At 40.9% G+C, this 1,153,433-nt stretch overlaps 12 protein-coding genes and 10 long non-coding RNA genes across 67 annotated transcripts; 12 read left to right on the forward strand and 10 right to left on the reverse strand.

The window, feature by feature from the left end:
* The first annotated feature begins 28,083 nt into the window (after positions 1-28,083).
* On the forward strand, positions 28,084-29,666 carry LOC309348219. Its single transcript, XR_014159298.1, has 3 exons — positions 28,084-28,258; positions 29,123-29,164; positions 29,514-29,666. It is a non-coding gene; the product is annotated as an uncharacterized lncRNA (long non-coding RNA).
* A 19,911-nt stretch (positions 29,667-49,577) lies between these two features.
* On the forward strand, positions 49,578-76,231 carry LOC309348220. Its single transcript, XR_014159299.1, has 3 exons — positions 49,578-49,731; positions 60,443-60,565; positions 75,903-76,231. It is a non-coding gene; the product is annotated as an uncharacterized lncRNA (long non-coding RNA).
* An 18,673-nt stretch (positions 76,232-94,904) lies between these two features.
* On the forward strand, positions 94,905-108,375 carry LOC309348221. The gene is made up of 3 exons (XR_014159300.1): positions 94,905-95,224; positions 100,423-100,497; positions 108,301-108,375. It is a non-coding gene; the product is annotated as an uncharacterized lncRNA (long non-coding RNA).
* Positions 108,376-119,687: 11,312 nt separating this feature from the next.
* METTL4 (methyltransferase 4, N6-adenosine) lies at positions 119,688-134,504 on the reverse strand. 2 transcript variants are annotated; one of them, XM_081873251.1, is made up of 8 exons: positions 134,054-134,504; positions 133,355-133,417; positions 132,617-132,977; positions 131,977-132,046; positions 129,631-129,805; positions 128,549-128,655; positions 127,161-127,252; positions 119,688-120,956 (listed from the first exon to the last, which is right to left on the reverse strand). In XM_081873251.1, exons 1-8 carry the CDS (start codon positions 134,474-134,476, stop codon positions 120,805-120,807), a joined length of 1,443 nt encoding a protein of 480 aa, XP_081729377.1. In that variant the 5' UTR covers positions 134,477-134,504; the 3' UTR covers positions 119,688-120,804. The 2 variants fall into 2 exon arrangements, with proteins under 2 accessions (XP_081729377.1, XP_081729376.1); XM_081873250.1 differs by having other exon boundaries at positions 127,161-127,255.
* Positions 134,505-136,565: 2,061 nt separating this feature from the next.
* Positions 136,566-153,931, forward strand: NDC80 (NDC80 kinetochore complex component). Of its 7 annotated transcripts, none has more exons than XM_081873245.1 (17): positions 136,566-136,586; positions 137,761-137,893; positions 139,386-139,475; positions 140,497-140,623; positions 141,136-141,308; positions 143,237-143,339; positions 143,865-143,954; positions 146,817-146,910; positions 148,226-148,332; positions 148,463-148,607; positions 149,168-149,373; positions 150,148-150,300; positions 150,709-150,798; positions 151,281-151,373; positions 152,113-152,243; positions 152,474-152,576; positions 153,506-153,931. In XM_081873245.1, exons 2-17 carry the CDS (start codon positions 137,793-137,795, stop codon positions 153,641-153,643), a joined length of 1,944 nt encoding a protein of 647 aa, XP_081729371.1. In that variant the 5' UTR covers positions 136,566-136,586; positions 137,761-137,792; the 3' UTR covers positions 153,644-153,931. The 7 variants fall into 7 exon arrangements, with proteins under 7 accessions (XP_081729371.1, XP_081729366.1, XP_081729367.1 ...); XM_081873240.1 differs by lacking the exon at positions 136,566-136,586 and adding an exon at positions 136,593-136,743 and having other exon boundaries at positions 137,764-137,893; XM_081873241.1 differs by lacking the exon at positions 136,566-136,586 and adding an exon at positions 136,598-136,743.
* A 3,255-nt stretch (positions 153,932-157,186) lies between these two features.
* SMCHD1 (structural maintenance of chromosomes flexible hinge domain containing 1) lies at positions 157,187-224,728 on the forward strand. Its single transcript, XM_081874956.1, has 48 exons — positions 157,187-157,630; positions 162,038-162,113; positions 162,708-162,869; positions 163,577-163,659; positions 163,750-163,880; positions 164,334-164,448; positions 165,287-165,406; positions 165,641-165,807; positions 166,113-166,206; positions 166,714-166,924; positions 169,528-169,648; positions 169,734-169,914; positions 170,409-170,606; positions 176,574-176,687; positions 178,754-178,860; positions 179,070-179,152; positions 179,599-179,712; positions 181,411-181,488; positions 181,574-181,681; positions 182,322-182,466; positions 183,408-183,504; positions 184,798-184,870; positions 185,819-185,958; positions 187,491-187,625; positions 189,001-189,228; positions 192,649-192,797; positions 194,193-194,281; positions 196,407-196,525; positions 197,653-197,820; positions 198,524-198,649; positions 199,565-199,644; positions 201,858-202,015; positions 202,631-202,737; positions 203,807-203,865; positions 207,939-208,026; positions 209,606-209,737; positions 210,594-210,746; positions 211,577-211,703; positions 211,885-212,004; positions 213,420-213,505; positions 215,392-215,511; positions 216,876-217,066; positions 218,012-218,121; positions 220,209-220,279; positions 220,533-220,704; positions 222,742-222,900; positions 224,021-224,138; positions 224,396-224,728. Exons 1-48 carry the CDS (start codon positions 157,472-157,474, stop codon positions 224,481-224,483), a joined length of 6,030 nt encoding a protein of 2,009 aa, XP_081731082.1. The 5' UTR covers positions 157,187-157,471; the 3' UTR covers positions 224,484-224,728.
* Positions 224,729-232,232: 7,504 nt separating this feature from the next.
* EMILIN2 (elastin microfibril interfacer 2) lies at positions 232,233-269,559 on the forward strand. The gene is made up of 8 exons (XM_081874959.1): positions 232,233-232,851; positions 236,908-237,030; positions 245,388-245,563; positions 248,292-250,187; positions 264,753-265,238; positions 266,196-266,237; positions 268,388-268,516; positions 269,190-269,559. The coding sequence occupies exons 1-8, from the start codon at positions 232,733-232,735 to the stop codon at positions 269,525-269,527; spliced, it is 3,309 nt and encodes a 1,102-aa protein (XP_081731085.1). The 5' UTR covers positions 232,233-232,732; the 3' UTR covers positions 269,528-269,559.
* A 4,591-nt stretch (positions 269,560-274,150) lies between these two features.
* LPIN2 (lipin 2) lies at positions 274,151-309,452 on the reverse strand. The gene is made up of 20 exons (XM_081874960.1): positions 309,303-309,452; positions 298,272-298,472; positions 296,299-296,394; positions 295,578-295,879; positions 294,402-294,509; positions 292,856-292,979; positions 290,436-290,772; positions 289,212-289,311; positions 286,641-286,828; positions 284,787-284,880; positions 284,430-284,499; positions 283,661-283,750; positions 282,771-282,850; positions 281,118-281,259; positions 279,406-279,554; positions 278,481-278,567; positions 276,717-276,869; positions 275,121-275,235; positions 274,786-274,889; positions 274,151-274,398 (listed from the first exon to the last, which is right to left on the reverse strand). Exons 2-20 carry the CDS (start codon positions 298,461-298,463, stop codon positions 274,254-274,256), a joined length of 2,676 nt encoding a protein of 891 aa, XP_081731086.1. The 5' UTR covers positions 298,464-298,472; positions 309,303-309,452; the 3' UTR covers positions 274,151-274,253.
* An 8,839-nt stretch (positions 309,453-318,291) lies between these two features.
* Positions 318,292-390,392, reverse strand: MYOM1 (myomesin 1). Of its 2 annotated transcripts, XM_081874957.1 has the most exons (38): positions 390,227-390,392; positions 387,414-387,822; positions 379,138-379,263; positions 374,753-374,966; positions 373,741-373,898; positions 370,103-370,195; positions 363,268-363,356; positions 363,113-363,175; positions 362,153-362,317; positions 361,424-361,585; positions 357,980-358,121; positions 356,527-356,726; positions 355,538-355,594; positions 354,970-355,094; positions 352,383-352,566; positions 351,766-351,940; positions 350,008-350,129; positions 348,849-349,166; positions 346,344-346,540; positions 345,354-345,480; positions 344,011-344,195; positions 342,642-342,756; positions 341,095-341,251; positions 339,979-340,085; positions 339,790-339,834; positions 336,901-337,037; positions 336,397-336,541; positions 335,160-335,219; positions 333,155-333,222; positions 332,398-332,511; positions 332,193-332,280; positions 330,903-330,941; positions 330,702-330,807; positions 329,310-329,473; positions 328,732-328,768; positions 327,907-327,929; positions 325,912-325,967; positions 318,292-319,104 (listed from the first exon to the last, which is right to left on the reverse strand). In XM_081874957.1, exons 2-38 carry the CDS (start codon positions 387,782-387,784, stop codon positions 318,805-318,807), a joined length of 5,034 nt encoding a protein of 1,677 aa, XP_081731083.1. In that variant the 5' UTR covers positions 387,785-387,822; positions 390,227-390,392; the 3' UTR covers positions 318,292-318,804. The 2 variants fall into 2 exon arrangements, with proteins under 2 accessions (XP_081731083.1, XP_081731084.1); XM_081874958.1 differs by lacking the exon at positions 348,849-349,166 and having other exon boundaries at positions 390,227-390,389.
* A 10,861-nt stretch (positions 390,393-401,253) lies between these two features.
* On the forward strand, positions 401,254-409,930 carry MYL12B (myosin light chain 12B). Of its 2 annotated transcripts, none has more exons than XM_081874962.1 (4): positions 401,254-401,413; positions 407,495-407,693; positions 407,880-408,041; positions 409,421-409,930. In XM_081874962.1, exons 2-4 carry the CDS (start codon positions 407,510-407,512, stop codon positions 409,591-409,593), a joined length of 519 nt encoding a protein of 172 aa, XP_081731088.1. In that variant the 5' UTR covers positions 401,254-401,413; positions 407,495-407,509; the 3' UTR covers positions 409,594-409,930. The 2 variants fall into 2 exon arrangements, with proteins under 2 accessions (XP_081731088.1, XP_081731087.1); XM_081874961.1 differs by lacking the exon at positions 401,254-401,413 and adding an exon at positions 405,158-405,311.
* Positions 409,594-413,339, reverse strand: LOC309349213. The gene is made up of 2 exons (XR_014159819.1): positions 411,887-413,339; positions 409,594-411,506 (listed from the first exon to the last, which is right to left on the reverse strand). It is a non-coding gene; the product is annotated as an uncharacterized lncRNA (long non-coding RNA).
* Positions 413,340-424,002: 10,663 nt separating this feature from the next.
* Positions 424,003-437,347, forward strand: TGIF1 (TGFB induced factor homeobox 1). The gene is made up of 3 exons (XM_081873875.1): positions 424,003-424,383; positions 434,478-434,707; positions 436,559-437,347. The coding sequence occupies exons 1-3, from the start codon at positions 424,368-424,370 to the stop codon at positions 437,114-437,116; spliced, it is 804 nt and encodes a 267-aa protein (XP_081730001.1). The 5' UTR covers positions 424,003-424,367; the 3' UTR covers positions 437,117-437,347.
* A 2,896-nt stretch (positions 437,348-440,243) lies between these two features.
* On the forward strand, positions 440,244-460,924 carry LOC309348558. Its single transcript, XR_014159479.1, has 3 exons — positions 440,244-443,461; positions 444,798-444,883; positions 460,879-460,924. It is a non-coding gene; the product is annotated as an uncharacterized lncRNA (long non-coding RNA).
* Positions 445,028-734,864, reverse strand: DLGAP1 (DLG associated protein 1). 11 transcript variants are annotated; one of them, XM_081873840.1, is made up of 15 exons: positions 734,572-734,864; positions 734,023-734,314; positions 666,103-666,252; positions 629,013-629,116; positions 580,104-580,215; positions 547,083-548,105; positions 526,824-527,038; positions 512,567-512,744; positions 508,113-508,353; positions 474,101-474,474; positions 471,228-471,316; positions 460,870-461,288; positions 456,353-456,444; positions 453,251-453,403; positions 445,051-449,422 (listed from the first exon to the last, which is right to left on the reverse strand). In XM_081873840.1, exons 6-15 carry the CDS (start codon positions 548,037-548,039, stop codon positions 449,213-449,215), a joined length of 2,928 nt encoding a protein of 975 aa, XP_081729966.1. In that variant the 5' UTR covers positions 548,040-548,105; positions 580,104-580,215; positions 629,013-629,116; positions 666,103-666,252; positions 734,023-734,314; positions 734,572-734,864; the 3' UTR covers positions 445,051-449,212. The 11 variants fall into 11 exon arrangements, with proteins under 11 accessions (XP_081729968.1, XP_081729967.1, XP_081729976.1 ...); XM_081873843.1 differs by having other exon boundaries at positions 734,507-734,864; XM_081873846.1 differs by lacking the exons at positions 734,023-734,314; positions 734,572-734,864 and adding exons at positions 708,252-708,386; positions 709,608-709,702.
* Positions 734,865-825,141: 90,277 nt separating this feature from the next.
* Positions 825,142-833,729, reverse strand: ZBTB14 (zinc finger and BTB domain containing 14). Of its 2 annotated transcripts, none has more exons than XM_081873871.1 (3): positions 833,556-833,729; positions 830,347-830,427; positions 825,142-829,195 (listed from the first exon to the last, which is right to left on the reverse strand). In XM_081873871.1, the coding sequence occupies exons 2-3, from the start codon at positions 830,347-830,349 to the stop codon at positions 827,852-827,854; spliced, it is 1,347 nt and encodes a 448-aa protein (XP_081729997.1). In that variant the 5' UTR covers positions 830,350-830,427; positions 833,556-833,729; the 3' UTR covers positions 825,142-827,851. The 2 variants fall into 2 exon arrangements, with proteins under 2 accessions (XP_081729997.1, XP_081729996.1); XM_081873870.1 differs by lacking the exon at positions 833,556-833,729 and adding an exon at positions 832,829-833,492.
* A 323-nt stretch (positions 833,730-834,052) lies between these two features.
* LOC309348550 lies at positions 834,053-861,260 on the forward strand. Its single transcript, XR_014159469.1, has 3 exons — positions 834,053-834,465; positions 845,818-845,932; positions 861,123-861,260. It is a non-coding gene; the product is annotated as an uncharacterized lncRNA (long non-coding RNA).
* On the reverse strand, positions 838,211-970,158 carry EPB41L3 (erythrocyte membrane protein band 4.1 like 3). 24 transcript variants are annotated; one of them, XM_081873816.1, is made up of 26 exons: positions 969,879-970,158; positions 899,607-899,818; positions 896,560-896,757; positions 880,059-880,163; positions 879,440-879,482; positions 875,993-876,068; positions 874,527-874,745; positions 874,200-874,287; positions 872,943-873,095; positions 871,675-871,772; positions 870,403-870,578; positions 867,073-867,293; positions 860,728-861,291; positions 855,211-855,264; positions 853,433-853,468; positions 853,236-853,301; positions 852,404-852,595; positions 851,472-851,546; positions 848,406-849,122; positions 847,776-847,898; positions 846,901-847,284; positions 845,783-845,914; positions 845,076-845,174; positions 844,019-844,099; positions 843,638-843,754; positions 838,211-842,094 (listed from the first exon to the last, which is right to left on the reverse strand). In XM_081873816.1, the coding sequence occupies exons 3-25, from the start codon at positions 896,611-896,613 to the stop codon at positions 843,644-843,646; spliced, it is 3,867 nt and encodes a 1,288-aa protein (XP_081729942.1). In that variant the 5' UTR covers positions 896,614-896,757; positions 899,607-899,818; positions 969,879-970,158; the 3' UTR covers positions 838,211-842,094; positions 843,638-843,643. The 24 variants fall into 24 exon arrangements, with proteins under 24 accessions (XP_081729942.1, XP_081729941.1, XP_081729960.1 ...); XM_081873815.1 differs by lacking the exon at positions 969,879-970,158 and adding an exon at positions 927,619-927,773 and having other exon boundaries at positions 847,201-847,284; positions 899,607-899,839; XM_081873834.1 differs by lacking the exon at positions 969,879-970,158 and adding an exon at positions 927,619-927,767 and having other exon boundaries at positions 867,073-867,239; positions 899,607-899,839.
* Positions 970,159-970,574: 416 nt separating this feature from the next.
* On the forward strand, positions 970,575-976,485 carry LOC309348559. Its single transcript, XR_014159480.1, has 2 exons — positions 970,575-970,617; positions 975,805-976,485. It is a non-coding gene; the product is annotated as an uncharacterized lncRNA (long non-coding RNA).
* Positions 976,486-1,048,754: 72,269 nt separating this feature from the next.
* Positions 1,048,755-1,059,193, reverse strand: TMEM200C (transmembrane protein 200C). 2 transcript variants are annotated; one of them, XM_081875066.1, is made up of 2 exons: positions 1,057,978-1,059,193; positions 1,048,755-1,053,025 (listed from the first exon to the last, which is right to left on the reverse strand). In XM_081875066.1, the coding sequence occupies exon 2, from the start codon at positions 1,052,980-1,052,982 to the stop codon at positions 1,051,291-1,051,293; it is 1,692 nt and encodes a 563-aa protein (XP_081731192.1). In that variant the 5' UTR covers positions 1,052,983-1,053,025; positions 1,057,978-1,059,193; the 3' UTR covers positions 1,048,755-1,051,290. The 2 variants fall into 2 exon arrangements, with proteins under 2 accessions (XP_081731192.1, XP_081731193.1); XM_081875067.1 differs by having other exon boundaries at positions 1,058,599-1,059,192.
* Positions 1,059,194-1,059,283: 90 nt separating this feature from the next.
* LOC309348244 lies at positions 1,059,284-1,068,478 on the forward strand. The gene is made up of 4 exons (XR_014159305.1): positions 1,059,284-1,061,240; positions 1,061,336-1,063,314; positions 1,067,245-1,067,455; positions 1,068,126-1,068,478. It is a non-coding gene; the product is annotated as an uncharacterized lncRNA (long non-coding RNA).
* Positions 1,068,479-1,122,307: 53,829 nt separating this feature from the next.
* On the reverse strand, positions 1,122,308-1,144,806 carry LOC309348432. Of its 2 annotated transcripts, none has more exons than XR_014159393.1 (3): positions 1,142,459-1,144,806; positions 1,125,951-1,126,023; positions 1,122,308-1,123,187 (listed from the first exon to the last, which is right to left on the reverse strand). It is a non-coding gene; the product is annotated as an uncharacterized lncRNA (long non-coding RNA). The 2 variants fall into 2 exon arrangements; XR_014159394.1 differs by lacking the exon at positions 1,142,459-1,144,806 and adding an exon at positions 1,141,690-1,141,756.
* LOC309348431 lies at positions 1,129,472-1,141,632 on the reverse strand. The gene is made up of 3 exons (XR_014159392.1): positions 1,138,642-1,141,632; positions 1,131,762-1,133,533; positions 1,129,472-1,131,731 (listed from the first exon to the last, which is right to left on the reverse strand). It is a non-coding gene; the product is annotated as an uncharacterized lncRNA (long non-coding RNA).
* Positions 1,144,807-1,153,433: the final 8,627 nt, after the last annotated feature.

A 1,153,433-nucleotide genomic window follows, 5' to 3' on the forward strand; every position in this document is an offset into this window, starting at 1 on the left:
TAGGACAGCCTTTCTGAACATGGTGCCCTCCAGATATTTTGGACTACAACTGCCATCAGCCCTGGTCATTGGCCATTCTGGCTGGGGCTGATGGGAGTAAGAAGGTTGGGGGAAGCCAATCTAGCATATGGGTGCCAGGGAACACAGTAGCCCTAATGGAGAATTCTGAAACATGCAATTATACTTGTGTCAGGGATGGGAGTGGGGACATGTCCATTTGCTCTGCACCCGTTCTCCATACCAGCCCCTCCAAATGCTCTCTGAGTGTTCAGAGCATCTCTGCTGCAGAGAAGGATGTCAATTGCACATAAGCTGCCCCAGTGGGTAGCATTCAACTAAGTTTTACTCAGAATAGACCCATTTGGACCATGTTCATTCATTTTAATGGGTCAGCTCTGAGATGTAGCCCTAATTGCTCAGAGTTCCAACTTCCTGGCATTTGGCCCACTGCGGATATGTAATGAGCATGTAAAAAACATGCAGACAGCACTGGGGAAGGCCTGGTATGGGAATAGGTACAGGGTGGGTGTATGTGGCCGAGCTGTCTCCCTTATGTCAAACCTTCCAACTTTTCCCAATGCAGAACTGGTGTGGGCAACTGTGTCTCATGACCTGCATCTTGTTCTCACACCAGAAAAAGTGTTTTGGTGGGGAGAACTTGCACAGCATCCAAAAACGCGTGGTTTCGAGTCCCATGCTGAGATGTTGAGAGCGCTTGAGTGCGCAAAATGGCTGCTGAGATCCCATGATTCAAAAATGGGATGCCACATTTTTCCTCAGGGTGCTTGGAAGATATGTTATGTGAATATCACTGTGTGTTTCAAAATGCTTAAACAGGTCTACTGTAAACATCTCCTGGATTTTATTTATTATTGGTTATTTCACAAAATCACACTAGACTAGTCAGATGATTTGCATCTGATTTTCTCACAAGAATATTACCCCAACTCCATGTCATGCTGCGTTCTTAGTTCCATAATCCTCTGACCCATTAAAAATACAGTGGTACCTCGGATTAAGTACTTAATTCGTTCCGGAGGTCTGTTCTTTTTTTTAATATATTTTTTATTAACAGGCCAATCAAATCACATTAATTCCAAATCACATTAGATCCAAATTATACAGCCAGATTTTTAAAATTTAAAAATTAAAATGAATGAGGATACTCTGTGTTGCTGGTGGAGAGAAGGCAGTCTTTGTCTTGAATACGACATAGTAATGAGACGGGGTGTATTCTATATCTGGGTGCTGTATTGGGGGAAATGCATACTGATGGTCCCTTCTTGTCATCTTGTGTGCACTTTTGACAGATGTGGCTTCTCTTGTGATTCTGAAACTGTTCTACAGTGGTACCTCGGGTTAAGTACTTAATTCATTCTGGAGGTCTGTTCTTAACCTGAAACTGTTCTTAACCTGAAACACCACTTTAGCTAATGGGGCCTCCTGCTGCTGCCGCGCCGCCAGAGCACGATTTCTGTCCTCATCCTGAAGCAAAGTTCTTAACCTGAAGCACTATTTCTGGGTTAGCGGAGTCTGTAACCTGAAGCGTATGTAACCTGAAGCGTATATAACCTGAAGCGTATGTAACCTGAAGCGTATGTAACCTGAGGTACCACTGTATATGAATATCTCCGTGCCACATAATGGATGAGATGCAAGGAGCTGTGAGATCTTAATTTTTATTTTTAAAAAATGTGAAGAAGCACGTGTAGACAGAAGTGCACAGTCAATAAATAAATAAATAAATAAATAAATAAATAAATAAATAAATAAATAAATAAGACAGACCTCCTTGTGATCCACAAAGCTGAACACAGCCCACCAGAAGCTAAGCAAACTAGTTTTATTTTCCACCTCCCCAGATTGCAAGGAACAGGAAGAATGCTGACCACAGTCTGTAGCTGGTCAGCTATGCTCACTGTGATTTGTCACTACTTAGGCAGGCCTGATGAGATAAAGAACTAAAAAAATCATTCACAGAATTTGGGGAGGGCAAAATCGAAACATTACTGCTCTTTGCAATACCTGTGTGTATCATCTGTGGGAAAGACTGTTTTCCTGTAGGTACAAAATCTTGTACTTCAGTTGGAGATTTCAGTTGGTACTGCAAAATACATGCAACTCTCTAGAAAAGCTATTCAACAAGTGTGCATTTTTATGGCACATACAAAAATTGGTTGTGCAGAAAAACTCTTAAATGTTGAAGATGGCAGAAGGTAATTAGACCCATCTCATTAGCAGCAGCTTGGCAGGGATCCAAAAATGTAATGTCACTGGCAAATGAACCTTCCTTTTATAAGAAAACAATGTTATGCAATTTCTTAATTAACCAATCACAAGGCCCACTTATTATTTCCATGCTTACATTTGCCAGTGAAGAGAATAATATTTATTGTTATTCCTTTGAAGGCACTGTGAAAATAATTTATGAAACACTGTCTGTCAAAACATCTCTAGGCACCATCATGCATAAAGAATTATACTGTTTCGCTGATGCAGTAACCTAAACAGGTTGGAAAGAAAGAAAGAAAGAAAGAAAGAAAGAAAGAAAGAAAGAAAGAAAGCGAAAAAAGTTTCCCAACTGTTCTAATAGTCTACTCTCACCTCTAAAATATCATAACCATCCATGACTTTCCAGTAAAGAGGTAGGTATCTCCTTTTATCTAGTGAGGTCAGGTAATAAATATACTTGCTTAAAATAGCAAAAGGTGCACAAATTTTTATATGCTGTCTTGTGATGAAGGACATCATCCTTGTTAGAATAAAGCATAGCTTTTAAGTATTTCTGATTCCATCCTGTGCTTTATATTGCCTTTTTTTAGTATTGCAAACAGTAACGCTCTAGCGATTTTAATCCACATTCTATCATTCTGTTTTTATTTCATTGTGTTCTGGCAAATAAGCCCCACATCATATTATCTCCAGAGACACACTGTAACATTTAAACTTAGGGCAAGTTTGCAAACATGTATGCCCTGATCATTTGCATATGCAAATATCATCATGCATCCAACACCTGCCTGTAGAACTTTTGAATTATCTCAAGTACAGTGCTTTTCAACATAACCTAATCACACTTTCACAGGTGGGTCATCAAGTGCCTCTTTGAACACTGAACCACCTGAGAGTCGAATCAACATGCAGATTACTTGAAACAAGTACTGCAGTTTAAATTAAGTAGCAAACTCCAACCAGCTAATCCTAGTGTCATCCAGTTGTTTCCTAGTCAATAATAATAGTAATAATAATAATAATAATAATAATAATAATAATAATTTATTTATACCCCGCCCATCTGGCTGGGCCTCCCCAGCCACTCTGGGCAGCTTCCATAGAAACCAAAAATACACTAAAATATCACACGTTAAAAACTTCCCTGAACAGGGTTGCCTTAAGATGTCTTCTGAATGTCAGGTAGTTGTTTATCGCTTTGACATCTCGTGGGAGGACGTTCCACAGGGCGGGCGCCACTACCGAGAAGGCCCTCTGCCTGGTTCCCTGTAGCTTTGCTTCTCACAATGAGGGAACCGCCAGAAGGCCCTCGGCGCTGGACCTCAGCGTCCGGGCAGAACGATGGGGGTGGAGACGCTCCTTCAGGTATACTGGACCGAGGCCGTTTAGGGCTTTAAAGGTCAGCACCAACACTTTGAATTGTGCTTGGAAACATACTGGGAGCCAATGTAGGTCTTTCAAGACTGGTGTTATATGGTCTTGGCGGCCGCCCCCAGTCACCAGTCTAGCTGCCGCATTCTGGATTAGTTGTAGTTTCCGATTCACCTTCAAAGGTAGCCCCACGTAGAGCGCATTGCAGTAGTCCAAGTGGGAGATAACCAGAGCATGCACCACTCTGGCGAGACAGTCCGCAGGCAGATAGGGTCTCAGCCTACGTACCAGATGGAGCTGGTAAACAGCTGCCCTGGACACAGATTTGACCTGTGCCTCCATGGACAGCTGTGAGTCCAAAATGACTCCCAGGCTGCGCACCTGGTCCTTCAGGGGCACAGTTACCCCATTCAGGACCAGGGAATCCTCCACACCTGCCCGCCTCCTGTCCCCCAAAAACAGTACTTCTGTCTTGTCAGGATTCAACCTCAATCTGTTAGCCACCATCCATCCTCCAACCGCCTCCAGACACTCACACAGGACCTTCACCGCCTTCACTGGTTCTGATTTAAAAGAGAGGTAGAGCTGGGTATCATCTGCATACTGATGAACACCCAAACCTCCTGATGATCTCTCCCAGAGGCTGCATGTAAATGTTGAAAAGCATGGGGGAGAGGACAGAACCCTGAGGCACCCTACAAGTGAGAGCCCAGGGGTCTGAACACTCATCCTCCACCACCACTTTCTGAACAAGGCCCAGGAGGAAGGAGTGGAACCACTGTATGACAGTGCCCCCAGCTCCCAGCCCCTCAAGACAGTCCAGAAGGATGTTATGGTCGATGGTATCAAACACCGCTGAGAGATCCAGCAGAACTAGGAAACAGCTCTCACCTTTGTCCCTAGCCCGCCAGAGATCATCAACCAGTGCGACCAAGGCAGTTTCAGTCCCCTGATGAGGCCTGAATCCCGACTGGAAGGGATCCAAATGGTCCACTTCTTCCAGGCGTGCCTGGAGTTGTTCAGCAACCACTCGCTCAATCACCTTGCCCAAGAATGGAAGATTTGAGACTGGGCGATAGTTGGCCTCATGGCCGCATCTAAAGATGGTTTTTTAAGAAGCGGTTTAATAACCGCCTCTTTCAGCGGGTCTGGGAAGGCTCCCTCATGGAGGGAAGCATTCACCACCCCACGAAGCCCATCGCCCAGTCCTTCCCGGCTAGCTTTTATAAGCCAGAATGGGCAAGGATCAAGGAGACAGGTGGTTGGCTTCACTCGTCCAAGCAGCCTGTCCACATCCTCGGAGGTAACAGATCGGAATTGTAAGTGGCAAGAGCAGGGCCCTCAGGCACTCACACAGGGGAGTCTTCCTGGGCAGCAGGTGGCAAGCAGCAAGCAGTCCTTGTGAGGCTTCAGGCCCCACCCCAGGCCAGATGGTAAGTGGCAAGAGCAGGGCCTTCAGGCACTCACACAGGGGAGTCTTCCTGGGCAGCAGGCAGCAAGCAGCAAGCAGTCCTTGTGAGGCTTCAGGCCCCACCCCAGGCCAGATGGTAAGTGGCAAGAGCAGGGCCCTCAGGCACTCACACAGGGGAGTCTTCCTGGGCAGCAGGCAGCAAGCAGCAAGCAGTCCTTGTGAGGCTTCAGGCCCCACCCCAGGCCAGATGGTAAGTGGCAAGAGCAGGGCCCTCAGGCACTCACACAGGGGAGTCTTCCTGGGCAGCAGGCAGCAAGCAGCAAGCAGTCCTTGTGAGGCTTCAGGCCCCGCCCCAGGCCAGATGGTAAGTGGCAAGAGCAGGGCCCTCAGGCACTCACACTGGGGAGTCTTCCTGGGCCAAATCCCAGAACATTAGTTATTCTCAGCTGGTTTAGCTATAAGGGGGACTGTGCATTTCATTATAACTTGCTACCTTTCCTCCATAATTTGAGCCTTGGATTGGGCACCTTCATTGTTCCCAACCTGCAACATCCATTATACTTGTGGAATATGTAAGTTCATGTAACAAAACCCCTTCCATGCGTTATACATGTAAAGGGAGCTCCATGCCCAGACAGTCCAGTGGGGCTGTGTTTGAGGTCAACCTAGCAGTTCGAAAGCATATCGAAGTGCAAGTAGATAAATAGGTACCACTCTGGCGGGAAAGTAAACAGTGTTTCCGTGCGCTGCTCTGGTTCACCAGAAGTAGCTTAGTCATGCTGGCCACATGACCCGGAAGCTGTACGCTGGCTCCCTCAGCCAACAAACCGAGATGAGCGCCACAACCCCAGAGTCGTCCACGACTGGACCTAATGGTCAGGGGTCCCTTTACCTTTTTACCTGATGTCATACAGCTCACTGCCCTTCACTCATCATCTACATGGGGAGCATGGATGTCTGAGCAAGCAAGCCTACATGCATATCAACTTTCATGCCTACATGCCTGTCAACTTTCTGTATGAGAGTGAACTTTAATTATGCAGGGATCCAGCTTACATAGAAAATGGGGTCAGCAATGTACTCCCCATCTATACATTGCTGCATCAACACATGGCACCTCCTTAATGGCTCTAATACATGAAGGGGGCTAAACATTGCATTTTCCTTGCCAGTGAGTAAGCACTGCGCAAACAGTTTTCCAGGGTAAAGTGTATAATTATGACCCAGCACAACTTGGACCACTGAATGTTATGTGAGAGTAAGGGACTTGCAATTAAGCAAACTGGTTAATTCAGTATTAACAGGAACGTGCAGCCATTCTATTTCAGTCGCCATCCTGGTTGCCTTTGTAACTGGCCTGTAGTTTTTCTTTACACCTTTGGTTTTATTCAGATTTTATGCACATTCGGTGTCGCCAACAAATTGATTGTGGCCTGAGTTTTTACAAGCATGTCTATTGATTCCCCATCATGACTCAGCCACCGAGTCCATCGCTCATTGTCATAAATAATTTCCAAAAGTAACAGGAGCCAAGCCCATCGTAAGAAAACCTCCTAGTTAAAATCCCCCAGTGATTCATGGAACTCTTGATCTGCAGAGCAAAGATATTCTGCAGTTGTTTTGAGACAGCATGACCCCGGCTGTGCTGTCAACTGCCCTTAGTGTTAGACTGACACTTCTGTATGCTGTGATTAGATTGTCAATCTTTCAGTTTTTCCTAGGCGTCTCTAGTGCTTTTGTTGTCTTTAGGAACTACCACAAACCATGCCGCAAGTCAAACATCTTCTGTTATTGAAATTAAAATAGATTGAATTGGTGATAATTACGCAGAAATTAAACTCCAAAATGTGCTAGAAGATCATTAGCACTACCAGTCTTGCTGGCAACTTCTCAGTAGGAAGAAACAGGCATTTCGAATCAGATGACAGAACTGGTTTCCTATTTTGTTTGTAATGTGTACATAACATTGTCCATTAATTTTGGACAGGCATACTCATTGCACTGTTTTCAGTGCCTGCTAAAAACTTCATGTAAGCCTACCCAGACATGTAACTTTATTATGCATATGTGTTTTAAAACTGCAATATTTTGATAAAATTTATACCCACTTGTTTTTAAAGTTTGAATGTATTGGTATTTTATTATGGATATTTTATATTGTTTTACATAAACTATCTAGAGATTTTTCTTTATTCAATGGTATATAAACTGACCTGGACCCTGCAATCATCACCTGAGGCCCTTCTTTGTGTGCCTGTAGGGAGAGAAACCTAAGGATGGGACCCCCAAAACAGCCCCATGCAATGTTCTATTAATTACCTTGAAAGGAGCAAGTCAATGTCACAGAATGTTTAGTATAAGAGTCAGAGAAGAAAAACCAGCAAATAGGTGGGAGAGGGGAATAGAATGGAGTAGCAGTGATACAGGATGGCAAAAAACGAACCTTAGATATATATAAAGAACAGAAAGAACCATGTAACTAGTCATTTTCAGGTTTCCGCTGTGAAGTGGCTATTTTCAAAATATCTACGGGGGCAAGTAGAGGAACTGCATCAATGGAGAAATAAACTATCTACTGTAGGTGGGATTGGGCACAAGTGTGTCTGCACACACACAAAATCGAAAATGGAGAACAGTTTTGATAATACAGCCTTGGTGCAGTCTACTCATTACCACTCAAACAGACATCTGAATGGCCTAGCCTAGTGCCCACAATTGTCATAATTCAGTACTAGTTTTGACAATGCAAAAATCTGTGGTCCACCAAAAAAAAAAAAAAGCTTCAGATAGAATGGCAAATTCCTCTGCAACTAAAAGGCACATAACTTACAAATCTTAGAGATATTCAAATATATAACATGGGATATCCACTAAAAATGAGGAAACCCAGACAGATGGGTGGGGTATAAATAATAAAATGGTTATTATTAAATGCTTGTTAACCTATTCAATAAACCTTGCCGTTATCACAGTGGTCTAAATCTATCTTATCAGAAAAAAATAATCAAGTGCAGAGTCAAGTAAACACATTATTACAGTTGACTTTTCCACAACCTTTCAGCAGACCACCTGAATGGATCTTACAGACCATGGGTGGTTTCCAGACCACAGTTTGAGAACCTCTGTGCTATTCTCTGGAAGCAAGCATGGCAGAAGCTGAGATAGGTGTGTCTCCCCCTCATTCATGGGGGAAGCATTCCCACACTATCATGGTGCTGTCTCTTCATCTACTCTTTTAAATGTGTCAGCAGCCATTTTGTGATATGCCAGACAAAGTACAGCAGATGCAGCAGCCATTTTGTGGCTGACCTTTTCTCAAAATTACAAATCCCCCCCCCCCGACCCGAAAAGGTTGGTGGTCCTTACATTAAAACAACTGCATAAGCTGTGGGTAGAATTCTGGCTATATTTAAACCAACATGGATTTCTTCACACCATTTTTCACACATTCTTCTTGTGTGCTAAATCAACAGGTGAGGGGAAAGAGCGGCTGTGCCGAGAAGTCCCTTCTTTTGATATTCTTGTGAGCAGTGCAAATTCTGCATGGAGAGGACCTTTGTGCATGGAAGCCTTCACACAAACACCTGTACACTCAACAGACCCCTCCTTGCAGATGTGGATGCTATACATGCCAACATCAGATCAGGACAGGGGCTACTCTGCATATGCTACATGGGCTGACATTGAACATGGCTATCTTGCATGGTCTCCTTTCCATGTTGATTTAACATGGAAATAAAGCTCCTGAATAGGATTTTAAAAAATTTAAATTATAAGATAAACAGAAAATTAATTTCATAACTGTGATACGTTTACTTTAACGGTATGATGGTGCACTCTGCATTTGTTCCCTGAGGAGACTTGGATACTTTCTAAAAAGGCTGTCAAGCTCTGACATATCTTTGAGAGATCTACACTATCTGCAGGGAACTGCTTTCCCATCATAAGGCTGTCAGGGAACATTATCGGTTGCTCCTTTGTTTGTTACCCACCTCAAGGCAAAGACATCCCTGATGGGACCGTGTGTGGTCCCTAGATTGGGGGAGCGGGAAATACGCCACAAAAGGTTTGTTTGTTTTCATTTTAGCTGTAACCACAAGTAAAGCTTTCTTGCTAATGTGAATTGAAGTTGACTACTATTCTCAAAGGGATCAGACCTGTGTCTTCTCAAGAAATGTATAGCATAAGCGGCAGACTTACTGTGTGATTCAGGAATATTATTTCTTTCTTAACTCTGTCATGGTATCAAGTGATGCTATGTGGGGGAGGCTGGCAGGCAGGCAAAAGAAGAGCCCAAAAGTCACTGCTTTGGGTGCCTAAGCTGAAAAGTGGTTTATAAATCTCCTAAATAAATAAATAAAAAGTATAGGCATTGGACACTGAAGTAAAGGGTCATGGGATTTTTAAATAAATAAATAAACCCACTATCATTCACTTCAGGTTTTCGCTTTGGGCTGTGTATCTGTTGTCCTTAACCCAGGTTCCTCTCAGACACTCCATGAGACAGAACTGATTTGTGCTAGACACTGGCTCTGTTTGCACGCCATAGTAAAACCACAGTTAATAGCCATGTACAAAAGATGGCTGCTTCTTTGCTCCCCACCCCCCCCTTATAATGCAAGCAGGAGCAACAAACCATTGCAGAATTCCTGCTTTGGAACAGCCTCTTCCTGTTGTTCTCTGGCTGGAACATCAATACCTTCCTGTTCAGGACATTTTTTGACTTTTAAATGTTTGACTGTACAGCTTGGTCTTAGCATATAGTACTTCTGGAAATGTGAATCTCTCTCATGAATATCTAATTAAAATCTATAGCTATAGCTATCTATTCTTGCTAATCTTAATTGTTTTTACTTACTAGCCGGTTTTCTTTTGTTGGTAGGTTTTTGGGTGGTTGGTGTTTCTTTTTCCAATTCTTATCTTAGCCACCTTCAACTGTAAAAAGGAAGGCAGTAAATGCTGCACAAAGTATTTAAATAACCAAATCTCACTGAAGCCTACATTACCGCTCATAATTCCTGTTTTTAAGAACACACTTAAATGTTTTGCAGTAACAAGGTTGAAAAGTTAATGTACGGCAAGATGATAGTTACAGAAGCAATGCGTAAAATGCATCCTGAACAAGTCATTTTCAGTTGTAACACTATAATATTTTCAGTTGTAACACTATAATATTTGCCTTTAAAAATATGAATAGGAATTATTGTGCTACTTATAGTACTGAATATAAGCTTTGCTTATAGTACTGATTGTGCTACACTAGTATATGCTGGGCCAGATTCTCTCTAACTGTAGATCATGTGAATAAAACCTGTAAAAAAGAAAGAAAGGTGGCTGTCTAATTTTTAGTGCACCAGCATCAATTGACTAAAATGGAAAAGGTCAGTGGTATTCAAGCGAGTAATTAAGGATGAGTGCCAAGTAACTGCATTCTAAATGTAAGCTCCGTGAGGTTGTTTCAGAATGAAGCCTCTCAGTGCAGGGTAAGCTGCTGCAATGGGGAGGGGATAAAGTACATTCCTGCCAGCCCCATACCCGACTACAGTGCTGTAAAGCAGAGAACATGCAGTTCTGGAGATGGGAAAGGCATCTCCCCATCCTTATTCCACCCTCCAATGCTTGCCCCCCGTTCCAGGTTACTTAGAGGTTTCAGCAGGTCAGTTTCCTCTCTTCCTCTATCTTCCATTTTTAATGCTTCTTAAGAACAGAAGAAGACTTCTGGGTTGGCGCCTCCGGCAATGGCTGAGCTCCTCCGATTGGGAGGAACTTACTCCGTGAAAAATAGGGTCTGACCGCCACAGCGAAGGCGGAGACCCATTGAAATCACAAGCAGGAGAAGCTTGTGAACCTGGGATTCGGCTGGCACCTTTTGCGCCTCCCCTACTCGCAAGGGAAACCCTGTTTTGGGGATCCGGAGCGACGTGGGGTGAGTGGCGCGGTGCTTTGAATCGACTGCTTCTTTCACGGAGTGAAGCCGCATTGCTGTTGCTGGAGAGCGCTGACTTTTTCCTGTGGACAATTGGATTTTAAACAACTACCCGTGAGTAGAACGGAAAATTGGATCTTTAAGTACCTTAATTTGGCGCCGAAGCGGGAAGGTCATAAACAGGAAGTCCGCCTTCCGCTTTGTAAATAGACTGAAGCAAAGACATTACAAGCTAAAGTCTTTGAAAGCTTTTGACAAAGGATTAAATCTTCATCGGTTAAAAATACAAAACCCCCCTTGGAAGCAGGTGAAGAGGGGGAAAAATTTGAACTTAGTAAGCCTGCAGGAGTGAGGGGAAAAGCAAATTACCACAGCTCTGAACCTGGGAACGGGCTGCCAGATGACGTTTGGGGAAAGTTTATTGACAGAACGGATTTGACAGCTAGCTAAAATAAGAGTAAGATACTGTTTCCATTGTCCTCTTCTGCATTTAAAATGGAGGGAAAAGTAACTGAAAATCGAAACTATGTTTATTGCTTGAGTTGTGCTTGAAAGAACTGATACAAGTGGAGACTGTTTCCCTCTAGAGGGAGCCTTTGAAATTGTTATAGGAGTGTAACTGGGAGGTCTCCAGCTGCAAGATAAGGATTCTGAGAACCAGAGATTAACCTTGGACCATTCAAAATGTTGATAGGAGAAGTTATTGTGACTGCATTATGTAAGATAAACTATTTGCTGGAAGAGCTTCATAAAAAGACGGATGACATGACTTTTAAAATTGATAATTTGGAACAGAAAGTGACTAATTTGAGACAAAAAGCGAGCACCAACACAGAAATAATTCAGGAGCTGGCACAGGAACCTACTTTGGCAGAACAAATGGTAGAGGAAAAGGAGAAAGTCGTTGTTTTTGAACCTAAAATAACACAAGCGGGATCCTTAGTTCTACAGAAGCAAATTGAGGACTATAAATTGAGGCCTTTTATGATTGAATCTAGAAAAAGCCAGATTTTGAGGATTGGATCCCGGCTTAGACTGAAGAAGGAAAGTTGGAAAGATCCCTCTATCCAGGGATTAATTGACTTTTGGGACATGGACTTGGATTTGGAGGAGATTGAAGTTTTGGGGGCCTTTGGATTTGGAGGAATCTTGAAATATGTCCTGAAACACTGTATAGACCCTAGGTTCAACTATGGAAATTTGGCTGAACTGTCCAGAAGGAATAAAAGTATTGTTAGGATGGAGTTCTCTCGAGATTTGCTCTCTAGCATTAAAGAATATGAAGAAGATCTGCAGAAGGGACCTGGAAAAGAGTTAAGAGCCTCGGACATAAGATCTCCAGGTTGATGGACTATATGGAATTGACGGAAAGGACTGGCAGAATCCGAAACCAGGGAGAGGAGTTGATGGAAGAAGATTGGAAAATTTAATATCGCAAAATTAATGAGTGATAGAAAAATGGTGGATTGATATTTTATGGATTTAGCAGAAATGTTATAAGGAGTTAAGCATATATAAGTATTTTAGTTTTAATGTTAAAATAAGGTTAAAAAAATATGTTATTTATAATATGATAGAGAATAGAGAAAGATGGAAAGGATTTGCTGAAATAACTAGTAGAAGTGGAATACAAAAAGGGAGGTGAGAGGAGGTCGAGGAAACAAGGGAATGAAAGAAAGAGTATCGAAAAGGGGGGATGTTTGGTTTTTTTTAAATAGTTTTTGTTTTGTTTTATTTAGGGTTAGGGTTAGGGAGTGGGTTTGGTTTGGTTTAGTTTAATGGGTTTAGTTTAATGGGTTTAGGTTGTGTTTTGTATTGTTTATATATTGTATTGTATTGTATTGTCTTTTTCTTCTTCTTCTTTCTCTTTTGTTTTTTCTCTTCTGTCTTTTTTCCTTTTAAAAGTAATAAATATTATTTTGAAAAAAAGAAAATAACATAACAACAGCCCTCCTGAATTGGACCAAAGGCCTATGTAGCTCAACAACCTGTTCTTACAGCCAGCCAGATACCTATGAGAAGTCTACTTGGTTGGTAAATTCACAAACTTGGTTGGTAAACTCACACACAGGGCAGTCTTACTCATAGGCACTAGGAGTGTGAGGCACCCGGGCACTGGGCTTTCAGGGGCACCAGGCTGAGAGTCTGGGGCCCAAGAGTTGAGCCCAGGGAAGAGCCCACCCATCGGTCGAAGCGCTGTGGTGGGCTCTTCTGCTGTGGGCAGCTCTCCACCCCAACACCCCACCCTCCTGCCCAGTGTCTGATGGCAGAGTCGTTGTCAAAGTCTTAAGGTGCCGCGGTGCTGCAGGACCAAAGTGAGCGGGTGCTCCGGGTCCCCCACAGAGGCTTGCCACTTGGGTGCCTGGTGGCTGCCAGCATTAACTTTCCTCCTTCCCTTTCTCTGCCTCCCAAATTTTAGGTGCCTTGCTGGAGACAGAGGGCACATGTGAGCAGAGAGGGCAACAGAGGCGACAAAGAAATCGGCTCGGCAGAGTCCCTGGCCATTTTATTTGATTTGTAACCCTCTCCCTGTTGCCAACACCTGGCATCCAACCGAGCTCTGTCTGCAGAAGCTCCATCCACAAGGCGGGGGGGGGGGGGCGCCGGGCGGATTTTTGCATCCTGGTACTGTTAAGTTGTGCGTGAACATATAAGACGACACAGTGATTCTTCAAACAGCTCTTGTTTATTCAGAGGCCAGAACAGAACTGAGCTGAAGGGCTCAGTCAGCCTGCTTATATAGAGCTCTAGTACAACGTTACTGTAGCAACTTTCTAAAACTATCCAATCACTGAACGTCACTTTCGATCCTTCATTTGCATAACTATCTATAGTATCCCCCTGCTGGCCCAGGGTGAGAACTTCAGTACATAACATGCACCGCATATGCTTAAGACAGTCCTGCTCACACAAGCTCTCTCTTCATGCATCACCTCAATGAAGGTGGCCCACTCATCGAAAGGGTCATCGCACCACTGCTCCCAACCCAAACATTGCACAGCTTCCCCCTCTCCCATTTCCTGACATCCACACTCAAGCATGGGCATAGCTAGGGGGGCGCAGGGGGAGCAGCTGCCTGCCCAGATCAAGTAAAACAATAGAAATACTTAACTAACCGATCACATTGGTTCTGCCCCACCTAGCAAAAATCCTGGCTACGCTCATGCTTTCCCAGGAACCCTGTAGATATGCCTAGGCTTTCCTGGCTACCATCCAGACCTAACATATGAACTTCAGGTGTGGAGACAGGCAATGCCCTGTAATTTGGGAGGCAGGGCTGTGTGGCTCCACCAACACTTTCTACATGTGGACCTGCATCATATACGTAACACATGAAGGGGTATATAGTGTCCCTGCCTTCTAGTTTCTTCATACCTCTTCCCCACCTCCTAACCATAATTCTATAAACTCACTGATACTTGTCATCAATGTCTTTTGTGTGTAAGGGGTGGGGAAGCAGGTTAAGAGTTGTTTTCTCTTCATTCCTAAAGTTATGTACTTCTGTGAATCTAGAACAGGGGCCAGCAAACTTTTTCAGCAGGGGGGGCGGGTCCACTGTCCCTCAGACCTTGTGGGGGGCAGGACTATATTTTTTTGGGGGGGGGATGAACAAATTCCTATGCCCCACAAATACTCCAGAGATGCATTTTAAATAAAAGCACACATTCTACTCATGCAAAGACATGCTGATTCCTTGACCGTCCATGGGCCAAGTTTAGAAGGCGATTGGGCTGGATCTAGGCCCCGGGCCTTAGTTTGCCTACCCATGATCTAGAACATCCCTCAAGCAGAACCCTCTGCCATTTTTTAAAATGTGGTCTCATTTTGCTTCCACATCAGTCAGCACTAAGCCACCTAAATCGACTATAGAGAGAATAATTAAAACAATATTTACGATTTATGAAAAAATCTGGGTTTTTCATTTTCTTTATGGTCAACCTAAATAGTTTCATGAAAGCATAAAGTAATTAAATCTCCTTTCCATTTTAAAATGCCATTTATTTCACTTCAAAAGATATGTGCCTAAAATATTCATTTGTTTTCCTTTCACATTTTGTCACTTCAAACATCTGTTTTTAAAACTTCTCTCAAGAAGTCCAAACACTTTAGAGCAGCATTTAAAACTACTGGATATAGATAAAGACGTATTGTTCCTTTGACATTCTAACCACCCTAAGAAAAAAATACTCATTACAAGGCAGTCAATTAGCACCTGTTTCTATAAATACAGCTATTTTCATGGTTGTCAACTCTTGTGAATTTTTTTTTTGTCTCTAAATAATGTGATGTTATAAAGCTTATTAAACTGGTAGGAAACGTGCAAGCCTTACTCTGCGCTCTAAGTTGTTAAACCTAAAAGATAAATAACAGAATTCCAGGAAGGCCATTATTTCACTTAGCAGATTACAAGCAGTTAACTAAAACACTTAATAAGTCTACAGGGGTGTGTGTGTGCGTGTGTGTGTGTGTGTGTGTGTGCGCGTGTGCGCACACACACACACACACAAACACACAAACACACATGCATTGGATTTGGCTGAGGAAACATCCAGTTTCCTCTTCGATTTTGCATTCATTTTACTGGTAATCAGTGCTATTTTTCTAGAAAAAGAGGGGCCAGAACTCACCATGAATGCCTACCTTGTTCTCTTAGAATGGCAATGGCACCCATCTGAGAGGTGCCAGAACTGAGCAAAACCATCCTAGCTCTGGGTTGTATTGCATTTACACTACAGTGGTACCTCTGGTTAAGAACTTAATTCATTCCAGAGGTCCGTTCTTAACCTGAAACTGTTCTTAACCTGAGGTACCACTTTAGCTAATGGGGCCTCACACTGCTGTGCGATTTCTGTTCTCATCCTGAAGTAAAGTTCTTAACCCGAGGTACTATCTCCGGGTTAGCGGAGTCTGTAACATGAGGTGTTTGTAACCCAAGGTACCACTGTACTGTTAATATGCCCAGCCCTAAGTATTTCTATCACTGCATAGCAAGGTTTAGCAGCTAGTCATCCTAATTTCAGATAAATAATTGGATATGCCAAACAAAAATATAATTAGACTAGCCCTCAAACCAAGTATGATTGAAATTGTACTCATGGGATAGGAAAAAATCCTGTTACTATGAAAGTGATGATAACACTATCTTGATTCTTTTTCATGTTACCTGCAAGTGGCAAAATTGAATCTCCAAAATAATGGATGAGGTGTCTTTCCTGGAAACAAGTATTTCATTTTTCAATAAAAATGTCCTCCCACTAACTTCACCCACATCAAACAATCAATTGGAATGAAATCCCAAGCTGTAAAAACTAAAAATGCAGTAGGCAGGTCTGCATGAAGTAAAAAAAAGTGGCAGGAGAAAGAGTGATAAAGGCTAGCTGGAATCTTAGTAGGAAAATAGTTTCTTTTTGTATTTTTAATGTATATGCTCATTAGTAATTAGCAATACAGAGAGAGCGCGTGCAAATATTAAGAATAATATTAAAATGTTTTAATCTCCAGCTTTCAACCCATAGCTGTAAAATGTAAAATAATGAAAGCTTTTTTAAAAAAGCATAAATTACCATGCTGCTATTATTACCTCCCGCAATCTATTATAGACTGACATTGCTTCCCTGCTGATAAAGTAGATATCCTATATGTGGATGAGTTGAGCATTACAATGGAGCATGGAGGCAAGGAAAAGGAGGAGCTAAAAATAGGACTGGGGCAATTTTGGGACCTTTCAGTAAAATTGGTCAATTTTTTATTTTTATTTTAAAAAGCTGTGTTCATAAAATAAGCAGAAATTGGGAGTTGTCAGGGGGCATTTCACAAAAATTGTGCATTATTTATTCTCAAAGGGCAAGGGGAGTGTTACTGCTCAGTCAATATATATTTCCCAGCAATCAGCTTGACCTGAGTGGCAAATTCCCAGCATAAAACCATGTGGTTGGTATCTGAGATGTCTTGAAGGGAACCTGGACACATCATAAGGAAGCAAATGGCAGGGAGCTTAAAGGTTAATTTATGGAACAGAAAAGGGGAAAACATTTGCACAAATTTGCTACAAACAGAGAGTGGCTGCAGGAGAGGGGAAAGGGTTTTGGCACAGCAGGTCCAGCATGATTGTCTCAAAACGATGCATAAAATACAATAAAAAAAACAGTCATGAAACAGCAAAAAATAGAAGACAAATTTAAAAGCAATACAAACTGGAAACCTTTTCATCCAATTGGTAACACTTGTCTGAACAAAAATGTCTTCAATTTCTTTCTAGAAATTGCAGGTAGTGGGTGCCTGTCGTATCTCAGCAGGGTTCCACAGAATAGAGGTAGCCACACAGAAAGGGCTGCTCTAAGTTTCCGTAAAGTGGGCTTCTGATATCTTGGAATAAAGGTGAAACTCTTCTGCAGAACGCAATCACCTACGGAGTATACAAGGCATGAGCTGCTCTCTTATGTTCCCTGGTTTTGAGCTGTGTTGGGCTTTAGTACCAGAACCCTGAACTCAGCCCAGTAGCTGATTGGCAGCCAGTGCAAATCTCTTCAGACCAGCCTCAAGGAGGTGCATTGCCATAATCCAACCTTGAGGTTACCAGTGCATAGACAACTGTTGTGAAGCTACTCCAATTCCTTCACATGACATCCTTCTTCAAAAACAATGTGAAATAATGTTGCGATCCTTTTACTGAGTTGATACTCATGCACAGGGTGAGGAGAGCGGCTGAGTGCAAAGGTCTATCCTAATGTGCTGACCACATTCACTGGGAGATTTTGAGCTCTTGTGTTCTTTGGGTTAGTGCCATCCCCTAAGTGAATGTCTGTATTGGCATACTGCCGGTTCTTGAAGATGCACCAATTTACACAAGCATTCCCTTGATCTCTTGACCCAGGTCTTCTGTTTTCATTGCTTTGTTTTAATGGGATTGTTTCATTGCATATTTTAATTACAAGTGATTACATTTTAAAGTTGAAATGAGATTGTTTTATTGTGTGCTTTTATTACAGTATAGTTTTTATATTGTGTGCTTTTATTATAGTATAGTTTTTAATTATGGTGAATTTTTAATAATGCAATGGGCTATTATGATTTGTAAGCTGCTTGGAAACTTATTTTGGCATTAAGTGGTATATAACATTTTAACAAGCTGTAGCACTCCAGTGACATGCTCCTAAGTAGGCTGAATTCTCCTAGTATTTTTCTTTTGCCCACTAGAGGAAATTAATTATGCTTTTCACACTAATAGGATGAATCTGCTATAACAGTATGATTATATTCTGTGAACAAGCACAAGAGATTAAGCAAGATAGCAGCCCCCCACTCCATGAAATCCGTTGTGCTTAGAATTTCAAGCACTGCAATATTAATGCCTGTCTAATTGGATAATTTATCAGCACTGCCTTGCCAATAAACAGCCAGCCATCTGGACACAAGAGGTTTATGTGATCACTGTTGATTGTCAAAACAGTGGCATTTTACTGACCTTAAGAAATTTAATTTTAAAAATACTGTATTCCTTACTGCACAGTATGAGACGCACAGAATATTCTAAGTGAGATTCCTTAGCAGGCTGCTGCTAACAGAATGTTAACAGAATGTGTTAACCAAATTTCATTTTATATGCACTGATGTCAATATATATCTTAAACAGGATGTGCAACACTAAGAACATGGGTATTCACCTGGTGTATCAGGACTCAGGCTAAGATCATAGAATCATAGAATTGTAGAGTTGGAAGGGATTGGCTAAAGATGGGCCAGTCCAAATACAAAACCATCCTTTTGTCTCCACCGCCCCTCCCCCCAAAATAAATACAGAAAAACTAAATGTTCAAACAAAAAGATGGTGGTGCATGGAGAGAGAGAAGCAGAGAGGCAACTCCTGCTTGCTATGCTTGCCAACCAGTCCTCCCTTCCCACTACTCTCCCTCATTTCTGCATTCATGGTAGCTCTTTGGACCTTCCCTACGCCACCTCTTGCCGCTGCTGCCACTGCTATTTCAAGTGGTCCAGAAGATGGCTGTCACATCTGGGCGTCTTCCTCCTCCTCCTCCTCCTCCTCCTCCTCCACATGATGCTCTTACAGCTGCTCTTCATGTTAAGCAGAAGGGCTGGTCAGCTAATGGCCTCTAACTTGTCTAATATAGCTTTCAATCTGCTGCAGAGAGCAAGAAGATTTGTTAACATAAATTGAACTTCATTTCACTACCACTAATACTGCTCTCTCTTACTACCTTCATGCCCTAAAACTCAAGTAAAATGGTCTTATAAACAGGGTTCAGTGGAGGATAGATACACTGTTGATAATGAAATGAGAATTCAGTTATATGTCACCTAGAGCATTCCAACCAGCAATCTACTAAAACCTGAAACATATGAAGTCCCCTGTAGATTCCAGTAAACTCCTGCTGTTGTCCTGTGCAAAGTGTCACCATTTGCACAACACTGAAGGTTATCGGTAGTTTTGCCTATGGTTGATAAGGATCCCCATCAATATGGATGTATATACTCAACTGTCACTTGTCTTACTGCCCAGGTGAAATGGAGCAATGCTACACCAATAGTCACTTTGCTGGCACTATATCTTGGGATCAGGCTGCTAGTTTTAAAAAAAGGATTCTCAGAAGATAATGAAGAATGTCCTGTTTGTGCTAATTGACTACTAGAATATAAATAATGGTGACATTTGGCTTCCCCCACCCTGATGTGACCAATTTGCACTTGCTACTCTTGATTGGCCAAGATCTGGAGCTCAACTAGGCTGGCCTGCATGTACAAGCTTTGCGTGAGCAGGAAATATTATATCCTTTTAAATACTGGAGATGCTTCATATATGAGCCACATCCTCACCTTCCCAAGTCACAGAAACATAAAATTGAATGAATAAAAACTGAACAATTTAGAGAAACCAAAGAGTGATGAACATTTATAGGATGACAGTTCAGACTATGAAAATCAGATTTAAAAACCAGTTCATTTATGTAGTAGAGCAGTGTTGGAGAGCAGACACAGAAGGGATCTGTAGGGATCCTCTCCAGGGTTCATTCTGACCTCTTATCTTTGATTTTGTTTGATTTTGCTTACTACTAATGATCAAGAGAAAACATGTTTCTGCTGGCATTTTATATTTTCTTTCATCAAGTCATATTGATTTTGTGGCTTTATTTATAAAGCAAGGGGATTTTCAGTGATTCAGAAAGCTTCTGTGGTGCTTTCTAGCCTAAAACAAATCACACATTACTGATGGAACGTCTTCAAAATCAAGATGTCAGAAGGGGCACTCTTTCTGGTCCAGCACTCCAGCACTTGTCAGCAGGGTGGCACCAGAGTGAGCGTCTTTTGGTCTTTTGGACGGACTAAAAACTGGGACATTCCAGGATCCAAACAGAAGCCAGGATTGGCTTCTATGATCCAGGATGTCCCACTTAAAATGGAACACTTGGAGGGTATGGAACAGGGGTGAGGAACCTCTGGTCCTTGGTCCGAATTAAGCCTGCCAGGCCTCCCCATTTGGCCAGCAAGGCCATTTTAACCATGCCACACCCACCTGCCCAACACCTAATATATATGATGTCAAATGTGAGACAAGTAAAGGCATTTCTGGGCTAAAGGGCTCATGCAAACCCCTGCAAAACGCCTTAGAGCTCACTTTCTGTCTGCGTCCAACCATCCTATCTTTTTGCATTCTAAGCCTTTTGGTCTCCTTCACTGAGCAGTTCCAGGCACCTTTAATTGTCTTCTCACTTTTTTTACCCAGTAGCAATTATGCAGCTAACACTCTGTCTGAACCACAAAAGACATGAGATGTGGGAAAGGATATTTTATGGAACAGATGCAATAAACAAGAAAATTCTTAGAAGGAAGAAAAGTACTTAGTGAAAGAGCCACAACTTTCAGCAATGGGTCTCTGGAGGGTGATGTTCTGAAGGAAGCCTCTTGTGATGTAAAGTATTTATGTCCATCTAACTGGCATAATTTTCTTCCACAGAACAGAAAATATATTGTTTATGGAAACAGAACCTACTTATGCAGCTCCACTGGTAGCTTATAGGATACGAATGAATAAATAAGTAGCTATTCTGGGATGACAGAGAATATTCACATACAGGAGTAGAAAATCATGGAACTGGTAATAGGGCCATCATACAGAATAGGGTGAGCAAGAGGCCGAGGGGGGGGGGAGAGTAGAACCATATACCCAATGCATTTAAATCACAAGGGTCAATGCAATCTGGAATGAAGAAATAGCAGGCAAAGCTGTAAAAACAGGGTTAAGCCAAAGAGGGAACAGCCCAATGGAAGGTGAATCACCACATTTTTAAAATCATCATCATCATCATCAGAATACAGGATGATTTTGTCTTTGTTCATGGATGAGGGAAACTCCAAACCTTCAGACGTGGTACCTATGAGAGTGGAGAAGATCTGGGATCCTGGAGAACAGAAAGCTGGGCAGAAGTTTCTGAGAAAGACAGAAACTGTCAGATCTATTCCAAATGTCTAATTCAGATTTATACTACAATTAATATTGGCATGTTTACTGCAGTTTATCTGCCTGCAGGTTTATTGTAACATGGCTGCCATACCACAGTACTGCATGTGTGACAGGATTCCAGAAATTCAGCAGCGGAGAAGCTAAATTTGCACTTACAAAAATGAATTCATGGAAAAGGAAGTCATTATACGCCATGTGTTACCTAAATGTCATGATAATGAAAATATTGATGTTAAAAGGGGAGAAATATAATTGATGCTTGGAATAAAACATGCCAATATTCTACCATCAACCTCTGCTATTGATATTTAGGATGACTAAAAAAACTGGCACAAAAGTAGGAACTGAAACTACTTTAAATAAAATATGCAGTGATTTGCATATTCAGATGAAATCTACAGCCAAAAGCAAAATCTGATTTATGATTCTGTTTTCTTTATTTTTCTTTTGCATTATTTTACTGTATGGCTGTATAAATATAAGCAAGATTTTTCCAACACTGCCATGTGAATGACATATTGTAAAATTAGATTTGTTCAGGGCTTGGAAAGCCAGTGAGACCAGAAGCAAATTAACTGGTGCAACTGTACAGACACATCAACTGCACTCAGTGCTATAATTAAAGATCTCAAGTTTACAGAAGTGTACTGGATTTTAAAATAAAAGAGACCCATCTTTGAAACCTCGCTCTAGAACAAGCACCCCAGGCATTCACTGTGTCCCTATCATTCAACTTCCATTCTCTGTCTAAAAAAATAAGAAATAATATTAATACTGGCTTCCTTGTGAGGGGTAAGAAAATAATGACAGTGATTTTTCAACCTCATTCACATGTAAGTAAAACATAAAGTAAAGTAAAAGCACTCCTGAGAGACAGAAAGAGAGTGAGCATGCACACACATAATTCTTTTTTCCAAGGAATCTGGGTAAAAATCAGATCCAGTAAATTTAATCTAGGACTCGAAAAGCACATAAAAATGCAAGAGGATGCATACAGATGCAAGATGCAATCAAGTCATTCTTCCACCTTCCTCATTGAGCTATATGTTCTTTTCAGGAGCAAAAGTACGTTTCTGAGCACAATTCAAAGTGCTGACCTTTAAAGCCCTAAACGGCCTCGGCCCAGTATACCTGAAAGAGCGTCTCCACCCCCATTGTTCTGCCCAGACACTGAGGTCCAGCGCCGAGGGCCTTCTGATGGTTCCCTCACTGCAAGAAGCAAAGCTACAGGGAACCAGGCAGAGGGCCTTCTCGGTAGTGGTGCCCACCCTGTGGAACACTTTCCCATCAGATGTCAAGGAAATAGACAACTATTTGACATTTAGAAGACATTTAGGGAAGTTTTTAATGACTGATGTCGTAATGTATTTTTAATCTTTTGCTGGAAGATGCCCAGAGTGGCTGGGGAAACCCAGCCAGATGGGCAGGGTATAAACAATAAAATTATTATTATTATTATTATTATTATTATTAGTCTTCACCACCTCATGACTGAGGTGCCTCAGAGGCTTTGTAGCCACTAGAAGACGACTTCAAGGGTACCATAATGCCAAAGGACACCTTGTTGGTGGTTCGTGAGCTAGAGGAGCATTATATTTTGCTGCCACTGGCATACTGTCAGGCAACTGGGGGGGGGGATTTTAAGAAGCCTTTTGACAACAGTAACACACAAGATGAACCACCAGAAGTGTAATGCTTTACACCTGAAGGCCAATGTTTGGGATTGTCTCTTTGACTGCAGAGTTTAGGAAGACTGCAGGCATTGCTGGGATTCAGCCGTCCGAAGCAGTGTCCGGGTGGAAATTGCTTAAATGTCCAGGGGAAAACCCACGTCGGAAGTAGCTCAGAAACTTAGATCAACAACTTTGACCAAAAAAAGTTCAACACAACAACTTTTGTGTCTGGATTTTCACTTTTTGAAATATGGCAACGCTAATTTAACACTGGTATGAGTTCTGATGGCCATTGGATGGATGCCTGGGCAGCAATCATCAGACTATAGGCTGGATTTAACTAACTGAGCCCTAGCAGAAGCCAGCACAAGGACTCCCACCAGCAGAATGGACTTTCCCCCCTTCCTCCCTCAATCCACTCTGGAGGGTCCGGAGAACCCCCAGAACAGTACACAGGGAGAAGAAAGGGAGTAACACAAAGGTAGAAGAGAAGACTCCCTGGAAAAGACCCTGATGTTGAGAAAGATGGAGGGCACAAGGAGAAGGGGACGACAGAGGACGAGATGGTTGGACAGTGTTCTCGAAGCTACAAACATGAGTCTGACCAAACTGCGGGAGGCAGTGGAAGACAGGAGGGCCTGGCGTGCTCTGGTCCATGGGGTCACGAAGAGTCGGACACGACTAAACAACAACAACACTTTGTCTAGCAAGCAGAAATGCTTGCAGTGGTGGAACAATCCTATTGGCACAACATTGCTGGCTTGATTCCATTTCCCTTTCAGTTCTCTACTGAGTAGACTGGCTAGGCAGTACCACACTCATGGCCATGCCATCTGCTATGACAAACCTTTTTGTGATTGCTTGGGGAGAGGAATGTTGGGTGTTGTTCTTTGTCTTCTCCTCAAGCAATTCTTGAATCCAGAGAAATGATTCCCTTGCTCCAGTTTTCCCCTGCTGCCTATACCTAGCACAATAAGCCAACCAGCTTGTCTTTTCATATCGTGAGCAGCTTCAGAAACACCACAAACTGTTATAACCTTTATTTTGGAAGTAGTAATAGAGGGAGTGATGGGAATGAGATATATAGTTTATGAATATTGAGAATAAGACAACCATGCAACATATTTGATTTTCTGTTATACAGTCTCAAATTAAATTGCTGTGATTCTAGATGCCTTTCCTAATTTACCATAGGAAAACAGCAATACGCATTTTCTCTTTTTCACCATTTAGAGGGCAGTTAAAAATACTCTACAGCTAGGATCCTAAATTGTTCTTCTGTTTGCTTAAAGCGAGGGGGAACAGACAATCCCAACTTCTTCCTTTATTTGCAGCTTCCCCTGCCTCCAATATCCCACACTATTCCCAAAGACTCTCCATTCCCCCAGGGAAGACTTTCAGTGATTGCAGAGTAATGCTCTATTATCTGAACTCTGTTCCTTTCATGGGAAGAAAGTTATGATCCAGGCCTATGTGCGTTTTTCCTCCCAACTTTTCAAAATAGATTCATGAGCTTTGCATGCCATTATAACCCTTTTATTTTTCAGGCCACTACAATGAATTCTGGATCCACTGCCACCGTCATGACAGCTGCGGCTCTGGAGTCTCCCTGCTCAAGCAACTCCATTCATTTCATCTGAGGGATCTAACTGCACATGCATTTGTTTGAATGTCCATGTTGCATGCTATCTTTAAAATTGGTAGGGAAGTCCATGCATGTAAGAGCTCCAGCACGGCCAATGGTCAGAGGTGATTTTATTCATATTTTAGGTTAACTTGTTTTTAACATCTCATTTCCATCTGCAATTTTATGTATAATTTATATACAGTGGTACCTCAGGTTACATACGCTTCAGGTTACATACGCTTCAGGTTACAGACTCCACTAACCCAGAAATAGTGCTTCAGGTTAAGAACTTTGCTTCAGGATGAGAACAGAAATCGTGCTCCGGCGGCGCAGCAGAAGCGGGAGGCCCCATTAGCTAAAGTGGTGCTTCAGGTTAAGAACAGTTTCAGGTTAAGAACGGACCTCTGGAACGAATTAAGTACTTAACCCAAAGTACCACTGTATAATATGAGCTGTTTAGAGGTTTTGATGATCAAGCAGCATAGGATTTATATTAAGTAAATAAATAAAGAAAAACAGCCTTCAAAAGTAACAAAGGGTACTCTATCAAGGCTAAAACCTAAGGGTAATCCCCCCTTAATTATTTTACATTGGGAACAGCCTCCCTCCCCAAACTCATCCTATGAAGAAATAATAATCCATTTTCACTCCATGCCTCAGAGGCTGAGTGAAAAACATTGTTAATCTTTTGGCATAAGAAATGAAAACAAGCCTTGGGCATTTGCATGAAGTCTTCGTTCCTCGGAGTTTCCCATTCCACACAAGTTCATAATTCTAGCCAAGCAGCTCCAATTACTACCATATTCCAGAGAAAGGCTACATTTCTTGCAACTAATCTAACCGGTGGGTTTCTATTCATATTCCTAGTTGATTCCTAAAATAGCATCATATATGTGTGTCTCTGTGTGATGTTCTCCGAGTTGCTAATAAACAATAGCCAATGTACTGAATGCTAATATGAATCCCATTAACTCTTTGCAAGCAAGGTTTTGAAGAAGAGCTCATTGTTTGAGTTTTTAATATTTCAAGGAACTAGATTTACATGGTTATTAGAGATCTAAAACAGACTTTGAAAACCACTGAAAGAAAAATAGGTAGCAAAACAAAGTATTTTGCCTATGTGTGTTTTTGCTAGCTTTGGTTGACTGTTCTAACTATGCTTTTTCAAAATCTGAGGCTTTAAACCAATGTTGACACACTGCCACTTCTGGATCATACATATCCCACAATTCTTTTTAGGATCTTTTCAGATGCTGTATGGGCCTTCTCATCTCCCGCTCCAATATGACAATAATAATGATAATAATAAATTTTATTTATATCCCGCCCTCCCCAGCCGAAGCCGGGCTCAGGGCGGCTAACAACAATAAAACAGTACAAAAGTATAGCACAAACAACACTCTAAAACCATTCATTATAAAATTAATTCAAATCAAGCCACTGGCAACCATTGGGCCAGAGCTCCGCAAAGATTGCCGCGGGAGGGAGTCATGCTGTGCCCTGGCCAAAGGCCTGGTGGAACAGCTCTGTCTTGCAGGCCCTGCGGAAAGATGTCAAGTCCCGCAGGACCCTAGTCTCTTGTGACAGAGTGTTCCACCAGATCGGAGCCACAGCTGAAAAAGCCCTGGCTCTAGTTGAGGCCAGCCTAACTTCTCTGTGGCCTGGGACCTTCAAGATGTTTTTATTTGAAGACCGTAAGTTTCTCTGTGGGGCATACCAGGAGAGGCGGTCCCGTAGGTACGAGGGTCCTAGGCTGTATAGGGCTTTAAAGGTTAAAACCAGCACCTTAAACCTGATCCTGTACTCCACCAGGAGCCAGTGCAGCTGGTATAGCACCGGGTGAATGTGATCTCACAGCGAAGACCCCGTAAGGAGTCTCGCTGCAGCATTCTGCACCCACTGGAGTTTCTGGGTCAGTCTCAAGGGCAGCCCCACGTAGAGCGAGTTACAATAATCCAGTCTGGAGGTGACCGTCGCGTGGATCACAGTGGCTAGGTCAGGGCGAGAGAGGTAAGGAGCCAACTGCTTAGCTTGGCGGAGATGGAAAAATGCCGCCTTTGTTATAGCTGCAATCTACGCCTCCATGGAAAGGGAGGTGTCGAAGATTACACCCAAACTCTTAACTCTTAACGGATGGTGCTGGCACTAATTGCGCCCCCGCAAGAAGTGATAAGGAGATGCTGTATTCAACTATGATGTATTCAAACTAAGTTTTTCTCAGAGTCGACCTATTGAAATTAATGGGCTTTGCCACGCTGTGAAAACTTGTTTCCACAATCACCACCACCAAGACTGTATCTGATATATTTTGAAAAATTGTTGCTTTGCTTTGGAAGACACAAGATCTACCCACCCGGGAAGAATGGCAGATGAAGGTGATCGACTTCATGGAAATGGCGGAAATGACTGGCAGAATCCGAGACCAGGGAGAAGAGTCGGTGGAAGAAGATTGGAAGAAATTTAAAGTTTATTTACAGAAACATTGTAAAATTAAGGAATGTTAGAAGGAGGCTGGAATGAAGTTATGTGGCTTTAGCAGAAATATTATAAAGGATTAAGTAAAAATAGATTGTTAATGGATGAAAGGAGGAAAGGTAAAGTTACATTATATTAAGATAAATTATAGGATAAAAATTGGGAAAGATGGAAAGGATTTGCTAAAATAGCTAACCGAACTAGAATACAAAAAAGGGAGGTGCGAGGAGGTCAAGGAAACAAGTAAATGAAAGATAAGTTATGGGAAGGTTTGTTGTGTTTTTAAATTGTTTCTATTTTTCTGTTTTTTATATTGTTTTCCTTTTTTTTCTATTCTCTTCTTTCTTTATTGTGATGTGTTGTCAAGTTTTTGTTTACCTTGGAGTTATCTCTTTCTCTTTTTGTAACATTTAAAACTTTAATAAATATTATTTTTTAAAAAAAATTGTTGCTTTGTTCACTACACATTTGGACACTTCTTAAAATATTGTAACCAAATTTTGCTTGATTGCTGAGATGAGGGGGCAGGTTTTTGTCTATGTTTAGAACTGAACACCATTTTGTATCACGGTAGTAGACTGAACCTTTCAAAAGAACACTGTTTTTAACCACTGGTTTCAAAACTGCACTGTTTTTGTCAGTTTCTTAGAATCCCTGAGCAACACTGGGTACGAGGCAACCAATGATTTATATACAGAGAATGAAAATGCATTGTTACGGACCAACGTTATCTCTGAGCACTGAGAGATTCCAGGGGTTCCTGTCGCTTACCCGGGGTTTGTGTTTCCCTTGGAAATAAGTCAGTGACTTATTTCACTGTGGTGTTTTTATGATGTATGGTTTATTTACACATATTCACAACATGAGCCTATAATGGAGGGGTTCGAAGCATTATATACTCCCAGAGAGTCCCATTTCTCCCATTGCTGCAGCTTTGGCTGAACACTTGGATAAACTTCCTAAGGACAGTTTGACAATGGAACCAGTAACTCGAGGTCTTCAAGCAGAGTTTGGACAGACCTGTTGAAGATGCACAAATGGAAGTTGAAAAGCAGCAGAGAAAAAGGTAATACAGTGCTAGGGTGTTTTATTCCCCATGTCCTCTTTTCCTTTCCTTTGTGGGATTTCCATTGTACGCTTCTTGCCCTTTTCCTTTATTGCAGATGGGTCTTGCCCTCAGTTTGGCAGATCATGACACAGCTTTTCTGCTGAAATTACATTTATCATTGCACCAGCACTACCACTATATATCTTAGCAACTATGTACACATGGGCTTAAGTGAAACTGTCTTATATGCCTCCAAGTGAGATTTATTACAGCAAGCCTTTGAAATGCCTGTCTGTCTGTATTTCAATCACCCCATGTAAGACCAGGATAGTCTCTTATATTGAAGTGGCCAGTTAGTAAAAAAAATTCCTTTGAATTGAAGAAGTAACCACACAGCATGCTTTTCTTCTTTCTCTCTCTTTCACACTCCTATATAATCCTAATATAACCCACTTACTGATTGATCTATACCAAATAGGGTAGACATATTCAAAAGAGGACAGGGCTCCTACACTTTATAACGTACATGACAAGCTACAGTATATCTGCTGAAATTCCCCTTTTTCATAACTATTTGTTGCACCTGGACACCTTAACACCACATGCCACTCTATGATTAAAAAAAAATGTGTAAGAAAATCTATATCTAAATATGTATTGTATTACAAAATATGAATTTAAATACATATTTTATCTCAACATATCCATTATAAACAAATTTTTATCATGAAATACGTATTTTTATGCATTTTCATACATAACTGAGACAAAAATTGTATTGCAAAATTCAGGGAAATGTGAAATCTGAATAATTACATTCCAAACTGCATAGGATGGTCTGCTTAAAAATGTGGACTGATCAAAATTTTTCTTCTTATCTAGGTGGAAGCAACCTGTTGTCTCTAGGATGTTGCCAAGGCATAGGTGTCAACTTACAGATTTGAAAATAAGGGACCAGCAGCCTCGAAAATAAGGGATCAGCAGCCAAAATAAGGGATCAACAATTACTTTGATAAAATACATATTTTGTTGCATGCAAATGGCTTTAGACACCTATTAGGTCCATAAATTACCATATAGCATATATTCAACACAAAAAAACAGCAAAAATTTGTTGTTGACAAAGGATAGCTGGACATAGAAAGGGCCCCATTACCTTCAGTAGCTTATTTAAGGGACATCATCAATAAGGGACAGCAGCGGGACATGGCGCTGGAATAAGGGACTGTCCCGCCAAATAAGGGACGCTTGACAGCTATGTGCCAAGGCTCAGATCTCCATACGCTTAGAGCTCAGGGAAGTATATGCTCAGGTGTCTGCTTGACACTTGAAGGTTCCATGCTCAGAACTTTCCATAGACTACAGTGATGACAATATTCTAGAGAAAAGGGGTCACATTTTTTTAAAAAAAAGACTTCATTAAATTGTTCTAAGTTATGCCTACTTATAAAATGAAAATATCCTGATTGCTATAAAACTGATATTATATATTGCTATAGAATAAAGATATAGCAAGTTCACAAGCACGCATACATTTTCCATAGAAGAGTTGGTGACAGCTGTCTGTATACTTGGACATGGAGAGTTATTATGCATCCATTATTTACAATAGACTCAAACTAATAATGTTAGCTGTATGAAGAATACTGAGGAAATATTTACAATGCGATTGCTCTTCGCAAAATTAACTGTAACTGAAAGTGCTACACACTGAATTACAAAGTAAATCCTTTGGAAAACATCCCCCCTGTGTAATTTATATCATAGATAAAGTGCTTTATATTTCTTAATAAATATCACATTTATGCTACAATGGATGAAGAACATTCATGCAGCTGTCAAAGGGAGAAGAATCAATCTTAATGGGTTAGGGTTTTATCCAAGTAACTTCTACTCAGGGTAGACCCAGCACAATTAATGGTCATTACTAATTTAGGCCTATTAATCATCATAATCATCATCATTTGTATGCCGTCTTTCATTAGCTAAAACAATGCTCAAGGAGGCTTACAACACAAAAAGATATACATATTTACAAAAATATAAACAAAAGTAGTCATAAGCAAGAAATAAAACATATCATGATGTGTTCAACTTGGTTGAATTTTATTACAGTGGTACCTCGGGTTACAGACGCTTCAGGTTACAGACTCCGCTAACCCAGAAATAGTACCTCGGGTTAAGAACTTTGCTTCAGGATGAGAACAGAAATCGCATGATGGCGGCGTGGCGGCAGCTAGAGGCCCCATTAGCTAAAGTGGTACTTCAGGTTAAGAACAGTTTCAGGTTAAGAACTGACCTCCGGAAGGAATTAAATACTTAACCCGAGGTACCACTGTAGAACAGTTTCAGAATCACAAGAGAAGCCACATCTGTCAAAAGTGCACACAAGATGACAAGAAGGGACCATCAGTATGCATTTCCCCCCAATACAGCACCCAGATATAGAATACACCCCGTCTCATTACTATGTCGTATTCAAGACAAAGACTGCCTTCTCTCCACCAGCAACACAGAGTATTCTCATTCATTTTAAATTTTAAATTTTAAAAATCTGGCTGTATAATTTAATAATTTTAAAAATCTGGCTGTACCTCAGATTAAGAACAGTTTCAGGTTAAGAACAGACCTCTAGAACGAATTAAGTTCTTAACCCAACGTACCACTGTATTTGGGTAGGAGTCAACTAAGTTCCACCCACTGAAATTAAAAAACATCACTAAGTTAGGTTCATTAATTTCAATAGGTCTACTCTGAGTAAAACTTTGTTGCGTACCACCTTTTGTTTTGCTTGTTGCAAGATGTAGGATTTGGCTTCTGAAGGTTGCTCAAAAGGGTCTGGCTTCATAATTCATCTGATTTCCCACTACTATTTATGATCATGATTTAAAGCAGGCAAAACGTTATGTGAATTAGCTGTAAGCTAATTTAGAATGTAAAAAACAGTTGGTTTTGAGGACTTCTCCTGAAAGTCAAAGGACATTTGTGAAATTCATATTCTGAGTCCCCTGCAATGCACAATAATGTGATACTGAATGATGACAACAGCTGCTTCCTCTGTTTTTGAGCAGATGGTTCCTTGAGTCCTTAGAACATTGAAGGCCAAACCTTTCCCTGAGGCTGGTGTTTGTGGGAGAAGCAATGGTCTTGTCTGCTCAACATTAATCACGAGGGCACACCAATGGAAATATTACTTTGTTCATTCAAACAAAAAAGCAGGGCAGATCTACCACCCTTTGCTTTGAATTTTTTTACATTTCAGTTACAGAATTTTGCTCCTGTCCTGACCCTATAGTGTGGTGAATGGGGTAGTTTTGTGTCCCACTCCAAGGACAAAACAAGGCATTGGGGTTGGTTGAACTAACCTTGAGCTGGGCAGCCAATAAAGCTAAAAGGCCAATCACCCCATGTCATTCTTCAGACATTCAAAACCCCTACATACCTTACTGTCCAGCTACACCAGCTTTAAAAATCAGCCCCCCAATGGGAGGCTGCGCAGGAACAGGAAGAGCTATTTTCAGGGGGTAATGGCTCCTTGCGTGCTGTGCTCCTGATAGCAACTGCCCTCTACCTTTGTAATTAAAGAAAATACACAGATGCAACCTTTACATTAAGTGTAACTTGTAGCTTGGTCCTTAAGAAAGCGAAGATGTCTCCCTTGCCCTGTCCCTTAAGGCTCCAGAGGAAAGGGCATCAGAACCTTCTTGGAGGTCTGCCACATTCACCCACCCAAAACTTAGAGGACTGGAATTCCTGATTGGTGCAGGATTCCCTTGGCATATTATTGGATGCACAGGCCATGAGCAGGAAGGTGCACCTGCCAGTGCTGAGCTGAAAGTTCTCAAATGAGATATTACAGCCAAATTTAGTGGGGTTGAAGCAAAGCTGCCTCCACATTTCAGGGTGCAAAATTCAGTTACACAGATTTTGGTGGAAAAATCTGATACATAAATCACAGCATGAGTAGCCTTCATGAATTACCGGTAGTTAAATGGATGTAACACACTGCCTTTACAAGATCAGGCCAGGATCCCGACATGGGAGCATGCACATGTGTGAGAGCAACACAGCCTGTACTGTTGGAGTTTTTCTTCCTCAGTTCACTGTGGGTAACTGTCCTGACTTTGGACTTGACGAAGGCACAAATCACTGTTTAGTGCAATACAGTGGTGCCCCGCAAGATGAACGCCTCGCAAGACGGAAAACCCGCTAGACGAAAGGGTTTTCCGTTTTGGAGGCGCTTCGCTAAACGAATTTCCCTATGGGGTTGCCTCGCAAGACGAAAAAATCTTGCGAGTTCCCGCGGGTTTTTTTCGCTTTTTTTCGCCCTTTCCCTAAGCGCTAAGCCGCTTATCAGCTGTTCCGCTGATAAGCCGCTTCTCAGCTGATCGCTAAAAGCCGCTAGACCGCTAATAGCGCTAATCCGCTAAGCTGTCAATGGGCTTGCTTCGCAAGACGAAAAAACCGCTAGACGAAGAGAATCGCGGAACGGATTAATTTCGTCTTGCGAGGCACCACTGTAGTAGCTAGTCCCTTCTGAAGCAGGAACTGCTAAATAAAGGAGACAGTACCATTTCAGCAGTGGCCATGGTAAGTCTCCCACATGCATATACAGTGGTGCCTCGCAAGACGAAATTAATCCGTTCCGTGAGGCTCTTCGTATAGCGGTTTTTTCGTCTTGCGAAGCAAGCCCATTGACAGCTTAGCGGATTAGCGCTACAGTGGTGCCCCGCAAGACGAATGCCTCGCAAGACAGAAAACCCACTAGACGAAAGGGTTTTCCGGTTTGGAGTCGCTTCGCAAAACAAATTTCCCTATGGGCTTGCTTCGCAAGACGAAAATGTCTTGCGAGTTCCTGCAGGTTTATTTTCCCTCCCACCCTTTTCCTAAGCCCTAAGCTGCTTATCAGCTAATCCGCTGATAAGCCGCTTATCAGCTGATCCACTAAAAGCCGCTAAACCGCTAATAGCGCTAATCCGCTAAGCTGTCAATGGGCTTGCTTCGCAAGACAAAAAAACCGCTATACAAAGAGCCTCACGGAACGGATTAATTTTGTCTTGTGAGGCACCACTGTATTAGCGGTTTAGCGGCTTTTAGCGGAAATTCGTTTTGCGAAGGGAAATTCGTTTTGCGAAGCGCCTCCAAAACGGAAAACCCTTTCGTCTAGCGGGTTTTCTGTCTTGCGAGACGTTCGTCTTGCGGGGCACCACTGTAGTTGTTTTGCTCAAGCCCCAAGACCTAGATTTTGCTGTGGTCTGAATCTGTCATCATCCCTGACCATTGGGCATGCCTGACTGGAGCTGGAGTGTAATGACATCTAGAGGTTCACAGCTTCCTTATCCCCCACCCAATGTTACTTCTGGACACACAACAGCAGTCAGACATCTGAATTGCACTGAAAGCATAGCTGTTAAAAAGTTTTCCTACAAAAGTCCCCTCTCAAAACCACAGGACTTCATGTAATTTGTTGTAGTAGGAGTATGAGCCTCGTCTCGTACAAAGGACTGATTAAAACAGCATTAGACTTCTTACTTTGTGATTGTTGTTTTTTAATTGGAGAATGCTAGTTGTTATCTCCAGCTGCCCTTTTCAGCCACTGCCAGTGGTAAATATCAGCATCGATTGGTTGAAAACCTGTTAATTCTCCAAATCGATACTTCATTCACCCCAGGAATTTACTTGCTGCTATTCATTTAAATAAATGTCACTCAAGCCTTACTTTGAAAAGATCTGGAGAATGCTGTAAAGCACAGGAAATAATACTAGGAGAAACTCCTCCAGACTTTCATTTTATGCTGTACACATAGCAGTAAAGGGATTGCAGTCTCTGTAAGTTACAACTACAGAACAGCAGCCAACATCTGCTCTATGGATTATGCATAAGAGTATTTGCCAGCTGAGATTTGGAAGTACTCTGTATTTTAAAACAAATGCTATATACTTAGATATTTAGTGTGCACACACACACCATCCCAGGAGGTTAGCATGTGTAATAATACAAACCACAAATGATATGTATCAACTATGAAATCAAATATGAATGAAATATAAATTATGAACTAAAGCCATCCAGTGCCATTGTAAAACCCACCACAATTGTGTGTGGTTATTTAAATGCCATTTCCCTCCCACCCCTCAGAGATATCTTGTTTGCATCCATTACATTATTTACATGTACACCAACTCAGAATCTATTTACTGTGCAGCGCAGAAGGAAAGCTTCATAAACCATAGCAGTGTAAAGAAAAAAACCCTATATGGAGATCTTTTTTAAGCAAAAAGATGTCAACCTACATGAATGCTGAACAAATAATGGGTCACGTCATACTTAGAAAGAAGGCCATAAGGTCTGACCTACTAATGCCAATTCTGGTATTAGTATTTTTTAAAGAACTAAAAGCACTCTGGTTTTTACAAGCAAAGAAATCTACTTTACAGGATTAAGCATTGAATTTAGTTCATGCAGTACATATGAATAAGAATATGCACTAGGACAAATTGGTAGGGTGCAATTTCCATCACCTATGATCTTTAAGAGCAGATCTGAGTAGCTTTTCCTTGGATTGGTTCAATTTACTGATCAGTCACTCTGGTCTGAGAACCAAGTTCATTTTGTCATGTATACAAAGATAACCATAAGTCAAAATGAAGGTGGATTGTCCTTTTACAAAAATAGCTTTAGATACAGTTCTAACTTCAGATAGGGAATTGGGCTTGATATGGCATGGATTTCTCTTTCTACTTGATGCTGGGATGCTAATGTTGTGGCAAGTACTATGACGTCAGGTACTCCCTTCCCTCCTCCCACTGGACTCAGAAGTGTCTCCGGGGAAGGTGTCAATGTTGTTTGTAACTGGGCCAAACCAATGCATTTTAACTATCTTAAATTGCCCAAAATGCAATGCTGTCATGACCCAAGCCTCTGACTTCCCAACCTCAGGGAAAAGGGGGCATGGATTAAACCTGGGCCCTGTTTCTTCAGAAGGTCCAGCACCAGAGAAGTCCATAATGCCAGCACCTCTCTGACCTAAAGAGGTCATATTACTTTCTTCAGACTATGAAGATTCCAGCTTAGAGACTGTAACAGAACCACAGTCATCCACTTATTGCTGAAGTTAGAGCCATTTGGTGTTCTCCAGGGTGCTACCTACCCTGATGGTCTTTTGGATGCTGACCTCTGCCTTGCTGGTTTGGACTTTCCTTTGGCTTTATGTGGCCTTGCATTGCTGGAACTTGACCCTTGCTCAGCATGATTCTGTTTTCTGGATCTGGAACTTGCACTAAAAGAATACAACCTATTGTCTTTGGACTCTGCCCAGCTCAAGTCCCCACTGGAACTTGAGCAGTCGCCAGCTGGGACTACTACCTGGGACAGAACAAATGGCTGATGTCAATGCCAAGCATTGCATTTTGAGCAATGCAAGATGGCGGCTAGCCACTGTGTTTAAGAGTTGAGCACTGATTTTGTTTCCATTCAAAAGTGCTGCTGTCGCTGCCACCACCATTCAGGGCTACTTCCAAGGGGAGGTGAATACCTGCTAATGTCAGCACCTTCAATGCAGTGATGGTAACAACAGCAGCAACACCAAACAGAAGCTCTGGTAACAGTGGCAGTGGTTTGAGCTCTGGGGTGTTGTCAGGTGGCTGACGCCTTCAAGGCCTGGCATGAACTTTTGCTCTGAATCTGTGTAAAGTTGATGCTTGCACTTGCAGCAAAGAAAAACAAAGATGGGTAGAATATTCAGGTTCTGGCTTGATCAGATGCTGACAAGCAGAGGTGTAGGAAGGTCAGGTGGTACCCAGTGTGGAAAATTTCTTGCCACCCCCCCCCCCCGGGGTTTTTTGCCTGCAAAAATGGTTATACATTATTTCATATTTTCTTACAAAGGAATGTGGATTCTGAGCCTCTGATAACAAGTAGGCAACTATGGACAGATACTTAAATCTACAGGACGGGTTGTGTTTTGGCTTGTGTTATTTTATTTATATTTATTGTTTATTTATTTAATAAAATTTATTTCTAAAAACCTGCAAAGTGGTTTACCAAAAACAAAAAACAAAAAAACACCACAGCAGTAAAATCAAGCAAAATTCACAATCCTACTTTAAAACAAACAAAAGCTAAAATATTAAGATTAAAATTACTTCAACTTCCTAAGCATCTAGGTATGCTTGCCTAAAGAAGAATGCTTTTAGCAGGTGCCTGAAAAGAGTTTAGCAAAGGCACATGCTTTGTTGAAATTTCAGCCTTCACGACATAGGAAAACAGCCAAGTAAACAGTTATTTTCGTGGAGGAAAGTCAATATATTAACAGATATGCATGAAATTTCGTATGTAGTTATATAATCTGTAGTGTAGTAAGATAAGACCTTTGGATCAGGCATTTTTTAAAAAATAAGTTTTTTATGAACCACCCTAGTAGGGCAGTAATTGTTCCTTGATTATTTGTCACCCCCTCCATGACGGTCCCTGGGGCAACCCGCCCCCCCCCTTTCCTACGCCCCTGCTGACAAGTTGAAATTTGAACCAAACTCAGGAAAATCATGTGGAGTTGAGATGAAGTTGGGAGAAACCAATTTTTTTGAAGCTTAGTAGATGGGAAATTTTAGCATAAGGAGAAAAGGGGAATAGAAAAAGGAGGGGAAAGCAGATGGCAATTGAGTTATGAACATCTAACATAATTTGCTACAGTTTTGTCAATTAAAGATTAGGCCTTGAAGAGGAACTCCCTGGACAACAGGGCAGGTTCACATGTTCAGTTGCTGAAGCCACAGCTTGAACTGACCAGAAAAGGCCTAATATTTGCTTTTGCCTGAAGAACTGGCCTGCCCCTTTTGCTGAAGGTGTAACATTAGGTTGCAGTGAACCATCTTTGATTGGTATAATTATATCTTCTGTTGTGGTTGAAGCCATTCAGGCATTTGTTTTGAAGTGCCTGGTAGACTTATGGGCATTCGTAATTGCATTTGTAATCAATAAAACTGAGCTGTATCTTTTTATTTTGTGGTCTAGATTTCTGTTTATAATTACAAGGTCAGTATATAACCCTTGTTAATGCTGACCTGTATCACATGAGCCTGTGTCAATGCTTGCACTCTGACACCAGCGCTGTGTATTTTATTGGTGAAATGCAGTATGTGGTCAGAATCCCAGGAGATACTGCTATAAATAGCACATGTTTCTAGCTGTTCAATAATATTGTATTCTTTTCTATTGTATTATTATGGCTAAAGCCTTTATCCCACTTATATGACTGCAGACTCTCATTCCTTTCACTCATTCTAGCCTGACTGGTGAGATGGAATCCACAGTTAGATACAAGGAGAATCAGTGGAGTCTGCAACTGGGTCATCTCTACGGCTGCACGCAAACCTTACATTTAAAGCTCATCCCACTACCAAACAAGGAATCCTAGGTTCTGTCATTTACCTTACAGAGAGCTACAATTCCCAGCATCCTTCACAAACTACAGTTCCCATGATACTTTTAGGGAACTGCTTTAACTGTACAAACTTTTAAGTGCATATATTTTACAGCAGGTCTGCACAGTTTGTAAGTCACCAAGCCAAATAAAGTCCCCAAAGAGAATTTTTTAAAACCCTGTTGTGGGCTTCATATGTGATTGGTGGACTGCATTCAGATTTGTGGGTCAAACATTTTGCAAACATTGCCTTCTGTGATCAGAGATCAATACCACCACCACAACTACCAGTGCTTTGTTGGCTGAAAAAAAATGTAGTACCTATACAAAATGGCTGATCACTACCATAAATATTTACCTACCAAGTTGATCAAATTTGGGCAATGGCCTTTTATTATTTATGTCCAAATCATGCCATAAATATTTCAAGGCATAGTCTGAAGATACAAATACAGCAGAAGACACAGATGCTTGTCTGGATCTGAATGGGATATCACCAATGAACCCTGTACGTGTCGCCTTGAGTTTCATGATGAAAGAAAGTTGGGATAGAAAAGTAATACCGTAAAGAGATGACTGCTTGGAAGCTAAACTCTAAAATGATTTCATAGCTTCTTTTGATTAACTACAGGCCATTCTACAGGTGTGGGTTGTGTGCAATGAAGTTCTACTCAGAGTAGAGCCACTGAAATTAATGGAACTAAGTTAGTCATATTAATTAATTTCAATGGTTTTGCTCTTAGTATGATGGACATTGGATCTAACCCTTTGATTTTATAGCTGGCCATGATGTCCATATCAACTGAACTACTGAGAATACCAAAGCATACTCCATAAATCCGATTACTCTTCCATGTAATACAAATTCATAACCAACATTTGCTAAACCTCCTTGTCCAGATTTAATTTACAAATTTCACTTTCGGTATTTATATTATCATCTATGAATGAAACACATCTGTGGTGTTACACACATCCTTGGGATGAGACATACCATCTTTCCAGGTCTGATCACACCTCTGCTGGCTCCTCAGTAGTTTTCCTCCTGGCGACTATTATCACCTCAGCAAGCTTGAGAAAGTTGTATTTCAGCTAGTTTCCTCCATTTTCTCCTAGCAGGAATACAACACAGTCAATGTTTGCTGAGAAGTATGTCTGGCATGCCATGTTGGGAGGAGTGGTGGATGAATAGCAGATTCCCTTGACTGATTTCTTCCTTATGTCATAAATAATGCTTTACATGCCTAGAATTTGTGGGTCTCTGAATTCATCACTTTCTAAAATGTCATTCAAAGTTAAGAGTAGATTACAAAAGCATAAACAGACAGATCAATTCAGAAAGAAAGAGAGATGCAGCTTCCAAGTAAAGTCATGATAAATAACGGTTTCACAGGTCTTGAAGAAAGTGAATCATTTCCAGTTTTCACTCAGTATAACTTTTTTCACACTGAGAAAAGATAACTTTAAGAGGTGGAAAATGGTCCTTTTCACATGTGAACACTGAAAAGGGTTGGGGAAAACCCTTCACCATTTCATACCAACACTTTCAAATTGTACTCACATAATATAAAATTACTCCCTGCCTATTAACACACATAGGTCAAAGGTCTGAATCAATGAGATTACAACCCTTTATATATTTACAGTGGTACCTCGGATTAAGTACTTAATTCATTCCGGAGGTCTGTTCTTAACCTGAAACTGTTCTTAACAGTTACCACTGTAGTTTAGGTACCACTGTATTTTTCCTCTTGTTTATTTATTCATTCACATGTTACAACAATTATCTGCCAGTGTGGCGTAGTGGTTAAGAGCGGTGGACTCGTAATCTGGTGAACCGGGTTCGATTCCCCGCTCCTCCACATGCAGCTGCTGGGTGACCTTGGGCTAGTCACACTTCTTTGAAGTCTTTGAAGTCTCTCAGCCCCACTCACCTCACAGAGTGTTTGTTGTGGGGAGGAAGGGAAAGGAGAATGTTAGCCACTTTGAGACTCCTTCGGGTAGTGATAAAGCGGGATATCAAATCCAAACTCTTCTAATTTGCATTGATTCCACTGGGTCAGGAGGAAATAATTAAGATCAGGGATTTTTTTAGGTGCCTCTGCTGATTATATATATATATATATATATATATATATGCTTTCGTAGATTTTCACGGGTACAGGAATGCAGGTTTTGGTGTCCTCGGGTGTCTTCCCGTGTAAAAGTTGGGGTGTCTAGGCGACGTTTCGACGAGGTCTCACTCGTCATCTTCAGGCTGGTGCTTTCGGCTTCTTGTTACTGGAACAGAGCAGGATCTCAGTGTTTGAGTTCCTATAAATACTGTAGAGGGGGTGTGGTGTATAGCCTCCAATGTTCTGGGCAGAGAGGAAGTTCCCAGGCTAGTGTGCCTTTTCTTCTTTTGTTCCTTAATTACTTGAGAGATATTTTGAGTGATTTCTTGAGTGATATCCTGAGTACCACTTAGGTGGGTCATTAGGTGTGGATTAGTTGCTAAAGTCTTTGTGTCTTGACCTCTTGAACTTTGTGAAGAGTTTTCCTGAGAAGATGGCTGTACTGTACTTAGTTGTGCTCTGGCTTGGCTTCGTGTATAGGGGCGAGCTGTGGTTTTGTGGCTTGTGTCAGCCAGATCTGTGTAGGGATTGCAGGGGGGTGCAGCATCCGGAGGTGCCACCATGGATTGGCTACTGGATGGTGTCTGTAATTCATCTGTGGAGAGGGTCTGGGTTTGGGTCTGGTGTGGTTGATTGGTGTTGGCGTTCTGTGTGCCTCTGGATCTGGTGTCAGTTTTTGTGGGGAGGGCTAATTTCCAGATGTCTGGCAAGCGGGATGTGTCGTCACGCTTGTTCATGTTGTGAGGGTGTTTCTCTATCTCGATGGCTTCCATGATTATTCTCTTGTGGTGATGTTCCGTGTTAAAGAGCAATTTGGAATCTGCAAAATTAATTTCGTGTCCTGTTTCTTTCATGTGTTGGAAAAGAGAGGAAGTTTTTTCTTCTTTTTTGACGGCATTCTTGTGTTCTGCGATACGTGCATTTATTCGTCTGTTTGTTTGTCCAATGTACGTGGCTGGGCAGACTTTGCAGGGTATTTCATAGATCCCTTGGTTTTCCAACTGGATTTTATCCTTGGGGTTTCTGAGGATATTGGCTATTTTTTGGTTGGTGCAAAAGGCTGTTTTGATATTGTGTTTATGGAGGATTTTGCTAATTTTATCTGTAGTGCCCTTGATATAAGGAAGGAGGGCCATGCCATTGTTTTCTTCTGTGTCTTGGTTTTTGGGGGGTGTTTCCTTTTGGATTAGCTTCGTAATCCTGTTTTGCTGGTATCCATTGGCAATTAACACGTTTGAGAGATTCTGTAACTCAGTTGTCAAGTGGTCTTTGTCAGCCAGGCGTTTGGTTCTGGAGATGAGAGTCTTGGCTACGGAGTTTATTTGTGCAGGGTGGTGGTGTGATTGTGCATGTAAGTAGCGGTTGGTGTGTGTTTTTTTCCGGTAGATAGTGTGTCCTAGGGAGCCATCAGGTTTTTTGTAGATTAGGACGTCAAGGAAGGGGAGTTGGTTGTTGGCTTCTATTTCCATAGTGAATTGTATTTTGGGGTGTAAGTTGTTGAGATGTGTGAGGAAGCTATCCAGTTTTTCCTTCCCGTGTGGCCAAATTACAAAGGTGTCGTCAACATATCTGAGCCAAAGTTTGGGTTTGTGTTCTGACTTGTCTAAAGCATTGGTTTCAAAGTGTTCCATGTACAGGTTTGCGATGACCGGTGAGAGGGGTGATCCCATAGGTGCTCCTTCTATCTGTTTGTATCTTTGTCCATTGTGGATGAAGTACGTGTTGGTTAGGCAGTGGTTGGTCAGGTCCAAGATGTATTCGGGGGGATTGTATTTGTTTTGAATAGTTGTCAAGGCTTCATTAATGGGCACTTGTGTGAAGAGAGATACAACATCGAAGCTCACAAGTAGGTCATTAGGATGTAGGTTTTGCTTCTTTATTGTTTCTATGAACTGGAAGGAGTTTGGTACGTGTGAAGAGATGGATTCTGCATAGGGCTGAAGTTGCTTTGCGAGAAATTTAGCGAGATTTTGTAGAGGTGAGCCTATGGAGCTGACTATTGGTCTGAGTGGTGTTCCTTCTTTGTGTATCTTGGGGAGGCCGTAGAGTTTGGGGCATCTGGATGATTTTTCTCTGGGGATGATTCTTAGCTGGATTTCTTCACTGATAGGAGAGGCTTTTATTTTGGATTTGGTGGTTTTTTCCAGGTAGGTGGTGGGATCTGTTTTTATAGGTTTGTAGGCAGGATCTTGGAGTAGATTTGATAGTTTTGCTTGGTAGTCCGATGTGTTCATCACCACTGTGGCATTACCTTTGTCTGCTGGGAGAATGATTATGTTGTTGTCTTTCCTCAGGTTGGTGAGTGCTTTCTGTTCTTCTTTGTGTAAATTGCTTCTGGGTGGTTTGCTGGAGCAGAGGATGTTGGTGACTTCAAGTCTGATTTTATTGGCTTCATCTGGGTTGATTTTGGTTAGGCTAGCTTCGACTCCGCATATGATGTTTTCCGTGGGGATGCGTCTCGGGGCGACTGCAAAGTTGAAACCTTTGGAGAGTACTTTGGTTTCAGTTGTGGTGAGGATCCTGTCTGATATGTTATGTACTGTTTGTTTCATGGGTTGCTGTGGAGGGTGGCTGGGCTTCTGGCGTTTCTCTAGTTTGTGGAGTTTGTTGGTGTGTGTGTCTGTCTTATGTGAGGTCTCCGTTTCAGCTCTCCAGACGGCTAGTTGTTTGCATTTGTCCCAGAGTGCAGGGTGGATTTTGTTACAGAGTTTGAGGTGAAGAGTGAGTAGATCTTTGTTGGTTTGGTCTAGTAGGTATCTTTTCTTGTGTAGTTCGTTTCTGATTAGGGATAGTTCAGTTCGTTTCAGGATCCTTTCGGTGGCTGGGGTTTTAGAATGGAATTTAAGTTGGAAGCATGTGGGAATTAAGTTGTTGTCTCGGCAGTTGCGTAGGAACAAGAGATCACATAAGATGGTGGCTCTTCGGACTTCTAGTTTCTCGTAGGTTCTTGTCAGCTGGAAGGTTTCCTCCCCGTAGAGGTAAGATATTTGCTTTCGTAGATTTTCACGGGTACAGGAATGCAGGTTTTGGTGTCCTCGGGTGTCTTCCCGTGTAAAAGTTGGGGTGTCTAGGCGACGTTTCGACGAGGTCTCACTCGTCATCTTCAGGCTGGTGCTTTCGGCTTCTTGTTACTGGAACAGAGCAGGATCTCAGTGTTTGAGTTCCTATAAATACTGTAGAGGGGGTGTGGTGTATAGCCTCCAATGTTCTGGGCAGAGAGGAAGTTCCCAGGCTAGTGTGCCTTTTCTTCTTTTGTTCCTTAATTACTTGAGAGATATTTTGAGTGATTTCTTGAGTGATATCCTGAGTACCACTTAGGTGGGTCATTAGGTGTGGATTAGTTGCTAAAGTCTTTGTGTCTTGACCTCTTGAACTTTGTGAAGAGTTTTCCTGAGAAGATGGCTGTACTGTACTTAGTTGTGCTCTGGCTTGGCTTCGTGTATAGGGGCGAGCTGTGGTTTTGTGGCTTGTGTCAGCCAGATCTGTGTAGGGATTGCAGGGGGGTGCAGCATCCGGAGGTGCCACCATGGATTGGCTACTGGATGGTGTCTGTAATTCATCTGTGGAGAGGGTCTGGGTTTGGGTCTGGTGTGGTTGATTGGTGTTGGCGTTCTGTGTGCCTCTGGATCTGGTGTCAGTTTTTGTGGGGAGGGCTAATTTCCAGATGTCTGGCAAGCGGGATGTGTCGTCACGCTTGTTCATGTTGTGAGGGTGTTTCTCTATCTCGATGGCTTCCATGATTATTCTCTTGTGGTGATGTTCCGTGTTAAAGAGCAATTTGGAATCTGCAAAATTAATTTCGTGTCCTGTTTCTTTCATGTGTTGGAAAAGAGAGGAAGTTTTTTCTTCTTTTTTGACGGCATTCTTGTGTTCTATATATATATATAAAATTTGTCTAATTCCTTTACTTGCAGCAATGACCGCTCCCCACTTAAAACGGGGGGCGCCTTTTGCGTGGACGCGTGCAGCCCTGGATCTGGAGTGGCCCCATCAGCATAGGCTTTGCCTTCCCTCAGGTGGGATACCTGGAGTTCCCCGCCTACCCCAGTGAGTTGTCCAATCCCACCTGGGGGAAGAGTTGCCAGGGAAACCAGGCCAGGTAAGGGGAGGGATTACCTGCCCACACAATAGAGGGTGGATCTTAATTGGTAATCCTCACTTGGCTCCAGAGCATATATATATAATTTGTCTAATTCCTTTACTTGCAGCAATTACAATATTTTGAAACCTACCTGTGTTTCTCAGATAATTTAACAAGCATGCCATTATTATATTTCCTTACAAGTGTAATTGCAATCATTTTAATTATATTTAATTATAATTCTACACATTTTAAACTCCAAAATATCAAGTGATTTTGAAATTATAAATAATTTAATTATGCCATTAAATCTGACTGCTTTATTGCACTGGGTTCATTATTGAGCAACTGCAGCAGCTGAGTAGCTAAGGTGTCCTGTACTTTCGTAGTGCAACCATGCACATACATGCCTCCTCAGAAATAAGCTGCAATGAAATAGATTGGGGCTATAACATTCTATCATTATAAAGCAGGGGTCAGCAAACTTTTTCAGCAGGGGGCCGGTCCACTGTCCCTCAGACCTTGTGGGGGGCCGGCCTTTGGGGGGGGAGGGGGAAATGAACGAATTCCTATGCCCCACAAATAACCCAGAGATGCATTTTAAATAAAAACACACATTCTACTCAGGTAAAAACACGCTGATTCCTGGACTGTCCATGGGCCGGATTTAGAAGGCGATTGGGCCAGATCCGATGTTATAAAGCATAGATTTGATTCCATGCAAAACTGATATAATTGTGGCAATAGTGAAAAAGGGATAGCAAAAAGTAAACTTTCCTACCGTTACAGTGCATAATTATGGGAGTGACAATTATAGCACTGGTGTGTGTGCCAGTGGTTTAAAGTTTGCGGTTTAAAGAATGCAAAGTAGAAGAACTTGATCTTGCACATGTAGTATTTGATAGTGTGCATGTTGAGAGATCAAACATGGATTCTAGTCCCTGCCACTTCTCTCCTGTCTGAGTGCATTAATTACAGGACTTTGGGGAAAGAAAATGTTCCAGGAAGCATGAAAAGAAACTAATGTACCAGATTTGATTAGTTATCAGGACAGAGATGCCACCTACTTTGGATCGTTAATTGGAATATGTCTTGAGTTTGTCTGCTGGATGTTTTAAACTTCAGTGTAAGTGTTTTGTCAGCTTCAAAAATGTATCTCGTTAAATCATTACCTGGCTAGCAATTACTTCAGCACTTCATGTACAACAAAAGAGGGTGGTATTTATTTATTTTAATAAGGTGGATACAGTTAATGGAAATGTAGAGAACACAATCTTTTGAAGAAAAACATTATGCCATACCTGTTGACCTAATAGTGAATGTATTGAGTAGAGTCAATTTTATATACACTGATGATTTATTTATTTATTTTGCAGCAAACCATTTACACAAAGCAGTGATGATGAACCTTTGTGCCCCCCAAGCATAGAGATCTTTCAAAGCTTAGCCCCCCCCCCCCCCGCCAAGCCATTAAATGTGCCCAGCTTCCCCCTGGCACCGGCAGAAATGAATTTTTCCCCCTGTCAGCAAAGCATTATGTTCTGCAAGCATAAGGGGCTATAGGAGTGGTTTTATCTCAGCAAGTGGTTGTAACTCAACAGCAGGAGGCTTTGATGCTAAGGACACTGTCATTGAAGTATACAGTGTATTTAGGACACTTAAAATAAGCGTAGAATTACCAACTCTAATTAAATTATGTTATTACCCACCTCAATTACAACAGTTAAAATCTATGGCAATATATATTCAACATTTAAATACTAAATTATAGTGCTTTATGGTTGTTTTGGGTTACAACAATAGTAGGTAGAATATGATAACAACAAATATGAGTCATGAGTTGGATCCTGCAGTTCATACGCAGGCAATATACTCATTGATCTCAACAGGATACTTGCTTGCGTAAAAGCTACAGGATCAAACTCATTATGAACAGTGAGTCACCCCAGGATTGTAAAACCAATCAGTATATAAGAAGGAAAGGATATTCAAAAACTATTTTTCATATCAGAATATTTCTAGTGGATGCATAGAGCATTTCTTGATATGATGCCAACTTGACAAAATGTTGCAAGCTGACAAACAACTTATCAGTTCCATATAGATATAGGCGATTTCTCCTTGGGTTAACTTGGAAATGATCCAAGTTTCCTTGAAAAAAAATTAAGGAGTATCATTTTTTTCCTGAGCCAATATGAGTGGCACAATGGGTCAGTGCATCTGCCTGTTAACCAGAAGGTTGGTGGTTTGAGCTCAGTCATGGACAGCTTTGGGCAGGATTCTTGCATGGCAGGAGGTTGAACTAGATGACGCTCAGGGTATATAAATGAATGAATATAAGAACAGGCACACACAAACAAAACAGACAACTGAAAAAATGTACCATGTAATTCTGCACACTCTCTAATGAGAATGGAGATTGCAATTTTCCCTGAATTACAAATATTTTAGAACCTGTTATATCATTAAGCATCTAACAGCTTACCGATTTAAATCAGATTTGTAAAGTCATCATCTTAAATTTATAATTGCCAAAACCTGCTACTGTTGCACCACAAAATTAAGAAAATGTAAGTAGTTGCTTGCAGATTGACAGTACGTTATATGCAGGACAAAGCTAATGTAATTTTAGAAATATAACTTTTAAAATAGCAAATTCTATCAGGATAGCCATGTTAACAGCAAAACAACAGAATGTTTAAGTTGCTACAGGACTGTTCTTCTTCTTAATATAACAGAACACTTATAAGACATCAAAAAATCAATGATAATATGTGATTGATTACCTTGCAGTTCCTTTGTGTGACTATCCAAAGGAAATAATTTGCTTACAGTGCCATTGTGCTTGGTTGTTGCTTATGCCTTCACTTCTTGCTAAGCGGTTCCCACTGCTAAGACAGAAAGCAAGTGTAGAATAGGGTTTCCAGGGACAGTCCCCAGATTTGCAAATCTGTCCCTGGACAAATTCTGTCCCCGGAATGTCCCCAGATTTGCAAATCTGTCCCCAGGAAACGTGGCAGTGGCAGCCTCAGTAGCCTGGTAGCGCAGTTGGCTCTGGCAGGCTTCAGGAGCTGCTCGCTGCCACCGCCACAACCAAAGGGGAACCAGGGACATCTGGTGGTACAGATCTCCTTCCCCCTTCCCCCTTTGTTTTGACAGATCGGGGGAGGCTTGGGAGTCATGGGTGGGCGGGCGCTGCTCAGGAGGGGTACAAGGCGCATGGTTTCTCTGCAAGGCAAGGTGCAAAGCCCTTCTTTTGCACCCTGTGAAACATAAATGCACAGGTTTTTTTTAAAAAAAACTGGGCAACAGCTGCCCGCCCATGATTCCCAAGCCTCCCCCAATCTGTCAAAACAAAGGGGGCAGGGGGCAGGAGATCGGAGGAGGCTCAGGAGTTACGGGTGGGCGGCTGTTGCCCAGTTTTTTAAAAAAATCTGTGCATTTATGTTTCACAGGGTGCAAAAGAAGGGCTTTGCACCTTTTTACAATATGCATGTGTGCTTGGGCCCAGGGTCTTTTGCCTCACCATCCCCACTACTGACTCCCTGTTGCTACTCAGCTTTAAAAAAAAGTGTCACTGGATTCATTGAAAAAAATCTGGTAACCATAGTGTAGAACTCAGGGCCTAACCACATGTTAATTGTGTGGTTTGCAGTTCATGTCAGGAGATTTAAATAATCTAATCCTAGACGCCCACACCCAACCCCCAATTTCCATCAGGAGTGTAGTTCAGAGGGAACTTTTTTCTATTATTAATTACAGTAAGAGAAGGGGGATTTCCTTTGGGAGCGTGTCTGGGTAGGGTGGCCATTTATAATCACCCCCAGAGGAAGACAGCCTGCATAAATCGAATATAGTAATGTATGTGATGTCTCCTTCTCCCACTCCTCTCCTGGCCATATGTTTTATTAGGGTCTTTTTTATTATTATTAAGAAAACCATAATTAAATGTTAGCCCTGCCCCAACATAATTTGGAAGAAATTGGCCATGGGTGGGTTGGCTGGTGTCCTTCCAGATTTGAGCCACAGGCTGGATCAAGGGGCTGTGCACAACCCTAGCCAGTTTGTTCAGCCTTGATGTTAATGTCTCATGGACTGGAAAACACAACTTTCTTCACTTATTGATATATGGCTGTCGATTTATTTTAGATTGACATGAACTGTGATTCTGCAACCTGGCAGGATTGGCAGGGGAGAAGGAAAGGGCTCTCCCTTACACTTCCTGCAAATGATAATATACTATTCCTATTTTTTATGCTCAGCCTATGGTACACATGGGTTTGTCAAATTTTATAAAAAATTAATGGAGACACCATAAAATATTGATAGTACCACAGAAAGCCCCCAAGACCAACATGTTTAATTAATCAGGCATTCAAATATATAGATAAAGCCACATTAAGATAAATTTAGATAAAACCATGTTTACAGAAGAACATGGTAGAAGTCATCATGGACCAAGATAATGAACAGACTATATTTTTAAATGATGGGTGTTTTACTGCAGCATATATACAAGACTGTGTCTATACACAGAAAGCTCTGTTCAACCTTTAATATGAAAATTGCTGCCACTGTTGCACAATATATGAACATGTCATACAATCAGACACTCATATACTTTTAAAATGATTGATACTAAAAGAAGGTGAGGTTTATCTTTAAAAGAGTGGCAGATTCCTCTCTAACATTAATAAAACTTGCAGTTTTCTGTTACACATTTTCATAGGTTTATTAGTTTATGTAGTATTTCCTTATAAAATTTGCATGTGGAAATGTGGAAGACATTCTAAATAAACATGCCTGCGTGAATTTTTCAAATAAATCAAGTTACTATGTAAGCTGAAATGTCAATGCAGATACATTTTGGGCTGTGACCTTTACACATCTTCCAGTCCCGAGATTGTGGGGTGGTACAAAGTTATTTTGGCACCTGTTTCCACCGCGTCATTTTCCCATTCCACAATGTATGACGAAAGAGACAAAGGTCTCAGAGACAAAGGTCTCAGAGACAAAGGTCTCAGAGACAAAGGTCACAGACAGGACACAGCTGACTACTGAGACCGCAAAAGATTAGACAGAGGGCAAGATATTCAGACAGCTGTGGGCTTATCTGTGAGGGGGAGTGTGCTCCGCACCCCAAGGTGCACACAGCTGAGGCTGTCCGCGGGCGGGAGTGTGCTCCACAACCCAGCGATCATTCCTGCGGTTTCCATTAACCGTAGTTGAGATTGATCAATTTGTCCGTCTATGAAAAACACAGGAAGCTGTGGTTGTTTAATAATAATAATAATAATAATAATAATAATAATAATAATAATAATAATAATTAAAAACCAACCCCAGGAGCAAAATCTTCCATGTTGGAAGAGAGAGGAAAGCCTGGGTTGAAGTTAGACTTACTCTTGCAACACTAATTTACTGTATGTTTGTACATTATATCCAATCCAGACCTCTCCTTTTGTTTCTTCTACTTCCTCTTATTGCTCTGTATTCATGGAATTTGTAGCCAGCTGATATTTGTTTAGCTAGTTCTCTTCAATTGCTTGAAAAATTCCTCATCTATTTATGCTAAGCCTATACTGAAGCTGCTGTTGTTTAATTTAGCATTAATCTTATCATCATCTGGTTTTTAATTATTTTTCATTTTCTTCTTGTCTAGAAGACTACAAGCCTATCTGGGTAGCACATTAAAACAAGATCTAAGATATAATTGAAAAGTTTTTGAGAACAGCATTCACAAAATCACAAGCTTATTGGCTGTGAGTCCTGGATGACGTGCTTCCTGCCTTGCAGGCCTTTTCTACCTGGTGTGGGGCCCTTATTGACTCCAGCTACCAAAGCTGAGGCTTCTGAACAAACTCTTTGGCTAAGGTATTGTTTGGGGTTTTTGTTGGGGTTTCCTTTTAGCTGTTATTGATATTATTGTTTTGTGTCTTTTAAAATATGTGGATTTATGTGGAAATGATTCATTTTGATGTTTTACTTATTGTTTATGACTACCGTTGTTAAATTTTGAATTAAGTCCCCTCCCCATGTTGTAAGCGGCCTTGAACATGGATTTAACTATGGAAAGGTGGCTTACAAATAATATTTTGTAAGGATGGATAGATAGCAATTCAACAGAAGCCATCAAGATAAGTCTGGTTTGCAAGTTGCTGTGTGAGAATTGCACATTGTATCTTATTTAACCTTTTGTTTCCCTTAATCCCAACAACATGTGAACTTGTGCAGTGGTGGAGGAAATTAGAATTGGTCAATTAATGTCAAAAATCCATATTTGAGGTCTAAAACTTCATTGTAAACAGCTTTATTTTATTTTAGTTTTGCTTGCCTGTGTCCTATACAAGCTATTTCCTTTGTGGATTAATAGACATCACCCCTTTCCTGTTTTCCATTGTGAGCTAGAGTGTGTATATGCATGTTCAGTTTCCTGTGGAAGAATCTTTTCTCACGCAGGGACTCAGGTCACGTATTAACAGAAAGGGCAGTGACTTCCCTACTTGCTGTGGTCAACAGGGATTTGCTCATGTCCAAACCTGGGTTGATTCTTTCCTCTTCAGCTGAGCCATTTCTTATTTTTAAAAGGCAGAGACAGGAGGGATGAAAATAGAGAGAGCTCCATTATATGTCAGAGAGAAATTCAACCCCAGGCTACAGTGTTCAGAAAACCACAAATCAATTTCCTCCTCCTCCTGGTCTTTGTCGTCTAACGGCATGTGCTTGCAGCCATCTTTATCATCGAGAGAAAAGGACTGTTTCCCCCAGTATATTGATGGACTCACCTGGTCTGGTAAACAATGTAGGTTAGGTATAGAAAAGTCTTGCATTGTTAGTATTTTCCTTGCAACCTTTTATTCCTATCTGTTTTTAAAAGATTCAGTGGGTGGGTGTAGCTATCCCCTCCTGCCTGCTTCTGACTAACACTGCCTTGCCCGCTAGCCCATTCAAAGAAAAAGCCAGGTGCCACCCAGTTGTAGCTCCCTTTCCCTCCCAGCTCCAGTTGTGGGAAGAGTGGACTTGATGGAACAATGGCAACAAATGGTGGCAGCTACTGGAATAAGGCTGGGTTATGTTTCAGTGCGATTTAGGCTGCTTTCTGGCTGTCACTGTTTTGTGGGAGGGATTCAGTTGCATGCTGGCAAGTACACATTGTGCAACTGCTGTGAGTTTTGTGGTCATGTGCAGAGAATTCGTTTCCAAAAATATTAGCAAACATTTTGCAGTAAGGAAAGAGACAGGATACTGCACTGGAAAGTGTGGGATAACGACATAGTATAACCTCCCCACAAAACAAATAGGAATGAATACTTAATGAATAGTAGATGCCATATAACCTCCCCAAAAGCTTTATGGTGGGGGGAAATCAGGTTGTTTGAAAGTGACCTTAGAGAAGGCTAGTTGCCAACTGCAGAAAATGTGGGGCTTTAGTAAACAAGACTACAATACAATCAGGCCACCATGGCTTTCAAAACAAAACAAAACAAAACAAAACAAAACAAAACAAAACAAAACATATGCGTACAGACTGTTCTTCAGGCATTTCCCAAGCAGAATTAACCATGGAAAAATGGCATGCAATACATTTATACTGTTAAAATGCATCATCATCACCTGACATGAATCAGCCTATAGCCTGTGACTACTCCCTAAAGCAAAAATTATAAATACAGACCTCTCAGGCTAACATTTTAAGGAAATACTAATAGCCAGGCTTCTTCTTATCTTGTCTTTCTCTTGCTATCTTAAGCATAATTAGTAAACAAAGCGTAACTTAACAGAAAGTAACATTCTACCCACAAATCCAAACCATTATATTTTAAGAGCATTTGTTGTGATTATTTTCTTTTTCATACCTCATATTAATTATTTCACAAGACTCTCTCTCTCTTTCTCTGTCTCTCTCTGGGTGTGTGGGTGTGTGTGTGTGTGTGTGTGAGAGAGAGAGAGAGAGAGAGAGAGAGAGAGAGAGAGAGAGAGAGAGATTGGGGCTGAATCCAGTCAGGGAGGAGATTTTTTCCACAGTGCTGTTTTCCCAGTATAAATCCACTCATCATTCCAAGCTAGGAGTTCCCCCATATTGTGCCTGTATGCTTTTCCTTCAGAAGGTAAATAGCAGCGTCAGTGGTCAATTTGGATTACGAAAATGGCACAGGGGAAAACCTTAACTCCCACCTCTCCTGTATTCCCTCTTTAAGCTTTAAGAAAATCAGATCTGCTCATAGATCTCCCATTGCCTTTTCTAATTTGACATTCAGTATGTGCACAAATAGTGAGTTGGCTTAAAATATATAATAGCCAGTAAATTTGTTTGCTTCCAGTTTCTGTATTAATATATATAGTACTGATCTGGGGTACTCTTGGGTCGAGTTTATGTCCTAGTTATGCAGTAGCAAGAAAGGACTATCACTCCTATTTACTAAAGAAAGTTACCAACTGTAGGGTTCTGCCTCAGATCATTAATTAATACAGAAACAAAGTTGTAAATCTCAGCTAGACAATGAAACTAGAATGTGCCACATGCAGAAAGTGAAATATGCAATAAAACAGCAGGTATAAAAAGGAAATATCTGTGCTAATTAGCGTACCACTTTTGGGCCAACGCGTTAAATTTAAAGCACAAAGCTTTTCATAAAAAGAGGCTAAACTCAGTGGTTTGTGGATCTGGGGGGTTACTCTCCATTTGCAGTATTCCTATCATTGATATTTAAAGCTGTCGGGTCTCTCACCTAAAGTTAAGGTGCCACCGGATATTTTAAGAAATGTAATGCGGATGTATTCTGTGATTTACTTAGCCAATGGTTTCCTTCATTATTTCTCATTCACACTTGATTATTGGCCATGCTGGCTAGGGCTGATGGAAGTTTGAAAACATCTGTAGGCCATCACATTGGCTGCTTCTGGTTTGGTCCAAGGCAATTGTTAAGACTTTATGCATAATTTTACTTTATGCAATATAGGGCATAATCTGTAATTTTCAGTTTCACCAAAATGCTATCATGGTGATATTGATGCTGTTTGTTACAAAGCAGAGGAGATAAATCCTGCAGTGTTTAATTTTTGAAATTCTGATAAATAGATTGTGTGGTGGTCTCTGAAAACACTGGGGATCCCACGTCTTGCGGCAAACATGCAACAAAAATCTATTTAATCTGTTGAATATGTTTGCCCAGGATTCACTTTCCTAAAACTTAACTGCTGCAAGTAGTCAGAAAAAGAAGCAGTTTTCAAATATTCACCATCATGAATTGCAAAGTGCATATTGCAAAAGAGCCCAAATTATTAACAGACATGTTGTTAATGGAGAATATCCCCCAACAAATAATATTCCAATGACTCGGAGATCAAAAGCTTTTCAATTACTAATGTGCAATTTATGATAATGCAGAGTTACTATATTTATTTGCATACTGTTCAGCCTATAAAAGTCAAACACTATGCACATTATAAATCATTTCCTGAAAGTTATTCTAGATGCAGAGACAGAAATGCCCCTTCCATTGAATCATTCCTTGAGACAGCTTCATATAAGATTATAAATGAGCCTGAATAAAAGCAGAATCCTCAAAGTAATATTTGTTCTATTCCTGGAGGTTATCACAAAGATAAACTATCCATGTCTGGTGCAAATGATATCACTTCTTGGTACTGATTTCTCTGACAGTGTATGCACTTTTAAAAATGTCATGGGAAGAATGTGGAAGAAGAGTGAATCTCCTGCATGTGCTCAAAAATAGCAATGTGCTCAAGATAAGTGTTGCAGTGTGTGGGCCTAAGATTGTGACAAGAATAATGTGTAGTTTAGTATCTTTTACTAGACCACCTATAGATGCAGCAGTAAGCTTTGCAAATGTTTCCAACTTACCAGTTGGATGTTAAGGACAGTTGATGTTAAGGACAGTGTGCAGCAAAAGGTGTACAATTATAAACAAAAGAGTACAGGAGGGAGCTGTCTTAGATCAAATCAAGCTATTTATTCATCAATATCTGTTTCTCAGGCAGATGGCTTCCCCATCACCAGTACAGTGGTACCTCAGGTTACATATACTTCAGGTTACATACGCTTCAGGTTACACACTCCACTAAGCCAGAAATAGTGCTTCAGGTTAAGAACTTTGCTTCAGGATAAGAACAGAAATGTTTTTCCAGTGGCGCGGCAGCAGCAGGAGGCCCCATTAGCTAAAGTGGTGCTTCAGGTTAAGAACAGTTTCAGGTTAAGAACGGACCTCCGGAACGAATTAAGTACTTAACCCAAGGTACCACTGTAATACATAAACAAAAATTTGCAACATAGTCAACTAAAAATAATCAACAGGAACTATCTGTTTTCAATCTCAGCTGTGAAAAGAGTCTGCAATTTTCCTTATCATGCATCAGCTAGTAGCTTTGCATATGTGGATATATATATACACGATGTAGTCATATATACACATGCTTACTCAGAAGTAAGTTCTATTGTTGCCAGTGGAGCTTATGCCTATATGCATTACATGGAGAGTAAGCCTCACTAAAAACAGCAGAACATACTTCTGAGTAGACATATATATTGTTATAGATTTGGGGAGGAACCCTCCCAAACCCTAGAAATTAATAGAAGGTAGAATTTTGATTATTTGGAGTATTGAAGGGAAGATTGCAGGCCAGCAGGAAAATACAGCCTTAGCTCCCTTTCCAAGCCTGTTCCTCACCTGGAACAGAGGCATTCACAGAGGCAAAAGGCATTGATGGCCCATCTAAGAGGAATCCTTGGGCCTGGGCAGACAGAGGTCGCCAAGGTGATGGGCGTGTGTGACAGGAGAAGAGTGTCTTCTGCAACGTGTGCTGGGAAGAAGGCAGAGAACAAAGGTTGAGATCCATCTTTGGCAGGCTGACTGAAGGCTGGTTGAGAGAGATGCCTTTGACCCCAATGCTGCACTGCTGTGGGGAACAAGCCCCTCTTGAAATGACAAAGCTGTAAGATCTGTACTTCCTTCATGCAGACTGAATGTGTAAATATGTGAACAAAACATATTTCTTAAAGCTGTGGCAGTCTCCTCCGCATCTTCAATTCTCCAAAGGAGAACAGATCCTGGGTGAGTGCTTTGGCAGAGAATGGTGGTAGCACCCAACTTTTGTAAACATGTGATTACATGATTAATTCTGTTTCTACCACTAACCAGTCTGGTGGACTTACTGAACTGTAGGGATAAATCCTTCACAGGCAGCTTGCTGGATATGTGAAGAAATAAATCTAAGGCATTAAAGGGAGGTTTTGGGACCTCGCTTAGCTCAGATAGGCAATTTAATCAAAGCAATGTATTAGCATTTTCTAGTTGCTAGGGAATGGCACCTCTGTACATCTGACTACAAGCTGCTGACTGAGACGAGAGGCATATTAGGGAGAGGTTAATATGATTCCATCCATCTTTCATTAAAAGGTGAAACTATTTGTACTCTTGTGGCCAATGACAATAATTCAGACATTGCTCTGGATGGTACCTCTCAGGCTCAGTACTTTGATGTCTCTAATTATTTGATAAATGCATGGACCAGTTAATAGCCAAGTGCCATTTCAGTCACTATGCAAACAAAAGTGGACAGGTTGAGTCATTATTTAATCTGGGTGAAACATTGATATGGTCACTGATGGCTAATCTACTTTTGCAGCTAAATTTATAGTTTAATAATAATTATTCAACATTACATTATCAGGCAGCACTCTGAAAAGAAGATGTCTGATGAAAACATAAGAATAGTCCATTACATTATTTTCAGCAATTATTGTGAAATTGCTTTCAAAGCAATCATGTATTTATTAGCCTGTGCTAACAGAGACAGAGCTTTGAGATATGAAAGATTCTGACAGTCACATTGTAAAGGATGCTTTCGATGCAGTTTGTGCTGCAAAAACTAAGCTTTTTTCCTTCAAAAGGATTCTCCAACCCTCATCCAGCTTTGCTTCACTTGCCCTAGCAAAATCTGTGAGCCAATGAATAAGATATTGGGCAAATGTTCAACAACAAATTCCATGCCTGTCTGTTCTGAAAAGTTGGGGCTAAGCTATCTACGTACAGCTGCTTGAGGTGAGCCTGGAGCTGGCAACTGTATAGTTGCAAAAAGAGAGAGAGGGAGAGGGAAGGAGGAGGAGGCAGGAATGAATGACAAAACCAGGAGACAGAACTGAAGAGCAAGCCAAGAAGTCAAGGCCAAAAGACAATTCCATCAGGGCCAAAGGACAAACCAGGAGGCAAGATGAAGGACCAATCAACAGATACAGGCACACACAAATGTTCCTGAAGTCATGTTTCTTGGGCAAGGCTGAACTAAAAGGATCCATTAGGCATCCTGAATGAGCAGAGTCAGTTCAGTGCTTGAGAGTCCGGTACTTCATTGCCTATGTAGATGCTGCACCCTGCAGTTTGATGCCTCATTGAACAAGGCAGCAGCACCTAACTCCAAAGCCTATTTGAGTCTCAGCAGCTCCTGCCAGGCATCTGCACTTGAGCCATGCAGGTGAGGAGAACTTGGGGGTAGTGGCCATACTGGAACTGTGGTGGAGGTCAGGTGCTTTCACTAATGTAGGAGTGCATATGGACATACCCATCTGAAAAAGAGGGTACAAATTTGCATATGACATAAAAGTATTGGCAAATTTTATGCAAATTTGTATCTTTTGCAGGTGCAGCAGAGGACCCAATCCACATACTGTTTACTAAGCCCAACAAAATCCTGTAGACACCCCAAGTAGAGCCACAATCTATGGGTGTATAGCAGCAAAAAGTACCTGCCCAGAACTATTTTCTGCCAAACTAAGACGTTTTGCAGAAATATATTAATTCTTCATGTGCTCCAAAGGAAGCCCTATGAAATACCTTCCTGCTGTTTGTCAATCGTACTGAAGTCTTTCTTGGGTAATTAACGCTGCTGGTGAACAGACAGCCTGGATGATATTGCAAAGAATTAACAGATTTTTTTATTACCTTGGGGTAGAAGCTAATTCTGAATCTTTCTAAAGGGGAAAGTGGACAGTGATAATGAAAGTAGCCAAAAGGAAATTTGGAGCTTATTAAGCAATTCCCTCTTCAGCAAATGTCATAGAATATCTTACTATTCACGTCAGAAAAGCAAGCAGCTTTTTGAGAAGTACTGAGTTGATCCTCTCTCAGGAGAAGCTTTCACACATTTGACCCTTCTCCATATAATAAACCAGAAAATTTAGAGGGATACAGGGAGGAATAGCAATGAACCTTCTGGAAAACATATCTAGATATTCTATTTCAGAACAAAATACAATAAACAGCCTTGCTGATGCTTCTGGGAGCTCAGCCACCATGTGGCAATGCTTCTAGCACAACATGAGCATGAAACTGTAACTGCTCAAGCACAGTTGGTCAAAACTGAGAACAACATTGTCACACTGATATTCCACAGTTTTGATCTTACAATGACAGTTCTGATTAGTTTATAATTATGATTTTTAGCCTGCAAAATTTTTCCTTTACAAATTAACCAACAAAACAGAACCTGGGGAAGTGAGGTTCTTGTTGCACTTGATAATTCCCAGTTCCAACATCTCATCTCAGTCTTCACCTTATTCATCTTATTTTATTAATTCATTCCTTGCAATATTTATAGCGTGCTCAGCAGCGAAGGTGGTTTGTACGTCCAAGATTAAAAATCACAACAAAGGTCTGTGAAGAACTTTGATCACGAAAAGCCTGATCCAAGAAACCTTCATACAGACCAGAGCTTTGATGGACCACTGAGCTACTCCACCTATATAACTTATCTGCTATGGTGATGAAAGAGCACCTTCTTTTCCCATACAGATGAATGTCCCTCTGCTCCTAATATTTAAATCTATGAGGACATCCACTCAGTTAGAAGCTCTATACTCACTAGGGCACATACAGAGCTTTAGATCAGAGCCACCATATGCTTAATAAGTAGTATTATCAACTGATTAGAGTGATGGCGTAAGGTCAAATTTATGAACTGTGACACTTCAGGCAAAAGTTATGCCCAGCATTAAAGCTGAAAGTCGTGTCTTTCCCCCTGTCTTCCTTTTGCTGGGTATTCCACTCCCCATCTGGTTTTCCCCCCACCCCCACGCTGAAGCCAGAGCCAGCCCACCCATGAGGCAGGGTGAAGCACTCGCCTCAGGCAGCAGGTGGAGTAGTTTCGGCTACATAAATGTGAACACTCAGTATTAGTATGTTCCCATATTTTCCCCCTCCACAAACAGCTTGAAAATTGCTGATGGCCTTAGTGGACCACTTAAATTTCTTTTCTTCCTGCTGTAGCAATTGTAATGATCTGTGCTAGATGCTGTATGATTTTAAATTGTATGCTGATTGTTCTTATTATGTTGCATTTAATTGTACTGTATACAATAACATGTGGAGTAAGAAATAAATGAAGCAATAAAAATACAATTAAAAATAAGTAAGAATACTGAATAAAGACATTCCACAGACCACCTCGTGGACCTCAGCTAATATTTTATGTGCCAGGAGCCACATAGACTCATGGTCAACCCAGTGGCAAACTTTGAGCTCTCAAATTTCAGTGGTGCCCTGGGTGACAGTAAAATTCCACCTCTCACACTCCATTCTACAGCATTGTTGTGGCACTTAGTACAGCCGAACCGGTCACACTACCCTAAACCCGCCTCTGGTCAACCCTCTAGGTGTGGCTGAAGCGTAAAAGTGTGTGTGGTGAAAACTGACATTTCAAATTGATTGACATCCTATGCCCTTTTAAAATGTTTTTGTTTTTGTTTTTTGGTGGGGGAGTTATTGGGTTGTTGTTTTTATTTTGATTATCTATTTTGTGGTTTTATATTTTAATTTGTTCTGAGAACCATCCTGAGACCTCCGGGTATAGGGCAGGATATAAATTCAACTAAATAATAATAATAATAATAATAATAATAATAATAATGGTGGGTGCTGATGGCCCAGACAATCAGGAATGTCTACAGAATCTATAGCAACTACTGACTTCTCTTATCAAAATAAATGTGTGACAGCCCCCCTTTTAATCAAAGGAAAATAAATAAACTGCTGGGCCCCAGGAACTTCTGCCTTTATTTATTTATATGATTTATAAGATAATTAGGTGCCTTGCTTGAATGCATACTGTAGGAATGAAAATCACGACAGACGAGCAGTGGGTGTCATGAGGCGTCTGCCGGGAAAGTCCCGGGAACTCTCTTTTATTGAATATTACAAACATTGAAACTTCCCTTTAGCATACTACACACCCTGCAAAGTCCTAATGAGACTTTTATAATGTGCCTAGATCAGGGCAAAGATATGCCTTGCAAATTTAAAACCTTTTTAAAAGTCGAAAACATTTGTGAATGGACATTAATTTAAATATAGTACACATATGTGTCAGCATATCCGAATGCTTTTAACAGAACTAGTGTTTCTAAATTAATTTGACATGATTGTCAGTCTCACTGTATTCAATCCTGCAGCTTTTAGGTCAGCTGAGAAACCTATATACTCATCATTTGGACTGCTAAATTTGAGAAGTACATAATCTATAACTCAGTTTTCCTAAAATGGCACAGCACTGAGAGCTCAGAGTTGTAGATTTAAATTTTAACTGGAACATTGGCAGTACAAGCAGAAAATCAAATTCTACACAATAGCTCAATCCTTGACCCTTTCCATAACCTCTTCTGCTTATTACCAAGCTGAGAGGAGGGGGAAGAGTGCTATATAACATTTAGTAATGGAACTGTAACCACTGCAAATATAATTTGATTAGCCATACTTGAAACACCTCCAATTTCTTGCTGTAGCTGCAAAGTCTGCTAGTCTTTTAAGGTATATTCCAGAGAAAAGAAAAACAGCATTATCTAAAAATTGGGGCTACTTGTGAAAATTAAGAACAACAAAAGGACTGTGGATACCGTTAATATTTATTTCAAGTTAGTGGATACTAAGGGACTCTACCCTGATATCAAAGACCATTTGGAATGAGAGAACTCAGTGGGTGAGGATAAGAGGGGCAGAAAACAAGCAAATCATTGCTATAGGCATATAAATTAAAAGGAGTCCAGGCCTTGCTTCTGAGAGGAAAGCATTTTGTTCTCTTACAGGAAAATCATCAATGCAGTCAACTGTGTGTATAAAAAATAAACTTGGTAGAGATTCCTTGAGTCCAATATACTGTACATTGCATTCTTTTGATGCAATCCAATGAATTTCAGTAGGGTAGAGGTCAGCCGCTGGAGGTCCCATGGCCAAATCTGGCTCCCAATGGCCTGCCACTTGCCCCTCATCCACTTGCTAATGCGGGGTCAAAAATGCCCAACAAGCCATTTAGAGGGAATGAAGGTTGAAGATGTATGACCAGCTTCAATAAAATGAGTCCTATTAGATCATTCCCAATGGATCCTTGAGTCCATCAACTGTTGGTTGGTTGGTTGGTTGGTTGGTTGGTTAGTTAGTTAGTTAGTTAGTTAAAAAACATTTTAAGGTTGCTAGTCTGAAGAAATGCCCATCCAAAGTGGCTTACAATAAAAGCAGAAGATAAAAAAGTACAACATTTAAAACTAAAAACCTAACACTACACTTTTTCTTCTTCAAAGAACTAGGGAGAGCATAACTGAGAAAGACCACGACCTAGCTAATGAACATCACACCTGGAAGGCCAGCTGGGGAAAAAGTGGACAATGGACTACGTTTGGCTCAATAGGTCACATATTGCAAAGGTCAGCTATGAATAAATATATAACACCAGTCATGTCTTTATTCAAGGATCTTTGGTATATCCTTAATAATTCCCCCAATTTCTCTCTCAATATGTTGTAAGCTGGGGGAGCTGAGATGGCAAAGGTTGGATTTCTAAGCAAAAAAAGCCATACAAGATATAATGAGTAGGTCTTGTTCTCTGCATGAAATAATATAATTGCTGGGAAAAGATTAATGGCACCATATGTCTTCAAGTAGTAGTTCAAGCCGTATTTTTAAAGAACACAAAATACTAATGTCCCTGCATTTCATATAATATGTAGTGCTTATAAACTCAGCATCTTTTAAAATGTTATTTCTTCAAACACCTGTGCAAAATATACAGAAGACATTAAAGGGAATATTCCTTAACGCAGCATTTATTGAAAGCTCTATGTGATTAATCAGGAGCACAGCAAGCTAGCTAAGCACCTAGGAAGTACTCCTTTCCCCCACTCCAAGCCCATGTGCCGATATTAAGTATGTAACAGTGACATTTTCAACAGACAGCTACATGATTTAGGGCCTAACATCTAGTAAAAATCAAATGATCTAGCAACCTACCACTGCAATCAGTTCACTTTACATGAGCATATGTCTTTATTCACAGTAGACGTTCATAGATTGGGCTATGTGTGTATGAGTCAGTTTTCAAAAAGGGAACTTACAGTGCACAGGTTTGCACAGAAGTAAGTCACGCTGTAAGGTCCATATAGTTAAAGCTATGGTTTTCCCAGTAGTGATGTATGGAAGTGAGAGCTGGACCATAAAGAAGGCTGATCGCCGAAGAATTGATGCTTTTGAATTATGGTGCTGGAGGAGACTCTTGAGAGTCCCATGGACTGCAAGAAGATCAAACCTATCCCCATTCTTAAGGAAATCAGCCCTGAGTGCTCACTGGAAGGACAGATCCTGAAGCTGAGGCTTCAATACTTTGGCCACTTCATGAGAAGAGAAGACTCCCTGGAAAAGACCCTGATGTTGGGAAAGATTGAGGGCACAGGAAGAAGGGGACGACAGAGGACGAGATGGTTGGGTAGTGTTCTCGAAGCTACCAGCATGAGTTTGACCAAACTGTGGGAGGCAGTGGAAGACAGGAGTGCCTGGCGTGCTCTGGTCCATGGGGTCACGAAGAGTCGGACACGACTAAACGACCAAACGACCAAACAACAACAACAAAGTCATGCTGTGGACAGATCCACACCATACAACAAAAGTACATTCTGTGGACATTTTAAAGCACATGACTTCTCCCAAAGGACCTGGGGAAGGTTAGTTAAGGGTGTTGGGAATTGTAGCCCAGTGGGGGGAAGCTACAGTTCCCAGGGGTCTTTGTGGGAAGCTGTGTGCTTTAAATGTACGCTTGCCTGCTTACTTGCACGTTGTGTGATGGGGCTCTGAGAAGGCAATTGTTAGCAATGTTCTCTTCCTACCACCTTTGTCCTGAGGATGTGCACCTTTTATCAATGTACACGTCAATATTTTGTAACCAGTCAGCATGTAAGACAATATATGCTCATGATGGCTTGTTGTAAGCAACATGGATAAAAATATTTCCTGGGCACCCAGACTGTACTTCTTACTGCAGTCTGAATAAAATATATTTTCTCCCACCCTGGTGTGATTTATTAGCTCAGGTCTCCCCAGCATCAGACTCTAATCTATTAGAGTACAGTGGTACCTCGGGTTACATACGCTTCAGGTTACATACGCTTCAGGTTACAGACTCCGCTAACCCAGAAATAGTGCTTCAGATTAAGAACTTTGCTTCAGGATGAGACCAGAAATCGTGCTCCGGCGGCACGGCGGCAGCATGAGGCCCCATTAGCTAAAGTGGTGCTTCAGGTTAAGAACAGTTTCATGTTAAGAACAGACCTCTGGAACGAATTAAGTACTTAACCCGAGGTACCACTGTACTTCATATAGAGCAGCAGTTGTTACAATACCCCTGTGTGGAAGGCCGGTATTGTTCTCGAACTGCAGAAAGGCAAGTATTTGCCAGAGTTCACATACTGAGCACATGGCTAAGATGGGATTTGAACCAGAGACTGACCAGCTTGTAGTCATCAGCTAATCCACTTCATTACTTCACAAAAGCCTGTGAAGAAAGTTCAATTAATAAGAAATGCTCACATGGAGGGGAAATAGGGATCACGGTTGTTGGCCCCAATTCTGATCCTGTTTAAAGAATAAAGCCCAACTCATCAACAGTCCCATTTTCAAGGGGGCCAGATTTAAGCAAGACCTCTCAAATTCACTAGGAGCATTCTTCCCTCCATGATTGACTTTATAATTCTTTTTAAACCGATGCATTATTTTGCTGAAACCTGGCGTCTGAATTCTCTTACTACTACTTTCATTGTGGGTATCATTTTAAGAGTCTCTCTCTCTCTCTCTCTCTCGTGTGTGTGTGTGTGTGTGTGTTTTAAACTGATTTTTATCCTGGAGATGTTACCTCCACAACATGTAGCCTTTTAAGATTCTGAGTAGGACCTTGCTCTTTTCAGAGCTCCCCCACTTTGATCAGTCTCTTCCCCTGTGTAATCACCTCTTCCTGTACATATAATTGGCTCCTTGTTTGTCACAGTGAACTTTTACAATGTCAAATTAATTTCCTGAAATGTGCATGGTTTCCTTGACAGCTCTATAGCCTGTGCAGATTGGGATGAATTCCATATCAGGTTCTCTCTCTCCCCCCCCCCCCAATTTCCCACTGAAAGGATGTTGGTTTTAAGAGTGAGCTGGATAAGCAACATTGCAAGATACTTAACATTAAACTAGCTAACCCCTGAATAGTAGCCTACAGCCTTCAAAGAATTACGTTACATCATACATTTATCATGTGTATAGCCTCAAGCCAACAGAGCACTAATGCCCCTGTGAAATTTTAGTGAATAGAGGCACAAATCAGTACTAACACGAGAGTCACTGTCTATGTTCATAATAGCACTGCCCACTTTGGGTTTTATAAAATATTGTTCAGTACGTATTGGCACTTTTAACAGATGCTTCTTTGATAGTAGAGTGTGAATATTCCAAAACATCCAAAGACAGATTGTTCAGATCCAGTTTGGGAGATGTGGAAGGAAAACAAGGACCAAATGAAAACCTTCCCTCTAGCTCCCCAGATGCAATGGAGCTGAATTCCTCTTGCTCCAGTTAGACCGAGAAGAGGGAAGCACTCAGAAGATTTCCCTTGCCTTTATCTCCCCCTTGCTTGAAGAGACAAAATGGCGACAGCAGTCTTGAAGAGATAATTCAATTTCTCTGGGGGTGGCACCATCTTGAATAAGATGGGGCTTCCCTAAATCAATCCAACAGCACCTTCTAGGGAGGCAGCCTCTCTGGCACCCGGGGCGGGACGCCGAGGGGTGGGGTGAACCGTCCGGTGACACACGTGCGACATCCATACAGACTATGGTTGCTGTGCAAGAGGCAGCCCGTATGGACGGCGCACGAGAGTGGTAGCCCATACAGATTGTACATGTCCTCAGCCGCTCTACAGCTGAGGGGAATCAGGGGCCATCTTGTCACCCCCCCCCCGAGTGGCACCTGGGGTATACTGCCCCCTCCGCCCCCCACTTTGTGGGTAGCCCGTGGCTTTAGAACACTCCCCTTACCTGACCATTGGTCATGTTGGCTAGGGCTGATAGGATTTGGACTTCAACAACATTTGGAAAGCTGTAGATTTCCCCTCCTTCTCTGGGTGTTCTGCACAGTGTGCTTTACATAAGAGACAAGCAGGTGGGGCTTGAGCAAAGAGAAGAGCTGCAGCAAGGGAAGCAAAAAGAAACACCATTTAAGTGTTTTTGGTGCCGTGGTCTAAACCACTGAGCCTCTCAGGCTTGCCGATCAGGAGGTCGGCGGTTCGAATCCCCGCGACGGGGTGAGCTCCCGTTGCTCGGTCCCAGCTCTTGCCAACCTAGCAGTTCGAAAGCACGCCAAAGTGCAAGTAGATAAATAGGTAACACTCTGGCGGGAAGGTAAACAGTGTTTCCATTCACTGCTCTCGTTTCAGTGTTCTGTTGTGCCAGAAGTGGTTTAGTCATGCTGGCCACACGACCCAGAAAAACTGTCTGCGTACAAACGCCAGCTCCCTCGGCCTTTAAAGCAAGATGAGCGCCACAACGCCAGAGTCATTTGCGAATGGACCTAACTGTCAGGGGTCCTTTACCCTTAAGTTTTTAATATTTCCTTAGATTCTAATGATGCCTGGATGGAGGAAGGGTCTCTGAGTATGTGTGGAAACTAACCTATGGTAGAAAGGTAACATATACATGCCCACTTTGCATCTGACCTCACCCAGCCCTGGCATGTGGACCCCCTAGGAGTTGCTTAGAAGGAAATGTGGTCCTTGGGCTTAAAAAATCCCCCTGAAATCTTGCTGCCACTTGTCAGAGATTGGGGGTGATGTGTAAGAATAGAAATGTGATTTGGGGAAAATTTAAGTCTTCCTGACCCTTCTTAGTATTTCCTTTTGAACTTAGGCAGCCACTGAATCTGTTAACCAAGCAGCAATAATATTTATCTGAGGCCTATTTATTCCTCCAAGATTCTAGGTAAATATAATTCTGACTTTATGCTTGGATAAATAAATGGGAGCTCCTCACCAAAATAGTAAATGAATTTTGAGTGCTTATGTGGAGGTAAACCAATTTAGAGGTTTAGAAGCTGAGCACAAATTGTTCTAAGATTGATTTCAGAAGCTAACATGCTCAATAATACTTTTTTAAAAAAACACACCATATAGCACTTGTTTTAAAATGGCTTCATATTTCTCACCATGTTTTCCAAATAAAATCTTCTCCAGTTAGCATCTTAAAATATATCATTGTGTTTCCTCTGCAGCCTTAGTATGTGATTTCAGGACCACAACTCATTTACTGCTGACAATAAAATTCTGTCATTAAACTACACAGGTAACAACAATCTTCCTGTTCCGGGAAACTAGTTGAAAATGTTTAATCAGTTCCATGAATCTCTTTTAAAAACAAAAGTGAGGGTTTCTACACAGTCAATGTTTGCAGCAGCAGGACAGGAATGGAACAATGCATACCTTATTTCCAGTATTCACAAAACTAAACTAAAGGTAAAGGTAAAGGTAAAGGTACCCCTGCCCATACGGGCCAGTCATGTCCGACTCTAGGGTTGCGCGCTCATCTCGCTCAAGAGGCCGGGAGCCAGTGCTGTCCGAAGACACTTCCGGGTCACATGGCCAGCATGACTAAGCTGCATCTGGCGAGCCAGCACCAGCGCAGCACACGTGTAATGGTTCTAGGGGTTGCTCGTGCGTAAACCGGTGCAACACCTGGCTGGGTTGCCTGAGTGAACCTTTTCTGTCCGGACAGCCACTCACCCGTGGCTGTCTCAATCGCTGGCAGAATCCGTCAGTGGGCATTTCTTGAACTTCTTCCAGCAAAGAAGCTCTTTGACGCCTAGTCTCCTCCTACTCTCCCTGCACGGAAGCCTTCTGCGCAAGGAGGGTGTAGGCAGCGGAGGACCCTTACTCTCCCCGCTGGTCCATGGCAAGGAGTCATGGGACTGCCTTGCCGATTCCCCCATCTGCCCCCCTTCTCCACTGGTGCTATGCTGATTCTCTTCCCCAGAAGATGGGCTGCCTCTCCCCATCCTGGGACGCTCTCTGGGACCCCTCCAGAGCCCGCTCTCTCCCTCCGGCCCTGATGGCAGTTCCCTGACAACACGGAAACGCTGTTTACCTTCCCGCTATAAAGCGGTACCTATTTATCTACTTGCACTTAAGGGTGCTTTCGAACTGTTAGGTGGGCAGGAGCTGGGACTGAACGACGGGAGCTCACCCCGCCACGGGGATTCGAACCGCCGACCTTACGGTCAGCAAGTCCTAGGCACTGAGGTTTTACCCACAGCGCCACCCGCGCCATCCAGATGTTTTGGACTACAACTCTCATCAGCCCCCAGCCAGCACCGCATGCTGATGTGAGTTGTAGCCCAGCACACCTGGAGGGCACCAGGTTAGAGAAGGCTGTTTTTGATCAGCCCAAGATCCATGGATTGCATGGTGGAATGTATTGTGTCGCCCTTTCCTCATCTTTCATCCTTAGACTGGGGGCATGAGAGCAGGGGCAGGAGTAAGACAGGTTTCTCAGTACAGTAGAATGGAGACAGCAGGAGACAAGAATCGGGAATCACATAAACCCTATTCAGGGATTGTGCTCACAGTTAAAATGTGACAGGGAGTAGGGCCACATTGGCGTAGCTCCTCTTTCTGGCACCCATGTGAAGAACACAAATATCTCCAGTGGGGGCTTTTCACCTACAGGTTTCCATGCATTCTGGAATGTTGAATGATCAGAGTTCTGGATCACAAGGAAGTCTGTATATGCCCCCTTCAAACATATGCATGGGCAGCAGGGTGCCCTTTCCTGCTCACACATTGGTGTTAGCTGTGACTAATACATCCAAACAGGGCTATATAAAATAGAGGTTAAAGCCAGTGTGCAATTTATGTAGCTCAGAAACAATCTGAAATAGATATGGTAGAAAACAGATATCCAAAAGCCTTCTGTACAGATAATTTAAGGAAATACTGCAAAGAACCTAAGCAAAGCATGACTTAAAGAAGAAAATATTAAGTAGGACATGGTAAAGTTATGAAATATGTAATCAGCTGTCATGAAGATAAAGAATAATTAATGCAAGGCCCTCTCAGGGTAGCACAGGAGGGAATGTGTTCAAACTGCAGCAATTCAGAAGTAAAACAAAACTGATGGACAATGGAATAAGTTGCCCTCAAAAGTTGGAAGATTTTCAATGGCAATTTTAAAAGGCAATTTAAGGATCATCTTCCAGAGTAAGGAAGCCATGTCGCTGCAGGAGGATGGGCTAGATGGGGCTCAATACTTTTTCAGTGTCACCTGTATGAATTGTGCACACAATCTTTTATTTCCCATGTTGTCCCAAGAACTGACATTTAGCGTTTGTTTCAACTGATATTCAGGGTGTGGGTTTTTCCCCCCAGCCAGAACTTGCTGGAATTTAGTTCTGGCACCTCTCAGGTGGGCACCGTTGCCATTCTAAGAGAACGAAGGAGGTGCTTGTGGTGAGTTCTGGCACCTCTTTTTTTAGCAAATAGCACTGCTGATATTACTAGTGGCAGTATCACCCACCCCTCACTAGCAGGTCCTAGGGTGGGATGCAGCAATTTACAATTCAGAAATTAAGAACAGCTGGAACAGATTAGTCCCAGGAATAGGATGGGTCCTGTGAAGTCTTAGAAATGGCTTTCCAGTTGCTGGCCTGCTGAAGATGAAGGCATGGGAATGCATCAGAGTTCTACAGGCCAAGAATTTTACCCCTCAGGCTGGGCCTGGATGACTTCTATCTGATCCTTCGCTTTGACTCTCAGTTTGAGAGACATGGAGACACCGGGACCATTGTGTGTAACTTGAAGACAGTCAGAGTAGAGTAAATAGCTGGAAGAGTCAGACTTTCCCTTCCAGATGGGAAAAGACCAAGATCTTTGATGCCAAAAAGGTGGCCGAAAAGCTATTCCATGGGTAGCAACTTAAGTTCCCAAATTGGCGGCACTGAAAACGATGGAGTGCCTCTTTGTAGCTCATACTGTATCTCCCCCACAAGGATTTGTAACAGTCCTTTTCCTGACTGAAGTGAGAAAGGGGAAAATAGTTTCCTATAACAGTACTGCTAGAGAGGAGGAGGGTCTATAAACTCCTGCTGAAGCTGAATGAGTCTCAACTTGAAGGTCATCTTTTTATCCAGTAGTGTACAATTGTTGAATGTTTCTCTACATTATTCACCGTTAGTATAAAACACCTCAAATCCAGCATAGGAAGTGAATAATAAACTCTGCAAACATCAGGTACTTGGTTTGATGGTAATCAAGGTCAACAATGTATTCTCAGAGTATTCTAGTCATGAGAAATTTGAATGTCAAGGGTAATAAAAAGCTAGCTATAATGGCTGCATTTCCCTCAGAACAGTTTGAAAAGACCAGGAATTAACTCCAGACACATTCCAAGATCTATATTGCAAAGTATTGCCTGAACCTGATGTGGGGAACCAGGTGTCAGCCTTGGAAGCTGTTCCATCCTGAGACTTCCCTCAGTCTGGATAACTATAAACAAAACACCACAAAACTCTCAAACATGTATTTTATTGAAGTTCACAAGGCACATTTACTCACATTCCAGTAGGCTGTTCTTTTGGCTCTGAGTGAATGTGGTTAGGAGGCTCTTTATGAACTTCTGTAGGAATGAGTGAATTTACTCTTCATCCTGGGCTTGCAAGAACTAAAACAGAACTAGGCTACAAAGGAGAGAGGGAGGTTTTCCCCACTCTAGTCAGAGACAATAGAAACTAGAATATTATTGAGCCTTCATTTCCCAGTCTGCCTGGAGGTCGGGAAACAGGAAAGGTACTTCTTAAAGGAGCACCATTATTATTCATTCTACCTAATACTAATACACAGATTTGCTGTCACTAAATAACTGAACCCTGTGGGGGAGGAACAGAAGCTGTCTTACACCAAGTCAGATCATTGTATTGGTCCATTAGTTCAGTATTATCATCAGTGACTCTCCAGGGTTTCAAACAGGGATATTGCCCCCACTCTACCCAGAAATGCCAGGGGTTCAGCTTCAGACCTTTTACATGCAAAGCATGTTCACTGTCACCAAGTCTCAGAAGAAGAAGAAAAAGAAGAGGAGGAGTTTGGATTTGATATCCTGCTTTATCACTACCTGAAGGAGTCTCAAAGCAGCTAACATTCTCCTTTCCCTTCCTCCCCCACAACAAACACTCTGTGAGGTGAGTGGGGCTGAGAGACTTCAAAGAAGTGTGACTAGCCCAAGGTCACCCAGCAGCTGCATGTGGAGGAGCAGAGACGCAAACCCGGTTCCCCAGATTACAAGTCTACCGCTCTTAACCACTACACCACACTGGCTCTCATCATGAACAATTAAATCAGCCCTTCTCATCATGCACAATTATAATTATAATAATAAAGAAGCTTGCCTCTAAACTAGCACAGACTGAACAAGCCATAACAACCCAGAAAATATCGCTTGGCGGGGGGGGGGGGGGAGAGAGAGCTAAGGAGCAGGATTGCCCACTTAGAGAGTCTGCATGATCCCTGTGGCAAATCTCTTTGAAGATTGCCCAGAAGTGGTAATCTTCTGTACCTATCAAAAGCACTGGTATTTAAGAAGCAATTATCAGCAGTGTGTTCCATCAGTGTAAACCAGCATAAAGCCCCAAGTGGAGTATTACAGGGAAGGGCTATCCATGGATTAGTTGGATCCTAAGAAGGTCCATATTCAAGACAGAGACTAGTAAAACAAAAAACAAAACAAACCCAGCTCCCCATCTTCTGCCCAGAACAGCAGGAGCTGGCAGAGCTGCAGATAACTCACAGGAGCTACTGCTCCCCACCTGGCCAGTCGCTCTTAGGATTTCTCTGCAGAGAACTTTGAACGGGTCTACCTCAACTAGGATCTGTAGCAGAAGTGGATAGGAGACTCAAAAGTGGGACACATCCATACTTTTTCCACTGCAAAATTTGATTCCGTATCAAATCATGAATGCCATCTTAGTGAAACACTAAAACCTGAAAAATGTTCATAAGTATGACAAATTTTCTGTTCTTAAACATTTCCAGCATAAACTTGGAATACGTATGGGAAATGATTCCAGATTATAAACCTTGGCATCTAAACTCCATTCCCACATATGATTGCTAAATCAGTTCCCTCCCTTACTAGGGATGAGATTCACTGTTCTGTACCTGATTGTCTTTTGAATCACATTTTCTTAACTCAAATTTGGTCTGTTGTAATTCACATTTCATTAGATTGCTTGATCCTAGCCTAGGCAGGGCCAGATTTAGGTTTGATGAGACCCTAAGCTACTGAAGGTAATGGGGCCCTTTATATGACCAGCTGTCCTTTGTCAACAACAAATTGTCACTGTTTTTGTGTTGAACATATGCTATATGGTAATTTATGGATCTGCACAACACAAAAACTGTTTGCTGTATGTAGATTTTACTTCGTTTTTTATCTTACATTTTGGAAATGTACGTCCAGTTTTTTTCCTTTAAATTTGTTGAGGGCCCCAAGAGAGTGGGGCCTTAAGCTATAACTTGTTTAGCTTATACGTAAATCCAGCACTGAGCCCATGGCTGGCAATTTGCAAAAATAAAACTACTGTTTTTGATTCTCCTAACAGGTGTTGCAGTTGTCGCTTAGTAGTCAATATCACACTTGACAGTACTGCTACTGTTATTGATTGCCCATTATCAAGCAGCCATTTGGATGCCTCCAGGGGTATTGAAATTTGTCCATCAATGAGTTTAATTGATAATATGTGATCCTTGTATGTTGTTGAAAGAAGATGCTGCCCAAAGAAAGTGGGGGTGGAGGGTGCGACAGGACAGGACAGGACAGGACAAAGCATTAGATGTATTATATTGTAACAAGACATAGAAATATCAAAATGGTTCATTAAAATATTAGTTGATTTGGTGGGCATGGGGTCAGAATTCTATATATTAACTTCAGGAGTTGTGCAACCTCTTTCACTAGCACTACAGGTCTGCTGTGCACCTGATTTCCTTAGGGAACAGGAAAGAAACAAAAGACTTAAAATCATTGTCTGTGTGCGAATGGTGCGACATGAGGCAGCAAGATATCCCCTCCTCTAGCAGGTATGGGGTGAGGGACATTACAATATAGCAAAGAACAACAATCCAATAATCTCCCTCACTCTCCCTTTCCCACCTTCTTGCAAAGCCAAGAATGGCCACATGCAGTAACAAAGTTGGCAAAGGCCTTTGCTTAAAATTGGAGGGAAAGTTGCAGTATTTTAAATGTAACCAATATTTTGAATTATGCCGTGTATATGTGAGTGGGACACAGAATGATATGAAAGCAAGGATACAAAGTACCTGGTTCTGTGAATGATATACTGTTGCTCAGGGCACTGAATTTTTCATTAAGCATTGTGCAGTAGTGAAATTTACAGAACACAGGAAAGGACAAAACTGATATTATTCTTATTATCAGCTATTAAGAGAAGCAGTGCCACTGCCATTTTCTACTGGTTGGTGAATTATGTATGTGCGTATGCATGATTTTCATGCAACAAATACATGTTTTGCGCAATGGAACATGACCAAAGCAGGATATGGTTTGTACTCTTGAATCCATGCACTGTACTGCTGCTTAGTCCTTTATTTTAAAATACATTTCCCTATATTTGCAAAGCTGCTAGTACCATTAAGCATTTACCCACCTTTGTGTAATGGAGAGGAGATAAAAAGATGAAAAAATAGCAATGAATGTTAATGCCAACTATCATCACCTCAATAAAATGGAGTTAAAGGAAATACACATTTCAGCACTTCATATAGCAGGATAACTCCAAAACAATGGCAATTAACAGAGTATCAGTTTAATGGCTATGGCTCAAAAATGTTGCTTGTGCTGTTTTTAAACATATAAATTAAATATTAAAATTTAAATTAAATAGTGCTAGCACTCAGTTGAAATACTATTGGCTCACACTGTGTACGAGCGAACAGTGCAGAGCTCCCATTAAAGTTCAGTTATTGTGAAATTCTCCATACCCCTCATCCACCTATCCTGCTGACCCAAATATCTACCTTACTGCATGCTTGCAACCACCAACTGATGCACAGTAATTCAGTCGTAATTTATATGGAGCAATACAGTTTTCTAGGATTCATTGGAGACCCCTAAAGGCCATGATAAGGCTTCATGTCTTATATTTGACACTCATCTCCAGTGAGATATAATTAGGTAAGCCAGGATTTGAACTTAGATATGCACAAATGGATGACCATGAGCTCCTTTGCAGAACTGAAAACTAAATAATTCATTCCACTGGACCACAACATAATAGGCATACTAGTATAAACCTGGTATATCTAGTTCATACAGTAAAATCATGCTAGTATAACCCTAATAGATGTAACGCATACAATAAAATACTCTGATACTGATCACCTAATATTCTTTAACATAGCAGGGCTTTATGACGATCCTCTTTTCTAAGAAAAAGTCGCAAGATTATAACACTCGTCAGTCATCTCAGGAGAAAAAGCAGTGGTACCATGTGTTACTGGAGACTGCTTTCTTCTTTCCTAACAGCAATTTCATACTGCTCAGAACACTGACAGCAATTAAATAGGATCTCTGTTCCTGAACACCTTTTCTCTTCTTTATGTGTGTGAGAAAGAGAAAGAAGAGAGAGAAAGAGAGAATTTCAGCAAACTGAAGAGCAAAATTAGATATTGCACAAAATAATGAAGAATGGGGAAACTTTACATTTGGAAAAGAAGTAATTTGACAGTCTTTTGGCTATAATGAAAGGGCTAGCAAGCCTAATCAATTTCTTTTGTTGGAGATCTTCTTTGAGTCAGTGTGTTATTGTTTAAAATACATCTCAAAAGTGCTGAACTGCATGCACGTTCCCTGTGATAATACTTTTTTCCAGATCAGCTAGTATAATGGTAAAAATATGCTAACAAACGTTACTTTTGCATGTGGCTTGACAGCATTTTGAAATTATTACAGATCCCCTTTGTTCAACATAGGTAAAATTAGCATGCATGGGGAACAGCAGAATTGTGGCAACAGGCTGTGTTCCCATACCCTCTAACATTTTTCCGATGAAAATAAGAACGTCCCATTCCATAATGATAATTTTACTATTTATACCCCATACATCTTACTGGGTTGCCCCAGCATTCTGGGCAGCTTCCAACATATATAAAAACATAATAAAACATCAACATTAAAAAAACCTGTCCTACACGGCTCAGGGGTTGGATAACTCCATACCCTCCTACATTTATCCATTGAAAATAGGGACATCCTAATGAAAAGTGAGACATTCTGGGATCAAGTCAGAAACTGAGACGGCTTATCTAAATCAGGGACGTGACGTCCCTGAAAAATAGGGACACTTGGAGGGGCTGCGTTCCTACCTAGACATATTTATTAGAACATCAATAGAGGACCTCCCTGCATACAGTTGTGTTAGACTTCCAAGAAAAGGAAGGTTGTCAGTTGTATGAAAAGGTCCTGTGATCATCCTGGACTCCACTAAAAGGACCTGTCATTGGATGGTCACTTGCTGAGCCCCTCCGATATTCAGTTGAGATCCAGCTTCCTTTAAGATACTTGCTGCTGCCACTGCCTTCAGAGTGGGGGAAGCCTTAGGCCTCCCAAGCCCCTCTGTTTGGCCCCCAATACTCTACCCAGATCATCTCCTAAAACAACAACCCTCACCACTCCTGCACACTACTCTCCTTGAAGTCTTTTGCCTGGGTGGCGTGTATCAGTAAATTCTAATAATGCCTCCTGCTCACCTGTAAGAAGCTGAAAAATAGGAGGTGAAGAGCGTAGATAGCAGTGACCAGAGGACAAATGACCACTGGAAGGTGCACAGAAGGAAGCAGTTTAGTCATTCTGGCCACATGACCTGGAAAGCTGTCTGTGGACAAACGCTGGCTCCCTCAGCCTGAAAGCAAAATGAGTGCCGCAACCCCATAGTCGCCTTTGACTGGACTTAACCATCCAGGGGTCCTTTACCTTTACATCTGTAGCAACACAACCAGACACCTTCATCTCCCCCAGCTGCAATAAGACACGTTTCTCCCATATCAGAACACATATTGTAATACCTCTAATTTCCCATCCTTGCCAAAAAAACAGGAATAAAATGTTCTCAGTTTAGTGATTTTATATTGACGGCCTAACCACATATTTTATCTACTGGCACAATTCTGAAAGTTTTGAAGTACTGATTTCTTACAACTGCTTGGAAATTATATTCTTTTTTGTTTAAGGTTGATATTCAGTATATTTATTTAACATTGTCCCACCACAATCATACACACACACGAATTTTTGTTAATTTTCCCTTGATGTTTTCTCCAGCAATTAAGCTATTATCACTGAAAGCTTTTCTCATAGAAACTATGTTGCTTCTGTTTTCATAGCACTGAAATCAAATATTAGGCTTGGTTTTTTAAAAAAAAAAATCTAGGAAATCTACCTGACTCTGTATCCAAGGCAACAAATCTCTGGTTAATGATCAACTAGAATTTCTCTGTGGAGGTGGGTTATTAGTTTTATTAGTTTTACCAAGCACTGAAGTAAGAAGCTTCCACTGAAATGTCTCCTTATGCCCATCTGCAACATAGATTAAGGCAGAGAAATGCAGAACAGGAAATTTGGCAAACAGTTTTTGCATGGAAAATATACAAATTTTGAACATATATTCAGGGGGGAAATGGATTTAATGTTTTTCAGAATGAATGTTTAAACATTTGAACTACATCAGTCCATGCATGTGGTACAATATCACAGGAAAGCTCTTGTCTTCTCCACCAACAGCACTGTGGGGGCTCACAATGGATTAATAAATTGAACAGATAAAAGCTGAACAATGGCTTTCCCATGACAAACCAAATTGTAGCAGCTTGGGGGTGGGGTGGGGAATAATACTTCGGCCCTATCCCTGCTGGGCAGAGTATATCCTTTGAAAACTGTCCTTTCCCAAAACTGATGTAAATGTTTTTGAAATAATTATTTGAAAAACTTTTCACATACTAATAAATCCTACTATGTTAGTTTCACTTTAAACTTGTAATTTTCTTTCCAAAGTTGGCTAGCTGAAATGAACTGAGCTGTCTACATCACTTCCGACACAAACACACTGGGGGCATTCTTTGTTCACCAACTCATCCTGTCATTCTAAGCAATGGCTCAGTCATTTACTAAACAAACAAACAAACAAACAAACAAACAGTGACTATTGCTATTGCTTCTGGCAATTTTCAAAAATTCTCAGTTGAGTAATGAATTTTTTCTCAGCACTGTGGAATTAAAGACCATCAAAATTATGAAAAATAAGAGCCACAAAGTGAGATAGGCTCAATAATTCACAAAAAATGGATGAAATGGAACATTGTGAATTACATGGGAGATATGCAAGAGCTGGACAATTACATCCTTGGGTAATGATGGTTAAAGTCCACACTCCTTGCAACAGGCTACAGTGCTGCACAGTTTCAAGCATGCCTTGAAAGGCAGTCTCAAGCTTTTCCACTTCCAGCTTTTTCTATAGGCTTATTCACAGGCCGAGCACAGGCGCAAGCTGTGTGCAAGTGTTTGCGTGAATGAGTATACACTTCATTTGTACAGCTCAACTATTGCACACTGATCATACACTTGTTGAATGATAAATGCAACTAACTGCATCAGTTTACAGCTCAGCCATTTGTGTTCACAGGTGCACCGACTACATTCATCGAATGGGTGAACACTCCTTATGGGAAACCACTTCCAGAGTTCCAATCTGAGATGTGTACTGTTCCTTGGAAGTGCATCACCATATAAAGCACTCTCAGTCTTGATCTATATGGCTATAGGGTCCATAAGATGGTGTTCAAAAGCCAAATCATGTATCTTCCTCCTGCCTGCTGCTGTGGCTAGAGAACTGCTTTGCAGAGCAGTGAATGTGTGTTATAGTCCTGCCTTATCCTGACTTGTTTAAAATATACTGTGCGGACCAAGTACACAAGCATTGTCGCTAGATGCATGGTAAAACCATTTCCTGCATTCCCATTTATTTTGGTTCTGAAAAGCAATTTAGTTGTACAGTAAAACAAACAGACAAGAATTTCATCATGCACTTAGCAGCAACATGCATCACTTCAAAGCCACCATGTACAAAGTAGTGTGTGAATTGGAGGTTTTCTTTCAAGTATCCTTTGGATTTACTGATCTGCTATAAAGGGTTATCTGTACAATTGTGGAAGACAAACATCCTTGATCCAAAGCAGTGGTCTTCACACTGACACCAAGACTACAGTGAATTGCACTTTGGTAACAAAAGCTATAAATCTTCAATATTAGGAAATAAACAAAAGAATGATTTGAAGCCGAGCGAAATGTTCCATGCTATTGGTATCTGATAAATCCTTTTCTTTGATAGTGTAAGATAGCTTCTACTATTAGAACTCAGATCTCCAACAAATTAAAGGGGTTATATGAAATAAATTCTCAATCTGTAACATGCTTTCCTTTTTCCTTAGATGAAAGATGATCTGCTCTTTGAACAAGGCTCAGGATGCTCTAGGGAATTAAAACGTTTTCTCCATCAATCTTGTCTGGCATGTCCAAAGGCTGTCCAAGTATCATCCCTCTCAGATCACAATAGGGTCTCATAATAAATCTTAATTACGGTTTTAGTTATTGGATACAATGGTTTAGAGTGGTGTAACTTGTTCTGGAAAAGCAGTGAACCAATACAGCCTTCAAATGCTATACATTTATATTGCATGCCACCCCAATCTCTGTGCAGTGAGAGATTCCAGGGTGCTTACCCAGGGCTCATGTTTCCTTTGGATCAAGGCACAGTGAAGACTGTGGTGCCTATATGATATATGGTTTATTGATGCATATATACAATTTGAGTCTCTGGTGGAGGGGCTCACAGCATTAGAATCCTGAAAGGGTCTTGCTTCTCCCATAGCCACAGCCTTGGATTCAAGCAGAAATCAGGCATGGCACTCTCTCTGGCTTCCCAGCCTGCAGCTTTGCTTCTACCTTCTAGCTCACATAACTCAACTCTGGTCTATGGCTTTCTAACTATCAGTGAGTGGCACACAACCACTTTATTTGTTACCATAATGGCCCATATTTAGACTCAGAGTTGGAAGGAACTCCAAGGTCATCTAGTAAAAAAACCCCTGCAATCATTACTTCACCTGGTAAGGTGAGGGTCATTACCTCACCAAGCAGCTCACCTGGCTATTCCAGGAATTCAATTCATGCTGGATTCAGCATATAGCCACAACTCATAACAATGCACTTAGGGCTTTTGTAACCTATCTTGTTGTCGTGAATTTTATTTGTTCTTCACTCCCTCTTCCTCTGGCCTTCATGACAATTACAGAATGCAGGAGATAACAAATCCATATGATCATGAACATAAATCATGCATCCCGTAGCAAAGTAAATTGACTGCAAAGGTGAACATTATTATTAGAAGGTGGGAGGTCAAAATATAAATTGCATATCATTTGACTTTTCTGCTGATAGGTTGAAATGAACTGGGAATTGGATGTTGGAATTAATTCATCAAGAAATATATCATTTGCTGAAAGTATAATGAAATAAGTGAGTGGCTAGGTCTGTATGTTAATTGCTTCACAATTATAGAATCTGTGTTGCATAGCTCAGATTGAAGATAAACATTCTACCCCCATTGCAGTCAAATATTTTCCCCATTTGCAGCCAACATTTTCTTGCACAGTTCCTGACCGCCCATAAACCATGCAGTGTGGCACCTGTTTTTGCAGCCAACTGGGAGAATGCGAGGTCTTAAAACGGAGTCTTTAGTAAATGCATGTATTAACAGAAAAGTTTCAATGATTTGCAAGATATAAATTTTATTTAAAGATCTGTTATCCAAATGTAACTAATAATACAACATATCTCATTATGTGACAGCAACATGCCTTCTCAGGTCTTAATGCCTGTACATCCCAAGTACATCCTAGGGATGTTGTCCTGGGATCTGTCTTCAGTACAAGGGATCAATGATTAAATAACTCAGTAATAAAATAGAAAAACGCACACATAAACACATACATATATACACAATAGATTATTTCCTTAGTAAATGCATTGTGTTTTGGGGCCGGAACCACATCTGTGTAAGCACAGCCAACCACAGCACATCTGGAATTAGAGCTAAGAACTTCAAGGTAGGCTTGATTCCCTACACAGCTAGGGATGGATGGAGCTGTCAATTTCAGTTCTCTCAGTTTCTTATTTTTCCAGTCTTAAATTCGGTTCTCCACATTTCTGCAGCAACACATCCTCATTAAAATTCATCAGCATTTTAGTGTGACTTTTTCTTAATAAGCACATTTTAGGATGTAACGTTGCCTAATAGACACATTTTTGCAAAACAATTCCTCCAATGTAATGCATTGTTAATATTGTTCTCACTATTAAATGCATTCCTGCGCACATTTTACCCTGGTACGAGCATTTCTGTACACACTACTTGGCAGGAGAACTGCACTGCAAAATTTGGAGAAGTGCGCCTTTTGAAGGATGGATCTATTTCTGTTCTCATTTTGCTTCAGAAAGTGTGAAATCAATAGATTTGCTTTTAAACGGAAATTTAATCTAATTTAACCTCCATCTCTAGACACAGCTGGTTTAAACATTGGGTCTTTAGTCCAGCACGTCCCAACCTGGTGTCTTCAGATTCTTTTGACTGCAGCTCCCATAATTTCCAATCACCTCAGCCATGAAGACTAGTCCAAAAAATCTGGAGGGCACACTAGATAAGATGTGGGAGAACCAGGATCAGAGCACTCGACCTTCAGCAGAGTAGCCGGTGTTCTTCTGATTCCAATAGCAGAGTCTGGGGGAAGCGCTGTATTTCTGATCCCAAAAAATGGCGCTGGGGGAACCAGTCATCACCACGTTTCTACTTTTAGAAGAATAAAATCAGGGACCTTCTACACTGTGGCCCTTATGGAGATTAAATTATTAATTTATTTTAAATGTACCCTGGACTGTTGGTAAAAATGAATGTTGTACCATTGTTGCTTTGATTTGAGAAGTTGGGTCTATGGTGAATATTTCAGCATTATTAGATTATCTCTGAAACTGGGAACTTTCCATTGAGGGGAGGGGTGATTCTCATTCCTACCATAATAATTATTAGGGACAATAGTAGAGAAAGTGTTTTCCTCAAAACAAATAACTTAATTTCCCAAGCTGCATCTCATTATGCCTATTTGCGTTACTTACAAGGCATTAAGTTTCACAACGGATTGTAACACTTGGTGACTAATGCCTAAGCCTCTGATGCACTCATTTCTCAGTTGGGTCTCATTACTTGGTATTCAGCCACTTTTAGACCAAACTTTGCCTCCACCCACATAGCCTTGTCATTACTTTGCTGTTCATTACAGTATGTTTGTGATAACATAAAGAAGAAGCTATGAGCAAAACAGAAGACCTAATTTTGGGTGAAACTTCAACTACCATTATCTGTGAATTCACTGTTTAAAGCATTTATTGTTGTCTGTTTTTAAACACTTTCTAAGTTTACCAGTCTCAGTATTTTGATACAGAGAATCATACTGGGATGAGGCAATATGTTTCAAAGAGACAAGTCCTACCCAACCCACTTGAAGGATGAACACAAGAAAGGCCATTGACATAAATTGCCCTCTCGATTAAAAAACATACACCTGGGTAAATACAAGTGTTTTTGCCTTGTGCCTAAAAAAACAGACTGATGACACCAGGCATGCTTCCCTGGGGAGAGCATCCCACAAGTGGGGATTCAGCACTGAAAAGACCTGTTCTAGCATCATCCTATAAATTTTTAAGTGCATCCTCACTTACAATTATTACAATCATGCTAAACTAAGAATTATCCTGAAGAACAAAAATCTGATAATTTGTCACCTCAAAATATACCACAGGATGTGTGGGTATTTGCAGGAGTGTTTTTAAAACACATTTGTTGCTTTTCAGTATCTGATTTGCACTGAATTAATATTTCATGATTCTAAAAGTAATATTAAAGCCTTTCCCCCTATGGCTCTAGCAAACCTATAAATTTCAGCTACGTCATACAACATGAAATATTAAAGTGATTTCATTATCTTCACTAGCATTCCAAGAACTGTAAAAACAGCAAAAGGAAAGAAAAATGTATGGCATGTTTTTGGAGATAACATCTTTCTTTGGCAATACAAAGCGCAGCAAATAAAGCCATTCATTATTAATGTACAGAGAAATGAAACACACTTAAAGACTACTTTCATAGGCCAATGCTTTCTTCTCACAAATGTTAAAGAATTCAGACCTCACCTTCTCCGACTGAAGAACCAAGAAGTGTACATCCAGATTTGTAATGATCGCATATTTTGGAGACCCTTTCAACTAATATATGAAATTAGCGGGGCCCAGGTGGCATAAAAGGCTCCAATTTTTTTTCTATCCTTTCAGCATCATTGCATTACGGGTTATTTTCTCAGCTGTAGCCAAGCCCATACATTTTTATATGATATTCCCAAATCCTGTAGATTCTGCCATAGACTAGAGCCTATTTCATCAGATGCACTAAGTATATACTAACATATCTATATTGGCATATCTACACTTGGGGGTAATGGGGTCAGAGAAGAACGAGGTCAGTGGGAAATGAAATGTATGAAGAACAGTGACAATTACATAAAAACAAACTAATTACAGTGACCATTGGCAAGCAGTGTTGGTGATACTACAGACTTCCTGGCATTGGTCAGCTAATTAATACCTATAGTCTAGATTCAAGCCGTAAGTGATAATATTGAATTTCCTTTTTCCTTTTTGCCACTGATGCTACATTCTTATTAGAATCCTTAGCTATACTCATGCCAAAAAGTTAGGATGGATAAAAACAAAATTTAAAACTCTTTGGACCAAATAGAAGTTCTGGTAAAATCTACTGCTCTCTCTTCTACTCCAAAGACAGCAGCATAGTCCAGAATTCCTTCCCAGCTGGGTACAGTCAATGAGCAGAGTATTTTTTCTGGCAAAAAGATGTGCCATACTCTTGAAGAGTATATGCAGGTTCCTCCCACCTCCTTTCATATTCTTCCTTTTCATGATAAAGCTCAAGGCAGCATGTGCCCAGCTAGAGCCTTTATCCTTCAATAACTTTGCAAACTAAATTAGATCTGAGAGTGCCTTGCTGCAAAGCTACCCAGTGCGCCTCATGGCTAAAGAATGATTTCACCTCCAATATTCCTTGGCACAAGAGCCCTGTCATGTTTTTACAATGTGTCTAGAGCTCCAGCTTCCTTGGGTGATAGGTATTTGTTATATGCATGTTGCTATAGTGTGTGTGTGTTTATTACTTGCTGAAATATGTAATAAGCCTTTCGGAAGCTACAGTCTCAAAGGAATCACAAGACAATGTAGATTGTGTTGGTTTGATTCCAGATAATGATTTCTATTATTTTACTTGATTGGATGAAAAAATGACTGTCAAGATTGCTGATTTTGTTCTTGCTGGAGATGTCTGTGGCAGAGAGTACTGTAGTGTCCACAACAAAAGTGAAGTTTTAAGCTGGATACCTTTCCCCATCTCATTTGGATATGGTTGAATATTTTGAGACATTTGTGATGAAGAGAATCTTTAATGAAGGTGAGCATAAGTTATACAGAAGCAAAATAAAAAATAAAAAATGGGGTGGGGAGATATTACTGACAGTGGTGTTTACAAGATCTATAGATGCACCTCAATTCAGATGTTATCTCAGCCCAGTTAAATGCTCCACAGAATTCTTAAGTCCTGAACCCCTGGCCTACCTGACAGAAAGTCACTATGTCAAGTCCAAAGTTCAAAGTCTGGGGGTCAATCCACACAAGGGTCAATTCCTGGCCAGAGGTCAGGAAATGCAGTCCAGGGTGAGCCCAAGGAAGCCAAGTCTGAAGTCCAGCAGTCAGGATACAGTCAAGAGTCAAATCCAAAGCAAAGTCTCACGGAAATCCTGGCACATCCACGTCAAGGTCTATCAACATGGGAAGCTGAGCAGACAAAGCACCTCAACTCTCCTTCCCTTTTGTACTTTGCATGCTGATTGCAGCATCTGAGCTTGATGAGACATGTGACCCTCACCTGTTCTAACTCTACTCTGGCTGAGGGATCACACAACTTCTCCCAGAGCTAGCGAGCCCCACCTGCTCTGACCCCCCATCCCCTTGCCATCCTCTGTCACCGTGTGAGTACTTCCTTCCCCAATCCCTGCTTGGCAACACTCCTCACTGGGATCCTCATCCTCCTGCCAGTTAATGACATCTAATGAGCTTATGGAATTTGGTGCTAGCTGAAGTGGTCATATTATCTTAGAAATGTGAGATGTTGCGTGATTGATGCAATTGGTATGGCTGTCAACCATGAGAAGCCTACATATGTTTGGGTGACAGGTATAATGGGGCAATTACTATTTTATTGTTTAGATACAAAGGCTCCAGTTGTTTCATGAATGCTTGAACATTAATAGAAGCAATTGATTCTGGCCACTGCATAGCTCACTCATTTGGGGGGGGGGGAGAGAGAGAGACTGGGAGGAGGAGAAAGGAGAGCAAGCATATGTACTGTGAAAGAGTTCATGCTGCAAAACATCTGTTGCTATTTTGGCAGAACAATGCTGCCACACACATAAGAAAGCTGAATGATAAGAGCTGGGTAAGCCATGCCAGCAAGGCGAAGGGATAATAAATCGTATGTTCATATTGTTCATCTCATCTCCATTCTATTCACATCCATGGGGGGAGGGGAAAGCTGGGTAAAATCAGGTGACCAAAAATAGCAGGAATTGATGTTCTTTGTGCATTCTCCCAACATAAGATTTGGGGGGGGGGGGTTTAATGCAGTGGACAGACAGGCAGAAGTGTTGATTCAATGGAAGATGTGGAAATCTATCAGAAAATGAACAAAAAAAAGTCACGCCTGAGCAGAAGGAGAATGATATGCCTCTCTTTAATAAAGACTCTCAGTTCTTCAGCCAAAAGAAATCGATGACTTTTATAAAGTCAGATGGGGGCACATAGCTCAAAGTAAGTGCAAAATGAATTATTATATGGCTGAAAAGCAGTTAAGAGGCTCAGCTATGATGAGTCTTCTTGCATCCCCAATCTGTCACTCAAGAAGATTAGACAGCAAATTGGGACCTGGCCTTTCTGGTTTAAGGTCATCCTGATGAGCTTTCCCTGTTTTTCTGGCTTAAATGGCAGAAGTGGACACAAAGGTGCTTTGGGGATCACTTTTCATAATTCTTGGATCTAATTAATGGTTCTCAGTTATTTTGCTTGGGAAAAGATGCCAGAAGAAGACAGTATTGCAGTAGGAAAGCAAATAACGTATATAACAATCTATAGAAGGTGTATATAAATTAAGCAAGTGGAGCCTAACAGCTGTCCCAGGATTTGAGTTTAAGCAATTTGGTTTGAGCTCATTTCAGCCACGTTTTGTTTGTTGGTAGCATCTTTAGGTTTCCTCCAGGAAAACTTCATGTCCATCAGCAGTAACCCTGGGCAGAGGAAGATTCCTGCCCCCACTCCCCATGCTTTTATGAGGTTGGTTTCTCAATAAAAAGAAAACTAAACATCAAAGTACATTGAGAGCACTTTGAAAGCACCTGACTCCACCCCTTCATTAAGAGCACTGAGGATTGTAGCTATGTGAAGGGTAAACTACAGTTCCCATGATTCTTTGGAGGAAGTCATGTGCTTTCAATGCACGGTGGGTGTACAGCCTTACATGTACAGTGGTACTTCGGGTTACAGACACTTCAGGTTACAGACACTTCAGGTTATGGACGCTTCAGGTTACAGACTCCTCTAACCCAGAAATAGTACCTTGGGTTAAGAACTTTGCTTCAGGATGAGAACAGAAATTGTGCTCCGGCAGCACGGCAGCAGCGGGAGACCCCATTAGCTAAAGTGGTACCTCAGGTTCAGAACAGTTTCAGGTTAAGAACAGACCTCCGGAACGAATTAGGTTCTTAACCAGAGGTACCACTGGACTGTAAAGCTTTTCAGCAATGCTGTGTTTGCTGATGTTGCTGAGGAGGGCCTCCTTTCTTGTTCACCTTGCCACTGAAAGACTCTCAAAGGTGAACTTCCAGAAGCCTCCTAAGAGGCCTGCATGTGTAATGCAAGAACCAGAATATGAGGACATGCATTTGAGAGAAACCCCCTGAGTGATTTCAGTGTTTCATTTAAGGATCTACGTTCATCTCATCTAAAGTTAGCAGTGACATTGTAGGGAGTAAGTAGAAATGAAAACTATTACTTTGTTGTTTTGCTGTGTTGGTTCCATTGATATAAACTAAAAACAAAACTAAATAAAGTTCTAATATAAAATAAGTAAATGGAGATATGAATGCAAGTACAAAAACTAGGCATGGCAAGGGGAAATGTAAATGTTTTCCTTTTTTCTGTTTACATGACTTTTAAGAAGCTACCCAGCCACTCTGGGCAGCTTCCAACATTTATAAAAACACAGTAAAACATTAGACATTTTTGAAAACTTCCCTATACAGGGCTGCCTTAGGATGGCTTGTGGGGTTGGATCACCCTATACCCTCCAACATTTCTCTGATGAAAATAGGGATGTCCTAAGAAAAAGTGGGATATTCCGGGATCAAATCAGAAACTGGGATGGTGTCTGTAAATCAAGGACTGTCCATGGAAAAAAGGACACTTGAAGGGTCTGTGGTGGTATCAGTCCTGCCTTGGTGTATGGCACTCCTTCACAAGCAGTTTCTTGGAGGGGAATGGGGGGGGGGTCTCCTAACAACTCTCAGCATCCTTAGCAAATTACAGATCCCAGAATTCTTAGGCTGTCTAAAGTAGTATGGTACTACTTTAAAAGTATAGTTCAGATGAGGCCAAAGTCTACATATTTCCAGACCAACTCTTAGTAACATTCTGTTAGCTACCATTCTAAAGGCCCATCCAGGAAGACTACAACTCTCACTGAGAGGTGCTTGTTCTTTTTGCTTTACAAAACAATGTGTTTTTTCACCCTGCATATGTCAGGAATCTCCTGAATATGCAGAAATGCCTGTTTTGTGGGTGGCCCCTACAGGATGGCATGAGGCTATCATGTCTGCTGTTAAAGGGAAGAATGGTGACGAATCTTCGTCATGAAGCATTAAGAATCGTGTTTATTTTTGCTCTCAAGCTGCAACAAGGATGCCTCCTCAGTTATAACAGATGGCTAATGAGAAGACCTCTGGATTTTTAGAGAGTTAATCAAACTGAAAAGGCCTTAATTAACAGTCGCAACAGATCTGAGCAATATGTAAGTTTTTCTCATCAACAATCTAAAGAGCCAAGAACATGAACAACATTTTAAAATATATGCATCCCCACAACACCCCACTGCTTGAAAGAATAAATTCGGAACATTTCCCATTTCATTTCTTCTTCCTTTAGAAGCATAGCATTAGACAAGGAATACTTTTATTCAAATTTAAGTATTCAACCAAGCCGTGTAATGAGAAATCGAACTCTTAACATTACAATCGGGGAGAATATAAAATAATGAGGACTTCAGGAAATTCAACATCTACAATTACCCATTCTGTTGCCTGACCCCCCCCCCCACAGCCTCACATTATAATTCAGACATCAGTGACCTCCGGGGTAAGAATTAAAAGCATCAGCCAGACTTTCTGGTGTATAAATGACCTAGCTTTAAATTCCTCCTCTCATTCTTCTACCTCCCATATTTTTGATTGTGGGGAACAAGAGAAGGTGACTTCATTTGTGGTCTCATTAACAATCCCAAACCAATCGAAGAATCATAGAATTGTAGGCTTGGAAGGGACCTCAAGGATTATCTAGTCCAACCCCTTACAATGCAGAACTATGCAGCTGTCCCATATGGGGATCAAACCTGTGACCTTGGCATTATCAGCAACATACTCTAACCAACTGAGCTATTTGTTAAAGGCCAGCTGATAGGGAAATAGCTGCCATGTGACGGGTTTATTTTAGCTACATTCACATAGCAATCCGTTCACTGAATAGCAGCTCACCACAAGAATCAATAGATTTTCTTCAAAGTACCATAATCTCCACACAATATTATAAATAACACCTTTCCCCTAATCCATCTGACAAACCACGATATACAAAGGCCCTGCCCCATGGAGACTATCTCAAAATGTGAAATTATTTCATAGTGCACTAACTCAAATTCCCATTTTGGGAGGAATTTTGTTTGATGACCAAGGAAACAATTATAGATTTCTGGGTTTGGGCAAAATAGGCTTATTTTGTGTGCCTTGGCTCCCCATTCCACAAACAATTTTGTCTTTCATATTTGCTGTTGACTGGCAAATTTACACGGTGCTTCCATCTGTTCCTTTTATCTTTTTATGAGAGAACAATGTTTTGGTTTGTACATATCCATGAATTTCCACAGTTCTGCTTCACTGATATACAACTGTGATAACAACAGTCCTCCACTTTTGTGATGCCATGTTCATATTAGGTTCTTCCCTGTATAGCCTCATTTTCAGACTTCTATTTTCTCATGGTGCAGGATCCTTTTGACCAAGCCATTAGGAGCAATCCTCCCCCAGCGCCTGCCCCTCCTGCTGCCAGCTGCAGCAGGGAATATTCATTCTTCTTTTGACCAACATGAAAGGAGGCATCTTTATATTGCCATTAGCCTTCCCTCGTTGCAGTGAATGGAATGCTAGGATATTTGCTAGAACTGCAGTGGCTGTAAAATACTTTCTTCTTCATTCCTCAAAGCTCCTGAGACACATTTTCAGACAGCGGAAATAATCAACATTAAAGAAAGAATCCAGAGCAACATTTTTTCATGATTAATTTCTACCATCAGCAACTCTAATGTTGGAATTGTAATGGATTTAACCATTCAGGTGCTCACGTGGTACAATCCTCAGTATGACTGTCCTGTCTCGGAATGCACATAAAGGGCAGCCCATTTAGAAATGCACCCACACTGGAAGCTGACGGGCCAAAGATAAAGTTGTATCAGAAAGTAGGAGAGTGGGGAGCACAATCTGTGACTCTTCAAATGTCAGACTGCATCTCCCATCCACTGGCTATGTTGGCTGGGGCTGATGGGAATTGGGGTCCCCCAACACCTAGAATACCACAGGTTCCTCATTACTGAAGTGAATTTGCACCTTATTTTTACTTCATTATCTGTGAGATACAAAGTAAACAAATGACTTTAACTTTTGGGTCTGATGTCTGTTGAAGAAGCCTTTGGTTATAGGCTTCCTTAATTCCATGAAACTCAAAGAATCATTCATAAAGTTCCCAGGCACAGACCAACCAGACCCAGACCTACTTAGTTTCAGAAAGCTTGCTGCATTGCTTGACTTCAGATTTTGCCCTTGGATCCTACTTCTGGCTTTAGCTGCTGATGTTTATTTATAACAGTTGATGTGATATCCTGCTCTAAAGCAAGTGGATCAAAGCAGATCTCTCACACTTGTCTTTAAACAACTACCAGCATCCTTGCCATAATGATTTGATACATTTATCCTAGTGCTCGGGAGATGGGCTCAATCATAATGACCCTTAACTCCCACTGAGTTGATGCCAAAGTCATTCCTGGCTCTTCCTTCACCCACTGCACCCGGTATATGTACAGAAATATCGTTTGTACAGAATCTTTACTTAGCATGGTACAACAGTGCCAATGGTGATTGTGGCTGTTGCTGCTACAGCTCCAGTACAAGGAGTGAGGCTTGATTTAAAAGGGCTGGAACTAGAAGCAAAAGTGAGTCCAAACGTAATTACAGAGGCTGCCATTTACCTACAAATCCTATGGCAGGGATGGGGAGCCTTCTGTCTTCTTGATGTTGTTGGACTACAGTTGCCAATACTCCTGCCCATTGGCAGTGCTAGCTGGGACTAATGGGAGTTGAACATCTGGGGGACCATGGGTTCCCTACCACACACACACACACACACACACACACACACACACACCTTGGGATTTGACAGAAGCAAAAGCAATATAGTGCCTATCCTGAGCCTGATTGTTAGCAGGGAGCAGAAAATGCTAGTTCAGTACCAATCTCCACCCCTTGTTCCTGACTGAAGCCTAACTGGAGATTTGGAGTGCCGTTGTTGATAAAGTCAATGACTTGCTTTCACTAACTCTCACCTACTTTATAAGGCTATGGGAAGGATACAGTTAGAGATTCCCACATACGTAACACAAAACTGCTTTGGAGACCCAAATGTGCACTTAAAATATGCACTGGGCGGTTACGTATCTTGTTTTTCCATAACTGATTACAGCAAGGAGGAGCCCGACTCTCCCTATGAATAAAGGGGATGCTTAAGGGGAGGCTTATCTCCTCACTCTCCCAGAAGTTTCAGAATGGAGATTTCCCCTGCCTGCACAGCTAGGTGCAAACAGAGTCTTTTCTCTCAAGGCTCAGAGCAGCATCTTAAAAGGCCAGTCTCCATTCCTAGCTGTGAAGAGATAACCTTCCCCTTCCTAGTTCAGGACAAAACAAGAGACATAGCTACTGTACTTTCTAAATACAGTGGTGCCTCGCAAGACGAAATTAATTCGTTCCGCAAGTCTCTTCGTCTTGCAGTTTTTTCGTCTTGTGAAGCACGGCTATTAGCGGCTTAGCGGATTAGCGCTATTAGAGGTTTAGCGGCTTAGCGGCTATTAGCGGCTTAGCGGCTTAGAAAAAGGGGGGGAAAGGGGAAAAACTTGCAAGAACTCGCAAGACGTTTCGTCTTGCAAAGCAAGCCCATAGGGAAATTCGTCTTGCGAAGCACCTCAAAAGACGGAAAACTCTTTCGTCTAGCGAGTTTTTCGTCTTGCGAGGCACCACTGTATTTAAGTATACATCTAGTTTGGCCCTTGAATAAATAATGTTGGGTGGCAGGAGACGATGATAGGTCAGAGAGCCTTTCTGTTCCTCATTGTCTTTTTGGCACAAAACATATTTTTCCCCACTTACACCATTGACTGCAGCTCAGTGGAGAACATCAGCATGTTCCAGATTCAGTACGAAGCATCTCCAGGAAGATTAGGAATGTATCCAGTCAGAAACCCTGGAGAGCTATCGCCATTGTAGACAATACTGAGCTAGATGGACTGACTTGGTAAAAGGCAGCTTCCTAAATTCCTATGGTGGGAACCAGATTTTATGATCTTTTGCCATCGTTCATGGAGGGCAGGATAGGCCTGTTAGCCAGTAAGATGAAAATGATCCTAATCTCAGTCCTTGGGAAGAACACAGCAACAAGTCTCCACAAAGCTTTGCCTGAAGGAGACAACTCTCAGTATATCACCATCTTATGTGCTCTTCTTGTTTTTTATTGTACAAACCATGGCATATTATTAAAAGCTTTAATAAAAAGAGAAGGAAAATAACCAACTTTGTGAAAGAGTAATTCTGTAATCAGTGCACAGCCTTTCAGGAAGCAGAGGTTCATTCCTTCAAGTGCATCATAGTCTGATGCCTCAGTTATTATACATTTTTGTGACACCCTAATTTATTTCAATTTCCCCAAGCTTGGACCTGACAGGTAGCTGTTTTGCAATTCATCTATATGCCGGGAGTTTTCCAAAGGTTATTCTTTTTCATGATATGCTTTAAACAATTAGACTTTTGTCCTGTCTGCTCCAAAGGTCTGGGCCACTATAGCAGTGCCATGGGCAAAGTATTAAGATGAAGTTTGATGGCTGATAAACCGTCACCACCACAACTAGGAATATTTATTTGTCTATGTGTTTAAAAAGATTTATATCCCATTTTTCATTTTCCAAAGAACCACCAAAACTGATTCATAAAATCATAAAACATAAAAATATCCAATGAAAGTATCAAGGACTCGTATTAAGGGTCAGGGAAAAGCTGGGTGGATGCTTTCAGCTGGCAATGAAAACACAGTCGGGGCTCACCACATCTTAACAGGGAGAATACTCCACATGGTAGTTTCTACAACACAGAAGGCCCTCCTCTTCAGCTCCACCAGATAGATATCCTTAGATGGTATGGTCCAGAAGGTCCCATATCTGCAGACCACAGTGGTCTGGGTGGTTTACAGGAGTGCTATGCAGCCAACCTCCCAAAAGTGACGTCACTGCCATTTACCAGGGTGGCACAGAGGTGGAGCTGGGTGTCATCAAGGTTGCAGGTGGTTCAGGTACACCAGCAGGAGTGCTACATTGGCTCTGCTGGTGTACCCGACTCCATTCTGACTGCCATCATGCTCCACACCTGCATTGCCCTGATAAGCAGCAATGCTCCTGCTGCTAGAAAGCTGACTCCACAGTGTTGCCATGTCAGATGCTCCTGAAGGTCCTGATTCCCCACAGCAATGTTGTTCTAATAGTACAGGATGTCTTATAACTATCACAATGCAGAAGGTATGGACAGGGTGCCAAAATCATCAGCATGCTTGGATACAACAGAAGCAAGCAAGGAAAGTGAAAGAAAGGCAAACTAAACTTAGTTTAATGTTCCTAGACACACTTTTGGTGGCTGTTTTTCTCTCAGTGCAGTGGATGTTAATTAAAGTTGCTTATTCCAACACTAATTCACTTAGACTGCAATCCTATACACATACATATTGGGTGTAAGTGCTAGTGGGCTCATGAGACCATATGAGTAGGCATGCATAGGACTGTACTGTCAGTTAATTGTTTAAACCTCCAGAAATTTACCTAATAGTCTTACATATCAAATTATTCAATAGAATTTAACAACATTTTGTGGCAATCAGCTGCATTGTTTATCCTGAATAATTACAACTGGGCATAGCCAGCGTGGTGCTCTCCAAATGCTTTGGACTCTGGCTGCCATCAGCCTCAGCCAGCATGGCTAATAGTCAAGGGTGATGGGAATTGGAGTCCACAACATGGGAAGGGAACCACATTAACTACCTCTGAATTAGAATGTGCCAGTGATTTTGGCCCACCTAATTTCCAAACTGTTTTCAGGTTGGTTGGTTGGTTTTCAAATGGTATTTAAAATGTTAGTTGAAGTACAAATGTTAGAAGTACAAAAGAATATTTAGCAAGGAAACCTTAAGGGCAGGAAAAACAAAACTACAGACTCCAGACTCAGGAGGTACTGACTGCTGACTACTGGGATGTGAGGGAAAGTGGTAGAAGGTAATGAAATGGAGTATTCTGGGAAAGGGCATGGCTGAATGTCTGGAATCCTTAAAGGGAGCACTCCAGACTGCAATATTTTGTCCCACTTGTGAAATAACTAATCTTTGGGTTAAACTGCAATCTCCTGGTGAGGGTCGGGATAGTCACCTTGGCCATTTAGATTAACTGATGCATTGTAAAGGTGTTGCTACCATGAATGTAGAGGGCAAAAGAGGCCTTTGCCTTCTCACTCCCACACTTTAAACAAATTTAATCACAGAGTACAGTTGGTCATTAAAAGAAATGGAAAGTAGCTGCCCTACAGTAATTGTGTCGATATTTTACTCTTACCCTTCTTAATGTTCTAATTGGAAGCTTTTCAGCTAAACGAGATGTGGGCTTTTATTCACAAATTCTAATTTCCTCTAGCCAGATTTGCTTGAGCTTGCTTGTTGATTTCTAACCTTGTAATATATATAAATTTCTTGGCAAGGGGGGAGGGGGGCAATGGCAATTTTTATAGCAATGCTTTCTTTGGAATGCTGCTTTCATAATGAACATAAATTGTTAGCATTTATCATCATGTGATGTAATCATATAAAGGCCTTTTCCATCTTCATCCCCATAAGGTACTGTTCGTTATATTGCATTATCATGACAAATGACAAGATTGCTTCCATGACATTTCGGCTATTACAAAACTCTGAAGGGAATGGTTGTATATAATGCTAGCCAAACCCTTCTGAAACAAGTGCCTGCATTTGCAAGACAAAATCGCAAGACTTGGAAGCAGCCTCAGAAAATCTGTTAGGTAGTTTTCTTCACAGCATTTGATTCAGGGGGAAAGTGCTTTTATTAAAGCTTGACTTTAACATGAGTGAAGAAATTGCAAACATGTTGTGGGCACCTGTAAATTAGGTAATGCCACATATTTAGCCTTTTGTTAAATGGGATATTCAATAAGCCAGAAAGAATGTCAGCATGCATTAGGAACCCTGGCAATGTCATGGAGGTATGTTTGGGTTTGGGGCAATACTATGTCAATCTGGCTGGGGTGGTAGACTTTTTTTGTGGGGTGAGGGATGGAAGACACTTGGGGAATCAACCAGTATATCTGGTGGATAACTCTGCCCCAAGCAGAGTCAGGCAACAGTAACAATCTTAGCCCAAACACCATCACTCTTGGCCTTAGAAGACTTGTAGTCACCTTCACTGCACTCAAGATTAAGTGTTATTAATGCCCATCAGAGAAAAGTCTCACAGGAAGTGGTCAATAATCTAGAAGATCATCAGCAAACATCTCCTTGAGGTGAGACATGTAACCATTGTGAACTGCTGCACCAGTCACTCATCTGGTGGGATTTCTTTATGGAAAATCCCTCAGCAGTGGTGCCATTTGGCAGGGAGATCAGCAGTAGGTGGAACCAGAGACAATGACAGGCAATAATAAGAAAGTAGGCAGATGGAATGGCTGAGAGCAGACTGAGGTTGTTGGGGCAGCAGCCCCTTTGATCTAATGAGCCAGTCTCCACCCTCCACCGCCACTAGTAGTCCAGGATATGCTACTTCAGCCAACCTAGCAGTTCGAAAGCATACCAGAGCAAGTAGATAAATAGGTACCATTGCGGCAGGAAGGTAAATGGAATTTCCATGCGCTCTGGCTTCTGTCACAGTGTTCCATTGTGCTAGAAGTGGTTTAGTCATGCTGGCCACATGACACAGAAAGCTGTCAGTGGACAAACGCCAACTCCCTTGGACTGAAGTAAGATGAGCGTCACACTCCATAGTCGCCTTTGAGTGGACTTAACCATCCAGGGGTCCTTTAGCTTTTTTACCTTTACATCGATACATTCTTTTCCCCCTGCTGTAGCCAGATATTTGCTCAGCAAGCAAAGTGGAACTGGAAAGTTCTACACTGCTTGTCACTCACTGGATCATTGGGTCTGGCTTTAACATTGACAACACTATTGTAGTTCTTCTATTGTAGCCTGTTCATCAGATCATTCTGTAACTGCACTGACGTGTAATGTTACAAAAATAACTACAGGTGCTGAAGATGGAGAAAATGCCAACACTCAGCCCAGTGGTCACGAGTAAATGCCACGCTTGTCTCTCTTTCTGCCAACACTCCAATTGCTTTACCTGATCAAAACAAAGTCATGACATTTCACATTGTCATAAAATAATGGGAGGGATTATTTGACATAAAAGATGATCTTTTGTCCTGTCATGGGATGAGTTAATGTAGGCTAATATTACAAATTTAAGGAGCAAGGGGTTATACTTTAAGTCAATCACTGTCAGTTGGATAAACATTCACGGTTACCTGAAATGTTTCATGAACTTTTCTCACAACACTTAAATGAACCTGTGTAAAAACAATTAGCAGATTGGACAAAAATGATGGGCAGATACCAGGATTTTAGCTGTAGGCCTGGATAGTCATCTCTCTGAGCTGATACATTCACAGTTTTGCATGAATATAGGTGCCAGGTGCTGTTGCTTTTGACAAGAGGAGGCAACATGTGCCAGAGGTGGATTTAGGGGAGCAAAACCGAGACAAAAGGGTGCCGCAGGGGGCACCACAACAACGACAGAGAACAAAAAACAAAAAGCGGCGGGCACTGCATATTTGTGTTGCACAGGGAGCCGCTGAAATTTGAAAACCCAAATGGGCAATGTAACTCTTTGTGTAAGTTCCCTACCAAGGGGGCATTCTGAGTACAAGAAACATCCTGGGACCAGGGACAGGAACAGAGCCAACACCCTTCCTTCCGAGCAATTTTTGTCTGGAGAGGCCAGGGATGGGAATCTGGGACTTGCTCCTTGTGACAACAGCAGCTTTTGCTAGTGCAGCCGCAGCGGTGCTAGCCCATTATCATTCCACTGGTGCAATGTCCTTTATTAGTTTGGGATGCCAACACGATGTCACATGACCTGACATTGTTGAAAGGCGTTTCCGTGCCCTCTGGCAGTGTTCTGTTGCACCAGAAGCAGTTTAGTCCTGCTGGCCACATGACCCGGAAAGCTGTCTGTGGACAAACACCAGTTCCCTTGGCCTGAAAGCAGAGGTGAGCGCCACACCCCATAGCCGAATTTGACTGGACTGGGGGTCCTTTACCTTTTTTGTTGTTGTTTAGTCATTTAGTCGTGTCTGACACTTCGTGACCCCATGGACCAGAGCACGCCAGGCACTCCTGACTTCCACTGCCTCCCGCAGTTTGGTCAAACTCAGGCTGGTAGCTTCAAGAACACTGTCCAACCATCTCGTCCTCTGTCGTCCTCTTCTTGTGCCCTCCATCTTTCTCAACATCAGGGTCTTTTCCATGGAGTCTTCTCTTCTCATGAGGTGGCCAAAGTATTGGAGCCTCAGCTTCACGATCTGCCCTTCTAGTGAGCACTCAGGGCTGATTTCCTTAAGAATGGATAGGTTTGATCTTCTTGCAGTCTATGGGACTCTCAAGAGTCTCCTCCAGCGCCATAATTCAAAAGCATCAATTCTTCGGCGATCACCCTTCTTTATGGTCCAGCTCCCACTTCCATACATCACTACTGGGAAAACCATAGCTTTAACTGTACCTTTTTTACCTCAGCTTAAAGCTTTTATACTTGTTTGTGCAGCACAGTGGCTCCAGAGGCATAACCGGGGCTGGTAATACCAGCCCCAGGTTTGGGGTGGGGCAGGCGGGCACAAAAAATCACCTATCAGGCATTGAAGTCCTCCCATGACACTCCCTGCCCAGACTCAGCACTCCAGCACCTGCCTTGGCCTCAGAATGAATCTGTTGGGATCTCAAGCAGGAAAAGCTGTTGCTGCTGCTGCCGGAGGAGGTACAAGGGGTTCTCAAAGAGGCCTCCAGGCAGACAGCAGTGTGGGCACCCCATCCAGTCCCAAGCAGGTACATTCCTCCTGTTCAGGCAACCTCACCTGTGTCTCAGATTTTTTTCAAGGGTGGGGGTGCCAATACAGCGCCTTGCCCAGAGTGCAAGGGACTCTAGGCTCTGAGTGGCTCATACAATCTACTGAACAGACACCCCCCCCCCCAAAAAGGCCGAAGACAGAATTCCCTGTCCCTGGAATTAGTGCCTTAGATATTGTTCTGGATAACACTGAAACAGAATTCAGATACTTTCAGATGTACCCATTTTTTGACACATTTTCCCCCCTACTTTCCCAAGAAATATGAATAACCTTAAAGGCATCTCTATTTTGGCAAACCATCACCCCCCCCCCCCGTTTGCTTTAATGTGAAATATTTGAAACAGAGCTATTTGAAACAGAGCTATGAAAACAACCTGTTTCAGATTTTGAACAAGGACGGAAACTAATGACTTGCTAATAATATTTCTTACTACTGAAAGCTGCTCATCCAAAACACATTTTATAAAAAGTAGATTTCTGATGCCTTTTTTAAGGGGTAGTAGATTTACTTCTGAGAAGATATAGATTGGATTGCACCCCCCCAAAAAAATTTTTTGTTTATTAAGAATGGGTTTGTCACATGCCTCAAAAAGGATCAGAAACTGTTTTTTATTCATATTTTATTATTCCGCATCCATATTATTTTAATCATTGCCTACAACATAGGCAAGTCATTGAGAGTAAGGCAAAATGGGACCATTTTGATGTATGGTTAGTTATATCACTAAATCTCATAGTCACGCTAGGCCATCTGCATCCAAAACAGCAATGTGGGGCTACCTCAAATAATGAGAATGATTACGGTATAATTCTTTTTATGTTTATTCACAATGTATCTTAATCAGCAGACAAGTTGTTTTCATGCTTAGTGGTGGGTTTTTGTTATGGTTTTACATATATATTTGTTTTGTGGTACTGTATTAGGTGAATTTTTCTAATGTAATTCTACAAAAATTCAATAAACGTGCTTTTTTTTAAAAAAATAAGTAAGTGACGTCACAATGAGTCATGGCTCCTTCTAAATCTTAGAACTTAACCTATATGTTCCATACTCTTGTCAGAAATGTACAAAAATGAAACAACTTACTTTCAATCATCACCATAGCAACACTAGGCAAAGGGAACGAAGTAGAGGCACTGAGTCAGGGCAGGAATCTTGTATTGTGATACGATTTGTGTAAATCCTGATTTGTATTGAAGCTTCTTTTTCGCTGGTAGGCTATTTACCCCTTTTAAACCTTCTATTTTTCCACTCTTGATAATGGGGAAAGAATAAGGATTAGCCACATTTGTGTCATGTTGTGTTAATTTGCGGAAAGGCAATAAGGAGAGCAAATCCAATTGGAACTCCACATGCTTTTATTGGAATAGCATGGTGGCATCTTTCGGCTCAAAGCATGTGAGAATCTCTTTGGCATGACATCCAGATAGATGCTGATCGTACTTTTTATGCATCGATTTCATAATACATTGGGAATGTCAGGATAGTGCAGCCAGTGGAGCATGAGTCTCTTAAACTCAGGGTCGTGGGTCAGAGCCCCCTGTTGGGAAAAAGATTCCTGCATTGCAGGGGGGTTGGACTAGATGACCCTCGTCGTCCCTTCCAAATTCTACAATTCTGTGATAATTTGCACTAACGGGTTGCATTTTCAGAACAATCCTCGTCATATGGCTCCTTCCAGCACATTCTGCAGCAGGGAGCCTGTTGTCATCGTTTAGGCTCCCTGGCAATTTAGAGCAGGGTTCCGGATCATGCAGTGAGGCCTACACAACTACAACAGGCTCCTCGCGGCAAATATTTGCTCTGAACTTGTGGGAAGCCAGAAGCTGCACAAGTGAGACAACAATGGTGTTGGGGTTAAAAGTTTGCTCCCACAGCCCCTTTCTACTCGTGTTTCCCCTTTCAACTGAATAGGGCTACACAGATTGCCTCCTCACTTGCATACCCAACCAATCACTGCATTCCACAAGAGAAGGCATTCTTCAGATACCATCCTACCAGGAGGGTCATTCTTCATGCTGTCAGAACAGGGCCTTTAGGGTGGTGGCAGCTAGCCTTTGGAATCCCCGCCCCCACCCCCGCCTGCTACAGACATTCCTTTTTCAACAAGCCTTCTAAATGGCAAGCTTTATCCCAGTTGGCACCTGTATTTTTTATTGATTGTATGTTCTGGTGTTGTTCTGAACTGCATGTGTTTTTGTCCACATGTATATGTGTGTGTAAGGGACACGGGTGGCGCTGTGAGTTAAACCACAGAGCCTAAGACTTGCCGATCAGAAGGTCGGCGGTTTGAATCCCCGCAACAGGGTGAGCTCCCGTTGCTTGGTCCCTGCTCCTGCCAACCTAGCAGTTCGAAAGCACATCAAAGTGCAAGTAGATAAATACGTACTGCTCTGGTGGGAAGGTAAACGTCATTTCCATGCACTGCTCTGGTTCGCCAGAAGCAGCTTAATCATGCTGGCCACATGACCCGGAAGCTGTACGCCAGCTCCCTCGGCCAATAAAGCGAGATGAGCGGCGCAACCCCAGAGTCAGTCATGACTGGACCTAATTGTCAGGGGTCCCTTTACCTTTACCTATATGTGTGTGTGCTATATAAAAACAATTACAACAATTACATATATATGTAACTGTTCTATATATGTTTTTATTATATTGTATATTGGGGGTGCCTCATGGGAAGTGATTCATAAATGAAATAACAAGAAATTGTTCATATTGTTTTCAGAATTTTCAGTGGGCATCCAAGGACTTTCTTTCTTTAGTCATCCCAGTTAGCAATTGTGGAAATACAGGACAGCGGCCTTTTCCTTTGTAAAGCTGATGTGACAAACACATAATGTTAACAAAGGAAAATGCACTTTTAGGGGTGCAATAATGGTACTTAAACAAAGAGAGAATCCCTCTAGAAATATGCTGCTACTTGTCCAAATCTTTATGCAAATACTTTTCAGCTTTATGCACAAGCAGGCTGTAGTCACATCTTTAAAGATGATTTCCTAACAGAAAAGGGAAAAAGAATACAACCCTTCTTTCAGTCTCAGTAACTAATTCACTAGCTGGAAAATCCCTGCAGGCCAAATATAAAACCTTTATTCAAATTATTGATGAAACTGACAAGGGAAGATTCCTTTTAGTTTAATCAGAATGGATTACAATGAGCCTATCTCATTACACCTCTATTTGGATTTCAAAGTTCCACCTTCTAAAATATATGTCTGTACCAGCAGCCCTTGCAACTTTTCATTTCAACTTGTCTCTTGTCCCAGTGTTAATAGATAAACCATACATTTCCCATAAATACTCATGTCATTCTCTCAGGATTTTGGCAAGGTATGCTTGTTTTAAAACATAATTAATTACCATATTTTTCTGTGTATAAGACACCACCTATTTTTGGAGACTCAAAATTAAGAAAATACACTCAGCACTATCTGTGTATAAGGTAAAGGTAAAGGGACCCCTGACCATTAGGTCCAGTCGTGACTGACTCTGGGGTTGTGGTGCTCATCTCGCTTTATTGGCGTACAGCTTCCGGGTCATGTGGCTGGCATGACTAAGCCGCTTCTGGTGAACCAGAGCAGCACACGGAAACGCCGTTTACCTTCCCGCCGGAGCGGTACCTATTTATCTACTTGCACTTTGACGTGCTTTTGAACTGCTAGGTTGGCAGGAGCAGGGACCGAGCAACGGGAGCTGACCCCGTCATGGGGATTCGAACCACCGACCTTCTGATGGGCAAATCCTAGGCTCTGTGGTTTGACCCACAGCGCTACCCATGTCCCATCTGTGTAAAAGACGATCCCAGTTTTTAATTATTATTAACCTAGTCTTTTACATGGAAAAGTACCATAACTGAAACTTTTTTTGGGACCCTATGCATGGGATGAGTGGGTGGTATCCCATAGGGGCAGTCACAAGTTGAACATGGACATAAATAATACACTATCCCTTTCTCCTTGACAAAATAACTGAAGGGCTTATGAAGAATTGTGAATAGCATCAGCTTTTTTCAGTCCTAGCTCCATGATTTTGTAGGCGCCCTCTGACACAGCACCTTCAGTAGGCCTGCTAACCTTGAAGAAATGAGGTGGGCAAACTAAATGTTTCTCTTAGGGTGCGTGTGATCTTCCTAGATATTTTGTGCAAAGTGGAAATGGTAGCTCTGTTAGGGCAGCAGGCCTTCAGTCAATCCTGAGGCCCTGATAAATGCCAGTGCTATTTTTCCAGAAAAAGAGGTGCCGGAACTCACCATGAATGCCTCCCTTGTTCTCTTATAATGGCAATGGCACCCATCTGAGAAGAGCTGGAACTGAGTTCCGGCACATTCCAGCTGGGGAAAAAAGCCCTCTAATGCCCAACCATTCCACCCTCTGGATCAAATGCCATAAGTGAAGGAGGAGAGGGTAGATGGATGGATACAGGCAAGAGAATTTTATTTTATTACGAAGGCAGAGGGAGACAACTGGATGCCTCATAGGATGAGGAACCTAAGCAAACTGGGCCATTAGTATGACTTTCTGTGAGCTCCTTCCGAAGGAAATCCAACCTGAATAAAAACGTACCCCAGAAATTTCCGCTGCTTGGATAAATGCAGAAAGTATCACACTGATTCCATCCAACATCATGTTAAATTGCATTTAATTAATTTTCTTAATATCATACCCTTAAGATACTTAATAAAAACGAGCTTACGCATTGTGTTGGAGAATTAAAATCTACCTTTAGGGTCTATTCTAATTACAGGATTACAAAAAAAATGCCAAATCATTTCACAATATTTACAACACAAAGCCCCAGAGCTACATCCATATTGCCAGCATGGTTTAATGGTTGTATATTCACTTGCTCAGCTTTAGACTTTAACATGAGACTATTTAATTGGTGGATTTTCTAGGAAAAGTTCCCTCACAAGTGGCTTGTAGACTATGTTTTGCTTCAGAGGGCTGCGTTCTTTAGCCATCTGCACAATATTTAAACACCGAATCCCATGCATAGTCTCAAACCATTCATTCAATTCATGCATAGTCTCAAGCCATTTTGAAAATTTATTCATAAATTTCAGTATTAGTTACACATTCAACTCAAACCAAGGCAAATGGAATTTTGAGAGGCAGTTCCTTAAGCTTCTGAAATGATTGAATTGAATTTGCCTCTTGGGAGTTCTTTCCCAGGTACAGCAGGTGACAAAATGACCTTTGCCACAAGCCAGTGTCCAAGGACCTAGAGACTTCCTTCACCTGGGCAATGTGAGTACTTCACTTAATTCACTCTGTATGTCAGACTTTCTCTGGGCACAGTGAGCTTGGGTCAGGAAGGGTGGAGAGAGATACCCCAGTGATCAATGAACCCATGCAAAGAGTCCCAGGTTCAATCTCCTAGGTAAGGCTGGGTGAGACTCTCACCTGAAACTCCAGAATGCCACTGCCAGACAATACTGAGCTAGATGTATTCATGGCATGTCTCAGGATAAGGCGGCTCCCTGTGTTCCTATGAAATAAAATGCTCTGACGTCAGGTCCCAGTACAAGGTAGTGTAAACTAAAATTTTGCCTGGACCAAACTCAGTGTGACAGTAAATGCGCACATGCAGTTCCATTTGTTTGTGCATATGTGTGCATGTTGGTGCAAGAGAGCAGTATTTGTCCAGACCTTGATACTTGGGGAGGTTTATTTTAACCCCTTCCTCTCCTGCAGCGGTTCCAGCAAAAATCTCCCCTGAAGCTGCAATTAACTCTGAAAGGGAAGCTTCCATTGGAACTAATGGGAACTCCCCAACCCCCCATGCATAATTAATTTATAACTAATTTATCATTATAACCAGGTTGTTTTTTTCACTGGGACCTTGCCAGAACTCAGTTCCAGCACCTCTCAGGTGGGCGCCATTGCCATTATAAGAGAAGAAGGGAGGTGTTCAAGGTGAGTTCCGGCACATCTTTCTCTAGAAAAATAGCACGGATTATAACTATAATTTATAACTTAGGCAACAAAGATGGGAGCCTCCCAAGTGCTTAACTGAATCCAAGTCATAAGAAAGCAAATACACAGAGAAGTGGTTGGTGTCCAGCTTCCCTTAAGGCCTGGGTTGTTGCTGGAAGGGGGGAGGACTCCTGGCAATTGTTTTTCTGCCCAATAACAGAGGGACACTGGCTGCCTTGTCTCTTGCTTCTGTAGCCATAGGGCAACTGCCAAGTCTGGTGGAGTTTTATGTAGGAGGAAAAAGGAGCAAACTTCCAACAGCTGTTGGTCCTTTGGTCAATGAGAAGCATAGGAGACAACTCCTAGGGGCCGAGGTCCCGTCAGCCCTCCAATAAAATATTTGAGGGGCCAGAGGTCCCCCAAAGTTGGTAGGCATTCCCATTCAAATGGTGTGTGCACGCACCACATCTTGTGATCCATTATACAGGGTGGGGCTTACCTGCCCTCCCCCAATTTATTCAGGTTGGCACCCCTGATGAGAATTGTCATTCCCTCCCATCCCCTAGCTTAAATAGCTACAACTGAATCTTTTTTGGTGTGAGGAAGATTCTTATTACTCACTTTTTCTAGAGAAGAAATAAAAGCAGAGACAGCAAACTTGCTCAAAGATACCTTTGAGTCCATGCCTCCGCTGAGATTTGAATCCAGGTGTTTTGTGTCTTTGTCATGCATTTATTCTTCTGTGCTCACAGAAACCAGAATGTCTATCAGCGATTTCAGATGGAAATGTAGCATTTTCAAAGAATTGCTTCTGCTCTAATATATAAGCATTTCATGAATATTTTACCATTTAGAAAAGACACAAGAGAACACATGGCAAGAAAACCTTGAATAACAACATAAGGAATCCATTACAAACCTAATTAAAGTGCATTTTGTTTAATGGACAATGGAACACGTGTACCAAGCTCTCCTAAATGCATCTGAGAATTGGGATGCAGACCTGGAGTCCTTAAGAAAAAAATCAGAATATAATTTAATTGAAGTCAGAGTGAGATGGGTTGGGAAATCAACAACATTTTACAAACCCATTAATTATTAGGTCCTAAATTTATGTAACTGCTGTTGAGCAGTAGATATAAGGTGGTATACAAAACCTCCAGGCAGATCGGATGCAACACTCTGCCAAGCACTATACCAGTGGTTTGCCAACATTTTTGCACCCACTAGCCCATTTGCAAACTGGAGAAACAGTTGTGGGCACTAAGCACATACCACAACCTACTCTATTGGTTATAACAAAATGTTTCCTTCAAGACTAATTTCAGAGGAGGAGTGGGGGAGGTGATCCTGTGAGTGCCAGGGAACATATTTGCTGGTGGCAAGTGTGTGAGAGAGAGCACTATGCTAGTAATTCTTACATTATACATATGGACATGGAGACATGATTCTTGTTTTTAAGCTCTTCACTATGATTCCAAAAAGAGGGGTAAGGTAGTTCAAAGGCCACGGGGACCCTCTGCTGCTAACACAGCTACCTTGGGTCTCCCTTTTTTTGACTCATCCAATGATCACCAGGCAGCCACAACTGTAGTTGCCCACAATACTCTACACCAGTCATTCTTAAACTACAACTCCCATCATACCTAAGGTTTGGCCATGCTGGCTGAACAGGAGGGCCACAGGTTCCCCATCCCTGCTCTATGGCAACACTGTGGACAATTACAATGGCAGCTGCCCCATGTTCATCAGAGGAGTGCCGCTGTGTGGACATCCTTAATACGCTCCTCCTCCTCCTCTGGCACTAAGTCTTAGGGCAGTTGTCCATTAGATTGCCCCATCTTTCTTCTTCTTTGGCTATCACTCATAGCCGAGTAAGATTGTCTTCCATGAACACAGTCTTAATGGCGTGTCCATAAGTGACTGTGGAGGCCAATTCTGGATCCACACGTCCTTCCACAGTGGGGACATAGGTTTCCAAGTGGGGATTAATCACGGTGAGGATTTGCCAAATATCCCACACCAAAGGTCCTCTCAGTTCTAGAGTTAGCAGTGCTGCTAGCACCAGAATGATGTCAGCTTAATGTACAGTGGTACCTCGGGTTATATATGCTTCAGGTTACAGATGCTTCAGGTTACAGACTCCGCTAACACAGAAATAGTACCTCGGGTTAAGAACTTTGCTTCAGGATGAGAATAGAAATCGCATGCCTGTGGCACGGTGGCAGCGGGAGGCCCCATTAGCTAAAGTGGTACCTCAGGTTAAGAATGGACCTCCGGAACAAATTAAGTACTTAACCCGATATACCACTGTACTTCATTCAGGGTGTGCTACTGGATGACCTGTTTTATGAGCATTCATCCTGATTTGGTGTTTTTTTCAGTGCCACACAAAAGTTGCTTGGGTCTCTCAGACGTAAAGAAGCAACATCAAATGGCCGTTTGGTTTATGAAACTGAGGATTCAACTGTAAATTGAATTTGGGATCCTGCCCTTTGGTGGACCTGCCCAGAACCTGTGTGCCCGCTCCAATTTACTCTGCATCCTATGTGCTTCCATCGTTGGTTTGGGAAGCAGCACACCCACGTTAACCACCATCTATATCTATCCTATTGTTTCTTAAGAAATGCTGCATTTGACGCATTTTCCTCAAAACCATCTTTCATCCAGTTTGAGGAAAAGAATGAACAAGCTATGTTTTAAGTTGGTGATGCATAAGCCAAATAATGCATCCACTATTTGAGCTATACTCAGAAAAATATGGAAACACGAAAAATTTAGAATGGCTATATAATGTAACTTTATCTGGTTTTCTTAAGAGTCATTTTTCAGAATGCCTTAAGAAATAAGATCCATAGTTATCAGGGGCGGATTTGGCAATACAGATGAACAGGAAATGTAAGTCCTTCCTTCCAAGGACCTTAATTGCCAGTAGATATTTGAACCTACAACCTTGAATTTGCTGAATGCAAAGTACAAGAGGATCAGAAACATGATTAAGATACAGCGGACTATAAACAGATGAGTATGTGTTCACATATAAGTAGATAATTGCCTGTACTGACATACTCAAGGTTATTCCATTGTGTTCAATGAAAAACTGTGCTTTTATACAATTATGCCAAAAACACAGTGATGCAGTGACAATGTCAGGCTTTTACCCCATAACATGTGCACCAAGGATAAGTCTCTGGCTTATCAACCCATACACGTTGACGTGAATTCCCCATTTCCTTGCTATAATCTAAAAAGAGTGAAGAACATATGCATCTTGTCCAAGGTTGCATGGTTATGCTGAACATTGTCAAACTTTTCAGTTTTTCAGTTTTCCTGTCTCATGCTGCCTGCTCAAAGATGAAGAAAGATGCTAATCCTTTATGTGCACAGCACTTGGATTAAGAGAATATACCTAGAGATGGGGTGCTGAAAAGGGTATATTGGTCTCTGAGCAAATATGCTTACCCAAACCCATTCTGGAAGCTGATGTTCTCGACATTTGTTCTTTACATTCCTCCCCCTGCCCAGATGCCCGGTCCTAATGCAATTGCCTTCTTTTGTCTCTTGCATGCACCCAGCTTCCTCATCATATCACACCTTTGTTTCTGCCAGCACAGACAGGAGTGGCACTGAAGGAAAACTAGCATGCAGGTTCTTCAAGTCAACGTTTGAAATAGTATTGCACAAGGACGTGGGAGATCAGGAATCAAATCCCCACTGAGGCACAAAGCTTACTGGATGACCTTGGGCCAGTCTCTTAGCTTAATCTACCATGTGACCCACCTTAAGTTCCTTCCATGAAAAGTAGGATATAAATAGAATACTGTAATTGAATACTCAAATATTACACCTTACCAAGTATGGCTTCTGATTTTGTGTTCCCTTTGGCTGAACAAGAGATTCACACATTTGCTTTGAGCATCCCCTGTGCATCACCTAAAGAGAGAACTCGTGCACTTTTCTTTGCCCCAAAGTTTCCCAGACATGAAGACAATTATACTTCTCTCTGTAGAAGAGATACATGGCTCACCTGTTCTGAAGTTACACCAGAAGCCAAGACTGCTGAGGTACCACACACACACACACACACACACACTTTCCTTATTTGATCATACTATCTAAAGTCACACAGAGTATTATTAATAAACTGAATCTGTAGAGCATGGGTAGGCAAACTAAGGCCTGGGGGCTGGATCCGGCCCAATCGCCTTCTAAATCCGGCCCGCAGATGGTCCAGGAATCAGCGTGTTTTTACGTGAATAGAATGTGTCCTTTTATTTAAAATGCATCTCTGGGTTATTTGTGGGGCATAGGAATTCGTTCATTTCCCCCCAAAAAACCATAGTCCGGCCCTCCACAAGGTCTGAGAGACAGTGGACCGGGCCCCTGCTGAAAAGTTTGCTGACCCCTGCTGTAGAGTGCCATAAAGTTAACAACATCTGTGATGTACAGCAGGAAAAGGTCACCGTGTACTTCAAGGAAGGTTTTGTCAAGGTTGTGTCAGCACTTTCTGGCAAAGATCCAACCACGTGGCACCTGTATTCATTGGCCCCAGGGAAAAGTTAGAAATGTAGAAGCTTTGAAAGGCTTCACAAACCTCTGAGGGTTATGTTGTTGTTTACATGAGCCCTTTTAAGACAAACTGGTTGCCTCACCTCAACAGTGCTATTGTACAACTGGAAAAGACAAAAGCAGTGACCAAGGAGGTGAAGCAACCCCACCCCACCCCATGAAGAAAGGTTGCAACATCTGGGAAGAGGGGATAGTTTAGAGAAAAGGCAAGTAAGAAAAGGGGAAATTATGTGTATCATGGAAAAGGAAGATAGAAAACAGCACCACAAGCCTTCCACCTCAGCATTAGAAATCAGGACCATCCAATGAAGCTGAATGTTGGAATGTTCAAGAAAGACACAGATAGAATATTTGTGCTTCTTCACACAATGCATAGTTAAGCCAGGGAGTTCACTTCCACAAGAGGTCGTCATGGCCCTCAACTTGGATGGCTTTTAAAAAAGATTAGACAAGCTCCTAGTAGTTAAGGCTATCAGTGTCTACTAGCCACAGTGGCTAGGTTCCACTTCCACTTTTGGGAGCTGTGTGCTTCTGAATACCAGTTGTAGGATATCAGCTACCTCATGTGAGAGAGAGAAAGGAGAGAGAAAGGAGGTGGAGCCCTCACATATTTCATAGTGCCTGCCTTCACACATTACGCTCTTGGCACCCTGTGCTGTCTTTAACACCAAGTTCTAGATTGAATGTAGTAATGTAGAACAGGCATTTTATTTTAATATTTTATTTAGGATTTTCTTGTTTTACAGAAGTGTAATGCCTCGTATTTTTTTTCCCCCCATGTAACATTTTTACAAATCCGTTTCATTTGTTGAGGCATTAGGGGGAGAAGAAAAAAAAAAGGAAAAAGAAAGGGGGTGGAGGGAGGGAAGATGGATGGGGGTGGGGTCAGGTGGTGGTGTTTCTATTATGCTTAATGTATGTAGAGTTTGGTCTATAGATAAATCAATTGGAGGTGTGTGCACAAAGGGGACCACGGAATAGGAGAGGGGAGGAGGGGACATGGAAGTGGGAGGTGATGATCTGTGTACAAAGGAGAGCTGGAAAAGGAGTGGCGGAGAAGCAGAGAAAAGGAGGTGAATGTGAATATGGGGGTGCAAAGGGAGTTGCAAAAAAGGAGGATGTAGGAGGCCTGGGGGTTGAAGATGAAAGCAGTGCATGGAAGTGTCTGCAGAATGGGAGGAGATGGTAACTTCATAACTGGGAGGACAGAGGAGTGGAAAGTGGAAAGAAGAAGAGGAGTTTGGATTTGATATCCCGCTTTATCACTACCCTAAGGAGTCTCAAAGCGGCTCACATTCTCCTTTCCCTTCCTCCCCCACAACAAACACCCTGTGAGGTGAGTGAGGCTGAGAGACTTCAGAGAAGTGTGACAAGCCCAAGGTCCCCCAGCAGCTGCAAGTGGAGGAGCAGGGAATCGAACCCAGTTCACCAGATTACAAGTCTACCACTCTTAACCACTACACCACAATGGTTTGTGTGCAAAGGTTTGTGTGCAAAGTGGGTGCATAAAAGCAATGGGGAGGAGGCATGGACATGGGGGTGAAGGTGAAAATGGGTATAAAGTGGGCTGCAGAATAGAAAAGTGGCTTCAGAAATGGGGATGGGAGATAAAAAATGAGCTTTATAGTTCCATGGGGTGGGAAGGGGAAGCTGTAGGCTGTTATTGTTGGGGGAATAGCAGAGGGGTTGACAAGTGGAATGGGCAGAGGCACAATCCACTGTTAAAAATAAAAGTTCACGTATTATGACCACACTATGTCACTAGAAATGCATAAGTAAAGGTTGATAAATGGAAACTTATTCAATTATCCACGGAATAAGGTATTACTCTAGTTTCATCTTGTAAAATAACAGAATCAATTTTTATAGCACCTTGTACTGAATATTTAGTTTTCATTTTATTTGAGCATCATATATATTTTATTATTATTTGTACCCCATCCATCTGACTGGGTTGCCCAATATATTAAAACATACTGACAGTGTAATCCTATACATCTACTCAGAGTTCATTGTGTATAGGATTCCAGCACAATAGTGCTTTCCCAAGATTCCTTTTGCTTGTTGAGAACAATCTCAACAAGCCACTGCTACAATCTACAGGTAAGGTTTTGAGGGACAGAGTGTGGCAAAATTTGCTCCCTAACTCCTTCTTTTATGGTTTTCAGGACCAATACTATTATTAGACAGAGCGGCAGAGAGCAATAGCACTCAGATGTTGAAGGACAGATATTAGTATGCCAAAGGGCCTGGCCTGGCCTTTGCCCCCAAGGTAGCCTGATCATCTGTTCTGTAGTCAGTGATGAAGTCAAATTCAATTGCCAAGCCCAATCAGCTTCTGTGAGTGAAAGAAGGAGGGGGTGGCTTGCCATCTTACCTGGGCCAAAGGGTATTGCTGATCCCAAGTAATCTATGAATTAAAACAGGAGCGTGTGTATCACACTATGGATCCACACTACTTTTAGAATTCAATGGATAAGATACTAAAGGTATTTTCAAAGACCCATAATAGAAGTAAAACGGACATATAAATTGTTCCTATTAAAGTTGGGGGTTTTTTTAAAGGCTACAAAGAGAAATTGTGGTGATAAAACATTAGAAACAGAGATGAAATGCGCCATAAGAAGAGTGGTGACGGAGAATGATCAATATGCTCTGCCACAGGAGCTAAAGGGATTAAAGCAAACCACTGCAGCAAAACGTTACCAATAATGATAAAAGGAGAACGGTGCTTCTCACAGACGCAAGAGACAAATCAAGATGAGAAAGTGTTGTAGAAATATCACTCATGAATGTGAAACTCGGTGCTGCCATCACCAAGTGTATATTTTAAAATAAAAATGTGAAATAACTGTGGAAAGGACTATGGATTGTATCGCAGAGAAGAGTGAAAGTTAGAGTATCATTCAATGGCTTTCTAAAGAAATCTACTAGCTGCTTCCCCCACTTCAAGGATCTTTCTTGGTGTTTTGAATGTCTTAACTGAACACTCTCTCTCTCTCTCTCTCTCTCTCTCTGTGTGTGTGTGTGTGTGTGTGTGTGTGTGTAGACAGTAAATTGCATAAGGGCCATTTAGATCTGTACTGATTTGATATTATAACTTACTGTAATTGATGTTTTGGGTTTTGCACAAAGCACTTGCAGAACTTTGTTTCCATGACAACATCTGATGGCTTCAACATTGTGTTATAGCCACAAAAAGAAGATCCTGGAGCCAAACATTTCATTAAGAATGTATTTAGCCAATGTATTCTTCACCTGGCAGCATCACAACTGATTGCAGAATGGTCAGAAAATGAAGCAGAGTATTAACTTTTTAGAGTTTGGGGCAGCATCTACTACAACAGGAATCTGTGGCTCTCTATATTATTTTTTATTATTATTACTATTTACTCAATTTATTTTCTGCCTTTATGCCCAAAGGAGCCCAGGCTGGCAAACACACCAATAATATGAAACATTATGAAAAGCATTCTGAAAACAGTTAAAGAAACATTCAACCAGTAGTTTCTGAGTTGCCTGAAATAATATCTTTCAGCCATCAAATGCCTGGGTAAACAGAAATGCCTTCAGATGCCTCTTAAAGGAAGATGTATCGGTTCTAAACCAGTGTCTGTTATCAGTAATGGATTGGATGAGGGTGAACAAATTGGAATTTAACCTGGATGAGACAGAGATGCTCTTCATAAGTCAGAAGGCGGAACAAGTAATAGGGATTCAGCCTTTGCTGGATGGGCTAATGCTCCACCAGAAGACACAGGTTGTTTGGGCATGCTCCTGGACTTAGCCCTGAGCTTGGATGCCCAGGTCTTTGCGGTGGGCAGGAGTGCATTTGTACAGTTAAAGCTAATGCACCAGCTGTACCCATTCCTTGAAATGCCCTATTGGCTGCAGCGACACATGTCTTAGTTACATCCTGTTTGGATTACTGCAACACGCTCTATTTGGGGCTGCCCAAACCTCTTCACAAAACATTTTAAAAACATTGTTTGATGAATCTGGTCCATTTAAGTAAGGAAACTATATTGTTACAGTCGTACCTTGGAAGTCGAACGGAATCCGCTCAACTTCCAAAATGTTCGGAAACCAAAGTGCGGCTTCTGATTGGCTCCTGAAGCCAATAGGAAGCTGTGGAAGCCCCGTCGGATGTTTGGGTTCCAAAAGAACTTTCACAAACCAGAACAATTACTTCTGGGTTTCCAGCGTTCGGGAGTCAAAACATCTGAGTTCCAAGGCGTTTGGGATCCAAGGTACGACTGTATTAATTTGGGGTAGAGGGAGTAGGCTGTATGCAAAATCCTTCTAAACCCTGGATCCAGCAAGTGTTAAAATATAAGCCAGGCTGATTTCCTGCGTTGAGGTGATAGGCTGGGTGAAGGGCCATTAAGGGAAACAAAAGAAAGGGGTTCTGTGCGAGATGGCATGTGGGTGGGGCCTTTCCCCAGCTCACAGCTACTTACAAGGAGGAAGCAAGGTTTAGAGTTTAGAGTTTGCAGGGATGTGATCTAGAAGTAAAGCAGTAAGGTGGAGAAAGAGGGGGAGAGCAATTTTTGAGAGCAATGCTGGATTTCTGTTTGGCTCCAGGGCTCTGGCTCTGGGAGGAACAAGACCCTTTGGGGATGTCAGTGCTGTGAACCCGTCCATCATAGGCTCAGGTTGTATACGTGTGTAAATAAACCATACATCAAAAAGACACTACAGTCTCTGCTGTGCCTCATTTCCAAAAGGAAACATATAAGTGTTTGGAACTCCTGAATCTCACACCGCTCAGAGATTGGGGTGGCACAAGGCAATATTCTAGCCCTATTTAAAGGATTTCTAGCCCACCTTTTTGTGGGATGTGAAATACATAGCAGTCAAGTACAACATTCCTAGAGTGGACATGCTACGGGATGCTTTGTACCAGCCAGAAGAAAATGTCCTGTTTCCTCCTGAGCTGGGACAAACTTCCTCTGCATGTGACTAGAGGCGGGTATGGTATAATCTGGCCCTCTCTCTGCCCGGGAACAAGAGCAAGGCAGGGAGCACACCTCTTTCTCTTTCTGCTCTTTTCCATTTTGTTTTTCTATGTGTGAGGAGAAGTGACTGCTTGTTCGTAGTCACTTAGGAACTAACTCCCTTATGGGATAGTTCCACATGTGTATATACTTTTGTAATATAAGTCTATCTTCAGGGATCCAACTGTGAACTGAATGAATGTGAGTAAACTACTTTTATATTTACTTTAATAAGATTGTCATCTTTATTCTTTTTAAGAGGGACAAGAAGGGATCTTTCCAGGAATCCTATATTTAGAGGCTAAAACTAGCCTGAAACAAGCAAACCGCTGTGCATTTAAAGGGGAATGTTTAAACTCTGCTTAGATATAGAACTTGCTAACACAAGTTAGGAAGGATATCATTAAACAATATATCCTCTCCTGCCTCCCTGAACATTCCCACACTTTTCATCTGTACAAAAGGCAAGTCCATACAGTAGATGATGCAAAACAACACAACACAGATATCAAAACTGTGCTAAAATGGCAGGGAAATGTCAAACTCAAGCTCAAAAAGGCCCTAAAAGTGTGCTGTCAATTAAAAGCTGTAGTTTACTGTGTTTTGCCACATGATTTTAAAGCAAATACAATCCATGTCTAGGGCACTCTCAGATGCAAACTAAAATGTTTATTCGTTAGAGTATTTGTGCAAATTTGCAAAGCCATTTATATGAATTTCAATTCAAGGTGAGAATAACTTTTGCAAAGCTATTTGAGTTTCTATAAGGAATAAGGAAAACATTTGTTAGCATCAACAAAAATTTATTTTGTCTTTGCCATACGCCATAGCAATGACTTCAAAAATAAATATGAAAGCAAACATTTGTACTTATAATATTATCTGATTCATCAGCTTTAGCTTCAGGAATGATTCCCTCGGCTAATGTCATAAATGGAATTGGGCTGCATGCCTCCCTTCAAAACTTGTGAGGTTCCCCTTGACATGCTATTATTAATGGAGCTCTTTTTATCTACAAATGCACATCTCTCTCAGAGGGCTTAAACATATTTTCCACCCTGTGAAGCAACTATCTTCCTCTCTAAATCTCTCTCACTCATCAGATTTGATGACACCCCCAGGTTTTTTTACATATACAAAGCAACAGGCAATTCTAGACCTTGTTTACAGCTTCGGATTCCTTGGTGAAGTCAAAGAGTTCTGCTCTCTGGGACGGCAGTTCACAAGGACCAGCATGGTGTTGTGCAAATGAGAGATAAAAAATATGCTAACACTATGGAACAATATTTCAGGGGCAATCCAGCTGAAGGCTAAAGAAAAAAGACAGGACTGCCATCACAGTAATCCTCATCTTTCCATCTTTCCATGATAACTGAAGGCAAGAAATTGTTGTCAATAAACTGTCAGAGGCAAAAAACCATTAATTAAACCAATAAATAGAGGCAAAGGGGCTTTTCCCCAGTGTGTGTGTGTGTGTGTGTGTGTGTGTATTGGCAGTTCCAACCCATAGATGGTTAGCGATTGGGAAGGAGGAGAAATGAGATTAAGTTTGCATGTAAAGGCAAACTTGCCCAATTTGCATTTTTTTTTACACAATCCATGAACCAAAACACAGCCATCCTTCAAAAGTTCTCCATATTTTGTGCTCACTTCAGCAGCATATATACAGTGGTACCTCGGGTTAAGTACTTAATTCGATCTAGAGGTCCGTTCTTAACCTGAAACTGTTCTTAACCTGAAGCACCACTTTAGCTAATGGGGCCTCCTGCCACCGCCGCGCTACCGGAGCACAATTTCTGTTCTCATCCTGAAGCAAAGTTCTTAACCTGAAGCACCATTTCTGGGTTAGCGGAGTCTGTAACCTGAAGCGTATGTAACCTGAAGCATATGTAACCTGAGGTACCACTGTATACAAAAACTGGAACAATACAAAGAAGATTAGCATGGCCCCCGTGCAAGGATGACATGCAAATTCATGAAGCGTTCCATATTAAAATAAAAAATTCTCCCAATTTTGAAATGCAGTTCTCGAGCCAAGTAATGAGTGTGAAGATGCATATACTAGGGTAGGCTTAAAGGACACAGCAGTCTGGAAAGTAAACAAGAATGTTACCATCTTTTCCCAACAAGAACAGAACAGGAACAGGAAAGTCCTGACTCCGCCCTGATACAATTAACTCTAGTGCCACGTAGTGACTAAAAGTATACGATACCATCCACAAAATCTCTACCCATGGTGAGACAGGAGAGAAAAAGTATCTACTGTTTGGTCCTGTCCTAATCTGTTTCTGAGGAGATACCCAGGCCTGGGAGCTGTAGCATTTAAACAGAGCCAAAAATGGAAAAGGAATACTGATTGCTCCTCCCGTAATAAAGAAACTATATCCAAATACAGTTTGCCTTTGGTTTTGTGTCTTATTTCTCATTTGGGAAGAAGACATGCCTCTTCTATAAACAGCAGCTGTTGTGAAGCAGGGTGGATGTGTGTGGAATTTTACAACGAACCATTTTGAGTTTCAACCTAAGTTCTAGTAAACTGGCACCGTTTCAATGATGTCATTATAGTTTTTGGCATTTTATATCAACTAAGAAATACACCCCCGCCCCCAAAGCCTTACTACTTTATCACTAGAATGAATCCAGTAATGTAGCCAGTATTACTGAAAACATCTAGTAATGTATTCCTTCCGAATAGCTGCTAATGTAACTACTGTTTGCCTTCATTTTCAGACATTAACGTTATGAAAAATGCTAAGCACAGTTTGCTAATCATTACCCATTGCAAATGAAGATATAAGTAATCTTCCTTAATCAGGTCTTTATGATGTCTCTATTCTCCCCCCCCCCCCAAAAAAGCATTTATATTACAGATGCCTGGACATATTTTACTATGTAGCCATTTTATTGATTCATAAATAGGGAAGTTATCAGACTTCTGACTGCTTCTCATGGGGGGACTAATTAGATTATTTGATTGTCTGGTTCATCAGAGTAGGAAATACTTAAGTGTCACAGCTGGCCTCAGACTCAGTGTCTTGTGCCATGATTTTTAAATGAAAACAATTATATCTTCACTGGGAAAACATTTTATAAATGACTGGCCAGTAAAAATGATCTAGGCAACAGATAATATCCTATTGTGCTTGTTTGGAGAGACTCAACATCTGTAGTGCCTTTGAATTTATTTACAATGGTTCTTTTTTCCATTTTGGCTCAAAGAGGCTTCTTTGCAACAAAGAGCTGCTTAAGAACCAAACACCTAATTAGGTTGCCTGTAAAGACCTAAGGCTGACATTTCAGGAGTAAGAAACAGGCAAGTTCTCCATTTTAACAGAGCCCCCAACATCTGTTACTGATGTAACCTTTCCAAATGGTGTATTTGTTGCTACAAATTGCTGTGGCAATGAGACTTTTAAGAAGAGAGAATGACGTCAGTCTATTGAATTGGCTTTACTCGTCTTCCATTCTGTGCCATCTCTCTTGACTTCACCAGGTTTTCAAAAGTCCTTTCACAAGCACAGGCAAGGAATGTTGGGTTCAGGAGCACGCAGAGCTTATTTCGAACAATGGCAGCAAAATGTATGGGCAGAGAGAGGCAGTTACTTGTCAGAATTATATAACCAGCTGCAATCTATAACATGTGCTAAGAAAAATCACTTCTCCATAACAGAATGCAAGGCACCCCTTCTGTATTCTCAGCTGACTATGAACTGGCACATTTGGGTGATAGATGACTCTCCTGCTGGACTGTGGCAACGCATAACTAGATACTCCCTACTCAACGCAGGTGGGCCCCCTGCCAAATGCGGGTGTGTGGCCTACCCATGTTTACAAGCAAGTTAAGCTATCTGATATGACTATCTGAACAGGCCTGGCCCAGGATATTGTGCCGCTTGAGGCAGAACATCCTGCTACCCCGCTCCCTATAGACACATGCCCATGACCCTGTGCCCTCCTTGCTCCCATGCTGCTGCTCTGCCCTGCGTGCAACTGGGCGAGGCACCGCATGGGTGCAGCCACCATGGCAACCCAGGTACAAAGGAGGTGGCGGCAAGAGGCATATTCCTCAGGTGTGGCTCTGCCACCTGAAGCAACAGTCTCAGCTCACCTCAGGCAGTCCGCCCTGCATTTGAAGTATGTAAAGTACAGTGGTACCTCGGGTTAAGTACTTAATTCGTTCCAGAGGTCCGTACTTAACCTGAAACTGTTCTTAACCTGAAGCACCACTTTAGCTAATGGGGCCTCCCACTGCTGCCACGCCGCCAGAGCATGATTTCTGTTCTCATCCTGAAGCAAAGTTCTTAACCTGAAGCACTATTTCTGGGTTAGCGAAGTCTATAACCTGAAGCGTATGTTACCTGAAGCGTATGTAACCCGAGGTACCACTGTAATACCTAACAAGGACTACCCCAATTCTTAAGACCATTAAGTGTTTACCTAATGGCCGCACCAAGTTCACCCAATGGATATATGCAGGTAAGTCACTGCTCTAGGGGACCTCACAGAGCTGGAGCAGGCGAGTTGCTATGAGGGTACGTTGCAATCTTGGTTCATATGGTATAATTAGTTAATTCAATAACTCTCCATGCAGAAACATGGCAGAATCATTTATCCTCATAGTCCAGGAATGGCAAAACTGTGGCCCTCCAGATAGTGCTGGAATACCGCTCGTTATCCCTGACTGCTGGCCATTAGAGCCCTGGCTCATGGGAATTGAAGTCCAACATCTGGAAAGCTTCTAGCTTCCCGTCCCCAGGCTGATAATGGCTGCTGTGATGCTGCCTTAAATATTTATTTCTCTAGCAGGTCCCAGCCCGCAGTTTGGGAAATACTGTTCGGTTGAAAGTCACTTTTAGAAAAAGTCAAGACTGACTGTGCAAGCAATACACAAAAGTTTAAAGATCTGTAAAATGAGTCATCACCATGAATCTTCTTTGAACAATGTGAATAAATATCGCATGCCCCCATATCTTCCAGCATTCCATCTATTAATAGTGAGGTAAGATTACTCCTAATTTGTATTTCACATCTATCTCAAAATAATGGTTGAAGGGTGATGATGAACATAGAGACGTCAACCCTCTTATCTCCTGAGCATCACAGCAATGTCCTCAGGAGGTTTTTCCCCTCCCCAATTTCTGCTAGTTATTATCACTGACATTAAGTTAGGCTGCAGGCAATGAAGTTGCAGAAGAACAACTGACCACACATTAGGTACTTTCTTTTTGCATCCAGTTTAACCTTCTCAAACCAAGGGTTGCTGGCAGATTTCTGTGCAAGCCTAATTCCATCATTTGCCTCCATTAATTTATCTATTCCAAAAATATCTCACAAAAGCATTACCAGCCGTATTTTTGCTTATTAGACTACAAAGATAAGTAAAGGTCATATGCTAATTTGACATTTTAAAATCAAACTCAATCCTTCACTTTCATTTTTAAAAAGTTTGATTATAACATTCATTGAGTTAATCTAAATATGAGATTAGAACATATTCTTACAGGACGTTGTCTTTTCTAATCAGAGACAACTGCAACACCTGTCATAGCCTTAAATTGTTTACTGTCAGGCCCCAGACCTCATTTTCTGTGCCAAGCTGCAGCCTTTAACATATAAATAATAAAGAGCACATTGGAGCATATGTGTAATGCCTTTTTTCAGACCAGAAACAGCACCTACCTATCTGCATATAGATGAAAAACTAGATCAGTGGCATAATTCCAGGATGGTTTAAGCCCCAGAACCTCCTATGAAGATGGTGCCTGGAGAGATTGTGGTCACTCCTGACTCCTACTGTAAACTAAGCCATACTTTGTCATCCAAATGTGGGCTCCTTGCTTGCCTCCTCCAGACAAGCCATGAGCTATAAACCCAAGTACAAACCTTGCCTACAACTCCTGGTTTGTCTAGAGTGAGACAAACCATGAGCCACTAAGTTCAGATGACCCACTAAGCTAAACCTAGGGCTTAGCTCACTGCAGCGCAGCAACAGCAGGAGCTCATACCCTTGCACTAAGTTATTTGTTGTTGTTTAGTCGTGTCCGACTCTTCGTGACCCCATGGACCAGAGCACGCCAGGCATGTTGTCTTTGTCCATGGAGTTTTCTTGGCAGGGATACTGGAGTGGCTTGCCGGTTCCTGCTCCAGGTGGATCACGTTTGGTCAAAACTCTCCACTATGACCTGTCCATCTTGGGTGGCCCTACACGGCATAGCTCATAGCTTCTCTGAGTTATTCAAGCCCCTTCGCCACAGCAAGGCAGTGATCCATGAAGGGGGGAGTAAGTTATAGGTTGGTTTAAATGTTATGTGTAAACCACATCACTGTAAAAAATAAATACTATCACCTGTCACATACTGAATTAGTAAGAATTTGTGGGCTCTGCCTCAAAGACCAGGACATTCGTCAGGTGGCTGGTTTTAAATTAAACAAACAAAAGACAAAGGTACTGGAAAAAAATCTAACGATGGGGGAAAAAGATAGCTTTCAAAGAGAAACTGGCTTGGAGATAACAAAAAAGGTGAAATATCTAGGGGTGAATCTAACATCTAAAAATATGAATTTGTTTAAAGATAACTATGAGAAATGTTGGTCGGAAGTGAAGAAAGATTTTGACACATGGTCTAGATTGAGATTATCCTTGTTAGGCCGAATTGCTGTTATTAAGATGAATGTATTGCCGAGATTGTTGTTTTTGTTCCAGACACTACAAATTATAGATAAGATGGATTGTTTCAAGAAGTGGCAGAAAGATATATCAAAATTTGTCTGGCAGGGCAAAAAACCCAGAATAAAATTTAAGATTTTAACTGATGCAAAAGAAAGGGGGGGTTTTGCGCTGCCGGACTTAAGACTCTATTATGAAGCAGCAGCTTTCTGCTGGCTGAAGCAATGGCTACTTCTTGAAGACACAGATATTTTAGATTTGGAAGGGTATGATAACAATTTTGGCTGGCATGCATATTTATGGTATGACAAGGCAAAGATCTATAAAGGCTTTAAAAATCATATTGTCAGGAAAGCTTTATATAATGTTTGGAATCGATATAAGGATTTGTTGGAAAATAAAACACCCAGATGGTTGTCACCAATGGAAGCTAGAGCAGTTAAAAAACTTAATATGGATTCAAATTGGCCAAAATATAGTGAAATTATAGAGTATGATGGTGAAAATGTCAAATTACAGAGCTTTGAGAAATTAAAATCCAAAGTTCGAGACTGGTTACATTATTATCAGATAAATGAGACTTTTAAGCAGGACAAGAAATTAGGATTTCAGAAAGAGAGGTCAAAATTGGAAACAGAACTGTTAGAGACCAATACTAAGAATCTGTCTAAAATGTATAACTTGTTGCTGAAATGGAATACACAGGATGAAACAGTTAAATCAGCTATGATTAAGTGGGCACAAGATGTTGGTCATGATATTATGTTTGCTGACTGGGAGCAGTTATGGACCACAGGCCTTAAATTTACGGCATGTAGTGCCTTGAAAGAAAATATAATGAAAATGATCTATAGGTGGTACATGACTCCAGTCAAGCTTGCAAAGATATATCATTTGCCCAATAATAAATGCTGGAAATGTAATGAATGCGAAGGAACTTTCTATCATCTTTGGTGGACCTGCCCAAAGGTTAAAGCCTACTGGGAAATGATCTATAATGAAATTAAGAAAGTCCTTAAGTGGACATTTGCAAAGAAACCGGAGGCTTTTCTCTTGGGCATGGTCGGCCAATTGGTACCAAAGAAAGATAAAACCTTTTTTATGTATGCAACCACAGCAGCAAGAATTCTTCTGGCAAAGTATTGGAAGATGCAAGAATTACCTACTCTGGAAGAATGGCAGACGAAGGTGACTGAATTTATGGGACTGGCAGAGATGACCGGCAGAATCCGTGATCAAAGGAGAGAGAGGGTGGAAGAAGACTGGAAAAAATGTAAACTATATCTTAAGAACTGTTGCAAAATTTCGGACTGATAAAATGTTAAGGGTCAAGAAATAAAGAACTATAGCTGTAAATAGTTAAGTTAAGAAAATTTTGAGGGAAACGAAATATTGAAAAGGAATGAAGGATTGCTAAAAATTTCTGAAACAGGGGTGCAGTGAAGGGGAGGCGTGGGGAAGTCATGTGTTGTTTATTTGTGTGTTTTTTGGTTTTATGAAAACTAATAAAAATTATTTAAAAAAAAAAAACAAAGACCAGGACATTCATGCCTTGCTGCCTTATTCGTCTTGCTTTAGGGAAGCCAATTGGCCATCTTTGCAGACCCATCTGTGGGATTCTGTGCCTAAGCATCATTTTAGAACTCAGTTAGCATGGCCCACTTCTTAGTAGGATCTGTGAGCTTGGATGAAGCAGATTGTTTTGATTTAACTACTACTGAAGGCTGCATCAAACCCAGCCTCACTTATAGATTTGGTGGTACTACTAAGACAAATGAGAGTCCAGGGGATTTTAGGTATGCCTTCAGACCTGAGATGGACATGGAGGACATCAGTACTGAGAGGGCCTCCAATGCTGGGCTTTCTGCTGCACTGGTTGGTTTCATTTCCATGCCTGAAGAGCCTGTCGATAGGCCATCATCAACATTACATCATGACAGGTTGATCAGCTATGAAAAGAGAAGCTGGGCAGCATTGGGATGGGAGTGCTATAGAGGTTTTTGCTTTGGTGTCTGCTGTCAGAATTGCCTCGTGCCTATATGAAGATTAAAGCACCAATCCTACACTCACTTTCCTGGGAGTAAGCCCTGTTGGAACTCAATGAAACCTGCTTCTGAGTAGACACATATATTTTGCACTGTTACTTCTCTTTTAGGTTTGCACCTTTCCACAAACCAAAACAAAAAGGTGCTGTTTTCACTTTGTTTATCTCAAAGTACAAAAGGAAAATCTTTTAAATACTTTAACTTGGAAAAACAAGAAGCCCGTAAATAATGTATCAAGAAAAATATCTCTGAAATTGATTTTTTATTATTAAAGTACAAAAAATCCAGTCAACTTGTGAACATCCAGAGCTTATTTAAAAATTTAACAGCACACTGAACAATCCGAAGTTTATTTAATTTGTAGCAGAGTCAAATTTATTCTGCTCTCTTTTAAATAATGGTTACTCCTTCTTAAGATATACTCCTTTTCTTACAGTCTTGCATACAAACATATGGTAATTTTTATTAGAGCATTTCCCCCCCAAAGTAAACCCTAAGGGGGAGAGAAAGGAACAAAAGCAGTTTATCATTCAAAAAAAAAATTAAATTATTGCAGTAACCATTTTAAAACATCTTTTTAAGAGCTAATGTCAGAATACATATTCAGGGAAATTCTGGTCCTGTATATTTGAGAAAGAGGAATCATTAGAATACAGACAGAGACCTAAATCAAGCTGAAGTTAATCATGATGAAAACCCACAGAAACCAAATAAGCCATGATTATTGCTTTTGTTGTGACAAGAACACTGTTGACTTTGGGCTCTTTACATTCTCTCACACTCTCTGTGTGTCTCTCTCAGGACAGACTCTATTGGACTAGGAAGGGATAACATTTCCACCTGCCCTGCCCTGTGACATTTTGTGGGTGGCTGACCTTTATCCTTTTGGCTGGAATATGGATGCATTTGGCTTTTAGACTTTTGGTAATACGTGGAAATTTTGTCTTAATTTTTTATATAAATTGCATCCTGTATTTGTGTATGAATCTAAGTTGCCTTAGGGGGCAACTTAGGTATAGGAATCATCATTACCATCATCTCCATGAGATATGATTCAATGTACAGACACAACTTGGAGCCCAACTGCAAAGGGCACGGCTAATTTTTGAAGGCTGCTGTTTATATGGTGGCTCAAGCAACTAAAACTCCAGAAGATGATTGCAAAAGTCACCCTACCACTGCAGAGGACATATATGATGAACCCAGGAGCAAATTATATACCTGAAGGCATCACTGTTCTGCTCATCACACAGATTTCAAAAACACCATGCAGACTTACAGTTAATTCATACTGCTTCCCAAGTGCAGCATCGATGTCAAGGACAAAATCTAGAGCGCTCGCAAGAACCCCAGCCTACAGTTACTTATCACTTTTGTTCTGGAATGCAGTGAAGTAATCTATGTGCTGGAATTTGAGAACTTCATTGCCCCAACTGGTCCATCCAGGCTGCAAATTCCGAGCAAACAGCTCCATACATTCCACATCTGGCTTGGTATATGCTTTTAGAATCTCTGGGGAGGAAAAATCATGAGATTGATTTTATTTTTTTAAAAAAAACCACACCTCTGTTTCTTCAATTTCGTCAAAGCTGTTGGAAGGTGGTGGGGAAGAATGTTTCAATAAAAAGAGAGAGAGAGAGAGCGTGCAAATTAATTTCAAGGATCTCATCAGCCAGCTTTACTATTTATAGCCAGAAAGGAATATGAAATAAACGACCTTGAGAGTATGAACAATATTGTCAAAGCTTCCAGTCACTCTAATTTATCAGTATTCATTTGGAGACAGGGAATGAGAGCTTCAGCACCGCCATAGTGTTTTCAGAATTGTCACCATAACATCTCTCAAATGGGAGTGCTTATTTTTTTTGGGGGGAAACAACAACACATGGACAGCTATATTCAATGCATATTAAAATTTATTCATTAAAAACTTAAGCTTTGAAACAGAAACTTAAAAGGAGTAGACACATCAGGCACCGATTGATTTCACTGGTTAATATATTCCCTCGCAGCACAGTTTACAGCCCAGTCCTATGAATGCTTACCCAGAAGCCTCACTCATCTCAATGGTACTTATTCCCAGCATGTGCAAGATTGAAACCGCAGATCTGCAAGCTTAGTAGCTTGAAGTAGTTTTGTTGTGGGGCATATCTCTTCTTCAGCCATTCTGATTCTTATGGTTTCCTTCCGAGGATCCCTGGAGACTGCAGTTTATTAAGCATGCTGCAGATCATTACCTCCTTCACAGAACTCCACTTCCTTGGAAATTGTTAGGAGGAAGCTGCCAGCTAAAGCAGTTTTGTACTTGTTTAAGACACACAGTTAAGATGCTGCGCAGAGCAATCCTATATTTGCATTATGACCTGGAGACATGCCTCTACTATACTCGCAAGACAGCAGAACTTTGTTATAGAATTGCACCTAAATAACTGATTAACAGTTTATATAGTGATTTGTGTGGGTGGAATCCAATGCTACATGAGTGGAATCTCACTTATGAAGCAAGGGCCCTCCTTCCCCGGCACCCCACAAAATCTGCACTATACTATCAGGTGTTAGTATCCCTCTTAGCATTCAGCACAGTCAACCAGCTCATCAACTGAGTTCAAACATATATTTCACCAACTAAAAATGGACAGGCCAACACTCCCACTCCTTGCTTAGTGAAGACACAGCACCATTCAGGAATACAGACATATCTGAAAACATGATGACAGAAAAGCTAAAGGCTTGGAAACAAAATGAAGGTGCATTTGATTCTCCCCAAATCGCCCCCACTAAAAAAAACCCATCAATCATTTATCAGTAAAGGTCCTATCCATAAAGGTCAATAAAGGTTATGTTCCCCCCCCCTCTCTCCCTCTCTCTCCCCCCCCCCTTTACATTTCACTGTCAATTCTATACTTCTGTTTCTACAATTTTATCTGCAACTTGAACAGTTGCGCAGTAGACAAAAATTCAGCTGCTGCGTTTTTCTCCACCAATGACTCTCTTCAGCAACCTGCTGAATTTCAGCCTGTTTTACAGCTGTTGTATGTCCTTGTTAATATTTTGAGTTGAACTGTTTCAAAATGCTAACATTTTTACCATCCAGATTAACTACAAAATGGTTTCATATGTACATTAATGCCAGTCCATATGTTCTGAATCTGGTCCTCTCTTCTGCCTACCTTGTTTTCATAATTTCTGGAAAACTTAACAAGAAATGCATGAAATAATAATAATATATAAGAAGTCAGAATGTATGTCTGGAATAACAAGCTTTTTTGTTGCCACAGGCACACCTAGGGTCACTTGAGCTCTTGCCAAGGAGCTGTATTGTGGGTCCCCCCTGTGTGTGTGTGTGTGTGTGTGTGTGTGTGTCTGAGAAGCAGGAGAGATTGTGTGGACAGGAGGACAGGAAGAACACACCTCCCCTGGCTGGATAGGGCACACATGCTGCTCTCTGCCTGGAGGCCACTCCAAGGACCCTTTCCATCCCCTCCTATAGAACCACCAGCAGCAGTTTTTTCTGCTAGAGATCCCAGGGGATTCCTTCTGTGGGCAAAGTAGGTGCTAAGCTGGGGGTGGGGGGGGGTTTCTCCAGGTTTCACAGGAAAACTTCCACTGCCTGATAGGGGATTTTTGAGGGGGACGGGTTTGCCTCTGTTTGTTGCTAATGTTAGCCTTACTGTCAGGAAAGAGTTAGAAGTTTCCAGTTTCTCAGAGGGAGAAAGCATTCCCCAAGGGGGGAAGGAGAGCAGTGAATCTAATAGAAGGGAGCAAGAGGAACAACAGGGAGGGACTGGCTGTTCCCAGGAAAGGCAAGGGTTCAGTTCTAGCTCAGATTCGGAGGAGGGGAGATACAGGCCAGCTCTAGCCAGGAGGTCAGAAAAAAGAGCGGGAAAGCGAAGGGAAGGGCCCCTTCGACATTTTGAGAGTGGCTGGTCACGGAGAAGCAGAGCTCAGAAGGTATCTGAAAGAAGTGACTCTGAGGAATAATATTTAAGAACCGTTTATAAGATTGTTTTGTTAATAAGCAATAAAAAGTTATAAAAGAACAAAAAGTGTTCGTGTGGTGATCTGAAGAGGACAACGACCAGGCCTGACACTTACCTATCACAGAATTAACTGCTTACAAAAGATGAGTACAGTAGTACCTCGGGTTACAGACGCTTCAGGTTACAGACTCCGCTAACCCAGAAATAGTACCTCGGGTTAAGAACTTTGCTTCAGGATGAGAACAGAAATCGCAAGGCGGCAGCGGGAGGCCCCATTAGCTAAAGTGGTACCTCAGGTTAAGAACAGTTTCAGGTTAAGAACGGACCTCTGGAACGAATTAAGTTCTTAACCCAAGGTACCACTGTAGTGGGAAAATTCCCCCATGTTTCACCCTAAATTTCCACTGAAAGGGCTGTCAGCAAAAGCTAGTGGGTGCTAACTTTGCCAATTTGCCACTGTCTTGCGCGTGCCCCCTCTTCTAGATGCCTCCACCAGATTTTGTTTCTCCCTTCCCTTCAGACTCCTCCAGTTTTATCTGCACAAACAGAGCATTTAATCTCCTTTGCTAACAATGCTGTAAAAACACAGAAACTATGAAACTGTGTTAAGATGTTATTGTTGAAGTTTGCTTCTTCGCATAAAATGTCACCGTTGCCGGAAAAGGGAATCTCTTCAGCAGGAAGGTGAGACAATTTAATAAAAATTTAACATTTGCACAAGTCTTAGCTGGTTTAGAAGAGCCTTGCACGTAATAATTTAAGATGTGGCTGCTCAACCTCTGCTATGTGATCATGCTTCACTCTTCACCTAAAGTGAATTGAAGGAGAAGACTGGCATCTTTTACAGCTTAATAAATATGAAGCCTTTCACTGGAATTGGAATACAAGTTTACTTTCACAGCCTGAAGACAGATACATCTAATGAACTATAGATTAAATAAGATGTGCATATGAAAAGGCAACTAAATAACTTGTTAAACCAATTAATGTTATTTCAGAACGGTGGTGTTTTGGCCATTTTTGTTAGCACCTTACAGTCTTTCGATTAAAACATTTATATCCCATCTTCCCAACGTAAAACTAATGGTAAGAGCAGAGAACAGATTCAAAATAACCACTGACACATCATAAACTACTTATATTTCTAAATACTAGGCTGTATCCAATTTAGCCTTACTGGATGTAACTAACACCAGCTTACTCATTTCAGGGGGTCTGCTTTGAGTATCTTATTTGGATACAACTCTCTCTGTTGTGATTCCTCTGGAAAGAAGCTAGACTAAAGGATAAGCATCAGATCACATGACCAAGGGTGCCACAATGGCTGCCACGTCATCACAGGGGAAAACTGGATGCCCTGGTTTTTCCAGGACACTTGGTGGGTATGTATTTTGTGTACGTTAGTAAATAATTGTTACTTAAGGAACAGTTCACCAAGTCTTGTTCACACAAAGTTTCCACTAATGGTGAAATCCCACTTTCTCACTTTTCTCTGTCGCTCCCTCAACTCAAATCATCTCATGCTGGCCACAATGACATGCAGCGATAAACCAGGATTTGGGGCATATTGTGCCTACCTTGAATGATTCACTCCTCCCATGTTGCTAATGTGATAAACAAGCCAGCAAACCTTGGGTTCCCATTATTGCTGAACCAGGTACAGTATTATGGTTTGCAGGTCCCCAGCAATCATTGATCCATAAGCCAATAATAAAACCCTGTCTTAATGCTATTTATAATAATATTTATATACTGCTGTTCATAAAAAAACACCATGCACTTTACAATAGTCACACATAAAACCATACAGTATGAACCATACGTAAGTTGATAGCAGCTAACTATTATGTACAAACATACCCACTATATGTAACAAGCACTTGGTCTTGCTTGGGTTTAGCAGATAGAACCAAAGAAAGGCAAGACCAGCTGAACTTGCTCTACACTACTGAAAGAAACGAGCTCACTGATGAGGGATCTTCTTACAAGACAGACAACTAATACAGGACCTTGCAAATCAATGAAGACAGTAATCCAAGCCATGTCTACTCAGAAGTAAGTCCCACTGAATTCAATGGGGCTTGTCAGATGGCAGGGGTGGTTGCTCGCGAGTAACCTGGCAGGACTCAGACCTGTCTTTTACAGGTTTTATTTGGTGCAAAAAACTATTTACAGTGCAGAATGCCAAAGTTCATGTCTGCCTCAATCGCTAGCAGAATCTGGGAGTGACTTTTTCCTCTTTTGTCCCCAACCTAAGAACTTCGTCACCCCCAGCCTTTTTCTTCCTTCTTTGCGCTTTACCCCTCTGTGCAAGGTGGGCAATGGAAGAGGCGTGCTTCCCTCCTCGCCGGCTTGACCAGGAGCGGTGCTGGGGTTCACGGCAGCATCCTGATCCCTTTCCCTCTTCCCCACTGGAGGCGTGGCTTTCCCCACCGCAGGAAGAGGAACTGCTTCGCAAGACTTTCGGAGGATCCCTATATCCCAACGGCCCCTCTACCTCCCTTCCCTGTTCCGATGGCAGTTCCCTGACAGGGCTCACTCCTAGATAAATGGAGTTTATGTGGGGTTATGCCTTCAGGCATAGCTTCCTGGATTAACTGAGCTGCACACATAGCCCACAAACCAGTGCAACCAAAAATGGAAGTTCAAAGGTGCATTTATTTTTTCCCCTGAGTCCTTGACAGTGGAAAAGGCGGGGTATAAATAAATATATGATACAAATGATATTTGCCTGGCATGGGGATATTAAGAAAGGTCTTGCTATCTGTCATATTGTAAACAAAAGTTCTACAAGTGGGCATTCAAAAACACATTAAAATATTGTCCAGTAGCACCTTAGAGACCAGCTAAGTTTGTTCTGGGTACAGTATAAGCTTTTGTGCGCATTCACACTTCTTCAGATACCAAAACACAGTGAGTGAAAGGGATTGAGGAAATGGGAGGAGGTGGCTTCATCTCTCATTTTCCTCTGCCTCCCCATATTCCTCTCGAAAAGCATTGTTGCTGCCTCTGCCAAGAACATACAAGCTCAGTAAGTAACTTCCTTGACTCAAAGTGAACTTGCTTGCTATGACGACGATAAAAGTTCCAGTCTTTCAAAGCAGCCACCCAAGGTCCAGGTTATTAGAAGTACGGCTATGAATCAGAACCTTTAATATTATCAGAGGAATTTTAGAACCAAAGAATATCTACCTGAATTCCTCAAACTGGCAGCAACATGCATGCTACAGTGCTCTAGCTGGAACATAAATGCAGCATACTAAGAAATGTACTGGGTTGGATCCCAACCCTCAGTAACAGCTTCTCAGAGGGTACAAGGAAGGCAAAGGAATTAGCTAAAATTGCCTCTCCCTCCCCTCACTTCCAGCAGCAATGTCCCTTGAATATACAGGAACTCTGCATTCAACCAATCAACTGCAACCTACTAGTTATTCACCTCTTCAAGATCAAGGTTATTTCTAAAGTGGTTATGCCAGTTGTAAAGCCAAGTATGACAGACGAAACCTGTCCCGCTTAAAATGCCTAATTCGTGCCTAATTGAATCCACAATTAGAACCCAATGAAAATATCAAAATTTTCAGTAAGTTTTTAACCTCCGTTGTTCGTTATTGATGGTCAGAAACTAACAATACAAACAAATTAGCAGAGGTACTCAAGCCATTAACCCGTCTCAAAGGTATCAATAGTTGAAAATATCAAAAATGTTTAGCTTTATAGAACCATTTCAGGAACATACCTGTCAGAGGTGGTTTGTGTGAGTGAAGCTTGCAAGGTACACTCACAATTAATTTCTGATCAGGAATTTGAGACATGTCATCCTCTGAAATCCTATTGTATAGATCAAAACAAAATAAATGGTGAGAGCACAAATGAGAATATCTTGCTAAAGATCCAAACCTTCATTGGTCCCTTTCCCCCTCTAAACAGAATAATTATAATAATATGAAAAAGTCATTCTCTCACTGCCATACTAGATGGTAAGCCCCTGGGAAGCTAAATATCTAAATGCTGAGTGTATTTGTTTTCTTGAAAGATAAAGGGCAGCTTATGAAATTTCTTAAGCTTCTTCAAAAACTAAGCCAATAAAGAAATATGACTGCAAGAAGACAAATATAGTGCAGCCAATATATGTTTCAACTTTAGAATATTTTTTGCCCTTAACAAAACAGATCTATACTTAATACAGGGGAACAAGTGGTCTACTTGGCAACAGAAACCAACAGCCCTGCAGGGCTAACATGGATGACATGGAGAAGATCTGGTTTCGGCTAGCCAAACAAGGAAGATATGGAGCTACCCACTTCATATAATATCACTAGGAGAATTCCTGTTTCGGCAAGACTTTCCTGTATAGGTTAATGTTTGCTATTTTAATCATGCACATAAAAGTCCAAGCAGCTGTACTAAATCACCAATTCAAAACCTCTTCAAAGAGACTTCGGCAAGGGACCAAAGAATTATGAAAGTAGTTCTGCAAGGCCAAAGAGGCTTTAATCTTGCTTATAACAGGCCCAACACTCTAAATTGAAAGTTATGTGGAAGTTGTGCTATGGCGTGGAGATTGCCTGTTGAAAGAAAGACGGTAAGAAAAAGAAAATATCCCACTGGGGTTGCACAAGCCCCTCACATTAGGCTAAGAGGCTCTTTGGATCCCAGCCCCAATATTCACATAAACCGATTACACTTTGCTAAAGGGGAAGAGACATAGTTGCTTTGGGATCCCCCTCCTCCTATTCCAATTCTAATGAATGAATGCTCAAGGCAGCTAATGATCTTGGCCCTGCAATGACATCCCACCCATTTTAGTGATAATTGGTCATCAGTTAAAGGCATCTGCTTCCAAGATTTCCCAGTGTCGTATCATGAGAAATTGAATTTCACAGCACTGTAAGAAACAGACAACTAAATATCTAAAGGGAACAGCAGAAGGAGTCTGGTGTATTTTACAGCTTTCTTAAAAGCTAGTCTTTCAAGGGAATTGGAGTACAAGCTTACTTCAGTCTTCATATCGTTTTGTTAAGAAAGGCCATTGCGCCCTCCTTTCAACCTCAGCTGAGCATTCCTAATGAATGCCTTATAATAATAATTCCCATTAATAATATAGAGAAATCAATGGACTCATACCTTAATGGCACATCTGTATTTTGCTGGACTCTTCCCAATACAAGAACTTCATAAGGCTTCTTGTGAAGAGAGTCTAATGGAAATACAAACTCTCCAGACTTTGTAATCTGATACAAAGGAACCGGAAATCAATGCTGCAAGTTACAAATCAATGTTACAATATTTTATTTTCTATTCATCTATCCTAAGGATGTTTTCTCACTATACCCAAGTCTAGTTCAGAGATTGGTAGTCTTCTGGCTTGTGTAATCCACTTTCTTTTTCATTTACACCCTATCAATGGTGGCTTGGGGGTAGACCACTGAACCCAATGAGCCTTAACACTGCTGTGGCTACATATACATTTATAAATCATCATCTGAATTGCTTCAGATCAAGGATTCGAACATCAAATTTGAAATATGATCAGCAGGGCAGCCCAAGACTGGTCAAAGCAAAGTAGGTTTCCAAAGCCATTTGCGGGGGGAAATGGGGGGAAACCTAGTTTCCCTCCCAATTTTCCAGGTTTTTTTCCAGGCCTTCCCATCTCTACTTATGGGGAAAATAGTGAAATAAATCAAGAATTGCAACTGGGGTTGCAACATTTCGTTGACCGATTTAAAATATTTTGATTTAAAAGAAAAAAGAAGTGACATCAGATTAACCAGGAAGATTTTTTTTTAAAAAAAGGCTATTTACAAATTCTTCCCAGGAAGGACTGCCTCCTTTTGCTACTTGCTCAAATAAAATAATGTTTCCCTCTTTTTTTCATACATATACAAATGTATGTAATTGATTAGAACTCATGCAGTTAACATAGTAAGGTTGCAATCCTATATAGACCTGGAAGTAAGGCCCACTGAAGTCAGTGGGACTTACTTCTGAGCAGATATGTACAGGATTGTGCTGAGCGAGTTCCTTAATTGGGTGTCATCCCTAACTGTAACTTCCCTTGGGAGATAATATATAGAAAATTACAAAAATCTGCTTCAAAAATGTTAATATTCAAATATTTTAAATGCTACCAAGAAAAACAGTTATTGGGAAATAATTTTAAAACTAAACATATATAAAAATAAGTCCAAAGGTTCCAGCAAACTTACTTTCACCCAGAACCACTCCGCCACTCCACGCACAGACCAGTGGGGATAGAGTTCATTCTTCACAAAACATAAATGCTTCTGTCGGTTAGTCACCCAAGTGACCACAAGACAACCTGGGGCCGCCAGCGCTGGCACAGGAATTTGCTTGATTTGCCAATGGGACAAGTAATTGTACCTACACATGAATAAATTCAGAAAGTCTGAGCTGGACCAAAGCTAGAAAGGAAAACATCAGGCCTTTACAAAGCAATGGCAATCTTTTGCAAACTTTTTTCAATACTAACAATATTTAGATAAATTAAAACTGAGCCAACAGTGACATCCAGTGGTGAAATCTGTTCCCACCCTATTTGAACACCTGTTTCTTTACATTCTGATCCACTGGGTGCAGCGATAAATATCCTTCCACTTCCAAATTCTGTTATGCATAGAAACTGAACTTATGGTCATTAAAAGTTACATATTACATTAAAGCAATTCTCTGCAATGCAGAATATCTAATACTTTGATTCTCCCCCCCCCCTTTAATCTACAACACAGTCATACAGTATTTAAAAAGCTACTAATTAAGTTAAGCAATGGAATTTGCTACCACAAGATGTGGTGATGGCCACTAACTTTTAAAGGAAAATACAATAATTCATAGAAGATAATTTTAGAAACAGTGAACAGTATTGATAGCTATATGCTACCTGAAGCATTAGAATTACCAGTTGCTGTGGGTAACAAGATGATGGACTAAATGGGCTTTTGCTCTGATTCTGCAAGGCTCTTCTTCTAATATTAAAACTGCAGTAATACAAATTTGCAGTAATACAAATAGAAAAATACTGACATGAAAATCTACGACTTTTCACAATGAAGTGTAGAGCTTTCTGAGTGATACTTCAGGTGATTTGTATTAGTGAAATGCCCATCACCCAGATATCTGTATTTTTTTGTACTGCATTTTAAAGAGGCATGCCTGTTGATCACCTGAGAATCCATCTGGCTGGGTAGACATAGACCCAAGTATTACAGCCAGAGTTATAGACAACAAGGAAAAGTGATATGCCTCCATGCCTAAGATCTGAACCCTGAGCTTATTTTGATAAATTTGAAATCAGTTATAAATTAAAGCTTATCAATTTCTATAGGCTCAGGCATACCTCACTCTGCACAGGACCAAATTGTACATTAAACATATAAGCTTTGAAGCCTGAGAAATTTGGAATTAATGGTCAGTCTTTAAACTGGGCTTTTTTATTTTCTTGGAAGCAGTCGTCCCTAATAATTGTTGGGGTATTTGTCCCTGTTTAGTTAACAAGGGGAAAGAAACCCATCCCGAGGTAGTATATAAACTCACAGTGCTGTTATGCTATCCTGCGACAACTCTTCCTTCTATTCCTCCCATTCCAGAAGTACCACTTCTTTTCTACTTCTATTCTAATGTGAACTTCCTCCATTCATCCCTCCCATGTCATATGACAGAATATGATACAAACATTTGCCTTCCTGCCTTGCAATTGGCGGTGGAATCAGAATCCTCCTACGATAGTGGAAACATATTGCTTTACTAGTCTCAACACATTGCTTATTTTAAAAGGAATGTACAGCTCTTGACCAGCTTCCCTCTCAGACACTAAGGCCATCCCACCTAGCAGCTTTTGTAAAATATGAATTAATTAGAAGCAAACCAGAGTAGCTTTAACTTCCGCAAACGCTCCACAGGCACAGAAACCATTCATTTTGATTAACCTTCAAATAACAGAGCATTCAGAGAGGTATATTGCTCAGAAGTTAATATTTTCAATTATGAAGTATTCTCATTAAGGGGGCGGGGAAGGTTCAGTGTTGTAATCTCATTCCCCAACCCCAGCATAACTATATTTTCACCTTAGAAAACTATCAAACCAGGTTCCCCACTGCCTCGTAGAACTTTCATATTAATTCAGTTTAATTGAAGTTCTACTGACCTAAAATTGCAGTTATCCACTGGAGAATTAGATGCATGCATTCTAATGTAGTAATCTGAGTTTACAAAACAGAACCCATACATTTGAGAATATCAACCAGAAAAAGAGAAATGAAACAAAGCAACAAATGTGCTAATATGCCTTTAGTTGCTACCCCCACCCCTCAAGCCTGATCAGTAGATTCTGGCCGCAGTCCCCTATATTCACTTACCTGGGAGTAAGGACTTAATGGAACTTACTTCTGAATAGACATGTCTCCTGTTGTAAACAACTCTTAATTGCACTAGTAAAGCCAGAAATTGTCATTCCACATACACCATTAACATCTAAAAGGGAACTGTTTTAATATGTATGTTTAATAAAATATATGTTTTAGAAGGTAAAAGGCTACCTGTTACTTCTTTTAACAGACTTGTTCTCCCACGGTGGATCTATTATAATTATGCCAAACTTTTTTTTATCTAGAAAACAAAGCAACAAGAATACACATTTTTCAGTATTTCAAATTATGTCTATTTTTATTTTTTTTTGCAACAAAACCAAGTTGCTCACCAAGTTTTAACAAACAATTTTCATACTATTTAAAAGAACATGGAAATGTGATGTTTTGTCTTTGAAAGTGGTAACGCTACCCTGCTCTGATTACAAATAGATATAAACATACTTCTGATCAAACTGAAGTGGCTCCATTTCATGTTCATTCAAACTAAGAGGCGGTCATGTCAGTTCCAAAACTAGCATAAAATGTTTCTCTTTTATTAATAGAGGTTTCTGTTCCACAAAGGATGTATTAGCTTCTAATTTTTCTAATATCTCCCACTATGCATGCTAGAAATTGGATAACAGGTGAAAATGAGTGGCTGCCATATAGTATGAATATGTGTTTGTAACAATTACTGATGCTCAAATCTAAGCATTTCTGCTAACAGGTGTTCTTTAAATTCCTGCCAAAATCTACACAATTTGCTCTGTCAATATATTAATGAAACATTGAACCAAAAGTGGGTAATTTTGCTTGGAAATGTACTTACAGTCCAAGAGCGGCTGCATAACAGAAATATCAGATAAAAGGAAAGCACTTTTGGGAGGAAATAGGTACTTCTGTCCCATTAATGTTATTATCTTTGCATAGTTTGTGGTGTTTTCTGTAACACAGGAAACCTGAACTTGTTCTGGAACACAGGAGTCCTCACTTATCATGCATACAGCTCTTTGTTCTGATTCATTCACTGAAGGAAACTGCTTTGCCATCTCACATAATTCAGCTAAACTACTGTGTTCTATAACAGGAGTCTTGGCACAAATCTGTTTTGAAGAGCTAGGCTGGAGGAAACCACTTCTAAGCCCCTCCTGGACTAAACTCCTGGTACCATCCAAAATCAAGCCGCTGATCTGTGCAGCAAAGAAAAATGAAAAAAAGAGAGAAAATATCTGAGGCGGGTTGTTATAATCCACAGAGACATATCCACAGACATGCAAATCTTCAGTCTGTGAACAGGATTATCTGAATGAATGACTGAACAGTCCACACTATAAATCATTCTGATAGTTTGCATTTTAAATATCAAAGACAAGTAAAGTGTCATTCTAAAACACTGGCATTCATTATCCTACTTTAAATACTGAAATGGTGCTATTTATAGTTCAACTTGAAGCTCTTAGCATAGTGAGCTATCAATTAATAGTATATGCATATTTAATCATGGAAGTGTGCATCTGAGGTTACTCAAACAAGCAACTCCTCCATCACAATTATTTCTCCGACTTACCTTTAAATGGTATTCTAAAGCATCACGTTCACCATGGTTAAGTTCACTGCTTCTTTTTCGTTTCTAAAGTTAACAACATGCACAAACATCAGCACCTCTATCATTTTAAAATATTGCCATACTCTATGGTTCTTTATACTTAAAAAGATAAAGGTAGATTCTGTGATGCATCTTGCACTCTAGAACTTGATAGAAGTAACCAAAGCCTTGCTGCTATTGTGCCCCCAAAGTGATAACACTTTAGCGCTGTCAAAGGCAGACATATTATAAGCACACCTTGTTAAATAATGTTGTTAATTAGTTGACTCACTGGAATAAAAAAACCTACATGGTTCAAGTCTAAGGCGGATGTTAATTTTATTTATGTTACTCCAAGTAACTAGTGAATATTATAATGGCACTGAAGGAAATGGGACTATAAATATTTTAGAGGGATTGAGCCTTCGGTTCATTAAAGTAATCAAACATCAACATGTGCTTATAGTAACTTGTGACATATTAAAAAGAAGGAAAATAGTTATGCATCTATAGAGAGGGTTCAACATGTGTGTTTAAAGGTGATCACTGAGCTACAAAAGCAGTGGGTAAAATGTTCACAATAAATTAGGGGGTTACCGTATATGTTTCCCTTTGTAAAACAGTGACAAATAGAACTCGTTTCAAAGGAAGATACTTTGCAGCAATTCCTCTATACTGTACCTTTTTGGCTTTAGCAGTATAGTAAGAGCCATTCATCTTGACTCTTTCTTGCTGTTCTGATCCGCCATTTCCTAGACCAGCCTCAGATCCCTTTTGCTGGCGTTCCATTTGATTGTTTGCAACTCCATGTGGCTTCAGCACATTAAAAAATTCTTCCCGAAAAACATATGTATTCTTTACCATTAGACTTGCTTTTTCTTCTGGGGCCTTGATCTCATCAATAGAATCTTTTCTGCAAGAATTTTTAGCATCTAGGCTTACAGCCTCAACGAGAGCCCCATCTGAGGAAGCAGCAGTAACAGGATCATCAACAAAGGCCAAGCCGGAATGATCATGGGAATGGCATAGCTGGTAGTTAGCTTTGTTTATGAAGGAGAGGTGGTCCAGTAGCCACCCAGCTGACAGATGACAAACAACAGACATTGTCTGCTTTTCCTGCTGTTTTTCAGTGTATTGAATAAATCAGTATCTCTGAAAAGTAAAAAAGTAAACCTTTTATAAGTATTGCAATTTATTATTGGGGGTTTTTTTAACCAAAAATACCAATATTCTAACAGCATAATTCTATGGAAGTTTACCTGGCAGTAAGTCCCACTGTATCCAATGAGTCTTACTCCACAAGTAAATGTACTTAGGACTACAGCCAAAGACAGATAAACTTCTTCCAGTATACAGTGTTAAATTATTCAAAGACTTTGATATAAAATTCTTTACAAGGTTGTAGTTTGATGACAGCAATATAAGTTATTAAATCATAGATAGCAGTGGTATACATTTTAATGCTTCTAAGTGCAATACTGTTACTTAGCCCTTGTTACACAATTTGTATAACTGTAGGAACCACATTATTTAAATCCCTGCCTCCTAATGGGATTGTTCAGGCATTACTTGGGTTTTCTACTCAGGTGAGCTTGGAATGGGGTCTCCAGATCATGAAACTTGCTCTTTTCACCATGGATAGAGAAAAATTAACAGGAAAAATCCCATATTGATTTGAAAGGGTTGCCTCACTTACCTTGAATATGCAAGAGAGAATGTAATTCTGAAACTGAATCGTGTTCTCAACCCATGTAATGCATTTGTTTATATCACTAGTTTATCATAATTGCACCTACTTAAAAGCAACTATCATTGAAATTAACAGAAGTAAATTGTTTATCACTTGGATGCCAATTATGTTTAAAAACCAAGGGAGAATGTACCTCATTTATCCAGCTTTATTGCTTTAAGTAAATTTCAAGTTTTTAACCATTTCAGCAAATCGTACTTAAAAGTCAACTTTGTATTTGTAGAAAAAAAAATGTTCCAAGCTTTTTATGCAACATGTTATGCACTTGCAGATAGGTAGCCGTGTTGGTCTGCCATAGTCAAAACAAAATTAAAAAATTCCTTCCAGTAGCACCTTAAAGACCAACTAAGTTAGTTCTAGGTATGAGCTTTTGTGTGCATGCACACTTCTTCAGATACACTTCTTCAGATACTTCTTCAGATGTTATGCACTATTATGGCAGCAAATCTAGTCTGAGAGCACCACATCATGTTACAAACTCTGACACCTATTTTAGAATAGCTGGAAATGTACATGAAATTTAAACTTAAGTTTTTGCGGCCTTTCCAGATACCAAAAAACTCCTTGCTCTTTTTCCTGCAAAAGTATCCCCCCCCCCTGGAAGTTGTCCAAAACAAGTCATTCAGACTGCCCCACCACGCTTAAGCAAAGTTATCATTAGCACTTACAAGAATGTCTGCACACAAGACATTTTAAGATGTTCTAGTTAACTGCAGTCATCTGTAGCACAGGCAACAGTAAAACTTCCAATGAGATCGTAATAAAAACACCTAGAGGGAGACTATCGGGCAAGGCAAACCCAAATCACTAACATCCAAAGGCAGGATAAATAAAACTACTTGCTTTACTGAAGGGCAGAAGGGAAAATGCATGTGGCAATTTCACTCATAAAGCACTTTCGAGGGCTGATTTTAGAGAGGCTAATATACATTATCTTATTCTAATCCCTACCATAGGGTGGAACAGCATTACTGTCACCATTTCGAGACTGCCTAGCGAGTTCGTGGCTGAGGAGAGATCTGTGCCGTGGGGGCTCGTGCAGGAAACCTGCAAATGCGTTTACTAGGATGCCAAATCGCATTGAGCTCAACAGAGTTTACTCCCGGAAACGAGCGCATTAAAGTCAGAGAGGTCATCAGAGCAGCCCAGCAACCCAACCCAATGCCTCCCTGCCACGGCTACAACGCCAGCGCCACAGGGGAGCCCACGACGGACCACCGCACAGCCATGAAGCTGCGCTCCCAGGGCCGCAGCCACCTTGTCGTACGTAAGGCACGGTCACGTGGTTGAGGCGCCCTAGCCGACGGCTGCCGCAGATAACCATAGAGATGAAAACCTACTTGCTCTTGCGATCATTTCGCCCGTGAGGAGCGGCTTCCTCTTTCTGAGGGAAGTGACGTCGCCTCTCCTCCCTTCAGGCTTTCATATACTGAGGGAGACACTGGTGACGTTCCTGATTGGCGGGTAATTTAAAAAAACAACAACCAACCAACCAACCAAGAGCGGCTCCGCGGTTAGACCGAGAAGGGTCTAAACAACGGGACCGGGGGCTGAACGCCCTTTGGCGCAGGCGCTGCAGGCCTTGAGTGGGGTCGGGGGTTCTTCAGCTCGACGGAAGGAGGTGATGGCGGGGGGGACGACCTATGGGCGGGGGGAACCGTTTCTTTTCCCAGCGCCCTATGCAGGGAACGCCCTAATTTAAGGCTCCTCTGATCCTTCGCCGGTGGGCTGAGGCTCTGCGAAGCCTCCCGTCTCCTAATGTGAGATGCTTGGAAATATTCCTCTCTCTCTCTCCCCACCTCTCCCATTCCATTGGAAAGAAACCCTCCCTTAACCGCACCTTCTGGCCTCGGTGTGTTCAAGCGGGAGTTTTATTTATTGCTCTCGGGTAAAAGGCTGCCCAGGGTTGCAGCCTCAAGGGACGAAAGTGCCCCCCCTCCCTGTTCTCTGCTTGCTTCCCTTCTCAGGAAGGGCGCAGTTGCCCTCGACCTACTCTGCCTAACCCAGGGTGAGGGTCAGTGGCTGGGGAGGTGTGTGCAGGCTGCTCTGGGTGGCATCCCTGAAGGAGATGGCAAAAATGAGTTTTTAAAAATGATTTTCAAAAATTGAGCTCACAAAACTTTTTAGTTCAGTCAACAAACGTAACGAAACGCGGCTGGCACTGGGCACCTTCCCGCGGGGCCTGCATGGTGGCTTGGGCGCCTGCAGGCTCCGCGCTGCCTGAAACAGCATCGTGGGACATGTGTCTGCCCTCCTCCTCTCCCTCAGCCGCCTGACAGCTGAGGGGGAGGCTCCATGTAGTGTGCCTCATCCCCAGCTGCAGGATGCCGCACCTGGCACCCCAGCGGCTAGCTACACCACTGGCGAGGGTGCTGGAGCGTCCTCTCCTGCTGGGGCGGCTCGAGACCCTTTTCTCGATGGGGCAGGACTTTCGCCCCCGAGATCCCCAGTCGCCTTCCTGCCTCGTGGTACATGATGGTGACCTATTTATTTGTAGTCTGCCTTTTCCCTTGATGGGGTTCAAGGCAGCACACAGATAAAAAACCAACATAGACAGATGCCCAGCTTTTAAAAGAATAGCCTTGCTTGGACCTTCCCAGTTCTGTCGCTGACCAGGCAGTATCTTCACTCCCTCCAGCAGGCTTGCTCCTCTGCAGTTTGCCTACAACAATGCATCGCAGCTCCAGTACCAGCCGCCTCAGCTGCCGGCAGTCCATCCATCCTCTCAGGGTGCAGGATACCAACAAGGCGGTGCCCAATACTCCTCTAACGTAAGTAAGATAGGTAATTTCTCTTGTGGCAGGGTTTCATTCCTGAAAGACAAAAGGGGTCCTGGGATGCTGCTCAGAATCCTGAGTGTGTTATCACCTGTCTAGCAGGTTACCCAATTGCATTATCTGGGTTTTGGCCACTCTTTCATTATTATAACTACTTAATTCCTGAATCCAGGTCACAGGCTCACCCTGTTCACACCTTAAATGTGCCCTTAAGGCAGGATTTGTGAGCACAGAGACAGTGGGGAGGTTTTTTCCCATTTCCTTCAGCCTTGCAGAGAAATATTTGAGGTCATTTTGGGAAAGAGAAAATGGTTTCAGGACTTTTCTGTGGGTTTCAGACATGTGGTTTACATATTTGTATGTGTTTGCTTGGTACATTTATGAACATCGTGTGTGTGTGTGTGCGCACGCGTTTGTGACCTTAAAATTCTTAGAACAGAATAAAACAACAACAACAAACCTGCCAATGCAATTTTCTGGTGACCTGCACCTGGAATGCTGGGTGCACTTCTGATCTTCATACCTTAAAAAGACATTGTAGAGCTAGAAAAGGGCAAACATAATGTTCAAGGTGGGGAGCAGCTATGCGAAAAGGCTACAGCAGGCTTCCTCAAACTCGGCCCTCCAGATGTTTTTGGCCTACAACTCCCATGATCCCTAGCTAGCAGGACCAGTGGTCAGGGATGGTAGGAATTGTAATCTCAAAACATCTGGAGGGCCAAGTTTGAGGAAGCCTGGGCTTACAGCATCAGGGCCTTTTTAAGCTTGGGGAAAAGGCAGGTAAGCAGCCAGGGAAGGGCATGATGGAAGTATAAAGTTATACATGATGAGTTTGATTGGGGATAGTGTTTCTTCCTCTTTATCAGAACCAGGGGACATTAAGTGAACATGAATGCTGAGAGCTTCTGGGCGGACAAAAGGAAGTATTTCTTAACGTAGCACATAGTTAAGCCATGGAATTTACTACCACATGTAGGGGTGGCCACCAACATGAATTATTTTTTTAAAGGGCTAGAAAAAATTACGGAGGATAAAACTATGCTCTACCTCCACTAGTAGAGGTGGTATACCTCTGAATACCAGTTCCTGGAAATTGCAAGTGGAAGAAGCAATGTTCCACTCAGATCTCATCCACAAACTTCCCATAAGCTTCTCACTGGTAACATCTTTCAGCAAGGTTTGTCTTACATTCTTAAAGTACACATTTTGAAAATTGGAGTCCTATTGATGTCTGGTTTTTATTTTAATGAGATTATTAAAGGTGTTGTATATAGCACATTAAAAATAAGCATAAGTCACAGTAAAAGGTCTTTTCTTAAGGGTAAGCAAGAGTAAAAGTAATTAAGTGGATGTATATCGAACTTAATGTATGCAGCCTAACAACATCTGTATTGCACTTTGATACTAATAGCTGGCAGCTTAAATGAACAGAATTTAAAGGTAACTTATTTCACTATGATGTGTGCAAATCAATATTCTTTTCAAGACAAGAGAGGAGGACAACCTTTGGAAAGCTGAGTGTGGGGAAACGTGGATCAGTGACATCAGAAAGGAAAACCAGTTTCTTTGGCAAAAGGTAATAGAACACACAGACAAAAACTCCTGAAAGGCCTGCACTTGGCAGAATTTTTTAAAAAAGAAATGGGCATGAGGCTATTTAAACCACAGCACCATTTAGAAGACTGGAACGGTGTAACTTTGTGATGCTATTTCCAGCCAGCAGAAATGCTGCAACACTGTTATTTCCTATGCTTGGAAGTACCAGCTTAGAAGCTATACCTACCTGTCAGGTGGCAATGGTGGTTGCTCGTGAGTAACCAGTCAGAACTCCGACCTGTCTTTTACAGGTTTTATTTTGGTGCAAAACTATTTACAGTGCAGAACCACAAGTTCATGTCTGCCTCAATCGCTAGCAGAATCTGGGAGTGGTCGTTTCCAGGTCCTCCCCCAACATAAGAGCTTAGTCACCCCCAGCCTTTTCCTTCCTTCTTTGCGTTTTGCACCTCTGCGTAGGGTGGGCGACGGAAGAGGCGTACTTCCCTCCTGGCCAGCTTGGCTAGAAGCGGAGCTGAGGCTCCCGGCAGCATTTCCCCTCCCTAACCCCGGAGGTGTGGCTTTCCCCACCCTCAGACGTGCGAGGTGCGTTGCTGGAGCTCCCAGCAGCATCTTCTGGTCCCTCCCCCTCTTCCCCACTGGAGTTATGGCTTTCCCACCACAGGAAGAGGAATGCTTCGCAAGATTTTCGGAGGTTCCCTGTAACCCAACTGCCCCTCTGCTTCCTTTCCCTGTTCCGATGGCAGTCCCCTGACACTACCCTTTGAATGTGGGAGAACTCTACGTTGCTTTGTTTTTTCAAGCCAGATATAGAGCAGTTTAACACTTTTATTTGGCTAGAAAGAACAATAAGAATACCTTAGGAAAGGAAAACCCCCCCACTTCACTTTAATTTTCTGGTGGAATACTGTGGTGTGGCAAGTTGAATGACTTTGTCAACTGTGAGTCTGACTTATTCTTGTAACCTAACACTTGTGTCCAAGTAGCTCTGTTTGCGTAGTAGCAGCTAACTTGAGGTTCTCATCTTACTCCTTTGTTTCTAGGACCAGTGGCCCTGGAAGCTTACGAAGCAGCCAGTATGGGGCATTCGGGAATATGGAAAAGATCAAGGAACCTAGGCCACTTCATGATAAAGCATACGTCCAGCAATGTATCCGACAACTCTACGAAGTACTTTTAAACTACTTACATTTGGCCTGGGTTTGGAATATTTAGCTGATTTTAGTTGCCCCTGATTGATCCACCTTAGGAATCTCATTGTAAGATAAAAAGGGTAAAAAAAATACCCTAAGTAAATGAGCAGCTGGATTTTTTAAAGTGTTAAATACTTTGATACATTTATTTTTTAAAAAAATGCAAAGTGCTTGGTGCTGTTAGAAGAGGCATTCCTTTCTTTTATACTGGTAGGGGTGGGGATGCCTTTTCTAAGATGCCACCTTCTGAAAAAAGGATTTTTTAAAAAGCCAGCAACATACAAGACAAGTATTTTTGCTCATACAAGTCTTTGTAGACAAATTCATTTAACTTGCATGGTTAGCTTTATTTGAGTGGTGCCCTAATTTGGATTGCGTGAAATCTAACATATATACTCTATGTATAAGCTGTTCATAGATCTTTACTGTAATAAGAGGTATAATTTTTAGATAACTAAATGTGATAGAAATATAACTTTTCCCCCTCAGTTTCTTACTACATACGGATATGGTCCTACCGTCTCTGTGAAGTCACTCCAGGCTCCATCTACTAAGGACTTTGTGAAAATCTTCACTTTTATTTATGGGCAATTTTGCCCTTCTTATGAGCTTCCCAGTTCTAAGTTTGAAGAAGAAATTCCAAGAAATTTTAAAGAGCTTGGGTAAGTACCAGGATAATATACTATATGCACATTTTTGTCAGTATGAGAACGTTGTCTACACTGCTAAAAACAGGAAACTCTGACCCGTGGGCCGAACTTCACCCACCAGATTGTTTAAGGGAAGCCACAACCATCCTCCCTATGTAAGGAAAATTTGGAGATTCCCTTATTGGAGGACAATAATAAGGTAATGATTGCATTTGCAAAGTAGCAACCCAATTGTGGAAGTCACTACAAAGGATTCAAAGACAATACATGCATGCATATAGCATTGTAAAATCATTAAACCCACCCCTTCATTACATTAGTTCAACACAGTCATAAAACATCGTTTCAGCAACACTAATTAGCATTTTACACTTTTTGACATGCTGCCAGGTGAAGGCATCATCACACTCTGCCCCTCAAACTGAGGGAGGAAGGAGCCACTAGGTGGCAGAGCCAAGAAACATATTGCAAGTCTTCTCAATGGACTTCATCACATTGATTTAACCTTTTATCAAGGGGCAGTTTCCTCTGTAGCTCAGGTTTCCTCCCCCTTCTGTGTCCAATACAAAGCCTGTAGGCATAATGTATGGCATTTGTTTTAATCTGAAATAACTACCATTGTGTAGTCCACTGGCTCATTACTCATAAAACACTGGCTCACATTAAGAATACTATTTCATATTTATCAAAAATGTAGAAATATGATCCATCTTTCCTATTTTGTGTAGGAAATGATAATTGGCTGGATCTAGACAGATCAAGGAAGCATTTCAGTTAAATGCATTGTGAACTTTATGAGAAATTGTGTTAGCAAAGATGGAACTCCACAGCGCCATCTGGTGTCACTGTTATAATGCATCCATATACAGTGGTACCTTGGAACTCAAACGACTAGCCGATTTGAGAACGTCTTTTGGAAGCCGAACGTCCGACGCAGCTTCCGCAGCTTGTGATTGAGTGCAGGAAGCTCCTGCAGCCAATCGGAAGTTGCACCTTGGTTTTCAAACGGTTTTGGGAGTCGAACGGACTCCCAGAACAGATTAAGTTTGAGAACCAAGGTACCACTGTAAAACACACATAAAACACATTTTCTTTACCAATCTAGCTGAGTCCATTATATGTATAACTAGAGATTCCTACTCTGTCAATCATTCTCTTGAAGTGCTTGAGTATACAGCATGTGGTCTATCTCACTAACATATTGGCACAAAGTAAGTATATTGCAAATATTGACTGGGTGACAATTATGCAACAAGTCCTGACTTTAACCTGGTCTTGCTAGCTTTGATAACCTGATGTTATCTTTTGACACAGGCATAGTCAATATGCTATGCACAGTCAACTTAAATAGCCAAATTGTGGATTGTAAGAAATAACAATAACTGAACTTTGGGCAGAGCAATCCTAAATGGGGCTAGGGAGCAACTGAATGGCAGAGTAGAGTCACTGCCACATCCAAAACCTTGCTGCTTGTACTGGTATAGTGTGTTTGTGTGAGAGGCACAGATATGTGGTCTGTCTCTTACTGCAGTAGCACCAGGCTGGTGCACCTAAGGAGTCCTAATAGGGGACCTCTCAGGAGGAAGCAGTCGTGGATCCAACCGATCCTTAGCTAGCTCTGCTCCACCCCTGTAATGCCCTGAATCAGAGCCCTACACTGGCTACCAGTGATGGGATCGTTGCTAGCAGTAAATAGCTTCTCAATTGACTGCTTTTGGCAACCTCAACAAGGTCTCTCAGGTGGCTGGGTTTTGCAGACAAACACCTCCACCATATCCTAATCTCTAGTGGGGTTGATGCATAATCAATGTGGAGGGGGGAAATGCTTTTCACGTCTGACTACACTTCCTAACCTTAATATTAAATAGCAAATATTTTTGCATCTTTTAAAAATCAAAATATATTACACAACTTTCTAATATTTTCTGCTTTTGTTATAGATACCCCTTTGCATTGTCAAAAAGTGCTATGTGCACAGTGGGAGCACCGCATACATGGCCTCAGATTGTAGGAGCTCTGGTCTGGCTGACAGATTGCGTCAAGGTACCATAAAGCCATTGGAATAAGTCTCCAGTTACTTTTACAGGGTTTGCAAGTACTGTAAATCAAACATGGAAAGCTCGGGTTTACTTTTCCTTTTTATATTTTTATAAACATGGAGACTCTACCTGACCAATATAAAATGTTTAAACTCGTAGCCATTTTGGACTCATTGTTCTTCTGGCGATTTTGGCAGCAAGGTTCTTTGCAACTTAAGAGTTCTAGAACTACTTTGACTTTAGGTGATATAGAGAAGCCTCGGCCAAAGCAATAATATCTAGGTAATTTTAATACTGCATTTTCTTGGTTACATCTATTTTGGTAAATGTGGTATTGACAAGAGATTTGTACAGCTTCATTGCTGTTACTAAGGAAACCTACATACTCCTGTATAAATGGAAAGAAATATACTTTGCACATTTATTCATGAACTGCGCTGGTCTACAGCAGCAGCTAGGTATCGGCTGTATTCTGTTGAATAGTACTAATTCATGCATGTTAATATATGATCTTCTCTGTCCTTTTCAGTTGTCTTTTTATTTGAAAGAAAACATGCCATCATTTGATGAAGGGCAGACCTTGGAAGGAGAGACTGAAGATGGAATTATACATAACAAAGTATGTGACGTGAAATATCAGGAAATGTGTGATTTTTGCAAGAACACAAAAAAGCAATGTTCTGGTCTAAAGGAAGAGACATCTTCTCTTCCCCTCCCTCCTGATTTCCCCAACTCTGCCCCAACAATCTCTTCATCTGTGAGCCTACACATAGGCGCAGAGTTTAGAACATTTTGAGAGAAACAGAAAAATTTCTACTGAGGTCTACTAATCTCATGCTTTAATTCCTGTTAATAGACAGGGATGAGTATCCATCTGAGTATTTTATAATTCCATTTGTTTCAACAGTGTATCATTACCACCTCTTCTGCTCTCCCCACACACCCAGTGGTGTATTTCCAAAATACAGTGGTGCAGAAGATTTGCACCAATTCCTAAAGCACCCCTGCCAGTGTAGTTAGCAGATAGAATCATGCACCTAATGACCCTCAAAATACAAAAATATTTTTTATTTGTTTGAAGTTCCATTAAAGCTCTAGCTAAAATGCAGCTGATTCCAGGAAATGTAGAAATAAATACCGTATTTTTTGCTCTATAAGACTCACTTTTCCCCTCCTAAAAAGTAAGGGGAAATGTGTGTGCGTCTTATGGAGCGAATGCAGGCTGCACAGTTATCACAGAAGCCAGAACAGCAAGAGAGATTGCTGCTTTCACTGCGCAGCAATCCCTCTTGTTGTTCTGGCTTCTGAGATTCAGAATATTTTTTTTTTCTTGTTTTCCTCCTCCAAAATCTAGGTGCGTCTTGTGGTCTGGTGCGTCTTATAGAGCGAAAAATACGGTAACTTGAGACTTCCGGGTTAGCGCCATCGCCTAATGGTGGATTCCCTCCGAGCTCCGGAGGGAATCGGCTCAGTAGGAGACGGGTCCTGCCGCGGCGGGGACCCTCAGATACCACAGGCGCTGAAGCCTGTGGACCTGGTGACTCGGCGGGCACCATCTGTGCCCTCCCCGACCCGAGAAGGAGCCTTTTTAAAGGCTTCGGAACGGGGGACGGGGAGAGGTGCGGTGCTGAGAGTCGACTGCTACTCCTACTGAGGGAAGCCGCATGCCATGGTCGGAGAGCGCTGACTTCTTCCTTTGAACATTTGGACCCAAAGTAAAAGCCCGTGAGTAATATGGAAATTGGATTTATAAAAGAAAGATTTTTTTTTTGTCTGAATTTGGCACGATCGGGGAAGGCGCAAAGAGGAAGTCCGTCTCTCCGCCTTGTAAACAATTTGAAGCAAGGACTAAATAACTAAGGTCGAGAGAACATCTCCTTTTTATTGGATAAAGCTATTAATTGCACGGATTGATAGTATAAATAATTGTGCTGGAGGATAAGAGCTAACTTTGAGAGCTAAAGTGCCGCCACCCCGGGACCCGGGAGTGATCCGCGAGAGGAGCCTGTTGAGGAGACATAGAAGATTTTGACAGCTGTCAAATTAGCTGTCAAAGTTGGAAAAAATAGAGAACTTTGTTTCTGATGTTCTTGCTGGTTACATTAGTTACAATATAGTTATAAATTGTTGAAAATAAAGAATTGAAACAAGTTAACTTGACTTTTGGGTTGGAAGTGGAAGGAATACTGAATAACCAGAATCCCTCTAGAGGGGGTTCAGGGACATTACAAGAATGGATATAGGTCGAAAAATACTAGCTGATCTGGACGAGGTTTTTTTTCTCTTGGGAAAGTTGCAAGAGCAAAGTCATGTTTTGTCTACAAGTGTCACAACTTTGAAGTCAACAGTAAATAAATGTACTGAGTTGGATAAGGACTTGATGTACAAAGTCCAGGCAGCTGAACAAGAAAAGAAATTTGAGGAAGTGGAGAAAGAGATATATGCTGAACAGGAGGAGCAGGAAGGAGGGGCTGTAATGCTGCAGAAGGCAAAGGAGAGCCGGAGGCCTGTCAAGATGGATATAAAAGAAAATAAGGACTGGATGATGAAAATTTGGTTTGAATTGAAGAATGAGGAATGGAAAGATCTCCTTCTGTGGAGATCTGAAGATCTATGGACTATAAATCTGATTAAGGTGGAAGTTGGAGCTTTTGGGACATTTGGACCTAAAAGGATTAAGAAACAAGATTTGAGCTCCACCTTTAAATATGGAGGTCTGGCTGGAAGGAACATGGACATTATCGGGACAGAGCCCCTCCGAGACTTCGTGTTTAATACAAAGGACTATCAAAAAAACCGGCAGAGAGGAACTGAGAGAGATTTAAGAGCCTCAGACGTGAGGTCTCCAGGCTGATAGCAGATGGACTAATGGACAATGGTTCGGGGATCGAAACTGGGAAAAGGAGGGTGGGGTTTGGGAATCCAAAGGGTGTACAAATATATTCTGATTCTTTCTATTTTTTCGTTTTTTGCTTTGTGATTAGTATAAAAATGGGGAAATCGTGGAAGGGAAATTGGGTCGATCTTAGAAAAAGTCTTTAAGTATAACGATTGATGTATATAAGTTAAAATTTGATATATAAATTGAATTAAATATAATAATAAATTAAGGTTAAAAATTAGGGATAAGAACTTGTTGAACAAATATTTGGACATGGAATACAAGAAGGGGAGGCGAGGGGAAGTCGCGGAAAAAAGTTATTGAAAATAAGGACTGTAAATGTTGAATGTCTTTTAATTCTGCTTTTTCTTTCTTTTTTTATCTTATTTTTTCTGGAAAATTGTTTTGTTGTTTTTTGCTTTTGTGTATTATTTGAAACTCTAATAAATATCATTTTAAAAAAAAAAAAAAAATACGGTAACTTGGTTGCTCATCTTGGATTATTTTATAGACTTGCTACATAATACAGTTTTGATTAGCCTCTGCTTCTGTGGTTAAAAATCCCTATAATGAAACTGACTTGAATAACTTTATTTGCAGCTTTTTTTAGACTACACTATAAAATGTTATGACCATTTTATGAGGGGTGGAGACAGCTTTGAAGAATTCGATGCTGAAATATACTCCAAATTAAGTAAGTAGTTTTCATTTAAAAACTAAATAGAACTCAATGGGTGCAAATGCTAATCTTGTGGTTTCTTCAGCACTTTTCTGTAGTTAACATATTTTAAAAAAATTGTTAACCCATAGTGAACTTGTTGAAATATAATCATTCATTTAGTTAAATGGTAGAATCGTATCTCAAAACCTTCTCACTTTGCCCAGCTCCCTTTTCTGTGAACCCAAGTACTTATATCTAGCCTCTAGAAGTCATATGGATAAAAACAGTCCAATCCAGTCCAGGTATCTTTAGGACACCCTATCCCTGGTTAAAGTAATCATTGATTATAAAAAATAAAAAATTTGTGCTTGATAAACTACAGTTCCTGCATTTTATCAGTCTTTTCTGACAGGCATGGGTTAGTTTTTAGGTCATTGGGGCATTCTAGTCAATAGTCCATAGGTATTTAATATTAAATATTGCTATTTGGCAGTATCCAGGTCCACAGCAGAGCTGCTACACTGGAGTAATGTGGGCAAGAGTATAGGATGCTTGATTAAATTTTAGCAAAAATATGGGGACTGATTTTTTTTAATGCCCCATAGACGTGGTGGTGGGAATAGTATTAGTGTCTCAAACAGCTCCAACCAGGCATCAAGTCTTCCTGTGAGCACTATGTTTTGACAGAGAAATATGTGATGAACTACTGAAAGCTTGGTACCTTAAATTCTCTTCCTCATGCATTTGCCTTGCTTTCCATCTTTCCCTGAAATCTATTCCTTTTTTGATGTTTCCATATATGTTGCCCATTTACATTTCCGTATGGTGTTTCCATTTATCTGGTAGTTTCCATTTCCCCTATCCAACCAAACTATTCTAGCCTTGGTTGAACTGTAATATATTAAAAATGGTCCTAGGACATGCTCTCAGCCCCATGATGTAGCTTTTTGGCTAATTATGTACCGACATTGCCTGGATAATTGACTACCTGGGAGCCCTTTGTACACCACCTTGAGTTCAATGATGAAATAAAGGTAGAATATAAATGTACCGAATAAAAATAAGTGCTAATTGAAACTTTTACTGTATTCATCACACACAACTTGTATTTCATGTAAACAAGCAACAAAGTATTCCACACAGAGAGCAGTTAGGGCAATCTATTCTGCAATGCAGCAACTTCATTCCTTTTGGACATTGCATTGCAAAATAGCAGTGGCTTGTAAAATCTGCAGAAGCCTGTGTAAATTTGCTTCCTAATGTATTCTTTGTTCTGAGCTCCCTGTTTTGGTATAATTGGTGTGTTGAGTTATTAGCAGGTTATTTTGACTTTTTCTTTTTCTTTCAGAGGATCTGTTTAAGATAAATGAACATCATTTGGAGGCGTTTGAAGCAGAACTAAAAAAGCTGAATGAGGAGATTGCAAAGCGTGAGAAGGAGAGAGAAAGTGAACCGGTGTGTAAATGGCTGTGGGAATACTATTTAAAATATCTTCCCCACATTTGTTTTATCTGCCATTCAGGATATGATTTCATTGCAGTATGTTAACTTATCTATTGTGGGCATTTGTTTTCTTTTTTTAAAGGACCGTTTAGGGAATCTACGGAAACTGAAATCATCTTTAAAGGCAGATGTTCAGAAATATAATGCTTACATGGCCAACCTGGAATCTCGCTCAAATGCATTCAGTCAAAAATCAAAGAGTATTACGGAGGAGTTGGAGGCTGGTGGTAAGGACAAAACACTGCTCAACAGTAACTTGCTGTACAACTTATTTCATTGTCCCATCTAAGGTTTTCTAAAATAAAATATTGTGCATACCTCTGTATTGTAGTGAACTTTTTCCAAAGGAGGGATTTGCATAGAAATTATTTGTTTTTGAACTACTCTGAGCTGGTAAACAAAGTCAAGTTAGTCATATGAAGATAATTTTTAGATCTAAAATAAAGGTACCCTTAAAGTATATAGGGCTTATTCCAAACTATAAGACAGGTTCTTTTTTGTGGTATTTCCCAAGCGCCAGGGAAAAAATAACACTGAGATTATCTATCTCTTCCCTTCATAATTTTGGTAAGTTTCTCATTTCTTTCAATAAGTTTCAGTTTGTGAAAAAGCAGAATTCCACTTGAGAACTCAAGTTCCAAACACTCTGGAATTTTATCCACAAATGTGTTTTAAGCTAATTTAAAAGAAGTAGAAATGAGTACTGTGATCTGCAGCAACATCTTCGTAACTGGTTCTGTTTTTCATTTTGGGTTCCTAACAAAGTTTTACATGTTCTTAAATTTAGCCATGGAAATGGAAGCCCTGAAACAAGAGAATGCTCAACTGAAGTACATTTGTGATAATCAGAAGCACTCAGTTGCAGATATTGAGAGGCTAAAGAGTGAAATAGAGGAGTTGCTGCAGACAGTCAATAAAAAAACCAAGGAACTGGAGACAGAGCAACATCACTTGTGGAATGAGGAATTAAAATACGCTAGAGGAAAAGAAGAGGTATGTGAATCTACACTAATGTTTTGAAATCAGATATTCTGGCCACTCACAAAGTCTGCAACTTTATGCTTTCTGAACTGGATGAAATTGCAGAGCTTGATTCTTGTGGTAGAAGAGTGATTGCTAGAATCCTAACGGTTTCTCAAACAGCTAGAGCATGAGTTACAGATAGGTAGCCGTGTTGGTCTGCCATAGTCAAAACAAAAAAATTCCTTCCAGTAGCACCTTAAAGACCAACTAAGTCAGTTCTTGGTATGAGCTTTCGTGTGCATGCACACTTCTTCAGATACACACTGTGTATCTGAAGAAGTGTGCATGCACACGAAAGCTCATACCAAGAACTGACTTAGTTGGTCTTTAAGGTGCTACTGGAAGGAATTTTTTTGTTTTAGCTAGAGCATGAGGTATAGCCACGATTTTGCTTTTAGTCTTTAACTTAAGCAATAGTAGTTGCAGTTCTGTTTGCCTGACACTGGATTCTGTTTCAGCTACAACAGTGCATATTTTTGTTGAGAATTGGTGTAGCAAAACTGACTTGGATCAACTGCTGCCTGGGTCACTATAGTCTAACAACTACTTAACTTTTTACTGAATCACACTCTGAAAGACAATATAGAAAGGGTATTTTTTCCATGTTGAAGCACAAAACAAATGTGAACCAAAAAAGCACCAAATACTTTAGGTTTTGTTTCCTTGCTCTTGTCAATTTATCAACTGCAGTGTTTTAAAGCTGTACCTCTTTTTGTGTCCCCTCCCCCCCACCACCTTTAACAGATTGAAGCCCAATTGGCAGAGTTCCATAGAGGGGCTCGAAAGCTGAAACTATTACCTATAAATTCAGAGAACTCCGGCGGCCTTGATTTTGAGATTAAGTTTAAGCCAGATTCAGGGCCAAACTGTCTGGTCAAATACAGAGAACAAATTCATGTAAGTGTATGCTTATGTTTTGGTATAAATAGTCCTCTTTAAAAAGCCATGCAAAGTGTGTGGAGGGTAGATTTTAGCATTGCTTACAAATGAAGAACACTTAGCAGAACTAATCTGTCCTACTTGTGGACTTCCCATAGGCTCCTGGATGGCAACTTGGTAAAGAGGATGCTGGATGTCCTTATGATAGAATGGATAATGAATCAGAATGATAGTGTATCATCATAAATGTATTAAAATATAACTAGGTCTTCCAAAGTTGTCACAGTGGGATAAGGATGCAAGCAGTCAGGACTAATTTGGCCCCTTGGGTATCCTATCAGTTCATGTAAATCTCTTTCACTCAGTTTTTGTCTCTCTCTCTCCCACCCCCCCACCCCCTTTACAATATCTCTATAATCATTACAGGTCCCACTTAAGCTCCTCATAAGCAATACTGAAGACGAAATTGAAAGTGCAATAAAGAGAAAAATTGGTCTAGAAGAGGCCTTAGAACAGGTGAGTGTCCAAATACTTTGGCTCCAATCGGAAGCCACTGCCTTTCAAAATTTTAACTGTGCCCAAAACAAAAAATATAAACTAAGTAGATTTGTGTTGGTGGATAAGTACAGGTAGCTAGTTAGTAGTGGAGGGAATAGCTGAATGAATAGTGGAATGAAGAAAAGACAGGGAACTATTGGTGCCTTTAATCCCTTTTCAGCTACACACTTACGGTAACTTCTCTGAATGTAGATATAGCTCATGCATTTTCAAACCCTGTTCTGCATGTAGGCTAAGTAGTGAAGGTTTAGATTCTTGAGATGCCAAATCTGACAATATGATTGATTCTAAACTCATTCCCTGATCCTCTAAGGCAGCATGTTAGGAGTGTTCTGTCTGCCACTAGAAGTGTAGATGTCTAAGAAAAGGACTGGATACGGGGCTACTTTGTTCCTTTCTTCTGCTATTGATATCTTTTTATTAAATGCATATTTTTAAAGGGAAGTACAATGGTAGCAGAGCAGAACAGCACTCTGAAAATGCTAAGAGAAGAAGGCCAAAAAATGGAAGATCATTATCAGCAAATAATGAAGGTAGGTAAAGTGTTGCTTAAACAGGTTTGAACACTTACAAAACAGTAATTTGTTTACTGTATTGCTAGTCTGCATCTATTTATAAATATATGTTTGTAAATAATTCCTTTAAAGTGCTGACTTAGGACAATGAATGTTTGCTTTTATGAAATGACGTCTGAAATTGGGAAGTGGTTGACTACTTCAATTGGCAGGCTTGTAAGAGACAAACTGCTTGTGACAGATAGTGTGTCTGAATTTTCATGAAAGCTTGAGGATACACCACAAGAGTCTTCACAGCCTCCACCTGGAATGGGAGCTAATTATCTGCTGGTGAAGAAAAATATTCCCTATCCTAGAGCAATATTCCGGAATTGAAACAAGGCCACTATATTTTATATTTATAGCCCTCCTCCCAATTTCCTCTTTGAATAGTGTCTATATACATGTTACAACCATGTCATTACATTAATGTACAGTGGTGCCCCGCAAGACGAACGCCTCGCAAGATGGAAAACCCGCTAGACGAAAGGGTTTTCCGTTTTGGAGGCGCTTCGCAAAACGAATTTCCCTATGGGCTTGCTTCGCTTATCAGCTGATCCGCTAAAAGCCGCTAAACCGCTAATAGCGCTAATCCGCTAAGCTGTCAATGGGCTTGCTTCGCAAGACGAAAAAACCGCTATACGAAGAGCCTCACGGAACGGATTAATTTCGTCTTGCGAGGCACCACTGTATTCTGAAGTGATAATTCATATTGCAGAAAACTGAAGAAGAGGAAGAAAAAGGTATCCAAGAGCTGGAATCGTTGGAAAAACATAAATATTTGCTTGAGGGTGGAGTCAATGAAGGTGTCAGCGAAGCTAAGAAAGAGCTACAAGAACTCGAATGCCAGTAAGTGGAATAGTCTATTGAGATGTAGATGTAGGATGTGTTTTAAAATACACTAATGTATCTGAATTTTGTTGCTCTTCTGCAAGTGCTCAATTATTTTTGAACAGTATCTATATTGAATGAATGTGCAAGAAAAGATCCAACACCAGATTTGGTATGCCTTCACCCATTAAAATGAATAAGCATACTTATCAGTTTTGGATTGTAGTCATGATGTATTTACTCCCCAGATACCAAGTGGTTATGAAAACAACATCGGAAGAGAAACGGAGAGTGCATAAAAATCTACAACTCTGTCTGGAACTGACATCTAGCCATCTTGTGTCTGTAAAGGTAACTAATTCTACACTTAAACTGTTGTTTATTTTCATCAATCTGTGATTCCTTAAATGCTTATTCTTTCTTTAAGTGCTTATTTCTTCATGAGCGACCATACATCGCTTAATAACCATGCATGTGTTTTTCATATGGAGGGGCTATAGCTCAGTAACAGAGCAGAAAGATGTGCAAGCAGAAAGACCCAGGTTCAGTCCCTGGCATCTCCATGAGATAGGTGATGAGAAAGCCCTCAGTCTGAGTCATTGGAGTGCTGCTACCAGTCAGAACAGATAGCACTGAGTTTAGGTGGAGCAAGTGACCTGATTAGGTACATGGAAGCTTTGCAAATTGTGGGGAGATAAAATAATTTGGTACTTTCATATTATATTCCTGTTTCCATATATGTGTTGGAATTATGCCTGATAAAATACTACATATTATAGGTTAAGATTCATAGGTAGGTGTATTTCTCTGGCAGCTTAGAAAGAAGGCAAGCAGCTGCATATTGCAGGGGGTTAGACTACATGATCCTCAGGGTCCCTTCCAACTCTATGATTCTATGGGATTACTAATTTATTAAAATCGTGCTATGCTAGTTTCTCAAAAAAATCCTGATCATACTGTATGATTTACTGCATGGGCATGTTTATTTGAATGCACATCTAACTGAGGGCAACAAAGTGCATTGGATGTCTGCCTATGGTTCCTGATCCAACAAATGATATGCATGTAATAGCTTGTTTCTCTGTGTTGGTTTTCTTACCTGGGTCTGGACAAGAGTTTGTAGCACGATGATGAGACATATTCCCAACATAACTTTGATTATGTTGCTTCTCCACAATGTTTGCTTTGTTTTTATAAAAGGTAAAAGGTTGAGATTTCTCTTCTGCTGCTATGCCTTTCAAAAATACAGTTCTAAAATCTGACCTCTTATTTTATTCTAGACCTACCTGACTGAGCAAAATGCAAAAGTTGATAGGGCATTTGGTAAACTGATGTCTGAAGATCCATTGGCAAACTTGAAAGAAATCCTAAATAGTTACAAAAAGAAAGTCGAGACTTTGTATGCTTCAGAAAAATAAGCGTGAAAACCGATTTGAATCTTTTACAAATAACATTATCCTATGCTTAACTTTACTTTATTTCCATATATTCCAATTTAGCATGTAAGTATTTTAAAGATGAAAAAGTTAAAAAAAAAAAAAAGCTGTGTTGATCCGGTACTGTGTTGTCACATGCTGTTAATATCTATCACTTCGTTTAATGTCCTTACTTGAATGGGACTTAGCATCATGGATAGGCGTACACACTACACCTTTTCTAAGATGCTATCTGTCTCATTCACTTTTTGTAAATTGTTGCAGCCCTTCTTCAAAAATATTCTTGCAGGCAAATGGCTTTGTTTTTTATAATGACATACCAAAATCAATATACAAAACAAACTGTAGATACAAAGACTGTTCTTATACCAGCTTATTTTTTGACACATATAACTATTTTGCTATTAATATTGGGTTAACTAATTCCAAAAGGCAATTAAGGGTTGGGACTTGGTCTAGTGAGCTATTTAGCACTATCTAAATTATCTGTTAAACTACTAATTTGTATAGTTCCCTGAAGAGTTTAATAACATGTACATGTTTTGTTAAATTTTATATTTTTATCATTTATATTATCCTATTTTTGTGTATTTTTGTGTGTTATCCATAGTTACCTTTATTAAATAGATGTTGCTTGCTACCCTGTGCTATATGCTATGAAGGTTTTTAAAATATATGAATGATGGCCACTCTCCTGGTCCTTAAGAAGGTCACCAAAGTTTTTCAAGGTGAAACCACTGTTACTAAGATAAGCTATGAGCACATAGTGGAAGGTGACCATGCTTTCTTCAGAAATACCCATGACATTGTTTGTACAGAGATGAATTGAAATGCAAAGTTCTCTGGTATTCCTGCATATTGTACAATCATACAGGATCCTAAGGCACTGCTCTGTGAACAAAAAGGGCCTTCAATCCCATGGAGGCGCTTGCTAAAAGGATAGGGAGGATTTTGGTGTGTGTGAATTTTCTTCATACATTAAGCTGCTCATGCTGCTTCAGACGACTCCTACCCTGAAGCAGGTTTTGCGAGAATGTAAAATCAGAAAAAGGGCCTCCTTCTTTAGCAGAAGTGGTAGGAAGATCGATTCATGAGTTCTTGGGATGCGGCACAATTGTCATATGCCACTTTGGGGATGGAACTGAATAGTGAACTTTGAACAACAGCCTTGCTGTGTGTGCCAAATTGATCAGGTATGAGATACACAGTTTGGGAATCTTTCTTTGCAAAAGGGGGATGCAAAGATACTAGGATGAACAACCAGACCACAACCTGTGGTCTTTCTTTGCAACAATTAAGACAAATAACCAGACCACAAATGAAGGTTCAAAGCTCTATTTTCTTAAACCGGTATTACACAGTGAGCAATCGGAGCCTTATTCTCTTCTGACTAACCCATCCCAACCTTCTCATAGTGTGGTTACACACTGCCATCCTTCAATGTCTAATTTTATTATTTATTAGCTTATTAGACATTTATTTCTGATTAATTATTCTATTTTTAAACTGTCTACAAACATCTATTCTTAATGATCCATGATTAATATATCCATTATTTACATTAATTTGAGATTAAACAATACTAGCCATACTTCTTTCATGTATATTCAACTTTTTATTCTTTCACATTTGAACACAGAATGTTCTTAACTTCTACTTAAAACCTTTTTTCTACTGGGAGGGGTTAGTGAAAGTTTATAGATTGCTAAGGAGCACAGCTAATATCAAATAATGGAGTTTTAACAAAAAAAAGGAGTCCTAACAGAGAGAAATAGGAAATTCTTCTTTATTCCTAGATTTTATATGATTACTAGGGGTTTCTGTCTGCTTGCCAAGTCCCCTAGAGCATCGCTGTCCTACCCCAGCTGACAGCAGCACCCCAACATGTGCCAGCTTATTCCATAGTACCAGCATCCTCTCTCTGAAGCATCTCTTGCTCTGCAGGGCACATCTGAGCTTAACTGTTTTCCCCTGCTTCTAGTGACATCACTCCACCACCCTCCCCTAAATCAAGCCCTTTTTATCTACAGAGGGAGGACTCCATTCATTTGTATTCTAACACCTATTTCCTTTGATGCTTTGAACTCCTAATGGTTAATCCCACCAGGTGGTCCCCTCACAAAGATGTTTGCCTGACTTCATTAACACTTGTTTATTTGGATAGGATTATAATGTCTAATACACAACCCAGGAAGTGTGCCTATTTAACTAGCTTTTATCTGCTAATTACTGATGCCTATCCCTGGGTCCACCACACCTCTTCCTACCCCTAATACACATTTGGGTCTGGCTGTTTTCCCATTCTAATGTATTGGCTCTAATAAATTTCTAACAGTTATTAAAGCCAAGCACTTAGCACCCACAGATTGATACTATTTCTCAGTAGCACACATCCATATTAAAAAATATAACAATAAAAGGTAGATAAGTTGATTTTATTTAATATATTATAATTCTTGTTCTATAAATAAGGCTTGGATTGCCATGTTGGTACTAGCCAAGCTGCTCTAGGAAGGAAGTTTCAAAGCTGCCATGTGGTTGAATGGCACTTTATAGTATGAGACACTACTCTCCTGCTCCAAGGTCTTAATGTAGAAATTCACACAGTAGAGCAAATGGGGGAGGAAAGGAAATAAGGTAACCCTAGATAGACATAACTCCTCTGGGCAATAGGGATTGTGTCAAAGGTTTCATAGAAAAGCTATGATTGGCGGAGGAATTTGAAGGAAGAAAGTAAGGAAGTAATGGAAGCAGTTACAGGTATAGGAACAGCAAGGAAGAAAGCAATTATTTAAGGGAGCAGCAAACTCGAACAGCTAACAGTGATGGAGTAATCTGTGTGAAGGTAACATTTATGGTTTTAATAGCGGAAAGGTAAGAGTGGGAAGGCCTTGGAGAATTTTGAAAGTAAGCAAACATGTTTGAATGGGATATGGAAATAGAAAGGAGGCCAGTGTAGGATGGAAGGAGTAATGCGTAACCAGGCAAAAGGCGCATGATGTGGGCAGCAAAGGCAAATCAATCTACATTAGATTGGCAACAGACCAGTCTAGACTGAAAGATGCTAAGAATGAAAGAAGGGCCGTGCAAGCGTCACCAAATTTGGTGAGAAGTGCTGCTGGGTAGCATGACCTGCTGCATGACATTCCAGGAGAACACCAGCCTGTGAATATAAATGAGCTGGTTCTTTTCCCCACATGCCTTTCGATCCTGTCACACAAATAGGGAAATAGGCTACTATGGCATAGGCCCGCTGATCCAACACGCATTACGAAAAGAGAAAGGACTTTTCCATCACTGGGAAGGGCACCTGGGGGGAAGCACTCCCTCCCCTCAGAAGTAACTCAACGGCCAGCGGAATAGCGGCGGTTTCGCTTCCCCCTTTTCACGTCAGCGGCGATCGCGCCCTTGATTCTCGGGGCGAGCCGGGTTCCTTCCGACATCGCCAGAACAATAGTTGCCATGGTGCGTTTCACAGCGGACGTGACGTCCTTGAACTAGAACGGGCCGGACCCCCCTTGACAGCCGCCGGATTGAAACTCCCGCGAGCGCTTTCGCTTCCGGGTTTGCCCCCCTCCCTCCCTCCCTCGCCCCGCCCCCCGTCCGAATCGCCTCACTCTTTGGGTTTTGTTCCCCGCAGCGGGGCGCCGCCCCCTCGGGCAGACTCAGGCCCCGCCCCAATCCACGCCCCGCCCCTTTCCTCTGCCTTCGCCGCTGCTGCTCTGAGCTGGGCGAGCCGCGGCGGCGGATGCGGGCGGCTCGGTGGTTGAGCTGAGGCGCTCGCTCGCTCGCAGGGAACTGTCACTCAACATGGCAGCGGCAGAGGAGACGGCGGAGAGGGAAAGCGGCGGCGGCGAAGTCCTGTCTGTCTACGTGTTCGACCGGCGCCAGGCGGATTCGGACGGCGAAGACAAAGTTGTGAAGTGTCCTGAGGGAAACTACGGCGCCTTCCGTAGCGCCGTGTGCCAGGTGAGAAAGCGCTTGTGAGGGCTGGGGGGGGGGGGGGGAGAGAGAGAGAAGGGGGCAAAAATGCGTCACGGCATAACGGGCAAGCGACGGATGGGGAGCCAGCAACCCAGCCCGCTTTTTGGTAGGGTGCTCGAAGAGCCCGGACTCGAGGGCGCCCGGTGGCTTCTCTGGCCCGGGGGTGGGGTGGGGGGCGGCGGATCGCGCGCGGGGTGGGGGGGCTTCTCTTGACACGGGTGGGCGAAAAGGCGCGAAATGGCCCGGCGGCTGAGCGAGGCTGACGGGTGGCGGGGTGAAGGGAGAGCGCGAGTGTCTCTTGCGTGCAGGGAGGAGCAGAGCTGTCATGTTGAGAAGAAGGAGCAGGAAATGCTCGCCCTGCAGGTCCCTCGCTGTGAACTTGCGGCTTGCCAAAGAAGTCTGTGAGGCTGCGCTTGTTTTTCTTGTCTCTTTCACTCTAAGAATAAAAGCACATCATTGGAGGATTTGCAGCGCCTCATCGGCATCTTGGATTTGCACGAAGTCAAGGGGAAGGGGGTGTAAGAGAAAGCGGGTTGCAGCACGAGCGCAGCAGCCTTTGGCATGGGAGCTAGAAGGGAAGGACACGAAACCGAAAGTGGTGGGAAAGGTCCGGAGAGTTTGCTGTTTTAAAGTTTTGACGATCAGAGCTGGCTTCAGTACAGAAGCTGTTGTAACAGAGCCTGGTCAAACTCCCTTTTTACTGAAGCCTTCTTTCAAGTAACCACTTTCCCCCTCAGTGCCCTCCTTGCTCCAATCAAATGTCTGCCATTGTTGAAAACTGTGTTTCTCACATTATCTCCTCTGCTTACTCTACGAAAACCTCTGTTGTTGTTTGAAACCTCAGTTTTCCTGTTAGAGTCTCCGCTGCTCAGCTTGCTTTACTCAAACCTCTACCACTGATTAAAACTTCATTTTCTCTGTGTACTTTCCTTCTTCTGTACTCAAACTTCCAGCCCCAGTGCCAGACTATTATGTGCCCTAGGCACAGCTAATTACTTGTACACACACATACACATACAAATTGCATCAGCAAGGGCCTTAGCGTCAGTATTTCCAGATAAACCTTATGTCATTAAAAAAACCCTCTATTAAGCATCATATATACTACCAAGATGGTATCTCAGTGGTTTCAAAGCATCAGTTCAGCAGAGAAATAATTACGTATAGATCCATTGAACCAAACTGAAGAAACTAGTTGCTTCTAGACAACATTTAGCAGCATTATTGACTACCAAGTTTAAAATGTGTGCATTGCAGGGCACAAAAAGGCACGTGGATTTACGTCCAGGACTCTTTTGTATGCCATTTTCTTTGCATTTAATGTTACTCCCATTAACATAACTTTGAGCACACAGATTCTCATTTGGTAATCCATTTGCTCGAACTGTCCAATAAGAGTTTCTGTCATAAAACACCTGTAGTCTCCTTTAGTGGAACAAATCCCAAGAAGTGTTCTCTTATGATAACCTCATAAGGCATGGGCAGGGAGGACAACTGCCCCCTCCATCAAGTAAATCCATTAAAATACTTAACTGAGGTTCTGTGCCCCCAACATAAAGCCTGGCTATGCCCATGTTCACGCAGGTCACTTCAGTGCTGCTAACACAGCAGTTTGACTTTACCCCCAGAGGTGCACTACATTATATCTCAAGACAGACGGATGCCATCAACAACAACCTCAAAATATTAATATATACATAAAAACAGTTCTGATGTATGAATTACTTCAAAAATAATAAAAGTATTCAAAATATAAATATAAATTAAAATATCAGAAATTTATAAGAAAAAACAAACTCATCTGTATAAAACTGTGTCCCTCAAAGGTCAGCACTGTGCCCCTGTGATATCTGCACCCTGCGTTGGCCTAATGATAGCAGCCCTCCTGCAAAGTTCTTACTCTTTGGTACTTCAGCTGCCTTGTGTGAAAGAGATGGAGGATGAAGAGCCCACTTTGAATATTCTATAGAACTTTCACACAATTTGTTTCATTCCTGGTACCATGTGTTATCTTCAGTTTGAAGTTCATGATTCAGTGTGTAATTTATTACAGGTATTACAGGTATTTTATTAACAAACAACACCCATGTATGCAATATCCACCAGGGTGGATACAAATCAATGATTTTTTAAATTTAAATTGGATTTTTTTTATTTAAATTGGATTTTTAAAATAAAATGCTTTTGGATGGACAATATGTCTAAATATAGTTTGCTATTTAAGTTACATTATAGTCCAAAGGCTATTCATCTGGAAATAAGGATTTAAGTTTTTTTAATGTGTGCTATAACTCAAAGTTGTTTTTAAAAAAAGTTTAACCACATTTAAACGTAGATACATATGCTATAATGTCATTGTTTAAGTTAAATAAATTGTTTAAATTGTTATTAAGGAAACAATTATTTTTCTCCTTCCAATAAAGTACTTCAGGAAAGTTGTCCAAATATAAACAGTTAACTTATTAAACCTCACAATACTTTCATAATTATCTGTCTGTGTATTTCTAATAGTATAACCAAATCAGTAATTTTTTATATAACTGTAAATACTCTGAAAATTTGTTATTCCAAAAATGAAACCTTCATCTGGTTGTAAATATTAAGATTATACCAGCAAGAATGAGTATTTCTGTAAAAAAATGATTTAAATCAAGTCTTAGTGACTAGTGATTTAAATCAAGTCTTAGTGACTAGTGATTTAAATCAATTTGATTTAAATCAAATCCACCCTGACGTCAACCAATGGAACTTAACATTCTGTAATTAAACAAACTAACTACCAGACTTGCTCTTAAGATTCTGTTCATCTTAAAGATGCAGCAGCATACATCAGTATTGGAAGTGTGTGCAAAGGGGGATGCAAAACAGGAGAGAGGAGGAGACATGGAAATAGGGGGAGGGGATGATTTGTTTGCAAGAGTGAGCTGAGAAAGGGGAATAAGAGGGAGGGAAAGTGGCAGCATTGGGGATCATAGAATTGTAGAGTTGGAAGGGATTCTGAGGGTTGGTCTAGTCCAGTCCAACCCCTACAGTGCAATAAATCTGTTGACAGTCTTCTCCGGGTGGGCTCAAACAACCAACCTTCTGATTAACACACTGACCCAGAACTACTATATTCCTCTTAACCATTCTGTTTCCTGCAGTAGTGAAGATAATTGTACACAACTTTATCAATACTAGGCTACATCTCAGCTTTGGACTTGTTGTTCAATATAGAGGTCTGCTGAGAAATGATTACCAACCATGTTCTGATGCAATACTTCTAATTAAAGTGTAAAACAAACGCAGGAAGAGTGTTTTGATTAGGTGCTCAGAGACTTTCTCTAGGGCGGATCGAAACTGCATTCTAGTCATTCTAGTCTGTAGTTTAAGCTTAAAAGTTTAGAAGACTGCAGGTAAAGCTGAGTAAAACTTTGTCGATATTTATAAGATGAACAAAATGTGTCATTGCATATTACAAGAAGTACAGTGGTGCCCCACAAGACGAATGCCTCGCAAGATGAAAAACCCGCTAGACAAAAGGGTTTTCCGTTTTTCGAGGCACTTCGCAAGACGAATTTCCCTATGGGCTTGCTTCGCAAGACGAAAACGTCTTGCGAGTCTTGTGATTTTTTTCGCTTTTTTCTCCCTTTTTCTAAGCCGCTAATAGGCGCTAAGCCGCTAATAGCGCTAATCCGCTAAGCCGCTAATAGGGATGCTTCGCAAGACGAAAAAACCGCTAGACGAAGAGAATCGCGGAACGGATTCTTTTCGTCTTGCGAGGCACCACTGTAATAAGATATTGGTTATAAAAGTAACGTACAATATCATATGGAGAAATGAAAATGTTTGCAAAGAGAAAAATTTAGAAGCCACGGAAGCCCTGTCAGACATTTGGCTTCCAAAAGAATGTTCAAAAACCGGAACAGTAACTTCCGGGTTTCGATCGTTCAGGAGCCAAATCGTTCAAGAACTAGGCTGTTCAAAAACCAAGGACTTATAAAAGTGAACTTATAAAACAAATTAAGCTGAAACCAAAAAGTGCCTACATGAAATACTGGGCTCATAGTAAAGAATGGAAAGGGTCTAATGTGCTCCAGTAGCCTTATAGAGTTTCTCCTACAAAAATGTTTAGATGGCTTTAAAGGGGGATTAGAGAAATTAATAGATGAAGTATCTTCAGTATCCATTTGCCAGGGCAGCTAAACAGATTCTCCAGGTTCAAGTTCAATATGCCTTTCAGTGCCAGTTGCTCGGAGCAACAATAAGGCATTGTTAAAGGAAAGTGCATCCTGGACTATATACACCTTTTTGGTTTATAGGACACTTCTTAAGGTTCTTGAATGTTTTTACCCCGAGCTCTGCTTTATCTCCCTCCACCCTTCTAATTTAATATTTAACTTGCCTTTGTAGGTATTTGGCATTTCCTCCAAAGAAACTTTTATTGTGACAACCACAAATAGAATACAGATCACAAATGAAAACTTTGGTACGTAAGTTTTTCTTAATGGATACAATCTATACCCAAATGCTCTCTGATAAAGTAGCAAAAGTGCATGAAAACTCATGCCTCGCCCATTGTTTATTTCTGAGATGCCACCGGACTCCTATTTTTTTTTCCAGAACACTAATTAGTTTCTGTATACATAGCAGGATTTTAAAACATAAAATCAGAAATGAGAAATATTTTTATGCTCTGTGTATGGAAATCAGTTTTTTAAAAGAATAACACAAAAGTTAAGTGCTAACATTCATGTAGTAGCAATCGAAAATTAATATCCCTTGTTAATTGGATATCTGATTTCATTACTAAATTGTTTTTTTATAAAATGCAAGCTAAGCAACTTATATTGCAAGTCTAAGGGGGAAAGAAGCTTTGTACTAAGTAATCAAAACAATGTCCATTCAGGTCCTTCTTTCTGAACACAGTGCGTTCCCTGGAAATTGTTCGTTAGGCAATTGTAGTGTTTTATCTCTCAAACAGTGTATAAATTTTATGAAATAAATATATAAGTAAATAAAATATATTTTAACAGCAGTATGAAAAATGAAGTTGGATTTTTATTTCATATATGTGTTGTAGGGGGAATGGTTAAAGATGGCATGACTGTCTATTTGCTACAATCAGTTGACCAGTCACTCCCCTCTGCAACAAAAGAGCGTATTGATTTCCTACCACATTATGATACACTTGTGAAAAGTGGAATGTATGAATACTATGCTAGTGAAGGACAAAATCCACTGCGTAAGTATATCAGGTATTCTTTGAACTGTAACTGTATGACACACAGTTAATTAGTACATTGTATTGTTAAGACCAATGTTTTGCTATTAAATACCATGCAACAGATTTAAAAAATAAGCTGTAATTAAAATAAAGTTAGTTTTAAAGTAATCTTTAAAAAATTGAATCAGGATTAAAACAAACTTTTCCTATCCATCTTCCTCTTTTCCCTTTAATAGCATACACACTTTACAGCCCCTAAAAAGTTGCCTCCCCCTCAAGCTCTCCAACAACATACTTTAATGTGTTGAACAGCTGTACCAGTCTATAGTGTCCTTTAATCTCTGGTATTGGCATAGCACCCCACATTGGGTTGTGGGGTATGTGGGGAACTCAGGTCAGAATACTGCTAATTATATTATGGATGGCTCATCTAAAATGCTGACTGGGACTGGGAAATTGTCCCAACAGAAGACATTACCTGAACTTACAGTATGACACCAAAATTCAGTGTAATCTTTATATGAATGAGTCTCTGTCAAGTTTCTAATAGCCATCTGTCACTACCTCTCCTGTCAGAGAGAACGATACTCCTCTTTTCAGAGGGAAAGAAGATAAGGTATAGCTTGTATCATATGTTGCCTTTCAGGAACATGTCAAAAGTGGATATTCTAATTTTTGTTAATAATTTTAATTATTAGCAAACATTTCTCTCTTTTTCTGTTTAGCATTTGCTCTTGCAGAATTAATTGATAACTCTTTATCAGCTACTTCTGAAAATACTGCCGTCCGGAGAATACAGTTAAAGCTGGTAAGTAACTAAGGAGCTACTCCAGTGTTTTGCAGGGTTATTGTATGATAGAATCATCATATACTGTTTCTTCTTCTTTTAAAAAAATAGTTATTTGATGACTCTCAAGGGAAACCAGCCGTTGCTGTGATTGATAATGGAAGAGGCATGAGTTCTAAACAACTGAATAATTGGGCTGTGTATCGGTTATCAAAGTTTACACGACAAAGTGATATGGAAAGGTTAGGATGTTCTAATTTCAATGGTATTTAAGTATAAAATTGGTGAATTTCATTGTGTAAGAATTCAGTGTTCTCAGGACATGTTATAAAAGGTCCCCGTAGTTCTTAAATGCTGAGAAATTGAAACAGCTAACAAAAAGTCCAAATAATTATACTTTGAGGTCTCAGTAATTCAAGTCTTTTATCTTTTGTTAAGATATGTAGTTTTTACATTGATAACTTTGTCAACCACTTGAAATACTTTAGTAATTACCAGGAAGCAAATCAATGTTTCTGAATATTTGAATGAATATATAATGGAGATATTTTGTAATGTTTAGTTAGTAGTAAGCATTATATGCTCTTGCTTGGTATTGTTATTAATTGGAAAGGTTTTCAGTAATGTCTGATATACTCACACTTGCATATTTAACAGCTTCTGCTATTTCTTTTTTTGTCTAATTTTGGTATTAGTGACCATTCAGGATATGTACGTCCTTCAGCTGTACCCCGCAGTTTAAACAGTGATATATCATATTTTGGGGTTGGTGGTAAACAAGCAGTGTTTTTTGTTGGACAGTCTACCAGAGTAAGTAACATTTTATATTTTACAATTTTAGCCATTTTATGTGGTACTTCTTGGCTAACCTAGATTAGCAACTGGCTGTGTTTTCCTGCTTCTGTATGCAGCATACCTGTAAAGTGTGCCCCATGCTGATACAGTAGTCATAAGGAAAATCATCAGACCATTGTCACCAATTGGCTATTAGAAAGGAGGCCTGTCCACTTAGCAGTTATTGGGAACACTGGTTTGGCTTACCCACACCCTTCATGGCCTTTGGTAAACGAACAGGACCCCTTTGCCTCCCAGCTGTTAGTTGGTAACAATAGTTTTCCTACATGAACCACAGTCTGGCAATTGGGACTGCTGGTCTCAAACACTGGATATTACACACTTAAAATGAATGAGAATACTCTGTGTTGCTGGTGGAGAGAAGGCAGTCTTTGTCTTGAATACGACATAGTAATGAGACGGGGTGTATTCTATATCTGGGTGCTGTATTGGGGGGAAATGCATACTGATGGTCCCTTGTCATCTTGTGTGCACTTTTGACAGATGTGGCTTCTCTTGTGATTCTGAAACTGTTCTACAGTGGTACCTCGGGTTAAGTATTTAATTCCTTCCAGAGGTCCATTCTTAACATGAAACTGTTCTTAACCTGAAGCACCACTTTAGCTAATGGGGCCTCCTGCTGCTGCTGCACCGCTGGAGCACAATTTCTGTTCTCATCCTGAAGCAAAGTTCTTAACCTGAGGTACTATTTTTGGGTTAGTGGAGTCTGTAACCTGAGGCATATGTAACCTGGAGCATATGTAACCCGAAGTACCACTGTATTTATTATTTAAAAAATTTAAATCTTGAACAGATGATAAGCAAACCTGCAGATTCTAAAGATGTTCATGAGCTTGTACTTTCTAAAGAAGATTTTGAAAAGAAAGAGAAAAACAAAGAAGCTATATACAAGGGATACATTCGAAACAGAAAGGTAAGGAACTTAAATTATTTGTTGAGTTATACAAAATACTTGAAAAAAGGTCATCTTAGTACTTAACAAGTAGCTACCAGGGTTTAGGCAGTTGGGAAATTAATTGTACTAACAAGTTTTATCTTTTCTGATAAGCAGCTGGACAAGAAAGATGAGAGCAGTTGTTTCCCAGTTTATGGTTACAATTCCAGTCAAGTGACCTATTTTATTTTATTTTAAAACTATTTCTCAAAGCCATCTGACTCTTCCCATATTGTTAATGATGATGAACGATTCCTGCACAATCTTATCATGGAAGAAAAAGACAAAGAAGGTTTCACTGCAGTAGTTATTACAGGAGTACAGCCAGAACACGTGCAGTACCTGAAAAACAATTTTAACCGTTGGACGAGGCAACTATCGTGAGTTGTTTGTTAAAATAGTTAATATGTTCAAATACTATTGACTCAAATCTTGCATTACTTAAGATTTTTTTGTGCAGTTTCTGCAAATCATTTATTAATTGAATTTACTATAAATTTATACTAGTCTATATTAGTGCATAGTACGCTTAGTGCTGCTTTCAGGTTTCCAGCTGCCAGTTGTGGGGTGCCCATTTTATAACTTAACTTGAAGTAAATGCCTGCTTGAGTATTCAACAGTGTACCAATTTTGTAAATGTATTTTAATCAAACTTTTAACAGACACATATACCATTTTTTTACAGACACATATACCATTACTATATCCATGGACCAAAAGGAAATGAAATTAATTTGCCAATGAAGGAAGCAAGAACTTTCAACAATATTGATATTGAGGTAGGATCTATATACATTGGTTTGCAAATAATTACATTTGCTTAGAACCAGGGACTATCCAAAGTGTTACACTTGCAAAACAGGGCTTTCCTATTTCCTCCTTTCCCTGCATTGTTTCTTGTGTTCAGGGAATAGCATGAGCAATGATGCAGTGGGATGCCAGTGGAATATATTGTCCCTTCCTTGCATGAACAGAAGTGTCTTTCTGCTAGCATAAGGAATCCTACCCATTGAACAGTGGGAACCTCTGGATCCTACCCACTTCATATTGTGTACATCTGCCCTGCAAGGAGATAAAGCTCCAGTCATGGCTCTAACCTTTAGACAGCCCTGCCACTACCATTCCTATAAGCTATAAGTTACTGAGGAGCACAGATTCTCCTGATTCCTGGTTTGCACAAATCTTGGAGCATGTTGTTAAGTTTGTATTATTTCTGCCTCTTGATGACCGTGGCAACAAACAACATTTATAGGAGGAACTTGCATTTATTTGTTGTTTATTTGTAGATTTCAATGTATGAAAAAGGGAAGACACCTAAGATTGTGAATCTTAGAGAAATTGACAATGATATGCAGACATTATATATAAGTACAGCAGCGGATAGTTTTGAGTTCAAGGCGAAAGTTGAAGGAGACGGTGTAGTGGAAGGTGTTATACGCTATCACCCTTTCTTGTATGATAAAGAAACCTATCCTGATGATCCTTGCTTTCCTTCAAGTAAGTTGGGTAACTTTCATACTATTTCTCATTGATGTACTAATAACGAAGGCTACATTTTGCATCCTCCTTGTGCAGCTCTTTAGCTTGGGAGCGAGGAACACTGCACTGAAGTGGTTTCACCTCTGCCTTCTGACTTTTTCCAGAGAGTAGCAATAGGGAACTATTGCCCCATGTAAATTGCTTTCATAGACCTGACGAAGGCCTTTGACCTCATCAACTGAAAAGGACACTTCACGCTGCTCAACAAGATAGGATGCCCACCTAAGCACTATAGTATGATTGTTTCCTTCCATGAGAACATGTGTGGCACCGTCCAGTATGACAATTCATTCTCAGATGCCTCCCTAGTAATAATAATAATAATAATAATAATAATAACAACAACAACAACAACAATGTGGAGAATGGCTGTGTTCTAAACCCAGCTCTCTTAGGCTTATTCTTCTCCCGTTGCTCTCATATGCCTCCAGATTGACTGCAGGTGATGTGTATGTCCATTCAAGAAGCAAGAGGGTCTGTTCAACCTAGCACAGCTTGATGCCGAGACAAAAGTGTGGTGGGTTATTATCTGGGAGATGCTGTTTGAAGATCACACAACCTTGACAGCATACTCTGAGGAAGCTCTACAGCAAAGCTTTCCAAACTTTTCATGTTGATGACACACTTTTTAAACATGCATCATATCACAACACAGTCATTCAGTTTTACTAGCAAACTAGAGGTTAAACTAACCCCTTTCCAGCTCTGGGAGGAAAGTGGGGAGAGTTTACACAACGCACTTACGTACTGCAGCTGACACCCTAACATGTCACAACACACAGTTTGGAAAGCTCTGCTCTCCAGAGTCTCATCAGCTGCTTTGCCCAAGCCTGCATGATGAAGACCAACATCCTGGGTCAAGACGTCGCCAGCACTCAACAAATCAGCATGGGTGACAACATGCTTGAGGTGGTAGACAATTTTGTCTACCAGGGTTCCACCATAACCAGCAACCTTTTCATTGACACTGAGCAGTACAAGCATATTGCCACAGCAGGTATGGCAATGTCTCACCTCTCCAAAAGAGTATGGGGAAATGTGCCTAGGTAGCTTCAATGGATAGAAGTGTCTTACTTACTGGTCTTGACAAGTTTGTCAACTACAGTCCTTCATGGAAAGAGGTAGCTTGGCTCAATGCTCTGTTAACCTGAAGACTGGGCAGTTTTTACTTACTCTCTGTGGAGCTGCTGGTTTGGAAGTTGCTGTCAGTGCAGAATGCCACAGTGCTGGTGGGCACAAATGGTCAGGTGCACATCATGCCTCCACTGGTTGTGAGCCCAGTTAAAGATACTTCTGTTGACATCCAAAGCCAGGCATTTCTGAAGGATTACTATCTCTTGTTATAGACCTGTCCAGTTTTTGAGATCTGCAAGGGAGGCCTTGTTGGCAGTTCTGCTGTGCTGTGAAGTTTGTGAAGTGGCAGTACCTGAGAAGATCTTCTCTATGGTAGCCACTCGGCTGTTGAATGCCTTCTGAGGTGCATCTGGTTTCGTCACTGTATACATTTCAACAACTGGTCAAGCCACACAATTTTGTACTGACAATTAGGACTGGAGGATGAGATTAGAATATCTCTCGCTGCAATGTTGTTGTTTCTGTCCGCTCTTCATTCAGCTTAATGATCTAGTACTGTTTAGGTTTTACTTAGTTAACTTGTAGTATTGAGCTTGGAGGTAACCTGCCTTGGGGCAGGCTACATGGTGAAGGACAGGGCTATAATTACATATATATATAATTATACAACCTGAAATTCTTATGCTGTAAAGTGCACCTAAGGTTGATGGGGACGTTTGGCTGAAACTTTTAGGGTGATCTGTTCCCTGCTTTGTATGACATGGGAGAAAACCATGAAGCCTATTGGGTCACTGGGTATTAAGCTGTACAAACTTTACTTTACTTTACTTCACTTACCAGTGTTGAATAACTTTTATTAGTTTGCTGCATATTTGAGGGGAAACTGTATGACTAATAAATACCGTATTTTTCGCCCTATAGGACACACTTTTTCCCCTCCAAAAATGAAGGGGAAATGTGTGTGCATCCTATGGGGCGAATGCAGGCTTTCGCTGAAGCCTGGAGAGTGAGAGGAGTCAGTGCGCACCGACCCCTCTCACTCTCCAGGCTTCAGGAGAGCCACAGCGCCAGCCCCACAAGGTCGGGGGACAGCGGGGAGGCGGAACGCCGCCATCCCGCTGTCTCCCGATGTGGTTTGGAAGCTGACGGCGGGGAGACGCGTGCTTCTCCCCGCCGCCAGCCCCGCAAGCTCCGGGGACAGCGGGGAGGCGCAGCACATCTTCCCGCTGTCCCCGGACCTGGTCTGCAGGCGGGCGGCGGGGAGAAGAGCGCTTCTCTCCACTGCCGGCCCCACAAGCGCCTGGGGGGGAAATAAAAATTATTTTCTTTATTTCCCCCCAAAAAAACTTGGTGCGTCCTATGGGCCGGTGCGTCCTATGGGGCGAAAAATACGGTAGTTAGAAATAGTGGTTTAATGTTCTATCTTGGAGAACAATGTCTTCTGTCCTTGCATTCCTTTGTAATTTGACACTCATTTTTCAATTTAGAATTAAAAGATGACAATGATGATGAAGAATGCTATGTAATAGAAAAGGGAGCAAGAGGGAAAAGGCCTATTTTTGAATGTTTTTGGAATGGAAGACTAATACCATACACAACTGTTGAAAAGTAAGATTATGCCTATGCAATAATTTACATTTTAATATTTTTATTATTTTTATAAAAGTTTCTAATCATTGCCTTTCTCCCTAAGCTTTGAGTGGTGTGCTCTGCCCAAGAGAGGTCTTGCCCCATCTGAATGTTACAACAGAATTTCTGGTGTGTTATTTACAAATGACAGATTTCAGGTCAGCACAAACAAACTGACTTTCATGGATTTGGAATTGAAGTTAAAAGACAGAAACACAATTTTTACAAGAATCATCAATGGGCAGGTAATACTTGTACAATTTAATTGCTTGTCACAATTGGATAAATAAATTAAGAGAACCATTATATGTGAGCTTTCTGTCTTTTTATTGACTTACTTTAGATTTTTAAATTACATTGCCTAAGTTTAGACTTTTATTGTATTTGAGGAGTTTGGTATGTGCTACCATAATGTTGGGGCTGGCTCCTAGTCTGAAGGGGCCCTGGGCAAAGTACTTTCTGGTAGGTTCCTTCCCTACTTCATCAATGGACCTTGGGAGGCTTACCTGGCTTTAGTAGTAGTACTGAGCAGATGGGTCTAGTCACCTTTTTAATTCCCCTCAGTGGCCAAGTGATGCTAGGTCAGGAACATTGTGGGTAATTAAAATTGCCACACCTTGTCTCTTCGTAATTTTAAATAATGACTAATTGAAGCTGAGGCCTGCACAAGACTGCACCTTCAGACAGTCATAAAGGCTGAACTACAGTTACTCTAATACATGTTCAAAATTCTTCACAGGAGCAAAGAATGAAAATTGACAGAGACTTTTCATTGTGGCTCAAGGAGTGCCATGAAAAACATGACAAACAAATAAAATTCACACACTTCGAAGAAATAATTACACGCACTGAGCTGCACTCTAAGCGCTTGCAGGGTCCCTGGTCTACATATTTGGCAATAGAATGGGATGGAAAGACATACAAAGCTGGGCAGCTGGTAAGTTAATTGCTTGTTGATGACACTTTTTAAAGATGGCCTAACGCAGATTTGAATGCAACAAAAGTTTAATATAAATAAAATTATAATATGCTTTTAAAAGAATGTTTGCTGGGGAAATAGAAGTACTTTGTTGCTTATCCTGTATAATGCAGACAAAAATATTGATGTTATATATTATTTTATGTTATAAAAAGCTAATTTAGGATTCAATTATTGCTACTGTAAAAAAAATACAGTGGTGCCCCGCAAGACGAACGCCTCGCAAGACGAAAAACCCGCTAGACGAAGGGGTTTTCCGTTTTTGGAGGCGCTTCACTAAACGAATTTCTCTATGGGGTTGCTTCGCAAGACGAAAAAATCTTGCGAGTTCCCGCGTTTTTTTCTCGCTTTTTTCTGCCCTTTCCCTAAGCGCTAAGCCGCTTCTCAGCTGTTCCGCTGATAAGCCGCTTCTCAGCTGATCGCTAAAAGCCGCTAGACCGCTAATAGCGCTAATCCGCTAAGCTGTCAATGGGCTTGCTTCGCAAGACGAAAAAACCGCTAGACGAAGAGAATCACGGAACGGATTAATTTCGTCTTGCGAGGCACCACTGTATTGTAAATGTTTTTATTGATGTGAGCATTTCTACCCCACCCTTGTAATGCGTACATATCCCTCTGGGTGTCTTAGAACAATTAAAATCACAGTATCATTATGAATCCATGATGTCACAATACTTTTTTTTTACTGATAATTCTAATATTCCTTGTAAATGGCTTAGTGGTTTTATTGCAATCAAGCAGTAGATAGATAGACACTTTAATTATGCCCAGAAACAAATTAGCAAACAACACAGCTGTTGCAGATGATGTGTAAAGTTAGCTGTTTGAACACTGCCCTAAAACTGGATCTTAAACCCCCCAAAACATGCTCACTCATTCTTGCAGTTGTGTTCTGAATCAATTGAAGTTTCCAAAGATTGTTCAAAAGTAGCCCAAATTTAACACGTTGCAGAATGACCGCTCCCCGCTTAAAACGGGGGGCGCCCTTTGCGTGGACGCGTGCAGCCCTGGATCTGGAGTGGCCCCATCAGCATAGGCTTTGCCTTCCCTCATGTGGGATACCTGGAGGTCCCCGCCTACCCCAGTGAGTTGTCCAATCCCACCTGGGGGAAGCGTTGCCAGGGAAACCAGGCCAGGTAGGGGGAGGGATTACCTGCCCACACAATAGAGGGTGGATCTTACCTGGTAATCCTCACTTGGCTCCAGAGCTTCTGAATCAATCGAAGTTTCCAAAGATTGTTCAAAAGTAGCCCAAATTTAACACGTTGCAGAAATATAACCTGTATGTAATTAACACATCTGTTGCTGTAGCCGCATCTCCTAATCTCAGATAAGTGGCCCATCAGCCTATGAGGGGGAAAGGCACTTCTGGCGCCCAATAGCCACATGCGTGCCTAGATACAAGGCTGAATCTAGGACTAGCCACAAATTGCAAGCCTGCTTCTTCAAGGGGAAAATCAGTGAGACAATGTTTTGGCAAGCAGGGTGTGAGTGGGTGAGTGTTGCAATCCAAGGTGAATATTGATGCTCACCCCTCTTCAGTGTTAATGTGTTCCATTTTATTGTTTTTATAAATTAACAAAGCCTGTTGGGATAATCTGGGACTTCTTTGAAGGCAGCAAAAAAGTTTCAACAAGGCTAACCCAATGGGCCGAAGATTCCAATCGGATAGGCCATGAACAGGTCGGGTTTAGACCAAATCGCGCTTCTATTGACCATGCAATAATTCTATATCATTTGGCGTGGAAGTATTCTTCCCCCACTCATGGTCTGCTATGTGCCGCTTTTATAGACCTGAAGGCGGCTTTTGACAGTATCTCTAGAGAGCTGTTATGGGAAAAACTGGCAAAGTGGGGCATAGATAAAAGGCTGTTGTGGCTTATGATTAAATTACATGAAGGGACGGCCGCTAGGGTGAGGTTAACACCTGAGGGCGATCTCACAAACTCTGTACCAATAAATAAGGGGGTACGACAAGGGTGCATCCTTGCCCCCTATCTTTTTAACCTCTATATTAGTGACATGAGAACTCCCCTAGCTGAGGCCCAAACCACCATTCATGCACCCAGGCTTGCAGACTAGCGCTGCCCCTTATTATTGTACACTGACGATGCGGTGATCCTCTCATATTCTCGAATCGGTTTGAGGAGGGCCCTTAAGATTTTTGCGTTATATTGCCAAACAAATTTACTTACTATTAACCATTCCAAATCTAAAGTCCTAATTTTTTCCAGGAGTCGTAAACTGTATAGATGGGAACTCGAGGGGAAGCCAATTGAACAAGTTTACAAATTTCAATATCTAGGAATTTACTTCCAGTATAATATGGGATGGAAAGCGCATATCACATATTTACAAAATAAGGTTAAAGCCCTTATCTACGCTCTATTACGCTTCTTCTTTACTGAGGGGGCTATGCATGTTCCATCCACCTTAAAAGTTTATAGTGCAAAAGTGGTTGCAACTATGGCCTATGCGGTCCCTTTATGGGGCCCCTTTGTAAACCTCATGCCTCTGGTGACATTGCAAAATCTTTTTCTAAGACGCCTTTTGAAACTACCCTCCTGTGTAAGCAACTCTGCCATTCGCTTAGAACTTAAGACCCCCTCCTTAGAGATTCTGATGTGGAGACATGCCTTTAATTATTGGCTGTCCCTTTGGCATAAATTGCCAAATTACCATCTTATTCAGTGCCTTTGGAGAGATGAATTTACCAGCCCATGGGCAACAAAAATCCATTCCAAACTGTTGTCTTATGGAATCTCTCCTTCCGATATACTTAATTTAGATCTAACTACAGCTTAAAACAAAGATTGGAGGAGGTTGATTTGCAACAAAATCTTACTACAGGTGGAGGTACATGTTCCCCGATAAATCAGGGCATTACATCTATGTCCCAGATACCTCGATATCTGTCTACCTTATTGGCTGCGTCGCATAGATTCACATTTGTTAGAGCCAGATTTAATGTGTTCCCCTCAAATGTGCTGAGCAATAGATTTTCTAACGGTAAAACCTCTGTTTTATGCGCATGTGACAACAAATCAATAGAATCCCTTTATCATATCTTGTTTAATTGCCCCTTAAATCCCCTTTATCATATCTTGTTTAATTGCCCCTTATACATTGTTCCCCGATCAAGGATTCTGAGTTCAATCATTCTGGAAATTGTTGCTAAACCACCTGAAGTACATCTAGCTTATCTACTCCAGGACATTGACTCTTATAGAACATTACAGGTTGCCAGATTCCTGATTTCAGTTCTTTCATATAAAAGACTTCATGGAATGCTGCATGACTATTAAAAATCTAGTAAACTCTATGCACCATCTTTATCTTCAAGGCCATAATACGGTACATCTAGAGATTGTAAGTAAGGTGAAGGAGATTATGCGTTGAAATATTTTAGTTGATGTTTTAGATTGTAAAATGCTATTTTATTTGTTGATTTGTTTTACCTTGTGGGCTTATAGCCGAATAAAGTATTATCTATCTATCTATCTATCTCAACAAGGCATTTATTAATTATCACTACCAGCTGTTGCCTCTGATAACTACAAACGTACCCCATCAGCACATGGGTTTCCACTTGCAAAACAAGACTTCCCCCCTCTTACTACAACCCAGTTTGGGGATCAGAACTGAACTGTTAACTTGAAAACATCAGCCATGCTGTGTTTGCTGGTCCCGTGGGTAACAGTGAGGTGAGGTCCAAGTCCAGTCCGAGATCAAGGGTGCAGTAGGGAGGCAGTCCGTCAAAGCTGAAGCTGGGTCCAAGGCAGGGAGTCGGGTGAGGTCAGGAGCTCCAGCAGGCAGGAACAGGCTACCAACAATGTTGCTCCCGCAACCTGGGACTGGGCTGGCTGGCTTTTATCTGCCCCGAGGCATAAAGCGGTCCCGGTCCACAGGTGACTTGCCTCTCCTGGCCTGGAGGCGAGCACTCCTCCTTCAGGAACTTAGTTCCCTCCGCCTCTCTGCCCTGAGCCTCTGCAGTTCAGGAGAGGCTGGAGGGTTACCGGACCCAGAGGCAACCTCAGCTTCCCCTGACAGGGCTGAGAGTGGAGCACCTGCAGGCAATGGGTCCTCCATCACCTCAGGAACCAGAGCAGACTCAGCTGGTGCCTGCACCTGAGGATCCAGCACAGGTTAGGACCCTTCAGCTCAAGCTCAGCTGGTTCTGGAGGCGGGGAATCCTGTGCAGGCTGGGATTCCTCAGGTTCAGCCTCTGAGTCTGAATCCCAGGCCATCACACTGTGTGTGTCAAGGTGATCAAACCTGAGACACACAGCCTCAGAACTTCCTTTGTACAGGAACATAAGGACAAGTAAACTTTCAAAACACGAACATGTAAAAGCTTTATTCTCCTAACCAAGTTTTACACAGCCTGTGGTATCTCTCCCTAATGAAATGCTATCCCTCAGAAAAGGGAAATAGGAGAACTCATCTTTCCAGTTTCCTATCTAAGCAGACTAGCCCACCCCCATCTCCCACAAAGGATTTTGTGATACCCACACCAAGGATCCTTCCCAGGAAATCCTTGCAGCAGTGATAAACAGGGAAATGGTGAGGTTTGAGAGAAAGACACATGTTGCCTCTGTGGGTTGGCGTAGCCTTCTCCAAAAGGGATCAGAGGGAGAACTGCTTTTATGGAGATATGGGATGGACAAAAAAGTCCTATCCCACAGGATCCAGAATGCCATAAGATGGCAAAGCAGCATTAAATCCTGGTTCTAGATATAAAAAATGTATCTGTATTGTCCTCTTCACATGCATGGAAACATACTTCAGGCTCAGAGTTAGGGTCTAGCCCACATTACCTGCATCACCGGGCTGAAGCTTGACCTTCATACCTCCCATCCATTAGCCCACAGCCTTGCTTCTTTGTTTCAGCCTCTGTAGGGAAAACACATTTCAGATAAATGGTTGCTAAGGCTTGCTAGATTGAACTGTTACTTTCAAGGCTGGAGCAGACTGCAGAAAGCTCCATTATTTTACTAACAGCTTGGGTTTCAAAATCACAACTAAATTTAATTATTTTTAAAACATTTCAAAATGAAAAGATAGAAGAGATAAAATAAGTGTTTTTGAAAGTATTTACTTTTATAAATAATGAATACACAAACTTTCTTCCCAGTGATATTTTTTTAAAGTTCCAGTTTCATGTTGGTATCCAGCTAGTGTCACGAACAAGCTATGCCTGTCACTATGATACGTGGGAAGGTTTATTCCCAACCAGAACAGTTTTTACTGTATCCCCTAACAGAATATAGACCGCAAACAACTTTTTCCCCCTAAACAATCTGTGCCGTTGAACCAGCATGGTAAACAGAGATTTTTTAGAAATGATGCACTGTGTCTTTGGAATAAACTTGGAACCTCTTAAACAGTCCCCCCCCCCGCCCCCAACTCCAGTTCGTAACATAGTGTAAGCTCTGTATTTCACCATGCAGCGGGTTCTCACTTGGAGAAGAACTTTTACATACCAAATTGCATTTGCATGCAGGAGATGCTTTTACCAATACTGTTTTTGGCTACTGAAGAATTACAGTAAATAGAACTACAGTGGTACCTCAGGTTATGTACTTAATTTGTTCCGGAGCTCCGTTCTTAACCTGAAACTGTTCTTAACCTGAAGCACCACTTTAGCTAATGGGGCCTCTTGCTGCCGCCGCGCCGCCAGAGCACGATTTCTGTTCTCATCCTGAAGCAAAGTTCTTAACCTGAAGCACTATTTCTGGGTTAGCAGAGTCTGTAACCTGAAGCGTATGTAACCCGAGGTACCACTGTATGTTAGTTAGTCTTTGTTGTTGTTGTATCTTCATGCAGATTGAATGGATCCACCAAATATTATTTCTAGGATTAAATTAAATCTGTAAAGAGTACAGTAAAAAAAAAATAAATACTGAACTTCTGTTTGTGTCGTAGGTAAAAACAATTAAAACAGTTCCATTACTCTATGGCAGAATAAGGAAATTTTTTCTATATGGAGATCATGATGGAGATGTGTATGCTACAGGAGGAGAGGTTCAGATAGCTTTGGTAAGTGAATAGTCAAAAGTTGTAAACTGATTAAGTGATTTAATTAGATTAGAGGTAACAATTTCTTTGAAAGTCTTCCATGAAGATTGTATTTTTCGCTCCATAAGACGCACCTGACCATAAGACGCACCTTCTCCCGCTAGAGCCTTAGCAACCGGACAGTGCCTGCAGCTCAGTCAGCCTGTATCTAAAGGCGGCGGCAGCAGCAGCAGCGAAACTAACCTCATTGGCTTTCCTGGCGGCCTCCGCTGCTCTTTTCAATGAGCCTCATTCTCCGGCCGCAACATCTGTCTCCCTGGGCAATGTTTGCTCAGACATTACTCGGCTCTGGCAGTAGCCTCTCTCTCTCTCTCTCTCTCTGTCTCTCTCTCTCTGGCCTGGCATTAAGCCGCAGCAAACTCCTGCTGCAACTTCATCCGCTCCCTGGGAGACAGGATGCCAGGAGAGGGGGGTGGAAAGAGAGAGAGCGCTTGTCTAGATCAGGTGTTGTTGTTGTTGTTGTTAATTTGTATATTGCCCTCCATCCGAAGATCACAATATAAAAATGCAAAGCAAAAACAGAGCAAAAGTGAAGGTCGACGCCTCACCTTGCAAACAAAATCCAAATGTGTTGCCTGCCAGCCTTGCTTGCTCATCCAAGGGATAAAGAGACCCGTTTCCTCTACTTTTGGGCAACATCTCCCTCAGACCCTTCAGACACACATGGGCATCTGGCAGCTAAGCCTCGGGGTAAGAGGCGAATATATTGTTTGGCGGAAGCTCCCCATCCCAATTTGACAGAGCGTGCTAGGGAGAAAGATCCCCCTCCGCGCTGGCTCCTGGCTGCTCTCATGCAAGTCACAGAGCCCCTTGGATGGAGGGAACTCTAAAGCGTATTCTAAAGCCCTCTTCCCCTGCCTCATCTCTCCTTACCCCCTTGCGCGGGCGCCGCCATTAGGACACTCGCACGGGCGACGTGCCACGCCCCTGCCGCCCTGGGAACCAAAGTCCCCAGCTCCTCTGCTGCCAGGGACCACACATTCACTCCATAAGATTTCCCCTTTTTACATTTCCCCTTTTTAGGAGGAAAAAAGTGTGTCTTATGGAGTGAAAAATACGGTAATTATATGCAAGTCAAACTGATTTCAGCTAAAATTGTTAAAAATTTGTACAACTCTCTAAATGATGCTCAGCTTTTTATTAGCTTGTTTATTATTTGTCTGATTTAGAGATATTAGAGAAAAGATAGCTGCACTTGACCCATTTCACATTTTATTTGATAATAAGGCTTTTAGCCCCTCCATTATAGATAACAGTTCTTTTAACCTACTTTCCTCCCAGATCTTCATATCTATTAGATAACAGCAAAGAGAGGTGACAGCCCTGTACTTAAGTACTGTACTATATAATATATTATTTTATATTGTATTTAATATAACGTTTACTCCTGCAGTCTCGGGGAGGGCAGCCCAGCTTTCAACCAAGAATCACAGAGCAATTTACAATAGAAAAATACATACCAAGTAGCAAATAAAGCAATAACCACCCCTATACAACCTATGGCTTTTAAAATTAGCCAAAGGCCTGAGAGAAAAGGAATGTTTTTGCCTGGCACCTAAAGTTATATAACAAAGGCACCAGGCGAGCCTCCCTGGGGGGGAGCATTCCACAAGCAGGGAGCCACTGCAGAATGTTATGGGTCTCTTGGAAACCCCCTCACAGGCACTGTAGACAGAACCACAATTACTGCTTCAATGGTAGAGAGAGCAAAAGCGGAGCATGGTGGAGGCTAACCTGAGGAGGATTTGGACCCTCCTAATTCCCCTGACTGGGAAAGAATATCAGCCCTGGTGCTAGCATAATTCTTTTCCTCTACTTTCCAACCCTGCACCTTCTGCCCTAGCCAACGTAAGATTGGGTAGGCTCAGGATTTGTTGGTTCCAGGGGCACAGATTTACCACTTCCAGCCCTCATTGGATTGTTCTGCCCATGATGATATAAAGATCTATGTATCTGAATCCAGATATAATTTAATTCTATGCTTCCTTATCGGAAGTCATTTATAAATAAGTAGCTTAACTTTTCAGGAACCCGAGGGACTCTATGATGAAATCAAGGTTATACCAATATGCAAACTTGATCGTTCCGTTTCCAACAAAGCAGTGAAGAAATACATTGAAGAGGAAATTTCCAAGTAAGTTTATATAAGCCAATGAAAAGCTAACCTGTTAATTCAAAAATATGCAGGCTGTGTTTATTTATATTTATTAAATTTGTATACTGCCCTTCATCTGTAGATCTCAGAGCAGTTCACAACATGCTTTAAATGAATTAATCTAGCAGATTTAATTGATTAAAGCTTGCAGTGCCAAAAATGTAAATAATAACTTTTTTTTTAATTAGGCTTCCTGATAGGTTGTCAGTAACATGGCCCGAAGGAGATGAATTATTACCAAATGAAACCAAGCTTGCAGGAGCTACCATAGGTATGTGTTAATGATAAAGGGTTGGATCTAGAAAAAAGTGACATTCCTCCCACCAGAAGCTCATCATACCTTCTAAAAGGATCCTCCTGAATAATATGAGCTATGGCACAGGAGACTAGGGGGGAAGTGGGGTCATCAATAATCAGGTAGAGGCAACTTCCATGAAGGGAACTAGCACTTACGGAAAGTGGCTCTGCCTGATTTTCAAGCTTTTGTCTCCCCCAACACAACACAGCTCTTTCAAGAGGGTTCTCTGACTTTTGGAGAGGCTGCTAAGGAGAGAAGGGGGTTGGAATATCATGTTCTACTAATCCACTTCTATGGACCATGTGTGTATCTAATTTGTAGTGTAATTTAAATATTACTTATGGACAAGTGGAGTTTGAAAAGAACTTACACTTGGATGTGTTTAATGTATTTGGGGGGTGTTCTTTTTTTATTTATAGGAGCACTAAGAATTGAAATATTGAATAAAAAAGGAGAGCCTATGCAAAAGCTTCCAGGGTCAGGTCATGGAGCAGCGAAGAAATTGCTTGTGGAACTTAAGGTCATTTTTCATTGTAAGAATGCAATCTGTTTTCATTAGATTATTTTAAAACATTATTATATTGAGGTTTGATACACTAGCCATTAGAACAGAGCTTTCCAAACATTTCATGTTGGTGACACATTTTTTAGACATGCATCATTTTGTGGCACAGCAATTCAGTTTTACTAGCAAACCAAACTAACCGCTTTCTAGTCCCGGGAGGAGCGTGGGGAGCTTTCATGTGACACACCTACACAATGCCGGGGAAACTCAGCCAGATGGGCGGGGTATAAATAAATTATTATAATGCAGCTGCCACACTAACGTGTCGTGACACACAGTTTGGAAAGCTCTGCATTAGGATAACACAATGTCTCATGTGTTAAACACTTAAAGTCCTGATGCATTTAAAAATATATTTCTCTAAAGCAGCAGTGGGGGATCTATGGCCTTCCAGATGTTGTTAGACTCCCACTCCCTAGCTACTAGCCATGCTGACTTAGCCAGCACATTTCAGGCTAGTAATTTTCTTGCAGGCTACTAACTTTAAGAGGATTTATTTACAAGGTTTTGTTAGCTGTTTCTGGGCAGACTAAAGCAGTCAACTATTCTTCGATGCATCAGTCATGGGCACTTCATTTTTCTTTGCTACATTTTTGTGAGGGTAAGGACAAGAAGGAGCAACTCTGGAAAAAAGAATTGAGGATAAAATTGTGCATTGTATAGATTCCTATATTCCCAAATTTAAGCAGCAGTCTGGTGCTCACTTATTTGGAAGAAAGTCCTCATTGAACTCAAGTAGATATACTTCTAAGTAAACTGGATTGTGCTGTTAACACTGCAGACTCATGGGTGCTAGTAGTAAGAAAGACCCTATATAGGAATATATTTAAAATATATCCTTTGTAGGTAAAAAAAAAAAAGGAAAGTATGCGAAATGTATACCGTATTACTAAGAGATGCAAGGCTTAATTGTGAGAATGAAACAACATTAATACTATGTTTAGTTGCTAATTAACATTGTTTAGTGGCCAAATTTGCACCAACCTTTAGGAAACATGAAGAAATAGCAATAGGAAACATTTAAGTCATGCTTGAAAAAATCATTCATTTAATTTTCCTAGAATTCAGTCAGCCTACCTGGAAAGGGACGACCTTCCTCACCCCAAGTTACAGATGGAGCTGTGATGCGAAGTAGGATTATTATTTTTGACCTTGTGCAAAGGCACAAGGGGCGAGAGGAAGATTAGGCTCCTAGCAACTACCATTTTTCATTCAGCTACTAAGGCGTTTGAAAAGTAGTGAAGCTCTACATCTCCTGCCAGCTGCCTAATTTTCTAATCCTGTTGGTTTCCATTAGGGGACATTTAAGCAAAATCAGTGTCATTTTAAATAACATGGCTGCGGCTGAATCAAGCCTACATCACTTTCAATTTAATTCTCAGTTCACCTTCACCAAACTGTTAATGTAGGGGTGGTTATCCCCTGACTTGGAGGCCTTATCTGGCACACACTCCAAGAGCACCAGTTTTGAAGACAGCAACAAAACTAGTGTGGGGTTGTTTTTTTAAGTAGACACAGCACTGGTGTGGGCAGAGTAACCTCTTATTGAGTTACCTTAATATTATTATTAAAATACACATATATCCTGTATTATTTGTTTGCAACCTAATGCACTTAAAGATACTTTGGCACAATTTTTATATGTGTTTTCTTCCCCCTATTTAAGCCCATAATGAAGATAAGGAAATCATTTCTCATATCAGTCAGCATGGGGGAAAATGGCCTTACTGGTTCAAAAGAATGGGTGAGTGTTTTTGCTTTAAATCTACCTTACAGTTGAGCAATATTTTGATTATTTCATTTTAAACTTTGTTTCTGATTATACACAGAAAATATTACTAAACTTGGATCCTACACATTGAAACTGCAAGTGGTGTTGAATGAAAGCAATGCAGTAAGACCTCTTCCATCAGAAACATTTAAATTTAATATAATAGGTAAGGTTAATACTGTTGTTGTATTTTAACCAGTCAGTGCCTGTTCTTTGCATGCAGAAGTTAGCTGCGACACACTCAGTAAAATACTATTTTTCTATTTAAAGTTGGATTAAATGTTGAAAACGTTATTGAAAGTGTTAAAGGTAAAGGTAAAGGTACCCCTGCCCATACGGGCCAGTCGTGTCCGACTCTAGGGTTGCGCGCTCATCTCGCTCTAGAGGCCGTGAGCTGGCGCCGTCCGAAGACACTTCCGGGTCACATGGCCAGCGTGACGAAGCTGCAGCTGGCGAGCCAGCACCAGCGCAGCACGCGGAAACACCGTTTACCTTCCTGCTATAAAGCAGTACCTATTTATCTACTTGCACTTTGACATGCTTTCGAACTGCTAGGTGGGCAGGAGCTGGGACCGAACGACGGGAGCTCACCCCACCGCGGGGATTCGAACCGCCGACCATACGATCGGCAAGTCCTAGGCACTGAGGTTTTACCCACAGCGCCACCCGCGTCCCGCTTTGAAAGTGTTAATAAAATATAAATGAGTTGAAGCATTCAGGCTGCATTCAGATGGGTGAAAAATGGCTAGAATTAAACCACTAAACAGTTTCATTGTAATAACATTGTTTTCCCCCATCTACCTCAGAGGGCAAGCCTCAGAAGTTTTCAATAGGTCTTTTGGATCCCCCATTTCGAGTTGGGCATCCATTCAATATTCCTCTAGATGTCCAGGATGAATTTGGTCATGCTACTCATCTGACGGATGATATTGTGCCAATTCTTGAGGCTAGGTAACTGTCATTTTAATTATTTTGTTTATTTAGTATTCTTAAATAAAGATTTGTATTTTCTCTGTTTTCCCCAATCCAGTGGGTCCCAGATAAATGTTGTGCACACACAGCTAGGTGCTTTTCATTTCAGAAACTAGTGATCTGTCTCCTTTGCAGCAAAAACTAAGAAATCGTCTCTTTAATTCTTACACAGTTTTGAGGTTACATGCTGTTAATGCAGGAGGAGCTGACAGGTGCTTGCTGTATCATAACTGAGGCTTTTTACCCATGCAAAATGAATGGAGTTCTTAAACTGGGATTTTTCACAGTATTTTTAACATGGAAGGATTCTGTATGCTATTGGGAGATTCCTCCCATCTAGTTCAGGAGAAAAGACTAATTTCATTAGAAGGAGCAGTGTCTCAGTATTTTTCTTGCCTACAGTGAAAAGCAGTGATGCTAGACAGTGATCGATTGAGAATATATAGGAGTGAGACAATATTTCAGGTATCTTGGGTGAAGAGGACGTGTCTCTAAAATGTGGAATTAAGCCATAATCTTTACCTATTTAACTGAGCTCACCCCGTCGCAGGGATTCAAACTGCCAACCTTTTGATCGGCAAGCCCAAGGCTCAGTGGTTTAGACCACAGCACCACCTGCGTCCTGATAGTAGCCCTCTCTTTTCTGTGCAACGTTAAAATAGCAAGTCCACAGTTTTGCATTTTGCTTATTCCTCACTTGTGGGAGCATCCAAAACCAAGAGGACTGCTCCACAGTAGAGGTTTCAGAAGCTTCTGGAATTTTAGTCTTCTGAAGTGAATGAGAAGAGTCACCCATCATCACAGAATATTCTGTATATTCAGAAAGAGCCCTCGTGGGTAACTCCACATTATGTATTATTTAGTTGCAATTTTAAAATGGTCACTTTAGTTCTTAAAATTATTTTCACTTGTGTTTGTAGTGGCTTAACATTACAGTATGAAGAAATAGATAAAGGACCAAATTGTGCCATTAAAGGTGTAACTGCTAAAGGCCTGGTAAACAATTACCAGGGCAAGGTAGGTTGAATTATGGCAAAAATGCATTGTTTACTTTTAAGAAATATGTGGCTGCATACTTGTTTTCTAAAGAATCATAGTTGTTTTTCATAAGAATTAAAATATTTACAGTGGTGCCCCGCAAGACGAATGCCTCGCAAGACGGAAAATCTGCTAGACGAAAGGGTTTTCCATTTTGGAGGTGCTTCGCAAAACGAATTTCCTATGGGCTTGCTTTGCAAGACGAAAATGTCTTGCGAGTTCCTGCGGGTTTTTTTCCCTTCCCCACCCCCTTTTTCCAAGCTGCTTATCTGCTAAGCCGATAAGCCGCTAAAAGCCGCTAAACCGCTAATAGCGCTAATCCACTAAGCTGTCAATGGGCTTGCTTCGCAAGACAAAAAAACCGCTAGACGAAGAGAATAGCGGAACAGATTCTTTTCGTCTTGCAAGGCACTACTGTATCTAAAATATTTTCTATATATTTTCTATTCAATTATTAGTTTGTAGAGTATTAAGTCAAGTATTCTAGAAGTCCTTCAAGTCTAAGGGGGAGCGGGTGGGCTGTTGCCCCAGCTCACATTTTCTGGAGGGGGCACAACTAGGCGCCCCCTCAACAGGCTCCCATCAGAACCTGGCTTTGGCGTGCGAGGCAGCTTCCTTGTGCCCAGCCTCAGCTCTGCTTCATCTCCACGTTTGACCCTGGGAAAGCGTGGGGAGTCCATGGCACAGAGCTGCTGCCCCTCTCCTCCCTGAGTGTGCCCCCCACGGCAGCTCCAGTTCCCTGGCCTGGGAAGACGAAAGACTGTGGGCACATGTGGTGCCCAGACGTGGTACCGCCATCCCCAGGTTAAGCCTAACCCAAGGGGCAGAGTGAGGCTGTGAGGTGTCAGCCTGGCAGCTCCGACAGAGGGTGGGGTGGCAATGCTGTCACCAACTCTCTTGGACTGTGGTGCGTGAATGTGCCCACTGCCCCATTTTGTGAGGCAAGCCTCAGGGAGCTTCCTCTGTGCCCTCTCCCCCCCCCCCCCCCGTGCACCTGCACTGGGTGCAATTTCCTTACCACTGTTTCAAGTACCACTTATTTATGTTGGGATTACTGTAAGTGTGTCTTAATGTAGGATTTTGAAATAGAAGGCGCCTCAGTTAAGAACCTCAGTTAGACAAGAGTAAAGATTAAAAGTGGAACATTTTAAGTCATTTCCTAGGAGGTGGAAATATATAATTGCTTTACAGGATTATTCACTTTGAAAACTGAACAAAAAAAATTCATGGGCATTATTTATCATTGACTTTTAAAATTATATTTTTCAATAGAACTTCAGTCTGAAAGTTACTCTTCCTGGCCTGAAGGAGGAATCCCAGATTTTGAAAATTAAACTTCTTCCAGGTTAGTGAAATGTTTGAAACATATGACTTCATTAGTGTGATCCACTTTACATGGGCCTGTCCTTGAATTTGGTCTAGAAGCTGCAGCTGGTAAAAAATACTTCTGCTCTCTGGGACAACCTATTGGTAGCATGTCACTGCCAATTTGTTAATAAGCTATATTCAAGATTTTACTACTGTTGTATAGGGCCCTTTACCAATAGTTCTGGAATAGGGTATCAAAGAAGCTATCTATCTTCCTACATCACACCCCAATTAGTTACATGTCTTGATGAAGATCTATTGATGATATAAGATGCCCCTACAGTAATGTTGTGGTACCCGGTCTCTGGAATTCTCTTCCTTTGAACTGAAGTAAGCCCCAATGTTGTTTTTGATGATTGCTGGAATATTTTCTTTTCTACCAACCCTTTCCAAATGAGTCTATTTCTGCAGGTTTAATTCTAGTTGTTCTTTATGTAATGCTATTTCATTATCCATATCAGGTTTTATATTTCATTTCTGTATTCCACTCAGGTGATTGTTGAATGGTTTATTAAAAAATGAAAGTCTCTATGAAAGTTTTTTTAAAGTTTGAATTAAATATAAATAGGTGTCTGTTCTGGAGCCATAATCAGATGTAACATGGTATTATGTGGTCTCATCCCAGAAGGTATAACTCAAAACCAGTTAAACTTAATTTTGAGGGGAGATTCCCCCCCCCCAACATAATATTAATCCAATTTATGCCTTAAGTGGTGATACCATAAATGTTACCTTCTGTACAACTAAATTGGTGTTTTCAGCTGCATATTAAATAAATTTTATTTCAGTTCCATTGAATAAAAACTTGGAAATTATTCTTAAAACTTGCTGTATAGCAATTTTTTAAAAAAATGTTTTTGACTTTTTCAAAGCTGTCTTGGTTGTTTTCAAAACAAGCAGAAACTAAACTTTAGTTTATAAACAGGTCCACCATGGCAGCTAAGTGTCAAACCAGACACTGACACATTGAAAATTGAAAATGGAACAGCATTTCCTTTCCAGGTTGAAGTGCTGGATGAAGCAGGCAACATAACAGCACAACCAAAACTAATAGTTCATTGCAAGGTAGGTCAACAGCTTCTGTTCTTCTTCTTTAAAAAATATGATATTAGTGCAATTGGACTAGTGCAGTTATCTCAGTGTTATATTACTGCCTCTGACACTGCATACGAGCATCAAAAATTTGAGGGTAGAGGCCCAACCTTCCTCTGAAATGAATTAGAGATTGTCTTCCTTGCCCCCTTGCTTCATTTTTCAGCAGGAACTCACTGGAACTCAGTTCCAGCACCTCTCAGGGGGGCCCCATTGCCATTATAAGAGAACTAGGGAGGTGTTCATGGTAAGTTCCAGCACCACTTTTTCTAGAAAAATCGCATTGCAAATCCATTCATCAAACGCTTTCTTTGTATCAGGGTAATTTTAAATATGCCATAGTTAACTACTATGTTCGAAATATTTTTATAAGTTACTGTGCAATTGAAGTTTGCAGTTACATTTTTTTATATATTTAAACCCCTGAACAGATTTTTGCTTTTACTTTCTTCCTTCGAGTGAAAATGTTCTCGGGTGGAATGAGATTTCCATTTGATGCTTGAAGGCAGGATTACAGCTGATTAAGGGGGCTTTGCTCATATCCAACTAGCCCCTACCAGGTTACTTCTGCCTTCGCTCTGGAGAGGCTGTGTCCCACGCTATTCAGCTTTGCTCATACTTGTGTGCTGTTGTGTTAGTTCTCAGTGGTGTTGTTTGGTGTTTGTTGCTGTCGTTTCTTGGAAACAGTAGCGTCTATGCATTTTCTATGCAGTTTTTTCTGCATTGATGCATTTCGTTGTTCTGCGGTGCTCCCTGTTTGCTTGAAGGGATTTCTTTTGGTTTCAGGGGTTGACTTGTGTCCTTTGTGCTTTGGCTTGGTGCTACTACTTATTTAATAACTTGAGATTAGATTAATTAATTATAGTACAGGAAGTACTAGAGTTTTAATTTTATGTGGTGTGGCACTTTATTTCAGGCTACTTCATGAATCTCTCAAAAAAGAACACATATGGGCTTGAATTAACCTAATTTATAAAGATGTTATTTAAATTAATCAAATTAGCTTTTGTGATAGGCGGTCATTAAAATTTCAATTATTTCTGAGATTTTTATTCCATTTCTGAGATTTTTATTCCTTTACTCGGTACCTTTATCCAAGGGGTGGGGAACTGTGATCCTCCAAGTTTTTATATCCGGCCCTCAGGACACTCCCCTGGCCACCACACAGTTCACCGGCTCCCTCCCTGCTTTCTTTGAATGCTTTTGCCCGGCTGAAATGTGTCATTGCATTAGAATAATGCCTCTTGCTTGCTTGGATAGAAGATACAGTGTGTCTGTGTGTGGAACATAGCATACTGTACAAAGTGTCTCATCCATTACTCTGCCTACTTTTGCCCCTTGCCCTGCTTGCTTTTTCCCTCTTGACCCTACCCATCAACAGCCTGCAGCCCCCAGAAGGGTTGAAAATGGAGAAATCCATCCTTCTGGCTGAAAAAGGTTCTCAACCCCTGCTTTGTGCGCACCTATTGATATGACAACTCTTATTTATGATGGGATTGTTTTAGTTTTCAGGAGCTCCAGGCCTTCCTTTATATGCTGTGGATTGCAGCAGTGGTGGGATAAATATCTTAACTGGACCAGTTCTGCATGTAGAGAATATAAAGAAAGATCAGATGCTTAAAGCAAGGTTTGAAATACCCGTAAGTTGAAATAGCTTTAATGTTTTTGCTACTTGTTGCCATTTAGTAATCTATGGCACTTGAATGCTCTAATTTCCATTGGTTGAGATGTGGGCAATATTGCTGCATGAAATTCTTTCCGCAGGTGGCTGGATCAGTGGAAGTGACCCTATCTTACTCTGTATGTAGTTGCCCTTATATTCTTCTGGATCACCAATATCTTTGAATAATGAGAAATTGGTTGTCCTTGATAAATATGATTAGACATTTCCAACCTATTTCACCCCTCATTTAGGTCAAAAGACCCTCAGAACCCCAGAACCATCTAGCATGAAGGGGCCTGATGAGTCCCTTATTTTTAAACTAGAAAGTTCAGGACTTCTCTCTTCACAGGGGTTGCTTATATACACACACAACACATCTAAAAAATCTCTCTGTAATACATCACCTATTATGAACTTCATTTCTCATTTGGGTGTCAGATGTTTCTAAGTGCTATTAGCTTCCTGTATTGCTCAAAGGCAGGACACACTGTAACTTCAAATAAAGCTATTCTCTCCCTTCCTCAGCTTATTCCTTGCCTCCAAACCACTTGATTCAGCTTTTCTTGCTGACTTTAATTTGTAATTTTCCCATTCTCCCATATTGGCTAGTCTAGTGTGTGTAGTTTTTTATTTTATTTCTATCCAATTTGTTACCCTTTTTTGTAGCAATATCTTCCTTTGGTCTTCAGAACATAACATGGTAAGAAAATAAAATGATAAACATAAGACAAGTTTGCTGGATCAGGCCAGTGGCCTGTCTAGTCCAGCATCCTTTTCTTGCACTGGCCAGCCAGATGCTTGTGGGAAGTTTGCAAGTGGAACAGGAGTGCAACAGCAGTCTGGCCACCTGTGATTGCCAGCATGTGGCGTCTCCATCCCCTTCATTCTGCCCAGAGACTGAGGTCCAGCACTGAGGGCCTTCTGGTGGTTTCCTCACTGTGAGAAGCCAAGTTACAGGAACCAGGCAGAAGGCCTTCTCAGTAGTGGCACCCACCCTATGGAACACCCTCCCACCAGATGTCAGAGAAAAACAACTACCAGTCTTTTAGAAGACATCTGAAGGCAGCCGTGTTTAGGAAAGTTTTTAATGTTTGATGGACTATTGTATTTTAATATTTTGTTGGAAGCTGCCCAGAGTGGCTGGAGAAACCCAGCCAAATGAGCGGGGTATAAATAAATTAATTATTATTATTATTATTATTATTATTATTATTATTATTCAGAAGCATACTGACCAATATAGAGCTAAAGTTACCATGAGGTTAGATTGCAGTATATCAGTGTAAGTGTATCTGTGAAGTGCTACAGTTCCAGTTACTTCTTCTGTTTTCCTTTCTCCTTTTTATTATTAGAGTTGTAAAAGCGTACCACCATTGGAGAAGACTATTAAATTGCTTCCCAGTAGATCTGTTGCAAGATTACAAATTTTTAGCATCGAGGGAGAAAAAGCTATGCAGATCCAACACCAAGATGAAATTAACTGGGTTGCAGGTGATGTGATGCAGAATCTCATCTTCCACATGTATGATGAAGGGGACAGAGAAATATTAATCACTCCCACGCTGGCTGAAAAAGTTAAGGTTGGTATTTTTAGGATGTTAAAACTTTGATTCAACGTAAACATTAGTTTTGTGATCAGGCAGTACCATATTAAGGAGAAGAGGAAAGGTTACCATAACAAAAATACTATAAAAAGAAAATGTTTGCTTTGTTTACATCAGTATTTCCATTGCTTTTTGGAAGGAATTCAACCTAAGCTGTGTGAGAAAGTGAGATATAACATGACATCTGAAAGGCACATTTTCCATAGTTGTTCCATAGTTTATTTACATAATTCAAATTCCTAGGCTTCCTCAGGGGGAGTAACAACAGACATATGTACCGTATTTTTCGCCCTATAGGATGTACTTTTCCCCCTCCAAAAATGAAGGGGAAATGTATGTGCGTCCTATGGGGCGAATGCAGGCTTTCGCTGAAGCCTTGCGAGCGAGAGGCATTGGTGCACACCGACCCCTCTTGCTCGCAAGGCTTCAGGAAGCTATCCACAAGCCTTGCAAGCCCGGCGGGAGTTGCCGCCGGGCTCGCAAGGCTTGTGGATAGCAGCCTGTTCTGGGGGCTGGGGTCGGGGGAACCTCGGGCTTCCCCCGCCCCAGCCCCGCGGCTGGGGGTGGGGAAATAATTTTTTTTATTCATTTCCCCCCCCCCCCCAAAAAACGAGGTGCGTCCTATGGGCCAGTGCGTCCTATAGGGCGAACAATACGGTATATGCTCCTAGGCCATCAAACCATGTTTCTGAATAGGACTCAACCGTGAGTTAAAATAACACTAAGAAATTTAAATTATGGCTGAAAATATAGAGAGAGAGTAGCATGTATTGAGAACCAGTGTAATATAGAAGACTAGCTGGGCCAGTCATCACCTTTCAACCTAACAGGGTTCTTGTGAGGCTAAAACAGACAAGGGGAGAAGCATGTACTGTTTCTCACTTGGAGCTCCTTGGAGGAAAGATAACTTAATTATAGTAGTGTGGGAGGTCTTCCCAACTCAGAAGCTCCACAAATTCATTGTGCCAACGGAATACAGCAGTATCTGCCAAGCATTTTGACATGGTTTGAAAGTGAACAGCTGTGAAGAAATCCCGGAGCTTAGGGAAAGTCATTGTATATCAGGCAGACAAGAGGCTGTACTATTTGGCCATTTTAAAATTTTCTGCGCAAGGTGGAAAGTCTAAAATTTTAGCTCTAGTTTTGTTCCACACAGAATTTAAGCTTTCATCAGAGAGCCACAAAACTAGAAATTCAAGCATAACAGGAGTTCAAATGAAGAAGGCTTTTATTTATCTTAATAATTCAACCATTTCCACTACTTTTTGTATGCCAGTGAAGAGTGCACATGGCAATCATGTTTATGAATATCAAACCAAAGTGAACATTTAAGGGACATTTTGCAGTGTACTGATGGGAGTAAAATATCAGAGATTTTTAAATTGAATGCTTTTAGGCAGCAGAGTCATATAAGATGAACAAACACTGGACAACTACCCCAGTGATCTACCTTCTCTCTAAATACTGGTGTTGACCAATACAACGCTAAACTGTCAGCATCTAGCACATACCAGGGACCACTGGCCCATGTTCCATCATGAACTTTAAGGCTAAACATAGTCCTTTCTGACACCCACCACCTCACAATCAATCATCTGTTCCACAGGTGATAATACCCAGATCTTTGCAGGCAGAAATGCATGTAGAAGCTTCTGATATGTAAGAGGAATGTGGACTCCTAGCTGCATATGGGATGATGGGCAGGAGTGCAGTCTCTCTGCAGAGCTTAGACAAAATACATATAGAATGAGAGTAGAAATGTCAGTGAGGCTGCTCATGCCACAGATCTTCTCTCGCCTCAAATCTTGTCTACTCTATGACAACTTACATGTCATGTTGGATTTCTCTCTATATCCTGACAGCTTCAAGAACCTGAGCAGAAACTATTTAACACACAGCAGTTAATTGATATGGTGATGTTTTAATCTGACCAAGCCATGAGTATATTTGGATTTATGCTGTTCAATGTTTTAAAAGTTTCAATAATTTGGGTTTTTTCATATTTTGGAGCTTTTGTATTTTTTGAGTTTTGCATATTTGAAATGTATCTTATGTTCTCTAGGATGTTGCAACAGCCATTGACAGAAAGAAATAAAACATTATTATACTTTGTGGTAGTTAATAGATTTGCTTGAAATGAAGATTATGGGAATGATCCAGTCCTCTCTGGATCCTTTCTCTTGAATATATAGGTTCCCGTATAAGCAGTCTCTCCCATTCTCTCTCTTTTCTTCTTTCTTTTTTTCTCTCACTGCAGATCTGTGCATTGCTGTATGCAGGTGAGGGGCTTGTTTCCTCTGTATGCAGCACATATAATTAGTATTTAATTCCAGAAGTAATAATGATGTAAATAAAGCTGAAATTACTGGTTTAATTTTTTTTATTAAAGTCAGCCCAACATTTTGGTATCTCATTCTTAGTCAGTACTATACCAATTTTGTATTTAGCTTTATGTTACACCATAACCTAAATATCTAAACATTTTCTCTTTTTTTAAAAAAGAGGTCTTGCAATCTCTTAATTTTGTTTGTGGAGGCAAAAAATAAATAAATATTTAAATTTATGCCAGTAGTTGAATGGGACTGGTGCGCATGATACCAAGGGACAGTTGGCCAACAGTTAGTGCAAAATCCTATTCTTCTCACACTAATTCCATTAGTCCCTTCCAGTCCTCCAGTAAATGCCACCACCCTCCATAAGAAGTATGGGCTGTATTCAGATGTAAAAGTAAACCAGAATTTAGTCCTTGAGGAATGAGCTTGGGGTGAGGCACTGGCTCTTATTCATCTTCCTCCAGTGTAGTCAGAAGGAGAAGATTTGAAGCTTTCACAGCAGTTTCCAACTAAATCACAGTTATTCATTCATTGAGGAAGTCACTGCCAAATTTTCTGACGAGGGCCTAGAATCCCAGCGAGTGGCATGATAGGTAAGGCAGGCTGTTACAGTAAGCTGAATAAATTGTAAGGCAAGATAGAATGAGAGTCTGGTAGTCCTATCTATTTGCAACACAGTACAGACAATTTGATTACTACACTTCCACAGCCTGCTTGTTCTCGTGAATAAAACCTACTCTTGCTTAAAATATTAGTGTTCTTATTTTATCCCTTTCACATCAACATTTAAATTTGTATAGACTTCATTGACTGAACAAGCCTTTTTATTATTAGTGCACTTGTAATAGCTGCAGAGAAGCTAAATTTGTATTTCAATCAAATAATTTTATCCTCTTAAAAAATTGGCCATAAAATAGCTACTATTATCTATATTTGTTGTTTAAAAGTGGAATAATGTTTATTACGTAGTCAGAGACCCTGTTATTTTTTAAATTCTGTTACAAAAGTAAGCAATCATGTTATTTTTACACCTGACACTATTGAATTTTTTTTTGTTTACTAGGTAAATTGGACTCCAAAGATTAATAGAGAACAGTTGGTTAATGGCTTATTACCTGATGTGAAGGTACCAACATCTGTAAATGATGTGCACTATTATGTAGTTTCATACCATGATGGGCATGTATCTTTGGAAAGTGCATTCACAATAAGGTTTGTATATTTTCCTCAGTTGTAGTCCTGTTACGAAGTTTGCTCAGTGGCTGTTTCTGTTGGTTACAGCATACAAAAACATGTTTGCTGTTATTGGTAACAACTTTTAAGTATGTAAATATCAGTATACAATCAAGCATATATTAGACATTAAGAGCTTCAAAGGCAGTGCACTGCAAAAGCATAGCCTGCAGATGCACAAAACAGCCAGTTCCAAAGTCATTATAATGATGTTGCTCATGATACTCACACTCTTGAGTGCTGTGATACATGGAATAACCTTAGTGCTGTGTGAAGTATATATACAGAAGAATCATAGGAATACATGGAATATATTTCTTAAAATGCACTTTTGCTAAATAAATATTTGATCTGCGCGCGCGCGCGCACACACACACGATATATATATATATATATATATATATATATATATATATATATGATGTGTGTTTATAGTTGGGAAATTAGCTCTAAAGCATATATAGCTGTAAAACATAATAAGACATCTAAGAACCCAGCTAATGTCACCTTGTTGGATAATAAAGGACAGTGAGGAAGTGTTTAACATAACTCTCACCTTGAGGGGAGGGGAGTGACATGGAGGAGAGAGGCCACTGAAATCTGAAGGCTTGCTGGCCTGTTTCCTTGACGTCCAGACAGCCTCCTGTCTTTAAAGTGCTCTGCACTCCTTTCAGGCTCTGCAGCTACAAGTCCACTTCCAGACAAAAGGGGGGGGGGAGAGGGAACTCAGCAAATCAGAGGAAAGTGGAGATGACAGCAGGCGTATCTCAACAGGCAGGGCATTCTACAAATGAGCTGCCCACTTTCATATTGCTGCATAGCGAATCTTCTCAAGCAAGTTGATAGCAAGAAGGGCTTCCCCTAATGAGTTTAATGTTGAAACAGGAGGAGACACACTTTCAACTAAAGTCCTAAGTTACGTAGGGCTTTATAGGTGTCATTGCCAGCACATTGAATTAAACCCGGTATCATATTGGCAACCAATTAACTCTCAGGATGATGCAATCTTGATAGTGCAGATTGTTAGGTAGCCTAGCCTATCTGAAGCTTCTAAAGCAGCTTCAGGATCTGCCATAGTTTTATAGTAATCCAACTGGAAGATTACCAGTGCATGAGTTACTGTGACAATGCTACTCCTGTCCACAGACTGCCACAGCTAACCAAAGAAATTCCTTGTCACTCCAGTCACTTGAGCCCCCAGCAACTATGTTTTATCTAGGAGCATCCCCAGACTACATGGCTGTTCTGTCAAATGGAATGCAACTCCACCGGCCATTTACATCTTAAGAAATTGTATCTTGAAAGAATTATAGCACTTTTTCTGTTTTACTTAGAAGTACAAATCTGTTAAGCTGTCAGTATTTGTTTCTGTAGACCACTTGCTGATGAGCCAAAACATATTAAATGCAAATTAAAAGGATCTAATACAATACAAATGGGTGAAAAACTACAAGAAGAAATTGGTAAGTACTTTACTTTTTTTCTTTTATTCTGACAAATGTAGGTGTGATGCAGTGGTACCTATTTATCTACTTACACAGGCATGCTTTCAAACTGCAAGGTTGGCTGGAGCAGGAACAGAGCAACAGGAGCTCACTCCATCACAGGGATTCAAACCACTGATCTTCTCATCAGCAAGCCCAAGAGGCTCAGTGGTTTAGACCACAGTGCCACCCGCATCCTGGCGGGAAGGTAAACGGCGTTTCTGTGGTCTCCGGTTTCTGTCACGGTGTTCTGTTGCACCAGAAGCAGTTTAGTCATGACCCGGAAAGCTGTCTGTGGACAAATGCCAGCTCACTCAGCCTGAAAGCGAGATGAGCGCCGCATCGCCATAGTTGCCTTTGACTGGACTTAACCGTCCAGGGGTCCTTTGCCTTTTACCTTTAGGTGTGATGGCATACTGTGTTCTTGTAGCAAACTACATCAATATCATGCTCAGCAAGTGTGACAAGTGGCAGTCTTGTTGCCTCCCTTGCCTTACTCATCAGTGTCTCAGCTGTGTACAAGTTGCATTTGTGCAAAAGGCAGTACTTGCTGTTGCTTATATAAGATGACTGATCCACACTGGTGCATATTGTGACTCCGAGTACTCATTATCTTGGGTTACAACTTTAATCTCCTGTGCTGGTCATCCTGGCTCAGGGGGAACTACTGCCACCTAGTGCTTAAGGCAGAAACTTGTCACCTCAAGGAAATTTTAACTGGTGATGTTATTGGAAAGGTTTTCAGTTTCAAGTTCCTACCTTGTTCAAAGCAGCAGCACTGGAGATCTCTCCTGCCATCTGCACTTTATGCATTAAGGCCTGCATTCAGCCTCATTTCTGGAGATCCTGGAGTACCTGCCACCAGATTAGGATTGGGATTTGGCACCGCCCTAGTGGTTAATAGGCAACATTGCAAGCTTTTAAAAAAAATTAAAAATCAAATAGGAAACTACAGTCTTAAAGCCTCCCTGCTCCTTCTTCAGCTTTTTACTTTCCCTCGCAGGAAATAGTTGTTTCTTCCTGAGACTCCTGGTGTTCTTCTTTCAAGCTGGTTATTTCCTTGCTTCTTCTACTTCTTGTTGATTTTCTCTCTGTGTTTAGCCTTATCATTACTTCTCCTTCTCAGTGCCCCTTCCCCCACTGTGGTTGTTTCCCACTCATTTTTAGCCTATAGTTCCCTTATCTGCAGCCCTACTTAGACTCTGTATTGTCTTTTTCCTGCCTTTAGTCACACTATCCTCTGTATTTCACCCTCTCTAAACTTTTGCTAAGGACAGCTAAAGCTTTCCAAACTGAAAAACTCCCAGTTTCACCATGTTTATGGAGATCAGAACCAGCTGCAATTAATGCACATTCTAGCTGGCTTTACCACTTGTCTTTCCTTTACTGCGTTTATTTCCGGTGTATTTATTCCTGGTGTGTGTGTTTATATTGTGATTTTCTTTGGCATTACTCTTATTGTGATCCTCTGAGAAATTAATTATAAATTAATTTACCCCAAATTAATCTTCCCCATAACTTGATCTTCTAAGGAATTCATTGTAATTTGATTATCCCTAATCAATTTCCCCATCATTCAGTCCTGAGCTAGTAAACCAATGAAACCCTGTCAGTTAATTGGATTCCCTCCCTTTCTTTCCTCTACAATCAATTTCAAGTACAATAAATGAGACCTTGCTGCTTAGCTCCATGTAACTTGGCCCAGAGCTTGGCCCACAGGCTGCTGCTTTCCATATCATCCAAAGCCTGGATAGGAAAAGAGGCAGTGGTGCACTAGTATATACAGCCATGCCCACCAATTTGCCTACCTACCCTTTTGCCTGCCATATTGGGGATTCCAGACATGAGCTCTGCTCTGCTTTTTTGTTTGGCCATTGATCACGTCAATTGGTAACGTCATTTTCGGTGGCCATATTGGGAGATTTGTTTACCATCTGGCAGCTGTCTTGAGTGGGACAACCTGGACTGGGTTTCAGGAGGAACACTTCTGGTTGCCATCTTCAGAGCATTGTTTACTTCCAGTAACCTTCTTTAGAATTCTAAAATAAAATATAAATAATAACAGATGGTTTCTAATTCTTCTGGGTTTTTTTTTCCCTTAAAGAGGTAATGATTACAGATCAACATGGAAATCACATTCAAAACCTGACATCAACTTGTTTGGATTCCTTGAAAATAGACGGTAGTGGTCTGGATAAATCAGAATTGAGAAGTGTTTGGCAGGTATTTCTTAACACCATGTTATGTAGGATTTGCATCAGTGAAATTCATCTTATTTGGGGGGAGGGAACTTGTGCCTCTATCCCTGGCACAGCTTAATAACATTCATACAACTGATAAGAGGCAAAGGGGAGTTACTGCTTTAAAGATTCTTCAAATGATTTACCTCTTATTTACTTCTGTTTTCATGGCAAGTAAATAGTCACCTTTGTGGTGCTATTATTCTTGCTAGTTGGGTCTTTATTCAGAACTCAAATAGTACAAAGCTTTCATAAACTTTCTGGAATGTTGTTACCTTGAGTTGAATTCATTTACTGTTTTCTCAACTCATATTGGTTGACATGGGATATATCTAACTAAGGATAAAGATGGATCCACTTTGATTTATTATGCCATTTAAGTGTACCATATATTATGTTGCATAATAATATAGATTCTTCACATAATATAGAAAGTGTGCAGACTCCTACAGAGAGACAATCACAGCCGCACCCAGGTCAATCCTCTGCAGGCTACACTGAGTTGAGTTGAGCTGTGGTTTGGCTTTGCATGTCTGTTGAATCCAGGCTCATTGTTTAGCTCTCTCCAGACTAAACATGAGCAGCAACCGAGGTTCTATGTCTTAGGGCTCGTGGTTTGGGTGGGATAGCTAAGCCAGAAGCCCAGGTTCAAGCAACATGCTCAGTCAGAGCGTGGGAGCCTGCACACTCACATGTATGCTGCCTCCTTTGCATCCCCATTATGCTGCTCAGTGGAGCTCTTCTGGGTAGTGCAGGGCCTTTTCCTGTCTGGCCTGAAGGAGGTAGCAGAACTGGTGGTAGTTTGCTGTAACTTGTTTGGAAAGCTTTTTGAGGATGAAATTGCTTGCATCCACCTTCACTCAGCTGTTACAGCAGATGCATCTCAAGGGGTGTCCAGAACACTGTCTAGTCCTGCTGTGTTGGATGAGTGTCAGTTGGTAAGGCTTGAGCAGGTGGACAAGGTGTTTAAATTGCAGAGTTGTAAGAGCAGAAAATAATCAAAACCCCATATGCCATAAATAAAAGCATGTCTATCATTCCACTTTTATAATCAAATAACTTTATGAGATCCTATTGTTTTTTTAAATGTTGTTATGTGTTTCTTTATAGGCAGATACACAAACTATTTGTGTCACAGGAATCAGGTTTAAACCAGGTCCTCCTGGAACCAAAGAACTGTGTTTTGCTTGGCGTGAATTTTCTCATTTCTTGAGACTAAATTTAATTGCAGGACCTCCAGCTAAATTGGTGCTTGTGGACTGGACAGAGTTGGAAAACGTAAGTCTGCATCATGTAATACCAGCAATAGTCTCCATACCTCTGGGAAATAGAGAGAGGAGAGGCATAAACATAACGTTATAGCGTTTCGCTGATATTAAATACTTCTGAAACTTTAACATGGTCTCTGGTGTGAAAGGAGACATTGAAACAAAAAGAGTAACTTGTATGAAAATAACGTTTCTGACTGGAGTTTCTCATAATTGGCTCTTCTTCATAAGTAAGCGATTGATGAAATGGCTTCTGATCACTGTATGTTTTGCAGCTAAATTGCATTACACACCTAAAATGTCTCATTCCTTATATACCAAACCAATCACTGCAGCTTGCAGGAGGGGGCTTCCTTCAGATACCATCTTAATAGAAGGGAACATTCCACACAATGTGATAATTGGGCCTTTAGTGGGACAGCACTTACCTCTTGAAATTCCATCCCGTTACATATTAGACAGGAATCTGTTGAAGATTTTCCTCTTTTAACAATCTTCCTGAGTAGAGATTTTTATCCCTGTTGGATTCTGTATTGCATTTGAAATGTTTTACACACAAACACACACACACACATTTAAAATACTTTTATATATTAATCTATTCTATATGTATGTTTTTACTGTATTGTTAAATCACTTTGAAATGCTTCATAAATAAAATAAATAAATAATACTACAGGTTTAAATAGCAATAATTTTTGAACTGCTTCTAGCCTGTGTCAGTGATTAATGGCAAAGAACTACAGAAGCCACTTATAGTCCAGCTGTGTGATCAGTGGAATAACCCATCTTCTGAACCTGATGTCAAAATCAACCTTTTAAAGGCTGGGAACTTAAAGGTAATTGCCTTTGAATTCATACATCTCACTGGAATATATCATTGTGCAACACACCCAAAATAAAATTGTTAAAATGCATTCATCTGCATAGTGTCAGCACTTTATATGAGGACAAGTCCTTACCTCAGGGATCTTACAGTCTAAAATGTGACATAGAGGAGATATCCAGAGGCATTGAAAAATAGGGTAAGAATGTAGTAATTGTTGCATTAGATATTTATTCTTAATTACAATAGGGTGTAGAAACTCAGGCTTGTGCTAAAAGCCCTGTGGAATAGGTGGGTCTTGAGGGATTTGGAATAAGTGAGCAAGAAGTGCGTATTTATAAAATACACCTCATTTTTTTAAATGCTTAGATTCCTAGCATATGTGATTGGACAATACCATTTAAAAACACATGATATATTTGGATAGATAGATAACAATTTGAAAATTATCATGTTATACTGTTTTAGGGATTGAAATAAAACCCTTAGTGTATTGCTCTATGCCAGATAATCTTGGGAATTGAGTGACTACAAGCTGGCTGCTAGGTTATTCAGTTTACAAAAAAGAGACATGTAGTTGACAGTCCATTGGCCATGTCTGACCCACCAGTTGTCTGTCTGATGATTACAACTTCTCTTTAGCTGGAGCCACACACCAGTCTAACTCCAGGAAAAAGAGAGTAATAGCTGAAATATAGGGGTTTGCTGCTTAATGATTCTTTTAAGTTTCCCGTGGTAAATAACATTGTAACATAGAAGTGGCATCCCTAATCCTTAAGTGTTTGCTATATGCTGGGAAGGTAAAGCATCTTAACTATGGAAATACATGGAAAACTGAAATAGAAAATTTGCTGATTTGTAATAGTTAAATCATTATCAGTGCTTCTTAGTCATTCATTAATGGGGAGAAAATCAATTTTCTTGTCAGATTATTCCTTCAAACCAGCAGCATAAAACAGATGAAAATGGCAGAGCAAATTTCGGAGTTCTTAGAATTCATGCTCCTTGGTAAGTGATTGCAAACTCTTACATTCATCAGAAAATGTTTGGGATCATTTCCAGGCCCAATTCAGAGCGTTGGCTTTCTCCCCATATGAACCAACCCAGACCCTCTGATTATCATCAGAGGCCCTGCTTCCTGGGGCCCTTCTCCACAAGAGATCTGAAGGGTGGCAACATGAGAATGGGCCTTTTCTGTGGTGACCCCATTTGTGGAATGCTGTCCCAAGGGAGGCTTGCCTGGCACCTTCATTACATATCATTAGGCACCAGGCAAAAATGTTCCTCTTCAACCACGCCTTTGGCTGTTAGTCAATCTATGACCTTTTAAATGTGTGATGGAGGGGGTGTTATTGTTTCTTTGCTATTTTGTCATGTGTTTCTTTGTTGAAACCTGCCTTGGGATCTTCGCCTAAAGGGAGGTAAAGGTAAAGGGACCCCTGACAGTTAGGTCCAGTCACTTACAACTCTGGGGTTGCGGCGCTCATCTCGTTTTATTGGCCGAGGGAGCCGGCGTACAGCTTCCGGGTCATGTGGCCAGCATGACTAAGCCACTTCTGGTGAATCAGAGCAGCGCACGGAAACGCTGTTTACCTTCCCGCTGGAGTGGTACCTATTTATCTACTTGCACTTTGATGTGCTTTCGAACTGCTAGGTTGGCAGGAGCAGGGGCCAAGCAACGGGAGCTCACCCTGTTGCGGGGATTCGAACCGCCAACCTTCTGATTGGCAAGCCCTAGGCTCTGTGGTTTAGACCACAGTGCCACCCGCGTCCCTTTAAAGGGAGGTACATAAATTTAATAAATTATTATTATTATAAAAATCAGATACCCTTAAAAGCCTGAAAGAACAGGGTGGACTTGCCTGATCCTTGTCACTATTCTAATAAGTAGCAGCAACAGCTCTGCAGCTCTGCTCCACCTTGCGAGCCATTCCTAAAAAAAAAGTTAAAGGTGATGCAGCATGGCTTGTGAGGAAAAACTGAAGATTTGTGCACCTCAGATATGCTTCCCAGCAGTCACCAGTCTAACCTTGAAGGCACCCAGAAAAGGACATCCAGTGAAAATTTTAATTAACAGGAAAGTTCATCAAAGAAAAATTCTTTCAAATGCCTCAAGTCTCAAGCCAATTTAGGGTTTTATTGGCCAAGCTAAGCACCTTGAATTGAGTAAATATGTTTTGACCCGGACATAATGCATATTTAGTTATCGGTTCCAGTTAAAAGTGTGATGATTGCATTCTGTACCAGTTGCAGTTTTCAGACAGTCTTCAAGTGCCTCTTCACTCTCCATGAAGAAATAGCCTTCTCCTACACCCAGCTCTATCATTGGAGGCAAAGGTGCCCTTCGCAACTAAGAGTCCCTTTCACCAGCTTAGGCTGGTGTGGCTGTTTCTGAATTACAGCAATGTGCTCTGTGTGGGGCTACCCTTGAGGTCTTACTATTTTATTTATTAAATTTCTGTATCTCCCTTCATCTGAAGATCACAGAGCAGTGTATAATATAAAAACATAAAAATACTTACCATAATAACAAACAAAAAACAATACCCCCCCAAACACACAGTTTAAAAGGCCATACAGTGGTACCTCGCAAGACGAATGCCTCGCAAGACGAAAAACGCGCAAGACGAAAGAGTTTTCCGCTTTTTGAGTCATTCCGCAAGACAAATTTCCCTATGGGCTTGCTTCGCAAGACGAAACATCTTGCGAGTTTGTTTCCATTTTCTTAAAGCCGCTAAGCCTTTGATAGCCGCTAAGCCGTTAATAGCCGCTAATAGCCGCTAAGCCGCTAATAGCCATGCTTCGCAAGACAAAAAAACCGCAAGACGAAGAGACTCGCGGAACGGATTAATTTCGTCTTGCGAGGCACCACTGTAGTTTGTTTAATTATCCAGCGGCCTAGGAGAAGATAATGTTTTTGCCTGGCACGTAAAGATACGCAACGAGGGTGCCATTATCTGAATTGAGTTTCAGATATTTTCCCCTCTTAAAACCCATTACTGACTCTAGGCACTTGTTCAGAATGTACATGGCTACACCTAGATCCAATGAAAATGAAAAGTGTAATCCACATATTTATAGCATTCAGTTCTAAAACTGTGAACAACCTCTCCCGTTGGCTTCATACAGATGTAGTGGAAAATCTATACTTTTTTTTAGGTTTGTTGAAACTTTTTGGACAAAGAGGTATATTGGAGTTTAACCACGATTTTATTTTGCAGGGGAGAGCATACATTGCAGTTTAAAGCCACATACAACAAGAACACACTAAACTGTCCAGTAATTAGATTAAATGTTCAGCCTGACCCCGAGAGGCCTGTACGTTTGAATGTCAAGTATGACACGAATGCTACCCTTGTAGCTGGAAACACCTTTCCTGGTGAGTTTTTGTTTGTGACATTTTAATCTAACCATATGTAAAGTCTTCACCATTTTTAGTTTCGTAACCATAGTTATATATAGCTTGGGGAAGTATAACATTCATGTATAAAATGGGTTTGGAACTCAGTTTGTGAAGACCTGTCTACAAATTCAGCATGGCCCTTGCCTAAGTTGCTGTGATGTTACATTTTCATAATTATTTAATTGCTGAAGCATTTATGTGGAGCACTAAGATCGTTGGTTTATAAGTGAACACCCTAGCAGTCGTTAGTAACATCTGTGGTATGTAACAGTTAATCATTTTCAGGAAATGGATCTAAGCGTCTTGCAGGTTTCCACTTGCATGCTTGTCTTGGAAAGAGCTGGAATTCAGTGGTAGAGTACATGCATTGCATGCAGAATGTTCAGCCCCTGGCTCCTCTAAGTTTTGCTGAGAAAGACAGCCGTCTGGAATCTGAGCCTCTGTCAGTCAGTGTAAGACAGTACTGAGCTAGGTGGGACCAGTGTTCTGGCTTGGTATAAGATAGCTGCCTAATATTTCAGAACATTTTAATTTTGAAATGTAAAACAGAACTTTAGCGAGAAAGATTCATATGCTTTTTTCTCCCCACAGATTTCATTATTAGTGTTATTTCTGAAGCTGATAACATTATTAAAAATATAAGCCCAGGAATAATTTATATGAAAATGTGGGAAGGTAGTAGAACTGTACCACAAAATGTAAGTAAAATTCTCTACCTTTTAGCTACTGAGCCAGGTTCAAGGTCTTGCTGTTGACATTTAAAGCCCCAAGCAAATTTCAAAGACTTGATATGATTACCCAAGCTTTTCTGGACTCCTAATTTTTAAATTCTCCTTTCATGCACTGCTCATTTTAATCTATCTATACATATTATTATGTTTTTACTTTATTATTTAAAAGTCTTGTTTGAATAATGTTGCATTTTTACATGAATTGTTATTGATTTTTAAAAATCTGATTATATATTATGTAAACGGCTTAGTTTTTTTATCGATATACAGTGCATATTTTATAAAGAACTGTTAATATATGAAAGAGTGGAGCAAATGGCTTACACAAGAGCCACATTGGTGCTGTTTTAAATAGTTATACATGGCAGCTATTTAAACTCAGCATATGGGGATTGGATATCTCCCCTATGTCACTGAAGATATTTAAGAATCAAAGCATATGGTAATACAGTGAACCATTCCACTTGAATTGATCTTCCATGTATTATTAACCACATAATGGTAGCAAGTTTATGCTGCTCCAACATGTCAACCATATCATGTCAGCCAGTCTTGTTGTTTGGAGGGCTTAAGGTGAACTTGACTTCTATTCCTTTTGTTAGGCTGTGGGGTTTAATCCAGAGTGGTGTTAAGTAGCAAGTCCTGTCAGTGCAAGGATTTCAGCTTGCATGACAGAACTTCCTCAGGGCAGGGCAGATTTGGAGAGAGCACAGACCACATGCAGGGCAAGTAAAGGCGTCCCATTGCAAAAGCTGAAATCCCTGTGCTGATGGGATGTATCAATTTGAATACCACCTATGATCTATTGAAAGCGTGTTTTTGATAGTAAAAGGACCAAATGGCAGAAATCAATTAATTTCATAGTACAGTAGAAGGAGAGTGAAGGATTGAGGGAACCCACACAATAACATCTTTACTTAGTTAATGAAGTGCCTTTCTTTAAAGCCCAGTTCTATTTATTCTGCTTGTCTGTTCATATTTAACAAAGTTATATTTAAAATGATACATATATGATCCCTTGTAATTTCTTTTTAAGGTTTCAACATATGTCTGTACCAAAACAAATGATGACGACAGTAGCTTTTTTTACTTCAGGTAAATAAATTTGGTAGGGTTCTAATTAGTTTTGTCATACCTTAGAAGAAGCAAAATGTCAAAAGTTAATACTGTAGTTACTTTATCACTGAAGGCAGTGTAGTAGTTGTGTAGAAATAATCTTTAAAATGTGTTTACTGGGACAGGATTTGTTCTATATACAGTGTAAAAATTTCCTGCGTATTCAGGGTTATGTAAACAGTGACATTTCAACTACAGTGGTACCTCGAGTTACAGTCGTCTCAGGTTACAAAGGCTTCAGGTTACAAACTCCGCTAAACCTGGAAGAGTTACCTTGAGTTAAGAACTTTGCCCCAGGATGAGAACGGAAATCGTGTGCCGGCATCGCAGTGGCAGCAAGAGGCCCCATTAGCGAGAGCACGCCTCTAGTTAAGAACAGTTTCAGGTTAAGAACGGACCTCCAGAATGAATTAAGTTTGTAACTAGAGGTACCACTGTACTAAGTATCCATTGGTGGCTGGCAGTTGTCACTTAACGAGTTGCATAAGACTGGTCTGGGAAAAGCTGGGGTTTTTTAAAACTGAGTTAGATTGCAAAATTTCACTTCTGATTGGCTTGCTGGATAGAAATTCTTTGTTACTTATTGGGTAGGGCAAGTGTTCTGATGGGGTTGTAGAATTTTGAGCCACTCAAATCTAATTGGTTGAAGGGTGGGCTGGCTAGAATTTTGACTGTCCAGGGAAAAAGCATAACTGTCTGAGGCTACTGGCCAGAAGAGGAAAGGAAGAAGGAAGTCTGGAGTTGAAGCAGGTGGAAGCCAGGCAAGTGACTATTGTTAGGAAGAGGCTTGGAAATACAGTCTTTCCCCAAAAGAGCTAAATTACTAAATTAAGTCAAAGATTGAAAAAGAGGCCATCAAAGGCTAGTAAGCAGGAGTGGAGCAAGGAGCTACTGGAACCAACCAGAGAGAGAACTGCCTGAAAGCCTGGCTTAGAGAAAACCAGCAGAAGTCCTCTATACCTGATGGTGAAACTGACTGATATGGGGAGAAATGACTAAATGTAATTGGTATATGAGTTTGATAGGTAAAGGAACTAAGTTTTTACAAGCCAGTCTTATGTAAGCTTCTGTATTAGAGACTCTCCTCCCTGCAAGAGAGGGGAGTGGTTGTGGGCAGGAGCCCGAGCACCGCCCCTAGCAGGGGGCGTTTGCCCCCTGCCTCCGCCTCACCTGGCTGGCGCCCACGCCCCTTGGCAGGCATCCAACCAGGTGCCTGGGAAGGGGCGTGTTCAGCAGCCTTTTGCTGCGGCGCCAGCCTCTCCCCGGCCTCACTCCTCATCGTCTCGCCGCGAGTCACCCACCCTTTGAGTTAGGGCTTAGGTTTTTGGCCTTGCTATGGACCTTAGGTTGGTCGCCCTGGTTGTCTAGGGGGCCTGGTAGGAGTTTTTCCATTTGGCATTAGGCTTTTTGGTTTTTTCGCCTACCTCGTAGCAATCGTCACAACTTTTGTGGTATTGGTGGGTAGGTTAGGCATTGGATTAATGTGTTGTGGTGTGTCGAAGGGCTAGGTGTGGCCATCGCTCATGCCTTCAATTTTTAGGGGTATTCCGTTAAAGGAATCTGGCGGTCGTGTATTCTGTCCGATGCCTGCTTGGCGGGAGGCCATGGCACTACCCTCGGTGACACCAGGGGTGAGCCTATAGTTGGATTAGCATCAACAGGCTCCACCTACTGGTGAATAAACCCAGTTGTTTTAGAGATCCAATGCCTAAGCCAATACCTTTTCACTGCTGTAATCAATAAAGTTGTGGCCTTTTCTTGCCCATTAACCTTATATCACGTGTATTCATTTCACATTGCGGGGGTCGGATCCTTGAACCACAACAAGTAACTGCCATTTATAAGAGAAACCCTATAAAAGCAAATATAAGTCTTAAAGAAACGGTAACCAATTTAAGTATAGTATTCGCCTTCAATCAATCTCTTTATTCTGTGAACCGCCCTGTACCTGAGGGTCTCAAGACAGTTCACAGAATATAAATTCAATAATAATAATTTATTGTTATAGTCAGAATTTACCTTGTTTTTCTTTATAGTTAATAATAAAGGACAACAAAGTGAATCTACTGGTTTGTACCTTGTCTAAAGTAACATAGCTACTGTGTTATAAATTAAGGTTTTTGTAAATGTCATAGTAAAGATATAGGGGGCAACAGCTACAAGATTTGAAATATAAGCACAAAGCTGGGAATAAATTAGGAACCCCTTCACACCACCAGCGAATAAGCAGTTTTAAACAGAAGCTGGTTTTCCACATGTAAAATGGGGCGGCTCTCCACAGTAGCAGATACCTTACTAAGCTAATGATTATTTGAATTTTTTTACTGCACTGTTTAGTTTTCAAAATAGAATGTTCATCTATCGCAAAGAAAAAAATAAGGGCTAACTATTAAAATATTGCAAAGAGGTTGAAGCCGAATGCAACCAGAATGAGGTTGTGTTGATAAAAAATGTCAAATCCAGAATGTAGGGATTCTTTCAACTTAGCTCTCTGCTGAATGCCTGTGTTAAGCATATCACTAATCCAGAATGTTTGCTTACAAGGTAGAGTTTGATTTAAAGGAGACTAATTAAGTTGTTGGAGAAAACATTGAGGGGGTTGCATGCGTTTAACTAAGATAATTTTTGTTGCGTGGACAGGCGGAGTCCCCAGATCCCAAGTGGTCCCCCCCCCCCGTTATGTGGAATAACGACTCTAGACAACGTGCTATGGGATTAAATTGGCCACAACTTTATTAAATTTCAAATGTGGGTAGACCTTGGCTCAGGCATTGGGCGTTCTCCCTCCCCAGTCCCCAGCCGGGGACCTAGGGAGCTACAGGGTTATCCAGTGTGGGGGGGGGAGGGCTGGCTCTGGAGAACATATGTTCAAGCAGAGATAGCCGCCCCCGTTACGCCACCGCCGCAGGGGAGAGCAATGACGACCTTTCGGCGTACGGTCAAATCCTCCCTTCAGAAACCCCTTTAACGGGGAACCCTGGTATAGCCGCCGCAAAGAGGAAGATGGACTAAAGGATTCCGCCCAAGGCCTGATACTGCCAAAGTTGTGACATTTTGCTACGGGAAAGGCGAAACCTGCCAATGCAGGGAAATTCCTTTCCGGCCTTTTAACAGCGACCTTATCGTAGCAGCGCCCGCATACCTGTGGAGAAAGGTTAACCTGCAAAACCTAAGAAGAAAAGTTAACCTGCAAAAGAAGACATTAACTGAGGGTGGGTAGGGTGGGAGAAGCTCTGGAGCCAAGTGAGGATTACCAGGAAGGATCCACCCTCTATTGTGTGGGCAGGTAATCCCTCCCCCTACCTGGCCTGGTTTCCCTGGCAACGCTTCCCCCAGGTGGGATTGGACAACACACTGGGGTAGGCGGGGACCTCCAGGTATCCCACCTGAGGGAAGGCAAAGCCTATGCTGATGGGGCCACTCCAGATCCAGGGCTGCACGCGTCCACGCAAAGGGCGCCCCCCGTTTTAAGCGGGGAGCGGTCATTGCAGCATATGACAAGGCAACTACATTTATAGTCTGTATTTGTAGTCTTCAAATACAGTGGTACCTCTGGTTGCGAACGGGATCCGTTACGGAGGCCCGTTCGCAACATGAAAAGAACACAGCTTGCAGCGGCACATCTGCGCATGCGCGGGTTGTGATTCGCCGCTTCTGCGCATGCATGTGACGTCATTTTTCATGTCTGCGCATGCGCGAGCGGCAAAACCCAGAAGTAACCCTTTCCAGTGCTTCCGGGTCGCCACGGGACGTAACCTGAAAGAACGTAACATGAAGCAGATGCAACATGAGTTATGACTGTATAGGAATTAATTTATTGCATATTAGTAATTAGAATAAGATATATGAGGGGGAAATATATTACTTAGAAGAAACTTTGGCTTAGATTCAGGTGTCTTTCCTTCAACAAGATCTACTTGCATTGAAAGAATGAAACATTTGGTTTAGCTCATAAAATGTATCCTCATTTAATAGAGAGGTGGGTTTGTGTTAGAAAATATAAATTTTGAAAGTTTTACTTTGTTACTAAAATCCTGATATTTGCAATTTAGGCAAAAAATGGTTCCAGAGAAAGTGGGCACCTACAGCATCCAGTTTGCATTTGCCATTGACAAAATAAACATTCTTAACAGCGAACAGGTTTGCTTTTGAAATAACAGTTATAAAATAAAATGCTGTAATTTGCTGCAGACATTTTTCTTCTTTTATCTTGTAAGATTTGAATGAGTTACAAGCTAATTTATGTTGATGTTTTGAATAACCTGTTCAACCTTTACTACTTTCTTAGAAATAAAAAGGCCTTTCCCTGAAGTATTTCCTTCTCTCGCATGAACCTACCCATCCATTAAAATCATTAAAACGTCATACAACAATAAAATAATAGAATACAGAACAAATGGCCAACACTGAGTCAAGCCAATTCTCTAAAAACAGTTGGTGAAACAAACATTTTTAACAGGTGACAAAATATCAGAAGTCTAGGTACTTGTCTGTTTTCAAAGGAGCAGAGTCTTCCAAAGAGCTAGTGCTATTCATAAGTCTATTCATAAGGAACTCATCTATCCACTTAAAATGATAGTCCCTGAATAACCACTCATATGTAAACAAATTTGACAGAACTTAAAGGGACATATTTTTTTTCCTGCCCATCCCCCAATTTCCTGCTCAAATATATACACACGGAGATCCCTCTTTCTCCATTTGGAGGCACCCAGAAAGAAACAGTCTAAACACTGCTGCCCCCCAGAAATCATGCTGTCGTGCAAGGGACCCCAAGGGTCATCTAGTTCAATGCCCTGCAGCTCAGGAATCCTGTCCACAGCCATCCCTGGTTGGACCCAAACCACCAACCTTCTGGTTAACAGCCAGACACACTGACCCGTAGCACCACCTGAGATGGATGCCGACAACAGAAGAATTGCTCCACTTCCCCATTTTTAAAGCTTGCTCTCTGACACTACTGTTTTCTCTGTTGCTGGATTTACTAGATTGATGCTGCTTTTAATTTGCTTTTGATTTCCATGTTGTACTTTATATTTTGGAGGGTTTAAAAAAATGCACCACCTAGAGAACTATCTATAACGGGCATTCTATAGTGGAATTCTCCCATACATAAGCTCAGTGTCTGTGCTTGACTAGATCAAGCCCAATTTTTTCAATGCATGAGGCAAGTCCTGATTCAGAAGTACCTGGCCTTCCTCTGTATGTTTTTGCTCTACCACTATCATATGGAAGAGTGGTGAAGAGAGTAGTACAGCATTTTAGGAAATACTTGTGACAGCAGCAGCTACTTCTTTTCCACAATTCTTTGTTGTGCATTTCATGTAAAGGTCCACAGGGATGGGCTAATTGGTAGCATTAATACTTTCTCAAATGCATTATATAAAGCTGCAATGAATAAGCACAAATCCAGAAATAGATGTAGTTTGGCCCAACTCATACAAGTTTTGAAGTGTGATTTCCACTTTTGTGTAGTCGGGGCCTTCAGTGATAGCAGTGTAGGAGCTATCCAGTGGCTGTCAGTTGCAGTTGTTAAAACTACAGCATGGGCCCAGCTGTATGGAAGCAAAACACACAAGAAGAATACATATGAATTGGAAACTTAGTATTCTACAATTAAGATTGTTTCTATTCTTGATTTGCCTTAAAAGACATGCTTCCGTACTTGTTGACCGCCTTTAAGACTGTGAACTGAGTATTGTGATGATCTTTTCCTCAGATTGTTTTTGAAGTGGAGCCTAATGAACCAACACAGCTGATGCCAAGAATTTTGCCAAATACTCCTACCGTTTCTAACGCTCAGAGTGTTGGCAGTCGGACCCTTGTCAAAGACTTGACTCTCGTTATTATGGTAATTAAGTAGGATTGTATGTAATAAAATGACTTAAAATGGAATGGATTTCACTTTTTAAGAAAGGTATATTGAAGCTGGATAAAATAGACATTGGTTCTCTTGTTTCCTGCTTTACAATCAATATTTTGAAAAGAGTGGATTTTAAGTTCCATCTGATTGTTTGGCCATATAGCTATAGAGAGAGGCTTAAAGGGCCTCAGTTGGTCCCTGGGCCTGAGGGCCACCCCACATGTAAACAGTTAACTTGTATTTTATTTATCATTTCCATTAAGGTTGGCAGCCCGTTACTTGTATTTTGTTTTAGGAAAAACCTTAAATTTTGTCCTGGGTTATTCCAGCAATTGCTCTTTATAAGATTCTGTCTAATTAAATTGTAAGGTGGAAGTTTAGCCTTCTGGGCTTTAGTCTTTGTGATTAGGTGTGCTGAGACTGAAAAACCTGGAATTTATTCCACTTGAATAATTTTTTTTGTTCTATTGAAAAGATCTTGGGTGGTTTTCAACTAAGTTTTACCTGGAGTAGATCCATTAAAATTAATGAACATGACTTAGTTAGGTTTATTAATTTACCTTGTGGGATCCCGGGGCCAATGGTGTGGGCTGTTCCTCAGCACATGATCGCAGGCAGGAGTGATTTGATTGATTTCAGTGGGTCTACTTTGAGTAAAACTAAGTTGAAATGCCCAACTGCAGTTTGAGCTCAGGACAGTGCAGTTGGCAGGAAACGGGACTGTAAACTTCCGAAGCGTTCTGGAAACAAAAAGGGCACACAAACAAAATATGTGCACATACTCCAACCTCAAAATACATGTTATGGGCAGGTTACACAACTCTAATATCTTCTTAATTTTAAGGATGAATATAAAAACTGCACTGGCAATGACTTGGATGGGAAAATCGTAGCTAAAATTCGAAGTTCAACTGATAAAGTTAAGAACATCCCCCTGTTTCAGGGTAAAACAGATACAGTTGAGTTTCCATTTCACAGAGGAATTGTTGAAATTGAGGTGAGTCTTCTAAACATAATTGTAATGTAGGTTTAGAGGTAATATTCCTAAAACCGAAAGCAGCCATGTATTCTCTTGCACATGTGTCACTTTTCCTTACATTTTTCATTTAGTTTTTCCTGTGTTTTAAGAAACTTTAGATACTAATGGGCATGATCCAGAGAAAATAAGTAAATTTATAGCACAGTCCTATATCTATATGTACCAAAATTCTTACAGAGTTCAACAGTGCTTACTTCCAGGAAAAGGTTATAGGATGGCAGGTTTAAGTCCTGTTTATTACATTCGAAGAATTAAACCTATAAAGCTTATTGAAATCAATGGTTTCTTTCAATCATGTTCAGTATTTACAAACTGGCACCCATTATATTTTAGTGCTTATTGATGAGAAGTGATTCTTTTTTTTTCTTATGACAAGCTCTGATCCCTTGGGATCTACTGTCTGCTTCCATGGTAATAGCAGTAACTTTAACTCCACATTGGGAGTTGAATGTTTTGTTTTACTACATATTATTCATTTTGGTTCTCTCCATGCTGCCTTTTGTACTATTTTAAAGTATAGAATAATGAATAAAAGCTTACCAAGATAGCATACAAGGTATAGATATATTTCTAAATTGAAGCTTCATTTTATGTCTTACGTTACAAAGTAAGCTAGATCAATGGTACATATAACCTTTTAACCTTGAAAAAATACTTTTTGCTAAAAATGTTCTGTTAGTATATGTCAGAATTAATATGGAATGAAAGTGTAGCTAATTTTTACACAAATGTTTTTATATACAGCAATCTGAAATCAATGGTAAAAATATATGTCTGTTTTTCTTCAGGATCTTGTGCTGGCAGAAAATAGTCCAGGGAGAGATAGTACTGAATATATTCTTGTATTTGAGCCAGATATACCTATTTTGAATCGACGTTTGGAACCTTATTGTCTCCCTTTTATGTTTTATGATGGTGAGTTTCAAATGTTTCTATTTTTTACTTTCTAAAATGTAATGTGTATTTTCTATAAATCTTTAAATCTTTTTTTCTTGCATTCTTTCAATTATCAATGCAACATTTCATTTTGTACTTGGTCTTTTCCCAAAATACCCACAAAGTAGAATGGATTAAATTGCAAAAAATTTTTGTTTAGGTTATAAGAAACAACAGCAGATGGCCACTCTTTCAAAAGAGAGAGACGAGCTTTCTAAGTCAATAACTGCATATAGAGATACATTTGACACCAGAAATCAGCTTCTAACTGAACTGAAGCGTAAGTAACATACAAATACTGTTTTCATTTGAATGTATTTTTCATTGTTACAGACCAAGAGTTGCTAGCCTTCAGCACTTCAGTTGTTGCTGAATTACAACTCCTGTCAGTCCCTGCTAGCTTTACCAATGGTGAGGGATGATAAGAATTATAGTTTAGCAGCATCTGCAGGGCCACAGATTAGTAATGTTGTCATGTATTTTTATATGTGCAACTCCTTTTCAATAGTGCTTAAGTATAGTTTTGGATTGTGCAAATTAGAATAGGTCCAGATATCAAGACTTTTTGAATACATCTCTTGTTTTCTCATCAGTCATCTAATGTCGTAATGACATCAGGTGGTTGACATTGTCACAGGTGAGGGGAGATTGTCAGGCGTGTTGTGATGCAAGCTCTGCACTTGGTGTTTAGGAAACAATGAGCACAGGATTTGGTCTGAGCTATGATGTACTATTTCACGATATACAGCCACTCCCTGTGAGTAATTTCTTCATCCAGTAGTATACACAGCTATTTGGTGTGAATTGAGCTGTACACATAGATCTCATTCCCACATTACCTTTAATCACAGTTGAAATAAACTATGCTTTAATGTGAATGAGCAGAATGCTGGTGCACAACGCTACTGAGATCACAGATGCTTTGCACCTGCCCTGCTCCTGTTGCAGCCATGCTACCAGAAACAAGCCACAGTCTGGTCTGCTTGTTGTCAAAATCTAGACTCATGGCCTGTTTGTCTTCTTGACTTCCTCTTGTGATTTGTTTGGAGAGATAGGAACTATGAGTCCCGGTTCAGATGACAAGATGAACCAGACTATGGCCTATTTCCTGGTAACACAGTAGGAACAACGCAGGAGCAAACCGTCTCTGATTTCAGCATCCTGCACCAACCAGCATGCTGCTACTTCACATTAAACCAAGAGTGACTTTAGTATGTGGTACGTGGACCAGACCATAGTGTGCTGAGAGCTGATTTTGTGACTGCAGACGATGATAAAAGAACACAGCTGCAATCATGGAGATCATTCTGATTGCTCGCTGTATGTATTGCTGATCTTTCTTTCTGTGGCCACGTATTCTTGTGTAGACATTCAGAAGAGTGATTTGACCCCAGAATCATTTGATAATTCTTAGCTGAGTGCGTAAACTATCACCGCTGAAAGTATTAAGCTTGAGATGGTATCAGACATTTGTCTGTGCTTGCTCTGATTTATTATTATTATTATTATTATTATTATTATTATTATTATTATTATTATTTTGCACATGTGAATCAACAGTTGATGTTAATTCGGTGGATGATGAGACCAATGGCGTGGGTGGTTCCTCACCACATGACAGCGTTAAGCATGCTGTGTGAACTTAACCTCAGACCAGCCTTAACTAATATTTACTACTTCAACACATTGTTTCAGGTCAAGTTCAGGAGGCTGAAACAAGAGAGGCCCAACTGAAGGATAAACTGAAAAGACTTCGGATTGATATACCTCAGACTAACGCTGTATGTCCTTTTTCATTTTCTTTCATTTTTATCCATCAAGTTATCTAACAAAATCCTAGTGAGGACAAGTAGAGTATGACTTCAGGAAAGGCTTACACAAAAGTATCTATAGCATACAGTTCTTAGCCTCATGCCTAGATAGATGACCCGACAAATTTCTCGCAAGGTTTAGATAGAAGCAAGACGTACAGTTTCATTAATACTTTTGTTTCCACTTAAGGTTTCTTTTTCTCAAGATTGTCACAGCCATTGTTAAAACTTTTCCCAGCCCCCATTTTCAGTCTTCTCCTGTTCTTATCAAGTGTATAAAGGGGCAACATGGTCTCTCACTCACTGACGCCCATTTTATTACAATCTGCCAATCGTATGGAACTATCTTGAAATTGTATCTTCATGGTGACTACTTGGTATGGCTCTCTGTTTTTATCTAGTGACTCACCTTTGGGATTGGGGTATCAGTTCATGTCACCACCGGTGCTATTTTTCTAGAAAAAGAAGTGCCAGAACTCACCATGAACGCCTCCCTTGTTCTATTGTAATGGCAATGGAACCCACCTGAGAGGTGCTGGAACTGAGTCCCGACAAATTCCGGCTGGGGAAAAAACCCTGGTCACTACAAATTATAAGACTGTTTTGTGAGAACATGGAGACACAGTGCATATCAGGAACTGAGCCATGCTGTATCTCACCACATGAAGAAACTACAACCCAGGTGCAATTTCAGGTGACCTCACATGAAGTGATCCTGAATTTGAGAGAGAGCACACACTCATTGTTCAGGAAAAGTAGAATGTAAATTGCCTGTCTTAGGAGCCCATTAGTTAGCAGTCTGCCAGCTGATAGCCAGGTAACTTTCAGATTCTGCTATTTGGTTCAAATGAGCAGTATTTTGAAGCAAAGCTTCTAATCTGCATCTACAGTGTATTCTTGTGCATATCTACTCAGAAGTCAGTTCCATTGACTACAGGTAGGTAGCCGTGTTGGTCTGCTGTAGTCGAAACAAAATAAAAAAAATCCTTCCAGTAGCACCTTAGAGACCAACTAAATTTGTTATTGGTATGAGCTTTCATGTGCATGCACTCTTCTTCAGATACCATTGACTACAGTTTGGCCTACTCCCCTGTAAGTGTGCATAAAGTTTCAATGTCAAACTATTTTCAGTTGGATACAGCTTTTTACATCAAGCACAGAAAAATCCTAACTTCATTTTGAGATGTTTAAGAGTGATAAATTCACTTTCTTACTTAAAATTCTAATCAGAAAACGAATAGGTTATATCCAGTTGGTGCACCTTCACTGATCCAGGTGAATCTTCTGTCATTGGAACATTGATCAAGGGGACTTTAGGGAGGAGGGGAAATTGCTGAAGATCACATTTATGTCTGTCCTTTGACAGAAGGCGCTGCTTAAATCAAAGAGCTATATGTAAGTGGAGGGATACCAGCTGGATACAATGCAAAGTACTGTATTTACCTTACTTGAATGTAATGTGCCATCAAATCTAATTTGGACCTTGATTTTCAAAACCTTGAAACCAAAAAAGTATTTGCTGGTGAATGTAAATGCACCATCAAATCCAATGTGCACCCTAATTTTCACGGTGTAATTTGGCCAAAAAAGGTGCGCATTACATTCAAGTAAATATGGTATTTAATAATGTTTCATATGCAAATAATCTACTCTGGTCATGTTTGGATATAAAACTAAACCATGAAGAATAGTTTGTTTAACCATACTTGTCACACAACTCGAGCTCTTTTGCTTTACGACTCCCTTAGTTCATACAGACTGTAGCCGCTAGCTCAACATTACATCAAAATCAGTTCTTGTGATTTATTTTACTTGATGGTGCATACCTTCAGTAAATAATTTATCTTAATTTTCAGCAGCACTTTGTTCATTCTCTACTAAAAGAGAAAATCTCTGAGCGGGAAGGAATAATGAAACAACCTAGAAGAACATGCACATGTTCCGATTATCCCAAAGACAAAGATGTTTTGGGCAAGGTGAGTTTTGTCTTAATTCTTTATAAGATAATCTATTTTTTTTATAAAAAAAAACTAGTCCTCTAGGATACCATACAGTGTTCTCTCTTTTCATTACATATGAAATGGTGGTATGAAGATAAGATAGTGGGTAAGAAAAATTAAAAATAAGAAAAATATTTGTTCTTAGGATGTTCTGTAATACTTTCCCCACATTTTCCCCTATCATTATCTTTATTATGTATACTAGAAGTATGCAATATAACATAATAGTGTGAGCTACATGTTTTTCTCTTTTTACAATGGACCCAGCACTGAATAATTTTTATCTATATCTATATATAGTTTCTCTATTTCAGATAGGACTAGGTCTTTTACATAGCCAAGTAATCCAATGGTTGAATATACTGGTAGTTTGTATCCCATTATTTCTTTAGTTTTGTTTAGTATATGTAATGGTTATATGGGGTTGCTTGTGCGTAAGTTACCGCCACTGCTGGCTAGGTTGCCTGGTTAAACCTGTCTTGGCTGACAGCCCTTCACTCCATGGCCGTTCAGTCGCTTGCAGAATCCGTCAGTGGGCGTTTTTTGAATCTCTTCCAGCAAAGAAGTTGTTTGACACCCAGTCTCCTCCTACTCTCCCTGCGCGGAAATCTTCTGCGCAGGGAGGGAGTGGGCAGAGGAGTGCCCGTGCTCTCCCCACTAGTTTCGGGCGAAGAGTCTTGGAGACCCCTCTCCGAATCCCCCATCTGCCCCCCTTCTCTACTAATTTCCTTCCCCAGCCGATGCACTTCCTCTCTCCCTGCTGGGCCCCTCTCCAGCATCGCTCATGAGCCTTGCCTCCACCTCTGACTCCAATGTCAGTTCCCTGACAGTATACTTGTCAAAAAGGATCATTTTAGGGCAAGACCAAAAAATACGACCTATGTCATATTTTTGTAATTTTTTTTTTTTAATTTTACAATATTGCCAGCAGTAGAGAACTGTAATTGGGGCCTGTCTGTTATAGCAGATGAGATTGGAAAAGGTGAATAAAACTTCCATAAGGGCACTTGTTAATATTACCCCAGGAAGCCAGTAACACTGCAAAGGAACCATCTCGTTTCTTCCTTAACTTCTCCTGTCATGTCACACTGATGGATAGTGCTTTCATAACTGTGTCTTTGTGCACAGCTACTTCCATGTCCAGCTTCTTGTCTCACCTTTCCTGGCTACAACAAAATTATTCAAAAAGCGGTATCTGTGATTTCCTGTAGGCTTGAAGCCTAGCAAAAATAGCAATGTCTTGACTTTCTAACTAGACTGAGGGCACAGGGAATCTATATTTTTCCTCCCATCAGGGGAAAAAACCTCATCCTTTCAAATTCATTATTTTATTTTGTCAGATTTCACACTTAGCACAAATTGAAGATAATGAAGCAGCAAAGGTTATTTCTTGGCATTTGGCAAGTGACATGGACTGTGTAGTCACTTTGACTACTGCTGCAGCTCGCCGTATCTTTGATGAAACCAAAGGTCAGCAGCAGGTGTTGCCTCTTGATTCTATTTATAGGAGGAGTCTTCCAGACTGGAACAGGTAAGGTTTCTGTATTCTTTCCTAATCTAAATAATGCTTGGTATTCAAATTTTCAGAGTTCTTAATCTTTTCAGATTTTTTAAGCAATAGATGTATGGTTGGGAAATCAAATTCTGTGCCTGCTTTATAGATTGACGGCCCATTCATTTTGTGTCTGTTGCATCCATAAAACCCTGATGATGACTTGTTTGTTTTGTCCATTTGTTTGTCATGTTAAATCTTTTTCTTCCCCTTCTTATGGTTCTGGTTCATACGATTTCCATTGCACAGTCGAACCTTTGAACAGCTTAGTTCTCAAATGTTTTGGCTCCTGATCGCCGCAAACCCAGAAGTGAGTGTTCTGGTTTGCAAACTATTTTTGGAAGCTGAACGTCCAACAGGGCTTCCGTAGCTTCCTGCAGCCAATCAGAAGCCATGCTTTGGTTTCTGAACATTTTGGAAGTCAAACAGACTTCTGGAATGGATTCCGTTTGACTTCCAAGGTACGACTGTAATCCTAATTGCTTATGGAAATACCAACATCCACCAGCATAATGTCTAAACAGCAAGTCTGAAATCCTAACCCCACATACCTGGAAGTAAGTCCCACTGAATTCAGTGTGATTTGCTTCTGAGGAGATGTGGTTAGGATTGTGCTGTAAATATTGCTTAACTTTTATTTGGTGAAGGGTTGCATTTAGTGGTTGCCTAAGCAGAAGGCAACTCATGCAACGAATCTTTCTCCTCTTCCTATGCAGCTCACTGCTGAAGCAAGATCCCTTTGCTCAGTTCTGGGCACTTCCCCTGTATGGCACAGCCCCCACTGTTCAGCCCATCCACACCAAAGGTTTGAGGGTTGCTGGAGGAGGAAGGGATGAGAAAGATTGATTGCATGGACTGCCTTTCACTCATGCTGCCAATATCAATGCCAAAAGAAAATAACTTATTTGACTTATTTCTAACCAGGCCTTTACCTCACTTACAAAATGGAAGAAATACTTTCAAGGCTATAGGAAATCCTGTGTTTGCCAGGAACTTGCTAACATTTCCGGAGCACACAGAGAATTGCCAGACAGGTAAACATAATGGGAACAGCAAAACTTAGAATTATAGTGTGCTCTGATAAGTTTAGCGGCAGCAATTTTGAGAGGTATGAAGTCTTGTCTCTCTCATATACACACACACAAACACAATATTATATATATATTTACACACACTATAATCTTCTCAAGTTTCCTCTCTGAAAAAGTGTTCATTCAAATTCATGAGAGCTGGACTAGAATGAGTAATTAGAAGGTATCATTAACAGAATGATCAACCATAAACTGAATGATCCCTAATGATGATTTTATTTTAAGCAGGGTTTAAAGACACATTCTAGCCTTTGCACCTTGCTTTTTATTAAAGAATTGGAGAGTAATGGACTTCCACAAATTCTTCCCAGTAGTGAACTCCCCCCGCCCCCAACTAAAAAATACTGGGGCATGATTAGAAATTTTTAAAAACTTTATGTTGTTTAATAGGGTTTTAGAGGAGTACTCAACCAAGCGCTTCCACTTTCACAAGGTATTTGGGTTACGGCCCCTAAATCAATTCTGGGGGTTTCTCCAATGTTCTGGGACAGATTTGGGAAGGGTAAACAAGACACCAAGAGACAGAAGTTCTGTTGCGCAAGTAGAAATCCTTGGGCAAGCAACAGCACTTCATCGGATATTGGCCGTAAGCTACAATTTTATCCACACTTACCTGGGAGTAAGCCCCCTTGAACTCAGTGAGACTTAGTTCTGGGTAGACAGGTACAAATTGCACATTAAGAAGCTACCAAAAGAAATAAATACCGTATTTTTCGCCCTATAGGGCGCACTGGCCCATAGGACGCCCCTCATTTTGGGGGGGGAAATGAATAAAATAAATTCATTTTCCACCCCCAGCCTGGGGCGGGGGAAGCCCGAGCTTTCCCCGACCCCAGCCCCAGAACAGGCTGCTATCTGCAAGCCTTGTGAGCCCGGTGGCAACTCCCGCCGGGCGCGCAAGGCTTGCGGACACCTGCACCAAGCACAGGGCGCCCTCCGGAGGGCGCCCCGTGCTCCGCGCTGCAGGCTGCCGCCCGCAAGCCTTGCGAGCCCGCAGGAACTCCCACTTGGTGTGCAAGGCTTGCGGATAGCTTTCTGAAGCCTGGAGAGCGAGAGGGGTCGGTGCGCACCGACGCCTCTCACTCTCCAGGCTTCAGCGAAAGCCTGCATTCACCCCATAGGACGCACACACATTTCCCCTTCATTTTTGGAGGGGAAAAAGTGCGTCCTATAGGGTGAAAAATACGGTAATCAATTCTTTAATAAAAACATTTGCTCTCCAAATGTTAGTTGACAGATTCATACTTCCTAGCCACATGACTATCAGAGGTAACATTTCAACATAATTCCAGCTGAGATTTTATAGCTGGAATTTAGTAGCAAGACTGAATAAAAAATCCTGCCCTCCTGCAAGAGCACCACATTCACTTGATTCCAGCTTCCAAAACTACCGCCATCATGAATATCCCTCCTTTCTTTGAATTTCTTCTTTAAGAAATTTGGAGAGCAAGACAATTAAAAATTCATCCCCTCTTACAAGAGTAATTTCCCCAAATATCTGGCCACATTATTTAACTGACACTAAAGTATTAGACAAAATTAAATGGTCCTTTCTGTATCAAACTGAAGATTTTCAATGTAAATTCCATTTTTAAGACATGGATCAAACCTTTTTCATCCACATCAATTGATACTATCATTGTTATATTCAGTTTTGAAACCATGTACATGGTATGTTATGCTTGTTACTTTTGACTTGTATTATTCTAGTTGTTGGGAGTCAGAAGTGGGGAGAGTGCTATTGTGCTCATGCTCCTTGCAGGCTTTCCATTGGCATCTGGTTGGCCACTGTGAGAACAGGGTGCTGGACTAGATGGGCCTTTGGTCTGATCCAGAAGGGCTCTTATAGTAGCAGTAGTCCTCCATCTAGTGTAGCATTTCAGAGTTCCACTGAACTATGTCAAAATATCAGCGCTGTGTTCTTTATTTATATTCAGTCTTATAATGGGTAGATGATAAAGGAAACAGTAGTTTGTATAGAGGTTGGAATTCTAAACATTAAAGTCTCATTATTTCATTTACCTTTCTAGTGTTTGGGATGCTTTTAGGAGATGCCATTATTATTGACAATTTGGATGCTGCCAATCATTACAGAAAAGAGGTGCGTATTGCCACTTTAAATGTTTCCGTTTTGTACATACATGAAAAAGGCAGAGGCAGAATAGAATTCAGCCGTGCTTCTATGATACTTGCAACATATACAAGTCTCAAACACCTCAGGGCTTGCCCTGTTTTCTGAAGTTCCTTATGTTGTTTTGGGGTTCACTTCAGTGTGTCAGTGTTGTTAAAATTACATGTTGCATGTCACAGACTTGCCACATATTTATTAATGAATATTAAACCTATCTGTACAGCTTGTTAAAAACACACATTGCCCAGCATTATTGACAAGAGACGGAGAGAGAATTCGTAGCAATGGAAAGTTTGGAGGTCTTCAGAATAAAGCCCCTCCCATGGATAAGCTTCGAGGAATGGTTTTTGGAGCACCTCTGCCGCAACGATGCAAAATTCTCTCTGAACAGATAGGTGTGTTCAAAGCATAATATATTAAATAATTATTTGTACAGCTTTTCGTAAAATTTTACTGTGCTTAGAAATTCAGTCTGACTCTTAACTAAATATACTTGGCATTTCATACTGCTGCTGAAACAATTGCAATTACTAAATGAGAATCTAGTGACATTAGATTCTGTTAGCTTTCTTGCATGTGTTTGAGTTTGCACCACAGCCCTTTGGTACAGGCAAATCATCACAGATTAATGAAAAATGTATTCACATAATTGGTAAATAAAACTTTGTAAGCAATTATTTTGAAATGAATCATGAAATATTGTCTTCCATTTTCAATCGCTATTGTATTTTAATATTCTGTTGGAAGCCACCCATAGTGGCTGGGGAAACCCAGCCAGATGGGCGGTGTATAAATTATTATCATTATTATTATTATTATTATTATTATTATTATTATTATTATTTCCATCAATAACCATAGTTAGAGATAATGTGACACTTACAGCTCAGTTTTCAAATCTAGGACTTGGTGGCATTGTGTTGATGGCCTAGTGCAAGACTCCAGGTTAGGATATCGTTCAGATTCTGTACCAGTGCAACAAGATGTGATGCCCATTGCCAAGTGCAATGATGTGGGATTGAAAAATTTCCACTACTATAATTCTGTGCAAAATTCCCCTTTTTAAACTCCATAGTAAGTGTTCCTAAGACTGTATCTTAGATTCACTTTGTTAATCCCCACCTCAGTCAATTATTTTCCTACTGGAAACACATTAATGTATTTTATACAGCACATAAAATCAGTTTTGTTCAGTTAATTTAAGACAGATAAACTTGTTAAATCTGAAATCCATCAGTGTTTGAGACACTGGGGGGGGGGGCGGGAATAATGAAAACCCGTATCACTGCTTCTGTGACATTATAGTTCTCTGGCAGCATATTGTCCTAAGTGCCTTTGAAGTTGGGTGGGCCTCTTGATTGTAATAAACTTTTAAACAATATAGAGTTTGTGTGTTGGAACAGAGCTATTTAATCTCCAAAACTGTGTTTTTAAGGCCATATCATAAATTACCGTTTTCTTATACATATACCATTTGTGTGTAGTTTAAATGCAGAATAAATAAAATGTGAATGTTGATGGGTACATTTGTTACAAGTGTTCCTAAATCAGTGGTGGGAAAACTGACCAGCAGGCCTAATTTGGCTTGCCAGGCCTTGGAGACTGTCCCACCTAGTGGTTCGGGCAAATCGCGCACACCTTTCCTGCATCTGATTTCATATAGTAACATCAGATGCAGGAAACTTCAAGTTGTGGCTAAAATTAGGGTGAATCAGGAGTGCATTGTTGATTCTTCCTTTGCAATTGAATTCAAGCCAGGTGATGAGATCCTAAAGTCATGCCTGCAAAGGAAAAATATCCCTTTGCCTTGCACAGCAACAGAAAGAGGTGCCAAATTTAAAAAAGTGCTGGCTTTTTAGTTCAAAAGAATTGACTGTGTTCTTAGAGTGCATTTCCAATTCTTCCTTTGAATTGCTTGCTAGAGTTTAAGCCTGGAATGCAAAGAATCCTTTGCAGGGGCTTGCTGCAAGGATCTACAGAGTGCATCCATTTCTGCCCAAAAAGAAGGACTTGCTATTTTCTGCAAGGGTCTTCCTTTGCACCTGACTTCATATATGACATCTCACCCACCTGTTAAAATGCCTGTGAGGTGGTGGAGCTCAGAATCTAGCCCACCAGCTAGATCCTGCTCCCTCACCCTGTCTAAACACATGCCGTTTTCTCTAGACTACAATGATATATATTTATGAAATTCATTATGTTTGAAGAATATTTTAGTAACCTTTTTTTTAAAAAAAAAAGTTACGCACACAATTTCATTATTATCCTGTCCATACTTATCTAGAAGTTAGCCACAGTGAGTGCGGCTTAATTTGTGAGTAGATATGTGTGGTACTGCACTGTTAACAGCTTTACTGTCTGTTATTTATTGCTACTGTTCTTAAAACTTTTGGCCTTGTGCCTTACTATCCTATTATTCTTTTACATGTTAGATCTCCTTCAGCAGTACCAGAAAGCAGTTGCATGGCTTACTAATAAGAAGACAGACCTTGATTTCCAGGAGCAATTATATAATAGTCCAGAAATGAAAAAAAAGAAAGAAGAGCTTGCAGACCAGGAAAAAAGACTCAAGTCAATAGAGCAGGAATTGGGTATGTTACTCACACGTTCACTTTCACATGATGGAGTCGAAAAGTTAACCATTCTAATTATATCAGAAACTTCTGGGAATTTACAATTTCATAAAGGTATTCTAATTTAACTGTGTCAGATTTATCTGACTACATTTTAAAGATGTGAGCTTAAGCTTAAGAGAGCCAGTGTGGTGTAGTGGTTAAGAGCGGTAGTCTTGTAATCTGGTGAACCAGGTTCGCGTCTCCGCTCCTCCACATGCAGCTGCTGAGTGAGTTTGGGCCAGTCACACTTCTCTGAAGCCTCTCAGCCCCACTCACCTCACAGAGTGTTTGTTGTGGGGGAGGAAGGGAAAGGAGAATGTTAGCCGCTTTGAGACTTCTTCGGGTAGTGATAAAGCGGAATATTAAGTCCAAACTCTTCTTCTTCTTCTGGTATGTATGTATCCTGATACAGCATTCTAACATAACATATTTATAATATATAATGAGATATAAAATTGGAAACACAAGTAACAACAATTGTATAGTTCTGTTTTTCTTTGGTGACATTAGGAAAAACAAGTGGGGCCTCCAACAAAATGTTACAATGCGGAGCACTCTGATTCGTGTTCCAGCAGTCCTTCCAATGCCACTATCTTCTAGGATACCTCATGCTCCTCCCAGTTTTCTAGTTTTCCTCCATGCAGAAAGCATTGGTTTTTGACCACAGCCTCCTTTGTCTTTGTGGGGCTGCCCACTCTTTCCACCACCCCACTACCCCCCAGGAGAAGGAGAGGCATATATGAGGCATATATGTGGCTATATGTACATAGGATGCATGTGTAAGAGAGAGAGAAATTCAAAATGTGTCCACTGGTTCAAAAAGTTGAGGGAAGGAGGTTGATATCAGAGGAAGTGCCCCCTCTGACCTATCTTGTGAGCCCAGTTTCACAAACACAAGGTCCTTTCTGCAGGAAGGGAAATTGTGGATTTATTTGCAAATAATTACTTGTGGATAATACTCTCAGACCTTGAACTACATAGTTACTTTTTGTATTAGCTTTAAAAATCTAATTTGTGCTTGGTATGCTTGTGCCTTTTTTCCTGAAGTTATATGTACTAGATTTGGAAACAACAGTAATGTTTGTGATCTTCATAGGCATTACCTCATCTGGTCGATGCTCCAAATCTTCAGTTCACATGGAAGAACTTGATACATTTGACAATCCTAGCCCTCCAAAAAGAATGCGGAGAGAAACAGCAAAACGGTCACTCAGGTTTGTTTGTGAGATTCTAAAGTAGTTGGTGTTTTTTTAAAAAAAAAACACGCCCAGTTTTGTGGTGTTTTTGCATGAATATGCATGTACAGGGAATATCCTACAACTAACTGATTCCACCTGACAGTGGTAGTAATACTGCATATCTTTGCATGAGGGTAAGGAAAAAGGAAAAGGATAACTACAACAAAAACCTTGCCTGATATTTGTATTACATTTATGCAGTTTCTAAAATGACCTGTGCTTATTTTTTGTAGTCCAGAAGAATGGGTATCATCTCCTCCCATGAAGAAACAGCAGCAAAGAGCAACAGATAATGGAACAGCCCGAAAAAAGAAACCATAGACTATAAACAGATTTCTTAAAAAGTAACTGTATATTGAAATATGTACAAGCTGGGGGAAAATAAATTTATGTTAACCACCATTCTTGTATACTTCTAGAGAAACGTTGTTAGTAACAACTGTTAAGCTTTATTTTGTATAGCTTTTTCTATGGTTATTAGACTTCAGTATGTGGAAGTAATAAATATGCTTTTTTATTTATGATAACACATTCAGATTTTACAATAAAATGGCTACAATACTACAGATTTTTCTATTACTATATAAGGTTGCAATTTAGATTGTTTGAATGTGTTCCCTAAGGGTTTTTAAAATAAAATAAAGTGTTGTATCCATATGTAAAGTCCCTAAGCACTGCCGCCATTAAATCTGTGGAGAAGAGCTGAACTAAAATGATTGATAGACATTCTTAAGCTTTTATTCACTACTTGTATGGAAACAGAGGCATTTTTCAAATATGGTCAAACTTGCTACTACTCCAGATGCAGACAGATGCCACTGATTGGGGATGAGCAGCAACCTGACACATGGATACTACTGTCTGCCAAAGTAACTTGAGTATGCTAATTGTTCTAAATTGGCCACTACCTTCCAGAGACTGGGGGATATATGCTAAAACACAGCTTACAAGTCTCATCTGGCAGAAGGACCACTGTCTCCTGCAGTGATGAAACAAGGGCCTAAGTGCAGGTTGGGGAACCTGTGGCCCTTCAAATGTTGAACCACAGTTCTCACCATCCCTGGCCATTGGCTGTTCTGGCTAGAGTAGATGGGAGTCCAACGCCATCTGGAGGACCACAGGTTCCCCACTCCTGGGCCTAGTGGGTTCATTTTAAAAGAACTCTCAAGCAGAGAGTATCTGCCAGGCTCTCTCAGGCATAACTGCCCTAGATGCTCCAGCTAAGCCTGCAAAATTATGAGACTCAGATCACATCCATCCCAAGTCAAAAGTGAAGAGAACAATCAGCAACCCCTTCAGGGTCTCTCCTGTGAGCTACAGCAGCAGAATATAGGAGAACAGTCTGGTGGGAAGTGGTACACATCCCAGCCATTGAATGCCAGGCAAGGGTGAGAGGGTGATTGTTCAGTGATTCTCTGAGAAGCCTATTCCTTTGTATAAACAACTAGAGAGAAAGGGGAAGGTGAGGAGTTAAATGAAACCCTTAGATGCGCAGAGACACTCAGGTACTAATCACCCTAATAAAGGAAGATATACTGGGAACAGCAGATCTGTTCCACCCATATTTTCAGTGGTGGAGTATTCTATCCTGTTCTATATCATCTGGGACAGGAAGAAAACGACCTCTCAAAAGAGTTGGGATTTTTGCTGCACTGCAATTATATTTTTATGAAAGATTACTAGTTTGATCTTCATGGAGTCATGGTTTTCACACACTATAGTAGTATTGTCCTAAATTACAGGGTTTGGTGTTTTTAAGTGTTCCAATGCACGCACCGAAAGAGGAAGCTCTGGGTCACGTGCATAGGTATATATAGGTCCCTTGATTCATTTAGCTTGCATCCCATTGGCCTGATTAAACCCAGCATCAAGGGACCTACCAATTGGGTGTTGTGGCTAATCAATCAAACCCACCCACAACACAGGGTTTGGTTGTCAGGTCTCACCGCAACATGTGCCCCCTTTAAGGCAGGACATGATTTGTTAGTGATCCTGTGCTCTGTACCAATTCATAGAGTCATAGAATCTTAAAAGAGTTGGAAGGGACCCCAAGAGGCATCTAGTCCAACCCCCTGCAATGCATTAAAGGATTCTATTAAAAGGAATCTGAACCAAGCTGAAGTAACCACATTGACTATATGGAGTCCCAGATTTTAAATAGTTTACATATGTGAAGCTTGGGGGACTTCTAGCTCAGTCTGAGAAAGCCAAGCAGACAGGTCTGAAAAAGGCTGCTTTACACTAGTTGTGCACAACTAAAGCTGAATTGAGGCCTTTATTATCTCCTCTATGCCCATTCTGAGGCTATCTGCTATCAGATTATACATGTAAGTCGCAAATAGGCTTAGTGTGTCAATTTGTTTTTCTGGTGCACATGTTTGGTAAGTATTTATGTAGAAGCCCAAACACCAGATTTCTGTCTTAAGGAACTAATAATTTAAAAATTGAAAGTAGGGAATGCAATAGAAGGAAATAATTGGGTAAATACGTGCTGGTATAGAATCCCAAGAATCCAATGTTTTATTTTTTCTGCTACAAATACAAGGCTGAAAATGTGTGTTCAAAATCTGTTCAAATCTCAAAAGCCAGAACTTGAGTAGGTCTCTAATGGCAAAGATTCTAGAGTTCCTCCAAGAGTCTGTTCCAAATATGTTTAAACTTTAGCTGGTAAGCTGGGTTTAGTAAAGATGATGACTCTGGGGAAAATCATCCACAGAGCAAGTATTCCTTAAAAAGACTTGAAAATTAATTTACTCGCAATATACCCATTTGCTCTCTCTCTCTGTGAAGATTAGCATTACAAATTGTGATGGAGAACTCAAAGGGAGTTCAAAGAACTACCCTTCTGAAAGTGTTGTCACTCAAGATGCTTTTCCTACATCAACACAGTGACCACACAGGGCCAGACATTAAAGATGTGTGTGTGTGTGTTTCATAAATCTTTCAATATAACATTTGTGAGAGCAGTGGAGCAGTTAGATAATTTTAGACTCTACTTAATGGTCTTAGGAACTCTTTTGATGACAGTGCTTTACCCACTGCCTTGTGGGACATCTTCATGGGGGAAAGGGCTAAGGAGTAAACCCTACACAAATCCAGAGTGGAGTACCAAGGGTGGTTTGGACTCTTGTATGCCGCCTCCTGGCAACTCCTGCAGCCAAGCTGGTCCCAAATGTATTGCTTTCCTTTGGACCATATTAGTGAGGCCATGGGGAGGGCAGTTGTTATCCAGGCAGCCCAGGACCTCCATATACGTTGCTACGGCTTGCATCCCAGACAGAGCCATAGCAGGTGCTGTAACCTTCCAACAGTGCATTTTATTCTCAGAAGATTTTCTTACTCTATTTGTGCAAGTCTATTTTAGAACATGCTTGTTATCTTTTGCATGCATGTTAACTGTTCATGCCACCTCTCTCATTAAGACAGCTATTCTGAAGACTGTCAGAGCATTCATTAGGTTTCAAGTATGCCATATTATTAGTGCTGCCAGAAACCATTATTTTTTACATCTGGAGAAGCACTCTGGTTTAATTAAGAGAACAAATGAAGTGGCATTAGTAACCTATATTAGTCAAGACAATTTATATATGTTTTGGGGAGAAGTTATATCTATGTTAACCTTTTTCTCTGCAAGTTTGTTCAAACTATTATCCTGAGCATAGTTTGCAGCTTTAGAGCCAGTGTTGACAGTCTTGCATTATTCACTCAAAACAGCAAAGGGAAATATAATGAGTGAATGTGAAAAACCTAGACTGGGTCTCACAGCACTTGAAATTAATCGTTACACCCTGAATCATATTAAGACCACTGTAAGGCTTCTGTTACTCGTTTCTGTGCTCAGATCAGTCTTCCAGTATCCTGGAAATGAAGGACTGTAGGGTTTTCCATTTCTGGTACCAAAAACAAGTTCCAAGGTTGGACAGATTTTACTGGAAAATGGCTTAAAATGTAGCCATCTGTATAGATTAGTCTAAATTAAGGCACTTGCTCTGTATAGAGCTACACTGTTGTTACCAGTCATTAAATGCACTGCTTTGCTTTGCAGGCAGTCATGACTGCTTAAACTTGTGTTTAGTGGGATAATACTCAGAGGGAAAACACAGAAACAAAGGACTCCTGAGACTCGTGAATTACAGCATCTGAGTAATGAAGTCCATATGATTGCTGTCGGAAGACAGTTTGCCATTTATGGCAGCAATGTATATCCCAGGCTTGTATTCAAGAAGACAATTAAACCAACTTACGTAGCATTCCTACTGCCATGGAATAGACTTTTTATTTTAATAGCAACATAGAAATAAGTTTGGCAGTCATATAAATATGCAAGGCTTCACTGGAGCCAAGTCTCAGCCCCAGCACATATGAAATAGCATATTAATGTATTTGTGTGGGTATCTCCTGCTACAGAGGGCCAGTGTCCTAACATGCCCCCGATCTATCTACCCACCCTTCCTTGAAGCAAACTATGCACCATCTAGGAATTTCTGGGAACGGGCTCTAGAAAAGTCATATAGTGAACAGATGCAACCTTCCCCCTCCCCCCGAATCCAACAGATGCAGCTTTTCTTGTCCCTGCAGAACAAGCTGCACCTGTCAAAAATCTACCACAAAGGGAGAGAAGAATGGTTACTTTCCTTTTTCAAAAGACATACCACTGATTCACCCCACCCGAATCTGGGTTTGGGGAGAGTTATATCTATGCTAACACCTCTTCTCCTGTACCACTCAGTTTTATAAATCAAAGCACTGCCAACACAGCCTATACATTTTCCTGTCATTTGTTCAAACGGCAGTGCATGCCAAAATGCATGCATGCCAAAAGCCACAGCCATGCTGTATTTAAATTCATATCCCAAACTGCCCCTATAGGAACTTTTCATTTTGCATCTTCATCACCACCACCACCATCACCACCACAACAATAATAAATGCCCCTTCAGGTTCAACAGTAATTCTAAACAGAAAGCCTTTTCATCACATGTGGAAAACATTTAGGCAAAGTTCTTGGGAACACTCCCAGAAAATGGAGCTCTACTTATATGAGGCAGCCAAGAATGCCTCTCTCTCAGACAGCCTTTGCCATTTGAGCACAGTGCGCAGTGCTGTAAACATTTGTTTATTCCAGCTTCTATTTTGCCCCTTCCTTACACTTCAGGCTGTTAATCGTTTTTTCAAAAAAGTGTTGCAATAAAAGTAGTATGCTCAGCTAAATGTGTATATAAAATGTAGAAATTAAAATGACCCCACACTTGCTTAACTTCAGATGGAAAAGGCCAACTCAACAACAGCAAATGTTTTACAGCACATCGGTTCAGACTCTGAAGAATCTTCATATATATATGTTGTGTGTGTGTGTGTGTGTGTGTGTGTGTGTGTGTGTGTGTTACATCTAGCATAAAGGGTAAAGGGACCCCTGACCATTAGGTCCAGTCGTGGCTGACTCTGGGGTTGTGGCGCTCATCTCACTTTATTGGCCAAGGGAGCTGGCGTACAGCTTCCGTGTCATGTGGCCAGCATGACTAAGCCACTTCTGGTGAACCAGAGCAGCGCACGGAAATGCCGTTTACCTTCCTGCCGGAGCGGTACCTATTTATCTACTTGCACTTTGATGTGCTTTCGAACTGCTAGGTTGGCAGGAGCAGGGACCGAGCAACAGGAGCTCACCCTGTTGCAGGGATTTGAACTGCTGACCTTCTGATTGGCAAGCCCAAGAGGCTCAGTGGTTTAGACCACAGCGCCACCCACGTCCCTACATCTAGCATAGTCTTACCTAATTAAGTTTGTATAACAGCTCATCGGTGACATCTAAGGCTGGGATTTTCTTACTGTGCCCAGGAACATATCTTCTGCCCTACATCTGAAGAAGGGTTCTGGGGAACTTGTTCATTACTTTATGTCAATTTAGTCAGTTGTATTAAATATATTATCCTACATTTATTCTCGTATTCTCCATGGGCAGGGGATTCTACAATTGAGTAGCGGCTACCAAGAACACTAAGGGTGCAGCAGACTTCCGCTTTTGTGACAGGACTTTCTGCTTTCTCTCCTCCTCCTCCCCTGTCCCCCCCAAACACCTCCCCCAAAATCTGTTCTTATGGGTTGGGGGACTCTCTCAAGCAGATTGGTGGACCTGAAGTGGCAGTAGGGGAGGGGAAAAGCCCTGTTGCAACCACTGGCACAACATTGGATATTGCCCCACATGTCCATGTTAGTAATGCAAAATTATTTTATTTGCTAACTTTTACTAGTATAAAAATAACTGGCATAGTCATGGTACAAAGTTGGGATTTCCTTTTTTAATATATATGTCAACCAATGCAGTTAGGGAATGTGTAGCAATGCAGATGTTGCTGGACCCCAACTTCCACCAGTCCCAACCAGCATGGCAAATGGTCAAGGATTATGGGAGCTGTAGTGTAACAGCATCTGGAAAGTTGCATGTTCCCCACCCCTGAAATAAAGAGAAGCAGAGTTTGGGGAAATTGTGTTGTTTTTTCCTCACTTATGTCCCTAAAGGGTGGAGAATGAAGCTTAGGCAGCAGTTGGCTTATTTGATGTTTCGTTACTTCATTAAAAGGAAGCAATTGACAGTTCACCAGTTACTCTGGTTATACAAACACATTTGCCATTTAAGGCGGGGAAAACTTGGTGGCAGAATCAAAATACGTTTTCGAGGTAATTTTTAGCACAGCTGAAACAGATGTAACTTGATGTGATATTAGATCAAGCCAAATATTTTCTATATAAAAACATGTCAGTGTTTCCTGTTATTTTGATTAAGTCACTGTTAATATTTGGCACTTAGTCATTCAGATTAGAACATAGCAACGACCTCAGTAAATGTATTATTTTCTCTTGGTGCTTTGCGGTAATGGAGAGATATATGATTAATTTACTAGTCTTCAGGGATGCAAATAGTTTTATTTCCTTTCAGGGTGTATATGCATCAGTCATAGTCCATGGCAGCCTTGTCTAACCCCATGACCTCCAATTCCCATCAGGACCCAACCAACTTGCTTATCACATGCCTGCTGGCTGAGGCTGATGGGAATCAGAGTCCAGAACATCTTGAGGGCACCAAGATGGGGAAGGCTATGGCTCTTTCGGGATTAGACTAGATGCTGTTGTCTTTTCTCACCAGGAAGAGGTCTTGAAGCATCCAGCAACTGTTCACTGATATTAAGTGCAATATACTTGCAGCTGTAAATCAGAGCCCAGCAGAATATTTAAAATATGTTTCTAACACTATAAATTAGAATGAACATGTTATTGTTGTTTTTATAAAGCAACTCTGGACCCTTGTTAGAACAGTATCACTCTAGAAAAGTTATTAAATAGTTCGGTGTTAGAAGCATTGGCCGTCTATATCAGGCATGGCCAAACTTGGCCCTCCAGACATCTGAAGGCAGCCCTATATAGGGAAGCTTTTAAAGTTTGACGGACTATTGTATTTTAATATTTTGTTGGAAGCCGCCCAGAGTGGCTGGGGAAATCCAGCCAGATGGGTGGGGTATAAATAAAGTATTATTATTATTATTATTATTATTATTATTATTATTATTATTATTCCAGATGTTTGGGGACTACAATTCCCATCATCCCTGACCACTGGTCCTGTTAGCTAGGGATGACGGGAGCTGTAGTCCCAAAACATCTGGAGGGCCAAGTTTGGCCATGCCTGGTCTATAGCTTCATCCTGCCAAGTGGTCAGGAATATTTGAGTCCCCCAACAGGTGCACTGGGGTATGATAATGACCCGTGTAGGGGTAGCACGGCTGCCTGCATCCCCTCTGTGACGGCTAATCGCCTCCCTTGGCCTAAGTAAGCAGCCTTCCTTTATTAAGAAATTTTTGGGGGGGAAACGCTTGCTGAGTTGCGTAAGATTGTTCTTGGAAAAGCAGAAGGCTCCGCCGAATGGAAAGAAAAGCGGGGAGAGAAGGAGCAGGGCCGCCAGAGGAGATTCCTCTGTCTGTAGCTCACAAAGGCGCACGTGCCTTTCTCTCGGAGGTCACGCAGGGCAGATGGGGGGGAGAGGAGCCCTCGAGGAGCGGGGGGGGGGTCAGCGCGCGAGTCTGTCGAGAGTCCCAGAACACCCGCGTGCGGCGGGAAAGCGCCTCGCCGCGAGCCCGGTCCCTTAGTCGTCTATTCCATCCCCGCTGCCCCCGAAGTGAGTGGTTGCGCCCGCCGCGTCCAGGGCAAGAGCGGGGGAAAGAGGAAGGGGGCTGCCGCGCCGCTGTTTGGCCAGGGGAGATGTTTGTGAGGCGAGGAGGCGGCTAAGTCATCTTCGGCTCGGCGTGTGCGAGCCGAAGGGCGGAAACTTGGGAAGAACTAAGCGGGGCGGGGAGCAGGGGGTTGAGGAGTCTTGCGTCAGTGAAGTAGAAGCGAAGCTGAAGCGAGAAGTTGAGTTCGCGGCGGAGCCAAAGAGGGGCGACGTAACTTGGAGATAAATAGGCAAAGAAGGCGGAAAGGGGTCTCAGGAGAGAGAAGAAGTCTTCAGGACGGAGGCTGAGCTGCGGGACGTCTCTCCTCGCGCCCGGCGAGTCCGTGGCGCGCCAGCTGTGGCGAGCAGCATGGAGCTGCTCCCGAAGCCCCTCAGGTGGACTGCGCTGCTGCTTCTCCTGTCTCTGTCCGGCTCCCTCGGCCAGACCGCGCCGCACTTGCGCCCCAGTCGGCCGGGCGTCAGGAACAAGTAAGTGCCCGCCTCGGCCCCTCTCCGCGCCAGCTTGGGCTCCCCTCAAACTGCGCTCTCGGGCCCTTGATGAAACGCTCCCCCCCCCCCGGGAAAAGTGAGCCGCAGGGCCGAGAGCGGCAAGCTGCCCGCAAATGAGCAAGTTGGAGCAAAGTGAAAGGGCTGCGTTGTTGGGGAAGAGGGAATTGGTGGGGGTCTGGCGTGTCCAGGGAATCCCCTCATCTTTGCGGCTGCGGTTGAGTTCCCAGCACATGGTCGGTCATCAGTCCCAGCAGAGAACAGAATTGGATGTTACACAACCGAGGTGGAGTGGGTGTAATCTGTATTACTTGAGATGGTTGGAGCTCTTTCTGCAGTGCTTGATATGTGACCAGTGCAGTGGCGTAGGGTGGGTTGTCAGCACCCGGGGCAAGGCAAGTAATTTGCGCCCCCTAACCCGTGGATTTTAACACTCGAGTCTCTTCCACTAGATTAGTTAGTGCGAGCACCCCCCCCCAGATGTTGCGCCCGGTGCGGCCGGCCCCCCATGCACCCCCCACGCTACGCCACTGGAGCAGTGTTAGAAACTCAGAACGATAAGCTAGGTGCCAAATGGCTCCGCTTAAACCAAGGTTACAGTCACCAAAACGGAATTCCTACTTGCCATTTTGGGGCAAGAAGACAACTCTAAAGTCTTATTTTTCAAATGATGGACTGACTGTGAATGATTATCAGTTAAACATCAGATGACAACCTTCAGCTAGCTTAACAACTTTGAGAACATAAAGAAGAAAAGTCAAGTTATCCAGGGACAGTTCACACATTTATTGGTCTATTCCAACCTCTTTTTCTTAATGGTGACATGGACCATAATGTAAGAGTGTTCTTCACAGCTGAGAGCAGGGCAATAGGGTGGGGTAAGTAAGCTACTATAATTGGTCATGCACAGGCTGCGTAAAAAAAGCATTTTGGTTCCCGAAATTCATTTTGATGGCGCAGATAAAATATAATTGACAGAATTCTACAGGATGTGTTATTAGTGTGTGATGTGTATTAGTGGGCATCTTCACTTGGTTGCAAGTGGCTGACAGGTACAAAATGCACCTGTTGCCTGGCTGATTTTGAACACTGTGTCTCTATTATTATTTCTTTTGAAGATTTACAGCTTGCCTTGGATCATGATCTTCAAGGCTTCTTACCACTAGTTGCAATTATTTAAACAGAAAACACTTCACATTGACAACCTCACAACCATGCACGTATAACTCAGCAGGCTTTAGTTCTCCAGCTGATAGTTAGGGCCAGACTCTGAAGTTAATTATCTTCTTGTAGGCAGTGGACTTTTAGATGATAATATTGCATTTAGGCATCCTTTGGGATTTCCACCCCATAGTACTGCCATGTGGGCCCTACGGATTAAAGCCAGAATGTGCTTCTCTTCAGTTCAGCCAGGGCAATTTGCAATTGGATCCGATAGCTATTTCTAGCAGGGGATGGGGTGGGAGGAAACTAGGTTTCCACAGTTGCTGCTTCTTTGGCCAACTGATGGGCAAGCCCTTGTTGTGATGTTCTTCCTGGGAGGCTGCTGTGGACTGGAGGAGGGCACTTTCCCAATGTCAGTATTAAATGAAGATCCAACTGCAAGCTCACTCAGATTCTTTACATGGAGTTAGGGAGGGAAAATATTCTCCTTTGCCTCAGGCAGCAAATGTATTGGACCATCTCTGTTGACAAAATATCTAGGTAAGACATGTCGCAAAGGCTGTGTCTGCATGTGCCTTATTTGGTTGGCTAGTTGAACACTGGGTGACATAACAATACACACAATCTGCGTGTGTTGGGCATGGACAAGCTGAGCACAGACGAGATACTAAAAGATAAACAGCTTGGGGGTGGGTTCAGGCTCCATAGTTCAGTGATCTGGTCTACTTGTGCCACACCAATTCTGTTTTTGGTGCCTACTTGTGACCCCTTTTGTGATTAGTAACAGCAGAAAGATATTTGTTTCTTTTTAGTAATTTTCTCCTCCACGCATGTAGCACTAAATCATATTGTTAAATGAAGCTCCTCAATTCTCAAGCAGTGAGTAGTTTAGGGGGGTATCAATGAAGAGTTTAGTTTCTTCCAGATAGAAAAAGCACTGGAGAGTTATGCTGCCTTTGTAGTGTTTTATTTATTTTATTTATTTATTCAAGTAGAGAGAGACTTTTAGAAATAAACAGTTTAAAACAGGCAGACAACTCACTGATCCTTCATCTGATTTCTGGACAACTTCAGCTTGGAATCCCCACTGTCTTTCCCCTGTCCCAATCTAGTCTATCTAAACCTAAAACTCTGTCTCCAAACCTGCACTGCCGACTCCTCTGCACACACGTCTCTGCAAAAGGACTGGACTCAGACTTCATCCTAACCATTAGCTCCTTTTGAAGAAATATCAATTGAAAATAACTGTTAGCAAGCAATCCCCCAAATAGCATTCACCTTAAAAGGTGATCTAGTCCCTCTAAAAGCTCTAGAGAGCCTATAGCTCACCCTGGAAAAGATGATAAAGGGACATAAATTGAAAACATTCAAGATGATTCATAGTTACTCATTTCCATATTTACAAATGCATTTCTTTCTCCAGTCAGTATAACCATCCCCGGTAAATTATTCACTCTCTAAACAGCATTATTCATTTCCAGAATACAGACTGCATTTACAGTTTACAGAACAAAGAGACTTAACAGCAAAGTTATATTCCCAGGTTTTTAAATACTTTCTGGTTACATTATATTGTTTACAAAGAACAAAACAAAATGACCATCATTTTACCCTCTACACAAAACTGTAGATTCAGGCTCCGCTTCATGCTTCCATAAAGACAAGGCAGTTTGTTTCTTGTTCTTTTCAAGCATGGTATAATTTCCTTAAATATAACTGAAACTCACTAAGTCCTCAATATTTAGCCAATTTTTAAATGATGCCTGGGGTTTCACTAACATGGGTAAAGCAAGGATGAATTAATGTGCCTTAGAACCAGGCAGTAAAACTGCAATTGTAAAGCAAGCATTAATGCAGCTCCCTTACGAACAAGTCTCTAAAACAAGTTTGAATTTCCCTCCAGCTTCCATTTAGACTCTTATCAATTGCTTGTGCACATGCAACTTTCAGCATACTCTCCATCTTCAAATCCCAATTGCCAACTGCATATGACTTTGTAAAACCTCTGAAGTCCGACCGCACTCTGCAGATAACTTGCTCATTCAGGAAAAAATATATCCTAACCTTTAAATTCCCTCTGTGGACAGCTGATCATCCATCATAAGCAATCGATTTAGCAACAAAGGGTTGGTCACCCAAGTGTCCTACTACCAAAGAGATGGAAAAGACCAAAGGAGGCCATTTAGCCAAGTGCCTTCTCACAAGGCCAGAGAACATGGTTGATTCCTTAACATCTAAAGTTATCCACCCCAGATTCAGTATTCTGTGGCTTCAGTTTAATGTTAAGCAGCCAGTACCACATTTGTGTTCTAACATCAAGCACCTCCTAATTGCTTCATAATAAACTATATTGCTGGGCTGGGATGTGTATTTGGTCATTTAAAGTATCTGCATTTGTTCATATAGGAAGAACAGAGCAGAAAGAAGAATGTACTACCACACCCTAGGTTCAAACACAATCCTTGTCAGTTTGATATGAGATGCTTTTATTCCTCCATTTCAGCCTCTATTCTGTAGTCACCAGCTATATTTAGTGAGAATATAAGTTTTAACTTGGTGCATTTTATTCTTTTAAAGTAAGCCGGGTATTTTTGAATACTCAAGTTCCACAGTAGCATTCAAGAGACTACTTTTGTTACATCTCCTTATAGCTTTGAAATTGCTTTACAACCCGTAAATGTATTAGGCTAATAATAATAATAATAATCAGAATAATCAGAATAATCAGATAATTTCAAGTCTGTCTTCTCTGTCTCTTGAATGGAATCTTTGTGGTTGTATATTTGACCCAGAGAAATGGCTAATAACTTTCACTGTTTGATGGCTTAACAGTGTGTCTGTCCTGTTCTTGTCTCCCTCTCTTCTCCCCTGCAGGAACTGGTGTGCCTACATCGTGAACAAGAATGTGACCTGCTCAGTGCTGGATGGCACAGAGAGTTTTGTTCAAGTTCAGTACTCCTGTGCCTGGAACCAGATCCCCTGCCCACATGCTCCTGTGTAAGTAACAAAGGAAGACAAGGAGGAGACTGAGTGGGTGGGGAAGTATTTGGTCATCTTTCCAGCAGTGAGGTATTCCCATATGTAGGCAGAAAAATCCTCTGCTTCATCACACAACTTAGTACGGCTGTGGAATTCTTCACATTTCACCATGTGGGTACTTCAGGAGGATGTGACCATTTTCTAACATCTGATTTCTAAGCCGTAGTATAAGCTGAGCAGAGCTTGCTCTTTTTATTGCAAACATGAGGCAGCTGCAACTAATTAGAGCCATGTTGACTTTTCTGTCAACAGATAATACAACAAGTCACCATACATTATTCAGACAAAAGAAGGAAATTGCAAAAACATTACCCTAGCATAACTACTTTGGGGTTGGCATCAGTTAAGTATTATTTTTTTTAAAAAAAACTCTGATTAAAGTTGAAGCAATTAGTACCTCAATTTTTGTGGCTGCTCTGTGAACACCTGCTGCTGAGTACAATTACATTCCTTGGCCTACAATCACCTGCAGGCTCTAGTCATGCAGAGCAGTCATAAACTTTGCTGTAAATCAGTGCAGGTCCTCTTCTTTGAAATGCCTGGGTGGAAGCCAAAATGTTCCAGTAATTTTGAGCCCTTAATTTTTTGCAGTGTGTGCTGCCCTGTGATCCACATGGACAAAAGGAATATAAATAAGGGCTATAATGTTGGTGAACAGAATATACAGCCATTGAAGTGGCTATTTGAATAGGCTGTCTCAGCAAAGCATCTAACTTTAGGAGATGTTGCCAGGTGCGCAAAAATGTATTCCATCACCTGCTCTCAGAATGGTGACAATTTGAAGGTCTGGACAATATTTTACTCCCTCACAATCTGAGAAAACCTAGCAATTCAGATGCTCAAAGCCCTGTCTCTGTGTTGCTTGATCATCTAGAATGCTTACACTCAAGCTACAAGCTTCTGGGCTATATAGTTTATTTCATAAGGGAGGAGGACTGGGAGAAGAGCATATGGAAATCTTCCAGAATAGTGTACTGGCTTTCATGAAACTACCCTGGAATAAGTTGTAAAAAATTGAAACTATCGTCTTGTGTTAAATGGAAATCAGGTGCCTTGGAAATCTAGATATCTTTGCCAATGTATGTATGTCTGCATCTGGAAGAATGCTGTGAGTATTCCTGCCCCCTGCTCCCAGCAAATTTGCAGTTACTATTTCTTCAAAATCATGTGAAAAGAGGCATATGGTTAGTCACCTCCTCGGGTGTGTCAATTATGGCTTTACATTCTGATAGTAGTCAAAGACGGGACGCGGGTAGTGCTGTGGTCTAAACCACTGAGCCCCTTGGGCTTGCCGATCAGAAGGTTGGCGGTTCGAATCCCCACGATGGGGTGAGCTCCGGCTGCTTGGTCCCAGCTCCTGTCAACCTAGCAGTTCGAAAGCATGCCAGAAAGTGCAAGAATATAAATACGTACCGCTCCGGCGGGAAGGTAAACAGCGTTTCCATGCGCTGCTCTGATTTCGGTTCTCCATTGTGCCAGAAGCAGCTTAGTTGTGCTGGCCACATGACCCGGAAAAACTATCTGCAGACAAACGCCAGCTCCCTCGGCCTGTAGAGCGAGATGAGTGCCGCAACCCCAGAGTCGTCTGCAAATGGACTTAACTGTCTGGGGTCCTTTACCTTTTTTTTAGTAGTAGTCAAAGACATCCTAAGAAATTATGTAGTGCAATCCTATACAAGTCAACTTGTAAGTAAATCCTGCTGTATGCATTGGGGCATACTCCCCAGTATGTTTGTTTAGAGCTGTAACTATTGATCAGCGTTTTTGTTTTGTGTGCTTGAATTTTGCAGCACAAATGCTTTTGGCAAAAAAGTAGCTTGCCTTTGCCAAAAAAGAAGCTTACATTCAACTAAAGATTGACAACATCAGCTTAATTAGAGGAAGCTGTGGTGAGATGTTCTTTTTGTAATGTTCCCTGTTGATTCTTTTCATAGTATCTTAACTTAATTGACCACTTTATAATACTTTAAAGAGAGAAAGAGGAAGATTGGATTGGGCTGACTGATGAAAGGTTCAGTCTCTCTTTCTCTGCACCCATTGGGAGTAGTTCCACTTAACACATTAGGACTTACTTACAAATAAGTATGCATGTGTTTGCATTGTGAATTAATAGAACAGCTAGGGTGGCCTGAGCAGGTACCTTCACTGGCCTGAGAGAGACCAGCATGTGGGTACAGCTATGACAAAAAGGTCCCTCCCATGTCTTTCTAAGCAGAAAAACCATGTGGTTGATAGGGCTGCCTGCCAGGTTAATCCTACTAGGAAGGCTCTCACTCTATCTATTGTAATGAGGCCTAACAAGAAGTCTCAGTAGGACTGCCTTGAATGGTCATCTGAGCATGCTCAGAGCTGTTTCTGAAAGCCACGCCTCAAAGCCCATTCTTTTGTAGCTAGCCAGGAGAAGGGTGTGGTGGCTAGTTTGAGCAGCTTGTGTTTTTAAACGAATATTCATCAAGAGAGAGCAACAGTGGACAGGGTATCTTTTTATAATATCGATTTTTAAATCGATTTTTGTGACTGGGTGAGGAGAAATGGTTGGTGGCTTCTATGTGTGTTGCAACTTTCAACACTTCTGTATTATTGGAACTCTAATGTTTGTACATAGGCTTGAGATTGTATGGATGTTTTGTATTCCTGTTTTTCTTTAGGTTTTAAAAAACATGGTGCTGCTTGGTTGGCTACTGTGAGAATAGGATGCTGGACTAGATGGGCCTTTGGCCTGATCCAGTTGCTGATCCTGAACTACTGTGGTGATTATATACCATGGTGGATATGTGTGTTACATTATTAAATACAAACAAAGGTTTGATGAGACTGATGCACTCTGTGCATGCTCATTCTACTTATTTCTGAGGCTTATAGTTCCTAATGATGTCTCATCTGCTCAAGTCTGTGAAAGGAAGATGTGGTTTGTGAGTAGTTGGCGGTGCCCTTAATCTGCATCACATTTTAATTGGATAGAATATTGACTGTACATTTTCCTTCTCAGTAAGCCAATTGGCAAGAGCCTTCTTGTCTATACCTTTGGAAAACAAGCACACCAGTGGCTCTGAAGACTTAAGTTTACAATCCTCCTCTCTTGTCACTGGCTGTTTGGGTACAGTACTCTCATATTCTTTTAATCAAAGGGGCAGTCAACTATTTTATAGGTGCCAACTATTTGTAAAATTGCAATGTTTAGTTTCCACAGTAGCTTTGCAAGGGAGAAGGATGGGGAGAAAATCAGAAGAACTTGGACACACCCCTGGGACCACACATTCGCCACACCCCTGAGACTCCCTAGCAGCCCTACTACGTGTAGTGGGCATCAGCTGCTGCTGGGTAGAGGTAATACACAGAGCCCTAATCTGTATAAGGATGTTCATCAATGTATGCATTGTATGGGCTTAAATGTCTTGAGATAAAAATGGCTCTGGCGGAATAAATGCAGAAATCTGTCCTAAGCTGAAAACTTGCATCATATGTAGACAATACTTTTAAGTCTAGACAATCTTCGTTTTGCACATGGGTTATATTCTGGACCCCCGCATCCGTCAGCGGGCCCCACATAAAGCATTCTGCCCCGTCCCCATTCCACTCTTTTAGTAATGTTTTCAGGTCACTTCTGGATTCATCGCAGTGTGTGTGTGTGTGTGTGTGTGTGTGTGTGTGTGCGTGCATTTCCATCGGTCATTGCTGGTAGCCTAAAATTTGTTCCAGTAAATTTAAGAGTAAAAAAATGGTTTTGGGTGTCTCAAAAATATTTACAAAAGGAGTACTGCTGTTACATAATCAGGAATGACTCCTGGATGTGCCCAGGGAAAGGTTTTTCTGTAGAGGCCCCATCTTGCAGACCTCATGGGGAATGCTGCAGAGGGACAGTGTATTGGAAACAAAAAGAAGTTATCAGTGATCCTTAGTATTTTGGCATGTTTGATAGTCTCAGTTTGCTGGATGAGATGAACTTATGGCCATGTGTCATTGACCTAAAATTGCCCGTTTTTGTCTGTAAACAGTGAACAATAGACTCTTTCTCATCTATGGGTTGCAAAGGGGTATATTTATTTCATACAAAATTCATAACTTACTGCATAATTTCAGAAAAACTCAATACGAATGTTTGATCTTTGATAATACTTGATGGGAGTTTTAAACAAGCTCTTTGTTGTATTCATTCCTAGACAAATGCACAAATAGTGTTAAAACTCTCTATATTTCATAATGCAATGTAGTGTACCTCCAGGCAAATAGAAACAACATATTTCCAGTGCTGCGGAGCAGAAAGCACATATTCTCATGGTCCAGAACCTATCAAACTTCTTCTGTCTTCTGGTAACATCTTGTGGCTCCTGCTAGGGTATTGACATGGGAAATAATATGAAATAAAGTTGTACCTTGGATCCTGAATGCCTTGCAAGTTGAACATTTTGGCTCCCGAACACCACAAACCTGAAAGTGAGTGTTTGCAAATGTTCTTTGGAACCCAAACATCCGACAGTGCTTCTGCAGTTTCCGATTGGCTGCAGGAGCTTTCTGCAGCCAATCAGAAGCCGCACTTTGGTTTCTGAATGTTTTGGAAGTTGAATGGACTTCCGGAACGGATTAATGTTTTGGACTACAACTCCCATTAGCTCCAGCCCACATGGCTAATGAATGAGATAATGAGAACCATAGTCCATAACCCCTAGAAGGCACCATGTTGGCCAACCATGAGAGAAAGATTTCCCCCCAAGGATGTGGTGTTCTATTAGGGGAGAAACTACTGGTTATCTGAAAGTTGAATGAACTACAATGTTCTCACAGCAGAGGTTGCTTTAACTTTACTTTTGTATATAGCTGTACAGTGGTACCTCTAGTTACGAACTTAATTCATTCCAGAGGTCCATTCTTAACCTGAAACTGTTCTTAACTAGAGGTGTTCTTTCACTAATGGGGCCTCTTGCTGCTACTGTGCTGCTAGCACACAATTTCCGTTCTTATCCTGGGGCAAAGTTCTCAACTCGAGGTAACTCTTCCAGGTTAGCGGAGTTTGTAACCTGAAGCGTTTGTAACCTGAGGCGTTTGTAACTCAAGGTACCATTGTACATGTAGCTGATTATTCTTGATGGCAGTGGTTCTTTTAAAAACATTATTTTATGACATACTCTAGGGTTTTGCTTATTCTTTATGGACCATTATGTATTGTTCCCATACATAATGTATTTTGCCCAGCTGGCAGATTAATTCTTAGAAATATTATGTGAAATTCAACTGTAAATGGATATGGCCTGTACTTCTTAGGCAGAATAGTTTATTTGCTTTTTCTAAGCGAAGGACTACAATAATGCAGGGGAAATATAGCAATAATAAAGCCATATACTAAATTCAACATAAAACTGCAAGTGAGTCACAAGAAATGAACCACCTTACCATGGTCGCCATTTTCCTGGAATAATAGTTCCCCTAGAACTTTATTTAGACCTAGAGGGAACTATGTGCCCTACTATAGAGGACAGGCCTTTATTTGATGGACTAACTAGATTAAACTAGATTAACTGGATAAAACCCCCCGCAAGGATGGAGAACAGGCACCTTGAAGTTGGTCATAAACAGTTAGCACCTGAACAGGCACACAGTTTACTTGGTCAGAGTCTTCTCCCCTATGGCCACATGCACTGTATATCTATTTAAATTATTGTAATTATGTTTAAATTTGCATCTATGCATATAAATTATCATATGCACATTTTATGCAAATTTGTATCTTCTGTTGGCCTTCTTTTTGTTGATCTGTAAATGGCCATGCTATTAAAAATGTCGCCTTGTTTAAAAAGTTTATTTTATTTTATTTTATTTTCATGTGAATCAACCTGGGGCTTATCTGCAAAGTCATTTTAAAAAGTCTTGACCAGTGACCCACCGTCTCTGGATGTAATGCATTTTCCAGACCTTCCTTCCTGCAGCACATTCATGACTCACTTGTCAGGTTTTCCCATTCTTATTGTGTTAAACTAAGTCCCTTCAAAAAAGGGAAACTATTGCCAGAAACTATTTTGATGACAGGGTTAATCCAGCAAATGTATTTCTAATTAACAGGGAAGAGGGAGGAGAGGAACATGTGGAATAAAGGTGCTTTGGAAGGTTAAAGGCAAGAAGTGTACTTTGAAAATGGCATCACTGTGTGGCAAGGTAGAAAGGCCAAGAGCCTGCCTAAAGTTTTCTGTTTGTTTCTATGGACCTGAATATGTGGGTATATGTTACCAGCCTATGCTATGATATACAAAGGTGCAGGGAGTGAGGGAAGAAGTCCTCTAAGAATACAAATGCAGGTGAGCACTACTTTCTTGTTTTGCGTTTTTTAGGACTCAGAGATAGTCATGTATCACAATTCTCCATCTTTCTGATAGTATGCATTACTATAATAGAAGAATGAAAAGATTTGTGTTAATGCTAGCAACAGACATGCTGAACAAGTCAGCTTAGGTTTGAACCCAACAGATTGCCATAAGTTGATTTCAGTAGGACTTTGTATGTGTTCTTGATTTCAGAAAGGCAGCTTCAATTCTTATTTCCCAATAAATGAAAATGCAGGTCGTAGCCATTATGAGTTCAAGCACTTCTTCGAACTAATTAATTCATTGATGTTTGTGAAACATTTAGGAAACAGTTGGAAATCCCCAAGCGACTTCAAAGGCAAATTTTGTCTTTTTTTTCTGTAGTAAGATTTAGGAAGCAACCTTAAGAAATCTGAGCATTTTAGATGGTACAGTACAGTGGTACCTCGGGTTACAGACGCTTCAGGTTACATACTCCGCTAACCCAGAAATAGTACCTCGGGTTAAGAACTTTGCTTCAGTGTGAGAATAGAAATCACGCGGCGGCGGCAGCGGGAGGTCCCATTAGCTAAAGTAGTACCTCAGGTTAAGAACAGTTTCAGGTTAAGAACGGACCTCCAGAACAAATTAAGTTCTTAACCCGAGGTACCACTGTATTTGGGTTTGTGAGTGTTTAGTTTCTTGTGCTGCACAGCTAATAACAGAGAATCAGCTGAATCCCATGAGGAGCAAATGATTTCATTGTTGGAGAATTTTTAACTGCTGTGGATTCAACAGTAACAAATAGATGAAAATAAGGGAGTGGTACTAAGTGCTTCAACTGTTCTGTAACGTAGAATATTTCTACTTGTCTTCTACAATGGACAATGTCCTGAAGTAATCCTGGTAGGCTGGTAATCTAGCCATACTCTTTAGCTCTAACTTTGATTGCAGATTGCATAGAGAAAGAAGGCTATGTCAATCAACAAAGCTCTGTAGATCATAATAACTGAACTTATGACTACTAACTGTAGCTAATGGCAAAGCACTGGTTATAAAACGTGGGTCTTTCTACTTCAGTGGACCACAATTAAGGTTGAACCTGATTATAATTTGTTATTTTGATGTTGTTACTGTAATTTGGAAAATAAATAAAAATAGTAATATAAAAATGTTAAATAAAGAATGGAAGTTACTTTAAAACACTTTCAGTGAGTTGATACAACAAACATCTTTAAATATCAAAATGCTTTATTTATCAAACTTTGAATTGCGTTGGTGCAAAGATACCACAGTTGAAATGTGGGCATAGATTAATGCATGTGAATCAGATTTACTAGGCCTAATTCAAAGCAGTTAAATACTGTTAGGGCTGGAATATCTCTTTAATGACTTTAAATCACTTCAAAGTGGTCACTGTTGTCTCTAGCAGTGAGTTCAAAGAATACTCATCCTAGCTAAATTGCTTTCACAGTAATAAGTAGTTAAACATACATAAGAGAACAGGGAGGAAACAGGATAGTCATGGGTGGGCGGGATATTATATTTTCCCACTCTCCCCCTACTCATTACAGGGATTGTTTATATAGCTCTCTAATGACTTTAAACCTCTTAAAAGTAGTCATTGTTGTCCTGCTACATGGACAAAGATGGAATGATTTATTATTGTTTAATATGGAGGAATGGTTGCTGAAGTTGATATGTTTGATTAGAGAAAAACTATTGCTGACATTTATTAATAATAGTTAGAGAACCCCTTTTTGGACTTTTTGTGTGAAAAGGAAAATGAATGAATTTGAGACATTTGGATCTGAAGATTGGGAAAATATTGCTTAACAGAAAGTCGTACAGTTGGATGTCGTGCTAGAGTGACTGTTTGGAATAATTTCTTTTATATAACTGACAGGTGGAAAATCAGAAGTCCTTTTTATTTTTATTTCTTCTTTTTCTTTTTCTTTTCTTTTGCTTTGTTTGAAAGAACCCCCGCCCAATAAAGATCACCATAATATGTTAATGCTACCATTTTCATTTTATTTATTGCAGGTATCGTACAAGTTTCAGACCTAAATATAAAATAACATATAAGACAGTAACAGAATTGGAATGGAGATGTTGCCCTGGATACATGGGTATAGACTGCAAAGAAGGCACACCCCAAAAGCCAAGGTCTGCTGTTTACCCAGCACAGCTACCAGCAGATGACATGAAGCCAAGCTTGGGTAATTCTTTTCTTTGAATTTTGGTATGCATGTCCCTGCCCATAATTTTTCTTTTTGCTATGTTTGACACAGCACTTGCAGTCCAAAGTGTTTTATTTATTTCTCTGCCATTTATCAGTCTCATTAACCCTTTGAGGTAGGTTTTTGTGGGCCCAGTCACAGAGCCATCCCACATATACCCCAAAAATCTGGTCTGGAGGGTGCCCAAGCTTGCAGAGCTGTTTCTGAGGGTCTAGGAGGTTGTGGAGGAGACAGGAGAGGAAGAGCAAGCATAGCTGCATGGACAGAAGTCCATGGAGCTGCAGTATTGGATATGCATTATTGTATATATTTTTTAAAAAACCAGTATTTTTAAAGAACAGTCTATTAACCATATTGATAACATGGCAGTAACTATAAAGTTTTATTAAAGCAAATGGACTGATGGCGATCTGTTGGGTTCAAACCTAAGTTGACTGTTGTAGTATAGTATTATAGAAGTATAGCAAATTAACAGTATTGAGTTATAACACTTTACTTTTCTTTCATTAAAAAAGCCCTGAAAGCATTTCAGCAATAATTTTAAAAATGATTTTTTAAACAAGGCTTTTTCTACACAAAAGGTGGTAAACATATACCATCAGTCCTGGAAGTGTTCCAAGCTAAACCCCTAGTTATTATATGGGGCTCAGATTTGGACAGGCACTCACCTTAGATCTATGGAAGCTGTCCAATCAAAGTTCTTAAAGCAAATTTTCTCTGTACCACCCTGTGTCTCAAACATATCATTGCGCCTAGAGGCTTATCTTCCCTTGGTAGAATTATGGATTTGGCATAGGACACTTAACTATTGGCTTCACCTAAACTTAAATCCCCCCGGTCTAATATGCCTAGTGCTGCAAAATTGTCACAAGAGCGCCTGGGCTAAAATTGTCTATCAAAAACTTCACCACAAGAGCTACTCACTTTGGGTTTTAGCAAAGCAAACAGTCAAATTTGTCAGTGCCTAAATGTTATCGAGCATCAGAACAACTTGGTCACACTAAGGAAATTTTGCCCATGGTATGACAATTTTCCACCTACCCATTTTGACTCTCTGGCATCCTATCTGCATAACCTAGCAATTTTAAAATATAGACATGCTTTTACTCTCACGAGATTGAATGTATTGCCCTCAGCTGTATTTGAGGGACTATTCCAACAGATTCCACACGAAAAACGCTTATGTCCCTGTGGAGATGGCAGTACTGAATCGGTGACGCATACCCTTCTGGCTTGCACTCTTTATAAAGACTTGGGGAATGAGGTTATCACCCCTCTTTTATTGTCCATTCCGGGTCGCCCAGCCACTGCCACAGTGTCCTTTCTCTTGGCAGATCATGATGAGCAGGTGACAGCAAGGTTTTTAGCTGGGGCAATTAGAATAAGGTCCAATATTTGACTATTGATTCAAAACCCTAAAATGTATTTTATATAATTAACTTTTTTTCCTATTCTTTGTGTATCGTATTGTTGTATATCATATTGTTTTACTGCTATGGCCAATGGCTGACGCAAATAAAGATCCATTCATCCATTCATAAATGGTGTGTGTGTGATGAAATGGCATTCACCAAAAGAGTTATAATGAATATGTGCTGAACTTAAAATGGCCTCACCCCAGCAGTGTGTGGGCAGAACATAGGATGTACACACAGAAAAAGTGCATTACTGCCAATAGTGTAGAAATTTAATTCCAATTTCACTTGCAGCTTACAACAAAAGAACAGTGATTTGGTAGTGCTGGGGCCACTCTTTTGGAAGCAGCTGTAGTGTCCTTGAGCTTATTTCAGATTTACAAGTTCAGTGATATTTTCAGAATGTTGTATGGAATGATTCTGTATTATAAGAATATGCATTTGTTTTTTTAATGCTAGTGCTTGTCACTAACTTGATAAGTTAGTGATGACTTTTAAGCTACTGTGTGGAAACAGAGCCTAGAACCAAGAGCTGGGTGAGGGCTGTTTATGCAGGTGAACATGCTTTCTTCTGCATAAGAAGCTTTTGCTAGTCTTTCTTTCAGAGCATATTCCATTTGGCAAGGCCAGTTGTAATATTCAGTTTGGATGAATTGGGGCTGGTTTTCCTTGATGTCATGTTGCAGGCATTTCTCCTTCATTGTCAGGAAAATGTTCAGGATTTAGGTGCAGTGGCCAATTTGCACAGCTGTAGCAAAAGATAATCAGTTTGATATGCAATATCCGCCCAAAGTACTGTGCATATTTCAGTATTTGAAAGGGCAGCTTAGGTTGCTTCCCTGTATAAGCTTTTTTTGTGCTGACTCCCATGAAAGTACAGAATGATGGACTTGGGTCATAGTGAGATCAGCACAGATGATGCAGTCTCAAATCAGTATCATATTGTGTGTGTGCATTGATTGTCATATTCCTAGTCTGGTGGAAGAGTGGGGAATCTGTAACCCTTCACATATTGCTGGGCTACAACTCCCATTATCCTTGACCACTGGGCATCTTGACAAGGACTGATGAGAGTTAGATTTCAACAACATCCATCATCAAACTTCCTACCCTTGTATTAAAGCACAGAGCCAAATATAAAAGAAGTCATTCACTTTGAAGGAAAAACATGGGTGGGTGAGAAAGTTGTAAAGATTTATCCCTCTAAACCATCTAAGTCAATTTGGGGTTTTGTAACTTCAAGTTTAGTTTCAAATGCTGTTTCCACATTTTTCTTTCTTTTTTTTCTGCAGACACTAATCCGAAGCAAGAACAACAGGACTCTCAGGATAAAAGAATTCAGCTCCTTGAGGATGAAGTATTCCGCCTTACACAGACTGTGCTAGAGCTTCAGTCCTCCTTAACAGGTGTGAATGAAAACCTAAAGCTTTCTGTTCAAGAAGATGCAAGTCGGATGCTTGTATCATGGTTGAACAACCTTCATGACCGTCCAGAGCCTGACAGTACGGCTGAGGGTGATACAAAGAAAATTCATGTGTTTGGAAATAAAGACCAAAAGGAACCTGGAAAAGAAAATATAAAATCTGAACCAACAGAAGATGGATTGAAGGACAAAGATGACAAGATGGAAGAAGTGAAAGGGAAAGCAAATGGTTATGAAGCACAATTAAAACAGCTCCAAGAAGCCGCCCAAGGCCCAACCGTAATGATGCCGAGTAGCCAGTTGTATCAGCAGTACATTGATGCTAGGTTTGAAGATCTGAGACAGGAGATTTTGGAAGGATTTGAGAAGAAAATGGCAGATCTGAAAAATTCCTGTGAGTACAAACTGATGGATATTCAACAACATTGTGATGATCATGAAGCCAGCTGCCAAGGAATAAGGGAACTTATTGGAGAGAAAGAAAATGACATCAGAAAGGAGATAAAACATCTTCAGACTCTTATCCAAGCACCATCAAACCACTCAGTTTGTTGCAGTAATGCTGAAACTGATGCTTTTGGACAGCAGCTAAAACATTTGGATGAGAAGATTGACAGAACTGCAGAAGCAAATAGGATTTTAAATGCCAGAATAGATAATGAAATGAAATACATAGCTACTCCATATCTGGAAGGCAACTTTGATGCAAAATGGGAGGAAGTGGAAGCCAGGATCAATGTTACAGAGAGAAATGCTGAACAACACTGCTTTTACATTGAAGAAACTCTTCGTGGTGTTATAGCTACTGAAGTAGATGAAGCAAGAGACATATTTGACAAAAAGCTTCAGGCACTGGAAAACCGTCTGAGTGCTACTTTTCTAGATGTTACTAATATCACAAATCCAGATGAGAGAAATGTTGATCTATTATCAATTTTGCATAGCAATTCAGGGTCTGGAAATGAACAGTTTGTCTCTGAAATAAATATTGTGAAGAACAAACTGCAAGATATTGAAAACCTTTGCAGGCAGAAATGCCAGCCGGTATCACACAATGTGGAGGGCCTCCAGAGAGACATAGAAAACTGCAACAGTAAATATGATGTATTGTTTTTGAAAACAGAGGGTAATTCTGGTCTTTTAAAATCCTTAAATGGCTCTTTAAGCGAGAAATTTAATTTAATTAAAGGCAGCCAACGTGACATTCAGAAGCTTCAAAAGGATTTACGAATTATTCGTTATGGTCTGAATGCTATTGATAAAAGTGTTAAGAAACTTCAGGGTGGTTTGAGCAGCTGCAATGAACAACTTCTAGGTATCAATTCTACTTGTGAAAAGGTACAACTTGATGCTTTCAGAAAGGTAGATGAAATACAGAAAACAGTGGGCAATCAAACTCACCCAGACAGTAACTGTTGTAATGACTTAAAGGATAGGATGGAACAGCTAAGCACGAAGCTATATTATAACCTGAACAAATGCCAAGAGAAATTGCCTGGTGTCTCTGATATGGAGGGTAGAGTGTCCAGTGTTGAAAAAACCTGCAGCAAACTAGATCAAGTGTCTAGCAGCCTCCAAAGGATAAGGGAGGGATTAAACAAACATGTCTCCAGTCTTTGGAACTGTGTCAATAAGATGAACAGAACTATAATTTCCCATTCTAAAGATATTTCTGGACTCAAGAATTCATCCCAGCAGTTCCACAGCCAGTTCCACAAATTCACCATTGACCTCCAGAATCTGATGAAAACTAAACCTGCTACATGTAAGTTAGCCTCCCTCTTTCTAGATGCTAATTTTTAATTTTAAACAAGGTGACAACAGGGGTAAGCTAAACAGATTTTAAAATAACAATGTACATCATGGAGAGCAGACGGAATTGTGTTCATATTTTTACTTTCTACCTTTGTTTTTTAAATGTGGTTTACTGAAATCAAACATTTGGGGAGAATCCAATTTGAGCCAAATGCTGTACAATTTTTCTCTATACAACATGACATCACTTTATAGTAATACTGTTTTTTACAAGTTCTTGATCGGAATGTTTATGATGCATTAATTGAATCTATGAATCTAAATGTTTCTTTAACTATTTCTGGATATTCATATTCATGAAATGTTGCATGCAAACAGACAGAGAGCACCATTCTTTAGTCATGTACAGAGTGTTCAGGCTCAGACATGATCTCGCCCTACTTTCTGGGCAAACACGTGTGTGTGTGTGTGTGTGTGTGTGTGTGTGTGTGTGTGTGTATTTAGAGAACAGCTGATACTGCTGAAGTGAATCCCTTCTGCCCTACCTATGGCACACTGAATGAGACAAAAGCTCCTAAATTCAGCACAGCTGGGCATCCCTTCAGGCAGGTCTGTAGTAAAGAGTTATGGTATCCCTTAGCTTTTAGAGTCCAGTAGTGCAGAACTGTATAGCTCTGCCCTGCCCTGCTCATTTCACAACTGACACCACACGAGCTGTTGTGAAATAAGCTGCCATATTACAGTTGTTAGAATATTCAGTCAGATCTGAAGCGAAGTGCTTGCATCATAGGGCAAGCACACCATCAGAGCATAGTGAGGAATCTGTCAAAACTTTGCAGGCAGTGGAACTCCTAAATAGGAATGTAATTCCTCTGCACCCAGAGAAAATTTCCTCATGCCCCAAACATGTCACATATCTCCCTGACAGCATCCTTTGCATTTGGGACCAGATCCCCTACTCTGCACCAAGTTGCGAATGTGAAAAAATGTGAGTGTAGAAGGGGCTAGTATTTGTCTTGTTAGTATTTCTTCAGGTTTCATTTAAATGAGGCATATAATATTATTTCGTAATTTATATAAATAGATGTCTCATGTGTTGGCACAAGCATATCCATTCTGCACTATCTGTCTCATCCATGGCCTAGGCTGCCTATAAATATTCTTGATTATTTTTTTTAAGCCATGGGTAGGGAACCTGGGGCCCTCCAGATTTTGCTGGACTCCCATCTGTCACAAACAGCATGGCATTGGTTAGGGATGATGCAAGTTGTAGTTTAGCAGTATCTGGAGAGTCGCAGGTTCTCCATACTTGTTTTAAATCTTGGAGAATCAGAGTAGAAGGTTCCTGTACAGTCATAATTATATATATTTTTGGTTTTTTTTAAAAAAACTTGCTACACAGTAGAACAAACAAATGCAAGAAAAGAAAAATGTGCTGGAATTAGACTCTAGTTCCCATTTACAGAGATGTGGAAGACAGCCTTGGGTCGATTGACCCTTTACTTAGTTCTCTTTTCCCTCATATAAAAACTATGCAAGACACTCTCTTATAAAGCTTAAATGGCATATAATTTTTACTTAGTGTACTTGCAGTTTCAGATTAAATATACAATGCAGGTGGATGTTTCTTAAATTGCTAAAACCTCTTACACAGATTAAACTGTTACAGGGTAACTGATTCTGAGGCAGACAGCAGAACAATGTCACATAACCTGCTGCTCTAACTGTTAAGACTGTTCAACTAACTGCCATAACTGTACCAACTGCTATAACTGCCACAGGGTGTATGACATCACAGAGTTCTACAGCTCTTGCAATTAACCCCTTGCATATGCATTTTGGATGTTATCACCCCACAAAATGAAGTACTGTTTGCATTTCCAAAATATACGCCATTTTGAAACTGTGAGGCAGCCTTTCCCCATCTGGTGCCCTTCAGATAAACCTGCACTACAATTCCCATCATCCTTAACTGTTGGCTTTTTCTAGCCCAGGGAAGTGGTGTAGTACAGTATGTGAGATGTTGATCTGCTACTTGCCTGGACAGAATTGCTACCCAACTCAAGCTCAGAAGTGTACGGTCTACATTTGTAGTTTTCTTTTCCAAGTATATATGACTGCAAGGAAACATCCAGCCCAATATGTGCATGCTGTTTGCTTTGAATGAAAGCCTACTACATTAAATGATGCTTGTGCCAGTTAGTGTGCAAAGGATTTCAGACTTACAAAGCAAATAGGTTTCAGAATGTTTTGAGATGAAATGACAGCTGATACTGAAAATTGAGTAAGGATTCTTGGAGTACAAATAAACGAACTGTACTAGGAAATCTCTGATCAAGTTTTTCAGAGGGGTAGCCATGTTAGCAGCAAAAATGACAAAGTGTATTGTGGCTCCTTAAAGACCAATGGATCTTGTCCTACTTGTGTATATGTGAGTTTGTGTCGGTCACCTTGGGAATCAACTTGAAAAACAAAGCAGATGGTTCTCTGAATATCATTAAGTCAAACTGAAGCGTTCAGTATATGGCTGCAATAAACTGCATCTGAATGGGCAACCTTTAATCTTACATAGGTTAGTTTTAACCTCAAGCATAGGTTTATGAAAATATCTGACAATGTATTATATGACTTAAATGATTGCACTTCAGTTTGGCAGGCTCAAACCATAATTGTCTTCTTTTGATAATAATTTTTGTACTGATTATCAAACAAAACCTGTTAAATAATATATTCCAGTTGGAAATTCAAACAGGGAAAAGGTGTGCTAATTTGCAGCCAAGAATATTGTAGCTTTGGCATCAATTTTTACTTTAAGCAACATGGAGCCAAGTACATTTTTAATGAGTCAGTCCAGATGTATGTTGATGGGTTGTTGCTGTATAAGCCATGGGCCAAATCCTTATTTGGTTCTTAACTTATTCAGTGCTTCCCTGAAAGGTAGTGGGGTGCTTGCTTGGACACAGAAAGAATATTCAGTGCATTATGGACATCCTCCAACAGCATTAGAATGTCAGAGCCTACTCATGATGAGCAATTTTGTCCTAGGATCAAACTTACTGTCAACTTCTCCAGTAGCTCACAACACAAAATTGCAACGAGGCCACCTTAAATTGGTAAAATACTAATACCAGCAAGGATCCACAGCACAATACAGGTATTTGTGTTATCTTCTGATCATGCCTGGGCCATAAAACAGCATGGAGAGTTGTGTCCAATATAGTAAAGGCAAAGGGTGGAAGCAATGGTGACATTCACCTGAATTACATGATATATGTGGCAACCATTTTATGCATATCCAATTGGCATTCAACTCATAGGTCCTTTTGGACCTGGAAGAGGTCAGGACGGGGCAGGAAAGGGTGTAACAGGGCAGAGCAGACTTATGTGCACTCCAGTGACGTTCACGGGGGCCAGGAATGGAACCTCATGGTTGTAGGCATTACCAGAGGGCCATGATCCAACCATAACAGGAGTGTCTCCCATGCTGTTCTGATAACAAATGAAATGGGCTACAATTGAGGTAGAGAAAGTCAGGAAAACCATCAATGCATCTTGGTGTTCCTTCTGCAAATAGGACTGCATTAGAGGAGCCTAAGTCTAGGATCCTACTGCTGTTAAATTTTCCTTTATGCTCTCTTTATTGAATTCATCTGTAATGCTGGAAATGGATGGACATTAAACTTTGATGGAGGATAAAATTACAATTGGTTGATTGCCTAGTACTGTTACAGATTTTAGTTTTATTACTAACTTAGACTTCCTAGTATCCCTGCTTTGCATGAACCAAAGTGTAGAATCTGATGAAACCACTAATCATAATGAAAAAGAATATTTAATTAGGAACAGAAGGTAAGATGGCTGTGAAATTCTGCAGTCTGTTGGAGGAGTAGCCAATGTGGTGCCCTCCAGATGATGTTGGAGTATAACACTCATCAGCCCTAGTCAGCTGAAGGCCAGCATCTGGATGGCACTGTGTTGGGTACCCCTGGGCTAGAGGTTTTTGGTTTTTTTAAGGCGGTATAGTGGAACAAGGTTTTATGGATAAATGTGCACCTGAATTGTTTCTATTGCATGTTAAGAGATTTTCTCTTGCAAAGCATGGCATATGCTTTGCTGATGTGGTGCATAGCTTTGGATTAACTGTTGGTAACTCAAGTCATTAATCTTCTATATTTTGTATACATGGAATGGGTGAATCACTGGCTTTTAGTTTTGTTCCCTGTTCTAGTTTCTTCTTAAAGGAAATCGTATTTTTTCACTCACAAAAAAAGTCAACAATTTTGATTTTAGCACAGTTTTCTTTGTACCTCGCATACCACATCACATTAATAAAAGTTGTGGGCCAAGAAACAGAGGTTTAAATCTGAAGGTAGCTTATCTCATGGCCTGGCATCTGACCAGAAAGCAAAGAATGACGTTACTTGGCATGTTGCCTCCTTTGGTGTCATCATTTTATGTTGCTAATAGTAAATAAAGAACTATGAACACTGCTGAAAAAAGATAGTGCCCTGGGGATATTCTATTTTCAAATGCAACAATGATCTAAGTGCAGTTCGCCTTTCCAGCTGTTTTTCATGCTGTGGAGAAAAGTGCCTGCTTTATAATTTATCCAAAAAAGAGTTAGACAGAGACTGTCCTAAATGTACCCTTTTAATTTACTGAGTTAACTACAGTGGAGTGGCACCTGGGATGAATTTTGCCCTTGCTGTCTGGATTACTAACACATGCTTTGCCCAAATGGTGGTTCCTTTATCACTATTTTTAGATCTTAAAGAAAGCAGTCCCTGATATAAAGCAACTCAGTATCAAAGGCCAAAAAGGCCAAAACATCAGGTACTGCAAAGTATTAGCACATGGGCATCCATGTGTGAAATATTTATGGCGAGCCACACCAAACAAGCTGACTTCTCTTTGGAACAACGGACCATCTGATTCCATCTAGATCTTTCATTGCCTTTTTTTCTCAATGAGCAGAATTTAAGAAGAGTTAAATTATATGGATACAGTGATAGAGATAAGGTAGCTTTGTGCCACATTTTTCAGGTGGCAAACCTCTATTTAAGGGCTGTTTGGTTGAAGCCTGGTTTAATGAGAGGTATTGCATTAAAATTTGTTAGCATACTAAATTTCTTTGCAAATCTTCCCTATTGTAATTTCTCTTTTTTTGGTAATGCATGAGTGATCACCCTAGATTTAAGAAAGCATAGCTGATAATATAAAAAGTATTATTGTGTTTCTATCTAACAGCATTATAGTTCTTTTCTTATAAAGAATACTTAGTACTTATTATTGTGTTTAATTCAAAGCAGTAATTTAGCGTCCCTCAGCTTCTGAGTTCACAGCCCCCATTTTTAGCACTCTATGTCCCCTTGTTTTTCTACCTTCCTTCTTAGCTGTCAAGAACACACAGCTCCCTCTTAGCCCTTGGCTCTGAGTTATGTATTCCCCTAGTCCAAACAATCTAGTTTCCTTTCCACCAGCTATACTGAGGTAGGCAGAGCTTCCTTTTGTTTTTAAATAAAAACACTCCGAGTATGAAATACATAAGGCCTGCATCAGTTGTGAATGTCACAAGAATGTTTTCAATTGCTGCTTTTCTTGGCAAATTACATGGAAACACGTTTAAGTCACCATTTCCATATATTTTGCAGAAAAACACCAGTTTCAATGCAGTGCACTGTTCACAAATGATGCAAGTAACATGTATTTTGTACTTGATTATCTGTTAGAGTTCAAAGTATCAAATGAAAACTTGCCTTCTTTAGGGTCACTTTTATCTTAACACTGGGATTATGCAGGGAAGATTAGCATGGCTGCTTCTTACAAACTATTTTGCACTATAGGCACATGCTATCAAATAAGAATGTGTGTGTTCGTCCATATATATTTGTGTCTTGCCTTTTTAAAAAGACATGTAAATGAAGACTGGGGGAAATGTAGGGTCCCATATATTTGCATTTAAAGGGAAAGGAACTTACTTACAAATGTGTGTGGTCTTCGTAATTAGTGCAATATGTGTGTTTGAGTATTTGAGTGCAACACGTGTTGACAGGCTAGCTTCTTACATTCCATGAATTACTCTTGCTCATTAGCAGTTAGAGTATCTATGAAGACTTTTGTGACACTTCAGTAACTCAGCCAATGATTAGCTGACAGACGGCAGCCAAAAGCTGATTTGGTATATGAACTTCCTTTGCTTAGTATTATTATATACAGTGGTACCTCGGGTTACAGATGCTTCAGGTTACATATGCTTCAGGTTACAGACTCCACTAATCCAGAAATATTACCTCTGGTTAAGAACTTTGCTTCAGGATGAGAACAGAAATCACGCGGCAGCAGCGCAGCGGCCACAGGAGGCCCTAAAGTGGTGCTTCAGGTTAAGAACAGTTTCAGGTTAAAAACGGACCTCCGGAACGAATTAAGTTCTTAACCTGAGGTACCACTGTATCTAGAATAATTCTCGGAGCTTCTGTGAAAAAGCTCTGACCCTCCATGCCACTTCTGTATTCACAGCATACTCTGAACAGAATCTATCTCACTGAGATTCCAGCATTACAGGAGGTTGGACTGGATAGCCCTTAGGGTCTCTTCCAACCCTACAATTCTGTGGTGGGGGGGTGGGGGGGGATATTCAGTCAAGCAGATGCAGAAGTAAATTGCACTTAGCTTTTTCCTTTGTGAATGAAACAAAGCTAAAAAACATTTCAAGAATCAGACTGCTATAACTAAACAAAAAGAAAGCTACATTATAGCCTGCTAAAGGAAGTGATGACACCTTACAGAATCACAGACTTGTAGAGTTGTAAGGGACCATGAGGGTCGTCTAATCCAACCCCCTAAATTGTAGGAAACTTTCACCCACCCATGACCCTGAGATTAAGAGTCTCATGGTTAAGGTGGCAGTGTTCTGGGAAGAATGACTTTAGCAGTCCCACACATCCTTCAGCCCAGTGGGTTTTGACTATACTCGATTTTGGCCTTAGGCGCAATCACCAGTATTAATAATAATAATAATAATAATAATAATAATTTATTATTTATTATTTATTATTTATTATTTATTATTTATTATTTATTATTTATTATTTATTATTTATTATTTATTATTTATTATTTATTATTTATTATTTATTATTTATTATTTATTATTTATTATTTATTATTTATTATTTATTATTTATTATTTGTACCCCACCCAGCCACTCTGGGCTATTTCCAACAAAGATTAAAAATACATTAAAATGTCGCACATTAAAAACTTCCCCAAACAGGGCTGCCTTCAGATGTCTTCTAAATGTCAGGTAGTTGTTTATCTCTTTGACATCTGATGGGAGGGCGTTCCACAGGGCGGGCGCCACTACTGAGAAGGCCCTCTGCCAGAATATAACCACCTTGTAAGTTGTGGACCTTCTGTATATTACTGTCAGGAAGGTCGGGGTGGGGAGAGCAAAGTGTGCTGCAAAGGATGCTTGTGGTTGAACTAGATTGGCTGAGTGGGTGACCTTCATACCAGTCCTAGTAACAGGAGGCTTGGTCAGCTCAGGTATAAGACGGCATCAATTTCTATTCCACCATATATTCATCCCATGCAGCACTATTCCTGCTGCACTGCAGTATGGCTTCTAACAAAACCACATTATTTGTCTCACTGTCCACTATGGTGAAATTGTAAGTAATTAATTCTGTTACTCCGCATCATTGCAAGGCAAAGGAGATGCAATTCAAATTGGGGTGGGGGGAGTTATATATCTTTTGATCACATTCACTGGATGTGGGATGAAGAAGTGAACATTGGCAATTGCTGCTTCCATTTTGTTGGTTGTCAAAAAGGATGTAGAATATTCTGTGCCAAAGAGCCAAGAGAATGTAGCATTGTCAGGGGCACCCACAGGACGGAATCTGTATCTTTAAGAGATGTGCAGAATGGAAATTCGTTATGGTATGCCTTCTCCTGTCATTAAAACCCTATGATATTGAAAGGCCACATAATTTGGCTGCACAATTTGAAGTATTGTGCTACCTTAAATAAAACATGTTGGGATAATGGGATGTTTGCAGGATCTTCTCCTTGCTGTCACTTTCCTTGGAATAGGGCCTTTGGAGCACCACCTTATCAGAATATTGCTAAATTCAGCAATGACACTTACAATGTCAACATAGTTTATCTGCCTCAGATAAGCAGAACAGAATGCTGCAGAAATGTATTTCCACTCATATCTCTGTATTCTCTCATAACTCTAGAGTTCACTCAGCCTGCTAAACATAGTAATACTTTAGCTAACACATCTATCAGCACAATGATTTATACTATAGAAGATACAACAGTATTGTTTGATAGGGTGCCCATTTTTTTAAATAGTGAATGTCCAGAGGGCAGTGGGAGGTGTAGGATTTTTTTTTTCCTATATGAAATTTTGCACTGCCTAAGCAACATTCACATAGATTATCCTAAATAACACTTGCTCTGTTTATGACGTTATTAATAATCACTTTTTCTAAAGGTCTTCATATTCATCCCTGCTAGTAACTCAGTGAAATAGGCAGTGCTCTTTTTCTTAAAAAATGTTTAGGGGTACTCTCATTTTCCTAATCATATTGAAATACTGCCCATCAATGAGGCTAAACTTAGATTCACAAAATGTTTAGGGCTGTGCGTACCTCTGCGTCCCCCCAGGGGGGAAAAGCAGTGGAAATAGGGTGATTACTGTTATTTTGCAATCCAAGAACCAAGGCTAAGAGAGGCTGGTTTAGCAGACCTGTTTCCCCACCATCTGCAGTTACTAGTATATATTGCAGTTGTACCTTCTATAGGATTGCCTGTCCTACTGCATTTGGCTCCCCTTCCCCTTTATCCCCAAGGACACAAGGACCTATGCATGTGGCAGAACGACAAGCAAGGGCTCCCTCTCACGGGACTTAGGGGGAAGTAGGAAGCAGGAGCTATCAGTCCTGGCAACTGTGCTATGGAAGCTGGTCCTGACAAGCATTTTGGGTAGGCCAATTACTAGGATCACATGGAAACAGCTTGCTCATTTGATTTGTTCACTTCTCGTATCTCAGTGAACTATTTCTTTCATAATTTTCCTTTGTCATATTCAAGATAACCCTGCAGCAACTGCATATATGTTGGAATACGAACAAATATCTTTCAGTGCAGTCAGTGTAGTAGTAATTTCCCTTCAGCACTTAAGTAGCCTTTTTTTAAGTCCCCAGAGTGCATTATGCATTTTTATAATGGTAAACATACTAATATTTATCAACCTAAACTGCTTTATAAATCCCACTGAGCACTGCTGACGTATTATTTATCATCTAGCAAGTCTTATGTAATAAAAGTGGGGCTTCCCCCTTGCTGGCAATGGAGAAAGCAAAGCAAAACATACCCATGTTTTTGCTTAGCTCTGCCTCTCATAGCCCTAAGCTCTAAAGCAGCATGGATCATGATATGATGTTCTATATGTAACAGCTTTTAATCCTTGCATATGCTTCCCACAAAACCATCTGTGAACTTATACAACAATGACAAGTATATTATATGGTTAGACACAGGCCAGAAGTGGGGCGGGGGGGGGGGCAGGAGGTGGGCCAATTGGCATAGGCCTACGATTTTGAGGGAGCTTGCTCTGGGCCTGCCTGGTAGAGGCAAAGGTTATTGAAAGGCTTGGCCATATTACCAGCTTTGCAAGGCTCTAGTTAGACAGTCTGAATTCATAAATAGAAAGAAATGTTAAATTGGGAAAGATATGTCCTTAGCCCTGTTCTGCAAAAACGAGACTGCAAAGGAAACTGAGATTTCCCAAAAATGAGGGATACCTTGCTGATCCACATTAAATATGGTGACATTCTTCCCTGGCTAGTCAATTCAATAAAAACATACAGTTGCAGTTTTTGTGGTAAATAGTGAAGCTTGGTGTTTTGAGAATTCAGGTCCACTTTGTTTTGATCAGCTGCTTGTATCTATATTGTTTAACCCAAAACCAAAAGAAAATAGGTGGGGGGTGGGGTCGGGGAGTAGATTTTATTTTCAAAACATGTTTTGGCCAATTATCATTTTAAGACTTTCAGGGGCTATAAAAGACAATACATCAAATGACCACTATATTCTCAACACTGAAAAACAAACTAAATTGATAATACACAAATTGCATATATACCCTACTTAAACTAAAAATCAAACTGCAGAGATCTCTGTTAGCTATATCTCATATTCACATTAACTGGGACTTGAATTATTGTCTGAAAGAAAGAAATAATATATAAGATGAAGAATCATATGTGATTAAAAAGGACTTTAAATTGTAAGCATGGTAGTCCAAAATACCTCAGGGGAGTGTCTCCAAAGCTTATAATTGTACAAGAGAAAATCTAGCTCTTCATTAAGCCCAAAGTTTTTAGCCTCTGAGTGTAGAAACACTGTTTCTACATTGGGGCAAAGTTTTTAGCCTCAATATCTACACTGTTTCTTTCCCTTACAAAATCTTATCTGTATATAGCTTTTCAAGAGCCCAAAACATTAGATCTGCTACAGAATGATTCTGTTCCATAATGTGACTGACTGAAGGGGTACCCAGAGTTGGAGTTTTTTTTATTTCTGATACTACAAAGATAATTTTTTAAGGACCCTTGATGCTTTCCCCACATAGTTGGGGTTTTTGTTGTTGTTTTGGCAAGTGGTATAAGCTACACAGGCAATGTTACAGGTGGTAAAACATATATTTTGTGTTGAGTGATCTTAAAATTCTGTTGCTTTACAAGTGTACCTACAATACATTGTTCTTTTTAAATTATTATTAGTAAAATTTCTATACCATTCTTCATCAGAAGATCACAGGGCAATTTACAATATAAAAAACACAAAATAATAACCATAACAACAAACCAAAACAATAACCCCCTGCACACATTTTAAAGGTTATAGATTGGCTAATTAAACAAAGGTCTTGGAGAAGAGAAATGTTTTTGCCTGGCAGCTAAAGATAAGTAACGAAGGTGCTAGGCGAGCATTCCTGGGGAGAGCATTTTGTAAACCTTTAGGTACGATTGTTCCTGATAAGATATTAGGATATGTCTGTCTATGTTTTATAAACGTGACTTCTCACCACCACGTGCCTCATGTTCCTGCTTCTTTTGAACAAAATCATTGGTTTACCCTGACTATCAGATTTGTGCTGTAAAATATGCCAATATTTATACATTTTGTCCAGTAAGTTGTTAGACACATGGTTAAATATTAAAGTGCAGTTCAAACGACTAGATGGTACTTTAATTAAAATATCACTTTGTGACATTTGTGAAGCTTTACTCAAACTATTAGTCACTTTCTTTCTTTTTTAATGATATTTTATTAGATTTTAACAAGAAAAAAGTTACAAAACAATGAACAGGGGGGAAAACCACAGGAAAAATACAAAAACCAAAAATTTAACATAAAAAAAGAAAAGAAAAAAAGAAAAAAATCCCTTTTTTCAGTTTCTTACCATTCATTTACTTATTTTCCTGACTTCCTCTCACCTCCCTTTTTTGTATTCCATTTAAAAATTGGTTCAGCAAATTCATACCCTCTTGATTTACCATTGATTGTTTATCCTCATATGTTATATCTTCAGATTTTCATCTAATATCAATCCATTCTTGCAAGTTCTTATTTTACCTTATTACTCGAACCACTTCATTTCGTTTCAACATCATTAACATTTGAAAATTTTACAGTTCTATTTACCATTAATTTCTTTAACCTTATCTTGCCTTCAAAACATTAAAATTTCGAAATTTAAACCATATTTAAACTTAACTCCTTCAAACCTTTCTGCTAAAGCCAATTAGTTCCTTTCCAGCACATTTTAGTATTTCATTAGTATTACACTAATTCCAGAAATAAAATGATTTATAAAAAAGCAATTCTCATTCTAGTTTTATCCAACGTCCCTTCTTCCTGGTTTCGGATGATGTCAGTCCTTACACCATTGTATCCTGTCCATCAGTCAGGTGTTCTAATATCTGAGGCTCTCAGGTCCCTTCTAAGCCCCCTCTGCAGGTTTTCTTGTTCCTGTTTATACTTGCACACATCCTTGTCCCTTGTTGGATTCTTGCATATTTTCTTCCCTTTCTCCTTGGAGAGCGAATCTCCGGGGAATTCCATACAGTAATATTCTCCATTTTCTTTTATCAGATTGTCCCATTCCCCAGTAATCCACTCCCCGATGTTTGATTTGTAATCCAAAAGGTAGTCGTTCCAAAAGTAATCATCAACTTGTTTCACAGTCCCACCAGAGCTAAAGGCTTCCTTAACTCCAAAGTTTGACAGATGTTCTCCAAGTTCAATCTTCCAACGTTGCAGCTTTTGGTCATGCGGGATTTTGAGTCTCTGTGTCTTTTGAGGTGCAATCGCAACCTCTTCCATCTTCCTCTTCCCTTGAACTTGCCTTGTTAAACCAGTTTCCTGAGTTGGTTGTTGTAAGGTTTCTTTAACTTCATTTCCTGTTAGTTCATCTTTACTAGCTGCAGCAGATATAAAGTCCAACTTTTGGTTCATCAAGGTCACTTTCTCATCCAGCTGCTGCAGCACAGCATTTATTTTGCCAAGGGCAGCAAGTAAGACTTCCTCCCTGTTCATTTCTGTCAAGGTCAAGTAGCTGGTCCCACGGTCTGATTTTCCCAGTTGTTATTTCTTCCCTGTAAATTGCAACAAACACGCTAGCTAGCTCCCTCTAGGGGATACAATTACTGTTTAACGTCCATCATTAAAATGTATCCAACAAGGGGAAATTTACTTTCGATTTTCAAATACTTTGTTTCCTTTCGATATAATGCAAACAAGCAGAAAGCAGCATTAGAATTATTTTATTTCTCTTTTAGTTCTATCTGTCAATAGTTTTTCCGTTTTCAATTAGTAGGCATCACCGACAATTTCTGTCCTGACATTCCGTCCCCAGGTTTGGGACGATGGAGGCTTGTATTCTTTCACTCTCTCTGCAGGATTAAAAGGTCAAAATTTCGTCCCCCCTTTTCTCCTGCTGTCAAGGGGGGGGGGGTTGATGGTTATAGATGCAGGAAATTTCAATCTTAAACTCAATTTTCCCGGCTTTTTAGCTTGTAAAATCTTTGCTTCAGTCTATTTACAAAAAGCGGAAGGCGGACTTCCTGTTTACACCTTCCCGCTTCGGTGCCAAATTCAAAGTTGTTCCTTTGATCAAAGGGGCAATTCCTTTGATCTCCCGATCTTTCAATTGTCCTACTCACGGGTTGTTGTTTAAGAGCCGAATTGTCACAGGAAAGAGGACAGCGCTCTCCGACATCAGTTGTGCAGCTTCACTCCGCAGAAGTAGCGATTGACTCTCAGCACCGCGCCAGCCACCCCGTCTCGCTCCGGAGCCCTTTGCAGGGTTCCTTTGCCAATCGGGGGGGGGGGCGCAAAAGGTGCCCGCCGAGTCCCACGGTCGCAGGCTTCACCCACCTGCGGTTTTCGAGAGGGTCCCCTCTTCGCTGCAGCGGTAGGACCCGATTTCTGCGGGGCTTTCTCCCTCTAGATTAGAGGGAATCCGCCATTGTCGGTGGCGCCGCCTCCGGAAGTCCAAACTATTAGTCACTTTCTGTTAAATAACTGATTGCTCAGTATATGGGATTCATGTATAAAATCATTTTCTGTAGACCAGTTGTGCTTTATTCTCGAAAACTGGCCATATTGTAGGTTGTGCCTTGGTGATCTGGAGTGAGAACTATCAAACCTTAAATATGTGTTTCTATCGCTTGGTTTTCTATAATTGGAAGTACCTATGGTTTTCTTTGTTTCTAATAACTAAATTCAGAAAGTTAATTTCATGGCCATTTTGATGGGTGTCAAATTTGATGTCGCGAGTCAAGACCCCGTCCCCCGTTTTGTGATGGACACAAGCATTTTAGGTTTATGGGCTAAAAAAGGCCACAACTTTATTGGTTACAGAATGTGAGTGGTATTGGCTTAGGCATTGGATCGGAACTGACTATACTTGACTCCTGCCCGCTCTGCAGGAAGTCACACAAGGGTTAACAAGCTGTAGGAAGAGGTTGTTGATGCAAACCAACTGGAAGCTTTCCCCTAGAGTCACCGGAGGGTCATACCATGGCCCTAGCCACCACCTGGGCTTCGGACAGGAACCACGACCACCGGATTTCTTTAACAGAATACCCTTCAAAGGGAGGGGTAGGTGATAGCCACAACCTCCCCTCCAACGTACAACACATTTTCCAATGCCGAACCACCAAACCTTACAAAGTTGTGATGGTTTGTTCCGTGCATGCAGGAACAAAACAGGCAGAGCACAGGGCCCATGACCGCTTAAATGCAGCAAACCATGCCCCCCAGCTAGCTGGATTGGCCGGCTGAGGGTGTGATGCAGACCCGGGACTCCCTGTGACTCAGGGGGCCCAACCACGCCCCCCTGCAAAGCGCGGGAAGCGAGTCCCGCTCGCAACTCCTCCCCTCGCGGAAGAGGAGAGGCTTTGCCATTCTTATAATCATATATTCAAATATTATTCAAGCCAAGTTAGCCAAAACTTCTGATTGGTCCATTTTCTTCCCTCTACAAACCTTTAGCTGAAAATCCAGCATTATTACTGCCAAGGAAACCACAAGAAAAGATTCCCCTGCCACCACCAGATCCAAGAAAACCATTACAACCATCTCGGTCAGGAACACATCCAGTACCATCACAGCCAAGGACAGCACTACAGCCACAACCAGGGGAACATGTGCAGCCATCACAGCCAAGAATACACCTACAGATTCCAGAACTAAGAATACCTTTGAAGCCATCAGATCCACAAATAATCGTACAACCACCACTGCAAGGAATACCTCTTCAGCCACCAGATTCCAGAACTCCTCTACGCCCATCATCACCAGGATTTAAAGCAGGATCAAAACCTTCCTTGCCTGGGTCAAGTGGGATATTTATGGAAACTGGACAGGCAGGACCGCCTGGTACAGTTTTAATGTCAGAAAAAGGACGGAAAAAAACGATAAATGGCCAAAATGGCCAGAATAACATGCTGGTTTCCGAAGGGTCTGCTGGAGCACCAGGTGAGCAGATTTTCTCTGAGTTACTTGTTGTTTCTTGTCATTGATAAAACATGCATATTTATTCAGAATCTGGTGATCAGATGTTCTGTGTAAAAATATGACTGTTTGTTCCATACCAACATACCTGAGGAATCCAATGCACCAATGCTTTGCATGTTGGGGTTTACGATGCTCTGGGGTCGCCCAGAGGCCCCCTCAGTCCCACTGAACTTTCTGAGTGTCCTCTTGGTAAGCACAACTCTGGAATGGCATGTCCCTTCGTTCCAGTGTGCCCTTCAGTGACATCTTCCAGATGAAAGATGCACACTAATCTTCTGGCATAGCGCAGCAGAAAGAATAAACCATCCGTAGATCTAAACTATGTATTTATTTATACTATATACAGACACAGAATCATGGCTCTCTCTCTCATTCGGCTCCAAGAGAGAACAGGCAGGCAACTAGTAAAAGTGAAAGTACATTACATAGTACATACAGATAGGATTGTATCCGGTTCTCACGCTTCTTCTCAGACAGTCATGTGAATTACACCAATCACATAATGCAGCCTCGGAGGAGTGATTTGCTAACATTGCACATCACTGTAGTGGAGGATAGCAACCATTCCTATCTGCAATATTGCTGCTTCCCACCAACATTGTATAGGTAGTAGCAGGAGCCACTATGTATATTCCTTTCTTCACTAAAACATGCAAGAAGGGAATGAGAATGTGCCAGGTCATGGCCCTCTAAATTCTTCATTTAAATAGCAGTAATTAAACCACTTACCAGTTTAATGCTACTCATTTCAAAAGGACCACTCTAAAAATTCTGAGAAATGCAGATGCAGAAGTTACTAAGTACTATAGTACAGATGCTGGTGGTACTGGAATTAATCACATTTGACCGGAGGGGTGTTTCATTATTAGAGACTGTAAATTTCCTTGAAATACGCATCTTTTTCATACTTGTTTGTAGGTTATCCAAAACCTCCACGGCCTCCCTCTACAACTGCACAAGGTAATCCCACGTTTTCAGATTTCTTTTCTTTTCTTTTTGCTAATTCCCATAACTTGCTTGGTGGCATTTACTAAAGCAGTTTATAGCATAAATACTATTTCAGATGACAGTTATTTCCTGAAATATTAACTAAGAAACTATTTCTTCTAGTATAATTTCAAAATCTGAAACTTATAAACTACTTTCCCTGAATCATCCTCCTGCCCCACTGCCTCCTCTGTTCACTCTTCAGATTCCTGGCTGTCCCTGACACCTAGAGATCATTATTTAGTAATTTGTATACAGCCCTTCATCCACAGTTCTCAGGGCAGTTCACAAGATGCATGTAAAAGGCTATTAACTAAGTGAATAAGCAGAGAGGATCTTTAAATACCTCCTTGTTGCTTTCCCTCTGTTTACAAAGGGAAGCTTGTTATATTCTCCTCTCTCAGGTCTCATATCCAAGTAGGAACACAAAGGCTGATGCTGAAAATAGGCATATATGTCAGCATAGTGTCTGGGCTTCAACATATGGCTGATGCTGGCATTGAATCCATACATTGTGGCATGCGCATAGATCCAATAATTTGTATCTAGTAGTTTATTACCTTCAGTCTTCATGCAAGGCTAGGCATGGAGAGACTTAGCTAACCTTCCTTCAGCTAAAGATCAGAAACTATTCTACTGTCATCTTAAACTGTTTAAAGTAATTGGTTGTTGACATGTTCCAGACCCAACTGTGTGCAGGTGACTGCAGAGAGCATAGCACTGCTGCTAACACTTGGATAAAGTTAGCTTTCTCATATTAGGCCGTTATGTGGCTCCACTGTTTAAGATAATGCCACTGAAATAATTGAGATTAAGGTAATGGTGAGCTACATTATTTGCTTTGCTTTAGTTGGCAGTCTATTGTATCAACATCTTAAAAAGTTATATAGTGTGTATATACAAATGCTGTAATAGTTACCTGAAAAATTATCTGACTGCAGTTGGAGGTGTGGTTCTGCAGTCTGTTAAGCAGGGGTGAGGAACTCCAAGTCTGGAGGCCAAATGTGCCCCTCCAGGCCTCTGTCAAGCTCTTGAGACCCTTCCCAGGCTATGCCCCCTCCCTACTGGTCCATGCCCTCTCAGGGACAATAGGTTTGCAGGGCCCAGAAAGGAGCAGCTACTATGTAGAAGGACACACTGATTGAATAAGAAATCAATCAAAGTAAGTTTATTGTACTAGCTGAAAGCCATGTTAATTCCATACAATCACAAATTAAAGAATAAAAGGAAATAGCTACAAAAATGTTAAACTGGAGGTAAGTAAAAGTTAATTAAAACACCACTTTTGAATGTGTGTATAGAACAGTTGCATCAAGGGAATATGCAGAGACTATTTAGAAAAGTAGTTCAGTGGGAAGGACTGGGTAGGGGAAACTAAATCCATCCACACCACTCCCTAGAATGACTGTTTTTCTAAGCAGGCTCTGCATGCACTACACCGCTCTGCTAGGTGGATGAAGCAGAAGAATTGTACATATATTACTCTTAGATGGATTGCAACAACTGCTTGTCCACTTTAAACTTAGTTACTTATAAGGAATGGTCACTTTCACTGTGCCAGCACATGGGACTAAAATCGAAGGTTTGCAATGAAAGCAGTCTATTTAGCAAGTTTGTGTTATGCAACACACTTAACCCTTAGCAGTTGTGAAATGGAGCATGTTGCAGTAGCCTCCATGTGGTGGTTGTGATCTGTAGATTGACCTAGTACTCTCTGCATTGGGCCTTCTTGGAGAAGCCCAAAGGCTTAAAGCCACGAAGGCCATCTTCATGTGGTGGTAATCTCTTTTAGCATAATTGGGATGTGGTACATAAAGCTATAGCTATATCCATTGTGTTTATTCATTCCACACACTTTTGGTGATGTAGAACTAAGTGTTGCCTAAACATTTGTTGCTGAATGAGATAGGGATAATATTGCTATTCACTTTGTAGATGATAGGAAAAGTGTAAATAGAAGAGGACTGTCAGTTTCACAGTGGTGAAACTGCAAAAGGTGTGCTTGTTTTGTTTTTGCTGAAGTGTTCAATTAAGGGCATGGGGAGAACTTCATGTATAAGACCAGCTAAAGCACTTGTAATGCTGCCTTATGTGTCTAAATTATGACCACTTTTTCATTCTAGAAGCAGCTGTTACTTCACCGGTGTCATTCTCTGCTGGTCTCACTCAGAAGCCTTTCCCTAATGGTGTGGGTGTGGTACATTTCAACAAAGTGCTTGTAAATGATGGAAACCATTATAACCCTAAAACAGGTATTGAAAGGTTCATAATTGATAAAGGGAAACGGGGGCAGAATCTATTGAATGATTTTTTAAAAATTTTAAATTTTGTAGAATTTAAATGCATTCCAGCATTTTCTCAACTTGTACCTGCGTATTATATAAAGCAACTTAATAGGAGGTTCCTTTCCTGTCCAAGTTAGTGTGAAAGTAGACACTACTGATACATTTTTTTCAGATCTCTCAAGCTACTGAGGCTGGTATTAACTCTGTTGCTAACATCCATTTCTTTTAACCTACCCAATATTGTTTAGTCCTTGAGCATGCTGTCTTCCCCCCATAAAGTCACAAATACAAGTAGCAGAACTGAAGGATTTAATGTTGGGAGAACTTGCTAACAGCAGACACCATTGCATTCTTTCCTATGCATTGGGGAACTGAAGTGAAATCACAATCAGCTCAGTGGATAAAAATGTATAATAAGCATGTGCAGGAGCTAAGGGAGAATGAGTTCATAAGAGGAATTTTATGTGAAGAACTCCTCTTCATTGTCATGCCAAATAAAATATGACATGTTCAAATTAAATGCCCTTTATTTCCTCCCAGTTAGTGTACTGACATACTTGTGTTATTTGATAAAGCGGTAGGAATTGGACTTGGGCCAACTGTACACGTGTGTTTTGATTAATGTGTCTCTTCATTGCAGGCATCTTTACATCTCCCTATGAAGGTCGTTATCTGATGACAGCTGTTCTAGCTCCAGAGAGGGATGAATACGTAGAAGCTGTGCTGTCAGTTTCCAATGCAAGCATTGCTCAGCTCCACACAGCTGGCTACAGGAGGGAGCTGCTCGAACACCACCGACCACGATCAGGGAAACGAACTTGTGGTGGAACAGGGGCTTTCCATCTTGTTCTTCACCTCAAAACTGGAGCTGAAGTAAGCATTGTAGTTACTGGGGGCAAGCTGGCCTACACAGACTCTGATGAAATATACTCCACATTCAGTGGGGTGTTTCTATATCCTTCCCTTTCTCGTGCATAGAGGGGAGTAATTAATAAACGGTGAAGCTTTAATATTTTATTCCTCATTTTTTTTCATCACCTTCAATACTTCTCTGTTTTAAGTGCAATCTTTACATGACTATATTTTCTTTCCCTCAGTTGACTTTCTTTTAGATTATGGATATTTAAACACCCTACAAAAGAACAGTAGTTACTATGGGGGTATCACTGAAATATGTTCAAAGTAAATTATGCACTGTTTATTAACTTTTGAAAGAGAGACTTTATAATTGCAATCCTGAGTCATTGAAGCTAGTTAAATAAATTTAAAAATTATCCTTGTGAAACTATCTTGTTTTCATGCATTATCCTTAAAATGCTGAAAGAAGCAAAGGAGGTCCTTTTCACTTAAGTTTGAACTAGCTGTTGAAAATTATAGCAGTGGTTGCAGCAATAACTTTTGTATTTCACTTTCTAGTCTTCAAAGCATTTCATGTGCATTAACTTGTTCTAACAATCTTGTAAATCATGTTGTCATCATATTTTAGATAGGGGGAATGGAGCCCAAGGCCACAGAGTAAATTCAGGAAAAAGGTGATATTTGAACTACTATGCTAGAAGTACGAGGTTCACACAGAATTAGGTTCTTGTAAGTATCTGATGTCATAAAAGCCACTTTCACTTGATACTACTTTAATGTCCTAAAAGCTTTCATCTGGGAAAAGTGGAAGCTGAGAACAGGCATAATACAACATGGTCTAAATAGCATCACTCCCTTATGTGTTTGTTTTTGCAGCAGACTATATACTAAAAAGCAAAGACACCCAGCCAAATAGGCCACACCCTCCTTTTTCTGTACTTGGTAATCTACTAATGGTATTAGGAATTCCTGCAGCCAAGGAAAGAACATCCCTCATGAGACTTGTGAAATTTCTCTCCTTGTCTTGCCTCTTCACTCTTGCAGTTCATCCAAGTTATTACAAACTTGTAGCCTACCCTAAAATACTGAAGATGGCGCTACATGTACTTGTTCTGTAGGTTATGACTGGAGTTTCTTTATCGCAGATAGTGCAGATACAGTTTTGTGTACTGTAGTCTTAGTCCTATCTACTCATACTTAATAGAAGACTGCTGCTCTTCTGTGGGAATGGCCAGGAGCCCTTCAGTAAACAATGGGTAGTGCCTTTACTGAAGGTCTCCCTCATGTCTCCATAAGAGGCAGTCACAGTAAAAATCTAGTGCTTTATTGTAGTTGGCAGAAATTTTGCCCCAGCCCCCAACTGCATGGAGGAGGCTCACCAGCCCCAGTTCTGCAGCAAAATTATGGAAATTGCATTTCTCAAAGATACACATCACTTCTATGATAACCCAAAACCTTTTCAGCCTACTTTCAGGTAAAGTCCAAAATGAACATAACTACAGGCTTTTTCAGCTGACTGTCTCATCCGTGTTTATTCTCCTCTACACCCAAGGTAACTTTTTCCTATATTGTACTGAATGGAATTTCTGTGATTAGGCTGCAGGCCGTTCTGAGCGCCACAGGGAATAATTTCAAATGTATAAAGATAACACATGTAGTGAGGTTTTATTGTAAATTTTATTAACACAGCACAGTGGACATTTTTTCCTAACAGATCAGTCTTTACAAAAAAAAACACTGTACTGGAATGTTCAATGATTAATAAGTGAATAAAGGTATATCAAAGAAAAAACTGGTTATAACACAATTAAATAGAATATACTGAAGAAGTATCTCCAATCTTGCATTCAGAACCAACCACAATGTAGATTCTCTCGCTCTCTAAAGAAAGGTGTCAAATGTTTTGCTGATGAAAGCCTTATCGCAAAGGTATCAGTTCTAATATAACTGTCTTACATATTAGTTGCTTTAAAGACTTGAGATATCTTGCACTTCAGTTACCAGCCTGCATCACAGTCGTATTTGCATAAATTGAATGCATTTAGAAGTTTCCAATGCTGAGCCATGTAATATTTTTTCCAGACGAGGGCACAATTCTTGAAAAAGTATATGGATAGCGGAGTACTGTTTTTCAAGGATCCCATTTACCCTGCTTAATAGAGACTATTTTTTGCATTTACACACACATTCTCTCCTCCAAATACTAGTTTTAACACAAGGACACAAGAGATCTAGAACCTTTACACTGCAATAGAAAACAACTGTTTTCTTGCATAAACAAGCAGAGATTGCCTTATTTATCCATGCATTACTTGCAGGCTTTGATTTCCCAGCTCCTTACTTTACTTGTATTCATTTTATATGACAAATTCCAGGTAAATGATTTGAGAGGTGCAGCATAAGCTGTTCAATACACTTCCAAAGTAAAAGGAAATGCATATTCAAAAACAGCCTTTAAAAGGTTCTTTGTTCATAAACACAAATGTATCTCTTTCATGGAAAGAACTAAGAAACTTGTGCTGATCTGAAATAGATTTAGTACAAGCGTTGTTTCCCAATACCAGTTCCAAACCATCCATTTCCAGTACAGCAAGGAAACAGATTAAAAATTACCTCTAGCAGATAGCTATATTGGGCACCATGTACCAATGAGCAGCTCTGGAGTCACTGAGGTAAAATCCAAACTCATCATGTAATGGTCTGCATAGCGCTATTCAAATTGAGACCAAGAGATAGAAAACAATAGTATATCATTTTAAGAAGTGCATATTTTGTTCAAATGAAGGAAATGTTTGGATCAAGGTGACTCAAGAGTACTCTTCAGCATTAAGCAAAAGGGAATTCTTCCAGAAGTTTTGGAAATTCTTAATATTCAAAAGCAGCACACAGATCTCCACTCCAAACACTGTCAGAATTATTCACTCCAGTTAACAGTACTGATGCCTTATGAGGAGCAAGATAACCTATTACTGCAAATGTGAAATAATGTACCGTACCTCAGAATAAAGAGGAAGAAGAAAAAAGATTAAGAGCATAATGTGAAACAAACATTCAACTCAAATTGAAATTTAATCTAGGATATTTCAAATTTTCAGAGTGCTTTACAGAATACCATATAATATGAAAATGAACAAGTGCTAAATGTTGGAGTGAATTTTATCCAGTACAGTAGGCTTTTCTTTACTAGAGCTATAACTTGTACTTCCTTGTGTGTGGAGATTTAGGTATTCTATTACTTTAAGATATCTGATTGAAAAATAGTTTCAAACCACATACCACATGACAATATAGAGCCCAATCACTGTTTAGTTAGAAATTTCAAGCCCCAACATTTTCCTAAGCCCCAACATTTTCCTAAGGTTACATCTACTGTACTGATCTATTTAACTGATCTAATTAGTCTCAAATGTTTCCCTGTACAAAGTCAAAAGGAGCACATTACTAGTTGTGAAACTCCTCGATAAGTCTGATAAAGATTTTATTGAGAGCACTACGTCTAGTTCTTAAGTGCTGCTACCATAGTTGACAACATAAAACCAGCACCGGTAGCAAACCTGCAGATTAAATTTAGTAGTTCATACCTGGCAGAGAATAGTCTTGATACGTTTACATGGATACTTTGGGTGACCAGGAAAGCACTAGTCAGCATTTCAGTTCTTAAGGACTGACCTAGCTTCAAGTTATATGATGATTCAAAAATGTTAACTCTTTCAGTTTGAGTTGGTTAATGGCATAGTAGACTAACCTGGCAGGGAGTTAGTTCATTTTTGTGTCAGGGGTTGGATAGAAATAGGTGAAAGAATGTAAGACAACTAGCTACTTAAATCAGGACCTCGATTGCTTTTGGATACACTGTGGAGCTAACATACTGAATGTCTAAACAGAAGTAACATTTTTGTACCTGACACACACAGTATTTCTCACTTGGATGCCCTTGTCCTGTGCCACTTTTATCAAAACTGAAAAACCCTGATACAGAGTTCTGGAAAGGCATTAATAGTAGTTCCAGTTTTAAAGACTGACTATATACATTACCTTCTTTTATAAAACAAGAATTTATCCCTGAATATTTTCTGAATCTGTTGCCTGCTGATCTATACAGTACCCATGCTAAGTGCAATTAAGAGAGCTGTTTGCAGCAAAGATGTTCTTACTGTTCTTTAGAATTCTAATTTCACATAGCAGCTTAGGAAGCAAAATTGCTGCAAGAAAGAAAAAGCATCTCAGACAGCCCCAATCACTGTATAGTAGTTGTTTGTTCTTTTCTTTCTTTCTTAAAGGCAACATAACCATGAGTGGGTAATAGAAGTACCATTTCCACTACAATCCTCAGTTCTTTAAAGGTGTAGCAAAACAGAGTGACCACTACACACGAACTCATGAATCCTTAAGATATTTTTTAAAGAAATTAATAATGAGAGAGACATTGTATCTCAAACAGCCTAAGTGCTGGTTTAAGTACTAAATGTAATTCCTATAGTGGGCCTATTAAATCTCTGCTATCACTTTTACTTACTTTTTTCTCTTTTCCTTTAAGATGATATATCAAGGAGGCTAACATACATAACATCACACACATCCACTGTGGTTTGTATATATGAAGATGCAAATCTGCAACTAAATTTTCATTTTCTGTCCTCTATCCTCTGGATGGTCTGCTATTTCAAAGGATTGCTATCTTTCTAATGCCTTAAATCAAACAGTAAGGACATCTTAAAAGAACAAAGAGAGATCAGCCTTGCATTTCGTTTGCTTATGCCAAACCTTTGGCGCTTCCTGTATTTAATAAGACACATGGTACCAAAGGATAAAGGAGCCTCTGCGGAAGGGAAGTGATCAGTGCTGTTCAAGCTAAGTCTTCTATGTTCACTTCAGGAAGCTGTTCTCTCCAATAGCAGAAGGAGCTGAATTCTGGGCATACAAAAGCAGAGCTCTGTTCTTTATTAAGAAGTGGAAACACATGTTCTACTAGTTCACTCAGCCTATAATACCTGTATGCAGAAATAAATAGGAAGGGTTACTCATTATACTTGTTATACAGTGCAATCCTGTACATGCCTATTCAGAAGCAAGCACCACCAAATTCAGTGGGACTTACTCACAGGTAAACATCTATAGGATTGAAGGCTTAATATAGCCAAGCAGCAGTGCTAAAAAATCAACGCTTGTCTAATTCTGGGCATGTTTAATGGGATATAAACCTTACCAGGTTTAATCACCTCCACAACTGACTTCTGCCCATAGTCAAATCATTTAATACACTGGCAGATAGCCATGACTTTAGGCACTTTCCTAAAATTGCACATACTAGGCAGCATGGTTACCCAAATCAATTCAAAAATTGTTCTTCCCACTGCTTTTAAAAACCCTATACTTACGAAGATTTGTTTCCCTTTGTTTGTTCCTGGATTAGTTCACCCTTTGGGTTGACTGTGAATATTCTGCAGTCTGGAACTCCAACTTGCATGTAGGCATACACATCCTGCAGTCAACACAACTACATTTTAGACTAGAGGCCATAGTGCCATTTTTTTAATTGAGAAAATGTCACATTACAAAATTCATATGCATGTACTCACTCCGGAACACATATAGAGATACGTGGAAAATCATCTCAAACTCCTTCCTACGTTTCAAGAACTATTTGTGCATTTAGCATATTCATGTAAAACAGCAGAGCAGTTTAACTAATTGTTGGATGGTGCAGACTTACATTAGGTCTGTTTCCAAAAGCAGCATAGAAAGGTTGTTCACATGGAGAAAATAAGTTCTTGATATCATTTAAACACTCAATTTTGAATTTCTCTGGTTTCTTTTCTATCACTTCCCTGGGGGCAAAACATTAAAAAAAAAAATCAGATATTTTCTGTGGCCTAAGACAATACCTTAGAAAAATATTGTCCAGGTTCTTAACAAAGTTATAACGTTTAGTTCTGCTCTTCCTAAAAAGGGTCATTTAAACAGATGAAACAAAACAATATATGAAGACAGCTAGGCACTGATGTAAATCAGTGCAACTACAGCTATTGCCTCCTCCCGAAATGCTGTTGCCATGTGCCAGCTTTTGCCTTGAACTGAAGCTGTAAAGACGGTACAGTTTAACATACTCACTTGGAAGAAGGGGCTCAGTGGCAGAGCATATGTATGTGAAAGAGCCCAGGTTTAATTATTAGTATTCTCAATTAAAGAATCTGGAAGGTGTTGAAAGAACCTCTATCTGATTCCCTGGGGAGCTGCTGCTAGTCAGAGTACAAAATACTGAGCTAGGTTTAAGGTGCTGGTTTTAACCTTCAAAGCCCTATACTGCCTAGGACCCTCGTACCTACGGGACCGCCTCTCCTGGTATGTCCCACAGAGGAAATTACGGCCTTCAAACAAAAACATCTTGGAGGTCCCAGGCCACAGAGAGGTTAGGCTGGCCTCCACCAGAGCCAGGGCTTTTTCAGCTGTAGCTCCGATCTGGTGGAACACTCTGTCACAAGAGACTAGGGCCCTGCGGGACTTGACATCTTTCCACAGGGCCTGCAAGACAGAGCTGTTCCACCAGGCCTTTGGCCAGGGCACAGCCTGACCCCCTCCCTTGGCAATCCTCACAGAACTTCTAGCCCAAATGGTTGCCATTAATTTGATTGGAATTAGTTTTATAATGAAATGATTTTAGAATGTTTTATCATTTTACTGTTGTTAGCCACACTGAGCCCAGCTTCGGCTGGGAAGGGTGGGAGATAAATAAAATTTATTATTATTATTAGATGAACTAATGGTCAGACTCCGTACAAGTCAGCTTCATATGTTCATATTCAATCCAGCTACTTATTTATTCCTGCACAGGGGGGCAGAAAACCCATTATGAACTAGGCTAAAGACAGATACAGTCCACAGAAGCTAGCAACTTCTGCAGTGTAGTAAAGGGAAGCTCAAAAGCAGCTTTTAAATTCTGCTGCAATGATGCCCTGACTTCATCATCCCTTCACTTTCTCTGACATATAGTGAAAAATTGCCGCTCTCTTCAATAGAATATAGTGACTTTCTTATAAGATCAGACTAAGGTCTAGCAAACAAGAGGTATTCATCAGTGGACCACTCCAGTTCTATCAAGTATATAGGCTTTTAATACTACAAAGTCCCATGTGACTGTATACAAATGAAATATTTAGAAACTTCAATTTACGTCCATCACAGATTGTGCTATGATAAAAAGCAAGGTACCATGAATGATGACGAAAACACTTGTTTCACTCAGCTTCTTAAGTTATATTTCAAAATTCACCCCTTACAAAGATTGCTAGGGTGTTTTTTGCTTACATACCTATGAAAAGCAGAGAACAAACTGCTGGGAGACAACATCAAGGGACCCCTGGGCAAGATCGTTCCTTTGTCATTAACCCAGTGCAAGTACCCTCTTGTCATGTCTGCCATTCCAATGGCACGAGCAGAACAGTACAGAAACTTGTAGCCATTCCTAAGAATGAAAGAGATTAGGAAGATCTCTCTTGATGTGGTAGACCATTCACACCAAGAAGTCACAGTCAGATCATACTGAATTGAAAAAAGAGAAGGCAGCTATTCATTTTTTATAAAGCATTTAAGCAACTGGAAGGGAGAAGGGTGTGTTGACCCAAGGTCACATCAGAAACTAATGTGCCAGTGCAGACATCTTTAAGACTATATTCCAGGGGTGGGATATTGGAGCCAGCTGGCAACCTTCCCCACCACCTGAGGGCCAACTTTGGCAAATGGGTGAGGCACTGCAATGTCATGTGACCCATTTTCCTTTGTCCACGATATGAAATCAAACTGGGCAAAGAGGCACAGCTTTGCAGGTGGTAATGATCCACTGCAAGCCCTGCTTTCAGCAGGGGACTGGTGTGCATGGAAAACGTAATGGTAAAAGACAAAGTACAACAAAACAACACTTTCAAGTGTATTTAATATTCTCCACAAAAATGGTTTGAACTGGTTTTGAATCTTTAGATGGTTCCAACTTCTCAAAACTCTGGTTACTAATTCAACTTTTATTCTCTTCCCCACACTCCCTGAAGCATTTAGGCTGCAACTCTTACTTGGAAATAACGCCCACTGTATACACACATTAAGATTGGGCTGTTTTAAGTCTCCCTCAAAAACAGATAGACCTTGAAGCTTTTGATGTTGCTGCCATAGACTTTCACTTTTCCATATCCCCCTTTCTGTGGTATTCACCTACTTGCTTGACTTCCACTTACTATTCCATATTCTCCAGCTGGTAGTCTGTCCACAGGGTGTGGCCCCTTGTGCTACTGCATCTCCTACTCCTCCTATATGTGATCTGCTTTATCACTACCACCGCAACTCATAGCTACTTCGATATGAACCAGGATCCTAGACTTGAGTCCATCTTTTTGGTACAGCCTTAATCTACTAGTGATGCTAGTAGTATGCTTCCAGGAGCACACAAGTCAACAGAGGTGCCCTCTTTGATACCAGCAGTAACTGTCACAGGGTGAAGAAGGGATGCACAAAAGAGAAAGGCCATGCGCAGGCTGCTGCTGCCTCCACTACTGGAACATGCAGGCGGCTATGGGAAATGGAAGGCAGAAAATCTGAAGATGGACAATGTTGCTGCTGCTGCTCAATCCCACAAATATCAGCAGTAGCAGCCACTTATAGGCAAGCCCACTTCTTTTTGGCTGACATGAGGAGAAAGAGGAAGCTGGAACCTTTCCTCTGGAGTCATTTGACTGAAGTTTCCTTTGGTCTTTTTTGTGCCCCGCAAGCTCTGCTCATGAATGCTAGGGGTTTGCAGCATACTGCAGAAAATAATGATAATGTGCTGAATTGGCCTACATTTGCCTCATGTCACATGTCTAACTTCTGTATTTTAATTCCTCTGTTATTTGAGTTTGAAATGTAACTTCTAAATAGGAAGGCAATGAGAATACAAATACAGAATATACAGGATCATGAAATGCACCTTCGGTTAAAAGTGAAAAGTGTTGTGCAAGAATTCAAAACTTTAGATCTTTAGTTGTTAGTTGAATTAGCATAATCAATTATTCCTATGTTTCGCAACTCTTACAAGGAAGGTACTTACTCATTAATGGAATGATAGAGCTTTGCAATACCCTGATGTGTCCAGTCTTTGCCAAGCTGTGGTAGGATCTGGCCTAAAGCATCAGACCTAAACCAGGAACGAAGGTTAGAAATAGAAGTAAGAGTGTGAATTGATGCTTTCTACATTAGGTATTAAAAGTCCCACCAGAGTTTTTTCTGTGCCAATTTTTAAATACTTGCTGAAAACCATTCTATTCTGCCAAGCCTATGCAGGCAATTTAACAATACAGTGGTACCTCAGGTTACATACGCTTCAGGTTACATACACTTCAGGTTACAGACTCTGCACCCAGAAATAGTACCTCGGGTTAAGAACTTTGCTTCAGGATGAGAATAGAAATTGTGCTCCGGCAGCAGAGGGAGGCTCCATTAGCTAAAGTGGTGCTTCAGGTTAAGAACAGTTTCAGGTTAATAACCGACCTCCGGAACGAATTAAGTTCTTAACCTGAGGTACCACTGTACATAATTCAACAGTAGCTAATTGATGCCTGTTTAAATTTTTTTGTATGTTTTTTATGTTAAAACACAGCTTTGTGTTTTATTGATGTAAACCACATTTTATGACACAACAATGTATAATTCTTTAAACAAAGAAATATTCACAACAACTCAAAGCCTACCTCTCTTTAGTAACTAAGTCAGCCTTCTCAAACCAGGAGCAGTCCAAATATTTTGGACTACAACTCACATCAGTCCTGGACAGTACAGATATTATGATGGGAGTTGTATTCCATATCATCTGGGGGTTACCAGATGTCAGAAAGCTGAATTCCTAATTTACTTTTCCTTACTTCTTACCAGGATTTAAGGAAAAGCATTGAGTCACTGAGTAGTGTTCATCAGACACAAATAGATTTTGAACACGCTGGTGCCATGATTTACTAGAGGTAAACACTACAGCTTACTTGGTTATTGTTCCATCGATATCTGAAATAATTATTTTGTCATTCCAGTTCCACAGATATATTGTCCCTGCACAACGGCAAGTTCCTTGATACTGGGTTGTAATGCTGAACACAACATCATTGGGGCCATCTCTTAGCTTCAGTTTTTCCTTTAAATTAAAGAGACACAATAATATATTAACCCTAAAGGATATTATATTTCTCTGCCAAAAATTTTTACATTTTAATACTAACGTTAATAAAGATAGGATGTTGGTGGCATGGTGGTCTAAACCACCAACCCTCTTCGGACTTGCTGATGGTAAAGTCGGCAGTTCAAATTTGCATGATGGGGTGAGCTCCCATTGCTCTGTCCCACCTCCTGCCAACCTAGCAGTTCAAAAGCATACCAGCGTAACTACATAAGTACCACTGCAATGGGAGATAAATGGCATTTCCGTGCACTCTGGCACTTGTCACGGTGTTCCATGTGCCAGAAGTGGTTTAGTCACGCTGGACACATGACCCAGAAAAGCAGCAGACAAACGCCAGCTCCCTTGTCCTGAAAAGCGGAGGTGAGCACCGCACCCCATGGTCAAATTTGATTGGACTTAACTGTCCAGGGCTCCTTTACCTTACCTAATATAGATAGTGCACTGAATTTTATCAACTCTGGATTATTTTTTTAAATGCAGTAGTATATAGAGTAGCTACCAGCTTTGCCTACAAATTAGATAAGCCAGATGTAATTAAGAAAGCATGTTACCACTGATCATGAAGTTAGCGTACAGGATTGGATACAAGTCTTACGTCAGCACAATGTAACAACTGATAGCAAAGTTTGCCTACTCTAGACTAGATTATGAACCATGGTTCCACACCAAGGTGGAAGTAAAGGCACTGTCATCCCATTACATGAAATGCATTTGTAAATTTGGGGAATGAAGTAAGAGTTCATCTGAATGGCACAACTTACTGAAATCTGCATTTAACCAGTCTGTGCGTTGTAGATAAGCTTCTGCTGCAGTTAAAACTTCCCTCTTTTCTACAGCAGCATGAGAGTTATGTTTGGTGACTGGTAGAAAATATAAAATAGTAAAGCAAATAATAAACCTAATAAACCATGAGTGGTAGTCAAGGCCTGTTCTTGGCTTACTACTAGCGGTTTGTTTGGAGAGAAATAAACTATGAGCTTGGATCCAGATGACCCAATAAGGCAGGCCATGACTAGTTTTTTGGCAGTGCAGCAACAGCAGGAGAAGGATAGGAGTGAAGTATCCAGTATTTCAGTACCATGCACAAACGCACAGCTTATCCACATTGAACTATGGTTCAATTTATTATGTGATGTGCAAACCAAGCCACTATCCATTGAGAAAGGGATAACAGATTCCCCCACCTTGTCCATGACACAGTTTAGAAAGAAAAGGACAGGGGAAAACAATGATTTCATGTTTGCTATAATGTGTGATCATCTCTCTCCATGACCCAGATCCAAAGAAATCTTAGCAACACTGAGCCAAAATTATGGAAATTAGGGAGTGTTCCAGAGCAGGAGGATTTATTTAGGAGTTGCAAAAATTGACCTAAACACTGTTCACATAACTGGTATATTAATAACAACACAAAAACAGATTTTGGCAAGGGGGGGCCTTCTCTCTCTCAACCACTCTTGTCATTTCCCCCCTAACTACTTAAAATCATCAATATGTTTACAGAATTTGATCACTTACAATTTGATCTGAAGACAATCTAAGCGACTTTTTGTAAGATGTAGCATTCCCATGGCTTGGAAGTGAAGTGGAATCTATTTTTAAGGTTTCTTTTAGTTCCTGGGATCCTTCATCATCCGTTGAAGATTCATCACCTGTAGGCCTAAAACAATATAAGCACAGTAAGCAATAAGAAATGTTGCACATTTCACAGATTATTCCAAGAGATCCAAGCATTCTAAAGCACGTTAAGCCATTCTGAAAAGGAGAAGCATTTTCTAGACTGGGTGGGAGAAAACTAGGAAAACCTATCATCAGGGTTGTGCTTTGTTTTTTAAGCTTAATGGTTTCCCATTTTAGTGACAGAACAGATGGATTTATGCTAAATAAAGGTAAGTATACAGCATGATGACTATTTCATGCTTACAATGCAAGCAATATAACTATATTTATGAACCTTTAACAAGATATATTCAGTCTCTGATGTATTCAGATGATTTCAGTTAGCACAGGTATTTTCCCACGTCATCAAGTCAGACAAAACCTCCCCTTTCTGAACAATTTTAGCTGTTGGGACAATGGGCAGAGATAATTTTTCATAGCTACAGGCCATGTTTTTTTCATTTCATCCTAGTTTTAATGCTTTCCCGTCAATACAGAACATTTTGAAGCTTACAAAGCAGATGGTGCATTTATACAGCATCATAATTTCTTAAACTGGATTCTGGTTTTGTGTGGCATACACATACACATACACCCCACCGGACCTGGTCATATTTCTGTTCTGCATTGATGAAGTATCATAAGAAACTGCTTTATATCAAGTCAGGCCATTGGTTCATCCAAGTCAGAATTGTTTGTGACAAGGGTGTGGAACCTGTGACCTTCGAGATGTTGTTGGACTGTGTGGCGATCACACAGGGCCCCCGGATGTTTGACGGTCTATTGACCCTGTGCCACCACTGTGATTGTTTTTTTTTGCTGCCACCAACCCGTTTCTCCTCACGGGTACACAGAGAGTCCAGACAGTTGTTAACATTAACAAATAATCAAGTTTATTTTATAGGCATGAACAAGCTTATGGTTTCAGTTAATTTTTCTTGGCAGTTTCTTAATCTTAGTTCCTTAACTGTCCTATCGGTTCCTAACAACTTCAAACTGATTATCCCAACTAACTATCTGACTCCACCTAACAGTTCCTCTCACTCCCTCCCCACACAACTCAACCAACCCACAGACTTATATCCTCCCTCTTCCCTCTTCAACTCCCAACTCTCAACTCTAACTCCCCCTATCAGTTTCCACTGGCCAATCACATCACACTCATTTAGCCCTTTCCTTATGACCCACCTAGGAGGCAAACGCCACAGACTGCAATTCCCATAATCCCTGACATGCTGACAGGGACTAATGGGAGCTAGACTCCAACAACATTAGGAGGATCACAGGTTCCCTAGCCCTGGTCCACACTGTCAGAAGCTTTGTGGTGTTTTGACAGGAGTCTTCCATCCCCACCTAGATATGCCACCAATTGAACCTGAAAACTATTGCATGAAGAACACGTTCTCTGCTTCACTAAGTTAGAACCCTTTCCATATCACCCAGTAGCAAATTTCTATTCTGTTCTTCGAAAGGTCAGCTGTTCACACTAAGCACAACTTATTTAAAACATACCGGCTTTCAACTTGTTCCTTTGTGGCTGTTGATAGGTCACCTTTTGGAGCTTCAGATTTTCCCTCCTTAGCTTCTGGAAGCTAATATATGAAAAGTACATAAAGACCACATCAACATAGGTCATATTTTGCACTTTCACCTGAACAGAAAGAAAAGCTTGTAGTATCTCTAATTCAAATATCAACCTAGTTGTAAAAAGCTGCAGCAGGACTGAAATATTATTATTGAAATTATTTGAAGCCTTCTTCACAGGCGTGTTATTTCATTCACCTCATTTTTTTAAATATAACAATTGTTTACTATAAAGTGAGAATGCAGTATTATTCATCTCCTAGCCCAAGATCAGCTGGCAACTATTACTGAACAGGCTCCCAAATCACTACACAGATAACAAATTCTAAATTAATAATGAAAAACGTAAGGTTATGTTGTTTGGCCAGGATAGGTGAAATTTTAAAAGGATTATGCAGTTGGGAAATAAACAAACAAAAGCAGAATAAATGGTATAATTAGATTTCTGTACTAGAGCATCAGCATCATTATAGATGGTAGACTTTACAACAAAATGGTTTTAATGTATGTTTGCTTTAGATTATTTTGATCAGAGAGGAAATAAAACAAATTATCTTTTTTTTAAAAAAAATCAACACAGACTGAAGCAATTCAACCATGGGACCTGTACACAAGGCAGAACTAAATGTTGTAGAAACCAGAAGTTGAGCTTCCCTGTGCCCAATAAGATAGAGTACAACTATGGATGGAGAATCTGTCCATTTAGATTTCTCAGTTTTGCCAGCCTTAGTTTGGTTCACTCCATTTCAGGTTTCAAATATTCTTTTAAAGTCCACATGGATATTCATATGCACTTCTCCTTATGAGTTTTATTTTACCTGTTTGACCAAGCTGTCCTTCTTACGCCAGAACCACCATCTTCCAGACTTCTTCGGCATTTTATCCTTAATCCAGGATTCAACTGTAGCCTAATAAACATATGAAATCAGTGTACATCTACAAGGTTGCCATCTGGTTCTAACATGTATAATGGTATCTCATATGTGCTTATCCATTGCTTGGTTATGCTAAATCTCGAAATGTTTATGTGCTTCCATCATGACTATGTAGGAATGTACTTAGTTCAGCACAATTAAATTATGGGAGAGCTGTACTCTCTTCATGGAACGGCTTCTCCCTATGGTAAAAAGGCTACCTCAGAGAACAGCTCACCATGGCTACCACTGCCTGGCCCAAGTTCCATTAAGGCTGTATTGCAGGACACCCTTGACAAACTAATACCTGCCAATAATTTCTTATGGAGTGCTCTGACTTAGCAGATGCCTCCTTCCCAGCTCATTAGAAAAATCGCTGGATTGGGAGGGGTGGGGACCAAACCACAGTAGCAGAAGTATTGTACGTTGGAACATGGGAGCAGCATACTAGTGTTTCTCACACAGCTGTTTGCCAGGCTCATGCTTTTCCCTTCACAAAGCTAGAAGACATCCCAAATACCCAAATTACTATGCTTTGCTTCCCCCATAACTTTGCCATGAGAAGCCTTGGAAAAGTAAGGGACAGGGCCTCTGCCACTCTACTCTGCTTCTGTGGCCCAAAATGGATAGCCTAGTTTAATATATTTCTGAGTATTTGCTGGTATTAGATTACCTGTGGCAAGCTCTTATGGAACACCTGCAAGCTGAGAATCATGGGAGCAGCCAATGCCCAATTATAATACCTGTTTATATAGAAAAGGTTACTCATTATGGATATTACAAAATGCACAGCATGATGAATATGCCACATACTCTTTATTGTAAACATAAAACAGCCTCACAGCAGCGCTAAAAAACTTTCGTAGGAATTCTACATTATATGCTGCTAACAGGCAAGAATTACTCACAGAAGTTGGGTTTTAAATTTTAAAGAAGGACAATAGAATAGAATGACAGCTACAATACAGATGAACCAGACAAAATTATTATTAAATGGCATAGGAAAAATAGGAGATTTGAGGAATGTTACCTGTTGTATATTCTTATTACCAAATTAGGATTGTCTATGAGTCCTGGGTTTTCAGCAAATTCATGGTAAGTAATGATATGCTCCATGAATTTTTCTGCAACACAATGACATTTTATCAGATAATTAAAGCATGTTTGTTTCCCCTTATTAGCTTAACCTAGTCCTTCTTGTATAAAAGAATTATGAATTTTTCAAATGGATGCATCTTCATTAAATGAGGGTGTAAAATCCTGATTAAGCATGTGGTTGCCTGACTCCCCACCCCCACTCAAAGCCCCAGATCACCTGGATCCAACTCTAGGTGATCAAGGGCTGCTTTGATCTGCTCTGGGCAACTCCTGGATCAACCTGGACCTGCAATTTGTCTGGAGCCTGTGTGCAGCCTGATTAAGAGTTCTGTAGAACTCAAAAGCTTGCACACTGTGTTGTGGTCCAACACTGTCATTTCTACTTTATGCAGAATATAGTTATAGGTGTGATGGACCAAGAGGAGCTATTGCTACAAGGAAGCAATTTCTGGGGCCATGTCTTTCTTTTTACTCATGCTTTGTATATCCATGGTTAACATGTGGAAGAATTTAAAGTCAAGATACTAAGAAGCCAGATGTCAGTGGTTAACCTGCTGCTTTTTAAATGTCAATAAAGCAATTCCAAAGAAGTTCAGTGGTGAACTTCCGCTTATTAAAATGGTAGTTTGTTTTCTATGTAGCACCATTTGCTTCCAAACTTCCTGACTGCCCTACATGCACATCTGCTTAGCACCAGTTCCCCGATAACCTTGCTAAAAGTGCAAAAGTAAGTCTGGAACACAAGTTTCTTTCAATACTTACTTGCCCAGCTGTCTTGTACTAACGGTGTTTGTGCACAAGTGGAAACCACTTCTGCTAATGCAGACATGGGCCCCTGCTTTTCACTCAACCCTCCATCCAACCCAATGCAGCCTCCTCTGGTTCCACAGAGCTTCCCAACCCTCATATCTCAATCAAACTGAGCAACAATAATAGCAACGGCAAGTTCTTAAAGCACTTCACAGGGTTTTGAAGCTCTCTGTTACATTGAAAGCAGGACTTCCACAAAACAGCCAATAGCAGATATGGCTTGGCATTTGACATATGGTGCACCTCAGCAGGAAATTACACTCGGGAAGACAGCTTCCTGCCTAGCTTTAGAAAAACACATGGTGGCACATATGTTATCATTTGATCCTGCGCACAGAGATAAGTGCTTCCTATAGGGCAAAGTTATATAAAATACAGACTTCAAGAGTTTATTAAAAACAAGGCTGATTATTAAGATAGAACCTTTTTTCAATATGCAACGGTGGCTGCCAGAACCCTCATAGCACAGTACTGGAAAATACCAAAAATCCCAACACTAAAGGAGTGGCAACTTAAACTATCTGATTATTTGGAGTTGGCTAAATTGACACAGAAAATAAGAAATCAAAGAAGTGCAAAATTTAACAATGAATGGAATAAATTTAGGATATATATGGAAATAGAGACAAGGGGAAAATCAAAATGTTGATCAGAAACACATATGTACTTACAGAAATCACAGTAGGCATGAGATAACGCTTACTACGTAAAAAGTTTTATTAAGGAATAGACACAGCAGATAGATAAACAAGGCAATATTTTCCGAAATCGAGATAAAGGGAAGTCGATCAATGTTTATTTAAAGTTGTATGTATTTTGTGTTTTTCTCTTTTTTTCTCTTTTTCTTTTCTTTTTTTTCTTCTCTTTTTCTGTTTTTTTCTTTTTCATTTTGTCTTTTGTACGTTTGTGAAATATATTTATGTCAAAATTTAATAAAAAAATAAAATAAAATAAAACAAGGCTGATTATTACATACCTTTTGATATCTCCCCATTTTCACTAAGACCTCCACAAAGGGATAATGTGACATCAGGCAAGTCCATTGCAGAATCAGACATACACTCTGTACCACTATCTGCAGCAGCACTTCCCACCGATTGTGGCGACTGAGAACCTGACAGCGTGTCAGACTCCAGCCATTGTCTGGTACCTGGATCAGAGTCACTGAAGACAAGAAAAGCAAAACATTTGCATGTGATTTGTTGCGCTCACATAGTACCCATAGTAGTCCAGGGCAGGTCACAACATGATAAAACACAATGAATCTCAGAATAAGGAAAACTTCGTATCCAAAAGCAAATTAGTCTGACACAGCAGGCAGCTGTTGGACTTCAGAAACGTATCTGTCTCCCAAAATATACGGTTTTTATACACAAACATGGATATACTGTACAGTTGATTATCCATAAGAAATTTCTGAAAAGTGTTCATAGCTTGTTGCTGTTGCTATTTTTTAATGTTGATAATGTTGTAAGAATATAAGAAGCCCTTTTGGTGAACTGCTCCCTCCATCAAGGGCCACTCAGATGGCAAGAAAGGCACAACCACAGCCATTACCTTGTTTTCCTCCACCTATTTGATGATCAGAAATGTACCGCTTCTGAACATGGAAGCTCCATGGTTAAGTTATGCAGTTCTTAGGCTTTTCCTCCATGAAGCTATCTCAAGTGCCCTCCTTCTCAAGTCATCACTTATCTCTGCAGCATGAGCTGCTGCCAGAAAGCCACTTTGCCCTGAGTCAGTTCCAGTTCTGGCACAGCGCACAATGAAGTAGGTTTTTTCTCCTTTTTCAAAACATGCTGACTTTCTGCAACTGGCTTTTAGCACAATATCAACACCAAATATAGACAAGCATGGCAGTGATGTGTTAAAAATCCAACCAATATGTAACTCAACATGACTCAGCAATAATCATAAAACCACCCCAGGGTTACGTTAAATAGGCCTGGAGCAAAGTGCAGCCAAAGTATTCTTAGGCAGCCCTCCCTATTGCCAGGAAATCACAGGATAACATAAGCTGGAGATTATCACCGTAGCATGAACAATGCCCTGTACGTAAATTACCATGCTATGTGTGGAAAGGAGAGAGAGACAGAACGGTTACATAGTTTAGGCATGACACATTCTCTGTAAAACACAGATATATACACACCAACACACCAATTCTATCCATTATAACAGGAGAGAAGCCTCAGGATCAGAGGCCAGATGCATCTCTATCCGTCTCCAAGCCACATCCCAAGCACCCACACCCTAGAGTGCTTTTGCCTGGCTGAATGTGCCCTTAAAGAGTGGAGATGCCTCTTTTTTGGCTGTGTGGAAGATGAAGAAAGATGTACATGTGTACTGAGTCCCCTGACGTGGTTGAAATGTAACATATTGTAGGAATTTAAGGTTATATTCATTGCTCTGCCTGTTTTTCCCCCTGCCCCTGCCCAACACTGTAAGACTACCCACAAGGGAATATGGTCCTTGGACTGAAAAAAGACCCCCCACCCTCTCCCCCAACCAACCAATGATAAACCAACTTAAAATATTGGAGGAGGAGGAGACTTGTGTCACATTTGTGCAGTATCAACAGGCAGCAAGTGGCAGAATAGGTTCCACCCTGTCTAGCTCCCCCTGGCTGTCCCCACATACTGCAGTTTCCCCCTCGGTTTCCCTGCGCCTCTGAAGATAATGTAATTTTGATTAATAAAGGTTGCCAGGAGCCTCCAAAGCAGTGCCTGCTGCCAGCCCTTCCGGATATGGTTGTTGGCTTCTGCTGTGTTCTGGCACGCTGCAAGAGAACCAGTGCTCAGGGACTTCCACCCCACAGCTTTCAGCACATGCAGCATAACAGAAGCTAACAGAGACTCCGGAACGCTGACAGTGGCAGGCTCCTTCCCCATGTCCCAAGCTGGCTGGTGGGCAGTGGGGAGGGACAAGGTGAGCAGCCAGCCAGGCTGACTCATGATAGGACTGGCCTGTGAAGGAGAGGTTTGAGGGAAGAGTGAGAGAAAAAGCAGTCTTTCTGTCAAGTTCCTGCGACACACTGTGCTCTGTTGACAACAGGGCTCTTTTTAAAAAGTCTCAGAAAAGTGATTAGGGGGGCTTGGCTTTCGAAGTACAATTGTTAACATGGGAAAATTAAACTAGAAAGGGGCTTGGCAACCGCTTCTCCATTATATGTCCTAACAGCTGCGTTGGATTGTAAAAGCGCTTTTTTAAAAAGCCCATTATAGAGCTCTCAATGAAATTTTACACTGACGATTTTACATTGCTCTACAGCACCCTCTGGTGTCACATGCTTATAACGCGTTTATAATGTTTTAACTGACAAGAATAGATTAGTTCTGTGTGGCTGAGTAAGAGGTGGTGGCAGGGAGCAGATTAAACATAAAGTTTTTACAACTATCTTATTTTTAAGACTTTTCTCTTACATGAAAAAGGGAAAACAAACAGAGGAACAATGATTGATTTAAAGAAATACACATTACTTGCATGTTTTACTGTGAAATATCTGTGTGTTCTGTCAATTATCTGTGTGTTGTCAATTAGGAAATACCTTTTGGGAAAATAAAGAGCAGCAACTTCAGGTTCCAAAGCTGTCAGGTCATCCAAATATATGTCATCAGGTCCTTGGTGATGACTTCTCTTATGTATCCCTTTAAAAAAACACCAGTATTCATTTAGAACAATTAACAAATGTATTTTAAAGCAGACTGCAGACTCCACATAAAAGTTGCTTCCCGTTAAAAGTTAATCAAAGAGCCATGCAAGATGTCTCCACTGAATTCCTTCCTATCCTAGGAGTCTCCTATATCCCATTTCCATTCCTCTACAGCAGTGTTGGCCAAACTTGGCCCTCCAGCTGCTTTGGGACTACAATTCCCATCATGCCTGACCACTGGTCCTGTTAGCTAGGGATGATGGGAGTTGTAGTCCAAAAACAACTGAAGGGCCAAGTTTGGCCAACACTGCTCTACAGGGAAGGGCCATAGTTCAGTGGAAGAACATCTGCTTTGTCCTGAGAAGGTCCCAGCTTCAACCACCAGCATCTCCAGGAAGGGTTGGGAGAGAGACTTGTCTGAAACCCTGGGGTGACGCTGCCAGTCAATGTGGACAATACTGAGCTACACTGACCAATAGTCTTGACTCGGTGGTATAAGGCAGCTTCCTATGTTCCTCTAGAGAGACTTTTGGAGGGGCACAGCAAGCTGTAAGGGAGAGGAAGACACACTCAAGTCCTCTTCTGTGAACTTCCCTCCATTTACATAATTACAATACAAGCTACTCTTAGGGGCACTTTTACCCATTCTGCTGAAATTGGCTTTCAGACCATTTAAGCTGTTTAAATATATGTGCTAAAAGACAAGAGAGAACCCCCCCCCCCCGAAAAGATCTGAAGGCAGCCCTGTTTAGGGAAGTTTTTAAGGTTTGACAGACTTCTGTATTTTAATGTTTTGTTGGAAGCCAGATGGGCAGGGTATAAAAAATAAATTATTATTATTATGAATCCAAATAACATTTTACATAATGTAATTTTATCATCTGCATTACAGATGAAGTAACATAAATGATTTAAGCTTCATTTGTGAAACTTAAAACTTTGTGTATGAACCAGAAATTTTAAGCTATTTATACTATAGTATTATTCTACATGAACAGCTGCAAGCAGGACTAGCAAACATATTTGTTACTTATCTCTTGAAAAATGGTTAAATATGTGGAATCTGGGGTAAAAGAGAAAGTATGTCAACACTTTATCAGGTAATTAAAAATATGTTACCTTTTTTCTTTGATGGGGAATCAAGTTTTGCTGGTGGTTTAGTTTCTGTCGGAGAATCTATCAATGGACTGGGAAGAGTATCAGAATCTAATGCCAATGAACCTTGCAGAATGTCCAAAATTGGTTCTGTGGCTGTAGAAGCAAGTCTCTCTTTAATATCTAGCTCCTTAAGTAGATGGTGTGTTCTTGGTTCAGGCTTTACTACTGTACAAACAGAATCATTCACCAAAATTCCATCTTCAGCTACATCACTGCTGGATATTACCCTGAAATGCGTCTTCTCTGATGGAGTGATCGTAACTGTTCTGGGATGTTCCAATTTTTCCTTCTTGCTTATCTGAAAAGAAAAGCATCATTTTAAAACAATAATGCTTTGATTTCATTCATCATCGGCATGATTCAGTTCCAACAGCTTAAAGTGGTTCTAATTTAGCATTTCAATAAAACTTGTGTCCCACCCTCCTCCACAATTCAGAAGTGTGTTTGTGTTAGATCAATAGAAGTCCACCTCATCTGAAGTTTTGGCATCCTTACTGCACCTGATTTTCCAAATATAAGACAAGTCTCTGCAATGTCAATGGGCAGCATAGTTGATAGACAAACGTGGAAAGATATACCAATTGTTTGTACATTAATCCAGCCTTGCAAATCACTCCACAAAACTTACACACTCCCAAGCATTAGGGAGCTTCTTATAATGCTGTGGTCAAGTTGTCAAACTGCTGCATTAGCAGCATCAAAGTGCCCTCCTCAGGGTGCAAGCCTGGGCAACGTGTCTGGTGGTCCTGGGCTGCCCAGACAACAAGATCCCTCTCTCAGCCTTGCTGATGTGGTCCAAAGGAATTGAGAGCAATATGTTTGGCACCAGCTTGGCTGAAGGAGTCCCTAAGACACGATTCAAGTGTCTTAGGGACTCCACTTTTGAGTAGGGTTTACTCCTTAGCCTTTTCTTCTCCCAAGAAATCACACAAGGCAGCAGAGGCTTAGGATCAGAGAGTTTTCCTTCTCCTAGATGGGCCAACTTCCCCTCTGCACCTCACTTCCCTCTATAGCATGTGCAGAAACTATCTTCCTGACAGCTGGATTCACTATTGGTGTTATCCACTCAATCCACTAGAGCCCGTTTTGGCATGCAGGGATGTTCCTAACTCATCAAGGGCCCAAGACCCATCGGCTACCCTCTCCTGGTTTAGACGGCCAGTCCAAGCTGTTTCTGAGGGTGTGGCTGCTGTCACATGCTGACAGCTTCTAGGAGTCACTGGTGAGAGTTGAGAGCAGGGTGCTGAGCAAACCATGACCATGGTCACACCACATTCTGGTGAAGTTCAGTTTGTCAGTAGGTAGCGGGAGGAACTATTAAGATGCCCCACCCTTGGAGACAGATGGAATCTGATGGATGCCTAAATGCTCTAGAGATTTCTTGTCAGTTTCCAGCTGACAGGCCTGGCACTGCTGTTGAATCTAGAGTTTCACAATGGAATGGCTAATGACAGGATTGCTCCCAAGCAAATTTCAGATAGACTATGACTGAACACAAGGAAGAACAAAATATTGTGCGTATTTTGTGATCGTGATGGTGGCACAGTGTGCTCACTTTTGTGACACCACTGCATCTCCTCATATAGCAAAATCCAGTAGAGCTCTTCCAGGTGGTAAATACATATTAAAAAATCATTCTGCGACACATTTGCAAAGCACTTTTGGGGATAAAATACATCCAGTTCACAATGAACTAGACATTGATGCCAATACTTGTCTGTCGGAATAGGCCACTTCAGACACAGGTTTAACCTTCATTAACAAGGGTACCCAAGCCACTTAGGCACAGTCAACCATAAGAAAAGGAAGCACTTTTCAGAATACCGAGAACAGGAAACACATCGCATACAAAAATATAAACTGATTTACATTTTTCCATAATGCACGTTGGATACAAAATATGGCAGTGCCTCCTAACAGCACTCATCCATGAAATGAATGGTTGATTGCAGTTTCTATATTATTTAAAAATTTTAAAAAATCTGGACTTTCAAGGCAGAATAGGAAAATGATTTATCTGGACTGCAAACTATTATCAAATATGACACAAAATCCAACACTAGCTGCCCATGATCCACACACCACTAAGTGTTAATGATGTAGGTGTTTTTACATTGTAACACTAACCATTAGACTGCACAAAATTCACAAAATTCTGCAGCAGGAGCCATGTAAGATTCCTGTGGTCAATCACAGCCTATGCTGGAAAGTTTGCCTCCTTTTAGAGAAGTACCAACAATGAACCACAAGAGGGAGCTACCTTCGTGCTATTTCTATTGGAACAGTCTCCATAATAGTGCTACTTTTTAACCTATAAAAGAAAATTTCACGACATTATCAAAACCTTCCCTCCAAAAACCTGTATTTGCAAATAACCTTACCTTGGTAGATTCTGGGAACCCTCCCCACGTCCATTCAATGTGAGACTCTGCTCGGAGTAAGCTCTCCGTAGGCTTAACTTCAAGTTCTGAATCACTTTTAGGACAAGTTGGCTGGCTAAATGGGCTGTCAAAATAAAACAAAGCTATTGTGTTTCAAGGCATGAGTTGTTCAGATCTTTTCAAGGACTGTTTTCTCCAGTTTAACAAAGCTTCACTTATACAGAAAGCCAAGTTGGGCTTTCAGACTGTGAGGCAACAGGAGAAGAAAACTAAAAATCACAATAAAGTAGTTAATGTTGGCCATTCTAAACAGATTTCTTCATTAGGTTTTTTTTAGTCATTTTCAACATAACTGTTCTCACAAGGCAAAATAATTATAGTTGCAAGTTCTCTCTCTCAACAATATATTCCTATTCTGCGGGCTTAAAACAAAAATGACTGAGCACATTTTCAAACTAAGACAAGTATGTACTCAATGTAAGCACATCCAGGACTCCCAATCAAAGCATGGTGTGTGATTCAAGTATATTTATGGAAACTTGCAAAACCAAGTTAGATTTCTTGGTCCATTTGCAGCCTACTTTTTTTTTTTTTTTTTGGAAGGAAGCAGTTTTCAAGACATACGTTCAAATCAAGGAGATAGATGGCAGGCAAAAATCCACTGACTTTTCCATTGTGATCATAGATCACCCTCATTTCTATTGCCATTCTACCCCTTCCCCACATAATTTACTTGGTCAGTTACACAGCAAAGAAGCCCTAGTTCTTCTCAGCCAATTTGAAGAAAAGTGTCTATAGAGTTAATACCACATGGAAGTTCCAGGTGTTATTAAGGTAAGAGGTTCTGAAAAATGTCTAGTATCAGAGGTTGGGGCGAGGACAGCTTAAATTAACTGTCAGGGTGCACTATCCATAGAAACATGGCAAGCCACAGAAGTATTGCCCATGTTTCAATAGTCCAGTGTTATGCCTAATGTAATGTTTATGCCAGAAAAGCCTCACAAGAAGTATTGATCTCTATTACAAGAGTAGGCAATCTGTTCTGAGTCAAGAGCAACATTCCCATGGGGGCATGTGCAATGCATGTGGTGCCAGGGGGGAGAGACATATCAGCAGTGGTTGGGGCCAAAGCTGGGGGAAAACAGCCCTTTTTTTGCTTTTTCCTTCTCTCTCATGCATGCTTTGTGGTGCACACATTCCCCACCACCACCACCACCACCAACCACCCCTTCTCTCTCCCCAACTCTCTTCCTCGCTTTCCATCATTCAGTGTTCTCTCCCTGCCAGTCAATCTTCCCTTGGGATGCCTAGGCTCCAACTGCTACCAGCCTGCTCTGCTCCTGCCTCCCTCCCTCCCCAGTTTGCTCCTGATCCTCAGCCTGGAAAAACCCACAGATGTGAGTGAGGAGCCCAACTCTTCTCCTTCTCTGTCCCAGAGATCACAGGGAATACCCTGGAGAGTCCCATAGGAGCCAGGGTTTGCCCAGATGTGCTGTAACACCACCGTTCATTACATTAAAAAGAGTGACACATGAAAGTGACCTACTTCTCCAAAGGAGACCAGTCTCCATCTGATAAAGGGTAATGGTCCTTTGCGTGGTAAATCAATGATTCTTTATACTCTTCATCCTTTGGTGGAGAATCTGATGGGTTCCTGTGGAGATGAGAGTATATTTAAAAGGGGGCTCACAGAAACAACCCTGGTGATGTATTTTAACTGAAGAGTTCCAAGCAACTTGAGGAGAAACCAATAGATCCCGTAAGCAACTTTTCAACATGGTCCATATTCTGATTTGAGCAAGGCCTGGAGATCCAGCCCCACTGACTCACATCCATAGGAGCTGAGACACAAGCAAAGGGCTCTAACTCCATTTCTCCCAGAGTAAACAGCAACAGGAGCTTTGGAAGAACTCTCCTTTTTGTTGAATGCCAAAGCTGTTCACTATTGTACACATGCTTGGAAGGATTAAAGAGCCTTTGCTTCTTGGAAGAAAGTGGCTGAAGTAGGTAATAGTATGTGTAATAATATGTAGTATGTTATGATGGAGGCTGGATAGAAAAGCATGAGAACTAGATCACATTCACTCTGGTGCTGACTTCCCTATTCATATGACAGACTGTGTTTTCTTTGTGGGTCTCACCCTTCATGATTATCTAGTTTGTTGCGTGTGTGCATGCACTCGTACACCACAACCAAGACTTGCTCGGAGGAAAAATTACAAACATATTTAATGACTTACAAATTAGAAAGCCTCCAGCTACTACAATACATGAAACATTTTCCGATTGAGAAATGGGGTTTAAGTGTTCTCAAAAGTAATGCTTTACAAATTAAAAACTTACGTAATGCAATTTAGATACAGGTTAAAATTATATATTTATTGCAGGTATTTGCTTTAGAAATACATTAGAAATACAACCTGAATGGGTAATTATCAGTGCCTGACTGTGTGACTAGAACATTCAGTTGCCATATCAGCATATTTCTTACTAAAGACCACCCCCTAGTTTATTATCTGCTTTTCTGATTTATAAGTAGATATAAGTTATTACAAACTCCAAATCTGAATTTCCAAATATTAAGTAGTTGAACATTTAAACAGCTGGGGGATTTTTTTCTGGTAGGATTTCACACTGTGCCAAATATAAAACAAATATAATTACTGAGCTTTTGATATTTCAGCAGGTTAGCCAAATAAGAAGATAGTTTTAAAAACTTTACCTCAGAGGCAGAATACTTCTCTCATCATCTGAGCTAATTTCCATTTCAAAGCCTTCCTCAGTTCCAGGAGCCGAGATCTGATCTTCCTTCTTGGCATCTTGTTTACATTTTCTTTTCCTTCGCTTTTTCTTCTTCACTGACCCAGAGGGGAAAAAAGGCTCTGCTTCCACAATCTGTAGTATTTCTGAGCTTAGACACATCCGTTCATTGTCACCTGATTTCAGCAAGTGATCATCCGTTTCTTTGAAGAACTGGTCTTCTGTAGGTATTGGGGATGTTGCAAGATGTGCAGGAACTCTTTCCTAAAAAAATATGATTTGGGCAAGAATAACAGTTACATACATTATGTATGCACTACTAAATTATTACAATATTCACTATATTGGAATTATATTGGAATTTATACTAAATTAGTATATTGAAATCACAGTGAATGTATAAATTCCCATGTAAATGCCGGTAATTCCAGATCCTTTTTCGTAATGTTCAGAAACTCAACAGACATACCTAAGACTTTTCATTGTCACTTAAATAGGAATGTCAGTATTCACTCATGTACGTCAAAAAAGTGAGGAAAAGAAACACCTGGCTCCTAAATTCAAAATGCTTAATTATATGAAATCCTTATTTCCCAATACACAATTTCCTCCCTACTACATAAAATATGTACAGGTGCAACAGAATGTCAGAATAGACATGGATGTTAAATTATGCTACTTACAAATTTTTCTTCTGTTTCTTGCACAAAGAAAGCTTCTCCATTATCACCCAGTTTCATATGAAGATCAACTGCTTCTCCATTAATTTCAATATCAATCTGTGGAACACACAATACCCTTTCAGAATTTGAAAATGAAAATACACACAAAAATTAAAATATATTTTGCCTCTTTACATTATCCATCCCCACCCCTCTAATCTTTGAGACAAATGGGTAAAGACTGAATGATCAACATACTCTCTAGTACTTGTCTACCCACTTTGATCAGAGCATACATTACCTGTGACAAGCTGACCCAGTATATCTAAACTTTGTGAAGTTGGAAGAAGGTAACAACCACACCAGCATAAACCAACACATGTTACAGAAACTGAGAAAGGCAGGAATGAGCAACTACAGCCACTTCCTTCATCAAAGCTGAGAGAGAGAGGTGAGAAAGAAGCAGGTTGCATCATACCTCATATGAACCAGTGAGATTGGGCAAGAATGAAGTTAAGGAGAGTTCTGCTGGCTAAGGTCAAGCCCCATCTTGCTGTTCTCACAGTGGCCAGCTAGATGCCTATGGTAAGTCTATTAAGTAGGACATAGAATCATAGAATCATAGAGTTGGAAGAGACCACAAGGGCCATCGAGTCCAACCCCCTGCCAAGCAGAGAGCAAAAGCACTCTCCCTACTTGTGCTACTGGTATGCAGAGGCATGCAGTCTTGGATGCTGGAGGTAGTACACAGCAATCATGTTTAATAGCTATTGGAAGCCTTATCCTCCATGAATTTTAAATCCATGACTTTTAAAGTAATCCAGGTTTGTGACCATTGCTGTATCATGTATCAGCAGCTGTTTGGCCCAGCTGCAACCTAGCTGCCCAAAGCCAAATGTGATCTGCAGGGACAGAGTCACCTAATGCTGAATCTATGACAAAGCACTCATTCCTTGTCACCTTCCTGAGTAGCTCATCCGGAGCAACAACACTGACTCATTGTTCATTTCACTAGAGTTCCTAAACATGACTAAGGAGATTCATTCATTTTACGCCAGAACTAGCAGCAACTAACCAAGAAAACCAGGGATCATTATGGATAGCTCAATGAAAACATCCACTCATGTCTGCTGAGTGAGAAGTTTCCATACCCCCCAATAAAACCCACCAAAGCTAGAGATTATTAAAAAAGAGAGGCTGCAAATCAAACTGCCAGTATCATAATGCCTTTGTATAAATATATGGTGTGGCCACACTTGGAATGCCGTGCACAGTTGTGGTTTTCTCTTCTGAAGGATGATTTTGTACAGCTGGACAAGACGAAGAAAGGAGCAACTAACATTATCAGGGGCCTGAGGAAAGTTGACTATTTGAAGCTTTTTATTTTAGAAAAATGGCAAAGAAGAAGCATGGGAGAGAGGTTTATAAAACTGTGCATAGTGTAGAGAAAGTGGACAGAAAAGTTTTCCTCCCTCTCTACTAGAACTCCCATTACTATGAAGGCACTGGTTTCCCAGTGAAATTGAGTAACAGTAGATTCAGACAGACAAAATCCAAATGAATGTATGGCATTTGCTGTCAACAGTTCCTATATTTTCATACTTAACCTCACAAACTCTCATGGCTGCTAGTCATAAGATTAGCCCTACAATAGTTTAAAGACACCCCCCTCCTCTGTAGGTTAAAAAGAGAAATGCATGCAAAATATATAGCACGCAACAAGAGATGCAAGTCTTTGTTGTACTAACGAAACAACAAGGTTAATAATACTCTATTTAGTCATAAATTAGAGTGGCTTAGATTTCTGATCTGCACCATTGTTTGAGAAATGCAGTATCAGTAGGAAATTTGATTTAAACCAAGTCATCCTGTATCAAATATCAGATGCATCCATTCCCCTTTACAGCTTTCTTCCCCCTTCCAAAAATAGATTTATATAGACGAAACTGCAGAATAGTTTTCATTACAAGGTCCCCATCATTCATGATACTCACAACTTTCTCCTTCGAACGTAAGACACCAAGCTTTCCAAATCGGACATGGAATGGGGAGCAAAGGTATGTGCCATCTTGTTGCCGAACTACAATTACATCAATGCATCCTGAGAGCGTCGCCTGATTGATTCCTTTGTATAGTTCCTTAACAGTCACCAGAACTTGGCCTGCAAGCTGCCCCACGTAATTCATAATTTAAGGCTGCAAAGAAGAAATTGATTGAAACAATTAATCAAAATTTAGGCAAAAGGTAAAAGGTAGTCATGGTTGCACATACGAAAATTCCAAAGTTCTCCAAGTCACTAGCATAAAAGTGTAAGAAGCTTTTCTAGACCATGATCCCCACACACAGCTTATCTTTATATGCCATATTCAGTATATCAGTTTCCAGCTTCTACAGTTCTAGGAATTGATAAACGTCACTAATAAATCTCTATAGCTCAAACGTTCAGTTGCCTATCAGCAAGTGTTTACTAATGAAGTGTAGATGAATCCAGAAAACTGCATACATGTGTGAACTAGTCCTAAGTTTAGGAGCGTTCTAATGATGAAACTAGGAAGGAGGGCAGGGGAAAATGGACAGAAGGTGGGAGGATGGTATGATCCTGTAGCCCAGTTCTTGAAATTTTGGTTCCAGTTATATGAACTAGATATTTATTACTGTTCTAGTTTTGTTCTTTTATCTGACGGTATCTCAGTAATCAGTTTCTAAAATGACCTAATAACCAGCTTGGATTGTTGTACACAATGGGTTACCTTGCATGTGAGTGCATGTGTGCTGCATAAAATAAACAAAATTCCATTTTCAGATGATTAAAATGGCATTCCATATTAAGTGCTTTTATGGAATGTCAAGTAATGAAAAGCTAGGGTGAAGTAATAGTTAAATATGCAGAAAGTAGCAGAGCAAGCATACGTAAATTGCTAACCAATAAAGCGCACACACACACACACACACACACACACACACATATATATATATATGTGTGTGTGTGTGTGTGTGTGTGTGCTTTATTGGTTAGCAATTTACGTATGCTTGCTCTGCTACATATATATATATATATATATATATATATATATATATATGTATATATATATATATATATATGCTGCATATATATATATATGCAGTTGATATTGTTGTACCATGGCAGAATGTACAACACTCTGATGAAGCCATTGGATAATGGAATAAGAGTTACAGACTGACTCTATGCCAAATTAATATTTTTATTTTATTTTAGTATACCAGTGTGTGTGTGTGTGTGTGTCAAAAACCTAAATGCTTATTCAATGTTAAAGCACCACTTAACATAAGAACAGACTGCTACTAGCATTTCTTTCTACAATAAAAAGGTTTGAAAATGTTTCCTCAGCTTTCTTACAGAATAGTGGTGCAGTTTAAAAACAACTAATCTCAAGAAAGCCCGTGTGTGGTATCTTTACTATATGGGCTTTCCCAGCTGCCCTTCACTGCTAGAGATAACCAGTCATGCTCTGTTTACAGTGATAGGCAATGATGTTGCATTCCGAGTCACATGATATTAGTTTCATTCTATTTACCATGTGATTTCTCCTATCTGACTTAATCCCAGGCCTGCTTAGCACATGCCTTTTTCTGAATTTACAGACTGCATTCTGTCAGTGGGCAGGTGAAAGCAGGAGATGCATGCTTGCTCACTTCAGGACATAACACAGGCCAACAGGAAGAAAGAGGTTTTCTTTCTGTGCGCCCACAGCTTTCTCTGGCTTCCCCCAGACATTATTCTACCTGGTTTCGTGTTAGCTTTTGTTTTTCATATCTGGCCCATAGTCCAAATGTGGGAGCAGGGTGCATGGCCATGGGTGTGTCCACACTGTAAAGGATAGGTCAACTGCTGTCAGCTGCTATGCACAGTGCAGCTGGAATAACAGGAAGAGTGGAGCACTGGGATGGAATCACAGATCAATCAATCCAGTCACAAAATGCAAGGTATGAGCTCAGATACCTAACTGAAGGGGGCTGGGATGAAGGTGAAGGAAAGAAGCAGACAAAAGGACAGGTAGGCAGTGGAGTCTGGAAGAGAAGCTGCCTTGCATGTATCACTCTTGTCTTTGACCTGGGTGCTGTAGCAAATGAATTATATGCAGGTGAGTGGCCTGCAGGCTGCCAGAAGAGAGACAACACTCTGCTCCTCTTCTGGCAGCGCCTTGTGTTTCTGCCCCAGGTGTGAGGGGGTGCCCTCTGCTTCCTCTGCACCCAGCACGGAAATGAAGCAAGCTGCCCGTGGTGGCTTCCTTGTTGCCTACTGCGACTAGGCGAGCGGTAAAATACCAGACTGGTATAAACAATTTCATTATTGTACTCTCATAATGCAATGCATAATGCCCTTGTCAATACAGTGGTACCTCGGGTTACATACATTTCAGGTTACAGACTCCGTTCACCCATAAATAGTACCTCGGGTTAAGAACTTTGCTTCAGGATGAGAACAGAAATTGTGCTCCAGCAGCGCGGCAGCAGCAGGAGGCCCCATTAGCTAAAGTGGTGCTTCAGTTTAAGAACAGTTTCAGGTTAAGAACGGACCTCCGGAACGAATTAAGTACTTAACCCGAGGTACCACTGTAATAGGGAAACTCTCACACACCCCAGGTGTTCAGATGTCCAAAAAGTTGCTTCTGGCTAAAACTTAGAAAGTTTGTATATTTCTTAATCCTTGTTTTAAAAAAATGCAAGTCTTTCTTTTCTTTCTAGCTTTCTTCTTGTATATGCTGCTGGTGGTAGTGTTATAGAACATTGCAGATACATGTAGATTCACTTGCATGAAATTTGAGTACTTTAAGATATTTCTTTGTTACCATCTTACAAGCAGCAGTCCAAAAGAAACAACTTCTCCTTTTTTTGCAATGTTGTTACATTTCTTTGAAAACATTGAAAATTCCCTGTCATTGTCCACCTATTTCAACTAGTTCCTCTGTCTATAATAAACCCTAGTCAAGCTATTTATTCCTTTACTTAATACTATTTCTTTCCCGCCCTTAATCACCAGGTGTTTCAAGGGTAGGTTACATAGAAATCAGCAGGTGCACACAATAAAACCAAGCAACAGAACACTAAACAGCACCAAACACTGAAGTGTTTTAAATAAAGTTGCTTAATATCACTATGATAATTTCACCATAATTTGCAGTCAGGGGAAGGATTCCGTGCTATTTACCACTGCAAATACATTTTGAACATTATTACCGCTTTGCTGTACCAGAAAGGCAAAACAAAAGAACCTCAAGGTATTGCCAGGGTGATTGCTGTTAGATTGCTGTTATCACTGTGATAGCACCAGATAAACAAATGCAGCATGTAAACAAAAACAACAAACCAACCCTCCTGTGGTCTAATTAGGTAGTTCAAGTAATGCATGGGGAAAGGGTCAATAACTTGTGTATACCCCAACTCATTGTTAAGGACATTTTTTTCATGGACTGCAGCGAGAAGGTGCACTTCCTGATACACATGTCAAGCAACCCACAAGCCCATATATCTGGCATTTGGTGGACAGCAGCAATACGTTGTGAGCTGCTTCTCCACAGCCTTGAATGGCTGGACATCATTTTTTAAAATTCAAAAACCTCCTTTTTCTACTTCCTTGTAACATCATGCAGCCAGTCAGATTTGGCAACTGTGACATCACTAAAGGCAAACTAAACAATGCCCACATGCTAAACTAGCTTCCTTTGCCACCAACATCAACATAATCGCACAGCCAAATCTGATTAGCTGTTATTAGGATAAAGGGGCTCATTTTTCAAACAAAATATGGCACCAAAGTGGCAACTAATGGGGCTGTAGAGCACAACCATAGTAAGGGTTTTACCGGTAAAGATTGAAGGGCCCCCAAAAGGTCCCTCTTATGCCAAAGTTTTTATTAGAAGACATTTGTCTCAGCCCATGTTTTGAGCACATTTCATTATTTCACTTCTAGGTAGCTTGTGAAGGGCTTTCAATAACAAAACATGTTAATTTTTAACACTTGTAATCCCATCTCATTGTGCCATAAACACCAGAGATCTAATCTCCTCTATCTATCTGTCAGCTGTACTTTCTTGACAAATGCTATGGGTGAAGTAAATGTGCCCAGAAGGCGAGGTGAATTAGTGGGAAGAGAGAGAGGGAGGGAGATGGAGAGAGAGCACAAACCAGAAGTCAGCAGGACTCCTCTTCCCCCTAGCATCATCCATTCCCATTCAGACTCACCTCACTTACTCACAGTGTAAAAGGTAAAGGGACCCCTGACCATTAGGTCCAGTCGTGGCCGACTCTGGGGTTGCGGCGCTCATCTCGTTTTATTCGGTGTACAGCTTCCAGGTCAGATGGCCAGCATGACTAAGCCGCTTCTGGCGAACCAGAGCAGCGCATGGAAATGCCGTTTACCTTCCCACCAGAGTGGCACCTATTTATCTACTTGTACTTTGACGTGCTTTCGAACTGCTAGGTTGGCAGGAGCAGGAACCAAGCAACGGGAACTCACCCCGTCATGGGGATTCAAACCGCAGACCTTTTGATCGGCAAGTCCTAGGCTCTGTGGTTTAACGCACAGCGCCACCCGCGTCCCACTCACAGTGTAGCAAACTGTTTAATTCTCATCCTTCTGGCATAACTAAGCCAGCATCTCCACAGGTGCTTATACCTTTGAATGACAACAGTCAATTGACAACATCTGAGCTCATCAGGGTGCTGGCTTCCCAACACATGCTAGCCTCATGTATTTTCTTGGTATATGTTTTCTAGTTGTTTCCACTAACCCTTCTCTTTTTCTGTCATGAAGCTCAGGAAGCCAATGTTCATATGGATATGGCAGGCATCCCAGAGTCCACTGCTTAATGTCCAAAGAAAGGATCTTGTCTAAACATATTTTTAGGAGGTCTGTGTTTATGATGTTCCATCTCTTACCCTGAATTAACTGTTTTTACTTGTGGGAAGCATCTCATCCAATAACAGTGTCAACCAGTTTTCTAGCAAGGTAATTGGTGGGTTATCCAGGATCAGATACCATGGGAAAGAGTATTCCACCACTGCACCAAAGCACATATATTGTGATATACCTATGCCATGCTATGGTGGCCACCCCATTTCATCCCATAAGGTCACGACATTCAAGGCCTCCATAGGTTAGATTCAGGAGGCAAGAATCATGGCAGCTTTTATATGGGAGGCTTCCAAAATGTGGAATTTCTTAAGTTAGCTCTCCCAAAACTTTCCTCTTAGCTATTTTCCAGGAGCTTGGGGGTGTTGCAGACTAATATGTGATCCTATGCATCTTTACTCAGAATTCCAATGTGGTCAATAATGCTTACCCCATACAAAGGGTTCACAGGATTGCAGTCTCTGTGTGCCTGTTGGAGAAGTAGGACAACCAGATTGTCTGAAGTCAGCAATCAAGCCATATTCTAGAAACATGAGCTTGAATTTGGGTATTGTAATAGAACTAATCAAGCACAATTATTGCCTGTTTTCATTTAAGATCGCAGGACAAATAAAACAGATGCACATGCGTTTTGAAATTTCTTTTGCCTTACTGACTAAACCCTTGTGTGTTTTGTCCTATTATTTCATCTAGAAAGAGCTAACCAATGTGCATCTTTTTACTGTGTAGCCTTAAATGGTCTCTCTCCTCTTTAGGACTCAAGAAATAAACAAGGTTTTATATCTCTGATCCGCAAAAGCACCAAAGTAAATGTGATTTTACTTATATAATTAGCAACTATGTGCTTTTTGGTTTTTTTAATGGAAGTCATGAAGTGGGAATTACTAATTGTGTGAATAACATATCTGTTTCAGCCCTTCATAACGAAGAACTGATCAACAGGCAGCTTTACATCAGCAGTAATCAAAACAAAATAAAAAAATTCCTTCCAGTAGCACCTTAAAGACCAACTGAGTTAGTTCTAGGTATGAGCTTTCGTGTGCATGCACACTTCTTCAGATACACTGAAACAGAAGTCACCGGACCTTTCTATATAGTGAGAAGGTGGGGAGGGGTATTACTCAGAAGGGTGGTGGGAATGGGTGATTGGCAGATAGCTGCGATGAGCCTGTTGACGACTCTTAACGACTGCAATAGGTCTAACAGGAAAAAGCAAGGGGTGAGAAGGTGAAAAATGGCTTTGTCATGTATAATGAGATAAGAATCCAATGTCTTTATTCAAACCAGGTCTCTCCATAGTTTTAAGTTTGGTGATAAGTTGCAATTCAGCAGCTTCTCTTTCCAGTCTATTTCTGAAATTCCTTTGTAATAGAACAGCTACTTTGAGATCTTGTATAGAATGTCCTGGGAGATTGAAGTGTTCTCCTACTGGTTTTTCTGTCTTGTGGTTCCTGATGTCGGATTTATGTCCATTTATTCTTTGGCGTAAGGTCTGGCCTGTTTGTCCAATATAGAGAGCTGAAGGACACTGTTGGCATTTTATGGCATACACAATGTTAGACGATGAGCAATTAAATAGTCCCGAGATGGTATGTGTGATGTTGTTGGGGCCAGTAATGGTGTTGTCCGGGTGTATGTGGCAGCAAAGTTGGCATCTGGGTTTATTGCAGGCTCTGGTGCCAGTGTCCGTGTTAAGTCTGGTTATAGTATTATTGTGGGTTAGGAGTTGTTTAAGATTGGGGGGCTGTCTGGAGGCAATGAAAGGTCTTCCTCCCAGAGCTTGAGAAAGAGAACTGTCATTGTCCAGGAGAGGTTGTAGATCTCTGATGATGCGTTGTACTGTTTTAACTTGGGAGCTGTATGTGATGACTAGAGGTGTTCTGTTATTTTCTTTTTTGGGTCTGTCTTGCAGCAAGTTCTCTCTGGGTATCAGTCTGGCTCTGTTGATCTGTTGTCTAACTTCATCTGCTGGGTATTTTAGTTCTAAAAAGGTTTGCTGTAGATCTCTTAGGTGAGAGTCTCTGTCTGTAGAATTGGAGCAGATGCGGCTGTAACGTAGTGCCTGGCTATATACAATGGACTGTTTGGTATGTTTGGGATGGTAGCTAGAGGCATGTAGATATGTTTGTCGGTCAGTTGGTTTACGGTATAAGGTGGTGTCTATGCGCCCATCCTGTATTTTTATAGTACTGTATTTTTATAGTAGAGAGGTTCTACAACCTCTCCTGGACAATGACAGTTCTCTTTCTCAAGCTCTGGGAGGAAGACCTTTCATTGCCTCCAGACAGCCCCCCAATCTTAAACAACTCCTAACCCACAATAATACTATAACCAGACTTAACACGGACACTGGCACCAGAGCCTGCAATAAACCCAGATGCCAACTTTGCTGCCACATACACCCGGACAACACCATTACTGGCCCCAACAACATCACACATACCATCTCGGGACTATTTAATTGCTCATCGTCTAACATTGTGTATGCCATAAAATGCCAACAGTGTCCTTCAGCTCTCTATATTGGACAAACAGGCCAGACCTTACGCCAAAGAATAAATGGACACAAATCCGACATCAGGAACCACAAGACAGAAAAACCAGTAGGAGAACACTTCAATCTCCCAGGACATTCTATACAAGATCTCAAAGTAGCTGTTCTATTACAAAGGAATTTCAGAAATAGACTGGAAAGAGAAGCTGCTGAATTGCAACTTATCACCAAACTTAAAACTATGGAGAGACCTGGTTTGAATAAAGACATTGGATTCTTATCTCATTATACATGACAAAGCCATTTTTCACCTTCTCACCCCTTGCTTTTTCCTGTTAGACCTATTGCAGTCGTTAAGAGTCGTCAACAGGCTCATCGCAGCTATCTGCCAATCACCCATTCCCACCACCCTTCTGAGTAATACCCCTCCCCACCTTCTCACTATATAGAAAGGTCCGGTGACTTCTGTTTCAGTGTATCTGAAGAAGTGTGCATGCACACGAAAGCTCATACCTAGAACTAACTCAGTTGGTCTTTAAGGTGCTACTGGAAGGAATTTTTTTATTTTGTTTTGACCATGGCAGACCAACACGGCTACCTATCTGTAATCAGCAGTAATGAGTGCTTAAGACATCTGAAACTCCAGCTTGTATTGGGACTTCCAATCCCTGTGTCCATATCCTAGAGATAACAGAGAGAACTCTACTAATCAGCATCATTTCTCACAGAAGTTCACTAACAATAACCAAGAATGGAAATTTATTATCCAGGGGCAATGTACATTTGATTACCAAACATATGGGGAGGGAAGGACAATAGGGTATGTGTATTTCATTCAGCATCATTGCAATGCTAAAGACAGAGTGCAAGATAAGATGGAAATTTAATCTGATTCAAGAAGACAAGTCTTATATTCTTAACAAGCATCAGACAATGTTGCGCTGAAAATAATGCAATGTGTCTTCATCAAAGTATCCTAAGACTGATAATGGGGCTATTCTATTACTATTGTAAGTCACTTTGAGACTACTTTATGGCAACAGGCTTGATGGAAATTTTACAAACCAGTAAGTCCATTATCCTACACACTCTCACTTGTCAGTAAGTCTCACTGAATTCAATAGGATTAACTTCTGCCTAAGATAGCACAGGAAAAATCACTTAACCACCTTTTATTACAATCAGAAACTCAAACCTCACAACATGAACTTGCGAAACTGTTATGGGGTGATGTAAAGAAGTGCTGCAGAAAGGCCAGGTTGTTGGCAACATGGTGGCACAAAGAACCAACAAATGGACTTTAAAGAACTCACAAATTAAGTTTTGACTGTGCAAGTACAGATGTGTTTTGTTGAACTTTCCCAAATCGAACCTGAAGAAGCAATGGAAGTTCCACAGCTTCAAGGGGCATATGCAGACTAAATTTGTTAAAATGTTGGTCCCTATTAGAAGGCAAACTTTATATCCTATTTTGAATAGTAGGCGTATGTTTTCATTTTCAGGTTTTTGTATTCATGAGGTGTTCTGAGCATTATATACCTTTTTAAGAAGACCCACACACACACACTGTTAATGCTTTAACCATCTGGTGACACACTCACTGTCTCTCTTTTTAGGAAGAGTTGTGCAAATATCTTCTTATTAGACTTTCCAAGTAATTCAAATACCTCAGGCTATCTGTGTGCCAAATTCTACATTTTCAGGTTGTCTGGAAATACCTTAACAATCTGGGGTGCATTTTTAGCCTCCAGTTTTCAAAGAGAGGTGTATAAGTGTTCCCTTTTCAGATACTTCTAGTAATCAGGATGTCTTACTTCTACATATATATCAAATTTGGGGGCTTTAGCTCATTAGAAAGGATCCTAAATGTCAAAAAAACAACAACCCATGAATAAGTAATGCACTAACCCAAATCTGCAATCCACTACAGGGGGGGTGAAAGCCCAGACTAGACTAGCTCCATCAGGCTCTGCCCAAGAAGTGACACTAGCTTTACTCAGCTGGTACAGATATCCCTGTTCCACCTGTTGGAAAGCTTTCTACCAATGGTAGTCTGCAGAATGTTCCAAAACAGGGTGCCCCAGAGAAAGGGCTCAGCCAGCCTGGGAGCCACTGAATCCCAAGCCAGCTCCACTACTATCACTTGATGGCACCGGGTCCAATTCAGGCCAGATTGCTATATCAAGTCCAAGTTGGCGTGCCCTGGAACAGTTCGTGACTCCCCCTCCACATTCTGCATAGGCCAACTTGAATGATGGGGCTCTGGATGTGGCGGTAGCTACACTGCTCCATTGGTACCTGCCATGTGTTTGGATTGCTCTGGCAATCAGGCAGAGACCCAAGAGTACTTTCATATAGATATGTGGCTGTACCTCCTATTATCAGAAGTAAAAGTAAAAGTAAAACATGACCTAACACTGTGCGTAAACATATCAGAGTTTTCTTTAACATACGCCATTGCTAAAGACATAAAATATGTCAATATTTACGACATCTCAGACTAAAGCACATGGTTCTACTTTTTTATTTTTAAAAATGCTGTTTTAGACTTAACAGCATAAGATTTTAGAAGATTTGCTAGGCATTTGGTATAGTACGATTAAGTCTTAGCACATGATAGCGGTTGCAAATTCATAAATAATGTGCCAGGCTTTCATGGTAATCTCAACCAAGACTTCAGCATGATTTCAACATTATGTATTCATTCAGTCATTCAAGTAGCAGTTCAACAAGAGTCCCACCTCACAACATACATTAACGGTCACAGAAGCATTAACAACCCACTGAGCTACATGCATCACAGGCACTACAACCATAGGTTTGAATCAGAGAGCAGACAGCTACATCCAGAACCCAAGCAACCAAAGCACATGAATTCAAGAAAACCAAAAGCCAGATATACTCAGTTTTACTTTACATCCCACTGAAGTCAATGGGCTGCAAACCCTATGTAAAGGATTGCAATCTGGGGCCGCTAAAAACCTGCATGCTTGCTTTCAGTGGCTGCTCTTGAGTAAACACTGCCCAGATGACAATAAAAAAAAAACCCGTACAATGCATGCAGTTATGCTACAAACCGTGGAAGATGACACCCCCACCCCTCCCTCTCTGCTGGAAGGCACCACAGCCGGCATTGATCGTGGGTCACCTCCTACCACCAGCTTCCTTTTCCCCGATGCACTGGCAAGCAAGCAAGCAAGCAAGCAAGCAAGCAAACAGGGCTCTCGAGGCCAAGGGAAACGGGCTTCTCCCTCACCATCTATCTGGAAGCAGGGGAGGGGGGGGGACCAGAAAGAGAGGAGAGGCGCGCGGCTGCGCCCTGTGACCTCGGTGGGACTCCCTCCTCCTCCTCCGTGCGCAGCTGTGGAGGCAGCCGCGAGTCCTGAGCTCCTCCGGCGTCTGGTTGGGGTGAGGGACCCAGGCGCGAAGGCGACGCTGGGAAGGGGCGCGTGGGAAGGAAGGATGCAGCAGCAGCAGCAGCAGCAGCAGCAGAGCCTCCTCAGGACCAGACGCGGAGCTGGAGAGGAAGTGGCGGGGGGGGGGGGGGAGACGGGGACGTGGTGGCCCCTCGAAGCCGCCCGGTTCCCCGAGGCTGCCTTGGCGAGGAGGTCAGGGGGGCTCCCCCGCCTTGCCTACCTTGACTGTCCGCCCTCAGTGGGATGGAGGCAGGAGAGCGAGAGAGGCCAGGGCGAGGGCGAGGACCAGCCACCGGGCGCTCGAGGCGGCGGTTGAATGAACTGAATGGGCTGGAAACGCAGCCAGCGCGCGGCGCCGGAGGAGGAGGAGGAGGAGGAGGCGGGGGGGTGACGCACGCGAGCGAGCGAGCGCGCGCGCCCGGCGGAAATTCCCGCTCTCGCGCCCCCTCGCTCTCTTGCGCGACGAAGCCACCAACTAGCAGGGGGAGGCGGGGGGGGGGGAGGTGAGGCGCACGTGACGAGGAGTGGGGGTGGGGGCGGGAGGCCACGGTATTCTCTCTCTCTCTCTCTCGAGCGCGCGCCCAGCATTCCACCCTGCTGCGATGTAAAACGACCCGGGCTAATTAGTGGCAGTGGCGGCGTCGGCAGGAACAGGGAGGAGCTTTCTTCTTCTTTTCCTCCTGAAGTGGATCGTGTGATCTGTTGCTTGCAGACTCTTGCAAGCGCGGCGGGTGCATCTCCCTTCCAGAGTGCAGATACAGTAGCCAGCGCCAGCGCCCAGCGTGTGCATTGTGCTTCGGGCGTGCAGAAGCCCTATATACAGTTGCACATTATAAGCTACACATTAACATTCCTGTTACATGTTATGCTTCGAGCCTGGAAGGATAAACACCCACCGTCCTCCACGTAGTGAAGACTTCACCTTAAAAAAGAAAAAAAGCCAATCTATTTTTTTTTATAAATATTAACAATTTTTGAATACAATACACAAAAAAGAAACAATATAACATGTATCTTAACATAATTTCTTAACTTCTTTGGACTCCCTCGCGTCTCCCGCTCCTGCGTTCCTCACAATAAAATTTTGCCAGCAATTTATCACCTTGTTTCGATTCTTATTATCTAGTTTTCCCATGTTATTTCTCTAATTTTAGATATCCTTTGTTCAAATCCTAAAAATTTAATTGTAACCTAATAATTATCCCCAAAAAAATTATCTTTTCTTAGAGCTCACTTATCTTCATAACTCCATCTAACTTAGTGGTGCCAAATTATTTATGATCTAGCATCCTTCTTAACATTCATACAATTTACAATATTTTTGTAGATAAATCTTGAATTTCTTCCAGTCTTCTTCAACCGTCTCCTCTCCCAGGTCTCGGATTCTGCCGGTCATCTCGGCCAGTTCCATATAGTCTAGAAAAAAAAAGCCAATCTAGCATGGAGCTGAACATTTGGAGGGCTTCTATCGACTCATATGTTTGATTTCAGATGAAAGTACTGATAGGTATTGTATTCTCAATGTGAGCTGCCAGTGTGCGTCCCCCGTTTTTTAATATCTTGCTTTTGTTTTTCTTGGTCGACTTAAAACACTTAAAAAAATACAAAGCCTTCTTGTTAAATGAGAACATGCTTGTGAGTAATTCATCAAATACATCTCTGTTGCACATGTGTATGTTCCTCCAGGGTATTCCTTTTGCATCACCTGCTCCTATCATGCATTCTGTGTATATTTTCTGCATTTGGGATACAAACACAACAATATGCTCCATTTTATTAATGTTGCATGACTGGCCCACCAGTGAGGCAAGGTGAGACAACTGCCTCAGGCAACAAGATGCAAAGGAGCAGCAGATCCTAATGTAGATCTTTCTTCCTCACCTTGTTGCTCAAGTAGATCTTCATTCACCCCTTCTTCCCTGGCAGTGAGGGAAGCAGACTATAACAAAGCAATATAAGTGATGATTCATTTCAGTTAAAAACTCTTCATAATTGACAGGATAATTTATACACGCGTTGCTATGCATACAGTGTATAGCAGGCACTGATCAGGAGCAAGCAGAAACATATTTAGGATTATCTGGCCTTTCGCCTTCCTTTTTTTGCTATCAGGATACATCTTTTCTGTGGTGGGTTCATCTGAGATCCCTAGAAGTTATTTGATGAAAATACTACTACAACATAAGTGCAGGTAGATGTTGTAAAACTCCTTCTCCAAATGGCAGAGGCAAAATGTTTAAACTTTGCAAAGAGGTTTTGGCATGTTTCCTGTTGTGCAGGAGACACTCATAAGAATCCACTGTATAGTTTACTTACAGTACTGTGGTATACATCTCTACTCAGCAGTATGTCTTTTTGTCTTTAAGGGGGCTTACTGGCAAATAAGTGGGTTCTAGATGGCAGGCCAGACTTTGATTTAGGGTTGACACTGGGGACAACAGGGTTCTTATGCCATTGATAGTTGTATCTCCACAATCAAAACCAGGTTTTGGGAGGTTTGTGCATGGGAGCAGCAATGACAATACTCTCTCTAATTTTGTGTTATGTCATGCCCTCGTAGCAGCCATTTTGTAATGAACCCATATCACTTTCTCAAAATTTGAAATGTACCCACTGGTCCAGAAAGGTGGTTGACCCCTGTACGTACTACAGCATCACTTGTGGTGATCCATTGTGGTGAGGTTCTCCTCACAAGCCACTTACTTGGTAAGGCTGCTTCCAAATTTAATAGTGCCTCCATCCCCTACACAGCCATATATGTGTCAAATACTACTGTGTGGTGCTCTGTTCTCCCTCCTCTCGTTTTCTCTTCTCCTTTTCCTCTGGCTAATATAGATTGCAACTTTAAGGCTTCTGGGAAGACATTCTATCCCTTTTCCACTTCAGTTTCCACCATAAGAAGACTGCCTATAACCATCTTGTACTGGGAAACAGCAGCATAAATAAGTCAATAATTATTTTAAAATGTCAATAAGTGGAATGATTAAGCTACTAAGTGGGCTGCATTTGACTTTGTTAGTAACTGTGTTATAGTCCACAGCAGAAGGCCTGAGGCAAGTGCACACAGACCTGGTACACAAGCTAAAGCTTGGGTGTATAGGTTTTTTATGACATTTTATTTATTTAGCAGTGTGTGGAGGTTTGCATTAAAAAATAAAGCTACAGAGTGGTTTGGTACTGCCTTGTTGCTTTATAGAGTGATTTAATATCACTGTGTAATTGCTTGTGACAATTTGTGGGATGGTATCACACAACAAGTGCTGAAATAACTGGGAAATACTCTCTATCTATCTTAAGTAAAGGCACATTAGGTACCTGGAAAGCAAAAACAATATGTTCAGCCTTTGTGCTTTATCTTATCAGCATTTCTGTATCAGTACTTCTGTATGCAAAGTCTATATTATGCTGTATATGAAAACCCATCCTTCCCCTGCTCCAGTTCTTGTAATGGTTAGCCACAATATATATAAATCCAGTTGATGCATACACTCTTCTCTCTCTCTCTCTCTCTCTCTCTCTCTCTCTCACACACACACACACACACACACACACACGGCTCATAGTACAGGTAGAGCACAACAGGTGTTGTAATTCCTGCTAGTAATGTTTACCCAGCCTAACCCATTGGCTGCCCAGTCCTGTAACAACAATACTCTAATTACTGTGCAGAGGTTAGTGTTCCCTGTGTCCACTGAACTCAGTTCATCCTTGGTTTTGTTTACACGTTTAGGGTGTGACTCATAGACTGAAGTGAGTCAAAAGAGGGTCAACAATCCCTACAAGAGTAAAAGCCCTTATCCTGGGATAAAGGGATCGTGTAAGCAGTAGGAGGACTATAATTTCTGGTGAGGGGGGGTTCAGAAGTCCACAGGGAAACACAGGGACAAGTGAAAACTTTAGATAGCAATGGAAATTTTTGTTGAAATGGGCCAAGATTTTATATCCAAATGCCAGATCTTGTAGCTTAATAATTTAAGCAGTCTCATAGAAAGGCAGGGACAATACATTTGTCAACTGCCCATCTGATGTGCAGGAGATATGAGTACAGTATATTGAGCTGATGGTCAACTGAGTGCAGTGTAGTATTATTACAGACAGATCAGCTGTTTTTACATGTAGTCTGGAAGGCAAATATATATTGTACACCATTGTATATGGGAACATGATTCTAGATTGGGAATGTGCAAAGTTATATTGTATACAACCAGCTGTGCAATATGGGTCCCTAGGGTCTGTTCATCACTTGTTAAATGAAATCTATTGGAACAAAATGGTTGGTTATCTTTCATATATTGTTTCTATTGTGCAAAATACTTTACTGTACAAAGTATTTTAAAATCACAGCTTAACTCCTGCTCACAAGGATATTCCTTTTTAACGATTATTGATATACATATACATACGCACATCCACACACATGAAGGCTGAAAGAAAACAACCTGCATAGGGCTAAATACTTTGGTTTCTAAAATCCCAAGTCCCAATACAATGTCCACTTGCACTACTAGTTTCTAAGGCTGGTGTAATGGTTCTAGGGGTTGCTCATACGTAAGCCGGTGCTTATCTCCCCCGCTGGGTGCAAACACCTGGCTGGGTTGCCTAAGTGAACCTTTTCTGTCCGGACAGCCACTCACCCGTGGCTGACTCAATCGCTGGCAGAATCTGCCAGTGGGCGTTTCTTAAACTTCTTCCAGCAAAGAAGCTCTTTGACGCCTAGTCTCCTCCTACTCTCTCTGCGCGAAAGCCTTCTGCGCAAGGAGGGCGTGGGCAGCGGAGGACCCCTACTCTCCCCGCTGGTCCCAGGCAAGGAGTCATGGGACCGCCTCGCCGCTTCCCCCATCTGCCCCCCTTCTCCACTGGTGCTACGCTGATTCTCTTCCCCAGAAGATGGGCTGCTTCTCCCGATCCCTGGACGCTCTCTGGAATCCCTCTGGCTTTTGCTCTCTCCCAACGGCACTCATGACAGTTCCCTGACAGCTGGGAACCTCTATTTTCATTGGATGTTTGTGTCTATACGGTCACAAAAATAATAATGTGATACTATAATAGTAGAGAATATGGAAGTCATCTTGTATCTATTGTTTAACTTAGTCTCAGAACATAAAAAGAGCCCGCTATGATAGGCCAATCAAGTCCAGCATCCTATTCTCACAGTGGCCAACCAGATGTCTACAAGAAGCCCACAAGTAGGACTTGAGTGCAACACTAGTCTCTTCTCCTGTGGCAGCTCTGTCCCAAGACATTTTAGCACCTGAGGCGAACCACAAAATGGCATCCCTCACCAGAGAAAAGGGGGTGAGTGAAGTTTTACATCAGGAACAATGTGGGGAATGAAGATCTACATTGGGAACAAAAGAAGTAATCGAATCAACTTTACCCAGTGGTTGAAGTGGGAATCAAAGGCCGTTGCAGGATGTAGGAGTGGCCTGCTCTGAATCATGCTGGGCAAGTGTAGAGTCCAGGAGACCCCAGAAGGCAGCCTTTCTCACCATTTCCTCCCTCAGGGTGGGAGGAGACCAACAGTGACTCCTGTTCACTGAGAGGCATGGAGGTGAGCTGGTGAGGAGGTGGCAGATACAGTGTGCCGCAGCCATTGCTGCCACTGTGGTAGTGGTGGTGGAGACGGCATGCGATGCATTCCTTGGATGCTGGACCTGCTTCTGTGGATCCTGGCATCTGAGGCAGTCACCTCACCTTGCCTCATGGGTGAGCTGGTCCTATCCTGCAGTTTCCAGCAACTTGTATTCAGAAGCACACTGCCTTATCCATGAATTTATCTAATCCTCATTTAAAGCCATCCAAGTCAGTGGCCATCACTGCCTCTTGTGGGATCAAATTCTATAGTTTAACTATGCTGTGCAAAGAAGTACCTTTTTTAAGCCAGTTTGCAAATAATACAGCACACATAGGTATACAGAATGAATAAATCATTTATCCGGCTTGATGCTGACATCATGCTGTTGAAGTACTACAAATGCATAAGAATTTCAGCTTTATTATTGGAAAACAGCCAGTCTGACTCTCTCCTAGTGCTGCAGTGTTGCCTGCCTTTTCTATTTCTCTGGGTGGGACTTGTGCCAAAGGAGCACTTTAAGTATTACAGTGTAAATGTGTAGCTCTCATAAATTTATAGATATCTTTTTAAAGTGTCACTTTTCAATGACTGTGTACCAAATGCTGATTTAAAAACAAAAATGCTCGATATTTTAAAAGTTATGATTTTAACCCAGTCTCTAGCTGCTAGAAGTTAGAATGTTAGAACTGACTCACTGATTTTTTAGTACTTGAACTTGACAATCACATTAGTTTGGTTTTATGAGATTACAGAAGAGTGGGTATTCAATCTGGTCTTTATTTTAAAACATGTTAATCCATATGGCATGCATGCTCTGCAAATTCATTTTTATTACATCTCAGGTTCTCAATATTCCATGAAGCAGAACAGCCATAATGTTGGATATGAAATCCTTGTTAGCATTCAAATATACTAAATTATATTTCCAGTTACAGATAGGTAGCCGTGTTGGTCTGCCATAGTCAAAACAAAACAAATTCCTTCCAGTAGCACCTTAAAGACCAACTAAGTCAGTTCTTGGTATGAGCTTTCGTGTGCATGCACACTTCTTCAGATACACAGCTTTCGTGTGCATGCACACTTCTTCAGATACACGAAGTGTGCATGCACACGAAAGCTCATACCAAGAACTGACTTAGTTGGTCTTTAAGGTGCTACTGGAAGGAATTTGTTTTGTTTTAAATTATATTTATTACACATTTATCCACATCTCTATCCACATCTCTTTTTTGCTGTTCATTGAATTACATATAATAACTTATTTACATTTATAAGAACACCATTAGAGCATAGGAAGAACCTTGGAAGCTGTCTTATAAGTGCACCACATACACACCTTACATTTTCCCCAAAGCATACTGGGAACTGTAGTTTACCCCTCACAGAACTACAGTCCCCAGCTCCCTTACAGTTCCCAAGATTATTTAGTGAAGGGAATTGTGCTTTAAACGTGCAGTATGTATACAGCCTATGTCAGACCAGCGTTCCCTTTAGCTCTGCGTTCTCAACACTACCATGGAAGGGTGAATCTAATAGTTACAGTACAGCAGGACAATCAAGTTTGAGTTTATGACAAAATGCTGTGTTCAGTGAAGCCCTTCTCATTTCACCACAGACATCGTACTCAGGCATGAAATGCTATCTAATATCAACACTATACGTTTCATAATAAGAGTAATATAACAACAATGATCCTATGTTTTAACTCAGTCTTTTCTCCATGAATCTCAAGAATTTGTCTGCTATGCCATTCTGTCTTACTACCCAGAACATTTTGTGATCCCTTTAGTTTGACCAGCTGTCTTTAGGATCATCTCCATCTTCTACAATTGGATTTTCATTTGGATCAGACATCTCTTCTGAAGCAATAATCTATCTTACTTATGGCTTAATGAAATCTGATTCAAGGAAAATAACACATGGTTCATGTTGGGGGGGTGCCCTCACACACTTTCTCTTTAAAGGGACATGTGGGGTTTATTCGTCTCTTCCCATAGTGCTAAGTATTGTGTTTACCTGAGATAGCACATGATCAGAAGAGTTATGAAAGTCCTTGTCACTAAATTATGATGGGCTCTTCTTGGCAAGATTGCTGACTTCACTATGGAGCAACTAAGAAGCATCACAAACATGGCCTTCCCTTGTTATGAAACACCTGCTGTGTTAAAGGAAACTGATATTTATTTGTGCACACCAACCATTTCGATTCATCTTCCTGAAGTGCTTTAATTTGAGCAAATAAAAATGAAGCAATTTCTGAAACAGTACAAACTGCTAGGATCTATTTCACACACATTTACTTACTTTCTTTACTTAATACAATTTCGATTATGATTACACTGCAATTTAAGTCCATACTGAAGGTTCTCTTGGCCAATTTAATATAAAATAAAAAAGACTTGCCAGCTGCTGCTTAAAATAATCAAATTTAACTAGCTGATTTTCCAAACTTGGAGAATCAGGAGCTGTTGTTTAGTCATAAACCACATTTATAATGTAGCAAATAAGGGAACACTCTGACCCAGCTAAGCATCTTAAATTATTAATTTCAATGGAAAAATGAAACGTGTCTAATACTCTGTGACTGGAAGCAAAGGGACTTTGAAGGTGCTTACTCTCCCTGTGTCTCTGCTTAAAAACATTTCAAAAGGCTGAAGTAAAAAACAAACAAAAAAGGCATAGTACCTTCAGGTTACTTTGGGAAGAAATAAAGAGTTTTTCTTCTTGGAACTAGATCTAAGCAGCTAAATATTTTTACCTTCTTTCTTCCCTGAGGCTGGTTTCTTTTTACCTATGGCTACTGTATCTAGGCAAATTCCATGCATCTCAACAACGAGTGTAGCCAAGCCAGTTTGTTCATCTCTATGAGATACAGTCAGCTACAGGAAAGCAAGAAGAACACACAAACAAGGAAGTCCTGTTAAAAATAGCAACCGTATAATAATTTGCAAGTTGTGATTAAAGATTCAAAGAGCTGCATTCAGTGAGCGGTAGACTATTTTTCTCTCAGTTTCCAATGCCGTAACAAACTATGGCTAACATGAACCAGGAAATTGAGGAAGGAATCAGGAGGCAGGCGAGGGGGGTACACAAGCACATGTTGACAGTCAAAGCCATGTCTGAAGTAAGCCTAGGCCTGGAGGAAATATAAAGGTCATTTATCCCTGGAGACTAGAATTCAATAAACCAAACCCAAAGAGAAACAAGTCTTAGCAATTTACTTGAGTTCACCTTATCCAAAATTCTGCCTCCAGTGTTGCCCAAAAGTTTAAAACTGTTCATAGGCTATCCCCCATATTGTTGGTATGGACCATACATTTAATCTTATACCACTATAACAATCATGGTTTTCCCCCGAAGAAATTTGGGAAATGCAGTTTAACAGTGCTGAGAATTGTAAGAGACCCCTATTCCCCTCACAGAGTTGCAATTCCCAGCAGCCTTAATAAACTACAGTCAGACTGAATCAGGCAGAAGTTAGTGTAGAATAAATAAAATTGCCAGCACCTCCTTTCTCTGTGCTGCATTGAAGACCTAAGTGAAGATGTTAGGTGTGGGGTGATGTTAAACTAAAAGGGATGGTAAACAGCCATCAGAGTAGTAAGCAAGTAAACAAGTCACACGCACACAAAACAAGGCGAAAGAAAAGTGTTTTATTTATTTTTGAATACTGAGGAGGGTTCAGTTTTTTTCACTGACGTTAGTGTGTATTAATATCATGTCAACACAAAACATTTGTTTGCTTTCATATCTGTTTTCTAGAGTCCTATCCTACACTACATTCAGTTTATACTAGATTACCAGCAGGCTCAAATCTAGATTCCTGGTGAGAAAATCTTCTCCAATAAACGACTGTAATTTTTTCCATCCTTTCACTCACATCACTGATTAAATGACTTGCTTAAATATTATGCTTCTGCGTTATGAGCATTATCCTATTATGCTTCTGAGTTAAGTTCATGTGACAGAAAGCCAGGCTGGGAGTGGGAGCATTCCCCATTTTTGCCTGATCACAACATCTAAAATGAAGTGAGTGGAAGGGTTCAGATCTACTTCATACTCACAGGCAAAACCATTTACACACACATATTATTAAACCAGATAGAACTCTACCTCTCTGCAACACTTGTCCATCTTAGCTTTAGCTTCATGCCTTCTTTTTCTTATCTCCTTTGCTATGATCTGGAAGGGGGACATGGGTCATCCCTTCCTCAGGTATGAACACACTTATAGTTAAATCACTTGTCTCTGTGCCATACTGGTTTTTCACTATAAGGCTGTATCTCCCTGAGTCAGCTGTACTGACAGCCGTGATGGTGAAGCTTGCTTGTTTTCCTGATTCAAATTTCAGGATGATGTGATCATCTCCTGCCAGAAGCTTTTCATTCTTCATCCATGAAACCTCTGGAGCAGGGTTTCCCCAGACACTGCAAGTAAGATTAAGCGCCTGCAGGAAACACACAAAAGTTTTTGTAAACAGTCGCTATAAATAAGCATCCTGAATATGCTCTGTTTTCACATTACTTTCATAATAAAACAGACAGAAATATCTTTCTGTGTTACAAAAATCTGGTTCTGTTCTTAGGGACGTGAATGAAGTCAACTAGTTTTGAATTATTACTGTAGCCCTTCAATATTTTAGCGACTCTCCCCAATAGTTACTACCAACTACAACACATTCATTTCAAGTCAAAATTACATGTTGCCATCACTTGAAATATTGGGTTCTTTATTAAGCAACAGTTCTCTTAGTTTTAAAAAGGTTGCTTTTATAGGAAAGGTCACAAAACTGATTGCAAATTAGACTTCTAAATCTAAAGAACAGCTAAGCATGTAATTAAGCTGCAATTAAAGTACATTCAAGCAGTTTCATCAGAATGCCTGAGCAGTTTTATTACTAATATAATATAATAAAATATAATAATATCTGTACATCTGATTCCCTCGCTTTCAACCTGAAATCAATACCCCTTGACGTTTCTCCTCCCATCATGTGCTGGATTGGTGTTTCTATTCTAGTTAATTCAAACCACAGTTTCCTGTTACATCCAAATTGATTAGATCCATGTTTATTAACCTGGTTAGTACACTGCCATTAAACTATTGCAGTTTCCCAGGGCAGGTGCAATATGAAATGAGTTTAAACTAACTAGGATAGAAGAGCCTAAACTCGAAGATCAAAGTCCCACGACTCCCCTTTCTCTGAAATTAATGCACCCAAGTTAAGTGTGCTTATTTAAAACACATCACTCAAAGTTTGTCCCTGAGACTCTGAAATATAGAGGGCTAGGAAAGGCCCCAGCTGAGTTAAAGGTTTTGCCTGATTAGTAACTGGACTATGAACACTGTTTAGTGGTATACCATTTGACGCTCCCTCATATAAGGAGAAATAAGAACAAAGGTTCATAAGTGGAGTCAACAGTTGGCAAGGCAACAACCCAGCATGATTAATCCTTTCCAAATTATAGGAATAAAGTGATGCTAAATTAACTGAAGCTTTATTCGTCATATTTACAGCACAGTTTGTATTAATCTAAGTCACATTGTGTGTTCAATGGGGCCCAATTCCATGAAAGTGTGTATAGGAATTGAAGTCTATCTTACAGGAATATGGGTTTGGGTTTTTTTGGTATTTTCCTTCAATTTATTATTAATCAGACTGGTCAATTCTAAGGGTCCTTAAACCAGGGATCAATAAGATAGAATGGTTGGCATATAAAGGTTTGCTTACATGTATTGCATGCATTTAAAGTCTGGGATAAATCATTCCATGTGATGACCATAGCTCCACTAAATACTAATAATACAGGGTATATATTTTTGAATGCCTATATCAGTGCTTACATTATATAGCAATGATGTATACAGAGCATTTAGGGGGGAAATATTTTGGCCAAGGGAAAAAAATCTGAAGTATAGCTGAAATTCGGAAAAGGCAGCATCTCAACCTGAGTTTTTCACAGGACAGGAAAAAATGTGTTTCCAATTTTCTTGCTGCATAAAAGCTCCCTGTCTGTAGTCTTGAATGCCAAATGTCAGGCTGAAGTGAATTTTTATTACCCACTTACACAGCACTGAGAACACTGTTTCATTATGTAAGTGCTAGCATAACCAGAGCACAGCTAGCAAAGTAATGCACCTATATAAAAAACTATACAGTGCCAGCTATGAGATACACATCAGACAAGATGAGATGATAGCATTTTTACATTGTACTGCTGCACAGCCAGAAAAATTCTCAATGAACTGATGAGGGCTAAGCTAGATGTGATACAGGAGACCAGTGACCAGAACGTCTGACATGTATTTTCATATTAAAAGCATGAGAAGGAGAGAAGGTTGAAACTGGATTGGACCTATAGTGCCCAGGGAGATGATCTAATTTTTCCTTCACTTATATTACCCCATGAATGGCTATTAGCCATGGTAGGATAAATATGTAGGTACCCATAAAATAAAGCAGAAGGAAAACATTTTATTTTCTACTTGTTTTTACTTTTAAAGTTTCATTAATATAATCTGTTCACTTGTTTTCCATTGATTTTAGTGGAAGATCCAGCCATTCTTCTGCTGCCTGTAACTATGGTGTTTGGTTCATTCAAATTGCAAGACAATCCATACCCCACTTATCTAGGCATCAGACCTAGATTGAGTCAAATTTCAGATATACAGGATGGAGGGTCCTTGTTCTATTCACAATTTTAAAAGGTGCAGAGACACAGCCACCTTAAATATCACCCTGTTTATATCCAGACTAAACAGAGCCTCCCAGTCTGTCAATTTCACTGATTTCCCCCTTTCTGTAGACGCCATCAATGCTAATCAATGCTCCCAAAGCAGTGAAAAGCAAATGTATGAATAAATGAACCAATTTTCAATTTTTATACTTTCAAGTTCTTATTTGAATAAAAACGAATGAACAAATATGGGAGCAGGGCTCACTCATTGCACTTTAAAAATGAATGGGTATCTATAAAAGTTAGGGCTGCCATATGTCCAGAATTTCCGGACACAGCTGGGATTTGTCTGCCAAAAATTGAGTCTAGGCGGAATTTTTTAAAATGTCTGGGGAAAACCCGGGCGTATTGCAGCCCTTATCAGAAGTGTTGTTGTTTTTGCCGATTTTCCTAAAAAAATAGCTAAAACATAGCTCAACAACTTCAGCAACCATAGTATAAGTTAACACAGGGAGCAAAATAACAAGCTCTAAAATGTGCTTCTAACTGGGCATAATTTTTCTGCTGCTCATATAGGCCAAGAAATCTCTTAGTGCTATGCATTTCCTTGGTTTCTGATGCAGTCTATATGTGAAAGGAATAACCTAGTCTAGACACATATTCCATCATGTACTTATTTTGACACGTTCCAATCAACGGAAAAATACTTATGTTGCAAGAGGAATTTATAATTATACACTCAGCAGTTTTTCTTCTGCTTTTCTCACCCTCCACCAGGCTTCAACCTCATTTACCACAGATCAGCAGCACTGGGCAAAGACTGGTGACAGGAAGCTAGTGTTGGTATATCTCATGAAAGGACTGGGGATGCAATGTGGAGTGGGCAATGTGGAGGACAAAGCAGTTCATGTTACACTATTCCTTGCAGGGCAATTGAAGGGTAAATCTACTACTGGAGTCACTGAGCCAAATATATGCTATACTCCTGTGAGGTGCCTTTTTATTACAGGTTAAATAGCATACAAGTTGTGTTTTGCCTTTTCACATGTGTTCAGAATTGTTTATGGATTATAACTAGCATAATTTTGAATCAGGTGGCCAGAAGCAGTCATTTGTAGATGACTGTTGGAAGCAAACCCTAGTTTATTGATATGATATTGTTATCCAGAATCTTAAAAAATGTAATGCTTACATATGACCATCTAAGTATTATTACACTGGGCAACAATTTTTTACTTTTTGAATGTTGTCTAGATTTCTACAACTGATTTAGGGTATTTTTGCACTGCTGAATCAGGAAATGGCATCCGTTTCTCTCCATCAGGTCAGGTTTACTGTAAACTGAATGGTGGGCAATGATAAAGGTAAGTACACGTAAATTGCATGTTGCTTCACCATTTTTCAAACTTCAGGGCTTGAACTTCCGTTTCTTGGAACTCCAGGAATGCTCAGTGGCAGGGAGGTCTCTCTTCAGAGTCCAACAGTAGTCAGCCATCATGACTGCGTCCCAGAGACCCTGATACCTGGTCTCCATCTCTTTAATGTCCTGATGGAATCTCTCCCCCTGCTCGTCACTCATTGAACCCAGGTTCTCAGGAAACCGGTCCATATGTGAAAATAGGTAGTGCATCTTGATGCTCATGTTGCAGCCCAGGTTTCTGAAAGCAGTCAGCATGTTGTTGACAAGTTCTGCGTAGTTTCTGGCCTTATTGTTGCCAATAAAGTTCTTCACTACCAGAACAAATGCCTTCCACGCTTCCAGTTCCACTTCGTTCATTGAGTTTCCAAACTCTGGATCTCTGATGAGCTGATGGATCTGAGGACCGTCAAAGATGCCAGCTTTCGGTCAATCCTGGAAAAGCCTGGCACAAGTAAGTGAAGCAGTCACCATCCTTGTCCAGAGCCTTGGTGAACTGCTTGATTAAGCCGAGCTTGATGTGCAGCGGTGGGAAGAGTATTCTGTCTCTGTCCACCAGAGGGTCGTTGATGACGTTCCTTTCTTTGCAAGGCACCAATTCCTCCCGCACAGGCCAGTCCTTCTTTGTGTAATGCTGAGCATGGTCCCTACTATCCCACATGCACAGAAAACATGGGTACGTGGTGAAGCCAGACTGTTGTCCCAACAAAAAGTTCATCATCTTCAGGTCAACACAAATAAACCACTTATGCTGATCATAACCAATTTTCTCTAGCACATACTTCACCGCTTCATAGTTCTCCTTCAGTGTAGTCGAGTGAGCCAGGGGTATAGAGGCAAACTGGTTGCCGTTGTGTAGCAGAACACATTTCACTGATCGCTTGCTGCTGTCAATGAACAGTCTCCAATCTTTGGGTTCATACTGTGGCACTCCAAGCTTGAGCAGAAGCTGCGCAATATCTGCACAGTACACCAAGTCGTTCTCTTCCGAGAAAAAATGGAGGTACTCTTGATGCCTGTGGCGGAAGAAGCTGATGCGAGCACTGTCAGAGAGGAGGTTTTTTCCTTCAATCTGGATGCCAACAGTTCGGCAGAGTCCTTTGACAAGCTGAGGTCACGAACTAGATCATTCAACTCCTTTTGGGAAAATGGATGTGGAGCACCATCTTCAAGAACCACTTCTTCTTCATGTCCTTTAAGACTGGAGGCATCTTCGTCACTAATGTCAGGAAGTTCTCCGAAGATAGGCACTGGAATTTCATCACAATGAGCTACAGGACAACGTGCTGATTGAAGATCAGGATACTTCGTGGGGCGGCTGCCCCATTAACTTAGTTTGATCCCCCAACTTTATGCTTTGCCAAACCAAGTTATGGAAGATTTCGAGGTTTTATGACTTCAAACTGATCCCTTTTCGACATAATCACCCAGAACTATCGGACCTGAATACTTCTTGTCATTAAAATAATCATTTCCAATGAAAACAATTATTCGGCATGGCATTTTACCCCCACCAACTTCTTCTAAAATGCTCCACACAAGCGTACATGTGAACAAAAATGTAAAAAAATGACATGTGGCCATAGCTCAAAAACTTGACCTGATTGAGCAAAACCAATGTGATTTTTGGATTCAGCGCATCAGATTTGTCCTAAATCAACTGAAAAAACACAGACAACAAATTTGTTGTTGACCAGTGTTATTTTTTTGAGAACAGATGAAATGAAACAAGATCACCAGGATATCTATTCTACCCCTTATTGTAAAATTCTATATAAAGCAGTTTATAACACCATTTGGACCAAAGCCTAATGTTAATAATTCTGGCATATTTAATTAAATGATTATGAGAAAGCATTTCTCTTAAATTATTTTAACTCCATCACAGAGAGAAACCATCCTCCCACCCTTATTGATTTTGCCACAGAATTAAAATCTTGGACTTGATTTTCAGTGGCAGAGATCCAAATCCCAGTTACACTAGAATACAAAGATTTATGTTAATTTAGGCCACAGTTTAAGTAGGGATGAATGTATAATTATATTTCTGGTCCATATACATTTTGCTTGAGTTCGTTCATAACTCTGTTCAGCTCCGTTACTGCATTTATCTGCTTTTAAAAAAGCTATATAAAAATTGTGCTTAAATTATTATTTTATCACAATATTTAAATATATTACATATTTAAATAGATAATTTATCTCATTGTATGCCATTTGCAAATATATTTTTATCCTAAAATACACATTTTAAATATATTTTGGTGTGTTTTTTTAAGCCAAGTGCTGTATTACAAAATTTGAAGATATACGAAATCCTTATGATACTTACATTCCAATCCAAATCTTAGTCTGGAAAGCTGATTAGGTCAGTTTGCATAGAAATTTACTGAAATCAATAAACTGTTAGGGAGATATCCAACTAAACAGTTCTGCTAAGTCCAAGCACTTTTGGCTGCACAGTGGAGCTTCTCCTCCCTTTTCTTCCTCTGCACACCCTAGCAGAACTATTCATAGTCTTAAGCATACTTCTTTGTAAGTACATTCCACTGAAATATGTGAAACATATTTCCAAGCAAATGTCTTTAGGGCTAAGGTCCTAATGTTAGAATTGATATTGGCCACAAGCAGGCTTATCCAATGACTTTGAACTACTTTCCAGACTGTCTTTATGTCTCTTTTTAAAAACATCTGAAGATCTGTGTCATCACACAGGAAGATTGCGCATGATTAGAAGAAGAGGGTTTGAACTACTGCAGTGGTGGATCTTGTGCATAAAGTATGAATTTCTAAAGAGTCAGTTCTTCATAAGTCATCCATTGAGTTGATTCATGCACCTTGAGCCCTACTACAAACATAAGCACACTGAAAGCCACTGGAATCAATGGGGTTAAGTAATCTTAAATCTATGTTAGATTGTGGCCTGAACCTTGGCTGACACCCTCTTCAGTCTTCCATATCATGCTTAACAAATGAGTGTTCCCTAAATACATAAAGGTAGTCTGGCTACCATGGTGAAATTATGCACTGAGAGGATGAATGAAGAGTGCTGTCTCTTGATTAAAAGAAGCAAAGCTTGAGTATTCTTACGCTCTCTCTTCTTTCAGAAGAAGAAAGTTACAGAACTGTCTCTTCAGAAGTTTCAATTAATTTACTGTACCTTGCCTTCCTGGATGGTGACAACGTCGGGCAGCCCTCCAAGCACCCGGGCACGATCTGAAAATACATTAGCACATTTTTCTTTGTTGTCTGCAAAACAATCTCTGCCCTAGATTTCAATTCCCCTCTAGTGCCTTTCTTTTATCTCATACTTCTACAAGCTGCCGGTGATGAATGCAAACTGAGAAAGATATTTGGTATTTCCAGCTCGCTTTGCTCGAAGTGAAAGCAATGTGAAATTTACTTGGGATGTTGCATGCTTATTTGACTGCCAACCTCTGGCTCCATTAATGAAAGATGGACAGGTAGATCTTACAGTGCCACAAGCTGAACAAGGAGGGTTTTCATCTGATGTGCCTAAATTTAAAAGCCAGTAATAGTGCAAGTAAAGGCTCAACAGGGATGCGGGTGGCGCTGTGGTCTAAACCACAGAGCCTAGGGCTTGCCGATCAGAAGGTTGGTGGTTCGAATCCCCGCGACGGGGTGAGCTCCCATTGTTCGGTCCCAGCTCCTGCCAAACTAGCAGTTTGAAAGCACATCAAAGTGCAAGTAGGTAAATAGGTAAGGTAAATGGTGTTTCCGTGCACTGCTCTGGTTCACCAGAAGCAGCTTAGTCATGCTGGCCACATGACCCAGAAGCTGTCTGCGGACAAACGCCAGCTCCCTCGGCCTACAGAGCGAGATGAGCATGCAACCCCAGAGTCGTCTGCGACTGGACCTAATGGTCAGGGGGTACCTTTACCTTTAAAGGCTCAACACATCACAGTTCTTGAAGTGCAAGCTGTTATGGTCATTCACCACTGCTGGATTTCTTCACTTTTTGATAAAATGGAGCTTCCATCAGAAGCAGCAGGACCGAGTCCAGTTCTCAAGCTTTTCTTATTGGTCTTATAATAAATCTTAGCCTGTGCTCTCTTGTCCTGGTGTTATGCATTTTCCAAGCCCCGCTTACCATCATAGGTCACTGTCTTATCCTGAGGCAGGCCATTAGTCTATCTATCCCAGTAATTTTCTACACTGGCAGTAGTTGTCCAGGGTTTCAGACAGGAATCTTTTCCCAGACCTACCTAAAGATGCCAAAGGTTGAACCTGGAACCTTTTTATGGAAACCATGTGCAACAGCCGCCTCTGGTAGCTGTTACTGTCAAGGGTGGGGAAGTGTATAATGCTGCAACATCATGGCCATATTTAAATTTTATTATGCATTATGAAGGAGAGAGAAATTGACATGAGTCTGCCACTTTGCGGCTGACATAGTGTGTAGCATACAGTAGTTATATCTTTTATTACACAAACGGTGACCATTTTGTGCGCATCCAAGTGATGCGTCTGCCAATGTGCGGGTCCTTTCGGACCTGGAAGAAGGCAGAACGGAGGCAGAATGGGGAGAGAAACAGGGGTGAAATGGGATATAACAGGGGCTTATGTGTGCTCCGCCAACATGCACGGGGGCCAGGTATGAAACCCCCCCCAAAATCGTCACCTCCTATAATTTTGCTGTAAGCTATGCTGGGAACCCACTAAAGGGCAAAATATAAATACCATAAATATATAAATGGCATCAAAGTAGAATTGCATTCAAAGGCATACACATAACAATACTGCTAGAAAAGTACAGTTGTGGGTGACAAACTGTTCCATTTTGTGGCTTGGCTACTTACAATGAATGTTGATTGATGGGCAATCAAGGCCAGCAAGGAATAAAAAGCACTCCCATATGCTACGGTGCAGGCTAAGGGAAGCAGTTCTGCCCTTCTTGCACATGGTAGGCAAGAAGCAGTCTCTATAGGGATGCTAAAGTGGGGCAGTGAGTGTGAGGGGAACACAGATAACGGCTTCATGACTAGTTCAGCCTGTCTGAATGCCTGCTAGTGATCAACCTGTAGATTTCTAAACAGAAATACTCTTTTCAAAAGGAAGCTACATTGAAATTTCCTACTAGCAGTACAGCATCCTATTGCTAGTCAAGGCAGACACCAACTGACAATCCACTTACTTTTCTCTGCAATCGCCAATGCTCTGAAATTGAAAAAGACAAAAGAAGGCATCCTCAGTTTCATTTGATGTTAGAAGTATGGAGACAGAAAGCAGTTTCTCTTTATATATTTCACATTACACACCCCCACACTCCCACACCGTTGACCTAAATCTGTCTGCAAACGATTCAATGTGATGACACAATTTCTCATAACATATCAGCATAGTTTTAATGATGTTTTTATACATATCATGTAAACACTCTTAACAACACAGGACATAGATTTCTCTGTCTTCTAATGCTGAAACTAGTCTTGACCAATGGAAAAATCACTGATATTTTTTTTAATGCTAATAAAAGCTGAGCAATGGAATAACTTTCTGTCAAAAATCGGGGGGGGGGGCAATTAAAGTTCCCCAGAATGCCATACCACCTTCTTATTTAGGGAAGCCTTAGCTCCCAAGCTGGAGTCCAGGTCCTCAGCTCAACCCAGGACCTTTCTACAGCAACATTTGTCAGCCACCTACCCCCCCCCTATATCCCCCTGTACTTCTCTCCACCAGAACCTGACTTGAGAGTGGGTATAAAGTCCAGGCTGCTTCCTCCTCTCCTTCCACAGTGGGAAATCCTCTCAAACATCTGGGCTGCTGATGCTCTCTCTCCCCCCCCCCCATTCCTCTCTAAGTGGTCATGATGAGTGAGAGTGTGCAACTGTCACTTCTGGTCATGCTTACCTCTAGCAATGTTGTGGGTGCCAGCAGTGGCCATCTCTGAGCCCCACACTTTCTAAAACAGAACCCCCATTATCCTATGTAGATTGTATCTTCCATGAATTATACTTACTTTAACCTCTGGAATTCAGCAAAGGCTTCATCAAAGGCTTAAAAAAAGAGAACAGGATTAAGTTAATAGTTTTTATAAATATAATTTGTGTGGTTATTTCTTTATTGAGATTTCTTTGGATTTAGTGGTTTGCTGACAGAAAACGAACCATGGTTAGCCTTCTGGAATGGCTATGGATGTGACAAAAAAAGAAAAACCATGGTGGAGCATAATGTGGAAATTGGGACACTGTTGTGTCCTGCCTTTTATTATTTTAACAATGCAAATTATTGTTCCTTGGATTCCTTGGATTTCTCCTGCTGCTTTAAGTACCTCTGTAAGGAGGGGGAAATATTTAAAATGAAATATTAACAAACAAAAACTTATCAGCCATAAACTCCACTGCCTAGTATGCTCTTGAAGCTCAAGTTGTGAGGAGCCCAGCAGGCCTACAAGCTCTAGCTCAGCCTATTGGGAGTTACATTGAGAATCATATAACCAGAAGAGTAAGAGCCATTGTCATTTGGACTCAGAATAATTTTTCTCAGTTTCTGCATTAAAAAATAGAAGGTATGATAAAGAAAAAGGAATCTATCTACCTTGCCCAGAAAGATCCACTGTCTTTGTGTGTCCAGTTTTGCCATCAAAGAGCTCCAATATATATCTTCCCTTGTCGCTTGGTGTTGGCTCATTAATTTGCAACCAGATTTGCTCCCCAGTAACACCAGTCTTAACTCTTTCTGTATACTTCATTTTAACATCACTGGGAAAAGAAGAACAAGGAAACCAAGTTGAGACACAAGTTTTAGATAAATTCTATTAAAGATAATGGCCTGTCAAAGTAACATTTCTGTGCTAGCTCTATTTTCTTTCAGTAAGAGACAATGCCATATGCTTCAAAGGAGTTTTTTCCAATATGACTTCAAAGGATTGTCTTCAGTCTACAGCTGCTGTGCCTGTCAAACTTGAACCTCAGCACATATTCCCTTGCAGGAATATCAACACTAAAGCAGGAGGTATGATTAAAGGTTAGCATTTAAACTATCACAGTGGTATTGACTGTGTGCACTTAAAACTAACTGTGGGGTGCTAAAAGCTGCTCTGACTAACACAGGCTCTCTCCAAGGCTCTCCTGCTTCATGCACCTTCTGGGTACTTTCTAGCCATTCAGAAAGGATCCACTGCTCACGATGTCAGCAATCTCCCTATAAAAGGAAGGCACAGACCAAGTGTAGGGAACTGTTTTCAGCTGATGGGCCAGACACCCCAAACCCTCAATACCTGCTGATCATAAATTTTCAAGTTATCAGGTGATGTTTGCAGTTATTACATAATATGTAACTGGTAAGGGCATTGTGCCCTTACTTTCCCAAACCAACAACACAGAAAAATTAGAAGAAGCAACCATTTGCATACCTCTCTAAACAAGAACGGTGGTGCAGTTGAAGAAGACCTAGCACTAGTATTGCCCCCAAAATTTATTCTGTTGTTGATTTTATATCTTTAATAATGTGCTTTATTCTTGTGGGAATGTGTTTTGTTTGTGTGAGGCTTTGCAAATCGTTTTTTTATATATATAAAAGGGGTTGTAGAAGTCAATTAAATAAAATAAACAAATACATAAACTAGGTGTGACACTTTCTGAGGTAGCAGTCCTAAGAACACTTACTTGACTGCAAGTCCTATTGAGTTCAGAGGGAGGTATTTTGCTGCATAAACGTGTATTGGGACATGCTGTGTCTGATCTCACCGAGGATCACTTGCTTGGCCTTTGGATCCCTGGAGTTGTCTGAGGTTGATCACATATCATCTGCATATCTGAGCCACAGGCACAGCACAGCATGTATACAAAAAATTGGTTGCATTAAGCTGATTCAAAGCCAGCATGGAGTTATGCAGCACTCTGGATGTGCCCTAAATTTAAATGTGTATAGAATGTTCCTGTTGAATGAGATCTTAATTACTGTACTGGCAAGAGCTCACCCACTTACTTGTGTGACCAGCTCACTCTCAGATCTTCCAAGTAGTAGCTAACAAATGAATATAATCTGATGCCTTCTTCTGTGCTCTGGATCTTCAGTTCTGTTGCAGATAAAGCTGAAAATATAACACATATTTTTGTAGTCTTACAGTCTTTCATGGAGTAATACAAATGAGTCATTCATCAGGAGAAGGGGGAATTAAATACTCACCAATCACTTTGCATACTTCCGTCATCAAATCTGCAAAAGCTGTGGAAACAAATCCAGAGACTGAGACTAAGTGTTCCCAGATCAGACATGCCTGGTTGTAGCTGAATGCTGCCCTGAAGTTCCCCGGCTAATCTGGAGCATTCCTGCAAGTAGATTCCTGCAGGAAATCTGAGTTGCCTTTTAAAATGTGTTGCAAAGATTCTTAAGGAGTTTGCATGTTTCCTTCATAGTTTTAATGTCATGCTGAACCCCTTTGTTTCTGTTTGGTTTTATTGTACTTCAAAAGAACATTCCTTTATAAAAGAGACAGGTTTTGAAACTTGTGCAGTTTATGCCTAACAAAGAAGTCTTCTTTAAGATTCACCTAACTACAAAGTAATCCAAGTGACTGCTTAGGGAAGCATCACTGGTGGATAGAGGAAGCAATATTTAAGCTGTGCCCCAACAGAGTATGGTGACATTGCCTCTTGTATCTTGCAATCCAAGATGTATATAGGAAGACAGGAAAGTGCCTTATACTAGGCGAGACCACGGATCCATCTAGCTTAGTATTGTTTATCTGGCAGAGAGTCTCTAGGGGTTCAGACAGAAGTCTTTTCCAGCCACAAGGACACCAGGGAGACACCAGGGACACCAGGGAGACACCAGGGATCTTCTGTATGCAAAGGACCACAAAGCTATGGTCCTCCTGGGCATCCTTATATAGTCCCTGAGGGTATCAAAACAGCTTAGGCTCCCCCTAGTTTCCTTCTAGTGACACAAATCACAATTGCAAAACAGAAAGGGTTCACTAACATGAAATGAATTTAGAAAAGAGCTGGATAAAATAAACGATTAGTTTAAAAAACGGAATTCCTGGCTCCACAAACTGAACATTAAAGATCATCATCACCATCAGAGCTTTCTTTCAACCTGAACTCACCAGAACTCAGTTCTGGCACCTCTCAGGTGGGCACCACTGCCATTATAGAAGAACAAGGGAGGTTTTCATGGTGAGTTCTGGCACCTCTTTTTCTAGAAAACAGCACTGATGACCATAATCTGGTTTTATACCACCCTTCCTTTCATAGGAGCACAGTCCACTAAGGAACTACACTGAAATAATGGAGGACTGGGATGTACAATCAGAAAACTCTTCTGGAAATTTTTAAAAAATTGTTTTGCTGCTGATTCCTTGTGAAATTAAGGCCACAATCTTACACACAATTACTTAGAAATAAGTCAGATTGAATCCACAGGTGCTTATTTCCAAGTAAACAGAAACAGCACAATTTTACACGTTATTCTCACCTGTGTCCAGAAGCTTCAATATGCTCTTGTCCTTCCCTCTGTCATCCTTCAATATTACTTCATATATACCAGCATCTTTCTTAGAAAACTGTGAACAAAATAAAATCAAGCAGTAGCAACACCTTTTCATCTCTGGAAGCACTGCCCATTTAGGAAATCTGCCACATCTGAAGTGGAAGCATCAAGGGAGAAGGGGGCCACTCACCTCTGTTATCAGCAGAGTACATACGCCATCCTTAAAGTCATGTTCTTCATCAACCATTATCTCTCTTTCATCTTTGTACCAAACAATATGCGTTTCTTTCTTGATATTGGCTACCTAAAATGAAAGTATGCTAATGTACTTTCTTTTATATAGAAAACATGCATCAAACAGCCTGCTTTGGGTAGCAAAACATGAACAAACAATGCAGAAAGTAGATAAAGATTCTTCAAACCATTTGTTCACTCGGTTCTTGGTCTTGAGACCAAAAACAAGCATCCTATATCTACTATCCACTATATATTTTGGAAAGTTGTTTGTTCAACTTTAAGACATCATAACCAAATTTGTAATGTGATTTCAAAGTACAGATCAATATTTGAGATGGCAATACAGTAGTAGCTTGGTTCTCAAACAGCTTAGTTGTCGAACAAATCGGCTCCCGAATGGCGCAAACCCGGAAGTAAGTGTTCCTGTTTGCAAACGTTTTTCGGAATCCGAATGTGCGACATGGCTTCCACTTAAGTGCAGGAAGCTCCTGCAGCCAATCGGAAGCCACACCTTGGTTTTTGAATGGATTAAATTCGAGAACCAAGGTACCACTGTACTGGATCTGTGATAGCGACCATTAGGTTTGTGATCAGTGTACAATCCTGGATTCTGTAAATGCACCCAAGAGCCAGCTGACCACTAACAGTTCTTGTGTTTGCGACTTGTGCTTCTTTTTTCACAAACTACCCAAGCTGTAGCTGTTTCTTACCTTGCATTTCAGTAACACATTGCATTCAGGGGTAACTTCCCATCCCAGATACTCAACAAAATGTGGACCTGTTTGAAATGATATACAAAATAAATCCCCTCAGAAATCATGACACAGGCAGAATCAAATATTTTTTTCATACTGCTCTCTATTTTTTATATGCTCTAGATTTGTTGTTGTTGCGCAACAAGAGCTGAGCACAAACAGCCCCTCAAAATTCCTCACCCAATTTGTGGGAAGATGAAGTGTGGGGACCATTATACAGAAGTTCTGCAGGAGGAGGAGAAATTCTTGGGGGTGGGGCACACCATTAACTGTGGCACTACAGCTAATACAGCTTCTTTCTCTTCCCCTAAGGATTTGTTGCTGCTGCCGCCACTATTATAAGTGGCAACTGTGCTGGCACTCTGGCCTCTCTTTTGTACCCTCCACAATAGGGATAGGAGGATCTGTCAATTTCATTTCTTTCAGTTTCACATTTTCCCAATCTTAAATTCTTCTTTTTTTCCATATTTCTGTAGCGAGTTGTTTTTCTTTAAATCCTTATGGGAATTCTTCAGCATTCTAGTGCAAATTTCTTCTAATAAATACATTTTTGTATGCAGTTTTGACTAATATTTTGCATATATTCTTCTAATATAATAGATTTGGGTACCGTATTTTTTGCCCCATAGGACGCACCACCCCATAGGATGCAGCTAGTTTTTTTTAGGGGGGGGGGAATAAAGAAAAAAAATATTTCCCCCCCAGGCGCGGGGCTGACGCAGCTCCAAGACCCCAGCCCCAAGAACAGCCTGCTATCCGCAAGCCTAGGGAGCCCGGCGGGAAGTCGCACCGGTCTCCCCAGGCTTGCGGATAGCTCTGCGAAGCCCAGGCGTGCTCTTCAGCACGCCCCAGGCTTCGGAATGCAGGCACCTCTGCGCAGCCCTCGGGGAGCCCAGCGCGACTTTGCGCCGGGTTCCCGAGGGCTGCGCAGAGCTGCGCGGAGCCCGGGACTGCAGGCAGCTCTGCGCAGCACTCGGGAGCCTGGCGGGAAGTCGCGCCGGTCTCCGGATGGTTGCGCAGAGCTGCCTGAAGCCTGGAGAGTGAGAGGGGTCGGTGCGCACCGACCCCTCTCGCTCTCCAGGCTTCAGCGAAAGCCTGCATTCGCCCCGTAAGACGCACACACATTTCCCCTTCATTTTTGGAGGGGGAAAGTGTGTCCTATAGGGCAAAAAATACGGTATGTTATTTTCACTAATAAGTTCATTTTTATACACATTTCACCTTAATATATGCATTTTTGTAAAAAAAATGGTTGGAGACTGCACCAGAAACTTCAGTGGGAATTTTGAAGGATAGCTGTGTATCAGCTCTCCTATTGCTTCAGAAACTGCAAATTTGAGAGATTTAGCTTCATCCTCCATCCCTGCTTTACAGCTTCCTAGACATGGCAATGTAAAGGGTGAAAGCTGCTAGCAACAAATAAACAAATCGTGAAGCACATTCAGGGAAAATTATGCAAAGTGATCCTCTTTTTTCTAAGGGAGGGGTGTGGAACTGCTGACCAGTCTGGTCCCTCCTTCTCCCACACTCCTGTAGGCCAACGTTGACAAACTGATAGAGCTGTCCACCTGCAAGCACCTAACATCATTATGACATCAGGCAAGAACTGGAAAGGGGATTGCCGAACACCTTTGAAGGGCTGTCTGTCAGGGCCAATCAGCATTCAAAAGGGATGGCTCTCAGTACTGATCAGCTTATGAGCACTGAGAGCAATCCCTCTTGAGGTCTGTTTGACAAATGGTTTGAATGCAAACCACCTATGAACAGACTTCAAGGGGAAAGTTCTCAGTCATTCAGAGGGATGACTCTTGAAATCTAATGGGTAAGAAAAATAAAAATATAATAATTGCCTTTTTAAATGCCCTTTAAAAAATTTGCTCATTAAATTTTAGACATACAGAACTGAATTAAATCAGCTAAAATGTTTCAATAGTCTTCTCCTTTTTGTATGATGTCTTACCTTGCTTTCTGAACCACTCTTGCCTCTGGAATTCTGCTTCTTTCTGTAGTTTCTGGAACACTAGACATTTTTAAATAGATTAAAATATAGCCATCTTTGAGAGACAGAAGATCTGCATACCTAAGCCGGCTGTGACACACTTGCTGAATCATGAACTGGGTGGGTGCAATTGATTTTTAATGAAATGTATATTCCAATATGGTGGAGCTAATTATGAGTAAATAACTTTTAAAAGCATGACTAGACCATAGAAGGGTATGGGAATGGGATGGTTTTGTATAAAATTCAAAGGCCGTTTTTATGTCTGTAGAAAAAAGAAGTGGACCAATGTTACGTCTATCGTAAAAAAGCAGGATCGCATTCCACATGATCCTGCCCCATTTTGAGCACTGACTGACCAAAGTAGGATGAGGGCGATATGATATTGTAAAGTAGTTTTAAAATATTATTCACAACAAATGCTGAACTAATCTACTCACAATGTTATTATCACAGCTGACCTGCATAGTCCTCACCACTATTAAAATTTCACATGTAGTAAATAACTGAGCCACACAAATTCTTATAGGTTTTCACTTAAACAAAACAACAACAACAACAATACCTAGCAGTAACAATACTGGTTTGAGGTGATAATCATGGAGAAAAGCATGACATTGTAAGTTGCACACTACAGGTGCTAAGTAGATGTTAAATAGTGATAAGTATGAATTATTATCATTCACAGGGGGTGCATTTTGTTTCTGTCAATCCCATTTTTAGTATAAACCCAAATAATTATTTGCAACAGTAAATATATATTTCATGCAGTCACTGACTGGCGATGACAGCATGCTTTGGAAACTCCCTTAAGTTTCAACATAGTTTGCTGTATGCCTTCAACAGCTTCTGTTCAGAAAACAAAAGTTTCACTGGAAGGGAGGAACTAGTTATGTATTTATTTGGATCCCAGTCTAGAACATTCTTTTCTTAAGGTTTTCTATAGGGTTTTCTATGCAAAATTCTACTTCTGCAACACACGTTCCATATTAATCAGTTGGCAGCACTTCTGTAGTTTCATAATTTACTCATAATTTACTGTCTGAAACATAACACTTTCCACTGTACAATTAAAACATTAAATGAAGTTTGCAAAAAGTACAATTAGCATACAAGTCTAGTTTCTGATTAAAGAAAATTAACCTTCTACAAATGTATGTTAAACCATACATTAAAAAGGCATATTAGAAACTCTTACCATCACCAATAAGAACAAGACTGGACTGATTGGTTGCTTTGCCATCCTGAATTTGAAAGGTATAGGTGCCTTCATCCACATCTTCAAGTCTATCCATAACCATTTCAATCATACCAGAAGTGTGGTCAACCTTCATCTTGTATTTCTTCAAGAGCAAAAATAAAAGTGAGCAGAAAAGTCATCTTCTGATCTCCCAAAATATAATGTTTTCAAAACCTCCTGGATAATTTATTAGAAACAACCCCACAGTGTTAAAGTACATACAGACATAATGTTAAGTGGTAAGTTTGCAGCTGAATTTTGGGCGCACATATAACCTTCTCTCCCTCTCCCCCCAAAAGTCTATTCTGGGTTTTCACTCAAACCACACCCTGGAGTAGATTTGGGGAGTGCATGGGGTGCATGCAGGGGAACTTCTGTGGTGTGAGCATAAATCCTTTTGCTGACAGAAGGAGTGCATTGGATAACACCCTGTTACAGAAGCAGTTAGTTCCAACCACTTACCTCTCCATTAACAATTTCCTTGTCATTAAATACAAAGTTGACTTTACCATGAGGAGACAATTTCTCAGCCTGCATCCAGAATCGCACCTGTCCCTTCTCCAGAATTTCAACTGCCAATTCAGACTTAAGGGGGACAACTGCAGCAAAGAAATAGAGCCTCAATGGATGTTTTTGGTATGTTCACAAGCACCAACTTTATCCACTAGTCCCTGGTTTATTCTATCTTTCTTTTTTCTAAATGATGGAAGCTTGTAATCCACACAGGTAGATGTTTCAAAGCTTGTATTATTCATGTAGAATAACATGAACGCAGACAAACTAACTACAATGAATTTTTTCTATTGTTATCCTTGCAATATTTGTTCTGTCCCCCTGTATATATTTATACTTTCTCTGACATAAAGGTTTGCTTGTGTTAACATCAAAGTTATTGCCAAGATCCTACATGAATTATGATGAACAAGATCACATGAGCAGGATGGCAGGTGGTAAACTTTTACTAACCTGCCATACATATGTACTTTCTTTTTCTTCTTCTTTGGGTCAAACCAAAGAAGATATGAGGGGCGATTCTGCTTAATTTCTTTGGCTCTCTTACCCCAATTGAGTGTAGAGTATCGATGGAGAAATGCATTCCTCTACTCCACTCTTGCTTTTCCCCTGAAACCTCTCTCTCTCTCTCTCTCTCTCTCTCTCTCTCTCTCTCTCTCTCTCGCCGTGTACACACTATAGCTTTAAAGTACATTTCCCCCACACAATGAATTCTGGGCACTGTTGTACTTCTGCATTCTTTCAATGCATGCCAATATGTGCACTAAAACGGTACACAGAAGGCTCACACATGTGGTTGAGGGTTTTGCTTTTTGCAGTTACTGATCATGCCTATGAGCCTACAGGCATACATTATCAATGCACACAGGTACACTGCAAACACAACCAGGGCAAAGCTTGCCATTGCTCCCCTCTACACATTGATTATGTGCACACAGGATTAAATGAAATGTTCTGCTGTCATTTCTCCTCATAACAATTTTACAGAGTTTTCTTTCACGGAGCTTTCCTCGACAATATTTTCTCCTGATAAAAATGTCAGAACCCAGGGTTTATTGGGTGTCCTTATCAATATTCTAGCTATATATGCAGGTGCCAATTAGTTATTAGTACCCAATCCCAAGAACAAATGCCAATTGCTCTCTATTTGTTTCTTTCTAATGTTCCATAGCCTTGGAAACATTTAAGATATGCTTAATTTCCTTCTGACATGCATCCATTTTAACCTACAAGGTCATCTACTTAATACTCAGTGAAGAAATTATGGCATAAATGAGTACAACCAAGTTTAAAACTTAATAGGTAATATTACGGGGGGGGGGGGCGGCGGCAAGTTTTTAGTGAGAGACAAGAATTTTATTCTGCAGAAGTAGTACCAAGTAAACAGATGAGGTCCCCAAATTTAGATTCTACTTGGCATCATATCTCCGTGGAAACCAGGCAGCAAAAGCTGGGGAATCTGCCATAGCCCTGTGACAAAAGAACCCAAGATGCTAGGGATGTAGGACACTGGCAGATCATTATTTCATTTTGTTTGCCCTTCCTTGTGATCCTTTAGACTGGAACACAGACCAGCAAGGCAACTGCATCTTAATTTGTGGCCTGTTTTTGAATAAGTCTAATCCCCAATAAGCAGGGTCCATGAGCCAGAAGGAGAGGTGAGGGAAGCTTCAAGAAACAGCCACTGAAATGCCCCTGTGAAAAAGCTATTTATTATTGCAACACCTGAAGGTGAATAGAAGGAGGCAACCTTATGACCTTGTATAACTTCTAAACCCAGACCCTCCAAGTGTTCCTATTTTCCAGGTACGTCCCTGATTTAGAGAAGCTGGCCCGGTTTCTGATTTGATCCTGGAATGTCCCACTTTTCCTTAGGATGTCCCTATTTTCATTGGAGAAATGTTTTAGGGTATGTAAACCCAAACAAGTTAATGCCACATGTGTCTGTGCTTGCATTAACCCGTGGGTGTAAGAAACACACACACCAAAAAACAGACTTTGTGCAATGCTACTTGTGTCATGCTGTCAGTTCTGAGGCAGTTTTAGGCCCTTGTATATAATTAGCTGTGAATATTTTAGCCTAAAATAGAACAGAAAGCAAGCACAGGAGTGGTGCAGCTTGGTAATTTTAGACCCTGGACTCAATAGTCTTAAGGAAGTAGACCTTTAGACAGTGATGTATTAGTTTAATTGTGCACTACACAACTAACATTTCTATTCTCTCCCTCCCTCCCCCACTGCCTTTCTGTGCTTCAGAAATCTGATATGTAAGAGCAAAACACACACAGCACCCCCCCCTCCCAAGTTTGCCAATCTGGATTTCAAAAAGTAATACTCGGAGCATGTGCAGCATTCCATTTTAGACTCAAATCACAATACTATAATGACTACAGGAATAAAAAATGTTACAAATGTGAAAATGACATCCCTAACCTTGGGGGAACAGAACCATGTGCTTGTGAAACTGTGACAGAAAAAGAGTCAAGCATACATCCTGAGGAAGAGAATAGTCCCTGCTATGTGTGGACATTAATCAGGCATCCATTAGAAGTTGATACCTGTAACAGGACCACATCAGACTGTCTCAAGCATTCATATGACCAGTGCCTTTTCTTCTTCAGGGGGTACTCAAGGGTACACAGTACCGGCACCTCTTTTTGGTTGTTAAAAAGTGTGGCACTTTTCGTAACAACTTCATGGTGAGTACTGGCACCTATTTTTCTAGGAAAAAAGCACTGCATATGACTATCCAGCAGGCTGATGCTTGGAAGCCCTTATTTTGAAATATGCCACAAACATTGATGCCTTTTTCCACTTAACTATTTTGTTGTGACTTACCTGGAAATTTGTGTTCATGGCTGAGTGCAAGCAGGCGTTTCATTTCTGCAAGAGAAAGGCAGATGTATATAAAAAAGAAGCCATTTGTTTGGCATATTGGCACATTTTACGGTATGATCATTCATTGCCATGTGACATAAGAGGCAAAGGGAAAGGTTGACAGGCGGACGAAAGAATATTGGTGCTCACCTTCCTCATCTAAGGTATAGCTTGATGAGACTCCATCTGTGTCTGTTACAGTACAGGAGTAAATGCCCAAATCGTCTTCACTGAGATCTTTAAAGATAGCTTTTGACCTTTAAGACAAAAGAGCTTTGTATAAGCAACCAACCGATACAAGTTAAAATCAAATATCAGAGAACACCCACATACAATATCTGGCAAGTATGTGCGTGAGGTACTGTTAGCTCAGTTATTAAGGTGGATTTCATTTATTTTGATAGAATGTTTCAAGCAGTCAGAATTTAGGATGGAAGGATTTCTCAATTTTGGTTCTCTCAATTTCTCATTTCCCCTGTCTTAATTTCAGTTTTTCACATTTTGCTGCAGTCTGCTTTTTAGAAAAAAATCCTCATCCGCATTTTAGTGCAAATTTCTCCAAACACATTTTATATGCAATTTTGACTAATTTACACATTTTTTGCAATCAATTTCCCCTAATATATGCATTTTTAAAAAACACTGGTTGGAGAACTGCATTGCAAAATATGGGTAAGCATGAATTTTGAAGGACTGCGTATTGTTTCAGACAGTGCAAATCTGATGGATTTTGCTTTAAATGCAAGCTGATTTGAATTTCTTCTTCATCTCTAGTCAGAGCACAAACTACTGTGGTCTCATGGGTTAAATCTAAAGTGCTGTAAAATAACACAATTTGAGTGTTGAACCAAAGATCAGAAAAATAACATTCAAGAACCAAACTGTTCAATCTGTGACTGGATTTCCCCACACAATTGTATTTCCTAAATTTAATCACAGGGATGGAGCAATTTGGACTGGGGCTCTGGCAGAGTGTGAGGGGATCTAGCCTTTTCTCCTATTTTGTGCTGCAGTCCAGATATAAATTGCACACATATCTGAACTACTGTATGCTACGAAGAAGAAAAAAAAACCCATACAGGCACAATATGCCGATGAGTCACTGAATTCTTTTCAATAACATGTATCATTTTGTACTACCAACAGTTTTAGACTGGTCAGACTGGAATCTCATTGCAATAATATAATCTGCATGTGAAAAGAGCATAAAGAAAACAAGTAATGTGATCCCATAGAAGGAGTCCTTGAATTTCTGAAATTTCTTACTTTCCACCTTTGGTGTCAATGGCTAACCGCGAATCATCATCAATTGGTTCATAATTCTTGGACCAGATGAATTTAGAGTCTGCAGTCATCTGATCACATTCAAAGTTCAGGGAAATTACTCCATTGTCATCTACTTCAACCACAACTTCTTTTGTTCCTAGAAGATCAAAAGAAAGCATTTTTAAAACTGTCATCTATTTTCTTCAGATGCTGAGCATAAATAGAATATTGCCGTGGGGAGAAATTGACACTTTTATCATATCAGAGAAATAGAGTTCACCAGAAAAAGAGGACCCCTAGCTACAACAGACACAAGGGATACAGTCTGACTCCCAGGGGTGCCAACTTGAATAAAATATTGAAAGGGAATGCCCATCAACTTTGTGGGGGCCTGGCTCCCTCAAATATTTTATTGTGTGAGCCAAAGCCCCCACGGCCCCTAGGAGTTGGCTCCTACGCTGGCTTCAGTTGTCAAGCTAAGATTCAAGGATGGAAGAGGCAACTGTGGAAACAGTTTTCCACTTGGGGAGGCAGGATTCAGGATTCCCAATGCCCACTGTGAAAACAGGATGCTGGATGAGATAGGCCAGGGGTCAGCAAACTTTTTCAGCAGGGGGCCAGTCCACTGTCCCTCAGACCTTGTGGGGGGCCGGACTATATTATTTTTTGGGGGGGATTAATGAATTCCTATGTCCCACAAATAACCCAGATATACATTTTAAATAAAAGCACACATTCCACTCATGTAAAAACACGCTGATTCCCAGACTGTCTGTGGGCCGGATTTAGAAGGCCATTGGGCCGGATCCAGCCCCCAGGCCTTAGTTTGCCTACCCATGAGATAGGCCTTTGGCCTGATCCAGCATGGTTCTCCATGACAATAAATCTAGTCACCAACTAGGGCTCAAAATAAAATATATAAAACAGAATAGAAACTAAGAGAGGTGGAAATAATTCAAGGAAAGTAAGGATGTGGATAGTATATAAGTAAAGGGGGAAAGTTCTCACTGCCTTAGAATATCCCCCCCCGGGGGGGGGGAACCCACGGTGTCATTTGATAAGCTGGTGAACAGTACTTCAACTGACGCTTCACCAGTTTTAGTTTGTGTACTTCATCTAACATTGTGCATTTTATATGCTGCCTAAAAATCTGAACAAATATTCAGTGCAACAATGATCCTAAATAATCTCTTGCTACCACCATAAAAACCTAGGAACGAGGACACTGGAGATTCAGGGTGGGATTATGATTGTTTCTTCTCTTTCTAGAAGAGGAGAGTACATTTATGTCTACCCCTCAGCTTATCCCCACAATCTCCTCTGGTGTCTTCTTGCTTGCGGATTACAGCAAATATGTGATGGGGTGGAGTGAAGTAGAATTGTCTAAGTCTTCTGTTATTTGAGAGGAGATGCAGGCACTTAAAGAGGTAATGTAAGGTTCAGCTTCCTTTTCATAACTATAGTGCAGACTGTGTTTGTTTCTAATCATTCTTATATATAGACATTTTTACTTTGCCCTCAGTGGAACCAAATAAACATGAACAAACCTGGTCGAGTTTCAGCTATTACAGGGTCAGTGGGATCTGAAGGCTTCCCAACTCCAGCTTGGTTTGCTGCTCGTACACGGAACACATAACTGGTGCCTTCTTTAAGGCCAGTGATCTATTGAAAACAAAATCCAGGAGAGCAGTGAGTGAATATTTTTAGGCTGTGCCTGCAGATTGTTTTCTAATAACTACACTAGCTTTTTACATGAGCCTTTAGTTTCTGACCCTTTCTCTTCCCAGTGTAGAAGCTGTTTCTCTTCTTATTTTGTTTCTTACTCTGAAGATATTTCCAACTCATAATGGACTCTATTCATTGACTTGTCTTGAATTTGTTACTTCCTTGATTGCCTATCAGCATGTAGCTCCTCTCTTCTTTGTTCCCTAGATACCACTTCTTTAGGAGTGCTTATAACTTCAACTTGTTCCAGCTGGGTGGGATAACATTGCTTTTGATAACATTGCTTTATTTGTTTGGTTCTCATAGCTCACTTTTCGTGCCATCTTCTACATTGCTTCATGTGCTAGAACAGCCCCTTTCACACCATTATGGTAAGTCTCTTTTCCTTCTATAAGGTCTTAGAGCCCTAACCCTTCCACAACACCTTAGCTTCACCCTTAATGCCTGCCCCCCTACTCTTTATGAAAATCTTTCACCTCCCTTCTCTTTTTTCCTGGTGCATTGACTAGCTTGGACATCCATTGGGCAGGCTTCGCTCATTTGTGATGCAAGTAGTAATCTATCAACTCCTGAACAGTCACAGGTTCCCCATCCTCGATGCAGGAAATTATCCAGCCAAACCCAAGCATAGGTTTAAGTCCCTTTTGGGAGCCATTTCACAATATGTGTAATTCTCCCATTGAAACCAATGGGATTTAAAAGTGCTTAGCATTGGTTAGACTTTGCCCATCCTTGGAAAGGAATCAAGACTCTAAATGCAGATAATCCTATGTTTAGGACCAGTTCTGTGAAACTGTATATTCAAATGTTATAGAAATAGAAATCATAAATTTGTGGTAAAACAAGATGACATGGTGTGGTGTATATATAAAAAAAGAGCCATCTTGTCATATAGTTTCCAGCACATGTCTGAACAGAATGCTCATGAGCTTGAGTGGCTCATTTGTTCAACAAATATATGCAACCACTGAACACGTCATCCTATTTGCTTAACACTCTACTTCTATTTCTGATGTAGTGAATCAGATTTCCTCCCAGTGCAACTGCAGTAGATTTTTATGGGTGTGACTGAAGGCAAAACAGTTCCTAAGCAATCTAAAACCACAAGGAATTGCCAGAAAAATGAAATGTGTAACAATTAGGGTTCAGTATCAGTCATCATACAATTATTTGTTCCCTAAACTGGCTTACCTTGAAGAATTTGTTTGCAACAGCTTTCTCGTTCACACTCCTCCAATGTTCCTCTGGTGCATCTGTTTTTTTCATGTCAACATAAAAACCAGTTACAGGACTTCGGCCAATGTAAATTGGTGGTTTCCACAATATAACCAAAGAATCTTTCCTAACTTCGCTGCATGACAAATCATGGGGTGGTCCTGAAAGATAAGCAAATGACAGAAGAATACAACTGAGGTCACAATAGTGATTAGCACACAATACAGAAGAAATAATAGCAACAACAACAACAACCTTTAATCAAATTGTGACCTAAACTTAGCTCATATTAAATAAGAAAATGATGTCACCGTGACTTTCATCTCTCTTTATCCAAGCTACATCACCATGTAACAAGAGCATCCCATTTTGAATATTTGTACACTTCAATTTGCTTGGCAAATTTTGGTGTTTATATTTAGAAGAGCCCTGTTTGTCATATTAAGGTCATATTAAAGGCTGTTCAGGCTCCTGGTTCAAAATCCAACAGTGGGTGCTCTTACTTTTGAGTAAGGAAAGATTTTTTTTAAGACAGATTAATGATATAGACCCAGCAGCAACAGAAGAGCTATTTCATTTACAGAGCTCACAAGGTTAACTGAGATGGACCCAATCTAGGAAAAATGGCCAAGGAACTTGAGTTCAGGGTCAGTTACAAGAAGCACAAGGCTGCAAGAGAGTGAGGTGTTCTAATAAGTTTTCCATGCCCACCAATTCAGCTTTGAAACTGAGGTGGGCATAGCCCTTGAGTGCCTGTTCCTACATCAGCAGCTAGCCTGCAAGCAGGTACATAGTCTATCTGGAAACATCTAATCCCTTCTCCTAAGGTGGCACCTGGTCCTGGGAGAGAGCATCGGACCCAGCTGCTTGGCTACTCTGATCTGCAACCCCAAGCCCTCCCCAAATTCCAATGATATCTCTTCCAGGGGAGGGAGCTGGAAGTCCTATTTCCGTAGTAGGGCCAGATAGGACTGGGAGAAGGAGAGGACTTGTTCTTGTCTTGCCCTTCCATTCGTTCTCATCTTCCTCCAGAGCCTGCCATCCTGTGGCTGAACATGATGGAACCAAGGAAACCATGACAAAGGCCCTGAAGATAGTAGGAGCTATCTTCAAAATCTAACAGCTTTTTAGAAAGTGTTTAGCACTCACAGAAGCATTTTTTTTCCTAACAGCAAGTAGCCTGTTAGGATCACACATAAGTTGTTATCCCAGTTGGCATACTGTGTATTTCCTTCTTATCTTGTGGAAAGTTCAGTTTGGCATGTCAGATTGAAAAAGGCTACTCCTACCAACTCTAAAGACCTCTTACTGCTTCTAACCTGGAACAGCAATGGTCCATTCTTCACATTTGAAGGACTTGCTAGCTGGAGAAGGAGGGCCAAGGCCAGCTAGGTTAGCAGCAGCCACTTGAAACTGGTATGTCATATTTTCCTTCAAGTCATGGAGCTACATCATGGATAGGGGGGAGAAAAGTTAATATGGCATGCAACATTTTAGTGAACAATTCATTCATCTTTAATGTTGCAAAGGATACTTCATATTGCCTTCTTATATAGATATATCTTTATACACACACACACAGAGAGACAGACAGACAGACAGACAGATAGATAGATAGATAGATAGATAGATATAGATCAGGCATAGGCAAACTCAGCCCTCCAGATGTTTTGGGACTACAACTCCCATCATCCCTAGCTAACAGGACCAGTGGTCAGGGATGATGGTAAGTGTAGCCCCAAAACATATGGAGGGCCAAATTTGCCTATTCCCGATATAGATATATAGACACATACATATAGAGCCATTTTATATGCCTGATTTAGAAATAGTTGTAACTTGCACCTTCAATCTGCATCAGGCTTAAGATTCTATAATGACACAAGTCAAGCAGCTTTCTGATGCTGTCAACCCAAGCATTGCTTTTTAATTTTTACCTACAAAAGTATAGACTACACAGACATAGAGAACATATCCAATACACTAATTATGTCTGATAACTGCAAACAAAACTACATTAAGAAAAGAAAATATAACAGAATGAGTGCAATTAAAATAGCATGCAGAGCAAAATAAATAAATCAGATTATAGGTTTGGATCCGAAAATAAATTAACCCAAGGAGTTCATGTAAGGTAAGGTTCTTGTCCCCTCTTTCTAGCAGCAACCACCTGCACCACCAAAAAGCCTCTCCAAAGTGTTTGGATGTGGGGCTCTTGAATAACATGGGAAGAATGGGCCTGGGGAGCAGGTAATGCCAAAAATCAGGCAGAGGCCTAGTGTCTAGCAGTAATAAAACCAATCTCTTACCCTGTATGCCCTCTCACTAACTGCCTTAATGTTAGCCTCTTTCCACTCTCCAGATTTTCCACCAATCACTTCCCGGTAATTCACATAATAGCCAGTTATATCAGCTCCACCGACAGTTTTCGGCTGTTTCCATCCAAGGACCATTGAGTCATGAACACTTTCAAGCACCGTGATGTCATATGGTGGAGATGGAGGAGCTGTTTTAGAGGGAATAGTTTGTAGTTATGACAGAAGTTATAGAAAAGTTATGATAGAAGTTAGTCAAATCAAACATTTGTTTGGATTCAGATCTCTCCCAAACAAAATTCTAGCAGTCCACAGAAACACTTCCTGGATAATGAATACAGGCTTCCGAAATCCATGTTATGCAAGAGAAGAGACCTTTTGGAACTTGCTGTTTAGAAAAAAATCTGACCTACGGTGTGACTTCAGCTCTTAAGAAATGATAAGTCTACTTCAAAACAATGAAAATGCAGAATGAAAACCGTGGTAGAATTGTGCTTTAAAAATATCTGGAGATGTCAGTGATCTATATTCTTTTGCTGAATTCATTCCCGCTCCCTTACAGGTTTAAAAATAAAAAAATAAAACCAACCCTCTTCATGTTTGATGGTATAATTGCACATCTTGGCATACCTACCTTACGGAAAGTATATGCACATCATAAGACAGCAGACCAACTGAAGGATAACTGAAAATATTTGGAGCAATGCTTTTATATATGGTAAGGAAAAAAATGAAGGAAATATCTTTCAAATCACAACATTCACACGTGATATTTTCTTCCTGTAACTGCAATGTCATGTTGAAATAGACCTTACCTGTCACTGGTCATTATTAATTATGGTCAGATTTCACCTCTTGGGTGTTGTTATGGTGGGAATTCCACCATTCAATTGATTAATCTTTTTTACAGAAGTTTATCATATCCCAACTTGATTTAATTAGAAAAAGGAACTTACTAAATTTCCAAAGGAATCTTTGCAATCAACTGTGTGGATTTTCGCAAGATTTATGGGACAAGCTTTCCTTAAAGCCCATTTGTAAAAGAGAAATAAGAACCAGTAACCAGATGGAGCAAGAATTTTTCAGCAGGTGCCTTGAGGTTATGTGAATTATCTGCTGCTGAGGTCCATCCCTCTGCTTACCTCTGTGGCCTTCATTAAACAAAGAGGTTTGTTACTTTCAATTGGATTTAGAGGTTGAATTGAGGTTGTTGTTTTGGCCTTTTGGCTGGATTTCGAATTGTAGTCCTGGAGTGGTGTGTGTGTGTGTGTGTGTGTGTGTGTGTGTGTGTGTTGGAAGCTGTAATGAATCTGATGGGATAAGATGGGGAACGTTTTCCAATAAATAAGATTTAATTATGGCTCACTGAATTTACTGTTACCATAACATGTTTGTAGAAACGGTCCGTTACCCAGGTTCAGGTTAAGTTTATCCATATTCAGGTATGTGTGAACTGATGCATTAGCAACCATGCCTCAAAGCAAAGGCTTAAATTAGATGATCACAGGCCTATCTCAAATCTATTATTTTATAATCTACAGTATTGCTGTATATAGTATTTTGCTGTTCTGTTTCATAGACTAGAATAGCAGACAGATCTTCTCTATCTCCCTGGAGAGTGTAGATTCGCATCTTGCAATTAATTGTAAGCCACCTTCTGCCCATGCAGGTTTAAATGGAATGTGAACATTCTGCTTTCAGGATGTGAAAAACAAGTATGGGGCCTGTCTGCTCTGCTGTCCTAGGTACTGCTTATACGCTTGGTTTCAGGTGGACATTGTTTTTCTCTATTTGGTCTAAAAACTACTACTGCTCACCCCTCTCTGATGGTTGCCAAGTCCCCTTTTTCCTTTTTTTTTAATCTTATTTGTTTCTTTGTCTGTTCTTTCACTGGTTGCCTGCAATTTTGTCTGTGTTTCACTCATGGGTGGGTGTATCAATTTATTGCATTTTTGTGGGGTTCTAAACTTTTTTATTTTGTGAAATGGGTATTTTGCAGACTTTTAGATTGCCAAATGTGTCTCCAGGCCTCAAAAGATTGGCAAATTCCGATCTACTAGGTAACAAAAATGGTGATGATATACCAAACAATGATTGTGTGTCCAACTTGATCTTCCCTTTTTCACTTCCACTGTACCATGATTTTGCAAAAACTAAATACAAAGTGCTAAGAAAGCATAAATGTCACCAAGCTGATATTGATGTGACATATGTATTATTTTTACAATTAATTAGAATAAGCCTAAACAACACTAATCAATTAGCAAATGAATGCATCATGCAAGCTCATTGTTAGATGCAACATACATATGTGCCGTAGCTCTAATTGCCAGTATACATAATGACCTTTGGTAGAGAGCAGAGCATTTATTAGATGGAGATGGTGGAAAATGTAGCATTGGCAAGGATGAGTTTTTGGAGCTTGGATGATCACAGATGATTAAGTGTCTGAAATGAAGGCGCTAAATGATGAACGCACCGCATATGACCAACGCTCACCTATATCACCTTTCTTTTTCATTCTCTGCAGTGCTGAGCGGTCCTCAGGACGAGACTTACTTGCCTGCTTGGTAGCTGCTTTTTGTGGTGAAGGAGATGGAACTTTTTCACTCACTTTATTGTCTGTCGGACTCCTCTGCTTACCAGAGCTATCGGGCACTGTTTGCCTGTTAGGTTTAGCATTGCGATTTAACAAAGCATCTGTGTCAAAGATAGGCTGGGAGGACTCATGCATGCCTTCCCAGTTGGCAGTGTGGTCTGTTAGTCCATCAGCTTTACCACTTAGTCCAGGACATACATCATGAAGCAATCCTCCCCCTAAAATTGCCAGAAAACAACAAAGACATTTGAAATTAGAGTCCATTCATTCCCAGTTCTCCATTATTCAAATGAATGAAGAAATGGACACAAAGCATGACAGAGACAGGACATTCAAAAGATACACTCACAGACAATACGCTGTATGGTTTGATTTATATGAAATTGTCATCAGCATATAATACCATACACCTCAGTTAATACTTGCATGCTGTTAAGATTCTTCTGAATGTTAGACTGAATAATATCCATTATATTGAAAGTACTATTGGAGGGATATATGATCTGTTAAAGAAACCTCAGAAGCATGTTACACAGATGATCTCTGAAGTTGCAAAGTTCTTCAATTAAAAGGATTATTAATGCACGGATCATTCCAAATATCTCAACAGTAAAATACAATATAAATAAAAAGACTTTGGAACATGAAGACATAAAAATCATTGTATTATTGGAATCAAGCAATGAAGCAAATTAGGCATGGAAATTAACAAGCATACTTTTGCAAGCTAGGGCATGTTAGAGGTGAAATATATACCACTGCATGGAATCAGACTGCCAGGTCATTTGAGAGAATGATGTGAGGTGAACTTATTTTCTATACAGAGTTACAGGGAACACACCCAAGGAAGTCTGGGATGGTGAAGGTGAGAAGTCTACAAGTGCATGGTGACTGGATGATGACTGTGAAACGATGAAAGTGAAATACAAAATATTACCAATGCATAGTCAATGTGCACAAACAGTACTGCAAATAAATATTATTAGTTAATTGCACCCCTGTCTTTAATACTCGTAATGCTGTTTTCCACTTCTGGTATAGGAACAAGAAGTCACTTACCAATGGCTGCCTTGACTTCAATGGCTTCTGACTCCTGTGAATACTCACTGAGTCCTGCTGCATTAACAGCTCTGACACGGAAAGTGTAGTGATCCCCAGTAGTAAGTCCATGGCAAGTAAATCTAAAGTAAAACACCACTAATGACTGCGCCATCAGATTTCAGATTTTGCAAACAATTGAGCCCTTCTATGATATGCTGCATTTGGACCTCACTCTTTAAAAGTTCCAAGAACCCAAGGTATGGACTACAAAGGATATCTCAGATGGGGCAGCACTGTATAGACTCTCCTCCTGCAAGAGAGGGGAGTGGTTGTGGTCGGGAGCCGGACCAGGTGCCTGCGAGGGGGCGTGTTTAGCAGCCTAAATTGCTGCAGCACCAGCCTTCCAGCCTCACTTTTCATCGTCCCGTCACGAGTCACCCACCCTCCACTCCCTTAGAGCTCAGGGTCTCAGTTTTCTTTTGGCCTTGCTATGGACCTTAGGTTGGTCGCCCTGGTTGTCCGGAGGGCCTGGTAGGAATTTTTCTATTTGGCATTAGGCTTTTTGGTTTTTCCCGCCTACCTCGTAGCAATTGTCACAACTTTCGTGGTATTGGTGGGTAGGTTAGGCATTGGAATAATGTGTTGTGGTGTGTCGAAGGGCTAGGTGTGGCCATCGCCTGTGCCTTCAATTTTGGGTATTCTGTTAAAGGAATCCGGCAGTCGTGTATTCTGTCCGATGCCTGCATGGCGGGAGGCCATGGCACGACCCTCGGTGACATCAGGGGAGAGCTTATAGTTGGATTAGCATCAACAGGCTCCACCTACTGGTGAATAAACCCCCCTGTTTTAGACTCACCCCTCTCTGAGGGGGTGGAGTCAGCTGACGTAATCCAATGCCTAAGCCAATACCTTTTCACTTGCTTTTCACTTGCTGTAATCAATAAAGTTGTGGCCTTTTCTTGCCCATTAACCTTATATCACGTGTCCTTGTGTTTTCATTCCACTACGCGGGGATCGGGTCCTCGAACCACAATACTGCATTCTGGTGCAGTTTTCATAAGCAAGCATTTTGGCAGGACTATGTATTTAGAAACACAATTAAGGGAGGGCAGGAAAAACAATCCTAGCTTGTGTTTCAGATTATTTGCAATTATTCCTTGTACTTATTCCTTTATTTTTTGCTAACTCAATGCTTCTACCTACTGCAAGGGAAATATTCTAAACATGAAATGGGCCTAAGCATTATGTATACCAAGGACACAGATCCTGTTACTGTAAACTGTGTTTGGATAACATTGCTATTGTTATTATGAGGTGCTTTTTTTAAGAAGCAGGGGAAATGCACTTAAAATAGACTCCCTTTTGGCAATCCCATCTTCAATACAGCCTTACAGAGATTGTTGTCCCTGCATAAGTGAAATCACAAATGGTGCCCCTGTATATTCTTCTCTAAAAATAAAACATATTTCTCTGGATGAGATATTATAACAACTACTGGGCAAAATCCAAGAGTGTCCGTCCTTCAGCAGATGTCCTCTTTTGCAACAATAGCCTTATTATAATTATTCACTTTGTGCCAGCAAATAAGTGATTAGAATTGGAAATGCCAGTTGCTGCAGAAGCATAATATCACAAACCACAACGTTATTCCAAACATATTAATTTGAAGTTGAGGAAAGGTATTCTTTAACTTTGAAGTATTTTTAAAAACCTGGCAAGCTGTCTTTTAGCACATAAAAAAGTTCAAGCTTCCCATCCAGCCATTAATCTACTTACCTTGTGCCTTTCACAGGATTATTGTTGCATGGTTCCCAGTGACCAGATCCAACTTTGCTTGCTTCTACGTAATATCCAATCAACTCTTTTGCATCTTTGGATTCTGTCCAAGTGACAACTACTGAGGTGTCTGTATTTCTGACAGGTACAAGATGGCTAGGAGGACTAGGAATATCTAGAGACAAAGTATAAAAGTACCAGAACAAGTTAATGGTCACCATTGCTGACATTAATACACCAGATACCGACGTTTCTGTTACTTGTGCTAAATGTAATGCTGAAATCTATTAAGTGGCTAATAATTAGAGGAAAATGTGAGCAGATCACATCTTTTGTGTACAGGTACCTTGATTCTTATGTTTATTTTAATTGTGTGATAGCAGCTTTGCATGGGTGTGTGCATGGGAATGAATGCCCTCCACCTTGACTGCGTTAGGAGAGATACTGCGGTGAAACAGCATTGATCATAAGGCGTGGGTTGAACTTAAGGCAATGTGAAAAAATGGAAACACATATAAAAGCCAACACACTCCCATTCAAGGGAGAAAAAGAAACAAGTTCATAAAAATACTAAGGCATCTAAAGTTGATCCACAGTGGCCTGCACTATACACTTACCAAGTTTGTCACGAACCACAGTAGCTTCAGTGGCTTCTGAGGGCTCACCAATTCCAGCTGAATTACAGCAGCGGACACGGAACTGGTAGGACTTCCCTTCAGCTAAGTCAAAAAGTGCAAAGCGAGGGGACTTTACAGGTATCTCAGTGTTCACTCTCTGCCAGTTTTCGGTTCCTGCAACACACTGAAATGGGAAGTTCAGAATTGGACAAAATCAGTATCTTACAAGAAACTTTGCAGCTGTCAAGCAGAAAGTAGCAAATTATTCACATTCTTACAGGGATTCATTGTGCTTCATCATTAAGTTGGAACACACTTTTCGTGGTGGGAGACTTGCAGCTTAGGGTGTTTCTAATGGAAAGCAGATTTGCCAGCTGCAGCAGAAATGATCAGATCCTATGAGGATAATATTCTCATACCCAACTTTGTCTTAGAGACTAACTATAACCTATTTTGAGGTAATAAAGCATGTGTATTTGGTGGATAATTATGATTACATTTGGCTGAACATGAGCAGTGGAATTACACCACAGTAATTTTGTTTGCGGGGGGAGATGTAAAATGAAAACAAAAAAACCCCACTGGCTTCCATCCTAAGAAACAAATCTTCTGTGACCAGATCAAGGAAAGCTCGACAATATTCAGAAGTGGGTTTGGGGGACAGTAGGAGACAGTGGGAAAGTCCACTTCTGCAAGCTTCCTTCTGGGCACAGTTCTCAGGATCCAACTCATTAAGCATTAGAAAATATATCTAAGGGGGCGAGATTTAAAAGCAAGTGAGGCCTGGAGAAGAGGAGGTTAAGGGGTGATATGATAGCCATGTTCAAATATATAAAAGGATGTCACATAGAGGAGGGAGAAAGGTTGTTTTCTGCTGCTCCAGAGAAGCGGACACGGAGCAATGGATCCAAACTACAAGAAAGAAGATTCCACCTAAACATTAGGAAGAACTTCCTGACAGTAAGAGCTGTTCGACAGTGGAATTTGCTGCCAAGGAGTGTGGTGGAGTCTCCTTCTTTGGAGGTCTTTAAGCAGAGGCTTGACAACCATATGTCAGGAGTGCTCTGATGGTGTTTCCTGCTTGGCAGGGGGTTGGACTTGATGGCCCTTGTGGTCTCTTCCAACTCTATGATTCTGTGATTCTGTGATTCTGAGGCGTAATTGTTAGAGTGTTGGACTAGGACCTGGGAGACCAGGGTTTGAATCTCCACTCAGCCATGAAGCTCACAGAGTCATCTTGGGCCAGTCACCATCTCTTAGTTTAACCTACCTCACAGGGTTGTTGAGGATGAAACGGGGAGGAGGAGAACTACGCAAACCACCTTAAAATCATTGGAAGATAAAAGGTGGTATATAAATGTAATAAATAAATAAATAAATACTTGGAGATAATCCTGGTATGACTTATGAGTTAGGCTCCCCATCTTTGGGAGAGGAGGTTTGGGGTGGGAATCACCATCAGCCCCAGAGGTCCTTACTAACTTGGAGACACCAGTGCAAGAGGAGCCCATTATGCCAGTGCTACTTCATTCTGTGGAGCTTGAGTTGCCATCCTCTGACAGCAAGGACTCCAGTGCAGAAGCCTTAGTGGAGCTATGGCCTCTCCAAAACTGTGTTGAAGCCGATGACTCTTAAAGCAGGCTAGGTCCCCTTAAATAAGGCTGCAGTACATCCAGATTTTCCCGGACATTACTGGGATTTCAAAGGTGGAATTGATGTCCGCGGGGGGGGGGGGGTGTCTGAAAGGCCGCGCTTTGTCCTGGATATTAGGCAAGTAAATAAAAAAATGTATGCAAAAAAAACGCTCAACGTTTGGTGTCTTGGTTTTTACTTTTTGAAATGTGGCAACCCTACCTTAAAAGTAGCTCTTCTCACTGAAGGCAGAGCTAGAGTCCCACAGTTCCTATTTAAGGCTTAGTCTAAGGCTGAATTGTGTTGGGACAACATTTGAGCTGTGTTCCTAAGAAGCCACTAGCCTGAGCTCCACAGAGAGCAAAACCTAGACCCAGCCCTGCTGCGCCTTGCTGAGCTGTTGTCTTCAATGTGTCCTCACTGGAGCCAGAATCCTCATATCCAAGGCCATTGCTTGGAACAGAACATACCCATTCCCAACTATGCTACTAATCAGTTTGTGTGAGCACAGACGGCTGCTCTTATTTTTAGACAGGATTCTAGTTAAGACTGAATCTATTTCTATACTGCATTAAGAAAAGGAGTTCATGACAAAAGGACTTGACCTACTTGTGAGCTTCCCACAGGGATTTGGTTGGCTAACAGAATGTTAAACTAGACGAGCCTTTGGCCTGAACCAGCATGTCTCTTCTCATGTTCTTATGAGGAGAAGAAATGGCAAACCCTTCTCAAAAATATGTTTCTGCTACCTATTCAATATTTTCCTTTCAGTTTGATTCTCTCCCCCCCCCCCCGCCCCCAATCTTAACACTAGTTGGAGATTTTTATCTTTGATGTGGAGTGGGAAAAAATCAAAAAAAGAAAAAGGTACCAGCCTGCTGTTCTTTATCTGAGGATAAAATGTGGCTTGTGGGGAAATGAATGAGAAAACTATGCTCTGGCACTGTGGTTTTACCTTTTCAACGAAGTACATGACACCCTCATGGCCCCGCTCAAACGGAGGTTTCCAACCGAGCACAATATAGTTCTTTGTGGCTTCTGTAACATGAAGGTCTAAAGGTGGTCCAGGAACAATGCCCTCTGTATAAAAGAGTGAAGAAAGAAAGGTCTTTATATATTTAATGCCATAAATTGAAACTACCACAGAGGAGCCGAGCAGGCAGTCCTCAAAACTATTGATGCAGCTCATTTCTGTGAGATGAAGCAATTTGAGACCAGAGATTTAGACACTTTATTTCTCTCAAGAATATAGATTTAAAATAAATTTTCAACCCAACACAATTTCCACAGATGTGCTTTGTTCATATAGGTGGACACAATTTGTTGCAAAATTCAATATTCCTCATTATTTTAAATTTCAGGAGAATTATCAGCTGCCTCACAGAACTAGTCTGTAGGAAAGTTTTCTTGAGGGAAGTCGTGGCAAAAAAAAGATTGCAACCAGTTTAAAATCTGCAATCCAGACATGCTCTAAAAGCTAAATAGAATTCAGATCATCCTCCTTTCAGAGGAATTTTGCTCACCTGTAGGTTCCTCCTCAGTGACAATAATCTGTCCAGTCCAGGGGGCAGAGGGGTGACCTGAAACAAAGTCAGAGCTTAGGCAGACATTGGTATATGTGGGAAAGCACTGCATCTTACTAACGCAATTGCTTTTTAAACAACGATTCCTAACTATGACAGCACCATTTCATTAAGTAAGAGAATGTATTAATCATTTCTAGTTGCTGGCAGAGAACCTGCCTCAAACACAGTGCATCAACATTCTGGCTACTATGGTTGCTGAACTAAGTCAAAGCTTTGTAGCTGTAGATCTGGAAACAAACTAATTCAATATAGGTTTGAACCAGGCTTAAATATATTAAATATATTCCTATAGAATGAAGAATCAATCCTCTCTACCGCAACATGATTGAAAAGAGAGCTTAAAAAGCCACACAACTATATATAGAAGGTATTCCTTGGTATCTTGAAACACATGAGAACTGAAAGAGAATACTTCAACACCATCCCAGCCATGGCCAGCCAAAAATGTTGAAGTGGGTGCATTTTAGATTAGAGCTCTGCTGTGGGATGAACCCTTGGCAGCATAAAGAATTATTCAGATAAACTTCAGTATGTATCGAGGTTAAAAAGCTTCCTTTGACTATGAAGGCAAGTCTATCTGAAGCAAGAACATTTAAAGGACTGGCTAAAAACATTATGCATGTTAGAACATAGGGCTGCCATTCAAAATGTGGCCTCTGTTGTGGTAAAATTATCTACCACAGCTTGTTTCTGGAGAGTGTGTTCCAGGGCTGGTCCTGATGCCGAGTATATCAGATAGATAAGTGGGGATGCAAAAGAAATATTGGGAGAAATATGGAAGAGTTTGGTCTTGGCAAATCCTAATTTGCATGATGCAGAGTTTGCTTTACTCTTGCTCCCTCTAGTGGAAGGACTCTTTGGTCACAACCTCCACAAATTCAAAATTTCCAACCTCTCGATGGGATGAGTATTAGGAGGACTCTTACTTCTAAGTCTGGCCCTATCGGCAGGATCCAGGGCTGCTACAGGCTCTGAAATCCGGGATGGAATGCTCACGCCAGCATTATTCACAGCTCGGACTCGGAATATGTAGGAGCGCCCTTCTATTAAACCTGTGACTGGGAAGCGAGCAAACTTCACTGGTGTCTCATTGCACTGGGACCAGTGGGTAGTGCCAACTTCACATCTGGAAAACAAAAACAGAACTGTTTTCAATGACAAAGAGAAGTTACAAAGCTATTCCAGAATCTCTCTAAATACTTGCTCATGTAATGCTGGCTTGAATATATATATTTGCTCTTGGGTGGGTGGCGGGGGGCGGAATATAGAAATAAACTGGAACTCAATTACTTTGTGTGGATGCTGACATTTCACTCTCCTTGCAGCCTTTTCAGGAAGTAAAAAGAAAAGAACAAACATTTCCTTAAAACAACACTGTCAGCTAAGAACACCCAAATGCATACTAAACATGAGGAGGGGGTGCTGTTTGGTCTCCCTTTCCTCTTGATCAGGGGTAATGTCAGTTTACTTGCTGAGTCACCCCAGTCTTTCCCTGTAGACAAATGTGTATCAAAATCTCAGGTGTGCATAGCAAACTGTATTGCATGAAGTGGCCTTTATTCCCTCAGATGACCCAAGTAGAATTTTAATCCCAGAGGATTATAAATACAGTGGTACCTCGGAAGTCAAACAGAATCCATTCTGGAAGTCCGTTTGACTTCCGAAATGTTCGGAAACCAAGGCTCAGCTTCTGGTTGGCTGCAGGAAGCTCCTGCAGCCAATTGGAAGCTGCGTCAGCAGTATCGGACATTCGGGTTCCAAAGAATATTCGCAAACTGGAACACTCACTTCTGGGTTTGCGGTGTTCGGGAGCCAAAACTTTTGAGTCACAAGGTGTTCGTCAACCAAGGTACGACTGTACAGTAATGTGACATGCGCACCCTGAACACCTTCTTCTCCACATGTTCACAATGCATTGAGGAAAAAGACAGACACTGCCATGGGCACTAGCCTGGGTTTCTGCACATATAGACAAAGTTCTGAGAAGAGGCACCTATCTACATATAGCTCATAGTGTATTCCGACATTCAGGTGTACATGAAGAAGTCAGGGATAGTGCCAGCAGGGCACATGAGATATGGCAACATCATGGTTGGGCCAGTGATATGATTCATATTCCATACAGCAAACAGATGGAGGAAAAAGGTATGGAAAGTGGCTATGGTTAGATATGGAGTAATTCATTTGCACTGTTTACTAACATGTCTCAGCAACATTTGCTAACCCACATTCTTGACCATATTAACTTGCCTCCATAAGAGAAAGGAGACATAAAATAGCAAACTAATAATGCAGAAGGTGCACTGGTATTTTCCAAAAGCAAGAGATCTTTATGGTCCCAGAGATCAGAAGTAATTTCATTTTGGCACAAATACTGACTTATCAATGAAGTATCCCAAGATGGGACTTCCTCCATCAACTGCGGGTTGTTTCCAGGAGATGATGACATAATCCTTGTTAGCATCCAAACACTTCACATCCAGAGGAGAACCAGGGGCTCCTGGTATGTCGGCATCAGCATCTATATAGATGAAGGCATGCATTTTAAAAATAACAATTGAAAGCTATTGTTCAAAGGCACAATGTGTCTCTGCTTGCATCAGAAGTGGAAGTTTTGGAGCACAGTTCCAAATCTTCACTTTAGGTCTGTGATGGAGGTTAGGCTGATTTAGACGATGGGGATACACCTAACAAGTCTTGTCAGTGAAATCTCTGTGCAACATCCTCGACTTGCACAATGGGGATTCCCCCCCTTTCCTCCCCTCATAGCCCCCAAATTAACTGGGCAGGTGAGAGAACCCCCAGAACAACATGCAAGGAAAGGGGGTATAATTCCATCTTGCAAGCTGAAATGCTTGTGCTTATGAAATGTTTGACATAGTGTGACACTGAATTTCTCCCACAATGACCCAGTGACTGACTTGACACTTGGACCTGGTTCCATGGTTCTAGCCTGGTACTCTAACTGCTATACCACATGTTCACATGTTCCTTTTATTTTAAATTGTTATTAGAACTTCATTCTCATTTACAGCATAATACACATATTATGAAACTCTATGCAGTGGAGGACTTTGGGCTCTTAAATTTCTGCGGCACCCTATGTGAAGCTAAAATCCAGTGCCTTCCCACCTCTCCTCGATTCTACAGCCTTGTTGTGGAGCCCCCTGCAGCACAGCTGAACCGGTTGCAGTACCTTAAAACCACCTATGCTCTGTGTCGTTTTAAAGGTAAAGGGACCCCTGACCATTAGGTCCAGTCGTGGCCGACTTTGGGGGGGCGACTTTGGGATTGCGACGCTCATCTCACTCTATAGGCCGAGGGAGCCGGCGTACAGCTTCCAGGTCATGTGGCCAGCATGACTAAGCTGCTTCTGACGAACCAGAGCAGCACACGGAAACGCCATTTACCTTCCCGCCGGAGCAGTACCTATTTATCTACTTGTACTTTGTGCTTTCGAACTGCTAGGTTGGCAGGAGCGGGGACCGAGCAATGGGAGCTCACTCCATTGTGGGGATTCGAACCACCGACCTTCTGATTGGCAAGTCCTAGGCTCTGTGGTTTAACCCACAGTGCCACCCATGTCCCTGTGTCCTTTTACAAACTTGTAAAAGGGGAGAATTCCACTACCTTTCCAAGAATTATGTATGAAGAGAATTCAGTTATTTCAACACACACACACACACACACACACACACCCCACAATGACTCTTGACATTCCTCTATTTCCAGTAAAAATGGATTTGTAAACATCCCTACATCCTACACTTACCTGGGAGCACGTCCCACTGGAAGCCTATAGGGCTTAATTCTAAGAAGATGTACAAAGCACTGGACTCCAAATCAATTTTGATTGATGGAGAAACTCAAAAGTGCCCTCTGGAAGTTAAACTTTCCAGGGTGCTCTAGGATCACATTGCTTATTAATGTGAAAGGAAAACACTTTAAACATCTAGCAGAGTCCTTACATGAAATGAATAGCCACTTGCCAGCATAAATATTTTAGCTGATTCAGCAGCTCCACTTTTTTTGTGAACTCCCCAATGACCACAGCCCCTGGAGATTTCCTATAATTTGTGACCAAGTACAGTTTGCTCATGTTCTGTAAGAGGGCCGTTAGCCACATTTCCCTAGGTTCTGCTGAACAGGGCAAACTGGCGCCATTCTGGGCTTGGCCATAGAGCCAAGAATGTGAAGAGCCTCCAGGGTCCACATTGCTCTCTTCAGCTGCCCTCAGCAGCTGAGACTGATATAGAGTCACTGCATGAACCAGTGAAATGTGATCACACAAACACTTGTTCATGAGGTATTCATTCAAGCACTCGCTAAAGGGACACTCCCTGCAGGAGAAACTGTATACATGGTGCAAAAGTTTAAGACAAACCAAATCAAATGAAGTAAAATAAATTAAAAGGTAGTATGCAGTGAATGTTCACTCAGAAGTAAGCCCCACTTCTTAAATGCTTTAAACAGGCCTTGATCCCAAGTCTGTGTGCATAGGAATACGACCAAAATTTAAAATGGTGATTTAAAACAAATTCTGCAGTTTGCCTGTGTAATAAATAATTCCACATAGACTCTGGTGTACTCGATCCCATCATGGGTACTGCCTGTCAAACAACACAGCCATATGTTTGTCTCAGCGTGACAATAATGCAGTGGTACAAGGGGAAATCTGTGGGTGGAAGATGTGCTATCCTTTCCACTCTTACTACTTTGCCCTAAGCTGTTCACTGTTTTACCATTTTAAGCCAGTACAGCCATCCCTCATTACAGGGATACAGTGGTGGGAGGGCTGTACCCCTTAAATGCACATGAGATTTTCCATGATGGAGCCCAAGACTCTGGGCCAATCTAGAAGATTTTTATTGATATTTCTATTTTTAGTAAAAAGTAGCCGCAGCCTCAAAGGTACCTGTATGTTTTCATCCGCCAAGCAAACAAAACATTTGGGAGGAAAGCAATAAATCAATAAAAATGAAACAGGGGAAGGTTTAACATCCCCCACTCCTCTCTGTTTCAGTACTCTTTCTCTGCTCAAAATTGGAGGGTTCCCCCGAGCAGTTTTAACTGAAAGCAATGGGAGTTCCAATCATGGATCTCCTGTGGCTCATGCAGTTTGGCCCTAGAACTGTAACGCTGAAGTGTCTTCCACTAAACTCTCACACTAGCCCCCCTGTGCTCTCATCTAAAACTACTGCTGAAGTTCAGGGATCAAGCAGACACTGCAAGGATCTTAAAAGAACAATTCCATAGCCCCCTTTTCTTTTTCCTGGCAAATATCTGTTCCCTTTACCTGCCCAATTACAATTTCTATTTTCCTCCCTTTTTGGCAAGGCAAACTGAATAGGAAGTTAAATTTTGCTTTGAATTCTGCCAGCTGAGTCAAGAGCTGAACTGAATTTCTAGAATGCTTGTCCTTTGCACCTTTATTTATAAACAAAGGAAAGTGAACTCATGTACCAAATACCAGCTTTTGACCTCTGTGCTGCAACTTCCCTCCATTCCACTGCTCAAATACCTTTTTATTTTAAAACCCAAGATGTTTTTGCCCCACAAAAATAAAACAAAGTTCTGTTCTAAGAGCTAATGAGAGAGCAAGCTCATGTGGTGAGCAATATAACTCTTCTGAGACAGCACTGAGGAGCTTCTAACACCATCTGTTTTATTTAACTTTTTACATGGACTCCTTTCCACATTATTCTGATTTATGCCGAGGATTCTTAATTACATGAAGGTATTCTGTGTATGCATGTCATTATATGCTCTCTAGCACTACTACCACCAGCACCATGAACACACTTTGGCATCACTAAAACTTACCTCGAACAAAAACATAAGCACTGTATTGATCATAATAGTCCCCCATCACCACACGGAGGGTGTAAAGGCCTTCATCCTCTTTGTTGGCATGAGTCAGGGTCAACGTAGCTCTTTCTCCACTCCAATGCGTCTGGACCCATTTGGATGGAGAAATTAGGACTCCTACAAGTTGAAAAAGATGCAATAACAGAATCTATTGGGTTGTGGCGCTCATCTCATTTCAGGCCAAGGGAGCCGGCGTTTCTCCACAGACAGCTTTCTGGGTCATGTGGGCAGCATGACTAAATTGCTTCTGATGCAATGGAACACTGTGATGGAAGCCAGAGCGCACGGAAACACCATTTACTTTCCCACCACAGTGGTACCTATTTATCTACTTGCACAGGTGTGCTTTTGAACTGCTAGGTTGGCAGAGGCTGGGACAGAGTAACGGGAGCTCACTCTGTCATGCAGATTCAAACTGCCAACTTTCTAATCGGCAAACCCAAGAGGCTCAGTGGTTTAGACCACAGTGCCACCTGTGTCCCCAAACTGATGGTAGTGTTGTGGAGTCAGAGTCGGCGGCACCATCTGTGATATAATGAGTAGGATTCCACTATATCTCTTTTTTAGTTCCTTTCATGGGATGCTTCCCATCCTTTCCCTACAAAGCAGGGCCACAGAAACCTCCTGTTCAAGCATAGCTTAAGTGAAATAACAAACAAGTTTCATCTTGCCATGCATACTTACCATTCCTATACCACTGGATTTCCGGCTGGAACCGTTTAATATCGGGGTGAATGATAACTGAGCAGCCCAGACTCATTGTTTCACCTTCTCTTCCAAAGGAAACCTCAAATGTATCTATAAAGTGGATCTCAAACTTGGAGGCATAGCCATGTGGAGTAACACCAACTGGGAGGAGGAGGAGGAGGAGGAGGAGGAGGAGGAGAGAGGAAGAGGAAGAAGAAGAAGAAGAAATGTGCTTATTCTCCAGCCAAAGGGGATCATAGCACAAAGCAGAAAGTGTGGCCTCTAATCAACACTGCCAGAACAACCGAACCTGAACTTTGTGAATACTTCTTTGATTCCATCGAACAAGCACTACTGAACTGCCCAAAGACAGCATCAAAACAAGGTAGAACTACATCAAAGAGGCAACCTACAACACAACTATGTCCTCTTTCGGCAAAAGAGAGCAGCAGATCTCTGAATGGTTTGAGGCCACCATTAAGGACATGAAACCTGTTGCTTCTGTAAAGCGTAAGGCTCTTGTGAACTACAAGCATGCGCCCTGCTGCACTGAGAAAGACAAGGAACAATGCTCACCAGATTGCCAGACAATGTGCCAATGACTACTGGCTGAAGCTGTGTAAGAGCATTCAACTCAAAACTCGCAACATGTACAAAGGCATGAAGACAGCCTTTGGACCAACAGTCAGGAAAACTGCACTGCTGAAAACCTTGTCTGGAGAGATTGTCACAGACTGCAGCAATCAGATGAGACAATGGGCAACATACTATCAATAACACAACAATAGACAGCAGCAAGACTCTGCCTGACTTGGAAGAGCTGGGTGTCCTTCCTTTCCTTGACAAGCTGAAGAATGCCATCATCTCTCAGACATGTGGTAAAGCCACAAAAAAATTCAAATACTTTAATAAAACCTATTTCTTACAGTAGATAGCAATGATTAGTAAACAACTTACAGCTCAAGGGTAGGGTGACAGTTCCTGCATGGAAACAACTCTCATCAAACTCTCCCTTGTATCCTAGGAAAGAGAAGGGCAAAAATTCTAGCTACTAGAGAGAATTGTAAAAAGATGCAATGCAAATCCAAAGAATTCATTTTTGGCAAACCTACTCTTCACCACCAAGGATGCATAGGCTGAAAGCTCTCCTTTTACATTCATGGCAGAAGCACGATACTGTGCAGTGTCTTCAAAATCACATCTGAAAAGAATAGAAGGATTAGCAATAATGTCGCTGTCAACAGAAGAGTTACATTTTTATATTTATGGTTTTTTTTTTTTTAAAAAATGAGCAATATCCTCCAGCATTGCTAGTCAAAATGTTGCTCAGTGTTGAGAAAGGTGTCCTCTATCTAAAAGGAATGATCCTTGAACTAGAATATGTTAATGTAGAAGGAAAAAGGTTACTACTAGTTCTCATGACTTCAAAGTAATTGTATAATTCAATTCTGAGTGATAAATAATGAGTAGGCTTTATGAGAGTTTATAAAAAGCAGATGTGGAAGAGAAATATATAACTGGATATAAATGTTACTAATCCTGAATTAGCTTATGTGCCTTTTCTAATTACCTGCTTAATGCTCACCAGCAAACAATATGGATGTTCACATTCACATCTCCCATTTTCCCCCTTCTAACATTTCAACCACATTCTTACCTCTAGATGCATGCAAGCAAGCAAGCACTCTTCTCATTCACCCATGCTGGCTTTGCAAGTATCAAATCTATTCCTACCACTAGAAGAGAATTTCACTTTATTGACTGAATTCAACTTTTGTGCATCCCAAATATATAAAATTTCTATTTAGTAGAGGGTCAGGCATCAGCCAAAATGTTTCAGAACTGTGGGAGGGTAGCAGGAATGTAATAGGAATACAGCAAAGTAGTTAAGAGAGCTGGTAAAAGGGGAGAGTGCTGGAACGTTATTGAAGGGTTTCAACAGAAAGAGAAATGAGAAAAGCAGCTGTTAAAGGGTTTTGTATTTTAGTTATTTCAGCCTTACCTCGGGTTCTTAATACTTGCTCTCAGGAACAAATTTCTCCACTAAAGCAGTTTCTTGTGGACCTGTTTTTTCTTCATGGAACAATTTGGTCCAGTTTATGGGGCAGAGTTGTCTTTTGCCAATGAAGAAATAGGACAGTGTGCGCTGCATCGCACCAGAAAAAACATTTCCATGGGGTCTTATGCCCTAGTCACTCAAACCCCACTCTTAATCCTGAGCAATGTTCTAATTGTATTAGGAACTGAAATCTCATGAGCTTTATTTGGGAGGAGGCCTGCATCTTATCAGATGCTCCAGGGACATTAGATGAGAAATTAACAAATTCATGGAAGATGGGCTGCTACTATTCCTTACAGCAGATGCACTTAATGTGAAGTGAAGTTTGGAGATGAGAGTGGATCTTTAAATCAGACTAGTGTTTTTCCTCCCAAGAGGAGGGCATGGAAAAGAGCAAAGGTAAAAATCACAGCAGCAGCTTGGATCCCAAGTTGTCATCTATGTGTGCAGGGGGAATACTTCCACATGTGAATGGAAGGAGGGTGTTATCAACCAATTCCCATCACCCAGAGGCAGCCCCTGTGTCAAATTGCACACCGTTTTGAAAGGGGCTCCTGACACTCATGAGTAGTTTCTTGTTATTTTGAAGGTGTGGGAGCCTGCAGAGCAAAAGAGGGAAGAAAGGCTCCTGGGCACAGGTGGGATGCTGCAGGTGGTACTTCAGAGCCAAGTGAGAGCTTGCAGAGATGCTCAAATAATAATAATGAAGGGGCTGTACTGGTGAATTTCTTTCTGTATCTACAAGCTTAGCTTTAAAATAAGCACAATAAATGGGCACATACTTGATGAACTCTTACAGCAGAGCCATAACTTTTTCTGGGATGCAGACTCTTCAGAGTTTAAAAAAAGTTATGTGGATAATTAATTTCAACATTAAGTCATGTGCACAGGACCAAGGTGACAGAATAAACTTGCCAGGGATAAAATATGTATTGGGAGAAGCTCTGTGGCTTCAATGATAAAAGTACTGAAATGACCCTCCCCATGTAAATAAAGCCATGTCTGGCAGAAGGACAATCTTGGTCTGAAAGGCATATTTAGCCTCACAGTGTCTATTAAAGTCCTTAAAGTACTAAGTTCTAGTTAGTGAGGCTAATTATTACTTTCTAATGCCACATTCAGAGTAGGATTAGGATCCACCATCCTAAGAGACAAGATAAGAAAGAACCAGCAATTTCAAATAATTGCTAATAATTATGCTACAGAAATCGTTGGATATTTTAACCTTCTTCAAAAGAAGGGGGATTTGAATGTTAAATGCCGAAACATTTATCCAGCAAAGCTCATAATGTGTAAATGTGGTTCAGGCTGTTAAACAATACCAACAAGGGAGATCATTTCTCCTTGGGAACTCAGGAATTCATGAATCACCATGGGTCAATCAGAATCTGATACAGATTCAGGATGTACCAACATTGTGCTGTACTAACATTTTGATATGCCAGTACAGGTTTACTCTAGAGAAAGAGAAAGAAATAGAGAAGGATGTGCAAGAGAGAGAGATTATGTTAGATTCCATGTCCAAATTCCAGATTGCTTACACTAGGGATAGATGGTTAAAATATTCTGGACAACTCCTTTAGCTCCAAACTGTAGCAATTTGATCTTAAGGTGTCTCCAACAATTTATGCAAGAAATCATTATTTGGGCATATGATCAGGCACAACACTGACCCTTCAGTTGGGAGGACAGCATTGACAGAAGGGTTCCCTTTGCTTATAACTGCTACACTTTAATTTTTTTTAAGGAAAATTTGATTATTTGGCAGGCATTGTGGGATAATGTAACCCAGCTGCTTTCACCTCCTCAGTTCTGTGAAGAAAAGGGGGATGACTCAGATGTCAACTACTTTACCACACAATTTATTTAAAACAGGAAGAAATAAGTCATTAAAAATCCAAATCACACTTTACATCAACCAAATGAAATAAAATAGGAGTAGCTTACATTCATTTATTCTTACTAATAAAATCTGGCTCATCAAAAAAACCCTCATTCAGTTGTGTGAGGCAAGTCTAATCGTTAGGGCTGTATCCAATAAAGCTGTCAAATTCACATAGGTAGTTCCACAACAGAAAGCCTCTGTTTCCTCACCATGTGTGCTCCCCAAATCCACAGCAGATTTGGGGAGGATACAGGAGGAAAGGAGAAAAAAGTTCTGTTGCACAAGTGGAAGTCCTTGTTGGATACAAGTCCAAGTTCCCGTCATCAAATTAAGTTATAGATTCTTTTATCTGTTTTTAATCTTCCAACAGTTGCCTTCATCAGGTGTGCATGGATGTTAGTGCTAGGAGAAAGGGAGAAAACCCTTTCTCTATCTATAGATAATTTTATGAATACCTATCATGTCACCTCTTGCTCGCATTTCCTCTAAACTAAAAACGTCCCAAATGCTAAACTAAACTAAAAACGTCCCAAACCCTTTTCAACTCTACAATGTCCTTTTTGAGATGAGGTGACCAAAACTGTATACAATATTCCAAGAAATAAATGTGCAACCTGCACATAGGTTGCAGTCCTCTCTATGGACTAGCATTCCAATATTTCTTTGTCTCTTCTTCCTAGCCTTCACCAACTTTTATCTTACAAGGATGTCAACAAATTCCCTGATAACTTGAATGGAATGATCAGGTAACTTGTCAGTGTTTGTCCGGCTTGCTAAATGTTATGCCACATATCAGTCTGTTGGCTTGGAAATCTCTCCCTCCTGATTTAGGTTTAGTACACAATATGAAACAGCATCTCAAAAATGAAGAATGATGGTGTGCCAGTATTTTTATGCCTAAACCATGCCGCCTTCTGTAAAAACTACATAGCATGTTCAAAACCTGAAGTAGTCTGCATCTGAGAATCATAGAATTGGAAGAGACCACAAGGGCCATCGAGTCCAACCCTCTGCCAAGCAGGAAACATCTAGGTGAACAGTTTTAGGATCATAACATGCAGATGACCAAATAAAGGCAAATCCACACCATACATTTAATATACATTCAAAGCACACGATCCTGGAAACTATAGTTTGTTAAGGGTGCTGGGTATTGTAGTTCTTTGAGGGTGAAGCTACAGTTCCCAGAAATCTTTGGGGGAAATCATGTTGTAGCATTGAATGTGCTACAAATGAATGGTGTGGATCTATCTAATGAGGAGGAGCTAAGCCTACCCAGATGCTTCAAAAGTTTAGGTAATGTTAACCTGTTTTATTATTTTAACTTTCGTACATTTTAAAGTATGGTTGTGATTTTTTAAAATTTTTATTGTTTCATCTTTTGTGAACCACTTTGATATTTTTTACTGTCAAGCGGTGTACACGTTTTATGAAATATAAATAATGTTCACACAGAAATCTGCAGCAGACAATATGGTACAAGTGGGATAACTGTATGAATAACACTATGCTGAAGAAACCCAAAAAAATATTGTCACGCTATTCTGTGTTTCACTCTCCCAGTCTCATTGAAGGTACTTGTTGCTTGGTTCAAATGTAACACCAAATCATAATTTTGCACTATTAGAATAAGCCTGGAAAGAGCCTTAGGCTTCTGCACTTCTTCACCAAGTTGTTTTAAATTACTTCTTGTGTTTATATTCTTTTTTCGACAAACCATAATTCGCCATTACGTTGAGCCTGTACCATGAAACCAAATTGCAAACCAGAATTGCAAACCCTGGGCTCATCCACACTTCCATTTGGCCTAAAAAGCAAGAGTTCAAGCAGTTTTCTGTTTGCCCTGCCATTTTCCAGGGAAACCCACGCGTTAGCACCGAATCGGAGCAAATGTCAATCCATGGAAGATGCAATTGACGTTTGCTCCGATTCAGCAGGAAAGATTGGCATTTCTGGGGGGAAGTAGTGGGACAAACAGAAGTCTGGATGAACTCCTTGGCTTTCAATCACCCCTGGTTTGCAATTCTGATTTGCCAGGCAAGCATAAAACATAGTTTTCCAGTTCATACGCAATGACGAGCTATGGTTCTCTAAAAACCAGGAACTAATTACTTGGACTACATAAAAGTGTGGAAAGAAATGGAAGCATGCAAGGCTGAGGCTCTTCCTAGACTCAGTCTTGCAGTGCAAACTTATTATGGATTAGCACTACATGTGAACCAAGTTACTGTTTATTATTTACCTTTTGAATCAATATGAGTTTCCCTTGTATTGGTAAACTTAAAGTTTAATGGATCACATAGTCTTTCTTCATCACTGTAAATATTATGAAATGCATCAATAACCCTTTGTAGCAATTTTAAGATTACTTAGTTGATTGTAGACTTTTCCTATATAAATAAAACTACATTTCTATTTGGAAGAAGAGGAGGGAGGCAAGATAACAGTATCTCAAGAAAATAGAGGAAAAACAGCATTTCACATAATATAATTTTAAAAGGTAGCTTACACTACTTATTTTAGCAGTACTTTTAACACTGACAGAAAAGGCTGTTTCCCGTATTTGAAACTGGATTTCATTGGAAATATGCAAAAGTGTGACAATTAATTACTCAGAAGTATTAGCTAGCATATATTTCCAATTGAAAATTGCTATCTGTAGCTATGTTCCATCTACCACACAAAAACAATCACGTCATACTCTAAAGAAAAATATCGATTGGAAGATAAATAACAAACCCTATTTAGATAAATTTACTATTTTCCATTCAAATGTTGACAAATCAACTTTTTTGTTAATCTCAAGGGAGAAAAGGGTGGTGCATGTGTATCATGATTTAACTTTTACTGTATCTATGATCAATTTCACAAACTCAGGTTGCAACTCTATGCATACTTACTGGGAGTAATTGAATTTGGTCAGACCTAGTAATCACACACAAGCAGGATCCAAGGCTGTATGCCATAAATTCAAAACATAAACTGTTCCAGCTATTAACTTCAAAGAAGAAAGCTTTACTAATTTGTCATTACAGCACCATCCCTTTTCAGGATAAAAAAAAAAAGAATCATGTCATATATGATAGTCACACCACGTCTTTCCATCGACTCAGATCAAGAAGATTTTGATAGTTTTGTTATTGTCCCAGTAGGTCAAGATAGCATTGACTCCAGATCTTCCTCCCACATTTTCTGGGATTACATCCCATAAACATATACACGTTTTGTTCTTGAGGCAACAGCATCCCAGAATATGTAGCTTGAACGGGACCGGCAGGTTTCCTTGTGACCCCTGCAGTCATGGGAAATCAGAATTTGTGAAGGCCTCAACACCAACAGGATCTGTTGCTCATTAATCACGCTCTGTGAAGGAATTTCTCTTTTGTAACTTCCCCAATTAAAGGCTAAGAAATCACAGGATCTTGCTTTAAATCAATATGGAGTCGTAAAAGAAGGATGACCTTAGTGTGAGAAGGACTGATTTTGAAAGCCCAGAAACTCTTTTAATCAAAATCTAAAAGCCCCCATGAAGGACTGATTACCGGTAGATTACTTAAAACAGGATAAATTGCAGCCAAAACAGCAATCCAAGCTCACAGAAGAAATAACACTGCAGTTCCCTTTCCATAGCCAGATACTAGAGGGCAAATTGTCCAGCAATTAGTGGTTCTATTTGAACTACAAGAAATTACATGCTCAAATACAATAGGGGTAACAACACTAAATCAGAGAATTAATTTTGATTATACAGTAGTAGAAAAAAATGGATCAATCAAGTAGTGTAAAGGTCATCAAATCTAGTCTAGCTTTGTTAATAAGAGACTCAATCCAGATGAAAACCCCCCAGAATAGTTTCTGTTTCAGCATATACATCTTTTTTGATATTGGTAGCTTTATAACAGCACCTTCATAAGCAACACACACACATTACATATATGCTGGCAATTAGTACCCAGTTCTGAATCAGCAGGAACAATAATAAACTGTACTGCTATTCCCTTACTTGTTTATTTCCAGAGAGTGCATCCCATACCGACTTTCGATTGCATATTTGCCAGGATTAATGTGGACATTGATGGGAACATGGTTTTTGTACCTAAGAAAAAACAGTATTAAAATGGTGCATGAACTATGAATAAAACAATGTATAGATTTGCAAAATAGCATGTATCCCAATACAGAACCCAGTTAGATTATCAGAGTATCACCCATCAGCTGGCAGAGTGGGAGGCACTAAATTTAATGACCTGCTTTGCATTCTGGCACCTGATTGGCAGTATTTGTAGGATCTAACTAAGAATTCTTGTACACATAGGAATTGGGCAGGGGAACTGTACACACAGCATCCATTATACTGTACACATGATTTGGGTTCTAGCCAGAGCAGGAAAAATGAGTGCAGCAAAACTTTGCTTGATTATATTATCTTGACATTAATCATGGATACATCCATTTTAATATCTCCTGATTTCAGTGTGTTACAACACAGCCATTACTCAACACATAAAACTGAATAAACTGAGGATGTGGCCACTGTCACACATGAACTGCTTCTGTTAAAGTTTGACTGCTACTCCTTGTGGACCTGCATTTGAATTCTATTTGGCCACCGTGGATGGTCCAGGATATGGCAGCAAGGGTTTTAACCTGAACTTTCCACATAAAAACATTGTGATGATTTTTTGTCAATTTTGCTGGTTTCCAGTAGATTTCTAGACCCAAAGTTTTGCTACTGAGCTTTGAAGCTCTAAATAGCATCTGTCCAGCATAACTTAAAACAACATTCTTCCATACAATTTTGCCCATTCACTCAGATAAAAACGTTCTTCTCTGTGTTTCGCCAACATTTTAGGTCTAGTGGGTGATTACACAATACAGAGCCAAGGTTGATTTCTTATTCAAAGTACCCGTACCTATTGTCCTTAGGCAGCAAGCTTTCTTTGTTTATAGCACTTCTAAGGAAGCAGATAGGTGATGTTCCTGCATTCACCTTACCCATTTAGCTTTAATGGTTTGTTGTTATTTGCTCTGTGCTGTAATTACGTTGGTTTTAGCACAGTTTATTTTTATTTGGATGTAGGCTGGCTGGTAGATAATTTGATGGAAAGGTGGGCCATAAATACATATATAAAGAAATATGATGGTTAAATATGAAATACCAGTTTTCATATATATATATGTGTGTGTGTGTATACACACACACGTATTGATCCAAGCTATTTCATTTGATTTGCTGCATAAGTGAATGAACCATCTGCATATTTCATCACCTAAGCTATTTTTAATACTGTCATTTCCCCCACTTGATTCAAAAACAAAAACCAGGAGACCCAGTCCATTTCAACAAACAATAAAGTGACACCTTGTTGAACAGCCAGCAGTGTTATATTTAGCTCTTCCAAAACAAAGTTACAACTAAATCTGTCTCTTCTATCCATCTTCACATAAAAGGCTGCCTGTCAGCACCTTCTGTGATGGACAATTTAGACTAGTGCACACAGGTGCACATGTTAAATATAAATGGTGCTGAACTTTAAGACAAAGTCGGGAATGATACCTTCACAAATTATTTGTTGTTTGGCATTTATACTGCACTTAGACTTAGTACATGTGTAAAGAACATCTTAAAACAGAGGAAACTTGTGCCTCCTGAATGCAGGGAGTTGGACTAGATGACCCTCAGGGTCCCTTCCATCTCTACAATCCTATGATTCTAGGGGAAAGCAAGGAGCAATTTCACTGCAGCAAAACAGGAACAACCTTTCCCACTTTTTCAGCTGCTCTGTATGAGATGCTGCAGTTATTCCATGTCCTTGTTAAGGCAACCTGCAGAGATGTGACGAAAACCAAGCAGTGTGCTTGGCTCAGACAATAAATATATTTATGTCCAGATATAAATAAAAAGCTGCACATTTAAGATGGACCATTTAATCTCTGATGAGGAAAATTCCAGGAGAGGTAAATCATTTGCTAATCTGGGGTTGCAACACTCCTACTCTTACTGTGTACTAATAGTTTGCACTAACTGCCGAGAGTCTCAAATATCCTGGAGTTTCCATATCTTTATTCATTGAAACCCATAAAGCAGCATGATTAAATGAAACGCATCCCAATGCAATATAAGGAATTCCTCAGAAGAGGCCGCTACAGCCTGTTCGCCCACAGCTCTTGTAATTTCTCTATGCTTGTATTAATGCAGTACACTTCAAGTACATGCATGACATTTGTTTAATCAATGATGAACAAGAGCTGTCAGATCAGGTTCACTGCATTTGGTATCCCAAAGCAAAACACCTGTTCAGACCCTCCCTCATTCTTTCCATTGGGAGCTAAATGCACACAGTGCGATTCTATGCACATTTACTCCAAAGCAAGTTTCATTGCATTCAGTGGGGCTTACTTGCAAGTAAGTTTGGATGGAACTGCCGCCTAAACACCTAATGGAATCCCAATAAAGTACATTATTACATGGATTTCTAAACCATACATATTGATATATACCAGGGGTGGCCAACTCCCAAGAGACTGCGACCTACTTACAGAATTAAAAACTGGCAGTGATCTACCCCCCTTATTTGGGGTTCAGGTCAAAAGTTTTTGGGGTTCATGTCAAATTGCTGGGGAAACATACAGCCTCACTGAGAAAACTATGTCTTCCATTCTGCAGATTGTGCAACAATGGAGGGAGGGGCGGGGGGGGGACTGGATTTGATTTTACCAACGCTAAGGAAAGGAACCCAGTGATCAACCATGATTTACCAAAACCTCCCAGTTTGTATATTGTAAGTCAGGCTTGGATTTGTTTTCAGTATTGAAAGATGGAATACAGATTGAATGACTAATTGAATTGCAGTGGTGCCTCGCAAGACGAAAAGAATCCGTTCCGCGAGTCTCTTCATCTAGCGGTTTTTTCGTCTTGCGAAGCAAGCCCATTAGCGGCTTAGCGGATTAGCGCTATTAGCGGCTTAGCGGCTTTTAGTGGCTTAGCTTAGCGGCTTAGCGGATAAGCGGCTTAGCGGCTTAGAAAATGGGGGGGGAGGGGGAAAAAGTCAGAAAAACTCGCAAGACATTTTCGTCTTGCGAAGCAAGCCCATAGGGAAATTCGTCTTGCGAAGCGCCTCCAAAACGGAAAACCCTTTCGTCTAGCGGGTTATTCGTCTTGCAAGGCATTCGTCTTGCGGGGCACCACTGTGTATATGCACAAGAGTATGGACTTCGTATGTGCACTGCAGCTCCCGATACTTGGAAGATTACAGTGTGTACAAGGGCTCCTGTGTGTGCAGTTCCTTTGCCCAATCCACACACACTCCAGTTTCACATCAAAGGTACTATTATCATCTCTGCTCAGGGTGTGTCAGCAATCATAACGAAGTACAGATTATCCAATTAATGACGGATGAGCTAAGATTCAAATTCAAAAATGAAATATACAAATTCACCAGTGTGAATGGCTTTATGCACGCACAAAGCAGTGTGGCATTGTCCAAAATGATGGATTACAGACTGGAGAACATTTCAAGCCTTCTGATCAGTTTTATCTCTCTCAATGCAAAAAACGCTTGAGTTTTATTTTCATATTATCCATTTTAAACACACATATATAATCAACAACATGCAGTGCTGATAAAGAAAGAAGCTTACCATGTAACACGAGGCTCTGGCCAGCCAGTCACAGTGCAGTGTAATTTGACATTCTGTTTTTCCCAGATAGTGTGGGAACGAGGTTTGATAACAAATTCAGGAGCATGTAACAGTTTGTCTTCATTTAACTTTCTGTGGAATTCTATCTTATCACTTAACTGCAAGGCAAAGAATCATCTTAAACTTTATCACCTGGACACACTATAGTTTTATAACAGGGAAACATTATTTTTGTTTACAACAACCTTTCCCAATCTGGTATGCTGCAGACAACTCTACAAAGCTATTCTAGAACAAGTAGAGAGGAAATAACTATGCTTGTTGAATGATGCTATAATTTTACAAAAGGACCAACTTTTAAAATAAAAACATGGGGGTTGTTTGAGATTTTCTGATAATTAGCTGAGTGCACTTACTCAGAAGTAAAGTTTATGGAAGTTGTCAAGAAATTGAACTTTGTCACCTGCCCTGGGCTACTTGTATGAACTATAGCATATTAGATGGGGTAAATATTTTTTACTTATTTTCTCATTGAGGATTATAGGTTTAACTGAGAATCCTAGCAATTTCCCCGAGGCTCAAATATCAAGGCAGTCCAATGTGAATGTAAGGAATGGCACAACTCTTGTTAGGGGGTCCTTGAAACTGGGCTATCTGGGAAAAGCATATGGTGGACAGAGTGAAGCTATATGAATAGGTGCATAGCTGGGAGGTGGGCAGATGAGGATGGATCTCAGAGTGGTAAGGAAAGATTTTGGTACGCCTGGGAGAGAAAGGTAGAAAAAAGAGCTGGATGTGAACAACAAAGGAGCTTGTGTAAGGTTCTATTTTAGGGAATTTGCTTAGATATAGGGTCCCATTGATTTTGGTAACCAATCAAGAAATGAATTCAGCAGTTTGAATATTTCCCTCTGAAATCAAAAGTCACAAATGTGCTTAACTATGGCTTTAGTTATGTTTCCTACAGTTCTTTTACAACAACAACAAAAGCATTATTCCATAGCTGTAGTACCGTTTTCTTTAGAACCATTTCTTCAGCTGTCTCTTGTATTGCTATTTTTCTTGACTTCTTCTGATGTGTTTCTTCTTTCATAGAAGATGAAGTTTCCTTTTTGGCTACAGTAATTCCTTCCCCAGCTGCCATAAGGTTCCTTCTTGCAATATATGCAGCACTTTCCTTTATTCTTTCTTCTTCTGTGTCTGTAATCCCGCTGATATGGGTCTGTCTGCAATATATATTTTTTACATTGAATAGAAGACAAAATATTTTATTTAGTTCAGCCTATTCCATTTTAAAGGCAATGGACCTTCTCTACAAGGTCTCCTTGGATTTCTATTATGATAACCACCATCTGAAGTGAAGAAAGGTAAAAATGAAAAGACAAGTGGGTGAATCAAAATGCTCAATGTACATGCTTTCAGTTCATTATGGCTCTGAAAATCTGACACAGTATTTTATTTTTTTTAGACACAGCTTTTCCAATTACAGCTAAAAGTAGTGCAATTATATTTAAAACATGTAATAAAGCAACCAAGTTAAAAACAAAACAAAACACATCTCACACTTAATTATATTATAGCTTGCCTGTCATTGGTGCTTAACGTCTGGAAAGGGGGATGCCAAGACTCCTTCACTTATCTATGAAATATACACCAGAGCTTTCCAAACTGTGTGTCATGACACATTAGTGTGTTGGCTGCAGTGTGTAGGTGTGTTTTGATAATGCTCATCAAGCTCATCCTGGGGCAGAAAAGGGGTTAGTTTAATCTCTGGTTTGTTAGTAAAACTGAATTACTGTGTTGCGAAATGATTAATGTCTAAAAGTATGTTACCAACATGAAATGTTTGGAAAGCTCTGGTCTACATGTTAAGGGTCAGGTTAATCCTCCCTTATCTACATATTGTAGCAAAAGGGGTAGCCCAGGTGGCATCCTCCAGATGTTGTTGGACAGCAGCCTCGGTCACCCCTGACTTTTGGCCATGGTGGTTCATACTCATGAAAGCTGTAGTGCAACAACATCTAGAGGGCACTACATTGGCTCCCTCTGTACTACAGTTAATTCCTAGCCTTGGAAATGTGTGTCAGGGTTGAACTCTAGTAGCTCTGGCGCAAATTAATTCCTGTTTCCGGAACATTAATCTATAAGTGATTGCAGTGTTCTCTTATCCCTTCCATTCAAACCTATCTCTAAATAGAATTTTACATTAAGGACCACAGCATTGTCCCCCCTTCCAACAAAAATCAACAATGGTTTGCTTCAAACTATTGTTAAAGGAATGGGTGGGTGGATTTCACGATGTGGGAGGAAAATATGAATCCCACATGTGTGGGGTAAATAAAGAATTGGCTGAGTGCCTGGATTCAAAATGTGAGCCTAACTCACCCTCCAGCAGGTCAAGTAGCAGGTCAAGAAGAGAGATGGAACATCAGATAAGAAGGGATATGACCTAGCTCAGTCTAGGAACCCAGCTCTATTATCGTAACTCCTTCATGCATTAACTAGTACTCGTGTGGTGGGAGTGTGGAAAAGTTAAACAGTTTTGGGAAAAAATCTATATAGAACTGAAGAAGATTTTAAAATACACGTTTCCAAAGAAAGCAGAATTTTTCCTACTAGGTATATTGGGTTATGTGATAAGAAAAGAGGATCGTAAATTAGTATATTATGCGGTTACAGCAGCAAGAGTAATGCTGGCCCAGATGTGGAAAAAGCAGGAGACACCAACGGTGGAGGAATGGAGATTTAAGCTGTTGGATTATATGGAATTGGACAGACTTACAGGCAAAGTAAGATACATAAGAGACCAAAAGTTCACTGAGGATTGGGGAAAATATGTAGATTACTTGGAATTCATTAGTCAAGGGAAAATAACGCTAAAGGGATTTAGAGACGCACTGTGAAAGACTGTGAGTTATTGTTTAAAGAGAATAGGAGACCAAATAATATGTAAGGTTAATAAACATTAAGAAATGTATATAAAAAGGTACAATGACAATATATACTAAGAAATGTGTAATTTAAAGTGTTACTTCGAATGATTTTCGGGAAAGCTAAAGGAAGTTTTGAAAACGAAGATTAAGAAATGTAACCAAAGTGAAAATTAAGTTTCTATATATTTCTCTTACTTTTATTTCTTTCTTTATTTTTATTTGTCTGTGTAACACTTTTATTTCTGTATGTTTATATGTGTGGGCGTGTACATATTCTTTACTTCTATGAAACTAGTACTCGTGCATACTTATGCTTGACTGCAATCTCATTCAAATGAAACTCTTTAGCATGGTACATGGCTCTTTACAATGTATAACTTGATCACCACTAAAAACATCAAATCCATCCAACCCATGAATTGGGGTCAATTTCTGCTTTTGGATACAGCATGCTTTTAAAGACCTATTAAAGTACAGTGTAGACTTGTGTAAAGGCTTTTTATGATTATATTAATGTGTGCAGATATATCATCTTATACAACAGGGTTAGGAACATAGGAAGAGATTGCTGGCTCAGACCAGTAAATCAGAGATAAATCAAGTTGTGTAAATAAGTTATGAAATGAGCTACAAATTAACTTTTTAAAAACTTATTTGCTTATGAATGCATATATTGCAGGCCCCAAGCCCAACTCTGTTGGCTTCCAACCAGAATACTGGGCAGCTAATGTGTTATATCTCTAGATAGCTTTCTGATGTAATCATTTTTTTAAAAAACACACTGCCTCTCTCTGGCAAATCATCTGTCAATGGAAAGGTGCAAGCTGTCCTTGTAAGAGAATGCAGATATGATTTATAATTTGCACATGGAAAATGAGTCTGGACTCTTATCCTTCAGAGAATAAATAGACAGAAATGGTGTGAAACAGCATGTCCCATTCTGACACAAAAGCATAGATGGTATGTCAAATTTGTGCAACCATATAACAATGGATCAAGTGAGCTTTTCAATGAGAACAGAGTAGTGGTGATAATGGTGAAGGAATTCCTATTCCATCACTTAACCCCCATATACAAATCTCAAGCATGCCTACAGGACTAGTAGAGTCTAAAGACAACTGGCTACTCCACATCTATATTTAAGGGTATGCCTGCGCCAGCTGTTATCACAATATATTTCTTCTGCATAAGCACCAAAAGTCTCTCTCTCACACTGCAAAGTGCATTGTACTCTTCAATCTTAAATGTGTCTGCCTGTGGACTTAATAATAAGAGAGAAAATAATAAGAGAGAAAAGGAGTGCACTCTTAAAGCAATGTTTCAGCTGTGCTAATGCCAGTGCAATGTAGTTGAAATCCTATGCTCCCCTAGCAGCAACCTTAAAGGCACCTATGATGCCCCCAATTAGTCATGCATAGAAGGCACCAATCAAAAGTGATGTGAGGAAGAACATCAAGATGAAATACTACACCCTGGAAAAACGTTAAACATGCACAAGCTATGCTAGTGTCATAGACATGATTTGTCCAGCCACTCTTACAAGATATCCATGTGTCTACTGACTATATTTCCAGGAGGTCTTCTTATCAATGTCCTTTCAGGTGGGGGAACATTGTGCTTCTTCTGGGGTAGTTTGTCTACCTTTGGTCCCTACCCTGTACTCAGCTCTCACTTGTGTCTCCTAGAAGCTTTCATCATGCGACAGCAGCCACACTCCAGGAATGGCTTTGACTGGCTGGGTAAACCAGGTGAGGGTAGCTGATGGGTCTGAAACCCTTGGCAAATTAGGGACTTCCCCCACACGTGAAGACAAACTCCAGCAGATTGAGCAGACAACACAAATAGTGAGTTCAATAGTCAAGAAGGTAGTTTCTGCTGTAGAAGGAAGTGAGGGGCCGATGGGGCACATCAACCTGGGAAGGTAGCCCATCTAGGGGATTTTTTGGGGAGAAGAAAGGGCTAAGGAATACACCCTACAAAAATCCAAAGCTGAGTCCCTAAGACTCCTTTGGACCACATCAGTGAGGCCGAGAGAGGGGTCCTGTCGTATGGGCAGCCCAGGACCTCCATAGACACTCACCAGGCTTGTGCCCCAAGGAAGGCACTTCAGTGCTGCAAACATAGCAGTTTGACTTCACCCCCAAAGGCATATTCCATTGTCTCTTGAGACAGATGGATAGCAGTTGTCAACAACTGTATCATATCACAGGGGGAAAGCAATGAAAATGTTCTGGTTTTGATTTGGCTTCTATGTAGAAATGTTCAGAGTCACGCTCATTTTCACCACAACACAAACCTACCACATCACATATATCAGGGATAACCAATATGGCCCTTATATAAATCTACATATATCAACTACTTTTCTTCCAGATGTGAGCAGCAAATCCATTACAAAGATACACAGACAAACCATGCTCTTTATCCCTGCTCCTGTCCACAAATCAATGAAAAAGAGACATACCTTCCTCTGAATACAGGTACTACATACTCAATAGCTGTGTTTTCCTTCTCTTCTTCTGACAATATACTCTGCTTAGCCCTCTTTGCTTTGGGACTTAACTTGAAAGAATAATCGTCCAACATTTTTCTGAAAGAAAAGTAATATTATCAGATTTATAAAGACACTGCATATACAATTAGATTTACAAGCATATGCCTTAGAAAACCATATCTAAACATAAAAGATACATTAAATATATCAGGACATCTGCTTATCTACAAGTATACAAGGTGAACATTGGGGAAGCAGGCAAAAAACTACATAGAAAAATAGATGGAAAAACACAAAGATCATAGAATCATAGAATCATAGAGTTGGAAGAGACCACAAGGGCCATCGAGTCCAACCCCCTGCCAAGCAGGAAACACCATCAGAGCACTCCTGACATATGGTTGTCAAGCCTCTGCTTAAAGACCTCCAAAGAAGGAGACTCCACCACACTCCTTGGCAGCAAATTCCACTGTCGAACAGCTCTTACTGTCAGGAAGTTCTTCCTAATGTTTAGGTGGAATCTTTTTTCTTGTAGTTTGGAACGATTGCTCTGTGTCCGCTTCTCTGGAGCAGCAGAAAACAACCTTTCTCCCTCCTCTATGTGACATCCTTTTATATATTTGAACATGGCTATCATATCACCCCTTAACCTCCTCTTCTCCAGGCTAAACATGCCCAGCTCCCTTAGCCGTTCCTCATAAGGCATCGTTTCCAGACCTTTGACCATTTTGGTTGCCCTCCTCTGGACACGTTCCAGTTTGTCAGTGTCCTTCTTGAACTGTGGTGCCCAGAACTGGACACAGTACTCCAGGTGAGGTCTGACCAGAGCAGAATACAGTGGCACTATTACTTCCCTTGATCTAGATGCAATACTCCTATAATGGTCATATAATGGTCAATTCAGTATTGCCAAAATTATATACAATAATGAGTTTTTTGTTTTTATTTTGTCTATCTGAGCACTGTCTTTAATACCATCAACAGGAAAAAACCTCAAATCTAGATTACTCCTTGTTATTAGCAACAGCTAAGGAGCTTCCACTGTTACTATTTTGCAAAAGGGATTCAAACGCTTACTGGAACTTTTGGTTTCTGCAATTAAAGTGCATTAAAGCACTCTGTCACATTACTGCAACAATTCTGCTTTTTAAAAAGCATGGACTTTTTAATGTGATGGGAAATGCATGGAAAAGTGTGCAATAAACAAATTACTTGCAGGAAGATGGGTAAACACCCCACAAGTAAATCCAGATAATTGCAGAATGAATGCTTATTGTCATATAACTGTCCCATAAAAGTATAATAAATGGTTAATAAAGGTTGGACACAGTCTAACCACCAAGTAATCTTTGTGCAAGCAAATCATGATATGAACTGGGCTTAACGTGCAACTACTTATTTACTTACTTACAATTTGCTTCTCATCTATCCTCACTGTGCTTCTCATAACAAAAGCAGCATTTAAAAAAAAAACAACTTAAAGAATACCAAGGGTCAAAACTGAAATTTCTGTACTTTGAAAACTATTGTTTCATATCACTTTTTTAAAAATATAACTTGCTCATACTGTTATGCCATCACTAGAATGATCTTTATGGGTCTAAATTCAATTCGAACACCTTCTTCATCTTATTACAGTCATACCTCAGGATAAATGTGCTTCAAGTTAAGTATTTTCGGGCTGCACTCCACGGCGACCTGGAAGTAACGGAGCGCGTTACTTCCAGGTTTGCTGCGCGCACATGCGCAGATGGTCAAAATGACGTCATGCACATGCGCAGAAGTGGCAAAACGCAGCCTGCACTGACGCCGGTTGTGTTCGCTTCAGGATGTGAACGGGGCTCCAGAACGGATCCCGAGGTCCCACTGTACTTAGATTTTCCAGAGGGAAACAGAAAAGAGAACAGAAACAAGCAGCCTAAGTTTATGCATGTCTAGTTACCAATAACTTCCAGTAGCACCTTAAAGACTAACTAAGTCAGTTCTTGGTATGAGCTTTCGTGTGCATGCACACTTCTTCAGATACACACAGGGTTTTTAAAAAGGGTTTTTTAAAAAATGTGTATCTGAAGAAGTGTGCATGCACACGAAAGCTCATACCAAGAACTGACTTAGTTGGTCTTTAAGGTGCTACTGGAAGGAATTTGTTTTGTTTTAGTTACAAATAAGTACCACTTGTTCAGTTGGATTTAGTCCTAGCTACTTCTGCATATGCTTATTACATACCTAGACTGAAATTCAATGCACACATTTGGGAGTAAGCACTCCTGAAAATGGGGCTTAGTTCTGAGTAGATACGCAAAGGATTACACTGTTTATATCATAAATATTCTGAGTAGCATTTCTTCAGAAGAAGTACAGAAATGTGAGCACTGATTAAATATAAAGCCATGCTGTAACTATTTTTTGCTGGATTGTGAATATTAGTGAAAGGGGAAACCCAATGCAATGGAGCTATTTGTGCCAGCTCCTGAATCTGGGGAGTCCCCCAGACCCGCCAAGTGTCCCTATTTCCCAGGGACGTCCCTGATTTAGAGAATCCATCCCAGTTTCTGATTTGATCCTGGAATGTCCCACTTTTCCTTAGGATGTCCCTATTTTCATTGGAGAAATGTTGGAGGGTATGGAGTTATCTGACCCCCGAGCCGTCTGAAGACCATCCTGTATAGGGAAGGGTTTTTTAAAAAATGTTTTTATATATGTCAGAAGCAGCCCATAGTAACTGGGGCTACCCGGTAAGATGTGTGGGGTATAAACAGTAAAATTATCATTAAGGAATGGGACCCTATATTCATCGTAGAAATGTTGGAGGGTATGGTCCACCTGACAGTAAAATGCAGATGATGTTTGCCCCCCCCCACACAATTTGGCTAACTGTTACTGAAAGGTCATGAGGCTGTTGTCCCTGAAACCAGAGAGCAAAGAAAGTGTGATAGGTCCTACTCTGGGGAGATTCAGTTCCACATACCAGGTAAGAAGCTCTGGTTGCAACATCCTTCACTGAAGGGCAATATTTTAGAATCTACTCTGGAGAATCTAGAAGCTTCTCTGTCTATGGACCTCTAGTGAGCCTGGGCCCAAGGGACTATGAGAAAACTGATTTTAGAAACTTTTATAGTTAGTCTGCCGATACCTCAGGTGGTAATCCTATAAGCATTTATCTGGGACTGTACACCACTGAGCCAGCGGTGGAGCATATGCCCACGCTGCCCAGGGCGGGCGCACTCCTGAGGGGGGTGGAGCGCACAGCCAAGTGGGCGGAGGGTGCCCTCCCAGGTGCGGGATAGCCGTTTGGGTGCACGGAGCCGCATACTGCAGCCGGGGGCAGAGTGAGCTGCCCATGGTGGACATTCAGTGTGCTGCCTACCCACAACTCCCAAGCCTCCCCCAGCTGTCAAAACAAAGGGGGAATGGGGGAATGCTGCCAGCAAGGCGGTGCAGCTCCTCCCCTTTCCCCGACGGCTCAGGGTAGGCTTAGGAGTCGCGTGAAGGCAGCGCACCAAATGTCAACACCCCCCCCCCAGCGAAGACACCCGGGGTGGTCCACCCCCACCACACATCCCTTCCTCCGCCCCTGCACTGAGCTCAATGGGACTTACTTCTGAGTAAATCTGTATCGGTTTAAGCTACTCTCAATCCCATCATATATCTTTTAGCAGAATGGCAGGATATAAATGATCTTAAATAAATAAATGGTTTTAGGAAGCATTTCAGGGCACAAGGAGGAAGGCCAAAGGCCTATAACTTGTTTGCAAGAGCAATGGTGTTGTTTCTATATAGCATCAAAAATAACAGCTTACTCCAACATCTGTATGTAAGATCGACTTACAACAGGATGGTATGTATTCATTGGGAAAGAAACTTGATTTTCAACTCTGGTCCTGCCCAATTCATACATTACTTGGCTATTCACACCAGTGATCCTAGTCACTGCTGAGTATGCACATAGTGCTTGAGTCCTGAGCATAAGTTACTGAGTGGCAGCAAACACTATATTTCTAAATGAGAAGTACCCAACAGTCATGGCTATTGCAGCCAAACAACACCTATGATCATTCTGTTCTTATATTTATTTGAGGATTGCTAGAATAATTCACAAAGGATTTTGAGTCATATACGAAATGCCTGAAGCAGCCCTATATTGCTTCATAAATTTAATTACCATAGGTAGGAACATCTGAGACTGACATTCAGAGCCATTGGTTTAGAATGTCACCTGACAATGTGAACTGCTTTCATGTCTCGTCAGGGCTGAGAAGACAAATTGTACTATGGTCCCCTAGATGTTATTGATTTGGATGCTCTTATGTCACTACAGATTATGATGAATTTAGTTAAATTTAGCTGAATGCTAAGGCATTGAGAGGTTTTAGAATTAGAATGCTAAAGCCAATTAGCAACTTTTGAAAAACTGCTTAGGTCTTGCCTACATAAAGAAGGGGGGGAACCCTGGGTATATTAATATTACAAATTGATGTACAGTTTCAGGATTTTTAAGACATTTGCTGCAGACAGACTGCTTATGGTATGCAATGAAAAAGCCTGGAAGACGCAATACCTTTGACAAGCAGAGTTTGATTCCTACTTCTTCAGATCTAACATAGTATGTTACTCTGTGAAACAGGCTTTCCTTCTAAATAATAATAAATGCAAAAATTCCTTTCAGAAAGGCGAAGCATGTGCTGTGTTGCCAGATCAAGAAGAGTAACAGGATCCCCCTAGAGATTGCCCTACTAGTCTAAGGTTGGAGACTCAGCTATTTCATATTCTATCTCCTAAGTGACAAACATATTTAGACAGATTTGATTTAGTAGAAAAGATGAATAAGAACCCTTCAAAAGACTGATAATTTTATTGAATGAATGAGGTTTTTCTCCTGTCCCTTCTTCCACAACTTTGCTTTGTCTGCCACATGACAAATGAATTAAGTAGCCTAGCTTTATTCCATGCACTGGATTGGGTAAGTTTATCTGACATTAAGGTGTCCTTGACTGTAGGGTCAAGTTGAGAGCCTTCCAAATGTTGGCCATAAGCCATGAACAGGTTTAGGGCACATAAAGATCTGTGCAAGATATTTAACACATTAGAGAAGCTTGCTGAATAAGCATGAATCAAACATTGAAACGCAAGGTATATAGCTGCTTTGGACTAATATATAAAGAAAAAAAGACATATATTTTTTACTATAAACAAAAATAAACACACAGTTCAGATTATGTCCTAAACCACTTGATGGCTTGTAGGCACTGAGCAAAACATAAGAAAGCTTGACAGCGATACAGTGGTACCTTGGGTTACAGACGCTTCAGGTTACAGATGCTTCAGGTTATAGACTCCACTAACCCAGAAATAGTACCTCGGGTTAAGAACTTTGCTTCAAGAAATCGTGCTGCGGCGGCTTGGTGGCAACGGAGACCCCGTTAGCTAAAGTGGTACCTCAGGTTAAGAACAGTTTCAGGTTAAGAACGGACCTCCAGAACGAATAAATTCTTAACCCAAGGTACCACTGTACCAGGAAAGGCCCTAGAACTGATAATTAAACTATCAGTCTGTGAACACTCAGAAAAGGATGCTGTGATTACTAAGACCCTATTTTTCAGCAGCTGGCTCTAAGCTTTAAGGATCTTCTACTTAGGAATCAAATGACCAAATATTCTTCTCCATACCTAAACTGATGACTAATGACATAGTTCATGGCACGTAAAAGGGAACATCTTTATTTATACTTCTGGGCTGCTGGAATTCCCTTTGGCCTAGACACAAAATGCTTTGGTGTGTGGCTATAGACTTTGATGAGTAAATCACCGTAAGAGCCAAAACCAACATGTGCATGTGCGAAATCAATATTGTTTGATCATCACAATCCGGAAGAGCAGGACATATCAGACTTCCCATGGTAAGCACACGGTTTTCAGGGTGGGCTATCTCTTTAATTCTGTTATGCCATACTTCCTAATGCTGGCATTTTGTGTTGGGCCACCCATCCCCCATAGCAGTTGTTTTGTGACTGGAGCCTCCAGCACTCCCTCAAAATTCAAAATGTGCCCACTGGTCCAAAAAGGCTTGGCAACCTATACTATAGAATGGTAGGAAAGAGCAAAAATAAAATGTAAGAATCTTGACTTGAAGAAGACATTTTTGCAGTAAATAATCCTGTAAATATAATCACTTAAGAGAAATTATTTTTGCAGGAATCGAGTTCAACCTTGATTGTTCACTACTGTACTTAAAACTCTTTGCCAAAGCTGAAACAACAGTTAAATAATGAATGGAATCATACTTTCATCAACACCAGCAATTCAGTTATAAAGGTCACATACTGAGCACTTCAGTCCAAGTAAGCACATACCAGCCTAAATCCCAATCACAAACAATTATATAATTACTTCTGGCAAGATAATTTTTTAAAACCTGCTGAGAAAGAGGACATTTTAATGGGATTTCACAACGGTATTGGATTTCCAGTTTCAGTGCCAACTTCTTCCAGTGATCAGAATACAGAATACAGGCAGCGTTGATGGCATCATGATTGGTCCTTGCCCATCCTCAGATACTTAAATTACTATCTTTGGCTATTCTGCTATCAATTAAGGCTGGTGTATATTTATTTTACATGCATGTTTATTTAAGACAACTAGCAAACATTTAGATTCATCACATCTGTTTCAATTTTCCTACTATATTATAGAGAAAACCATGCTCTTAACCCTCTTATGGGCAGGCAGATGTATGTAACATTCTTCCAGTGTTTTCTATTTCTTATGAAAAGTTAATGGAAGACTGTGTGTTTGAGGGCTCATTCACACTGAAGTTTAATGTAGATTTGAAGTTGCTTCTGTGTCTATATTTTTTGGCATCCACACAATACTGTACTCTCATCCAAGTGGCAGCCTGCATTCCCACCCTCCAAAAGAAATTAAATTTGGATTGTCCTGATCTGCAGATAATCTGCTAAGGGAAGAAAACACCATATATAATTGCATGTTACCCAACTGTGGGTGCATTGTGTGGACAGGTTATTTTACATGTGTGTTCACATGCTGGGTTCTACCTATCATCACACACCCTACTTCCACGTTGTTTCCATCAGCCCAAAGGAAATAATTCAGCTTGGCAATCTGGTATATTGAAAAACTTGTGGGTTAAAAAAATGCTTTAAAAGTGCATGTGTGCAGATAAACAAATACATGTGCGCATTCCGACAATGGACCTCAGGTTTCCAGAAAGGGAAGTGCTAACTGAGGGGAGGAGACAACACCACACAGCATGAATACGTACTACCAAGCACCACCTACCAATGTGGACAGAGAAACAATGAGATAGATTTCAGAGGCATAAAACTGAAAATGTTCATGTGTGGATGAAGGTGTACAAATGCACACATGGAAACAGCAAATCACATATACATTTGTAAACCACTTTGAAGTTTTCTTTTTTGTGTTTTTTACAATCAACCAGTGAATAAATTTTATGAAATAAAATAAATTAATAAATAAATAAAAGTAACTCCCTCATGTGAGGACAGCCTGAGCTGAGGAACTGTGAGAGGAAGAGCTAATGAAACCATTTCCCTCCAGCCATTATTCCAATCAAAACCAAGGCCCCATTTCACTCATGGGGGTGGAAATACATACATTTTCATCCTGCATTGAAAAGAAGCTGGGGGGAAGGGTGATGGCTGAAGGGGAAAGGGTTAAGCAGCTCTTTCCAAGCTTCCAAGCCTTCTTCAAAATCCCTGCAGCAAACTGCTGCATGTCTTTGCCTGTGTAATATCTAGGCTGGCCCTCAGAAGACCCATAGAAGAGACAAATACCATACCTTTGTGGAAAGACTGTAAAGTGTAAAAAATTACGTCTAAGAATAGCAAATTATTCCAGCAAAGAAATACAGTGGTACCTCTGGTTGCAAACAGGATCTGTTCCAGAGGCCTGTTTGCAACATGAAAAGAGCGCAACCCGCAGCAGAGCGTCTGCGCTTGCGCGGGTTGCGATTTGCCGCTTCTGCGCATGCGCGAGTGGCGAAACCCGGAAGTAACCCTTTCCGGTACTTCCGGGTCGCCGCAGGACATAACCTGAAAGAACATAACATGAAGTGGACTTAACATGTGGTATGACTGTACATATGATGATACATCACAGAACCTGCTCCTGCTCCAATTGAAGCCAATGGAGTGTTTGTCACTGAACTGAATGAAAAAAGAGTAAACATTTCCTTGCAACTGAGCAAAATTTTGTGTTTTACCCTACCCTCGACTGTAGGTTTCATATCCAAGGCGGTAGGCTTCAGCTTTCTTATTGACCAACTCAGATCCATGGTGGTAGGCTTCCGCTTTCTTACTTATCAATTCAGATCCTAGACTGAGGGCTGAAGATCTTTTACTGTGAGCTGCTGATTCATGGGCATAGGATTCTGCCAATTCATGGCTAGATGCTGCAGACTGCTGGCTATGGTGGTAGGCCAATGCAGCTTCCTTACTATAGGCGGTAGATCCATGAGTGTAGATGGCAGATTTGCGCTTCTCCTCCCTTTGGTACTGACTTAGAGTGGACTCCAGCTCCTTGTGGCGATATGCACGATCAAAATGTTGATGATGCCTCTGGTAGAATGGTAAAGACATCCTGGATTTCTCTTAGCTCAGCCCACACTTTTGATGTTCTGTAAAAACAACAACCACAAGTTAAATACTAGCATGTATGACTATGCCATTATGGTGGGTTTTTTTAATGTCATAAGCTGCCTTGAACATGGTTTTAACTATGGAAAGTCAGCATACAAATAAAATCATGTATGTATGTAAAGGTAGAGGTAACAGACCCATGGATGGTTAGGTCCAGTCAAAGGTGTCTATGGGGTGCGACTCTCATCTTGCTTCAGGCCGAAGGAGTCAGGGTTTGTCCACAGACAGCTTTCCAGGTCATGTGGCCAGCATGACTAAACCGCTTCTGGCATAACAAAACACCGCGACAGAAGCCAGAGCACATGGAAACACTGTTTACCTATGTATGTATGTATGTATGTATGTATGACATGCTCAATAATTTTTCAGTGATCATAATTAATCCAACAAAGATAGATTCAGATGAATACTGAAGGGAAGATTGTGGGTGGTATTCAACTATGTCTTACTCAGAGTAGACCCTTGAAATTAATCAACTTGACTAAGTAAGGTCCATTTAGTTCAATGTAACTATTGTAATTAAAACTTAGTTGAATACCACCCTGTGTCATGGTTATGCTTCACTGGGCTCATCTACCTGCAAGCAAAATATGATAAATAGTAGTTACAGCATGTATGAGTATTTAAATGTATGAATAAGAAACTTTCACAAGGACATAAGTCAAAAAGTGCACACAAAATCCATTTTAACATTCCATTTATGTAAGAAGAACATCATTCATCTGAAGTTAAGAAGAACATTTATGTCCACACAGTTGTAGATTTTGAGTTTTATATGAAAATTGAGTTTTGTATGAAAATTTGAGAGACTTGTAGAAAAAAGTAAAATATTAGTTTCATCATCCCATGTGGCAATTACTAGGAAAAACACAAAATGCTCTTTAAAAGCATCTGATTACTCTTGTAGCACTTTGGTACAGGTATCTTTTGTCTAACTCTTCTAGAATTAAAATAAATTTTGTGTATTTTTCTTTTCTATTTCTTTTCTGTTTTTAAAAAAATCTAACTTTCAAATCACATTTTCGTATTGTGATTTCAACATTACATTCCAGATTCTGCATTCCAAAATCATCTTCTTGTGACCATCTCACACAGTTACATTTGGAGAGACCCAAGATGCAAAACTGCAGAGTAGAGTCAATACTCCAAATACATCCATTTGCAAACCAGTTATTCTGAACCTTAGCATTCACAATTAAATGTGTGAATCCAAATTATAATTCCAGTATATATAACATAACTCATACAGTGCTTATTATTTCATGCTCTGCACTGTATGTGTGTCTGTTTCCTTCACTATTTATATATGCATTGTTTGCATAACTGCAGTCTGTCTTATCTTAGTATAATTAACAGGCTGTATCAAGGGCCCATGGTTCAACCCAAGGTTTCCAACACTGAAGATCTACCAACATAATTATGACTTTGTTCAAGATCCACTTGTTGACGCCCACCATCAGTACAGACACACACAGCCTTAAGCCTCTTCTGCTGCATTTTCCCGAGCACCTGCTGTTAGCGGCTCAGTGATTAAATGACAAGGCTTCTTCAATCTTCAGTTTGAAAATTATTATTCATTTTGTGAATGGCCATTAGTTTTATCTTAGGCTTTGGAAATGCTAGATTCAGTGTGCGTGGTAATTCTGTGTGCACACATTTACAGAGGCATGTGCAGTAAAAATACCTAATTTGTCAATAATTTAACTACTATGATTAACTTTTTATATGTTAACGTAGGGCTAAATAAATGTACATTAACAGGAGCAGCATCATGGTGGCAGACTTCTCACTGGCCTATGTATGTTCATTAAAGCATGTGTAGAAAGTGGCCACACATACTTGTGCCACACAGCTGTTTGCACAAGGGTTTGAACATTATAATGAATATAATCCGAACATTATATAATATATACATAACATAATATAATATAATTTGAACATTATAATGAATACATTGCACATAGGTTGTGAATTGTGTTGGTATTCCCCTCTAACAAGGGCTGTAATATTTTAATATTATGGGAATATTGAAAAACATAGAGAATCTAATCACTTGAACTGTTTTCATCTGAAGACATTCTGAAGTAACTATCACACACAAGCAGAAAGCATTTTAGAAAAGAACTGTTACACAACTGAACTTTCTAGTGACACCATTAACTCATGTTTCATTTGAAAAGTACTTTAGCGGTATGTTACAATAGGTGAGCTGCTAAATATTTTGCATTATTTTGTTTTTTCTTGAAGCTTCACTCTTAAGATTTCTCCAATCTGCTGTTGAATCCATAATAGAAGAAAATAGAGAGATAATGCTGGTCCACATTTATAACATACAGAATACATTTGTTTGACAAATAATGTCTCTGGACATTGCATACTTACCAGTAGTCAAATTAAGAATGATAGAATTTCAGTCTTGTACAAGGATGAATGAGAAGAAGAGAGAAATCCAGCAAAAGTTCAATCCAGCAGAGTGGCTGACAGAACCAGGGTTGAGGGACCCTCAGGTCCAGAACAAAAATAATGACTGTAGTCAGTGGAATGTGAAAGCAACACTCCCAACCTTTTATGGCTGGAAAGGCTGTTAAATATAGCAGCAGCAAAGAGGGGGAGAGAGAGACAGAGTGCTATCCCTCCGCAAATATATGACAGCAGCTTCAAGCTACAAGTCTTCCCTCTCTCAAGCCTAACAAAATTGAGTCCTAAGGCCTTCTGCCAGCTCCTAAATGATGTCAACATGGCTGTGGAACTGACATTCATTGGTTTAAGTAATGAAGGAAAATCTGTTGCTCCATAAACCTAATTTAAAAATAAGTTGCCACTGTACTGACAGAAGCCAGAATTACAGTAGTGTGACATTAATAAGGACTCCTGAATGTTCTTGTGCCCAGTTCCATCACAGGATGCTATTAACACAAGTGTTGATATATCTGCTGTGAACTGAATTTAGCCAAGGTAATTTGGAAGTGTGAAGGTAATCAGGAAAGCTGAACTGTGGGTTTCATGGGGGGGGGGGTGTAATTCTATGATTTCTTAACAAGTTGTCAGTTTTTATAATCTGATAGAATCATAGAATTGTAGAGTTGGAAGGGACTCTGAGGTTCATCTAGTCCTACCCCTTGCAATACAGGAATTTCAACCAAAGGGTCCTTGACAGAGGGCCATCAACCTCTGCTTAAAAAACTCCAAGGAAGGAAAGTCCACCACCTTTCTTTTTTTTTATAATATTTATTAATGGTTGTTGTTTTTTAATTACAACACAAACAAAAAAAATCACATTTTATAACATATTTTCTTATCCTCTTTGGACTTCCTCACATCTCCCGCTCCTACGTTCCAAAATATAAAAAATTAATCCAGCAATTTATCACCTTATCCCCACCTTACAATCTAAATTTCCAATATTATATCTTGAATTTTAGAAATATTCATTTCACTTTTTAAAACGTTTAATTTAGCCTAATCATTATCTAAAAATTGATTTTTTCCTAAATTTAACTTGTCTTCATAATTCACTTTATCTCATTCAATGGTGCCAAATTGTTTGTGATCAAGCATCCTCCTTAACATTCATACAATTTACAATATTTTTGCAAATAGTCCTTAAATTTCTTCCAATCTTCTTCCACCGTCTCCTCTCCCAGGTCTCGGATTCTGCCAGTCATCTCGGCCAGTTCCATATAGTCTATCAGTTGCATCTGCCATTCTTCCAGTGTGGGTAGATCTTGGATTTTCCAATGCTTAGCAACGAGTATCCTTGCTGCTGTTGTTGCATACATGAAAAATGTTCGATCCTTCTTTAACACCCCTTGGCCAACAATACCCAAAAGGAAGGCCTCTGGTTTCTTAAGGAAGGTATACTTAAATACCTTTTTCAGTTCATTATATATCATTTCCCAGAAAGCCTTCACCTTGGGGCAAGTCCACCAAAGGTGAAAGAACGTTCCTTCATTTTCCTTACATTTCCAACTCTTATTATCAGACAAGTGGTATATTTTTGCAAGTTTGACTGGGGTCATGTACCATCTATATATCATTTTCATTACATTTTCTTTCAAAGCATTACATGCAGTGAAGTTCAGCCCAGTAGTCCATAACTTTTCCCAGTCCTCAAACATAATATTATACCCAATGTCCTGTGCCCACTTTATCATAGTCGATTTAACCATTTCATCTTGTGTGTTCCATTTTAACAGCAAGTTATACATTCTTGAGAGTACCTTAGTCTTAGGCTCTAACAGTTCCGTTTCTAGCTTCGATTTTTCCACCTGGAATCCTAACTTTTTATCAAGTTTAAAAACTTCTTTAATCTGAGCATAGTGTAACCAATCTCGCACTTTGTCTTTCATTTTCTCCTGACTCTGCAATTTCCAGTTATCTCCATCTTTTTCTAATATTTCCCAATACTTCGGCCATTTGGCCTCCATATTGAGTCTTTTCCGGGCCTTAGCTTCCAATGGTGAAAGCCACCTTGGAGTTTTGTTTTCCAATAAGTCTTTGTATTTTGTCCAGACATTAAACACTGCTTTTCTGACAATATGGTTCTTGAAATTCTTGTTAATCTTAACCTTGTCATACCATAAATATGCATGCCAGCCAAACGCATTGTCAAAACCTTCCAAATCTAGTACATCGGTGTCCTCGAGAAGCAGCCAATCTTTCAACCAGCAGAAAGCTGCTGATTCATAATACAGCCTTAAGTCTGGCAGGGCAAAGCCCCCTCTTTCTTTCGCGTCAGTTAAAATCTTAAACTTAATTCTGGGCTTTTTGCCCTGCCAGACAAATTTAGAAATATCTCTCTGCCACTTCCGGAAACACTCTGTTTTGTCCACAATCTGGAATGTTTGAAATAAAAAAAGCATTTTCGGCAATACATTCATCTTTACAGCAGCAATTCGGCCTAACAAGGAAAGTTTCAATCTTCTCCAACTTTCTAAGTCTCTCTTGATTTCTGCCCAGCATTTCTCATAATTATCTTTGAATAGACTCAGATTTTTTGCTGTTATATTTACCCCTAGGTATTTTACTTTTTTAACCACGTTCAACTCTGTCTCTTTCTGAAACCGTTCTGACTCTGTAACTGTCAATTTTTCCCCCAATACCTTAGTTTTCTGCTTGTTTAGCTTAAATCCTGCTACCCGACCAAACTCTTGAATCAGTTGTAATACTTTTTTCGTACTAGATTCTGGCTCCTGAAGGGTCAAAACTAGGTGATCTGCAAACGCTTTCAGTTTATATTGCTTCGCTCCGACCTGAATACCTTCCACCAGCCGGTCCCCTCTGATCATGTTCAAGAGCACCTCCAGGACAGAAATAAATAACAATGGGGAAATCGGGCAGCCTTGTCATGTTCCTTTTTCAATTTTGAACTCTTCTGTAATCACATTGTTAACTATCAGTTTAGCCTTTTGTTCTGAATAAATTGCGTCAATCCCATTCCCAAAACTCCGTCCCACCCCCATCCCTTCCAAATTTCCCTTCATAAATTTCCAAGAAATATTATCAAAGGCGGAAAGTCCACCACCTTTCATGGGAGTCTGTTCCACTGCCAAACAGCTCTTACTGTCAGAAGGTTCTTCCTGATGTTTAGTCAGGATCTCCTTTCTTGTAATTTGAACCCACTGGTTCGGGTTCTAGCCTCTGGAGCAGGAGAAACCAAGCTTGCTCCAACCTCCATGTGACAGCATGGATATTTAGATATTTGAATATGGTTTTTCATTTCCTAAAAGAACACCTGCTGGTTGAAAACAGAATGTGTATCTTCTCTCACATTATCCTTTTAATGAGCAAAAGGCTTAGATACTGATTTGGTTGAAGAGTGCATGAAAGGAGTGGATACCGCGCTTAACCTGGCAGGTTTAGGAAATGAGACAGGTTTTGTCCATACTTGAATGAGGTCTGAATCCATGTTTATTGCTTTGAACTTCCCCTCACCAATCCACACAGGAGTGTATTTGCTGTTGTATTGCTATTTAGATTCCTGCTGAGTTTGCTTGTTAATTGTCTCATCAGTAACAGTTGGCTGCCCCATTCCACTTTTTTATGTTAGTTTCTTCAGGTGGCATTGTCAACATATGGAAAGATAACTTTTTTTAATTTAAAAAAACTGATCTGGTTTGTGTGGAATACTCATTTAAGGGAAAATATATTCTTTGTTCCCCTAAATTACTCTGTGCACAAATTAGATCAGTTTTCCTTCCTGCCTTGCTGCTGCCAAACTGAACCTTTTTGAATCTGTGGGTGCCTGTGGAGGGGCAGGGGTCAGATAATAATACAAGTTGGGGAGTCAGTGGGGCTGAGGAGCCCTTTCAAGTTCAGGAATTGGCATGGTGGTGGGAGTAGGTGGTGGCTTTGTTGTGTCTTTATCTACCATGACTACATGTAAGCAATCAAGACCCCCATTCAGGCTTGAACAAGGAAAGCAGCTGGGAGAGAGAAGGTAGCAGAGGAGAGCAAGGAGAGAGGTCCAAGTCAGGTGCTATGAAAGCAGAGCTATCCTCTGTTGTTGTTTAGTTGTGTCCGACTCTTTGTGACCCCATGGACCAGAGCACTCCAGGCACTCCTGTCTTCCACTGCCTCCCGCAGTTTGGTCAGACTCATGTTTGTGGCTTCGAGAACACTGTCCAACCATCTCGTCCTCTGTCGTCCCCTTCTCCTTGTGCCCTCAATCTTTCCCAACATCAGGGTCTTTTCCAGAGTCTTCTCTTCTCATGAGGTGGCCAAAGTATTTTTTTTTTCTTTACAGCAAAGGAAAGTCCAATGCTGAAAAGAAAAAAAAATGCACAGGAACTTGGAATATAAGATCCATGTACAATGGTAAGCTGGATGTGGTCTCTTCCCTCTAAATCTCACTTATTCCCTATCAAACTGCCACTATTGCCAGTTCTATATAAGTCTTCCATGAAGCTTTGGTTCAGTCTCTTTTGGAACCAAGCATTCCAGTCCTCATCTCCCTGGTTTGGAGGCTTCAAACATTTTCACATAAATAAACTGTCTCACGTGCAACCTTTTGATCTCTTAAAGCAGCTGCCACTTCTTTCAGTATGTTCGTTGCCAAGTTCTATCCTATCCTCACTTAGACAACCTGAAACATTTACATCATCATCACTAATGGATGAGTTGACCACAATTGGATGATTTCAACTTTATTCCAGCAGTTGGTTTAAAATCCTGTCAAAAGGAGGATGGTCAAGCAATGTTTAAGCAACTCTGAAATTCCACAGTATATAGGAAGCTAAAATTTTGCAAAGGTGGGAATTTGTGCATAACCCCTCAAAACTAGGAAGCAGCATTTGTAACCCAGACCTAAATTCCCTTTAGACATGGTGATCATTTTACTGAACAACTTTAGTTTCATTTATACTGCAAATGGTGTGACATTTTTGTTTCTGTTATCAGAGAACCAAAGTGATCAATTTTCATATCTGTGAAGATTCTTTATATGCATTTATATTCCAACTCCAAATGGAGAGTTAGCAGCACTACATACATTGTTTATCTGTCTGAAATAATAAATTTACTATGAAGAAGAAAGGGCTAGTGAGACAAGTACAGTTAGTAGCTATGTAATCTTAGCTGTCTTTTAATGATTTAGCAGTCCAAGTACATTGACTTCTGCCCAAAAGGTGCCCTTGAATAAATATTCGCTGGGTGTTTTGTGAGCAATATAAGGATCAGAAAAGAAAATGGATCCTGTTGATGAATGGTTTTGAAAATGGATATGATATTGCTAGGGAAAATTGGTGTCTGTGAATCCAGAAATCTCAGTTCAAGAATAGAAGGTATGCACTTATCTCCAGACTGCACCAAAATAGTACACTATCTTTATGGTACATTGCTAAGAGTAAGACCCCTCCCTTTCTTATTTCTATTTCAATAGATGAACAGCTGACTGCAGTTTAGTTAACATTTCCTTGCAGCAAATGCTTTGATGTCTATTGTAAGCCATAACTGAATATTTAAGATAGAAACCATGCATTCCTTTGGCCCTGCTTCCTCTTCTATAGAAATCTTATATTAATGGCATGATGAATAGTGATTTTCTTAATTTGAAATTCCTTGGGAGGACCCAAAAAGTTTTATATTACATTTTTGGAAGGGATGCCACATTAGTAGAAACATTTGTCATATAATTTTAGTCAATTAATTAACAGACCAAACTATTAAATTTGCATGGCAGTTAAAGAAAAAGTTTTGAAGAAAAGACATTTGTTGTTTTTATATGATGAATACGTATGTCATAGTAGGGACCAACTGAGAAGAGGTAGTCCCTCCTATGTAAGGGGGAAAATACTTATCTTAATATAGTACTTGCCATCTGCAGTTTTTCTTCCCAATTCTTGAACCTCTGAAGGAAGTTTTGGGTGGATGAAGTTGAACAAACAGAGGCTTAATTCAGACAAGATTTGGAGAAGAAACCAGTTGGGGAAAACAGACTATTCTGCATGGAAGCTTGCAGCAGGTCTTAAGACAGAATTACACTCCTCCTGGAAGACCTACTATGCGGATTGGGAGTTCTACTGAAGTTGGCACTAGCTGGGACAGCTCAAGTGGAAACGGTAATCAGGAGTGCTTTTTACCAACTCAGGCTAATGTCAACTGCATCCCTATCTGGAGAGGACAGGCCTTGCCTTACTAAGTAACTTATGTTATTACCTTGGAAATCGCACTGTGCAGTGCATTGATGCCTGGGTAATAGAACTCCTAGAATTGGCATCTTGAATTAGAGTGCCTCATTCAGTCAACTCAGTGAAAACTGGTGTTTACCCCCATAAAGTGTTATCCCTTGACCTATGACTGTTTTGGAAAAGAACTGCTGGCTTTACAGAAAGTCTACTTATTCCTAGCTACTGGACATATGATGACATAGCTGGCTGCCTCAGTTATTTAGTGAGGAACAACCCTGTCATAGATCCTTTCAGGACCAAGGTCAATTTTGTGTTAGAAAATTCCCTGTACTCTAAAGTCATTCATATACAGTGGTACCTCAGGTTACAAACATCTTGGGTTACAGACTCCGCTAACCCAGAAGCAGTACCTCGGGTTAAGAACTTTACCTCAGGATGAGAACAGAAATTGCGTGCCGGTGGCACGGCAACAGTGGGAGGCCCCATTAGCTAAAGTGGTACCTGAGGTTAAGAACAGTTTCAGGTTAAGAACAGACCTCTGGAAGGAATTAAGTTCATAACCAAAGATACCACTGTAATGAAATGCTATATACTTTCAGTACACAACCTGAAGGAATTAAGTTCATAACCAAAGATACCACTGTAATGAAATGCTATATACTTTCAGTACACAACCTTCCTCCTGTTACTTGCTTATTCTGGGAGGCCTTGTGCCTTTATTTTTCTCTTGCAGGCTCTTCAAAGACCCATGGTGCAGAGTGCAACAGTATGGCTTGCTCCAGTTCATTCCAACCTTTGCAGACACCTTGGGGAATTGCTATTTCAGCTGGAGTATCACCAGCTAAATATCTCCATCTCATGATCCTTCATTTGTGGTTTTCAATCAAAACCTGTCTCTGATGGGAGAATTTTATATATGGGAATATCACTGCTATTTGGAAGTACCATGGTTAGCCACAAAAAGCAGATAAAGGCTTTTCAACATTTGTGCTGTTCTTTGTTTGAAATGCTAAGATTTCATCTTCATGGAATCATGGATTGTACATAATGACATGAAATTTCTGTTCCCGGAAACATTTTAGCTGCAATGTGTATGCATATCAGAATTCATTTTGTCTTCAAATGAAATGTATTGTTTATTTTAATAATATTGCCATTATTAGCATGGCTATAAATATATCAAAATTATGTGTGCATTATGCTTGTACCATACTCTTTCTCCAAGGCATTCAGGGTGGTATGGATATATGGGAAATTAATGGAAAGCCATATTTATCTTTCCCATTTCTTATTGTGATTACTGTATTAATGCAAGGCTATACAAGTAGAGTTCCTGACCTTGTCTCTATTAGTGCCTTATCTGCCACCTGCTGGCAGAATGGGGTACACAATATAAATTTATTCCTCAAGAGTACAGTGGTACCTCGGGTTACATATGCTTCAGGTTACATACGCTTCAGGTTACAGACTCCGCTAACTCAGAAATAGTGCTTCAGGTTAAGAACTTTGCTTCAGGATAAGAACAGAAATCGTGCTCCGGTGGCACGGCGGCAGCAGGAGGCCCCCATTAGCTAAAGTGGTGCTTCAGGTTAAGAACAGCTTCAGGTTAAGAACGGACCTCCGGAACAAATTAAGTACTTAACCCGAGGTACCACTGTACTGGTTGGTTTGAAGCCTATTTGCAACTTAGGTCTTTAAAATATATTCAAAGCACATTTTCTCCCCCAAAGAACCCTGGAAGTTTGTTAAGGGTGCTGAAAATTGCAGGTCTGTGAGGGGCAAACTACAGTTCCCATGAACTGTTCATCCAAGCATGGGCTGAGGCTGGAAGTCGGGTCTGACCTAGATTGCAAGTGTATCCCCACCAGGAAAAAATAAAGAAAAGAAAAAACCATCTTGCAGAATCCTTATATGTTTCTCTGTATTTAGATACTGGGGACTTACACCAACCACAATATTTGGTTCAAATTTGAAAGTTGACAGCTATGCCACCAAATCCCTTCTTCTTATTTTCACCAGTACTGTATAGTTGTCACACTGAGGAAAAACAGTTAACATTCAAGCCTCAGCTTTCACCTCAACTTTCTCTGGTCTTTGCCTTCCACCTCCCTCATCAACTGACAGTATTTCTCTCTACTAACTGCCGTTTCTTCACTGACTTCAGCCAACCAGAGTCTGTTGTTCTGCACACAAATCAAAATCAATGTACCTGATCCATGTCTATAATAAATTATCTCTCTCTTCCCTTTAAGAACCTGTCACCAAACAGCAACTTCAAGGAGGCCTGCAATGCAGCAGCACAAGGCCTCAATCTTTGACTGTTATACCCTGACATCAACAGAGGTTGCAGAAATATTTTGCATAGCATAAAACATAAGACAAACATATATACACAACATTTATCCACAAAGCACATGAGAACAAGGCAATTAATTTACTTCCAACTTCCTTTCACCAAAGCAGAGAGAGCAGAGTCGAGGTAAAATCATCCCCTTTGCTTACAGGGGTGGGGAACTTGATATGGCTAGCAGGCCAAATACTTACCTCCTCTGCTCCCTGCAGGCTAAACCAGGCGAGGTTTTCCAAGGGGCTCATTCTCAGCACCCATGAGCTGACCACCTTTGACACTGACAGCCCCACCTACAACGGGCTGCCAAATGAGCTACTCTCCTGTGAAGGAGTTCCTCTGATGTCCTTTTGCACCTGCAGACAATTGTCACTTTGAGGGAACAAACAGATTTAAAAGGTGCAAAAATCAGCTAGAAAACACTATTAATTATTATTTATTTAAATTTTATTCAGCACCATGTGCCAGATTCCTATTAAAAGGGTTACAGCTAACATTTAAGAGTTGATTCACATATTAATATCTGTGTGATATATCACTCCTATTATTTCCATGAGGAGAGAAGAACTTCTCACAAACTGTCCTGTATAAGAGTTTTGTTTCCTGAAATGAGGAACATTTATGTGATGGGCACTGCACAATTTCTTCTGCAGTTGTTTTAGCAGCAACCAATAAAAGAAACCTCATACAGTACTTTGCTTTTACTGCCAGTAGCCCAGCAGTGGTGAAATAATCTGTCACCACATTCTAAGGAATAGCAGAAGTATACTGTAAGGGAGTTGCACTCACCACTTAAAACCAATGAACTAAATGTAAAAAGTAAGCAAAAAACAACCCAGCAACCGCAGAAAGTGAAATGAGGGAGTTAAATTGCTATTTCTAAAGGCCTAATCCAGTACTCCTAGGTTTGCATAATCTAGAAGAGGAGGAAGTTATTTTTTAAAAATGAAAATTAAATGTAGGAATACATGTAGGAAAATTAAAGGCTGGAATACACATTTCCTGGAATACAGTGGCCTAATAGAAAAGCTAATAAAATAAGAAAATAAATAAATAATAATAATAATAGCCTAATAAAAGCTGCTCTCTGCCCTAAACTAGAAGGAAGTGGGGGGAGGAAATTGGAAAAGCTCGTAAGAACCTATGTGTGGAGGGCCTGGGAATTCCTGAAATCTTTATCATATCCTCTACAAAATTAACTCAGCTTGGTAAGTGCTGACAAGGAAGGGAACCTAAGGGAGAAAACCCCCCTCCAAAAATAAGGACTGAGCATGTTCAGTGACCACAGAACACAGAGTCTGAGGGGATGGACAGAAAATCAGAGAGTGGAGGAGCATTCTGGAGAATGGTACAGCTTGGCAACGTTTTATTACAAGTCCGATCTGTCTCTAAGTATACTTCCGTTTATGTAAAACCTGGACATGTTCAGCTTTCCAGGAGGAACCTGCACTAGAAACAAGTAAAATTAATTTAAATATTCTTAATAGGCAATGGTTAAGTTCACATTTTCCTGCAACAAAACACTGTGGTTTGGGTGTTGGGACCTCCAGGTCTTAAATGAGAGAAAGAGAGAAAGGTCTGGATCCCATTCAACAAACAAATAATGACTGGGTAATGATTGCATGACCTTTAAAAAAAAAAAAACTAAAAAAAACTTTGCAAGCAGTTTTTAGTTGTGAAACAGCAATTATCAGTTGAAGCATTATTAGGCAGTTTGGGTGTTTTCCCAAGATTATATTCCAGCCCCAGTGAATTCATAAGATGTTTGTTGTTTCTATCTTTAAGGTAGAAAATAGCACGGCATTTCTGTAGGTTTCAGTGAAGGCCAATTGTGGGGTTCACGGCTGCAGTGTCTCCACGAGGCACCTGTAATAATAGCTTTTGGCTTTCTGATACGCGGCAAAGATGAGTTTGGAAATGCACCAACGGAACCTCCTGCAACTGTAGAGCCGGAGCAGAATAGAAAGAAATCCCTACGCAGCAGCAGCAGCAGCAGACAGCAAAGCATCCAAAAGCAGCAACAGCTGCTGCCTATAACAATCAGTGCAAGCCTCCTCCCCTTCGGGCGTTCCAGCAGACACGTCACCTTGACCCGCGCGAACCCTGTGTCGTCACCAGCGCCGTGCCCGTTAGTGACAAACAGGAAAGGCTCCTCGATTTCCTTACAAGGGCATCAGCCTATTCTCTCCATCTCGCTCGCGCGCACTCTCGACCTCGCCCCTCCCCTTGTAGCCCCGCCCCGTCTTCTGGAATGCGGTGAGCGCACGGGACTGTACCAATTCGACAACAGGGGGAGGACGGAAGGGCTGAACCAACTTTCCTTTCTCCCTACCCCCGGGGTCACTGGGACATCTAAACCCTTCGTGAAGGAAAGGTCTATTTCTGGCCCCTTGTCTGCTCCTGAAGTTTTCCTTACTGACGACGCGCGTTCACTCATGTTTCCACCCCCCACGGCTCCCCTGTGCTGGAGTGGCAGTAGTTCGGCCCGGTGTCTCGCTCTTCCGGAAGTGCCGAGGCCGTTCAACTGCTTTGCTCCGCTGCCGTCGCTGCTACCTCGGCTTCTCCCGTAACCGATTCTCATCCATCGCCACTCAGGTGAGAAAGGGTGGAAACGTTCTGCTTGGCGGACGGGCGCATTCGGGAGAGGAGATGGGGGGGTGGAGGTTCAGGAATCCCCGCGCCGTCTGCGCCCCCCTCTTTGGGCTGCGTCGTGGTGCCTCCGCGCCCCAGTTCCCTGCCTCAAGAGAGCAGCAGGAGGCCCACTGGGCCTGGGCGCCGCCCGCCCGCCCTCGGAGGGCCCCCGCTTTCCCCTCAGGAGCGCGCCGGGGTGGGGCGCAGCTGTCATGGCGGTGGCTGCTGGGCAGTTGGAAGTCTCCCTTCTCCTGTTTGCCGCCTTCAACAGCTTACGGGCGGAGATGCCTCTGTTATCCCCCCATTATGTGAGGGGTCGGTGCCAGATTTCAAAATCACACGGCTTTGGTGTTTTAAACAGCCTCTGGGCAGGGAATGTCGACTTCCCCGATTCCAACCCTGTTGCGCCCAGGAAGGCTGCCGTGCGTGAACCTGATGGAAGCGGCCTGTCAAGAAATGGCTGCATCCATCCCGCCGGGGCCGCCCAGGCCTAATGGGCGTCTGGGACGGTGTTGACTCTCTCGCCAGTTGGCTGCTGGGAGCCAGCGAAAACGCCGCTCGAAGCTGCCGGCCGCCTGAGCCTCCCTTTCGGGCGCTGCTCTCCCTCCCGCTCTTGCCCCCGTTGCCAAACGAGCTCGCTGTGGTGGGCAGGGGAGGTTCCCTCCCATCTTATCGCGCACGCATCCTGTCCGCTTCCTTTGCCTCCTCGGAGATCGGATGCCGCCTTTGGCACTTTCGTAACATACAACGGAGAGTCTTGTGGTATATTTGAAAAGGCTGCAGAAGCTCTCGCTGGTGCAGTGTCGGAACCAAGACTGTAGAGGTGCTGATCCCCATTCAGCCGTGATGCAGATCCCCATTCAGCCGTGAGGTTCACTGGGTGATGTTGTATTAGGATCGGGACTGGTCTTTCTCACAGGGGTCTTGGGCAGGTAAAATGGGGAAGAAAGGCAGGCTGTAAATGCAGCCAAACAAACCTGCCTCAAGACTTGGGTTTTCTTCCCAACCAGGCTAGTGCTACTCTAGAACTTATTATTTTGTTAGGCAGTTTTTTTGGTCACTTGGAAGATGAACCGTTTGGTGTACTGTATAGAATCACAGAATTGTTGAGTTGGAAGGGACCACAAGGGTCATCTAGTCTAACCCCCATGCAATGCAGGAATCTTTTGCCGCATGTGGGCCTCCAACCTACAGCCCTGATATTAAGAGTCTTGTGTTCTACCAACAGAGCCATCATCCTGACAACAGCTTCTTTAGTTCAGGATCAAAGTGCATATGGCAGCTTGCTTTGTTTCCAATAACTAAATGTAGTCTCTTTTTGTAAGTGAATCACTAGAGTAAAATTCACTATAGAGCTGATTTTTCCCTTGATCACTTTTAAATGTGTAAAGCCTCCCTCACTGTGGACCTACACATGTAATAGTTTGATGAAAACTGAGCTCAGAACAATTTTGGAAGTGGTTACATATTCAGAACATAAACTTGGGACAGGTTTGTGCAGAACATAACATTAGGACAAGAAAAGGTTGGTTATTTCGGGTGCTCGAAACCTGTGGATACATAGGAATTTGAAATATTTTTCCAGCCCTCATGCAGCATTCTGCCTAGTGCATTCCAAAGGAAGCCATGTTAAAGGAGGAGTTTCACTGTAATAAGGTTCCATCACACTATTCATTACTATGCAAGCCCCATCAAACTAAACCAGAAGTAAAAACTCAGGTGATTAAATAGCGAGGTTAAATACGAACTAAAACATTTACTGAGATAAGTAGTACGAAACTAATGCAGTTATGTTTCTGTAGCACTACACAACAACTCTATCCTCCCCACCCCAGGAATTACACCTTGAAATCTGGCAGTAAACCACTAATGTAAAATGACTGAAATTGTTAAGAACTTCTTAGACAAGATAACTTTGCTGCACAGCCATCTTTTAAAATTTACAAAGCAAAATAGGACTTGCACTAAAAACAACTCTACAAGTAAAGTCAATATGAGGTCATTCATCCTCTTCCCTCCCCTACTCCCCAACTTTCTCTAGCTGGTCACCTAGAAGTGAGTTTTAATACATTACAAACATGCAGTTGTTCACAACTTTCAATTAAAGGTAAAGATATATAGCAGGTTTAAATAGATGAAGAAACACAGATTTCCAAAGGTAGTTGGATATAACTTTCAATTGATATTTGGTAGGAGGAATTCTAATCTCTGTTCTTCTGCCACTTTTTGCTTTGAGTTTTCTGTGATAGTTCTCATTAATTATCTGATCCACAGGACATTTCTTTGTAAATTGGTGGCTGAAATTAAACTAGTATATCAAGCCTTGCAGTGCATGCTTAACTACAGTTACCATAAATTACTCAGCATGCTATGATCAAAACAATACAATCAAAGCAGAGGTGGCAAAGGTAAGCATTCCAGATGTTATCAGATGCCCAGCTCCTATTTGTCCCAGCAAGCACTGCCAATTGTCAGGTGTGGTAGTAGCTATAGTCCAACTTCTGGATGGCCAGAGGTTTACTATTTCTGATCCAAAGAGGCATAAAAGGGCATAAAGCTTGGGCTTTTGATTGAGCCTACTGATCATAAAATTAAAATTACTTTTTGTCACTATTGTTGGTACAATCATTTTGATTCTCTTGGGAAAACCTTTGACTTTTTGTAGTATCAACTTGTGTGCTTGGTAGTATATGATACATTTTTTAAAAATAAATAAATTGCTTGCTATTTAACTTTTTTCTATGTGGTTATATATGATGGGCAATGTCTAAAAATACAGTTTGAACCAATTCCCAATATGTATGAGCTTTTCAGATGAAAACCCTTTATGTATGTATATGAAAATATTACTCTTCTCTGATGTGCATGTCCAGTGTTTGAAACTCCCATTGTTCTAGGTGCATTTTGCAACAGGGAATTTCATTAGCAGAAGCAGTTTCTGAGCTCTGGGTGCAGTACTGTGCCTAAGATTTCAGATTACAGTACAGTGCACACACTACAGTGGAAGGAAAGGAGGACCTTTTTCTGCCTCCCCACTTCCAGCTACTCTCTGAAGACTGGGGGTGGGCAGGGGAAGGACCATGTAAAAAATGAACATAATATTTTAGATGCAGTTCATTCATTTTCAGCTTTGTATTCTTGTTATAAAAAAGTGCACCTGGACATTCCATTGTTGCACCCATAATCTAGGTTTAAGATGCCATTTAGCTCCTAGCTTGCATATGTCAGTTTCTAACACTCTGCATGTCTACTATGGGCAAGAATCATATGTAGCCACTTGCTCTATATGCATCACCAGCTGCTTGATAAATGTTTGGTATTATTATTTCAACTAGTTGGAATAATAATGCCATGGATAAATAGGAGTGCTGTTTACATAGGCTGTGCTGACAAGGGTCTATATGTGGTGGGCATAATCACAGTGTTACATGCCTTTCCTACATGTAAGTTATATCCATGCTGATAAGATCGTCCTCAAGTAGTCCACATGTTTAAATCTAAAATCGTTGGCTTATGTATATGGCAAATCAGCTGTTTATAATCTGAATTAAAATGGAAGGCCCTTGAATGGAAGTCATTATTCGTTGTGCTTGTTAAGCTATTATGGTTGTGAAAGGGCAGTAAATGTTTGTTGGGTGACTTGTACTTGAGTTTATTTTTAGTCCAACAGTAATTTGTGTTCTGGTGTGTCAGAGGACTGTTGTAGATGGAACACAAGTTTAAAATTGTGAAGTTAATCAGTAGATGAAATCAGTGTTGCTATTTGTAGATCTCCCCTTAGCATATAACTCGCGTACAGCAACGTCTCTTGCCATCTGAAACCTTGATAAACTATTGGGCTGCAGTCTTATTTTGAGAAATGGTAAGACTTTCCTCTAGAAAAAAATGAATGGCTTGGTACTTTGTTAGGAGATTTGTTTATAAAGCTAAGTATCTGAACTATACTGAATAATTGTGTATTATTCCTAGAATTTGGTTTTGAAATGTTATGATGGGATTTAGACATTGTAAAAATGATTTCATCTTCATGTAAAGATTCACAAAGCTTCTTGGAGCCAAGTACTGGGAGCAAATGGTAAAATTGATTTCAGGATTGACTTGTTTTGTCTGATCTTCAGTTAGTGAAAGAATGTTTGTATCATGGGATAAATTAAGTTTAAAAACATAGAAGAAACAAATGTGCTCTAATTATAATTTTCAAATCCTTAATGCTATAAATGCAAACTTAATTTGAAAGAGAACTCATCTACGCCCAGCTAGCACAGATCAATTAAGTTGCAAAAAGTAGTGTGTATATTAGGGGATAATTGCTGTTACTGATTTACAATACTTAATTTCCAATATAATTGTGTCCAAAAATGCAGCCAAAAATCATTGTGCAACAGATCCACTCTGTGCTTCTAACAAATCCTCCAGTACTTTAGGCATCAATTTCAATATTTTTTCACTCACACACAAATAACTTTTTTGACTGTTTATTTGATGTCATTCTGTATCTGCACACATATTTCTGTCTACAAACATTGAGTTGTATCCAGTTGTTTCCCTCTATTGACAGAAGTGGAGACTTCAATTAACAGAAATGCAAGTGAGAGGAGAAGGTGATTTTTGTTGATTCCCTCTTCTGCTCACTGTGCCCACCAATTTGTTACAGAGGTTTGGATCCTTTGGAATGGCTGTAGGAGAAAGGGATTTGTGAAAATCTCCTTTCCTCTTGCAGAAGCCTCCACTGGATGAAAGAGTTTTCACCAGCAGAGGAACACAGTTGAATCCAGCCCTATATGCAAGTAGGGGATACCTGTGCCGGGGCTTCTTAACATTGTGGGATTATGTCTGACCACCAGATACCTTGATTCCACTTTCTATTGCCTCACAACAGCTATGGCCCACTTATATATAATAGAGGACACCCACCACAAACCCCCAAATTAGTACATAATCCTGATACATAGCAAAAGGGTTTTCCCCTTACCTTTTTTAGGGTGCCTTAACACTTGATTTAGTGCTTAAACTGGTGATTTAACATGATCTTTTTAAAGCAAAGACATCAATATATCTGTCAGTGGCCAGTACAAAACCAGAGTAGTTTTTGGATTGCTTAAGAATTTGTTGGCACGCCAGGGATATAAATTCCATTTAAAAATCTGCTGTTGAAACTATGAGTTAATAAGGCTTTCTCACTAAGAATCACAATAAAGGCAAGGGGAATTGTTAGGGTAAGGTTTATCAGAGCATATTTAGGGAAGGTTGGCTTAACATGTCTGAAGGAAGAACTGTATAGTGACTGACATGTGGTGAAATAGCAGATGCTAAGCTCTTCCAAGCATAGGAAGCATGACTGACACTAACAAAAGCAAGGATATGTCTCTCTTCAGCCCAGGCTGCTGCTCTTAACTCAATAACATGGATTAAATGTGATTCTGTAGGAGCACTGATACTCAATCTCAACCACCTGCTGTGGCTGAAAAACCTAGTATTGCGAGCACCAAATGTTCAAGTAATGAGTGTACTCCTCTACATAATGACTTACAATTTATTTTGTGCGTTGGTAGCCCCCACTCCTATCTTTTTTCAAGGAACTCAGAGTTGGGGTTAGACTCTATCAAACTTCCACAGGGTAGTTGTGATGAGAGAGTACATATTGATGCAAACTGCCCAAGTTGGATTGAGCAGGATTTGAAGCTGCTTTCCCCAATATCTAAACACAACGTAAGTTGGAGGAGAACCTGTGGCTCTCCAGGTGTTGCTAAATTCCCATCAGCCCTAGCCAGTACGGCCAGTGGTCAGAGATGATGGAAGTTGGAGCCCAGCGACAAATGGTAGACTAGGTGCTCGCCCCCTGTACTAACGGTTGGGATTTATATTTTACTATGGTGCTGTAGTGTACACATTACACATTTTAGCTAGTTTCTTGAAAATTAAAACTAATTGCACTTATGAGGCTTTGAATCTGGCAAAATTGCCCTTGCAGACCATATGTGCCATATACCATGTTTTGTTTTTGTAGGTTTCAGTAACTACCTCTTTTCTCTTTCTGTCTTATAGAATCCAACCGCCATCATGTCAAGCAAAAGGGCAAAGACCAAGACCACAAAGAAGCGCCCTCAGCGTGCCACTTCCAATGTGTTTGCTATGTTTGATCAGTCACAGATTCAAGAATTCAAAGAGGCATTCAACATGATTGATCAAAACAGAGATGGTTTCATTGACAAAGAAGACCTGCATGATATGCTTGCTTCACTTGGTAATTATTTTTCTCCTTTCTTTCAGTTAAGTTGTTTCTCTGTTGAGGGGGAAATTCACTTTGTTTCCCAGATATTGTGCTAGGATTTTTTTATCTTAACATTTGAGACCTATGTTATGAATTAACATTAATTCTGTAAATGATAGTATATAGATAATCTTTAAAATATGAATATTTGATTTGCAGGAAAGAATCCAACTGATGAGTACCTAGATGCTATGATGAATGAGGCTCCAGGACCAATAAACTTCACAATGTTTCTCACAATGTTTGGAGAAAAATTAAATGGCACTGATCCAGAAGATGTAATCAGGAATGCCTTTGCTTGCTTTGATGAAGAAGCAACAGGTGAGAACTTAAAAACCCCAAGATAACTTCTTTGCTTTTGATCTTCACTGTGAACATGTATTTATGATTAAAATATAAAATGTACTTGAGAGAAATGACACACTTGCAACATGTATTAGTTAAACATAGATTTTGACAAACGTATGGAAGGTAAGGATGCCAATGGCTACTAGTCATGTTGGCTATGTAGTACATGAATGGGCAGACTTCAGGCTTTTGAGTTCTACTGTGTTTCTTTACTAACACCTTAAGGTCCACCAATTAGATGCATTATGTTTGCTTGGGAATGCAGCCAGTCACTTACAGCATCTAATGAGCATACACTGGGATTGCCTACACATACAGGTACAACTGAGTTACTACAGAACAGGGGTTCTAACACCCTGGTTTAGAAAGGGGAAAAGCTGCTTTGTCACTAGAAACCCATGTTGATCTACTGCAAATCATCCAGAGATCTACCAGCAGATCCTGATCCACTTTCCTCCCACCCCTTTAGTATCAGAGACAGTATGCTTTTGAATACCAGTCGCTGGAAATCAGAGGTAGGTTAGGGCTATTGCACTCAATTCCTACATCTGGGCTTCTCATATGTGTTTGCTTAGTCACTGTGAGAACAAAATACTGGACTAGATGGGTCCTTGATCTGATCTGGCAAAGCTTTTTTTTTTTATTTTCAGTAGTAGAAAACCTCCTAAGCAGCAAACCAGAATGGACAGACAAGTTGATAGCTACAAACCAGGGCTGTGAATGATGTTGTCTTTGGAACAACTAAGATGCAAAAGACTTCTGAGCCTAAATTAATATTTGAAAAGGGGCACTTTAAAAGCCCTTGGCGCTGCATATACCTCATAGGATTAATATTATTTGTTCTTTATATACGTCTCAAAAGCTTTATGATGAACTAATACAGTCTGAAATACCGTATTTCAAGAGCTTTCATATTAACATTATTGAAATGGAAATCCTTTTCAATCATTGTGGGGGTGGGGAGTCCTGGTGCGGAACTGAGGTACAGTGGTACCTCGGGTTAAGTACTTAATTTGTTCTTAACCTGAAACTGTTCTTAACCTGAAGCACTACTTTGGCTAATGGGGCCTCCCGCTGCTGCCACGCCACAAACAGATTTTGAAAATAGTGAATTTAAAGGAGAAAATGTATTTAAATCCTTTCTTTTTAGTCCTAATGTTTGCTATGGAGCTTTAAATGCTAGGCTATTACTATATTAGTTAAATATTGATATCTATAGTGTTTTAAGGTAGCCATTCCCTTGTTTTTTGAATAATTTAATTGTATGGACTATTACTATATCAGTGGAATGTTTCTTTTGATAAAGCTTGCCAATTTTGTGTATGTAATGTCTCCTGATAATCTATTTCTAGGTTTCATTCAAGAAGACTACCTGAGAGAATTGCTGACGACAATGGGAGACAGGTTTACAGATGAAGAAGTAGATGAGCTCTTCAGAGAGGCACCAATTGACAAAAAGGGCAATTTCAACTACATTGAGTTCACACGCATCCTTAAACATGGAGCAAAAGACAAAGATGACTAAAACAGAACTCTTGCCTCTGCCATTTTCTTTAGATCTCACCTGCAGTTATCTTTGAGGGGTTTTTTCCTGGTAGAACCTGTTGCATGCATTTAGCTTTACAGCTTTTGCCTTTCTTGATGTATTTATCTATACCAGGCATTCTGGCACATCTTGCACCTGTATAATCAGGTTGGCAATGGGGATTGTAGTTGTGGTGAGAGAGTTGGAGGATAAGATCAATGACTCTGAAGGCCCGGGAAAAACGTCTCAATGTTTCTGGTTTAGCTGGATTTTTACATTTTGTAATAATGCCATTTTGAAATAAGATTGCTATATCAATAAAATACCTCAAATGCTGCATTGTGAAGTGAAATTTTATTAAGTGTTTAGAGTCCAGAGTTTATACATTCTCCCCAAAAAAACAAGATGGGAAGCAGTATGCTGGAGCTTATCATGATGTAAAGAACTGTTTCTTTCATTTAAGACTGAACTGCAGCATTGTGAATCACAAATGTGGTGATCTAAACTTTTTTGCAGGGCAAGGATTAGTTACTGGCAACTTTTCAGATTCCGCTTTCTGGCCTCCACAGTCCTGTAGAGCAGATACTCACAAACACTTAGATTTTTGTGTTTATAAATAAACTTGGTGTTTATAAACTTAGAAGGAGCTTCCCTTATTTAATCTGATCTAGCAGGCAGCAGTTGTATTATTTTTCCTGTTCCCTAAAATAATTTATAGAATTGTGTCAAAATGATAGTTTTTTTTAATGCACTGGAAATACTTTCTTTGCCAATCTATAAGCAATTACTGTGCATTGGAGAATAAGTTTGAGAAAGGTTGAGATCTCTCTTTTTTGTCTGATCTACCCACTTGCGGCATGGAAAGGATGTTACAGGCACATGCCACATCCAACTGTTAGAACAAATTTCCATGTGCAATTATGAGAAATAGTCCAATGGGAAGACAAATGAGCAGCTCAAAATTGCTGTGAGAAACACATGAGAGACCACAACCATCTGGGAAGCCAAACACGAAAAGTTTCTAGGATGGGTGTATGCTTCTGTCTGACGTCTACAAGTTGTGTGCTTGCTGTGGGAAACACCTAGTGAAGGCTTGAAGCCATCAATAATGTAGTCAAATCCTGCCAATATTCCAAATTGAGGCACTTTTCTGCCATAGTTGAAAACTGCAGAAAACTACATATTTTTTTTATTAGCTTAACCTTAAAGAAGGCAGAACAAACGTTTGTAAAAATTAAACTATACTCCAGATCAAGTTGATTCCTTTAGCTTCCCATTGTTTTAATGTTCAAGTCCTACCATCACATGCTTATTTGGTGAGATGTATCTGGGTTTGGATTTGTTATCTTAATCTGAAATTATCTGTAATTTTCTTGGGCCTCAACTTCCCCATCATAATGCCAGACTTGTGCATACCCTACAGAGTCTTGTTCTGTTGAAGCTGGCATTTTGCAATGATTTGTGTTTTTTTAAAATTCTCTTCTGTCTAGATAGCTAATCTTTTCCTCCTTTAAACAAAGTACCCTGCCTCAGACCACCCAGCCAGCTTTCCCATCCCAAGAGTGTGTGTGCAGCTGTCAAGGGCATGGTTACTACAGTGCATCATATTGGAATATCTGCAAGATCTCTGCGGCAGGAGATTCTTGAAAGGGTGCTTGCCAAGTATGCAGTAAATGCTTATTATTTAAACCTTGTTGAGGGGTTCATTGCTGTTTTGATAAAATGACCAAATCCTTTTATTTCAAAAGCAGCAACAGTTTATGGACTGAGGATACTGGCTTTTAAAACTTCTAACAGTAGAGTCTATATGCAGTAATTCTCTTATTACAAACCACTGGCTGAAACAGAGTTACATTGTAACTTCAGTCCCTTACCTTGTTTCCTTAATAGAGCTTTTAAAATTATTGTCACATCTAGCCATTTTCTCAGGGACGCGGGTGGCGCTGTGGGTAAAACCTCAGTGCCTAGGACTTGCTGATCGCATGGTCGGCGGTTCGAATCCCCACGGTGGGGTGAGCCCCCGGCTTTCGGTCCCAGCTCCTGCCTACCTAGCAGTTCGAAAGCACCCCCAAGTGCAAGTAGATAAATAGGTACCGCTTTATAGCGGGAAGGTAAACGGCATTTCCGTGTGCTGTGCTGGTGCTGGCTCGCCAGAGCAGCTTTGTCACGCTAGCCACGTGACCCGGAAGTGTCTCCAGACAGCGCTGGCCCCCGGCCTCTTAAGTGAGATGGACGCACAACCCTGGAGTCGGACATGACTGGTCCGTACGGGCAGGGGTACCTTTACCTTTACCTAGCCATTTTCTCAGTGACAATGGATGCATCCTTAGCACAGGATACTAGGTGTTGCTATTAGTCCCAGAACCAGCCCACCTGATGTTAGCTAGCAAACACCAGTAGTGGGGTAAAGGTTCTGCAGACCAAAAGGGGTGGTGTGTCACACCACCATTGTAATCCAGTCAGAGCAAACAGTCCCAACCTTGGGTCCCCAGCTGTTGTTGAACTATCTACAGCTCCCATCATCCTTGACCACAGGCCATGCTAGATGGGGTTGATGGGAGTTGGAGTCCCGCAACAGCCGGAAGGTACCACCCCAGCTCTAGAGCACAGCTGCAATAGTAAGTAGGGTAAGCTGCCTGTCCATGAAGTTTGTTTATTCCTCACTGCAGGATGAGAATAAAGTATGATCAGGTTAGCAGATTATTATAGAACCATGGAAACTTCTCTATAGAGTTTTTTGGAAGTGTCATGTTCTTAAAAAGCAAGGTTCATTATATTCAGCGAGGCTATGAATCTTCAAGTAATTAAGAGTTCATTGAAGGTAATGAAAACACCAGTTATCCTGTACTTAATATGCTGGGCCGATAATAAATTTATTAACATTTCCAGGGCTTAATCCATTTGAGCATGGGTACAATGCCCATTTGTAGTGATGACAACAGCGTCCTCTTTCTCTTCATTTCATCTCCCACCATGGACACAGTGCTATGCATACAGGTGGTGTGAGAGGTATTGCACAAAATGGAGTTTTCATATGTAGGAAAAATTAGGAGGTCCCCTTAATTAGGAGGTCAGTAATAACAAGCTAATGAATTCAATAATATTTGCTGATTGCACATGAGGGGTAGCAATCTCAGTTGCAGAAGTCACTACAAAGGAATGCATCGCTATAGCTTGTATTGTTATTGAATTCATTCTTGTCATTATTGACCTCCAGAAAGGGAACCTCTTAATTTCCCCAACACACACACACACCTGCTTTTTCTCCACCCAGTCCTCAACAGTTACTCATGTGATTTAATTTGAGTTATGCAGAGATGAAGGGTCACTTGGGGAGATGGGAGGCACACACATTGGAGAGGAATGAGACGAGCAGGGTTCAAATGAACTCAATGCAGTTCTCATACATGCTGCTCATTGAGACTGGTAGATTGGAATGCAGGGAGGCCAACAGCAGGTGGAGCCAAAGCCAGTATCAGACAGAGATACAGCAATGGGAGGTGAAACCAACTAATTTTAATTTTGCCCCCATTCTCTTGTTGAGTTCTACAAGATCAAAACTGAGACAGGAGGAGGAAGTGGACTGTCAGGGCTACCCCCTGATCTAGCTGTTAAGTAGGAATACATATGTGTTTATTAACTATGTAGCTATACACTATCAGAGACAACCTTTTATATTTCATGTTTTCCTTGCTGTTAGAAAGCTTTCAACACCCGCGTACATCTTCCCTGGAAAGCATCTCTGCTATACAGTGGTACCTCGGGTTAAGTACTTAATTCATTCCGGAGGTCCGTACTTAACCTGAAACTGTTCTTAGCCTGAAGCACCACTTTAGCTAATGGGGCCTCCTGCTGCTGCCGCACCACCAGAGCATGGTTTCTGTTCTCATCCTGAAACAAAGTTCTTAACCTGAAGCACTATTTCTGGGTTAGCGGAGGCTGTAACCTGAAGTGTATGTAACCTGAAGCGTATGTAACCCAAGGTACCACTGTACTTGTAAAGTATTTTAATTAATTGCAAGTGCTTCTTTGCTTGAGGTCATCAAATACATATTTGCCCTAACTTTCAATTAAGGAGATTAAATTTCTCAGTTATTATTGAGCCCCTGAACCATGTTTTTACTGTTTGACATTTTAACTGACTTTTTTAAAATGCAGTTTCCGTCCCTTTTTTGAATTTTTATTTTGCAATAAAGTAGATGAGACAAGCACAGGGGAGCACAGGGGAGCTTAGCAAGTGTCCAGGTCCCCCTTCTGATCCTACAGTTTGTGAAACATGAGAAAATCATGCTTCGAGTAGAGCCACTGAAATCAATACACCTAAATTAGTCATGACCAATTTGAGGTCCACTGATTTCAATGGGACCTACTATGAGCTTGATGTAGTATACAATGGGACCTACTATGAGCTTGATGTAGTATACTGCCCACAGACTAGTATGCGTCAGTTGGCATGGGATACAGCATGCCTTGTTGGCAATGAGGAGGGCCTTGGGCTTCTATACTATGGTCTGGTGCATTGCTTTGCAGCCTGCCGTCCATGGAACAAGGCTGCGGCCCAAAGATTGTTTTAAAATGTTGCTTGCATGTAGCCTCTGTTACTATCTTGGCTGCAAACTCTCTTCCTATAGGAATAATGTCACTGCTAGAATGCTAGACTAAGAATTGGGATATTTGCGAGTTCAAGTCCTCACTCAACAATAAAGCTCAGTGGTTAACTTGGGACCAGTCACTTTCTCTTCTTTGCCCTCTGCTTCACCATTTCATTTGGTCATTGACACTTCGCTTTTCCTGCACTGAAATAAATCTCCACTTTCTGCCAGCAAACTTTGCCTGTGCAACGAGGCACCTTCTGTGTGAAACCAGTAGTACCATAAGGCACTTCTAGACTCTTTATAGACTGAATAATCTCATGGAGGTTTTCCTCTTTTGGTGGTAATGTGTTTACTTAACTACTACAAAATGTGGTAAGTCACTGTTTGGGGGATTTTTTGTTCATTATGCTCGGTGAAGCCCTGGATTTCTGTCCCTAAAATCCTGCCTTGACAGAACTCCATTTAACCTTGCTAAATATCAAGCCATCATATAGAGAGCTTCCTTGACAATTTCATACACAGATCCCCCCTTTGCAGACAAGAGCAGTCACAATCATGTGCAACCTGGAGCAAAAGTGATCCAGGCTTTTAAATAAAGAGGATAGGGAGCTGCCTTACACCAAGCCAAACATCATAATGAGATACCCACAGCTTTATAAATGCTAATGACTTGGGCTGATCTGAACTTCAATAAAGTTATTCTTTTAACAAAGTAGTGATTTAACCTAGACTGACCACAGGTGAAAAATTACCAAATTATTTTCTGATTACAAACTCTTAACGTGATTTCCCCCTGGGTCTTTACATAGCAACAAGCATTTGGATATGATTGCAAAACATTTTTTACCTGTGACAACTGCTGAGTTTCTTTCTACTGAAAATATATTCTGGCACTGCAGAAGATCAGTTTGCATAATGTGCAGAGCCCACTGTATCCTATCAAGAATTGTCAGCCACATTCACCATCAACATACTGCCAGAATCAAATCCAGGGCTGCCATAGAATGGAAATGAAAACTTTCAGGAGCTAAAGGGAAAACTGGTGGTTTCCACTTCAGTTGCTTGAAATAATTATGTGATTTCTGTTTTACGACATGCTTCAAAAACTAATACCAAGGAGAAGCAACCAACTGCCAATAAAATTACTGCAGGAGTCTTCACCTCTGTCATAGTCAGATTATAAAAATTAGATGTTCGTAGTCTAATAAAACCCATGATGTTCGTGGTCTAATAACAAAGTAAACAGAACTCTTATGTTTGACTACAAACTTATTTTGTATATGTGTTACTCTTTCTATAGTCCTTATTCCACTGATTAAGTAATTTTTTAATTTCAGCACATTTTGAATTTTATTTTACTCTGGGAAAGTAAATTTCCCTTGGAAAAATGGAATTAATTCCTGGATTATATTAAATTATTGGTGTCAGTTTCCTGTGGCATAAATAATACATTAAGTCTGCAGTTTTATATACTTCTGAGTAGACATATATAGGATTTGTTGGAAGTTTGAGTGCAACTCAGCTTGCAGCAGAGGGATTTGCATGGAGTTAAGACAGAGAGAGAGAGGAATCTCCAGATTTCCAGACTATCCTTGTACTTTTGTCTCTATGGTGACTTCTCTATCTCTTTGTTGGTTAGACTGATACATCTTAGGTGGCATCCTGTCTATAGTCAAGGTGTGATGGAGCTGTGAGATTCTGCTGCATGCCTTTCTATCTATAGACCCATTTTGCATTGGGCATAATGAGTGTGTTGTGTGTGCACACATGTCAAGACCCACACGCACAGGATCAGTAACCTGTGATCCACCTTAACCTCCATTTTACTGGGAAAACTGCACATACGTGAACCATATATCCGTTGACCTGTGTGTATGTCTAAGTACTTTGCACATTACATTCAATGTGGTTAGGCAAACCAAGCCACAAGGGCTCAGCAGGCAAACAAGTTATGCAGACATGCATGGAACTTTTCATGCAGATGGGTTTGCTGTCAGAAAGGACACAAGCATTTTATTTAGGGAATTTGTGCATATTCCAGAAAGTTATAGAATGATTCAGTCTCTGGACTGACTAACATGGATTTAATAGTCTGCTCCACCAGGTGGCACTGTGCAAATACACTGGTGTTAAGAGACATAAGCTTTCTTCACTACCATCACTTACCGTAACTGCCCTTCCAATCGGCCTTACCTTGTATCATTGGATTTGCCACAAGTGATCCACCAGCATCTATATGATATCTTAAGAATTGCCAGGTTTGTACTCGGCAAGAATGGCAAGAGAAGAAGCCTAGATTAACCCCTTGTTCAATATATGGACCAGGCCTTCCATAAAATGGTCCTAAGTATTAATCAACACATTTCCCCACACAGCTCTGAATATCAGTGAGATCCATCAGTTTAAAGGGGCAAGGCATCCTAATTATTCAGCTGCCCTTGTGGATAGATTAGGAGCAATAATCTTGGCCTCTAATAAGTCTGTGCCTGGTTGGGCAAAGTACACTAAAATGTGCGCAGGAGGACCCAAGACATTTTGCCACTTGAGGCAAAGGACAAGATGGCATTCCCACTCCCAATTCTGTGCACAGGAGCTGAATGCAATGGCAGTTGAATATTCCTTCAGTCCTGGCATTGACTCTGTGGGGGGGGGAGGGAGGGAGGGAGGGAGGTGGGGCTATGTGGCCTGATTTCCAACAGAGGGGACAGCCAGGGAGGAACAGTCAGGGGGCTGCCACTGCTGTCCTCCCCCAATATTTGTTGCCCAGTAAGTTTGCCTTACTCTCCAAAATGGTAGATAGAATTACCTCCAGGCAGAAATGAGAGCTTAATGACGAGTCTTAATAATAATAATTTATTATTTCTACCCTGCCCATCTGGCTGCGTTTCCCCAGCCGCTCCACCCCAGTCTTGGGTTTTTTTTAAAAAAGTATAGATAGCAATATAGATATATTTAATGTTTACCAGGCTTGTACACATGTTAAAAGCTCACAATCTCTGTACACTATAGGTTTTATACCAATTATACTATAAAGGCAAATCCTCTAGAATTCTTATACCTTTAAGAGCATGATACAGTGGCAGCAATGAAAAACATAAACAATCAATTTGATTTATCTGGACATCTAGGATCCCAATTCTTATAGAATTGCAGCACTCTTTATACAATTGTATGTTGTATTGTTATAACTCGCCCTGGGGCCTTATGGTAAAGATTAGGTAAGAAACAAACCAGGTAGATAGATAGATAAATACAGATATATAATAGGGCACCTTTCTTTTTATAAAGGTAAAGGTACCCCTGACCGTTAGGTCCAGTCGCAGACGACTCTGGGGTTGTGTGCTCATCTCACTCTATAGGCCGAGGGAGCTGGCGTTTGTCTGCAAACAGCTTCCAGGTCATGTGGCCAGCATGACTAAGCTGCTTCTGGCAAACCAGAGCAGTGCACGGAAATGCCGTTTACCTTCCCACTGGAGCGGTACCTATTTATCTACTTGCACTTTGATGTGCTTTTGAACTGCTAGGTGGGCAGGATTTTGTAACGGCGCCTAATTAATTGGTTAGGTAGAGGTACAATCTGAGTATTTTGGATTTCAGATTTCAGATGCAGTCCCCTGGAATACATACAAGGTTAATGGAAGGGCCTGGAGTGATGAGGGAAAGTGATGAGGAAGGTTTGACTAGTTGGCATTTGAGGAAGTTTGAAATATCAGTAATGCAAGCTTTGATAGATACAATAGTGTTATGTGATGGGGATGTGTGAGTCTGGATATAATCCCCAACATTTTATTGTCTGTAAAATGGGATTCTGTACCAGAAGGAGCTGCTGAAATAGTAAACCAGTCTCTTTGTTAAGCTTTTTCAATGCCTAACTTTTGTCTTTATTTGGAATATATATCATTCATAAACAGTGATTCATACACAGCTGATATTTTTACAACCCACCCCCCCCCCCGCTCCAAAGCATCTTATGTCTATTTGGTTAAATTTAACTTTTAAGTCATTTCAGTTTTTAAACAAGTGTCATTCCACAAATCGCCATGTGTTCTCAGAGGCTTATAACCATGTTCTATCAATGTTGAATATGTAATAAAACTATGCCAAGTTGATGGAAAGGTAGTTGTTTGTTCGACTTTGCTAAGTTAATGACTCTAGCTGAGATTGTTAAGCTTCCTTTTTCCACTCTAAGAAGTTGGTCAAGTACAGGTGTGTTGCCATAGAGGTCCTCCCCCAATACTTGTTGCCCAGCTTGAGATGCCTCCCCACCACCACCTGGCTGGACACCACATCATCCTAGGGATAGGATGATAATAGGCCAGGTACAATTCTAGCCTAGTTCCTCTGGTACCTAGAAAGACACAGTGGCTTGACTTGCTCTTTGTGCTGAAACGAAACTTTAGAAACACAGACACTGCCCAAAACCTAACGGGAAAGTAAGATCTGTTGGACTGTTAGTGCTGTGAACCCTTCCATGTTATGTTCGGCTTGTACATATGCGTAAATGAAATCATATATCAAATAGACCCTTCAATTGTCAGTGACCTTCATTTCAAGGAAACTGAACCAGAGGTAAGTGCTGGTACGTCTTAAGTTTCTTATCACTTGGAGACTGGGTTGCACATAAGAATATAATGCTCTGGGGCCTGAATGGGGAAGCTGGGATACTCTGAAGTCCAGTATATGACATTTTACTTCCAGTGGGTTCCAACCCCATGAGACCAGCAGGGATGACGTTTGTTATAGCTATCTTACCTGTCAGTTGCATCTCAGTCTGGATTAGGTGCAGACAAGTTAGAACTATCCAACCTCATCTGAGAAGCAATAATCACTGTGAGAATAAAAGAGATAACAAAATGTTGCTATGAAGTGTTAAGTATTTGGGTTTAAGGAGTTGTGGTAATTTATGTATCACAATAACTATATATATAAATAAAGCACTATCATCTTGACAGGAAATGAAGGCTGCAGTCCTATATGGGAACAGATCTCACTGAAATCAACAGGAGTTAATTCTGAGTAGACATGCATATGATTATGTTGCAAATCTATAATGCTAAATGCAGTTCCTAGGAGTAAGTATTATTTATGAGATTTTGAAGTAAACTTTATTGCAATGTACCATGTGTTCACAAACCTTCATGTGCAAGTAGGACCCATTAATGAGATCTAAATTTTGTCTGCACTGGACAAAGTCAATTTAAATAGCATTTCTAATTAGATTTATTTCAACAGGACTTGAGTGCATCACAGTGTGTCCTTCCAGCCACCCTAAACAAATGTTGATTTAAAGTTCCACAACTCAGTCTTGGAATATGTGCAATAATAAACATGGGATTTTTTTCTGAACACATGCAGGGTGTTTTTCCTTTGCTGCAAAGTAACCAGGATCCTCACTTGGGATTAAAGAGCCTTCCAGGGCAGATGCCACAACTTTCAAGTAGGTTTGCAGCACTTTATTTCTTCCCCATTAGTGCTTTCCATGTAGGAAAGAAGACTCCTTTTGTGGGCATGGCTGGCATCAGACTTCAAGGGGGGGGGGCTCTGCAAAGTGCTGCTGATGGGCCTCTAAACACTCACACCCCCAATGCAGTCAAGTTTGGCTCCCATTTAAAAGTGGCACAGCTTCCCACTGATAAAATGGGCAGAGCAAGGAGTGGCAGTATAGTCAGGTCAATAAGGGGGCCTTTCTGCACTCCTAGGGACCTCGGCCAGTGTCCGATCTTAGCAAGTGCCAGTGCCAAGCCTATCTGTGGGATAGTTTTGCAGGGGAATGGAAGAGATACCGGGAGTGGAAGAGATACCGGAACTGTCCTCCTTGATAAACTTCTGGGCACTCTCCTAAAATAATAGGCAAACATGAGCATGCCTGTGAGTAAGGACAACAGCTGCTAGGCCTGTCAGGCTGTTTTGATTGTTCTTGACACATATCCTGTTAATCTCTCCTTTAAACAAAAAAACTGCCTCCCATTACTTAAGAACTAGTATGCTGTGTGAAACCCCAGCTGTAACTTCAGACAAAACAGCTGGGAGGAAGAAAAAAGTACCTGAAGCAAATTCCATGAGTCACTCCCTTTCAGCCTGAGAAACACATTCGACTCTTTCCAACAAAAACACCTTCCCCCGCAGAAAACGTTCAAGCTCACTGAACAGATCTCTCTCTTTGTGTATGTGTTAGCTGCTGTTGTTTTCCTATAACGGAGCCCTAGACCTGTTTAATTTTGTTTTTCGTCCGAGTCAATTTCCGTGGGTCGCTTGGACCAGGTCGTCAACCCACAAGAGCCAAACTCCTCTTGAGCTTTGAAAGGAAGTGCCTTCAACTTTCAAAACACACACTTTCTCTCTCTCTCTCTCTCTCTCCAACTTGAGCTACGTCACTGTATGATTTGTGGCACTGGGGCGACACGTGGCGAGAGCAGCAGCGTCAACTTTTGCTTTGCAAACGAGGAAGCTGCTGCCCCGCACAAACCTGCTGCAAGTCACACAGGCTGCTCTTTCTTCGGGAAAGGCCGCGCCTTCGCCGCCGCCGCCGCCTCCTCCTCCTCCCGGGGCCGCGTCTCCTTCCAGCACATTGGCCGCCAGCGGGATCGGGAGTGATTCAAGCGCGGCTGCCTGGGCGGCGCCCCCAGCAGCTCCGGATGTGAGGTGTTCGCCACTCAATCTCGGCCGCCCGCAGGAGGAGCCTTCCACCGAAGCGCCTCCCAAGTCTGGGGCGAGCAATCCCGGCTGGCGCTGCAGGGGATTGTTACTCAACTGACAGCGTTCTTCCTGGTCGCTTTCCCGGTAGCATAATAAATGGCATGCCGCGCAACACGAAACACCAACTCGGCGGGAGGTAGTTCTTCAGGACTGTGCGTAATTCCCGGCACACATATTCCAGAGGGGCGGTCTAGTTAGGCTCTTACACGGAAGAGTCTTGCGGCATTTTTCAGCTTTAGGACATTTATTTCGTGGCATAAGAGTTCGTGGACTAAAGCCCATGACTCTAACGCCGCAACAAATAAAACTGATCCCAGCTTCAGCCTCTGGCATCTGATATCCCGGAGAGTCACGGTGAACTAGACGCAGCCGACGTGTGACTCAAGCCACGTTCCTGCCGTGAGACCACTTTAAACAGTCAAGGCTTCCACAGAAGAATTCTGAGAGCCGCAGGAAGAGGGGCTTCTAGTTAAACCGCTCTGAAATTGTAGCTCTGGGAGGGAAATAGGGGTCTTCTAACAACTCTCAGCACCCTTAACAAAACTTCACTTCCCAGAGTCTTTTGGGGTGGTCTCACTTTAAATGTGGTTTGTCCGCTTTGAATGTGTCCTCGGTGTAAGGCAGCTGTCTATATTCCTATGTTAAGGTACCACATGACTCGTTATTTTATGTCTATCCCGAGACGTCAGGGCTGCAGTCCTTTGCTAGGGAAAGGTGCATTGAGCTCAATGGGACTGGCTTGCGAAAAACAAGTTCTCGCGTGCCATCCCGTGGCTAATGACAGGTTGAATTTGTTTTGAGAAGGGGGGAAAACCACTCACAAAACTTTTCTGTGGCCGCCACATGACCTTTAGTTATGATATGCAAAATGAGAGTGATGGCAACTCCTGCGCCGCTTACCCCACCTGCCTCATTTTGAGGCTGCAATCCTGCGTGTGACTTACTTCCGCGCAAAGAAGCCATAAAAATACCATGCTTACAAAAAGGGGAGAAACGGGGCAGCAAAGGCTACGTGGAGCTTACTTCGAAACAAGCCTGAGGCGGCTCAACTGGCCTCTTGTCTGTCCTCCGGAAATGCAACCACACGGGCTGTTTGTGCGGCGGCGGCGGCGTCTCCAGCCGGGACAGCTGGCCCGGCGGGGTGGGCGGCAGCAGCCTCGCTTTCCATTAAGCAATCGCACCTTTCCTGGGTGATGTTCCAAGGTGCTCCACAAAGCAGCATGCCTTCAGCTTTCCTGCTGGGGCGTGTGGCTCAATGATTGCATGACATTTACATTTTAGTCATGACTTTCCTTTCTAAAGCCAGGAAATGCGAAGGACTCATCCTTGAGCAAGAGGCTGACTTTCCTGATTCCCTGACACATTTTCTTGCATTGCCCAGTGAGATGGATTTTCCCACAAGGAATGAATCCAGCAGCCGCCTCGTCTGTAACTGGAGAAGGAACCACTCAGGCAACCTCCTTCATAAACGACTGGACTCCGGAGCCAATCCCAGTTGCAGTGAAGAAGAGGAAGGGGAGGGGGAACAAACAACCCTTCGGCTGGAGTTGGCTCGATCCCAGAGACGTTGCTAGAGCAATTCGTCTATCTCGCCATCTCAGAGCAAAATAAACTTTACTAACGCACGTGTTTGCTCAGCGGGGTGAGCCAAGCCATGAGAGACTTACTTTCAAGAAGTCACATGCACTTTTTTTTCTTGTTGAATGAACATGTCACTCGAAACATACTGAGCACAATTCATTTTTAGAAGCCCGGGGGTGGGGAGTGGAGAAACCGCTCCAGCAGCGGCGAATTTCCCTCCACATGAGTGGAACTGACGTAATGGTGACTTTCCTTTTTCTGTTCGTTTGAATTAAGAGCAGCAGGTGGTCTGAGAGGAGAATAGTCAGGTGTGAAACCGGTTTCCCTGGGACTTAACCTTTCGGTTCTTCTACCGTTTAGGTCAGCACTTGGGGAGCTCAGCCCCTGTCCCTAGACACCCCGAAACACGTGTAGAAGTGAGCCCCCAACTGAACCCGGTGCCGGTGGAGCTTACTTCTGAGTAACAGGGGTTTGGGCTCAGGCTGCCCATCACACAGACCAGAGAAATAACGGGGATTTGGACTGGGATCTCAGCAAGGCGTCCCTGAAGGAAACAGTTCCTTCCTGTAGCGCGGACATCTCCCCAAGTCCTTTTGAGGCTCTCTCGGGCCACTTCTGGTCGCCTCCTCACAACCTATTGGCCACGATAAAGCCGCTGATCTGAAACGGCGCTGACTGACGAGAGAAAGCAGACTCTGCGCCGCCGTTGTTGCTCACACTCGGCATGACTGATAAGTTGTAAAGCATGACAGCGTCTGACTGGTTCTCCAGCATGGCAGGAATTTCCGAAGGGGGCTCAAGGGCGACGCGTCCACCAATAGCACGAGGCAGCTCCGGCAGTCACAACAAGCCCAGAAAGGGAGGGAGGAGGTGGAAGAGTCCTCTCCCCTCCCTCAGGAAAGCGGGGCTTGCCGAATGGAGGGAGAGATTGGGCAGGAAGCAAGGCGGCCATCCTAACTCCGGAGTAAGAGCGCAATCCTAACCACGCCTACTCCGAAGCGAGCCCCGTGCATTTCAATGGGGCTTACTCGGCTGCAATCCTAACCCGTTCAAGATCCCATTGGGATCAGTAAGACTAACTTCCGCGTGGACGCGTTTAGGATTGCGCTGGAACTCTCACGGACAGTTAGCTCCGACTAAGCGCGTTTCAGTTGCAAAAGCTCAACTTTCCTGACGCTGCCTTTCCTCGTCTCCCTCCCAGCTCCGCATTCACACGAATTGCGGAGTTCCCTGGAGGCGGGGGTCCGGCAGGGGCGCCCCCCTTTCCCTCCAGCTGCCTGGGAAAGAGAGCAGGAAGAAGACAGAAGGCCCGAGCCTGCCTTGCCCCGTCACCATTGCCCTCCGCTTCGCAAGAGAGCTCGCGCGTCCTCCTCGCTCTCTCTCGCTCTCTCTTTGGCATTGGCATCTGACAGAGTCGCTCGCCCTCGCCGCCAGCCAGCAGCCGGGGGAGAGGGAGGAGAGGAGGAGGAGGAGGAGGAGGCGGCGGCGGGTAAAGCGGCTCCGGCTCCTGGTTACTCTCTAGCTTACTCATTGCTGGGCGGTGGGGGAGGGCGCACCTCGTGGTGGCGGCGAAGGCAGCCGCTTGCTTGCGCTTGCCTCACTTCGCCAGGCACAAGTTACAGAACAAAGAAAGCAGCAGCAGCAGCAGCAGCAGCCGCCCGAGCGCGCCGCCCTCAAGTTACTTGTCTCAGCTCCCCGCCGGGGCTGGAGGACCCTGGCCATTCCGCCCTCTCGACGCCCTCCCTCAGAAACAACTTGCCGGAGAGTGGTGGTTTGTGGGGGGGTTTTTGGGGTCTCCCACCGCCGCATTTCTCCCCCAAGTTTCTCTTTGCTCCCCCTCTCCCGTTTCTGAAATAGAAGGAATCTTCCAGGATTGGGCAGAAGGAGTTTCCAGGCACCAAGATGAAAAGTAAAAAAAGTAAGTGGGTTTGTTTGGTGGGGCTCTGAGGCGCCTCGCTGTCCTCCTCGTGGTGTTGCTAAACAATTGCGAGGCGAAGGCGAGGGAGCGAAGGTGCTGCTTTGCAACTCGCCAGTTCGCTTTGGGAAAGAGCTCCGACTTTCCCCCAGAAACTTGCTGTGCAGTCCGTGTCTTACATGGCACTTGAGGGGGGTTTTCCGCTCAGACCAAACACAAGCTGTCTGCTTGGAGGCTGCAACTCCATGCTGCTGGCGCCCTGTCAAAAACATGTTCCAACTGCCTGCTTTGTGTCCGAACAAAGTTTTCTCCTAGTCTCTCTTCCCCCTCCCCCTTCTCTCTTTTAAACCCGTTTGTTTTGCTTTACTTCTTGCCTTCTCTCTCATTGAATACTGAAAGTTTCTCAAAGAAGAATGTGCCTTCTGGTCCCGTTCCCCCCGGGTTTTTTTTACGTTTTAGAATCTCCGCAGCCTTCCTCGAGCATGGGAGCGAAGGAGCGTTCTTTGTTTGCGATTTTCAGCTAGGAGGGGGGCATGGAGACGGGGGTGGAGCCATTAAAAAGCGGTTAAGCAGACTCTGGTGCAGGGTTTTTGGTTTTATTAAAAAGATGCAAAGTGTGTTTATACAAGACACGAAAGCAGGTTTAGGTACACTTTCTTCTCCCAGAATGAGAGAGACTGTGATGATAAAATAACTTGGTAACTCACATAAATACACCGTTTGACAGAGTGGATTTTCCCCTCCTACCCTTTTAAGCAGCGGATTGCCACTGTTTTTGTTTGTGAAAAAACAGCTCAATTTTATGCATGTTTACTCGGAAGTAAGCCCCATTGAACTCAGTGGGGTTTACTCTAGGTGTACTGCCTTAGGCTGGAGTACTTTACTAAGTTACTTGAGAGTAAGCCCCAGTGAGGCTAACTTTTTACTGGGCATATAGGATTGGGCAGCTAAGGCAACTTTGCTTTTTTCAAAGAGAACAACCACTTCTTAAATGTTGTATTTAAAAGTTCATTTTCATGCAGTTGGTCATATTGTATGCTAGTAACATCATTAAAAATTGTAGGGTAGCATTTAAAAGAGTGTTGCATTCTGTAGAGTTGGCTTTTGTTTAAACTACACATTTTACATTCATAGTTCAAACATTCCTCTCACTTTGCCAGGAGTCCTGCAGCAGTTTGTGTGTGTGTGTATGTACACCTACTCTTCAGTTTTGGACTTAAGAGGTCTTCTGTAGCCATAGTTTGTAGTTTTCATGTGGAGCTGCAGAACTAGACACACAAAGGAAACCAGGCCACACAAATGCTACAGTTAGGCCGTGGTAAGTGGGTAATATAAGCCCACCATAAATGAAGAGAATATCTGTAGATAAAAGTCTGTGCTTATAACTTTGTATTCTGTCCAAAAGTTTTTGTTTGCCTGACTACCGGTAACTTTGGGTTCTGTGTTACATACCATGACCTGCCCTTTCTGTGGCTAAAGTCATACATCCTGGCTTTTGAGCTTCCCAGTTTGTACAAATAAGTAACATTATTGGACAAAAATTCCATAGTGAACTACTTAGAATAGTTATTTTTAGAGCATTCCTCTGCTCCCTCTATTTGCACAGTGGTGGTGAGCTGGTTTCCTGTCTGCTGCTGCTTCCATTGTTCCTTTGGCTTCTCACTCTAGGCAGCTGTTCCATTTGTTTGTGTGTGTGTGTTTTAAATATAAAGCATCATACAAAGCTAACTGTTAACCCAACTCAACATTAAATGCATGTACATTTTGTCATGTGTTCAACAGCCTAGCTGTCTAGTGAGCTTGGGCAGGGCATAAAAGCAAAACAAGGAAAAGATGTCATGATTAAGAGGGAGGACTTCAAAGTTGAGGAGTGCATTGAGTACATTGGGAGCACATGTTGCAAGCTGGAAGTTTGCAGAGGCCTGACCTTTAAAAGACAGTGTAATTCAACATTTTCAAATGATAGGCTTACAAAGCTGGCACATGTGGTCTGTAGTTTATCATCTGTCCTGAAAAACCCTGAAGTATTTTCTGTGCTATTATCCTAACGTGGAAGGAAGTTCCTGTTAAAGTAAGGGTTTAACATACTTGGTTTTATTTATTTATTTCACTCTCAGCCCATCCTTCACCCAGCAATTGACCCAAATTTATCAAATATAAAACTTAACTTGGTTCTGTGTAAATTTAAGTGATACTTGTGATTTCTTGTACATAAGAAGTATATGTGTATGTGGATTTAAAATCAAGCTGACACATAGGGAGGAGGATTAAAGTCAATGAATGCAGTCTGTGGAGGGATGGGAGAGGGAGTTGGTATGTTTCAGTATGTTTCATTATGATGTCTGTCTCCCCTTGCTGTGGAATGAATAATGTATGTTATTCTATAACCTTTGTTTGTGGTACTTGCACAAATGATGAGATACCTGGTGATGCACATTTGGGGAGGAAGCATATTCTGTACAAATGGTTCTGATCTGTGTATCAGATCTCATATCCATAAACCATGTTCTAAAGGAGTGCTTTGGGGGGGCCAGGCTAGAATTACACACACCTTGTGAAAATAAAATACTGTAATCTGGCTAAGGAGAATGGGAGCAGCTGCCCAGAGATTGAAGAAGAAGAGTAGTTTTGGATTTGATATCCCGCCTTTCACTCCCCTTCAGGAGTCTCAAAGCGGCTAACATTCTCCTTTCCCTTCCTCCCCCACAACAAACACTCTGTGAGGTAAGTGGGGCTGAGAGACTTCAGAGAAGTGTGACTGGCCCAAGGTCACCCAGCAGCTGCATGTGGAGGAGCGGGGAATCGAACCCGGTTCCCCAGATTACGAGTCTACCGCTCTTAACACACCTTGTGAAAATAAAATACTGTAATCTGGCTAAGGAGAATGGGAGCAGCTGCCCAGAGATTGGAGCATCTCTTTGATCCCTCTTTGCCTTATGAGTATGGGTGAGTTTGTTTATTTAACAAACCTGTTGCCCCATTTAAAACAAAGAACTCCTCAAGCTGGGTTTTAACACAATGGCCAAGCAATATATGCAAACATCTAGATCAACACTGTATAAAAGGGCTATTAAAATAAGAAGCCTAAGAATTGGTTAACTAACAAAAACAGTAGTTCATAGAGTATCAGTCAAAAAAGCTTCTCTTGACAGCAGCCTGTTGAAGCTGTGTGTTCCCTTCCTCTGCCGAGTTAGGGAGACAAATAGGCAGCCCTTGTGTCTCATTAAATTCTCTTTCTCTTGCTGTCCTGGGTACGTTAACACTAGCCAGGTGCCACTATTTTTAATTGCTATGCCAATCGCAAGCCTGCTGCCTCCTTTGTTTTCGCCTTGATTGCATTTGGGCAGAGTCCATACCACATAGTACTTTCTTCATGCCAGTAGTATACAGTAGTGACTTTTCTTCGTGTTTGGAAATTCTTTACTTAAACATTTAGGCATGATTTGAATCTTGTACATGTGATTTAACCCAGTGCTGGAATGAGTTCTGCAGGTGCCTTCTGGAAATGTTTTGCTCCTGTGAACATGGGCAGCGGCTCAAGTAGAGCTTCACAAAACACACACAGTGAGAGAGATTTCCTGGAGAAAGCAGTCTAGCACATTGTTCTCTTGGCAAAGGGAGAGCCTGCTTCTTGAAAGCCTCTTTGTAAATCTTATTAAAGCAGCTGGTTTCTACCCTTTGCAATACTTCTTCACAGCACAGCTCTTCCGTTACGTTACCCTGCCTATTATTAAATGGGTTTATTTTCCTCTAATATTCAAAATCAAAGAGATTATTAACAGTATCTAGTGTACAGGTCTGTGTGTGGTCTAATGCACGTTAATATGGTGTTACTTTGTGCCAGGAAGATGAAAATGGTGCAGTTAATCCAAAGAAATTTAATCTTGCATATATACATTTTGACAGTGTCATGTTGTGCATGCATCTAGAGTGAATTTCAAAACTGAGGCCTGCAAGTTGTGCCAAAAGCCAGTTGTGTCCCAATACCTTGTACCTGGTGAACTCTGTGTGTGTTTTCAAAGAGCACTGTTAAAAACACTCCAGATGTTGTAGGACCCCAACTCCAATCAGCCCCAATCAAGATCTTGAGGGCCACAGATTCCCCATCCCAGATCTATCTAGAACAGAATGGTCAGAGCATTATCATAGTTCAAGAGTTCGTTCAAGCCAGGCCAAAACACTCGAGGGCACAGAGTGGGGTCAGTGAGGTGGTTGTGGCCTGAGGAAAGTCCTGAAGTTTGGAGGGCCACATTTGGGCTTCAGAATCCCCACTATTGATCTAGAAACATGAACAAGAACTGCACACCTACAGTTACTGGAATAAGGGTGACCGCTGGAAGCTTCTTACTCATGCATACTTGCAGCTTTTTCTTTGTTTTACTTTGAGGAACTTGACATAAGTATCTCTGATACTTTAATTACCCAAGAAGTCTAAATTCTACTGCATTAGAACCCTAAATTAAAACAAGGCAACACTTCTGTATCCAGATAGTTGCCCCCTCCTTTAAACACAGCAAACAACTAACTGTTAACAGACAGCCTAGGAAGGATGCCTTTTAACTGTGCCCTGTTAAAACAGGAAATCAAATGCGCAGACTGATTACTAACAAGAGGAAAAACCAAAGCTAGCCTGTAATCAGCACAAATGCTGCAGTGTAAACAGAGCCATGGCAGCCCCAATGTGGCCTTTGCTCTAATGAGAAATCAGCTGGACTAAGGAGAGATCTGCTGCCTTCTTCTAGTTTCCTGTTGCTCCAACTCCTGCACAAATAGGGGGACTTTTTTCCTGGCAGTTCAAAGGGCCGGTGCTCCTTTATTGAAATCAGCTCATTACCCCAAGAGAAGTTGCATGACAGTTTTCTCTTGTTTAGCCCAAACCTGTTTTCTATCATTAACCTCTTAGCAGAGGGAACATGTCACAATAAGTAAGCAGATCAAAGGGCAGGCAGCACTGCTGGTTTGTTCTTGCTTTAATTTTTTGTTTGTTCTGTCAGGAGATTTATCGGTTCTTGTTTTTATTTTTGAGGGGTAGGGAGGGGAAGAGCAGGCTCTTCAGTTTCGTTTTTGAGGAGGGGCACTGGAAGTATATAAGTCTAGCTTTTGAATATTTTTAGCACAAGTTTGTAACATTTCCACTACCCCTCCTTTTTGCTCTTAAGGCAATGTCCTGATCTAGCTGACTAAAATACTTTAGCATGACTGTTTACCTCAAGGCAGGACTCATCATGCAAATACTTGTGCAATGTGTGTAGATCCATTGACTTGTCTGCTTCTTTGAACCACTTGCTGTTGTGTACATATTCTCTATGTACATGGAAAGCACCGAGCAAGCCTGACAATGGCCAAATGACCCACTGAACTCTCTGCATACTATAGAACTCAGCGGGGAGAAGCAATAATTAGTTGGCTGTTAGCTCTAGCTCCACCCGCTGGCCTTGCACCCCACCAGTTTCAGTGGGCACCAGCTACCACTACATAAAATATACATTAGAATTATTCTCCTGAGATTCTGTTGAGCAACATCACATTGAGAACACATCATAGAAGATTGGGGTTCCAAAAATTTCTGTTCCTACTGGGCTCCTGTGCTTGACAGAGGAGCAACAGGCTGAGCATTTCCATGCCTGGCAGAGCTGCAGCTGTTACATCACTGTCATTATGTTCTCTGGGAAAACACCGAGAGGGCTGTGCCAGAACAGAAAAAGTGGTGGTCCCAGAGAAGAAAAGCTTCTGGTTTCCTACTGCAGCTTCTGCTGCAGTGGCTCTTGCTTGGGATAGCCATGATGCAAAGGGTGTCCTCATGCCTCTTACCGGGAAACATGGGGATACTGGGTTGGTGATAACTTTCTTTAGCCCACTGGCTTGGGAGGGTTTTGTTCACCTGCTTTCTCACATTGCTTTGTTGTTGGCTGATTTTTATGTCATTTTTCATTTTGTTATACTTGTCTGTATTTTGTTCACCACTTTGGGAGCCTCTGGGTCAAAAGGCAGTGTATAAATCAACAATAACAACAGCAACAATATTGTTATTATCATTAAAACAATAGTTGGGCATCCTTTGTAGGGCGTTCCACTAGAACTACTGTTCTACTTGGCTACTCTGCTCTGTATGTCCTTGCTGTGATCCTTCAGGAGACTTGAGTGCTTGGTCAGAAGTACCAGTGGATATGGTAGAGCATTTAGTGGCTTGGCCCCTGATGGCCTTTGACAATGCATGATGGGACTTAGGTTTGGGAGCTTCTTTTCTGTGCAGTCCATACCCATCCTGAACCCTCTTTGCAACTAACACTGTTACCACCTGTTGAATAACGATGCATATTACCCTATACAGTGGTACCTCGGGTTACATACACTTCTGGTCACACACTCCATTAACCCAGAAATAGTGCTTCAGGTTAAGAACTTTGCTTCAGGATAAGAACAGAAATCAGGCTCCGGCAGCATGGTGGCAGCTGGAGGCCCCATTAGCTAAAGTGGTGCTTCAGGTTAAGAACAGTTTCAGGTTAAGAACGGACCTCTGGAACGAATTAAGTACTTAACCTGAGGTACCACTGTACTGTTGTGGATGGCAGGGGGAGAGAAACTCTGTAGTGATGAGTGTCTAAATGCTCTGCACAACTATCATTTTTTAATAACCTTTGCTGGGAGGGGAATAAAGGAAGTGGAGGTATCGTAATTTGAAGGTTACAGTGTAATCCTAACCTTGTCTGCTCAGAAGTAACAACTGTTGAATTTAGTGGGGCTTACTCCCAGGTAAGTGGGGTTGGGATTAGACTCCTTCTTGCTTAACTGTGTGTGGACTGCTGGCCTTGCAGCTCCATTGCAGGAATAGAGTCCAGGTTTCTGGTAGACATCGTGTCAAGGCGCCATGCACAGTTGCCTGTGACGAAAGTTCCCAGCTAAAGCTGCTTGTTGTGTGCTGACATTGGCTTTTAGCTGGAATCTTATTTCCCTTGTGGCTCTGGGAGTGAAGGAAGAAGAGAGAGGGCTGTCATCTGGCCCTCTTCAATGGGAATGCTTTACCTTTGCTTCATCTGTAGTTTCAGATGTAACATTACACTGTCCCTGAGTTGAATATAGCAGGGATGGGGGAACATGTGACTCTCAGATGTTGCTGGACTGCAGCTCCCAGCATCCCTGACCACTGGCCCTGCTGGCTGGGGCTGATGGGAGATTTTTCTGGTGGGAATAAAAGACATGTAGCCAAAGCTTTGGTTTCCTGCACTGACTAGTTTGTTTATATGACCTGTAGTAACTACCTTCTTCTAAACGCAGCGATACAGCTGCAAATAAAACATTTTAAGTGCGCCTTATGGAAAATTCAATGTATTTTTAAAAACACTTTTAAAAAAGCATTTTCAGAACAGTTTTTATATGTGTGTAGATTCCACCAAAGTATTGCTAGTTTCTTTAGATGTTCTTTTTACTGCAGTGTTCAGCACATTGACTTGAAAGTAAGCTTTACTTAAAGCAGTGGGGTTATGTTTCTAGACATATGATTATAGAATAATAATAATAATAATAATAATAATAATAATAATAATAATTTATTATTTATACCCCGCCCATCTGGCTGGGCCTCCCCAGCCACTCTGGGCGGCTTCCATAAAAACCAAAAATACAGTAAAATATCACACGTTAAAAACTTCCCTGAACAGGGCTGCCTTAAGATGTCTTCTGAATGTCAGGTAGTTGTTTATCGCTTTGACATCTGCTGGAAGGGCGTTCCACAGGGCGGGCGCCACTACCGAGAAGGCCCTCTGCCTGGTTCCCTGTAGCTTTGCTTCTCGCAATGAGGGAACCACCAGAAGGCCCTCGGCGCTGGACCTCAGCGTCCGGGCAGAATGATGGGGGTGGAGACGCTCCTTCAGGTATACTGGACCGAGGCCGTTTAGGGCTTTAAAGGTCAGCACCAACACTTTGAATTGTGCTCGGAAACATACTGGGAGCCAATGTAGGTCTTTCAAGACCGGTGTTATATGGTCTCGGCAGCCGCTCCCAGTCACCAGTCTAGCTGCCGCATTCTGGATTAGTTGTAGTTTTCGAGTCACCTTCAAAGGTAGCCCCACGTAGAGTGCATTGCAGTAATCCAAGCGGGAGATAACCAGAGCATGCACCACTCTGGCGAGACAGTCCGCAGGCAGATAGGGTCTCAGCCTACGTACCAGATGGAGCTGGTAAACAGCTGCCCTGGACACAGATTTGACCTGTGCTTCCATGGACAGCTGTGAGTCCAAAATGACTCCCAGGCTGCGCACCTGGTCCTTCAGGGGCACAGTTACCCCATTCAGGACCAGGGAATCCTCCACACCTGCCCGCCTCCTGTCCCCCAAAAACAGTACTTCTGTCTTGTTAGGATTCAACCTCAATCTGTTAGCCGCCATCCATCCTCCAACTGCCTCCAGACACTCACACAGGACCTTCACCGCCTTCACTGGTTCTGATTTAAAAGAGAGGTAGAGCTGGGTATCATCCGCATACTGATGAACACCCAGCCCAAACCTCCTGATGATCTCTCCCAGCGGCTGCATGTAAATGTTGAAAAGCATGGGGGAGAGGACAGAACCCTGAGGCACCCCACAAGTGAGAGCCCAGGGGTCTGAACACTCATCCCCCACCACCACTTTCTGAACACGGCCCAGGAGGAAGGAGCGGAACCACTGTATGACAGTGCCCCCAGCTCCCAGCCCCTCAAGACAGTCCAGAAGGATGTTATGGTCGATGGTATCAAACGCCGCTGAGAGATCCAGCAGAACTAGGAAACAGCTCTCACCTTTGTCCCTAGCCCGCCGGAGATCATCAACCAGTGCGACCAAGGCAGTTTCAGTCCCCTGATGAGGCCTGAATTGAGATGTTAGCTCTCTCTAGTACAAAATGGAATTGTAAATGTATTGCCAAATAGTTGTATATGAATGCCTTGATACAATATTGCTGTTGTGAATGAAGCCTGCTGGGGCAGGGTGAGGAACACAGTAGAGCACGTTGTTTGCATGCAAGAAGATTCCAAGTTCTCCCCCAGGTTCTCCAGTTAAAAATAATCAGGGACAAGGCAGAGTTTAGAAAATACCTGATGTAAGGGAGCAACAGGGTTGAATGGAACAGCAGTGCCACCATTGCATCCAAAGCCCTGCTACTTGTACTGGCCAAAGCTTAAGGTGTGCGGAGGGGTAGCATTTTGCCTAATTTTAGCTGTGGCCATCTCCAAAATCAGGCCATTCTGGCTGTTAGATAGGCTTAAGAGCTAGTGGACCATGGCCCAGCCAGTTTCACTGTCCTTTTGTCCCCGTTTCAGGGCTTTACACCAGCTGTTGGCAGTGGATTCCCCGTGATAGCCAGTCAACAGCCCACACTGTCAACAGGCACTGCAGGAATGTTCCATGGCAGTGAAGAAGCAGCAGGAATTGGGGGTTGTGATTGTTGTTTTTGGCAGTTTCCTATAAATTTACTACATGAAACGAACAGTGATGCCACCCACAAGCAAGTTAAACTCAAGAACTTGGATGAAGGTAGATCCATGGCTCATCCCTACGATTTGCTGTGCCAGCATTAAATATAGTACATCAACTGCTATGCCAGCACAGAGTCAAGGCTGAAAAATACCACACTGGCTTTTGTGCATTTAATCCTTGATGGAGCAGTTGGGCACATTGGCCTCTGTTGAAAATTTCAGGTGCTCAGTCTTAAGTGGTTTGTGAATAGAAGAGCAGAACATGTTTAAACTTTTAAAAGCTAGAAGTTTCTAAGGAGTGTTGGAATATGACTGACATCTAATCTTGGTTTTGGCTTCCTGCCTACCTAATCATGAAGCATTAAGCTTGGAAGGAAATTTGCTGGATTGCATACCCACAGTTGCTGGCCAATAGTTGGTATGGTACTGGCAAATGATGCAAGCCACTGTATGTATGAGACCATGTGGACGGTTGTTAGGTGACTGGCACACCTATGCCATATCCCCAGAATACAGGAACTGGAGGTGTATCTTAAGGTTGCCTCTCTGATGCTCATTGCCACGCTTTAATTGCAGGTGATAAAATGTGTCTGAATGGATAAGATGAAGAGATAGTCATGCAATGTTCACTGTTGCGTTTTTATCATAGATGCTGCTGTTGCAATATCAGGCAGTGAGACAGAGGACGATGACAGCATGGATGTCCCTCTGGATCTTTCCTCTTCTGCAAGCTCAGTCAAGAGGAGGAGGCGGGGTAACCTGCCCAAGGAATCGGTGCAGATTCTTCGGGATTGGCTCTATGAGCACCGCTTCAATGCTTATCCTTCAGAGCAAGAAAAAGCACTACTGTCAAGACAGACACACCTCTCCACACTACAGGTATTTAAAGATGCTCCAATTACGTTTTAAGACTATGATCCTAAGTACACTTAATTTGGAGCAAGTCCTGTTTAATTCAGTGCAACTCGCTTCTGAATAAATAGGCATAGGATTGCATTGTATAATAGTGTTAGTTGATGAGGTTGTATAGCCATGAGCTTATGTGTTATTTTCATATGCTGATGATACTTTGAAAGGTGTTGTTTTGTATTTGGGATCTACTTACAAACCAGTGCAAACACATAGAGTAGATGGTTCTGTTTGGGCTTTGGATCAGGGTTTTTTGGGGCTCACTCTAGCAGCATGGATGGTGTCTGTCATAGAGATGTAAATTACCTCTGGCTGTTTTCATCACAAGCTGAATTTGTGTATCTCTGTAATGGCCTCACTGAACCCATATATTGTAACTTTAAGGTCCCTGTAGTATTCCAAAACAGGAGCAAGATGTGAGTGCACATTACAGTGACTCTGGAAAATGAGCAGGGTGACAGTGGGGACATGGAAGCGGCAACTGCAGAGTTCCGTCCCCCCCCCCATGCTCCAAATATAGCAGTTTTAAGCATAAGCTTGTAACATGTCTGTGTAGCTTTTCATAGAAATAGCTCTTTTCAAGTATCTGGCAAATAATGTGCATGTGTCTGTACTCTGATTGACCTAAGAATGCAAAGTTAGAGGGCTGGTTTCTGTTCCCAGTTCTGTCAGTGACAGTGCGCAATTCTTTGTATCAGCAAGAACAAAGTGAAATTATGCTTCCTTATTTTATGGGAGTCTCTATTTGCTAACACACATAAAAGCTTGCAGACTCTAGGAAGCAAGGTCCAAAGTTCCATTGGAAGTAGCCCGGAATGTGTACACTCGAATGCAGACCAAAATATGCTGGATTTTTGTTGGCAGCTCTGCAGAAGAAATTTAGAAAACACAAAAGATACAGCCCCCTCGGAATGTGTGTGTGTGTGTGTGTGTTGTAATTTTGCACATATTTTCACAATACATCACTCCTCTTCATACATTCAGCTTGAACCAATGAGGGCCAAATATGAGGAGACATTCACACAAGTCTGTCCCCACTAACCTTCCCCCGCCCCCCATATGCTAGCTCTGCTTTAGGCCTTGCTGCTCAACACACACTCACAATATATAGGGTTGTGTGTCCTTCATGTGATGGGGCAGAACACCTGAAAAAGATTGTGTGTGTCTGTGTGTTGGGACTGCATAAATCCAGCTTGCTAAAGACATAAATCTGTCTTTTGACCTCTCATCCTGTTGCTTTCTTAGAATATCATTTCTTTGTAAGCGATAAGCAAATTTCCTTTGTCTGCACTAGGCAGAAGGAGAAACCATCCTTATCCAGCAAACATGAAAAGGGTTGTTAAGCTGTCCTTTTATTGCCCAGGAAACTGGCTTGATATTCAAACAAGGGCAAACTTCAGTGAGGTAATCTCTGTTTTGCCTGTTGACACAGTTAGTTGAACAGGGCAAATCAGTAACTGTTTTTGGGAGGAGTTTCTCTTTCACAGGGAAACATTTTCCTGTTGTTAATTAACCCAAATGCAATGAACAATGAGTAACAGGTTAACATGTGTACAGAGCTAAAAAACTAAGCCTATTGGTTTAGGCTAAGCAGACTTCAGAGAGCCTGAGGCTCTTTAGTAAGCAGAAAGGGCTGGTAGAAACAGGAAGGAAAGAAAGGCCTTCATTCAAGGATGTGTCATAACTTGTCTGCTGGACTTCCATTTGTCCTGCAGTTAAGGAATCTGCTTGAAGGGAGTCACAGATTTAACTGCAACTGCTCTAATGGCACAGAGTCGGAAATGAATGGAGGTAGGCATTAAGATGTGCTTGTGTTCTTAGGTCTGCAACTGGTTTATCAATGCACGCCGCAGGCTTTTGCCTGACATGCTGAGGAAGGACGGGAAGGACCCAAATCAGTTCACCATCTCACGACGAGGGACCAAGATGGCTGACGGCAGCCCGGTGGAATTCTCCATTGGCACAAAAAACTGCATTCCACTGATTGAGAGCTCGTTCCTCTCCGGTAGCACAGGACCAAACAAGACTTGCAAATCTTCTTCCTTGGGATCCGTTTTGGCTCGGCCATCAGTAATTTGCCACACCACCGTAACTGCACTGAAAGATGCTCCTTTCCATTTTGGCCAACCGGGTGGCACTGGTCAGACCCCGGATGACCTGCAGCGGGCTTCCCCTACCAACTTCACAGACAACTCCCATCTATACCATGAGGATGTGTCTAAGCTGGGACCTGGTACAAATGCACAGAGTGGGCTTTTCAACACTCCCCCACCGACCCCTCCAGACCTCAACCAGGATTTTAGTGGGTTTCAGCTCCTGGTGGATGTTGCACTGAAACGGGCCGCGGAGATGGAGCTGCAGGCGAAACTCATGATATAAACATTCTTCATATTTGCCCCCTGGGGCAGGGATATAACGGAAAGATGTGGCAATTGTCTACATGGTATCAAAGACTTAACTGCATTTTTTAATTAATCTTATTTGCACAAGGGATTGCTGAAATGAAGCTTCCTGCCACTGAAGTGGTTTTCAGTGGGATATGGTCATTCCAAGGATTATAGACTTAAAGCTACTGTAGAAACAAAAGGGTTTTCTTTATTTCTTTTCTTTTTTTAAAAAAAAATGTTTTGTAGTAGGGTTTTTTTTTTCATAATGTGAGATGATTCCCAATATCATGTGATTTTGTTTTGTTATTATTTTCATTGTTTTTTTTCTCTCCAGACTGTGCAATATTTAGAAACAAGATTAGTCTTCATATCAGTCCCACGTGGAACAAAATATACCAACAGGCTGTCTTAAAAAACAAATTCAAGATTTTAAAACATGTTTGAATTTGAATGATTATGCTTTTTCATGATGTAATAAAATATTTTCTTTAATAGTGGATTCATATTGTGTTTTGTGTGTGTGTTGAACTAATGCAAAACTTCCAGCTACACTGTAGCAAAGAGATCCTTTCCTCTTCCAAATACTTGCAATTTTAAAAGTACCCCTTTAAAAGGTTGATATAAATACGTTACTCAGCAAATGCTAAAATATTGTGTACTGTGACTTTTTAAGTCTATGTTATCAGATCTATATGCACGTGTGTGTCATCTTTTAACATGTGCAGCCTCGAAATCTGTTTAACACTCCCGGTCAAGCAAATGCATGTTTAAACACAAATTCATTGGCTTTGTTTTTTAAAAAAATCATAGGATTGTATTATTGACTTCTCCAGTGCTGCACCTCTCCTGGCATAGCAGACTTCTGTGTGTGCAGTGGAGCTTCCCTTTCCTCTTCGTCTCCTCCAGCCCCCACATGCCCTCTGAATCAGCTCTGAAGGGCTAGGGGACCCCAGAACAGATTTTGGATGAGGAAGGAGGTCCTACTCACTGTGCCAGCAGAAACCCACTGGTGCAGTATTGGATATAGCCATAAATACAGAATCTGTTAGGTGAGTTCTCTAAGGCAGAGATGCTCAAACTGCATTCCAGGAACCATTGGGAGCCTTTGGGGGGGTCTGTTGCAGGTTCTTCCGCTGGAGGTTCTTCCTTAACAACATTAGTGATGGCAAATTAACTTCTGTGATGGCTTGTCCGCCACCTCCAGTCCTCTGCAATGTGCCGCCAAACAAGTGCTGGAGATTTCTTCAGTTGGAATCTCTGTTAATATGGGACAATGGCAACAGCCAAACAAGCCTGGTGAATGTTCTGCATGAACAGATTCAAACAGAAATCAAACATTGCTCTGTCTCTAGATTGCCACCTTTACAATTTCCCCTCCTCCAGGTCACATCCCAGCCAACTCTTAAAAACTCACTGCTTCTGACTCTAAGCTCTGGCTTTATCTTGTAACTAGGTAACTCTGAGTTGAGGGAGGGGCCCCTACCATTTGTTGTCTCACACCAAGTCCTCTGGATGGCTCACCCCCTAGGCTCATGAGGAAGTTAGCCTGGATTAATTAGCTATTAACACTTGGCTTAATTAAAGGATTAGAAGTGTCTAGCACACAGTATAATACACACAGGTCTGGCTATTTCCCAGTTTTAGCACCCCAAGCCTTAATTAAATTCTAGCACCTACTGGACCCAGGAATTTAGGGGGTTTAGCACCCACAAACTCATTACACTATGTTTCTTTTGTTGGCCTTTTCTCAAAAATAGAGTGAAATGGTTTATTTCATGTCTCCTTACCTTAGAGGCCTCCCTGCACTGTTTCCTTATTTCCTTTTCTACTTTCCTAATCACAAGTCTCTCTGCTATTCCTCTCTTTCCCATCCTGTAAGGCTGTGACTCCTAACTTGCCTCCTTTTGCTGACTCCAGCGTACCAATCCCCTCCCTTTCCCCCCTCTCTTTTTCTTGCATTGCCCCAAAGGTATCTTGCATCCCATCTCTGAACTCCCTCACTTACTTTCTTCAATCTTTATTTCTCTTTTTGTTTCACTACTTCTTTAATTGAATTCAATATCAAGAGCCCCTCTCTCATTGTGTTCAATAGCAAGAGCACACAGATCTTTTACTCTCTCAAGCAATTTGCCTGCTGAGCAACTCTCAGATGTCCCTGTGTGTCTAATAGGGTGGGAGAAGAGGAGAGACTGACAGATAGGAAAAACTGCATCAGCTCTGTCAGATATCTCTGAACACAGGGGGATGTTGGGCAGTGAAGACATTGTAAGCTGGACAACATGCTCCATGTCCAATTTCAAAGGGCTTGGAAGACCCTTAAATGCTCATCGTACAGAGCTGATAAACGGTTATTTTGGATTAAGCAGTTGGCTGTGCAGATCTACTGTAAAGAATGAAATGATTACAATTCTTAGACTAGTTTTTTGCAATTTGTTTCCTTCAATATCCTTCCAAGTGTTTAACTTCCACTTGCTACCAGATTCCTCAGTTGCCTAGATCACAAAACAAGACACCTGTGCTGATTGCAAGTGCTTTCTCATCTTGTATGTAAACAGTGGTGTATCGCGGGGGGGGGGGGCACAGGGGCTGTTCCCCCAGGCACAAAACTCTTAAGGATGCAAAATTTCTGCTCCTCATTTGTCTGACTTCCTTGAGATCACCACAGCAGCACCTGTGACCAGGACTACAGAGTGCCAGCTCCACCAGCCAATGGCAGAAGGAGCAGTGGTGGGGAATCACATGGTGTGTTTTTTAAGATTCACAGAGTCCACCTTCAAAATACTAAGCAGCTATTACACCAAAATATATACCCCTGCATATTTTGTATTTCTACAAACATTGCATTTTTGGTACCCATTGAAAACAACCCCTGCTTCTGGTTGAAACTATTTCAGTATCATCCTAAACACATGCTTGAAAAAACTTCATTATAGAAAAATATGAGACACTTTAAACTTTAGCAATGAATTTCCCCCCTAAAAAATAACAAATCTTTATTGCAAATCCGTTTGTTTTCACTTTCCATATTGATGTTCGTTTCCCCCATTGTGCTCTCCTTTGTGTTTTATTATTAGGTATTCTTCCCTTGTGCACTGTTCCTTGAAAATACTCTTCTCCAGGCCAGTAGTAACAAGAGATGTTTTTCAGTAAACGTTGGGACCTACAGGCCATTAAGTCTTTGATCATGAAATGAGTGGAAACTATTGCTATTAAGTCAGGTTTGGCTGTTGCCATCTGGAGGAGGGCAAAGAATTGGATTAGATCCAGATTTGCCAGATTGAAACTTCACTGAATATTTCTGCTGCAAGAGTGGAGAGTTTTCCCTGATTCTTATTTCTTCTTTTAGCTCCACCTGCTGTACCACCTAAAAATCTGTTCCAGAGGGTTGGTGGGATCATCGGGAACAAGTTGGAATGGTGTTGCTGGGGGCTACAATGGATAAAAATCAACTTTCCTTCTTGCTTCAGCAGGGAAGCTCTGCTTGGCCTCAAGACCTTCCACAGCTGGAAATCTGAATTCAACCTATCATCTTGAGTTGGTGTTGATTGGATTAGATGTTTCAGATGTGCATTTGCTGTGTTGGCTCATGAGGTAGTTTTCAGAATTTGCTGACAGCTCAAGCTGCACTTTAAATGTTGAAGCAGAATCACTGTTGAGTAATTCCATAATCGTTTGAAGGCTAACTGCTGTATTTCCATACCACTTCCAGATGCAGTTATCTGCAGAAAACTACACTGGAAACCGAAAGTTTATCACTTGTGTATCAGAGGTGCCAGCAGGAGCCCAGATCTCTGGGTACTGTTCTGTGTTTTCAGTTATTGGTATCTTGTACTGAGGCTGCAATCCTGCACACACACAAACGAAGTAGCACTCAATGGGGCTAACATCTGAACAGACCTATATAGGACTGCATTGCAAGTGTAGTTCCTGTTGTCCAAGGTTTGCCTCTATGTGCTTACAGATGGGGGATTTATACTAATACTAAAGGGGGGGTCATTCACAGCAATAAATGAATTTATTGGCTCCTCCACCCATAGGATAAATCCAGATTAAGGAGGGAAGGGAGATGGGTTGGCATTTAGATGCTAAACACAATGAATGGATGTGGTGAAAAGTATGTATGCATGAGGAGCATCCATCCCACAATAAGCACCCATCAGGAAGCATCCTATTTGTAATTCAGTTTCAAATTTGGTTTTAAAACCAGTATTGGTAATGAAAGGCATAGTAATTGGTTTAGAAATCTTACTGTATGAACCAGAATAATGTAAAGGTTATTATGTTGAGAAAAACAAAAGTAATGATGGGATAATACTTTTTATTAAGATGCAATTGAACTTTCAGTTCCCCAGAACTTTTCTTCAGGCTGGATGTCTTTGGATCTGGCCAGAGTGCTCAAGTACAAACACAACGAAGACTTGTTTCCATGAGCTGCTGTCATTGGGAATGGCATCTAAGTTATAACAATGGATTTGTTGCATGTCCCTTACAAATTACTCATCAATCTGTGCAGACAGAACTTACTGTTCTGCTGCTTGGAAGACCGGGCAGGGCAGGTGGTGGTTGGCACATCTGCCTGAAATGCTTTGTTCCCGACTCTTTTAAAGCATCAGTGGAAACAAAACCAATAAACCCTACTTTCATCAGTAGCATGCTGCATGTTAAGATCAAAGTACAATCTATGAAGAGCAGGTGCTGAAACAGTAACCAAACTTGGAAAGCCCCCCCCCCCAGTTGCTGCTTAAACCTTTAAGACAGAGGCAATAAGAACACTCATATTACGGATTGCAGGATGCTAGCATCTGGTTGGTGGAAAAGTACCTGCTCGACAGTAGTTAACAGCACTTCTTATTTTGGATGAGCGAATGAAAATCAGTGGCGAAAGCGTGTGGCAATGGAGAGCTGGTCAAAACATTGGCTCAGTTCGCATGCAATGCTAAGCTGATCCATAACAGTGTGTCAACATGTAAATGTGCCTTCTTGAAGATTGCGGGTGCAGTTATCTGCTCCTTACTTCCCTGTAAGAATAACTGGGTGGAATCTGATGTTATGTGAGCAGAAAGCAAGTTCTTGCAATGGATAATTTCCATAGAACACAGTTCACCATGCTTAGCAGATTCCTCTGACACTTTGGAGAAGTTTTTTTTGGGAGCAGGGTACAGGGGAGCTGCAGTGGGGATGAGGGAAAAGGAGAGATCCACTGATGTGAGCTGTCGCCTGCTGCAAACAACCCACCAAATATCGTGAGTGTGCATCATAGAACAGCAAACCATAATATACAGAAGCATTTCCTGAATCTGTGCCCTCGGGAGACATTTCATACAGAATCCACCTTCCAACAAACCTGGTAGATTTCCTTTGGAAGAGGTAAGTAATAATCTCTCTTGCTAGAAGTTTTGTAATTGGTAGTTTTCCTTTATGCAGCTTTGGGGAAATGGCACTGTGGGGATGGAGTTGGGGTTAAGGAGGGGACTCATAGATAGAATTGTATTCACAGGGTGTCTTTGTGTGCATACAGGTATGTGTGTGCGTAGGTATATCATAGTTGGGATTGTGGTAGATGGAGTAGGTATGTTACGTTTTGAAATCCATTGTTGTGTGCAGTGTACTGGAAGAAAAGGGGAAATGGTTGTGTTGTCAAAAGCTGGTTTCATCTGTGGTACATCTGAAACAGCAGGTGGGAGTAGGGGGTTTTTTTGTGTGTGTGCTGTTGTCTGCCAACAGCCAATCAAGTGTCTAAGGCTGAGTGCTGATGCTTCATTTCAGTGCTGGACAAAGGTAAGTGGGTGGCGGGGACAGGCTGGCATTTTTATGATATTGTGTGGATGTTGCAACAAGTACTATGTAATGCAAAGCAACTGGAAACAGCAGCCAATAAAATAAAATCTGCAATAAAAGCAAAGCACATCCCAAGGGCAGAAATCTCTCAAACCAAAAGCACACTGCAAACAAGACAAGGGGCCCAATGGATCTTCATAGGAAGGATATTTAACAGTCCTGCTCCTACCACTGAAAAGACACAGGTACCAGCTCTCACATGGCAGTAGGACCATGAGCATGCCAGTCTTAAGTGGTTGGCAGGCTCATAGGGGTGGGATGTGATGGTGTTGTAGGTTAAACCTTATTTTGTGCATGTGCCACATTCAGCAGACCAGATACCCCAAGCCAGCTACTTGGTTGCATACACAGATTTTTTAAAAATTAAATTTTTGATTCATATTCTGAGAAAACTTCCAGTTTATATATTGGAACATATTTTCAACAAAATAAGCATTTGCTCTTGATAAAACGCTTGAACTGCATGACCAGACCACCCAGCCAAGCAGCCTTTTGTTGGGTGAGTATTTGGATCATTCTCTTGATTGCTTCTTGCATATGATTTATGTGGTTGCCGACTCCCACTCAGATCTAAATCTTGAAGTTGTTCTTGGATGGGCTTAATTGGAGAGGGGGTTGATTTTCTAAGTGGTTCTCTACTGTGGGGGTAGATGGGTGGGTGATATCAAATATCATTTCCTAGAGGACAGTATGGTAATACACATTAGAATAAATGCACCAACACCACAAACAAGTAGAGACTTCTCAGAAAACAGACTAGCTTCTTTTGAATGATCCCCAACCAAACTTGTACATAAAAAGCTGATTACAAATGATCCAGTCATTTATCTCAGGGAGAACCTGTGGTCCTCCAGAGGTTACTGAACTACCTCCCATTATCTCTAACTATTGTTCATGCTGGCTGGGATTGATTGGAGTTGGGAGTCCAACAACATCTGGAGGTCCATAGGTTCTGGGTTCCTAGTATATCTCCCGTTATCTTGTCTATGGCCCTAAATAAATCCCTCTTCCTCATAATTAGCTTCAGTTTCCTGGGCTGCAGTCCTAACTCCACATACCTTGAAGTGGTGTGAATACAATGGGATCCACTTCTCAGTACGTTAGCTATATCAGGATGGAAGCCTGTCTGCAAAAATGTGAATAATGAAAAGGCTTTTGTGCAGAAAAGTTACCTCAACAACAATATAATCAGAAGTGGCCAACTCCCTGGCCAAAAGCCACATTCTCATGGAATTTTTTTTAAGCTGCTTTCTGGGGTGATGAGTGTAACTGGAGCCCTCCATCCCCTGCCCATCACTCCTGCATGAAATTAGGCCAAAAGTCCTATTCACTCCTAAGGCCTCAGGTTCAGGTTGCCCACGTTACGATAGAAATATTCAGCCACTTTGTTAAGTCATTGACCAAAATACCACCTGGGCTTTATGACCCAAGAGTAAGTAACATTACCCTGTAGCATATATCACAAAGCAAACCCATGCAGCAGACTTCCAGTGTTAGGAGTTTTCGCCCCCGATTGAAAATCAGCTACGGAATACTCCTAGATTGGACAGAGAAACTATTTCCCCTACAGACAGTTGGAAGACTATTATGGTCCTGAGATATAGACCAAACTAACACATGCAATGGGAAATTCTTGAAAAGATGCAATGCTGTGTAATGTCCATGTCGTTGGCATGAGCTACTTTCCCAAACAGTTCTGGTGATTTTGACCACATAATTGGAACCACATAAACTGTGAGGGGCGTACAGTTGTTTGTGTCTTTGGGTGTTATGATGACATCATGCTTGCTGTTTTTTACATTGTCATCAATACTAAGAGGCTGAAATATTTCTAGGGTACAAGGCACCAAATCAGCAAAGATGAAATATCTGAGCAGCTGTACACCCAAGGATACTCTGTGAACTCAGCACGACAGATCATGTAAGTGGCATTGCTGCTCATACAAGTCTTAGCAGAGTCAGTTGGAAATTCCACCCTATAATTGCCTCCACACTGTAATTGTCTCACAGTGTTTTCCTTATGCCATTGTAAATGACCTTGTCAAAAAGGGCAATATTAATTTGCAAAGAGGGAACGAGAGTTTATATTGAAAAGCCACAGCTCTTACAAGCAGTGCATTATTTATTTTATTAATTTGCTCTTTTTTACATTATGGGAAACATTAATCTATTTACATTTTTTTTTCTTGTCCACACACCAGATAAGTAGATAATCTTATGAAAACCCAATTCATAAAACCACACAATGCTCTCCATCTCTCCATCTAGAGGCTTTGCAAGTTGTACCACTTTTTTTCCAAATCGAAAACATACTGATGATTATCATGATTTGGAATGCAGATAGAATGCACATATGTCAGTGATTTACATTCTGGTTTAAATATGCATTATAAATTAGGAAAAAAATCAAACAGTAAGTTCACAAATACAAAGTTTAAATTAAAGTGATAGTGCACACCAAAACCCTAATGGAGCACCCAATAAATAAACTGAAATATATTACAAATAACTTATTACCATTTTTCTTTTCACTATTAAAAGGTTTAATCCATTTTCTCATTGGTCATTACAAAAGGCTTAACAGTATTTTATGGAAACATCTGCAAAAAAATATCATAAATACTTTTCAACTTTTGATGTAGGAAGCCATTTTTGTTCATATCCAAGCAGCCACAATACGCCCAACAATCTTGTAATTTAAAACCAAAGAAATTCTGGGAAGAACAGTTTCCTCACAGATTTGGACTTAAAAAACAAAAAGAAAGCCAGCATGTCCAAATAAAATTAGAATAGGAAGCACTGATCCAGACAAAATTAAGCACTTTTAAATTCCATTAATTTCAGTGGCAGAAATTTGAAAACATGCTTAATTTTCCCATTGAAATGAATGGGACTTGAAAATGCTTAACATTGGCTGGATTGTGTCCTAACAGCATAATCCTATAATGCAGGTCTGGGAAAGCTTTGCTCTCCCTTCCCAGGTGTTGCTTAACCACAATTCCCACCAGCCCCAGCAAGCATGGCCAATAGCCAAGGATAATGGGAGTTGTAGTTCAGCAACACCTAGAAGGCCAAAGGTTCTCCACACCTGCTATAACATCTACCCAAAAGTAAAACCCCATTGAGCTTAATGAGACATACTTCTTAGTAAGGATTCTGCATAGGATTGCATTGTAAATGTTATCACTGCACATTAACTTTTTTTTTCTTCTGGTTTATGGTGCTCTGTAATCAACGTGTGGCAACCATAGCAAATATAACTTCACTTTCTAGCTGGTAGCCTGATCATAGACTTGAAATACATTGTCAGGATTGGGTTACTGCCCACTGTGCTCTCACACGCTCACAACATCCTCATGTTCTATGCAAGCGTTCAGAATTTGGATGCCAGCTGAGTTTTGCTGAAAAACTAGGTAGAAGTTATTTTTCCATCCACACATAGAACCCATATAATATGAACGACCAGGCATCATGCTAACAGATTCTTTTATATTTCATACCAAAATTATGATGTATAAATACAACTATTCTAGAATAAAAAGTTCTGGCACTGATCCTCAACATATTTACCTAGGTGTAAACCCAAGGAAAATAATTGGATTTTACTAGAAAGTTCTGAGTGTATATTCATAGCAGATGAAAATACCAGATTTATTGCATCAATTATAATTATTTTCAAGCTGCTTGTCAACCAGTCTTAATTCCTGTTTCATGGTTCAAATAAACAGAAATGTTGCTGTGAAAATGGCCTTTTCTTTGGGTGCTGTTGTGTGTACACGTTCATACAAAGAGTCCTCAAATCTTTTAAACAGAGAGCATGGCCATATATTTAAAGGTGGCAATTGGCACTATGTAGACTGAAACAGTGTGTGAGCCTTCATTGCTACGATAGTTTTAGAGAAAAGTGTTGTTCAGATAAAATAAAATTTATCCTAGCAAATACAATGTGATTGAAATCCGTGCAAGTCAGACTTTCCACGATCGGTTCCTGTGATGAGTTACACTGGATTTTTTATCATACTGTTTAAAGTCTTTAAAATATTGAATTATTAGCCCTTTACTTGTAAAATATAGCAGTGATATTTTGTGCCCTGTTTATAAACATATAGCTTGGATATATCAATGGCTTTGAGAGGTAGCAAATTCTCTAGTGGCTTTATAAATGTTTTATGAAAGTTTTCCTTGCCAGAACCTATTACCTCTCCCAAATTCTTGAATAAAATTAAAGCACTGTGTAATGTGACACGTCCTGATAGGATCATGTATATTTTCAAAAAACTTTTTCCCCAATGCAAATTCTGATGTTTTGAAATGTGAACTATACAGTTATGTCAACCATGCAGTCAAGGATTCCACAGTTGGATTGTGTTAACAGTAAGGGCACTGAAAGCCAACTCTGGTAAGATACAGAGTGCAGATTATCAAGTCAATTGGGGTACTTTGTTACCATACCCTCTCTTATTTGCAGAATGCAGAACTCTCCTGATTTTGTGACAAGTGAGGGCCACTAACGGTCATGGTCAGTATGGGTGCCAAGGAAGATGCTCCAAAGACCAAATGGGCCAGGATTCTTAGCGTGGCACATGGGAGAGCACTATGTACAGGCTAGATCCATGTTCTACTGACTTGAGTCAATAGATCTGAACACACCAGCTCCACAAGGGCATAATCTGCTAGCTCTATAATGCCTTATGGCCAGGACTCATATCGTATCTGGTTTTCACCACTCCTCCTAGTGGGATATTGGATGCTAGTCTTAAAACATTGTGGTGCCTGGCAGGTCTTCATGCTCTCTGCCAGCATGATGGTTGGTAGTGGCATGGTCACTGTTGTTCCCACCGCACCCTGGTTCCGTTTCTGGGAATTGCTTTCTAGCCTTGATTCCAAAATGCCTACAATTAAGCGTGGATCACATTCTTAAAAGAATGCTCCACAGATAAAGAGATGTTCACCATCTGATGTGTTGCAACAATTCCTTGATTTTTCAGAAATTAAGTATTTTCTATTTGAAAGAAGAAACTGATGTAAGCAGTTTGATTCGTAGCATACAAATACAAATTTCATTTACAGCAGTGTTTTCAGCTTTGGGCCCCCAGGTGCTGTTAGACTGTAATGCCCATCGTCCCTGACCATTGGGCTAAGCTAAATGGGGATTATGAGAGTTGTAGCCCAACACAGTCTGGGGACCAAAGGTTAAAGAACACTGATTTACAGCATTTCAACAGCAAACGTCTGTGTGTATATGTGCAAGATCTGAAAGTCTTGACAAGGCTTGGACATCAACAAAGCCAAGGCTATTTTTGCTCCCCTTTTATAACCTTATATAATTCATATATTACCATAGGAATTGGCAATATAGTACAATCATAAAAAATCTTACTAGTTTATTAGACAATATGATTTTAAGATTTTTTAAATTTAACCTCCACCCATCTTTGCATCCAAGTTTCCATTTTATTGCCTTAAATAACCCCCAGATTATTTCCTTGGAAGATTGATTTTACAGTCTTCTGCTGATCAAAAAAGGATTCTAAAGCAACACTGAGGAAATAAAAATGTGGCAGTTTGTGCAGCTGCAGGTCTTTTACATTTCATCTGAAAGGTTAAGTTCAACTTTTACTACAGCACACCTACCTCTCCAGCTCCTTCCGATCAGTCAGGTGAGAAGGTATGATTTCTTAGGGATGAAATAATGCGTGCCATCTTTTTAAAATAATAATAGTAATAATAATGGTAATAGCAAGAAGGGATTCTGAGCTAGATCTGCTTTCATCATTAATTAGGAAGACAACAGAATCCTAAAGGTTTACCCTGCAATACTGAATTTCCAAAATACTGTATAACTGAATATTGCTGTACACTAGATAACAGACTACCTTTAAGGACCAAGAATGAATTCATTTGTGTATCTACTGTACAGAGGTGTGTGCATGTATGCTTGTTGTGTATGTGTGTGACTTCAACTGTGTGTCTGTGGGATTCTTTACATGAGGCAAGGTGGTAGCATCAGTACATGTGACAAAGCGTTAGGCTGACAAGGGCAAACCTTTAGAAAGCAAGGGGAATTAGCGAAAAATCTCTTGGAGGATTGACAACTACGCCACAGAAGTGTTACTTCATTGGGAGAGAAGAGAGAGATAAAGGGAGAGGGGGATACAAATACTTATTGGTGTCTCTGAGCATGGACCTAGGAGGGCAGATTATACAAGAGATGTTCCTTGCCATTAAGAGTCCTCTTGGTTGGATCCCTTCATAGCCTGGTCTGGGCTTCGGGGATGTAAATCTCAATGCTTTCGGCGCTTTCAGTGGCTGAGTTCTGACGGACAGACGCAGCTCGTTTGGCAGCCATCAGCCGTTTCCGGGCCTCCTGACGCTGTGAGCTCTCCAAAGAGCGTTCCCGTATGAGTGGCACCTGACCTTTCGATGGCTTCTTTGGCACTGGAGGAGGGGCCCTTCTCTCCTGATCAAAGCAGAAGGTTAATGACATTATACAGCTTCTCAGGGGAAAAATGAAACAAACAAACAAAAAAAGAGGTGGGTGTGGAAAAAACAAACAAACAAACTAAGATAGGTCAGTAGTTAGAACACACTTTTTTTTAACCTAAAGTTTGTTAGTTCTTATCTGCATTTCTTCTTCTTCATTGAACTGACTTTTTATTGAAAGAATAACATAATCTTAAGGCAAAATAGGGAGGAACTGAGAGCAGTGCTTCATGGGTACAGTGCGTCAGCTACACACACTTGGTGCTGAAGCTCCCATCGCTAAACACTGCGTGTGGTTCCCTCTGGGAAATCTAGACTCTTCTTCCTGGTACCAGAGACTAGAAAGGAGAGCATCTTAAGCAGAACTTGGTAACACTGCTTAAAGCAATACAATGCCATAAATCTTAAGATACTAGATGCAATTTATGTCACCCAACAATTAATAAAAGACTCTTGGGATTTCTTAATAAAATTAACTCATCATATTAGAATAGTGTGTAATAGGTATGAAAAGACACAAATAATGAGGTCCCCTCTCCCCCTTTATATACAATAAACATACACAAGACTAAATGGGCTTACAACACTGAGGACTTATGGATATATTTCACACAATCATATGAACTAGCAGCCTGATATTAGTTATCACAGCAATAATTTTTAAAAAGGAAAAAAAAAGAGAGAGCATGTGCTTAGTGGAAGCTGACCCTGGTAACATGATACACTCTTTGGGTATTGCTATAAAAGTGCTTCTGAAAGTGTAGCATTGTGCTGAATTAGCACCATAAGTAAACAATTTAATTACAAACTCAAGAGTTAGTGGGGATTACTTAAAAGGTATTCTGAAAGCATACATTAGTCATTACTTTGGCATCCAAACAAGGTTAACAAGGAAAAAAAGGTGTATATATACACATGCTATATATACATATATACACACATATATATATATATAAATTCAGAGATGGATATTTTCAAAGAAAAATGTATGTTACATCTAAACTTGCAGGGCTCTACAATACAAAGTGCATGTCCGCAGCCCCTAATTTTTAAACTGCATGGCCTTCCATCTGGTTCATGCTTTCTTAAAGAAGGGGTTATTCATTCCATTACACTACATGAAGTTCATCCTAGCTTCTAACTTTACCATTGTTGATCAAAACAGCTTCAACTGCTTACGTTGTAAGGTCATTTTAATTGAACTTAGTTTGTTCAGAACATTCTATTTGGCATGCAAAAACTGATCTATGTTCTTTACCCAAGCTTAGGAAGTGGATGAAGGATAACAAGCACAAATACAAAATAAACTCACAAGTGTTGCCCATCTGTCTTTTAAATGCAGAAAATGAACCACTGTTTTAATTTAAGATCCTAAGCATTAACCTGCCAACACTATGGTTACTGTGCACCACAGAACCTCCCCCTGCCCCCATTACAGGTTGTAGAAACAGCCTCCTTTTAGGGAGCTTAACATTAAAATAATCCCAGTTACAGATAGGTAGCCGTGTTGGTCTGCCATAGTTAAAACAAAACAAATTCCTTCCAGTAGCACCTTAAAGACCAACTAAGTCAGTTCTTGGTATGAGCTTTCGTGTGCATGCACACGAAAGCTCATACCAAGAACTGACTTAGTTGGTCTTTAAGGTGCTACTGGAAGGAATTTGTTTTATTAAAATAATCATTTTCCTAATACTGTCAATAAATACCTTTTGCCTAATGTGTTATTTTGGCATCTAATGACAAGTATTTGGTGTGGTAGGAACACTAAGCCACCTCAAGCTCAATGGGGCTTCTGAGTTGATGTCTCAATGGTTGTCCTGTAAGGAACTCATAGAGGTAATTGTTTGCCTCTCTCTATCTTAGTCTATGAAAGAAATAACCACTTGCAGTTAATACTATCATTTCAATGAGTAACTGTACTTTGGGGAGTTTTTGAAGGGTTCTCTTCAAAAATCTGACATTTCCCCAATGAATTTATCAAAACCAGCTAGCATCTTTCTCCTATTCAGCATCTGTAAGGGTTCAGCATTATTTGTCTTAAAAACGCAGCATGATGTTAGCCAACCACAAAAAAGCAGAAAGGTTACTACATGGGGTGTAAATATCTGAGCCTGCCTGTTATGTATATGGATATCATGCTCCTTCCCCCATTCTTTACTAATACTTCTTACTAAAAACACAGATAAATGTTCATTTTAATATTGAGTTTCTGAGGGAAAATCCCAGTTCTGAGAGGAAAACGAAAATGTTTGCAGTGTTTATTTGATGGCAATTATGAATATCCTTCAAAAATAAGATGTGAACATATCTGAATGCTACACTAATGACACCAACTTTGTTTTCAAAAAGAAGCCATAAGATGAAGTAACTGCAGACAAAACCGGTGGGAGTCTAACTGAAGATAATTAAGAGCAGCTTCAAATGCCTTTTACAAATAGAGGGTGAGAAAATTGCCCTTCCTCTTCCAGAACTTGTTTAGAATGTGTGAAACTGAACCCCACTGCATTTTCTTGTGGAAATGCAAATAGAACTTGTTCTCAGTTAGACAGTTGTGTGTTTTTTCTAGAAGAACCCACAGCTCCCAAGTCTGAATTGCTATTTGCTGGTCATACACTTTTGAAAACAAAGTTTTGAACACATTGAAATAAGCTTCCCAATTGTTTCATGTTTGCCTCTGCCTTAATTTTGTGGATAAGCTAATATTATTATGGCTATAAGGGCAACAGTGTATTAGATATTTTATTTAAATATTTCATTATTTTATGCCTTATTGTGGAAGAAAGTATTTTAGGAAAGAGATTCAGTTCTTTCCAAAATGTCGTTCCCTCCCCATTTTGGGCTTTGCAGGGTAAGAAGCAACATTTGTTTCACACAGAAGTTCTTCTATTTCTCAACTACCTCTGCTCACATCACTACTTCTGTTGTATCCTCTGAATATTTCTATTTCCTATTAACTAATTAAATCTGTTCCTCTTTCACTGATGCCAATGTGAATTTGATGGGACGATGCCCAGCTTTTAAGTGCTTCCAGGGCATGGCAACAATAGATTTTTGACCAATGTCTGCTCTTGACACAAATACTGAAAACAAACGAATAAAAACAAAGCAAAGTGCCAAAGCACAGTAAAAAAATAAAGCCCAACTTATTCTAGGAAACACAGCAGAACCTTCATTTACCATTCTGTTTAATGTTTCGGAACTAGATTGAGTTGAATTAAGTAAGTAAGGTGAACCCAGTTATGAGGTCTCCCTCAAGGTAAACAAACTAGATCAATGACATGAGAGGTTTACCATGTAACTTTTATGATGGTCCACTTTGAGAATACCCATACATTTATCCCTGGGAATGGGAACTGGTTATAAAGCCAGCGGTGATTACAGAACTTCCCTAGTTTACTTGCTGACACATTTCAGAGAGCATTAGTAAACAGAAGTCTTAGGCTAGGCAGTACTACGTACTGTCCATAGTATTTATTTAAAATTTAAGAATCAGTATATGAGGCAGTTCCTTCCAACAATTGATTATCTAATATGATTATACGTTAAGTATAATAAGACAAATGAGCACATTCCCGTTATTCAATTCACAGAAACAAGTTTGCCTTAAAAATATGCCTGAAACATATTACAGAAAATATCTCAGGTGATTATTATGTAAACATTGTTTTTCTTTTACAATGAGATTAATCTGATATGAGTTCCATTTCATGTTTTTAACATCACTGCCGTATGCAGAGGCCTATTTAATCTGTCCAGTATTTGTGCAGGGCTTTAAATGAAGCATACAAAATCGACAATGTTCTACCTTCTTGTCATGTGGATCCATCTGTTTCCAATTATTGGCCTTTAACTGATGAAGTTCATCAAATTTCATACTAATATTTTCTATGGACAACTGCAGCATATCCCAAAACCCTGCTAAATCCTGGGAGGCTGGTCTCGGATGAGCATTGGGATTCTGTGCAACAGAAAAGAAGAAAGAAAGCATGAAAGAAAATATTTTGTTCAATTTTGGGGGTGGGGAAAAACTTGAAAGAGTCCATTGGTGTATGACTTTTTATATTTGTCTAATGACTCTGAGCTGCTATATCTGACTCACCTGGTTTAGTGAGATTGGCTAATTATGCTAACTAAACTGTAAATTTCACTGAGACAGCCACAGTGTTTAAAGTTTGTTAGGATTTCAAATTATCCTAGATGCAGTTTAGTAAAGAAGGCTTGTGAGTCACTCTGTCTTCAAAGTGAATTCTATAATGGAGGGTATTGTTTGATTCATAATAAGTTATAGTTGTCTTTACTGTTTCACTAACAGAGTGAAGGATATGCTTGCTGATTGTTACCGTATTTTTCGCTCCATAGGATGCACCGGAGCAAAGGACGCACCTAGTTTTTAGAGGAGGAAAACAAGTAAAAAATATTCTGAATCAAATGTTGTATAAACTACCCCATCCTTCTGGCACACTGTAAATCTAGCAGAGTAAGAGCTGTTTACACGCGTGCAAGCAGCTCTCCCTTTGCTTGAATTACAGCCCCGGCAAGCAGCCAGCCCCGGCTGAGCTTGTCGGTGCTTTATGGGGAAGCCGGGGGTTCCCCCAGCCAACCCGGCCAGTGTCGGGGCTGAAGGGGGAAGCCAGGGGTTTCCCCATAAAGCCCCGGCAAGCGGCTCAGGGAACAGTGGGCGGGCTTTGGGTTCAGCAAAAGGGGACAGCCCTTTGGGCTTCTCCCTCTTCTGCCTTCAGGGACAGCCTTTCTAGCCTCTGCAGGGCAGCGGGGTGAAGGCACCCTGCTGCCCTGCAGAGGCTTTGCGCAGCCATCCCCAAGCTAGAAGAGGGAGACGGAGTGCTCCGTCTCGCTCTTCTGCCTTCAGGGACAGCCTTTCTAGCCTCTGCAGGGCAGCGGGGTGAAGGCACCCTGCTGCCCTGCAGAGGCTTTGCGCAGCCATCCCCAAGCTAGAAGAGCGAGACAGAGCGCTCCGCAGTGCTCCGTCTCCCTGTGCTGGCTTTGGGCTTAGCCGCACAGCTTGCATTCGCTCTATAAGACACATACACATTTTCGCTTAATTTTTGGAGGGGAAAAAGTGCATCCTATAGAGCGAAAAATACAGTACCTGTGTTTTTGTAATCTACAGTCATACCTTGGAATCTGTTCTAGAAGTCCATGACTTCCAAAATGTTCGGAAACCAAAGTGCAGCTTCTGATTTTGAAGTTCCTGCAGTCAATTGGAAGCTGCGGAAGCTCCGTTGGATGTTCGGTTTCCAAAAATAGCTTGCAAACTGGAACAGTCACTTCCGGGTTTGCGGTGTTTGGGAACCAAAATGTTCAAGAACTAAGCTGTTCAAAAACCAAGGTATGAGTGTATATGTAATGTTTCTGTATTTTGCCCTAGCCTCATACCAAGAACAAACTTAGTTGGTCTCTAAGGTGCTACTGGACAATTTTTAAAAAATATATTTCTATTGCCCTAGCCTCAGTCATGCATTACTAGCTCCTTTTTAAAATGACCCAGAAACTTCAGTTGGCACAGAATGTGGCTGCTTATGTGCTATTTGAGGCCAGATGGTCAAATCATATTACACCAAATCTCTACTGATTGTACTACTTACAAGCATGTTTATAAAAAGCTGTTTTTTACCATTAAAGGTAGTACCTGCACCCGAAACAAACCTGTCTGTACTTTCAGATCAGCATCATAGGCCCTGCTCATTTGGTTCATCTTTAAGATCAATTTGACTGCCTGGTACTAGGGACGGGGCCTTCTCATCAGTTGCCCCTGCAATATCCTCCCAAGGGATGTACTGTTGGCCCATTCAGTTGTAGTGTTCAAAAAGACTTATTAAACCCCCATACTGCCTTTGGCTTTTCACTAATGTAATTTTTGCACATGCTCCCATGTTGGTGTTTTATTGTTCTACAGCTGTGATTCGGCAACGGTTTTGAACTTATTTATAATATATTGTTAGTTGTGTCTGTGTCTCCACTTGCCAATATTATAACCTTCTGTTAGGTTTGTTGTAAAAGGCTCTATCTGCACTATACATTTAAAGCATCGTCATATCACTTTAGATAGTCATGAATTGTGTTTAATTGGCCAAAAATGGCAGCAGTGACAGTGAGAGAGTCTTGCTTAGGGAAGAATGTTCTGGTGGCAATGGAGACTAGGTAGAGAACCATGGCGCCTGGTGTTCAGGCACCATGATGGGGGAGGAAATGGCTATGGCTTGCCTTAAGTAGACCTGCTTTGTTCCTTTTTATTTGTATGCTGGCTGAGTAGGATTATTCAAAAAAAGAAATAATAATTCTATTTTCACTAGAGTTCAAAGCCAAAAAGGCTAACCAACTATCACCATTCTATCAAGGGTCTTGGATTTTACATTCACATAGCAGTGTTCCCCTAACTCCTGACACAATTCAGTCGCTTTATGTACTGCTGCAATTCATCTGCAGCCGAAACGGTACCATCAGGCTTTAAATGTAGATTTATCTTTTAGCCATGCCCTCAATCAAATGAATTTCTGTTGCATGGTATGTTGCATCACGTATATTGTCAACTGCTCACAGAAATGCTGTGAGACACAACTAATGTCACTTGGGAACACAGAGTAAAAGGTGGTCTTAATGCCACTTAAGAAAACTCTTGAGGGTGTAAAGTAGCAAATTTTTTGGAAGGAAAATCTCGTGCTATTGTTATTAAAGCGCATCCCTAGGTTTCATGGTAGCAAAGAAAAGCATGGCTGCAGAACACTGTGTAAGTTAAAAAGCCAATGATAACAACAAGAAAGCCATGCGCTCTGATCAAATTACACATAACAAGCTGTAGGGAACCCTTACATCTCTTTGTTTGTACATAGTGTCACTGTCTGGATCTAGTTAAGGTGGTGAAATGGTGCCCGTAATACATGTTACATACCAGATTTTCTTCACACAGTTCTCTGAACTGATAAAATTTCTGAGCCATGAGAAGCTGTGCACTGCCAACTGCTGCTTGAATTTTACCTAGAACTTGAAAAGAAAAGAGAACATGAGAAAAAGCTGGTCACCACCCCACACACATTTAAGCGCTGGTTTAGTAGGAGTGGAACACGGGGAAATGCAGCTCTGGGACTTTTCTCAGCATAGAATCAATGATGTCACTTTCTGGAGAACCAGGAGAGCTGATGGGGCTCCTGCTCCATGCTAGCAGCTTAAATCCTAATACTTCTTCGCAAGATTGTTTTTAATTTTTAATTATAACCTAAAGTTTGCATTTCAGCTGGCTGAGTATCTTTTGTTAAAGCTTGATGTATTTTACAAGTCGAACTTAGAAGGCAGCACCACCAAATTAAATGGAGCTTATTCTCTGCTAACTGTGCATAGTATTGCAGCTATGCTGATCCTAATAAAAAGGGGTTTCATGCTATATACTGCTGCTCTTCAGGAAGTGGATATATATAATAGATCAGCACAGCTGCTTGCATCTTTTGAACTCTGCTTGGATACATCGCTATGGATTTTCATTGGATAGGCAGCTATGGAGGCTGTCAGGATGAGCTCCTGAACTTCAAAATGTATCAGTACACCACTGGGTTTGAAAGAAATCACAAAGACATCTTTACTTAGGGCTGAGAGGCCTGTGCAAGTATTCTAGGTGAATCCTTGAGGCAGTGTATTTTGGGGATGTTCTACCACACCTTTGGTAAGAGGTAGATTGCATTGGAAGAGAAAGAAGGCCCAGCAAAATTGCCACAGATGCTGGGATGGAGTTAGAAGATTGCACTCTTGTGCTGGCAAGAGGGGCACGCAATTCAACAGATGGGCTTCAAGGTACCCTGCAAAATCAAGAGAGATCCTGGGGCACAACCCTTTGATTGCATCAGCTACAGCTGTTTACAGTGGCAAAATTTTAGGGGCTGATTTTACCCCAAAATATGTACCCCACATTTTCTGGGTCTACACCCAGTGCGGCCTAACCCCAAGTCTCTAAGCTGAAATACGACACAGGGCTGCAAATATAGAAAACTCTCGTATTCCCTTGCAATAGAACAAGAAAGAGCATAATACAGACAGCAAAGCTAGGCTGTACTTTCAGTAAGTCTTTTAGTAAGACTAAATACGCAAGCATAAATCGAAAGCACAGTGTAACAAAGATCAGCTGCTGGGGGACAATTTGAGTAAACACTGAATATTAAATGTGTGAAGCGATGAGTAGGGAGCTCTGTTACAGTCCTTCCTTCCTCAGGAACATGCAAGAAGAGACCGACCTTTTCAGTTTGCTCCCTCACTTTGGACAACTGTGAACTTCAAGATTTAAGTGGAATACATCCACTGTGCCACTCAGGGTATTCTACACACTACTATTATTGTTTGTAAGGCTTGCGTGTCTAATTCCCTGTGCACTGTGCTGAAAATGTACCCCTTGGTGTGTCTAGTCCTTTATTCATCCTAATGCGCAAACCACTCAACTGAAAAGAGCCTTCAATAGTGGGGAGGAGTTATTCTGAGAGCTTTCATGTGGTTCCCATTGTTATGAAAACTCTTCCCACTGCTTCTACTTCAGAACAGCTGCCTCAGCTGGAGCTGGGCCATCTGACACTTCACAAGGCATCTCAAGGACTGAAAGGCAGGATAACGGGGAACTGGACAGAGGCTGTCTCTCAACTTTGCCTCGGGAGAGAGTTTTTTCATGAAACAAAAATTGCTCTGGTGTTCATACCGGTCAGACAAGTTGCTTGAGAATGCATTGTTTGGTGGTGCAGCGTTGGTTATACTTGACTGAACAATAACTGAATAATCTTGATTAGAATAATCTATTCCAAAACCATAGAGAGAGCAGGAGAAGGGAAAGAATGCCTTGATCAGTGACTGGTTTATGACAACATCCCAGCTGATTTTGAAATGAATGCTGAGGCTCTTCTTTACAGAGGGACCTGCCTTATTATAGAGTTAGACCATTGGCCCAACTGGATGAGTGCTGTCTAAACTGAGTGGCTGATCTTCAAGCTTGAGGGATCTACTGTGCTTTCTCCTTTCCAGTCCAGCAGTGTGGCTGTGTGTACACCTTTACACAAAGCTGAAATCCAGACAATCAGCTGCTCAGGATGCTACTTTCAACTCTCTTTCTCTCCTGCTCCCCCTTCTGTACCAAACAGACGATTAGAATGATTTCGGCTTTTAAATGTGTGTGCAGCTCCTGTCACTCTGTGTGCATGCCCTTGTATCAAGAACAGATCCCTTCTTTTAATTCAATCATTTGTAAAGGTTCACACTGTTGCATGCACACAAATCCCAGGCGGTAGATTTGTGTTCATGAACAGATGTTGCAGTTTTGATCTTAACAGAATGATCTGCACTCAAATCGTTTGTGCAGAAAGACCTGGCTTTAATTTGCTTACTGCTCCTGTTACAGAAAAGTGAATTTGGAGGAAACCAGCAAATTTTAATATAATACAATTTGTGCATAATTAGCTAAAGAAATATCTCCTGCTGTTACTGACTCAGCCTGAAGCCACTGACAGTCTAGCTTGTTTTTATGTGCAGCAGCAAATTGCATTCCTAACTAGAAACATTCAGTCCCATCTGACAGTGTCGTTCTCAGTTAGATAATACCAAACGTGTCTATGTAACATACAAGCCTCTGTCAAGCAGCCCTGACTGAGCCTTCTCCTCCAGACAGCTGTTCTGTACAAGGGAGCATTGTCTGAGGAAAGCTTGTATCATCTTACTTTAAGGAGCGGGGGAGCAACTGTTCTCTCAGCTGCCAGGATGTTGAGGAAACTTCAGCCTCTGCAGTTTTCTCATTAGTTTATTATCTGACCAGTTAAACCTGCAGACATTCTGAAGCTGTGAAAATCATTTGTGGGTCCACTAACAACTCTCTCCACAACTTCAGCAAAATTTGTATGGCAACTGCACATGCTGCTAAAGTTTAAAGCAACAGACATTTCAGCTGTCAGTGCTGGGCTTTACCATAAACTCTTATTTGGCTCCCTTGGTTAAGAAACAGCTGTCCTTTCAAAACAATGTGCTTGTGGCAAGCAACCATAATCCTGCAGGTTCCTTGAGAAAGGAATTGGTTACCATAATAATAAGCAGATAGGGAGTAGAAATGGTGAGCTGTATGGCCTGGGGCTAGAGTATCTCAAGGACTACCACTTCTCATATGAACCTGGGGCAGTGTATAATTACAGTGGTACCTTGGTTCCTGAATGGCTTAGTTGTTGAACAAACCAGCTCCCGAATGCCGCAAACCTGGAAGTGTTCCGGTTTGCAAACGCTTTTCGGAAGCCAAATGTCTGACGCTGCTTCTGGTTAAATGCAGGAAGTTCCTGCAGCCAATCAGAAGCCACAACTTGATTTTCGGACTGTTTCAAGAGTTGAACAGACTCCTGGAATGGATTATGTTTGAAAACCAAGGTACCACTGTATACCAATTCAGACTATTGTTCCACCAAGCTCAGCATTCTCTACACTGTTTGGAAGCAGCTCTTCAACATCTGTCCATCTCCATGGTCTATGCCAGTTGTAGCCATGGTACCTGGCAGATGCTGTTGGATCCCAGCTCCCATGAGCTTCAGCCAGCATGGCTATTGGTCAGCAAGGACAACCAGCAACATCTTGAGGGTACCACATTGGTATCATCGCTAATGTACACTGACTGTCAGTGGCTCTCTGGGGTATGAACTTCTGCCATTGTGGTGTTATTTGCCACTTTGTTAGCATGCCAAATATGGGATAGAATGGGACAGAAATTTTTAACCATCATCTAGAGTGACTCTTCTTCATGTGTCTCTGCCAATGCATATTAGGTGACTGAGAACTGGGCATTCATAGCAGTGATGGCACAGGTGTTGGGTTTTTATTTGCTGGCTGGTTTAAATGTTCACAAGTCTCTCTCTCTCTCTCTCTCTCTCTCTCTCTCTCTCACACACACACACACACACACACACACAGTATTTGAAGTCATTGTTCCAGATTTTCCACCTACTTAGAGGCAACCAATCCCAATGTTGTATTTCATAACCTTCATAATATAATTTTAGGGGGACTTTCTCCAATTTATATATGGTCTTCTTGACAAGACTGCAAGTCTTGGAGTGCTGCAAGAACCTAGATGAATCCTCAGATTATTTGCATTATTAGTTACAGATGTGAAATCAGAAGATATACGAAGCTGATGCCCAGTTGTTTTCAGCAGCCATAAGGAATATCTGGGAATTAAAAGTTTTTGACATTCAAATCATTAGACCAGGGATGTGAATGTTCTGCCCTCCAGATGTTTTCCAACTATAACTCTCATAATCCCTGGCCATTGGCTGACTGGGGCTGGTGGGAGCTGGAGTCCAGCAGCAACTTAGAGGGCCACATGTTCTTTACCCTTATGATAGACTTAGATGGGGGGGAAATGGCAGAATAAATGTCTCTTTGTATATCGGTATTTGAACTACTTACTTTCTTCAGGCAGGTGATTTTCTTGCTCTTCTCTCTCCATCTGTTGGCACCAACCTTCCATACGCTCTCTCTCTGCTTGAAGAAGCTTCAAGAACCAGTGTCCATCTCTGTGACACACTGACCTTTGAACAGCTTCAATTGGATCTTCCGTTATAGAGTCAATCCAGGGATCCGGAGGAGGTAAAATGGAAGGATCAAAATCTCCATCAAAGTCATCGTCCACTGCACATGCGTGATAATGGTTTCCAGAGCCCTGTATGCTTACAGTGGAAGTGCTGGCATCTCGAGAGTACTGTCTTGATATTTGCCCAGGATAACTATCTTCTTGAGGGTCCATAGACATTTCAAAGTTCTCATGGAAATCCATGTCTGCTTGAACAGCTGCTGTAACACTGTTTGACCTCGTGAACCTGCGGAAACTGAACAACACCATATAAAAAGCTGTGGGAGAAGTTCAACATTGTGGTGTTACAAATGTTCAATCACTGCAAGCATTTCTGCTTGCCTGATGAAACAATTGCCCCCTTTCTCCCCCTGTTCACTGTTCTGGTGGTCTCTCCCAATGCCCCCCCCCAGCCAACTGGGGCCTGAAAGGGGGAGAGGGGTAAGCCCTACTGCGCTAGCAGAAGCTTTTTGAGGTTGAATCTGGCCCTTAGACAACATAGATAAAAACAGGTGGGAATACAGAACAATGTTAAAATTCTTTATATTCACATGTAGATTTGCCGATGTTAGCAAAGAAATGCACTGCTTTTTTGAATCGATATCTCATCAGATTTGCAGGCTGACTTAATTTTGTGGAAGTTTTTGAACAGACAGGTACATAGCTCCTTTTTACAATCCCGCACATTTGTTTCATTGGTTAATAAAGGCAGTACATGTAACTAAGGGCATTTCTACATGGCAGTTTATTGTGGACTTGGTGTTCTTGATGCATGCAATTTTTCTGCAGAGCCTACATAATACTATGCTCATCAAAATGCCATCTCACATCTTTGCTCCCCATTTAAGTTGCATCTATCATTCCCGTGTTAGTTTTTTGTTTGTACATGTTGGATTTTTCACGGAAATGGCAAATCCGGATTAAAGAGGGAACAAAGATATGGGATAGTGTTTTAATGAACATAATGTGTCAACACAGCAAAAGTCCTGCATTCATGAGCAGCACTGAGCCTGCAATAAACTCTCGTGTGGAAGTGCAATAAACTCTCGTGTGGAAGTTTCAGTCTGGTCACAGTGATGTTCCTCCTGGACCTTCCAGCATATCAGATGATACTCCTCTTAGCAGCTTGTGTATATGTGTGTGTGGGATTTTATCAGGGAAAGGGTTTAAACACCTTTTGCCAGGATAAAACATGGATCTTCTACCTTCCTCCACACCTTAGCTTTCTGTTTGGTTTCTCCTGAAGTCGGCCAAGAATTGGAGTACTGACCTGCTTCCCCACATGAATGCTCTGCCATTGTTAGTGCAACATGACAGCTGTGAAGATTACACACCCCACCCCAGTGTGCAGAAGACTTCCTCAGTCAATAGCTGCCTGTCTATGGAAACACTTCCCCCCGGAGTAGTCTTCTGCAGCCTGGTGCCTTCCAGATCTCTTGAGACTACCAACTCCCATCAGCCCTAGCTGGCGGGCATCAGGTTGGTGAAGCCTTCCCATGGCTCCAACACTGTTCAGCTATAGGTGCCAGCTGAAGCCCCACCTTTTTCAACAGGCATTTTGATGCTGATTTCAACAGGCATTTTGATGATGTTGGTGAAGCCTTCCCATGGCTCCAACACTGTTCAGCTATAGGTGCCAGCTGAAGCCCCACCTTTTTCAACAGGCATTTTGATGCTTGGGGTGGGGGGCTGCCTAAATCCCAGGTGTTGACAAATTGCTTTCATTTTATTACTGTTGATAGTTTTTATTGCTTTACTGTCTATGGTTTTATATATTTATTGTTGTAACCTACCCTGAGGTCCTAGGATGAAGGACAGGATATAAGTTCTAAAAATAAAGTACTCTGACTTTACTGACAGCCAAAGTGTTAGATTTGTGTGTGTGGCATCTTACACAGAACATTCTCTCTTTGCAGTGATTTGTTTGGTTCTGGGCACAGAAGAAACACTAGCACCTTTGCTCATTTTCATTTTTCATTTGAATACTGTACTGAAGTTATCCAAAGGCCGAAATAGCTCTTATTTCAGTGAAGTGCAATAGTAGATAGAATGTTTTCATCCCTTTGCCCTTATTTAAATCACATATTCAAAAGGGGAAGAAAGTTGCAGTGTAAAACAAGGGTAAGTTTTCCTGGAACAGGCCATTTTCACCCGGAACAGGAGAAGTGTGACATGGAAGTACAGCATGTTTCTTCCTTCTCAACTTGTTTATCCATAGAATTTATCCATAGAGCTAAAACTAGGCTGGCCTAGGTGGGACAAAGAGGCAGTGCTGATAAGGTATAGATAACCTGGCTGTTTAGTTCTAGAGAAATAGTACAATGATATGTGGCAGCAGGCCTAAAAGAAAGGCTTGCCTCCTTTGAGGCATGACTCATCCTGCTGATGAAAAGCAGTATTGGCAGACTTCAAACGCTAATCTCACAGGGCAAAAGAGCAGGGGCCAGGAATGTGGATCTTTAGAGCTGTTGTAAACATGGAGCAATGAGCCATGGTCGTAGGAAGGAAGGAGTTACTGATCAGTATTGTACAAGACAAGGGAAATCTCTGGCAGCAAAGCTGTTTTCAGCAGAATAAATGTATCTGACATACACAAACTCAGCGCCCCCCTTTGCTCAATAGCATAGACTGAAGCCTTTATCATGCTGCTGCATGCTTTGAAGCACATGTCAAGTAGTGCAAAAATAGATTATGTAACTTCCATTTGCACAGACATGCTGCAGGTTTGGCGTAGGAGGCTTCTCTTTGTTTCGTGTAGCTCGTATTTGTGGTGTGCCTCTAACACTGCAGTCCCTCCTCCTCCCCAGGATCCATAGGTGGCATGAAAACTCAGTGAACAATTACGTTTTTTTAATAACAGTAGTCTTAAAAGAATTGGTGTGCATGCAATGCCTCTCACGTACAATGAACTCTCTTTGTGCCCCCCCCCCCCGGTTGTATATCTCGCAGTCTCTTTCTGTTTGACAAGTTCAAACACATAGTTTCTGAGTAAACCACTCAGGGGTTCCTTCTCACAGCACCTATTCTTACAGAGGTTAGTAATCGTCTTTGAAAAACAACATAGGAACGAGGTCTTGGGGGCTGCTTTCTTGGCATACATGCATGTACATTGCAGAACTGGCCATTCTGATTTTTCACCAAACACAACAACTCAGTTGTGAAACTATAAAGCTCTGCTTTAAGGAGGGGGTGATACAGGGCCAAAGGCACTGCATTTTAAAGTTTAGGGATACACCCTCTCACTCTGTTCTAAGGCTAAATTAGTATTATCAAAGAAGTTTCTGTTCAGCACATAATGAGTGACCTAGTTTTTTTTTTGTTCCTTTATGTTTATTTAGACAGCTCCGTGGTGCAACCTTGCTGGGTGGACTACTCTTGGCACTGGCCTGTGTAAACATATATGCCTTCAAAAGAAGCAAGGATCTACAGTGGAGATTAATGAAACATCATTACAGCTAAATAGTTCAAAGGAATGGGAGTTCAATGACAATGTCTTCAGATGCACTGCCTTGGCAACCATAACATTCAGAGTTTCTTTGCTCGTTAATTTATACTCCAAGAAAGCAGCAGTCCTCCAGCAACTTCTAAGATGGCCATCCTACACTGTTATTGCCATTTTATGGCTAAAGAATAAGACAGTTGAGCGGCTGAATAAGAATCAGACAGCTGCTGCTACTTACAACAAGCTGCTATTTGAATTGCTCCACAATGACTTGCTCCCTGATCTAGAATTGTTCCTGAGCAATCCTATGCTGAGGCCAATGGTGAGGGAATTCAAGTGGGAAAGGAACAGCAGCCCAGCACTTGGCTTTTCTGGGATTTGTTGCTGCCACGTTCCCCATCGCATCCCACCTCACTGCTGGGCTGCCCAATAAGCCTATCACAGTCCAGTCTTCCAATATCTTTAAGAGGAAGGGGGAGAAGTCAGGTGCTCAGCAAGAAGGAGGGGAAGGGGAGAGGGGGTATGCGCCCAGCAGCAGGGATGGGAAGTAGAGGGGGTCAGCCAGGTCCCCTGAAAGCTGGAGCTAGCCATGGCATAAACAGCACATATATAGTTCTTAGGGAAAGGTCCCTCAGTTTCCTTGCTTACGTGTGTTAAACCTCAGTCGCTTTGTGCTCATTTGTGCCCTGCAGGCACAAGGTGTAATAATTACACCCTCAGAGAACTATGACAGTTACCTGGCCTAAGGTGCACAAAACCATGAAACCGTAGACTGGCTGAACCAGTACACAACACAATACAGCGTCTGTTCTGAACAGCAGCCGCTGGTTTATTTGCATGTATTCAGTTCTCTGCCTCTCCTTTTGAGAACCTTGTTTACATTTTTGGTCAAAGGAGATTTTCCTTTGCACAACAGGTGCTGAACAACTTGCAGATGGTTTTGATTGTATTAATTATACACTGTTTATCTTGTTACCTTGAAATTTTAATTATGTACAAATTTATGTAAACTGGCTATGGCTTATAGCTGAAACAAATACATTTGAACTGAACTGATCTTACAGATGGCAAGTAGGAATTGTACTGGAGGGTAGGATCAGCCTGCTTCATTACTACTTAGAACAGACGGTTGTTGCTGGATTGATACCAGATAATGAGAGAAACAAAACAGGTAATGCAAAACTTTTTATTGGGGAAATTTCAGTTGGTGAAAGATTTGCAAGCTGCTGAGATGTCTACAGTTCTTTCATTTGATGGAGCTGAGGGACAAACTAGATGCGATGCTAAATGCAGAATTAAAAACACCAGCAGGTGTGTGTGTTTTAAAAATAAAAATAAAGGGCTCATGTGATATGTGTATATGTGATTTTTTATCAGGATCAGAGCATGCAAGGAGGGAGGTTTACCTCTTCTATCCTCAGCTGTGTGACCCAGTTTATTAACAAACAGGGAATAATATACTATAAACATACCTACTAGTACGTCCACCAAATCATTGAGACTTACTTTTGAGGACTAGACTGTAAGATTGGATTTTTTTGGTTTTTTTTTATTATTTTAAAGGTAAAGGTACCCCTGCCCGTACAGGCCAGTCTTGCCAGACTCTAGGGTTGTGCGCTCATCTCACTCTAGAGGCCGGGAGCCAGCGCCGTCCGAAGACACTTCCGGGTCACGTGGCCAGCGTGACAAGCTGCATTTGGCGAGCCAGCGCAGCACATGGAACACCGTTTACCTTCCCGCTATAAAGCGGTACCTATTTATCTACTTGCACTTAAGAGTGCTTTCGAACTGCTAAGTGGGCAGGAGCTGGGACCGAACAACAGGAGCTCACCCCGCCGCGGGGATTCGAACCGCCGACCATGCGATCGGCAAGTCCTAGGCGCTGAGGTTTTACCCACAGCGCCACCCGCGTCCCAGGATAGACTGTAAGATTGGACTGCTAAGCACACATAAGCACCTTAGAAACCTTTGGGACTGTGTTTAGGGTTCAGCCTAGATAGTTCAGTTGGTTCAGGGTGCCATGCTGTGATTCTAAGCACAGTCAGTTGGAAGTATGTGCCACTTAAATGGAAGCACTGAGGGTCACTGGGAACTCAAGCTGTCTTGAATGCCCAGGAGAGCTGAAAGCAGGATATGAATGGAATAAATAGATAAATTTGTCAGTGGAAAATTACATACAGTAGTGCCTCGCAAGACGAAATTAATCCGTTCCGTGAGGCTCTTCGTATAGTGGTTTTTTCGTCTTGCGAAGCAAGCCCATTGACAGCTTAGCGGATTAGCGCTATTAGCGGTTTAGCGGCTTTTAGCGGATCAACTGATAAGCGGCTTAGGGCTTAGGAAAGGGGGGGGAGGGAAAAACCCCTGCAGGAACTCGCAAGACATTTCCGTCTTGCGAAGCAAGCCCATAGGGAAATTCATTTTGCGAAGCGCCTCCAAAACGGAAAAGCCTTTCGTCTAGCGGGTTTTCCGTCTTGCGAGGCGTTCGTCTTGCGGGGCACCACTGTACGGGGTATGCTGTAAATAACTCCTTTCAAACTATGGTACCAGCTAGTCATGACTATCTCACTTTCACAGACTTTTTTAAAAAAAGTATTTATCTGGTAAAACACTGTTAAATTGTTTACACTTTCAAGTGTTGAGATAGCTCTTATTTCCCTGAAATACATGGCAGTGGGAAAAGACTGCAACTTGATAGAAGGTATTTATATCCAGATAACTTGAACCTGGTAGAAATCATTTATCATCTAATGAACTCAGACTGCAGACATACAAGTTTCAACAAAGAGGTGATATGCAAGAAGGTAACAGGTCACATTTTGACAGATTTACTCTTATGATTGAATCAGTATATGCAGGAAATCATGTAAGTGTTGTTCAGTGGAAGACTACCAACATTTTTCAGCAGAGATGTTCTTTTGTCCCAAGCAAGGTGTTTTTTTAAAAAACAAACAAACAAACAAACAAACAAACAAACAAACAAATCACCTAATTTTTAAATAAAAAACATTAAAACATAAGGAGTCAGCAAGAAAACTAAAAGTAAAAGAAAAGAAGAAGAAATATAGAGAGTCCCACGTGATCACATGTGGGTGATCATACAATGGCCAACATTTTTGCTTACCTTTTGAAAAGATATGTTTCCTAAACTGTGATGTAGTGATTATATAGTGTTAGACTAGGTCTGGGAAGATTCAAGGAACTTCCAGACAGTTGCTATTTTAAGGTGGGTTCCAATCACATTCAGGGTGCACAATTAAAATTTATTGAGATGTCACCATTATAATTTATTGGATGGTCTTGTGTGACGAACCTGCTTCCTCAAAAGATCAGATTCTTTTGTGAGAAGGAGAATGATGGGATCATGCACTGGGAATCTGGTGAAATGCCCTCTAACCTCTACACACAAATGAAACAGAATGAACGCTCAATAAACAGATCATCTGGAAATCCCCTCCACAGTTCAAATCTCTACTCAGCTATGAAGGTAACTGGATGACCATGAGTCACCCATTATCTCTCAGCTTAATCTACCTCACAGGATTGTGGTGAGGGAGAAAACTATGTACACCTCCAGCACTGGAGGCATGGGAGAATATAAATGAAATCCATTATTTCTTTCTTTCTTTTTTTAACCATCAATATAGCTTGCTATACTCATCTTAACCAATTCTTCTTAAGGCTTACTTTTCTTCTTCTTGCCTTCAGCAAAAGGCTGTGTATCATGGCAAAGGAAGTCTAGAGCAAACTCACGACTGTTATATTACTATGTCTCTGAATACTAGTTGCTGGGAATCCCAGGCAGACAGAGTGCTGTTGCTCTCATGTCCTACTTACAGTCTTCTCACCAGCCTCTAATGGGTCAGTGTGAGAACAGGATGCTGGATTAGATGGGTCATTGCCATGATCCAGCAGGCTCTTCCTATGTTCTTATGTACTACTTTGGGGAAGGGAAAGTCAAAATGAGCTAAGAAAAAATTGTTTTTCATCTGTATATATATGAAAATTAAGGTGGAAGGGTGGGAACAACTCATGATGATATCACCTCCACACCATCTTCAAAATATAGACTTAGGAATCAGTTTTTAGGCAGCCAGGTGTAGGCTAGCCTGTAGCAGCTAAAATACTTTTATTTCCAGGCTGAAGATTGGTAACACAGGAACCTCCAGGCCCAGCCCACCCATGAGGCAAGCTGAAGAGACTGCCTCAGGCATCTGGGTCCACCAGGGCAGCAGATCCTGATGTTTATCTTTCTTTCCCCAATGTAAATCTTCCCTCAACTCTTCTTCCCTGGCAGGAAGGAGGATGCAATTTTGGAGTGCATCTCAGGTGCCAAAATATATTGGGCTGGCGCTGGGAACCTCCCACATTTCTGTTTAAGCACTTCAGTGCTCAGTCGTATGTACAGTAAACAGTATCCCGTCATACACAAGGTAGGTGTGATGGTGCATGTGGGTTGATGCAGTGTTCCACTGCATGGGCATTACACTTACACTTAAAGTACCTTAAAAGGGATAGGGGAAATGTACAAAGCCACAGAACGAACATACACCATATTGCTGAAATTACTCAAAAGAAGAACAGAGGCTAAGAAGAAGATGTGATAAGGCAGCCTGCAGGGGACGACCAAGTAGAAAGCTAAAAATGGCAAAGCCTGTGAATTTATTGCATTTGTTCATTTTCAAACATTGTTACCCTGAAGTTAAAATAAGACCAACACGGCTACCTTCCTGAACCCTAAAGTTAGACTGCAAATGCCTTGGTTATAGTAATCTGTTTCCTCCCTTTAGTGATTTTCTAAACACGGTTGTGTTTGGACCAAAGGCAACCTGAAAGCCATTCTCTATGGACCCATATTGATGGAGTCTGGTTGTCATTACCGGGGCAGGAGGTGCACATGAATTCTGCACATGCCCAACACTTAAAGAAAATTCTGGAGCTAAATGCTGGCTCAAAACAAGTCCCTGTTGGCAACTTTGTGCATAACAACAAGCTACCTGATCAATATATGACTGTATTGAAACAGTGAGGGTTTCTAACATATTTCCTTTATTAAATATGCATCCAAAGTGGCCTTGCGCTGTGTCTATCTGCACATGTTAGATCTGAGGCAAGGAAAATACATTCCATTTACAAGTCTATTATTTTAAGCGACAGTGATTTAAATTCATTCTGCTGTGCTAACAAAATGCATGAGACACCTAAGTGGCAATGATAAGCTCTCTGTGTACTGGAGGAGCTCATCTTCTGACAAGCCAGCTTCAGTCTCTCATCAATCAGTAGTTCCCTTATGGAAGTACATGGCTGGTTACAATTTGTCTCTGTGCTTAATTATAGCACTAAATCCCCCGTTTATCACCACTATCTAAAATCACAACTCTTTAAAGAGACTGTACAAAAACAAATCATTTTAAAGGGCCCAAAAGGCAACTCTCGCTTCTTGAATTCATTACTTAAAACGTTATAAATAGCAATACAAAGAACACAAGAACAGGCCTGCTGGGTCAGAGCAAAGGCCTGTCTAGTCCTGCTTCCTGTTTCCCACAGCGGAGAACCAAATGCCTATGGGAAGCCCACAAGTAAGGCATGAGTACACGAGCTCTTTCCTGCTGTCATGCCCCACAGACAGTAGTTTCCAAGGCATACTTGCCTCTGATCCTAGAGGAAACATACAGATACCATGACTAGTGTCCACTGATAGCATTTTCATACAAGAATATATCTAATCCCCTTTTAAAACCACCCAAGTTAGTGTCAGGAGCTCTTCTAACAGTTAGTAGTCATCTCCACATCTTGTTGCAGCAAATTCTATAGCTTGGCTATGCAATTTGTGATGAAGTACTTTATTTTCCTTGTTTGTAATCTCCTACCCTTTAGTTTCCTTGAATAAGTTTCTAACATTATGGGAGAGTGAGAAAAGATTCTCTCTATCCACTTCCACTTTCTCAACACCCTATAATGTTGCATGCTGCACAACCTTATTTGCCCTTTTCTGCCCTAAGCCAAAATGAATTGGTGACATAACCCATATCATACTGCTAACTGAATATATATATGTGTGTGTGAGTGTGTGCCATATTTTTCAATGCATAACACGCCCCTGTGTATAAGACAACCCCTACTTTTGGGGACTCCAAATTTAGGAAATGGGGGGAGCTTTGGGGGGGAAATTGCCCAGAGTTGTTGAGCTTTATGGGGGGTGGGTTTGCCAGCAATTGTTTACCTGCCTGACCACCACTGCCAATCACATGCCTCAACAAAGCCACCAATCATCTGCCCACTCGCTGCCAACAACCGCCAATCGCCCGTCCACTTGCCACAGCAGCAGCCAATCGCCAGCAGGCCACCAACCACCCGACCAATCGCTGATTACAATCTCCTACTCGTGGCTGCCACCAATCAAACATCTCCCCTCTGAACTATCTGTGTATAAGACGACCCCCAATTTTTAATAAATATATTTAATTTAAAAACCTCATCTTATAGATGGGAAAATATGGTATAGATTTCATTTGGAAAGGGCTACAGTGGGCTTTCATTATGTTTGTTGGGTCTTTGTTTATTTTACCGTAGGATCATGTCACTACTTGCTTTTGCCAAGGATGCACATATTAAAGAATGTCCATCAGAAACCCACCGTCCTATGAAAGCACAGCTGTTTGTGTAATTTAACACCAACATTAAATTGCTTCCCACACCATCAATATTACTGAAAAGACAGTGGACTGTAAAATATCAAATTAATATTTTGCTTACCACTTCTCCTCCTCTACTTGAACACCTATGGATTGGAACTTACTGGTTGCTCTGTTTTCGCTTGAGCTAGAAGATTCCTCTCCATCAACCTAATAGAATAACCAAATGCAAACAGAATTAATGGCATGTGCATATTATTATTCAAGGGCTTTAATGTGTTTCAGCACTTTTTCCACAAAGCATCGTTACAATTCCTTTTAAGGATCTCTGCATCAGATTAGCTGAAATCTATGAAAACTTTGGAGTGGCCCTTCTTGTCATGCTCCAATAGCACCTCCAGAAGATCCAATAGCATCTTCATTCATTATCCTTATCTGTGTCAAGAGGCAGTATGGCTGGGCACCTGCTGAAGGCGACACCACAGCAGGGCCCTACTGACAAGAGCTCACTGGAACTGCTGCCCCTCTGTTTCACCTTTGCAACCTGTGCATTCACCTGCTTCTTACTCTGACCAAGAGGAAGTAAAGAAGCAAATAACAGCAGTGAGGAAAAAGAGGAGTAGCTGACACTGCCTGCTTGCTCATTTGCTCTGTCACACTTTGCATTTTGCTAGTATATCATGGCCCTGTGTATTGTTTGTTGAAGTGATCAATTGCTCTGGCAGGCAAGCATGTGACAGAAATGATGTGGCAGAAGAGGAGGTGGAGGAGCAGTAGCTGTCAATATTGGCAGTGATGAGGTAAACCAGGCATAAGCAAACTCTGGCTCTCCAGATGTTTTGGAACTACAATTCCCATCATCCCTAGCTAACAGGACCAGTGGTCAGGGATGACGGGAATTGTAGTCTCTAAACATCTGGAGGGCCGGAGTTTGCCTATGCCTGAGGTAAACCCACTGAGCTCAGGGTGCCTTGCCCAAAGACCCCTTCAACCCAGACCCATTACTGGTCTGTCTCTTGATGAAATTTGCTCAGAGACTGTACAGAACTTGTAGCAGGATCCTTAAAACAGTGACCAAGCATTACACTGCTCAGTACTTTTATGAAAACTTATTTCCTCCACTCTGCTGCTTCCAAAGTCTGGGAGGGCCTTCTCAGTGGCTGCTTTCTCTAGAGAAGTAAGGCTGGCTCCCTCCTTGTTGTCCTTCTGCAGGCAGCTAAAGACTTTCTTATTCCAACAGGCTGTTGGGAACTGTCTGCTTTTAATGAAAGGGCTGGTGCTGTGCTATTTTTATGGCAATAGAGGTTTTTTCCTATTTTCTTATTTCCAGTGTTGTCACTTGTGTGCTACTGTAAAGCTTGGCTTAACTAGAACTCTGCAAATGACCTGGAATTATGGGTTTATTTACCACATCTAATGCAAGTTGACACCCTTATTTGGGTATTAGTTAACATGAGAATTATTAGTTTAAAAAGCATCTTCCAACAAGTCCCTTTCTACTGGTAATTGGATTAAGTCTAAACTTACATTTCCTGAGACACATATTCACCTTTCCCCATGAGTCATCTGCTGACAGTTCCCTCAGTCATCCAGCTGTGAATTCTGACCCCTGTGAACTCCCTGCCACTCTTCAGTGGTAAAAATTGTGCTGTGATGCCTGTGGACAGTTCACTACCCCAACCATCTGTCCCTTTAATGTTCCATCTATCCAATCCTCTCTTTTTAAACAAGATCACCCTCTTTGTGTTACAGTGAACACACAACCTTACAACTGGGCACCATTCAGCACCCACTTTGTTCTGTCCTGCGGTTACTGTGCTCACTAAACTGTTGCTTCTCCAAGGAAGCAAGAATTCTTTTTCAACGTAGCTAGGACCCTAACCACACTGTACCAGTATGCTTAGAGTCCCAGACTAGAACTGGAGAGACCAGATTCAAGTCCTCACTGAGCCATGAAACTCACTGAGTGACTTTCGGTCTGAGCTTATCCACACTTATTCCTTTGCCCTGATCTTTCCAGGTTTTTGTTTCTTGGTTTGTTTTTGCTCTGGAGCTTTTCACGTGAAAACTTGCTCTTTTGAATTGGAGCAAACGTCAATTCAGGTTTTCCGTGGACTGACATTTGCTCTGCTGAGCTTTACAGAGTGAGTTTTCATGGGAAAAGCTCTGGAGCAAAAAAGGAAAAAAAGAAAAGGGTGCTTGGGCATGGAGCTTTAAATCACAAGCCAGAGGAAATGTAAGCATGGATAAGCCCTCCCTCACTTTCTCCCAGCCTAATTTCTAATACAAGGTTACTTTGGATGCAGAACTGGAGGCAGGGAGGGGGAGAATGAATGAATGAATGAATGAAATGCTACAACCGTACCATGCAGGGCATCCCCAGGTGAAAACTGCATCTGACATTACTACTGGCCACTTTGGAGAGAATGCTAGTCCCTGCACATTTCACAGAATCATAGAACTGAAGCGTTGGAAGGGACCCTGATCAGATGAAAGTTTAATTTATTTTAAACAAGGGTGAATCAGACAGATCCTCTCCTTGTGACCTCCCCTGCTGATTTAACAGCTAAATGGAACAATGCTGCTGCATTCAAGTGAGTAACAGTTGTTATGTGATGCATGAATAAGCAGTGACAATTCAGCTAAACTGGCTGAAAACATTTCTCTGGTGATAGTGCAGTGTAAATCATTGTTTTACACATTCTCTTTCAGTGATTTCATTCATTTCATTCATGCTTTCCTGACTCCTGCTGGGTTATGAATCAGAGCTTTAGGCTTCTGTGTGCTAATTCAAATAAGCAGAATATGTATACCCAGAACTACATCCCTACATCTTATATGCTTAAAGTTTAGCTAATCAAACCTGAAGGTTTGTAATGTCAGATGCAGTTATTTGGGTTATGTAAAATACAGCAGAAATAGAAAAGGATTATCAAAGGAGAGCAAATAATGGCACTACCAGTTACGGTGCAAGCCTCTGCATTATATCTGTACCTGTATTCCAATGGATAGACATCTGTTTTTCTTGAAATGATCTCTCTTTCTGTCATCTGCAGTAACAGTGGCAACAGTGGTGGTGGTGGTGACAGTAGTAGTGTTGTTGCCCATATGCTGGCTTGCAGGGCCATGGATCTGTGCGTTAGCTGCTTCAATAGCAGCTGTCAGTGCCTTCATACTGTCCAAGCTTTCTGTAGAGTTGCTAAGTCCCGACTGACTGATAATATCTCCCCTTTGCCCATGTCCGTCCATGTAGGCGTCTTGAGCAGATTCCGTGCTGCTCTGGGCTGTGATGGAGATAAAAGGTTTGGTGGAGGTTCTTGGTGGAACAGGAGGTGGCGTCTTCTTATAAGTGGTAATGCAAGAGGAAACTACACAAAATAAAAACAAATGTTATTTATTCTCTTTCTTCGTTTTAAACCCACAGTACTGACTCAAAGCAATCAAGCTTCACATCAGAAAGAATTTTGCTATTCAGTTTTAAGAAACGAAATTATTCCTAGGTTTTTTTTTGTTTTTTTTTTGCATCTGACCATATGAAAAGTTCCAAAGACAGACACATCATTTCCTTGGTTTAACAGTTGCTTGTATTCCTATATACTGTAATTGGTTAATATTAAGAAAGGGAGAAAGCCACAATAATTAAAATCCTTCCTCTAGATTATGAGTAGCTAACCTGTGCCCCTCTAGATGTCATTGGACTCCAGCTTCCTTCATTCCAAGTCAGCTGAACTCAATGGGTCTTCTTAATAGACATGAACTGGACTGCAGTGTTATAAATGAAACATCTTATTTATTGACTAGTCCAAGATATTACTAGGTTCAAGACCTAGCAGAAAAGAACTTAGTTAAATGTCAGGAATTATGGGAGTTGTAGTCCAATAGCATCTGAAAGGTCACCGATTCCCCATCTCTGAACCATAGCATTTACACCTTTTGCGTGCAAATTAAATTTAGATAGACATCATCTATATATATTGCTGAAAAGGAAAATTAAGTCTTGCATATTCATAAATAGCACATTACACAAATAGCGACACATCAGTACTTTTGAACACTGGGCAATGAATTAACAGGAAAATCCACTATTGGGGAAAGGGGTTGTAAGACTGTCAGAATGTGGCATGATTTAACTTGCAAAAACAGGATTCAAGCCATGGAGCACTATGAAGAAAAGCTATCAGCATTGCAATCCTATAAATACAAACTCATAATTCAGTTTCATTGAGTTCAGTGGGGTTTATTCCCATGTAAATATGTCCAGGATTGCAACTTTAGATGCATAATTCCATGTGAGTTATGTGGTGGCTTAGAATTCTACACCAACCTGGCCTCAGTCATGTGAGCAGATACAGTGGTACCTCAGGTTAAGTACTTAAGGTCTGTACTTAACCTGAAACTGTTCTTAACCTGAAGCACCACTTTAGCTAATGGGACCTCCTGCTGCTGCCACGCCGCCGGAGCCCAATTTCTGTTCTCATCCTGAAACAAAGTTCTTAACCTGAAGCACTATTTCTGGGTTAGCGGAGTCAGTAACCTGAAGCGTATGTAACCTGAAGCGTATGTAACCTGAGGTACCACTGTAGTTTAAATGCTGTAACTGAAAAATATATGCAGATGAGGCAAATTACCATAAATTTGTTTTAATTACAAAGACATATTCATTTCCAACTCAAAATATGCCATGTAGGTGAAGGCCAGATACAGACTATTTTTGAATTCCATTCCCTGAATGTCTCCTGCACTCTCTGAAGAGTCTCCCACATTATGCTCCTTCCACTTCTATTTTCATCTTCCACAACAAAAGCCTTGGTCAAATATTCCAAAGTAGAGAAGATGACCTTGAACTCTGGCAGTTAGCATGCATTCTCCCACCCATGGTAATTTCCCCCCAAAATGTGGCTTTGAACTCACCTCCTCCTGCTAAAGTGTTTTCCTGGTTTATAAATTTATTATTTATTATGACAAGAATACAAGGAAAGGACAGAAAAAGGCGAATCTAACAGATTCTCCAGATAGTCTCTCAGTGATATGATCGGGCATGGATTAGCTTTCATAAATAATATGTTCAATAAATTTTACATGCTAAAACAAGGAAACAGGGAGGGGAAAGGCACAAAGGAAAGATTGTTTGAAACAAGTTAATGCAAAACCTTTCTTTCCTTGGAGTCACATTTGTGCAGACTGAACCAACAGCAGAAGCAGTCAGGCTGCGAATCATAGGTGGGGGGGGGGGAGCCCCAGGCTCTTCATTACTGGAAATGATGTAAACTACTTGCCACTCCTTTGCTGAAACTACAACAAAACAAAGCTAAAGACACGGCTTTCAGCACATGCTTCTAAATGTCAGTGCTAACCGGAGGTCTTAAAGTGTTCGTGGTGAGCCAGTGAACTGCATGCTTCGGTTTTATTTCCAAACACTCCAAGAGCCTAGCAACTTGAGACATGGCAACATGTCGGTTCTTTAAAAGGCATTTCGTTTTATGTTAACTGCAACATTATGAGGAAAAAATAAGAGTTCTACCACAGAGACCAAAAGAAGAAAAGATTTGATAACTTGACACTTTATGTTCCTGGGCCAACAGCAGTTGCCAAGTCCTGCAAGGCAATGTGCAGTCTGCAAAGAATAAAGAGTTTCACATCATCACTGCCCTGGATAGGGAGAAGACGGTGGCAACGGTGGTCAAAACAAATGCCAGCCAGACTGATTTGGCTGAAACAGGTAGCCTCAGCAGAGAAAACTGGGTTCCACTTCAGTTTGGTATATGGCCTCCAATTGAAGAACCTTAAGCAATTCTTCACTATTCTGCCTCATCTCCTTATTAATAAATTGAGAACATCAGCAGTCTGCTTCAGTGGTTGTTGTAATGATAAAAGAGGTTAGGAACAGCCCTTCAAATGTTGAAAAGGGGAGAGGGGTACACTTGACTTTGCCTCTGCTACCATGCCTGCCAGCCCTGCCCCCTTGCCCTGAACTCTGAGCATGAGGGGAGAATCCTGTTGGCCCAGGATTCTTCCTTCTTCATAGCTCAAAAATCTAGTTTGAGCTTTATTAAGAAAGACAATGTAAACAATCAGCTTTGACTTAACAAGGAACCTTTGTCACACTTCTGTTACCTGATGGGAGAATATTTATCCCAACGGAAAAAGGGGAGAGGGTTTCTTTTAGCAACTAATGGTTGCAAAGCACTTAGTCATGGAACAGGAATTTAAAACAAGGAGTGCCAACCATAAAGCACAGAAGGAAGCGAAAGAGCAAACTACTTCCAGGCTCACTTAATAGTTAATAACAAGAGTTAATAACAAAGGTTGCACTGTAAGTGTGTTTCAGCATGTTGTACATTCTCCAGGAAGCAAAGAAAAAATATGATATTGGAGTCACAGACTATGTAGTTACTCTACAACTGGGTATCCTGAAAAATAAGACTGACAAACACACAACTGACAGGAACATAGTGTTATGAGTTGGTGATGGGGGGAGGGGTAGGCTGTACATCTGCCCCTACTTCTAATTCTTGGAATAGTCAGGCTAGCTTCTTCCTGAGGTTATAGCCTAGGACTAGGCAATGGGACGCGGGTGGCACTGTGGGTAAAACCTCAGTGCCTAGGACTTGCCGATCGTATGGTCGGCGGTTCGAATCCCCGCGGCGGGGTGAGCTCCCATCATTCGGTCCCAGCTCCTGCCCACCTAGCAGTTCGAAAGCACTCTTAAGTGCAAGTAGATAAATAGGGACCGCTTTATAGTGGGAAGGTAAACGGCGTTTCCGTGTGCTGTGCTGGTGCTGGCTCGCTAGAGCAACTTCGTCACGCTGGCCACGTGACCCGGAAGTGTCTTCGGACAGCGCTGGCTCCCGGCCTCTTAAGCGAGATGAGCACGCAACCCCAGAGTCGGACATGACTGGCCCGTACGGGCAGGGGTACCTTTACCTTTAGGCAATGGGCAGGTCGTTAAGGGAACAAAACAGCTCAGCCCCAGGGGGTGAAAACTATGGGATCCCCTTCGCTTAACTGGATGAGAGTTAAAAAGGCATTAACATAAATGGGAAATAAATTCAACTAGTCTAGAAACATTAACTCCAATATTTTTAAACCTTCAATATACCCATCATTATGATAGGCAGAATATGCAGGATGAAAGACATTGTAAGCAACTGAGAAATGCAGTGAAAACCCCAAGGAAAACTTCAAAAAAAAATTATTTTTTTAAAAATGCAGTGAAAATCTCCCGGAGGTAAATATCACCTCCTTAATTCATATCTATACTCCTGTTCAGATTTCCAGTTGCTGGAAGTAGGACAACTTTTTTCCTGATTGCAAGCTTAGGCTGGTATCCTTTCCTCAGATGTCCATCAAGACTTCACTGGGGTTCTGACTGTGGTTGTGGCCACGCAGCCTCTATGAACTCAGTATATGTGGATAAGATAAGGACTGTGGGTTGAATCTAGCAATACCATATCTTTTTCTAAAAAAGAAAAACTTCTGCTAATTAACAAAACACTATTTGAAGTATACTTTAGGCTTTTTTCATGCAAACATGTAAATTGATTTATGCATATCCAGTACTTGTAAAATCAAATGTGACTGGAATGCCTCCTTCCATCCTGCTTTTACAATACACTTAAATTATACATTTCACACTGAAAGAAATCACTTGCAAAAACATGCAAATGCAGGTGCTTTTCCAGGTGGCTTCTCTCTCCGTCCCCTTTCATTTACACCTAACACACAAGAACAGTCTTAAGGGTGCAACAAACTGGGCTCTACCTTAAATATTATCTCTGTCATCTATCTATCTATCTATCTATCTATCTATCTATCTATCTATCTATCTATCTATCTATCATCTATCTATCTATCATCTTCATTTCAGAGTTCCTTCCAAAAAAAAGAGGAGAGGATTACTTCACAGCCAATCAGGTTGCAAGGCAAGAAGGCAATAGGAAACCCGTGTTCCTCAGGTCAGGAAAATATTATCTCTATTTTTGATCCATAACTTGCCTTCTGGAAGAGCTAGAGACTTGCTTTACTTTTATTTATTTTTTAAAATGAAAGCTCAGACTATGGGGCCTCTTGCAGCCATGGGCTGAGGTGCAATTACTCCAATTGTGCCATGAATAATCTGACACTGTAATGAAACTAATGTAAGAAGAGAATTGAGACAATATTAGGAAAACAGATTTTGTCCTGTTCTCAAGTCAAAGTTCCCTTGTGACGTGTATCTGAAAAAGGAAAAAAACCCAAAAATTGGAGCTTGATGTATTGCAAGGTAAAAAAATGTTTACAGCATCTCTCCTATAAAGAATTTTTTTGACTACTTCTATTAATTTTTGTAGGCAATCCTGTTCCCCTTTCCTGAATAAGAAACATGCACATGTAATCATGAGTCCTGATGGCACAAAAATAAGTTGCAAATAGTTGCCAGGGCAACAAATTCCTAGCTATCAGATTGAATACCATCTGCCCCAAAGGAGTCCTGTTGACAATACATTTACAATCACCCTGGGGCCCAGATAAAACCATTCCAATAAATCAGGAATACCAAACACCTATTGTCTAAAGTCTTTGGCTAATGCCAAGTCAGTAGCACTCATTGTTTCAGAAAGTAAAGGATTAAGACAAGGAAGGGAAAGGGGGGGAGGGGGTCCTGGGATACATGAAAGTTGAGAGACTGCCAGGCCAAGCTTGTGGTTTAAACAAATGAGCTAAGTGAAAAGCATTCTATTTCCCCCGCTTAGTGCCACATATCCCTGGACACAATAAAGAAATGTATTTGGCCTGGGTCATGTAATGGGGTGTGAAGGTCTCTCTAAGGACAGTTTCGCTGCATGTGAGACTTCAGACATAGAATGTGCTGATTCTAGGGCATACTGTGCACAGTCAAGCCCTGGGCTCACTTTAAATGTTATTATGGGGATTCAGATTACATTTCTTTACTTGAATTATTCCGGGCCTGTCAACAGCTTAAAGACTTCATAGCTGGACAACTGCCTGGATTTTTAACTGTTTAAGTGATTAATGAAGCGATTAAAAATTACTATACTAGTATCTCAGTGCAGGTGCTATTTTGAGGATAAAGAATTAACAACAACATGTTTGCTTAGTTCAATAGCTACATGCCTTTCTTTTTTGGGATGGCAGTGAAGTATTTTGAAACGCATTCTTGATTTGTGCGATTTACTGTACAAAAATTCCCCTCAACAGTGAAATAAGTCCTGAATAGACCTTCCATAGAGAAAGCTTTTTAATTAAAAGCTGGTTACAAAATCTGCACTGTAAAAGTTGAGTCTCAAAAGCCTGGCACCCCATTTCTAAACCCCTCATTCTGCTATGGGTGCACTTATGCTTGAGGGGCATAGTATAGTGTTCCTAAGATTTAGCATTTATAAAAGCTGCACTGAAAGAATAATGGTAAGACTCCAGTATAAATGAATGAATGAATGAATGAGCTATGTTGCCCAAGAAGAACACAGTGGCTAGTGGCAAGTTAGGTATCCTAACAGAAACAAGGCAAAATACATTTCTTTGTTTTTAACTGGTAGACAGTAAAATAATTTGTAAAAAAAGCATGTGCGTAAAAAAGACATGATAGTAAATTTGTTGATCATTGTGCTTAACTCACAGTGGAGAGGTTTCACATTTATACAGATTTAAATGTGCCTTTTCAAGCTTATTTGGGAGACAGATCACGGGATTTATAATCAGAATCTACCTACTCTTCATTGAAAAATGTCTTCCAAATTACACAAGCCATTTTAGACTGTGATGCTAAGGATGGTTATTTAGAACTACAGTATCTATGTTATACTGAAATCCACAGGACAAGTCTAAGAATATATGTAAGCTTAAAATGTAAAGTATGTACTAAAATAGCTTACATGAGAGTGGCATGTAACAATATTTTGACTGCAAACAATAAGAATGAAAATCGCTTCTTATAGTCCCAATGTACGAAAAGATATTTATTACCTTTCATGTTCCCCAGATGAGTGGAATACATTTTGTCAAGTACATAGCATCATGATTAACTTGCCATTTCCTGAACAGGCCTAAATGGTGGGATCACATCAGTGTGAGGTGAATTCTGTTACTTTAAGAGAATTTACATTGTCTCTCAAGCTAGCAATTCCTTTTATCTTTGCTGAACAAAAGGAGAAAAGAAAGCCTACAGGAGGTCTTTACTGCTCGGTTTGTGGCTCTTTACAGATTGAGTCAAGCCTTACACATTAAAGAGAATCTAAATTTCAAATGTGTAAAAATGTTCTCTCTCTGTTAACTAAAGATGATACTTATTATTCAAGTTTAGATCTCTATCAGATGATATAGTGAATGCAGGTTTCCCCCATTCTGCATAATGGCTTTTTAAGGTATCTGCCACACAGTGGCTGGAGTTCCAAGGGCTGCATTCATATTCCAGCAAAGTATGGGGGCTTTTCAACTGCCCTGTTTCAGTGATGGCCTCCCAAGACCCCTGGAACATCAAGAGCCCTCCAAATAAGGCACAGTGGGCCTGCTAGGAACAATTAAGTGTAGCCAGGTAGCAGTGCAGAGAGCGGTAAGATAAGAACATTCAGAGTAAACTGGGTTCAAGACTGCCTCTGTCTATCACAGCCACACTTCTTCCCCAGGTGCCCAGGTGCAAAAGCGGGATAAATTGTGAAATTATTTGCACATCCGGGAGAATGTTCCACTGATCTTACTGCCAGAGTAATATGTATAGACTTGAACTATTAAGTAGCAGCTCCTACTTGGGAACAAGTCCCGCAGAAGTACGTGGGGCATAAAACTGAGCAAATGTGGATGGGGTGGAGGGTAATATAAATCAACATAATAGGTTTCTGGCATGCTGTTATGGCAGTCATGATATGTGATGTGTCACACATTCTCCACACAGGAACAACAACAACTTCTTAATCTATTTCTCTGGTAAATCTTTAGAGTCCACATAAAAGTTCATTTGTACTGTCCTACCCTATGTGTGTGTGTGTGTGTGTGTTTACATGTTGAGAATTCTGCATTTGTGACAGATTTCAGTGTGCATTACATACTAGATAGGATTATAAAGTGTGGGCTGTATATACTGTACTTTCCTCTGTACTGATTTTTCTGTGCATGTATTATTAATTATTATTATTATTATTATTATTATTATTATTATTATTATTAATATATACCGTCCTACACCCAGAGGTCTCAGGATGGGTCACAGAATAAAATCATAATATAAAACCACAAAATACATAATCAAAATAAAAACAACAACACAATAACCCAATAACTCCTCCATAACTGCTTTATGAAGGCCATACACTATGTTCTCATGAAGATTTTTGTAGATTTGTTGTGTGAAATCATGGGGGGCCTTATGCATTTGTGGTGACCCTGGTTTGTGGTGTTTGGGGACACTGAAGGGGGTTGCAGGTCCCTCCAGTTCTGGAAAGGTTTAGCATTACTGTACTGAATTGTGTTTTCCGTGGAGTACAGGGCAAATGTAAACATTGTAACTGGAGGCACATCCCATGGTAATTCAAGTGGTAAATTTATGGCAAACTGCCAGCCGCTTAAGCAGCTTCTTCTGAAGTTACAATGTATACTGTATTGCCACATTGCTCTTTGTTTAAGAGCATGGGGTTGTGAAACTTAAAATCTTTGTGCAGTCCTCTCAAAAGGCAATTTTCAAACGGAAAGGTATCACCTAATCTGTTTTGTGTCTTTTACTTCCTCCTAAAACAAGTAATACTCACTGACCTGCTAGATAACCTTCCAACTGAGCTAATGCAGCTGCGTCAACAGATAAGGACATAAAAGAACCCTGCTGGATCAGAACAAAGACCCATCTAGTCCAGCACCCGTTCTCCCAGTGCCAACCAGATGTCTATGGGATGCCCAAAAACAGGAGCTGAGAGCGACACCACTCTCCCAATCTGTGATTCTCAGCAACTGGTACTTAGAAGTGGTGGCATTCATGATGCAAGGCCCTTTCCACCTGGCCCAGGGGGTGGGGCCCAGCCCACACTCACCCAGCCCTACTATGTTAAATATGTATTTTGTAGTTGACCTACTTTGTAATTTTTTTTAAATCTTTAAGATAATATTTTAGCTTTCTGTTATGTTGCTTTGACTGTATACTCTATATTTGACTTTCTTCAGATTGTTTTATTTATGGTATGTTTTATTGATTTAATATGCTGTAAACAGCTTTGAGATTTTTCTTAAAAATATAAAGCGGTATAGAAATTAAATAAATAAATAAAAATGATGTGTGCTGAAAATAAAAAACTGATATAATCTTAAAAAAAAAGGGGGGGAGAACCACTTGAAACCAGGTAAATATTGAGAGATGCAATTTTAAACTGGTAGCACAAGATATGTGACAGCAATTCCTGCTTGTGGTTGTGAAATTTTACCTGCATTTCTTGATTTCACAGTATCATCAGTGCCAGAAATAATTTGGGAGAGTCTCCAGATGTTCAGCAACATCTGGGTCTTGGATCAATGAGCCCTTCCTAGAGCTCTCCACCATCACCTTCCCTTCCCAAACCTACTTGTATGAACAATCTGGAGATTCCCAGAATTGCAGTCAAAGGAATTACATTCCTCATGGTTCCTGGCAGCCCCGGATATGCATGCAGCACATGCCTGAAACAGTATCTATGGCTGAAATGGGTGGCATGAAAGGGATAACTTTGCGTCAGGCCTGGTGCCTGGAGGAGATTGGACATAATTTCTGTCATCATGCTTTTAGCATAGGCTGCTGCCTGGGATTTCTGTTGAAGCCAGTGGTTCAATGCAGATCAACAGTGCCACCTAGAGTGTCAGGAATTGTGCACCCTGCACAGTGCAGCCTTAATTGACAGCTATTCATTGCTTTGCTTCTGAATAAACATCAGCAAGTTAGTCCCTTTCTCCCAAAGGCTAGTTGGCTAGCTCTTTCGTCATGTAAGTGCAGAGTCATTACCAGGGGTTGGCAAGGTTTACCTCACCTGGGCTGGTTCACTCCAGTGGAGATCCCTCTGTGGGCCAGATCAGACGCGCACATGAGCGCCTGCAATTTCTGGCATCTGCATCTGCACAGATGCGATTTCTAGCGCTGCAGAAGCGAGTCCCCGTGCTGCGTCGGTTTAGCGCAGCATGTGGGGACTCGCTGAGTGGGCAGCTTGGTTCAGGGGTGGCTTGTGGGCTGGTTAGACGACTCCCATGGGCTGCTTGTGGCCCATGGGCCTTAGGTTGCCGACCCCTGGTCATTACAAAAGTGGAACTGGCCCTTAAGTAATTTTCTAACTGGATAACAAGCATCAGAAACAAAAAGCTTCTCTCCTCCGTAATACATACAACAATGCATCTTCACAAAGGAGTAGATTTTTGCAAGTTGATTTCCATTAAAATGTGAGTATTCACTCTAGATCAGGCATGTCCAAAGTCCGGCCCAGGGGCCTAATCCAGCCCCTGTGGCAGTTTATTTCCTGGGGTAAAATCGTTAAAGAATGTCAACAACTACTATGGGAGATAATCCCCAAAATAGTTCAACTCTGGGTGAGAATCTCCCCAAAAGCTCAACAACTTCAATCCTAAATAAAGGTCAACAACTCTGGTCGGCCCTCACGCATGTTCACTATATCAAATCTGGACCTCTTTGAAAAAAGTTTGGACACGCCTGCTCTAGATGGTGCCAATGGATTGATACATAATCAGAAATCTGCTTTATCCGAGGATATCATGGACCAGCTGGATGCAGAGGAGTGGTGGAGGCACCAGCTGGGGAACCCCCAAGGGAAGAAGGCTCAGAGCCAGGGGATTGGTGGTGGGATGCTAATGAATGATAAGATGGAGGAGAGGGAGCAGACTGGGAGGAAGAGGTTTCAGAAGCTGAAGAGGTAACAGGCTTTAGTTAGCAGGAAGAGGCTGTGGCAGAGGGCAGTTCGGAATTAGAGGCAGAAGCAGAGGCTGGAGAGGAGGGGGGCCAAGAGGCAGAGATCAGGCAGGCTGCTGAAGAAGCCAGGAATTTTTCCTCCTGCTGTGACCAGCTCCCTTTCCCCCTGGTCTTCCAGAACCTGTAGAGGTATTGTTGTAAATTAAAATATGCCCTTTTCCCTTATGGGGTATCCAAGAGCCCATATAGAGTCCTTACATAGGTTCCCTATTGGTAGGAGAAAATAACGGAGGACTACCAGAGAATATTGAGAAGCAAAGCAGCTAGTAAGCTTGATCTTTATTGATCTGTTGCAACAGGGTGCTCCCCTTACATGCAGGAAAAGAGGAGGACCCACAAAAATGCTGTGCAAGGGCTTATAAAGACTTTTGAAATTCCCATCCTCTAGATCAAGACCACCCCCAGAAACATTATGCATACATCACAGAAGGGATGTAACCTAAGACCACCCCTCAGATACATCCCAGAAAAGGCGGTCTAAAACAGAACATTTGCATGTTGTTTTTCTCCTGTCGCAGTTTATCTCCTGTCTGGCAAGTTACTTGATTGGATTTCCTGGGGATCCTGGCCATTCTTTTGTAGTGGTAAAATACTTATTTCCTGGGCCAGGTCACAGGCTCACACCCTATTCATATCTTAAATGTGTCCTTAAGACAGGATTTGTGAGGAAAGAGACAATGGGGAGACTTTTCCAGTTTGACCTTACAGAGAAAACATTTGGTCAGTTTAGGAATCAAAATGGTTCCAGGTTGGTCTTCCTGTGCTGACCTATGTATGTGCGGTTATGAACATTACCATATATCTAAGACCATAAAACTCCTATCACATTATGAAGAGGTAAGAGCAGAGACAGGAAAGATTAAGCAGCCTCAGGTTGCTTGGGAAGAAACTGGGAGGGTGAGCCTTAGTGGGAAGGTGGGGATCTTCAGTCCTTGCAACTGCCTCATTGGCGTAAGATCTACTGGGAAGACTTGCTGTGCTCACTGGGCCTGAGCTGTTTTGTTTCTTTGAATAAGAGTTAACTTCATTGGCGAGGAGTTACTGCTGACCTGCTCCTGACACCTGTCCTGACAGATTCTCTCTTCCGCAAGGAACTGTGCCACATGCTCTGAAACCTATGACTCTGCTCACGCAGCTAACATGCAAGGAGATAAATTAGGGTGATTTTTAAATTTGAGTTGCAAGTCTCTCTGTGTGATTGTTGCCTTCCTTTTCTCCTCCTTTTCCCACTGGTTCGCCAAACAAACATTATTTTATATTTGGACATTTGGCTTCATTTGTTTAAAAATGTTTTTTTCTAATACTAAAACTCTCCCCATCTGCTAAGGCTGTGTGGTTACACTACACCCATGTGTTATCAAAATATTTCACAAGGTTTTGTTAAGTATTGTGCCCTCTGGTAAAATAAACCCAAAGCTTCTCTCTTTGTTTAGAGTTGAGCTGAAGGGAGGAGCCCTTTGTAGTAGGGCTCAGAAGCTTCCCAAGCAGCTGAACAGCTTAGACTGCGGTAGGTACAGTACACAGTTCATCCTGTCTGGTGGGAGCCCACTGCAGTTCTTCTGTTGGGGAGCTTTTATACAAAAAAGGGGTATGCCAGTAACACCCTTCCCCTGCCAGATGCATCACAGAACCCTAGGAGAAAGGCAGAAACTAGATGTCCACATTCACACCACTGTAGTGATAATGGGAAGGAAGGAGAAGTGGGCCGCCATATTTCCCACATTGTATTACAGTTCTACTTGGGCTACATTTACACTATACATTTAAAGCACTATGGTACCACTTTCAACAGTTGTGATTTCCCCCAGTGAATTCTGGGAGCTGTGATTTCTTAGGGGTGCTGAGAGTTGTTAGGAGACCCCTATTCCCTTCTCAGAGCTACAATTCCCAAAATTCTCTGGGGAAAGGGGTTAACTGTTAAACCACTGTGGAAATTGTAGCTGTGGAAGGGAAAGAGGGAACTCTTAACAACTCTCAGCACTCTTAATAAACTACAGCTCCCAGAATGCTTTGGGGGAAGCCATGACTGTGGTATCATGGTGTATGCCATGAATGTGGCCTTGGTGAGAACAAGTCATCCACTTCGCCATGGAGGAGAGGGGACAGCTTCAGGTTTGAGCAGCTAGCTTGCTTATTGTGTGTGGGTGCCCACATAAGTTAAGATTTGTCTCTTACCCACACAGGCAAACTAAGGTTGAGGATAAGGATGTACTTAAAAGAAAGAAAAAAGGTAAAGTAACAAAAATATACATAAGTCTCCCCCATTCAAAAAAAAAAAAAAAAGTTAGTAGTAGCTATATGGAACTAATCTGATCCTGCTCTTCCCCACCAGAAGACGGATGGTCAAATACTGGCAAGCCACTCATTTTTGGAAGTGATATATTACAAGTTGGTTGGACCTGCTGCCAAAAAGTCTCATGACACCAGAGAACTGATTACCTCTGCTTGCAGAACCTCTCCATAATCACTTAGGTGAATGCAGTGTGCAAAGAGACAATCTCTGAATTGTCTCTGCAATCCATACATGTCCACACAAATAATATAATATTTTTCTCCACAGGAAGCACATACTGTGCAGTTTATACACACTAAGATTTGAGGACAAAAACATTGATCACTGAAAATAATCAAACTTTAAAGAATTCACTGGCAGGGTCATCTGCCAATGTTTACATCTCTCATAGTGAATATATCTGGCAGCTTAAGTCAGTTTTACATGTATTATAATTGTACAGATGGGATTATTCCCAGTCACCCTTTGAGGTTACTGACAACTTCTAATCTACATGACAACTTCTAATCAAACCATTCCAGGAAATCAAAGAAACAACTCATACCCTTGAAGCTTGATCTGGAATTTCTGCCAAATAGTTTATCTTTGTCAAGCCACAGTCAGTCCTCAACTGTACAGCAAAATAGGCAGATGTGGATAAGGCACATTTGTGTTTATAATAAAAAGCAAGGGTCTAGCAAGAATTTTTAAACCCATTTTTATTCAAGTCTGCCTGAATGTAAATCAATTCCTGTTTTCACACACATATTCATGAAAACAGACTAAACAAAACCCATCAAATGTTGTATTTTATATTGGGAGTGGAGTAGAAACAGCCATGCTATTTGCAACCTTTTCTCTCTTCTCCCTGAGGACATGCAGGACATAGCTGCATATCTTACACATGGCTTTTAGTTGTCACCAGTTTTGCTCCTTCCAGAGTACTGTATTGTAATGTTCAGGACATCCTTTGGAAGAGGGACATCACTAAAAACCCATGCTGAATTCTGAAATAAGAGGAAGTTTTTTGCGACTTGCAGAATTACTCATGAAGATTGGTTATAATCCGATAAAGTGCTAGGCTAAAAGCACACAGTTATTTTAAGTTTTCCATTAACTTCAATAGAAGTTACACACAGCCAGCTTTCTGTGGATTGCATTCCTGACTAGTTGGTGTGATAAATACTCCATAGTAATATGTGGCATTATATAGCACTCTTCGGGTGTTCAGAGCACTTCATGTACACAATCTCAGTTTATTCTCACGGTAAGATGGGCAAGTAATTAATATTACCCCTGTGTTATGGCTGGGATGGCTGAGCCTGAGAACCGGGGCCTGCCTAAGGCAGAGCTAAGATTTATGCAGCAATGTCTTGATTTATAGCTTATCCTCTTTCCTAGAAGGACTGTAGCTCTGGGGTAGTTTACATGCTTGCATGCAAAATGCTCCAGGTTCAATTCCTAGCATCTTCAGGTAGAGGTTGGAAAGACTGTGGTGAGTTGTTGCAAGTCATTGTAGTAGGCCAGGGGTGGGAAACCTATGTTTCTCCAGAGGTTTTGGGCTTCCAAATACCATCAGTCCCAGCCAGCATGATCAATGATGTGGAGGGTCACAGGTTTTCTTTTTCCTTGTCTACACAATGCAGAGATAAAAGGCCTAATGGGCTGAACTTGTAATAAGGCAGTATCCTAGATTCACCCTAAAAACAGAAGCTCTTAGCAGGAGACTGGATTAGCCATATGACAGAAATGATGTGCAGAAATGAAATGTAACCAAAACACTGGCTTAGAAACAGCCCTACATTCCAACCAACAACTTTTCCTTCTGAGAACACTGTTTATAAATATTGTGACTGTGACATATAGAGGAATCAAAATCAATCCATATACCAAATAATTCTGTGACAAAGACCGACCATAACAACTGCTGCTGCTGCAGCAGAATCCTTTAGAAATGTGGGGATTGCATTAAAGAGAACACTTTGAAGAGCAGAGCACCAAGTACCAGCAGAAGGAAGATGTAGAGACAATTTAATAGCTGACATGGGAAGGAAAGGGAACCAGCTGGCTGCTGTCAGGGGAGGAAGGGGAAAAGGGGAATAGAGATGCTGACAAGCTACTGGGCAGCTGCTCTTCCAATTGCACCATAAGCCAAGCAAAGAGCCTTTGATCTACTGACCAAGCCTGGGCTTGCAGCCAGGAGTCATATCCTTTCCACAGTAGTTGAAGCCAGTTTCCCCTCACCAGATCTTCTCCTGCTAGCTGATCACAGGACAGACCTTTAATGAAAGTTTTCCAGTCACTGAAGAAATAAGATCCCACAGTCTTCCTATGCCTAAGCATTTATTTTCTCAGATGAAAAAGTGTGACACGCTGCTCTGCTTTCCCATCTTGAAAGGAGCTGAACAAAGAAGACTACCTTGAAGTATGTGGATTATACTTCATATACAGATGCTGTATGTACAGTTGCAATACCATGACTGGATAAACAGCCCAGCTGAAAGCAGCAGACGTTACGCTACGTGGAAGGAGACAGATACTTGCAGATAAATCTTGGCTGGTGTTATAACTGGATTCGACTCCCAATTCCAGCCAAAAATTCATATTATAAAGAGATTACTAAAATCTTATAAGTAACAGCATTTCTCTACAAAGTCAGAGAAATTTTATTAAACACATAATGTGGCTATGGTAATCTCAGTGAGACAATATGGGTCACATTCTGAACTGTAGTTCTGAATGGCACTGCCCAGGAAAAGAAAGGGGTCAAAGTGCATGCACACTATTGTGGACCACTTCAAAGTTCACAGAACATTCAGAGACCAGCCCTGGTGTTATTGTGTTAGGAAAAATAGAAGCACAGAATAGTAAAAATGCTGTGAGCAGCTGTAAATCGCTCATTAGCTTTAGGAAAGAAGGCCAGCACAGTAAATCTACACTTTACAGTTATTCCTTCTTTTTTATTTTTAAAAAATCTATTTCTTCCCCTGAGAATTTTGTTGGGCTGGTGGGTGGGTGTGTTCGAGATCTTTCACAGAATTCTTAAAGCCCTATCAAACCACTCCTAGAATTCTTAGGAGGGAAGCCATGACAGTTAAACTAAATTAAAATGAGATTTACATGTGCAGTAGAGATTTGGCCCAATAATGCTTTATTGCAATTCACCGTTACTGCTCCTTACAATAATGTGGGCACGGGTGACACTGCGTGCATTACAGTCATACCTCATGTTACGTTTGCTTCATGATACATTTTTTCAGGGTGCATCCCGCAGCGACCCAGAAGTAGCGGAAAGGGTTACTTCTGGGTTTCGCCGCTCGCACATGCGTAGAAGTGCTAAATCGCACTTTGTGCGTGCGCACATGCGCCAAATCGCGCTACACACTTGCACAGATACAGCGCTTCAGGCTGCGGGCTTTTCATGTTGCGAACTGGCCTCCGGAACGGATCCTGTTCGCAACCAGAGGTACTACTGTACTACTGATGTTGTAACAGATGTTGGCACAACTTCCTCATTTAGTCCGTGAGGCCATTTTCTTCAAACCATGTCCACCTTGCCCCAAAGCCTGACTGCATGTGTGACATCAGTTGTGGAGCAGGTAGAAGCACATCTAGATCCTGCTGCGAGAAAGCAGAATTGAACTCCCCCTGCATCGGCTGATGGGTAAGGAGTTCAATGCTGCTTGTTTTGGGTGCCTGGATGAATTCTTTACAGGAAACTTGCTGCCATAACCGAACCCTGTAGAAAGCAGGATTGAATTCACTGAGCATCAGCGGATGTGCAGGTAGTTGACTCCTGCTTAGTTACCACATTTTACTGCTCACAGAATTCAGTGCCAGGCATAAAATGTAGATCAAAAAGTGGGAAATGGACAGCCACACACCTTAGAAGGAACCCCCACACACTTATCCTCCCAATTGACCAATTCAGAAAACACAAGCCACCCCTGTGGCGGGTGGGGGGGGGGGGCGATTTAGAAAAGCCGAATCTTTTCAGTACCCAGAATTTAAAGCTGAAGAGCACTACTTGTGTCATTTTCGTATTTTGGACTTTCAAAAGAAAAAAGCAGGTTTCCAGGTAAAAGCAAACCACGTCACACAGGACATGCCACCGTGTCAGTTCAAAGAGCTCAGTCAGCTCAGTTTTTCATCATGTCTCTTGGAGGTCAGGCAAGGCACTGCAACTCCAAAAATAAACACATCTGTATTCCAAAGGCTTTGGGCTTGTTTTGTTTCTTCCCTCTAAAACAATCTCCTGCTTATAACATTATTTATTTATTTTTTAAATCAAGTACAGACTTGGCATAGTGTAGGATTGAACATGATTCAAACAGTAAGTACTTTCTTGAGAGTGGGTGTTCTGTGTGAATTATATGTTATGTGCAAACTTCAGTTTACACTGCACTGCTGTCTTGGTGCAACAGATAATTATTCAAAGTTATTCATGAGTTCCATGAAATTTTTATCCACGTTCCCTTGCCCCCTGCACTTTATACTGACCCATAGTTTCCTGAAACCTTGGACCCAGTAAGTGTTAAAATATAAGCCAGGCTAGTTTCCTGCTGAGGTGATGTGCCATTAAGAGAACAAATAAAGACTCAGAAGACTGTTATAACTTTTGTACCTTTTTTCAGGTACACTTCTTGAAGCAAAGAGACAGAATTCCCTGCCACTCTGAACCAAATGAAGTTACTGAAACATCTTCAAAAGCAACCCCATGAAGAGTATTTATTGGAGAAGTCTAGCCTGCTGGATTTATTAATGTCATGAGTTTTATAGGAGGTATTGTATTGTGGCTTGAAAGTGTATCTCATCTGTTACTGCATAAGCTTTGCCTATACAGTGGTACCTCGGGTTACATATGCTTCAGGTTACATACGCTTCAGGTTACAGCCTCCACCTACCCAGAAATAGTGCTTGAGGTTAAGAACTTTGCTTCAGGATGAGAACAGAAATCATGCTCCGGTGGTGCAGCGGCAGTGGGAGGCCCCATTAGCTAAAGTGGTGTTTCAGGTTAAGAACAGTTTCAGGTTAAGTATGGACCTCCGGAACAAATTAAGTACTTAACCCGAGGTACCACTGATCTATACTAATTTTTCAAATGAACAGATAAGTAGCTAACAGAAACTGTAAGAATCCTATGTTTTAAATAGGGGGTGGCCAACTCTCAAGAGACTGCAATCTACTCATAGAGTTAAAAACTGGCAGTGATCTACCCCATTTTGGGGGGTTCAGGTCAAAGTTGTTGAGTTTTTTTAGGAAAGAAAGCCCTGTTTTTTGCGGTTCAGGTCAAAGGTGTTTAGCTTCTTTGGGGGGAGTCAGTGATCTACTGGTGATCTACCACAGATGTCCAGTGATCTACTGGTAGATCACGATCTACCTGTTGGACGTGCCTGTTTAAAATGAAAGGAAACAAATTTAAAGGAATCTTGCCAATCTTGAAACTGTAAAACACTCTGGAAGTCCATTCAGTTTATAAGCAGGTGCACATTTAATTATTTTTAAAAACCATATAGAGGTGTTACTTTTTCTACCAAGGAACTTAAATTCCTTGATCAGAAAAGGCAGACTTCGTGATGTCTGAACAGATAGACCTATGTCTTTTTTACACATGTGAAGCCTAAACAAAAATGATCTAAAGAGCTAATTCTAAACATGTTTCTTTTGCACAATGAATCTTGGTGCAGACATGAAATATTTATCAGCATTCACCAAACACTCCAGAGCATTGCCACAATTTCTTACAGGTGATGGATGATACACGTGCCAAGTATTTGGGACTGGCTGCGTCTTCTCTGCATCATGTACACACAGTGGAAACTAAATTTGCTAGTCTTTCTACCAGGAAATGTGAGCACAAAATAATTATGTTGTGTTTGAAACAGAATCTTGTCTCCAAAGCTGTCCTATGAACATTATTTAAAAGAACAACATCACCCTCTAGTGTTCAACCACTCTCATTATTTCAATATTCATAATGCCTGGTGTTAAGACACCAATCGACAAAGATACGTAACAGCAATTGCTTCTCATAACCTAGAAGTGCTTCCAGGAGACTATTCCATGTCTCCTCTATGAAATGTGATGGAGGGTCCACACAATGTCACCATCCAATTGCAAATGTCCCCTGTTTTCCCATGACTTCTTCTGCCTTTTCCCCCTGACAGTAAAAATACATAAAGGAGGGAAAGAGTGGGGAAATACCAAGACAATTTGCTTTACAGATGGGGAAATACCACTCTTTACAGATTTGGATGGGGAAATACACAATTGAGGCATGGTGGGAGTCGTCCCTGGGGGAGGTGGATATGATGTTGAGAATGCCCCTCAATTCTCCATGGCTTGCTCTGTATTTCCCATCACTGAGCCAGTTTGTGTCCTTTTCCTGGAACTATAACTAGCCCCACTACTGTAGTTACGGTAATTGCTCCTTGGAATGAGATCTCATCAATCCCACACTTCAATTAATTCTTTAAGTAAGGAATTCAACTATGCCTTTAAAAAAAGTTATTGTATACATTGTTTGGGGCTACTTGGTAATGCCATTGAAAAATGCAGCAGTCGCATGCAGTGCTGCATATGCATTATATCCTTAAAGTACACCCCCCCAAAAAAAAGAATTCTGGGCACCATTGTTTACCCCTAACAGAGTTGTTATGCATCTTTAGGGTAAGGTATATAGCGGGTGGTGCTGTGGTGTAAACCACAGAGCCTAGGGCTTGCCAATCAGAAGGTCGGTGGTTCGAATCCCCGTGACGGGGTGAGCTCCCATTGTTCAGTCCCAGTTCCTGCCCACCTAGCAATTCAAAAGCACATCAAAGTGCAAGTAGATAAAATAGGTACCGCTCTGGCGGGAAGGTAAACGGCGTTTCCGTGCGCTGCTCTGGTTTGCCAGAAGTGGCATAGTCATGCTGGCCACATGAACTGGAAGCTGTCTGGCTCCCTTGGCCTATAGAGTGAGATGAGCACCGCAACTCCAGAGTCGTCCACGATTGGACCGAACGGTCTGGGGTCCCTTTACCTTTATCTATATAGGTCAGTCAAACAATAATAGGTCTGGTTTACACGACATGTTAAGCCAAACTATGGCTTGCTGGGACAGGGAGGATGTGCTGACCCCTAGGAGGAATCTGCACTGACTCCCCAAGTCCTTTTAACTTAGCATGGCAGCTAAGTCAAGGTTTGACTTAGCATGCCATCCAAAATCCGGCTAGTGGTTAACCTCTCTCTTCCTTAAACTAGCAGCAACCACTTTCCTCCTCCAAGTCCCTGCTTTAAAAGAGTCCCTCATGAAGTTTGAATATATCTGGAGAAATGAGAATGTCTGGAGGGTGGGGGGTGGGGGGGAATGACTGTATTTCCACTGGGGACCTGATTCTGAAAACTTGCTTCCACACAAGTCATACAGTACCGATAAGAGAAAAAAATAATGTTGCCAGAGCCAGAGAGTGTAACAGTCTTCCTTGATGGTCAAACACTAATCGCTTCACCCAAAACACTAACCCAGTTTGGCCCGTTTTCTCTCTCTCTCACTCATTAGAATAATTTGTAATAAAACTTCAATTGATGTACTTTTTAGTATTCAAGCTTCACTTATGTAGAACCTGTAGGGCAGGCTCACACTGTCACCCAGCTGGGCATCCATACTCAGGGCTTAATCTGTGGTCAGTTCAGCCCCAGCACCTCTTTGTGATTGCCAGGCTCAACTTGTAGCATATAAAATAAGAGCACTTGAAAATGTTCCTGAAGAGGCACAGAATGCATTTCCTTAACCACAGAGTGAATTTACAGAGTTTTCACACAATAGTGATTAAGGGGGAAGCACTTTCAGATGAGCAGGTATTGCTATTCCACCCCCCCACTAGTGTTTTTCTTCCATGTATTAAAACTATTTTGCTTTGGCCTACATTTTTAGATTTTAACACTTTTATAAAGTACATAACAGATGAAGAATCTGGAGACAGATTGCTTTATTGCTGTCATTCTTTTATCATTTAGTCTGCTTCAAATGCTGATGCTAAAAGTGCAGAACAAAAAGTTACATTTTATGTTTAAAAGCTTCTCCCAAATTCCTGCTGCTTAATATAATGATCTCTTTTGCAAATAACAGAGTAAACCTCTTTTATTGGGCCAAGAGTGTGATATGCAATGTATATATCAGATATAATATACTTCTGTATACTAAGTAACTCCCCTTAAATGTCCTGTGGGATCTTTTTGTTTCTACAGTAATCATCTTTTCCATGTCAGTGTAATCTTTTCAAAATAACACACATGCTTTCAAGGTCTTACTTCATATCCTACATGTCAATTTCCCTGGATCTAGTTTAAAGCACAAGTGGGGAACACCTGGCCCTCCAGATGTTGTTGGACCACAACTCTCAGCATCACTGACTACTGTTCATACTCAGTGGAGTTTACTTCTGAGTAACCATGCTTAGGATTGCACTGTTATTTCCATTACAAAGGAAAGGATATAATATTTGTTTCCTTGAGGATGCTAATCAGCATAGTTCATAGTTAAAACTGCCTAGACTCTCTGAAGTACTTGTTGAACATCCATTGAACCAAACTATTTACTTTTCATAGGCAGACAATGGTTTGGTTCACATGTCACAGTAAACCCAGTTATGGCTTATGGGGATGATGCAAGTAAGCAGGCTCCCAAAGAGGGGTTTGCAGCACCATTGCTCCTTCCCAGTATTTTTACCTCCCATGCATCACTGTGCTAAGTCAACTCTTTGTGCCATCCAAACCCAAGCTTGTGGTTAAGCCCTTTCCTTGCTAACCATGAGCCTTAAACTTTGATCTTAGTTTATGCTCAGTATGGTATGTTATTTTCTCAGTAGTGGTGTATGGATGTGAGACCTGGACCATAAAGAAGGCTGATCGCTGAAGAATAGATGCTTTTGAATTATGGTGCTGGAGGAGACTCTTGAGAGTCCCATGGACTGCAAGAAGATCAAACCTATCCATTTTTAAGGAAATCAGCCCTGAGTGCTCATTGGAAGGACAGATCGTGAAGCTGAGGCTCCAATACTTTGGCCACCTCATGAGAAGAGAAGACTCCCTGGAAAAGACCCTGATGTTGGGAAAGATGGAGGGCACAAGGAGAAGGGGACGACAGAGGATGAGATGGTTGGACAGTGTTCTCAAAGCTACCAGCATGAGTTTGACCAAACTGCGGGAGGCAGTAGAAGACAGGAGTGCCTGGCGTGCTCTGGTCCATGGGGTCACGAAGAGTCAGACACAACTAAACGACTAAACAACAACAACATGGTATGTAATAGCATCATGTCTGTGTTGACAAAGCACACTACAGCCAATGCTCTACTTCCAGAGGTTGCTGTATCATGGAGAAGGAGTAAACTGTGAAGTTCAGGGTTGAGAGGACATCAAACAAAAGTAGGCAAGCAGCTCAATGTCATGGTTTGCGTTTTGTATGTCTGGAAGCTCAAAACACGCTTTGGGTTCTAAGCTATGGTTAAGACAAACCATTGTTTGGGGGTCTGAACTGATCCCTCTATTTCTGGCTTGTTGGAAAAGTGTCCTCAGATTTCTAAGATGGAAGTAATTATGTACAGTTTCCATTTTTAGTTGAGCTATGCTATGCTTAGACTTTATACTATTTTCACTGCTCAATATATCTGAGTTTATATTTCTGAAATTGGCTCTTTCAAGGCCTCTTAATCTCCACTCCATTCTAGTTTGTCAACTGAAGAGCCAAATATACACCTGCCCATCTCCTGAATAAGAGTCTAATAGTTTCCACCCTTGCTCACGTACACAATATATTATATTGTTAAGCTACAAAAAGTGAATTGTTTGGCAAGCATAACTTTCCTATTCAGCTTTTTAGTGGCAAGATGCCAGAGAGAGAGCCCAGATGTTTTGGATTAATGTTTGTATTAATTTGACAAAGGAATAACATTTGTTCGCCTTTCTTTTTTATTGGTATATTCTGTTTCAGATTAGGTCAAACCCTAAACCACCCTAAGTTTGTAGGAAACTTCACAGCAGAACATTTCTTTCATTTATTTATTTACTCAGTTTATTTGGTCTACATATGCACCTATCTTTTTCCTTTCTGGGGAAAAAAAGCAGTGGCAGGGTGATGTTTGTTAGGAAAACTGCAGCAGAGAGGAGTGAGAGAGAAAGCTTAATCCCAAAGCACATGGGGATGTACCAGTGACTAGCAAGACTGCTGCATCACTTTCTACAAAAGAGGCAGGACTGGGGTGGCGGGTGAGGGAGGGAGTAGCTCTGGAACACAAACACCAAATTGGCTAAGTGTTTGTGTTCCCTGACAATTATCTGAGAAAATGAGATTGTTGTTATTATGGTTGCAGTTAGTGCTACCTTTTCAGTGCAGTTAGCAATGCCAATCTTCAGTTGTATTTGTTTTGAGTTCACAGTTCAAAAACAATTTAAGCAATAGCATTCACTACACAAGTCTCTTTATTTCAGCCTCAAATCCATTTATAACTACAGAAGTGACCTGTTCCTTTCAAATTCAGCTGAAGTGTTTATACATATCCTGAAAGCCTTTTCATTGGCCTCAACCCTGAACAACAGCATAAGAAGAAACAACTGTATTGTTTTTATTATTTTAATGTGCATGTTAATCTTTTTAAAATCATATACTATACGTATGCTGCCATTGGAAAACCATTGCTTTTAGAAAGGTGTCAAACAAGTGCAACAAATAAATAAAAAGCAGCATTTCTAAAAGTTAATTTTTATAAAAACCAACCAACAAACACTAATGTATTTGCTGGTTCAATATTTTAAAACTTTTTCATGATTTTTCACAATTGTCGCAATTGAGAATCAATGACAATTTTAAAATGCTGACATTGGGTGATAGCCAATGTTAGTCATGCCTGGAGTGGACTCACTGAAATCAATTTGACTTAACTTCATTAAAGACATAGTCTCCTGTGACTTTGACTTAGTTGGGTTAAAGATCTTATGCAGTGCACTGCAATCCATGAAAGCTTTTGGCACAATCAATTTCTTACTCTTTAAGGTGATGCAAGATTCCACTGTTAATTATGGAATAAGTAGAACACCCTCCTTTCCTCAAATGTTACTTAACTTTTAAAGCTGTTTTTATATGTCACAAACATAGTGACTGCAGGCACCTGCGTACTCACCAGTACAGTGGTACCTCTGGTTACGTACTTAATTCATTCCAGAGGTCCATTCTTAACCTGAAGCACCACTTTAGCTAATGGAGCCGCCTGCTGCCGCTGTGCCGCCAGAGCACAATTTCTGTTCTCATCCTGAAGCAAAGTTCTTAACCCGAGGTACTATTTCTGGGTTAGCGGAGTCTGTAACCTGAAGCGTATGTAACCTGAAGCGTATGTAACCCGAGGTACCACTGTACTTCCTATGACACCAGTGAAAGGTAACAGAAAATATCTCCTCAGAAATCCACACTGCATGAGAGATTCTTGCTCTTTCTTCTCAGTTCATACCAGCTTGGCCTCTCCTACATTGAAAACACACCCTTTCACATAGCCACATTTCATTGGATGCCAGGATTGGACACCCACCCTCCCTCCCTTGTGTTCTGAATGGAGGAGAGATGCAAAGGGCTTCTCTCTCTGAGCAAGCCTGACAGTGGCTGATATTAAGTATCCCGCCACACTTCCCCCACCCCTGTTGATGTGTCAAGTTAAATGGGGGGCATGCCAGGACCATGTTGTAGTTCTATCGCCTTTTCGCTCTTATAGATGTAGTAGTCAATTTGGGTAATGTCACCCCCCCCACACACACAGCAGCCATTTTGCAACTGGTGCCCATGGCACTTTCTCAATACTCCAGATGTATCCATTTGTCCCAAAAGGTTTTGGTGAGAGAAAGAGACACAGCTAGTCAGTCCTAACCCAGAGGTGCAGTAGACTACACAGAAACTTGGGTCTTTCAGAGCCCTTGTGACCTATGTGGAAGAGTCCACACACTGCCCTACAAATGCATAAGTGAGACAGGGTTGCTTTGCAGTAATTTTTAAACAATCTGCTCCAATTCTTTCATGCTAGACAGATATTATTTATTTTTAAACATAAAGTGGCGCGTGCTAATTCTGCATTTGGTATCTAAAACACTGAGTAGAATACTGCGTGGATTTGCAAAGAGGGTGCTGCCTCTGGCCAATTCAAGAGAGACGTGGAAAATCCACTTTAGCAACTTTGCCCGCAATTACAAAGTTATGCCATTTCCCATTTGAGAGGCTGAGATATAAAAGAGGCTAGATGGTGCCGATATCAGATGACTATCTCCATCTCAATATTTTCTAATATAAAAGTTGAAGGCAGGCAACCTTTGATTACTCTGCATTTGTAGCATCTTGTTCAGGAACCCATTTTCAGGGTAAAGCCAATCTAAACTTGGACCTGTGCCAGTCAGATTACTGGCAAGGCTTTATACAATGCAGAATGCAATTAGAAAAAGGGAAATCAGAAACTCCCAATACCAGGGATAGCTGATTCTCTCTAGCTCAACTTGATAGAGATTAATGGCAATTTTGCAGCTGAAGTCTGTGTCAATCACATACTATCCTTCAGGATGAACATGAAAAAGGGACGCTGAATGAAGGATATTAAGGTCCCCCCACATATACCAAAATGATGCAGATTCTTGTGGAAAGAATACAACATTGTCACTTCTGCTGTGGCTTTATCATTAAAAAAAAAATCAACCTATAGTTTTAAGAATATTTTACATAAGCGAGCCTGCAGTTCAATACTTCTCCAGGAAGACACTAAGAAGAAGGCATTGTGGTTACTGATGTTCCAGACTCACAGTCAGCAGAGTCCTCATATTCCTTCCCTCAGATTCTCTAGCCCTCCTAGAAGGAAAGTTATGAAGCAAAATGTGCAGGTACCCTTCTAAGCAATTTCTGTGAGATGAGCCAACCTGGCTGCTCCTGCCTGTTAGTGATTTTAGCAAATGAGTTAAGTGAGAGCTGTGACTGATGAGTGAATAGTTTGGACATCAGCCAATAGGAATCCCTGTGGTCCCAAAGAGCTGCTGTTTCCCCCCTCCCCTTTAGTACACTTTCTTTGCTTCTTTCTCATTTTCTAGACCTTGGAATATATATACTTTGCTCTTCCTTTTCCTCCAGCAACTAGGAGGCTTCTTTCCTATGGTGGGTTTGCCTGAGATCAAGTACTCCTTAAATGTTTTCTGCGAGTCTTACTACATAATATGCATGGATGAATATTAAAGACCTTCCCATGTCAAGTGCAATATGTAAAAACTTTGAAGAGAGACTTAGGTAGGTCTACTCAGAAGTAAGTCCCTTTGTGTTCAGTTGGGCTTACATCCAGGTTAGTGGGTACAAGATTGCAACCTCAGCTTTGGTTTAGGGTTGGCACTGAGGGAAAGGAGGTTTTTTGCATGTTGAATACAGCTGTTAAAATTCAACAGCCTCTTCTAGTATGGAAATACAATTGGGGGAAAGCATTGCTTGTTCATTTTCTGTCTGTTAGAGGCAGTATTATATGCATGGTCACTGATTTATTTTTGGGTCCTCCACTCCAGTTGCAAAAGAGGACATAAATTTGCATATGACACAAAGCCCAATCCACATACAGTGTGCTGAGCCCAGAAAACCTTGTTAGCACCCCTGCTCAAAGCCAGTGTGTTTTCAACTCAAGCTGTGTATTCTCGCCTTCCCCTTTAATGCACACAAACTCTTGAAATTGCATTGAAAAACCGTTCAGTTAACAGAGACTTCAATAAAAAGAAGTGTTTGGGGACTATTTCTGTGAACAAGGTCTCTCAGAGTAGAGACTTGGGTTAAATGTTCTCCAATAGATTAAAAACATTTTGAGTAAGGCTAACAACAAGGTTTCCCTAGATGTATTATGCACTGACTAAGTGGATGGCTATAAATTTAGCTAAAAAACAACACTAAAAGTAAACGAACTGTCACAACATTTTGAATTAGCCCTTTGGACAATTCCTTCATATTGAAAATTAACTTTGCCTTTTCAGTGGGGCTAACACTGCCTCTGAATTGCATATTTCCTGTCCTGGAAACAGAAATGCTTGTAGGCTCACAACACTCATGACGAGACCCAAAGGTTATTCTCTGCCTTAAGACTGAAATGTGAGCCAGAAGATAATACAAGCCAGTACACTAAGCCTCCTTCCAACCTAGTCCACTTCCCTCATTTCCCAACTCCCACTAAGCTTTACTGATGCAATGGTGAAGGAGGAAAAGAGCGAGGCTTCCCCCTTCCCCTCTGTGACAACTGAGATACTGATGGTTTCCCATAGTCCCTGGTGCTCGCTATGCTGCTTTATGCTAGGGAGAGACTTCCGTCTCCACCTCCATCCGCTACTGCCACAGCAGAAATAAAGGTAAATGGGAATGAAGATACTTGGAGGGATAGGGAGGCAGGTAGGGTTGGTTTGGAGACTCACTGGGGATTTGCAGGTAGGGCTCTGACCCTGCTGAGGTCCCAGTGATATCAAGTCTGAGTACAAGAGGGGCTGATTCAGGGTTGGATTAAACCAATCTAGTTTTGTGAGTTTCTGAAGAACAGTTTAGTTTGCCTGACTCTAGCTTGGAATGTGGTGAGGGTACCCTCTTTCTACATACATGAAAGTTATATGTAGAATGATCATGGGCAGCGATACCTCTACAGTATTACCGCAAACAACCTATTAAGCTCTCATCTGTACATGGACACAGCGAGGCTGGGACTACACAACTTTGTGTCCTTGCCATCTTCTGCAGCCTTTTCATCTGCACAGTGCTGGTCCATGGATGGCACATACCTTGTCCTTCACAGGATTCTTAATGAGAAAGGGAAAGCCATTTATTTTGAGAAAGATGCAGAGTGGGTAGTTAAACCCTTAGCTCTGTGAAAGGATACTTCATACTCAAAAATCACCCTTACGTAATCCAGACGACAGTATGTCTCAAGCTAAGAGAAGAAGGGCCAAGCTAAGAATGCCTGTGGCACAAGGAATATCCTTTTTTGATGACAGGGCTTTGAGAAAGCAGAGATTTTAAGTTGTGGCACAAAGCTATAGTAAAACAATGCTCAAAGAATTTTGCTGACAAGGAAACAAACGACAGCTTACAGCTCGCCTTTTGAGATTTAAGCTTTCATTAGCGCAAGAGCCGCAATTGACATTTATATGAGAAGGATATCGAAAGGCGGCCTATATAGACTCCAGTTGTTTGAAAAGTTCCCTTCCCATTCTCAAACCACCTGCGTCTAGAGAGGAGGAAAATGTCTTTGTAACACCAGGTGCAAGCAAATTATGTTCCAAGCATGTACAGCTGGAAGTTAAGGACACTCAACGTATTCACTAAAATAGCATAATTTGCAAAAACATAAAAACACAAAACCAGAAAAACCCAACTGAACAAAAACTTCACCCGCTCTGCCAAAAAGAGGGACACACACCAGAGAATGAACAAATAGCCTCCAGAAGGTGGAGGCCCTAATGATTTCAGTCTCAGGTATGTTTACGATCTTAGGGCAAGATAAATAGACCTGCAACAGCTATAGCTTCCTCCAGCCATAGAGGTTATCTTGTTGACTGGCTACATATAATATAACAATTTTACTCCCTCTCAAAGAAATACCCAGCTCTATGCAGCAGTTATCATGTGGTTCTGAGAACGAGGTTAACATCTGCAGAAATCAGATGAACGGGTTAATCAAAATTAAGTCTATAGCATAAAACAGATATCTGTCTGTTACGACTTTAACTAGGGATACTTCCAGCTTTAATAATAATGCTACATTTTCCTGCATAAACAATAACTTGAGAGGATTTCCTCTCTGCATTATTAAAAAAAACAACCCACCACCTTATTATGTCTTTTTTATTGCAGGGATCTGAAACAGCTTCAAAATTATACTTGTGTACTATGTTGCAATTTCAAGGTAGGAGAGTAGGGACACATTTATCATTTCTGGGATTTAGAATGACGGTTTTTGTTGTTGTTGTAGGTTTCCTCTGGGTTTTCTTTTATGGCATAACAAAAACAAATGAAAATGTTTGCTCTGAAAACTGCTTAATAATGCATGTACCCAATAGCCCACAGCATCTCATTGGGGCAATTAGTGTTATGGACTGTTGCATAAAGTCATATTTAAGAGGTCTGAAAATTTCTGGTATGCACTGTATCAGGTAAATAAATATGTAACATGGGAACTCTGAATTGGGAATTGCTGACATGATGAAACAGTGATAACTTCAAATGTCTTATTCATGCACAGGAAAGCATTGCAGAAGTGTTGAGCACATTAAATCTACTTCTTAAAAAATTCACAATATTTTTATTTCAATTACAATGTGGCCCTAAGTACTACTATAATTAAGGATACTAAGCCAAACCTCTTTTCCCAAACCCTGGTCCCCCAAAGGCCAGGCCCTTCCATCTGCACAAAACTGAATTTTGGTTGTCCACTGCTAAGTCTACAGAGCTGACTGCTTTGGGAAACTGATCTTGTTGCCATCCTATATTATTCTGTATCATTTCATACCTCACTGAATTGGCCCCAGGATTCCTGAACTGGGTGTTTCTGGAGTGATTTTATGACATGTTAAGCCATGGCAGGTGCTTCATTAGGAGAAAAAAATGAAAAGAAACCTTTCCTGTCTGTGGCTACAATTACAAAGGAACCCAAAGAAAAGAAAAGAAAAGAAAAGAAAAGAAAAGAAAAGAAAAGAAAAGAAAAGAAAAGAAAAGAAAAGAAAAGAAAAGAAAGCCATTCAAAGAAATACACTAAGAATAGTCACGGAATATGGAATGCTATTATGTGAAACCACTGATACACTTTTGTCTTGAACAGAGTGTTCTGTTTTGGAACACAGGAAACATAAAGGTCAACAAAATCAATTAAGAGTCTGCCCTGAAAGATGAAATTGAAAAAGTACTAGCTTGCAAGAATTATCTCCAGAGGAAGGACATGTTCTGAAACTGGAGTCCTATCAGAGCAGAAACTTAGAGACACTTTATGTTGTGTATGTGCATGATTACTCAAAAGGGGATGGTTCATTGAGGAATGTGTGACTTAACCAGCAAAAAGTAATGTCTTTGCTGCTATGTGGAGAGGTATGATTCTGTCCGTGGTGCTGAAACACCTGCAAGTTATTGCTTGATGATAAATATGCAGAACATGTGGGGAATCTCAACCAAATATGGCCCTCTGAACCTTTCCCCTACTGATGGCTTCTCCCAAGGCCACATTCCTCACTCGTCCTGCTCTTAACTCTTGAGAGCTTTTGCCTGGCTTCAAGGTGCCATGGTACTGTGATAATGCCTTTTGCTGCCTAGATGAGGGGTAGAGAATCTCCAGTCTATGGGTCAGATCTGATCTGCCAGGCCTTCTGATTTGGCCTGCTATGCTATTTAGGCAAGCCACACCCACCCTGTCTACTCCCGACATCAAATATGATGCCACGGAAAGATGGCTTGGTCAAAAGGAGCTTTGCAGGCACTGCTGATTGGAAGGGCCTGCAGAGCCTTGTTGTGCAGCATTTCCCAAGCACGTGACAGCCAGCTGTTTATCTAGCACTTGAGAACTGCTCTGCAAAGTTCTTTGCCAGCCCTCTTCTCAGCTGGCTGATTGTTGTGCATTTTGGAACTTTGACAGCTGTTATTATGCCTTCAGAAGATTGGCAGGTTGTGCCGTGTGAACTGTCATTGCCTCCCACTGGAGATGTCAGAACAGAGCCTAGGCCTTCTCTGGCAACTATCCACATTTCCCCAAAGAGCCCCAACTCACACTTTGACTCCACCAGATTCAATAAAGCTAGTTGTGTTCAAATTCATGGACTTTACAATACGTTTGCTGCACTCAGTATCCGTGGCTAGGGAAAGAGAGGGCATAAAATAGTTTATTACAGCTTTCATGCAAAGTAAGGGTAAAATTTTAAGATATGTTCAGAGGAAGCTGAAAAACTGTATGTCAAAAGAGTCTGCATGGTTCAGTTCCTCCTGTCTTTTCATGTAAGTCCAAGACGTGATCTGCTCCATGGGTTCATTATATAGTTGTTTCAAACTAGATTTGAAAACGCATTCCTCCTTACTAATGAGTAGGTGACCTTGGAAAGGTTGTTCTATTTTAGATTCAATGGCAACACATTGTATTCATGATGGATAGTCACTGAAAATCTCTCACTTCAGGAAATTTGAAACTTTGTCTTGCTTATCTCCAAAAGCCAATGTATGTCAGTTGGGGGAGGCTACCACATATAATCTCTCTCAGTTTTGTGTTATTTTAGCTAGACCTGTATAGAACTATTCCTGCATTCATTTATTTTAACTCTCAGTGGAAACAGATAACCATTTTGTTACAGGCTCGAGCCCAAGTTCCTTTTACGCTTCATTGTAAACCAGATGCACTTCTCTGATGCTGTTGGTGCTCACTCTTTAACACTGAAGCAGTAATGATGGCAAGACCACTAGGACTATAGTTTTGCCTGCTATATTTCTAGAAAGCACTTCCTTGGAGCAATTTTGCAGAGCCTAATGTTGCCAACATTTTCCTGCACAGCTTCTGTGTCACAACTCATTTAAAGTCTGCATGGAAATGCAGTGATGGGGAAAACTGCATCTGTTGATTCTCCGCTCCTCACCTGTTCATGAAGAAATTAAAGCGCCTAAAAACCAAAAAGGTGGCAGTCTTAATGGGGTCCTTAACTGAAGGTAGAATCAGTGGAGATAGCACCGGGCAAGCATGAGTCAGTATGACTGAGCCTGTATGCATGTGATGAAACTTCATCATTTGAGAAAAGGCAACTAAATTTGCAACTGCTGCTCATTCTTTCAGGTGCAGACATTATGTGCCTTTGCCACTTCTGGCCTGAAGTACTGCAGCAAGCCACATGGGGATGCACTTGAAGCTCGTTCAGCAATCACATCTGGTTCAGATTGCAGCTGCCACCCTGCTAAGTGGTGCTAGGAAGCTGAAGGTATTAAGCTAATTTTTCAACAACTGCATTGACTTCCTATTCCCTCTGAGCTGAGTTCAACATGATGAGTTTAGTCTATAAAGCTCTAAGCAATTTCAGTTTGAGCATTTTCTGTCCACAGGAGCCTAGAGCAAAACCTATGATTTTCCATTTCCAATTATATTTCTACAGTAACAGGCCAATAATCCTCTTCTTTCCAATTGCTTTGATGTGGGAAGAGCAACAAATGTTTTAGGGTGATGACCACCTTTTACACACACCCATATGGCATCACACACATTTTCTTTTGAACAGCAACAATGGAGACTTTATAGGTGCTTTGTTGCTTAAAGATATAAGCAGTGTTTTACTATGGTTTTTTTTTAATATATATTGCAAAAGGTCTTTCAATGAAAATCTGTTGCTACAAGGCATCACTGAATCCAACAAACCTTGATAATGTCAGAAATCTCTTGCAAAGCTCATCAGCCACAACCTCTCTCCTAAACCTGGGCACGATTGATCAGGAATGTCAAATCCTTTGGCTGTAAATGGTCCCTATATGTTTAAGGGCTCTGAGGCAGTGATACTGCAACTACAATCTCTCCCGCCTAATTCTTCCACCAGTCCCTTTGAACAGCCTCCTGCTGAACCTGCTACAATTCCCATCATCCCTAGCTAACAGGACCAGTGGTCAGGGATGATGGGAATTGTAGTCTCAAACATCTGGAGGGCCGGAGTTTGCCAATGCCTGGTCTAACATATCCTTCCTACTAAAAGAGACCACAATATTTAAACCTCTCCAAGTTGAAGGCCAAAAGCCTGGATGGAAAAATGTATCGTGATGATAATGCATACCACGTACCTTACAATGAATCTATGAAGTGTCATTATTGAATGATGAAATCACGCAAACCTTTTTAAATTCTGCATTTGTATTTGAGTTTCAAATAGCAAGGTCATTGACAGACTGCACACTAATTTATCCCTCATATAAAAAGTTAGAAGTTACACAAGTATGAGTACTTCATGCATTCCTACAGATGAGTAGAAAGACAAACAAACCCTTTCTTTTGTTCTGAACTATCCCTGTTTTCTGTTCACCACAACAGGCTCAATTTTTGTCTGAAACAATCTGATTTGAAGGATTTCTACATACCAAACACAGGCTTGCAATGCTGAGAATAGATTGGGGGTGGGATAACTGATATTGCTGTCACATACCCTGTACAGCTTTCACATGCATTTGTTGGGCTAGTGAGTGTGAAAATTTCTATATATTGCACATTTCCCAACTACACAATAATCTGAAATTCAGTCTGAAAGGCATTTAATGCACAGCAGTACACAGAGAGCTACAATTCCTATATTGTACATACAATGTGGGCATTCAGAAAACATACACTGAGTTTGTGTGCCAACAGCATGAAGACGCAATCTGGAACTCATCTTACATGTGTTATGAAACATGTGTTATGAAAGTGATAGGAAATTGCCAAGAATAAATGTGCATTTATGAAATGTTATTAGTGAGAAATACTGTACTCACTTTTTTTAAAAAAAGGTAAATAATAAAGTTTTCAAATTTCTGGAGCACACATACCATCACCCTCTCCACATGTACAACTTTATCTCTCTGCAGTTCTCCTCATTAATCCATCTTTTCCCCAGACTGGCTCATCTCTCAACATACCCGTGGAAGCAAACCAGAGGCTATTACACTGTTCTCAGTGTTTCTGCTCTGGGAATGCCTATGAGGGTTCCAAGCAAAAGAGTGTAAGGCTGAGAGCAGTCTCTGGGGACAATGCTGGGAATCAGTGTTCAATGGTACCTCGGTTCAGCCCACTTCTGTCTTATTTGTTTTGTAAGTTACTCACCAGTGCTGCTTTGGATGGTCCTCACAGTGGTGGTTGTGCGTGGGGGGGATGAGGACCTCAGTGATAAACATTCATCATCTTGGGAACAGCCCTTTTCGATGGCTCTCACGTAGCTGTGGCTCCTCATGCGGAAGCAGCCTGGCATTGGCAGATCCAGGGCCTCTACTGCTTGAGACTCTAGCTCACTGAATACAGACTCGCAGACTGATTCAAACTGACCATTTACTTCCATCTCACTCACCTGCAGGCAAAGAGAAGGCAGTTTAATTATATCCAACAGAGCCGTCTAGCTTGCATTACCGTCTAATACCAAAGGGGAAAAGACAGAACAAAACTTTACATCCCCATGATAAAGCATCACAAAACAGGTAAGAAGATATATTTTACCAGACTCATTTCCTCTTGGATCACTCCAACTTTCAAAACATACATACATATCAATGAAACACTTGCATGATCCAGCACCAAAGAGTATCAGCTTAACTATTTTGCATTTTTTTATTCTCTAGTGTCTAGAATATGGTGGAAACTGTCTATATCAAGCACAAAAGATCTATCCTGGCAAAGTAGCAAAGAACCAGCTGAAAGCTTAATTATGCAAAGCCACAGTTAAGTCCCCCAAGCTTTTAAAGTCATATTCCAGCACTGGTGTCAGCTTTAATTAAATTAAAAGGATAATTTCTAATCTGAAATTTGTAGAGAATAAAATCTCAAAGCATCATCATTTGAGAGAGGAAGAGAGAAAAGGTTTTTTAAAAGTTTCTTTTTTAAAAAACAACAACCAGAGTATCATACTTGGTTTCTAAGCTGCCTAAATAGCCTGAATTTTATTAAAGCATTTGACACAACAGCATGTAAAGTTGCTCAGTCAGCTGTTTATTATGGTGAAACAACCAATAAGACAAAATGCAAAGTATAAAACGTGAAATCACAGCTTCAGTAAAACAAACTGGGTTGTACTGAGCAAAGTCATCCTGCTAGTGGAAGGTCTTCTGCCTGTGCAATGGGACTTCCTCTTCCTGTCCCTGCCTCCAGTCTGCTTTGGAGGGTTGTGGGGAAACCCAAAACTGATTTTGGGGGTGGGTGCAGGTGGAACGAAGAAAGAAGAGGGAGAGGTCCTGTTATATAGGCAGAAGTTCTCGAGTTAGTGGGGTGTTTGTTGGATAAAACATGATTCTACATAAAAAACAACAAGCTAAGAACTAAAAATCATTCAATATGACTCAGTGGGGATTTGAACATGGATTTACCACATTCAAGCATGTTAGCCACAATGGCTAATGACTCTGCCCTGATGAACACATTATCTTGGCCTTGTTTCATTTCTCTTCCTTTCACTGTCTTTTGCAGCGTGCAAATCTTTTACTCAGATACACTCTAATTGCCTGCCCATTAGCATTTTCCTTTGCCATAAGTTGCATGTGATGGGTTCTTCCTGGGAAGGAACTGGGATTCTTTTGCCTCTGGGCCCAAATTTCAAAGCAAGCAAGCAAACAAATAATAAAGGGCCAAACAAGATGTAATGGAAAATGCATATCTGCTGCTGAAAATGACTGGCACACATCCGTTTCTATATTTCCCATCCGTAACATCTAGAAATGTTGCTTCACCACAAGCACCATGTCTCACAGCAACATCACTGGCAGCCCACATTGTGATGCAGGAGTGAGGGACACAAAATGCTATGATGTTACAATGGATATAACTTCTATCTGTTACCTGGGGTAGAAGGAGAATGCAATGCAATGTAATGTAATGTGGTTGCTTTTGATGATACATTTCCCATAACATCTATCTTGGCCCTAAATGCTTAATGTCAATGAATGAATTTCTGACTGCTCTGCTAAGACCCACTAGTGATCCTCTAAAAACCCTCAAGCAAGCTAAAAGCTGCCAACCATTGCCACTAGTGACACAAACAGCTACTAAATGACTGAGTTTTGAGCCAAGATGGGGGGGGGGTGCTGACAGATGGTTTCTATTCAAAGACAAAACAGAATTCAACCATTTAATAAGCCGTTGTGTCACATTGTGTTCAAAAAGCAAGGCTGGCAACCACATTGTGGGCCCAAAGGTTTACAGGTGGGTTGTAGCTTAGCAGGGAAAAATTATCCTGCACTATCACAGAAGAATCCATTTGCGAATATGTATGTGTGCACGTACACTTCGGTTCCTTAAATAAAAATGCCTCTCTCTTCAGTTTTTTTTTGTGCCAGCTGGCTTTCAAGCTTCCGCCTTCCACACTAGCAGTGGGTGTATTGGTAAAGTAGGAATGAATTCATTTAGTACTGCCAACTTTAAGTACTCAGAAACCATGTGTCAGCCTACCCAGAGAGAGAGAAAGGGTCTTGATGATAAGGTTTGAAATATACATTTGAATCATTTATCCTCTGACTTTTAAAATGCAGGAATCTGCTTTTCCAAGCCTCCAGTCATAGGTGAAAATAAGCTTGTTCTGTTTAACAGGGAAGCGAATGAATCATATTGCAGCCATAAGAAAAATACACAGATAATATTACAGTATTCACACACGGAATCACAAGTAACTGTACACAACCACAGATAATTAACAGGCTATTTATTTTCAAGCTATAAATGTATTGCAACTAAATATCTTTAAAACTTTACTTAAGTCTTTTATTTTTATCATTTATTTACATTTTGAGTGGGGGGGGAAAGAAATTAACAAAAACAAAATAATTAAAATCTAGACATAAAAGAAGCACAACAAGGGTGAACAATGATGAATATGGCACATTGTTATGAAAACTTCAGATAGTGAAAGTAAGCCACACAAAATAATTGAGAGGGGGAAATCACAAGGCTTCAACATCTATGATTCTATGAAATCACAAGGCTTCAACATCTATACTCTTGTAGTTTTGGGCTTGTGCTGCTGGTGTACCAAGATCCCAGGTATATTCCATCTTGGCTGTGAGTCCTGAAAGACCTGCTCTCTACCTTGCAGGCCTTTTCCCACCTGGCGTGGGAAGGCAGAGCCCTGACTGACTCCAGCTACAAAAACGGAGGCTGCTGAACACACTTTTGGGCTGGGGTGTTGTTTGGCTGGTTGGCTTTTCTTGGGTGGGCATTTTGCTGTTGGTGTTTCGTATCTTTAAAGTTTGTGATTTATGTGGAAATTGTTCAGTTTGGTTGTGTTTTGTTTTTCATGTTACATTCTTTATGACCTCTTTTGTTGTGTTATACTTATATATAAATATTCCATGTTGTAAGCTGCCTTGAGCATGGTTTGAACTGTGGAAAGGCAGCATAGATTTAAAATATGTATGTATGTATTCAATGAAAGGAGCTCAGATAAGAGGGAAGGCATCTAGGTTGGCTCTGTCCATAGTAACTTCAACTGGGTGCATCATTTTCTCAAAGAGAAAAGCCCATACTTCAGGAGGAAGATATTTCAAATTACCCAGGGATGGGGTGCTGAGTTGTGTATGTGTGTGATCACAGGGAAAGAATCTGCCTGAGGCTATCTATTCAACAACTCACTCCATGGCTAAAATGGTTCATTTTTATTTGTAAAGTTGGCCATACTTACTCACGCAGCCAGTGTTGCATTAACCTTGGTTTTTGTTGTTTTTAGAAACAATAACTGTGGGAATATTTGTGACATCACTGCCCATTCAGCTAATGTGAGAGACTGGACAGATCCATGTGTGGAAATTTTTCACTTTATATTATACTGATCAAACATGCATGCAAATCATGCACCAGTCTTGAAATGGGCTACAAATGGAATAAAGAAGCAAGTTATCTAAAAGATGAACAAATGGAGGGGGAACCAAATATACCTATTTCCCTGGAGCGCCACTATCTGTGGCTTGTCCTGCACTAACTACAAAACTTTTCTTCAAAGTGGTTTACTTTTCTTAATACATTCCTACCTTGGATCCCAAACGCCTTGGTACTCGGACGTTTTGGCTCCCAAACACCGCAAACCCGGAAATGAGTGTTCTGGTTGACGAATGTTCTTTAGAACCCAAACGTCCGATGGGGATTCTGTGGCTTCTGATTGGCTGCAGGAGTTTCCTGCAGCCAATCAGAAGCCACGCTTTGGTTTCCAAACATTTTGGAAGTCAAACAGACTTCTGGAACAGATTCAGTTCGACTTCCAAGGTACGACTGTAGATGTAAATGGCAACTGTGAACATTTCAAAGAAAGTAAAGGGGGAAATAGTGAAGGAGCACAATTATGAACTACATTGTGGTGGTGGTTAAACCTGTTTGCTGCCCCTGGTCAACCCACCCATTGAAATCCAGCCTGTTTCTATCAGCATACCCCCATCATGAGGATGGAAAACTGAGGATTTGGTTTTAAACAAGTGTTTTTAAAAAATCTAGCCATGCAATTAATCACATATTTGCTTTCACTTGAGAACTACTCATGCTGGCAACTGATGCCAACCTTGTTTTCTCAGTTTTGCACACATGTCACTCACCTGACTAATAGTGCTCATGGCCCTCATGTAGCTCTCATTCCGGGAACGAAATTTGGGAGAAGTCAGCAGAGCTGCAGGGTCCAGGCTATCCAAACTTCTATTGATTGAAACTTCGCTCACTGCCCTCAAGTAACTGTGGCTTCGGATCTGAAGCTTTGGAGAATGTTCACTAGATATCCTTGAAGGAAAAAGAGCAGGAAGAAGTCATCCCATCATATCTACGTTTCTAACTGCTGATCAGCACTGACAATACTTTGCAACATGAGTGAACGTAGGTTCCAAGCAAAATAATGTACAGTCCCCCAACACACACACACACACACACACACACACACACACACACTGCACACGAAAAAACCCCAAGTATCCTCATGTCATTTATAAATTCAGTACAGTACAGAAGAGGAAGTGGGCTGTTCCAGTTCATTTGCTCAAGTCATCTTCCTTCTAATTCTAAGGACAAGCCTGTCACAACAGCATCATCTGCATTACACTTATTGACAGCACAGTCTAAAGCAAGGCTTCTTGTTGTAATAACCGCCCAAGTGGTTAGTTCCATCATGGCATCTTGACAAGCAGTGCAATAGCATCAGTTTAACACAATGAGACTGCAATAGGTGCCTCTTTTTTTTAAGTGAGGGAAGTATAAAAATAAATTGACTTTTAAAAAAGCATTATTTTTTAGTTTTTGAGAAGCGAACTGTATTCAGTGCTTAAAGTGTGATCCATCTTCCTGTGATTTTGATCACTGGTCTGAGGAAATAAAGAGGAGCGCAGTTGCAGAAACAAGTCATGAACCCTTAAAGAATATCATAGAGGTAACTTCCATGGAATTCTGAACTGATGAAATGGAAGGCAGTAGAACTGAGCAGCTAATGAAAACTGTGGCATATTAAGTCAATTCCTGAAGGACATGGGGCAGAAATAGACATTTGGTAGCATATATATATGGAATAGCCAATACTGTGTTTTAGAAACATTATTAATATAAAATATTAATGTTTCTAAAGGCTACACCACAAATACTTGTCTTGCCGAATATCTTTTTATTATTTATTGGCACTGATGTCTTTCTACGCTTGAAAATAAAAAGTATCCTTTTGCTAAGTTCATGTCAAAAGGCTTGTGGCCTGCTTATCTACCCCCTCACAACAGCAGTCATCAGCACATACCTGCAAAACTTTTGTAGCTATACTTGCATATGAATTGTAGCTTATATAACATATGCAATGATTTGTACAGGTAGCAGATGAGGTCTTTGCTACTTAGTGATTCATTCTGTTCTTAAATTATGGGATACATCCAAAACAGAAGAATCAATAAGTACTGGAGATCATCATCATCATCATTTGATTTGTATGCCACCTTTCTACAGTTAAAACAATGCTCAAGGCGGCTTACAATATGAAAAGATTTACATAATTGCAAACATAGCAAAGTAGTCATAAAAATAAATAAAACACAGTAGTACCTCAGGTTAAGTACTTAATTCATTCCGGAGGTCCGTTCTTAACCTGAAACTGTTCCTAGCCTGAAGCACCACTGTAGCTAATGGGGCCTCCCGCTGCCACCGTGCCACCGGAGCACGATTTCTGTTCTTATCCTGAAGCATCTGTAACCCGAGGTACCACTGTACATAACCAAACTGAACAATGGTACCAGTTATTACAGGTGAAACAACACCCATGACCAAGTAACTTTGTCTGGTAAAAGGTCTCATTAAATGAATGTGATAAGAAACCAATGTGTTTCTTGGATAGGTTCTTCTGACAAGTATACAAGAGACTGAAGTGGAGATAATCAATATGCTTCTATCTGCAGGGAAATGTAGAGTACAGATAATTGTGAGAACCAAGTTTTACATGAAAGGGTGAGGTTCTGTATGAGGATGTACTTCTTCGGGAAAACATCAAAGCTGATCGGCACATGCTAATCCAGAGGTAATCCACAGATAGTCCCTAGAGATAGTTACTACAAAACAATGATCCAGGACCACTGATTGGGTGGGGGTGGAAGGTGCAAACTGAAACCTGGCAGGTGCCTTTGAGTGGGGCTCACTCTATTATTTAAACAGAGAACGCCTGCCCTTGAGCCAAGGTAAAGTGAGGTGGTTGTCCTGGGAGGCAGGATCCACAAAGCGGGTGGGCACATCCAACCTCCAAGGAATGCATTGCCCGCAGGCAGTGCCACACATTCCTTGGAGTCCAGAAATGCCTTCTCAACTGCATCCCCACTGTCAGTGCAGGCACACCAGCACTACAATGGCCGGCCTGTGCTGTGGTGGGTTATGGGGAGAGATGGGGAAATGGCACAGGTGGAAGGCACTACTGCAAGGGATGAGGAGAAGGCTACAGGGAGGGAGAGGGAGGGAGGGAGGGAGGGAGGGAGGGGAAAGCAGCTCAGCCTCAATGGATCCCAACCCCATCCGGCTCTAGCCTCCTCCCTCAGTTTGCATTGGAAACGGAGCACAGGAAAGAAACGCTGAAATATTAGAAACATTTTTGTTTTTCTTAAAAACCTTTTCTCTGCCTCTTGATTAAAACTTGGTAGGGCTGCAAAATGGCAGGCTAAAACTACTGCCCCGTAACTCATTCATCAGTTTTATCAATCTTCCCTATGTTGCAATGGCTTTGTTTTGTTTAGAACGTATTTGGGTGTCATCATGACGGTAGATGGTAGATCCCTCTGAGGCTATATTTATATTTATAATCTTTCAATTTGGCTGGTCTATTCTCTTAACCGACCTGGAACAATCTACCAGAGAAAAGGCCACCGCCCATGGGACAGAGGGTCATGGATGAATGATAATCCAGCTTCTACCTAGGGTTTTAATTGGTCATAAGATTTTATGGTAACTATATTTGTAATGTATTTTTGTCGGTGTTTGTTCCTTGATGCTATGGCCTGTCGGCTATGCAAATAAAGTCTATTCTATTCTATGACGGTAGATGGTAGGCTTGGTAGAGCTGCTGCATGGAGGCAGGATAAAGTTGCCACATCCAGCCTGTGGCTATTCGTCACCTGTTGGTCATACCCCATTCACTATTAACAATGGAATTATGGCTGGAAATGACCCAAATATATTCTAAACAAAAAAGGATTGCCACTGGGACAGAGGAAGGATTTAAATCTAAGCAAATTAAATTGCTGATTTAGTTTTTGTTTTAAATCAAGTTTTCCATTTGCAATTCATATATTTCCTGAACAAATATGCATACTAATTGTGCATTTTAAAATGTGCATACTAATCAGTGGCCATGACAAGTAAAAACATGTTTGTTTGCAATGCATTTCAAAAACCGTTGATCATTCTGCCCACTTGTCATTTCCGCTACAGAATTATATCTGGTTGGGGAGAAGAGGGGGAATTAATTTATTTCTGTTTGTCTCTCTCTCTTTTCCTGTGCACACATGCAAGGATCCAAAGAATTAAGATAGGCACTGTATTATGGAGGTGGTCTGAACACATTTTATCTCTTCTGAAAGGAAATCAGAACGCAGAAAATGTATATTCAAACTACTCCCAACTCACTTTAAAATGACTGTCTGTCTGCCTTCACCCCAAGAAAATTGTCAAGTAATCATTTGAAGAGCCCAAAACTTTCCAGAAGTGCAGAACTTTCCAGAGCAACAAAAGACACAATAGCTGGAATAAGCCTCAAGTTTACTAGTCATGCTGGCTTCATACAACAGAGTGATCAAATGAACTCCATTAAGGATTGAGGGAGAAAGTGGGGTGATGTTAAGTGATCAGACCCTCAGCCAATCAATTCAGCAACTATGAGAAGAGGATGCCTATACACAAGAGCTTAACTATGCAAAGGGACTTCTATGGAGGAAGTCTACATGTGTATGTCAATATGCACACAGGACTCCTTTGCACAGGTGAGGATAATGGTGGCCACCAGTTGCATCAGCAGTGGGGCCAGCCCATGTGATGCTCTTACATTCTTTTAACATGTGACTGCATTCATCTGAACCCCCTAACTTTTAGGAGAACCAGTGTTAAAAAGTTGGGCTTGAGAAGATGATTCACACCCAAGCTCATGACTTGAAATCCAGTTAAGGAGAACACTCTCCTCTAGGAAGAAGTCTGTGCAGTATTATGAATATGTATTCCACCGAATCTAATCACTGAACATACTATTCATTGAAGTCCTGCAAGAAAAGAGAGGCTAATGACTGATCTGACATCCAGTGAAGGAAGAAATATAGGGAAGAACCCTGTACAAAGCGTTTATGGAACCACCCTTGACATTCAACTAGTATTTTAGGTTTTTTGTTCTTACCAATTACTACAGCCACAAATATTTGACTAATTTCTTCAGTAGCTGCTCAATAGTCAAATGTTTAGCCCAAAGCTGAGCCTACAGGGGCATCTAATGTGGATTGTCAAGAGGCAACAGCCACAGATATGTGCCTGAATAATTTCCTGCTGTGGGTGTCTTTTGTGGGAGCCAGTTGCAAACATGCTGTCTAAAAGTATCCAGAGAGAAAACTGTTCTTGAAGCAGGAACATCACACTTTTGTTTAACCTTTAAAATCTGTTCTGTCTATCCTCCCTGCAATTGCAAGGGACCATCTGCTCATGTCTTAACTGCTCATCCTTTAAACACTAAGCATGCAGGTCAAACTATGGCAAATGCAGAATATGCCTCACAAGCACTTTAAAGGTATGCGGAAGAGGAGCATACTGTCCTGAATGTAAATAACGTAAACAAACATCTCAAAAGGAATGGCAAGAGTTACAAGGGAGCATTTACATTAAGGGCAAAACTACATGCAACTAAAGGCTGCTTTTTCTCTCCAGAGATGATATATGATATGATATAAAATATAGGGACTTGTATCTTTTATCTCTCAGACAAAAATAGTTTTGGAGAGCTGTCTCCAATATGAAAGAACTCTCTGTCTCTCTCTCTCTTTGATTATCTGGCAGTTAGTACTGCAAACCTTCAGCAATAATATTTTGCTCTGATGCAAATAGTTCTAAAAATCAAGGTATAGATTTACAAAATTAAAAAAAGTTTTGTATCATGTTTTGTATTATGCTATAATTTTGTCAGTAACAAATGAAGGGAAAGGATTAATGGCTGCCAATGGCCCTCCTGCAATTTGTACTTGAGGTTAAAGAACCTCCATTGAACTTCTGAAAGCAATCTATAAACTCCTCTATATGAAAACATAAGAGATCTTTATCAACCCTCTTGGACCTTGACACAGACTTGTACTACACAGGTAACAACTTGCAACTTATATGCATTTAACTTGTGCACATTCAGCTTTATGCACTTGGCAATTTAAAAAAGGAAAGGGGGGCAGGGTTCTGGGGGAAATGACTTTGGCAATTCCACATTGAAGCTAATGTGTTGTGACCATATGCAATTTTGGCTTCATACACAATCCCTGGAACATAACCCCTGTGGAAGCTGAGAGTCGCACGTATTGCTATTTCACAAGAGAAATAAAAGCCCTACATGGAATCACCTTCCTTATGGTTACATGGGAGATTTCAAGGAGAGATAGGAACAGAAGGGAAACAATTTCCCCCCCCATTTGTACCCCTTTGTTCAAATCAGTCTTCCCACTTCTCTTGTTTTATGCTACATTCAAAAATACGCTCAATCTAGGTGTATTGCTTCTGCTCTTTTTAAGATGTGGCAGATGCTGGACAAGCAAACTCTACCTTCTTGTGCTCTTACACTATAATTAACTTTGGTGGATCGTTTTATGGAACAAGAAGCTATTAAAGTTGCTTGCAATGAAAAGAACAAAATCCCCCAATACAGTGGTACCTCGGTTACAGACGCTTCAGGTTACAGACTCCGCTAACCCAGAAATAGTACCTTGGGTTAAGAACTTTGCTTCAGGATGAGAACAGAAATCGTGCTCTGGCGGTGCGGCGGCAGCAGGAGGTCCCATTAGCTAAAGTGGTGCTTCAGGTTAAGAACAGTTTCAGGTTAAGAACAGACCTCCAGAACGAATTAAGTACTTAACCCGAGGTACCACTGTATTATTCTCTCTGTGATTTGGTCAGTGGGGGGTGGGGAGTGAAACAAGGATCTCCAATATCCCAATCCCTTTGGAGTTAACTTTTCTTTAACAATCCGTACTTTTACAGTTTTCAAGTTGTCTTCCCCAGACTGATGCCTTTCAGACCTGTCAGCTGGGACTGATGGGAGATGTAGTCCAAAACATCTGAAGGCTGGGAAAGGCTGCACTATAGGAAATTATATGATGGCCATAAAGAAGCTCCTGTATAAAGTGTTATTTCAGCATTTAATCAAGCATTTAATGTATTTATTTCAAGTAACATTTTGTAAAGTACTGTATATCTGATACCACTAAAAAAAAGGATATTATTCCATCTTCTTGGCAACATGAGGAAGATAAAAACCCAAGTTTTTATTGCTTGGAGCACTACAAAAACCTGCAAATATACTTGACCAGAGATCACAGAGCAGGCCAGTTTCTAAAATAATTGTCTATATAATGCCTTAGAGAGTCTGTACTGAATGATACCCATGCACTCTTCAAACAAAAACTTTTCATGCTAAAAAAATCGCTACTTATTCATCTATTATTTTGGTGTGCCTTAATAATTCAGCTGCATTATTTATGGTATTATTTATTTAAATATTTTACGTCAATGACAAATGCCATTTTGAAACTTCTCCCGAAAAACATTATATTTGTTGAAGTAAAAAAGAAACAGCCCGGAACCAAAAATTATCTCAGCATACAAGGGGGAAATGTCACTTCAGTTTTAATTTTGGGAGGAATGAAAGCAAGATGCATGAGGACCTGGGAGTTATTTTACACTTGTAATTCTTCAATTTTGACAAACAAAAGATCGCAGGAAGATTATGAATTATTACTGAAAGGGGAGTTTGGCAGGCAAGTGCCTATTTAACACAGACTTCATTATCACTATTTTTGGTGTGAAAATAATAATAATAATAATAATAATAATAATAATAATAACAATAATAATAATGTCCTTGAACTTAATTCCAGGATTGTTTGCAGGGTAGTATTCCTGACAGGGTAAAGGTGAGCATGCATTAAGACATTATTCAAAACTGTATCAAAGCAAAATATTATTGCTGAAGATTTGCAGTGCTACCCACCAGATATGCAGAGAGAGACAGACAGACAGAGAGTTCTTTCATATTAGAGACAGCTCTCAAAACATGTAAAGCACAGAGAGCTTCCCTGTCACCCTGCTGAGTAAAAAACAAACATGGCTGCCAATCTGGTTTCATTAAAATAAAAAAGAGATTTCGGGGATTGTTCTGGACAAGGCTGCAAGCGCTCACAGATGACAAAGTCAATTAAAATTAGCTGGACTCTGTGGACTCCCATAGGCATAGCTTTGGGATCACAAGCAATAGCCTTACCAGGTATTATGGTATGTCAGGATAATAGCCCTGACAACCGAAGATGATTTACAGTTTCATTTCTTTTCAAAGCCAGTTTTAAAATCCTTTAAACAACCAATAATATTTTTGTTTTTTGTGATATTTATTTGGCAATATCAAGGAATTTTCTAGTTTGTATATGGAATGGGTGTTTACACTACTGTATAACACCCACTTCATATACAAACTAGAAAATTCTTGAATATTTTTTAAAACTCTTTTTAAAAAGCAAATACTGTAACAAATACCACATACCACTCTGCAAAGAATACAAATGTATTACAGTGCTTGAAAATTAATACTGTGCCTGCTGCTATGGTTGCGAATCAGAAAAATAATGGTTGCTAATCAGAAAAATATATTTATGGTCAGATAATGTTTTCAGCGCAGCCACCAATGCTTCAGCCATGTAAAAACGTTAGAAATCAAAATTTCAAGCATCCTGTTTTCTTGGATCTCAGCTGACTTCTTGATCTCATTCTATAACATTCTATATCTGCATATTGTTACAGATCTGTGGGTGCTAAATGCTTGGGTTTAATGTATGTTAGGATTTAATTAGAACTGGTATGTTAGGACTTGTAATAGCTCATGTGGATTTGAGATGTGAGTTAGCTACTGTTAATATGTGAATAACCTAGGCACACTTCCTGGGTTGTGTGTTGGACATTATAATCCCATAGAATCAACAAGTGTAGCAGCTAATTAACTCAGGTAATTTCCTCGTGAGGTGACCCCCTGGAGATAAGCCGTTTAGGCAACACAAAGGGATGAAAAGGGCAAATCTCATTTGCAAATGTATTGGTTTCCTCCCTCTCTCAAGGGCTAAGTGTGAATAGGTGCGACAAGCTAATCCACTCTAGTAATGAGCTCTAGCACATCAAAGGAGGGATATTCCCCTGGGTTAAAAGAGAGGCCAGAATTTAGGCTAGCGCAGAAGCTATGGGGTTAGGGCTGGGGTAATATAACCAGCAAGCACAGAGGGAACCATTATGGTGGGTTGTGCCCTGCAGTGCAAGAGAGGTTGCAGAGAAAGAATGGTGCTGGGCTTATTGTTGCCGCCATGATTTCCTCCACTGAAAGCTCTAGGTTGTATATATGTGTAAATAAACCATATATCAGAAAGACACTAGCCTCTGCATAATTTTTCAAAGGAAACACTAACCCTCGATAGCATGCCTGCAACCTCTATAATTTCATCCAGCTGCTAGGCAGATATTGAGGTGGCCTGTAACACTATGTTCATTTTTGCTTGGGCAAATACAGCAGCATTTCCATGGACATATATACTTCACAGTGTATTTCTCACAAGCAGAACACTGAAGAAGAAGAAAACTCTTGCATTTTCAGAATTTCAATAATGCATAAATGAGCAGGGGTCTTGCATGTCATGCGGCTTATGCCTCACTGCCTCAAGAAGCCCTGCCCACAGCCACAGCCTGCTTAAAGATCTCCCTGCCCAACCCTTTTAGCCAATTGCTAGAGAGATGGTGGCAGTAGAAACAGAGGATTCCTATTCACTTGGCCCTGCAGCCTCTGCTACCCTCTACCCACCCACCCCCCAAGCCAACTAGTAAGCATAGGGATTTGGGCAGCCATGCTTTCCCTTCCTGATGGATTCATGAACATTTTTAGTCAGGCTGCTAAATTGGAAATTTCTCTCCAACTTACACTAGGCCCTGCAAATCCTAAAGAAGCCCTCCTTATACCGTTGGCTCACCTAAGATTTTTTTAATGGGTTCTGCTGCACTTTAACCTAATGCCAACACCAAACATAGCATCCATTTCTTGAGCACCTTGCCAAAATGGGGGTCATCTGCCACTGGGTCCATAATCATGGGTCCAGTGAGGTCTTCCTTAAGGAGAATTCTTTGGGGGAAGGCATGTACATTAAATGTACTGCATAATATGTATGCAGCCCATGTCTTTTCAGATGGTCTGTTGGCAACTAATCTGTTGCCTTTTGCATAATTATCAAGAATTCTTTTGACTGACTACTAGGTGAAAATAAGTAAAGTTCTGGTCTTTGTTCATTGTGTCGAAGAAGGCATTAGTAACCATGATTGCCCCCTAAAGTGTGCTGATTTTGTGGGATGGCTTTTAATGGGTAGGACAGGATATATTAACTGCAGTTTATCCCTCCAAGCACCCATGTGTGTGGGTTGAACAGAGTTTCAAAATTCCATCCTTGGAAGCAAAATTAAAAACATAGGAATTAGGTTGTAAAACCTTGCTTTGAGCAAGTCCAGCTACGAATTAAGCTGGCTTCTGCCTTCTTACCCCACTTTACAAAGAATCAGACAACAGCCTGGGAAGTAAGTGTAAAAATATGACTTACTTACTTATAATCTTGCATTGCTCCACAGCCATGACAGCAGCAAAAACCATGCAGGTAAAATACTTATATTTATAGTGTAACAAACTTCAGGTATGTGCCTAAAGCTGGAGCAAGTCTATATCCAGTGCTGGTCAAAGGAAGAGAGAGAGGAACAGGAAGTACTATACAGTGGTACCTCTGGTTGCGAATGGGATGCGTTCCTGAGGCCTGTTCACAGCTTGAAAAGCCCACAACCTGAAGTGCCATATCTGCACAGGTGCATGATGCGATTTGGCATTTGTGCACATGCATGAAGCACGATTTAGCACTACTGTGCATGCACGAGTGGTGAAACCCAGAAGTAACCCTTTCCGGTACTTCCAGGTTGCTGCGGGATGCAACCTGAAAAAACGTAACATGAAGCAAACGTAACATGAGGTATGACTGTACGCTCCTTCCTCTCCAGAAGAGGAGGGGAAATTACATCACATGGAGCCCTCAACTGGATTTCTATGGTCTGAATACCTGCCTATCAGAAATACTGCTCTGTGGACTTAGACCCTTCTCATGCTAACTAGCAAGTATATAAATTTGTTAGGTTTGGCTGCTAATCTCCCACAGATTTTTATGCTACCCCTATAAATTGGTATATATTAATAAAGAGTGCCTTTTTTTAGGAAATAGTTTCGTACATAATTTTGTTAATGCTGGTTAACATGCTTTGCTCATCTATAATGAACCCCCCCCCCAAGGTAACTAATTTTTTAATCCTGGACAATTTTTTCCCCCAAATCAATTTTAATTATAACAGCTTTCTTGTTTGAAAAACATTTAAAAAACACCACCACAGGCAAATTTTGCCAGCCAAAAGAAAGAAACAACTTCTCATTTCCTAGTAGGATAATAGGAGCAGAGCAGCGGAGGTGTGGATTTCATGATCAGAGCAAGCTGTGTTTTATTCAGAATTTTAACCACAACGTTCAAAATGTGTTCTTTAACCACATGGAAACGATGGCATGGTGAACAGCTTGTAGGAGGGAGATTGTGAGGTAGGATTAGAAAGGGATGGGGGAAATTCAGGAGAAACAGCCTCTCCTTATATAAGTTGACTATTGCAGAGCACTGATTTTATATTTTTCTACTCATATATAAAGCAGCAACAATACAGAAATTTTCTGTTTCCCCACCATTCCCCAGAAAAGAATGAACAAGAAGAACAACTGGATGGGTGGGAAAGCATGGCATTTAGTACCTTTATGGGGCAGAAATTACTGTAAGAGCAGGAGGGAATATTCCTACAGTGGATGGGGGGGAAAATGAAAAAAATGTGGGTTCTTTACTCATGGCTTAATTATTATTTTTTTAAAAAAGTAGTAAAAGGACAGAGAGGGCAGTGTACAATAAAACACTTCCCATCCAAAGTCTTGCAGTAATTATACTTGTAATATATCTAATACAGTGACTTCTAACTGGGAAAGTAAGATCCAACCCCAGTGGATTTAGGAAGTTCTGTGAACAAATGATAAGAACTATGCATGATTTGTCCCCACTTTTGAGATCAAGAAGGGATGCTCCATTTGTGTGTGGCAGAATCTTCTCAATGGAAGCCTAACTCATAAGGAATGAGAACCAGAAAAAGCATTCAAGTCCAAACAGAGTATAGAACATGGGTCGGCAAACCAAGGCCCGGGGGCTGGATCTGGCCCATGGACGGTCCGCGAATTGCTGCATGGATCGGCGTAGGGATTCTGATCGTTCGGGCTGCGCCATTTCTTCCCTCCTCTCCCTCACACACACCGCGGTGGCGCCTCCTCCTCCCTCCTCCTGGCTTTTCCCCACCCTGCCTAGAGGAGGAAGGGGGCTGGACTTTGTTGAGCCATGGTTGGCTGAGTGCCATTTTAAGCAGCCCCTCTCCAGAGCCAGCCCTTTTGCACTGCTCATCGTCCCGCTGCTGCCAGCCCCTGCTGCTCGCAAGGCACAGGTAAGCAGCCACTGGGGCTCGTCCAGTGCTGTGGAGAAGGGAGAGGAGAGTCTTGGGGGGGATTTCCCCCCCATAGTCCAGCCCTCCACAAGGTCTGAGGGACAGTGGACCCCTGCGGAAAAGGTTTGCTGACCCCTGGACTACAGAATATAAGGTTTCTGGAAGTATTCCCTCTACGCTCATAGCTGCAGAGTATACTTCTGTTCAGCATAGCCATCTTTCCTAGAATCTATTCTGGGCACCATGTGCTTCACTGTTTGACAATGGCAAACTATAAATTAAACAAACAAGCACACTTTTATTAACCTGAGGCTTGCTGATAGAACAACTTGACACTCTTTCTGGGAAAGACAATTCACCTACTATAGGACTTGTTTAACCAGCAAACTACTTTATTTTAAACACTAGAGTAGGTATATCGTGGAACACTGAAGAACACAGATCGTATCACGTTACTGTGAGATTATATAATTGTGATAACACAAGGATTTTGCATCTACCTTTTTGCTGGGCATTTTTGATTACCATCTTTTTCAAAATGGACAACTTTGTGCCATGCATAATGACCTGAATAATATTCTGCTTTACTCTGTTTTGGGAGAATACCCAACCTGAAACATTGCAGAGCCTTATGGCATGCTTTTTAATCATTAGGTAGAGTGAGGAGGTCAAAGAGGTGCTGGAAGCCATCCATCCAGACTGTGTCCCCTAAGCTAGTCTCTGCCCTAAGGAAGATGTTGTCTTGTTGCTAATGTTGAAATAAGTTTCAAATGCCAATCTGATCAGCTTCTGTACCTGGAATGTGGGGAAGGGATCTTGTCCATTGCCCAAGGCAGCAAAATGTCTCAGGTCAGCCATGCCCAAGAAAATAGACAGCTGTCAGCAAACAGCTACCTTAACTCACACAGCACAAACTAGAGAAACAAGGTTAGCAGTATAAGGCATGAAAGCCAAATTTAGCTTCCTAAAGTTTCCTCCTCAGTGGGCTGATTCACCATGGGCTGATTCACTTCAGTCTCATGGTGAAAAGAGGAAAAAGCTGGGATAATCTGAATGTACAGGCCTTGTCTTGCTTAAATTCCTCCTACCAGAAGAGGGAAGCTGATCATCCTGAACATTTGTCTCTAGGGTCAAGGGTACAACAGTTTTTTAAAAAAGTATTTTTTAAAGTGCTTCTGCCTACAGCCTACGTTAAACCTAAAATGTGAAGTGTTAATTTTATTCATTTATAAAACGAGCTCAAGTGGATCCTTTGAGGCAGCCTACAGTCACAAACTGAAAACATAATGCAGCCATCTACAAACATAACAGAGCAACATAGGGGAAGATTAAACCATTACAAAAAGCTATGGAGGGGGCTGTCCACCAGGTCTTTCAAAGTAGGAAATTCTACAGCCTGAGCGCTGCAAAGGCCTATATCAACTGCTAAGGCATCTATGCTGATTCCCGGGCAACTGCAGTGCACGGCAAAGCCTTGGACAAACGATAACAGTATAAAAACGCAAACACAATTGAACCAACCTGTATATCATTTATGTGACTTATCAAGGAGCTGTGATTCGATGTAACCAAGCTGGGTGTGCATACACAACATATAGTATAACACCCAAGGAAGAGGTAATTTTTAGGGGTGGTATGCTGCTGTCTAACAGGCCTAAAATACATAGGATTAGGTCTAATTTCACATTCCTTACTTGTCAGGGAACTGCCATCAGGGCCGGAGGGAGAGAGCAAAATCCAGAGGGATTCCAGAGAGCGTCCCGGGATTGGGAGAGGCAGCCCATCTTCTGGGGAAGAGAATCAGCATAGCACCAGTGGAGAAGGGGGGCGGATGGGGGAAGCGGCGAGGCGGTCCCATGACTCCCTGCCGGGGACCAGCGGGGAGAGTAGGGGTCCTCCACTGCCTACACCCTCCTTCCGCAGAAGGCTTTCGCACAGAGAGAGTAGGAGGAGACTAGGCGTCAAAGAGCTTCTTTGCTGGAAGAAGTTTAAGAAACACCCACTGATGGATTCTGCCAGCGATTGAGACAGCCATGGGTGAGTGGCTGTCCGGACAGAAAAGGTTCACTCAGGCAACCCAGCCAGGTGTTTGCACCGGCTTACGCACGAGCAACCCCCAGAACCATTACATTACTCATGCTAAATTCTGCTAGAATAGCAGTATAAATGGTATTGAAGGGTTTCAGAATGTGGCAGACCCCACCTCCCTACCTCTGCAAGATATTATGACACCTAGATACTGAAACGTACAGTATTGGCAAGGCAGGAATACCAACACATAGTTGGAACACCATAGTTGATACCTCCTACTCACATGGGCGTAGCCAGGACTTTGGGGGAGGCAGAACTGACATGATTGGTCAGTTAGTTAAATATTTCTACTGTTTTACTTGATCTAGAGGAGCAGCTCCCCCCCGCCCCCTCTTGGCTATGCCCATGCCTACTCAATCCCTCTTTGCTGGTGCAGAAATGTTACTGAATTGGTCATAGTTTGAATTTCACTATTGTTAATAATGGTTCTTTCTTAAAATGTCTCACTTGAGAGTGGTGAGTTCTGTAAGCGATGGCTGGGTGGCCTTGAGATAACTCTCCCTTCGTGCAGCAATCTTTGGAGATGGCTTTGGGCTCGTGTCTGAGTCCCCACTGTCTTCATCCCCCATGGCTTTGATGTAACTGCCACTACGCATTCGCCGGCATGGGATCTCATCATCTTTGCCATGTGGAGTATACCCAGACCATTCATCTTGAGGAACCTGTAATACAAACAAAATGCAATGATTTTAAAAAAATTCCTCCATGTAATATATATGGATTTTTTAAATTTTTAAAATAAAGTTAAAAAGACAGGCAACAAAAAGGAAGAGCACACCTAACAGTATATCAAGTTAACTAATTTAGGGAAGAAAGAGAACTTACTACAGCCCTTAATATATCATGAGGGAGCTTGTGCAGCATTTAGAGCAAAACTAAAGAGAAGCACACTAAATATGGAGTATTCACTTGTAAAAATAATGTAGCCAAATAATATTAAGGAAAAATGTACATATAAGCAGTTGTATATAATTGGAAAATGATAAAATGCTTGAAGTGCCTTCACATAGGAAAAAAACAAAAACAAACCAGAAACCCTGGCATTGTAACATCTTTAAAAACTGAGAGCAAGTTTATTTATATTACTCTACTGCTCTTTAGAAGGTTGTTTGGGAGTCCTCTAATTGTGTGCTCTACATGACTGCTGTTGTAAACAATTGCTTCAGAAGGTCTTTATGCAGGAATCCCATGTAATTAGACCCAAAATGATGAAGAAGCATAGTTTTATTAGAAATTAAAGGGAATATGGAGAAATTCCTCCCAGTAAAAAACAACCATGCACTGTTGGACATTTTCACCAAAAGTGAAAGTATGAACCTATCTATTCACATGCCCTTCCAACAATACTGATGGTAGTTATATATATTGGATGAAGCCTTGCAGGGCTAATGTAGCACTTACTGACAACCTTGTACTGCTCTTCCTTCGTATTTTTATTGTTTGACATGGCTGCAAAATAGGTCCAGATACAACACCATCTTATTCCAAAGATTCACTCAAGTCATTTCCCTATGCTCCCACATAGGATGGATTGTCATCTGCAAACGGCATTTGGAGGGTATTATAAATAGATTATGTCAGAGCTTTAGCTGAAGAAACAGCAGCTTCTGGGAAGGATTCAAAAGAAGTGAGTGGGTGCTTGGTTGCCTGCTGGATACGAGTCTAGCTAAGAAAGTGACGTAATTGCAGGTACTGCTACAAAGACAGAGAAAATTGGCTTAGCTTTTCTCAAGACCTGTATAGGAGAGATTTCCCTTTATCCAATAAATCAAACAATCCTTATCCTCTCACAACTATTCAAGTGTGACGCACTTGGAGACTGTTGTGTGCTGCACGGGATGATGCAGAACTGACATTAGCAGAGATAATTCCTCTTCTTTCTCGGTTTATAACAAAATTCGGTCATATTGAAAGAAGAGCTACTTTGTATGCAAGAGGAGTGCTTGCAAAATATAGGCCCAGTTTGCAAATAGTGCTAAACCAAACCATGGCTTAACACAAATGAGCAAATGTGTGGGTGCTTCCTCCAGTCCTGCTGCTGCTCTGTCTGGGTCTATGCCACGGTTTGGCTTAGCGTCATGTCGAAACCAGGGCTCATGAGCCAGCAGCACTGGGTAGCACAGTGGCAGGGATATGGGAACGTGCTGCAGCAGCAAATCCTAAGTCCAGAAATCTACATGTTTGCTCATTGTGCTAAGCCATGGTTTGGCTTAGTGTTACCTGTAAACTGTAAATGTTACAGTTCTGGATGCACTAAAAAAACTCTGGACTGCTCTGTGGCACTATAGAACATGCAATTCTTGTACAATATAACTCTCCAATACATGTGTGGAAGATTTCCTTAAAAAACAAAAGAATTGAGTAGCCGCAGCTTTCATTAGCCAGTTCTTACATGGAGACTTATAATGCTTTTTACACAAAATAGTTAATTTATAAAAATTTTGGTTAAGCAGATAAGATATGAAGATTCTAGTAATCCAAAAGCTACATCAGTCTGGCATTCCAATATCTTAGCTGCTGCTTCTATCAGCCAGGAACCACTTCACAATCTTGGAGAGGCTATGGAGAGGCAATGGGATGCTCCCTTGCAGCTGTAGCCATCACCACCTCCATTGTCAGGGAGAAGCGCTGGCTCATCCTCCTGCTGTACTCAGCATCAGCGGTGCTGGTGGAGGAAACAGGGACATTCCTGGATCAAAGCAGAAGCTGGGATGGCTTTGTAACTCTGGGACTGTCCCTGAAAAATCAGGACACTTGGAGGGTATGCATTTCTTTCTTCTCACATGTTTTCAGCTTACAAGGCAACTTAAGCAAACTCTTGGTAGTTCACAAAGAAAATATGCTACTTCATCTTTTGATCAGAGGGCAGGAGAAAGGTAAGCAAAGAAGTCCTTGTGCCAATCAACATTCAGTCACTTCTGTGCTAACCCTTTGAGACAACATTAGACTATTTATCTGTTGTTGTTGTTTACTTTTCCAAGAATCCCAAAATGAGCAGCAGTAGAAACATCGACACATCTTTGTTTCCTCCAACTTGTATTTTACAGTTATCTGATTTACACTGCTGGGATTAAAGCAACAACACGTGCAATAAATTACCCGAAGCAGGGGTGGGGGAAGACAGACAGAAAGGAAACCTGTTTTTCCTCCTCTCTGATTCCTTCTCCTTCAGGAACTACCTGTTGGTAAAGTAGATTACCTCCTTTCAGGCTTTTACTTCCTTATGTTATATGCACATTAATGCTCTTAAAAACCTGTACCAAACCTCTCAAATGTTATGCTATTCTTTCATTATTAGTAAAGCTGGGTTTGTTTTATATTTAGCAAAAAAGATAGGATCATAGAGTTGGAAGGGATTCTAAGGATAATCTAGTCCAACCCCCTGCAATGTAAGAATACGCAGCTGTCCCATACAGGGATCAAACTTGCAACTTTGTCATCAGCATCAGCATCCTCTAACCAATTGAGGTATCCATATTTAGCCTTTAAGTTTTAGTTATGTCTCAAGAACAACAGACGAAGTCTAATAAAGGCAGAGGGTCTTCTTGGTAGTCACGCCCGCCCTATAGAACACCCTCCCGTCAGATGTCAAGGAAATAAACAACTATCTGACTTTTAGAAGACTTCTGAAGGCAGCCCTGTTCAGAGAAGTTTTTAATGTTTGATTTCGTATTGTGTTTTAATTTGTTGGAAGCTGCCCAGAGTAGCTGGGGGAACCCAGTCAGATGAGTGGCATATTAATGATTAATAATGATGATGATGATGATGATAAGTCCAAACTTATGTCAATAGTTTTGTTTACGGGGGGGGGGGGGCTAAAAAGCAGGTTTGGCTTAGCAGACAAGCAATGTCATCATTCTGGACTTTCGTTGCTTTAAACTCTGGGCGTATGCAAAGGAAGGATGTTATCATGCACATGAAGAGGAAAATATTGAGACAAACTTGGGTTTTGGCTATATTACTTTCACAACCCAGTGGCATTCTAGAGCCTTTGGTATAGGACAGTGCTTCATCATCCCATGTACATAAAAAGGTAGCTGTGTCTCAGTACCAATTTGGGGAAGGCAATTTGTGTGGAGAAGCCAACTGAGGAGAAGCCCTAGCAGAACCAAGAAGACCAAGAAAACCAATTGGAAATGGATTACAATTCAAAAAAGGATTACATTTCAGAGAAGATATATTTGCAGTTTTCACTGTCCTCCCTATTTTTGCTTGTTACAGGATCCCTCGCCTGGGTCCTTGGTCTGTGTACTTCTTTGAGAATACATTTTGTGTGTGTACTCTATGAAGAAAGGTTTATTGGTAGGATTATTCCTTCATTCCAATTTCTATTCCTCGTTTCCAGGGTTATTAATTAGGGAGATAGCACCCTTGCTGTAACATTTGGTCAGTAAATAAAGCTTTGAACCCTTATTTCTTGTCTGGCATTCTTGCTTTCCCTTTTTGCAAAGAAAGGATCCTGAGCCAAGTGTCTCAAACCTGGTCAACCTTGCATAGCAAGGCTGTTGTTTAAAGTTCACAACCCAATTCCACTACAAACTGGGTCTGTAACAGCATGTGCTAGTAGTGTTAACCTATTGGCTCCATCTTGGCCATAGGTAAAACCTATACTCAGAATGGCTGTGTCTGTCATGAGATACCTTGCCTTTTTATCCTTTCAACCAGAAGTCACACCAGATTGTTTCTGTACAAGGCTGCAATTTATTTACCAAACTCCAACATACACAGTAGCTACCTGGACCAAATGTGGACTGTTCCAAAATAAAGCAGAGAGTATGGACAGCAAGGGATGGGATTTGTTTGTGGACAGCTCTCAGTTTCAGTTGGTTTTGAAAAAGCCCTGAGGGCAAAATCATGAAACCAAAGGTTGCTAATGAAAACCACTGTTCAGGCTTTATAAGCCAGGCCCACAACACTGGAGAGCAGAAATAATGGGAAATGGGGATGTATAGAGGCCCAGGAGGCAATGCACTGGGAATGGCTGTGTTTAATTCTGGTCTGAATGAAAAGCAGAGAAGCCTGCAAAAGAGGAGACATGCAAGGCCTCAGCCCTACAAAAGTGGGTGGATGAATCCACCCATCAGCTGATTGTCAGGAATCACCAGCTTCTTTAAACTACCTGAACCCTGTAGAATGGCATGGAAAATGGCCCCTATGTTCCCCTTCAGTTTTATGGATTCCTATGAGGATACCCCTTCAAACAATAATAAAGGCTAGTAGCTAGAAGCTATTGGCCCCTAACCAATGTAACATGGTTACAGCAGCCAGCTGTTGGATGTATCTGTACACCCCCCTCACAAACTCAGCTCTGTGATTGTTACACTACAGAACACAGATCCTTCTAAAATAGGCTACTGTGAGCAAATTATGGATTTTATTGTACATCTGCCGCTTAACACTGGCTGAATTTAGGATTCAGTGTGTGTATAACAATTTAACCTACCCTTCTTCCAAAGAGCTCATGGTTTTCACCTCCCATCTTTCATAACAATCATTATGAGATAGATTAGGCTGAGAAAGCATGAATCTGGGTCTTCTTGATTCTAGCTCAACACTCCTATACTAGCTCATTAGAGCAAGAATGAAATTAAAATCAGAGTACATTACAAGAGGGCTATAGTACTGCCAGCAGAAAAAAACAATTAGAAAGAGAGAGAAAAGTAAGGCTAAAAATTAACAGATTAAATAGCTGTATTAAATTTAATCTATTTCAAAAATGAATATTGGCAGCTTTATTAAAATATTCTTTTGATCACTTATTAAATTGTGTTGAGAGTATTCCGGTTTTCCCTCAAGAGATCATTAATAGAAATTGATGTGCAGTCTTCTTGTGGTGTTTTCTGACTCATTGCAGAGTTAATGTACTAGCGCATGGTTTAATTCAACCAAAGCATTTAATAGTCCACATTTTCCCAAATAAAAATTGGTCACTTACTGTAAAACCTTTCCCATAGCATACACGTACTGATAAATTTATAATATACTTCACAAGAATGAAAATCGTAAAAGGAATTCTCTACTGCCTGCTCAAATTACCTATTTGGTTTCGTGTTACACACAATAGACAAATTACCATATGAAATACCATCAACAGCCAATGCCTTAATAATATCCCCCAGGGTAAGAAGCATGGACTCATCTTCCACTATTTCATGTTGGTTTAGTGCAGATAAAATCAAATAGTTACCTGAGAACAACAAATACACACACACACACACACACACACACACACACTATATGCAAGAGTACATTTAATAAAGTCACATAAATGAAATGTAAAATACATAGCAATGTCTTCTAATATGTTATTTTAAAAAGTTGCCCTAGGCTTATGATAACTATGAGCTTACCTTGTAAGGCGAAAAAGCAAAGAGACTGTCCTTGTGGCAAAATACATTCATTATTCATCTCATTTTTGCTATAGTTTATTGCAGCCGAGAGCATTTAAGCTTCTTTTGGGCTTTGCCAAGGCAAATGTGGGTGAGTTTACAAGTAAACACTAGGTCTGGGGAGGGAGGGAGTGGTTGGCCATCACTCACAATGGGAGACATGTAACCAAAGCTTCCTATTAGTATGCAAATACTTAATGAAATGAAATTATACAAGTGAAGAACAATGCTTAATGACTGCTCTGTGCAGATCTTCAAAGTTATGCAATTTGGGATTTCTTAGTTGATCTTATGGCTGCTTTACATACCATTACAACACCATTCATTTACTGAATTTCACTTGCTATGGTCTTTTATCATGAATATACATTAATTCAGCGAAATAGAATGGCTACGATTTATGCTTACTGTTAAGACACCAAAAGATCCCAAAGGGACCGAAGAAACATAATTTTAGACATGTGTAATTGGTCACTGTCAAAACAGGAGATTTTAAGTCATGTGAGCCAAGAATTTAAGAAAGCACATGTAAGTGCATGAGCGTGATCACCTTCTGAGAAATAATGATCAGAAATGTCTGACTGATTATAATTATTGTATGATGTGTGCAAGTATGAGGTGCTTCCTATACATTTTAAAATCCAAGTTAGCTTGAGTTTTGTCAACCCTCACAGGTGATAATCATGTCCTGTAGCACATGCAAGCACTCTTTAGAAGCATATTCAGCATGTTCCCAATTAAAACACATCAACATTTTGAAGTATTTCTAAAATATGTCATTAACTTTTGTGGAATTTTAATGGTGATCTACTTCAGCTTAGTCAATCTGATTTATAATTTTGAACATATGCTGGTAAGATAAATTTTAATATTCAAGAAAAGTTAAGTTTTATTTATTAAAAGTGTTTATACTCTGCTTTTCTAATTATTTTTTGTAAGGAGCTTACATTAAAAGGAACACAACAATAATAAAATAGAACATTTAGAAAAGCTCTGAAATAAGACACAAGGATAGAACAGATTGGTTTGGATCCATGGATCTGCCCACGGAGGGGAGTGGGTGGAACATGAGCTTCCTAACTCTTCCCAGCATCCCCCAATGAGAGAGAAGAGAAGAGAGAGAGAGAGAGAGAGAGAGAGAGAGAGAGAGAGAGAGAGAGAGTCTGCTGCATGTCTAGAGACTCTTCTGCAACAGGTAGCCTGAAGTATGGAGCCGGAGGAAAAGGGGGCAAGTCCTTAAAATTGGGAATAGGATATTAGAGCTGTAATACCATCTAGTTTGATAATCTGGCTCATGTTATCACCCTGGCAGGCTCTTTTTATCAATTGTAATTTCTAAACTGCATTTAAAGGCAGCCACCTGTAATGAGCATTGCAGAGGCAGATTTAGGGCAGCACGACCAGTCCACTGCACCGAGTGGGGACACCGCATGGCATCACAACTATAACATAGTGAACTGAGCAGAACAGAAAGAGAAAGGCACTCCTTCCTTCATCCAACCACCTGATCTTGGCACTACCCACCCGCCCTACCTTTGTGCTCCTTCGCTTACCCAGCCACCCAACATTATTTCTGCACTACCCGACCCATATCTGTGCTCCTTCACTCACGCTGCTCGCCCTGCCTCCTACCTTTGGCTGCCACCTCCTCCTCCTCCTCTGCTGGCACAGCAGACCTATTTCCAGAAGCCAGCTTCCAGAATTGCTGCAACAAAAGGAGGAAGAAGAGTAGCGACGCAAGGGGAAATGGTAGGCTTTGCAGCCGTTTTCTGGTTCTGTGCTCTGGTGTGAGCCAATTGACTCACGTCACAGCAAGGAACCAAAAAGTGCCCGTCTTTTGGTCCCACGCTCTGGCATAGCCGGGACAAAATGGGACAGCCAGGATTGGGATCAGAAGCCGGGATGTCCCACTTAAATCGGGACACTTGGAGGCTATGTGATTGGCCAGAGAACATGAGACTGACTGAAATGCCACTCAGATCAAGAAAGTATACAATGTATATGGGACATAGGGAAATGTGTGGCTTTCAGATTTTGGGGAGGATTTTCTTTAAAACTGCTTAACATTTTTGGTGGGAGGACTATGCCCCTGTAGCCGCAGTGGACCAACCTCCACTGACTGTGCTATTAAGCATGCATTCAAGCTGTAACTAAGTAGTCCCTGCACTTTTTGTATTTTCTGTCTGTCTGACCTCACAGTACACACTGCCTCTACCAGCAAAATGTATACCTGCAACTCTACCTGCAACTGAGCATTACATTTCAGACATCTGATGAAGTTTACTCTAATCCATAAAAACATATGCTATATGCAGCAGATTAACATGGCTACGTTTTGTATATTACAATTAATTTATATGATGTTGTGATACAACAGCATCTGACATATTCAGTAGACCAAACTTGTCCCGTATAGTGGTTCATGTTTTCTACGCAACATAATTATAAGAGGAACATAATATAAATAAATGTGTAATACAGCAATATTAGCATTCACAACCACTTCTTTAAACCATACAAGTCCTTCATTCTTACTTAAACAAGGAATACCCAATTCTAGCTGTTGTTAAAGTCAACTTTTTTAAATAAAAAAACAAATATAATAAACCACAACACTGCTGCCAAATAAAGCAAAACATAAAGGTTTTTATTTGGAATAAGAACCCTACCATAGTTTACTTTATTGGCTGTGACACAACATTGTGGTTTACAAATTTATCACTGGCTATGTAAACTCTATCCTGCATGTCGACTGGGTTTTCCCCGGGGATTTTAATACAGGATAATCTTAAAACGTTTTGTAGCAAATTAGCTAGAGTGTATATAAAACAAGTACAGCAACTTTTTACAAAAGAATTTAGGGATAATAAAACAACCAACTTAGTCACTGATTTGAGTTTTGGTGGCCAAGGGATAAGATTGCCACAAGTAAAAGGCGAAAGATTTATACGATCTGAAGAGAAACCAGAGTAGGACTTCCGGGTTGGCGCCTCCGACAATGGCGGAATTCCTCTGATCGGGAGGATTTGCTCCATGGAAATCAGGGTCTGGCCGCCACGGCGAAGGCGGAGACCTACTAAAGATCACAGGCGGGAGAAGCCTGTGAACGTGGGATTCGGCTGGCACCTTTTGCGCCTCCCCTACTCGTGGGGAGACCCGGTTTCGGGGATCCGGAGCGACGTGGGGTGAGCGGTGCGGTGCTTCAAATTGACTGCTTCTTTCACGGAGTGAAGCCACACTGCTGTTGCCAGAGAGCGCTGACTTTTTCCTGTGGACAATTTGATCCTAAACAACTACCCATGAGTAGAACGGAAAATTGGATTTTTAAATGTCTTAATTTGGCACTGAAACGGTGAGGTTTCAAACAGGAAGTCCGCCTTCCCCTTTTGTAAATAGATTGAAGCAAAGAGCTTGCAAGCTAAAGTCTTGGAAAGTCCTCTGTAAAGGATTAAACTTCCATCGGCTAAAATCATTAAACCTTGGAAGCAGGAGAAGAGGGGGGGAAATTTGGGATCGCGTAAGCCTGCAGGAGAGAGTGAAGAAAGTTAAATTACCACCGCTCTGAACCTGGAAACGGGCTGCTAGTAAGACTGACGTTTTGGGAAAGTTCATTGACTGTGAATAAAACGTATCTTGACAGCTAGTTAAATAAGAGAAATACATTGTTTCCATTGTCTCCTTCTGCGTTTAAAAAGGAGTAAAAGTAACTGAAAATTGAAACTAATTTTATTGCTTGAACTGTGCTTAAAAGGATTGATACAAATAGAAATTGTTTCCCTCTAGAGGGAGCCTTTGAAACTGTTACAAGAGTTGAGCTGGTGGAATCTCCAGCTGCAAGATAAAAAACTGTGAGAACCGGGGATTGACCTTGGATAGGTTAAGAATGTCGACAGAAGAAGCCTTAGTGATTGCATTGTGTAAGATAAGTTATTCATTGGAACGGCTCCACAAGAAGACGGATCTGATGACTATCAAAATTGATAACTTGGGACAAAAAGTGACTAATTTGGGACAAAAAGTGAACATCTATACAGAAACCATTCAGGAATTGATACAGGAATCTACTTTGACATGGCAAACTGTGGAGAAGGTGAGGGAGAAAGTTGTTGTTGTTGAACCTAAAGTAATACAAGTGGAGAGGGAGAGAGCCCCAGCCTTACAGAGGCAATTTGATGACTATAAGTTGTTGCCTTCTGTGATTGAATTCAGAGAAAGTCAGATTTTGAGGATTGGAGCCCTGCTTGGACTGGAGAAGGAAAGTTGGATGGATCACCTCATGCAAGGATTTACTGACCTTTGGGACCTGGACCTGGGTCAGGAGGAGATTGGAGTTGTGGGGACTTTCAGATTTGGAGGGATTTTGAAACACGTCCTGAAATATCTTTTGGATTTTAGTTTTAATTACGGATATTTGGCTGACCTGTCAAGAAGGAATAAAAACATTGCTAGGTCGGAGCTTCCCTGAGATCTACTCTTCAGCATCAAAGGAAGGAAATTAAGAACAAGATCAGCAGAAGACAAAGTAAAGTGCATGTATAAATATGAAGAAGACCTGCAGAAGGGACTTGGAAAAGAGTTAAGAGCCTCAGACAGAAGATCACCAGGTTGATGGACTATATGGAATTGACGGAAATGACTGGCAGAATCCGAGACCAGGGAGAAGAGACGGTGGAAGAAGATTGGAAAAAGTTTAAAGTTTATTTATAGAAATACTGTAAAATTAATGAGTGTCAGAAAAATGTTGGAATGAAATTATAAGGCTTTAGTAGAAATGTTATAAGCAGTTAAGCATAAATAAGTATTATAGTATTAATGGAAAATAAGGTTAAAATAAGTTAAGATAATTATATGACAGAAAATATAGAAAGATGGAAAGGAATTGCTGAAACAATTAATAGAAGTGGAATACAAAAAGGGAGGTGAGAGGAGGTCAATGAAACAAGGGAATGAAAGATAAGGCATTGAAATGGTATGATGTATGTTTTTAAATTGGTTTTGCTTTGTTTTGTTTAGTCTAATGTGTTAATGTTGCGTTGTGTACTGTTTATATATTGTACTCTATTGTTTTTTCTTTTTCTTCTTTTTTGTAAGGTTTAAAAGTAATAAATATTATTATTATTTTTTTAAAAAAAGATTGCCACAAGTAACAAAATCCAAGTTGATAAATGATCTCTGTTGTTTTGCTCAATCAAGTTTAACGGCTCACATTTTGATGGGGCAATATTTTAATATCCATAATGTTGGCAATCTTGTTATCCATTACATGTAAGCTTGCAGTAACACTTCATAATGATCCAATATTTTTCAAAGGCAAAAGATAAAAGACGTACCTCTGACCCAATTATCAAGCTGGAGTGTTAAGCAGAAAAGCTAATAGATCTGATTAATTTATTTTGGATTGATTCTAGGAATTCCCTATCATGATGTTGCCAAATAAAAAGCAATGGACTTTTCTCTGGATATTATTAATGCTAGTGAAACCAGATTGTCCTTTCTATCTCTTAAAAGTTAGAACAGGAATGCTACTATTAGCTTTGAATTTAATGGCCAACTAATAGAGAAATCAAATGTTCCTATGGAAATTTAGTGCCTATCTAAAAGTTCTGGATTTGCTCTGTCTCAATGCCATCAGGATACCATTTGCAAAGAGGACGAGAATGTCCAAAGTCTGGTCTGGCTTTTCATTCAAATAATGGAAGAGTTTTTGATTATTTTTCTTAATTTTTTAAACCTACCCAGATGTCTGTAGATCTACTAGCAATATGTAGTGATCATAAACTTCCCACATGCACAGCACAGGTTTTTTTAAGCTTTTCATATATATTTTTTCTATACATCTAAAAAGTGTTCACACCATACTTACTCATATGGAAGCATATCCAGTATAGTGATGACATCTTTTCAATCTTTTAACATCTTTTAAATGAGTGACAACAACAAAATGGTACAAGGTTACTTGCTGCCACAGAATAACCAACCACTTAAAAGACTGATTTTATTTTTCTTTGACCTGCATATGCTATCTTTCCCCAGCATGTCTAAGATATGTAATGAAGGTGCTAGGCGAGAATCTTTGGGGAGAGCATTCCACAAATGGGGAATCACCGCAGGAAAGACCCATTACAGTGGTACCTCGGTTTATGAACTTAATTCATTCCAGAAGTCTGAAACCGTTCTTAAACCGAGGCACGCTTTCCCCAATGAGGCCTCCCGCCGCCAGTGCCCTTCCACCATTCAAATTCCGTTCTCAGACTGAGGTAAAGTTCTAAAACTGGGACACTACTTCTGGTTTTGCCGAGTTTGTAGACCAAATTGTTCTTAAACTGGACTGTTCTTAAACCGAGGTACCACTCTATTGTGTTTGATGGATAATATGGGCAAGGCTGATCGATATTTCTTGGCTCATTGCAGAATGGAAATTATCATTTATCAACTTAAGCTTGCTAAAGTTGCATTCACAAAATGCCACAATCCCTACTAAGGTTACATAATTTGAAGTGCAGTCTTGATATTTGGAGAAATATCATCCAGATAGTACTCTTGTATTGACAGTGCTCAGCAAATCCAGGGGAGTTGCTGACCCTGATTCCTTGTTCAGCTCCTGCACTTGTGCTTTGAACACTTCCAATTCAGGCACATGCTCCACAATGTCTACGTACAATGAGTAGTGAAGTCCGAAGTCAGCAACACTTTTTTCCAGCTCACTTAAACTCAGATTCTTCAAGTTATTTCCAGACAAAAGAGAGAGAGAGACTTCTGAAGATATAGCTGACATGGCCTCATATCATGGCTTCATTTCTGTTAAAATTCTGTCATAAACTGTATCTACGGTATTTCTTTTCTAAAGCTCTGTTCAGGAGGAATATACGGGCCTTCGTTGGATGCACTTTCATGAAACCTTTCAAATTTCTTCAGCCTCAGTTCGGGAAAGTTGCCTTCTAATCCCATCACTGTGCAAGATGAAATCTCTGACTGAACTTTGCCAGTTAAAAAACTGGGGCAGGATTATTGGGAAGATGGAGAAGACATGGGGGAAGGGAAGAGAAAGGGTGTGCTGTTTGTGTCCAATACACACTTGCACCCTTCACGACAGAAGGGTAGCTCAGGGAGCAGGTGGAGAAAGAATGAGGTACACACCCACACTCACACATGCAAATGGGGAGAGTAGTATGCAATTCTCCATTTATAATGAGGGAGGGAGAATAGAAATGCACTCTTCTCTCTCCCAGCCCCCCATTTAACAGCAACAAGAACTCCTCAGAGCAGGGGTCCCTCCACGGGCCAGATTGCATGCGCACATTAGCACTCACGGCTGCAATTTCCGGCGTCTGCGTTGATGCGATTTATGGCATCTGCGCATGCGCAGATACGATTTATGGCGCCACAGAAGTGAGTCCCCATGCTAGTTTAGCGCAGCACGTGGGGACTCGCTGAGCGGGTGGCTCGTGGGCCGGTTAAACTACCCCCGTGGGCCGCTTGTAGCCTATGGGCCTTAGGTTGCTTACCCCTGCTTAGAGAAAGAAAGGTGGAGAGGTCCATCATTCCTCCACCTTTTCATTCAAATTCTCTCTCTCTCTCTCTCTCTCTCTGTGTGTGTGTGTGTGTGGTCAAGACAGGCTTGGAGGAGTTAAAAGCCTTCACCACTGCCTCCAGGGTCCCTTCCCCTACACCCAGTTGGCGAGCGGGCATCAAAAAGACGGTGGTGGCAATACCAGCCATCCAGTCACCCAACCCCTCCACACCCTAATCTCAAATTCTTCCAAGGCGAGTGTCATCCAGGTAATCTCTATCAGACCAATCTGGGGGTGATTTTTGCATTCCCTGTGGGCCTGCACCCTGGGGGGGGGTGTTTTGCCAACCCCCAGGTACACACCTGGAAGTACCCCCAAGCTACGTACCTGCTCCTTCAGAGGGAGTGTAACCCCATCAAGAGCAGGCTTATCTGGATTGAGCTGCACTTTGTTGGCTCTCATTGGCTCCATTAATGAGGCACAGCAATGGTCCAGCATATCCACTGCCTCACCTGCAGATGTAAAGGTGAAGTAGAGTTGTGTGTCATCAGCATATTGCTGACAACATAGTCCAAAACTCTGGATTACCCCACTCAGTGGTTTCTTGTAGATGCTAAACAGAATGGGGGATAAAATAAAACCATGTCTCAGTTTTCAGTGGCTCCCCAGAGCATGTAGGGCCCTGTATATGGGCTCTACTGGGAGGGGGAGGGGAGGAACCTGTTTTAAAGTAAACAAGCTGCAAGCTTGGTCAAAGGCCAAAGCTAGGACAGAAGCAGTTCAGAATGGAAAGGAGGCAGCAATGTTCCCTCCACTCCTTTCAACATAGCTTCATTCAGGTGGGGAGCACCAGAAACATACTGCCCCTTTTCCCATAGCACTCGGAGTTGTCTTTAACTGAAAGAGAGACCTGCCCCCAACGTAGTGCTCCTGTCAGTGGCTTAGATAATGAAGTGATAGAGGTAATCGATGGGATTTGCTCCACAGCAATATTATCCACAAAGGTCAACACTTTACTTTTCCTGTAAGGGGTTTCTGATACACATATAGTTGGGAGACACCATTATACTTATTTATTTAAATTATTAATATATAGCTTTTCCCTGCCAAGTCTTCAGAGTGGTTTATAACCACTAAGTCCACATACTGAACATTATATAAAAGCCACATTTCAAAGTTAAGATAGCAACGACAGGAGGGGAAAGTGTTTGGAAAAATAGAATAGGGGACCAAAAACAAACGCAAGCCAGCACTAAATGAACGTTTCATAAGTGGCCAACACACCGGTTGCCAGCCTTCTCAGCTCAGGAACACCTGAAGCAGGACCCCAGAAATGGTTTTTAACTAACCAAGAGATTTGTATGGTCCTTTGTATGGAAGATTTGTATGGAAGCCAGTAATAAACTTTTAACACCAGTTTGATATGGTCAGACGAGCAAGTTCTTATATTAAAGCAAGAGGCCATATTCTGAGGCAGTTCCCTCCACCCTGGCTGCAACAGAGTATTTACTGAACAGATTCATAAGTTGCTTTTCAAAAGACATTTGACACAAAGCAGCATTATAAAATACACGTAAGATACAAAATATTCAAGGTCTACTAGCAGCAGGCCAACTGGCAGGTAAACTGTCACAGTTGCTCCCTGTTGCCAAGGGGACGGCAGTAGTATACATGCTCGGCTTTTGTTTATGTAAGGGCTGTACCAGCCAAACGTCAGTTTATGACTGGTCATTTGGTGAACGTTCCATTCACATCTATTGGTCCATAACAATGGCTTGGAATTCTTTCAGAAACAAATTGATTGGTTGGAACATCCTAGCTGAACTATGGACTATGAAGAGCACTGGCAAGGGACTCAAGAAGAGGCTATGAAGGCAGAAGGAGGGACAGGGGGACAGGGACAGACAGGGACAGGCTAAAGCCAAAGCAGCAACGGTGGCAGGCGTGTGAAGAAGACTGAGGAGCACACCAGAAAGTTAAAATCAGAAGAACTGCAAGAGAGTACCATACCCAGCTATCATATCATCATGGTAATAACCTGTATAGTACTTATTTAGAAAACTGTACCATTACTCATGTGTAGAGTGCCACTGTCTCCTCACATCTATGAATGGAAGAAGAGCTTCCATGTAGGGAGGGCTAAGTATAATTTTTATATAACACTGACACCATATGATACTTTTTATTTAGAAATTAAGCCATACAACATGACATACGTTTTTTAATTAATGTGTTGTTTATACCTACACAATCATTGTTAAAAAACTAAACAAATATCTTTTTTAATGTTAGGAAAACTTGCTTCTGTCCCATCCCCCCCCCATTTTTTTAAAAAAATCAACTTTTAATTATAAAAATCATGTTTCCCCTTTAAATTAAGAGAACAAAGTGTTCCAACCAATAGACAAAAAAGTGATTGTTTCATCTGAGCCAGAGCACAGCAGAACATATTTGCAATGCATGGTGCAGTTCTGAAAACATGAAGCAATAATCTGTGTTCATCTTCAGAGTACATCACCCCAGACTTCTCATAATCAGCCTCTGTTATGTCTCAGATGAGGGAGAATATCTTCCAGGTTTGGGGAAGGGTGTAGAGCGATATCTAGACAGCCAAAGGGCCCAAATTTTTCGTTGTAGAAATTCACTAACAAACTTACAAAAATTCAGCTAGAAATAATAGTGGCAGCATTTTTTTTCATCCCAAAATACACCAAATTAAAGCTAGGGAAGGGGTTTCTTTGAAGCAGATCCAGTGGTGGAGGAAGCCTCTCCGGCACCCAGTGCGGGGCAAACCGCCCATAGGTGTGGTGCAAACCGGCCACAGGGGTGCGGCAAATTGCACACGCAGCACCCATACAGATGGCACACGGGTGGCACCATACAGCGTGCAGCGCTCGCATCCCCAGCAGGTGGATTTTTGCAATCGTCATCGTGAACATCCTCCCACTGACCACGCAAATACGCCCGGCATGCAGCACTGCCAGCCAGGGTGCAAACACTGCCCACGGGGGGGTGCCAGCGCCGCCTGCCAATCATGAAAATCCAACTGCTGGTTGCATAAAACCGCACCCGCCGGGGATGCGAGTGCCACCCTGGGGGGGGGGCCCAGGTTGATCGCCAGGCGTATTTACACAATCAGTGGGCGGATTTTCACCATGACAATCGTGCCAATCACGAAAATCCACCCGCAGGTGGTGTGAGTGCTGTCACACTGATCTGCCCGGGGGTATTTTGTCACCCCCCCCCCAGGCATGACACCCAGGGCGGACTACAACCCCTGCACCCTCCTTGCGACGCCCCTGAGCAGATCCACACAAGTTTTCTGGAAATACTCTAGGAAAATACCCTGGAATTGCTCACGATTCAGATCTACCTGCCCTGCCTCACCCAGAGTGAATGCAGGGGAATGGTTTATATAGAGTCTATTGCAACATACACACAAGCCATCCACTATTGTGCCTTCCAATTCCTCAATTAAAAAACAAATAAATGCAAAATGATTCAGCAAAACAGATTTTGGAAAGAGACTCACAGTTGTTTGCTAGCAAGGTCACACACCCCCTAAACAGAATGAATAAAGTTCCTAAAAGCAGGAACTGCTCCCTGTTACTTCTTTGATTACCTATGAGATCAGGGAAACAGCTCTGAGCATGCTTAGAACCAATGTAGTCTAAGTGAATTAGATGAATATGTTCTATGTGGGGCTGCCCTTGGGCCTAGTTCAGAAGCTCCAGTTGCTGCAGAGTGAAGTGGTCAGGGGGCCTGCTGCCAACAACATGTGGCACTATTGTTAAAACATCTGCACTGGTTGCCCATCTACTACAAAGCAAGGTCCAAGCTCCTTGTATTAACTTACAAAGCTCCAAACAACTTAGATCCAGGGTACTGCAGGGATGTCTGAACCCTTATACCTCAGCTCAGTCACCAATATCATCTACAGGAGCACCATTGGTCATTCCCTGAATTGGTTAGGCTCATTTGACAACAACAATAAATTAAGCCTTTAGTGTCATTGGCCCAGTTCTGTGGAATGTTCTGCTAATAGAGATTCAGCAAGTTTCAAGTTGTAGGTGCCTGCTGAATTCTTTTCTATTCTGCCAGGTTTATACAGGTAATGAACAATAAATCTTCTCATAATAGTTAGTTGATTTCTGATTTTTATTTCTGTATTTATTTATTATTGCATTATGTATAACTGTTGTTAACTACTCTGATATTTTTTTTAAGAATAGCGGTATATAAATATTTTTATAAATAAAATCAAAAGAAAATAAGAGTGTGTGTGGCTTTGAGATTTTGAAAAGGAATTTTTCAAAAATTGCTTGACATTTTCAGTGGGAGGGCTGTGCCCCAGCAGGTCCAGTGGGTGAGCCTCCACCGACTAGAAGATTTATCAGAGATGAACAATACACACATAAGAACACACAATTCTTCTTCTCTCTTTATTTTAGATTCTAAGGTTGCATTCCTATTCACTCTTACTAGGGAGTAAGTTTTGCATTGCACATATTGGGACTTAACATATTTACTTGAATATAATGTGCAACAACAACAACATTTATACCCCGCCCATCTGGCTGGGTTGCCTCAGCCACTCGGAATGGCTTCCAACACACATATAAACAATCAAATATTAAAAACTCAGAGTAGATCCACATAAATTAATGAACCAGGTTAGGTCCATTAATTTCAATAGGACTACTGAGAGGAAAACTTAGTTGATAACAACCCATTGCCATCATCTGTGCATCATCATCACTGTACACATGGCACCTTCCAGAGGATGAGCGATGCATGAGTTTTTAAGTTTGCACACTTCACGTTTGTATAGCTTTTTAAAGAATTGGGGGTGAACTATGCTCCTCTAACGACTCTTCAACTTGGCATTTTTATTTGACTGAAATTCAGGATTTAGTAGCATTTGTAATAGTATTAATCACATTCAGGGTATTTATTTGTTTGTTTCTTTTTTAAAAAACCAGTCTTAATATATTGACATTATGGTGATTTGTTTCAAATTTGGCAAGTGCTAATTTAAGTCAAGGTAGACATAGCATGATAAATATGTAAGAGTATACTCAGCCATTCTGCATAATGCTTTAGAGGACTGATGGACATTTATCCATGCAGACACCGATAATGCCCTCTAATTCTACTTCCCAAGTCTATTCTTGTCAAATATTATCTGCAAAGTCCCTGTGGAAGGGCTCATGCAAAGATGAAGCTGGTATAATTTTTTCACTTCTTTTCCCACCACCTGGTCACATATTGGGTCAAGAGTTATTTAAGTGCCAAGTGCCTGCTGTTAGAGAGCTAATAAAAAACAAGAGTCTTACAATCTTCTTCTGACCTGACATCCAAAACATCGCCCTCCCCTGCTACAGTACCATTATTTTGCTACCTTCAAGTACATCCCCTTAAATTTCCACTTTTTAATGTATAGGAATCCTATATGAACACAGAGATATGTGCAGGGAAACATTCATATTTACTTTTTAATGTATAGGAATTCTGTATGAACAGAGAGATGCATGCATTATTACGTGAAATACGGTAATTCTTAATTTTGGATATAAACTGGTGTTCAAATTATATATTAAAAGCAAAACTTTTTAAAGACTTGGTACCCCAGATTCATTTGTAGGTCACCTGGGTTTCACCTAAGCTGGACATCTTCAGAGGACAGTAGAATCCTCTCCTCTACCTGACTCTAGACTCATCCAAAATACCCCATAAAGCTGAGCACAAGAGAAAACTACCCTGCAACATACGATGCATAGAAATAGAACTAAATAGCAGGAAAACCGAACAGCAGAGCAATCATTCACTATTTTTTAAACAACAACAACAACAATAAGGATATCTTGGATCAAACCTCTTTTTTCCTCATGGTCTTTTCTCTTCTTTGTTTGACATTATTCCACTGTCCATGCACAGTCAGATGTGCCATTTCTGCTTCAAAATAAAATTCATAAAAAGCAATCCACAGATCTTGCAAGCCTGAAACTGTGTTAATTTTCTGATCCACGTTCTTGCCACAAAAATTAACCGGCAGTATGATAGCTCCAAGAGCAGACATCTGATTCTTGACATTTAAAGATACAATACTGGTGAAAAATAGTGACGCTTTATTAACTGCAAACAGCTTGTGAGGGAGTCAGTGATGTACTCTTAAAGAGTATAATCGGAACATTCAATAATTTCAGTCTTTCAACTTTGCATCCCCCCCCCCACCAGTCAGAGCTTTCTCTTTTTTAAAGGAATAACAGCTAGATACACCAATCTGGTCACTTCATGTAATTATTTCGTAAGGGCTTTCTGTATGTGACAAAAATGGATAGTAGGTTGGTTCACAGTGTACAAAACAGAATTGCATTACTAAATGTTCCAAGGGGCTCCAGTTTTCATCACAAAATAATAAAATGAAGGCAAATCCTAAGATTATAGAAGCTAATGAATGTCTGTTCTGGTAATATCAGGTTCATTGAGATTGTAATGCTAAATGAAAGCTTACTACCTCTAGCTCCCTTGTGACCCTGCTGTGCCTTATTGTATGTCTTGAGTGCCTTTTTAATCCCCCCCAATTATTCAGAAAGCTCTTGTTCTTTTCACATGTTAAGAAAGTGAACCAGTTCCTCATTGTATCCATTCTTTTTAACACTGACTCTTAGCAACCAAAATGCAGATTTATTCATAATTTGCATTAACTCCCACCTTCATCTCCCCATTTGGAGTCTCATCTCAGTGTAAGTCATATTTGGAACCAGAGGCAATGTAAGTAATGCAAGCAATAACACATACAGTACCTGAAGATACTGGCAAGACCGCTCTTGTTGACAAGTCTCTGATTTCACCACTGTCTGGTCCATGTTCATGGAAGCTTTTTGGTAAACCTCACGGGCTCTGCTCACCGTCAGTGTAGAGGACCAAGAGCTTTTTTTCATTAACTGAGCATCCAGATTTACTGGCAGGTTTGCACAAGTGGAACATTTGACATCATTATTGCTTCTGGAAGGCTTCACCGCATGTTCACTGAGAGTGTTGTAGGCTTCCATAAAGTACTGAGAAGCAGAACGGTCAGGGCATCTCCCCATAGTCATAACCCCACTTGGTCCATGGTAAATGCAAACATCATTGTCTAGGTTGTCATCCGAGCTCCACCATCCTGAAGCATTTGACCTGGATTTTCCTTCTGACCGCCGGTCTTTGCTCTTGCTACGTTTGCCATACCTCATAGTCTGTGTCTCCTCTGGGCTCGATTTGCCTCCATTGATGCTTCCTTTGGATGGGCCTTCGAGAGAATGAGACTTTGTGAAAAGCTTTTGAACAGAGTGAACCAAGTGACGGATCCTCCCTGGACTATCGCTACGATGTTCTACAGCAGTCCTTTTGTACTGTAAAGTATGGTAGCCATCTCGATTGAGAGGAAGCTGCCTTTCAAACTGGTCCAAAAGGTTGGCAGGAATGCGATTACTTTTACCGGCTGTTCCGTGAGGCACCAAAGCACACTCATCTTTAAGCTCGTTATGGGAATTGTAATGTCTCCGAGGGAAGGTGCTGCTAGCAATCTGATCATTGTAGGGAACCACGCATTCTCCCTGAAAAGAGTTCCTCTGAGTATAGTAAGAGTGATCTGCAGGATGATGTTCCACAGGATTTAACAAATATGGCTTCCTGTCAGAGTGATGTACCAGAGAGTCACATGCTGGTTCACAGGCAACCCCATGATGGTGGCTGCGGCTGCTAGATAATCCTTTCATCATTGAAGTGAAAAATTTCCCAGAGTCATCTGAATATGCTTATGTTACTCAAAGATCATCATGAAAGACCTAGAAAAATGGAGAATAAAAAAATGTGAAATGGTTTGGTAATGCACATTTGGTTTTGGGTTATTATAATTGTTGCTACTACTGAATGGCTGGCTCCAGACTAAGTCACACATAGTTCCTATTGAAATTAATGAGACTTATGTTAGTCACTACTAACTTTTCACATTAATTTCAGTGGAACGTAACTACAACTAATGTAATCTGATCTGACCCACTGAATGCTGTGTTGTGCTTCAGTTAGTAGGTAAGGTAGAAACAGCCCAAATAAATACGAAGTCATGTCACAACTGGATACAATGTGTTAAAAATGTATATTCCTGGGATATAGTAGTAAGTCATACATATATTTTGAGATGGTCACCTTTGGAGCAGAGTGGGAATGGATGGGAGGGCAGGAGCTTCTAACAAACAGCATCTGCAGAGCACGCTTTTGAACCCCATGCTAGGAGACACTTGAAATGCCTGTTACACTCAGTTGTCACCCTTATTACAAAGCTATGTCTTTGTTATAGTTTAATCACTAAAACACAATCCCCTAATAGAAATTTGGGGACCGACAACACTGACAACAATTGGCAATGCTGTGCTGATGTCTCCTTCCTGCTTCCTCCTGCTAACCCCACCCTAGGGAGCTAATTCCTATGAAGCCATAGGCATACTTGAACTCTGGGTCAACACATGAACCTAGAGGCTGTGCAACAAACATTGGTACTATGGTGACTAGCTGAGAGAGTCACAACGGTTCCAGACTTCCAAGGTAGCACCAGAAGCTTGTGACTCTTTGGCTACATGGAATTCTGACTTCTGCCACAGGTCACAGTAGAGTTAGAGGTTGTTGTTTGGCTGTGGGATGTCTAGACCCTAGGAGTGTCTGGTGCCAGGAGGATTATAGCACAGTGCAGTGCATCAGGTTTGCAGATCACAAAGGCACTATACAGAGAAAACTGAACACACTGAAGTCTCATTGAACATCTAGTTCAACCTTTAAATCTTATGGGATAAAATTGGACTGAACCAAGACCGCACAGTGATATTTCCAAACAGTCAGTTATTTGCTTCTGAAATTTTTTATTTACTTACTCCTAAATTTTATATTTTCTCATGATAGCAACATATGCCTTGGTATATTTATTTGGAAATAAGGTCCACTGAAATTGGAATTGAAGGTAAATATATCTAAGACTAGATCATCATTAACTTACAGAAAGAAGTATGTCTCAGGAGCTAAAATATAACCAACTCGAAATTATTTTTCCAGTCTTTAATGCCTGTCTTAATAACTGTAGAATGTGTGGTTCTCTGCTTTTTACAAGACATATTGCCAAATAAGCTATAAAAAAGTATTTTATTTTACAGTGAATAGCATTTGGAACATACAATCAAGTTGAACTCAGTGCTTTATCCAAATAAATACCACAGAATTGTATAGAATTGCAGAGCTGGAAGAGACCCTGAGGGTCATCTAGTCCAAGGATGGCCCGAAACGCTTAAGAAACATTATAAGGTGCCATAGCAATGGGTCAGGTTTTGCCATATACAGAGTACTTAGTGTTTCCGGCAGCGTTGAAAATATTTTACAACTTTACGAGTTCTTCTGGAAACATGGGGCTAAATTCAGCTCCCCCATTCTGCGAGCAGAAGCCATTGCAAGGGTTTCTGCTAGCAAAACAGGGCTCCCCCTGCTTTGTTTTTCCCAAAGCCACTTTGGAAGGTTAGGAGAACCCCCAGGAGAGTGCATGGGTGGAAGAGAGGGCAGATTGATCCACTGAGCAAGCAGAAGTGGTGGCACTGACAGAATGAATTCCACACATTCCATATTATGCTGAGGAATAGTTCTGATTCCAAGAGAAGTGGAATCTGAATCGTTTTGGCTGCAATCCTATAAACCCTTAGCTGAGAGTAAGTCCCATTGAACTCAGTGGGATTTAATTATGAATAGTCATGCAAAAGATAGCGCTGTTAATTTTTTTATAGCCGTACTGTCAAGGCTAGTCCCATTCTGTTCAGTTTTTTGGTTCCGGGTCCAAATGTATGAACTGCTAACAAGGCATGGGCGTCTGTCTTTTCCTTTTGCAAAGCACTACAGAATATGCTTATGATTTAGAGTGCAAGTAGTCCCATTGACTTCTAGCTCAGCATGTTGTAGGATCACTTTAGCTAATGATAAATTAATCCTTAACAGAGAGTGTCACTAAGATTGCAGACACTGCAGGAGCCGTCTTCTAACACACAATTAATCTGAGTCACATCCAAACACCACTTCAAGGTCTGTAAGTACTGAAGCAGCACTAGGTCTCTGAGACATGCCAGCACACTTAGAGCAATGTTTAATCAATTCAGCATACAGCTACCATGACAGCAGTCCTTTTTTTAAAAAAAAGGAAAAAGGGGGGGGGAGCACTGAAATGATTCATGAAAATGGTGGATTGTAATAATTGAACTCCTACTGATCTGACATGCACACAGATTGATCTTTATGAAAATGCCAGACCAAAAGGGCCTTTATAATCAATAATTTTGGTATAAGAATAGTTATACATATATGCGTTTGCTATTGCCTGATTTTGTTTGCTCTTCAGTGTTAATATCTAGTGCTCCTTTGGAGGAACAACATAATTCCAAAAAATACAGTTATACAGTCTCAGGCCACTTTGGTACCTGTATTTTGTGAGCCCTTACCATGTCCTCAGAGGGAATGAAAACCTGAATAACCTTCCAGTTTCCTTGTAGCACAGATATCATGCAAGATGTAGGTGAAGGCCTCACATTCATTCAGGACCACATTTTGGAAAGGGCTGCAAGACCACCCAAAATACTTTGAAGTTACTGTGAACATGATTTTCCTGTCATTATGCAAAGAACAGATGAACAGCTAAATATATAATCGATTCACTTACAAAACATGAGCTAAAGATGCTCCAACAGCCCACACAGCTCAGTGTGAATGAGATTGGGGAAAGATTTAACCTGACTATGCTACAGGAAATAACGTGCTGCACTGCTGCTTGATCTGTTCTGTCAGATTATGGCCAGCCCCATTCAAACAAAAAACAAAACAGAAGGCATGTGATATTGCAGAGGTTTTAAACCTTTTTAAATCCACGGCTCCCTTAACTAACTACATTCTTTCTGCAGCACCCCTTGCCCTCAGAGCTGAGAGCCTCTCGCCCTTTCCCCAACACCCTCCCTTGTGGAGTGTTCCTCAGCCTCCTCTCCTTTCCCCTCTCCTTGGGAGTTCTCCGGGCAGCTGCTGCTACTACCCCTGGTCTCCAAGTGGTCCCCTCTGCCCCAAAGAGAGGTGCCTCTCTGAGGCACCATTCACCAGCAGAGCTTAGAGCCAGGGCTGCTGCAATTAACAGCTGTGCAAGCCTTTGGGAGGCAGAGATGTGAGAGGGCATCAGAGGAGGGAGGGAAGGAAAGACGGACAGAGGCCAGTGTTGTCATTCAAGGCACCCCAGGGTGCCACACACACTGGTTGAAAACCACTGCAATATGGTGATGGGCCATAGCTCAGTTGTACAGCACATGCTATGCATGTGGAAGATTCTGAAATCTCCCGGTAGGGCTTTTAAAGACCCCTGCCTCCAGTTCCTGGTAGCTGCTGCCAGTCAGTGTAGACAGGATTCAGCTAGATGAAGCGATGCTATACAGCAACTTCCTATACTATTCTGTCACATTAATACTGTCACAGAAAGGGGGCACAGACTGGCTATAAAAAGTAACATATTCATTACAATGCAGCACATTACATAATTTTGGATAATTTCCTTCTGTGCAGTGCGTAACAAAAAGGTACGTTGAGTACAGAGGCAACATGCAGCCTGTGCCTGATGACACACTGTACTCCATGCATTCAAAGCTATTTGGTTTCTGAACTGTGTATGTACACACACACACACAAAATATATTTATATTTTATTGAAAATTTTCAGTGAACAAATAAAACAAAATAAATTTTAAAAAAAGAATCCCCAAAAGAAAAAGGTGCTTGAAACTGTAATAGAATACAATATAGAAGTACAGGGCTTTTGTTTCAGTAGGAGTTCACTGGAACTCAGTTCTGGCCCCTCTCAAGTGGGCACCATTGCCAGTCTAAGATAACAAGGGTGAGTTCCGGCAGCTCTTTTCCTAGAAACATAGCACTGTATAGGTATATATTTAATGATATTATTCCGGTGATATATAATTATTAACAAGTCATCATGATTTTTATAAATGCATTCCTGTATTTATCCACACACAATCTGTTTCTAAAAGCAACCCAATCCTATGTTGTAAGGGTTGTTACACGGGCAACCCAGTCAGATGGGCAGTGTATTATTATTATTATTATTATTATTATTAGTCCATGGATCAAAGGAGACCAGAGTATTATCTTTCCAGTGAATCAGTAACAGTCTTTTGGCAGAAGTAAAGGTGTGAAGAGTCCATCTACGCTGACCAGTTGTCAAGCCAATTGGGATTTTCCTGGCACAGCAACGTTGGCTCAGGTGCCTTCCTCTCTACAGCAAGAGGGCACCTTGCAGGCAGAAGGAGCTCCTGTTCTGATCCCTACTGCTCTGCATAATCACCTTGGTAATGGCAGGAAGCTCTACTACTACAGCTTGTCAGCCCAGCTGTGGGGAACAAATAAGGCCCTGCTGACCTCATGCAGCTGCTATCTCACTTGTTATCCTATGGATTCCTGTTTCAGCCCAGGCCATGTGTTTGCCAGTACTGGACCTTGTCACTTGCTTTTGGAACTTCGGTTGCTGCTTTGGGACCTTGAGGTCTTTGACTACGTTTCCTGCCTCTGGCACCCTGGCTACTACCACTAAAACATGACCTGTGAACGCCTGCACTACTCACCTCTAGCAGTTGTACTGACAACCAATACCTCCAAGGGCCCTGAAAGAGATTGACTTAACTGGGTCCTGCTACATATTAGCAAGAATTCAGCCTCTTTCACAACTAGAAAGCAGTTTTGCACATGCATGCTGGTTGGTGTCTTGGAATGTTTTTCTAGAGAGGGCCATTGACTTCACAGGGTACTTTTCAGGGTCTCCCATAGGAAAAGAGAACTGAACAATTTTCTGAACATGGATGTAACACAACTTGTGGCACTTTGGATCGTTTGCAGGAATGCTTTTGAAACGATCAACACAGCCACTGCAGGTAGTCAGGTCTTCCTTCCACCATCCTCTTCCCCCATCTAAATCTACAGTATTATCATTTCAAAAACTTAAAAGAGGTATGTCTAAAGCCAAAGCCTTTCTGTGTGTATTTTAAGGTCAGCTGCTTAATCAGAAAACCCCTTAATTTGTCTGAGCACAACGATTTTCCAGAACAAACAATATCCCTCTCTCCCCCCAGTACTGTTTGTATGTCTTTATGTTTGCTTTTCAGGACAATTCCAATTAAATGTACACTGCATAAATTCGTGTACATTAAAAGGAGGAAAATATGAAATACGTTTATGGAAACTAACTTTGTCCTAGAGCCGGGTGTCACTTTTTGTTAGGTAACAAAGAGTGCTGCATAACATATGACTCATATGTCACATCAAAATGATTGGTATTCAAAGCTTGGAAAGCTTTCAATGAAATAGATCACTTATGGAAATAATAGAAACTGTGAATAATTTGGAATAATGAATAAGAAATTTTCTTGTGATCTATTTGTGAATGAAAAAGGGAAACATTCACTGATCAAATAATTTGCTTTAAAAATCATTTTATTTTTATCTTCACTACCACTACTACTACTGACACCTGGCCATTTCATCAGACCACCTGAACTGTTTCCATCCCAACTGGTCGTTATAAGAATAGTAACTTTAAGAACTGGTGCCTGATCTTTCTTCCTTCCTCTTCCCTTCCTATCCCTTTCCTCTTGTAAGCCTGAGGTCAGGGACTGCCTTATTACAGATCTTTGTCAAAGGGCTCTTGCAGCAGAAGAACTTAAAAGCAAATGAAAACTATCTATATAAACAATACATACAGCTACAATTCCGCTAATGTAGGACAGTGGACAAACTAGCCCCCTGGACTGCCTGTCTGGACTTTACATAAAAATAATATCCTCCATTGTTCAGTTCATTAATTACTGCTTAATTAAGGAAATATCATTAATAAAATTAGTGAAGCTATTCATGGACAACTGGGAAACACAGTTTTAGCAAATAAAGAGGAACAGTATTATGAGGGTTTTTTGGGTGTGTGTGAGTGTGTGTTAAAATCTAATCGAGCCTTCTGTTTCCTGGAAATAGCGAAAGTAGCTTTCTGGTGAACTGATGGGGGATTATGGTTCTTGATGTGGCAAATGGATGGGGCACTGTCCCTCAGTGATGTGACCTAGACGTAAACTTGCAAGCTGAAGAGAGAGTAAGAGCAATGCTTGAGAGCAACATTTGAGTTCTGTTTGAATTCAAGGCTTTGGCTCTGGGAGAAACAAGACCCTTCTGGGGTGTTAATGCTGTCTCCATTGTAGGCTCACGTTGCATATATGTGTAAACAAACCATATATCATAAAGACACCATATTGTGGTGAAACCCAAACCCTGGGTAAATGCCCAGAAGCCCAGGAATCTTTGCTTTGTGTAGTTCGATGGAAAGATGGAGTATAGATTAAATAACAAAATCAATGTATATTTTTAACTGTCTGGGTGGATTCTACTGTAGTTCTATCTCACCACACATATCCCACCTCTCTGGATGTAAAAATATAACAGGAGAGTCCTGGTGCTCTCTCTAAGTCAATTGGTGGTGGCAGAAGGAATTTTAAAGGATGCCTGGGCTTAGCAGGGTAGTTCAGTGATTGACGTGAATGACCCCCTAGGGACAGGCTCCAGGGACCCTAGAAATTTCACAGCCCCACTCACACCAATGGGACTATACCAAAGGTATAGCTTATTTTCTCCAGCTTGCCTCTACTGAGTGAGATAATCCTTGACTATGATCTGAGCAATAAGGAGCCAATTGCTACCTTAAAAAGACTGGAAAATGTGTCAGATGCTACTTCTGTGTAAATTCTTTTTTGCTTCACAAGATCAAAGTAAAATTAGACCTAGATACAGATTATATTCAAGGATGTTCTGCTGGGGATAGTGAAAATAATGATGCCCTAGAAAAGAATCACAGCTATACATTGCAAGTAATGAATTTATTAACTCTTCACCAAGAGCTGCTTCAAGTTCCAGATCAAATTACCCAATCATGTTTGAGTCCAGCCCTTCCAATTTAGGAAGGCAAATGCAGGGCTATTTACCATCTCCTATTACAGCCAATACAGCTATACAGCTAATGCAAGAGATGCTATTAAGAACACTTCAACAAATTTGTTTACAGCAGAATCTGAAGCAGATAGCTCTTATCAGCAAGCAAGTAGACAAGGGTTGTTGTTTTTTTAATTTAAGATCTCCTTAAGTCTTAGCTTAAAGGTAAAGGTAAAGGGACCCCTGACTGTTAGGTCCAGTCGTGACCGACTCTGGGGTTGCTGCGCTCATCTTGCTTTATTGGCCAAGGGAGCCGGCGTACAGCTTCCGGGTCATGTGGCCAGCATGACTAAGCCGCTTCTGGCGAACCAGAGCAGCGCACGGAAACGTGGTTTACCTTCCCTCCAGAGCGGTACCTATTTATCTGACGTACTTTTGAACTGCTAGGTTGGCAGGAGCTGGGACCGAACAACGGGAGCTCACTTCGTTGCGGGGATTCAAACCGCCGACCTTCTGATCAGCATCCTAGGCTCTGTGGTTTAACCCACAGTGCCACCTGCGTCCCTCTTAAGTTTTAGCTTACCCCATCTTAAAAGTTCTAGGGCAAGTAAGAGCACTTCAAGCTGCATAGTCTTGGTGCAATGTGACATACAGCATAACCCAGCAACTGCTTCTCACATGTTATGTTAAGTCAGCTAAGTTATGTTAAAATGGGCAGGTGAGAAGTGAAATGTTCCAGGCCTTTCCGCAACTCTACTCCACATTCATACACACCTCTCCAACGATCTTACTTCTGCATCCCCCAAAGGATAAAACAAACATCATTAGCTGTACTTCCTGCTAGTCATAGAATCATAGAATTGTAGAGTTGGAAAGGATCCCAAGGGACATCTAGTCCAACCCCTTGCAATGCAGGAATTCACCAATAAAGACACTGCAATGGGTGAAGCATGGCCCATTTCCCCAAATTTACCCTACTCTATTTTCCCACTATTCTAAGACAGAAATCACATTGCTCAATTACTACCACTACCCCTACACCTACACACACACACACACACACACACACACACAATTAAGGGTGAATTAGGTAGTGCCAAATACATGGGGGCGGGTTTCCTTAGTGGTAGAAGTGTGGACTAGTATTACACATTACACCACACAGTCCACAAGTGCAGTACTTCACTTTCCCCCCATATATATGAATGACAATCATTAAACTGTATTATAGAAAATAAAGGTATGCATTAAGGAACGTAATGGGACAGGATTATAATCATGGCATGCCCCTGATTTTATCCAATGCCCAGAGCAAGAAACAGATTTTACTCCCTCTCAGTTGTGTGTCAGACTGCAACCTATTTATTACTCTGCCCCATAAAACTTGGTAGGAATAACTGAAACCTTAGAGTCACAGTGCTGTTAGGCTAGGAATGTCCAGAGTGAGGAATTAGGGTAACTCTTTATCGCCAAAAGTACACTTACAAGTTAGGAAAAGTCATGTCTATCTGTCCCCAGCTTTAAATAGCTGATATATTCTTATTTAAGATCTGTTTGATTCCTGTTGTATCATGCTTTCCCATCCCCCTTCTTATTGCTGCTTTTTGGGGCTCACTTTTAATTTATTGTTTTAGTAGATCGGTTCCTTGTGGTAGCAACGCCTTGCATCTCCTGGGGCATTTCTCACCTGGGAAGTTTTATACTGAAAAGTAGGATATAAATCTGTTGAACAAACACATAATAAATAATATACTGCAATCAACCCTGGTTGATTATAAATCCCCACAAATGCTGAAGTTTACAAACTGATCTAGCAGTTATTTCTCTAGAAGTAAAGACGATGCAGTAAAGACAGCAGCATTTAGCTTAATATGAAAAGACAATGAGCCAAATTATTGTTTTTGAAAATATTCTATTAGCTATTTTTTTAAAAAATAAAATGCCTTGCAAGAGCTTTCTCTAGCTCTATATCTTTCTCTCCATCATCTCTGGAGCAGTTACTATGGTCTTTAATGTCTTGTCGACCTGGTCATGATCAATGGCACAAATCTATCTTTAATAAAGAAGCCCTTCTTCTAATCTTTCTTCCTGTCACCAGTGCCACTGAACCTCAGAAGCTTCTGAGTATTCTTTACACCTGACTTATCTAGAGGGTTTATTTATGTTTCTCATGTTTCTTTTGTAACCTGCAGTACAGAATATTGGAGAGAGCAGGAAAGGAGATAAAGCCATTTATTACTTTCCAACAAGCTCAACTTTAAACAACATTTGCCATAGGTTTTCATTCCAGGAATATTTACTGGAGGATTTTGTCTAGCTGCTAAATGATCCTCTCCATCTTTCATCAGGATTTGAAAGTTACTCTGATAGTTGAATATTACTGTTTTAGCAAAAGTCATCTAAGACTGGCAAATATAATTACTTCCACTGTAATAAAATGAAACCATTTTTATTGCCCAAGAGACTAGCAATAGTGAATAACAGCAGATGATAACAGGAGGCTGTTGAATATTTCATTTAACCCAAGACTGTTTATCAAAGCTGTCAGATGGATTTTAGGCAATATGCTCTCAACAATACTACATCTGCATATTTTTGGGATTCAATGATTAGAACTACAGCAAAAAAGTAGAAATTACTTCAGCTCCCCTCTCACATTCTTAATCAGGTACCTAAATCTTGCTGCTTTACAGATCTTGTTAGTTTGAACCTGAATGTTATCATATTCAATCAGTCCTCCTTTTAAAATGTTGTATCATTGCACATGAAAAGAACATATTAAGGCAATAGTATAATAATTTATAGTCTTCAAACAATAAGGGTCCTTTTCACACTAGGACCCTTTGGTATGCAAGAAGCTGCTTCATACACTGTCAGAAAACGGGTCCAACTTAGTGATGCATGGATCTGCCAATTTCAGTTCTCTTAGTTTCTCAGTTTTCCATTCTTAAATTCAAATTTCCACATTTTTGCAGCAATTTGTGAATTATTATTTTTTAAAATCCTCATAAAAACTCTTCGGCATTTTAGTGCAAATTTCTCTTAATACATTGACTAATGGACACATTTATGTAAGTAACTTCTGTTTAATGTAATGCATTTTGTATGTTATTTTCAATGATTATTGGGGACATTTTTGCCTAACATGCCAATTTTTGTAAACATGGCCTGGCCAATTGCAGAATTTGGGTAAGTGTGGTTCTCACATTGTTTAGAAAAGTACAAATTTGATAAATTTAGCTTTAATTTCTCCTCCATCCCCCATCCTTAGTCCACTTCACTTAGTGTAACTAAATGGGAGAAGTTCCCTGGGGTTCTCCCAGGCCTAACTGGAAATGCCAGGGATTGAACCCAGGACCTTGCACATGCTAAGCATGAGCTCTGTGTATTTTATCACTTCTGATAATTGCCTTTTTGCATCCAGCTCTCAGAAATGGAATTAGTACTGTGGTTCCATGCACATTTAATATAGCACTGTATTTTCCATAACAATCTCATAATGCCCATCTCCATTGATGAAGGCCTTAGCAGGTTTCCTTAGAAGTTAGTCCCATTTGGTTCAATACAGCTTACTCTTTAGAAATGGGCACTGAGGGCTGCAGCCTTCATTTAGCAAGTGGTCTCCCCATTTGGTTTGTTTTAAGGCAGCTTTTGCTTATACTGACTTATCAGCTCTTTTGTTAGCTGTTTCTTAGACTAGTTCCCTTCTGGCCTGGTTTACGAAATTACTAATTTCCTGCTAACAGCCCCACAGAGAGCAGTGATGAAGCCCTACAGAAATACTGAACTCCATACTCATTTGCACCGGATAATAATATCATTTATTTAATATATAAATTATCCCAAGGAGATTCACAATAAGAAATTACAATAAGATACATTTATTAAAACCACATTCAAAAGAAAAACACTTTAAAAATTCACAACCTCAAAACCACTTCGGACAGCAGAATCAATGACGCAAACGAAGTGTTTAAAATATAGTTTCCTTTCCCATCGGATCTGAAGAAGTCATTTCATTGGAACTGCTTGAGAGAATCAAAATGTCTTAATTTAGCATCTAGAATAGGCATGGGGAACCTCAGATCCAGGAGCCAAATGCAGTCCTTCAGGCTTTCTCACCCTTGGGACTGCCCCATTGTCCGCCATCCACACCACTCCTTGAATGATTTTGCCTGGCAAGAATTAAAGCCGCCACACATGTGAGAGACTAGTACTCTATTCCGGACTGGCCATGCAACAGTCAGGAGATCAACCCGTGAATATGTGTGTGCATGCATACATACATGCCTGTGTGGTGTGTGTGTGTGCAGTATCACTTAATAAGGCTTGCCAGCCTTTTTACTGACTTCTCCTTCTGCTCCTTCAACAACAACTTGATCTGTAAGATATTAACAGGCAATAGTGCTTATCTCTGTACAGTGGAATGCTTTACCTGCTGATTTTTGCTGATCAGCCTAGTGTTAAAAAAGAAACAGACTGGACCAGGGTTCCCTCCCTTCTTTCTTTCTGCTTCAGTTAATAACCTTTTATCCAATGCACTCTGCAAAATAGTGGCAACCACTTTCTATGTTGGGCTGCTAAATTATATGTGGCAGCACAGGCTGCATGCACTTGCATTCATAACAGCGTCAGCACATAGCCACTAGTGATGTTTCTGCATTACCTGCTTTGGAATATCAATTTACCCAGCTTGCTTGGCTCTGTTACAAATTTGAGATGCATCTCCCCCAGACTGCTCCAGCTCAGAATGTCAAATGAGATTCCTCATTCTATGAGATTATGCACATGTGCAGTCAGAATTAACAGATCAGGCATCCAAATGTCAATTGCTTTGTAACACATGCACAAACATTCTTAAATGTTAGCCTCCTTACTCTAATTGCTTTGAACTATGCAAACCCTGCTTTTGCTTTTTGGCTTGATTCACACCATCACTTCAAAACACAGTTAAACTTAATAATGGTTTAAAGGTGTACATGCAGTATTCTAGTGCATGGGTTGAAAATAATGGGTGCTTCAATCTTCTCCCACTCTCACTGTTGTCACATGGCCAGGAATAAAGGCATGGTTTGGTTTGGCATTACATCCAAACCCAGGCTCATGGTTTGTGTGTTTGCAGGGACAGATGCACACATAGATTGATGCTTTGCATTCTCTAGTTCTTCCACTTCGGGATAAAAATGTCAGACCCAAACAATTCCGGCTCGGTGGTAATCTTATATGAGACATGGTAGTTTAAAATTATGGAAATATGATGTTCTGTAGTAAAAATAAATAAATCTGTTCTAGTATAAGCATGCTGCTATTTCTCATTTGTTCTAGCTCAGTCCAGTGGAAATTAACATGAGCTTCTCAAGTGCACACTAACCAATTTAGTGGAAAAAGGTTTATTGGAATTGACTAAATAATATATTTGCTATGGACATCAGATTCCTCATGATCCACCTTCCAAATCATTTTGCACAATTTACCATGTAAATCAGTGCTATTACATAGATACATAGCATTTCCCTGTTCTTAATCCAAGTAATTAGATTAAACAGTATAGAAACTCACTTGATTAAGGTTTTACCTACATGTGAATCCTACTAAACCTTGTGGGCAACTCACCAGAGGTCTATTGATCCCTGTGATGCATGCAACATCTAGCTGAGATCTAAGTTGGCTATCATTAACGCTCTTGACATAAAACATGCAGCCTGCATTTCTTATTCAGCCACGTATTTTAAAGGCTCTACAACACACACAGTGAAAATGCACAAGTTAAACAACTATGAAAGAAGTAACCAAAAGTAACGTGTTGCTGAGCACTGACAATAGGACTTTTCAAAATGGAAGGATACACAGGTTTCCACAAACCTGCTCAGCGGGTTATCAAGGTTATTCCCTTTTACAAGCGGGATGTTGAGTAGTGCATGGGCGCTCTCCCCCGGCTTCTCGTTTATGCTGCGGTTTGGACCAGATGAGAAAGCAGCAGGACTTTTTTCAAAGCAGCGGGAAACATTCCTCCTGCTGTTTGCATTCTTTAAACTGCAGCACTAATACCAACTCCTCCCCCCAGCTGCAATATTATGCCATCACTAGAGGTATGAGGGAATACAGAATTATAAAATAAGTTACACTATACATCCGCCAACCTCCATTTTTGGTGTTTGAACAGGTAGAACAATACTGGCACCATAGTTATGCTGTTGCCAGGCCTGAAGAGTGGAATATCTTCAGAAATTGCTGGCACAAGGGATATTAGTCACACCCTGCTGTTGTTTAGCAGAGCTGGCCCAATGTATTTTTCTGCCTGAGGTGGAGCAACAAATGCATAGTACCCAAGGCCAGCCAAGTTATTTTAGCATATGAAGAGCTGCTTCCCCTCATGGCAGTAAAAATGATGGTGATGATGATAACAGCAAATAGCAATAATAATACCTAACTAAGTTCTGCCGTTTCATGAACCCAAAATCAGTTGCCCCTCTCTTCCTGATGGTAGAAAGTAGAGAATAAGATGGCGCTGTCAATCATTCTTTAGAGAAAATGTTGCTATGGCATTTTGCAAAAGTGGCCATCTGTGTGTGGTTTTTAAAAAATAATTATTAAGCTTTCTTTTCCCCATGAATGAATTAAATCTTCATCACTATGGACTGCACACCACTAAACAAGTGTTCTTCATACATGCCAGTTGTTTCCATCATAATATACATCATCATTCTGTCTAATTACCCTTCTCTCTTCACCCATCAAATTGCAACTTTCAATAGAAATAAAACAGCTTCTTTTCTGCTTTTTGAATGAAGAATGAGCTCATGCTTAACAAAAATACTAGCCGGACATAACATAAATTTACTGCTCATCTGCTGTCAATACTAGGAAGTATTTAAACAGATCCCGCTACTTTAACATCCTGTGAAACTGGGAAAAAGAAATGTCTTCCTTCTGATTCGCACTTTCAACATACTTACTTGCTAATTCAGATTATAATTTTCTTTCTACATCTATAGTGTAGTCACCATCCATGTCTGGGAAAAGAGTATCATATGGTAATTCTGACTAATTGAAATAAGCCACTGTGGTTATTTTAATTATGGAAATTATACAATTATAGAATGTATCAAAATTATAAAATATATTAAATTGCTGTGCAAAAGGTTACATTCATACGCTGAATAGATTTTAGATAATTGCCCTGTGTTTTATATAAAACTTCTGAGGAACTTATTCAAATCTGCTGCCCATTATTCTCGCAGAATTATTCCCAAACTATTTCTCTCCAGATGTTGTGAGGCTCCTGGCTCTCAGCATGGCCAATGATGGGAAAATGGTACTCCAATAGTTTCTGGAGAGCACCAGGTTGGGGAAGGCTGTCTTAGAACAAATTCACCAATTGGGTATCCTCCAGATATTTTTGACTAGAACTCTTATCAGTGCCAAACCTAATCCTCTGTCCTCACCAGATACTTACAAAAAGCAATATTTCATTTTTTTTAAGAATAATTTTTTATTAACCGACCAATCACATCAAATCAAACCAAATTACATAAATTCCAAATTACACAGCCGAATTTTAAATTTTTGTTGGGGGTACCCATATTTCAAGTTCCGAAGGGATCCAATCAACTTCTTGCTTCTTACTGCTGTTTTAATGTCCACAAATCTAACCTTATGATGTTCACAGTACTATCCAGTCCTTTCTTATTATTTTTCCACATCTCTTGTTGTTATTTTCATATATTTTTCCTTTCTCTTTGTGACCTCTGATAGTCTCCGCAAGCTGGTTAGAACAGTTTGTAATCCTGCGTGGATATTATTTTTTTTATCCAGTAGCCATATCCAGATGTTTTCCATATAACATCACTTCCATACATCAAAACAGTCTTAGCGTCATTAATCTTCACCAATCTGCCTCCTTTCTCAAAACCTCTGAGGAGGTTCACTAGGAATGCAGTCTGAAAACAAATCCGTTCTTCCTCCCGGCTATAAATCCTTTGGCAAGATGGCGACTCCGAATTAATTGCTGCGCCATTCCCAAAAGCTCTTATTGCTTCTCGGTCTCCATAAAGCATACTTTTGGTTAAAGTTTATCTCCACACAGACCTTAATCATCCTGTTTGGGTCAGTTCAACCGACGGTTCTAATGAGGAGGGGTTCATGTAAATCACATAGAAGGAAAGTAAAAAAGGTTCCCCCCCCCATTCAGTCCCGTTGTTGTCAACATACCCCGCCTTTGGTGTATCTTCATCGTAAAATATTCCTGTCTCTCCAGCCCGTCGTCTTCTTTTGCAGAGGTCACTTAAATTAGCAGACTTCACTCCACTTCTTCACTTGAAATATGTGCATTTGCTTCTTTTGTAATTAATTATTCCAAATTACTGCAACTAGTGCGTGATCAGAGACAGCGTCCAGGAGAGCCGAAGTCCACATGGGGGCATTCTGCCTAGGGCCTCACCCCCTTCTTTCGAATTAGGGGGTGATTTATGGGCACAGCAGGCAAGGGCAGTGTTCCCCATTTCCTTGGGGCAACAAGGGAGGCTGCCTACTCCCATAACAGCCTCTTAATTACCCCGTGTGGGTCGGAGAGATGGTATTGTCGGCCATCTTCGAATGCGCCCCCTAGTGGCCCCCTCACAAAAGCAATATTTCAGAAGAGCCTAGTATTGAATAGCTGGCTGTAGCATGGATGGTTCCTAAAAAATATATTGTTTTACCTGTGGAAAACAACACTACATGCATTTGAAAGTAAGTCTTGCAGAGTCCCACTTCCTCCCAAGTAAGTGGGTGCAGGATTGCAGCCAGGGATTGATAGCTTTATTGGTGATAATAGGTTTATAATGCAAGATCTTTATCAGTGGCTAAGAAAACAGTCTATTTATCTTTTTTCTTCTTCTCTGTGGACACTTATGAAAAGAGGGCCCTGAGAAAAATGTACTTTTTAATTGTAAATTCTGCTATTATTTTTACTAGATATTACAGTATATATGCTAAATACAATGCAAGGAGGAAAGGCCTAAAGCTAAGAGTAAGGGCAGGGCTTTTTTCGGCTGGAACTCAGTTCTGACACCTCTCTGCCTTGCTCCATTGCCATTATAAGAGAACAAGGGTGGCATTCATGGTGAGTTCTGGCACCTCTTTTTCTAGAAAAACAGCACTGCCAAACTGATGAAGTTGTAGCAAGCTTGTGGTGGGGGAGGTTTAGCAACAGCAAACAATACAGAAGATGTTGCAAGATAAGGTTTCAGTAGGGATTTATTTACAGGAAACAAAGTGTCTAGGAGAAGCAAGACAAAAATGGGGCAGATAACAACGGAATGACAGAAGTACACAAAGGGATCCCACTGCATTTGTCACAGATGCTGAAAGAAATCAGGTTTACTAGGTATTGAAAAACCCTTCAAAATATAATAAAATAAAAACTGGCAAGATTTTAAGCATTATACTTACTGATGCGCATCCAGGGTGTCTCTATTTGGACACAAATGGATAAAGGGTGTGAATATCAGTACAGTGGTACCTCTGGTTGTGAACGGGATCCGTTCCGGAGGCCTGTTCGCAACCTGAAAAGGATTCAACCTGCATCTGCGCGTACATGGGTCGCGATTCACCGCTTCTGTGCATGCGTGTGATGTCATTTTGCGTGTCTGCACATGCGGCGAAACCCGGAAGTAACCCTTTCCAGTATTTCTGGGTCGCCGTGGGATGCAACCTGAAAACGCGCAACTTGAAGCAAGCGTAACATGAGGTATGACTGTATGTCATCAGCATAAAACCATGTGAAACCCACACAAAATTTCATACTGTGATCAGTGCCTGTTCAATACCAAAAAACCTCATCAATGCTGAAATGAAGCGAGGCAGAGCACTTTGCAGGATCTGGAACAGACGGAAGGAGATGTCTTTCCCCCAGTGATTACTTTACATGGCAAATTCTGACCCCCCACAATTGTTATCAAAAGTGTAGCAGTTTAAAATAGAGCACAAAAATCTAAAGAACATAATTTTGAAATGGAAGCTAAAGATGTCACCATGACATCTGTATTTCACCACAGTCATCCCTCTTTCTTTTTTAAACGTCTCTGCAGTGACTCTTTCAAATATCACAGAATGAGTTTCGGCTGAACTGATCTGGAATGATTTTTTAAAAATAAAAATATTTATAGACCGCACCTCATACAGAAAAACTCAGGGTCCTATACAATATTTACAAAATTACAAAAGAAATAAAATGCCATTAAAAACAATACTGATCACAAAAAATGACTGCCTTATCTTAAAAAGTTTAAACCACTAAATAGGCCTGTCAGCACACAAAAAAAGAGTCCAAGAGATGGCTGGAGGTTAGGAAACCTGCTAAATTTCTGCTGGGGGAGTATTCCACAGCATTGGATTGGGGCACTAAATGCCCAACTTTAAGGCAATTTGCTTTCTGAAACACAGGAGAAAACTAACAGCACCCCCTCCAGATCTGTATGGTTTTATATCATTTGAAACAACATGTTCTAGTTTAAATATGGATGGTCTGCCTAATTACACTAGAACAGGGGGAGCCAATGCAATCTCCTCCAACTGTTGTGGACTCCAGCTTCTATTAGCCCCAGCCAGCATGGCCAATGGTCAGGGATGATGGAAGTTACAGTCCCAACAGGGCACCACATTGACTACTCAGCTAACACAGACTTGATAGGTGTGTTTGGATGATCAAATCGTGGCTTAATATAAGTTAATATATGACCAAGCCCATTTGCATTTACCTTTGCATGAGCTAGAAAACAAACAAGACATCTTTCATTAACTATAGTTTGAAGCTGCTTTTTATATCTTCTTGGCTTGCTCTAAAACTATTAACCATGACTTCTTTTCTTGGAAAAAATGGGAAATTAAAAGTTAATGGAATACTTCTGCTGGTTTGTTTGCTGGCTTACGAAATGAGAAGAGCCAAGGTGCTGTGTGCACAGGCAAAAGAGTAATTAGTAGAATAATAGTAGTAGTAGTAGTAGTAGTAATAATAATAATAATACTTTTTTATTTGTATCCCACCCTCCCTGGCCAAAGCCGGGCTCAGAGTGGCTAACAACAGGTTAGCACAGTGTACATAAAATCGCACAAGCAATTAACAGTTGAATGCAGTTAATTTTGCCCCATTTCCAAACTATGGACACGAGATCAGGGATGCCACATGAACTTGGCATTTTCTTCATCCCATGAAAGTCCCTCCTTCCATTCTAAAACTCAATACTTTTTAAACAATATTTATTACATTCAGCCATGTAGAATTAAACAATTACATAACACTACATTAAGTCACGGGGAACCATTTGCACCCTTTAACTTAAATTTACATTCAAGTCAATGTAATGCAGCCTATGTAATAGTGAATGAAAGCGATGATGCAAATAAAGCCCACAGTTGCAAAAATTAATATACCAATGTCCCAGGCACTTTGAGAGCTTAGTGCTCTGCTCTAAGAGAGGATTGGGAGGGCCAGAAAGAGTGTGGCAAAGCCGCAGAGATGCACAATCAGCAGCAAGATATAAAGATATAAAGATAGCTGCCGGTGTGTCTGATGCAGGTCTCAGGGAGGAATAGTGAAGGTTTTGAGGAGTTTACAAACAGATACTACAGTTAAAATCAGAACTGGGCCATCGGGAACTCTTACGGACCCACTGCCATTGGGGAAAGGGGTCAAACAGGGATGCCTGCTAGCCCCATTTCTTTTTAACTTTTATATAAACGACATTGTCCAGTACATGGCAAAGTACAAGTCATCGGCTCCAGCCCTCGAAGCTAAACGTCTGAACATATTGTTATATGCCGATGACATGGCTTTAATGGCACTCACCCGAAGAGGCTTACGCAGCATGTTGGAGGGGATCGCAGCCTACTGTTCCCATAACTCACTAAAGATAAACTATGACAAAACAAAAATTGTGGTGTTCACTAGAGCTCACCACACTTTTAGATGGTCTTTAGACGAACATGTGATTGAACAGTGCCCTTTTTTTAAATATCTGGGTGTTACATTCCAGGCTACATCTAGTTGGCTAGCCCACTTTAAGGCTGTAACCATCCTAACACGAAGAACAATTGGTGTCCTGCTTAGTTTCTTCCATACCCGGGGAGGACAATTGGTGATCCCGACATTAAGAGCTTTTGTTAGGAAAGCTATTCCCCAGATGTTATATGGGATAGAACTCTGGGGGTGGAACCAGAGGCTGTTGGAACGGCTTGAAATTTTGCAAAATTATTATCTCAAGAGGATTCTAGGCCTTCCTCAAGGAACCCCGGCAGCTTTCTTGAGGGTGGAGGTTGGATTACCCTCTGTGTCTGCCAGGGCCCACTTAAGATTCCTACGATTTTACATCAACCTTGCAAACACTTCAAACACCTTATTGGCCAAACAAGCCTTTGTATCTCTTCAAAAGAACACCACTTGGCGTCAAAACCTATCTGAGATCCTGGTTAGATACACCCTACTGGAGTTTAATACTCTCAAACAGTGGAGCCCGGACAAAGTTCGGGAATGGATCCTGGAGAGAGACGCCCTGTTAGACATCACAAAAATACAGAACCCAGGGTCCTCCCACTGGTTTCCCCGACTGAAAACAGTCAAAACCTGCGCCAATTACTTGGCGAATATCACCAATCCCACCCTTCGGAGAGCTTTCACCATGGCCCATTTTCAAACCATTCCTACGGCCTATCTGTCAGGCAGATATGCAAAAATCCCAGTAGAGCAGCGTATATGTCCTTGTCATATGAGAACCAAAGAGGATCTCACACATTACATGTTGTATTGTCCCATCTATTCGGCCTTCAGGGATGTGATGTTACAAACTATTCCCAAATCAATAGTCAACTCTGAGGACCAAGTAAAGTTTTTACTGGTGGATGCTGATCCACGGATTTCTCACGTGGTAGCGGTCTTTGTGGTGAAGGCTATGAAAACTAAGGTATGGTTCCTGGATGAAATGGTGAGGTCCCTCCCATTGCTCTCCTAACCTGTTGCTGTATCTTCTTTCCTGAATGGTGGGGTTTTTTGGGTAGTTTCCTTTGCTGGGACAGCATGGCATGCATTTTAGCTTATTTTTATAATTTTATTGTTTATCTTTTTAATAATGTTTTATGGTATTTTGTGTAAAGGCATGGACCTCACAAATTTAATAAACTTGTTGTTGTTGTTGAGGAGTTTACAACCTGTAAGTTTGCCTATTTTGTTTGTCTGCTTCCTTTCTTCAAGAATCTTCTGAAATTAAACAGCTTGCCTGATTCCAACATGTAATGAATTCTGTGTTTGTTTTTGGAGGTTCTGCACTAACTTAGAAAATTTAGGGAAAGTGGTAAAGGAATGTTCAAGTGCTTTCCATTTGCAGCTCATGAGACTGCAATACCATGCAGCTACAACCATGTATAATGGAGACACAAACTGAGATGAAGAATGTGGATCAGGGAGATGGGGCAAAGTATTAAAAATTTATTACAAATACTTTCTTCAGCAGCAAAGGACCAACTTATAGTGATCTGGTCACAGCATACTATTGTTGTTTGTTGTTTTCATTATTATTACTAATATTGATGTTATTATTTATTGATTGCCTTCTATACAAGCCCCCCCAGGGGTGCTTTGAATAGCTGTCTGTGGTGAACGTGAGTAGTTGCAAATGATCTCCTTGTGCAGGGACTCTTCAACTTGCCTAAACAAGAAGGGCTTTTTAAAAAATAAATACATTTTGAGATGTGTGTTAAATTGGTCTGGGAAATGATCCAGTTTTGGGGATGATCTCAGATAATTTCCTGGTTAATCTGCAGCAAGTAGGAGGAAAATTCACCCATTCTAGTCAGAGCAGCAGCTGCAGTTACTTGCAGACATACCTTAACAACTACCATGACCTATGTGTACCATAAGCAGTTACATCCAAGAGATGTAACTGCCCTTTCACAAACACACACTAAACTTCACACAATACATCAAAAGCTAGAAACAATATAGATGAGACCAGCCACTCACTGTACTCCTAATCCCTAAGGGGAAAATGTTATAGGAGAAGAACAGTCAAAGTCCTGTAGTTGAAACAGTTTTTCACATCTGTGGAAGACTACTCGGTTCTTATTTTTAAACGCAACATAAAACATCTTCAAGCCAGGTAACTCAAATTATACTGGACAGCATGAAGCAAGGGAACAAACACAGTATCTAGCCCACCAGCATAATGTATTTTTCCACCCCACTCCTTCACAATACCCAATGCCACCCAAATATTGTAAGTATATTATATGACCTGTGATGCTTTACTGTCATTGTTACTTCTTAATGCAAACAAATGCATCTGTGCAAATGCTTACAACTGCGGCATGATCAATGGTTATTACTTATGATGGTTGTATGATGGCAATATGCTTCTGAATACTAGAGCTGGGGACTGCAAGCAGGAGAGTGCTGCTGTGCCCATGTCCTGTTAGTGGGCTTCCCATAGACATCTGGCTGGCCACAGTGAGAACAGAATGCTGGACTAGGTTAGTCTGATCCAGCAGGGCTGGTCTTATATTCTTATGCTCGAGTACTGACTGTCTCGCCAGAGTAGTGCATGCTCTGTTTATCTCTTGCTTGGATTACTGCAACGCACTCTACGTGGGGCTACCTTTGAAGGTGACTTGGAAACTACAACTAACCCAGAATGCGGCAGCTAGACTGGTGACGGGGAGTGCCTGCTGAGACCACATAACACTGGTTCTGAAAGACCTACATTGGCTCCCAGTATGTTTCTGAGCACAATTCAAAGTGTTGGTGCTGACCTTTAAAGCCCTAAACGGCCTCAGCCCGGTATACCTGAAGGAGCGTCTCCACCCCATCATTCTGCTCGGACACTGAGGTCCAGCGCCAAAGGCCTTCTAGTGGTTCCTTCACAACAAGAAGTTAAGTTACAGGGAACCAGGCAGAGGGCCTTCTCGGTAGTGGCACCCACCCTGTGGAACGCCCTCCCATCAGATGTCAAAGAAATAAACAACTACCTGAAGTTTAGAAGACATCTGAAGGCAGCCCTATTTAGGGAAGTTTTTAACAGCTGATGTTTTAATGTATTCTAATCTTTTGTTGGAAGCCACCCAGATGGGCGGTGTATAAAGTATATAATAAATTATTATTATTATTATTATTATTATTATTATTATTATTATTATTATACTAGTGGCAAATGCCATGAAATGTTCTTTTGCTATATTTCTTCAGGAAGCCTACTACCTCCTCCTCATGATTCTATAGCATACTTTTACCTCCTTGAATTGTCAACATGTCAACACACTGTGAATCTCTATTTTGTTCCTATTGAAAAATACAGCAATATAACAGTATTCTATGACATGCAACACAAGAACTTTCCTAACCCGTGATAAAAAAGTGACACACATAAAGTCACTTGGGGGAAAAGTGAATGAGGACGAAAAACAGGCAAACTGATTAAAGCAGTTGAAAATTACCTTTCTTAATTTTTGCACGAAGCTGTTATAATGTGCAAAGACAACTTGAGTAAGAATCCTTGGGGGGTGGAAACAAATTGCAGAAAATGTTTAGAGCCATATATGCAATTTCTAAATCATTCTAATGAGCAGCCTCATATTTTATAAACCTTTGCTCTCTTGATGAAGAATTGCAGACTGCATTATACTTTAAAGGAGGCAAGCAAAACAGCCTCTCGAGGCAACAGATGAATAAAAGATGATGTTTTCCCAAGGGAGAAGCATTAAGCACTTTATAGCACAACAAAACTGAGAAACCCCAAGCAAGGAAGGGGGACACAGCTGGAATTCAGCAGGGAGGAGACTGATATTAGTTTTGGCATCTGCATTATTTTAATTCCCATTGGGGTGCAAGCAGATCCATAGCATTTTACTGAAGGCAAACAAGGCAGGGCTGCATAGCTTCAACCAACCCCTCCCCCCCAAAAAGTCCAAGGTTCACCCCACAGATTCAAAGTAGGTTTGTCATCAAGCATACACACAACAAGAATCATTAGCCAATGCTTGACAACTGTATATGATACTGATGGTCCTCAATATTGTTATAGATCTAGGGTACCAGAGCCTGGTAGAAATTAATAAATGGTAGTATTTAGATAATATTTGGGATATGAAGCTGTGCCAGACAGGAAATTTCTGGGTTATCTTATGCAAACCAGCCTGGTCAGTCTAGTTAAGCACAGAGTCGTTACGGTACAATGGAGAACCAGGCACTGAGCCATTAATGTCCAACTTTGAGGAGTGGACACAGAGAGGAGAATTGGCATGTTGCCAAGGTGACGTGTGTGTGTGTGTGTGTGTGTGTGTGTGTGTGTGTGAGTGTGATGCCACAGGAACAGAAGTAAAACTTTGGAAAGAGAGACACTGCAAAGAAATCTACTCTTCCTTACTCCCTGTTGTTCAAACACAATTCAATTGATTCTGGCTTCTAAATTTAGAACACAGTGAGCTCAGTGATTTTTATGAAAGCAAATGAATGCATAATCATAGTCAGGTACACACAAAATTGAATTACAATCTCAATATTTGCTATGGTACTGATTTACGTTTGTCAAACTGGTATGCTTAATTGCAGTTCCAATATTATAATAGGGTGCCTATGAACATTCCTTATACCTTGGGTAAATATAACAGCTCACTTTGAATCACGTTTAAAATGAATAGAGAAATATGAGCAAAACATCCACCAAAAAGACTGAGCAACCCAAACTAGGGAATTGTATCTTGACCACTTAATGTAGCATGAAGGTCCCAAAGGGCACAGCCATACAAATGCTTTTCAGCACTTTCAGATAAGCAGGTGATGCATTTCCAGATAAGCAAGGCTAAAGAAGCTTTGACTCTGCAGACAGCTTGCCTAGACCTTTAAGTCCCAATATATTCATGAGAAACTGATCTCCCTAATCTCCCCATATAAAAACTGTCACTCTTGTAGCTGTTGCCTCCTTCTGATAAACTGTTTCAGAAGTGAGTATCAGCAATAATTTTCCAAGTGGAAACTTACTAGAGCATGCAAACAACTTCCTGCTGAGCTGACCAGCTATATTTCCCCCATCAAAGTTCCCCACACCTTTGCTTCCCCAGATTTCATATGAGGTGCAGGTGTATGGTAGATTTTTTATCACTATTGACGGAACAATGCAGATGACACCTTACCAAGTGGTTGCACGCACTGCATGGCAAATCACCACTAGGTAGATTATTCCTTCATAACCACCCAATCATCCACAAGGCGACTCTTTCTTTCAGTTCTCCAGTGAACTGATCAAAATGTATTTAATTGATGGGATGGACAGCCTATTTCAATAAATTAGTAATTTAATTTTTTTTTAAAAAAAAGGATAGACAAAGGTATGAAGGAATACAGAAAGAGCAGGCACAGGTTGGTCAACATAAGGTAAGTCAGGGCTGTCTTAAGCATATGCAGCACTAGGGTGCAAAGATCCACCCAGTGCCCCCCCCCAGTTGTCCAGTCCCAGGCGCGCAGGAGGGTGGGGCTGGCCAGCCGCCTCAGCTAGCTTGGTCGCCCCTGAACTCACTGCGCAGAGCCTTCCGCAGCAGAAGAGCCCACCGCGGCGCTCCGACCGATGGGTGGGCTCTTCCCCGGACTCAACTCTCAGGCCCTGAACTCTCGGCCTGGTGCCCCTGAGAGCCCAGCACCCGGGTGCCCCGCACCCCTAGCGCTTATGGGTAAGACGGCCCTGAGGGAAGTGGAGCCTCCATCAGCTGTAGCAAGATGGCAGTTCCATCAGAGTCCTCTCTCCATCAGCTGATACCTAGCAACAGCCATCACATCAGGTTGTAGCAGAGGGAGAGAATCAAAGCAAGCCAATGCTGATGATTATATTTATATTTATTTACATCCCACCTTTTCCCCAGACAGGGACTCAAGGCAGGTTACAGATAAATTGGAAAAGCTAAAAAGATAGCAAAGATAATAATTAAAAAGTAATTAAAGCTAATAGAATTAAAATCATATAAAAAGATCTATTTAAAAAATAGAGAACAAGAAGCAGCAGAAGCAGAAACAAAACAAAACAAAACATCACAGCACTAGGCCTTTCCAGTCATTTCATCATCATCATCATCATAATTTTGCCTTAACCTAAAGATATTATCGAGACACAAAATTGCCCTAAAGGCAATGTGGCTCAATGTACCAATTTGTGGGCTTCAGCGCTAGAATTTTCCAAATGTTATTTTGCCCAGGTCCAAATGTTTGCCTGAACACATAAAGAAGAAGTTTATAAGATGAAGATGGCTGAGGTCAGAATAGATCTGTCTCAGTGCACAGCAACTCACTTATAAATGATACCCTTTCCTCAAAATATTATTCAAATTCTATTTCAGGCAAGAAATTGTGAATTATAAATTTAGGGTGCATTCTATAAAGCCACAAATATAATCTACATTTTTCCCACAAGCCAGAAAAGCTTCTTTGAACAGTGCTGCTAGGGTCTTAACAAAGGAGCCTTCTCAGTTGTTTGTGACTATGCCAAGTTTATTAAAAACTACTGCAATTAGTCAGAGCAGCCATTACACTTTGGACTGTGGGTGTGCTATAGCAATGTGGCATGTGCCACAGTGGGAGATGTTCAGAAAGGCAGCTTTCACTTGTGTGACTATATTGCCCTCTAATGCCTGATTTAATCAATACTTTCAGACTCCAAATATATTCCCTTAGACAAGGATGTGAAGCAAGGCTGGGAGAGACTTCTGCTTCAGACCTTGACAGCTGCTGCCTTAAAAATATTTGGTTAGCAGGTCCAATCCTCTGACTCAGTTTCACATGTTCATAGGATACTGGGAGTGGGGCGTGAGTAGTTTTATGACAATAAATTGAAAAAAGAAAAGGATAAAAAGAAATCACTCATGCATGCAAAGCTGAGAGTGATTTTAATACAACGGAGGAAAAGTTTGGTTTGCAGACATTGCCTAAGACATCAAATTCTGTTGATGTTATTCCAGTTAAATAAGATGATACAATTTGGTGTGAAATAGAACACCTGGGTATGTAAAAAATAGAGAATTCATCTCTGAAATGTTGAAAATAAAAACGATGTTAAAAAGTATACATAGAACTCATATGCTTGGAGAGACTTGGTCTTATGCCAATTCATGTAACCAGATTTCCAGACAAGGCATTCTGTTCATTCATTATTTCCCTGCATACAGGGACATACAGTGGTACCTCGGGTTAAGAACTTAATTCGTTCTGGAGGTGCATTCTTAACCTGAAACTGTTCTTAACCTGAGGTATCACTTTAGTTAATGGGGCCTCTTGCTGCAGCCACACGATTTCTGTTCTCATCCTGAAGCAAAGTTCTTAACCCAAGGTACTATTTCTGGGTTAGCAGAGTCTGTAACCTGAAGCATCTGTAACTTGAAGCATCTGTAACCCGAGGTACCACTGTACTGTACTTTTCCGTGTATAAGATGGTGTTTTTTTTACCTGAAAACAACACTTAAAAATTGGAGTCGTCTTATACATGGGTAGTGCGGGGGGGGGGGGGGGAACGACGACAACGGTGGAAATGATTTCTGTCTTGAGTAGCAGATTGTCACTAATGTTATTGCAGGTGATAGGCTGCTGCGGCAATGTCCTTTTGCTATTGGTTGCTGCTGTGAGAATGTCTGCTTGTGATTGGGCTCTGCTGTAGCAATTGGGTGTGTGATTGGCGGCGGCTAGTGTTGATCAGAAATAGGATAGGAGGCTTCTGCATTGTGTTGGATCGCAAGCATTTGAAATTTGGGTGAGCTTTTTTTTTCATTCCTCCCATTCTGGACAATCTCCCCCCATTTTCTTAATATTGAGTCCTCAAAATTAGGGGGCATCTTATCAAGGGAAAAGTACGGTACATATACTGACTAGATTTTTTTCACTGAAAGTTCCATGAACAGCAGATTAGATTGAATTCCACAGGATTATCAGAAAGCAGAGTTGCCCTTGTAAGCTGGCCACACTAATGCTGCACACCAGAATCACATTATTCATTATGTTTATATACACCAAAATGTGATTCCCTCCCCCTGCCCTCATTTCATAAATGAAATTGGAAGACTAGCATGTATTGCATATTCTTATGTTTCAATTTTTTGATAAAAATGTATTCTCCCTCACTCTGAAGTTCTGCTTCTAATTATTTGTCCAAATAGGAAACCCCTGAAAAAGAGGTATTATCTGATTCATTTACACTTTTTAATTTATGTGCAGCATATTCCAGAGCATTTATAGTTAACTGTTGCCATCAGTTAACCACCTTCTGACTTTCTCAATCAAATCCTAATAAGGTCATGCTATATCCAGTTATCTGTGTTTTTGCACAGATTCAAAATTAGCACCGTAAATAACAGTGAACATATTTTACATGATCTGTAAAATCAAGATCAATAGTTCCAGTCTTCCAAATATTTCCTTTTGAAGCCTACATCAATGTTTTTCTCCTTTCTGATTTTGCCGGGCCAGGCACAAATTCTGTTGCCAACAGAAATAGCAGCTATAACGTCAACTGCATACTTGGATAGTGAGCATCATGCCTCCCACAGAAGATAGTACTGAGGGAATCAGAAGATGAATTTTACTTTAAACAAATGGTTACATAATGACAAAACACTTACACTGTCAGGCTCTGACTTGGAGGTGCCACAGTGCAAAATCCAATATATTTTCATTAATAATTTAGAGTGATTTGTGATCTCTGCTATAAAGCACTCTATTTTGCTAACTCAGTGAATATACTTCTATGCTTCTGTGGGAGGGGGGCAGGGGAAGGTAATCAATTTGAGATAACCAGAGCACTGGATATGTTTTAGCCTCTATGGACCTAAGTACACAATCTATGCTATCAGGGTCGGAGGGCCCAAGGTCTGTACCAAGGCACGCCACACACTCTCTCATTGGTGCTGCTCTACACTCATCTTCATGTGCTCTAGCTTAACTGGAACATGTCCCTGGACTCTGATGATGCCTCTTGCTTAACTGGATAGAAAGAGGTGTAAAAACCTTTGTCTTTTGCATGGCTGGAATAATAACCTACTGTACCCAGAAAATAGATGCACCCATTGCCTCCATTCACTTTTGCCCCTGGCCACACACATTACTGTCCTATGGCCTCAGGGAGGTTCTTCACAACGGAACACAACCATTGGGTTGCAAATGGCTCCTTACCCCTTGCTCTTATCTTTTACGCTTATTACACGGAGGAGCCTGCAGCAAGGCAGCTCAGTTGTTGCAGCACCATGGAGAGTTCTGAGTGAGCGGCTTGCTCTAACGAGGACTGGAAGTGAACGAGTTCTTGTTGCAAGTCTGTCTCCAGTCCACATCACCTAGGCTCTTTCCCTGTTTCCAGGACTAGAGTCCTTAAAGGCCTAACCCTCTGTCGTGAAGAAAGGCACCCCTTCACACAAAAGCCATACATGTTTCAAGGCTAATGAATGAATTAATTTATGCAGAATAATTCACAGCAACATACAGCTCATGCTTTAATACAGCTTATGAAGTAGCATTTTCTTCTACTAAAAGAGGGAGAGAACATCCTGGATGCGTTCAGGAAGCCTAAAAATCAGATGGACAGACACAAACATGAACAAGGGATGTATGAGCATCCTGCAGCTTGCACCCAAAGCTTTTTGTGAGTGTTCAATCTGAACACACAGAAAGTTCAATGATGCTCAAAAACTTTCACTGTCATTACCATCTCCCCTTTCTTCTCCCCCTAAAGATCCTAAATGCACTTGGATGAGAGAATGAAAACGGAAGGCAGAGGATGCTATCCAGCCCATGATGAGCCATTTTCCCTGGCAAAATAAATCATGTAAATTGTGTCAGTTTCCAATGAGGGTGCGAGCACTGGCTATTGTTGTTGTTATTTTATTTGTACCCTGCCCATCTGACTGGACTGCCCCAGCCACTCTGGTTGGCATCCTATCTCTGGCAGTACAGTGAAGTGACTTCTGGCACCACCTTCCTCTGCTTTGCCCCAGGGTCCCTGGGGACAGGAAAGGAGGAAGTGGTGACAGTGCTCGAAAGGTTGGAAGTGAGCACAACCCTGTTTGCACCTCTACCCTGCTCACAAGCTTTCAATCAGAGGTGCTCACTTTTGTTATTCAAATTCTTGCAGCATCCCTAACAGGAATACAAAAGTTACGCTAATACTCATAAACTCATAGCAAGAAAATAATCACTTTTGGATCTGAGCATAACAGTAAGCCAACCAATTAGGTTGGAAAGAAAGACTTCACAACCTGTCTCCTAACTTGGGCAGATTGAGAAATTATGGAACCTAGTGGCATTGTGATGTGGCAACACCTCTTCACATTATGATACTGAAACCTCGGTAATAGAACCATTTGCTTATGTTGTGAATTTTGGCTCTGCCAAGTCATTATACCGTGATCTGGAAGCACTCACCCTCTTGTCCCTGGCCATTCACTGCATAACATGCCAGTGCAAGGTGAGCAAATGGGCAGGTCTCACAAGGTCAATATGCAATGACCTGCATATTGCCCTGGTCCTTCTTGCTTACCACTTTGGAGCTCTAAGCTGAATGTAGGCAGGGACACGAGACAATAGGATATGGCCTAGTTCCCTCCCCTTGGCCAAGGACAGCCTGGAATGGAAGTAAGCTTATACTGTGCCACTAGCCCATCTGGATAGGGAGCAGGAAAGAGAAATCCCTCAGCTGACAGTGGAAACTTCAGGCAGTCAGGTGCAGAGAAACAATCTCAAGGAATAGGTCTCACAGGCCTTTACCAACATTAGGCTGAAAGTTATGGTGCCCATTGTGGACCTACTCTCAGTGACCTATCCCTGCAGGGAGCGAGGCCTGAGCCAAGAAGGGAACAAACTGGACAAGACAAACTTCTGGGGTTTTGAAACTGGCCACAACTTTATTGATTCCAGATGTAGATTGGATTTGGCTTAGGCACTGGGTATATTACCCTCACAGCCCCCTGGAGAAGGCCTGTCTCAAGACAGGGTCAAAGTGTTGGAGCTTCTATACTGCAAAGTGTTGGAGCTTCTATACTGTCTTAAACAGCAAGTTACAGTTCTGTGATACTTCACTGGCAGGATGTGAGCTTTTTCTGGGGTGGGGGGTTCCACCCCTTCCATTTCATGTTACTCTTTTCTGATTCTCTCCATCATTACATTTACTCTGTTTCCTTGAATAGGACAAGTGGGATACGTCAGATAAAAAGGAAATTGTATGGGGTGCTTTCTGTATGCTTCTACATTTTTAAAGCTTACATATAAATAGAATTGTTCACAATTTCAAAAACATATAAAAGCATTATCCTTACATAAGAATATGACAAAATTAAATGGAACTGCTCAGTAGTCTAATAGTCTAGAGTGCTACTTTGCAGAAGATAGCACTTCAATGGTCTTACAAGTCTTAAATTAGCAGCCACTATTTACAACATATGGATTTGCAGAAGTGAGTCAGAAAAAGACAACAAAAGTAATTAAATTTCCATCTTCGCCCTTGGTTCTATTGTCTCATAGTTTCAAGTATATAAAGCTCAGTGCTCAGGAATCCAGGAAAAGCAACACAATATTTTCTATACTACCCTCTTACCGGCTTACCATTGCACTATTTTATTAACAAGCATTTACCCATAATCATTGGAGAGTTGGTACCTAATAGCAGCAGTCATCATCCTGCTTGTTTTCAGAACAACCCTGAAACTGGTGACACGCACATGGCAAGTAACTATGACAACCACACACACACATACTCTTATCCCTCAGCTGTTACAAGAACAGCAGTGGGGCTGGGGTGAATGGAGAAGCCAGGTCACAGTAACCCCCACACTATTGAGGTAACGTATGAAACAACGTAAGGCCTCCCAATGAATTCATATCACTGTTCCAATCTTAATCAGGTAACATCCCAGCTCATTGCTTATTATCTTAGTCATTTCACTGCATGAGCATTCAATGGCTATGGTTAAAGAAAACCTAGGGGATGAATTCAATGACTTGAACTAATGGAGAGTGAGTTAACTCCCATGAATGCTTCTCAAACCATCCCTCCATTCATAGTGGACACATGCCTAGATTGAATTGCCAATATCCCAGAACAAGGAAATGACATAGTCAGTGATGAAAGCTCCTTGATCAGGCTGCATTTGTGGATCCAAATCCACTGAGGTTCTAGATTCAGCCAGCCATTACATGGATAGCATCCATTTCCATAGAGAGTTCTCATTCCAAGAGGAGATGCTTCCAGTTAGATCAGGGCAAGTATATATTTAAAATATGTATTTTTTTTTAATACCACATGTTTTAAAGAAACATGGGGGCAGGGAATTGAGAAGAACTAAAACCAGAAATGTCTCCACTAAGGAGACAAAACCACAATGTTTCTAAACATTAACAGTGTGATGGATAATAAAATTTTATTACTTGAAATTATGAGATGATGAGCTACATAAAATACAGAAGCATGAAGAAAGTGAAGGACATCCCAAACACGCCATTTTAATGATTGAGATTTTCCTGCTTTTTATTATGTTTTGAAAGATAAGATAGTCAAAATAAGTGGGACCCAGAATTCACTTTCCAGTAACATAATTCTGAGTGCTGCAACAAAACATCTGCTCCACTCTTCATTTTTCTTTTGGACTTTCTACAGGCTTGAAAAATAGTTATGTACCATAAATATCCCTCTATGAGTCATTTCCTTAAGTGAACAGCTGCCTTCTAATTAGCCAAATGTTCTTCATTTTAAATCATACAGCTAAATGAACAACCTGCAACAGGCTGAAATCCAATGATTTTTTTAAAACATCAAAACAGCACAAACCTGCCATTTGTAGCAATCTGTAGAGGTCAATACACTGACTTCTGTTCCAATGGGTTTAAAATAATCTTCTCAATTCTTTGAACCGAAGAACGTTCTCCAGCACAAGATGAATCTAAAACAGCAGAAAAAGCACAGCCTTCAGAAAGTCTTCCTTTTTTTCTTTTTCTTTTTTAAAATAATATTTATTAAGATTTCAAAAAAGTTACAATAATAAAAAAGAAAAGAAAAAGAAGAGAAAAATACAAAACACAAAAGGATAAAAAAAAAATTAAAAACAAATCAACCTTTCCATATCTTAACTTTCATTTACTTGTTTCCCTGACCTCCTCGCACCTCCCTTTTTTGTATTCTAGTTCAATTAATTATTTCAGCAAATCCTTTCAACCTTCAGAAAGTCTTGAATACAAACATGATCGGGAATTCTTTAGATTTAGTGATAATAATGGGATTATGAATGGGAATAAAAGACACCACTCAGACAAATGTGGAGCACAATCATAATGTACATCTACTCAGAAGTAAGCCCTGCTGATTTCAAGTGTTTAGTTCTAAGTAACTGTCAACAGGATGGCAATTTGGAGCACATTAACTCATTTCAACAGAAGAGTTAAGTACACGCTTACCTCTCACCTCTCACTCCCTTAGGAGGCTTCAACAAGAGGTTGAATGATTCCTGGGGAATATGACTATCAATGGCTACTAGCCACAAAGACTATATTCCACCTCCATTGTCAGAGCCATTACTCCTCCGAATACCAGCAGCAGGGCATCATAGGTGGGCAGAGTCCTTTTGTTTGCAGGCTTCCCACAGGCATCTGGTCAGCTGCTGTGAAAATAGGATGCTGAACCAGATGACCAGAAGCCTTGTCTTTGTTCTATTTCTAATGGAAGTGCATTGCATTTCAGATGAGGTAATAGCAAATCTGGTCAATCTAGTCTACACATAAAATGAACATGAAAATTTTAGGTTGTGTTTTTGTTTTGAATGATATGCAGCATTGTCTAGAGTCTGTACACACTTATTTGTGAAATGTTAAATGTATTATAATGCCTTTAAATAAATAAATATCACTTGGTATTATAAATTTATTTATGACATTTGCATGCCACCTGATAAAAAAGTTACAATAAATAATTTTAAATAACTGAAATACAAAGTAAAACCTAAAACCATTAAAGGGGGGGGCACATAAACACAACACAATAAACTCCCTTAAAAAAAGCACATACAGTGGTACCTTGGGTAACAAGCACCTTGGGTTACAAACACTTCAGGTTACAAACTCCGCTAACCTGGAAGTAGTACCTCAGGTTGCAAACTTTGCCACAGGATGAGAACAGAAATCGTGTTCCGGCAGCGCGCTGGCAGCAGGAGGCCCCATTAGCGAAAGCACACCTCATGTTAAGAACAGTTTCGGGTTAAAAACGGACCTCTGGAATAAAGTAAGTTCGTAACCCGAGGTACCACTGTATAAAAGAAACAGAGGCCTAGGCTGCTAAAGTTATTTTAAGGGATGGAGTGCACAGAAAGGTCTTAACCTGGCACCACAAATACAGTGGTACCTCGGGTTACATATGCTTCAGGTTAAATACGCTTCAGGTTACATACGCTTCAGGTTACAGCCTCTGCTAACCCAGAAATAGTGCTTCAGGTTAAGAACTTTGCTTCAGGATGAGAACAGAAATCGTGCTCCGGCTGCACAGCAGCAGCAGGAGGCCCCATTAGCTAAAGTGGTGCTTCAGGTTAAGTACAGTTTCAGGTTAAGAACGGACCTCCGGAACGAATTAAGTACTTAACCCGAGGTACCACTGTACTACAAAGACAGAGGCAGGCAAGTCTCCATGAAAAGTATGTTCCATAACTGGAGTGCCACTACTAAACCAGCCCTTTTAAGCTGGGCATGGAAATGGATTAGGAGGAAATCTAGCTGGCAAAGCACAGATGCAATATGGTGACAGCACCCAGTCATTGGTGCAGCTAGGTAGCCTTGGATCCTGGACTTTGATGGAAGGTGGGCTTTAGTAGCCATTTGTATTACTTCAGCTGAGAAACACACCATTATGATTTTTCTTCTCTTCCCTTGCCCACATTTCACACTTTATAAGTATTTCAATTCCTAATATGTTAGAGCAAAAAAACAACAACTCCAAAAGCATTTTCCAACTGCGATAAAAAAATAAATAGATGTGCACTTTTGCATTTTCAGCCAAATTAAATCATAGCACCTAATGACTACAGGAATAAAAAGAGGATTGCTTCTGTTGTCGTATTTTTTTTACTTGAGAATAAGACCATTTTGGTGTAGAAAAGAAAATATACGTTTAAAGTACAAATAATAAATTGAGCATCTTCAACTGTGTGCACTGCCAACCATGCGGTCCCAGGTACTGAAATAGGGCCTGCTTCCCGTTGCTCCACTCATTTGCCACTAAAAATACATGAAAAAGTTCTAGGGTTAGATTAAATTTGGTTGCTGTAAAAATAATCAGATAACAGATTTAAAATAAATGCCAAAAAATCAAATTTTCCTTTCAGTCCCACCACATGCTTGTATCAAAGTAGATCTCTTCTCAAAAGCTGTGCTTCTGAAAAAGTGACCTATCTTCCTTTGGAAAAAAAAATGCCAAAATAATTTGCATTCATTTCTAAAGGCCATTTTAAGATATTTTGGGTGCTCTTGGCTGCCATGCTGCCTTTGCTTTATACATGGGTGGGAAATGCTATTAGTTTTAATAAAGAATACAAAGAACTTTAGTGGTTCAAAATGTGCTTAAAGTCTGACCCAAGTTTCCTTTCCTTTCCAAATAAAAATTATGAAGCAGTCATTAACATTCATTGAAAAATGAATCACATTATTAGCTTCTTCACTGTGACAGAGGACACAGTTTCTTCTTTCAAAAGAACAAAGTGGACCCTAATGTAAATCACTCGATTTGGATCAGCATATATATCAGGGAAAGTTAATATTTTGCATATATGTGGAATATTTCATATTTGAGCTTATTGCAATTCGACCAAACCCCAAAGCACATCTACAAAGTGATGATGATAATGATGATGATGATGATGATGATGATGATAATAATAATAATAATAATAATAATAATAATAATAATAATAATTTATTATTATTTATACCCCACCTATCTGGCTGGGTTTCCCCAGCCACTCTGGGCAGCTTCCAACAAAATATTAAGATACAATAGTCTGTTAAACATTAAAAGCTTCCCTAAACAGGGCTGCCTTCAGATGTCTTCTAAAAGTCAAGAAGTTGCTTTTCTCTTTGACATCTGATGGGAGGGCGTTCCACAGGGTGGGTGCCACTACCGAGAAGGCCCTCTGCCTGGTTCCCTGTAACTTGGCTTCTCGTAGCGAGGGAAGTACCAGAAGGCCCTCGGCGCTGGACCTCAGTGTCCAGGCAGAATGATGGGGGTGGAGACGCTCCTTCGGGTATACTGGACTGAGGCTGTTTAGGGCAGGGGTCAGCAAACTTTTTCAGCAGGGGGCCAGGCCACTGTCCCTCAGACATTGTGAGGGGCTGGACTACTTTTTTTTTGGGGGGGGGGAATGAATTCCAATGCTCCACAAATAACCCAGATATTTTAAATAAAAGGGCACATTCTACTCAAGTAAAGACATGCTGATTCCTGGACCATCTGCGGGCTGGATTTAGAAGGCAATTGGGCCGTACCTGGCCCCCGGGCCTTAGTTTGCCTACCCATGGTTTAGGGCTTTAAAGCTCAGCATCAACACTTTGAATTGTGCTCAGAAACATACTGGGAGCCAATGTAGCTCTTTCAAGACCAGTGTTATGTGGTCTCGGAGGCTGCTCCCAGTCACCAGTCTAGAAGCCGCATTTTGGATTAGTTGTAGTTTCCAGGTCACCTTCAAAGGTAGCACCACATAGAGCACATTGCAGTAGTGCAAGCGAGAGGTAAGTAGAGCATGCACCACTCTGCCCTGCGCCTCCATGGGCAGCTGTGAGTCCAAAATGACTCCCAGGCTGCGCACCTGGTCCATTCAGGGCCATTCAGGACCAGGGAGTCCTCCACACCTGCCCTCCTCCTGTCCTGCAAAAACAGTACTTCTGTCTTGTTAGGATTCAACCTCAATCTGTTAGCAGCCATCCATCCTCCAACCGCCTCCAGACACTCACACAGGACCTTCATCACCTTCACTGCTTCTGATTTGAAAGAGAGGTAGAGCTGGGTATCATCCACAAACTGATGAACACCCAGCCCAAACCCCCTGATGATCTCTCCCAGCGGTTGCATGTAGATGTTGAAAAGCATGGGGGAGAGGACAGAACCATGAGGCACCCCACAAGTAAGAGCCCAGGGGTCTGAACACTCATTCCCCACCACCACTTTCTGAACATGGTCCAGGAGGAAGGAGCAAAACCACTGTATAACAGTGCCCCCAACTCCTACCCCTCTTGACGCTCCAGAAGGTTGTTATGGTCAATGGTATCAAAAGCCGCTGAGAGATCCAGCAAAACTAGGAAACAGCTCTCACCTTTGTCCCTAGCTCGCCGGAGATCATCAACCAGTGCGACCAAGGCAGTTTCAGGCCCATGATGAGGCCTTAATCCCGACTGGAAGGGATCCAAATAGCAGTGGAGATTCAAATTCTATTTGTCATATAGGTTGATTTATACTTTTCTACCTACCTTAATGAGAAGTTACCTCATTAGTTTCAGTTACAAGAAAAGAAGGCACAGAAAATGAAGGGGAGCCTCTACCTAAGTGGAAAGTTCCAACTTGAAAATATGAGTGGAGATAACAAGGTCCTGGAACGAAGAGACAATTGGCAAAGAAGTACAAATCTACTGTATTTTAGTGCTCAATATTTTAATTTCCAGGTGTCAAGATTTTGAAAGCATATGTTTTGAACTCAAAGACCACAATATCCTCTTTATGAATATTCTCCTTGCTGCCTTGTTAGGCATTAGCAATAGAAGGACATCAGAATGAAGTTTGTGTGAAGATTACAAGATGAGGGGAAGAATGCCTGGTAGGCATGGAGATTAAGATTTAGGAAGGTTATGGAAAATGGGATCTAGGAGGTATGACACACTAAGGGTAGCTGAAGGAAAGCAGTAGATAATCTAGGAAGAAGATACAGTACCTGTTTGAAAAATAAATGGTACAGGCAGAGTCACAAGAAAAGCATCAAGAAGGCATGGAATTAAGAAATAAGAAGCTAACTAAAATGGGAGTTAGACTTGGAGAAGCAAGGCAGACTTGGCATCAAAAACTGGTGCCAGCTACCTGCAGAAGTCTTTCAGGGTGTATCATCCTGCTAAGGCATTAAGATCTGCTGTGGATGCCCTACTTACTAGTCCATGATTGAACGAGGTTTGTATCTCTGCAACTCAAGAAAGGGCCTTCTAAGTCACCACTGAGATTGTCCTCCCTCTTGATATCCAGCTGGCACCAACCCTGGTTAGTTTACAGCACTAGCTAAAAACTTAGCTCTTTAGCCAGGCTTTGAATGATGTGGGTTGGCAATGAATTGGACGACTGATAGATTTTAAAGCTTTTATTGGAATTGCCTTATACTTCGCTTCAATAGCTTGATGTTATATTTGGTATAACATCACCTTCTTTGATGAAGGCCAGGTCAATAATGAACCAATGAATGAATGAATAACCAGCATCCTTGGACACCTGTTGGGTCCCAGTGCCCCAGCAGGGTCCACTCCTGCTGATGCCCACCCTGGTTCCTCTACATCAGGTGTCTGGGTCTGCAAGCCAGCGTTTAAATTTTCTACAATGCCCCCAATATAGCACTGCTCAGAGACATGTGGGAAATTAAAATTGTGGCCCATTTCCACCCACTGGATATGTTAGAGGCATTGTTCATGGATCACTGCCTTGTTGTGGCGAAGGGGCTTGAATAATTCAGAGAAGCTATGAGCTATGCAGGGCCACCCAAGATGAATAGGTCATAGTGGAGAGTTTTGATTAAACGTGATCCACCTGGAGCAGGAACCGGCAAGCCACTCCAGTATCCCTGCCAAGAAAACTCCATGGACAAAAACATCACCTTGCCGACAAAGGTCTGTATAGTTAAAGCTATGGTTTTCCCAGTGGTGATGTATAGAAGTGAGAGCTGGACCATAAAGAATGTTGATCGCCAAAGAGTGATGCTTCTGAATTATGGTGCTGGAGGAGACTCTTGAGAGTCCCATGGACTGCAAGAATATCAAACCTATCCATTCTGAAGGAAATCAGCCCTGAGTGCTCACTGGAAGGACAGATCATGAAGCTGAGGCTCCAATACTTTGGCCACCTCATGAGAAGAGAAAACTCCCTGGGAAAGACCCTGATGTCGGGAAGGATTGAGGGCACAAGGAGAAGGGGACGACAGAGGAAAAGATGGTTGGACAGTGTTCTCAAAGCTACTAACATGAGCTTGACCAAACTGCGGGAGGCAGTGGAAGACAGGAGTGCCTGGCGTGCTCTGGTCCATGGGGTCACGAAGAGTCGGACACGATCAAACGACTAAACAACAACAATAGCAATAATAAGGAAGGTACCTGAGAGGCTTAGTAATTTGGAGGCTTCAGCACTCACATGCATCTCTCTTTACATGAATAATCTACTGCAGCAATTCTCTTGTCAAGAGAAGAGTATTAAAGAAAAGTGATTTGTCATCTTCTGGCATCAGAAAATTACTGACATCAGTTAGGTATATGTCACTCAGCTATGCAAGGTAGTGGCAACTCTTCAATTCTTGATGGAAGCTTTATGGGGGGACTGGACTTTTTATTTTTTTAAATTATGAGAACTCATTGTTACAATATCTACTTGGCAAAAAATTGCTGTCACAATACAGAAACAAAACTTTTACCAAACCCCTCCTCCAAACAACTGATTATGAAGTGCACCTCAGATTTAGACTGTGTTGCTTTCCTTTGAACAAAGCCATCAGAAGGAATCACAAGTTATTGCTCATGGATGACAAGCATAAGATTGCAGTAAAGAAACCTCAAGGCTCACGTTGTCATTTGGAATTAAGATTAAATAACTTCAAATGTTGGTTTGTTTCCAGCAGTATTCCTATTTAGCTCTCCATCATTCACCAAGCATGGGAACACGCTCCTCTAAAGCTGAAATGTATTTCACTCCATCTTCACTAGCAAGAGACAATAACTTGATGTGGTAATTTGTTCATATAGGAGCTGAATTGCTTCACTAAAGATTCACAGTACAAAATGTGTTATTAAAATCCTGCAGCTACCATCTGTTAACTGGGAAAATAAGCTGAATCACAAACCTGTTAGGACTTTCATCCTTGCCAGTATCCATGATTCAATCACAAGGCTCATGATTTTATGATGAATATTTTCACTGCTGATGTATTCTATGATCTGCCCCTTTAGCAGAGGCATTCCCTTCAGAGTCAAGGGCCTGCAGCAAGCCTCCCTGCACTGCAAGGTCAGGCTCTTCCTTGATCAGGTCCTCTCCAGATGCCAAGTGCTCCTCTAATCAGTTCTTCCTTTTGTGCTCTTCCTGCGGCACATGCGGAGTGCTAATTAGACAAGCACTTCAAGACACAGCCTGGCTCAGGGAGAGGCCTCCCTTGAACAGAGGCAGGTGGAGGAAATGTGAAAGAGACAGCAATGGAAACCTCAAGGCTCAGGGAAGAGAGAAGAACAAGAAGGAAATGACTAAGAAGAAGAATGCAAGGAAAAACTGAACTGATGAGAGAGGCTGGCTTCAGAAGGATTTTTCAAGAAGACTATCAACCTTACCATACTTTAAACGACCCGCAATATATTCCCTTTTTACACAGAATGACCATGAGCACTGTAGGAGGCTTAAAGTGGAAGCATTACCTCAATGACATTATTTATTTAAGGGAGTCATTCATTACAGAAGTAGGTAAAAGTTTCCAAACCCCAAAATAATTGTTCTTATTCAGCTTATACATTTCTGACGCCTACAGTTTGTACATTACATTATCCACAGGTGCCTGGCAGAAGTTTTTTTTTTGCTGGCTATGACAAAAGTCATGGTTTCCCCATTCATTTCTTTGAAGCACCAATTAGAAAGGTGGAAGCTTTGCCTTGTAAGGAAAGCTGGCTATGGCTCTGCCATCAGCATACACTATAGTAAGCCGAAATCAAAGACATAAAGTCCCACACACATTACATGTGAATGCTAGTTCCGCCTTTCAATAAAGGCCAGCTACTAAATCAAGGGGGACACGGGTGGCGCTGTGGGTTAAACCACAGAGCCTAGGGCTTGCAGATCAGAAGGTCAGCGATTCGAATCCCCGTGACGGGGTGAGCTCCCGTTGCTCGGTCCCAGCTCCTGCCCACCTAGCAGTTCGAAAACACATCAAAGTCAAGTAGTTAAATAGGTATCGCTCCGGTGGGAAGGTAAACCTCCATACAATGTATTTTTAACATGTGCTCATATTCTACAGGTTAGAAACCTCCTAAAGTTTGTGTTTGAGACATACATGTTAAAACATGGTTGTGATACAGTTAAGCTGCCTCATATACCCATGTGAGAATATGTGTGTGCATTCTCAATTTCATGTGCAAAGTGGACATATGACTGAAACAATGAGAGAGTGGGAAAAGCACATGGTATAGTCTGCTGGAGCTCTTGACTCCTCAGAATTTAGGGGGAGACTGCACATTTGAAGACATCCCCATTGCAAATCCCCCCTGGACATGAACAAAACAAGCTGTATTTGCTCCAAGGCACAAACTGCTCAAGTGCAGGGAGCTTTTGACATAAAAAACAACACACGTACCACACCAGTGTGCTGAAGTGGTGCAATCCCACACAAGCTGTAACACATCATTTCCCCATATGTTTTCATTGGCTCAAAATCACTTAAATTTGTTGCATTTCAAAAGGCTGTATTTGGAACATGCCCCTGTTGTTAACCATGCTTCACCGTCCCCCACCTCCTGTGTTCTTGCCCTTTAATGCTAAATTTGTATACTGTACATCCATTGTGTGTCACAAAGGACATGAAGAAAAGCTTCTCAGCCAGAGAATCGGGGGGGGGGGATATCGCTGGAGCTTACTTTGCCATGGCAACGAATGGAATTTAGAAAAGAAGCCAAATATAGATGACTGAATAAGGCTTGCTTGGTAACGTCACTAGATTTTTATTTTGTTTCTGTAAGCCAGGGGCTTCTACCACAAAAGGTTGGAGTCCTTAATTCATCTCTTATAATTATTTGAGGGAGAATATGTGTGTGTGTGTGTGTGTGTGTGCGCACACACACACACACACACACACACACACACACACACACAAATTTCCAACTCCAGCATTTCTGGTTCAAGCAAATTTTTGCATGCCAACGGCTACAGTGTCATCTTACATGAGGCAAGAAGGTCAGAACAATAGGGTACTATTCATTTGCCTCACAACCCCAACATTTCTAACAACCTTCCCCAACCTATCCAATAACAAGCATGGGCATATTTGTCCCAGTACTAGGGAAACTAGACTGCACTCACAGTCTAAGGACAAAGTGCCTCCCACTTCCTCTTCTATTTATGCTGCACTTTCCAAGAACTTTCCCCTCATGTCAAGAAGGGAGTTCAGAGTGGGTCAGGAATAACTCACAAGGTGTCAGTAAAGTTAACTCTTTATTCAAAGAAACAAAACAGCTCAGGCCCAGTGAGCACAGTAACTCTTCCCCAGCAACTCAGCATACTGCATGTCTGCAAATACTAGTATGGGCATTTAACTATAGAATTAATAACATTATTTTATGATTTACTAAAGAAAAGAGACTGAATATTTTTGTGTGTTTAAATAGGTGAATAATTATTGGTTTAAAAAAATCCTGGAAAACACTGATTGAATCTTAAGTAATGCAGTAGTTAATAAGGCATTTTAAATCATGATTATGTTATTAGATAGATTTCTTATTATGAATTCACAGGAGACATTCATTATCACTAACTGATTAAGGGAAAATCGTGAGTAAATTGAGCAAGCTGGCATAGGACAGATGACTTTAAGTCCACTAGATTTTTAAGGCTGCAGTCTTTTAGCCACTTACCTGGGCAAAAGTCCCCTTAAATTCAATGGGGCTTACTATGGAATAGACATATTTAGGATTGCACTGTCAGCCAAAGCTAAAGAATAAGTGTTTTTATTTTATATTATTTTATTATAAGTAACTGATATAAAGTCCGCTAGTGATTTTGTATATATTGATTGATTTTGTATATATTGATTTGAGGATATGATCTTATCCTCAAACTACACCCAACAGGCAAGACAGGATTCCCCTGTACTAGTGGAATCCAATGCTATGCTGGAGGGAGGGGGATGTAACAATACTTTTGGCTGCTGGGATTCCAACAGCAGAAGAGGTGAAGGTGGGGAGACTTGGCCAAGTTAGCAGAATGGCAGGAAAAGAATGAAAGTTAGAATTCGATGCTTATTCTGGGATTACTTCTAACAACTGAAAATAGAATAACTTTATACCTACTAAAAAGGAGCTGCTGCTTCCCTTTTCTTCATATAAGCAAAACATTCACTGGAGTCAACCAGGAGTCAGAAAGCTGCCCCTTCCATTGCATTCCCAGCTACCATCACAACCAGAATAGGATTCCTATCTAACTTGCAGCAAAATATTGCACACCACGAAGACTACATAAGGCCTAGCAAGGAACACATACCTTATACATCAAAAAGTGCACCATGGGCACACCTGTCCTTGCCCCCTTGTCTCAAGAAACATGAATGCACAAGTGGGAGTGTGGTGATGTATTAGCTCATACGAATAGAGTGGGTCAACAGGATCAACCGAAGCATAGCAAAAAGATTTAATAATCCTAGAAATATAGTTATAAAGCTATTAAAACAGACATGTAGGATAAAGGCACTGTGCATAATTCTTATTATACAGAAAAATGAATAACTGAAGGCATCAAGTAGGTAGATTCAGTCTGCAGTCCTATCCCCGTGATCTTTCTCCTGGCCACTTACACCATGGAAAGAACGGTGGATGGAATGGTACCATGGGGAATGTTGCCACCAGCAATAGGAAGCAGAGGGCCCCAAACTGAGCTGTTACGGGGTGAAGATCTCCTGGATCTTAAGCACTCCATTCCCCTCAGAGAGGTCACCAAATGGGCCCACTAACTATGCCAGCCTGGAGCAGGTTCAACAAAGAGTAATGAAAAGAACTGCCTCCTGCCATGTTCTCAGCTGGGTTGAGGATTGCTCGGCCTCTCACTAATACCTTATGAAACTGTCAAGAAAATCTATATTGAGAAAAAAGTTACATATCTGATAAAAATAGTGAATGCTAGTAAACATTGAAAGTGTTTTTTTTAAAAAGGTGGTTAGTGGTTAGAAGTGTAACAGAGGCTCAGTAACATCTGAAGATATTACTAAGGTCTGTATCAAGTGCATTCTCATGAAAAGCCCAGGAGCTAAATTGTTAAAGAATCTGCAGGATTTGCCTCCATCCATTTTATTTTATTACTTACCTCATTATGGTGCAACAGAAGGCTATTAGCTTTCCCCTAATTAGCTATTAATAGATTAAATAGTCCACTAATATCCCAATAAAGAGACTAAATAGCAAGGCTGATTCTTTCCCCCGTTTTTAAAATAAAAAAATCTTGTTGATAATATTATCTCTGACAAAAATATCTCCAAGCAATTTTTGAATGGTGCATGTACTGCATCTTGTGCAGTCAAGTGTAAGGGAACTTTAGCTGGAGTGGACTCAGTAAATTGGCAATGTGTGGTATTAAAAGAGATGCAATGGGTAGATATGTTCTTCGAAAAGGTTATCTAGAAGCTGTTATCTAGATGCTGACAGTGGTATCAGTAAAGTCACCAGATGGACCACAGAAATAATTGTGCAAAAGATATATGAGCAAATGAATGCACTGAGGAATGCTCCCCCCGGCATTTAACTGTAATTATAAATTCAGGGTTTTCTGAGTGCAACTGAACACAGGAAGCAGCTTCATTCTGAGTCATGCCATTATTCCATTTAGCTCAGAATTATCTCCACTGTGTGGCAGCAGCTGCCCAGGGTTTCCAATAGAGATCTTTTCCAGTCCTTTCTGGAGATGATGGGGACTTACCAGTAACTGTGGACCATTTGCATACAAAACCTGTGTTCTACCAGTTAGCTATAGCCCTTCTCCAAAAACATATTTTCTTGGATATTGAGAACTGTGAATATTAGGAAGTTCGTGGAAAAGAAATGTCCCAACTCCTCTTCCTGTTGCAGCCCCTTGAAAAGCCTCTACATAGAGTTGGTGGAGGATTCTCTAGAACAGGCTAAGAATGGCACAGAAATTTGCAGGAAGGGGATATTAAATCCCTCTTCTATCTACTTACTTCTTTTCTGAGGTTCCATGTTATTATACCTTCTACTCAGTAGTTTATTGGCCAGAGTATTATATTAGATATATAATTTATTACATGCAATAGACAAAGGAACTGTAAAAACAGCCACTCATTGAGATTCCATGCCAGCCATTGAGATTCTATGCCAGCAATTTATAGGAAAGAGCAAAAATTTATAGGAAATAGCAATTTTTTTTACAACAAATATGGTTTGAGTGATAATAATGCACCATATTCCAGATAGCAGAAATGTTTTGAATGCTTCAAATGCCTATGAATTCATATACCCATGGTATTTAGCATCTTATATGATAAACTATCTCACATAATGTTAGAAATGCAAGGTACAAAATGCAGATCATTATCTCCGTTAGTGGTCTTGTCATGGTATTGTAAAGTTCAGGACTAAAATGCTGAGTTTAATAATGGATGTAACTTGGAACATGTTCTCATTGGACCCAAAGGTGATGTTATTGTGTCATTTAAATAGTAAAACAGATGGAAGTGATATAGTTTTGGTGCTAAATATATTAACTGTAGCACAACCAGAAATTGTTATGGCAGAAAAGACAATGAAATAGCATTTTAAAAATGGATATGCTTGGGGGGGGGAATGTAGAACATAGAAGAACCAATAAGATATTAAAAGTCCAAGAAGAAAAGGTATCTTATTTTTATTATTAATCTGAAATACAGGGTAACCAATTTTCCTCTATTTTATGATTCTATACCATTGGTTTGAAAGGTGTATTATTAGTTTTTAAACAATAAACTAATAAAAAGGAGAACTCCTACTGCAGCCAAGAAAGAACAATCCAGTGAGTCACAGAAAGGAGAATTGTGCATTACTCATTAGGGCTTAATTTCTCTTAATTACAGATATATGATGTGACATGGAGTGATTGAGAGGACCACACTGTCAGTTTTCATCAACATAACCTTAAATAGGTCAATGTCAGGAAGCTTTTAAAGAAATCATGTTGCAGCTGAGGAGAAAATCTTTCTGATAAAGCAAAATATGGAAATTACCTTGTTTTGAGCTGCTTGATAAATTGGGACATCTATATGAATAATCTTAGGCAGCAGCAACCGAATAGGACAAAGGCAGCCATAGTCATCTGTACAGCTGCATTCTAACACAGGTTAGCAAATATTTAAGAGCAGGTAAACTTCCCCACATAAAACCATTTGGTAAGTTGGTCATGTGTATCCTCTCCCCAGTCCTAGCATATGCAGGAAGACCTAAAGGTGTATAAACCATTTGGGTGGATCTTTCAAACTATCAATTCTAGCTGAATAAAGCCAGCTAGTCTGAAGGGTGGGACTGCACTAAGGGCTGTATTGCAATCTTGCCTTGAAGGAATATGCGTCAGGGCGCTTAATAACACATATCCCACTTTCCTCTCTTGGCTTTTAGTAAGAAGGCAAACTTTTCATGCCTCCCTAGGAATAAAGTTAGGAGTAAAGTTGCCAAATACTCATGAAAGCCATTGGCATTTCATTGTCCCTAGCAGCATCTTGTGCTGTAAACTACCTTTCGGTTTAAAACAGTGATAGAGAACTTGTGGCCTTCTAGATCCTGTTGACTGCAGCCCCCATCATCATTGGCCACTGGGAATGCTGGAGGGGTCTGATGGGAGCTGGAGACCAACAACACCTGGAGGGCCACTGGTTCATCACATCTGGTTTTCAGGGAATGGGGAGATTGCCGAAAGAACTGTAATTGGGCAGACTGTGTGAACCTAAAATATAAGTCAATGGGTGAGGACAGTTGAGCCATAGAATGCTGAAAGTGTCTGCTGAATGAGCAGAAGGGAATAAGTGAAAGAAAAGTGCTTTAAAGAATAGAACCAGTACAAAGAGACAGGGGGATAGTGAAGATGATGACTAACTGACATAATATGATCATGACACCCAGTGCTATTAATACACTTGAAGCTATATTATGAACCAGCTGAAGTTTCTGGACCATTTTCAAATACAATCCCACAACATTATTTAGTTGCATGTTCCTTATAAGACCATTATAATAATGCCTATTATTATTATTATTATTATTATTATTATTTTGACACTCATCTGGAGTACATGTATTTAACATTCCTTACTTTATTAGTGACACTATGTAGAAGTCTACCAAGAGTAGTCATGTTCTTAAAAAGCTAGAATGATTTTTTCCAACTTGTATCCGAAAGAAAGCTATCCACCCACAATACCTCGTTCCAAAGCATCTCATAATTTGTGTTGACATATTCTCAGTGTATCTAGTTGTTCTATTTATAAACAGTATAACCAACATGACTGTCTAAAAGGATTTGCAAAATTTAATTTCAAGAAAAACAAAACACCTTGTTTTTATTAACTTCAATTTTTGCTTCATCTCTGAATTTTTGCCACGGTAGTTTCTCACACTGTTATTTCTAACACTTAAATAAGAACAGAGGAGCTTGCTTTTTTATACATAGAGGAAAAAAGGTTCCCTCCACTGAATAATTTTGATGCTGATAAAATACTATTTCACCTCTGCTCTCATATTTCTGGCTAAAAAATGTTCCTTACTTTCTGAAGTACCTGCAGTATTTTGTTCACCATCAGTGCACACTGGAGCTTCAGCAGCTCTCTTTATTAAGGCTGTCAGCTCTGATCACCGCAGCTGCATTCCTCATCCTGTTCTTCCAGGGAATGTAAGCTTGAAAGTTAGCCTAAATGAATTGCTCTCAGCGGTAATAACGCATTGGCAATTTTTCATGCAGCCATCACAAGCAATTTGGGCAGCATGCTGTATTTAAATCTTTTATTCTCATTTAATGCTTTCCAAAAAAACACCTCGGAGGCATTCCTTCTACCTCAGAAAGTTCTGAAGTACCGTACTTGTTAATAAGAGGGCTCTATAGCAGACTACTAATTCCTTTGATGAGAGGCATGCTTTCAGAAAAGAATAACTCTTTTGTCTGTTAATAATAGGGAGCCTTTAACTTTTCAATTTGATCTCAGTGACAGGGAATTATAAAAAACGGGAATCTTTCCCTGTACAACTGTGAATGCTAAGTTTGCCGTGATCAGTTGTTTCAAATTACATCACCACAGGGATTCCACTAGTAGATCAGGACTATTTAAAAGCCCACCCCATTCAGAATAATCTTTGACCTATAAAAACAACCCTGCGGAACTTGTGTCTTGCAAAGTCAAATGCAGCCCACTGGCTGTCTTCCAGGAGTTTGATATCCAGCCATCAACACTTCTACGTAAAATGGATTGTGCATTCAACAATGAAAAGTATCTATGGCAGACATGCACATTTTGTGACGCACCAGGCTCAACATAGGCTTCCAGCCATGATGGCTTATTAATTGCTAAATAAGCTTCTTTGGTCACTGTTGCAAAAACTGGGTGACATAAAATCTCTGTTCTGGTGCCTGGTCTATGCTGTAATATGCATGCAAGTACCACTCCATGTTGCAGTTGTTGAGTAATATGGATGCATGCATGAAGCTTCTCACACATTTTAACCGAAGGCAGTTTTAATTATGTGATGTTCAAAAAAGAACATGGAACATTCCACCCAGGATTGTACCCTTCAGAATGCAGGTCTGAGATTGTGCGTTTCCACCCTATCCAGTCTAGCAAGTTAGGGAGAAATCTGAACTTAAATGCTTCTCCTGACAGAATCACTCTCTAGATTCACAAAGATACATAGCCGCCAAACATGAAATTGCCCCCATCCCTGTTGGGACCATAGCATGTGCATTTCTCCTAATCTAGTTTTTCAGTTATTTGAATTGCAATAAGAATACTGAAATAAGATTCTGCTCTGACAACTGAGATCCGCTGCACATTGAGATGCACTGAAAAGCACCAGTACTTACAAGTATTAAAAATACTCTGAACACAAAAACCAAGTGCTGGGGAGTGCATGAGGGCTTAATAAGCAAGTACCCAGATATCTGAACTTTGTCAAAATCTACTCAAAACAGCTTCTGTGTGCATCTTTTTCTCCCACATAATCCTTTTGATGGATTGATGAATAACTCCTGTTTAGACACAAGGGAAGCTGTTTTTCACAAGTATAAATATCACCACTAATTATTTCGGTCAGTAGGAAGAACAAGGTTGACAATAACAGTGACATTTAGAAAAAAGCTGCAATAGCCAACTATTATCCTTTTCACCATGTTATAGAAATAACACTTGCCATATAAAATAGGAGTGCAGAATCCAAAGATGAAAATGGACCAAAAGGCTATGTCATCAGAACCCCTCAACATAATGCAGGACCATTATATGTCATCTCAACATAGATCAATCCACACTATTCCCAGCACAGCACTCAACATTTAGAGAGTGTGTACACTGCATAGCAATGTCAGAGACACCAGGCATAGCGAAACAAACAAACAAACACAAAAATGCATACAATTAAATATAAATATCACAATTACTAGTCAATTTCACCTAGGGAAGAATTCTTTCACACCCCATGACTATGATAATTCAGATTCAAATGAACATAACAAAAACTCATTTTCTGATTAATCCCAAGGAAACTCAGATCTTATGTCTGCCCTACTCACAGCCAGTTTTTATAGATAATGGCACAATCTGAACCATGTCTAATCAGAAGTAAGTCTTATTACTCTTAATGTGGATCCAGTTTAAGTGAGATGTTGAAGCTGATATTACCAAGTGGAAACTAGCAGAGAAATGGAGTGCAAATCTCCAGTCTAGCAGGCTATCCCTTACAAGCTCTCTGCTCCTAAGGTGATGGAATCTGAGAGGAGTAGTCAAGCACATAGAGGATAGAAGGGTTCTGTTGGACCCAGACGTCTGCTAGGTGTTTGCTCCCTTGGACCAGTCCAGATTACTGAATGACTAGTCTCTGATGCCCTTGTCTCCAGTCCATGCTTCTTGCTCTTGGACTAATAAAGTAATAATAAATTGGACTAGATACAGGCCCTGCTTGCTTGCTGACTACTTTCACCCTTCAACTCCAGACCTGAACTTAGAACTGCTTCCATAACCAAGCCAGGACAGGAAGGATGCAAGCCTTTTCTATGCCAAGTGTGAAGAATATGATCTATTTAGTGAGAAACTCCAATGAAAATCCTTGTTATTACATATTTTTACATGGCTGTTTATTTGTATATATTTAAATTTTTTATATATGGATGTTTTATGATGGCCTATATTTGTAATGCCTAATAAAGGTTTGGCAAAGTAGATATATTTAGTGCAAGTGAAACTTCAGGAATATACAGTGGTACCTCGGGTTACAGACGCTTCAGGTTACAGACGCTTCAGGTTACAGACTCCGCTATCCCAGAAATAGTACCTCAGGTTAAGAAATTTGCTTCAGGATGACAACAGAAATCATGTGGCAGTGGGAAGCCCCATTAGCTAAAGTGGTACCTCAGGTTAAGAACAGTTTCAGGTTAAGAACGGACCTCCAGAACGAATTAAGTTCTTAACCCAAGGTACCACTGTATACTGTAAGGAAGCCCCCAAATAGACAAGAAGAAATCCCACTTCTCTGATGTAAAACATCAGTTCAAAGTGAAAAATGATGGCAGATAAATGAACTGTAAGACAAATTAACTTAACTGCCTTCAGACAAAAAGTATCTCAAACAAAGAACCAGGTAGTATCCATTTATATTGAATCCAGGAGTTTTGGCTCCAGGGAGCTTATTCCAGACCTGTTACGATTTTAAAACATTTATATGCTTGAAACTTCAATTTGTTTAAAAGCCAATGCATATCCACTCATGTCCGCAGCCTTCTTTGGTATAAAAAGCTCTCTCCCGTCAAAAGTGTTACATTCTTAGGGTGCAACCTAGACATTGAAACACTGTACCGGTTACTTCAATGGAATATAGAATACATCATAAATAACTTATAGAGACAATGCAAAATAAGTTTTTTATGTATCACCCCAGTAACATCCCTGCTCCTATTTAACGAGCGTGACCACCGTCCCTGGCTTGCGATGTCTAAATCTATTGAATATGAACAGGTCACAGACAACTATGCACACAGTTTCTCACAGTGACAAATTGGGGAGAGCACATGTTTGGCAGCCTTTGGAACATCAACCCTAATATCCAACTGCTCTGTTCCTCCTGCCTTTCCTGGTGTTAACTTGATCTGCTCAGATGGAACAGTGAGCCCTGGCAAGAAGAGGATTTGCAGGCTGTTGGACTAGTTGACCCTTTGGGGACCTTTCCAACTCCACAATTCTATGATTCTATGGCAGGGTCCAATATTATGGGCCAGGGACACCCCGGGCAAAAAGATCTTTACAAGATGCCTGAAGCAAATTGTAGTTGCTGCTTCACATATGGAAGAGGAAAGGGCTTTTCACAGCAGAGGAGCAAAAACAGAAAAAAGTCCATTTTCAGGTCACCTGTGATATTCTCTAGGGTCTAGTAGAATTTCTCCCAGAAGGATCTAAGTGATCTTACATGTTTATACAGGGGCAGGCAGTCTTTCAGGTCCCAAGTTGTTCAGGACTTGTACATGTTTACAGCAAGACCTTGGAACATGGCCTGGTAGCTGATCAGAAGCCAGAGCAGTTCCCTCAGCACAGGTGTAATAATATGTGTGCTGCCAGGTGCTCCAGTCAACAGCTTGACACAGCATTCTGTACCAGCTGCAGATTCTGGGCCAAGGCCAAGAGAAGCCCCACATAGAGCGCATTACACCATGATCCTATGCCAGCTTTGCCAGAATCTCACATCAGCACTGCAAACAGACATATTATGCAAATTGGGGAGGGGGGGTCAAGCTCCATTTTGGCATTCAGTGCTTTTGTTTAGAGCTTAGTTAATCATTTCAGCATTGGTGCAGTATGATTTCAAATTGAGGACACAGTATGCCTGTGTTCTTTCAGATTAGCTGTTAAGGCCTCAAAGGTTCTTTAATCATGTTTTGGGATTGCTGTGATTCGTATCTCAGCCTTCCTGAAAGTTGTTAGATACTTGAAGTGCCAGGTTATATATAGATAATGCTTATCACCCAAACTGCAAAACAGTTTAAGGAAAGGGAACATTAGAAGATCTGTTTGGCTGCAAAACAGCAATCACAGTCCATCGGAGCAAAAAGGATTAAAAAGTGACGTTGCATATTATGGTTGATTTAGACATTAACCCAGGACCTCTGGATTTAGTTTCCTTTGGATGAGAAATTTCTAGTGTCTTGTGTAATATTCGCTTTATTTGATTTTAAATAAATGAAGAGCACATGGGGCGCGGGGGGGGGGACAAAAAATCCTTCAGCAGCTAACTCCTTGAGTTTTAATAGAGCAACTGAGGGCAATGCAGGCCCCAACCCCAGCACTGGCCAACTCCAGGTCAAAATCACTGCCATCAATCATTTTGCCTCAATCTGTCTCTGATAATTCAAACCTACTGTACTTATATACATACACACTGCCACTGCTTATTTGCTCATTTAGGAAAAATCTGTAGTTATTAAACAAAGATTATTTTGTAAAATCCTTGACTCAATAGCTGAGGCAAAACAATAGGGATGGACAAGTTCACATCAATCAAATGGCCAAACTCACATTATTTCATACCAGTATAAAACATTTCAGAAAGAAGCTAATGATATTGATTAAGAAAGGTCAAATGTGTTTGTATAACATCAGGTGTACGGCAGGTAAAGACCTGGTTGAGCTGAAATGATTTTGCAGGCACTGCTAATTAGCTGGCTGGTGGTACCCACAATGGCCTATAAACAGCTGAACATTGTGTCTTGCAGAGTGCTTTGAAAAACACTTTGCAGGCTGTACATTTGTCTGCAGCATTTGATTTAAAACTGTGCAAGTAAAAAAGGTTCACCTGCTGTCATTATGACATCAGGTGATTGACAAGCAGGTAGCCCCACTTACACATCAAATTTGGTCAATGTTGGGTGAGGGAGATAACAACCTGGATAGATCCTGTTCCTGGTGGTGGACTTTGGAGCCTCAAATATCTGTGGCACCCTGTGAAATGCCAAACATTGGCACACCCCACTTTTCACCTTCCATTCTATGTATCTCCATTGATTTAGGGGTTGCACACAGGCACAAGCAAAATGAACGGCCTCTTGGGCACAGCAAAAGGTCTCTAGGTTTTCAAGGCAGAAAAAGAACTTTGCCTAAGTTAACTCATGGTTCTGTCCTGAACCAAGGAAGAAAGTCTTTTAGATGATGGTCCTTGGAATTTGAAAAGGGAAACTGAGGGCTATAATAAATTGAAAACTATGTATGGCTTGAAGCCTCTCTTTTTGTTAGAACATATGTGACTTCTGTCATAAGAGGGAACGTGTTCCATTCTTAATTTGGATGGCTACTAATATTATTTGTATAGGAGCAATAAGCCAGTTTTTAAAAGCAGCTTTCCCTCTTTCCCTTGGGAATGTTTTTGGCAGCTGTATTTATAGAGGGTCTGATTGAAAACCCACTGAAGCTCATGGCTTATTATTTCCAATAGGTTTTTTGGCTTCAAAACAGAAATGGAGGCAGCTGTCCGTAAAGGCATTGATTCTGGTCAATCATCAAAATCATTAAGAAAAAGGCATAGTATAAAAAGCATGCTTAATAATATTTGGCATTTATATGATGATTTATAGTGTATTGCATTCATGATCTTGTAATGTTTACAACAATAAAGTAAGGTAGGCCAGTATTATTATTCTCATATTATATTCTTATATATCATAGGGTTGCGAGAGAAGGACATTCTTAAGGTGAGGCAACGTTTGAATCAAGGAGCTGCTGGTTTTTAGCTCAGGCTGCAGTTCTATACACACTTACCTGGAAGTCGGCGTGCATAGGTTTACACAGCCAATCTCCTAGCTACTTTAATATAAAAGTTGCTTCAGTCTCAGTTTCAGCCTAGAGAAGCAGCTATGTAAATATGCGATGCAGATTTACATAATTTTGGAAGTTTTTGTAATGACGTAAGTTGAAGGAATCACTGAATAAAATGTAAACTGATAGAATTACCCTTTGAAATATTATTTACATCTTCAAAAAAAGATAAACTTATAATAACCTAAAATTTCTATAAGCGTGATCTGATTTGTTTATTCTTACATCATATTTGTTTCAATAATGATGCTACTAGTGGTTTCATTTTATTTGAATTTTTGTGGATAGAGCATCCGCGTGCCACTAGTTAACAACCATAGAAGATGTGTCCTTCATTGTCTATTAGCCAAGATGCTCATAAGAGGGCAGCTTCATGGTCTGGATACCCCAAATCTATGACAGGATTGTAAATGGCATGAAGCAAATCACTTCATAATTAATTATCTTGTGACTTCACTTCATTAATAGCCACTGTGGATGAGTACACTGGGATCATTCTTTCAATGAGAAATAAACTAAAACAGAACAATGCCCAGGACTTCAGCGAAGCTCAGAGAACATAAATGACTAGATTAGCAAACATGCCTAATTATTTCTAAGAAGTGAAACAAAATATGTGAAGAAAATATATAGCCAAGGAAGATAAAATACAGTCATACCTCGGGTTAAAGTCACTTCAGGTTACATCTTTTCAGGCTGTGTCCCGTGGCGACCCGGAAGTAATGGAACACGTTACTTCCGGGTTTCGCCACTCGTGCATGCGCAGAGGCTCAAAATGATGTCACACGCATGCGCAGAAGGGGTGAATCGCAACCCGCGCAGACGCGGGTTGTGTTCTGCTCAGGATGCAAACGGGGCTCCGGAACAGATCCCGTTCGCATCCAGAGGTACCACTATATAAGTTACGGTTTGTTTCATGATCAAGGACAGAGAGTCCATGATATTCCTGGACTTAAAAGAAGCCTGTGTTCTCCCTTGCATTAGTGGACTTCTGTCTGCCTAGAATTGTATACATCCCAATAATATTTGAACATTAGTAGTGTGTGAGATAAATTATACAATTTCACATCACTAGTGGATATAGCAACCTTTAAAAAAAGTTACCACAAACCCTCTACATTTAAACTGGAGGCAAATAAACAATAATTTCTAATGAAATCCCATATGAAAGCTTCAGAATTCTGCTTTGTAAAAGATACTGGCTTGGAGCCACAGAAAAGGCCATGGAAGAGGGCTGGCGGAAGTCGATCTTCCTTCCCCTAGATGCCCCACAACACCTGAAAATCCAACGCCCAAGAGTCTGGGGGCACTATTCAATGGGGTGAGCTGTTCTTCAGTGGACTGAGCGAAAAGCGCGACCCCCCCCCCAAGAAAAAGCTAGAGGCACCTTCTGTGAATGGGAATCAGCTTTTGCCAGCCTCCTTTTGTGGGATTCTCTGTGGATCCAGTCTATCCTATCCATACATGCCTAGATACTGATGTGAGAAAGCCACATTATTTTACTTCTCTCAAAGCAATGAACAAAAATTCACCCAAAGTGAAATTGCATTTTGCTTGGTATAAAAGTAACCACTAATGTATGCGCGCGTGCGTGCGTGCGCGCGCGTGCACACACACACACACACACACACACACACACACACACAGAGTCCAATAAGTGAAATACAGTAAAAATATTACATTTTTTTGAGAGCAAGACAATGTTTTTCAATAACCATTGTTGAGATAAAAGAATAACTGCATACTTTTGTTTGAATATACCACGGGCTGTAAATCAGAGGCTATTCAACAGACTACAATATGCGGTACAACACAATTTGCTAAAAAGGCAACATTAATTGGGGAAAGCTGAAGATCTTTAATGAAGATGGGAGTTTAATAGCAGAAAAAGAATATGAAAGAATGACAATCTCAATAAGAATTAACTTTCTTAAGACCCCTATTCAGCAAGGGTAATTCCAAACAGCTATTGGGGATGTCTTAGTGCAAACAAATGTGAGCAGTTTTGACTACACACTCACATTTGTTTGTACACCAGAGCTTAGGCTTTATCCTGTACAAGGTTCTAGGCAGCAGCAAGGCTGACGAGGCAGGGGAGTTTCAGAGGTATAAGCAAAGTAGCTGCCAGAGAATGCATCCCAAAGGTCCATGATGTGAACTGAATTCCCCTCAATTTGAATAGTAATTGGCTTGACAATTGCCAGCATCATCTATGAATGGTATTTTTTTATTTTAAAAAGTTGCATTTCCACACTGCTACTTTCAAACTGTACTGCAAGAGCCTCACACTGCCTGGGCAACCACTAGTCACAAAGGTATATCTGTTTATATTACATCAATTTTCTGTTTTTCCTTTATGTTGTTTTTGCTCCCAGAATGAAATTCATTTCATACTGTATAGCTGATATAAATATACAAGTTGTCTCCTGTGCTGTTCATTGTGTTCCTTGTTCTGTTGTTCTGTTATTTATGTCCTCTGTTTAGTGATTTTTAAACATTATCAGTTTGTCTATTGGAATGACCTGAAGTTTTTGTATTCCCAGCAGCTAAGAAAGAGAGAGACATGGAGACGAAAACCCAACCAGAAACCTGCTCTGGTTGGAATGTCTCCTCCTACAAAATGTCATCTAACACCAATTGCCTTATAGCAGCCTTCATAAGCTACTGTTTTGCACTACAACTGCCAACAGCCTCAGTCAGCATGGACACTGGGATGATCAGAGTCCCACAATATTTGAGGGCACCAGGTTGGGTAAGCCGTATCTATGGGAATGCATTCAGGGATGTATAGTGTTGGAGGTGGGGCAGGCTGGGTAAGAGGCATACAGCACCAGCACAAGGGGATGACCCTTATCCTTACCCCTGCACACACTCCACACACTACCCAGATCTGCCCTGAAAGCTGGGGGAGGAAACCCCTGGATAGTTTTAGAGGACACAAGATGGAGGAGAGGGGGAGATAATTCCACTGAGCAAGGAGAAATCCTTGCACTCGTAGAACAAGCTGCTTAGTGCTACAGTGGTACCTCAGGTTACATATGCTTCAGGTTACATACGCTTCAGGTTACAGACTCCGCTAACCCAGAAATAGTGCTTCAGGTTAAGAACTTTGCTTCAGGATGAGAACAGAAATCGGGCCCCGGCGGCGCGGCAGCAGTGGGAGGCCCCATTAGCTAAAGCGGTGCTTCAGGTTAAGAACAGTTTCAGGTTAAGTACGGAGCTCCGGAATGAATTAAGTACTTAAGCTGAGATACCACTGTACATTGAATGCAACTCCTGGTTACAAAAGCTATGCATACTACAGTATGTTTATACAACTTTACAGTTCTGGAGTTCCACTATTCTTTTGTCCACAACAACACTGAAAATTGTCTGTCATGCTATTAAACCTGCTTGAATCTTAAGATGAGCACTCCTTTCAAGATAGTGGAGCAGTGGATGATCTGCTTGAACAGGATGCTAATTTTAGACTTGGCCTACATGCCTTTTTTTCTTGCCACTAGGATGATTCATGCTTCTTCAAATGCAAAGCTCCAGCTTCAAGTTCTCGTATATATCTCATGATACAGAAGTCAAAGGACAGAAGATGAGAAATTCCCGCAAGGAATATTTTTATATATTCATTGTGACAAAGGCTCCAAGCCACTTGCCAGACCTGAAAACTCTCACTGACAAAATAACAATCCCGATACACTCTTTCCCCATCTCTGTAGTAGTCTTGGAAAAGTTGCCCATGAGGTAGGATGCAGACAAAATTACAAGTGTGGCTTTGGATGTTATAAAGCCGTGTGGGAGAGGAAGCACACCCAAGCGCAAATTGTATCTTGCTTCAGCGCTGGAGGAAGGAAGCAACGACAAGTTCCAGAATCAGTAACAAGTGCTCATTTCCTGTCAGAAAAGTGCTTAGCTGGGTTTTTAGAGTGAGCTATTAAAAAGAATGGTTCTGGGGTTGACAGCCCTTGACTGGTCCAACAGACAAACTGAAGAACTATGAGGACATGTGCCACTTCTGCCACTGCTGCAAATGCACATCAGTGCATCCAATAACACTAAAACATGTAGACTAGTCATGGGATGTGTAAAATACCAGGAAAGATTAGGAGCATTCCATGGAGAAAAGTAGTAAGAACATAGAAAAAGAAAAAGAGACACACAGATCATTGAATGTCAGCTCAAGGCTTGTTTTAGTGTCTGAACAGATTTCTGAACTTCTGTGTAGTCATGAACACTGCCATTAAAAAATAAATAAATCTACATTTTGCACAGCTCCAAATTACCTAAGTAAAGCTCTGCCAATTGATTCCTAACCAGAACAAAGGCAGCATAATTGCACCATGGTCCTTTCTATGTTGTGATGGCAAGGACAAAAAATAAATAAATCTTATTCATATGCATTTCCAGAAAATGTAGGTTATGGATATAATGTGCTGTTGATTTCCTGCATCCCCAGTAAAACAGATTAAGTTAATATTTCTTATATTGTTTATGAGGCGGTAGGTAACATTGATACATGGATTTGAAAAGAAAAGAAAAACCTTTCAGAACAGTGCTTGTGTTCTCAAAACTGATTTAAATAGCTAGGACCATTCTTCTTGTGAGATAGTAGGACTGTGATTTGCCAAGTCTTTCTCCCATTTGGTTTTATATGTAGGCTGTAACTGAGTGTATGCAATGCCAGTGAGTAATAGATACATTTTGCTAATTAGTTTTTTTGAGCTGGTGCTGAGTAAAAGATCTTCACAAACTGAATATTGACATAATAATCCATATTTAGTCATTTGTTCCACTAAGAGTCTAAATTGAAAGAAGTGGAACATCGGGGGTCTTATTTGATTTAGAGCTTCTACTGCTTGATCATACAAAATTACATATCCATCTCTGCACCATTTAACAAGATATAACATGTTTTGCTAAGCCCAAATTGATGAGTTTACGGTAGGATATAACTGATTCCCTATAAATTCATTTGGACATTACGGAGGTCAATAGGGATGTAGCTGGTGCTAGTTTTTGAAGATTTAGTGAGTGAGGTAAGTTTGGGATCCAGAATTTGTGTTCTTGGCTTGTACCACAGAAATCCCTCAAGTACCTTGATAGTGTGATTTTGAATGATTCTGTTATGTATATTATACCTGTGGTATGATTATTCTTCCATATAGTAATGGGCAAGGGTTCTAGCTAGAGAGCAAACAGTACTAGTAATAATGGACATCACTCTCTTGTCTTTCCATTTTTATAGGTGAAGATAAATATTAATTTGTATATACTTTGGGCATGCTGTGCTATGCTATGTTATATCCTGCCTTTCTCACTGTGCAGGACCCAAGGAGCAGCATAAATAAAAACCAGAGCAGCGCACGGAAACACAGTTTACCTTCCCGCCAGAGCGGTACCTATTTATCTATTTGCACTTTGACATGCTTTCGAACTGCTAGGTTGGCAGGAGCAGGGACCGAGCAACAGGAGCTCACCCTGTCGTGGGGATTCAAACAGCCGACCTTTTGATCGGCAAATCCTAGGCTCTGTGGTCCAACCCATAGGACCACCCACATCCCTAAGAATGAGAATAAAGGCATCTAAATTTCAGTGACTGAAGCCAGCTTTTATATTAATTTAGATAAATCATATCCATGTGGAACAATGTAGAATGAGCAGCTTCTAAGAGCAGGCAAAGTAGGACATGTAGTCAGGTTGCGAAGAAAGAGAACTTGACTCCAGTCATTCATGGTATCCAGCTTCAGTCAGCTGACCCTGGATTCTTGCTGCTCTACTCCAAGTAACCAGTGACGAGGGGCTGCTGAGGTTCAGGGAAAGTGGATTGCGTAAGGCAACCTAGAAAGTTCACAGCAATGTTGAGATTAGAACTAGGGGTTCCAGACTCATAGTTCCTTCTTAGAGCTGCTATACTACACTAGATCTCTAAGCATCTGTGAAAGAATAAATACTAATAAAAACAGAACATGAATTTATTTTATGCTAGTGAATCCATTCTGTTCGGAGGGACACAATACCTATGCATTTGAAAGTGTTTAGCGTTCATCATTACTGTATCAGTTCTGCTTGAGATAATAAAATAGTCTTGCCTCAGAAATACTTGCTTATGAGAATACATTTTCCCCATCAGTGCTGAATGTCACTGTGACACACAGCTGGCTCCCAATCAGTGTCTTCAAATCTTAATACAGGAATGCCAGAGGAACTGGATTTCATACTGAACGTATGGCTGATATGTAGCAGACTAGAATTGATGTAGTTGGGTGGTTGTCATTTGTTGGCATGGTGCTTTTATATGTACATAGATCTGAATGATGCAATTGCATTTCTCAATTAACTCAATTGAAAACTTGGCAGTTAACTTTTTGGAAGAAATGTTCAGCAGGACCTGCATAAGAACATATTGTCCTTAGCTTTTTATTTCACTATATAATAGATTGTCTGCCTGGCACTATATGATAGCAGGCAATGTGGGAGTGTGCATTTCCTCAAATTCTACATTGTTTGATGTTCTATAATTTCCATTAACATATTTATGACATTAATATATTAGAAATGTTACACTACTGACCTTATAAGGGTTATCTAATATAGAAAATTGAGGCGTTTGGATTTCCCCTGACTCTATACTGTTAAATGTTCTTTCATTTTTTATATTATACAAAGGTTCAAAGAAACGTTTTTGACATTCATGGAATTTTGTCTTTTCAGTTGCTGGGGAGAAATGTCAAATGAAACAAGGTTATCTTTTTATTTGCTGATGACAACTGAAAGTTGTAAGATGGCTGGCATGTATGGAAGCCTCTTGTTTTCTTAACAAATTATATTTCATTTTGTAATTTTGTTTAATAAGCAAACAGTGAATGTATCTGTGGATCTGCCATCATGTACATTTGCCTGTTTGTACAACTGTGTAAATAGGACTTGGAGAGTATAGTAAGCAAACTAGAGCAAAATGTATGTGAAGCACTTTAGATTGTTCAACGTGCTGATTCAATGCTAAGTATTATTATTAAAGTCTAACAAGTATTATTATTATAAAATCAATTGTAATTTAATTATATATCGACATTTTGCATTTAATTTATGCAGATTATCTCTATGGGCAGTTTTGTTCCCTCTTCCTACTTCTGTTGGCTGCCAACTGAGAGCCAGAATTTCAATGAGCACAGAGACATATGCATCATGTCTACTTCAAGTACCATGTTACTTTCAATGATGAAAAACTAAATATTTTCCTTTGGTATGCACTTTTTTTTTTACTATTTTGAAAAGCAACCTACAAACACCAATTCTGCTTTACTTAGGATTTCCCTGAAAGAATAGTTTTCAAACTGGGTTAAAGCGGAATCTGTCATTCCTTGGATACTTATAAGGTAAAGGTAAAGGTAAAGGACCCTTGGACCATTAAGGCCAGTCAAAGGCGACTAGGGGTTATGGCGCTCATCTCACTTTCAGGCCGATGGAGCCGGTGTTTGTCCACAGACAGCTTTCCGGGTCATGTGGCCAGCATGACTAAACCACTCCTGGGGCAATGGAACACGGAGATGGAAACCAGAGTCCACAGAAACGCCATTTACCTTCCCACCACAGTGGTATCTATTTATCTACTTGCACTAGTGTGCTTTCGACCTGCTAGGTTGGGAGAAGCTGGGAAAAAGCAATGGGAGCTTACCCCCATTGTACGGATTCAAACTGCTGACCTTCTGATCGGCAAGCCCAAGAGGATCAGTGGTTTAGACCACAGCGCCACTCATAAGGAGATCCTAAATGAGAAGAAGATCAGTAGTGGGCCAACTTTTCTGAAACACAACTTTCCTACCAAAACAAATCTTCTCCCATAACATGCAGTCATGGGAGAATAGCAATGGTGCACTCTTCAAGCCTGACATATGCCATCTTACATTTGTGTGACTTTGTCCTCAGCTGATTTGTTTCCCTTCCTGTCAATTTCACAAAAGAAAGCTCTTCCTCTGCTTTGCCCTTCTGCATTGGGATCCCTCGGGGATCTGTTCCCTGCCACCTGCTATTCTCTATTTATACTTTGTTTCTAGATGACCTCATCATATCCTACACTGCAGATTGCAGTGCCAGCCAATGACAGTGCTCTACTGCAGAATTTTACCCCTACACCCAATGCTGCATTTCCAGTTCTAGTAATTAAGTCTACTTGGCTATTTCATTGGCAACTCAAACCCAAAGTGTTCAGATTTAAATCTTAATTCCAAGCCATCCTCTCATTAGATCTACTATCTATCTAGTTGATAAGGTATTTAGCCTTTATTTTATCTTTAAGTCTTCCTTCTCCAGCACTACCAATATTAATTTTGCCATCAACTCATGTCACTTATCAATGTACAACATAGTGAAAATATGGCCATTCTCTCCACCACACCAGCAGAAACTTCTACTGATCTTCCACCTTGAAAGCTCTATCCTAAAGCTCTGGAGACCAGCCCATAGCCAAGAGTGGGAATTCATAGAAAGCCACCCAAAAACTTCAAACTAGATTTTCCTATATCTCTACTGTGTTGAAATCTTTTTGTTCCACAACTCTGCAAAATATGTAAATGTGTTCCACTTCCCAGTAAACAGTGAACAGTAATTCAATTCTCTTTCTTTCTCTCACACACAACCCTCCACAATTCCCTTATAGTTGTTTGGAGTTTCAGATACCTAGGTAATTTACCAAAGGATAAAGCCAAGGTGATTTATGCCAGCATCATTAGATACCAACCAGCATCAGAGATAATCTCTGTTGGACAACAATGCAAAATAAAATTTAATGACAGTATTAAATTAGTCCCAAATGAACTGTATATCAGCACTTGTCCACCACTGACTTTTATTACAGGATAATACATACCTATTTTATTAAAGTTGCTTTGAATTATCGCTTGTTTATGCGACACCTATGCCTGCATCAAGATAGCACAGAGCATACCAAGGGAGCTTTTTATTTTAAAGGCCTAAAATATGAGATGATGAAATTGGTCTGAGAAGACAAATACCTGAAACAATCCTCATATTATGGTAAAGTTATTCACATTCAATAGCTTATAAGGCTGTCTCATAAATAAAATACACACTGTATTTTAGTTCTTTATCACAAAACCAGAATAATGGGGCATGGTTAAAAAAAAAGAAATATGATGCTGTGTAGAGCCTTCACATAAGAAAAATTCTCCTTCTATGCAATTTACATTGATCGTGTTAAGCATACAATCAGTGTATTTATTGTGTGCATAGGAGGGGAAACAATGTATATGCTATGTACAGTTGGCATTTGGTTTCTGGGGCAGGTGGGCTATTGAGAATGCAAAGAGGCCCTCTGTGAAATCATCTTTTGTCAACCAACCTAGCCACTGTTCAGCGTAGTAGATGTTAAGCACAGCAAACACAACGGCAAGGATCCAAGGAGCTACTTTAGGCATGTTCAAGGGCTTGGGCATGCCCAGTGAGATTTTGGGTGCTTTTCCTTCTTTTCTTTGACTAGCAGGTGCTCCCTGTGCTATATCACAAACTGTTTTGAAAGCACTCTTCGTTTCAAAAGGGATTCGCTCTGCAACACAGGAAACTGCTGTTCAAGAAACACAAGGCACTTGCGTATGCAGAGCTAGTTATGCAGTAATCTGGGCTGCGGCTCCCCAACAGATGTAGTCTGCTTTGGAACAAGTGCTGATCACTGACTATAGGTTATAGCTATAGTCTATCAGATGACATGCAGCCAGGATCAGGAACCTCAGGCTAGGTCCTTCTGTCTGGCCCTCAAGACTCTTCCCAGGCCACATGCGTTACCCAGCCTGTTTTGCAACCTCCTTAGGTGTTTTTACATGGCTTGAATGTGTTCTTGAACTCTAATACTGCCTCTTTTTTTACTGGATGGAGAACAGAGACAGAGCTGTGAATGTGTGAAGAAACTAGCTGTAGGTTTCAAAGGTAAACATTCTCATTCACAGTTCCACCCACTTTTGCCTCTGGCCCTGCCGATGAAGGGCATGTGCCCCATAGGAGGTGGTGGTGGTAGTTACATTCATTTATACCCCATTTCCCCTGACAGTAACTCAAAATGGCTTAGTTGGGCTGCCATAGGTAAAGATAAAAAGGACCCCTGACCATTAGGTCCAGTCGTGGCCGACTCTGGGGTTGCGGCGCTCATCTTGCTTTATTGGCCAAGGGAGCCAGCGTACAGCTTCCAGGTCATATGGCCAGCATGACTAAGCCGCTTCTGGCGAACCAGAGCAGCGCACGGAAACACCGTTTACCTTCCCACCGGAGCGGTACCTATTTATCTACTTGCACTTTGACGTGCTTTTGAACTGCTGTGTTGGCAGGAGCAGGGACCGAGCAACAGGAGCTCACCCCATCGTGGGGATTCGAACCGCCGACCTTCTGATCGGCAAGTCCTAGGCTCTGTGGTTTAACCCTCAGTGCCACCCGCGTCCCAGTGCTGCCATACGTCTGGATAAGACGTATAAGAACACTCAGAAACAGAAAAAAGCCATTGAAAACAATGAAACATTAACATAATTAAAGCACAACAGAAGCAGCATGGCACCAGCCCCCTCATGAAAAGCAGCCAGTTTTTAAAAGCCTTGTTGGAATAAGGAGATCTTCACCTGCTAGTGGAAGGTTCCCTATTCCTCACATGCAATATAAAGTTTAAGCTATAGGTTGGAGCAAGCTGAGTTGGTTCCCTCTGAAGAAAAAAAAATTATGACTAAACTTTTAGATTTCCCCCTTTCCCCCCTATCATCTGCTACCTAAGACAGAAAATATAGAATGACCATGCAATTACAAGGTGTCCAGAATAGCTGAACACTCCAGTTCTTAATAGCAATACAATGAAGACAAGCTATTCAAAGACAACTCTTTTGTCTTCTCTTCATTTAATATTGTCTTGAAATTCTCTTTGCTGTGTGTTTTGAAGACTAGCTATTAATCTGTCAATAATTCATGCAGAGCCAGGAAATATCAAACCGTGGGTTTAGAAAATAGCACAGGCACTGCACTGTCTTGGTAGCCTGTCGAGAGATTATTTTTAGTTCAGTGAAATGTCCAAGTCTTATATGAGACTATTCTCTTTCAGCAAGAAGGTACAGCAGATTCAGATTGGAAATCTCAGCTGGAGCTAATTTTGCCATCCCAGCAATCCATAAACAGGGAAACAAGTGAACTTTCCCCAGCTGTTCCACATAGAAATGTGGGAAATATGGAGAAGGGAACACAACACAAGCTATAGCTTTAATCACATAAGCATTAAGCAACAGCTATTGTCAATGGGTCTTTGAATATCCATTTACAAAAGAGAAAGGTGGAGGCATCCAAATCAGGCCAACCAAATGAAGAACAAGATCTACAGTTTGAAACCCTTGTTCAGTGACTGCCTATACCCCCACAGAGAATTACATTCTTCACTAAAGTCTCAGGATTTCCCTGGTTTAAAGTGGTCTTTGTGCTCCAGACATGTACCTTCTCTTCCCTTTTCTTTTTGCTTCTGGCCTTAGTTCACACTTTTTGCAGTTTTATATCTCCAAATTTGAAATAACTACAAAACTGAAATATCCTCAGGCTCCAACTTGGTTTCTGCTTTCTGACAGTATAGTTATCTACACAGCTATCTGGTTTTTAACGTTGCTTGTGCCCCCTGGTTGCTGAGGTTCTACATTCTTCTATCAAATGAAGCCTTGGGTGTAAGACAGTCATGCTAACTTGCTTTGTGATGTTGCATCAAGCCAAACATACGTAAGTTCTAGTGTTCTTTGAAAGTACAGTAATTCAGAAAGTACAGGAAAGTGAAGCAGCAGCAAAGGAAAACCATAGTTTAGGATCACAATACCTCAAGGACCACCTCTCCCCATATGGACCAGCCTGGAACCTACAGTCCTCATTGGAGGTCCTTCTTTGTGTGCCCCACCCAAGGAAAGTATGGAGGGTGGTCAGACATGAGAGGGCCTTTTAAGTAGGGCCTCCCATCTGTGGAATGCTCTCCTCAGGGACCTGTGCCTGGCACCGTCCTTGTCAGTCTTTAGGCTAACAATATATAGAGACCCATTGCTTTCTTAAATCAGGATTATAAATCCTTGACTATTTTAGCAAAATAAAAAGTGGTAGGAAAATATGCTGGGGAAACCTTGGTCCCATGGCATAGGCTTATGCTGACTACTGCCTGGTCTCTTTTAAACCCATTTTTGGACAAGATGAGTAGAAGGGAAACTTAGTGGTTGCTGGAAAAGAATGGATTAATGGAGGGAGGACCAGTCATCAATGCATTCCTTTGCATGTGTGGATTATCCACTCAGTTAAGGAAGTACATATATAAGAAGTGCCGAGCAGGACAGTTTCATGAACTTTCCACAAGCAAATGCACATGAAATTTCTTTTTTAAAAAAATTATGAGCATCATCACTATAATGACATGCAACTTCTACGCAAGGTATGAGATACGCAGAAAATTGTCCACATAAGGCAGTGTAACATAAAACCAGCCTTGGTTTCTTCAGCTTCTTCAGCCTAAGCCTAAGTGATTACTGTGTCACTATTTTATGAACCTCATTAAAAGCTGCCTACATTTAATAAGTACCGTTTCCTTTATGTATTTTATCCATGTTTAACTACTTGCTTACCTTAAGTAAGAGAGAATATATGTTACACATTTATTTCAAATAGTGATTTTCTAAAATTCTAGATTTCTATTTCTCTTTGTAAATGCTTATTGGCTTCTAGAAAAATGTTCTTATTGGGATGATGAAATGTGATCCTGGTGTACTTTTATCTATCTTGAGCCCCTATTATAAACATAGGTCATGTTGTCTTGACTATAAAAGAGTGTTTTAAAAGACAAAATTCAATTTAGCCATTGCGTTATGCTCAAAATCTGGCATCAATCTGGCATAAAGACCCCGACCTGCTTTTATAAATTCTTCCGTTGCTGAAGTCACTTACACATAAAATAGTCATTCAACATATATAACATTGCAATGTGTTTAAGTGGAAATGAATTTCCATAGATTTTTTGTTGAAATACAATAGGGCATACTATAAAAGGTCCTCTTTGTAACAAATGCATCAAGAGCTGCACAGTGCTCATTAGAGTAAAGTGCACAAATGGTAATAGGAAGCAACTAGCAACTGCTTGCACATGAAATCATTTGTGACTGAAGTTATTTAATATTTGCTGGCTCTCAGTGTGCTATGCAAAATTACTGAAGCACACAAAAGTAGCTCTTTGGCCTGGGGGTGAAAGAGCACAGCAGAATGAACAGGCTTGTTGCTTTCTCTGAAAGAAAAAATAAAACAAACTACTTTAAGATGCTTTCCCAAAGTCAGCATTAAAACAAACAAAGAATCCCCGCCCCCTACAAAACTGTTTTTTGATTTCTTTAATTAAACTGGATGGGGAAGGGATTGCAGAAGTAGAGCAGAAAGCAAGTACAATTTCACAGAAACTTATTTTTCTGCTTCTTGGAAACTTTAGGTAGAGGGATGGGGGGTGAGGTGGGGAAAGTAGGTCTATACTCTTAACAGAAATGAGATGAAAAGAAAACTTCAGTTAGAAATAAAAGCAGCGGGAAACAGAAATAAAAAAATGGTACAATGCTGTGTAAGCTGGTACAAAAAGGGAGAGAAAAAGAGAAGAGTTAAAATCATAAGCAGGCATGAAATTTCAGTTAGGTAACAGAGCATTTAAATTCAATGAAATATAAGGATAACTGTGGGAATCATTTGGATGAAATTATGTAAGTTTGGAAGCTCTGTCCTCCCATAGTTTGAAGATGTGTTGGCCCAAAATAATTGAAATTAAAAATACATTTAGTTGGGACACAATTATTTAAATACTTTAGCAGACTTTCTAATCAAACATTTTAGCATCAGATTTAGGTATTCTCCTTATTTAATCACCACTGCATCTGCCCATCTTTCATATTAGCGGTAGAGTGGGAGAGGAGAAATATGGCTACCTGCAGTGTCCAATGAAGTGGGGTGAGGGAAAAGTGGATTGGTTAGGTCAGACTCAAAAGAAGCAGGATAAAGAGAAGTGGGGTGGCATCCTATTCCATCGCATCTCACTTTGAGTATGACTACCTGTATTGTTTCATCTCAGTGAAGAATAGGACCTTCAGGGAAGAAGAAATGTGAATCAGGACTGCAGCACAGGGGGAAAGGTTTCTATTCCTGTCACATCTGGAACTTAGTGCAGTGGATAACAGTTAAAATAAATTCAAATTCAAATATAAGCCACAATTACTGAAGTGTTTCCAAACATCAGGACATACCACCCTTTACATTCAGCTGCAGCCATCTCCTGTTCCTCTCAGTCTTCACTACAAAGGTCAATAGATTCCCTACTTTAAATCAAATGTCCTACCTCATTCTTTTACTTTTTGTTTAATATTTTGGCAGTTGATATGAAGGGTAGGATTTCCCATTGTACATGAGGAACATTTTTAGACATAGGCAAGACCTCCTGAGCTCCCCTGAAATCATATATATCCTCCACCCCTGAATTCTGAACCAGGAGGCCCATTAAATTCACTGGAATAAGGTTCAGGAGTTTGCTAGAGTGGTTTTATCAAGTCCCTGAAGTTTGTTGCTGAGCCACACTCAGAACTTTGCTGGCATCCTTAGGCATTTCCAAACTTACGCAAAGTAAGAAGGAAAGTCAAGAGTTGCATGGAACCTCATATATGTAACTAAACCCCATGGATCTCTGGACTCTGGCTACAATAATCTGTTATAGGTTCATTGATGGAGATCCTCTGAGCATTTTAAATATTTATCTAAAAATGTTATTCAATGCATTTGTGTTTCCTGAAAAGACCAAAACAAAAAAATACAGTGGAGCAAAAACTACAAGCAACCAAGCTTCTTCCTCAAAATTCCCAGAACATTTTGTACCTACTACATCAGGATTTAGATTCCAATGAATGAAGGCAAACAAGGTTTGCTCAGGGGCAGATTGCTTTCATTTCTATGAAAGATTTAAAAATCTGAAAATGTTTACGTCCTGTTTCCTACAGCAGTGACACCTGGGGTGAGTCCTTAATGGACAGTTTTGCTCCTGCCTCACTTTAATTCCTCTGTAAAGGAGCAGAAAATAAAAGTATATGAATGGATTGTTAAACTGAAGTAACATGCTTGTGTGAACATTCTCTCTACACCTTCCCAGCTAGAGACTGGCATCTCCCTCAAAATCAAGTGCCACAAATACGTGAGACCTACCAATGCAAGCAGTGTCTTGCCTTACATTGTGGACCAATGCTGGTAGCCAACACTGCTGCCCTTCCATTTGCACTTTGGGAAAATTCCCCTATAAGGTTTTTTTGCGGAGGGGATGTTAAAGCAAATTTGCTCATTCTGTACATAAAATTGACAATTCCTGATTGCTTTCTGTGGAGCCCAAAGAGCAAAAGTGACAAAACATCTGAGGAAAAGATTTAAGGTCTTCTCAACATAGCTTTCTTTTTCTACTCATGGTATTGAAATCTAAAAAGAAACCTGCAGCAAACTGAACAAACCACATTTCACTGTACTGCCCCTGATTCTGGGTCAAACTCAACAACCCATCAGCATGCAGGAGCCAGATGCTTTTCTCTGGTTCACAAACCCACTAGAATTTAATTCTTATATCACAATTGGCACTTCAAGCATATATACTTCTAAAGCCAGCATTAGGGAACCTACTCTTATTCTCAGCCTTTCAACATGTTCTGTTGCTGAAATTTCTTTTGTCAGAAGAACCTTCTTTACTGAAAGGTTTTATTTGTTACTTTTTTGTGTAGCCTTTTAAGCTGCTGCAAAGGTAGAGATGTGTACTGGATGCAGTGCTTCTGATGTGCTAACAGCTCTGGCAGGGTATCTCAAGCGGACCCAAGAAGTTATAGTAGTGGATCTCTGTATGCCAAGCCCCTGAGTGAATGAGCGCTGTTGGGGGAATTGTGTGGTGAAGGGATGGTGGTGTTTCATGGCACAGAAGCTACTGAAGAGAAAACAGGTGTAGGAAAAGATGCACGAGGTGGCTGGTACATTATCCATCTATTTATTATACTCATTTCTATACCACAAAGCTCAGATAAAATTCACCTCTGCGATGGCGGTAAAATAACCCTCAATTAAAATCACAACATAGCACTGAAACCAAAGCAAAACACATTAAGGAAACAGAAATAAAGAATGGGTCATCTTACAAGACGGTTATTTAAAATGGTAAATAATTTTCGTAAGAAGCCTTGCTGAAAGAAACAAGTCTGAAGTTGGCACCTAGAACTCAATGCAGATGGTGCCAGCTTAATCTGATTACACAGAGAGTTCCACAACCCATGCAAACACACCAAACACACAGTTTCTTTTTAGGGACAGTCAGCTGTACCAGGCAAAAGGTCAGATACGGGTATAAGGAATAAGGTGATCTTATAAGCATACTGGCCCCAGATAGTTTAGGACTTTATATACTGTTATGAGTTTGGGGTGTTAACTTGAGTGCCAGACTCTTCTAATTGCTGGATCAAGCAAGTGTTAAAATCCACTCAAGGCTTCTATTTTTTTTTTTTTTTAAGCCAGGCTAGCTTCCTAGTAAGGTGTAAGGAGAACAAAGGTGTATTAAGGGGCTCGGTGTGAGAAGGCAAATGGGTGGGGCCGCTTCCTCAACAGATAAAGCCAGAAGTTAGAACAAAGAGTTTTAGAGGTGACCTAGAAGTAAAGCGGCAAGCCAGATCTCTGCTTGAATCCTAGGTTGTGGCTATGGGAGAAGCAAGACTTTCTTAGGGTGCTAATGCTGCGAACCCCTCCTTCATGGGCTCAGGTTGTATACATGTGTAAATAAATCATATATCCTAAAATCACCATAGTCTCCTCTGTGCCTCATTCCAAATGGAAACACAAACCCTGGGTAAGCACTGGGAACCTCTGGAATCTCGCACCACTTGGGAGACTCGGGTGGAGTGTACTATAAGTAAGACCATGAACGGTATTGCCAGCCAGTGCAGGTCCATCAGTACTGATGTTATATGTTGTTAGTAGTCAACGCCTGATAAGAACCAGGCTGCAAACCAGCCTCAAGGGTAACCCTACATAGAACACATTACAATGATCTATTATACTTTGACCATTACACTTCAGCAACACCAACACCCTGTGGCCCCCAAAGGGCTGGCCATGAATAAGTAAGGCCCCCAGATGCTGGTCATCTGCCTTACAACAACAAATCAACTAGATGTTGAAAGTTCATTCAAAATAAAAATGTTTTCAAAAGCCATCCAAAACAGACCTCCAAGATACTCCACAGTCATGCCACAACCAGTGAACAAGATCTGTCTCTTGTTCTGACATGTCTACTCCAGTGCTACTGTGAAGAGAAAATTCTTGAGGTTTAAATGTTAGCATTAGCACTTTTAAATGAAAAATGAATAGGCAGCTAGCATAGACGAATTGAGTTTAGAGCTTTATGCTTCATTCTTCATGCCCCAGTTAATAATCTGGTGACTGCACTTTGGAAGTTTTCAGAATATTTTAAAAGATAGCAATGTGTAGAGAATATTGTGCTATCTAGTCAGGAAGTGACTAATGCTGCGATCTTAAGAAACATGCCAGGAATAAGCCCCATTGAACAAAACAGGACTTGCTTCAGGGTAAACAAGCATTGGATTATGATGTGAGGTATGGATAACTAACACCATTTCCATCTCCTCCATGAAAGACCAAAGCTCTAAATGCATGCAGCAGCAACTTTATTTTTAGAGGGTTTAAAAAAAACAAAAAAAAAAAAACTCTAGTCTGCTCCCACTTTGAAGATGCTGTTTTTTTAAAAAACGAAAAACAAAACCCTATCTGAATGACAAATCAATTGTTCCCTTAAGAGAAAATATTCAAAACTGTTTGAATTTGGATGCCAATCTAAAATATGTAGACTATAGTAAACCTTCTGATTTATTTTCATTGCACAATCTTAATTCACCTATTTCATCAACATAAAATTCAGAATGCATGATCAGTCATACCTGCCTACATCATACCTGTTTGTTTATAAACTAAACTAAAACATTATTGCTTTAGCTCCAACATTTCTGGCAAGCACTCTTTTCAAAACCAGCAAAGAAACCGCCAAGCACATCACTAATTACTTTGTACCATACCTTTCAAGGAAGTCTTAGCACAGATTTAAGAACGGTTGGACAGCTGAGATCTGATCCATACATTTTGGACTACCACTGCTGACTGGGCTGATGAGACTTGTACTCCAAATAATTAAGAGCATACCAGGTTGCAAAAGCTAGCTCCTGGTGGAACCTACTAAAGCATAGGAGGTTATTGTATACTGGTAAAAATAACTACCAATAGATGTTAAGTGACAACTTTCTCACAGTCAAGTTCCAGCTGGACACTACAAATCTCTACCCTGAGGCAAAGAAAAACTGCCTGGGGGAAAATGCTACTGCAAGTGATTGTGACATACTGTCTTGTTTGGATGAAAATTCCAATGTCAAGATCATCTTCCGGAAGCTACCAATAGAGCAAACACAGAATCAAAGATTTAACCATCTCAAACAGAAATGAAAAATCATTTTTGTTTATCTTTATTTATTTTTCCTTCTTTTATGCTTTTGCATAAAAGCATTCATTTATTGGAATATTTGGAATTCAGCAGGAAATACTACTGATGTTTTTGTTCTACCCCAACAGATCTGAAAAGCAAAATTTAAAAACAAAAACCAAATTTCCTACCTTTTCTGATCCTATTTCAGTTCAGGAACTCAAAGTATAAAAGAAAACTCAAATAATGTCTTAGCTACCGTCTGAGGTATAATAATAGAACATTATAGGCTCTGGTTTGAGTCTAGCCCGACCATGTTTTTGAAAGAAAATGGTTTTGGCAAAAGTTCTCTCATCAGCAGAATCCTTCATGTCCTTGCTACTGTTTAGAAAGTTCTTCTAAGATGGGATAAATGCCAGGGTTCAGGACCAAAGTCCATAACTGTTTAAGGGCTTTTCCACTAGCAGACTTTATGTTTTCAGACTTTATGTTTTCAGTCTTGAGTCTTCTAGCTATTGTCTGCATTGAATTCTTTTCAATGTATTAGCAAACTGCAGAACTTGCATCCCTAATTATGCATGTTATCTTGGATGTTCTGCAAGAACTTTCAAGGTAAGAGCTGATAAGAGCAAACTTATCTTCTAAATTATATATGTATCCAACACTTTGTGAGTGGAAGGCTAGCATGTGCAATTAATCCCCCCTCCTTCTCCTCCCCCAACAGCCCTCAAAAAGCATCTCCAGAAGGTTGGAAGGTCCTAACAAACCCTGTGAACTGTGTCACTCAGGACAACAGGTAGTGGGGTGGAATGTCCTGAAATCAGGCAGAGGACCATCCAGGGCCATCCAGTTTCAGGCCATTGCCCCCTCCCCCTACAACCCCATATGACCCAACATGCAATGTTTTCTAGGTCCTCCTGACCTTCTGCAGAGGCTTTTAAAGCAACAGGGACCTGCATGGGTAAGGAGGAGAAGGGAAAGATCTGTTACACACTGCCCTTTCTTTGTACAATATTGGATGCCATCCACAGTATATAAGTCAAACTGAATGAGGAGATATATATTTTTGGAGGCAAGTACAATATCTCATGTTGCGCAAAAAATGTTTAAATCATAGCAGAACATCAGTTTCCAGAAAAAGGTATACGTTTGCCCCCTAGACCTTCTTGATAGATTTAAAAGAAGGTCATAACTGCCAGAACACTTCTAATGGAAATGAGAATCTTATTCAAACTAGTGTTCTGCCACTGCTCTCCTACAATAAACAAAGAGTGCGTGTTTTGTCAGGTCTGGAATCAAACAACTGCTTATTAAAATGCATTTTTGTTACCAAGAGGCTCTTACAGCATCCTCTACATTTAAATAATGCTGACAAAACAATTCTACTTGTTTCGTTGGCATTTATCTTAACAACTGTCATAAAGAATGCACCATGCCTGCAAAAAAGTGCCCTATTAAATTGTAACAGTCTATCAAAGGGTGTCATTGATTGTTAGAAGGAGATTCTTGTCTTCACTGTAAACAGATAAACCAAAGAACAATAAAAGCTGTATATGTGTTTACTACTGGCCATGACAGCCAGTCAATATGTTAAACTACTGATGTGTTTGCTGTCCTGATCTCCTGCACCTTGACTTGACTCACTGCCCAGCAGTCTCCCTGCCTTAGTTGACAGAGCTGGTTTTGTAGGCGGTGTTGATGACTCCCAGACTGCTGGTTCTGGGGGACTTCAGAATCCATGCCAAGGTGTCTGGGGTGTCTCAGGACTTTATGACTGCCGTGACAACATGGGGCTGTCCCAACAAGCCACTGGTCACCTCCTGTCACCACCATTAATTCACCATATTTAATCAGGTCCCCACCCCACCCCTCAGATCCATAGTAACAGCTTGGAAATATTATGATATGCTTGTATTTGATTTGTGTATGTTATAGAATGATCTCTTGCCAACCTGACTGTGTGTGTTGATTCCTTGGCCTTGGATGTACACTGGCACAGTTTCTGACTGGTAGACACTGACAGTGTTCCCAGGGATGCCTGGTGTATGTTTACACCATTTTGAAATTTCTGGTTTAGTTTTCTCACTTCCCAGACTGAACATGCATGGAAAATGGCAACCATTCCATCAATGTAGCAGCGGTTTCTCTCTCCTTTACCCCTTCCATCAGCAAAAATAGAATTGCACTTATGAAAGCCCTTCTTGCCTCAGGTTCCAGGTTAAATTCAATTAACAGTTGATAATGATGCAACACAGAGAATTCAATCTGTTCAACAAATCTTAGGAAGAATACTGAGAATATCAGGAATAATATAGAAATAATTATGAAGAAACTTATTATCACAAAATACAGCCCTATTACAAAGAGCTTTTGGAATCTTAACTGTGAAGACATGATTTCAAGTGTGGTGAAAGCTACTTGAACCCACATTCACAACCTGAAAACAAACACTTCAGAATGCAGCAAGTGTGTGCACACTTAAAATGCTATATCTGTCTTCATCCTAAGGAGCTGAGATAAAACAGCTGGAAGACAAGAGAAGAATAATAAGATGGGGTAATGAAATACCTTTTGCCATCCAAATGTTGTCTCAATGTTTGACTAGATAATTCAATATAATAGGAAACCAGATAATTTCATCTCGTACCAGGTATTTGGTCAAACTGTTATTTGCACAGTAGGAGCAAAGTTTAAAAAGAAGAAATAATTTGCCATTTCATTTGTGCTCTCTTCCACATGAAATGAAAACAAAACATTTAGAAAATTGAGGTAATATTTGAGTCACTTTTTGCTTAGTCAAAAATGAGTGCACAGAAAGATATTATTGCTATGAATTCTCCGAGAATGTTGATTAGATAGAAATTGCAAAGAATATTTTCTCTCAAAAGATACTGTATAGCAATAGCAAATAATATATAAAACAAGGTTATGCTTAACGTCAAGATAACACTGCTGTCAGAAAACACTGCTGTCCTCCTTTAAAAAAACATAAATTAATAGCCTAGTTAGCTTTCAAAAGTGTTGTGCCTAGTTGGCTGCTAAACTAGACTAGTACTAACAGTAGGCTGTCAAAATCCTCCTCCCTCCCTCCTCCAGAACACCCTTGAAGCCAATGCCCTTGTAAGAGGTTAGCACTTTTCATGATCATTTAAGAAATCTAATCAATTGGTGCCATCACATATTACATACAAAGTGACACTGTAAGTGTGGCTGCAGGACTAAACTGATCCATTTGTTATGCCATCTCTCTAAAAAAAAGGAAGGATCGCTGGGCTGTCTTGAAGAATTTGACTGAAGGGGTCCAATTACAAACAGTGGTTTGTTGCACTCTAGCTGCAGCCTTTACCTGGGATTAGCAGCAGAACCACCACCACCCTCGCCTCCCCCAAAAGCTCGCAAGGAAGATGATATAGAGGAGTTGTCCACATCCCAAAAGGCAGGATGCCCTGGAATGACACTTATCTTCTTCCTACTGTGCCAGTGGCTCTGTTACATGTGGCAGGAACTGGCTGCTGCCACCACCATACTGCCTGACAGTGCTGGGTAAGGTTGCTTCTGAATTCCAGCACAAGGCTATGGATGCCAGCACAAGGCTATTATACCCATTCATAGGGCTTCAGAAGACAAGAGTACCAATTACTAGGTTAAGCTGCACTGAAAGTGATATAAGAATACATCTAATTTTAAATCCACGCAGGTGGTTTTCTGCAGTCTCCTTCCAGTTATTATATCCTCTTACTGCCCCCTCCCAACAATTACATAAATGTAAGTTTTGAAGGTAGAGTTCGGACTCTATACTTTACCCCTATATGCATATTAAAACCAATTTTCATAGGAACAAGTTAACCACATTCATTTTCTTCCATTCAGAATTACGTACACCCAGTGGCCTTTTAGCAGTCGATTGCGGGCTCCAACTTTTTATAAGACACACAAGCAGGTGTCAGTAACAATTTGCTTCAAATACATGCTGCTACATCTCTTTGCTGGAATTGATGGCCCATGGAAAGCAGCTACACCGTAACAATGAAAACTGCAGCAATCTCGTCAGGATAATTTTCCTTCTGATGGTGATGTATGGTTCTTTAGGATGACAAATAGCCGCTGCAGCAATGTCAGAGCCCCGGCAATTCAGGAAAGGAGCTTGTTTGTCAAGCAGATGCCTTGTACAATCAGAATTGCAAAATATCCAGAACAGAGCAGCTAGGGTATCAGAAGTCACAATTAATTTATATAATGAATTTAAAATACTGGGCTCTGCAAGGATTTCACTAAAGATATTTGACTTTATCCAATGCCTTATTGCAGGCATGAATATTCTGATGGGCATGCAAAGCTCTTCAACCCTGAAGAGCTTCCCCATTCATTACAGTAGAAGGAACAATCCTGCACATGCTAAGAGATGGGGAAAATATTTACCTCTACCAAAGGAGGAGTTCAGGATGTGGGCCAAGGCAGCAGTGGGTATCTTTATGTTTTTCACCACATTTGAGAATAGAGTCTACAAGGGAGTGGAAAAAGGGCCTTTCCGGTGGTGGCACCCCAGCTTTCGAATGCTCTCCCCAAAGAGGCTCACCTGTCTACCAACACCTCTTTATTTCCCCAAGCTTTGTATCCTTCATTGAGCTGTTTAGCTTTTCAAAATCTGGTTTTTTCCCTCTGAATACCACAGAATATGGTTAATGCACAAGCACCCATGCTTTCCAAAGATGAAAGAGAGCTGAGAGTAAAGTGACAGAAGAACAAGCCACAGAGGACAAATGAGCAAGCACAAACAACCACTTACAAAGTCCATTAATTGACTGGCATGTGTGGGATTCCAAACAATCTGAGGAACAGTTGCACATGTGTAACTGTGAACTACAGACTATGATTAAAGTTCTGTAATCAAACTATAAAATAAACAATGCAAGGATACAAAATGGGCAGTCATTTTTAAAAATCCTGACTATGATATATAAATAATTTGAGAGGAAATATGAGCAAAGGAAGGGGGGGAAGCAATGACAGGCGAAGAAAAAGGAATCTTTCAAAATCTTCGGTGAACAGATGGGAAGGATTCTTTACAGAGAACCAAATTAGCAGCTGCCACATCAGTGCAACTTTACACGATCTTGAAAGGGTTTTTGCGTGAACTTTAGGTCTGGCAGCTGCTTTTGAACAATGGCACAGATTTCTCTTTTAACACTTACATAAAATCATATACTTATTTGAGCTTACAGACCTCATAGAGCTCTTTAATCATTATATACAATGACAAACATTTAGACTGATGTGTGCCTACAGAGAGCTAATGCAGTTTTCATGAGAGCAGATCAACAAACATCAACATGACTTCAGAGTTAAGGCAATTTCCAGAAGAGTGACAAAATTAAGGGTCTCTCCTATTTTCTAGAACCAGTTACCCGCCTTTCTCAAAATTGTCTATGACTGATTTGACCCTTCCTTGAAATTTACAGTTCAATACAATCTAGTAGCTGCTGTTCTCTAAGGACCCAGAGTGCATGTGCATAGTATAGCAGTATGACTTTGCACGTGAAGCTTAGGCAGTAGGAAAGCCATTCATGTCCCCATCATTCTTGCTGGTGGTTACCTATACTACATGTGCCTGAAGCAAGGACAGCCACTTTACTGTGTATTTCTTTCCCAGGTGGCATGAAGGGCAATATGAACTGGAAAACAGAGTGAACAAAAAACCAACAACTGAGTCCAATTAATCCAGAACCAATGACCGCTTGTTAAAAGGGATACCATTTCCTGCCTGTTCAGTGGCAACTAGAAAGATTTTAGAGTGAATGCACCAATTCCAGAGAAGGAAGCATGTCTCAGAAAGAAGCTGTCTACAAAATACTATGTTGGCCCAATAATCTTCACCATGACTGCCTTTAGCACAGTATACGGTTAATCCAAAATATATGTTCTTTGGCTCTCCAGCAAACAGCTTCCTTCTGAATCCATCTGAAGTGAGGAAGTTGACAATGGGTGCTTCCAGCATGTGTCTGAATACTCTATAAGCACCCATTGTCATTGTCTCCTAAGTGCAATGGTGAAGGGACATCTTCTGCACAGAATGCCTTCTAAAACATATAGTCTGGTAGTAAGTGAAGAGCAGGTCTCAGTTATCAGAGAAGCTTCTTCAAGGAAAACCTACAAGACTTGAATACTGCTGGAGTCAGAATCACAAGGGCTTGGAAGACAGCCATATACATATCAGGGGTCAGCAAACTTTTTCAGCAGAGGGCCAGTCCACTGTCCCTCAGACATTAGGGGGGCTGGGGGGCTGGACTATATTATGAAGGAAAAAAATGAATGAATTCCTATGCCCCACAAATAACCCAGAGGTGCATTTTAAATAAAAGCACACATTCTACTCATGTAAAAACATGCTGATTCCTGGACCATCCACGGGTCAGATTTAGAAGGCGAATGGGCTGGATCCAGCCCCTAGGCCTTAGTTTGCCTACCCATGATATATATGGACCGGGAATGAGTATGAGATCACCAGCAGTAGCTACCCACAAAGAGCTTGAGCACTGCATGGGTGATGGACTGAAGCTAAACTCTTATAAATAGAAAAACCCACCTTTCTCCTTTTGTAATTGAGGTAACTCCAAGATGGTTTCTGAAAGCAAACCCTGAATCCAAGATGTGTCAGAACAGTGAGGTCAGGGTTATGCCATTATTTATTCTGTTCTTCCTTTCTGATCAAATAGCCCACAGCTAAATCCACCTATCAGTGGTAATAAAATTCATTTCAAAATACTGTATATCCAATTTCATTTTGCAACACAGAATTTGTGTTTCAAAATCTGCTTCCATAAAATTTTTATTAAATGTATTCCTGATTTATACTTAACTATGGAAGTTTGTATTTACTTATTTTAAAAACTTATATCTTGCCTCCTTTCTGACGAACTCATAGTGGCTAAGAAGTCAGAAAACAAAAGCATTATTTCAAACTATAAAGCAATACTTCCCCCCATTAAATTTCATTATGAAAACGAATAAAACCTCACATCCACAGTAGCAGACAAAAAGAAAACACAACCAGCCTCACATATACGTTTGAAACCATTCCCCAGTAACCACTCTCCCTCATACAGAGCTAAATACATCCATTGCATCTTGTTTTCAGTCAATATACAAGCAACAAAGTGAAAGCAAACCTATTTTTTGATAGCAAAACCAACTCCCTTATCTCGGAAAAAATCCTGTGACTCAGCTATACATCTGCAAATAAAACGTTTTGAATGTATTGTAAAGTGCAATATACAATTGTGACATTAGATGGGGACTGTGGGCTAGAGCAACTTTAATGCATTTTTCATAGTGATTTTTTTAAAAAAAGCATATTTACAACCTTTTTAACATTACACCCTGCTCTCTTTACTTAGTTTAAATAGATTTTTTCAATAATTTGACAAAACTGCCTGTAGTAGATTGCCTGAGAATAACCCAAGAACTTGTTTTGTCTTGCTATGCCATCAAAAGCATCATTATGTGGACTGTTCATAGCACCTCAGGTATATATGTGTGTTTTATGATGGTACTGAAGAAGACTGAATATTTATCTGTCTTAACCTCATCTTTCTGAGATTTGGCCAGTTTATATCCAATTCTGGCAGAAAATTAAAAATAGAGACTTTTTCTTTAAAGAAAAACAATTTTAAAAGTCTGCTGCCCAAAAAACCCTGGAGATGGATCTGCCTGAAATTTGGCATCCTTATACTTCTAATGGAGACATCCACCCTTGTGAAAACGTGTTGCCATTTTTAAATAGCAGGGACAAAATAGAGCTTCAGATTTAAGAGATCAGATCTGGAACCAAATAACAAATAGAATCAAAATGACACAGAGAGAAACTGCAACTGATTAGCTGCTTCCACACACTATGGATACAAGAGGAATAAGGTAGTTGCTGCACATTCCTAATATGTACTGTGCAAGATTCCTAATCATGAATATTTTTCAAAGGCTGGAACACACTTTTCAGTTGCCATGTGCAGCTGCTGCTGAAAATGGTCTCCCCATGGCAACTGATTCTTATCTGGCCTGTGACATTTAGAATTACTTACCATGTGGAGATCAACCCACACATGTGCATACTCGGTAGGCACTAGAATACGCAATACTTGGTAGACACTGGAAATGACAGGGAGGCTGACAATATGATGGCCAGCCTGATTATGGAATAACCTCCAACATTATAAGCAAGAAGAGATCAAGCACCACAATGAGGAGGGTTTTGCTGCCATCCCTCTGACAAGCTACATTTTCTCCAGCCTTTAGAACTAAAAGGTTCATGCTATGTCCAACACTAACCTAAATTATTCATTACTGGAGGCTTAGGTTTTTATTTCTGCATTTAAAACAACACTACTCATAATCTGCACCATCAGTCCTTCTGATATAAGGATACCTTTGCCGTCAATTAAGAAAATCTATTGGACCTTGTTAGGCAGCAAGGTAAAATAATTAGCATTAAGAATGCTCCCGAGACTGTCAAACGGTGCCTTTGATGAACGCAGCTCATTGTCTACCAAAGGAAATCCCCAAGGTGAAATAAAACACCACACAGATCTAATGCGGATGTTTTTATTGGCTGAAGGGAGCCTATAATGCATATAAAATTAAATGTTGTTGCCTCTTCAGGGACATAATTTGTATAGGTTCCTTAAAAGCAAATCCAAAGAATTACGTTTTATGAGTTTACATGCTGCTGTGCAGGAAAATAGATGCTTTAGATTGGTGCAATGAATGCCAGGCCAGTGCAATGCCATAAGCCACAGTAATGTGTTAACATCACAAAACCACAAACAGCCTCAAAGAATAAAAAACATCAAACATTGATCACATCTAGGGATGGATCCACGATGAATAATAATGAGAAATTATCAAATGCCAATAAATGTAACCTTTAGACTAGGCATGATTACATTATAAATGTGCCTGCAGCAACTAAAAACAACATCATGGAACCAGACCAGGTGGTTGTGGAATGTGATCATCAATCACTCCACGTTCATAAGATGCAAGGCATGTCTTAGCCAGGTGCTGAATGAAGCTGGGGCTAGAGCCCTTCTGGCTTTGATGAGAGCATGTTCACTAGACATCTTCTGTCAAATTTCTGAACAAACGTATGCAGTGAAAGAAATAAAAGAAACCATACCTCCAGTAGTCAGTTTTCCATTTTCACTTGTTGCGTGTTTAGATGAAAATGGTGTGCAGTTCTCAGTGCAGAATGTCACTTGTGATGTTTGATTCTTGGCTGTTCTGAAATGCAACCAAATGTAACAATTAATGCTGCTAGCCTATAAGCAATGTCGAAACCAGCAATCTATCCAACTTGTCTCATTCAGCCTTAAATGGCACTTCAACAGTGAGGAATTTTGACGGCAGTACTTCCACATACAGCAACTTCATTTGACCTGGGAAAGGGGGCGGGGAGTTAAATGTTGATAGTGTTGCATAATGTAATTGTCCTTAGGCTTAAATCCAGCGTGGTTCTTTTTTCTTGATTGGAGGAAAGCAAATTGTCACCACGCAAACAGGCCCAAACAAATTGCACCTGCCTAGGAAGATTTAAGCACCAATAGCGTGGGAAGCATAAGTGAAATCTGAATGCAAGGTGAACCATATTCTAAAAGGAGTATGGCAAGAGCGCTGGAGAAGACAAGCATTCTGCAGGTGCTGGTTCTAAAACTTCTGCTGTAAGCAGCTAAAGAAAGGTGTTTAATAGGATCAAGTTAAAAATCAATTCAAATGTGCTGCGGAACGATACAGAAGAAGAGCAAGTGTATTGTTGTCCAAACATGAGTTTTTACAACACTTGTGCTATCAAGGTATGTTATTTATTTTGTATTGTTTTGGTAGCATTCTGGAGCCCAAAGGGCTACAACTGACGTACTGCTGTTTACCTGTTGTTCTAATCACTTTTAATTCCTAAAAAGGCACCTGTATATCATCTCTTCCTTTCTCTGCTAATAACAGTTAAGGACCAATGCATAGCAATAATCACCTAGAGAAAATATTAATGCATCACAATCCTTGAATACAAGTGGCAGTGAAACTGAACTTCTGTAGTTCACCAATACAGTCATACCTCGGGTTACAGATGCTTCAGGTTGCATGATTTCGGGTTGCGCACCACGCTGAACCCCGAAGTACCAGAACGGGTTAATTCCGGGTTTCAGCACTCGCGCATCCACAGAAGTGCTAAATCGTACTTTGCGCATGTGCAGAAGCGCCGAATCACGACCTGCGCGTGCACAGACCTGGCGCTGTGGGTTGTGAACACTGCAGGTTGCGAATGTGCCTCCCACACGGATCACGTTCAGAACCCGAGTGTCCACTGTAGTATAAATCAGGTCAAAAGCATATGCATTACCAGAGATACAGCATCAGCATATCTGGCCCATTTATTTTTGTGTTAACTAGCCTGCATAATTTACTGATGTTTTCAGATCTCAGAAAAGACTGATCCCATAAATTTAGAGATAAACTAGCCATGCAGATACCTGACATTACCTCTTGCTGCTGAAAATCAACACTGAAAGTTGTGAATGGGAGTACAAGAGGAGTGGGATAGTGTGCCCTTAAACTGTTCCTACTAAAACCTCCCCCCCCCAAAAAAAAACAAACTGGCATGGGGCTTCCATACCATTTCTTCTGCAGAGAGGGGGGGAAACCTCATCTAGTGCAAGATGATTTTGAGGGGACAAATGTGGAAAGGGAAAGACCTAAATAGCCTCTTTCCCCGTCATTCCTCTGCTCAACATAGGGCTCATCTAGTCTTCCTTTTGTGCTACATTTCTAGACAAAGATCTGGGCTTTAAAGCTCCATGTCTGAGAGGTTTTGTTTTTGTTGTTTCCCTGGGAAAACCCACATTTTACCACTGTATCAGAGCAAATGGCAATAAGGTTCTTTGCAGAAGTGTTTCCCCCATCAACTTCTCCTCTGCTATAAAAAGATACCACTCATCTGCCTCCCATACACAATGAGTTAAGAAAGTGTTACAAATACCCAAACAATTCCGGTATATGTCCCTGTAATCAACTACTGCACAAGGTTGCATAATTATAACATGCTATTTCAGAATTCTTTTTTCTAAAGCGTTCAGATTTTCATATTAAATCCCACAATAATGTACTGCAAAATCACATTCTGTCTCCTTGCTGCTGTACTCACGCAGTCATATTTCTCTACACCCACATACCTCTTTACCTTAAAAACACACATATTCAGTTTTTCTTCTCTATAATTAATATGACCAGAATAGCTCTTTAAACCATAGTCAGGCAATTACTTATTCTGCTAGCCAACTGAATTTAAACTCTGTTGGTCAGCATGACTCACAGCACAAACTTGCATCCTTTAATACTATAATTTACTTACACCCATTTGAATATCCTTAAAGTCAGCAACAGAGTATTATGCTTCACGTAATTATTAGGCTACTATTTTTACACCGACAATAATTATTCTTTCGCATCATCCCTTTGCCACAATGCGCACACACAACTTTTGTCTGAAAGTGCTTCACAATTCATATAAAAGCCATTCAATATGCAACTCAGAAGAAAATTAATTAATAAAACCCATTCTAACCCTCTTCTGCCATTAAAATAAATTTTACCCATGTAACAGCAACTGACATGTCTCTGGTCTGTCACACATCAATGAAAGAAAAGGGCTTAGTGACAGTTGGGTGCTGCCAAATATGCTTTACTCAGAGTAGACCCATTGATATTAATGGATGTAAGTTAGTCATGTCAACTACCTTTAACTGGTTTACTTTATTTGTGCAAAACAAGGAGGGTCCAGTGGAGCAATACTGATATGGCAACTTTATTTAAACTTCATTTCATGGATAGCTGTTGGTAGAGCCATAGTTTAGCATGCTGGTTGCCACTATGAGTGATTTCAATGAGAAAATGAAACAGCATGTTGATTCTTCAGCCAGGAAGTATACATACTTTTAATAATGTACCTTCTTTCTGTGAACACAGATATTTCTCTCTGTAGCCTTTTGGAGCTGTCATACAGAGTTAACAATTGGTTAATCTCCTCAAGTAAGGTGAGATGCCATATTCAAAGTATTATAAAATTCTCCAGTGCACTTTTTGGTGGGAAGAGCAAGGAGAAGGCCACAGAGACTGGGATAGGAAGTGAATGAGCAGCCACGAGCCCAAAGTCCTCTCCAGTCTCTTCCTGGGGTGCATCGCAGAGGAAGTAACAAGAATTCCTCTTGTTACAGAATAGGTTTGTTATTCACGTCTTTCATCCTAGAGCTGAAAGCTTCCTTTCAATTATGGCTGAAAGGTAAAGTTACACTGATCAACAAACTGCATCAAACTGTTAGGATTTATTATTCTTTCTTCAGTTTAAAAGTTGGTTGGAAAAAACACACCAGAGAGTTAGGGGTAAAAAAAAACAAAACACATGGCAAAAATAATCATACAACAAAATGGTGCATTGTCAATGCAATGGACAATCTTAAGTTAGGTTGTGGTATACTGTTTAGGGAGGATATGGTGGCTGCAAAGAATGGGGGCATAATTGGGATGAGGAGCCCAATGAGTCATATGCAGCAGTCGACAGCGGGGTGGGGCTGCAGCAATCTTTTTATTTCTACAGTGGTACCTCGGGTTAAGTACTTAATTCGTTCCGGAGGTCCGTTCTCATTCTTAACCTGAAACTGTTCTTAACCTGAAGCACCACTTTAGGTAATGGGGCCTCCTGCTGCCGCCATGCTGCCGGAGCACGATTTCTGTTCTCATCCTGAAGCAAAGTTCTTAACCTGAAGCACTATTTCTGGATTAGTGGAGTCTGTAACCTGAAGCTTATGTAACCTGAGGTACCACTGTATCTGGTTGGGCTGGTGCAGCAGCGGGATGGATGGGGGACGGGCACAGCAATGGTGAGGTCAGTGCAATGCAAATGTGCCAGTAGGAGCCCCAGATTGGCTCCGCGGGCATGTTTGCACCACACCGACCACACTGCGATGCCCCTTCCACTCTCCATCCCAGTATACTGCAGTATTCAGCAAGGCAGAGTTCAGCAAACCCTTCTGCTGTAAGCCACTTTCCCCATCCATAAGACCACCAAGCACGCATCATCTATTACTCTGTATGAATCATGCTAAGCCAATTCTCAACATTCCAACTTGAAAGGAAATAGCATGGCTCACACTGATTACATGTGCCTCTAAAACTAATTTCCTGTAAGAAAACATTTATGGATTTCATTACCCTAACAAGCTGTTTATCTTCTTCAGGATTGCCAGGAGCAGGTGGATAGACAGTTTTAGCATTTGGGAACATGAAGTGAATGTCCTGGTGTTCTCTTCCAAAAAAATCATAACATACATCATAGATCAAGTTTTAGTCAGTATGCTCAAATTATGGCAGGCGATTTTTCATTCAATCTATCATTTATTTAATCCAGCATGAGGTCGAATAACATTAATGGGAACTTCTGGAAAATAGTTTTAATTTTATGCTTTGTGATATTTTTAGAATACAAAGTCACAGCAATGTCCAACTGGTCCACTGGTGGTGGTGGTGGTGGTGATGGTGGTGATAATAATAATAATAATTTATATACTCCTCTTCATCAAGAAATCCCAGAGCAGTTCACAGAATAAAATACAAAACACAAGTAAATAATTAAACCAAAACAACAAAACAATAACCCAACAATTAAACCAAAACAAAACAACAATAAAGAATGGTTGCTTATTCTGGTTATTTAGATTAATGTTGTTTCACAGTTGCAAGTAGTCTTGGGAATGTCAGCCTTATTGTCCTCTCTGCAAAAAGACACCATGCAGTTGGGGAATGATATTATGACTAAAAATGCTTGTCCACTAAACCTGTGCTGATTTGAGAATAAAAATACTACAAATGAACCAGCACAGATTGAACACAAATGTTGAGACCTTAATCACAAGACTGAACTATTCACATGTTCATCCTAGAAGTCGCTTCCGCCTCACAGCGGGGGCGTGTGGTGCGCTGGCCTCCCGGGCACACTTCCTCCCACCTTGGCGAGGGCGGGACAACGTCCCAGTCACATCACAGCACCAAGCCCCCAATCAGGAGGCTTGAGGGCATGGCTGGGATGATTTAAACCCCAGTGCGATGCCATTTCATTCCCTTTTGCCTCGCGCTGTGATTCTCCCGCCCTCCCACCCCTTTTTTCAGGTTTTGCTATTGGCCTTGCTTTGAACTTTGTTCGGTTGCCCATTTTGAAATGGGGGCCAGGTAGGATTTTTTTTCATTTGGCAGATTGGCATTTGGCCACTTGGTTTTCGCCTACCTCTCAGCAATCATTATAACTTTGTAAGGTTTGGCGGTTAGGCATTGGAATAGAGGTGTGGGGGGGAGGGGAGGTGCGGCCATCACCTGCCCCTCCATACTCTAGGGTATTCTGTTAAAGGAATCCGGGGGTCTGGATCTTGTCCGAAGCCCACAGGGGATGCTCGAGTCGGTTCACGTAGGCAGGGCTCCCCCTTTGGGGTTTACCCTTAGCAGACTTCCAGCAAAGTGGGCCGGAAGTCAGATATAGTTTGTTTGGAAATGCCTAAGCCAATACTGCTCACATTCTGTAATCAATAAAGGTGTGGCCTAAATTACGCCCATTAACATTAACCTTAATTACTGTGTCATCTTGTCTTTATTTTGGGGAGTGGGTTTGGGGGGCATTGAGGTGCAATTATCCACTGCTGGGCAATCAAGTGATGCATATGCATGTGTAAATAAGCCCTGAAAGCATTTGTCTCAAACCAGCTTTGGGAGAAAGAGTAGAAATTTATGAAATAACTACAAATGCCATGGGTGTCCATGTTTTTATTTTATCCTGCACATGACCTTGAATTGCATAACAACACAAATGAAGTAAAAATTCTATAGATTGGAACCTGCAAGTCACTACTATGACCATCCATGCTCTTATTATCACCACTCCTACAGCTTTATTCTATCAAAATAATTATAAATGATCACAGCTGGAAAAAATATGCAGGCTGAAAACTATAAACAGCTGTCCCCAAACTGTGGCTTTCCAGATGTTGTTAATATTATAGCACCTATCATCCCTGACCATTGGTCATGCTGGCTGAGGATGATGGAAGTTGCAGGTCAAAACACCTGGAGGTGATCAGTTTGGGAAATGCTACCATAAAACATTAAGAGAATATTAAAGCATTAGACGTCATTGTTGCTCCCATAAATTTAGACTTACAATATTTAAACTAACAATACCATGTCAGTTTATTGCTGATGGTTTATCCATTCTGTGTATATTGAATGATGGCTGATAGAGACTGTTGAGCATATAATTAAGGTGCTCAGCATATGTGATACCTCATTAATTGTAAATATCTACATTTCATCATGTTTTCTGAATGATTAAAGAATGCTGTCCCTCATCCTGTGCTAATACTGTATTCATTTCCCCATAAACATCTTAGAGCACTTGTCATGTATGAATGACTCAACAGTCTGGTGCAATTGAGTCTGCTTTGTAACCACTTTAGCAGTCAAAGAATAAGGATTTGGTGCTAAATTTACATTACAGGTTACTGTTCATAGGAAACAATGATGCTATACGATTAGAAATGAAACATTCATACAGGGTGTGTGTGTATATACATATATATATTACTAATAGCTACATGACACCGCAATTAATATGTCATTAAGGGCCTTTAATCAAGATATTCTACAACTTATCAAGACAAATAACTCTTGATTAAATATGGTACACACACTGAGCTGTTTCTCAGTCTCCTTCTAAGCTCCACCTTCAGGGGGCAGCCTTGAACCAGGAACTTCCTTCACACTTATCGATGGATGTGAGATGTCCTCAGAAACATTTTAGAAAATTTTCAGGTCTTCTGCATTTTCCTTAAGTTATTGACAATTGATCTGTTACTTGAGTAAGGGGGAAGTTGTGTGTGTGTGTGGCCTCGTTTATACAAAGCACTGTACTATACCATTGCTAAGCATGAATGAGGAAGCATGCTGGTGCGCAAATAGAAAATAATGGCCATTCTGCCCCACTCCCCTTTTAACCGGCATGCTACCAGAAGCTAAGTTATAGTTTGGCTCAGTGTTCAAATCTGGGCTCATAGTTTGCTTTCTCCAAACTAAAAGCAGTAAGCCCAGAACAAAACTTAGTTACAGCCTGTGGTTTGGAGCAAGACAAATCACAAGCCTGGGTTCAGATGCAACACTAAGTCAAACCATGGCTTAGCTCCCAGCAGCATAGTGGCGGAGGCAGCAGCAGCAGCAGCAGCAGTGGAGCAGTGCAGCAGCCAGAATTTCCTAACTATAGTTAAGCCATAGTTTGCAAAGCTACAGCTCTGTTTAGTAATATGTGGAAACCAGATGTACATTTTTACAGTTCCCTTACCCCTATGACTAAATAAAATGGACTGCTGTGTTTCAGCTGAAGTTTTGTTTTGCAAACCATCTCAACATATAAAGTAATGTTTTTGCTTTATTGAAAGCAAGATTAAAAAAAAAAGATTTTCTTTATTTAATTTCAAAATGACATCTTACAGTATTTTGAAAATAAAATATTGCTCACTAGCCAAACAATGCTAGTATAATCAATATGAAAGAGAAATTGGATTCATGCGCACCTAAAAACCATCCATGTTCAGACACCATTTGCTGTTTTCAGATCCATTTTATCTAGAATGGTGGTCCTTTGTGCCATTGTCCTGTGGTATATCCCACAGTTGTGTAATCTGTTCTTTATAGATATTTGTAGTTGTTCTTTCCTTTTCAAATTTAAAAAGTGTCTGAAAGCCTTTTTATACCCTAGGTACTGGTACTTTAAAATATATTACTGATTCCTCTTAGCACATTCTTCTGTTCACTTTGAAAAATAAGTTTTGTGCTTCCCAATCTCTGTTGTGGCAGGAAGTTCCAAAGTACAGACCTTTACAATGTAGGTTTTCCTTGAGAAAAGACTTGTAGCGAAAAAACAAAACAAAAAACAAAACCCTTCTATCCAGCAATACCTAGATTGTATTGCAAAGGCTTCATTTTCACATCCAAACATTTATTTCAATAGTACAGGCATCAGTTCTTCTAGCATACAGAATGAATCAGCTTAGTGGCATACTAAGGCTATGATCCTATGTACACTCATCTGGGAGCAAAACGTATTGAACAGAACTTATAACTGCAACATCCAGAGGCGGAGCTAGCTGCTCTGGCACCCAGAGCGGCACACATGCTATGCACCTGGGGGCAGGGCTAGCCAGCGATGTCACCCCCCCGCTAGGGATGACACCCGGGGTGGACCGACCCCACCGACCTCCCTTCCTCTGCCACTGGCAACATCTTATGCATTTTCCATGCTCAGAATTGTGAAACAGGCATAGCTCAATTCATTCACATATTTGCATAAAAACTTTTAGTTTTTTTCAAAATACAATACACTGACCTTCAAGTACATAAATGCACCAGTGTAGTATTTTCACCAGCAGGTGGTATTCATATTCCCCCTATAATTTGATAGAGAAATCATGCCCCCTCAATTGAATCATAGTGAAAAAGAAACAATATCTTGATGTTTGAAGAACCTATTCCTGCACAGTTACAAATACATGCAGTCTACACAGCATGTTCTGTCATTTATTTCAAATGTTGTTATTGTTCTTCCAAGTTAGTTATATGCCTGCACACACACACACAATACAGTGGAACCTTGGGTTATGTACCGCCCTCCTTACAAACGCTTCAGGTAATGAGCTATGCTAACCCGGAAGTAAATGTTTCTGGTTGCTAACTTTGCCCCAGGATGCGAGGTAAGCTGCGTGGCAGCAGCGGGAGGCCCCATTAGTGAAAGCGCACCTCATGTTAAGAACGGTTTTGGGTTAAGAATGGACCTCCAGAACAAATTAAGTTCGTAACCAGAGGTGCCACTGTATGTCTAAAGTGCTCATAAAAATGCATATATTGGATAAAAATATGCATTATATTAGAGGAAATTGTATTGCAAAAATGTGTATACTGGATAAAACCGCAAACCCATATTTGCATATTAGGATAAGTTTGTACTGAAATGCTGATAAAAATTCACGAGGATTTTTTTTTTAAAGGCAAACTGATATGAACATGTGGAAAGTAGAAAGCTGAAAGAGCAGAAAAATGAGAAACCATGAGAAAGCAAAATCGATATACTCGCCCATCCTTACACAGGAGGAGGCAATATTTTAGATATTGATGGCTTGATGGCTAAGAACTAGCACTTTGATTTGGGCCTGGAGGTTAATCAGAAACCCATGCAATTGATGAAAGAGCAGCATAATATGATCTGAAAAGCACAAATCATAAACCATCCTGGTGGCTACTTTATCTCTACCAGCTGTAGTTTCCAATGAGAAACCATCATTAGGTAATTCTAAACTGCCCTTCAACCAACTGGATTCCAGGATGATGTCCAATAATAAGAACATATAATAAAAACAAACCATCACCCTTCACAGAAAAAAAAACCCTGAGGTGGCAATCAGTCATTTGAAGTGGCTGATACTTTGGAATTGGCTGTGGGGGTTTTTAATGTGTTCATTTTATGATGAACATATTTGCATTTTTGTGATCCACACTGGTATTTTGATGAAAGGCAGCACACTAATTTTTAAATGAACAAAACTATAGAATGTTTAGATAACCATTGCAATAAAATCAATTCAAGTGGGTAGAATGTGTGTGTGTGTACACACACACACACACACAAAAAAAAAAAAAAAACACTGAAAAAATGTAATTTACATAGAATTCCTTGCCAGAGTAGGACCAAGAAGGTATCATGCTTATGCTGTACAAGAGTTTGTTTTTAAGGCACTTAAAATATTGTTATGGTTTATTAGACTAATACCCTAGGATGTGAGAGGGCTTGAATAAGGAGCCCTAACTTGACAGAATAATGAAGTTCATCTTGATTGAGGTTTTCTGCTGATAATTACTTCTCTGAAACAGTAATTACTTCCAGCAAAAACAGTACTACACAAAGGATGTCTAATGGAAGAGGAAGTATGTTTTATAGGCATGAAAGCTATTCAGACACCAATTTAATGCAAAATGATAGCAAACAAAGAGAATAATAGCTTTTCTTTCTAAACAGGAAGCCGTAATACCATTTTTACTGTTTTTCTGAAATCTTACTTTTCAAATATGTTTTCAGCTGCCTTAAAATTATTCAGTTGAGCAATCTCTTTTTACAAGTTAACAGCAGCTAACTTTAAAAATGTGGAAGTGCATGAGGAACCCTTTATACACATACACATACACACACCTTATACCCCCCTCCCACAATTATCAAAAACCATACATAATTAAAATACAAAATAACAATTTTATCAGAACATTAAAACAACCTTAGTCAGTTAAAAACAGTTAAAACATTAGGATCAGTTCAAGATAAGATTTAAGATCAGGGGAATGCTTTCCTAAACAGCTGTGTCTTCAGGTGCTAGTGGAATGCCAATAGTGATGGGGCCTCTTGTATTTATATAGAAAGGGCATTCCAAAACACTGGTGCCACCATTGAAAAGCCTATCTCCATTTTGCCACATCAGGCTGTGGCAAAGCTAACCAGGTTTCATTTGCTGATTTGCTTACTGGGCGGTGGAGAAGATGTTGTGGAGTTGTAGTATATATACTTATAGGTTGTCTGAATCAAGCTCAAAATGGCATAGGTAACCTTTCAGTACATTTCTGAGCACAATTTAAAGTGTTGGTCCTGACCTTTAAAGTCCTAAATGGCCTCGCCCTGTATACCTGAAGGAGATCACTACCCCCATCGTTCAGCACAGACACTGAGGTCCAGCACTGAGGGCCTACTGGCAGTTTCCTCACTGCGAGAAGTGAAGCTACATGGAACTAGGCAGAGGGCGTTCTCGGTAGTGGCACCCTCCCTGTGGAACGTCCTCCCATCAGATGTTAAGGAGATGAGTAACTACCATATTTTGTGCTCTATAAGACTCACTTTTTCCCTCCTAAAAAGTAAGGGGAATGTGTGTGCGTCTTATGGAGCGAATGCAGGCTGCACAGCTATCCCAGAAGCCAGAACAGCAAGAGGGATTGTTGCTTTCACTGTACAGCTTCTGTTCTGGCTTCTGAGATTCAGAATATTTTTTTTCTTGTTTTCCTCCTCCAAAAACTAGGTGTGTCTTGTGGTCTGGTGCGTCTTATAGAGCGAAAAATACGGTATATAACCTTTAGAAGACATCTGAAGGCAGCCCTGTACAGGGAAGTTTTTTCAATTTTAATGTTTTATTGTGTTTTAATATAAGTTGGAAGTCACCCAGAGTGGCTGGGGCAACCCAGTCAAATGGGTGGGGTACGAATAATAAATTATTATTCTTCCAATAAGAAATATTCAGTTTTGTGACAAGGTGCAATCATCTTCTTATTTCCACTTAACTAAGTTTAACAGTTACATATGCTGGATAACTTTAACCAACAACTGGATAGGGTACTACTATGCTCTCGCCAGCCCTATATCCTAACCACATGTACTGGTCTTGTCAGACTAATAGCAGACATCCTTTCAGAAGTGCTGAGGAGATCTCGGTGCATGTTAAGTCTTCAATTTTACAAGACAATTGCAGAAATAAGTGTGAGCATTTGGCAATGTGCAGAAAAAGGCAGTTTTATTTGTTCTAAATACCTTTTTGATTAGTGTAAACTGTAAGGCCTGTTTCCCTACCCTACCAAAGTCTGAGTGCCTGGACTCAAATGTCTATTTTTTTATAGAGAATTTCTTTCATTTATCTAGCACTCTGTAAATGGAAGTTTATCACCAGTTTAAAAGAGGAAATGCTTGTTTTTTCCTAGTTACCTCAGGATTTAGAGATGGTACTCTTTGTGATATGATAAGCCTTTTTTCCAGTATGAATAGGTTTTATTGTTAAGGTTAAGCCCTATAATACAGCAGACAGCTGCCCCACAATATCAACTCATCTTCACCATCTGAATGACAATGTAAGTTAATATATAGACTGCACTGCTTTGTTACTGAAGGTTTTACTTTTGCTTTAAAGTGCTCTCATAATGCAAGACAAATTCCATTTCTCCCTAATCCCGCTTGCTGATGCTTGACCGTTTATTGGTTTTTTGTGCCATGTAATCTCCAGCCTGCATTTTGCTTATCAAACCTTTTATCTAAGACTACAAGACTACTTTAACCATACACGTGTCCTAATAAGTTCATGGCACTTACTCCTGGGTAAGACTGTATATGAATGCCATCTATGTGGGTTTCTTCTTCAACAGCTTTTTGCCACTAACCCAGTAAAATGTTTGGCATGGCAATGACCAAGGCTGTTAGAGGCCACATTCCAAATTATAGATTGGAAACTGACATTGGGTATTCATCAATGTTTGGGGCAAGGAGTAGAATAAATTAATGGCAGGAAAATTAATGGCAGAAAAAGCAAAGTGGGAAAGAATTATATATTAACAATTTTGCCCCTTCAGATTTAAGAGTGGGCTCATCAGTAAAATTCTTCCAGGTTTATGCTGTAGGATTATGCTATGCTGCACAGTCCTTGAATTTTATAAAACATGAAAAGCTCATGTTTCTAATCTCTCACAAGTCCCCTTGATGTAAATATGGCTTCCACCAGCATCCTGCTCATATGGGGACTGTCTGCAGAGCCCCCTCCCCTGCTTATCTTAACTAGTCAGCTGATATTGGACAAGACATTTCTGCAAATACTTGAAGCTGTTGAATATTGGCTCAGTTTTCTTTAACTATTCAGTGTTCACTTTTCTCAGTTATCCTCTAATCTTTACAGGTTGGAAAGGTGGGGCTGTTTGTTCATGGAGCGGTTGTGTTTTCTACAAAACATTCAGCATTTTATCTGCAAGGACAGAAAAACTCAAATGTCATGCTCTACTGTGAACATACTGCTTGATAAATGCAGCAATACAACAAATTAGGCCAAATTCTTTTCTGGCCTAATCGGGAAATAATCCTCCTGTATAAATATTTAGATCTGCATGTCTGAAATGAGAGCCATTCTGCTTCCTCTCTTAGGAACGGAAGGCAAATTACCCAAGGAGTGTTCTATATTTGTTGAACTCTGCGGAGAGTGGGTGAGTTGCAGACAATTTTTCTTCAGAACACTGGGAAAAAAGGGGACTTGGAATTCTCAGTGCTGATTATTTTCACACCATTTGCATACCTTCCTATGCAGAATGTCTGAATCACTACAAGTGGGTGATCAAATTCAATTTCAGAGCTGACATTATGGCTCAAGTCCTAATGGAATATTTATAGTTTATTTCATTACTAGATTTATATCTCACTTTTTATACTATGTGTTCAAAGTAATTAAGAAAATAACTGGCTAACATAATATATAACATAATAATTATGAATTTTTAAAAGCCCATGTAGCAAAAAATAAAAGCAGAGCATGTAAAACAGCAAAGCAGGATAAAGCAGCCACTGAAAAGAGAGAGACCAATAAGGAGCAGCAACAGCCGTTTAGTGAGTCTATTTGATTTCTTTTTTAAATAAGGCCATTAGATGTGCTGGAATATAGCTCACCTGATGGAAGGCAGAGCATAATGAGTCACTTAGGAATTATTTTTAAGATATGGTGGTTACAGGAGCCTTCATACATTGCTTCCTCAAACAGATTTCTGTGCGGAACAAGTAAAACAGAACACTGGGTAAATACAGATAAACAACTTAGCAAGCAGTTAACAGTGGGAAGTTTGCAACCTTTTAAAAAATGTGTGCTTACAAGTGGAACCCTTTGTATTTCTGCTCAGAAGTAGGGCCACCAAAGTTCAAAGGGCTTAATTCCCAGGTAAGCATGTATAGGATTGCAATCAAAGTGGGAGAAAAGTAGGAGTGAGGATGACCATGGGTAGCTTTGTAGCATTCTGTGGTTGCTGTTACGCAGTCTACCTGTAGGCATACTCATCAACCATCCCAAAAAACATGGGAACATCACAGAAAATGTTATGCCATCATGGTTTCTTACTCTGCCACGCAAAATCCTGAATTACAACTGCTAAACCGCAGGGACCTTCTCAAAGCCTGGTAAGCATGGCACTGCTAGGCACTGGGCTTGGGGAAGGAAGCATGAAGTCTCTGACAAAGTCCTAGAGTCCTCCTGCCACCTTCCTAAAGCCTAGTTAGTGCTTGCCCAACTTTGGGAAGAAGGAAGGAGGGTTCTAGGACCCTGCCAGAGCCTCAAACCTCCTTCCCAAAGCCCCACACTAGCTGGGGGGGCAGGGGAATCAGCCTAGAATAGCAACCACCCCTGGTTCTTCACTTCCAGTCACTAAAGCGGATTCAAATTCCTATCTTGCTGGTAAGCTTGTATTCTCCTTTAATTAGCCATATTAGCAGGACAGATAAAGGTAAAGGTACCCCTGCCCATATGGGCCAGTCGTGTCCGACTCTAGGGTTGCGCGCTCATCTTTCTCAAGAGGCCGGGAGCCAGCGCTGTCCGAAGACACTTCCGGGTCACGTGGCCAGTGTGACGAAGCTGCATCTGGCGAGCCGGCACCAGCGCAGCACACGGAACGCCGTTTACCTTCCCGCTATAAAGCGGTCCCTATTTATCTACTTGCACTTAAGAGTGCTTTCGAACTGCTAGGTGGGCAGGAGCTGGGACCGAACGACGGGAGCTCACCCCGCCACAGGGATTCGAACCACCAACCATACAAGCAAGTATCAGCAAGTCCTAGGCACTGAGGTTTTACCCACAGCGCCACCCGCCACCCAGCAGGACAGATACAGAGCACTAAAACATCAACTGCCCACAAAGCATGCAGATTCTGTGCATGCTTACTCAAGAGCAAGTCTCTGTAAGTTTGATGGCATTTGTCATCCAGAGGGAGCGTATGCCACCTAGCAGCTACAATGCAGTTTACTATTGCTCAGGCTTTGGTAAACAGGGAAGTTTGTTCAATTTTGTGTTTACTTGAAATCTGAAATTCCAAGGAATTATCTTGAAGTTATGCATCAAGGTGACAAGTGATTGCTTAGGAGTTTGGTACTCGGGCTGATAAACCTCGTGTTCAAAACTCAGTCCTGCAACCTGTTTTCAGTAGCAGGACCCACATCTTCAACACTGTTGTATAATTACGACAAGATTTCCAGAATTGGCCTTTATATTGTGTGAAAGATCAAATAATGAGGAAATTATCTGGTAAGGTAACACGTGAAAATGGAATAAAGTGCTGTCTGAAAGCAGCTTAAGTGTTTCTGGCATTAGTTGTCGTGGAAGCATGCAAAACAGAGTTCAGGGAAGAGTACAACTTTTGTTTATCTATAAGGTCGATTCTTAAGGGAAGAGGGGATTTCTTGCCATCCCTGCTGCTTTCTTTCACCATTTATAGAAGCCATGGCATATACATTATCTAACTCTAGACAGGGTTCATAGAGGTACACTGTAAATATAGTACATAGGATGCACTATAAACTAAGATGGACAACAAACATTTTACTAATTTGAAAAGACCATAAATACCTGGCCTGGTAGAAGGCATTTCACTGTCACATCCATTTTCAAGAGGAAGAAATTGGCTGGTGATTAAATGGCTAAAAGCTTCTGCCTTCGCATATCACTTACAATTAAGCACAGATGGACAAAGGAGCCTGGTGTATACAAGAAATCATAGCCAGGCTGACTTTACATTACCAAGTGTGTGTTAGTCAAACGCTTGAGATTCATGAAGCTAGCTTGCACATTTATTTTGTTTTCTAGTATCTCAGCAGTCCTTGAAAACAGTTTGCTTGAAAACTCTGCAAAAACCAACTGGGAGCTATGTAAGAATATAATTGCCCTGCTAATAACAAACCAGCTCCTGTTTGTTATTAGAATTTGCTCAGAAACTCTCAGGGCAGATCTACCTTTAACAAAAGGTCTCACAGTAACTACAAGAGACCTCCAATCTTATAAAACAGCCTTGCAAGTCATATGATTTCCAATTCGGCTTTTAAAAACATATGCTAAATGTCCGTGTATGTAGAACCATCTGCCAAAGTGAAGCAACTGACGTTCATAACAGACTAGTTGTCTTTTTTAATGATCTCTGCTGCAGGTTGAGTAAAAAAATATCTACCACTATTCAATTTCAAAAGAAATCACTATGGATTAGCAAGCCTCTTTCACCAACTTTTAAAGGGAGCCCAACAACCCAGAAAGCTACTGTCATCCCCCCACCATACCTGGAGTATTCACAATTACTGATCTTTCTCAAATTAATTACATGCTTAATTTTATTTCAATTTTGTTTTTATTAGAAATAAACTAGAGAAGCAGAATGCAAGATTTATACATATTCATCAGCCAAAGCCAAAACCACAGAGCTATCTATTCAAATAGCAAACAATAACAACAAAATCACCCCGAAGCCTGGCCAACGTACATGCTACATTGATATTAATCTAAAATGTCTGAAAGTTAATTATTTGTGACCCAGTTATAAGCCATCTAAGAATCACATGCAGGCCAATTCTCATGCTTACATGCACTTTGTGCAACTTCATTAAGTTCAGAGAGACTTAATGGATTATAATGTATCAGCATATGGTCCATCTTCCCAGGATTATCAGGTACAGGAGAAATCAATATAAATGAAGCCTGAAACTTTTAAGCAGTGCAGTTGTAAATTAATCGTTGATATTAAGAGTCAAAGTAACTAGAGCAGCAACCCAACAGTGTCAGGTGAATGCCAATTTATTTCCCAACACACACACACACACACACACACACACACACGTGTGCTGTTTTCCTTAGTTTCTCTGTCTGGCTCTACACATGGCACACAGAATGAGGTAGGTGAATATTTAACGTTTATTAACGAAATGTGTAAACTGCTATTCATTAAAAGTAAAATCACAGGACAGTTTCCAATATATTATCTAAAATCATAATGCAAATAAATCAAACCATACAATTCTAAAAGCAACAACATAAAATTTAAAGATAAATGGCACTGCTTCAGACTACAAGTGTGATACTATTTTTGAATTCTCCCCCACATAACAGATGGAAAACTAGAAGATTTTTGACAAAGACTCTGTTGTGCTGGTTTTGTGTCTACAAGTTTTGCTCCCCACCTGCAGTCTGAAGTCGTACAGTTTATTCTACCATCTCATTGTGATGCATGTATAGACCAACTCTTTTCTTCTCTATCTGAAAAAGAAATGGCATCAAGTGCTTTGAAGGCAGCAAACTGACCTTAGATGACAATTGATTTAAAAGCAGTATTAATAATTCAACAGATGGCACTGCCTTGCTTCATTCAGTTGAGATGCAACAGTGAAGTCATATATACATATATACATTCTGAAAAATACTGAAGGTTCAGGAAATATGGATTATGTAATCTAGAATTTGAAGTGGTGTGGTGGCTGAAAGTTGGGAAGTTCTTACTTTAAAGCTCAGTACCTAGCCATATTCAAGCCATGATGTTTTAACACACCTGACCAAATGTTGCAGCATGTGGGCTCCTTTTCTTGAGAAGTCTGATGCTGGAGTGTCCCATGGGCCTACCCAGTGATTCAGGGGGAGATACCATGTCTCTACCTAAACTCTGGCCTGGGAATCAAGGAACAAGCAAGGGAGGACCAGCAGTGCTTGGCTGAATCAGTGGCTGAATCAGGGAAGAGAAGCAGGGATAGCACATCTAGGATCAAGTGCCAGAACCAGAAGCTTGATTGCTCTCAACAGTCAGCAGAAACAGCTTGGAGACCAAGCTCCACTTACTAGAGGAGTCTACTTTGCACCAATATTATTTTTGAAATCAGGTGTAGAACTCCCACCTGTCAGGCCTCCCCATTTTCTCTGTCAGGCTATTTGGCCCCCATATATATCATATATGATGTTATGTGTGGGATAGACAAGGATTGGTGGGAAGGGTCAGGCACTGATAATTACATGGCACTTCCCAAGTGCCTGTCAACCAGCTGATGGTTGGGTGCTTCAGAAGCACTGCGCAAAGCACTGTGCTTAGTGTAGAGAATGTAAATGCTATATCAAATCATAGCACTGGTAAAAGCTACCACCAGGAAATTATTAACTGCAGCAAATTGAATAATAAAGATGTATCTTTCAAAGATAACAGTAGTTTACTTCTTGCATACATCTAAATAAATGGATCCATAGAAGATGTTTAAAGGGTTAGGGTGCCAATAAACAGGGGGGAAATTAACATATACTTTTGCACTAAGGAAGTATTACACCACAGCATGGATTGGCAAGAAACATCAAAGTGTTGATTAACTCAGCCTTCTGAAGCAGCTGGCAAGATGCCTGGATATTTCAGATTACTGCTTCTACAGTAACTCCCTTGGGTGACTGCATTGCTTTTCTTTCTTCCGCTTTCCAAAATGTTGCTTTCTTTTCTTTTTTTCCCTTTTGTGTGTACTCGTCAATAAAAATGCTGTGCTCTACTTGGCAGGAAGTTCTCCTCTAACGAACCAGTCCCCATTCAGTGACTGCGGCTGCCACACATATCATTACAGGAAAAATAAAAATATCTTCCATATGTTTTATCATCTGGACTTACTTGACAATAGTTCATTTTACAACAAGCAAGGTAATTCATATGAGAACTGTACAAACTTGGCAGGTTTTGAATCACCTGTGTAGCCTTTGTGCATAACATTTCTAGAACAGTTGTGTGGATGGAATGAGGAAATTAGAAGCCAAAAATAAATAAAGGCTATCTCGATTCAAAATGAGCAACTGACATTTATTTGTAAATATTTAAAGGATCACTAGAGTTACTATAAAGCTCCTCCTAGGGTTCTTCCAGGTAACTTGTTTATTGACCATTCATACCAATTTGCTTGCACTAGGCTTACACTGAGGTTAGACGATGTGTAGTCTTCACTGGGGATTAATTCTGATTTGCTTGTGGGGAGATTATATAACAATGAGCATTCATCCTGATTTGTGCTAATACATCTTGCTGTTAACCATTCATCCATTCCATACTTTTCAGTGCCTTTCCCAGCCACTTTCTTAACTGCAAAAAGTCTGTTCTTTAAAAAGTGAATTTGTTTCGCTATGGTGGCAGGCTGCTTTAATTGTGCAAAGCTAAATTTATGAACCTTTTTGGCTCTGTGAGCCAAATCCTTATCAGGTTGGCCTCATGGGCCAAAATTTGACAGGTATGGGGGTGGGGGTCAAAACTGTGTTCATCACCGACATCAGATGATTTGGTGGAACTTCAAAGCACCATGAAGCCAGCAAGACTTGCCTACCCCATCAGAAAGCAGACTTGGCTCTCTTGTCCATCAGCAGTTTGTACTGAAACTGCTGCTAAAACAGAGTTCCCCCTCCCATTTTGGTTTCAATGAAACTGATAAGCAGTGAGGGCACACCACAGGGTGGTGAAATGAAGAAACCTTTCATTTTAGGAGGGCTGCCCAATCAGAAAGGGGTTTGCACTGAAACCCCTGCAAAAATGAAGCCTTACCATGTGGAGGGAAGTTCTATAGGGAACAATTAAAGCTGCATCCATGAAAGGGCCACTCCTAGAGTTATTAAAGAGCAGGTGTCTTCAAATCCAATAACATGTGTATCTGCACATAGATTTCCTCTCTGTTTGCACTGCACTGTGGAGAAAATAAGAACAGGGGATGTTTTCAAGCAGTAGAAGTGACTCCCCCTGTTTCCTGCCTTCTTTAGCCCCAGCCAATTGAGAAAAGATCACATTGTGTGTGTATATGCCGGGGGAGAGAATCGGTGGTGATCACAAACAAGGGTTGGAAAGTAAAACAGGATTGCTGACCATGCTGCTGCTGCTGAAGAAAGCGGAATAATTTTGTCCTTGAATTAGAGGGGAAACTGTTTTGCAGTTGACTGTTCGTTCATTGTACATGCTGTACTTTTAGCTCTTGAAGACCAGAAATGGAAATTTTATTTTAGCTCAGTAATTGACTGAAAAACTAGGCCTGTGGTACAACACTGTGATGTCGTGGACAACAGTAGCAATCAGCTCTTCCCAAGCAATTGAGTAGTGCTTAGCTTTACTTTCTAAAGTTACACATGTCAGGACTGAAGCCTACCTAGAATTGACATCTTTTAAGTGTTGATTATCCCAAACATACAGTTGCTTAAAGATAAGGGAAATTAATTCAATTCATGTTCAGGGAAACACATATCATGACTTTAACCTACTTTTAAAAACATATCCTATGACTGAGCTTCAGTGAGCCATGACACAAATTAAGCCGTAAATGGGATAAGATGCAGCAGAGAACAGAAAGCTCAGAGGAAATAAAGCCCAGTGTATGTTGGTCAGGGGAAAAAGAAATACAAAAATAATAGCTTTCCTTTCTTTTTTCCAAGGAAGGTGAGCATTCAGGAGAATAAGTCTGTATGAAACAGTCATGCTGCAATAGGCAGCTTAGATACACAGTCTGAGGGTTCTTAGCCCTGTCTACAAGAGACTGTAGACTTGTGTGTAGTACGCAAAAATTATAGAAGGGATGAATCAGCAGTTGTGCTTGGACAATGCAAGCTGCTATTGCATCCATGTGGCACTGCATACTACCATCTCCACAGAAGAGAGGAACTTAGTTATGCTTGGGCCAGTAATGTAGGGCATAGTAGATGTCACGGAACATGACAAGACAGGGCCATACAAGCAGACTGGGCTAACTTCCACTCACTTGCTCTCAAGCAGTGGCAATCTGTAGAGGCACAGACCTTCCCTTCCTTGGCTGCCATTCAGTATAACCATCATCTATTTTTATTTGTATGCCGCTTCCCCACAAAACTGTGCCCACAACATATCAAGTGACCAAGTATAAGAAAGATATATTAGAAACAATTAGAAATAGTATCATCTTTTTTTAAAAAAATCATTCTATACAAGTCTGCATAAAATAAGACAAATAAACCAACAGCTTAAAGCTAAACAGGAGAGAAAATTGCCTAACACAGGGGAAAAAAAAATAGTATCCCAAACATTCACACACTCCAGATGCATATGTTTCTAATAGTTTGGACCCAAGACACCATCTTCACATATTCAGGGGTGCCACACCACCTCCCACCTAGGATACTGCAGACACTACCACTTAGGGCCACTGTTATCAAGTATTTTACTCCACACAGGGGCCAATAACCTTCATTCCACAGTCTACAACCAGCATACATTCACCAGGGCTAGAGGCCATAAACAAACTTTTGTTGGGGCAAGGGATTAGTATGCTTCTTAAGGAATGGGGATTAGCACTGTGGAACAATATAAAGGATGCTGCTGAGATTCTGTATAGACAGCGCAGTGCTGAGATGTCACTAGGCCTGGCTAACTAAGATTACTTTACAACTCTTTACAGCTACAGAGATTCTGTGCACACTCCCCTAAACTTTTGCTTCCTTCCATTTTAATTTGCTGGCTTAAAACCCCAGCTCTGTAGCAGAGGTCATCCTAACAGTAGCTGAGAATGGTTGGGAGTAATGTGAGGGAGAGGAGGAGATAATTAGAGAGAAAGAAGAAAATTCTCAGGATGAGAAATGATGTGCTTAGAAGTTACACCTTTTTTACTTGAACGAAAGGGTTTGAGTCTCAGGAAGAATAAAAAATAATGATGGGGAAATGAAAGTATAATAAAGCTTGAGAAATATGATGACTCTTGTAAAACACTCCACTGTGCTAGATTTATGGCAAATGTTTCTCATAGGCATTCAGCACCAATAAAACATAATATTTCGTAGCAGTGCTTTTTGCAATATTTTCCTCTCCTTGGAGAAATACTTGCTAAAATAATGTTGCTATCATAATTATTAACCACTTTCACTATAACTTCTGAAACACTAGGTTTTCTTAACCCATTGTGTCAGATTAAGCCCTTTGGCAATATTGTTGCTAAAGGGCTGACAATATTGCACCAGTTGTTAATTTGTTTCCAGGGTAAATGTAAGCACTGATGATTAGCTGTGAAATTCTAAATACTTGGGACCAGGTTATTTGAAGGACTTCATATTCCTGCGTTAACTTGCCCAGGTCCTAAGAATAATCACAATGGCTCAAATGTCAACAGGTCTATCAGATTGGTGGGAATAATACAAGGGCCTATGGCGGCCCCATACTTATGAAATGCCCTTCATTGGGAAGTATGCCTGTTTCCTTCTTTATTTTTAAAGTCTGATTTTTAATCCTGCATTTCAGCCTGCTTTTAATTTCTGCTGTCTTTATTTTAATAAAGCATTTATGAACTACTTAATAGTCTAGAAATCTAAGTGGTGTGCAATATTTTTAAAAAACCCAGTATCATTAAAAATACAGTCTAAAACAAATAAAACAACAATGCAAAAGCTTATGAAAAGAAATAAAACAGAAATTTGGGCAGTCAGCATATAGGTCTGGTCTTATAAGTCAGGGAAAGCCTGAGCAAAAGGATGTCTTCACAAAACATATGAAGCAACTGATGGTTGCTGCCTCAAAAATGACAGAAGAGAGTGCATTCTGTAGAAAATACAGGTGCAACTGCAGAAAATGCCTATTTTCAGGTCTCAGTTCTGCCACAAGCAAACTTCCCCCAGGTGATCTTTGGTTTTGACTTGGAATGTTATTTTTATGCTTTCATCTGAATGGTTTAATTGTGTTTCATCTGTATTTTGCTGTTGCATATTTTTAAAGTCTTTTATTTTCTAAACTGCCTTGAGAAGGTTTCTATATTTAAAGATGATATAAATGTATTTTAAATAAATAAGAGCTGTACTGGATCAGGCTGGATTTAGCTCAGCAGCCTGCTTCCCACATTGGGCAAACGAGAAACCAACAAGCAGGAAATGATCACAACAGCCCTCTTGCGCTGTTGCTCTAATTAACATCAACCATATTGTTTTCACTTTTAATGCACATAAAGGGTTGTATTCAATGTGGTGCTAAGCAGATCAGTCCATTAGTGCAAGGATTTATTCTTGCACAACAGAACCATCTCCCCCTCCTCCTCCTCCTCTGGGGTTCCCTCAACCTTCCTGAGAAGATTTGGCGGTGATATGGGGGCGTGCATAGGATGGGGGAGGAGATGGCAGAATACTGTTGCAGTAATGTTATTATTATAAACAATAATTTATTATTTATATGCCACCCATCCAACTAGGTTATCCCAGCCACACTGGGCGGCTTCCAACAAATAAAAACACAGTAAGACATCGAACATTAAAAACATTAGTAATCCTAACCCTGTGGTAGCACATCTATAGCTACATACCGCCCAAAGAGCTCCAAGTAAAAAGTCCTTCAAACAGCTTTTTCACTTTTTCCTCCTGTCCTTGACGTAGCCAACAGCACAAACTATACAGATATACTAAGATTTCAGTATCTACTAAGTTCAGTAAGGCTTGCTCCCAGTGCAATCCTAAATATGTCTGCTGAAAGTAAAGTTCGGTGCTCCCAGGTCATGGAGTATAGATGTACTTCTTTGCTCTGGCCCTTCCTGTGATTCACCCCATTCCTCTAATTATAGGTTGTCTTAACTTATAATAATATCAAATTTTTAAATCGCTGTAACCTTCCCTGGGACCTTATGATAAAAAATGGGTCAGAGGGAGGAGGAGAAAAGAGCATGCTAGAGAACTGGGAATCCAAGTCCCCTCCCCCTTAGTTCTCCCCCACTACACCCTCAAACCACCCTGGCATGCCCCCTCTTCAGCCCCACTGGTGACAGAGCTTCAAAAGTAGTACAGTACAGTAGTACAGTACAGTACAGTAGTACAGTACAGTAGTATAGCTGAGCAAGTGAAATCTGACACTGGAATTTTCACCCTCTCCCCACAAAAGCCTCCTATTTTCCCTGGGGCACTCTTGCAGGTTGTAGGTTTGCTGGACCTGCCACCTAATCAACTTGCCTGCTCTGCATGCCAGCTCCCTTCAGTAAAGTAATTACACTGAACTGTCAGCATAGACCCACAAAGTAAAGTGCACCTTCCACTGCCCCATTTGTTTTAATAGATGTAGTGCTGCTTAGTAGATAGAGGGTTGCACATCATGCTGAATTGGGTAATGGAGCTAAAAGAAGAAGAAGAAATAACGATATGGCCATGTTTAGTGATCCTTTTGTACAAGGTGAAGTTTCACCATTCAAGCCGGGCAAAAGGCATTTTCATTGAGGTTTGTGTGAATATCCCTGAACAGTTTTTTGCCTCGAGTGGCTAAGTAGAGAATTTTCATGAACAGCTAATCTCCCCAAAGTGAATGCGTAATTGGAACACTGCATCACCATAGCTTTTGGACTGTAATGGATGTTTTATCAACACATTCTGTAAAAATTAATTAGATGCTTCGCATGCGTGCGTGCGTGGGAGAAGCTTCCTGAAAATATTCTGTTGATAAAAAGGGTGCATTTAACTCTATGATGTGTGCAAGCTTATATCATGCTTCAACAAAATACGCACACCAGTTTCAAGACCCAAATGCCCATCTTGGTCCAAAGTAAATCTAAAATGAACAGTTCATTCTGGAATACTAAAGTAGTGCTGAGGTAGAATGAAACTTTTTGTGCCAAGACAGACAGTTACTTAGGATGAAGTGAGCATCTCAAGAGCTTCAAAAACAAAAGAATCAGAGCAGGTTTCATTCAGCGTATGAAACAAAGGTCTCAGGAGAAACCATATTACAACAGTTTGACCCATCAAACAATCAATCAACCTTTATTTTAAGCTGCATTACTCAACCTGTAGTGTAACACCAGCTGCAAAGACACAGCATTTCAGCATACTGTTGACCTAATACTGTGATTAATGCTGTGAGCTACACCCAGCCTAGCTTTTCTAATCTCTAGGCTTTCTAATTTATACCAGAGATGGATAGGCTATCAGTAGGGAATTATGAGGATTAGTTGCTGTTTATCTCTCCCTTGCAGAGACACTTCTCTGCTTATGGAATTATCATAAACCCTCCAGCTACATTGCTACTTCCGTACTTACTCAGAAGTCTGGCTGCTTACTACAAAGGTTGAAAAATGGTGACCAAATTGTTATTAAAATGTTATAGTGGGCAAACGAGCTTTTGGAATTCATTTGTGTACCTTTGCCAAAATGTCATGTTGCTTCACTAGAAATGTGTGTGGTTTGCAAACCAGCTTGCATTTATCCCAAATCAATCAACACAGTTTTCTTCATATCAGTTAAAATTTAATGCAATGCTTGAAGATTTCCCAAAGCATAATCATAGGTAAAATTGCTAACCAAGCATACATACCAGTGTTTTATCAGTAGTTAAGTTATACAAGTACCTTCTAATTTTAGTGTTATCCCAAATGGAAATATTATGGCTAATTATAACAATACAATTAGCTGTATTAAAATAAATTTTACTGAGCATACAGCAGTCACTTTATTTTATATTTATAATTTGAAACCAGTGATCTATGGACAAAAGATAGATGAAGCAAGAACTTTAAAAGAATAATGTTATCTATTTATTTCTTAAATGGATTTTTTTTAAAAAAAATCCATTAGTTCCTTTCTGATCTTTTATTCTTTTTATTCCTTTTTGCTCCCTTCTCTGAAAATGAATCCCGACCTTTTGCCCCTTGCCTTATGGAGGCTTAGAAATAACACAAGTGCTGATGGTGGAGTATAAAGTAGTATATATAAAAGGAACTTGGATTATATGGTGAAAATAAAACAATCCATCTCAACTTCCCATTGTGACTAGCTTTCAAGATGCTTGATATGGTACCCTAAAAACTTTTTATTTACACTTCAAGATCAGAACAGTGTGTTTGTATACACACACACTTAGGCAAAGAGAGAGCAGTGTTTTTCTGTTTCACATCCAGGCATATCAAGCGACACATGTTGTTAGCTGTGCAAAAAATAAAATAAAAAATAAAAAAATCTTTCTCTTACCATTCTGCTTGCCATAGAACTTGGAAAATGACTTTGCGTTATCAAGACAGGTATGTTTTTATTGATCTATGGAAGATCTGGCAACTTTCCCACAGAATTGCTTCAAGCATAATAATTAATATAAATTGCAAATCTCACTCCATCCCCTTCTCTCTCTCTAAGAATGTAAGTACACATTATTGGATCAGACATGGACAAGGATTCTTTAAAGATGCACATATATTTCTAAATAACCAAAGACTGTTATAACTGCACTTGCTGGTTAAAGCTCTTCAAATGACATAGAAGCTTTATAAACTTAAAAGTGTTATTCTAAAGCAGCAATGCTGCAGCAAGCAAAGGCTCTAACAGCTCAAACAGCTGCTAGTGGCTGTAAAGCCAGACAGGATGTGTGTGACTGCTGCCATGGAAACAAAGGGGCAGTCCATCCTTATTGAGCACAGGATATGAGCTCAGTGTGTGTCATATGACCTGTACAAGATGTACATGGGTGGAGTTTGGAGTTTCTCTCTGTTTTGTTGAAGAGAGCTGACATCTTTGACTGTATGACTGCTATAGACAGGAATAAAGCATGTAGTTACATTTCTGTCTGTGTCTGATTCCCCTCCCTGGGGATATGCAGGGAGGAGGAGAAGGAGGAGAAGCAGTTGGTGTGTTTTTCTCACAGCCTGAGGAAAATCGCCGGAACGGACCTCGTGTGTTTTTTCCTGCCGGGAGTCGCCGGAGGGAGGTCAAAGGAATTCAGCCGGTGCCTGGAGAGATAGGCACATACCTCTGACCGAGCCTGAATTCCAACAGTGGTAGCAAGAGCCAGATGGTTTCTTCGATCCATGGGAGTCTGCATCAAAGAGTGGCAGAGCTGCTGTTTCCATTGCTCCATGGAGGCCTGAAGTGAGAGGCTATTTCTCTGCAGCCAGAAGCTCACCAGAGGAAGCTGAAAGCCAAGCTACGGAGCCCAGGTATGAGATTTTCAGGCTTAAAAGTGTGAATGCAGATTGATTCATTCTCTGCTTCGAGGGAGCCAGGTTTGGGGAAAACAGCTCCGAGAGAGGAGAACTCTGCATTCCAAACATTCCTGTGGTTTTCCTGTCCAAGGAAAGGAATGCTGTTGCTTAGCAACGCAGGCCGGTTTCAAGATAAGGGACTTTCCAAGCGGCCAGTGTTATAGCTGCCAGGTGCACAGAGTGTAAACAAGCCAGCTATTGGATTTTAGAGGCTTGTGTTTGAGAGTCAATGCAAGGACTCAAAATGGATGCTAAGAAGGGGGGAGCCCTGCCTTCTCCGCCCCTTTTGACCAGTGACAATTATGCATCTTGGTCTATTAAGATGAAGGCCCTGCTGCAGAATCAGAGACTGTTTGAGGTGATTGAGAACCCCATCCCTGCAGCACCAACGCGTGCTTGGGAGTCACAGGATGTGAAGGCCAGAACTGCTATAATTCTGTGCGTGTCAGACTCTGAGCTTATTCATATACAGGATTTACAGCACACGAGAGATGTTTGGGACACGCTGAGAAGGACACATCAGAGAGATGCAGGTTCTTCAGCGTTGCTGTATTTTGAGAAGCTGACCAACCTGAGGCTTGCGCCTGATGGAGATGTTCAAGCGCACCTGACGGAAATGAAATTTCTGCGTCAACAGATGGTGGAACGTAATTTCCGTCTGCAGGAGGAAGTGTTTTGCTTCATGGTGATCAACAGCCTGAATCGGACTTACAAAACGGTAGCCAGTCAGCTGGGGTCTCTCCCAGCGCAAGATTTAACGTCAGACAGGGTCTTTGCCGTGGTTCTTTGTGAACATGACAGACTTGCTGCCCTGGAAGTCAAGGACAGGGGGAGACAAGAACGGAGTTCTGACACCCCCACTGCTACAGCTACTGGAGAAAATGCTGTAGCTTTGAACGTTGTCCGATGCTACAATTGTGGACAGACTGGGCATCTTCAGCGGTACTGCAAGAAGCCACGTCAGAACAAGGGAGCCAAGGGCAGCTCCACGAAGTCTGAGGCGTCAGGCAGAGGTCATGCCAAGTCACAGACGAAGCCTGCAAAGGCTTTGATGTCGAAAGGAACCAAGCCAGATGTGGAGAACGTTTTTATCATAGACACGGGAGCGACATTTCACATGACCCATCGTAGGGATTTGTTTTCGTCGTTTAAGAAGCAAAGCTTCGTTGTACTACAAGCCAACGGTCAAGAGCTGGAAGCCACCGGAATCAGGACTGTGTATCTTAAAAGTCAGAACTTGACTATAAACAATGTTTATTTGGTTCCAGAGTTGAAGTACAATCTGCTCAGCGTTTCGCAGATTGCCAAGAAGGGACTAAAACTGTCCTATGATGATCAACACTGCGAGATCTACAAAGATGGAGAGTTGTATCTTTCTGCTGAAGAGAAAGATGGACTATATTTGTTGACTTTTGATCAAAGTGATTACATGGAATGTAATTCTTGTGATTCTAACATGATTTCTTTTGCAGGTGTAACCCAGAAGAACACCAACCAGGTCACCTCGAGGGTCGACAAGGCATTTCAGCGGGTGTATGCTGATGTGATTGGTCCTTTAGCACCGTCTAGAGGCAATGCAAAGTATTACCTAATATGTGTTGATTCTTTCACAGGTTTTGTCTGGATTTATCTTTTGGAGAGACCGAAAGAAGCCTTAGAAAGGTTTAAAGAGTTTTGTGAAAAGGTTAAAAATATGCATGATGCTGACATAGATTGTCTTTGCACAGATGAGAAGCCAATTTTTCTTTTACAGGATTTCCAGAGGTTCCTGAAGAAGAAAGGGATAAGACACAAAATTGCAGCTTCAGAAGAAGCTTGGAACAAATGTGTCTGTGTTAGGGTGAACAAAGAATTGCAAAAGGGAATGGAAGCGCAATTGCTTAGTTCACATCTGCCACATGAGTACTGGGCTGAGTCGCTAACGTCATATTGTTATACGTGGTTGAGAAAGTTTTCAAAAGAGTTGGGAAGTTCTCCTTTTGAGAAACTGTTCCACAGAAAACCTTCTGTTGCCCATTTCAAGGTTTTCGGGTCTCATGTGAGAACAGAAGCTCCGGGTGGAGTTAAGAATGCCAGAGGCATTTTTGTGGGTTATGAAAAGGGTCTCTACAGAGTAATTTTGTCTGAATCTGGTAAGGTGATTCTCACAAAATTTCTAGAGAGTGCTCCTGAACAGGAGCGAGTGGTTGTTCACACATTTCCCACAGGTAATGATGATTCTGATGATTCTGATGATTCTGATGATGATGTTGATTTTGTTGAGTTCAGTAGTACTGATGACAGCGATAGCTCAGATAGCTCAGTTGTCACAGTCATTGAGAGGAAATCTCACGTAATGACTAGACCCTCAGAAGAGGAGGAAGATGAACCATTGTTTACGATTGGTACTGGTTCTCCAGAGAGTCCAAAGGTTGAACCAGAAAGCAAAGAAGAGCAGCACTTCCTACGTAGGTCTGAGAGAGCAACGAAGGGTGTACCACCCAAGAGGTATTCAAAGGAGTTTGCTAACCTAGCTGTTGCTATTGTAAACGACCAAGGTCAAATTGAAGCTGTGTCTGAGTCAGAGACAAAGGCACAACAGGGAGTTGTTAACCAAGGTAATGCAGATGCACTCATTCCTTGGAAGTCGCACAACCAGAGAGGTACATTGGTAAAACCAGTGGCGGGTAGTTCCAAGGGTGGAACTGAAACAACAGGGGAGTGTTATAAGTATAACAACTGTTTGTTTTCTTCTCTGGATGATGCTTTGCTCGCAGCACGCATTGATACTTTAGGGGGAGTATGTTATTCTAAAGCAGCAATGCTGCAGCAAGCAAAGGCTCTAACAGCTCAAACAGCTGCTAGTGGCTGTAAAGCCAGACAGGATGTGTGTGACTGCTGCCATGGAAACAAAGGGGCAGTCCATCCTTATTGAGCACAGGATATGAGCTCAGTGTGTGTCATATGACCTATACAGGATGTACATGGGTGGAGTTTGGAGTTTCTCTCTGTTTTGTTGAAGAGAGCTGACATCTTTGACTGTATGACTGCTATAGACAGGAATAAAGCATGTAGTTACATTTCTGTCTGTGTCTGATTCCCCTCCCTGGGGATATGCAGGGAGGAGGAGAAGGAGGAGAAGCAGTTGGTGTGTTTTTCTCACAGCCTGAGGAAAATCACCGGAACGGACCTCGTGTGTTTTTTCCTGCCGGGAGTCGCCGGAGGGAGGTCAAAGGAATTCAGCCGGTGCCTGGAGAGATAGGCACATACCTCTGACCGAGCCTGAATTCCAACAAAAAGTTCCTGACAAACAGAGAGACAGACACTGAATTGCTATTTGACCTCTGCATAGAGGGTCAAAAAGCCAATAGGGGGTGATTTTCATGGGGAACATGACATGGGAAAAGGGTTAACCGATCCTCACACAGAAGAATAGTCCTAATAAGGCCCTAATACTCATCCTCATGGCTGCTATTCAATTTGTGGATATGGGAGGTCCAATCAAGACTATCGTGGCTCTTATACGTCCATTATCCTTTACACACACACACACACACAGAGAGAGAGAGAGAGAGAGAGAGAGAGAGAGACTATATAGTGCTTTTTCATGTCATGGTCAGCATATTTAAATGTAATTTCTTTATGTTTTATAAGCCACGTTAAATTATTCAGTGTGCACACTGAAAATTAAACCTGCTACTACCCCATTTTCCAATGCAATAGAAAATATAACCTGAAAAAGTATGGCTGTTCTTGCATTTTCCAAAGCCAAGCTTAGTCTTGTCTTTCTCCAATGATGTGCAAGAGAGATATCTGTTGCTATAAGAAGCATACATTCTCAGCAAGCACTTTACTTTTATCCTATTAGGAAAACAATTATCTGAACGGGAGCCAATCACAAAACTTTTGCCATTCCCAGCTAAAAGGGAAGTAGAATTCTAATTACACTTCTGAACTCTTAATTGTTTATTTCAAAAGTGGCACTTGAAAATTACCCCTCTCACTATCTGAACAAAATTCAAAGTCCAGCCCAGGCACGTGGAACAATTAATTCAAACTGACACTTTCAATTTATGTTGCTCAACTGTGTTACATGGTGACATCCTCTCAGCAGTCTCTTTATGACATCCTTCAACATGAATACAAAAATAAGGAAGAACTATATATTCTCAGTCAAGTATTTTGGGGAAATACCTGTAATGTGTGCAATGTTGGGTGGCCAGCTGTTATGAAAGAGCTCTCCTAAGACAATGCTGTGGTTAAGTCGGATTTTCACCAACATGAGCTACAAAAATCCGCCCTTGGCTTAGACTCTAGACATTGCATGAAGCTCAATGCTTTAAATACAAAGTCCAGGCACTGATCCTCTACCAGCTGAGACCTTCATGAAGCTATTCTTGCTTTCAGATTACCGATAGATCTTAGCTCTGAATGTAATTGTGTCATTCTATAAATACCTGTGGGAGTATATTCTGTTGCACATTTGGAAACGTTTCTTCTTCACCTCCATCATTATCCCCTCCCCACTTTTTAGTTGAAAGTTCTGGGATAAAGCTGTGCAGTTAAAAGGGCAAATGTGGAAATGATTACACTTGCACTGCTTTCAAACTGCTTTTCCTTCTACAGATAAAAATGAGAACATTCTCTCAGGAATCACTATGTTTTAAAGCTTCAGACAATGCTTATAAAGACACTAAAGGGAGCTTTGATGTCCTGCATGCTAATAGCAAAGGAAACGTTGCAGAGATTTCAACATGCTATCATCATCAGCTAGTTACTGGAACTATATTAAATGAAGCATATATCAATGCTGCAGACTTTGAATAAGAAAAACTGAAGAAAGAGTTCTGGAAGATTGGAGAGAGAGAGAGAGAACAGAAAGCTAAGCACAGCAGCTGTGGGATAAGTGAGAGCTACTCATGTTGATGACATAATGCTGCACCATCAATCTTAAAAAGATGGCTCTCAAAGTTGGGAAGTGATTGTCCAGGGCTGAACTCATCTAGAGTAAAGGGGTAAGCATTCTGTTGTACATAAAGGATGCAAAGTGAAAAATGTCATATGCTCTTCTTGCTCTCTTGTTTTTTAGACACACACACGGGAAGTCGTATTTTCTTCATAAAGCTTCCATGCACACACACAAACACATGCACCACATGCTGATACAACCCAGTATTCAAAAATGTTACCGAATGAAGTTTACTGTGAGAAAAAACCCCACCCAGATTCCCGAGAGCCCAATGCCTTTGAAATTTGCTTGAAAGCTTTAGCTACTGCAGCGGGTTAATTACAGCAGCCAAGTGAGGATTCCCAGGTAAGATCCTCCCTCTATTGTGTGGGCAGGTAGTCCCTCCCCTACCTGGCCTGGTCTCCTTGGCAACGCTTCCCACAGGCGGGATTGGACAACTGACTGAGGTCGGGCGGAGACCTCCAGGTATCCCACCTGGGGGAAGGCGAAGCCAAGCCTGTGTTGATGGAGCCGCTCAAGATCCAGGGGCTGCACGCATCCACACAAAGGTCGCCCCCGTTTTATGTGGGGAGCGGTCATTACAGCAGCCTTCCTGTTGAAGGACTAGATTGGTTTCTGGTGGGTGGGCTGGAAGCACTCACCTGACCCTCCTCAATCAGCCGCATCCCTGTGGTATATTGGGAAGGAGAGGAGCGAAGTGGCAGTGAGATGAGGTGGTGGCAGTGCAAACACACCAGCGGAGCCAAACCAGCACTCCTGCCAATGCATTTGTACTGCACTTCCTCATTTCCTCCCCACCCCTTTCCCTCCCAGTTCACTGCAGCAATGTGAGTGGATGGGAGGTCAGGTGAGTGCTGCCGCCTCACTCCACTGCTTGAATGCTTGCATACCCTGCAGCCTAGCACAAATATATATACCCAGCTGATCTTGAGTTTAAAACTGGGGGCTTGCTCTGGAGTTCTCTTAACATTTTCCTCATTCTTTCAGATCCAGCACATTATTGTACTGATTTCTTCTCCTTTAGTTTAAATATAACACTGCCATTATCGTTAACACGTTTAAGCACCAATAAAAAAACAACCCCTAAAACTAGCAAATATTGAAAATTCTACTTCAATATGCGGGAAATGTGATTGTGGAGAATGTGATGGGGAATTGAAACTTATCAGAGAGAACCCAGATTTTCAGTGTGTTTTCATTCTCCTGTTATTCATGCTCACTGCGCTCTCTCACCACATATCTTGCTCTAAGAATGATGCTGCAGGCAATGCAGCAAGCAAGAGTGGAAACATTCACTTTACAATCCTTAGTTTCTTAAGAAAAGTGCTGTTGAAGCTTCCATATCTAATGCAGACATGTCACATGGGTACACTGGAAAGAAAAACCCTAAGGGGGATCTCTCTTTTTGAATGCTCTGCCCCATATTCTGCTACACTGAATCTAACAACATTCTGTAACTACATTTAACAAAGAGGAAGAGGAGGAAGAGAAAGGGCTACTGATAAAAAGGTTCCTTAAAATGGAAGCAAATTGATGCTGTAAACAAGTTGCATTATTACTTCCAGTGGTAGATACTATAGTTGAGATTATGTACAACATTGTGAAGAAAAAGCAATCTTTCACTTTTCTTTTAGAATAGAATACAAAGTATTGCTACTGAACACTGTTTTAGCTACGCCAGGACCTATGCAGAATCTAGAATTGGCATAGCATCTCTACTAAGACAGTAGGGGATAAAGGAAAGGAATTCACAAACATATTAAGCAGTGAAGGGCAGGTATCATAGGGAAATGGTGGTTCAGAAAGACAATGAAGTATCTCCTTGATACTTGTTAATGTACAAGAACAAAAGCATGCCAATTGTTCAGCCATGAACTACTAAACACACATATTAGGGATGTAGGACCCAAATAACGAGGCAAATCAGAATGATTCATGGGTCTCCTGTCCTCCCAAATCAAAGTGTGATTTAATCCCCTGATCCAAACACACAAAAATAAAAACCCAGTCGGATCAGGGCCCTCACAAAGCCCTGTGTCAATCTATCACTTTCTGTGCTTTTCTGTGCCATATACCCTTATTTTCTGGTCTATACGCTTGTCTAAACTAATGGGTTTTGGAAGAAATGAGGCAGACCAATTGTTGCCTGGATAGCATTGTTGGATGATGATGATGATGATGATGATGATGATGATGATGATTGTAAAGAACAGCAGTGGAGGATTATTTTTAAAAGTTAAGATTCATATAGTTGGGATTATTATTTTTTGACATCTTACATTGCTCTACTTGCTTTAACAACAACAACTTCTCTCTCTTACCCCACCCCTTACCCCATACGAGCTCTTCAGAAGTCCACAGACAGCATTCCAGATATCCTCATTCTGTAAGGCCTATTAGAGACCTGTAAGAACCACTGGCTGGTCTAGGCTTGTGTGGTGCATTAGAGGCCACAATCAACCACCAGAAAGAAAAGCTAGAGTGAAGTGGCAGTTTTTTAAAATAAATAAATTACAAACTAAAATGCACACCACTCTTAATTGTTTTAAGGTAAGAAAGAAAGAAACTATCATTCCCTTTTTAGTCCCCCCCACCCTACAAAAATAAGTCCCTGGGCCTATTGCCTGCAATTCTATGAACCGCCCTGAGACCTCCAGGTATAGGGTGGTATATAAATTCAATAAGTAATAATAATAATCTGGCAGGCTTAATAAACTTTGTGGAGAGGCTCCTCTTACTGCCGCACAATATGTTTCAGAGTTAAACACTCCTTCAGGAGCTTGAAAAGCTTGCAAGTTCCTTAAAATCAAATCAATTCAAGAACCAGCTCGAAGAAGTAGCAGAGCAAAGAATATTATTTTTATTCTTTACACTTCTGTGTTGAACCGCTGCAGATACCCACTGAGCTACAGCAAAAAGTACTGCATCAGTGAGCACTGGGTCCTGTTTACCTTTTCATTTTCTTCCCTTTCAACATGGCCAATGCGTAGGGTTTACAGATGGTTTGCTTATGTAAGTTGTGATCAGCTCCAATATGCTGGAGAGCACCCCTTTTAAAAAAAACCAACGACATGCATTTCCCCCACTCATTTTCATGCAGGCTTAGTTTACCACAAAGTAACTACAATGAAATGCTTTAAAAAGACCCATTAAATATTCCTTTTGAATTAGTGCGAGAGCACCAGAGCTCCTCTAAATGAAGTTATTAAAAAAGCAAGATAGACATTTATATAATGTGAGGGCTGGCACAAATTGCAACATGTTGAGAGTGAAAGTTATGTAAAACCTTTTGAAATATGTCACTTCTCACCACTTCAGAATATGTATATATAAACCCGACCAGAATATCTTTTACAAGCTAGTAACTCGCAAGTGATGGTTCCGGATCGTCAATCCTGGCCCAGCATATGATGTGGCTAGTCCCCTCTGGTGTTCCCCAAGGGACCACAATGTTATTAGCCCTCTCAGAGGACATGGCTTAGAGCGGCTCTTGGTCTCTGCTCTTGGACGCAAGAGCCACACCTCATTATCAAGTAGGACAGAGGATACCTTATCTCTTCCCTCTCCTTCCAACAACACCCTAATAGTTCTCACAAGGTGCTTTCACATTTCTTTCTGCTCCTCTCTTCAGTATTCCACCTGTGTGTGGCCCTCTGCTCTCTCTGATACATATAAAGCAGAAACAGCCCTTCTACATCTCTGCTCTACCATGCCTGTAGTGCCTTCAGTATATCCCTGGACTCCTTCCCTTTTCCTGTGCCAGTGTTTCTTACAGCCTCAAAGCACATCTGTTGCCAAATTTGCTTTTGCTACACCTATCCTTATCTTACAAGGCCCCACCCTCCACTCAGCATAGTGTACCTTCATTACTGTTGCTTTATTTATGTGGAACCATATAATCTTCTAGGTGATGCATTAAACCTGCCTTGGTGCAGTAGTCTGGATGACAAACTGCTTCTATCTCAGCAACTCTATAATTTCCAAGAATGTACAGTGTTTTACAAGGATATTTAACTCAAATCAAAATTTATGCTATGGATTGGAAACCCACTAAACTTAACAGCTGGACAAGAAGTTCAGAACACAACTCAGTTATATCGACTTCATTATAAATTCTTTGACACCACAATGGGTTTTTAAATAGAGAATTTAGTGAAAAACAGTTATCTAATTAAGGGTCCAAACAATCCAACAAATGAACATGCAGATGTTTTATTCTAATGCAGAGACCTCCAAACAAAAGACCTGAATCATTATGCACATCATAGGCATAACTATGCCCCACTAAATGAAGAATTTTATAAAGAGGAGGTAGAAACCTAGCAATTTTCAAAGGTGGATAACGTGCAACAGGAGTGCAAGTGTGTGTGTGTGTGTGTGTGTGTGTGTGTGTGTAGACGAAGACAGTACTTACATGCCATGTGAAAGCAACCCCTTCAAAAAGCTCTCAGATTTGTATAATTCCTTTACTAAAAATGCAGGAAGGAATTTCCTTAGCTCCAAATAAAATGATATTGTTATTTTTGTTGTTATTTCTATGAAGAATAAAAATACACTTTAATTTAAATGACCGCCAACATTGGAATACTGATTGAGCTGAGTGAATTCAAGCTGCTCAGTCCTACTCTCTTGCCCCAGAGGACTTTGAGTTGGTGTTTGACATCTGCTGACTGCCAGCAATGGAAGCCCCTTTATATCATGAGCTGAGTGAGATCTAGATTCCCACACCCACTCCTGTGCCACAGAGGACATGCTGCCTGGCAAACTGACATCAAGGTGTGATTGCTTACATCACAGGCTCATGGGATTTTGGGAGCTGAAGCCAGGTATGACACCAGGGAAGAATAAGGGTAGAGGAAGAAAAAGATGAGGGCAGAAAATGATTCTGGAATAGTCCTAGTTCCATTTGGACACTATGCAATTTCTAGAACAGTACTAGATTTGTGTGATTTTACCATGAGAATTTATAAGCTGCTCTCAGGGCTATAAACTTGAATATTTTTAATCAAGATATATTAGGCAAAGAATTAGCCCATTATCAGAGAATGAATTGTTGTGTGGACAGTGTACTTTCCAGATCAAGAACCCAACCAACTGCTTAATTGTTCATCTTCATGAAAATAAATGAATGAACAAACTGTATGTTGAGTAATACATTAAAGTACATTTATTTTGCTTCCGATGCTGCAGTACTAAACACACCAAGGTGTAAGTTTAGTTGAAATCAGTGTGTCTTGTTCCTTAGTAAACACATCTTGGATTGTGCTGCATGTCATTTTATATAGAGAAGAGGGTTACCATTCTGGGAATAGCTATTTTCCCTGCTCCTCAAAATGTAAATGCTAACAATATATGCAGAATTTTCATAGTGTAGAAGGAGTTGGATTTTAAAATACAGGTTAAAAATATTCTGGCCATCTGCAGAAGTTACATTACTTTTCATGATGTTTCCACGGCAGACTTTTTCCTCAAGAAGCTTGAACAGATGGTTAGAACGCCATTGTCTACTTGCTTGTATCCATGAAGATAATTTAGAGCCTTTTGAAATCCTCAGAAATATGGCCCTTTTTTCTGAAGGAGGTCTGTCTGCAAAAAGAATTTCAAATAAACAAAAATCCACTGAGTACACATATTCATTTGGAATTTATGAATACAAACTCTGCATTACAGGATAACCTTTTATAAAAGCAAAATTTTTTATGAGGTAACAAAAAAGTGACAAACCTGATAGAAAAAAAATAAAATATTGTAGTTATGGCAGTGCTGCTCAGAGTTACAATATGCATATTTATATTATTGACGTATTTATAGATTTTATACATGGTCATCTTAGTAAAAGTAAAATCTCAAATTCACAAATCATAATGCAAAGGTTAATATACAATGCTTCTCACAGCATCATAACTGACATGAAGCTTGTCTGCTAACTCTTAACTGTACTCTATGAAGTAAAAAAGAAAATAAAAGAAATTATAACATATCCCTCTTGAAAATATTCACTGAAGCTAGCAAAAATCGTTTTCAGTGGGCAGCCATGTAGTTGAAGCATGGGACTTGAGATGTCTTTAATGACTAAAAAAGGGTCACTTCATCAGATTTGTGGAATGCTATCCTGAGTTGGCAAGTACATGTAACTTGCAACTTACACATATTTAACTTGCGTGCATTCAGCTTTACACACTTGCCAAAAATAAAAATCACAAAAAATAAGGGTAGAAAGACTTTGAGCTATTGACTGTCTGGCTCCGAAGCACCCTCTCCGATTGCATGAAGCCCGGACAGCCCCGTGGTTTTTCCTGGAGCTGAGGGCGAGGAAACAATCGCTGAGATGGCTAGAGCGCCGGTGGCGGAAAACTCATTCTGAATTGAATAGGACACGGGTTAGAGCTCAATATTGAGCCTACCAAGTGGCGATAGCGAAGGTGAAGAGGACTTTCTTCACCGCCTCTATTGCATCTGCTGAAAATAGCAACAGGAGACTCTTTCAGGTGGTTTGCAATTTAACAGAACCACCTTTGCCATCAGGGCTTTGTAAAGACCCCAAGATCTCCTGCAACGATTTTGCAAAGTTTTTTGCATATAAAGTCGTTCAGATTCGAAAGGAGGTAGACTCCACCGTGGAAGCAGGGCTGGGGTGGGAGAGTGCTAGAGTCCTGTCTAGTCCTGTCTAGTCTAGTTGAATGGAATCAATTCCAATCTGGTTGAATGGAATCAATTCCAATCTGTTACCTCAGAGGATGTGGACAGGCTGCTTGGACAAGTGAAACCAACCACCTGTCTCCTTGATCCTTGCCCATCCTAGCTAATAAAAGCGAGCTGGGAAGGGCTGGGTGATGGGCTCTGCGGGGTGGTGAATTCTTCCCTCTGTGAGGGAGCGTTCCCAGACCCACTGAAAGAGGCGGTCATTAAACTGCTTCTTAAAAAAATATCTTTAGAATCGGCCAATATGGCCAACTATCGCCCAGTCTCAAATCTTCCAATCTTGGAAATTAAGGTACAAGAAGTCAGAGGTGGAATAATGAAATAACTTTATTATGTTTAAGCTAAAACGTATAAGATTTGGGTTACAACATTTTGGAAACTAGGTAACATGATAAAACGAAAGATACAATAAGTTTTGAAATAAGTTAACAAATTGCTGATGTTTTGTATCACAGAGAACGCAGGGTTAGGAAGATGCGGGGAAGTCCATTAGATTTGCTGAAAAAAAGATCATGGAAATTCGCAACTTCTTTATATTATTTCTTATATTTGTCTTTTATTTTTTTTTCTGTATTTTATAAACTCAATAAAAATATTATAAAAAAAAACAAATCTTCCATTCTTGGGCAAGGTGATTGAGCGAGTGGTTGCTGAACAACTCAAAGCACATCTGGAGGATGCGGACCATTTGGATCCCTTCCAATCGGGATTCAGGCCTCATCATGGGACTGAAACTGCCTTGGTTGCACTGGTTGATGATCTCCGGCGAGCTAGGGACAAAGGTGAGAGCTGTTTCCTAGTTCTGCTGGATCTCTCAGCGGCGTTTGATACCATTGACCATAACATCCTTCTGGACCGTCTTGAGGAGCTGGGAGCTGGGGGCACTGTTATACAGTGGTTCCACTCCTTCCTTCTGGACCCTGTTCAGAAAGTGGGGTGGGGGATGAGTGTTCAGACCCCTGGGCCCTCACTTGTGGGGTGCCTCAGGGTTCCGTCCTCTTCCCCATGCTTTTAACATCTATATGAAGCTGCTGGGAGAGATCATCAGGAGATCATGCAGATGATACCCAGCTCTACCTCTCTTTTAAATCAGAACCAGTGAAGGCGGTAAAGGTCCTGTGTGAGTGCCTGGAGACAGTTGGAGGATGGATGGTGGCTAACAGATTGAGGTTGAATCCTGACAAGACAGAAGTACTGTTTTGGGGGGACAAGGGGTGGGTGGGTGTGGAGGATTCCCTGGTCCTGAATGGGGTAACTGTGCCCCTGAAGGACCAGGTGCGCAGCCTGGGAGTCATTTTGGACTCACAGCTGTCCATGGAGGCACAGGTCAATTCTGTGTCCAGGGCAGCTGTTTACCAGTTCCATCTGGTACGCAGGCTGAGGCCCTACCTGCCTGCGGACTGTCTTGCCAGAGTGGTGTATGCTCTCGTTATCTCCCGCTTGGACTACTGCAACATGCTCTATGTGTTTGAAGGTGACCTGGAGACTACAATTAATCCAGAATGCGGCAGCTCGACTGGTGACTGGGATTGGCCACCAAGACCACATAACACCGGTCTTGAAAGACCTACATTGGCTCCCAGTACATTTCCGGGCACAATTCAAAGTGTTGGTGCTGACCTTTAAAGCCCTAAACAGCCTCGGCCCAGTATACTTGAAGGAGCATCTCCACCCCCATCGTTCTATCCAGACACTGAGTATTGAATATGATACAACAGTATTCCCAGGCCATGCTTCTTTATTATTAAGAAAACCGTATACAGAAACCATTATTTTCACTTGTTTTACTTCCTTTTTTTACATCTTATGATCCCTAGTACTGGTGATTGATCATGAATAGATTACATATTGATATTTCTTGACTTTATTTCATTTACGTTCCTAGGAATTTGGGTTGGAGTCAAGGACAACTTTATAAGCTCATCAAGGAGTCAATGAGCTCAGAATATGGAAAACCCTGATAGCAATGACGTCAGAGAGAAATTAAATTCAAGACATATGGATTGTGATAAGTCTGCTAAAGCTTAGATGAATGTAAAATAATTACAAAGATCATTCATAAAGCAATGCTGATAATACTATAAACATCCTGAAATTTGTCAACTAATTAACAGACGTATATTATGCCATAATAAAGGTGTTAATCTAAGGTGTCACACGAGTCTGTTGTTTTACTAAGAATAAGTAGACCATCTTGAAATTGCATCACTACTGGACACTAATACATAAAAATTGCAAAAATTAGATGTATATATTCTATGGACATTTGTTGCAGAGTACTGGAATATTTGTCAAGGTCATAAATTTGTCTCACTTCAAGAAAGCTTTTCACCACCCACAACTGCTTATTTGCAGGTTGTTCCTAGGCAACAGCATTTAAATTAGTGAATGTTAGCAAAGAAATTTAAGTTCTTTACAATAAAAGAATTGCATTGGTGGACTAGATCAAAGATTATTTCAGTCTAGCATTCAATCTCCAACAATGGTCAACCAATGCATGTAGTAGGACAGCTCACTTCAACAGATGTTTTGGACTACAACTCCGACAATCTCTGACCATTGACTATGCTGGTTTGGGAGAGTTGTAGATGTAGTCCAACAACATCTAGAGGGAATCACATTGGGGCAGGCTGCAAAAGAAATGTACAAGCAGAGCCTGATTAAAAAGCCGTTTTGCCAGAACAACAAACCTAGATGGTTCACTACAGGCCCATTACCTCTTAGGATAAAAAATAAAATAAAATAAAAGGATTAAGATTAATTGAAGATGAAACATGGATTTTATTCAAATGAGAATTCTAAAATATAACTAAGTTCACACACACACACACACACACACACACACACACACAGCATGTCACACTTCTATTGCAACTGCAACATTGGTGAAATGTTAAGATGACACCAAACTCTGCAAGCAGTAAACTGAATTACAAGTAAACCAATTTGGGAGGGGGGGACTTCAAAATGCTGCAACTCAATCTGCTATTTTCAATCCTCAGTTTTTTCAGAGCACAGTTGCAGTTGCCGTATCTTCTAAATCCTAGAGTTAAATCTACGTTCAGCTGACTGCTCTGATTAATAGCTCTAAAATGTTAGCTCTCTCTGTTGACTAAAACATTTTTGTTCAAAGCAAATCCTTTTCCCCTTGATGGAATTTCAGCACTGGAACAATGAGTCACCAAAGCTTGGTTTTGCCAGTGTAAGCTGCATGGAAAGTGCAATTGTTTTAAGAAATTTCTCATCCACCTTAACTAACCATGGAATACAGCACTAGATGGACTATCCTGACATATGGCTCACATGATATTTATTGTGCCTACAACAACAACAACAGGAACAACAAGCTATGAGATCCCACATATATATATATTTGCTAAGTGTTTCTGTGTGAACACTAAAAAAGGCAGAGATCAATACTACTTTAATTCATGCATTGTTAGCCTTTGTCTGCTGGAAATACTGAGTATTTTAAGAATGTAAGAATCATGGCTGTGATAATTCATTTCAAATAAAAAATGCAAATGTTAGCTAAAAGCTATTATTTTTTCCTATATCCAGCTTTTGCCAAACTCCGTCCAAATTTAGTAAAAGCTATCTGGCAAAGAGTCAGGCAACCAGGAGGGAGATGGCTTTACTGGCAGTGGCACCTGAGTTACAGAATAGCCTTCATGGACAGCTTTGCTTGGCATCATCTTTGTGATCTCCTTGGTACCAAATGACCTTTTATACAACTTTAAAATTCCTCCTAGTTTAAAAAATTGCATTTCAACTGCACTTTAAAAATTAAATAGCCTTTATTGTACTGTTTAATGGAATATGTTTCATGAGGATCTCAAAGAATGTATGTTATGGTATGGCTACATGAGTTCTGTACATGTTTTAATACATTAAAACATGCATACCTTGCCTTTCTCTCGCGACATCTCTAAAGGCAGCAAAAATGGGGTTCCTAAGTGGTTTGCATTTAGGTACTGACCCTTTCAGAGCTGCTTAACTTCAACAAGGTTCCTGCATCATATGCCTTCGGGATATAGCCTGATAATTTAAGGCTTTATAGAACAAATACATTGGAATTGAGTCTAGAAGCTTGCAAGTAACCAGTGTAACTGTTTAGGCACAGGTGTGATAAGATTATACTGACTTACAGCTGACACAAAGTAGGAAACAGCACTCTGTACCAACTGGAGCTCATCAACTGTTTTCATGAGCAGCACCATGTAGAGCACATTACAGTAGTCTAATCTAATTAAGGCATGGGTTGTATATCTCTTGCAGCAGACTTAATTAAGGAGTTAATCTGTCTGTGACTACTTCAGCAATGGATTTCCACACAACCAGTAACTCCTTACTGTTTAGAACCAGGGGTGGAGTTTGGTCTTTAAAATTTCAGCAGGACCCTGTGCGAGGCCAAAATTTGGTGCCCTCCATCTCCTGCCTTCCATTCTGCTCAGCTCATTATGTCATAGTTGTGCCCCCTAGGCTTGGTGCCCAGTGTGGCAGAACCAGTCGTGCTTCCCTTAATCTACCTCTGCTATAACCCTCAAGTTCTAGGCTAAAAATGTTATTTTCCTAGTTAAGTTCAGCAAAGTAAAATTGATCTGATTTTTTTTTATATCTCCCAACTAGTTTACTTAACAAACTGAGACACTTAAAAGAATTAAGTGTAAGTAAATAAAACTTGGGAATCCTTGGGGCTTCTTTTTTATGGAAATCAAAGTTTTTGAAGTGTGTTTTGAAGTGTGTATAGTTACATAATTTTAAGACGTTGTGTGTGTATGTATATAAACAAAGTAAGAAATCACAAGCACCCAGGATGGTGGTGATGTGGTGATGATAATTATAGCAAGAACTGTGTGCATGCGCGCGGACACACAATAAATATAATTGCACATTTAAGAGTGCATATTATACTACTGACACATTTTCAGTTCTGGGTATTCATTAAAGTGGCACCCTACAATTTGGGCTTGGATTCGGATTCATTTCATAGAATCATAGAATCATAGAGTTGGAAGAGACCACAAGGGCCATCGAGTCCAACCCCCTGCCATTTGGAGTTCAGTCATTTCACATTGGTGCTATATCTACCACAGCTCACCTAAGTTCCAGCCATGGTGGTGCTGGAACCTCCCCAGTTGCCGGTGTCTACCTGGGTGGCAACAATCTGGGATTTAGTCAGTTAATGGCAGTTCAGTGGCTGGGGCTGCCAAGGCATGCCTTGGGACCAGTTGCTCTCTTTGTGGTTCCAGGCAGGATAGTGCTAGAACCTCCCCACCTGGGCAGTCAATGAGCTGGGTATACTGAAAGAAAAGACTCTGTGTCTGCAAGACATTTTGGATTTTCAAGTTATCCGGCAATGTTGGCTGGCTGTTCCTTTAGTGTGGTCTGAAATATGCTGAGAAGAGCTCAGCGGTTCTCTTGATCCTAGGGGGAATAAATAGGCCAAGTTCCAGAAGTCAACAGGGAAGTTTGGCTTGCAGTTCAGGGCCGGTGAGGTTAAGTAATCCACCATGAAAGTATGGTGGGGATGGGGGTTGAATTGTATAGGCCAGGTGGAGTCCATTTGGTGGATGTCAGCAATGACATCTTCCTACTGACCTGCAGAGGGGGCTGCAGTTTAGATGCAGGAAAAGAAACTGTTTAGCCTGGTGACATCCTTTAGGCATCTTTTAGGTAATGGGTTGGCCCTGAGGCTCACTTCTCAGATTCCGTGGTTCTGAGGGTGAGATAGGGGACTTTTTTGAGGCCAAACTCCCTTATCCACCTGGGGTTCCGGGGTTCCGGGATGGGGTGACAAGGTACAGCCTCGCTTCTTCACCTTCAGCCTGAGATTCAGGACAGGCTAGAAAGCCATGCCGTAATTCCTTAGGCAAAAGCGGATCACCCAATGGCTATAGTTATACAGTGAAGTTAGTTCCCGTCCCATAGTCATCGCCCTCTGCTGATTTCAATACTGTATGAGGTTTAAATAAAAGTGGCCCAGTTCAACCCCAGCTTATGTGTCTGCCTCTTTACAAATGTAAGAGTGGTTAAATCCTAGAGTATTTGTTATTCACACATTCTAGAGACATGGGATACATCTAAATCAACCTTATATCTATGTCTATGGGTTATATGTAATGAACTCAAACTCAGAGCAAACCCATTGAAATTAATGGACTGAAGTCTATCTATGAGCTAGACAGATAAAAGTGTTTTCTACAGCACTTGGATTACAATGAAGCACTTTGGTTATTGGAAACAAACAGGAAAGAGCTGTAATTGGTCAGGAAGAGAGAATTGGCTGGTACGTTTCCAAGCTGCATCCCCTTCTCAGAATCTTAGTAACATACAAAAGAAGTGAGGATAATAATTGTATGGAAATCCTTACAAAGAAAATGTATCAGCTTCTATTTAGGGAAGAAAAACAAGGCTCGGAGCAAAGAGATTTCACATCTTCAAAGCTTTCTGCCAAGTAAAAGCAATAATAAATAACAAGAAAACCTACATGACAACAATAAAGCTAGTTATCATTTTTTCTCTATGTATCTCTCAATCTCTTTCAGCCTGATTAACCTGGAATGGATAAGATACAGTCCAACAGACCCTGCTCAATTTTAATAAAACTTGGGAACACAAAAAATGTTTTCTGATATGTATGTTTAGACTTTTGTGAGTGCTAACAAACAACAGAGCAATGGTAAAATATCGTTATCGTTATCGTTCTTACTACTTACGGCATAACAACTCACAGCCAGTTCTAACAGACATATTGTTCCTAAATGGGAGGTGTTAACAAAAAGCAATAAAAGATTGGGGAAGGAAGCTTTCTCAACAATGTTGCTGTCTTTACACTAAAGAGGGGCAGAAGCCATGGTTATAGTATCTTATCATCAATATTGGTCAACACATAGCTTTCATTAGATGATAAATTTCTATACAGTCATATCTCGGGTTAAAGTAGCTTCAGGTTGAGCGTTTTCAAGTTGCGTTCCCCGGCGACCCGGAAGTAACGGAACGGGTTACTTCCGGGTTTCACTGCTCACGCATGCGCAGGTGCTCAAAATGATGTCACACGCATTCGCAGAAGCGGCAAATCGCGACCCACGCATGCGCAGACACGGGTTGCGTTCTGCTCAGGATCCAAACGGGGCTCCAGAACAGATCCCGTTCGCATCCAGAGGTACCACTGTATGCACCTTGGTAGATATTTGATTTTGGTTAACACAACAAATGCTGAATTATAACACCTCAGGATCTGTAAAATGGTTCCTTTTTGCTTTTCAATTATTTAAACATACTTTGCAAATGTCAGTAAAACAAAGATGGAAGCAATAAATGATTATCAACAACATATTGCAAGATATAACTACAGGAGACAACTAAAACAGTGATAAAATTATGGCTGAGTGGCTCCTCCTTTCTCTCGCCTCCCCCCACCCAACCCCCACATATTAATCTTTCTAGACATACTATTATTACTTTGGGATGCCTCCTTTTTATGAGCTAATCAGCATCTCATCAAGTCAGTTTTTTATCTGACTTTGAATGACATTCTAATGGCTTAATGTCAACTCACAGTAAAAACTCGATTAGCAGAAGAAGAAAATAGCAGTGAATTAAGAGTATGTGGGCACTGTCTATTGCAGTTAAAAATAAGTGCAAGAAAAATGCTGTCCGTCCATCATCGCCCCCCCCCCCCATTCTTGCTTCTGTGAATCACCAGAAGAACCACCAAACATTGCATTTAGCAACTCTCTGGGAGGTCAGTTTGATCTCACCTAAACAGAAGACATTCTTCCCCTTTACTCCTGCATAGGGAGCTAAAAATGATCCATTGCTGTGAGGCATCAGGTCCTACCTGTGGTATAGTGATTAGAGTCTTGGACCAGGACCTGGAAGACTGGAGTTGAAATCCCCATTCAGCTATGGAAGCCTGCTGGGTGACCTTGGACCAGTCACAGTTTCTCAGACCAAACTACCTCACAAGGTTGTTGTCAGCATAAAGTGGAAAAGGAGGAAAACCATGTATGCCACTTTGAGCCTCTTGGAGGAAAGGTGGAATATAAGTGTAATAAAGGGATGTAATGTAATTATTTTATGAGAACAACCAGGACGCTGGTGCATGCTGTTCAAAAGTCCCCACAATGCTCCTCCTTGACATCTGCTGTTACTGCCTCATAATCAAAACAAACCAGAGTCTGTCTTGACACTTCACCCCCAAGCTTCGCTTTCCCTCCCTTGTTCACACAACACATTAAGTTAGGCCACTACATATTCACATTAAACCGCTGTTTAAAACAAACTAGCTTAAGTTTACAAATCCCATGCTAAAGGTATTAGCTTTCCTGTTTTACAGTTCACCTACTGGGGGTACAAAGCCAGAAAGTTTAAACCCCGCCCCCCACGTATACACATCAACAATGACAATCATAGTTCTTTCCTAAAGGACAAATAAACTAAATGGAAATGCAGGAGATATGCTCTGGCCTTTATGTGTCAGATGGTCATAGTCTACTGAAAGTGAAATGCCATGATCTATAGTTATTTCCCGTAATACTTTATCCATGTCCTCCTACCAAGGAACATGCAGTCTGAGCCAAATCCCAATGGATCTGAAATACTTGGATTTAATTCAGTTTAGTCATTTTCACAGGGTGGGGTATAAGTGTATCCAAGTACTTCAACTTAAAATTGTCTGTCATTGTACCAAATACTTTCAGTAACAATAACTGAACCACAATATTGCATTCATAATGTATGCTACTTCAACACATTCTGTCTATTAGGGATAATTATATTCTTCTTTGTTACTCCTTTTACATGTTTGATGTGCCTCAGGTCTCAATGCGTTCATCAAAATACAGTAATAATTAATGTTCCTTATGCCATCATTAAAATGAATTACGAGCATAGCTTTTTACAGAGTGGGTTAGGTAACACAAGCCGTCCCATTGATCAGGGATTTGGGAAACAAACAAGAAGAGTGAATCTACATTTGGGATCTATATCCACAACTCATTTTTTGCACTCAATATTATGAATTTGGTTGAAAGAGGATTTTTTTAATTATTATTATTAAAAGAAATGTTATACAGGAGACAATACAAAATTTACATTTGCAGAAAGCTTAAATGAAGCTCCAATTTTTTTAAAAAAAGAAATGTTGAAAGACTAAACTAGTTGAAGGAAGACACTATTTCCCCATGAGTTCATACAGCACCTAACACATTTTCAGTATTTCACAAAATAAGCTACCAGTCAAGACAACAGGGCATTTTTAGATTTATGTCTCTAACAAGTCTTATACAGATACTTTAAAAATATGTGCCCCAACACATACATAATCCTTAATAGTTGTTTTATTTCCGTAAGATAAGATGTCACCCATTATGCACATAATAACTTAATCTGAAATGTAATTATGTTGCAGTTCTAGGAGAAAAAGTCATATGAAGGTTAACTAGATTCAAAATAAGCTGGTTCTCATCAGGGAGTTGCACTTGATTCAATTACATCAATTGATTCAGCAAGCTTTTTATTTATTTTTTAAAAAATGACAACAAGCCGCCTCCCTCCCCCTCCCGAAATGTCTAATACTTCAAGCAAATACAATTTACTGAAAAGCATAAACAGTGTGATTATGGATATGATGCCTGGTCAAACCCCAGGGGAAACATATTCTGTGCATGAGCAGAGCACCCTCACATGGAGGGGTCCCTCTTGGCTCAGATACTAATTTCCTCCTCCTTGGCTCAGCACACATTCAAATATTGCAATAGGCTGTTACATGGACATGGGAGGGCCGCAGGTGTTTCCTAATCCCAATCCAGCTCTTCTATTCCACTTGATCAAGGACAGAAACTTCAGAGTAATGGGCACAGGTGAGTGGAGTGTACACTGATAGCAAGCGGGGAGGAGAAAGATTACTGATAAGGAACTTTCTATATATGGATGTTCTGCCTCCTATGAAGACAGGATGCAGCATTTGGGACTTTTTAATTCAGATAATAGGTGAGCAAGAGGGGACGTAACAGAAGTTTATTAAAATTATGCACAGTATGAGAAAGTAGATAAACAAACCTTTCTCTCTTTCTCTTAATACTTGAAATCATGGACATCCAGTGAAGCTGAATTTTAGAAGATCCAGGACAGAGAGAAAAGAAAGTACTTCTTCAAACAGCCCTTATTTAAACTATGGAACTTGCTTTCCCAAACTGAATGACTTTAAAAGAGAGCTGGACAAGTTCATGGAGGATTCTAGCCATGATAGCTATACTCTTGCCTCCAAAGTAGGAGACAGTAATGCTTCTGAGTACCCGCTGCTGGAAAACATGGGGGCGGGAGGTCCTGCTTGTGGGTTTTCTACAGGCATCTGGCTGGCCACCGTGAGAACAGGAAGCTGGATTAGATGGGTCCTTGGCCTGGTTCAGCAGGCTCTATCAGAGCAAGCTACGCTTTGTTCATTCTGATGCCCAGAAAGATACATGGTACCACATGGTGTCAAAGTGAGGGCTACAGCAGGAGCAGTGCTTCCTGCCCTCACTCAGGCATCTTGTTGAGAGGAAGCTAACTTGCGTTGAAGAAAACAGCTCTGATAGTAAGGGTTGTTCGACAGTGGAACAGACTCCCTCAGAAGGTAGTGGACTCTCCATCACTCAAGGCTTTTAAGCAGAGGTTGGATGGCCATCTGTCATGGATGATTTAGTTAAGATTCCTACATTGCAAGGGGATGGGACACATGACCCTCGAGGTCCTTTCCAACTCTACAATTCTATGATTCTATGAAAAATGTCACCCACAAGCAGCTGGGTATTTGATTACCACTACCAGTAAACACTGCATAAGTCTCCATATGAAAAATATTACTAATTATAAGAACAATTATACCTCTTTGCTGAGGCTTTTGGGTGGAATTGAAGTAATAATGCCAGGTGCCTGCTGATGTGTTGCCTGCTGTGTTGTTATGATCATTTGAGGCATTTTTATGTGATGTTTTGCATTTTTATATTGCAATGGTTATTATGATTTTGAAGGGAATTGCTGGGTAAGAATCGTTGGATGATGAAGGGTGAGTTCTAAGTGGAAGCAAATAAATAAAAAACAAATAAACTATGCAGTCCCCCATTATTATCAGACCTTTCCAAACACCAATTTGCTTCAAACCTTCACACATTTGTATTGTAGGGAACTTTGATTTATCAGAAAATGATAAGAATGCCAAGGGTTCCTGGATCTATAAATTTTACGAAAAGAATTGTTTGCTACGGGAAGCCCTTCTTTTTCTGCTGTAACGAAACTAACCGTCTGATGGCACACTGAAGTCCAACAAATGTATTATGGGGTAAGCTTTCATGGACAATGAACTGTGGTACATGAGAGCTTTAGGGAAGAAAACTGTTAGGCAAATTATGACAACCTTTATATATTTTAGTTACATAATTGCTAGACCACCCTTCATAAAGCAAAGTGGTTTACAAACATTACACAAGCAATCTGGAAAACACCATTAAAATTATAAAACCTACCAACCCCCCCCCCCACAAAGACACCAATTTTTTGAAAAGCTTTTATGAACAATAAAACAACAAGGTGGCAGCAGGTCCTAATAACTCTAAGAACTTGGGCAATGTAATTAAATCTCACCAAATGCCTGAGTAACCAGGTGTGTCTTAACCTGGCGCTGGAAGGCCTAGCAATGAAGCAGACACCCACACTTCTAGCTAGGACAGAATTCCTAATCCAGATTCTACTGAATGTCCCACACAGCAAGCCACCAGCAGCAGCAGGACAAATAGGGTCTTCGCTTGCCAATCCTAGCACCTAGGTCAACATATGTAGAGGTGCTCCATCCAATGGGCTTTATATGTCCAATACAGAATTTTCTGCTCTACTTAATTTTATCTGATTTCATATGCAGAATACTGCCTGACCAAAGTATTTTTGCTCTTTGGTCAAGTGTATTATTTCCTTATAAACAACTAAAAGAACTGTCACAAGACACTAGCCCCTTAAACTTAAAAACATAATAATTCCATGTGTAAAATACACAGAACGTGTGCTATGCAGGCACTCCTCATTCTTTCCAATAATGTAGGTTGACATTTTCTTTTTTCTGCTTCACATGCAGCACACTCATGTTTCTTTTATGCAATGCAGCAGGGCAGCAATAAAAATGTGTAGGTGGTAAACGCATGCAGGAACTGGATGGTTTGCTGATTGCAAAGCTTAGTTTGCTTTCTGAGTGTTCCCAGCTCTCCCTCCCTCCTGTAAATGCCATGTAGGAATTAAAATTATTCTTGATCTCACTTCAAAAACCATTCAAGGTGTGCTAAAGCAGCTTAACAAAAGGACTGAAAGAACCCCTTATGATATCTAAAGAAATCATTCAGTAGCATGATATATTTCTGGCAAAGCTAAGAGATTCTGCTTATTTACAACAATAAGTCAAGAAGTCTGTTCAATGACATTTTTCACTAAACAAAAACTTCAGAATGTAAGTAGGCAAAACTAATTCTCTCAGGTCAAGTGAATCCCAATATGGGGGCTGATTCATCAACCCCCCTTTTTTCTTTCCCCCTTAAGTGCTAATAAAAACAAATGATCTCATCATTGCCTTGTGGGCATCCCAAACTGTTAACCTTTAGAGTTCTCACAATCCACTTTTCTGATGTGAGAGCACACACTTCAACATCTGTCGGCACTTTGACTTTCCAGCCTGGCTTGATCTGGGGTTGTGGAAAATAGCAACTACATTATAGCATTAACTGTAGTGTATACAGTGATACCTCAGGTTAAGAACTTAATTCGTTCTGGAGGTCTGTTCTTAACCTGAAACTGTTCTTAAACCTGAGTTACCACTTTAGCTAATGGGGCCTCCCAGTGCTGCTGTGCTGCCGCTGTGCAATTTCTGTTCTCATCCTGAAGCAAAGTTCTTAACCTGAGCTACTATTTCTGGGTTAGTGGAGTCTGTAACCTGAAGCGTCTGTAACCCAAGGTACCACAGTAGTAAGATATAAAAAGCACTGAGATCAGAATTGGGCAAGCGTTCTCAGGAAATGTTCAGAGTCAGAGTTGGGACCATCATGAACTCTAAGGATATGTAATGGGGAGGCCAGATAAGTCTTAAGACTAATGGAGAAGAGCCAGAAAAGAGGATAATGCAAGGAACAGCTGCACACCTAAACAATTTTAGAATAATAATAATAATAATAATAATTTATTATGTATACTCTGCCCATTTGGCTGGGTTTCCCCAGCCACTCTGGGCGGCTTACAACATCTATCAACACATAATAAATCATCAAACATTTTTAAAAAACTTCCCAATACAGGGCTGCCTTCAGATGTCTTCTAAAAGTTATGTAGTTCTTTATCTCCTTGACATCTGATGGGAGGGTGTTCCACAAGGAGGGCACCGCCACCAAGAAAGCCCTCTGCCTGGTTCTCTGTTGACCAGGAAGAGTGAATGCAAGTTTCACAGAGTTAATATTTAGTTCAGACAAACCAGAGCCAGTCTATTGGGGCTCCTGCCTCTAGGAATTTCTGCTCCTCACTGGCCTGAAGAGGTATCCAATTCAAGATCTCATATTGCAATGCATGCCTCTTAGATCCTTGCCTCAGCTTTGAGGATCCCTGTTGGTAGACCTACAACCCCCACTAACCACCACCTACTGAGTCAGCCTGCATTTTTTACGTGATATGCTGCACCATCACTACACGTATCAGTACATTCTGGCACTGTATTTAGCAGAAGCAGCCAAGATATTCAAAGGTCCATCCTTCTTTAAAAAAGCTCAACAACTCTGGTCCCTCCCACTAAAAAAAGCTCAACAACAATGGGTAGATCACTGCCAGTTTTATTATACTGGGAGTAGATTGCAGTCTCCAGAGAGTTGCATGTGCCTGCTTTAGACAAATAACTGTCTCAGCACCCTACCTGCATGACAGACTATTTTAAGGATTAATGAAGTAATATATATGAAGCAGTTTGAAAACTTTGGAGAAAGAGTTGGATATAAACTGAATGAATGAATGAATGAATATGCCATATGAAGATCACAGTATTTGAGATTATGAGAGATCATATCAACTTAAATTACCATGTTACTGTTGCTATAGTCCTTTTCTCCATTACTGTTCAAAAAAAACATACTATAATCGCGGGGTGGGGTCATATATAGGTCGTTTGATCCAATGCCTAAGCCAATACCACTCACATGCTGTAACCAATAAAGTTGTGGCCTTCTTTAGCCCATTAACCTAAAATATATGTGTCCTTGTGTCTTATTTACCCCTACGTGGGTTGCGCATCCTCGACTCACAAATATACTACCCATGCTGTCCTAACCTTGTGTAAAAACATCTCCAAAATATCAGTCACATCTTACCTTGAGAACAAGCACATGGATATACACAATCACTACAAACACATTAGTTAGGTTTTTTTTATATATGCTTTGCCTTGTGGCAAGACAGATTCAGATACAAGCCACTAAAATAAACATATCTATTTATTCCCATCAAGCAACCTAAAGAAAAACAGCAGCTAAATCCATTACCTGCCTAAAAATTCATATGAAATTCAAAAATATGTATTTGGAAAATCAGCATGTATCAATTTAAGCTATAATTCCAGCAGGTTTGTAGATTAAAAAGTTTGACAATTTTTATTAGTAGAAAAAGTTTGCAGAAATTTATTTAAAAGCATTTCTAACCCTCTTAATATTTTTAAATTTCTAAATGTTAAGATATAAAGATTTTAGCAGAATGTGCTCAAGTTTCAGACCGCAGTGTTTCAAACTTTCAGATTAGGAATAAACTGATGTATTATGATAATAATCCTTGGCTTTTCCTCACTTTCACTTAGATTCAAGAGAAGAATACCATGGACAAATTTTCAGCATAATCCTCTGTTACAACTGATGTGGAGATTGTTCTGGCAGTTTTGTACACTACTGTCAACATTAATTGCTAAGATTCAGCCAGTGCTGTTCTAAACATAGCCATGATTAACATTTTTAAAGAATCCGAACACTCACAGGTGGAAATACTTCATCCACCCACCCTCGAATACACATGGCAATTTTCAAGGAGGCTGTATTCACTAGATATTACAAAGAGGTAGCAGTAGCATTGTCTTAATTTTCTGGTTCCAAAGGGAAATAACAATTCTTCTGAATGTTAAGTGTGATCCCAACACAAGTATGACAAGATTGTTGTTGAAAGACTACAGCAAAGAATATATTACACACAAACATATGTAACAATGCCACAATGCATGTTTTAAAAAGGGAAAAGAAAATAGAATCCAATTTAGGAGCATTAACTTGACAGTAGCTGAGCTGCTGTAGGAGGGGGCATGTAACTCTCTTCCTACTCACCATTTCTCCACTCCAAATCACGCCGCAAGCATCTCTCCCCCCCCCCCACACACCACAGCATTCAAAATATGTATTTAAACATATCTGAAGTCTGTAAGGTGGAAGAGACCCTGGAGAAAACTTAGGAGCCAAGAGGTGGTGGGCATTTTAAGCGTTAAACTGTTACGAATCTCCCTACTCCTCTGATCTAAATTCCCCCTGCTCTCAAAGCAGCTTCTTTTTTCCCCTATAAAGGTTATTGGGACAGTGTCACACATACTCATGAGGATTCATTAGTATCTGAAGTAAAATTAAATAGAAACAAAAGTAGTAACTCAGAAGGATATGTATCAAACTACCATCTTCCTGGGAATGAGAATCTCTCTCTAGAACAGCCTTTCTCAAGCTGTGGGTCCCCAGATGTTGTTGAACTACAACTCTCATCACCCCTAGCTAACAAGGCCAAAGCTCAGGGATGATGGGAGTTGTAGTCCAACAACATCTGGGGACCCAAAGGTTGAGAACCGCTGCTCTAGAAGAACTGTCTTGAAGAACTCAGCTGAAGCATCTGGTTCCTGTCCCCCATTTCAGCTCTCCTATGCCTACTCCTCCAAAAGTTACTGATAGCTTATCCATTGAGCCCTCTGGTCTGGTCTGCCAGGTCAGTCCATAAAAAGTCCATGCTCATCTGCAACTTGGTTGTGGAAGGGGCTAACCTGGCATGTATTACCAGGATTTGGATGGGTGAGTTGGGTAGCCTTGACTCAACTCACTTGTGCATATCTGGTACAGCTCCAGGTTAGATGGGGGCATGGAGGTGGCTGTTGCTATTGTCCACAGAAGCATCATCTTCTTCAACAGGAAATCTCTTGATCTTGGGTAGGGCTCAAGGGGCCTGCACCAGGTGTTGGGCCAAAGAGGCAGACTATGGATGATTTACTAGTTGATTTTTTACTTACCCCACCCCCTTTCCTGGGAGGACTTACTGTGAATCCAGTTCACCTTGCGTAACTTGTCAATCGTGTAGTTATTTCCAGTGCCTCCTAACCTGGGCTCAATTAATATGTTAAGAAGAGGGATGGCAACAATTGGTTCCTGCCTCTCAGGAAAGTACAGAACCCCTGATCACTTTGTTGCTTTCCCTGAAGGCATCAGCTGCTGGATGGGAGAGGGCACAGTGATTGCACAGGAAAAAATATGATCAAAGCAACGTTATGTAATTGGAGTTACCACAGCGTTACCATGGTGACGTGGAGGCAGATGAAAGGAAGGTGTTTAGGGGCAGCTAAACCTCACCTTCATGTCATATTAACACAGCCTCAGCATCATCTCTTAATTCCAGCAGCCCCTACTTCTTATACCCATAAACACCTACTACTTTCCTCAGGGCGATTAACAAATTATCAACTAAAATAGGTCACAATCCTAGCTTACAAGAAATGCCACTGATTATTTGTTTCCAGATTTGATAGTTTCTAATTTCTTTTTGGCGTTCTTCACTTCAATTAACACTTCACCAACAGAAGCACTGACATGGTACCTGTCATTTTCATTTTTTTATTATGCCTCTTATATCCATTGTTATCCACCATTCATTTTCATCCCTCCCCAATAATTAGGTTTGACAAAACCATTTTAGTTCCCTACCCCCTGTATCATGCCCAATACAGGGTTAACCATCTTCATCCTAATGGTAATCTCTATTAAGTGAGGGGGGGCATGGCAATCACAGCATACTGGGGGTTTTAATGCTTCTCTCACTAAATTGTAAATCGCCCCCCTCTAAAAAAGCCCCACCACATGGCAGCTGGGTTTGAAAACAACCTCATATTGGCTCCAAAGACAGTCTGGTTTCAAGTCTAAATGATCTGCCAGTGTATATTTGCTGGGAAAACAATTACACTGAGGAGTTGATCTGCTGGTGTATCTGGACTAGAGTCTCTGTCATTGCATTATTCCACTCATATTCCACTGCTGTATCAGGACTTCTACCAAATCTTATTTCTCCTCTGTTGGGTTAACTCAAGTATACAATTGCTCTGTCCATCAATATGTGTGACTACTTATTTTGCAGATGTTTTTGAAAACAGCCCCCAAGTTGCATCTCTAAATCTTACATATTTTCATTTATTTTATTGCTAGAATAATAAGAGAAGCTATTTACAGCATCCTAAAGTCTAAATGATTTCATGGTGTTTATATTTGCCAGTTTTTCATAATAATAAAAACTTACATATTTTAATGAGAGAGATTAATTTCTCTGAGCTATAAATTTAAGCTCAGCATGAGTGATCATGGATGAATTATAAGCCACATGTAAGGGTTTAAGTACTATTGGGGCTATGCTGACAGGGTCAACAGAAGCTGAGAAAATTGCTATATATTTTCCCCCCATTCTTTTTATCTGCAAAGTGATGGCAGAAAAAAATTGCACAAAAAGATAATTTCTCTGCTTTAAATAAAGTGCATATCAAATTGGACTTAGTAATGCTTGACACTGTATCTGTGACATCTCTTTAGCTACATTTAAGTTCCAAATGGTTATGAAAACTATAGAGTTGAAAGACATGAAGCAGACTATCCAACTATTTGAAGAAAGGGAAAAGACCCTTCTTTTCCCTCTAGGGGATATACAGTGGTACCTCTGGTTATGAACTTAATTTGTTCCAGAGGTCCGTTCTTAACCTGAAACCGTTCTTAACCTGAGGTACCACTTTAGCTAATGGGGCCTCCTGCTGCTGCCGTGCTGCTGCCATGCGATTTCTGTTCTCATCCTGGGGCAAAGAGGTAGTACTTTCAGGTTAGCAGAGTCCGTAACCCGAAGTGTTTGTAACCCAAGGTGTTTGTAACCCAAGGTACCACTGTATGTTGAACACAGATGTGATTGACTTGGAGAACAAAAGCAAAATGGAGAGATTGGGCTTGCTCACGTTTGTTAATGCATGTAGCATCCTGGATGGGGTATATACATATACATGGAGGTTTCAGAAAAGGAAAGAGGTGCTGTCACAAACCTCTTCAAGGTCTGGCTATAGGGCTCCTGTTTGTATCTGGGTGATGCCCTAAACAGGACCACTTCTGATGGACACACTGCAATATTCCACCAAATACTAGTTGTGGGGAAGGGACAGTGGAGAAGGGTTTATTGCAGTCACATCCTGCTTCTGGGCTTCCCAGAGATGTCTGTTTGGCTGCTGTTTGTGTTCATTTGATATCCCAGGCAGAGGGAGCTGTCCACTATCATTAAAACTAATTGAAGGCTTTGCTTTACTATAATATTTTAATATATGCCACAGGGTCAAGTGTTTCCTATGGTCACCTGATGCACTAAGACCTAACATACAAATATTCCATGTAAAATGCTCTCTATATTTTTCCAGGTTCAAACTAATAAGATAAAATGAAGTACAGAAATCACCTTAGAAATAGTATTGCGGTTCGAGGACCCGATCTCCGCATAGTGGAATGAAAACACAAGGACACGTGATATAAGGTTAATGGGCAAGAAAAGGCCACAACTTTATTGATTACAGCAAGTGAAAAGGTATTGGCTTAGGCATTGGATTACATCAGCTGACTCCACCCCCTCAGAGAGGGGTGAGTCTAAAACAGGAGGTTTATTCACCAGTAGGTGGAGCCTGTTGATGCTAATCCAACTATAAGCTCTCCCCTGATGTCACCGAGGGTCGTGCCATGGCCTCCCGCCACGCAGGCATCGGACAGAATACACGACCGCCGGATTCCTTTAACGGAATACCCAAAAATTGAAGGCGTAGGCGATGGCCACACCTAGCCCTTCGACACACCACAACACATTATTCCAATGCCTAACCTACCCACCAATACCACAAAAGTTGTGACGATTACTACGAGGTAGGCGAAAAAACCAAAAAGCCTAATGCCAAATGGAAAAATTCCTACCAGGAATTATGGGAACACGGAAAGCTGCACTACATTGTGGCAGACCACTGTTTCATCTAGGTCAGTAATGTCTACCTGACTGGGAAAGGCTCTCCAAGATGTCAGACAGAGGTCTCTCTATCCCTACCTGGAGATGTATGAGATGTATGAGATGGAACATAGGACTTTCTGCATGCCAAGCAGATGTTCTGCCCCTTAGCTAAGGCCCTTCCTTCATCAAACAATGCTGAATGAAATGGATTTTATAGCTCGCCAGCTCTTTCCCCCTGATCATCCCTCTTGACAGTGGTGAAAGTTCCAAAGAGAGGAATCTTAAGAAGGAATTATATAATCAATTCTGTTGACCCATTGTTAGCCCATTTGCTGTAGATTCAGTCACTGCCATAGGCATCAAGAGGCTGGCAGCACATACTGTGTAAAATGTCATTCGGCTTCACTGTCTCACTTGCTGTGCTTCACAGAGCAGAAAATTAATCTTGACAGATTTGCAGGAGGAGCCCTGTGATTTACTAGATTTTATATAAATCTTCATACATATGGCAGCAAAATCATATCTAATAGCTTCCAAGAAGCTACCATTTAGATGTGCCATACATTGCTTCATTTAAGACATTTTAAGTACTCCACTCTTTCATTTTTTCCAAATCAGATATGCTCATCATCAGTTGTAGCTTTGAAGTAGGTTTCCAGGCAGACTGATTCATTTCTGCTAAAATAGTGCTACCAGCATACCTACTCTGTAAGCAGCCTGGAAATGTTCCCAGCATTTTTGTATAGCAGGGCTGCAAAAATCCAGGAGCAAAGCAACAACAGAGTTCCTAAAGATTTGATGTTGGTGTCTAGGAATGTCAAATGCAAGCTTTGTAGAGATGGCCATCGTAGATAAATATTTGGTGTTTTAAAAAGATACAAAACATTTACAACTGAATAAATAAATAATATGGGCATCACAAACACTTATCTACGAAGTCATTGAATTGTTCGTCTCTATCTAAAATGTAAAAGCATTTATACCATTGATTGATTGATTGATGACAATAATCTGCAGGGGTGAATACAGGCTCATACTAATAAGAAGTAATTTACAGAAGTAGAATTAAAAACTGTATTACAAAACATATTGACTATATGCTTTAACTACGCCAAGTATGGCATTTCAATAAAAGAGCAAGTACCTAAACCTCTTTAAACTGGTAATATTGGAGACAGAGAATACCCAAAAGATTTGGTCTCCAAAAATCTATAACATCTTGATTGAAGCAGCTACTGAGATAGTGACAGGGTTAAGTCAAAACAGGCAAAGGGCATTGGAGGGGAAATAATACTAGAGCTCTGGAGTAGTCTGGCAAAAGAAACCCCTCAAATTGATTTTCACACAGATGGTTTTGTACTGCAGTTCAACTGGCTCACATGATGGGCACAAAATCCTTTGAAAGCTGGAGCAGAGAGGCATGTATATTCACTTAGGGAGGAAATGCCCTCTGGTGGTCTCATTTTGGGACAAAATTGTAAGAGAAATCATTAAAATAGAAAAAAATTATGTTCCCCCTCAAGTTTTTGTTGTTTTCTAGTTTTGCTTTCTGGTAAAATGTATGCTTGTTGCATACAGACTGGCCATTTTAGAACAATTAAAGACTACTGCTGATGTAAGCTTAGATCTCAGGTATTTCAAAAATACAGTTTATAACCATTACAAAAATGAACCCACCAAATTCGTTTATGCAATGAATAATCAAAAGCAGACTAATTTTTATCAGTGTGGCACAACTTTATTCTAAAAAAGACTGCAAGATCCCTCTATCATGGTATACACACATCTGAAATGATGATTAATTTTTAACGTTTTGCAACACTTGTTTTTTTTCCAACAGTAGCTTCTTTATAACATGCACACACCTCCAATGTGAATGTGAAACTAGACAGTTTTTTATGTCATGGCCTTGATTATTTATTAAGGATTATGTTTCTGATTATGCCTTTCCATGCCACATTTTTGACTTTAGAAAGAACTCCCCGTGTCATGTCAATGAACTTGAAAATGTATTTTCAGTTCAACCATACAAAATCTATCCAACACTGAAAACTTTAATCCAAATACACTGCCAATGCATTTCATTCTATCCATAAGATGGCAAATGGGAGTAGTGAAATGGTTTTGCTATTTTATGTCAAACATGTTTTCAATGAATAAACAAATTTACAAGCATTTCCCCCCCCCCCTTAAAATGTGTATAGAAAAGAAGGGCAAGCAATGGTTGTTGGCACTCACTGGGACTAACAGGACAGAAGGCAAGGAGATCAATAGTAGACAGAGCCAAAGCCAATGAGAGTTGGAGCCAACTTTTTCTAATTTCATCGCTAATCTTTTCTCTGTTGAGTTAGAGGCAACACAGACCAAGGACATGGAAGCTAACAAGCAGTGTTATCCCATGCACTGGTCCTAAGAAAGAAAGCAGACAGGTAGAGTCTGGCTGATGGCAGATTGAAGGTGGTAGAACAGTATCTGATTCTCTCAAATGAACCAGCCTCCACTGAGGGGAAGAGAAGAGGATCTCACCTAACACAACCCAATGAAGTGAGGTGCTTCTTCCATTCAGGATAAAATGTGATGCACAAATAACTCAGGCAAGTGATGTTATTATCTTGGTCTACTTGGTATGAAATGTCCAAACCTTGTTTTAAGTGTGAGCAAAGTAAAGTCAACCTACTGGATATATAATATTGCATTAACTTTATTTAATCCCGAGTGTTTCACACCAAGTGGCCCATTGTACTGTAACTATTTCTCAACCAGGATCCCCCAAGGAGTTTTTGTGCACCTTGTCTAATCTGCCTAGCCCTCTCAGGATTCTTAATTTAAATGCTAATATGTTTTCTTCTCTGGCGGAGGTGTGATTATTCAGCTCCAGTGCATTATTTTATTAATGGCTTGTCCTGCTGTAACCAACCCAGAAGGTGGGGGGCTATGATCTTGTTTACGAAAGCAAAATGTATTATTTTTAAATAGGAGGGAGAGATTCTCCCACCCACCTGTGCTGAATTATTCCTGATGGCTGCACAGCAAACAGGTGGGTTATTCCAGGACCTGAAGACATTTCAGTCCATGCCCTCTTGACATGTGAAATGGGCTGAAGTAATGACTTTAAGAACATGTAAACTGAAGCCTTGTTTGGCAACTCCATTTTTACCAACGCTGTGGAGGAATCTGTCTATATATTTTTATGCTATATTTATCTGTTTCTTCTCTTATAATTTGTCATCTGATGAAGAATAAATTTCTGTCTACCAGGATCAACCTGCAGTCATGTTTTAAGCAAGCAACTGGCCCAATTGCTTAAGTACCCCCTTTTCTTTTGTAAAAGGGATTTATGTCCAGATTAGCAAATCAAAAGCTAGAATAGTGGTTCTCAAAGGATGTGGCACACCACACTGGTGTAGCAGAAGAGGATGGGAAGTGAGGTGGGAAGAGTCAAGACAATCAAAGAAATATTTAAACATTTCAGTCTAGTCTAGTCTAGTCTAGTCTAGTGTTTGTGTATTACATAATATGGATAGAAATTCAAGAGAATTGGCTATTCTTCTACAGTTCTTCATGACGTATTGCTGTGAATAGGGATTTTCAACTCCAAAAAGATCAGAAAAAAAGAAAGGGATTTTTTGTGTTGACGAGGAGATAAAGAGTCTGTTTCAAATTAGACCTAATATACATGAGATTACCCAGCAAAAGGAAGCTCACACCTCTCACTGAATTTGTATATATACTTAAAAATACATATGTAAGGGGCTCCTTTATCATTATATTTTGGGAATGATTCATGTTCTTACGTAGCTACATTGTTTTATACTTTCTGGGTGTCCCATGATCCAATTACAAAGTAGTTGTGTTCTAGGTTATAAATCAAGCACTGCTAGGAGTTGTTTCTCTTTGTTTCCCAATATACTTCTTAGCAATAAAAAAAAATGGTCTGGCGCGAGCAAATTTTTATTCTGAAAGTGCGGCCCAGAGAAAAAGAGTTTGAGAACCATTGAGCTAGAACAGTGGCTGGGGAAAAGAGGATTCAAGGCGTTAAAGTAGGTCTTCCCCATCACTTAGCGTTTTTGGTAGAGTCATACAAATGACCCCATGTAATTTGGTGGTGATGGCTGTTAAGAGTTTTGTAATACATCCAGGACATTTTATTATTGGTGGCAATTTTAGTAGCAAAGACAGTGTGCTTGGTGTTGTTGTCAGGAATACAGCACAACCTGCGTCAAGCAGTTGGGAGTTTGACTCCTTGATTCATGCCTTGTTGGGCACATGTCATGCTAATTATACTTTGCCTTGTTATTTGAAAAGAAGAAACTTTTTAAAAAGAAAGAAATAACCTTTGCTAATAGTTTAACTGATAAGTTTTCTTCCTGGTGCAAATGCATCTTCAAATATAAAAGGGAATAAAGATGTAAAAACTAGGGGTGTCTATCTGCTCTCTGTCTGGGGCAAGCAGCAATGTGAATCAGGGTGATATGTGGGCCTTAACGCTCTCTTGAGTTGAAGTTATTGATGCCAATAACTCGTTCCAAAGTCAAATTAGGGTCCTCACAAAGCCTCCTATTGTTTTCTTGCTCTGTTATTTTCTGACCTTATAGCTCTATGTTTTCCTGCATTTCTGCGAAAACTCTAGGACTGTTGGACCATGGGCTTTATAACATGTGAAAGTGTTCAAAATGTTGCCAATGGAGAAGCATGGCAGTGAAAGACTCTACTACACCCTCCCCCCCAAGCTATTTTTTTTTTTTTAATCCTATATTGCTCTGATTTAGAACAGCAACAATGACAACAGGATGTTTGGGTAAGATAATAAATGGGGGAAGTACTACAATCCTCTCCTTGACATTCCTAGTCCCTATATACCACTTCTTATTGAATATTCTGCTGGGTTTTCTTGCTAACTAGAATGTTTGCAGAATTACAGCTCTAAGGGCTTCTTGCTTGGGAATTGGTTATGCTCATTGTCTTACCCTGCATAGTAGCTGAGGATCCCTCCTTCCAAAACACCTTTTCATTATTTTTGTTTAGATCAGGGGTCAGCAAACTTTTTCAGCAGGGGGTCGGTCCACTGTCCCTCAGACCTTGTGGGGGGCCAAACTATATTTTGAAGGTGAAAAAAATGAATGAATTCCTGTGCCCCACAAATAACCCAGAGATGCATTTTAAATAAAAGGACACATTCTGCTCATGTAAAAGCACGCTGATTCCCGGGCCGCCCGTGGGCCGGATTTAGAAGGCGATTGGGCTGGATCCAGCCCCTGGGCCTTAGTTTGCCTACCCATGGTTTAGATCAAGAGAGCCTTACTGATGCTCTGGCCAAATTCCTGGGAAAGAATTCCCCTGGAAATGCTGCTATATGGTGGCCTTCTCAGGAGTTATTAGAGACTAAAAATGACTGCTTTCAGTCATCTTGAAGTTTTCACCAGGTGGATCTGGGTCAAAGGCATCTTACTGTAATGCAACAGTAAAGATCCTTCAACATCCTGCAAATGCTTTGAAATATTTCCTTATTTCTGCATAAGCACGAAGCTTCTCCTTTACACCACATGCACCACCACTTTCTGCTATCTTCCCTATTGATATGTTTCCTAAAATGAACACTTAATAGTTTCTTGTTTGTAACACAAATCCATTGTCAATCCTAAACTGTTCAAGTGAGACCTTGACACCAGTTCACTGGCACTGTGCAAAAAGAAAGAAAGGGGAGAATAAAGAACAGTCTCCTTTGGGAGGCTGTGGACTCTTCTTCCTTGGAGGTTTTAAAGCAGAGATTGGGTGGCCATCTGTCATGGATGCTTTAGCCAAAATTCCTGCATTGCAGGGGGTTGGACGAGATGACCCTTGGGTCTCTTCTATGATTCCAAGAAAGATGCCTTAAAGAAATATACTTTTCTCTATAGGAACGGATAGCTGGTAAGACACCCAAAAGCTGAGTTAGCATCTCAGGCAATTGACTGCTATCTCACAAGGATTCTCTCCAACTATGGCTTTGAACAGTGATTGGACAGAAGGAACATGGAAAGCTGCTGATGCTACTTCTCTATAATCTTCCATAAATCAAATGTAAACTGTTTACAAGTCATAAGGTGTTAGCAATTTCTACCCAGTATCAAAGAGCTGGCCTGGAATTTATTGTCAGTTTAACGTAATAAAGCACATGCATATCATACAGTTCTCTCAGTTGTCCAATACTGCATGGATTAGGACTGTGTATGCATGTATATATTTCCAAGTGAAAAATTCAAACCAAATTCAGCTTATGCCCTATTAATTTTCAGAAAGATATGAAACACTTGCAGCTGACATAGATTGCTCTTCAGCTGCCCAACACAGAAGCTAAGACATGGTCATAGAATTTCCAGCTGTTGGCATACCCAGAAATAATATCCAGCAACAATGAAACATCTGGCTAGTCTGTCAGCAACATTAGTTACAGAGAGTTCTGATGACACATATGTCACTATTTGCCACCTTACCTAGCTAGTTTGTTGCTGCCATTTTTTTTTGAAACAGTGTATCTGCAGTCTTGCCTGAGCTACACAAGTCTATGCAAAACTTTGTATTTACATTCCATGATTCAAATTCAACTGTTCCATTCTCAGGTTCACTTCATTTACATCTGAACTGTGATCCACATATCAGAAAATCAATAAAATGTTTTTTTCATATTTTTGAGACCAGAGCATACAAAAATACAGAATTTCTTTGAACATCACAAAAGTGAATACAGTAAAACAGCATTCTTATGGAAAGCACCCCATTGAAGCTTGCTGTGACTATGTGTAAGCAGAATAAGAAGTAAACATTGTTCTTCAACAACAACACCATTATTTTCTACAACATGTTGAGGTGTTTAATTTTTTTTTAGCTTATCATTGATTTTAACAATAATTTGAATGTTATAGCTGTATTTAACTGATATTTGGAGTTTTACTCTTTTCATACACCGCTTTGAAATTTTATTACAATGGTACCTCAGGTTAAGTACTTAATTTGTTCCGGAGGTCCATTCTTAACCTGAAACTGTTCTTAACCTGAAGCACCACTTTAGCCAATGGGGCCTCCTGCTGTTGCCGCGCCGCCGGAGCACAATTTCTGTTCTCATCCTGAAGCAAAGTTCTTAACCTGAAGCACTATTTCTGGGTTAGCGGAGTGTGTAACCTGAAGCGTATGTAACCTGAAGCGTATGTAACCCGAGGTACCACTGTACAATCAAGCATATATAATTTTTTGTGTGAAATATACATAAGTAAAGCTTACAACAGCTCATGGCCACCCATGACTAAGACATGTGGGAAGGAGGCTTTGTCAGCAAGTAACACCTGTGCTCAGAGGTCTGCACCAGTTGCTGAATTGCTGCTGGGCTGAGTTCATACTTCTATACTATTGACAACATGGAACCAGTCGACCTATGAGATGACCCTACCCCATATGTGTCCACTTCCACAGCTTTGATCAGCAGAATTGGCACTACTACAGGTGCCTCTTAGTACCTGTAAGAACTTGATCATATGGGTCCCAAATACTTGAAGGAGTGCTCCTTCCAGTAAGTTAAGATCTGCTGTGGGGGCCCTGCTGATAGTTTTAGCAAATTTAATGTTGTGGTTACTACAGTAGTTTGCAATTTTTTGTAATATATGGACATGCTACATGTTGGTCAGTTATTGGAATATATGTTGATGGACAGTCAATAAATACAATTTTAAAAATTTAAACTAAAACAGCAGTCTCCCAAAACTTTATAGATTAAAACGCTTCCAATTTTTAAAATATAGTTTAAAGAGAGATTATTGCAGCACTTTCCTGATCCATTCCTTTGCCCAAAAGATATGAACAAAGTATTATACAATGCTTTCTGCATTCTCTCCTTAGAAATCTGCCTACCTTGAGGGCCTGCAAGCTGTTACTTCAGTATGCACACATATTCTTCCCTGACCTAAATTGTAAGAGACCAACTTCAACAATCGTTATGTGAAAACTAATTTTAAACACTGAATAGCTCTAGCACACTCTGTAACTAGAATGGCTCTTCAGAAGTAAATCATTACAGATGCATTAGGAAAGCTGCCAGAGTAATAATTACAGAAGTATGAGGTGTCATATCAGCTTCGATGTTATTCTTATTATATACCAGTAACCAGACTGCAGTCTCCATTCTGTTTCATTTTGCAACTCTAGTGGAGAAACACACTTATATTCCTTGCCAAATTTGAAGTCATCAGCACGTCCTTTAGAAACGTACACACAAGTAGTCATAGAACAAAATATAAAATTGTCGTGAGAATGGGAATTTTTGCAGCAAGGGCTTCGGCAGGTGACTGGCTTCAATTCTTTTGTTTCCCCACCTCCACCCCAAGGCTATTATCTTTGACCATCTGATGGAATGGTATCTGAATGGTATCTTGGTATCTGAAGAAGTGTGCATGCACACGAAAGCTCATACCTAGAACTAACTCAGTTGGTCTTTAAGGTGCTACTGGAAGGAATTTTTTTATTTTGTTTTCATCTGATGGAAGTATCTTATTCTGCATTCCAAAATAAGTGAACTCCAACTCAGACATTAAGAATGTCTGGAAGCTGCAAGAAACAATAAAATTAGATGTCCCAGTGAGAAAGTGACAGAGACAGTCATCCTCACTGCTACGGAAGAGGAATTTGGTTGGTTGGCTGGAAATGTTTTGTCACTCATCCAGTGTTGTGGTGTAAATTTAATTGGTTGCTGTGGTTTTATTTTTTTAATATTGTTGTTATAATTAATCAATTAAATGTGTATACAGCCTTCATCCAAAGATCACAGAGTGGCTTGCAACATAAAAACACAAAATAAGAACACGAACCACATAATAAAACAAAAACCAATAACCCTCCCTCCCACAAACACGTTTAAAAAGCCATAGGATGTTAACCAAAGTTGCCAGGTGAGCCTCCCTGGGGAGAGCATTTCATAAACTGGGAGCCACTGCAAGAAAAAGGTCCATTCTCATGTTTCCGCCCTCCGGACCTCTCATGGAGGAGGCACACAAAGAAGGGTCTCAGATGATGCATTACATAACATTATGTGGTACCCCATTCTGGGACTGATTTTAATGAAGACTGGAAAACAAATCACCAATACAGAAATAGTTACTGGAAGGGAGTGGGGTGATTGCCAGTCTTGCCTTGCATGCTGATGCCTGCAGAGTTACTGACACAACAAAAGAAAGAGGAGTACCTGACATGTTTCACTTGTAGCCACTAAGGTTGCTGCACGACATGCCTGGAATTTTATTGTCTAGGACTAGTCTCCGATTATTGAATCATTATTACTTGTTTCAAGTATCATCTGAATCCACTATACTTACTCCTGTGAACCTATCTGGAAATATATGTTAAGGAATCCAACGAAAACATTATTGAAATGCCCTACAAATCAGAAGGTGTTTCTAGAAGGATTACCAACTTAATAAGAAGAGAAGAGAAAATAAGACTCCAACATTTCAGCTGACATGATAGTTCTGACCCTCCCTTTCCAACAGATTACCCACACTGCCACAGCTAAGCTCAGATCTATCATGGTAGAAATGCTCAACAATATTAAGTTTAGGGAATATTCATACAATCTTCACGGTTACGAATGCGCAGATTGTGTCCCTTTATTTTAATTTTTCTGTTACCCTCTCTACAGTATCAGATGACCATTTAACCTCTGTAGAGGTCTCAGATATGTGCTGAGTTTTAAAACAATTAGTGTGCTTATAAGTGTGTTTTCTCACCTTGAAAAAGCCATTTCCCCATCCCATTTGTGTAACAGTTTGTGCATTTAGTTGCTAGTCCTGGAACGGTCAGCACTAATAGCACATTATCTAGTTCCACCAAGCACCTTACATTCACAGAATAGCGCTGAGAGTCACAAACGTTCCGCTCCACCTTTTCAGAAGTCTGGAGAAGTCCCTACACTGCAGGCTATGTATATTTAAATAATGGATTAATAAAATGTGGTACATTTTCTCAAAGGTTAACACAATCTCTTCATTTATGCAAAGAGTACACAATACTGTAGAAAGAAACATTTGAGAAACTATGAATGTAATTTATTAACTACATGAAACAACATGAAACAATGATACATGTATTAATAAGAATACAGCATCTGCCTTACTAGCATGATCTGATAAGTTTTCAGACTAATGAGTTATCTTTAGCAAAACAACATAAAGGCAAATTAAGTAGGCAGTGTCCATTGGTAATGGCATTTTGCTAATTATGGTTATTATCTATTATGTCTATGTTGTGCATCTGACATATTGTTATGCATGTTTTGCACATGTATAGTTTTCATTTTAATTAAAAGAAATGACAAGTGGTATAAAAGCCTATTGTCAAAGCTGAGGATGAAGCTCATAAGCCTTGCCACTCCTCTATGCAGCCTTGGTGCACAATACTTCAATTTTGCAAAAGATGATGTACAACCAACTGTACCTAGCTTTCCCCCTCTGAGCAGAATGAATCCCAGCACCCAGCCACCAATAATCTCTCCCCACAAAAGAAATTAAACTGAATAGATTTGGATGCCACCATGAAGGGTCCATAAAATTACTCAACTATAGAGGCAATCTCAAGGTTGGCACACCCATGAGGCAAGGTGAGGTCACTTAGTGAAGTCCTCAGGCAGCGGAATGCACAGGGGCAGCAGATCCAGACTCCAAGGAGCGCATCACCTGATCTGCTGCCTCTTTAGCAGCCCCACCACCATAATGCTACAGTGGAAGGAGACGCTACTGGTCTCTTTCCACCCTTGTTCCCAGATTAGCTCTTTATTCCTCCCTCATTCCCAATGTTGATCTTTATTCCCCTCTTGTCCCTGATGTAGATCTTCACTCACCCCTTCTTCCCTGACAGGGAGGTGCCATTTTGGGGCTTGCCAAAAAAAACCCTTTCAGTTTACTTGCCAAATATCCAGGACAAAACGCCACCTTGCAGAAATTCCCCCCAGACATTGCTTCCACCTTTGAAATCCCAGTAATGTCTGGAAAATCCTGGATTTATGGTAGCCCTACTCAAGTGCCAAAATGTCTTGGGCCAGCCCTGAACAATCCTATACTCAAGATCTGTCTGTTGAGGGGATAGGTGATGCATCATCACAACTCAGTATATGCTGCTGGCATGAAACTAAGCTAGCAGAACTGCCCAGATATGTTGGCAGAATTACCAAAATGGTATGGAGTCATGTGCAGGAAGTAGGTGGCATAAGAAGGAGCATATTTGTGCCATATGCATAAGGGAATATGTGACTCCCTTGAGTCACTGGTGTCACTGGCTACCAATCTGTTTCTAAGTGCTGGTTTTGACCTATAAAGCCATGCACAGCTTAGGTCCAAGCTATATGAAAGACTGTATTCCCTCATGCAGCCTGCCTGGGTTTTGAGATATTCTGAGGAGGCCCTTCTCTCAGTTCCGCCATCCTCACAGGCACACTTGGTAGGGACGCCAGAGAGGGTCTGCTCGGTGGCTGCTCCCAGACTTTGGAACTACCTCCCTAGAGGAGCCTGACTGGATCCCATCTTGATTTCCTTCCACTTGCATGTGAAGATTTTCTTGTTCCAGCGGGCTTTAGGGAACAGCCTGTTTTTAATGAAAGGGCTAGTGTTGTGCTGTTTTTTATTGTAATTGTTGGTATGGTTTTAATAGATTTTATATACAGTACGTATATAGTTTTGGTTTAACATACGTATATAGGTTTAATTCTATCAATGTTTAATTCTTTTTTAATTATTATTTTTCCTATGTTTTTAGTGGTTCTTATTTTTATCTGTAAGCTGGCTTGAGTACAATCAGGGGAAATGGTGGGAAATAAATAAATACATGAATACATAAATATCCATACCTCTTCAATCCATGGTCACAACCCCCATTAACATTGCACAGTAGGAATTTCTTTCTACTGACTTTAATGGAAATAAAGAAATAAAATAGCTATCTCCACATTACCAATTGGCCCATCCATAGCACCACAACAGAGAACAGGATATGATGCATTTCAACACCCAATCATAGGATACCACCATCAGTATATGAACCCCACAGATGAAGGCTATGCCTATTTCTTTGGCCTTGGGTCATGCACACTTAGAGCTCGGAATGGGAAATTAGCAGACAGCCCTCCTCCCAAATGTTCAGAGCTGATCCCACTCAAACTTTTCACGGGAGATAATACTAATGGTTAAAACCTCTAATATGTTCTTTTTCTTCCTAGCAGCCAAGCTAATAATGATGAGATACTGAAATAATTTGGAGAGTGCTTCTTTGACAAATTGGTGCAATAAAGTATAGCAAATAGCACTTGTGGAAAAACTGACTAATAAAATAAAATAGGAACAGGGTTTGAAGAATAAAGACTCTTTTGCAACTGATTGATACAGCTCTGCGTGAAAAGTTATATGGGTGAAAAGGAAACCAGAAAACTCCTTTTGGTTTGCTTTCCGTGCAAATGGTTGTCTGGGGTGGGAACTAAATTATGTTATGCGGATATTATGTTGGAGGATATTGCTTAATCACCATCTTCCGGGTTAGGATGGGATATTTTATTTGATGTATAATAATGTTCTTCTAAGTTACAATCTAATAAAAAATCACCAGTCTGGCCATAGCATTCTGCACTAGCTGAAGCTTCCAGACTAGACCCAAGGGCAGCCCCACATAGGAATGTATTGCTTTGAACATTTCTGTTGGACTGGCCTATGACAACATTTTATGGTTTATGTATAATGACATAATATATAAGCATAAAAACATTACAGCATATGTTATAGGTTCTTTCTCTGTTATTTATATATTTAAGATATGTGTTTTCCACCATAAAAATAAACCTTCTAATTGATTCAAGACAAGAAACTTGATTAATATAGAATATTCATAAACATAATATATAAATATAATTACAGTAATAATATAATAATATAAATAATATAGTAATAATATAAATAAAATTACAGTAATAAACACAGCCTTTTAAAAGTGAACTTGCCAAAAAGTCTGTACCATCCAAGTACAGCTAGAATCAAAATGCCTTGCTGAATATAAATGAGGTATAAATAATTTTAGTATATATACAATGGTGCTATTTTTTAATATTGAATGTGGGCACAAGGCAGGAGCCAGCTGCTATTCTTCTAGTCTAAAGAATACTGTTAACATTTTCTTTCTTCTTTACGTTCTATAAATTGGTAGTGAACTTTGCTAAAGTTGGCTCACCCTGAGTTTTTTTTCCATGGCATCAAGTAAGTTCATGCATAATGCCAAAGCACACAAATGAATTGCTGTCCTTTTCATACTCTCTTCCTGTCTTCACAAACTTCATTAGCTACCTCCTGCTTCACCACATGCCATTGTTTGTCATCACACTCCATTCATGTGAGATCAGAAATAACTTCAACTTAGGTAATGAGACTTCTTCATTCTTGCCTCTCCTTGCAGCTCCATATATATCTCAAAATCTGCCCCAGAAGTTTGGAGGATACTTCATAGGGATGAAGGCGAAGTCACATTGTGTGAGAAGAAGTCTGTTCAGGCAGACTTGGATTCTGCTCACTGCATTAATTCCATGCAAAATCAACTCTTACATACTCCATATTTTCTCAAAGTGGACTCTGCACCACTTAGGGATATGAGAAGTACATTACTGCAGTATGTCGCTAATTTTCTTTATACTTCACTGAAAGTCAAAATTAGTTCTATGTATATATAGTCAAAATTATCACAACATCCAATAATTGATTTGGCTCCACAGTGCAACACTATGAACATCTACTCAGAAATAATCCCATTTAGTTCCCTGGGACTTACTTCTAAGTAAGCTTAAAATTTTAGCTGAGGAACTTTCTTATACTGTTTATGGCTACTGGGATTAAGAAAGGGTAGACCATGAATTCCACACATCATCATCATCATCATCATCATCATCATCATCATTATACAAATTGCCTTTTACATAAGTTTTAAAGTGATTTAAAAAACATACAATAAAAACAACCAAAAGCAAGTTTTAAAATAAACGCCCAAAGGAGATACATAATACAGAGAGATATATAAATATGCATGTATTTTTTCTAGTTGGAAAAAAAAAACCAGGAGAAACAGCTAAATTCAAATCAAATCAAATCTTGGTGAACCAACAGTTCAGATTTCCTGTAGGTTAGGGATCATGATACCCCACAGGTGCACTTGTGCCTGAAGGACCTTTTCTGGTGTCTCCCCTTATCTAATTTGGCACCCACAACAGTTTTTACAATTTGCAAATGTGGCCACAGGCCCAAAAAGGATAGTGGCCCTTGCTGTCAGTAAACCAGTATGACTGGATTGGGTCATGTACAATGTCAACACAGAGCCTGGCATTACATAACCAGCCCTACAACCAGTGCTAACTGTATTCCCTGCACACTGAATATAATTATAATTGTTCCTAGGAAACATGTTTTAAGCTGTCCTCAACATGCCACTGGGTTGCATTACATTGGCATTGATGTGAAGGGTTTCCTCATTTTGAAACAATGGTTTGAAGTCAGCTAGGAAAGAGAAAACACAATTGGCTTTAATACTACATATATAGGCTTTCGATGTTCTCAAGCAGATGTGATTCATTATTGGTCATACAGAGCCATTGGTTCTGTTAAGTTGTGGGTGAACATATCAGACGACACAGCAATTCTTCAAACAGCTCTTGTTTATTCACAGGCCAGAACAGAACAGAACTGAACTGAAGGGTTCAGCCAGCCTGCTTATATAGAGCTCCAGTACAACGTAACTGTAACAACTTTCTGTAACTATCCAGTCACTGAACGTCGCTTTTGATCCCTTATTTGCATATGTGGACCTGAACTATCTACAGTATCCCCCTGCTGGCACAGGGTGAAAACTTCAGTACATAACAGGTTCTTTTTATATATATAGTGCCAGACACTATACCTACAAAACAGCATGACCAGATGACTCATCCAGGGGGGAGACTGGAATGCACTGGAAATGTTTCAGTTCTAGCAAGAAGACATCAAGAACTGCACTTACTAATCTTTTCAGGTAGAATCATCAAACTGTGCCCTACATACTGCTTGGAGTAGAATTTTGCAGCAGCCCAAGTTCAAAAAAGGGGCATAACAATATAACCAAACACTTGCACCAAACATGCACAACTTTGCCATCACCTATGTGGTCTATCTTTTTGCATTGGTTTCTTCCGCCTGCACACTGTAGCTATTTGTTTGTTTGTTTAAAGCTTGATTTGTGTTTATAATAGAATCATAGAATCATGGAATTGTGGAGATGGAAGGGACAAGGGCCATCTAGCCCAAATCCCTGCAACACAAGAATCTTTTGCTCAACCTGGGGCTTGAACCCATGACCCTGAGATGAAGAGTCTCAAGCTCTACTGACTGAGCTATCGCAATACATTCAATAATACTTATTTTAGTTAATGTACATTGAAAACTGGGTCAATCCACCTTGCCCCCAAGAGGCATATAAATATTTGTAATTGGTCACATCATCATCATTGTCCTATAGTGGTGACAACTGAAGTTAACTGTGAAGTAATCAGGAAGTACCCTGAGCTCAGCAGCATCCTATTAAATAAATTGGGATACCTCCATACTGCTTCTCCAAACACATATAAATAACTCCAATATTAATAACAACAATTTATTAGTTGCCTAGTACCAAAGAACTCTAGGAAACTTGCATACATGTGCGTGTTTTTAAAAATAAATAAATAAATCAAGCCACCAAATGCGCATACAGGAATAAGCATGATCATAATCCCTCAAAAGCCTGGAAGAAAAGGTATGTCTTGACTTGTCTTCGTAAGGATGTTAGTGTCAGAGCCAGGTAGACATTATTGCAAAAAACATTCCTTAGCGAGAAAAGCCCTCTTCCTTGTTACCACCCTCTGGAGAAAAGTAACAGATGAGAGCCATAGCATGTAGAGTACACCATTTATAATAAACATATAATGGTGATAGTGCCACACATATTTTAAAATGAATGCTAAATATTTCCAATACATTACAACTTCAATGCTCCTGTTTATACCATCTCTTTCTTAACGGATAAAACACCACAGAATATGCCCTTTATAAGAGGACTGCACTTTCAGATGAACTTTCCAGATATATTGCTGGGTTCTGAGAAAGTGAATTAAAGTCCACTGACAAAGAACAGGAGACTGAAAAGAATCAGACCTTGTACAACCGTCCCAGAGCCCTGCAATCAAGGTGTAGGCCATAAAATGCTGTTTCTGCAAAGGACAATACAGTGGTGCCTCGCAAGACGAAATTAATTCGTTCCGCAAGTTTTTTCGTCTTGCGAAGCACGGTTTCCCATAGGAATGCACTGAAAATCAATCAATGCGTTCCTATGGAAACCGCCTTCAGACCAGGTCTGGGGACAGTCTGTCCCCATACCTCTTCTGAAGGCTGGGGGGGACGGGACAAGGGCTTTTCTTCCCACCCCCAGCATTTTAAAAAACCCCGGGACAGCAGAGGACTTCTCCGCTGTCCCGGGGTTTTTTAAAATGCTGGCGGGCGGCAGCGCTGCCGCCCACCAGCATTTTAAGATCGCCCCGGACAGCGGACTTCTCCGCTGTCCCGGGGCGATTTTAAAGCCCCCAGGAAGGCAGGCGGGGGGAAGCAAAGACTTTCACCCCTCGCCAGCCTTCAGAAGAGGTCCAGGACCTCTTCTGAAGGCCGGCAGGGGGCGAAAGTCTTTGCTCCCCCCCGCCTGCCTTCAAAAGCCGTCCAGGATAGCGGGAAGCGCTTCCCTGCTATCCCGGACCGCTTTTAAAATGCTGGCGGTGGGGAGCAAAGCCTTTCGGCCCCCGCTGGCCTTCCTGGACCTCTTCTGAAGGCCGGAGGGGGGGGGAAGGCTTTGCTCCCCACCGCCAGCATTTAAAAGAGGTCCCCGGAGATTTCCCTATGGGCTTTCTTCTTGCGAAGCAAGCCCATAGGGAAATTCGTCTTGCGAAGCGCCTCGAAAAACGGAAAACCCTTTCGTCTTGCGGGTTTTCCGTCTTGCGAGGCATTCGTCTTGCGGGGCACCACTGTACTTCAAGGGCCACTTCTCCCATATGAACCGACCTGGACCCTGCAATCATCTGAGATGCTTCTTTGTGTGCTCCTCCACAAGAGGGTAGCAACATGAAAACGGGCCTTTTCTGCAGTGGCTCCCTGTTTGTGGAATGCTCTCCACAGGAAAGCTCGCCTAGTGTCTTCACTACGTTTCTTTAGGCACCAGGTGAAAATATTCCTCTCAACCAGATCTTTGGCTGATTAAACAATCTATGACCTTTTAAATGGGGGTTTTTTTGGGAGGGGAAATATTTTTATTATTATTACGTTATGCATTTTGTGTTTTATGTTATAAACTGCCCTGGGATCTACAGATGAAGAGCGATATAAAAATTTAATAAATAATATCACAAGCTCTCGCAGGAGCCTACCACCCCCATTCTGTTTATTTATTAATTTATTCACAATCAATGCAACGTGGAAATCATTTAAGTAAAATACGCGTAAGCTGCAATCAACCTGAATAACTGAATTTCTACTCGGGGCTTGCTCCAGAATTTAAATTCAATATACTGTGCACAAAATACATGTAACAAAGGGATGTGTAATATTTCTGAGAAATATTAATCTATAGTGTGTGTGTGTGTGTGTGTGTGTGTGTGTGTTTGTACCACTATTCCAAATATTAAATACTTACTGGCACTAATATCAAAAGCTTATTAATACTACTAGTGCCAGGGCAGATTATTTTTATGACAGTTGAACAAGGTTGACATATAATGGTGATCACAAGTTGATAATTCTCAGCTTATTGACAATAATAAGATGCTGGGACAATTGCCATGACAAAAGAGACCCATCAAAGCAGCCTAAATTTATTTCACTGGTCCATTAGTGCTGTAGTCCAAAATTTGGAATCCAGCTGTCCTACACACTGCACCCCAGAAACACACACACAAATTCAATCTGCTTTATGAAGCTAAACATAGAAAAATATAGGTAGATTTCACTCATCATGTGTTGTAGTAAGATTACTGAAGGGGTGTCTAAAGATTCTTCTCCCTTCATATATACTCTTGTGTGATATTGTGGAAGAAGCTTGCAGTGTTAGGAATCAATCAATGCTTGCTGATCTTAACACAGAATTTATATTCCTTTAACATCTGTCAAATCAAACACAATGCCAAAGGTCACCTCTCTACCAACATCCTTAATAGAAAAGGTGTAAAACAAGGGTGCATTCTTGCCCCGCTTTTTTATTTTTATCAGATCTTCCAGAGCACATTAAAAAAAAAAAGAATCACATGCCCCCCAAATCAAAAAAAGTCCGGTCCCACTGTTACTGTATGCGGATGATGCAGTCTTATTATCACTGATGAAGATAGGTCTGAAACATCTTTTACTCTCCCTGGTTTCCTATAAACTCTCAAAAACCAATAAACTCTCAATAAATTATGAGAAGACAAAAATTCTGGTCTTCTCTAATTTCCAGAAATTAGAGAAATGGAAAATAAGAGGACAAGAAATCCAACAAGTAAAGACGCACAGATATCTTGGAATTTTATTCCAGAGCAACTCAGGTTAGTGAAACCATCACACAAGTGCTATAAAACAGGCAAAGTGGTAGTTCACTTTTATTTTCAGAAAGGTAACCAATTTATACCAGCAAAAGTGTCATCCCAGCTACTTTTTGGGAACCAAATATGGATACAAGCATATAATAGTGATTTAGATAAGATACACTCAAGTGTCTTGAGACATATCCTGGGGCTCCCAAGTTCAATCAAGTATGAGACAATGCGTGCAGAACCAGGTATTCACACAATAGAATATTAGGGGTGGGCTAGCACTATACGCGGGTGGCGCTGTGGGTAAAACCTCAGCGCCTAGGACTTGCTGATCGCATGGTCGGCGGTTCGAATCCCCGCGGCGGGGTGAGCTCCCGTCGTTCGGTCCCAGCTCCTGCCCACCTAGCAGTTCGAAAGCACCCTTAAGTGCAAGTAGATAATTAGGTACCGCTTTATAGCGGGAAGGTAAAGGGCGTTTCCGTGTGCTGCTCTGGTGCCGGTTCGCCAAGAGCAGCTTCGTCACGCTGGCCACGTGACCCGGAAGTGTCTGCGGACAGTGCTGGCTCCCGGCCTCTAAAGTGAGATGAGCGCACAGCCCTAGAGTCTGTCAAGACTGGCCCGTACGGGCAGGGGTACCTTTACCTTTACCTAGCACTATAAAACACTGGTTGCATTGCCATTTCCATTGCCAACCTTCAAGTCTGCTTTCTGACTGACTTAAGGACTGTTACAAATCCAGACGGTTCCAAAATCAGATCTGTTGGTATTGACTTGGAAATCTTTTTTATTTTTACACAGCTGTTTATTTGTATATATTTTAAACTTTTATATATGGATGTTTTATGATGGCCTATATTTGTATTGCCTAATAAAGATTTGGCAAAGTAAGTATATATACTCAAAAGAAAAAGGTGATACTTCAAAACACCATGTCCCCATCTGAGAATTTGTTTTTAAACAAATTAAGCAGGTCCTCGTGCATTTTTATGATACTGATCACATGCCACACTTGCAAAACCAACATTTTAGGTTGAAAACTGAAACTAGTAACCACAAAATCTGTTTACTGCTGTATACTTGCAAGTGAAAGAGGTTTTAAGGCAGTCAAAAATAAAACCTTACTTTTTAGAATACATATTAGCATTTCATACTATATTTCCACCCAACATCCCAGTGCTCTCAAACTAGAGGACTATAGAAGGCTGGCATAAATAGAAGGTGGAAACTTGGAGTTGGGGATAGAAAAAATTCCAAGCAGATGGGCCATGTACACGGGTATGAAAACATACAAATCTGAGGATACAAAAATAAGGACAGTCCTGATGGAACTGATTAAAGGTAAATCTGGTCCAGTATCTTATTCTCACAGTGGCCAACAAGATGCCTCCAAGAAGAATACAAGCAGAACATGAACACCACAGCACTCTCCCTGCCCACATTTCCCAGCAACTGGTATTCAAAAGCATTGCGCATCCAACCATACTGGTTCATTTTTTTTCCATTTGAACTGCAGATTCTTCCTACAATTTCACCACAGTGAAACTGTAATCCCCAAAGTCCTGTCGCACTGTAAGAATCCAATCCTTGGCCCCTAGAAACAGAAAAACATTCAAACAGCAGGGTAGAGGGGGAGAACTGCACAGTTTGGCTTAAATAAATTGCAAATAAATCCAACCAAATACCAGAAGGCAGAAATCCTCTTCTGGCTTGCTAATTAAAATTATTAAGTGTCCAAACACATACCCATTAAGTTACTTTAGAGCCTGGAACTAAAGACCTAGTTCTAAGAACTACTTACCCGTATTTACTAAAATACTTTTTATCACAATCAGTATTTAAAATGTATTCTGAAAAAAACTGCCATCTCATGAACAAACACCATTAAAACATTCAAACGACAGAGTTTTTTTTTTTAAAAAAGTTCTATGTTTAACAGTTAAATGACTAAGGCTACAACTAGGAATAGGGAGAAGTTTGTCCACTCCGTATTTGGGAGCAAAATGTTCTGATTTACACCTCCTGGACTGCAGTACCCTATATGGTACTGTCCAGATGTTGATGGACTACAACTCCCACCAACTCTGACCATTGGTCATGCTGGCTGGAGTTGGAATCCAACAATATCTGGAGAGCAACATGTTGGCTACCACTGTTCTGCACCACTCTGTGAAATGGAATGAAGGAGTACAAATTAGTCCACACTTCCTCATACTGCAACTTACAGATTAATGAGGTAGCCTGAGAGCTGCCTTTTACTTCATTTTACTTCTTAAGCATGGTCACATGGAAGCAACTGTACCAGCAGAAGTCAACTCACATGCAAACCATTCTACATCAATTTTGCACACAGACAGTGGCGGCTTCCCAGCATATGTGTACATAATAAAATCAGGGTGGCATATGCCTTGGAGGGGGCCCTGAGCAAAATGCCCACTGGTGAGCTTTTTCTCTGTCAAGTGAGTCCTGATAAGCTTACCTGGAAGTGGCAGGTAGCAGCACTTTGTCTCTGGTTGCAAATGTCGCAAACAGTAATTTGCACTGACTTAGCACTACTCAGAACACTGAGCCAGATTTTTAAAAAAGGGGAGCCCAGAGCAGGCATTAGTGTTGGATCTGAGGGCACCCACAGTTGCCTAAATATACCACATGCCAATACCTATCCTGCATAAAGCTATAGACTTATATGAACTTTACATATAACGAACTACATGTACAGTGGTACCTCGGGTTACATACGCTTCAGGTTACAGACTCCGCTAACCCAGGACTAGTACCTTGGGTTAAGAACTTTGCTTCAGGATGAGAACAGAAATTGTGCTCTGGCGGCGTGGCGGCAGCAGGAGGCCCCATTAGCTAAAGTGGTGCTTCAGGTTAAGAACAGTTTCAGGTTAAGAATGGACCTCCGGAACAAATTAAGTACTTAACCCGAGGTACCACTGTATTCTATATAGAGAAATGTTATTCGTTTAGGAATTCCTTGGATGAAAACCTTCCAAGATTTCAGAAATGATGGTATTCCTTGAAAGCAGAAGTTGAGAATGTGAGCGATAGTCTCCTCACAGGAAATTCACCAGGTTATTCCATTGTTGCAATCCTAGGCACACTGACTAAGGAATAGGTTCCACTAAAGTCAAAGAGACACACTTCTGAGTAAACGTGCTCAGAGATGCAAAAAAGACATTAAAGTCCACAATTAGCTTCTTCACTTAACTCTTTTTTTACTCTGTTGTATGAGATGCAATGATTTCACTACTCCATGAACCAGGAACAGAGAAATAGGAAAATGCATATAAGCTTACTCACTGATTAATACTGATAGTGAAAACAAAAATGCCTAGTGAAACTAAAATACTTGACTCTAAATGGGAAAATGATATCCCAGTCAACATAAATCAGAGTAGCTTGACTGCATGCTAAAATCTTCCAGATATTATTAGGAGCAAGTGAGTGGCATCACCCATTTTACAAAGACAAAGGAAAAAATAAGCATATTAGGAGATACTAGGTTCCAACTAAGTGTAATTAAAGTGGCGAGCCATTTCCAGCAGCATCGTGATGTTTCTATAAAACATGGTATCTCAAGAAGTATCTATAACATAATTATATCACTTCAATTTAAGCAGGTATCTTCATTTACTTTTAGTACCTTCAGTAGAGGCAAACACAATAAAGCCGTTTAGCAACTATTACAGGGAAGATAAAGGAAACTGCCAGTCTATAGCTCCATTGGGAAAGCAAGTCAATCATGGAGGACAATAGGCTGAAAATGCTTGAAGCATTCCTGCTCAGATCTCTTCCCCTCCCACTTACAGAAATACCGTATTTTTTGCTCTATAAGACTCACTTTTCCCCTCCTAAAATGTAAGGGGAAATGTGTGTGCGTCTTATGGAGCGAATGCAGCCAGAACAGCAAGAGGGATTGCTGCTTTCACTGCACAGCGATCCCTCTTGCTGTTCTGGTTTCTGAGATTCAGAATATTTTTTTTCTTGTTTTCCTCCTCCAAAAACTAGGTGCATCTTGTGGTCTGGTGCATCTTATAGAGCGGAAAATACGGTAATTATCTGCCCTATTCAACTTTCTTTCATTAATGCTTTAAAAAAAGAAAAAACCTGAACACCTACTCATCACATCTTCAAAAGATAAACAAGAAAATGGATTCCAACTGTTTATAACAGTTTTAAATTTAAAATTCCAAAGGTAATTTTTAAAAACAGACAGACTATAAATAAAAGCTTTCATAGAACAATTTTATGTTAAGGGGAGGGGATTTAAATCTCTATCCTTTTTTTAATTATTCAGGATTTGTAATCCTATATTGGGAACCTGAACTCAACAGGATTATACCATGTATATTATCAGTGTAGGTATACAGGAGGTGTCTTATTCCAAGTCAGGCTTTAAGGTATATTCTAGAAATGGCCAGGGATTACAAAAGTTGTAGTCCAACAGCATCATGGGATCCAAGGTTGAACAACAGAGTTCTAGAACATTCAACTATAAAACAATAAGGTAGAAATCCTATAGCAGGATCTGTTGGGGGTGATCTCCAGCTGAGCTGGAAGGTTCTTGGTGCAGCTGGGCTAAACTGGGCTTACCTCTCTCGCCCTCAATTCAGCATTATCTCCTCCATCTCAGCTCAGTCAGGACCCAGCTGGGTGACTTGAGCCCAGTGGATCTTGAACAGGTGTAAGCCATGAAAAGGGAGTGTTTTGGGGGGGCAAGGAAGTGGCAGGACTGGGGGTGGGGGGCTTCAGCTGGATTGTAAACCCCTCATCTCATTCTGGCAATCCAATACATTAAGCTGGCAAAAAGGCTGGTGTAACTCAAACATTTTAAAGGCTTGTTTTCCATCTGCCAGGCCTAGGCTGGATCAGTCAGTGACAGCTCCCCTGCTTCATGGGGTTTGGATCTGGTGTAACTTTAAGCTGACTTAATTTACACCAGCTTCCTTTACACTAGCTGCTTGTGTATAGAATCGATCCCTTCCACATCTTGACTAAGCAAAAGGGTTAACACTGTGAACATTACAACAATCAAGAGCTGGTTGGTGAATATATTTATGGCTGACCAAAACAATACTGGGAGAGAGAGCACTTATGGGGGGGGGCGCTCTTTGAACAAATTAGATTAAGGGTTGGGAATCTCTCGTCCGTGGGTGTAATTAGGCATGACAGTGTTCCCCAAACCACCCACACCTGACATCATATGTGATGCCAAACATGTGGCAGGTAAGGACATGGTGCCAAAGGAACAAATGGGAACTCGGTGTGAGTTCCTGATTGATCCTTAGCAAAGGACTCATTGACAGTAAGACTCATTGGCACTAATGGCATTGGGTACAGTTTTGAGTCACCACACACGTGTGAAATAGCGGGCAACTGAAACACCTCATCCTGCCCCAGTTCCACCCTTTTAGTGACATCTTTTATGACAGTTATGGGTCACTTCCAGGTTTGCGTGCATATTTGTTACACCTAAAACGGAGGTTGAGTGTAGTTCAGCCAAATGCAGCCAAGAAGCCATTTTATACTTGTTGTTTTATTTGGGAGTTGCTCTTATAGACTCTTCTATTTTGGAGAGGAAGGGAAAGTATTTAGATATGTAATAAAATTTTGGTTTATGCATTCATAACTGTGAGTTTCAGCTACGTGATAGACAACAACTCTGAAGACAGAATGGGTATCTAAGAAAGAAAGACTAGCAATGTTGTTGTAAGAATGGCTTGCACTTTTCTTCTTCCACCCACAGATTTCAGTAGACGTAATGAATTTCAGACAAGATAATATGCTGTTAGAATGAGAGCAGGAAAAGACCCTGAAAAAAAATTAGCACCAGGAAACATTAGTAATTTGACACAACTAGGGCAATATTTTAAGAACTTAAAGCATCATTTTGGCCTTTCCCCCTTGCTCTCCTATCCCATACATTTTACATCACTGGAGAGCGACCTTCCTCAGTAACACTTCAATATTTGAGGCCCACTATAAGAAGTACCAAGGATGCGGGTGGCGCTGTGGGTTAAACCGAGCCTAGGACTTGCTGATCAGGTCGGCAGTTCGAATCCCCGAAACGGGGTGAGCTCCCGTCGCTCGGTCCCTGCTCCTGCCAACCTAGCAGTTCGAAAGCACGTCAAAGTGCAAGTAGATAAATAGGTGGGAAGGTAAACGGCGTTTCAGTGTGCTGCTCTGCTTCGCCAGAAGCGGCTTAGTCATGCTGGTCACATGACCCGGAAGCTGTCTGCAGACAAAAGCCGGCTCCCTCGGCCAATAAAGCAAGATGAGTGCCGCAACCCCAGAGTCGGTCACAACTGGACCTAATGGTCAGGGGTCCCTTTACCTTTACCTTTATAAGAAGTACCACTTGAACATTTTTATTCTTTAAGTGCAAAATGTATAATGAATGCTACTGCATGAATACTAACATCTCATATTTTAATATTTCCTAGATAAAGCAATATGACAAGCCATTTTATATCAACTTTATTTATATGCTCAAAAGGTGAACAATATAGCAATCTGGAACAATGATACTTAATGAGATCACAGGAGTATGTGACAAGACTGCTTTCATTTAGTTTCTTAGGAGACAATACAGTACTAAGTTTTCCTGAACATGTGCTCCATTCAGCTACATCAAATTATTTTGTTGTTGTTGTTGTTGTTGTTGTTGTTATACATGATTACATTTGATTGTCTTTTCCTCTGATTACATCTGTTTTCTGTTTTAACTGCTAATAGGTCATGAATGTGAACTAATGTCATCTTACAACATCCATAATTACACTGAAGCTATATTATTAATTAAATTTATATCCCACCTTTCCTCCCAAAGAAGCTCCTATTGAGAGTTCTGTTGCAAGACTGCTTTATTCGAAAGAAGGATTTCTGTCAGAAAAACTAGAAGTTAGTGATTAGTCAACAAAAGGGGGGAAAGCTTTTGCCAATACACTTTTCTATCCACAAACAATGGGAAGCTGTGGCCACAGACCCTCTAGAGACCCCATTAAAGCATATGCAGGTAATAAACAACTGTAATAAAAGCCTCTAAAAATGACCCCCTCATTCAAACATAGAGCATTTCTGAACTGCTGCTGCATTATTCATACAAGAGTTAATATGGAGAGTAGTCTTTCATAATACCAAACGATTAGTGAATGAATGTGTGTTATTATCTATTACATTTCTGTACCACTTCTACTTGACTTGCTTTGTGATATACACCTCCCTTTGCACTTATCACTTAGGGTGGAAACCTGACTGTCCCATATTGCTTTGCTTCCAGGTAGATGTGTTTTGGGTACTTGTCTCTAACGAATACATTAATATCAAATTCTGCACTGCTAATAGGCAAAATACACTCTTGGATAGCATTTAAGTCAGCATTCCTCAAAGAGATTGCAGGGTTAGTTCTTCTTATTACAAGTAAAACACTGCTGTGAATCAAAGTAAACAAAACAAAACAAGTCCTCAACTAAGGACTTGCTTCTAAGCAAGAACAGCAGAATGGAGTCTTCCCCAAGCTGCCATTGTCAGTCCTTATGGAGTACTAATGTTATACGTAAATCATGTATATGAACAGCCTTCCCAAAGAGCTAAATTCTGAGGCCAAATTAAACTAACAAAGTAATAATAGCACTAGCCCTCTTAGACTAGCACTAGCCCTCTTAGGGCATTCTGTTTCTGTGTATAGCAAACCCATGAGGAAGGGACTATGAGGACACGTGATCTGGCTCTGTCAACACACCTGTCACCAGTAGCAGTCAGCAGGGCAGGGCAGCAGTGCTTACCTGACATCCCATCACTGTCAACACTGTAGCTTAATGGAAATGGGAGTGGGGAGGAATAGCAAGGTTAATGCTGTATAAACACACCATTGCGAGCACCAAATTGACTCTACCAGTGCCAACCTACCCCTCTTCCTCCCAGTAAGCTGCAGATACACTGGCATTAGGAGGTCAACTAAGCACCACTGCTCAGCCCTGCAAACAGTTATTGCCTGTCACCCGTTACAAGTTGGGAATTCAAACATGTGAAGATTCTCCCGTCCTCAAGAATGCCCCCAACATATATACATATAAAAGACCACACACATTTAATAATGTTTAAAAAGGTCTTTAACACATTTAGAAACCTGATTTCCCACCAGTCCAGTAGGACCTCTGCTTCATAAGTTTGCCTTACTACTTATGAAGGGGGATAAGAGTGGTGGTGGTTGCCTTGCATATTTGTAGGACGCAGAATCAGAATACCTATAGAGGGCTTACTGTAACTTCTTAGCTGCCCCTTGGCTGACATCGTACTGGGTGAGAAATAAACTGAAGAAAAATTCCCAAAGAATCAGGAAATAACATACTTCTGAACTAATCCAGATTTGCTTATTTCCCCCCAGCTGCAGCCTTTGAATGCAGCTCCTATGGAAAAATGAGAAAAACAACTATCTTCATCCATTTTCATAGGGAATGATTTCAAAGACTGTATCTCACAGGCAAAAGGACATCTTTTGTGTGTAATCCTCACATGGAAATGGTCTCGCAGTGGGAGTGGGAATTTGTGCCCCAACAGCAGTTTTTACAGATACACCCCTTCAAAGTAGGGAATAAAGTCTTACCTACCTTTGATTTTAACCAGAGATGGGTGTGAATCAGAGATACTATTTCACACATACATGTATTCACTTGATTGAGTGTGCGAACTAACCTCCAACAAAAAGACCGTAAGCAGACCCTGCGGAATCAGGCCAAAGGCCCATCTAGTCACAGCATCCTGTTTGCACAGTGTTCTCCCCACCTGTGACTCCCAACGACTGGCATTCAGAGGCATACTGCCTCCAAGTGTAGAGGTAGAACATAGCCATTGTTTTGTAGCTCTTAGCCATGGATAGACTTGTCTTTCATGCATTGGTCTAATTCACCCAAGTTGGTGGCCATCGTTATCTCTGGTGAGAGTGAATTTTATAGTTTAACTATATGCTGTCTGAAGCAGTACTTCCTTTTATCTGTCCTGAAACTTCTAATGTTCAGTTTCATTGGATGTCTCAAGTTCTAGTAACATGAGGGGTGAGGGGAGATCACTATCCACTTTCTCCACAACATGAATAGTTTTATACACCTCTATCATTACATTACTTGCCTTTTCTCTAAACCAAGGAACACTAAATATAATCATAAATATTTTAACCTTCCTCATTTGCTCCATCCCTTTGATCATTTTGGTTGCCCTTTTCTGAACCTCTTCCAGCTGTATGAAATCCTTTTTTAAATAAGGTGACCAAAACTGTACACAGTATTCCAAGTATTGTTGCACTGTATTTCTTAGAAACATAGAACTGCAAAGTTGGCAAGGGTATATGATTTTTCTTTCTTTAATCTGCAGTGGCTCATTCACACAGTAAGCAATCATTTGATACTGATATGTGAACAAAGCTTTATGCATTTGTTGCTTTGATAATTTCTAATTGTTTGTTTTCCTTGAGACCTTTTGTTTAGAAGGAAATAAACTAATAATAATAATAATAATAATGAGTTTTCAAAATATTGTGCACTCAACAAACCCTCCATTCCCAACGCACTTTCCCAAAATACTGACTAGATTTTTTTTTTGTTACATAGCAACAAGAACTCCAATATACAGGAATTATGTTCCATATTAGGTTTCTATTTCCAAAATACCAAAGCTTCCTGAAGTCCAAATGTTCAGACACAAATATTAATGAAAGCAAAACCAAGTTCATTTAAAAATAGGCTTTAGGCATTGTTGCTACTAGAATCTATTCTCTTGGTGCTATTTCACATAAATCATTAGACTTCCATTAAAACAGAATTTGAGAGTGTGGCTTCAAATATCCCCCAGCTGCTCCAGAACAGTAATCATTAAGCTCTTTGGGAGTGGTGCATACATATCTGAGAGCAGAAGAGAGCGCTAAGAGTATAGAATTTCACAGCAAAAAAATAATAATAAACTAGAACAGCTCAAAACACTTGTTCATTATTATTAATTTCTGTTTATTCTAATAAGAGCCAGGGAACTGAAAGGGTCATTAAAATTAGAGATTAAGATAACTGAATTATTTACTTATGGTTTTATATGGAATTGCATATTTAGAGCTGATGTTTATATAACAGCCTTTGTAACAAAATGTGCGCTACTCTAATTCATTCAGCTACTGTCACAATTAAATTGCATTATTGTGCTTAGGTTCAAGTGCCTTTAAAACCATTTCATAATGAGCAATATTCAGTGTGCTGCTAGGAGGGCAGGTTTTGGGGTGGGAGGGCAGGTAATCACAGTCCAAAGAGCTATTTTAGGTGCATCTGAATACTTGCATGAAAGTTAGCCACATGACTTCTAGCAAGCAGATATCACCCAATTAAATCAATGCGTTTAAGTTTTTCATGTCCACTGATTTCAGCTGCTCTACTCTAAGTACATTGGATGTTGGATACAATTCTAAATATTGTGCCTCACTCTATATAGCATGCACCTATGCATCACCTCTATACTCACTCTATATAGCATGCACCTATGCCCAGCTGTTTCACTTCTTTTCTATACTGCATATAGTAGCAGAACGTGCCAATGGTAGAAAACATATATCCCAATGTTGCAAAGCTGAAACGGCTAAGCCACATGAGGCAACAAAAAAGGAAGAAATCAGTGAGAATAAACATTTTGAAGACAGTATGTGACATTTAGAACTATGAAGCTTTTAGAAGAATGAGTCTGACATTTGAGGAAGTTAACAGGATTGATAAAACCATGTTCTAGGACTCTTTATCTACTAATGAAGTTCGTGGGAGCTCTTTAAAAAAAAACCTTCCAGGAGTATCAAGAGGATTCAAGATAAGCAAATTCCACAAGCCAAATGTGGATGGGATTGACCATTACTAGCAAGAGAGAGCACTCAGAAAAAAATATTTCCTTTTTTCACCCAACTCAAATGATTTTTATTATTTTTCCAAATTATTACAAATCAAACCAAATAAATTTAATTTAATACAATTTCTTAAAATCAGGTTTTCAGTTTCTGTTCCAAACATATGATCACCATCATTTCCTTGCATAGTCACGCAATTTCTTATTTAGAGTCCACTTGACATCCTTTACTTGCCGTTAAACCATTCTTCCAGCTGGCCGCCTTTTTCATCTTACAAACAGCACCTCCGTTACATCTTTAAATAAATATTCTATTTAAGGTGTGTAGTCCTTTGTATACATTGTTGTTCCGGACTGGTGTGTTGGGAGAGTTAATTCCTATCTTCCATTGTTCGGTTCTTTGCAGTGTTTATCTGGATGGTACAAGGTCGCATTCCATTTCTTCCACTGTTTACAGACTAGCATACAAGCTCAAATAACTCACTGAGTGCATATCCAACCTCCACCACTAAAAATCCCACTCTGGAGTTCTTCCTCGGCACACAGTTGAAAGCAAGATCTTTTCTCAAATTCAGCCTCTTTACCACACTTGTTCTGCCGCAGTTCTCTCCCCACCCCCACCCCACTGCATTACTCCATCAGCACTCCTCATCCAGTCCAGGAATAATTTTAAATAAAGTCCATTCAGCCTCGGTTGGGGGGGGGGCATAGTAAAACCCTGTTAAATTCCTTGTTGAGCATAAATTAAAAGCCGCCCCTTCTTTTCTCAAGTAACAAACATAATAACATAACAGTGGCTACACACGTCTCTTTCATTTTGCAGGGGAGGACAAGAAGAAAGGAGACCATTTGAAAACCATAAGAAAACACCTTGTCCTCCCCATTCCTTTCCTGGCTGTTGTAAGGGTTCTCAAGCTTCAAAGAAAACATTCAGATACCTTCAAAGAACCAAGCCCAGTCTTTTCAGCAGCTGACTGATTGCCTGCAATCAGCATATGTTGGTCCAGGAGCACCTCTTGATTAATGCAAATTTTCCAAATTATGGAGGAACCAACCACAAATCATGCCAGAGATGGAGGTTCATCCATGGCAAGGACACACTCCCAGGTCACACCTGCTCCGCCTTTCAAGTTGGCAGACATGGGCTTGCGCAGCACAGCGGGATGCAGTGAGCTCCCCACTGGGGAACACTGCCAGGATTTTCAGATCATAAATACTGGCTTTCCCCTGCCTGAACCTCCTTGTTGCCCACAAAGGGCAGTAAGCAGCAACCACCATTGACTTGTGACGTGACCAGAAACCCAGAAAAAATATTTCCTACCCCCTCAGAAGTTCTAATTAGACTTCTAATTGCTGGCCTCCCAGGATTCTCCACCTCACCTTTGAAAGGTTCTCTTACCTCCCAATTGCAATAGATGCTACAGGAGGAAAATTAGAGTCTGTGCCTCTCTCTTTTCTTCCCTTGCCACAGTGTCTGCTGCAGCAGCAGCCAGTTCAGCGAGTGGAAAGAAGAAATCGTTTCTAGATTGAGGCCACATTTTAAACTGTAGCACTATGAATAACCAAGCACTATGAATAATCAAGGTTCCAAACCAAATAATTTTAAACTTTGGTGACATGACTTCACTTAAAGGAGAGCTCTTAGCAGGCCAGAAAATGGGGCGTTCTCCCACTCTCAATTTCTGCATCAGTCTAATAACAGTATTCTGCTACATATTCAATAGACAAAGGAGCAAAGATCATTATTGTAACTGCTGTCGTTTAAGAGAATGTACTTTAAATTTTGTCTAAATGCAAAAACTGATAACTCCATCAGCTGACAAGATTATGACATCACCATTCAGTTCACCTTGTCACTGCTGATCTGCTGATCCATCTGTAACTGTTCAACTGGATTTATTTTTCACTCTCTATTCTACCTTTTGTAATAGGTCTGAGCCTGCTGCCAAGTGCCATGCCCCCAAAGCCTATCAGAACCTTCAAGTGAGCAAACTGAAGTATTGGAATGGTGTTGATCGGAAAGCAAGGAAGACCCTGGGAGAAGAATTACTAGATTTCAATGAATCAGGAGGCCATAGAACAGTGGTGTCCAAACTTTTTAAACAGAGTGCCAGATTTGATGAAGGGCCATGAGGGCTGACCAAAGGGCCAACCAGATTAGGCCCCAGAAATGGACGTTGGACATGCCTGCCATAGAAAGTATGCAGTCTGGCATCTTGTCTCCCATGTTCAAAAAGCTGGGTATATTGTAGCTTTTTTTACTTGCTTCCCCAGGCCTGGTAGGTATGGGGGGGAGGAAGAAAATGATCCAAAGTTGGGGTCCAAAAAAGGTACTATAAAGGCATTGAAGAGGCAATTGCACTTAAGTAGTGATTCCACCCTCTCCTGAAAGGATAATGTCATCTGTGTTGAATTCATGTTCTTTAATCCTAAGTGTAGATGGGGGTGGGGTGAGGACAAGCTGTAGTCGGCAATGATGCAAAGAAACTATTTCAGCTATAGTCATTCACAAAAACAGCGTTATGAGTTTGTGGGTGCAAGGCACCCATAATTTCTGGATTTGGAAAAAATATAATAAATGCTTAAGAGAGTTAAACTGAAGTCAGACTCTTAACAGCTGGGCTCAGCTTCCTGTGCAGAGGAGATCACTTGAGAGATGGGCCATCAGCAGAGAACAAAGACAGGAAGATAGGCCATCAGAAAGACAGATTTTCTGCTGGAGCTCTGAGATAGTTAGTCTGAAGACAATTCCACAGTTTTGGAATTTCAGTTGGTTGTGGTGTGCTGGGAGGGAGTGTCAGTCTGTTAAATGCAGCAAGTTGGAGTGGGGGCTGAGCACAGTATTGGTTGCCTGTTTGAATAGGAGACTGTGGCAATGGGAGAGTCAGGACCCTCTTGAGTGTGATGTTTTGACCCTCTAACATAGTTGTATATCTGCATAAATAAACCATATATCATGAAGACACCACAATCTCCATTGTGCCTCATTTCCAAAGGAAACACAGGCCCTGGGTAAGCACCTGGAGCGCTGGAATCCCACACTGCTCAGAGATTGAACTGGTCTGTAATGATAGTAAATACATATTTCAGCTGATTAAGGCACAACAATTACTTAGATGGTTAATACATGTATGTATGCATACCAAATAATGTGATGTGTATGATGTAAACTGCGCAATGCAGACTTAAAATTTAGTCATCTGGAAAGATTAACACCACTAATAATAGGGATATCATTATAACAAAGCAACCACTGAAGTTATTAAGGAAACACTGAATTTGGGTTGGTTTTGAAGTCCACATTAGTGCTTGTCAAATTAAATTACTTTGCATTAATTTCTGAAGCATAAAATCCATTTACTCTCAGCAAGGGTGTAGTTTAATCACCCATAACTTTTCATAAACAAACAGCATTTCTGAAATACCATTCTCAGTTATTAATAGTTTTTCCACCTCAAAAAGAAGGTACTACTAATTCATTTTGTTTCTAGCTGTAATAACACCTGTAGCTTCCATTTTGGAAACAAACCAAAATGGCAGCTCAACATTCTTTACAAAAGCTTCAAACTCAGTATTATATAGATGTAGTAATACTGAACAACAACTGTTACTATTTGCTATGTAGCACCCCAACTGTGTGAATTATTAGGCTTTATTAGCAACATATTAGAAGAAATAGAAGGTCTATTATTCTCACTTGAGAAACTCTTCAAATTAGTGAATTCCCTCAGTTACATGTCTAATATATCAGTGCATTACTTTTTCTTTTGCCATATTAAAATCATATGTTAGTGGAAAATATGGGAAGTAAACAGTTGGCTGAGCAGGTGATGTCATCAGAAAGGGTTAGTGTTTGGCTTCTTGGACCATGGTCTCTGCTTCCTTGAAAAATGCCCTGCACCCTGGCATATCTGGAGATAAGTCCTGATAGTGCACACAGTCCCAAGGACAACACTAGAGAGTAGTCAGATAGTCCAAATGATCAAATACCAGTCTGGCTCCAGTACAACAAGCAAAGTCCAAAGTCAATACGCAAGGTCAGGTTCCCACCTCTGCAGAATATCTTGGGTTGGAACACCTTTGGTCACTCCTGAAGTCATAGTCCAGGAGAGTTCCCAAAGCAGCCAAACCAAGGTCCATCAATGAAGAAAGCTGAGCAGATACAGAGCCTCTGCCTTGCTTCCCTTTTATCCTTCCCACTCTTGATTGATGCACCTGTGTTTGCCCCTGCTGAGTAGCTGTGCCTCACCACTTGATAATAATAATAATAATTTATTATTTATACCCCGCCCATCTGGCTGGGCCTCCCCAGCCACTCTGGGCAGCTTCCATAGAAACCAAAAATACAGTAAAATATTACACGTTAAAAACTTCCCTGAACAGGGCTGCCTTAAGATGTCTTCTGAATGTCAGGTAGTTGTTTATCGCTTTGACATCTGCTGGAAGGGCGTTCCACAGGGCGGGCGCCACTACCGAGAAGGCCCTCTGCCTGGTTCCCTGTAGCTTTGCTTCTCGCAATGAGGGAACCGCCAGAAGGCCCTCGGCGCTGGACCTCAGCGTCCGGGCAGAATGATGGGGGTGGAGACGCTCCTTCAGGTATACTGGACCGAGGCCGTTTAGGGCTTTAAAGGTCAGCACCAACACTTTGAATTGTGCTCGGAAACGTACTGGGAGCCAATGTAGGTCTTTCAAGACTGGTGTTATATGGTCTCGGCGGCCGCTCCCAGTCACCAGTCTAGCTGCCACATTCTGGATTAGTTGTAGTTTCCGGGTCACCTTCAAAGGTAGCCCCATGTAGAGTGCATTGCAGTAGTCCAAGCGGGAGATAACCAGAGCATGCACCACTCTGGCGAGACAGTCCGCAGGCAGATAGGGTCTCAGCCTACGTACCAGATGGAGCTGGTAAACAGCTGCCCTGGACACAGATTTGACCTGTGCCTCCATGGACAGCTGTGAGTCTAAAATGACTCCCAGGCTGCGCACCTGGTCCTTCAGGGGCACAGTTACCCCATTCAGGACCAGGGAATTCTCCACACCTGCCCGCCTCCTGTCCCCCAAAAACAGTACTTCTGTCTTGTCAGGATTCAACCTCAATCTGTTAGCCGCCATCCATCCTCCAACCGCCTCCAGACACTCACACAAGACCTTCACCGCCTTCACTGGTTCTGATTTAAAAGAGGTAGAGCTGGGTATCATCCGCATACTGATGAACACCCAGCCCAAACCTCCTGATGATCTCTCCCAGTGGCTGCATGTAAATGTTGAAAAGCATGGGGGAGAGGACAGAACCCTGAGGCACCCCACAAGTGAGAGCCCAGGGGTCTGAACACTCATCCCCCACCACCACTTTCTGAACACGGCCCAGGAGGAAGGAGCGGAACCACTGTATGACAGTGCCCCCAGCTCCCAGCCCCTCAAGACGGTCCAGAAGGATGTTATGGTCAATGGTATCAAACGCCGCTGAGAGATCCAGCAGAACTAGGAAACAGCTCTCACCTTTGTCCCTAGCCCGCCGGAGATCATCAACCAGTGCGACCAAGGCAGTTTCAGTCCCATGATGAGGCCTGAATCCCGACTGGAAGGGATCCAAATGGTCCGCTTCTTACAGGCGTGCCTGGAGTTGTTCGGCAACTGCTCGCTCAATCACCTTGCCCAAGAATGGAAGATTTGAGACTGGGCGATAGTTGGCCATCGTGGCCGCATCTAAAGATGGTTTTTTAAGAAGCGGTTTAATAACCGCCTCTTTCAGCGGGTCTGGGAAGGCTCCCTCACAGAGGGAAGCATTCACCACCCCACGAAGCCCATCGCCCAGTCCTTCCCGGCTAGCTTTTATAAGCCAGGATGGGCAAGGATCCAGGAGACAGGTGGTTGGTTTCACTCGTCCAAGCAGCCTGTACACATCCTCAGAGATAACAGATTGGAATTGATCCCACTCAACTTGACTAGACAGAACTCTAGCACTCTCCCGCCCCGGCACTGCTCCCACGGTGGAGTCTACTTCTTCCCGAATCTGAGCGATTTTATCTGCAAAAAACTTTGCAAAATCATTGCAGGAGAACATGTGGCCCGTACTGGGCCCCGATGTTGCAGGTGGTTCCGCTAAATTGTGAACCACCTGAAAAAGTCTCCTGCTGCTGTTTCCTGCAGATGCAATAGAGGCGGTGAAGAAATTCTTCTTCGCCGTCGCTATCGCCACTTGGTAGGCTCGACGTTGAGCTCTAAACTGTGTCCAGTCAGATTCGGAATGAGTTATCCGCCACCGGCGCTCTAGCCGTCTCAACGATTGTTTCATTGCCCTCAGATCCGTGGAAAACCATGGGGCTGTCCGGGCTCCATGCAATCGGAGAGGGCGCTTCGGAGCCAAACAGTCAATAGCCCTGGTTAACTCCACATTCCAGCGGGCCACCAGGGAATCAGCTGAAAGGCCATCAACATGGGATAGAGCATCCCCTACCACTCTCTGGAAACCATTTGGATCCATTAAGTGGCGGGGGCGGACCATCCGAATTGGTCCCACCTCCCTGCAGAGGGGATGGGTCGCAGAGAAGTCCAGTTGCACCAGGAAGTGATCTGACCATGGCACTTCTTTCGTTTCGCTTTTACTTAGTGTCAGATCACCAACATCCATAGAGGTAAACACCAGGTCCAAGGCATGTCCGCGGCTATGGGTTGGGCCAGACTTATTCAGGGACAGCCCCATGGAGGCCATGCTTTCCACGAAGTCCCGAGCGGCCCCTTGTAAGGTCGTGTCGGCATGGATGTTAAAATCCCCTAGGACGACCAAGCTAGGTGTCTCCAGGAGAACATCCGCCACGACCTGAAGCAGCTCAGGCAGGGAATCCTTGGTGCAGCGGGGAGGTCAGTACACCAAAAGGAATCCTGTACTGCCCCTATTGCCCAACTTCCAGAACATGCACTCGGAAAACTGGGTCTTCCCAATAGGACGCCTGGTGCAACTAATGACTTCCTAAAAATCACTGCAACCCCCCCTCCCCGCCCACATGACCTGGGTTGCTGTGCGTAAGAGAAACCTGGTGGACAAGCAGCGGCAAGGACAGGCCCATCTGCTTCATCCAACCAAGTCTCTGTTACACATGCCAGGTCAAGTCCTCCATCCATGATCAAGTCATGGATGGCAGTGGTCTTATGAATCATTGACCTGGCATTGCACAGCAGCACCTTCAGGTCATGTGGGTATCCCTTGCTGATTCTAGTATCCATCCGGTCAGGACCAGACCCAGACGCAGGAATAGTCCTCAGACAACGACTAAACCTGCCCCCTCTGTAATGACATGGTCTGGTCTTAGCGTAACTCCTCCTCCTACCCGTGATCACTGAGATCGGTTGTCCCAGTGCATCCCCCCCTGTGGAACATGCCCCAGCCATTTTGTGGGCTTGGGCCCACTCCCCGGCAGCCCTGACCCCTCCCCCTAAGAACAAAATAACACCTTAAACAAACAAACAAAACCAATAAAACAATACAAACAAAAAATGTAAAAATTACAAAAACATCAAAATAAAATAAAAAAATCCCCAAGCCCAACCAAACATCCATCCCACCCCCACCCCCCACATACAAAAAATCCAAAAGAAATTTTTAAAAAACATTTTAAAAACACTCTGTGCCCCCCCCCGGCAGTAACAACAACTGTCCTAGTGAGGCCTGTCAGGCCCCGCCCCGGGCCAGATGGTAAGTGGCAGGAAGGAGCAGGGCCCTCAGGCACTCACACAGGAGAGCCTTCCTGGGCAGCAGGCAGCAAGCAGCAAGCAGTCCTTGTGAGGCTTCAGGCCCCGCCCCAGGCCAGATGGTAAGTGGCAAGAGCAGGGCCCTCAAGCACTCACTCAGGGGAGTCCTCCTGGGAAGCAGGCAGCAAGCAGTCCTTGTGAGGCTTCAGGCCCTGCCCCAGGCCAGATGGTAAGTGGCAAAAGCAGGGCCCTCAAGCCTCACTCAGGGGAGTCCTCCTGGGCAGCAGGCAGCAGGCAGCACGCAGTCCTTATGAGGCTTCAGGCCCCGCCCCAGGCCAGATGGTAAGCGGCAAAAGCAGGGCCCTCAAGCACTCACTCAGGGGAGTCTTCCTGGGCAGCAGGCAGCAAGCAGCACACAGTCCTTATGAGGCTTCAGGCCCCGCCCCAGGCCAGATGGTAAGTGGCAAGAGCAGGGCCCTCAAGCACTCACTCAGGGGAGTCTTCCTGGGCAGCAGGCAGCAAGCTGCAAGCAGTCCTGGGCAGCAAGCAGCAAGCAGTGATGACACATGCAGGGGGCCACAAGAATCACAACAGCAGGCACCAGCAAAAATCACAACGCAGGAAAAACCATAAAGCCAGTCAATGCTTTACACAGCTCCAACCTTTCTTCAGATATTGTTATGGACCAGCATATTGTGATGTTTAGCGGGTGATATATCATGATGCTGAAAACCAGATATCTCCTTCCTTGGAGATTTTTAAGCAGAGGTTGGATGGCCACCTGTCATTAATGCTTTAGTTGAGATTCCTACATTGTAGGAATTGGGCTAGATGACCCTCAGGGTCCTTTCCAACTCCGCAGTTCTATGATTCTATGATTGTACTCCCATCAATACGGATGGGTAGAGTTGGAGTGCAACAACATCTGGAATCCCTACCCCTGTATTAAAAAGAAGATGATGCTTTAGTTCTAGTTAGCATGACCTGCCACTGAATTTAACAGAGTTCCAGTTACCTAGGATGAAGAAGTGAGTAAAAGCAAATATAGGTGAGACATCTACCATTTTCAAGCCTTCAAGTACCTGCTGTCTATCACCCAATTTAACTGGTTTATTAAAACCTATAGCTAGTGGTCCTATAATTTTATGCACTTTGCAATGCAGTCTTATGCATGTTTGCTAAGATGTAAGTACCACTATCTTCAGTGGAGCTTACGTCCAGATAATTGCTATGCATTTTGCTCCAACATTTCTGTCCTTTCTTCCCAAGGGCCAAACTATCATATATTATGATTTATTAATATATTTCACAGCAACATCTTCCAGCACAGAATTCCTAGCCTGTTTTACTTTACCGTATCGTTCCAATTTTAGTATATGTGCTGCCGAAGCGAGCACCCTAGCCTGTTTTACTTTACCAGGGGAACTGTCTTATCACTTACTGACCAGATTCAGGTGTAATGGGAAACCATGGTGTCCTGTTACGAGAATACAGCATGGTGAATCTTTGGCTGGTGTGCATCTTCTTTTCATTGTTTCAGATGTGAAAGGGTGGAATCTAAAGAATCTATTTGCACTTTGGACTAAAGCCCTATTATGTCTGAATATCATGGAGGGAGGGGGACTACAGTTAATATAAACCAGGAGCTGAAACCATGATTTGATCTTGAGACACAAATAGATGCTTTAAAATTTATCTCCTTGCAGTTGGAGAAGGGAAGAGGAGGAAACATGTGAACCAGCCTTCCCACAGCATATCCTTGTAAAGGAAATCTTAGTTTTGCATTACATCTAAACTAGGCTGTTGTCAGTAGGGTCATAGTCACAGGGACTGTTTCCATCAGCACCATAGTGATTTTTATTTCCTCCTTGGCTGCTACAATGATAAACTCCAACCATTGGAGGGTTTGGTTTAGGTGATAAACAGGATTGACAAGATTATAAATTGATGCATGAATAGATCTCAGAAATTAAAATGCATTTTAAAATATCCATGTTTTAACTGAAGTAACTCCCTGAAATAGGATGCTTATTGCTTCATCAAATTTTATACATACAGAAACATATACATTCATGTGTCTATCTATGTGTGATTACACTGCTATTAACAAAGAGTGTACTTCTCAGGATTCAGGCAAAATGAGCAGCAGGGTTCTATTTTAAAAGGCTTTTCTTTGTTATTTTATTAAAATAATCTGAATTAGATGTCCTCAATATAACACTTTTACTAATCAATTAATCAGTTGTTTAACAACAAACATTTAAAATTAATTCAACAGTGTTCTCTGCTTTTGTTCAATGTTAGCATTACAGTTTTTACCCTTCTCTCGGATCTAGGTAACAGAGATGCTTTCTTCACAGCAGACAGAAGTCACATAATAAAATGTCAAGGGCCAGATGTCAGAGGTAGTAAAGATGTTAAATGAAGCAAAAGATAAACATCAAACCGTAAAGTGATGATAAATAATGTGACACATAAAAACTCACAGAAATGCTATAATGCACACATGCTTAATGTTGACCAATAGGCAGCAATGAAAGAATTTAGAAATAGAATTTTGCAGAAAATGACAGCTTATTGTAAAAATATATATTATTCATAGCTAATGGACTATTAATGCCAAACTCACATTTTGAGACTCTAGTTGACTTTTACCCCAAAATGAAATGGACATTGAAATCAGCTTGTCCTAACCTCTATTAAATCTTTACATACATGCATAGTACTTTTCAGTATATAGTCTAATAATCAAAGGTAAAAACTCACTTCCAAAGACAAAACACCATGGGTTTGGCAACAAGAGACAAGAGATTAAGTGAAGGGTGGGGGAGGGAACAGGTGAAGCAAACCCAAATGAGAACCAAAAAAAAAGAAAGCTGTTGTTAACCTTTGCCTTTTGATGTAACTATAGCCCATCTTTTGAATCACTTTTTACATATATATCTGGTATCTGATTGGCATTTTTCTAGGCTACAGCATCTACCAATAGATAGAGCCAGATTCATAATGACCACTGTAAAGCAGATTCAACTTTTATCTACAAACATAAGGATGAAACCTTTTAGAAGACAGATAAAGGCTATTAGATGAGCAAGAAATCTCCATTATGTGGTTTTAAACAGGCACCCCTCTAAAGTACAACTTGATGACTCTCCTGTAATTCTGAACTGGGACCATGTATTAAATAAGGCTTCTGCTTATGTTATCTTGCAGTCATATCACTATAGTCCTTTTGCATAAAGAAATACAGTTCATTCATTCACTCAATAAACACTTCTGCATAAAAAAGGAAAATACGCATCCAGTCAAAGTTTTGCATAATAATTTTACATAGAAATAGAAGCCAATTTGCATCATGAAAGAGAGAATGAATCACATCTACATTTATACCAAAGATTATTTATAAATTATTAGGCTCTGTTGGCAGTGGGAAAGTATTTATCATACTTGGCTTCACAAAAGGTTATACTGTAGCAATTTTATTTTTAAAATACATAAACACCACATCCTGCAAAATAATGAAATGGTTATTTGCAGTTATGAGAAACAAACCTACCTGTAGGATACTTTTTTATAAACATTTCTTTGTCAATAGCTGTATTTACTATTTATAATTCTGGCTTTGTCAAACAGCTATACAACTGCTACAAAGAGGCAAAAGGAATCACAATAGTATCATATACTGTAATGATGCAAAAATTTCTATTGGTAGGTTTATGGAGTCTGCCACCCAGGGTGAATTGAAATACAAGGCATAATCAGGAGTTCCCAAATATTTTTAGCAGTTGTCTCTTCAGATGCTCAGGTGTCTTGTTCCTCAAAACACTCACTGATAAATCACCACAATTTTATCTGGCAGATGGAACCATCCCACTCTGCTTAACTCTACCTCCTGCGTTCCTTATGCCACCTGTCCCTCCACTTACTTCAAAAAGGTTATTCACATGTCAAAAATGCAGATGCCACCAACAGCATCCCAGTTGGTTCTCTTCCAGAGAGTCAAGCACCCGCAAGTCCCTGATCAGGAAAGAAGTTCTAGATGGGTGGAGGAATCACACAATTTCCCACTTTTTAGGTACTACCTCTATAAAATAATAAGGCATGTCAATTAGATTTACTAAGAGACCCAAGTAAGAATACAGGAACTCCAAGGCACACATGAAGTTCCTTGGGCACACCTTTGAATACATTAGAACTCTGCAAACTTTGGGTCATGCCTAGCTTAAATAGGTAATAGCCAAAAATGTAAAGTATATTGGACAATACAATGCTAATATGCGAAAAGGTGGCTGGAATTATCAATGACATTATATATCTCAAAGTTAAGGAAATAAGCAGAAAATTGCCTTCATGTTATAAAAACTGCAGGCAAAGTTACTCATCTAACCTCTGTGTTTCTTCATATTTAAATGGAGGAGACCCACCAAAATTACAGATCACAATGGTTCTATACAGTTACAAAGACTGTCTAGAGCCATTTGTAATAATTACAATGACCTTGTACTTGACGTTCCTGTTCTAGAGTAAGAGCCTGGCCTTGCAAGCCTCCTCCATGAATAGGAACGACAGGAACACTTTTAGAATGAAATTCTAAATGATAAACTAAAGTATTTCATATCAGCAGCTAGACAATTCACCAGTTTGAATCATAGAATCATAGAGTTGGAAGAGACTACAAGGGCCATCGAGTCCAACCCCCTGCCAAGCAGGAAACACCATCTCAACAATTACAATTTCGTGCAGAATATTACTATCTTCTCTATGCACCATGAAGACAGGGAGCACACTCAAAGCGCAAATGCTCCCACTCTGTGTAATAGATAAAACTTGAACCAGGATATCATGAAGTTATTTGCATATACCGGTAAGTTATGTTGTATGGTGGAGAATGAATATATCAGACACATGACTTCGGAATTGGCAAGCAGTAGGCTGCTCATTCAAAAAATTGGTTTTCAGGTTTGAACCTAATCTCCCGTCCTTCCAGCTACTGGAATTTGTTGTGAAGGATGATGGAAATTGTAGCTCAAGCCCACAGACCCAGAACAAAGGGGATGTTGTGGCATCAAGATGCTGGATACATCTCCTTTCATTTTTGAAAGGTGCATAGGGGAAGCTCTTTCCCTGAGGTTATGAATTGGTAGGGGTAGTGCATGTCCAGAATCAGGGTGAGTGGCCCACCAGCTCATGAAGAGCTTGTCTGAGGCTCAGAGAGGGAGTCTTGTCAGAATAAAGTTATAAACTCAATCAAAAAAAGCATCCGGTCCCTGGTAGGAGCCCCCAATCAACATAGCCCTCAGAGGCCCATGGTAAGTGTACTCTGCTCCCAGAACAGGTCAGATCAGATCAGATAAAACAAACAGTCCCTGTCTATAGGGTTACAATCTAAAAGTTATGACACAAACAGGGGGGAAAGGAAGAGGAAAACTCAGGCACCAATTATTAACTGTCCTCTTCTCTTGGAAACACAATACCAAAAGAAGAGGCAATGGATTTTTCCAAAAGGAGAAGAGATTAGGTGTACCGTATTTTTCGCCCTATAGGACACACCGGCCCATAGGACGCACCTAGTTTTGGGGGGGGAAATCAAGCAAATTTTTTTTATTTCCCCCCAGGTTTGCGCAGCCATCGCCAAGCTAGAAGAGGGAGACGGAGCGCTCCGTCTCCCTCTTCTGCCTTCAGGGACAGCCTCTCTAGCCTCCATGGGGCAGCGGCTTGCCCCGCTGTCCCGTGAGCTTGTGGGGTTGGCGGGGGGGGGGGGAGAAGCAAGCCTCCAGATCAGGTCGGGGAATAGCGGGGTGGCGGCGCTCCGCCTCCCCGCTGTCCCACGAGCTTGTGGGCCTGGCAGGGGGGAGAAGCAAGCTTGCTTCTCCCCCCCCCCGCCAGCCTCCAGATCAGGTCGGGGAATAGCGGGGTGGCGGCACTCCGCCTCCCCGCTATCCCGTGAGCTTGTGGGGCTGGCAGGGTGAGAAGCAAACTTGCTTCTCCCCCCTGCCAGCCTCCAGATCAGGTCGGGGAATAGTGGGGTGGCAGCGCTGCGCCTCCCCGCTGTCCCCCGAGCTTTTGGGCTGCAGGCTGCTGCCCGCAAGCCTTGCGAGCCCGCGGGACCTCCCGCCGGGCTTGCAAGGCTTGCGGATAGCTTCTTGAAGCCTGGAGAGCGAGAGGGGTCGGTGCGCACCGAACCCTCTCACTCTCCAGGCTTCAGCGAAAGCCTGCATTCGCCCCATAGGACGCACACACATTTCCCCTTCATTTTTGGAGGGGAAAAAGTGTGTCCTATAGGGCGAAAAATATGGTAGTTCCTAACAGAGAGAGCTTTTAAAATAAATTTATCCACAACACAAACACGCTTAAGACCTCTAGAACAGTGATTTCCAATTAACTAAGTATTGCAGACCCCCTGTTTTTCAAAAACCAAGGTAGGGACCCCCTACTTTTGAAAATTTTGATACCTCTATGGTAGTTTATGTTACGTGAATGGTGCTATGGACCCCCTGGGTGTGTTACGCAGACCCCCTAGGGACCACGGACCACCAACTGGGAACGCCTGCTCTAGAAGAAGTAGTGAACAGGGCTCCACTCTGTTTCCCAAAGCAAAATATAAATGAACCAAATCAAAGCCTTTCAATTTGCATATGATCATGGCTTTAGCCCACAGACTTTTGAATGGACTCCATGAAACATTACTCTTGTACAGAGGGAAAGAAGAAACAGAGCCTGGGTAATCCACTTCAACAACCTTCAGAAAAACCATACAACCATAGTGGAAAATCTCTGCATATTATCTAGCCAATTATACATTATTTTCTTCTTGACTTGGGATAGGACATTATTCGGAAACCAACACTCTTTGTCATGGAGACACTTTTTCATATTTCATTAGCTTAGGCCACAGAGGAAACATGTGCCATGTATCCCTTTTAAAATAACATTATCTAATTTCATAGACAATAAAGTCAAAATTGACTTCATTTACAGAAGCTAAGGAGGTGCATTTTTTCATGGACCAGTGCCCTGGGCTTTATCTTAAAATGACATTATGGTTAGCCTCTGACATTATCAGGTTTGTCTATTACAGTTCATGTGAAACTTCATTCAAGATGTTAAGAGACCATTATCCTTAAACCATGGAGAATAACTTCAGCATTACAGAAGCCGGCTTTGACATTGTCAACATACTATATTATCGCCTGAATTTCTATGTAACATAATGACTAATCCAGGCTGAATTCATTCACACCATCCTTTTAACAAGCGTTACACAAGCATATTGTTTACATGTATGTGGTTTGGACTCCATCCTATATTTAGTATCTTAAATAGAGGAGATTATGGGAATAAGAGTTTAGTAATTTACTTTGGAAGTTCAACTGACATAAAATCCAGAATGATCATAAAAGAAATTATTTTTCAGCCTTTTTAGTAAAGAAAATTGTGCGTTTTAATTAATTATCAGAGGTCTTAAAAGACTTGTTTCAGAAGTACTTAAGAGAACACTGAAGTATTAAAGGTGGGAAAACTACCATTAATTATTATTCAGTACATATTTTGCCATTCCTAAACTACTGAACTAACTCAGATAGATCCACATCTAAATGTATTAAGATCAACCATTTCTCAAAGAGAACATTTTAATATTAGCATGCAAGCAGATCTTGCAAAGAAAATACCGTAATTCTTATCAATACTCATTAACACCTACTGTATTTTTCCATGTATAACATGCCCCCATGTATAGGATGCCCCCTATTTTTGGGGATTCAAAATTAAGAAAATGGGGGGATATTGCCCCCGTGTATAAAACTACGTACCCTTTAAACATTATTTTAGTAAAAAAAACAAACCCTAGTCTTATACAAGGAAAAGTACAGTATGTTGTTTTATAAATATGCTTCCACAAAATTGGAAAACTATTTCTGAAGGTGTTTGAATGTCAAATACATAAGAGCTATTCTGAAAAGTTTTGTAACGATAAACAGTTATTCCAGTGAAGCATTATTATCCAAACTTAACTACATTCTGAACTGAAGTATGTTGAAATTCGCAACAACATTAAGTTACTCTACAACAGTATCGTATTTCACATCTTGTTTGAAAATAATAAGTAATATGATAAGGTGCAACATAAAAATATCCTTAGTCGAGCTACTAAAAGATTGCACACACAATCTTGTTAAATGGGACATTTTTCCAAGTAGTGAATGAGTCATTTAAAGATGTTTACTTTAGAAATAAAATCTGACCTATTTCTTAGTATACAACTACTCAAATCTGCAGTTTTTACATTCTAATCAGATAGCTCCAAAAATAAACCAGGTGCAAGTTGGATGTATGCTGTCAATCAGATCTCAAGTAAAAGAGCTACCAGTAATCACCAGGCTTTTTGCCTACTGCACAGTTAATAATGTAAATCACATCAATATCCCCCTACTGTCAACACCAAGGAGTACAGTAAATTTCATTAACTTCTGGTAGTAAGGTAACATACAACAATAATATTTACACATATTTCCTCTAATCTGCATCCAATTCCCAAAAAAGGGGAGCAGGAGATCTCCAACTGTTCTATTTTCTTTCCTGGGATATCTTAGTACTTTGCTTCTGATTGTTTGTGGATAACCAATTTTGTACAGTTAAAAATGGAATTATGCCAATTTCTCTATCACCATCTTGCTATATTAATCATATAACCATAGAGACAGCTGCCAAATCAAAAAGCTTTGATCTACACACTCAAATCCCATCCAGTTTCATACAACCCCAAAAATTAAAAGCCATTTTACTGGTTTAGTGGAGAAGTGAAACTGTTGATTATGAATAGTTCATAAACATTGGATCGGACTAATGCTATGGAAACCAAGAGGAAACAGGACCAGTTAATACATGCTGCCCATTCTTTTCAATCATTGTTGTTCAGATTTCCCATTCCTTTCAAGAGAGAGAGAAAATTACAGCAGTGCAGTGCCCTGAATGCAGACTTCATTTCCTCCCCCTTATGCCTTGAAAGGCTTCTCCAGCAGCTGCGCTTCCACTAAATGAAAGTGCAATTTGTTATAGCCTCCACAAGCCTCGATGAGGGGCCGCTGCTTGATTTCAAGCTCCCCATTTATGCCATTCACTCGACACAGGATGGACCTCGTCAGGGTTTTCACAGCACACCCAAGAAGGGCTTTGCTGAAAAGCGTGTGCGCGCGAGCGTCCCCTGCAACCGGAATCAAAACAATGCAGCCCAAACCACAGTTTGCCAGAAGCCCACGCCAAGCTGAGAGGAGCAGCCCCCCGCGCCTGCCGGGACGCACGCCATGCCTTTCTTGGCAGCCCTTGCTAGCAGGAGGCCCGGACGGAAGGCGCCCTGACGGCCCCACACGGGCCCCTTCGCCTAAGCGAGGTAACAGGACAAGGGAATCGGCTGGAAGTCGCCGGCGCAAGCGCGCGGAGAAGCCACTCAGCCACACGCAGCAACCAGCGAGAGCAGCTGCTCAGCCTCGCAGAACCGCCGCCAACCACCCGGGGAGGAGAAGGGGCAGCGAGTGAGGGGCTTCTCTTGCGCACAGTGTGGACAAAAGCAGGCACTTCGGGAAACTCCAGCGCCTCCTTCTCCTGACAAACCAGCGCTCCCCTCCCCCCTTCCCAACTAGGCTTCGTCGACCCTTCGAACGCTGCCGCAAAAACGGCGCGCGGGGGGGGGGGAGGGGCCTTGGAGAATTTCCTGAGGGAAGACTCCCCAGCAAGCCTGATCAATAAAAGCCCCAAGAGGCATTGCCGCGGAGAGAGACCGCGCGCGCGTCTGGGTGGCGGTGAGAGGAAGAAGAGACCGGCTCCCTTTTCTTCCTCGCCCTCCTCTCCCTACACACCCACCCCAGAAGAGCAGCGCAGTCACCTTCCGCGCCGCAAGGACCGCTCCCCACCCAGCGCTCGTGGGTGCCGGGGGGAGGCGCCGGGAATGGAGAGAAAGCGCGCTCTCCTCTCCCAAAGGAGAACCCGCCAGAAACCGCAGCAGCCGCTGAGGGGGAAAGCTGTGAGGGAAAGGCAGCCCGCGGCTCGGGAGGCGGGCAGCGCGCGACGTGCTGGTGGGAGCGGGAAGATGCCCACCACCCCTCAGAGTGGCATTGTCACACACACACACACACACACACACACACACACACACACACACAGAGAGGCCTCCCTTCCCCCAGTGCAACCTTTACCTCCCCACTTACCCGCTGAGAAGCACGCAGGCAGGCAGGCAGGCAGGCAGGCAGTCGATACGCGAGCCAAGAAGCACACAAGGCAGAAGTCAAAACACCGAGTGGGAGGGATGCGAGGCAGAAGGAGGAGAGGCGGCGGCAGCGGCGGCAGCTAATCCTTGGATGTGTGTAAAGCGCGGCGGCGGCGGCGGCGGCGGCAGCGTGCGATCCGTGTGCGTGCGAGGAGCGGCGGCGGCGGCGGCGGCACAGCCTTCTGGTCAAGGCGCTGTAACGTGCCTTTGTAGGTAGCTGTGTGCGCTCGGGGCTGCGAGGAAGGAAGAGGCAGAGCAAGATTAGTCAGGCAGGGCAGCCTTAGCGCCGTGCAGGCAATGTTCATATTGGAGGAGAAGAGGCGGAGGTGTCGTCCCCCCCCCCTTTCTCTCCTGCTCAGCCACTCGGGGCCACAGCGGGAAGACACCCCCCGAAATACCACACACACACACACGCGCACACTCACACAGAGGCTGTGGCGACAACCCGGCGGGCGGCGTCCCGCTCGTCCCGCGTGCTTCCTCAGGCTACCTCACGAGCTGCGTTGCCCAAGGGGGGAAGGCGACGGCTCCCCCTCTCTCTCGGGGTCGCGAAGAGGATTTCCGTCCCCCTGACGCCGCCGCCGCCGCCACGACGACAACGGCGAAGGGGGCATCTCCGCCGAGCTCTTCCCCGGTGCCTTTTCTTGGACTGCGGGCAGGAGGGGAGAGAGGGAGAAGCGTGAGGGGAAAGCGGGGAGCGACGAAACAGACACGTGCTCCGAAAGAGACACACAAGGAGAGCATCCACATGCGGAGAGCGAAATGGGGAGCGCTTGACGTAGGCGACGTAGCTGGTTGAAAGGGGGGGGGAGGAGGAGGAGGGGATGCGGATGATGTTTCTGGCAGGGGGCTGGGGAAAGTGTGGGAGGCACGTGCAGCCACGCGGAGTGGGAAATCAAGTCCTCCGAGTTCATTGGAGGCTTGCTCCCAAGTAAGGGTGTAAAGCAGAAAGGCCTCAATTAGAGAATAAATCCCACGAATTTTGAGGAGGGAAAATATTCATAGAGCAGGGCTGTTAGGCTGCAATCCTCTGCATGCTTCAAGCCCACTGTAAGGAGTTGAACTTGTTACTGAAACACACAGCGTTGGGTTCTGTGGCTGCAATCCAGTGTGCTCTAAAGTGCCCCTGAATTCAAGAGTTGGCAGCAAGAATGCCATTCAGCCGGGAAGGTGTTACTTACGTTCTTGTTAATGCATTATGGAATGTGAAAGAGAGTCATTTATTGATCCACTGAATTTCCGGCTATTGCAGGATTTACAGTGCAACTGAGTCCACACCATTCTGACGCTCTTTCCTCCTCCAAGTCATACAAAGTGGAGCACAAACTGCACTGCACCCCTCAGTTCTGTCACCACTTGTCCTTTTACTTCCTGGTTTTCTCCTTCAGTAACACCTGCTTCAATAAAAACAAAGCCATAGCTCAGGTAGAGAACTCTCAGGGCCAAATTGAATATGAAGCTGGAGGTCCTTAATTGCACCTTCTGGCGTTTCCTGGCAGGGGGTGGCAATTTGTATGGGGGATTCTGTTCAACAGGAGGTGTTGGCTCTACTACAGGCATAGGCAAACTCCGGCCATCCAGATGTTTGGGATTACAATTCCCATCATCCCTAAATTAACAGGACCATTGGTCAGGGATGATGGGAATTGTAGTCCCAAACGTCTGGAGGGCTGCAGTTTGCCTACGTCTACTAGATCAGAAGCTCCAGATAAGAAGGCTCACACCCACAAATCCTTCTTTGGTCAGGTCATAGAATCATAGAATCATAGAGTTGGAAGAGACCACAAGGGCCATCGATTCCAACCCCCTGCCAAGCAGGAAACACCATCAGAGCACTCCTGACATATGGTTGTCAAGCCTCTGCTTAAAGACCTCCAAAGAAGGAGACTCCACCACACTCCTTGGCAGCAAAGGTGGTAAAGATCATAGCCTTAGCGAGGACAAAACACAGCACCTGCAATTTATGAAGAGTGAATTGAATGGTATTTCAATCTAAATTCAAAAGATGATTAAATGAAAGAATCTACAGGAAAAGGAAAATGGGTAGGGGGGAAGAGTCCTAAATTATGTCACTTAGGTGTCCTTGATTGGCAAGGCTGCAGCTTCTTGTAGATATTGGTTCCTTCCTCTAGTGTGTGTCTCCACAGCACTGTGGTTCTGGAAACACAAGATCATTTCACATTGTAGGTATTGTGTGGGAGGGATTCAAGTGCATAGCAGATCTTTAGGTTTGCTTTAGGTTTGCTACCCAGTATCCCCCTCCCATAGGAAAGGAGAATCCTAACTGCTCTCAGGTCCTGCTTATGAGTTTTTCATTGGCAGCTTGTTGGCCACTGTGAGAGCAGCATGTTGGACCACATGGGCCATTGGCCTGAACAAGAAGGCTATCCTTATGTTCTTATGTAATGCATTCACAGATCATGTAAACAAGGCCATAAAAGCAGATTCCTTGCTTTCACTGCAGCATTTCTTAGTTCTGATATTTACAGCAACACTACCAAATCTCAGTCAACTCTACCTCATAATGTTGCTGTGAACGTAAAAAGGGAGAAAGGGAATACAAATACACAGCCTTGAGCTTCTGATAGAAAAAAAAATCAAGATAGAAATATCTGTGAGGGGACGGTGATAGAGGCAACAATTCCTATTATTATTATTATTATTATTATTATTATTATTATTATTATTTATTTGTACCCTACCCATCTGGCTGGGTTTCTCCAGCCACTCTGGGCGGCTTCCAGCAGAACACTGTTGAAGTAAAACTTCAAACATTAAAAACCTCCCTAAACAGGGAAGTTACTGTATATTAATGAATAACAGCCCAGTGATGACAAGCAGACCTGTAGTAGCTGTGCTGAGGATAAGAAAAATTGTGGGGATGACTAAAATATTACCATTTTTTTTAAATGTAGGAAGGAAACTTAATTTGTTTAAAGGGAGTTATTTCTAAGTAAAGCATACCTAAGGCAACCAATTGTGTTTTATTCTGTGAAGGCAGCACACCTGGGGAGTCAATGAAATACCATGGACACTAGAAAAGTGCTTGAACAAACATACCCCAGCTTCTCTTGCTTTTTCTGCTGCTCCTGGAGGGCTCCCTCCCAAGTTCCAGATGGGGCTGGTCAACATTCCTTTCTCTGAATGCTAAGCAACAGTGATTAACTTATTAAACATCCTTAGCAATGGAGATGCTTACAAAGTGCTGAAGCATTAGAATTCTCTGTGTTTTGTTTTATAACTTTCTTTAGATATGTCTGATCAACTTACTTTTAAAAAATGAAACTAATAAAACTATTAGTCTAACGACCCTGCTGACACATAAATGTACGCCTCCTGTAACCCCACCATGGAAGCAGCCCTGGCTTCCACCTCACGTCTATGTAAGAGTGAAAGAGTCACACTAGGTAAAGCCAGCTAGCTTTGACAGGACTCCAAGTGGAGATATTTTTCAGTTAGCTGAACTCCTTTTTCAGTTAGCTGAAGCATCTTTTCCTGTACATGAATATCTTGTGCCTCTTGCCAGAAAACAAATTCTCTTTTAATAGTGCTCAGTCATAAGCAAAGGAAAATGTTTCCCATTATACATGTTTTCCATGCTGTCAGATTGTTGAAGGGAAAGATATATATTTTTTTTGGTGTAACTACAGAGATAAACTTAAATAAACTCTTAACACGTTACTTTCACAAAATGTAAATCTACAAATTATGCTAGATTTTAAGATGGCATTAAAATGCAACACGTTGTGACAGTTTAAATAGTTCTCACCAAGACAGAAATGAAATTGATGAATGTGCTGAAAAAGTAAAGTGAAAAATACTCCAACTCTATCATTTGTCTTTTGACCTTATTTAAGTTTTAATTTGTAAAGACACAATCTGAGGAGGTCAGGGCAGCATTTTATCCTCACAACAACCCTCTGAGAATGAGTAGGCTAAAATAGTGACTTTCCTGATGCTATCTATTTAGCTCCTCTTCAAAAAACAAGAGGAGCTAACACCGGCACTATGTTGGCTCTGTGGTTCTACAACCATTTTTGTGACTAAAGTAAAGTTGAATAGATATTTGGGAGTTCCTGGTTGCAAACTGCTTTGGGACTATTTGTAGTGGGTTGCAATAGATAAATTAAACAAACCTAAACCTAACTCAGTTGTACTTACGTTGTGCAGTCATGTATAGGATTGCACTATAAGACCGACTGAACTTGATGGGATTAAACCACAGAGCCTAGGGCTTGCCGATCAGAAGGTCGGTGGTTCGAATCCCTGCAACAGGGTGAGCTCCCGTTGCTCGGTCCCTGCTCCTGCCAACCTAGCAGTTCGAAAGTGCAAGTAGATAACTAGGTACCACTCCGACGGGAAGGTAAACACCGTTTCTGTGCGCTGCTCTGGTTTGCCAGAAGTGGCGTAGTCATGCTGGCCACATGACCCGGAAGCTGTACACCAGTTCCCTTGGCCAGTAAAGCGAGATGAGCACTGCAACCCCAGAGTCATCCGTGACTGGACCTAATGGTCAGGGGTCCCTTTAGCTTTAGATATATATTAATGGCACTGTTAATCAACTGCAAATGCCCATTTAGTGATGTCACCAACACCTGTACTTATCTGGTTTGAAATATCTATGCCATGTTTGTCTTTCTGCCTGATAATGTGCAGAACTATACCTGCAGCAAGTGCAAGCTGGTTGCCTTTCTGAAAGAGAAGGTACAGCAACTTGAGATTTCGACTGAACAGGAAGAACTTCCTCATGATAAGACCTTTTTGATAGTGGAACAGATTCTATTATTTGTTCATGTACACCCATATTTTTTTGTGTAAATAGCAGCTTGCAAACATTCAAATAGTAAAACAATACAATAAGCATGAGGGGGAAAGTAAAAATATAATCTGAAACATTAGTCATATTATGACTGTTCAGCAGACCAGGCATCAAAGTCTAGTACATGGATTAGCAAAAGTTCTTCAATATTGTGCTCCACACTTTCACAGAAACTCTCATTAAACCACTGCAAAACTACATGGACTACAAACAAACCCAGCTGCTTTGTGGGTGCATGAAAATGTGTTGTTTAATGTTAGCCCCTGCATCTCTATGAAAAGCTGTTGACTGCTATGAGCTACATAAATAGACCACCTAGTCAAACAGATCTCTGTTTTGTGACATTTCTGCCCCCCCCCCAATCTACTGCACATTTGTTCATAGCAAATGTGGTTACTGTCCCCCATCCGGAGCTAAAACCCTTCCATGTTCGCAGTTGTGTTTGTTTTGCTATTGGGAGTGGGAGGGTGACACTGAATTTCCATGTGGCTCTCCACATGGCTGGTGCTGAAATTACAATTACCAGCAGGCAATAAGATGGAGCACATCATCAGAACATATGCAAGTTCACTCATCACTCATCTTTTCAAGAGAAGCCTCAAGTGGCATCTAAGGCTGCATACACACCATATATTTAAAGCAAACGACTTCCTGGAAACTGTAGTTTACCCCTCATAGAACTAAATTCCCAATAGCCTTAACAAACTGCAGTTTTCAGGATTCTTTGGGTGGGAGTAATGTGTTTTCAATTATGGTACGTGCACGACCTAAGCCCCTGTGCTAATTAAAAAAAACAAAACGATTGCACCTTCAGATAATCTCTTTTGCATACTTGACTGACACCCTCACTTGTGTAAGTTAATTATCATCTCCTTTCTTTCAGAGTGTAACTGTCTTCCAAGTTCCTGTTAAATTATGTCCTCAGCACTGTTTCAGCTGTGAGATTTGCTACCTTACTCACATTAGAAAATGAAAATCGCTTGCCCCATTTGTAACAGGGAGCATATCACAACTCACAGAAAAAGTTTATTTCTACTTTGGTGTGAACTCTGCAGTAGGGCTAAGGCCACTTTACAGCTTTCTTCATTTGGAAGCCTTAAGTGTATTAAACTTTGGCATTTTCTCATTCATTTATACTTTCCTAAAGCAATATTTTTTAGAAAGTGTGTTGCAGTGGCTGTAATGCATATTCCTCCCTTGTAACAATGAATCTGTTCAGCAAAAAATAGAAAATGTGGAAAGACAGCAAAATTAACTAGACTGGTAATACATTCTCATTGATTTAACCCTTCCAAGTGCATTTCATGCCTATCTCACTGATAAATATAAAAATAATACAAGATGCAACTGATTTCCTCCACTGCACTTTGACTGTTCCTAGCTTCTGAAACACCAGTGGGATAAGGATGCATTGGGAAAGCTCCCAATTGGATATCTGTTGTTCCCCATGAGGAATCGGATGCCATGGATTATGCAGTCAAGTTTTATGCACTTGGGAAAATCACACCCCTGGTCAGCCCTCCTGGAGTGCAATGGATGATCCTCACACTGGGAAAATCACCTCCATGACCATTGGATTCACTGTCCATAATCGGGAGAATTCCATGAAGTTGCTTTGTTGGTTATTCTTTCCCCAAAGGGCAAAGTATCATTCCCTTCTGATGTGAATTTGAGTACTAAATGTGTAGTAGTTTGGAAACACACTGGGAATTACCCAAAAGTAAGGAAGTGGTTTCTCTGACTGTTAGGAGTCGAGGTTCCTGGACAGTAAGCAGTAAGCATACGTAATTAAAAAGGAGGATTTATTGCAAAAAAACAAAAAACAAACCCCAAGCAATTGTCTCCGGACAGTTCTAGCAAGCCTCCGGCCCCCATCACTCCGTTGACCCTTCTGAGGAGCTCTTCCTGTGTCGGCAGAAGAGACTGAACCTTCGACCTTTATATTTCTTATTTTGCTTCCTGTCTAGCAGCCTTCCTATACGCCTACGCCTCAGACTTATTTGGTCAGCTGCAGCCCCTTCCTGTTCCGAAAAGCTGTCTCTGTGGCTTTCCACACCTGTTTGGGCTTCCAGGGAGCTTTGGCTGTGTTCCAGCCTGCTCTCCATTCCTCCATTATCAGCCGTCCGTCCAAGGTCAGGGGGAGTAGATGCTGGCAGCTGCGGGCTCTCCTGTGCTGGTGTGAAAGCCCAGCCTCTCTGTTCCTGACTGCATTCTGCAGCCAGCTGTGAGATTACACTTGGAGCTGGAGTGTTCATGACACTGACTCTCCAGAATGGCCAAAGTATGGAAGTTTGTATAATAAAACAAAAGAACAAACCAAAATAGCCTAACAAAGACACAAGACCTTCCAGTGTTGATGGACTATGTTAAAATCATAGATTTCTCCATTTTTTCATATGAATAACTCTCAGTTCTACTCTAGGAAAGAACAAAGGGTGGTTGGAAAGAAGACAGTTAGATGGTAAATCTATTAATTTAGTCTTTGGCTGAGATCAGCTTGACACACAGAATGTTATGATAAAAGAATAATAGAATCATGGAGTTGGAAGGGACCGCAAGGGTCATCTAATCCAACCCCCTGCAATGCAGAAATCTCAACTAAAGCATCCATGACAGATGGCCATCCAACCTCTGCTTCAAAAGCTCCACAGAAGGAGAGTCCACACATACACACCCGAGACATTCATTCCACTGTCTTAATAGTGATTATTACAGTCATGATGCTGGATTAAAAAGGGGAAGGAATGGAAGGCAGGTCAATGGGAGGAAAGAAATGGAAGGGGGGGGGGAAGCAGAAGAACTTGTATAATTTCAGGGAACAAACAACTTGTGTAACTGCTTTATGAAGAAAGTTTTTTTGTTGTTTTGGTTTTTTTTACTATATTTGCTGCATCTCCCCACATGTACTGATGGCAAGTAAATATATGTGTAGCCCCCATGTTTTTGCTACATTATGTGCAGACCACTTATTTTCTGACAACCAAGAGTATATTTAAAGGGAAACCCCATTCCTTTCAGTGTGATATTGATCAATCAAAATATTCATGCTTAGGACTGCAGTCCGCATCTGTCAACATTCTAAGCAGACCATTCTGTGACCTTTTATTTCAGGGATAGGGAAACTGTCAATCCAAATGTTGTTGATATTGCCAGCTCCCATCACGCCCCCCCCCCATCAGCAATGGTCAAGAATGCTGAGAGTTGTAATACGCCAATATAGAGAAGGTCACAGGTTAGCCAACCCTGTTTTATGCCATGGATGACCATGACATAGATGGACAGTCATTGCTAAGCTTCTTCTGCTCACTAGACTTTTGGTGGTTTTTTGGAAGCATTGTTCATTCTTTTAATGTGTATGATTCACTGTTCTGAAAAGCATAATAGACTGTCATTTAATTTTTAAAAATGAGGGAGATTATGACATAAGCGCTGTGTACAGCCATAAACATTTTTAAAAACTACTTCCAGTTGTCAGTCATGGCCCAATAGGGACTATGTGAGGAATGCGAACAAAATTTAAAAGAAATCAATACTGCAAGTTGGCTACAAGCTGAAATAACATATTGGTTTCTTGCAGTTATACATCACAGAAGGCAGAATAAATAGATTCTGGAGTTATTTGCTTGTGCTGAAGGTCCAGTAGCTCAGGCAGCAGACTAGCAATGGGCAAATTGTGGCCCTCCAAATGTTTTTGGACTCCCAACTCCCATCAGTCCCAACTCCCATCAGTCCCAGTTCAGGAATGATGTCAGGAGTTGCAGTACAGCAGCATCTAGTAGACCACAGGCTCCTCACCCCTGCTAGACTCCCAAAGTAAATTAGACTCCGAATAGAGAAACATTGGACTCCATGTGACCTACAAGTAAGGATCAGCAAATCTGTTGATTTTGTTTTCTCTTAGTTTCTCATTTTTCCAAATTTAAGTTCTATTCACCTTGTTTCCAATTTCCAATTTTAAAAAATGTCAACATGAAAATTAATAGTATTTGACAAATTTCTGCTGAAATAAACATTCTGGTGTGCATTTTTGCCTAACAGACACATTTTTGCAACTTTTCCTAATGTTTTGCTTCTCTCCGCCTGTACACCACTTTGATATTTTTATTATATAGTGCAATATTTTTAATAAATAAGTAAATTGGAAATTTCATGTTTTTATTAATAGTTACATTTTTATACACACTTCACCCAAATATATTCATTTGTTTTGATTGCTTTCCTTGAGATGTTTCCACCATTGCAAGGAGAAAAGGGGACATTATTTTCTGTTCCCTGTTTCCATGAAAATATGGAAAGATGCAATTATCGTATTTTTTTGGCTTCAGAATCAAGGTTGACAAATGGATACAGATAATAATGCACAAATATCAATACAGTGGAGTTTTCCACATATCCATTCATCTTAATGTGTCTATTTTGTAACATTTTGACTAATTGGTTTCATGATATTTTTCATCTATTGAATTTCAAGTAGGAATCTATGAATAAAGGATTCACATGAATAGAAAAAAAAGTTCTCAGCCACAAAACTCGCCAAAGCTTTGGTGATGCACAGTTGCAATCTGGTGCTGTTTGCAAAACAAATCTAAAGAACAAGACCAATTAAACTGCAAAGTTAAGGGTGCGCTAGCAGAGCAATAAAAGCTAATCAGAATTAATGTTTACATATGTTCTTCACGACATCTCATTGATCAATGAATAAGTTAGAACAAGAAGATATATAGAAGGTAAGCTATTCTCTGTTATACACATTAAAAAGTACACACTTGGGTTAAGTCAGTGTCTTTTGGTAACTTACTGCTCTGCTAAATCACCCTGTCTGAAATAAAAGGTGGTTCAAGTTTGGGATGGAGAGGATCCTGTGAATATTATGAAATGGAAGTTTGGCTATGACAGTCTTCCAGATTCCATCCTCAAACTTAACTTTGTTAAATGAATCAGTACCTTTCATACTGTGGGCCAAACTAGGTATAGCAAAAAAGATTTGTGAATAGTATTTCTGCATTTAAAAACTGGAAGAAGATGATTCGCTTTGGGGTCATGATACTGAGGAAGATTAACAGGTACCCATATGACAACATCATATGACTGTGGGGCAAATAGCAATCTGAAGTGGGTATTTTATTTGGGAAAACAGAGATGAGGAGAAGGATTATCCTTCCTCCTACTGCCAAGGTCTCAGTCTGCACTGCCCCCTCCTAGAGCAGCTATTATCACAAAAGAAGGGAAGATCAGTGATAAGGGTAATCTATTTTTTATTTCTACAAATTCAGTTCCCTGAGGGACATGTGATATAAAACATTTCTCCCTTGCTTCCATAGTCATAGCCTCTCGCATAATATATGTCAAGGCAATGAACAACTATTTTACTTTTAAAAGATAACTGAAGGCAGCCCTCTTTAGGGAAGTTTTTAATGTCTGATACTGTACTGTTTTTAATATTCAGTTGGAAGCCGCCCAGAGTGGCTGGGGAAACCCAGCCAGATGGGCGGGGTATAAATAAATAAATTATTATTATTATTATTATTATTATTATTATTATTATTATTATTATTATTATTATTATTTCCCCTTTAATTTCCAGATTTTTCTATTCCTCGGCTTTTTCAGAATTTACAAGCAAGTACAGGGATGCGGGTGGCGCTGTGGGTTAAACCACAGAGCCTAGGGCTTGCTGATCAGAAGGTTGGCAGTTCGAATCCCCACGAAGGGGTGAGCTCCTGTTGCCGGGTTCCTGTTCCTGCCCACCTAGCAGTTTGAAAGCATGAAGTGCAAGTAGATAAATAGGTACTGCTCCGGCAGGAAGGCAAACAGTGTTTCTGTGTGCTGCTCTGGTTCTCCAGAAGCGGCTTAGTCATGCTGGCCACATGACCCGGAAGCTGTACACCGGCTCCCTCGTCCAGTAAAGTGAGAAAAGCGCAGCAACCCCAGAGTCATCTTCGACTGGACCTAATTAGGTCAGGGGTCCCTTTACCTTTACCTTACAGGAGATGCACAGGCAGAAAGGACCAATAATTAAGGCTGCAATCATATAAATACTTACCTTACTACTTATGGGTAGACATGCATAGAACTGCACTGTAACTTCTTCTTTTGTGGCTGGTTTCGGAGATCCTTCATGTTCAGAGGATTGCCTATGGGAAATAAACAGAAGTGACAAGCAGATATCACCTATCTAAAAGCTACTTTTTAAGTATTCAACAAGAACAGTATGCTCTACTCCTTCAAGCAACAGTAAAATAGATATGAAATTAGCTGCAACAAATTTCCTCTGCAATTCTTGAAAAGCAATAAAACACTGGGGTGAATAAGATTTATAAAGTTATGGATTTATCTGATCTGCTTACATCTTAACAGCAAGAACACCCAAATGCAGCATACATAAGATAGCTTTGCAGAATATCATTAACATCTGCATCAAACTGGAGCAAACTTGTGAAATAGATTAGGAACAGTGCAGCAAACACCAGGAAAGCACAATTTGATGTGCACATGAAGGTATCTGTTTTGGCTCCTTTCTAGAATATTAAGCTATTTTGACTAATGTGCGTGTATGTATGATATTACTTGTAAAGCCTGGTTTCTCCTGTTGAGAATTCCTGCTCAGTCACTTTACAAAAGTACAAAGGGTCTAGGTTTATATTATTATCCAAGGATAGAAGGTCACACTCATAATCTTCTGAGACTATTAATCTCCCATGTGTGTAGGATAGATATAGATGATAGATAGATGATAGATTAGATTAGATTAGATTAGATTAGATTAGATTAGATAGACAGACGATAGATAGATAGATGATAGATGATAGATAGATGATAGATGATAGATAGATGATAGATTAGATTAGATTAGATTAGATTAGATTAGATTAGATTAGATTAGATTAGATTAGATTAGATAGATGATAGATGATAGATAGATAGATGATAGATAGATAGATGATAGATAGATAGATAGATAGATATAGATAGATTCTTCTGACCCTATGTATTAGTTAGAATTATTTTGTGCAATCCAAGTGGAGGATCCAGGAAGCAAAACAGAAATTCTGCCAGGCAGTAAGGAAAAGATGGCAACCCCAATCCAATTATAGTTCCACTCAGAGTAAACTCATTGAAGTTAATGAGCATGACTAACTTAGGTTCATTAATTTCAGTGGGCCTACTCTGAGTAGGACTAGCATTGAATACCACCCGTTGTCTTGCTCCACATGGCTTGGCTCATTTCCTCAGCTCTTTTGGTTCAGCAGGCTTATATTGGGTAAGTTTGTCTGCAAGGTAATTGGATGATCTTGCTTCTGGGCACAGTTCAGCTATATTGCCCTTGTTGTTTAGTTATTTAGTCATGTCCGACTCTTCATGACCCCATGGACCAGAACACGCCAGGCACTCCTGTCTTCCATTGCCTCCCGCAGTTTAGTCAAACTCATGCTGGTGGCTTCGAGAACACTGTCCAACCATCTTGTCCTCTGTTGTCCCCTTCTCCTTGTGCCCTCAATCTTTCCCAACATCAGGGTCTTTTCCAGGGAGTCTTATCTTCTCATGAAGTGGCCAAAGTATTGGAGCCTAAGCGTCACAATCTGTCCTTCCAGTGAGCACTCATGGCTGATTTCCTTAAGAATGGATAGATTTGATCTTCTAAATCAGCAAGATTGCTATAGGTTGCAGGCCTGTTCAAAACAGCCAACTGAATACCTACTAACATTTGTTGTTTGCTGCTTGCACTTCATAGAAATTGGACGGTGCCACTCACTTTTGTTTGGTAGAATCTCGGTGATCAAACTTGGCCAAAGACATTTGCTGCCTGAGGCAAAGAACAAAACTGTCTTTTCTGTATGCAGAAACTGAAACAGACTGATGACTTAGTATTACCTCAACACCAGCAAGAGGAGAATGTCCTCCTACCAGAGGCAGTTTTAGGGTAGCACGATTCCAGGGAGCACCAAAACAATACGGTAGAACAGAACATGAGAGACAGGGGTACAAAATTTTAGCCTCCCACAGAGCACCACTGAAATTTGAGAGCCCAAAGCCCACCACAGCTTCCACCACACCTTAGGCATTAAGGAATAAAGTAGGTAGGTTGTGTGCCCTGTCCTTCTAACACTGTACTGCTGCTGCTGCCTGCTGCTGCCTTAGAGTGCTGAAGCAGCTACTTCACTCTCTCTAAAGGTAGGGTCAGTCCGGGTGATGGATGTTGCTTGCTCCAGCAATAAGCTGGAAAATGAATGTATAGGCTTTCTTTCCCAACACTGAGTAGCTAGCATTCAAACAGGTATTGAACCTAAAAGAAAAAGCTATGTCTGGCTACTGATATTGTAAATCCGGATTTAAATTTATCAAGCCAAATTATATAACCTTACTTTGAACATCTACCAGTATTAAAAAAAAAACTTTTGACACATGTAGCTCAGATATATAATTTGTTGTTGTTTAGTCGTTTAGTTGTGTCCAACTCTTCATGACCCCATGGACCAGAGCACACCAGGCACTCCTGTCTTCCACTGCCTCCCGCAGTTTGGCCAAACTCATGTTGGTAGCTTCGAGAACACTGTCCAACCATCTCATCCTCTGTCATCCCCTTCTTCTTGTGCCCTCCATCTTTCCCAACATCAGGGTCTTTTCCAGGGAGTCTTCTCTTCTTATGAGGTGGCCAAAGTATTGGAGCCTCAGCTTCACGATCTGTCCTTCCAGTGAGCACTCAGGGCTGATTTCCTTCAGAATATATATAATAGTGATACTCTAAAAATATCATAAGGCATGGGAGAAGAGTCTGTTGTCATTGCAAGGAAGAAAATACTGCAATAAATTAACACAAATACCCTTCTGTAAATTTGCTTACTTGTCCAGTGAGAAAATGTATGTGTTTCTCGTTCCCACACATCTCTGTACATCTTTGTTCATCAGAAACAAAGTCACCACTTCCTTATAATGACTACATTATGTAATATAAGAAGTCACCTCCTAATAAGTGCTACATGACTGCAGGTAAAAGTTTGAACTGGAAAGCAGCTATACTTAAATAATCAAGGTGATTTCCATGTTGTCAGGGGTTCAGGGAGAGAGGCGCAGATGAGGGAGGAGACAGAGAGTGAGGGGGAAGGATTCCAGAGTGACGAGGAAGAGGATGACAATGACCCAAGATTGTCCATGAGTCCGTCCAGTGAATCGGAGGACTCCCAAAAGGGAGCCCCTCTGGTCAAGCCAAGGGAAGCTAGAGAGGGAAGCAGTCAGGAGCAGGGAAAAGAAGGGGGAACCCCCAGTGGGAGTTGGAGAGCGAGACCGGCTGCTCCGCTGGAACGGAGTGAGAGGGGAGGAGTGACCAGTGTGTCAGAAGGAGCAGAACAGGAAGCAGAGAGGGGAAGGAGATCAGGGCAAAACGTCCTGCCGGAAGGGGAGGAAAGTAGTATCGAGGGCAGTGTAACTGTCGAAGGGAAGGTCAGGAGCAACGTACGCGCGCCAAGTTCAAAATGGGAGGCGCGCGGAAATGAAGAGAGTCCTGGGGAGGAGCCTGGTCCCAAAGCCCAAAGGAGGGGGGAGGAGGCGGCAGAGGACTCAGCCTCTGGAGAGTCCCGAAGGGAGAGAACACAGGGGGGCAGAAAGACCCTGCGGAAAAGGAAAGAGAGAAAGAGGTGGACCAGTACAAGCCTCTTAAACTGGTGTAGAGGGGGGACCGACTCAGAGGGTACTTCAGCGGTCTAAGCGTAACAGACGTAGAGTCACGGAGTTCAGATGTAAAGCTAATAATGTTCTTCAATAAAAGCTTTTGTACATAAGCTGGAGTGGACTTTGGTCTCTTGTGAGCTGGGACCACGGGTGACTCTGACACATGTTATTAAGTTCTTTACTTTCAATGGCCCTACTCTAAGTATGACTAAGTTGGATAGCACTCACAGTTTGTGAGACTGACATATTGTTAGTATCCGGAAACCACAGAACCATAACCAATGTTTTTCAGCTATATTGCCAGTAGTATCTAACGCTGCAGGATGTCCACTGCAGGATGTCCTGTTTGTTATGTTCTGCCTTTTTATAAGCCCCCACAGGCTGTGATGGGCATAATAATGGCTTCCCATCACTTTTCAATATATAATGAGCACCAACCACTGCTATATAAGCTGTATAGTCAGAGCACAGAACTGGCAGCCCTGACACAAATGGCTTGCAGTGCAACTCTAAACTGCTCTGGACATTCAAAATCTCTCCCACATGGAGGAACCTCAACCCAATGCAGGGATGCATTCATGTGGAGAATGAAATTTATGACCAAGGCTGCCCATACATATTGGCTGCCACCGCAGTTTCTCACTGGCAATTTCCACACTGCGGCAGAATGTTATTTGGCTGTTACAGTTTTGTGAAGCATTGCAGGTAGGTGTGGCTGTTCAAGCATGGTTGGCTAAGTTGGAGTGCCTTATGTGGAAATGATTTTGAGTACCCAAGTCAGCCCTCTAACAGTCTGGGAACCCAATGTAAACTTTGTTCTGTAGCCAACCATGGACATTCTAGCTGTTAGTCACATGCTTTTGTTATAAAATTCACCATTGGTCCTTTTCCAGCTGTCCAGTCCTTCCTGACCCTTCCCCACCTAATTCCTAACAACAAATGAAAGTCTAGACTATCCCAATCCAAATCTTGGATTCAGATCCAGTACTAGGAATAATCCCCCTTCTTTTTTTCCACTGGCAAAGGTCATCATACCAAGGGTCATCAACCTTTTAGGATTCATGGCCACATTTGAAATTCTGAGCGTGCCATGGGCACTACCACCTCTGGTGTTAAGTTGTGGATGAACATATCAGATGACACAGCGATTCTTCAAACAGCTCTTGTTTATTCACAGGCCAGAACAGAACTAGGCTGAAGGGTTCAGCCAACCTGCTTATATAGAGCTCAACTACTATGCAACAGTAACAACTTTCTGCAGCTATCCAATCACTGAACGTCACTTTCAATTCCTTATTTGCATATGTGGACCTGAGTGAAAACTATCTACAGTATCCCCCTGCTGGCCCAGGGTGAAAACTTCAGTACATAACATCTGGTTGCTTGTTTTCCTGACCCCGGACAAACAGAAAAATGGGCAGAGAGTCAGCACAAACACAGAGTCTTGCCTTTTTCATGTAGTCTAGGCAAAAGTTGAATCCAGTAGAATCAAAATGGATCCATGGGGAATCTCCAACCCCCCTATCAAATTAAAGCCTGGTAAACTGCATAGTAAAAATCACAAACTTGCTGCTTGCCAGATGTGTGTGTTTGTGATAACACCCTTTTCTCTCTCTCTCTGGCAGTTCTTTCCTTTCTATCAACACGCTGCCTTCCCCCTCTGAGCACTTCATTTTTCTCATCTCAGCCTCCCAAATAACCCCCTTTTTCCTCCTGCCCTCTTGGTCACTCCAGTGAAGTGGGGAAAACCACCTCTCTTCCAATTTCCTCTTTCAGCTGTATGTACTTTGCCAAGGGGGAGCAAGAAGGTAAATACCCTTGTCACCTGAGTACTGTGGTGAGTGCTCAGAGGCTTTGCAAGTGCTAAGGGAAGTCCTCACGGGTACAACTGCACCCATGGATGCTATGCTGACAGCCCTAGGTATGAACTGATCTTGAGAAGGAGGAACTGGTTGATGGGTGAGCTCTGCCCCAAACCCTCCTGATAGACATTTATGTGCTACATTGCAGCTCTTTCAAAAGAGTGGTGCTGTAACAGCTGTGAGAGGAAAAACTAGGTTTCTTTGACATGAAGTGTAGAAAAACAAAACTAATCAAAAGTTCCCTGTACATTTGTTTTCTGTGAAATGTATCCTTTGAAGACAGTCTACAATAGCTGACATAGAATTATTCCCTCCTCAGCCAAGTTAAAGCTTAATTTCCATCAAGGGCATTCTCTCTCTCTCTCTCTCTCTCTCTCTCAGCTATGGCTTAATCTTAATGATTATTTTGCTACTCAAGAGGATGCTCTATTCCAGGGGTCAGCAAACTTTTCCAGCAGGGGGCCAGTCCACTGTCCCTCAGACCTTGTGGGGGGCTGGACTATATTTTTTGGGGAGAAATGAACTAATTCCTATGCCCAGAGATGCATTTTAAATAAAAGGACACATTCTACTCATGTAAAAACACGCTGATTCCCGGACTGTCCATGGGCCGGATTGAGAAGGTGATGGGGCCAGTTCCACCCCCCGGGCCTTAGTTTGCCTACCCATGTGCTATTGAGTTGTTAATTGTGTTTTATAGAATGTCAAAATTTTCTGGTATTTTTTGTATTTGCTATTTATCTAAGCTGTTTTAACCTATGTTGTAAGAGGCTTGGTTTTGTTTAAATATAAGCAGTATATAAATTCTTTAATGATGATGATTCTTAATTGCATTGCTGTGTGATTCTTCCCTCCACAACACCCAGAGGCAGAAGTGCACCATTTCTCACCACTTTATGATGGAAGCAGATGCTTAACCCCAGTTTCTTATGCCTTATTTTCTTTGAATGTATTTTTCTGAAGTCTCTGGACATAGGACAGACAGCAAAAGAAAGTGGAACATTGTATGTGTTCATTTTAAACCAAAGAACAGATACAAGCAAGCATATAAATCAAATGAATACAGGTATGATATTCAGCATGAATCATGCATTGAAGGAGGCACCTTTGAAAAGTTGAAGTGATATATAGTTCAGTGCTTGACTCCATATCTCAAAAGACAATAAAAGAAAAGGAAGTTAGAAAATGAAATAAATCATTACTTATATACAAATGAGATGTTAACACTTCTTCAGGATGTAATCTGATCAAATACATAAAGAATGTCTCAAAAATTTAAAACTACTGAAAGCTGTTAAAATAAATATTACATCATACACTATTTTCCTTTTTGAAAACATCAGAGGACTTGTTTTGTGGTCTCCTGATAACTGTGGTGCACCTGATATCCATGATGATACAGGTCTTTTGGGATGTGGCACCAGTTCTATTAGAATGACACTCCAGAGACACCTGTCAGGCCCCTGTGTGCTCAGCTAAGATCTGGCTCTTCAGAAAAATCTCCTGATCTAACTGACTTGCTATCTTTCTCTTCCTTTAATCTGATTTTAAAAATAATTCCCTGCTTTGCTTGGATTTTTGTTCCAGTTGCTATGCTGTTGTTAAAATGCCTTTTATTTAATTTAAAAAAGATATTGTTGAACTGTTAAGTAGTGATGCTATCCGCCACAACACACACACACGGTTGGGAGTTGCTTAGTTTCAGTTTCTGGAAACAGACAGATAAACGTTAGAATTAGTTAAATATTAAAAGGCAGAGGAGAAGAATTACGGAGCCAGGTTTTGCCAAAACAAGACCGAAGGCACAGTTTCCACAGTATTGTTTAAAACATTTCCATCCGTGAAACAAATGTGATGTAGGATATTGGTGTCAAATCATGGGATCACATTATATTGGTTGCAGTCACTGTTTCCACTAATGTGGCAAGCCTTTGGGTTTATGGTTGAAACGGAATGTCATGTTTTATGCCCATTTGTGTTAATAACCCAAGTCACCATGCTGTGACGATGACTCACAGCCGAAATAATTTCCAGGAGGGCAGCCATGTTAGTCTGTTACAACAAAAACAAAGAAGTCTCTTGTGGTGCTTTAAGGACTAGCAAACTGCAAGTTCACTCTAGTCCACAAAAACCTATGCCATACACCTGCTAATCTTTTAAGATGCCACAAGATTTTCTGTTGCTCTCACAGCTGAAATGTGTCCAAGTTATGCACACATTTTAATAGTAATCACTGCTGTCTTGAGGGAAAACCTAATTGTGTGTTTGTCTTTTCTCAGCTGATGGCATTTTAAATGGCAGTTCAGTCAAATGCTGTTTGCAGCCAACTGTAGTGTGAGAAGAAACCCAATTGTTGACTTCCAATTAAATATTTTTTTGAGAGGCCTTCTCCTTTCTTCACGATATTTGCTTGACCCAAACAGCCTGGCAGAGTCACTGAATACATAGAAAAGCAGCATTGTGAGATTTTTACAAGTTCCTCTAGAAAGCATGCAATTGAATGTTAAATCTCAGAAGATGGAAAGAACTAGAAGAACATTTCAGGTCTGATTTAACATAATTTTAAATTAGTGCAAGAGCGTTCAAGCAGAATAATGTTCTCAGAGGCCATTAATGCATTTCCTGAAGCTGACAAGGGCACCCTCAGGAGCAATATGTAGAGATGCCTTCCTAGTCTTCCCTCCAGGGTCCTTTGTGCTTCATCTGCCACTCTGAAAGTAAATAAGATTGAATTTGGGTTCTTCTTTAGTTAAGTGCCTCTCGTTAGATATGACCCAGATTAAAGGAATTTCAGATTACAACTCTCTTCTTTCTCAACACCAGTCAAACCTTTAAGAATTATATAATTTTGCAGGGTTTTCATCCTTCTAGTCTAATACCACTTTATATAAAGTTCACAAAAATGAGGAGAAAAGACATCAGTAAGAATTAAAGTGAGAGGCAAAGTCCTGCCAGAAGGAATTTGCATGGATGCAACTAATCATACCAGGGTGAGAATGTGTGTTTATGCTGCCCCTGTTGTGATAACATGAGGTTGCATATTTGAGTAAGATATATGTTGTTATTTTTATATAGTCTCAACATTCATTGAAAAATGAGCTTTAATTTAGCAAGGAAACCGTATCATACCCATATCATAAGACTATACAAAGTTGCCTTATACAGAGTCAGACCATCAATACATCTAGTTCAAAAATGGGTTTCAGGCAGAGGTCTTTCCAGCCCTACCATGAGATGCAAAGAGATTCAACTAGGGACCTTTTGCATGCAAATCATGTGCTCTATCCCTAAGCTACAAATCAACTAGACAAAGTTTATCTAGGCATTAATACCTGCTTCTGCTATAATACTCCCTGGTGAGCCATCATCAGGGGAGGAATATTTGTTTTGTTGATGTCAGAAAATAGTTGAACACAGTGGACTTCTAAGTAAATATTATGCAGATGATTGCACCGTCAATTTCTCTGAACTTGATCACTTTGTAACTGATACCAGCTGACTGTGAATTGATTCCATTTAAAAGCATTGTGTTTGAGATGATATGAAAGTTCCACTTGTGAAATTGTATCTGCATTCACACATGGCAGGACAGATGATCAAAGAAAAATGTGCTTTCCCAAGCCCACATTTCCAGCACGTTCTCACTCAGTGACCTCTCAGTGACCTCTACACTAGCTTGGTCAAGTCCACAGAATGGAAGATGGATGTGCTCTACGGAGACCTGCCTTCAGGCACCAGGCCCATTGGCAGCCCAACTCTGCGTTACAAAGATGTATACAAATGTGACAAAGGCTGGCAGCATTGACCCTGCCATTCATCCACAGCAGTGACCAGAGGAAAAATGACTGCTAGCAGGAATGCAGAGAGAAGAAACGCCATGGTACATATGTAAAGTGAAACCAGATGCCTTCATCTGCCCTACCTGCAATAAAACATGTCTCTCCCATATTGTCTCTTCTTCCACAGCAGGCGCTGTAACTCTCCAATGCTTTGACTTTATCCCTGATGGCACACTCTTCCATTGACTCTTGAGACAGATGGTTGCCAGCAACTGGCTTTCTGTCCATTGGTTGGAGATCTTACAAATTCTTTCCCTTAGAAAATATAAGTGATTTCCACAGGTGTTATTTTTGGCTTCAGTGAGTCATATTTCCATCAGACAAAAGGTTGTGTACATTTTTCATCTATGAGATCAGCAAGATGGTCAAGTGAAGAATAAAATGACATTTCCCCAGTCAGGGCACCATTCTCATTTTGTGGCTACTGCATTTTATGACTTCAAACTGTCCCTGTGAATGATGTGAATCTTTTTCAAATTTGACAGACTAACATGAAACCTTTGGGCAACTGAGGACAACAGATTAAGAGTGACTTCTTGCCATATACAGCCTTTTTTGTGATATCCAGCTTTTCTTTTGGTAAATAATTTGTTTAGCAATCATGGAATAACTTCCAGTGTTAACCTAATAAAACAGATGAATTAGACTAATTTTTTCAGTTCCAGAGAGAGAGAGAGAGAGAGAGAGAGAGAGAGAGAGATATTCTCATCATTCCACAGTAGCCATGACAATATTTGGGCCTTGTTTGTCCTTTGAGAATACATCTTCAAATATGTGCTTTACGAAGGATTACAGAGCAATTACCCTCAGAATATTTATTCCTTTGTTTACAAGAAGGAATGGAAGAATGGCTCATGGCCTGAACAACATTGAATAGATGTGAGCCCTCCCTCCTGCCATCCTCCTGTTCTGAATCCATATCCAAGGTATATCTACCAAGGCCCATAAAATTCAAAAGATCATTCATTCATGTTAATGCAAAACCAGCTTATATCAAATAGCATCCCAAGTAATAAGCATCTTCAATGCCATCCCCCATTTGTTAAGAGTGGCACAAGCATACTTTCACAATTACACAACAGAATACAGCCAAAAAGCGTTCAAGGAAATTAAACAAGAACATAGTTCTAAGAAGATCTGGAAGGTACCATGAGATTCTACAAAAGTTCAGAAAATTGGATGAGGTTAAGAGAAAAATACAATCTGCATCACAAATATCTAAAACATTTTACTGTCAAGTGTTCTGTATTCCTATTTTTCAATAGCAACAAATATTTGTGTGAGATTACTTACCGGTAGCTCATGATAAATGTAACAAATAAGTAGATAATGTTCAGTTATTTTATAGTACTGATGACATCACATCATTCATATGTACACTAGTTGTTGAATGGACAAATGATGTCAAAAATTTTCAAGTGTTTTGAAGTTGCTGTTGTTTGAATAAAAATGAGTGTTAATACAATTAGTGCTGACCACACAGGTAAATGTTGCCAGCTTTTGCAACTGAGTATAAACAGTGTATACAATTAGTGTCAGCTGCTGAGTAGTCAAGTTGATGGCCCATGAAAAGCAATCCAAGCTTGGCAACCCAGGTTATAGCTCAAGACTATAGACATACATGCAACATACACAGGGCTGAAGTGCAAACCCCCAGCAGAACTGGAAACAGGATTGGATGGAGTACTGGGCCAGATCTAGTAAATCTGGAGTTACTCTGAAGGCAGGGTCAACTAGAGGCTGGAACTTTAGCAGATAAGCCAATCTGAAAGGGAGAAGAGTCCAGAACTAAATACACAGACATATCTAGATTGTATTTATGGAATTAGCAAGCTATGTGGGTGAGTGGGAGAGTTTCCCCCTTAATTTTCCACTCTGAAGCCAGGAGCACCAGCAAACCAGCCAGGAAGCTTGAATCCCAGCTGATCTTAACACTTTTCCACTGCTACACAAAATATGGGAACTCATCTGTGAAATGGGCTGCCTCACTGGGCTAAAAATGTCTTGAGTCGAATCAGGTGCTTCCAAGGTATCACAATGGTCTCTTTACCATGGAGCTTCAGTCTGGGTAACCCAATTGTGCTTGTTTATTCAAGACCATATCTATTCTACTAGATTTATATTTTTAAAATCCATAAGTAGTGTATAATAACGAAACAAACTGTAACAGATATATAGTAAAATCTGTATAAAAACAGCAGAGAAAGTACAAGCAATGTAATAAAGTGTTGAACTGTATAAAAGGAGAGAGTCCAAATGTAATAAAGTGTTGAACTGTATAAAAGGAGAGAGTCCAGCTTAATGATTAGGGAGAAACTGAGGAAAATGTTGCATCTTCAAAAGATGTATGAAGCAGGAAGCTAACTGTGCTTTGGAAGAGCCTTTCAAAGAGCAGGGGCAACAGCCAAAACACACTTTTAATGTCATTCCTATATTATGATCTATGACGCACAGTGTTGCAACAAGAGCTCCTCTGATTATCTCATTGAGCTACCAGGTCTACATAGTGGCAGGCAGTCTTTCAGGTAACCAGGTAACCAGGTTCTGAGTTGTTCAGGGCTTTCTATGTCAGTCATATAAAGCATAGCTTGGCAGCTAATTGGAAGCCCAATGCAGTTCTGTCAATACTGCTGGGATTTCTACATGTCCAGGTGTCCAACTTAATACTCTGGCCTTGGTATTTTGCACCAACTGAAGCTTCCAGACCAGTCTCAAGGGTAGCCCCACATAGCTCAAGCCACAATAACCACCCAATCATGAGTCACAGTGGCCAAGTTATTCCTGCCCAGGAAAGGGCATAGTTGGCATACCAACCAAAGTTGACTGTAGGTGCTCCATGCCACCAAGACACTTTATCCTCCAAGGTCAATTATGAATCTAAGAGTCCAAACTATATACCTGTTCTTCTAGAGTAAGTTCAGTCCCATCAGAACAGATAAATTTTCCAGTTCCCAGACCTGGGAACCACTCACAAAGCCTCTGTCTTACCAGTGTAAGGATTCAGCTTTGGTTTATTGGTCCACATGCAGCCCACCACTAGTTCAGAACACAAATGGAAATTACAACATAAAATTTAAAACTAGAAGTAACTATTGTCAAGTTATATACAGTATGCATGAATCAGATAGTGCATACATTTCTGGAACAAAGCAGTGCTCATATAGTTTTTGGTCTGTTTGTGTAACTAGCTTCTGCCTGCACTCTGACCTCTTAAGGCAGATTTATTAAAGATTAATATATTTTCTTTCGTGGCAATTTAGCTTCACTACCGTGTAATTTACCTTCTTCAATTAAAAACTGATGTAAGTTACAGCTAATATTCTGTCATTTTTAGTTATCCTTTCTTGAAACAAGTAAAGCTGATTGGATGATGTACAAGGCAATAGACAAACCTGACACTTGTCTATCTTCTGCAAGGAATACACTACTCTCAGTTTAATTAAATTGAAGGGCATTTCCTTTGAGCTGTGAAGTTCTGTAATTAATCTACATCTCTGAAATGTGCATGATCCAATCAGCACACTAACTCATTCTACTTATCTTTATAAATAGCATTTGTTTTTGTGTTTGTCATTCAGACATAATTTACCAGGCAGAGTGATTACAGTGTAATTTTTGGCAGCATGAAATATCTTGAAATTGTGAAGTGACTAATTTCTTTCAAAAGTAAAAAATAACCTCTTCAAAGTTATGTTGCCTCCAATACTTCTGGATTTTGGGGCAGGGGGCAGGGAGGCAGTTAAAGTATTTGGCTGAAACATTTTTACTCATGCTGGAAAAATGGGTACTACAAAAGTCCACATCAGACAAGATTACAGGGAATCAAACCATCTTATACTCTACTGGGTTTTATTTGGGTAAAGTAATAGACTCCTAATTTAAAATAATGTGTAAAGGCAAAGCATATTAATAAACTTAATACTAATATGCAAGTGGAGGAAATGCAATGTGCCCATTTTCTGGCCACTAGTTAGTGGCAGCAAATACAATTTTTTGCATTGCATTTTTTCAGTGCCATCCAGTGGATCTATTCCAAATAGTGCTGTGCCTTTTACATGCTAGCCCTAAAGAAATGCCAGAACCTCTGACAGCCCACTGTGTGACCCATTTGTGATGCATTCTTAGGATAAAGTTGTGTGCATCCATTGGGAAAGGTAAATGTGGAGAGCCACTCAAAGCACTGTCTAGTCTGATTTTGTTAGAAGAATCCCCATTGTTTCAACCAAGGACAAAGTGTTTGCTCAAGTGCATGGGACCACTTGCATGGCTGACCCATACCTCTCATGGCTTGCAAAATACTGCAGGGAGAGGGCGGCTGGTTATGTTGAGGGAGTAATGAATGCTTCATTGAGAGAAGACATGGTGCCTAACCAGCAGAAAGAGTTGCTTACCTTGGACCCAGGATACCCTAATGATTTTAGAACAGTGACAAATGTCCCCTTTCAGGACAAGGATATTAAAGTAGATAGTCGCTGACCAGGTACAAACACTCTTGAATGAAACTGATTTTCTAGATCCATTTCAGTCAGGGTTTAGGCTTCCTTATGGAACAGGAACTGCCCTGGTCACCCTGTGTGAGAAGCTTTGTTGGGAGAGACATAAGGGGAAGGGGTAAAATGGTAATATTCTGGGATAGCATTCAGCTAGGTTTTATTCAGAGTAGACCCATTGAAATTAATGAATTTGACTAAGTTTTTCTATGGTTGATATGACCATGATGGCTGAAACAACAGTAAATTTTCATGGTTTGCAGTAGGTCTGCTCTGATCAAAACTTAGTTGAATACCATTGTTGGAATGGTTGTCAAGGCTGGGGGTGGGTGGCACTGCATTGCGGTGTTTCCAGTCCCACTTGGACAACCAGCTCCAGAAAGCAGAGCTTGCAGATTTTGGTCTGGCTGCATGGCTCCCTCAGTGCAGGACAGCAATCTTATTTCCCATGCTCTTCAACATTTGCATGAAATGGCTGAGAGTTCCTCCAAATGACCTCCAGTATTCATCCTGATTTGTTTGCAAAGAACTTATTCAGCATTTAGACTACAACCAGTCTTTATCGAGCATTTGTTCTGATTTGTATACAAGGCAGTTATGTGGCAATGAGCATCCTTCCTATATTCATGACAATCTACTTGGCAGGATGTTTATATATCTTCCTGTTAATCATCTATTCATCCCACACTTTTCAATGCATTTCCTCATTATTTTCCTCACTGCAGAAAGTCTGATTAAAAAAAATAGTAGCTCTGATGCACTAGGACAACAGAGCACTTGGGCAGTGGTCTTTGCCGTGATAATGCTTTGCACTCCTAAAATTGTGTCTGTGAAACAAATAAGTTCCCTTCCTCAGACAAGGGGATATGAAAGCTGCAAATGTCGCCATATTTCTTTGTCATATTTCAATAGCCATCTCTTGTGTATATTAATCCCAATAGCTCTTTTTTAAATAATAAATCATAATAAATAAGTCTAATGGATTCCTATTCCTTTTCTAATTTTTTTTTTTTAAAAAAAATCTGGCAGGCCACTAAATGGTTTTTTTTTTCCTTTTTCCTCCTTAAGTGAGCAGCTTATAGCTTCAGGGAGATGTTGTGCTTCATCATATTTCTAGCTATGCAAACTGTAGACCATTAGTTGCTCTGTTCTATTTATTCAACTCTCCTTTGCTTTTGTACATGGTTTTTCTGTGTTTATGGTCCGTTGCTCTATCCGTTTCCTTAGGATTCGCTCCAGTTTCATCTTGCCGCAAAGGTTTGTTATTTATGATATTTTCCTTTCTCCAAGGAACTCAGAATGGCATTATAGCTTCACAACAACCTCTTCCAAGACTAGCCTTAATGAGTTGCCGAAAGCATTTCATTGAACTCTTTGACTTGCCAGGGCTTTGGATGTAGCAAAGCCAGCTTCATCAACTCTAAAACTCTCTATTACAGTGGTCAGCCTGCAAATATTACCCAGTCACTACTACAACCATTGACTAGTAAATGAGCAGCTATTTTTGACCAAGCCGGTCCTGGGCATAGCTGTCAACGTTTCCCTTTTTTAAGGGTAATTCCCTTATTCCTCGCTAGAAAAGGGAAAAGTTGACAGCTATGGTCCAGGGAGAGAGAATGTGTTAAATAAATGTGTACATTGATTGGGGAGGGAGGTTCCTTCTTCATTTTTATGGCATTTTACTGTAAGTACAAAGAAACACTGATACACCCCAACACAGATGGAAGCATAATCAAATGCATTTAGCCTATACGAGAAACTGGCCTACAGTGCAATTCAATACATTTCTTCTCATAAATAAGTCTAACTGAGATCTGTAAGTCTTTCTCCCAGTTAAGCAAATATAGAACTACAGTGTTAAATTTTTTAAAAAATAATGCTCACAGGGCAAAACTTGATTTCCAGGTAAGCACAGAGATTTTTGAAATGTTGGGATAGGGTGCATTTAATTTTCACTTCTAGTGACTTAACTACATTAATATCCAGTGCTAACAAACCTCTATCCTGTGGAATAGCCAACCTCATGTAACCAACATACTTAAGTCTAATTCATGCATGAAGGAGTTAATACTCTTTTAAACTTATGAAACGTGGTATTTTCTATGCTAGGGGAAGTGGGAAATTTTGGGACACACTTGAAAGGGCATATTTAAAAACTTATATTTCCACACTTTACTTTGCTGCATATTTTGTGACTTTAAATCTCTGCTGGGGTTCTCTCACCAAAGAGTACTTGCCCCAAACTTGGATCTTGGCATCCAATTACACACACACACACACACACACACACACACACACACACACCCACACCATTCAGGAAAGCAAGAGGCATGATTACTCTTCAAGGGCACATTCCAGCTAAGCAAAAGTACTCAATGATGTAGAATAGAGTTGGTGAGGGGGCATGACCTGGAGACAATCCCAAAGAGGTTTGGAGTGCTGCATGCAGCTCTGCACCAGAGATTCCCCATCCCAAATGTGAACTGGTGAATTTGTGAATTTGGTTTTTCTCTCTGACGCATTGTTCCAATCTTAAGGTCCATTCTCCACATCAGGTTTTTTAACTCATGACAATTCATCTGTATTTGGGTGCTAATTTTTGCAAGCAATTTCCCTAAATACCTTTTCATATTTTATTTTACTAACATAAGCATTTTTGCTCACATAACCCAATTGGAGAACTGCACTGCAAAATTTGAAGTGTGAATTGCAAATGTCAACTGTGTTTCTGCTTGCGTATTGTTTAACAAAGTGCAAATTTGGAAGATTCCCCTTTAAATGTGAACCAAATCAAATTCAGCCACCACCCCTAACCTTGAACAATGCTGTTGATTCATGCAAGTCAGCTCCCCTCTCTTTTCACCTCCCCTCCCCTTTCAGCATACATTTCTTACTCATTCGGAGGACAGAACCAAGAAGCTGCCCAAGACATGAGTCCTCTGTTCCTAAGGAATCACTGCATCGGCTATGAAAATGGGATCCCTGTTACAATAGAAAACAGATTTCTTGTGCCTTAGGAAATAGTTGTACTTCATTCCCAGAGGAAGGTCTGTCAAAATATGCTGACAGTATTGCAAGTGACAGAGTCTTTGAAGACTGATACTGTTTTTCATAATTTAAAGCAGTCTTTTTAAACCCTTCATCTGAAGGAACACTCATTAGCAATAGTCTATTTTTATTTTTTCACCCGCTGCCCCCCAAGAGATAACGCTGTGCTTTCAGGGTTATCCAACGTCAAACAAACATCAAACACAACACACCCCTTTCCAGTTTTTAAAATGTTCTATTCCAGTTACACACAATAACCTTACTGCCAGACCTCTTGATGTAGTCAAAGCTTGCCACAGTCAGTTTAGACTGCTGTAACACACTCTGTGTGGAGCTGCCCTTGAAAAGCATTTGGAAACTCCAACTGGTACAAAATGTAGTAACTAGGCTTTAGATTGGAGCAAGGTGTTTTGCTCACATCAGCTCTGTCTTGTTTGATCTGCACTGATTGCAAATTTGTTTTTGAACCCCAGATGGCTTGGGACATGGATATATCAAAGCCTTCCTTCTTCCATGTGTTTTTCCTCACACACTGTGCTCCTCAGATGCTCTGCTTCAGATTCTGTGACCCTGTGAGGCTAGCTAGGCTGCTATCAGTGGTAGAGCTTTTCCTTAGTGGCACCTAACTTATGGACCACAATGAGGCTCACCAGCCCGTATTCTTTACTGTAAAAACTACTGGGCTTTATATTTCATCAGCACCCAGCAGCTCTATTAAGAAAATTCAATCCCTGTTTCTGGTTTTTTTCTTATAGCAGCCTTCCGCAAGCTGGTTCCTCCAAGAGGTTTTGGACTACTGAACCAGCTTCTGTCAGAACCGGCCAGTCACAATCACTTAGTGGCCACCATGTCACAGAAGGCTGTTGCATATAATTTCATAATGTGTTCAGCACCATGACTCCATCTCACCACCTCCATTGTACACTTCAAATCCTTTTATTGGCAACTTCTGTTCAGCCACATGACATCTGGTTCTGTTTTGTACCTCACATTAACGTCTACATGAAGTCACTGAGGTCATCTGAGGATTTGGATTTGCTACCCAGGAACTTTTGGGAGCTGAAGATTCAGGATACAAATTAATTAAATAAATAGAATTGTCCCAACAATATTTATGATTATTATTCCTCCAACATTCACGGCAGAATTAATAAGCCATTATTGATTCTTTCTCTGTGATATTTCTGCAGCTGTAAGGCCTCCTGCCAGCAGAATTATTGTACTGAATTTGTTTTCAGATGTCTGCATCAAAGGCATTATGGTTATATATAGCAAAAGGCCCCAGCTTTGCATATCAATTCCTCTCTCCTAGTCAAATTAGAAGCAAAGTTCTTCTACATCAAATAAAGGAAAATGTATGGTACATTTCTGAGTTAGCTAATGTGTTATTCTACTCATAACAATAAAAACAACAAAACACCGAGGAAGACCTGCAAAAATTGCCACGTTCCAGAATTGTGGAGAGCCTATATTGTTCAATCCAAGTTTTAGTTTAAAATAATATACAAAGTTAGCAGGGTATCTTGGTGCCTAGGTTCCATGATGCAGACTCACATACACTCTTAGGTAAAGGTAAAGGTAAAGGTACCCCTGACAGTTAAGTCCAGTTGCGAATGACTCTGGGATTGTGGTGCTCATCTTGCTTTACAGGCCAAGGGAGCTGGCATTTGCCTGCTTCCACAGACAGTTTCTCCAGGTCATGTGGGCAGCATGACTAAGCTGCTTCTGGTGAAGTCAGAGCAGCGCATGGAAACGCCATTTACCTTCCCGCTGGAGTGGTACCGATTTATCTACTTGCACTGCGTGCTTTCAAACGGCTAGGTTGGCAGAAGCAGGGACCGAACAATGGGAGCTCACCCCGTCATGGGGATTCGAACCGCCGACCTTCCGATCAGCAAGTCCAAGCAGCGCAGTGGTTTAAACCACAGCACCAACCCACATCCCACATACACTCTTACTGACATATATTTAAGTGAAGACACTCCAATAGTGGAGGGAAAATAGCACACTAACAGCCAGGAAAACACAATGTTGTGGCAGATACATACATCTCATTAAATTAGAAGCTTATATGCTTATATACCGCTTTTAGTCGCAAATGACCTTAAAGTGGTTTACATAAAAATTAAATAAAACCATATTACAAATCACAGAACACAACTAAGATGATGGTGAAATAGCGGCAATGTCAATACTGATGATGAAACCACAAAATCAGCGCTATAAAACAAAACAGGCTCCAGGCTCAAAAACACTCAAACCACAGCCACCAGGAGGTAAGCAAAGCCAAGTAAGTTTCAGCTGAACTCCCAACATGCCCACATGGCTATCCATGCCTTGGGCACCACGACCATATTAGAGCCATTTATCTTTCCTATCCATATACATCCTGCCTGAATTAACATCTGTCAATACTCTGTTCACTTTATGCCCCGACTGCTGGCCATCAGCTGAGAGCCACATGACAAGAGCCCCTGGGTTCACACCCTTGCTAGGCACCATCTTTATATAGTAGATGAGGAGGAGCTCCCCCCACCTGACTATCTTCCACCAAATACGTAGTTCAATTCCCCAGCAGCCCTTGCCAGATGCTACTTTATTGAAGTCCCTGGGGAAATGGAAGAATAAGAAGCAGCAGCCTTAATGGCAGCCTACCCCGACTGGCACCAGTTCTCCAGGATTTTAGACAGGGGTTTCTCCCAGCTCTACATGGAAGTTCATTTGATTTATGCTTATTAAATTTGTATCCTGCCCTTTCTCCCAAAGGAGCCCAGGGCAGCAACCAAAATGCTAAACAGTACAACTTAAAATAAATAAACTCATTTAAAACATACATATGCCAAAGGGTGAACTTGGGACCTTCTACATGCACAGCAGCTGTTCCACCACTGAGCTATGACCCTTCCTCAATCCTATCCTTGCAGTTTCCCCATTCATGATTGTTCCTTGTGGGGTGAGCACATTGTATAGGAGAGGGAGAAGCTGGGACAATTTTCAAGAGAAATATGTTTGGCAAGGAGTCCTTGCTCTCCTTCCGTCCCTTCTTAGTTCTCTGCATGTGCTTCTGATGCTGCTTTTCATTTGAAACACACATACAACTTGTGGGGGAGGGAATGTTATATGCATTTGCCTGTGCCTAATATCTAGTTTGGCACTGAGAGTCCATACAGCATAAGACTTACGTTTCTTCATACTGCCCATCATATTTCTATTAGATAATTAAAGATTGCACCACTGAAATACAATTGTGATCATTCCATTCTTGAAGAAATGTTTGAATAGTCATCACGCAGTGTTGTGTTTCAAGGAAGTCAATGCAGCCACAGATCATTTCCCCCCCCTAAGCATTAGAGATCCTGATTATGCAGACACATGCATCTGTACAATACCTCCTAACCTTTTGATGGCAATTTGTTTCCCACTTTGTCAAACCTAACCTTCCTTCAGTCTGCAATGACATCTTCTTTCCTTGTCATGACATCATTTGACATGTTTATTTAATCTATATGCTCAAAATGGTTGGTAATACGATGCCAATGAAAGCATTACGTTTTTGGCATCTTAGAGAGACGGAAATATGAACACTGCTTCATAAAATTCTGACTACTCCAGCAGCAATAAAAACAAAGTGAAGACTTGACATAGATTTTAAACATTGGCCATAGTGTTGCTTTGCCAATATGCCTTTCTCTCTTGCATTCTACCAATAAAAAAACGACCCCCAACCCTGATAAAAAGACAGCTTTGCTTTTGCTACGATTCCTACATAAATAATTTGGGAGAGATAAAAGGGCAAAGAGAAAAAGCTAAAGCTTTTGACATTGTCAGCAGTTTTTATCTCTCTGCCTAAGATGTGATCACTTTAAAATGCAGAGCTATCACCCTTCTTGAAATGCTATCACATCCTATGCTTTGTAGGTCATCCCCAGGGAGAACAAAAAACAAATGCGGGCGGGGGGGGGGGACGGGACTCTATCTTTTATGGAAAGCTTTCTTCCCTTTTTTAGTGAAACAAGCAATTATTGTTTTGAAGAAGTTAGAAGCTGTGTGGTGCAGAGATGTCACCAAGGACAACATTAAAGCTTTTACTAAAATTGCAAAGAGAGTTAACAACACACTTAAATTGTGAAATTTCATAAACTACTTTTTATGGGAAGGGGGAAGGCTCTTGAAACAATTAAACAATCACTCTGCTGGGAGAAATTAGTTCTGTACTAATTAATGTAGTGAACAGAAATCATAATGAATTAAAAGCCAAAGATGTGATGGAAAAAAATGTCATTTCTGGCAGTGGATTGACTGTAGAAGCTAAAATGTGACTAGTGGCATATGCAGTACTTGCTCAGTAAGCTCACTGCCTTTGTTACAACAGAATTAGAAGAAAAAATATGCAGTGGATATGGATTTTTTAAAAAAGTAAAAAATATTTATTAGAAACATCAAGAATCTCACAGAATTTAGAGATTATGATTAACTATATTAACGAACAATTTCCAGAGGGGCAGCCATGTTTCTTTGTTGCATCAAAGCCAATGTTTATTTATTTTACTATTATACTGATATCCAACCTTTCCTTCCAAGAAACTCAAGATGGTGAACATACTCCTCTTCCTCCCCATTCTCTCCTCACAATAACGCTGCAAAGAACATTAGGATGATAGATTTAGACTGGCCCAAGGTCACCTAGAGAACTTCATGGCTGAGCTGGGATTTGAACAAAGAATCTTTTGGCACCATGAACTCTAACAAATGTATTATGTCATGAGCTTCTGCGGACATCATCTGAGGAACAGAACTCTAGTCTGCAAAACCTTATGACGTCATGAATCTGTTACTCTTCAAAGATGCCACAAGACTTTTGCTGCTTATGCTAAAGTCATTGTTCCCCAGTCCAGGTGAGGAGCTGGAGATGCTCAGAAGCAGGCCCCTGTGAGTCAACTACACATTAAGATAACTGCATGATTATGGGACATACTGGACAATTTCCTTTGTTTAATTACAGGCATGTTGTATTTAATAAATTTAATTCACCTTTAATTCACCCAACAATTATGGGAACTACTCTCAGGTGTAGTTCAGTTTACAGATTAAGTGGTTTGGTGAGCTTCGTTCAAACTGAACTAGCAGTGGTGTGTGTGTATGCATCTTGATATATATATATGTGCAACCAGTTTTGTACGGGACTTCATAAAATTGACACCTAAGCTTCAAACTTGAATATTAATTATGTTATTGTATTTAATAATATTCTGTTCCTGATTTCCCTGCTGTATGCATTCCAGCAGAAATTCTCCAACCACCAAAGCTTCTTCCATTTAAGTGCAGCCAGATGTGTGTTATGGGATTTGCATCCGGCAAAAAGTCTCCCCATCCTTCTCTTTCAGCCTGAGGAAAATAGCACCAGGCATTTATGAGTTTTCAGTCTCTGCTAAATAAAGACATTTAATTTCCTTTTCCGCCATGGGAAATGGCCACAGTGGTATTACAATAGGATGCAGACCCTCTAATTCCTGAAATAATTATCTCACAACTCTTAGATGTCCCGTGAAGGCACGTTAATGGCTTTAATCTTTAAACATTAGCAATAATAGAAGAGGCAACTACTAATTTAAGGTATATTATGTTACAAATAAAGGCAACATTATAGTACTGCTCACTGCACTTTGTTAAAACATTCTTTGTCTTCAAGGGGTTGGAATTTTTGTGGGGGGGGGAGAGAGGTTTAGAGACAAAGCAAAAATTACCCCAAAATAGGAGAGATATATGCCTAGCACAAAGAATGCCAGAAGATTCTGTCAGTTTCATTTGAATTGTTATGAAGTTATTGGTAAAGATTAGAGAAAGATGTGATCTAACGGACCATCAAAACTGCAGCCACTGCAGAAAAGCAACATGATCAATACAGCAGCTTTGGTCTTTTCTTTGTAAAACTTTCTTCCAGAGCTCTATTGAGCTCAGATTAGCATGTGGGAGAACATGAAAGATGTCATTCATTTGCAGAAAATTCAGATCTCTCCAAATTGCTAAGAGCAGTATAGCGTTCCATGAGGGAAATGCTCAACAGGACTGGCAGATTAAAGGAATGTTTTCAGATATTCTATTGTAATGGCTGTGAAATATCCAGCTGAGCAATACATTTGGAGGATACAAACAGACCATCAAACTTGATATAGTGGTACAAGAAAATTGTATTACCATAAAAAGGCTCACATGCTGCATGAAAGTGTGGCACAAATGACACAGAATGGGACAGTCTGTATCTATCCCAACTTCCAGATGGCTGCATATCCCCTTGAGGTTTCTTCTGTGTCTATGCATCTAATTTTGTGTCCAACAAAGTCATTGTGCAAGTGAACAACTTCTACTCACTCACTTCTGTCTCCTCCTCCTATGCTCCCCTGAACCCTCCTCACAATTCTGCTCCGTGGGTTCTACTCATGCAATGACTTTGTTGGAATCCTGTCTTGGTTCTTCTGCCTTTTGACCCAAATGGGCCCTCAAAGTAGAGTGGCTACTTACACACTACCAAGAATAGGGAAGAGCATCACTAAAATGAAAAGCTCAGAAGAGGAGATATAATCACATGAAATTTGCATGTATTAATTTATCTGCGTAGCTGTAAAATTAGAATAAATTACTATAATCTGAATATATCGTAGATTCAGTACATCTCACCATATTGGGGGAGACACTGACCAGGTGATTCATGTGCCTGCTCAGTCTGCTGTCCAAGGTGCTAACCATTAAGCGTCAACTACAAGGCCTCAGCTCTCTCAGGATGTGGGGGGAAATTACAATTTAATTGGTACCTACCTAACTCCTCCTTCCCAAAGGAAAACTCAGCCATCCTTAAAACATTACACTTCTCAAAATTTGACAATGCTGCTCTCCAACAACAACAACAACAACAACAACAAAAATACGAAAAAGAAAAAAGTACCCAACAACTTGATAGCAGTGAGATTTTGCACCTAAACCTAACCGAACCAAACCTTTAGGAAAGAAGTCTCTATACCCGTCATTGTTTTCTGTTGGCATCTATCAGAATGTAACAGCAACTCAACTTGGTTTGAAACACTTCAGAGCCATAAGCCAAGCAGATATTGTTCCCAGTGCAAGCATTGCTTTTATTACTTTGCTGAAAATAAAAGGTTTTAAACAGAACTACCATGGCAATGCTAAAAAAACTCCCAACTGGTACAGTTTGTAGAATGGTTGGGTTTTTTTCCCTTCACAAGACAAACAACTGCATAGTAATTGATGGTGGTGGGCATTAACAAAATCCAGAAGGTCCATTCTTGAGACCTTCCAAGTCTGGCCAAATCATGACCTCCTAGCCTTTTCAATACAGCTGCTAATATGACTATTGCAAAAGTGAAAGGGACCAGGCCACTGCAAGAATGAAGGTTCAATACTAATTGCTTTTTCTCTCTCAAAACTGCAATAAAGATACATCAAGACTGTTTGTAAATTGCTAACATCAAAATACGGCACTTGAAGAATTTTGATACAACATAGTTCAAATCTATTTAAAATATTGTAAAGGCCTGGCTTGCTTTAATCTATGTTCTATAGATTTTTGTTAATACTCTAAATTCTAATTGCAAATTGCCATGAGACTGGAAATAAACTAAACTAGAGTTAGATATGAAGCAATAATAATTTTCCAGACGAGTAGATTTTTCTATTTAGCTATTATCTATTGTTATCAAATAAGGTTGCTTCTGCTCTTTTGCAGTTAAACTGCAGTTTCCCACACTCGCTCTATAAAAAAAACCCCAAACAGTTTATCCAAGGTGGGTGCCTTGGACCATTTCCCCATAGAGATTGACTACCCTAGGATACTTTATACTGTTTCATTTACAGTAATTGCCCCAAATGAAGTTGTATGTTGCACATGAAAGTGGGAATATGAGGATTAAAGGGAGGGGGAAATTGTGCATTTGTAAAAATATTCACAGATTTGCTTGTTTGTAGGCAGCTGATTTGGGGTGGAGTTAATTTTATTTGGTCAGTTTTACCATTTTAAAGTGTGTACTCCCAACTCCATTCAAATGTGTGTCTAAGTGTGTAATGCAGAGTCAAATAACAGGGCAAGCCAACTTATCATCTGTGGATTTTGCCAGATCCCTGTATGCTAGAATGCTGCCCACTACCAGATAGACTGGGAGTTTTATGATTTTGACAATTGCTTGTGGCAAAATTATAATTAGTGCCCCAGTGTTGCTATGCATTCTAAATTGGTTCACACTGTTTCTTGCTCCAGTTTTTCTCCAGCAGTACATATATAGTTTTTCAAAAGATGGCAAAAACAAAATAGGGCAAACAATGGTTGCCATTTTTTTAAAAGCCCAGCGATTACCATGCTTTAGCAGCCGGACTGTGCTATATGTCTCTCCCACAGCTGCACTCAGAACAAGAAATTAATTTTCTTAAGTGACTACAGGTACTAATGGTCTTAACCTTGCCCACACTTAGATTCTAAAGTAGCTGCTAACTGCTCTTGAAAGCTCTTAGTCACTGAGGGTGAATTGCAGGAAATACCAGCTTAACAGTGAAGAAAGCTGATAATTGCCTCCAGTCATACATTTCCTATTCTGCTTTTTAAAGCAGTCAACCTCTTTAGTAGCAAAATGGCCCACCACCCTGCCTTTGCCACAGTGGTTTCCTGACTCTCCAGCCTCTCTCACCTAGTTAAGTATTTCAAGGTGCTCTCAGTGGTGCTGCTGCTTATGTCTCTGAGAAGGTCTGGAGCGTGTGATTCCTCTGCAGACTAGAACAGCCTGAGAATTGTGGGTGACATCTGATGATGTCTGCTTGCTTGAGAAGTGGGAATCTGCTTGTGCAGGAGGACTGCCGGCAATGCCAGATTTACATACAGGCTGAGCAACCAATTGCCAGATTTACATACAGGCTGAGCAACCAGCAGCCCAGGTCCTCGTAATCTAGGTGAGCCTTGACCCCTTTTTAGAAAGAAAAAAAAAAAAACAGGCAGATTTTACTATCTAGGCCCAGATGCTTAGTAACAATAAATATTTGAGGTATGAGTCTATGACTGTATAACAGTTACACAATGGCGTACCTACTTCTAGTAAAGTTTGTGGAGGCTTTAAAGCTACTCGGAATCAAATGATACTCCATGGCAGAGGCCTCACAGACAAGCCTTCACTCCCCCACTTGCCGCTTTCTTTATGGGAGACCAACCAACTGAGGAGCTGGAAGACGGTGAAAAACTTTCCTGAGGGCTTTGAAATGACGCAGATCTTGTTTTCATAAAAACAGGAAGTGATGCCATATTGGGTGGGGAGGAAGTGGGAGGCATACATCTAAGAAGTGTGCTAGAGGGATGCATTGATCTGAACTTCCAGTAACACGTTGAAATATTGTACTGAAGGGAAGGCCCCTTGGGAATTTGGGACACTGCATGAAAAGTGAGAAGCCATGATGACTTAAGAGTTTTTGTGACAGTCCTGGTATTTTGGGACAGTTGAAGGGTATGGCTGCCAAGATCAGCTGTCTGATCTAAGCACTCTTTGCACAGAAAATGATAAAGTGTGACTTGGTGATTTTAATGATATAATAGATAAGTTAGCATCCAAAAGAGCTTAAAAGAAACTGTTCTGACTTTGTATATAGTGTAATGTTATAACACAGCTATGATTGCCCTGTGGTGTAGTGGTTAAGAGCGGTAGACTCGTAATCTGGTGAACCAGGTTCGCTTCTCCGCTCCTCCACATGCAGCTGCTGGGTGACCTTGGGCTAGTCACACTTCTCTGAAGTCTCTCAGCCTCACTCACCTCACAGAGTGTTTGTTGTGGGGGAGGAAGGGAAAGGAGATTGTGAGCTGCTTTGAGACTCCTTAAGGGATATCAAGTCAAAACAACAACTCCTCCTCCTCCTCCTCCTCCTCCTCCTCCTCCTCTTCTTCTTCTTCTTCTTCTTCTACTTCTTCTTCTTCTTCTTCTTCTTCTTCTTCTTCTTCTTCTTCTTCTATGAACGTTCTGTGTGAATGTCTTCATTAATTCCATACTTTTGTAAACTTTTGCAAACCTTTTATTATTATTATTTGTAAAGAACAATTTTCATATTGAAACACAGGCATAACATAGATGCACACATAAAAAATTAGGGCATATGCTCAAGAATGTCAGTATATTTCTGGATTTGCAGCTGATCCATCAAGATCTCTGGCATTCTCAGGGCTCATTCAGACTTTTGTACTGTGCTTTCTACACTTTAAAGCTCCATGTCCAAGCATTTTTACTTTTTTTTTTTTGTTCCTGGGAAAGCCCACATTTTACCACTGAATCAGAGAAAATGGCAATCTGCAGAAAACCTTATTGCTGTTTGCTTGGATTCAACAGTAAAATGTGTTTTTCCCCAGGGAAAGAACTGGAACAAAAATTAATAAAACCATTTGGACACAGAGCTTTAAAATTCTGACCTGTGACTAGAACCGCAGTACAAAGGGAAGTCTGCATAAGCCCTCAGTCACTGGATTTAATATAAACAGAAGACCAGCTTTCTAACAGAAATGACTACTTATAGTTTCATCACTCACTTGATAAGTTTCTATGGCAGTTTCCCCAGGTATTTACTACCTGACCTTCCTTTTGAAAACAGTGGGATTTTGGACTGTGGCTGCACACCCTGTTTGTTTCAGTGGGGTTTTTGCAGAAGCTTGACATAAGCTCCATTTGGAAGAAAGAAACTGTGCTTTGCCATTCACTGGTGGATTGTTCCCATCATCGAAATTGTTGTTTTATTTTTGTCCTGTCAAACCCCAGGAACAATTCCATTGATAAATTCAAAATGCACACGTCCTGCAAGAACTGTTGACCATTCTATACAACTGAAAGATGTTTTGAATGGAATAATCTCCCCCCTCATCACAAAAGGGCCTTTGTAAGTGGTCTAGACACTGGGAAGCAAAACAAGTCGTGAAGGTTGTTGATTTAAAAAGGCAGTCAATTTTAATCCTGGTCATTTAAACCCAGATGGTAAAGAACAAAGAGAAAGAGGTAGCTTTTCTTCCTCAGCAAGAAGAGCAGATGGTGAGTGTGAGACTGAAAGAGTTGATGAGCAGGCATGCCCAAGCATTATGTGGCTAATCTGGTCCAAGGTTATTAGACTTACTTATTTTTACTATACTGTACACATTTGGAGGTGATGTATTTCCCTTGGATAGGGATCCAAACAGCCAGGTTCATATATTAATTGGGGACTTTGTGGAAAGCAGTCAGTGTCATTACTGCAGCTTACATAAGAGGGAAAATGGAAACTCAGGTTCATATCTCCACTCAGCACATACTGTGGACAAGTCACTGTTCTTCAGCCTATGCTTCCTCATAGGGTATTTGGTAAAATGCTGGTCTGAGCTCTTTTGGATTCAAAATGTAACAATATCATTTAAACTTAAAAAAAAATATTATTGCTGATACATTCAGTGACGACAATTCAGAGTTCATTGTGTGTGTGTGTGTGTGTGTGTGTGTGTGTGTGTGTGTGTGTGTATATACTTCAAAAAATTTAAAGTAACCTCCAGTATCATACTTTCTGGGGCTTTTTCATTATTTTTTCCGGGTGGGTGGGGTGAACATGTAGTCTCAGAGAAATGAAAGGTTTTGCGCACATACAATATCTGTAACAAAAGCTAAAAATATCCTTTTGCATATGTTCTTTCACATATTTAAAAATAAATGCCATTAATATCCAATAGAAGGCAAATATATCTAATGTAGATACAGAATGTAAGGTTGCTATGGTAATTGCACAGTTGGCTGGATGCATCAGCTGCCAACTCAATATTATTTTTTGCATTGGCTTATTTCTGAATTAACCTTTTAGTGGGGGAAGCAGAAAACTAATTAGTAGACGTGGAGAAGAAAGAAGGATGAGAAAGAGGAGATTCCCCACCTCTCAAATAAAATCAAGAGGTAGGTGATCCTGTGTTTCTATGTTATGTCAACATAGCAATCCTACGTCCTACTACAGCATCTAAGCAGAAAGCAAAAGAGTGCCGATAGAATGAGAGATCATGTAGCAACATTGACAGCGCTGTTGGTAACACCTCCACCACCCACCAATGGAAATGTTGCCAAAACAACATATGGGTTGTAGGCTGCATTAGTGGGACCGAATCTGGATGGTGCCAACAAAGTCCATGCCCTCCAACATCCCACTGATGAAATTCTGGACATAGGACCCCCAGATCCATTTCGTAGGAGGCGATTGCAACCCCCCTGCTAGCCAGGGGGGAAAGGTCGGTGAGTGGGTGGGCTCCCCTCACCCCTGAGCCTAATCACTAGCCAAGACTCACTTCTGGTGCAGTGCAAGCTGTTCTTCCTGTTGCATCGCAGGATCCAAGCCCATGCAGAGGTGGGAGGGCAGCCAGGTACACCTGCTCCAGGCCATGGAGGGCAAATCTGCTGGGGGCCCTACTAGGCACCAGCCGCTTCTAACAAGACTCCTGGCTCCGGGCCTCAGATGAGTTCTGCATGGGCCTGGCAGGATTCATTGGGATTTCAAAGGGCAAAGACTTTTAGCAGAGTTTCTAGGGGGAGAGAACCCTTACCTTCCCCAGTACTGAGAATGAAAAATGCTAAGACCCACAGCAGCCTCCATATGACTTTTTTAAATGGAAAGATTGCTACAGTTTGTTTATACAGTACAAGTCTTATAGAAATATTACCCTACTTGTGCTGAACATTTATAGTCTGGCCTCAAGGCAATGCTGTTATTTTAATGGAGCCAAACTAATGCAAGGGTATTCTTTAAAAACAGCAAACTGTCAAGAGATATGTAAAATGGTTTAAACACAAACATGAGCAAGTGTCCAGAAAATGGTCCACATTTGTTTGGTTGGAGAAAAGAAGGAGCTATGTTGATAAACAGATGGTCAGAGGAGAGCGAAACTACAGACAAGAACAAATAAGACGCAGTTGTAATTTAATAAATAGTTCTCAATATGAGTTGATATATGCACACTGTATATATTTATAAATATAGCTGTATAGATACAAAGACACTTAACATCAGCATTTTTAGAAGGGAATTTAAATACACTTCAGGACTACCAGATTCTGTGTTATAGATGTCCTTTTCAAACAAATGACAATTTCAATTTTTATTCAGAAGTTTGCTGAAGAAGAAGCACCTTCTTTTCTCTTGAGATATGTTCATTCTCAGATTGTACTTATGAATGGAAAGTCTGGTTTTAATCAAATCCACAATACCTTCACAGAATTTATGTGAAGTTGCACGCATACCTTAGATTTTTTTTTAAGGGATGAGGAAATTTCTTGAAGATCTAACCTAGCATCCTAGAACACCCTAATACCATATTGGCCCGAATATAAGCCACATCTGAATATAAGCCACGCCTTAAAAATTGGAGGGGGAAGAAGAAAAAATACCTGAATACAAGCCACTCCCTTGTGTGTGGTGTAGTGGTTAAGAGTGGTAGTCTCGTAATCTGGGGAACCGGGTTCGCGTCTCCACTCCTCCACATGCAGCTTCTAGGTGACCTTGGGCCAGTCACACTTCTTTGAAGTCTCTCAGCCCCACTCACCTCACAGAGTGTTTGTTGTGGGGAAGGAAGGGAAAGGAGAATGTTAGCTGCTTTGAGACTCCTGAAGGGGAGTGAAAGGCGGGATATCAAATCGAAACTCCTCCTCCTCCTCCTCCTCCTCTTCTTCTTCTTCTTCTTCTTCTTCTTCCTGGGTGGGGGGAGGGGGGAGTCACACTGCATTGCTGGCAGCCTTTCCCCTGCCTCGCTCTCCCCCTTCTTCCTGGCCTTGGGGGAGAGGATGGGGGACTATGCCCAGGGCGGGCACTGCTTTTGTCACACTCCTGGCGCTGTTTGTCCTGCACTCCTGGCTGCATACCCTAAGGTTGCAGATATAAGAAGCACTTTAACTTTCCACGATCAGAATTTGGCAAAAAAGTGAGGCTTATATTCAGGCCAATATGATAAATAAATAAATCACAAATGTATTGTGGCACAAGAATGCTGATCCTAAAAAAAAAAGCAGAATTTTTTGTTGTTGCTTTTTTATCCTTTAAGGTGTTTGGAGACACTTTGGTCCAACGAGCAATCAATCCATATATTGGTAGAACAACAGTGCGCCAGGCTGATCCATTAGGGGAATGGGGCACTGTCCCACCAACCTCAGTTTGCTTTCAGCCCAACCCACCTGCCTGCCCTCTTACTTACAACCAATCAGGCAGTGGTTCCACCTTTCATTGTCTCTGGATCCACCTACTTTTTGTTTTCCTGCCTTTCACTCTACCAGTCCCAATGGGCACCGGACAACACTGATACACAATGAGTGCTATGGGTAGGCTTCACCTAATGTGGTCCATCTGCAGAAGCCCTGTGCAAGGACGTCTGCTTGCATGATAGGTCTTTCCCCCTTTCCTCCCCTGTACCCCTGAAATTGGCTTAGTAAGTTTGGGGAGCCCCCAGAACAGCACACAGGGGTGGGGGGGGGGAAGAGGGGCGATCATTCCATGTGGCAAGATGCAGTGCTTGTGCAGATGGAATGTTTGGAAGAGCAGTGCATTGAATGCCACCCAGTATGTTTTGATCTTGTAGCCCCAGAGAGCACCCAAGTGTAAGAAAAATCCTCTCTTGCTTATTGTGCAATGACTCAGAGGAAGTGCAAGTGACAGAAGGAAATGTATTTGAAACAGTTTGTTAAAGGAAGCGGGGAGAATGAATGCAAGAAGAACAGCAAAAAAATGATTAGCTGAATCTCAGCCACCTGCTTCCTGCACTTGATCAGCTCACTTGTCTAGAGAGCAGTGATCAAGTTTTCAAGTTGATCCAGACAATAGAATTAAGGGAGGATGTGCTATATCAAAAATAAAGGACACTTGAATCTGCCCTGAAGGAAATTGACGTAACTTTAGGTTCCTCTCCTCAAATGGTAATAGGATTATCACATGAAATCAAAGTAATGGTTAATCTGTTCCTGACATGCATTAAGAAAAGAGTAAGTCAAATGAAACAAAATGATTGCTGTGTCATGTTGACCTAGAAGCTTATGATCATCAAAATCACTGATTGTATTTTTAAGATTTATATCTTTATCATTGCTTGTTCATGGCATACAGATGAGTAGAACTCCACACAGAATCACTGAGTCAAAATGGGGTTCAAGGACTATCTAGTCAGACCCCTAGGATACTTAGAAAAAGCAATTCTGACAAATAAAAAAAGCCTTTTCTTAGAACTTGTGGGAAAGATATTTCAAACCTTCCTTGAGACTATGTTCCATTGCTCACAAAGAAGCCTTTCCGGGCACCCAATATAAATCTCTTTTACAGATTCAGACTACAAGGAGGATAGAGTGTGGTCCAGAATACTGTAAATTCCTTTCTGGCAAACTGGGAAGAAAATTATGCAGTGCTAATCAAATCTAACACTTTTCACAGAATCTTGGCAAGCAAGATTTAGCATAAAGTGTATTACAAATTCAGGTGGGGGGGGTTTCTACAGAGCAAAAATCTACATCTGCTGTCAGCAAGAATTACTACATCAAGATGTTCTGAAGAAGACATTTTAACACAAATTTAGGTCAGTGCTACATAATATCTGCAGCCACCATTGTTCTGAGAGACAATACTTGTACTTTCTCAACGTGGAAAGAGGCCTATTGGAATGCTAAACCAAAGGCATCACAGCACTTTATATGTATTCCAGCTTCCCTATGTACAGGGAACAGTTCCTATTCTCTGAGATTGGACTCTGACAAACTGTCTCTTAAAGGCCTTCAGATCCACACTGGATGTTCTATTGCTGTATTTAGACGACCAAGCGACATCGGTGGCAAAACAAAAACAAAAAAACTTTTCACGTTTAGGGCATGATCTGAAATTTTAACTGGTCAGTGCTGACCTCACCACAGTCATTCATCGTTTGAGAATGTCCATGTATTATTGCTGCAACATACGGCTGCCTTTGAATACCCTTTGGAAATGTTAGCACTTCAGAACATTGTTCTTAGATAACTAATTGGAACCCACCAGGCTGAACATATCTCATTCCATCTCCCTTCTTCCTCACTTCCTGAGACCCATAAGCAGCTCGAATTTTAACACATTTGATAGAATATTTACTTTCAATATGTAGTTCCCTGTATCTAGCTTTCCCTGTCATTCAAGTGGTACAGTCCAGATAGCCATCTCAGTATTGTCATCTGGGATATTCTCCTGCCTTGCTCCTGCCTGTACCTGGATATTTTTGTCTCGTTTGAGGCAGACACGTTGGTTGCTATTGGGCTCACTAGCTGTTTTCTGCTTTTTGAAGTAGTTGTGGATGCCCATAGCTAAACAAATAGAATGGAGTCTGAAATGAGCATTTCTTTTTCTCTATCAATAATTTAGAAACCTTTACCTTTTGTATCTAAGCATTGTTTTACTGCCTGTGCATCTTTCCTGACTGCTGTATGGAAAAGCACATGAATCTGACCTTTGAAGAATTTTGGTAGTAAACCATTTTATGGCTTTCCGAATGTGTGGTCTATTTCTATGCTAAGGAAGTGGGATATCTGGGAAACAGCTTTTAAAAGGAGATATTTTGGGATTCACTAGAAGGACACCTTTTAAAGGTTTTGCAGCCTATATTTCCACACCTTTCTTTGCTGCATGTTTTGCTATGTTAAATCGCTGCCGGGGCTTTCTCTCCAAAGAGTACTTTCCCCAAACTTGGGTCTTGGCTTCCATGATTTCAACAAAAAGTGGGTGCAGCCATGATGGTGAAGATAAGCAGAGTCAAAAGCAAAGTGGCAAAGAAACAAGTGGGACTTAGCTTTGTATAGTAGGCCACATTCAAACCAAGCAAAAATCCACAGTTTCTATGCACACATCTTTCCATCCTCTTTCCAGGCAAGCAAGTGGCATTCTCATGTGCAGAAACACACTCCAGCCAGGCAAAAGCACTTGAGAAGGGTGCAGAGCAGAGCTAGTGAGAAGTATGGCCTGAGGAGAATGCCTGGGGCCTAAAGGGCTATTACCTGTTCCCAGGCTTGAGATTCCTCAGACCTAATGTGAAGTCTAATAATAATATGCAATGTTTTTTCTTTTAGAATCAGTCTTGTAAAATCTCAGGGTTAATGCTACTAATTTGTCTAAATAATTTAACAACTTGGCTTTTGGGGGTTGTTTTTATTTGACCTTGTGACAAACCTTTGTTGCAATATATATAATATATTCATATATATATATATATATAATATAATAATATGGAATAATATTGTTGCAAATTAGGCAGGCTTATTTTGTTGGCTCCCCACTTCCCCAACACTTTATAACTATATGTGTAAAAGTGATACACATTTCAAAGCAAACCTTTCTATTTAAGAAATAGAATTTCTTAAATCCTCAAGACAGAGAAAATTAGTATCATTTCTTCTTGGGCTTTTGCATCTTGGCAAACACAGGCAGAGTTGGAGTTCTTTTGTTTCCCTGCAGCTTGTCTTATTACTCATTTATATTTCACATTAACACTAAAATACATATTTTATGTAAAATACTAGTAATGAGACAAGCAACCTTGGGATGTACATGTTAGAGTAATAATATTGTGGTGATATGATATTTGAATACTTCCCCAGATAGGACCATAACTGAGATCTAATTTTCTTTAGGAGAATTGGCATTAGTATTACTACACTCTGTCTTTAAAGATAACATTGTGCACTTATGACGCAAGCCTAAGGCCACTGACACCATAGATCATGGAATACATTTCTTTTGCATCGTAGCAAGTAACACTTGTGCTAGGAGGAATACAGAAAACCTAGCATGTTCGTGCCTATAGCCTACAGAAATACAGGTATATGTGTTTCATGTTTCATCTAAACATATCAGGAAACCAAGAGAGGAATTAAATATTATGCTAAGGTGATTGTTTCATCAGGGTAAGCATTTTGGCTTGCGAGTTGGAACAATCCCCCTCCTCATCTTCTCACCAGATGTGTCACTCCAAGGATTCTCCTGATCTCCTGCCTTGACCAATTGGGGTGGAGCAGGGGGTACCTGAGGGGAGGAGATGTGGGAATGTTTCTTGCACAGGGATTCCACTGACAGAAATCATTCATTGAATCCTGCCCCAATATAGGTTGCAAATTTCTGACTTGGTTACTTTTGACCATGGAAAATATGGCTACCCTCTTGCACCTTTCTTCTTCTGGCTGTCTTGAACACCTCACCTCTTCACTGTGTTGAAGTGTCCGTCATCTATAATTTGGGTGTCCTGGTCTATTTATTCCTTGATTACAAACATACATTGGAATGTTTGATACAACCCACCAGTTTATCTTTGGGTGGTGATCATAAAGTGGTTGGGTGGGGGAAGAATTTGACGTACCTGTATGTTAAGAAGTAACAGATTAAGTGTATAAAGCTGCCTTGGAGGGTTTTTTTTACCTATATCTAAGCATCTGGAAGAGACCCTGATGTTGGGAAAGATGGAGGGCACAAGGAGAAGGGGACGACAGAGGACAAGATGGTTGGATAGTGTTCTCGAAGCTACCAGTATGAGTTTGACTAAACTGCGGGAGGCAGTGGAAGACAGGAGGGCCTGGCGTGCCCTGGTCCATGGGGTCACAAAGAGTCGGACACAACTAAACGACTAAACAACAACAAGAAGCATCTGGGAAGAGAATAAAGGAATTTTGTAACAGAGAGGTGTTCACCCTAAAGTCAACTTTAAAAAGTTACAATGTTTGTGAAGGTACATTCTTTCACCTTTGGTGGACATGCCCAAGGATTAAGACATTCTGGGAGATGATTTATAATGAAATGAAAAAGGTATTCAAATATACCTTCCTGAAGAAACCAGAGGCCTTTCTCCTGGGCATGGTCGGCCAATTGGTGCCAAAGAAGGACAGAACTTTCTTTATGAATGCAACAACAGCAACAAGAATACTCATCGCGAAGTATTGGAAGACACAAGATTTACCCACCCGGGAAGAATGGCAGATGAAGTTGATGGACTATATGGAACTGGCGGAAATGACTGGCAGAATCCGAGACCAGGGAGAAGAGTCGGTGGAAGAAGACTGGAAAAAGTTTAAAGATTATTTACAGAAATATTGTAAAATTAATGAATGTTAGAAAAATGATGGAATGAAGTTATATGGCTTTAGCAGAAATGTTATAAGGAATTAGGTACAGACAGATTGTAAATGTATTAAAGGGAAAAAATAAGGTTAGAATATGTTAAGATAAATTACAGGACAGAAAACAGAGGAAGATGGAAAGGAATTGCTGAAACAGCTAATTGAAGTGGAATACAAAAAGGGAGGTGTGAGGAGGTCGCTGAAACAAGTGAATGAAAGTTATGATATCGAAATTATTTTAATTGTTTTTGTTTTGTTTGATTGATTCATGTTTTAGGGTTTGGGTTGTGTGGTGTTTTTGTTTTGTTTTTGTATTGTATTGTATTGTCTTGTTTAATTCTTTTTCTTTTCTTTTGTAATCTTTAAAGGGCTAATAAATATTATTTTAAAAAATAAATAAATAAAAAGTTACAATGTTTGGAACTTTTTAGTTAGTTAGTTAGTTAGTTAGTTAGTTAGTTAGTTAGTTTTTATTTATTTTTATATATATAATTTTTTTATTATTTTCCAATAAAAAATACATAACACATCACATTTCAACTTTAACAAATTTTTCACTTTTGGACTTCCTTCAGCCTCTCTGATAATCATCCAAATTTAATTTTTAAATACACATTTCTTAAATTCACTATTGCCTTTCAATATGCCCTTTGAAACCTGTTTATCTTTTTTGCAATGTTTCTTTTACAGAGCTTCTTTAAATGCCACTAACATTATTTCTCTATCACTTATACTTTCCCAATAGTCCACCAACTTTCCCCAGTCCTCGATAAACTTTTGGTCTCGTAGATATCTAATCTTTCCTGTCAATTTGTCCAGTTCTGCATAGTCCATCAGCTTCATTCTCCACTCCTCTACTGTTGGTACTTGTTCTTGTTTCCAATTCTGGGCCAGTAATATTCTCGCCGCTGTTACTGCATATTGGAAAAGTTTACAATCCTTTCTATTTATTTCATTTCCTATAATTCCTAAAAGGAAAGCCTCTGGTTTCTTAACAAATGTATATTTCAACATTTTCTTCAGTTCATTATAAATCAATTCCCAGAAGCTCTTCACTTTTTTACATTCCCACCACATATGATAGAAAGTACCATCCTTTTCTTTACATTTCCAACAGTTCTTACATGTTTTATACATTTTTGCAAGTTTTACCGGTGTAATGTACCATCTATACATCATTTTCATAATATTTTCTTTTAACGCTATACATGCAGTAAATTTCATATTTTCATTCCATAATTTAATCCAATCGTCCATTTGTATATTATATCCGAAATCCCTGGCCCATTTTATCATAACCGATTTAACTTCCTCATCTTTTGTATGCCATTCCAGCAGAATTTTATACATTTTGGATAATATTTTATATTCGTTGTTTATTATTTCTGTTTGAAATTTTGACTCTTTCTCTGCATAACCATATTCTTTAAAGTCCTTCTTAAACATTTCATTTGTTTGTAAGTAATGCAACCAATCATATACATGTTCTTTTACCTCTTCATAAGGTTTCATTTTCCACCTCCCCCCTTCCTTAACAATTAACTCTCCATATGTAATCCAATTTTTCCTCATATTAGTTTTTTTAACACTCATAACCGCTAATGGAGACAACCAGTGTGGGGTTTTTGGCTCGAGTAGGTTTTTATACCTATCCCAAACTTCTTTCAGCGATCTTCGGAAAATGTGGTTATCAAAGCCTAAATGACCTTTCTTCTTTCCAGACCATAAATATGCGTGCCAACCAAATCTATTATCAAATCCTTCTAAGTCTAACAACTCCGTATTATCTAATTTTATCCATTCCTTTAACCAGCAGAGACATGATGCTTCGTAATATAATTTCAGGTCTGGCAGGGCGAAGCCACCTCTTTCTTTCGCGTCTGTTAATAACTTAAATTGAATTCTTGGCTTCTTACCCTGCCATATATGCCTTGAAATTGTTCTTTGCCATTCCTTAAAAATAGCTGTCCCTCTGATTACTGGAATTGTTTGAAACAAAAATAATAATTTTGGCAGAACGCTCATCTTTACCGTTGAAATCCTTCCCCACATCGATAATTTCATTCGTCCCCACACCTCCAGATCTTTCTTTATTCCATTCCACACTGGTATATAGTTATTCTGATATAAGTCAATACTCTTAGGGGTTAACCAGATGCCAAGATATTTCACCTTCTTCACTACTTCTATTCCTATTTGCTGTTGCATTATTTCTATCGTTTCTTGATCCATATTCTTAGCAATTATTTTGGTCTTTCTCTTGTTCAACTTAAAACCTGCCACTTGACCGAATCTCTCCACCTCTACAAGAATATTTTTAGTGCTCTCTAAAGTAGTTAGTTAGTTAGTTTTTAAAGCTGATTAAAGAGGAACATGATAGTAGTTTCTAACATTATGCATGGTGAGAGAAAGTGAATAGAAATAATTTTTATGCGTCTCAGAATATGGCACTTAGTGTTTCCAAAGAAGCTGATCTGCAGGAGATTCACACATGCCTCTGTCCTACTTCCTTGCACAGTGCACAATTAATGTATGAAACTTTTTGCCACAAGATGTGGTGGTCATGAGTTTGCATGGCTTTAAAATGAAATTAGATAAATCGATGGCAGATCAATAACTACTAGTCATGATGGCTGTATGGAACCTCCAGGTTCAGAGGAAATCTCACTGGATGCCAGCTGCTGTGGAGCAGTAGCAAGAGAGAAGCCTGATACCTTCATGGTGTCTTGCTTCTGGGATTTCCAGAAGCATCTGATTGGAAACAGGATATTGGACAAGCTGGGTCTTTTGCCTGACCCAGCAGAGCTCTTGCGTTCTAATGTAAAACGTAACTATGGCAAAAAGAGTAATTAGTGGTGGCATAATGACCTATGATTATTTCAGTTAATTACCAGAGTTTGAGGCTGATAACAGTGAATATTGTGGATCCATTTTCAAAAGACACCATCTTTGCTGCATTACTTTTTGCAGCCACCTTCTGGTTCATCATTTCCAGCCACCACAGCCTTTTGGCAGTGGGTCAGCCTGTGTTGTCAAATGCTGCATTTCAAAACAAGAGACTGTTGAAATGGCGAGCGAACTAAATGGGATAACAAGGATGCAGTATTATATATTCACAGAAAGGGAAGGAGAAAGGCAGATTTTATAATCTTGGGCAATTTCATTCTTTGTGGTGCTGGACTCTCCAATCATTACAACAAGTGAAAAACTTAGTTTGGTGTTGCTTTATTATTAAGGCCTGGTGAGTTTGTGTTGAATAAATACAATCCTTTCTATAACCATAGCAACCAGAGCCCTGTATAGGCCTGCCTGCCAGTCTGCTGTCTTTACAACATAATGCTCTGCTTCATAAAATGGTACCGTTCAGCTTTCGGAGCCACACCCAGAACTCCATTTACAAACAGTGCCTGTAGAAGTCGTGTCTGCTTAGAAACAATCCAAGGCACACGTTAACAGGGAGAGGCAATGAGAATTTTGATGTACACTCGAAGTAAGAAAGTCCAACAACCTAATCAGAGATACAAGAAGAAACCTCTGCCGTTAGTACAGGGCCTGACCAGGATCGGGAACATGGCACATGGACATAAGAGATTTTTGGTGAAAGTTGATGCCAAAGATAGAAGGTGAAATGACAGGATAGAAATTATGTAAGGTCCTGTGACTGGATGTACAAATCCCACAGGGGGCATAAGTATGGAAACCTGCTCCCAATATGGCACCCGTAGCGTTGTGAACACGAGCAGAACAGAGGGTGCTCTGCCTCTATAGTCAGAATCAGTAATGCTTCTGAATACCGGTTGCTGGAAAGCATAGGGGTGGAGAAGTCTTGTGTTTGGGTCCTGCTTGTGGGTTTCCTACAGCCGTTTGGTTGGCCACTGTGAGAACAGGATGCTGGACGAGATGGGCCATTGGCTTGCTCTGTCAGACTCTGACGTTCTTATCATTGGAAGACCTGGGGGCACCTGCCACTTTTTGGGTGAGAGATGGGATTACCTCCAGTCTTCTAAAATGTTGGTCCAATTTGTGAAGTTATCCACCCTTTAAAAAGGGTGCGGGGGGGGGAGGGGGGAAATTTGCAGAAATCAAGGCTATGCACACCTGACCCTCTGCATGGAGCACTTGTGTCATATGTTATCCAATAGTATTGTGGAGGTGCATATGCATGGTGTCAAAAGACTTCTCAGCTGGAGTTGAGGATGTGAAGTGGTGTTAAGAGTCCAAGGCAGCTCGGCAAGGCCAGGCCACCCATGAGGTGGGGTGAGCCAGTCATAGTGGGTGCCCTGCCACCTGCACCCTGTAAGATTGTGCAGCATAGAATAATAAGTACCCAAATAAGAGTAACACCCAGAATAATACCCAAAATGACACCCAAAAGAAGAAGAATACTAAAAGCAAAAAGTAAGTTCATGTTCTATGGAGAGTGTTAGGGAACTGCCATCGGAGCCAGAGGAGGAGGGAGGGCTCCAGAGGGATTCCGAAGAGCGTCCCAGGAGGGAGAGAGGCAGCCCATCTTCTGGGGAAGGAAATCAGCGTAGCACCAGTGGAGAAGGGGGGCAGATGGGGGAATCGGCGAGGGGGCTCCATGACTCCTCGCCGGAGACCAGCGGGGAGAGCACGGGTCCTCCGCTGCCCACACCCTCCCTGCGCAGAAGGCTTCCGCGCAGGGAGAGTAGGCAGAGACTAGGCGTCAAAGAGCTTCTTTGCTGGAAGAAGTTAAAGAAACGCCCACTGACGGATTCTGCCAGCGATCCGTGGCTGTCCGGACAGAAAGGGTTCACCCAGGTAACCCAGCCAAGCGTGGTGCCGATTTACGCAGAAGCAACCCCTAGAACCATTACAGAGAGATTATGGATCTAGAATGATTCTGGATCAAGGGAGACTTCTATGGAGTTTTGATGTTAAAAGAAAAAAGTTAATATTCTCTGCAAATATAAACGGCTCTTAAATAAAATCCCTCCAACAACCCCCTCTTTCCTTTCTTCCTTTCTTCCTTTCTCTCCGTCTCTTTAAAAAGAATAGTGAACTACATGAATAGTTTGACTAAAGCGATTTACTCTAATGGCCCGCTTTTATATATATATAAAACTGGGAATCCTGCCAAATCCAACTATGATTTAATTTGATGACTTGCAGATGGAAACAATGGTTAGATTCAAAAGAATCAAATCTGACCTGTTAATAGCGGTTAATTTCATGAAATCCCTGTGATGGAAAATGACTGTTTGCTGGAACCAAGGAGGCCAGTGTGTGGCTGGCATGTTGATCATACACTCATGCCCTGGGAAATAGCCTGATAGCATGAAGGAACACACTCACCCCTAATAAGAGTTGCAACTCTATCCCAAGGTAAGAAGTGTAAACTGTTGGTAGTGCTGGGCTGCAGCCATGCAAATTGTACTTCTGCTCCAGGAATGCTTGAGGGCTAAGAGGAGTCAACATCAGCAACAAGGAAGAAATGCATAATAAAAATGCAGGCAAGGGAGGACACAGATTTGCACAAAGTTTGCACATGCAAATTTATAGGTGCAAAAATATAAATAATTATGACCATGTTACCAGTGTGTCTCTTCAGTCTGTTGTCCAGGTGCTGTTAATTTCAGGCTCTCTGGTGTGGGGAAGAGTTCCATTGCTTTTGCAGATTAGCTTTGTTGTTACTGTCATCATCAGTGCTTTGGGGGTATTTTCTGGCTCCTACTGCACATGGACAACCCATGATGCTGTGTTGTGGACTGACACCCACGATGGTGAGGAAGATTGAGGTCAGGTAATCTGAAGGCCTTTTCAGTCAGCTTTCCAGGTGCTAACAACAAGCTTTCCAGGTGGACAACATCAAGGCCCCTGCTCTTCTTCTTATGATTATCTTTTAGACCAGACAAGCCTTCAAATGGAAGTCTTCTTCAAACAGGGTGGCACATGGCCACCCTATGTGATGTACACTCATGCAAATCACATTATATATTATATAGTATGCCCTACAGTTTCCTTGTCATTTCATTGAGCATACTGAACCAGCACATCCAAACACCTGATATATCCCTTGTTTGAAAGTTCACTCAAAAGTCTGTGTGGGAAAAAGAACTTAGAGGATCAGATTATTACTTGGGGTTGTCAAGAGCTGGCAGAAAAAAAAACTAGCAAGATTGAGCTTCCAGTAAGTTCTCCAGAGGAAAGATTTCCTTCTAATATACAACCAGCTGTGAGTATTTCAGACTTTTTGTATCCAGCCATAATCATTTCCATAATTAGCTCTACACATTGTGCCTAATTAGTTATTCCTGTGGCAGACAGGCATGAAATATGTGTTTCTCCATCACTTTATTCCACTCCCTAAATTGCTAGTGGAAATCAAAAGTGAGTAATGACATTTATTCTTTTGGTTCTGCATTTCCAGCTTCCTTAGCCATTTCTTAGCTACAGCTACACAGTTCACAAGGTAGGAGTAGCTTTCTATGTCCATAAAGGGGATCTCTTGGATGAAGTTGCATTTATTGGCAATAATATCTTCACTTTTTACCTTATATTGAGATAATGCTACTATTTATGCTGCTGTTTATCTAACCTATGGAAAACGAATCATCTCTCAGCAAGTAAATGTAGATGTAGCTAGGGTCCCTTGCACCCTTGGCATGGAGTGGGGAAGACATTCTCCTTTTCAGATGGCTCACCAGCTATTAGCTCCTCTCGCAATTATCACCTGTACTTGACCATCACTTTATTTATGCAACAGCTCATCCTCCCAATAGAAGGGAATCTGCCATTCTAACTGGTTTGTTGTATTTGCAGAGCCTTCTACACAGCGGAATGATGAGCAGTACGTGCCACATACTTTACTTTACTTTATTTACACTTCAATGCTGAGAGATTACAAACACGCATCTTGCCTCTGCGAGAGCAGAGAAGGAACTCCTCTCTCCTCGGAAACACTGAGAGAACTGTGAAAAAAACAGGAAACCAGTGTACATCACATCCAGTCTCCCATTCCCGTGGGAAACCCAACAGCAACTCTGACTGTGGAATGTAAACAACTGTCTTGTGACTAGCATTTCGCTGCACAGTGAAGAAAGCAGAAACCAACATCCTCCCCCTTTCTGTGAACATCACTGGGCAGCGTGTTCGCACAATTACAGTACAAACCCAACTTCTGCACATAGGTAGTGTTGATCCCTTGATACAATCTTGGACAATACATCAGCAGGAATTTAATTACCTGGCATATAGGACACCGTTACGAGTCCCTTCTGAATACGTTCCCTAGCATGCTGCAGTTTCAATTGCAAATGCTTCGTGCTTTGCTTACAACCTTCAGAATTCAGCAAAGCCAAACATGCTTTGTTGTCCTGGTAAACCTGGATTGGACATTTGACAGGAATTTTCATGTCTTTGCACAATTGTAACAACCATTCACAATCCTTAAGTGAATAGGACAGTGCATTCAGTTCTGCTTCACAAGTACTTAAGCTAACTGTTGTTTGCTTCTTGCATGACCAATCAAATAGACCCTGATTGTACATGTAGCAAACTCCAGACGTACTTTTCCTGTCTGTAGTGTCACTTCCAAAACTTGCATCTGCAAATATCTCAAGACCACTAGACTTCTGATTGTCAAATCTCAGTCTGTAATGCATAGTGCCTTTCAGATAGCGCGCTATGCGTTTCAGAGCTTTCCAATCCTTAACAGTAGGATTGTTGACTTGTCTGCTTAGCAAATTACAGCTAACAGCAATGTCAGGTCTTGAACATCTGGCAATGAAGTTTAGCTTGCCTAGCACACTTCTGTACAGTGTAGTGTCAGAAAATGCTTCTTCAGTGTCATCTACCTGATAACCTGTTGTCATCGGTGTGTCTACAGGGTTAGCATCCATCAGGTTTAGTTTGCTTAACACATCAGCAATTTTCTGTGACTGGTGTACTAGAATGTTACCATCTTGATCTTTCTCTATTTCCAGAGATAGGTAGTTGTTTACCTCACCAAGATCTTTCATGTCAAAGTGCTCTTTCAGCTGAGCTAGGGCGTTATTGTACATTGTGACATCCTTCCAAAAGAACAAAATATCATCAACATAAAACAAACAATACAGCTTCTTTTGCCCCTCCTCTTTGACAAATACACATGGATCAGCTTTCCCTTGCTGAAAACCTAGAGAAAACAATACTTCAGTGAGTTTTGTGTGCCAACACCGTGCACTTTGTTTGAGACCATAAAGGGACTTTTTCAGAGCACAAACAAATCCCTGTTTTACCTGTACGCCATCAGGTGGAAGCATATAAAGAGATTCACCTAGAGATCCGTACAAAAACGCTGTATTCACATCGTGGTGACTAACGTGTAGATTCTCCTCTGCAGCAAGCTTGAGCATAAGCCTAATGCTCTCATACCTCACTGTGGGTGAGTAGGTCTCGTGATAGTCTTCTCCTGGTACCTCTGCAAAACCTCTGGCTACCAATCTGGCTTTGTGTCTGACTATCCTGCCATTTTGATCAGTCTTCAAGACCCATTTGCTTTGAAGACCCATTTGCTTCCAAGCAGTTTCATTCCTGGAACTACTGGAACAAGCTCCCATGTTTTGTTCCTCTCTAAGGAATCAAGCTCAGCCTTCATGGCATTTAACCATGGCTTAGCATCCTTTGAATCCAAATCCTGGATTTCTTGGAAACTTGAAGGTTCAAATACCTTCTTGGAGCTTTTAACAGCTGTTACTGCTATCTTAGCAAATTCATCAGCAAATCTCTTTGGAGGTCTACCTTTTGTGGCTCTTTGTGACCTGCGAATTAGCCTTAAGTCTTCAACACTCTCCTCTTCCTTCTTAGGAGAAAAGTGACCTATTGTGAACAATGGTTCTTCCAATTATTGATCAGAGCTTTCAGAGGGTCGCATAGAGGCTTTCGCACTCTTGAAATCCTCTGAATCACCCGATTCAGTTTCAGACTCAGAATCAGAACCTTCATCAGTGGGTGTGGGTTGTTGCGGCTGCTTTTGTCTATCCTCAGTCTCATCACTGTCATCAGGATAACATTGGAAAATTCCCACATTCTCCCCCCACTTGGCATTGTACTCAACACTTCTTGTGAGCTTAATTGTCTTAGAGTCAGTCATCATTATTCTGTAAGAACCTTTCTGATAACCTAGAAAGATACCATGCAATCCACGCTTGCCTAACTTGGAGCTTTGTGGTGTGTGAACCCACATGTCAGAACCAAAAATTTTCATGTGTTTGATGTATGGCTTCTTGCCAAACATCTTCTCATAGGGGGTACAACCAATCGCTGAAGACAACCTGTGATTATAACTGTAAGTAAAACACGAGGGAGATTCGGCCCAATAACTCTCTGGAAGATTTGCATCATGCAGCAAGGTTTTTAACCCTTGAAGCAATGTCTGATTTGCCCTCTCGCAAAGTCCATTCTGCCATGGCGAGCGAGGACTAGACAAATCGTGTTGAATTCCTTTCTCAGTCAGAAAAGCTTCAAACTGCTGAGAAGTGAATTCCCCCCCGCGATCAGTGAAAAGAGTCTTTATCTTCTTACCATGCACATTTTCCAACCAAGCACAGAATTCCTTGAACCTAGGAAAAGCCTCTGATTTCTGCTTGAGATTGTACACATAAATATACCTGGAAAATGCATCAATGAGAACCATGAAGTACCTGTTCCCACCTAAAGAGGGCGATAGTGGACCAACCTAATCAGCATGAACAACCTGGTATGGTTCTGTAGCTTGCCTACTAGACACCTTACCTTTCGTAGCCATTTTCACCTTGTTTGCTGCGCATGCCTTGCACTTCATGTGGTACCTGCAGGGTTTAATAGTCATACCTTCAACCAAGGCAGGCATTTTAGATACTGCCTCAAAATGCAAATGACCAAATTTCCTGTGAAAATCATGAATACATCCTGCATGCAAACTTTTGTTAGAACCTGCAATGCAACAAGTTTCATCCTGCACAACATCATCATAATACAAAACAAACGATCAACATATTCAGCATGCAATACATAATCGTTTTTCTTTGTGATGGTGCACTTCTTGTTCTTGAAGGAAACGTCAATGTTCCGTTCATTCAGCTGCGCAACACTGAGTAGATTGTGTGTGGCATCTGGTACATAAAGTACATCTTGTATCGATAAGTCCAAACTGTGAAGAACAACAGTTCCGTAGCCTTGACTGGGGATCGTGTGGTCATCCGCCTGGTGAATCGCACCTTCCTGCGGTGTAAAAGACACGAACAGTCGCTTATCGTTGCACATGTGGTGGGTCGCTGCTGAATCAACAACGAAGAAAGATCTAGACATCTTCTGGACCTTTGCAACCTTTGGAGTGAAGCGTGAGACCATTGCCTTGTGCAGCGTTGTCCTGGACACTGGACCTTTGCCTTTGCCTTTTCCACGCGATGAGCTTTCGCTGCGCTGTTCTGTCTTGGCCCTGGGATATCTGCATTCCCTCTTCATATGGCCTAGACGTCCACACGAGTAGCATTTCACTGCCTTCAAAGCTTTGGCGCCATCTGGTGGTTCCACTGCACTCTGGGATGACGTCTGCGAAGACTCCCCCTTACCCAGGCAGCTAGCACCCCGGCGGTCTGCTTCATTCAGAATCACGGCAGTAACATAGGCTACTGTGAGCTGAGCAGTTGGCTGAACAGCAATCTGAGTGGCAACGGACTCCCAACTTGAACCCAAAGTATCATGAAGGAATACACAGCCTCTGGAAAAGTGAGTCCTCTCTGTTGCAGCTCATGTCTCAGATTCTGCATCTCCATCAGATGTGTACGCACATCTCCACCTTCAGCAAGAGCCATATTATGCAGCCTAGTATAGTAAAACATAGTGGACCCAGCTTCTGTCCTCAAGTGAGCCTCTCTCAAAGCGTCCCAAATTTCTCTGGCTGAGGTCTTATCACGCAACAGACAGAGCTCTTCTGGGGATACTATCAATGTAAGAGTTCCCCTCGCTTTGGAATCTTTAGCTGTCCATGCATCTGTAATTGGAGCTGGGGGGTTGTCTGTAATAACCTCAAACAGACCCTCTTTCCGCAGAATACCCTCAGCATAGATAACCCAGTCCGCATAGTTCCTTTTATTGAGTTTAGGAATCCCACAAGCATCCTGAAGGGCCATCATGACTCTGGCATTAGCCTTCTGCGTCATCTCTGCTGCTTTAAACAAGCTGCGTCACTGCTGCTTCAAACCTCATTCCGAAAGCAAGTTTAAAAGTACTTTCGGTTTTCCAGCCTCCCCCAAGCCTGTGAGCTTGTGCCTTTGAAGCCTTTGCGCCTGGTCGTGGCAAACGGCTTTAAAAGTTCAAAGTCCAGCCATAAAGCCATTAACTAGAAGCTGGCAGGCTGCCCGGAGCATGAGCACATACCTCTCATCAATCAACTTGACGCGCAGAGCAGATAACGTCCGATCCGTCTCTCTGTTCCCCTGCCGGCATTCCGATTCTTTGCTCCTTTGTTCCTTTGCCAGGAGCCCGATTCGACTTCTGGAGCCCATTCCTCAGTTTGATTGCGTTTTTCTGGGCCCGGAACCAAAAATGTTGTATTTGCAGAGCCTTCTACACAGCGGAATGATGAGCAGTACGTGCCACATACTTTACTTTACTTTATTTACACTTCAATGCTGAGAGATTACAAACACGCATCTTGCCTCTGCGAGAGCAGAGAAGCAACTCCTCTCTCCTCAGAAGCACCGAGAGAACTGTGAAAAAAACAGGAAACCAGTGTACGTCACATCCAGTCTCCCATTCCTGTGGGAAACCCAACAGCAACTCTGACTGTGGAATGTAAACAACTGTCTTGTGACTAGCATTTCGCTGCACAGTGAAGAAAGCAGAAACCAATACTTAGTGGTCTCTTTTTCACAACCAGGTTTTCAGGGTGAGGTAACCTTGAGACATCAGTCAGGACTCCCCCCCCCCCAGCACAATCTATCTAATTATAATATGTTCCACAAAAACTCGACACATATAACTGGTGCCCTTAGTTCACTTGCTTCGTAATGGAATCATTGCAGCTGCCTTGTGTTTGCAGAGCTCGGAAGTCATCTTAGGAAATTAAGAAAATGTGTATTTTCTCCAGCCATTTCAGTAAGCTTTGATTTGAACTGCTTAAGACAGATACAAGTCCAAAATGCAGAACTAAAACACAAGACAGTCATTCAGGTAATTATTTCGCCCCTCTCTGTGAATAACGCTTCAGCACAAGAGGGCGTAAGTAATGATGCAGCATGGCACCAGCTTTGACAGCCTGACAGTTCACTTCTAAAAACCCTGCTCAAAATTCCACCCTCAGCTGCTTGTGTTCATGTCCCCCGTATATAGAAACTTATGACAGACTACTTGATGCTGCTGGTTCACACTTGGCATGACCAGGAACATTGTAGCTGCTTCCCTTAGCTAGATTGGGGAAATGTATTACTTATTTAATCTATTTGCAATAAGGGGTGGGGGAAAGCCCAGCCTTCCACGGACTCAGCAGGATCACAGCTCAGCCTTCCCCTCACCCCATTCCCGTGATCCTTCTTAGGACAAGATGGAAGGCTGATTATGCAAACATAATAAAATATGCATTTTGAGACCAGCTGCTCTCGTTTGCCAATTGGGTGAGGAAAGTACCTTTCAATACATTTCCTATAAGAAAAGGAAGGAAGCAGGTGTGTGGGTGGGTGTATGCCAGGCAAGTGCTTCCCCTTTGTTCACTTGAGAATTCATCCCTCATTCCTGCAAGGCAGAATATGGCATAGGGAAGATGCTTGGTTTTCTTGCCCAATGTACCCGTCTACTTTGGCATCTGCATTCCATTCCATTTCCTGTGCACCAGTGTGACAAATAGAGGGGGCCCTGGTCTGTCTCCTACACAAGGCTTTGGACAAGGTTAATGACAGGTCAGGGAAGAAGGATGGCAATTACCACAACTCTTCCCCTCACAAGGATTATGTATTTAGTTCCCTGTATTTTTTCCTGCAGTAACCCCCACTCACCTGTCGAATTCCTGTAGAATCAATTTTAATTAGGGGATAAAGACTTGTTTTGGGATCTTGCCAACTGTTTGTAACTGTTATGTTAAGGATGAAAAAGCAGTAATATCACATGCACCACATGCTGGAGTGGATCTCCTAGCTCAAAGTCATGTATGGTTTACCATTGGAATGGAAGATTAACCAAAGCTTAAAAACTATCCTCTTGCCTGGAGAAGAGAAGACTGAGAGGTGATATGATAGCCATCTTCAAATATCTGAAGAGCTGTCACATGGATGATAGAGCAAGCTTGTTTTATGCTGCTCTGGAGGGTAGGACATGAACCAAGGGACTACCACAGAAAGAGGTTGATTCTTCATCACTGGAGGTTTTTAAACAGAGTCTGGATGACAACCTGCTTTGCTTCCTGCATTGCAAGGGTTTGGTCTAGATCAGGCATAGGCAAACTCAGCCCTCCAGATGTTTTGGGAGTACAACTTCCATGATCCCTAGCTAACAGGACCAGTGGTCAGGGATGATGGGAGCAAAACATCTGGAGGGCCGAGTTTGCCTAAGCCTGGTCTAGATGGCCCTTGTAGTCTCTTCCAACTCTACTATTCTACAACTCTATATCTTAATATTCTCTTACTGTTAGGAAGAGAGGCAAACCAAAATGGAACACTGTCGGTTTAAGCGCAGTGACATTTTTCTAGGAAGTTTGCATGGGGATGATGAGAACAGAGGCCAGCGACCTTTTCAAAATCTCATTTTAAACTGATGAGATAGATGAGAAGCTGAAAGCAATGAGATTCTGTATAATAGCTTTGCTGTTTAATTGAAAGGGTATCTTGTTTTTACACTTCTCTAATTAGGTGCACTCCAATAAAGTGACTGAAATAACTTTAGGTAATGGGACAACCTCCATTAATCTGCTCACCACAAAAGCTCTTCATTAAGCAGGATAAACAGCACCATCAAAGACCCCCCTGAAAGATTGACTTCAGGTTGACTTAAATCCTAATTTAATCCTAAATTAATCAACAAAGACTATGTAAACAATTTAATTGGTCAAATATGTGGAAATGAATAAGAAAAAAAAAACCTTAAAAACCACACCAAAGAACTGCTCTCAGGGACTATATTTGTAGCTTTAACTTTGCATCACCTTGTGATCTTGCACTAATTTCCTATGTCAGTAGAGCTGCTATTCTTCTAACAGCTTCCCAACGGGTAGAAAGTCAACAAGGAAGTTTGCCCCATCATCTCACCTCCGTCTCAAGAAAGCTTTAACCTCTTTAAATCCAGCGTTCAGCCAGCAGCTAGAGGCATGGGAACCCAATTCAGCCAGAAAAAAGTTGGGAAACCCAGGTAATAACCTGGGTTTTCCATAGTCCTCAGGTACATGTTTTCTTCATTTTGAAGAGCTCTCAATTCTACTACATATTACAGTGCAGGGTTATAACTGTTGCACTGGCTATTGACAAAAGGAATTACTCCAATTCCCCCCTTTTGGCAGCTTAGGGCAATTCAACCGTATGTCTTCCGTGTATTTAATGAATTGGGGGGCGGTAGCTTGCCATCACATTTGTTTTGGAGTGTTCATTATGTAAATATGGTTAAGGCAAATGCTTATGGATTGAAAATCACAGTTTGCTTGTTTTGCATCTCCAACAATGGCTTTTCCCATTTTAAAAACAATCTCTGACAGGTTGCAAAAGATGAACAAAAACAAGCTCCTTTTTTGTTGATGGCTTACAGAGAATTGTGCACAGCAAAATCAGTGAAGCAGGTGGCATCTCTGTGCCTAGAGTATATATGTTGTAAAACAAATAATCACCTCTGTGTCCAGGGATTTCAGTGATAACTGCCTGAGGAGACAGGAAGATGTCCAGTGGCATGAAGTGCTGCCCAGACCCTTTGATAAAGGTTGATGACTGTAGATCCCTAGTTGCCAACTTCCGCCATCACCATGATGAGATTGTAAACAACCTTCAGCAAAACTCTACGACCCATGCCCTTTCCCCATGGTTATGAACTGTGTAAGCCACATATGTGGAACAAAGATAAGAAGAGCCCTTCTGGATCAGACCAAAGGACTATCTTGTCCAGTGGGAAGTTCTCCCAGTGGTCAGTCAGATGCAAGATCCACTGGGCACAAGGCCACATATTCTGCCTGGTCTCTGCATGGTTGTAGGTGTTGTATAGGTGTTGAAGAGACATTTAAAGGAAGCCTTTCCTGAACGGGCTTCCTCAAGAACAGATATTCCCCTTTGGTATTCCCCCAGAACTTGCCAAACACATTTATGTGCTTTAGATCCAATGAGCCTTAGTTTCTGCAGAAGGCACTTCCATATATGTGTGGGGGGGGGGGCAATATCTGACTTCTGACAATTTCCAGTTGCAGATCCCCTCACTACCTCACTGTACACAATTTGTAGGGTCTCCCAACCCTCAGATGTGGCTTTTTGGCCTGTGCAAAGGTTTCCAACAGAAAAGAGTTGATGAAAAATTCCCGTCATGCAAGTGTTCACTGTGCATAATTTACCACCACTGAATCATATTCCTTTGGATCCTTAAAAAAAGGAAAGAAAAGCTGATTTGTGACTGCCCTCTCCATCCTGTAAAATTATAACATAGTTCACTATTAGTCCAGTGTTGTTTAAAGATGTTTCACTTCTTATTTTATACACAAGAGTTGAGGGGATGGGCGGGGGGGGGGGCGTGAGAGAAAGTTCACAGACTATCCCCAACATTTTCTTTATTTGAAATGCTTTTCAAAAGTGTTTCAGAACCATACAATTTCATTAAAAAATTCTTTCCTGTAGCACCTTCATCTGAAGAAGTGTGCATGCACACGAAAGCTCACACCAATAACAAACTTAGTTGGTCTCTAAGGTGCTACTGGAAGGAATTTTTTTAATTTTGTTTTGACTACGGCAGACCAACACAGCTACCTACCTGTAACATACAATTTCAGTAAAAGTCAACACCACTATCCATAGCAAACCACCCATATACCATACAGGCTCAGTATAAACAACCTGTATGGCCCAGGTGAACAGAGGTGTCTTTAACAAGCACTGAAAACACATCAAAGTCAGTTCTTGCCCTATTTTGAGAGGAGGTGGTTCCATGAGCTTGGCGACCATGATAACGACCTTTATCAGAGTGTAGCGTAGCCAAGAAGGCTACGGATCTATGGATCTACATCCATAGATCTCAGCATACAGGCAAGTCAATACAGATATATGAATATTCAATATTCACAGAGTCAACAACTATCTTTTCTAAAAAACTAAATTGTGCTTATGTTTGAAGCAGTGAGAATGTTCAACTACCTGCAGTGTATCTAAGACAGGAACAGCTTTTTCTGTATGAATTAGATACCTGACAGGTGCCTTGATGTTAAGAGCTATATTTAGATGAGACACAGCAGGAAATAGAGAGTGCCGCCTTTGTAGAGAATTAAAGGAGGGAAATTGCACTCTTCATGTCAAATATGTCATTTGCAAAAGAGCTGAACAAAAAATGGAATTTCAGGCACAGAACATGTCACTCACACATTATATGGCATAATGCTGCAACCTTGAATGGAATGAAATCTAGCAGAACTAACTACTCAGCACTCCTTGTGGCAGGGAAGAAGATTCTAGACATGTGCCAGAAGGGTGTCTCCCAAACATTGAGGGGGGATATGTGTTAATCATGTGTTGGTTGGAGTCTCCTATGCTTCTTGCATGTTCAGCACACAAAATATTCCTGATCAAGGATGCACAATTCATAAAATTGGGAGTTTGTTGTGTGGTTGCATACAGTGTATGATAGAATATGAAACATGAGTACTCTTATCAGCAATTATATATGCTTTATTAAGCTAGTCAAGATTTATGTTTCTCTCTCTCTAGATGGCATGATAAGAGAAATCAACAACCTGCAAAGGGAGGGTTGGGGACAATGACAAATGGAACGGAGGCTCCTAACTGAATAACAGTGATTTTCCAGGACAGCTGTGCTGAGAGCCTATGGGGCTCTAAGGGCCAAACTTGATGTGAGTTAAATGCATCCTTGCTGGATTATCAGCATTCCAGCAGGCATGGAAATTTAACTCTTTCCTCCCCTGTTGCAGTTCTGAGGAAAAATTCTCCTCTAAAGCTGATCTTTGCATTGGCATCATTGGGAGATTTCCCTGCAAAACATCAGTATTGTGAGACAGACATCGGGTTCCCAGTATCAACGTATAGCCTGTAGAATCTGGGAGGGCAAGACAGCAAGACACCCTGGCAAGACAGCAGACAGATACCTAAAGGGCAAAGCAGGCTTGCTGAGTGTCCCTTAGCAACAGCAGGAAAGGATGAGAACCAAGAGTTGGAAGTGCTCCTGGCAACAGCAGTCAGTCACGGATTCTAAAGTTGCCAAGGATGAAAAGGAGAAGACACCTGTCCTGAAGTGAGTCGGGAGGCTGGTGTATCTATAGCTTCTGGTACTTACTTGGAGAAGCTGAACTCCTGGCTTCCAGAGCAGAATCGGTTGTTTGAAAAGGTCACTGCATAAGTTAACATGCTGGGTTATGAGAAAATCTTTCCAACTTTGTTATCTTTCATTCCATGTTTACATTAAGAGTTCTGCTGGGTGTTCTCCAGTGAGTAATTAAGGCAGCAATAGCAATTTACAGGTTTGTAATCCAATTTGCATTCTTCCTGTTTAATGCTTCGGCACTGCCACCTGCATATAGGTAATCTACTGTGAGTGATGCTTTGAATACAGATGTTGCCAGGATGTGGAACTGGGTGGGGCACAGCACCTGGCATCTTTTAGCAGGTGCCTGGGCCTCTGCATTCTGCAGGCTCCTTTTATCATTAGTATTCCTGGCCCTTGAACAGTGTCGGGTGGCTAGATCTAGCCGTCTTTTAAATTTACCACAGTGCCCCTTACCTGGCATTGCTTTAAGCTATTGTGGGAGATTAAATATGTGACTAGGCTCAGATGCCTGGCACTGCCACCAAAGGGCACATTGACTCGGTCCCCATCTGCACTATACATTTTAAGCAGTATCATACCTCTTTAAACAGTCATAGCTTCCCCCAAAGAATTCTGGGAACTGTAGTTCATTAAGGGTGCTGAGAGTTGTTAGTAGACCCCTATTCCCCTCACAGAGCTCCAGTTTCAGAGTGGTTTAACAATCAATCCCTTTCCCCAGGGAACTCTGAAAAATGCAGCTCAGTTCGGGAAAGAGTGGGTCTCCTCTCAGCACCCTACAGCTCACAGGAGTCTTTGTGGAGAAGCCTTGACTGTTTAAAATGATACGATACTGCTTTCAATGTATAGTGCAGATAGGGTCAAAAGAGAGGGATCATCAGAGGACAGATTTTCTGGCAGAAGCTAATCAGGTGTTTTGTAACTAAGTGTTTCTTTAAAAAAATCTTGCTTAATTTACAAAATTCTTGTTTACTCATAGTACAGCACATGGCATCAAACCTAAAACAGCTCCATAGTTCGGTTAATTACACCATAAAATAGGTAAAGATCAAATTAAATTTACAACTTCTGAGTGTTATGGTTTATAGAAAAACTGGGGCTAAGAGTATGAGGTCAGAAAATATTAGTATCAGCTGAGTGGCCAGGAACTGCATGCATAAAACACCTGACACATTTTATAAGCCTACATAAAACATTTCATTGAAATTTGGATAGATATAGGACTAGGGATTATTTTAATGTTTTCACATAAAATCACTGAAGGACAGCTACATCCAGAAATACAAATAAGAAATAGGCCCACAAAAATGTGATTCTTGCATGGGTGAGCTTGCAGATGTAAATTTCAGCGTGGGTGTTCCATCTACCTAACACTAAAATGAGATGTACTCCTAAATGCACAGGCCACTGAAACAATGCAGCACTAAAAGACCACCCAGACTGAGAGGTACTTTAGTGTCTCCCATTTACCCTAGTCCAGTTCTTAGGGGTCAGGGAATTGGATATTGCTTGAGATTCTGACAAACTCACTCCAACCCTAACTCCAAATTGAAGTAATATTTGCATTATTATTAAGAGTACAATCAAACAGACAAAGGAAAACAGAATGGAACTTTTAGAAAAGAATGGAACTTCAAGACCAAACACACAACATCTGGCATCCTTGGGTGGTCAAAAGTATGATGTGATGTAGCACCTAGAGTGTCAGTCTAGGACTAAGGCGCTTCAGAGGCAAATCTGATTTCGCCATGAAGCCTCCTGGGTGACCCAGCGCCACCAGCTCCATTCTCTCTCTCTCTCTCTCTCTCTCTCTCTCTCTCTCTCTCTCTCCCCCTCTCTCTCTTTCCTCACAGAATTGATGAGAAGATAAAATGCGGTAAAACAATGCATGTTGCCTTGAGCTCATCCTAGGAAAAGTGAGACACAAATGTAATTAAATATATAAATCACACATTGGCTCCACAATTAAGGCTGAAATCACAATCATTTTTTTCCTTTAAGTATAAATCCCCCCCCCCGGGTGGGGAGGGTATCTACCTGGTAGCCAGATAAAATATGCCTAAAGGAGGTTTTTTATAATAAAAAAATATAAATAAAAATCTGCTTGATCTGGTGAGGAGGCTCAGAGCTCCCTGCTGATAAAGAAAAATGACAAATAGCACTACTAAACATTCTAAAATTGGAACTTATCAGTACATCTAATCATTCCTCCAATCATTTCATTATTTCAGTTATTAACTAAGAATTGTCCTGACGTTTATCTTATTGACAACCCCCTGTCTCTGATTTATGTGTAGAATTGTTTAATTTTGTATGTATGTGTGTACGTGGGCATGCAGGTGTGGTTCAAAATATATAGGGGCAAAAACTAAAATAAGTCTGTGATACAGGAGCACCATCTGTTGGGCATCAGTGAAAGCTACAGATAAAGAAGTCTGTAGTTAATTTTTAACCAACGAAAGAGAGAGAGGAAGCTCAATTCATATAGGAAATAAAATTCTGAGCTCTGTTGGAGGGTTGTGATGAGGTTTGGTTAAAGTTAAATAAATCTGGGTCTCCTTCCCGTTTTGTGTTATACATCCAAGGCAGTGGGGATGGATCCATTTACAAAGCCTGCAAGAGAAATTTGAATCCTGTAATGCAATGCATTACCCTCTCTCTCTCTCAAAAAAGGAACAACAAGATCTGCATATAGTTTACATATACTTATTGATGAATACCTGCAAATTTAGAAAGAATTGCTGTCATTTAAATAGCGTTATGAGTTCAGAGGGGCAGACCCTCCACCATCTCTCCTTTCAGTGAAGGGGCAGAATTTGAACAAACTCATGAATTCATAAATTTAGCAACGGCTGCATTAAGACCAACTCGCTTCTTCATGAGGCCAGCCTGGTGGTGCCTCGCTGGGGGACCCAAAAGGTTTAAAATGCCTTGGTTTGTTTGATAATGGGAGCCATCAGCCAGGTGCCGGCATGGAAGGGGAAATTGCCAGGGTAACAGAGGGTGTGATTTCACCACAGAAAGAAATGTGTCCTTTTAAACCGCAGAGTTATTTTCAGCAAGTCCTGCTAGGTGGGGGGAGGAGGAAGAAGTGGGCCAAACTCTATTTGGGGAAATCAAGGGCAGCAGCTGCCACATTGGCTGGCTGGAGCAGGCTATGACATTGGGGCATAGGGATGGCGCATAGCATGCCTCTGAATCTATTGCTGCACTGCTGGGAAGCCCGTTTTGGGATGTAAATGCTGCAAACTCTCTCTCAATCAAAACCCAAGTTGTAAATGTGCATAAAAATAAACCATATTTCTTAAAGGCACTTGTCTGTGCCTCATTCCAAAAGAACACAAGCTGTGGTTAAGGGCCAAGACATCTTGCTACTGCTCAGCAGAGACCTGGCTGCCCAGGTGACTTGTGTGCTGTCTCCATCCACTGTCCGAGTGCTAACAAGTGATGGCCCCTGCAAGGCCCTTCCTAGTCCTTCCTATGACCCTCACTTACCTTGGAAGCTGGACTCAAACACTTCATACTGATCAAGCAACTTATTTTTCAAATCTTTTTAGGTTGTTGAAATTGCTTTACTGCACCCAGTACTGAATAATGGATGGAAGGAAATGCTATTGTACAAGGAGCTTGGACAAAATGAGAGCCTGAAGCACATGTCTGAACTTCAGCTACGTGTAGTCTGAGTCAATTAGCTGCATTGCTCTTCACTTCCTGTGCTAGCATTGCTAACATTTTTTCTATGAGCAGCCCTGCACCCATCTGTCAGGTTGCAGTTTTATGTATCCTTACAGTCCAATAGTAATCAGTGAGGCTTACTTCAAAATAGACATGTACAGTGGTAACTCTGTTTAAGAACAGCCCTGTTTACGAACTACAGTGGTACTGCGGGTTAAGAATTTAATTTGTTCTGGAGGTCTGTTCTTAACCTGAAACTGTTCTTAACCTGAAGCACCACTTTAGCTAATGGGGCCTCTTGTTGCCACTGTGCCGCCAGAGCACGATTTCTGTTCTCATCCTGAAGCAAAGTTCTTAACCCAAGGTACTATTTCTGGGTTAGCAGAATCTGTAACCTGAAGCGCCTGTAACCTGAAGCATCTGTAACCTGAGGTACCACTGTATTCGGTTTACAAATTCCCCCAAACTGGAAGCAGTGTCCTGGTTTGCGAACTTTACCTCGGTCTAAGAACGAAAGCTGAATGGTGGAAGGGCACCGGTGGCGGGAGGCCTCTTTAGGGAACGTGCCTCAGTTTAAGAACGGTTTCAGTTTAAGAACTTCCAGAATGGATTAAGTTCGTAAACCAAGGTGCCACTGTATAGGACAGCACTATTACTTCTGAGAAAACATGCCAATATCAGACCACACAAAAACAACCCAACACAATCAAACCACTTATTCCAGCACACTTATGCATGTCTGCTCAGAAGTAAGTCCCATTCAGTTCAGTGGTGCTTACTCCCAGGTAGGTGTGCAAAGATTGCAGCTAAACCCTATTGACTTGCATGTGACTTAAGCACCCTAACCATATGCAGGATGGAGACTACTTTTTCAAATGTAGCATGTCCTTTGGGTAATGGATTGAAGAATAAATGCTGAACTGACACTTTCAGTTTACTTTAAAACATCATTTTAGTACAGTAACGATTTCACATAACATGGCAAAGAAGGTTTGTGGTAGAATCTGTACCTAACTCACTGGGTTGGCTTTGTAATTAGAAAGTGTTTTAGTCACAGTGAAAAAGATAAAAATATTATAAAGCACTAAGTAGTGGCATAATAAATGCAATAAGTTTTCGTTTTTAAATAACTCCAGATATTTAGATTAAAAAACACTACTTGTTATTGTGGTGAACCAACACTGGGGGGCACATCAGTTCCATTTGGTGGCTGAATCACACATCCACACACAATGTGTATATGCCAACCCTAGGTGCCTCCACTGACATCTTTTTTAGCGTAGGATAAAGACTTACCTTTTCCTACAGGCCTTTGATGGACTGAACTGATTTTGTTCTGCTGTTAGTGCATTGGCCAAGCCTCCTGTGGCTCTCATTTAGGAGCAATGAGTACTTGTGTGTTTGTGAACTGTAGGTGTTTGTATGTTAACTTCCTCTGAATTTTGTTCTTGTTCTCAGCTTCAGCCTCCTGCCACTAGAGCTTCATATTCCTCTGGTAATGAGGAATGCAGTTTTACTTACATGCTGGTACATGTATGGTATTCTGCAAAATCTGACTTACAAAAGAAAAAATAATAATCCATGTGTTGCTTAAATTCCCAGTGCATGCAGTTACCAAGAAACTGTGAAGCACATAGGTTGACACAGATCAACTAAATATAACCAATGGTGTTTTATTTTACTACCCTTGTCTTTTTTTATGGGTTTTGCTATCTCTAAGATAAGTACAGGGCTCAACTTTGGTCTTTCAAATTACTATGTCATAGTTGTGAACCGCCTTGGCTAGGTGCCCAGTGCGGGGAAACTGGTCATGCTGCCCAAAATCCACCTCTGATGAGTGATTAAGACAGGCTCATACAGAAGACCTGTCCTAGTTATTCTAAGAACAAAACTTGTGGGGGCATTTTGTCTTTCTAGCACTCAAAACGGCAATATTGCATCACTGGGAAAATGTGATTTCCATTCCAGCTAGCATATCCATTATAACAGCTATGTGGCTCCTTCCTCAACCTGATATTTTCCAGATATGTTGGACCATTGACATGCTTGCTAGACCTCATGGAATCCAAAACACTTAGAAGACACCAGATCAGGGAAGGCTTCCTGTGATAACCGACTTGCCTCCTTGCTACTCAACATCTTATGACCTTTTCTTTAAAAGCTGAGTATTTCCTTTTATGTATGGAATATTCCATTACTGAGGCTGGATAGGGACTAATAAGAGTGCTATACTGTGGAAACATTGACTTATTTTTACGCAGCTGGAAGATAATCTTCATCACATTCCAGATTGACTTCTTGATTTGTAGATCATACAGCAATCACCCCTGAGCCATTATTTTGTTTCTGCTTCACCACAGTCATATACATTAAGTTATAAATAGAAGCCTACTAAACAAATCATTAAAGATAAACAGCTCAACAGATAGCCTTTGCACCTGGTTGCATACCTTGGTAGAAGGCAGAGCTGGCCCTATCATTAGGCACCAGGAGGCAATGGCCTCAGGAGGCTGATGCTGGGGGACAGTGGCAGTAGCCTCCTGGCTGTTCCTCCAGAGCTGTGCCCTTCAGTGTGCCACATGAATTGTCCTGCACCCTCATAACTAGCCTACAGCCATGTAGATGGAACAATGGGAAGCTGTCTTGTCTCTTGTCTCAGAGAGTGAAACAACTTAAGCCTGCCTTGGTAAAAGAGGTAATTAACAGACAGAAATTTAGAGACAAGTTGACTGCAGATACAATCTGGATAGCATTTGACAGAGCTAGTGGGCTGCTTGGAAGAAAGTGGGCATAGAAGTAGCACTAAAGTGGCCCTTATTATGTTCTTTAAAAGTTTTTTGCAATTTCTTGCCAAATAAGTTGTTCACCCATGTTAAAAACTCTTAGCATCAAGGAAGCTTTTATTAGGGCACATATATCTCTGAATACCACTTGTGGATATGTATTGTGAATGGATCTCAAAGGAAAACTGAAGTGAAGGGAGAGCAACCCTTCTTCTCAGAATGGATGCCCATTGAAAGGGAAAGAATGTATCTAGGCATGACCTTAGATGCCCAGCAATTCACTGCTACAGGTTGCTTTGCAAAGGAGCGTGTTCATTATGTTGCAAGAGGTATGAGAGAACCAGTATTCCACCACACAAATTAACAGATTGGCTCTAATCAAGCTTACTAAAATTATTATTAAGATTTAATCACTTTTAAATATGTCCTGTTTCACTTACTGTTTATTGTGGCTTATTTGTTATATCCCAGAGAGTGAGGCAGGTTTTCTTGAACTGGTTTAACTAAGCTTGTCTTTAGATTTTTAAAGGGGCCTTGCTCCTATAATCTGCTTTAACACCTCCTGTTTTCTGTTATGAAAACTTTCACAAACTGCTGCCTTCTGTGCTCTTCTCCCTACCTCTCCTGTTTGTTTTTGTTTAACGTCCCGTCTTTGAGGGGACTTTAGAAAAATGCTCATTACTTAACTATGTTTTTTTTTATAAAAAAAAAATGTATATAAATACAACTGCTTGAAGACTCTGTGGTATGTTTTGGATATCTTCTTTGACTTAGCTTTTTCTTCTTCTAACATATGCTATTTTCAAAAAGGCACTGCTCCACTAGGAAAGTGTTTGTCTGCAAAGAGTGAAGAATGTTGCCCAAGTAAGAATCTTTGCAACCTTTCAAACTAAGGAGGTAACAATAAGCCTTCATGCCTTCGTGCAAATAAACTGTTCCGATAAGGTCAGACGAAATAGTAAATGCCACTGATTTTCGAGAGCTTTCAGAAATGTATCCTGTGCCACATGCTCCTAAGTTGCCATTGTTGGTTGCCTAATTGTGGTACTTACTGTGATCCCCACTGCATACAGTGCCCCAGGTTGGAAGCGCTGATTGTAATCGGGAGAGATGTTCAGTACTCCTTGTCCTTAACTTGACTCCCATGCCTCCATCTACCCTTATTTCATTGTATGCTGGCATGTCATCTTGAAACTCGATGCTTCCTGACTGCTGTACCAGTAGCATGTTCAGCTGGTGTTGTCAGGGTTACCATCCCAGTGCCAGCATGTCCCATAGCAAACCACCCTTGCTCTCCCAGTGAGAGATTTTGCAGCCACTTGTAAGTAGGAGGTTGCTTGATGACGAGAATCAATGGATTGTTTGTGCTTCTGATGCAGCGGTGGTGGCCAACCTTTGTCTCTGGGCCACCCAACCCCCTGGAGCTCCATGTCAATGGTTGGTGTGGCCACTTGCACCCTCTGGTATGCATGGAGAGGGAGGAAGCAAGGGAGGGAGATGCAAAAATACAGCGCCACTACCCCCAGATGATCTGTACAAATTAGCTGTAGAGGCAGTTATTCCCCCCCCACACACACACACTGAGCAAATGATCCATCCAATTAGTGGGGAGGGAATAATTTGCATCCCCATCAGGGCACTTATGTTATTTCCACGATGCCTACTTTAATTTTCCCCTTTTGCTGCCTCTGCCAACATAGATAGGGTCTGGAAGGCTCAGAATTCTTTTCTTCAGATCCTATAAATCTTTCACCTTGCTTGGTAGTTTCTGTCCGATATGTATTGCACTTTGGCAGCAGCTCTGGTTCTATAAAATGTTAGCTTCTTGTAACTCCAGTAAAACTAAACTATTTAAAAAATTATTAAAAAATAGAGCAATTATCCTGTTCAGTTGTCCATTGAGATTCCTACAGAAGATACAGTTGAAAAGATCTATCTGGATTCTTAATTAGAAGAAATTATTGTTCCAACCAAAGTGGAGACAGTGGGGTTTTTATCATCACTTTCATTTTATGTAAGAGCTACATTAGAATGAACTTATTGGTGATTGATGAAAACCTATGTATTATTATTATCATTTAGACTATTGTTTTGTTTCTGTTGAGGGCTCATTGGGAGATTGACAGAAAGAAGCCCTCTTAGTTAAAATGGATTATAGACAGATATATGGTGCAGGAGAGACTGTGGCTAGGAGGGGGGTTGGGGGTTGGGGGGGAACTTTTTTCTAAAGCGTCATTTCATTTGTAGGGCTGAGCCTTGGCTGCCTTGATATTCCAGCCACCAATATGTAGAAGTATAGGCATAGTCTTTGGTTTAGGAAAAAAACTAACAATCCAAAATATCTATGAATACAATATAAATATAAATGAATAAAGCTTAGTTAGGGCTTGCTGGTAACATGCTTCTGATGAATGTCCCCAACAAGGCACTTAAAATAATATCCTCCTTCATATCTTGCACAGGGAGAGAATCCGAGAAGCCATCCAGCTATGCATGCAAAGCAGACCACAGAAAATAATTATTAATATAATATGGGGCCAGACTGTAAAACCTGCCCGAAATCAGATTTTGTTAAAAGGTTACCAGATGCAGACATCACAGAAATGGCTCTTTGCAAACATCAATTGATTTTACTCCTGCCCTTTTACCAAGGCATAACCTTAGCAAAACTTTTAAATTGAAGGCAATTTGCTAGTTTCATGGGACAAATTAAATCAATTCTCAATAAAGCAGGTTGCCTATAGAAAAAGCAGGCAGCTTAATAAACTTAGGGCTTCAATTTGTCAGTTTCTGTGTTCCGTGTAATTTAATACCAAAAAAAAGGCCCTGCTAACTTCATCAAGTAGATCATGGCATATTGAGATAAATCGCCCACATGAGAAGAGGAAAAGAACCCTAAACCTACAACTAAAAGCATGTCTTGCTGATAGTGTCAGCAATTATTCTAAATTTGGTATTAGTCATTCTCTCCATACACATCTCTCTATGAAGCCACAATAACATGCAGTTATTGCCAGTTAGAGCCAAATCCAGATAAGACGAATGTAATAATGACTGTTAGACTTGGTGAGATAGGAAAGGAGGGATAAGGATGGCTATGGCACAAGGACCTCCATTGGTGGCGGTCTTCAGCCTCCTCTGGATCTATGGGTAGCAGCCCTGGGCAGTGGCGTAGCGTGGGTTGTCAGCACCCGGGGCAAGGCAAGTAATTTGTGCCCCCTAACCCATGGATTTGCGCCCCCTAACCCGTGGATTTGCGCCCCCTAACCCTAACCCCCAGATGTTGTGCTGGGTGCGGCCGGCCCCCCCTGCACCCCCCACACTATGCCACTGGCCCTGGGACTCTCCTATCACCTCATTTCCCCCAACCCAAGCATGTGCATTAGATAGGTGTCCAGGATTCTGACATTGGTATAGCACAGCTCTAAGCAAAAAAACTTAATGTGGAACAGCTTATGCTGTTCTGTTTTACAAACATAAGCCATCTTGGATGCCCTTATTATAGCCCAAAGTTGGGTTGTAATACTTTTTCAAAACAAGCCAACATTGTGTCCAAACTCAGTATTTAGTGGATATCAAACATCTATTTATTGTTGCCCGGTCTCACTATTTTTTTTTAGCTCTTTATAAAAAAAAAAAAAAGGGAAGTACTGGTACAATGTTGTTATGAGATTTCTGCAAATGTGACACTGATGATGATAAAAGTTCAGTACAAATAACAACATGGGATGCTTCTTTCTATAGCTGTGTGCCAACCCAACCCATAAGATGTTTTCCTTCCATCTATCCTTTGCTATGCAATGGACTGTCTACACCTACATGTCTGTGTGGAGTATGTATTTTGGTTCCCAGGCAGAAAGCAGAGAGTCGGAGCATTTCTGTTTCTTCCAGTAGGAACTTCGGTAATGTTTCATCAAAATGAACCACACCAAGCCTCTGCTAACTTCTTCATCAGCATTGCAACAAGAGCCTCCTCAATTACTGTTGATAGTAAATTCTCTTGGAACTTCCTTGAAGAAAAAGGAAGGGGTCTCCATAGCTTGTAGCTTTGTTTACCAATCTTCTATACTGCGGATGAGAAACTTGTGGTCCTCCAAATGTTCTTGGACCACAATTCCCATCAGCCCCCAGCCACCATGGACAATTCTCAGAGATGATGGGAGTTGTGGTTCAACAATTTCCGAAGGCCCTCTCTAGGTTCCCCAAACCTACTCTAAACCTTCATATACTGTATCTGTGTGTTGGGTATGCCTAGTGCAACAGATAAATGAAAGGGCTCATTCAATAATTAATTTCCAGTCTAATCTCTCATACAAAATCTATACATTTATGTTACTAAAACATGGCTCTGATACATGCATCCAAATATTATGATATAATTGAAATGTATTGGATTCAAATGTGTCTTCATTTAACCGAGATGATCATTAAACAGCTAATCAAATCTCCTCAGCAAACACCTATACTAACTTGATTGATGAGTTAAAACAGATATATAATGGGGTAATAAAACCTGAGTGAGGTGACAGCCCTATTAAAAGTCCACTTAATGAAATGTTACAATAGATTTTGCAGGAAAGGTAGATGTGAGACACTGTAGTAGCCACTTGCTATTCTGCAGTGACATCAGATTTGCTTCTAATAAAATTAGAATGTAAACCTGTCTGACATCTAAAAGTGCCTGGAGCTTGTTGATTTGATGAGACAGGGGGCTGTTTAATGGCTGGATGATCAGAACATTTTTGTAAAAGGACAGGTAAGATTTGCCAGGAGAAAGTTCTCTTGTTATAAACTGTTTTTCTTTGTTTTTGTTTTTTGAGTGGCAAATGGCAGCTGTGCATGACAAAATATTCTATCAAGTTGTATAAAAGAAAAGCCACACTGTGGCGATCATACAGGGTCCCCGGACGTTTTATGATCTATTGATCCCTGTGCCACCACTGTGATTGCTTTCTTCACTGCCACTAACCCGTTTCTCTTGGGTACACACGGAGTCCAGACAGTTGTTAACATTAACAAATAATCAAATTTATTTATAGGCATGAACAAGCTTATGGTTTCAGTTAATTTTTCTTGTCAGTTTCTTAATCTTAGTTCCTTTACTGACCTATACATTCTTAACCACTTTAAAACTGATTATCCCAACTATCTATCTGATTCCACCTAACAATTCCTCTCACTCTCTCACAGCACAACTCGACCAACCCACAGACTATTCTCCCTCTTCCTTCTCCAACTCCCAACTCTCAACTGACTTCCACACAACACCAACTCTCACTCTAACTCCTCCTACCTGTTTCTCTCTGGCTAATCACATCACACTCATTTAACCCTTTCCTTATGACCCACTTAGGAGGCAAACGCCACACACACAAGTTCACCTGAAGGTGAGCAAGTGAAATAGGCAGGGCAGGATGTATTTGGGACCATGGGGTGCTATCCTGCAAACAAGACTGGAAAGCACCTTTAATTTAACAAGAATCTGGCTGATGTAATTTCAGCGACACAAAATTCATATTCCCAATAATTTTGGGAGTGAAAGCTGTAGTTTAGGAGATCAAAATACTCCCTGAAAACCATCTGATTTGTTCCTTTTTACTATTTGCTGTCATTATTTCACCTCATTCCAGCTGCTTAGTACTTAGGAATGCAGCAGTCCCAGAAAGCTTGAAGTGAGTTCCCGTTCACTTTCTGTAGGCGTTTGCTGTTCTGCTGTGTTCCTACCCAGCGGTGTAGCCGATCCCAGAGAATTTGATCCAAGGACCTATAATCTGCTAGGTGCTTACATCAAGCTCTACTTTTCTGATTGGATTGGCTGCCTACGAAGTTTCCCCACGGGGAAACTGAGTAGCATGATGATAATAGTTGATTGGCAGCTCAATGGCAGTGAAAGCAAGCCTCCTTGCCAAAACACGAATGGTAGTGCACTTTTAGGCATCTGTTTGTGCTCTGACAGTCACATCTCCACCTGCCTCTTACCTGATATCACATTACCTCAGTTGTGGGCAGGTGGGCAGGGTTTTCACAAAACTGGGACCTGTGCCAAGCCTAATTAGATTCATGGGGTGGAATTTTTACTGTTTAGTATTAGATTGTAATGGATTATTGACTATTGCTTTATTTGATAGAAGTTGTTTGTTTTAAAGTTATTGTGACTTTTATATTGGATCAGATTGTTACTATTAATGTCTGATGTTTTATTATGTTTTTATATGTGTTGAAAGCTGTCCAGAGTGGCTGGGGCAGAGTATTGTTGATGTTGTTAGTTTGTTGTTCCCCACCTCACTGCTAATTAGATATTGTGATACCAGACATAAGCTGAGTAATGGTGGGATTACTTGGAAAGTGCATTTTTCTGTGTGGGGAAAATGTAAGAAGTGAACTGGGCTTAGAAAACATTCTGTAGGATTAACTCCCTCTGAACAGCCATACAGGAAACTGTCAGTGAACAGGAACTATAGTGCAGCACCTCTGAGAGTCAGGGGACATTCACCAATTGCAGCACAGGACAGAGATCCCTGCTTGGAATAAGACGCTTCTAGTCACACAGAAACTTGAGAACCTTCTAGGTACAATGTTCTGAAGAACATTTAAATAATTAAGGACATGGTGATCAAGCAGCTATTTTTGCAGGCACCATTTATGGGAGATTGTGACGCCTTGCCCTTTCCTCAGATGTCTGTAAAACATCTGATTGATGACTCATTTGCAAAACCATGCTGTGGAGCCATTTTCCATTTCTATTATGAGCATTTTAGCGTGTAATCACTTGCTCCTAAAATATGACAGAATTAAGTAGTTGGGTTGAACCCATTATTTAGTCTCCCTCAGATCTTAGTCATGGTGGCAGGAGACATGCTGGCCATTTTCGTTTCACACGGCATTGACTTAATGGAGTGCAACAGACATTTAGACTTGAAACTGATACTGCTGCTCATGTACAAGCTGTGTATATGATGCTACAGAAGGTCAGAGCTACATTTGAACTTCTAAATCCCAGATGAATCGATGAGATCTCTGAATACACATGATCAGGAATAGGATGGACCTCATACACACACTATACCCTGAAAGCACATTCAAAGCGTATTTTCTTGTGCTTTCCACTGTACTCCCTCTTTTCTTCCTCCTCCTTTTTCCTATAAATACAAACAAAAATGTGCAGTTGAAGGCCAAGGCCACATCTAACCAGACCCTTTCCAGGCCTTTTAACTATCTGAGTCATCTCTACTGCTTTTATCTTCCATTGCAGCTTTATCATGCATTTGGCTTTGTAGTTTGTTTTATAAAGTAGTCCTGAAAATGTTTTTCTTGAAGGCAGGACAGGCATCCTTAATGAAATAAAACTTACAGCTGTTAATGTTGTTTCTGAAGCAACTGAGCTTGGGCTTACATCGACAGCCAGGACAGTTGTTAAAGTTGAAAACAGATGCACCTCATTTGGCTCCAATACTCATATGTATGAACTGTGTTGTTCTGAAGTAATTTCTGACTGCCTTATATATGTTATTTATCTTATATTTGTAGATAGCCTTAAAATAATCTGAGATTATTGCAATAATATTCTAACCTATCATATCAAAAATATTCTAACCTATCATATCATAAAAAGCAGAGACATCGCCTTGTCAACAAAGGTCCGTATAGTTAAAGCTATGGTTTCCCCAGTAGTGATGTATGGAAGTGAGAGCTGGACCATAAAGAAGGCTGATTGCCGAAGAATTGATGCTTTTGAATTATGGTGCTGGAGGAGATTCTTGAGAGTCCCATGGACTGCAAGAATATCAAACCTCTCCATTCTTAAGGAAATCAGCCCTGAGTGCTCACTGGAAGGACAGATCCTGAAGCTGAGACTCCAATACTTTGGCTACCTCACGAGATGAGAAGACTCCCTGGAAAAGACCCTGATGTTGGGAAAGATGGAGGACACAAGGAGAAGGGGACGACAGAGGACGAGATGGTTGGATAGTGTTCCCGAAGCTACCAGCATGAGTTTGACCAAACTACGGGAGGCAGTGGAAGACAGGAGTGCCTGGCGTGCTCTGGTCCATGGGGTCACAAAGAGTCGAACACAACTAAATGACTAAACAACAACATCATATCAATTCCCCATGAGAACTTCTTTACTGGATTTAGTGAATACATCTAGTTTCTCCTAATATTACAATCCTATGCAGAAGTTTCATTGAGTCCAATAGGACTTGCTCCCAGGTAAGTGCATATAGGATCACAGCCTCAGTCTTAGCTGCAATCCTGCATGTATACCACATTGACATCATTATGAATTACTTCTGAGTAGAAATGCATAGGATTACTTTGTTAGCCTTCCACTGATGTGAATCCAACCACTGCTTAGACACCCCAATATTTCCAGTACCAAAAATCGGAATGCAACAGCAAATGAGATATTTTGTGAGAGGTTAGTTTCTTCTCAAATGCTATTGTGAGTCACTATCTAATACCATGAAACAAGCACTTTATTACCATATGGCATGTGCACTGTGCTATAGAGTTATATCAGTTCTCCACAAGTCTCCAAAATGACTCACCCTGCAGTCCTGATAAGAGCTTGTTCTGGGCTGACACAGCAGAAAGGCAGAGCCGTCTGACACATGAGCTCGGTGCAAGGTAAATCCAGATACATGATGGCTACAGAAATATTACATCAATTAAAATTCTTCCCACTTCATTGCTGTTTTCCCAGGTGGGGAACCTGCAGATCAGGTTCTTAATACAGCTATGTAGCTCTTAGAAGAAAACATTATCCCTGATGTGGTGCCTTTGTTTCATTACTAGGATAACATCAAAGGTAATGTGTTCTTCTATACGTAGGAGCTATAAGTGTGTGTTCTACACCTGGAAGAGCAAGGCAGAGGAATGCAGATGTTTAATCCAAGTGAATACTTGTGAAATTTAGGCGGCAATCCTCAATCCACTTACTTAGGAGTCTGGGTATAAGCTCTTCTGAATTTAGTGGGACTTACTTCTGAGTAGACATTTAGGGCTGCACTGTTAGGCATAAAAAGCACATGGTGAACCATTTTATTTATTAGCTTCCTAGTGATTAAAAAACAAACAAAGCTTATAAAATAAACTGCATTTTTAAATACATTTTGATAATTCCAGATTTTTCTTAATATATATTTATTCAGAAACATTAAATCAGACCCAGGTGATACATTAGACTGTGTTTTAATATATGATTGCCTTTAAACAAGAATTATGCATAAGGACAAGTATACCAGTCTGGAAGGCTCCTGTGGATTAAAAGAATATATAAAGCCCAGTATGAAGGAAATGAAGTTCTTTGTCTTTCCCTATATGCAAGGAACACAATGTAAAGCCCATTCATTGAATTGGCTATCTATTTCCTTGTAAGATGGGATTCTCCACAGAACCCAAGGAGGGTCTTCTGCCCATGGCACCGGACACACGATATATATGAAGTTCTATGGGCACTTGGGAGTTGCTTGCAGACAGCCTTCTGCTCTTCCAAAGAAATATGCTGAAGGTTTGTAAATAAATAAATAAAAATAAACAAAAGCAACAAAGGAGCAAAACCCAGAAAAAGTTGGTTGTGTTTAATTCCAATGGAAATAAACTGAACGTACTTATAAAGAGTTTGAAGTGCGTGGATTTTAAGGGGCTAACATTGCAATCCTATACACGTTTTCTTAGAAGTCCCACTGAGGTCAAAGGGAATTATTCCCAAGTAAGTGTGTGTGGGATAATACACATTTTCTCTGGGTTGTGCCCAATGTCCCATTCATTTCCCATCTTTGAATACTGATTCAGTTTTGAATTAAAAATAAAGTTTTTAAAAGCACAAGAACCTAAATCAGCAGCTTCAAGCTTGTTTAACTCTGGGTTGGATTAAGGAGAGAGTATGCTTCTGAAAGACTCATTCATAGATTTCATTTGGTCATTTAGCACGTCACAGTATTCACTCGAAACGTGGTGTAGGTTTGTGCTTCGAGGAGTTTTAAAGCACATCTTTGAACAGGTGTGTCAATAGAAAGGCTTCCTGGGACCCCTGAACTTCAAGGGACATCTACTAACCATCTGGAGATGATGACACACACAACAGTACAGGAAGTCCTTCAGGGAGTGTCCTTTGGGAAGGACTTGCGCTTAAGACTACTTCAATGGCCACAGCATTATTTTGTCACGTGTGTTCAAGGCACTGCATAAATATCAAGTGGCACTACCTAATGCACTTAAAACCCTATTTCTCAGCTGAGGACTATTGCAACGGTATACATCTATCGCTATGTGCTGATTATACTTGGATTTGCTTTTTCTGACGTAGTGCGGTACTGGCGACACAGCTGATGCTGAGAAGGTGGAAGTGCTGCAGACTGGAAGATTCCCTGAGAAGAAACCAGGGCCTTTTACTTCTTCTCATGCTTCTTGGTTAGTTGCCCTCTCTCCAGCTGCAGGCTCCCACTGCCATGCCTCGCCTTCTCCTTTTGCTGGCTCTCCTGGGAGAGCTGCTGGACAGCCTGCTGAATGACTGTGTGGACAATCTGCTTGCTCACGTTCTGCAGCTTTGCCTCTTCTTGTTCATTTCCACATTTATCTCCTGACCAGGAAAGAAGAGAATATGAGTTTAATTCATATTATGTGTTACTTTTACTGTTTGCTCACGTTCTGCAGCTTTGCCTCTTCTTGTTTACATTTATCTCCTGACCAGGAAAGAAGAGCATATGAGTTTAATTCATATTATGTGTTACTTTTACTGTTTGCTCACGTTCTGCAGCTTTGCCTCTTCTTGTTCATTTCCACATTTATCTCCTGACCAGGAAAGAAGAGAATATGAGTTTAATTCATATTATGTGTTACTTTTACTGTTGTTAGCCTCTCTGAGCCCAGCTTTGGCTGGGGAGTGCGGGATATAAATAAAATCTTAATAATAATAATAATAATATATGCATACATATATACAACCTAAAACTGAGCCACCCTATATTTCAAAACAAGATTCCTTTCTCCAAGAGAGTGGTCTGTTATATAGCCATGCCTGTGACACATCTGCCCCCTTGCTAAAGCAAGTTCAGAGTTGTTTGGCTGTGCATCACAATCTGTACTCATGAACAAGCTCCCATAGCACAAACCCTTTGCAATTATTTTAATTAGTGGTGGCTGCTGTCCACTGATACTCATATGGTGGAAGCCAGGGAGGACAACAGTAGGTGGAGCCAAAGCCAACAGCAGGTCCTCCTCGCTAGTTCTACAAGGACAACACTGAGACTATGGAGGAGGAAGCTGACAGCTAGGGCCAACCAATGGACTGGTTGTTATAAGTAAGACAGCAAATAGGTATAGGCTGCCTGAGGGTGGGCCAAAGTTGGCGAGGCAGTGCTCCATTTGTTGTAATAGACCAGCCTACATTGATTTTAATTGGAAATTTAATTTTCTTAAATTTCCTAGATTGTACCCATATTTCTTGAGATTTCTCATCCTGGCAAGTGGCAGTGTCTGCTTTCTAACTTCACAGATAATATAACAAATAAAGAAGGCTATTTAAAAATGACACTCATCATATGAAAGGGAACAAACATTTGGGAATTACTAAACATCCTTCCTGCAAGAGCAAGCTGAAAGAGAATCATTACATTAAGCAAACATTGGCCTGTGAGTGTGGAGAGCCTGTTCCTTCTGACACAATACTCACAAATGGCACATTCATTATCAACTTATCAGCCACTGGAAATAGTATTGTTGTCTTTATTGTAATTATAATCTCTGGCTGCTGTTCTCCAGCCTCATGTGTTTGCCTCAAAAACAGGCTGTGAATAATGATGTGGACCATCTGTGCTCTTAGATAAAGGGTAATTAGAAGAGGTGTAGTGACTCTGGAGGGTGCTGCTGGCAGCAAAGGATAGTTGGGTTAAATAAAGTTGTCCCAGGTAAAAATGTCTACCAATGTGTCTTGGAAATAATCAGCACACTAGGCAATTAAAAAAACAAACACATTTTAACTTGTCAGAAACTGATCTCTTTTTGTTGGTGTTTCACTTTAGTCCCAATACATTATTTGGAAGTAAGTCCCATTCATTTAAATAGAATTCCCTTATGGATCTCATTCTTTGAATTTTTGTAGCACATGCAGCAATTGCGGCCTAGGCTGCAGTCTTTTTTAAAAATAATAAATGTCTGAGGAAAATCCAAAAAGTTGAAAAAATGACTTGTGGTTGTGGCACTGGTTTTTGTTTGCACAACGTGTCATTTTATACATAGATGACTGGGGCTGAGGGATCAAATATATCTATACTAATAATAAATTATTTCACTAAATGATTTCTCATGCAAAACACTGTGTAAGCTTGTACCTTTGTAGGGCATGAGTGCTAATTACTTACCTGAAATTGGTTATTATATAACATATAACACAGTGGTTTTCAAGAAATCAATGTGACTTACACCAAGACTAACTTGCCCCATTGATTTCAGTTCGAACTTAAGTTCATTTTACTTAATCTGGATATTGCCGCACAGCTCCGAAAGAGAATAGATATTACCTGGTTGAAGCTTATAGGTCTAAATCTGCTCTACATGTTAATGAATTTTAATGAGTTATTAATATTTCTTTTTAATGTTTTACTATTTTGTTATAAAGTTTATTTGTTTGTCATACATTACCCAAAGCTCCTTTTAAGGAAGGGCAATTTATAAAAATCTTAAGTACCCAAGTAAACAAATCAGAATTTATTTCAATGAATAGTGATTCTCCTGCCAAAGAAATCTTCACCCAGAGAGCAAGAATAAATCTTCAATCCTAAACACACTTACTTGAGAGTAAGTCTCGTCTCATTGAATTCAGTCACATTTACACCTGAGTAACCACGTTGTTGAAAAAATAGGAGTTTCTTGGTTAAAACAGACTTTTTAATAATCCTGTTTGCAATTATCTTATTGTTCCTTAAACTACATTCTTCAAAATCGATTTCGCATCCTAATGGGCTTAACTTCAGAATTAGTGACTTGAGGACTGTGGACAGAGGGAAGAGAACATAGGAATTCAGACTAGACCATAACAACACAATTTTATGCATATCTACTCAGAAGTAAGTCTCGTTGTGTTTAATGAGACTTACACCTAGAAGAGTGTGTATAGGATTTCAAGCTGTGAGCTGTAGTGGTTAGAATACCAGGCTGGGAAAGAGCTGAGTCAAATCCCCATGCAGCCATGAAGCTCCTTGAGGACCTTGGGACCAGTAATTAAAAGACCCTGATGTTGGGAAAGATTGAGGGCACAAGGAGAAGGGGAAGACAGAGGACGAGATGGTTGGACAGTGTTCTCGAAGCTACCAGCATTAGTTTGACCAAACTGCGGGAGGCAGTGGAAGACAGGAGTGCCTCGCGTGCTCTGGTCCATGGGGTCATGAAGAGTCAGACACGACTAAACGACTAAACAACAACAACATTTCTGTGAAGAGAAAATGGGGGGGTTCCCTAACAGTGGAATCCTAATTATGTCTACTCAAAACTAAGTCCGCAGAGTTCAGCTGAGATTTCTCCCAAGTAAATGGAGTTAGGACTGCAGCCCAAGAATGCTACTTTGAGCTGCTTGGAAGGAATCATAGAATCATAGAGTTGGAAGGGAACCCAACACTCATCTAGTCTTTTCCAGGCTAAACATACCCAGCTCCTTCAAATGCTCCTCATGAGGCTTAGCTGCCAGACTCTTGATCATCTTGGTTGTCCTCTTCTGCACATGTTCCAGCTTGTCAACATTCATCTTAAATTGTGGTGCCCAGAATTGGGCACAGTATTCCAAGTGTGGTCTGACTAAGGCAGAATAGAGTGGTCCTATTGATCAAGTGGTACCCTTGATCTGGACACTATACTTCTGTTGATGCAGCCTAGGATAGAATTAGGGTTTTTTTTTATGCTGTATCACACTGTTGACTCATGTTAAGCTTGTGGTCCACCAAGACCCCATGATCCTTTTCACATGTACTGCTAGTAAGCCAGGTGTCCCCCATCCTATATTTGTGCATCTGGTTCTTCCTGCCTAAGTGCAGAAGTGGGAGATAATGCAGTAAATAAATAAATGAGAATAAATAACAAGATCTGCTTGGGGATTATTATTTTTTAAGGTGAATTTAGAAGCAGCTTTTGCTACAGATAATTTTTCTCCTCTCTCTAAATAACTAAACATACAAGCAAGCAAGCAAACAAACAAACATAATTTGGAGAAACTTTCAAACTAGGGAGAGAATTCCTTATGACTAACCACCATGTGACCTTATGATTCAGAGAGAGGGAGAGAAAGACACCTATAAGGACAAACCGCTAGTAAACACTTTTTTGCACACAGGCACAGCGCTGTTTTCCTGCTGAAGAACAGTCGTTCCATTTATCAGCCTCCCACTAACTCAGACCCCTCCCGTATGCTTCCCCGCAGTTTTCTTTGGCCCAGAGCTGTTGGGATGAAGAAGAAGAACTTTATTTCATCTGGTCCCAAACAAAACTGACTCCACAATAGCTCCGGGTGGTCCTCTGCGGCGTTTCTGCCCGCATGCCTGTCGGGACAGCATATCAACAGTCCCGATCTGCATTTGGGTGGAGGTGCGCGCGTGTGTATGTGTGCAGGCACGCATGCAGGCATGTACGTACGTATGTTTGGGGAAGAGCTCCGCCCCTGCTTCTCAAGGAGAGCAGAAAAGGCCCACCGTGCAACGATCTAAGGGAGTGAATGTGTGTGTGTGTGTGTGTGTGTGTGTGTGTGTGAGAGAGAGAGAGAGAGAGAGAGAGAGAGAGAGAGAGAGAGAGAGAGAGATGAAGTAAATACGTTACCTGGAGCAAACACCATGATCTCTTCCTGCCAAGGGAACAGTATACTGAGAGGACGTGGATAGAAGGGGGGAAAGGCGGGAGCCGGTCGAGCGAGAAGCACCAGAGCGTGCGCTGCGCAAGGACTCCCAGGAGAAGTAGCACCTTGGACAGCTCCCAGAGTAGGACAGCGGAGTCAACGGCGCGGTGCTTCCTCGGCGATTACCTCCACAATGCACCGCTCTGGAAAGGAGGAGGAAGAAGAGGAGGAGAGGGGAGGGGGAAAGAGAGACCGGGACTCAGCTCATATCTCATTCCTTCGTCTGCTGTACGCACAGTAATGCTGGACTCTGCAGCAGCAGCAGCAGCAGCAGGGGAGGGGGAAAGGGAAGCGCAGAGGCTCTCGGCAGGAGGATAAACTAATTGCTCCTAATTAACTCTTCTTGTCAACCTCAGCGCTGGATGCAGCAAGCCTGACATTTACGGGGTATTTTGCAAGGGTAAGCTTAAAAGCCCCTTGTTAAGCAGGCTCTGTGGAGTTTTCGGGACGTTGCAGCTTAGCATCTCATGCAGGTCCACCACCGCAAAAAATAAAAAATAAAATATCGTAATTAGCTGTAGATCTTTCCTGGGTCCGTCCACTGTAGGCAGCTTCAAGAGAACAGAAAAAAGCCGCTTGACACTAGAGCTGGGGGGTGGGGGGGTGGGAATACGATGCAGAAAATATTTTCGCTGGTATCTTTTTATCCCAGTGTAGTCTTAGTATTGCCAGATGATCACGACTTAACAGAAGCAAGAGTGACTTCTGAAAATGTTACAGATAGGTAGCCGTGTTGGTCTGCCATAGTCAAAACAAAACAAAAAAATTCCTTCCAGTAGCACCTTAAAGACCAACTAAGTTAGTTCTTGGTATGAGCTTTCGTGTGCATGCACACTTCTTCAGATACACGTGTATCTGAAGAAGTGTGCATGCACACGAAAGCTCATACCAAGAACTAACTTAGTTGGTCTTTAAGGTGCTACTGGAAGGAATTTTTTTGTTTTGTTCTGAAAATGTCTCATCACTTGAGCTGGCTATTGCATATGCCACTTTCGGCATACAGGAAAAACAAATATACTGTTATGGGCTTGGGGGTGCCAGACCCCTCTAAATTCCTGGATTCAATAAAAGCTAATCAAGCCAGGCTAGCCTCCTGGGTTCTGCCTGGGTGATGAGCCATTAAGAGAGCAAAGGAGAGGGGACTCTGTGCCAGATGACATATGGGTGGGGGGCATCCTCCAGCTCTTAGACAAAGCCTGAGACTTGAGGGCAGAGTTTGCTGTGTTGTGATGTAGAGGAAAAAGCTGCAGGCTCCAAAGGGAGAGCAAGCAAGCAAGCGAGTGCCATGGTTGATTTCTGCTTAACACACAGTGTTGCATGCCACCCCAATCTTCAAGCAGTGCAACATTCCAGGAGTTCTGGGTACTCACTCAAGATAAGGCACTTACACAGCGGAGACTGTGGTGTCTTTATGGTATGCGGTTAATTTACACATATATACAACCTGAACTTATGATGAAAGGGTTCACAGGATTAACACCCCAAGAAGGTTCTTCTTCTCCCATAATCATAGCCTTGGATTCAAGTAGAAATATAAGCCAAGGCTCTTTCTGCTTTTCCAGCCTAAATGAAGTTCGTGTGGTACTGGCGGTCCACAGACCAGTTTGGTATCTTCTAGTTTTGGCGTCTAACTGTTCACCTTCATCATGATCTTTAACTTCATTCTCACCATTAAGGCCGACCCACCCATGAGGCAAGATGATGCGAGACTGGCTGAGGCAGTAGGATCCACAAGGACAGCAGAGCCTGCTGTCAATCCTTCTCTCCCCCACCCCAGGCTGTTCTTGGTGTAGATCTTCCCTCATCCTTTCTTCCCTGGTGGTGGGGGGGCCTTTGGGGAGTGCACCTCAAGTGCCAAAATGGGCCATCCCTGCTCACCATTGTGCCTGAACTATTGGGCCCCTGAGTTCTCCTTCAACTCCTTCAACACTTCTTGGCCCTCAAAATGCAGCTTTTGGTAAGCATATCCTGTTGTATAATTTCTGATTATGATGCCCAATTTGCTGTGATGCAAAAAATAAAACAAAGTTTATGTGGGTTGTTCCAAATATTCTGAGAGGAAAGGCTTCATTTGTTTGTTAAAGTCACAGCCTCTTTCCTGAAGGACAAAAATCGCAGAATAAGAAGGCCAAGGGATTCAATATACTGTTTATTTATAGAAATATTTATTTTCAGAACTAATATGTGTTCTAAGTTGTGTCCATGCTAGGATTTCTGGTACCAGATCAATGTTCACTGAAATAGACTCCGTTATGAATGACATCTAACATTAGGTTATGGCAAAGTTGCATACTTTTATAAATATATATAAACAGATCCAATGTCATCCAATGACTGCAATAAATAATTGAACCTGGTCCAATGACCAGCAAGGAAACTACCATATTTTGTCCCATCCCAATGATTCAGGGTTACATTCAAGATATTAAAATCTAATAAATTAAAATAATGCCACCTGGACTCCCTAAATGATAGCACAAATGTCTAAGAATGTAAGACGAGCCCTATTGGCTCAGGTCAAAGGCCCATCTAGCTCATCATCATGTTCTCAGTGGCCAATCAGATGCTTCTGAGAACAAACAGAACATTGCAAAGCAGCGCCGTCCCTACTTGTGAATCTCAGCAATTGGTATCCAGAGGCATACTGCCTCCGACATTTAATCTCTTTGTCGCTATCTACCTCAATTCCTATTCTTCAAAAAATTAATCCAGACACAGGGATCTGCACTACTGCTCCCATTTTGAAGACAAATATTTCATTGTTTCTCTGCAATCTTCTTCTTCTCCTTTAGAACGCTTTTGTCATCCAAAACTCCCAACCACCTCCCAACGGAGCTTCCTGCCACAAATGTCTACAAAGCATTTTGTTGTTGATCTTGGATGTTTTACACAAAGTATACCCCTTGAAGGGTTTTGTGTGTGAGAGCATGTCTCAGTTATGGCTTACTTGTATTTCTCTTGCCAAAGTGTACAAAAGATAACGAACAAGGCATGTGTGGGTAACGAAGAGGTCACAACAGTGGCACAACTGTCATTCGACTTTCAACTGAATTTGCTTATGTGGCCAAAAATTCCAGGTGTATGATCTGGTTTTTTCCATGCCATCTCAGGCTGGTTACCTTAACACTAATGTCTGCAGCCTGAGAGTCAGTCCGTTTCTTTTGAAATCACATTTCTAGCCATTAAGGGCATACATTTTTATTCAGGAAAGGAAAAGGCAGGGTTAGGAATGGTGTTTACATCACAGAGATGAGAACACTTGCTCAAAGACCAGTCCAATCAAAATGTACTCAACTATACTAAGAATTGAATTTACTGCGTTGCAGTGTGCCACTTTACCACTTTTTATTTTTTAAAAAACTTATCCTGCTTCTTTTATCATCAGTCAGGTATTTTTTTTTTCTTACCACTTACCTCGTCAATAAATGCTTACTCAGTTTCTGAACACCAGAAGGATGGATAGAAAAAACCAAGGGCCAGCCTGCTTCACAAAACGTGGACATAATTGTTTTCCTGTCTTCTGTTCTTCCCCGCTGTGCCTTTTCCACCTTAAATCTTTCATTTCTTTTTCCAGAACATGAGCCTCTAGAAATGTCACCACCTTTTAAGCATCTGCATTAATGCTGAAATCAACAAGCTTCTGGGTGTAACAACCTACAAATCTTAATAACCTATAAATCGCTACTATGGTGGAAATATAGCCATGGTCAAATATTGAATGGTCCATGAGAAAGCAATCAAAACTGTAATAATTATAGTGTTTCAGTGGTAATGTGACATAAGTCATTATCGTATTGAGGCTAAACATTCTCAAAATCCTGAAGCTAGAATGTCTCCTGGTGTTTTGAACAAATAAATATGAATACTAGTAGATCTCATGCTTGCATTAGCATGTTTAAAAGGAGACATGCTTTTAACAGAAATGTACACGTTGGATTGTATGTATATCATTCTTAGTCTTTCTACAAATACATGCATACAAGGGGCTGCTACCTGCTTGCCAACCCCGGTGTGATGGCCTGGGATTTGGACTCGGAGGCTGAACCTGAGGAATCCCAGGCTGCACAGGAGTCCCTGCCTCCAGAACCAGCTGAGCCGGGGCTGGGGCTTGAGCCTGAAGGGTCCTCACTTGTGCTGGATCCTCAGGTGCAGGCACCAGCTGAGTCTGCTCTGGCTCCTGAGGTGATGGAGGACCCATTGCCTGCAGGTGCTCCACTCTCAGCCCCGTCAGGGGAAGCTGAGGTTGCTTCTAGGTCCGGTAACCCTCCCGCCCTTCCTGAGCTGCAGAGGCTCAGGGCAGAGAGGTGGAGGGAACCAAGTTCCCACAGGAGGAGTGCTCGCCTCCAGGCCAGGAGAGGCGAGTCACCTGTGGACCGGGGCCGCCCTATGCCTCGGGGCAGATAAAAGCCAGCTAGCCCCAGTCCCAGGTTGCGGGAGCAACATTGTTGGTAGCCTGTTCCTGCCTGCACCCTGTTCTGCTCTCCTGCCGGAGTTCCTGACCTCACCCGACTCCTTGCCTTGACCCCGCTTCAGCTTTGATTGACAACCTCCATACCGCACCCTCGGACTGGACTTGGACCTTGCCGCACGGTTAACCCTTGGGACCAGCACACCTGCCTAGCCATCAACACCCCTTCTCCCACACCTGGCCAACCCTTCCTCCCTTTACACATAACCAAAGACATTTTACATTTCACCCATCCCCTTGCCTTGCCTATCCCCTCACAGCTCGCTCAAACCTCCACTCCTCCTTACAGCTCACCCCAAAATACCCCATCATCCCCTTTAGGAGCATGCGAGGGACCTTAAGAGAAGGGTTGAGCAGACTGCTCTCTGAAGCAATCCGTTGTTCAACACTGCTCCAGTGATGTTTAAGAGAGTAGGGTGCTTCAGAAGTTTGCCAAGCACCTCCCACTCCTCTTAAAGGGCTCGCCTGTGATGCCTGCAACCTGCACTGCTTGCCTGCCTGCTGGTGTCATACTGGAGTTGCCATGAATGTCTATTGGCAGCCAGACAACTGCTGTGTGAAGAGAGCTTTACAGTTCTATTATATGGTAAGATATTATGCTATTTATTTGCATTTTGTTATATAATTATGAGGCATAGCTGGCAAATTGTTGCCGTGTACATGTCTAGTGAGTGTGTTACTTAACAATATGCATGATAGTTTCAGTACTAAAGTCATGTTAATTTGTTTATGTCACCTATAGCAATTCATTTCAAATACTAAGGCAGGTGCTCCAATCATCATTCACTACTTGTTAAGCACATAAATTGGATCTTTATAGTCATCTCTGTCTGACTTATAAACCAAGAATCTTATAAGCAAACAGGTTTTAGGTTATATAAAGTCACTGAAGTTGCATATCAGACATTCTAAAACCAATATATCAAAAAGTAAAATAAAATAAGAATGCTGTAAAATGTATAGACACATTACACCATGTATTCTAAAATATTTGTGTTTTATTTACAAGACAATTTTCAAACGGTTGGCATTTTAAATTTAACTTAAACTTGTCTATTCATTGAATGATTCACAACATTGTAACAAAGATCAATAGTTAGATGCAATTTTATTCTAATACTTAAAAATGTTAGTCTTAATTACTATTTAGAAATGCAACAGGTGATTTGACACACAATAATTTATAAATACATATTCTAATAACTAATTCTAACCCAATGTTATAAACATTTTTTGTCCAATGTTAATTAAAATTTAACCTTGATAATAGAAGTATGTTAAAAATGTGTGGGGAAATTTCTTTAAAGACTTGAACGGACTTCAGCCTTCTCTTACTGCATGGAAATCCCATCCTACAGTTCATTACAAATGCAATTGTAATCACTGAGACATCTTAAAGCATATCTGAATGGTAAGTTGTATTTCAAATAAAACTGGTTCATTAATTCAGGGCAGGCAGGCTAAGGAAGTATTGCAATCACTTCACATGCCTAAAATTTTCTTGTACACAAAATGATCCCAAGATCATACATTTCCTATCAATTCCCTGAAACCTAAGCTCTGACACTAAGCTGCAAACCGAAGCACACTTCATAGCAAATAAGCCTAACTGAACATTAAGCCTAGCTGAACTTAAGATTGCTTTCCAAACAGAAATGCTTAGGATTGGGATGTAAATCTCAAACACTAAATATTACAGCTAACTGTAACGCAGCCAAAGGCTACAAATCTATACACACTAGCTAGGGGGTGATCTCCACTGAATTCAGTGGGATTTCGGAGTAAACACACATAGGATTGCACTGCAAGACTAGTGGAATTCTTACGTTACTGAGCAGGGAATATGCTATGAAATCATAACAAAATGCAGCTGTGTAACTCTAAATGCCTTAAGGAATGTTGATATGTGTTGCCATTTTCTCTATCCTTTCCTAATCACATTCCCATCATCCCAGTTCCTCCAGGTTTCATGAAAAGGCTGCTCAAGTAGGCCTAGTTCTTACCAAAGTGTTGGGCTATACACTTTACAGACTGCAGGTCAAGCTCAAACGAATGCTCCCCATAAGGAAAACTACAATCTTCTGAAGAAGACTAGGCTATCTTTCTTCTTGATGTCTAATTTTCCACTGAAGCAATTTGTATAGAAGAGCATCATTGTAAACTGCAACCCCGCGTGAAGAGGCATCGTCTACTGAAAACCAGGTTGTAGAGTCTTTAAAGCTATCCTATAGTAAGCTTCAACCCAATTGCCTGATGTTCTGAACTATTTGCTTCAGATCTTCAAGCTATACCTAATTATCAATCATTTAAGAACAGTAAAAGAACCTTGAAAGAAAGCAAGGATTTACTACAGCTGACTGTAGCAGAGCGACACTGCCTTCCTTGAGATGCTTTTCTCTACTTCTTTTCTTTCCTGTAACAATATGCCTTGGCTCCTTTTAACTCTGCACTGGAATAAATTATGCTGATGGAAGAGCAGGATGATGGATCTGTGCATTCTTGGACAATGGCCATGGAGACCAGAAAACCCCGGTTAAGGAACCTGAGTTTGTCAAGTGGTATTTGCACCTTTCCAACTGTAAGCAGCAGTGCAACAGCTGATCCCTGCCATTTCCATTTTCTTAGGGCTAGGCTCCCTATCAGAATACAATTAAAAGCCTCCTAAAATAAGACAAAGACAACTGTTATTTTTGTCTTGAGCTGAAGACAGGAATAGCAAAGCAAAATGCAGGCACATAGGTAAGGCGGCCCAGGGAGGAGAGGAAAAACATCTGCAAGACAGAGAGTGGTTCTAATGACCTTGGGATACACCAACTCACCAGCTGAAGAAACAAGATAATTCCCAGTGTTCAGATGCCCACACAGCTACATTAAAAACTTGTAGTGACCATCACAGTGGATTAACAGACAACTGCAAAGAGCTATTATATAAAGACTAAAGTCATACCTTCATGAGTTTTGATTAGGGGGACAACAATACATTTCTTATTTTAAAATGATTTTTTGCACTCATTGTAATTCATAATTTCAAAGTAAAAAAAAACTGTTGTAGCAGACATTATTTATTTAAACTGTTCAAATACTCATTAATAGCCCAATCTTCAGGCCGATGGAACCAAAAGACTTGGAGTGACATACTTACATGGAACAAATTTCCACTGAAATCCATGAGCTTACTTCCACATTAACAGCTGCAATCCAGTGAATCCCTAATGGGCACACGTTTTGGTTCAGCAGCTTTTCCTGTCACTTGTCACCATCCTGAATGGACAATCTCTAAGGTATTTAGAGATTCCCTTGATCACAGGAAGCATACTTATGATTGGGATGCCAAAGCAACTGAAATCAATGGAACATAAATAGTTTAAATTGAAATATTTTAGTGTAATTTCCCTGTGCATTGGAGTGTAAGGCCTTCCATTCCACATGCGTAGAGTTTACTAGACATGCAATGAAACCCAGAGTTTTAAGAGGAGTAAATACTGTCTAGAGTCTGACTCTGTTTTTTTATTTATGCCTGGACTGTTGACTAAATCAAAGCCTTCTCCCATGTTTAACGTCACTGATAGGGTAGTTCTTTGCTGCAAATTTCAAACTATATTTCTACTCACAAAATCCCTTTAAAAATACTTTTTCCAATGGTGAGTTATCAGACCAAACATTTTTCAACTTGTGGATTCTTCTGCTTTTAACTGCAAGCTATAGTTTCCAGCTGTTGTTCTGCCTCCGCAGCCATAGCTGCTGCCTGTAATTGTTCTGTTTCACTTTGGAGAGCACTGGTTGTGGTTACTTGTTTCCTTTCGCTGTGCATATTGTTTTCATGTCTCTTTAAATCAGATGCTTTGGCAAATGCTTTAGTACAAGAACCACAGACAAAAGGCTTTTCCCCTCTGTGTCTTCTTTCGTGGTCTTTCAGGTGAGACTTGTGCTTGAAAGCTTTGTCGCACATGTGGCAGGCAAACGGCCGTTCGTTACTGTGAACCCTCTCGTGCTTCTTTAGGTCTGGAGCACGAATGAAAGACTTCCCACATACTTCACAGCTATATGGTTTATAGCCTGTGTGGATCTTTAGATGCTCTTTCAAATGGGCTTGGGTGGTAAAGCCTTTAGTGCACATTTCACAAACAAAGGGTCTATCCGCAGTATGAAGTTTTTCATGTTTTCTCAATCGTGCTTCGTCTGAAAATGTTTTGCCACATGCCTGACATGCAATCTGCTCTCTGTGACCATAAAGCAAATATTCAAATTTCATGTCGCCAGCTGCTGTTGTCCATGCTGGCGTCTGTTCATCCTTGACTTCACTGATGCCATCGTTAAATGCTAGAGCTTGAGGAGTTTGAGATCCTAGTTCTTTTGTTTCGGCAGTGTCTATGGACTCTACTTCCTGACCGTAGCAGTTCACTTTTCGAACCTCTTCACTGCCCAGCTCTTTCAGAATTGCTTCCTGAACTCGCAAAGTTGCAGTTGGTGACTTGCCATCTTCTTGACTGGGAGGGGTTCCTTCCATTGTCATATCTGATGGGCTATCATCATGATCGCCAATTTCTTCAACCTCATCGTCTTGGTTATCATTAGATTCACCCATTGATCTGTTTATTTTAAGACAGTACTTATTTTTTGATTGCGAATTGTCTTCCGGACTAGAAACATCACGTTTCTGAGAACAGAGTTTGTCCAAAAATCTAATCCCAAGAATCTGACCAGACGACATCATTAAATTAACGTCTTCTTTTTTAACTGAAATCTTGGCTGTGTACATATAATTTAGCACTTCCTCAAATATATCTGACCGAAGGAAATCAATCTCTATTACTGATGAGCTGTCAACTTCCAGTTTTTTGAAAAGCTTTTTAAAATAGGTACTACAAGCGGCAAGCACACACCTGTGGGCCCTGAATTTCACGTCTTCAACAACAATAGCGATGTCACAAAATTCTCCTTCCAATCGCTGCTCATTTAATGTTTTCAGAAATACAGTTTTGTGATCGTCGTCATTATATTTAATGGTTTCAGACATACTGAGGAAAAACTCCTGCAGAAAAATTATGAAAATATTTATTTGTAAGCTACTCTGACAAAACAAAAGACATTTTGAGAAATGTAGTATTAGATCTGAACTTTATAACTCAGATTTGCTCAACAACATTTCAAGCAATTAATAACCTTTAAAAATCTCAATACAGTGGTACCTCGGGTTACATACGCTTCAGGTTACATACGCTTCAGGTTACAGACTCCGCTAACCTAGAAACAGTACCTCGGGTTAAGAACTTTGCTTCAGGAGAAGAACAGAAATCGTGCTCCAGCGGCATGCTAGCAGCAGGAGGCCCCATTAGCTAAAGTGGTGCTTCAGGTTAAGAACAGCTTCAGGTTAAGAACGGACCCCCAGAACGAATGAAGTACTTAACCTGAGGTACCACTGTAGACACAAAGTTGATCTACCTATTATTGTGTAAGCATCACAGGAAAACAACAACAACAGTGCCATTCTTCTCTAAGAAAGTGGGCAAGTGAACTGTGGACCACAGTCATAAATACTTTAGGATTTCCGGCTTGCCTGCAAGTTGTCCACTGGTCTAGATTGAACATCATCTGGGATAATGAAAGGTTGCATCCCAACACATTGCTCAGCAGTGCGGCCAAACATATAAATCCTTCCTTCCAACTATGTTCGGAAGGCAGCAACAACAAATCTGAGTTTGAAGGGCAAGAGCTGAAGCAGGAGGAGTAGAAAGTGCTTGGAACGGGAGAGGAAGACAAAAGGTATGAAGTGAGGGAGAGGAGAGGCAAAGAGGAAATGGCCCTCTTCCCAAATGGTCCTCTTCGCAAATATGCCCCATCATTTCACTGGCAAACTTGTACAGTCATACCTTGGAAGTCGAGCGGAATCCGTTCTGGAAGTCCAATCGACTTCCAAAGTGTTCGACTTCCAAAGTGTGCTTCTGATTGGCTGCAGGAAGCTCCTGCAGCCAAACGGTGCCCCGTTAAACATTCGGCTTCCAAAATAACGTTCGAAAACCGGAAAAGTCACTTCCGGGTTTCGATTGTTCAGGAACCAAAATGTTCGAGAACTAGGTTGTTCGAAAACCAAGGTAAGACTGTATAGGCAATTACCTAATGACTAAAATAATTTACTGAAGCAGAAAATTAAGGAAATGCAAAAAAGAAATATTAAGACTGTACCATGAACAATGAAGGATTTTTTTCTTAATATCTGAACAAAATGTTGACGGTAGGTTAACCTTTATCCTGAGGACCCTGAACCTGAAAGAGAAAACGATGAGGTATCTTTTAAAAGAGTATTATTTTTCTATTATCCCATTTTTCCTTTAAAGAGTTCAGAATGGTCTACCAGGTTGTCCCTTTTATGATGAGTTAGAGGAGGCTGAGAGGACTGGTGAGCTTCATTGCTGAGTAGGGATTTGAACCCAGATCTGACTCTGTAATTTATACCACACTGGCTTCCATGTCTTTATTGCTAGTATAGTATTTCTACATTAAAATCAACACAACTTATTTCTGAAAGCAGAATCTTTGCATACTTGCAAGGACAAAATGCACAACAGATCCTATAGTTCCATATAATCCTACTCTCTCACAATTTAGGCCACAATTTCCAAGATAGGCCATTCTCCCTGCTGAGGTTCTGATATCAGAGATATCAGGCATGTTCATGGTAGTATAGTTGTAGACTAGGCCCTTCTATGCCTTTAACGTGAACATCAGCAACTACTCACCTATAGGCCTGCAGGATATTTATAAAAACACTAGTAACTTGTATGGTGGAGACTTGGGGAAGAGCAGGAACTGCACACATACGTGTACGTGTGTGTGTGTTTGTGTGTAGAGAACAGGAATGTGGCTCATGTACATATGATTCAAAGGGGGGGGAGTTTCAAATTGTTCCAGCTATGGATAACTTTTATTAAGCAAATTATTTTTGCAAGTATATGAAATATTCCACTGTAAAATCTGGTACAGCAGCAACTGTATGGAATTTTGATTTTGTTGTTTATCCTTTGACTTTATTTTTAAGCAGTAAGAAGACCAAGAAATGAAGGGAAATATACAGATGTTTTTATCTCTTAAAGCATAAATCGTTGCTTCTCGGGTTTCTGGTTTTTATTTTCATTTGTTCCACTTTTTCTGTTTCACAAAATCCAAGCAAGTTATTCATTTGTATCCAACTCTGGTTGCTCACAGTCATTAGCAAAGGTGTTGTGTCTGATGTGTGTCTTGCCTAATACATGTCCTGTACGCTTGCTGGCTTTTATTTCCCTTCCAAATGCAGGTGATGTTTTGCTCCGGCTTCCACAACCTCAGCCGTTCAGATGTTTTTGGCCTACAACTCCCATGATCCTTATCAGGATCAGGCATGTTCAGGGTAGTATAGTGGTCAGGAATGATGGGAACTGTAGTCTCAAAACATCTGGAGGGCTGAGGTTGAGGAAGTCTGGTTTAGCTTCACAAAAGCAAGTGGTTTAGACTTGCGTGTGAAAAAAGTCTTGTCATGGGCCATGCCAAGAAGGTGGCACCACCTGCCATTGTCAAGCCCACAATGGTTGATATTGCAGGAGGTGCTTCTTTAAATACTTTGGTCCAAAGCCATTTAAGGCTTTGTGCGCTAGTACTAGCACCTTTAATTATTACTATTAACAGACAACCCTAGGAGTGGATAAGCAGGGGATGGGTTGCTCCCCACTAATGGAATGTCCACCCTGATGAGATGCATCTGCTTCCTTCATTATTAACATTCAGCATGCCTTCAAAAACGTTCTTGTTCTCCTGATGACTGAACTGTTACTGGAAACTCTCGAATTTCTGAGTGTTACATTTTCATATACTTTTCATTTTAGGGAATTCAGACAACACCTCTATCTGTTCAGCCCACATGAGACAGGGTTCTTGGGCAGATGGCTTGGCATATCCATCTGACAAATCAGAGCAGGAGGCAGGACTAACTAGTACAGGTGGCTCTGCAACCCACCCATCAAATTTCTTGAATATATTGGGAGAGGAACCATCTGAGCGTAACTATTGTTAAGCTTGCTAGATTTAAGAAATACAGTATGACATTTTTTATACAAAAAAAACCTGCATGTGGGAATCCTCTTGCAATCAATTAAGATTTTCCCCACGTAAACAGATTTCAGTTTTGTTTATTTACTGAAATGCCTACTCCTACCCTTCAGTAGCCACTCAGCCTTCTCAGAGTAAGCAAATATATTCAATCTAATGAAACTAAAGCAAGACTAATAAAGCAATCCCATAACTGTCTGCTTGCATCCAGTTCAGTAGCTTCGTCTGAAGGTGATCTTAAACTCCTATATCTAGGGATACAGGAGTTTAAGATCACCTTCTAGGGACCTTGGACAAACTACTTTTTGATGTACTAAGTATTTTCGTTATCAAAGATACCACTTTAAATTTACTCACATAACTTTTTAAATAAAATGTGATGACGTACACTTTTTGTGCTTTTAAAGGAAACTAAAATTGAGATAAACCCTAACTGCAGCAATGTTTATTTAAAGAGCATGGTTTACTACCATCGCAATAAGCACCATAGACTAGTGAATATATCCTCAAACAATCCCCCACTCCACCCGCGCGCCCTAAATCAAATTTGAATTAAAGAGGGCGAAAGCATAATAAACACTCTTACTCGGAAATCAACACCGCGACAACCATTATGAGTCAGTCCCGATTCCTATTTGTTTCGTACTGAACCGATGGCGATTTTTTCCTCTATAGGCGAGCAAGAGCGTGCATTCGCGGCGTGCACGTACTGGAACACAACTCCTCCTCCGGCAAGCAGGCGAGCAGCGCGCGAGTAACCATGGAGCAGACGTGCACGGTGCATACTCGGTGCATGCGTGCTAGTGCCCGTTCGGGGACGATGCCTGTGCCCCCGCTAAGACGGGGCTGCAGCGGAGTGGAGCGCACCCTCGCCTCACACGTGCGGCTCCCCCGTCCTATTCCGCCCGCCACCGAAGAGGCGGAGCCCAGCAAGGCCCGCGCGCAAGGCGCTGCTGGCCCCGCAGCCACCGCTCGCGCTCGCGCTCCCTCGCCGAATGCGGGGCGGCGGAGGACGGGAGGAAGGAAGGCGGGGTGGGGGCGCTGCGGCAATCTCGGGCGCCGAAAGGAAACGCTTCCCACCGGAGAGCGCCCTCGGCCGCGGCCGAGAAGGCGGCCCTTTCCTGTCGGGACTGCCCCGAGTGGCGCGAGGCAGCCTAGCAGGCCCGAGCCGGGCGGCGCGCGCGGGAGCAGCTGCTGCAAAAGGGCGGCGCGCGGCGGAGCCTCCCCCAGTGCACCTCCCCTCCCCCTCCTCCCGCTCGCCCGGTTCCGCCAGCCTAGGCTCGAGTGCGCGCGCAGATGCCCCTCGCGCTTACCTGCCACGCTCGGCGAAGGGACAGAATATGGGGAGGGGAGGGGGAGGGGGTGGCCGCGGCCGCAGCAGCGCTCCGCTCAGAGTAAAGGGCTATTTTGGGGGGGGATGGGGGGGGATGGGATGTAAGGGGAAATGGCGCGCGTCTCTGACCGTTACCGCCGCTTCCTGCACGAGCATTCAGTGCGCGCGCGCGGCGGCCAGAGGAGGCGCGCCGGAGGCGGGAACGTGCATGCGCGGTGCGAGCAGGGCGCGCCCCCCGCAGGGAGAGAGCGAGAGAGAGGAGGGGGCGGGTGCTCGGATGAGGAGGGAGGCCGCTCATTCGCGCAGGGGGCCTGGAGGGGGCAGAACGGGGAGCCCGACCAGCCATTCTGAGGCGGCCTCGGCGGGCTCACGCACACAGGAGGGCCGACGCCGCGCGTCGCCATGGACGGGGCCGCGCCGAGAGTTGAAGCGGCCTCGGGAACCATATGTGCGTGCGTGCGCGCGTGCGCGTCTCTCGCTCCCATTCTCTCCAGAGAGAAGCGTCTTGTCTGCCTGGGCGTGTGGGCGCGCGCGCGCCATTGCTCGCCGGTGTGATGTCAGAGCGAGCGGTTACGTGGGAGGGCGGCAGTGCCCGCTTTCCCCTTCGCTGAGGGAAGCGTAACAAAGCCGCGGGCTGAAAGCCCCGAGTCCCTCGCGGCTACTGCAGTCGAAATCCTCCCCAACACAAATCCACGGCTGTGCTATCCGGGTCTTTGTGTCTCCCCGCTTCGCCTGCATCTGCCGTTAAATCTGAGGGGGCAGAGCGGGCCGCGCGCCCTTCGCGCCCCTTCGCGGAGGTTGGGGCTCCTCAGACTTGTCTCCTTTTCTTTCCGGTGAATATGCTCGTTTTCCTCCCGCTCCCCAAGAGAAAGAGAGCCTTGTATGTATGTGTTCGTGTGCTGCGAATACAGTATTAAAAAGATAAAAAGCACGAGTTTCCTGGTTGGGAGGACCTAACTAGACTTACTGAAAATAGTAAGTGTGGTAGTGTGGTATTCCAACAACAACGACGACAATTGCTTGCTGCAACCAGGTATTCAGCAGCCCTTACATGTCCTTTTTCCTTGGGTGCAAATTAGTATGTGAATGAAAGCTTTACGGCTGCTGAGCCACTAGTGCTCGATCCAGGTCAGTGGCGTAGCGTGGGTTGTCAGCACCCGGGGCAAGGCAAGTAATTTGCGCCCCCTAACCCGTGGATTTGTGCCCCCTAGCCCTAACCCCCAGATGTTGCGCCCGGTGCGGCTGGCCCCCCTGCACCCCCCCCCCCGCTACGCCACTGATCCAGGTTTTGTGAGGCCCTTGAGCAACAGTACCTCAAATATCTGACCTTGTGCGTTCTTTCAAGATATAGTAATCCTAATCCTCCACGTCCAAAATCGTCTAGTGGTTATTTCCTCCTTCCTGGGGCTGAATGTATCCATATTTTAAGTTGGCCCCCTATTAACTGGCTAGAGTTCGGTGGCAGAGCATATGCTGTGCATGCAGAAGGTCCCTGACATTTACTGGTTTTTAAATTTATGTATATTTATTAAATTTGTATACCACCTTTTATCCAAAGACCACAGGTTGGTTCACAACATAAAAATACTAAATGAGCATACTAAATATGTAACAAACAACAAAAACAAATCAGTAACCCCCACTTCCACAAATGTGTTTAAAAACCGTAGATGGTTTATTTACCCAAAGGCCTGGTTCTAGAGAAACATTTTCAACTGGCACCTAAAGATAATGTAATGAAGGTGAGCCTCTCTGGGGAGAGCATTCCACAAGCAGTGAGCCACCTCAGAAAAGGTCCAATTGCTACGTATTTTCAAAAGCTCTTTGACCAGTGACATTTTTTTTTGCTGTGAAATCATTTGGAAGCAAAGCCATAGACTTTCAGTTTTGCTATTTAAAGCTGAAACAGGTGAATTTTGTGAAGACCTTTCCCCAGAATAGAGATTGAGGTTTACCCTAGTGCAGAACTGGTTCTGTTTAGGGTTTGTATGAGATTGTTGTATGTTAGGGGTTGTATGTTTAATCGTAGAATCATATAATTGTAGAGTTGGAAGGGACCATGATCATGCAACCCCCTGCAATGCAGGACTCTTTTTCCCCAGTGTGGTGCTTGAATCCTTGACCCTGAGGTTAAGAGTATTCATGCGGTACCAACTGAGCTAAAGCTCAGTGTAGAATAGAAAGGTGGTAGAAGGACTGGCTGAGCATTCAGATTCTCATCTGGCCACACTTGCTTTAATAGGACTGTATGCTAATTTTTAAGTGGGATTTTATTTTAAAATACAGGTTTCCCCCCACTGTACTTATTTTGTTTTCTGTTGTCTCTTGAACGTAGGGCTATTGTACACATTGAAAAAGCATTACAGCTGTTTCTGTCAGATTTTTGAAGTGTAATTCATGTACAGTATCCAATATCATGAAAAACATCTTATGAATTATCAACTTGCCTTGTGTTTTGGACACAATAAAAGGTTGAAGTCCATGTTTTGTTGCTTTCTGAATGAAGTTGAAGTAGCTGGGGTCTATGTAGATTGGGTACAATTCTATGAACCCGTAATGAAACCACACTGAACACAGTGGGGCTTGTTGCAAAAAATAATAAAATGCATAAGAATAAATTATTAGAGAGCCAGGCACTGCCCCACACATTGTGAAATGCTGCCTTGAGTCTCCCGGAACCTAGTCTAACAATTATAAGCATTTCACTACATTGGCTTTCTTAAGTACATGGACCTTGTTTTATTATTTAATAATTATTATATACCGCTTCCAAAGCAGAGAACGTGCAGTATGCATGCTAAATAAAAGGCACTGGATTGTGGCCTTCTGTTTCAAGTTATGATTCTCTCACATACCCTCCAAATGTCCCGATTTTCCAGGGGCAGTCCCAGAATAATGAAAGCCATTCTGGATTTTGATTTGATCCCAGAATGTTCCTTTTTCCCCTGCTAGTGTTGCTGTTGCTGAGCTTGGGGAGTAGGATGAGCTGGCACTTGTCCCGAGTTACGACAGTGGGGGTGGCGAGGGAGCATCCAGTTGCCTCTCTGTGGCTGTTACTGCTGGCCTCTTCATTGGGCATTTCATAGCTGCTGGAGAGTGGACCCAGACCTGCATGATACGCCAGCTCTGAGTGGCAGGCAGTGGGCAGGGCTGCCCTGGGTGGGAAGAAAGTTATAGTAGAGTGGAGATTGAAGTCTTGATTTTTTTAAAAAAATGCTTTGTGTGGCAGCGTCTAATCTTGCCCCCTTCTAAAATTTATAAAATCAGGATTAAGTGGTTTTCTCAGAACAGTGGAGGGTGTGTGTGCTGTGTCCCATTGGTGTAGTGGTGGTAGCATTTTCCCTTCTTCTGATATGGAATGCTGTGGTGAGGGGACAAAAATGGGGAGCTGTTAAGGGTCAGGCGGCAGGAAGTGAGAAATGTCCCTATTTTCATCTGAGGAATGTTAGAAGGTATGTTCTCATGCTGCCATTTAATAACTATACCCTTCCATTTTGGAATAACCAGAATTTTTTATTTTATTTTGCGGCAATCAGTGAACTCATACAAGACATTTATGGCTATTTTAATATAAATATGAGTAGAGACAGGAATCCTGACAGAAGGTGGGGCAGGAGAAGCAGAAGATTGCAAATACAGCCCTTACAAGAAAATTAGTTGTGATCATTCTAAAGGATCAGTTATATGCAGAAATGGAGAATTGGTGGAGCAGGAAACTGCTGAACTGTCAGTAGAAGCAGGAGGGTTTGGGAACATGGACAAAGGATAAAGACAGTGTCTATGGCCAGAGGAAGGATGGGATAAAAACTGGAAGAAAACATAAAAGGACTTGGCTTAAAAAGGCCCAAACCCAGAAAAATGTGACCAGTTCAAATATGCAGTTTTGGGTTGATCACAATTATCCAGTTTATTAAATGATTTCTTCATGAAGAAAGCTAAGGTTCAGTTTTTAAAGCTGACCTTCAACATATAAATGCACATTTTAAAATGCTTATATTCCTTCAGCTTAGTTTCTTTCATAGTCTCAGTGTTTAGAAACATGACTGTTAATTTGTTTCTAGGAGTATTTTATTTTATTTATTGGATTTATATACTGCCCTACACCTGCAAGTCTCAGACTGGAACATGTTGATTCGGAATTCAAAATGCAACATGTTGCATTTCAGTTCCCCCATTCTGGCTGTAGCCTTTCAGGATGCCAGAAATCTCACCCAATTGCTTTTAGGGCACCCTTCTATCGGACATAGCATTTTTATAAGAAAACAAGAACTTGCTATCCTTTCTTCCATGTGCATGCAAATGTACTTTTCACCTGGGGTCTGTGGATCCTGGCGACTATATGTAGACATGTACATATGCTGTATGTATTTGCTGACACACACCCCAATTTTACTACTCTCTGGCTATATGGCATAACCCTTTATCATAATAAGGCAAAACTGACAACCCACAGTGCTGCATCTTCAGAAATTATGATCCCTGTTGTAATTAGAAGATTTGCCCTTGTATAGTTCTGTGTAAGAATGATGCCTTCAAACAAGGCTAGTCTTGTTACAGTTAGTTTGTATGGATCACTACATGCATAAGAGCTGGATGAAGACCAACAAACAAGAAAAGACTGAGACAAAAGGCAGCTGTTAGAAACAGGCAAGAGCTTTTTATTTCATCTGGCACAGGATTAGGCAGTCAACCCAAAAAACAATCTATCAAAAAGAAACATTTATTTCCCAGGAAGTACCCCCACACAAAGTTCACTAACATTGAGCCATCATTGTGCACTTCATTCTTATTCTAGCAGTGAGTACCCCTTTGAAGTAGAGAAATCTTATAAATCAATGAATTAGCTTTTGATAGCGTTCTTATTTTGATATGCCATGCTAAAATGTAGGCAATGTAGCAATAATCTTGGACAGAAGGTTACTGTCCAAGCACAAATTCTGTGCAGAACAATACAGAACAACCCTATGCACGCTTACTCAGAAGTAAACACCACTGTGTTCGGTGGGGCTTTTCCCCTAAGTTGTGTGCTTAGGATTGCATCCTTTGGGTGGATTCTGATGCCGTGCTTCAAAATGATGATGATGATACTATTGCTTGTGTAGTGCAGCTTTCCCAAGCCTGGTACTCTCCAAGTGTTTGGACTACAATTACCATTTCCCCCAATTATTCAACATTGTGACTACGCCTGATGGGAGTTGTAGTCCAAAACATCTGGAAACTAGGTAGGGGAAGCCTGGTGTAGCGGCAACTGAAGGTATAACATTGTCACACGAATCACTGTTTGATTGTCTGAAAGAAGCTGATACTGTTTTTCACTATGACCTGACCTAGTTCTGGGAATCCACCTTTCAGCCACTTAAAAATAACTTTTCCCACATTTTAATAGCAAGTTTGAAACTGAGCTATGTGAACGTGTTGTTACAAATGGAACAGTGGACCTGTTCAAGGAAAGATACTTTTATCATGGGACATATCAGTTAAACTGACCAAGTAGTACTTATTTATTTTTTTGGCTGTTTTATAACCCACTCTTCATTAAAATCAATATGGAAGGCTTACAAAGCAAATATTGTGACAATGGAAAAGGAATCTGGTTTCAGAATCTATTTTTAAAAGCTTGATGCCTTAACAAGGAGCATGGTCTCCTATCCCATCAACAGCTGCCACAGGTAAAAAGCTGATTTGGCATTCACAGAAATGTAAGATTATACTTGGATACTCTATTCCAAAACAGCACAATATGACGAGGGAAAGAAACAGATAATCTAAAGCCTTACATAACTAATCAATCTATGCTTGTTCACTATGTAACAGAAGATGATTGTGCTGGAAGGAACAAGTTAAATATGCAAATAGGAAATCTTCAACAATAAATTAATTTAAAATGATTGGATGAGGGCTGCTTCCTACATTATAGGAGGAAGAGAGTTCCTGTGAGTCAGGTAGGAGTGGAAACACAACATAGTAATGTCTGTATTAATTATGTAGGATAGTAGAAGGTGCACCAACTTACATGTGTTATTAGAGTAAAAGAAACACTTTACAGCACAATCATATGCACATTTAGAAGTAAATCCCATTGTGTTCAATGCAATCAGAATTGCATTCTTATACAGAAAGCTACCTATTCAACTGGGAATGTATTTTGCAAAATTTTCACTGTTGTGCATTACCTGATCGTGATTTTCACTGGGTTAGCTAAGTATATTAGCTATTTCTCCATGATATTTACAGATATAGGAGTCACTTATTAAAATATGCCTATTGATAGAATATGGAAGATAGTTCCAAGAAGAAGGTCCCAAAGACAAGACAAAACCTTCATCCCAATTGAAAGCTTTGTAGGAGCTGCAGTGAACAAAGGGGACACAAGGATGGAGCTGTCCCCAGCATATTGGGCATCAATGAAATGGCTAGCAAACCCATCCCAGCCTGTGGATGTGTACAGGGCCAGTGGCAGATTTGTGACCTAGCTGAGAGAATGTGACACCAACTGTGAGCTAGACATAAAGCAGCCATTATTTATCTTGCTCCTGGCCACTGGAATCACAGAAAATGTGATGGCCATGTATTAGCTCGCTCATAGGTGCCAGTTTATACTATCAACCACCATGCATTCCAGCTGGGTCACAAGCCCATGGTGGCCCTGCGTACTCCTATAGATGATCACTGGGGTGGAGTGAGCACCTAAACTTGGCCTGAGATTCCACACATGCAAACACTACTGGACAATGGTTCTTAATTTTTATATAATTTATCTATAGATTATTTTCTCTTGATATATACTCTTTAAAAATATTTTTTTTTAACTTTTGATCTGTGCTAACGAGTCAGTTTTACTTCACAGAAGCTCCTACCACTCAATTCAGTTGGAAATCTGTGAATTTGGCCTTTATCAGTAAAAATAGCCATACAGATGGCCGTTTATGTATTTCAAAGGCTAAAAAATAGACTTTCATTTTTTCCTTCAATGAATGAACTGTGAATAGAAAGCTAAATCAAAACAGTAAAGGACATGACCCAGCCCAAATTAAGTAGTTTTAAGTCCCACAGCTTTTAGCAAGAGAACATGAAACACACACTTAACTCTCTTATTGGAATGGAACTTAGAAGTGCTTAACTATGGCTAGATTGTGCCCAGATTATTTGCTGAAACAAATAGTGCTCTAAAGTTTTAGAATAGAAAATATAATATATATATATATTTAAGCTAATACTCAAAAATAGTTAGCTGGTTGTACTATTACCTTTCGCTAACATGAAGCACATTACAGAGCTAAATTTCACACAAGAAATTAGAGGGCACCTATTGTATGTGCAAAAATTGTACAGAAGGAATATATTTGTACAATATTTCTTTAGGCTTGCTCTTCTATTTGTACCCATCTAAACACCATATTGTGGTCAATTGGAAGAATGTCTCTGTAATGCACATTAAAATGCCTGTTACATTAAACAAATGGTATTGATGTTTGAATACAGAAAACATGTTTTTTAGACATAGACAAATACAAATTTTGGTGCGTTTACCACTTTTATTTCACTATGCAGAAACATACATTCACCATGTGTTGTGATGTGACTGACAGTGTAATGAAGACAGTATCCCTCAAGTGAATGTGATAACCAATACCAAATAATGTTTAGTAGGTGTTCTGTACAGTTTAAGGCTTAACTCTGACCTAGGAAATGCTGACCAGACTCTGAAAATAAACATTTTTCTCTGAGAACAGAAGGGAAATCAATACAAAAAATGTCAAAAAATCAGACTAATATTTCTGAAATGGTAAGGAAAACACAAATTTTCTTTAAAATAACCACAACGTAATTTATAGAATGAGGGTTTGTGAAGGGTGACTGAATTTCTAATTTTAAAGTCTGAACAATGCTAAAATTATTACTATCTATTAAAGGTCTCAAACCAGGTAAACAAAGCACATTTTGTAAGCATTTAAATAAGATTAGCGATTTGCCATTGTTTATTGGACAAGAGTAATAAAACCAGATGAAAACAATTATATGATTCAAGTTGTTTACTGAACAGTGTGTGTTATTGGCACATCTAACGTGATAAAACATTATACACAGTACCTATACAGCTTCTAGCATTTCAGGGCAATCTTCACTTACCCTAAACAAAAGTTTTGCCACCTAAGAAACTGTGGTTTGTTTAGATTTTCAATAACTGAAGGCATGAACTGATTCATGTGTAGCATGAGATCACTGTTTTATATTGTTGATGAACGTGCAGGTATAGATGGAAACTTAGTTTAGGAAAATTAAAATGCTGTGTTTTTTGTAATTTGTTCATTGCTTCATGCAAATATTGGGTTGCTAATGCTGATTCAGATTGCTGTAAATGGGACGATATTTCTGCCAGTATCTTTAGTAACAATCAAGATTGATTCTTCCACATTGAAAATTTCTCTGGAGAGATGCAAGCCTGCTGGATTAGAACCAAGATTGTAGGCTCTGGTATTCCCACGTATGACTGAATTCATAAGGAAGCTACTTTATTCCTGCAGTAGAGAGAGTGTAGTTAAGATCTGGAAGCAACTGATTTAAAGCAGTAAATAAAACAAAAGTATTACAATGATTGCCACTAAAATTAAGACCAGATTCAAAGCCAATTGCAGTTAATGAGATTATAATTTGTATAAGGAATGTTTCAGGCTTATATGCTTTTTTTCTAGAACAATATACAGAATACATTAAATTACTCTTGAATTAATTTAAGATTCTGAGCTTTATGAAGACAGGGATCTATCTTTTTTTAAAATGATTAGATGACAGTAGACAAAACAAAGCCCTTGGATATTTTAGATCAATAAAAAGATATGCAAATAAAATTTGCATCTCAATTATTTAAAGAGTTTAAAAATAGGGAAGGAACTACAGTACAGTAGTAAATCACATACTCTGCACGGAGAAGAACTCAAATTCAATCCCTGGTATCTCCTATTGAAGGAACTAAGGAGATAGGCTAGAAAGACCCTGCTTGAGACCTCAGGAAAGCCAATGAGTACTAGGCCAGGTGGACCAATGGTCAGATTCCGTAAGGTATATTGAATTGAAAGAATTGTTGAATGTTCAGAACAGAAAATTATCTTTATCTCTCATTTTACTAAATGGGCCTAACCAAGGATGTTTTTTCTTTATCAGGTACTGATCTACTGGCCCTGCCTTTCACCTCAGAACAGCTTTGTCTCCTCTTCTCTATCATTACCACACTTCTAGCCAGCAGTTTGTAAATCTGCTAAGGCTACACGATGCACTGTCCTAATATTCCATATGAAAACATAATTTATATCATTATTTGTCAATACTTGTTGCTTGAAAATTATGCTGTCGATTAAAAAAAGCAGAAAAGTCTTTTTCCCCTCCTTTTTTTGGCACACAACATTCAAAGCCACCTACAGATGATGTAGTAATAAGAGCTCTTGCATAGCATGTTAGTATGCACAATATATTCTAGCACATGCATTCAGTAACTGACACATTTTCAAGATGCCCATTTAGCCAGAATTTGTCAGCATGCCTTTATTGAATTGCAGCAATTAGAAAAACTATGAATGTCTCTCTTCAAGAAATAATGTAATTATTTGGGACGAACACAGAGACAAAGACATTCATACCAGCACTTATTTCGCAGTAAAACCGAGAAAATGATATAATTTAAACGAAATGTCAACCATACCTGAACAGCTTTGCCCTAAAAGTCTAAAATTTGTATGACATTTTATGAAATGCTTCCCTTCCCCCACAAGCCAAATGCATACAGTCTTTTCAGCTTTGGAAATTACAGAGCAAGATACTGGATTGCGGAAAATGCATAGCAACTAGCAAGCAGACAGAAGCAAATGGGTTTCTTCTATTTCTCTAACTGGCATTAATAGGGAGAGTGGGAGAAAGCTCTGCCCCCAAAACATAACTTTCAGAATCACTGTTTTCACAAATGCCAGAGAGAATAAATAGAAAGGGTTAGAGATGAACTATGAAGGAAGAAATGATCTTTGACACATGCCAGCCCACGAGTGCCTGGGAAAAATCTCATCTTCTTACCTGTGATCAATCCTCCCCATCTTCAGGTGTGATTTCTGTTTCTTTATGTACCACTACTTTGGTCACTGACATGTCAGGGTGCTGCTCTTTGGCCTCTTTAATTGCCTGAGCCAGCGCCTAGCCCAAGGAAACCACAGAAGGGCAAAAACAAGAAGGAGGTGGAACATGCATGATCAGTAGCAAGGTGAAGAGAGATTCATGATAAATTACACAATTTGCAAATGAGGAAAAGTGATTCAAAATAGGAATTTCATCTTTGATCTAAGTACTAATAATCCAGTTTAATTTAAAGGCATGCCAGTACTAATACTGCTTTTTTCGGTTTACAGTTAAAAACAGCAGATTAGCTTACGGATAGTTTAGTTGCTTTATAGATCATACCTGATCATGGTCAATGTCTGCATCGCCTGTGATGACTATTCGCTTTTCAATTCTTGTTTCTGATATGCCTCCTTTCACTGTCTAAAGGGAAGGAATAAATGTAGGCTTCAAATAAAACATACTTTTTGCTCTTCAAAGAAGGGGAAAATCCTTATTTGAGTTTTGCTGAAAGAAATGTATGCTGAGTGTTTCAAAATGGTTGACATCAATTATAAATGTATTTCTGTAGAATCTGTATCTAATATATATTTTGTATTGTTGCTTGTTTGTTTGTGATGCAATTTTGGACACCTCTTAATATATTGCAACCAAATTTTGCATAATAGTTCCTGAGATAAAGGAGCAGTTTTGCTTTTCTGCTAAATGTTCATCCTGGATCAGTACAGCAATCACTCTGTGCTACACCTTTCATTTTTCCATCACCATCGTTGTTGCTGCTGTTGCTGTTGTTGCTGCTGCTGCATTTATTAGTTGCTTTATACAGAAATAAATAGCTCAAAGTGACTGAACAGAATAAAATACAAACTAATAAAATGTATTAAAAAGTATATGGTCCAGGCAAAGTGGGGAGGGTACTCTGTGTAACTGTTCACAATGGACCACTGCTTCTTTTCCATTTCTGTATTGGCACTTAAAGCCACAATACATCTTATTCTTTGTCAGCTATTTTGTGTAAACAAAAACAGACATTATAATTACAAATAATTACAAATGAACTGTGTGGCTGTTGCTTGTGCCTGTAAGCATATGAGATAATAATGCTTATTACTGGTCACTACTGAATTCTTCAGAATTAAGCCAAGAAAGGTCATTGCAATAACATCTGAGATGCACAACTGTTTCTAGTAAATATCCCTAAATCAACTGCTTGGTGAATATGCATGTAAGATGCAATATGACGTGTGTGTATAGACACAGCAGCAGATCTGGCACTCTTTAAGTCATTCCTGAATTAATTAATTAAAAACTTTATTGAAAAAAATTAAAAATTATTACCAAACACAAAGTTTTGTCTTCCAAAACAAATACATATTTGAGAATCTTCTGAGAAACTTACTTTAGTGATATGTGTAGTAGTTGTAGTACTGGTAGTTTCAGATGTGATGGTCTGTGCGCTCATCAGAACTCCTGGTTCAGAGTCAGCACTAGGATCCGCCTAAAACAAGCAAGCAACTATTACCCTAATGTGATGAAAACATTGTTAATCATCTGAATGTATTAGTGTACAGTGGGAAAATAATAATTTAACCTGGGATTTAAAAGGCTACAATTTTTAGTACCGAAACACAGAGGGAATGGCAATTTTCTTATCATTGAAAACCAAATAACAATGTATCACAGGGCAAACAGCTTCCTTATTATTTTAATATAATTAACATACCATTCATCTTTTACTCCTGCTAGCTTGACTGTGAGTCATAATTAGGAATATGTTGCATGCATTCTATGCAAATTGGAAAAAACCCTCGAATAAGCCTTTGAAAACTTGATATGAAACTAACTTGACAATTGAAATATGAAGTTTAACCTGTATCCTTTCTTAAATATTTATTTCTTTAGCACAAACATGCCAATATTATCTAAAGTGTATTCTAAAGTATTTTTTTTTTTTAAAAAAAAGGATTTACAGCACCAGTTAGGACATTCAAAATTATATTGGAGGTCTCTTAGTCCAGATTCAATTAGATTTTGTACACACATTGCATTGGCTTTGGTATGTCGCTACTAGCACCTTCATAGCATCTGTGTTATGTTATGTCTCACCTCTGAGGACTCATATGTAATGGTTTTTGTTTCAGTATGAACGATGGGCACTTCCTTCATAGAAATTTCCAACTTCTCCCCACCTGAAGAAACACTGCCAAAACTGACTGACTCAGTCTTCACAATTGGTGACTGTTTCAATGAAAAAAGGTAATTGTATGATATATCAAAGTAGTTCAAGTTTTGTAGTAATTGCAAAGGAAAAATGTAAAAGAAATGTCCTCTGCTACAGCAAGGGAAAAAGGATCTCTATTATACAGAAAGAAATACTCAGAAACATATCATAAGCACTTTAAAGTACTATTTATATCTCTTTCAGGACTATACTTATTTGGAGCCATCTTTAGAAAATAGGCAGCTATGGACTTTTCATACCTTAATTTTCATTTTGTTGTAGCCCAGACTAGCTTAAACTTATTTTCTTTCACTAACATATGCCATGTGTAATCAAAACCCATGTTTATACCCATAGCAATTTGAGAGACGGGGGATTCTTATTAATGAGCTGAGAAATCTATACAGTAGAGACCATTCTTCGCAACTTTGACAAGTATATCTAGTGCCTAAATAAAGTGACAGATCTTGGTGTTTCCAGGGAACAGCCAGCAATATCCTTAGGCTCAGGATCAGGTAAGATCCATTGCAGTACCAACATGGATAGTCCCTGATCCTCAGCACTATGGAATCTTCTTTATAAACTGCATGATGCCCAAAGAACAATAGAATAAAATAAATGAATCCAGCAATAAGCCTCAAGGCTGCCATGCAAGGGGGAAAACATGGACTGCATCATGAGACATTTGCTACACAGAACACACATCATCATGTAGGAGAACAGCTTGTACACCATGTGAATATTGCCACATGTATTTCATCTCATGAACATGCAGTGCTAATTGCATGCAATTGTGTACATGTGGTCTAAACTCAACTTTTTTACATGGAAGCCATCGCAGCTAGGAAACCATCACACATGACTACGTCATTTAAGGTGAGAAACAAACTGCTTACAATAACCATCTAGCATTTGTTTTAATACTTCGGTAGTGAATCTGATTTAAAGAGGACACAAATGTATGCTGTTGTGCAGAATTGGCTGCTCAGATATTTTTAGTTACCTCAAAAAGAGGTTTTCTTTCCAGTGCATCCAAAGCATGGGCTGCTGCACTCGCCTCCTGATCGTGAGATACAGTAGCAGTTTCTTCCTGTTTGGTTAAAGCTTTTTCAGCCTCCTGCATCTTTTCCTCTTTAGCCCCCTCAGTCACAGCAGAGCCCTCCTTCCCTTTGATGCTAGAAGCCACATGCGATATTGCCTCTGCTGTAGTATCCAGCTGAACGCCAGCCAATTTAGCAGCATCCCCACTTGCATGCACACTCATCACATGTCTCTCCTCCACCATTACAGTTTCCTGCACAACCTTCTTCACAGCCTCCTGTTGCTTCTCCTCTGTCTTCTTCTCCTCACTAGAACGTATCTCCTGATCGGTTTTAGCTTCTGTTCTCTGCAGGGAAAAGAAGTTAATATCAAAAGCTAATGTGGCGTATAACTACAATGTTAAAGCGTATTAGTCTTGGCCAATTTTTCTTTGTTTTGCTTGCTTTTTTCCATTATACAGGGTGTTTGCTTGAGTTCTCATAAAACTGGATAGTGGTACAAAAGTTAACAGAATGTAATTTATCCTCATTTGAAATACTCATTTAAAGTCTCAGTGTACTTCCACTATATTAAACAGCTCAGAAGGAAACAACAGAAAATACCCGGTTGTTCTTTTCAGGGTTTTATGTGTGATCTAAATTGAGGGGAAAGCTAACCAGCATATGGTGTTATATTTTCCATGCAGATTTTGAAGATAGTAATGTATATAAAGTAACACTAGTACACCTACGTGCAAAATAAAAATCCAACTATCACCACAAAGTTTTTTTTAAAAAAATCCCCAGTCCCATCAGGGTAAAATAATAATAAAATCTAAAGATGGAATCAAATGGCCACCTGTGCCCAGCTATGTGAAGTAGATGTAACCCCTCCTATGAACTCAGTTGGTTTTCTTGCAGACTCTATTAAAGTGAAGATATCTGAACCATCCAGAGCTTTTTCACCGGAGAGCTGTTTTGTCTAAATGGACAGAAAAATGTAGAGTCACACACAAGCACAAACACACAAATAGAAGCAGATACGCACTCGCACGCACGCACACACATACACACACATTATGTTAATAGACAAAAACAGACAGACAAAGGAAAGGAGGTAAAGTGGCGGGGATACAGAGAGGAAAATAATGGGAAAATAAATTAGCACAAGTCTGTAATGACTATAAGCAGTAATCTAAAATTAAAAAAACAAAGTTGTTAGCATTAGGATTTTGCTGGTCTTGTGAAGTATTTCCCCCCTTCCAAAACAAGCCATAGCAGCATACTACTGTTCAGTAACACTGAAAGCCTAAAAATGCCTGGTTTGTATTGTGTTAATTGGCTTAAACCATGAGGAAATAATAAGAAGCTGGGTTGGCTGTTGTCAACATAAAGCCAGGCAGCAAAAGGACCGAAAGGCAGGGTAGTGAGGGTATTGCCTAAAGAAGTCATGCTTTTATCTTTAAGCTGTGGCAAAGTTGCATGTTACCACTACTCTTGATGCTGATGATTCAGTAACATAGTGAGCAGTAGCAATGGTCAAGGGTGGTTCTCTGGAATACTTCCACTCAGATATACTCTTTTCTTTCCGACCAAATGCCTCTCCTTTTAGTCTTTCACTGTCAAGAGGTTTCTCAGCTCTGGAAATCTGTATGTTGCCCAGTGTATCACGCAACTGCAAATCCTGGTCCATCTTTAAGGTCTTCTTCAAACTTTCGTCTTCAGGGCTCTGCAGCCGGGAGTCTGTCTCTTTAATAGGTGTCAAAGATTCAGATACCCTTCTTTTTGAATCAGATAATTTTCTGGCTCTCTCATCAGTAATTGGTTCTAGAATTTCATATTCTGCTACTACGGGAATGATTTTCACAGATTCTGGCACTGCCCTTTCCATTTTTTGAAATGCTTCGAGTGATGATGGCGCATTTTTTTCTCCCTCTTTTACTTTAGTGGTCATGGTTAGAATTTTCCCAGAAACAGTATCGTAGGATTTTCCTAAGGTGTACATTTTCTGCTTATTGTAGTCTTTCGACTGCAATTCACCTTCCAAGTCCTCAAAGCTCTGTATGTCAGTGGATTTTAAAAGCTTGCCAGGGATGTCACCAGTTTTACTGCTCACAGTCATTACTTTGTATGTCACAATGGTTTTCGATTCACCATCAACTACCTCAGTGGGTACTTTGTCTACAATAACCCAATCCTCAGTGCCCTATATTTGAAATATAAAAGCTAAATTAGAACAACTAGTGGTTTACCTTTGTGTTAGGAAACTAAAGTATAATACCTTTTAAGAAAGTACAATAGCCATCTAGAGATGATATACATTTTATCCTGTGTAGTTTTCAAAAGTCTGTAGGCATCTTAAGTATTTCAACTTGTAGAAACTAAACTTAACAACATAAGTAATATAAGAAGGAACATCATATTATTATTCCTAAACAAATTTACTTAAAATATATTGACTACTGAAAATATTGTATATTGCAGGGTAGTCTTATCAGAAGTTATTTACAATATTGTACAGTTTTCTATTCAGTATACATTACATTCTAAGGATTCGGTCCCAAACATGCATATTTAGAATATGTAGCAATGAAATAATTTGCACTTACTTCCAGCAATAATTTTTTAAAACCGGTGTGCAAGTATTACAGAGTTTGAATGAGACAAACTGGATCCTTGTTTGCCGAGAAGTGGTCAACATAATCTCCCTCTTGCAACTTAACCTTTAGTTCCACTGGCTAGGGGAGAAGTCTACAAGTTGCTCTACATTACTTTTTAAAGAGTATTCACAAAGGCATGATCCTTTCTCACATGAGCACAGAAGCGATTCTCATAAATTTATTTTCCCCCTTTCCCCAAACATGACTGCATGAGAAATGACCTAGGACAGCACTAGGATAGGGGTCACCAACGTGGCACCTGAAAAGTTATTGAGTGGTGTCCCCAACAGGGGCCCCAGATTTTGAGCTTTCATTTTTTTTATATAAAAAAAAGTAAGTCTCTATCCTTCCTAGAAAGAAAGTTATGAAGCAAAATGTGTAGATAGCCTTCTATGTGATTTATGTGTAATTAGCCAACCTGTCAGTGTTTCTAGTCAATGTGTGAATTCAGAGTGGTTTTGGTAAGTGAGTTGTTTGAACACCAGGCAATAGGAATATCTGGAACTGAGGAATCTCTGGAATCTCTAAAGAACTGCTTTTTCCCCCTTCTCCTTTGCGCACTTTTCCTGCTTTGTCTTATTTTACAGGGTTTTTGGAATCCGTATAGCTTGCTCTTTACTCTTTTCTTAGCAATCAGTATGAATATTTTCTGTGGTGGTTTCATCTGAGATCAGGTACTCCCTGGAAGTTATTTTCTGCAAATATTATTGTACTATAAGTACAGATGGAAGTTAAAGAATCCTTTCCTCAAGTGGCAAATACAAAATGTGAAAACTCTGCAAAGAACCTTAGGACTCAAACTCAATGTACTCATTCACTGTATAGTTAATTGGCCTCCACAGTCACTTACGGACTCATTGTTAAAACCGTGTTTATGGAAGACAATCCTACATGGCTACGAGTGATCGCCAAAGAAGAAAAAGAAGAGTTAACTTACAGTACAGTGATAAATTTGTCTACTCAAAAGTAGGTCTCTTTGTGTTTAATGGAGCTTGCACCCAAGTAAGTGGATAGAGGAGAGCAGCTGAGGCTTTGGTTTAGGTTTATAATTGGGTGAAACAGGGTTAATGTGCCTTTCAGCTGTATCTCCACAACCAGGACCAGCAGGACATAGCTGACTTCCTGTGGCAAGCATGAGGTTGTTAGGGGAAAGGAGAGAGAAGCAACAATGACTGCACCTCTCTAATTTTGTGTTATGTCACGTCCCCATGGCATCCATTTCATCACTGGCACCCAGAGCACTCTCCCAAAATTCAGGTGTCCAAACTGGCTGGCAATCCTTGCCTTAGGGCAGTCTGGGGCTTAGCTTACACACAAATATGCCATTAAGGATTTGTGCCCTCTGAAGCTTGAATAACTTGACCAAGCATAGAGAGAGAGGCGAGCGAGGTTATAAGTATGTGCGCAACCTTTCCCTGTAAGCCTCTCTCCCTGCCTGGATATATTCACATGTGGAAGAACAAGAAGAGAAAATTGACTCTCTTGAATCCTATGAGGATCTTTGATTGGGGTCACCATACTTGCATACTGACAGATATTGACGATAAACATTAACATCTGGCAGCAACCAGTGAATGTTTTCAAACATGTATGATAATGAGAATATTCATGAAGAAGGTGGGATTGGATATGAACCGCACCCCTTCCAGATGAACACAGCATAGTATTTTCAATGAGACATTTACACATGCAAATGCAAACTAAGGGATTCTAAGCTGCAGATCTCACCGACCTTTGCAATGTATTCATTTAATCTTGCATTCTGCTTGAAAATTTTACCTGCTACTGACTTTTTAAAATAGAAAATTGCTTAGAAAAAGGAGTATGATGTGTTTATCAAGCCAGTGCACAAAATGTGGCCTGTTTGAATCATAAGAAAGTGTGCTGCTTTTTACCTGAGAATCAAGGTATGCAGTGCTTTCCTTCTGCAAAAATATACGCTTTTCAGATTTCTCTCTCTCTTCTTTGGTCTAATGAATAAGAGGGAATGGACGCATAAATATATCAGCTTTAATAAACATGCCTTATCTTTTCACTTGCTAAGGCACAAGTATCATCATCATCATCATTCCCTGCCCATCTCGCTGTGTTTCCCCAGTCACTTACTGAGCTATCTTGCTTAACAAGCAAAGCAGAAAACTGATTTTTGAGCAATGTGGGGAGAGAAGCAAGTCCATCAAAGCTAGCATTTCAGATGCTGGCTTTAACAGCTCATCTTAGGTAGAATTAGCCATTCTTAAGTGCATTGATTTCAGAGGTCTAAGGGATGCCTAATTCTGCACAGGATCATTATATGGGACTTTGCACAGTGCCTGCAGACGTTCCTAAAATTATGAATGAAAACAGGATGCAAACTAATTCCCTGTCAGCAGTCTGTAACTAATCTTCATCTGCTACCATTTACCTTATGGGGGGTGTTTCTTCTACAGGGCCATAGGTCTCCCTACAGTGGAGGTGGGGAGGCATGTAGGAGACTGGTCCCCTGAGGGTTTGCAACAAATAATGATCTTGACTGGGTTATGTTTTGTATATGTTATGAATTCAGGAACAGGAATCCTCTATGCTTGGCTGATCTGTGACCAATTTACCTCCTAGTTTTGCTTGGTAGAATAATAAAATTCTACCATCTTTCTTTTCATTCAGCTACCAAAAACATAAAAATATTTTTGTTTCAGATCTTTAGCATATCTTGCCAATTTTGTACCCTAACTGGTATTTATGGCAACCTAATTTAACATATGCATTTTTTTAATTGAAATTGGTTGGCCTATTAAGCACCCATGAAAGTTTTACTGGACAGTTAAAGGTTGAAGGACAGAAAGATCACCTCTTCAGGCACAAGTGGTTCAATCATAGGAGCTTCTTCATGTCTTGCAGCAAGCCGGACTGGTGATGTAGAAAGCCTCTTCTCCCATTCATTGGTCCCTGAGGTATCTGCGGAAGTTTCCAAGAATGTCCGTTTCAGCTCACTTATATTGGTCTGGTGTTTCATCAGGTCTTCCTGGTTTTTATCTAGTTCCTGAAAAGAAAAAAGAAAAACAGTATTTTAAAAAATACCTACTTTATCTAAATTGACAAGATATGAAAAAAAAACAAGTCATGTGCGTTAGTCAGCAAAAGAAGCCTTGACAAGATTATGTCTCACAACACTAACACAACACTCTCGGGTAACTGGTGTTTCAAAGGATAGTTACATATAAACTCTTAGGACACTTTGCACATAGCATGGTGGCAAACTCCCCCTTGCCGCTCAGGGTACACTTGTGAGGGATCTCTGCAGCCAGTCCCAGCTCCCTGGCAAGTTTACCTCTATTAACAGGCATTTCTACTTTGTGTTTTTATACATATGTGGAAAAGATTTTATAGGCTTACTTCAAAATGCAATGTGTAAAGTGGTCCTATCAAATATTCTTAGGATGGTCAGATTTTATACACATTCTACCTGTTAAGAGGTACATCTACATACCCCTGATCTACATATATACAAACACAGTCCTAAACAACAGTGTAACAGAAGGTCATAATCTTAGGAGAGAGAGGCATTTGATTTATTAGCAAGTGAAAATACACATCTCATGCATCAGAGTGCAGATCCACAGCTTAACCACTATATTCAAACCACAAGGAGAGTACATGCACTGGTATATACCAATACCAACCTCTAACATAAGATTACTATGTTTGACATACACATTTTCACCCTTTATGCGCTTAATCAGACTATTCTGAAAAAATTGAAAGAGAAAGGGAGAAGTAAGGGCCATAGTACTGAAAGGATACAAAATGCTGTTCTAGGTAAATTGGTAGAGGAAGAGTACCAACAATTAAGCATAAGACAACCCATTCTTCCACCTACCTGTGCCTTGAGATCACCATCTTCTTCCTGATCAGACTGTTAATATAGGAAAGATTGGGGAAAAATACTTTATGTCTACAATAATTATAATAGCTTTTTAAAGTGATTCATATACATTATCTCAATAATCTGGTCTTATAGAACATGGATGTGCACAATGCAGTGTACCTCAGACACTCAAATAAGGAAGTTATGGTTTAAATAACTTGGATAAGTGAATTCCAAAAGTGTACAGTGAATTTTATGGTGCTGATTGGCTTATTTTGTTTTACATTTGTATTGTTAATTGCAATTTTCATATTGTTTGTACAATGGGATTCTTGAGTGAAGGGTGGACTAGATTGCACTGAAGCAGGTTTTGAATAAACACCAACTATTCAGTTAAATGCAAATAAGCTCCTCTCTACCTTCATAGTTTTGGACAGTAAAATAGTATTCATATTTTTATTTAGTATGGGGTTTTTTAAATCTTAAGATAACACTGAGGCAGATGGTTCTTTCTGTCTGAACATTCAGAAGAAGGATCGAACAGGCTTCCTAAATTAGGAAGGTATTTAGAAGCTGGAGACTGTGGGCTGAATTCAGACTTCCTGTGAGTGAACTTCCCAGGGGCTGAGGAGGTGTTTCATGTGCCAGAAATAGAAATCAAATGTGAGAGCATTCAGCACAGTAGCCCCTGTATTATGGAACACGGTCACAGTGGAGTTGAGGCAGGTGTCAACATTGTATGGATTTGGGTGTGCTATGAAAATTCAGCAAAATATAATAATTAAAGAATGCTAATTTTATGTGGTTGCTTTTAATCAGTGCTTTTTGTTGAGATAGTGCTCACTTATAGAGTACCATCACTTCTTTTTTTGCTACAGATGGCACTTTTATCAATATTCAGGTACTGGCACCTCATTCCCCCTCACCCCAAAAGCACTGGTTTTATTTATTATGTATGCTGTTCTGTTTTTTTATTTTGCGGTAAATCATTTAGGAGAACTCTGATTATAGGCTATTCACTGTCTGTGTTTGTGTGCAAGCTATATTTCAGAAGCCAAGTAATGCTACTATATGAATTAGTTACTTTGCATCAGGTTGCTTTGCTATTGTTTTATTTCTATGTACTATGTTTCTTTTATTCTAAAATACACAACAAAGCATATCTGAAACATTGGGTTTTTAAAAACACGCCACAGAAACAAAATGGCCTAGGATGCTAGGAGTAGGCTTTACTCTCAGAAGCTGAAGAATAAAGGGCAGAGAAATGCAATCCTTCCCATGCGAACCCTTTAAGTTTCATATAAGTGAATGACATTCGCTAAGGGAAAAAGCTGCCCTCCATGCATGAGACTGACAGGAATCCCATTGTGAAGTTACTGTGTTTCTTGGTGCACAGCATACAGAGATGCACTGTATCTTACAGGAGCCATTCAGTATACAAACTCTGACTCCACCCCCTCACCTTAGCTCATCATGATCATAGGCATTTTGCTAGTGTTTTATGTATTTGGGCTCCAATATCTGGATACTACATACATGAATAGCACCCAACTGCAGCTTTTCTAATTAGTACTTGTACTTTTGAGATGAAAAGCTGCAAATCTTTCACGTATGCAAAATGTGTGTGGGTATGTATTGTGTATTCATGTATCAGATCCTGAGCCCATATTGTGTTGAAAAGGGTGTTCTATTCCATGAATAATAGGCAAAACAGTGCTAATGTGCAAGATCTGATGGGAGAAGGTACATGATACACTCTTTGGCAACTATGTGATATCAACTGTACAAACCTCTGTGGCAGTGGTTTCCCCATCAGCTGCAGTATCTGTCCTTTCACTGTCAGTCTGTTTTGTTATACAAGTAACCAGGTTCCAATGGGTAAGCAGGAATAAAGAATAAACCCAGTTTGTAAGTAAACACAAGTCAGAGGTTGATTTGCCAAGTCTACATCCCTGTGAACTGCACTTGAGTTGCTTTTCAAACTATAGATACTTTAAAAGAAGCAAAATCAGAAAAAAAACCAGACCAGACTCAGAGGAAGGCTCAAGGCATACTGTACAAAGAATATGGCTTTTGATTTAAGACATTATTAGCCAAACAAAATCGTACCAGAAAAAGTATGTAAGTGTAGCTTTTAATTCTACTGAGGAAAGCCAGGTGGCTTTAACAAGAAGTAAAACTTCCCAAAGCAATTAGTCCAACTACAATGCACAAAAAGTATGTTTTTAATGAAAAATTAGAAAAATGTTGGTAGTTTATTGAGTTCATATTTGAAAAGGGAAAAAAGCAGAAATAAATTTGTTTGTATATATACATATACATAGCTACTTTAACAGTCACCTGACTTTCAGCCCCTCATTTGTACAGATTTTATTTTCCTCACATAAAAAAGGGTATAAGGCTGTCTGCATTACCAAAGTGTTTCAAGAGATGGGTTAAATGTAACAGAATCTGCTATTCTTTCTCTGAGAGAATTGCAATTCTCAACCAACATATGAGATGCTGATACCAATTCTAACACTGTAAGAACATATTTAAAAATAAAAAAGACAAAAAGACTTTCCATTCCAATTTACAAAACATGACAATTAACTTTTAAAAAATAAAATAATAATGACATTTAGTAGGGACAAATGATCCAAGTGAAACAAAGCACAGCATTATGCTTCCTAATCTACTGGTAACTAAGAATGTATCAAGAACATCTTTGTTATTAGTGCCTGAAAATGAATTACTACATCCAGGTATTATCAACTTTTAAAAAGTTGATGGGGTTAGGGAAATATTTCAGATTTTACAAATAGTGAACTTTTTAAAAAAATCCTAGATATTTCACACACTTTAAATTATATTCTTGCCGGGTTAGGATCATCAGATGGGCAACAAAACTGGATTCTGGAAGCCCTTATGGCTGCAAAGAGGCTTATACAGTATTTCAAAGATTGATGGATAGATTCCTGCCACCCACTACTCAGTGGTCTTACTGGCCTTTCTGTGTTCTGAATATATTTCTTATGATCATTGCTCTTGTTTATATATCTATTTGGACAAATGGACTGCCGATATTAATATATTTGTAAGTTCAGCCCAGACACTGAGGTCCAGTTCTGAGGGCCTTCTGGCAGTTCCCTCATTGTGAGAAGTGAAGTTACAGGGAACCAGGCAGAGAGCCTTGGAGCATCCGCCCACTAAAACACCCTCCCATCAGTTGCCAGAGAGATAAACAATTACTGTATTTTTTGCCCCATAGGACGCACTTTTTCCCCTCCAAAAATGAAGGGGAAATGTGTGTGCGTCCTATGGGGCGAATGCAGGCTTTCGCTGAAGCCTGGAGAGCGAGAGGCATCGGTGCGCACCGACCCCTCTCGCTCTCCAGGCTTCAGGAAGCTATCCGCAAGCCTTGCAAGCCCGGCGGTAGTTCCCGCTGGCTCACAAGGCTTGCGGGCAGCAGCCTGCAGCCCCGGCGAGTGTCCGCAAGCCTTGCGCGCCCAGCGGGAGGTCCTGCCGGGCGCGCGAGGCTTGGGGTGGCAGCCTGCCGCCCGAAACACAGGGAGCCCTCCGGAGGGTGCCCCGTGCTTTGGGCAGGTGTGCGCAAGGCTTGGGGCAGCAGCCGCGCAGCTGGGGGGAAAATAATTTTTTTTTATTCATCCCCCCCCAAAAAAAACCGAGGTGCGTCCTATGGGCCGGTGTGCCCTATAGGACGAAAAATATGGTATACATCCTTCCATAGACATCAGAAGGCAGCCCTGTATCAGGAAGTTTTTAATGTTTAATTTTGTGTGTGTGTGTGTGTGTGTGTGTATTCTGTTGGAAGCTGCCCAGAGTGGCTGGTGCAACCCAGTCAGATAGGTGGGGTACACGTAATAATTTAATGGTATTATGTTAAGAATGGGAGATTCTTTTTATAGTTACTGTGACAATATTTTATACTTTTTGTATTTGCAGAATAAAAAAATATATAAAAGAAAACCAAATTATTTTCATAAAAGGAAAGCTGTATGGTAGCTCAGCACAATATAAAGCTTCCATTCTCATCAGTACCGGTTTTGCCAGACAACACAATGTTGTAAGAATATGTTAGATAGTTTCTGATGGCACCATGCCAGTTGTGTCCAACACTGAGTACAATAAATATTTCAAGGGCTTGAATAATCTGTAAAAAGACCATGTGTGAGCAATGTCAGGCTCCAAGAAGATATTCTGAAAAAGTAGAGATTCTCACAGCCACTCAATTTGCTACAGTAAACTGGTAGGCTGTTTGGTTTGATCAGCATGAAGGGTACATGTATATATATATTCCCTATCTTGTACTGGGCTTGACCTAGACTGGGACCCCATCCCCATGTATTTGAAAGGGAAATGCATGCAACAAACAAACAAAAAGTCACCAACTCAGCACACACATACCCTTAATACTTGAAAAATATTTTTCACCCAGGAAACCATACCGCAAAACAAAAGCATGATTTCCTTTCCTTTCTGAAGTTAAGCTGGTCCAGGTCTGATAAGTGCCTGAGGCAGTCCACATGGAGGCCACATTTACATCTTATGTCCCACGATATAAGAATGGTGAAATATAAATAGAAGTTAGATACAAGTCCAGGAGTCAGCAGCATGCCTGGATCTATACCAAGGGAAAATTTTCACTTAAGCAATATCCCTTACATGCTAATGCCTGTTCTGCCCGGGGCTCAAAGGATGTAGACCAAAACATTTGGTGGACGCCATGTTGTGGGAGCCTGTTGTTCAGATCACTTAGCAAGGCAAAGTTCAGTAGTGAGTTTGTGAATGGCAGAACTAATAGATTTGTGTTACATATTTAGTATGACACTATTCTATAACACTAATTAAAATGATTTGCATATATTAATTGTCACTGGGGTTCACATGAAACCATCTACTCTATTGACAACTTTTTTTAAAAAAAATCAACTAACCCATTTTATTAAACAAAATAAAATTGAAAGTAACAGGCTGCAGTTCTATACACACTTACCTGGAAGTATGTCCCATTGAACTCAGTGGGGCTTACTTCTGAGTAGACATGTACAGGATTGCACTGATAGCGAGTTTTACATGTGTGTGTTAATTTTAAACTATGAATAATTTAAGTATTTCCTCTGGTGTAAAATACTTACTGTAACTCTATAAAGACTGATTTTGGCTTCCTTCTATCAGGGTATGAGTAACCATATGCCAAGAATGCTGGTGGGCAGGGTCTTAGGAATACTGGTAATTAACCCTGCAGTATAAAGTGCTATTTTCTGCACAGGAAAGCAGAAGCAATATGTCTAGAAATGCCTTTCAACTAATTTTAGAGGCAATGTTCAAAATGGAGATTCTATCCCCTCCAAGTCCTTTACAGCTTTTATCAATTGAAGCAAGAATCTGAATGCTAAATTGTATGTCTGTGGATGAAGCACACTCAAGGTCTAAAATACAAAGCTAACAAGTTGCTAGCTGAGTGAAGAAAGCAAACCAATGCAAAACAGTAAAATGAAATCTCAAGGGGCCTCAAGAAAAGCAGGTTTCACCAGGAGCAGGAAGTTGTAAAAGGGTAAGCAGATAATCACTGACCAGCATTAATTTTGAATGGTACACTGCTGTGCTGGAACTAACAGAATGAAATGGCCTTTTCAAATAAAATGTAAAATAGCTTCAAAATATAGAAAATTCCAGCCATCTGTTTTCTAACTTGTCATAGTAACTGCTGTGTTTTGTTTTGCTGGTGTAATGCAGACATGCCCAAGTTTGAAATAAAGTAAACTTTCATGCAGTATGTCCAACAAGAGAAGCACCCTGGATTAGGCACAAGTCTGTATAAATCTATTAAAGAAGTCCTGGCCCTGAGATTATTATAGGGCTGGTTCACATACAATGCCAGAATTTGGTATCATACATGTGAGCTTAATCCTTGTGAACCCTGACCCCCATCCCACTCTTTTCCTCTCACTGTGCACTTCATGTCAATTATTTACTTTAACTTTGGTGTAAATCTTTGTTATAGTATCTGAACTGGCAAAATATAGTTTGCCCTGTCTTCCAAATGAGGATTGATCCTGGTTTGTTGGAGAAACACAACCATAGTCTTCCAATTCAGATATCCTAGGAAACAATTATTTGGACTAAAGCAAAAGTAGGAAATTGAAGTGGTGGACAAAAGAAGGGGGAGGAAGTGTGCAAACAGAAGACTAATTAACATAACACCTAACCATGCTTTGACTCTACATCTGAACCAAGCCAGTTTCAAAAACCTTTCATATCCAACCCAATCCTATACATTTTTACTTAGAAGTAAGTAATGTTGACTTCATTGGAAATTAACTGACAAGTTAGGTTTGGAATGAACTCTAAAAAACATTATCCTGATGTCACAAAAAGGGGTGTGTTCTGGACTGCAGCCTGATTAACCTAAATATTGTTATATTTTTACTTGGAGAATACAACATATTAAAATGATTGTTACTATTGTTATTCGCAAGGTAATATAAATGGCAAATTCTGTTTAAGATTTTATGCGAGTACAAAAAATGACCAGATCTATGGGCAGAAGATTGTCATCCCTTTTAACTGTAATGTCCTTGAAAACAACAATTTATGGATAATTTATTGCCAGTCTAGACTATTTCCTTGCTAAACATACTGGAAAGTGCTCTTCACTGTGATTATAGAAAGCATTAATTTTGGCAGTAAGTGAAGCATAGCACATGGTACCACAAGATAACTGATAGTTATATTTTCTGTGGGGACTATTTTATTCATTCAGTGGGTCTATTTAATGAAACACCAGCTGGATTTACAGGAAAGAAGTTCTAATACCCACAATGAAATAACAAACACCTCAAAGATTCAATGTATTTTATTGATGCTGAGAGACTGGCTTGGTGTCTTACAAAAATAAAAGGCTACTCAAACAATTGAGACCTAATTTTAATTTTTACCTACTACAAATGTATAGTTGGAATATATAGTGTTCCTAATTACTTACTCTTGGGTGGCACTGAAACCTGCAAAATAGATTTTGGATGTACTTGTACAAGAGACAGCTAGTTAAAAGTTCTTGAGTCTTAGAATAAGGTTTTTTTTATATATATAAAAAAGTTGATACCACTACTTCATAAATATAGCATTGTGCCTAACCCTGAGGCTCAAACTACACTCAACACAACAAAAATTAAAAAATTCTGAACATATCAGCACAGACAGAAATGAGGCTCTGAAAGTAGGACCACTACTGCAGCATTCTAACACTCTTTAGGACTGAAGCAATGAACACCAAAAAGTGTGTTCTGTGCCGAGGTACACACCTCTTCCTCTGAACTGTCACTCAGGTCATTGTCAAGTGAAGCACTCAAGGAGGCCGCCTTGGGCTCCAGGTAGCAGAGGCACATAGCCAGAGGAAAGGAGAGAGTGAGAGCATATGGCACTGAGAAAGAGGCAGAAAGCAGAAAGAAAAAGATGAAGAGGAAACAAGGCACAAGGGATGGTGAGCGAATGGGAAGGAAGTGCTGCACACTTTCTGGCAGAAAGTTGGTTTCAGAGAGATTAGGAAAGGATAAGTAGCCATCGTCATCCAGGAGTGTGGGGAATGATTCTGGAAGTTGCAAGGAGAAGGAAAACAATGTCCCGCCTTTACCAGCCTTTTGTTTATAGCTGAAGGCCATATCTTGTTCAACTGAGCAAACTCTTCCTTTTCTTTCAGAGTCCAACTCAGACTCGTCAGGCTTTTGAACAGTGTTTTTAGATGACTTGCAATCTAATGATTTTCGACCACTCTCCTTACATCTCCTACGGGGCTTTGTTGAAGATGCAAAGGGACCAGATGGTGAGGATGGTGAGGTATGTAATGGATCTGTACCAAGCAAAGGTGGCTGATGAAAAAGAAGAAAGAGCAGCAAACAAAGTGCAAGAGCAAAAGGACAAAAGAAAATTGTAATTAGTTAATTTCCTCTGTATATAAAAAGTTAATTACATAAGTTTTAAAAAACCAAATTTATTCACTGGATTAAATTCCCTTGCCACATGCCATAGCTATTCAAATGAAGGAGAGCAGTCCAATAACACAAATTCGAAGGTCAATGTGTCTGTTAACAGTATTAGACATCTTATATTTTAAAATATTCAAATGTACATATTCGGTAGAAACCCAGCTATTACATTTGGTTAATAAACTAGATATTCTTAAACATGAAAGTTCAATTGAGATAGTCACCCAAACCATGATTTGAAAAAATGGAATTGTGTTATAGACCAGATGTGAGGAACCTTTGGCCCTCCAGATTTTCTTAACTGCAACACTCATCAACCCCAGCAAGCATGGGCAATACCCAGGGTTGATAGGAGCTGTAGTAGCAGAACATCTGGAGGGCCAAAAGTTTTCCATATCTGCTACAAACCTTCATAGTCCTTCATCACCTTGGTACATGCACCAATTCCCTCTTCCATTTCCAGTCTGCTCTAATCCTATTTTACTATAACATACCTATTTGCACATCAAAGCAAGTGCCAATTTCCAGGCCATGGTTTACAAACCCACTTCAATCCCATGGTTTGGAGGGTCACCACTACCATGTTTTGCCCAACTTAGTCATTATTTTAAGCTACAGTTAGAAGGAATTGGAAACTAGAACAAGACTTTGGCATGAAAGAGAAGCTGATCCTCCCCAAACATTCTTTCCAAGGAATGCTTGGAATTGTTTGGAGGCAGTAAGGATTTGTTAAAGAAATTTTTTCATCATCTGGGAGTCTTTTGAGAAGCTGTTAAAAGTGGGATAAAATTTATGTATGTTTCTATAACTGTAGCCAAACTGAGAAAAAGAGGGTGGTATCAGCCTTCTTGGGAGAACTACAAAGGTCTGTAGAAGTCCAAAACATATTGAGGGGTGGGGATTTTATGGGGTGAAATACCCAAACATGCTCAGTAGCTATAGAACACTGAGTGCGTGTTGGGGAAATGGATGAGGCCATGGCTGGCTGGCACCCTAAGCAGAAGCACACCACACTGCGATGTTTTGTTGCCCATCCCACTTGCTATAAAGAATTTCCATATAAGAAGTACAAAATGTCACCGTATATTACGAAGAAGGAACTACAATGGAAATCAGGTGACATGTAGCTTGTGTATAGATAGTAAGTGTTCTTGGGAAAATACAATGTGTCCCAAACAACCTATTCCCTGATAATATACAGGTAATGTGCTATACATGGAACTGCCTTTCTAGGCTATTGGGAAATTTCAATTACTTGAGACAAAAGTGGAGAAATCTTTATCTGGACCATCTAGAAATGAGTATGGTCCATTTTAAAGATTTCTTTACATATCTTTGCTGCCTACCAGACTTTCCAACCAAAAATCAAAATGCTAGTTTTAGGTCTAGGAATAGGGAGCCTGAAAGACTTCTCCCCTATGAACTTGCCCAGCCACTGATACTACCGGAGACATGACTGTGAAAGCTCTCACATTCTGAGATGGGTGACTATCAGAGATTATGGTAGTAACATCTCAACTATGTAATCTTATTAAAGGATTATGTTCTTGTGAGTTTTTAATGCTTTCTAACAGTTTGGTGACTTTAAGTCCAGAGGCTTTGGCTTACACAGATTATCTGTCTACAGGTAGAAGTACCCCAACGGTGATGTCTTATTTATCTGGACACTTTCCATTTGTAGTTACAACTATACCAGCTGACAAAATTTTCAAATCTATTCTTACACAGCAAGCTTTAGATGAATTGTGTTGATTCCAGGGAATCAAAGATACAAACTGGATAGGTTCAGCCTGTTAGTGGATGAACTACTGCTGGTAAAACAATGTGAATGCACAGTGCTTTGCTGGATCCAGTCAAACTCCATGTACTTCACTGATCTGAGGTTTTTTACACTCACACTGTGTATAAAATTTATGAAAAAAATAAATAACATTGTATTTTCAAATGTGGCCTTCTAGATGGCTTCGAGATGTTCTAAAACATAGTATGATAGCTATTCCTAAGTCAATCTGAGTTATCCTTTTACAAAGTGTCCTGCAGCTTTCATAATTTTACCTGCCTTTGCTTTGGTTTAACAATGGAGCTTGTGTAGAAACCCCACCACCTTTTCCCGTTAAGTTGTGCCCTATGGTAATTTACTACACTGACATCAAGTTTTTAAGTATTAAACAAAAATGGTAATCAAATAAAGGATGATGAAGAATCTGAGTTAGCATGAGTAAATATATAACATTAGCAGATTTGGAAGTTAATACATTAATGAGATATTAAATGGAGAGGGAGACATATGGTGATATCCAATTAAGTGATGCCTAGAAGAGTGATTGTTGGCATCCATCTGTCTTGAGAGACAATGGAAGAGTGCGTCTTCAGGGGTAAAGTGAAACTATTGGAGAGTTACAGCACCTGCTGTGGCTGTTGAGACTAAAATGGGAGAGACACATTTTGTTGCAGCTGGGCGGATCTTCAGTCGAGCACCAGGGAGAAGTATATGCCAAAGAGAGTTGGGGCAAGAACAGAGGCCTGTTTTACACTGCTCTTTATAGGAAAGGCGTTTGAGGATGAACCATCATACTGGACAGTGGCATGCATGTTCTTGTGGAAGGCCACAATCATCTTGTGGAGCCTAGGTGGGCATTCTATTTTGTTGAGCAATGTGAAGAGTCCTTTTTAACTGACCAAGGTCAAAGGCTTTTGTCAGGTCTATGAAGGAGATGTACAAGGAGGATTTCTGCTCTTGGCATTTCTCCTGCAGCTGGTGCAATGAGAAAAAGCATGTCGACTGTTGACCTCTGAGCTCTAAAGCAACATTGTGACTCTGGATAGACTCTGTTGGTGAGAGACTGTAATCTGTTGAGAACTACAGGGGCAAAGACGGTTTCTACAGTATTCAGCAGGGAGATTCCACAATAGTTCTTACAATCATGGCAGTCACCTTTGTTCTTATAGAGGATCACAGTCCTGGGGATCATGAGAGGTGCATTATGTTGGAAGAATTGAGGCTAGCTTTCAGCACTTCTGTTGAGATTCTGTCCTGTCCTGGGGCTTAACCTTATGCCTGAGAGTTGATGGCATTCTTAAGCTCATCAAGGAAGGGGGGAGCATCCAACTCTCCAAGACAAGCAGAGTCTGAATGCTGTCAATTGCTGTGTCAGAGACCATGTTTTCCTGCGAGAACGGTTCTTGATAGTGCTCTGGCCATCACTTCATCTGTTTGCTGCAGTCTGTGATGATCTCTCTAGACAAGGTTTTTAGCAGTGCAGTTTTCCTGACAGTCTAAAGGTTGTCTGCATACCTCAAGTAGACTCACTGAAATCAGTGGTCTTAATTTAGCTATGAGTAACTTAAGTCCATTTATTTCAAGGGGGCTGCTCTAAGTACAACTTAATTGGATGCCACGTATACTGTACATATTTAAGTTATTTAGAGCACAAGAGCAAATTCTATGACAATCAATTTGATACTGCATTTTCATATATTTATAGTGCAGGCCTATACATGTCTTATCACAAGTACGTCCTTCTAAATGAGGAACCCCATGGAAGCTTTCAATAAATCTCCCATACTACTCTGATATGGTAAATGGAGGTAAAATAATTAAAAAGAGAAATAACTAATTTTAAAAGGATTTTTTTAAAGAAAAGAAAACCCAACTGATGCAACTATGCAGTGTGTGTGTGTGTGTGTGTGTGTGAGAGAGAGAGAGAGAGAGAGAGAGAGAGAGAGAGAGAGAGAGAAATATGGATGGATCAAGTTGTACTTTAAAATAAAAAAATCAACAGAGCTGCTATTGATTTCAGTGATCATAGCAACCACACACAGGGTGAGTTTTTGGTGAATCAGGTCCATGTACCTGGTGGCTGCATTGTTACCTGGTGACAGAATTCTGACCACCTGTTTGAGAGGCATAATCTAGTTTATTTTTCTTCTGCTCTTAACAGGTAATTGGCACTGTCAGAGCTGACAGTTACTAACAGTTTGGTAGGTTCATATGTAAAGTTATTTGCACCCAGTCCACTATTGCACAGAAAGATCTGTGCACTGGAACCCAAGACATAAAATCTTGAATTTATAAGCAGACAACTTTTTCTTATTTTCCTATCTTACTGTATTTATCTCTGTTCATCTAATTTGCTTGTATGATTTAATTCTCTTAATCTAAATACATGGTCCTCTTAATAAGCTGTAATACTTTCTTATTAGTAAGAGTAAAAGCCATTTTAGAATTCATTAAGCATCACCATTTAGATTTCCGGAAATTCGTTCAACTTCCAAAAATGTTCAAAAACCAAGGCGCGGCTTCCAATTGGCTGCAGGAGCTTCCACTCAATCAGAAGCCACGGAAGCCCCACCAGACATTTGGGTTCCAAAGAACGTTCACAAACCGGAACACTCACTTCCAGGTTTGCGGCGTTCAGGAGCCAAAACGTTCGAGTCGCAAGGCAGTCAACAGCCAAGGTACGACTGTATAATAAACACACTGCTTTCAGTGTAGTTTGCAACAACAAATTTTGTTCTTTTTAGCCCTACAATTGAATTAAAAGTGCAGAGTGAATGCTGTCGCTTCAGTTTATTCTTACAAACTTATTTCAGTTGCCTGGAGCTGCAAAATCAAAAATTTTAACCAACCGAGCAGCTATAAAGACAGAATTAAGAATTTGTACATTTATGTAAAAGCTTTACAGCCATAGCCTATGAGCTTCCCAGTCAGCAAAGTAATTAGAAAAGGTGCCAGCAACATCACAATTTGGGGTGACACTGCACTGGTGTCAGCAGCCAACCTCAGGCTGTCATACAGGAGTGGCTGTGTGGACCAGCAGTGCAGTGCAAAGCTGCTAAAGCAGAGTGGTTGTGAAAGAAATGAACAGTGGGCATGCAAAACTAGGGATAATAAACCTACATTGTATTATAAAAGCATGCTATTATGGAACACACTGGCAAAGACCTAGATGCCTCAAATTTGAAAAACAGGACTGAAACTAAAGAAGCAGCTCAAATGGAATAGAATGCTGTTTAGAGTATATATGGCTGCAACATTAGGCTGAAGCTCCTCATTTACATTGTTGATTGAACCTACTAGTTGTGTGCAACAGACACTGAAGGAGACCTACTGGCTCAGAAAATTGCTTGCTTTGCTATGGATCCAGAATTAGTTAAAACCTATTTCCCCAAGCACTGTGGCTGGCTGATGGAATGAAATGCCAAAACCTACACTTAAAAGTGTGCCAGCAACACTGATTCCAACAACATGAAAAGGAAGGTAGTGATATTTTAGATCAGAAAACTAAGAATTCACACAAGAGCCATTTGGATAAACTTCTCAGGAGTAATTAAAAAAAATGGTAAAAGTGAGATCTTTTTAAAAAATTACAAACACAAAAGTCCTGGTCTTCTAAAAATAAGAAAAATGTGAAAGCCATCTCAGTCCATAATAGCAAAGCTATTTACATTTTTGCAGAGTTCATCATATTGCTTAGAAATAAACGATTTCTCTATAAAATAAGATGTGTTGCAAGTCATCGTATTCAAATTGCAGAAAAAGACTCCACAGGATCATAAATATATTTCCTGTTGAATATGAATATATATCATGACAAATGTTTCTTTCTACCACTTCTAATTTTGCTTAGCTAGTGGAGCTAAATATAAACCAGAAAACTATACCTTTGTATCATGCCGTATTGTTGAGACTGGAGTGACTTCTTCTGATTTCTTCTTTTTATTCTGGTCCTCATCCTTCTCCTCTTCCACCTTTTTCTCTGGAGTCACAGTGGTTATCAAGTTCGTTTGAGAGATGCCCTTTGTCGTGGCATACTGGCCAGTACCAACCTCTGCAGCAGACATAGAATCCTTCATGTACATTTCATGGTTTTCATTGACTGATGCTAAAAGCAAATATAATTTGAAGAGGTAAAGTCTAACATAAATTGCGCTGCAAAGCCAAATAAAAATAAATGTGGATTAAAGCAATTTGCCAAGGAGCTAAAAATGTCATGTTTCAGAAACATGCAGAAACATGTATAATTACTAAGTATATTTGCAAAGGGTGTGCATATGCATACACACATATTAAGGCTTTATATGTATTCATACACATGCAGATGCTCCATAACACATATTCAGAATACATTTATAATATTAGTTGCTAGAATGCTTAACATCAAAAAACTAACATGATTTGAGCATGTTGCAGCGTTTCTCGCTTAAGGGAACAGTGTAAATAATAATCAATATGCAATGCGCATAGCAGAAAAGGGTTCTGTTTACTATTTCAATTATAATGTAACCAGATGCAATGCAACCAAAATGGAGCCAAAAAGGAGGACAGTATAAACCTAAAAAAATAAAACTGTACATCCAAAGAAGATTCCATAATTATTGGAAACGAAAAAGATTTTTTTAGAAAGCTGAGTATGTAAAAAATGATTTATAGGACTGGTATCATTGCATTGAAACATTATGATAAAAAAACACCTCTAATGGTCCAAAATTTGTATGTTATGTTATTATGAATCAAAATTATACTTCTGTGTATATTACAGACCTTTTCCTCTATACATATCAAAAGCAAATGGCAAATCGATCTATCTAGCTGTTTCAGAATTGCACTGTAAATCATAACTGTAGAAACCTTTTCCTAGAGTAAAATTCTGGCGGTGAGAAGCTATAATAATTTCCATTCCATTTTTGTAGACTTAAATGATACCATGGTACTCTGCAAGACTGCCAATGGGGGGGGGGGACAAACTAGATGTGTGACGTTACTCAAGTTGTTAGCCCTTGCATGGTTGTTGTTTTGAAAACCAATGAACAGCTTTATAGGAGGCAAGTAAGTCAGATCAGAGTCATGACATGAGGTTTTATCACATTCCCTCTGTTACAGTCCTGATCAGAACTGGGCGCCAATGGCAGTTTTCACTCCACCGCAAGTAGCAGGCATAGTTCCACTGACACCAATCAGAGAAACATCTGTCCAAGCATTAACTCACTTCCTCCTTCCCATTCTAAGGCCCAAAACTGGTTTGACCTCCCCATTCACATAACCTGTTACTTATTAAAGAAAAAACTAACTGCAAGCACTAACAATATTATAGTCTCATTTGGCCCTCCATGGTAAGTCCTGGGGAAACAGACTTACAATAACTAATTCTGTAAGCTTTCCCCCATTTCCCCCCTTACAAGTATTTAGTTCCCCAAATTAGTAACCAGTGCAAGGTAAACCTACTCCATGGTTAATTTCTAATTACCAATTTGTAATAATACCATGTTCCACCTTTTTATATGCTTCACTCAGAGTGATTTTTCAAATTAATGTAGTCATAATTCTGTTCTGCCTCAACAAACCCTTTGGAAAAAACCTAATCTGCACTTTCAGAATTTGTATATATTATCTGTGATTTAGAGATACATGTACATTCAATTTGTATGCACATCAAAAATTATTGGAGCACCTTTCCCTCTCTTAGTAAACTCAAATCACATTTTACACCCCCTATTTTTAAAAAAGGGGCTCATGTTCTGCCCAGAAAAAAACACTGTCCAATTAACCATGATGTAACCTATGCATGCATACAAGACAATGATTAGGGTTGTTCTGATCTGATTTTTGCTAGAGATATTTACTTAATAAAAACTAAGCAAAGAAAAACAACACTGAGAACAATTTGTACTCTGAGATGCATGCATAGCAGCAAGGTCACGAGTTGCTTGGTAACCAGCAGGAAGCATATTAGTACTCAAAAGGATCAAAATTAATGAGTGATAAGCGCTCATGTTATCAGTTTCAGCAGGGAACACCAGGGATTATCATTAATTTATATGGATCACAATTTTTTCCATTGACCCTGGCAGTTGCTTGGTATCTGCTTTATATTCTTTTTCTTATGTATAGAAATTTGAATAGCAGCTTCCTAAAAGACAGTTACATGCCGATTTTCTATCTGCAAATAAATAGTATTAAACTGAAAATTGGTTAGGTGAGTTCACATTTTGAGCATCATGTTTTGTTAGTTTTAAAGGGTTGCAAATTGTTGGTAAGCGTAAGCAACAAAAGTAGCAGTAAAGAGGAAGGAAAGAGCTAGCTCAGGAGCCTTGATTTGTCTTTCACAACATATATTAATTTATTTACACCGTATGCATGCAGGCGAGGCTGGAATCTAGGCAACACCTGAAAATTAGAATGCTGCTTACCTGGGACTCCACGGAGGTGGGGTTTGTGGCCTGGCTTGACAGAAGCCTGGATCCGAGCCCTTCTTAGGCTACAGGTAGCCACTGAGGGATGCCAGCACCTCCCTCTGCAGCCATGTGACATGCCTGGAGGCCTTGTTCAAGTGAGCCAGTCAGGAACAAGCTGAGGGGTAGGGCTGTGGACCTGACAACCCTAGTTCCCAGTTAAATCCATCTAATATTAATAAATATTAGCTGCACACAGCCACCTCAGCTCCAATCCTTGCTGAACTTCCAACCCACCTGCCCTGTTTATGGGTCCTGCCCATAGGTGTGCAGGCAGCTATATGGAAATGACTTAATTTCCATATAGGCAGGCAGACAACTGATGTGACACCAATCTGAAACCTAAAAATGAGTTCTGGTGGCAATTGTTTTATGTATTTATTCGAGTCTCTTTGGGATCTAGGTCAACTATCGAGTATATATTTGGTTGGAACACCCTAAAAAGCTGAGGGAAACAGAAAGCATTTCAGTAACTGAAGAAAGACTGGTGGTTGAAGGAACAGGTGGGCCAAGGTTGAAGTTTCATTGTTCTTCTTTCCACAACTTTTGTGTACTGCCGTATGAATAAGCCCAGGAAAAGCAGAAGGCTAATATTTATTTAATGGGCATTTTATAATGAATGAAGGATCATGCATATACTTACAAGCATCATCCGACAGAAGCTCAAGGGACATGAGATTACAGGAAGCTTAAATCTGTTCTCTAACAATATAAAAAAAATTAAGATAAAACTCCAAATAAAGACCATCAAGAGCATCTTACCGCCATCTAAGCTGCGAGACATCGTATAGCGTTTGCTTGATGAACGCTCAAAGTAAGGTGCTGGGCGGTCTATCAGTGCACTTGCTCTCCTTGTCTGGGCTTGTGTCCTTCCACTGTAGCGAAACTTGGAACCCAGTGTAAGAAATTTTTTGGGAGGAGCCTCTGGGAGCAAGAGCCTAGAACATATCACACAGAATGCTTGTGACGAATTGCAGGTTTTAAATGGGAAAAATGAAGTGAAAAATAAATTCTGGGCATCCATGTCTCTATAATCCTTTATTTGAGTAGATACGGTTATAACACAGTGCTCCTACGCATGCCTCCTCAGATGTAAATCTAGTTATATCCACTGGTACTAACACCCAGGCTAGGTGGACATAGATCTACAGCCTCAGTTTTATGCTAAATTAAATATTGTAGAACCTTCCCGTCCCTCCCCTTCTGTCCGCTGCAGCATGCCAGACATCCTTAAAATCTACTCCAGAGGGTTCTGCACGTGCAGTGTTGGATACAACCCATAAATTATAGTTAGAAACAGCTGAATATTTTGAAGTCTTTGTCAAATAATAATGATGATGATGATGATGATGATGATGTCTGTTATTCTTTTCAAAAACATGTATCAACAACTGCTTCTTCACAAATATATCTACATATCCACAAACACACAAACATCACATACCCCAGTCATTTTGTGTGGCACTGACACTGATTATGTTGGTACCCCTAATCTGACCTCACCCTAAAAAAGAATCCCTAGATAATATCAACTCATTATATAGTAACTGTTCTCCCACATCATTGGTGAAATTATCTTCATAGATGTAGTCCTGCCCAACCATGACTCTGGGTGTGGGGCTCATCCAAGGAGGAGGAGTGGGTCTCTTGCAGAGGCCTCAATTACCACCAGGGACCATGAAGTGCTTCTTCTTATAGTCAAGCATATATTTCGAATGTTTCTCTACACCAATGATCAAGAAGAATGTTACATTTTAATGGGTTGTATCCAATGCTAGCCCTACTCAAAGGAGACCCATTTACTGTAAATGGACATTATGTTTTTACTTGCCCAACAGAACAACTCCTGTTTCCTCTGCTGTTCTGGGGTTTCTGGGGTGGGGGGAGAGTCGAGAAAGCCCTGCTGCACTAATAGAAGCCAGTATGCTGGCTCCTGCTAGCAGAACTATTTAGCTGTATCCTTCTTAAATACATTTTAGTTTTTCTTCTTTATTTCTATGTGTCATGTTTTAAAATATAAAAGAGATTGTATACCTGAAAAATGTATGATGTTCAACACATACTTTCCATAAACGCTTCGCAGCACGATGATTTGGTAATTTAAACCCAATTGTGCTTTCAAATTGCTCAAACTAGGAGAGAAAAGAACATTTAATTTTGAGTTAAGATGTAACAAACATACAGTGAAGCAGATTACCAACTCAAGAAATTTGTATACATCTGCATATATTACATACAGGCAGATATATTACATACAGGCAGACTGGGTCAACTCGGTTAGGGTTGCCAATGTAAGCAAATAATATGCAGTGTATTCTAGATTTATGGCTGCTCATGAAGCCTTACTTTGGTCCCTTGCAGCCTGAGTTGAGTATACAGACATTCCCAAGGGAATATATATTGTAAGTAAATATAATGACATAAAAACAGGATCAGTTCTGGTTTGCTAATAAACACCATGTCAGAGTTCTTCTACACATTTCAGATGTTGCTGGACTACCAGTGCCCAGACTGATGGGAGCTGAAGTCCAACAATACCTGGAGAGCTAAAAGTTGACATCAAGGAATCCACAACTATTTAAGAAAGGATATTTGATTAATGTCTGTCAAAATATATGAAAGTGTATCTTAACTGCTATTAATAGGTTTTACCGGACTCGTTGCCCAACCATGACAAACGCCAAGTGCTGTAGAGAAACTTAACACATCAAGACACTATTATTGCTACATTAATCAACTGTGACGTAAGATTCTCATCTTGCTGCCACACAGAAATCAGCTGTTATTTCTGACAATGTGCTGCTCTGGGGTTTAAAAGTAGGAGAACAAAGTAACTTCCTACTCAGATATGAAGTTTAATAACAGCTTCAACAACTCAATATCCCCAATACTAACCCAATCTTAGAAAAGTTCTGATTAATAAATTATACAAGAATTAAAACACTGGGTGGGGGGAGTCCAAAATAATGTGAAAATGATGATCTTGGTAAGTAAACATTTGCCTAGTACAAAGAGGGTGAGGAAGAATGAAGCAGAGTGCATATGTAAGAAAGGACACAAGTGTATGCTACAATTCCTAATTGTGTGAATGCTGTCATATGTAGTTTGGCCCTCAGAAAGGCAAGGGGGGTGGTGGTTGTTCTGGCAACAGGGGAAATACAGCATAATGCCATGACTGCCACGGACTTGGTTACATACACTTGCATGAACTCAGTTAATGATTATATGAAATTGGGCAACTGGAGCAGTCCACTTCGCAAAAGGAACACTGAAATACATTCTGTTTGCTGAAGTCCACTTACTTCCCCTGGTCGGATTTTGATATAGAAGTTATTCCTCTTGTATGAAATTTTGAGAACCTTAGGCCAAGCAAATCTGTTTATTCTGAGTCTGTCCCGATATATCAAGAGACCACTTGCGCAAACCCCTAACATGATTTCAACTCCTTCAGAGTCCTAAAAAAAAAGATGTTTCAAAATATGTTATTTTTTAATCTTTAGAGCATCAATGGTTCATTTCCATTTTCACAATCGCAAGCTTTTTGAACATCAGCTTGGAGGTGGACAGCATTCCTTTGTGGGGAATGCCATCCACTGAACCACAAAGTTATCTCATTTCTGGCAAAAACAGTTAATGTAATTAACAGAACACAAAATAAAAGACTTGCTTTCACTCAAATATCTATGCAGATTTCCTTCTGAAATGCCCTACAGTCCTTTCAAAACCTGTGTATATATTATATACATTTATCTAAGCTTTTGAAAAGATTTTATGCAGAATATGCTCAGAATAACATGCACTTCATAATTTTCTTCTGGTCAGCAACATTTTGCCAAAAACATGATCCATTTAATATATAATAACTAAGATGTAAACGTGTGATCTTAAATTGAGGAAGACTAGAGCCGCATATCAAGCCAAACCCCTTTTTGCAGACACTATTTCACCATATATAAGTACAGTACATTTTGGTTCGGTTAACTCTATTCCATGGCACTGATTACAGAACTTTCCACAGGTACATAAGACAAAGGGCCAATTCACACACAATGGTAAGCCAAATCATGGTCTGGAAAGAATGAGCAAGCATGAGCAAGCTCAGAGAGAAAATCATGACTACTTTGGCGCTCCCACAGTCATCCTGCTGCCCTGATACCTGGAGCTAAGCCATAGTTTGGCTTAGCTTTTCATGCAAACTCAGTCTCAAGGTTTGTCTCACTCCCCAAAAGCCATGAGCTGCAACCAATGGTTTACCATTATTTTCTTACTGATTACCCACCTGCTTGCTTGTCACAAAGCCATGGTTTAGCTTAGCATTAGCATTAGGCCAGAGCCTCTTCAATGGCTCTGTGGACGCTGCACAATGTACCACTGAAACTACATGCCCTCTATAACATAGATCTGACTGAATTTCCATTTCAGTTAAAAGTGCTTTAGCATTCTTTTTATTTTATAATCATCATTGAAATATATTAAATAAACTAGACAATAAAAATCAATGCATGAATGGCAACACTTCTAAGTTCCTAATCTGAACCATCCTGCTACTTATACTGTACCTTGGCATGGTGCAGATCTACTCCGTACATGGACAATTTTTTTGCATTCTCCAAAAAATGCATCTCAGCTTCTGCAGGTGTCATTCCCCTAAAGATAATCAACATGAGTAGAAATAAACACACTTAAAAATGAACTTGTTTCCCAGAAAATAAATGTGTCCTTTATGATGATTTAAATGATTTCATGCAATTGTCTGTTTTACACTATTATTCACTCCATCCAGTCATTTCCCCCTCAGTGTAATGCTTTGAAATTCAGTACATTTTTCCTGAAGGATAGAATTCCAAAGGACTCTATTGTATACATTTTTCCCCTGCTTATATTACCTGTGGCTTTTATGAAGCTCTATTACTTTGTCTTCCAGTTCTTTAGTATGGTTTGGTGCAAAGCGAAATTCACTGACGTAATCACTTCCGTATTCATCAGGATCATAATCTCCAAGCTCTGACTGAACTGTATAGGAGCCCAATAGTGCAAGTGTAACAAAAGAACATGGCAGTCGTCCAGAAACTATGTCATCTCTCAGCTGTAAACAGAGGTAGTACCTGCAACATTTTTTTGGGGGGGGGTTAAAAAACACACCTCATTAACACCTCCATACCCCTCCAAGTTCTAGCAATTCACAAGCAGCTTAAAGGTTCCATTAAGCCTAGACAAGTGCAGAATCTTTGCTTTAACCAAAGTGGTAGGAAGCAGAAGAAAGGACAAACAGGAATGTGAAAGAAATCTCTTCTTTCCATCATAGGGCAGTTGGGAGATGACCGGTTAGGTTGATACATAATGGAGCACTTGATCCCAAGAAGTGGTGTGCACATATGAAGAAACAGTAGATGCAGTCAGAACTCCAGTTTTTATTTTAGGTACAACAGAGTTCTCCCTCCCCACGCACTATATATTTATTAGAAGAATTTATACATTGAGTAGAAGTGCCAAGGCTGTTTACAAACAAACAAAAACAACAAAATACCACAACAGAACCAGCTCAATAAAACAAAGTCACAATAAAACATTAAAATATCAGTCATAACAATCAGGAATGGTGGGAATTGGTTCTTCTCAGTATGTCACTGCTGTATTATTTTAATTGCAATCCATGTTTCCTCTTCTGCTTACTTTTCAGTTAATGCTAACTATTAAGTGGCAATTTCAGAAATATGTCTTTCACCTGCTAATGGTAGCAAAGAACTATTCCCTCCATTTACTGCAGCATCTTCATATGTTCACAATTATGTGAATGCCACAGCCACTGTTAGGGACAGATGAGGTCTCCTCAGCTCAAATTTTCTGAGATTTTTCAGAGAAACCCAGCCTTCCGCTATGACAATTATCCAGCCCTTCCCCAAAACTTACTGTAGGCAGGATGGGTCAGTCATTAGCAAGGAAGTTTGGTTCCCAGCAATGGAGGCTCATGAGTATGTGCAGGAAGCATGTGAAATGTAGTTTTCAAATGCTCTTTGCTACACTTCACAGGTTTCAGTGCACTGGATGCCATAAGGTTGAGGTGTTGGCTACTGCAAGCCCACCCTAATACACCTACCCCTGCAACAAAGGTAAGTGGATGGCAGTGAGGCAAGATTATTATAAGCTAGACCTTTGCGGGAGGGGGGCAGGTGGATGAGGATGATACAGCTCCAATATCTACATTTCCTTCCATCACCCATTATCAGTATGGTAGTAAAGAGTGTTCACCTCACATTATACAAACAAATGTTTAATAATTGTTAGTTAGAGGTTGCCACCACCAATAACTTTTCATGACCAACTTATAAAGATTGCTGGGTGTTTTAAATACCTGGTAATATCTTCAGAAAGCTGGGCAGGATCAGGAGGATAGAATTTCACATTAAAAGAGAAATGCCAAGCACCACCTATAAGAAAACAAAACTTAATTAGGATTCTCTGCATACCGTGTCCAATAATGGTTATCCAGTTGTCTGAACCATTTCCTTTGCTTTCATAATTGAAGATTGAGGGCTCCTAACTTAACAAAAAATAATAAAAAGAATTGTCCCTCGGCAAACAGCAACTTATCTGAAGTGTCTGCAAAAACTTGTAGACCCAGGACAATTTTCTTGGCTAAGATACGGTTTACACAATCAAATACAAAGATAAGAACAATGCCACCTAAACATTTAGCAAGGTTGCGCCCACAACTGAGTGAAGCATATAGTTATTTCTATAAACACATTCATCAGCACCTTGGGGATATCTATCTCAGCAGAATTTCTTTGTCCTTCACCATGTACAAAATTGTAAAGATAAAACATAGAGGTCATTACTCAGAATCAGCCCTGAAAGCCTCAAGATGAGGCAATAATACCACTACAGTCAACTAGCCAGCTTAGTTCCCCTGCTCCGACCAGTTACATCGCTTATTAGTCTTAAAATGGTTCGGTCTTGCTACAAGAAGACTCTGACAAAGCAAAGAGGTATAAACATTTGCATTTTACAGCCTGATCTTGTATAACAGAAAATAAAATAAAATGAGAGGTTGTTTTGGTTTGTTACTATAGTATGTACCTTTGTGTTTTTATGTTGTAAACCACCCTGTGTTCTTCGGCTGAAGGGATGTTTAGAAATTTAATAAATAAAATAAATATCACCAGTGTCCTCTCTTGGGCCTGGCCTCAGTCATTCAAGTTCTAATGACAATCAGGTTACCATAAATGCACTCTTATGTGGGATACTCCCTTGAATGTAGCCTGGAAACTTCCATAATGCAAAGCTGCCAGAGTTCTGACTGGACCTAACAGAACAGCAAATGCTGATGGGGTTGTAGTCCATACCATCTGGACAGCATCAGGTTGGTGAAGGCTGCAATGTACTGATATTACACACATCCTTTAACCACAACACTGTGTACCAATTTTTTTTCCTCGATTCAAAATTGCTTTTGACCTTTACAGCTCTCAGTGGCCTGTAACTGGAGTATCTCTAGATTAATCTTCCTTCCCATGAGTCTAACCCTGAGGCTTTTCTCCAGATCACCTCACTATCGGATACCTGGTGAGAAGGGGAAAGTGCCTTTTTGGTTGTGATGCAACTAAACTTCTGTAATGTTCTTTGGAAAAGGTACACACAATTTTTAAAAACACGATGCTGCTTTAAATAAGGATTCGACCGCTGCTGCTTTTTAACTTGTCTTGTAAGTCTGTTTTTAAAACATGTACTGTAATTGTTACGTTCCTGCTTGCTTGCAGTTTTTATTATTTATAAGATGCCTTGAATATTTTAATAGAAAGACAGGGTAGAAATGTTTAGAAATAAAACATATAATAAATTCAGCCCACTAAGGTAAGTAAATAAGCTTTATTGTACTAGCCAAAGGCCATGACTAAACCATACAAACACTATGCGGAAAAGGAATATCTATATGCCTATAAAACTATATAAAAAACAGAGTCACTGCCTGAACCATCAAAATCATAAAATGCAGATGAACATGTAGACTGGGGACTCCACACAACATACAATATTTTTCTATTTAGACCTCTGAATATCCCTTACAGTTTACTGAAATTCTGCCCAAGTTCTTCCACTAAGGTGCCATATATCTTACCAGCAGAAGCTGTGTAAAGTATATCTTTTAATTTCAGTTTTAAGTACTTTTCTACTTTGCAACATCCTATTTTTAACTATTTAAACTTAGCACGTCATGATGAATATGCATGTTGAAGGTGTGTCAAGTTTCATTACTGAAGCCTTGGTGTGCTTGACAGTAGAGGGGTCATGTTAATCTTGACAGTACAATATATATTAAATTGTGTGCAAATTTCCTGCAGGTTTTGTCCTTTAGGGTCTGGAATGTTATATACATGAATGAACCTCTGCCCTTACAAAATACAAAGACTCTCTTTTCTTGGTCCTTCCTTACATATATTTCTGCTTGAACAAGTCCTTCGCTTGAACAAAGCTCTTGGTTTATTCAGGAAAAACAGACTTCTACATGGCAATTAATCAGAGATCTTAACAATCCTGGTGTACAAATCTCTGAGCTACTTTGGAAAATGTTTGGATTCCATTCATTTGTTTGGGAAAAGCAAGAAAGACTTCAAGTAAGCCTGCTGTGCTGTACAGATTTTAGAAAAAAGGCAGAGTCCATATTTCTTTCCCACATTGGGTAAAACAAAGAAACAGGGTGAGAAAAACTGTATACATACTTTTGCCAAATTTTCTTAGGTGCCATTGAACATTATTACTTTTAACTGCAATGATAACTGGGTGCCTTTCAGGGTAGAGGAGCCCAAAGGAGATCCTGTGTGCTAATGAATTTTTTTGTATGATTTGCATTCTTAAATTATCAGTCAATAATATTTTATGTCTGGTAATACTGGGTTCCTAAAGTAATTCTCTGAAACAGCAAGTTTTGCATTTTATATACTACAACTGCATCTCTTCCCACTGACAAGAGCAGGACTAGACTTTGCTGTTCAGGATAATCTCCTGCAGTTACCATTGTTCACATTTGGCTAAGAATTCTACATCAGATGAATCTACCATAACAAACACTGCACATTTTCTTGACTATATCAATACTGATTTTTAAAAATGGCAAGCAGCTGAAACCATTGCTGTCACATATAAACCTAGTTCAACTGAAATCCATGTGCTTAGGCTTTCAAAACAGGTTTACATAATTTGGCTATTCAAAGCAGACATTTCTTTACAGAAATTTTGATGTTTTAAAGCATTTACAACATTTTATTAAATATTTCTCATTACAAGTATACCACTTCGCTCATACTATAAATTAACATTTGTAAACCAGAAACCATGTTTTAATTCCAGATGGAGAACGCTTCCTACCAAATGTAATTGCTTGCATATACTTGGCCACTGGAAAGATTTTATTTGTGAAGTGTGATTGAGAATGAACACTGACATCTGTTTGCTACAGCAAATTCCATGTGTATGCATTGCACCAAGTTTGTAGAAAGGATCTTAAATATTCGACTTGGTTGCCTTGATGCTTAATTTATGCTGGGTACTTTTAGGTTTCTAAAGCAGTTCACAAGTACATTTACATGTCAAGCACTGGTAACAGGAGAAAGGAAGTATAAAATTGGGTAAAAATGTGGAAAAACAAATTTAAAAATACAAGGTAGAATCACAGATATATAGACCTCTTCTACAGGTATAATCACATCTTTTAGGCAGCATTCCTAATGTTACTTACCTGGAAGGAATCCCTATTAAAAACTCATAGCTAATGTCTTTAAAATGATTTAGCACAACTTACTTCGGATCTGCTTTTTTATTTCCTTGGCTGGGTCCAACCAATTCTGAAAATAAGTATTTAAAATATTTGAATGTACAAACATGTTTTTAAAATCATCAAGAAGAACAACAGCAACTAATCATTTGTTTATACCTCATCCATCTGACTGTGTTACACCAACCACTCTGGGTGGCTTCCAAAGTATAAAAACACAACTGTGCATCAAATATTAAAAACTTCCCAAATACAGGGCTGCCAGCAGATGTCTACAAAAGGTTGTGTAATGGTTTATCTCTCTGACATCTGACGGGAGGGCATTCCACAGTGTGGGAGCCACTACTGAGAAGGCCCTCTGCCTGGTTCCTTGTAACCTCATTTCTCACAATGAGGGAACCACCAGAAGGCCCTCGGAGCTGGATCTCAGTGTCCAGGGCTGACAGGGACCCCACTCCATTATGAAAAGTGCAACACTGTTGCTGACAGGAGGATGCTACGGCCTCCACTCTGACCTGTTTTGAAGGCTGATGATTCTGACAACACAATCTCAGTATCATTAATAAGACTGAAATGCTTGGATTTGATATATTTCCCCCGTTTTATCCCTTCTTTATGAATTTCCTAAATTCTTTTCTAATTTTACCTTTTGGCTTTCCATATCTTTGTATGTTAACCCGAAGTAATCTTTTTCCAGCAGGTTCAGATGTTCACATACTTTGTCAAACAGCACCTGGCCTTTTGAACGTTTCTACAGAGAAAGTATAGGAAATAAAATGTTTGAGTATCAAAACACACAAACCTTTAAAAAAATCAAGACAGCTTAAAAGAATTAAGTGAACATTCATTTAATTTCATGCTAAAAGTTTGATATTAACTGACTCATAATATGAATTTTCCATGCCTGAAATACTTCCTTCTGTTGCAAGGTATGTTGCCTTACCATTAAATTATTACTTTAATTGCAATGAAAACATAATGGGAAGGATCCATCCCACGCAGCTCACAAAATTCAGTTTTCCTGGCCCCTTCTCCACACTGAACACATCCCCAAAACCAGAAGGGCACAGGGTGGGACATGGAAGACTGCAGCAGGAAGGAGAAATTAGCAGAATTTTGGGGGAAGAGGGTTCCCCCAAATGCAGCTTTCGATCCAAGTCTGTTCTCTTCAATATTATTTGCAACAGGCCCAATGGTAGGGACTATTTTCAGCACATATGCAGAAGTTGAAAGTGTTAACGTCTTATTGGCTCTCAGTGGAACTGTCCTGATTTCTGAAATTAACTTGGACTTTTTGTAAAACTGAATATAACTTACCTAAAATTAGAATGTCATGGTCCCAGGGCTAGGAACATCAAGTATGCCTAAAGGGCAGGATATGCATCATGCAAATGTAATTTTTATAACAGTGAATGCATAGGGGTTAAGGAAAACCAAAGCTGATTGTTTCCCCAGGGGTAGGGGTGGTGTTACTCTTGATCAAAGAACTCTGCACACAATCCAAGAGAGGATTTCATGGTTGTCTAGATAATGCATTGCCTTCCCTGCACTTGCAAAGGAATTTCCAAACAGCACTGCAATAAGACATTATGGGCCAATTTAAAATGAAGAATTCTTTTTTTCAATACGGCATTCATGACTCAATTACGATTGAGCCAGGGGGACTTTGCTCACCACTAGACGAAATACGTTGGGGTGGAAGAGTTTAAAGAACAAGATAACATAGATGTGCTACTATCTAGTAAGATGAATAAGCATGACAACATTTTGAAGGAAATGTAAATTACTGTAGCATGAAAATACATTTTGAAACTTTTGAGATAATTTACCGAGGGGATTAAATGAAAGCAGGGCAAGGGTTTTATAAGGCTATCTGGAATCTGGAATAATATTCACTGTTATCTGGCCTGAATTCACCATTTTGAGAATTTTGATAGCATTAACAAAGAATAACACACTCAGGACACAAGCATCAACAATCAAGCCGAACTGCTCCCTGGTCTCCAGCCTTTGACATCTTCACCTCTGCAGCTTAGCCAACCTATAAACAAACCTCAAGCTCCCAAGCTGCCTTCATTGGAGATGCAACTATGGACACTTCTCAGTATGCCCCTCAGTCCTCTGTGGCAGATGTCACTGCAAGACGTGCCCACTGGCCCAAACGCTGGACGCTGACACTCTTCTCAACAGTTACAAGCTGGAGTTCATCTCCAATCTGTCTCCGAGATTCTTGCTGTCTCTGATATCCAATGATCCATAAAAATGCTCCGGTGAACTGCTTTGAGTTTCTGAATCAATATTTTATGCTACAATATGTGCTATCTACATTAAGTGGTAAGAGTTCATGTGCTTTCCTTTAACAGTGCATGTACATTTACCTTTTTGAAGAAACTGTTTCTATTCAGAAAGAAGTTTGAAAATTTTGGGGATATTATATTAGTTTTCAGATTAATCACTATAAAACAGAGTGATTATGTAATGTGTACTCTTGATTATTTAACTGATTTCAGCATTTGTATGTCACCCCAGAACATTTAGCTCTCTGCATGGTTTACAACGAATAGTAAAATAAAAATAGAAATGTAAATATATGAAATAAAGCATGAAACCACAAAAACAAAGCTCTTCATACCCCCCAAAATCAGAAGCACAAATTTTAAAACTGTGAGGCCCAGAATATATAAGATATTTAGGAAGCCTAGCTGAACAGAAATGACTTTGGTGATGAAAATACCACAAAGCTGGTGCCATGAGAGACTCACTGGGGAGGATGTTCCATAACCATAGTGCCCCTGCTAGAAAAGCCCCTCTTCCTGATGCCTACCTGCCTCATTTCATTTGGTGAGGGCAACTAAAGCAGGCTATATCTGAATATAATGCTCTAGAAAATCCAGGAATTATTTTGACTGTACACCCTTCAGATTGAGATTTCTGAACTATTTTGTTTTAGGAAACATAAACACAGCCCCAACTGTTAAGGGAAGATGCCTAAAAACACCCAAAAAGCTTTATAACCGTGAGGTACGAAACATAACAGGAATGCACTATCTGCATTAAAAATAATGAGTAATCTCAACAACATTACAAGTGCCATTCTTAAACTAATTTGTACTGAAACAAAATTATGCTAATTCATTTCATTCCACAGCTTCCCCCAAAGGCTATACATTTAGCCTCAAATTATTAAAGTTCCTCAGAAAGAAATAATGAAAAGGGGGAAGTCACTATGCAATTATCTATAGAGTCCTCAAGAAACCATTTAGGATGATAGAAATGGGCAGCACATAGGAAGAAGAAAATTATGTTTTCCACCAAACTGTCAACTTTGCCTGAGTTTCCAGGTTATTTTGCAAAAGGGGGAAAAGATTTTATTATCTCCATTTAGAAGACTGAGAAAAATATTAAAAAAACAATAAACGTCTCCAAGGTGAAAAACAACAGGGGACAGATACTCTTTGTGTTCCTTAATTGCCACACATTCTAGATTCAGTTTTCACCAACATAAGGCTTGTACTAAACACCAACTAGTTGACAATCACTTAGGGATGTAAATTGAAGGGATTCAAGACAGATAATTGTCAAGAGCCATGATTGTGGGTTTGTTTTTCTGTAAATCCTTTGCAACACCCTTTTATGTACACCTAGCAAGAAGTTCCAGATCAATTTAACAGGGAACATGATAAATGCTAAAAAGAACTATTTCGGTAATATCTAACACCATATGTTTTCAAATATGGGTCAGTAGCTTGCGGTACTACAGTGTAATTAGACAGTAAGGTAGAGGTACTTGCTTAATTGGAGGAACAAGTGTGATACTTGATTTTTCTGGGATTTTGTTGTCCATTTTAGTATCTGTCAATGCAGATGTGCTAGCTGAAAGACTGTTGGCAGATTATTAAGAAAATTGCTGGGCTCAGAATTATATTAAAATTCAAGGGTGCAATTTGCATCTATTTGCATTTTCATGATGACAGTACAGCACCTTGTCAATTTACAAGCCAGGCAAGGTCAAAAATCAAAGATGTTTCAGCTGGCAAATCCATATGCTGGCAACAGCTGACTGCTTTGATAAGCAATAAGCAGTTGCTGGTTAAAGGTGTTTTACTGGAGGCCTGCAGGAGGCAGGTGCCTTTTTTAACATGTAACTTTAAGAGGTACACATTCCTTGGCAGCAAATATACAACAAATGACCAAACATTGAAATTCAAATTACCATCAAAACCCCATTGTGTTGGATAGGAGAGGATAAGGGAACACAAAACAATGGTTTGCAATATACCAGTTAAATTAGCACTTCCTGTGATTTCTGATGTGCACATTCCACTGTGGCTTCATCTGACTTATAACGAGATCAAGCAAACAAAAGTATATGCTTCTTGGAAGCAGATATGCAGGCAACCATGTATATATCACATATCTCCAAAACGTGTTAATTAATTTATTTAGAAAAAAAATGTATGAACTACTTAATCAAAGCTGTATACAGAAAGTAATATAAAATAATTGTCAACGATACACCCCCCAAAATCAGCTTTTTTAAAAAACAAAAACAAATATGCAACACTAAATTGCATGCCTAGGTAGACTTGTTGAAATAAAAATGAAACAATATAGCGTGGGTGCCTGCCTAAGAAGAAGTGTTCCGAAGCACAGATATTGCCACACTAAAAGATACAATGCTCCACAAAAGAGGAACAAAGACCCAAAAATAGAAGTGGCTGAGTAAGTACATGTGGAGCAAGGTGATCCTTCAAGTAAACTGGCCTCAAGCCACTCAGGGCTTTATATACCAATAGGAAAACCTTGAATTTGGCCAGGTAATAAAGAGGAAGTCAGTGCAGGTCTTTAAGTAAAGGTAATATTGTGGTAAGATCTCAGTCCTGCCAGCAGTTGTGTTGCATTTAGACTGTAACTAAAGAGAACCAAAGGGATTATATTTCAGTTAATAGTTTCCTTCCCTACTAACAGCACAAACCAACTCTAGGCCTGAAAGAATTAAGAGTCTGGCAACACACCATTCAATTATTATTTTTTAAACAATTCAACGGTGGCAACAGGACTAAATAATTTATTCACCCCAAACCATTATTTATTGTTGCCTTCGCTGAAAAGAAAAGGAGATGGACAAAGAGAGACTCTAGCCCCCCCCCCCAAGCTCTAGATCTTAGTCCCAAAGCATTTTTATGTTCCAGATTGCTTTCACCAATCACTTTTGCAGTTTCCTTTTGCTTCTCAAGTCTTTTAAATGTATTCTTACAATTTTGCCTGTTCTTCTGTCTATTAGGACAATTCTTCACCATTTCACCTAAGCTGCTATTTACATTACAAAATGTGCATATTAATTCCATGAGTACAATTGATGTCTCAAATGGTTTGGCCCCTGACACCAACAATTTGTTTAAAGAGCTGCAATTTTAAAGCCTCTATGGTATAAAAAGTGCTGTATTTTAATCTATTTTAACTGCTGATTTACTGCTGGTTATATTATAAATGATTTGCATTTGTAACATAACTAGCAATAAATTGTATTGTATTGATTTTATAGTCATTTGTATTATATTGAGAGCCGCACTGGCTGAAAAATTGTATACAAATACACAAAATGAGTGAATAAGTAAATGTTTAATATAAGAAAGCAATCAGTTTAACTAAAGCTAGTCCATGGACCTTAGAATTCAGCTTCTGAACTTTCTCAAGTAACCTTAAGCACCCAACAGCCTAGTACTAATGTATCCTGGCCCATAGCCAACAGCAGCCTGAAGGACCATGGTACCCTGCCCTGGGAGCCCACCACCTCATATATTGAGCAAATCACACTGGCATTGAAAAAAGCAATGAAATCAGAGGCTGAGAAGACATTGCAAGCCTCATGGCATTAGAGGAAAAAGTGGAAACAAGAGGGAGGAGGTTTGACTACACTCACAGTCATACTGATGAGTCCTTTGTTAGTCTGCAAATAAATATATGGGTTATCACAATTTGCAGCAAACAATGTTAAACATTAACTCGTTAGTATAAAGTAATTTGTCTTCTAATATCTATACACACACACACACACACACACACACACACACGTAACTAACAACTTACCCACATTTAACTTGTGTGTGTTCAGCACTTGGCAGATAAATAACTAAATCAATATGTGGAAAGTGGGCAGGGTTCTGAGAAAAATGACTTTGGGAATCCCACCCGCCATTGAACCCAGTAGGTTTGGACTTTATGTGCAATCCCCAGAGTGTAAGTAGAGAACTGCCTGTATGCGTATGTCATTTACAATACCAATAATTTAATGTCACAGTTCTTAAACAGAGTTTTCTTCCTTTTTATGTATCCTTTTGAAGAATGTCACAGTTCTTAAACAGTTTTCTTCATTTTTATGTATGCTTTTGAAGATATGTATCGGTTTGAAAATGGCTTAATATACAGCACCCACATAATTTAGCAATAATGATTGAAGTATGCGAGGAAATATTGACTACAAATTAAACATTTGGTGGATTATTATAAATGCCTATTATTCAGTTTAAATACTAGGGTATACTTTGGGGGATTTCTTAGGACAGAGAAATAATGAAGAGATAAAGCAATTTTACAAGCTAATTGTTCTCCCTAAACTGTTTGTGTCTCGGACTTTTGCACTGGGAGAATGTTTAATAGAGTACAAGCTCAAGACTATGGCTCATTATATGACAATCTCTACAGAGTGTTTCTCAGCTACAAAGGGAACTATGGGACCTGCCATTTGCCATATAACCAATAAAGAATCTACACCATAGATAGATGCTCTGAAGCAACAAGCCCTTCAAAGTGTTCAAAGAGTGCTGTCATTCCCCTTTCAGTCTTCCTCTTCAGGGTAAACATGCCAAATCCCTTCACCAATTTTTCATAGGAAGAGGTATCCAGAATGTGAGAATCTTCACTACCCCTCTATGGATCCCATCCAAACTTCCTGCATCTATCTTAAAGTAAAGCACCCAGAAGTGGGCACTGTGCTGCTGAAGATGACTGTGTAATGCAGAATAAAGTGGACCTAAAATGAAATCAGTAAAGAAATAGGTCACACCACGTACAAAAGGGAGTAGGCCAGTGAGCAAACTTCTAGACTAAATAAGAACATGGGTCCATCCAGACTGAAAGAAGAAACAGAATGCAGTATAGACATTATATTACCAGGTAGCAAAGAGGAATCAATAAGCATATCACACACACACCCTGTGAGAAATAGAAAGAAATATACACACACAAAAATACACACACCTGTCTATGTAGGGCAAGGACAGTTATCCCTTTTTCTGTTAAAGGAAATTGAGGACTGGCCACCTCTCAGAGGGTGACATACCAGCGGTGGCTGTGGCCAATGCACATGTGTGGAGGTACACACACAGCATACAGATAGGCAGGAAGGCATGCATGCACACAGAGTCACACATTTGGGCATGCAACACTGCAATGAAGACTTTAAAATGCTTTGGTTCTGCTCTCTCACAGCAGTGCTAGAGTGGGAGACTTTCCTACTCAGCTCTGCATCTAGATCAAAGTGAAAGCATTTCTCAATTGCAGTGCTAAGAAGTGAGGCAATCCTACCTCGGCACTGTAATGGAGAAGGAAAACAAATTAATGTGTTCAATCATTCAATCAACACATTCAAATGTATTCTTGCCTGGCAAAGGCACCTGTTCTGCTCTTCTGGTTTGGTACTACTGCAAAAAAGAAAAGAAAGAAAGCTTTCCTTCCTGTTTCCTGAGCTCGAAAACCTTGCAATTGTACCATTGGGAAGGAGAAGTGCCTTTGTAGGGGAAACTGAGCACTGGTGATACCCTACAGTATCCCTCAGCAGAACATTTTTTAAACAATTAAATGCCAAATTATTGAGGGTCCTGGGAGCCACCCAAACCGCTTGGGGGGGGGGCAAATTCAGCCCATGGGCCACAGATCACATACCCTGATCTAGGGTCAGGCAGTAAATATAAACAACTTGAAACATCACTTTACCCATCCTAAACCAACTATAATGATTCCTTTAGTGAAGAAAAGCCTGAAGGTTTAGCCAGTTGTCAGGAACACTTTGTCTGGAATACAGTAATAGCACATGTCCACCACTTCCAGTTGACTGATTTCAATGTTTACAGTAGGTCAGTCATATGAACTGTTGACTTCTGGGCAGAAACAATTTAACTGTACAAGTTCCTTTCTTGTGATATAGGCATTTAAAAGCCCGAAAAGCTAACAATGTTCCACCAAACTTTGCTCTTAATGCAGGAGGTCTAGGTCAAGAGTTTGCAAGCAGAACAGTATGTAAAATTTAAGGGAGTGAACATTCAGAGTATGCCTCTATTTGCATTTCCCCCCTTTCCCAATACTAATATAGCCTTTTTGTAACAATAGTGGAGGGTCCCATCCTATACCGGCCTAATCTAAATAGCAGGTTTGCTCATGTGTGTGTGAGTGAGAGAGAGTGCACACAGGTGACAAGATTAATACTACCCATTTTCATTTTAAATCCCATGAGATTTATGACACAATGTTGCATAACTATTTCTTGCAGTAAAAATGTCACTGCACATATACATTCCCTAGCATTAGAACATAGGAAGATGGCTTATATACAAACTTTTACTGACTAAACACCCATTAGCTTGTTCAATTAGCTTGGTATTGTCTACACTGACTTGCAAGTTCTCATAGACTTGGGACTTTCTGCATGCAAGGCAAATGTTCTGTCCCTGATAGTCTTGTAGTGAATTCTCTCAGTGCAAATATAGAAAATACAGAATTACCATATAGCCTTGTGTCTGAATGCTGAAACACCTACCCTTTGAGAATGGATGATAAAGTTTGACTAAGGAGCTTACTGCTAACGTTCTTCTATCAGTTATTATTCCATCAAAATATGAGTTTTGTCACTTAAGAACTGCAGGCAGTCAACAGATTAATAACATTTAAACTAATTGGATTCCGCTAAGAAATGGAAATACCAATAAATGAAGTAATAACAACAACAACAACAACAACAACAACAACAACAACAACAACAACAATATGCAATACTTTAAAGACTTGTAAAAATTCACTGAGTTATCCTGGTACTGCCACAAGGAACCCTCCTTTAAAACAGTTGCAACACAGGCAGCTATTGGTGCGTCATCTTTGGCACTGATTTGCAAACTCAGGGTTAGCTGAAAATCCTTTGAACATTCTTAATCAAAATCCTAAAATACCCTTGGTTCAGTTCTGTCAGGAAAAAAATGCTTCACATATGCACAGACATTCCTTACTATGTGGCTTGTAAGGAAGAGCAAGGTGGCAATTTATACATATTCATGGGAGTAATCCCCATTGAACTTAATGGCTCTTACTTCTGAGCAAATGTGCACATGATTGCACTGTAAACCTTACACATGCAGGCTAGGTTGTTGGCCTGAATTAACACCTTGTTTCTATCAGGGCATTTATTCCAGACTATTTTCCTTTGTTCTCCTTCTTCATTCACAGGCCATTGCGTGCATGCCAGCAAATGAATTATCTTGAATAAAATATTCATTTGTTCTAAGCATAAAGACACAAAGAGAAGTAGCGTTTGGCATTTCTGGCCATGTTGTTCTTAGGCCACAATAATAGTTTTGCCATGTAATGTAGAAATCCCATAACAAAAACTTGGTGACAACCTTTCTTGCTACTTGCTACTCAACTGGCAACAGCTTAACTCATTCAAGCAGCAAACTAAAATGTTAAATATCTGTTACCTAAAATGTCACGTGGGAACCATTTATTCTTGTCTTCTAGTTATCCAAAATAATGGCCTGTAGTAACATGCCTGTAGCACAATGAGTAGCTTATTTTTGTTTTATAAAGAGCTTAGTTCAATAATACTGTGTTAAATTTCAATTTGTGGACTACAAATGTAGATATTTTAAACACACATTCTTTTGCTACTCTATCATAGATTGTTTCTTTATTCCATATAGCATGTTTGGATCTGTCGGTATTAAAAACGATCCTTGCTGTGCAATTTAAAAAACTTGCTTAAAATGTGATGCTTATGATATGAAGGAATAGTACAGCACAATTCTATGCATTGTTTACCCCAATGTAAGCCCCACTAAATACCATGTGTGTACAGGATTGCAGTCTACAACCTCCACTGAATCTCATACTGCCTCTGTGTTGCAAGTACACATTAATGTAAATGAAGCTTCATTATAAATAAACGTCTTATGATCGGTTAGAAAGTGTTGATAATACTCAGTTAAGGGTTTCTGATTTTTCCATTTAATTTCACACACACCCTTTAATCTTTTAAACAACAACAAAAAAATAGTGCTGGAGACAAATGGCAATGCTAACAATTTACCCAGCAACACAGTTGCATTATATCTGCATTTAAAATGTCTTCTTCTAATAGATTTTCAGTGTGCAGATCAATGTCTCACACTTTTGTATATTATAGTAACAATCATACAAGTGTCAGTGACATTGTATAATATGGCACACTTTCTATTGGGGCCAAGAGTTTATTTTTAATAACCCTTGAGCTCACAATCCTAAAAAGCCAGCACTAATCTAAACAGAAAAAAGCCCCAACAACCAAAGGATTGCTAAATCCCAATAAGAAGATTGGTGACCTAGTCCTCATTTTGGAATCAGACCAAATTAGGGCCTTTTCTCATGACATCAGCAACAGAGCTCTCAGCAGGCCTAGTATTATGAACTAAAACTGTAATATTCAGGACGGTTTCTTAAATTTTATGAAATTACACATGCAGGGGCAGAAACAAACATGTAGACACACATCCTCACACATACAAGCTACCCACACCACTCATGATTTTATAATCTGTCTGAAGCAATTGGTATGCAACAGACCCACGTTAGTTACTCCAGCCTCTCTCTCAAGAATCCCAGTGCGGCAACCCTTGTAGCGTGAATTCAAAGTTCTAACCCGTAACCTGCTCTAAAGCTGCTGTGCAGTTAAGAGTGGGCAGTAAATATTTTAAATAAAAAGAGATGGACAGGGGGAAAGAGAGAAAAGGCAATTCAGGCACAATTTTTAGAATAAGTGGATTGAATGGAACAGTCCAGGGAGAAAATAAGCGCAATTGAGCTGGTCCCCCTGCTAACTCACTTTCAATCTTGCCCAGGTGGTATCTCTCCCTTTGTAATGGCTACTGCTGGCTGGTAGCTGAAGGAAAGAGGAGCCACTTCCAAGTTGGCCCACTTCCATTTCTCCCTGTGCTGTTGTAGTCTGTTGGGTGGAATGGCAGCTAAAAGCTGTATATTGTTCGAGAAATATTAGCAAGAAATGATTTGCTGGTAGTACTCGAATCTTGTAAGATCCATAGACAAGAAATTTAATATGAAAGCTCACAAAGATGAGTGCAGCTTAACAAGCTTGTTATCAATATAAGCTAATGCTGACAAGATTGTCTGTTGTATGTCAAAATATTTTGTGTTTTAGAAATAACAGCATTAAATAGCAAATTTGCCTAATTGTACTCATGATTCACTCAAACTGGTCAGATTCTAATGCATGAGTTGTTAACTCGGCTCTGGCAGGCATTCCCTGGTGCTCACAGGGGCCTGCTCCACACACTCCAATCTGGCTGAAATGGGGCTTGAAAGAAACCTTGTAAAATAGTAAATAGAAGGCAGAGTTCGAGAGGGAAGACAGTTCTGTTAGAAAATGTGGATTCTGCTTCCAGTCAATATGAGAGCATATTTACCACCACATGAAGCTCCATTTCAAAAAAGAGAATTAAAAATGAGCAAAAAGTTATAGATATTTTGTTAAATCCGGTTATTAAAAACTGTAACAGACACAGTAATATACAGTTTACCTCAAATGTCAATGCAGCTAAGAACATCTCAGGCCAGGCAAACAAAAGGTAGGTAATTTGCTAGCAGTGGGATGGTGGCAGCAGCAGCAGAAATGGTAGTGGATGGGATCAGAAGTACTTCACACTCTTTCTCTTCCAGCCTTCTCTTCCCTACTTGATGCTTCCTCAGCTGGTTAAATCTCACCACCACCATGTGATTCTCATCATGACTGGTGTCATGCTACTATTAAGGGTCCCCCCCATAAGCTTAATAACAGCATGAATGCACAGGGCACGTAATTTCAATCAGAACTATAGATTTAAAGATTTAAAGCTCCCGAGATGCTTCCTCTTCTCCCTCCCTGCTGGGTTGGCTAGTTACACAGAAACAAATACCCTTCCTTTCCATTGGAGGTCCTTGTTGCACCAACTAGCTTAGTCACAGAATAGAATGAAACAAAACCAGGTTTTCCAATAATTCAAGGAGAAAATAATCTGACTTGGCACAATATGACCATTGTGTGCTGTGGGAGGAGGGGTGGACGGCCATGTCATTCAGTGAAGGAAGTGAAGGAAGCTAGACACAGACCTTTTTACAGCCTCTGTTCCTTCATCCCCAACTGAACCTGGTGTGTTGGATAGTTGTTTCTGTGTTGGATATGTTTTGCTTTTAGAAGTTTTAATTGTTTTATCACCTGTGTGCTTGCTGCCATGGGTTCCTTTGGGATAGAAATTTAATAAAGTTCTGGTTGCTTGCCTTGGTCATGCCTTCCAGGAAGGAGAGGGAAATCCTATCCCTGTTTTATATTGTAAGAGACTCTTGACCTATGCTGCTACCAGTGCTGACAAACCTAGAAAGCACATTTTTGGCTGAGAATCTATTGACCTTTATACACAACAAAATCTTGCAGTCTTACACGACCAACATTTACATTACTCTGTCAATGCACACCCACACTTGGGATTTCCCCCTCCATTTGAAGAGAAACTCAAATATGAATACACTGATTTGTTATTTTCAGCGTCCTGTTTTCAACAAAGGCCAACCAGATAACTTCAAGATACTGGCGGACTTCCGGGTTAGCGCCATCGTTTAATGGCAGATTCCCTCCGAGCTCCAGAGGGAATCGGCTCCGCAGGATCGGGTCTTGTCCGCGGCGGCGATGCGGGGACCCTTAAAAATCACAGGCGCGGATGCCTGTGAACCTGGTGACTCGGCGGGCACCATTTGCGCCCCCCCAAACCGCGAAGGAGCCTTTTTAAAGGCTTCGGAACGGGGACGGGGTGCGGCGCGGTGCTGTGAGTTCATTGCTCCTTCTGTGGAGTGAAGCCGCAAGCCATTGACGGAGAGCGCTGACTTTTTCCTTGGAATAATTGGATTGTAAAGTTAAAACCCGTGAGTAATATGGAATTTGGAATTTAAAGAAATTTTTTTTCTGAATTAGGAACGAGCGGGGAAGGGTTAAAAAGGAAGTCCCCCCCCCCCCGCTTTGTAGATAACTTAAAGCAAAGAACTTGCCATCTAAGGTCGAGAGGACCTTTTTTTTCTTTTACCAAAAGACTTTAACCCTCATGGTTTGACACCATAAGAAATTTTACCGGAGGATAAAAGATTGATTGTGGGAGCTGAAGTTTCACACCCCCCCCCCCGGACCCGGGAGTGTCCCGCGAGAGAGCCTGCTGATGAAGTACTGAGGAGTTTGACAGCTGTCAAATTGGCTGTCAGAGGGAAAAAGAGAACTTTGTTTCTGTTACTTCTGCTGGTTATATTTGTTACAATTTGTTGAGAATAAGGAAGGACTGATACAATAAACTGGCTATTGGACTTGAGCTGAAAAATATTAAGAAACTAATATCCCCCTAGAGGGGGTATAGGACATTACAACAATGGCTGGAGGAGGGAAAATTCAGACTGAATTGGATAGAACATTTGTTCTCTTGGGAAAATTACAAGGGGAAATTGATGTTTTGGCTACAAGTGTCACAACTCTGGTCTCAGCAGTAAACAATTCTGTTGAAGTTGATAAGGATTCGAAGCAGGAAGCTCATACAACTGAGCAAATAGGGAAACTTGAATGTTATGAGAATATGGAAAAGGAGATATGTGCTGTTCCTGAAGAGAAGGAAGGAGGAGCTGTAACTACCCAGATGTCAAATGAGAGTTACAATTTGTGGCCTGACATGAAGGCAACAAAGGAGAATAACAATCTGATGTGGAAAGTATGGCCTGAATTGGTGAGCCTAAAACTGAGAGATCCCCTCTTGTGGAGATTTGAAGACCGAAGGATTACAAATTTGATCAAGGTGGAAATCGGAGCTTTGGGGACATTTGGACTTGAAAGGAGTATGTCGGGGTACGCCATAGGCGCTTTTTTCAAGTATGGAGGGCTGGCTGGAAAAAATATCGATTCTGTTGGGCCGAAGCCTTTCCGAAATCTGGGGTTTAACATTAAGGACTATCAAAAAGGCCGGCAGAGAGGAACTGAAAGAGATTTAAAAGCCTCGGACGTGAGATCTCCAGGCTAGACAAGATATTGAATTGATGAACACTTGTTGGGGACTGAAACCGGGAAAGGGGTGGGTGGAGTTTGGAAATCCAAAGGGTATATAATTATAACTTGTTTTATTTTTATTCTGTTCTGTTATTTGTTTTGAACTGGGGAAAGCCGTGGAAGGGAAATTTTGGTCGACTTTAGAAAAAATGTTGAAGAATGAGTAATGTTTAAGTATTTGATGTTTAAATTTGGATATAAGGACTTGCTGAATTAATAATTTAAATTGGAATACAAGAAGGGGAGGTGAGAGGAGGTCTGAGAAATAAGATAATGGAAATAAGTAATGGAAATTGTATTTGTTTTAATCGTTTTTTAATTTTGTATTTTTTTATTTTTGTCATTTTTTGTCTTTTGTCTTTTTGTTTTTATATTAATCTTGGAAAACCCAATAAATATTCTTTTAAAAAAACCAAAAAACTTCAAGATACTGGCAATAAAGGAAACAGCTCTCCCAATCATGTTGTCTCCTGCTTGTGGGCATCCCATTGAGATCTGGTTGGACACTGTCACAACAGGATGCTGGACCAAATTGTATTTGGCCTGATATAGCAGGGCTCTTCTTATTTTCTATGTCCCCTCTGGCATCATATGCCCCTAGCAGGACCAGCAAGGTTCTGGGTGAGACCTTGGAGGAAGAGCTGGTCCAATTATTAATCCCACTTAAGGAAGCTACAGTTCTGAAGGAATCAACACAAACTGGCTGGCATCAGCACCAACCCACTCCCCGCACTCAGAATCAGAACTCTGATAGAAGGTCAGGAAGGGGTACAGCAGTTAAACCAGCTATAAACCTGCTTAGTTGGAACATAGCCAGAATTGAAGCAACACCATATCCTGCTATGCTCTCTGCTGGACACCTATATTATCCTTAATATCTTGACATCTCATCCCTAGACAGCTCATTGGTCTCTCTGAATTCTGAGCCATGTGTTAGGGATGGCTGGAATGGGATCCCTGGTATTCAGTGGCAACTGGTATTCAGTGGTAGACACCCTATAAACTAAATCATTTAGTTATAGCAGCTAATAGCCACTGATACACCTCTCATCCACATTTTTTAAAGTTCCCCGTTAGGATGTGATGTGGCAGGCTTGACAGCTGTGCCTGATGAGCTGCCCATCAACTGGAAGGCCCCTTCTCCTTAACATAATCTAGGGGACGGGGCGGGGGGGGGGGGGAGAGAGAAAGAGAGCAAGCGAGCACACAGCTTCACTGACAGTTGAGACATGTCAGAGAAGCTAGGTGACGTCTCCCAAACCTGTCCTTGTTACACACACAGCTGTTCTAAGCCTTCACTTGAGACCCTAGGGATAGGAATAAGGTAGGTAGGAATTGTTAACAAGCTTGTTTGCATTAGAACTGGAATGTATGTTCTATAAGCTAACCCTTTTTTCCAATCGTCAAGTTCTGTCCTTTTAGTCTAGGAATAATGTTAAGCACTATTTTCAGAATTTGGTGGAACTGTGGTGGACTCCTGACAGGAGAAATATTTCCCTGCTGTCTTCTCCCTTGATGCCTGACCTTCTACCCTGCTCACATTGTTCTGATTTGTAAGAAATAAGGGTGCTCTCAGTCCAAGCAGAGAAAAGTAGCAAAACAAGGAGTAGTGGCATTAACCGCACTGGGGCAGAAATAGGATGTGTTTTGCTTTTTATTTAATGTTGGAGAGCCTCCTAGGTCAAAGGTGTTGGGCATCAAGTTTCCCTTTTAAAGTAATCATCACCATAGCTTGTGATCACAAATTTCCATATGAACTAAGCATTGTGAATAAGTACTTTTCTTCTGAACTGTTTGTTAATCAATTTCATTTGGTGACTTTGAATTCTACTACTGTCAGATAAAAGGTCCCTAGTCATTTTCTCTACATAGGCAAACTTTCACAAGCCTCTATCCCAGCCCATTATACTTTTCATAAACTACTATCATGTCCCCACACTCAGTTACCTTTCTTCCTAAGCTAAAAAGCCTCTACATTTCCTCATTAGGAAGGTGGTCTAACCACTTTATCACCTTGCTTCCTCTGTCTACACCTTTTCCCAGTTCTATATATATATATAATGGAGAGCACTACAAATACACCCACAACACATATTTATTATACTGTACAGGCATTACAATCTTGGTGGCAGTTTTATTTCCAGTCTATTTCCCAATAATCTCTAGCACAGAATTGGCTTTTTTTACCACTGCCTCACAAGGATGCCTTTGATGCTATACAAACTGCTTGCTCTTTCTGAACAGTTATCACCAAGATCCATACCCTGAGAATAAAAGTGTGAAATTCTAGACAGGCCTTTCTTTGAAGAGCATGTGAACCAAAAGTCTCTTGACTGATAGAAAGCCTGAAACAGCACACTTCAGATAGATTCAGACACAGCTATAGAATCCAACTGCGGTACAGAATAACCAGTAGTTCCCGATCTGTATCGTTACTGTCTCTTTTCCTTGCTGGTGTTTCCTGCTGCTCTGTACTCTCACTGCTCATCAATATCACAAGGGCAAATATATTTTGAGGGAAAGGCTGAATTGCTAGGTGAATTATCACATAGAGCCTTGGGAGAAGGATTATTCAATTTCTGTTTTTGTTTTCTACTGCCAGTGTTCCAGACTGAATACACACAAACCACATGCTTTTATAAGCATATTTCCTTTCTTACAGGTACTCTCCTTCTGATATAAAAGAGAAGTAAGTTTCCTTTGCAACCAGCCTTCACCAAATAAACACCTTAGATCATATATAGTAAAAAAATCTTCCTCCCTCCCTTCCAGTATTTACCTCCACTTCACAGCCGTATTCTGAGCCATCTAGAAGGATTACTTTGCACTGCATATTTTTCGGTTTTTTGACAATCTTGAGAGGAGATCTGGAAAGCTTGCTTGAGGATGATTTCTGAGAGAGCTTGTCGTCTTCAAACTGCTGGTATTCCAGTTGTTTTGCTGCTGCAGCAGCAAATTCACGTTCTTTGTCACTGCCCTACAAAGAGAACATAGGGAGATTAAGTTCTAATTTCAGATTAAAAAAATGTGGCCGATTGCAGCGAGCTTTCAGAATCACAAGGTACAATCAGACATCCCTTACAGAGGACTAGTTAGAGCCACATTTTGAAACTGCAACGTAACTGCAGTGCAGATAAATTTCATTCAATGTTTCGAAAAGCTTTTCTAGTCAATGAAACTGCTGCTCCATTTTATAACTGCTAATTCATGGTGTATAGTGTTAAGAAGAATCATTTCAGTATATGACATATATTAACCTTTGCAGGAGTCTTTATATTTCTAATAATTTAGTTTTTTCATCATAGGTACACACACAAAAATTACATTTAACAGAGAGATCAGATTTGATTATTTTATTTCATAAAATGTATATACTACTTGATTGTAGAAAAACCACAAAGCAGTTTTTTTTTAAAAAAGATATAACAATAAAACTATTTTTAAGAATTTGCAACTATAATTTTAAACATACAGAAGGTTATGAAAAACTGCAGTGAAATAGACTAAATTAAAATGCCTACAAACTTTCTAAACATCTGAGCAGAGCTGATAATTCATAATGCATAAAAAGGAGTCTGAGTTTAAAATATCCAATGTGACATATGGTTGAATGCAATATGCCCCCTTTCAGGAAAGAAGGGGATGACGATTATAGTCCAGCCAACACAGTGTGCTCTTCCCACCTGGCAGTTACATTCTAATGCCATTGCCACTTTAGTAGCAGCTAACTCTCTACACAGCTCTTCCACAACCAGTTCAGAAGCAACATTTCAGCAGCAACTGAAATGTAGTAATACGTTAGTTAAAGCTTAGAAATTTAATCTTATTTTCATCTGGCCATCATAAAAAATCAAATCTGATTCAGCTCGAAATGACTTCATAGTAAGTCAGCAACCTGCAGAACTGACATCCATCACAAATTAATCCTCCAAGTCCGTTTCCTTCATTGTAACAAGTCTCCATGAGAATGAATCAAATCTGGCCAAAAGCCTTAATCTGCTTTCAGAGCCAAAGAATTGTGTGTTGCACAATATGTGGGGAAGTGCAGGGCTTCACTGAATATAGTAAAGCACATGGTGAGAGGAATTACATTTGCTTGTGAAAACTAGTGGGTGGTGCAGAGAAAACAGAGATATATACACACACAAACCAGCTGGTAATGTTTAGTTTGAACTATAAACAGGAGCATTAGTATTTCAAAAGGGAAGGATGTGGATACCAATGTCTAGAAGTAGCTAACCAGGACAAAACTAAGCCGGGGAGAATTTATCCAGGTTAGACTGTCACAGAAGAACCTTTATAGTAATTTGTGCTGTGCACAAAAACATGCCAGGAACTATTAGAGCAGGACCCCAAACTGTCAAGATGTGTTCATGCACCTTCACAGGGAATTAAGTCTCATTTCCTAAAGAAGCCTAAAGAAGCCTGACATCCTGTTCATGCAGTTATCTAGGGCAAAATGACCAGGGAGACACAACTTGCATTCAGTATTTTATTTTTTATTTTACATGCATAAATGCACATTTTTTCATGTGTGATGAACTCTTTTTCAAAGGTTATTTGTGATACATTTCCACAAGCAATTTGATTATCTGGCTAATGGCACCATAAATTAACATCTAACAGGGAAGAAAAATTGTGTTAAGGCTCTTTTTGGATCAAGCTACCTTCAGCTAGACTCAGAGCAACACTGAAATTGCTCAAATTTTCACATAGGAGGACTTCCCATTGCTTTCTTTTTGTGTGTCTGTGTGTGGGGGGGGGATCTAAATATTTATTTCTAACCGGACTAATCTATACATTTTGGTTTGTAACTTTGGTTCAGAGTTTGATATAATAATGTCTGATTAGCCCAACAACACCTGCTGTTGATGGAGTAAAGAATGTATGTATTATTCTAACCAAAGCCTACTATATAGTTAGGGATGGGAAACCTATTCCATACATGCCTTGTTTTGAAGGGGGCAATGCAGCTGGTCATCCATGCACATCGCTCTTGGCTTAATGCTAATACACATGCCATGTCTCTTTAAACAAAGTTGTGAACTACAGTGGTATCTCGGATTAAGAACTTAATTCGTTCTGGAGGTCTGTTCTTAACCTGAAACTGTTCTTAATCGCTGCACGATTTCTGTTCTCATCCTGAAGCAAAGTTCTTAACCCGAGGTAATATTTCTGGGTTAGCGGAGTCTGTAACCTGAAGCGTATGTAACCTGAGGTACCACTGTATTTAATCCCAGTCATTGCTGTCTGCCTCCTTTGTTTCCTTTCCCATTAACAACATTCTAATGTGATGCAACTTGTTTATGTCCAAAAAGCAATGCTTTATTAAAGAGGGGGAAAGCCTCAGGGCTGAGTAATTTTTCATTGTTAACACAACTGAAAGTAGTTAAAATGTAGTCATTTTGTAAGTACCAGGCCTTAATGAATGTAAGGTTTTGTTAGTTTCAAACATCACTCAACCCCAAATAAAATGGGATTTCAACAGGTGTTAAAGTGGAAATGTGTTTCCAAACTCTCCAAAATTTGCAGTTATCTAACACTGTGATGAATAGCGAAAGGTCCCCCCCCCCCTTTTAACAATGGCAATAGGTTTTAAAAATGAAGCCTAGCATGTAAGACAATCTGACAAAAATTACAAAAATATTATATGACTGAAATTGAGAGAGGGGAATAGTATCTAACCTCTCCCCTCCATCCCCAGTAGATCACCAATCAGTGTGCAAGAGTACTGTTTAATCAGACTGATATCTGTGTCTAAGTTATGTGTTGGCTTTCTAGTGTATGTTAAGACTTTTAAAGAAATTATCCAAGTTCTGATCTTACCGGTTCCTTTTTCACAGGAGTGCTGTGAGCTGCAACCCCAGAAAATTGTTCTAATGCATTCTGGTGCTCTTCACTCAGCTGCTGTTGCTGCTGTTGTTGTTGTTGTTGCTGCTGCTGCTGTCCTTGGGCCCCTGTCCCACCCGATCCTTGTTGACCCGAAGCTTCTTTCTGCTCTTGATCCTGATCCTTTGATTCAGAATCTGATCCAGATTCTGTAGTCATGGTTGATTATTCTACAACACAAATAAAACTATTCAGTATCATAAAAAAATCAAAAGGTGATACAAACTGTATTGACAAACAAGTAAGATGGTTTTAAGTGTCACAAAGTAGAGGTGGCAAAGTTAAGATCATTTGTGGGTGACGGGGAGTCACACCCACCCACCTACCTCTACACACAAGGGGATTTTTTATTAGTTGTCTTCACACTTGCTCTCCTGTCCCCTCACCACACTTAGGTGGTCTGAATTTGTTTGAATGCAGGTTCTTCGTAACTCTGGTCACTGAATCCAGCTACCAGAGCTAGTCCTACTTAGGGACTTGTTTAAGATTGTAGAGGACTATAAACCATTTGTCAGATAACTAATCACCCTTTGCCCAACTCTTCCAACAGAACCCCAAGGAAATTAAACTGAAAACATCCTGTTCCTGCTTGCTGGCTCAATGCAAAATCTCTGTGCGACTCAGGGATATCACAAAAATAAGGGTCTCATCATGGCCTGGCTGTAGCCTATGACACACCTTTTAAGCATTTAGACAATCTTAAAACTCAAGAGTAAAAGTTTTCAAATGAATAAATGCAGCATTGTCACAATTTGAATCTATCAAAAACAAAAGTATGACCGTAACGATCTGATTTTGTTAATCAACATGTAATTTGCCTTAAATCTGGTAGCCATAATAATTTATTTAATTGAGTAACTATGCAATTAACAGAGGGGAAATACTCCTTTAAAAAGAAAATCAGTTTCTTTGCTGGTAAGGACCTGTCCACTACCTACTACTATGTTCGCATTGTGATGTTCTTCACTAATCATCAATTATCACTGTAGGGGTCACTTTAGTAATGACTCAAGATCATCATTTAGATGGCCCACCTCAAACTCTTCCCAATTAAATGTATTGTATGGGGTTGCCTATCTTCAGAAGGGTGGACTAAAAGTATAACAAATTTGAACTATGGTTTAATCATGTGATGACTGAACCACGCCACTGTATGAAAGTCTAGTATTATAATCTAGTTAAACAGCCCTAGTAACAAAATCCATTCTTGCAATCCTATAACAAAATCCATTCTTGCAATCCTATTGAAATTTACTATGAAATATAAGCTCACACGTGCCAATGTATCAAAAGTTATCTATGGAAGTTACAGAGCAAATTGTACATTAAAAAGTTTATGAAAATAGGTTTGATGTATTTATTTAACAAAATTTATATATCACTTGATCATAACAAAAACCTCTACACACTTTACAAAAATATAAAATAAAAACATTTAAAATATATATAAAAACAGTAAAACAGGTTTTTTAAATGATAGAAGTGCACGGAGGGGGGGGGTTGTAGCCTAAAAATTGCAGTCTGCAAATAAACAACAAAGCAAAAGAAACTGGAAACACGGGGTGCAAATTCTCACATGAGGTTTATTGCAACATTTCTTTTATAAGGAAACAGCAATAATAAACTTATTGACTTCACTCCATACCAAAAGCGAAAAGAGTATTTGTGAAAGGCATTATTATAGCCAGATAGCTCTGGAAACTGAATACAAATGAACAATAAATATTTCATCAAGCAATTAAGGAGGAAAGAAGGGTTCACTAAAATGGCTCATTACAATCCTCAATAGACTCACTTTTAAAAAAACCATTCAGGTCTAATCTTCTTTTCTGACCTATTTTTTTTTTGGGGGGGGGAGTATTTTTCTTCTGATTTCCTTGCTGAGCATTTGCTTTCTTCTTTTCCCTCTGATTGATGACTACAGTGCACTTTCTGTAAAGGCTTCATTGGGATAGTTCAGCTTATTGCCTCATCACTTTTTTGTTGGAGAAACATCATTAGTACAACCTATTGCTTCTACAGTTGCTGTAAAGTGCCTTGCTTACAAGGGGTGCATGCGCACATATTATTCACCATTTAAAAGCTTAATTAATTTAATGCTTTAAAAGACAATATGTGTTTGAGACAGAAGTTCCAGCTATGCACAAAGTACTGTAATTCTCTGTCTTTTCTCTAGTATGGAACATGTAGAAATATCATCAGTGTATGATCAAGATTTTGCCCCTGAACTAAAATGTGACCTGACAACTACATAGCTGGTAATTATAAATCACTAACGTTTCTTAAATTTCATATTTATTATGCTTGAGTTGCTTACATCTTACTGTATCCTAGAGAAGAGCATGGCTGGCAGTAGCAATCCTCCCGGGGACAAGGATATATACTGCATTATTTTGTGAGTTTATTAAAAGCATGCAAGATCTGCACGCCTGCCTAGCCAGCACGAGGTTACCTGTATATTTCATTTCCCCCACTACTATCACAAGCCCCTGAAATGAGTCTAAGATGTCTAGAATGCCTCAATATCCTATTCTGTTTTTTCTATGTGGATCATATTGAACTGTGCTAAAACATGCAACAGGAAGCAAAATGTCTATATTTTAATAATATAGTAAATGGGGCCCAAATTTTCAAGAAATATCCATATGGTTCAGTGATACAAGAATATAGAAAAGGCAACAGGAAGCAAAAAAAAATATACAATCTATGGGCAACTGCTTATATGTATTGTTTTTAAAGCAATATAAAATAAAAGCATTCAAACACAATTTACATTAATGGCCGCTCGGTCACTGGTGTAAATTCTGTAAAGATCTTAGGCAACACAACTAAAATTTAATCAAATCAATAGTTTTTAACTATAAGAATTTATGGATCTCACGACACCCATTTTCTGTTCATGATCATATTATGCTCATTAGTGCTGTCATATATTCAGTTTACTTTAAAATAATCAACAGTAAAATGCCAACAGAAACCAGAATGATGTGTCTTCAAGAGACTTAATTTATTTTTGCATTGGTTCTTTGTTCTACACATTGACTACTACAGCACATACAAAAATACCCTTACTTTATGCAAATGGGGTTATTTAAGCATTGCCTTTTAGTTTTGCTCATCTAGGTAGATATGTTTCTGTGAATGTCTCTCTATGCTCAACATCTAAATGGGAATGAGACTGCTTCTCACTTTTAAAATGGTTATCCTAAACTTAACATATGCATACTAATAGGCTCCAACTCCTAGGGGCCAAGGTCCTTTTGTCCCCCCCCCCATTGAATATTTTGGGGGGCTGCCTCCCCCCAAAGTTGTGCATTTGCCATGTCTTGTGGTGGACTATGTGGGGTGGGGCTTACATGCCCCTCCCCATATTGTATTCAAGTTGGAAACCCTGGAGAAATTAGAAAAACAGTATATATTAAGGCAGCCTTGATATTGAACCGTGACACTGAGGGGAGATTTTTAACAATTCCCTCTACACTGAGGGGATTTTTTTAAAAAAATACACTGGCCACAGAAACACAGTGCCAGCAGACCTTCAAAACACACATGTCCACATTAATGCATAACAACAGCTGTTTCCTATATATGTTTAGACTATGTTTTGGTTTTTTGGGAATCCCTTTTTAAAAATCATTGAAACCATTTGCGAAAAATGGACATTTGAATAGAAGCCTTCATTTCAAAATTGTAAATGTCATTCTTATTAATTTCAGAGCTTAAGTTTAAATTTGCAACTACTCAAACATTTTCCAAAAAAAATGAACTACGATCCCCTAAAAATGGAGTGTTTGATCCTTCTTTGTGCTAGGTGTAATGTACAAACAAAGAGTCAAAGGCAAAAGTAGGGCACAAAGACAGATGTTCTGTGCCATCAAGCATCCATCACAGTGGTTGAACAGAAGATTAAATCTTAGGTTATTTTCCACATTAAGGGGAAAAATCATTTTGAGTTTAACCATGAACACTGGTCTCTCTTCAAAGTCATATAGCTTGACCCTGAAAACATCTTCCAGGTGCACCTTGATCAATTGCAGATGTTTCCAGGATTGAACTAGCAGCTGCAACCACAATCAGTTTCAACTGAACACTGACTGGAGTAAGCAAAGTAAACAAACCCTAACTTTTACTCTTGGTCATCAAAAGAACTGTTTAAAGAATTCTCTCCTCCCCCACAAATCATCCCTTTTTGTACCTACTGGGTTATCCTAATTTATGTTCCAATTTAGTACACACACTACAATATGATCCTTGATGTCTGCTTGCTTTCGTTTAAACTTTGTAATTGTTTGGGATAAAAAATATTAAACTCCTGATAATACACTCATCTTCAATTCATGGGTCAGATCCTGACTAATGATGGGTATAATAGTAGCACTACTGTCATAAGAATGCATAGATAGACAGCACTATAAATGTTAAACACTGCTAATACAAATAAAATCTAAACCATTTCCATTTACTGTATGTCTTGACTTCAGAAGCTTGTGGGATATGAGGGGATCTCCGATGCAAGGCTAGCAGTTGCATAATTTATTAATAGGTTGAGAGTAAGTTCATGTCCATTAGACGAGCAAATTATAGTTGTATCTATGCAATCTATTGGTCTCCACTGGAATCAAGTACATTAAAAGGAACTGCTTCTGCCAGCTTGTCACTTCTGGCAACATATGTACATGAAAATTAATAATCACTCACGGCAGAAAAGAAACGGGGTATTTCTAGAAGATAATTATATCTTTTGGGAAGTTTTTGTAAATACATGCATGAAAAGTCGAATAATGAAATGAAGACGACAGTAATTGCAGAGCATAACCCATCAGATAGTTGTTTCTATTCTAGCAACTCACTCTTTTCATTTCTATTGGTGCATCTTAATTAAAACACGACGTACAACCAATTTCTCCATTCTGAGTGCAAGATCCACTTATACTGCTTGTCTGATCCCACAACAGAGTTTGAGTGGGATTTACAGACAAAAGTGTGGCAATTCAAGCTGAACGACTTTGTGTACGCAGAGGTTATCTACATTGACATAAATTAACAGCAACACTATTATAGCAATTCAGCATTCTTTTTTAAACCTGGGTAACAGTAACAAATTAGGAACATAGGAAAGCTATCTTATACCAAGTCAGACCATTAGTTCATCTAGTCCAGTACTGATGACTACCTACAGCATTTCATGTTTCGGACAGGATTGGGTAGTTTTCCACTCCACCCAAAGGTAACCGAACCTGGAAATGTACCACTGCTTCCTAGAGGTATTGAACCAGGTATTGAACCTAGGAACTCGTGCATAGAAAACAGATGTCCTTGCCCATAGATAACCACCGAGCACATAAAAATATTAAATCCATAGAAATTGGACAATTTCTAAGCACGTTATTTATTATTGTTGTTGTTTCAATTTATAACTCATCCTTCCTCCCGAAGGAGCCTACCTGTATGTACAATCCAAAATATTAACCTACCTGACTTGGATAATATTTGTGAAAGGCAACCCCTTTCCCACACTTCCTTCATCTGCTGTGCCAATTTGGCCACAGTTGCTCTGCAATAATTACCGTGGGTACCTCATCTGGGCAACAATCCAGAAAATGGCTCAACACAAAGTCATGTAAAACTGTTCTAGTTAGCTGAAACACCAGTTTCCAGACAAAAGATAAAGACACAAAGGATGCTCTGGTGCTTGCATGGAAGTTCACTCATGCTGTCCTAAGTAGTTATTATTCTGGATCGGCATGATTATGAGCTCGCTGCTGCTGTAGAAGAATGTTTCAGGGACGGGAGCAGGATTCCTGAGCAAACTATCATTCAAAGCCTGTACGCTAGAGTTACAGCTAGAACAGGTTTCCCCGTAATGGTGTTTTTAACAGGATTAGGAGAAATGGAAGAAAACCACAGTAATCTGAGCAAGGAAGCAAACAACACACACACACACACACACACACACACACACACACACACACACCATCCTGACTCCACATTTTACAATTTAGCATACCATTGCTAGAAAACCTGTTTTAGCTGCAACCCTAAAGAGAGAACCAACAAGATCTGCTGATTAACTTCAATTAATTGTTTCAAGATATATGTTTTTCTAACTTTGAACATGATTAGTTGATTCCTTACTAGAAAAGGGTAGAACCTCTTTGCCACATTTTGTTTGGTCTTGGTTCATTCTGACCTCAGGAAACCCCTCTGGTGAATCCTTGTCCTGAATTTTAAGTACTTTGTGAAGTGCTTTCTTTGTCATACCAAAGACTTTACCAAAGAACACTAGCACTTAAAAAGACAGAGGTGCAAGTACCTTTTGTCCTGGCATGTTGAGGAAAGTTTCACTGGACTTCAAAGCCAGCAGTAACTCACTTAAAACAATTGAGCCTTAATTTGAGACATGGAATTGAGTCAAGAGTTCTTGGACTTTGAGACATGGTGATATGCCTCAAAATATCATCAGGAGAGCAAAAACTGATGCTTAACAATACTTAATTTTAATTTAATGTATGCAGTCCTCCAGGCTTCTTCCTCTTGCCCTCAAGAGGGAACTAGGCCATGTCCCCTCACTGGTCCTGCTCTGCATCCTCCTTGCATTTTCTGCCTAGCTGGAACTTGTCCCTGAACTGTGATAATGTCTCTTGTTGACCTGAGAGGAAACGGGAAAGTGGTGTTTCTGTGTTAGTTGTATCTCTGGCTTCTGCATGAATGAAATTTAGTCTACCATACAAGTAAGAGAAATATCCCTGCCCATTTTTTCCCTGGCCCCACTGAAAGTGGAATGTGGCCCCTGGTAGATCCCCATGAGGCAATGTGGCCCTCGGATTTATAACTCCCAAGTTATAAAGTTATTCAGGGCAATTGTCATTTGGACTGCTCCTCAGAGATGCAAGCATAATGAGGTTATTCACTATGGCACAATGCAAGTTATATCTTTTGGGGAGTCATTTACTGGTGCTAGGGCGTAGTTTTGTCTTGAACAACAAAATACAGGTTGTAAATAAATACACACTGAATTTGGCTCTACTGAACATACATTTAAGCTCTGAAAATCATTCCATATAAACATGCTCCATGATTTCAGAAATTCCCTGGGGTTTTATAATGCTTAAGGCACATACGCCGGACATTACACTTTAGTCACACACCACACACATATTCTCTTTGCCTCTTGGGTCCTGCGGCAAACAGCTGTCATTAATATTCACCCCTTCTGCTAACACTTTCCTTAATCCCAGAAGGGCTTCCTAGCCTATAATTAAACTTTCCAGCTGCTGCACTGCTAGACAGAACCCAAATGGATCATTTGCTTTTAAAACATTCCCTCTTTGCTAGTCCAAGGATGAATTCGAGGAAACTTTTTTCACAATGTCATGGTTCATTCTATTTCTTCCAATCTATGTCATGTACTAAGTGCTTCACATTCCCTAACATTACATTCTGACATGATAGGGCAGCATTTTCAAAAGTGCTACCTGTTTCATGTTCAGAACTACTTAGTGAGAGTTGAAAAATCTGAATGCATGGATCAGAGGAAGGGTTTTGTTCAGTTAGAGTCTGGGAAAGCTAAGCTAAGGGGTAACAATCGTAGTTAGGCAACAATCATAGTTTAATGGCAATTTTAAAAACCAAAGTAGCAGAAACACAATTAAATGAGAGATGTATTATTTACATGCCAGAAATGTCAAATCTTTAAAAGGAATGAATACATCCACAGAAATACTCTTCAAAAAATTAAGAAGGTACTAGGAAATTATTGCTATCCAATTAACGAAAATTCTGATCTTCCTTCAGACAGGGAGGTGCAGCACATACACCCCAGCAACAACTAGAACCGGGATTTTAAAAAAAATATAAGAAACGTCTTCAGCTTGAAGCCTAACAACCCTTTCATCAAGTTACACCCCAAGTATTTCAGTGGAGCTCATCTGAAATGTCCCTGAACATCTCATCTAATTTCTCTCAGCATCTTCAAAACATGCAACCTGGCCTTGCAGATGAACTTCTTCCCCAAAAGCCAACACTGTGTTGCATCACACACTCCCAAAGTGTTTACTAAACAGGGATTAAACTTCTACATACAAGCAAATCCTATGATTCATTCTGAATCAAAATATAACCAATTTTCAAAAAGGAAATCAAAGGCACTTCTCCCATTACATAAAGTAGTACTGCTACAATAAATACATTAATTTTTTATTGTTATTTTAAATATATTGTTACTAATGATTACTTGGTTTACTAAAGTATGCACAATGTCTCTTTTTTCAAGTTACATTTTCTACAGATCAGTTTCATTTGCTGAGACCTTAGTGTTACATTAGGAAGAAAAGAGGGAAAGAGGTGGAGGGGGGCATGGTGAGTGGGGTGGCAATGCTTCTATTCTACTTAGTATATGTGTGGGGTTTTGTGTCAGTGTCACTTGTGTGGGAATACCTTTATGAACTCCATTCAAAGGAAAACTGGCAAGTGCCCACCAGCCATCTCAATAAAGCACTGCCCCAAATGAATTGCTTAGCCTCCTGACAACAGCAGCATTCTAGTTCACTTACCCTTTTTGTCACCCTCAAAATATTTAAAGTGACAACATGCCTTGGCTGTCCATTTTGAACTGCACAGCAGAGATAAAAAAACAAGTACTCCAGATACCCGAGATTTCATGTTGGAAGTGCTTAACAGTTTAAACTGAGATATTCTCCTTTTCTGAAACAGTCTTCTGTTTAAACAAGGGAAAATGCCAAAGTATAAATTTAAATGGGGGTATCAAGCTGGTCTTCTTTCACTCATGGAGATGATTTTGGTCAAGTTGATGCCTTTGCTAACGGAGGAGGCAAGGTCAGGGTTTTGCCAGCAATCCCCTTCCAAAAGCAGCTCTGGGGAGTTTGGGGGACCCTCCAAAACAGGGTAGAAAGTATTGTCAGAGCTTCAAGGTGAAGAACAAACTGGCACGCCCTCCTCTTTCATTAGTGGAGGTGTTCGGTGGATCAAAACTTTTCTGTAAATGCAAGGGCACCAGCTAAATTCCACCCACTAGAATTAACACTGCTAATTGACCCATGTGTAGATTATGCTATTTTATTTTTAAAAGGCTATCTCCATTTTGTATGTTTAATAACTAAACAGCCCTGGCAAAACATATATTCACATCTGCAGTGATTTTACATCAAAATGACTGATCTGTTGTTTATTTTACGAGTTTACAAGATACTTAACTTCCCAATCATAAACATGCTAGGCTAAGAAAGTAGGTGGTTATCAGCAGGTTTACCAACAGCTGCATAAGCAAAATCTTTACCAAGTGGTATAAAGGCGCGCGCGCACACACACACACACACACACACACACACACACCACTGGATAAGAGTTAGAAATTTAAGGGATTCCAACTGAGATTTTGCATTAAGGAAGTGCAGCTATAGCTATAGCCCAGATATAGCTATACCCCAGGTTCAGCATTACACATCCATAATATAAAATGTGAGACATCCCTACATCAAAGGACAGGCTATGGAAAACACTACTTCACCCTTTTTCTAATTAACACCATGCCGCAGGCTTGAGGAAAGAGAAATGGCACACTACAGCAACTGCTGTTTAGGACGGCATGTCCACTGCAGGTGTTTAAAAAGGTGAGCCTGTGTGAAATGTTTACAGCTGGAAATTTAAGCAAGTAAAAGATGTAATTTGTTAATATATATATATATATTGTTAGCTGTTGTAGATTTGGTCATAGTTCAGACTGAAAAATGTTCATGCAAATTAATAAAATATATATCTTTTCTGGTGGCAAAACACAAACAACTCCTTTTGGTTGTTTTTATTTTTAATATTGGGGGGCCTCAGTATGTGTGTGAAGACCTGGTGAAAGAAAAACAATAAAACGGAGGAAAGCAGTACAATTTCTGCTGTGCAGCAACATTGATGTTTCTAAGAACAATAAGGGGCTGAGGATAACAATTTCTTCTGCATAAGAGATAATTAAAGAGAAAATAAAAATAAGTAGGAACTTAACACAAGAATGGGCAACAATACCACTTTGACAGAGCTGTACTTGATGCAGGAACTAATAGGCTCCTTGAACCAGCTGTGTGCAAATTACAATGTCATTAACTGAACACAATTTACAGCCAAGAATATATAAATGCTCTTAAAAATGTATTCCTCCCCAATAAAAGGAGAGTATATTGTTCTGATACTTTCTAAAAATTTACTTCTAGTCAAAGTTGTTCTTACAACAGCGTTTCATGCATAAGTTCCTCTCACATCCTGTTGTCATATTTATTATTTCATATCACACAACTATCTCTCTATACAATTGTAGCTCTCAGTAGTTTCCCAGATATCATTAAAATTAGATGGCCTATACAGGATGACTTAAGAATGCTCCCTACAAGATACCTTTTGTACCTCTTGTATCAACATGACTAAAAATTAAAAACGAGCCTTTTACTTGCTTCAACTAGCATTACTGGGACTTGCACATACTACCAGATTTGCATGAAGTCACTACAGCCAATACAAGAATTTGAATATCGTTTGTTAACAAGAACTCAGTCGTTCCTCCAAATCCTTCAATGGAATGTATTAAAAATGCCACTGAGACCATTCCAATGTCACTCATTTATGCTGCCTGTCTCCTTTGGAATGATAATGTGGGTGAAAGTTTTATCAAACCTCTCTGTTCTGCAACAATAATTAACAGTGTATGGATAGTAAAGGGAAATGGAGAAGAGTACACTTGGAGATACACAGTGTACATGAACATTTCAAAAGGTTGCATTACTTCCTTGGCTTAGACTGAAGCACCTACAGCTTTTATGACTTTTTCCAGTGCTGACAGAGAAAGAAACTTTTTTTTTTAGTGCTGCAGATGGCATTCATCTCTTATCTTTCCCTATCATTGAATCTAGATGTGGTAGTGCAATTGATGGGAGTTGGGAGTCCAACAAGATTTAGACTCTACAGAGCCACATTCCCTATTCCTTATGTTCTACTGTAGCAAATGCCTGCTCTCAAGATAACTCCTGGTACTCAAGTTTCTGAAATGCTGATATTTAGTAGGCTCAAACCATTAAACTTAGACATGATTACGCTTCCAGCTCTCCTTTTATGATATAAAAATGCAATAAAATCTCTCAGTTTACCACAATGGCATGCTAAAATTGCATTCCATGGTTTTTTTTAAATTAAAATTTGAGAAGCACAGGTTTGCTCTGTGTTCCCTATAAATAATGCTATATAGGGTTCCATGGCTTTTGTCTTGCTTATAACCCTGAATATTGGTGTATACGGTACATTAAAATGGCATGTTTATAACTTATAATTCTTGATATTATATATTACAGTTGCTCAAATAAATATCTATAGTTTTATTACGAAGGCAGCAAAAATAGTAAACTATCATAAAAACTTCAACAAGATAGAGAAATACAAATGTTAAAGTTTACTAAATTTTGGGTGCAAGTTGTAGTGCTCTGGATCAACAATCGTTGGATTGTGCCATTCTTCTTTACTAAAGCTTATTTTCATCATTTTTGACAAAACAGATTTAGTGAGCTACACACAGAATCTAAACCATTAAGTTCAAAAGAACTGGAAATCCTGTTCTCTATTCTGCACTCTCAGTCTGTTGCAGTAGAAAGAATTATTCACATTGCTCACACTGCTGCTCCAACAAAGTAATCAAAAACAGCAATGTGCTGGCACCAAACTAAAAGGCCCTTATAATTGCCATGTTTCAAATTCCATTTAGTCAGCCCCTAGCAAAGAGGCTACAAAACTCTTTAATAAATCATAAAACCAGAGGGGGGGAAATTAGGTCATCTTGTCCATCCCCCAACATTTTAAAATTGCATTCTCCATTGTACCACTGAATACTCGGTCAACTTGTAAATGATTCAAGCGATGGGATTTTTACTGGCCCCCTGGAGAAACTGCTCTATAGTCCATGAGCGAGCTCTTTCCTGATAACACTTTCTCCACCTATTTACCCATTTTAGAGGACAACATATATATTATATTATATTATTGCCATTACTATTTTCACACTTTTTGATAATTTAGCAAAAGACTTTGTATTATTTACTGATCCCCACCACCACAAAAACCTTACTGCTACTTAAGAAACATTCTGTAACCCATTATAATTTGCTGCTATCTGTGTAATTTAGGGGCACAAACGAATGAAAATGTGAATGAATTGAATTGAGTTTATTACGGTCATAGACCAGAGAAACATAAAACAACAATAGTTTACAAAGGGAATAATGGTGTCAATTTAAAAAATTGTAAAATTATACATAAAAAGCAACACATATGCACACACACACACACACACACACACATATATACACATTTATGCACTGCAATATATGTATAGGCTTAAAAGATAAGGGGGCTTGTCCAGGGGTCAAGTCTTTTACTTTTTTACAGCTAATGCCCTCCGCTTGATCGCAGCCGCAGAAAATTTGGCCACTTTCAGTGTTACTTCTGGGTTTTTATCTCCTAGTAGAATTTTCAGCCGCTGAAGTTCAGATCGACCTGGAAATTTCTGAACGATGGGGGAGATAAACAGTGACCTAATATCCCCGTAAAGGTCGCAGTGTAGCAACACATGTGAAGCCGTTTCCACCTCTTTCAGACCACATGGGCAAACTCGTTCAACATAGGGTTTGCCCTCGTATCTGCCCTTTAGTAAGGCAGATGGCAGTACATCAAATCTGGTAAGGGTAAACGCCCGCCTGTATTTTGCGATTTGTAGATCCAGCAAATATGGTGTTAGATTAAACCCTTTTCCATAATCTTGGATAGCTGGATATTTATCTATCTTGCTCATATGATCCTGAAGCTCTACATCTCCTATTCGCTGGCTCACCATCCTTTTAGCCTTTTCAAAACCTGAGGCTATAAGTTCTTGTGAGGAAAGCCCCAGGCCCTTCAATTTTTCATAAAGTGACAATCTCCATTTAGACTGGAACGGGTCTAATAGAGTCAATGGAGCCACTCCCACTGGGAAAAATATGAGTTTTAGCCAGAGGTGAATCTTCAAGATCCATATCCTGGCATTAATAGAGAGTTGACCTACCTCCAGCCTAATGGCTGCGTTGGAAACGCAGGTAGGTAACCCTAGTAGGGAGCGGTAAAATTTAGTTTGTACAGATTCCAGGGACTTAAGTTTTTGACAATTAAATATCTGGGTGCCATACATCAGTTGTGGAAGTATTTTTGCGACAAAGACCTGGGAGGCAGCAGGAACATATTGACCTCCTTTTCTGTAGAAGAATCTTATGATAGCTCTAGAAGATCTTTGCGCATTTGCAATGGAATTCTTAATCTGATGGCACCAAGATCCCTTCTCGTCAAAGATTATTCCAAGGTATCTAAAAGATGTTACTTGCTCAATAGGTTGGTTATTAATTTTCCATTTATGTCGGAGTTTTCTCTTGGAGAACACCATAATTTTTGATTTAGTGTAATTTATTATTAGGTCTTCAGCTTCGCAATACTCTGTAAGAGCTCGTAAAAGTTTTCTTAGGCCCACACAAGAGAAGGAAATAAGTGCCGCATCATCTGCGTACAAAAGGACTGGAATTGGTATATTATTTAGGTTTGGGGGGTGAGTACTTGCTTCCTCCATCTTTCCGACTAAGGAGTTTATATAGAAATTAAATAGAATAGGGGCAAGAACACAGCCTTGCTTGACACCATGGAAACTTTGGATTTCCTTTGATAGGTTCCCATAACGGTCGCATCTAACACGGATCCGAGTATTTTCATGTAATCTACGGATAAGAAGCAAAAGACGTCTGTCGATGTTTGTGGCATTTAATTTTTCCCAAAGTCTGTGCCGGGGTATCAAATCGAAAGCTGATTTGAAGTCTATAAAGGCTACATAGAGGGAGCCTCCTTTCTTTGAGGTGTATTTCTCCACTAGATGTTGCAATACCAGTCCTTGGTCTAGAGTTGATCTATGTGCCCTGAAACCAGCCTGGGCTTCCTTAAGGATGTGCTCCCGTTCCAGCCAGTCCGCAAACTTTTCACGTAAGTGAGTTGCATAGAGTTTGCTGATGATGCTTAAGAGACTGATTGGTCTGTAATTGGCTGGATCAAGTTTACAGCCTTTCTTGAATATGGGAACGATGATTGCCAATCCCCAGTCCTCTGGTATTATTGCTGTTTGATCTATGCTGGTGAATAGGCTGGCAAGGACTGGGGCCCACCAGTCAATATTGGCTTTAAGAAGCTCAGGAGAGATATTATCTGCTCCCGGGGCTTTTCTGTGTTTGAGTGCCTGAATAAGCCTCCTGACCTCCGCAACCGACACCGGAGGCCACTCGTCACCTGCCTCACACTGTGTTAGTGGCTGTGTCAAAGGCAGAGCTGAATATGAAGATTGGAAAAATGCCTCCCAAGTCCCTGCAGGTATAGTATACTCCACTTCTGAGGAGGTAGATCGCACTCCATTTGCTACCATTCTCCAGAAGGTGGCCGAGTCTCTCTCTCTGGATGCATCTATTAGGCATTTCCATTCTCTTTTCTGTGCCTGGAGTTTTTTGTTTTTGATCAGGATTTTATAATTTCGTTTATCTTCAAACCAGACCGTGGGGAGTTGGGGTAAGTTGGCAGATCTATAATTCTTGTATTTTTTCAGTAAGTTTAGCTTCATGTCCTGACATTCTTGATCAAACCAGGGTTTGGAGTTTTTATATACTGAGGATTGCCTACTTGAGCTGTTCCTTTTTTCCTTCAGGGAATCTTGAAGGAGTGAAATTAACTCCTGAAATAAATTTATTTTTAATTCATGGCTTGAGGAAGTTATAAGGTTGTCTCTCTTAATGAGGAATTCCTTTGAACACAGCCTACTTGAAATTTCCTTATGCAGTTCATCTGTCCATCTGATACGAGAATATCTGAGCTCCAAAGCTGTAGGGCTCGAATGTTCGATTTTCTCAGCGCAGGATAAATCCTTTCCCGCAACTACGAGTGCACTTAATGGCAGATGGTCACTGTCTAAGCGCTCCTCCACTTTGCATTCCAAAACTTTGTTTTGAAGATCATACGACACGATTATATAATCAATTGTGGAGGCGCCATTATTAGATATAAATGTAAATTCTCCAACCTTCTCCCCCTCAGTACGGCCATTCAGTATAACCAAGTCCAACTTGTTGACCAAGTGTAATAGGCATAAGCCGGCATAATTGCAGCCTTTATCCTTTGAGGTTCTGGCTGGTATTGAGTGGGCTTCCTCTATAATGGGGGCTGTTTCATGGAAATGGGCATACAAGGCCTCATCAGATTGTCCAGTTCTGGCATTTAGGTCGCCTGCCACCACTACAGAGGCATCAGGAAATTGATTTGATAGTTTGTCAAGATACTGTTCTAACTGAGCCCAGGTATTTCTTATCAATCTTTTCTCTCTTTGTGGGGGTAGGTATACGTTAATCAGCAGCAAGCTGTGGGTTCTCCACTGTACTTGCACAGCTGTGGCCAGATGGTCTAGTGGGTCTAGTTTTTTAAATATGGCCCTTAGCCTTGTTGAGATTAAAGTAACTAACCCACCTTTAACTCGCCCCCCTCTAGTACTTAAAAGACCTGGGAGGGAGAACGCAGAAAAGCCATTTAACTCCACTTCACTTGTGCTCCAGGTCTCCTGGAGAAACACAATGTCATGTCTCTGAATATATTTAGCAAAGGATTGGTCGGAAGTCCTCTTTTGCCAACCTGCAATGTTCCAAGTTAGCAGGGCAAGGTTGCACGTTGTCTTGCCAAAAGTTGATCTTAGTCAATTTGCCTTTAAAAGGTTTTTAGGGCCTATCTTTTTATTTATTGGTTGAATTTCGTTCATTTTGGCAATGTCCATAGATGTATTATCGCCCAGATACTCAATGAAATCGATTGAAGGGTGCAACGTGCTAACATTAGTGATCAGTACTCCTTTTTTTGGCGAATCTACCTTAGGGTGTTCTATTTGTCTGATACCAAGTTCATCCTCATCCAGGTATCTCATGCTAGTCCAAGAGCGCGTTGTAGTTGTCACAGGGATGGTTTCCTTCTTAGATGGTAGTTTGTTGCTGTCCCTTACGCACTGTGTTAGATCTGTTGCTATCAGATTTATCTCTGCAGCTGCAGAGATATTGTAAGGGTAGTCTTTCATGGTTGCCATAGGGATGGTTTCCTTCTTAGATGGTAGTTTGTTGTTGTCCCTTGCGCTCTGTGTTAGATCTATTGTTAACAGGTTTATCTCTGCAGTTACAGAGGTATTATAGGAGTAATCTTTCATGGGGTCTGTCTTGGCTTTTTCAGGGAGGTTCTCTTTCTTTAATTGGTCCGTTGCCGGATCTTTCTCTCTTACTTTTTCCTGAACATTCATCTCTGTTAGCTTATTTCTAAGGGTCTCCAATCTTCCCAAGATCTCAGATTGGGCAAGGAAAGGCAACAATCCAAACTGATTTATTAATGCCTTTTCTTCTGGATAGAAGTTATCAGTCCCCTCATTAGGCAGTCTCATCTCCTGTCTTAGTTTCAAGGACCCTTGCTCAGTATGTTCCAGTTTGTCTTTTGAGTGTCCTCTCTCCTCCTTTGCTTTACAAGTAAATCTTGTCTCAGCTGTCGTAAGATCATCAGAAAACAAATTCAAACATGTGCTGTTTTCAAAATATCTTGTTACCGTTATCCTTTTCTTTAACAGCAAATGTCTTGATCTATATATATATATATTTAGCCAAGTTTTGATCTTTGAAGGAGGCAATCACTCGCAGAGAGTATCCATTGTAGAATATGAAATCTACTGAGATAATGTCATTTAATTTTATTTTCCCTGGCAGCATATCATCTAAAGTATTCACAAAATGCACCGAGCGTTCTTTCTGTGTGAGGAAGCCCTTTGGCTTCGGGTAGTTTCGGGTAACCCATTATAATTTGCTGCTATCTGTGTAATTTAGGGGCACAAACGAATGAAAATGTGTTACCTACAACAATAGTAGATGTGTGCATGCACAAAGTTCCAAATTATTTCATTTATTTAGTAGATTTATATCTCACTTTTCAATTGGAGTCCCCAAAGCGGCTATCAAGCATTTATAAAACACAACACATGCTCAAGAAACAAAACAACCATGCCCCCTGAAGCAGAATCCAGCTTCAAATATCCCTTCCTATAGGGCAGTTGCTAAACATTAGCTCTTACGATGGTCAGCCCTGATGCTACCTTTGTCTAACTCTCTCACTGCCTTCTTCCTTTTCACAGTGCACTTGATATCAGTTGGCTCTCTGACATTGCTTTGATATCAGAAAAAGCAGATTGTTTCCTGAGCAGCAATACTGGATTGGGAGGGGGGGGGGACAGTGGACAACCAAGTAGGTGACCAAAAAAGCAGTGCTATTGAAGAGATGAAATGTAAATATTTGTATTTACTTATAAAAGTATTTATATACTGCCATCTCAGAAAATATCAGGGTGATGTACAATAACATGTATGCAAATCATAAAACACCATTAAAAACAGTGCAAAATAATCATTAAAATGACTGGCTAATCAAGAATATTTTAACCAACTTCTTAGGCCTGTCTGCATAAAAAGGTCTTCAAGAGATGCCTGAAAGTCAAAAGCAAGGGTTCCTACCGAACCTCTGCAGCAAGAGTGCTCCACAGCATGGACGAGTGACACCAAATCCCCAACTTCTACTGGAAGCCAGTTGGGCCTCTGTATCTAAGGGAACAACCATCAGTGTCCATCTAGATGATCTCAGTAACTAAGTTGAGATATACGGACTCAGGAAGTCCTTAAGCTATCCTGGATCCAAGTGGTTCAGGGCTTTGTATATCAACACATGAGCTTTGAACCTGACCCAGTATCGTATGGGCCTGCAGTGCAGACCTTCTATCAGAGGTGTCACATAATGTTGAAGGTCTGGCCCTATCAGCAGCCTAGACACTGACTAGACACTAGCTGGAGCTTCCAGACCAGGCCCAAGGGCAGACCACATAAAATAAACATGTACTGCATACAGATTATCAAAGTCCTAAGTTATCATAAAGAACACGTAGAATGCAGACTTTATGCTTGGTAGCTTTTCTCCAGCTTTTACACATCTTAACCAAAGAGATACAAGTGTGGAAGTACTCATATAATATTTAATGTACAATTCTTCCTGATATCCAACCATGGTTATTTCTACCACACATGCCTTTAATGGTCCTATTTTGAATAGAATCATAGGATTGCAGAATTGAGAGACCATAAGGGTCATCTAGTCCAGCAGTCTGCAATGCAGGAATCTTTTGTACAATATGGGGCTTAAACCCACGACCCTAAAATAAAGTGTCTCATGAATACATTTATACAGTATTACTGCAAAATTGAAAGTGAACAAACTTCTTACATCAACCCTTGTGTGAAAGCATGCTACTTCTTGTTCGCTCCAAACTGATTGCCCTTCAATTTTAAAGCAATTAGCTAAATCCTGGCTCTTGCAGTGTGAGACACCATGAGACAAGAGCTATCTTTCCACACACTATTACTGATCTTATCTGCTAGTGCTATTATATTCTCTCTTCAGTCAACTCTCTCCTAAACTGAAGAAACAATCACTATTTGTTACATTAGCAGGTCCACACCTCCTGTTATCTGTTTGACCTCCTCTGTAACTGTCCACATTCTAATGTAGTCTCCTTGAAGCTGATTATGTGTGTGTGTGTGTGTGTGTGTGTATATATATATATATATATATATATAAAATGGCATTTATAGCCATGCTTTAGTCAAAAAATCTCTTAGAGAGCCTAAAAAATCAGTATTAAAATAGTAGTGCCTGTCCTCAGGCTTACAACCTAAAAAGACATCACACATAAAGAAAAAATAGAATGAGAGGGAAGAGGGGAAAACAAGCTCAAGTTCTTAAAGTTAAAATTAGATATAACAAGAATTTTAAATTATATTTTAACATCTCTATTCTATATCTCACACTTATAATTTCTTTTTATTTAAAAATATATTTATCTTCTTGAAATTATATCTAAACAGCTGGAGAAATGCAGTACATGTAATAAAATTCATTTGCACACAAAACGTCAGTATTGGGAACAGCAGAATATTATTTCTCTTCTTGGGTTGCACTGCTAAATGACCTTGAGTGGTTATATCACTCACTGCTTTCTTTTTCTCCTCTCTCCCATCATCTATTTTTATCATGCATCTCTTCAATGCAGGTACCACTGTGTATGATATTTATAGGCTCTTGTGCATTAGAGATTCCACAGAAGAGGATGAGAAACAGAACCGTAATTTCAAAAGGACTGACTGTTCAGAAGTACCATTAAAATTGGAAACTACTCATATTCTGATTAACACAGGTTTTGGCTTCAACTTAGCTTGCCTTTAAATAAATACGAACTGCTTATATAGACATGAATTCAATCACCAGATACCGATCCTGAGTTGGACATGGTGCTAACAAAAACAACCCGTGTCTGAAAGTAGAGCTATATACACTGGAGGAAAGAGCTTGGATTTTGGCCAGGGGTGCCTTCAGACCCCAAATAAAATTGGGGGGTCCCCAAATTTGATAAGTGGTGCCATTCAAATGGTGTGTGCACACCACATATTGTGATCAATTATGCGGGGTGGGGCTTACCTGCCCCTCCTATTTTATGTAAGATGGCACCCCTGCACACAATTACCTCCATGGTGCAATGGTGTTTGACACAGTGTGTGTTGAAATCCACTCACTGAAGGATTAACGAGGCCCTTGGTGGGCTGATACATTAAGGAAATGGGCTGATACTATGACATAGCACCCGAGGAGTGGTCCGCAGCAACCAGCATGGCCCTAATGATGTCACTGGCCTATACTGGGTATTGCTAGACACTTCTTGGGTACTAAACTAGTGGCATCTGCACAACAGTATTCAAGCCACAGATGTTCATCCTACTCTGATGTCCTGAGTGGTGTTGTTATATTTTACAAAGTGAGAAAATTGCTCTCTTTAGGCTTTAATCTAGGCTTTATTTAGGCCTATACCAAAACTAAATAGAGTCATGCTTCTTCCACCATATATAAAAGAGTTCAAAGCTACCACAGATGAATAGCAGATTCTTTTTAATAAGTGTTCTGACATGAACTATATTTCTGTTATCGCACACATGATGCAGTTCAGAGAAGCATGCTTCTACCATGGCTAATCCTTAACCATTCAGGCAAGAATAAATCTATATAAATAGATAAAAGGAACTTACAAGTGTCTCTTGTACCTCCTTTTGCCCCCATTCAAAATTACCTGCTCGTCCAGTTTTTAAAAATCTCCTAACATCCAGTGTGTGAGGGAAAAGGTCAACCGAATGCCAACCTAGCTAAGCAATGTTTCAATACTTCAGTTTCAATTTGCAAAGGGTTTCGTAGTATGTGTTTGAGAAGCTAAGAGCGCAATAAAAATGGACACCCCCAACATGCTTCCATGTGCTGTAAAGATCTTGTTTGAAAAGGTTACAACAGAAAAATCCATGGGAAAGATGAAGAGTTCAGACCAAAAATATTTTTTTTATTCTAATATTAAATCTGAACTAGTAACATTACCTTTCCTTCCGTTTCCCTGTGCCAAAAGAAATCTGCCCCCCCCCCAAAAAACCAGCTCCCAATAGGCTATACATCCAACACTTGTCAAACTAAGAGGAGACCCACTGATTTCAGTGAGTTTACTCTCAGTATGACTTAGTTGGATATCACCCAAAGAGTTTAACCTGCCTTACCAATTACATACATACATACATACATACATGCATAAATACACACACACTCTCTCATACACACACATACAGGAGCTGCTAATGAACATAGCTATTGGCCATTGTACAAATTTGCTACAGCTCATGAAGAATATGCATTCTACTAATTTCTTAGTCAATATACATATTCTCCAACAGGCCTTGGGCATTGTTAATATCTCAACATTTTATGAATTATCTGCCCATTGTGCAAATGCCCCAACAGAAGTTGGGGAATGTGCCTATCTCAGCTACATTTTTACATTCTCTGGGCAATAGTGCCTGTTCTCCAGAAATTATGCATACATGCCCTTGGTTTCTATCCCTAGTTGAAAACTGGGCAAATCATTGCCTGCAAGCAGCCTGCAGTTGAGAAGATATACACATTGGTCAAAGCCTCTTGGAAAATATGTATACTGACTGGGAAATGAGTACAATTCTTTCTTCATGCACATTCTCCACAAACTGTGAATGTACACAATGGCCAGTTGTTATGTGCATTAGCTGTTCAGCTCACATTCCCCCTAACATATGTACAATACACACCTGGGAACAGATTTCACATGATTTATCTTCTGTGGAGAATACCACATCCCAGTTTAAATTTGCAATCATCAAAGAAACTTTACCACAGGGCAGATACACATATTTTAGTTTTACAGTGTGATATTAAGGTTGTGGGTTTTTTTTTTAAAAAAATCTAACTTCACTGTCACTTGCTCCTTAATAAATGTGCTTAAGATTGCAGCTTTCAGATGCTATATGGATTTGCTTGGAAACAAGTCTCACAGCAGTCAGTGAGGCCTACTTGCAGTAAATGTATATAGATGACGCCTGTAAATTTTACCATTTTGTTTTACATTTGTCATTGTCCTCTCTGCCATATCTTTCTGTATGCATTCATGGTTGCCAATCCTATTAGCATCTATATTACTTTTGATGTGGGATTCTCAAACCTAAAAGACAGGTTGTTCATCTCATTTCACTTTATACATAGCAAGGCCTGGGAGAAACCATGGTCATACCAAAACTACAGTAGTTTTGTTTCAGATGCTGTTGGTCATGCTATATATTTTGTTGATATTTCATGCGGTTAGTTAGGAGATTTCATATTTCTCAAGACGCCAAGTTGTATATTCATCTCAAATCTCATCTTGTCCAACACTTTTGCTGGATCAGTGCAAGCCTATTCATTGCTATTCAGTTGGACGTGCCCTTGAGGTCAATGGGATTTACCTCCCAACAAATATGCATAGGATTACACATATTTGCAAACCTCAAGAGACAGGGTAGACTCAGGATCAATCTGATTTTGTTAGTACAGACAAAGTTAAATTATAAACTTTGCTGAAACTATATGTAATTTGTAAGGAGACACTGAATGGTCAGAGACAAAGTATCTTGAGACAACTAAATTTTAGTTTCTCAGAAATCCAACAGATTATATTTCTGTAGAGGTCCCTCTGCCCCCATGCCTATAGTGACAATATGGTAGGAAACAGAACAAAAAGCCTGCAGAATCTCCCTTGCACATGCTATTCAGATGTGCCAGACTCTCACTTCCTACACTCTACTCTGTTTCTCCTCTTGGAGGACTACAGAAAAAAGCAAGTTTTTGTTTTGTTTTGTTTTTTACCAATAATAACCACAAAGGTCATCTTCAGACCATATGTCCACAAACAAAGCAAAAGATGCTGTGTTAAGTTTTATGTCTTTGGACCACAGGAATACCCAATATCTTGCGATACCAGTTATTTTATTCACTGAATGAAGAAATAAATTCAGTAAGATTTATTTTGGTTACAGCTTTGTGAAATCAGACCTCATATTTATCAAAAATTAGTCTAAGGATAGGAAGACATTAAGCATATTTCATAAATAATTCTATCAGCCTTTCTACTGGATAAGTAAAAGGTTAAAAAATTAATGAAACATATTTTATATAATATTAACAATAGTAGGCATGTTTAATTTAACTACTAAAAATCTAAAGTCTGGAGAGGAGCAATCATGAGCTGCCTGTTACAGAAATTAATTTTAATTAGCATTTCTCTCAAGGTCCCTCCTAGCATACATTTCTTGGATGTTTTTACAACTTGTATTTCTTTGGTGAAGGTAGTGTTAAAAACTCATATATACATATATATACATATATATATATATATATATATATATATATATATATATATATGCACTAGGTGTCAAATGGCTCCTTAAAGCAGGGTTACAGTCATCAAAATGGAATATCTAGTTGACATTTTTGGGCGACAGGGCTCAAAAGACTTTTGGGTTCCTGAAATCTGTTCTGATTGTACAGATAAAATAGTATAGATAACATTCTACAGGATATGCTGTTGGTGTGTGAAAACAAGCAAGATCCCAGGCATGCACTTCCAGGTGGTGGAGATGTCAGGCACCATCCAGGCACCCAAGCATCTTCACTTTGTTACAAGTGGTTGATAGCCAGGTGCAAAATATGCCTGGTGAATTTCGATTGCTGGGTAAAAGCAATCTACAGGTAATACACTCTGGTGAAATAAGTGTATCCCAGTTCTAGACACAGATGGAATGTAATCATATTTACAAAGTTGTATGTTTGTTTCTGGTTGCAGAAAAATAAAATAATTTATGTGTTCAGTCCCATGGCATCTTGCTTTACTTGTTCATGATTGCTTTCAGAAACAATTAGACTGAATTATTTCTCTCTTTTGTTAAACTTAAGGCACTGGCCTGATCGCCTACACATGAAATCATATTGATATGAGTTCACTTGATTTAACTGGAGTTGTTGCACAACAAAATCTGCAATGTATTTCAAAAACAACTGATTCATTACTACTACTACTAATAAAAATATTAATACTACTACTAATAATAATAATTTCTTATACCCCTGCCATCTGACTGGGTTGCCCCAGCCAGTCCGAGCTGCTTCCAACAAAAATATAGAAAATATTAAGAAACATAATAATTTTTAACCACACAGACACACACAGCTTGGATAAAACTTCTGTTATAACACAACCAGAATTTGAAACATACTCTAATTTCTTCCTGTCTCAGCACTTCTTACTTATTTACCTATAATACAGTAGTGCATTCGCCTGAACCATATAATCTTGTAAGTGTATTTTGTCCCATCAATGGTCTTCACAGACAACCTTCTCATCTTAATAATGTTGTGGATACATTAATGTTAAGAGAAATACATTCATGTATGTTGCTGCACATCTATTCTTCAAGGACAGCTTTGCTGACTCAACCCATTACCAATCCACATTCCTTAACAAACAATGAAATTATCATAATTATAATTTGGGGAATAAAATTGTAAGTACATGGGCAATGAACACCGCTTTGACCTTTTGTCTTCAACTCAGCTTGTTTTATTTGCAAACACATATGCAAGCACAAACTCCACATTCATCTCTCCTAGCCCCTCCTTCAAATGAATGTCCAACAGGGAAGCAGTAGTCACATCTATTCAGCATTATGTATTATGATAAAATATGGCTCAGACAGACTGTCTCACTGCCCCACCCTCATTTCCTTGAGCCAAAGTGATGTCATGGTCAAAGCAGCAATAGGGACTCCATTGCTACAATTCTAGAGACTTCTATGTCTCCACCCTCTTTTCCTATAACATTGGACTACAGCAGCAGTTAAGGTCCGCTCAAAGTTAGCTTACAACATGGCAGACACTTCCTGCAATAACAGATAGTTTTATAAATCATCCACTGGCCTCATGAGGAGCTAGTTCAAAAACAAAGTGACATGAGTGTTGGTGGCATTAATATAATTAACGACAAAACATTTAATTCCCCCCATGCCAAAATGTATTTAAGGTGACGTGCTGTTTCTACCCATGGACCACTGCTATTACCAGGGCAATGACCACATTCTGTTGCAACCATGCTGCCAGACACACTGTCAAGTGGAAACTAGAAAAATAAACTTGTAGCAGTTTCTTTTCAGGATAGGTTGTCTCTTTATCCTGATGTATCAATTTTTCTTCCACTCTAGCGCTCCAGTTCAATTCAGTGGTTATTAAGATCATGATTAGGACTGACATCCTAAATACATTTAACTGGAAGTATGTCCCATTAAACCAGCTAGGCTTACTTTTTCATGGAATGTAAAGGCTGCTCTGTAATATCACTACTAGCAGAGTACCAATATCACACTGAAATGCAATGATACATTTTAAATGAAGGAATCTGGGGCAGTCGAGTTTGCAGAACATAGTACTTCCCTTTTAGCTTATGTAAAACAGAACAACATAGAACAGAGTGACAAGTGTTAAAAGTGCATTTTTAAACATTAAAAACCACCAGTTAAGTTTGATAACTGAAGTATAAAACTAGGGAAGCAGCAACTAATCCTATACATTTTTTCTCAGAAATAAGTCCCAAACACTTCAATGAGACTTAATAGATCAGGCTGCCCACATGTACACACCTTGATTCATCCTAGTCCTCTTTTAAAAAATGTATATTTTAAGTAACAACTGAATATGAAACTTCTCTAGTCTAGGGTAAATCAAAGCTACTTTTTCCAGAACAAGAATAAATGTGCTTTCAGTTTCAATGAAACTGATGTGAAGAGGACTAAATTAGTCTTCTGAATACAAATTTAAGCTATATTAACTATACATCAGATAAAATCACTATTCAAACAACACTAAACATGTTTTATAGAAGGTAATGAAGCAACCTATAGGGAAAAAAATCGCATATGTAACTTAAAAAAAATTATTGAAATAATATTTTTTAAGCATTTTAAAATAAAATCCAGCCCAGTTGATATATTTAACGTCTTTTAACAAGAACAAGCTTCCTTGCAAGTTTCAACCACATGCTCAAAGATAGGACATGAAACCAGTTTTAAATGCTCGACAAAGTTTGATAACTGAACCACACCCTTTAAATACCAACCCTTCTCTCTACTTGCTACTACACTATGCATTTACACCGTCCTCAAACCCTTGGCATCAAGAGGATCTTCATCATCACAGGCTGTAGAATTCACCCCACTTTGCGGTCAGGTAAGCGGTGGTGATCGGCTACTGAGTCATTCTTTCAAAGTAGCACTTAGGAACGAGGAAAGTAACACTTTCAACCCTAACCCGCGATTTAAGCGCTTTAAGCGCTCCGCTTGATTCCCGACTCAACTAGCCCTCTCCAGCGCCTCTCTTTTTCCTCCCCCATCGCACACGTCTGATTAATACCAGCTGTTTCCCTCGATCTTTCCGTTTAAGCTCGCAGCAGCTTCTTCTTCCCCAACTTTAAGCTCAACTCTGCAGCCGAGAGAGATGCAGCCATAGGGAACCTTGGGATTGGGAATGCAAAAGAGAAAGAGCAGGAGGAGACAGCGCTTCCACTGCAGAGGTCCAGAGCTACAATTTACTATATAACCACACCCACCGCATTGCAGAAGGCACGAGCTGGGGAGAGGCGAAGTGGGGAAGGAGGGAGGGGAGAGAAGGAACAAGCAGGAACCCACGGGCGAGGCGGGGCGAGACATAGCACGATGCCAAGGCCAGTTCCCAGGCACGGGCTGAGGGCGGAAGCTTCTTTCCCCGTGCCTGCGGCAGACTGCAAAGGAGTTAACCGCCCAAAGTTGAAGGAGGCCCAGCAGGTAAGCAAGGAAAAGGGATGCACGATGTTGTGCTCAGCAAAAAGTCTGCCGAGAAGGAGACCTGCTACATGACCACATGAAAGGGAGGGGAATGTTGCCACCTCCCCTACTTTGGGACGCCATCCTGCTACTGATGCGAAAACTGCTTCATAACCACCACCACCGAAGTTTAGATAAGTTTTGTGGGGGTTTTTGTGGGGAGGGTGTTTATTTATTTACTTCACATCACATCCACGTCTCTCCACCTTTCAGCTCCCTAACGTTACTCAATAAAAGAGTACAACAGCTAGGAAGGTCAATATTGCCATATTGGAAGAAATGGAAACGGCCAGTGGTGGGCGAAGGGGGCAACCTCGAGAAGATGCCCACGGCTGCGCCTGGGCACCAAGAGAAGGCGTAGTGGGGGCGGAAGGCGTATGACAAGCAGGACATCCTATCTCCTAGGAGTCAGAAAGGGGGCAAGGCCACGAAGCCCCATGGAAAGGCACCATCTGGATGGCCACTGGGACAGCCCGATGCGGGATACTAGATGGGCCTGTGGCCTGATCCAGCTGCGCGCTTCTTAGGACGGGCACTGCTGAGGAAGGTAAGCAAGGCAGCCCCAAGCAGGCAGGAAGGACAAAAGCTTCTTGGTACCTGGGCTCGGTCTGTGCAGGTTTTTGCTATGCTCGTTGAGCCCGACACAAGCGCCCTTTTCCGCCAGCTCACCGCAAGCCTTCTCGCTCGTCTTAAGCCCAGACGACAGCGCCCTGCCCCAGCCGCCCCAGACTCCCTTCTTCCAGAATTCCTAAGCCCCAGGCAACTCCGGAGGGGGAGGCACTGCAGAGCCACAGCCACCCCGTCGCAGCAAAGTCAACTCACGCGCAGATTGCAAATGCTGCCCGTTCGCTCCATCATGCTCCACCCGCGCGCGCGCGCACCGAGCTCCCGGCCATTCCGCCGGCGCCCGGCTGCAGCCTAGGCATACCTTTCCCCGGCTTCCAAGGCAGACCGTGCCTTTCCGACTTAAGCCCCCCTGTTACTGCTTTATTCTGCTGCCTGCCCCCCCCCGGCAGCGCCCTTCCTCCCACCCCCATTCATTTCCCTAAGTCAGCAGGAAGACCTTGGCCGGCGCTAGCAAATGCAGCAGGCAGCGAGTTCCCCGCCTAATTCAGATCTCCAAGCTCCTCAAACCAGGGGGGACCACCGGGGGCCAAGGCCACAAAGCAGCCCCTCGCTCCGGGCGCGGGGAAGCGGCTTTCCTGCCTGCCAGCTCCTCGCCAGGGAGGAAGCGCCAGGAGAGCAGCTGCCCACCCCGCAGCCCCGGCTTGGCGCCCTTCTGCAGGCCGAGTGCATGCGAAATGTTCAACCACGGACAACTGTTAACGTAAAAATGGCTTCTAGAACATGCATCACGATTCACGGGAGACTTAAATCAATCGGAGCAGAAGGCGAAGGCCTTCGAGAGCCCTCTTTCCTTCCCCTCCCTCCCAGAGCCGCTTTGCAGAAGGAACGCGCGCAAAACACCACGGGAATAACGAGCAACCGCAAAGACTCAGAGGTCTGTGTACCTTGTCAAAAAGAGCGCTGCGAGGAGAAGGAAGAGCCGGGACTCGGGATCCAAGTCGGCTTCCAGCACGTCACAAGGACGTGCAGCAGCTGCAGCAGCAAGAGCCACGCGTCAGCAGCAGCAGCAGCAGCAGCAAGCACAGCGAGGCTCAACCCAGGACGAGCCCTCTGCGTTTTTCAGCAAATCAGAATTAGGCAGACGCCTTCCCAGACCCCCGAAAACGGAAAAGAGAAGCAAGATCCTGCCAGCTCTTTAAAAAAAGAAGACGACGAGCAGAGAAAAACTAACCTTCCAGTAAACAACAACAAAAAAAGACCATATGTTAAAAACAACCCACCAAACGCACTTTTCTTCATCAGCAATGCAGATGTCTGGATTTACAAGATCCAGCTAATTTTGGCCACATCTCCTGAACCAAACATACCCAAAAGTCAATGGTGCAATAACACAATTGCAGTTTAAAAGAATAAGATCAGAAGCTGGCTTGACACAAGTCTAGTGGCATGTCTACAATAATAATAAATACTAGCACTTCAGCACTATTAGCATCCTTTTACTTGGAAGTAGGTCACATTGGTTTCAGCGCAACTTATGTTTATGTAAGTATGATAAGGATGTCACATGTAACACTTAGCATTATACTGCACTACAGAGTGCTCAAAGCATTTTACATACCTGATCTTGCTATAATCCTTAGAACTTATTGCCGGTGGAAAAGCTACAGCCAAAATGGATTGTCTGAAACCACATTATGAAACTGGCAGAAGCAAGATTCAAACTGGGGACTTGCTACTTCATAGCTCAGCCTGCTACTGGCCAAATTAGTAGAAACCTGCTAGTTTTAGTGTCCCAATTCACACACAACACTGTCAAAACCATGGCTCAGCATGAATGATAAAGTTTGTGGTTACTTGAGCAAAAATCACAGCAGCAGCTTTAACTTCTTCCCTGGTTCTGCGGCTGTTGCATTACCAGGAGCTAAGCCATGGTCTGGCTTAGCTTTAAGTGTGAACCTTGACTCATGGGTTTTTGTCTCCCTCAAATCACAACCAGTAAGCCAAGATTAAGACTTGGCTGTAGCTCAGCTACAAACCTTACAGTGCCTGGATGCCCTTCATATAGAAGACAGAATATGCAGAGCAGGGATGGGGATCCTGTGGCCCGATGTTGTTGGACTCTAACTCCCATCAACCGTAGCCAACAGAGCCAGTAGTAAGGAATGATGGGAGTTGTAGTCTGTTCTCACTCCTGTGCTAACACTGGAGTGTCTCATTCCCGGTGCATATAGCTCCAAGCTCCTCAAACCAGGGGGACCACCCTGAAGTAGAAAGTGGCAAACGCTGCTTACAAAAAATGCACCTTACAAAAGACCTGCAGGTCTTATACTAGTAAAAATGGTCCCAGGAATGTAATGGAATGGGATATATTTGTGCAACAAGTATACTCTATCTGCCCAACTCTGTAGAGGTTGTATTATTTCTGGTAATTAGACCCCCAATTCCGTATGAATGTATCTTCTCTGGGGACTGACTGGTTAGAATGTCAGGTATTGATTTTTGTGCATTGGAAATACTATGCATGTATGATCTCAGTAATCCTAACAACCACCTTGTAAGTTTTGTAACTATTACTTAAGGTTTTGCCAAAGGCCACCTAGTGAGATTTGAATCATGGGTATCCCAACTCCTAGCACACAATTCTAGTCATCACACTACTTTGGATTGCAAAGTACTGTCAATGAGACCTCTGAACCAAGTATATCAGTGCCATTATTTATATCTGTATTTTCCCCTTCCTCTAAGGAACTAGTGCATACATACTGGATTCTCATTTTTTTAAAATGAACTCAAAACATGGAGGAAAGGAAAGGAAAAAGGCTAGAGAGTAGTTCAGACTCAGGGGCAGGAGGGTGGGGTGGGCAAGAGACAGAGATGAGTCAGCCTGCTGAAGAAGCCAGGGAGTCTGCCTCTCTTGCTGTGACCAGCTCTCCTCCTGCCTGGTCTTCAAGAACATGAAGATAAATGAAGAGGGCGGAGCAAAGAGAAACAAGACGATGGAGTCTTAGGCTGCTGGGGAAGGAACCCAGAGAAGAACCTTAGAGAGTGGGAAGCTGGGGATCTTCAGTCCTCACAACTGCCTCATTTGAGCAAGACCTACTGGAAAGAGTTGCTGCCCTGCCATCACTAGGTCTGTGCTGTTTTGGTTTCTCTGAATAAAGGGTTAACTTCACTGACACCGGGTGTTTTATTGCTAAGCAGCTCCTGCTCCTCACAGCAGGCAAGAAAAAAAAGGCATATAGAAAAGTGATCCATTTTTGGAATATATTGTGATATAAATTGGTATTATAAAGGTATAAATTTATATTAATTAATGAGGATAGGCGTGCATGGTACACCACATGTGTCCCTTTGGATTCCAGCCCATCTGGGCTTACAAAGTGGTTAAGAATACAATACTTTCTTATTGTTGGAAGGCATGACACATTCCTGGTTCTTCTATTTCAAGTAGAGAGAACAGCATATTCACTTTACCTATGTATACAGTCTCCTTGCTGGGGTAAACAATCTTACCTTTGTTCTCCTCTTCTGAATTTCATTCCTTCCCTTTTCCTTTTTAAGAGATGAGATCACTGGTCTGAACATAATGTTCCAGATGAGCATGAGCTATTGATTTGTACCACAGACTTATAATAATTGGCTGCTTTTTTCCATATTATTCTTACTGAATCTTAGCTGAGCAGTAGTCTTCAATCAACTGTCCTCAATTACCCTTCTAATAAGATATCAGAATAGGGATGGAGTTGGGGAGTTACTAAAGCTGCAAAACTTACATGGCAATATTTACTCAGAAGTAATTCCCACTAAACTTAGACTTTGAAGAATACATAATTTCATGCATAAATATTAATTGTTTTACCAAGTTAAAAACTTCTGTCATTCAAAACTTGGCAGTCTTCTAGCTAATATTACATGGAGACTGGACTGTCTGTGATGACTCAGTGGTTGTATATGCACATGTTCAGAAGTATTTGTTTCTTTACTATTGTTCAGCTGTTTCAAGTCTGATACTACAGCCGTATAGTGCATTCAGAAGTAACGCCAATTGAGTTCAATAAGGCCTACTTCCAAGTAAGCGTACATAGGATTGTATCCTGTGCTCCCACAATGAAAACAGGTGTGGTGACCCCTGAATTTATTTCTATTTACTAATAGTATTTACCTGCCTCTCTGCTCAACTTAGTTAAATTCCCTCAATATCTTATTTGTAGTTTACTATTAGGGATGTGCACAGTTCTCAAGGTTCACCTTGTATCTGTGTTTTAAGTAAGTATGTAAGCAAGTAAGTAACCTGTTACATTCTCAATACTCTCTCTGCTTCAATCGGTACCACTCTTTCTAAAATGAAGATCTGTGCTCCCCCATTATTATTAGAACAATCAAAAATCAGCTATAACTTTTACTCCTTTTGACTAGTGGATGGAATTTACAGACACACTAACCCTTCTAGCATGGATTCAGCCTTTCAAAATTCATTTCCCCCACAATAATCCTTTATGAGGGAGAAGGGAGATTGTGCTCTTTCTTACTGTAAGATGAGTGGTGTGGAATCTGGCTTGTACAATTTTGAGAATTTTGCAGATTCATCTCAGACCTTGGACACATTCATAGCATACTTTTAAAGTGCTGTCCTACCACTTTAAGCAGCCGTGCCTTTCCCCAAAGAATTCCAGGAGCTGTAGTTTGTTAAGGGTGCTGATGGTTGTTCCCCAAAACATGTAATTATTGGGTGCAACTTAACACAGTAACCATTCTTGTTTTGATCTTTACTGAGAAGGCAGAAGACAATTCAGGAGCTGTTGAGTAATTAATGAGATCTAATGTGTACTCTTTCTTTGCTTCATTTATATGCATGGATTATGTACTCTTCTGAAACTGCAATAAATTTATGTGCAATAAATTATCCTAAATTAGTGGAACTATAATGCATCTTTCATTGCTTTAGACAGTGTATTACTTAAATAATTATACCAAAAACTATAAAAAGGGAACAGGGGTCTCTCATTTTCACCCTCTTCTTTTAAGATTGGTAACATTTTTATCTAGCCTCTTCCAGAAAAATGTAGCACCTGGAATGTGACAATGGTGATGCTTAGCTATGAACTGCAGCAAGATTTCACATCCCTGTTTTGTTCCATTGGACGGGAGAATTTCAGATCAAGCTTCTACTTCAAGCAGTTATATTACATTCCAGAGCTTTCAGAGCACAAAACGAGAAATTTTGCTTAATTGTGCTTAATTAGAAAAAGGAAATTTTATTGCTAGGTAGGAGGTGAAAATTGTATAAAACTCAGGCAACTATAATTAAATGCGGAATGTAGCCTTAAAGCAGTTTCCCTCCTGATGTTGCTGGACTACACCTCCCACAACCCCTGGCCATTGGCCATGCTGACTGGAACTGATGGGAGTTGGAGTTCCTCAACATCAGGAAGCCTTCCAGCCTTACCCTGTACTAAAGTCAAGTCTGCTAAAAAAACCAGCGAGTTTTAGGAGTACCTAACTTTGCAGAATTGTTTTACAGAACTTTAAAAGGCAAGTACAGTTGAGCTGCTTTATTTGTTTACCTCCACAGAGAAGCAAATTTCCTACTGCCCATCTACCCAAATCCTAATGGACATTTCTGCATTTTGTTGGGAAATTATTTACTATCAGACAAATATTACAACAGTTGAAGTAACATGGATTAATTCAGGGACATTTTACCAAATAGGAATATGTCACATAATTCCTGCATTGAAGACTCAGATTATTGTTTATGGAGTGAGAAAGTGGATTTTTAGGAAGAACATGGCTGCACATGTTTAATAAATACTTCATATGCCTAGAAACCTGAGGCCTTGAAAAATAGTCTAAAGACCCCAAAAGAATAGTTCCTGAATTCAGAGCACTTTTGAAGGGATATCTAAGTTGAACTATCAGATTTATGAAGAAAAAATAAATAAAAAGCAATTTAAGATATATCAAAAATGTTAAATTAAAACACGCACACCAGTTTTGTGCTACATTTATACTGAAGAACAATCATGGTAACCTCTGAAAACAATCAGAATTGTATGTAGCAATTTTGAATATTACACTTGGGCATAATCAGCGTCCTTCCTTTAAGGTCCTTTTATTATGTCTGCACTGCAGATAGATTTATCTTTGTATGTTTATATTTCCCGATTATCATACTGCTTGGGCAGGCAAGGACATTACGCCATGAAACAGAAAATTGTTAAATGCCAACTTATTTTTCCATTTTATCAGGGTGCTTTTCTACATATAAATCAACTGACTTCAGTGGAATTTTTTTTTTATAATATATTTATTAGCAATTTTTTAATTTAATTGCAATTCCAATAAACAATACAATATAACATATCTTTTAACACAGTCTTCTTAACTTCTTTGGACTTCCTCACATCTCCCGCTCCTGCGTTCCTAACCAAAAAACAAATTTTCCAACAAATTTATTCCCTTATTTCCATTCTTGTTATCTAATTTTCCAATATTATTTCTCTAATTTTTGATATCCTTTATTCAAATCTTTAAAAATTAAATATAACTTAAAATTTTTCCAAAAATTTATCTTTTCTTAAATTTAACTTATCTTCATATATCCCTCCCTCTATCTTAATGGTGCCCAGTTGTTTATATTCTAGCATCCTTCTTAACATTCATATAGTTTACAATATTTTTGTAGATAAATCTTAAATTTCTTCCAATCTTCTTCCAACGTCTCTTCTCCCGACTTCAGTGGAATTTTAAAACAGGTATACTTATTATTGTTATGGCAGTTTTTACCCTTCCAATTTATTTGTGTAAACTGACAATTTGTTTTAAACTGTTCTGGAAACTGATTGGATTTGGTAACCAATTAAAAGTAAAACGTGATTAAGGGTTTTAAGCATTGTGCTCTGCTGCTGTCAATGCAACTTTGAACTCAATATTACCATAGAATGTAATACCCAGGCTACAGGGCTGATTGTTTGAAAGTGCTGAAACAGTATAAATGAGACCTCAAACAAGTTAACAGGACATGCTGACTGACTGCCTCAGAAAACAAAACGAAGGCCACCATTCTTCCAAAGAATGCTGCTTCCACAGAACATGACAAATGCAAAAAACCATTATGAAAGCTATTGGCAGAGACATAAGAGAAGATAAATGAGAGACAATTATATTGTTGGAAAGGAAACGCGAGTCCAATCTATTAGTTTTATATAGTACTATTATATAATACAATCTATTAGTATTAACTAGAATCTAGTTACTCAATTAACTTATTGAAGGGGTGTATCTAAAATATAAATACCAAGCTGTGCAAAATGTTAGCTCTACTCAGAGTATACCCACTTAAACTAATGGACATGATGGGCAGGACAATGCAAACCTATCGTGGCTTTACCCAGTGGTGAAACCACCATATCTGCAGCCCCATTGTCCATGCCAGCCAGGGCGGTAGGTAGCAAATTCCTGGGCCCACCTAGAGCTGGTACAGTGCGGACTGACTCAGGATGCAGCAGATCTAGGGCTGGCTCAGTGTCCCCACTCACTGCAAGTAGAGGCTAGTAGGGATGGGTGGAGGGGCAACGCCCTCTCCGCTGCAACCCACCACCCACAAGCTGGAGCAAAGGAAGGTTGGGTTGTAGCCTACTTTAGGTCATTTGATTTAAGTGGATCTACTGCAAATATAACTTAGCCGGATACAACCCAATGATCTGGATCCCTAACTTCCATAACTGAAGCTCTGCTCATAGGATAGGCCTTTCTCACCCTTCCCTTCCTGTTGCAATGCACTGCACATCCTCCTTCAAAATTATTTCTAAGGTTTGGAATATCTTCCAAATGAGCATGAGATGTAGCATGGATGTGTGCTCCACAGTGGTGTCAAGGAGCAGGAATGGTCTGGGACAAAGCACTGCCACTTATTTCAGGAATGATTATGTTATCTCTCAGGGCATTGTTTGCCAGTCCTCTGCAGGCAAATAAATAACTTTACTTTGGTAACTTCTGAGTCCACCAAAACACTTCATCAGGCTAGATGTTAGTTCAAAGCTGGGGGAAGGGTGTGAGAAGAGAGCTGGCCTACTAATGAATGCATAATATCTATACTGCAATAAGACTCTGGATTGCCGTCCCTTCCCCTTTCCCCCAGAACAAAACAGGGATTTATCTTCTGATTCCTAGTCCAATCTGGAAACAATACTGGATGTGGAGGATTATTTACCCACCCTAGTAACTATTGGTGACTTCACATAACACCTGCCTTGGTAATCTGATAATCTGCTAAAACTTGTAACTTGTACTTTGACCAAAAGTAATTTGATAAACTACAGAAGCTTTGGGAAGCTTCCCAAATGGGGACAGGGGCCTCTGGCCCTTCAGATGTTACTGGACATCAGTTCCCACTTCCCTAACTTGAGGCTGATAGTTGAGAATATCTGGAGGTCCAAAAGTTCCCCATCTCTCTTCCTGTGTGTTAAAAAAAAAATCAGTTCATGAGGTTTGTGAGATAGGAGATTGAAGCAGGAACGATCTGAGCATATAATGAACAAACACTTTCTGCTAACAGAATTGTCCTCTGCTTACACCTAAGCACCTGTAGATTCAAGCCTGTTTCCCCACATTGTTATATCTAAAAATATAACTGGGACCTGATGGTGAATATTTTTTTTATTAACTATCATCTAAAAATAATAAAATTATTTTTATTAAATCATTCAATCTCTCTCCTGCCCTTTCTTCCAAACACATCATGATCCAGCAGTCACATGCAAATCTGACATGAAACTGAGAGACACTCTCCGCCCCCCATCCTTAAAATGCACGTCTAGAGAGACAGCATCCATCCAAATCAGTTCTTAGGCCCACTTTTGAATTTGTTTCTCCACAATATCATACATTAATGAATATAACATTTAAAAAATTTCGGCATTTCTATAGCACCTAATCAACTGTGTCCCCTGAACAATTAACAATTTTAAATCCACATTATGTGGATTTAATGAAACATGAGAATAGAACTAATGCAATTTTCATGAACATAGAAGTCTGTATTTCAAGCATCCCTTGCTTACAGAAGTTTAGATACTATGTGAGCTCTCTCCCTATAGATGCAGGTGGAATCTACACACATATTTTAAAAGTTCTGAAAATGCTTTTAAAAAACTTTTTAAAAAATGCATCTAGTGTCCACAGTGCTCAGTCCATGACTAAATAAAATGTGTATATAAGTAGCTGGCTGTGACTGATAAATTGGCCCTCAATGAGATTTCTATCTGTTTCTTATGTCACATCATGAAACTATAGAACAGGGTTTGGGTCTCCAGTTGTTTTTGGACTACAATTCCCATCATCCCTGATCACTGGTCCTGCTAGCTAGGGATGATGGGAGTTGTAGTCAAAGACAGCTGGAGACCCAAGTTTAGAAAACCCTGGTATAGAATATAAGTCATTATCCTTTGGGTATTATTAGGGGAACGAAGGATTTCACAAACATTTTTACAGTTTGTAAGTCATCTTCATCATATATTAATTAACATTTACACTAACTACTTATCTATGCAGCTTTTCTGTTTGATAGACAGGGAGATATTTTGGGCACCTTAATTTTATTTATTTGCAGATAGGTAGCCGTGTTGGTCTGCCATAGTCAAAACAAAACAAATTCCTTCCAGTAGCACCTTAAAGACCAACTAAGTCAGTTCTTGGTATGAGCTTTCGTATGAGCTTGGTATGAGCTTTTGGTATCTGAAGAAGTGTGCATGCACACGAAAGCTCATACCAAGAACTGACTTAGTTGGTCTTTAAGGTGCTACTGGAAGGAATTTGTTTTGTTTTATTTATTTGTTTATTTTAAAAGTTAACAAGATAGTAATAAAATGATTTTGAAAAAATGGGATACTAATTTTCTTAGAGAAGCTTCACATTTCTCTCAGTACTCTTAAGTACTTAACAGTTTGACTTTTTTTTTTAACTATCCGAGAGAAAAATACTCCCCTTAATCCTTTTTTCTTAGCAGCTCTTTACTGTTTCCATGTTGCCCTTTCTGAGAAGTGTAAGCAACAGGCATGATCGGAAGAACATGTTCATTACGCACTTCAGTTCAAGAGGCCAATTAACTGCTCGTTGCTAAGTACAGACTGAGTACACAAGAAAATGCCAATGTGAGTACCCCCACACGTGTCAATGTAGGAGAGTTATTATTTATGAATTCCCTTTTGTATGTACCAAGATGATTTACAAAACATATAATAAAAGCAGCTAAAAATAGTTTTTAAAACAGTACAAAAATAACTCAAAATAGTTTATAAGCAATACAACTAACAATACAACTAAGGCAGAAGCCTTTGCATCCAGTTGGGAAAAGCTTGTTGAGACAAATAAAGTCTTCAGTTGTTTTCAGAAAGTGCAGATAGTGGCCATGTGTTGTACTTCAACAGGAATGCTGTTGCACAGAACAGGGGACCAAAAACTTCTGCCCTGAGTTACTGTGGAGCAGGCTTCTGATACTTTGAGGACTTGAAGGAGAAAGTCACGCTAGCTGTCATCCAGGCTGTTTCCTAGCATGTAGCGCTGCACTATACCAGGTAGCAAAACGTGCTCCACAGTGTTAGAATGGGCGCTAAGGATTGCACCGTTCCATGGCAAGATTAGGGCTTCTGCAGTATCACCAGCTCTATGCTCCACAAATAAGGCACATTCTTAAAAAATTTCAGCCATGTTCTCTGCTGTATGGTTAAGATTTGTCAGCATTACTTGCCTGTTCTAGTGCGCAGGGACATCATGCAGGGTTGGACTAGAAGACCCTTGGGTACCTTCCAACGCTATGATTCTATGTGTTATTTGAAACATCTATTTCAACATATTTCTGTGCCTTTTCTTATCCAAAATATGATATGCATTTGCTAACTTCGTTCTACCCTGCATACCTTTTCTTGTTCTTCCTAGCACAGGTATATCCATGGTGGCATAATTAAAATACTTATGGTGGCTGTTCCACTTGAAACACCCCACAAAGGTAAGTGATGGGTTGGGGAAAATGTCTTGCACCCTTTGCAACATGCTGCATACATATGCTGTCTGGAGAGAACCACTACAGGGAATTAGTCAAACAGACTTCATAACAGCTATTTTATTGTAGGCTACTTAGATTGTCAGTCTGCTTGTGTTGCTATGCAACAAGTTCTTTTTAGAATGTTGGAGACAGTACCTGAGAACTGTCTTGACCCATAGTACACACACTATTCATTCATTCATTCATTCATTCATTCATTCATTCATTCAATCCCTATCCTGACATGTTCTATGGCCAGCTTGGGTGTTGTTATGTTTTTAGGTTCTCAAAGCTATACAAAAATGGATGTAAACTATAAGAACCTCTTCTGAAATGTTTACTATTGCATATATCTTAAAACTGCAATCCTATGCATACTAATCTAGTTTCATATCCTAATGAACTAAGTAGATAATGTACAGATATGCTTCAGGTTAAGAACTTTGCTTCAGGATAAGAACAGGTACAGTGGTACCTAGGGTTAAGTACTTAATTCGTTCTGGAGGTCCGTTCTTAACCTGAAACTGTTCTTAACCCGAAGCACCACTTTAGCTAATGGGGCCTCTGCGCCACTGGAGCATGATTTCTGTTCTCATCCTGAAGCAAAGTTCTTAACCTGAAGCACTATTTCTGGGTTTGCAGAGTCTGTAACCTGAAGCGTATGTAACCTGAAGCATATGTAACCTGAGGTACCACTGTATAGGATTGTGATGTTAATCACAGAATAAACCTCATTTACTTGTTCTACACATACAATTGCTCTTCACAAACTTTTCAGGTCTTTCATTTTCAAAAAGGTCAAAAGCTAGTATTGTCTTCATTACATTGAAGCATTTGTTCATCTCTAATGCAGTGGAATAAATGCTTCGTGGCATGGCAGTCATAGTTTCCTACATCAAACAAGTGAAATACTAATGACATTTTCCAGCTCAGTCTCCAAACTGATCCACAACTTTTGCATGCAATGATCAATTATATACTCAGAATCTCAGCTGAATAATTATTGAAAATGCATGGACACAATCATCACTTTTGTTTTCCTTGAAAGGATATCCTACAAATCTTACAGTCAGGCTAGTATGTAATATTTTTAAACATCATACAAAAAGGAGGCCCTTTTAATTCTGTAAAATCAGTGATGTAGACTCAGTGTAATAAACTAATCTACTTAGTCAACAGCATTCAGGCACAAAATCCACAAACTACGGTAAATTAAAACACCTCTGAGCATAGAGAAGAAACTACAGTACAAACCAGAATCCTTCTACTTTTTTTTAGCACTGTTATCTTTACGGATAAGGAAGAAAGTTGTTTGCAAGAAAATGAAATACACAACTGTAGTCTGTAAAGGCATGGTTCCCCCCCCATTTGTTACCAAATTCAGTGACAACCCCCCCCCCCATTTGTGCTATCAAACAAGAATCCCATAGCTAGACAGAAGTGATTCAATGAAGCAGTAGAGCAAATGGCCACCTCTAACAAAACACAACTAGGAGCTCTCAGACTAAAGAATCATGGAACTCCATATTCTGAAGGAGCATCTCCACCCCCATTGTTCTGCCTGGACAATGAGTTCCAGCGCTGAGGGCCTTCTGTGGTTCCCTCACTGCGAGAAGCGAAGTCACAGGGAACCAGGCAGAGGGCCTTCTTGGTAGTGGTGCCCACCCTGTAGAATTCCCTCCCATCAGATGTCAAAGAAATAAACAACTATCTGACTTTTAGAAGACACCTGAAGGCAGTCCTGTTTAGGGAAGCTGTAAATATTTGATGAATCATAGTATTTTAATATTCTGCTGGAAGCTGGGGTAGAAATATATTACTATTACTGTATTATTATTATTATTATTATTATTATTAATTCTAGCTATGACAGACATAAATTTTGAGGATGCCACATGTCAGGCAATTATAAAAGCAATTCTACACCTCTCTCTTCCATCCCGTTACCGGACAATACCTAAACTAATAAGTCTTCGCTATATACATTATTACCAAATTGGCTATATCATTCAGTATGAGCTGTAACAAAATGGACCAAAACATCTATTCTGATTGACTGGTGTAATCCTGCATTAATTCATTTGAATAACATATAACTAAATGCGTAAAATCAAATAAAACCAAAAAAGAACACGCTGGAAATGAAGCCAAAGATTCATGGAATTGTTTATAACCATGTTTGGACCTACGTTTTACAAACCGAAGTATCTGTACACACAACAGATACGGCAATGGGAATAAAGAGTGAACATTCATGTACATACTTTTGCTTGAATGCACACTTTTAACTATATTTCCTTTAAGTGGAACCAGTGCCACAAACTCATTACATGCTTGTTCTCGCAGGTCTCATTCACCAAAGGAATAAACTTGGTTCTTATTGATAATGAGGCCCTAAATAATTGTGGTCGGTTGAAGAAATTATTTTGGCTAAACAGTTTGATAGGCAATTGATTACTGACTAAATTCTTATGGCGCTGTGCGTTAAACCACAGAGCCTAGGACTTGCTGATCAGAAGGTCGGCGGTTCGAATCCCCGCGACAGGGTGAGCTCCCGTTGCTCAGTCCCTGCTCCTGCCAACCTAGCAGTTCGAAAGCACGACAAAGTGCAAGTAGATAAATAGGTACCAGCGGGAAGGTAAATGGTGTTTCCATGTGTTGCTCTGGTTCGCCAGAAGGGGCTTAGTCATGCTGACCACATGACCTGGAAGCTGTATGCCGGCTCCCTCGGCCAATAAAGCAGATGAGCGCTGCAACCCCAGAGTCGGCCACGACTGGACCTAATGGTCAGGGGTCCCTTTACCTTTTACCTTATTCATTTTGCTTCATTTTCAATGAAAATAATGAAGGTCATACAAATAAATAAATAAATAAGTTACATCAGTAGTTGTTCTTCCTCATGCTGTCTCCACTGCTTATATGCATATTGCTCTATATTTAATAAATTTCTCAATTTGTTTCCAGGTGCTAAACATCATATACATGGTATTCATTTTTCAAGACAATCTATAACACTTCCTTTGAAACTAGAAGCTGAGAGCCAGTCTGGTGTAATGGCTAGAGTGCTGGAATAGGACCTGGGAGACCACAGAGTTTGAATCCCTATTCAGCCACGAAGCGCACTGAGTGACCTTGGGCCAGTCACTATCTCATAGCCTAGCCTATCTCATAGGGTTGTTGTGAGGATGAAAAGGGAGGAGAACCATCTAGGCCACCTTGAGATCCTTGGAAGATAAAGGTGGTATATAAATGCAATAAATAAATAAAATGAAAGCTGTATCCAATGTTACTTCTACTCAAAGTAAACCCACTGAAAATAATGAACACGACTAACATGGGTCTAATCATTTATCTACTCCAAGTATTAGCTATATCTCTGTTCCATCACTCATATTCAGTTGAAGTTTCACTTTTATCAATTGTTGTGCTAAGTCATTGAAACGAAATGTTTCAGTAGCATGCTCTGCAATTCCCAAGACACCTACAAATTGTCAGGATTGGTGTGTTTTTTATTCAGCTCTGTCAAGCAGATGAAACTGTAAAGCTGTGCAAAGAGTAACAAAACCAGCAAGAAGCTAATGACTTTCTAAGCAATCATCATTTTATCTCAGTCAAAGCCCAAAAGGCTTCTTAGGCACACACTCTGCACTGGCTCCACTTTCAGAAAAACTAAGCTCATTCTCTAAAGTCAAAATTGTGTGGATAATCAATCAGCTGCGAGGAACTTCAATATGCTCTAACCCAGTCAAATTAAACAAAACAGGCAGGAAATAAAACAGAATTATTCCAAAATTCTAATTGGGGAGCATGGTCATCTGATTGCCAGCTCCTAAGGTTTAGGATCTAAGGGATCACTATTATTTGTTATTTGTGTGAGCATTCTGCTATTCCGTTCCTGTTCTGGGCTCTGTACAACTTGAATTCCTATGAATAGGTTGTCATTGGAGGATACAACTAGGTAAGATTAAATACATAATGTGAAATATACTACTTTTTTAGTTTAAAAATTCTGAGTTCTACCCAGAGTTGTCTTCCCTACTTCTGCCTGATAGTCATTATTGGCATTTTTATCCAAGGTTCTCATCACTTTCAAATCCAAGAATTCATTAGTTCCTCCTTCCTCACCCCAATATATCTGTTCCACACAATGAGTGGTATGCAACTAAGTTTTATTCTGAGTAGATTTATTTAAATTAATGGACCTAACTTAGTCATATTAATTCATTTCAATATGCTATATATTTAATTGATTTGTCTATGTAACAAAACCATGAGACAAAAATAAAAGCCAATAAAGACTGAGAGCAATGGTTATGAATGTGATCACGACCAATTCATTCACATATTGCCATCACTCTGTGGGTGAACACTTCCATCCTCTTTCAGTGCAGTGTCCAACCCATTTCCCAAAGGTGTTTCTTCCTCTTCTGAGCCACTGTCAAAGGTGTTACCAAAAACTTTCTCTCCTTTAGGCTTAGTCCATCTAGAAATCTTCTCATCTCAACAGAATATTGGATACTACTTTTCTGAAAATCCCAGATACATAGGAGCCAACTCTACAGGAATGAGGTCCATTCAGCCTGCCCCCCACTAAAATATTTGAGGGGGCCAGGTGCCTCCAAAGTTGATTGCCGTCGCCATTCAAATGGAGTGCGTGTGCCATGGTTGTGTGATTTTGTTGGGCAGGGCTTACCTGCTCCCCTGCAAATATTTTATTCAAATTAGCACCCCTGTCTAGATGCTAGCATCTGATTTTTTAAGGCAATTCATTTTTATTTGGAATCTATTCTTAAATGGGAAAAGATAAAGACAAGATTAAGTCCAGCAGTATCTTCATGGTAATAAATTATACAGACAAATAATGGCAATGAATTTGAGGAAAGTTTGAGAGCAAATACAATTAGTAAGATGGAAGCATCTAATTAGAGAGGAGAAATTTATTCATATCAAGAATTAAATGAAAGGAGAGGTAATCACAGATTTTGATTATAGCAGTTTATTTTTCAATTAAGAAAACGGGTTTCAGAATAAATTGAGAAAGAACAATTTAAGGGGTAATGTTTCGAGAAACTGATTAAGCAAGAAGAGGGGATACTGACATCTATGATATACAATATATTAACATGTATTAACAACTGGTGAAACAACCATTGTGATAAGTGGGGAGTAGATTTAAGGAAATATGTAGCAGGTGAGATACGGGGAACAGTGAAAGCATAATCCTAACCACATGTTTTCAGAAGTAAATCCTAATGAATTTGATGGTGCTTATCACCAGGTAATAATCTCCCCACCAACCTCATCCTGTCCTCAGGCAGGTCCCCATCCCACCTTCTTACTTATTTCCAGTCTCCGTGTTGCCCTTGTAGAACTCGGCAGAAAGAAGGATGGAGACAAAACTAGAGCTAGTTGGCCCTGTCTCCTTTCGCTATTGGCCCTTCTGTCCCACCACTCCCAATGGGCACCAATGGGACTACTGGTGCAAATGCATCCTGCAGTCTATGTAAACCAAATTGGATAGAAAAGTTCTAAGATATCAGCACAAAAGAAGGGATTGAATGTATTTCATTTACTAATAGCGGTTACACACTCTCTCTCTCTCTCTCTCCACACACACACACACACACACACACACACAGTGGTGCCTTGGGTTAAGAACTTAATTTGTTCTGGAGGTCCATTCTTAACCTGAAACTGTTCTTAACCTGAGGTACCACTTTGGTTAATGGGGCCTCCTGCTGCTGCTGCCATGTGATTTCTATTCTCATCCTGAAGCAAAGTTCTTAACCCGAGGTACTATTTCTGGGTTAGCGAAGTCTGTAACCTGAAGCGTATGTAACCTGAGGTACCACTGTATTACAGCCCTGCTTAGCCTCACAAATAATATGAATTGCATTAGATAGGAAACATCTAAAGGTTAACCTATTCCCCCCATCCCACCCCCGGTATTGGCATATACATTTTTAAAGTGGCACCAACAGTCTGAAATCTAACAAGTTTATTCTAAAGTTCTTCTTTGTCTATGGCATTCAAGGGCTCCATAAGGTCAATAAATGCCACAAATAATGTAGAGTTCCTGACATACTCATAATTTTCTACGAGTACAAAGTTGTGATCAATAGTGAAACAGTTAGTCTGAGAACTGTCCTTTTGGAAATCTGTCATATTCCAGGGCCCATTCTTCTGTAAAATATTTGTTGCTTTGCATAAAATTTGACATATTATTCATCAAACTAATGGGCCTGTAGTTTGAAGGTGACCCTCTTAACAGGCTTTTTAGAAACTTTACTGATATTCTAGAGATATGTAGCCAGTTTGGCTCACTAGTTGGCTGTAAACAATTCTCTACCAGTTTCAGTTATTGTTAAATTCTCACTAGATAGTCCATCAACCCTCAATCTCTACTTAAATTTTCCACCACTGAAAAAATGGATTGGTAACTTCATTGCAAATGAAATGGAAGTGTAGAGACTATCTGTATATATTGAAGATATTAGAAATGTCATTCCAATGCTAGTCTTGAAACATTAGTATGTGATGAATTATTATCCTAGTTTCCACTCTGTTTCCAGAAGGTGGCACTAGTCTCCAGTTTTCAGTACATTATCTAAATAAAGCCATCTATGTCTCTGATAAGAGATATTTTATTCCAATTTGTCTCTGGGTTTTCTTTGAAACCCAATTCATGTTCCCTGTGAAACTGATATGACCCTAGGAGATTTCAATAAACAGTTACAATCTAGATGAAAACTTTTTTTAAAAATGATATTTTCATTCCATTGGTTTACCAGATGCTACAATCACCAGTTCTGGGGGGCTAGGTGAACAGGAAGATAAAACCATTCTAAGACTCTTAACTGTAACATGAAAGAAATAGCCACTAACCTATTAGAGTTCTCTGAGAGTGTGAACAAGCATATAGATAGAGGTGATCCAGTTGACATAATCTACAATATCGTGGTGCTGTTATACAAATATAATAGTGCAACTCAGGGACATCCAGGAAAGCTGAATGTTGGAAGACTCAGGACAGACAAAACAAAGTCATTCACCTAGCACAGAGTTAAATGATGGCATTAACTCTGACAAGATGCAGGAATGGCTAGCAATCTGGATAGCTTTAAAACATGAATAGACTAGTTCATGGGACATTTGGCTATCAGTGGCTACTAGCCAAAATCGCTATGCTCAATCTCCACTGTCAGAGGCAATATGCCTGTGTAGAAAATCACAGGATTTTATCACATTTGGAGGGGGAGACTTTTTTCTTTATAGTCTGATAAACTCCCACTTCCCCCCCCCCATGTTGTTGGGGTGGCGGGGGGGGGGAGAGAAAAGAAATTACTTGTAGGATGTCCATATTTTACTTTATATCTGATAAAATTAGAAAACCAAAGTAATAGCTTAGCCATGAAAAGATCAGCAGAACTACTGCTTACTGTGCCTTGAAGATTAGTGCTGGTAAAGTGAACTGAGATACTTTCATGATAGGGTACAGTCACACAATCTTCATCACTTGGCAACTCCAGCAGTATATGTATATCCAACTGTTTTGTAGCTTCCACTGCAATTGCTATAAAACACATAACCATTCAAAGACATACCATCATGAAATATTACTAACATAGTAATGTGACTCACCATATGGCAAGGAACAAGAAATAACTGGTTCTCAATGAGAAAGAAATCCTTTTGCAACCAGGGACCACTTTCTTTTCATATGCTTGATGTTTGCAATATCAACCAAAACCAACTACATGCATCTGATGACCACTACCTAAAGATATGGGGTTGCATCCAAAGTTAGCCGCTATCAGAGTATAGCTATTGAAATTAATGGAGATTGCTAACATAAGTTGTTTTTTCCTTAGGCAGGCTACTCCAAGTATGCCTTAACTGGATAAAGCCCATTATATTTATGGAATAGTTGTTTCCATAACACAATTGCCTCAATTGATTGGCTCCTGTGGTGCTTCAGTAATATAGGTTTGTTGAACCCATGAGAGCTGATCTGATCTAACACTAGTACTCTGCTTTCTTCAATCACATCTGTGAACACTAGAAAAATTGGATGGATCTCTGTGCAAATCCCATGACCTAAGTCTCAGGGTTACTGTTATGTTACCAGCCTTTGTTTATCAAGACTTGGGAAGGTTACAGACCAATACACTAAGCACACAACCTTTTCCTATTTCTTTTGTGCTTCTGGGGAATAAATGAATGCAAATATTACTAAGAGCTCGCCAGCCATGCGTCTTTCTTAACTCCTGTTTGAACATTCAGCCACCACCTAGCCCTCCACAACCAAAAAGAAAAAAACGCCCTAACTACCTTACAAAAGCCTGTGCTATTTTAGTCAATACCTCTTGCTCTGTGCTTTATTCTAAGACACAAATAAATCATGAAAGGTTTGCTTCATCATTATACTTCAGCTATAATGTATTCCTTGCAATAATAAATATGTCAGAGCTTTAAATTATTCATCAGAGCATAGTTTGCCAAAATCTCTTGAGCACAGTAGCTATAGTTAATGCTCTTTAGATGCAATAGGAGGTATGAATTTGTCCACAAATTGTAACAAGAGATGCAAAGTGTTTCTGCAAAACATAGACCAGAACCATGAAAAGTTGCTGCTCTGTGTAAATGACCCATGGCACTTTCAAAATGAGTATAGGAAAAATTTTCATTAATGTTGAATTTGGCAAGGTGGATCTCCATCTAGTAATGCTAATTTTACATAAACAGCCACCATTTCAAGTATGTTGAATTGCCTTTCTCCAGCATTGTGATCCAAGTTCACCTTCTGTCTCATGCAACCCCTCCACCCAAACACAAGCCTTTAAGTGCCCCCCGCCATGAACCAGATTGTTCCACCTGTACGACCTGCCAAGGTGTTCAGGAATTCAAGTCACTTGGAATTACCTAGCATGCTCTGGGTTGGTTTGCTCCAAGCCCAGCTAGCACCCCTCCTCCTTTACCTTGGTCCCTTGACCCATCTGCCAGCTTTTCATAGGTACCAGGAGGCATCTATGGCAGACTAGACACCCAGTAATTGTTACCTAGTCATTCTCAGAACCTCATTCTACAGCCCTGACCTAAACCCTCAGTTCACAGTGAAACTCAGGAGAGCCACTCCTCCTCCTCTTTGTATGGTCCAAACTCTTACCATGTATGTGCATTTGAGCATCCTTGGTGCATTCAGGCCTCCATTGCAATCTAGTGCCACTTTCTGCTCCTTGTACAACAACAGGAATGTTCCTTTGCACTGTGTCTATCATAGCAACAGGTGGAAACTCTTGATATAAGGCAGGGTGGGATTTGTGTAGCATGTGGATAAATTGTACTCTTTGTAATGATTACATTTTGGTTATTCAAAGCCATTTGAAATACTATATTCCTTTTGAAACCAAATTTCGACCAGTGGTTCTTTCTAATGGCCCATGTAATTAAGGATACAGTGCAACATCCTCGTGGCATTCCTATGCTCTTGAAATATAATGCCCCCATGGGGGTGTCTTGAATGCATGTTAAGGTGTAATACATTATCAGAAGCATGTGAAAGTTCTGTAACACAGACCCATTGATTTTAATAGCATTCTTCTTGAATAAATGGATTGTATATTGCAACAGAGTTAATCTTGGCAAAGAAGGTGTTTGTTGCGGAGGAAGGAGCATTGTTATTTATTGTCAATTTCTACCTTTAAAAAGCTATGGTAACTAATTCTTAACAATGTATGTTAAAGGGACAATACATTATAACAACATTGTGTCAAAGTAAAAAAACAAAACACCCCACACTGTTGGCTGAATAATACAAGGGTGATCTGAGGATCAGTGACAGAGTCCAACGCATGGGTAGGCAAACTAACTGGGGGCCGGATCCAGCCCAATAGCCTTCTAAATCCAGCCCACGGATGGTCCAGGAATCAGTGTGTTTTTACATGAGTAGAATGTGTGCCTTTATTTAAAATGTATCTCTGCATTATTTGTGGGCCATAGGAATTCGTTCATATTTCCCCCCCCCCAAAAAAAAATATAGTCCAGCCCCCCACAAGGTCTGAGGGACAGTGGACTGGCCCCCTGCTGAAAAAGTTTGCTGACCCCCTGGTCCAACGCAAGGCAGAACTGCTTTGCAATCATACAAGGAATGGGAAATTTTAGGAACCAGTCCTAGGAAAACTTTACTTCTCTTCCCTCACTCTCCCTGGCCACCTTCTAAGTATAACTGAAAGGTAGTAGATACTGTACATGGCAATCACTACAAGTTTAAGGCACTCAGCCATGAAAGTTGAGAGGTCTAGTCTCTAGGTAAACAAGGACCTTCACCCCCTCTTCCATTTACAGAAAAGTTTCTGATCTATCACAATGACTAAGCCTAACTAAACAGGTCTCATGCAGGTCACAGTATTCTATCACACTCCACCTGATACTTTTTCAAAACCATATCCTTCAGTTATTTATACAATGGGAATATAACTCCAAAAGGCTTCCAAGCCAGTGATGTAATGATTGCATTCTGAAAGAACAAAAATTAAATAAAATCCTGAGTGGTTGTTTCAATGGAAAGAAAATGCAGTGATTTTCTTTTTTTCTAACAAATGTGCCATTAAATCAGAGTTACAAGATTCCTTAGCAAAAGAACTTGTTATTGTTTTTGTCCAAGTTGCAAACTACTTAAATACCTATCCTGCCCTACTTTGGCCATAAAAACATTCTATTCTTTAATTCTTGTCTGTGATGTAAGCACACACTGACATTAGGTTTATATTATCACAACGTCTGTTTGAACTCATTGTGCTATTCAAAATCAGTTCAAACAGGCACTGTGATAATAAAAACCTAATGCCAGTGCATGCATACATTACATCTATACAACTTTGCATAGATACAGCATTCATAGATAACAAGCAGTGACGTGAGCAGCAATGCACAGTTGCTTTACCAGAGTAATGGCTTAAACAACATGTGCTGTGTCACTTCTATATTAGCAATTAAGAAAACCATGTTCTAGGTCACTGAGTAAAGGAGGAAGAACATTTATTTCTATATTCAAGCCAGTTAGACAAGTGATGGGGTATCTCCTCCTCTTAAGCTCCCCCCCTACAAATCTCTACAAGCATGATATAGGAGTTTTCTGTATATCTCTAAGTATTGCAGGAAGCTTTGTTGCAGCCTCAAGGTAATGATTTTCTTACTATCTAGTGAAATTCATCCAAATATACCTTATTTTTCACTCTATAAGACGCACAAGACCACAAGACGCACCTAGTTTTTGGAGGAGGAAAACAAGAAAAAAAATATTCTGAATCTCAGAAGCCAGAACAGCAAGAGGGATCGCTGTGCAGTGAAAGCAGCAATCCCTCTTGATGTTTTGGCTTCTGTGATAGCTGTAGCTGCGCAGCCTGCATTCACTCCATAAGACGCACACACATTTCCTCTTACTTTTTAGGAGGGAAAAAGTGAGTCTTATAGAGCAAAAAATACGGTAATTTTCATAGCTAAGTTGGCATGATTAATGAACATCAGTATGCCGATTTGATTATTTGAAAGGGCAAAAGAGTTCTATTAGTTCATGGGTGGTTAACCTGTGGCCCTCCAGATGTTGCTGAACTACAATTCCCATCATCCTGGAAAACTGGCCATCCTGCCTGAGGCTGATGCAGGAACCACATCTGGAGAGCCTCAGGTTACTCACCTATCCACTGGATAGGTCCATTCTTTATCATATTTCAATTTTCACTGTAGCAGAGAATATCAAAACACTACAAAATAATTTTTCTGAGGAAATAATAATGTTAATTCAACAGCTACTTTCATGTGCATCATATTCTTTTTCTTGAAACTTCTAATTCAACTAGTTCAATCCTACTACTTCAACACTAGGTGGAGCCAATTTCACAAAACTGAATATAAAACAGGCAGTAAGGTAACTTCTTATAAACTATACTTAAGATATCTGGTTGTTAAAAAAAAACAACCTGGATTTTTAAATTATTAAAAACCAAACAAACAATTTCACCTGCCATTAAAGCTTTAAATACTACTATAACTGCAAGGACAAAGTAAAATGAACTGTTCCATTTGGAAAATTGATATACAGTATTTTTTCATAGTACCTTCTACAAAGAAGGGCATATTTTAACATATGCATTTTTGAAGTGCCTTAGATTAATGTAAAATTAAAGACAGTTGTATAAGTAAACTAAATAAAGCAATTATTTACATATCTCCTTTGTTTGTCAATAACTATTTGAATCTTACACAATTTAAGCCAGGGCAACAATTTAACTCACCGATCCACCCCCCTAGGTGCTTAGAAAGGGATATACTGTATCAATAGTTCTGCTAGTACTATTTCACCAAGTAAGATATTACATCAGTGTCTTAGGCAGGTATGCCAACACAACTATCAAGGGACAGAATAAAGATCAGAAAAGCGTATTACTAACTGCTATCTAAAGGAGCATCAGAGTGTGTAGGTACTGTAGTGATTCAATATTAAAAAGTATGTCAAAACAGCTAGTTCAAGTGAAGACAACCTGCAGTGCTAAGCATATATGGAAAGCCATAACTACTGTCCAAGTTAATAGGACCTATTGCCTTGTAAATCATTCAGAACTGCTGCTATAGGATCTCTCTGGATATGCCACCACAATTTATAATTCCTCCTGTGAGACTGAGACAATGAAAAATGGTATAATCCATTAATATCAAACAGGGATATATTTCACTACTGCTTGATAGAATGCGCTACAAAGAAGAAGAAAAACCTCATCTCACTCCCCAGTCTGAAAATAACTTGTCAAACCATGCAAAGCGCAAGACATAAAACAGTAGCAGAGAGCATTTGTTCATTACTCAGAAGTTTCCGCTGGGCTGATGTACTTTATCAACCTCTTCACCAGCTTAGAGGACAATAAACTTGCCGAAAGTCTAACACATGGTTTCTATAAGCAATGCAAGCTATACTTCTGCTGACAATTTTACTACTACTACAGATTACTTCAACCTTTGAACTCAGCAGGCCACTGACCTCACTGACACTTTCTGCAACAGGCCTGTAGGATCAGTGCAATAAAGATTAAGATAAGCATGGATGCAATTAACTGTGGCCTACTTCTAACTAAGGAGGCAACCCTTAGGACTCTGGCCTAGACCCACTCAAACAGCAGGTGGGGGAGGGGCTCACACTGAGTGCTCCTTCGCACATACCAGAAAGTGTTTCACACAGAAAACTAGCAAAACAGAGAAGAGGGGGAAGAGGCATCTATAGTAAGGTTACCAGACGTCCCCATTTCCCAGGGACAGTCCCTGGATTTACAAATCAGTCCCCATACAAAATTCATTGAAGTTGAAAAGTGTCCCCGGATTCATTGAAAAAAATCTGGTAACCTTAATCTATAGCCCAAGATGCAATGTAGCACAAGTGGATGTCTGCTCACACAACAGGGTTTCTTATTTCTCTCCTCCCCCCTTCAGCTGGCTTCATGGACCCAAAATCTACAGTGAAGGGTTGGTGGACAATCCAGAGCAGATTCTGAAGGTGTGCTGGGGGATGGAGGGGGGAGAGGATTAAGCAGAAGTCCCATTGAGAAATGAAATTTCCACTGAGCAAACAGACATCATTGGATGTCACTCATTATGTTTTCTTGTAATTAAGTGCTGCTAAGGCCAGTGGGACTTACTTCCAGGTTTACCACTTCGGTGAAAAGTTATACAATGACTTGACAAATTTCATTTATATTTAGTGACCAATTAAGAGAAGGTAAAATTAGTTGCCATGTTCTGTGTTTGTCATATTGTCAGCTCTTTTCCTATGAGGCTGTTGTGTTTTATCTCATGCGAGAACTCACTAGCCATAATAGAAACTAAAATGTCCCTCTTACATGTTTATGAACATTTTGTATGCGCAAGCATTGCAACTTTCTGGGTGGAATATTCTCCCCTCTCCTGCTGATCCCTAGGGAGATAATTTTGAGGAGTATGGGGAGCACGCAGAGGGGGGAAGCTCCATTGTACAAGCAGAAGTCTGCCGGGGGAGGGGTGTTAGATGAATCCCACCCAATATACAGGTTTCCCAAAGCAATAATTTATAGCATGGATTTAATACTCCAGTTCTTGCTGGATTACAACTCCCATCATTGGCCAACTATTTGCTATGATACCTGGGGGGGGGGAGGGAGTTGGAGCCACCAACATCTGAGGTTATAGGTTCTGCACTCCTAATTTATAGGAAGAAGAAAAGGCATCAACATTTCCATACGTCCTTAGAATGTGTGCAAAAAGGATTTTTTGATTACCCCATTTTCTGGAACATAGGGCAAGGGGGAAAATAGTAATTTATCAATTAAACCTACTGTAATATATTTGGGGGACGTGGGTGGCACTGTGGGTTAAACCACAGAGCCTAGGACTTGCCGATCAGAAGGTCGTGAGCTCCCGTTGCTCAGTCCCTGCTCCTGCCAACCTAGCAGTTCGAAAGTGCGTCAAAGTGCAAGTAGATAAATAGGTACCACTCCAGTGGGAAGGTAAACAGTGTTTCCGTGTGCTGCTCTGGCTCACCAGAAGTGGCTTAGTCATGCTGGCCACATGACCCGGAAGCTGTATGCTGGCTCCCTCGGCCAATAAAGTGAGATGAGCACCGCAACCCCAGAGTTGATCACGACTGGACCTAATGGTCAGGGGTCCCTACCTTACCTTCAAAAGATTTGAAACAAACTCCCCTTCCTGCACAACAGTGTACAGAGATGGCAGTAATATACGGGCTGTGAATACAAGTGGCTATGCATATTTCAAAGCACTACAGAATGTAGGTTTTAGTTTTACAGTGGTTTCTTCAAGTCAGACTATAACCCTAAAGACTGCAAATCTGAATCTGACATTTGTTCAATATCAAAGAAACTAGGCTGCTTAGCTCAAAGACACTGGCTAAACTGGAGTGGAGTGGATGGGGCTTGAGAAAAGTGAAATGTATATTCTCCTGCCCTCCCCCAACTTAGATGCATATGGACATACACACAGAGCCTCAGAATGAGTACTCAGTCTACAGTGAATAGTCAAACAGTCAAGTAGTGCTCTTCATTACTCAGATTTAATGGGCAATTTCATTTCTCTGCTCATTTCACCAACAGTGTCTAAGGAGAAATGCTGCTTTATCCAAAACACTTCAGAACTGCTGGTTCAGTGTTCTCATGGGATTATTCCAATACAGTAGCAGCAACAGGAGGATCCCTGCAATCTAGAAAGCTACCTCCTACAGCAAGCATTCAAAAGAGCCAAAGAGAGAGGTACACCTGAAGGACTGGAATAGAGAATGAGTCAGTAGGCAGGTGATAAAACAGGGGGTGGGTGGGGGAGAGGTGCAAGCATACTTCAAGCTTCCAGTGCATTTCATAGTCATTGCCATATGGATCACGTGTATAGCACTGCTTTGTACCTTTTCTTTCATGTCTCTACTTTGACATTGGCAAAGCTTTGAAAAAATTGTGAAGAAGTTCTTGCCCAGCATTTTCTGTCCACTGTTTTGGCATAAGCAGAAACTTGCACAGTACCGGTTAAAGCAGTATCCCATGAAGGCAAATGAGAGCCAAGCTATTTCTAAGAAGCAAGGGGAAGCATTCACTAATCTCCAATCTGGCACAACACTGTAACTAGAAGTCACATGCTAATGTGTGCAATAGTGCCCTAAAGCTTTTTTCTCTTTCTTTTTTTAAAGGAAAGCTAGTCTGCGAAGGGGATTTAAAGCAATGAAAGAGGGACGGGGTTGCTGAAACATTTTCACATCTAACTTTTCTCTGCTCCAAATTGCCCACCAAGTAGCTAATCCCTTGGAGTTCAAATTGCTGCTTTTATAGTATAAATTCTCATTCCCAATGTGACTTTGTTTTGTCAAGGAACTGTTAGCCTGGAACATGTAGTTTGCTCCTTATAATAGAACACATGCCCATGGAGGCAGCCCCATTTCCTTCTCCTGAAGGAAAAAGGGCTTTGGAGAGAAAGAACAGATTTGTACATATCAGTCTTTAAATTGTTGCTTAAGAATTTTTATTTTGTTAGCACCAACGGCGCTCCACTGACCTTATGAATCAATTGTTTCCTCATTCTGCTGACACATAAAGTGTGGGCCATAACTTGCTGTTTCTTCCCAAATAGCACCATTTAACTACTTCCTTATCATGAACATCTTCCTGTGCAAGTGTAATTTAGAAACCTTTGCCACTGTAATTTTCTTTGCTTCATTCTCTTTAAAGCTAAGCCTTTATGCGACAGACAAAATACTCATTCATCAGCACTATTATCTCTCCAAGAAATGAAAATGAACAGCTATGGTTTAAACACAAAAAGAAGGGACCAGAGCAAACAACTTATGTGCATACATGAAAAAGAAATAAAAGGGTGTTTTTAAAAAAGAAAGAAAGAAAGAAAATCATTTCGCATGATTTGTCCACTGCATGCTGTGTCAGGCAAACAGATAAGGAAAAGGAACTTTAAATATAACTCTGGGACAAGTAACTCTGAACAAGTTATAAAGAAGAAGCAATATACCTTCTCACAATAGATAATAATTTCTCCTTCCTGAAAGATTCTGAAGCAATAGCCCTACTTTGCCTTTTCCTTAACCTCAGCCACTGCAGGTGTGACACTGGACACAACAGGGCAAGTGCAACATATTCTATTGATGTGTGGGTGGGAACAGATGGGATAATGGAAAGAGAGAGAGGAGAGTCATCAAATGAAATGGTGGGTGGACAACTTCAAAGTCCCATTTGGGACTGCTACATCTGTTCTCTGACCATAGGGAGAAGTGGATCAAAATTGGAACAAGTTCTAAAAGGGAAAACTAACTCTAAAGCAGCATCGCGATGGCATATGTGGGGCTTATTTCAAATAGACAAGTAAAGTAGGTTATTTTGGAGCAGCAGCATCTTGGCCATATTGCAGGCCTAGTGGATCATGTTTCAGGCAGCTCTCTCTTAAGTATCCATCCATTTCAAGCATAAATATTTATTCTGTTGCAAATTAGGATCCATTAGTTCCCAGATCATAAAATAAGGTCATCAAGACTCAAAGGTTGTGCAGGGCAGGCAAGCTTGGTGAACAGAAAGGTTTGATGACCATTTAAAAAGCATGCTCACCTAAGCAACACATGTTTAACAGTGTGTGGGGGGGATACTGCAAGGCAGACCCACTTGTGGTGCACCTCCCTTCAGTAGATGGCATTGCCCATAGGACTACATTACATTTCTAACAGAACCAATACATTTCACCATGGTAGGAGTATTAGAGCTTGGAGTTTGTTGTTGTTCTGACTTCTCCCCACTTCTTTGTTGTTGTTGTTTAGTTGTTTAGTCGTGTCCGACTCTTCGTGACCCCATGGACCAGAGCACGCCAGGCACTCCTGTCTTCCACTGCCTCCCGCAGTTTGGTCAGATCCACTTCTTGGTACCATACCATAAATTTAGATTTGAAGATGAGGGTAATCTCATTAAATGGGATTCCTGTGAGCCACTGAATTCTGAAAATCTGGGTTGAAATCCATGTTCATCTGAGGTCCAAACTAGACACAAAATACACAGCATGAAGCTTCGTTTGTTTTGTTTTTTCCTTTACTAGTTACAAGCATGGGGAGTCAATTTCTCATTACAAAGGCAGCAGGAAGGAAGGGGAGCTTATCTCTTCACTCAGCAATTGAAATGGGAACATTGCTTGCTTTATTATTTCTTTATATTATGCTAAAAACTCTGTTGCTATAAAAAAAAATCATTTAACTACCCAGGTTCTCACTTCTTTTCAAGAAAGCAGTTCATATACTAATGGGAGATGTCATATAAAAATGGGGGAGGAGGTGTTCTTTTCAAGTTGATGAACTGAAACACCAAAGGTATCCAAGTGAAGTCCGTTAAAACTGTTTTTAAAACTTGAGGCTTACCGTATTTTTCGTCCTATAGGGTGCACCAGCCCATAGGACGCGCCTCGTTTTTTTGGGGGGGGGGAATGAATAAAAAAATTATGTTCCCCCCCAGCCATGGCTGCCGCCCCAAGCCTTGCACACAGCTGCCCGAAGCACGGGGCACCCTCCAGAGGGCTCCACGTGCTTCGGGCTGCAGACTGCCGCCCCAAGCCTCGTGCGCCCGGCGGGACCTCCCGCCGGCTTGTAGACACTCGCCCGAAGCACGGGGAGCCTTCTGGAGGCTCCGCGTACTTCGGGCGGCAGACCTCCCGCCGGGCTTGCAAGGCTTGCGGATAGCTGCCTGAAGCCTGGAGAGTGAGAGGGGTCGGTGTGCACCGATGCCTCTCGCTCTCCAGGCTTCAGCGAAAAAGCCTTCATTTGCCCCATAGGACACACACACATTTCCCCTTCATTTTTGGAGGGGAAAAAGTGCGTCCTATGGGGCGAAAAATACGGTAAGTCCTTAACACATCTATCAGCTACACTAACTTCCAGTATGTTTTCAGGTCCAATTTAGAGCTTGTCCTACACTCGTGTAGGACCCTGGCAGAGACACATGCCCGACTGGCATGTTCTCTCCCTCCTGGTCGATAGTTCGGGAGCTTCAAAAGCTTTCTTTAGCCCAAACATCACAGTGACCGATGTCAACATGTTATTCTTTTTTATTTTATCCTTTAAAGTCCTGAATAGTTTTGGCCTGAACTATTTGATAGACCACATTCAGTCATACCATCCTGCCTTCACAGAGATCACAATCACAGGCCTTCTTGGTGTTTTAACCAACCAGGTCTCTGACAGTGATAAGCATGGAAGAAAGAACCTCTTCTGTGGTGACTCCACACCTTTTGAACTTCTTCCCAGTAGAGCTGAAGCAGGTACCTACACTTCAGATTTTTTTGAAGGCCTTAAATAATCTGATGGTGTTCTGATTGGTCACCCCAGAATAATTTTTGTTTGTTTGTCCCTGTCACCGATGGTGGATGGAATTTTATTATGTTTTTGGAGTTCCAAGTTAGTTTTTAACTTTGTAAATCTGCTTTATTCTTGATCTTAGTAATGCTTTTTAGGTTTTCTAAAAAAATATACTTCAACTTTTTATTGCTTTTAGGTTGTTTTGGGTGGGCTTTGTCCAAAAGAGTACTAAATCAATATTTAAAAATAATAAATAATAGATTGCAGGAGGGACCATTTTAGACGCATCCAATTAGTGCACCATTGCTGATGCACAGGTCCTTTTGGACCCAGAAGAAGGCAGAAAGGGCCAAGGCACACTTATGCACACTCTGCCAATGCACCCGGGGGCCAGGAATGAAACCCCAGCACAAAAGGGTCACCTGAGCCTGTTTACCTTTTCCAGTCCTGATGCACTGAGTTCAATCATCTCACAACAGGAATTGCTTTATTGTATGTGGATTTGCATGACTTGGTGGACTAAGAATGGGAAAAGGACTAGACCAGAAACAAATTTCTCCATTTAGCTAGCTATTTCATTATGCTGTAGGACCGCCTTCCCTAACCTGGTGTAGGCCATATATTTTAGAGTACAATTCCCAACATCCGCAGTCAGCATGACCAATGGTGATGGGAATTGTCTAAAGTATCTGGAGGGGTAAAGCTGGGGTAGTTTGCATTCTAGTTCTCAACAGAGAAGAAGCAAAGCCACAGGTGACACTACATTGCACTACCAAGAGCATGGTACAGGTGATTTGCTTTGCTATCAGCCTGCAAAACATCTTCAAGTAGGTCTGCATCATGCAGGACTTGGAACACAGCAGTCAAATAAAATTAAGATGTCCAGGTGTATTGCAATGATACTGAGGTAAATCACATTTATGTTGCATAACTGGTCTTATCACATTTCCAATGAATGCATATGCTTATTACAGTTAACCTGTTTCAGCTCTACTAATGAACTTCGCTGTTATCAGACACAGAACATACTCCTGTTGCCAAGCTTGTCATTCAAGCCTGGGATTCCTCTAATCTCTTTTTTGCTGTTGTTCTTTTACTGTAGACATGACATGCATTCCTATTATTTCATGGAGAGAAATATATGGCTCTTCATATTTTCAAGATGACTTCATTCTATCTTAAGACAAAATCTGCATTTACTTCTTGTTGATGTTTTACAAACCCCACTACTGCTGTAGCTGCTGGAGTTAGCCCAGGTACAGCTGAACAAAGATAGCAAAATTGCTCACTTTAATAATCACTGCATGACCATAATGCAATATGCAGTGAAACATTATAAATGTACTTTAACACATAAAATGCTACTATCATACACTCCTAGGCAGAATATTAACTTATATAAAAACAAAACAGTTAGCTCTCAGAAATGTAGACTCTTTGATTCAGATGTTGAGCAAATAAAGTGAAGAAATACGCAACATGTATATCCCTGAGCTCAGGAACCATTACTCTTTCAAGCTGATCAAGGCTTCCTTGCTTCAAAGAAGGATCTGCAGCAGTTCACTTACAGGACTCACTGCTACTCAGTCATGAAATTACCTAGCACCAGTTATGCAGGAAAGCCACTTCAACTGCATTTCTAGCCACATATCAGAAAAAACAACAACAATCCCATAGAATGGGTCAGGGAAGAGATTAAAGGTACAAATGGCATCCCTTGTAGTCAATGGCAAAACTTCCATTGATCTTAATAGGTTTGGATTGTCCCCTAAAGCAGCATAGCAACATATGCTCAACTAGCATGAAAGGTCATATGAAAAATGATGAGCATCATTAAACTCCAGCTCCATGACCTCATATTAAAGCCATAAGACAAGCAGCTCCGCAAATACAGAGCTAGGATATGAAAAGATTAAGAGACACACTACACATATTTGCACTTGTGAATTTATAACCAGTACATAAAAAATTATTTGTTTGTAGCTCATATGTCAAGCAGTCAATTAATATAAATCTAAGATAATAAGAACACTCTGTAGCAGTATCAATGCACATTTAGAATGTATCACAGAAAATTAAACCAAACAACTATGCACATTTCCCAGTTATTTTCATGCAACTGAAAAATATTGGCAATTAAATTACAAACTGCACTCTGGAATCCAGGGAACAATACTAAATCATGTACTTAAATAACACAAAAGTAACATCTCTCATATATCATTAAAATACATGCTTAATTTTAACAATGTGACAGCAGAATGTGCCTTCAGACTGTGTTCTGGACCCCATCAGTGGGATTTAAGACATTGAACATACTGCTGCACCATTGTTAACTATTCAACTAGGATTTGAAACTTCGTGAACTTATTATATCAGTTATTAAACCTGGTGCCCCTGATATAGTTATAGTCACACATTTTTTTAAAAATTGCTTAATACATGACTAGCTGCACAAGAATACAGATGTGGATGCATGTTCAGATGTACTTTAGAATACACTGCCATTCAGAGAAATACAGAACAGATTAAAACCTATGCTTATTCTGCTACACATTCAGATGTGTAGCAAAATACACATCTAATACACATCTGTGGTTCCCAATACAGCAAGTGATAGGCATGTGCAAGCCTGCTATTAGTGAGAATCTCCCCAAACAGTACTACTGGCCAACGCAAACATAAAAAGTGGGTGTTGATGAGCAGAGAATATGGCATAATACATCATAAATATGACATTCATGTATACATACACATACATATTTTCTAAACTGCACTTTCTTCTAAATTAGAAATACTAAAGAGCCATTTTTCATGTCTCAGAGAAAAATATCTTCATTCCATTACATTTTTTTTAGAACTTACCAATAATTTTGATGTGATGACCATCACCAGACCATTGTAGTATGTTAACATTGTAGTAGTAGTCAGTGAATCGTACAAGTCAGCACATAAAAAAGAAGGGGAGGGGAAACAAGTTAGTAATTTAATAGCAATGTCACCGGTTTATAAATAATACGTTAAAAGATAACAGTCAAGTGCTGGTATCAGTTAATTGCAGACATCAGCTCCATTAGAGACACCATTAGAGATACCAAGGATCAAGGATAAAGGATACCCAGGATAAAGGCAAAACAAGAGGAAAAGTAACTACCGTAACAACTGGTACTTTAAAAAGCTGTACTGGAAACAAGCTGATGACTTTGATATTTAATCACTACTAGTTATGTTCTCAGATCATGGTCAGAATTAGAATATATTCAAAAACAGAGTGCATGTAACAGTGCCAAGATTTCAAGTGTTCCAAGAAGCCAGTGTTATTGTGTTGTCTGTCACAGTCAGTCTGAAAGTTTTGCCCATCTGTTATCTGTTAGGCCTAAAACTAGCTGACCTTGGAAAATATATACCACTGCATAAAATGCAAGCCCTATAAGAATTTCCAAGCTAAGCCAAAACACTGGCTTAGTGTTTTAGTTTTAGTCAGAGTAAACCTACTGAAATTAACATACCGTATTTTTCGCCCCATAGGACGCATCGGCCCATAGGACGCACTTAGTTTTTTTTGGGGGGGGGAATAAAGAAAAAAAATGTATTTTCCCCCCGGGCGCGGGGCTGGGGCGGGGGATGCCCGAGCTTCCCCCGACCCCAGCCCCAAGAACAGGCAGCTCTCTGCAAGCCTTGGGAGACTGGCGCGACTTCCCGCCGGGCTCCCACGCTTGCGGATATCTGCCTGAAGCCCAAACCAGGTTGGGGAACAGCGGGATGGCGGCGCTGCGCCTCCCCGCTGTTCCCCAAACTTGTGGAGCTGGCGGCGGGGAGAAGCGCGCTTCTCCCCACCACCAGCCTCCAAACCAGGTCAGGGAACCAAAGCCCTGGGCGCGCTGTGCAGCGCGCCCCATGCTTCCGGCTGCAGGCTGCTGCCCGCAAGCCTTGCGAGCCTGCGGGAACTCCCACCGGGCTTGCAAGGCTTGCGGATAGCTTCCTGAAGCCTGGAGAGCGAGAGGGGTCGATGCGCACCGACCCCTCTCGCTCTCCAGGCTTCAGCGAAAGCCTGCATTCGCCCCATAGGACGCACACACATTTCCCCTTCATTTTTGGAGAAAAAGTGCATCCTATAGGGCGAAAAATACGGTGGTGAATTTGGCCTTAACATAGTTGTGTTCATTAATTTCAGTGAGTCTACTTTGAGTAAAACTTAGCTGACAACCACCTAGTATCACGATTATATACCTGGAAATCTCTAAACCACCCAGGACATGTACCAAAAGCAGTAGTTACTTGTCTGCTAAACAGCAAGCTCGGGGAACCCTTAAAGTTCACACAAGACAGCAGCAATATAAAATATACTTAGGGGAGAAATCACCTAAAGCATTCCTGTCCTGAGCCACTAAAACACTGAGTGCATACAAAAACCTAGAGTCAACTCAGACTTCTTAACTGCCACCCAGAGGCCACTTTTACATTTCCTCAGTTGGCTATAGGCACAATATAGAAAGCTGTGCGTGTCCAGTTTAGAATAGTAGCAGAGGTAGTAGTAATAGTAATGTGACTTGTTTTACATTGCCATACAACATTTTTGTTTTTGCTATCTGTGATGATCGGGGAAAAGGTAGGGTATAAATAATTAAATATTAATAATAATAATGGGGACAAAATGGATGGTGCTACATGAACAGTGTATGGTACTATTTTTTAAAATGTTCCTCCTTTTTCTAAAACAAAAACAAAAACAAAGCCCTCCTGCTCTACAAATTAAAACATAAGTGCATAACCTCAAAAAGCGAGACTCTGCCTAGTCCTTGCCCATCATGTTTCATCATCATCATTAGTAGTGAGTCTGATTCACAAAGGAAAACATGTTTTTAAACTGATTTCCCATCCTTTGTTTGACGCTCAGAACTCTACTATTATAGTCTGGTCATTCATGTGTATAGCAAATAAATAATTGAGGGGGGTCAAGCAGGGACAGGCCACTAGCTACATGCTTCTCCCATCACTGTTCTCATAACTGCTCAAGTTGTGGAAGGTGACTGCCTGGAATGGTAATGTATCCATGGAGGTTTCTCATGATTTTCCAAAGTTCTAAAAGATGTGGAGAACCTCCATAGGCATAAAACAATCCCTGCTTGAGGCAATCACCTTCCATGAGTCAAAAATGACTATGGACAAAAAATGAAGGTAGTGTGCTTATCCCTGCTGTATTTTGTGTGCTGTCTCTGTATTAACTTTTCTCTAGTTGCAACACCTAAAGAGGAGTCTGCATTCCTCACGCACCCCTACAATTTCTAATCAAGTGCTAAGGGCATAATTTGGATAAGCCCATGACAGGTCAGACAGAAAGCCATGCTACAGAAACGGGTTCTCCAAGAGAAGCTGTTCACATTGGCAGGAACACTGTTTTTTAGGCATTATAGAGCCCAATTGCTCCCTGCACAGCAAGTAGCTAAATGCTTCACGGAACACTGGTGTGCCAATTCTGTGTCACTCTTGTCATTTATTCTAAATATAAATCTGAAGAGATTCAAAATTACGCTTCTACTTTACATTCCTGAAATAGCTGTCAAAACAAGAGATTAAATGGATTAGTTTGCTATTGTAGTCACACTGTTCGCTTACCAAGTCCTGAAAAATACTTGCTGCGAACTACTGAAAACAATGCTTTCTCAGCTGCCTAAGCATATAGGTTTGTGTGTGTGTGTGTGTGTGTGTGTGTGTGTGTGTGATATATTAAGCTGTATATAAGAAAAAAAATCTATATTTTAGGGCATGGGATACATTCGGTAATTTATTAGCCAGTAGCATTAACTTTTTTCTCTTAAGGAAGGGAAATGAAGGTTGTAAATTGTTGATCTTCATTACAGTGTCAGGAATTTTTGCCTTCTATCTTACAATGAGGATGGCTTTATGTCTCCAAATAGTTTTTTCAGCTACAATAGGAGAACAGAACTGCTATCTATTTCCTGATATTACCTTTCTTCAAGCAAGCAAAAGGCTTTATCTAGCCAGTATAAAATCAAGTGATTATATTTTGCAAAGCATTTGAAATCAATAGTTTACTGAGAAAATGTCCACGGCAAGATATATTCAACATTTCCAGAATTTCTGGAGCCATACATATATTTCTCAAAAGAAAAAATAGTACATAAAATTGTACTGTTCAGAATACTTCATGCATTTTGTATATGCACATTCATTTTATTAGAGCAATACAAATAAACTGGAGTTAGGAATGCTTTGGAAGAAACAAGAATGAAATCAATCAACCCTGCTAAAACTTTGCAATTTCCTGGGGGCATACACAACCATCCTCATACATGCCTGAGGGTCTGTAACCTAGTAAAAGGTTATGTGTTTTAACCTTTGCTGCATCTGCATTGTGGTGGAAGGTATTTGGTTAAGCAAGATTAAGCAAAATGTCGGCCCAAACAATGCTGTTCCTGGATCCAAGACCTTCAAGAAATTCACTGGAGACCTACTACAGTCCAGGGTGCTGTGGTAGACAGTGGCGGAGCTTCATGCTCTGGCACCGGGGGGGGGGGGTGTGGAGAGCAGGTGGGGCTGGCGGGCATCCCGGGGGCGTGGTGCGCCGCCCGCAGGGGCGTAGTGTGCGTCCTGGGGGTGTGGCACCCAGCGCGGGGGGGCAGCCACGATGGCACCCCACCGGGATCACGCTGTTGGGGGCAGTGCGCTCCCCCTGCACTCCTCTTCCTCCGCCAGTGGTGGTAGACTCACCCTCATATCCCTCAAGATCTCCAAGGCAGAGAGAATATGACTGGATAATCATGGAATGGAGAAATGGTCTGGGTGCTTGGAACAATGCTTTCATCACCCTCTAAATGTAAAAAGTTCAGCCTTCTTTGTTCTCTTGGGACAATGACATGAAAGGATAGCTAGCAGGAGTAACAGTGGAGAAAATCTCAAGACTAATTTGATGGGTTAGAACTCATTCTGTAGCCTACTCTGTAGCAGTGATGATGCTCGTGTCAACACAGCCAGTAAATTATATCATCCCAACAGAGTGACATCCATTCAGAGCTGACCTAAATGGTGTTACATATCAAACTCCCATTAGCTTGCTGTTACTAGTTTGTAAAACATCTTGCCAGTCAAGATGCTCACATTTGCATTAGATTCCACATTAAGCAGAGTATCTACAGCTGTGACTCAGGTGTCTGGTTTTCCTGTTTCTTCAGCCTAAGGATGTGGACAAGCTGCCTGAAGAACTGAAGCCAAACAGTTCTTCTTTGGATCCTTACCAATCTTGGCTGAATAAGAATACTGTACCAGAGCTGAGTATGTTTCCTTGGATGGGGACTATGTTCCAATTCCAATACTAAAAGAAGGATTTGTGAGCCCTCTTTCACTTCTACTATCCTTATTTGTTACCAGCTAGGCTTTAACTTCCCATTTTTTGAATAAGGTGTAGGAGAGAGTGGTGGCAACTCAGCTGCAGGTTGGATTGAGATCTGTTCCAGCCTGGCTTATCACAAGGCTGAAACCAGCTTAATGACTTTGGTGGGTGACAGGCGCCAGACACTGCACAGGGGGGAGTCTTCCCTGCTGGTTCTGCTGTACTTCTCGGTGGCTCTGATATCATCCTTTTATAGGATTTCCTGTAGCAAACGGAGCAAGTGGGTGAGTTGCCAATGGGTTACTTTCCCAGAATTTCAAGCTTCAATCATTTCTGCTGTAGTCTGATGGTGGAAGTGATGTCAGGTTGATGATGAAGCACCTTCCACATGGTTTGAACTGTTCAATGTCCCACACAGAATGGCTGCCATTGTATCTACTTTGTCCCTTGGCTAAGTGTGGGGAGTAGCACATACGCGGCACCTTCTTCCTATCTGTTATATGCTGTCAATTCGTACCATCTCCATCTCTGTATAACAAAAGTTATGAAGCTGAAAATGTTGGTTCAGCTCCATGCAGCAATTTTAGGGGCAATTACTTCTTCAGCCGACACTGAAATTACAATTTTTCAGGCATCACATCAGCTGTGAATATTTTGGAGCACAGTGGATATGCTATTTTTATAATGTGTAACAGAACCCTTCATCAACCCACCTTCCTTTTTTTCCTTTTTTCCTTTTTTTGCTGAAATATCTGTTATTGGCCTACAGTGCTAACTGCCCAAGATCTATTACTTCCCAACTTATCTGATAGTCAGAGAAGCAGCACATTATCCTCTTCATGGCAGAACTATATATTTGGTAGCTTATTCATCAATAGGCAGAATACAAATAGTGAAGGTAGAAGTGTGAAAAATGCTTTGGATTTTTTTTAGAACATTATGACTCATATTTTATCCATCCAAAGTATGGATGAGAAAAGTGAGAATGATTTAGGGATAAATGAATCATATGCACCAAATATGCACATTGGAAAACCTGGAAAAGGAAACAGAGCAATAAAACCTTGATTCTGCAGCTATATTGAATAGGATTTTAGTGAGCAACTCACAACACAATTGTCATGCTCCTACACAAAAGAAAGTCCTATTGAGGTCTATGGGACTTACTCCCAAGAAAGGGTATAGTATTACAGGCTCAAGAGTAAAGTCAAATATTGAGGCTTGTTGTTTACATTTTTTACTGTAACAATACGCACAAAAGGACACCACAGAATTATTGCATGTTTGGATTATGCATCTAAATTGCCTCTAGAACGGAAAATTTCTAAACATAATGTAGTATTTAACAAGCCCCCTCCAAAAAGAAGTTGGGCAAACGAGGCTGCAATTCTGTACCCACTTAACAGGGAATAAGATCCCTTGAATTTAGTGGGGCTTACTGCTGAATAGGCATGTATAGGATTGCACTGTTATTCTCTTACACACACACTTCAAAAAAAGAAAACTGACATATTATTCCCTTACAGATTTTACCCACAATCTAACAAAGTTGGAGGCATTCAGCACTGCGTCTAATTCTAAGTAGGCTTGTTATCATTAGAAAAATAAGCATTATTTGTGTAATCCTGTATGGTTACTCAGAAGAAAGTCTTGTTTAGTTTAAAGAAGCTTCTGAGCAAAATTTAGAAATAATTTTAGTCACTATGATGGGTTTTTTAAAAAAAGAAAAATGAGTGAATAGTATATGTGGCATAAAATTCAAAATGTCAGTCCCAGATTTTGCCTCATTATCATCAATGTCACTGCCATTTTTCTATTCTTTGCTTGATTTCATGCTGTTAAACCTCTTATCTGTGCATCAGTGTGATCAGGATTATTCAGCAGTGGCAGCTGCTGAATAAGGCCAAAGCATTTCAGTTGATTTCTGAAACAACTGCATTTCTAACCTCTTTTGACCCACTCTACAGACTAAACAGGAGTTCAAAATTCAATTCCCAATCATGTTCAATGTTTTTGTCACTCACAATAATGTTAAGCTAAAAATGTGTCAGTGTTAAAACATTGATCTCCTTCCTCCCGCCCCCTTTTAGAAGTGCATTTATGCTGCGATCTATAAAGAGACACTAATATGATCAACTTACAGGGATCAACAACATATGTGGTGTTGCTTACATTACAAGAGCAAATAATGAAGCTATATTTAGCCTCTTATAAAACATTCTGAGTATTTGGGCGATGGTAACCATTACATACATAAAGACTTAAGTAGATACAGTGAAATTAAAAATAGAAGCGTTGGGGTTCAGGAACCATTCTCCATCTAAACATATCCATAGATCAATCAATATAAGGCACAGATACTAGTAGTAACATGAAATAAGGGCTTTCTAGTAATTAATAAACATTGTACTGTTCAAGTGCAAGCTCAGATATGGCACAAAATCTGCTTTGGCCTGTGAAATAATGTGTCTGTCTGTCGGGGGAGGGGTGCAATGACTCTTACAAGTGCTGCTCCAAGACTCTTAGCATGCTTAATACCCTGGCTGGCTGTGACGTGAGGAGGGGGACAAAAAACTAGGAGGGAAGGTGGAATTGAATGAGTGCCCTGGAAGACGGCAGCACCAGTTGGCTGGAAACCTTAACAGGAACACTCCACACCATAACATTTTGTTGGGCATCTCTCTTGGCTCACCAATTCTTTAACTGCTTTAGAAAAGTGGATAAGGAAATGGGTCTTGCAAAATACATCAGAGTTTATGTTCTAAACATGTCACAGACCCATTCACTGAAGTCAGTAAATAATTGCAGGCAGTAGGTTCAGCATTATCCACAAGTGCAATCAGCTGTTTGTGTAATATTACTGAAGACTCAAGAACTTTCCTGACACAGGCAAAATGCACCTTGAATCTGCTGACACAGTTTTTAAAGTTTGTACTCTGATCATTATTAGCCATTGATGCACCATAACACTATCCAGTCTGCAGATTTCCCTTCTGAAACAACACCCTTCAGCAGAATCCTAGTCCAACCTTTTCTAGGCTTGCAATTAGCCGGCCCAGTTGACTGATCTCTGACTAGTCCCTCACTCCCTTTGTCTTTAGCATACTTTAGCATAATGAAATGCAACTGCCCATATGCTATTAGTACTATACATCTAACAACACTCTCTGACAGTCAGCAATTAGCTTGGGCAGCCACAGCCTATAATGTCGCACAAGCAGTGTGTGGAGCAACTGTGTTCTACAGAGAGAAAGATAAACAGGCACTCTTGGAAGCAGTCCAACTTTAAGAAGAAGAACCCCAAAGTGAGCTTACTAAAAAAAGAATCCTAATTACTGCTGCAGATAAGGCAGGCCCTTTAGAGTTTACTCTTCAACCCCTCACAGCTAAAGTAGCTGAAGACTGCTATGTTTATTAGTTAATGTTTCTCCAATTCAGTCATTCTTTTAATTCCTATTTGTAGTAGCTAAGCTGAGGTGAGGAAGCAATCTAGGAAAGAAACAAATGTTAAATGAAATACATTTTTCTACCTAGCTAACTTTATTTTCATTTCCTTACCGTTTCCCTGGAATATCAAGCTGTATGGAAGGAATCACATATTTACTAGAACTGAAATATTTACATTTTGGGGGGAAAATGTAATGAATGTAAATCCATTAAATGAAAATTTAGAGTTTGTGTGTGTATGTTTGTGTGTGTTTACCAGTTGAAAACGTAAAAGACTTTGCTGCTACCTAGTAACTTTTTCTTTTTTCTTTTACAAACAATACTCCATAACTTTTAACAAAGTGACAAATGGAAGACAGAAGGGATACAACAGTGGATTGAAGAGGGAGAGGGAGAGAGATTATGGTTAACAACTATATCTTCATTATTACCAAAAAAAGAAGATTATGCATTTGGCAAAACAAATACTGAAACTTGTTTCACAATTTGGAAGGAGGCAGTCTATGCATTAAAACTTAATTATTTAACCTACAAATTAATCACTAAAGAAGGGAATACTTTCATATAGGATTAGTATAGTCAATAGTAAGTCCATACCACCTAAAAGCCAACAGTTTATTCTTGTAAAGCAAATCATCTCTCACGCACGCACGCACGCACGCACGCACACACACATCTGTTAAGGCCATTTCTTCCTGCTTATGTTTCTATCAATGCTGTGACTCCAACCTTCTTAGAGTGTCTAATAATTGTTGTCATCTGATTGTTGTTGTCCCACAGATGGCGCCACAGAGTGCCTACAGTCTCTCCATACATTAGAGCACTATAACTCCTGGTGGGTGAGACAGCAAGAATCTTGTGTGTCAACTCATTCCAGAAGAGAATCAATCCATAGTCCAGCCCAGCACTCTGCCGAAGATCTAGGAGTTTAGCTTGCTTCAGTCCTGTCCCCCTTAATGAAATACAGTAACTGGAATTACAATACAGCCTAAGCAGTGGAACTGCGGAGAATTCACACAGTACAATCTGGCTTTCCCCTTCCCCTCTTCCCTTGACAGAAAAATCCACACTCCCTGAATGGTTTTCTCTAGTATTCCCAGGAGGACAAAGCGGGAAATGGTGATACATACTAATAGACTTTGATCTTCCCCCAGTGCTTATCCATGGCTGCATCCCTCACATTCTCTCATATCAGTTGTACAGACATATGCTAAAACCAAACTCATCCGTCCTAGTGCTGACCTGGATGTAGCCAACATAGCACCATTCACACACAAAGGAGAGGCATCAGCAGTTTGGGGAAACCCCAAGGTTTGCAGTCTTGCAGAAGAGAGGAAAATAGCTTTGGGAGAGGAAGCCCAAAACGGCTGAATGAGGACTACTGAGGGGAATACGGGTAGGCTGCTGGTGAAGGGGAGGAAACAAGAGAGTGGAGCATCGAGGCTGAAATCCTGGACAGAAGCACCACGCACTGCAACATTTTGTTGCAGTTCTGACGAGCATTGTTTTGCAGTCATTCATTTCCTACCATTCCTTTCCATCGATCCTTGTACTGAATATTACAGATCTACCTACAGTACAAATTCGAATTTACTGAAAATAAAAATAAAAAGAGGGATGGAAATATTCAGAGCGCTTGCTTCCCGTTCACGCGCACATCTCGCGGAGCGCAGAGGGAGGTGAACACCTGCTCGAGTACAGCAAATCTCAACATCTGCCAGAGTTCAGCATGCCGGTTAAAAAGCCCTTTGGAAAGAGGTGACCGAAGTGAAGAGATCCTCACCCTTTCAGCTGTGCTCCACAAGCACTACGAAAATCAAAGCGCGAAGCTTCCTCGCCGGCTTCCGAGAAACAGACGCGCGCAGAGCAAGTCCCTCCCGGAGCCAAAGTTCCTCCTGCTGCTTCTGCGCTCCCGGCTTGTCTGATTCCAGCCAGGGGAGCGCAGAAGGCGCGGGAAGCAGGCGAGGGGCGGGGCTGGGCTGGGCTGGGCAGGGCGGGCAAGGAGCAGCAGCATCCAGGACGGCGGGGCTGCGGCTGCGGCTGGGTGGGGACAGGACTCCGAGAGGATTACACACACACACACACACACACACACTCACGCGCGCGCACACACAGAGCCGGGCGCCGACCTGGGAAGGGCGGGGGAAGAGCGCGAGCGAGAGGCTAACGGACTTCTTAAGCTCGGCACGGGCGGCCGGAGAGACGCGCTGAGGGGAAGAGACGCTCCCCAGAAGCCCACGCGGAGCTGCCGGAGAGGACCCCCCCCCCCGCCCCGCGGCACGTTTTCCTCCCCTGATACCTATCTCTCTCCCTTCACCGCCTCCTCGCCGGACGGAGACGCAGCAGGGCGGCGAGCGCGGCATCTGTCCCTCGCCCAGCCCTTCCCGCTGACCTCAAGCCAAGGGCAGGACGCCGCTCTCTGGCGACGCCTCGAGCACAAGCCGCTCGGGGCCGCCGCCGCCCGCCCGCCCTCCGACTTGGCCGCGCGGGACAGGCGCCTCACCTGAGAGACCCGCCGCCGGCAGCAGCGGCCGCCGAGAGTCCAGCTCAGCCCCCGCTGGCCGCTTCCTCCGGGGAAAGGAGCGCGGGCGCCAGCCGGCGGCAGCTTTCGCCCAGGCTCCGAGGAACCAGGGGGGCGGGGCTCCGGGGCGCGCCTGGAAACCCTTCAGGACGGCGGGAGAACCAGCGAGCGAGCTGCCAAGCCGGGCGGCTTCTCCTCCTGACGCTCCTTTCCCCACCTGCAGCGGCGGCGCTCGCAGCCCGGGGAGCCTGCCGGACAGAGCGACCCGAGCGCCGCGGCCACGCCCCTGCTCTCCAAAGCGCCTTCCCATTGGTGCGCCGTCGGATTCCCACTGGCCGCCCCGCCCCGCCTCGCCTCCCCCTGCCCCCCCCCCGGTGTGCGCAGTCTGGACGCCGCTGCTTTCCGCAGGGAGAGGAGAGATTCTGACGGGCAGCCAGCCCTGGAGCAGACCTGTCGGGCCATTTGCTCGCGATGATGGATGGCTCTGTGGGACGGAAGAAGCGAAAGCTAAATGGAACTTTTATAGAGCTGGGAGGAAGGCTGCGGAGCGAACTCTGCTCGTCTGGCTTCCAGAGGTTGCTGAATTGCAGCACCCACCACCCCTAGCCAGAGGCATAATGAGGCTCCCTTGGCAAGGAGCGGCCAAAGTGGAGGGGCACTATTTTTGCAGCCCTCCCCTGGACCTGCGCCCTTGGAGGGGACCAACCTGACCAACCCCTAGGTACGCCCTTGCCCCTGCCCATTGGCAATGCCGACTGGCGCGGATGGGGTCCTTCTGGTTGCACCTTCTTGCCACACAGGTAGAAAGGGACAGCTAGGATAGTCCGGAGTCTCTACTAACCTTTCTTTCATCTTCCAATGACATCACAGATTCCCATCCCTGAATGGGTAAAGCAGAAATAGAAAACATGTGCTCCTTTCCCCGATGCTGTTGGGCTCCAGTCAGCATAGCCCACCGGAAGTACACCTGGAGGGCCACAATTGTGTGCTTACAAGATGACTGCAGCCAAGGGATACCTTTTCCACACACCTTATCAGCCCCCTCCTAGAGTCACACAGCCTGTGCCACAGAGAGGAAGCAAGTGATCACATTCATGCAGAGTGCATGTCAAGAAAGTGAGCAAAGCCATTGCCTTTGTATTAAATTATATGGCCAAGGAGTTAGGCTTCTGGTAAATGCAGGGCCCATTGAACAGGGAGGGAACACAGAGGCTAAGACTTGTGGGAATGTTCAGGGATCAGGAGAGGATATATTGTTTGATTATAGCCTTTCCAGCTTGGGTTAATAAGTTCCACAATTTAGCAGAGTAACATTCCCCCTTTTAAACTCACAGAGGATACATTTGCTCAGGCTCGCTAAAGCCTCTATAATAACTGTCCTGGTATTTTTCCTTTATTCCCTCATGAAAGATAGGACACGACACAGTCTTCATAAAAGTATAAAAAGAGTTTACTCACTCACATTCTGTTCACAATCAGATCCCAGAAGGCAGTCTTAGCTTAGAAAGTAACATACACCTGGAAACTATCCCATAAAAAGACAGTCCCTTTGTCCGCTCTTGGCTGGAAGCCAAGAGAGCATCTTTGGCTAAGCAGATGTTGCTTCTTCAATGAAAGTAGTCAGAGAGAGAGAAATAGTGGCCAGTCCTATGCTTTTGTTACCTGCACAGGTGAGGCCATGCCCACCTCTTGTCACATGTAGAGGAATTCTGTCCCAGACAGGAGAAACAGAAAGTTTCAACTGGCTGGTCCAGACATACCCTTTTATGTACACTCTAGGGATGTTGTACTTGACTGCTCCTGTGTTTCACTTCCCACAAGACTATAACCCCAAGATCAATCCATTAATTCATGGCAGAGAACTCAGAACATACAACGCAAACTTCCACAGGGCCTGTCTACCTTTTGCCTGCTATCAACTCTCCCTTTACCACCACAGTAGTCAGCAGGCCCTTCTGCCTGCAACTCCTTGACCTACAGGTAGAAAGGGGCAGCTAGCATAGCCCTGCTTTCTCTTGCAGCTGCTGTTTTGACAGCACTTCCATACAGGGATCAAGCAAGAATGTCGCACTCCCTTGCTATGATCAGTGTCTTGTTCACTAGTCTAAAACTTGGTGGCTACATGTGGCATGTGGCCATTTCATATGTTGCAATCATGTTTTATATACCCACATTTTTGGCTTTCTTTGATCACTGTGTGTGAGTGCAGTCCATGTGTGAACAAAATTAACAGTCACACACAATAAAGCTTTTGTCTTTCTTGTCTGTCAATGGGTGACCTCAGTATAGGAAGAAAAGGGAATCTCCCACACACAAAAAGCTGGCAGTTCAACTTGGGTTGCACTGATGGGGTACCACCAGGGAATTATTTTAGGTTTATGTCTATGTAAATGAAATCAACTTGTACTTTGTTCTGTGTTGCTAAGAGAGCCTTGCAGCTTTCTCAGGGAGCTGTCTCAATACAGAAATAGGATGCTCTATAACAGCAGCAAGGATTTGATTTTTCTCTGCCCACGCTTTAATGCTGTTTAATTCTTCTTGGTAATGGCATTCTAGATTTATAATGGAAAGGCTAGGTCAGTAGTTGGCTTGCTTTGGTTCTATTTTTTTAAAGATTCTATTGAGAAATCAGAACATCCAGGCACTACTTCAGTCTTCTGGAGCAGGTACTGGAAAGTCAATACCTTGTAGACAAGTTTTCCAGTAATCCTCCCTCCCTTTCTCCAGTGAAGTTTGATTTTAGTAAAAGAGATTCCCCCCCCCCCCATTTATCAACTACTAGTTAAATTAATTATTGAATTCCTTAAAAAAAAGAAAGAAACTAGCTTAACTGGTAGGTAGATTGTTGCCTACAATATCAATACTCTTCTATTTTATTCTAGGTATGTCCATGTTCTCCATAGGAGTATATTCTGGATCCCTACTGAGCGAAATAGCTTAATCACCCTGCAGCAACACACAGTCTTTCCTTCCTTTGCAGAGACAACACTGAGTAGGTTAATGGTATCCATTGATTGATCCATGCAGACAGTGACCACAAAGGAAAGCACAGTCTACTTTGCAATTGCTAATAAGCAAGAAAGATAAGGCACCATAAAGCAGCTGAGCTGACATAGTAGGGAGGCAAAGGAGAAGGGAAATTCATTTTGCCACCCTTACAGACTTTCAGCAGTGCAAAGCCACCTTCTGGCCCCTCAGTCCTTCTCTTTGCCAGTGCCCAGAGTTGCTCTAATTTGGAAAAATAAGTGCTTTGTGCTTCAGAATATTCACAGCCTTATAAGACTGACTGTGACCTGGGAATTGTCTAGTCCACTCATGTGCATTGAAACAGAATCTCTATACCCTATGCCCCAACTTGATTCTAGTGTGCAACAACTAGCAGAGAAGGAATAACCACGATACTCTGGTATCCTTCACAAAAAGCTGTAACTCAAGAGATGGAACAAGTGCTTTGCATAAATCAGTTCTCCCTCCTCCAATCTTCAATTAAAGGCACCCTGAGTCATTGTCCAATCGTATGCAGGAAGGAAAAACTCCACACAAGAGATGGGAGCCAAGGAGTGCTGTTGACAACTTGTAGTGTCCATTCGTGCTCATGGATGAATCAGTGCAAGAGCCCCAGGGGCTGGGTCATATTATGTAAATATTAGTCACTTTAGAAATACCTACTTAGAGTTTCAAAATAAAATGTCAACCTCTAGGTTCTTCCCGCTTGTACAGCATGGAAGAAAATGTCACTGATTTGAATTTGATGTAGTAATAACAGCTTTTATGCCATGGAATGTTTTCCTTCTCTGCTCAGTGGTATTTGATTTCTGAAGGAGTAAAAAATGGTTCTCTAGGGACAATTATATATTTGAGATAGGAAGATGTGGTAGACCAAGCAGCTTATGGAGTGACGGTGTGAAGTACAGGCAATTTGCTGGTATAATACAGCTGCAAAATAGCTAAGTGAGACAAAGTATATTCTGCACCGAAAAGTTCTATAGGCCTGACTTAACGATAATAATGAATGTGAGACGATGTCGTGCATCTCTTTTAAAGCTGAGAAAGCTAGAACTATTATGCAGTATATATATGTTTTAATGCAAGACTTTTTACAGATAATAATAATAAAAAACCCCTCCTGTTATTTATCACAAGGTACTCAGAATCATGGCTGGTGGAATCTCATTTGCAGAATCCCTTCCTTAGTGATGGAAGTCCTTTTCACCACTGCACTAATCCCTACACATGTGAACACATTATTTTCCCCGAGATCTGCTTAGAAGAATAGATGATACAACATGACAATCTGTGATCACACCCAATTTTTATTTAAAACATGTGAAATCTGGACCTGCTTTAAGAAATAAAGAGGCGGCTAATGTTTTTGTGAATAGCATTTATAAATATTCTCAGCCTGACAAATTTTATGGTTAAGATGGTGTGATTTCTCCAAGTGTATCATTTGGGTTGGCTGGCATCTGTCTGTCTCAGGAGACAACGGAGGAGTGTGCCTTGGGGGGTGAGGCCAAGCTGCTGGAAGGTTACAGCGCCTGCTGTGGCTGTAGAGACCAATGCTGGAGAGACATCTGCAGCCGGGGAAGATGAAGGTGTCCAGGTGTGCTGCTGCAGATGCACCATGGTGTGTCTTCTCTCTGCGCTGCTCCCTTCAGCCATTCCTAAAATTCACAAAATGTGTTCATAAAATGTATCGTTTTATGCACATGTTATTTCAGTGCAGAGCATGAGAGTCATACTATGCAATTGATTGTCTTGGGTTTCTTTCTAATGTTATTTGGCTACTGCAGAACAAACAGCTTCCTGAGGTATATTTTAATGGCTGTGGCATCTGTGGCATGAGAAGGCAAATTTGTTGATGGCAACTCTTCTTCTTTTTTCATCTTCTCAGTCTACCCTCTTGCCTTCTGTATTGAAGATTATGAGGCCATTCTCAGAACAGGCCACTGCCTTTTTGCTACCATTATTACATGTGCTGCCATTTGTGTACTAAGAGGTCCAGATGCTTGTGACAGCTTGATTTCCTGGAGCAACCTACAAGGACACTGCAAGAAAGGCAAAATAATTTAGCTTCAGTGACATGGAGGGGGAAATATTCTGCAATGTGACAGTAGCAATGCTACAATTTCGTAACACTATCATCTCAAATGTTTGCTTTTCTTTAGCTTCTGACAGCCTTAAGCTTCACCCTTTCAGCTAAATTTCTTCTCCAGGCTGGAGAGATTTATACTTGTATACATTTAAACTGACTGTTTTCTATCAGTTGTTTTATTTGTTTGTTTATGTTACATTTTTTCTACAGTTAAAGAGGATAAGATGACTGTTATTGACTATGCCTATGTTTCTCAAACTTGGATCCCCAGCTGTTGTTGGACTACAACTCCCATCATCCCTGACCATTGGTCCTGCTAGCTAGGGATGATGGGAGTTGTAGTCAAACAACGGCTGGAGACCCATGTATGAGAAACACTGAGCTAGCTATATAAATGCTGCATGTGTGTATTGTGAATCAGGGATGGAAAACTGTGACTCTCTAGGTGCTGCTGGTCTATAGTTTCTTTGATCCCTGACCATTGGGCCATACCGGCTGGGGCTGATGACCAGGGCTGAGTCCAACAAGAACTGGAGGGTGGCAGCTTGGCCATCCCTTTCTTAAACCATGATTCTTAAAGTTTAAGGAAGATCTCTATATACAAAACTGCAAGCACTAATTAGGAGAACTCTGAATTCTTCTTGAACTCCAAACCTCAATTTAGGTGTCTTGTTTGGATGAAAATGTGGGCGTGCTGCTTCCCCTCTTCCAAATCAGAGGAACACATGCAATTGTCTGGATAATATGCCTTCCTACTTGTGCTGATTAGGAGTGCTTGGAATTCAAGACAACAAATGCTTCCCTCCCCTATAGGATTTCCTCTGCAGTTTTATTCTCAGGACGTCCACATGGAGTTGCAGTACAATGACAGTTAGAAAAAAGGACCAGTGAGCACTATCAACTTTTCCCCATAATAATGCACGCCATCTGTCTGAGAATAAAGCAACTAAGGGGGAAGTATGTCTAGTTATTCTTTTTTGTGAATTGCCAGGTTGGGCAGGGCATGAAAGAGTTCACAGACTCATCAGGATTTTTGTTCCTCTGGATTTAAAGGTTTTGTTACATCTAGCTCAGGATGGATAATTGTGTTGATTTTGTTTTGTCTCAGATTCTAATTTTCCCAGTCTTAGGTTTGGTTCTCCACATTTCTGCACCAGTCCTCCTGAAGATATATTAGCATTTTAGTTCAAATTTCTCCTATTATCACGGCTGGCTCACTCATGAGGTGAGGTAAGGCAATGGCCTCAGGCTCCAGGCAGCGGGGGGGGGGGGGGAGGCAGCTTCTGAGAAGTGTGCTGCTTACTACCTCCTGTGTTTGTCCACCTCCTCTGTATATCCTGCATGCCCTGATGGGCAGAGTGGCATTTTCTATATTGCTTCTAGTGGCAAAATGTCCTGGGGCTACCTACCAATAATGCATGTCTTTGTATGTAATATTGCCGGATATAGGAATTTTTGCAAGCCATATCCCCTAATAAAATGTATTTACGATTCTGTTTTCTCTTATTGATCACCTTTATGCACACTTTACCCTAATATGCACAATATTTTATTGGAAAACTACATAGCAAAATTCGGAGAAGTGTGAATTTTGAAAGTTTGCATATTGTTACAGAAGGTGTAAATTTCTTCTCCATCTATCTATGGATAATCTCAAATAACACCCTGGAGGACATAGATAGTTTGGGGTTACCTCATTCATAAACCAGGAAGCCACATCTAACATGCAAAGCTTCAAAGCCCCAAATGCATTTTACCTACTTTTGAAGTAAGGTAATCTGGGAGCAATGTATTGGTTAGAAAAGGCCCCAGAGATATCCAGATATGCGATGGAAGAAACAAAAGTATTTCTTTTCTTGCTGGATGGCATTCTAATGTGACGTCTTGTGAAGTTCAATGCAGTCTTTCATAGAGCAGTGGATCCTTACAGAGCCATTATAACAATCTGTTTATTTACCCGCACTGAGAAAGGATGAATGGGAAACAGGAGGTGACACCTGTGGCACCAGAAGGCAGAAACGTTGCAGGTCCCAGAATAAAAGCAAAATCAAGGCAAAGCACTGAAGCGGACTTTGATTACAACTGCTCTCATGAACAGCTCAGAATTCCTCCAGTCCCACACAGGCAACTGCAGATTGCATAGAATTATTTCCCTTCTGATTAAGCTCGTGAGGATAAGCTGATGGAGCACATATTCCACTAATTGTTCAGTTCTTTAATATGAATTGCTTCAGTAAAGCCCCCCTGGAAGAAGAACTAGTTTTCTTTCTCTAACATCTCCCCACTTCAGTCACACAATGCATTCTGTTGATTAAGTTTTGAAGAACGTTGGCATCCATGTTTTAGGGTGTTGATCTCAAGCATCCCTAATCTCCCCTTAGCAAATTCAAAGAAGGCTGGGTTACATGGGGCTCGGGACACAAAGTCTCCTCTGCCCTTGTGCTTGCAGGACGCTTAGCTTTTGTACAAGGGAGGCAGCATCTTCTTAGCTTCTCTGAAGTGATACTTGTAGACAAAACAGACCCATGCCCCACAGCTTCAAGGACATTAGAACCAGATTACTCAGAAGTTGTTGGTTTTTTTTTACAAGCCACCACCTTCCAGGAAACATTGACCTAATAACATAAAATCCTATCAAACCATATCCAATATATATTAATTAAAATGATTATTTGAAATCTATGGTGCCTGATTTTTTCTGTCTTCTTCTTACTCAAGGCAAATAAAATATATTTAAATTCTGCCTGAATATTGTCAGGGAAGGACCTGATCTGCCCCAGGAGGGAGTTTCAGAGATAGGATGCTGTGGGAGAAAAAGCCCCCTTTTGTGTTTTCACATCCATGCCATCCATGGTGGCAGTGCTATGAGAAGAGCTTCTCCCTCTTGACCCATTACCCAATCTTAGCAGGGCTCCACTTCAACAGATGTCACTCCCCACCCCCTACTAAAAAAGAGCTCATCCCCCCACTATGCAAATAAGTGCAGCTGCATTCACTTCCTCTGGTTAAGGAATTAAATAGCACGGTACAGGCTCACTCTTTCCCCCAAGGATTAAATTACACCCAAGTCAGGAAATGCAACATTAAATTCACGGCAGCACTGATAGCTTGACTACATGGTACTTCTGCTAAATTTAAGATTTTGCTTGGTGTAGGTGGTTTTGTAAAAGCTAAGGGTTACTCCTACTATAGTTTTATTACACTGTAGCAATGTGAAATATGTGTCTTGTTTTAATATTGCATCACAATACAATGCAACAATAAAATGCAATGTAACATAAAATGCAACTAAGTAATTGCCATTTTTGTTGCTTTGGCTAGGCATTTAATGACTTAAACTATGCTGTTTTCCCTAGGAATATTTAACACACTTTAAGTTGTGGGGTTGGGGAGTAAAGATTGAAATCCCTATATATGACTTTTACATATTCAGCTTCAAAGTCTACCGCAGTGGCCCTTCTGGCCATTATGGCATAGCTCCTCTTTGCCAGCACCATCCATTTTCAGAGTTAGTTGATTACATACATGCCCCTTAACAGAGTCCAACTTCTATGGCTATCAACCAACACATTTCCCATGGTCTGATAACTGATGACTGCAGAGGCGGATTGAGGGAGGCACAACCAGTTTGGTCACACTGGGTGCAGAGCCTCAGGGGCACTGAAGGGGACACCACAACTATTACAGTGGTACCTCGGGTTACAGACGCTTCAGGTTACAGACTCTGCTAACCCAGAAACAGTACCTCGGGTTAAGAACTTTGCTTCAGGATGAGAACAGAAATTGTGCGGCAGCAGCACAACGGCAGTGGGAGGCCCCATTAGCTAAAGTGGTACCTCAGCTTAAGAACAGTTTCAGGTTAAGAACGGACCTCCATAACGAATTACGTTCTTAACCCGAGGTACCACTGTATTTAGAACGAAGCACAAGAGGTGGGGGAAGGGTCCCAAAATTTGGTGTCACAAAGGATGCTGCTGAAATTGGAGACCCAAGGTCCGCCACTGACATAAGACACCTTAAGCTTGTCTTAGTTCATCCTGAAGCATCATTTATGGTTACAAAAAATGATTCACCATTCCATGCAGTGAGTTGGGCTTCTTGCCCATATCAGGTTTTAGAAAAGGTTGAGATCGTTTTGGCCCCAAGACCTAAAACCATTCATTTTACCAGATTAAAGCAGGGGGAAGGTTCAGGTGATGAGTGCCAACTGCCCCGCAGGAAACTTTGAGGAGAACCAGGGACTATATGGTTCGATTAGTATTTTGCTCTGTATCCAGGTCAGACTGCTATGATAGCTATTCAAACATAATTTAATGTTCTTTCCAAATCTAATCATAAACTATTTCAAACCATGGACATTACTCTCAAGTTAACTGAATGGACAAAGATCTCCTCCTGAGTTTAATTCTTTGAGTTTCCACTTACATAGAAGCTGAACATTTATTCATTTAGGCTTTCATCCATGGAGAAGTAAATGTCTCAAAGAGGCCATCCATGTTCTGTTCTCCATGCATCATCTTCCAGGTGTGTTGACAAAACCTGGCACAGGTTGCTGGTTCCCAGAGTGGATCAGTGTTAATTATTTGAGTGAGATACTTGCAATGTGTCCTCCCTGTCTCTACTCTGTTCCTGGCCACTCCTCCTCTCCACACCCACCCCTCACTGAGCAAGATCTCATCTGGGGTTTGTCTCTGCTAAAAACTCTGGAGACCAGCCTGGGAGTGGGGTGGGAGGTGGAAAGGGATGGAGCTGACTTAGGGGTGGGGCAAAGTGCTGCCCACTACCATTTCCAAATCTTATGTTGTTCAGGAGTTCCCTTTCATTGCCGCTTTCAGAATCAGATTCTGCTGCTTTTCTACAGACCCTCCAAGTGTCCCTATTTTCCAGGGATGTCCCTGATTTAGAGAAGCCATTCAGGTTTCTGATTTGATCCCAGAATGTTTCACTTTTCCTTAGGATGTCTCTATTTTCATTGGTGAAATGTTGGAGGGTATGGAGTTATCTGACCCCTGAGCCATCTGAAGGCAATCCTGTATTGGGAAGTCTTTTTAAATGTTTAATGTTTTATTATGTTTTTCTATATGTTGGAAGCTGCCCAGAGTGACTGGGGTGACCAAGTAAGATGTGTAGGGTATAAAATGTAAAATTATCATTATGGAATGGGACGTCCCTATTTTCATCAGAGAAATTTTGGAGGGTATGTTTCCATTGTGACACCTTCTGCCCAAAAAGAAACCCCTTCCATGCTGCCTGCCCCAGAATGTGGATTTTGTAAATTATGAAGCTCGTTGTGCAACATTATGTGCATTTCAAGTAGGTTTCTTGGCATCAGGTTTCAAAGCTACAGGATCTAGCTACTGGGCAACTATAGTTTAGCTTTCTCTCAAATGGCCGAATACGTCTTTCTCATCCCACACAGCAATGCTTTTTCTGAAGGCATTTTCAGCATGTTCAAAAAGAACATTAAGTGAGGTTCAAAGCTCTTTAGGAAAGTCACCAGAAGGACAAGCTTCAACCTGAGCATACGCAGAGCACATGGGAATAAGAAATAGTCTGTGTGCAGTGATGGCAGCAAAAATCAATGTATTTAAGAGTTCCAAATGCAACATCTGATCCCCAAAGCAAAATCTTATCTGCCCCATACAGAGGCTTAATGGCAAGAAAAGAGCAAACTTCTCAAAAAACTTAAGTTGAAATAGGGATTGGCTGTGCTCATGTTATGGCCTTCACTCATAGCGGGGAAGTTATGTGGGAAGTTTTGCTGTTTAAAAGCTCCAGTTGAAAGTGGAAGCAGCAGCACTGAAGAGCAATTGCTTGTTCGGTTACATGGCAGTTTGTAATGAAGACTTTCCACCCATGTGGTATTTATTTATTTTTCAATAATGTTATTTTTTATAATGTTGTATTTACTGTTAATGTTGTATATGTGTACACACAGAAAGAGATTTAATTGTATTTATTGATTTGAGTTTTCCCCCCTCTCAGGCTTCCCTACATACAAGACTTAAATTCAAACATTTCTGTCCTTAAAATATTAAGGTTTTGTGTGTTTCCACTAATAACTTTTGGATCAGCACAAAATGTTTAAGCAGTGATACTGACGTAGAATAGAATGTCCCTATTTTCATCTGAGGAATGGTGGTAAAGGTAAAGGTAAAGGGACCTCTGACAATTAAGTCCAGTTGTGAATGACTCCAGGGTTGCGGCGCTCATCTCACTTTACAGGCCGAGGGAGCCGGCATTTGTCCGCTTCCGCAGACAGTTTTTCCGGATCATGGGGTCAGCATGACTTAGCCGCTTCTGGCGAAACCAGAACAGCACACAGAAACGCTGTTTACCTTTCTGCTGAAGCGGTATCTATTTATCTACTTGTACTTTGATGTGCTTTCGAACTGCTAGGTTGCCAGGAGCTGGGACTGAGCAATGGGAGCTCACCCAGTCACAGGGATTCAAACTGCCGACCTTTCGATCAGCAAGCCCAAGCGGCACAGTGGTTTAACCCACAGCACCACCCTTTGAAGAATGGTGGACAGTATGCAAATGGTAGGTGTGAGTTATATTTTTTAGCTTTTGGAATGCACAACCATGAAAAATGTGTGTGCTGATAAAGTAAATTAAACTAAAAACCATACACATTGTTCTGATTGTACTTCACATGTTTGAAATGATGCTTGAGCACAATGCTGGGCCTTTGCAAGATTCTTGCTGTTTCAAAACGTTTCTATTACTTGACATATCTGATATCTTTCTATATCTGAAAGCATTTATATAGCTCAGCTGCTCACACTGTTAACTTAGATTGTGGCTGTTCCTAGGAAAGGAGAAAAGCATTCTGGAATCCAAAGGCTACAGAAGTAGGAGAAAGACATTTCATTATCCTTCTCTCTTTGATGAGATTACTCTTAACACTCAGAAAGGAATACAGACAGAATAATTCATAGTGACATTTTTATAATAAAAAAAATACAGAACAGGCAAACAACTATTCAAACTATGTGCTAAAAATAATAGCCATCATTATTTAATAAAGATGTACATCATTTAATGAGTGCATAGGAAAAGAATCTATGTCTACTCTTATTTGGGTTGAAAGAATTAATAGCCACATTTACCAGTTCCTAATTACAGCACCAATAGCACCATATAAGGCAGAATTATCTCCCTGGCTATAATGGACTGATGTCTAATTTTGACATGAACTATATCACCTAGTAGTATCTTTGCCTAACATTGTAATCTCAGCAATTTAGTACATTAGTGTTCTATATTATAATGTCCTGAAAATTCCTAATCACACGAATAACTTTACAAATATTTTTTTTTAAAAGACACATGGAACCAAGGAGATTTGCGGGTCTGATATGCATATGAATGAGTGCTACAGACAGAACTCATGATTTTTATTTGTGCCGTTTGCAGCATTGCATCATAATTCATCCCAAATTATAATCCCAGATGTCCTTTTAAGAACAGCAGTTTTATTCTAGAACACCACGGCCTCTTACTTTCAAGTTTGTATAGAGCCTAAAGCATATCCTTTAGGCAGAATTCTAACATCCACCCATTTTAATTTTTTTGTTCCTAAAAGCCTTATCTCCAACCTGGTGCCCTCCATATGAATTCTATTACAACTCCCAGCTCAGGTGCATTGGCTGGGGTTCATGAGAATTGTAATTCAAAATATCTGAAAGGCACCTAGTTGATGAAGGTTGTCCTAATTTTTCTTGTTTCTTAGTATTGCTTAGAAGCATCAGTTTCTTTGGGTGTTGTGTCCTTTACGTTTTGCAGTCCAACAAATGAGATCCAATACATCCTACCACCTAAGACAGACCAGCAAACACCCCCCCCCCCCAGCTCCAGCTCCTCCTGACCTCGCCCCATGATACTGTGTGTGTTTGTGGGGGAACCCCTTCTTACTGTTAACCCTCCTCCTCCTCCTCCTCCTCCTCCTCCTCCTCCTCCTCAGCCCTGATGGCGCAGCAGTCCTGCTCCCTGCCCAAATGCCTTGCTCTGAGGAGTGACACAAGCATTCATCCTCAGTCCCTCCATCTGGGAATAACCAGGTTTTGCTACCATGGCAAAGCAGTGGTTTGAGCCCTTTGTGGGGGCCACCTCACCCCATAGTGCCTCACTCCAAGGAAGGCATGGGATGCGGCTGACAGAGAGAGATGGCTTTGGAGATCCTTATAGGAACACTGCCGATCACTTTGACACAGAGCCAGACACTTCAAGCAGCTTTTGCCAATGCAGCAAAATGGTGATGGCACTGCTATATAGCAGCTGCCGGTGGCTATTCAACAGTTTATCATAGACACCTGGTTGCCCGCTATGAGAACAGGATAATCTGACTGGGTTGTTTCAGCCACTTTGGATGCTGGAATGTATGGACCACTGGCCATTGAATCCAGCAGGCTCTTCTTAAGTAACAGCAGGCAAGCATACCCTAACATAGGCTATCTTTCTTGGACTGGGTCTGGCAGGTATATGGGCTGCTGGGCCAGGACTGTTGGTAGAAGAAGGCCCTGTATCTGGCTAACAGCAACAGAGGGCAAGCAAAGGGTCACAGTCCTTCCTGTCTTGCCACTTGAGCCAAGAGCTTCCTCATGGAAGGGATAAGCCTGTACATAGATGCACATCTGTACAGCTGGGTGAATCGGGGGCATCTTTCAGCCATGCACCTGATATATGAAACAACCAAGTTCAAGGATGGAGAAACTGGCCTGGCTACAAAGACCAGAGAAGCCTTCAGCTAGATGCAGGCACAGTGCTGTCAGATTAAAATGTTGGTCCTTTTTTTAAAAAAAAAAAAAAGACAAAATTTAATCCATATCTCTTTTGAGTCCATTATGGAGGAAGTCAAGTAAAAACAACAACACCACTTCTAATATATTTTGGAAGATACAGACCTGAGCTAAAGAGTTATTGATTAGTTTATTTATTTTTAATCATAATTCAAATCTATTTCAAGAGTACAGGGCACCATTATATATTTTTGTGCTCGATCTATATTTTACGTGAGGGTAAACTGTACTAATGAGAAAAAATATCAGTGTTCACTCTCATCTGGAAATATTTTCTAATTAAAATTGATTGCCCTAGTCCAGCTCTAGTCATGCTAAAGAAAAGGTATTTATGCCAGCATGTGGAAGGGGTGTACATCTAAGGCCCACCCCATTGAATGCAGTGCAGTGGAAATAAATTATATCCACAGACAGTTGTACATTTATGTTCATGGTTCCTAGGGCTGCATGTAAGTCTACTTGCTCAGATCTCCTTAGCTGGATTAGGGCATCTATTTGTTTCTTATGTTTTGATGAGGGTGGGGGGAGGCCTTCCGTTTAATGAGATGCAGTGACATTTTATGGAAATGACATGGGCTGAGATCCAAACAGATCTGACTTCCATATGCACACGAGGACTTTTCCTGCCCCTTCTTGCGACCTTTTGCTACTACCAGAAAACCTTAAATGAATGGTATTGTCAGGGAACTGCCATCGGAAAGGCAGGCGGTGGAGGGGCTCTCGGAAGCTAGGAGAGACTCAGCAGCGGAGGAAGGCACCAGCAGGGGGAGAGAGAGAGCTCCCAAAGAAAGAGAGTCGGAGGGATGGCTCAGGGAGACTTCTAGCGAAAACAGTGGTGAGGTCTCAGGACCTCCTGTAGGCACACCCACTCCTCGCCGGAAACTGTCGCGCCGAGAATCCCGAAGACGCGTTTCCGTCAAGGAACTTTTATGTTGGAGTAGATTCCGCAGACGCCCACTGTCGGATTCTGCCAGCGATTAAGGGAGTCATGCTTAAGGGGCTCCGCTGTAGACAGAGTCTTGAGAAACATGCCCAAGATCTGAGGGACTGAACTTTTACGCACAAGTAGCTCATCATCCCATCACAGGTATTAATGACTTTTATTTTATTTTAATTTATATTATCTATATCCCACCTCTCAGAATACAAACCCTACCAAAATGGAACTTTCTGAAATGCCAAGCAATGCAAGGGAAACAGCATCTTCCTGTGCTTCCTCTGTTAAATGTGCAGATTCCAGTGCAGGTGTTGCCAAATATGGCTATATTGCAGAGGGTTGGACTAGATGACCCTTGTGGTCCCATCCAACTCTACAATTCTATGATTCTATGTGATGGAGCAAGAGACTGGGGTCACATCCACACCATACTCTAATGCACATTTATACCATTTTAACAGTCGTGGCTTCCCTATGCAACAAACTGTTTCCAAAAGTTTAAAGGGTTTCTATGAAATTCAAACAAAAATTAGAAAGGCTGATTGTTAGCTGTACTGTAACATATTCTAAAACATGGTCAAATTTAGTATAAGCAATATTTTTAGATGTTCATGGGATGGCATCCAGAAAAATAAATGGAAAATATTAATAAATATACAGTCATCAGGACCTTGGTTATGTTTCCTCTCTAGAACCCATTTCCATTCATCTCTCATTGCAAAATTGCTTCTGCTAGAAATGAATGCCAGCTATAGATATATAAGCAATAATAATCATATTTCATAGTCATAATGTGCGCAAGTCCCCATTTGGGGGAATAGGGGGCAACCGTTATAGCTCAGTGCATTCTGGGGAAATTATATTCAAATTCATGATGTAAAACTTCATCAGGGAACACATGTCAGTCCATTATACTCCAAGGCATGCAAATTTAAATTCAGAACAGAATTCCATCTCAAATATTTAGCAAGAGCCTTAAGGTACAATAAATGAATGAGCTGGGAGTGGGGGAATCAAAGTCTAGTAGATAAATAATAATAATTTTTTGACCAGTATTTTCTGCCATCATCAAAAATTTTAGCTGAGAAATGGATTCCATGCATTTATACCCAATTAAATTAAAAGGAAAACAATTAAAATCACAATTTGCCTGCTGCTCTTGAGGCAACTATTCCGACGATAAGTGCATATTTTAAAGCAATATCAGTTTTTAGACTTCATGTAAGCTTAACTTATTCCGAGACAAACCAAACCAAAACCCTACAGCCAGGTTTGCCCTGATTTTTGCTAGTGGAAAAGATGCCAATTTTAAGTCAGCTCTTGAAAATTTTCCAGGCATGCTGACTTGAACAAAGCTCCTACAAAGAATGCAGAATACGAATATCTATCTGGTGCAGTATTTCTTATGTGACTGAAATATTCCATTTTCAGTGTGGAAGATGATTTTAATGTGCCCTTGATGTGCCGCAAAGGAATCATTTGGCAGCTTCGCCAGGGGAGACAGGTGGTACTTCTGGCATCCACTGAGGACATGGGAGGCACCCAGATAGAGGGATAATCGCACGAGCTGTTTTTGTTCAGGTTACACATTCAGCAGATAAATATTAAATAATATTCTCTTAAAATGATAGCTAGAATGATTAGTCAGTAGTCTACCTCATGGCTCAGCGGAAGAAAACATTTGTTGCATTCAGAAGACCCCAATTTCAACCTGTGGCATCTTCAGGAGGAGAAAAGAAGTATTATGCCAGGTGCTCAGACAGTATGCAGAGAGGGAATAAGGTAGTTTCCTACAGCACTATGCTGCCTACACTGAGTCAGCAGGCCTTTAGACCTGCAGATGGCACCCGATTAAATCTCTAGTAGCAGGAGGAGGGTGGGCTGTTCTGTCATGCGAGCTGTTCAGCTGGGACTGCCTGCAGTTCCCCATTCCAAACAGTTGCCCTGGTGGCCATAAGAGGGACAAAATCCGATCCAATTTGCAAGGCTGACCACAGGGCTGACTTAAAACAAATTCCTTTCATATTTTCAATGTGATCATAGGGTTGTCGTTCGCATGCAGCAAGGCTTTGGCTATATGAGCTATCATTTCATGGCATAAGCAGCCACAGAAACATAGCTGTCAACTTTACCCTTTTCTTGGAGGAATCCTGTTCGGAATAAGGGAATTTCCCTTAAAAAAAGGGAAACGTTGACAGCTATGCACAGAAAGAATTTCACTTGCTTTTCTTTCTTTTTACATTTTTTAAAATATAAAAGCAGCCCCACTCAAGTCATAGACTCTGCAGCATTAAAAGGAACCCTTCACTGTAGAAAACAAGCATGCAAACTGCACCAGGATGGGTGGGTCCCAAATATCTTCATGGGGCTGAGATTTATACATTTCCATGGGATTTCTGAGCCCCCTTCCGGTAACAGCAAAGGAGTTATTTGGTGGGCAGGTCTGCTTATGGGCTTTCCATAGACATCTGGTTGGCCACTGAGAGAACAGGATACTGGATTAGATGCTTTGGCCTGATCCAGCACAGGTCTTCTTAATGTTTTTATTACAGCCACCATCCGTAGCAGAAATGTAATAATACTGGCATTCCTTATTGGGTTGCTGTAAGGATTATGGAGTGTGGGTGGTGCTGTGGTCTAAACCACGGAGCCTCTTGGGCTTGCCGATTAGAAGGGCGGCGGTTCGCATCCCTATGAAAGGGTGAGCTCCCGTTGCTCTGTCCCAGCTCCTGCCAAGCTAGCAGTTCGAAAGCATGCCAAGGCAAGTAGATAAATAGGTACCGCTGTGGTGCGAAGGTAAATGGCGTTTCCATCATGGTGTTCCGTTGCACCAGAAGTGGTTTAGTCATGCTGGCCACATGACCTGGAAAGCTGTCTGTGGACAAATGCTGGCTCCCTTGGCCTGAAAGCAAGATGAGCACCATAGTCGCCTTTGAGTGGACTTAACTGTCCAGGGGTCCTTTACACCTTTACCTTTTTTATTGAGTTAATGTATGTGATGTGGTTTGAACATTCAGGAGAATTGCTTATCCTCATCTGAATGTGTATATTTGTTTTAAAGGCATCAACAGTAAGTAACTTAAATGGATATTTGTAAAAAAATAGAGCTTTCCAAGCACACATTAATGCAACTCTTCTATAGTTAATATGGCCCAGTGTATATGATATATATGAAAAGTCTGGAGAATTAGAGGGTACAATTTTAGGACTGCCTTTGTTTCTGATGCTATAGAATCCTATATACTTTGGAGTTAATACAATTCAACTTGATATATTTTACTTCTAAATAATCATGCATAGCTTGTATGTGATCTCCTTGAGCCTACAACTGTTCTGATTTTTAATATCTCATCTCATCCTGGCCAGTCAATGAATAGTCCATTACTGCACATTAAACAATTCAGTGCACCCTTCCTTTATGACTGAGCCTACTTGCTTCTGAGTAAATGTACACAGGATCCAGTTGTTCGTTGCACATATTATATTAAAATCAAGAGAATTTCCTTGTAAGAAAATTGAGCTCAGTCCTGACATTCCAAACTGCAATCCACTTCTCTTTAGATATGTATGGAATTGTCGATAAACAACAGAGGCTAGAATTAAGCCATAATTCTTTTGACTGAATCAGGGCTTCAGTTCTATGATTTTCCTGTCAAAGTGCCTTGATGAAAATGTAGTGCACTGACAATGCTGCCTTATCTCACCCTGATTTACAAACTTTCTATTACACTGACAACAGTTGAATGCTGAACATGAAGCACACAGACGTTCCTGCGTCAGATGTTGTGGGTATTTTGCGCTATTAGCCTCTAATCTGGGGTCACAATGAATTTTCATTGGGATTGTTTTTCACAGCAAGCAGGTATCATTTTAAGGGACATGCAGTGTTCCCCTAAAGGGGGGGAATCCCTACTTTGTGTTGCCTCCCCCCTCCCTGCTTGACAAAACACAGTACCCATGGAGTGGGTGGGGATTTCATAGTGGTGCAGACTACAGTGGTACCTCGGGTTAAGTACTTAATTCGTTCTGGAGGTCCGTACTTAACCTGGAACTGTTCTTAACCTGAAGCACCACTTTAGCTAATGGGGCCTCCTGCTGCCGCTGCGCCGCCGGAGCACAATTTCTGTTCTCATCCTGAAGCAAAGTTCTTAAACCTGAAGCACTATTTCTGGGTTAGCGGAGTCTGTAACCTGAAGCATATGTAACCCGAGGTATCACTATATTTCCAGCACACTGAAGCATCACAGCATCCTCACTTTCTCCCGTTAAGTGCTTTGCCAGAAGAAGGCAAGGATCACGCCAGGCAAGCACCACGTGTTCCACATGGTGTGTTTTTAAGTAATTGTTGCTACATTAGAGGAAGCAATCTGCTTTCAAAAGATGGGGGGGAGGATCACACTGCGGGGGCCTCCTTTATAGTAGCATTTGCTTCTAAAAAAAGGAGGTGAACACTTTTACCTCTGCTTGTGAGCCCCCCCCCCTCAGAGATAACTGAAACAAGGGCTCCCTTTTGCAGGAGAAAGGGAGAATGTACTTTTCAAGAAGATGCCCCCACGTTTCAGCTCAGCCATGCTCTAAAACCCAAATGCCACTTTCCTTATGTATACGGATGCGCATTCTGCTGTCAGCACAAGGTACACTGTACCTTCTGCTTCATTCTAGTTGTTAGGAGATGTACAGAATATTATTTTTGAATAGACAGTAAAATTACTATTGGAAGGGGAAATCTAAGCTAATGAATTCAGGTTCTGGGTGAGATAATTACCAGGTATCTTATTTCATTTGCAGATGCAATAATACCACTGTTTTTAATACATGAATGGGGAATCTTTGCTGCTCCAGAGGCTGCTGAACTATTTATAATCCCCCACCATTGGCTGTGTTGGCCGGGGTTGATAGGAGCTGGAGTTCAATAACATCTGAAGAACCAATGGTTCCCCAGCTCTGTTTTAATGACAAAGCCAACTCCCTCCGGTTGTGATCTCTTCCCGTTCATTGATGTCAGTTGTGCAGAAGAGGTGGACTGACTTGAACAGGGAATGTGCGGCAATGTGATCCATTGGCCAGATGGGATGTTTGCCTGTGACCCTTGCTTGGAGGAGTTGCCAAGAAGCCAGCTGCTAGGCATCACCAGCCCTGCTTTCTTGTCATTTTAGCAGGAGCTCCTCATTAGGAGCACTTAAAGTGAAGCAGTGGTGCAAACTGCAGGGTGGAAGGAAATTAGTGAGTACAGTAGTATTCAAATGAAAGTGAGGAGGGGGAGATGGGGATAGTTTGGAAGGAGGAAGAGTGGAGAATTCTAGGCTGGTGCCTGAATTCCTGGAATCAATCCGTGAGAGATGAAATGTTGATTTTGCAGCCATCCTATGTCTGGAGAGCCCTTCTTCTTTGAGAGGTAATCTAATGCCATTGTGAGCAAAAAGAACAAGAGACAGCAAGGCAGTATTGATCTTCCCTTCTCACTACTATAATTAGATGTCGGCTTATTGCTGCAGTTGAAGCTTCCCCCTCGCTCCACCCCGTCTTTTCCATTTCCTCTTCCCTTTCTCAGATTCTGACAAATAACTGGAATTCTGTTTTCTGCTTTGGCTAAACAGAAAATATCTAGAGGGTCTTGCGAAAATAAATTGTGTGCTTCAGCCCAGCCTTCCATTTGTTACACTTAGAAGATGAAAATTAAAAAGTAGTGATCAAAGAAGCACTTGGGATGGATAGTTCATCCCTCGGGTTTAAAAGCACTTGATTAAGCAAAGCAGATCTCTGGAAATAACTGTTTCAGAAGAGTAGAACACGTACAACAACAAGGCTGAAATCCTATATCTTTACCTGGGAGCAAGGCCTATCAAACTGAGCAGGACTTGCTTCTGAATAGAAATACATAGGATTCCATTGTAAATATAGAAATTGGAACAGAAGAAGAGTTTATGCCCTCACTTTCCCTCACAAAGCACAGGTCTTTAATCTATAAATAACCAGCTCTTCCTTATCTTTTCTTCTTGAATAACTAAAAATCATTCCGCTCAGCTTGTTTTGATTACTTTGGTAGGTAGATAAATTAAGCAATTCAGCTGTTTGCGAGTTAAAGCCTGCCAAGTTATGCTCTGCTGCCATATTTTTTAATAAGGTTATAAACTGGAATCTTCAAATCCTGATTGGTGTGGACTGCAACCGCTATAAATAATGGATACTAAAACCATACAACTGTTAGTGATATGTGGAAACTTGAATTCAGAGTGCCCAGTTTACAACACTTCATCATCTGTATGTTATCTGATATTTTTTCAAAGCCAAAATCATAATAATTAGGATCTTCTGGGTGGGAGTTCATTAGGAAATTGATGCTGCTCATGCACACAAGTTATTGTGTGTGTGTGTGTGTTGCTTTTTTTGCAGCTTGTGCACACTGTCACTATCAAAATGCTAGTCATTATAATAACATGGATTTCCCTTACTGCAAAAACCAAATATAAAAACAACCCATTATAACCTGCATTCACTGCTAACCTGGAAGCTTGCTAGTGCATTATGTGTGGGGGTAGTTTGTGGGTGGCTTGCATGGTGACGCCTTCGGTGGGTGGTCTCTCTCATCTCATCTGTGCTTCTGTTTACTTGTCACTTGAGCACATTCTTGTTTCTAGAAGCCCACATTATATCCCTCCCCCTTCAAGCAGAAGTCTCCAATTTGCCCATTATGAAACATAACCAGGACTGGTAACATTTGCTCCTTCACACCATCCTTGGATTTTATTTTATTTTTTAAAGGTCTGTGTGCACAGATACAGAAATACCTGTATACCTGCTCAGAATAGAAAAGGGTAGAGGACGGCAGGGGAGAATAACTGAAGGGAGCCCTCCTCCCCCTCCAATCCTGGATACATTAGGTAAAGATCCCCTGCGCTGCTGTTGATGAAATTCAGAAGAATAGCAATAATGGGTATTTGTGGCTGAAAAAAACGGAAGCTAAAAAAGGAATGCGTGGAAGCTAATGTGTCAAACCTGCACAGAGAAAAATCGCACCTGAACAACCTATTAGAAATACAACACCAGGGCTGTCTTACCCATAGGTGCTAGGGGTGTGGGGCACCCAGGTGCTGGGCTCTCAGGGACACAAGGCCAAGAGTCTGGGGCCCGAAAGTTGAATCTGGGGAAGAGCCCACCAGTTGGTTGGAGCGCCGAGGCGGGCTCTACTGCTGCAGGCAGCTCTGCACCACAAGTTCGGGGGTGACCAAGCCAGTGAGACGCTGAGGCGGCCAGCCAACTCTGCCCTCCTGTGCACCTGGGAGGGGGGCGCCAGGTCGATCTTTGCACCCCGGTGCCGCATATGCTTAAGACAGCCCTGTAAAACACACTAATCTCAAAGCACCTTTAGATGCAAAACTGGTCAATTACTGTTACCACTAAAATGGCATCCTCTGGATTGGCAGGCTGCTGGCTGGGTAGAAGGAAGACATGCACAATCACCCTTACCCAGATTAGGAGAAAATAATACTGTATTGGCCCGAATATAAGCCACACCCGAATATAAGCTGCACCTTTAAAATTCAACGGGAGGCCCCATTAGCTAAAGTGGTGCTTCAGGTTAAGAACAGTTTCAGGTTAAGAACGGACCTCCAGAACGAATTATGTACTTAACTCGAGGTACCACTGTATTGTAAAAGCCAGTTTTTGTAAGGTTGCAAATTTAAGCCACACTTTAGCTTTTCACAGTTAGAATTTGGAAAAAAGGTGAGGCTTATATTCAGGCCAATACAGTGTATATTACAGCTACATTCTTACAAGCACAGTGAGACTATAGCTTTCATGCAGCCGCATGAGGTGCAAAAAATGCTGCCTTCTTTACCCCTTCCTCCCCCAGAGTATCTCCACCATCTGTCACAGTGGATTTCAGCTTTAAAGCAGCAGGGGCTCTTTCCTGCCTTCTGGTTTCCAGACCCTGAATTTAGCCAAGTACAGAAACCTGGATGATACCAAAATGTATTTTAAAAAGTCAGGTATTGGTTTTTGTGTGTGTTTATGATTCAGCGATGATGCCCTTAAATTCCTTGTTAAGATCTTGTTCCAGCCGGGATTCCAGAGAGACTATTAAGTAAAGGATAAGTTTTGGAGGAAATTAAGTCTGTTTTTGGCTAAGGTTCAGGATAAGAGAGGGGTAGTCACATGACCTATGTACACAAATTCAACTTTTGCCTCTAGTCAATAGGCCACCTGGGTTTTTGCATTGTTTTGGAAACCCTGTAAAACTTATTTGACTAGTAGTGATGCTGGGAGAAAAATTATACGTAGGTATACCATGGGAAGTTTATCTTAAATCATCTTCAGGTCTTTTTATATACCTTCAACAGAAAACTTGAAATAGCATCAGAAAACATCTTTGCCCATAAAGTCTAGGAAATATAGGAAACTGGTGCAGAAATGATATTAAATTTCCAACAAAGGATATTTTACTTTTCCGATTCCAATTTACATTGTATTGCTTAACAGCATGTAGCAAACAGTAGAACTAAATGATCCATTTTTCCACAGTTTTTCATAATGAACACACTTGAGCCTCAGGGGTTTTAATTTTTTTGTTTTGTTTAAATTTTAGTTGCCCCTGGTACAAACCATTAAGCACTGCTTGGAAATAAGCACCAGCAAAATGAATTGGAGGGAGTTGAAGGTAGGTGGATTGAGCCAACTGAAGGCACCATTTCAGCTGAAGCTGCTCTCGAAAATAACATATATGAGCACAATCACTCAGAATTTTATATGGCAGAGTAAGTAGGAGATTATTCACCACTCGAAACAGCAATGCATGTAATCTTGAAGGGAAATTTCACTCTTCCCTAATCATATCTTGAATCTTCAAGGGGGAAAATGGTTTTGCAGATTGCTGACATATCTCAATCAGCATGTGACATTTTAGAAGCTATATACTTTGCATAACTCAAAAGTAGATGCAGGCCAGCTAGGACTGTTAAAGCACTTCTGCAGAATAAATACATCAGAGGAATGGAGTAGACGCAGTAGACGAAAATGTCTTGCCAATCTGATACTCAGACTGGTGCCACAATTGAACTTTCAGACAGTTTTGTTACATGACTTGTTATGTGTTCCTGAATGCATTAATGGTACCAGATGGAGGGCAGGGGGCAAGTGTCCTTCTAAACAAGGAGCTTGCCCCCCCACCCCCTACTTGCTTCCCATTACTGGACTCCCATCATTAACATAAACTCTTATTTTTCTTTCAGAGATCTTAACATGCGGGACACAACTTTCCCATCTTTGCCCTTTCTTTGCCCACCACTATTGTGTGTGTGTGGTGTCACCACTGCCTGAATGTCACAGGTTTTCAAAGTGGCAATAATGAGAACAGACACAATCAGCACATGCAATTCCTCCCAATTACTTCACAAGTATCCTCAAAACATTACCAATATGATACAACATAACATAGAATATGCAGCGATAAAGATCATTGCACAAGAGATTTTCATCTTACAAAAACGTTAGGATTCTTTACTGAAATCCTGTACACACTTGGATTGAGGTTGAATCCTGACAAGACAGAAGTACTGTTTTGGGGGGACAGGGGGCGGGCTGGTGTGGAGGACTCCCTGGTCCTGAATGGGGTAACTGTGCCCCTGAAGGACCAGGTGCGCAGCCTGGGAGTCATTTTGGACTCACAGCTGTCCATGGAGGCACAGGTCAAATCTGTGTCCAGGGCAGCTGTTTACCAGCTCCACCTGGTACGCAGGCTGAGACCCTAACTGCCCGCAGACTGTCTTGCCAGAGTGGTGCATGCTCTAGTTATCTCCCACTTGGACTACTGCAATGCGCTCTATGTGGGGCTATCTTTGAAGGTGACTCGGAAACTACAACTAATCCAGAATGTGGCAGCTAGACTGGTGACTGGGGGCGGCCGCCGAGACCACATAACACCGGTCTTGAAAGACCTACATTGGCTCCCAGTACGTTTCCGAGCACAGTTCAAAGTGCTGGTGTTGACCTTTAAAGCCCTAAACGGCCTCAGCCCAGTATACCTGAAGGAGCGTCTCCACCCCCATCGTTCTGCCCAGACGCTGAGGTCCAGCGCCGAGGGCCTTCTGGCGGTTCCCTCATTGCGAGAAGCAAAGCTACAGGGAACCAGGCAGAGGGCCTTCTCGGTAGTGGCGCCTGCCCTGTGGAACGCCCTCCCATCAGATGTCAAAGTGATAAATAACTACCTGATATTCAGAAGACATCTTAAGGCAGCCCTGTTCAGGGAAGTTTTTAATCTGTGATATTTTAGTGTATTTTTGGTTTCTATGGAAGCCGCCCAGAGTGGCTGGGGAAACCCAGCCAGATGGGCGGGGTACAAATAATAAATTATTATTATTATTATTACACTTATGTACATTTATAATAAAATTTATATCTCCCCTTTCTCTGCCATTAAAATGCAAAATGGCTAACAAAGAAAACAGGGGCAATAAGTTTCATTAAATTCAGTGGAACTTTCTTTGAAGTAAACATGGATAGGATCAGGCTGCTCATATTACCAAGTTTCTTTAATTGCTACTCTTGGAGAATGGATTGGGGCAAGGGATGAGTTCAGCATATTACAAGACCTTATTCAAATAATTATTCATATCGGTTATATTCCAAAAAGCATTGTGATCTGAAGTCCTCAGGAATTTCAAGTCAATGCTGAACCAAGTCAACTTTATATAGAACAACCCCTTAACTGTGCTGGATGTTATCAACTCTTTACAAGACCAATGGCACATCAACATTTCCCCCTTGAACAGCCTGCCTCAGTGCAATTGCTTGGGTATACAGTTATAAACAAGAAAATTCTTTGGGCATAGTTTTGCTCTGAAAAATCTTAAGCTACATTTCATGCCTTACACAGCAGCTGCCATCTATAGAGCAACAAAGAAATGCAGATATCTTTTGTGCTATGGTCTGTAAAAGCTAGAAAAAAAGAAAATGAGCATTTAGAATTAATGCAACAAAGTGTATAGCAGCTAAAATTAATTGGCTGTGGTCTAGAGAATTTTTGATCACTCCTGGACCGCAAAATTAATAGGATTAAAATTATAGTAACCTAAAGGAATGTATTGCAGGGATAGGAAAGGCTACTGCACCAGTAATCTTTATCCACCAGCAACAATATACACCAAAAATATCACCTATTTTGGAAGAAAAAAAATACTGCTAATGTGAAGTGGGCCTTTACAAAATGCTACAGTAGGAGTACCTACTCTGATATAAACCACCTCAGGCTCTATGATTCCCAGGATAGGCCCTTGGTGGTGCCACTACTTGGCACTACCCAGTTAGCATTGACCAGTGACAGGGCCTTCTCAGTGGCAGTTCCCTGTTTGTGGGATGACCTCCCTGGTGAGTTGTGCAGGGGAAAGAAAAGCATGCATTTCAGGGACAAATTTAGAAGCAAGAAGGTTGGCTTTGTCTTATAGGATTGAAAAAACTGAAAATGTTATTGCATCCAACTAGTTAAGATGAAATAATAAGATTGTTAACTGCCCCCAAAATATCTGTAAGCCCACCCGCCCTTATTCTGATAAAATGTTCACATGTATTCAAGAATATTCTCAGTTAAACTGGAAAAAACAAGTATACTACCTCAAGTGGTTTGTTGATTAGAGCACTTTCAGAACACTCAAAACCAAAACATTTCTTTAATTTGATAATGTATTGTTGCATGCCACCCAAATCTCTCAGCAGTGCGAGATTCCAGGGGTTCCAGGCATTTACCCAGGATCCATGTTTCCTTTTGGAAATGAGGCACAGCAGGGACTGTGGTGTCTTTATGATATATGGTTTATTTACACACATATACAGTATAATCTAAGCCTACAGTGGAGGGGCTCACAGCATTAATACCTTAAAAGAGCCTCATACCCACAGCCTTGGATTCAAACAGGCATGAAACGCTGTGCGCTCTCTCTCTCTCTCTCTCTCTCTCTCTCTCTCTCTCTCTGCCTTTTCCAGCCTGCAACCTCTCCCCACACCGCCACCTCCGCCAGCCCAGGTCACATCACAGCCAACTCTCAACTCTGGATTTTGTTCTTCCAATTATCTCAGAGCTGGAGGAGGGGCCCCACTCAGTTGCTGACTGGCTCGGAGCCTCCTCTCCTTGGCTTTCTTAATGGCCCATCTTGCAGGCAATCTTCTGAACAAGAAAAGCTGAGTGTAGGGATTAGGTGTCTGGCATCTAGTTTAACTCCCCAAGCCTTGATTAAATTCAAATACCTACTGCAGCAAGGAATAGTCTGGCACCCGCAAACCCATAACGCTATAAAATTTTGACTTAATATTTTCTTATGATGGGATAGAAATAACAATTCACCCTTGTACTAAAACAGATCAGTAGAAAGGGCAGTGACTGCAATACTTGAGCTTTCCAACTGGCATTCATATGAAAATGATATTTCGTTTGTTTGGAGGCAGCAGTGTCAGCGCCTCTCGATATAATTCATTGTGTATTGTTGGCAACAATAATACTGAACTGGTACTTGGAGGCGGCTGCTTATGGTTTCCCTTTATAAATAACCAAGATCTGAGAGAATTGTGGCATTAGAAGCAAACTACGGTACATCCATCTCCTTCGAGCTTCAGACATTCAAGGGAATCATGAGGCAAATGCAATATGTCCTGAGTGGTTGTAAAATTGTGTGAGTGAGGATCCCTAAGTGAAAGCTGGGAGGACCTGGGAGTGGTGATTTGGGTACCCTGAGTGAGAGATAGTGGGGGGTGAGAAGAAGAATTCTAAATACTTTCCAGACCAGGAAATGTTGATTCTCTTAAATGTCTGAAGTCTGAAAGGAGATGGATGCAGCTCGCTTTTAACTCTCAGAGTACCATTCAAATGTTATTGTTGTCAACATTACACAAGGCACTAAGGAGCATTTGTGTGGTATGTGCATATGTGTGTTAGTTGGGTGTGAGGTTACAGCGTATGTGGCTCTGTGGTGGCTGTCTCCATTTGTCATCAACCCAACACATAGAGCAGGTCACCCCCTCAATTTGGTATCTGGCTTGGGATGTGAAAGAGGTAGTTTGGAAATAGTTAAAATATCTCCACTGTCATGGTCAGACACCTGATGAAATTTGGAATTGCAGTGGGTTTCCCCCCCTGCAGGGGTGGTGGTCTGATTCTATCTTCAGCTGTTCAATGGTGGACTCCCTCTCCAAGAAGATTCAGCAGGTGATGTTTTTTTCCTGTATTTTCAACTCTGTTGTTGTTTAGTCGTGTCTGACTCTTCATGACCTCATGGACCAGAGCATGCCAGGCTTTCAACTCTAATGCTCTTTTAGTATGTTGTGAGCTGTTCTATCTTAGCTTGATTTTTTGTTATTTGTATCTTGCTTTTGTAAAGGGCTCTGGAAGCTTGGCTGGAGGATGGTACTGTATTTAAATATTTTAAATAAATGTTATCAATGCATGGTTTTTTTTCCCCAGGCAAGAGTGCTGCATGATTCTTGTACTTGCTGCCTTTTAAGCTAAAATGCATCACATTGTACAAGCTTCATCTGTCGTATTAGGCTTGCTTTCATTAAATCTGAACTTTTCCAGAGCTTATTTCATTAGTTTCCTGGCATCGAAGCCCAAGCAGACATTCTGAAATGACAAATAAAATAATTCAGGTATTTAATGGCTTGTCACTTGTGAAAAAAGAGAGGAAATGCAGGCAGCAATGGATTTGCATGGTGGCCATTCAAAAAGAAGTCCTTCTTATTACCATAGCTTCCCACACTACGTGGAAACTAATTAAAGAACCATGGGGTTGTGGCTGAAGTGATAATATAACATGGCAGGATCCAGGCCTCTGTTTGTAAAATTCATTAAAAGCATTGTAGAGATGGACAGACGTAAATTAGTCCTGTCCTTCTCGGTTCGGTGTAACCATTTATCTGAATGGCAGTGGTGCAATTTGCATAGGGAATGTACATCCTCACCAATAAAGATAAAAATTGCAGTGTGGAACTCTTTACTTTCTTGGCTGTGAAGGAAAGAACGCTTGTTCCCCACTTATAATGCATGGTAAAATGGTCCGAAATCTTTCTATTTTATTGCAATTATTCTCCCAAAATGGCACGAGGAATTTCATAGTTTGCTTTTGCTCTTCTGGGGATGGGAGAGGAATTAGATGTGCAGCAAGAGAATGCCAAACTCCACTGAAAATGCATTATGCTTTTAGATGTCTGCTGCCAATTTCAAATTATATCTTGTTTAGATTATAGTGAGTAAATTTGCTTGTGGAGGTAAATAATGGCTGTACTGCAGAAGAACAATTTAAGAAGGCTTTAGGATCTTAGGTTTACTATCTCAAATATTATGACAAATCTGAGTGGTGATTTTGATATATAAAGGAACCCCATTGCCGCTCTTAAATACTTTTATCCTAGAACAGCCATTATTTAAATTTGATCAGCCATGGATTGGGTGTGTGTGTGTACAGAGTGTATATTTGCGGCAGCAGCCAGAAATGTAAATCTATGCTTGTAGATGTAAGTGTATTTACCAGCTTTGTCTGTGTAATTAGAAAAGTGACCACTTAGGAAAATTAAATGGTTTTTTAAAAATTAATGTGTTCACCTTACACAGCAAAGTCCAAACTGGCAAATATAAAATAAGAATTGCAGCTGGGTGGAAGAGAGCCCTGCTCTTCTTAACCACTCCCCATATGAATGCATGTGGACATTGCAGGGGATGGAGGATGAATGCTTATCTACAGGGCCGTCTTTAACATATGTGCTTCCGGGGTGCAAAGATCCACCCAGCACCCCCAAATTAACTTTTATTGAGCTTTTTTGGGAGGGGGAAGCCAAGTCGTTGACGAAAACTGCTTTTGTTTCCTGACTCTTTGGGAATATTTGACACTACAACGTAACAGAGCAATGGAGGATGAGGGTGGGGGTGGGTGCTTTCGCTCTATTGCTTTTCACTGCTGACGATTGAGAGGGACCAGTATACAGTAGGTATACATTTTGCACCCCCCGGAATTCGGCGCCATGGTGCCCTGCACCCCTGGGTAAAGACGGCCCTGCTTACCTACACTTCCTCTTGTTGTGCTGCTTTCCCCAAGAGAGAATCGCTGTTTAGTGTTCAGTTGGAGCAGATGGCAATTCAGGTGTTCTCCAGATTGACATTTGCTCTGATTTAGAGCTAAAGGAGAGGGTTTTCCCTCAGAAAGGAACGGGACAATGGGAAAACTCTTCAGATCCATGCTTTCTCGGCATGGGACAAGTGTGGATGAGCCCTAACTTGCATGGCCAGAGACCAATCATTGGATGGGCATACAGGGAAGAATGCACAAATCTTCCATTCTTTGCAGCTGTCCTTTGTGTGGCTTGCCTGCATGCCCATATACTGACATTGGTAGGTTAGCAGGGAAATTGTGGGGTTGGTGGAGTCTGCACATGGGCACTGCATCCCCACTCAGCTGATTCATGCTTTGATCTTTTCATTCCTTCTGTCCTCAGTAGCAATTCAGTGTTCCCTTCAACTGGCATGTGTACCAACCCAAAGTATATTAAAGCTGAGTTGATTGAGTTTTTATGTGATGCTAGAAGACCAAGGCTGAGAAAAACCAGACGCAGAATTCTAGAATTTGAGCATTTGGTGGATAGAGTACAATTCCCAGCTCAAAGCAGGACAAAAATATAAATGGAAAGACAACGTTTGCTTTCCTGATTTTGAAGCGCTAAAAATTCAACAAAAATACAAGTTAACATTGCTTATTCATCAATGAAAACTGCTTTCCACAATGTGGTACCAACAGTCTGTTTAGTTTTAGGATGCCTTAGATAACAGCGTGTGTTTCATTGGCACAAGTCAAACCAACTCTTACTGCATGGGACCAGCCCAGTGATTGAGACTGGACAAAGATGCAACCTTTTAATTTTTGTTTGTGGGCAGTGATGCACCCACTTTACCTTTATTTGTGGGTTTGTTTATTTATTATTTTCACAGTTGTTGATTGAAAGAGGGCTACCATGAGGTTGGGCGAGTGTTAACATATTGAGGTCCAATCCACAAACAAAGGATTCATTTAAATGAATGGGAGCTGAGCAAGAGACCTTCATATGTCCTTTGTGAAGATCACAAATATATTTGCTGCAAGATGCTACAATATTTGCATTTCTAACCAGTGATCCTAAGTTTCAGGGCCCCTGATGAAAAAATAACCATACCCTGGCCTGAGTAACCACCTACCACACAACATGAAGTCTTCATCATGTGGAGAGTTTCATATGAATGAAGGTGGTCCTTTGGTCTAAAGGTTGAAGTTCCAGAACAGTGGAGCACAGAGTATAAACAATTGTCTCTTCATTGATAACTAAAAGACTTCAACATATGCAATATGCCAATAAATTTGTTCATGCATTCTAATGGATTCTGGAATTCCGAGCCAAGGTTGCCAACCATAGAGGGGAAATCTGGTAGCAGAATGACTTTGTGACTTTAATGGATAAAATATGAGGTTTCGGAGATGTGGAAATATTTAATTCTTAAAATATTTACATTAAATAATAAATGAGCACCTTGATTTTCCTTTGTCAACCTGATTGCTTAAAAAGGCTACTTGTAAGTTCCATCTTGGTTAATCCAGCATATTTACATTTCCCTCCAAGCAGTTAAAGCATAGGTTTGCTCATATGAAGATCAAAGGAGAGAAGAAACTTTAAATATAAAACCCTGCGAATATTTATTTAGTGGATTTCAGTTATAATGAAATTCAGAAGCTTAGAAGAGGTCCACACATTCTAGTAGTGGTGAGGGCTTCTCGTTTTAAGGGTTTATCCCTGCCCTTTGGAAAGGAAGAAAATGAGAAGTGTTTTTTTTAGAAATCAAACAGTTTCTTTTTAAAATGATGGGCTATACTTCCCAATCTTGCATATGTTTACTCAGAAGCAAACCTCACCAATCTGAATGGACATTACTTCTAATCATGCATGCTTTGAATTGCTATGAAATACCTGTGTAACTATTGAAAGAAAAATAGGGTAAATATATGACACTGCTCAACCTTAACTCTTGTGTACAGCTTTAAAGTTAAATTAAATTATGCCAGGAACAGATGTACAACAGAGGTGGAAGAGTTGTTGCTAGGCTACAACTTCCATCATTTCTAATCATTAACCATGCTGGCTAGAGAAGGGAGTAGGAGTCCAAGAATAACTGGAGGGCCACATTTTCCCTACCACTGGTTTTGTTAAAAAGCCCTATTTAGATGTTATTCATGTGTAGTGCGGGACGCGGGTGGCGCTGTGGGTTAAACCACAGGGCCTAGGACTTGCTGATCAGAAGGTCGGCGGTTCGATTCCCCACGACGGGGTGAGCTCCCATTACTCGGTCCCAGCTCCTGCCAACCTAGCAGTTCGGAAGCATGTCAAAGTGCAAGTAGATAAATAGGTACTGCTCCGGCAGGAAGGTAAATGGCGTTTCCGTGTGCTGCTCTGGTTCACCAGAACCGGCTTAGTCATGCTGGCTACATGACCCGGAAGCTGTACGCTGGCTCCATCGGCCAATAAAGCGAGATGAGCGCCACAACCCCAGAATCGGCCACAACTGGGCCTAATGGTCAGGGGTCCCTTTACCTTTACATGTGTGTGGACTCTGGAGTAGGACTACACTTTCAGCCTGACTTAACATTGGTTTTATTTCTGTCTGTAAAGTATTCTCAGTGTGTGAGCGCATGTATAGGGACTCTGCACAATTGAGTCACCTTGTAGTGCAAGTCTCCTGCTTTGCACAGAGCCCTGACACATGAGCAGCAGCTCTCATATTGAGTTTTCCTTACAGATTTCTCTGTGCAATACTCAGTTGTTCAAGGAAGCAGACGTGAGGTTGAGGGTGGTGATCCCAAGTAAACACACCATTGTCCTACATACAGGAATAGGGCTAATGTCAAACTATCAGTTTGGTGTTTAACAATTTAGTTCATTAAATATTAAGAGGCCATGGTAAATAGGAACGCTTCTGGCTTCCTTCCCCAAAGGAATATTGTGTTGGGCTGCATGGCAACATCCTATTAACTTTTCCAATCTGATACTTAAACAAATGCATATGTTGTCGCTTGTTTGCTGTACAGCAGGGGTGGGGGATGTGTGCCCCCCCAGGTATTGCTAGACTACATTTCCCATTATCCCTGATCACTGACTATTTTGGCAGGGAGCAGCACGCCAGCAACATCTGGAAAGCCCAATGTTTCTCACCATTGAACTGGAGCTATTTGCATGCATTCCTGCAGCCTCTCTCCTATAGGTAGCCTCCATATTGCACTGTTGGTTTTGTACTGGAATTCAAAGTACTCCAAGCACTTCATTCCTTCAGCCCAGTTTAAAAGATCTTTATGATTAAAGTATATGATCAAACCATAGCAACCGGTGCATTTGGTGTTAAGCCCGGCCTACTCTGTCATAGATGGGTTTAGGTGCATAGAAATGTCCCAAAAAATAAATAAAATACCACCACTTTTCACATCTGATTTTCAGAGGAGCCTAAAGATATTTGAAAAGACTACAGCCCCAAAACAATTGTCTAGAAGGCAATTAACTTGAAAAGTTTTTATTCTTTTTCATTCCTGTACAGAGATGAGAAATAAAAGGAAAAGAGAAAATGAAGATAAAGTACGCAACACTTGCTTACGAGAGTAGGTGCCTGATCTATAATTTGCAATGAAATATCATGAACTCTGTCATGCTACATAAGCGTTTAATTAGGGTAATTTAACACATTGTAACTTACCAATGGATTCACATTCAGTATGTTTCAAACAGCTGAGTTTTGGAATAATGTAGTGATTTCCTCACCACTGAAACTTCAATGGGCCTCTGCAGCTGTGGAATCTCATGAATTTGACTTGCTCACAAGCAGACAAATGATTTTCGAAGAACTTGAGAGCCACAGAAATAACAACTGCAAAGCTCTCCAGCTCTCCACCCCACCCACCCCAGCAGCAAAATGGATTAACCAGTAGGGCTCCTGTTATAAGTACTCAATACTGATTTGTAGCTAAAATCGAGAGAGCGGGTGTGGTTTAGTGGTGAAAAATTGGATCAATACTAGGGAGACTCAGGTTCCATCCAATCCTCACTCAGATATTAAGTTCACTGGGTGATTTTAGACTAGTCACTATCATTCAGTCTAGCCTACTTCACAGGGTTGTTGTGAAGACAAAATGAGGGCTGCAGAACCATTTCTTTAGCACTTTGGAGGAAGGTTGGGATATAAAGTTAGACTGGTACCAACATTCGTTATTTTCAGGTATCAGGTGAAAGTAACTCTTTTCTACTGGGCCTCTGGCTAAGTCAGAGACTGTGCTGCATCTCCAAAAAACAAAAAAACATGAAAGCAGAGATCCTTGCTTGTCTGATTAAAGCAAGAGGTTTTCTGGTTTGCCCATTGCTGTTGCTGGGTGGGGATGGTGGGGCAGGATAGGTAGGGGGCTGAATAACTTTGCAGTTGTTCTTTCTGTGGTTCTCAAGTTCCTGAAAAAGAGAACAGCATAGCTTAAGCAGCAAACACATGCTTCAGGAGTTCAAGAGCAGGACAATAATGGATGGAAGGAACAAAGGTCTCCCAACAAGTTTCCATGCCCTGCCCACCAAGCTTTTAAAGATGAGTGTGATGGCCTGGGATTCGGACTCCTAAGTTCCTGCAGAAGGAGTGCTCGCCTCCAGGCCAGGAGAGGCGAGTCAACAGAGGATCAGGGACACCCTATGCCTCGGGGCAGATAAAGCCAGCCAGCCCCAGTCCCAAGTTGAGGGAGCAACATTGTTGGTGGCTAGTTCCTGCCTGAGCTCCTGACCCACCCTGGCTCCCTGCTTGCAAGCCTGTTCCTGACTTCACCGACTCCCTGCCTTGCACCCAGCTTCAGCTACTACGGACTGCCTCCACGTTGCACCTTTGACCATGGACCAGACTTGGACCTCACCTCTCGGGTAACCCACAGGACCAACGCAACTTGTGAGACTTGCTCACCTTATGGAAATGTCAGGTTTTCAAATGTGTGCTCTTATGGGGTGGGCAGGCTTGCTCCCATCTGTGTAAGTGGCACCTGGTTCAAGATGACAAAACTGCACCGTCCTGTTCAGGCTCCTGTTCTGTCATTGCTGCCTCTGGTTCTGCCTGCCTAACCTTGGCTGCTCCAAATCCTCCCAAGCTTTTCCAGAGGCTCTCCATTCTGTAGGAAAGTCAGGGTCTGGGGGGAACATAAGAATGTAAGAAGAGCCTGCTGGATCAGTGCAATGGACCATCTAATCCAGGAAGAGATGGAAGTCAGGATGGAGAGCCTTGCTTTTCCAATTCAGTTTCCTACTATTCAGCCCTGCCATGTCTTCCTCCTGTGTAAGAGCCAGACAACCCAAGCCCAGCTGTAAGTGTTCCAGTTACAGATGGGTAGCCGTGTTGGTCTGCCATAGTCAAAACAAAATAAAAAAATTCCTTCCAGTAGCACCTTAAAGACCAACTAAGTTAGTTCTAGGTATGAGCTTTCGTGTGCATGCACACTTCTTCAGTGTATCTGAAGAAGTGTGCATGCACACGAAAGCTCATACCTAGAACTAACTTAGTTGGTCTTTAAGGTGCTACTGGAAGGAATTTTTTTATTTTGTTGTAACGGTGTTGTGAGGCTCATGTCAGGGGAAGCCAACATGATGCCTTCCAGAAGTTGTTGGACTACTGCTCCCATCAGCCTCAGCCAACCTGGTCACTTGTCAAGGATTATGGGAGCTGGAGTCCAGCAGCATTTGGATGGCACCACATTGGCTACCCCATAGTAAACAAACAGTCCTGGCAAAAATGGTGGAATGGATGGAGGATAATATATTAAAACTGTGTATTTTGAAAACTGTGTATATTTTATTGGTTTGTTTTAATTTTATATGTAATGACCTGCCCTGAGATCATTTTACGATAAAGGGCAGAATATGCATTTTAATAGCTGACTCAATACATGTAATCAATATTTGATTACATTTGACATTGTGGGTTAACTGCCCTCTTGATTATTGTTATCGAACTATAGCATTTTTAAATGCCATTCTATTGTTCTCCTCCCTGAGATAAATTTGTTAAAAAATGATTTCAACACATAAAATACCAGAGCGGCATGCATTTCAAGATTTGAAGTACAAAATAAAATGCAGAAAAATGCAGGAATACACTCCACAGGGAAACCCTGCGTGAATAGGATGCTGAAACACAGCATCATAGGTACTTGTCAGATGTTCAGTGAGTGGGAATTCCACAAAATAGGGGCAGCGGTTCCAAAAAAAGTTGAACTGGGAAGTCATGGAGCAGATCTCAGGGACATGTGGCAAGCTTACAAGGATGAGAGAAGGAAAAGATCAAGCCTGTCCCGACTTCCGGGTTGGCGCCATCGCCGAATGGCGGACTCCCTCCGAGCTCCGGAGGGAGCCTGCTCGGTAGGGGCTGGGTCCTGCCGCGCCGGCGACGCGGGGACCCTTAAAAACCATGGGCGCTAAAACCCATGGACATGGTGACTCGGCTGGCACCTTTTGAGCCCCCCCCGACCCGCGAAGGAGCCTTTTTAAATTTGACAGAACTTTTTATCTCCTGGGAAACTGCAGAAATGGAACATTATTTTGACTACAGAGGTTTACACACTAAAGTAGACAATAGACTTATCTATTGAAAATGGAAGGGACTTGGCATCATGTTTCGTTCCTGAATAACAGAGCCTCTGCAGCGGAATTTAGAAGCTTTTGGAATTAGAACATTTGTGCAGGAAAACAGGAAAAGAAAGAGGAGAGAGACCAACAAGAACAACAAGAATAATAAGAATTGGACAAAGTTGGAAGTGGGAACATTTGGGAAATCCAGATTTGAAAGGTTTAAGAAATAAAATTGGAGTTTTACTCCCAAGTATATAAAAATCTGGATGGAAAAAATGGGCCTTTTTGAGATAGACTCCTTCCAAGATTGGACATTTAAAATTAAAGAAGACTGGTAAAGGACTATGGCTTAAATAAATGTGGGAACTCCAGGAAGACATCAGATGTTGATCAATACGGGAAACGCAACCAGGAAAAGGGGGAGGGATTTGGAATCCAAAGGCTGTAAAATCAAAATCATATTTTAATTTATTATATTTTAATCCATTATGTATATTAAAGGGGGGAACGCGCGGAAGGGAATAGGTTGATCTTAGGAGATGGGAAAATATTTTTAAATTGGGCTAATGATAATAAGGTTAAAATTTGGGATAATAAATTGCTGAATTTATTTGTAAGAATTGGAATACAAGAGGGGGAGGGGAGGGGAAGTCCTGGAAAGATGTTATGGAAAATAAGATCTTAAATCTGGATGTTTTGTTTTATTATATTGTTATAATTGGAAATTCTTAATAAATATTATTAAAAAAAAAAAAAGATAAAGCCTGTCCCCTTGCACTATTATCCTAATGACCCCCCCATCACCCATTTTCTTTTTGTCCTTTTAGGGAAAACTTGCAACCAGCTATGGGTGAGAGTGCTGTTGTTACACTCCCACCCACCCAACCAGCACACACAACTGCTTTCCATTAGTTGATTGATGAATTCACTCTCCCCTTTTGAAATGGAACTGTTTAGTTGGTGTGGAGTGTGGCTTGGATATTAAAAACTTCATTCTAAAGCATAATCTTAGGCTAATAAAGTTTAATTATCCACTGTATCTCTAAGATGTCTATCTAGGGAATCTGACTCATATGGGTAATGTCATTGTTACAATTTTCAACTGTGGAATCCTAGCACTGCTATCATCAGGTGGGTAATTAAGAGAACGTTTAACCTACTTGAATATATACTTGTTTTTAAGGAGTCTGTAAAGTAAAGAAGCATCTATTGTGCACAGAAATGCAGACCTCCATCAGACATACTTGTAAATATAGGTGGGGGTGGAGAAACCATTGAACTCAAGTTGGTCCTATCCTGATTAACCACTGGCAAGATTGAATTATGGAATTCTGTTGTTAGTAAACAAAATGATTTTCTGTGAGGGTGGGTAGTTGGGAATCTTTAAACTTTTTCAAGAGGCATCTCAAGCTAATTGTAGGTTAGGGTAGGGCTATAATACCCTTATAGATTCTTCTCTCTTTTTTTTTAGACTCAAGATTCAAATTCAGAGCTTGTTACTAATTCCAATTATTGAGTAATAATAAGCAAGAGGGTCCCTGAGCATCTGCAGAGTGCATTTCCTTCCTGCTGAGCAAATTTGCTGCACTTTTGGGATTATAATTTCTAAGTGAGAGAGTCCAGGACTTTAGGTAGGGTGGTGGTCTTGGTGTCTCTTGTTCTAGGACATTATAAAACCCACTATCCTTCATTCATTCCCTGCTCCCCAATGCCAGCCTATAGGCTCCATGTGCATCCTCCAGCATCTTCACTATTTCATTATCCTTCAGATCCATTTTCAAGTTGTTTCCTACAATTTACTTTTGAGACTAGCAGAACATAACCAGGCTAAGGACTTCACTGAGTCCTGACTTACCTCAGGAAGAACTGAACTGGGAATTATTTCTAGACTTGCTTGGGGCTGAAAGTATCTTGTTAAGTGGAGGCAAAGCAGGTTGCCATGCTTAAAGGGACTTCCTGAAATTGCTGCTTGGGGACACAATGGACTGTCTCTTTATCTGGCTCTGAAAATGATAGCTCAAAAGTACACTTTGTTATTCTGCCCTTCCAGTAGCATTGACGACTAAGCAGCATCTCCTCTAGACTCTAGGTATTTTGCAGAAAAGAATTGACCACGCACTGGAAATCAAGGCTTTCACAATTAAAGTGGATTAAAGTGTTTTATCACTCTGGTGCAGCAAATTCACTCTAAAAATGCATTGAAAAGTGTGGGGTAATCAATTGATTAATGGCAAGGCATATAACACAAGAAAGCAGAATGTATGCTGATTGTTGTATACCCTCCCTGTAAACAAATTTGAGGTATGTTCAAGGAACAACAGATATCCTCTAACCTCCACGAAAGCACTGTGCAAGCAAATCAGAGTGAATGTTCAATAAACAGGTTGTCTGGTGGAGCCCAGGTGAAGTATTTATCCACATACATAGATGTAAATGTCACCACCTGTTAATGTCTCCATATCAAGTAGTTGTGAACTGCTTAGTTACAGAGGCCAAATTGGCAACCCTGGGTTAAATGCAATGAAGTCATCTCATATGCGCAAGGACTTCTTCTTGTGCAACAGAGCTCCCCCCCTCTCCCCATTTGCTCTCATGGGTTAGGGGGTGTGTGGAAAAATTCTCCAAAAATAGAAACCTAGCATATCAAAAAGAAAGCCTTACACTTTGCATGCTGTGCTGGTTTCCTGTTTGCATGGAGCATTAAAAAATGTGTTGCCTCACTTCCAGTCCCATGTTATCACCTTATTCTGTTGTACTGTATCAGATTGAGGATTCAGGATTCATGCCGTCTTTCTGATGTCTTTCACTTGGATTGATTGCAAGGATTCTGAGATGCTGAAACATTTTGTTGCACTACTCAGTACAAGACAAAGGCCACAGAAGACTCATCAAGCTCCTTAATTTGCTAGGTTTATATTTCTAGAGCAGTTTTCTGTGCCTCGAAATCCCACTGTGTGTGTGAAGCATTCAACACTGTTTGATGGATGTTTCTGCTGTGGAAGTCTCTCCGGCTTTTTATTGAAATCTGCTGATGCGTTGCTTTTGCCTCTCCTTTTTGCAGGTGGAGCAGCAGGGTATTGCCCAAGTCTCTTTTGAGACAGTGTGATTATCCTGGGCCCATAAATTGGTAGCACTCTTGCTACAGTTTCATAAGAAATCAATGGATATCATTTGCAGGAGAGATCTAATCCATGCTGGGTTGTTGATAGCAATGTTGAGCCTTCCAATCTCCTTAACATACATAATTGTCAGGGAGGAGGGGAAATAAAAGGTGACAGAAAAGAGCTTCTTGTTTTGAACGGTGACATGTGTTATTGCATAATTGGTAGACAGCATAGCTATAAATGGCTCTTTTTTGCTATTTGCCTCAGTAACTGTCAGTGCTCAATTATCCCTGTCTATACTATATTGGCTGGCTTCATAGCAATCAACAATTTCTGCTGTGGTCTGCTGTAGAAACGTAGCCTTGTTAAGCATTGCTTGAGATATTCCAAGTCCATCAAAACCTGAAAGCATTACTTTTGCAAAAGAAGATCATGTTTGTATGTGAAGCAAGCTGTTCTACAAAAATAGGAACCACATCTCAGAAGAGCGGGTTGCAAACACTCACTGAAACGTCAGACGCCAGCCTTGTGGAGGCCTCCCACTTGCCTTTTAGATGCACATATTCATACAAGCAGTTTGTAGTCCCATCAATAATAGTCAGGCGATGTACGTGCAAACATTGTGTGTCATTAGTTGTTTCTGTGAGTCTCTGGACTTATATGATGGTACCAAACAATTAGCTCTAGTTTTAACACTGCAATGTATTTTGCAAACAGATGGAAACAGGTGTTCCTTGCCACACATTTCACAGTTGCAACCACGCTAACATAGCTAATAGGACTACATTTTTTACAACCCTCTTATTTTCCAGGGGCACTGAGTGTGAATTGCACGCAGTTTCCTGAATGGAAGTTTGTTTTCAATAGAAGCACATCAGAGATGGCCATATGCACATTGATGTGGCTGGAGAGGGGATAGGCACAAGATATTTGTCTGGGTTTGACATGTATTTATGGGAAATGTGTCTTTTGATAATGTATTTTATATATATTTGCTAAGACTGGGATGGACTAAAGGAAGTACTTCTTCACATAGTTCAACTTCTGTGGTAAACTATGCAATTTGCTGTCACGAGGTGTAGAGATCATCACTCACTTGGACTGCTTTGAAAGGGGATTAGACAAATCCATGGAGGGTAAGGTTACCAAGGCTGTGATTTATTTACTTACAAAATTTCTTATGAGCCCTTCCCCATGAGGTTCCAGGGTGGGGTACATCAATATAAAATACAGTTGTAAAAACCCCAGATAAAACCAGTGAGATTATTGTGGCGATCACACAGGGTCCTTGGACGTTTGACGGTCTATTGATCCCTGTGCCACCACTGTGATTGCTTCCCCGCTGCCACCAACCCGTTTCTCTCTGGTACACACGGAGTCCAGACAGTTGTTAACGTTAAACCAAATAAGAGTTTATTTTATAAGTCTTAGCAAGTTTATGGTTTCAGATATTTTTTCTTGTCAGTTTCTTAATCTTAGGTTCTTACCAGCCTATACCTTCCTATTACCTACTACTGATTATACCAGCTGTCTATCTGACTCCTCCTAACAGATTCTCTCACTCTCTCACATCAAACTATCCCAACCCACAGACATATCCTTCCTCTCTCTTCTCTAACACTGGACTGACTTCTCCACAACACTAACTCTAATTCTAACTCCTCCCCTTGGGTTCCCATTTGCCAATCACTTCACACTCATTTAACCCTTTCCTTATGACCCAGCATGTCACCTAGGAGGGCAAACGCCACAATTATAAACAGCCATGTAAATCTGCCCACCCCCTGGACTTTTGAGGGTGGAAGAACTACCAAGAGAGCCCCCTCTGCCCAACTTAACATCCAAGGGGGTCGGTGGGACTTGAGGCCTAAATCATCTGATGCTTTAAAACGCCAATGTGAGCACCTTGAATTGTGCTCAGAAACAAACTGGTAACCAGTGCAGCTGTTTTAAAACAGGGGTTATATACTAGCTCTAAAAGGAACCCAAGCCACTTATTTGGCCTCTGTGGACTAGTTGAAGTTTCTGAATCATCTTCAAGGGAAGCCACATGTAGAGGGCTTTGCAATAGCTCAATCTAGAGGTTGTCATAGTGCAGAGTACAGTGGTTGTTGGTGAACCAGCTATAGCTGGAAATAGTCTCTTCAAGGCACTAAGACCATCTCAGTGACAGTACTGAATCCAGGACATCCGCAAGCTAGAGACCTGTTCCTTCCAGGGGAGTGCAACCCTGTAGAGAACAGGCTATCTCCTACCCACTGGACTTGAGAACTCAGAACACACAATACCTCTGTCTCTTTAGGGTTCCACTTCACTTTATGCTATGATATACTCACACTGTCAGAAGATGTATGCCTCTGAATGTCAGCTGCTGCAGATCACTAGTGGAAGAGTGCTATGGAACTTGTGTTCTGTTGTGGGCATTCTCTGGTTGGCCCTGTGAGAGCGTAATGCTGCACAGATTGGCTTTTTGTCTCCTCCTGCGGGGCTCCTTGCAGGTTCTTACAATAAAGAGGAGGGACCACGTGTGTTGTTCTGAGCTCCTTGAAGGGTGTTTGATTTTGGAGGTAGCTTTTCTAGCACGGTTCGTTGCCTGCAGAAATGTGGAATTTGCTTTCATTTGTCAGGATGTGCAGTGCTTATTTCATCTCCGCTGCCTGTCTTTTCCCCATTGATTGTGATTGAAGCAACTGTTATGTTTAAGTACGACCAACAACAACCCTAAACTGTTCCATTAAAAGGGGGGGGGGGTCCAAAGTCTAATATAAAGTACAAATCCTAGTATATATTATAGTTCATCTTATTTTAAATATGTACAGTTTTGTGTTTCTGGATAAGTTTCAGCTCCATTAAAATGAAGCAGGTATGCTGCATAATATATAGACAAAAAAAGGTTGCTCGCAGAGCAATTGTGCAGAGAAGGAACACTGCAATCCTGAGTTTGTCTTGTCAGAAATAAAGCCCACTGTGTTTAATGGGGTATAGGATTGCAACTAATTAAATCCAATTAATTTCAATGAAGCTGAGTCACTTATGACTTGGGTATAGTGCAGCCACATGGTGCCTGGTGGACTACATAGCAGCAATATATTTAGGGAACTGATGACTTATTGTGATAAATCTGCTTCAAACTGGGGTCCCAGTGTAACAAGAAATCTCTCCAACTATGCTGTGTTCTGGCATATTTCCCTGGGTAGAACACACCCGAGCTCCTTTTTCAATTGTATGCAGGCTATAATTCATTGGCTATCATTTTACTTCAGGAGAGAGTGCCAGTCATTTTCCTAGCTGATGGAAACTTTGAATACAGCTGACCTGGAAAGCTTGAGCAAAAGAATTTTGTCTCAGTATTAGAAAATAAGCATAAAGAGGGGGGGGGGAGGTATTTAAATTCTGAAAGGGAAGTGACATGCTGTTGCCCACACTTGTCTGTACTTGAGTTAGCAGTAAGAAAGGACCAGGACTTCTTTGCCAGTTCTCAACAAGATGAGCAGGATGACATGAAAGTGGGGAGCCCTTCAAATATCCTGAGGGCTTTACATACACACTAGAGCTAAGGAGTTGAGCTTTTTGCAGTACTGCTACAAATCTTGTTAATAATATACCTGTAGGAAAATATGCAGTTATTAGAAATTCTATGTTTAAACCTTGCTATTTTCAGCATTCTTTGGATCTTGTTTGATAGCGGGATCCAAAATGTTGGTGTCTTGGGCCCTTTGTGTCTTGTCTATATGTTCTAGGTTCCCTGTCACATTCAGACTAGTGGAAGTTAATATTTTATTTGGAAATATGTTCATTCTTCCTAAAATGAATATTTAATGTACTTTTTATTATGCAATAAATGAAAGGTGTAAGCCATAATGGCATTTCTAACTGATGAGATTTATGCTAAAAGGTGACATAGTTTGGAGCGAAACTTAAGCACTGGTCTAAATTAATTTTGTGAAACAATGGTGAAGGCACTGGAACAGAATGGCAGCAATCAATAAATCTTTGTACTGTGAATGTGTTATTTTGGCTGGCTATGGCCCCTGAGCTTTCTTTCAACAGATGCTTCCCCATTTTGGTTTCTTTAAGCATCCCCTTCTTCTGCAGAGTGAGTGTATAACTGACTAATATTGTGTGTGTTTGCGGTGGCAACAATGGGGAAGCTTAGCGAAGGCAGAAGACTGGGAAGAATGGCAACTTTGCATCTTTTCATTGACTTTGTGTCTGCAGCTTAATACAATACATTATAGCACATTGAGGCTGCAGTCCTAAGCCCACTTACTTGAGAGTGAGCCACACTCAACTCAATAGGATTTACTTCTGCATAGACAGGATTGCAGTGTCAGATGCTTAACACTGATGGTAAAGGGAAACGTGACCAGCTCAGTATCACATGGCATGGAGCGTTTGGGGAATCACAGAAGGTGCTGCCGCTATTGTGTCAATGGAAGGCAAAAGGTGGGGGCAGTGGTGGACTTTGGCGTTGCACAAAGCACCACTGCAATTGTATATCCCAAGGTCCACCATTGCTGGTAGCGGCTGGTGGAGGAAAAGATCAGAGACATGCAACTTCAGCCTCCTATAGTTTATGGATGGCAAAAGCTGGAAGGCTGGTTTTTTGTTTTGTTTTTAATTGCTCTACCTACAGCTTCTGAACTGACACACTGTAAATCAGTAAGCAGAAGAAGCTCCCTACCTGTGTGCACAGAGAGCTTGAAGTTTCAGCAGCAATTTGCTTAAAGATCTGCACAACCAGATCTTAAGTGCTCTGTACAGATATCAATCCAGTGGTAACAGCTTTTTTCTTCTATATCTATTGCTTCTACATAATCATCACCTGGGAGATAGGATGGCCATTTAAATGTATGTGGTGTTGCAATGTGAGAAGGAAGGGAAAATTGGGGGCCTAGCCTTGGTTTAAAAACTATGATGTTGGTGACAATTATGGCACTATTGCTATGCATACAAAAACACGTAGATGTCTGGCTTAAGCCTGAGTGCTTTCTTGAGTTGCAGGGGTGTGTTAGATTAATCTGTTTAAACACAGGTCTTGGCAAAGTGTGAAAACTTCTTAAAATGCGGGGCAAAATCATTCAGTGATTAGCTCCTATGGAGATGTTTTAGTGTAGCTGCTGCTTTTATTTCTTAAAGCATATTAACCAGAAACTGCACAATCATTTTGTTCTGTGGTGCACTTAAAATGCTGGCTGACTTAAATTAAGACATTGTGGAGTTTCTGTAATTCTAGCTTTATTGAATAGGTATTCCTAAGAGCCCTGGCTTATGGGAAAAAACTATTTTTATCCATCAATATATGCATGATCTTGGCGACTGCTGTGACCACACATAGCCACTACTTTTTTATATATATAAAAAAAAGCAATGAATTGCTTAAATAATAATTGAGATATTAAAAATTTATATCATGACAAAGCTTAACAAGATCCTTCAGTGTGATGAGCAGTGCTTAATATTAGTTAATAACTAAGTAACAGTAAACTTTGCCTGATATTCAGTGACTAACACTGGATACCCCCTATAGTCATGCTAAGAGTAGACCCATAGAAAGAAATAGGCTTAAGTAACTGGAATCCATTGATTTTAATGGTATACTCTGAATATAATGTGAAAAATCATCCTGTGTTTGTACTAAAAGTAGAAAAGGAACAAGGTGAGATTCACTAGTAGAACTTTGTTTTTTTAAGCATGGATATGAATAGCAAAGTTTCAACAGGTGTTACCAGAGGATGGTAGGAACAGAAGGTGGGGAATAGATGGGTCCATGTTTCCTGTGCTTTCATATATTCATGAATGGGAATAATGTCTCCCTCCAAAGATGGGAGGATATTTGGGCTGGGTGTCCAGAACATTGACCCCAAATATTGAAAAAAAATCCCTGCCTTTTGTTGTACCTGGAAATGTATAGAAGAGGTTGCACAAACGCATGAAATTGGAGAATGATACAGAATGCACGAGTCCTAAACTGTGAGCACACACCTGCATGCAGAAAACTGTAATACATGTGAGTAATACATCTAATAAATGCTTTTATCATACAGTTTAACTCCCAGTGTCCCTTTTCTTGAGCATTGGCAATGATTTGTGCTCATGATGGTACTGGGGTGGTCATAAGTGATCCAACTTGTGATGCTATTTGTGCAAACAAAGGTTTTGAAGTGGCCATACTGAATCTTTTCCAATCACTCCATCTCCCATAACTTCCTGACAAAATCATGTGACCTTTCATGTTCTGGGTTTGTTTGTTTTTTGTTTTTGACTTGCTTTAGTGGTGCTGCATCCTCTCCAAGCAGCAATAATGTGGTAGCATTGCAGAACAAGTCATAATGCGAAAGAAAGCCATCACAAATGCACTATAACTGTTCAACGACATGTTGCAGAATATGCCCGAATAAAACACCAATCTGGAGGGACGCTCAACTGCACATACTAAACAGAACCCCCTTATTCCAGTCCTTTGCCAATTTTGTCAGTTTTCCTTCACCAGCCTTCCTATACCTCCCCCTGCCACACACACTCAGTCGCTGAAATGCTAACAATAACACAAGAAATTATAGTTGCCTGGCGAGGATTGTCCTCAAGATCACCAGTTGCACATTACTCAAGTGTATACTGGCTGACTCCTTGCCATTCTCAGGGGTAATAAAGCAACCCAAATTAAAAGCTCTACTCCATTAAATTCTGTCTTCAGATTTGCTGACATACCCTTGGATTTAGCTTTAATTGGAAACAAAATGGAATATGTTTTGTGACCTACTGTGCTGATTTACATGAGACTATTCAATTCAATTCTGGAAACGTGTAATTTTTAAAAAAGAAAATCCATTAACAGCTGGTTCTCTGACCCCACATCTCGACTCTTGGCAATGGAAAATGCAACTCTCAAAAATTACAGTATTTGGAGAAGTCTATTATGCATTTTGTGTACCTACCAGACTCCTATTAAATTCAAAGCCATTAAATCTGCCTCCTGGAGTGGTAGGAGGGGAATGAAGCCCCCAGCCACATAAATAGTTCCAGGTTTAGCAGCTTAGAAGGGGTTTCTCTGCTCTAGTTATGTAATTATCCTATGACTCATTCTAGGTGGCACAATTTAGAATACTAAGACAAGGCAGTGATTCCCCCAAAGCCTAAGACATCCATCTCACCTTAGAAGTTACCTTTAAAATTCTCTGGCATGCCATGCAGCTTTGCCTTAAGCACGCTAAGCTATCAAATCTCTCATTTCTTGGAGACTTTGCAATCTCCTTGCTAGTAGGTGGCAAGAGGCAGGATATATTTCCTACATCAAAAGTTCCATATCTCTGTGTCCCTTGCCCTGTCGTTTGGAATCTCAAGAAGTTTCCATTTTCATCTCTTATGTGCTGAAAAACCACCTCTCTCTCTCTCTCTCTCTCTGAAAAGGTAGCTGTGCTGGCCCCATATGCAAAATAATAATATTAAAAAATCCACATACATCTATCCAGTGCTTTTTTTCTGGGGGTACGCAGGGGGGTACAAATACCCCTAAGCATTTTGTGAATCTTTGTACTTTTGTCCATTTTCTGTATTTATTTTTCCTGATTTGAACTATAAAATGGTGATTTTCCTGAGTCAAAATGAGAGAACCCTTAAACTTTTTTTTAAAGAAAAAAAGCACTGCATCTATCCCTTTATTATGCCAACCAAGATGTCACAAAGATAGTGTACAAGAGCTTAGACTAAAATTGTCTGGAGCAATACAGCACATACAGAATGTTTAGCTACATAGCAAGTCTCATGGTCTCACTAATTTATTTGATTTGCTGGTTTTACTAATTTTTTGTAATATTTTGCGCTGTATGTATGTATTGTAATTATACAAAATATAGCTTGAGGACTGAGAAGAAAGTAAATTTGACAGAACATCCCTTCCTTGATGCTGACATTAGAGAAATATTTGAAAGTAAGTATCATGCTAAATTGCATATTTTTCTTTCTCCGCTGTGAGCTTTCTAGTGTCATCCTATGATTTTCATCACAGAGACTGTTTCCTGAAGTCTTATATATTGTATCCATTTACAGTATAACACAGAGCAATTCATGCCTGTCAAATACATATATTCTGGTGCTAATCATTCCATATTGGTTTTGCCTTTAAGCAGCTGTTTTGCCTACTTGGGTCTGTAAACTGTTCCTTGTTCTTATCACTCAGTTCTCAGCATCCCCAAATGCTTGTGACACTTGGACAACCTGTGTTCAACCAGAAATAATGTGAACCAATATGGTCCTACTGTCCTCATGCCACTTTTTTTTTTAGCTTAGACCTTTCTCAGGATGTGTTACAGTGTTACAATCAAGTGGAATTATTATTTACCTCTTATTCATGGTTTTGGAATTTCGTGTTAGCATCTGTCCATTTCTCAGTCTCTTATACAAAGCAGATTTCAGACCTAGAAAAAAAGGACAATATTCTGGAGGAGGAACCCGTTTTGGAAGAAACAGTGTTGGTGTTGTAAACTAAAGATGATGGCTCAATTGCAGCTGTTACCGTCTGAAGAAAATTATGGGAATGGGAAGTCTCCAAAGCTTCCAGGTGAAGGTCAATAGGCAAGGGTGGGAAATATACAATAGGCCAAAGCAAGGCCTACTTTCGATGTAGCTGTGCAAACTCAGACTGAGGAAAAGAAGATGCCATCTGTAATGGTTAATGTCAACAAAAACAACAGGGGAAAAGAGATAAAGCACAGTATGTGACGGTGACTGTTCAGCAGCAATGGGATGGAAGAGGAGAGGTTCCCTAGATGACCATACAGGTACAACAAGGACAAAATATGCTATCAGTAACAGCCAAGGTGCAACAAGAGTGGAACAAAATTGGAGAGGTATCATGTGTGTCTGTAAAATTGCAACAGCAGATTGCAGGAAGAGAGATGCCCCACCCATGTGTACATGGGAATGGTCATGAAGGAGAAATTCCTTGTGAGGATGCCCATTGGCAACACAATAACAGGTACAAGGATGCACCTCATGAAAAACAAGACCAGCAGCAAACCCAGTGCAAGAATGGGATAATAATGGAAGAGGAGCAGGAGCAACAAGATCGGGAAGAGACAAATCTGTTGGATTCAAAGTCCCTATGGAAGAACATGAATCAATCACTGGGGAATGAGAGCTTGCAACAGCAACGTAAGTGGGACCAAAGCAGCACAGAGCAGCTAAGGGCCGAAGACCTGCTACAAAGAGAGCAAAAAGAAAGATTAGAGGTGATGGTGATGGAGAAGAAATTGCATGATGACAGCCAAAATGCAGAACTAACAAATATGCTAAAACTTCAATCTTGTAGTATGAGAGAGGAAGACACACAAGACCCAACCACAGAGAAGCGGCAGGAACATGAAAATGAAGATGACATTTCCTCTCATCAGCAGCAACATGGTTCAGATGAAGGAACCCAAAAGATGAAGGTAGAAGAGAAGGAACAGGAAGACAAAGAAAAAAATGTATCTAAGAAACACAGAAGGGATATGCCTATTTTGTTGCAATCCCAATAGCAAATGATCAGGTAAGGCAAATTTGGCTTAATAATTGGAATGCTGTGATGTGGATTAAAAATCATTAAGCTGTTCCTAATTAGTACTTAATTAGCTGTAACTATGGGCTCGTCCACACTTCCTTTTATGCCACATTTCTGGGCACAGGTCCAAGTAGCGGTTGTTGTTGTTTTTCATCCAGTGCTTTCCCTGGGAAACCCATGTTTTGCTGCTGAATCAGAGCAAGCAGCAATTGCAGACAAATAAAAAATAAATAAAAATGCTCGTACACAGATCTGGAAAACCCAAATGTCAGGGGGCTGCATCAGCTGCATGACTGAGTTCACTGTAGTGAATTCAGTCATGCAGCCAATACCTGTGGGATGCAGCTTTGCCAGCCCTAGACTCAGGATAAGCCCTGAGCGCAGGGCTGGCAGAGCTCCTTGCAATGCTGTCAGGTGATGTCAGCCTATCAAAGTTGGCACACACAGAAGCGTAGGAAAGGATGTGTGGTGTGTGTGGTGTGTGTGGTCCACCCTGGGTACCATGACTGAGGGGGGGTGACAAAATGGCAGGTGAATGGGCAGCACACCTGGCACCTGGTGGCAGCAGCTCTTCTGACCCGGCAGCAGAGAGCAGCCCACCTCAGCCGTGACAAAGCACACCTGGCCGCAGCAGCTCCATTGCTGGGTCATCAGTGAGCAGCAGCTTCCCCACCCCTCTCCTACCCTGAACTGTGGCACATGGGAGGGCACCCTCTGCCCCCCGCCCCCCTCGGGAGTGCTCCCATGCCCCCCCCTCAGGAGTGTGTCTGCCCTGGGCAGCACAGGCATATGCTTCTCCTCTGGGCACACAGGGATGGAAACAGATGAGGACATGGCTTGCCAAACCAATAAGGTTTCCCACCACTGGAGTAATCAATCAATTTAAGCAGGGCTGGGAAGCCTCAGGCCTAGGTTGGTCTGTATGTGCCCCCCCCCCAGGCTTCTTTCTCTGACTGTTGGGATGTTCCTCCTGCCACATGGGCCTTGCTTCACATACTCCTTGAGTGTTTTTGTCTGAACTCTGATAATGCCTCTTGCTTGCCTGAATTATGGCTAGAGTAAGATGTGAGTGTGTGTAGACACTAGACTACTGTGCAAGTGTGAAATTCACATTTACTCCACTCACATTGACCTCTGGCCCTGTTGACTACAGATGTATGGCCCCCAGAAAAGGATGCATCCCTCAGGCTGAAAAAGGGTTTCCCACTCCAGAATTCAAGCCTGCAGCACTAATAATAATAAAAGGTTATGGAATATAAGGACACATGCCCTTGAACAGCATGTCTATATGCTTAACTTTTTTTTGTTGAAGAATAGAAAATATTATGGTCTGGTTTTGGTGCCCCAGAAACATAAGTGCATTTTTAAGTGAACAAAACTGAACCATACCAACTAGAATTGTAACTTCTTTTCAGTGCATGTTTAAGCTTCTGGCCATTGGGACTTCCCTCTCCTGGTTAAATTCATTCATCTTAATCCTAAAAATGCTATTGAAGGTTCTTTCAAAAACCATAGTATTTTTTCCTGCAGCTTTTCAGCTACGCAGATGAAACAGACTTGGAAAATGCTGAGAACAGGCCGTGCAGCTCAGCAAAAACAATGTCTTTAAAAGTGGCAAATTTAGTCATCTGAACGGATTTATTTGCCATCACAGTTTCCCACTTGGGAAAAGGCATCAGTTTCTTCATGTAATCAGGAAGTAGCACACAATTAATTATGGAAATGCTATTCCATTTTCCAGTCTGTTAACAATTGGCAGCTGCATAAGACCACACCAATACTTAGTTCTCTTAGTTTTGTGCCCTCAGTGAAGCTGAGGTTCAGAAATAGCACAATCAGTTTCTGCTTCCTCATAATATACTCTATATATTTAAAATTTAAGGAAAGATCATATTGAAATTCTGGGCTTCAGGCAAAGGTGAAGATGCATTCTGCATTCTCTCAAGTAGATACAACTCAAGTGGAAGTCTGAAGTTGCACATAAGAATTATGTATCAATAATGTGTTTCTTAGGGATGGTAAATCCGGGATCCCTCCCCTCCCAAAGAACTTTATTTTTTAGAGCCTAAAAAAGTTCCTTATCTCAGTCTGTTTTCATGAAGCCCAAAATGAGTTCAGTTTGATGTTAAAAATTGCTTTTGGTTTAAGAGAGATAACTTCAAATCACTGCCTAGCACCTGGAGAATGACTGAACACATCTTGAACAGGGACACTTCCCAAGTGTCTTAAGAAGCTAAATAAATTATCTCTGGGTCTAGGGTTAAAACGTTAACAAAGTGGGTGCATTATTTTTGATAAACCTCCTTTTTATCATTAGATTTTAGATAAAATTGAAGATGTCGAAGAGCTGATATTCACCAAAGAGCCTGACCTCTTGAGAGCCCCAATTCCAGATCAAACGGTGCATTTATGATTACTGTAGCTCATCTGAGGACAGAATATGATGTGAGAAGGTAAGGGAACTTAAAACAGGGAGAGGAAATAACTTTAAATGTCGTTTTGCAATTAAATGAATGAATGGTTTTTATTCTTAACACATTTTGTGTTGGATACCATGGTCAACGTGGGATCAAATGCCACTGTGAGGGTTGTGCTACCCCTGTCCATTTTCCAGCTTGGGTCCGCCAAGGTAGTAAGTTTATTCCCTGTGAGCAATATCCAGCTAACTAGGTTCATCTGTGTAAGATTTTCTGCTTGCACAGTGGAACCCTCCCTCTCCTCTCCTCTCCCTGTGCACACACCTCCCCTTCCCCAAATCTACTACAGAATAGATTTAGGGGGTGCCTGGGGAGAAGGAAAGGAAGAGAATTTCTGCTGTATGAGTGGAAATCCTTCCACTGACTGAATGTGAACTGGTTATGGAATCATAGAATTGTAGAATTGGAAGGACCCCAAGGGTCTTCTATTCCAACCCCCTGCAATGCAGGAATCTTTTGCCCAATGTGGGTCTCAAACCCATAACCCTGAGATTGAGTCTTGTGCCCTACCGACTGGCGTTGGTGAAATAATCTTTATTGTGAGTTACTAGAAGACTATTATAAAATTGAAAGCATAACATTCCAAGTATTCAGGACATGATAACTAGTGGTCTGATCCTGTTTTGAATAATAAACCTGGCAGTACAGAGGCAACGTGAGGCAAGGCTCCAATGGTTACCTTAGACAGCTCTGTGCAAGGCACAGGCAGTGGAAGCTCCACGTGAGCTGAGCTCAGTCGCTGCTTCCGCAGCTCAGTTCATCCTCAAGATGAGTGTTGTAGCAGGACCCCCCCCCCAATCACTCAGTTTGTACAAACTTCACACACACTCACACTCACACACTACATACACTACACTTCTGTTATAAATTCATAGAAAATCAACCATACATCGGATTTGCACTGTTCCACTTTTATTTTACTCCATGAAGGAAAGACTACAAAATGGGGAAGGTTTGATACAGGGCACCATAATCCCTTCATCATCCCAGCACATCCACAGGAGCCCTGCCCAGTTGCTATGCCAACCCTGGTGGTCCTAGACAGAAGACAATCAAGATCACAAAGAACTTGCATATGGGAGTGGATTCAGCATGGACTGGAACAAAGGACAATGATCAGATCTTCCCTCAGGGGGCAGGAAACTGTGACTACCTTTTGTCTTCAGAAAATGACTCATGGGGAGGAGGAGAAGGGAACCAGCCAGGTGACAGGACACTCAGGTTACCACCACAACTCCTCCCTCAACCCCTCCTTTCTGTAATGTATGCATGATGTTTCTGGGGGTGGGTTTGACCTAGAGGATGGGAATTTCAAAAGTTTTTATAAGGTCTTGCACACCATTTTTCTGTGTCTTTTCTCTCACCTGCAAGTGAGGGGAGCACCCTGTTGCAACAGTCAATAAAGGCCAAGCCTGTAGGCTGCTGATTTGCTCCAATTTACTCTGGTTGGTGTCTTTACTTTTTGTCCAAGGGAGCCCTCGGAATTTTCCGGTAACAGTGTTAAATAGGAGACTGTGGCTCCACTAGGGCTTCTGGGCTGAAGTGCTGTGAGGTGGAGGAAGGCAACCCAATGTCCTTGGTTCAGAGAGGTCCTGGTATAGCAGACTACTATCACACAAGTGTTTCTGATAGTTTATGCCTGAGGGCAATCCTACCCATTGGAAATAATCAATATGTCTGTTTCTGTAAATATATATATTATAAAAAATAAACTTGTGCTGCTACATGAATAACACGTCATAAAATTAAATGGAGCTCTACAAGGTACCTTCAGAAATCTCTTAGGGTTTTATGTTGCAGAAGCTATTTTAAACAATGTCTTATTTAATATTTATGTTTATCTTTTATATCTCAGGATTTATTTTTAGGAGTATGATTAAAGTAACTGGTTGAGCTTCAGGTTTAGAATGTATGCACAGTGGTACCTCGGGTTAAGAACGTAATTTGTTCTGGAGGTCCGTTTTTAACCTGAAACTGTTCTTAACCTGAGGTACCACTTTAGCTAATGGGGCCTCCCGCTGCCTGAAGCAAAATTCTTAACCCGAGGTACTATTTCTGGGTTAGCGGAGTCTGTAACCTGAAGCATCTGTAACCTGAGGTGCCACTTTATGTTTTTGGGGTTTTAGCCTGACAGGAAATGAATGACTAAAAACCGAAACCTATTGTGGCGCTTGCAGTATAACAGATAATGATCAATTAAATTTAATTGAATAATGGATTTGTTCTGGGGTAATAGTAAATAAACAGTGTGTAATACAATGATGTGGTACAATTACAGTTTAATATTATACAGGAAGAAGTCCAATTTATTTTTCTAAGGCTTTTAAAGGGCCTGCTACCTTCAACACAAGCAGAGCTTTCAACACAGCAAACATTTTACTTGCCTCTTCAGTGCTTGATGCTTGGTAGCTTATCAGACCTAAGCATACTTACTTGAAAGTAAGCAAACTCGAGGACGCTTACTACAATGCCAGCATGGAAGACAACAGAGGACAGTGCAATCTGTGGATGAACCTCCAATATCTGAGGCAGGCAACTCATAGGCCACCAAACCCAGAGGAGCTTCCCCACCTTCCTTTTGCTGCTCAGCTGCTCAGCCATAAGTTGGAAAGGAGGGCAGTATTTCATGTGCAGTTGGAGGGGGTTTTAACCTCATCCCTGCAGTGCTCCCAATCCTGTAAAGATTGATGTCCTTGTACTGCTTAGAAAACCCCCAGGAGAACAATCTCCTGCATTTTGATGAGCAGATGGACACACAGGGATGGTCTCCATTCAAGGGAAGGGAGAAAATTTTAATGGGGAGAGGGGGAGAGAGAGCGATGCGAGGGAAGAGTTTTCCCTGCATATTTATCTCCTCATTAAAAATGTGTCACTAGCCCACCAAACAGCTGTTGGTCAGGCAGGCTCTCTCAGTTTTAATGTGGCTGACTCTGGCCACATACTGGCTTGTGGTCTGATCCAGGCTGCTGAGGAGTTCCCCCCACATGTTGCTGCACTGGAAGAAAGAGGTGAATTATGTCAATTTCCCCTTCCGGCACCATGCCTTCTGAAAAACTGCTCCACAATGTTATGGGATCCTCTGTAGCGGTGAAGGTTACTGAGTATGTGTGCAGAGGAAATTGGTGAGAATTGCTTCCCACCTTCCTTCAGTGGGAATCTCTGCTGGATCCTATTGTGGTCAGGGAAAAGCTTATCTAGATCCATCCCATTTTGTTCTTTTATGCTGACCTTGTGCTTTTGCAGTGAATATTTTGCATCTATGCAAGCAGACGTTCCAAAAAGCCATCTTGACCTTAGTATTTATTCCCAAAGCTGCTTGGCTGGTGATTTCCTACTTAGGAGTGTGTTTCTTTCATTTAAAGAGCTGTTTCTGCTCTGGAGCACAGCAAGGCCAAAGTGCAAGCTTTGTTGCAGGGAAAACACTTCAGCGTGGCATTTCATGGGATTGGCCAGTTTAACAACCAAGTGATCTATATTAAAATGTCAGAGGATGAACAGCAAATGCTAAGCAGAATTGTGGGTTAGTATTTAAGCATTCACAATTTGCATGAGAGAGATTACTATTTCAGTGAAACACTGAAATAGCATATCAACATTGAATACAATTATGGATGTTGATTACTTGAGTGTAAAAAGTAGATTTCTCCTGCTTCGTTAAATTTCTGTTAACATATATTAAAATAGATCCTGCTTTTCTTGGGCATCGAAGTCTCTCCACTGTTGCCATTGTGTTTCAAATTCCCTCAGAACACTGTAAGCAAGTGTAAACTGATACACAAAACTTCACATATCTGCTAAAGGGGTGCGTAACTGACCAGGAATAGACCTTGGGGTTCTAGTGGACAACTCAGTGAAGATGTCAAGCCAGTGCGTGGCAGCCACTAAAAAAGGTGAATTCCATGATCATTAGGAAAGGGATTGAAATGCTGATCCATTAAATCTACTGCAATGCACTGCACTGCATGTGGGACTTCCCTTGAGCTTAACTTGAAGCTGCAGGTGGTGCAGAATGCTGCATCTAGGTTGGTGATTCCTCAGCAGTGGTGTTTTATGCTGTCCGTGGGACACCCCATGGACACCACAGAACACCTCTGCTGGAGAAACTGCACCAGCTGCCAATATGCTACCAAGTGCAGTTCAAGCTCTTGCTTTTAGCAGTAAAGCCCTAAACAACTTGGGACCAGGATACTGTCTTGCCCAGTATACCCCTGCCTGGCAATTGTACTTCTCATTTGGGGTACTACTAGGAGTACCAGATACCCCCAGAGGTGCACTTAACCTATACTAAAAACCAGGCTTTTGGTGTTGCCATTCCAGCTCTCTGGAATGGATGACCAGCTGAAGGTAACAGTTCTTGACTTGTATTCTGTACAGCCTGTAGATATGGCTGATCTTACGGTGCTGTTCAGGTATTATTCATACTAGCTCTTCACATTTTGCCTCAATAATTGCTTTAAAATAAAGGTTCCCATGTTTGCCAAGTAAGATTGCCATGGTATGTAAATAGATGAAGAAACTGTACACCATTGGAGCATATGGTGTGTTTAGTCTGCCTCCCTGTTTTGCTTAGAACTGCTGTGGAGTGCCTGTATCTGAATGTCCTGTAAACAAATGTCTTTTATTTTCATCACTTGTCTCCTAGAAGCTGTGGCGAACTCATTCACCAGAATGAATGTAGGCATCAGAGGCAGCAAAGATTTCAGACCCCACCTGACGATTCTGAAACTGTCCAAATCACACACATTGAGACGCATGATAATTAAGCAGATGGAATTATCTCCTTTTTGTGCTTTGTTTCTTTGCTCCTTTAGAACATTGAAAAATGTTATAGATCACCATGTTGCATGCAAAACAATGATATATCAAATTGTTAGGAGATTTTATCTTATTCTGGGCATCGTGAACTTCTCTCACATGACTTGACTTGACCTCCACCCACAAAACAGCATCGCTCCAGTCAAAGGTAAACAGAAAATTAAGACCCAGAAGCCTGGGAGAACAAAAATGTTTTTGCCTGGAGCCTAAAAGCAGATAGTGATGGTGCCAGATGTTCCTCCCTGGGGAGAGCATTCCATAAATGGGGAGCCCCTCTGGGGAGGCCTGTTCTCCTGTTGCCACCCTCCACCCTCCCCTTGGAGGAGGCCTGGAGGTCCTCATATGATGAAGGAAGGGTCTGGGTTGGTTCATGTGTGGCGGGGTATTCTTTGAGGTACTGGGGTCCAAGCTGTACAAGGCTTTATAGGTCAGAGCCAACACTTTGAATTGGGGCCAGGAGCTAATTGGAGCCAATGCAGTCATGCAAGAATTAGTGTGATTATTCAGACCATCTTGCCCTGGTCAGCAACTTGGCTGCTGAATTCTGCACCAGCTGCAGATTCTGAGGCACTCCTCAAAAGCAGTCCCACATATAACACATTGCAGTAATCTGACCTAGAGGTTACCAGAGCCTAGATAACAGAAGTTAGACTATCCCTGTCCAGGTAGAGGCCTTGAAAGACCTAAAGTGGCTCCCAGTATGTTTCTGAGCACAATTCAAAGTGTTGGTGCTGACCTGGAAAGCCCTAAATAGCCTCAGCCCAGTATACCTGAAGGAGCGTCTCCACCCCCATTGTTCAACTCAGACACTGAGTCCAGTGCCGAGGGCCTTTTGGTGGTTCCCTCACTGCAAGCAGTGAAGTTACAGGGAACCAGGCAGAGGGCCTTTTTGGTAGTGGCACCCGCCCTGTGGAACACCCTCCCACCAGATGTTAAAGAAATAGACAACTATCTGATGTTTAGAAGACATCTGAAGGCAGCCCTGTTTAGGGATGTTTTTAATGACTGATGTTTTAATGTATTTTTAATCTTATGTTGGAAGCCGCCCAGAGTGGCTGGGGTATAAAATTATTAATTAATTAATTAATTACTGGGTGACCAGCCAAAACTGATGGAAGGCACTTCATGCCCCTGAAGCCACTTGAGCCTCAAGCAACAATAATGGATCCAAAAGTACATCTAAGCTACACACCTGCACCTTCAGAGGAAGTGTAGCCCCATCTAGGGCATCTGCTACCTCAGCAAACATCATGCTACTCTGCCTGCTAGATAACCAACACCTCCACACATCCTCTCTTGGCTGATTTAATTTAACACTAGCAGAGGTATCTCTTGAGCTACAATGATCCCGGATGTTGCACTTCTAACATATATAACACCAACTGAGCATGCCATTTTAAAAATCAATATTTTTGACTTGCACGAAAGCACTTCTTCATGTAATTGCTACTACATCAATGTCTGCATTTAAAAGTAAAAATAAACAAAAGGTGTGTTAACCCTTTTTTTATATATAAAATTTGAACATCCATGTTGCTAATGTGGCACTAACTAAAAAGTAATAGCCACAGTGTGTGGAAGTTTGTAAGCCGCTTTGAGATTCATTTGAATGAAAAGTGGTATAGACATACAATAAATCTAAATCAAACCAAGGTGAAGAGTTAGGCTGCTCGGAATGTCACTGCCATGTCAAAACCATGCCTCTTTGAAAAAAGATAGAAGAAGTGGTGCTGAGACAATTTATGCCTACTGACACTGCAGAACAACAATTTGATGCAGACAGAATCATGTAGAGTGAACACAGAATCACAAATGCAGAGAGTAAACTCCTAGCATGGAAGTACCCCAGCAGGATATGACTCTTCCATGTCCCCACCTGCTTCTCAGGCAAAGTGGAGTGAGAGTGAGAAATAGGGTATTATCTCTAGTCAAGAAAAGAACTTTATATAGGCCATAGGGTAACCATTTCATGTATGTATAAACTGCAGCCTGCAAACTATTTACTCCATAGTAAATCAGTAGGATTACTTGAGAATAAAGTGATTTGAGATTCAAAACTGCAGTTTTGCCTTTACTGCCTTTGCTTATATCAGTGGCATGGAAATGCAGCCCTGAGCTGTTTCCACCAAAGGAGCAAAAGAGGTTCTGGGGAATGTTCAGCTGACTGCAGGATTTATGTCAGGTAGCATTCAAGGCTTCTGGGACTTTGCAGTATAAATACATGATATGCTGATCTAACCTTTAACTGCAGCAGGATATAGGATTTGGTTGGGTTTTATTGCTTTACAATTAAAGTAAAAATGTGGCTCTGATTAGATTAAGTTTTCCCTGCTCAAATGCTGTCTTCCTTGTTTCCTGGAATAGCTGTGTGTTTTTATGAGGTCAATATAATAAGCAGAAGGAAACAATAATGATACACTCTCAGGACGTGAAGCGAATGCTTTAATAGTGGAAGAAAGCGTTCCCTGACCATGAGCTTCTGCCTGGCAGGTATGAAGTATTTCTTCAGATATTTGATGTCTCTCATTCAGCTTGGAAATAGCAGAGCTTATTTATAAAGATATTTACTCTAAGGCTGAGGGTGACAATATTTCTGTTGTCTAGGGAGAAATGCAGGAGGATAGGAATGAGTGATGTTGAGCTAATGGTGTATTTTGTTTTGTTTTGTCTTGTAAATCTCCATTAAGTAGATAATGTTGGGCACACAGCTGAAATGCACTCAGTAGCAAGGCTGATGGGAAGATAATAAATGCAAACGATACAAAGTGTTCCTCCATTGGAAGAATGACTCTGCAAAAATGTGTTTCTGAACAAAACACTCTCCTGTAAAAGGTAGACCTTATTTCTAGGACCTTTAAAGGTAAAGGTAAAGGGACCCCTGACCATTAGGTCCAGTCGTGACCGACTCTGGGGTTGCGGCGCTCATCTCGCTTTATTGGCCGAGGGAGCTGGCGTACAGCTTCTGGGTCATGTAGCCAGCATGACTAAGCCGCTTCTGGTGAACCAGAGCAGCACACGGAAACACCATTTACCTTCCCGCTGGAGCGGTACCTATTTATCTAGTTGCACTTTGATGTGCTTTCGAACTGCTAGGTTGGCAGGAGCTGAGACCAAGCAACGGGAGCTCACCCCATCGCGGGGATTCGAACCACTTACCTTCTGATCGGCAAGTTCTAGGCTCTGTGGTTTAACCCACAGCGTCACCTGCGTCCCATTCTCTAGGACTTTTAATGATGCCTTATTCTTTTTCCAACTTGTTCCCTCAATGTTGTGATCAAGCAGAGGCTGGGCCAAATGTTAATCCACTGCCCTGACAGCCTCTCAAACCTCATCCACTCTGTATCTCAGGGTGGGCCATGCCTGGCTTCCGTCCTCCCCCTTTGATGAAGATAATTTCCTCGGATTCCCCTCCTAGTGTTGATATAGTAGCACTGGGGGCTATTGCAGCACCCCCGCATCAAATCAGTAGCATAAGCCATTTGCTTGCACTTTGCTGGGATCCATCCCTCATTCCTATACTTTGCCTCAGTCTATGTGTTTGAGCTCTTAGCTCCATTTCTCTGGGATACAACAAAAATGTCACAGTCTTTGTCTTAGGGTTGCACACAGACACCCTATACAAATGGGCCTGTCTCCATCTCAGCCACATGGGGGGGGGGGAGATGCAGTTAGCATGAACCTTGCTACAGAAGTGGTTATGGGGGCAGTGCAAGCAAGTCATTCCTCCTGTGCAGGTTTCCCAGTCTAAATCCTCTTCCCCAAAGCTGCTATTTGCCCAGGAGGGAGAAAACACGGTTGCAAACAACAGCTTTGGAGCTTGAGCTATTTAAATAAACCATGTGGGAAGAAATAGCTGGACCCTCTTTCCTACGCCACTTCCTCAATCAAATGAGAAGCTCAGAGTGTTTTGTGCTTTGAAAAAAGGGACATAAATATGTCATTCTAAGTGCTGAGCAACCTCATCACATAAATCTCAGCCCTCTATGGAATTGGAATTGTTCAAATTCTGATTCAGGACTCTCTTATCTAATATAATGAAACACATGTCTTTGTTTGTCTGCCCTTGATTCCCTTATCCTGCCTTTATTCAGGAGGAGTCCTGCTGAGCTTAATAGACACAACATTAAGAAGTGATAATGGCCACCTTAGATATTGTAATTTTTGATGTGAAAAAATGAGTTAGAACCATGTGTCGATTTTTGCACTTCTTTCTGCTACATACAAAAATGTTGGGAAGTGCATTTGTCCACAGTCCTTGCACAGGTGTATTGCATGTTTACTCGGGGAAAAAAAGGAAATCCTAATGATCTGTGTTTTTCCTATACATTTTCTTACATAGAAATGCGCACTCTCTCTCTCTTTTTAAAAATAGTTGCAAGTTTTGGAGCTACATTCAGGGTTGGTGCTATCATTAGACCGACGAGGAAGCCGTCTAGGGTGCAGACTTCAAAGGGGTGCAATACTGACCTTTGAGGGGCACAATTTTATATGGATTAGTTCTGGTTATATAGTTTTGTGCTTTTGAAAATAGAAGCCAACAATTTGGGGCCTGCATGCAAGACGTTAGCCTGGCCTAGGTTGCAAAATAGCCACACCAGCACTGGCCACATTGTCAAAGCAACTTTGTTATATCAGTTGAAGTACTACTTAACCTACATTCTTAAGCAGTGCTTTCCCCCCCAAAAAAATTGTTTAGGGGTACTCTCATTTTGACTCAAGAAAATCACCATTTTATAGTGCAAATCACGAAAATTAAATACAGTAAATGGACAAAAGTACAAAGATTCACAAAATGTTTAGGGGTATGCATACGCCTGCGTCCCCCCAGAAAAAAAGCACTGTCCTTAGGAGACCTATGCTCACCAGGGTTGAGAGACACTTTCTTCCTGTAGACTTTTTGCAGCACAATATTGATTCAGTTCATGTTCGACCAAAATGTTTGAAGTTAGGTGGTAGATGTGCTAGAGGATGTGTGGATCAGTTTGGCCAGATATGCTGTGGTGCTGCATCAAGCATCATTTTGAAGTAAATTCCCTGTTTTGATGGATGAAAAATGCACAGGAAAGGGGTACTAGAATGAAATATTTTGGTTCCTTTGCAAAGAAGCTGAATATGAGATAATAAAAGGGATATGCAGATGACTCTACAGACACAGCATTGTAGTAGCTATTCTGATGCCATCTGCTGGCTGTACTTTCCCACCAGGTTGTACATTACATTTTCCCTGGTTATTTCTGAGCCTCACTTAAGTACTTGTTTAAATTCAGCAATTATACAGAAATGGTTGGATGTCTAGGGGTGATATCTGTGTTGTGGCATGATTAACAAAATCAGTCCTCCTGGCAAACTGGGAATATCACCTCATTCAGCCAAGTTTAGGATATTCCACCATTCTTCAGCAGAGTTTCTTTTTCTTTGAGAAAAGCAAGTGGTTCACATAAACATAAACAAGTTTTAATAATAAACTGAGAGAAAACTGTAGCAAAATAACATGATGTCTGAGAGAAACTAAAACAGTACCCTGAGACAAGTCTGAGGCAAGAAACAAGAAGAGGCAGTTGGTCCCTCTTAACTGACAGTTTTAACTGAACACACACTGAAGGGAGGGGCTGATTCTGGAGCAAAATACACAAGCCCCGCCCACCAAATATCAAGCACTCTACTATTCAAATTAGACCCCAGTGTTTTTCTTACAATCTAATGGTATCATGATATCTGAACCTAATGTCAGTTTAGTTGCACAATATTTTCCCTTCTTCCCCGCATCCCTGCGTAACCCCCCACCCCCCCAAAATCTGTTCCTGGTGGGTTCAAAGGACAACCCCTAGGAGCAGACTTGAGGAGCACATGAGAGTCTGCGGGGCGAGGGGGGAGGAAGAGGAAGATGTCCCATCACATCTGCTGGACATAGCTCTAGGATCTTCTCCCTTTGAAAAAGAAATAATAATAATAATAATAATAATAATAATAATAATAATAATAAAATTATACACCACCCATCTGGCTGGTATTCCGTGGTAAGAGTAATCAAGAAGTATAACAGTTAAAGGACTAAATTGTCATTGAAAAAAGATTAAGGACTCATTTGGCATCTAAAAAAAAGATTAGCATTTGATCCCCTCTAAATTATGCACTTCTGCAAGCATTAACTGTGAGCTCTGTAAAAATGTGATCATGTAATTAAAGATTATAGAAGGCAGGCCAAGTGTGATATCAACGCCTTATTTAGACCCAATGAGCAATTGTGCACTAGAGGCTTGGCTGAATCTTTTTAGCATATGTACCAATTATGCTTAATAATTTGCCATTTTCTGTCTCTCTCACACCCCTTTTAGCAATGTACACACTAAATAAATGGAATAAGCTGCATCAGGTAGACTTATCTAACAAAGTGATAGGGTTGCTGCTTATTCCAAATATGGGTTTTTAGTGCTACATGAAAACTGCTGAAATTAGAAGGAGGAGGAGGTGGAGGAGTTTGGATTTGATATCCTGCTTTATTTTATTTTATTTTTTTTTATAAAGTTTTTATTGGTTTTACAGAATACAGAAATACAAAGAGAAACAAACAAAGACAGAAAAAGAAAAAAGTAGATGTTTCAAATTTCCATATTCCCTTTATCTGGACTTCCCCACATCTTCCAGACTCTGCATTATTTATAGTACAAACTTCAGCAATTTATTATCTTGTTTCATGACTTATTGTATCTTTCAATTTATCATGTTTCCAGATTCAAAATATTGTATTCCAATTCTTATATATCCTATTTAAAACACAATAAAACTTATTTCATTGTTCCACCTTTAGCTTTTTGTACCTTAGTTTTCATTTCATCTAATTACAATTGCTGGGGCTGGTGTTTCCTAAAAAATGCATTTTCTTAACATTCATACAACTTACAATGTTTTTGCAAATAGTCCTTGAATTTTTTCCAGTCCTCTTTTATTACTTCTTCTCCCAAATCTCGGATTCTGCCAGTCATTTCAGCCAGTTCCATATAGTCCATCAACTGCGTCTGCCATTCCTCCAGTGTGGGTAAATCTTGTGTCTTCCAATACTTCGCAATGAGAATTCTTGCTGCTGTAGTAGCATACATAAAAAAAGTTCTGTCCTTCTTTAACACACTCTGGTCTACAATGCCCAGAAGGAAGGCCTCCGGTTTCTTAGGTAAGGTATATCTGAATACCTTTTTTAACTCATTATCCTGCTTTATCACTACCCAAAGGAGTCTCAAAGCGGCTAACATTCTCCTTTCCCTTCCTCCCCCACAACAAACACTCTATGAGGTGAGTGGGGCTGAGAGACTTCAAAGAAGTGTGACTAGCCCAGACTTCAGAGAAGTGTGATTAGCCCAGCAGCTGCATGTAGAAGAGTGGAGACACGAATCCTGTTCACCAGATTACGAGTCTACCGCTCTTAACCACTACACCACACTGGCTCTAATTAATTAGAATGATAGTCCATGTTGTCTGATAACCTGTTCCCATGGGGCATTTCTGACCAGAGTAGGGATCCCAATACTGTATCTATATTTAGGAAGTGGACCGTACAAGGAGAAACTGAAGCAGCTCTCACTATGTCACAAAATACCCATGTCATCGTCCATCTTAAAATCTTGGATTTTGCCATTGATTTCTATGGGCAGTGTGAGCTTTCTCTCTTTCTCATATCCCTGGTGAAAATTTAAAAAATAGCTGTGACAGTATGAACCAGGAAGTGACCTTTCGAGACACAAGATGGTTCTTTCTACCCTTTATATATGCCTGTGTTTTTCTTTGTTTCAGCCACTCCATTCTATTCTTCCTCCCAGTGCTTTTTTTCCCCTTAAAAAAAAAGTTTAGGGGTACTCTCATTTTGACTCAAGAAAACCATTTTATAGTTCAAATCAGGAAAAATAAATACAGTAAATGGACAAAAGTACAAAGTTTCACAAAATGCTTAGGGGTACCCCTGTGTCCCCCCAGGAAAAAAAGCACTGCTCCCACTCATCCAGTTTTCAGCCCCCCTCCCCTTTTCTGTCACTCAACATTCATTGCCATGAGGTTATTATGGGGCTGAATCTTGTTTGTATTACATTTTATTACTTGTAAAACTTTTTACAGATGTGCCTGCCCCTTTCTCTCTCCAAATTCTATATCTCCCTGTACAGCTGTAGTAGCAGTTGAAATATTTTCATGGGAAGTTTGTTGCAGGGACATGTATTTATGCTACAGTGAAGGAATCCATAACCCTTAAGCCCTATTGGAATTGGTTGGTATTCAGTGTGTGTCATCTCATCCTTGTTGCAGGATGGGTTGGAAGCTTTTGCAAATTCAAAGTACAATTACCATACTCATATCATATGAAGTTCTCTAGACCTTGTTGTATTTGAGCCCATAATTAAAGAACTTGACTAGAGAACAGAAGCGTGAGAGGTGAGAAGTTATTATGCTTTTACAATTAGAAAATGACAAAGATCACTGAACAGGAAGTCTAGACTGCAGTGACTCAATGAGAGTGTTTTTTGCATTAATATGTGGCAGAAGAGGATATTTATTAAGAGGTGTTTTACTTTGACATTTCATTTTGCACATTGTGGCTGCTGTAATATCCATCTTCCAAATTTATTCTTGGTGTTAATCAGTCATCCAAAAGACGTAATTCTCTCTCCCCCCCCCCCACTCCAAAGAATGAGACACCTTCTACAGTACACTCCTGAGTCGTTGGTTCACTTTAATATATGTTCTTCCTGAATAAAGAGGACCATTGCGTAGTGCAAACAGCAAGATAGGATAGTGTTATTTAATGTGGAAGAATGCAGTTGTGAAACAAATGAAACTGAACAATTGGGGGAGTGGGGGGAGCTCTGAGGGGAAAAGATCCTGCTGAAAGTGATCCAAGAATATTGTTGAAAAGTTTTGCAACATAGTTAAACAAAATTGCTAAAAAGTTTATAGAGGTAGAATAATGCATTGAGGGTTTTGCACCTGAGAAAGATAAAATAAGTTGTGGATTTTCCTTGGATGACAGTTATGTACGTACCTGTTGATTTTTCAATCTCAAATCTAGTTTGTTGATTTTAGGAAAGTCATAAGGTGTTGGGGTTCTACCAAGCTGTAGCTAGTAAAACTAGGGTCCAAACAATGGCTGTATGTGTGTGTGTGTGTGTGTGTGTGTGTGTGTGTATTCTTACTCAAAGGCATTGCATACAAAAGCAGTACAGTGGTACCTCGGGTTACATACGCTTCAGGTTACAGACTCTGCTAACCCAGAAATAGTGCTTCAGGTTAAGAACTTTGCTTCAGGATGAGAACAGAAATTGTGCTCCGGTGGCACGGCAGCAGCAAGAGGCCCCATTAGCTAAAGTGGTGCTTTAGGTTAAGAACAGTTTCAGGTTAAGAACAGACCTCCGGAATGAATTAAGTACTTAACCCGAGGTACCACTGTATAAATGTTATCAAATCATCCTTTTCATGCCCACAGTATCAAATGTCTGGACAGAAAAAGCAAGTCATTCCTGGAAAGTGAAATGACACAACACACAAAGTAAAAAATATTGATAGCAAAAATATTGAGATTCTGTTAGCTACTTATTTGCACTATAAGAATGATCAAACACCACATTTAAAGCATTGTAGTCTTTGGGCAGCTGATTAAAAAAAACCAAAATCTGTTTCTTAAAAAAAAAAAAGGTTTCAAAAACACAGTGTGTAATACACAATGTATTTTCCAATGTTTTAGGGCTTTACAAAAATTCAGGAAGATCTCTATAGAAAGTATGAAGACAGTCCTTTTGGCACAGAGATCTTAAGGCAAATTGATCTCTGCGCTATGCATGAAAAGAAGCAGATTTCTGGTTATTACCACTGTGCATCTTCCATCAGTGCATGCCCAACAATTCCAGAAGACCATAAGAACAAAGAGCAGCCGGGTGATGCTCCAAAACAGAATATTCTTGGTGTCCATTTAAAAGGCAGCATGTGTGACAATACAAGAAAAAAGCCCAGAGACGATTATCTTGCTGTTCAGAGGGATTACAAAGTAGCAGGAAATCTTGATGGAGATGCATCCACAAGGGAAGAAAATGGTATGACTAAAATAGACACCGAAACGAGAGCCAAGCATCAAACTTTCTCTGCAGACAGAGAGCTCTGTTCCAAGTCAGTACCTGAATTATTGCCAGTATTAAAGGCTAAGGATTAGGAACAAGGGGGGGGGGGCACCACACAAAGATGACAGATGATGACTTATGAAAAGTTGTGGCAAGCGAAAATGTTCCTCAGCCACAAGCCATTAATGCATCAAGGTACAAAGAGTTCCTCAACCAGAAGCAGATGCAAAATGCCACTGCTGATGTCAATCAATGGAAAAACATTGTGGGCTGTGCAGAATTGCAGCTGGGAAAAACCACAAAGGTTAGGAGAAAACAGGAAAGGATGTTCAGAGAGTAAACCAGGGTGGGAAACATGTGATTCTCCTGATACTGGTGCTCAAGTCCAGCTCACATAATCTCTGGTGGTTTGGCCATTCCAGATGGCACTGATGGGAGTTCACCACTGCTGGTCTAAACACATGAGTAATATGCACATGATATTTAGTGCTTATCCACTTGGGGGAATAAACATTTGAAAACTCGTCATCTTTTGTTTATAGCAATTTGCTAAAGCACCATTGTTCCTTGACTTTATTTTGAGGTTGAATTAATGGGCATTTGCTTTAAACCCCCCCCCCCAAAAAAAAACATTCACTGTTGGGACGATCTGGTTTTTAGACTGAAGAAGGATATTCTTTATGTAAAAGTGTCAGTATGGTATTAAAGCAGGGTTATAAAGGCTAAGTCTAAAACAGGAGTAGCAAGTTGATAATACTAGACATTAGGTATGAGCTTTACTGAAGCAGCCTTTAGAAAGGAAAACTATGGTTGCTTTCTTACCTCTCTCGCCCTGACCTAGCCACTGTGATCCACGCGACGGTCACCTCCAGACTGGATTATTGTAACTCGCTCTACATGGGGCTGCCCTTGAGACTGACCCAGAAACTCCAGCGGGTGCAGAATGCTGCAGCGAGACTCCTTACGGGGTCCTCACTGGGAGAACACATTCATCAGGTGCAGTGGCGTAGCGTGGGGGGTGTAGGGGGGGCTGGCTGCACTGGGCGCAACATCTGGGGTTAGGGCAAATCCATGGGTTAGGGGGCGCAAATCCACGGGTTAGGGGGCGCAAATTACTTGCCTTGCCCCGGGTGCTGACAACCCACGCTACGCCACTGATCAGGTGCTATACCAGCTGCACTGGCTCCCGGTTGAATACAGGATCAGATTTAAGGTGCTGGTTTTAACCTTTAAAGCCCTATACGGCCTACGATCCTCTTACCTACGGGACTGCCTCTCCTGGTATGTCCCACAGAGGAATTTATGATCTGCAAACAAAAACATCTTTGAGGTCCCAGGCCACAGAGAGGTTAGGCTGGCCTCAACCAGAGCCAGGACTTTTTCGGCTGTGGCTCCGATCTGGTGGAACGCTCTGCCACAAGAGATTAGGGCCCTGTGGGACTTGACATCTTTCCACAGGGCCTGTAAGACAGAGCTGTTCCGCCAAGCCTTTGGCCAGGGCACAGCCTGACTCCCTCCTTTGGCAATCTTCACAGAACTCTACCCAATGGTTGCCATCAATTTGATTTGAAGTAATGATTTTAAAATGTTGTCTTGTTTTATTGTTGTTAGCTGCCCTGAGCCCGGCTTCGGCTGGGGAGGGTGGGTTATAAATAAAAATTTATTATTGTTGTTGTTGTTCATTCCTGTAACCTCTATGATCTAAAAGTGTATTCATTTCATTGTTAGTGAGATATGCGGTATTGCTATAATTTGCAATAGCTCTGTGTCAAGTCATGATGATATGCAAGCAATTCCAGTGATGTGATTTGGCAAAATTACGGTAAGTCACAGGGGCGGGGGAGCGTTCTAACTGAAACACCTTTGCCAACTGTAGTGATATAGTTTTACCAGCAGATGGCACAAATTGAAAATGTCTAGCAAAACAGAGTAAAAAGAAATGAAAGAGATTTACAATTTATTTGACAGGCCAAAGGGCCTTTTACTTTAAGTCCCACCAATGCAGAAATACAGAGTACCCATTGCAAGGAATACCTTTCAATAGTAGTTTTACTTCTATCATTATGAATGGAAAACGCTGGTAGTTTGGATGTTTATTTCTAGATTTTTAGGATGGCTTTTTTAGGGCCATGTCAATGGTCAGGAACAGGCCTACATTATAGGCCAGTGGCTTCCAGATTTTCTGTTTCAAGGAGCACTTTATCTGTTGTCTGTCACAGAACATTCGTGTTGAACCCTTGTGTGTGGCAGAAGATTCTGGAGCATTGCCAGGGTGCGCAAGCCTCGCTTCCTGGTCATCCTCATTGCCTCATCTGAACTGAAAATCCATTATATAAAAATAGCAAGTTTGCTCCTTGGGCTATGCATTGTAGGGGAAGATGGGTAGAAAAGTGTTTCCTTTGTTACTTGAAGAATCCTACATAAACTTTTAAGGAACCATCTATTGCTCTGGAGTACAGCTGATGAAACTCGTTGCCCTCCAACTCCCATTATTCTGGAGCTGATGAGAGATGGAGTCTGGAGGGTGACAGGTCCTCTCACCCCTGCTTCAGAATAACAGCCTGTGGTTTTAATGGAATTTTACTCCCAAATTATTGATACGGGCTACTTTTCTAGATATCAAACTCATGGAGTTAAAAATTTAAAAGATGCATTAGAAACAATAACAAACATTGTCTTCACTAAGCTTTTCAAAAACTAGGTTTATAATATGGTGTTGTCTTCTCCCAAGAATCGAGTTCCATCTGTCCAAAGATATGAGCACACAATAATGAGTTCTGCTGTGCAAGTGTGTCTGTGTGCAGCTCTCCACCAAATAGATGTTGTTGCTGTTATATATGGCTTTTCAGTCCAAAAACCCCTTAATGTGGCAAATAGCATATTAAAACAAAAAATAATAGAAGAGTACAATAGAAGGCGATTAATCAATCAATCAGCAGATAGAATAATATAAGACAGAAAAATCACAAGGTGGGAGAGACGAAAGGAAGTGTCTCTCCTGAGCTAGAGGATTAAATGGTGTTCTCACAATTGCTTAGGGCGAGAATCTTGAACAGACAATAAAATAAAATACGGCGGTGGGGGGGGGGGTAGAGCATCCAAAACTAGAAAAAATAGGGGTACTTTCACCACCACCCTGTTACAGTCTGGAGCAAGGAGTACTGCACTTAACAGCCTAATAGTAATAAGAATAATAAATTAAAGTAGATGAGTCAGTCAGTCTTGACAGTGATCAGCTGCTTGCCCAGACCTTGAACCCCTTGTTCGGATTCTCCCAACTGATCATCACAAGTGGCAGCACAGGTGGTTTGCCTGTTGTTGCTATTTCACTGCAGTTCTGGGATCCCCATGGAACTCCATGTGCTAGATCATGGGCACCTGGTCTGTGCAAACCCATCCACACCCATTGATGTTGGACCTCTGCTCCCATCAGCTCCAGCTAACATGACCAATGGTCAGGGATACTGGGAGTTCCCATCCAACAACAGCTGGAAAGCCATATAGGCTACCCCAGCACCACCACTGTGCTAGATGCAGCAAGTCGCCTACAGAAAGTACACCCCCCCACACACCCCTAACTGAGATATGGGAACCCTTTTTATTTTTTTTTATTTTTTTTTTCAAAAAAAATTTATTAAAGATTTTATTAGTACAATAAAAGAGAAAACAGAATAAACAGAAAACAAAACAAAAAAAGAAACGGATATAAAATTAACATATTATAATAGCCATATTTTCTTCACTTTTTGGACTTCCTCACATCTCTCGCTCCTGCGTTCCAAATTTATACAACTTTAATCAGCAACTTATCACCTTATTTCCATTCTTATTCTATAAATTTCCAATATTTTGTCCCTAACTTTGAATATTTTTATCTAAGTCTTAAATACCTAATTTTGACATGATATTTATTCAAAATTTATTTTTCTCTTAAAATTCACTCATTCTCATATTCTTTTCAACTAACTTGATGGTGCTATGTTATTTTCAATCTCTCATCCTTCTTAGCACTCATATAATTTACAGTGTTTTTGTAAATAGTCCTTAAATTTCTTCCAATCCTCTTCCACTGCTTCCTCTCCCAGGTCTCGGATTCTGCTGGTCATTTCTGCTAGTTCCATATAGTCCATCAGTTGCATCTGCCATTCTTCCAGCGTGGGGAAATCTTGGGTTTTCCAGTGTTTGGCGACAAGTATCCTTGCTGCTGTTGTTGCATACATAAATAATGTTCGGTCCTTCTTTAACACCCTCTGGCCAACAATGCCCAAAAGGAAGGCCTCTGGTTTCTTAGGGAAGGTATACTTAAATACCTTTTTCAGCTCATTATATATCATTTCCCAGAAAGCCTTAACCCTGGGGCAAGTCCACCAGAGGTGAAAGAACGTTCCTTCAGTTTCCTTACATTTCCAACACTTATTATCAGACAGGTGATATATTTTTGCAAGCTTGACTGGGGTCATGTACCACCTATATATCATTTTCATAATATTTTCTTTCAAGGCATTACATGCCGTGAACTTCATACCGGTGGTCCATAGCTTTTCCCAGTCATCAAACATAATATTATACCCAATATCCTGTGCCCATTTTATCATAGCTGATTTAACCGTTTCATCCTGTGTGTTCCACCTCAACAGCAAGTTGTACATTCTTGAGAGTAGCTTAGTCTTAGGTTCTAACAATTCTGTTTCCAACTTCGATTTTTCCACCTGGAATCCTAGCTTTTTATCCAATTTAAAAACCTCTTTAATCTGAGCATAATGTAACCAATCTCGCACTTTATCTTTTAGTTTCTCCAAACTCTGCAGCCTCCAATTGTCTCCATCTTTTTCTAGTATTTCCCAATATTTCGGCCATTTGACCTCCATATTGGGTCTTTTCAGAGCCTTAGCTTCCATAGGTGACAACCACCTTGGGGTCTTGTTTTCTAGTAAGTCTTTATATTTTATCCAGACATTAAACACTGCTTTCCTAACAATATGGTTCTTGAAAGTCTTATGAATTTTAACCTTGTCATACCACAGATATGCATGCCATCCGAAAGCATTGTTAAATCCTTCCAAATCTAAAACATCGGTGTTTTCAAGAAGCAGCCAATCTTTCAACCAGCAGAAAGCTGCTGATTCATAATACAACCTTAAATCTGGCAGGGCAACCCCCCCCCCCTCTTTCTTTGGCGTCAGTTAATATTTTAAACTTAATTCTGGGCTTTTTGCCCTGCCAGACAAATTTGGAGATATCTCTTTGCCACCTCCCGAAACACTCCATTTTATCCACAATCTGTAAAGTCTGAAAGAGAAACAGCATCTTTGGCAATACATTCATCTTTATAGCAGCAATTCGGCCCAGCAAGGAAAGTTTCAATCTTGACCAACTTTCTAAATCCCTTTTAATTTCTGACCAACACTTTTCATAAATATCCTTAAATAAACTCAGATTCTTTGCTGTTATGTTTACCCCTAGGTATTTTACTTTTTTAACCACATTTAACTCTGTCTCTTTCTGGAAACTTTCTGATTCTGAAGATGTCAAGTTTTTTTTTCCAATACCTTAGTTTTTTGTTTGTTTAGTTTGAATCCCGCCACCCGACCAAACTCATGAATCAATTGTAATACCCTTTTCGTACTAGATTCTGGCTCCTGTAAGGTCAAAGAGATATGGGAACCCTTTTTAAAGCATGCGCTACCCCTGCTGGATCAGGCCAAATAACTGTGAGCTGTGATGTCACAATCTGCTTAATGTGGAGAAGGTAGACTTATGAAAGGTCCCAAAATGCAGTTCTAGGATCGGGGGGTGGGGACAGACATTTTTTTTTTTTAATTTTGAAACTTCATATCAGACATACTTTGTTAAGTGGGTCACCTTTAGCAAAAGAGCTCAATTCCACTGCAGCTGGCTGTTGTAAATCTGTTTGGTTCGTGTGTTAGGAATCCCCATTCTGGATTCGGTCCAGATTGTGCTGTGTGTGAGTGACTCTTTTCAGGAACTATGAGGAGGAGGAAAACACATTTGCTTTTGTATTGTTACTTTGCATGTTACTTTTGTATGCTACTTTGTATTGCATTTTAACTAGCGTTGAAAGGCAATACAAAGTAATTTTCCCAGAGAAAGTGTTTCCCCAGAAAAACAGAACAACCATTGAGAAGCAAAATCTTTAATGACTCTTCAGCTGTTTAATTACACCTCTTATTATGAATGTGACTCGATGATGTGACCTATTAACAAGCATTTTCCCAAGCAGCCATTATTTTATTAAAGCTCATTAATTAACTTTCTATAGACAGATGGCAGTGGAGCATAGCAAATACATTCTAAACATGCACCCGTTTACAATCTTTAAGAGGATTTTCTCATGTGAAATTTGCACAATGTGTTAATTTTAAGGTCCCTATATATTTGCTATGCCTTTTTTGTTGTGTGAAACAGAAAACTTACATTTCACCATTCAACTTGCAGTTTGCACGGTAAAAACTCACTGTGTTAATAATAATAATAATTTATTGTTTTATTGCGCCCCTGCCCCACTCACCTGGCTGGCGCACCACGCCCACAGGTAAGCGCCCAAGCGGGTGGCTTGGAGGGGGCGTGGTTTGCAGTTTAACTTACTGCTGTGCCAGCCATTCCGCCTCATTTATTTCTCATGATGGTATCCGGATAGGCGATCAGGCCTTGTTCTGGGATGATGGGGTTCATCTTTCAGATCGGGGGAACAATATTTGGTTAGGTAGCATCATCAACAGTATTAGGGATTGGTTACAGCTGTGAGGGTATTGGTGGCGAGCCTCTTGGGCTCGGGTGGCGGTTAGGCATTGAAATGTGTTGATGGTGTGTGGAAGGGCTAGGTGTGGCCATCGCCTACCCCTTCAAATTTGGGTATTCCGTTAAAGGAATCCAGCGGTTGTGGATCCTGTCTGATGCCTGTGTGGTGGGGGGCCATGGCACGACCCTCGGTGACATCAGGGGAGAGCTTATAGTTGTATTAGCATCAACAGGCTCCACCTTCTGGTGAATAAACCCCCTTTGGGCTCACCCCTCTCCGAGTGGGTGGAGTCAATCTGTCGTGGTCCAATGCCTAAGCCAATACCTTCTCACTTGCTGTAATCAATAAAGTTGTGGCCTTTTCTTGCCCATTAACCTTATACTCTGTGTCTGTGTGTCTTCATTCCACAAAGCGGGGATCGGGTCCTCGAAACACAATTTAAAGCTCCATGTCTGAGCACCCGTTTTTTCATGCTCCTATGCTTTCACAGTGAAAACCCACTCTTTAAAGCTCAATTGGAGAGAAAAAACAATCTGCAGAAAACCCAAATTGATGTTTGCTCCAATTCAGCTTCAAAGAGTGAAAGATCAGGTCAAAACACAACAAAATAAAAAATCCACATTGCATACAGAGTGTTAATGTCCAGACCCCAGCATGGAAAGAGTAGGGCAAAAGTTAAGCATGGATAAGAACTTAGTTGACCAAATTTGTGCTGATTTTGGCTTCTGCTGGATCAGGATGAGACAACTCCAGATCACCCCAACTAAATATGAAGTGTGGTCAAGCACATGAGAAATAGCACGAAAACTATGGATGGCTGATCACTGCACTTTACCATATTGCTTTATGGAAAGGCTGTTGATGTACAAAATGGAATAACAGAAGTAATATATGTGCCATCATCACATATACTTTATATGGTAAATTCTACAAGACTGAGAGCTTCATGTAGAAAATGTGTGACATTTTGAAGCAGAGTTGAACAAACAGATGATCAGACCCCACAGTTCTTCAGCTCAGACTTGCCAAATCTACTTCTACCTTTCTCAGTTTGTGTTTATATTGCGTAATAAACATAGCAAACTAGAGGGAGATATTTCTATGAATAAATGAGTTGTAAAAATGGACTTTTGCTGCCAGCTTAAATATTTCTTCACTCCATTGCTTGTGTTCTTTGCAGACTTCAGGGATTTCTAATAGTGCTTTGGAATCAAAGTCTCTTTCTGACGCATCATCCTTCAACACGCTGTTGCATTCTGGCAGGTGATTAAAATAAAAGTCAGCAATATGGAATATATCTATCATGTTGTTAGTGAAATGCTCAGAAAAGATTCTTCTTTTGCTTTAAATAGCTCCCCAGTCTCCTAACACATCTTTCTCAGCCAAAACTAACAGCATTGCTAATAAATCAGGAAATGTTCTCAGGCATATAAGTTGAATTTAATTACACAACGCCCCCACCCACACCCCCAATTCCTATTGTGAATCAAATGTGCAAGGAGCCCTGATAGAGGGCTTGTACATTACAGCTGCAAGGAGATGTGGCCTGAGACATGTGCTCTTTCATCAACATAAAATTTGAGTTGGGTCATTGAATTAGCCTTTTGAATTGCATTCACTGTAGGCCAATTTACATAATAAATTGTGTAGTGAAAGAGTCACTGCAAGGTGACTTTCTCTCTCAGTATTCACATGCTCCAGTTGCAAGGTTCCATGCTGTAATGAGAAGCTAAAAAATAACTGGATATTGTGCTGGATATGGTTGATATGCCGAGGTTGGGATTAAGAGCAGGGGAGAGCAGCCCAGCTATCTGAAGATCATGTTGGTAAGTTAGTTTAGCAAGGGGTTATTAAATGGCATATTACTGGAATAAACTACGGCACATTTCCTCCACAACACTAAGCCATAACTTTTCATCTAGCCACTTGTGAAGAAAAATATATTGGTACCACCATAAATATTTACGCTCCCTTCCTGAACTTTGGTGCTGACTTGTTGCCCTGGCCATGCTGCTGCAGCAGTATTTGCCACATCAATGTGTTTGCACTGCCGTTCTCAGTTTTGGGTCATCAAGCTTTGATCCTTGAGCAATTTATTTCATGCCATGGCAAGTAGAACTGGAAGCGACCAGATGGCCATTACAGCCTATTGCTTCCTGCTGCGGCACAGAACCATCTGCCCACCAGCACCCCGTAGGCCCATCAGGGCAATGTCGACATGCAGAGAGCAGGTGCATAAAAGAAAAGTCCCTCCAGAGCAAATTGCCTGTGGAAGTCTGAAAATTCAACTTTCCTAAAGATGTTGGTTCTTATTCTAATGAATATGAACTCTAATTTTGTCTCTTAAAATAAAACATCTTTTTCGTTTCAGGGATAAAGCTGTAGCATAATCTGTCTTTAAGATATAAATGCCTCAGCCTCACTTCCTTGCTATTGTCTGTCTGTCTGTCACTATACTGAGTCATTTTGTCCTGTTTAGTGTCCAGGGACAGATAATGAATTAACATAAGGTAGAGGTTTTTGAAGAATATGAGTCACTCTCATTTGCCAGCATTTGTGACCTGTGTTATGCCTAAAATGGAGTGTAGAAGGAGGGGGGAAAGACAGTTTACTCAGAATTATCAATTTGTTTCCTCCCGAACACTAAGCTGTATCTGCAGAAGTAAGGGTTCGTTGAGGGAAGAACTGATGAGGCTAGTGGTGGGGTGGGCAAAAGAAGCCACTACAGGGGTACCTCAGGTTACAAACGCTTCAGGTTACAAACACTTCGGTTACAAACTCCGCTAACCCTGAAGTAGTACTTTGGGTTGAGAACTTTGCCCCAGAATGAGAACAGAAATGCGCGCTGGTGGTGCGGTGGGAGTGGGAGGCCCCATTAGCGAAAGCGCTTCTCAGGTTAAGAATGGTTTCGGGTTAAGAACGGAGCTCCGGAATGAATTAAGTTCGTAACCCGAGGTACCACTGTATTACCACAGTTTTGAATGATGCCATTTTTATTTTGTTCGGCTGCTTCTCCTGGAGCTATTGGCAAATAGCCCCTGTCTTTGCTTTTTCTCTCACCCTTAACACTTGACTTACTGAGCCATTGCTAGTTGCTACTGCTTTGCAGGACTTCAGAAGAATTTTACTTTGTCACTAATTAGCTGCTGTTGACTGAGGGTTTGTCTTCCTTGTCTTCCCTTTTGCCTCTTTGAACTTCATCAGATGTGAGGGAGTTGGAGGAGTGGGTGTTTTGTTGTGTTTTTCAGAGATATCCCCCCGCACTTCGCCCCCTTCCCCCAAATCTGGCCAAATAAACATATTTTGAGTTTTCCCTTCTGACTGGCAAGGAGTCTTGGGTGAGAGCATGGTCTTGCTTTTTAGCAACTGATGCTGTTCTAGGGCTAGTACAATGTGCATGCTTGGTACCTGCCCCTTTGCCCAACCTGCAAAAACGACTGGGCCAGTTCTGTCACTAGGAAGAGTAAAGCAGTCGCCTTAGGCAGTGAACACTGGGGAGTGGGGGTGGGAATGTGGCAAGGTGTTGGAGGATAGCACTGTGTGTACTATGAAGACTACTATGCCTCTGTAAATTAGCCTGCTTCCCTCAGGTGTGGTAGAGGATATTGTCCTGTCACTAATGTTGAATGCAAGATACTCAGTTGCCAGTCTGGTTGACTTTTGTAGACTGGGGGGAAGGTTGCCATCTTGTCCTTAACCTCAGGCAGCAAAATTTATTGGGTTGGTCCTGGAAACTGTAAATAAACAGTTGTGATTACAGAGGACAGCATGAGTCTCCATTTCTCTTCACTAATAAGACACAGGTTGTCTTTGGGACTAGGCTCTGCTCAGAGAAATGGACAGCAAAATGAAACTGTATGATGAATACACACGACAGGAATGGCTGTTGCAGGGTCCCAAGGGATGTCAGCACTGTGGTGATTGCTGGCTACATGATAAGATGAATTAGTAAGACCCAGAAGAAGATGATATGGTGGTTCTCTAGAGCATCCCATGCTTTTTAGTCTCTCCTAAAGCATTAACAAAGCAAGAACTAACACCCAAGGGATATGTTAAAATTGTACAGATGCCTGAATTGAAAAACTGTATAAGAGGAAGACTATCAGTGCATAATAGTCCCATTGTGTTCCTTGGGATTGAATCCCACCTAAATTTCTATAGGATTGCAATCTAATGCTCCAATCATCCATTCCTTTTGTCTTGCTTATTTTTATAGTTCTAAACCTTCTTGCAGAGATTTGCCCCTGAAATAACTGAGCAGCCAAGCCCTTGGGCCGGGCTCATAGTTTGCTGATGCCATTTTCGTCCCTGCCACCCTCTTGCCCACTCAGATTATGGAAGCTGCAGCAGCAGGGCAATCTCAGTGGAGGCATCTCAGAGAAATGTGCTTAAGAGTGCCATTAATGAAGCACTAGGGGATAAGGCTATCAGTGAGTGCTAGTCAGGATGCCTATGTTCTACCCCAACTGCTTGAGGCAGCATGACTCTGAATACCAGTTGCTAAAAGTCACAAATGGGGAGAATGTTGTTTTATTCATGCTCTGCTTGCAGGCTTCCCCATGGTCATCAGGTTGGCCACTGTGAGAATAGATGGGCCTTTGGCTTGATCCAGCTAGGCTCTTCTTATGTTACCGATGTTTGACAGGGAGAATGCAAGCTGTTAACTCATCCATCTAAACACAGGCTATCAATATATGGAGGGAAAGGATGGATCCATTAGAAAAAAGCAATCCTTATCAGAATTCAAACTACCATGTACATACAGTTTGTGATTATTGCTTACAGTTTCATAGTAGATGCATAATTCATTCAAATTGACTCTTATCCTGAACTACGGACCTGGGTGTACCGGTAAGCAGTAGTCTTCAAGAAGCCCTCCTTTCTCCTACAAACCAGATGTTCAGTAGTACAGGTGGTGGAAATGGATGCCTTCACAGACTGGAGTATAATGTATGTACTGCTGTGGTGCTCCTGGATATCTGCATCTAGACCAGAACCACAACCTGGCTGAGTGCAGATTCCTGATGCTTCTCGGGTGCAATCCCATATGAATGGGCTGGTAGTATGAGATCATCAGCTTGTGCCAAAATAGTTGGCTTTGTGTTGACTAATTCTGTAACATTTTTCTAATTTCATACCACTTTGTAACTATATTGCACCACACCTACTAATTACTCATCCTGTTGTGATGATACTGGTTGACTCACAATGACAGTACACCACTGTGTTGTGCCACACTGCAACAACAAGCGTTTATCCGTTGGCATTGACTTGTAGGAGAACTTAGCTGTTTACATGGAAATAAATTTCACTGAGAACTGTGTTGATGTGCAGATGAGCAGCTTACTTAGTGGTCAGTCTACATTGGGAAAGGGGCTTTCCTTGGAGCAGCATCTCAAAAAGAAACTTTAACATACAATTTCTGAGATTAAGTATTTATTTGAAATGAACTGATTACCAAGGGGCAGTTCTTAGGTTACAGTCACCATGTGGAAGCTGTTAGGAATGCTTCAGCAAAAATATAGCTCTGCGGGACCAACACAGCATGTGGAAGCAATGGATCATGTTGATCACCCACATATTATTGGTTAACACAAGAACTGCATATTCTTGGTTGTTCTTGGGGCTGGCACAGAAAATCTATCCATAATCAGAGCAAGCTGTTTTACATATTACTGCTGCCTATGGAGCTAACCCATTCATAATTGTTCCCTGTGGTTTCAAGGCATAAGCCTGCCCTAAATCTCAGTTCTTTCAGATTTTTTAAAAATGAAAGGGGGTGGACCAACACTGATAGTTGACGTCTCAAATTAACATTTAGTATTTCCACTCCCCAGAATTTCAAAAAAGGTGTTTTTTTTATTTGCACATTATTGCTCATACGATTTATGTTAACGGGCAAAACGAAAACCCAAGCCCTACCCTGTTTTAAATCCCATTTAAAATGTCAGAATACTAACTTCAAATGTAGTTTACTGTCCAATCCATAATCAAATAGGCACCAGATAGACAGATTTAATCAAGTTATAGTTTGATATGGACTGGTATAGGCTGGCACCACATTATCTAAGCATAGTGAATGCATAAACTTTGATAGAACCTACTTCCAAGTACATATCCATAGCTTCAAAACACAGATATACATAATTCATGAATACTGTGGTTTGGGCTATTCTCTGGTTGTACACATGATGTGCCATCCTCTCCTGTCTGCCTCAGCACCATCTAATAAACCCCACCTAAGGCTGAATTCATGCATGTATATTCATCACTTTGTGACTGCAACATTAAGGAATGTCTTGCATGCATGAAACAGCCACCAATGAATAAATGTCAAAGGAGGGTGGATATACCTATGGAAATCAGGGCTAAGTACCATATCCAAAATACTGGCATTTTACCTTGTTAGTATCACTTTACCTTCTTTGGTGTCACTTTGCTAATATTTCTTGAAACACAGGCCAGCTGGTACCGGCTGCATCAGAATGCTTGTTAGGACAACTTCTCAGGTGTTCTACTTTGTCTTTGTAAATGGATGTGAGATGAAACTGATACTAAAAGCATCTCATAATTGCTAAAACATGTTAAAAGTTAACCTGGCAATCTTACCCTGTCCCTCACAAATTATTTAGACTTCAATCTCTTTCATTTCAGTAGGACATTTCCAAATTGTGCACCTAGTACCAGGATACAAGGCTACAATTCTAAGCGCAAGTATTTATTAAAGTTACGCATTTTTAACTTTTGTAATCCTACGCACACTGTCCTAGGAGGAAGGCCTACCCAACACAATGCAACTAAAGGCCAGACTAGATTTGATGTTAATTGTGTGAATGCAGTCAAAGTGCATAAAATAATAACAATAACAATAATAGTGTAAACAGCAGCTGGGGATAGCACTGATATGCATCAGGTCCACAGTGGGTGAAGACACTGTCTTGATGCAACTGAGGAGGATTTTAGGATGACAGGAAGGGAAGGGTTAACCTCTCCCCAGCCACTGAACAACCCATGCACCAGGGAGGGTGTGTGTGGCTTCTGTTTGTTTATTTTTAAGTGAATTCATTACATGCATGCAATTAACATCATGTCTAGTTTGGTGCTTCCTCCTGAATCACCATAGATGGAATTGTGTTGTAACTTAATTTATTTCAAAAGTGTTATACACATGGTTCACTGTCTCTTTCCTTGAAAACAATGGAATTTAAGTGCTTTATTTTGCCTTTATGATCTATCCACCTGCAGAAGACTTTTAAGTTTTAAATTAGTTAACTCAACCACATTTTTTCTGCTTCATTTAAGAAAGTTTCTACCATTGTTCTCATTAATTCAACACTCACCCACCCACACCCCTACCTATTCCCCTGCCTTTTTGTCTTTAAAAATAATAATTCAAAGTCCTACACTGAAAACAAGGCTTAGTTCATTAATAAGAATTTAGTCAGAAATGAAACATTAGCTAAATCTACTTTCTCATTGTAAATATATTTTATTTAAATTAAAAATGCTTATTAATGCTATTGATTCATACATGTGCAATAATACTTCATAAAGTAATATTACTTGAATTTAGGAATGTAGAATTGCAGCTTGCTGGCCATAGGGCATCTCCAATCTTTCCTCAGCCGACACTTTTACAAAAATTAAAGCTGTTTCCCACCTCCCACCTTTGCCATAGTACTTCGCCATTCTAACCAAACATTAAAAGGAAGGAAAGGAGACAGATTCCGACTTGAAAGTCACCTCTATCAGAAGCTAGGACAAGAGTGTGCCGTTAAGTGCCATGGCAAAAGCCAAGAGAGATGAAGAGAGAATGAAAGGGCGCAACTGGAATTTAAAAAAATCAGTAAAGTGCCACAATTATTGTAATGTTCTATTCCTTTGATCCAAAGAATTTACTCAGCTGTCAATGTGCAATACAATTTGGCTTGCAATGGAATATAGTTGCACAACTGAACAGAACAAACTCCTGTTAGATGGTGGTGGTGTTTTTCTTCCTTTCTTTCCTGAATACATCTACAGGAATTTATTGATGCCATTCCACAAGAACATTCCTCAAGCTCTTTGGATGTTGACCAGTTCCTAGATCCACAAGGGGGCAGAAGGATCACGGGTGCTTGCCTCCATTTCATTTTGCTCCGATTTAAATCATGCCTCTGCTCTCCGGGTCTCCTTCCTCCAGCCCGGCCATGGCATTTGATCTGGAGATCATGAAAAGTTTCTCTTTATTTGTGTACTGTCTTTGCACTTTCAAAGGCCGCTGCTCCGTTTGTTCTTTGCTGGGACCCTCAGAGGGGTCAGATTCCCCACTGGGGATCGCTTCACAGTCCTGGGTTTTATGGGCTGGGGTGTTGGCAACAGATTCCAAGGAGGTGCCTGTCTCCTCCAATGGGGTATAGCCCTTATTGCTTCTGAGTTGATCACACTGAGAGCTCTGAGAAGCTCTCCTGTCCACAGGTGGCGTCGGAGGGGGAGAGTCCCCCAGATCGAGGGATTTGGAGTAGCTGGAAGATGAAGCTTTTACTAAAAGACTGGACTCAAGGTCTGTGCTACTGTCCAGAGTCTGAGAGGGTTCTGGGGAGAAGGATCTCCGGGCATCAGGGAGGCAGCTTGTGCTCTGGCGTCTAAGGACCAATTTGCGCTTGCCTGCCCTGGGCAGCATTGTATACCCTTGCCCCGTGTCTAGGTAGCTGCTCCTGAGATCTTTCAGGCTGAGCTCCACATCTCCCCGTGGAATCTCCCTAGCCCCTCGTTCCCCCAGTGGCCTCCGCCAGCCGCCACGCTCTCCTTCTGCCGCCTCCCCCTGAGCCAGAGGCAGCAAAGTGAAAGTGCTGAGCGAGGAACCCACAATGGAACTGGCTGTGCTATGCTGGTCCCAGCCATCTGGGGGGCTACAAGGTGGGCTACGAGCAGTTCTGGCCAAGGCAGCTCTATCCCGATAGATGCTGTACACAGCCTCAGCCAAGCTGGGTGGCTGCGGCTGCCTAGAAGAGAAAGAGGAGGAGCGTGGCGAGGAAACCAAGTCTGGAGGAGACAGAGGGGCACCCACGGGTGGGTGCCAGCTGCCCTTGGCTAGCACACCTGCAGCCCCCAGGGCTTCCGCAGGGCCACTGCCGGGTTTCAGCTCCAGCCCTCGAGGTTGCACGTAGTTGATGAAGCCGTTGATAGGAACTGGGGCGACAGGAGCTGAGGGCGCCCCATCCTTGGTCCGAAGGCTATGTGCATCGATGACAGTGGAGTACAGGTCCCTCAAGTTGATTATCTTTGTCTTTTTGTCCCGGTTCTCGTGGAGCACTGCATTGGCACAGATAAAGAGGAAGATTCCAATGCCCATGATGAGAGGCCCGAGCACCTTGAGCTTGTCCGAATGCAAATACCGCGAGAAAAGCTGGAAGAGGAAGCTTGTGGAAGTTGAGGAGGACGAGGGGGAAGGTGGAGAAGGAGCAACACCCTTCTTGCTGCTTGCAAAGGAGGCGTTGGCTCCCAAGCCTTCTGAGTGAGATTCGCCCGGGTCTTCCGTCTGGTTCCTGGAGCGGCTTTTGGCGGCAGTCCCATGTGCTGGCAAAAACTGGCTGTCCCCAGTGCTCCCTGCCCGGTAAAGAGGCTTGGGCCAATAGCCTACTACCGCCAAGGCAATTCCCACGAGAAGCACCAGGATGCCACAAAGAGCAATGAGGCCGGAGAGGGAGCACAGCTTGAGCTTGCCCTTCACCACCACCACGTCATTCTTGCGTTTCTTTTTGGCTTTGCGCTTGCGCTTTGGGACTTGGCTCTGAGGCCGCAGGGGATCCTGTTTTCTGGCTGAGATCCTCAAGAGGCCTCCAGTGGCGATCATGGCTGGCTACCCTGGGCACTGTTCCCTACAGATACTCCGGCTCCTACAGGAAAACGGGGAATAGAAACAAAAAAAGATTGTGAGAGCCTGGGGAAGATCCAGATTGCAAAGCCGCCCACACGGCATAGTCCCTTTAAGACTGCAAATTACATTTCACATTCATTTATTAAATCTGCTCAGTCACTAGTGACTAATCACTCTGACACAAGGACGTGTGTGCGAGACGGAGGCAGGTCTACAACAGCCCGCCAATTGCTGTTAACGCTAACCACAAAAATAGCCACTTAGACGCAACCCACTTGCCAAACTGACTACTTGGCCTTAATGTCGCTATCTGTGCATTTGCTGAACAGTAGCAGGGCACTTAATTTGCAGAGCATAAATTAATAAAAGGTTGATTAAGGCCCTGTATGCATTTGCAAACAAAAGAAAAGGGGAGAAAAGATGAGAGGGAGTTGTTGAGCTAGTGAAAGGGAATCTCTTCTTGCTGACAGCAAAGCTGGCAAAGCAGCCTTAACTGAATTCCACATGATGTTTTAGAGCAGTGCTGTATGGATCGGGTGCAAACTGTTGTTTGGGGACATAGGGAGACAGTGTGCTCTTGCTAGGGTTGTATTTGCTTTGAAAGAACAAGTGCGCCATCTGGGGGTGCTTTCGAACCTGCCATTGTCTTTGGGTGTGCAGATGAGAATCTTTTCTCAGCTTTGACTGATTTACCAGTTACATCCATATCTAGAGAAAGCAAATCTACCCTTGGTTACACATGCCTTAGTTACATCCAAACATGACTATTATAATGTTTTGTAAGTGGGTCTCCCTTTAAAGATCCTTCAGAAACTGCAGCTGATGCTAAATGTGTTCATGACGATGCTGGCCACTGCTCAGTGACCAGAACAGAGGATGCCAATTTTTGTACAAGCTGCACTGGCTGCCTATCTGTTTTTGATCCCAATTTTTAGTGCTGTTATCGACTTTTAAAGGTTGCTAACAGCCCAGTGCCTGAACAATTGCCTTCACTCACACTGAACTGCCCATGCCCTTCAATGAGCTCCAGAAACCCTGCTCTCAGGTCTGCCGCCACTGGCCATATGCTTGGCAGGTGTCAGGTGCAGGGTCTTTTCAGTGGTGGCTCAGCAACTGTGGAATTCTTTCCCTGGGGACATCTGGCAAACCCCTTCTTTTCTCACTATTAGGTAGCTAGACAAGACATTTGCTTTTGGAGTTTATTTAGTTTTTCTTGCCTTTATTGGTTGGGTGCTGCTGCTATTGTTTAGCACCAGTTTTGTGATTAATGTATTACTGTTAAATTAACTTGCTCAGGTTATTTGCTTTTTATGTGTTAAACACAGGTTTGAATGCATGCATGTGGAAAAAGCAGTCTATGAACAACCAAAATATATAACTATACTTAACTACAAAATATATGACATCTTATACACACACACTAACCTGAGGTAAGTCCCCTTGAATTCAACGGGGCTTACCTCTCAGCAGATACATATAGGACCACACTGTTAATAAAGAGTCTACCCTAGAACTCTGTTTCCCCACTATGCCACACATGGCATGCTCTTAACTAGCTTTCACTTAATCTCCACCCTGGCAAGAATCCAACTCCATAGCATGCCAGTGCGAATGTTCCTTCATTTTGTCCTGCACAAAATGTTTGCTGATGGTCCTTCCCTCTTCCCCCAACTTCTGCTCAACTACTATAAAGGTAGAAGGTAGCCCCAATATCCCATACCCTGTCTGTCAGCTGGGGTGAGTTTTAATTTGACTTCACTCTAGAGAGCAGGCTTTCATTTGTCCTCTGCTGTCATAGAAGTATTGCCTTGGGCAAGTAGACCTAAAACTTATCCCTGGTCACCTGACCCAATAATACCCCCTGCCTTTGCTTTCTCAGTAGGTGAAGTTCAGAGAATCAAAGGTGCTGTACACCTTCACAAACACTCTCAAGATCTGTTGTGCTGAACAACTGGGTGGTGGCCGCACACGGGGCGGGGATGCAGCTGGAACAAAAACTGGGAACCTGTGGCCCTCCAGATCTTGCTGAACTACAATGCTCATTGTTGGCTGTGCTGACTGGAGCTGAAGATGGAAGGAATCCAACATCATCTGAAAGGCTAGAGAGTTCCCATTCTAGAGCCAAAGTTTATTTTAGTGGTTGTGTGTTTGTTTTCATCCTGGACCTGCAGGTTTGTAGAAGCCCTCCAAACTCCTGCAGATTTACTGCCATTGGCTCTGCGTGAATCAATACAAAACGTGTTAGCATCTATATTTCATGAACTGAGAAACTGGGATGGATTCAACACAAAGAGGTCCGTGGTTCAGCAGGGATTTTGGTTTCTTCTTTAACACACAGGTGGGCAATATGTGCCGTCACACAGTCCCAGCCTCATTTTATGTAGCCTCCAACACCTTCTCAAGCTGTCCCGTTTTCTACCCCATCAGAGTCACATCCTTCCTGTTCATTTCCTCCTTGTTTGTTCTGGGTTCTCCAATTGCTCCTATCCCCCATTTCCTCTGTAGTTTCAGAGCATGAAATGCCAAGTATTTTATTTGATAAGAACAAATTGATACTTCATGACTGTTAATCTCCACACCAATCCCTCCTCATTTCTGATGTAGACTAAAAATTAGGCTGCAGGCTGGCTCCACCCTACAAATAATAGGGTGTCCTTATAAATATGCAAATATTTCATTGGAAGGTTGTACTCTAAGTAATTCCCAAACTTCACTTGTGAGCTTTTGCCTATTTCGCCTCTCTCCTAAATCTAGTCAGGACTACTGAAGCCAAAAGAACAGGTCTAAGAATAATGGGCCAGCCTGAGGGTGCACCCATTTATTTGTACACATGGAAATCAGGAGTAGGCACAAAATCCTGATTTCCTTCTACCATCCTGCATTCCCTGACCATGTTAACACGGGCTTAACCATCTACTCCAGATGCACACTCATAGAGCCAGGTGGAAGAAAGCACTCACTCTAGAATGGAGCTTTTGTCCTTGTTTTGCAGACTGTACTTTCCTGAATGAATACCCTGTGGGTAAAGTGTGGGAGGTTTGTCAAAAATGAATGCATCAGCTGATTATGAAAGGGTTAGGTTGAACTACATTATAAAGAGAATCCAAAACAAAACCTTACACTGATCTACCAATAGTAGTTTACAGAGAGCACTCGGTTATGCTTTAAAGTTCCTTATACAGCACTTTCTTGCCTCTTAAGATAAAATAATAAGGAAATGCATCCCATCTTGGTTAAGGGTAGGAAAGGAAGCCTGATGTGGCCTTAATCACACCACAAGTGACTGTTTGGCTTTCATAATCTGTACTGTTTCATTATGAATGTGGAGGCTCCTGTTTTGTTATAGGAGTCACTAAGCTGTTTATGAGCCTCAGGGCATCTTCTTTGAATGAGGCCAAAAGGTTACATTACACAAGGGACTTAGGTATGGTGATCTACCATGCAAAAGAAAAATGCATTTCCAGTAGAAAACGTTGGAAACGATACTAGAAAGGCAAGTTGAATTGTTTTATTTAGGTCACTGGGCATGCATGTATTTATTGCACTGAAAAGACTGTGTGCTTTTATAAAACTAGAATGTGAAATTTAGCTGTCAATGTACAAAGGAAATAACCAAATTCTAGCATCGTTAGAAATGTTTCTTTGAAGCAACTCCTTCTGAATCTATTTTGTTTTACTACCTAGACAAATCCTCCTTTATGCTTAAGGTGTGAGGATATCCTCTGGACATCTGCCTGATTGGAATCATGTATGATGTTCAAGGTAACTGGTTATGTAACACCAGTGAATTTTCAGCCCATCAATGTGAGAATGTGATGGAAACAGAAAGATTCTGTGCTAAACCTGATTTAAAATGAGATGGAGCACTACTTTGAATCACCAGGGGGAACAAATCATGTTATTGTGTTAACAAAGTAGCCTGAAATAATTTGCAAGGTTTTTATTTACATGAAATCAGGGTTCATAGTCTGAGCATTCAAATAATGAAGCAACACCTGTGTATTCAACAGGACAGTCTGAAAATACTAAAGAATTCCTTACTTTCCCCAGAATGTCCAAAATAGATTATAAGAACGATAAAAGCAATCAGTTCAACATGCTGCCTAAAGTTAAATCCTTTGCCTTGAAATCTGGTTAAGTCAGCATCCTAGATAATCTTATTTCCTTCATCAGCTAAACCTCCCCATTTCCCAAATATCCCCAGATTCAGCAATTTTCTGATTCATTTCAACTCCATGCATTTTCTAACAAAAACATTCCTAGTCCTTACAATGCACCTTAAAGTAATTAAACAGCCAGTTTAACCTTCCCTCCTCTTCTCTGGTGTGATTTGACTATTATAGAGTGTAGATTGATGGGGGGGAGGGGAGATACTTCATTAATAGGGCTTGATTAAATCTCCATGTGTACATGCTTCAGCTTCTGATGCAATGAAAAAAAATCACCATACAGTACTATGACAAAGATCCGCATTAACTTAGCTGGGGAAACACATACTAAATGATGTTTGCAAAACAGTATTAGAAGAGCATAACAGAATGAGTCCTGCAATTGGGTTTCCTAAAAAGAAAGCTTCTGTTAGTAATTATTATGCTATGGAGAAACAGCCCAAATTCTGGAAGAATTCAGGACTTAGAGAACACTCAGATATATAGCCCAATGTGATCTATACCAGCTAATAGTTCCATTAACCAAATTCGAGATCATCTCTATTTCCCAGGCTTTCAGCTGTATTTCAAGTCTATAAGACTGATGAACATCTTGAGATAAATAAGCGAGTTACGCCACTTGCTCTGCTATTCTCTCTGGCATACACTCCATTTGGGTAAATAACCCTGACCTGCACAAATTAGCTGCTCGCCCTTGGGAAAGAGTTAGCTGCTTGCAGCGAGAGTTTAAACATTATTGCGTCCCTGGGAGGGTGGGCTGCCTCAGGGACAGAGGCTAATGAAACATTTGTGGTTGACATACCTGGGGCTTTGTTGTCCTACATCGTGTCATTAGCAAAGTTGCCAGTCCCTACGGGGGGGAGAGAGAGTTTTCGAGCGACGCTGTTGACAATCTCTGCATGAGGGGCAGCCAGCCTGGCTGCGGATCGGAGGGCTAAAAAAGCTGGCAGCGAAAAAGAAGCTTGCACCGGAGAGTCAGCGAATAAGAGCAGCCCACCCTTTCAACTTTCCAGATTTAAAACTCACTCCTGGAGCAAATCCATCCAAGGTGCTTTCAGCCTGAAAGGGGGTCACCTGCGCGGCTGCGCCCATTTGTGAGACCATTTTAGCCGGGCACCTCATTTCATAACCTTCAAAGCGCCAGGCTCTCTCTCTCTCTCTCAGTGTCCCTCCCCACCCCCACCCCACTTTTCAGGAAGGGGATGAAATCACAAAGTGATGTTCCTGGATCTCCACAAAGACAGGATGGTGCAGAGAAGGGACCGAGAGAGATCTTGGCGGAGCCCCATTTCTACAGCCCAGCCTTTTGGGGAGAAAGGAGGAGGACGAGGTGGGGGTGCTGCTGCTGAGGATCCCCGGGTGAGTTTACGGTTCAAAATGGCAGCATTTTGTAAGCGGGGAAGCTCCATCTCTTTTCTCTTACCGGGGAGAATCGCGGGGCGTGGGAGCCGCAGGCAAGTTCCTCGGAGCCCAGAGAGAAACCATGGAGAAACTTTGCAGCAGGGCGAGTGGACACCTCGGACGGAAAGCGAAGCAACCCCCCGGAGCCCCCCCTCCGACGCCGACGCCCCTTCGGGCTCATGGGTACAGATCCCGGTTAGAAGAGGAGCCGCGATTGTATGGCTATGGGCAGCCGCCGGGGATCCACGGAAGCCAGCGGCCGCGGCACCGAGCAGTTCCTGCGGCCAAGTGCGCCTCCCGCTCCCTCCGGCATCCTGCCCGGCTTCCGACGGGGGTCGCCCTGCGCTCGCTCCGCGACGCTGCTCCGGGCGCCGCTTCTTGTTGTGGTTGCTGCCGCCGCCGCCGCCGCCGCCGCGGGAAGCCGCTCGCCTCTCCTGCCCGACGGAGCTGCTGCTGCTGCTGCTGCTGCTGCCACCGGCGCTGATTCGACGCTGCCGCTGCCGCCGCCGCTGCCGGCCGGACTCGCTGCTGTTGCTAGGAAACCGGAGCCATGACACAGGGAAATTGCGGCAGGATGGCAATGATCTCCTCGTCGCTGCTCGAGGAGGGACCAGACCCTCGCCGCCTCCCCCGCCTCCTCCTCCTCCTCCTCCTCCCACGTGTCCTAGTTGCCGCCGCCCCCCCGCCCATGACCCCCGGTTGCGAGGAAAGGGGCTGAGCGGCGGGGAGAGAAGGGAAGGGGACCCGCTCGCTGGCCTCCCAAGAGCCGTCGAGGGGACGGGGGGGGGCGAGGGGGAGGCACTTCTCTCAACTCAGCCCGCCCCCATCCCACCCACTCGCCTGGATCTACGACCACCAACCAGTTTGGGGATCTCTTGTCTGTCGCCTGCAAGCTTACGTCGATTTCTTCCTTTGCACCCCGCTTCATTTGCCCAGCCCACCTCGACACCCCACCCCACCCAACACACACCTGCTTCTTGGGTTGCAGTGTTCAAGCAGGTTATTCAGGAATAGTTTCATTGGAGTAGGTGTTTCTGCTGCTCCAAAGTAGATTTGTTGTGACTTACAGTCTGGAAATGATATTCTTATTCTTATTATTAAGAAGTTGGGTTTCACTTTAATGCTGCATGGTCTTTTTGTGCATTGCTCTTTTTGTTGTTGTTAACATTTTTGTTCTGTGAGCCACGCTGAAGATGTTTGGGAGAGGGCAGGCTGTAAACGTTGAAAATAGTCTTCTTACGTGACTGTGCTTTCTTTATGAATGTGTTTTATGAATAGATACATATTAGTCTTACTATAGTTTTCTTCAAGAACATGTGTTGTTTTTATTCAAAAAATAAACAAACCATTTTGGGTTAAACCTTTGTAAAAGAAAGCTGAAAAGCTTGACATCAAGTACACACAATCTTTCTCACACACCATAGTCGTACATTTTGTACGGCCTATTTTAGGTTGTAAAAACAATAGAAGCTTGTGGAGAGAGAAAGTATTTTAAGGTACAACAAGACTGTTTTTCTGCAACCTAAATTGTTACAAACTGTGGGGCTTGGGTGTGGTGGTGTGTGTGTGTGTGTGTGTTTGTGTGTAAGAGATGCGCTCTCTCTCACACACTTTCTTCTGCAAAAAATTAAGTGCCTTGTGACACCTTAAGGGCTTATCAGAAATTTGTTACAGCATGTGCTTTCATGGGATAGAGTCCGCTTCATGAAATGCATGAAGTTATCTGATGAAAAGGGCCCTGGTCCATGAAATCTTATGCCACAATACATTTGTGTTAGTCTTCAAGGATTCTCAAGACACTGCTTTTTGTTTTTTGCAAGTAACTAACATTGCTATCTCTCTGTTAATTTGGGGTGAAAACCTAAACACACGTATTATTAAGTAATCCCCATTGAATATAGTGGGACATACATTTAGGTAAACATGTAGTTCACCTGGTTCACGGGCCTGGTGACTGACCAGTTCAAAAAATAAATAAAATTTGAAATCAGTGTGATTTCTCTCTCTCAAATCTTGCACGTTGTTAAAAAGTCAAGGGAACACTTCGGCAAGTATTACTTGGTTTTGAAAAGGGCTCCAGACTTTTAGAGAAATTTGATTATCTTGTGTCTTTCTTCACTTTTCAACCTTTAGGGGATGGCCATCTCTCCTTTAAAAACTCAAATTATCTGCCTTGTGCTGTGTGAAACCCTGTCTGATGTTATCACTTTTCTTTCTGATAAGCAGAGCATTATGACCAGTTTATCAGGGAAAGAGTGCAAACAGCCCTGCCTCCCATTTGCACTGCTCTCCAAAGAACACTTTCAATTCCTTGGGCAGTAAGTAGCCATTACCAGATATGATAACAAACCTCGCAGAGAAGGCTAAAGGACCATGGGTTTCCTGCACCTGCTACAGACAATGTTGAAATTAAAAGACAGGCTGGCATTGCTGTTATCTACTGGATGCAAGGTGTGTGCATTGGATTTTCCCGAGGGGAAAAAATTCTGATTGAATCCCAGCAGCAGCCGTGTATCAATGGCAGGGGGTGAAATGCGGGAGAAACTCTGAAAAGGTAAGGGATAAGAAAACAGCAGCTGAAGGGACGGTGAAGGCACTTGCTATAAATACTGTGTCTAAGGGCCCCAAGGCTTCCTTGAAGGTAGGGGAAATGAACTTGGCATAGTATGTAATGAATTTTAATATTTTTAACTATTGTGTTGATTTTTGTGCACAGGCATGGTCCTCACAATAAATGGATTTGATTTGAACTTAGGCAGATAAGGAGGAAAACAAATAAGGTAGCTGTGTGATTGTTCTGTATAATACAGTTGTATTCAGAATATGTAAATTCCCACAAAGTATACTACAACATATCTAAGAGAATATCAAGCTAAGATACTGCAATAAAACCCTTTCATTTTATAGCAGTTGGGGAGCAGTGGAGAGCTCTATTCTTTCCTATCCCCCAAAAACTTGCAGATTAGTATTTTATCAGGCTTTTAGCTAACCAGCATTTGTGCATTGGAAAATTGTAGCTGTAGTCGTATTGATGATCCCTTCTGCAATGGCTAGAGGATTTATCAAATAAGATATGGTATTAACAGTGAGGCTATTGGCTGAACTAGCACGGTGAAAACTGGCTAATGACAAACCCTGCTCTGAACATTCTTTAAAAAAATTGTCCTCCTTACCACCAAAAATAACTGCAGTTTTATTAGTGTAACCACATCTTTGCATCTGAATGATTGTATATTCTGCATGGTTTGATGGCATAGGATAGTTCGTGTGGAAAAAAAATTGACAGACTGAGGCCTAACTCTAGACAATCTGCCTGTAAAGCAAGGTGATCCATACTATTATTTTGAAGGATGGGCTTTCTGAAAATGGGAGCGCGGTAGCATCTAGCCTTTTGTAAAGCTGGAGACATTCTGGCCCCTAATCAAACAGCTTTTCCTTTCCCTGTTCTGCTTAGTGCCTTGTGAAGCTTGCTTCTAAGTATGCTGTGCCAATTCAATCCCAGGTGCCTGTAGATAAGGGCATATTAGAACTATGGAACTCAACAATGGGTGGAAGAACTGAAAAATGAGTTTAAATGTGACTTTCCTTTTTATATATATTTAGGCTGCACTCTTGCACACACTCACTTGGTGGAAAGTCCCACTGAACTCAGCAGGGCTTGCTTCTGAGTAGATGTGTGAATATGAGAAGATGCAATTGGTTCAGGATAACTGCCAATAAGTTAAATCAAAGCCTTTTCTTAAAGGTGAATTTTGAGAAAGGATTTTAAGAAAGAGGTGACAAATAAGGTGTTCAGAGAGGAAGTTCCCAGTATATTCATTTTAGATATAATGGATTATTTGCAAGCGGAACTTTCTTTGCTCTTCTGCCCCTAAATCTCACCAAAATCTGCTCTAGTCATCCAGCCCACAAGAGCTGACATTGTTAGGGGCTGCAGAGAGCTGGAAGGGACAGGAGGGAGATAGGAAGTTCAGTTCAGTGGACAAACGTCCTTTGTGCCGCTGCAGGGCTGCTGAATTCAGCCAGGGCTTTTTTCAGCCGGAACTTACCCAAACTCAGCTCTGGCACCTCTCAGGTGGGCGCTATTGCCATTCTAAGAGAACCAGGGAGGTGTTTGTGGTGAGTTCCAGCACCACATTTTATAGAAAAAGCACTAGATATCGCCCGTAAATTTCAAGCTGAAATCCTATACACACTTACCTGAGAGTAAGTCCCATTGGAGCTTCTTCTGAGTAGATATAGATAGGAATGCCACTGTAAGATATATCCATCTGTATGCCTTTCAAATTTAATTTGTGGGTTATCTTGGGGGAAATGCCAAGCAGTCAATGTGTGTGTGTGAAATGTGTCTTACGCACCAGTGTGTTGTATTAAAGCTGAATATTTACTTTTAAACATGATGAATCAAACAAATCTTTGATCTGTTTCATTGAACGTGAATCCTGTGACTTACATTCTTTTTTTAAAATTGCTTTGTTTCCAGCAATAGCAGCAGGGTACCGGAAGAAACTGGAAGCATCTGTTTCCACAGGAGACTTCCATCACATCAATAATTCAGCCTAGCCAGGCATTCCCTTAAGACCTCCTGACTTTGAGAGAGAAGTGCCTTCAGAGGTTTAAGGGGAAGAGGAACCTCTTGCACATCAGTGATATTTTTACCTTTAGAGTGAAGTTTAGACCAAACCAATGCATGTGTAAGCAGCTGAACATTTGACTTCTGTCTTTGCTTTCCAAATACGTGAGTTTGCTTAAGTGACTTTTCTTGTACAGAAATAGTTCTGATCATACCAAGTCAAGGGTATGTCAGTTCAGGTGCTGGTTAAGATGAAAATGTCATCAACAGATAAGACACATTAGGAATCTGAACACAGCAGGCTTTGATTGTACCCTGCAAGGAAATCAATGGTGCAATCACAGATCAGATTTTTGATAGCAAGTTCGCAATGTTGGTAATATACATCATGACATCCCCCCCCCCAATAACTTTACTTTATCTTTTGATTACACATTTGCTGCTCGAATTCCTTATGTCATGGCTTGCAGGGAATGGCAGAAGGTGTAAGGGGCTGATTTACTTTTTGGTTGCTGTGATCTGCTGAATTAACCTCTACTGACAATGTTAGCAGTGTTGTGTGCATTGCTTTAAAATCACATTTACATCAAAATATATAAAAGAGAGTTCAATGTGAACAAAAGTGTAACATATCTAAAGACAAAGTATATGGTGAAATTGAATGTTTTTATTATGGTAAAGGAGAATTCATGTGTGTCAGAATTAAAAATTGGCCATCAAATATGTGGAAGTTTGCATGTTTTACGGAAGATAATCACTTACAGCATTATTCAGGTTATAGACAAAACTATGTGTATTATCAAAACAATACATGCTGAGGGTTTGCATAGGTTTAAGAACCTGTCTGCACATTACTTTTTGTGTTTACATGAATTGATACCGCCCTCAAATGTTTTCTCACACACATACAAGGGTAAATCTGTTGGCAGTAAGTTACAATTGTTGGCAGTTACATAATGAAAAGTGGCGCACAATTGCAACAGTTAAGAGTTGACAAATAACTAGGTTTGTCCAAGTCACTCATTATATTTGTACATTATTAGAAACTGGGACAATTGATGTAAAACTGCCTTCCAGTCTCTCCCATGATGAGTAATTTCATGTTCAGGCAGATATTAGTTACTCCAAAGCAACCCCAGGTCAGTTTTGTGATAGCCAGAAGGAAGGTTTTCTTAGATACCCTTTTGCTACTTTTCCCTACCTGAACAATTTCTCTGAAGTATTCAAGCAGCAGCTCTGTTTTTATCAAGTGGAAAGTGCCTCCATGCATTGCTGCAATCCAAGAGCAGATCCTTTGGGGTGGAATTACAATACTGAAGAACTCCTTCAGCCTCACTCTCTCCTTGTTTATTTGGAAGTAAGCCCTACTGAATTGAACAGGTTTACTACCAAGTAATGGTGCAATCCAAGCCCAAGATCCAACAGGATGAGAGCATTTGAATTTGGCACATCTTAGGCTTTCATCCAAGATGAGCTGCAGCTAAACCAGCATAAATTTCTCATTCCAGCTCAGCCTGAATTCAATTGGCATAACTTACTGGTAAACTGGTGTAAGTTATGCTGAGGGATGTGGGTGGCACTGTGGTGTAAACCACTGAGCCTTGGGATTGCTGATTGGAAGGTTGGCAGTTCAAATCCCTGCAACGGGGTGAGCTCCCGTTGCTCGGTCCCAGTTCCTACCAACCTAGCAGTTCGAAAGCACATCAAAGTGCAAGTAGATAAATAGGTCCTGGTGCGGCAAGAAGGTAAACAACATTTCTGTGCACTGCTCTGGTTTCACCAGAAGCGGCTTAGTCATGCTGGCCACATGACCCAGAAAAACTGCAGATAAACGTTGGCTCCCTCGACCAGTAAAACGAGATGAGCACCGCAACCCCAGAGTCATCTGTGACTGGACTTAACTATCAGGGGTCCTTTACCTTTTAAATCATGCTGCTTTAAGTCCCCCCAAAAGGGACCTTCCAGGGAGTGGCAGCGGTAGACAGGGCAAGCAGAGGTTTCCAAGTGTTCCAGGTCTTGTTTTGCTGGGTTGTATCCCAGTCCGCAAAACTGTGTCTCAAGAGCAGCCCCTCCTAGAGACTTCCAAACGGAATTTGGAATAGGGTTAAATATAATGGCTTGCTATAGTTAGGATTGTTCTGCCTTTGGGCATAGAATTACAGCCTTAAGTGCATCGTGTGTTTTTGTACTTTGTCCCTTTTGTCATACTGTTTCATGTGCAAGGTCATGTTGCAGACAAACGGATGCAAGAAAATGTAGTTTATCCTATTGGCTTCTGTAACCAATTTCTTCATCACAAGTGCACTGAGTTTTAATGTGATGAAAGAGGGGGTTTTTTCAGGAAGCTTTTAGTCAATAGATCAAGATGCAATGTCATTGTAAGTAAAAAGTGGAATATGGCTGGAGAAGCAATTTCAGTATGCCTACTAAGAAATTGTGGCAAGGGTATTTAAAAAGCGCAAGTCCCTGAATGCTGACTGTAACTCAAGGCAAGACCTTCAAAGTCTTTTAGTTGTATGTGATGGCAGATGTAGGGGCTTTGAACAGTCATTCTAAAGCCTTTAGCAGGGCTGTCATGCAGCCAAAATCTCTTGGGGGCTAATGCCAGTCTATGCATTACAAAATAGCCGTAATATCCTGTCAAGAAAATGAGTGGAATTTCATTATTTTGTTATTCTGAGATTGCATTGTGTTCATTTTTGCCTACAAGCCAGGTTTCAGAACTGTGTTTTTCTTAGCAATACACTGCTTTTATATCATTTTATAAAGCTCCCAAGTGATTCCATCAATACAGGGCCATAGTTAATTTGAAAGTACCTGAAATGAGCACACTTAGCACCAGGCTCATTCTGAAAGAAACGTCTCCTTGGCTGCCTGGGGCAGTATTGATATAGTTTTAAAAGGCAAGCATGACACTATGAAGGATGAGTGGCATCTTTAGATCAGGGATGGAGAACCTGTGGTCCTCCAGATGTTGGACTCCAACTCCCATCAGCCCCAGCCAGCATTGCCAATGGTGACAAATGATAGGCTTGTAGCCCAGCAACGTCGAGGGTTACAGGACAGCAACCCCCCCCACCTTTAGATTCACTTCAGGCTTCCACTTCTCTTACTGGACTGGTATTAGGTGCAAATACTCCTGTTTTCGTACCTGTCAATGTCCTTGTTCCTGCTCTTTTCATTCTCCTCTGTTGTGGAGCTGTCATGGGACTATAGGTAGCTGTTCCTATGTCTGCCTGGCTAAGTAACATATTCTTCACCCTGTTCTGGTATTCTGTATGTGCAATTTCCCTCAAGCGATTTCCCCTTCTCACTGGATCCTGCTTGGGAGCAGCTTTCTTTTCTCTCAATGTAAATGTCGGCATCTATTTCACATCCTGCATTTTTATAATCTTCAAGTTCTTTGGACAGACTTCTCAACAGCATGCTCATACAGTAGCTGTGATCGTTTTGTTGAATTAAAGTCAGAATTCAACTCTGATGACCAGTTCTCAATATAATAGCAACTTAACTAAAATCAAAGGAAGAAACAACAAACTGAAGACAAACTCTTATGTCTCTCTCTCTGTGTGTTTATGTCTAGAAATGCCATAGGAATACATAGGGAATATTCCTTTAGGAGGAAGAGAAATAGGCGAGCAGCATCAGGGTGGTTAAATCCTACATGTTCTGTTTGACATCTTGTACATATCACTAAAACCACAATATGCATCCTAAGGACATCTTTCACATGGGGTCACTGGTTGGTTGGAAATGAGATATGAGTTTTCAAGTTCATTTGCTTCAAGAAGAGTCCTGCTGTAGGCAGATCTAACCATCCATTTCTTCATTGTTTTACTAGCGTTAGCAAAAGCAAGGTCAAATAAACAAGACAGAGACTTTTTGACACTAAACAAGACCCCAGTCTCTTTTCTGACCTTAAAAAGATGGTGGAAAGTATTCTGTGGACATCAATCACCTTTAGAAAGATAAATATTGGTTTCTGCTAGTAGAAAATGTTTGTGTCTACAAAATATGGATCAGAGGTTACTTGCATCATTGCTGTCGATGCTAGAATGTTTTAAAACTGTCTCTTTTACTGAATTTTGTTTACAGAGGTAAGCGTGTCTAAAGAAAGCCATCATGCCGGTGGGCATATGCAGAAGAGAAACATTGCTTCGTGTGTGCTTCCTGCAGTTCCTAAAGTGAAAACCTTTACACCTAGTTCATGCCTCATTGTGCATGGCATTTTAGAAGAAAAATGACGCTTTTCATTTTTCCTAGTTCCAAAAAAAGTGTTTTCTTTTATTACAAGACCTGCTTAAGGGTAAATAACATTTTATTGCTTATGCATGACTGGAAAGGTGAAGATTACACCCTCGATCTGATTTTTAAAAACAAGTCATTGAAAATATTGTTATGAATTATGTGAAGCAAACTCCCCATATCGTCTATGTTCAGTGAAGGGTCAGAATTTGAGCAAACTCATAAACTCCCGAATTTAGCAAGAGCTGGGAGTAGCAGCAGCCAACTTTCTCATGAGGCCAGCCAGCTGATGGTGGGTCACTGAAGAAACAATGGTGCTGATGGTCAGTCATTAGCCCCTCAGTGGAAGTCATCAAGCAGGCAGCAGGCTTTGCCAGGCATAGAGGGAGGTTGCCAGGGTAATGGGGTTTGATGTCACCACGGGAAATGTGGGCTCCCTTTTACAACAGAGATTTTTGGGAGCAGGAGCTTCTGGGAAGAAGGAGCAGGAAGCGGGCAGAACTTCATTCAGGGACTGAAGGGCAGCAGCCATACTGGTTGGCTGGAGCAGGCTGTTACTGAAAGGGGGGTGGCACTTAGGATGCTTCTGAATCCCATGCTGCACTGCTGGGAAGGACAAGCCCCTCTTGGGAAGTCAATGCTGTGAACTCTCCATAAACTCAGGTGTAAATATGTGCCAATAAACCATATTTCTTAAATGCACTAGGCACCATGCCTTGATTTCTCAACAGAAACACAACCCTGGTTAGGCACCAAGACTCTTGAAATCACTTCTACCGCTCGGCAGAGATTGGGGTGGCTTGTAACAATATTGAAATGAATTCAGTCAAATGGAGAGCATCAGGATCACCTCCCTTTCACATAACTTGAGTTGTGTAAAGAAAATGTCGAAGAAGGGACATTCAGTAATCTGCATGCATTACCTTATTTATATGTTGGACAGTTTCAATTGCTCTGCTCTGCTCTGCCTAAAATGACACTGGCACATAGCCCAAATTGAACCTAACAGATTGCTCAGTTAAAAATGTAACCACTGTCTTGTCTGCTTATAATAAGAGGATTTATTAATCTGTGACAAATACAATTGGTTTGAACTTTTTTTTTTAGTGGGAGGACATTAACAGCATTAAAAATTGGAAATCACTTAGGCATATGAACACAATGAAGCAGGGTAAAGATGAAGGAGGAATTAGAACACTAGAGCTGCTTTCAGTAGAATGTTGTATCACAAACTTCAAAGAAAATCAAAATTGCACAAACTATAGTCTTCGACTACTTTGGTGGAATCCAATGATATAGAAAGCACTGGTTTAGTCTGAGAGTTAATTGCCAGCAATATACCGGTACATGGTGTGACAAACTAGACATATTGGGTTTTGTCTGACTAGGTCTTACTCTGAGTAGATCTATTGAAATCAATGGACAAAAATATGAGGTAGGTGTGCGCGCGCACATGTGCTTGCATGCAATTTGGGGGAGGAGGAATGTGATCTGATAGGGGCTATATTATTTGAGGAATTAATTTGTCTCCATATCATATTCCTAAATAAAATTCCCCTGAAGCTGCTTACCCAATAGGAGGTTGGGTGATAACATCAGGGTCCTTTGCAAGGCAGGGGGAGCTTTTAATAAAAATTGACATGGGTAAGAGGCTTATTTCTTCCTAACACTATAATCTCAATACATAAAATTTATCTACACAAATTGCTGCTGCTAACACTTCAAATCGTCATAACATACCTGAGAAAATAAATATGTTACCAGGACCATTCATAATTTTATCACACATTATCCTCTTCTTCCTAAGTTGCTAACCCTTTCTTCTTTTAAAAACAATAGCTACAATAAACCACTAGGCAGCTTTTGCCAACCCAGTGCCCTTCAGATGTTTTGGACTACAATTCCCATTAGCTCCTGCCACCATGGCCATTGTAGCTGTAGTCGAAAGTTGTAGGGCAGTAGGCTGGCACAGGCTCATTTAAGGTGAATCAAAAAGGGGCTAACTGGATATCTGAGACGAGGACTCTGCAGGCAAAATTCAGACTCTATCCACTAGACCACACTGGCTGTCCCATGAGCCTTTGGGGTAGGATGGACTGCAAATAATATGCTGGTGCAAAACTAAAAGCAGGTGGCAGTTTTACTGCTTTAAGTTGCCATGGTTAATATAGTTTTGGGATTGTGGGTGGAGAGTCCTTTAGGACAGCCTGTCTTGCAATAAAAGGGGATTTGTTTTATTTTTAGGAAACAAAGCACGTATTGTGGTATTAGAAGTTTTGGTGACAGTAAATTACAAAGATTTCAATGCCATGTTCTGACTAAATACTTTGTCATTAGGAAAAATATGTTCAACATTAGCAAAGAAGTGATTTAACAGTTGGAGAGATGTGTTTTCAAAACACCTGGAATCATTTAGGATTTGATGCTGGCTAGCGTTGTAAATGTAAGGAACAAAAAACTGTTCTCATTTACATTTGTGGAAAACTGGAGAGTTGCTTTGAAGTGAAAGTGACAAAACTGAAATAAGTATTTGAGCAGTGAGTAAGGAGAGGACCTGCATATCGCAAGGTGAATCTTTGTGTTGTTCAGCAAAGAAACAAATCAGACAGAATTATGTAGGCATTGGGAGCTTCACTCCTTCCTGGTTCTCAACCAAGTGCTAAACAGGACAGGTGCTTCCATATGCTTACCTTCCTCCTGTGGAGTCAAGCACTTTGGTGGTGGTGCAGAAGCTCCTGTTCAGCTTGCCATCTCCTCTGTTCCTGTGGCCCAGGTGAAGCGGTGTGAGTGTGTGTCTGTGAAAGAGAGAGCTGACCAGGAACCTAGACAGCTGGTGTGGGTCAGGGATGTCCAAATCAAGTGGCACTTCAGGGTCACTGGCAAGGTGGAGTTGTGCTGGGGATCCTGCTCCTTATCCAATGAGAATTCAGGTTCCAGTGTTGGGCAAGGCCAACCTCTGACCCTCATATGGCATAAAATTCAGGTGTGTGCTCAAAGACACCAGTGTGGCATGGGCTGAATGTTTTGCTGCCTTTGGTAACCCATTTTTTTGGGGGGGGGGGCAAAAGATGTATTGCTACCTCTTCTGGCAGTTTTGCAACTTGTTCCACTTTATTTTTGTTCAATAGAATTCAATGGGCGCTACTGACAGCCATGCCTAGTCTTCGCCCAGAAGCCGGTCTACCCAAGCCTCACTGCCTCTCACTCACCTGACGTACCAGAAATGCTATACCTGTTCTAGTCATGTTTATTTGGAGCATTTACTTTTCATACACCCATCCCTGAAAAATTCCATGTGCTAATCTACTAAATTATTTTCTTCATTACAACTGGCAATGGTCATTCTGATGTGCTTGGCATTTCGTATAAGTATTCCATGGGTATTAGGTATGTAAAGTCTGATTCATCACCAAATTACTCAGCACTTTATCAAAAGCTTTGGCCATTATGCTAAAGTGGGGACGGTGGATCAGGATACAGAAGTGACTCACATATTCTGGTTTTGTGTAAAATATGAAGCTGGTAGTCATGCATACCCCACCCACATTTATATGTGTGGGCATCAGACGGCAGCCAGCTCACACATCTCACTGTGGTGTTTATGTTCATGTTCAATTGTCCCTTTTAGGGCATACGACTTCAGTGTGAAAAGTGGGCATGCACGTCCCTGCTGCAGACAGTTTGTGTGCACTTGCCCACCCAAAGATTTGCACCTCAACATGTGCAGTCTGTAGCCCAGCCGTATTAGTCCTAAAGCATCTTCAGTCTCCAAAAGCCACAGAACCATCCTTGCAACCCTCCCAAGACTGCTTTTTGCCAATCAGCCTTTTTAAAAAATAATAATAATCAGATTGAGTTCTCCATATCTTCCCAGTCAAAACAACAGATTATTGGTCTATAATAATAATAATAATAAATAATAAATGGGTAGCGCACATTGAATTCTATTGATTATTTATATCCCGCCGTCCCCAGCTGAAGCCGGGCTCAGGGCGGCTAACAACAATCAAATAATCCAACATTCTAAAAACATTTCATTATAAAAATTAATTAAAATCAAATTGATGGCAACCATTAAGCAGTTAGTTAGTTAGTTTGATTTATTATGGCCATTGGCCCATATCGAAAACAATACATCAAAATTTATCCATAAACAATACAATTTAAACAGTATAAAATCCAAGTTAAAACACCCATATAAAACCAATTTTACTTCAATTAAGTAAACACTATACACAATAAGCTCCTCTATGTAAACCACAATTCAAGCTCCCTCTATGTAAACCACAATTCAAATCCCTCAGATTTTGGGAGATATGCGTCTTAGTTCTGGCACTTATTGATGGTTCTTAAGTTTAGCTAAGCTGTCAGAGTCATACAGTGATCCATTTCTCCTCTTTTGAAATAAGACATTAATCAAGTATCTAGCGACTGCAAGGGATCTACTTGTGTCTTCGTCGTTTAATAAGTATATTATTTGGGCTTCCTGAGGTCTGTCAGCAATTCTCGATAAATATGGGGCCAGAAACTTGGACCGTGAAGCCGAATGTAGTGGACAACAGAAGATTATATGATATAACGATTCTATAGATCCACTTTTACAGTCACAGAGGAGTGAGATCTGTCCGTTGGAGAGTCTGTTACCCAACACATTTGATGGGAAAACATTAAATCTAGCCTTTATAAAGGCATACCTGTGCATCACCACAGATAAGGTAGTTAAATAAGATGGAAGTTTCGTTGGAGGTGTTAAGCCAAGGTTTATCGGCGAACAGGTGCCACCACCTGTCGCAATATTAAATTGTAAATCCATCTCCTCTAATTTGTGAGTTATAATTCTCTTGGCAGAAATTAGATCCAATTTTAGTAGTTCAGATGGAGATAGTCCTAAGGACACAAGTTTCCCATGTATTATTTTTGCCCAAGGGCTAGGGAAGTCATCTCTCCAGAGACACGGTATCAAGTGGAGATTTGGAAGTTTATGCCATAATGCCAACCAGTAACAGAGGGTGCATTTCCATAATGTGGTTTCTAGAGATGTAACATTTAGTTCAAGTCGTATAGCAGTATTGCCTACACACCTGGGTAATTTTAGCAACCTTCTTAGAAGCTGGTTTTTGATTACCTTCAATTGGGTTAGATTAACAAAGGACCCCCATATTGGAATTGCATATGCTATTGTTGCAATCACCTTTGCCTTGAAAACTTTTAACACTGATGGAATATGGAAAGCCCCATCTGAGAAGAAAAAACACAGTAGCGCAAAGGAAAGGGCTTTAGCTCTATTTAATACATATGCAAGATGGACCTTACAGCCCATGTTGTGTTGGAGAAGGACTCCCAAGTATTGAAATTTAAAGACTTGGTCAATGGCTTTTCCGTCTATTCTCCAATTATAGGTTTTTCGACTCTTAGTGAAAATTAGGACTTTGGACTTGGCATGATTAATTGTAAGAAAATTTGATTTGCAGTAAACATCGAAAATTTTTAATGCCCTCCTAAGGCCAACTCTTGAAAAAGATAGGATCACTGCGTCGTCTGCGTAGAGTAGAAGGGGGCAACGATATTGGGCAAGACGGGGGGCGTGGATCGTTTCTTGAGAATCTATCAGAGGCGTCCTCATATCACTTATAAATAGATTAAAAAGGGTCGGCGCAAGGATACATCCTTGACGAACACCTCTATTGATGGTTACTGAATTTGAGAGGTCGCCGGCCGGAGTGATTCTCACTCTAGCGGCCGATCCATCATGCAATTTAGTTATTAGCCACAAAAGTCTTTTGTCTATTCCCCATCATGCTAATTTTCCCCAGAGTAATCCTCTGGGGATGCTGTCAAAAGCGGCCTTTAAATCAATAAAGGCCGCACAAAGTTGGCCTCTATTTGGGGCAGAATATTTCCGGGCAAGGTGGTATAAAACTAAGACATGATCAACTGCTGACTGATTCAGTCTAAAACCAGCCTGTTCAGGCCCAATCAGGTTGTTCTCTTCGGCCCACTTAGTAAGCTTAGTTAACAAGAACCGTGCATATATTTTCCCAATTATCGACAATAAACTAATGTTCCTGTAATTTCCCGGGTCATCTGTCGAGCCCTTTTTATGAATTGGAATAATAATCGCATCCTTCCATATTCTTGGAACCTTCCCACTGTTGTTTACGGCATCAAAAGTAACGGCCAGGATTTTTGCCCACCAGTCTGCATGAAGTTTTATAGCTTCCGCCGGGACTAGGTCAGGACCGGGGGCTTTTCCAACTTTGAGATTAGAAATGAGTCCGTGGATTTCTTCCGGGTCAGTGGGTGGCCAAAGAGGGAGCTGCTCATAGAATCCATCGATTGTATTAATATTAAGGTCTGGTAAAGCAAAATAGTTCCTTAAAAAGGATTCCCAAACTGGGGCAGGAATAACTGATAGGGGGTATCTTTTAGATTTTCTGTTAACCAGCATCCAGAATTTTCGGGAATTACGGGTATTTGAGGCAGCTATAAGTGCGTGCCAGCGGTTCAGTTGCCATTCCTGTTTGGCCTTTTTTTGCACATATTTGTAAGCTGATTTTGCCTGATAGTACTCCTTGGGAAGCATAGTCGCCCCTGAGGATTTGTAATCATTATAAATAGCACAAAGATGTTGTTTGGCTTGTTTGCAATTATGGTTAAACCACAGTGCACCTGTCTTGAAGTGGGCCCGATTTGCCTGGTGGGTTGGGACTGTAAAGAATGACGTGAGGTCATTCAACAGATTGGCAAATAGATTAATAGTTTGATCGTGTTCATATGAAGTTATGTCAAGGGCTGAATAGGTTTGTATGATCTCCTGCTGAAAAAATTCAGAATATTTTTGAGCCTGCGTTACAGACCACTTTATAGCCTTCACTCGTAATGCCGTATTAATACCCTCTACCGGGTTTTCTGTGTTAGTATCTAATTGAGTTGGATGACTGTACTTGTCCCCGTGCCAGTCTAGGTCAAACGTAGCAGCAAGTGGAAGGTGGTCACTGAACTAAATATTGTCAATCTTAAAAGAGAGAGCTTTCGGCATCAGATCACTCGAGGCTAAAAGGTAATCCAGTACACTGTTTTATTTTTTTATTTTTTTTAATAATATTTATTAAATTTTCCAGAATAAAGAGGAAAGATAGAAAGAAAAGAAAAATATAGTTTACACTTAGTTTCAATAACATCTTTCCCGGACTTCCCCCCCTCCCCCTCTTGTATTCCATTTCCCTTAAGTTGATTCCACAAATTCTTACCCCGAATTTTAAAGCCTTATTGTAATTTTAAATAACCCATTTATTCCAAATTAATTTATCTTATTTATCTTATTTAACCATTTCTCCTTATATTTTATATACTTCTATAAGGTCGACCCCATTTCCCTTCCATGAATTCCCCTATTTTCAAACAACAGACAAGAAAAAAAGAAAAGAAAGAGGAAAAAATATATATGTAATTTTACAGCCTTTGGGTTCCAAATCTCCCCCCCCCCCATTCCCCGGTTCCGATCCCCAAAGTTCATCCATTGTCTACTGCCAGCCTGATGCATCCACATCTATATCTCAGTTCCACTTTGCCGTCTTTTGATAGCTTTTAATTTCAGAAAGTCCAATCTCGGAGAAACTCTCAGAAAAGATCATTCTTCTTCCATCCAGACCTCTATATTTAAGAGTATAACTCAAATTCTGTTTCTTGATCCTTTTAAAGTCTGGATGTTCCAAATGCTCCAACTTCAAGTTTAGTCCAGCTCTTATTCCTCAGGTTGTTTTTTCCTGTTCTGCTGCAGAAACCTTCTAATTCAGAAACTTCTTGTTCTCCACAGAGGCTTTTGTTATTCAGGAACTTAAACTTACGTCAAGTCCCTTCCTTTCTTCAATAGATAAATCCATTGTCTCCTTTAGTACAGAGACCTCTGTAGACAAAATAATGCTTCGTTTTTGCAGCTTTCCCAAGAGATAACGAATCCTGCTCAAATTCATAGTATTTTTCCACTTGCTGCTACTGTTGCAATGTCCCGGCCTCCCTCTAGAGGGAATATGGTAACTTAATTTCTTTCCAGATCAGACCCAAAAGTCAAATAACTTGTTGCCTTTATTTCCAGTAATTTATGTCCAAATTGTAACAAATCTAACCAGCAAAGCCATCGTAACAAAGTTCTCTTTTGTTTTCCTGCTTTGACAGCTACTTTGACAGCTGTCAAAGTTTCTGTGTCTCCTCGCCAGTCTCTCATAGCAGATCGTTCCCGGTTCCCGAGGGGGTTGCACTTTAGTTCCCACAAACCAATCTTCTCCTCCAGCACAATTATTGTAATTTCCCTTCATGAAGTTAATTTTTTTTTTTCAAGTAAGCAAGTTCATCTCTCGATCTTAGTTGTCAAATCCTTGCGTTAAGCCATCTACAACAGGTGGGGGCGGACTTCCTTTTTGCACCTCCCCCGCTCACTCCAAATTCGTAGATCAAATTTCCATTTTAAGTCCAATAAATTTACTCACGGGTTGTTCTTTTTAATCCAGATCCGAAATTTCCAAAGAAGAAGTCGTTGCTCTCCACCGAATGGCATGCGGCTTCGCTAGGCAGGGGAAGCAGTGGACTCATAGCACCACACACACCCCGTCACCCACTCCGTAGCCTTTAAAAAGGCTCCTTCGTGGGTCGGGGGGGCGCAAACGGTGCTCGCCGAGTCACCAAGTCCATGGGCATCTCCGCCCATGGTTTTTGAGGGTCCCCGCGTCGCCGGCGCGGCAGGACCCGACCCCTACCCAGCAGACTCCCTCCGGAGCTCGGAGGGAGTCCGCCATTCGGCGATGGCGCCGACCCGGAAGTGTCCCAGTACACTGTTTGATTTTATGCCTAGGTGGGTATACTCCCCCGGTATATCGGGAGGGCAGCAACCATTCAGGGGTACTAGGTTTAACCATTAAGCAAAATTCTGTGCAAATTGCCAGAGGAGGGAGTCAGGCTGCGCCCTGACCAAAGGCCTGGTGGAGCAGCTCTGTCTTGCAGGCCCTGCAGAAAGACGTCAGGTCCCGCAGGGCCCTAGTCTCTTGTGACAGAGCGTTCTATACCTTGCAGCCAGATGTTTATGGTACAGGCATGGGGATTAGCCCTCAATCCAAGGCTGGTTCCAGGTTTGAGCCTTCCCACCTTCTTCTGGTGGGCTTCTCCCAGATTCATGGTCCATGACAGCAGCAGCAAACAATACCAGTTCTCATGTCAGTGCCACATACTTTGGAGTCACCAATTTCTGCCAATTCAGTACTGAGCTAGATTCAAGTTTTTACTATGGTTCTCAAGCATCTGAGAAGCCTCCTCTCCCCTCACATCTCACTATGATCCCATAGATCTGTAGATGACCTGTTGATGGTGCCACACACCCTTGTCAGTAAAGTCTGCTGTGACTCGAGGTTTTTGCATTGCACCAGCTGAAAGGACTTCTGCTCACACAACAAGATTTCCACATCCTCTCCTCTCCCCTGCACACCCCAAACCCTGAAATCTGCTCTGGGTGGTTGGGGGAATTCTTAGGGTGCATGAGGGCTGCAGGGAGCTTGCAAGGAAGGGGAAGACATTTACCACAAGTAAAGTCAGTTTGGGTAATATTGCCTATCATTCACGAATTGTAGCATATGTTCGATATTCAGCTTGTATAGGATACATAAATTGCACTACTTATATTCCAACTCCCACATATAAGTATTAACTGATGCAGGGCTTTTGTTCTTAAAGAAAGATCAGTACATTTCAGCAGGTTATATCATTGTGATTGCTAGAACTTAAAATGGAAGATGTGTTAACACAGCAAGACCTCTTCTATCAAAAACAGCCATGAATCAGAGTTTCCAGACATTGGTGACTCTTTCGTGGTGTCTAATTTCAGTGAAAGAAATAAAAGGAGGATAGACTAATTATATAAACATTCTTAAAAACAAGTGTCACAAAATGTTGAGAGAAAGTGAGACTGTCAATCACTATTCAGAGAATAGAAAAGGAAGGTTTTCAGGTTAAAGCTAAAAGAAAGTATGACTCATTATCCTGCAAGAATATGTCATCTGTGTCACAGAGAAGACTCTGATACCAGGCCAAGTAAGTCTACTCACGACATGGGCAAACTACAACTATATTGCATATATACTCTTTTAAAATAATAATAATAATATTTATTGCTTTTCCAACAATTTAAACACTACAAATTTATACTTAATTCCTTATAACATTTCTACTAAAGCCATATAACTTCATTCCAACATTTTTCTAACATTCATTAATTTTACAGTATTTCCGTAAATAATCTTTAAACTTTTTCCAGTCTTCTTCCACCGACTCTTCTCCCTGGTCTCGGATTCTGCCAGTCATTTCCGCCAGTTCCATACAGTCCATCAACTTCATCTGCCATTCTTCTCGGGTGGGTAAATCTTGTGTCTTCCAATACTTGGCGATGAGTACTCTTGCTGCTGTTGTTGCATACATGAAAAATGTTCTATCCTTCTTTGGCACCAATTGGCTGACCATGCCAAGGCCTCTGGTTTCTTCTGAAAGGTATATTTAAATACCTTTTTCATTTCATTATAAATCATCTCCCAGAATGTCTTAATCCTTGGACATGTCCACCAAAGGTGAAAGAATGTACCTTCAGTCTCATTACATTTCCAGCATTTATTATCGGGCAAATGGTAAATTTTTGCAAGCTTGACTGGTGTCATATACCACCTATAAATCATTTTCATTAAGTTTTCTCTTAGGGCATTACATGCCGTAAATTTCATACCTGTGGTCCATAACTGTTCCCAGTCAGCCATCATTATGTTATGTCCAACATCCTGTGCCCATTTAATCATATCAGATTTCACCATTTCATCCTGAGTGTTCCATTTCAACAGCAAGTTATACATTCTTGACAAATTCTTGATTTTTGAATCTAACAATTCTGTTTCCAATTTTGATTTTTCCACCTGGAAACCAACTTTTTAGTTCAAATTGTATGCCTCCATTATTTGATAATAATGGAGCCAATCTCGAACTTTATTTTTCAAAACTCTGCAATTTTATTCTGTCTCCATCTTGTTCCAAAATTTCCCAATATTTCGGCCATTTGGCCTCCATATTGAGTTTTTTTCTGTGCCTTCGCTTTCATTGGTGACAACCATCTTGGGGTTTTCTTTTCTAACAAATCCTTATATCTTATCCAAACATTAAACAATGCTTTTCTAACAATATGATTTTTAAAGGCTTTATGTGCTTTTACCTTATCATACCACAAATATGCATGCCAGCCAAAAGCATTATTAAAACCTTCTAGATCTAACACATCAGTGTTTTCAAGAAGCAGCCATTCTCTCAGCCAGCAAAAAGCAGCTGATTCATAGTACAGTTTAAGGTCTGGCAGGGCAAATCCACCTCTTTCTTTGGCATCAGTTAATATCTTAAATTTTATTTGAGGCTTTTTGCCCTGCCAAACAAATCTGGAAATATCTTTCTGCCACTTCTTGAAACAATCCATCTTATCCAAAATTTGCAATGTTTGAAACAAAAACAACATCCTTGGCAGCACATTCATTTTTATCACAGCAATTTGGCCTAACAATGATAACTTCAAATTTGTCCATATTTCTAAATCCTTTTTCACTTCAATCCAACATTTTTCATAATTATCCTTAAATAAATTCACATTTTTGGCAGTCATATTAACCCCTAAATATTTCACTTTCTTAACCAATGTTAATCCTGTCTCCTCCTGAAACTTCTCTCTCTCATTCACAGTTAAATTTTTCTCTAAAACCTTAGTTTTCATTTTGTTCAACTTAAAACCTGCTACCTGTCCAAATTCTATATTGCATATATACTCTATATGCTGTCAAGAAGGTTATCACAATTCCTCTCATGCTCTCCATCTCCCATAAAAAGTAGGACCAGCAGAGAGACACATTGTGTAAATTACACAAGAACAGAATGGCCACCACCATTTTAGCTGGACACATGGAAATCCAGATTTATGGTATATTAAAGAGGTAGCAACAGACCTAAGTCAGTTTCCTTCTAATAGCCAAACACTATTTAGACAGAGCAATCAGATGCAGGTGAGACCATGCAAGAGAAAGGAGTAAGAACTCTACAATTCTATGTGGGCGAAGTGATCTCACAAATGACTGCCTGCCTGAAATGCAAGCTTTGCTTCTTGCCACTGACTAAATTTGTTGCAGCCCCATCACATGCTCAGATTGCTGAACGTACTTAGCTATCACCACAGGGGTGCAAATGGGGTCCCAAATGGCAAGTGAATGATTGTTTACTACCTATTTTAAGGTATGTAATATTGCTGAAGGCACAGATGCATCAGGGAGAAGCCCCTCTCCTGGCTAAGGCAAGAAATCCCAAAGAGAATACTTAGCAATCCTTATCCACAACCAAGCGCAGGACGAGTTGTATTTGTATCTAATAGCCCTTCCAGTGGCCTCCTGCAAGGTGGAGCCTGTAACGTTCATAAATGTTAATCCATAAAGATCAAGTAAGTAGATTTTCATAAAACAAGCTGAGCTGAAAAACTGCTCTTATATTTGAGAGGAATGGTGCCATATAGTCAATTTTGAAACATTGCTCTTGGAGTTGTGTTTTTTACAGCGCAAACCATGGCAATTTACTTATGAGAAGAACAGTGTGAGCTGCTGTCAAAACAAAATAAAAAAATTCCTTCCAGTAGCACCTTAAAGACCAACTGAGTTAGTTCTAGGTATGAGCTTTCGTGTGCATGCACACTTCTTCTTCAGATGGTATCTGAAGAAGTGTGCATGCACATGAAAGCTCATACCTAGAACTAACTCAGTTGGTCTTTAAGGTGCTACTGGAAGGAATTTTTTTATTTTGTTTTGACCATGGCAGACCAACACGGCTACCTATCTGTAAGTGTGAGCTGCTGTTAGTTTTCTGCTAACCTTTAGATTACCCATTGATTTCTAGCTGATACCTGAGCACCCCCTTCTACAGAGCCTTCTGTAAAGGGTAATGCTTGGCTGCGTTCCTGATGTTGACATCATTCTTTTTTAAAAAAACCTCTTGGGTGCTAATGTTATTAGATTGGGTCTCAGATGTTGTGCTTAAGTGCAAGTGAGTAATTAATCAGGCAGATCATTCATGACAAATTACACAAGAGAGAGAAACCTCCTGCTTTGATGTGCTACTCAGAAACCTGCTTGTCTGTTTCTCAGTTCAGCTCACTGACTTGAGATATGTCCTTCAAGCATACCCATCCTTACTACACTGTTTCAGCATCAAGTTCTAAAATGGTATGGTTAAGAAAGAGCTATGAATGTTTTGAGAATTGCAATACTTTGCTGTTTTCCAGCTGTAGCGTGACAGGCAAAGAAAACTTCAAGAGGAGTTTTATTTTGTGACTTTGAGTTGTATCCAACAAAGTTTTTCCCCAAAGAAGTGACTTCTGCTCATGCAACAGTACTTGCTGCCCCCCTTACCCTGCCCCCACCTCTGATCTGGGCTTTCCCCCACCCCTCCTGAGCAGATTTGGTGTGGTAGGCAGGAGGGCATGGGGGGGTAAGGAGAGGGAGAGGAAGTTCTTTTGCATAATTCTTTTTGCTAACATTTTGAAGATACTCTGAGAAAAAGGACTCTACATAAACTGGAAGAAACTAAACTATAGAATTGTGCATTAAAAAAAAAACTGCTGGATCCAGTTTGCTTTCCCCTGTGGCAGATGGAGAACAGGATTTAATGCAATGAATTACACAAATCTTTAAGTGATAGATGTGGCAGGCCCATGGCACGCTTGTATTCTCTGTGAGCTGTGAAATTATATATATATATATATATATATATATATATATATATATATATATATGCACTATTTGGATACAGGCTGGACCTTTCTCTTATTAATCGGGACCAAAGGAAAAGCCAAAGCTTTCAAATGCTATTAGTTAATTGCTTTCCTCTCTTGCAATCCAACTCTATCCCATTAAGTAGTGCTTCAGCTCCAGAAATAGTCTCATTTATTTCACTGGAGCAAATAGGGAAGCAATGAACTTCTCAGTTTAGGTTAAATTGCAGAATCTGCCCTTAAAAAAAAAAAAAAGTTGCATTGACCTTTAACGTTGGTTTGCAACATTCCTTTATTTTGCTATCAAAATTTAACCGTGTGGAGTTTATTCAGGAGATTTGGTCTTTTCTCCATCTGCAGCTTAGAGCTTAGGGAACTTCTCTTCTGCTTATGAATGAACACAGTCGTGACATCTATCTCTTTCTCCTGCTGCACATGTTATGGCTGCTTTAAATCTCTCCACATGGTCACTGTTTCGAGGCATCAAGCAGCTCAGCCTCAGCGGCTCGCCATGAAGATTAGGTGAGGTGTTGCTCATTGCCATTCCAAATCCCCTCCCCAAGGCTGCGGTGCATGGAGAAAACAACAACATGGTGAGCTGCTGCATAAACAGGAGGTGTGGTGGACAGCCATAGCTGTGCATCGGATCTTCAGGGATATGGCAGGGATATTTGCTTTGCCCAGCAATATCATGAAAAACAGGCCATTTGGTTTTCAGAAACTATCTATTTAAACCACAAGCTGTGGATCGGAGACCCTGTGCCATTTTATCTGGCCTTTGGGACAAGGCTACTCACACTTCTGAGCCATAGCCATTATCATCCTTGCTTGGCACCCTACCTGAGCATTTTCACCTGGCTGGAACATATTCTTGAACACCAATCATGCTTCCTGCTTGCCTGGAAGAAGGATAGAAAGTGATATGTGAGCAGCCTCCTTTACAAAGGGAAAAGTCACATTTATTGCTTTGTCCCCTTTTGCCTCTGGCCCTGCACAGTTTGCCCAGAAGGGAATGTGTCACCTGAGCTGGGAAAAAGGCTCCCCTGGCCACAAACCACCATCCATACAGATAATAGCTCAGTCAGTAGAGCATGAGGTTGCAGGGTCACAGGTTCAAGTTCCATGATGGGCAAAGGATTTCTGCAGGGCAAGAGATGGACTAGGTGACACTCGGGACCCCTTCCAATGGTACAAATCTTTGATTATGAAATACAACAGACATTTGTGGGTGGAAACCAAACAACACCCAGAGAGAACATAATCTAACATTACGCTAAAACTGATTAAGCAATTGTAGCAGAGGAATTTCTGTAATAGATATGAGTGGGGAAAGGGTTGAATGTGGAGGTATGAGTGGGAAGTCAATTTGTTTATTAGATTTGAAGTCAAATTGTGAATTTCAGAAATTTAATTTAAAATTATAATACAAAAACCCCACAAATAATAACTGAAACCACAAACCTACCCAAGAACCCCTGACTTGAGGATCTGTGGGTGACAACAGAATAGAGGGCCTTTTCTTTGATAACCCTCTCAACAATCTCCTAGCTGCACCTACTTTTTATTTTCCCAGCCCCCTTGCCCTGTCATGTGTTTAAATTGAGTTTATTCCCAACAATTTGTGGTTTTATGTTCTATCAATACATTATTTATGTCATTAAATCTTAAATTGCTTCATTTCTTGTTACGAGCCGCTTTGACAGCTTTAAGAACACATTCCTACGGATGAAGCTGACCTGTACTGAGTCAGACCATTGGTCTAACTAGCTCAGTATTGACTGACAGTGGCTTTCTCGGGGTTTTGAACAAGAGCCTCCCCCAGCCTTAGAGTTGCTGGAATACAAACCTGAGCTCTTTTGCATGCAGTTCCAGTGTTCCACCAATGAGCCACAGGCTGTCCCCTATAACTTTATTACAGGGCAGCCTATAAATGTTGCAGATGAATAATAAACAATAAAAACATTAAAAACATGTGCTCACATCATTGATCTGGACATATCTTATGGCATGCATTCTGGGCTGAGCTAATGTAGGCTTTGAGCATGTCCCCAATTTTTATAGAAACAGCACTAGCTGGTAGCCCAAAACTGCACAAAAACAATTTCTGTTTCCTATAGAATAATAAACTTGGCCCAAAACACAAAAATACATTTTTAAAAAATTAAAAAACCAGAATATTTTATATTGGGCTGTTGGCTTTAATGCCAAAATTCAGGCTAAAATAAGTACTAACAGCTGAGCGATAAAATTGCAAGCTACGCTGGTTTCAACAAGAATGGCTCTTGGCCCTTAATTAGAACATTCTGTAAAATTACTGGTGGGGCAGTCATCTGAAAATGTTTTATTCTTACAGTAATTGCTGTACCAAAATCCTGCTCTGCCTCCTTTCAATGATTTCAGAGTTTTCCTCAAGCCTTCCATTGCTTCAGTGATTAATATGACCTCTCTTAGGACTTATACAAAACTGGTAATTATATCCAGAGGGAATAATAGCGTCTTTAACACAAGCTCTAAAGAGCACTGCAAACACAGTAGATTGTAGTCTACCATCTACCAGAGTTGGCCTTTTGTGTATGTCAGAAATTGACTGTATCCCTCAAAAATACTACTGGGCATATGCTCCACCGCTGTTTGGAGGAAGCCTTCTTAGGTGGCATGGGGTGGCATTGGCCGGAATTCAGAAGCCCTGCTGCATGCCCAAAGCCAAGCCAAGTTCTAGATCTGAGTGAAGCCTGATCAAAGTGCCCTCTGCTGCCCCTCCTACACCCAGGCTTGCCAGGAGATGGTGGGCAATGACTATGACAGTGGGAGTGGAAGCGCTCCAATTGGCAGGAGCGAACCGGCAGTAAATCTCACACTGCAAGTTATTAGCAAGAAAATGATCTGCACAGACTTGGCAGAGTGTCGGGCCTAATGAGCACAGCAGCTCATCCCCAAGAGGTCTTGCCTTATGTATCAGTTACAAGACTGAAAGCGCCCACCAGAGACTTCCGGGTTAGCGCGAACGGCTAATGGCGGATTCCCTCCGAGCTCCGGAGGGAATCGGCTCCACTGAAGACGGGTCTTGCCGTGCCGGCGACACGGGGACCCTCAGAAACCGCAGGCGCGGAAGCCTGCGGACTTGGTGACTCGGTGGGCACCTTAAGCGCCCTCCCCGACCCACGAAGAGCCTTTTTAAAGGCTACGGAGAGGGTACGGAGAGTGGCGTGGTGCTGAGAGTAGACCGCTACTTCAGTGGAGCGAAGCCGCGAGCCATGGCCGGAGAGCGCTGACTTTCTTCCCAAAATTCGGATTGGATAACAAAGGACCCGTGAGTAGTGGAATTTGGACTTTAAAAAATTTTTACCTTCTGAATTCGGCACGATCGGGGGATGTGTTAAAGGGAAGTCCGCACCCCCTCTACTTACAGACGATTTAAAGCAAGGAACGGAGAATTAAGGCGGAATGAATACTGTTTTGATGATTTAAAAGTTTTTCACAAATTTGATAGAAGAAGTTTTTGTGCTGGAGAGAAAGGGAGGAACTTTGTAACTTTGTGTGTAATCCCCCCCCAAAACCCGGGAGTGTCCTGTTTGTGTGCCGGAGGAAAAAGTGAAAGGAGTTTGACAGCTGTCAAAGGAGCTGTCAAACGGGTGGACAAAGTAAAGAATTTTGTTATTTAATAACTCTCTGAATTAAAGGCGATACATTTGAACTGAGGTGATTGGAAACAAAGTAGTGATAACAACAAAGTAACAGATTGTTGGAAAAGGACTACCAAATAACTGAAAGCCCCCTAGGGGGAATTAGTGACATTACAATGGCTGCAGAGGGAAAATTACTGGCGGAGATAGAAAAAATGTTCTTTCTTGTGGGAATCTTGCAAGAGCAGAGTATGGCTTTGAGCAAAGTATTTATGACCTTGAATTCTAAAACAAACAACTCTGCTGAATGCACAAAGGAAATGTCTGATAAAAAACCTGCAGCTGAGCAGGAAGAGATGCTCTTGGAATTGACAGAGAGGAAAGAAGGAGTGCAGACACTACAAGTGGAAAATATCAATCAGGAATTTACACTGTTAGAGTACGAGCAAGAAGACCTTTGGATTACAAACCTGCGAAAGATGAGAAAGAAGAAGAGGGAAGTCCCTGGAGTACTTGGAATATTAAAACTAAAAAGAACAAAGCAACATGATTGGGACTTTCCTCTTGAGTATGGAAAAGTAGATGATCTTTCGCAGCAACCACTTTTAAACATTCTGGATGAAAGAAAATATGATGTGACTCTGACTGAACTCCTTCGGGGTCTCAGGACCAACAAAGAGGACTACCAATATAGTTGGCAGAGAGGGACTGACAGAGAATCAGAGGCCTCGGACGTGAGGAATCCGGGCTAAGAACTATTTTTTGTTTGTTTTTTGGACATTTGTTTGGGAAGGGACAGAAACCGGGGCAGGGGGGGGAGAGAGAATAGAACTATAAAATGTTATGATTTGCTTATTTGGTTAATGTGACCTATAATCAATATAACAAAGGGAAAAATTTGTGGAAGGGAAGTTAGATCGACCTTAAAAAAAAAAGAAATTAATGATTATAAGAGAATCGGATAAGTTGAATATAGATAAACAAAAAGAATTAAATTTTAAAAGTAATATTAATATGTTTAAGAGGTTAGGTAAGAACTTGCTGAATTAATTATTGGAACTGGGATGTAAGAAGAGGGGGTGGGGGGAAGTCAATGAAAGAGGGTAAAGAAAATTAGGGCATGAAATTGTATTTGTTTGTTTTTGTCTTTGTGTGTGTGTCTGTTGTTATAAAATGTAAAAACCCAATAAAAATTATTAAAAAAAAAAAAAGACTGAAAGCGCCCACCTCCCTGCAGCCAGCTAAGTCCCCTCTTCTTCAGGGTTTTCCCCAAGCAAGCAGAGACTTTGACTGCATGAAGTCAACCTTTCCTCCATCCTTTTCAGACCTCTTTTGGTTCTAGGAGACCAGTACTGGCTACAATTCTGTGCTTCCTCTCCCTACATACAGGACCAAATTAGTGTGCACTGGGGGGGGGGTGTAAGTAAGTAAGTAAGTAAGTAAGTAAGTAAGAAGTTAAGTAAGTAACCAGCTTCTGGCTAGCTCCACAGCTATATCTAGTCCTACAAGAACCTCTGAGTTCAAGGGTTCGAGTCTGGCTCCAAACTATTGCTCATGCTTAAGCACCAGGCTCTCCCACACCAACTGCATTTACTCGCAAGTGTTGTACAGTAAACTAGTTGGGGACAACGTGCCAATAAAAAGTTGGGATCAGCAAATTAGGTAGTTTCTCATTAAAATGCAAACAAAATCAAACTTCTACTCCATCACTAGTTGGAGGCCAACATTGTCTGGATGACTGCCAGTTCCCCACCCCTGGTTTAAAGGGATCAAAGTGGAGGCACTGCACTGTTTTGCAAGAGTTCTGCCTTCCTTCCCTTGGAGAGAAGCTGCAGTCACACAGGCCTTTTAAATTTCATTCCTCCCCTCCTTTCCGGGGGGGGGGGGGGAATCACACACTGATGGACAGAGAAGGGTGAGAAAAGTGAAAAATGGGTCAGAGACGACATGTGCCACAGCTCTCTTCTCTCTACTCAGAGGCATTCAGAACTCTCTAACAACATTTTATGCCTCAGTGAGGCTCACTGACATATGAGAAGGGGGAGCGGAAGCAGGAAGACATTTAGGATAGCGATGGAAGTTAAACCCACTAATCTGATAAGGATTAGGTCTCGTCTGTGTTGTTTGCTGAAAACAGAACTTGATAAAATGCAGGATAAAAAAAACCACCCCAACCTAGTCATCTTCACAAGCTTTAAGATAATGAGAAAAGTTAGCAAGTAAGGCAAGCACCCCCATCACACTAATGATTTCTTCTAGCTATCTGTGACTTTCTACTTTAACTGTTTTGTGCTATTTGGAGAATATATATAATGAGTTAGCAGCTGATGTACAGCGAAACTTGATACGAAGTAATCTCATAATAATGAGTATGGCAAGGTGCTAGACAGGTGCAAGGAAGGACCCATCCATGCTCTCCAGGCTTGGTGGGTTCTGATGTGCATATTCCTTTGGGCTGTTCGCAGACTTACCAGCCTTTGGGGAAGTGATGCTGCAAAGTTCTCATGGGCACATCATTATGGTGTGTCAAACATGTGACACAGAGGGAGGGAGGGTTCAGCACATTTTTTTGGGGGGGGAACCTCTGTATGAATGTTTGTATTTCATAATGGTGTATATCAACTCTGTCATCTAGATGATCCTCAGGGTCCCTTCCAACTCTACAATTCTATGCTTTATTGGATTGTGCTGTTAAAAGCCTAGTTTAAGAGTCATTTGTGATTATTGAATTGTGTCATGCTTTTTTCTGGATATGAGGGGTGTCGATATATCTCCTTGCCAAGTCTGCAATGGATGGACAAAGGCACAAGGGACGGGGCAGGATGCTGATACAGCTTCTTGCCAAGGGTGCAAGGGAGCCTAGGTATGTCTCTGTGCACCACAACAAACTCTGTCTTTCTTTGCCCTTCCCACTTTTGGTAATAATGATAATAATAATTTATTATTATTTCTACCCCACCCATCTGGCTGGGTTTCCCCAGCCACTCTGGGTGGCTCCCAACAGAATAATAATAATAATAATAATAATAATAATAATAATAGATTTAACATCAAACATTAAAAACTTCCCTAAACAGGGCTGCCCTCAGATGTCTTCTAAAAGTCAGATAATTGTTTATTTCCTTGACATGTGATGGAAGGGCGTTCCACGGGGCGGGCGCCACTACCAAGAAGGCCCTTCTCAAGCAACCTCTGTTTGAGAAGCCAGGTGAGCAGTGTCACCCCACCCTGTCAGCTGCTATTGAACAAAGCTGAGGTCTTAGCAGACCGTCCTTCTATTAAGTTACATCTTCAGCAAAGTTGACACAGACCCTGCTGCCTGCCACTGATACAACAAATCACTTCCAATGGCACTCATTCAGACACTGCAGAGAAGCAGCTCCACACATACTGATGTGTCTGGATAGAGCTCTACTATATGTGAAGGGACCTTGACTGGGCCAGGCAGAGACCCACCTTGCACAGAGGAGCTCTACCCATTGACATCAATATGCATTTTCCAGCATCATCCAAATGGTCATATGGCAAGGAAGTATGTCTGCTGTGAGTGGGAGTACAGGAGGAGGCATGGATAGGGAATGGGCTGGCAGTGGGTAGGGGTGGCCAGACTAGCCTGCATTGTTTAAACTCTCTTTCATTACAATTTATGAACAGAGGTCCACTGGCATTATCCATGGGATTATTAATGGGTTCTGGAGATTGCTTTGGGCATGGAAGCTTCTATATGCAGATTTCCCTCCCTAACAAAGGGACTGTAACCCTAAATAATAAGACATTGTACCCATGCTAAGATCATTATCTGAAGCAGGAAAAGTAACTGCTAAAACAGACTTTTAAAACTATTTTATTACTTTCTTTTGTATATTTATCTGTATTTATACATACAAATTCATATTTAGGTAAAATTAGAACTGCGAAAATATACTTGAGATATTAATTTAGCCAATATATAATAAGGATTGCTTCTCGGTAACTGCTGTTCAGAAGAGCCTAAGTCAAATATGTGCACTTATATGCAGTTCCTTGCATAACTCACATTAAATTGGTGTTATAGTTCAAGAAAAAGTAAACATTATGTCAGCTTGAAATTGTCATTTGCATATTTGCTCATTATTATATGGTTTGCTCAAACAGTATTACTTGCCTGTGATCTTGTAACATTCTCACCCACTCCATTTAGGGGAGATATATAGTGGCAAATGGCAAGAAAGGCTTCTGCAAAATAAAACAGTTGCAGTAAAATGGAAAATACTGAATGAAATGCAAATGAATGTGGGAATGGATTGAGGGACGTACATACATTCCTAGTACTGTCCTCAGTTAGTTGTTGATCAACACAGAATCACAGAATTGTACCTCTACAATTCTTTATAAGTGATTTGGATGAAGGAGTATTTGCAAATGACACCAAATTTGATGGGGTAGCTAACACATTAGACTGCAGAAATAGGCAGTGGCATAGCGTGGGTTGTCAGCACCCGGGGCAAGGCAAGTAATTTGCGCCCCCTAACCCGCACGCCTGGCACACACCCCACCCACAGTGGGCGGCGACCCGGCGGCTCGGATCGGATTCACACAGCAGTGAGAGAGAGTGAGCCAGGTAGGGGCAGAGAACTGCGAGTGCGAGCGCGCCCCCCCCAGATGTTGCACCCGGTGCGGCCGGGCCCCCCTGCACCCCCCACGCTATGCCACTGGAAATAGGGTCAAAGATTATCTTGACACAACAGAGAACTGGAGAGCGCTGTGCCCATCACTGAGCTCCAATTTTCAGAGTGGTTTATCAATAAATTCTCCATACTTCCAGAGAAGTCTGGGAATTGTAGCTCTCTGAGGGGAACAGGATCTCCTAAGGACTCTTGGCAAACTACACTTCACAGGATTCTCTGAGGGAAGTCATGGGTGTTCGAAGTGGTGTGAAATTGCTTCAAATGTGCGGTGTAGATGGGGCCTAAGATAATGTGGATTCCTAGGTGTAAGATTAAAAAGAGGAAATGGTGAGTGAGAAGACTAGTGCATCAATTTTTCAGTTTCTTACAACTGAGAAAGGTATTTTTTTGGTTTTGTTCCAGAAGTGCTCTTGAAAACTGCAAACAAAGTCAGGTAGCATAATAAATGGCCATACCTATGTGGGAATTAACACCCTGTAGATGGAGATAGCGCAAAGAGCCTAAGTGAAAATGTGCCCCTAAGTCCTACTGCACATGCTGCATTATACTGTACCTGCTTGGTTTAGTCTTCTTTATCAATAACAATAACAATAACAATAACAATGATGCAATTGTTTGAAAGTATTATTATTTGAAGTAATTTGAAAGAAATCTATATGATTAACTGTGTAAGAAGATAGTAGTGATCTCACAACCCATTCCAGTTGATGTGCTGCTAGTCATGAAATTTCCACTATTGTAAGGGTGAACATCCAGAAAATGGAGGCCTCGTCCTGTTAAGACTGCTGTGCTCAGGGTAGCTGGTTTAAGTAAATGGTGTTCAGCCTATTCCAGATGTGGTTATACTCCAAAATATCTGCCATGCCAGAGTAGGGAAAGATGCCAAGGAAGGTCAACCTTTTTTGCTAAGTCTTTCTCTCTGTCTCTCCTTTGTTTGTTTTACATGGGAAGTGAAAAATAATTATATACTAACTTAAATGAAAATGGCTAAAGGTGATGTCTGAAAACTTTTCTAGGCTCTGTCCCAAGTTTTTAATGTATATTAGAAATGAGAGGTTATTATATCTTTTCAGTCTTTGGGAATGAGTTGGCAGAAAAAGATGCCAAATATTTATCCTAATAATAACACAACCTTCATTTTGTTTGCCAAAACTCAACATGATGATTTTTCTGTTATTCCTTTTATTCTTTTTAATGTGCTAACAGAGCAGCCTTCCCAAACCAAGCAGCCCCCCCAGGGGATTCTGGACTACAGCTCCCATGATCCCTAACTGTTGACCATGGTGGCTGAGGTTGATGGGAATTGTATGCAACAGGTTGGGGAAGGCTGCTACTGTGTAATGAAGAAAAGCTAAGCCCCTTTCCCCAGAAGCTTATACTGTCTAGAATTTGACACAGGAAGAGGGAGCAGATGTAGGAAAGAAGACAGATTTGAAGATGAATAAGGGGAGACTATGTGCTCAGTTCAGTTTCAGTAGGAAAATGAAAAACAGAATCATAAGATACATGCCACAAGGGATGATGCAGTCCTATACATCTTTGTAAAGGTAAAGGTATCCCTGACCGTTAGGTCCAGTCGCAGACAACTCTAGGGTTGCGGCGCTCATCTCGCTCTATAGGCTGAGGGAGCCAGCGTTTGTCCACAGACAGCTTCCGGGTCATGTGGCCAGCTTGACTATGCTGCTTCTGGCGAACCAGAGCAGCACACGGAAACGCCGTTAACCTTCCCTCTGGAAAGGTACCTATTTATCTACTTGCACTTTTATGTGCTTTCAAACTGCTAGGTTGGCAGGAGCTGGGTCTGAACAATGGGAGCTCACCCTGTTGCTGGGATTCGAACCGCCGACTTTCTGATTGGCAAGCCCTAGGTGCTGTGGTTTAGACCACAGTGCCACCCGCAACCCTACAAACATCTTACATCTTTGTACAGTATGCCTTTAGAGACTGTTCATGACTCACATGACCAAACCATCTCATGATTCACAAATTACTACTATTTTATTTAGCAATATTTATGAATAACTTGATACATTTTGTATAAATATGAACCTTGTATCCCACCATTTATTCTCCATTCATTTTCAAACTTTATTGTTATTATTTTTAAAAGCTTTATTTTTTTATTATCTTGTAGTTTTACCCCTCTTGCCTTTATGGTTATTTTTAGGTTGCATTTTAGTTTGATGTCTTATTTGTTGTATTTAGAAAAAAGAAAGCAGAAAGGGAAAAGCATATGAATCACAGAGGAATCAGATCAGTGGGAAGCCGTCTGGTTTAGAATTCCTTTTAAATCAGTCTCAGCAAGAATGAGGGGAAACTCTTTAAAACAGGCACAGACAAACTCAGCCCTCCAGATGTTTTGGGCCTACAACTCCCATCATCCCTAGCTAACAGGACCAGGGGTCAGGGATGATGGGAATTGTAGACCCAAAACATCATATTGAATAGAATTAATGCATCCTTATCCCCCAGTTGTGGGAGAAAGTGTGGTGAAATTGGTATATTTTTCCATATGTGGTGGTCATGCAAAGAAACATTCACATTCTGGTCAGAGGTTTTTAATGAAATGAACCAAATAACTGGTCTAAATATACAAATGAGCCTTCAGTTGGCATTGTCGCCTTTTTTTTAAAAAAAAAAGTCTCAAAATATTACTTTTAAAGTGTTAATATTTTCCTTTATTGTGGCAGCAACTGAGAAACTGTGACTTGATTAATGCCCAAAGCTGACTTAGTGTGAGTGTGGTTGGGGCATTCAAAACTAGATTCATAATCACCAGATTTTGGAAGCAGTCACACTACAACTTGCTGAGCCTGTGGTATAAGGAAATGTGGAAATTGCTCTGCTGGAAAAGCTTACCCTTAAAGTAAAGGCTCAAAGAAATGGTCTGGAAACAGATAAAGTTTATGTCATATGGTATAAATTTATTGAGCATATAATTAACTTTGAAGGTATTCTTCATCATCCCAGTAGTCATGGAACATTCGGGAGTATATTTGACATAGATTTGGAACATACATGCCATTAATTTAATATGTGACTGTCTCACATTTTTTGTTTTGTTATTAATATTGTTCTGTATGTTTTACTTTTATGTACCTTAACCTTGATGTATAATAATAATAATAATAATAATAATAATAATAATAATAATAATAATAATAATGTTTTTAAAAAAGGAATCATAGGGGAAAGCATTAAATGATTAGCAAATAGAGGGCAGCAACTGAGAAACTGTGACTTGAGAAGCTGACTTAGTGTGTGAGTGTGGCAGGGGCATTCAAAACCAGAACTTCATGCAGTGAAATCCTGTACATATCTATTGAGAAGTAAGCCCCACAGTTTTCTGTTGCACATACTCCCTGGTAAGTGCCTACGGGCATAAATATGTTTGCCCAGAAATAAGTCTCACTTTTCTGGAGCTTCCTTGCAGGTTAAATCACATACGATTTCAGCCTTAGAATGACTAAGGGGGAGGAGGGGACAGTGACACAAATAATAGACAAAAAGGAATGAGTTGTTGATAATGATGTGCATTGGATGTTTTCACTGATCAAACCAAAAATCAAGTAAGATGAGAAATTAATGAGAAATCATTAATATTTTCCTTTCCATATGCAAGATAAAAGATAACACATAAGCTAGGTCTTCTGTCATAAGGGTTTTTTAATTTTAAAGATGCACTATGTTTGCTTAATAACAGAAAGAAACCTTGTTGCAACAATCTTACAGGCCGTTAAGCAGACCTTGGTTGATTGAAGAAAACACTGCAGCCTATTAAGAAAAAACCAAATAGGGAGGAAAGCAGGACACAAGCCAAGTGTTCAAATCAGGTTAGTTAGAAATGGTCAAATGAGAGCACATCGTACTCAGAATTGTGTCTCTGTGATGAAGCTGGCACCTGATAAAAGAAAACATGTTGTGTCTAATTTATAATCCCACAGTCCTATTTAAGGCTGTTAATTAAAAGGGGGGGGGATACCAGAAGATTTACAAACTAGGGCTTGCTTAATGCCCTAGATATAGCAAACAGACCTTTCAAATGAAGAACTAATCCTGGAATTACCATAGTCCCTTACTGCCTGAGAAGTAAATTGCAACTAGGAGTTATTTTATTCCTTCTGCTATAGTATGCAAGATGTAGTGAACACATTGCAGGAAACACATTCATTAAACTGCACCCCCACCCCTGGGATTTGCAATATGCATATACCAAGTTTCAGCCTTGGAGACTTGGAAGAGCAATACATAAAACACTGATTTATAATACCAAGGCTGACATCCTTCATGTGAGATTATTTACATCAGTGTTCGTCAACTTGGTGCTCTTCAGCTGCTTTGAACTACAAATCCCATCCGCCCCAGCCAGCACTAGCCAGAGCTGATGGGAGTTGTAGTCTAGAACAACTGGAAAGCACCTGATCAGAGAAGGCTGGTCTAAATGCTAGTGGATTTAGGTTTGGACCATCAACGATCAGTCTTGATAAACAAAGTGGCCTGCAGGGTGCCTCCACTACTCTTGCCCAGTAGCAGAAGGCACAGTGGAGCTGTGGCACTCGCCTGATCTCTCTTCAGATGATTCACCACAGCATACCAGGACACAGATGGGTGATTTGTCAGCAGAGTCCATGCGGTGCAAAAACACTGGCAAGAGCATTGGATGGGCTCCGTTGGCATGTTTGCACTGCACTGACCTTGCCACCATATTCTTTTCTTTATGCATTTGTGAAATGGCTAATTGTGGATGGGAAAGACAAAATCACTTGTGCATATGTTGGGCATGCATCCTCTATTGCAGGCATAGACAAACTTGGCCCTCCAGATGTTTTGGGACTACAGCTCCCATCATCCCTCACCACTGGTCCTGTTAGCTAGGGATGATGGGAGTTGTAGTCCCAAAACATCTGGAGGGCCGAGTTTGCCTATGCCTGCTCTATTGCATCTAGAATAGGAAGCAATAAGTCAGAGGTGGGGGGACCTGTGGCCCTCCAGATGGATTCAGCTCCCATCAGCCCCAGCCAGCATGGCCAATGGTCAGGGATGATGGGAACTGTAGTCCAACAACATCTGGAGGGCCACATGTTCCATGTTATTTTTATTGCATTTCTATACTTACTGCCCTTCATCCAAGGTGGTTTACAATATAAAAACACAAAAATGTGTAACATAGTAACAAACAAACAAAAATAGCCCACCTCCACAGTTTAAAAGGCCATACATTGCTTAATTAGCCAAAGGCCTGGGACAAGAGGAATGATTTTGCATGGTGCCTAAAGATATGCATTGAAGGTGCCAGACAAGCTTCCATGGGAAGAGCATTCCACAAATGGGGAGTCACCGCAGAAAAGGCCAGTTCTTGTGCTGCCGCCATCTTGACCGCTCATGGGCCTCGGATGATGATTGCAGGGTTTGGGTCAGTTCATATGGATAGAGGTGGTCCTTGAGGTACTGTGGTCCTGAGCCATTTAGGTCTTTATAAATCAAAAGCAGCACTTTGAATTGGGCCTGGAAACTAACTGGCAGTCAGTTCAGTTTGACCAAAATTGGTGTTATATGCTCAAACCATCTTGCCTTGGTGAGCAACCTGGCCCATGATAGGTTGTGTGTGTGGCCCAGCATCTACACATATGGTTCTGCCTATTTTGTCTTTGCCTCCCAGAAAAAATATCTCTGAGAACAGATGCAACAAAAACAGATATCTACAGCTACAGAAAATATGTTACTGCCAAGCTCACTTCTAGCATATTTTCAATGTGCACAGTAACAAATTCTGCAGATAACACAGGACAGAACACAAGTATTAATCCCCTGACTACTAGAAATTGATTGTTTTGTATTCAGTAAGAAATGTGAAACTCCTCCTTATCTAGTAATTGGTTTGTATTGAGAAGGAAGACCAGAACTCCCACTTTATCTATCACTAGCAAGGGATTCCAAGCTAAACTACACATGGTGCAAACAATTTGCAACCAGATCTCCTGATATATTTTTCTTTACTCTGAAGCAGCTGTGGGCTCATCCACACTTACATTTTGTCCTGTGCTTTCAGAGCACAGATCTGCACTTTCCTGGTCTGTGTCTGATCCCTCTCCCTCACCGCTGCTGATCTTTACCATTGAATCAGAGCAGACAGCAATTCGGGTTTTCCATAGATGGTCTTCAGTGGTAAAGAGTGAATTTTTCATGGGCAGAAGAAAAAAGCCTGAACCCATGCCTAGAAATGTGGAGCAAAGCTAAGTGTGGATGAGCCTTGTACCCATGAATCAGCTGCATTAAGGCTGAGGTACGAGTCACTTATACAAGTTGCAACAATAGGATAATGTGCATCTTTGGAGCAGGTGTGCTCCAAATTTAAGATAAGAAGTAACTGCGAAAGTAGTTTGAAACTATTAGGGGGAAAAGCGATCGAGACTTTATGACTTTCATCAGAAATAGGTGGTGTATTTTGAAGAACCAGCCATAGGGAGTAGAGAGACACTCAAGTATATTGCCAATCAACAGTCTCATTACATAGATATGCACACTGAATCAAATAAGCAATCATGCCATAATGAAAAGTCCTTTTATTGCTTGTATCATGTTAACTGAGTCTTTAAGTATATAGTACCTATTATGCAAATATTACATTGAGTTACCGGTAATTACACGTTTTAGCAGATGGCTTGGTGCCATAACTTCCTTCACTAGTGCTCCCACAGACATAAGCAAGGAGGCTTTAGCCTGTGAACGATGTTTCCAGACATCTACATAGCTGTGAAGCCTTGCTGGGATGATTTTGTAGATGTTCTTTGACTATATCTACTAACTAAGGGCTTTTGAGAACAGAATGTGGGGGTGGGGTGGGGTGGGGCAGGGTTGGGTGGGGAGCACAAATATTTCACATATATGCCTGTTCCTTCCTTTATGCAATGATGCCTACATACTTAAAATACTAATGTGTGCAATTTCTGTGTGTCTTATGTAATGCATATGAAGGAATATACAATGATTGGTTCAGGAAGTGAAAAATGTAGGTTAAAAGGTTCCCTAGGAACACAAAGTTGCTCTGATAGGATTCTGATGGAATAATTTTGAGGAAAGACTTTAGAAAAGAAAGACAAGTTTCAATCAGAAAGAAAAACATCAAAAACAGAAGGCAAATGCAGACTTAAACCCCATTTGTACTACAGTCATACCTCGGGATAAATATGCTTCAGGATAAGTATTTTTGGGTTGCGCTCCATGGCGCATGCACAGATGGTCAAAATGACATCACACGCATGTGCAGAAGTGGCAAAACACAACCTGCGCATGCGCAGACGTGCAGTCGTGTCTTACGTTCTATTCAGGATGCGAACGGGGCTCCGGAATGGATCCCGTTCGCATCCCAAGGTACCACTGTATATATTTATAGCAGCATCACACCACTTTAAATAGTTGTCATGCTGTCCCAGAATTCTGGGAGCCGACGCTTCTTAAAGGTACTGAATGTTATGAGGAGATTCCTATTCCCCTCCCAGAGCTACAATTCCCAGAATTCCCTGGGAAGAGGGCCTGATTGCCAAACTACTCTCCGAGCTGTAGCTCTGTGAGGGCAATAGGAGCCTCTTTGCAACTCTCAGTACCCTTAACTGACTACAGTTCCCAGGGTTCTTTGGAGAAAGCCAGGGCTGTTTAAAGTGGCATGATGATGTTTTAAATTTGTGGTGGGTCCTATGTTTAAATGAGCCTTGTTCACTATGATTAAAAGTACCCCCCCCCCAAAAAAAAGATAACAGAATACTAGCCCACATCTCCTGGATGGAAAGGTGTCATAAATAGGAGGGACAAAGAAGGGCACCCCCATGAGATAGCTGTAGGTGTGGCTATTATGGGGAAGATTAGCATGGAAAATATCTTTCCCAACTTGGTGGTTTCCAGAGGTTTAGGACCACAACTCCAATGCTCTCTGAATATCGGCCCAGCTGCCTGGGGCTCATGAGAGTTGCAGTCTAACAACATCCAGGGGTCTGCTGGTTGTGGAAAGCTTTCCTACATCATAATTGGCTACTGCCAAAGTATCACGTTAAGTCTTCACACGAGTCATCACAATGTCAAGATCTAGACTCAAATAATCAGTGGTTCATCTAATGAAAAAGAAGGGGCAAACTTTGACCTCAGCTCTCATGCTTTTTTGCACCTGGGAATGGCAAATGTATGTGGAGGTGCTCATGCGAACACATGTAGGCAAACGCACACGGGCACTAATACCTTTAAAAAAGAGCATTCTCCTGCTGATGAGAGCATATATGGCCTAGTTTGGTTGGCAATAAAGCCAGTGCTGTACCAGCTGCTGCTAGCCTAGGCTCTGATTTGCAAATTAAAAATGCACAGAACTTACAGAAATAGGGAACTCTGAAAAGCAAGATGATAAAATGCATTGGAGCATACTCTTAATTATGCCCCAGAAATATAATGAATTATTTCTGTGCTGATCCCAGGGAACATGAGTCATGCAGACAGGCTTGCCTTTCATTTGCTACCTGCCTTTGTGTTTCAAGAAGTGTAGATAAAGACGGGTGTCCTCCTCATTATTTTTATTTCCCAAGAAGCACAAAAACTGATGGGAAATCATCTGTGGGTGGTGAGGGTGAAGGTGCTGTGCAAAATATAAAGACCTGAAACTTGTTAAAGGCAAGTGACTTTGAGGGGAGTCCCCCATCTATGCCAATATGTCCCTTATGTTTCCCACCCCCAAAAGATATTTTGTACCTGTGCATACCTCACAGTTCACCTGAGTCTTCTTATCCCTCCCTCTTGTACATGGGTGGTGTGGTCTCGGCTGCATTTGCAAGGATACCTTGAATAGAAAATGGAGAGAAGGGTTTTGATCCCTTTGCAAAACGCACAGGAATGGATAGTTCCTGTCCCCACTCGAAATATTTCTTACATGAAATGTATGACAGAATATATTTTTAGTTTGTGAGCTACACAAGAGAACACTCGCCCCTGATTTTGAGTGAAAGAATGGTATTAGGCTTTGTCACATAATGATTAATAAATAAACCTAACCCTCATTTCAAACAGTTCATTTTAGCATGGGTCAATTCACCACAGTCCAGTGTGTCAAATTCTGTTTTGCCAGTGTACACAAACAGAGTCCATTAGTGTCAATTTTAACATTATATGTACTTAATGGGGGAGGGGACAGGGCAATTGAATGCCATTTTGAATGAGGGAGAGAGGATGAGAGAATAACAAATAATAACAGAAAGTGCTTTACTGTATATATCTTTGGGGAAGGAGATTATTTACTAAAATGTCTGTTTGCTTCTTCTTGACACATTTTTCACTTTAAAATTGTAATTTGATTATAACATGTAATTCTACCAGTACAGCAAGCAGGTAAGAGATACGTGACCTACCACCAATATTTTTATAAAAAGAAGACGTTAAGTGTTGAGCCTATTTTGGAGCTTGGTGCCACCCCTGAAATCTACTTAGTTTTGGTCTACTCATGAGCCAGAATGAGGTGACAAAATTCTGATATGTTAGAATGGACTGTTCATCTTCAAGCTGCAGGTGTGGAGCATCATTTTAAAAATGCTTTTCCATGCACAAAAGTGCAATTTAAAAATAGCTTATTAAGGAGAGAGGTTCTATCTCACCTCCCAATGCAGTACGTTTCTATGGGCACTTTTTAATTTAGGAAAGCATTGAAAGTGTGATTTCCCAGCTAAACAGACAATTTTCCCCCACTTCAAGACACCACCACCTCATTCATCTGAATGTACAATGGTACCTCAGGTTAAGAACTTATTTCGTTCTGGAGGTCCGTTCTTAACCTGAAACTGTTCTTAACTTGAAGCACCACTTTAGCTAATAGGACCTCCCACTGCTGCTGTGCGATTTCTGTTCTCATCCTGAAGCAAAGTTCTTAACCCCAGGTACTATTTCTGGATTAGCGGAGTCTGTAACCTGAAGCGTCTGTAACCTGAAGCGTCTGTAACCCAAGGTATCGCTGTATAGGCCAGGCCTCTTGATACACTCAGAAATGGATATTGCACAATGGGATTTGCAAGAAGATGCTGTTGTGCTGAGTGGTCATGTTCACAATCCAAGCCAGCCATGTTGTATTCTAGGATATTAAACACACAAACAAACAAACAAACAAACAAACAGTTTTCTGGCTCTCAATCTCAAGAATCAGTCAGTATTCAATGGTAACTGAGCATGCTCAGTTCTCATTGAGCTGAGTCCCCAAAGTTGTTTTGTACTTTTGCAAACCTTGAGTTTCCCCAGCCTCTGATGCTTCCCCTTCATGTGAGTGATGCCATTTTAATTGCATTATTATTATTTATTGAATTTATATACCGCCCTATACCCAGAGGTCTCACGGCAGTTCACAGAATAAAATCAAAATATAAAACCACAAGATACATAATCAAAATAAAAACAAAAACCCAATAACCCCTCTTCCCCCCAAACCCCCCACATTTTAAAAGGGCATAGGATGTCAATCAAATCAACCAAAGGCCTAGTTTATCAGGAAAGTTTTTGCCTGGCACCTAAAGGTGTAGAATGAAGACGCCAGGCGAACTTCCCTGGGGAGAGCATTCCAGAAACAGGGAACCACTGCAGAGAAGGTCCGTTCTCATGTCGTCACCCTCTGAACCTCTCGAGGAGGAGGTACACAAAGAAGGGCCTCAGAAGATGATCTCAGGGTCTGGATTGGTTCATATAGAAAGAGGCGGTCCTTGAGGTATTGCAGTCCTGAGCCATTTAAGTTGCATATAGATTGGCACTCAGAGAATGAGTTTACAATTACCATATTTTTCGCTCGATAACACGCACCTGACTATAACACACACATAGTTTTTAGAGGAGGAAAACAAGGGGAAAAAATTCTGAATGAAACAGTGGATGTATCATTTTTGTGCTTCATACTGTGGCCACAGACATGTGATTTGATGGTGAGTTTGGGGTAGCCCAATGCAAAAATCCTGAGAATCCATGTGGATCTGTGCTTTGTAACCACGTTTTTGCACCATTGTGGCCCCAGGCAACAGTGGGTGCGTGATTTTTTTGGTGCAGGCTATAGCCATGGACATGCTTTGTGATCTGATGGTGAATTTGGGGTAACCCAATGCAAAGATCCTGAGGATCCATGTGGATCCATGCTTTGTAACCACGTTTTAAGTGGGGAGGGAAGGAAAAACACAGAAGGGACAAGGAGCACGAGAGGGGTGTGCGGAGAAGCAGCTGGGTAACAATGCAGGAGAGGGGTTTAACGGGAGGGAGGAAAGGAAGGCAAAAGTTTCCCCCCACCCACCCAAGCCAGCCCTCTCTCTCTTTCTCTCCCATCTGCATGTTTTGCGGCTGCCTGCGAGTCCCTAGAATGCTGGACGCAGCAGCAGCAGCACTGGAGCACGGAGAGGAGGTGGTGGTGGCTGTCGGCTGCGCTCCTAGACTACAGAACCTGAGCCGGGTGGGCTGGAGCCTGCACACAGTGTGACTAGGAAGGAATTAGAAGGAAGGACGTGATCCTTTCCTTTCCCCTCTGCTTGCCAGGAGGGCAGGGGATTTCCCTGCTCTTTGTTGCGTTTGAGCAAACACAGCAACCGAAAACAGAAGAGGGTGGGCAGTAAGACCCTGAGGCAGAATGCAGGAAAGCAGCAACCTCCTCTCTTTAGCCTTCCCTCCTCCTCGCAATCCGATTTTTGCCCCTGTACTCTGGCCAGTCGGCTCCAGGGACCACACATTCACTCAATAACACGCACAGACATTTCCCCTTACTTTTTAGGAGAAAAAATGTGTGTGTTATAGAGAGAAAAATACGGTAGCATCTAGGTCTGAAAACTCTTTTCGCAGTACCTTTTTTGAACTGCTGGTAATCACCATACCTGGTCTTGTAGCTTTCCTAGTACTAAGAGAGAGAAAGTGAAGATGAGACTCTATTTGGATGCTGCAAAATGAAAAAAGGGCAGACCAGCTGAGTGAAAATATAGTGCACTTCCAGTTGCCCAGAGCGATCTCAAATGTGAAAAATCAATAATGTCCCTATGATAAAATGGTAGAAGCAATTAGTGGGATGGTCTGAAGAAAGAGGTGGACAGATAATATGAACAGAGAAAATGACTAGATAATAGGAGTGCAGTATTACTGCCTGTGGGGGGAAGTTGGTGGAATTGCATAAAGACTACTCTCATTTCAAGGAGTTGTGGAGAATTATATGCTAATGTATGCTGTCTCTGTGTTTTACTGCTACTAATAGTTTAGGAAGATATTAGTTTATTAATTCAGCTCCATCAGGCACATCTGTCAGCTGTGGCATGGAATATTCATTGATGAGATATGAACTGCCACTCTGTGTGGTGATAGTCTTGTTTCTTTGGTATCTTGTTTCTGAAAGGGAGTAATCTTTGGCTGGGACGTGCAATTTGCTGCTGTAAAATCAGGACTCTTCTGACCTGTTACTACCTGTCCTGCTCAAAACTAAAATTAGAACAGGACTACCCTATTAGTACACTCAAGTTTGGGTCAAATATGAAGGAAAACATTCTCATACTATTGGAACCTGGGGGCATGTAATGAGCTGGATATTGGAAGATTCAGAACTGACAAAAGGAAGATCTTCGCACAATGGTTCCTACAATAAGAAGTGGTGTCTGTCAACATGGAACTCAGCTAGACTGGTAAAGAAAAAACAATTTACGTATATATGTTATATATGTGATATAACATAGTGCCACCAGATGGCGATGTGGAGTCCTGTTTTTCTCTACCTGCTTTCCCTGTTTGAATTTACAACGCTTTAAACTGAAACGCTTCATTGATGTGTCTAGATCCAGCCATGGATGGCTTTAAAAGAGGATTAGACAGATTCATGGATTACAGATTTATCAATGGCTACTAGCCATTGAGGGGACACGGGTGGTGCTGTGGGTTAAACCACAGAGCTTAGGACTTGCCTATCAGAAGGTTGGTGGTTTGAATCCCCGCAATGGGGTGAGCTCCTGTTGCTCGGTCCCTGCTCCTGCCAACCTAGCAGTTCGAAAGCATGTCAAAGTGCAAGTAGATAAATAGGTACCACTCCGGCGGAAGGTAAACGGCATTTCCATGCGCTGCTCTGGTTCGCCAGAAGCAACTTAGTCATGCTGGCCACATGACCCGGAAGCTGTACGCCGGCTCCCTCGGCCAATAAAGCAAGATGAGTGCTGCAACCCCAGAGTCGGTCACGACTGGACCTAATGGTCAGGGGTCCCTTTACCTTACTAGCCATTATGGATACAGTCTACCTCCACTGTTGGGGACAGTATGCCTCTGAGTACCATTTGTATTGGCAACAGCTAATGTAGGCTTCCTTCCTGATGCAAATGTAAACTTCAAGGAGCATTTTTGTTGGGACTGTGGTGGGAGAAAGAGTTAAACTCTTCTTCATGCCTCCTTAGTCTAGATCCTGCTTTGTCCTCTCCTGGCTGCTGTTTATATGTTTTAAAGATATATGTTACTTGCATTCGTGCAACAAATGTCACACCTACTGTAGCTTGTTCCTGGCTCACATACTTAAATGGATGCTGTCAGAGTCACCCGTGGTCCCAGCTCACAAGAGACCAAAGTCCACTCCAGCTTATGTACAAAAGCTTTAATTGAAGAACATTATTAGCTTTACATCCGAGCTCCGTGACCCTACGTCTGTTACGCTTAGACCGCTGAAGCACCCTCTGAGTCGGTCCCCCCTCTACACCAGTTTAAGAGGCTTGTACTGGTCCACCTCTTTCTCTCTTTCCTTTTCCGCAGGGTCTTTCTGCCCCCCTGTGTTCTCTCCCTTCGGGACTCTCCAGAGGCTGAGTCCTCTGCCGCCTCCTCCCCCCTCCTTCGGGCTTTGGGACCAGGCTCCTCCCCAGGACTCTCTTCATTTCCGCGCGCCTCCCATTTTGAACTTGGCGCGCGTACGTTGCTCCTGACCTTCCCTTCGACAGTTACACTGCCCTCGATACTACTTTCCTCCCCTTCCGGCAGGACGTTTTGCCCTGATCTCCTTCCTCTCTCTGCTTCCTGTTCTGCTCCTTCTGACACACTGGTCACTCCTCCCCCCTCACTCCGTTCCAGCGGAGCAGCCGGTCTCGCTCTCCAACTCCCACTGGGGGTTCCCCCTTCGTTTCCCTGCTCCTGACTGCTTCCCCCTCTAGCTTCCCTTGGCTTGACCAGAGGGGCTCCCTTTTGGGAGTCCTCCGATTCACTGGACAGACTCATGGACAATCTTGGGTCATTGTCATCCTCTTCCTCGTCACTCTGGAATCCTTCCCCCTCACTCTCTGTCTCCTCCCTCATCTGTGCCTCTCTCCCTGAACCCCTGACAGATGCAATAATTCAAGGTCAGTAGAATCCTGTTGAATAGAGATTGTAGCTCCAGAATTTTTGAAAAATTGCCTCAAAAACCTTTACACAAAGCTATGCACTAGGATCTTCAAGAAACAAGCTGTTCATACTCACTCCATCTCAGCTGTACAGACTGGATTGAAGGGTTGGTGTTAATCTTAGTGTCAGAATTAAACCAGATTAGATTGATGGTCTTCGAAGCTACAAACATGAGTCTGACCAAACTGCGGGAGGCAGTGGAATACAGAAGTGCCTGGCGTGCTCTGGTCCATGGGGTCACGAAGAGTCGGACACGACTAAACGACTAAACAACAACAATAACAGATTGATGGTTCATTTCAATTCAGTTACTGATTCATAAAACCCAATTTTTTCTCCTGGGCTCCCCAAATCACTTTGTATTTGGCATATGCTGCTGTGTTTATATGTGAACCCACATGGTTATATTCCTGGTTTCTACAAGCAGTTGGTCAGGCCATTCGTGAAATGTTCTCAGCACTGGAGCCAGACTGTGATGAATCACTTTAACTGAAGCATCTTACATGACTATGAGGAGTTCAAAGCTGCCTATTGCTAGATTTCATATTTGTTGTTGAAGCAGCCTAAACTGCAGGAAGTAACCACTGTGCTGGCTTTCTGCTCAGAAAAGTGAAAAACCTTGCTACTTTTCCCCCACAGAAGAAACTATGAACAGTGAAATCAAAAGCCCAATCAGAGATTTTTCCGGGAATAAATAACATATAACTTTGGACAGTTGTTACCACTCACATTTTCTACTAGGAATAGGCTGGACTAGCTCTTGACAAGTCTTCACCTCAAAAGAATTGCATTTGCCTACAACCACCTAAAGTGACAACCTGTTAGTGTAACCAAATGTTAAAATTAGGTTGACCCTAAAGTAATCACTCTTTTGCAGGAAGTTTTCAGCATTGTCAGAAAACACACTGCACTTTTAAAATTAATCTTTTGGGAATTACTCCAATTACCCTGTCTTCTCTTGTTCTGACCTCTCTCTGACCTGGTTCGCATGTCGTGCTCTTTGCTCCTTCCTGGTTACTCTTCTGTTGTACTGAGGTAAGCCATGGTTTGGCTTAGCAAGTGTAACATAGGAATTTTAATATCACAGGTGGAATAGATTTTATGTTTACTTCCTCTGGTTCAGAGCCACTGAAACTAGTGTGAGAATATCGTTTTGTGCTAGCTAGGGCTGCTTGGGAGTTGTAGTCCAACACATCTGTAAGGCACAAGGTTGGCAAAAGCTGCTTTTATGGTATGAGAGTCAACACTCTGAAATGCAGAAGCTTGGTAGTGAGAACGAAGCTCCACCAATAAGACACACTAACATTAGTTTCTCCTCAGACCACCTTGTTGATGTTTGCAACCATCTTAAATCTGGATTGCCTTGGAACCATTTTAAAGTCATTTTCTGTGACATGCTCTTGCATTCCCGGGGGAAAGCAAAGATAGGAATGCGACTATTCAAAATTGGCACCCTGTTTGGCAGTAAATGAAGGTATTTAAATTACACAATGGCAACACTGCCAAGATGCATTGTACTGGTGCTTATGACTTGAGATCAGAAGATGCACATTCTCCGATTCCTGGCTCGGAAATCTGCTTCTTTATTTGGAACAGAGGTCACGTTTTTTCTCTGCCAGGTTTGGCAATAATACACAGACTGATATTCAGGGGACCACAAGCTGAAATGCCACTAACAATTTTAGAGGATGCCCTTAGGAAACATAAGATGTAGCTTGAGGTCCTTATTAACTCTGCAGTGAGAGAGGCAGACGCTGTTACCTCCTCAGACATATCTATTTATATACTATGACATTGCACACTCTTTTCTCCTGGTAGGTTTTCACTAACACACATACAAGAAATGAAACACTCTGGATGTTCTAGTTATACCAATTATCATTACTGCTGGAATATTATAAACTAGGTTACTTTCCAGAAGTAAGATATGTGGTAGAGATGTTCCTTAAACGCCAAGTTTTAATTACAATCTAGTATAGATTCACTTGCAATTTCTTGTTTGTACTTTTAAAAATCTAACCATGTGGTGCGATGTAAGTTTCAACTGTATATGAAATCTGGAATAGTTGCCATGCACCACTTTGCATTAGCTGTGTGTCTCACATATGATTTATCCAATGTCATGAACCCTTACAGATGATTTAATTGAACAAACTGGAATCAAATATAAAGGAATTTGCAAAACCCATAATGTGGCAGCTGTAAAAACAAGGAGTACCACCAACTTTAGACTTAACAATGTAAACCAACACAGCATGATCGAATTTTATTTTTGCATGAAAACAAAAGCCCATTAAATGGTTATACAAGGGACTATGGTGATCACTTGTCATGCTATAACTCTGCTTTCATTAGAAGCACTAGTGCCAGAGGAAAACAATGACCTTTGTAAAGGTCTGTGATTCTAAAATACTTTGCTTTTTCATGCCTATATACCTGTATGCTATCTCAGACATACTATTAACAAATTAGTGAATGCCATTCAACATGGAAGAAGCAAGGGATGAACACAAAGAGTAAGAAGAAAATTTCAAATGACCGAATCTGGTCATTGTGTTCTCCTCCATCTGCTATTAGACACTATAATTACATAAACAGATAGTCCTTATGGTTATCTGTCGAACTGGAAAAATGAGCGACAATGATATATATATATATATATAAATAAAGAACTTTTTAAAAAGCAAACTTTGCTATACTTTCCATGATGCATAGCTTGTGAGCGATCTCACTCTAAACATTACCAAACTATTATGTGTAATAACCTTTTTTAAAAATTCAACTGTAGTAAAAGATATTTCACAGAGAGAATACAAAATAAGACTATTAGAAAAACCACTTTCTCAGAAATAGAAAAACTCTTTTTTGAGTTACAGCAAATGTGTAAAACTGGGGGGGGGGACCCCAACCAGTTATAAGGAAGCTTTTTTCCCTTAAGCCTTTATAAATATTCCTGGCAGAAAGTGAGTCTTGAGTTAGGGATGTGGAAGAAATTCAATTTGGCTTGCATTTACCTTTGAATCTATCCAATTGGCACTTTTCGAAACAATTTGTTGTTGTTTAGTCGTGTCCGACTCTTCGTGATCCCATGGACCAGGGCACGCCAGGCACTTCTGTCTTCCACTGCCTCTCACAGTTTGGTCAAACTCATGCTGGTAGCTTCGAGAACACTATCCAGCCATCTCACCCTCTGTCGTCCCCTTCTCCTTGTGCCCTTCATCTTTCCCAACATCAGGGTCTTTTGCAGGGAGTCTTCTCTTCTCATGAGGTGGCCAAAGTATTGGAGCCTCAGCTTCACAATCTGTCCTTCCAGTGAGTACTCAGGGCTGAAACAATATATGAACCAAAACACAGTCATCATTTAAAGTTCAGACTTCTCTAAATTTATCAATGCATTTCTTTAGCAAAGTAATGTGTACAAAATGCTTACACTAGGGTAAAATCATGCGAAAGGCTGGGCTGGATGAATCCCAAGCCGGAATTAAGAGTGCCGGAACAACAACCTCAGATATGCAGATGACACAACCTTGATGGCAGAAAGTGAGGAGGAATTAAAGAACCTTTTAATGAGGGTGAAAGAGGAGAGCGCAAAATATGGTCTGAAGCTCAACATCAAAAAAACGAAGATCATGGCCACTGGGCCCATCACCTCCTGGCAAATAGAAGGGGAAGAAATGGAGGCAGTGAGAGATTTTACTTTCTTGGGCTCCATGATCACTGCAGATGGTGACAGCAGTCACGAAATTAAAAGACGCCTGTTCCTGGGAGAAAGGCGATGGCAAACCTAGACAACATCTTAAAAAGCAGAAACATCACCTTGCCAACAAAGGTCCATATAGTAAAAGCCATGGTTTTCCCAGTAGTGATGTATGGAAGTGAGAGCTGGACCATAAAGAAGGCTGATCGCTGAAGAATTGATGCTTTTGAACTGTGGTGTTGGAGGAGACTCTTGAGAGTCCCATGGACTACAAGAAGATCAAACGTATCCATTCTTAAGGAAATCAGCCCTGAGTGCTCACTGGAAGGACAGATCGTGCTAATGACATAAGGACTGACATTATCTGGAACCAGGAAAAGGGACGTTGGATAAATCTAGAATGAGAAATGCTTTTTGTAATAAACCTATATTTAGGGAATTAGTGTAATACTAATGAAACATTAAAAGATGTTGGAAAGGAAGTAATTGGCTTTTAGCAGAAAGGTTAGAAGTTAAATATGGTTTAAATTTTGGAATTCTAATGATATGAAGACAAGATAAAATTAATGAAATTAATGCAAAAAAGGAAGTGGTTTGAGTAATAAGGTGAAATAAGAACTTGTAAGAATGGTTTGATTATAAATGAAAATATGAAGTTATACTATATGGGGACATACAATTAAGGGTAAAATAAGAGGGTATGAATTTGCTGAAATAATCTTTAAATGGAATACAAGGAGGGAGGTGAGAGGAAGTCAGGAAAATAAGTAAGAGAATGATGAGAAACTGAAAAGAGGGAATTTTATTTTATTTTTTCCTTTTTTCTTTCCTTTTATTTTTTCTTCTCTTTTTGTGTTGAATTTTTGGCTTTTGTATTTTTCTGGTGTCTACTTTTTTGTTGTCTATGGTTTTGTAACCTTTTTTCTTGTTAATATCTAAATAAATATTATCTAAAAAAAAAAAAGGACAGATCGTGAAACTGAGGCTCCAATACTTTGGCCACCTCATGAGAAGAGAAGACTCCCTGGAAAAGACCCTCATGTTGGGAATGATTGAGGGCACAAGAAGAAGGGGACGACAGAGGACGAGATGGTTGGACAGTGTTCTCGAAGCTACAAACATGAGTCTGACCAAACTGCGGGAGGCAGTGGAAGACAGGAGTGCCTGGCGTGCTCTGGTCCATGGGGTCACGAAGAGTTGGACACAACTAAACGACTAAACAACAACAACAGGGTAAAATCCACATAAAAATGCATATATTAGTGAAAGCAGCATACATAAATGCTTTATGTAAGAGAAAATAGCTTTGTAAATGGGGTTATATTGGGCAAAATTTGATACAAAGATGTGCACATTAGGATAACTTTTCACTAAAATGCTGTTGAATTTTCATGAGGAATTGTTCGAAATACAGTTGAAAACTGATGCACAAATGTGGACAATGGACCCCATTAACCTTGTGAGGAGCAAGAGAGTGAGGGAAGCAGGAACAGTTGTCATCAGGGCCTCTCCAGCTGGAATGAGAGAAACCAAAATTTGCCCATCCATACTCTGGGGTACAAAAATGTTAAAGGAATTGAGAGGGGGAAAATCTTATTTCGTCTGTCAAATCTCATCAACAACTAGATAGTGCACTATTATATTATTTGCCTGTAAGTTCTGTGGTAAAGTCTCTGGCATGTAGGTGGGGAATGTTTCAGAAAGGTTCAAAAGTTACAGAGAAGTTCAAAGTTGCGTCTTTCTAGCTTTGAGCCAATGTCTAGTATTTGAGGGAAAATGGAGTCTCTTTGTTTTTTATTTTTTCATGTTCCCATCATTGGTTAAACCTTGACTATCTTTAGGCCCATTCCTGATAAGTGCTTATAGCATACTTGCTATCTCTTCTGCAGACTTCACTGCATTCCTTCCACTATCAAATCCCTTGATATTAACCAATGAGACCTGAAATGTAATCTCAGTGTTGTTTTAAATCTGCCCTTGGATTAGACATCCTGAGTTCGCCTCAACTAAATGCCATTGAACATGCATGGTTCCATTGGAAAATGGCTGGGGAAATGCAAGAGATTCAGAAAAAGACTATAGTTTCAGTCAGACATAACAAAATATATGAACGTGCCCTTTAACCATTTTAAAAGTTTAGGGAATAACAGCAGTAATATCTTGTATCATCATTCAGGTTTTGCTTCCCTAAGGAATGTGTATATGAAAAGAAATAAGGGTAATATATTTGACATTTGAAATGGTAAATGAAGAACTTTGATGATCATGCTAGAACTTGTCCCTCCCTAAATACCATTCTGTACGGTTTATGTCTGCATTAAATTAGCAGAATGTTCAGACATTCATCTTGGCTATTTCAGTAGAACATTTCAAGGAAGGCAGCAATTTAACCTTGGATGTGCAAAATAATAATTGGAAGTTTTGGGGCAATCAAAGTAGAAATGAAATTGAGATTGAGGTGAATCAGCATATTATACTTGAGTGGTTGCACTGAAATGTCATAAGGTTGCTTCCAGATGGGCGCTTGATACTGTAAATGGATTATTCAGATGTTGCAACAGGCTTTTGAACTTACGGGGAGGGGGGTGAGATAGATTGGCATTTTGATGTCAATGATATTGTGTGGCCACTGCAAAAAATAAATAAATAAAATGTAAACATGACCGACCACGCCATAATAGGTAGCCACCTGAGAACACCCTAAGGCCATTTCTATACCAGCTATGCATGCTGCTTTTTTGCAGTGTCCCAGGGTGGAGGGCCCCATTTTTGGAGGGTGGTATCTGCATGATGTCATGCTTAAACTGCAAATTGCAATCCCTGCTTCTTAACGCAGATTTTCCCTTACCATTGAGGCTGCATTAACAGATTTTTGTATTCAGTGTTTTCTTCCTGTCTTTGAATTTAACCAGTGTAAATTTGTGATATAAACATTAAATATAATAAAGCAAAATACAACCAAGTAGTCATCATGTAATTTTCATGTAGAGGAGAACGATGCAGCATAGAAGTCAATGATTCTTGATGGATCAGTATTTGCACACTCAAAAGAATGCTGAGTGTGAAGTTTGCCGTGCTGGATGTCTATGTCCAGTGCTTGGAGATTACAGTGTATGCATATGTGTGGTTCCCAAATTGGACCGAGAGTCCTATGCACATTGCAGGAACAGATGGTTGGTGTTATCGATTTTGGTAGTTCAGATCATCTTGTGTCTCTGTGAGTGCCTTCCCTTTCAAACAGGTGATCAACACAGTCAGTGCCAGCCATCTGTCAACTACTTAATTACCAGCAAGTGTATCTATCTGGATTGGGATAGATTTTTCAGATAGAAGAGATATGGGGCCTTGACAAATGACAGCAGAACATATTGGCATCAAGTTCCATGGCACAAAGGATAGATCAGTTTGTGAGACAGGATGGCATAAGGCAAAAGAGATGAGCTGGCACAATAAATATGTCAGCATAATGTATTGGCATATGGAATGCTGGCACGAATGACATAGTCTGTTGAGCAGTACTGTGTATATCTGACAGTGTACCTGGATAATGAATAATGTCTGCACTTTCGAGTGCAGCTTTCAAGTCCCAAACTCTTGCCACTCTGGGCAATGATGATGTCTTCCCCACAAGTGTTTTAATAATATTTTACTGATAAAATCCTGGGTGTACTCCCTGAAGCTGTGCTGAAGACAGCCATAGCCTATCTTTTCTTTGCCTAACTGTGAATTTCCAGGAATCACACAGTAATAATTCACACTGTCTTCCTTCTACAGTCTAAAGCAAAGCCAACAGTTATTATTGTACCTAAGCTATAATCCCACTATGACTAGGCATTTCTGAAACAGCTCTTTGCAGACATTCTAATAAAAGAGGGCACTTTCTGAAATTGGCAGCACTGATACAATTATTAACAAAATGCTTGCTTTTAACTTTTTGTGCAGTCTTCCTGTCAGACTATCAGTACAAAGTAAGAAGGATCATAAAAAACCCATTGAATAGATTACAAATTAGCCACAGCTTGATTATGATGTGTCCAAGTCTATTGCACACATGGAACAGCTTGTCTACTACACAAAACAATTTCTGCAAATTAATGTCTGAGAAATGGATAGGAAATGTGCCCTAATTGACTAGGTTTCCAATATGTTCCTAGGAACCACTACATAGAAGGTTCACCCACTGATCTCGATGGAACTTTCCTTCCATGTATTAGGCTCTAGATCAATTTAGAACAGTGATGTGCAGTTTGTGGACTAGGGGGACTAGGTTAGTCCCTAAATGTTCCCCTGGCACCTCCTCCCCAAAGCCCAGGAAGATTCTGCCTGACTTAGGAAGGGAGGCATGATGCTCATGGGTGTGGCATCAGAATGTTATGATGATACCCCCTCTCAATCTTCCTTGCAAGCTGGCGCCTCTGGCCTTAACTGTTCCCCTATGAAAAATTTCACTGCACACCACTGGTTTAGAATAGAGCACGCTTAGCTAATGCAGAGTCAACACCAATGGACAGTTAATGACAATGCAGTTAATGTGTTTTGTGATACTTGCTGGCTTCCCAAGAATCCCTACCTACAGAACTACAGGCAGGGTGTTTCCAAGTATGTACGATGAGCCTTTTTCTCTGCAGGGAGGCAAAGTCAGCTTTGAGAAATGGCTCTAAGGACACAATGTATCTGAGTAGATTCTGAAAACCTTTTGCTTTTGAAGTTAAGCCAGCTTTTGCTTAAAAATAGAAATAGCTGCAAGGAATAGTAAACAATAAAACATGAATTTCCATTGTATGAAATGCATAGGAAATACAGTCACCTGCCCCTTCTCCTTTATCTTCCTCTTTACAGAAACGCAGGTCCTTCTCAGTAACAGCCACATACATCTTAATGTGTATCCAAATAACTGCTCCCAGCCTCAAAAGGTCGCTCACTATTTTGTGTGATTTTGATTGGTCATGACAAACGGACTTTGCAATTTTTCAAAATAAAAGTGGCACTTCAACCCTTAGCCATGCACACGAGTGTAACTTACCATGTCCCCTGCTCTTAGCTTATTTAGTGGGCTTCTCTCTGAGAAAAGGCTTATTTCTTTGGCATGCAGAGGATTGGCAAAGAGTGCCCTAGGAGATGACATCACCCTACCTGCTGTGAAATCAGTGCCAGGGCTTTGCCCCTGCTCTGCTACACAGCTGCTCTGCAGCAGAAATGGAGAGCTAGTGGAGCATCTTCTGCAAGCAAAGTACCATTTTTTTTTTCTTGTACAGGCAGTGTTGGATCCAAGCCCATGAAAAGAGCAGAAGAAATAAAGCACATTTTATGCATAAGTGGCAATTTATTGATCATTTCCCCCCGCAGTGTTTTGTTTTGAAAACATATCTTCATGCAGCTGAAAACTGGGCAACATTAAACACACTTCTTAGAACACAGGCCCCTAGATGCACATCTGAATTGAATAAGCCTCTCAAGTGGGAAGCAGGAAGTCAGGGTCAGGAAAAACCTCAAGATCCATTGAAGATTTGCCAATTCAGAAGACTTTGAAGCTTTCTGTTATACCAGTAGCATTCTATAGCATCCTATTTAGAGCAACTGAGGAATTTACCAGCTGTGGTTGTTTATGGAGTTTACTGAGTAGTCTTGACTTTGATCCACAAGCTGTGGTCTAGAGGAATGATTGTGGAATGTATTTCACTCTATCAATAGGATATTTGATCCTTTCAAGTTTTCACGAGGAATATATGGAGTGACATTATGTGCTAGTCAAGTTTAATCATTTTAATGGTTTGTACCCCATGCAGCAACCATCCCATCAATACAAGGATCTTTGCTTGCGCAATAAGACATTCATCTTGTTCCCCTACTCCCATCCCTTCAAAGCTGTTCCGGGCAGCTGGGGGCGGGGGGCATGGAGAAGAAGAGGAAGATTTCCTCTTCCATTTTGCAAGTAGAAATTATTGTGCTGATGGGACAGTTACATAGCAGTACTTTGGATACAAGCCAATGTGTCTTGCCTGAGACCAACTTACAGTGGTACTTCCGGTTACAGACGCTTCAGGTTACAGACTCTGCTAACCCAGAAATAGTACCTTGGGTTAAGAACTTTGCTTCAGGATGAGAACAGAAATCGTGCAGCAGCAGCGCGGCAGCAGTAGGACGCCCCATTAGCTAAAGTGGTGCCTCAGGTTAAGAACGGACCTCCAGAACAAATTAAGGTCTTAACCTGAGGTACCACTGTATTTTAAAAATTATTTATTAATTATTACATTTATATCCTACCTTTTCTCCCAAGAGCCCAAAACAATTCTTAGGTAACCTAGGCTCAGAGCAGGAATTTGAATCATAGTTTCCCAGTTCCTAGACCAAACTCTAACCACTGTGCCTCACTGGCTGTCATATTTCATTCTTTATGTTCAGTTGGTTTGTGTCTGATATATGTGTGAAAAACATCTGTATACTAGTAGGGAGGACAAGGTCTAACACTGGACCTAACATACTGAATCTATGTTCAAGCAGCGAAACAATAGCTGCCTACATGCCATTTTGAAGCAGATTCTGCAAGTCTTTTCAAGAACTCATTTGAAAAGCAAAGCCACAGTAGGGTGCCATTGCAATATACAGCTGAGAAGCCTAAAGCAACACTCTCCATTGCTGTTTGACTTTGAACACATAGAAACCCATTTAAACTTACTTCCTCAAAGACTCACAGAGGAAGACCCAGCACTGGTGGTGATGGGTTAACTGCCTCGCTAGCAGTCTTGCTTCTGCTGGCAATGGCAGGTCTATATTGGCAGGAAGCTCGGATGCTGTCCCTGTCATTGTCAGCTGCCTCAGATGAAAAATGTGACAAGGAACATTTTCTGCTATTGCTAGTACTACAACTATTGATCATTTATACAGCTCTTGTAATTTGCAAAGTGTTCCTACAATATTTACTGTGCATTTGTCCTCCCAAGAGGACAGACATAACCACAGGAGCCCTTCTTCTACCTGGGACTAATTGTGTGCCTTCATTCCATTGCGTAGTAACAGGTTTGTACCTATAAGATTTATTTAACCCAAGGAAATACTCTGATATATATACTTTGTGATATTATCCTTCATAATTTATGGATATGGATAATATGTCCTGCTCCACCCAGGCCAAGACTCAATTTTTGGACAGAGACTGGGCCAACACTGCCCCTCCCCACTATCCAGGTTGGCAGCAGACTGAAGTCAGAAACATGATGGCACTGGTAAAGAACAATGGGTGAGGTGGGCACAGTGCCACTGACCTGGCCTCCTGACAGAGGTGTCACTGCCTGATACAGTGAGGGGAGCAGGGCAGGTTGGTGGCATGGTTAGAGTTCTTCCAATGCACTTGCCAAGCCAATCTGGTGTCCCCAAACCACTCTGACCTCACCATCCTGTCCTGTAGGAATGCTGCCACTGGGAGACCAAATGTAGCCATGGCCACAGCACAATAAGGCAGCCCATAAACAAGCATAGTTCAAGAGGTGGGGTCTTTCAGTAGGTCAGTGGCACAGGAGGTAAGTCAAAAGGTAGGGCAGAATTGGTAAGGTGATTCAGAAGCATCTGGGTGCTGAAAGTCATGTGCTGTTCTAGCAGCCGTCAGACCCTCACCCAAGGGTTTCTTTAGTCTGGTCTCCCAGATGCTTCCCAGGATCAACTGCAACTCTACTACTTTCCAGTAACCCTTTGCTGCCAAGGAGCCCCTTTCTCATACTATTATTTAGGGCTTTTAGGCCCACACTCCTTTATCCACCTGAGCCTGGACTTTCTGCTGTCTACACCCTCTGGATCTGGGAGACAATTCAGCCTTCTCCTCTGATGCACAAGGCCACAGGTGAGTCAGAGTCATGCCCTTGCCAAGGGTCTTTCCAGGGTGACCTCTGGTGATAGGTTTGGTGAGCGCTCCCCCTAGATACTAAGGTGTTCATTATCAGTGCGAGAGTTGGGGCAGAGTGGCTCCATCTATTCACCAGGGTCTTCTGGCTAAAGCTAGTCTGAGGCCAGCCCAGAGCCCAGCATGACAGGAACGAGAATGACCATATCAAGTACTTCTATGATCATCTTCTGAGGTAAAAACAACAACAACAATCCACACCTGTAAATGCAGAAGAAACATTGTTCTGCTGAGTTAGATAACAGAATACAGTGCACTTTGAAAAGTATTAAGAAATGTTAGGGCACCATAGTTCATTTTGAATGACGTAGGTGAGGAGTGCTTTTGTTTTGTTTTTGTAAAGATCGGAGAGGGCACAATTCCGCATGAATGTCTTTGACTGTCATTATGATTAAAGCTCTTTTTATAGCTGCAAAAGTGCTATAACAAGTTATTTTTGGAAGTGACTTGTCTCCTCAGGATTGCCAAGTGCTGGGCATCTCATGTGATACACTCATGCATCTGTCACATGGTGCCGCAACTGAACTGCTTCCTTGCTGTGCAGCTGGATGGCAAGAACACAATTAGTATATCTCTCTCCCGTTTCTCTGGCACCAGATGTGAATGGCAAAGGAGCAAGTAGATGGAGCATCAGCTGGGGCTGCACAGAAATGGCTATATATTTTTTGTCAGAAATTATGAAACCAGTGGTCCTTACAAGGCTTAGTTTGCAGGGTTCATATTTTCCATATTTTGAAAGACCGTCACTAGCTCTCAGTTTGCTTCCATAAACTCAAGACAGATGTTAATCTTGATTCTTGATGATAAGGTTGCTGATCTTAAAAGGCCCAGGTGGCTTGGTCCCAGTCTCTTTCCATAAGTGGCACTGTTTTGCCTCCTGGAAATTCCCTGCCCCACATGCTTCCATTAGGATAACCATGTGTCCTATTTTGCAAAGGACAGACCTTTATTTGGAAGGTCCACCAGAGGACAGTCCTTTATTGGAATGAATCTTCTGTTTGAGGACTGTCCTTTGCAAGTCTGACTTGAACCTGGAGTCCATAAAAAGCAGAACCAGGGAACATGAGCGGGAAAGTATTATTGTACCCATGTCCCACTTGCGGCCTTTACATAGGCACCTGTGGGAATACAATGTTGGACTAGATTGGCCTTTAGTCTATTTAACAGGGCTCTTTTTATGTTTCTCTGTTTTTCTCCAGGAAACAGACCATACATACAGAACTTACGTGTGTAGGTTATAATCTAATGTTGCCTCCTTACATGACTAACCTCTTGCACTGTGCAGGCTTTCACTGATCACAATGCCGCACCCTTGGACAAAGACAGCAGGTGGAGTTCTTTTGCAAAACAAAATAATCCAAATCTGTTCTGCCCTTAAGGACACTACATCCTTGTCCCTCTAGTTTATGGATAGCAAATGGAGGCCTACTCTAGCCCATGTTTCATAGACTGCCAAGACAGCCCGAGGGAGCTTCTTGTGGAGGAATGTGTGAATAGGGTTGTAGCATCACCACTGCTACCATGACTTTTCTGAAGTTAATGAAATTTTATTGCCTAGCACTGCAAGTATTTCTGGAGATCCTTATTCCCAGTGGATGACTCATCATGCTATTTCAATATGTTTGTTCTTGCAGCTACTTATTTTCTTCTCAGCTGGAACAGTGCCACTTGATTCTTTGTTATACTCACTCTCAAACTCACATGATAAAATTCTGTAATTCAGAGATTCCCGTCTCTCTTCGTAGGATTCAAATAATAAAAATTTCAAGGGCTCTGGAACTTAAGATAAAAAAACTATGCTCTTTTAGCTCATGAATTCAATATTCTTTACAATACTATTCCCCATCAGTCCAAAATTGTTATTTAGAAACTCAGGTCCCTCCCAGTGTATTACTAACCCATATTCATAGGTGCAAAGCTGCAAAGTATCACAGCTATAGTAGTAGTACAAAGATTCACAGGTGGCAAAAGCTATGCTGATTTTACCTCAAAGAGGATCAGACTCAGGATCCACAAAAGAATGAAAAACAATATTTTATTTCCACAGTTGTTAACATCAGTTTTCAGTTATTTGCATGCTTGACACCTAAACTCAATGTCATCCCTTTGCAGTTTATAAACCACATTCTGTGATGAGACTTCCAAGTAGAGAAATAGTAATTTGAACACAGAAAGTAAAATTTGACTTTGCATTAAATGTCACTGAAGTCTTCTTATAGAGCATAGAAAACAAAACTGATGTTCCTGACCCAATAGTATAACTGTTGCTCATTTCCAGTGTGAGTTACTAACCCACAGATATCAGATGCTAAATTCTTCAGTCATTCTTCTTCTTTTCATACTAATATTTATTTATTTATTCTTACATTTATATCCCATCTTTGCTCCAAGGAGCTCAAAGTAGCATACATCGTTCTTCTCACAACCATGTGAGGAAGGTCAGGTTGAGAAACAGTGAGTGGCTGAAGGTTATGGGGTAAGCTTCATGGCCGAGTGGAGATTTGTGTGGAGGTGAGGTTTCTCCAAGTCCTAGGCACCACTCTAACTACTACAGTACATTGTCTCTCATGTTCTTGTGAGTGTGTGAAAAAGACAGAGTGCTGAGGGGCGTTTGCAGTTGACACAGGTGTTTGTGTAAGTGTGAGATAGGAGATCTGCACACCTGACAGACTAGAAACTTCAGAACCAGTTTGGCAATGGGACAGATGGCTTCCTTCAGGAAGGTAAAGTTGGTGAAGGTTATGGGACTAAGATGGATCTATGCTTTCCCAGAATGAAAAACCCTCTCAGGCAATTTCCCAGGAATATCACTCAGGTATTTTGCATTGTCAAAGCTACTGCAGATTCATCAACAACTCCACTGTTTTGAGAGGACATTCTTAATGAAAGAACCTTCCTATACATTCTGGTGCTTTGATACAATTCCAGAATGAAGATGGGAAGTGGTCTACAAATAAACTGTGCCACCTTTCCCTGTTTTGACCTCTTAGAAGATCAATGCACGCTGTGTGCAGTAGCATTGTGGCTTGCAGGGCCAGTATGTGCAGCAATCAGTCCATCAGTGACCCCCAACCGCAATGCAATTCAGCTCCGGGTAAGTACACTGAGTCTTTGCAGTTCCTGGTGGGATGGTCCCATAATTAAATGAGCATTATCTGATCTCATGCCAGAACTGCTTCCATTTTCTTCCTGTGACACACAATTATATTTCACTGCCAATGTCTGCCTGCTGTGGTGTGATCCTGTTATCTCCACTGTTATTCGGTGCAGCAGCTGTACCAGTAGTTTTTTATTTAGCTTCTGTATTTTGAAGGTTGATGGATTAGTTCAAGAGCCTTGTGTTTCCATGGTGAGTCGGGCTTTCTAATTTTATGATTAGTGATAGACAGAATGGCCATTGCCATTTTCTCCATGGGAGCTGAGGCTACCAGGATTTAACTCACCTGAAGCAATTAGTAAAACCAAATTGAAAGATGATTACGTTAAGCAAAGCATAATCAGAAACTGATAATACTGAACACCTATTTTCAAAGACAGAAACACAGTCTCTTCTCTTTGATGTTACAAAGTCATTTTAAGTGAGTGGGGGGGCAGCATGTGCTGGTGAGCATCCCCCACCATCCCAGCCGACAGATGACTCATCTTTGGGAAAGAGGAAATGAAAGATATATGTTGTCAGCATCTCTCTGGTCCAAGAAGGCAACATGGTCATTTTTTTTACTCCAAGGTCTCCAGACTACAGTCTCCCCTGTGTTGTTTGAGTTGATGGTCACAGAAGCTGGCTTGTCCTCTTAAGAGGCCTCATTCATTCTAGGCTCAGCTAGGTACCTAGATGGTGCTACAGTTCTTTTTAAAGCTCAGTCTGAGTTTCTCTGATGGTGAAACAACATTTGAGCTTGCTTGTATGACTCTTCAAGCTTACCTTCATATGGGAGCTATGCAGGTTCTTAATTGCTTTGTTTTGACATTGCTTCATTGGAACCTGACCTTGACTCTGCTTTGTTTTAATGTTTTGAAACTTGACCTCTTTTCTTCTTAACTTTGCCCTACTTGACATCCTTGACCTTGTTTCCCTCACTTGGTACTCACGCTTTGTTAAATCCCCCAACATTTGTGTCTCAACTACATACTTAAAAAGACAAATGAAAAAATATTTTCATTTGAAATATCATGACTTTCTCCAAGGAATTGGACTTTTGGAGTCACTGAGAGTTCTCTTAGAGAGAGATCCCTGGGGAGCCCTGGGAAGTAGGCAATCAACAGAAGCTTTATTTAAAGCTACACAGTAGATGCATCTTGAATGTGAATCCATTCTTGATGAGCCATTACGATAAACTTGTTATTAAACTGAAAAAGTAGTCCTTGGCAAGACTTAAGTAAAAGAGCATGAGCATGTTGAGGGGTATATATAGACATGGAGAACATCTCTTTATGCATAAGACTAAATTTGAGAAGTCTGTCACAGTCCGGTTCATGGGCGATTGAAGTCCCGGCAGGGGATGTCAGGACTAGGGGAAAGATGGTGGGGTGGGAGCAGGAACGGGGGTCCAGAAGCCAGGAGTCAGGAAGCCAAGAGTCGAGGGTCAGGAAGCAAGGAGTTAAGAAGCCAAGGTTCAAGGATCAGGAAACAAGAAGCCAAATACAGCAAGGCAGGAAGCGTGTTGCTGTGGCAAAGAGCCGAAGGGAAATGTTGACCTTATATCCCTTCCCAGCTCTTGCCACCAGGTGCTGTGAGTTACCAATCAGCCTCACCTGTGCGACCGCGCCTTGCCTCTTCAGAACAAACTTAGGAAGGCCCCAGTCCTACAGAGTCCTATTGGTCACAGGGCCTGGCTCCTGCACACACACCTGACAAAGTCCAACAAGGTCCCAAAGTGAAATTGGGCATATTTGGAGGGACTGTGAGACAAGTCAGGCATAGACATCTACAGATCAGGTTGGAGGATACGGCTAAAAGAGACTACTAGCTATGATGGCTCTGTTCTGCCTCCATGGTCAGACGCGTGATATCTCTTAATACCAGTTGCTGGGAATCACGTGGGGTGAGTGCTGTTGCATTCAAATCCTGCTTGTGGACTTTCCATGCGTATCTGGTTGGCTGCTATGAGAACAAGATGCTGGACTAGATGGGTCTTAGGTCTGATCCAGCAAGCCTTTTCTTATGCCCCCTTTTTAACAGTGGTGTTAGTCATTTACACAGCAAGGTAGATAGATTCAATCACGTAGAAAGGAAGGAAAAGGCAGGTTTCAAATTGACTCAAATATTTACTCCCCACTGTGGTTTTGTTTATAGTGTCATTATATCCTCTAATTTATAGTAGAGTGGAGTGCTGGAGGCAAGACTATTTCATTTGCTTACCATGGGGGTAAAGGTTCGATGAAAGTTTAAGAATGCTGTTTACAAATAAAAGTATGGAAAGAACAGGGGTGAAAGGAATATTCACCAATGATCCCAACAGCTAAATTTATTCGGATATCCATGTATCTGTTTCTCCATTAGTTAGGCTTGTGAGGAATCTATTATCTAAGGGTGGAAACAAACATAATATAAATACATATATATACAGTAGACCCTCAGCTTACAAGCATTTAACTTGAGTGCATTCAGCGTTACACGCTTAATCTTTTTTTTTTTTTTTTAAGAATTAAAAAGTGGAAGGAAAGGGGGCAAACATCTTAGGGGAAAGACTTTGGCAATGGCCACCCACCATTGCAACCAAAGTGTTTTGACTATATATGATTTTGGCTTTAGGCATAATCCCTGGAATACTGTATAATATAAAACATGGAACTTACAATAGGTGCTTTAGTTATATTGTGAGCACAGTTTTGTCCTGGTTTTGAAATAAAACACAAATCAAATGTTGGTTCAGAATGCTTCCCAATATAGATTAATGTTGTGAGCCATCCCATGATCATCAGCACTCATCTCTAACATATCCAGGTTGGGCTGCCTGCCTTAAAAAGAATAAGACTTCATATACATCAATTTGATTATTAGTCATCTTATTAATTTAGTAATAAGTGTTTCAGTAGGCACATTCTTTAATGTCCTGACTCAGTGGAAACATGTGATAATTACTAATTAGTTTAGCAGCTGACAACCTCTTTAATCTCTCCTGTTGGTCTCTTGATCCCATAAATTCTGAGAATAAAAAGACTGTGGTGTGCCAAATGGTCAAATCAAAGCCAGCATCCCTTGCTGTTTATGTAGTTTGTTTCTTTGATATTTTCCAAACACTGTTGTTCTGGAACTGCAAAATGGACTTCCAAGGAATTATTCATATGTTTTGGGCTTTACTTTTATTCTAATAGAACGTTTCACTTTAATTATTATCCCAATTATTACACCAGGACCTAGGTAATAAAAATTAAATTTTAAATTAGGTGAGCGTCACATTCAATATAATAAAGGATGTTTGTTTTTTAAAATCACTTTAGGCTGCACTCCTATGCACGCTTACCTGAAGTCTCCCTGAGCTCAGTGGGACATCTGAGCAGATATGTAGAGGGGTTGCACTGCTGGTGAATGAAACACCTCTATCCAAAAAGAAGTAAAACTACAGGCTGATAAGGAATTATTCGAAAGTGGTGGGTTATAATTGTCATATACTATCAAATTTATTTTAAATTAAAATCTGAGAAAGTAAAAACATGCTTTAAATTTTCCTTCTTTTTATAATGGTAGAAAAAAATATGTTTAAGTAAACACCAGTTTAAGAAGAAAAACTTTGCTGGATTGAACCAAAGGTCTATCTCAGGGGTCAGCAAACTTTTTCAGCAGGGGGGCAGTCCACTGTCTCTCAGATCTTGTGGTGGGCTGGACTATTTTTGGGGGGGGATAATGCAAGAGCACCACAAGCCCTGGTGGCTGCTTACCTGTGTCTTGCGAGTGGCAGGGGCTGGCAGTGGTGGCAGAGAGACGATAAGCAGTGCGCGAAAGGACTATAGAGAGTGGCTGCTTAAAATGGCAGCCACTCAAGAGGGGTGCTCAGCCAACTGCGGCTCCTGTGTCTTGCAAGCGGCAAGGGCTGGCGGCAGCAGAGAGACGATGAGTGGCCCTCGAAAGGGCTCTGGAGAGGGGCTGCTTAAAATGGTGGCCGCTCGAGTGCTGCTGCTGCTGGCACTAACAAAGTCCAGCCCCCTTCCTCCTCTAGGCAGGGCGGGGAGAAGCCAGGAGGAGGGAGGGGGAGGAGGCGCCGCCACTGCCGAGGGAGGGAGAGGGAAAGAACTGAGTGCTGGCGATCCACACGGCGATTCCTGGACCGTCTGCGGGCCGGATCCAGAAGGCAATTGGGCCTGATCTGGCCCACGGACCTTAGTTTGCCGACCCATGGCCTATCTAGTCAAGGATTTTATTCTAACAGTGGCAAACCAGATGCCTATGGGAATCAAACAGATTTGAGTGCAACAGAACTCACCCCACATGTTTTTTTGATGGTTAAATAATGTATCTATCATTGTCATTGAACTTTAATTAACACATGGAGCTTGTGTTTGTTTGGGCTTCCATTTTCACTCCATTGGAAGGGAACTGATCTGTGTGCAGTTACAAAAAACAATTTATGCACAGATCTGACCTTTCCCCAGGAATTTATTAACAGATCTGACTTACTCACCATCAGAGTGTTCTGGGTGCATCTCACTGCTTGGGGCCGCTGAACACAGAAGGACAGATGGATCACAGCGACATTTAGTTTTGTCAGGGTAGAAACTATCTTTTCAAAAAGATAATTGAGGCGGCCGCAAAGGGATAAAGTACATAACATTTCCTTAATTACAAAATTGTCTGTGTGGATGCTGCATCTTTCAAACACTAGAGTTTATGCAACTATGATGATTGGTTTCTTTTTTATACCTTTCAAAGTGGTGTGCTTCACAATGGAAATGCTGACGCAGCCTAACCAAATGAAGCTCGGCTCAGCCAAAATGTGTGAACACAATTATTTCAATAACTGTAGACATAGTAGCTCCAAGAATAGATTTAGACAACTGCCTTGCAGCAAAAACACCAATCATATGCCTAAGTTTGGCAGAGAAGGAAAAGCTGAAACAAGAGTTTCTTACAATAAATTGTACACCGGCTACCTTTAAGGACTTTTGGTGCAAATTCAAGAATTTCAGGAGGCAAGGGTTAGGGCACTTTGAAGATGAATTCAAGGCCTAGAGATCATTGGGCTTTAAAATTGCTTTCAGATTGCACTACTTTTGCCCCAAGTTCAGGTTAAGTTGGGATTTGAATGCCAGACCATCGTCCCATTTTACATTGGCATGTCATTTGAATATGGATTGTGTTCAGTGGTGTCACTCAGCTGACAAGAAGGCTTCCCTCAGTACAATGGAGACACAAACCATTTCAGCAATTCTCCTCCCCAAAGTACCACTTTCAAAATGCTCATTAACATTTTGAATTTGAAATATCCTTCCTCAAGGTACAGTTAGGCTTGTGGGGAGGGAGTGGAGCTTCCATTGGCATTGCAACATGGCAGTGGTGGGTTGTCCTGAGAAAAGTGGTTTTTCCACACCCAATTCTCTTTAAAATTCTTTGGTTTTTTTAAAAAATGAGGTGCTGGTGAAGCCTTTTACCTTGTCCACTGGAGCACGTACCCCCACGGGGGAGGGGAGACAGAGGAGTCAAAGAACACCAGGGTGTGGTTCACGGAGAAAGAGTTTATTCAGTTCTGCGCAGAGGCGGCCAGCGGAATCGCTTCCAAAGGCTGGCCGGCCTTACAGCAAACAGGCAAGCACTTTTATAACCTTCACATCACCCCATCCCTTGTCATCCCACCTCCTTTGTCCGTCACATAAACCTTTTCATTGATTCCCTTATATGGCTCGCTCAATGCTCTGTTGGCATTTCCTCATTGGTTCCTGCTTCTCCCTCTTCCACGCATGCTCCCTTAAGCATAGCTCATGCAACATACTTGCATAACTTGTTTCCTCTTTCACTCTCAACCCCTTCCTGTTCTTTCCCCATAACTGCCAGGGGCGTAGTCCTCACAAGGTCCCTTTTACATCCTAATATCCTTCACTGGTACTAATTACTTGATAAAAATGCCATTGATGCCCGCACAAAATTGCTGATATGGGCAGCCACAAAAAAGATTTGCTAGTTCTCAGTACTGGTGAGTACCGCCACACAAAAACACTGTCCACACCCATAATGATCTAAATAAATAGTCCTTAAATTTAGAAGAGCACTTTACCATTGTTCTGTCTGTCATGGTTCTGTCTGTCATGCCAGACCCCCCCTCAGGCAACAACAATGAATGTTAGTCCAGGTATAAATTCTTTGGGAATTACTGTGAAAGTGACCTTGACATATTTTTCATCTTAATGCCTGCTGCCTTACTATGTGAATTCTTCATTTTACATCTGCTAGGCATAGCAAACAATTCTGACCAGAGAATTGTCCACTACCTGCAAGCTGGATCTTTTGACTAACAAATTGCAGGTTGTTTACCATTAACAGCTTTAATCACAAATGTAAAACCATTTATTAGCCTGGGGTTTTTTGTTTCTGGTTTTCTGTGTTGCTCTATTTTGAGAAGTATATTATTCCTGGAAGTGCAATACAAACCTAGTAATATAAATGCACACTGAAGAAGTGTCCATGCACACAAAAGCTCATACTGAAATAAAACTTAGTAGGTCTCTAAGGTGCTACTGGACTATTTATTTATTTATTTATTTATTTTGACTGCATCAGACCAACATGGCTACCTACCTGAATCCATAATAATAGAGTAATAGTTACAACCAAACTTGAAATGTATTTGACACACTACTGATAAAACTGAACAATTGGCTAAGAAGATCATCCGCAGTCCCAAAGTGACCTTCTGCTTCATTTTGCTCAGTCATTGCATTTTATTTAAAAAGTGTGTGTCTCCTCTAAGGAGTAATAGAATAGACTATGTCACACTGTTCCAAATCAATATATAAATGAAGTTACAGATAGGTAGCCGTGTTGGTCTGCCATAGTCAAAACAAAACAAATTCCTTCCAGTAGCACCTTAAAGACCAACTAAGTCAGTTCTTGGTATGAGCTTTCGTGTGCATGCACACTTCTTCAGATACACTGAAACAGAAGTTTCCAGACCACTATATAGAAGGGTCTGGAAACTTCTGTTTCAGTGTATCTGAAGAAGTGTGCATGCACACGAAAGCTCATACCAAGAACTGACTTAGTTGGTCTTTAAGGTGCTACTGGAAGGAATTTGTTTTGTTTTTTTTATATAAATGAAAGAAGTCTAATTTCCACATTCTCTATTCTTATCAAGATACTGTATAAATAATCTGCATTTCTTTATCTAGATTTTGTAATCAATTTGCCCTCTTTGATCCTCTCTAGGCATATTATGTTTCATTCATTAACTCTTAACCAACCCAACCAATATTTCTGCTGCGGAACTGAAATTTACCAAAACTTTTTTACTGATTTTAAAGGAAAGCAGAATCATCCCTTAAGACTCACTTGAAGTAGCAGTCACCATGCACAGACCACTTATCCACCTGCTGCCTCAGATCAGAAATTCCTTTATAAAAGCCTGCAAAAAGAATGTTTACAGTGCAGGAAAACAAAATGAATACTAACAATAAATCATTTATTTCAGTACATGAATAATACCAGGAGGAATTTTTCCCCACATGTCTATGATGCAGGAAGAAATATCGGAACAAAGATCTGTTCCATATCTGGTGGAATTCTAAGATTTCGGGATCTGTGACCTTCTAGCTAGCAGTCCAAATCTCTGATCAGCCACCTCGGCCACGTTTCCCTTCTTCCCCATGTTCACCTTTCAGGAGGGAGAGCAGTATGGCTGCAGTTAACACTGCCTATTGGGAAGATTGCAGAGTGGGGTACTCACCCTTGCCCTGCATTTTCAGTACAGTACTGGCAGCTGTAGTCTTGCCCGTGTACTGCTTGCACCAACATGGGCGGCAGCAGCAGCAGAACCTCTCTAATGCCTGTCACCAGCCAGGGTGGTGGCTGCTGATGAGCAGTGGCATGCTTGCTTGGTGGGCAGCAGTGTTTGGGCCTTGTATTTGGACTGGTAGTTGTGCAGTGGCAGCAGCAATGTCCCTGCCTATCCAGGCCAAGCTGCGGGAGCAGAGCGAGCACATGCATGTCAATCAACAATGAAGCACAGCCATCCCAGCCTGCTTGCAGCAGAAAGCAGAATCAGTCAGGTGAAAGGGAAGTGAGATGTATGCATGTGGTATGCAGTGAATATGAAGTGTGATTAATGTAAGTGGGCAGTGAAACAGCACTACTGATATGATCAATGCTATCATAACTGGCCTGTGTGTATGTATGTAAGTTTGAGCAGTGTGAAAGTGCTAGATAATGAAATAAGGGTGTTTCAAGGATATCCATTTCTGTCTGTGAAATGTGGGAGGAGGTTTATTTCTTTACTTACAAAATGTATTTCTATACCACCCACTCATGTAAAACCCCAAGGCAGTGCATCACACAGAATACTATAAAGACAATCCAAAATCACAAAATAATAAAAATAAAAAATGACTGGCTCAGCTAAAGAAAACAAAACAACCCAATAGGCCTGTTGGCATAAACAAAAGTTTTCGAGAGACACGTGAAAGCAAACCTGTGAATGCCTGCTGCGAGAAGCGTTCCACAGTGTGGAACTAACAACGCTACATGCCTGACTTCCGGTTAAGCCTAGTCGGGCTTTGGTAACATGAGAGACAACCAACAGCACTCCCCTAGATGATCTCTGATCAAGCTGAGATGTGGTTAGTTCATTCAGTTGGCAACATTATTACCTTTGGATCTAGGAGTTTTGAAGCAGTGTAATTAGTGGAACATTATCATTTTGTTTTGTTTTGTTTGTTTTTGGCTTTTTAAAAAACAAAGTAACTCACATATTCTGGAAAAGAAAACATTGCCCAAGAAGTTTCTCTATTTCACCCTAAATTTCCATTTTTCTATTGAAATGGAAAAATAACAGTCCCCCCTCTCAAAAGTTGGTTTCCCCCTATTTTTTCTCTCACCACCATTTTTATCAGCCTTTAATAAGACCCTGTACAACTTTACCAATAAACTGTTCTTGCAAGAGTTGGTGATCATGTGACATTCCCCTGCCTTGTGACATCACAAGGTCCCAACCCTTGATAAGGTTTTTTTTGGGGGGGGGGATCTCCATCCTGCCAACCTAGTGTTTTGGAAATGCAAATATTGGTAACTGCTGACTGATGTGAACAGTGGTGGATTTTGTTTTGTAAACTTTGTAGCTGTGCCATTCCTCATCAACACTGCTGATTTATTAAAAACACGTTATCTGTATGCCCTAAACGGCCCCAGTCCAGTATACCTGAAGGAGCACCTCCACCCCCATCATTCTGCCCGGACACTGAGGTCCAGTGAGGTCCAAGTTACAGGGAACCAGGCAGAGGGCCTTCTCGGTAGTGGCACCCGCCCTGTGAAATGCCCTCCCACAAGATGTCAAAGAGAAAAACAACTACCAGACTTTTAGAAGACATCTGAAGGCAGGCCTGTTTAGGGAAGCTTTTAATGTTTTATAGGTTATTGTATTTTAGTGTTCTCTTGGAAGCCGCCCAGAGTAGCTGGGGAAACCCAGCCAGATGGGCGGGGTATAAATAATAAATTATTATTATTATGTATTATATCATGCATATCATGCAAATTACAAAGATCCAACAAGCCTGAAGTCTGCCTACCCCTGATGTAGCTTATTCTGTAAAGTAAGGATGAGCTGAAAGGAAGGATAGCTGCAGTATAATAGGCACTAATGGTCAGAGGGCAAATTTGCTGCAGATATCATACAGCAATAATTATGTCCACTCCTGCAACCAATTCGGGCTGACAACAGATCCTTGAGGGAGAAGTGGTCTGTCAGTTCTAATAACACCCAGCTTCATACTTTAAAGGACTCCTGCTGCGGAAACAATGGCCATTCCATGGACATATGCACAGGAAGCCATGTGGACTGTAAGAAAGATGGATGCACAAGAGATTTATGTGAAGTGGATTTAGCTTAGGCCATCTTATTCCACACAGCTTAAACTCAAACTCCAGAGAGTATAATGTTAGAGCTGATTAAAGCTTTGTCTTTCTGATGCTGATTCAGATGTGACATTAAAATTCGACGCAAAGCAAATCCATGTAAATTATACACTGGGACAAACCTGTCTTTGAAAGAGACATTAGCCATCAGTACAACACAGGAACTCGGTGTCAAAGAAACTGGTGATGAAATTGCTGATTGCAATCCTGCCCCCCAAATATCAGGTCTACACTGGACTCTTTGAGAAGCATCAATAAGGTAGAAGGAATTCCTTTCTAAAGGGCTGGGCTGCCTCATTTGCCTAACATGGCAGGGAAGGCAGTTTTTATCTGATCGACTGAATACCTGAAGGTTACAATCTTCCCTCAACAAACCTTTTTTCACAATTCAGTGAAGAGTCTAATATAGGAGTTCAAGTGTTTAGCGTGGGCAAGATGTTTTTAGTGGAGGGGAGAAAGTTGAGTGGGAGATTGTGCCCATAAACACTGCTGCCTTGGATCTTAAAACCCCACCTATTAAAAATTGTGTTTTTATTATGCTAACACCATGCTTTTAAATTATTCAAATAATGTGGACTAAATTAATTATTCTGGTGAAAGGATTATAATTCCATTAACTAATCTTGAAGCCATAACATAACTTCACTGTGAGCTGCCTGATAATGACTCACTATCCCTTTTGTCCTCCTCCTCCTCCTCCTCCTCCTCCTCGTTGTTGTGGTTTAGTCATGTCCGACTCTTCATGACCCCATGGACCAGAGCACGCCAGGCACTCCTGTCTTCCACTGCCTCCCACAGTTTGGTCAAACTCATGCTGGTAGCTTCGAGAACACTGTCCAACCATCTCGTCCTCTGCCGTCCCCTTCTGCTTGTGCCCTCCATCTTTTCCAGCATCAGGGTATTTTCCAGGGAGTCTTCTCTTCTCATGAGGTGGCCAAAGTATTGGAGCCTTAGTTTCAGGATCTGTCCTTCCAGTGCGCATTCAGGGCTGATTTCCTCCTTACCTGGTGATTATTATTACAAAATGCAAGTCATTCTTTCTTCTGCAGTAACCTTCATTCTAATCTTTACTTTCTGGAACACAAATGCATTCTCTTCTTAGATATAATCACCTGCTTAACATCTGGCTTAGCAATTTCAGGCATGGCAGAATGGTTTGATAGGCTTGGCCTTGAGTATCTTGTCACTGATCACAAATACTGATAATGCAAACGGTAGTGAGATTAACTCCTTTCTCCTTGGTGAACAAGGTAATTTTCACAGCATCAAAATGATCATATCAGCATTCGGTTCAGGAAATGTAGGCGTCACTACACCATTTATATGCTAAGTCTACAGTATTTGATATCTGAAAAGATTCTTCTGAAAGATAGGATCTTTCCATGTTTGGGGAGAACATCTGCCTTGAATAGACTTCTCAGGTGAGCAATGCTGCCATCAGGGCTCAGTAGTCAGACACCTGCCAAGGTCCATGCCCCAGGAAGGTGCTCGGTGGCCCTGCTCCTCCTCCCTACTGCCACTGCATGTTCACCTGCTCCTCCAAAAGAAGCATGCAATGAAAGGAGTTGTAGCCCATGCTCATCTCATCAGCTCCTAGGTGGACTGGGATGTAAGGGAGAAGACTAGCTAATGGCCTAAGGTACAAAAGCAGCAAAAAAGAGGCGTGCCTACTGAGGGTATCTGGCCCAAGCATTGGGTGGGGGGCTGGGTAGGAAAGGGAAGGACAATCACTCAGTGGCAGAGCACCTGCTTCACATGCAGAAGGTCCCAGGTAGGACCTACGTTTGGGGGGACCTGAAGCTTGAACTGATATGAGGGCCTCTATGCAACCAGCAACAAGATCTGGGTAACCACTGTTATCTTTTTCAGTGGGGTTATTCTATGACAGATCACCACCTTAAAAACCCCTCAAAAAAACCCTACTACATCCCTCTGGGATTGGACCCTGAAGCTGAAGCTTCATTAGTTCCATAGTAGATCTGTCCCTGGTCCCAGGTTCAGTCTCTCACTTCTCCAGAGAGAAACCAGGGAGAGCTACTGCCTGTCAATAAGCAAACAATATTGAGTTAGATGGATAGATAGATAGATAGATAGATAGATAGATAGATAGATAGATAGATAAAATCTTTATTTGCATCAGCCACAAGCCATAGCAAAGGAATCAAATACAATCAAATACAGATATAGCTAGATGGTTGGCTATACAACCAATGGTCTGGCTCAGTACAAGGCAGCTTCTTATGTTCCCATGCCCAGTGGTGGCTGGTGCCCACTGGCAGAAGGAAACAGACCAATAGTAGGTGAATCCAGAGTCAATGACTACCTAATTATAGTTCTGTCCCGCATCATCCTCCGTCCCCACCCCATGAATTGTAAAAGGGCAACATTGAGGCAGGGCCACCCCTTGGGCTGGTTGAAAGTAAGAAAGTAAGCAGCTGAAGGCTGGCAAGGGGGCAGAGTGAGATTAGTGAGGCAGTGCCCTGTTTACCATAAAAAGGTCAGCCTCCATTGCCTATGCCTGTGTTACAAATAACATTGGCTCCCAATCCATTTCCAGTGCTGATTTTGACTCTTAAAGTTCCTCATGGCTTAGGGCTTGAATACTTGAAGAATTGCCTGTCTCCATACGTTCTATCTGTAAATTAAGATTGTCAACAGAAAACCACCTGTAGGTGTCCCCACCATTTGAGATGAGGAAGGTGGCAGAGAGGGGGCCTTCTCAGCTGTGGCACCTTGGCAGCTGAAGGACCTGCCCTAGCACTTCCATTATTATTATGTTAGCAACTTTTTTTTTTTATCAGCCTGAACTTTTAAAATGTGATTTTAATGTTGCTTTGTGTTGCTTTTGGGCTCTTAGCTTATTTTATTTGTTGTATTTATATTTTAATTCTTTTATTATTTTTATAACCTGCCTGTGAATATGATTGAAGGACAGTATAAAAATACTTCTAATTAATAAATCCTAAAATTAGCTTCACAGCTCTTCAGCCAAATATATCACTAAGACTGTAACAGACATTTTCTAGGCACATAGCACCAACTGAGAGCACTGATGCTGATTCATAGGTCTGTCCTTGATCCATCTGTGGCAATGAAGCTATTCCCTACAAAGGATCTCCCCCCGCCCTCATTTCACAGTGCCAAATGTCACAAAGCATGTTTATCATAATAACACTTGTGGTTCTCTCTCTCTCTCTCTCTCTCTCTCTCTCTCTCTCTCTCTCTCTCTCTCTCAACTATAGAAGTTTAGCACAATGACATTGTAAAATGTCTTAACCTACTTCTGGTAAACCCAATGATGCTCAATACATAGCCCCTCTACTACCTCTCTCCATTTTAGCATATTAATTGCCTGGTAGTGTTATAAATATCTGGAACATTTTGCAGATGTGATGGCATCAGCCTTGGTATTTATGCAAAGCTATGTAGATAAACCGTTCAAAAGGCTGGCATGTGTCCACTGGACAAATTGCCCAACCAATATGTGGGCAGGCAAGGCCTTCACTGAAAGCAGTGCTAACAGCCAAGATATCTCATCATGTGTGGTTGTTAAGGGCATCAGTCTCAACAGACTCTCTAACACTTCTCTGCTAATAGCATTTTTAAAGGAATAGAATTACTAAGCAGGTTTATCAGATGCCAACATTTACCATGGCAGTACCTTGCCAATGTTTAGCCTTCCCTACTCACTGTAGTAGATTTGGCCTCACACCAAATCATGGATCTATATTCTTCTATACAAGTCTTCATAGTGTGCCTTCCAAACTATGGCCGCTCCTGTATGATAGCCCTATTATTTAAGCAATAAGAATTACATATGAATTGTTTTACAATAAACAATCTCCTGTTCCTTATTGCTCTCTAAGCACTAGGAGCCAAAGACGAGACTCTATTCACCCAGTTAGCATTTTTTTACAAAGAGGTCCCATTCACTGCAATAGCAAGTATAAGGGGATTTGTCATGGAGCCTTAGCGGAAGATCATGGGTCGAAGCCCCACTTCCTTCAGGCCAAGGTCTCAGTCTTAATTAGGGATGGTGGAAGGGATTCCATTCAGTTTTCTTATGAAGCCAAATCCATCAAATCCACGTTTTCTGAAACAATATGAGAACTGAGACACAACTATCCTTCAAAATTCATTTTGAATTTTGAAGTTCTCCAACTTAACAATGTTTAAAAAAATTAATAAATTTGGAGGAAATGTACATCATAATGAATATATTGGTGAAAATTACCTACTAAAATGCATTATATAAGGACAAATTGTTTGCAAAAATGTGTACATTAATCAAAACTGCATGCAAAAATATGTTTATTAGGAGAAATTCACACTAAAATGCTGAAGAATTTCCATGAAGATTCCCCCCCCCTCCAAATATTTCTTCTTCATCTTCGGCGATCACACATAGCCGAGTAAGATTGTCTTCCATAAGCACGGTTTTAACAATGAGTCTGTAAGTGACTGTGGAGGCCAATTCTGGATCCACACGTCCTTCCACAGTGGGGACATTGGTTCCCGGGTGGGAGTTGATCACGGTATGGATTTGCCAAGCGTGCCTTCCTCTTAGCACGTTTCTCCCTTGCCTTCTGAGTTCGAGTGTCTTCAAAGTCCATGACACCTTTGGTAAAGGCTGTTCTCCAACTGGAGCACTCGCAGGCCAGTGTTTCCCAGTTGTCGGTGTTTATACTACATTTTTAAAGATTTTCCTTGAGACAGTCTTTAAACCTCTTTTGTTTACCACCACACTTTCCATTTTTAAGTTTGGAATAGAGTAGTTGCTTTGGAAGAAGATCACCAGGCATCCACACAACATGACCAGTCCAACAAAGTTGATGTTGGAGAATCATTGCTTCAACACTGGTGATCTTTGCTTCATCCAGTACACTGATATTAGTTCGCCTGTCTTCCCAAGTGATGTGTAAGATTTTTCGGAGACACCATTGATGGAATCTTTTGAGAAGTTGGAGATGGCGTTTGTAAGTGGTCTATGTTTCGCAAGCTATATGTGGCTGTAGAAATTTAAGATTTGAAAAATGAGAAGTGGACAGAAACAAGATGGATAGATCCTTCCATTCCTAGTCCAAACCAATCCATTCCCGTTCGCCCTGCCCCAGCATGCCTCCAATTGTTATTCTAAACAGCGGCATTGTTTCTAGTCTGGCCCTGAGTCAGAACACTGAGCAGTTCCAGGCTTTGCAGCAATGTTAGAAACTCTTTTATGCAGGCTGGACAAGCTGTGGCGCGTTAGCAAGAACATTTAACAATGGTACCTTAAATTATGCAAGTGTTGGGGGAAGGTCAAAATAGGCAGGTCCCTCATGGCTCTTAGTATCTGTGCAGATCTATGTTATGCTTAATAAGGTTCTGACCCTCATTAATCCAATAATTTCCCATTTATTTTAGATATTGAGATGTTGAGATGCTGAGACACAACTGAGTAAATATTCTTTTGAGGGCAAGGACATTTCTTTTGGAGAAAATCTAAAGTAGCAGCTCTAGGAGGTCTAAGTTGCTTAAAAGGATCAATAACTTCAGGGTCTAAATTCGATATTCATGAAACCCAAGCAACTCCCCATTTACACATGTTCGAGGCATGTGTAACTACAACTGTACGCATTGCAGTCAACCCAGAAGTGGCATGAAAAGGAGCCAAAGTGGACCTTAAAAAGAGTGCAAAAACAGCAAAAAAAGGGGGACAAAAATCTAGCAATCCCACAAGCCTTTGCAAGTGCAATTTCAGGAGCCTTTGCACTGACCTTTGAGGCCTATGGAGAGTTGAGAGTTTGAGCAAGGAAGTTTGGAGGAACCGATTATTGTGGAGTTTGATGAATTTTTGTTTTTTTTATAGGGTTTCTCCAGTCACAGTTTAGGTTTAGAGGGTGTTTTCAGGCTTTTTCAACGGTGTTCCCAATATATGTGACTTCACTTAAATGTGCAGTGCCTCAGAACGCAAATAAGGAGTTGCCTGTATGCCATCCACTCCACTAATCTTGGGAAATCCACATAAATGAGCCAGTTTCAGTTCAGTGACAAATTCCTTCCATCAGGGTTTGTTAACGAAACCTATCCTTTACCATCTAAACATCCCTTGCAATTTGCAGAGCTGAAGAAAATTTGAAATGTACAAAAATAGCATAAATCCAGGTTTATGGAACCTATTTTCTAACATTTTACATTTTTATTGCTGCACTACATCTTCCCTACTGCATTAAGCTACTATTAAAATCAACCTTATTCTAATCATGCATCTTCTCTCTCCCCTCCTCCCCCCCCCCCGCTGCCTTGCATAACATTCAATAATCAGGATGTCAAGGAAAGGCTTTATAAAGTACCAACGGCCTGCAGCATGAGTGTCAGCTTGTAGAATTTAGTGCCAGAGAGGTGTTTTATTCATAGCCAGACCGGCAATTGGTTTCACTATGATACATTTTGACCAGTGGGTTTTTGGTTAGATTTCTGGTGTGTGTACTATTACCCAAGTACATCACTTTGCTGTTTTTGATATGGACATATGCGTATGCTGAATGCTTGAATGCCCATCTGTGCGCCTGTACAAAATATTAAAGAATTAAAGTATTCGTTTTTTAAAAAAAAGATTTCCAGTGTGCGATTTTTTGTGTGGGGTATTATAATATGGATTGTATTCAGCATAGCACTAAGGTGAATGTACTGTCAGTGCAAGTATTTTTCCTTGTGTGATGGAACTTCTCCCCTTCTACTTCCCCTGTGTTCCCTAAATTTGTCCTGGGCAGGTTCTTCCAGCCCCCAATATTCCAGAGCAGAATTTTGGGTTGCGAAGGATGTGAGTGGGAGGAGGAGAGGGGGAAATCCTCTTGCACTAGCACTCATTCTTGTGCTGGTTCAAAAAATGAGTTGAACGTTCAACACCCACCAAGAGCTCCTGAAATCACTTACAAATTGAAATTAGCAAGCACATTAATTAAAGACATATTTGTTTATGAAGGCTTCCTCTGAAATGTTCTTATTGTTCTTCTGTTTACTGAGTTTGTATTATTTTTTATTTTAAACTGTTTATTGTACACCACTTTGGTAACTTTGGGTTATGAAGTGGCTTATGAATCTGCAAATAAATATGAAAAATAAAACAGGGACTCTACCACCCTGTTCAAAATGCATACCTGGCCACTGGAGTTCTCCCACCATCTGAATCAAACACTGATAATTCAAATGTTATTAAGCTATGTTAAACTATAACAGGTTAAAGAGTAAGAAATAATATACCAAAAAAAACAACAACACCGCACTTATAAAGATACTGGTTTCCATGCATCTAGGATCAAGTCCATCCTTCTTCCTGCCAGCCTGCTGGTCATGCCTACGCAGGTTCTTCTACATTTCTTTTAATCTTTTTTAATGTATAAAACACGATCACCATCAACTTGTATCGCCTTTTGCTGTCTACTGGAATCTTAGGTGTCTCTTTCTGGTTGGCTCCCTAGATTTCTGTCTTTCCCTCAGTGACAATCTCCCATTTAGTTCCATGTCCTCATTGTTCCAGGCAGGACAAGCATCTTTGTTCTCTGAAGCCAGCACTCATGTGTTCATTTTCTATCTATAATCGAGACATTTGTCAGGCTGTGCTTCTGAAATTTCCTAGATAAGCATGCTATTGAAGTCCTGTATCCATCAATTCTATATTTTTAAATCTTGCCCAAGTATTCTCTCTGTCTCCATCACCACTTCTGCTTTTGTTGTGAGTTCTTAATTGCTTTAAGATATGAATGCTGTGTTATTCACATGGTTGTATATCTCTATAATTTGAGTCCACTTGATTTTGCCTATAATCAAAAATGATTATATATGTGGGTGGATATATATATATATATGCATGTTATTCCAATTGTACACCAGAAAACTATTCATCACTGCAAAATTATGATGAGGGCTCTTATTTTTATAATGGCTTCAACAATCATATGCTTTCAAGGGACTTTTTAGAAAGGAAATGAGGATAGACATGGTAATTCATGGGAGGAGGGGACCAAGGTCTCCCCACCCCCGGACTTCCTGGCACCCTTCTGTGACTCCATGAATTTCAATAAGGCCTCACAGTCATCTTAGCTTCAGATATGATTGATCAGCAAAATGGGTTAGAAAGAGAACAGGGTGGGATTACTCCTATTTTATTAGACAAAAACTGACCATCAGTGCAAATGCATCTTCCACACTTAGAAAGCTGCTTTATAGCAGGTCAGGCTACTTTACCATCTAAGTAGCAGCAGATATCTTGGGTCTCAAGCAGAGGACTTGCATATTGCCACCACTGGACTTTTTATCTGGAAATGCCATGACTGAACATGGCACCTTCTCGGTACACATCTTGTGCTCTACGACTGAGCTTTGGTTTCTCCCAACTTTAATGCCATGACTAACCAAAAATCCATCTACATGCATCTATCTCTCTTGTATAAGCACAATGTTATAATGTAACACTAACTGCAGCCGGGAATTTCAGTCAGTTCTGCCTTACTGACTTGCACAGAGACTCATGTGTAGCTTGGAAACATACATGTGTGGCTCAGTTAAAAATTACTGAATTACCATCATGCATATTGTTTTGCACAAGAGTCTAAATGCGGAATCCTATGTGTTCCAAAATAAGAATGATTGGTCTAATTTTATGCCTTAAAGTAGCGGCTGCTATTCCATCTCCCTCCTCTTTCCTTACAAGATTTTGTAAATAAGCAGGAGTTGTGAAAATATGTCTACTATTAATTGGGGATTTAGTTAACATGCGTAAATAGGGTAACCCGTGAGAATGAAGACTATAAATTGCACTAATAAAGAACATGACTCAAAGAACATATAAAATTAAAGTTCAAGCCAAAACATTCTCACTCATTTCTGAAGAAGATTTTGTCTCAGACATTTACTCTTGAATTTGCAACTCAACCATGGGTGAGTTTTCAGACATGAAAATATAAGCTGATAATCAAGCAGGGGGGGGAGTGCTTCCCCCCACAACATCTACAATGCTTTGTAATGTTTTGTAGACATAGAAGTCAAAGAAGGCAGTCTAGAGATGGACAATAAAAAGGTAAAGGGACCCCTGACCATTAGGTCCAGTCATGACTGACTCTGGGGTTGCGGCGCTCATCTTGCTTTATTGGCCGAGGGAACCGGCATACAGCTTCTGGGTCATATGGCCAGCATGACTAAGCCGCTTCTGGCGAACCAGAGCAGCGCACAGAAACACCATTTACCTTCCCGCCGGAGCGGTACCTACCGTATTTATCTACTTGCACTTTGACGTGCTTTCGAACTGCTAGGTTGGCAGGAGCAGGGACCGAGCAACGGGAGCTCACTCCATCGCAGGGATTCGAACCGCTGACCTTCTGATCGGCAAGTCCTAGGCTTTGTGGTTTAACCCACAGCGCCACCCGCATCCCAGAGATGGACAATAACCCTCCTTTAAAAAAAGAAAGCTGCTCTAGTGCTCCTGTGATTGCCTGCCAACTCCTCTGCTTCATATCAACAAAGAAAGATTTTCACCAGGAACATGGAAACATTTGTGGAAATGGGTTATCTATTGGCTGTGGTAAAATTATTCACACACACACAAACTTAAAGTAGTTTCTGTGCAGTATTAATCAAGGCATGACATTATTGGCCATGACATTATTTATAAAATAGGCTTTTTAAAAGCAGTCAGTATTAGAGGCACCCTAGTTTGGTCTTCAAGTTCTGAAAACTATGGCCCCAAACTATGTTCTCAAGTTTAAACATTCTTCCTGGCATATCTCAACCTAGAGTCTTCATTATTTATGATTATTTAATATTTGAGAATGTAATAAAATTAAATGACACAGAAACTAGGAAAGCCAGAACTTTTAAAGCATTTGCTAAGTAGGCCACTTTGCCAAAAGCAATGCAAAAACTGTGTGTGTTATCATAGTCACAAAAAATAGGAAAGATACACATACATATATGAGGGGGGGACCTGAGGGAGTTAAATCTCTTGCATTGCAAAGATGCAGGATACTAAAAACAAAACAAAAAAACCCCACTGATATGAGTTGGAGAATACCTCTTTTCTGTTATGCCATTTTTAATAGATTAAAAATGGAACCTAATATAGTTAAGAGCATGTACTGACCAGAAACAACAGTGGTGTCTGGGATAATTTCACTTCATATCCATCTTCTCTTCAAACACAATATAGTTCCTTCCCAACTGATAAGCAGCCAACTAAGTGTGTAGCTTCAAGTAGCAAATATCCCCTTGTTGGCAGGGTCCTCAAAATGATGATGGTGGTCAAGCTTTAGGCATGTTTGAAGGAGATTGCATATTATTATTATTATTATTATTATTATTATTATTATTATTATTATTAGTTTATATACAGCCCTATACCCAGAGGTCTCAGGGCAGTTCACTTCAAGTCCAGTCATAGAACTGAAACTTCTTTGGTTATCCAGGTTAATATTATTTGTCAGAACAAAGATGGGGATTGTGAGCCTGTTCATTCTTCTTGACTTTCAATACCATAGACCATGGTCTCCTTTGGAGTGGCTCATGGAGGTGAGGACGGGGGACACTTTATTTCAATGGTTTTGCTCTTACATCCAGAGCTGTTTTCAGAAAGTAATTATAGGAGACCACTGTTCAATGGCATGAGAGCTTCCCTGTAGTGTTCCAATCATGTTCTCCACACTATTTAACTTCTGTATGAAAATGGTGGGAGCTGTCATTAGGAGTTTTGGAGTGGATGATACCCAGCTCAGTCTCTTTGTTCCATCTGACTCAGGAGAGGAAGCTGAGGTGCTATACAAGTGTTTGGAAGTGGTAATAAGGTTAGATGTAGGCCAACAAATTGAAAATGAATTCTGAAAAGAGGCCTACTAAATAATTGCATTAGCAGAGCCACCACAGCATGTTCCACTAGTACAATGAGGCTTCCTCCTCCTCCTCCTCCTCCTCCTCCTCCCACGTGCTCCCCACGCCCCACAAATCAGCTCTGGAGAGTTGGGTGAACAGCAATCAGGGTGAGGAGAGGAGATAATTCTGTCAGGAAAGTAGAAATGCTTGCACTGACTGAGCAATCTACTTAGTGCTATTTTGAATCCCATGTGGAGGAATTCTGTGTGCAGCAGAACTTGGAGAACTTTTACACTTTTATGGAAAGAGCAACCTTTACGGCTCGGGAATATTCTTGGATCCAGCATTGTCATTTGAGGCTAAGGTGGCCTTGGTGGTTGGATTTCTAGCTCTGCTCAGAATTATTGCAATGCACTCTGTGTTGTAATGATTTGTGCTTCTTATTTCAAGCAAAAATAATAATACCAATAAATTATTGCCAATATTTATTGCTTTTTCATTACAGCTTTGATATGATCAAACATTGGGCCACCATATTAATGGCATAGAAGAGATCGAAACAGCTGGCTTTTCTCACAAGTTTATGGCAGGTGTGCGGAGTTGCACCATGGAGATGCTCCTTGCACACTAGTGGACTGGGAGGGGCGGCACAAACATGCAGGAAATAATTATATCATCATCATCAAACCTTTTATTGGCATCACAAATAATTATATTGATGGAGAAAGCACTTTTATCATTGAAAGGAAGCAGGTTTCTTTTGAAGCTTGCGAGTTGTAAAAAAAATAACACCTTCTAGTTTTAAACTGGCCTGATCATTTTTTTTCTTCAGCACTCGTGGTTTTCTGAAGGTTACATTTTCCTACATCAAGATTAATCTGCCTTAGTCATGCATCCACAGTGGACTATACACTGGAGCAGCCCATCTTAGATTGCAGGATACATGTATTTTCATTATGTTCCTGCAGCGTGCTTTTCCCTATTGTATGTCAAGTTAACATTGGGCATATTATGATCTTATTATGATCCATTCTTATCTATGACAGCAGATTTATTGCAATTGTCTCAGACTGACTCAGCAGGGATTAAACATCCACAATTTACTTTGAGGAAAAGTTTGATGCAGGGTTCACAGACAGATGTGATGTCTCACAGGATCTCCTGCTAGTGTCTAATGTTCTTTTTTTCAGTGAAAAGGGAGATAGAAAGTGGTCATAATACAGGACTGATTTAGAATGTACAGACCTATTAATTTCAGTGAATTTAAGCACATTCAACTTTGCCTTGTACTGGGCTTGCATATTCAAGGCTGATATACTTTTGCTTATTTTTATTTTTTATAATATATGATATATTCAACCAGATCTATTTTCCAAATTTCAAACATCTTCAGAAGCCAAGAACATGCTATGAGTCAATAATTTATTAATGTCTACATAAGCCATGAATCACCCATGACATTTTTATAGGATTTATTAGTAGTAGCTATAGCTATATATTAATTACGGTAGTAGTTTGCTCTTTACCAGCAGAGCAATTTTAATGCAACCTTTCTGTGCCCAGTGCATTATTGACTTACTGATCAATATGTTCATGGAATATATCTGAATATAACATTTGTTAAAGATGAATAAACCTTTAGGTAGCCAATCGTAACTGAGTTTTGTTACAATGATGTCTTATCACCATATACTGGGAGGGTACTGCTCAGCTGCTCTAACACAAAAGACTGTTAATAACTGCCATAACTGTACCAACTGACACAACTGCCTCCGGCACATGACATCACAGAGTTCTATAGCCCTGGTGAGCATTAACCCTTTACTTAGCATTTTGAATGTTTTCATCCCACACTATCTACAGCATAGGGATGGACATGAGTAGTGCAGAGTTTTTAAAGTATAAAGTTATAAAGTGTCTCCTTCCATTATAATGTGGACATAGACTGTCATGATCTGAATAACATATATGCCTTCTTTTAACAATTTTAATTATTATTATCTCATTCCATTTATTATTTTCATTCAAAGCATGTGTGCCTCCTAATTTACTGTGGTTTCCTAGTGATGGATTTAACTTTCAGATAATATAGTGACTGCCAAGGTGACCTAGCCTTATTTATGCTCACAATAATTGACATAGCATATACTGTATGTAGCAGCTGGGATACTGTTATCCCTAACATGAAAAATATCACAGCAATTCAACTTATTAATGGACAACTTGGTGTCAAGCACATAAAAACTATTTATGCTGGCAGATGTGCATCCCACATAACAAATGAAGACTGTCATCTGGCTGAGTAAGAAATGTCAAAGAAACTTACTGATAGGTTTTCTACTGGCAGACTTCTGCTAGTCACTTCTAGGGGTTGTGAGCCTATTTGAGCCTATTTGAAATTTTGAGAGAGTGCTGTAGGTACCAGCGCTCCATTTGCTTCTCTGTCCCCCCCCCCCCGAGAGAAAGTGTGTGTGTGTGTGTGTGCGCGCGCGCGTGCGCGCGCACACACACACACACAATTTGCATCCCACTGGAGCCCAGTGGGGTATGTGGAGTGTTGGGGAGGGGTACTGCCTCTGGTGGGGGACACGTTGTACTCCTTCTGGGGTAGCTTGTGTCAGGATTTCAGCCTACACTCGAGTAGGACCCTGGCAGAGACATGCCCGACTGGCATGTTCTCTCCCTCCTGGTTGATCGTTTGGGAGTTTCAGAAGCTTTCTTCATCCCAAACATCACAGCGACCAATGCCAACATCGGCACACTTAGGGATCCTCAGAGTTTGTGCACCTTGCATGACAGACCTCAGCAACTCAGCATTTTGGCTAATCTACTATATTTACATATAAACACATACAGAGCACTGCAACATAGCTCCCTCTCTCTCTAGCATCAGACAGCAAAGAGAGAAAGATCAAATGACAATAGTCCCACTTCACGGAACACAGTAACATAAACATCCTGTCTCCGTCACTTCCCACTCTGTGGAGTCAAAATATACCGTCATGTGAAAGACAAAAATCCCATGACTGCAATCATGGATCAGGAATTCTAACATCTTGCCCATCTTTGGTACCCGCTCTGCACTCACCACTCACCTGTGTCTCCTAGAAGCTGTCAGCATGCAACAGTGGCCACACCCCGGGAAACAGCATCAACTGACTGGGTGAAGGTAGTTGATGGGTCTCAAACACTCTGTGAGTGAGGGACTTTCCCTGCATGCGAAGACAGGCTCTGGTGGATTGAGTGGATGAGACCATTCATGGGTCCAAACACCAAGAAGATGATTTATGCACATACTGTAGAGGGAAATGAAGAGCAGATGAGGCTTGTCAAGCTGGGAGGGTAGTCCACCTACTTGCACCCAAGGGAGGTCACTTCGGTGCTGCTAATGCAGGGTTTTGACTTCTCCCCTGGAGGCACAATCCTTTCTCTCTTGAGACAGACAGATGCCAACAAGGGGAGTCCAGTGCAATTAAAATCATATTTTTAAAAATCAAAATGTTATGTGCAAAAAAACGCTATCAAATTAAAGCTTACACTGGTAGTGTATATGCTGAAAATCACAGATCCAGTGATTACCATAACCACAAAAACATGGCCTGAGTGATCTTCATGTTTTTTACATAGGAAGACAAGAAAACCACAAACTGATCTGCGGACCTCAAATTGATCTAAGATTTGATGGTGCTTTTGAATCAATCTCTTGTAAAAATTTAGATGATCTATAAGCAGTGCTTTTTTCTGGGGGTACACAGGGGTACGCATTAACTATTAAACTGCTTTGGATTCTTTGGGAAAGCAATAACTCTTTAAAGAGGTATAGTATTGCTTAAATGTATAGTGCAGATAAGGCGTCTCTCCCCCCCATACCTTAGCACACCAAATAAAAAGAACAGAACATCCGCATTATGTCCAGCAAATCTCAATTAACATCAGCATACGTTGAGACCAATAATGTGATTTTATCCAGGCAACATAGGGTCACCAGGGACACTATAAATACTTTCCCCAGGGCTGCTGCTATGACAATGGTTGGGGGAAAACACAACCACTGATTGTACATGTTTTTCTGCACAATTATTATAATTAGGAACTGGCTATAATAGTAATATTCTTTGCCAGATTTTGAAAAAGGTCCAGAATCTCCCTAATATGTTTTGTCAGTTTTACCCAGGACCACCTAAGAAATTATCTTCCAGAACAGCAAAGAAAGGGATTCTTTTTGACCCTGAAAATGTAAACATGGTTTGTCTTTTGTGGACCTGTCAGCACAAATATCTTATACTACAGTGGCTTGCATTTTTTATATTCATCGTGTTATGTTTTCTGGAATGCTAATGGGGCTAGGTAAGCAATTGTGCTACACTGGCTATGGGAGGAATGAATTAAGGAACACTTGTTAGGGAAGGGGGTAGAAAAGGAAATAGAGTTGGAACAGGAAGCTCCCATGGATCACAGAATTATAGAGTTAGAAGGGACCCTGAGGATCATCTAGTCCAACCCCTTGCAGAGCAGGAATATGCAGCTGTCCCTTATTGGGGTCAAACCTGTGACCTTCGTGTTATCAGCAACACATTCTAACTGAGCTATGACAGCAGAGCTCTGTGGATTCCAACAACCTTCTCAGATGGTGAAGGTGTCTTATTCCCCTCTTAAGAAAGGAAGAGGTGTTATTTTTAGAATTACTGGTAAGTTTCCCTGTCTCATTGTTTCATATGTCGTAAACCACCTTCAGCCTTTAGCACTGGGTAGAATATATATCAAAATAATACATGGACAATTGTTGAAACAATCAATCATATACAATTCTGTTCTGGAAAGACTGACATGCTTTTTCTTTCTTCCTGAACAAACAGCTTGGCAATCATACTAGGAAGTGCACGACCTTTACCTTACTGCGAAGATAATTAGGTAGCCACAGGAACATCAGGCTGAAAATTCGAAAATCCTCAAAACTGTGGAAAGACAAATGTATAAATTCCGGGGGAATGGGAACAAAGGATGGGAGGAAACTGGAGGTGGAAAAAGGAAGTGAATGAAGTAGAGAATATTTGTGAATAATAGATGAAATTGCTGCTTTTCCTAGTAAATAAAGTGCTAGACAAAAGTGATACAAAATATGCCCCACTAGGCCATGGTAACCATAGCAACAACCAAAGGCGTTGCTGCCTGTCTTCCTGGTGGATCCGCCAGAAGTACAATACATATTTTATATCTACAATAATTACTCTCTAGACATTTTTATAGTAGTGGATAGTTTTGTGTCCTATATACAAAAGACTTTGTCCATGACTGGACCTAACAGTCAGGGGTGCCTTTACCTTTATGAGAGCTTATTTTCCCATCAAACAGAAATGATGAATAAAATTGATGCTGTTTTCTAATACCCCTTTTTGTCTTTACTATCTTAAAAGAGAAAAAAAATACTTGTAAGGGAATCATGCATGTGAGATTGCACAGGGGAACTTTCTATACTTTAATTAGATAGCAAATCCTTTTGAAAAACAAAGATCTTTCCACATTATAAAAAATTGCTGTTGCAGATCTTGAGTCACTGGAAGAAATGGACACAATAAATCAAATTTAATATGTTGCATTTAAAAATATTTTATACTCCATTAGCCAAGATTATTTTCCCAGAAACAATTTAGGGACTGGTTCTGATGCAACATTTTCCCTCTACACGCACTGAATATATACTGTAGAAATAGAAATCCCATCCAGTTCAGTTTACTTTCTGTTCCTTACATTCCTATCTTTTCTGTTAAATGCATGTTGCAACAGAAAGTTGATCACATTCTTCTGTGGGGAAAAACATTATTGCAGCATAAATCCTATGTGCAATGGCACAGTTTTCTCCTGGGAAGACATGGCCTCTAGAGATGCTATGCACAGGGGGGGAAATCAAGTCTGAAAGTGTTATTTCACCCTTCAACAGATTTAACTGCAATTAAATTCCAAGAGACATTCAACTAAAAAGGTAACCTTAAAATGGGTCATGTTGTTATTCTTATGTGGTCCAGTGGTTCAAATTTTAGCTCAGTCATGAGGTTATTATGGTTTTGTTTACACATCATGCCAAACCATGACTTAGCATGAATGCTCAAGCACATGGGTTCCTGGAGAGGAGATAGTGGCCACTTTGCCCTTTTCTGGTTGTTCTGCATTGAGTTAAGCCATGGTTTGACTTAGTACATCATCTAATCTCGGACTTGTGGTTTGATTCTCTCAGACAACCCAGAAACTGCAAACCATAGGACAAGCCATTGTTAATCTGGAAAGAACTAAACCATGAGCCTGGGTTCAGGCAAGACACTAAGGGCGGATCAACTCTCATGGTTTATACTGTTAAGGAAGGGGTGAGGAATGATTTTCATAATGTAGATGGACACATTAAGTTTTGCTTGTAACATTCATAATGCATTATTATAATGTTACACCAGAGGACGCTGCAGAGCAACCAGGAACTGGCAGTAGAGAAACGGTGTTTTGATGGACAAAACAAGGAAAGATGGTAGTGTGTCTGAACCTAGTATAAAATCAGGGTGGGCTGATGGTGGAAAGCCAGACACCAGGGTGGGGAGAAAGTGGAGGAGAGTTCCATTGTGGCAGACAGATCTAGTTTATAATCAGAGAGAATGGTTTTGACTGGAAAGCTTATATCTTTTATATCTTTCCACCCCAAATCAACTCTAAATATGCTTAGCACAAAGTCCTTGGACCTATTTGTCTGCAATTTGGCAAGGTCCTTATCCAGCGAAACCTCTCAGCATTTTTCAGACCGATTACCCACAAAGCTATAAGAGAGATTTTGTAATCCACCATAAAACTGTAATCGCTGCCCTACTATAGCTAGGCTTCTGAAATTTGGCAATATTTGTGCTGTCTGCAAATTTCATCCAAATCTGCCACAAAATAAATATATATAGATTACTCATTTAAAACAAAAAAGCTTTGATGGTGCTCAGCACACAATTACACACAAAATTTGGGAGATTTTATCTACTCTTGAAGCACTAGAATGCCTGCAAATTTCAGCTACTCATGCCAAAAGGTATAAGCATTTTTTTTCTTTTTCTGAAAAGTGAATGGTGGGGAGCAAAGCAGACTTGGACAGATCACAAGTCAAACTGGGCAGCCTATGAAGCTCATCTGACAAAGGTGGGCTAATCTTGTGGTTGGTTCAATATACAAAATTCAGGGAGAAAAGAAGTAAACATCCATACTAGGCATGCTAGGTTTAGGGCAATAGAGTGAGTATAGGGTATAGAGTAAGTAACAATCAGCACAGCTTTTGTTTGGACTCATTTTTCCACAATACATTTTTATTAAAGTTATGCGCAGAACAGACATACACAAATAAGAAAAAATACAAAAAAGAATACAAAAAAAAAATCACTACAATAAAAATACACAAGCCAGCATTTCCCTTCCTCCGACTATACAAAGACGGGTAAATTGGCTACATCATAAAAAAGAAAAAGGAAAAAAAGAAGAAGAAGAAGAAGAAAACCCTGAACTCCCCTCCACCCTTTTGGTAAGTATCAAATATCTTCTTCCGTTACGTATTTGATTTTTAATCTAAAATCTTAGATTCACTCACTGATAGAGTTGTTCTAGCCCCGCCAATTCACTTTAAACATTTGTTCCAATATAGTTCCAATATTTACTCCAATTTTTCAGAAATTTCTGTTCATCTTGATCTCTTATTCTACCTGTTAATCTATCAAGCTCAGCATAATTTACCATTTTAATCTGCCAATCATTCATGCTGGGAATGGTTTCCACTTTCCAGTATTGTGCCAACATAATTCTTGCTGCTGTGGTGGCGTAGAGAAATATCGTCTTGTCTTCTTTTTTGATTTCTTTACCCGTCATTCCCAGCAAAAAGGCTTCAGGTCTTTTGGGAAAAGTGTACTTAAGTATTTTTTTAAGCTCATTATAGATTGATTCCCAAAAGCCTTTCACCTTTTTACATGTCCACCATAAATGATATAGGTCACCCTCCACCTCACCACATTTCCAGCATTTCTTATCCTTTAATCTGTACATTTTGGCCAATTTCACAGGCGTGTGGTACCACCTATATAACATCTTCCAGACATTTTCTCTCAATGCCATACAGGCCGTAAACTTTATGTTACTATTCCACAATTCCAACCACCTTTCAAAATCAATGTTATAGCCAAAGTCGATTGCCCATTTAATCATTGCCTCCTTCACCTCCTCGTCTTTTGTATACCACTCTAATAGTATATCATAAATTCTAGACAAAGTTTTGTTTTTACCTTCTACTACCTCTATGTTAAATTTTGATTTTTTATCATCAAAACCTAGATTCTTCTTATCCTCTTTCAGCAAATCATTCACCTGGTGATATTGCAACCAACCAGTGAATAAGCTTTTTATCTCTTCATAAGGTCTAAGTTTAAGCCCTTGGTCTGTTTTTCTTAGCATTTCTTCATAAGTGGCATTTTTCTCCTCCATATTTGTTTTCTTGATCGTTAAAACCTCTATTGGTGAGATCCACCAGGGGGTCTTTCTTTCAAGGAGGTTTTTATTCCTTTCCCATACCTGGTATATTGGTCCCCTAAAAATATGGTTTAAGAAACTCTTGTGGACCTTCACTTTCCCGTACCATAGGTACGAGTGCCATCCGTACCAATTATTAAAACCTTCCAGGTCCAATAAGTCTCTGTTCTCCAGTTTTATCCAATCTTTTAACCAAAGTATGCACGCCGCTTCATAATACAAACTTAAATCCGGCAAAGAAAAACCCCCTCTTTCTATTTTATCTATCAAAATTTTCATTTTTATCCGTGGCCTTTTCCCCTGCCAGATGTATTTCGCCAAGGCTCTCTGCCACTCTTTACACTGTTTTAGGCCTTTGAGTATGGGGATAGTTTGGAATAAAAACAACATTCTAGGCAGAATGTTCATTTTAACAACAGCTATCCTCCCCAAGAAAGAGAGTTTCATCCTCCCCCAAATTTCCATATCTTTCTTTATGCTCCTCCAGGTGACCTCGTAATTATCCTTATATAGGTTTAAATTTTTGGCCGTGACCCATATTCCGAGATATTTCACTTTCTTAGCTCCCACAATTTCCGTCCTTCGTTCTAAATCTATCGTTTCTTCCTTTGTTAGATTTTTAACCAACATTTTGGTTTTATTTTTGTTTATCTTAAGTCCTGCCACAGCTCCAAATTCGTCGATTTTTTGTAGAGCCTCTTTTACACTATGTTTTGGATCTTCTAAGGTTAATACGATGTCATCTGCGAAAGCTTTGATTTTATATTCCCTCTTTCCTACCTTAACTCCTTTGACTTCTGTTGCCCCCCTCAGTCTCTCATTCAGTATTTCTAATACTGTTATAAATAATAGAGGGGACAGGGGGCAGCCCTGTCTAGTTCCTTTATGTATATTAAAGTATTCTGTTGTGGTGTTATTTATTACCAGTTTTGCCTTCTGTTCCTTATATATTGCTTCTATGCCTTTTCTAAATTTCTCTCTAGGTTTAGGGCAATAGAGTGAGTATAGGGTATAGAGTAAGTAACAATCAGCACAGCTTTTGTTTGGACTCATAACATAGTGACAAGACAAAACTTGGGGAAGCAGGAATACAACACAGGTTTGGGGCTGTGTCCAAGTTTAAAGACACACTCCAGCCAGGCAAAAATACTTGAGATGTTAAGCAAGGGCTAGTGAGGATGTGGGATTCCAAAGGCCAAATATGGAGGGCTGGAGGGCTACATTCAGTTCCTGGGCTATGAGGTTCCCCACTTTTGGTTTAAATTAATCCAATGAGCATTGTAAAGCCTTTTGCACATTAAATGTGTTTCAAACTTATTCTCATTACTGAGGTGATTGACCATACATTAAAAGCAACTGAAGGGCAGCCAAGCAGATGGCCATATTTTCAGCTTAAATATATTACTGTAGCACCAAGAAAATTTAGTGTGATGCAGTCTGATCATACACACGTTCAGAAGTAATCTCCATTGAGTTCAATGGTGCTTATTCCCAAGTGTTTGTGACTCAGATTGCAATCTTAATCTTCAACACTGCTGTCTCCTTTGCTCTTAGACTTCATAAATGTACCCCAATTTAGTTGATGCAACTACAAAGCACCAAATTTTACAAACAATTTATTGCTACTGTTTAGAAAAAATGTACCCCCACCTAGAAGGGAATGAACATTTTAAAAAAAGGCTTTCTACATCAAGATGTTCTCAAAGTACCAGATAATGAAATATAATAATGAAATGGGTAACTGTGTGGGAGGATACTGAGTTTAAAGGGGAGAAGGAAGGCACCTTTTGAAGGATCAGTTCAACTTATTCAGTGCCACAAAAGCACCTAACGACTACTCACATATTTTGTCATTTCAGCCTAGGCTTGGAAATACATTCAGTTATTTTTCAGCTACACCTGATAGTAGAATAACTCTGCCTCTTCTGTGAATACAGTACTTGTAAGGAGAATAATATCCTTAGTTATAAGATGTACCTCTGTGACAGGCATTTTAAAAGCAAACCAGTGGTGCATGGTTCTGATTTTACTTCATGCTCTTCTGCTTCCATTGAGCACTGAACTTAGTACTCCTCTTTTCGAAGCATTAAATAAGTCTTTCTGGAGCATAGCAATCTCAGAGATGCCTTTTAAAGCAATATTCACTGTCATTCAACCAATGCTGGCAGTGTGGCACTCACCTCAGACAACAGATGCTCAGGGTGGCAGCAGTAGCCCTTGGCTATTTGTCCTGAGCCCTTAGCCACCCGACTTCTGTTTCCACATTCCCTCTGCTAGACTCCCTAATCTGGCCTGCTGCCTCAAATGGGATGGAGAATACTATCTCATCACCATTCTTCACTTCACTTCAGGCAGCAAAGTGGCCTGGACCATCTTGTATTCAACACATCCTTCTAAAATACCACTGGACAAATTAAATAATCCTTTCTGTAACAAGGAAAAAGGGAACAGCATCACTGGTGGTGCTTTAAATAAAATCATACCAGTATCATATCAGTACATTTCCTTGAGTAATGTGAGAACTACTATAAATATGTAGGGTATAACTTGTTAAGCATATCCCTGTTCTTACTTGATATGAAAGGGACAATTTTCACTAAGTTTTAAAATGTGGAATATATATTTGGATGTTTTATTGTTGATCTTTTTATTGTTATAACACTTTGGGATGTGAATATATATATATATATATATTTGCTTTCGTAGATTTTCACGGGTACAGGAATGCAGGTTTTGGTGTCCTCGGGTGTCTTCCCGTGTAAAAGTTGGGGTGTCTAGGCGACGTTTCGACGAGGTCTCACTCGTCATCTTCAGGCTGGTGCTTTCGGCTTCTTGTTACTGGAACAGAGCAGGATCTCAGTGTTTGAGTTCCTATAAATACTGTAGAGGGGGTGTGGTGTATAGCCTCCAATGTTCTGGGCAGAGAGGAAGTTCCCAGGCTAGTGTGCCTTTTCTTCTTTTGTTCCTTAATTACTTGAGAGATATCTTGAGTGATTTCTTGAGTGATATCCTGAGTACCACTTAGGTGGGTCATTAGGTGTGGATTAGTTGTTAAAGTCTTTGTGTCTTGACCTCTTGAACTTTGTGAAGAGTTTTCCTGAGAAGATGGCTGTACTGTACTTAGTTGTGCTCTGGCTTGGCTTCGTGTATAGGGGCGAGCTGTGGTTTTGTGGCTTGTGTCCGCCAGATCTGTGTAGGGATTGCAGGGGGGTGCAGCATCCGGAGGTGCCACCATGGATTGGCTACTGGATGGTGTCTGTAATTCATCTGTGGAGAGGGTCTGGGTTTGGGTCTGGTGTGGTTGATTGGTGTTGGCGTTCTGTGTGCCTCTGGATCTGGTGTCAGTTTTTGTGGGGAGGGCTAATTTCCAGATGTCTGGCAAGCGGGATGTGTCGTCACGCTTGTTCATGTTGTGAGGGTGTTTCTCTATCTCGATGGCTTCCATGATTATTCTCTTGTGGTGATGTTCCGTGTTAAAGAGCAATTTGGAATCTGCAAAATTAATTTCGTGTCCTGTTTCTTTCATGTGTTGGAAAAGAGAGGAAGTTTTTTCTTCTTTTTTGACGGCATTCTTGTGTTCTGCGATACGTGCATTTATTCGTCTGTTTGTTTGTCCAATGTACGTGGCTGGGCAGACTTTGCAGGGTATTTCATAGATCCCTTGGTTTTCCAACTGGATTTTATCCTTGGGGTTTCTGAGGATATTGGCTATTTTTTGGTTGGTGCAAAAGGCTGTTTTGATATTGTGTTTATGGAGGATTTTGCTAATTTTATCTGTAGTGCCCTTGATATAAGGAAGGAGGGCCATGCCATTGTTTTCTTCTGTGTCAGATCTGGCGGACACAAGCCACAAAACCACAGCTCGCCCCTATACACGAAGCCAAGCCAGAGCACAACTAAGTACAGTACAGCCATCTTCTCAGGAAAACTCTTCACAAAGTTCAAGAGGTCAAGACACAAAGACTTTAACAACTAATCCACACCTAATGACCCACCTAAGTGGTACTCAGGATATCACTCAAGAAATCACTCAAGATATCTCTCAAGTAATTAAGGAACAAAAGAAGAAAAGGCACACTAGCCTGGGAACTTCCTCTCTGCCCAGAACATTGGAGGCTATACACCACACCCCCTCTACAGTATTTATAGGAACTCAAACACTGAGATCCTGCTCTGTTCCAGTAACAAGAAGCCGAAAGCACCAGCCTGAAGATGACGAGTGAGACCTCGTCGAAACGTCGCCTAGACACCCCAACTTTTACACGGGAAGACACCCGAGGACACCAAAACCTATATATATATATATATATATATATATATATGGGCTTTTTGATGGATTATTTCCCAGAACAACTTTTGACTCAATAGACTGAATTTCTAACAAAGTGTCTATTGGCTGCTATAGCAGTGAACTTTTCACTTTCTGAAATCTGTAAATTTTATGAGACTATTAGTTACTGTCTTCAAATCCTGAACTGCTTATATTGCAAATAATCTAGGTCAGAATATATATACAAAGGCTACTTTTATAATTGCCACATAATTCTTGGGGGAACGCTGTGGAGCCATAAACCTATCTGTGTCAGGAAAGGGGATATGATTTTTAATTACAATGAATGATGGCTGTGGAATGTGAGTTACAATTATGACACAGAATGAGAGTTCATTTGCTCTTTGTTGTTTAAGCCCAAAATAGTAGTCAGTCACTTGCTATTTATTTGAGCTGTAATGAAAAACTGAACAAAGGGAGCTTAATTATTTGAAGACTTGCCAAATAAAATTGGACTTAAATATTTTGCTGCACGTCTTTTCAAATCATCCAGCGATTGGTGCTGCAGTAAATTCTTATACCAGTTTTGTCAGTAATTTGCTACAAACTTCATTCACAGTTTTACATTTTCATAGCCTTCTAGGATACTTTTTCATCTCCTACACTGTGATATGTTAGGCATGGACCAATGAAGTGGCAGGAAAGATCAAATGTGACTCCATTATTAAAGTTTTGGTCCATTCATCAAGTTAGCCTGAGTGAAGAAGTGCCTCATTTATTTATTTTTATTTGATTTATGATCCACTCTAACCCATAGTCTCATAGTGGCTTTCAACATTTTCCTAGATGCAAGCATCTGTGCCCAACCTAATTATAAATGGTTTGGGAATAAATGTTGTTGGCATTTGTCTGTCTCAAGAGACAATGGAGTGTTCCTTCAGGGGTGAAGTCAAATGCTTCACCAAAGTGACCTCCTTGAGGTGCAAGCCTGAGAAGTGTGAATGGACGTTCTGGGCTACCAGACACCAGTGCGCTCCTCTCGGCCTTGCTAATGTGGTCCAAAAGAAAGCAGATCAACAACATGATGGGCACCAGCTTGGCTTCAGGAGTTGCATGAAGGAGGTATACAAGATGCCATCCAACCATCTTAGGGACTCCACTCTGGATTTGTGTAGAGTTTACTCCTTAGCCTTTTCTCCTGAGGATATCCCACAAGGCAGCAGAGGTTTAGGATCAGAGTTTTCCTTCTCCAAGATAGGCCACCTTCC

This window comes from Podarcis erhardii (assembly GCF_964252035.2).
Source record: "Podarcis erhardii genome assembly, chromosome: 8".
Lineage (NCBI taxonomy): Eukaryota > Metazoa > Chordata > Lepidosauria > Squamata > Lacertidae > Podarcis > Podarcis erhardii.

What these genes read in the sequence shown, in the direction of transcription:
- EMILIN2 (XM_081874959.1), top strand. Translation starts at nt 232,733, where the DNA reads ATGGAGCTGCTCCCGAAGCCCCTCAGGTGGACTGCGCTGCTGCTTCTC. An exon ending in CGGCCGGGCGTCAGGAACAA is followed by an intron (nt 232,852 to 236,907) that starts GTAAGTGCCCGC and finishes TCTCCCCTGCAG; the next exon opens with GAACTGGTGTGCCTACATCG. An exon ending in TCCCTCTACAACTGCACAAG is followed by an intron (nt 266,238 to 268,387) that starts GTAATCCCACGT and finishes TTTTCATTCTAG; the next exon opens with AAGCAGCTGTTACTTCACCG.
- METTL4 (XM_081873250.1), bottom strand. Translation starts at nt 134,476, where the DNA reads ATGTCTGTTGTTTGTCATCTGTCAGCTGGGTGGCTACTGGACCACCTC. An exon ending in TATGCAGCCGCTCTTGGACT is followed by an intron (nt 132,047 to 132,616) that starts GTAAGTACATTT and finishes TTTGTTTTCTAG; the next exon opens with ATAAAAAAAAGTTTGGCATA. An exon ending in ACACAAACCACCTCTGACAG is followed by an intron (nt 120,957 to 127,160) that starts GTATGTTCCTGA and finishes TTTCCTCCCCAG; the next exon opens with AGATTCTAAAAGCATATACC.
- MYOM1 (XM_081874957.1), bottom strand. Translation starts at nt 387,784, where the DNA reads ATGTCTTTACCATTCTACCAGAGGCATCATCAACATTTTGATCGTGCA. An exon ending in CGATAGGGCCAGACTTAGAA is followed by an intron (nt 355,595 to 356,526) that starts GTAAGAGTCCTC and finishes ACTTTGTTTCAG; the next exon opens with GTCACCCCTCTGCCCCCTGG. An exon ending in CTATACCTTAGATGAGGAAG is followed by an intron (nt 339,835 to 339,978) that starts GTGAGCACCAAT and finishes TTTCTCTTGCAG; the next exon opens with AAATGAAACGCCTGCTTGCA.
- NDC80 (XM_081873245.1), top strand. Translation starts at nt 137,793, where the DNA reads ATGCATCGCAGCTCCAGTACCAGCCGCCTCAGCTGCCGGCAGTCCATC. An exon ending in ACCAGTTTCTTTGGCAAAAG is followed by an intron (nt 139,476 to 140,496) that starts GTAATAGAACAC and finishes CTTTGTTTCTAG; the next exon opens with GACCAGTGGCCCTGGAAGCT. An exon ending in GTATCCGACAACTCTACGAA is followed by an intron (nt 140,624 to 141,135) that starts GTACTTTTAAAC and finishes TTTCCCCCTCAG; the next exon opens with TTTCTTACTACATACGGATA.
- LPIN2 (XM_081874960.1), bottom strand. Translation starts at nt 298,463, where the DNA reads ATGAATTACGTGGGGCAGCTTGCAGGCCAAGTTCTGGTGACTGTTAAG. An exon ending in AAGGAACAAGTTGAAAGCCG is followed by an intron (nt 281,260 to 282,770) that starts GTATGTTTTAAA and finishes ATATTGTTTTAG; the next exon opens with GCCTACAGGTGATGAATCTT. An exon ending in ACAAAGGGAAACAAATCTTC is followed by an intron (nt 274,399 to 274,785) that starts GTAAGTATAGGG and finishes TTCTGCATACAG; the next exon opens with GTATTATAGGCTGAGTGAAC.
- TMEM200C (XM_081875066.1), bottom strand. Translation starts at nt 1,052,982, where the DNA reads ATGATCGCCACTGGAGGCCTCTTGAGGATCTCAGCCAGAAAACAGGAT.
- EPB41L3 (XM_081873813.1), bottom strand. Translation starts at nt 899,828, where the DNA reads ATGACTACAGAATCTGGATCAGATTCTGAATCAAAGGATCAGGATCAA. An exon ending in TAGATCTGCACCATGCCAAG is followed by an intron (nt 873,096 to 874,199) that starts GTACAGTATAAG and finishes CTTTTTTTTTAG; the next exon opens with GACTCTGAAGGAGTTGAAAT. An exon ending in CTACTACACATATCACTAAA is followed by an intron (nt 844,100 to 845,075) that starts GTAAGTTTCTCA and finishes CCTTCCCTTTAG; the next exon opens with ACAGTGAAAGGAGGCATATC.
- TGIF1 (XM_081873875.1), top strand. An exon ending in CACACCTCTCCACACTACAG is followed by an intron (nt 434,708 to 436,558) that starts GTATTTAAAGAT and finishes TTGTGTTCTTAG; the next exon opens with GTCTGCAACTGGTTTATCAA.
- DLGAP1 (XM_081873850.1), bottom strand. Translation starts at nt 548,039, where the DNA reads ATGATGAAAGGATTATCTAGCAGCCGCAGCCACCATCATGGGGTTGCC. An exon ending in GACCATCCAAAGCAGCACTG is followed by an intron (nt 474,475 to 508,112) that starts GTGAGTAACTTA and finishes TATTTTGTGTAG; the next exon opens with TTTCCTCTTGCATTACCACT. An exon ending in TGGATCCACATGACAAGAAG is followed by an intron (nt 449,423 to 453,250) that starts GTAGAACATTGT and finishes TGCTTTGATCAG; the next exon opens with GAGAGAAGGGCCCCTCCTCC.
- MYL12B (XM_081874961.1), top strand. An exon ending in TGATATGCTTGCTTCACTTG is followed by an intron (nt 407,694 to 407,879) that starts GTAATTATTTTT and finishes TTTGATTTGCAG; the next exon opens with GAAAGAATCCAACTGATGAG. An exon ending in CTTTGATGAAGAAGCAACAG is followed by an intron (nt 408,042 to 409,420) that starts GTGAGAACTTAA and finishes ATCTATTTCTAG; the next exon opens with GTTTCATTCAAGAAGACTAC.
- SMCHD1 (XM_081874956.1), top strand. Translation starts at nt 157,472, where the DNA reads ATGGCAGCGGCAGAGGAGACGGCGGAGAGGGAAAGCGGCGGCGGCGAA. An exon ending in TGAAGGACAAAATCCACTGC is followed by an intron (nt 162,870 to 163,576) that starts GTAAGTATATCA and finishes TTTTCTGTTTAG; the next exon opens with CATTTGCTCTTGCAGAATTA. An exon ending in GTGCCAATTCTTGAGGCTAG is followed by an intron (nt 182,467 to 183,407) that starts GTAACTGTCATT and finishes TTGTGTTTGTAG; the next exon opens with TGGCTTAACATTACAGTATG.